Raw genomic sequence first — 1,116,094 nt, forward strand, 5'->3', positions numbered from 1 at the left:
TCTCTGCAGGGTAGCGAGCTTCACTTGTTTACGTTTACATCCCCACAGCAAGTCCACCAGTAAAGGATCCAATTGTGTGAAGTACACCCATGGGACACGATAAAACGAGCTCTGCAAAACGTACAGACAACGTGGAAGAACCACCATTTTGATCAATGAAATCCACCCCATCAGTGACAACGGGAGATCTCTCCAGAACCTGATGGAATTTTTAATTCCCTATATGCACCCCCCCACATTCAGGTTGTGGTATACATCATGGGTGTGCACCAGCAGGACCCCGAGGTATCGGACCGAGTCAGTAACCCAACCCATCCCCACTTCCGGCAGATCGTCTAGACTCACCCCTCTCAGGTTACCCATGGGGAAAAGTTTGGATTTCCCCTGGTTAAGACAGAGTCCAGAAAGCAGACCAAATCGGGCAAGTTCCCAAAGAAGCTCCGGGACCGCAACGTCAGGTTGAGTGAGGTAGACCATCGTGTGTAGCACCCACCCAGGCCCCCCAGCACTCCATTTGTCGGCGAAGGACAGCCGCCAGCGGCTCCATCACTAACACAAAAAGGAGCGGCGACAGGGGACAACGGATGTATGACGTTACAACGCACACTTTTACAACGCATGCACTTACAACGCATTTTTTACAACGCATAATCCATTACAACGCATGACATTACAACGCATGACACTACAACGCATTTTTAAAAACTACCTTTACAACGCATTTCCATTACAACGCATACTACCTTTACAACGCATACCATTACAACGCATAATATTAAATTGCATTTAAGGTAAGTATTAGATAGTATAGGGGTAAAAGTTACTTTTCTAACTCCAGGGGGTGCAACAGTAGGGTAAGTGTTGGATAGTATAGGGGTTAAAATTACTATTCTAACTCCAGGGGGTGCAACAGTAGGGTAAGTGTTGGATAGTATAGGGGTAAAAATTACTATTCTAACTCCAGGGGGTGCAACAGTAGTGTAAGTGTTGGATAGTATAGGGGTAAAAATTACTATTCTAACTCCAGGGGGTCCAACAGTAGGGTAAGTGTTGGATAGTATAGGGGTAAAAATTACTATTCTAACTCCAGGGGGTGCAACAGTAGGGTAAGTGTTGGATAGTATAGGGGTAAAAATTACTATTCTAACTCCAGGGAGTGCAACAGTAGGGTAAGTGTTGGATAGTATAGGGGTAAAAATTACTATTCTAACTCCAGGGGGTGCAACAGTAGGGTAAGTGTTGGATAGTATAGGGGTAAAAATTACTATTCTAACTCCAGGGGGTGCAACAGTAGGGTAAGTGTTGGATAGTATAGGGGTAAAAATTACTATTCTAACTCCAGGGGGTGCAACAGTAGGGTAAGTGTTGGATAGTATAGGGGTAAAAATTACTATTCTAACTCCAGGGAGTGCAACAGTAGGGTAAGTGTTGGATAGTATAGGGGTAAAAATTACTATTCTAACTCCAGGGGGTGCAACAGTAGGGTAAGTGTTGGATAGTATAGGGGTAAAAATTACTATTCTAACTCCAGGGGGTGCAACAGTAGGGTAAGTGTTGGATAGTATAGGGGTAAAAATTACTATTCTAACTCCAGGGGGTGCAACAGTAGGGTAAGTGTTGGATAGTGTAGTGTAATATTATGCGTTGTAATGGTATGCGTTGTAATGGTAGTATGCGTTGTAATGGAATGCGTTGTAAAGGTAGTTTTTAAAAATGCGTTGTAGTGTCATGCGTTGTAATGTCATGCGTTGTAATGGATTATGCGTTGTAAAAAATGCGTTGTAAAGGTAGTGCGTTGTAAAAGTTGCGTTGTAAAGGTTGTTCCCAGGGGACAACCCTGACGCATACCGCGCTGGAGTACTAACTTATCGGACACCTGGTTATAGAGTCGAACCCGGGCGGTCGGACCAGAATAGAGCAGCCTCACCCACCTCATATACGAGTCTCCAAGTTTCAGCCGAGCCAGAACCCACCACAAATAGTCCCATTCAACCGTGTTGAAGGCCTGACGGATATCTAGGAGACATAGCGCCCAGGCCGAGCCCTCAAGTTCCGATGCATGACACAAATGCGCCAGAAAACACAAATTATGTGTTGTATTGCGGGTTGGGATGAACCCAGACTGGTCAGGATGTGCCAGCTGGGTCATAGGTGGTAAGAGCCGGGCTGCCAACACCCCACTCAAAACCTTCATATCAATCTTGAGGATAGAGATAGGGCGGTAAGAGCCCGGGAAGTGGAGGTCCCTGTCAGGTTTAATAATCCTGGAGACCAAGGCCTCCATCAAAGTATTGGGTAGTGTCCCTGTCTCGAAGGCCTCCATATATACTGCTAGAAGATAGTCAACCAAGTCAGCAGCAAAAGTCTTAAAAAACTCGGCTGGGAGACCATTGCTCCCAGGACATTTCTCATTTTTCAGCTGGTGAATTTGCAACAACAGTTCTTCCCGTGTGGGAGGCACCCCCAAAGTCTCCGTCTCCGACTCACCCAGTGAGGGAAGCTCAATATCTGAAAAGAAGTCCTGAAATTCGAGAGGTCCAGGATGGACCTCCGCGGAGCACGTTTGTCCCAAGTGTGCCGCAAATGTTCGCACAATCGCCTCCCAGGTATGCAACAGAATCCCGTTACTATCCCTGAGCTGCAAGACCGGATCAGAAGCAGTCTCTGATTTGATTAGCTGAGCTAAAAGCACCCGGACCTATCTCCCTCCGCATATAATCTCTGCCTATATTTATACTTCTCAAGACCGGACCATGCTTCAAGTAGTTCTCCCTGTACCCTCCCCCATTATGTCCGATTCTCAGGGACCTGATGTAATGTCCCTTCCAGAGCCTTCAATCGTCTCTCCAAGGACTCTATATCTGCTAATAGTTGCCGATACACACAATATGCCGTTTTCATACAAACCCCTCTAATAACTACGTTCATGGCCTCCCATTCCGTGGATCTCGCATTAGTGGAACCCCAGTTCTCCGCAAAATAATGTCTTAACTCTTGTTTCACCGCCTGTACAAAGGGAGGATCCTGCAAGGCTTCAGCACGAACACACCATAATGGGATAGGGGGCCTGCCCGAACCGAATTTCACAGTCAATAATAGCGGGGAGTGATCAGAGATATATCATGGCAAATAAGCAACTGCATCTGTTGTGGCCACCAGATTGTCCAAGAGATAACAGGTATCTATCCTCGAGAAGGTGTTAGCCGCCAGAGTAAAACAGGAGAACTCACGCTGTACCGGGTTGTGGAGCCGCCATACATCTTGCATCCTCAGGCCCTGCAAAACACCTTGAAGAGCTTCCACCATTCACTGTTTGGTGTTCCCTCTGGGGGGCTCCCTATCTAGGAACCCGTCTAGTAAACAGTTAAAATCTCCCATGAAAAGTATCTCAGCTCCCAGAAACGGAGTTGCCGCCTTCAGAACCATTCGGAAAAAGTCGGGACAATCAAAGTTGGGTGCATACACATTAATAATACATAATTCCATGCCTTCCCATCTCCCGAACAGAATAACATAACAACCGTCTCGATCCAGTACACGATGGAGATGCTGGAATGGCACTCCAGGTGCAACCCAGATCAGCGCCCCTCGGGGGAAGGCCGAATAGGACGTGGCATATATTTGCCCCCTCCAACGCTTACGTAGGCTTTTAATAGAGTCCCCCCATATATGTGTCTCCTGGAGGCTGGCTACTGCAACACCATACCGTTTTAAGAAGGCATGTATTCTGCGGCGCTTAGCCATGTTACCCAACCAGCGGACGTTCCACCTAAGGAACTTCAGTGTTTGTACTGTCATGATAGAGCGATGTGAAAGGTGCATGCCTGAACCCCTCCTGTCTCGGGCTCTTGGCCCTGCATAACCAACACTGGTGCAATACGGTGCATCCCTTGGTGACCCTGAAAAATCCCAAACAACAAATCAAACATATACAAAACAAAACCTGCATGTCACGTCCCCCCACCCCCCCGGGCAGTCATGTGAATGAACATACATATTGCTGTACAAGAGAGTTGGCTACCCCGAGGTGCGAGATCGCTCTCAAGCCTCCCCAGTGAACCGAGTCTCTTCAGGGGGCGCTACTATACCGCCGGCAGCCCAAAGCGGGCCACTTTTCCGCCAAATAATCATAACAACAATCACAACAGTGATCAAACCCAAGGCATGGAGCCCAATCCGATTAAGGGGAATGGAAATTCACACTGATATCCTACACCCACAACCCCAAAACATCCAACTTTTATTCGCAATTGTAGCCCCACTCAACATCACACCCACCCAAAAGATTTCCCTCAAAGGTTACCCGTTAGTGTCGGTTCCCACCATTTCAACTTAACAATACTAAAGATACTTTACAGCTTTTTAGCATTAGTTCTTTCCACTGCCGGAGACTCCTGTGTCAGGGATGAGTTCTGGTGTACCCTCCGAAGAATCCAAAACAAGCTCTGTGTCCGAAACCTGTAAGGTGCCATCGCGCTGCACCATGATCCAACCCAAACTCATTGTGCGGACGTGTGTCTCAGAGGTTGCCATTTATTCCTTACAGGTGATCTGGTGGCGAGTGAGTCCGCCGTATTTGATGCGGAGGACCAGTCTTTGGCCTTCCGGAGCTTTAGTGTCCAGCCAGTCTCTCGCCTACTCCGCAGAAAAAAAGAACAAGACCCGGCCCTTACTCACCACCCTGAGTTTTGCTGGGAACATGAGACTGTATTTCAGATTTAAGTCTCGGAGACGACGCTTGACAGATATAAAGGTCTTCCTCTGTTCTTGGACTCTCTGCGTGTAGTCGGGATATATCGCAATGGAATGTCCCTCAAAGAAGAAATGTCGTCCACTACAAGAGAGCTGGAGCAGGAGGTCTCTATCTCTAAAATTGAACAATTTAGCGATTATGGAATGAGGAGGGGCCCCCAGGCCGTGGGGGGTACCAACGCTCTATGCACCCTCTCCACATTAGAGAATTTCGACAACTGTGTGGGTGCCCTTTCGGTGGTAATCCAGTTCTCCAAGAAGAGATCCGTGGCTTCCCCCTCCGCACTTTCCGGAAAACCTATGAACCGGAGGTTCCCTCTTCTCGACCGCCCTTCAGAATCTTCAGTCCGATCCTCAAGCTTAATTACCTTCCGCTGCAGGTCCACCACCGTGGCGCTAAGACTCTTAACCTCACTCTTCAGAGTCTCTGAATCCTTTTCAGTGATCGACACCCGATCTGAGACCTTACGTAGGACGCATCTCAACAAGTTGACATCAATAGCCACGGTGTCTATTTTCCTGATCATATCATCTCTAGTCACCTGCACAGCTCGGATCACATCCATGAGGGTCGGAGTATCTTCTCCCGCCACTTCAGCTGCCTCTTTCTCCGATGCGTTGTGATTACCTCGATCACCCAGGTCGTGTGTGACTGACTGGGCATAATTCAGGATTTTATTTGCTTGTGATATTTGCGGGTTACCTTTGTCCATAGTTCTTGGCTAACAAATGGATACTGCTAACAAACGTTCACGCGGCACTCGGGCTGTCACTGAGTGTATCCACAATGTAGTAAAGTATCTCCCAGGGAGTGGAAAATAATGTCGGCACGGGACATTCACCCCAGGTTATGCAGTGTAGGTAACCATATCCCTCCCAGGAACAGTGTGGGGATCAGGAAGCTCCAAGAGCCGTGAGCCAACCAGTCCAGGGCCGCTGTCTAGATCGTTTTTGCCTGGTACCGACTGAGTGCCATATCCGCAAGTAAGCTCTATACCCTGGGGCACCACCACTACCAGTCCGTCAGGCAATAACTTCGGTAAGTGCGTCGTAGCGCAAAACAGGGTATGCCAGGAAGGCCACTTCCGCTTCCCAGGGCCATGCACAATTCCCAGAAATTCCAAGGGCTCCCTACATGGACAACGATGTACTCGCTGCCTGATCAATCCATCTGGGCACAAGAGGTATGCTCAGTGGCACCAATCGCCCGCACCCCTCCCCCAACTCGGTGTCTCAATGTAGTCTAGCTCTGGGTGGGACCCAGGCCTCAGGGGGCCACGGCGCTCGCGTTAGCAGAACACAGATGGCTCAGACAAATGGGAACAGGGACCCGGTGCGTCTTTTCTTCACTGGGCGGCAATCCGTCAGCGGATCCAGCACGCCTAAGCAAGGGCAGTGAATCCACAACCCAGACAGGGGCGATCATCCCGGTGCTCAGCGCTATGTGGATCTCCAGCCTGACATAATGGCGGGCCCCGCAGACGCCGGAGCCGAAATACTGCAGCCGCCGTAACTTCCCACAGAAAGCGGTTATCTGCACTAGGATCCACAAATACGCTCCTCCGGCTATCATCCGTCAGTGTAAGTCCTCCTTTCAGCAATATTTACACATTGGAGGCAGAATATAACAGGATTTATTAGGCCGCCGCGGGAGCTCGTTCAAAGTACGACCATTCATGAGCTAGGCAAGCCACTCCCCTGAGCGATCGCCCTTTTTATATATAAGTAGGATCTCAGCACCTGCCCAAGTATCGGGAATAGGAGCACCACTGGCTATAGCGTTAGCAAGTAGCTTTATGTAGGTAACCCAGCGTTCCCTGTCAGATACGAACAGGTCTGCAGGTGTACAATCAGGACATGGGGTCCTACCTCTTGGGAACGAAGGAAGTACAGATTCTACCTCGACACTGGTAAAGCATAAAGTGGTACCTGAAGTGGCCCATTGGAGTGGTTTGTCGCTATGGTTAATGGTAGTGAACTGTGCCTCAGGAGAGACATGATTGATAGGAGTCTGGTTTAGTTCGCCACTACCTCCTTTGACAAGCTGCCAAAATTTCACCATATTTTTCCCTCCGCTGGCGTCAAGCAGATCTTGCCAACGTGTCTCGTGCCAATCCTTCTTCGCTTGCAATTGGGTTGTCTTGTACCTGGCCCTGGCTATTTTAATGTCGCCCATAGCTTTAGATTTAACGGCCCTTGATAACAGCTTATAGGTCTCCCGGCAGGATTTATTATACCAAGAAGCTGCCTTAACACAGGGATTTTTCCTAGGTTTGTTAGTTTTTATAAAAAATTGTTTTAGTTGGAAAAACAATTCATTATGGGTCTGAACAATAGTCTGGTAATGCCCTCCTGAGAGTCGCAACTATAAAGAATGTTTATAGAGTGAGCTACCAATGCCTTCACCTGTTCCAATTCCCTGCCATTGTCGGAAATCCTAGCCCATCTAACTCTCCTCATGTCATTTGTGAGCCTGGTATCAGCTGTTACATACCCCACAGCATTATCATTACCACCTCTTAAACCTGGCACCAATAAGTGAAGTACCAACGGGTTATGATAGCTTTTTGTCTGCTCCTGCACCACCATATCTAAGAGAGAGGACCAGAATTCGACGTTTAAAAATATATAATCTATACGGCTACTTCTCAGACCATTGTTAAAGGTATATACACCCTTTCTATCAGACTGTGACCTCCCGTTCGTAGCCTTCAGTCCCCTTTCCAGGCACAGCCCTTTTAGTTGAAATGCTGCTTCAATCCATTTGCTAATAGGGCATAAATCTAATTGCGGGATGTTTCATTGAGCATCCTCCTTAGCGCTAAGCAAGCCGTCATCATTATCCAGTGGCTCAAAGGAGCAGTTAAAATCACCGGCTACTATCAAATTACAGCTTCCCAAATTGCATTCAAGAAATCTATCAAGGAGGGTGACTACGTTGGATCTCCTCCCCACAGGCAACCCTCGGGCGTAGACATTGACAATCAGGACATCAAGTTCGGGTGCCTTCCGTAGGCGCAGGGCCATAATGTCCGGGCTATCAAGGTATACTTCTTCCACCATATGACCTGCTGTCTGACCCAACAGGTAAGACCACCCTTGGTCTACCCTTCTGCCCCCCTACTGCTGCTTTGGAAAAATTTAGGAAACCTGGATGGTATATTTGGGCCAGGGACCAAGTTTCCTGAAATGCCCAAACATCGTGGCTGTCGATATAGGTTGACCAGCCATTCAAGATGGTTTTTGGTGCTAAGCCTACTATATTCCAGGAAACTATTGACATGTATGGATTTGAAGGTCCTTGAATTACATTACTATTATTCTCCTGCAAATCAGATAAATGATCATTAGCTGGTAATATCAAGCCAGAAGTACTAAATGGTATAGTGGTATTTACTTGTGGGAAACTAATAGAGCCTATCGCCCCCGCACCAGTTCTCTTATCCACCTCCATTAGGCCCACTCCCTCAGTTATATCTATCCTTCAGGTATACACAGCCTTCACCTCAGCCGTGGTCCCGTACTTTGTCGGGCCAACGGGGTCATACATTGATAGCCCTGGTTCAGTCCGTAGATGACTCCCAGGGCTTTGGGTTCCGGGGGGTGCACCCCAATGTTGCAAGTCAGTCTATGTCTTCTAACGAAGTAAGGATCTCAAAGCGATTTCATGTTGTAACAGTTTGATTATAATGGCCATATGCTTGGGGTAACCCTCTACTCTCACTGCACCTAACACTATTTGGTTGATAAAAGAAGCCCAGGGCAAGAATATTAATATCGTCCGCCTTGATTAAACTATTACCAGCGCACTCCAGAATGTGTAGAACCAGCATTGGTGATCGAAAACTCAAGACCACACAGTCACCAGGTAGAGACTTGTGAGATTTCCCGACCCAGGGAATTCTACGGACCATTTTAAATTCACTAAGAAGTTGTTCTTTTATGCTGGTCCTATTAATAAGCAAGTGTAGTGCCTTATTTCTCAATGTGGACCAGTGCTCCTGAGTGTTAGCAGGGAGCACTGGAACATTAGCCAAAACAACTGTGTGTGGTGTAGCTTCCGGTGGGAGATGTAGGAAATTGTGTTTGTTCTGAGTACCATCAGCAGGACACACCAAGGGCCAAGTGCGAATACACTGCTTCCCTTGCTGTGATGTCGAAGGTAGAGATATGCCCCCTTGGGGTAAATTGCTAATTTGGATTACCTCTTGAGTTGTACCTACTGAGGGCGGGGGAGGACATACACTAGCCAGGGCACCCTTTGGTATAGCTACGTCTGCCCGCTCTAGTTGTGTTATAGGCCCACCATCTTTCTGCCAATTAAGATTATTAGGGGGAATGCTGCAAATACCCTGTTCTATTTTACAGAGTCTGTCTTCAATCGAGGTCAGCCTCTTATATAGTGGGTCAATCAGAGCTGAAAGTTTCTGTTCAATCCGTGTGCAGAGCTCGTCCATGTTAGTGGGGTGAGGTGAGTCTATGGTACCAGTGGCGGGGCAAGTAGGGGGGCATGTGCTGGTAGACGTATTTTTAGACTGTGAGCTACCTGTGATGCAAAGGGTTTGTCTTTTGTGGCCCTCAAGCTTTCCTTTTTTTTGTGGGGGTTCGCCATTTATTGCCTGGCTAGACTTCTGACCCCTGGTAATGACCATGGAAGTACTGGGTGAACTAGCCAGGCCGGGAGAAGAGTGAGAAAAATGTGCTGAAGGCAGCTGGCTGGGCTTCAAAGTGGTTCCATTTGAACTATTGGGTAGGGGTTGGATAGAAGGAATATTGGCGCTAAGGGTACCCAAAGATATTGGTGGCTCAAATGATAGAATGTGCTCAGTCAGTTGGATCTCATGCATTAGCGTCAATTCCGCCATGGAGAGAAAGGCATCCAGTGTACCCACAATCCCCATGCCCACTCCTACTTTACACTTGCTTATGTTACCACCCCTTGGCAAGTAAAGTACACAATGGACCTTTAGTACTTATGAGTTACAAGGTCTTATGGTTCAGACATTAATGGGGTTGCCCAGCCCATCCTCTTCCGGTGTCTGGCGGGCTAGGACGTACATAGAATCTCTATGTGGTGGAGAGGTGGATACTCAAGAAAAACCATTGCAAGTTATGTCGATTAAGAGTGATCTTCGTTATGTATATGGTCGTTGGTAAATATAAAAGCGCCACCAGAGTGATAGTATAGGGAGGCTAAGGCGTGATAAATAAGTGCTACCGAAACCAGCCCACGTATTAGCTGTCTCAAAAACTAACCAAATCAGCAAGTAAGTATATATAAGTTCAGCACTCCAGTATTGAGTTATGTATTACATCGATGAATGGTGCGCTAAAAATAAAAGTAATCTCACATCAGTAAAGGCCCTAACTCCTGTATATCTAACGCGATTGCGTTCCATATTCGTAAATACCTGTGCGTGGCAGCATCCTCACTGATTCTAAGTACGGCACCTCAGTAGGGCCGTCATTGATGGCAGCACCCGGAAGTGTTACAGCTTAAATAACCCCGTTTGCTAGTACGTGCGCTACGTGACAGAGTGTTACAGACGTAATCACCATGATGGGTGTATGGCGGTGCCTGTGGTCGAGTCACTGCTTAAAGCTGTATCTAAAAAAATATTAGACGGATCTAAAGCATAATCACATCCCAAAAGGTATAACATAAGGAACACAGAGAAGGGGAAGGACAGAAGATGCGAGTGTACGGGCGCATCCTAAGTGAACCGAATATTATTTGGCTTTATGTCAAACATTATCTCAGCAAGTCTGCAGGCCATTAAATTACTAGGCAATACAGTGATCCAATGTTGTTGCAATTATACAATGGTACAAGTATAGACATCAGTTGTGTCTCATCCTATTACATTGTCTGATATAGTACAGTATATACGTTGCAAACAATTCTAGATAAGTCAGATGCCTATCATACAGTAAACTTTCTATTCTGCGAACATAGTGGCTGAGTGCATCACAATTGTAATTCTTCTACCATCAATCAGGCATACTGTGCAGAAGTCATTATTAACAGTTAAGTCATCCACAGAATAATGGTGCCTGTAGGACAATCTATTATCCGATTTTAAGGTCATTGTGGCAGAATATCTAGCAGTAAAGTTATTGTGTGGTCCATGAAACCTCAGTCAGGAGGTCAGTGACCCCAGTTCAGTCGCCCAGGAAATAATGTAATTCGTGGTCTACGTTCATCCCGTGTTCCACCGCCTGTAGCTTCATAAACCATATAGACTCCCTGTGTCTAAGATACAGTTCTGTGTTCCCTCCCCTGGGATCCATCTCAAATCTTTACAATACCACAGAAGGATAGTGTTTTGTGTATCCCTTGCGTGGGGCATCCGTTGATATGTGTGGAAGGCGAATATCCTGGGTCTTGGTGTTCAATGGCCCTCAGGTGTTCATAAATTTTCTCTTTCAGTGCCCTGGTTGTACTGTCAATGTAGAAATAACTGCATTTATATTTAATCACGTATATCACATAACGGCTGTTACCGTAAATCATTTGTCTGATCTCATATTTTTTCCCTAGGTGACTCAGAACATTTTTGGTGTTGTTTAAAGCCAGGGGGCAGATTTTACAGCTGCCACATTTATGAAAACCAGTACATCTTTGTGCTAACCAGTTTGATTTATTGGTCTTTTTAGGGTACCTAGGACTTCTTCATGATCTGATGTTATTGCCTCGTCTATATGTGATAAGCGGTTGGTCGGTAACATACTCCCTCAATGATTTATCGTTACTCAGTATCCTCCAGTGTTTTTTCATACTCTTCCTGAGGGCTATTGCAACCTCATTGTAGTTGGTGATTAATCTGATTTTCTTGAAGGTTTTACTTTTAGATGGGTTGTGTTTGAGAGCATCAACTCTCTTGGTATCTATGATCTTAAGTTCAGCTCTCTTAATGGTCTGTGTATCATAACCTCTAGCTTTAAATCGCTTCTTCATGTTGTTTTTACAGACAACAAAGTTGTTATTTTTACTGCAGTTTCTCCTAGCCCTTACTAGTTCCCCAAATGGTATGGATTCAATTTGGTGTTTACGGAGCGAGCTACTTGCATGCAGCTCAGCATTTCATGCTGTGGGTTTACGGTAAAGTTTGCTCTAGATCTGGTTCTCCTCTATAAATAGAGTCACATATAGAAATTTAATTTCTGTGGTACTCAAGTTGTATGTGAAGTGCATACCCATGTCATTTGAGTTCAGATGTTCACAAAATTTAGTTAGATTAACCATGGAGCCAGACCAAATCATGATGCAGTCGTCGATATAACGCCCCCAATATATGATGGATTCATTCCATGAGGTACCCCTAGGGCCCCAGATCCACTCCTCCTCAAACTAACCCATGAGCAGGTTGGCATACAAAGGAGAGAACCTGGGGCCCATGGCGACTCCCTGTATTTGTTTGTACCACTTTGTTTCAAATAGAAAAACATTGTTTTTAAAATTATCTCAACCAAAGTGATGATCATCTCCACATGCGCCCACTGAGTGGCTGGTCTCTTGCTAAGAAATTTTCTAGCTGCTTTGATTCCCAGCTCTGTCCTGATGTTGGTATACAGAGCAGTGACATCCAGTGTTGCTAGTATCATACCTTCCTCCCATGTGACATCCGTTAGTATACTAAGGATATGTTTTGTATCCCTCATATATGATGGTAGGTTTTTTACCATGGGTTGTAAGAATGCGTCGACATATTGTGATAACTTCCCTGTATGGCCACCTATACTTGATATTATCGGTCTACTGGGTGGAAATTGTTGGTTCTTATGTACCTTAGGTAAGGTATAAATACATGGAAAATTAGGTTTATCCACTTTTAGAGATAAGAACTCGTCCTGATCAATCAACCCACTGCTAAGCCATTCCCTAAGGTGTGTATTGATTAGTGTGGTCAGCGGCCTAATCAGATTCTCCTCAAGTTTCTCGCAGCAGGTACTGTCTCCTAGTTGAGATAGGATCTCCGCATTGTAATCACTAGTGTTCATGAGCACAATATTTCTGCCTTTATCGGCTTCTTTGATGGTAATATTTTGTAGCTGACTAAGATCTTTCAGTGCCCTGCGTTCATCTATTGTTAAGTTATCCGACATTCTTTACCTATGCTTATGATCATGATGCAGGTGTCTATACATGTCTTCTGTGACCAGTTTGTGAAACAAATCAATGTTGTTTCCACTCGGTAAAATAGGGGTCCATCTGGATTTATTCCTGAGCTCACTATTAATGTTAATGTCAGATTCTATGCCGTATTCCCAGAAAAGTTCTTCAATTGTCATGTGATCGTCATCAGTTATGGATGACAGTAATTCGGTGTCCCTAATGTTTTGTATGGTTGTCACATCAGGAAAAACATCGGGAGGATAGGTTTTCACTGTTTTATTATGTTTTGCGTTACATTCAAAGAATGTTTTTAATTTCAGATTCCTTGTGAACTTAAATAAATCAATCATAGAGTTACAAACCTCCCCATGTTCTTTAGGACAAAATCCCATCCCTTTCTTGAGTAGTGTGATCATGTCTCTTGTAAGTATTTGGTTACTAAGGATGATCACCTCTACCCCCTTATTTAAGATGGGATCTAATTCTGTTTGTTCCTGGATCTTAATCTCATCCCTTGTTTGTCCTCCTCTGTTCCCCCCTCTCTTTCCCCTCCTGGTCCTTTTGCTATATTTTCCATTTGTTTTGGTTGGTCTCTGTTCCCTCATTTGATTCTTTTGACTTCTCGTAAAAAACCATGTTCCTGATTGCTGCCAATCGAAATTTAGTCATTGTCGCTACCACTGGGAATTGTATTTAGTGAGGTAGAGCTGGAACTGACAGGAGTTACAATCCACGAGGTATTGACTCCATCCTTATTATTCTTGTCCACAGATCGTATTTTCTAGCGAATGTCCTTTACTGATGACCTTTACTGATGTGAGATTACTTTTATTTTTAGCGCACCATTCATCGATGTAATACGTAACTCAATACTGGAGTGCTGAATTTATATATACTTACGTGCTGATTTGGAACGTTTTTGAGACAGCTAATACTTCGGCTGGTTTCGGTAGCACTTATTTATCACAACTTAGCCTCCCTATACTATCACTCTGGTGGCTCTTTTATATTTACCAACGACCATATACATAACGAAGATTACTCTCAATTGACATAACTTGCAATGGTTTTTCTTGAGTATCCGCCTCTCCACCACATAGAGATTCTTTTGGAATTCATATTATGAAACATTGAATCTCAGACGATTGAGTCAACTGGGTGCGACTCTTCGCATCATTCCTGAATTTGAATAGACCGTTACACAGACGCCTTTACCTCTTTGGGCTCTTTTATAGCTGCTCATTTTGTTATTAATGCATGACTATTGCATTATATATGACACGTTCTAAGTGCTGTTTGTTGCCGTGCACTCCGATTACGTTGTGCGCGATGAGCCCCCCTCCACACACTAGGTTTGAATTGCCTTTTCTAATTTGATTCACAGACGTGATAGAAGTTGTGACCGCTCTTTGAATCCTTAATTTTCCCTGCCATATTGAGGCTGGGAAAAAGTATAACCAGCCAGAAGGTATGCCTTTTACCTATGGGACGGTATTCAGATAATTGTCTGTTAGATACGATCAGGAACTTATATTTCTTTACATTCTCTAGGCATACAAGAATTTTCCATTTACATTAAGGTAGACCTGGGCCTGTTTCCAGTACATAGTTACAAATAATATATTTTTTAATCACACGCTTAACCTTGAACCTATGTGCACTTCTACACTTCTTCTTCTATGTCACTGTTTTACTCCACTTATCCCACCTTGCGAGTTACTTTGGGATGTGAATTTTGGTTTATGCACCATGTCAGACATTATCCATCACCTTGGTTGTTCAGGTGGACAGTAAAAGGTTTATGGCTATATATTCAGCTACCTGCACTGAACAAATATTAGTGCACCTATATATAGCCATTTATTTGATATGTTGTGCATAGTTGGGATAAATGTTAGTCTCACAATTTTAATATAGCTACTTTGCCCAGAAGCATGGGCTCACACTCTGTTTTTATGTATGTTTTCCAGCCCTGAGGACATCGCTGGTCTCTTGTCCCGATCGACGAAACACGTGTTGACTGGAGTTTCTACAAGAAAATATTAAACTATCCTTATCTGCCATGCTTGTTCTCCTACCATAAGCGATTTACTTGTGATACTGTTGATTTGATTTGTGTGCTAGGGCTTGATAGATAGTACTGTACAGATCCGTGGATCTGAATTGTGGGGTGTTGGATGATTAGCCTCTCCCTGAGCACCAAATACCATAATTAAGCAAAAAGATATATACCGATAAGTGTGAGCCCTTCGCCATTCAGGGCTTAATCATCCCAATCAATTTTCCAACAAAAACATCTATCTACCAAGAGGACCTCGTGGTGTAGCTGTACTTTAAATGTTATACGCCTAAAAAACTTCCATGGAGTGTATATTGCCTTTCTGTTTTTTTCCGGTGTTCATATTTCATAGACTTGTCTTCCTAACTGTAAAATAAAAGTCAAATAATATTTAATAGAGTTCAAGAGGACAGGGGTTCCTAGTGGCATACATGGCCGTGAATAGTCCATGGCACTCTGGGATTCATTTGACAAGTTTGTTAGGAGGCAGATGGATTCCACATGGCAAATGTGTTTCTCTTTGTATTGGAATTAATATACAAGGTAACAGCGCCGCAGTTAGGCCAGGCCACTACATAACTCCAGGAGTGAAGCCTTATCTGACCCTTAAAAGATTAAAGGTTTGTTGCTAGTTCATGGTCATAGCAATGAGGACATTTATGTCAGGAGCTTAGACCTCAAATAAATGTGCAAAGAGAGGGTGTCTTGGAATCAGAAATCCCACGGCCCCGATGATGGTTCTTCGTGGAATGACGACTGCGAGGTGTGAGTGAGTAGCACACGAATATGAGAATAACTGGGTGTGATTGACAGGTAGAGAGCAGAAGAGACGGAGCATGGTTATGGATGCAGCAGGTCTTTTGGGATTTTTTGGGTGGGATGTGATTAAAGAGAGGCAGAGATCGGCACAATTGGGCAAAATTATTGCAACAGTCTGGCAGGCATCAGTCTCCACAGCGGGGGTCTAGTTTTACAAGTATTGGGTTTAGAGTGCTTTTCAGCAATGGCCTTCACCGTAGTGTAATTTAGAGAAGGGAGCTGTAAAGATGCACATTGTATAGATTGGTGAGCAGTAGGCCCTGCTAAATAGGTATTGGAACATTGGCATCCTTGGTATTTAGGTCAAGGCACTGTGGGTGGAAGGAAACCATGCAGTCGATGACAAAATGTGAACAGCTTCCTTGCCAGTCACCACAGATGCAAACCAATCATCACCTCTAAGCTCAAGATTTACCCTAAGGAAGGTTCTGGCAACTATTAAACCCAATCATTAAATACGATTGAAATTTAATTTTTTTTTAAAACGGAAATCAATGGATATTGCAATTTAAAAGGGAGTACCTATTACACAGGATGAAAATGTTATCATATTCGAGCAGAGAATCAAATGGACCGTGTTTAGGGGGATATTAGTGCATGTGAAAGGTTTCATCTTCAATTAACTGCTTCATATGTTGTAAAACCATTCCAGTCTGACTGAGAGCAAACAGATTTGCATAGCCCTGGATAATCATGGCGGGAACTTGAGTTAAAAAGAAAAGTGAATGAAAGGCAACAAACTCAAGTTGGTGAGGTGGTCAAAGATGGCTGAAGCCGTTTCACGTTCAGTTCTCGTTCTGCAAATTTCCCAGAGCTCAAACAGATCCAGCACTCAATGCAGACGGGTGACTGCAGACAGGACATTATCGGCTCTTGATTGTGATTGCAGGAGCTTGTGCTGGAGTGTTTCTGAGATACTAAACTTTTTTTTTAATAAATAAGAGACAAATCACTCCAAGCCAGGCACGCAGTACTTAATTTGTAAAAAAGTGTTGGGGCCCTCTTCAGCAGGCCACTGCAGCTTTCCCTACCTATTGCACCAGCCAGCACTTGGTGACAGTACAAAAACACCTACTAACATCACACTCCTACAAATGCAGCACTTCAGACTATTTCAGGCCCCAAACACTAGAAGAATGGCTTGGGTGGCAGGTTTGTTGCAAAGACATCATGTGCCCTGGGCACCCCCATTTTTTACTGACTGGGACTGGTGGTAAGTGACTCTGACTGTCCCTGGACTCTGCCTAACCAGGCCCAAGGTCAGTGCCAGGCTGAAAACACATTAGAATACAGTGAAAACACCTACACACACTAGGGTACACAATGTGTTACAGTACCCCTGTGATTGGCATGACCTTCCCTATAAGGCCCTAGTCCATAATAGGGCAGGGGATTAAAACTACCTTTAAGTCCCTAGTATATAATTAGGGCATGGCAGTTTAGAGGCCAGCAGCCTTTTTGCACTTGTATGTTTGCACTGCTGAGAGCCTGAGGTCAGTTTAAAAGCAGCCCTGTATTGCAGGCCTGCTTTAACAATGTAAATTGTGCCCAAACGCATCTTTGGTGTTTGGGGCACTTACAAATTGATAAATCACAATATTTTTTCATATTAGGTAACCCCAGGATCTCCCCTAGGTGTCCCAGGGAAGGGATGTCAGGTACTTATAAGGAGGACCCTTATAAAATATGTTTTATATGCCTTGGGATAGAGCAATTACACATATCCCTTCCCTCATTATAGTAAAGTGCTTCCCAAATTGACTTTTGTGCTAGGAGCACTGTGGAGTAAGGATATACAATATGTTTTAAAACTCATCACCCCTAAAGTCTCCCCTGGTGTTCCATGGGTGAGTGGGTCCTGTAGAGATAAGCAGGGTCCTTATAAAATATGTTTTATAAGCCCTGGTAATGGAGAAATTGCTCAGTTCATTTTCCCCACTATAGATCCCCATCAACATAGGTTAACATGGCAAGAAGTTAATAATTAATAACGCCCACTAGGAAATTCATTCAAGGACTTAGTAGAATGGCATTGATAAATCCAACAACATGCTATTGTTGAATTTATCCTAAAATGTACAGACAAGAAGTCATAGGACTTTCTTGTCGGTAAGCCAGAATTTAGACTTCCAGTGATCTGCCCTGATAGGTCAGAGTTAAGTGGATTAGCCAGGCTGCTTTGATAAGTGGCACCCAGGGCGAGGTGCCATCTGGTAGGAGAGGGTTCTGCTCCACAGGAATGCCAGAGCAAGGGGGGCATAAACTATGAGCTTCAAAGTAAGGAGGGGACAAGCAGAAGAAACCCGGCTCACCTACACCCCTGCCCTCTGAAGCCAGCAGATGGCGGGCTTAAGGAAGAAATGTGCAGATGCCAGGGGGGTGGAGACTATGGAGATAACCCATCCTGGAGGTTAGTTTAGCTAGTTCTTGCCTCTCTGCTGAGACTTCAGTCATAGTGAATTTTGGAAGAATAGTACTTTCTGGGAGACCATAGTGCCATACTTTAGAGAAAATGGTCATACTCTGGGGTGTTACCCTGCACCTCATTGGACAGCAGTGCCCTCCTGCTTGACCCCAAGGAACACTGAATAAGTATCTGAGAGGAGCAGAGCCTCTTAGACCTGCTTCTTGAAACAAAGAGAAGAAGAAGGGTCCATGCTGGAAGTTTGATTTGCACCAACCAGGCACCTGCACTCTGAATGACTGCACCTGCTGCATAATCTGGAACTACAGCCCTGTGGACTTAACTTGCTTCAAGAAGAATAAAGAGGGGACTGCCTGAAAGCTACAGGTTAACAGAGCTCACCTGGATCATCACCCCCAAGAATCCCCAACCTGGAGTGCAGCCAGTGGATTTGTAAGGGTTTTGTCTAAGTGGATTTTGGGACCTGAAGACCCAATTTTTAAGGACCATCTTGGAAATTCCAGACCCTTAGAGTAAGTTTTCGACACCTTGATATCCTCAGAGGAACTTCAGGAAGAAGTTCCAGAAGTTTGGAGAACTTTGGAGCAACTTTGTAAAAAAGCTCCATTAGTGTACTGACTCAACTTGCCCAACCAAGCCAGTGACCTTCAACCACAAGCCAGCCTGCCCTCCAGGTTCATCCAGCTGAAAAACTTTGAAGGGCCAACTTCCAGAGTTTGACAGGGAGCTGTTCACAAGCCTCACTGTCCCTGGACTGGCGAAGAGCATTGAGGGACCCCTGGAGAAAAAGCTCAGTAAAAGTTTCTAAGTCTGAAGGTAAAAGACTTGATATGACCAACTGAGAGAGTCAAGCCGCCCCTCTTCAACCACAAGCCGGCCTGGATCCCTGGTTCATCCCGCTGGAAAGCTCCAGAGGTCCGACTTCTATAGTTTGACTGGGAGCTCATCCAAAGGCAAGCCGGTGAACCCTCATCGATCCCGGACTGTTGGAGAGCTTCGAGAGACCTCGGAAGAAAAAACTCTAGGAAAGTTTCAAAGTCAGAAGGTAAAAACTTTGACTGAGATGTACAACGTGGGGGCAGACGCGCAGGGCTCCATTGAGGTCGGCCTGAAACTTTGACTTTGTCCCTGTCTAGCATGACCAGATGTCCCAGTAGGTGCTATAGGTTTCTACGTGCTATATAGTGCTAAATCTTTAAAACATGACAGTGGGTTTCACAGAATCTACTGGGAAGATGGACTGCTTTATACTGAGGCCATCAGGGAGGGGGGCACCAGGAGGTTGGTAGTGCTCCAGAAGTACAGAGAGTTCATCCTGACCTTGGGTCATGATATCCCCTTGACAGGTCATTTGGGACAGACAAAGACATGGAAGCGGTTGGTGAACCATTTCCACTGGCCCCATATGTCTGAAAGAGTAAAGGAGTTTTGCAGCTCCTGTGTCACCTGTAAGGCCAGGGCAAGGCAGGGGATGGAAGGTCCATCATTGGCTCCAGTATTGTCCCCGTGGTTGGAACCAGGTTAGTTTATGACAGTAGCTTCTACTAAGCTGGTGCTACCCAGTGGCGACTATGACGTCATTTTCTGGCACTTGGCCTACTCCAAAATCGCCAGTATACACCGGCGCTTGCCCTCCATTCTCATCCCTAATTGGTGGTGGGCTCTCCAGCATGGGGGCGCATCAACAGTCCTCTGGACTGTCCCTCCACCCCCTGTTCTATCTCACTTTCTTATTGTAGTATGAGATCCCATATTTATAAAGAAAGGGAGGTTGCTTGCCGAATCACTGGATCAGATCCAGCAGCTACAGCACCTGCCTGATTTGGTTTTCGAAGTAAGGGCAGTTCCCCAGCACATCTGGTGAGTGTGCATTCAAATCTACTCTTGTGTCACATTCTGTGATCAGGGTCCCTTCTGTTAAAGCATTTTTCTAAATATGCAAAATGTGCAACTTTTATGTGCAAATTATTTTTGCAGTGTTTTAGTTTTAACGATGCAAAGAGTTGTAACGAATGAACTTGTGAAGTTGCACTTAGAACAAGTTACCTAGGTTGTTAAGAAGTTTAGATAATGCCATAAATTGTTATGCCACATTTTCGTGTGGTACGCAATTATTGTCAGTGCCATGCTGCAAAGCCATTTCCTTTCTTGCTCTGAGCAGCGAATGACATCAATGAATTAATGTTGTATAATTTCTTGTTATACGGTTTGTATTGTGATTGAGGTTTCCATGATGTACCCAAAGTATAATTTTCAAGTACTTCCGCTAGACGTTCAGCTGAAGACGTTTTAGTTCTATGAGCCATTGTTCAAGAAATGTTTCATTTTTATTATACATCTCTGGAGTGCAGTTGCTGAGAAAGCAATGGAAGATTTCTCTTACCTTAAGAAATGTGCTAGTGCTAAATAATTGTGTAGTTTTTAATTACTACTTTGTTGTTCCCGATTTGCCAAATGCAACCCTAATGATGATCATAAGATGCTGATTTTGCCGAATCTATTAATAGCTTGTGTGATTTTGATATGGAATCACAGTGATTTTTTGTTTTGTGGGCTTCAAATTCTTTTTTTAATTGGCTTTGGATACTTTGCCTTTTTCCTAGTAGGTGTTCCGTTATGCTGTGGATGCTCTTTATGAGTCTAACAGTATATTTGCTTATGATTTTGCATTTTCTTTGTATTACTGTTTTTGGACTTTATGGTGATACAGTAGGCACCTGGGCACCTAGCTTGCCACTTGCCAGTGGCCTCTAGTTCCTGCTTGTTCTAGTCAGATCCAGTTCCCGCTTTTTGACCAAGTGACACCACCACTGCCTGGGTTTGCCCACCCGGGTTTCACCCACTCACCATTCTTTCCACCAACAGAAGCACTGTCCACCCTAGGACCTACTTAATGCAGGCCTCTACTCAACCGCATCATCTAGCTTGCTAGTTGCCAGTGGCCTCCAGTTCCTGCTTGTTCTAGTCTGATCCAGTTGCCACCTTTGACCAAGTGACACTGCAGCTGCCCAAGTTTTCCCGCCAGGGTTTTCCACGCTCACCGTTCTTCCCGCCAACAGAAGTTCCGTCCACCCCAAAACCTACTTAATGCAGGCCGCAGCACAACCAGGCAGCGGGTTCACCGCTGGCATTCCAAAGGTGCACCAAAACTAAATCTGTCTGCAGTCATGCGCTCCTGGACTGCACCCAGCTCCAGGAACCCTGGGCCCATGACCATCCAAAGGAACACCACAACCACAGCTGCCACCGGATTCAGCAAATGCTGCCACATCTCTTCCGCAACTCCGACAACACAAACTGGCAAACACACACCTGCCATGCATCCCCCCAGCATGTTTTGGTCAGGAAGAGAAGGTCAGGTGTGTTGCTGTTGAGGAGGTCCAAGATTTTGGTGAAATGTTTCCCAGGATCGGACATTGAGAAACATGTTTAACAGTTAGTGTGGGGTGGTGGCATGTGTTGGTTGTTTGGAGGTGGTTGGGTTGCCATCTGAGGTGTCATAGTTGAAATTGCAATGAGTACAGGAGAAAGGTCCTACCATGCACACCACTATCATCAACACCTCTATAACCACTGCCACCATCCGGTTATGCTGGAAAATTGCAGAATTCAACACCCTATTGAGGAAACTAACAGGGGACCCCAACACCCTCCGCAGCTACAGACTCATCTCGCTCCTGCCCTTTCCAGCTAAAGTCATTGAGAAAGTCATCAATACCCAACTCACAGACCACCTAGAACTCCATCAACTCTTAGACAGTTCTCAATTAGGATTTCGCACCAACCACAGCACAAAGACAACCCTCACTGCAGCCACCGATGACATCAGAGGCATTCTCGACCAAGGAGAAATGGCTGCACTCACCCTCCTCGACCTCTCAACAGCTTTTGATATGGTCTCTCCCACAAGTAACTCATCAGAAAGCTGCAGCACTTCGGTATCTGCGGTCCGGACCTCAAGTCGATATTCTCTTTCCTCATGGACAGAACTGAATGAGTTAGACTTCCCCCTATACCTCAGGACCCACAAAACTCATCTATAGAGTCCCTCAAGGATCGTCGCTCAGCCCAACACTCTTTAACCTCTACATGACGACCCCATCGAACATAGTCAGAGCCCACGGCATCAACATAGTATCCCGCTCCAGTGAAATTCAGCTCATCCTCTCCCTTACAGACTCAACCAGCACCTCCAAAGTAAACTTCATCAACTGCATGAGAACCGTCGCTGCTTGGATAAAAAACAACTGTCTCCAGTTCAACACAGACAAAACAGAAGTTCTAATCTTTGGCAACAACCACTCCCCTTGAGACGCCTCTTGGTGGCCCTCCAAACTTAGCCCCCACCCACCCCTGCAGAGCATGCCAGTGTGATCATCCTAGACACCAACCTCTGAATGATCAGACAGATCAACGCCGTCTCCTCATCATGCTTCCATATCCTACCAATGCTATGCATGAATTTCAAGTGGATCCCACTGAACACCCGATGAATGTTCACTCAGGCTCTTATCAGAAGGAACCTTTATTGTGGAAACACCTTCTACATCCGAATCCCAGCCAATGTCCTATGCCGACTCCTAACCACCATAAACACTGCCGCCAGACTCATCCCGATCATCTTGCAAAATAATCACCTCTCTCCACACCTCAACAATCTCCATGGCTCCTAGTCCAGAAAAGATGTAAGTTCAAGCTGCTCACCCACGCCTACAAAGCTCTCCACAATACCAGTCCAGCTTACCTCAATTACCACCTCAACTGATACCGACCCACCAGACACATTCGATCTGCATCCCAGGCAAGAGTACACCTCCCTTACCTCCCATCAGAAAGACCAGTAGCCGAGGATGCTCCTTCTCATACCTTTTAGTCAGGGCCTGGAACTACCTCCTGAAACACCTCAGAACCTCCCCCTCCCTCATGGACTTCTGAAGGAACCTCAAGACATGGCTCTTACAGCTGAAACAAGTATGATCTCCTTCTCACTCAGGCCTGACCTGCTCAGTGCCTGGATAGCTTCACGGATGTTTAGCCATGCTCTACAAATTCACATAACATACATGCATTTTATTCTCCTTTGTACCACTTATGATATTTCCTGTAATAAAACTCTTTTACTTATTTTTGATCTAAAACTCAGTCCTTTATGCATTTAATATTTTTATTCTATTCAATTCTGCTAACTTGTGTTTCTAAGATGAGGAGTGCCGTCTCTAAATGCAAGATCACTTGTAGATTCTGAAGCCAAATTAGTTTGTTAAATATTGGGGTGATCAAATATTTGGGTACAGATGAATGTTGGAGTTCGGCTCCCACAAATCCATAGAGCCACTAGAGACCGCCCTATCCTTTCCAAAGTCAGCAGCAGCGGGGTGGACAGGTCATTTATTCCATCAGGCATTTCTGCAGTGCGCTGGAGCGCTTGCAGGCCGAATTTGAAAGCTCAGGGCTGCTCTTGGTGCCTTTGTCACTTTCCCCAGCCCCTAGAGGTTAACTGTAGCAGTCACAGGAGGCTTCAGAGAGAGAGCAAGAGAGCAAGATAGGGATGGAGATGAAAGGAATGGAGAAAGCTATCAGATAAGGTGAAAAGCAAGGAGAGGCGGAGAGGCCGAATGGATGGATGGAAAGAGAGATTGTGTGAAGAGACAAAGGGAGTGGGCTGGTTTGAGCATTTTTGACAGGGATGCTTTTGATTTCCCAGTCCGGTGCTGAGCAGCAGTATAGATACAGGGAGTTCTGTCTACAATGTCACCAATGATTTAGAGCTCTTTTCTCTTCACTATAGTATGAGGAACGTAGAACTCCAAGGGCAACTGGATGTACAAATGGACAGATGTTTGATGGTTATAAACTCACAAAAGCTGAAAAGGAACACCTGCACTCTGATTACACCAAGTTAGCTAACCAACATCTCATGATCAACAGTAAGAAAAGCAGGCTAGAGGTGCTGAAATACTGCATTCTGACGGCATCCATGAAGGAATTGATTACTGATTCTGTAACATTATGAGGACGGAAACTAGCGTGAAATTTATCCAAGCAATTGGAGTGTTCCAAGAATTGTTGAAATTGAATTGCAGCTATCCTTTCCATAAATGTAGCTGGTGCGGGAAAAATGAGAGTAACTAAAAATTCCCTGGGTTTTCAGGATTGGGGGAGTGACATTCCACAGTGGTTAACCACAAATCATTTGAGTAATTTTTACACTTTACAAGTTTGAAAAGAAAAGAAATGCCCAGCTTTAGCAACCATTCAAAATAGCAGGAAACCATTCCCACTGCCACTCAAGGCCATAAGCCATCAAGCATGCTGTTGCTTGGCAGGAGCCTCCTATCCTCTGCTTCAAGGATCCATCCGTCCCACACTTTCCTCTGACTGCAGCCCTCAAGACCTCACCATCTTGCATTGCCTCCTGCTCATGGATCCTCAGTCCCCATCAAGTGCCCTTTTCTCCTACTCCTCCCACTCTAAACTGCACCTTGTACCTTGCGATTGCTGCGTAGATTGGAGACATGATTCCCAGCCGACAGATGTTATCCTTAATAAACATCTGGAGGCAGCAAACCATCACAAATGCTCAGCAGCCCCAGAGATAGACTTCATCTCAGGCTAAGTCAGGAAGATCTGCCTCCCGCTACTCAGGCTTCAGGGTAGTACGATATCAGTAGCTCTCTTGAGAAATTCCACGGTTGAATAAAAAAGTCACTTCTATGACAAAAATAAGACACCACGTATTTGGATAAAGGTTCTGTAAACAGCCTGGATAAAAATCAAATAGAGAGCCTGACTTAAGGATCACTTTAGGCTAGAGAGAAGTTTTGTTATCTACCAGAAGAAGTAAAAAAAACTCAGAAAGCTAAGCCATGGTGGGGATGGCAGAAACTAAAATGACGAAAGAACATGAAGAGGCTGCTGCTCACTCAGGCTGACCCCAATATGGCGTCTTTTGGCTTTTTAGAATCAGAAGATAAGCAATTAATAAAATAAGGTTCTGACCAATTAAAGCATATTTGCTTCTCTTTAAATACACACAGAGAAATAATAACTAGCACTGTGCTTCCACTCAAATATTCATTAAATAGTGAGTTTAAACAAGCCACAGGGGATTCAAACCTGGTGCTTGACCACAAGGTCAAGTTATAGAGTGGCTTTTTTATGTTTTTGTATCAGAGTTGAGCCCCAATAATTCAAAGAGAAGCTTAGTTGTTTGGAACTAGCTTTACATCTTGCCTACTTTGCCATTGATGCTGTCCCTCACCTTGTCTGGTAAATTCTGAGAGGCATGCTCAACCCACCGTCAATGTCTTTTACACATAAGCATGTCAGTTTTAGGATGAGAGCCAATATGTCTGTGCTTTTGCAACAATTGCTATGTGTGCCTCTGCTATAAAGTTTCCTCCATGTTGGATCAGGATGTTCGTTTTGGCTCCACTACGATAAGTCCGTCCTTTGTTTTACCTATAAAGATATATAAACACCGCTATCACGTGTCTCTACACGTGACAAGAAATAGCGTCTACAAGCAGTTACCGACATTTACGAAAATCATTCAGGTAAGCCTTAGGCTTTAATTTTGGATTTCTGCACTTGCTCCTCCGATGAGGAAAAGAGGAATCACCTATATGCTTCTGGATCTGATGACGTTATTGTTTTTTTGGGCCAACAAGATTTACGTATCATTTTCATGAAATCGTTCAGTTTCCAAAATGTTCCATACGCATTGTGTTCATGAAACCGCCTAGCTTTAAAAATGCTACATACTTCGTTTTCAAACTTACCCGCCATCTAAAATCTGGTTTCAATACATTTGCAGGTTTAAAGATTTTTCCATTTCACGGAGTGCAACGTGATTATTACACAGCGTACTTCATTACTTCTTGGAAAGTGTGAATTCCGGCCTTTACCGGAGCAGTGCAATATGGGGCAACCTTAGGACACCTCCACATGTCCTTCGCACGTTAACAAGGTACTAAATTTCAAACTACTAACTAACTATGATCACTCCTCGGAGATCAGTGGCCCGTATTGAAAACATCTTCTACACCTTTCCACAGCTGACGAGTAATTACATTACGAACATTTCGCCAATATCCAAAACATCCAGACAGCGAATACGCGCTACAACTAGGATAATCCATGTAAGTCCATGTCGAATGATTGTGCGAATGTCACACTAAGCATCACGTTTCAAACATTGTTAGTGTTATCGTGATTTATATCTTCCTCGGGTTTAGTGCCTTGTTCTCTTCTTTCCAGAGTTATTCGAATAAGATCGGCTGATCTTCTCTCCACTTGACAGAGGTAAACAAGTCAGTGTTTAAAGGTTTGCTGTTGCTTTTAGTTCTGGTTGGACGTCCCCTGGTTACTTAAAAAGGTTTTTGTCATTTTAATTCACAGGTCCTGATGAGAGACCCTGAAACTAAGGGGTTTCGAAACGCATAGAACTTTTGGTGCGACCACAAGAATTTTGAATTTGTGAAAAGAAATAATTTTGAGAGCATCTAGCTTATCAAATTTTTCTGTGGTCTCAGAAAAGTATATTGAGTTGTCTATATGTTTTTTGAGAGTCTGATTGAGTTGAATGATTGATTTGTGGTACCAGTGTGTTTGAATTGAAGAATTGTCTGGTATCTAGAATGCTTGGAATGAGTTATTGAATGGTGTGAAATATATTGTCCAAAATATGTCTCATTGATGTGAAGTGTAACTTTTGTTTGATTTTTGTAATACGGAAGGTGTATGAAGTATTTTTGATATAAATAAATTTGATGGATTAAATCGACAAAAAGAAAGGTCTTATACGCATTTTGTTGTCTCCCAAAATGTGCCCTCATAAGTTGTTTTGAGGTCTTATAATAGTTGCAGTACTAGCACATTTTTCGTTAATTCTCTGCTATAAAGACGTCAGTAAGAAAGATCCAATAAGTTATTATTTCTATTCACATGCAGCAAGAAAGTGAGGGATTCACCTTCCTCTACACCATATTTAGCTACCACAAGAGGCTTAACCATGTTGGCACACACACGGGAGAGTATAAATTTACTGACATTAAAAGTAGTAAGATTTTCGTGAAGACGTTAGATCAATGTACTAGTTTAAATCATTGTTCTGTTGCGCCCCCGGGGCCTTTTCTGTAATATGGACCCAGATCTTTCATCTCTTAATTGGCTCCCATATGAGACAAGAAGATGTTAAAAATTGTCTGCATGACCCATAAAGCCCCTCACTTCAACACCCAAAGGTACCTTGCGCAACAAACTGGAGTTGTCTGGTGACTGTAGATCCTCCAGAAGCACCAGCACCATATTTTTGAAATCACAAAAATTGTACAAAACAAATGTACAACTGTGCATACTCAAGTATTGCCTTGAGAATTTGGACCTCCCTGCCTCCTGAACTCAAACTGAAATCCTCGACAGAGTCATTCAAAAAAGAAGTCAAAGTGCTATTGATGAACACATTTCTGTTCTAGAACTCATGAACTCTAACCTCTGGCCCTGATATGACACAATGTATACACCAATGTTTATTACTCGCTTTTTATAATCCTGTTTGTTGATTTATCAGTTTGGACTGAGAGTTGGTCTTTTCCCCATCTTGGAGCTGCTACATCCTGTACGTAGTACAGTCCTCTTCTATGCTATTTGTTTCCTATATGTATTTAATCTTTCATTACCATTTGTAAGGAGCTCTGATACCCTCAAGGGCCATGTTTATGCTATATAAAACTCAACAAAAAAAAACATTCAGGAGCGAAAAGAGCCCAATATATGATCGACCCTGCAGATTTTAAATTGCAAGAGCCATTGCGCAGTCTTCCCACGAGAATTGCTGATAAAAAGGCCTAGTCCCTGAATTATGATTGTTGCCACCAGCCACGATTTGTTTATTAGCCTGACTAACAAGGCTGTAGTTTCATCTATTAAGGAGGGGGTACAATTGGCTTCACCCCTTCCCCAACACAGTCTAGCAATCCACTGTGGGGCAACAAAACATGTCAAGAAATTCTCAGGGGACTCATGACACAACTTTTCATAAGCAGTAAAATAATCCATGCCTATTAGAAAGGTGAAATCAGGAGCCTGGTGACGACCAAGCCTACACCCAGGAGTAAGGAAACATGACACAATTTTAACTTTGGCAATCTTACTGTGGAAATCTTAGTTTTATTGCCGTTTCAGATACAGAATGATGTTGTTAAGCTCAATACTTGCAAATGCTTTATCCCGAACACCACAAAACATTTAAGATCTGGAGTCTTGACACGTGCGGGGGGACTAATATAATGTATTTTTATTACTTTTTAAACATATTTCAATACAAACATTATTGAGAAAATCTCTGTATTTTATTATCAATATCATCTGTTTAGCGTTTTAAACTAGGATGTTATATCTCCTTCAAACTATGGGACTTCAAAAGTCCCAGAGCTGGTGGGTCATTAATAGTGTGTCATCTCAGCAGCCATCTTTAAGTGTCTTCAGCTACTAGGAAGGTGGGCTTGGTGCTTTGGGTTTCCAGGGTGTCCCAGGGCACATTGGGACAAATGGTTCTGGCTGATGTCTTTGTCCATGACCAGATGCATGTCCGTGTCCATACTCAAAAGGAGCAACAGCTCGAAAAGGGCTGAGACCAGGTATACCAAGGAATAGAGGCTAGACGAAAATACAAAACACATTAGCACACTTGCATTTTGGACACACCGATACTGTATACCAAACATCATACATAGAAATTGGAATATGAGCAACTGTTTTCATGATTATTGATAAAAACATCATGAGCATTGGTCCAAGAACTCAGAAAAATAAATGACAGTCAACGTTCCTTTCTATGGTATTTGACAACAAGAGGAAGTCCCCACCAGACTCAATACTTTGGACCAAATATGTGGTACCAGGGTTACCATATTGGTACAGTAGAAAGTGCGGGAAGACACAAGGAAATGGGTTTTTAACTATTAAGTGACTGCATCTCATCCTTTCTGGCAAGGGACTGTCCAAGACACGAAAAAACTGATGCTTGAAAATTCAGTGACTGCATCCTTCTCACACTGGCATGGGACACAAAGACATTGACTCATGGCTGATCTGTCCAAACACAAGACAATAAGGGACTGTTCACAAGCTGTATTTTGTAGTATGCTAGTAGTACTACAGTAGTACTACTCACATTATTACAAGTCCACATGGAGAGACCTCGGCTCGGCCTAATAATATTTCTGGGAGATTTCCGCCACGGTGCATGAGATATCCACACTCATAAGCCTACTTTTTAGTAGTAAATGTGGGAGGGACAATGGGGAGCTGCTGGAGAATATAAAATACTTGCTCCTAAATGGGAAGACAACACACTTTCAAAGTTACTGCACACCCTGCAGGTGACTAAACAATAGTATATGTACACTAGCCCATCCTTGAAGTAGGTCATGTCCCAGACATGGTCACTCGGAGGTAATGCAACACACTCCCTCTAAAAATAATGGCGGCAGGTAAATAACACACTTCCACGGAAAATAATGGAGGGAGGTAAGTAAAATAACACCCTAATAGTAAATAATGTTAAATAAATAAAACAATTTTAACTATTAAAATACATACGTACATATATATATATATATACACACACACACATACATCGGCTCACCCTGAAATCACACTCCAACAGAGGTTCCAATCATTTATTGTGCAAGGTAGTGCAGAGATACAGATTAACAGCGTCAACTCATTTCGGCAAAAAACTCCTTGTCCACACCTTGCTAAGGGCCGGAAGAAGGGTGTGGAGAGCATTGGAGAGTTAGTGTGCTGCTGTTTGCTTCTGTAAGGGAACACACAATGATGCAATTCATAACCCAGAGTCTGGTGTATGAACCCATCAAAATTGCCATGCCCATACCAGTGTTCCTTTCAATGAAAAGAGAATACCTCAGAAACAAGTGCTGTTCATTAGAGATGTGTGTGTACCACAAGGGAAAGGAACATATGTCAATAATATGGGTAACAGATGTAAATAAGCTAGCCGCAGGACAGCATAGCGATTATTGAGATGTGCAGGCTCTGGGTCTCTTACATTACTACGACTCCATTTGCTCTCCAACTTACAGCAAACATTATTCCCTGACACTAATTCCAGAATAGGAAACGCTATTCGACCAAGCAGGGCTACCCAACAGCTCAGCGCAGTCCAGTACAATTTTGAGATAGAGGTCCTAACTATTAATTTGAAGGTATTGGGACGTTTTACTGTTATAGAGTAATTTTACAAACGTACTGTTACTGTGCAGTATAATCATCCCAGTACATTGTAAGTATCGGTTTAGCCACAAAGAGTGTGAATTTCCCTGTGGGGCAGATTTTCCAGGCTGTTAAGCCACACATACATTTAACGCTGCCATGCACAGTCTTCTCATCAATTAATTCATTTCACAAGTTGCAGTGATGTTATCAATCATGTTAGAGAATAACTCATGATTGATGTACTATATAGGGACATTAGCAGTGCATGGTGAGGGCACAAGTTTTAATTACCTAAGGGCGAGAGTTATAGTTACTGGAGATATCTATAACTGGTGAATTTCAGTGTTTTTTTAGTCTAAAACATTATGTTGCCACTGAAAATTTCACCTTAATATATAACGTCACTTTAACCTTTGGTTTTTTCAGATAGTGTCTAGGGCTTTTTTTAATGTAAAGTAATATTTTATTACCATATGTAAAGGCAAATCCCCCTGCCACGCACAGCTGCAGGCCAGGCCCAGCGCCCAATCCCCTTGTAGGCAGCTAGCTTCCTGCAAGGGGAGGGAGTTGCACGACTCCCTTCCCCAAGCTACTATTGGCCCCAGGGACCCTCTCCCCTGGGCATTTTGTTTTTAAACAGAGGAAAGGGTGCGCACAGCTCCCTACCTGTGCCTCTAAGGACCTGGGGACCCTATCCCAGGAGCCATTTATTTAAATGAAGGGGAAGGCGCGCATGGCCCCCCTACACAAACCACTCTTGGCCCCAGGGGACACATCCTCCAGGAAATTTGTTTTTTAAAAGGGGGGTGCAGCCCCCCAACCAAGCCAGCATGGGCTCTGGGGACCCCATCCCCGGCAGAACATTTATTATTTTGGGAGGGAGCGCATGGCCCCCTTCCCCGAATCTGTAGATGCCCCAGGTTCCCCATCCCCTACAGCCAAAAACATTTATATTAGGGCAGCGGTCACATGGCAACCCTCCACAAACCCAAATGGGCCCTAGGCCATACACTAATTATTGAGAAGGGCATGAATGGTTGCCCTACCCTAGCCACTATTGGCCCCAGGGTCCTCATCCACTACGGTCTTTTTTTAAAGCAAAGTAGGGGGCATTTAGCCATTCTCCCAAAGTCACTATTGGCCCTGGAGACCCCATCGTGTCTGGGCAAAAAATATATTATTAGTGGAGGGGGCACGTGCCCCCCAAAGCTTTCGAGGCCCGGGTACCCCGTTCCCTGGGGCCAAAAACATTTATTTTACAGAAGCGGGAACATGGCCCCCCTCTCTGATCCCAAACGGCCTTCAGAGACCCCACCATCCGAGGCCTACGAATAATAATAGGGGAGGGGGCATGTGTCCCTCCTCCCTGAGCCTTAAGAGGCCCTGGGGCCCTATTCCCGGGGTAAAAACCACATATTTTAGCCGAGGGGCGCATGGCCTCCCTCTGTGAGGTCAAATGGGTCCTGGAACCCCATCCCCGGGGGTCAAAGTTGCAGTATAAGAGAGGGGGCTTGTGGCTCCGCCTCCTAGAGCGTTAAGAGGCTTCAAGGAACCCATCCTCTGGGGCCCAAAAACTTTTATATTAGGGGAGGGGGCACATTGCACCCTACACAGCTCAAATGGGCCCAAGGGACCCTATCCCCTGGGGCCATAGTCTAATTAAAGAGGGGGGGGGCTCGTACACCCCGCCCTGAGCCTCAAGAGGAAACAGTGACCCCACCCCTCAGGGGCCTAAATCATTATAAGTGGGTGCCCTGGTGCCCACCTGGGGCACCCATAAAACATAACATTGGGAGCTAATGGGAGAGCACCAGTGTCCTTGCCGCCCAAACTGCCTCTGACATGGGAACCCGCATTGCACTCTCCTGGCAGGAGCAGCAACTTCAGCTTGCTCTCACCGGGCGGTAACAATCAGAGTTTTGAAACAGAAGTGTGGTCACAGTCAGCAAGAGCATTTTAAGCTCCTGCTGGGTGGGATCTCACATCTTTCCCTGCCCACGGTCGTGCTTGTCCCATGGTTGGGCTCCTCGGGATACAGTGAAAGAGACTGACCCAGGGGGGTGTGGTCCCGTGGAATTGAAAGGTTCAGGGAGGGGGGCTACTTGTGCCCCTCTACTCTACTTATTGTTAGGCGCCGGTGGATGTCTTCCTCCAGCCCATTTGGAATTGGAGAGGGGAGCTGTGTGCCCCACTGCCCTAGAAATAAAGTTTTTGGCCCCAGGTAAAGGGGTCTCCTGGGCCACTGCTACCTCAAAGAGGCAGGGCTGCATGTCCCCTCCCCTTTTTTATAGTTTTATAGTTTGGCCCCATTGGATGGGGCCCCCAGGGCCCAAAATGGGCTCAGGGTGGGGCTCCACTCACGTCCTCTTCCAAATTATTGAGAAAATCAATGGCGAGAAGCCATTTGCTTTTCTTTTGCTGCGATCCTGCAGGAGTCCAGGGGATTGCAGCAAAAATTCCCTTTTTTTAGGTCTCGCCTGAGCTAGCACATATGCTACACCGGCGAGACTTTTAGTAGGTGGGCTCAGAAAATGCTACCATGGCCAGCCTAGAGCTTGCGGTTACGCGCGCGGACGCGCGCCTACGAGCAGAGGCGCCATCTGGCTTTCCTCCTCATGCTCATTAAGCGCAGCGCACGATCGCAATCACTTTCACTTTCGCGTCTGCGTCACTTTCACGGCCGCGCGGCCAATGCTTGTTTAACTCGTTACCACTTTTGGCATCTCTTTGAATGATTAATGCCCTGTGCTGTATGCTCTTACCTCCAGCTCTTTCTCTTCTCAATGTGTGGGAATAGTGCCACCTTGTGTATAGTGGAAAGATCTGTCAATATACTCGGTGAGGCCAGAGGTCCACGCCTCCCTCTCGGGTCTTAGTTTCTATCATACCCGTGAGCGCTCTATGTACATGACTCGTTGCACTGTTTTGTCTTTCTGCTGAGGTGCCTGAACTGGGGTTGTGCCACCGTTATTAAATTATTGCATTGCGTAGGTGGGGGGGACCATGTGCACTGTGCTAAGACCAGTATTGGCTTTCAGTACTGGAAAAATTCAAGCTTGCCTCCCCATCTCCTGATGTTGTTCGAGCGGCTGCAGGAGCTTCCCTGTCGTGGCACATGCGTGCTTGCCATGGTGGCAGACTATTTTTCACCCGTACCTGACGTTTGATTTCATCTGGATTTATGGTCTTCGGGGCCATGGGGAGGTGTGGTACGCAGCAAAATACTGTGTTATCAGTTTGACGTCTGTTCCGTGAGCGTTTCTGCCGTACCTCTTGAGGCTCTGTGTTTCTTTTTGATGAGCTACTGTACTGAGCACGTCCGCTTACAAAGTTCCCCGAATATTGGGCTTGATAAATAAACTCCTCTGGTTCTACTTATTTCTAACCTGCATACTTTGCTTTGTTTGTTGCAATACTCTCCTTCTTGCAAGAGATACTGAAATGTTGAAGGAGCTTTTCCAACTCTGCCTCTGGAGTCCATGGATACTCTGTGTCACGAGCCACCTTTATTTCTGTTCTTCCTTTGGGTGGGCCCTTTTCTAGACCCGAGATCAGAAAGCCTTCGGGTACACAATTGTCCGCCATGAGGTCCTGCCTGAAATCTGTGCCAAGTTCCTCACCCCCGCCTAAGAGCCTTCTCTCAACTCCACATTGTACCTGGAATAAATGCCCTCATCCAACGACGCACCATGATCCACTCTGTGACACAACTAATGCTACATGAGGCGAAATGCCGGAGTGATAGAGTTCTATTTAATGTCTAGACTAAAGGGACTATTGAATCCAACTGGAAGTGACCATAGACATCCACATGCTTGTACCCGTCCCTCACAAAGCACTGCAGCATTGTTTCGTTTATGACATGTGGGACATTTCTTGTCCAGATCAGCAGGTAATAGTTCATTAACATCAAAACCCATGCAGAAACCGCAGCAACTCCCAGACCACTCCTTTCAGGGACACCAGTGAAGAGGCGGGTATCCTGGGCAGTACCTCGTGAGAATGCCACAATATAAAGATACCAGCTGTCCAAGATAACAACAACATACGCAAGAAGCGAGAAGTTTTCTGGATTTTTGTTCTTAAATCTAAGGATAAGGGACTTAATGAGTCCCTCCCTTGGGAAAATGCCATTCTTTAATTCTTGCTCCTATAGCTTTTTGTGACTTGAATATCTTTGTTTCGCTATTTCCTTGAGTTTTTTTTTTACTAATAATGAATTTTTTCAAACCTTACCTTCTTATTTGCCAGTTTACCTCTTTCGAAGCTCCTTTGTCTATGTGTTACGATCTGAACGTTGGAGTTTTCTTCAGAACACTTTTTATTATCTTTTATTTTTTATTTTTCATTTGTTGTACTTTCTTTTTTATCCCTCCATCTCATTTTCTTAACAATATGATGATTTCTCTTTAAAAATCTACTTCCCCCGATTGTCATTAGTCATCTTTTTAGAATCGGAGCAGGTGCCTTTTCGTTCGTATATGATTAGATACGAAATTGCAGCCTTGCTTACTATACCGCATTTGTATCAGATCCGGCGGCCTTTTTGATTTTATATCTATTCTGGACTCAGATCCGGCGGCTTTGTTGACTTTATATTTAATCTGGACACTTTGTTGTTACCACCTTTACAACGAGACCTTTGGAAATGTTTCCCTTTTAGTAGTCATGGACAGACCCGATTCGTTGGCACTTCAAGCATAGACACGCCTTTTCACATCTTGAGCCCACACTTTGCTGCTATGACTTTTGCAATGAGACCTTTGTGAATTGTTCCCTTTTAGCGGTCACGGACAGACTCGACTCGCTGGCCCCTTAAGCATAGACACGCCCCCTTGCGTCATGAATCGATCGGTCACTGGTCTATTTAAACGATCTTACAACACGTCAGTGTGTTCCTCGGACCATCTGGCTACGAGTATTTTCACCTATCCACTTGAAGAGACTTTCCCAGTCAGAGATCTTTTGTCTGGCGGCTCCTTCGTCTGATACATCTTTTGACAGGTACCTTGCTCAGATGGTGCGTCCCACTACAGCGCATTGCACTTTCCCTTTTGTGCACTAGATTTTATCACGTTTTATTCTTTTCCATTATATTTTTCAGTTTGATTAGAGCACCGCGACGAAGAGTAACTTAAGCGGACCTCCCAACGGCGTGCTTCACTTTTCAAAGCAATATTAAAACTCGCCCCGATTGACATGGTTGGTGTTCTATTTAATTTTGCTTATTGAGCATGCTTTATTGTAATCGGCTCTACTGAGCTTTTTGCTTCATCATTTTTCTCTCTGACCATCCAGGACCCTGTTTAATCTCCTCTCTGAAAACTCCGATCAAGTTTTTGAGCCCCTAACATTTCTCAACAGGTGAAGTCTTTTTACTCGCTTTTCCTTTCAGTATGACTATTTCGATAGCATTGTATGACATAAAATGAGCTTGCCGGCTAACGAGCCTCCGTTTTGGCCCGTACATTGTTTTTTCATTGTTTACACGCCATTAGCGCTCTATGATATAAAATTAGCTGCCACATCTGAGCTGTATTCCGACAACTACATGAGCCATGGCCCTCATTTTCGTGCTTTTGCTTAGATCCGTTTTTGCTCTCCTGTGGGTTTTCTGACTTTCTATTCACCTATTCTGTTAAAAGCCTTCCTTTACTCTTTTGCCCTCACCTTGTATATGCTCTTGCTAGATTGTCATGTTTCTAAATCCTCTATTTTGAATTGTCCTTTCTAGTGCTGGATGTTTGATTCACCTAAAAGACTTTTGTCTTAGTATGCTCTCACTATCCGTGTGGGACCAGAGCTTTCTTGCCGCCATTTCGCCAGCTTGATTCGACAGCTATAGATATAGCCGTTACAGGTGAGCGGGAAAGCCTTCATTTTCCTTGCCCTCGCTTTTTACGTTTTTCAGCTACCTTAGAAATCCAACTAGGCGACATCCACATGCTCTTCTTTTTCTTCCTTTTTTCTTCTTTCTTTTTTCTTTTCTCTTTCTTCTTCTTTTTTCTTTTTCTTTCCGCTTTTCGTCTTTTTGCTCTTTTTTTCCTTTTTTTTTTTTTCCTTTTTTCTCTTTTTTTCTCTTTTCCTTTTCCTTCGTTTTCCCCTTCTTCTTTTTTCCCCTCTCCTTTTTTTTTTTTTATCCCTTTTCCTTTCCCTTATTCTTTTTCAGCTCATGGGCGAAGAATCGATCTACCCTCTGGTCTATATATTTCTTAGATCTACCTCTCCAGCCTTTTGTCTTGAGCTTATCTTTCTTCTTTAATCAGGATTTTCTAGGTCCCTTTTGCGCATTTTAATTCCTATTTTGATACATTACCTTTACCATGCCTAGTTCTGACACTTATAACTAATGGTCTGCTCTTAATATATCTATCTAGACATATTATGTTGTTTTTTCTGTTATTGATTAATAATTTTGATGTCTACTTTATTAAGTTACGAATAAGTACATGTATTGAATACGATTGTCTGAATATCGATCACTGTGAAAAATTAAAGCATTCATTAATTGACTTCTGTTCATGCATTTAAACTGTTTTGTTTTATTCATGACTAGCCTTAGTTCGAGTGTCAGCCTATTTATTTAATGATACATTGTACATTTTGGAACAAATAGGTAGAGCACTTTTCCTTCATTATTTATTTATTCAAGATAACACTTTAGTCTATAGGACTCGCGCCCGAAGAGACTGAGCGGAACCGCAAGCAAGAGGCCCTTGCCTCGTAGGAAGCATCAGAGCCCTTGGATATTATGGATATATGGAAGAATTCTAGCTCCTCGCCGTTTTTGAGGAAGCACAATAACAGTAAATAAGGGGGTTCGCATTGCCTCTCGCTTCATTGAACGGTCATGTGCGGCATTAGCTGCCCGATAAGAAGCAAGGATATGGATCTCTTCAGTACTGACCCTCTTGAGAGATGGCATGTACTTTGAAACGCTCACCAGTGATGGATTCCAAGTGCCAGCTTGCCACTGTGCTGCTCTCCTAGTACTCTGCATTATTCAGAAGCTGGGCAGCTCACCAGATTCAAAAATATTCTAGCCAGCCAATTAAGGATAACATAACATAACACGTGTACTTGTAAAGTGCACTTATCACCCATGGGTCTCAAGGCGCTAAATAACAGGTGTTTGTTACCCAACTCAATGGTACTCATTTTATCGACCTCAAAGGGATGAAAGGCTGAGTGGACCCGCCGGGATTTGAACCTGTGATCACAAGGTCGAACACAGGCCCCTGCAGTGGTCTTCCTTCTTTATGGCCCATAATTAACGCGTATTGATTTCACTTCCTCAATCATTAGTGGACCTACTTATTGTAAAGCGATTTCTACATGCAGTGATTCTCACATGGCGCTTCTTTACTTGTAGAATCCACTATACCTTACTGGATCCTCCGAGCAACTACCTGGGTGGCTCACCCCTGGCACCCTTAATTTTTGCCTACTTCCTACCTCTGGGTGAGACCCTACGCCATTTCCTGGACCCGTACACACACGTGCTTCCTCCACCCTCTCTCTTTGTCTCTCTCTTCCTCCACCCTCTCTCTCTCTACCTCTCTCTTGCTACCTCTCTCTCTTCCTCCATCCTCTCTCTCTACCTCTCTCTCTCTACCTCTCTCTCTCTCTACCTCTCTCTACCTCTCTCTCTCTACCTCTCTACCTCTCTCTCTCTACCTCTCTCCCCTCTCTCTCTCTACCTCTCTACCTCTCTCTCAACATCTCTACCTCTCTCTCTCTACCTCACTCTACCTCTCTACCTACCTCTCTACCTCTCTCTCTACCTTTATCTCTACCTTTCTCTCTACCTTTCTCTCTACCTCTCTTCCTCTACCTCTCTCTTTACCTCTCTCTCTACCTCTCTCTACATACCTCTCTCTCTCTCTACACACCTCTCTCTCTACCTTTAAGTGGCAGCCGGAGCCTGATAGCACTGCTTGTCCTTTAAAAAAAAAAGAAAAGCATTGGCATAGCCAATAGGTCTCGCCTTTGGGGCCTTATAAGTGTTTAATCATGCAACAGTTAATGTTGTTGCACCAAGGATATTGTGCTACATAACTAAATACTTATAGGGTCCCAAAAGCGAGACCTATTGGTTATGCCAATGTTTGTCTCTTTAGGGACCGAGGGATCCCCTACAAGGGCTAGGATGTACTTACCCTGCACCTTTTAGGTTTCATTCTTAAAAAATGCAGGACAGGGGACTAAGTTCCCAGGTCCTGTATTGGCCGTCAGCAACATTTTTCTTCAAGGTGCTGGCAGCCAATCAAAGCCTTGCTAGATGGCCCAAAGGTATAAAAGCCCCCTGAGCCAATTAGAAGCCTCTTTTTTTCAACTTGGTTTCAAGGGACCCTTGCAAAAGTCCCTTGAACCCAACCGCCCAGATATACAAATATTTTTTAATCATAATTTTTCAAAAACTACTGAACAGATTCACACCAAAACACAATAAAAGCATGCTTTCTGCACCAAGATTGAGCTTCCTGCCATTTTTTTATTTTATATTATTTTGATTGCCATTTATCAGTAAAGAACAACACAACATAAACCATAGTCGGGGGGCAGGAAGGAAAATACTAAAGAGAGCGGGATATTAGTGGGTGAGGTCTATCGAGGGGAGCCACAGGAATGCAATCAAGGGTTTACGAAGTGAAAGATCCTGTTCAATTTGAACTACAGTCAGTGAGAATAAGGTGCAGAGGCCAAAATTTAGACTCCGTAACACATGCACACCACATATTTCGACTTATTATCATGCATAGTGTTCAAGTGGCGTATGGGCCATGACACACCGGCAGTCTCACTGACACCTGAACAAGCCTGCTACTCAATGTTACACTTGGTGCTATAGGACAGATAGTTGAGTGGCATCCTGCTAAGATTGTTCCCCTGTTCAGTTTCACCCCCTACTGGTGAATTTGAGTCCCGTTGACAAAGAAAGGATAAGAAGAGCTATATGGGATAGGAGCGTAATGGCATTAGCTCCCAGTAGTTGCATTGATGCTCCTCACAAAAAGTTACGTCACGCAGCCATGCCCGCGAGGTGGGGGGGGGGGGGGGCTTTCGACCACAAGACATGGCCACTCTATTTTTGGCTAAAAGTAATAAAGTGGTAGTGAGTCGGCAATGATAGGCAGGTTTGTCGGAGACGTACCTCAACAGCCCTACCAAGGGAGTGTAGAAGGGTAAGTGCCCAGTGATTGTGTATATTATCTTGTATGCTTCCTACCAGAATGACGACACTCTCCGGCATTGCCATGCAAGATGTATATAGGAAGCTTGAGGGGAATCGCAACAGAGGCAATAAGGGTCGCTGACATGTCCCATTTTAAACAGCTGCAGCGGGGTGCGATAAAGCTGATGAGAAATTTAAAGTGTATTAGGTGCTGCTTATAGTTTGAGGAAAGAGATTCTAGATGACCGCAACAAAACGCTCACTGCGTCTCTGTTGAGGGAGAGAGCTTTCTGCCAAATTGAATGCAATTCCATTCAGGAGTTTTTGCAGCAGTGCTTCTTAAAAAGTCTACAAAAAATGCCTGAGTATTTTGCATTTTGGGATCCCTTCTTTTTCTTAGCCACCGTGTGATGGATTAACCCAAACTTGCCAGGAAGGAGCTGAGGTAGATGAACTGGGTTTTTTTTCAATTTTCAGAAAAATTCGTCAAAACGGCGTAAAAGTTATCAGCAAACCAAAAAGCACTCTGTCTATATAAAAGCAGCCCTACTTTAGCTACCCAGAGGCAAATGCAACTTGGTGTTATATATGTATATACTTTTAATTTAATATGTAATTACATTTTTTCCTTTTTTCAGGAGACCTGTTGTTTTTAATTACTCCTAACCTCCCTTTACCACTACCCACCTTAAACTATAAAATAACCCTTTCCTTTAGCTATTCCCATCCCTGAACCCTAAAATTACCCTATCTTCCTTTACTGCTACCCATCCCTTAACTCTAAAATTACCCTTAGCTCATTTACTACTGCCCACCCCTGAAACCTACAATTATCCTTACCTACCTTGACTACTACCCACACTTAAACCCTAAAAACATCCTCACCTCCCTTTACCACTGCCCACCCTGAACCCTAATATTACCCTTGCCTCCCTTTACCACTACTCATCCCTAAACTCTCAGCATTACCCTTACTTAATCTAGAACTTACAAAGCATGAGAAACGCATGCATGGTAAAGGCATCTGCATGGTAAAGGCATGCGTGGTTAATGCATGCGTGGAAAAGAGTGTGTGGTAAAGGATGTTTCCCCTCCCACACCCAGTAAAACCGAGTGAGGAAAAACCAAACAACTCCTTTTAAGGTGGTGCAAAGTAAGTCTATAGAATCAGGTGTTCATTTGGCACCACCTGGGTTATAAATAATCAGGGTCAGACAGTCTTTCCCTTGCAAAAGGACATATGTGTATTTTATATTGTTAAGCTCTTACTAACTACTTTTGAGTCACAGGCTTAAAGTTGATTAGTCTAAAGTGGAAAAGAACCCTGTATAGCTGGTGTCTCCCATAGCCTTGGTCATCAGAATTCATTTAGATTTCAGGAAGAAATCCATTGTTATCATTGCGGTAACAAAGGTGCTATGGGTCCTAATGCAAGTGAAACAAAATGACCACCCTTACCCCAGACTGGTAGTAAAAAATACCTATGTGGAGGCACAGTGGGCCAGCTGCCACTGTACTTCCTGCACTATTGGTAGGTACAACCCTGCTCATATGTTTTATTAGGAGAGAAACCCACCAGCATAGATGCAACATTCCTAACTTGTGATTTTGGGTTTAGCTGGCACTGACTCCTGGATTAGGATATATTGACAAAAAAGGCACTATTCCTGCAAAGGGTTTACAGGCACCTACAGCACACACCGAGAACAGTACACAATAAAAATTAGGGATAATTCCTGTCCTGAAAAAGCCAATATACAGTTTAATTTCTGCATTGACCTGCATGTTTATGGTGTGATTCTTCCATAAATATAATAATGGATTCTTATTTGCTCTAAGAATTATAAAACAGAGCTAAGAGATTGATAAGAGGCGCTGCCAGCCCAGTACAACAACTCAATCGTTTTTTAAAGCTTTATAGCCGACTGCAGAGGGCCATACTGGTTGTTAAAGTCCCTGAACCTGAGTTGTAGGTCCGAGCCGCAAGGGGGTTTAATGAGGGAGACAGCCGTTAACAACTGATATACCCAGAGACAGTATTGCTTTAAGGCTATTTGAGCATTCCCCCACTGAGAGTAGAATGTCCTAAATTTAAAAGAGAAACAAAAAGACAGACATTGTAAAGTTTGAGCATGAGACAAATATCAGCCATTATTACCCATCGTCCATTCTCCCCGTCCCAGTCCTTACACATTGAGGTGTCCCCGCCTCCCCACAGAATCACCAGCATGTTAAGCTAATTTTGTAGTGACTTGTATTCCCATTTCAATATCTAAAATCCCTTTATAGGAGTCTCTCCTTCCACTCTTATCCTCCTTTTTTGTTTTATGTTGTTCTACAGGATCATGATGCTATGTTGGAATTGTTAAAATGTTATATTTGAAATATAGTTTACATTTGTGAACTCACTTGTTTTCCTCCCCTCTGCTGAGCTTGGCAGCATGTAAGATATTCTCATAATTAGTGTGCTCCCTGTTCATGAGCTCCCTGATATTGTTTCATGTTGGTCAGCGAGACAGGGAAGACCACACGGTGTCAGTACTGCTGCCCTGCTTGTTGGCCTGCTTGAGTGAATGAAGCCCGACGGAGGTTCTGCATTACTGTTGTTTTGAAGACCAATATCTCATGAGTTTTGAGATTTGTTTTCCCTAGCAGCAGGATAAAAACAGAAACTGGCTGCCTCCTCTAGCATAACTACTTTCCTGTAAGGCATTATGGAGCAGGGGAAGGCTAAGAAAGAGGAAGAGGTCTCTTATATAACGAGGGGAGATTTGGAGGCTCTTGTTATGCAAGCTGTGGATATTGCACTAAAGGTGCCTTCAGCTGAAAGGCTCAGAGAGGATTTGCATGAGGATGCAGATGCAGCAATGATAAAATATGTTCAATTGAACCAGTTCCAGGAGATGTTAGAACATATCAGACAAATCCTAGGTGTTATGCAATCTGCTCAGCAAGAGGATGAATTCTACTCCCTGGGCACTCCAGCGCCCAACGACAACCTTCCGTTGCACCACGTGATAGGGTGTGCGTTGTCTAAAGAATGGAAGACTATTGCTAAAATGTCTATTCCTCATTTCTTCAATAAGAAATATTTAATTGATGATTTTCCTGAGCATTTTCCTCAGATTCTGAAGTTACATGCCACTTTATCTTCCATAGCGCCAATTTCGAATCTAGCTTCAGAGGATGCTGTTCTCCTAGATGTAGCAGACAGAAGAATAGAGGGCTCTCTGAAGAGGGTCTATGCAGCATCTAATTTTTCAACCAGGGTGAATAGCTATACTGCCTACACCTCACAAGTTCTTCTTAAAGACTTTCAGTCTCGTTATGACTATCTAATTGAGGGTACAGATCACCTTCCTTACCTGGCCAACATGGAACTTTTGGCAAAATTTTTATTGGGTTACACGTTTGTATTCTTGTGTTCAGCATAGTTCTTAGCTAGGGCAGCAATTCATAGATGAAGGTTGTTATGGATTAGATCTTGGAAACAGGATAGGGGTCAAATAACACTGGTCCAGAAGTTGCCCTTCATGGGAACTAAATTATTTGTGAAGAACTAAATCATGGGAAGAAAAAGTCATTCTGGCAGAAAAAGTCCTTCAAAATGAGGAAGAAAGCAAATGTACCTTTCGTGCTGGGGCTGTGGATTGGGGGGCGGCGTTTGTGGAAAATCCCAGGTGCAGTCCTCTCAGTCACAAAAACAATAGTGACTATTTCGACAGTGGTCAGCAAAGGTTTAGGATGTTGGGTTGTTAGTCATCATAAAAAATAGATATCAAATTCCAATCAAGAACACTCCTTATTGCTTTACCAAAAGACAAGTTGAAGAGAACCTTCATGCTACAGAGAGCAAAAAAACTTCTTATCAAAGGTGCTGTGGTTTAGTACCTCCTGATCAATTAAATCATTCTTACTCAACGCTTTTCTTGGTGCTCAAGCAGGATAGAACTTTTCATCCATTACTGAACCCAAAGGCCTTGAAAAAGTTCCTTGTCATAGATACTTTCAGAATGGTAACTCTACAAACCAACATTCCTTTACTTTCAGAAGGAGATTTCTTTATGACTCTGAATCTTCAGGACACCTACTTTCATGTGCCAATTCACCAAAAGAGCCAGTCCTTTCATTGGTTTGCTGTCCAAGATGAACATTACGAGTTTCAGGCTCTCCCATGTGATTAGGTGACTACTCCAAGAGTATATACAAAGGTACTGGCTCCTGTTATGTAGGCCTTACAATTGAAAGGAGTACCTATTTCTCCCCATCTTCACAGCTTACTTTTATGTGCTACCTCCCTTTTTAAGGCACTGCAAAATGTCAACATAGTCTGTTCTACCTGCCAGAGTATGGGCCTCCTTGTAACTCACATGAAGTTGAGATCTAAACTGGCCAGGAAGATACTTTCATAGTGGCCAAAATCAATACATATGAGAGCCAGGTGTATCTTCTGCTGTTTAAGGTCACAACTCTCCAATCCAATTTGTCTCATCTACTGTCTCAGGATTAAGCAACAATCAGAACTTGGTTGCTAGTCCAGGGGATCATGTTAGCCCATATGGTGGTTGTACTGTGGGCTTGTTTTATCTCAAACCTTTATCAAATCATCTCATGAGCTACTGAGATCCAGTATCTCAGGATTTTGATACCTTGATTCCAGTGATCTCTCAGGTGTCCAGAGATCTCTAGTAGTGGTTGCTGGAGGAGAAGTTAATAAAGGGCATCTCTTTTATCTTCCTCCTCCTCAGATATTGACGGATGCCAGTCTTTGGAATTTGGGAGCAGTCTACCAGCAACAGAAGAAGAATGGACAATGGTCCAATAAGGAGAAATGGCAATCATTCAACTGGAGGGAGCCTGCTGCACCATGGAAGGGAATCAAAGCAGTCCACTTTCAATTAGAAGGGGTGAATCTCATAAATAGGATGGAGAAACAGTTGGTGAGACACTACCTCAATCACCAGGGGGGAAACATAGAGCTGCAAGCTCAACATGGTCCCAGAAATGATTATCTCCTGGGCAGAGATCCTGGTTGCCGTAGGGGCACTCAGCCATAGCTTTCCATCCTCTGTGACATTGCACCTCTCTCCTCTCCATTTTGATCAGATTGGCTCTCATTTTGGAGTTCAGACATTAGACCGCTTTGCATCCCCTCACAATGTGATGCTTCCCCACTTCTGCATGAAGTAGTGTGTCCACGCACCTCTGCACTGGACACATGGACGATTACCTGGCCGAGTGAGATGCTATATGCATTTCCCCACTTTCCATTCCTCCTGAAGGTGCTTCAGAAGATTTGGAGTAGAGGTGATGCTTGTGGTCAAGGAGGCCTTGGTTTCATCACTTGATACAGATGGTGAAAGAGGACCCGGTCCACCTTCCTCTGAATCCTCCCCTCTTAAACTTCCGATGCTCTCTCTAAACAATCAGGGACCTAAGATTAACGTCCTTGAAGTTAAGAGGGATGTATTAAAGGGTTAGGTTGTTTGAAACAAGTTGCATGTGATATTCAAGCAACAAGAAAATCCTCTACATTACGATCATATAGTCAACAATAAAGAGCTTTTACAAAGTTGTGTTCAGGGAAAGGATCTAAACCATGTTCTGTTAATCCTTTTAAAATTGTAGCGTTTTTGAGAGTTGGCTTTTTGATGGGATTGGCCACAGCTACATTATCCTCTCAGTTGGCAGTAATAAGAACTTTCAGAGGTTCAGAAGAAGGCACGACTAACATAGTTCCTCTTGTTGCCCATTTTCTGAAGAGTTTCAGACTAAGCAAACTGGTAGTCCCTACTCTAATTCCTTCTTGGGATTTCTCTGGAGCTCTGAAGAGATTACAAGAGGTCCCATTCGAAATGGGACAGATGTCAAAATTGTCATGGTTATCAGCCAAAGTGGCTTTCTTTTAAGTCATCTCTTCATCTGGGAGTTAGGGATAACTAGGGTCTGTATTTTTCACCCTCATTTCGAGATCTTTCTAGACAAGGTTGTGATAAATCCAGATCCAAAGTTTGTGCCATACATTTCCAATAGATTTCACCTATCTCAAGAGATTGTTTTATTTGTGTTTGATTCTCTGGATAGTTCCCGATCTACTTTAGGTGTTAAAAGAGCTCTATTGACTCACACTGAGTCTTTCAAATTTTCTAATACTCTTCCGTTACTTATGGAGCGGCGAATAAAGGCAAAAAGGTCTCACATCCTACTCTTAGTAGATTGGTAAAACGGGCACTGATACATGGCTATGGATCAGCGAATGCAAAACCCTGCTGGACCCACTCCTGGTCACTTTTGTCAAACATTGTAGACTCGACTTGAGTCACTCTGATGAGTACATTTTTGAATCAGTAGCCCTAGATTCAGAAATGCATTGAATTGTTTAATGCTTTTTAACTTGAATTTTTTAGGTATTTATGGACGGATGGATTTTATGTATTTTATAGGGTGCGTTAAAAGTTGTTTCATTTCGTTTTCTTTTTTGTTTGTGTCTTTTATGAACTTTTAAAATTCGAATAAAGACTATTATGATGATGATGATGATGATGATGCATTGAATTGTTTAAAAAAAATACATTTCTTTGTTCAGCATCACCTGTTTGTCGCTGAAGTTTTTTTTCTTGTTATATCCCCAATGTGTAAGGACTGGGATGAGAGGAACGTATGATGGGTAATGAATAATTAGTTACCGGTAATCTTCATAACCTAGATCCACATTCCTCCTCTTTTCACAGTCCAACTACCCTTCCTCTCTCCCTAGATTTGGCACCTCCAAATATTGCAGTGCTTGATATTGACAGGAGGATGTGAGGGGAAGGGGAGTTTTCTTTAGGGAGATCATAGAAATGGAAATGGGACTAAGGTAATATGAAGTGGTCGAACATTATGGAAACTTATGGAGCAGCCAATAAAGGCAAAAAGCTCTCAACTCCTACTGTTAGTAGATGCGCAAAATAGGCAGTAAAACAGGGTTACAGATCAGTGAATGTAAAAGACCTGATGGGTGTACAGCACCATTCCACCAGATTGGTTTTAGCTCCATGGGGAGAATATGGGGGTACATCACTGCTGGTAATGTGTAGGGCTGCCACTTGGTTGAACCTCCTTACTTTTATCAAACATTATAGACTTGACTCGAGTCATTCTGATTAGAAACATTTTGCTTCAGTAGTCTTTGATTCAGCAATGCATTAAATTGTTCTTTTTTGTTTAAAAAAAAATCTTTGTTCAGCATCACTTATTTGCTGCTTCAGAGTTATATCCTCAATGTGTAAAGTCTGGAAAAAAGGAGGACTGATGATGGGCAATGAATAATTACTTACCGGTAATCTTCAATACCATGAATTATAGTCCTCCTCATTCCAGACCGGCTACCCTTCCTCCCTGGATTTGGCACTTCCAAATATTAAATTACTTGATATTAACAGAAGGATGGGAAGGGAGGGGTGGCTCTTATAAGGGGATCAGAGATATGGAAATGAGACTAAGGGAATACGAGTACCTACACAATTAGTTTAACATACTTGTTATTCTGTGGGGAGTCGAAAACACCTCAATGTATAATGACTGGGATGAAGAGAACTATGATTCTGGGTAATTAAAATTAGTGGTAAGCAATGTGTACATTACCCCTTATCCACTTAATTGTCTTCAATGGAGTGCCCAATAAACCGATATTCTAATAGGTGTTAAACCTAGAATTGATAGGTTAACTACACATAGAACTACTACAGATCTTGCCACTTTTCAAAAAAGAGTGAATTTGCTGTACACATTTCTTAGAAATTATCAGTGAGATTCCTTTTGTTGCATTTATTTATTAATTAAAGTAATGTGTATGTCTGAGAAGTACATCGATACCTCCTGCAACATCATTATGCTTACATTCCAAGGGTGGATTACATTTCGTGTTAGTTCTGTTGGCATTTTGCTAAATACCAGTGGCCATATTCAATGGGTCATTATCATTACAATGTTTTTGCTAATTCATTTCTTTGTATGTTATGTAGAGGAAGTGAATGTTGCGAGTGCAAACAAGGAAAAAAATCGAGATAGTTGGTGATATATTGTTAGGAAGACAGATTTAAGGTCAAGCCTTTCATCTTTGAAAGAAATATGAAAAATATAAAAAATTATCCCAGAGCTTATTTTATCTCTCTGCTCACTGTCACTTAGGGGTCAGTATGGGGCACAGCTGTGACCCCTGGCTTTCCCTTTGAGACCCATGAGACTGCCTCAGAGTTTACAAAATCAGTGTGAGGTGAGGAACTCAGGGGAAGCTTGACATCAAGGATGTCATTTGGGGCTCCACTCTCCTTGTTTACTGCCAAATTTTGTATTGCACTAGGAATATCATATATTATATTATTCACTAACAGTGTAATAGGAAATTGAGAACAATTAGTTGGAATGGTACCTTTCCTTTCAGCTGAGGTAAGTAAAAAATGCTTTTAAATGTCTGTTGTGTGCATGCTTGTAGGTGAGAGTGTGTCTATGTAAGAAAGTGTGTGTATGTCTGTGTAAGAATGTATGTGTGATTGAAAGTGAGTGAGACTCAGTGACAGTTAATGAGTGATAATGTGTGAGATTGAGTGTCAGTATGAGTGAATCAGTGTTCGTAAAACTGAGTGAGAGTAAGAGTGACTGCAAGTGAGTGAGTAAGAATGAATGAGTGTGAGGCAGCGTGAGAATCACTGTGATTGACAATGAGTGAGAGTAACAGTGAGTGAGTGAGGGAGAAAAAAGTTAGACTGAGTTCAATGAGTGTGAGTGAAAAAGTATGATTGAGTCAGAGTTATAGTGAATTTGAGTGAATGAGGGTATATGAAAGTCAGCGTGATATGTGACAATGAGTGAGAATTATGGAGTGAGTGCAAGAGAGTGTGTGAGTTCATGTTAGTGAGAATGAATAGCTGAGTGTGAGTGAGAATGAGTGTTGAGTGAGTGAATGTAATTGAACATGAGTGAGAATGTGGTATTAGACTCGTGTGCCTGTTACTTGCCCTAGCATATTGAAGGTAATTCTTGTTTTAAGGAGCCAGCATGGCAACATAGTGGTGCCGTTAATCTTTAGCATGACAGGCATCTGTGATAAAAACGCTGGCAGACTGGAGGTGATTCTTGGCATAAAGATAACACACTGGTAGTGGTATACTGGAGGTAATTGGTACTGGAAGCAGTTCTCTGGATAATGGTAAAACACTGACACTGGCATATTTGAGGAACGTTTTGGCATAGAGGCACCCATGGAAAAATGCTGGCACTAGCACATTGGAGGTAATTATTGTCATGAGGGAGGTTAACAGTGGCATATTAAAGAGGGAAATGTCAAAATGCTTGCCCTGACACACTATGGTAACTTTCAATGTAAGTTTACTCGTAGTATTAATAGCAAAATTCTGGCTTTGGAACACTGTATGTAATTTTTTAACTAAGAGGGCACTCCTAACAAAATGCTAGCCCTGGCACAATGGAGGTCATCTTTTGGCATATGGGGGTTCCCATAGCATATTTTGAAAAAATGCGGTCAGCTCCTGGGGTGTGTTAGGTTTCACGTCCTTTCAAAACATGTAGCTTTTTAACACATTTAGGTGAAAGTTGTGCTTTAAAATGCACTACTTGACCCCATATTTTTCAAACTTTTCTCTGTGGCTGGACTCTTGAACCCTCTTAGAAGAGAACTGGCTCACTTGCTTAACTCATTTGGCACAAGTCAGGGCTAGTATTATGTCCCAGAACTTTCATAGATCATGTCAGTGCCCTAACATAGATGGTATCTAAAATAGACATGTGTCTGTGTTGTGTTGTTATATTATGTATGCAGTTATTATGGAACATCAGCAATGTCACTTATTGTGATGTCATCAGAGTTACGGTAATGTGATACGACCTCCTGGGAGAGTACAAGGTCAAAGGTCATATGATGTCACCACCAGTGATGTCACTAAGGTCAAAGGGCGCGTGATGTCACTTTCAATTCTCTTGGCATTTTCCCAGTGAAAGTTAAATGTTGGGTCTGACACACAAGTGTGCTACACCAATCACCCATACCAAATGCACAAATGCTGGCTTTAGATCTGGAAATGTAAGCATACAATACTACATTTACACCAGCTAGTGGTTTCACCCTCCTCCCACCTCCATACACTATGAGGGTTGTTTTATTGGCTGGGATGTAAAACAAGCGAGTTTGATAGTTTTCATTGTTTCAGACCCAATAACATAACATGTCCCAAGGATATGCAATGATCTTTTAGTAGATGAGAGGTTTGGTCTTTTGTTATTTGTTCTCCAACTTGATAAACTGCTGAAGAATCAATAGATTATCAAAAATAAATTGTTGTTGGCACAATGTCATTAACAACTGATAAAGTAAAAGAACCAGAGTTCAACACCCGTCCCACAGCATGCACCGGTTACTCACACATCATCTTCTCTGGGGAGCAAAGTTTTGATTCTTCACAAAATGTCCTTTGTACATTATTATTTCAGGGTGGATGCTAAACATTTGCAAGTGAAGGTTTATACTATACCTGAACAATAGTCTCTGAGCAGTTGACTTTAAGAGGATCCACTTTTTTAAGCCAAGGTACAACAACAATTTCTGCCTGGCAGCGTTTGAAGTCCTGTTAAAAACAAACAGATTTGCTTTTTTATTTTGGTTCACACAGGCCCCAGCAGGTACCCATGGTAGCTTTTAAGAATTGAGGTCAATTCGTATTTACATAGATGAGATGCAATAATTATGTGGTGCATGCAATGGTACAAGATTGGGTGGTGGTGATAGTACATTGAAAACAGGGTTGTTTTTCATACTTATGATCCGCCGCCCTGAGGAATATTCCCTCTGATGATTGACGAATGGTTTCTACTGGATCAAGTTGGTGGCCTAAGGATTTTTAGCATTAGTATGCAGGGCAGTGTCTAAATCACCACACAATCCCTTAGCAACCACCTGATAGAAGCCAACTGGAAAATATATCACAGTTGGCTGTGTCAAAGGACTAATTGAATACATGGAGTCTGAACCACTGTCTAGTCAAAAAGAGCTATCATGGTGTGCCTTTTTGATTGGATTTAACATCAACAAATAAATACACTATTCTTTGTTACTTTACAGTTATCAAATGTCCCTGAGTTAATTTCGCCATGGTAGACGCCTGTTAAAATATGATTATATAATTAGAAAAGCTGGCTAGTGTTATATCATAGGCGATAAAGTACTGTGGTTAAGTACCATGTTACAGTAACTAGTTACTTGTAATTTGATTACATTCCCTGTCTACTTCACAGTATTAAATACGTTCTTGTATGTAATGTAGAGGTTCTGGTCAGAAAATGCCCTCCACATATTGGAGACAACACACAGCACCTTGGTGACATTGATTATGTCATTAACAAAGATGGACACCAGCTCTAAGGGTCTGTCTTGGGAAATTACGTAAGTGCCAACAGGCCACCATAGAGGCAGGGTACACTTCAGAAGAAAAAATGCAGCCATTCAGGTGGAAGGATTTTATAATTTGCCACCCACAGAACGACAAACCACCCCGCCTCCTTCCTTTTTCTGTTGCTCTCAGTGTTCCTGGAGCTTCAGAAGGTGTGAGGGATAATTCTGCTCAGCTTGTGTATCCCTTGTCTCTGCCAATCGAAGACAAACAGTTTGGTAGAGCCCAAGGAAAAGGAGTCTGATGCTGTCCACTTTCCCACCTCTTACTGTGAAATTAGGTCCAAATACACACCAAGAGCTGTGAAAGGCCCCCAAACCTCAGAGGCATGAGAGGTTGTAAACCCCCTGTGACTTTTAGGAGACATTTCACACCCCTGAGATGGAATGTTCTCAATGACTTATACCATCTATTGAAGGCCCTTTCTCTTGTTATAGATCTTCATCTTCAACCCAGGCATATAACCCTGGAGCAGGTCTCTAATGACCAGTTTAGCCTGCCCTGGAAAGCTACAAGGCTATATTAAAACATTAGAATGTTGAGAGTTCCATAGAACATAATTTAAAGGCAGGGTCAAAACACATATGCGCACTTAGGGAATGGAAGTGCACGTAGCACTCCTCCTCCCCCCTCCTTAGCCTCAGCCCCGCCCCTCCCAACACCGCTGGCTAAGAGCTGGCAAAAGTAAATTAAAACAATGCAAGAACATTGTTTTAATTTACATTTACTGACTCTGAGCCAGGCAGTGAGGCGATCCTCCTCCGCCATTGCGGAGTAGCTGCCACTGGTTGTCAAGTGTATACTTCCAACAGCTGTAAGAGTGCTGGTGGCGTGGTGGGGTAATCAATGCAGAGGCTGCCGTATTGCACCCTCTTTAAGTTTCCTACTGAGACAAGTGCTCAGAAAAAAGCCTGTATTAATTTTGTTTGCAGGTTCCTTTTGGGAAAAATCTAATAACTCTATTAGGTCCATCACAGACACTTTTCATACTATTGAGACCGGAGAGAGAGGATATCAAAGGGGTAATTGGAAATTCAGAATGCCCTCGCATTGACGACAGTGTCTTCTATGGGTTGCCACCTTTTCAAAAGAAAAAATACTTACATTTGTCCATGTTTTCAGAGTCTGCAAAGGCCCGGCGGTATAGTTATAGAGAACTTCATATAATGTCTGTATTCATTTGTAACATGACCTTTCTGTTTTTGTTTACTTTACTTATCAGGCATGTATCATTATGGCAGCTCTAAAGCACATTTTAAAGTGTTTTCTGCTTTTAGTTTCTGTTTTAAGAATGTACTGATAAGAGGGAATAACACCAGCGAGCTCCTCCTTCCCTTCCCATATTCTCCCTCTGTCTTGTTTTTTAATTTTTGCTGTTTTTGCAGTTTTATATAGCATTAACTTGACCATAAAGCTTTACATGAGCACCAGTTATATTGCTAAGTACACATTGACATTTGTTTTGGCATCGGGGAATAAAGGGCCTTATTTATATGTTGGTGGCATGTGTTTAATCCATCACAACGGTGGCAGAGTATACACATGCCAAACATATTTTCCTGCCCAATTTTATTGTGGGCGGACCTTAGGTTTGGCTACAGCGATGACTACTCCATTACCGCCATAGCCCAACCTCTCCAACAGCTTGACAGAGTAAGGGCCGTCAGAGAAATGACTAAATGTCCAGACACCCATACAGAATGAGTGGACATGTACCAATTTTTAGGCACGTGTAGTGTCCTTCTGGACACATCATGAGCCTGCCCCTACCCAGGAGCTGTACCTAGCTATCCCACACCCATCCATCACAGGCATCACCAGTCAAAATACGCTCTTAATAAAAACGCTCTGGAGCACAAGACTGGGGCAGTTGCACCCGTACACTACTGGTGTCCCGGACAATTTATTTATTAGCATGTGGACCTTGAACCCACTACATAACAGAATGCTTACTGACACTTGAGAGAGACATACTACCCAGAAAGATATCTGTGTTTTCCTCCCAGAGAGGGACTACTTTTCTTAGCAATGTAATCATGGGGAGAGGAGTTGGCCTAACTGCGAGGGCAGTCGACCTCAAATCTGGGGAACCCGGTTCGAGTCTCTGCAAGGACGGGCAACATCCTGTGATTCTGGGCAAATCACGTAATCTCCCTGTGCCTAACAAAAATGAATGTGTCCTCATGTAACGCAACTGGTGCTCATGTAAAGAGCTCTGATACCCAATAACTTCGGGTAAAGTTCGCGATTTATAAAGCTCAGTAAACAAAAACTAAAACCAAACACTGGGGAAAAGCCATGATGAAAACGTAAAGGCAAGTGGCTGAAGTGTGCTGCCCTAAACAAGCCAATGGATGATGAGGGTTGATCTAAAACCTATTCTCAGTGTATGTATACACAGCAAGCGGTCTTTAGCTGCACCAGATCTAAAACTCGGAAATATTTTTTAAAAACCAGGACTACTTACATGGCCAACATCAAAATGGCAGCCGGCATGTAGATCAGCATTGCTCTTCTTTGAGCAATTTGTTGGTCTGATTGTGAAGGTCACAGCATATTTCGTCCCAGACACAAGCTAAAACACCAATAAAGATAAATAATAAAACAATTACTGAGAGAGTTTTTTTCTTAGGTTACTGAAAAAGGAGTTTAAAGTATGTCAAAGGTATGAAGAAATAAAAAATATGATTTTATAGGAAAGGCAGGGCTAGGTGGAACATGAACCTGTAACTACCCGTTTAACGAGAGTGCGATGTAAGACACTGTTGGGCAGATTTACCACTGTTTCACGCAGCGCAGTGCAGCACCTGCAAATACTGCACTATGTGAAAAGGAGAGCGCCAAATTTACTGAAATATGGCACTCTCCTCTCCCTAGCACCAGCGCTGAAATCAGCTGCTGTGCGCCACGTAGACACCTTTGTGCCATGGTGCAGGGATGTGTCACTGAGTATAATATAGGTTTTGTACTAGAAGGTTAGCCTTGCAATACAAAATACTATGCAAAGGCTGACTTAAACCATTTTTCTGCTTTGTATGTGTGCTGTACAGTGCAGCACACCTTAAAAGTCGGGAAAGGAAGGAGAAATGAAAGCATCTCCCCTTACTTGTGTCTACTTCAAAAGGGCGCAGTTTTCTGACGCTAGACCCAGTCTACTTTATTTAGTAATATGGGTTTAGAGTCAGAAACCTTGGGTGGTTGCATGATAAGGCCCATGCTCCACCCATGGTATGCTCCCTTGACACTAAGTACTGCAAAGTAGCACTATGCACTGCTTTGCTTTATTGTCACGTTATTTCCAGCGCTAAACTTGTTTAGCGCTGGAAAGTAAATTTGGAAAAAACCATATATTGTGCCATTGTGCATCACTTTTGTTATGCAAACACTGCGTAAAATCTTAGTAAATCTCCCCCCAAGAGTCTGGACAATTAGAGAACTGCTATCTTCAGGTATGTTGAAATTAATGTCCAACTAAAAATCATGTTAATTTAAGACTGCTCTTGGTTTCTAGAGGTGGTAATGTGTAATACGAATGTGCACATTATTATGAGTTATTTTGTTGTTGTGGCGATTTGTTATGTTTTTTCTGTTACTGTCCTTTTGGGCAGAATTATTTCAATATAACTTTGTTGTATGGTACTGTGGTTGTTCAGTTGTGTTCTGTTTTGACAGTTGTATTGCTCTTCTGTGTTTTATTATGTTGTTATGACGCTTTATGATTGTTGTTATGTGCTGTTGTTTCCTTTAGATATGTCAACAGGTGCTGTAACATTTTGAGCCAAAAAAGCAACACATACCTTTGTGTACCCCTTACAAGCAACTGTTTACTTCCGTTTAATGCGGTATATTACTGCTGCTCCAACTCTTCAACTATTTAAGACATCAGTCAGCCCAAAACAGCAGCACAGACTGAGGGGTTTATTTAACAAATTCTCATGCAGCGCCAAAAATGTGGTGCTGCGCTTCATGAGAAGGAGAGAGCAGAACGTCACATCTACAGAGATATGGCACTCTCCTCCCTTCTCCATAGCGCCGGTGTACAATCAGGGAGCCATGACCATGCACACACCTTTGCACCATAGTTCAAGGGTGCCTGTGTAAGTCTAGCATAGGTTTTGTACTAGAGGGATAACCTTCCAGTACAATATACTATGCTTAGACTAAGTTTTAAAATGTTCTCACTTTGTATGTGTACTGTACAGTGCAGTACACATGCAAAGTTGGAAATGAAATGAGAAATAAATAAAAGCATTCCTCCTTTATAGCGCCAATATGAAATGGGCAATAATATTTTAAGTGAAACCCTGTCTACTGCTTTTAGTAGAAACAGTTTTATATCAAAAACCATAGGCGGTTGCCCAGGAACGCGCATGCACCACCTATAGAAAGCTCCTTTGCACTAAGTGACACAAAGCAGTGCTATGAGCTGCTTTGCGTTACTTTCACGAGAATTTCCAGCACAAAACAAGTTTTGAGCTGTAAAGTAAACTGGCAAAAAAAGATTTCTCATCGATTTGCATCCCTTTTGTGATGCAAACATGGCGCAAAATCTTAGTAAATATACACATTGTTCATTAATTAGCACTTGCATTGATCACTTTATTCAATTTAAAATTCCAAGCACATATTGTTTGGCTTGAAGGCGTGTTAGCAGCACTATTACACAAGAATGGATCCTGGGATCACCATGATTCAAATCGTGCTGCACCATGTCGAAACAGAAGCCATAAAGGAACAGCTTGTATTACATGCCACAGTGCACATTTGCATATCCACAACCACTTCCTTTTGAGATGGTGAACTTCCAATGCTAACTTGAGACGTACTTTTTCAATTTAACAAACATGAATTTATACTTGTGAATCAAGTTATCTATGCATAACACAAGTATGGTGTAATATATTACATGAGACTGTATCTGCTCGCATGGGTAGGAATCCTTTGCAGAGTGGGTTAACACTCTCCAACACGTGTGAGTTTTTGCACGTTCCCAAAGTTTTTCACAGCCCATTCTCGCCCTGGCTACGGTTAGAGAGTAAATTCATATCCTGGGTGGGATTGGAAAGGGAAAAGCCAACACATTTTGTTAGGATGTGGGTGCAGGGGTTTCTCAAAGAAGGAAAAATATTTTCCTGTGGAAAAAACACATTAAAAAGTTAACACGTGTAAATGCACTTTTGCCGAGCAAAAAATGTATACCAAGAACATTTAGGTGTGCCTAACCTTTTACACAAGGGATAACTCCTGTGCCAACTTCTGGGGAGTACTTCAGGAAACACTGAGCCTTCCAAAAGCCATAGACCTGCTCCTCACATAGATATAAACCCGAGGAAGTAGATTTACAATTTCTTTTCTTTTTTAGAAATTGGACCCATAGTGTATTTTATGTGAGTAAACACATAGGGGCAGATTTACGAGCCCTGTGCACCACATTTGCGCCGCCGTTGCGTCACTTCTGTGATGCAGCTGAGGCGTAAACCATGTGCCAACTTGCGCCCTATTCACAACGTGACGCATCTAGGGAGATGCGTCACGTTATACAGTCCTGTGACACATGCAACCGGAGTCAGGTTTCATGTGGGCATTCCGGCACGGAGGGGGGGGGGGCGTTCCGTCGCAGGAACGCCTCAGAAAAGTGCCTGAGTGAAATCTACAAGATTTCACTCAGTCACTTTTCCGTCGCCACTGCGTCAAAACCTTGCACCATGTTGAGGATAGGCCAGGTTGGAACAGTGCGCGACACAACTCCAGCACTGCGCCAACCTTACACCGGCAGATGCGACAAGCATCTGTTTATCCTTGCGCCATGATGCGCCACATTGTAAATGCGGCGCATCTGTGGTGGCACAAGGGTAAACTTGCGTCACGCATCTTTCCTGGCGCATCTCTGCTGATTTGCAGGGATGCGCCAGGAAACGTAAATCTGCCCCTTGGATTTTTCAGTTCCAATGTGCACTAAGCAGGAAGTGTACTTTCTTAAATTCATATATGTCAGAGAACTCCTTTTTGCTCGAATAATTCACACCTGTGCTGTGGCTTCTAGGATGTGGTCCACCTTATAGAGGACGGGGTCGTTGCTCTCTGAGTTGTACTTCTTCACTGAGTGGGCCAGAGGTTCCAAAAGTTTTGTGCTGTTCGTCTCTAGAGGCTTTGGACAACCAAGACATGGAGGGGGAGGAGCTGAAAAACGAAAACAAAATTCTGGATAATGCAACCAACAAAATACATTTTTCCTCTCATCAAACACGAAAGCATTCTAATAATTTGCAACATGGTGTACGTTTATAGCTCACTGCTATGGACCATGCAGGTGTTAAAGGCCTAATCCACAGGCGAGGGCCTGTAACAAGAGAGAGGGATATAATCCTGTTAGAACATTCAACCCACATAGGCTAGAATGATCCAAACGAAACAGGGAGAAACTATTTTACCGTTGCAAAAACCTGCCATTCACTAAATTTGCAGCCGCGGCTGCTGCAGGTAAGAGCGATGGGGCGATGGGGCCGGATGGAGGGATTTCAAGAGATGACCACGTGAGAATATGTACTATTTGTTTAATTTTCCCTTGTGGTCGTTTCTCGAAATCCGGCCCCCCTCCCCGCCGACCCCACCACCCCACCGCTCTTACTTGCAGCAGCTGCTAAATCGCAGTGTTTGCCACCACAAAATAGTGTTTTGAAATGTAGAAATCACCTTTTATGTGTCAGAAAATTGTTTTCGACTTGTTGAAGGGGTTTTGAGACCCATTACAAATCAAAATAGGAGAGGGCGTTAAAGAGGCACCTCCCCCTATTTAGGAGCTGCAATGGAATGTTTCAATGCTTTGTGACCACAATTGCAGTCGTAAGTCATCCATCAGATACTGACACCTCAAAGGGAGCGATATCTGCTACAGGGGAAGCTGTAGCCTTTGTAAAAGTGGGGCAGTTTTCCATTTAGAGTCTTGTCACACAGCCTTGGTTGGAGCAAGAAGATGTGTTACCAGTTGGAAATCCTTTTTTTATAAGCAACTTAAGCACCTTTAATGGACAATGGCAGCTTTAAAAAAAATATTTACTGTTTCGGAAAGCAAATGCAAAGTTAGTGGTCTACTGTCCTACATGGGCCTTTGTCCCGAAATTTGCAGCCATTCACACACGTTTGTAAATTGTGACTTGGCTGATTAATATTCATTAGGCAGGCCATTTTGCACCCTCCCTCCTCCACCACCACCGCCACCACCACCACCAACTCCTCCATGTACTATACGTGGTGCCACCTATTAGTAGATAGGTCACATCATAAACTGCAAACCCATTCGCAAACTGATCGGAGTGCAAATTATATACCCAGGTTTTTCGAGTAGTGCTTCATACATCAAAACCCAAAAATCTTTACCCACTGTGGGACTAGGGAGGGAATACCACAGAAAAAGGCCAGGGTGTAAAGGGAGGTATTTCTAAATGGAGAAATGTAGGGGCATATTTACAACAGAATGTAGGGGCGTGGTGTTACGCCACAATTAGTAACGCCACAGTAAGACATTCTGAAAACGCATGAATGCGCCTTAATTTTCTTCTTCTTTTCTCGAAGTTTTATATAGCGCAAACTTGACCCGAAATCAGGTATCAGAAGGCTTTACATGAGCACCAGTTGCATTACATGAGGAAACGTTCATTTTTGTTAGGCACGGGGAGATTAAGTGATTTGCCCAGAATCACAGGATGTTGAGCATTGTTGCCAAGACTCGAACCCGGTTCCCCAGATTTGAAGTCAACCGCCCTAACCGTTAGGCTACATCCTCTCCCCAATTAAAATAAATTTAAAGTAATTAAAATAATACAGTGCACTCCTGTGCTGGCACTAAATCTAGCTGCCTAGGACCAACGCAGGCACCCTTGCACCATAGTGCAAGGGTGCCTGCTTTGCAGAGAGTGATTGTTCATGTGCAGGAAGGGGCACCTTCCTTCACATGAACAATCACTAATGACGATTTGCTCTTTCTATGTGTACTGCAGAATGCAGCAAAAGCAAGGAGAAATTAATAATTTCTTCTCGTTGCACATGGTTAAGGCCAGGTTTTCCCTGGTCTTATCTTTGGCGCTGCCCCATATTTATGCCACCCTTGTAAATAGGGGGCAGCATAAAAAAGAAGTGGGTGTTGCAGTGGAACGGCCACTGCAACACCCATTGCCTGCCCCTTTCACGCTAAGCACTGTGTGAATAGGGGCATTATTTATGAGGAGTCGTTAAGTGGCTTCACACCGCCTTGTAAAGAAGGCAAAGGGGTTATTGCTGCCAGAACGTCATAAAAAGTGGCGTTCTGGTAGTGATAACCTCTTGTAACTATGTCCCTTAGTTTTCTGTGGAGAATAATAAAACAGAAAATGCTGTTGAACCTGGCTGGGGATTTCACATGCGCAAATATGCAATAATTTCACAACACTACTAGGAAAACAGCTACAATTAAACCTTTCCAGGAGGGCTGTTGGGCACCTTGGTGAATTCCCCAAAAAGTCAGAATGTTCCCCCTCTATAGATAGTAGCAGATTGGAGTAAATTTCGGTCTGCTTTTTGTGAATCAGGCCCAATTAGTGCAGTTTAGGCAGAATGTTGGAAAAAGCGTCAGGAGTCATTGAGACCCACTTGTGATTATAGAGACGTGCGCATGCGCACCGAGACTCGGTTGACTTGACGTCTGTCTTACCATGGATTGTGCAGTTTTGCTGAATGTTGGCTATGGAATGTTTGAGATCCACATACACAGATGACTTGCAGGAACCAGAAAGCTGTCAGCAAATAAAAAAAGCCAATGGAAAATGGAAAAAGGTTAGAATAGAAGAACACTGCACCATTTTCATAGAAGTCTGCATGCCAGCTGGGATATTCACACATCATACTTACATAGAAAATGTTATATTTTTTATGAAGGTACATGAAAGGAAGTTTTACAAAAAGGCACACCCAGAAGCAGCAAATTTTCCAAGCACGTTCTTTCTGTCTGTGGCAAACCCAATTTTATTTACAACCGTGTTCAGTGTCACACTGCGTCTACATTGATATCTACATTGATGCTTCCTTGTGCTGATGTACATCTTGAAGTTCTCAAATGTGAATCTTCACGCTATTTAACTTTACAAAGCCCATTTTTTAAATCACATACCATGCACTTCTACCTTTGACAATAGATTGCCATTTGTCTGGCATTAAAAAATGGTGCCCAAATCTACTTTTTTTCCACACACATTCTATGGAATGCTGTCTCTTCTGTTTCTGCTTGGTCGCTCTGGCGCATGCAACTGTCTCTGCCATACTGACGTCTTGAATAGAATTTCCATAGGTTGTCCAGTAAACTATAGGTCAGTTCAAAATGGTGAAGTACTCTCCTGCCTGCCTCATATAGGCTGAAACGCGTCAAGTGGCTCTTCACTGGTTTCTGGGCAAACAGAGGCTGGAGTCCTAAACCCTCCGTCTCATCCACTAAACTTTCACAGTTCAGAGCTTCAAATGTCTATCTAAGATCTAACCAGTAATCAGACATTTCAGGTCAGCTGCCCAGAAGAGACCACCTTTGCTCACCATACAATATGAGCATTGTGGCAGTGACCATTCTCAATTTTGGGAGAGTGAGGAGGACTTCCCAATGGAATTTCTCTAATAGCTCAAATGATTTGAATCTCGATGTAGTGCGTGGTTATTCCATAACCAAGAAAGTGTGGCTATGAGTTGATTATAGATGGAAGGATGCAGTGCACAGAAATGCAAGAGATAGATGGTGGAAGTATTGAGAATGGCCTTGAAGGCCATAGTCAGAATCTTGTATGGTGACTATCATTTGCTAGCAACAGTCAAATAGTTGTACATCAGTGAAGGACTGGAACTTCTTAAGTTATCGATGATAACAAATTCCTATGATGTTAAAGGAATTTGGTGGCCATCACAGTAGAGGTGAGGAGGAATTCCAAAAAGAGGCTGAAATTGAAGAGGTGAAGATAATGAAGATGAAAGGGACCTGGGGCTGTTAAGTCTTGGATTCAGATGATTTAGGACATCCAGTGAAAATTAAACATGAGACATTCAGAGATTTTTGACTGGAGGACAGGATGAAGCTGGGAAATGAGAGGGGGACCCGAATGTGTCAGAATCTAAAGCCAGAAGTAATATCGCCAAAAGCTATGGTGCAGAGAGAGAAAAATGGAGAGCCCATGGTAGACTTCTGGTAGACACTGACAGATAAAAGGGCCATCAGCAAGTTCAAGGAGTGTCTTGAGGTGGACACAGTGAGTGAATATGAGCCAAGCAAATGCTTTCATGGAATGCCGAAAGAGTCACAAAGAAGCTAGTGAGATCCACTATTTCAAATATCGCTGAGAGGTCGAGTGAGAGAGAGAGAAAACACTGTTTGCTTAGTCCTTGAATAACATAATTTTGGAAAATCTACACTGAATTGCAAATAAAGTCAACAACAACAGTTATATTTCCAGGGCATGAGGACAGTTAAGCATGTGAGGTGTTATTTGACACTTTCACATTGAGTAATTTAAAGAGCCCATCTGATGAGTAGGTTTTAAACCCCTCCCAGAAAACATGAAACAGATATTGTGGAATCCTTATTGTTGCTGATTGTTGATGAAGGAAGATTCGGTAAGAGAAACCTTTTTACTTTTCATTCGATTGCCCCTTTAAGTAGTATACACATTTTCCTTAATGACACTGAGGTTTAATGTCCAAAATAAGTTCATGATATATGCACAAACAACTTACTTTATGTGGACTGCAATTTCCATGCAACTCTTTGGATTCTTTCTTGGAGCAAGTAGTTTCCTTGATTGTAAATTCAATATTATAGTTTTTTCCAGCCACCACCTGCATTAAAAATATAGAACATTTTATTGTGAACCTAAATGAGAAATGCAAACACATGTAACATTGACTAAAAGAGAGCAAACACAAATTTAGGTTTTGTTGCAACAAGGAATGTACATGAGTCTCTTACGGCAGGCACAGTAAAGCTGTGTGTTAATACGTCAATGGTATGTTATAAATGGTATGTTCATAGGTAAGTCCCTTAATCTCAATTCTGCTGCCTGGCCATATTTTATCAACATATGCAACAATGCAAGAGTCGGTGGAATCATGTCTTCACACACTTGTCTATAGCAAGACACATTGGTAGGGCTGAAATATCAGCTGGTAGTGTAATGTCTCCACCGAGGAGGATGGTGATATCTGAGAAGAGCACAATGCCCATTTATCAAGTGTGATACAATAGCTGTCTGGCATCCCTGTCAATCAGTATGAGAGGGCATTACACCCCAGTACCTGGAAGAGTTGGAGGAAGATTTGGAAGATCTCTTCTGGCAAAGTGTAGAGGTCAAGTGTGGTCCCAGCACTCCACCTCCTGCTCCAGTCCGAAGGTAAGTGGAGAGATGCCTTCTATTAGACTCTGTGTTTCTGTGTTGACTGTCCAAATGCTGAGTCAGCTTACTGTTTACAGCTTTATGATAGACTGAAAGATAACTTTACCTTTTCAGCTTAAGCTGCCTCTTGTGAAGGTACACATGATCAACAGAAGGCCACTGCATTTTGTAGATGGTTACTTTTAGGACCATACAAGCAGGTGGTTCAAGGGTTTATTCAAGAGAAAAAGTCCATACAACTGACCACAGGCAGGCAGGAATAAACTGACCTGTCCTGGAATCCCACGTTCCCACAGTAACATTTAGAATGATATTACACAGTTCGCAACATTGAACAACCTAGTCTTAGAATACAACATTTCCCCTTTGAAAAACTCTATGAAAAATAAGAACAGCTCAAAACTTTAGCAGAAGAAATACATTTAGAACCTCAGGGATGTGTTATTACAATTGTCTAACTTAATGAAAATACTTTTATATAATGCCCAATAACTGTTATCTACCTTTTGTTTGTTACCTTTGAACCCACCTTTCTGCACTGCATTAACATTTTCTTCTTCTGATTTATTTTTGCCCTTACCATCTTTCAGCTCCTTCACATACCAAGAGGGGTTCTCAATGTGATGTGCCATTGATATAGTTTCATCTAATGATGGATCTTTCATTTAGAGTAATTTCTCTTGTATCTTCAGATTACTCTTCTTATTTATCAATTGGTGCCTTATTATTTCTTCTTGCAAGTCTCTAAATTTACAAGAAACCTACAGCATAGCCACATACTGTTCTATGGTTTCACCCAGCTGTTGCTCTCACAAGAAAAATGGGTGGCGTTTCACCAAAATGCTTAATTTTTTTCCCATAATTCTCCAATGCCCTCATAACCATCACATACTCATCCTCAAGACCTTCCAGCGATTAGACCTATAACCTACATCATATTCCTCATTGAAAGGTACAGGTGAGGATTTAATGACTTACCTTACCTCAACACTAAACTGTGTTTCAACTAGGCCTGGGCTAAAATTCCATTCTGCTCGCGGAGAGCGCCAAAATGTCAACATTTCCACAATCCGCATTTTACTGGAAATTTTTTGCTTGCTCGCGCTGTAAGATAATACATTCTCGCGTGCGCGCGATCGCCTTACCTGAATCCCCGCGTTCGCCGGCAAGTTTTCCCGATATGTTGGATTGTTGGTAGCCATTTGCGCTGTCACGCGACAGTTCGCGCCCGCAGTAACGTCATTCGTCGCGCGATCACGTCTTTTTTCTCGCGATCATGCACCGCGAGACAAGTGAAAACAAGATGGCCGTGCCCGCGAGAAACCGCATGGGTAAGTTGGCGAGCCGCGACCACGCAGAAAATACCGCGAACGGGCGGGAAAAAACTTCCGCATCTTCGCGATAATTCCGCGTGTTTGCGGAGATTTTTTAACATTTTCGCGATAATTTGCGAAAGTGAATTTCGCAAATTCCGCCCACCCCTAGTTTCAACATGGTAAGTTTCCATTTTGCCACAATGGCATCCTCTCATATCGCCACCAAATATGCCTCGAATGACTCTTTCCAATCCTCCAAGGCCATTCCTGTCATTTAAACTGTATTGAGCATGGCAGTGCAAATGATACCTGATCCTCCCATGTTTTTGAAGAATCCTGGTATTTCGGTGGGAGGATTGGAAAGAGAGAGCAGCAAACAGGATAAAAAAGGAGTTCTCTAAAGGCCCTCAAAACACTTCTCAGGACAGCGGGCCCAAGACGTCTCCCATTCCAAAGGCAAAGGGTACCAGGTTAGAAACTGGGATCTAGATAAGGCTTCTGGGTTATGTCAAGACTGTCATCAGGCAGGTCACAAGAAAGGAGGTGCAGCATGCTCCAAAAAGACCCCCATTGGTGACAGTCCAGGGGATTGGATAACATAGGAGTGGGGATAGAGGTATACTCTGGAAAGGCCAGAGGTTACACAGAGGCTGTTTTAGTTTCCTTGGGTGGGGTGGATATTGAAGCCCTGGCTGTCTTGCTTCCAAGCTTGGAGAAGTATAGACAAAGGCCAAAGATGAAATTAACTGAGGTAGAGGTTCTGAGAGATACAGGTGCCAATGTCATGATGGTGGCATCTAGACTGGTTTCCCCAGACCAAATGTTGCCTGGCGTCAATCACTTGGTTACCAATGTTGACAATGAGACTAAGCTCCACCCAATGGCCTTGGTGAGCTTACAATGGAGAGAGGTTATTGGTCCAAAGAAGGTGGTTGTGTCCCCTGCCATCCCAGTGGAGTGTCTGTTGGGAAATAGTCTTAAGCCTTCTGCATGGACAGAGGTGGAGAGGAAGGCTCATTCAGAAATGCTAGATCTTCCTGAGTGTGTGTGTGTTACTACACAGGCAGCACATCAAGAATGTCATAGGAACTTGGATCCTCAAACAGTAGAACAAGCGACCCAAAACTAAAGAAAGGGAAAGAAGTCTGCTGAGGCACCTTCTAAGATATCACAGGACTAGGGAGAGAGTTTTCCTGAGGGAGATGCCCTGGTGAACTGTGGCTGATGGAGTCTGGCCTGACATGGCAGAACTCTCAAGTGCAAAGGGACCCTCCAGAAAGGACCTATGTCACAGGGAAAGACAGTGTCCTACTTTTTAAAGCCTTGGGAAGCAAGCTGCAAGGCAAGAAGTAGGAGATGTCAGTGGAACACACAAGATCTACTGGGAGGATGGGTTTCTGTAACGGAGGCCAGGGACCCCAAACCAGGGGCAGCCAGGAAAGTGGTCATTCCCAAAATGAACAGAAAGTTCATCCTTCCTTTTGCCCATGGAATCCCCCTAGCTGGACATCTGGGACAAACCAAAACCTGGGACAGGTTGGTTCCCATTTTCATTGGCCAGGGTTTGAGGTCCTAAAGAGGTGGTCTCTGATAGAGGGACCAATTTAATGTCTGCAAACCTAAAAGATATGTGGGATGAATGTGGTTTGAGCTACAAGTTCACTACTCTGTATCACCCTCAAACAAATGGTTTAGAATCAACAAAACCTTGAAAGGCATGATAATGGGTCTCAGTGATAATCTCAGAAGGAGATGGGATGGCCTGTTACCTTGTCTACGGTTTGCATACAGAGACGTGCCACTGAAGGGGGTTGAATTCTGCCCATTTAAACTTTTGTTTGGCCATCCTGTAAGGGGTTTATTGAGCCTTGTAAGAGAAGGATGAGAGAGGCCTCTCAAAGAGCCCAAATCGGACATATTGGACTATGTACTGGTCCTGCGTTCACATATGGCAGAGCATATAAAAAGGGCAAACAGAACAAAGTCCAACCAGTACCAACCAGGTCAGCTCATGTGGGTGTTGGAGCCCATGGCAAACAGGGCCCTCCTTGTCAAGTGGACTGGGCCCTATCCAATCTTGTAGAAGAAGGGGGATGTCATCTACTTGGTGAAAATGGGCAAACCAAGGAGTCCTCAGAGACTTTTCCATGTAAATTGCCTAAAACCACACCAGGACAGAACTGACATGCTCATGGTCACTAATGGGGGTCAGACGGAGGAAAGCAAACCCCCCAACCTACTTTCCAAACAATACCCAGGATGGTTCAGTTGAGGTGTTGTCTTGCCTGACACCCTCACTGCAAAGCCGCAATCTGACTGCAGGCAAGTCCTAGGCCAGTTTCCTGAGCTTTTGTCCTTAACCCCTGGTCAGACAACATGGTGTACCCATGATGTGGACACTGGTGATTCAGAAGTTGTCAGATCAAGTTAAGGCTTGCATTAAGACTGAAAATAGTAAGATGTTAGAGCTTGGGGCCATTAAACCTTCTGACAGTCCCTGGGGTAGCCTAGTAGCACTGGTCCCCAAAGCTCACTCCGTAGGTGAGAAACCTGAGATGAGGTTCTGTGTGGTTTACAGCGGTCTCAATGCAGTTACCAAAACTGATGCTCACCAGATTTCAAGAGCAGATGAATTGATTGACAAGCTAGTTGCAGCCAAATTTTTGACTACTTTGATTTAACATCATGTTACTGGCAGATTGGACTCACACAGGTAGCAAAAGAGAGGTCATTATTTTTTAACCCAGAAGGTCTCTACAAGTTCAAAGTGATGCCTTCTGGGTTAAAAATGCACCTGCTACCTTCCAGAGGTTGGTAAATAGAGTTCTGTCAGGACTGGATGACTTCAGTGCAGCATATCTAGACGATATAGCTGTCTTTAGCTCCACCTGGGAGGATCACCTAGTCCACCTCAAGGAAGTGTTGCAGGCCCTGCATTAGGCAGGCCTAACTCTCAAGGCCAGCAAGTGCCAGATAGAGAAGGGTTCTGTAGCGCAGTTGGGCCACCTTATAAGTGGTGGCTAAATACGACATCTACAACTCAAGATTCAGATTATTCTGGACTGGGAAGCTCCCAAAACTCAGACTAAAGTAAGGGTTCTTCCTTGCCTATACGTGGAACTACAGGAGGGCAGTGAAGGATTATGGGACCATTATGGCCCCACTCACTAAACTTACCTTAAAAAAGCAGCCTAAAAAAGTCATCTGTACCACAGGATGTTCAAAGGACTTTGACACCCTGAAAGACGTTATGTGCTCTGAACTAGTAAAGAAAGCACCTTACTATTGAAAGGATATCATTGTCCAGACAGACGCTTCTGAACAAGGGATTGGGGCATTGTTAGCATAAACCAATGATGAGGGCCCAGACCAACCAGTTGCCTATATCAGCAGGTGACCCCTCCCTAGAGTGCAGGGTTGGAATGCAATTGAGAGGTAAGTCTTTGCTGTGGTTTGGTCCCTGAAGAAGTGGAGTCCCTACTTGTTTGGGACTCACTTCAAGGTTCAAACCGACCACAGGCCTCTCAGACGCCTGATGGAGAAGAGAGGAGAAAACCCCATACTGTTGAGGTGGTCCATTTCCCTACAGGGTATGGATTTTATAGTGTAACACAGGACAGGAATTTTACCAGGGATTGAGCATGCAAATACTGATTGCGTCTCCACTTAAACAATGAGAACTACCGGGGGATAGGTTAGTTACTCATCACCTTTCGTCTGGGGATTCATGTAGAAAGTGCCCCTTTTTGTGCGGTCATCCCCTTTTTGCTCCAAATGCTGATGGTTATGATTCTGCCTGTGCTCTCTCATAAAACTGCTATGTTTGACTTGATAATCCCAAATTGGCAAAAGCTTTACCCACTTATAAGTTCCCCTAGTATATGGTACCAGGGTACCCAGGGCATTGGTGGTAAAGGGGATCCTAAGGTTGCAGCACGATTTTGAGCCACCATGGGCAACCCATGCAAACCATTGACAGCAGGCCTGCCATTGCAGACTGCTGGAGCAGTAAACACTGTTCAAACTCAACTGTGCCCTCACCAGGTGTGGCACGGCCCCCTACACTGCCTTTAATGTATGTAAGGCACCCCTAAGCTAGGCTTACTCTGCCCAGGAAGCGGGGTGCATTATATCACAGGTGTGGACATGTAAGTGCAACCCTTTATGTCCCTATAGTGGCGTTTCCCATTGGAAACTGCTATATGTGTCAGTGGTCCATAGGAAAACATGGGCTGCCAACAGGCACTCTCGAGATTGGCAGCTCTATTATAGCACCACTAAAATATGTCAGGTTTGGTATCAAACAACGTTCCTCCTCACCTCTGACATGATTCAAGTGCCCTGGTTGATGTGGCATGCGCCCATGTGACACCTTCGAGGCTGCCCCCTGGTTGCCCGCTTCATTACTGTTCTCTGGTTGCCCTTCCAGCACTTTCCTGGCCTGCTGCCACCTAGTCAGGATTCTGAACTCCTGCAAGGCAGTGGGATAACACCTAGGAGTCAGAAACAGAGCTGGGCAGGAAGGAGGTCACACCTTCTGCTTCCCCAGCTGGCTAGTGAATTGGTACATCAGAGCGGTGAGCTTCAAAGGCTGCAATGACTCTGATATGCATATGAGCTGCTAACCTGAGGAGGAGACAGACCTCCCCTTGCCCCAAGCACGGTGGGAAATTAGCTATGCAGTAGGTGTGCACCCCCACAAAGGCTTGCTACAAGTCTAGGGTGGGCAGCCTGGTCTGTACATATAAAATTGGATTCTGCCATCTTTAGGAGGGCCAAAATAATGGGTTCTCAGTAGACAAGGTGACCCACACCACGTGTGGTCACCTCAGAGGTGGATTAGCTGCAGAGACTGCCCATTGGCTACTAGCTTCCACATGCCTAACTCCCCTAAATCCAGGATTTTAGGGACCTGCCTGACACCAGATCTGAACTTGGATCTGAGTGAACAACTCTCGCCCTTGGCCAAAACTCGGCAATCCCAGAGAGAGGGACCTTTGTGGAAGCCAGTAGGACCCTGGGTCTCCCCTGGGCTAGCGGCACTAGTACCCTGCAAACTGCAGGTAAAAACACTCACTAGATCCAGAGAATCACTGGCCTTTGAGCCCTCCAAAGGATCGCCCAAATCCAGGTGGTCCAGTGCAGTGTGGGAGTTGTAGCCTGACCTGCCCCGAAGTTTCAGGCCGCTACATTACACCCCCAGACCCGTGAAGCTCCAGAAGCTTTTTGTTGTGCTTACCACTGCCAAAGCTTGTTAGTAACCAGTACGGTAACCGATCCCCACGCTTGGCCCTCCACCTCCAGGGAACACCATGCAACCATCATCCGACATCCGAAGCTGTGTAACTGTTCTGTTTTTGCATCTTGTTTCTTGCAGTACCATGTAAGCAGTAAAACAGCACCACCTGCGGCTCGGGTTAAGCACCATGGACAGCCAGAACTACTCTGCACCTGGACTCCATGGGCTAGGTAAATTTGATCTGACTGTTGTGGACTAGTCCTGAACCCTTTCTGACCGTAGCCCTATAAGGATTCCAAGTAACTCGACCTGCAAGTAACTGATTGTTACTAGTAGATTTTACCACTGACCGTAATGTTATTTTGTCTATGTATTTCCCACATAGTGGAGTAACATACAGTGGAGTGGCGTACAGTAGAGTAGTGGAGACTGGAGTGGGGTACAGTGGAATGGGTAGAGGGGAGCAGCATAGAGTGGAATAGCATATAGCGGAGTGGCGCTGAGTGGAGGTGTGTAGAGTGGAGTGGGGTATACTGGAATACCATAGAGTGGAGTAGTGTATACTGTAGTAGTGTACAGTGGAGTGAGATACGTATGTATGTGAAATTTAGGGGAAACACCCATTACAACGACAGTCTTTTCACGCGCTGCCATCGCAACGCGACTTTAACATCGCAGGAAGCTTTACATCGCATGCTTTTAGAACGCATGCTACAACTGCGCATTGACTTTTACATCGCTAGCAATGACAACACGTGTGCAAGATGATGGATTATGACAGATGCAAGATGACGCGTCGAGGATTTTGATGCAACATGAGGTATGTTTTAAAACATATTGGCAAAGGCTGGCACTATAGTGGATGGATTGATGAAGGATGGATGTATGGATGGAAGGAAGGATGAAAGGGTGGATGGATGAAGGATGGATGGATGAAGGATGGATGTATGGATGGAAGGATGAAAGAGTGGATTGATGAAGGATGGATGGATGGAAGGATGAAAGGGTGGCTGGATGAAGGATGGATGTATGGATGGAAGGATGAAAGGGTGGATGGATGAAGGATGGATGGAGGATGGATGTATGGATGGAAGGATGAAAGGGTGGATGGATGAAGGATGGATGGATGTGTGAAAGGGTGGGTGGGTGAATGATGGATGGATGGATGAAAGGGTGAATGGATGAAGGATGGATGTATGGATGGAAGGATGAAAGGGTAGATGGATGAAGGATGCATGTATGGATGGATAAAAGGTTGCATGGATAAATGATGGATGGATGGATGTGTGAAAAGGTGGGTGGGTGAAAGGGTGGATGGATGTATGGATGGAAGGATGTATGGATGGAAGGATGAAAGGGTGGATGGATGAAGGATGGATGTATGGATGGATAAAAGGTTTCATGGATGAATGAATGATGGATGGATGGATGGATGTGTGAAAATATGGGTGGATGAATGATGTGTGGATGGGTGGAAGGGTGGATAGGTGAAGGATGGATGGACGGGTGGGTAAAAGGGTGGATGGCTGAAGGATGGATGTATGGATGGAAGGATGAAAGGGTGGATGGATGGATGAAGGATGGATGTATGGATGGAAGGATGAAAGGGTGGATGGATGAAGGATGGATGGATGGATGGATGGATGGATGGATGGATAAAAGGTTGCATGGATGAATGATGGATGGATGGATGGATGGATGTGTGAAAAGGTGGGTGAAAGAATGATGGATGGATGTATGGATGGATGAAAGGGTGGATGAGTGGCTTGACTGTAGGTTTGCTAGTATGTTATGTCACACATTCCATGCTCTTCCTCAGTCTTCAGGGTAGATAGAACGCAAGCCACTCTTCGGCAAGCAACCTCTGGAACAAGCACCTGGAAGGAACCCTCTATGCTGGGCAGCAGGCTCCCTCTTCTCTTTGTGGGCCCAGGTAGCAGTGTATGTAGTTCTCAGAGAGGGGGTGATGGGTGGCAGATGTCAGCGGCTACAGTCCTTGCTCCCGGGGGTGGCACTAGGTATAAAGTTATGTGCAACTCAAGCAGCCCGGTCGAATGCAGCCAGGGCAATAGATTTATACTTTCACAGAGGTGGATATGTTGCAGCGACAGAATCACTAAGGCTCACAGACGCTTGTATGCAGGTCTGAGTTGCAGATCTGGGAATAAAATTGGTGCAATAGTCAGTTGCCAAGATACACCAGCCCTCTTCCTCTGGTAGGCGCAACTCACAGTCAAGATGATGAGCTGTAAGCAACATAAATGCGAATGGATACATATCTGTAGACCAGAGCTGCCAGCGCAGGAAATAAGGGTGGAGGCCGTCCAACTCAGGTGAGCACCACTTGCAAGGGAAAACAATGATCCGTCAGCGAGATGAGAACACCCATGGAATCCCACGATCAGATCAGCACTGCATGTGTCAATTCTTGTTTGATGGGCAGGACGGCAGTCATAGGCCTCTGGTCTCTGCAGTCTAGGTCCTGACTTTGAAGATACAGGGGAATAGGGATTTTGCTGGGTCCTGCCTTTTTGGGCAGAGCCGGACACGGAATTTGGAGGATGGGCAGACAGCCAACATCTTTATATGGAAGTGCAGTTTTGATCATGCGCTGTCATAGCCTTTTTATGAAATATGGGTTTCTGTCTCAGGCCATAAGTTGACCTTCTGTGACTGGTTTGGTCCAGATAGGTGATCATAAAATAAGCTTTTTTCTACTCTATTCATGTTTATGTGATTTCAAATCAGACACATACACTTGGTTTTATGATGAGTTCATGAGGGAAGGGGAAAGGCAAGAGTAGTGGAGGAGGAGGGCATCCAGGGAAAAGGGAGACAGTGTGTAACCAGCAGTATACACCATTGCACATCCAGCAGCCTTAGGGACTACCTCCATGTGTGGGGTGGGGCAACTGTTGGTACCCCATGCTTAATGTATCTAAGCACTATTTACAGACAACGAATACAAATGGGGGAGTCAAGAGACTCAGACAGACACACTGCAATATTTTCCAAATGGCCAATGGGTATACTAGAAAGTCTCGTACTCGTTAGAAGATGCCACCAGCAGTTAATCGTGTCATCAGCTGGCCATTGAGGTGGCAGCCACCCCTGATAAATGCGAATGGATACATATCTGTAGACCAGAGCTGCCAGCGCAGGAAATAAGGGTGGAGACCGTCCAAATGAGTACCGTTGAGTTGGGTAACGGCAAACATCTGTTATTCAGCGCCAAGATACCCGTAGTGGTGAACGTGGGCTTTACAAATACACATGTTAAGTTATGTTGTTATAAAAGGAGCAGTGCTTTGGTGTACCAATATATCACAACAGAGTATAGAACTATGCTGAGGAGCAATTTACTAAAACATGCAGAGCATCTTTCAAGGGTCTTGTGACACAGGATAAAAGTAGGTTAGTGGCTGGACATTAATGTGGACGAAACTAGGTTTTTAAGTCTCTCCTGAATTCTAGGTGGTCTGACTGACTATATGTGTAGTGATGAAAGCCATTTTAAATAGTTTTGCAACCTGAAAAGAAAAGATGTTATGCCCTAAGCATACCATTCTTGTATGGATAATAACATCGCATGTAATGCCAGAAAAACTGAATGCCATGGAGGGGAAACCGAAGAGGCCCGGCCCAAATGACAGCTGGAAGAGTTGGCTTTTCAGAACTTCAGATGCACCACTGCAGTGAGCAGACTATTCTCCTGTCCCATACCCCATACCTGTAAGCGGCATCTCTCACCATGCATTCTCAAATCTATGTTGGCCTGCACTCTTATGCCATCCTCCTGACTGGTTACTTTACTTAACATAATAAAGACATACCCTCCAGCGCAGGGGCAGGTGGGGAACGTGTGTGTGTGTGTGTTTATGTGTGTGTGTATGTGTGACCTTTAAACTTGACAACCCTCTGTTGTCTTGGGAATGGAGTGAAACAAGCAGACAGCTGTGTCGTGATGTAGACTGCCCATTCCTATCACATCAACAGACACATCCTGGGGTCGACAACAGTTGCAATAGTATAAAAAATAATGAATAAATCAATCAGCGTCCCCCACGTTGAACTGAGCAAGTGTAGGGAATGACCCGGACCACCCAGCCTTCTCAAGTGTGCTTTGAAATGTGTTTGCTTTTGGCCAGTGGGTACCTAAGAAGTTTGGAAAGGGAATGAAAGTAATTTTTTAGGACCGAGTCTGCCAAAGCATTCAGAGGCTCTGCTTCTCCATAGCCGCAAATAACGCAAATTATCGTGCACCTGATTCACAGCATTGGTATACATATTTGCCATTCCATTTCGAATTACACATTTCCCCGTTTACAAAGGTACATCTCCTGTGTCGAGCTGCCTCTAGTTCTTTTCATATTTCCACTAAGCTTCCTCATATTCATGTTCCTTCTCCTCTCCCTCATGTTCCTGCACCTCGTGCCCAGAGAAACATAAAACACCAGAATGAAAAACAACATGGCCCAGAAACTGAATTAACTCAGTGAAAAAAACAATGTAACAGCAGGCGATTAAGTAAACTGCGTTGTAATGCCCCAAAGCAGCAGAGCCGCTACAATCGCGTGGCAACAGCATGCGCAGTAAATGCGTGCAATGTAATGCCTTTAACGATTTTAAAACAGCGTGGTAATTGATTGCGATGTGACGGTTGGCGATGTATCATCATACATCCAAATTTAGCAGCAATGTAGATTATGGTGTGCAGAGGAACGCAAAACAACGAATTGCGTTGCCTTGTGCTTTCCACAGATTTACCAATCAATACAGAGCCACGCATGGTGGTCTTGCGTTGCTTTGTAAATCTGATTTAAGTATTGCCTTGCCCATGCACCACCATGCATAATGCAAGGGTACCTCAATACGATAATACAGCTAAGCTTAGTTATATTTTGGGCCAAGACATGCTGTGGTCACTTTGCGGTATACCATTATATTTGGCAATGACAAACCAGTATATAATTGGGTAATGGCTGTTTTTATAAAACGAAAAGGCAGCCATATGGCTTTTACTTCAATTTAGCTGAGTTCTGTGGTAGATCCGTACATATAGGTAAATAGTACGTTTTATTGTAGTTCCCGACCTATTTACTAAAGTGGTAATAGGCAGGGAAATGTATTTATATATTTGTTTTACATATTTTTAAATAACTTTACAGAGTACTGCCCTAGTGCCTAGCAAGTACCATATTTTTGTAGAATTTTTTTCTTTTTTTTCTTTTTTTTAACGTCTGCTGTTAGCACTGTATTTTTAGGTATTTCCTCGGTACTCTGTACACTTTGCTTTATAGACTTAAGTATGTTCGAAAAAAATGTAAAAACACTGTTCTGCACTATATTTCTGAAATATAGTGTATAACAGTGGTTTTTCAATTTTTTAAGATTTTACTTAGAGCACTGCAGTACTTTCTAGGTAATACTGTGGTACTCTGTAACATGTTTTTTAAAATATATAGAAACTTATCATTATTTTTCCCTACCAATTACTACTTTACTACAGTGGTAACAGGTAGGGAAAAAATATAAAACCTAATACTTATCTATATCTAAGGCCCTAAGCCACAACACTGGCAAAGAAGCCTGAAAACAACATGGCTTTCTTTACACTTTTGTTAAGGCAGTCATTATCCAATCAGATAATGAATTGTCATCACTATTTACCTTGGTAAATTTTGCAAAATTACGCCAATTACCACAGTAACAGATATCACTAAGTTTAAATGCCTTATAACGTAAAAAATACGTGCCCTACTTACCTGCAGTACCCAAAAAGGATCACCTGTGCACAATAATGTATAATCGTGCCAAATTTCATGTCAATCTGTTTAGCCGTTTTCATGGTATGTAAAATACAATAGTCTATGGAAAATGTATAGGTGGAAAAGCGCATTTTTGGGACCCTCCCCCTTTTATCTTTGCACCCCTTAACGATTCATCACAAAAATGTATAGGACCACAAAATAGAGAAAATGCTGTAGGTTTGGAATGTTTTGGGGTGATTCTCAAACAGGTGGAAAGTTATTATGAAAAAATAAATAAAGGAATTCCAATGGAACTGTGACTCAGGAGTGGCAATGAGATTTAACATGACTTCTTTCTTTGCACCTATTGTATTTGTAATATATTTGTTTATTGGTTTACTTAATCATGTGACCATAAAAGTGTCTTTTAGTTGTCTGTGTTGGAATCCTGAAAATTTAAATATGCAGTCTAGTTTATTTTTGGGCTTCCTTGCTACATTTAGCTGTATAGTACTACACATGAGACACAAAAGAAATGAAAGTCAATCATTGTTGCTATTATATCAAGTGTAATTATTAATTGTTTTCCTAGTGGTCAATTATCATGTCCTCCACATAGTAGTTTTGTAGCTCATTGCTAGGTCACCTTTCTACTTTGTAGCACAGGAGTGCAAAAGGTAGATGGATTTGTTTGGCTTGTGAAGCACAGTTTTATTTTGTGATTTTACTTATGTAGATTAAGATGTATTATATTTATTATATATAGGCTTATTGGTTCCCTTGCTACTTTTAGTGATATTGTGCTACTTAGATATCACTAAGGTTCATTTTGCCTTATAACTTACCAACCACTAAAGCAATATAGTTACCATGTAGGAAAGGATAATCTACATAGTATACTTTATAGTCCTGTGAAATTTAATTTAAATCAGTGCCGCTGTTTTGGCGCTATGTCCAACGCAAAAATCTATGCAAAATTCATAGGTTTCCAAATCTGTTTTGGGACCCCCTTTGTTCTTTGCACCCCCTTCATCAAATGCCATGAAACTTTACATCCTTTCCCAATGTATAGGGGGCAATAGGTGTGCAAAGTTTAGTGGAGATATGTCAAACAGGAGCAAAGTTATTAAGAGGCAAAAATCCAAGGAATTCCTATCTCTGGTAATCCTTACTATAACTACAGAGTGGCTACCGCCACAGCTCCCTCCAATAAAACTGAGATCACTAGGGCCAATGCCAGCTATGGCGAGATGCTAGAGGATTAGAGAGAGAGAGAGGCCTCCTAGAAGGGGAAAAGTACCTCTTTCTCAATTGCGAAAGCCCCAGAATTACCATCTTGCACCTGTTACCGAAACTGCACAAGAACCCTAGCAATCCCCCCGAGAGACCAATTGTTTCCTCGATTGGTTCCTTGCTCCAAATACATCGATCATTATTTGAGACCTTTCACAACGGCACTTCTTGCCTATATCAAGGACACCATACCTCTTGACCATTGTAGATGGTATTCATTGGAAGGATAAGTATACATTGGTGACCTTAGATGTCCGGAGCCAATAGACGAGCATTTAGCACGACTTGGGTGTTCAGGCTGTTAGACACTTTCTGAGAGACAGATCCATTTCCTTTCTCCTTCATTTAACAAACGCTGTCACATACTCCAGACTGATGAAATACTGAATACATTTTTACATTCATCACCACAACTGACATTCAGCAAGAGTCATTCACTAAATGAAATTTAAGTCACAATCAAGTTACTGAACAGGTTTCCAGTGGCAACTCACAACAGAGAGGTGGGTTTGTTTGTTGCATACAGTGCAAGGCTTGCAGTAGCAGTTCGAATAACTCTAGTTTCATCATCCCCAGCACTTCTAGGGAGTACACAGTCAGAAACGTTCTGACCTGTAACACTGAGTACTGTATGTATTGTTTTTATGCCCTTGTGGCTAAATGTACATTGGAAGCACTATTTACAAGGCCCAGAAGAGGGTCTTGGAACACATATGGGCGATACACCACAATGATATTCCATACCCAGTGGCAAGACACTTTGGGGAAATGCGTTTTCAAATGATAAAGTTCTGCCATCGAACCCGATATAAAGGGGGCAACAGAAAGAAAAAATTGTGCATTCTTGAGTCGAAATTCATTATTGAATTTGATACACTGATGCCTTGTAGTCTCAATTCCGAGGAAGAACTGGCAGTTCATATGGGCTAAATGAGTTTATGTTATTTGTATGCTACCACTTCTCTGACTTTGTGAGTGTTGTGAATGTTAACCTGGTTTTAATCACTGTATCTTGTAGTTTCTTTTCACTCAGGTATATCCACTTATCAAAAATAGAGTGCAGTCAGCAGAGTATCAAGATTTCTTTCTGCAGACAAATTGTAAGCGCTTTTCCCAATTGTGTGTAATAGTTGGACATTTGACTATTCAAGGCTATTCAAACCTTTCGATTGAGGTCACCAACTTAAACCGGGAAGTATTTGTTATTTTAACACTTACATTTTGGTGTATCGCTTCTGTTCCTAGCACTAATGTTGATCACACAAGATATGCATCATATTGGGAGTAAACCTGATCCGTAAAATAATCCTCTGCATATGACATCTACCCACACAATGTGTTCGCCCTGAGAGTGATTGATCCGTTGGAATCTAGATACACTGAGGTATTCATTTGTCTGTCTCTGTGTATAGAAACACTTTGCTCAGTAGACATTAGTGTATACAGTCTACATTGGTTTTCTAACATTAGCGTGTATTCGTTGCATTGGTTTATGTTACTATGACTATTGTCTTGTTTGTATTGATATTGTAAACCAATCATAAATGACATGGGCTGGCAGTCCTAATCTGCACCAACAACTCAATCTGCATGGCAATATGTAAGGAGTGTTTATTTCACAAAGCTTACATTTACAGGGAATCTATATAAACTGTTCAAACTGCTGGCACTTGTTTATATTGGTCAAGGACATGTCTGACAAAATGTCTAGGGAATTGGTGACGATAACCAATCACAGGTGACAGGACAGTCGAAATATGTGCAAAAGATACAAACTGCCAGTCAATATGTATGCAGTGTTTATTTAGTCATGTTAATATTCATAGAGATATTTACTGTTCAACTGCCAAGACATGTTCATGCTTGTCTTTTACATATCTGGAGAAATGTCTTGTTTGTATTGATAACCTTTAACCATTTATAGAACGAGATGAGCTGTCAAAAATTGCATCATTTGAAGCATCATGACATGTAATCACATTCATTTTGTAAATAGCACTTGCTTTAAAGTACTTTGTGTAGATACCTAAAGGGACTCGTCCCCTTTTGTGTCGGGAAGCTAAATCATGACATTGATTTTGCAGCACAGGAATGTCTGAGTATTTCTTGATACGAAGAGGAGTGGTGTATATACCACAATGTGTACATGTACACCTTCTTCGCCTTATCACTTGCACTGTGTCAATACCAGGAGAACCATGTTTTGACTAATGTCATCTTGTGATATTGTTCTTGCCCTCAAATACACATCCTTACATCACAAAAATGTATTTTATGCGACTCTGATTGATTATGGGGTATGCTCTGACTTGGCTCCCTCAGATCATCGGTGGTTTCAAATAAATCCTAAAAAACATTCTCCTTTGACTTTTTCAATATTGCCCTTGGTTCCTAAGTATAAGGTGTTGGTCTCTGGTGTATATGTTCTGATTGAACCAGAGCAGCAGACTGTGCTGAGATTGTGGACCACGCAATTAGGGTTGACGCCAGGCTTTGGATGATGGAGCAGGTTCAGAAAGGAAGAACACCTAATAATCTGTGCCCTTCCTCACCTCAAACAGATGCTACATTCAACCCTCTACAATGCTGCTGTTTTTGTACAGCCATATGATCATATCAACAGACAATATTCAATCTGACACAACAAACTCGGTGGAAAATAAACAAGTACACACCTGTGAGGTGGCTTTCTGTATTTCTCCCAATTTGAAAAGGTTCAATTGGCCGCTTTCATTGTTGAATTTTCGAATGCAGTGTTCTAGTATTGGCTTCAGCTGCTCACTGTCACTGGAAATGGGTCTGTGACATCCACGACAGATAGGCTCTTGTGGTAACATTACTAAACCAGTTAAAAGAACATCATTGACACTGTTAGTTGATCACACTGTACCTACTTTGAACTCCCAATGGAAGTGCATCCACTGGTATTACATGTTGTGTTACACCTCAGTGTTTTTTGTTGTTTTTTTTTCAAACCTTTATTTTTTATTTTTTTTTTTTTTTTTTTTTTTTGAAACCGTTTATTGCAGTTTATAGAAGTTACAGGTATGGGCCTACAACCACACGGCCGGCCGCTAGAGCTTCAAAAGCATATTACATACATACAGCAAAAAATTTTCTCAGCGGTGCACAGTAGGAAGACAGGAGTGATCAGTGGTGCAGGCCTCACAGCTCCATGCCCACAGTACAGTTCCATTTTCTTAATACAAAACAACATAAACAAACCACAACCGCAAGGCAACCCTCGATCCAAAGTGACAACACGTGCTCCATAAGTGGGGGATCCAAACCAGCAGCAAAATTCTGATGAGGGGGACGGGAGTAGATCAGGGACTGGGGGACCGCGCGCCCGCGGCCAAGGGAGGGGCGCCATCTAGGGAGACGGAGCCGGCGAGGCCGCTGGCAGCAGCGGCAGCTCACAAATACCCCCGCGGTAGGCGTTCCAGGGGCCCCAGAGTTTCATCCACGCCCCAGGCTTACCCCTCGCCACATACACCACCTTTTCACGAAACATACACCAATCCATATGTTCTTTCCAGGCAGACACCGCAGGGGGCCTCTGGGATCCCCACAATTGGGCAATATCACGCTTGGCTATCATGTATCCCAGCGTCACCCACCGCGCCTGCGGGACCGAGTAGTCATTTGGTTCCCAGACATTCAGCAAGCATCTCCTCGCTTCAGGCAGCAGCGCGACACGCGTAACCATTCGTAGAACCTCATGCACACCACGCCAGAATCGCTCCACCCTCGGGCACTCCCACAGTATATGCATGAAAGTCGCCAACGCACCACAGCCACGCTTACACATTCCATCACCGGCAAAACCCATACGTAAAAGCCTTGGCCCCGTCACATAGACCCGGTGAAGGATCTTGAGCTGGACGAAACGAAGGCGAGCCGGGATGGCCACCTCTTTCGGAGAGGCCACCGCGGAAATCCAATCCTCGTCGTCCAGCTCCAGCCCGTCGGCAACCCACGCCTCGCGGAGACTAGTCAGCAGACACGATCTATCGTTAATCAATTTTTTGTATATGAGGGAGATCGTGCTGTCCGGGACATGGCCATCTAGCACTCAGTCCTCCAGGGGGGAAGACTCCGGAATGGATGCAACATCCGGGAAGACGGAGCCCAGCGCATGGCGGACCTGTAGGTACCGAAAGTACTCACTGCCCTGCAGCTGAAACTCCGCCTGCAGCGTCTCAAAAGTTTTGAATCCCCCCCTCGTCCAGAGATCTCCCACCGTGCTGATTCCGATCGTGTCCCACTTTTCGAAGCCCTTCGACGTCCACAGGGAGCCCAACCTCTCAGATGCATACAGCGGAGACGCTCGGGTCAAACGGTCCTTCCACCCCATAGCTGCATTGGCCGCGTGCCAGACACGCACCATGACACGCGTCGGTCCCGTCAAACGGGAGTCGGGCGCGCCAGAGTAGAGCGCTCGATTATAATCGCCACCGGGCAGAAGCGTCCTGTCCATCTCAAATGCCGGGTTCAAGGCGGGCCCGTAAAGGCCATGGTTAATTGCAGCTAGTTGGGAGGCCCAGTAATACCGTTTGATGTCCGGGAGGGCGACCCCTCCATCGTACCACGGGAGCGTCAATTTAGCAAGAGCAATACGCGGCCTCCCGTCCCAGAACAGGCGCCGCTGGAGGCCCTCCACCTCGCGAAAGTAGCGTGCCGGGACCAAGTCCATGGTATTCTGGAGGGCGTAGAGGAAGCGCGGCAGGGACATCATTTTAAATAAGGCCGCTCGGCCGAGCGGCGAGAGCGGCAGACGCCGCCAGCGCACCACGTCCTCCCGCAGACGCTGGAGGGGGGGCAACAAGTTCCGCTCATAGCGGGCCTCCGGGTCAAGAGTGATATATATACCCAGGTACCGGAAACCCTGGGAGGCAATCTGGATCGGACAGTCCCGTGGCAGGACCGGGGCCTCCCCGGAGAGCACATAGACACAGGATTTCGCCCAGTTGATGACCAGGCCTGAGTTGCGACCGAAGGAGCGCAAAACATCAACCAGGACGATCAGTGACTTGCGCGGGGAGGCGAGATACAAAAGGATATCGTCAGCATAGAGGGACACGCGGTCCTCATGCTCGGGGGTCCAGCGGAGACCACGGATAGAAGGGTGCCACCGCAGCCACTCCGCCAGGGGCTCCATGGCCAGGGCGAACAGGAGAGGCGACAGGGGACAACCCTGTCGCGTGCCCCGCCCCAGCGCAAATGGGGCAGATACTCGCCCATTCACCACCACCTGCGCCAACGGGCCCGAATATAGCAATTTGACCCAGCTGACGAAGCCCGGGCCAAACCCAAACCTCGCCAGCATCGCCCAAAGATAGGGCCATTCGAGCGTATCAAACGCCATGGTGGCGTCCAAGGACGCCAAGATGGCCGGCTCCCGCACAAACGGGACACGTGCGAGCACCCCGTGTAAGCGCCGCAGATTAAGCGCCGTGTTGCGATGTGGTATAAAGCCCGATTGGTCTTGGTGGACCAAATCGCCCACCACGCCAACCAACCGGTTGGCCAACACCTTGGCGAGGATTTTGGGCTCCGCGTTCAGAAGCGAAATCGGCCTATAGGATGTGACCCGCTCACGGGGCTTCCCCTCCTTATGGATCACCACAATTGTAGCCAGACGCTGGTCCGGCGGGAGGGAGCCCTGCGAGTGGGCCGCAAGGAACATCGCGCGCAGGTGGGGCGCCAGCACATCCGGGCGTAGCTTGTATAGCTCAATGGGAATACCATTGGGGCCCATGGCCTTGCCGGATGCAACCGAGCGAATAGCCGAGGCAATTTCGTCCGAGGTGGGCGGGGCATCCAGCGAATCCCTGTCCTCCACCGTAAGGGATGGCAGTGCGATGTCCCGAAGCAAGGCATGGGAATCTTCCTCCGAGCAGGGAGAAACCGGGGAGTAGACTTCGCGGAAATAATCCGCGAAGCAGGAGACAATGGCTTCCGGCTCAGTGACGCACACACCATCCACGCTCTCAATCAAAGGCACCACACGGCTCGCTCTTTCCCTCTTGTCCAACCACGCAATCAATTTGCCAGCCTTGTCACCCACATCATACAATCGCCCCTGCTGCTCTCTACTGAGGCCCCTGGCCGCCTCCGTGACGAGGGCCCGATAGGCCGCCTGCTTTAAGTGCAAAACATGTAACTTAGCATCTGTTACCCCGCTCCCCAGGTCACCCTCCAGTTCTGCAATCTCGGCCTCAACCCGGGTCACCTCCTCCCGCTCGCGCCGCCGGGCATTGGAGATAAAGGAGAGGGCCTCCCCTCTAAGAACCACCTTGAAAGCCTCCCACAGGGAGATGGCAGACGGGACCGACCCCACATTCTCCTCGAAATAGCGCTGTAAGGATTTGATCAAGTCGGCACGAATGGTGGGGTCGCGCAAATACCACGCATTGATCGGGGCCACCCTGCCATCCCCCCTCGGGAAGACATCGAAATGCAACAACAATGGGGAGTGGTCCGAGATACCCCGTGCCAGATGGCGCACCTCCCCCACCCTCCCTGCATGGGCCGCCGGGACAAGGATGTAATCAAGCCGCGAGAGGCTACCATGGGCCCCCGAGTGGAAGGTGTACTGTTGCAATACGGGATGCTTTAAGCGCCAGCAATCCACCAGGCCCAGCGTGTCTAAAAGGCCGGGCAGCCACGCCTGTGCCCGGGGGAGGTCCCTAGGGGGATGGCGATCCATAGACCCAGAGGCAACCGCGTTAAAGTCCCCTCCAACCACCAATAGACCACCCGGAAGGTCCAGAAGGAGGCGCCCCAGGTCCGCAAATGTAGTGGCTTGTAACCCAGGCGGGACGTACACTGATATAAAGATAAACACTCTACCCTCCATTCGTCCCACCAGAACAGTGTAACGTCCCCTCTCATCATGGCGCACCTCGTCAATCTCCAACGGGAGCGAGTTCTTGACCATAATACCCACCCCCCGCGAGCCCGAAGTGAAGCCGGAGTGGGCCGCCAAACGATATCCCCGCCGATTCATTGCATGAAAGGTGTTACCTATAAGGTGTGTCTCCTGCAGGAAGACAACATCTGGTGAAATACGTTTTAAATACTGCAGGACCACACCACGCTTAATCCTATCCCCCAGGCCGTTGACATTCCATGACAACACAATCAAATCCCTACCCCCCATCATGCGTCAAAACAATCGGTCGCCCCCCACCGAGCATCTTAAAAACAACAAAACAGTTGCGGGTTTGCCTTGCGGTATTAACAAACAACACACCCCCCCCACCCCCCGGTCCCAACAGAACTCCCCCCTCCCTGCACCCCTGCATGAGCCCAGACAGCCCCCCCAAAGTGCAGTGTGCCTGTCGCCCCATAGCTAAGTACTAACTAGTCCCCCAGAGGAGGAGGGAAGCCCCCAGCAGACCCCACCCGACCTCCATGGGAGGGGAACATACGAAAGCAATATATGGTAAAGGAACAATATCCCGAGCAAGGCCTATACAGTCACCCCTCAATTCTGATCCGGCGGGCCCTCCCCGCCAGCCGCGCCCCCCCCACCCCGATCTCCAGGCAAAGTATCTAACCAGTCCCCAGCCGCCTCGGGCCGGTCGAAGAAGTGCGTACGGCCATCCACCTCCACCCTCAGCTTAGCCGGAAAGAGCATTGAGTACTTGAGGTTTAGGTCCCTTAGGCGACGTTTAATACCAAGAAAGCTCTGCCGCTGCTTCTGGACCGCCGGAGTAAAGTCTGGGTAGAAGTGTACATCCATATTGTCCAGCCTGACCGGTCCCTGTTGCCTGGAGGTCTGGAGGACGGCGTCTCTGTCCCGAAAATTAAAGATCCGGGCAATAATAGGCCGCGGCGGGGCACCGGTCTTAGGGCGGCCCCCAGGGACCCGGTGGGCACGCTCCACCGCAAAAAGCTTACTCAGCCCCCGGGGCTGGAGATGGGTCAGGATCAATTCTTCCACGAAGAGATCGGCCGCCTCCGCCTCTCGGCCCTCCGGCACACCAATAATGCGAACATTATTCCTCCGGGCCCGACCCTCGGAATCCTCCAGTCGCCGGTCCATCAGGGCGCTCGCCTGGCCAAGCCGGCGCACCTCCTTCTGGAGGGCCACCACGTCCGCCGTGAGGCTCGTTGTGGTGTGGGCCAGGGAGTCAACTCGGTCGTTCGTTTTTGACAAGTCTGCCCTCACAAGGCCCACATCCACCAGGACCGAGTCAATTTTTTGCGCCAGGGTATCGAAACGCTGGTCCACTGAGGCCTTCATCTCTGCGATGGCGCCCATGACGTCCCGGAGGGTCAGATCCACCGGTTGGGCAGGCGCCTCCGTCGGGCCCACCAGGGATGACCGCGATGTCTCCGGAGAACCCTTCTGGAGCGTATAGCGATCCATACTATTGGCCTGGTGCGCCGTGCCACGGCGGGTTGTCTTCATCTTCGTCCGGTCGCCATCTTGTTTGGTGGACATGCTGGCCCTTCCACCGTCGTGCCAAGATCTCCAAACGGGCCGCCACACCAAATCACGGGTGTCAGGGGGGGGGCGGGGGCGACCACCGGGCCGCGGGACAACCCACCGCCGGCGGGTCAGCCGGGCACCTGGACAAGGCAACACCACCGCACCCCGCTCCGCAGCCCGACCCCGCCTGAGGCAAGGAGGGTGCAAAAGCGAAAGTGAAAGTGCGGGGTACGCGAGTCGCCCAGCCCCGCTCGCCGCTGTTATTCACTTCGTCCCCGGATCGCCCCACTACTCCAATCCGGGGGGCCGGCGAGGAGAAGGCCGCAACCTTCAATCGACGCTCCCACCGGTGTTCGGGGTCCGATTCGAGCCCAAAAAACGGGTGGCGCCTCAGCTCGGGTTCACCGACACAGTCCCCTCAACAAGGATAGGATATCGCCAGGATTAATTCAGGAGGTCGCGGAGGTCCTCGGGAGCCTCGCACCTACGCGGCCATCTTGGTTGCGCGCTAGGTTTCAAACCTTTATTGAACTTAGTTCGTGCATACAGGCAAGCAAAGTTAAGGTAGTGTTACAGACATATCGATACAATTCAGCACACGCGCCAAGAAATAAACCCCAGCATGGCAGGCATTACCAGTTCAGGCGTGTCTCTCCACTTTGTTTGACAGATGGCATAGCAATCTATGTTGTCCCTGGGCGCCTCAAGAATGCTACACCTCAGTGTTTACAGTGGCTCTTTGCAACTATTGCACAATAGAGTTAAGAGATGCACTACACAAGGACCCCATACTCATCTGCAATATAGTCAGAAGCTTTTGTGGGACAGAGGTCATAAGGGTCATTGAGGGCCTGCCCCAGTTCTTACCATGGGATCCGTAAGCAAATTGTGCATTTAAAGCACAGTGGGATCTTAAAGAGCCTTTTAAGATGTCTATAGGAAGGCTTGTGGTAACTTCCTCAAGCTATATGGCAAGTGGGGAATGTGGTATTCTAAAGAATAATAGGACTGCAACGTTTAACAAAACTTGGAAGGATATGACGGGTTTAAAGTAAATTTAAATTAATTTAAACCACATTTGGATGAAAGCATTGCTACATTTTAAATAGTGCATGTGGTTAAAACCTTAAACACTGTTTGTAAATGGTACACTTCAATGCAAGCTTTACAACCGGGTCCTTACAAATCACATTATTCATATTTTTTCTTTTTATTTTAGTTGAGGACATTAGCAAATTACAAATATTTTCAAAGTAGAACTTAAGCACGTTACAACACACAGTTTGACAGCGTACAAATATTAATTATACACATCACACTGTCCCAGTACTAAAGGGGACATAAGCCAAAACAACACCTAAGGAGAGTGTTGCGTCTTCACACAGCACCAGTTGTGAATATTATGTGGTAAAAGTCCAATGTTTTCTTACGAGTGCTAATGGGAACTTGTGCAGCAGACCTTTCATAATGCCGCTGGATTATGGTACAGAATCCTGGCATAGTAGAAATTTGAGAAGCCTCCAGATGTCTCTATGCCATGAGTAAGAGGGCAGAAATTATGCATATGTTTCAAGCTATTTTAGCAAATTGGCCTTTTCTACTTGATCACCACAAATTGTTTGCCTTTTTCTAGAACCTATTTTTCCAGAAATTAGAACTCTGGCACTTCACCCTTGCAAAACAGGGATACAGTGCCTGTGCTCACCCTTTACACATCGTTATATAAGCATATTACTGATTTATATATTTAACTTGCCTATAGGTCCCTAGCATATGTTGTAGAAATGCACTTAAGGTCTGGAATTTAAATGCCACCTGTGGACTGAAGCACCTATTGTGCCATTCACATGGTTGGCCTGTAGAATATAGATGCAAGCCTACTAAATGTAGCCTGACTGCAGCAGCCTAAACATCTGCTGTCATAACAGTGAAAATAAATCCTTTTTAAAAGATGTGAAGCCCTACTTTTGAATATCAAAACAAGAAGTACTCATTGTCTCCCACGAGTTAGGGTGTTTGACACTTAAAATTTGGAATATGTGCAAATTTAATGTTGGTATATTCCTCTAGAGACTAGACATCAAAAGCTATTTTCACAGCTGGGCTGCAGCTGGACCTTATAAAACTACAGATTATAAACTTTAATCTGTAACTTTTGACAGGCAACAGGTAATATATTACTTCAAAGTCTCTTTACATAACTATTTAAAGTCCAGTTAATTGGTTAAATTACATTTGTAATATGTATTTAAGAAAAGTAACCTTTATAGAAAATTAATTCCGTGCCTGAACCTCCTGGAGGATAATTTGCATTAGCATGGCAGCAGCCACCTAGACAGTGCTTGGCCTTAATAAGGTGTGACAACTGCTCCCAGAAGAAAACAATGGGTTAGGCCTCGTGACAGGATGGACTTAGTGTGTGGCATGTAATCCCTATTAGCTTCGGAAGGACAGTTAGGATGGGCCCAGGAACTTAGTTAAATTGAAAAGGGCAGAGGTTGCCCATTAATAGTTTAGTGTAAGGGGATACCTGAAGAAGGGAAAGCCTATATTCTAAAAGTCCAGACGAACCAGGCTGGCCACAAACCTAGTGGAGGGAAGCTACCTCCAGAACTAGTTTTGAGCGGGCACAGGGGAGGGGAGAACTCATTTCCCTAAATACACCCCTGACTGGCAGACAAGCTCCCTTCAAGCACAGAAGGCCTGTGCCATCTTGGACTTCCTTTAGAATGGTGTAATGTTGAATAGTTTGGAGTGAGGCAAACCGGATTTGGAGCAAAAGTGAGGAGGATTGCTTCCGGAATCTTTTTCCCTAATCTGTTACAAGTGTCCAGGAGTCATCCCCAAGAACTGGCTAGTGCAAACCATAAATGTGGCATCTCTAGGTGCCCTCTGCTCCCATCTCCTGGACCTGTAGATGATCAGACAAGGACTGGATTTGTTGTTTGTTCCCTGAGATGATTCCTGAAGGACTGTACCTAATTCCTCTTGTACCCAGGACAAAGAAGGAGACGTCAATGGTCAGTTGGCTGACCTCCTGTGAGACTACAGAGAAACAGCAAGCTGCAAGAGGCCTTTTTCCTGAAGTGGCCAGTTAACCAGTACCAACTGGACCATGACTGGACCTTGCTTGGGGCCTCTTCTAGAAAAACTCTGGGTCCCTAAGTATTTTCGCTAAGGTCCTGGGAACCTCAGAAGTGCCCAAGAAGAGGTGCTCCGGAAACCCCAAAAAGTTGGGACTCAATAAATTATTGGACCTCCAGAGTCTTCAGCGAGACCTCAAAGCAAAGGTGTCTTGCTGCGAGGTAACTTCCTTGGATACAGCTTCAGGCTTGTCCCACAGGAAGATTTTGACCTCCATTTAAAAAGACTACATCACAAGGAAAAATATTTGACCGGGATGAACCAGTTTGTTGTAGCTGACCCCCGCTCCATTGAGGTTGGCCTGAAGTTGCACCCAAGTCCTGGTCTACCACTTACAAAGATTATCATTGGTGCTGTGTTGCTTGTTCACTTAATTCTTTAAAAAGTCAAATCTCCAGTTCTCCATATTGGATTTTTGTTGCATTCTTTTCATTAAAATGTACTCTGTTGTTTTTTATTCAATTGGGGAATTTTATTGTTTGATGTTTGAATTTTATTACTGTTTGGGTACTGCTTAAATACAATTACATATTGCCCTAAGTTAGGCCTGTCTGCTTTGTGCCACAGCTACCAGTGGGTTGAGCTCAGGCTAATTTTATGACTTTGGGGTTCACTTTGACAACTAAAGGCCTAATTACAATGTTGGCGGACTGATACATAATCAGCAGGTTGGAATTGAAACCAACGATGGGGGTCGGAAAGCCTCTGACCAAAGGTTGGAGGCTTTCCGACCTCCATCGTAAGACGTCCCTAAATGTTTAGTTAAGGTTAGCCTTACTAGAGAACTCATTTTGAAATGTTTTTTGCTTGGTTAGCATGTAGCGTTCTCGTGATTTTCCATATCTAGAGAAAGGAGTATTGTTATATGTATTAGTTTGCTAATAGTTTGGCCTGAAAGGAGAAATCTTGGCAAGGACATTGGAGACCTATTGAGCAGCTGAAGCCTCCTATTCATTGTGTATCAGGAATGAGAGGTGCTCAAGGTTGCAGTAACTATCTAAGTTCTGTGGGATGGGAAACTCAGGTGATGTTGCAAATGCACACCACGAGACGTGAAATGATTGGTTCCTGGTGGAGTGGGAGGAGATACAAATGTTACTGATATTTCTTTTTTTTCACTAATGATCACATTGTTAGGAGTTAGAGCAGATTCCCTTAGATTTTGAGGGTTATGGACCTCTCTGCATCCTTCATTATTGCAAGTGTGAAGATTTATGCTAAAAACATTCCTTTTTCTGGAAGGCTTCTACTAAAGTCTTCACTATGCTGACACCTTCTCACATTTGCAAATTTCCCTGAGACCCCTTCTACATACCATCCCTACTTTAACTTAGAGCTCTGAGTAGATGACTTTAAAACTATTTCATGTTTAGGAGAGAGAACCCGCGTTTCTTTATGGAACACCTATTTCTAAGTCTCAGTATTTTTTATCGCAGCGGGTGTCACTTTTTTGTATTTAATGCTACTGATACTGAACCTATTGCAATATTTCAGCTTGCCAGCTGTAATCTTGTACCTATTGAATATATTCTTGACATACATATATACTGGATGAATTCATAATTTGAAATACATCTTTTAACTTCAGTCACCGATTCCTGGTCCTTCTTGTAAGTTCCGATGGGATTCACAGGATTTGAATATATTTTGGTTGTTAACTTCCTTTCACTTTTCAATTCAACTTGTAAAGATCCATCAAACTGAGAAGTTGTAAATTATGCTCCTGCACACTTTCAATGGCAAAGCTGTGAAGCACTCAAGGTCCCAGGAGGTCGGGATCGACTGCTATGTTAGCTTGTAATGACTCCAGGCTACTGTAGGGAGAAAGTTGGTGTGCGGTTCATGACAGAGTGCAATTTCATTTACAACTTGTGCCCTGCTGCCATAGTCAAAAGCTACACTTTAGCAGAAACTGTAATTGCAAGTCAAACTCTGACTCTCACTTTTGAGTACTACAGTTGCACAACTGGGGCAAATACTTTCACAGCAACCTTTCCCAGAAGGCTGCACAGATCCCATCTCCCACCCTGCAAGCGGAATGGTGCAGTGGCAGGTGCAGATCTATAGGTGTGGTGTCCACTGCACATCGCCCATTCCCCAATGTGTCGCTGTCTCGAATTTTTAAGTATTGTGGCATCCCACTAGAGCCTTGGACCAAAGGCATAGCTTGGCACCTCATGTTGTGCAATGCTTGCCAAGTACATGGGTGGAAGGGGCCCTGCTCCAAAGTACATGAAGACTCCTATTAGCAGCATGTCTTTTGTAACAAGATGGTTCTAATGCCCCTGAAAGCGCAGCCATATGCAGCTTATATCCTTTGTCCACAACCCGTCGTCATGAAGTCCCCAAGAGATATCCCCAGCAGAAAGCTGTTGCGCACACAGCAGCCCCTGCCAGACTCCTGAACTAATATCCAGGCCGGGCCTCCCTCATCAATTCAGCATCCGGCCTCACAAGGGAATCCAGTCTTCTGCACCAACAGCACATCCACAGTCACTGAGGGCAGGCCAGAGAGTCAGAGCTTTGCAGAGTCAGGCCGCGACCAGTGAGGAGAAGAACGGGATCTGTGCCCTGAAGAAGCAAGGCTGCTCTCCCTGAGAGGTTGCCATGCCTCAGAAAACTGCTTGCATTTACCACGTGCACCCAAAGAGAAGCAGTTCAAAGTTGGCATGTGTGGAATGGAAGCCCCGCTCCAGCCCGTGTATGGCCCTCGAAGACGTTGAAGGCCCTTCTGAGGAGCGCATTCGAAAAGTCCACCAGAATCAATTGGGAAGGCTGAAAGAATGAATACTGCTTTGCTCCATAACACAGAGCCAGTATCCATGCAAAACAAATGCTAAAGGTAGTGAAAACCAGGTACGAAAGTGCAAATGTACTTTCCAGCAAGAGCGAGGGAAGTGCCACACAACCTTGAATCGGGTGTGACAACCAAGCCCGATTTAGCTGCCGATGCGTGCACAGTGGCAAGTGCCATCCAGTGCACCGAAAGGTCTTCGCATTTGTGAATTTTTCAATGGCTGCAAAAGGGAGCATGAGGTACGATGCAGTCCATTTCTGAAAGCACCACCGCCATTCGACACCGCCAAGAAACAGAATATTGGTGCCAGGTGGACTGCATGGATCGAGACGTTCAATGACTTCATAAATGCCCTGGAAGAAGTAGATGAAAAGAACACCATTAAGTATTTTCAGAATCTTGCTGGTGATTGAGTAAAAGAAGTGCTGAAGAAAATGTTGCAGGCTGATGCGGTATCGGACCGTCAAACCAAGGAAGCGTTAGAAGCAAGTTCAATCCAATGCAGAATGTGGACTATGAAAGGTACATTTTCAATCAAGCACAATAGCAACCTGGTAAAATGATGGATGAATTTGTTGCAAGACTTGATGTGCTTATCATACACTGAAAATGTAGTGAATTTAAAGATGAAGAAGCCTCACATCTCGGAGTCATCGATGGCTGTCTTTCAGACTCTTTCAAAAGACGCATGTTGAGAGATACGCTTTGCTTAGAGAAAGTACTAATGGCTACAAGTACAGAGGAAAGAGCAGATCAACAAATCGCTGATAAGGAAGCTGGAACAGAGAAAAATTAATCGGTGTTGATCGTGAAAAACAAGCACAAGCACGTAGTAGATGCATGCAAGTTGACGTTTCCAAAGAAGAAAAAGTTGTTTCGGATATGGGCTTTCATTTCCACATGAAGGGAAATGTCCAGCCATAGCACAGGCGTGCAAAGGCTGCAGTAAGGAAAAGCACTTCATAATGGTTCGCTAAACGAAAGAGAAACTAACTACGTGAAGAGAAAATGGATGCCAGAAAGTTCCAGAAACACTGTCAATTTCATTCTACAAAGGCTCATCAACATCATTATTGAGCACCAGTGAAGGAGATGGTTGAGCACTGATGGCTTCGCCCAAGGAACGACAGGCACATGTAGGTTTGGCAGCTTGCAAAGAAGAACAAACGATAAAGGCGAACTACCAAACAAACAACATAATTGATTTGGACATTGCCCCAAGATTACAATAAAGGTAAACGGTTGCCGATATCCTTTATTATAGACAGTGGTGCGTCGATTAACATCATGCCAGTTAAAAAGTTCAACATCCTTTCTCCAGTGCCACACTGTCAAACACAAACGTATACACATGGGTTGCTTATAAACCATGTCAAGGGTCATTCACAGCGACATTGAGATGTAAAGCAGTATCAGTGAAAGCGTCAATTCACATTCTTCAAGGAGCTTCGTCCAGTGCCTGCCTACTCAGTTTTGCCAACACTGCTGACATGGGGCTGATATCTCTCAATTACAACCCCCAATCTCAGTCTGTCGCTGTGAATCAGTTCCCATTGTTATTTCACAGCCTAGTCAGGCTCAAGACAATGAAAGTGTGACTCCACATCAATGAGGAAGTTCACCATGTTGTCCAACGGCACCACAGTGCCACTTTCCAATTGCAAGAAGCTATTGATATAAAAACTAGAAACAATGTTAAAGCCGGACATCATTGAGTGCTGCACTTGTCCTACACCATGGGTTTCGGCCATAGTGGTGGGTCATAAAAGGACAGTGAAGGTGCAGTGCAAATCTGTGTTGATATGCGCCAGCCCAACAAAGCAATCGAGAGAGAAAGACATCCTAGTCCACACATAGCAGACATGATTATGTAACTGAAGAGTGGCAAAGTCTTCTCCCGCCTTGACCTGAACAAAGGATAATATTAACTTGAGAGTTGGAAGAAAACTGCAGGTACATCACTACTTTTTTGACTCATTTGCTTTTGTTCAGATACAAAAGGATGAGTTTTGGATTGTCATCAACTGCCGAAAAATTTCAGGATTATACATCAAACAATTCAACCTGTCACAAATGCTTTTAATTACAGTAATGACATACTGGTGGTATTTGGAGCAACGCAAAAGGAGCATGCCAAGGCTCTTACACAAGTGTGCCAGTTACTTACTGATGTAGGTCTCCCTTTGAACGCAGCAAAGTGTCAGTTTCACAAGACCAGACTTAAATTCTTTGGACACATGATTTCTGATGGGGGAATGATTCCTGACCATGATAAAGTGAAAGCACTGTCAGCTACTTGCCCCTCCACAAGATGTCACAATGCTGCAATCCTTCTTAGACATGGCCACTTATTGCTCAAGGTTATTTTACTACAATGAGTACTCCATTGTGAGAATTGACAAAACAGAATGTCCCATTCCAATGGTCTGCTGAATGTGATCGAAGCCTCAAAAGAATAAAACATGCAACTGAGAATGCGACCAAAATGGCCTATTTTGATCCCAAATTACAGACTGAGATCACAGTAGATGCGAGCCCGGTAGGGCTGAGGGCACTCCTTGCTCAACATAACAGTCAGCCAAATGCTCAGAGACACACTGTGGCCTATACCAGTTGCAGCCTGACTGACACAGAATGTGCCTATTCTCAGCAGGGGAAGGAGAGTCTGGCTGTAGTGTAGGCCTGCAAACATTTTCATGTGTTTCTATATGGAAAATGTTTCAATATCATAACGGACCACCAAGCGCTGCTCACCATTTTTGGAAATCCAAAAGCCAAGATGCCCTCTTGGATTGAGAGGTGGGGATTGTGACTGCAAGAGAATGACTCTGCAATTGTACACAAGCCGCTAAAGACCAGAACCCTGCTGATTATTTTTCACACGTACCGCTACATCGTCACAGTTCGACATCCAAAACAGCTGAGGAGAACATCAACTTCATTGTGAAGTCCAGTATGCCTGCAGCCCTATCCATTGAACAGATTATTGCTGCTACTAATGCTGATAAGAACATGCTTATTCACAAAGACATCATTTCAATTCAATCGTGGATGAACCGTGTTCAACCTTTTGCTGACGATGCTGAATTTCAAAAATTCAAAAATGTACAGGATGAACTGTCCGTGAACAAGGAAGTGATTGTATTGAGAGGCTCAAGAATTGTCAAGCCTGAGAACCTCAGACCAAAGGTCATTGAACTAGCATATGAAGGACATCGTGGCTTTATCGCTGCCAAAAGAGCCCTCAGAGACCGAATGTGGCTCCCGTGCTTAGATGAGCGAGTTGAGAGAGAACTAAAAGAGTGCCATCTTTGCAACCTTCATTACCCCAAATTGACACAACATCCACAGGCAATATCTGACCTTCCTGCACAGGCATGGGAAATAGTCACAGTTAATTTCTTTGGGCCCCTGGGAAACAGACATCATCTAATGGTAGTCATTGATGAGTATTCACAATTTCCTTTAGTAGAGGAGTTGTCATCAATAACTCATGACAAGGTCATAGAGCGGCTGGATAACATTTTTGCAGCGTGGGGTATCCGCACAACTCTCAAATCTGACAATGGTCTGCCATTCAGTAGCAAATAATTCAAGGAGTTTCTAATCAGACTAAATGTCAAGCATCAAAAGAGTACACATCTGTGGCCTCAAGGAAATGGTGTTGTGGAACGATTCATTGGTACCCTCAAAAGGATAATTCAACAAGCATCAATGGAGAGGACTGAGGTAAACCAAGCCCTGTAACAAGTCCTCCATGCTTATTGTTCAACTCTTCACTCCACAACTGGTGAAAGTCCGACCACCTTGCTATTTGGGAGAGCCATCAGAACCAAGCTGCCACAATGGACAGTAGACAGATCCTCGAATACTGATAAGGTTTGTGTCACAGACACTTCTCGAAAGTGCAAAAGGAAGACATACACCAATCGGCGTCGATGAGCCCAGGAGACAGTCTTTGATAAAGGTGACTTGGTCCTGGTCAAGCAGAAATGAAAGCGGAAAACAGACACTATGTTTGCTGTCGATCCTCTGAGGATTGTGACATGCAAAAGACAAATGGTGACGGACCATCGTCCAGGACAGTCCATGACATGGGACTCGTCTCACTTTAAGCACCACTCTCTACGATCGTCAGCTCCTACAATTTTATGAATGAGGTGACCCCACCTGACAGTCCAGATCAAGCATCAGAACATGTACCTTCGGTGCACGAACAGAGTGCATCTCAACCACTTCATGCCCTTCGAACTGGCCGACTAGCTTGAGCGCCTTGATGAGTTATTGAAGAAATGTAATGTAACAGTTGTTTGCACTTTTTATTTATCAAGGGGGGAGATGTAGTGTTGTGGTACTATGTGTGCTAGGACCCATGTGGTTCTGGGTAGACTCAATAGAGGAATTACGTACCTTGCTGGAAGGTGTTAAGGTGTGGTTTTTAACAGTTATGACGTAATCAGTGTTCATTGTATACAGAGAAATAAAGACATACAATCCAGGGCTCTGTGTGAATCAAATTTATTTGCATGCTACTGGGCTTGGGAGGATGCCAAAGCTCCCAGTAAACAAACTATCAAATAAGGTGAAGCAAACAAAAAAAGGGAAAGCAATGCTGAAACGATCTCATAAATGTACCATGCAATTGTCTTGCTGTTATTTGCATCTGACAGTGGGGTCCAGGAAACATTTCCTATTAAAGGAATGTATAGGAATAATGGTTTACAACCACAATTGTGGTCGCGGACTATTTGATGCCTTCCATTGCAGTTCAGTAGAAGCAGGCGGATGCCGCCTTGACGTCCTTCCCTCCAACAAACTGGGAATGAGTGACAAAGGTATTTTGCAAGTCAGAAATTAGCTTCCGGTTAGCAATGCATTCTTTGTACATTGCAGCTTGCATTTTTTGTGGTAGCAAAGTCTGTGATTTTGCAAATTGCATACTTTGCAGTGCCACATACACTATGTTCACCAGATCCTTAGGGACAGATTTTTCAACATTCAGCACCACGCTGCATCAAATGGAGAGAACAGGAATGAGCCTTAATTACTAACACATGGAGCACTCCTGCTCTCTCTGTGCTGTCACACCATGGTGCAAGGGTGTCTGTGTTACAGGCAGGAGTATTTTTGTGCAGGAAGAGATATCTTCCTGCACAAAACCAAACATCAGAGGCATTTTCCTCTCTTTACGTGTGCTGCAGAATGAGGCACATGTAGAAAGATGGATGACGAGGAGAAATAAACATACTTCTTGTTACGCCTCGCCTGGGAAGGCATGGCATTTTGACACATTCCTAAGTTTAGTAGTCTTAGTAAATCTGGGAATGCGCCAAAACCCATGCAATGCAGCGACTTGCTTAGCCTTGCATTACTCCAGACTTACTATGCCATACAGAGCATGGTTCCTCTGCGTGGCATGGTAAATCTGACTTAAGGGCTTGCGTTGCCTTTCTGCACAGGAATAGAAAAAACTCTGCAATATGCAGACCTGCAGAGAAATAGTCTGTATACATTTGCCAACACAACTCAATTCAATTAGAAGGAAAATCATCTCGGTATGCAGAGAAATGATCTTGTAATGCACAGAAAAACACTGCACAATCAACAACAGGCTTGGCACACTTTTCATACATCATAAACTGCAAAAGTCAAGAACTTTGGAAAGATTGCATTTTCCAAGGAAGACACGTTTCACACCCATATTTTATTATTATGCAATTAGTCAGGTTCTGAATCTACAGGAAAGGCAGAGGGCGCCAGGATTTAGTTGTGGTTTAGTTACCATCTGATGGGCATGTGATTAGAGGTTCTTACCTGGGGGTGCCGGCACGCAGCCCAGTCCCATACTAGAAATTGAATCATTGAGAGCGAAATGCACGATAGCCTTGCAACGACCATGGTCCTGTGATATAAATTAGGAAGTTTATTAAAAGAAAAAAGTAATCATGCACAGTTAGGCTTGGACATGAAAAGAGCAGAACAAGTGTCAGAGCCCTACAATGCTGTGACATCTGCAGCACTAGAAGTCAGATATCGGTTTTCCTCTTACAGAACATCATCATTAAGTCACAGATACAGAAGCAAGTGGTAATCATAACACAAGGAGACCACCAGGCTACCAAGTCTGTATATTTCTGCCAAAAACAAATATATGTTACTTAACACTGTACACAATTCCACACCAGGTTAGCCAGTTATATTCTCACCCAACGGTTCTTAACCTTTTGACTTGTGTGGACCCCCGCTTAATCATTACTGGAATCGGGGGACCCTTCTGAGTCATTAACGGATGCTGGGACCCCAGCTTAAGCAACTGTGGTCATTTGAATCTCAAAACAATACATACAAATACAGAAACAAGCATTCCTCAAACAAATAGACAAATGATAAAAATGCTAAATTTAATTGCATTTGCACTGCTCCCACTAATCAACCTGAGGACACCAAATTAATACATTTTTAGCCTCCAATATCACTTTCCTTTACATTTACAGAACGTTTTACAATTTTCAATATTATATTTTGCTACTTTATATATATATATATATATATATATATATAAATATATATATATATATTCACAGAAAAAAACATAGGTTTCAGGCACGTTATAGTTAGGAATTAGCATTTAAAAAACCTCAGAAATTCACTGAAAAAACCATAGGTTTCAGGGGTGTTATAGTTAGCTGGACTTTTCACTTGTACAAAACCATTGAAATTCCCCCGTTATAGTTAGTTCAGCTAACTATAACTTGCGCGCCCGCAATGCACTGCTGATGACGTCACATATTACATCACTCATGACATGGTCAGTGACATCACTCATGACATCACTGATGACATCTCAAATGACATCACTGATGACATCACTGATTACATCATCCAGTGAATATCTGTTTTTCTGAAAATTAAATATGTTTTATATATGTATATCTCAAGGTCGATGGAAGAATAAATGGGTATATAAGTGTTTAAATGGATGATTTGTTTTTGAAAAATTGATTGTGTAACTGACTGATTAAGTGTATCATAGTGAATACATGGCTTAGTGAGTAATGTTTAAATATGTAAATATCTGTATCAGTCTCTCACTTTGTGTATAAGTGGCTGCATGGGTTGGTGAGTAGCTACATGGGTGTCTATATAGGTTATTAGTTGGTTTTTTGAGTATCAGTCTGAGTGTCTGCATGGTTCGGTGGGGGGTATTACATAGTGCATAGGTGCATGAATGAGTGACTCACTGTTTGTATGTGTTGAAGACAGCATGTGTGCAGGACTGTATGGGTGGATGAGTGTGTGTATGGGTGTGTTAGTGAGTGAATGACTGTCTCAATAGTGTCTTTATGAGTAACTACATATGTTTTAAACTAGTATATGTGACTATTGGTGTATATAAGTGAGTATATGTGAGAGTGAGAGATTGAAAGAGTTCCTGTATGAATAAGTATGTGTTTCTATAAGTGATTGTTTAAAAGACTAAGTATGTGTAAGTTTCCGTAGAAGTAAGTGTGGTGGTGTGTGTATAACTGTATATGCAAGTAAATGTATGTTTGATTCTTTATTAGCATGAGTGACTATGTGTGTGAGTAACTCTATGGATGAGTGGCATTGTGTAACAGGATGTATAGGTGTATGAGTACATATGATGAGTGAGTACATGTATGAGTGACTGTATAGGACTGTTGGTGAATGAGTGGATGTGTATGTGGATCTTAGAATTACTGAAGAGGTTGTTGTAACTGGTATTGGTATGTCCATTGTTTTGAAAATGTTAGTCTCTATTTTTGAATGTGTGTATCAAAGGTTATATTAGGGTGAGAGGAGGTCTGCCACTCTATCACAAGGATGATGTCATCAGTGATGTCATTTGAGATGTCATCAGTGATGTCATCAGTGATGTCATGAGTGATGTCACTGACCATGTCATGAGTAATGTAATATGTGACGTCATCAGCAGTGCATTGCGGGCGCGCGAGTTATAGTTAGCTGAACTAACTATAACGGGGGAATTTCAATGGTTTTGTACAAGTGAAAAGTCCAGCTAACTATAACACCCCTGAAACCTATGGTTTTTTCAGTGAATTTCTGAGGTTTTTTAAATGCTAATTCCTAACTATAACGTGCCTGAAACCTATGTTTTTTTCTGTGAATTTCAAAGGTTTTTTAAATGCTAATTTCTAACTATGCCTACAGAGATAGGACATGTGAAGAAAGAAGAAAAAATGCACAGAAAGAAAAAAAAGAAGTGCAGAAAGAAGCAACAGAAGTCCTCAAAGACGAAGAAAAGTGCAGGAAGAAGGATAACGTGCAGAAAGAACAAAAAGAAGAGCAGAAAGAATCCTTGCTGCAAAATCATCCTGTACCCTCAACTTTTTCAGACGGATACTGGTGGTAACTGAGTCTGACTAACCAGTCCTAGAGCCAGTGCTATGTTAAACGACACTTAGAATACAGTGAAAACACCTACATACACTAGGGAACATTATGCGTTGGGGTCCCCCTGTGATTAGCATGACCTCCTCTGTAAGCCCCTAGTATATAATAGGGCAGGGGGATTAAAACTACCTCTTAAAACAGGCCACAGGGCGTTTTTGCACACGTTAACTCAGGCCCCGTCCCCTCCCTTCACCACTGTGTAAACACGCCCTGTGTCCGTTTTTAGTTGGGAGATTAAGTTCATTTGAATCCTGAGGGTCCCTAGGGTCCAACTAGCCCACTAGGTACCTCCAGTAAGTGCCACAGAGCTGCGTTGCAGAGAGGTGTAAAAAGTGGCACAGCCTGGACCACCTCTCTGCAATGCAGCTCAGTGGCGCTTACTGGAAGCACTTGGTGGGCTAGTTAGCCCCCAGGGTCCCTCAGTATTGAAGGGAAATTATATCCCCAATATAAAACGTGCCATAGTGCGTGTTTGCACACGTCACCTCAGGCCCCGTCCCCTCCCTTCACCACTGTGTAAACGCGCCCTGTGGCTGTTCTAAGTTGAGAGATTAAGTCCCCTTGAATCCTAAGGGTCCCTAGGGTCAAACTAGACCACTAGGTACCTCCAGTAAGCGCCACAGAGCTGCGTTGCAGAGAGGTGTAAAAAGGGGCTTGGCCTCACAACACCTGTCTGCAGCGCAGCTCCCTGGCGCATACTGGAGATGCCTGTTGGGCTAGTTGGCCCTCAGGGACCCTCAGTATTGAAGAGCAATTAATTCCCCAACTTACAACTCGCCAGGGGGCGCGTTTTCAGAGTGCTGCAAGGAGGGGGCGTGGCCTCCGGCACGATGCCAGTCTTTTATTTATTTTAATTTTGTAAGAAGTGGGGCTGTGTGGTTCTCCTTCTTATTCTAATTTATTGGCCCTGATGACCCCATCCCCCAGGGCCTGTCTCCTAATTATATTTTTTTACCCCAATCCCCAGGGCCGGCCACTGTTTTTTATTATTTAAAAAAATATATATTTATAGACACACCTAGGACATGCTGGACAAACCGTACGTACCTATCACCATGACGATTTGAGTGATATTCATTATAAGGCGACTATGCATACAATGAATCCACGTGGAAAGTATTTACACCACTAGTGAAGCTCTGACATGTCTGATGCCCTACCGTGCCTAATCCCGGTAGACACCCTTGTCGTTTATTCATACAAACATGGGTAGCTATTGACGGGCACTTTTAATACACATGCACACCAAGCCATTCAAAGGGGATTCGACAAAAATTCGACCAAAACTATGTAAGAAACCCCCCTCACGGTTAATAAAACACACATCCACTGCCGGATGTGTAATACTTTTTATTTTACTCTCTGGAAAGGGGACGAACATCACTTGAGAGTCACAGCGCGCTCCTGGCAGAGCCCAATGCTGTGTTACACCCACCATTGCCTGCCGAGTGCCACACACCTCTGTGTTGTATTCCACCAGCTAGTGCATATGCTATGACACTCTCTAGCCCATGTGCACTGTAACACCACCCCGTGAATATGCCATGCCACACTTGTCTTCGCACGTGTTATATTGTCCCATCTAACGTGCCTTCCTCGATGCCTATGTTATAACGCACAGTGCTATGCCATACATATTACAATCTGGGATCCATATCTTTGTCACAGTGCATATGCAACGTTACACTCCCCAGCACATATTTTATATTACAACTTTAGAGACTAGTTAGGTTACACAACACTGCCCTGTGCATATTACACTCCAAGGCGCACATCGCATAGCACGCGCTAGTGCCTGTGCTATCTCGCGCTCTCCAATGAATCTGTCATTGCGCACAATGTATTGCATATTATATTTCACGCCCGGTTCATCTTATATCACACTTTTTGGTGCATAGTTTATACCATACACTATATCTAGTTTTCATTTGCAATCGTGCTCTCAGGACTATGTTCTATATAACACTGTGTTCACCTACCCTTTTCACGGGCATTACATTTTGCGATAGGGGGTGGAGGGTCAGGGGGTGTTTCTGCCAAGTGAGCCCGGAGTCACAGTCACAAACGTCCTCTTCTTCCTGAATAAAAGTGAGATTATGCTGCATACTTGTTCATATTTTAAGTAGTTCGCACAGACACACGTTTTAAAAACAATAAAGTTCCTAATACCCGCCTTCTCTGAACAGTTAGCTTGCTGCCCCATCCCCCTCCTCCCTATCCTCTGTTGTGTGAATCCATGGACTAGCCTCCTCCCTCCTGCCATGCATGGTCTGATGTGCTGCCACTGCCCTCAATTTAGTATGATGTACCAGTCCCCTCCTCCTGCCCTCCATTGCCCAATTCTATGCCCCATCATTGACCTCCTGCTTAAACTCTGTGCTTAGCTTGCTGCCCCTATTCTCCTTCCCCCTGCCCTCCGACGTCTTTGTGCATGCCCCTGCTCCATCCTTTTTGCCCACCATGTTCCATGGACCTGCCACTCCTATCTACTCTGAGTGTTCTGTTGAGCTGCCACTCCCCTCCCACCTGCCTAGCATTGTCAGATGACTGTAACCTGTCCCTGCCACCTCCACCCTGCCTGTCCACATGCCATGCCCCTATCCTCTTCCTCCTGTCCTACATGGTCCATTGTACTGCCACACCCTTCTGCCCTCCCTGGTCTGTTGTGCTGCAACTGCTCCTCCTGCCTGCCCCATGCGGTCTGTTGTGAGGCCCCTTCCCCTGAACTTTCTTGTCTGTGCACAGGTCCTGACCCTCCCTTCTATCCTCCATCGTCCTTTGTGCATGCCCCTGCACCCTCCTTCTTGCCCATCATAGCCATTGTGCTGCCACTAACCCTCCCACTTGCCATGCATGGTCTTCTGTGCTGCCATGGCCCCTCCCACCTTCCCTGTGTGGTCAGTTAGCTGCCCCTGACCCCCTCCCACCTTCCCTCCATGGTCTGTGTGTATGCCATCACAGTCTCACTGTTGCTCTTCATGGTGTGTCTTGCTTCTAGTGCCCATCCTGCCTGACCTCCATGGCTATCTTGCTGCTCCTGCCCTGCCCCCTTGCCCCCAGCCCTCTGTTTACATGTGCAGACCCCTACTCTCTCCCTCCTGGCTTGTCTGTTCCATTGTAATGCCCCTGATCCGTCCCTCCTGCCCTTTATGGTCTGTTATGCTGCAGCTTTCTCTCCTGTCTGTCCATTATGGTCAGCTAGCTACCATTGCCTCTTGCCCCTCTGTTCTCTGTAGTCTATGTGCATGGTCCTGTCCCCTCCCTCTTGCTTTCTATGGATTGTTGTGCTGCATTCCCGTCCCGCATGCCCTGTGTAGTGTATTGTGCTGCTGCAAACCCTGATGCCTGCCCTGCAGGGTCAGTTTGGTGCACCTCTCCATGTCCCTCCTGTCCTCTGTTATCCAAGTCCATGTCCCTACCCCATTTCCTTCCATGATCCAATGTACCATACTTGCGAACATTTTGAACTTGGTAAGAGGGAGATTTTGAAAAAAAACTGGGGTATTGATTTTCCCCTTTGAGTTACATTGAAAAAGACGAGATTGTAGACAGGAGACAGATCAAATAAAGCCCATTTGAGCTTAAAAACATTGGACGTTTCCTGGCTGAATCGGGTCTGTTGGCATGTATGGTTGTACTACCATTGCCTCTTCCTTCTGCCCACAATGGTCTATTACATTGCCACAGCCTCTCTTGCAAGTCCTGTATTGTTGGTTTGTTGCCCCTGCCCCCCTTTCCACTGCCCTCCATAGTCTGTTGTGCTGCCACGGCCCTTCCTGCCTGCTCAGTGTGGTTAAATTGTTGCCTTTGCACCCTCCTACCTGCCTTCAATTTTCAGAGTCCGTGCCCCTGGCCTCTGCCTCTCAACAGTATCCTAATGAACAACTAGATTGCTAACATTCTATATTTATTACAAAAGTGTGGAACGCCTGACGTCATCTTGATGTAATCAAAACTGTAATACCTAGAGCATTTCCTTTAGAAATTACATATATGAGAGGGTCTTATTGGCATCAAAAGTATGGTTAGTGCTCTAAAAGACTAAAATAAGGACATATTTTCTGAGTTTTCAAATAGCGACAAAGCACTTTTAAATTATTTGTTATCTTTATGTTTTTTTATCCAGTTGACCACTTGATTAAATGTTGCACTTAGGGGAGAGGATGTGGTGTTACTTCCAGAACTGCAGACTTTGCAACTGGGGAACCAGGTTGGAGTTTCTGCTTCAGCTCGACATTCTGTGATTCTGGTCAAATCACTTAGTCTCCCCATGTCTACAACCAAAATGAATTTGTTCTTGTGTGATGTAACCAATGCTCATGTAAAGCACTCCATACCTGACAAGTCTGCACTATATAACACTGCAAAAACACAAAATAATAAGTGTTTTGCACACTTCTGTCATTGGGCTATATTTGGGCTACATCTGGGTGATTTTGGGCTACATTTGGGCTCTTTTGTCTCCGGTGGCCATCTTGGGAGATTTATTTGTTATGAAGTTTCCTAATTTCCTCATGTACTGCAGTCTCCTCAGTAGGAAATGCTTTCAGTTTTTTACTTTGATTCCATCATGAAGGTATTCAGATATGTCACACATTTGCCATAAATTCTGAAAGTTAGCACTCTAGTTGCTCATTAGATCACTGTAGTAAAACTACTGTTCACCATGGAAGTCTGCTCCTGGTATTAAAAGTGCATGTTTCAGTCTGCATGTCAGAATTTTTTAATGAAATAGAAGAGGATTTGAGAAGTCACTCAAAATGTGCCCTCATTTTCTTTCTTCAGCATTAATCATAATTTCTATGGCAAAATGAACCCCCTCATTGTGTTCCTTTTTAAATTAAATGTTTTAAGTGTTACCAGTTTATTCCAATCAAGATGGCTTCAGGTGTGCCATACTTTTGTCATAATGAAGACAGTAAGCGCTCTAGTTGTTTTTAAGAACACTCTGGGACATTCTGTCATTGGGCTATACTTGGGCTACATCTGGGTGATATTTGGGCTACATTTGGGCTCTTTTGTCTCTGGTGGCCATCTTGGGAGACTTATTTGTTATGAAGTTTCCTAATTTCCTCATTTACTGCAGTCTCCTCAGTAGGAAATACTTTCAGCTTTTTACTTTGATTCCATCAAGAAGGCATTCAGATGTGTCACACATTTGCCATAAATTCAGAATGTTAGCACTCTTTTTGCTCATTAGATCACTGTAGTAAAGCTACTGCTCACCAGGGAAAACTGCTGCTGGTATTGAAAGTGCATGTTTCAGTCTGCATGTCAGAATTTTTTAATGAAATAAAAGAGGATTTCAGAAGTCAAAATGTGCCCTAGTTTTTCTTTCTGCAGCACTAATCATACTTGTTATGGAAAAATGAACCCCCTCATTTTGTTCCTTTTTAAATTAAATGTTTTAAGAGTTACCACTTTAATCCAAGCAAGATGGCTTCAGGTGTGCCACACGTTTATCATAAGTAGGACTGTTAGCGCTCTAGTTGTTCTTTGGAACACTCTGGGAAGCTGCAGTAGAACACAAATGAATCAACTGACAGTCTCTGCCCTTGTTGGATGTACATGTTTTACTGAGAATGTCAGACTTCATTCTCACATGACTGAGAAAGATAATGTGAATTTACAGAAAATAAGCTCTCAGTTTAGCTTATAGATCACCTTCCAAACCTCTGTGGGAAAAGCATGAGAAAATATTTTTCTCTCAATCATGATATCCCAGCAGAAGGCTTTTTCACATGGTGAAATCACCTTAGAACATACCACAATTCCTAAAATGAGTATGGTACCATCAACAAATGATTTCTAATGTAACGAAAGTCTTAAAACCTTCTATTAACTGCAATGCTTTTTAATGAGATGCTATCATGTATATTGGTCCCAAGATGGCTGCCAACACTTCTTGGATGAAGTGCTGACAGCCAATCAGATCTCAGGATGAGATGTGTGGTTAGGCTCCGCCCACATATATATGATTTTACTTTTGATTTTCTCAGGAATTACTGAACAGATTGACACCAGACCTACAAAAGGCACTTCCCTGAGCTGAGGACTACCTCTCTGCCAAATTTCAAGTAATTCTGTTCAGCCGTTCGGGCTGTACCTTGGACTAAAGGTCCCTATGGAAAATTGCATGGGGAAACGCGTTTTGGGACCCCCATTTTTTATCAGCCCCCGCTTGACGAATCCCCCCGAGACTTTCAGGGTAGGAGCGGAGCGGAGCGCCCCACCTATTTTGAAAATTTTGCGAGGATTCGTCAACCGGCGCCACAGTTATTCCAAATAGAATGTTGCGGATTTCCTATGGAAACACGGTCCTAACTATAACTATCTACTGGCGACCGCCAGTAGATAATATATATATATATATATATGTTCCCACAAATTGCCCAAGCATATCTGGACGCACTCAATGCTGCTACAAACCAGGGTTTATTAATTTCATCACGGCGACCAGCAGTCATGTTCCGGTATTTAAAATCTCAGTGCGGACGCGTTTCGAGGTATGTAACCTCTTCTTCATGGGCGGCTGCATCAAAGTCTTTAGGAAAGCCCAGCATGCAATTTAAGTAAAGTCCCGCCCTGAGTATCTATACAAGCTGCCAAAGAAGCTATGGAACCCACTGAGGGTATGAACGCCAAGTACCAGCATGCACCGTGCACTATGCAAACACCCACTCAGGGCGGGACTTTACTTAAATTGCATGCTGGGCTTTCCTAAAGACTTTGATGCAGCCGCCCATGAAGAAGAGGTTACATACCTCGAAACGCGTCGGCACTGAGATTTTAAATACCGGAACATGACTGCTGGTCGCCGTGATGAAATTAATAAACCCTGGTTTGTAGCAGCATTGAGTGCGTCCAGATATGCTTGGGCAATTTGTGGGAACATTTTACACGCGGCAGCCCTGCCGCGCTGGCGCGCACCATCTGGAAATTAATGAGGCTGTGGTGGGAACGATTCCTCACCGATGCGGCAATGTTGCTAAGGCTCAAACAGACCAGCGCCTAATCCGGAGCTCTACTAAGAGTATCTATACAAACTGCCAAAGAAGCTATGGAACCCACCGAGGGTATGAACGCCAAGTACCAGCATGCACCGTGCACTATGCAAACACCCACTCAGGGCGGGACTTTACTTAAATTGCATGCTGGGCTTTCCTAAAGACTTTGATGCAGCCGCCCATGAAGAAGAGGTTACATACCTCTAAACGCGTCGGCACTGAGATTTTAAATACCGGAACATGACTGCTGGTCGCCGTGATGAAATTAATAAACCCTGGTTTGTAGCAGCATTGAGTGCGTCCAGATATGCTTGGGCAATTTGTGGGAACATTTTACACGCGGCAGCCCTGCCGCGCTGGAGCGCACCATCTGGAAATTAATGAGGCTGTGGTGGGAACAATTCCTCACCGATGCGGCAATGTTGCTAAGGATCAAACAGACCAGCGACTAATCCGGAGCTCTACTAAGAGTATCTATACAAGCTGCCAAAGAAGCTATGGAACCCACTGAGGGTATGAACGCCAAGTACCAGCATGCACCGTGCACTATGCAAACACCCACTCAGGGCGGGACTTTACTTAAATTGCATGCTGGGCTTTCCTAAAGACTTTGATGCAGCCGCCCATGAAGAAGAGGTTACATACCTCGAAACGCGTCGGCACTGAGATTTTAAATACCGGAACATGACTGCTGGTCGCCGTGATGAAATTAATAAACCCTGGTTTGTAGCAGCATTGAGTGCGTCCAGATATGCTTGGGCAATTTGTGGGAACATTTTACACGCGGCAGCCCTGCCGCGCTGGAGCGCACCATCTGGAAATTAATGAGGCTGTGGTGGGAACGATTCCTCACCGATGCGGCAATGTTGCTAAGGCTCAAACAGACCAGCGCCTAATCCGGAGCTCTACTAAGAGTATCTATACAAGCTGCCAAAGAAGCTATGGAACCCACTGAGGGTATGAACGCCAAGTACCAGCATGCACCGTGCACTATGCAAACACCCACTCAGGGCGGGACTTTACTTAAATTGCATGCTGGGCTTTCCTAAAGACTTTGATGCAGCCGCCCAAGAAGAAGAGGTTACATACCTCTAAACGCGTCGGCACTGAGATTTTAAATACCGGAACATGACTGCTGGTCGCCGTGATGAAATTAATAAACCCTGGTTTGTAGCAGCATTGAGTGCGTCCAGATATGCTTGGGCAATTTGTGGGAACATTTTACACGCGGCAGCCCTGCCGCGCTGGAGCGCACCATCTGGAAATTAATGAGGCTGTGGTGGGAACAATTCCTCACCGATGCGGCAATGTTGCTAAGGCTCAAACAGACCAGCGACTAATCCGGAGCTCTACTAAGAGTATCTATACAAGCTGCCAAAGAAGCTATGGAACCCACTGAGGGTATGAACGCCAAGTACCAGCATGCACCGTGCACTATGCAAACACCCACTCAGGGCGGGACTTTACTTAAATTGCATGCTGGGCTTTCCTAAAGACTTTGATGCAGCCGCCCATGAAGAAGAGGTTACATACCTCGAAACGCGTCGGCACTGAGATTTTAAATACCAGAACATGACTGCTGGTCGCCGTGATGAAATTAATAAACCCTGGTTTGTAGCAGCATTGAGTGCGTCCAGATATGCTTGGGCAATTTGTGGGAACATTTTACACGCGGCAGCCCTGCCGCGCTGGAGCGCACCATCTGGAAATTAATGAGGCTGTGGTGGGAACGATTCCTCACCGATGCGGCAATGTTGCTAAGGCTCAAACAGACCAGCGCCTAATCCGGAGCTCTACTAAGAGTATCTATACAAGCTGCCAAAGAAGCTATGGAACCCACTGAGGGTATGAACGCCAAGTACCAGCATGCACCGTGCACTATGCAAACACCCAGTCAGGGCGGGACTTTACTTAAATTGCATGCTGGGCTTTCCTAAAGACTTTGATGCAGCCGCCCATGAAGAAGAGGTTACATACCTCGAAACGCGTCGGCACTGAGATTTTAAATACCGGAACATGACTGCTGGTCGCCGTGATGAAATTAATAAACCCTGGTTTGTAGCAGCATTGAGTGCGTCCAGATATGCTTGGGCAATTTGTGGGAACATTTTACACGCGGCAGCCCTGCCGCGCTGGAGCGCACCATCTGGAAATTAATGAGGCTGTGGTGGGAACGATTCCTCACCGATGCGGCAATGTTGCTAAGGCTCAAACAGACCTGCGCCTAATCCGGAGCTCTACTAAGAGTATCTATACAAGCTGCCAAAGAAGCTATGGAACCCACTGAGGGTATGAACGCCAAGTACCAGCATGCACCGTGCACTATGCAAACACCCAACCCACTCAGGGCGGGACTTTACTTAAATTGCATGCTGGGCTTTCCTAAAGACTTTGATGCAGCCGCCCATGAAGAAGAGGTTACATACCTCGAAACGCGTCGGCACTGAGATTTTAAATACCGGAACATGACTGCTGGTCGCCGTGATGAAATTAATAAACCCTGGTTTGTAGCAGCATTGAGTGCGTCCAGATATGCTTGGGCAATTTGTGGGAACATTTTACACGCGGCCGCCCTGCCGCGCTGGAGCGCACCATCTGGAAATTAATGAGGCTGTGGTGGGAACGATTCCTCACCGATGCAGCAATGTTGCTAAGGCTCAAACAGACCAGCGCCTAATCCGGAGCTCTACTAAGAGTATCTATACAAGCTGCCAAAGAAGCTATGGAACCCACTGAGGGTATGAACGTCAAGTACCAGCATGCACCGTGCACTATGCAAACACCCACTCAGGGCGGGACTTTACTTAAATTGCATGCTGGGCTTTCCTAAAGACTTTGATGCAGCCGCCCATGAAGAAGAGGTTACATACCTCGAAACGCGTCGGCACTGAGATTTTAAATACCGGAACATGACTGCTGGTCACCGTGATGAAATTAATAAACCCTGGTTTGTAGCAGCATTGAGTGCGTCCAGATATGCTTGGGCAATTTGTGGGAACATTTTACACGCGGCAGCCCTGCCGCGCTGGAGCTCACCATCTGGAAATTAATGAGGCTGTGGTGGGAACGATTCCTCACCGATGCGGCAATGTTGCTAAGGCTCAAACAGACCAGCGCCTAATCCGGAGCTCTACTAAGAGTATCTATACAAGCTGCCAAAGAAGCTATGGAACCCACTGAGGGTATGAACGCCAAGTACCAGCATGCACCGTGCACTATGCAAACACCCACTCAGGGCGGGACTTTACTTAAATTGCATGCTGGGCTTTCCTAAAGACTTTGATGCAGCCGCCCATGAAGAAGAGGTTACATACCTCGAAACGCGTCGGCACTGAGATTTTAAATACCGGAACATGACTTCTGGTCGCCGTGATGAAATTAATAAACCCTGGTTTGTAGCAGCATTGAGTGCGTCCAGATATGCTTGGGCAATTTGTGGGAACATTTTACACGCGGCAGCCCTGCCGCGCTGGAGCGCACCATCTGGAAATTAATGAGGCTGTGGTGGGAACGATTCCTCACCGATGCGGCAATGTTGCTAAGGCTCAAACAGACCAGCGCCTAATCCGGAGCTCTACTAAGAGTATCTATACAAGCTGCCAAAGAAGCTATGGAACCCACTGAGGGTATGAACGCCAAGTACCAGCATGCACCGTGCACTATGCAAACACCCACTCAGGGCGGGACTTTACTTAAATTGCATGCTGGGCTTTCCTAAAGACTTTGATGCAGCCGCCCATGAAGAAGAGGTTACATACCTCGAAACGCGTCGGCACTGAGATTTTAAATACCGGAACATGACTGCTGGTCGCCGTGATGAAATTAATAAACCCTGGTTTGTAGCAGCATTGAGTGCGTCCAGATATGCTTGGGCAATTTGTGGGAACATTTTACACGCGGCAGCCCTGCCGCGCTGGAGCGCACCATCTGGAAATTAATGAGGCTGTGGTGGGAACGATTCCTCACCGATGCGGCAATGTTGCTAAGGCTCAAACAGACCAGCGCCTAATCCGGAGCTCTACTAAGAGTATCTATACAAGCTGCCAAAGAAGCTATGGAACCCACTGAGGGTATGAACGCCAAGTACCAGCATGCACCGTGCACTATGCAAACACCCACTCAAGGCGGGACTTTACTTAAATTGCATGCTGGGCTTTCCTAAAGACTTTGATGCAGCCGCCCATGAAGAAGAGGTTACATACCTCGAAACGCGTCGGCACTGAGATTTTAAATACCGGAACATGACTGCTGGTCGCCGTGATGAAATTAATAAACCCTGGTTTGTAGCAGCATTGAGTGCGTCCAGATATGCTTGGGCAATTTGTGGGAACATTTTACACGCGGCAGCCCTGCCGCGCTGGAGCGCACCATCTGGAAATTAATGAGGCTGTGGTGGGAACGATTCCTCACCGATGCAGCTATGTTGCTAAGGCTCAAACAGACCAGCGCCTAATCCGGAGCTCTACTAAGAGTATCTATACAAGCTGCCAAAGAAGCTATGGAACCCACTGAGGGTATGAACGCCAAGTACCAGCATGCACCGTGCACTATGCAAACACCCACTCAGGGCGGGACTTTACTTAAGTTGCATGCTGGGCTTTCCTAAAGACTTTGATGCAGCCGTCCATGAAGAAGAGGTTACATACCTCGAAACGCGTCGGCACTGAGATTTTAAATACCGGAACATGACTGCTGGTCGCCGTGATGAAATTAATAAACCCTGGTTTGTAGCAGCATTCAGTGCGTCCAGATATGCTTGGGCAATTTGTGGGAACATTTTACACGCGGCAGCCCTGCCGCGCTGGAGCGCACCATCTGGAAATTAATGAGGCTGTGGTGGGAACGATTCCTCACCGATGCGGCAATGTTGCTAAGGCTCAAACAGACCAGCGCCTAATCCGGAGCTCTACTAAGAGTATCTATACAAGCTGCCAAAGAAGCTATGGAACCCACTGAGGGTATGAACGCCAAGTACCAGCATGCACCGTGCACTATGCAAACACCCACTCAGGGCGGGACTTTACTTAAATTGCATGCTGGGCTTTCCTAAAGACTTTGATGCAGCCGCCCATGAAGAAGAGGTTACATACCTCGAAACGCGTCGGCACTGAGATTTTAAATACCGGAACATGACTGCTGGTCGCCGTGATGAAATTAATAAACCCTGGTTTGTAGCAGCATTGAGTGCGTCCAGATATGCTTGGGCAATTTGTTGGAACATTTTACACGCGGCAGCCCTGCCGCGCTGGAGCGCACCATCTGGAAATTAATGAGGCTGTGGTGGGAACGATTCCTCACCGATGCGGCAATGTTGCTAAGGCTCAAACAGACCAGCTCCTAATCCGGAGCTCTACTAAGAGTATCTATACAAGCTGCCAAAGAAGCTATGGAACCCACTGAGGGTATGAACGCCAAGTACCAGCATGCGCCGTGCACTATGCAAACACCCACTCAGGGCGGGACTTTACTTAAATTGCATGCTGGGCTTTCCTAAAGACTTTGATGCAGCCGCCCATGAAGAAGAGGTTACATACCTCGAAACGCGTCGGCACTGAGATTTTAAATACCGGAACATGACTGCTGGTCGCCGTGATGAAATTAATAAACCCTGGTTTGTAGCAGTATTGAGTGCGTCCAGATATGCTTGGGCAATTTGTGGGAACATTTTACACGCGGCAGCCCTGCCGCGCTGGAGCGCACCATCTGGAAATTAATGAGGCTGTGGTGGGAACGATTCCTCACCGATGCAGCAATGTTGCTAAGGCTCAAACAGACCAGCGCCTAATCCGGAGCTCTACTAAGAGTATCTATACAAGCTGCCAAATAAGCTATGGAACCCACTGAGGGTATGAACGCCAAGTACCAGCATGCACCGTGCACTATGCAAACACCCACTCAGGGCGGGACTTTACTTAAATTGCATGCTGGGCTTTCCTAAAGACTTTGATGCAGCCGCCCATGAAGAAGAGGTTACATACCTCGAAACGCGTCGGCACTGAGATTTTAAATACCGGAACATGACTGCTGGTCGCCGTGATGAAATTAATAAACCCTGGTTTGTAGCAGCATTGAGTGCGTCCAGATATGCTTGGGCAATTTGTGGGAACATTTTACACGCGGCAGCCCTGCCGCGCTGGAGCGCACCATCTGGAAATTAATGAGGCTGTGGTGGGAACGATTCCTCACCGATGCGGCAATGTTGCTAAGGCTCAAACAGACCAGCGCCTAATCCGGAGCTCTACTAAGAGTATCTATACAAGCTGCCAAAGAAGCTATGGAACCCACTGAGGGTATGAACGCCAAGTACCAGCATGCACCGTGCACTATGCAAACACCCACTCAGGGCGGGACTTTACTTAAATTGCATGCTGGGCTTTCCTAAAGACTTTGATGCAGCCGCCCATGAAGAAGAGGTTACATACCTCGAAACGCGTCGGCACTGAGATTTTAAATACCGGAACATGACTGCTGGTCGCCGTGATGAAATTAATAAACCCTGGTTTGTAGCAGTATTGAGTGCGTCCAGATATGCTTGGGCAATTTGTGGGAACATTTTACACGCGGCAGCCCTGCCGCGCTGGAGCGCACCATCTGGAAATTAATGAGGCTGTGGTGGGAACGATTCCTCACCGATGCGGCAATGTTGCTAAGGCTCAAACAGACCAGCGCCTAATCCGGAGCTCTACTAAGAGTATCTATACAAGCTGCCAAAGAAGCTATGGAACCCACTGAGGGTATGAACGCCAAGTACCAGCATGCACCGTGCACTATGCAAACACTCACTCAGGGCGGGACTTTACTTAAATTGCATGCTGGGCTTTCCTAAAGACTTTGATGCAGCCGCCCATGAAGAAGAGGTTACATACCTCGAAACGCGTCGGCACTGAGATTTTAAATACCGGAACATGACTGCTGGTCGCCGTGATGAAATTAATAAACCCTGGTTTGTAGCAGCATTGAGTGCGTCCAGATATGCTTGGGCAATTTGTGGGAACATATATATATATATATATATATATATATATATATATATATATATATATATATATATATATATATATATATATATATATAAGACCTGATAGTAGCACAACAGGCAAGCAGAACTAGATTTTTGGAGAGGGGTTATACAAGCAAGTGTATAGATGTAGCCATAGCCAAAATCCACAAAGTATCGAGGTTAGACTTACTTAAATCTAATGACACACAGAAACCAGGGACAAAGCAATTGATGAACACTGGTGAAATGGAAGGTGAGGACAAAGAGTTTAGACTAATAATGAGATTTAATGAACGACATAAGGAAATCTACCAAATCATACGTAGAAATTGGCCAATAATACTTCATGATCCGATCATAGGCCATATGCTGCCCATTAGACCGGCTATTACTTATAGCAAAGCCCCCTCCATGAAGGATGATTTAGTACAGAATAACCCCAATGATAAAACACCATCAACATGGTTGGCTCAAAGAATGGGATTTTGGAAATGTAAATCATGCAAGGCTTGTCAACAGGGAATCTCCAAATCATCATACACTACACCTTTCAGTAAAGAGGAGAAACCCATTACAAAAGCTCTAACATGCAAGACCAATTATGTGGTATATGTTCTGGAGTGCCCCTGTGGGTTAAAGTATGTGGGAAGTACCAAACTACAGGGGCACAAAAGAATATTGCAACATTTACGAGCCATAAAAAACAAAGACCAAATGTATCCGGTGGCTCGACATTTTCGGTGATAAACATGACTCCAATCCCAATCACTTGAAATATTTTCTGATCGATACAGTGCCCATCAATAAAAGGGGAGGCAACAGAGAAAAGGCTTTACGTAGATTAGAAACAACATACATTCTGGAGTTAGATTCCAAACACCCTGGGGGTCTAAATATGACTGAGGATTTATATACATGCCTATAAAGAATTCCTAAGGGACAGCTTCAAAGTTAAGCAATAAGAATATTTAAAGGTATTAATATCAGAACACTATTTGAATAGTAAAGTGACAGGATCCAAAAGCAGCACAAAGTAAACCTATCAAATATTTATGACATTCAGGTCCTGAATTGCACAAATGAGCAATTTTATCCTTTTTAAATTATTTTTTAACACCTAGGTGATAATTTAACACTTGCACTTTTTTAGAACATACACTTTATTTATACTAGTGGTTAATGTTTACATGGAGACAACAACAGAAAGAACAACAGTAAAAGAAAAACCTATATACAAGATCAAATGAGTGAAAATTTGATAAAAAATCTTTGTACTGTATTTTGCTCAATTTGCACAAATTGCACTTTGCACTTTATTAAGATTTTATGGGTTTTTAATTGAATTTTATATTATGTATTTGCAATTTATAGAAATTATTTATTGTGAAAGATATTAATTCAATGTCAATAATGGGTATTTAAACCAGTAATCCAAACACAAAATGAATAAAGCAGCGAAATACCAATGGTACAGGAATACAACAAATATGTACAATAGGATTGGCAGTGTAAAATTGCATTGCGATATTAACTGAGAGTATGTTGTCCATGTTTATGGTTACAATGCTAGTAAAATATGCACTTGTCACTTTAAATCCACGAATAAATGTGGGAAAAAATGGGATAAAATCACGTGCCAACTTAGAAGCGCGTCATGTGATCAAGGTCTTTCGGGGCTGAAACGCGTAATGGCTGTTGTTTAGTGGAAGAAAAATAAACTAATTATTCAGCGCAAATACCGTGGTCCGTGCTCCGTTCTTGCGTCCAGACGGCGTCCAGACGGCGGGAGGAGAAAGGATAATCGTTGCATATATATATATACACACACACACACAAAAACATTTGTAGGAATGTATGACATTATAACGCAAACATTTACAACGCATGCATTTACAATGCAGTTTTTACATCGCAACATCCATTAAAACGCATGATTTTACAACACATGCCATCACAACACATTTTTTGAAACTACATTTACAATGCATTCCATTACAACGCATACCATTACAATGCATACCATTACAACGCATATTACTTTTAGCTCAACAGTAGGGTAAGTGTTGGATAGTGTAGGGGTAAAAATTACTATTCCCACTCCAGTGAGTGCAACAGTAGGGTAAGTGTTGGATAGTGTAGGGGTAAAAATTACCATTCCCACCCCAGTGAGTGCAACAGTAGGGTAAGTGTTGGATAGTGTAGGGTTCAAAATTACTATTCCCCATTACTTACCTTATAATGCATTGTAATGGCATGTGTTGTAGTGACATGCGTTGTAATGACATGCGTTGTAGTGACATGCGTTTTAATGACTGCGTTGTAATGGCATGCGATGTAAAGGATGCTGCGTTGTAATGACTACGTTGTAAAGGTAGTGCGTTGTAATGACTGCGTTGTAAAGGTTGTTTCCCCACAAGATTTATGAACATATGTGTTTAAAAAGGTAATGCAGACCTGAAAGTGTTTAGTTGTATCCCACACTTGAAATATGGCATTCTTTGCTTTGATTAGCAATTGGCATTGGTAAAGAATGGAAAAAAACTCCCATTTCAATTAAGGTCTGAACCTATCAACCTATCCTTTAAAAAAACTTTTGAAAACCCCTCTGCACTTTCCAGAAGACCAACTTGAATGAGGACTCTCAGTGTTAGTAGAAACTGGCAACCCACATCATGACGCATCATGGCATCATGATACATCATATATGATCCAGCAACATGTATTCAAGATTCAAAACAAATCCTTGGACTGCAAAGTTAAAAAATTGAAGTATCCCGATCCCAAGCCTAAGGACTCATCCAATTTCCTGATCCTTGCAGTGCCCACTAGAAAAGTAGCTGTGTGCACAGCGAGTGACATATCCATGCACACCAACATGTGAGTAGCACGTAGTTTCCTGGTTGTTGAAGTTGTGGCATCTATGTCATCTCATAGGACCCAAAGGATTAACACGCATGCACACTGGCCCAATAGCTGAAGGATACTTAGATTACCATACAGAGTGTGGAGTGTGGACACCATGTCACAACGTGACTGACACAGAATTCTGGTTGGCAAGGGAAATGTCTCATTTAGGGGGTGTTATCACAACTATACCATATGAAATGACCAGGAGAGTTCCTATTTTTTCATTAAGACTGAGACTTGATGGCTTACGATGCAGACACATCATTGAAATTGATTGTTGCCTCCATAGCCAAGTGGAATGTGTTGTGTTCAGAGCCCATCAAATATTGCTGGCGGTAGACAAAATAGCATTCAGTTTTTCTCTGCTATCCCTTTGTATATAGAAAAAGTCCTGCCTAAGACTAGCATCATGATTATAGCTTTACACCGCACTCTACGTCTAGATGATGCTCTTCTGGTTTTTTCAGCTTTTGTACATGTGTGCATTGCTGTATCTGACTGTGATGCTTCCTGTCCTTTTCAGAGCATAGTTGTCTGCTCGGGTGAAGACCCTACATCAGGACCATTAATTGGGTGATCTCCTGCCAAAACTGTCACCATCTTGCCCAATTATCAGACGAATGAAGAGATTGAGTATGGCATTGTTTTGTCTCTTTTTTTCCCATTCCTCGTCATGTTTTACCATTGCAGGAAACTGTAAAGCTTCTGTACTTGATCACATCAGGACTGTAATACTGGTAATGCTGACACACATGAGCAGATTTCACATCTGTTCTCTGATGAGGGTACTAGTTTGTGCATTTTCCATTATTCTCAACAGAGCCACTCAAATGTCTCTTTCCTAGAAGTTTTTATGATGCTAGGAATGTTGTCCATACACATGTACTGCTCATCCTGTGAAGAACATCCCACAGACATGCCTACTCCTAAATTTCACAAAATAAGTCATGTCCATTGCCAACCTCTTGTACTAAAACAACAGTTTTACTGAAGTATGCTTAGCTGGTCTACTTCATTTCTGTTCCTGTGGCATAACCTTATTTAAGCTCAGTGCATTTAACATATCAACCATATAAGATTTTTAAACTCTGTCACTGACAAATAAATGAATGAATGAATGAATGAAATGCAACTTGTATAGCCCGGCTACTCCAAGGAGTGTCCTGGCGCTTTGCTCGTAGGTAACCTTACAGAGTATAGTCAGACTGTCTATTCCTGCTTAAAAAGCCAGGTTTTCAGCTTTTTAACAACTAGATAGTGTCCACTGAGCACATCTCAAAGGGGAGCTTGTTCCATACAGATGGCCCTAGATAGGAGAAGGAACAGCCCCCAGCTCTAGTGCGCCGAATCTTAAGGATCCAAGCCTGAAGACTGTTGGCTGACAGAAAATTTCTCGAGGGGACGTAACAGCTGATTCTTGTCCTGATGTAGCCTGCACCTGTATGACAAAGTGCCTTGTGGACCAAAACTAGTGTTTTGAACAAGATTCTCTTCCTTTTTGGGAGCCAGTTGAGGGTGCATAAGTGCAGGGACACGTGCGTTCTTGTAGGTAGGTTAAGAAGAATGCTAGCTGCCATGTTCTGGACCACCTGAAGTCTGTGGCTCAGGTAGTCGGGGAGTCCTAGTTATAGGGCATTTCCATAGTCTAGTCTTGGGTTTGAAAGAGCCTGGCCACTAAATGGCCACTACGTGAGTTCTTTGAATTCGTGATCATCAAATACATTGCAGGCTTTGTCTCATCTTTCTTTGTGCACTTGTCTACCATCTTATGTGTGCCTCAAAATTCTCCTTCTTTCTCAATGATATGAACATATGGGATGTCAGACCAACCAACAAATATGTTATTGAAGTCACAGAATGATAGTCGCAGATTTTATCGACCTACCTGCAAAGACAATCCTAGCCTGTATCTCCTGGTAACTCAAAACTCATCATCCACATAATTTCCTTATTAACTTCAATATTCTTGGGAAGCTACATAATATGGAAATACACAAATCAAAACTGAGAAACCCCACATTGGCATGTGACCTTGGCAACAGCTAGACTGATTCCTCCTTTCAGGTTTCCCTTTCTTGAATCACCTGCTGGATTGAGCTACCAATGACATCAAGGCCTTTATAGGACACCATGCTACACATGCATTTGATAACCCCTCCACCACCAAAAATACAGCCCAGTTGGCCAAAAATCAAATTAAAAAATAATTTACAGATGATCTAAACCTTCTAAACCCAAGATCAAACACTGAAGAAAGGTTGAATTATTTATCCAGTACCACACAGATACACAATGACTGCACTTCTGGTCAGAATATCTCAGGCCCCCAACCCCTATAGAATTGTTCCTTACCCATCATTAACCTGTCAACCTACAATGCCATTGATTCTCACTGGCTTTTTGACAAATATTTTATTTAATTTTGCAACACAAATTACCACTCTTTGACCAAACATCTGTCCAGTGGATGTGTTTCTGCTACCTGAAATCATATGGGTGATAAACTTTTTTTCTGTGACTTCTCTATGGCCTCTGTGGTCAACACTAACCAAAATAATAAACAAGACAAGATGCTTCCTCCCACCAAAAGATGTACTCAGTAATCAGAATGAGCCAGTCCATTCTTGTTCATAAAATCATAAGTCTAGTAAATGATTACCTATACTCTGTGGAACATCTCCAATCATTTAGGCATGCTGTTATCAGATAGCTGGAACCTTACTGTGGGCCTTGGTTATTTGTAACGGCTCATAGCACTCCCTCTGGGATGTGCATTGAGCAGCGTTCAAATAATTCACAACGATTATCAATGAGTAACCTTTAAATATCAATGTTAAAATCTCAATATAAATGAGGTTCTTCTTGATGTAGCTAGAGCTGACACGTTTTCCTGTAATGTGTAGTACCACAACGTTTTCTCAAGGATGGGAAAAGCATCAGAGACTACAATTCACTAGACTGAACAGATGTACCTGACCAGTGGAGGAAACTGGTGATCACAGACCTGACTATGAACAAATATTTCCGTCTTTTGCTTTTATATCTTGGTACAATAGAGCTGCCTTAAGGAAGCTCTGTGACACTATATGCTTGAGCAAAACATTTGGAGGCTCATTATGATGTAGGTCGGAGTTCCCTCCAACCAACACCGCCACGGTCTCAGGACGACTGATCTACGGTCGGCGGTCCTGACACCGCAATCATGATGTGACTGCACATGGTGTGGTCACAAGCTCCTGGGAGCTTGTGCTTCGGTCAGAAACAGGCCACAGCACACCACAGCACAAGATCCCATAGAGAAATCGGAGCTTCGGTTAATCCCTGCACCGTGTGGCATGCACCGTGCAGAGATTAACAGGGGGGTGCAATTGGTGTCCCCTAGGCCCCAAACCGGAAGCTGCTGAGGCATGGGGACCCAGCTAGGGGTACCCAAAACTGCTTTCTGACAGGCTTTTCATGTCGGAAAGCCCGACATGAAAATCCTGTCGGAAACCGACATCATAATCCCCACGGCGAAAACGCCATCCATAAGGGATTATGCGCGGCCTCCGACTGGCCAACAGGCTCATTGAGCCCGTCGGAACCCAGTCGATCTGATTGGTCGGTTCAAACTCCAATCGCCTACATTGTAATTAGGCAGTCGGACTTTAAACCTACAATGTCGACCGGTGAGCCTCTGACGAGCGGTCGGAGGCTCACCGACCAACATCGTAATAGGGCCCTTGTTGTCTATTACTCCATCAAGAAAGACCTTGTGTATATTGAGGATTTAAATTTGAAATATTAAACTTTATTAAATAATAATAGATTGCGATTTATTTGAACACTTCTCAACACACATCTCTACAAATAGCCAATGTACAAGATTAACTGGTTAGGTGGGCCTTCCCTCTTTGCTACCATCCTCAAAATGAATCACCATTTACCCGGCTGCATCAAATAATAATCCCTCTTGATTTTCTCTACACACATTGAAGTAGCAATCAATGCAGATCTTAGTCTCATCTCCAAAGTGCCCAGGGTGATAACAGTTACTCTGCTAGACCAGAAACTAAACTTTACTGAACCTCTTAATGTTAACGTATAGGGTCTAAGAGATACAGCAAAAATGGTATGGACGTCCTGTGACAGCACCAAATAGGAAATGCCATTAGTTAACTGTCACCAAGAGGGCAGTGTTCATTGGCACTTGTGGAAGGCTGACCCTATCATGACAATGGATGGGTGATGCAATCATGTCCATCATTAGGAGCATGCATAACAGAGGCAGATGTGCATGTTGCAAACACCATAAGTGTTAATAGAAATTAAACCACTGTAACAACAAATGTTACAAATTGGTGGTGTTACAGTGGTTTAATTTCTATTAACACTTATGGTGTTTGCAACATGCACATCTGCCTCTGTTGTACATCAAGAAAATTAACAGAGTGCGACTCTTGCTTGTCACTTATTTCGGTCCTGCCCATCATCTGTACAATTTAGACCCTCATTTAGGGCCTGATGTACTAAGATACAGTTTTCAAACAGTAAGACGGTGTACTAATAGGGTGCATCACAAAATGTCTGGAAGCAGTGTGACTCCTGTGATTGGCTATAAACACAGGCATGGTGGCAAAACAGTCCATGTATTTTAAAGGAACCCATGCTACTTTAAAAAACATAAAAGTTGCACATTGGAGAAAACAGTGGGATGGGCACACAGTGGTGCCCTGGACCACTGCCTGCGCACTCAGCAGTCATCAGACATGATTCCCAAAGGGGAAAGTGTCCAAGGGGACAGCTTCCCTTTTGCAAATCATTTACCACCTCCTTTGAAGCAGGTAACTGTTCAATCCAGGGAGAGGTGTGGTGCAGCACCCAGGGCGGCTGACTCCGAAGCGCAGCGCTCACGGTTCGATCGCCAGAGGCAGATCAGCTCAGGATCATGTGATTCTGGGCAATAACTCACTTAATCTCCCTAACGGCCCCAGCGCCTTGAGACCCTTACAGGTGATTAGTTCGAGCTTTACATTGACACATACCAAACTGACATAGGTGGAACATCCCTTTCACACCCCTTCCTAATCCCAATTCAGTATGAGTCTAATAAATACCAAAATGCCATTTGTTGTTGCAAATCCTGTAATTTTACATGTTGTAGAGTTTGTGACCACAAAAAGGCTATGTACATCTACATCTGTCCCTTAGAGCTTTCTGAAACAAAACTGTGTGTCTGTGATACCCAATACTTGTGGTAACCTGGTAATTGCAGTAGCTTTAAATAAGTAATAACGGATAGTAACTGTGGTCCAGATTTACAAACTCTTTGAGTTGGGTTTGCGTTACTTTCTTAAACTTTCTTTCATCACCACTAATCCAGAGTAGCGTGCTAATCGCCAATAAAGCGTTTCAACACCTCATCAGGGTTACAAGCATTATATAAATGCAAACCTTTTTTCCCTTTTCTACCTCTCCCCAACCCTTCTCAATCCAAATAACTGACTAACATATCCACCACTCAAATTAATTCCATGTTTCACCATACTAATTCAACACTAATCATTATGATTTCCAGAGTAGCGTGCTACTCGCCAAAAAAGCGCTTCAAAAGCCCATCAGGGGTAGCAAGCGCTATATAAATACAAACCTCTTTCCCTCTTCTATCCCGCCACCTACCCTTCTCTATCCAAATAACTGAATAACATATCCACCACTCAAATTACTTCATATTTCACTATACTAATTTTCAACACTAATCCTTTATGGGTTCTGGAGTTGCATGCTACTCGCCAGAAAAGCGCTTCAACACCCATCAAGGGTAACAGGTGCTATATGAATGCAAACCTTTCTTCCCCTTCTATCCCTCTGCTATCCTTCTCACTCCAAATAACTGACTAATATCCACCACTCAAATTACTTTCATATTTCACCATACTAATTAGCACTAATCCTTTATGGGTTTCCGGAGTAGAGTGCTTCAACACCCCATCAGGGGTAACAAGCGCTATATAAATACAAACCTTTTTTCCTCTTCTATCCTTCTGCTATCCTTCCGAATACAAATAACTGACTAACCTTTCCACCACTTAAAATTTACTTGCATGTTTCACTATACTAATTCAACACTAATCCTCTATGGGTCCGGGAGTAGAGTGCTACTCGCCGAAAAAAGCGTTTTGACACCTGGTAGTAAGCGCTATACAAATGCACTTACATTACAATACAATTAAAGCAAGCCGGAGTCAAAGAGCAGTGGTGGCATTTACAATCCAACACAAATCAAGTTGCATTGTAACCAAAAACATTACAAAGCTCTGCAATGTACGGCCTTGAGTTAATTTGCGTCAAGGAGGTGTTGCATGAGTGGATCATGTAAGTTCCAATGCAACCACCCATGGGTTTTCAGGTAAATCTCTATCTAGACAGAATTTTAGCCGGGGGGGTTTGCCAAAATCCTGCACCTTCTTAATGGAGGGATAACCAGGAGAAGTGTTTCATCCCGCCTCATTTCTTCCTCTTTGCATGTGTGCTGCATTCTACGGCACATGTAAAAAGTGGGAAATGCTTTAAAGCTCATGTTTTCGTACTGTAAGGGACCCCTTCCTGATATAAAAAACTACGCTTACCACATCCCAGATACCCTTACACTATGGAGAAGGGTGTGTGCATTGGCGAATGGCAGCTAAAAGTGCACAAGCGCAGGGCGAAAGAAGAACAGTGAAACATCTTAGTATATATGGTACAGTTCTTCTCTCTCCCATTCACGCAACGCCTGTGGCGCAACAAAACTTGAGGAGGGGCCCCCCTGCAAAGTATATGGAGGCCCCATGCGCCTAACCCAGACATGAGCTCTCAGCCCAGGGGCCTTCCGTCCGTGCACAGTGCAAGAGGAGGACCCCCTGGAGCTCAGTACCCCCAGCACCACGGTGGCTATTTTTACACCAATGGGCAACGCAGAATAGCAACTTTACTTGCTGTGCTGCATGATTTTATAGTGAATATGGGCCAGCCTTTGAGTTTTTCCACATTCAAAGATGCAGAAATTGCTGGTGGTTATGGGCGTGGGTTTGACATGCCTGGATGTGGTATTACCACATTCTTTGTCTATAGGAAATATCACTTTACAAGTATGTATTCCCTCATTTATAATATGCTAATACAATGCCTCTTTAAATTGCCAAAGAGTGTAAAGGTTGCAGTACAATTAAGCATGCATGGTATCATTAACTACTTTTGTAGTGAATGGGCAACACCAAAGTAGGACATTCTTCTTGGCACTGAAGTTATAAACAGGACAATAACATACCATGTCCTTACATGAGCAAGCGATGTAGATACAACTTACTTCCAGTGGTTTGCAATCCAGATGTACTTCTTTGAATTTACTCTTAGGGCAATCAGTTTCTCTGTATAGATACTCGACTTCATAGCGCTTTCCATTCACCACCTGTATTTATTACACACAGAAAATGTACATAGTTTGTTACATGCTTGCATCAAAAAATGCACTCAAGAATGCATGAAGAAGTAGTCTAGATGCACACAGGCAGAAAATTATTCATGAATAATGATTGTGTACAGAAACAGGATGCTCCAATATAAAGCAGATTCCATTCATATTGAGTCCTGAACTATCATATGCATGCACTAAATGTCTTAATGGTCACTGAGGTAGCAAGGAAACTAGAAGTAGATAATGAAAGTTAAAGAGTTCCTAAAATATGTATGCTAAATAATAGAATTACAGTGGCTTGGGTATTAAATGCAGCTGTGGGAGAGCTGCATAGCTCGGGAAGTTAAGGTATGGAAGCTCATGTTAGAACTTATTCCATATTCTACTACACTTCATCAGTAAAAGCAATGTGATAGGTCACAAATGTGATCCTTCCTTCTCAATGACTGGCTGCAAGTAAGAAGTGGGAGTCACATTTGTGTATGTCACAAGACCACCATATTGAAGAAACAGTTGTTGTGGAGGGGAACCCTATAGAAACAATAATATGAGTGTGCAGGAATTTTCAGAAGATGTTACGATAGACAGTTGTGAGGGACTAGCTGAAAATGTTACGCTTCCTTTTCTACTTGGCTACTTAGCACAAAAGCTGTCACCACAACTCTCACAACAACCATTCATGGCGGTGTTTCACCAAGGGAATGTCAACATCCACTAACATAAGTAGTTTCAGTATGGGGAAATACTGCAGTATTCCAATTTGAACCCTTAGGGTAGCCATAGAAATGAGGAATCACTGAGGGTGGAGCTAAGCCGAGCTGATATGGTTGCCTCCTAGTGGAACTCCATCAACCAACAACACACCGTGGCTGTTCAAGCCCCCTAAAGGGGGCTGCGTGTTGAGGTGGGTTGTCGCTAGACCCCATGCAGCACCGTATGCTGCATCGGGAAATACCCGTGCCATTCTACAACTGATGTTAGGTCAGCAGAAGAGTGGACACTCTTACCACTGTCATGCCACTTGTGCGAGATCACTATCCTGTGAAGCTGCTCACAGGCAGTGCACCTGCAGAATCAGTATCCTGTATTACAACTCTGCCTTCTGGAAGCCTTCTGACACAAGCTAGCTGACCAAATCCAATACTGACCTAAGACAATCACTCGCCTGAGAGGGCCTGAACTGGAGGCACTCCCTCCAAGGCGTCTCTGGGCCCTATGCCACCGCTGGAAGACTGATGGGCCTACTTCCAGCGTTAAGGAATTATTCCCACCCCTTAGGGCCTTGAGGGGGCAATGATCAGAGACATGCCAATTCACTACCACACTGTGGCTCCAGGAGCTTGGCCAGTAACTACTGTCAGTATCCGTGGATGAGCCCGATTGGATAACCAACACAGCATGCAGCTATTGTATATAAAGAGCATCAGCACAATACCTATGGGGACCTACTGTATTTTCTGATGACCAAGGAAAGGAACTCTGCGGTGACTGCAACTTGTTGATCAGTGGCCACCAGTGGTCCTGACACCTGCAGTCCTCTTAACAGCTGCCATCTATTGACTGCACATGACACCCCAAAGTCTGAGGGATTTTTCGACTGCACAGAGGCTGAAATTGAAGTTACTGCCAGGTATCATTACACAATACTGCCTACGGTGCCTGTAGTAGAGTATACCCCCAAAACACCTGTTTGACCCCAAGTCTACGGGCCGCACAGAATGCCAAATTCCATTCTCAGAGGCTCTCTCTGGCTGTCATGGGAGCCTGAAACAAACACACAAACATCCACAAAAATGGCCTACACCACATTGAATCAATACTGAAAGAAGCATCAGGGATCGAGTCCATTATATCGTGACTGGATACACAGCATACAACATATAGTCTGAAGTATAGTTGATATGCAGTAACCGGGCATCCTTTCACAAGCAATTCAACACGGTTGAAAAGTGGCTGGACAACCTGGAAAGCAAATATAACAGCACCCTTGATATAAGGCTGGGTATTTAGAGCCTGAAAACTAACATCATTGACCTAGAAAACAGAGACAGACAAAAAATAAATCCATCTCTATGGAGTCCCTGATAAAAAATAAAGGTGACAATATGGTTGGATCTTCACATAGATGCTCCCAGAACTGCTGGAGATCTCCGTCCTGGAACCAATACAATTCCACATGGTTCACAGGATAAGAGCATGGACCAGTCAGTTAGTAATCACCCATGCCCAATCATCGCCTAAATCCTGCAGCACCAATAGAGGTGACTCATTCGTCTGATGACCAAGAAGACCAGTGGACCGTTTATGCTAGGAGATGACCACTTTTCATGTTGTGGGAACCTACTGACATGAAACAAGCATCAAGAGGACGAAATTCCTAGCACTGTTCCCCAGACTGCAACAATGGGTAATCAAGCCTGGCCTCTTTGAACCTGCAGTCATGGTAGTTACCATGGAAGGTAAGACCAGTGAGTACTTTGAACCTGATAATCTTGAGAGCTGATTAGATTGGACAATGAGTTTGTGGAGCCCACCATCTTAGGTGACCAAGCAAGGGATACCCTGACCCGTTAGCCATTGCAGGGTGGTCCCACATGGGGCAAACATTTTAAATAAAAAAATCTCATCACATTCCTGAGGGACTCCCATGGGAGTGTCTCAGGACTATGAGAGAATCAAAAATGAACATTAAAAATTAAAGCACAGCATTCCGGCTATACAAAATAGTTTACAGAGAGTGGATTCCCAATACACCAAGAAGTTCCATTATGTAGGCAAGTCCCTACTACCCAGAGTCTGAATTCAGTACGTAGACTGTGTTTAGAGACCACATCCTCTGGAAACCTAAGCCCCATTAGGTGGGGAAGCACCTATTGTGCACAGTTTTTACTCAGTTTACAGACTGTACTAACAGCCCACTCCCCTCAGGAGATCCTAGCCCTTAGGGGGGAAGTGCTACTACGCATAGTCTGCACTCAGTGGACAGAATGTGCACAGAGCTAACTCCCTCCTGAGACACAAGACCCATTAGGTTGGCAAGCTTCTGCTGCATGTAGTCTGCGCTCAATGCACAGATTGTGCGTAGACCCATTCCCTACAGATACCTAAGCTCCATTAGGTGGGCAAGCTTCTACTGCGTGCAGTCTGCGCTCAGTGCACAGACTGTGCGTAGACCCATTCCCTGCAGATACCCAAGCCCCATTAGGCAAACATGCCCTAATAATGCACAGTCTGCGCTCACAGCACAGACTGTGCATAGAGCCCACTCCTTCCAGACATTCAAGACCCACTAGGTGGCAAGCCCGTATATTATACAGCCAGTGTTCAGTGTGCAGACTGTGTGTAGAGCCCACTCACTCCAGGCACCCAAGCCCCCTTAGGTGGAAAGCCCATTCTCTCCAGACATCGAAGCCCAATTAAGTGGGTGAGCTGCTACTACAGAGAGGATCCGCTCACTGGGCAGCTCTTCACTGGAAGCTCATTCCCTCCACATATTCAAGCCTCCCTTACCTAGCAATGTGACTACTACACAGATCTTTTAGTAATGTTGTACTTCATGTTAAAAAAACCTAGACATTCACTGAAAAAACAAAGGTTAAAGAGACGTTATAGTTTGGTGAAGATGTCAGTCGTTATCTCATGTTTTAAACCCAAAATATCACTGAAATTCACCAGTTAAGGTTTACTGTGCTATCTATAACTTGCACCCCTGCCATGTACTGCTTATGACATCTATATTACATCCCCCCTGCCATCTACTGTTTATGACCTCCATATTACATCACTCATGACATTAGGCCCTGTCACATAGAAAAAGTAAGAGTGGATGTAAATTACACTCATCCTTCTTTTCACAGTCACCCACAGGGAATGCAATTGATGTGCTTCAAGAAATAATGGTATAGGAGATAATTCAGACAGCCAAGAGAAAACTAACACAAAGAATTGCAACATGACTATGAATAACTGGCGGAACATGAAGGACTTAAAGATGACCAAATGTAAATATTAGAACCTATGATAAAGGCAGGAACACAGTCACCCCGATCATTCCAAATTCATACTGGAAACAGAAAGGCAGTTGAAAGTAAAGCAACATAACACTGAATTGAGTAAAGACCGTACAAAGTAATATGCTGAATAGTATCATCAAAATCTGCCCTTATGGGTAAGAGGGTCAGCTTGATGAGGATGAGCTTAGAAAGTTGAATATACAATGCCCAGTGACACCCACCATCTACCTCCTCCCAAAGATCTACAGGAGTATGGAGAACCACCACCACGGCCCACCCCGGGTCAGCCTATTGTGAGTATTTTTGGCTCTTTGTTGGAGTATACCACAAGGTTCATTTATATCTTTTTATTCCAATATGCCACAGCATTGACCTCTTTCTTGAGAGATTCCGATGATTTTTAAAATAAAATAGATTATATATCTTGGAATGACAACTATCTGATGGACACAATTAATGTAGTCTGCTTGTATATGTAAATTCAGCATTCACAAGGGATCCACACATGCAGATACTTCTCAGCACTCAGAGATGTTATTAGACATGCTGGTGTCCAGTCTATATCACAATGTATTCACCTTATATCGGTGCCAATGTTTTACAAAAACAAGGTACGGTCATAGGCACATCCTTCGCCTTCCAACACTGGCAAATCTGATGATGGGGTGGTGGGAAATGGAGATGGCATGGACAGAACAAAACCAGTCAGTGTTGGATCATGTGAAGTTCAGGACTTTTTTTTATTGATGATTTGTTTATCATCTCGAAAGGAGGTAGAGCTGCCTTAGAATCTTCTACTGACTCCCTGAATGATAATAACGGCAATCTTAGATTCACTCATAACATCAGCGCAGAAACAATTAATTTCTCGGATATTGAATGAATGAGAAAGTCTGCACCAAGATCCATAGGAAAGCTACAGCATGCAAAAGTGTACTCCATGCAAATAGTGTTCATCCAAAAGCCTTGAAACTGAGCGTATCATTTGGAATTATTACGGGAAAAACACAATTTCTCAGAGATCGAATACACTTTCAATTACAAGCAATGGAAATGCTATTAAACATTTCAAGCAAAGGGGTTATCCTTTGGAGGTACTGCATAATGTTTTACAGAGAACTCACTCAAAAAATAGGGAAGCACTATTGATAACTAAAAACAAGACATTATAGGAGGGAAGTCAATCTAAGATTCATCATGGATTTCAACACCGCACATGCTCAATAGAGGAAAACCAACAAAACAAATTGGTAGATTCTATGTTTGAATGAACATTTATGAGAGACTCTACCAGATTATCCTCAGATTACTTATGGGAAAGTGGCTTTCTTTGGGGACCTATTAACTCGGAGTCATATGCCCTCTGTAAAACCTCAAAGATCTAATTGACCGAACAAGGATAATACAGGTTTTTGGAAATGTAAGAAATGCAAGACTTGTGAACATGGGATTAACATGGGATTACCAGATCTCCGTATCTGCTTTACAATGGGCAACAATGAAAGATCGAAGAGCACATCATATGTGAGCCTGACCATGTAGTATATGTGTTGCAATGTACATGTGGGAAAAGGTAAGTAAGAACTACAACAAACAAGGTTAAGCTCAGGATCCTCTAGCACATCCGTCCAATCAAAACTAGGGACTCCTCATATGCCATTACAAATCATTTTTGGGTGAAGCATAATGGTAACACCAAATGTTTTGCAATACTTTGGGGTTTTAAATATTTGGAAAGACCAAAAAGGAAGTAATCGTGAATTAAAACTGAGGAGAGCTGAATCAAGATTGGTAATACTCATGGGAACTGAGATTTCTAGGGGTCATAACCTAAGTAAGGAGTTGTATGTTCATATGTGAAGCTAAATGTGATCAGAGGGCTGAATTTAAGAACAAAGGCATCTGAAGGAATTGATTATATGGACCACTTGTTGTGCTCTTCAGTGTATTTATCGTTTACTCTGTTTGCTATCACTTATGCGGAGCCTAAAATGTCAATGGCAGTACTGGGTTATTAATTGTGTAGTATTTTTTGAGGTATTTTTACCATTTTAGGTATCAATGTATTGAATGCGGTCGGTTATGAACAGTTTTTTACTTTCAGAATAGGGACTTTACATATTGTCATATTGGTATAATGGTACTGCACATGGAACAACACAAACTATGTTAAGTCTTTGATTGAGAATTAACGTTCTGTTCCAAGCACTATTTTTACATCTTGTATGGAGTTCAGTACTTTTATATCTTGTATGGAGTTCAGTACATTGCACTTTACAATAATTATGGATTGGAATATGGGATGTGTCTATGATATCTCCATGAGGATGAATTGTTTTCTATGATAACCCATGGATGTAATTAAGAAGTAAGCACTAGCACTTTGTCCTTAGGGGCATTGATAATAAGATTAGCTGGGGCTATTCCTGGAAAATACTACTACCCATATTTATCAAGGTTTTGCATCACCCTTGCGCCATGCATTAAGACTCAGGTTCGACGCAAAACCTAAATGAGATTTACCAAGCCTTGCAAAGCCACATTGCATGACTCTGCATGGCTTGATAAATCTAGAGTAATGCAAGGCAGCGCAAATTGCTGCCTTGCGTTACTCTGCAGCAGGGAGGTGAGCAATCAGTGGAGAATTGGCGTTACCATGCATCCACCCATTCACTGTGGAACATTCCCAGATTTACCAACACTGGTAGACCTGGGAATGCATCAGAATTCTACCCCTCCCCACCAAAAGCGCAACAAGGAAGAATGTCTTTATTTCTCCTAATTGTTTCCACTTTCCAAGTGTGCCTCATTCTGCAACACCCTTAGAAAGAGAAACATGCCTCTGAGGATTATTTTTGTGCAGGAAGGTGCCCCTTCCCGCACTAAAATAATCCTGCCTACAACTAAGGCAACTTTGCAACTTGGTGCAAGGGGGGCTGCGTTGGTGCTAGACACGGGCAGAGAGCAGGAATCCGTGGTCTAATGTCAAATATGGCTCATTCCTGCCCTCTCCCTTTCATGAATCACAGCGCAACAAGGAGATTTGCTGCATTGCTTGAGTAGTTGATAAATAGTTATGTCATGTCTTGCCTAGACACCCCCAATTTAGGATGTTAATAGTTTGTATTAAATGGTATATAAGAGGGTTATTCGTGAACTTCTTTTAGATGGCTCTAGCTCACATAAGGACATATGCAAGCATTTATTAAGGAATGTCAGCATGACATCCTTTTAACAATAAAAGACGTTTGCCTTGAATATGAATATGGAACCATGTTAAAATGTACAACATATTGGAAATTGTTTGAATAATTTGGGATTGTAGCACCTAAATTAATTATGTTTTGAAGGAATCTATTTGAGCCAGACCCTAATTACGATGACCAATTTTTGCTTGCGCCACCAGTCCCTCCTCTTCCAAGAGGAATCTTGATGTTTGAATCCTTGTAATGACCGTAACAGCCATTGTTAAAAGATTGAATGTGGAGAGTATTAATAAAAGGTAGCATTAATTGACTATTTGCTTTATGAAAACTGATTTAGTTTCTTAATACTCTGAAGTGGCAACATTATAACATGTGTTGTGTTGGATTTGATGAAATAATTCCTCATGTGTTAGGTATTAATTGTTTACATTTTTGAAAAACATGGTTTGAAAAAAATGGACTATTTTTACATCTTGTATGGAGCTCAGTACTTTTATATCTTGTATGGAGTTCAGTACATCAGGATATTGTCATTGCTGTGTGCAGTTGAAGGCATGGTAGGGATGGAATAGGATTAGTGAAATGTCAAAGAAGCTTGCCTAAGATTGAAACCAGGAGTGTGTGAAATTTGTGTGGTTTCCTTTTCCATAATTCCACAAAATATCAGATGAAATACTGAAAATCATGTGAAATGGCATGAAATGAACACATGGCATTTGACTGTATATTTTAATGTGAAGTGTGTCCTTGTGTTCATTTTGGATGTGAGGGCTCATTCTGAGGTAAAAAAATAAAATGGCTCGAAAATCAGAAGTGCTGCAAATTCCCAATAAGTTATGTTTTGTGCCCGTGCTCTTGCAATAGGATTTTTACCCAACTAACATGAAATTACACGTGGCGTAGTGACATATACACAGGAATTTCTCATAACAAGTGCAAAGCGCTATGCTGGAAATTATATGAGATTATACTAGCGTACTCAAACATTTCATCCGAGAACAGAAACAAAATAATAAACCTTGGTGGAAATTTAGGCTAATCAACTGGGGGTGCCACCAGCTTCCAGACAGTGGGTTGAGTGAATGAGAAGAAGGACGCTTCAATATCTATACTCTTCCTCACTTTAGGCCAGTTCCTCATTCAATCCCTGTCTAATGATGGTCCTTCTTTTACATTCACATGACATACAACTTAAGTGATCTCCAGAGGAAAATATACAAGGGCACACCTGTAAAGTGGCTGACAATACTTCTTCCATTCTGTAATGGTTTACTCGGCCTCTTCCATTGTAACTCCCAATGATCATTTTCAGGATTGGCTTCATCTCTTCACTGTTGATCGATATGTGAGTTGGGCATCCAAGGCACGGCATCACTTTTGCAGAAACCAACAAAGAGCCAGTTAGTAGACCAACATTTACTCTACTTGATCATTAAACACAAGTATGTTCAACTGTCAAAGTCACCGCACACTCTCCTCGAACATCACTGGAAGCCTTCCGTTATGAGCTCACCTACGTGTGCTGCAAGCTGTTGTAGATCTCATTGTTTGTAGTGGTTCTTTCCAGCTATGTAATTATCACATTTTAGGTGTAACAATCCACAGGACCTTCTGACTCATCTGCAAGACTGTCACAAGTCATTGTGAGGCCCTGGTCAAATGGGCCATACCCCAGTTCTCGCCATAGCTTGCTTTAGAAAATTGTGCATTTTGAAGCACACTGGATAATTAACAGCGGTAAAAACTTTGAAGGGTTCGATCTCTATGGTGGGCCTGAGAATTCCTCCCTGAGGAATATTGGGGACAAATGTTTCACTTGAGGTATCTTAAACCATAATATGGTTGCACAATTGGACAAAATTGGATAGGATTTGAAGATCAATTCATATGAAGGTTTGGGGGGATCTTCTCCCATTCACATCCTCCCCTAAACAATATAGTGAATAAGTGGCAAATACTACATTTTAAAACACATCTGGAAAAAAACTATTGGTAGGTTGTAAATGGGACATGGTGCTTACATTCCAATGATGTTTTTATTGGTAAACCTCAGTGTTGACTCCTCAACAAATCCAATACAATGAGGGCTAGTATACCTGGAAGCCACCGCTAACAGTTACATTAGAGCATGCCAAGACTGGAATTGGCAGTACAAGAGCATTGTAACAGAATTTTACTGCCCAGCCAGTTGTGGGGAAAGGATAGGAGGGGTCACTCTTTCATGGAACGATATTGCATCCACTTCATTGACCTACTATTACATTATAAGGTTAGTACTTTTCTTAGCTCCCCTTACACTTACTTCCAAATGTAATTACAGAATGCGTTAAGAATAGTAAATGTTTTACTTCTGGGTGTAGGTATGAATATGATATTAATGAAGGTTGATTCTGTCGCTATCGATCTAGTGACTTATATCCAGGGTAGGGCTCTACCTTTGTATACACCACACTCTTAATGAAATATTAAATGAGAAATTGAATATGGGCTGCGCCTGAGGTATCTCAGATGGCTTTGAATGGCTGGCACAGATGTAGCAGTCAAGTGTCAGGTATTCCTGACATTAACCTAAGACAGCCCTAACCCTAGCAGCCTTTCAGAGGAAACGCACTGTCAGGAAATCTGTTCATTACAACTTTGGCCAATCGACTCCACACACAAGAAGCCCACATATAAAGGGATTTTCCTGCGTATAGAAGAAGTGTGTCCTCTTTCCCTAGTTTGGTATCTCGATCAGTTATCAACAACAGGCATTCCAGAATGTTCCTCCATTTGATAATGTAAGCCTGGAATTTGAGACATATTGTGCCATCATTCACAGAATGGCTCCTTTAAATGAGAGATTTGTTGTGTGCTGCAAACGATGTTTAGGAAACCAACATTTGATTCTCAAAGACACACAATAGTCCTACAAATCATTTTAGTTTGGCCTTGTTCCACTATTATGCAAACCCTTCATATACATGTAACATTCAGTGCGTGATCAGAGTCTGGAATTATTGCAACATTTTCTGTTGCATTATGCTCATTTGGTAAGTTTATTTGTTGCTTAACCTCTTTTATGGACAATTAACCATTCAGTTAAATTATAATATATAATTATAGATTATTTAAATACACATAAATACGTTAATTCAGTTACAACCTTTTCGCTTACAGGCCTCACACATGCACACAATCTAGAACCACCATTCTACATGTGCAAATCTCTACAATGTGGAACATCTTTCGTATGCACTTAAGATTTGAAACAGACAATATCAATTTCTGAAGAGAACTAAATACTTATTTCTTAGTTGTGGCCTGTAATTAGACCTTCAACTTGCTCTTCGAGAACTTCAGACTTTTATCTGGTAGGTGTGTACCCTAAATATAGATGGGACAGAATAACGAGGACAAACAAAATACAGACAGGTAAGTAAGTCTAGGCTTTCTGTCCCTAACTACACATGAATGTACCTATGTACTCAAGGTATGCAGATGTGGAGTTAGGAGTTGTAAATCTATGCTTCCCTATGTGCACTTACCTTTTAGAACATTTTGTCCCTTGATAATCTGTACTCAATATTCTTGTATCTCAATACAGTTGTTATCATATTTAGTAGTACAACCTCTCTGGCACTGAGTCCTGGAATCAGTAAACTGTTGGTGCCCTACTAATAGCAACTATGTGAACTTCCCAAACCTTGGCTTTAAAACAGAGATGAGAAATTAGAAGTGTCAAACCTTAGTGCAAAAGCAGGGATGTTCAAAAGAGGTCCAGGAGAACTGGCCACATTCCAAAAGTCTAAATACTGACCATGAAAAATAATTCCATTTAGATTAACAACTGTTAAACCTAGCATCCTTGGCATGGTTTCCCCTTACTTTTTGCCTTTAGAACTCCTGTTTTACTGTTTTGCTGACTTAATTTTTGCTGGCTTTAGGAATCTGAGCACTTAACCACTACTAACCAGCGCTAAAGTGTATGTACTCTTTACTTAAAACATGGTAACTTTGGCTTAGCCACAACTGGCATATTTAATTTACTCATGAGTCCCTAGTAAAGTGCACTACATGCGCCCAGGACCTGTATATTGAAAGCTACTAGTGGGCCTGCAGCACTGATCGTGCAACCCACTTAAGTAGCACGTTAATCATGTCTAAGACCTGCCACTGCAGAGCTTGTGTGTGCAGTTCTAAACTGCCATGTCGACCTGGCAAATTAATTATACAACTCACTGGCGGTGAGGGCTAAACAATGTGCACACTGGTGTGTACTCAGGGCAATTTATCACTTAGCTCCCACCACGCTCTACTTTCTGTGGTCCCACCGCCACTGGGCCACTTACAACAAAGCTACAACCTATGCAAAAAGGAACACATCGTTCATTAATCCTTCACAAGCAAGATGCTTATTAATAGTTCATTTCACATTTCCATTCAAAGGAAGTCCGAAGGGAGTCTTTTTGTAATTCCAAATTCTTTGTTTATTTTTTAATCCATTATTTCATCCCGAAAACATCATTAAATCAATCCAGCCAAAACATTTTGTCCAATGTGGACATGATCAGGGCTCAGTAATTCATGAAGATCACATGTTCTGTAGTGTCAATTCGTCACTGACCATTAAGTCCTGTATTAAGGTACTCATCTGCAACCTTCCGCGTACCCTTCTAACGCGTCTCCGGCCGATCCATCTTTTCCCAATGTCTTGGCAAATTAACCTACTTGCCAGGCCCAAACCTACCTTTTTATTACATATAGGTCACCCTTAAGGTAGGCCCTTGACAGCCCATGGACAGGGTGCAAGGTATTTAAAAAGTAGGATATATACTTTAAAGTTTTACATGCCCTGGTAGTGAAATACTCTTGAATTAGCTTTTCACTACTGCAAGGCCTATCTCTCCCATATGATAATATTAGGACTGCCTTATTACATTTTATGAGTCATTTCCAATTGGGAAGAGATGGGACCCCCAAATTTGGTGTCTCTGGAATCACAATTTAAAAACACACGTATGGTGAAGTTGAGTTTTAAATTGCAATTCTGAAAATGCCACTTTTAGAAGGTTTCCATTTTCTTATTGTACCATTTGGTGCCTTCTGTCTGTCTCTGGAATACACGTCTGGGTAGGGAGACAGATGTATTTCTGCATACCATCTAGAACGCCACACAAAGAAAGGGTAGATGTGACTAAGTAGCCATCTGCATACTGATGGTTCATTCTGAACTGGATAAAGGGAGGAGCTGACACGTACACCTGCAAGGGCTGTTTCCTGTCCCCACACAAAGGGTGGCATCCCCCGCCCTGTAGTGAGTCTGGAGCCAGGACAGGAAAGGCAGTGTCTTGTGCACTTCAAAAGCATCTCTTTGAAGTCTTCCCACTTCAAAGGCCCAACTGGGTATAAGTACTGGCCCTCTGACACTACCAACTTCCTCTAGGTTTCTGAATTCATAGGGATATCAAAGATTTCACCCCAACCTTCAGAACAGCACCTGGACTTTGCATTCTGTAAGTTGTGCTGTGCCAGGTGGAGCCAACCTAGTCAAGGTCTCTTGGAAGTGAGTATAAAGTGCTGCATCTGCCAGAACCCACACATCTACAACTTTGTGCTGATCTGAACCAACATATCTCTTGCTGCGAAATCAGGATTGACGCATCATTGCTTTTGCAGGGACCAGGTCAGCGCATCACACTTGGGACCGCTGCATTGACTCCTGAACCACTGCTTTAGAATCACCGCATCCCTGCCACTGTGTGGAGAAGATCGACGCATCTCCTCTATAGAGTGAAACAACCAAGCGCATCACACTCGGAACCGCCGCACTTTGGAATCAGCGCTTCGCTCAAGGAACTGACCCATCACTACAGTTGTATGGAGAAATCTGGTGCAACATCCCAACTGCGCGAGCATCACCACACATCGCATAGTTGCACCCTGCATCTTGTGCTTGCAACCAAGATTTAAGGTACTTTTGCTAAGCGGGACCTGTGTGGGTCCTGTCTCTTTTCAACAGCGAGCCAATGGAGCTCATTTAGGAGGTGCCATGCCGAAGCATGTTTCGGGAGCCAGTACAAGAGTCTAGAAGCAGCATTCTGCCCTACCTCTAAATGGCGGATGGAACCCTTGTCATTTCCTAAAAACAGAATGTTGCCATATTCTACTCTTGAGAGTATTTGAGCTAGAATCACCCTTCTTTGTGTCGAGTGGGTAATCACCCAAATAATATTTCTCACTCACTTCAGCACATCAAAGCAAGTGGACGCCACCTTCCCCACCTGAGGTTTCATCCAACAAAAAGCCAAGTGTTGTTGTACTTTTGGGGACAGTTCTGGAAGGGGCCCCAGGGAATCCAGTCAATGTTGTGATTTGCTCCAGAGATCTGGCAGTGCTCCTTTCTTTCTGTGTAAGTGAACCCTCTGAGGTGAGGTTCAGTGTTAGGAGCTAATAAGCATATACAGATTTTTTCCTCACCCCTTTCGTTCACAAAAACAAGCCCATTTGCTGTCAAAAGGCTCTATTGAATGGGAAGGGTTTTGATCCTCTTGCTAGCCAGCAGCGTAATTAATGTGCACAGTAGTGAGGAAAAGGCCTGGAATCTACTTATGAGCCAAGCCAGGGAACTATGACAACTTCCAAGTGCCATAAAATGCCTGCAAGGAGCCAGGAAAGTTTTTGTTTTTTTCAGCATCAGAACAAATCCACATAGCACCTGTCTCCTCTTTGGGGCGCAAATACACACGTGGAGGATGGCCACCAGATCTGGTTTGGAGGAGCGTTAGAAGCTAAACACAATATCCACTATACCACCAGTGGTGAGAACCTTACCATGAGAAACATGAACAGGGTGCACATTTGACTTGGTAGTTAATTAGCGCTACATCTGAACATGATGCATGTCATTGCCCTTAATGCTAGGAGGGGACAAAATATCAAAAGGGTACTAGCATGAGAGAAATGAGTTTGTGCAGTGCCACAAAGAAGAATCATAACCAGGATCACAGTCCTGGATAGAATGTTATCATATTTAGTGCTGTGTGATTACAAGCCAATTAATTTTCTTTAAAGACAAACACTTGCCTGACATTTAAGTTATTGCGTTGGTTGGTTGATTATTGAGTTTGTGCACCATCCTACCACTAAGAGAAGCCTGGAGCTTCTCACCCTTGCTATCCTCGGAGATTCAAGCGCAGAAAGGGTTGTACTTGGCCTGTTGAATATGCATAGTAGGACAGACCTCAGGACAAAATTGAAAAATGTCCTTAACTATCACGGTTTGAGCCCAATAGCCACAGTGTGCTCTGTGCTCCCCAAATGGGGTCTGGAAGTGCACAAAGAAACCAAAATAGTATTTTTAAAGAAAAGCGCTGACACCTACCTGCGCGAACTGCACAGCAGTGAAAGGGTTAGATTTCTACCCATCCATATACCCATCTAACATTTGAGAAATGTTCTTGCATTTTATTGCTGTTTTTTAGATTCTACATAATGGGGCACTGCTGTCCAGTGCCCACTGTATGTCCTCTAACCCCTAAAACATAAAAAATGGCTAACCCCAATTGGCATATTTAACTCTAATGTACGGCCATATTATATGGCATAAAGACTACACGATTTGCATGGAAAGTTAAATGTCACTTGTGTGCTGCAGCACTTATTGTGCCGTTCATTAGTGTGACAAGGAAAATATTGCTTCAGGTCTACTGATCTAACCTGACTGCTGCAGTTTAAACCTGCAGGTCAGCCTGTCAAAATAACTTGTTTGACAGGGGGAAAATGGTCCTTTTAAATATTAATAGTCACCCCTGTGTAGGCTTAGTAGCCCACAAGGAAGGGCGCATTGTATTAAATAACAGATCACATAGAAATGTAATATTGGCATGAACCTAAAGTGGCAATCCCTCTAAAGCTATTTTCACTGTGGAGGGCTCTAGATGTCCTATGAGGAAAACTAAAGCACATATTAAATTAGCAATTCTGCTAACTAGGGTTTGGAACCAGCTAGAAAAATAATTCAACCAATATTTATAATATTTGTTAAAAATAGAATCTTAGGGTGGAGTTAGTTTTTTTATACATATTTAGGAAAATAACTTTTACAAAGCTACAAATTCCTTGTCTGATACGCCTGGAAAATAATTTGCCTAAGCCTGACAGCACTTGGTCTGTCCCATGCTTGATCTTAATGGGTAAAGGTATGAAAACTGCTCCCAGAGCAAAGACAACGGCTTAAGTCTGTTGACAGGATGGACCGAGGGTAGACAATGAGAAACATATCAGCTCAGGAGGGACAGCTAGGGAATTTCCAGGAACTTCATTAACTTGAAAGAAAAAGAAGTGAAGCCTACCAATTCACAGTTTAGTGTAAGCTGAGACTTAAGGAACAGTTTTTGTTCTTTAGGCCTAAGCTAGCCAATTGGGCAACAGCCTAGTAGTAGGAGGTGCTGGTCCCAGATACAGTTTGGGGTACCTCAGAAAGGATGGACTGTTCATTTTCCCAAACACGCCCCTGACTGCCACTCATCCTCCCTTCAAGGGCAGAAGACCTGTGCCATCTTGGATTTCCCTTAGAATAGTGCACTCTGGACTAGTCTGCAGTAAGGCAAACAGGATGTGCAATGAAATTGGATAGGCTTTCCCATTAAAATGTTTCCCCCATTGATTAGAAAGTGACCAATAGTCATTTACACCCACTGGCTAGTACAAACCAAAATACTTTCCGGACCTGAAGAAGATCAGAAAATGACTGGACCTGGTGTCTGTGACCCGAGAGGAGACCTGAAGGACTGAACCTGCTTCTTCTTGCCCCAAGACAAAGAAATAGACTTGAAGAATTTGTTTGCTGGCCACCTGTATGGCTACAGGGACACAACTAGCTTCAAAAGGCTCCATTGTGGTCAGCATGAAATTGCATTTAGGTCCTAGTCTCCCGGTCTCCTAGACTATCATTGGTGCTTAGTTCTTTTCAGCACTATTTCCATTTAAATCTTCAAAAATTAATATCTCCTATTTTGCTGTCGATGGAGGAAAGACTCTTCTGCATTAAGTAGAAAGTTTATGTTTAGAGTTTCCAATTTGTCTGGGTACACTGTGCACCAAGACCTTCTTGCTGTGACTCGGTGTCTGCCGTTTTCTGTACATGTCTGGATTGGAAAGGTAGGCCAGATTCCTTATTATTTTTTTCCCTCATTACAACATTTCTCTAAGTGGGCTCAGTAGCCACCTGATATTAGAAATTAATCACCTAGTACTAAGGTGCTCTGAGGGGAAAGTTATGAAGTACATAAAGTCCCAGGTGGTCCCGCTCCAGCCCTATAAGTATTTAATGACTCCAGGCCAACCAGTCTGGAAGATGGTGTGCTCTTCACCACAACATAGTGTGATTTTAGCTGCAAGTCAAGCCCTGCTTCCGCAGGGAAAAGACACATATTAGTAAAAATGGTAATGTCAGGTCAAGCTGTCAATCTCAACCAATGAGTGACTTTTACAGGACTACAGTAGGCTGCCTTGTGGATGGTGATTTTGATGTTGCCCCAGCGTGCTTTGCAGTGCCTCAGGCACGCAATGCAATTGGTTTAAATATTGACGAGCAATTTTCACAATACGTCTGCGCAGAAGAAAGAGTAGATCCCCACCCACCTGAGAACGCATAGGCGGGGTTGCAGGAGCAGATTTTTAGGTGTGATGCCTACTGTAAACTACCAATTCACCAATATGCCACGGTCTCAATTTTGTGGGCTCACCACTGGAGCCTTGAATCATTGACGCAGATGGGTCCATAATGTTTTGTAACAGGTGGCAAGCACAAGGGTGGGGGCGTACCCATTTTGCAGTCCCTGCAGGCCCCCTTTAGCAGTGTCTTTTTGGTGAGAAGTGTGTTTTTACTGACAAAATGTGCCCCAAGGGAGTGCAGAAAGACAAGGCTTACCCCCTATGTTCGATTGCAAAGCCCTATAGAGTACCCAAAAGGCAGCCCTAGCCCAAGCAGCAAAGCACCAGCAGGCTCTTCCAGAGTCCAGGAATAGAACATGGGCCCCCCCCCCCCATCGGCTCAGGGCTTAGGCCATCAGGGAAATCTAGCCTTTATATTCACATTGCATTAAGGTGTCAGTATAAGATTAATGGTAATCACAATTGTGATCGCAAACTATTTATACCTTCCATTGCAATTCAGTAGGAGCGGGGGTACACCTTTCACACTCCTCCTGTCTTCCAAATCGCAATCAGTTGCGAAGCCAATTTGCAAGTCAGAGATTGGTTTCTGGTTAGCAATGCGCTCTTCACGGATGTATGATGTTACAACGCATGCTTTTACAACGCATGCTGTTACAACAAAATTTTTACAACGCAAATGCAGTGACAACGCAAGTCTTTACAACGCAAGTCTTTACATCGACTTGCACTACATGGCGTGCTAACATTAAAAAAGTGTAATTTACTATTCTAACTCCAGTCCACGTAACAGTAGGGAAGGTGTTTGGATAGTAAACTACACTATTTTTAATGTTAGCATGCCATCTAGTGCAAGTCGATGTAAAGACTTGCGTTGTAATGGCATGCGTTGTCAATGCATTTGCGTTGTAACAGTTTTGTTGTAATGGTAGTGCGTTGTAAAAGTTGCGTTGTAAAGGTTGTTCCCCGCTCTTCACACATTGCAACTTGCATTTGTTTGTGGTAGCAAAGACTGTGATTTTGAAAACTTTGCAACAGCAAAAATGTTTTATTCACCAGATCCTTTAGTGGTTTTCTCCTGCGCAATTCCCAATGCATACACAAATATTTGCAATATGTAGACCTGCAGAGAAAAAGACTGTATACATTTTCTGGCACATCTCATACCAATTACAATGACATTATTTTGCCACGCAATGAAAATGATCTTGTAGAGCACAACAAAACATTGCACGGGCAACAACAAGCTTTGTAAACGTTTCAAACTTCAAAAACTGCAGTAGACATGAACTATGGAGAGGTTCCATGCCCAAAGAAGACACATTTCACACCCACATTTTATTATTTTGCAATTAGTCAGGTTCTAAATGTATAGGAAAGGTAGAGGTCACCAGGATTTAGTTGTGGTTTAATTATGATCTGATGGACTTGTGATTAGAGGTTCTTACTTGGGGGTGCCAGCACGCAGCCTTCTTCGAAACTAGCAATTGAACCATTGAGCGCGACATGCACGGTAGCTGTGCAACGACCATGGTCCTGTGAACATAAATTAGGAAAATTATTGGGGAAATAAAGTCATCATGCACAGTTAGGCTTGGAAATGAAGAGAGCAGAACATGTGTCAGATTCTTACAATGTTGTGACAGCTGCAATACTGGTAGACAGATATCGATTTTCCACATACAGAACATCAATGCCTCCATTCTTATGGCTTACCTGATGAGGGATTGGGAAGGAATGGAGACAGGGCTCCCCTTCGAAATTCAAAGAGGGTCTCATTGGGATGGACTGCTGATTACTTCCTGAGAACTGCAGGTTTGAGAGATGGGAATTGTGAAGGGCAGGGCTGCAGTGGTGACCTGGTTTCTTTAGGGCCTTTCCTTCTGTGTACTATTACTGCTACAGGAATGTTAAATGAAGCCAGATGAAGAATCTCAAATTTGATTGTTGCAGGTGCTTCAGACTAGAGACAGCCTAATGCTACATGCCCTGAGATGCATTATTTTTACAGAACTAAACCACACTATTATCCTTCATCCATCCCTGATCACCAGAAGGAAAGGGGAAGAGCATCTCAAGCACAAACATTTAAAGTACAACATTCCTGTTTTGTGGTTTCGTCAATCGGTTTTCTGGGAAAATGACACCATATTTATTGAACTGTATTCACCCGGTGAGTGGTGATGGTGTGTGTGAACACTAGGGTTCCCTTGGCATACAGTGGTATTGTAACACATGTAAATAATGTTGTTTCTTTTCACAGTTCTTGCATGCTTTCTCAAAAATCCTCCACAATATTCCTAAAATCCCTATATGAAAAACAAACATTGACTTAAAACCTCCGATTGTCAACTCTTCTTTTTCCTTTAATGACCCTCTCCTACATTTCCATCCTCTGCATGCCTCCTGTCTCTGAGCACAGCCTACTCTAATTCAAATGCATGTTGGCATAATCCATATTATTGTACCTTGGCAAATTGCCCACACGGTATATAAAAGATCACAACCTCTTTTTTAAAAGTCATACTCCGGCACCCTAATAATACCTCATCTCCTGTAGCTCATCTATTAATATCGCCAACTAATACATGAAATTCCCATTCCCCTCTCCCACTAAATATCACACCTATTATCCTACTCATGTGATATACCACATAGAAACTGGAGAAATTGCATGGAATGGCTTTGGTAGAGCACAAGACTTATCAAATTACCAACAATAACTACAAAGAAACACTAATCCTGGGACCTGCAGCATGTTGCTGACCAGTGTAAAGCACAACAATGCCTCGTCAGGGGTAGTAAGCGCTATATAATGAAATCACAATACCATTTATAACTAAACCAATATCATAACACTCAGCAGTCAGACAGTCAGTTGTAGTTCATATAGCCTGTCTAATAATTCCCTTTACTGCTTACTCAGTAGTGTACTAGTCTACAGTAACCCTGGGCGTAGTGGGCGTAGTGGGGCAACGCGGAGCATCACGGAGTGGGGCCAAATCTACGCACACCCGCACACTCCGCGTAGCCCCACTACGTGCCGCCGCCTCCCTCCCGCCCCCTTTTAAAATTACTTACAACGTTAAAAGTAAAGAAAATTACTTACCTGAGCTGCGGCGTCCCGGGGCTCCTTCTTCCTGCTTCCTCGCTAACTTCTTCCTCACAAATGGGCATGCGAGGATGCCCGTGCATGCGCATTTGTGAGGAAAAAGTAAGCAAGGAAGCAGGAAGAGGGAGCCCTGGGACGTCGCAGTTCAGGTCAGTAATTCTTTACTTTTAACGTTGTAAGTAATTTTAAAATGAGGGCGGGCGGGAGGCGGGTTTCAGGCAACTCTGCTCCGCCGTGGCGTGTGCGTAGTCTGCCTGCGCCACCTACTTTGCGGACCGCAAAGTAGGCAGCACTACGCACACTCCGCGGGCGGAGCGGAGCACTACGCCCACGTTTAGTCTACAGCAATAAATCAACCATTTCCATTTCAACAGGTGTGGAATTACTAAAGGGAGCAACCACATTCCGCTGGCCAACAGAGCACTCTAATTTAGCCCGGAACTGCAGATCCCAACTAGCTACATATATAGCCAATTCTCTGCATCTCCCAATGACAGTCACACTTGGGATGATAATAACAAAGTCCATCCCCGCAGATCTCATCACCAGTTGTCCCACAAATCTATGCATGCTCAGGACCATGAACCTTAAACAAAATATCTCAGAATGGACAACCCAGTGCTGTAACCAGCTAAGTGCACTATGAACATTAGAAACACCAAAAAAAAATCTGCGGAGCTGCTCAAAGCTGCCAGCTTACAAAAATCTGTAAACTGCACACCTATATCTCACCCTCCTACATCTATCACACTGCTTAGCGCTGTGTCCCATAACAGAATAACCGCACCTCTGTGGCCCTAACTCACAACATGGAAAAATGGCCATACAGGATCACAACAAAGACAATCAACCAGATGTATCAGAGGGTTTTAACTATTCAGTGTCTATGGGAAAATGCTCTAGTACATATGGCCCAATATCCTTCCAGCCACACGTCCTACACAGTGTACTGCTCTACCCCTGGAGGCAAGTGCAGTACAGAATAGAATAGAATATGAAAAACCTGAGTCTGCTTAATTACTACAGGAAATCAAGTTCTTCTCCAATTCTGGCTTTTAGATAACATCCACACATCAACACTGTGGGGACCTGTTTTTCCCCAGATTATTCTTATTAGGCAAACATATTATTTGGGAGACATCTGTGCTTTGGAAGTCTTCATGCTGCACATAACCTGCTGAGAGCTGCTCCTTGGCCAAACCATAGCAGCAGCACACATAACTCCACCACATAGACTTCAGAGGCAAGCTTCCAGCAGTACTTAACCCTAAAGCACCTGTCCTTAACCTTTTGACTTCTGTGGACCCTGACTGAAACACCACTGGAAGTCGGTGACCTACGACTGAGCAATTTCTATGATTTGAGTTTCAAAATAGTACGGAAAAAATACAAAAACAGATCGAACAACTATACAAATTATTAAATGGTTTATTTATTTTGCAAACAAAATACAAAAATCTAAAAAAAAAATGTAATGGGAAGTTTGGATCCTTTGAAACTTAGGTCCTTATTTAGGGTTTAAGGGCACGGCATTCTGTCAAAATGTGATTGATATCCTGTTTGATGTATTATAAGAGCCAGAGGCTATGCATATGCACTCAATCAGGGGGGAGGGACATCAACTACAGAGCGTATTAAAATGTTCAATTTCGCTCTTATATGTATGCATATGTATTAATGTACTAATATTACCTAATTGCTCCGTCACCAACCTCTGAGCAGAGGTCGCGGACTCCAGGTTAAGAACCACTGCTCTACAGTGTGGAAATGTGAGTATATAGAGTGACTCTCCTCTGTGTGGAGAAGGAACACATTTAAAACCCTCTGCACTGTGCAGAAGACCTACTTGGGTGAACACTCCCAGTGCTTGCAGAAACTGGCAACGCACAACATACCACATTACATCTGATCCAACAACAAATATTCAAGCTCTAAAACATTTCCTGTGGACGCAAAGTCCCAAAATTTGGAATAGCTCTATCTCAAGTCTGATGGATTCATCCAATCACCTTCCCTTTATGACACTAATGAAAACTGAACAGTTTGTTCAGGCCTCAGCTGAGGACCCGCCTGGACATGGGGAATGGCCATGTCCATCTCTTTGGTTTCTATCTACCCTCAAATTTGCTGTCCTTACATTAAGTTGGTCAATCAACTGCTGTAAACTGGGCACGTCAAGAACAGTGCATCTACACTATCAAACAAATAAAATTTTCAAACTCTGTCACCAACAAATAAATGGTCCACTATGTGAGTTCTGTAAATTCTTGGCCTTCAAATGTTTTTCCTCTTCTTTTCAGTGTGCTAGCCTACCAACTGATGTGCGCCTCAAAACTCTCCTTCCTTTTCAGTGATATGAGCATCTTGGGTGTCGGTCCAGCCAACAAATATGCTATTGAAGTCGCTGAATAGATGTATAGTCTCAGATTGGATCAACTTACAGACAAGGAGAAACCTATCCTGCATCTCCTGGTCTCCCAAATACCATCCTCCATTTCCACAACCATGTGGCCCTTTCTTGGTCAAATCATTTTATTATTAACCTCAATATTCCTTGTGAACTACACAACCTTGCAATGTCCATTTCTGAAATGAACACCCCCATTTTGGCATGTGACCCTAGTATCAGCTAGACTGATTAATTCTTTCAAGTTTGTCTTCCTTGAGTCTTCTACTGGTACACCATACTACGCCTGCATTTGATAACCCCCTCACCACTAAACATACAGTCCAATTGGCCAATAATGAAATTAACAAATAATTCACAGATCATCTCCACTGTCTAAAACCAAGAGTATGCAGTGGAAAAAGGTTGCATGCCGTTTCCATTACCACATCTTCGATGAACACAAGTGATTGCACTTTTGGCTAGAATATCTGGGCCCCCAATGCCTCTAAAAAAGAATTGCTCTTACTCCATCATTAATCTGTCAACCTGCTATGCCATTCAATCTCTCTGGATCCTTGGCAAATGTTTAACTTACTTCTGCAACAACAATGACTCATTTTGGACCAAATATCTGCCAAGTGGGTGTGTTTCTGCTACCTGGATTCATCTGGGTGATCTTCTCCAAACTTTCATCTGTGACCTCTCTTTGGCCTCTTAGTCAATATTAACCAAGACGACTGTAAACTAGAAAAGACGTTTCCCCACCACTGAAAGATGTACACAAGGCGAGGGTAATCAGAATGGACAGGTCAAACATTGTTTGAATAATCATAAGGCTTGTATGAATTCCACTGCTCTGCTAAGCATGCTCTTATCAGATAGATGGAAACTTATTGCAGGCCTTAGTCCTTTGTAGTGGCTCGAAGCACCCTCTATGGGATGCGTACTGATTAGCATTCAAATAATTTGCAACGTATAATTGAAGAGCAATGTTTTTTAATTCGAAACTCAACTCCTCAATATAAACTAGGTTGTCCTTGATGTAACCACTGCTGACAATTGTTTTGCTCTGGCTTTTAGCATCACAAATGTTTCTCAAGGATTGGAAAAGCATCGAACACTGCTGTTCACTAGACTGGACGGATGTATCAAACCAATGGCAGAAACTTAGGATCACAGGAGACCTAAGTGGTTTTTTTTTTTAAAATAACCGATGTTCCTTAAAGGAATCCATGCTGTCCATTTGGGAAATCATAGCCACGATCTTCCAGTGGTCTCATTTGCCACTGCCTGCACACCCTGCGGTTACCAAACATGGCTCCCAAAGGGGAAGGTGTTCAAGGGGATGGTTTCTCCATTGTGAACCAGTTACCACATCCTTTTGAGTAGTTGCCAACTGTTCTACCCTTTGATACACACCATGCTGAACTAAGGAAGTCACCCTGGTCACATGTTTGCCTAATTGCAGCTCGGTATGGGTTCAATGCATACCAAGGAGCCATTTGTCATTGCAGATCCTTTGAGTTTATGAATCACATGGTTTGCGACCCCAAATGGGTTTGTACATCTGTACATTGCTGTAATACCATCACTCAGTATCTATGTTACCCATTACTTGTGTCAACCTGCTAATTGCTCTAGTTGCGTTTCTGCAAGTTTTTCCACATTCAAAGGAGCAATATTTCTAGTTTTTCGAGGGTGTGGTTTTTAAATGTGTGAAGATGATGTTCTTCATACCACAATATGTCTTTACATGAGCTCTGGGGAATCAACTTACTTCCAGTGGCTTGCAACCCGGATGCACTTCTTTGAATTTACTCTTGGGGCAATCAGTATCTCTGAATGTATATTTGATTTCATAGCGCGTTCCAGCCACCACCTGTATTTATTACACACAGAAAATGTACATAGTTTACTACATGTTTGCATCAAAAAATACACCCAAGAATGTATGAAAAAGTACTGCAAATGCACAGTTGATACATGAAGAAATCTTGTCCACAGAAGCAGGCTGCTCCAATATCAAGCTGTTTCCATTCATAAAGAGACCTGAACTGGTAGGTGTGTTCTACATGAGTAAATAAAGTATCTGGAAGAAGATAAAGGAAGATTAACAAGTTCTTAAAAATATATAGGCTACCCAATGTTGGCTTCCATGTCTCTAAAGAGGTGATACATCGCTTATGCAAGTCCAAATGGCATCCTCATAAACTGAAACACTTGTAATGGTGTCATAAACATGATAAGTGGTCTAGAGGCTTTAAATAATTTGATTTGATGGTACGCACTGTGAAAATCAAGTGTATCGAACACCGTAACTCCATCAAGCATTAGCAAGAATTCAGTGACCTTTATTAGGGGTTGGCCTTCAATTGTGATACAGGCATGAAGCGCTCCTATAACAACACACTTGGGCCTGATTTATTATTTAGTAAGGAGCCCGTCCTCTGCCAGGGCGATGGAGTAAATTACTCTGTCACCCTGACGGAGGTGCTGGCTGACAAATTTTTAAATGTCCAGTGGCCGACCAAACATTTTGAGTATTAACAACAACTGCTGTCACAGCAATTCCTATCAATGCATTATAACTTTGCTGGATAGTTCCGTCAAACATGACGGAACTGTATGTCAAGTTTACATTGTGGTCTTTTCTATTTGAAAATAAAAAACAATTTCCAGCTTACCATGTAAGTTTTCTGTGTTCAGTGTTCAGTGATGGTGACAGGCATCGAAAAACAGCTATTTGGGTGGACACATAGACCAGCTTCTGACAGCCCTTAATCCATCGGGCCATAGGAGGATTTTGACCATGGCGGAGGCAGAATAGTCTCCACTGTTGTTAAACCATGGTCCGCTCGAATTGACATCGAGCAGATGCACCATAATCTTGGTGAGGAGGAAATTCTGTTGTAGTTGCATCTTCAGTGAAATAGTATACACACGTGTGGGTCTTGCAACCCATTCCCCACTGTGCAGACTGCTCCTCCCTGATCACTGCCCTCCTCTCACCACTAGGGACTTCCTTACTCTTAAGGGAGCATTTGCCAAGTTTTGGAAAGAGGGAAGTAACAAGACCTTATTTATCATGTGTAAAAGGCAGCCTCAGGAAGGGTGCTGGCTGCTGAAATTCCATCTGAGCCGAGTAGCATAAAGGGTGTGCAAAGGACTTTACGAAATAAAAGTGGAGCGTCCCACTTGCAGAGACTATTGATCCCAGAGAGCGGCAGAAGAGAGGCGCTGCTGCTAGGTCAAACCTACCCCACTATTCATTAACCGACCACCCAGGAAGGGAGCTGCAGAGCAGACCCATATATCCAGGACACCTCCGGCTTGCACTTTACACAACTTTTGTAGCTGTTTTGTTCAGTGACTTTTAAGATTTAAATCCAGATCTATAGCCTCGCAGGCTAGACCTGGGACTTTTTGTACCTGGAACCTTTGTTACTTATAAACTAACCGCACCAATTTCTGTGGGTGAGACAATAAAGTGGATAATCTACAGAAAGAATGTAAAGTTATACCTCTGACTGTGGCACCGCTAAAATGTTGACGTTCCTTTCACTGGCACTATGATAATCAGATATTCAGTAGGCTCTCAACTCTTGTCCAATATTGACAGAGGAACATTTAGTCTTTCCTACTGCAAATGTTTATGCAGACACTCCAATCAGCGTTCTTAAAAACTATTTTGGCTCTAAGCCAATTTGTGTTGTAGAGTCACCTGACAAATTCCTTTTCCATTTATAAACATCATGTATATACATCAAAATATGGTCAGAAGGCATTACACACCATTTCCAAGTACTCCTACCATTTCATACCATTTCCAGGTGAACATCACAAGAAAATCAAAGTAGAAGTCACATTAGTTGCTACATATACAACTTTGTAATATATGATAGCATTCTAGCATACATAGTACCATTTGCTCTGAAATCTATGAGAAGAACTGGAAGAGAACTAGCAAAGACTACTTCAATAAAGGAATCGTTTAATATAGTAAAATCATCAAAGTTCTGCAAAATCACAGGGGAACTGAAAAACGAAGAGATTGTAGAGTGCCACATGGCCACTACATTACAATGTAGCACACGTTTACCGAAGAGGCCTGGCTCAGACGACTGGAATAAATAAAGGGCCGAGGATCGCTCATGGTTCTTTAGCGAGACCAGTACTAAGTGTTTGTGTGCAGTGCTGTGAAGCGTGGTTGTGCCAGACCCAGGCAGGTTGACATGGACCTTTACAGAGATCACAAGATGACTTGATAGCTTAGTGCAGAGGTAGAGAAAGTGAGGTACAGCTGTTATAGGATCAGTCACATGCTAAAAAAGCTATCCTCAAATTGAACCTAGAAGTGTGCGAAATTCATATTAATTTCCTTTTGCATAATTTTGCAAAATGAAAGAAAATACAAAAAATTATATGAAGTAGCGTCTAAAGCAAACCTGGCCTTTAGTGCCATATTTTGGTGCAAAATGCATTCTTGCATCAACTTTGGAAACAAGGGCACATTTGCAGTAAAAATAAAATAAAACAAGTGTTGGAAACAACAGCCACTTGAGTTCTGTTTGTTTGCTTTGTTCCTGTGCTCCCTCAATAGGATTTTTAGCTGAACTGACTTGAAATTGCACAATATGGCATGTAGTATAATCTCAGGAATTTTGCCTAACAGGTGTAACACAAAATACTGGAAATTACCTGAGATTATGCAAGCATAATGAGCATTTTGCCTATGCCTAATTGAAACAAAACAATAAACTGTGCTTAGAATTCAGGCTAACGTTTCAGAGGTGACTATTTTTCAGACCATGGGATGAAAGAATGAGAGTTCTGTACACTTCCCTCCTCATGCCAGTGCCTCATTCAATCCCCACATAATGATGGTTCTTCTTCTGAATCCACATAATAAACCAGACAAAATGTTCATCTGAAGTGGTCGCCCAAAGATTGAGGAAAATGGACAAGTACTCACCTGTGAAGTAACTCCCTCTACTTGTTCTAGTTTCAAGAGGTTTAGTCGTCCATTTCCTTCATTTAACTTTTGAATTATGAATTTCAGGATTGGCTTCAGTTCTTCGCTGTTGCTCGATATGGGGGTTGGACATCCAGGGCACGGTGCCACTTTTGGAAAAAAACACCAAACCATGGGTTAGAATAGCAAAATTTGCCCTCTTTGATCATCAAACGTATGCATGTTCCAATGTCCAACTTAACATATATTCTCCTCACCCATCAATGGAAGCCTTCCGTTGTGAGCCTATCCACGTGTGCTACAAGTTGTTGTACGTCTCATTGTTTATAGTGGCTCTTTGCATTTATTGCGTGATTACATTTTAGGAGTGACGATGCACGAGGACCCCCTGATCATCTGCAGGGCTATCACAAGCCATTCCGGGGCCCAGGTCAAACATGACTAGTGGGGCTCTGTTCCATACCTGCAGCCTTTTTTTCACCAGACCTGGGAGCAGCTGCTTTTCCCTATGTTGTCCCCGAAGGTCGGAGTGGCATTTTGAGCTGCTCCGACTCTGTTTTCAAACATTATTGATCCGGAGCCACTGCGGTGAATGCCGCTCCTCAGACGCGAGTGGCCGCTATTACATAAGCCCGCTTCTTGTGTCCCATGGCTTCCTGGTGAACAATTACCGGCATTTCAAGAATTAAACACCCTCCAACGTTTTTCTCTTCTCTCCCTTCACAGCAATTATTCTCTTTACAGCTTATTTGCTATGCTTATTATAGCATTTTCTACATCTAAATGTTTTCTCCCTTCATAAATGCCATAAAAAAAGCTTTTTTTTCCTCTGCTTTTTCACACAGCATCTTCTATATTGACATTGCCTTGTATATCACATGCTGGGTCTCTGAATATATTTTTTTAGTACTTCCTTCGCTCTGGATATTGGTCACACAAGCTTATAAATATTTTTCCTTCATGTCTGCATGCTTCTACGTGTTGATCATACAGTATATGGGCAGGCTCAGTCCGTAACCAAAGTTGGCACATGGTCCTCTTCGTCACGCAACTATGGCCAGTGATATTTTAGCCTCACTCAAGCCTTCATCCTCTGGCACAAAACCCAAGCGGCTGGAAACTGACACCCCCCCAATCCCATTCTGTCATCACAAAACCCTATTCTTGACACTATCCTTGATGAGGTGAGGGGATTAAAATCTTTCATTTCCGCTACTAAGGAGAAAATCCAACACATTGAGGACAGATGGATTAATATGGAAGCGAAGGTGTTCAACACGGAGCAACATATAAGTGATTTGCATGATGCCACTACCATGATTTCTATCTGGGAGCTAGAGATCCAACGACTCAAGCTGCATACTGAGGATCTTGAAAATCGAAATAGACATAATAACCTCTATATATATGGCTTACCAGAAAATTTGGAGGGCCGGACCTTCTCCTCTTCTTGAAAAAGTTCCTGCCCAAGCTTTTGGACCTTCAACATGATCCTCCATTGAACAATGAATGTGCACACATTCTTGGTCATTTTCAACCTCATTCTACTAGACCTAGAGAAATTATAATGTTATTTTTGGAATTTACAGATCTCATCTGTGTGCTGAAGGCAGCAAAAGTGAAACGTCATCTTATATGGTCTCTCTACCTCTTTCTATACTGTTTCTGCATGGCTGTTATCCCATTTATATCTTAGTATGTTTCCCTCTGCCGCTCTTCTTGCTCTTGGTGCTATTATGCCCCATGCTTATTTCTTCTACTCTTTGTCTTAGATCTGGATCTCTTTCCTTGATCTATCTCTTATTCTTACCACCACTTTTTCTTCCTATTTTCTTAGTTGTTCTTCTTTCTTTTTTTTATACTGTATGATGAATGTTCTTTTCTTTATTACTTGTTGTTGTTTATACTGTGTTGCTTTTTTTTTTTAATAAATGGTTTCTTTCTGTTTTCAGCAGTGTCCATGCAGCGTATCAACTGTATCCCTGTATTTCTCATCCCACTTCCCAATATGTGTAACGCTGTCTCGTGGAATGTTTGTGGTCTGAGACATCCTGTTAAAAGACAAAAGGCACTCTCTCACTTGTCCAAATTGAACTTACACATTTCTCTTTTGCAGGAAATTCATTGTAATAATGTAGAATAATTTAAATTAAAACGACAATGGGTAGGCAAAGTCATTTATTCTCCTGCGATCAATCGTAAAGGTGGCGTTGCTTTTCTTTTTCATAAATCGTTGCATGTACAAATTTTATCAACCCTATGTGATAATAATGGACGTTGGGTAATGGCTAAGTTTATCATCCATAACAGGGAAATATTTTTATTTAATATTTATGGTCTGGTTAAACCAGATCCCAATTTCTGGAATTTGTTTTAATTAACCAACCTTCGGACACATCTGTCCCCAACACTTGGGATGCCTTCAAGGCCTCTTTTTGTGCCTTCACTATAGCATACACAGCAAGAAAAAAAAAAACAACCATGGAAAGCATACAACTTTACTACAACAATTCAAAACACTGGAACAAACTTACTTTTCATCTAAATCCTCCTTGGTACTTTATGAGTTAATTAAAGCCAAGTCTGCTCTTAACAAACTTGCCACTGTTGATGCCTGCAATATCCTTCTTAAAGTTAAATCTAAAAACCATGGAGGTCAAAACAAAGTGGGCAAGTTGTTGGCCAATTTTTGGAAAATCAAATCTGAACGTAAAAATATTGGACCCATTTTAAATGAGCATACTCTGATACAGATATTTCTACCACTTTTCAAGAGTATTCCCAGTTATTGTACTCTGATGACACAAACCCCTCAGAACAGAATATGCATGCCTTTTTTAATGGTCTACCTAAAATCAGATTTATTGGAAGCTGAGATAACTCTCTAAGCAAATAACAGATGCCATCAGATCCTTACAAAATCCAAGGCCCCTGGTCCTGATGGCCTTTCTGTTTAATTTTTCTCCGCTTTTTCCTCCATTTTTACCCCTAAACTTCTTGAACTTTTTAACTCTTTTGTCCCAGAATCTTAGGCCACTGGTTCCTTTCTAGAAGCCCCAATTGTCCTTATTCCCAAACCTGATAAAGATCACTCCCTTTGTAAAAACTACCGTCCTATTTCATTAATTAATTATAATTGCAAAATATTTGCCAAAATCCTTGCTTCGCATCTTGAAACTATTGTCCTGTTACTGGTCAATACCAAACAGCCTTGTTTTATTAAGGGCAGCCTGACTGCTGATAATGCTAGAATGTTTTCTAATGTCATTGCTTTGGGTAAAAGACATTAATCCCCTCCAGCTGCATTGTCTCTCAATGCCGAAAAGGCCTTTGATCGTATTAATTGGCAATTCATGTTTACTACTCTTCAATGGTATTGATTTGGCCCCAATTTCATTTAATTTGTAAAATTATTATACTCTGCTCCTCGTGCTAGTTTTTTTGTTAATAACCATTTTTCCAAATATTTTCAGCTACATAGAGGTACACTGCAAGGATGTCCTCTTTCCTGTTTATTATTTGTTTTGTGTTTAGAACCTTTCCTTGAACGCATCAATGTTCATCCACTTATCTCAGGTTTTATAAATAATTCCACTGAAACTAAATTATCGGCTTATGCTGATGAAAATTTTGGTGTATATGTCTAACTCCCTCTCCTGCCTTCCTCCCTTTTTACATGAAATTCATTTACACTCTAGCATCTCTGGATATAAATTTAATTTTTCCAAAACAGAAGTGTTACCCTTAAACCCCTCATGCTACCAATATATGTTTGCTAACATTAATTTCACTTGGTGTCCTTCCAAAATAACATTTCTTGGAATATGGTTCTCCTCTACTGTTTTAAACACAATTCGTTGTTTGTTTAATGCCTTAATAACCACTCTCCAGATATTACTTCTCGCATGGTCTCCTCTCCACTTATCATGGTGGGGTAGACTGGATACTATTAAGATAAAAAACAAGTTACTTACCTGTACACTTTGGTTCTCCAGTATTGATATCTTTCATAGATTCACATGCCTGAATCTTTCCCATTGTCATGGTGGGAGTCTCGCGGTATTTAAAATATAGCAGTATAAAAGAAAAAATTCATGTAAAACCAATACAAAGGGAACCAAATGTTGTTAACCTATTGTCCTCCTTATAAGGTCCAACTATCAACCAATGAGATGCCAGCCCTGAGACCACAATCCCCTGCAGAGCCACCATACCTCAGATTTCAAACACAAGTGTAGTGTAAGCTTCCCATCATGAGGTTAGAGTGGTTTGCCTTAAAACGGGGAGGTGGGCGGGCGGCATGTGAATCTTTGAAAGATGTCAATACTGGAGAACAACAGTGTGCAGGTAAGTAACTTGTTTTTTCTCCAGCATTGAATCTTTCATAGATTCAAATATTTGAATCGGAATAGTAAGCAGTACATAATTTCCAGAAAAAGCATTTTAAGGGCAAGAACCCTTTTCTCATTTTGAACCTAATAACCACTTTTACAACCTACTAGAGGAAGAAAAATACAGCAGTTTGTCTGTCGCCAAAAGTCAAAACATTAAAGACTCAATATATATATAACTATATACGTATGCAATCTTAACATATATTTATGTATATACAGTCATACAATTCTGAAAAAGTACCTTAATGAAACAGTCGACGGAGCACAGCCTGTCCCACCGCCGAATCTCCTTTACATGCTGTATCCAAACAGTAGTTTATGGATATTCGACTATGTCGCTGCCCTACAGATGTCCGGGAGCGACACTCCTGCGAACAATGCAGCAGAAGTAGCCATCTTCCTTGTCGAATGGGCCGACACCTTCGAATTCAGTGGTCTTCCTGCCTTCTCATGTCAAAAGGCAATTGCTTAAGAGATCCATCGGGAAATACTGTTTCTAGACAAAGCATACCCCTTCCTGGGAGGAGCAAAAGCAATAAGTAATTGATTTGATTTTCAAAATGTCTTTGTCCTATCCATGTAAAATCTCAAGCAACGTCTGACATCTAGCTTGTGAAGGGAACTTTCCGCTAGAGACGTTGGCTCCTGAATGTATGTAGGTAGAACCACATGTTCATTCAGATGCAATGAACTTGGAACCTTCAGAATGAACGTTGGATTAGTTCTCAGCACCACCTTATTCTTCTTGAATTGCATAAAGGGTTCAGAAATTTAAAAAGCTTGTATTTCACTGACTCTCCTGGCCGATGGTAGGGCTAGTAATGGTGCAGTTTTCCAGGACACAAACTTTATGTCAGCCTTATGGTAAGGCTCGAAACGTGCCTTCATCAGCTGTGCAAGAACCGTGTTGAGTTGCCAGGGCTCGCGGGTCTCTTTATTAGTGGGAATATTCTGAAGAGTCCTTTCATAAACTCCTTTATTACTCTGGCCAACCAAAGAGATACCTGTCCCGGTTGTTTCCGGTACCTCAAAATTAAAGCTAGATGCACCTTAAGAGAGGAATGGGCTAAGCCTGTTTTGGCTAAATGCAGAAAATACAGCAGTATTTGATTGGGCGTTGACTGCAACGGGTGTAAAGAGTGATCCAAACACCACTGGCAGAACCTCTACCATTTTGCAGCATACGTTTTTTTGGTGGTATTTGCTCTTGAGTGACTGAGAATATCTCGGCAGTCTTGAGGGATATTCAGGGATTGAAATTGCTTGTCATGAGGTTTCAAGCCTACAAATTCAGAGAACCTATTTGTGGATACACCACTTGTCCCTTGCTCATGGATATCAGATCATGTACAGGCAGAAATCGAATATGAGGGGATACAGACATTCTCAGAAGTTCTGTGAACCAAAACTGTCTCACCCATGCCGGTGCTATGAGGATCAGATGACACGGTTGTGATTTCATCCTGCGTATTGCTTTCGGAATTAGAGGGAACGGCGGAAATGCGTAGCCAAACATTCCCATCCATCGTAGTTGAAAAGCATTCCCCCACGAGCCCTTCTTAGGGAATCGGCTTGCAAACCTTTTGCATTTCTTGTTTTCTCATGTTGCGAATAGATCTAGACCTGGAGTTCCCCATTGATTGAATATTTGTAGAATCCAATGGTGATCCATCTCCCATTCGTAGCAGAAGTTTGAGGATCTGCTTAAGGAGTCTGCCCACGTGTTGTGGATTCCTGGAACATGTTCAATCTGTAGAGTGATATTGGGTTTTAGTAGCCACTGAAACATTTCTTGAGCCTGAGAGGATAAAGTTTGAGACTTTTCTCCTCCCTCCTTGAGCAGGTAAAACATAGTGGTAGTGGTGTTCGTTCTCACTAGAACTGGGGAATCATGGATTCTGGGGCGAAATGCTTGTAGACCTAAAAACACAGCTTTTAGTTCCAGAAAACTGATGTGCATCAGTGCTTCCTGCGTGTTCCAGAGACCCTGAATTTCCAGGTACTGTACATGTGCTCCACATCCCTGCAAAGATGCATCCGTTATCATTATGAAACTGGGAGGTTGAGGCTCGAATAGTAGACCTGTTGAAAGATTCGTTCTTACCCCTCACCATGACAGAGCTTTCCTTATTTGTAGAGTGATAAAAACGAGATCCTCGAATGATCCTTGAGCCTGTATTCATTGCAGGTCGAGTTGTTTCTGAAGTGGCCGCATGTAAAGCCGACAATTTGGAATCAGTGGAATGCAGGATAAGAGCATCCCCAGCATGGCTGTGTACATCCTCACTGAAATAGACTCTTTTCTTTGTATTTGAGACACCAACTTTAGGATTTTTTTAATGCGTTTTTCTGATGGGTATGCTTTTGTCTCTCTTGTGTTCAGCACTGCCCCTAGAAACTGTAGAGTTTGAGACGGTACCAGGGAGGATTTTTCCACATTAACTCCTAGGCCTAGTGTTTTGAATAGCCAACGACAAGCTGTTAAGGAGTTTTGAGCTGAATGGTATGTAGGTCTAGATAAGGATAGACGTGATGTCCTTGCTGCCTCAGAAACGCCACCACAGGCGCCATGCATTTTGTGAACACCCTTGGCACTGACCGGAGACCAATGGGCAATACCTTAAACTGATAGTAGCACCCCGCCACCTCGAACCCTAGATAACGTCAATGTTTGGCGTGAATAGGTACGTGAAAGTACGCATCCAAGAGATCTAATGATGTCATAAAGTCTCCTCTGTTTAACATTGGGAGAATCTCTTGTAGGGATAACATTCTGAAGAGTTGTTTTTTGAAATATTTGTACAAACCCCTTAGATCCATTACCTGCCTCCATTTGGAATTTATTTTCTTTATTAGGAGAAAATGGGAGCAGAATCCTTTTCCTCAATGTTGTTGAGGAATCTCCTCTATTGCCCCCTTTAGAAGGAGATCTGAGATCTCCTTCTTTAGCAAAGTCAGATGATGAGGTTTCTTGGGGATGGGAGGACGTGTCGGAGGTTTTTGAATGAACTCTAGGGTGTGTCCCTGATGAATGAACCCATTTGTCCGATGTTATTGCTACCCATTGTTGGTAATATTGAGAGAGGTAGTGGTTGTGATGAGGTTTGCATTGTAGGGAGGAGGGTGGTGCTCTGAAAGTGTCACTGACGTCTACCACTGTCTTGCGACTTTCCTCCTGCCGCAGGTCTTCTTCTCGCCATCTGTTGTTGGTATGGCACATTATGTGATCGGTATTGCTGCTGATTTGCATACTGGCGATAACCCTGTTGTTAGTAGGGTTGGTATCTATAGGACTGAAAAGACGGCTTTTGTTGGTATTGGCCTCTTCCTCCTCTACCTCGAAAGGACTGATATCGCTGCTGTTGTAGTGACCCAAGTATCAGCCTTAATCCCTTGAAGAGCATCATCTATATGCTTTCCAAAGAGATTTTCGCCATCAAAGGGCATGTCGACAATCTTAGCTTGAATCTCCGGTCGAAAAGAAGTAGCTTTAAGCCATCCTTGCCTGCGTAAAGCGATTGCTCCTGCCATCTGTCTGAAAGCCACTGATGAGATGTCCATGGCTATATCAATGATCTCTGAGGCTACCCTAGCCCCTTCTTGCAGTATCTGTGTTGCCTCTTCTTTCTTAACGACTAGAAGATGATCTAACAAAGGTGCAAAAGCGGACCACATTTGCCGTCGCACTGCCCTAATATGGCTGACGAATTTGATGCCTTGATGGATGTAGTCGCCATTACTGCGAAACTCTTTCCTTTACTATCCAGTCTTCTACCATCCTTATTAGGAGGAGCAGAACAAGCTGTAGGATTCCTAGAGCATCTCTGCGCTGGTTGCATGACCACCGATTCGGGTCTTGGATGGCCGATTGGACATGCTGGAGACGATTACGGGGCTTTATATTTTTTCTCCATTCTCGAAATTACTGCAGGTACTGAAGCCGGACTCTTCATAATTTTTATACTTTCTTCCTATATGTGGTTCACCATTGAAATGCCCGAACTTATTTCCTAGAGGAATCCTTAAAATCATATGAAAAACAATCCGTCTGTTTCACGGGAAGAGGTAAGTCAAACCTCTTTGAGGCCCGCTCCAGCAGTTCGTGAAACCCTCCAATGTCTTCCGGCAGAGAATTTGGTGAGGGGGAAGGAGAGGATGGTGCAACGTAGTTGTCCCATTCATCACCCACAGGTACCACATCCTGAATCGGCTCTCCCTCTTCTGGCTGGTCCTCTACATCACTCTCTATATAGTTATCTCTGATGGCTATAACTCTTGGAGGTAGTGCCTTCTGTGTAACCAGTGGCAGCTGTGTAGTTTCGGAAGAAGGTGCACCCTGCTGCTTACTCGGGGTGGTAGGCGGTGGAGCATTAGCTTCCGGGAAGCGTTTGTAATAGTCGCTAACCATGTGTCTCAGGTCCGTGATCAGCGAGATTGGCACTGAAATGGTATCTTCCCATGGTAGCGGAGGATTATCTTCGTCTTCTTCAAAATCATAACTCTCCTGAAAAGATTTGTATCTATGTGATTTTGGAGGTGGGTGATCTTCAAAGGAGAAATCCGCCTCCCAATACTACGACTTGTCCTGATATTCGTCTTCATTATCTGTATCCTGGCAATTTATGTTGAGCTGGGGTGGACTATAAGCAGGCCCAAACAGACCCTCCTCCTCTGAGTCCTGCATTTCCATTAAATGAGTAGGAGGAAGCGGTCAGATTTTACTCCAAGATGTCAACTCTGATGACCTCCTTCCAGATTCCAGCGTCATGGAGATCCTTTCTGTCTCCATCGACGAGGTCGTCGACAGTGGCTTCCTTTTAGTAGTAATCCCTGTCGACAAGTGTTTTATCATTGGCAATTTGAAAACCATCGTCAACGAGGTCGTCGGAATTGTGACCCCCGTCCTCGTCTACGCTGTCATCAGAGTTGCCGTTGTTAATATCGTCAGTGAGGGACTGACTGTCGACAATTTCGCTGCCCTCGTCGACGGGGTCTTTTTTCCCACAGGTGTTTTAAGAGGAGTATGTGGCACTGAGAATGATAACGCCGACTTCCTGTGGGACATGGTCACAGAGGGCCAAGAGGCTGGCAAAATGTCCTTGGTCTTACAGACTTTAAACTTCTTGGAATCGGATTAATTAGAAGCAGACTCCAGCTTTCTTTTGCGCTCTGGAGTAGAATGAGCCTCTTCAACATCTGATCCAGACTCTGATCTGGATTTCTTGTTCTGTAGCCACAGAGGTAAACATGCCTCTCTATCTTTTAATGTCTTCGCAGAGAAAGTCCTGCAATGTTTACAAGCCCTGGGAACATGGTTGGGATGTAAGAAGTATAAACAGTCTTTGTGGGGGTCCTCAGAAAACAGTCTAACCTTCCCACAATATCTGCAGGGTCTAAATAATATCTTTTTAGAGCCCTAAGACATCCTCACAATATGAAGAAAAACAATACCTCTTCTCTGTAGAGAGTTCTGAAGTGGAAACAGTAGGGTCAAAACTTCACCAACTCAGAAAACTGAGCAGAGCTCAGAGAGACTCCTTCTCACACGACGTGCGGTAGAAATCTGAGGTATGGTGTCTCTGCAGGGGATTGTGGTCTCAGGGCTGGTGTATCATTGGTTGATAGTTGGACCTTATAAGGAGGACAATAGGTTAACAAAATGTGGTTCCCTTTGCATTGGTTTTACATGATTTTTTTCTTTTATACTGCTATATTTTAAATACCGTGAGATTCCCACCATGACGACGGGGAAGATTCAAGCATGTGACTCTATGAAAGATTCAATGCTGGAAAATGATTGTTCCTCATGTCCTTTATACATTGTCTATGTTACCTTTTAGGATTGCCATGTCTTATTTCTCTGTAATTAATTCAATCTGCAAACACTTTCTATGGAATAATAAACATCCCCGTTTTGCTTTAGCTAAACTCAAACATCCCAAGAATGAGGGTGGAGTTTGTTTTCCTGATTTTAAATTATATCATTCTGCATTAGACAATGTTTTGCCTTAGCTCATGAATTTGGTGATACTCCCATGCCACAATGGATTATATTTGAACTCTCTTTATTAGAAGATTTCTCATTTGAAAACATAATTTATATGTTTAACTGCACTTTTATATCAAATAACCCTATACTGAAATACTCCCAACAATTGTTACATACCTTATTCTCTATAGGTTTTGACCCTCATCAATGTTTCTTGTCCTCCTCTAGTTGGTATAACAAATTTAGAAGTAAATCATTCTACTATAAACACTGGAAGGAGAAGGGTGTTGTGTTTATTTATTATTTGTTTATTAATATCGTCTTCTTTGCAGTCTTACTTACAACTAATAATTTTCCCCAAACTCTCCCCCACTTATTCCCACTACAATGCCATACAACATCTCTCATGACTTTATACTCAAGGCTGCATTTCTCTATAAGATGTTATTGGCTTGGATGTCTGGAGTGCGTTCAAGACCCTGGCGGCAGCCCTTAAACTTGAAACAGGGAGGCTCGTGGAGGAGCTGCAGACTCGGCGGCATCGGCGGAATCGGCGGCTGCATCAGCGTTCCTGCGGTAAAGCCTCGAACGCTGCGGACGATGCGGACGACGCGGACCAAGCTAGCAGCGGAAGCAGATTGAACCGCGGAGCTCAGAGAGCACGATCCGGCAGTCAGCGTCACAGAGCTCCGAGAAGGAGATCAGGAATCGAAGCCGGGGCAACCACAGAGGGTGAGATACGTCGGTCAGACTCCTGGTCAGACTCCTGGAGTTATCTGTGGATGAAGATGGCCCCTAAGCATGCAAAGACAGGAAAGGGAAAAGCAACAGAGACAGAGCAACAAGCGGCAGAGATATCGGTTGTGGCAGTAAAGTCCTCATTGCCAGCTCGATTGAGACCCGATTCGAAAACTACGGGGAAAGTCAATAATCCTGCTTCCACTCCAGGTGAGAGAGGGGGGGACAATAGCAATCTGAATATTGAGGAGGCCCCCGGTCCGAGCTGTACCAGAGCAGGGAAGAGACTGGCACAGGTGAACACTGGGGGTGTAAAAACCATTATGGGTTTCTTTTCCCCCGCAACCGTAACTAACACCAAAGAAAAGATAAAGATGATTGGAGATGCAAGGAGCAAAGAGCCTGGGGAGAATAGCGATAAACATTCTGAATGTGCATTACCCCATACCGCTCAGCTAGCTATTGAAACACAATGGGGGGAAATAATGGACACGAGGGAGAAGCTGGGTCAAACAAACGACACAGGGCTACTAACTACATCCAGTGAGTCGCCAGATAGAGGCATAGGTCAACTGATGATCTCACAAGACGGCCAGGTTTCGGATGGTGATACTGGTGAGAGCATAATGACAGGAGCACCTAGCTCAACCCTAAAATTAACAAATATACTGGTACAAGAAGCTATAGCTAGTAGCAGCCCCAGTGGCCCAGAGGACACACAGGATATTGTGGACAACTTCTTCTCGGTGACGGACGGTTCATTAGGAACCCCCTCGGATCTCGAAAGGGATACAGATGAGGACACAAATATCAGCGAGGCCTCCGGCTCCTGTTCACGTCAGGAGGGAGAATCTCAAGGGGAAGGGAACAGCTACCAGAAGGAAAAGGTTATCAAAAAGACAAAGAGACACACATTCAAAAGAGAAGGCTATCCCTGGACAGAGGCGAGCAAGCAATGGGGATAATGCATTAAAATGGGATTACTCGACTACCCGTGTAGTCTATCCTGAGCTGCCACCGCAAGGAGGAGTAACTTTAGAAACTCCCACATTACAGCTGATATTACAATCTATAAAACAAGTCCAAGAAGACATTAAGACCGAAGGGAAAAAAAGCAGAGGGGTGACTAAAAATCTACAGGGTGCTATAAAAAAGTAGCAAAAATATGTACAGATACAAATGCAAGAGTTGCACAACTTGAGGAGCGTATCAGCTTAGTAGAGGATAACCAAGTAAAAAATTCAGATAAAATCAACGGGTTCGAGAAACAGCATACAGACGCTCAATGGAAGCTAGAAGATTTAGAAAATCGACAGCGGCGAAACAACCTAAGAATTATAGGCATTGAAGAAGGAATTGAAGGAGATAATATCAAGGCTTATGTGTTAAAGCTAATGAAGGGAGCATTCCCAGAACTAAACCACTGGAATTGGGAGAATGAATTACAAAGGGTACACCGTTTCCCGATAGTCAACAGAAAGAAGGGCCCATCGGGAGCTCAAGATGGCACTCATAGACCAAGAGCGATCTTGATATATTTTGGCAACTTTCTACTAAGGGAAGAGGTCTATTCTAAAGCCCGACCTAATGCGAAGCGTGTGTTCGAAGCACAGTCCTTTTTCACCACGCCTGATTATTGCCATAACACAGTGGAAAGGCGCTGGAGGCTGAGGGAGTTGATTACACCCTGTCAGCAGATGGGGCTGCAAGCTTACCTCATGAACCCTGCAAAATTAAAAATAGTGTACAACAACAGCTCCAGAACCTTCACTTCTGAAATACAAGCAAAGTCTTACATTGACTCTTTAAAAAAAAACCCTGGATCTGCAACCACTCCTTCCCAGTGAAGTGACTTAAAACATAAAAGTAGCTCTATCTTCTGATCTTTTTTCACGATATTGGGCCTGGGCAAATGGGAATGATAATATAACCAGAGTGGTATGTTAAAGGCAATTCGGTGTGGCATCTGGTCTTGAAGCTCTAGGCTAAATATAAAAGACTAAGTTATTTTTTGGCATCAGCCCTATGAATGTATATGTGTAAAAGTAAAAATTTAAAAAGATTTAAAGTGATTAATGGAGGGTTCAACAAAAAAAAAAAAAAAAAAGCATCCACTATGTAATCTATTTTTTTTCTATAGCATATTATATCTAGGAGTAGGCATAAATGGGGCTGACACAAGGGGTAGGAGTAGGGGTGAGAAGCATTGGAGAGAGTGGTAAGGAGATAGTGTACAGGGGGGGGGGGAAATGGGATAGGGAGGCTGAGAGCCAGACTTCATCATAGGGACAACAAGTACACTTGCTTCAATAGGGGGGGGGGGTCTTTGAGGGAGGGGGTTAGAGGGACTAGGGAGGACAGAGGGGGATTGAGGAGGGGGGGAAAAAAGAATCATCATCAACTTTCAAGTTTACACAATACTGCATTTCCAAGAGGGGGAGAAATAGGAGAATAAATCAAAAATTATGCGGATAGTTACCATAAATATATGTGGGTTAAATAATGCAAAAAAACGCAGAGATTTGAAAGAGTATTTAAAATATGTACACACAGATATTTTATGCCTGCAAGAAACACACATAGAGTGGTCCCAGAAGCATCTATTGGGACAATTGGGATTTCAATTATTAACATGTACAAAACAAGGAGTCTGAACTCGGGGTGTGGCTATATTAATTCGGGCAAATACGATCACATCAACTAGGCAGCAGGCAGATAAATATGGACGTGGGTTCTAGCTGAGTGTCAAACACAGGGGCATAACTTTACGCTATGCTCCGTATACGCATCAACAGAAGATGATCCAGAGATGATAAATAATATTAATGCCCAATTAACCAGCTGGCCCTTGCCAATCATTCTGTGCGGGGATCTGAATCTAAATGGGCTAGGCGGCCTGTGGCCAAACGAACCTGATAAATTCACTGGAAGGAAAAAAAAAAGCCACAGAGCTCTGATTCAATTAATGCGAGACAACGGATTGATCGACAGGTGGGAGCAGGATAATCCTCCGGGGGGTGGCAGCACCTATTATTCAATACCACATAAGAGGGCGGCACGACTGGATTATTTTCTAATATCACCCTCGCTAATTACTATCACTACAATATCTAGACTGCCGAGGGTGATGTCAGATCATAATCCTTTAATTCTAGACATAGCATGGCCTAATGTCCAAAAGGAAAGAAGAAGCTGGACTTTCGAGAGAGCATTGCTATTAGATAATAATTATATTAAACATATGGAAGATTGGCTCAGGGAGTTTCTAGAGATAAACAGAGGCTCCGCTTCATTAGCGGTGGTATGGGACACTATGAAAGCGGGCATCAGGGGAGAGACCACTAGCTACTCTGTCAGACGGAACAAAGTGAATAGGGAAGAGATCCATGGAAAGATCAGAGCCGTTGCCGCCCTAGAAGAAGAACTAACAAAGGCAATTAGCGAAAAAAAATCAGATCTGTCAGAGATAGAACAGAGATTATCGATAGCTAAATCTGCAGTTGGGGAAATATTTGCAACAAGAGCCACTGGGAAATATCTGGCCTGGAGACAAGTTCAATATGAGTTTAGCGAGCAAATTGGGAAACTCTTAGCAATCAGAACTCGTCAAGCAATCACCAAAGGAGATATAAAAAAATTGATATCTAGTACAGGTGCTATCGCTACAACGCCTAAAGAGATTTGCACAGTCATGCACGATTTTTATCAAGCGATATACTCCAATGATCGCAAACCTGACGACGCAGAGATAGTGCGTTACTTAGATTCAGCCCTAGTCGAGGGACTATCAATAGAGGATAAAAATGATCTAGAATTAGGGTTTACTGTAGAAGAAATACAGACAGCGGTCAAAGAACTCCCTGCCGGAAAAGCAGTCGGACCAGATTCAATTCCAATGGAGTTTTATAAAAAATTTCTTCATATTTTACAGTCAGATATCCTCAAGCTAATGGCCGCTGTACAAGGGGGGGCAACACCACCTAGTACTTGGGGGGAGGCAACTATGGTAGTTTTTCTTAAGAAGAATAAACCCTCTGAAGACCCTGGGTCGTATAGGCCAATCAGCCTCTTGAATAGTGACTCTAAAATATACTCTAAGATCTTAGCTAATAGGCTGAGTATGATTGTCGGCAAGATTGTCTCCCCTCGACAACACGGATTTATACCCGGAAGAGGAACGGCAGATCATATAATGAGAGTCTGCACTCTGTTTGATGGTACGGCAGTCTCACGGGACCCTATGGCCTTGATACTACTAGATGCTGAGAAAGCGTTTGATAGGGTCTCGTGGGATTTCCTCTGGACAGTACTTCATAAAGCAAAATTGGGAAATGGCTGTATTGAGGCATTGAAAGTTCTATATAAAAAAAACACTATCAGGCTGAGGGTAATGGGGGTAGAGAGCGATTTAATAAAGATCAAACGAGGGACGAGACAAGGCTGCCCCTGCTCTCCACTACTTTTTGCCTTATATATCGATCCATTTATAAGAAGAATAGAGCTAAATGGAAGTATTCCTCCGATAATCTTAAATGGATATGTCACTAAAATATTGGGGTATGCGGATGATCTTGCTATCACTACATCTGATCCTACAACAGCATTAGGAGAAATAGAGAGGGAAGCAAGGTCTTTCGGGTCCTTATCGGGGTATAAATTAAACGCAGGGAAGACCCAGATAGTGGTAAACGAATATGCTGTGTCAACCGACAGTAGAGTAACAAAGGGTGCAACCTACCTTGGAATTACCATAACAGCAGAAATAACTAAGATAGTGGAAGAAAATCTAGGCCCCGTGATAAAGAAAGCTAAGGAAAGTTTAGACAAAATAAATAATTTACATTTAACAACGATAGGCCGATCCAACGTAATAAAAATGAATTTTCTGCCTAAAGTATTGTATCTATTTCGCACTATCCCTTTAAGATTTGGCAATGCATGGTTTAAAGAACTCGATGGGATTGCTAATCGATTTATATGGGCAAAAGGCAAAACACGCAGGGCTATCGCATTTCTCTCCCTATCAAGAGAAAGGGGAGGGTTAGCAACCCCGGACTTCAAGGCTTATTATCTTGCTGCAGCTCTGCAGTACATAAAGGGATTATTGGGAGGGAGTATAAAAGACAGGTGGAGAGATAATGGTGATATCCCAGATATCTACGAACTGATACTGGAGGGATCTAAAGGATCGTTATTGTGCTATGACCCAAACTATTATAAAAAAACCAGGTTTAAGACTTTGGGGGGAGCTTGGTCAGTATGGTCGATGGTCCGGAAAAAGATAGCTATGGGAAGAATGAATTTTTATACCCCTCTTTATAAGAATCCGGCTATGCCAGGAGTGTTCCACGACCCAGTAATGAAACGCTGGGATAATCTAGGGGTCAAAGTAATCGGAGATCTCATTGATAGTACGGGTATTATGGTTTTTGAAAAAATACAACGAGAACATAAAATAGAGAGTAAAGACTTCTTTAAATACTTGCAGATCAGATCAGTATTATGAAAAAAACAAGCAGGCAATATACATTTTAAGAAAGAAGAAATAATGGAGCTGATCAGAAGCGAAGGGAGCTGCACAATAACTCAGTTATATAAAGTAATCTGTCTGCATAAAAAGGATGATCAAGTAAATACTTATGAGAAATGGAGAAGAAAGTTAAATTTAGAAAAGACCGAACCTGAAAAGTCGTTAAAACTTGCTAACACAATTCTAAGAGTCGCAAACTTGCAAACTCAATATTACAAGACTTTTTTTGAACTATATCATACCCCTTATAGAATAGCTTGCTGGGGCGGAACAAGTGGTATAACCTGTCCTAGATGTCAGAGTACGCAGGCAGACACTATCCATATGTTTGCTGCGTGCCCTAAGCTAGATCTGTATAAACAACTGATAGAACAATTTATGGATAGGGCACTTGGGATCTCTATCAGATTAACAGATGAAGTTATGGTATTAGGGGTGGTTAAAGACGGCACTGACGTAGCATGTTATGAATTTTTATTTTTGGCTATGACTGTAAGTCGACTGTGTATAGCATCTCTATGGAAAGATCCAAATCCACCTACGTTTCATCAGTGGTTATCGCGCATCCTGGCTATATATACTTTAGGAAAAGCACTCTATGACAAAAGGGGAAGGAAGTTAAAAAAATTGGGAAATCAAATCTGGGCACCAATAGCTGAATGGCAATCAAGGATGGAATGATAAACGATATTAGATGGATTGTAAGATTGGTATACTGATCTCATCATTAAGACTGGGTTGAATTCTTATTTGTCTCTTTGTATGTGCCACGCTCGGTATCTCTTACTCTCATCTGCGTATCTGTTTCTACTCTCCTTCATTTACCTTTTTTTGTGCTATATGATCAATTTAAGTCTCGAAATATGTATGATTACAGTTGTAAAGATTGATGATGATTCAATAATAAAAAAAAATTAAAAAAAAAAAAAAGATGTTATTGTCACCTATCACTGAAAGATCCAAAACATCTAACGAGCTTCTCTGGGAAGCAGATTTATCCATTTCACTCCATGCCCCTACTTGGGATACATTTTGGATTACACTATTTAAAACATCCAAAGCAGCTCATATTACACAATCTTTATTTTTCATTTATAGCAGAGCTCTTTTTACTCTTGAATGTATAACCAAGTTCTCTCCCACCTCCTCTCATTTATGCTGGTCTTATTTTTCCTTTACATGGACTTTAATTCACCAATTATGTGATTGTTCCAATGTGTTGAAAATTTGGGAATCTACCGTGGCAAAATGTATGGAAATATTTCAATGTAATATTCCATTATCAACGCAAAATGTTTTCCTTGGTACTGCTTCACCAGATTTTGTCAATATTTCCCCTAAACCTAGTTACTTGATCTTTTCATTGCTATTGCATTTAAAGTGATCCTGTCTTGTTGAAAATACACCTCTAAATTATCAACATTAACATGGTGGAATTTTATATATGATGAACACAGAGTTGCCAATGTTTCTTCTCTCTCATTATCCCAGAAACTTAAATCGGATCTACTGTGGCTACTTTTCACTTCATATCTCTCTATGCATACACCTATATCTTAGCTACTATATTATTATTATTATTATTTTTATTTATATATATATTTTTTTTTTCTCTCTTCTCTCTCCCTTTTCTCTTCTTCTTTCCTCCCTCTTTCATACTTCATAGTTGTAGAATATAATATGATATATATTTATCAACTGGTATTGCTTTTTTTTTTATTCTCTAAAGTACTTGACTATGCTCTATTTCTCTTTACTGGTTGGTATTTAATATCGATATTGTATCAATGTTATTGTTAATGTTCTTTTCTCTAAAACTCAATAACAATTATTAAACAAAAAAAAAGAATAGTTAATATCTCACCTCGGTGTATAGTGGTCAATGCAATATTAGTGAATGTCGAATCTGTCGCTATTGATATAGTGGCTTACAAATCGGAGAGGGCTCTACTTTTTAGACAACACCCTCATAATTAAATAATATACGAGTCATTTACTATAAGCTGCAGCTGGGGTTCCGAGGTAACTTTGACAGGTTGGTACGGCTAATTTAGTTTGCTTATCAGGTAATTCTGATAATTACTTGATGCAGCCCTTTCAGCCTATCAACCCATAAAAGGTATTTGAGAATGTTGCTTGATGATGTCAGTCTGGAATTTGAGACTTTATTCACTGGATGGCAGTGCTCATTTATGAACCCAACATGACAGATGTACACGTCATTTTAGTTTGTCCCATTTCCAACTTCACAGAATCCTGTCATATACATCTGACAGTCAACACACGATTTCTTAAACACAAAGACAAGTCTCTCTTCTGTTTTCTGCTGTGTTTTGTTCATTTTGTAAGTTTGCTTGATTTTAATTATATTACATGTAATTACAAATAAGTAAGGTCCTCCGGTCACAACATTTTCAACTTACAGACTCACACTTTTTGCGCCGTCAGAACACTTCATGTGCACAGTTCCACACAGCGCAACATCTTTCCAACCCACCTAAGTTTTGAAGTAGTCTTTCTGATTTTCCGAAGAGAACTAAAGACTTTTTGCTTATGCTCAACCTATTATTGGATCTTTAACTTGTTCATCCACTCATCATGAATTTCCTCTGACAGTAGGTCCTGGAATCAGCAATCTGTGAGCATTATCCTACTGGTAACTGATTTCACACCCTTAACCTTGGCATTAAAAGACAGCTAAGAAATTATACATGTCAAACCTTAGTCTATAAGCAGGGATGTTCAAAATAGGTCCAGGAGAATTGGCCCTAATGCCACAATTACAGAATAATGACTGACCATGGAAGGGAAATCCATTTAGAATAACAAATTGTATAATTATCTTGCATGGATAGCCTAAAAATTTGACATAGATCATGTCTTTGTGGAACTATGCTGGGGACCCCTGTATTAGAATATCGGTGCTGATGTCACTGTTACTGGAGCACTAGTGAATTTAACCTTATGGCTGTCCTATTGACATATATACACAGTGGCGTAGCAAAGGGGTGGGTGGGGGGAGGTTTGCCCTGGGCGGCACGAGTTTTGGCGGCGGTTCTTACCTGGTCGTCCCAGGGTGGAAAAGCAGGGATCGCCAGCACCCCTCGCTCTTACCTGCAGCTGTCGCAGGGTGGCAAACGCAGGGACCGCCACGGTCAGCCAAAGGTCTAGCTACACCATTGTAGATATATATATTATGTTATGTTATGTTATGTTAAGGCGATTTTTAAAGCGCGCGGTTACCCGATAGGTGTCCTGGCGCTAACTACTTCTCCAAGGGCAAGACCAAGGGAGGGAGGGTTAATTTATAAACAGCCACGTCTTCAGGTCCTTTCTGAAACGAAGCAGATTATTGGCATTTCTTAAATGAAAAGGCAATTTATTCCAGGATTTTACCGCGCCGAAAATGAAACTACGTCCGCCCCAATGGGCCTTTTTAGTAGTCGGGACTGTGATCAATTTTGCTTCTAATGAACAGAGCAGAAGTGGTGGGGTGTACCATTGAAATTGTCTTTTAAGATGGTCAAGCCCCTCTCAATGCAGAGCTTTAAACACCAGGCATAGTGATTTAAACTGAACCCGGTTCCCAACCGGGACCCAGTGCAGTTTTTTGATCACATTGGAGATAGGGGCAAATTTGGGAGTACCCGTAAGAAGTCTAGCCGCAGCATTTTGGAGCATCTGAAGCTTATACAAGAGTTTTTGCTGTATGTTTAAATATAGACTATTGCAGTAGTCCAGCCTTGATAAAACTAAGGCCGAGACCACTGTTCTACGACTATCTGGCGGCAGCAGGTTCAGGATTTTTTTCAATGTTCTTAAGATGTAACCTGTTTTGGAAACAACCGCCTTGACCTGGGGACCCATAGAAAGTTTCACATCTAACAGGATACCCAAGTTTTTAACTTTCTCAACTGGGGTAGGGAGAGACCCCAGAGAAGCCGGCCACCAAGAGGGAGTCCAGAAGTTAGGGTTGTTTCCAAACAACATCACCTCGGTTTTATCCGAGTTCAACCTTAGGCAATCGCTTGCCATCCAATGTCCTACTTCTACCATACATGACTGGAAACGCGTGTCCACTCCTGTTTCCTTGCCAGGTAGCAGTGATACCACAATTTGTGTATCATCTGCGTACGCAGTGATCCCAAACCCGTAGCTACTAATAACTGGAGCTAGGGTAGCTACATAAACATTGAAAAGGGTCGGACTTAAAGACGACCCCTGCGGAATGCCACATGGTAAAGAGAAAGATTTTGAGTGAAATTTACCAAGTGCAACTATCTGGCTTCTGTCCGAGAGGAAGGAGTTAATCAACTCCCAGGCTTTGCCCTGAACCCCGCATTTCCTTAAACGGTCCATCAGAAGCCCATGATGGACCGTATCAAATGCGGCTGAAAGATCTAACAGGATCAGGGCTGCCCTACCTCCCTGGTCCACTGCTGCTCTAATATCCTCTGTGGCTTTAATCAAAGCAGACTCAGTACTGTGTCCTTCCCTAAAACCATATTGGGATGGATCAAGCTTATGAGTTTTCTTAAGGAAGGCACTAAGTTGTCTATTCTTTGCTTTTTCTACCAACTTGGCAGGCAGAGGCAGGCGGGAAATAGGCCGAAAGTTATTCGGATCCTGAGGGTCAAGACTGGGCTTTTATAAAAGAGGTAGTATGGAGGCCGTCTTCCATTGTTTAGGAAACTGCCCACCCTCAAACATACCGTTAAAAATGGGGGTTAGATATAGAGCAATAGGGACTGGGACCATTTTGATGATTTTCAAAGGGCATGGGTCTAAAGGTGATCCAGATTCAGCACCTGTTAAAAGCTCCAACGTGTCTTGCACCGTGAGTGAATTACCCAGCGAAGGTCGCCACTGGGTGGTTTTAGTTAGGTCAGCATTTCCATTAGAAAATGCATTTTTTGTGTTGCTAATAACTTTGATGAATTACCACAACATTTTTTAAAAAGTGCTCTTTTTTGCCTAGTTTGTGCATTAAAAGTTTTGGGGTGATCCATCAAGTGATGGCCAAGAACAAAGTTGGGGGGACTTCCAAGTCCTATGCATTATCCATGGATTTCTTTAAGTAGGACTACCACAATACTTGCTAAACAGAATTACACCAAATTTGTCAGGGAGCTGGATCTTGGTCTGCAGATTGTGTGTGTTTTTTGTAATTTGATGTAAATCCCTTCAGTAGTTTTGAGAAAATTAGGTTAAAAAATATTTGTATGCCTGGACAGTTGGGTCCGCAAGAGGCTCGAGAGACTCTCATGGGAGCGCCAATTTAAAAATATAGCGTTCTCATTGGCCCAAGGAGCTTTATTTCCCTTGAGCCAATTCGCTCCAGTGTAATCAGACTCCTGTGGGAACAAGCTCTCTGATTGGCTGCCAGCAACATCAGACTAATGTTGCTGGAAGCCATTAAAGGACTCAGGGACACAGTCTTCTGCCCTGAAGTTAAAAAAAAAGTAATATAAGGGGGCAGGGTGCTCCTACCCTGCCCATCTAAGCCCTATGGAGGAACCCGAGAGACTATCCCTGTGGCCAAAATACAAAAATACATTTTTGCCACAATACCACAGGACTCCTGCAAGATCAAAATAAAATGACGTCATGGGCCATATTCTTCAATTATAGCCCTAGGGGGGCCACCTCCCGGCCGCATTATTTATTTACAGGGAGGGGATGCATGGTCTCTTTTCCTGAGCTCCTAAAGGTCCTGAGGAGCCCACCCTTGAGGCACCATTACACAAGGGGAGGGGGTGCATGGCCCACTCACCCCAGATTGTTTTCAGCCCCAGGGATCCCATTCCTTGGGGCCCAAAGTACTTTTTTATTGGGGAGGTACACAGCCCCTCTCCCAAGGCCACTTTCATCCCAGGGGAACTCTCCCCCCAGGACCCAATCTAATGAATTAGAGCAGTGATACTCAAAGTACGGCCCGGGGGCCGCATGCAGCCCTCCTGACCTTTACATATTACCCCCTGGGGCATAGCAGCACTGGGCTACTGTTTCATTGACTCAGCACTAACATTAAAAAAAATAACAAACAGCAAGCACTAATTTAAAGGTTAGTTGCAGTTAAAGAAAGGTAGTAACTAGACCCTTAACTTTAGGAAAGCCTTCATTTTTAAAGACAGAAAACGTGTGAAAATATGATTGTCTTTTCGAAATTCAAAAAGTGTATTTCATTAACCTGTAGAACCATTTCAGCTCAGTACATCAGATTATAGCAGTGAATTCAAAAGTATTTTTTTTTTAAAGTGATGGTTTTCAAACAGGAATTTAGAAGCGTTCATGTTTCCCACCCCATATCCCCAATCCTGATAACAATGCCATTAGTGATTTCATCCAAACACAGGAGAAGGTTTTGTATAGCACACATCCTGAAGTCATGTATTTTGAGGTCTTCTTATATGTGATAATGAAGAAAAAGGAGGGAAATTGAAATAAAATAATTGCCCTGGATCACACAATTTGGTCAAGTGGGGAAGCTGGGATTCATCCCAGGTTTTCCGGTTTCACATTCTGCAATTGAGTTCAACCACTAGATGTACATGCTTCGCTTCCCCTACACTCACATTATTCCCTCACTTCGCTGGCATTAGTGCAGCCCTAGGTAACACCAATGACCAAACTGTTCGGCCCCCGGGAAAATGTTTGTGAGTACCCATGAATTAGAAGATGAGGGCTGCAGGGCCCGCCTCCCCTGGCCATTACAGACCTCAAGGGAGACCACCCCAGGAGTGAAATGTGTCAGAAAGGGGAGGGGGCCATGTGGCCCAACTCCCTGAGCCTTCAAAGACCTCAGGGACCCCATCTCCGGGAGCAGCTTTACTTTTTAAAAGGGAAGGGGGACCACACCCCTCCGTCTCTGAGCTATTATTGTTCCCGCGGACCCCATCCTCAGGGCCAGCTCACTTGCTGTGTCCAGGGGGAACCCACTCCTCTGGACACAGCAATACCCTTGTCCACACCAGCGCAGGCAGGGTAACTTGTAAACAGTATTTTCAAAACTCCTGACAAACAGGAGCAAACACAAAGTCCGCTCCCATCGTGCGGGATCTATGAAAATGCTCCCACCAACTAGGAACATACTTTTTATCTGCTTCCCTGCCTGCAGTGATGGGGGCAGGGAAATAGATCAAGTTATTGCTCAGTAAAATAGCTGCTCTCTGCGCACGGATGCAATGCCAGCTCCTGCAGCATGTGGGGAGCTGGTTAAGGTCTCAGGGGCCTTGGGTCCCCCTTGGCCCTCAACATTGTATATGGTGGGTGCCCTAGGTGGGCACCAGGGTACCCGCCTATATGAAACACAGGCCCCTGGGGACTGGGTCCCCAGGGCCCAAATAGAGGCGAGAGGGGAACCAGGTGACCCCATCCCATTTAACTTAATTAGTGGCCCTGGGGATGGGGTCCCCATGGCCTAATGAGGATCGGGGAGGGGGTCCACGTGTGACCCCTCCTCTTTAAAATACATAAGGCCCTGGCCGATTGAATCCCCAGGGTCATAAGGCTCCCCTTCCCTTTTTTATTGGTATTGCCCCGGGGTATGGGATCCCCGGACCTACTGAGGCTTGGGGAGGGGAGCTGCACATGTCCAAAGGCTGTGTACTGCCTGGGGTTGGCTGTCTATGGGAAGTTGGAAACAGGGCCTGGCTGCCAGACAGGCACTGTGGATAACCCCATGCCTTGCACGGCCAGAGGCTGTGCGCTGCGTGGAGTTGGTTGCCTCTAGGTGGCGAAAGGCCGGGCCCAGCGTGGGGATGGCTGCCTACGGGGGAGGTTACTTTAGGGTCTGGTTGCAGGTCATGCGTTGTGGGGTGCTGGCTTTACGTTTTGTAATAAAATACTACTTTACGTTAAAAAAAATCCTAGAAATCACTGAAAAGAATAAAGGTTAAAGTAACGTTATAGTTAGGTGTGATAAAAAGATCTGTTTTTCTTTAAGAAACCTTGGAAATTCATACAAAAAACAAAGGTTAAAGTGATGTTATAGTTAGGTTAATATGTCACTGATAACATTAACATTTTGAACTAAAAATAAGCCACAGAAATTCAGCAGGTATAGTTAGTAGACCTAACTTCAACTTGCACCCCCGCCATGCTCTGCTTATGTCCTCACATACTACAACACTCATGATCTGTCCTATGACATAATTTATGACATCACTGATTACATCTCAAATGACATCATTGATGAAATCACTGATGACATCATCCAATGAGTGTGTTAGCTTGTTTTATAGTTTAAGTAATGGAGGATAGCTACCATATTACTTTTCGACCTAATTTTCTATAGCCTGTGTCAAGCTAATGGGTACAAGAATTTGCAAAATTCATGTGCTTCTAATGCATCATGGGTGTGTGGAGATATTGAAAATTGTTATAAATCTTTGTATTGAATAGTAACTCTTTGTGCAGATGACAGTTGACAACTTGTGTCCAGTATGTTCCACACACGTTTTTTGTTTCTGCAGAGAAAATTTCCAACAGGGCAAACATTGTGTTTGGTAGATGCTAAATATTGTAAGCAGCCTTGAGTTATTAGACAGAATCGTCAAAGCATGACAGTTTCTACATAACATGCTAACCTATGTACACATCTTTGTTTTGCTTCAGAAGATCTGTAAAGTTTTCACCACAGAAGGAAGGCTGCAGGTAACATGACCTTTAGCACCTTCAGATCTTGGTTATTTAAAGTCAATAGTGTCTTTTTGACAAGAGTTGCATAGTATGTATACTGTTCTTAGTAGATCCTTTTTACTATTCTGTGCTGTATTTCTCATGGGAGTTTCAATGTCCACAAACAGTGTGGTGTACAGTAAACACTCTCATTTTTACAGTACTCACTTTTCTGCTCATATAAACTTTCATTCTCAATGTAGGCTCAGTGATTGTGAGGGGTTTGATACAGATAAAAGTTGTCGGCAGTAGGGCATGGAACAACGTTTAGTATCTTGAGGAACTTGGCATTGTCTGAACAGTTGTATACATATTAAACACTGTGTTTAATGAGAATTTCCCACATATCTGTGGTTGATGGTTAATGTGAGCTAGGTTCCCCTGAAGTGTATGGTATAGGGTCAATGTTACACATAACACATGCTTGCTACACCTTGTGGTATCTGTGATAGTATTAATGATGCTACAAATTAGTCGGAGCTATTTCATACTAGTTTATAGAGTAATGTATAGAAAAGAAGCTTGGATGATGTCATCAGTGATTTCATCAATGATGTCATTTGAGATGTCATCAGTGATGTCATGTGAGGGCGCAAGTTATAGTTAGCTCTAAAGCACGAGAACAGGACTAGGTGTGTGGGCACAGTGCTGTCTCTTCAGTGAGGAAGATGGTATTCATGGAACAACGATATATATATTGAACCATTCCTGGTCACAGTAAGAAAACAGGCGCTGATCAAAGAAAAGTGTTTATTCCGTTGTGATGCCCTAGACACGTTTCGGCAGTCTTGCAGCCTTGCTCACTACATCAGGCATCTCTACATCTAACAGGTTATATCTACATCAAAAGAGCACTGATTGGGCTAGTTGTCACAGCAACTGACTACTGGTCATAGACATAGAAAAATTTCAGGAATGTCAACCATGCATCTATAACGATAAAAAGAAGAAAAGTACATATATATAACAAACATTGTCTTGTTGTTGTCGCTATTCCTGCTAAATTACAGCAATTAGTGTGCACATATCAATGAAAAAAATTATTATAATCGCTACTGTGACTAGTAAGAAAATATATATAAATAATATATAAAAAAAAGGGGGTAACAAATGGATACCGGCATCCGTTAATGTATGCATATTACTTGTGGTAAAGTACGATTGGTACGGAAGACATTAAATAAGGAAAGGTGTCAGCTGCATTGTTAGACTCTTATAGTGGTGCTTTGTACACAAATGTTATGCATGTATACAATGTATCCATAATTAACACAATACAGAGGGCATATCATAGTGCATTAAGTGGAGTCCCTAATGCAAGTGCATTTACTAACTTGCGGGAGCACTGTTCACACCAAGTCTGGTGACTGTCTCTGCGTGTGGCGCATTTACCTAAGAAAAGCAGCTAATTTGCGAATACCACCCAAGTGGGCCCTGATTACTGTCTTTGTGTGATTCATGGGGTAGAATACAATAGTAGCTGTATGCATCTGCTGGTAATACAATGAAAAAATCATCATAAAAAGAATCATATTTAACAAAATATAAATAATATGTTTGAAGTGCCCTATATAAAACATTAAAAGATATCTAACGTGTGAGAGCCTAACGCTACGGACAGGGTTGCGGTGCAGGACAAGCAGCTTGGTAACTAAAGGTGTACATTTAGTGCCTCATCTGCGTTCATCCCATTTGGGATTCTGCTGTCTAGTAGTATTATATAGCGAGATTCTAATTTTCTGAGAGACAGTTGTCTATTTCCACCTCTGATGTTTTTGTAGACACTGTCAATTATGAAAAAAGAGAGTTCTTCTATTTTACCGCCATGGAAAGTCTTGCGACTGGGTACGCTGGATCATTATGGTTAATGGCTCTCAGATGTTGCAAAATCCGCACATGTACGGGGTGTATTATACTACCCACGTACATTTTGTTGCAAGTGCAGTGCAGGACATATACCGCAAAATCCGTCTTACAAGAGTAACTACCACGGATTTCAAAAGGGGTGTTTCTGAGTGGTAGAGGAATGCTTCGGTGTTAACACCATGTTTGCACGCTTTACATTTAAAGGATTTTTAAAAAAACCTTTGCGGTTTGAGCCAGCTGGCTCCTTTGTCAAGCGTTGGTGCGTTACAGACTAGCTCTTGGCGCATAGACTTTGCTCGTCTGAATGTAATTTGTGGGAGTTTGGTGCAGGTGCCGCCTATAACGGGGTCACTGCGAACCAATGGCCAATGCTTGTGCAGTAGCTTACGTAAGTTGGTGTGGTAGGTGTTGTACCCTGTAATCAGTCTAGGTGATGTGTTTGTGTCATTTTTATCACTTTGTTTGCTTTTTTGAGATGCGGAGTGCAAGAGATCCTCCCTCTTGATGTTGTCACACTTCTTCTCTGCCTTATACAAAGTTTGTTTGTCATAACCTCTGCTACTCAGTCTCTTAAAGAGACCTTTCGTTGATTCACTAAGGCCTGCTATTGTGCTGCAGTTGCGTTTCATCCTTAGGCATTCTGCATAGGGTATGCTCTCTTTTAACTTGTTAGGATGAAAGCTACTAGCATGCAAAATATATATACACATGAAGAGTTACATGCTCCAAATGTGTAAATATGTAATTTGATAGGAACATTGAAATTGGCACGTCTCCTATCAATGAGTTTGATTTAATTTCACAAATACAAAAAACTTCTTATGTTGGGGACACTATGTCCAGAATCAATTAAATATGCAACATGATATGAGAATGGTGATATATGTTCAATGCTGTCAGCCCACTAGGACTTCAGTGGCTAAAAATGATGCACAATGATATTGCACTTTATCAGTGTTCAGGGACATGATGTATAATACACACAACAATATGGCTCTTTAGTTTTTGTATGTGGTAAATACATTGTTTAAGATGAAATTGGCAAATAGCCCACTTGGGCTTGATTGACAACCTGTACAATATCAAGGCACTTTAGTTTGTCTATCAGTAAGCCAACAGATGAAATTGGCAAACAGCCTACACAAGGTTATCAAATTACCACAGCTGTGCGGGAGAGTATACCTTGTAGGTGGATCTGGGCAAAAAAACGTTGTGCTACATGTGAAATGCAATAACACAGCAAATGAAAGTGACACATTGAGAATTTCAGAGCATAATTTGATTGTATGCATTTTTGTTAGAGTCAAGAGTTGGGTAAATGTCCAGTACGTATTCTACACTACAGTTGCATAATGGACCACGAGGAAATGTCACGAATGAACATATGTGCATTTTGGCGCACTGTTTGTTTCTTGTGCGTCTTTAACCAGAAATATGTGATAACGTGAATATTCCTATAGAAAAGACAACAGGAGTACAAGAAGGTAAATATCCACCAAACAAGGGTCCTTCTTTTTAACAATATGAAGTAAGTGCTTCTTTGTTTTGCTGAGATGTCCTCATATGCCTCGACATCAAGAAAGCCTCACTAAAATCATCAGGGAATGCGCTGGGGGTCTCTTGTTAAGCAGTCCATAATCCTGGCAAAAGGCAGGAAGACCTTTGCATACTACTAAGGTGGGCAGGGCCAAATGGGCAAAGCTTCCAAGTGATTTGCATATTGTACACCAGGTAAGGACAAGAAAGAAACCACTTCTAAGAGTCACCACAGATTGCGCTCCAATAGATCGATGATGCATTCACCTCCACCTTTGCATGCCTTTTATACATGAGGGGCCTTACGACTCCCATTCCCGGGCCAATTTCGGCCCGGGGACCCCATTCCTGGGGCCCGGCTAAGAATTAAAGAAGAGGGAGCCATGCAGCCCCCTCCGCAAGGCTGATTTTGCCCCAGGGACCCCAGGGTCCAGTCAATTATTCAAATAGGAGGCGGGCAGACGACTCCCCACCCCGGGGAGATTTCAGCACCGGGGACCCCATCCCCCGGGGCCGGATCTTGCTCCTGGGTGCCCTGGAGCCCACCCAAATCACCCAGTGTGCTACACTGGGGACTGTGAGGGAGCCTCAATGCCCCCGCAGTCCCTGCCGACTCCCTGCCTCCAGCATGAGTCTGCATTGCTCCTGCATGTAGGGAGCAGCCAAAATACTGCTCCCTGCATGCAGGAGCAATCCTTTCATCTGTTTTCCAGTTATCCAATACTCCGCTCCCAGCGAGCAGGGGCAGTTTTCCAGCTCCTGCCCGCTGGGAGGGGAGTTACTGTTTGCTCTCGCTGGGAGCCGGCCCTGAGGGGTGGTGGTCCCCAAGGCCATTAAGGGCTCCAGGAGGGGAGCTGCGCAGCCTTCTCATCTTTGTTCCTTAGGGCCAGCCCGGGGAGCTGGACACCCTCCCTTAATAGAATCAATACAATTAATACAATTATGTATGCCCCCGGGAGGTGGTGGTCCCCGGGGCTGATTATGGCCTGGGAGGGGGGCCTCACACCCCATCCCTTCACAATGTTTTTAGGGCCCGGGGAGGTGTTGGTCCCTGGGGCCCTCCATAAGAATGGAAGGGGGTCCGTGCGGCCCCCTCCAATATTTAGAATGGTGCCCAGGGGAGATGATGGTCCCTGGGGCTTTTAGGAGCGGGGCTGTAAGGCCACCCTCCAATTAAAAGTTGAATTGGCCTGCCCCGGGGAAGTGGCGGTCCACGGGGCTCAAACTGGCTTGGGGAGGTGGCTGCATGCGTCTCCTTCCCCATTATTTATATTTAAATATGCCCCCGGGATCCGGCCCACACGGGAGACCATGCTTTTTTTTGCCACAAATTTGCGAATATCCACAATTTCACAGCAGTTTTTTTAAATGCAATTTGGCCCTGGCGGAGTCCCTGGGGACCCCAACACAAAGGCTACGGGGGTTTGGGTATTCCTACCCTGCCCCCTTTTCTTTATTTTTATAGGGTTTTTTTGCGACTCACCTGAGGACAAGCCTAAGATGGCTGTCAACACGTCCTGGTTGAAGTGTTGGCAGCCAATCAGATCTCTGCACAAGATTGTCAATATTCTTGGAGGTTTTGTGCAATTTCTATACCAAGAGCTTCCTATCTGTCAAATTTGGTGCAATTCCATCCAGCGGTTTGGGCTGTAGTCATGTCTAAACTCTCTATGAGAATTAACATAGGAAACACACTTTTTTTGATCCCTCCTTTTTCTTGACTCCCACTTGATGGATCACGTCAGGTCAAGAAACGCTTTTCCGATGTCAACTAGGTCATAACTAGAACTAACTTCTGGCAACTGCCAGTAATAAATAAATAAAAAGTGTAGTAAATAAGCACACATTTGTGGCTTACCACACGGCCTCCTATGATGATTAGGCAACATTTAGACAGAATGACGCCCCGGTCAGATTCCAATCACTTTTCACCTGTGTTAGGGGACACTCACTCACCCTAGTCCCATTCACTTTGCACCACGTAGAGGTCTATTCCTGGCTAAAAATGCTAAATTGTTATGGTTTCAGAAGGATATTGTAAATCTTATGGTCTTCAGAGGATATTGCTTATAGAAAAAAGAGCGATTTTGCAGTTTGGATTGCTTTAAAGTAAGGCATACATGGACTGAAAGATACCCACAGGCAATACTGGGGAAGAACTATTTGGGTACTTATTTACTGCAGCAGTGGCTAAGATATTAATTAGGTGGTGTTAATTGTAAAATATGGATTCACAAAATGACAACTGTCATAACATTATTAGGCAGTGCTAGATGTGGTCAATAATCGGATTTGTACTGAGTATCGAAACCATGCCAAGCATCGCACATACTTAAATAATTGTACTGGGGAGTAATAGAAGCTCATATATTAATTAGGTGATATTAATTTACTATATGGCACTTGTCATGAAATTGTATAGGAATCCGAAGATATTGTCAACAATTGTATTTGTATATAGTATGAGAACCAGTGCCTAGCACCGCACGCACTTGAATAACTGTTGGAATGCCAGATTTATCCATTGTGCCGAGATGACATAGTTTAAATTCAAAATCGTTTTGAGGTATTCACATTGCGAGGATATGTATCATAGTGGCGGAACATGTGGTGGCATTGCAAGGCATTCTGTGGTTAACAACTATGCATTCTGGTACAAGTAGTGTCCATAGAGCGGGTGACCCGCCATGAAAACTTTATTGACCCAAATGCCAGGAACAAACACTGCAGATGATTCATAAGTATTTAGCGGTAATTAATAGCATGTATCATGACGTTTACAACAATGAATTGTATTCTATTTATATTGCTTTATAATGTATTTAACCTTCAGTCCAAATGTTTTTATACACTGCTAATTGTGAGACATATGAAACACGTGAAGTATGGTGTCTATGCTCTTGAACTCTGAAACCTTTTTCTATAGGAAATAGTTGTAGAGGAAGTTACTTGATAAAGGCGAAATGCCGAAACGCGTCATCCTTAACTTTGGTGCACAATAAATTATTTGTGCTGTCTCCTGGTGTGCCGCATCCTGTTGTGTTCTGCCATCGAGGTGGAGTGAAGGACTCTACTGAAATTTACAAATGGCTGCTGTTGCCGTTTAGCAGGTACCAACGCCTTGGGAAGGGAACCGCTAAGTGCAGCAACTCTGTGATATATATAGGCAACTTGTGCAGTTTGATGTTAGCGGCTTCGCCTGAGCCGCAGGAGACGCTCCGCTGCACTTCGTGCAGCCTTGCTGCCCCGTCAAGCTACGAGGCGGCGTTGAGACGAGGAAGCCATTGAAGGTGTCTACGGAGGCGGGGAGTCAGCTTCGTTGTGCCTTTCAACCCACTGGGGTATTACGAAACTCTTATTTCTGCTGAGATGACACAAGACCCTCTTGGGGAACAAGAGGCACCACAAGTACCATGATGCCACACGATGTGGCCACGCCCACTGAGGCGGGAACTTTGATAATCACAAGGTGTTTAAAAGACTGTTGTGCCATCTCGCAGTGTGATTGCCAGAAGCCCATGAAGAAGTGCTGATGAAAGCACGAAACGCGTCGGGCGGGACTTTGAAATTTTTTAAAGGCAACGTTCTGTTTCCTCAGCTGCATCCTTCAATAAAGAAAGGCACACTTACCTCCTCGTGTGGGCTCTCCTTCAGCAGGCAACTTGTACGGTTTGATGTTAGCGGCTTCGCCTGAGCCGCAGGAGACGCTCCGCTGCACTTCGTGCAGCCTTGCTGCCCCGTCAAGCTACGAGGCGGCGTTGAGACGAGGAAGCCATTGAAGGTGTCTACGGAGGCGGGGAGTCAGCTTCGTTGTGCCTTTCAACCCACTGGGGTATTACGTAACTCTTATTTCTGCTGAGATGACACAAGACCCACTTGGGGAACAAGAGGCACCACAAGTACCATGATGCCACACGATGTGGCCACGCCCACTGAGGCGGGAACTTTGATAATCACAAGGTGTTTAAAAGACTGTTGTGCCATCTCGCAGTGTGATTGCCAGAAGCCCATGAAGAAGTGCTGATGAAAGCACGAAACGCGTCGGGCGGGACTTTGACATTTTTTAAAGGCAACGTTCTGTTTCCTCAGCTTCAATAAAGAAAGGCACACTTACCTCCTTGTGTTTGGCTCTCCTTCAGCAGGCAACTTGTGCGGTTTGATATATATATATATATATATATATATATATATACACACATATGTGTATAATACACACACACACACATGCATACCCCAATCCCAATTATGTCACACACATATCATATGGACTTAGAAAGGATTCCCTAAACTCCCAGGTGCAGTCAAACACTGAACTGGTTGCTGGAGTATGGGAGGGGCTAATGTCCTCTAAAACTGACTTCAGCTCCTCCCTAACCATGCCCACCTGCTTTTTTCTGTTGATAGGATGGAGGGACGTGGGAGAGAAGGTGGAAGGAATAGCAGAGCTCCACCCACCCTCTCTTCTGTCCCCTCCTCTGACCCCACCAGCAGTATAAATATATCAGGAGATAGGAGTTGGTAGGAGATGGACTAGGATTATTCCTAGTCCCTTCCCTTATTATCCCCAGCTCATGGTTCGGTTACAGGCAGATTTTCATCTATTAGTGCTTTTCTGTCCATGAAAATCACTGGGAGAGGGACAACTTCAAGCCTTTATGAGAGTGAAGGTATGACTGGTGCTGCAGCTAGCTCCGTGAGGCCAGTTAAAGCTGCATTAGTTCTACCAGTGCTGCAACTGCCTTGGTGGGCTGATTGGGGCTGCCACAGCATTGGTGACTGAACTGGCTGAGTCAGGACCTATACCTGATTCCCATAACGCCAGTCAGGGATAACTCTAGACCAATGAGCAGATGGAGCCTCACCAGCTGTTGCTCTGTTGCTGTTTACTGCTGAACTGAGCCAGGCGGCCGTGTGTACCTGGCCTCCACCACAGAAGTGAGATTGTCTTCGCTCGCTGTAGGCCTCTGCCTGCTAGATGGCAGTGAAGCCAACAGATCAGTTTAGGAGGAGCGTGAGATACTGAACACATTAACAACTACATCATCAGGGTTAAGAATATAGAGAAATGAAAACATTTGATTTGTGAGTAATTGGCACTACAACTGAGCATGATTCATGTCACTGCCCTAAGCGCTGGGGGAAGAAGCTATCAAGGGGTCAACCGGGTGGGATTACCATGAGAGAAATCAGTGGTTATAGGTGTTGGACCTAACATCCTTGGCATAGTTTTCCTCCAACTTTTTCCCTTTCAGCCTCCTGTTTTGTTGACTTCATTTTTTGCTGTCTTTAGGACTCTGCACACCTTATCACTGTGAACCAGTGCTAAAGTGCTTCTTCTCTCTCATTTAAACATGGTAAAATTAGCTTCCACCCAATTGGCCTAATCAGTATACTTGTAAGTCCCTAGGGAAGTGGTCCTGCATGCACCCAGGGCATGTAAATTACATGCTACTAGTGGGCCTGCAGCACTGATTGTGTCACCCACTAAAGTAGCCATTTAAACATGTCTCAGGCATGCTATTACAAACTGAATGTGCAGTTTTAAATTGCCATTTTGAACTGGCAAGGTAAACCTCCCTTTTAAATACATATGTGCCACCCCTAGGGACAGTCCTTCACAACCCAGAGGGTAGGGTGCAGTGTATTTAAAAAGTTGGACATGTATTTTTAAGTTTTAGATGTCCTGGTAGTAAAAAGCTTTTAAATTCATTTCTCACTAATGTGAGGCCTACCTCTTCCATAGGAAAACATTGGGTTAACTTATTGCATTTAATAAGTGATAACTTTCAATTGGGAGCAGGTATGGATGTTGAGATTTGTGTCTAAAGAAGTGCAATTAGAACCCCACTTCAACAGTATTGTTGGATTTTAAATCTGAATTTTGAAAATGCCCATTTTAGAATGTTGGCTTTTTCTTGTCCTAACCAATTGGTGACTGTAGCCTGTCCATGCTCACATGACTAGGTGTAGCTGGGAGTTGGTCTTTGTGTATTGCTCCCAGACAGTGAGACGAAGGGATGGCAGGGGTTTTCAGGATGGGCCACTCGGAGTTGATGAGGGGGAGGGGCTGTCACCTACCACACTTACACATCACAAAGTCTCTGCCTGGGCACACTCACAAAGTGTTTGACACTAGTCTTTTGTGACCACAGACAAGCTGGGTCCAGGGTAGGGAGGAAGGGGATGCTTGACTCCTCAGGGTGGAAACTTCCAGAACCTTCTCCTACTTTAAAAAGGGCACCAAGTAAACATATTGGACCACTAGACTCTTCAGCACTCATCTTGACATGTGGAAGACTCAGAAGAAGAACTGCTCTGCTGCTCTGCTGTAGAAAGGACTGACACTCGGGTGTCCTGCTGTGCTGCTCTAGTGAGAAGGGCTGGACCTGCATCTTAAACACAGGACCACCACAGTGACTCCAAGGGCTAGTTGGCTGGCCCCTGATCATAAGCCTCAGGGACAGAACAGGCTTCCTCCATCTTGACCCCGGCACCTGTACTCTGCCATCTGTGAGCCCTGCCCTCCCAAGTAGTGCCACCCTAGTCATGGACCATTGAAAGTGAGCTGCACAGTGCTCTGCCAGCCCAGCTGTGGTCGCAGTGTCTCCCAAAAACTCTGCAGTGGGGCCAGTGAGTGATGCATCTTTGATGCCGGTCCTTGCTTTGTAAGACCCTTGTCAATGGCATCCTCGACGCAGGGCTTCGCATCACAACCTAACACCTTCTCTCAACATCCACTCTGCAAGAGAATTTAAGGTACTCTTTTTCAGAGGGCTTAACTTGGTCCCTGTAGCCAGCCCGCGCTCCATCGCACTAGGCCTAAACTCCTGGCTTTGCCCTAGTCTGGCACGACCAGATGTCCACAGTTGGTGCTTTGTGGAGCAATTTTCACTTTAAAACTGCATTTCTCTGGTTCTTTTAAATGGCTTTTTGTCATCTTGGTCTTGAATTATTTAATAAATATCACTCTTTTTCTAACTTGGTGTGAGATTTTTCTTGTGTTTCACTTTATTTCCGTTTGAAGTGCTATGTAAATACTTACAAACTGTCCCTAAGTTAAGCATAACTACTTCTGTGCCATGCAATCAGAGGTTTAAACACAGGTTAAAGTGGGGTATGCTTGTGACTCCACCCTGACAAGAATTGTGGTTGCTAATGATTGGAGATTCACCCCCCTCAGCCAGTAACCAAATTTCTTACAGTAGAGCCACAAGGAAGAACTGTAACCAGCAGCACTAAAATATATACTGGGTAGAGCTGTGTAGTATGCAGTACTGCTGTGTGATTACCAAACACTTTATTTTCTGAAAAAGGAAAGCATTTGGTGGTAAATTGTAGTTATTGTGCCCGTTAGATGATTGTTGAGTTCTAAGTCTGTGCACCATGCTGTCTCGCTGATAAGCCCTTTGACTTCTTGCCGTCACTACACTAAGAATAAGTGCGGAAAGTGAGGCCCAGTGTGCAGAGGCACATTAGGACAAACACCTGCACACCAGTGAGAAATACCTTTAACCATTACAGTTGGGACCCAAGAGCTCCAGTCTGCACTGCGACCCCCAAATGGGGTCTGAAGGGGCACAAAGGAACCAAAGTGGGACATGCGCTTGAATTGTTTAATATCAATTTTTTGTTAAAAGCTCTGGCACAGAGGTACACAAACGCACCATCAGCGAAAGGGTTAACTGCCCCTCCACAAACCCTTGATGACAGTGTGAAAAAATATCTCTTTTCGCATGGTCCCCCTCATTTTGTGCTGTTTTTTATTGCTGACTTCAGAAATCTGTACAATGGAGTGCTGCTGTCTGGTGCCCAGTGTGTGCTCTGACCCACAAAACAAGTAAAACATGGCTAATCCCTGATTGGTATATTTAACTCTCCTTTAAGGCCATAGCATAGGGTGCAGAAACTAAACGCTTTGCATGGAAAGTTATGTGGCACCTGTAAGTTGCAGCACTTATTGTGGCATTCACTGGTGTAACAAAGAAAATATGACTTCAGGTCTATCAATGTAGCTTGACTGCTGTTTAAAGATGCAGCTCTACCTGTCAAATTAACCCATTTGACAAGGGAGAAAACCTTCCTTTTAAATATTAATAAAGTCACCCCTATTTAGGCCTTGTAGCCCACAAGGTAGAGTACAAGATATTTAAAAATTGGACCTGTAGAAATTCAATCTTGCCATGTCCCTACACTGACAAGCTATTTTCACTGTGGGAGGCTCTGATTGTCCTTTGATGACAACCGCAGTAAAAATAGAATAGTTATTCTGCTATTACAGGTTTGGGACTAGATACAGAAATTATTCTACTACTATTTTTAATTTATATTAAAAATCGAATGTATTCACGAAAAATATCTTTCAGAAAGTGGCCTTTGTTCTTGTAGCCAGCTGGGAACAAGCACAGTGTAAGCGGCGCCTGGTGACAGATATAGAGTGTATAACTTGGAAGGAAGACACTGCTCATCTCCCTAAACACACACACGTGGCTGGTACACAAGATCCATCAAAATGCCAGACGCCCTGTGCCACCTTGGCTTTCCCTTAGAGTAGTCTATGGGATAGTTTACAGTAAGGCAGACAGGATGTGCTGTAAAAGTGGCTAATGTTGCACCCAGAAACTTTTTTCCCATTGTTGGGAGTGCCCAGGAGTCAACCTACCCCATTGGATAATGAACTACAAATATAGACCTCAGAACCAGCTTCTCAGAACACTATCTGGTACCCGTGGACAAACCGAAGAAGAAATGCAACTGCTATTTGAGCCCTGTAAGGAGACCTGAATGGTTGGACTGCTCTCACTAGTACCCAGTATAACGAAGAGACACAATAAGCTGCAAGAGGCCTTTTGCCTGAGGGGCTTACTTGAGCAGTTGCAACTGGACCTGAACTGGATCGGCTGGTGGCTTCTGCTGGAGTGAGTTCGACCCCCTAGGGCTGTTCCTGAGGTCCTTGGACCCTTGGCTATATCTAGTTGGATTGCTCCAACAACCTCTGAAAAGTTTGGAACTTAAAACCTTTTGGACTTTCATTTCCTAAGGTAAAATCTTGGGACATTGGTAAAAACTGGGACGAACCAGCTTGGTGTATCTGGCCTGAAATCATGCCTAGGTCCTGGTCACCCAGCAACAATGAGTACTGATTGGTGATTTCCTTTTTCAATAAAATGTACTCTTTTTCTAATTCAGTTTGGGAGTTGTATTGTTTGGTGTTTGACTTTATTAGCTTTTGGGTACTACAAAAATACTTTACACATTGCCCTAAGTTAAGCCTGTCTGATCTGTCCCATAGCTACCAGGGAGGTTGAGTTCACATTAATTTGGTGCCTGTGGTATTCACACTGACAATTAGGCAACCACTCACACTACATAATAATCCACTTTCTTACAGACTGTGTATATAAATAGTAATATTGCAATTATGACACATATACAGCCATTCAGATAAAAAGAGAATCAAAGAAGTGAGTGTGATTTACTTTTGTAAAATGGATTCATGCATGATGAAAGTGTCTCTTACCTGGGACTGACATATGACAACTCTGTTCAGCTTTAGCTCTTGATTGATTGAGTGCGACGTACACGGTAGCCTTGCAAGTACCTGACCACTGTCAACAAATAATAATTGGAGCTTGTTAAGTAAAGTCTTTACCATGGAGGGCTAGATACAGTTTTGGGCATGTAGAAATCATAACATATGTCACAACCGCACAATTTTCAGCTGTGATGCTGATAGTTACAGTTCATGTTTCTTTGTACTCTATGATGATATTTTCTCTACTTCTTTATTCCATTTTAATAGTTAATTTGGTCTATGCTTTTCCTAACTTTCCTAACTCAGACATGTTATGTTTTTACTCTTTCACTCATGCATTCCTGGTGGACATGCATTTATGTTTTTGTGTAAATTAACTTTAAGTTACATACTGTTCTGTGTTTGTTTTTGGAAGTTTATAATACTCTATGATGATATTTTCTCTACTTCTTTATTCCATTTTAATAGTTAATTTGGTCTATGCTTTTCCTAACTTTCCTAACTCAGACATGTTATGTTTTTACTCTTTCACTCATGCATTCCTGGTGGACATGCATTTATGTTTTTGTGTAAATTAACTTTAAGTTACATACTGTTCTGTGTTTGTTTTTGGAAGTTTATAATACACATTGAAAAGAAAAAGAAAACAAATTATATGTCCACATACATAACATAGGGGCTGATTAGGATGGCGGGCAGACTTTCGTCCACCCGCCACCCTATCGTAAACGGGACCGCCCGACAGGCTGGGAGGCTAGGGTGGGAGGGTTATTAAATATATTTAAGTTACTGTTAGTTCATTACAATTAATATTTTTATTGACAATTATGTAAAATGTGTAAATATTATCATTTTAAAAATACATTTTAGATGTGTGTTGTGTAGTTTGTAGAGGTATAGGGTAGAAAGGTTTTTAAGTAATAGCAAATTTAAAAATAGTTAATTATTTTTTGGGAGTTATGTTATTTATTATTCTATGTGTTAATTGTGTTGTGCTTTTTAATTGTAAATAACATTGCATTTATTGGTTGTGATTATTTTGAGAGTATAGTTCGTGATTTTAATTAGAATATGTGTATTAAATTACAATAAGCACAAAAAATTGTAATACATATGTAATTTGTTTATTTTAAAAACAAAATCATATGTATCGAGAATTTTTGTATTACAATATTTATATTTTTCTTATTTAGTATAGTTTTGCAAATATGTTATTAACTGGAAGTGAATTAGTCTGTTTCTAATGTTGTACAGAGTGCAGTGGGAGTAGTAAGTTTCACCACCTTGCAATCCAACACTTTCCCTACTCTTGCACTGACTGGACTGGGAATAGTAAACTTTACCACCTCCACAATCTGACCCTTTCCCTACTGTTGCAATGAATGGAGTGGGAGTAGTACTTTTTACCCATGCACAATCCAACATTTTCCCTACTGTTGTAATTACTGGAGGGGGAATAGTAAATAATACCCCTCTGTAATCCAAAACTTTCCCTACTGTTACACTGACTTGAGTGGGAATAGTACATTTTACCCCTCTGCAATCCAACACTTTCCCTACTGTGGCACTGACTGGAGTTGAAATAGTAAATGTTACCTCTCTGCAATCCAACACTTTCTCTACTGTTGCAATGACTGGAGTGGGAATAGTAAATGTTACCCCTCCACAACCCAACACTTTCCCTATTGTTGTTCCGCCACCAATTGGCTGTCGGTGGCGGTACATACAGCAGAGTGGTCCAACCGCCACATTATGATGCGGTCGGTCAGACCGCATCAGTCGGAGTGACTGACTGACGCCTTTGATGGACTCCAGGAGCCTGTCGAGCCATCGGTTGGAATATATATCCTGCAATAGGGGCAGTGCCTACGCAGGCACCACCGTAGGGATTTCGATGTACCTTTCCGAGAGACTTTCCATGGCGGTCTGACCACCATGGAAAGGGTATTGCAATGGGACTTTAGGGCTCCCTAGCAGAGTCACCTTGCAAAATCAATTGAAGACATTTAGGGCTCATTACTATGGCGGTCAGACAAGCATCCGACTGACATCGCTACAGGCACATGTCTGTCCGACAAAGAGTCAGTGGTCCCACTTGCCCTATCACGATACGACTGCCGAGCAGGCAGACGTAAATGCCTTTTTCTACTGCAGCTTATGCAGCGGCCCGCCAAAGGGCTGCAGCACAAGCCGCAGTAGAAAAATGCATTTCTTACACATCCTAGCATAGATGTTTGGGGAGGCACCACATGTGCCTCCCTGGCCACTTAGCTGTGGTGTACGGGGGCCCTGCTTTGGGCTCCCATAGTCCCTTCCGGCTACCTTTTCATGGTGGTAGGCAGTCAGAAAGGGATATCCTAATCCCTACAGCGATGCCTGCACAGGCCCAACATCCATTGTAGGGACCTACCTTTACAATGCAACTGGTACAACGCAACTGCCTTTACATCGCATGCTATTACAATGCATGCCACTACAACGCATGCCATTACAGCGCATACCATTACAACGCATGCCATTACAATGCATTATAAGGTAAGTAAGGGAGATTATTTTAGTTTTAGGGTGGGTATGGGTTTTGGGGTACATGGAAATAGTAATTTTTACCCCTATACTATCCAACACTTTCCCTGCTGTTGCACTCATTGGAGTTGGAATAGTAATTTTTACCTCTACACTATCCAACACTTACCATATTGTTGCACTCACTGGAGTGTGAATAGTAATTTTTACCCCTAAACTATCCAACACTTACCCTACCGTTGCCCTAAAAGTATTATGCATTGTAATGGTATGAACTGTAATGGTATGCGTTATAATGGTAGTTTTTAAAAATGCGTTGTAATGGCATGCATTGTAAAATCATGCGATATAATGTTAGTTGCGATGTAAAGACTGTGTTGTAAAAGCATGCGTTGTAATTGCTCGCGTTGTAACGTCATATATTCGCCACCGACAGGTCGTCGGTGGCGGTCCCACCAACATCATAATGTGGGCCTTAGTATTGCAAAGGTGAGTAATATGGAAAATGATAATGTTGGTGATGGTTTGTTTTTTATTTTTTGATTGTTCTATTGCCACACAGACATTTTAAAACAAGTAAGTAAATCCGGTAATTGTTTTACTTACGTTTTTCAGTTTTAGCTCCCTTTATTGAGACATAACAGACCTGATTTTTACTATTCACAAAAGTATGTCACCAGAACTATATTTATGACTATGAAGTCTCCACACTCAGGGCGGAGACTCCACACATAAAAATAAATGTCTATCCTATCTTTTTACTTGCAGAGTCTCTGCTACAAGTGCGATGGTTCTGATGTCGCAAAGATAATACTCGTAATATGCCTTTGCGAATAGGAAAAAACTTAAACTTACAAAAAAATGTATGCTTACCTTTGTGAATCAGGCTCAACATGTTTCCCTTTGATTACGACAGGCCTGTCTCCACATACTTGCTTCAAGACATCAATTTTTACTTATCTTTTGGCTTCTATATCAGTTCCCTATAGACACACTGGGGATCATGTTCACTCCAGACAACATACTTTACACCCCAAATGAATGCCATTCATTGATGCTGTCAACGTAGATCGGCCCATGGTCAGGAAAATCTACTGTCTACTCCAAACTGGCCATTGTCTGAAATTGGCCCACACCATCTTAACTCATTTAGGCCCTGATTAAGGAGCATGTTCAAATTGCAAGAGCAAATAGAACACCCAATAATTACAACAGGATGTGGCAATTAATGGGAGCACAATTTGCACCCAATTCAGAATTGTAATTCTACACAATTTGAACTTGCAATGTGAGGAAGCTTTTAACTGATGCAAATCACAGGTTTAACTCCCACATCGGGCACAGTTTACGCAAACTAGTTATCCCCTTTCGGGTGCAAATGATGGTTTCCAGCCAAAATGGGATTTGTGGCCTGCTCGTAGTCCTGGCTTTAGACTATTGCAATGTAATCCTTGTTGGGCTGCCCATAAGCAATTACTAAGAGGTTACTTACACATCAGAATAGGCTTCCAGGTGTACCTCAGCATGCAGTATGGAATTGTGACAATATGAAACCAACAGAGCAGCACTGATGTAGAGTCAAGGATCAAGTTACAAAAAGAGCGCTATTCATAAAGCCAAAACCAACTGGAGTGAAGGCTTTCAGTACTTCAAGAAACTGGCACCACAATACAGGTCAGTTTGGAATTTAGCCACCTTTCATTGAATCTACTAATAGTCGTACAAACCGCATAACACAAAGGTTGGTCCCTTGGATGGAAAGCTCTACCCTTAGCCCAATGCGGATGACAACAGTTTCCTGATCTTCATGAGGATCCTGAAAATTGAATGGTTTACTCAGGCCTTCAAACCGTGAACTGTCCCTGGCAAGTGGAATAACTGAGTAATTTTGGATAGGAGACAATTCATCGCATCTATCTGGATTGCCACTAAACTCAACATTTCTGTCCTTATCCTGAGTTTCAAAATCATTCCCTACACAATGCTCACCAGAGAAAACATGCCTATCTGGAAAACTCCCAAATAAACAAATACACAAATATATCATTTATGTAACTCTCATTCTTCTACTTGTTATAGTATCCGCCTGTGTACGTTATAGTATAAACCTATGTACCGCTCATCCTGCTACTTGTTATAGTATTGACAAGTAAATCTCATTCTTTTACATGTTATAGTATACACTTATGAATGTCTCATTCTTCTACTTGCCATTGTATTAACTTTTCTACATCTCATTCTTCTATTTGTTATATAGTATACGCTTTTGTACCTCTCATCCTTCTACTTGTTATTGCATTCATTTATCTACCTCTCATTCCTCTACTTGTTATAGTATTGCCTTATGTACCTATTATTCTTCTACTTATTATTGTATTCACTTATCTACTGCTCATTCTTCTAATTGTTATAGTATTGCCTTATGTACATCTCATTCTTCTACTTGTTATAGTACTGCCTTATGTACATATCATTCTTCTACTTGTTATAGTATTGCGTTATGTACCTATTATTCTTCTATTTATTATTGTATTCACTTATCTACTGCTCATTCTTCTACTTGTTATAGTATTGCCTTATCTACATCTCATTCTTCTACTTGTTATAGTATTGCCTTATGTACATCCCATTCTTCTACTTGTTATAGTGTACGCTTTAGTACCTCTCATTCCTCTACTTGTTATAGTATTGCCCTATGTGCACCTCATTCTTCTACTTATTATTATGTTCACTTATCTACCGCTCTTTCTTCTACTTGTTATAGTATTGCCTTATGTATATCACATTCTTCTACTTGTTATAGTATACACTTTTGTACCTCTAATTCTTTTACTTGTTATTGTTTTCACTTGGTTGTTTGCTGGAAGCATGCATGGTTAAACTACGCGTGCCTCTACTACGCAGCTCAAACCACAAATGTATCTTAATCACGCATTCTTTTTCCACGCATGTCTTTACCACAAACGTTTGTGGTATAGGCATGAATGATGTAGGGGTATGGGTGGCTAAGGTCGCCACTGCCCCGCCTCCACGCTGTCCCTTAAACTACCCCAACCCCTTCCACTGCCCTAAAACCTATCCCGATTCCCCCCAGCCCTAAAAACTACCCCATCTACCCAATCTCCTTCCACTGCCCTAAGGCCTAAAACCCTGTCCCTTTACATACACTACCCTACCCCCTGCCCCTGCACTGTCCCTTAAACTACCCCAAACTATTTCACTGCCCTAAAACCTACCCCGACACCCAGCCCTAAAAACTACCCCCATCTACCCATTCCCCTCCCACTACCCTAAAGCCTAAAACCCTGCCGCTTTACGTAAACTACCCTGAAACCCCTGAAACTGTCCCTTCAACTACCCCAACCCCTTCCACCGCCCTAACACCTACCCCGACCCCATTACCCACCCGCCCACCCTAAACATGAACCCAATTACCCATTCACATCCCATTGCCCTAAGGCCTAAAACCCTGCCCTGTAAGTTACACCACTCCGCAGCCCTGCGCTGTCCCTTAAACTATCCCAACCCCTTCCACTGCCCTAAAACTGACCTCAACCCCCTCCCAGCCCTAAAAACTACCCAACCAGCCCCATTTACCTCACAGCGGAGTCTTCCCGCTTCCGTCTTCCAGCAGTTAGATTGCACACTGCCTTAAACAAGCATATGCATGGTTATGGCATATGCGTGGTTAAGGCAAGCGTCATCGAGCTTGTGTAGTCGGAACACGCGTGGTTCAGAGCACGGTGTTCCGACTGTTTCCCTTTTCACTTATTTACTTCTCATTCTTCTACTTGTTATAGTATTGACTTATGTACCTATCATTCTTCTACTTGTTATTGTTTTAACTTATCTACCTCTCATTCTTCTACTTGTTATAGTATTGGCTTATGTACAACTCACTCTTCAGCTTGTTATATTCTTATTATACATGTCATTCTTCTACTTGTTCTAGTACACACTTATGCACCTCTAATTCTTCTACTTGTTATTGTATTCACTAATGCACATCTCGTTCTTCCACTTATTATAATATTCTTTCCGACTTCCTTTGTTGCTGAAACTATTTCATTGCTTCTTTCCTTGATTCAATTGTTCACTTGCATTCCTCCTCAGTCTATCTCTCTGTAAACCCTTATGATGCCATTTTACCCTAGAACATCTAAACAACTTGCATATCTTGGTAATACAGTAAAGTGAAATATGTGCCATTTTAATGCAACAGGTGTCCTTTCAGGTCCTTTTAAATCCACAGATGCTGGCAGGAAGTGGGATGAAGATTAAGACAGAAAAGTTGTTTTACTTTGATTTCCCACAATAGAACATTGTTTCAAAATATGGTATCTTTTATTTGGGTGGAGAGCGGAAGTGAGGCGCTCAAACAATAATCTTGAGAGGACCCATAAGGGGGTTACTTGAAGGGATATGTCTTAAGGGCCAGGCACACCCACAAACGTATGCCCATATTACTATCTGACTTGCTTTTCACTATCTTTGATTGAAACTGTGCCTTGATTTAAGACTACAGACAGAACATTTGTTTCAACAAGATTCCCCCAATTAAAAAAAGCACCACTTTTTTGCTGGCGTAATTGAAACATTCTTGTATTTGCTTTCTTCTTCTAAAATCAAAAATATGAAAACATCTGCACTGACTTTCAAATTTAGTCGGGAACTATCTGTGATATTTTGAGGGTAAGCGCAAAAATAAGTATATCTGGGGCCCTATTATGTATAGGGCGCAGCTTCCCTGTTTGCGCCGGGTATACCTTAAAGCAGGTGCGCCAGGCGTAAACAATGAAATTTTGCCCTATTACATTGAATGCGCTGTCCCCAGGGCAGCCATGAGCTCGCACTGCACTGGGGGCAGCGCATTTCTGTGTAAAATGGAGCAGCTGCTTTGAAGCCGCTCCGTGTTTTCACTGTGCAGGCAGCAACCTGCCTGCATTTTTAAGGGGGAGTAGAGATGCCCTTGCAGGCGGGTGCAGTTCATGACTGCACCCGCCTGCAAAGGAATGTCTGGGAGGGTCCACGGGACCCACTTCCCCCCCTCCAGAGGGCTGCCATCAGGGGCACACTGACAGTGTGCCACCTTTTAGATGGCGCACAGTCAGTGATCCACCTGAGAGCTACTTTGCCTCTGCGCCCGTGTCTGTAATACGGCAGGCACAGGGGCAAATGGATTCCCTCAATTTCATGGGTCACACCACCGAGCTAATGAGGGAACACCCCCTGAGGACAGCGCTGGTGCTTTATTTGCACCAGCGTTATCAGTATTACAGAAGGGCCCACACAAGCGTCTATGGCCCCTTCTGTAAAACCAAAGTGCCCCGGCGGCACGCAAAGCGGGTGCAAACACCTGTTGCGCCCTCTGGGCAATTATGTAATACAGTCCATAGTGTCATTTTTTAATCTTACCAGGGCATAGTTAATACAAATACTTGGTGCTAAAGTTCCGAAAAAGAGAGCAAGATTACATGGCTGACATTAAAAAACTTACCTTAAGCGGCTTGCAATCAGGATGTAACTGTGGGACTTCACTCTTATCGCAATCGGTTTCTTTTATTTTATATTCGAATTTATAGATGGTCCCAGCCACGACCTGCATTAATTGCACACAGAAAATACATTTAATTTATTATATATTTGTATTAAAAAAAATAAACTCAGCAATTCATGAGAAAGTTTGCAAGTAGATTTAAACAGAAGTCGAGTCATGAACAATGCCTGGCTACTTAATTAGTCGGGCCAAAAACATGCAATTGCTCTTCCTTATATGATACATATCTGTACATAGTATGTGTGATTTGGCAATCTCTAGAAGGCTAGATGGGCATTGTCAAGCACAGTTAGAAACATAACAGGGGAACAACCAACAGATAAATGAAGGTTTTAATTCTTCAATATTTATAACATTCAATAATAGAGGTACAGTGAATTTTGATTACAATGAAGATACAGGATGGCCAAAGCAACATAAATTCAATTATTTACTTTGAGTTTCTTATTGCACTTTTGAACATCTAGGGTTTTTTAGTGCTTTACAAGGAACAGAAATATTTACAGCTATAAATAGAAGCACAACAATCAAGCCTAAATGTGGAAAGATTTGGGGCCCAACTTAGAGTTTGGCAAACAGGGTACTCTGCTGCAAATGTGACGGGGTATTCGTTCGGCCAAACCCACGGTCCACCCACCTCTTTAACAGATGGGAGGACCTTAAGTTTTCAGTCCCCATTGGCTTGTCGACGGCTACCACCAGCGGTCCACTTTGGGAGTTTTTGTCTGAAAAAACTAACATTTTTTTCTGAAAAATAGAAACATTGTAAAGGTTTGATGGAAGGCTGTCAAAGTGGTAACAGCATGGGCATTTCCTTCTCCCCAAATTATGCAAATCTTACTATGGGGTGGTGGGAGAAGGAAATAGCCTGGGGCTACAACAACAACAAGGCCCTGGAGAAGATCATATTAAGGACACACTAAATAGACGACCTGTTCCTAACTTGGAACGGAAACAAGGAGAAGTTCATGGAATATTTTAAATCTCTAAATGACAACAACATTGGACTCTCCTTTACATGCTCTGTTAGCCGTCACAAAGTAGACTTTCTGGACACTGCAGTCTACATTGAGAATAGACAAATACAGACCACCCTCTACAGAAAGAAAACCTCAACAAACAGCATCCTCCATGCAGATAGCTTCCACCCCAAACAGCTATTGAAAAGAATCCCATTCGGGGAATTCATCAGGATGCAACGTAATTGCTCCAAAGATGAAGAAACAGAAAAAGACATCATCAAAAGTGTGGGTAGACTCAAAAAGAGAGGGTACAAGGAAAGAGATCTCAATAAAAGCATGAACAAAATTGAAAAGACTACACAAACAGAAATTCTGAGCAAAAAATCTGAGAAGAGAAAGAGAAATCAAAATCAATGTGACAAGCAAACAGCCCCAAGGCTCATATTAAGAAGCACATAAAATCAGACAAAGTATTCAAAAGTACTGGCCACTATTATCACAAGACCATGACATTGCTAAAATCATCGGTGAAAGACCACAAATCACCTATAGAAAGGCATCTTCATTCAAAGACACATTAGTACAGAGTCACTTCCAATCAAAACCAAAAGACACAATAACAAACTGGCTTTATAAAGTGTAACAACTGCAAAGCGTGCAAGATTGGAACCAATAAAAAAGACATAAGAGATCCTGAAGGAAGAATCATCCATATCAACCAAAGAATAACATGCACAACGCAATATGTAGTTTATGCCATCCAATGCAATTGCGGCCTTATGTATATAGGCAGTACCACCTGCATGCTTAAAAAACGGATTTTGGAACACATCCAGGTAGTAAAAAACAAAGAGCAAACCTATGCAACTGCCAAACATCTACTCATGTGCCAAAATGGAGATTGGCGAAAAATGAATTTCTTTGGTATAAACACGTGGAAATCAATGAAAGAATGGGCGACAGAAAAAGGAGACTCAGGCAACTAGAGTATAAATACATAATCAGACTTCGCACAGAAAATCCGAAGGGGATGAACATTGATGAAGAATTTTATGTTCACCTATAAATACATCATTTCAAACTGCAGGAATTAGCTACGAAATGCAAAATACAAGGTAAAAACGCGCAAAACATTTTAGCTTCAGGGTAATAATACCAGCACTCATGGGAGCAGTACAGCCAGATTTTATTAGGGTGTAGACACACGCAGACGCATTTCGGCAACCACCTTTGTCAATAGCAGCGGCCCGCCAGAGACGACATCTTTAAATACACAAATCATTGGTCAATTCATTGCATCAACAAAAACATAGGACAAATGTCCTTCCTGCTACAATTTTGGCCATATTCTAATGTACAATGTAACACATTAAATGCATCTAATACATATTAAAGCCCAATATGCTAGTGACATCGAAAGATGATGGCGCCACATATCGTACAATTTGCAGGTTAATTTAATGAATTAGCTCATGATGGGTATAACTAGCATTACGTGTACAAGAAAAATACAAATAAATGCAAACTATTAAATATTGATGCTTCCGTATTACAATGAAAAAAACGACAAAAAACAGAAAACAATGATCCCCTTAATGTATCTCTGAATTGTATGCATTTCTAAGTTTCATCCAACTCTCTTATAAATGTAGCGCCAGCTCTTCCCCACTGTTAAGACCCCAAGGCATCTTCGTTTGTGTATCGATAATGTACCTCAACTCAAGTTTACAGAGCATTAACTGTCTGTCTCCACCTCTAACATCCTTAGATACATGATCCATGCAGAAGAATTTCAAAGAGATCCCTGTTGCTTTCATGATGACTTTCAAAGTGTCTCGCCACCGGGTATGTAACATCCTTAGTGGCGATGGCCCTGAGATGTTTGAGAATCCGCACTTTTGTCGGATGTATGGTGCTGCCAATATACCCGAGTCCACACGGGCATACCAAACAGTACACCGTGTGGCTGGTGTTACAATTCATAAACTTCCCAAAGCTCTTAGGGTTCTCAAGGCCTGGTATATAATATGATAGAACCTTATGACTATTTTTACAGGCATGCATCGACCACAGGGGAAGAAACCTTTAATTTGTATACCTCTGATCAAAGTAAAAAATAGAATATGTTAGGCTACTCGTTAGGTCTGACATGCAGGCATAATCTATCTTTTAGAACCTGAGAAAAATGCGATGCTGGGGAGTCTGGAGAGGAGAGCCTTATCTATAATTTCCGGTCTTCTAGTGAGTTCTCCATGCAGTGATCTATTCATGCTACAATTTTTATAACTCCACATAAACATACCTGACGTTGCTCTCCGTAACTGAGAACATAGGATCTCATTTACATGTTGACAAACAGGCTTCTCCATCACAACAGTGACAGATATCCTGTCTGCCACATTATACATTTCATATTTAGGCGCATGTATATCTGTCACCTTCGGGATATAGTAACCAGTCTGCCAAAATACAAATCAGGCCTTTAATCACAAAATATTACTGAATTGATGCAAGTAATCAAAAAGAAGAAGAAAACATACCAAAAACCCACCTGTCTAGTAGCTTTACTTATGCTTTCCAGCTTGTAGTAGTGTCTGTCGTTGGCTTCATGATTGAATTTTTGAATGGCATGTCTTGCGACGGGTTGCAGGTTAACATCATCACTCCATATGGGAAATGGACATCCTGCGCACATTTCTGGAGGTAAAAAATAGAGGATATCTTGTTAAAAATGCAATGGTAACGCTAGAATTTAACCAAAACACAAATGCAGTTTCAGCAATCAAATCTACTGCTCCATTAATTGTCAGCCCATCCACTTATGCAGTGTTTTCTTGTGTAGTCAGTGTTTTGGACAGTTTAATGTGGCGACTAAGGGCCTTGTTTATAGTTTAGGGGGAACTGACAAATCTCCAATTTTGTGAGGAAAATCTAAATATGGAGTGAAATCAACCAGGTGAATGTCCTCCACCATAGAGATAGACTTTTGGAAGAAATTAAGTTGGTAGATTCTTCTACATATTTACAGTTTCCTTCTGGAATTGGAGGATCTTTATTCCCATCAAAACTGTAAATGAGGCTCTTAGTCATTATGTGACTCTATGTTACAAATCCACTAATCAGGCACCACGGTTTTTTGTGCCTGAGGCACTAAGGGCCAGATGTACAAATATACTGGTAACATAGTGTCTGGAAGGCTAGCGAGAGGTTGGTGAAACGTGCCGGCGAGACCAAACTCGCTGCACCAGACGTGGTAGTGACCCCCTGGAGTGGAGCGGCAACAGAGCAGAAATGCAAAAATCTCCAAATTCGCAGCAGCAATGGAACTCAGATGTACCAACCCAACAAGACCCCAACAGAGACTGACACGACACTGAGTGAACCTGAGATTTCCTTCAACGATGTTGGCTCTGGCATTACACACTATGATTGTGCCCCCCTCAAATTGGGGTTGAATTCACTGGCAGCCAAGGTTGTTTGCTGACTCCAGGTAACCTTACACTGATGGTATTAGGTAACATGTAAGACCTTTTCAAGAAGGGAGATGGGTGGGGGGATTGCTAGTGGTGACTATGCTCCCCTGCTGTTTCAGTGTTCAATTTGGGGTGACAGGCACTTTGCTGTGTTTGGGGGGGTGGGCGGTTTTGAGTCTGCTCTGCAGAGAAGCAAGTAGGGAGGGCTTGTTTAAGGGATGTTTGTTGCTTTGTTTCTTAATGTTTGCTTTTGGTGCAGAACCTTGAATGTCATGTGCATTTCTTACTCTTCAGAGTTTTGCATGCATACACATTATTTCCTCGCATGTCTATCCAGACTAACCGTCCACTTCAATGGGCCACTAGACCCCCATATCTTTACATACCCATGGGCAACTGTCCTGATGCAGCAATACTAAAACTACTATCCTGGAATGTGATCGGCCTGGGGAACAAAATCAAACACTCACACACCCGATGTTGTCCTCCTCCAGGAGACCCATTTATAAGGAATTATCTAACGTGCCCTAGACTGTTAGGGTTACAAATTGGTTGCCCATGCAGGGTATAGCACAAGCTCCAGGGGTGTGGGCATTTTGATGGGTCACTCCCAATGATAGTTCAACAGATCTGGCCTGATGTCCATGGTAGATACGTGGCTCGATCTGGGAGCGGACTATTCACAACATATGTTTGGTTTATATCCCACCCCGCCTGAATGACCTCACACTCCCAGACCTGAGTACCCTGCTTCTCCAAATGCCAGAGGGTAAATTATTGATAGAGGATGATTTTAATACAACTATATGATACCAACAGGACCAATAGCTCAACAGAGTGGGTGACCCTCCCCACAACCCACTAGCAGAGTTCCTGACTGTCCTGGGCCTGACTGACATATGGCAAATTCTTTATCCGATGGCCCAAAAATATACGTTCCACTCGGAAGAGCATCCTAGATTCCCCTGGGTGACTAGCTTTCAAACATGTACAGGTTTGCTAGGTTTCCCTAGGTACCAGCTGAGCTATGGCTCATAATCCACAGCTAGGCACATTGCAAAAAAAGTATCAGTTTTCTGTGGAAAAATTTGATGTGTCCACGTTGCGTTATGGGCTGTTTCCTGTCATCATGGGCACTAGGCCTACCCACACAAGTGAGGTACCATTTTTATCGGAATTCTTGGGGAAATGCTGGGTGGGTGGAAGTTTGTGGCTCTCCGCAGACTCCAGAACTTTCCATCACAGAAATGTGAGGAAATTCTTTTAATTTTTTTACAAAGTTTGAGGTTTTCAAGGGATTCTGGGTAACAGAACCCGGTGAGAGCCACTCAAGTCAACCAATCCTGGATTCCGCTAGGTGTCGTCAAACATGTACAGGTTTGCTAGGTTTCTCCAGATGCAGGCTGAGCTACGGCTCAAAATCTACAGCTAGGCACATTGCAAAAAAAGGGTCAGTTTTCAGTGGACAATTTGTGGCATCCATGTTGCGTTTGACTCATTTCCTGTTGCAGGCACTAAGCCTACCCACACAAGTGAGGTACTGTTTTTATTGGTAGACTTAGGGGAACACAGAGTAGTAGATCCAGTGCTATTACGAGTTGTCTTTTTTTGCATTTCTGCCTTCCAAATGTAAGACAATGTGTGAAAAAAAAGACATTTTGAAAAATGACCGTTAATTCACATGCTAGTATGGCTACCCACAAATTCAGAGATGTGCAAATAACCACTGATTCTGAACTCCATATTGTGCTCCCAATCAGGAAAAACATAGGTTTCCTTGATACCTATTTTTCACTGTTTATATTTTACCAAATGCATTGCTGTACCTCAATGACAGAATCACCCTCCACTTACCTAAAAGAGACCTCGGATCCGCCAACCTCTTCCTCGCCATGACCCCACCCATCCACAGAGCCAAAGCAGGGGGAAGAGCCTTCTCCTGCATCACAGCCAAGACCAGGTACAAGATCCTGATCGACCACAGACGCGCCCACTCCATGGATACCTTCAGGAAGGCCCTCAAGACCTGGCTTTTCGGATGAGTGGAACTGCTGAATTACCCCTCCCCCCACCCCCCCCCCACCCCCCAGCGCCTTGACACCCTCTCGGGTGAGTAGCGCGCTTACAACTATCCTGATTGATTTACTGATTGATTGTCCACTTGATACACAATGAAAAAACATTGCAAGTTGCAGCTCAGTTATTGGCTCTGGGGATCTCAGATTTTTAGTGAACCTACAAGCCCAAAAGATTCCCGCAATCAGAAGCATCCCACGGACGTAACGTTATATTGCTTAAAAACTCTAGCAAAGTTAGAAGACGTTACAAGTGAAAATGTAGGCACAAATAGCTGTGTTTTTTCAACTCAATTTCAATATTTTTCTTATACTGTTACTTTCTATCGGAAAACCTTAAAGGACCTACACAAATAACCCCTTGCGGAATTTAGAATATTATCTTCTTTTCATAAATGTATAGCTGTCCGGGATCCATTATTAGTTTCACACACATTTCTACCACTAACTGGAAGCATGTTGAAAGCATAAAAAATAGGAAAAATAGACTATGTCCCAGTAAAATGCCACAACTGTAGAAAATGTTGGTTTTCTGACAAAAATTCTGCCTGTTCCTGAAAGCTGAAACCATGATAAATTCAGCACCACGAACCCTACGTTGGTACCATTTGCAGGAAAAAAAACAGGTGCTGTCTTCTGCAGCACTTTTTTCCCATGTTTCCCCCCCAAAAAATGAATGTAGCTGTATTTTGCCAAATTTCTCATGCCCTCCAGGGGAATCCACAAACCCAGGGTACCTTTGAATCCTCAGGATGTTGGGAAAAAAGGACGTAAATTTGGCATGGATACCTTATGGGAACAAAAGAAAATGGTGGCCTAAGCGCAAACTACCCCAAATTGCTAAAAAAAAAAAGGGCATGGCATGGGGGGGGAGGCCTGGCAGCAAAGGGGTTAATAGTCATTAGGCAGGTCAAAACTTGCGAAACCCTGTGATTAGCTGCAATAGTATGTATGATGGCCTTCAAGCGAAGTCATTCTAAAACTTTTTTTTAGAGTAGTCCACGTTCCTTAAAGGAACTACAGTCATAAACCATTGATACATAGCATACCAACTGGCGCCTTACACACCCATCCAAACCGCGATTTGGTAGGGGCCAGTAACTTCATTTTGGAATTTGGAAACACTTCGGAAAAAGGGATTCTGCGGATGTAAACCCTGTGATTTTGTGAAGCTCTATTATTTGCAATAAACATTGTGTGGCTTAAGTGCTCTGTGAGTAGAGAATTTATTTTATATGTGGCTACCATTTATAGAAAAATCACTCACAGGAGTGAACTTTCTCAAAACCTTATTTTAAGTCTCGCATCCAGAACGTTTGTTACACTTCATTTTCATGGTTCGAAGCCCATAGAAATATTCTCCCTTTACAGCCTTTGGATTGCTGGAATGTTGTCGCCCAGGCCATTTTAATATCACAGTTGGCCAAGAGTAACTTGGTGTATTTGGATCATCCCAAACATATGATGTCACGTCTGCTATTTGGGCAAAATGTTGCAACCAGACTCTTCGTGAGCCTGAAACATTTGAACCTTTTGCTCAATGACCTGTCAACCTGCATTGGCACCCCATTCATTAAAGGGTCACCTTGAAGTGCATTCAAGTACCTGACTACATGTCATGAAATCTTCTATGGTAATGGACTAGTCTTTTTACAACAATGTTATGCATGGCATCTCACAATATTCACTAGTTTTCCGGCTCTTTTACCTACTCTACCATTGACCCTTAGACAACAGAAAATTCACCTGAAGTTTTGGAAATTGTTAAAGATGTGGCTATTTGCAGCATCAACTCAAGGCTACGATTTAATGTCCTTTCTACTAGAATTCGGTAAATCTGTTGAGGCTGCACTGAACTCTATAAGTGTTCAACACACTTGTTCTTTCTTTCACAAGCGGACATGACTGTCAAGAATGTACTTGTACTGAAAAACAATATAAAGGCTACCATTAACAGTCTGAACCTCTACGTATTACCATGGTGGAGTCTGGTTAGACCTTTACATTTCTAAATCCTTAACTTCAAGACAAACATCACAAAGAAGACAAAGCCAGCATAAAACTAGCTGCCGGTGCTTCAAGGAATTCCTGCTAGAACCCATCATACCAACCATTGAACCATTATCCCTTACACACTTCGAAGAAGGAAAAAGTTTGCTTGCTGGCCAGCATCCCAAACTGGCTAACTGACATGAAAATAAAACTGGTTCACAAGCACGCTCATGGACTACTGCATCCTTTTCAGTGCTCTGAACTCTAACACATCATTGCACCTTGTGAGCAAGATCAAGGTATTGCTGGTCTACATAACCCCTGTTGCTGCATCATCACCAGCCTCAAGACAAAAAACTAAGATGGTGGAGACTAGATTACATGCCTGTTCCTGTTAGGCACCTAAAATCTGGAATTTCATCTCAGTATATATCTGACAAACTCTTTCAGTTTCAAAAGGAATTGAAAATATATCTCTACTGAGGTACATGTTTTTACCATGCATGCATAGTTAGCATAAGAGACAACCTTGGACTGTGAATAGTGCTACAATTTTGTCCTATTTCCTGAGCTTACACATTTGTGACAAAACCGTTTACATTTCCATGGGAAGGACATCTTGGCAATGGAAATGGAAAGTCTAAAGATGCATCCTCCCTTGATCATCAGGAAGTGCTGTGGAGGACATCCAGGGCCAATGCAGACATTAGGAATGAGTAAGCATGGTGTAGAGGTATCTGAGAAACACTACTGTTTGGGAACAGGCCAGCTGGTGATCTCCTTTGGTGTGTTTTGGGCATGTCGGGCAAAATGGTTTGCTTTCGGATAGGTGCCCAGGCAGATTCCCAGGACTGCAGGTTCCTGTCTGCAGCCCTAGAGCTTCCAACAAGAGCCATCTGTGGACATTGCCAAACCACACCAGTCTCATCAGCTGCCATGAGTGGTCAAAACGTTTTGTCACTTTTTTAATTCTGAGATTAGCTACACAATAAGCATATGTATCCCTTTTTTTAAAATCACACCCAAAGCTACACCCTCTGAGGCTATGCAACTTGGGAAAAATCTAAAATCTACATCTCACCCATAAATAAACAGGTTAAAAGCCCACAAGCTTGAGACTTTACATCAAGAATCACCAGACGACCAAATGTGAGTTTCACTCTTACTTGAACCCTTGCTATACTCTGCTCTACAGAAGTTAGTTGCTTTACAGCTAGGTTTAGGTTTTATAAATCTCATGCTATACACATATTAGAATAAGTACTCAAACACATACATGACAAAGCCCATGGAGGTAGGAGACATGTTGGTGGTGGATGTTTGTCATCCATTCATTCCTATCTTCGCAGGTGAGCACGTGCACCTTGAGGATTCACAGTTAACAATCATTTTGCTTCAAATATGAGACTACTTTTTTCTCTGTTTTGGAACGAGGGACGGTGAGTGATACCCGGAATCGGATTGGTGTATGAGGAGCCCAGACAGTGCCAAATGGGCTGGTCTCATAGATCAGTGTGTGGGCCCATTTTTTAGTAGTTTGTGGACCAGTTTTATGGTCATTGGTCCCTCTGTACTTAACCATGGCATTAGATGACATGTGCCCGGAAATACTCCAAAGCGAGCTTTTATGAATATTTGCTTGAACTTCACAGACCAAGGAATTTCGAGGTACGGTTGAACTTTTACCTTGGTATAGCCATTCATTAGGGGCCATGCATGTTTGAGAAGGTATCTTTATCCAAGAGTAGTGATAAATGCTTTGTTGTACTATTAATAACTTTTTAAAAAGAGTTAGAGGTAATCGGCATTTCCCAGAACGACTTTACTGAATATTCCTCTGATGCTGTAAATAGATATTTACACGCCTGGGCTTTTCAGTTTAAGTTTATTTCCTGCCACAATAATTTCGACAATTGATTTACAGTATCCATTTTTATCCTTTTCCACACTTTAATAAATTGGCGTTTTCGCACAAGTGCCTGATTAGTCATCCCAAATTCCATTCGTATCTGGGTGGGTGATGCATTATGTGGAGTTAAGAAGAGGGCTTTATAAATTTTCGGGACTGCATTGTTAATTTTGACTGAGTCTTTTCCACACAATGCTTCACTTCCATATGTCAAAGTTGGCAAATGTTTTGCTGATATTACTTTTAACAACAGTCCATAAGCTTGAGACATTACATCAAGAATTACCAGACCGACCAAACGTAAGCTTCACTCTTATTTGAACCCTTGCTATACTCAGCTCTACAGAAGTCACTTGCTTTACAGATAGGTTTAGGTTTTATAAATCTCATGCTATACACATACAATAAAATAAGTACTCAAACACAAACATGACAAAGCCCACGGAGGTAGGAGACATGTTGGTGGTGGATGTTTGTCATCCACTCATTCATATCTTTGCAGGTGAGCACTTGGATCTTGGGGATTCACATTTAACAAAATATTTTTTTCTTTTTGCTCTAAATATGAGACTACATTTTTCTCTGTTTTGGAACGAGGGACAGTAAGTGATTCACGGAATCGGATTGGTGTATGGGTAGACCAGACAGTGCCCGATGGGCTGGTCTCTTAGATCAGTGTGTGGACCCATTTTTTTGTAGTTTGTGGGCCAGTTTTATGGTCTGGTGGGCCTGTTTTTACTGTTGATTTTTCTGATACTACCACAAACATTGCCTACGGCCAACACAAATGCATGCAGTCTCCCCTACCTTGCAAACTACTTATATAGCTTATCTTTACAAGTCCAAAAATGGGTAGCTTTGCAAATGATTGCCACTATTTTTAGCTGGTTCATTAATGGGGGTCCACTTTTATTTTGGAGCCCTGGTCTTTTTTGCCCAAGTCCGACACTGGTGATGTCTTTGGTTCAGGTTGCGTTCTGCAGCTGTTTGCTCTATTTACACACAATATTGGAAGGTCCTTTAGTTACCATGGTTCAAACACGCCATTATCATCATAAGTTACCTACTTGGGGTGATGTTGCAGTCCTGAGAAATAACATTGCCGGTCTTCCCTGTAGTGTTGATGCGAACCTCCGCATGGCATACACCAATGGCCTACAAATACACAAAAACGTTTACAACACAACAGTGATTTTCAAAACAAGTATAACAAATAGCTCCTTCTGTTTTATTAATTTCTGTCTCACTTCATATTGAATTAGTCTTTACCTTCCCACAGAGTGTTCGAATGGAAGGTCAGTTATACTAACATTTTGAACACCGCCTTCAAAGAATATTAACAAACAACATAGTCATCATTCCCATTGGGTGATACACATTAGCAGATAACTAGATCATATTTGGGCTTAGTACCAAAAACAAACACCAAACATATCACAAGTGGCATTACTGCTGTCAAACACCCTTTGCAGTTTCTTCAGTATGTGTATTTGTGGTTGATGGGTGAAAGACTCACATAATGTACTCATCTTTACTCTGCAAGTACCAGGCTCTCTGCTAATAGGTGTAACCCATGGTCAGAATTTGTTTTATTTACGGTTGGATTTCCAAAACCCTTTTTCACAGAATCTAATTTTTTTATATGTTCAACCATAACAGATTCTCTGCTATCCCAAGTTTAAGAAAAGGATTCCTATCCTAGGGGCATTCCTATTGGGGGAGTAGAGGGACAGCCATTTGGAATGTTGAGAACACCCACAATGTCACTACTTTTTGATTATTAACGAACTTTCCCAATGCAGTGCTCCATCCTCATTTCATGTGTAAATTACTCCAAAAAGGGTTAGAGTAAATAGGTGCACGCTATCTCTATTTTTTAGGGATATATAATAAGGAATTTCGGATTGAATTTTTTTTTATATGGAAATTAAAAGATTTGCAAAAATTTTGAAATACATATTTCTTCCAATTCTAAAACAGCCTATTGCTTTTGTGCAGACAATCAGCCGGCATACGGGTTAGGGAAACAGGTGTACAGTTAGAACTCTATGATTTTCATTGATTTGCAAGTCTACTCCTGAAGAGTTTTGTGAACACAAAACAACAGTATTTCTATGAAAGTGATAGGAAAGTCTGCAAATCATGGATTTGTCTCTCTTGTGAGTCATACCTAGATATGAAGCTTGAATTGATGCTGTATTAATGGTATATGGTAAGGTAGGATACAACACATATTGCCCAATATTCTAAGTTTGACAAGAAAATACAGCACAGGGGCCGCTATTACTGGTATGCTTGAAAACAACATGGAACTTCCCCCTGGGGAAATACCAATTAATTCCATTCACCAAGATAAGGAAACAAGAGAGATTGGTATTTATGTATTGCAAAATTCCTAAATGATTACAAGTTTTGAAACTGACAATGGGCATTAAAACTATTACTTACTGATAATCTTTATTAACCTGATCCATAGTCCTACCTGTCACAGTCCTTACAAAATGAGGTGCTTACCCTCCGAAAGATTTTTTATTTCAAAGTGTTTAATAAGCAACTGAGTATTTCTTCAGTTTCTATAGAACACTCCTCCTCTTTGTCGTATCAACCCCCTTACTCTCTACCAACTCCTGCTGGTATAAAATCTTAACTCTGAGGCAAAGAAAATAAAGGTAGGAAGGAGGGTATGTAGAACTATGATGGGGAGGACTATGGATCTGCAAATTGAAGATTACCAGTTAGTAATAGAGTCATTAATCCTTCACAAATCTGCCTCATTTGACCATGTTGCTTCCCTGCAAATTTGCAACAGAGAAACCCCCTGTGCCTCCTCTGGTGTCTCTACCTTGGATGTTCCCAGGCATGGAGATTACCAATGATGAACAAGCTTGTCTGATTGCCTGACGACTGACTTTTTGTTGCAATTGAGGGCTTCTGCCCCTTTTTAGCTGGCAAACACAACAAGAAAAGGTATTCTGAATCTCATACATTTCTTTTTCTATCTAGGTAGAATAGTAGGGCTCTTCTTACATCTAGCATCAAAGAATAAATTAGACTATAAATCAGAAACAAAGACTGGAAGAGTAACTCCATTTGTTGAATAAAACTGAGATTGTACTACTGAATATCAACACTAACAATATCATGGCACACTAATTTCAAGGACAGAATAACGATGGACAAATATCGAAAGGTCATTGCATATAGGGTAGTATAGTTTTGCTATTCTTAACTCAACATCTGTGTAACATGTGGATGCATGTACAGCATAGGTACAACATGTTTGTGAAGTTACCTATAGAAAATCTAGACACAGTTTCCTGTTTATATTTTATTTTCGATATTCCGTCTTCGATATTCTGCGCCAGAAATATTGTTGATTCGATATTCAGGGGGAGCACCCAAACTGGGATTGCACTTTCGGTTTAAATTTAGAAGTAACACTAATTTATCGGGAAAAAATTAGGATGGCGGGCGGAAAATCTCTCCGACTGCCATGGTAGCGGGAAAAGACCACCCGCAAGGATCACGGCATTACCGGTCGGATTCTGGCGATTAACATTGCGGCAGTTGCTGCTGCCAGCAGCACTGCTGCGGTGTGAAAAGGAGCATGTCATGCGTGTCACTGCACTGCGTGGCAGGCACTGCACAGTGCCTGCCACCTAGTACAGGGACATGACCCCCCCAGTGCACCCACACACACCCCCAACACATTGGGGGCCCGCAATGGGCCCCCGGAGACATTCTCTGCATGCCTTTCCAAGGCGGTTCCACCGCTGCGGAAGGGCTGGCTACCGCCGGCATCATAATCATGCCGGCGGAGCATGGCCCTGCACCAGCATCATTGTGGCGGTCCAGTTCCGCCCGCTAGGCATGCTTGCGGACTGCTACCGGCGGAAAAGTGGCGGGCGGAGATTCTCACCGCTGCTGTCGTCACCGCCATGCTAATGGGACCGGCAGTTTTCAGGGTTGTGATTGTGGGCGAATGTCCGCCACCGGTCCGGCGGTTGCCACCGCCGGCCCGGTGGCGGCCATTGACCCGCCATCCTAATAGACCCCAAAGGCTCTTGGGGCCACATACATCATAGTTAGGATTTGCGATTCCTAAATAGCGATTTTTAAGAAATCGCTATTTAGGCATCGCAAATCCCTATGCATATAGGAAGTGCAAAAACAATTGCGATTCTTACACATTCCTTAATTGCGACTCGCAAATTGCGAGTCGCATTTAAGGAATGGTTTCTCATTCCTTCCTATGGGCCTAGAGGTCTATAGGAATGAATGGGAATTGCATGTGCAATTTGCGAGTACCCAATAGGTACTCACAAATTGCGCATTTAATTTCAAGGGTGCAAGGGTGCCAAAAGGACACCCTGTTGTATCCCTGAAATTTCCATTCGACCACCTGTTACGCACACACATGCCCCAAGGGTATGTGTGTCTGTAACATGGAACTTTGAAAAATGTACTTTAGTGCTTTTTTCAAAGTTTTTGCAAATTACCATCAAGCTTAAATTGATGGTAATTTGTGATTCCTAATAGCGAAATCGCTATTTGAAATTGCATCATGTATTGCATTTAGGGAATCGCAATTTGCGATTCCCTAAATGCATTCGCAATTTAAGTAATCACAAATTTTGTGATTACCTAAATTGCTAATTTGCATTTGGGTTTATGCATCCCAAATGCAAAAATACCGGTTGCAAAGGGGCAGATTCTGAGAATCTGCCCCTTTGCGACCGATATTTAGTATGATGCATGTGCCCCTTAGTTCTCCAAATCTTTTTGTCAATGTGAAGGCTACAATACCTACTACTTTTGCTTGCTGAATTGTCGCTGCTTCTTAAGCTTCAAAGGAGGGACTTTGTAAACCCTTTAGTACCAAAGGGAGATTCCAAAGAGGAAGAGCAGTAGCCATACCCTGGCATAAATCTTTTTAGCAACCGTCTTACAAATGGAACACATTTTTTTAAATAGCTTCCAATCACTCTTTAAAATCGAAATAGCCAGTATAATATACATTTTTGAAAAACCTCCTTTAGGAAGTCTAAGATCTTGAACTGATTACAGGAAGTAGGGATCAAATCTTTATATTTACACCGATGCTCATAATGTTTCAAATGCTGAGCATTAAATCTAAGAGTGGAAGATTTTCTTGATTCTCAACATCCACCCTGTGAGGTGGAGCAACTCTAGATGCCTCTGAGCAAACCAAGTATAACACGAGGAACGCATATGAAGAATAGGGATACATTGATGGATTGACAGTTGCATAAAAGTTGGAAACCATGCTCTCGTTTGCAATAAGGGCGGATCAGAATCACTGTTACAATGTACTCCCAAATCTTCTGAAGCAGCTTGGGAGAAGGGGAAGTGAATGCATGCATAAGGCCGGCCGGTCACAAAATTGAAAATTGTGTCTCTCCTCCATGCCTCCTGGTATCATGTTTCCACGCAGAAAGGAGAAAGGAGCACACTGGATAGAAATGAAGACAGATCTAACCATGGATGGCCAAAGTAAGCAATGATCTACTGAAATGCTTCCTTCTCCAAATGGAAATTCACAGAGGATAGGATATTTCCTGCTCAGGCTGTCTGCATGGAAGTTGTCCCTTACGCAGATGTAAACTGTGCTTGGGGAAATCCAATGGGTTTCAGCCCATAAGCAAAAGTTCTTTGGTACCTTTGCTGGTGCTTTTAATTTTGTTACACACCCCGCCCCTGATTATTGACGTAGCTCGGGCTACTTGGTAGTCTGTCTGTACCTCTATTACTTTTCCTTATATCTGGGGGGGGGAGATGTTTGAAGAGCTCTTATGATTGCTACAACTCTCTCGTTAAAAGACTTCAGAGAGTCTGACTGGGTCCAACTTCCCTGGATTTGCATCCCCTCCAAAGTGGCTCCACACCCCTACTGACTGTCATCTCTTGTCAAGATTAGGGAACCAATAACAATCCATTTTGCACATTTTCAGGGACTGGCCACCACGGTAGATCTTGGGCTATTGAATATCAAACAGGAATCAATGTCTTGTATCTTGAGACATGGATAACCAATGAGTCAGCAAGTGATAAGAAGAGGCTTTAGGCGATGACGTGCCAATGGCATTTCCATTGTGGTTGCTGCCATCAGACCTTGATCTCTCTCAAGCAGAACCCAAGGGAGCTTGTGGAAGAGATAGGAGTTGTAGTGAAGTGTCTTTTAACTTCATGCTTTTTGATTCCAAAAGATAGACTCAAACTTTCTCCATGTTGAATTTGGCTCCTATAAACAGTCTTGCTTGTCCTGGTTGTAGATTCGATTTCTGAATATTCAGAACAAATCCCAGTTCCTGAAGAACTTGCAAACTATCCCCAAGTTGACCTCCGCCTTAGAGAAAGAAGCTAGGCGACAGAGCCACCTTTGCCACAGGCTTGACCTCAAAAGGGTCGACAGGATTCTTGTAACACCTGCATTGCTGTTTTCTGGAGGAATTATTATTTGCCAGAGTTGGCCTGAACAGCTACATTTATTTCTCCTCTGCCTTTTTTTGTACTAGGTCGTTTTAATTCTGGCCCAAACAATGTTGGCCAAAAAACCGAAGTCAATGGATTTTTGATCTCTGTCCCACATTGACTTCCCTTACTGTAAACCAAGGTAATCTTCTCCCTGCTATGCAACCCCTTGCAGAAGTAGCAGTTGACCAGAATGAGTCAAAGGTTGTAACTGAAAGGAACTTTACTAGCAACTCCATGTTCCCTAGGATTGAGGTAGGTTCAGGCCCCTCATGAAGATAATGCTTATAAGGCTTCTAATAATGTTTGAGGTGCCTAAGCCACATAAAAACTCGGACTAATAGCAACCTTGATAGCAGTAAATGCACTTTTGACTTTTACTCACCAGGATCTGTGAGCAGAGACTTTTCAGAAGCTAATTAGGGGGTTGATGCCATAGACGAAATAATTGAGTTTAAGTTTGACACTGGATTGAACTCCTCTTCAAAACTTTGCAATAGATATCCTTTATTCAATAAAAGTGGAATAGCAGACTTGTCTTTGTCTCCCATTCTTTTGATAACATTTTTGTTAAGATTACATGGAAAGGAAGGTCTTCTGTATTTTGCAAGCTATATTTTGAATAAAATCCCTCCTCAACTGCTTGGGGTGTAGAATCGAATTCCTGGACCTCTATAATGTGGTTTAACACATCCTGAAACTGTGCACTTTGCACAGATAGCCTCCCAAATCATGGCCTGCAGGCCAGATCTAGGTAAGGAGATAAGCTCCTGCTTGTCTCGCTTCATTTCTTCATGGTGGTAGTTTTGTGTGCACTTGCAATGCTTCATGTTTTGGCTTTGTACTCTCAAAGTACCGCGCTGAAGTAGCGGCTCCTGTTTCAAAGTGGTTTCCATAGTAACCAGTTCTCTTCTCACGAGACTCAGGTTAGCGTAGAAACCCCTAGTGCCTATCCCTATTTTCCCAATACACAATGAAAGCATGGCCAGAAACTATTTAAGCCTCTCTTGGAAGGAAGGGCATAACCACGGCATAGTAGGCTCGCTCCAAGTCTCCTGCCCAACCCAGCACATGCGGGGGGGGGGCACCTTCAACAGCATTTGCTATAGAAAAGCACCACAGCAGAAGCACAGCCACACTTAAATATTATCTCTAAAAAGAAATGTTTACCTTACAAAGAAACATTCTGTAGGAGACAAAAACAAGCATGAGGACAGAGAGGGGTGAAGGTAATTTGTACAGGGAAGGAAGGCAGTGCTTAATTTGTAACAAAAAAATAATTTAAAACATAGGTGCCAGGGCCCGCTGCAGCTTGACCACTCATTGCCCTTGCCAGCACTGCCAGTGACAGAACCAACACAACAACTAACCATGACACCCTTCAAGTGGGACACTTTAGACTAATCCAGGCCGACAGCTATAATAATGTCTTGGGCAGCACATATCAGTCACTTTTAACGTATATTGAATAATAGGCAACTGTTGTTGTGTTCATCTCTAATTTAGATAAACAGTGCCACCCTGTGGCAGACTGTCATAAGTACTGGTGTTGGCAATTAAGTGACAGTGACCAGCACCGGAAACCACAAGCTCAAATTAAGCTCTGACTGGGATGGGTAGGAGTATTAAACAGAAAGAGATTACATGCTCGCTTAGTTGTTTATGAAAAACCTGGGTGAGAAACTGTCTTGAGGGGGCAGGGCCACCTCATGTCATAAGCACTGGGATGGAGGAGGGGATGGATGGGTAATGTCTTGAGCATAGGTACTATTAGGCACAGCTTGTAATAAATCTCTTCTACTGCTCAATAAAGTATAGTGTTTCGGTCCATACTGTGGGAATTTGGCTGAAATGACACAAATGATCAGAAAGACTTTCCTCCAGCCCATGTTGATAGCCTGACTCTCTGTTTACAATGCAAACGCTGTGCTGGGGTAGAAAGGTAACATGTTGAGAACTGAAAGAGGCACAGAATAAATGCAACTATTTCATATTTTGAAATATTTTTTCCTGCAAAGTAAAGCAATTTTTTTAAACAGCTCCAAGACAGGGGCGTAGGTTGGTCAACAACATTGGAGGGGTGGGACATGCGAGATTCAGATATACCAACAATCATGCTGTTAAAATACATTATACATAAGGCCCCCTGTTTTCCATTTCTACTAATTTTTACAGATAAATACAGACAGAAAACCATTTACTTTCTTTTCTGTATTTATTTTTAAATGTGGATAAAAAAATTCGGTGCTTTCTGAGTGATTCTAAATACACTTTGCCATGACTGTCAAGCCAATAACTGTGTGGTTTGATAGGTAACAGGGTTAAAAAAGAAAGGAATTTTAGGAAAGAGGCTTAAACAGCAGTGGATATGCACAAGGCTGATAATGAAATGTGCATATTTTCATTTAAGTGCATTGATTTACCTTCTGCGGGTGTTTATATCACTGAAACCTGGCAGGCATTCAAGCATGACTGCATATTTATTGCTTAAATACATGTGGAAATATACCAGTTTCAGCTTTATTTTTTTCACAAACTCCATTATCAATATGGATAAATACAGATAAAGTTGCCAAAAACTAAATATGGATAGATACAGACGGAAATGTCAAAAAAATAAATACCATAAAACCGGGAGGCCTAATTAAACAACAAGCAGGGCACATGAGAGGGGCTCAATCAGCAATGGAAAGTCAGAGAAATGAAGGTTGGTAGGAGTACTAAGGGAGAGAAGCATAAAATGTGTAAATAATCAAGATTTTAAGGCTTTCAAAACAGATGAGAGTGGGTGCGATTTTTTCAGGGTGTGCTTGCAAAATCCAGGTGAAATCCGAAAACCACCTCATGATATCCGACTGAAAGCAGCTGTACCCAACTACACAATTATGAGGGGTTTGACACCTCAAACACCACCCCTAAAGCTACGCCCCTGCTCCAAGATGTAGACACAATTCCTACCGCTTCTGCACGAGGTTTGAGCTGACAATCTTGCCACACGTGTCCGTCCTGAGCCGCACATGTGCTTTCAATGATTTCATATGTCACATGATAGTTCTCGCCCTGGGGAGAAAAACAGGCCGACAAACGTGTTATTTGGACAGAACATAGCATTCTAGCAAAGCCTTTCAAAAATAGCAAAATTCAATTAACGCATCTGTCGTTCTTAGACCTTAGACCAGTAGATGGAACTACATTCCATTTTACCTAGTAAACATTTCAGTTCAGCTGTGATGAGAACACATACTTCATGTACTCTTGGAGACAATAAGTCAGCTTGTGGTAGGTCGTATTACAATAAAACAGCTTTTCAATAAAACAGGTTCTAGACAGACTTACCCCTGAGGCCTTGCCAGCCAATGTAGATTTCCCAGAATGCTTTGCAAAAAAGAACCGCAATTTTAAGGGAGACCTTAGTGGTCAGAATTCTCTCTCTAGTTTTGTCAAAAATCTGATAATTTATCTTTGGGAGAAGGTCCTGTCTGGCCCAGTTGAATTCTGCTGATACATTTTAAAACCCATTTTACCGCACTTGATTTTTCTCAAGGAACAGTATTCAGCTTGGCAATGCTCCACATAACGTTATAGGCAGGGCCACTGGAATTATGCGGCAGGGGAGGACCGAATCATGCAGCTGAGTTGACTAAATTATATGCAGAGAAAAGCCAAATTGTACGGCATAATGTGTCACATTTTATGACAGTTCCTCTCCTTTTTTTTTTACACATGTCAACGGTGTCTTGGCAAAGGTAATTAGTAACAGCTTAACACTGAAATAAAGCCAGCACTGGGTAATTAAAAGGTGACGAGTAATATCTACAGAGTATGCAGCAGATAATGGATTATGTGGCAAATGCAGCAAATCCATAAGTATGACGAAATTGCTGCAGCTGCAGAATCGCATAATTCCTTATCTTTCTGAATTTTATTTTTTTGCAAACAATACGCCCAGGAAGTGGTACCCTTAAAGAATGGGGAATCCCACAGCTGGGAACCATTGGAGAGCACAACTCCAACAAGTTAAACTCCGCAAAGATTATTAAATTCAGAAAACCCAAGACGAAGTTTCCTGACTTCTGAGTTTGTGTTCGTAGTTAAAACTTTTGCTGTCCCTACAGTCATAATACGATTTAACAGTGTTCCTTTTAGCTCCTAGTCCCTACTGCTGGACAACACCCTTACACTAGTAACCCTCCCATTTTAAGACAGTAGACAGTCATTCAGAGGGAGTCTCTAAATCCAAGTGTACCAGCATAATGCGATCACGAAAATCCACTGTAGCGGTAACACCCATCAATTTAAAAATTATGAACATAAGGCACAGATTTTCTAACTTTCTTAAAGCGTGCTCATTCGCAAAAATCCACAGACGTCAAAGCCTGGAGGATAAAAACCGTGCAGCCTCATATTTACAAAGAGCTGTGTACAAAGGATTACTAATTGTTGCACCATATCGCCGAGATGAAAAAAGGGTGATTTTCATCAGATTTTTCCTCAAGGGACCCCCTTCAATACACATTCTATGCACAGACAATTGTCCATGGTAAATCATGGAATACGTGCAATGTCACTAAAATTAAGTGTATTATATGTTTGTAAATCATGCTATTCTCCTTGGGCCCACTGTTTGCACCTGGATTCAGTTGTATTGAATCCTGGGGGAGGATGCTTTGTTCCTGCCCCATTATACTATTTTTGGCTGATTTAATAGGGATCTGATAGTACGCAATGCAAAGTCGTTTTGGGGAGCATTCGTCAACATTTAGGCCCCAAAAACTTTGATCCACGCAGCCTTTGGTGGCATCTGCATCAGACAGTGTTGCTGTGCATCAGCCATGAGATAGTGCGGATGAATGGTAAATTTACGCCTGCTTTCATCATATTTCCATTGTGTGCGCGGGTATACTGCAAAACGCTAAAGGCCTGATTCACAAAGGTAAACTTACACTTGGTAGTAGGCACACTACTTTTTCGGAATGCACAAACTACATGTGGACTTTTACGACGCTGAACTCCCTGGGGCAGAATTACAGGCCCCTTGCGCCTCCTTGCACCACCATTGCATCACTTTTTGAAACAACGGCGGTGCATACAATGCAGCAAATTTACAGCGAGACGCATCTAGGGAGAGTTGTCATGTTGTAAAGCCCTGAGTCACATTATACCTGTGCTATAATGAATGCAGGGTAGGCGTTCCCACACAAAATGCCATGTAGAACTGACGCAGTGAAATTTACAAAATTTCACTGCGTCACTCTACGCCTTCACTGCGTCAAAATCCCTGTGCCTGCTCAGACCAGGCATAAGGAATGACGCAGGGCTTTTTGTATGGGACTCACCTATCTGTCGTGGCACATTGCTGGAGTTGCGCCACTTTCATGAGCAACTCCAGGAATGCGTCACTTTTGCACCAACAGATGAGTTAGTATTTCTGACGCATCTGTTAATCCCTGCGCCATGGAGCACTGTATTGTAAATACAGCGTATCCATGGTGGCGCAAGGACATTTGGCACTGGCACAAGAAAACTGACGCATCTATGCAGATGCGTTTGTTCCTTGTAAATCTGCCCCCCTATATTTTTGTGTGCGGAATTCTCCACGGCCGCAGACTCAGCAGTCAGGGTGGAGAACTCCACATACATGTGTATAGGGAGGAAGGAGTCTTAAACTCAGCACGTATTTTGTGACCTGCATTTTGTAGTACATTTTTGTAGTGCTGCAAAATGTACTACAACGTTAAGTTTGTGAATCAGTTCCTAAATTGAAGACTAAATATCATTAGTTCAGCTCTGCTAGAACCTAGGGGTGTGAGGGTCCACTGTGCCTCAATTATTGGTATTCCCCAAAATACAGTCAAAGGGGCCCTTTTTTCTGGTTATCATTAGAGCCTACCACAGCCTTGCTATGCATTGTTCTAACAGCCCTTCCAATGTAGACGTTTTCCTTATCCCACATAATGCATTTCTTCCATTAATGCAAAATTCGAATTGCACTAGTGTGGTCTCAAATGTTCTAGGCTAGCTCTCTCTACAGCTAATTCTCTATGACATTCTTGAGTCTGTTTGAGTGTTATTTCTGATTTCCCATTCTGCATTTCTCATGCTTTCTGGGGAGGCATCAACATTTGCTTCCATGTAGAGCCTTCAAATTACTCACTCAAGAGAATGCAAAACTCAGGGGGCTATTTACAAACTGCATTTTGTAGTACGCTTATGACTACTAATATAGCACTACTCTTTTACTACAAAATGCCTTTCACTTACTTATGGTGGAGCTCTCCGCCTCTCCTAAATTTTATGCGCATAGCTCTCCGCCCTGACTGCACAGATCCTTGCACAAGGAGGCCTACATTTTAGTAGTAAATGTGGAGGAACTGGAGGAATGGCTGGAAAATGGGGAAAGCTTACTGCAAAATCGGAGGAGTTAAGGGAAGAGCAGGCCGGCTTTTAGCGAGGATTAAGTAGGGATATAGGCAGAGACATGCACCTAGCCACAAAAGTGTAAGCCATATGCTAGTCACAATAGCAGCCAAAAAGAACCCAAATTAGTAGTAAATGTATTCCATCTCAGACTTACAGTAATTCTAGCAGCATACATGACCAACCACAGGGGGTGCAACACCCTCCCACAGAAAGCATTGGAGGTAGGGACTTAAAATACATTCTTTTAGGAAATGAAGTTAAAATACATATATTTATTTTGACTTTTCAAAAATGTAAATAGATGTAAGTTAATGTTATACACACATGCACACTCACACACAAATACATACATTTTATTTACATGTGAAGTATTTTAATAGTCCATTTAAATTAAAAATAATTGTAGGTTTATTTATTATTTAAAATATTAATTGAAACTAATTCTGTACATAACATTTGGTAGATTTAATATATAACAAATGCATATAAACATTCAACTTCAGGTGAATACTTTTGTATATATCTCTTTACAAAAATGATAATTGAATTTATTTTAATTTAATTAAATACTTAGTTCAAAGTTAAGTTCATAGTGCTGAAGCATTCTGTATTTTGGTCTACATTTAAAGCAAAATATAGGATAGAATACAGAAAATAATTTTACAATCAGATTTATCATAAAAATATTTTATTATTTTTTTCAAAGCTTAATAAACTTTTTTACTTTTTACTTTTCCCTTACTTTACTATAGAGAATTCTCTACCACAGCGGAGACCCATCTCTGTGTGAAAAGTTATTAGTAGTAACTTTACACTTATAAATTAGTCTCCACCGCTGACTTCAGGGGCGGAGACATGTAAGTCTATGCTTTGTAGTAAATTTACACTCATAAATGGTGACTAGACAAAAATAGTAAATTTACTAAAAAGTGTAAGAGTATATTTACACATGTAGATTTACGTACTTGTGTAAGTTTACCGTCATGAATAGCCCCCTATCTGTCTTGCAGTGGCGTAACAAGGGCGACAAGCTCGCTAATACAAAAAAAGGAACAAGACCCCTTCTCTTTCACTGAAATGGGTGGTAAAAGGCAGCCATATTTGGGGTGCAGTTGTCCTCCCAAACCTCTGTTCCCTGTCCGTCATTGCATCTGCTGCACTTACAATAGCTTCTCTGCGCTTTTCGTAAAGCTAAAACAGAGCCCTTACTGTGGTGCCAGCTTCTGTGATCCGACGCAGGACAAACTTGTTTCCTTCTTTTCTGTCCACGTTGAACTTTTTCAAAGCCAGGTCCATAGCTTCAAATACTTTTGGGTCATTGCAGCTGGCATCATGGATGGGTTGGTGGTGGTCAGCTTTATTGGAGAATACTTGGAAGCAGAGGAGGAGCAGCGCTAACCACTTCATGGCTGCTGAGGACCCCGGTTCCTGAAGCAGTGAACAGCAGATCACCTCACTGACCAAATGCACTTATATTTATACACGACAACACTGGGGGCGGACGAGCTTTAGACCCTCTGTTTGCACAGTTTCAGCAAGTCAGATAATGCAAGTTAATGCAAACACATTTTTAAAACATCACTAAAATCCCAAAGGTTATTAGCCAGTCTCTTGACATAGCAGGAGTTGAGTAATAGGCACAAACAACTGAATGCCCCTGAAGGGTCACAGTGCAGGCCATGAGGCCTGGAATTGGTCAAGAGTAAACAGATTTTCTCATCCTTTTTTGTGTGCTTCAGCTTGGTGATCCCTTCCAGGTAAATAGGGTATCTTGCTAAGCGGGTGAAGTGCATAACAGAGTATGGAAACTGTGAAGCTGAGTGGATTGACAACAGCAAGGAGGTCAGGGAATATGGGCCGGGTTCAGACACTGGCTAAAAAGACCAAAATAGTGTGCAAAAATGTTGTAGGCCTTCTGCCTATTAAATGTAACACACACACCTTAATTGAAAATTAAATGCAAGTTAATGTAATCTGTGGGAATGCACCCTTTTTCATTATCAACGCTCAGTTGGTTAGTGCAATCACTGCACATGCCTGTGTGTGTAACTAGACAGCTGCAGAATCGAATCCTGGTTGGAGTATAGTGAAGTGTATTTATAGAGCTCTCAGACTACTACTAAAAGTACTGTTAATATGTAAGTCATTATTTGAAAATTGTATTACACACAGGACAAGATAGGTTGCCACAAAAAGTGCAAAAAGATTTAGGGCCTGGTTACAAGTTTGGCAGAGTGGGAGCAGACGGCCACATCAGCTCCCACACCACCAAACTCGACATCTGCCCTCCCGCCAGAATCTGAGTTTCCTAGTGGTCTGGGGGGCAGTCCTTTGACCGTCCCACGGCGGTGCCTATTAGAAAGGCATCGCAATGGGAGCACCAAAACCCGATCCAGCACGGCATGGACTGTGCAGTCTATGCTGTGCAGGAAAGGGGGTGCAGGCACACAGGGGGAACACAATGTGCCCCCCAGGCCCTGAGGAAACAGGGGGCCCTGTAGGACCCCCTTAGTTTCCTCACCACCAGCATTTTCATGGTGTGAGCACTGCCATGAGAGCATTGGTGGTGAGGAAAATTGTAGTATGCTTGGGGGTGCCTAGCATATTGCAGACTCAGACCGCCTCTCCACCATCAGGGATTGAGGTTCCCCAGCAGTTGCAGTAGTCCCATGGTGGTCTGACCGCCAAAGTCATAATACAGCAGCTGGACCGCCGGTGCAGCACTGCCGCACTGCTATCACTGTGCCACGGACCGCCAAACTCATAATCATGCACTTAAGGCCTGATTACAATGTAGGGTGTTGCAGTTTGGAACTGCCCAACCTCAGGACGGCAGTTCCGACCGCATGATTATGATGGATCCATTTTCCTATTAAAGCTTGTGCCGGGCCTGCAGCACAAGCTTCCATTAAAAAATGGATGCTTGTAAACATATCTGCACTGTTTGGCAAACAAGGGAGCACCAAAGTCACTTACCAACAGCCTATTCATGTCAGAAAGTTAGACATGGAATGGCTGTCGGGAAACCGATATTATAATCCTGACGGCAGAACCGCCGTCATTAAGGGATTATGCTTTCTTTCTGATGGAGCCTGTCAGAACCACGTCGGAAACCCCCTCAGATTTAATTCCGACCGCTGTCATCCTAATACGGTAGTTGGACTGTACACCTACCATGTCGGGCGGTAAGCCTCTGACCACTGGTCGGAGGGTTTCAGCCCAACATCGTGATGAGGCCCTTATTGTTTAAGATGAAAGTAGATCTTTCGAATTATAAATTTCTAGTAATAAGCAATCAGACAGTATCTAGTGCAAATTTTGTCCATTAGGAGGACCACTACAGAATGTAGCTGGCGACACCCTTACATTTTTTTTTCTCAAACACAGGAGTTTTAAAGACCTGCAGGGGTTGACTCCCAAAACCAGAAACACAAAAGAAACCCTGGGTCTGTAGACACCTACCAGTGGAATTCTGAATGAGTGGACTACCCCTCTAACCACTGGTTTTGTATATTTCTTTGGTTACAACCATTTGTAGTAGCACACATAAGGTCCTGAAGAAGGCCACCACACCTCCTATGAGGGTATCAGGTTGAAACATGTTGGCCTATCACTTCACGCTATGACTGGTCTAATTCCCCCTTGTCATAGTCTGATTTTAATCCTGCTATAGGGATGCTTCAATAAAGTTCATTGAGTACCCTATAACTAGTTTTACTGAGCATTGTTTTTGTTCATACACCCCTCATCACACACTGCTCACCAAAGGTAATTAGTATGCCTCTTCCTTTTTTTTTTTTTTTTGAGAATTTTTTTATTAGCATCATGAGTAACATCAGCTACATATATAAACAATGTCAGTTAACTCATATAAGATAAAGCATCAATCAAAAACAGTACAGAAAAGCAATATTTCCGTTAAATTATTAAGACATAATTACTCCCCAAATTTCCTGTATCTTTCGTTTTTGCCTCAGTCCCTTAGTCATCGCTAAAGTATTTTCCATATCGTAAATGTCTTTAACCAGAAGCCACCATTCCATAACCGTGGGGGGATGGCTTTGTATCCAGGCCCTGGCAATGGTTAATCTAGCACATGTGAAAAGTATATTCATCAAATCACGAGATCTATTTTTTACCCCAACAACTCCGATCAAAATATCCAATGGCGTAAGTAAAATGGACCTAGCCAATTTAGTCGAAATAACACCAACTACATCCTTCCAGAAAATGGATAGCTCGGGGCATGAAAAAAACATGTGAACAATATTTGCCCCCTTAAGTGCACATTTAGGACATTTTGTACGGTCATTCGGATCATTCAGATCATTATTAAAAGCCCATTTTAGTATCCTGTCTGGTGAGTAATACAGTTGAAACACAGTTTTAAACAGCTGTAACTTCAGACTAGATGATTGAACTGCATTGTTTAGGCTATTTAATGAGGAAGTTATTAAGTCTGATGTTACATTCACACCCAACTTTGTGCTCCACTTTTCTGCCACCTTACTAATATCATCCTTATTTAAGATAGAGAAAGTCTTATAACCACACCTGATCAGTGCCTTGTCAGAATCCCTATACATACAGCTCCAGATTTCGGATTCAGATATACTATCAAGGCCTATTCTATGGGTAATATAATCCTTGATCTGATTATATTTAAACCACGCCCTTTCTGGTACTTTATTCATCATCTTTAACTTTTCAAAATCAAAAAATCCAGTATGGTCATACAAGTCTCCCAAATTATTTATGCCATTATCCGAGAGCATAGAAGTAGCTAGATCATGAAAAACACCTGGCAACCCTGGGTTATACCAGAGTGGTGTTTTGGTGTGAAATAGGGAGATGTTATTCCTAACAAGAATAGATCGCCAGATGCTCACTGTGTCCCGAATCGTCTTGAACCGTACTCGTTTAAAGTAGTTGGGGTCATTAAATCTGTACAGAAACATAGTAGCGTCATCCCCTAATGTAAATTTATGAAAATAAAGACATTTGTCAGAAATAAGTAGGCTACGAAAACGAGTTAAAAAAGCAGCCCAATAATATAATTTAAAGTCTGGTAGCCCGAGTCCACCTTGGTCATAGGGGAGTTTGAGCAAAGATATCGCCCGCCGTGCTTTCTTATACCCCCATATGAAGCTGCTGATGATGCCCTCCAGTCTACTAAAGTAAGTGTTACATACTCTTAAGGGTATGGACCGATAAAGATAAAGAAATCTGGGTAAAATCTTCATTTTAATTAAGTTAATTCGCCCCAAAATCCCCATTGGAAGTTTGTGCCATTTCTTAAGAAGAAGAGAAGTTTCTTTTAATAAAGGTTCATAGTTGAGTGCAATTATTGACTCAATACTAGAAGATATTTTTACCCCGAGATATGTTGCCACATTACATATTCCCTCTATTGGTGTTAGTGAAGTAAAATTTGTAATTATTTGTGTTTTGCTGATATTTAACCTATACCCTGATGCCATACCATATTTATCTGCTTCAATACCTATGCCTGATATAGCTTCAGGGACATTTGTAGAGAAAACCGCTACATCATCTGCGTAAGCAGTTATTTTTAATTCATTAAGGCCATTTTTGAACGGTACAATCATCTCTTGTTTGTGCAATGCAATCAAAAAGGGTTCTATTGCTAAAGCAAATAGCAAAGGAGACAGAGGGCACCCTTGTCGAGTGCCACGTTCAATTGAAAAAGTAGGTGAGCACAGTCCTGAATAGCATACTTTACCCCTTGGTTGATCATATAGGGATTTAACCCATTTTAGGTACTGGCCTTTTATGCCGAATGCAACCAAGGCTGCCCAGAGGAAATCCCACCCCACGCGATCGAAAGCTTTCTCCGCATCTAAAAGGATCATTCCGAGTGGGGTGGGATACGTCCTAGCAACATCAAATGCCGATATAGCAGTATTAATGTGTGCGGTAGTGTCCCGTTTGGGGATAAACCCGTGTTGAAATGGTGAAACCATCTGTGGCATTAGTGACGCCAGCCTTGTTGCTAGTATCTTTGCAAAAATCTTTGCATCGGCATTGATTAATGATATAGGTCTATAAGACCCTCTCTCTTGTGGGGGTTTCCCCTTCTTAAGAAAAAATATAATTTGAGTGCAATTCCAGGACTTTGGAGCTTGTTCCCCTTTACCAATAGCTTTGATAACCATAATCATAAAAGGAATTAATTCTTCCATGCATTTTTTATAAAGTTCTATGGGGATTGAATCTTCGCCTGCAGCTTTTCCCAGTGCTAGGGAATTGATAGCTGCCTGTATTTCATCAGCTGTTATATCTGCCTCCAAGTGATCGGCTTGCTCATCCTTTATATTCTGTACAGCGTTTTCTGTCAGATATACTTTTATATTATCTCCTATTGGAATTGTTTCAGGCGTATATAACTCTTGATAGTATGTGGCAAACTGATATAAAATTGATTTAGAATCTTGGTATAATTGTCCATCGTCACCTTTTATTTCCTTGATCAACGCTTGGGCTCGATCCTCCGCCACTTTGTATGCCAAAATTTTTCCTATCCTCTCCCCACTTTCATATTGATTTAGCCTATATTTAGCTAATTTAGAAATGCTTTTCTCCCTAAAAATATTTTTCAAAACTAATCTTGATTCCATCAATTTTGCATTTAAATCTTCAATTTCTTTAGCCCTTGTAGTGGCGGAATTAACTAGCAACTTAGATAGCCTCTCTTCGATATTAGATATATCATCTAGTAATTTTTTATTATGAACCCTATTGATTTTATTTTGCTGCCAAACAAACTGTTGTGTGAACCCACGGATACTGGCCTTACAAGCATCCCATACCATCAAAGGAGATGTAGTGGACCCATTGATATCGATAAAATCTTTTATATGTCCTTTCAGCAAACTCACAAACTTAGCATCAGAAAAAAGATACCGGGGAAAAGAGAAGGGTCTAGGAGGATGTCTGTCCGTTTCAATTTCAATTATGAATGAAATCGGATTATGATCCGATGTCACCCTAGGGCATATTGACATTTTACTAGTTGACAGTATAGAGTTAGAGGCAAAAACCATATCGATACGCGAGCAGAGCTTATGGGCGGATGAATAGTAAGTATACCCTGCTAAGTGTGGGTGAAGATATCTCCAGGCATCCTTGATTGCATGTATATTAGCCAAATCTAAGATGGCAGCCCTCGTCTTACGCATCCTTTGCAACGCCCCCTTTCTGGTTGTGTCCATATTATAATCCATAACACAATTAAAGTCACCCAACACTATACGTTCCCCTTCCCAAGTAAGTAATTCCATATTGACCTGATCAATTATTCTCGGTTCATCCTGATTTGAAGCATAAACCCCACAAATTATATATTTGAGGCCTTCCAAAGTCACTTGTACCATGGCCCACCTGCCCGCTTTATCCGTCATTTTTTTGATGACTTCTATTTTAAACTGTTTATGCTTCATTATGGCCACCCCTCGAATTGAAGCATTGAAGTCTGTACAAACCAAAAGATCATAGCCTAGCTGATTCAATAACTGTCTATCCTTATATGCAATATGAGTCTCAGTTATAACCACTATCTGTGGGTTATGCATCCTAAATTCCTCATATACTAGTCTCCTCTTATTCCGATTGTTAAGCCCAGCCACATTCCAAGCTAAAAGTTTTAGTTGATACATTTAATTGATATTGTTATTATAAATTCTGACAGAGCTTCTACCCAAAAAAAAAAAAAAAAAAAAAACCATAACATTCTTGCAAACCATATAAGCTTCTCTTAGCCAAAAAAACATAAATATATTTGTACTCATGATGCATTTTTTTATTTTTTCCCCTCCCCCATTTCCCACCCAGTAGCTCCCCTCTGGTCCCCCCATTTCGGTTGACTGCCGTTCCCTTGGCAGTCGGTGAGTGGATAAAACACTTTTAGGGTCCAGGCTTTCAACACTAATCATAAGAAAACAACAGCAACACAAAAAGAAAGAGGAAGAAACCTGTGCTACCCAATGTGCTACCCAATATTCATAGGAGCAATCGCTCAGTTACCATATAAACTTTTAAAACTAACCAAGATACAACTGAAAAGTCAACTAAAAGCGTATGCACTAAGCATTAGCATTAGCCTTAGACACTATCATAGTTGTTAGCTTAATCATTTCCCCTGTCGCCAGGAGGCAATAGCAATTTCAACCTCATTTACTTCCACAAAGAAATAAGATCGGCCGTTTTTAATCACTTTCAACTTAGCAGGTTCCTGCAAATAAGCTTGATATCCAAGTTTTTTAATTGGATCAATGAATTGCTTCAGTTGCCATCGTCTTTCTAACGTGAGTTTGCTCAAATCAGATCTCACAAAAAAGATAGTAGAGTCAATGGTGACTGGAGTGTTAGGCCGTGCTTTTAGAGAAATAGCTTGTCGAAGCAGATAGTTGCCTATATAGATCAAAATCGGCCGTGGAAATTTACCACTCTTATCTTTTTGGAATAGGGGTAAGCGATGAGCCCGTTGTATCTGAGAGTCCCAGTCCCAATCTGAAAGGTCGGGAAATGCCTTTTGAAATAGTTGGGTAACATATGCTCTTGGGTCCGCCCCCTCCGCTCCTTCAGCAATACCAAAAACACGGAGATTCTGTCTTCTCTGTCTATTTTCTAAATCTTCCAGCTTATTTTGCATCTGAATTAATTGAGAGGCATGTTTATTCACTTCTATTTCAGAGCGCTGTGATTTCTCCTCTGTCACTACCACTCTTTGCTGTAGTTCCTCTATATCTTGAGATACTGACCCCAATTTGCTCGCCATCTCTTGCAAAGAGGTTTGAGTTCTGTTATTATCCTCCCTCATTTGCCGATAATGCTCTTTAGCTTCTTGTTTTTGTTCATGTAGGAGTTGTAAGATTGTCTGAAAAGAAGCAGACACCTCCCCTTGTAGATCCCATTCTGTTGGCCCATTAGATAAGGAAGAAGCGGCATTTTCCGTGTATAATTCTTGTATGTTCTCTTCTGTCGGAGTATTTAATGCCTCATCTGTAGGCCCAATTAGAGTGTCAGGCAAGTCAAAAGTTAGGTCTTGGGTTATACTGCCACTGCTGCCACTATTGTTATTCTTGTTAATGCTACTGTTGCAGCTCTTTGACAAAGAAGCGGAGTTGTCTTCCGTAAGTATCGTGTTAGGCACTGAGGGTACTGAAGGTACTGAAGGTACTGAAGGGTGTAGCTGATCCAATAGACTTTCCCCCAAAGACCCCAAAGACTCTGCCGATTCCTTATTCAGGTCAGATTTATCAAAGCTATCGGTCTTTGCTTTTGTCGCCTTTGCTACATTGGGGATATTGGTCTGGGTAGGGCTGAGCGGTACAGTGATCTGGTTTAGGTCTTTAGAGATAGTGTCTTGATCGTTAGGGGTGTTACCAGATAATCTCATTGCCATAGATTTAACACCACCCTTAGCCTGTACCCATTGTCTAATAGGGCTGTTCTCCGCAATCATTTTCATAACATTTGGTTTGGATTTGCATGTAGTTTTAGTAGCTTTATTCTTATTTTTGCCCTTTAATTTCTTTGTGGTAAGTGTTTTATTTTTGTCTTTGGTTGCTTTTAACATCATGCTGCTACCTACATCGTTGAAATCCACATATTCTTCATCTGTCTCTGCGATGTCGGTATTGTCAGTATTTTCAGCGCCCTCACTTTCTCCCATGCCCTCAGTGCTCCCTTTGTCTGCAGGCATGCTGGTTGTATTAATTATTTCAAAGTGAGGGGTGCTCATACTAGTATCAGCATCAATATCAAAACTAGTCAATTTATTCACCAGTACTACTGGTTCATTATCTTCTTTGGTTAGAACTTTAGACAGACTAGTTAACTCTTCCTCTGCGCCAGCCAACTCAGTAGTGTCTGCTGTAAATAGCATATTTGCAGTGACACTAGAATTCTCAAACTCCTCTGTTCTCACTTGAGTGCCCTCAAATACTAATAGGTTATCAACTGTGTTATCAGCAGCACAATCACCTGCACAATTTTTCTTTTGAGTCGGGTATCTCTCCCCAAGTTTACCTAAATGCAATTGCTCTGCATCTAAGGCTACATCCGTTGCGTTCTTAACACATGAAATTTTCTTACTTGTTGTAAGTTCGTTTGTGGCTGCGATTGAGAGTAGCAGGGGGGTCGTCGCTCTCCCACTAGCAGCTGTTGTGCGGGTCGTGCGCGTAGGAGGTTTTGGAGCCATCGTGTTGCTGCTCCCGCTGCCGCTCGTCTCCTCTGGCTGTGCTGCTGCTGCCGGTGCAGCGGGGGAACGCAAGCCAAACCAATCGAGTACCGTCAGTCTCGTCCACCTTGTCCACCTTGTCAGACTCAGCCAACTCGGCTGGCCGCGCGAAGGTTTCTGACTTGCTGAGGCCGCGGTATTCTTCGCGCTAGCAGCCCGTAGCTGACTCAGGATGCGGTCACCAACCCGCCGTAGCTGCAACATTCAGCGCGCCCCTCTGTTCCTGCAGTTCACGTAAGTCTTTTTTGGCATATGAGAAAAAAGCAGTTGCTGTTTTCAAGATCGCGGTTTTCACGGTTTTCAGATCATTTGTTTTGGTATCCGCCTGGACCCGTTTCAGTGCTCACCACTCCGGCGGTGTCAATCCGCCATCTTGACCCATCTAGTATGCCTCTTCCTAAACAAAAAAACATACCTGTGCTCCTCCCTCTCAGTGAGGGGGTTGTAGCCTGCATCGTGACTAGGTTCATGGTGAGAGGATGTTACCCTATGATGAAGCATGTCACCTTCGGGTAGGTGAGGGAAACAGTCCTTTAAAAGGGACACTCCAGGAGCACTTCATTGCAGTCTACAGACCCAGGGTTTCGTTTGTGTTTCTGACACCCTTACATTACCTGCCAAAAAGAATAAATCTTTTCCACTGTAAAAACTCAAAGTACTCCACTAATTAAAGCCATATGCTGGTTCCAGGCATCTTTTTGTTTTGCTGATGAACCAATTGCACACATTTACCTATGCAACAGGCACACTGGCAAACAGGTTTGTTCCTTCTTCCACTGTCTCCCTCTTGCTTGGGTTCACAGTACAGGAGGCCACATCCCATTCCTTTTAGCAAAACACATCTCAAGTTTGGCATTAACTGTTCAGGAACGGTTATGTTTTGTTTTTCATAAAAATTAGGGAGAATGTTTCTTTAAATTCAAAAGATTGGGAACATTGTTCTCAATAGATCCCACCCATTTTAAACACGAATCTTGATACATTGTGGAAGAATACTTGTATAATTTGTTTGTTACACTTAAAAATCAGTGGAAGTTCCTTTAGTTTCATCACTGTGCAGCACGTCCTATTTCGCTAACAGGGACATGTGTTACAAAGGTGCAGGGGCGTAACCCAGGCTGTTAAAGTTCAAGGAACCCCCAAACCTTCTGAGGGACTCATTCAGCCAGAGGTAAATGCATATCTGTGAGATAGGGGAGACTCTGGGGCCCCTCTTCACCTTCTGAAGGAAAGCCTCATAATTTTGCGTTAAGTCACTGCCCTGCAGCTCACTGCCCATAGTTGTGGATGCAAGGATGGGGCGCACTATGAAAACCCTAGGAACTGAGCAGGTGTGCTCTTAGCTGCTCCTAATACTGGGGAGCGAAATGCAATATACAGCTCTAAGAATAGCTGTAAATTATTATTGGTAAAAAATATTTGCTCGGCACCCAACTTTGTGCATCTCTGTGTTAATTGAACAATACAGTCGCTTGTCCTAAGTACACAGTGTGATTTTTCGATCTTCAGGATCAAACAATTCTGGGTCATATTCAACAAAAAGTCATGCAGCGCAACGCAGAAAGCCACCTTGCAGTGCTGTGCTGCGCTGCGTGGCAGGGGAAAGGCGAAGGCCACGAATGCACCGTATTCAACATAATACGGCGCATTCCTATCTTTCTGCTGCCTAGTTCCAGGATTGTGTTTATGCAGGAAGGGGCACCTTCCTGCACACAAATAATCCTAAGAGGCATTTCCTCTTACTACGCGTGCTACAGAATACAGGACACAAATAGGAAAAACCAAGGAGAAATAAACCTATTCCTCTGTGTTACTCCTCACCAGGGGAGGCATAGCAGTGTTGGCGCATTCCCAGGTCTACCACTTATGGTAAATCTGGGAATACATCAAAATCCATGGGTGTTGCATGGAAACACGGACACACTACCCATGGAATGCCTCCCTGGGGCAGAGTAATGCAACACAGTGATTTGTGCTTCGTTGCATTACTCTGGATTTATCAAGCCACTCCGGGCCATGCAAGGATGGCCTTGAGTGACTTGATAAATCGCAATTGCGACGCACCTACTTGATAAATATGGCCCTCAGTATTTACCTAATTTTGATGATAGTGCAAATGCCTCTGACCTTCTGGCTAGCCTCAAATATTCTGGCCTCTGATTAAAAAAGGCGGTACTGCCAACCCTGATGCGCCAAAAACAAATCCAAATCAGCCTTTTGTCAGCATCCATGATGTGGCCAAGGAAGCACATGATGCTGAAACAGTGACAGCTTTTAAGGGCATGCATTGCGATAGCTCAAAAAGGGCTTGTTTACAACTCAAATGTCGCCATATGCTTTCATCCATACAGGGACTCCGTCAATTCATTAATTGGAGAGATGAGTTGGTCTAATGGCTAGGGCGGTAGACCTCAAATCTGGGGAACCAGGTTCGAGTCTTGGCTACATCCTGTGATTCTGGGCAAATAACTTAATCTCCCTGTGCCCATAAAAAATTATGTGTCCTCATGTAACGCAACTGGTGCTCGTGTAAAGCGCTCTGATACCTGATACCTTCGGGTCAATTTCACGCTATATAGAACTCTGTAAAAAAAAAATAATTGTGTGTGCATATATTCATTTACCTATTATTCATTCTTGCATTCACCCACTTACCCATCCACATTGTACACTTAAAACTCATCTATCAATGAAGAAGCACTTTTCGATTATCAACCAAACCTATCGGCTTTGCTGCAAGTTTGTGAAAGATGGGCGAGTACTTGCTGTAGCATGTGACTGTTAGTCTGTGAGGGCATGAAATTGGTGGCAGGAGTGTGTAACTACTGTCTGTGAGGGGTGTGAAAGTGATGTCAGTAGGTAAAGCCTGCTGGTCTGTAAGGGGTGTAAGACTGTTGCCAGGAGTATGAGACTACCATTTCGAGAGAGGTGCGAGAGCCCTGTCAGAAGTGTCAGACTTCTACTGTGTCAGTGGTGTGAGTGCTGTTGGTAGTGTGTGACTACTAGCCTGTGAAGGGTGTGGACCTAGGTAGAAATGCTAATATGTAAGGAGGGTAAGAACGTCACCATGAGCCTGTGACTTGTACTCTGTAAGGGGGTATGAGAGTGCATGATTGCTAGTGTGGGAGGCTGGGACAGACTGGCAGTACCGAGCATCTACCGTTTCCCCAGGAGGCTGAAAGGGTGGGAGCTGATTTTGCAGCCATGGGGACCAGATTTGTAACTGGGGGTCTATTCTGCTGTGGTGCTGCAAATTCACCCCCAGTGACAAAAGCAGCAGTGTGTCACACTTGCGCCACCCCCCCCCCCCGCCCCCACCAGGGGCTGGTCCGACAAAACTGCCAGGGCTGCTTTGAGTTCCCAGTTCAGCCCTGGTGTAATGTATGGGAGAACACTGTTGATTTTTAGAGTTTTTTTGCTTTTCCATTATAAGAGCAGCAAAAGTTCCTCTCGTGGTTTCACTGAAGCAATGAAGCCAAAGCAAAAAGCCCCCTTTGTGTGTCCACTTCTACTACTGTAACTCTTGTGAAACTATATTGATTTAATGTACTTAATTGCATGTGCTTTATGTGCTTTGTCTATACAAACAAAAATATTACATTGTTTTCACAATTTACATTCATTTATCATATTAAATCATCAAAATTAAAAAAACATTCCATTTTTCTGATTTTCAATGTCATTAGTTGAAGTGTCCTTACATATATTTTCTTTCTATTGACTCCCACTTATACAGACAAATATTATAGACAAATGTAAATAAATTCAGTATAGACTCCGTCTCCCAATAACAATACATAAATATTGATCTCATCATCATCACCTTCGTATGAATAGTATGAACATTACTCCTTCTGAAAGTCAACGCTGTGTTTCAGTAGCATCGATTGATAATTCAATCTTCTTCAGGACTTTAAATTCATGCATACTACTTCATAAAACAATACCAATACAACTGCAAATAGTGGAAACAATTCTTCACAATATTTCCCAAGAATCACTATAAAATAAAAACATACAACATTGCAATCACTTCACAATCCTTGTCCTTCCACAGAACATTAAAAAGAATCCTGAATCTAATTTATCATTATTAGGGATTATTCCTGCATATACTGTTATTCATTGATCACTGACATAACATTGACACTCATAATATTGACCTACAAAACTGTAGACACACAATTATGGATAACATAAATATCTATATAGTACACTTAGTTAAACAACACACAAATATCGGCACAAAATTATTGTCAAACATTAACATCGATACCACTAATATAGAATTAAATAATATTGTTATAACCAATATCTTTAACATTAAATAAACATACAAAATAACACAAATATTGAAAACAAAAATATAGACCACAAAATTATCGTCAAAAACAAAATATAGACATCTTAAAAATATTTCAAATAACCTAATACATAACAAATAAAATATAAACAAGATCACAAACACGCATAACATATTAAATAAATAGATTAAAATGTAAAAAGTATTATAAATGTTTAAAAAAAATTAACATAAGTAAATCCACCAAATTAATTACTCTTTACAAACAGAATATATAAAATAAAAAATTATTTTCATACCTCCAATACAATATAAATTACAAAATATATACTATTATACTTTTAAATAAAGAAAGAAAAAAAAAGGTTAGCTGAACATTTATTAGCGTTTCCCAAATAAGGAAACGACTGCCAAAATAATTGACAAACATTTGTAACTGCCAATGAAAATCACCTACAAATTAAATAACCCAATAAGATTTAAAGAACAATTAAACAAACACTATATAAGCTAAAGAAAAATTAACAATATTTTATGCTACAATGAAAAACAAAAGAATAAGGGGAATCTCTACCAAATTGCTTCTACAAAATTGGACTTCCTCATTGAAAACTCTGATTTTAACTTTACAAAGTAAGTAAAATATCAATTTAATGTTATGCCTGTATAAAATATAAGTAAAGTACTTTTTGCAATAATTAAATAATTAATGTAATATTTATTATATATCTATCTCCTCTACAGAAACTCCGAAAGACACTAACCTAACTACAAACATCATCAAAAAACCACCTTCCAAAAAAAAGTAAGTATAAATTGCAAATTATACTAATGTAAGAACTAAAAATCCCAACCCAAAGTGGCCACTAACCACACAAACCCCAAAATACTAAAAATGCTGTTAAACAAATTTATTAAAATTATAATTTTTTTCTGAAGAAAATAAAAGCAAACACTAAAGCCAAGCACTAACAGAAACATCTCATCGTCATGTAAGTATAACTTCGTATATGAAAATCTGTATTACAATAAAAACAATTACAATATATTTAATATTTTTTATATAAATTTGTTATATCATTTGAAACATCAGAATGACTGAAGGTACAAAGTTCAGTACTTCCTAGAAAGTAAAACTTTTATTATGCTATATGGGATATGTCTGCACCCAAAAAAAACAGACAGGCGACAACATTTATTGGAAATGCAGCAAATAATATGCAAATGCATGTTATGGGAGGGCTACAACAAAATAAACTACTGTATTAAATGTTAAGGAACATAACCACCCCTCTAACATAGCTGAAATAGAAGTGAGACACACTTTAGAGACTCTGAAAGAAGCTAGCACTAACTCTCAAAAACCTACTACTCAAATACTAAAAGACGTACTCCCCCGAATTCCAGAACATTTAACTGGCCAATTACCCTCCGCCTCAACGTTAAAAAGGCTAATAGCTAGAACCCAAAAATCAGCTATGACTACCCCACCTGCCTCCAAAACTTTCAGTGAAATTCAAATGCCACCTGAACTCACTGTAACTCATAATGAAATGCAATTTCTTCTTTATGACAATAAATCTAACGAAAAAAGAATTATATTATTTACAACTCCCATAAACTTATTTAAATTACAGAATTGTGATACATGGGTGATGGATGGAGCATTTAAAATATGTCCCAAACAATTGTACCAATTGTACACAATCCATGGACAGTATCACAATAGCAACATCCCCTATATATATGCCCTGTTACCAAACAAACAATCACTACAGATGTAGAACTCTTAACTAAAGTAAAGCAAGAAACTAATAATTACTACCCTCAAAAATTATACTAAACTTTGAACAGTCAAGGATACAAGCCATCCTGAAAAACTACCCTCACACAGCAATTTAAGGTTGCTATTACCACTTTAATCAATGCATATGGAGACACCTTCAAAAATCTACGCTTAGGGGCACATTACGATGACGGACGGAAGGTCATCCGTGCATGTGGCGGTGGCAGAAAACCATCATGATTTCCGCCACAGGTGCGGTCATTGCAACCAACAAATCACAATGGACCCACAGAGGCTATTTACCGTCCGCCGCCATCTGTCAGGCTCCGCATGTTTTTTGCATACGCAAGGGTGGCGGACGGAGCCAACAGGGCAGGACCTGCATGCGGAACCACGCCAAGCAAATCACGATGTTGCAGACAGCCCTTCCCACCACCGCGCAAAAAACACTACGTTGCGGGTGGCGGAAATACAACATCGGAGAGGAAGAGCCGATACTGTACCTATCCAAACCCCAGACCCGCCATGGATCCTGCGCCACAGGCCTTCCCGCTGTACCACCTGCTGCACCTCCGACAGACAAGACGCCGCCACACTCAACAGCAGAGGTACATACCAGACATCTACACGCATGCAACCCCTGAACAACTACAACTCCCAGAAAGCGTGGCAGCACCACGATGAATGTGGCAACCTGCCAAATGCAAAGTGCGAGGCCCACCCAATCCCCATGAGTGACCCTCGGTGCCCCCGAAGGCAATTGGAGCCAATGACAAGCCCGGCAGTTGCTGAGTGCACACACCGCAACATTTAAACATGGACACCGAAGGCACCCATTGGCTGATGGCTCATCCGCATTGTGTGTGCCACACCCTGGCAGCCCAGAAGCTGCGACTGCAACCCTGCAACTTTCAAGTGGTGCCAATGCGTGTCATCACTATGAATGCCATCTACCGCGCATGCATACACATACTGCATTTGTATCGGCTCCCTGACTATTACATCACAACTCATTTGCTGAAAGTGATTGGTGCACCACATGTGTAATGTTGTGTGGCATGAAACCCCCATGCATTCCAAGTAACCACACAGACACCGTACATGTTTAGGCAAACTGGCCCAGGGTACGTGCGTCCGGACCTGTTTGTTGGCAGGGTCACATGTCCAATGACGCCTTTGCTGGGTGGCTGTGTAGTGGGGGGTACGCCAGCCGTCTGGGAGTGGTTGGTACATCAGAATAACTGGAACAGTGAACAGCTGCTCACTACACTGTGAAGGGATGAGAGAGTGCGATCCATGAGCTAAATCTTCACACACAGGGACTGTCCAAGGAAAGGTGAGTGAAATTAAAAACATAGCCATGCCTTGTGGGCAGATGGACTTAAAAGAGGACAGGAGTCAAAAAGGACAAAGGTCTCCCGCACTGTACCAATGTTGTGTGATGAAACATTGAACCTGTGAACCCCACTTGAATATCCCTTGATATCGGACTGGCATCTCTTGGCCAAGAGTCGAATTGTGAAGGGTCTGTGGCATAGGCAGACAATCAGAGGTGACCATTGTCTGCAAATCAGACATACGTGTAATCCCTAGTACACCCAACACACGTACTGGTGTGGCGTGCAGTCTGCCTAACTGCCACTGCCTGAAAATGTCCTTACACACGTCCTGAGTCAGTGCGTCTCCCAACCTAATGCCCTAAAAAATCCTGCTCACCAGCATGGATGACATGTAATTACCACACCTTGCAATCTCCATAGGCTCACGTGACATTCCCTGTTGACTGATGTATTCACATACTTGCATGACTGATTGTCTCTGTACAATGTGTGTGTGATATGAAGCACTGTCACACCCTACACAGATATCAGTAGCGCCATACAACAAATGAATTGCACATGAGCGAGCGTTCATGGAGAGAAGAGGGGTGCTGGATGAGGGTGGCAGAGAGGGAATCTGAGGAGGAGGGCCTCAGTGAGAGCATGAGAAGTGTCACTTGCCTGAAACTCCCACCTCCGGAAACCTCATCCTCCCATCAGGGGGACCTCCAATGTAAAAAACACACACGTCTTGAGAGTGACAACATCTACTAACAAAATCTGGAAGGAAATAATGCGTCACCCTGGCCCTTGTAAAACTGAGGAGAGACAAAGGGGGGCCCTGAAGCAGGCCTTGCGATAGACATAAGTGACAACTCAAGGCACGCAGTGGCCCACCCGAATGCCATGTTGGACCACACAAATGAAGATTCCTGGAGCCGGTCCTGCCTGGGAGTCATCACCAATGTTGATGGCAGTCATTGTTGGCACACACATTGGCATTATCCCACCACAGGCAAGTGAACCCGTCTATAGGATCCGCAAACACTACCACCCCACCAATGTGCAAGTGGTATGCCAGGCGGAGCAGATCATCACACACATGTCTGCAGAGTATCCGGGGTCGCACATGACTGAAGCATCTGGCTGACTAGGAACATCACCCCTGCACCCTACCCACACATGCCCAGTGACGATGACAGTAGAGAGGAAGAAGGCCTTGACCAGCATCTACAGCTCATCGTCATCTACTTCTGTTGAGTGTGATGCAACAATGAGCGACTATGACTGTGTCTGTGTGCCTTGCAGTTGTCTCACAGACTTTGACAAATGTCCCTGAGATTCCATCCACATATAGGACTATGCGCCAGATCAGAAAACACATGTATGCAGGGACTGTGCACCCTGAAGCACCACAACGCACAGGACACCATTGCTATACTGCCTAACTTGCTCCCCCACTTACCGTGAGGCATCCAAGCGCATGTACACATGCAGACAAGTTGAAGACAAGAAACGTTTCAAAATGTGAAGTTTTTACTACAGTGTCAAAGCATGCAAAATACATGCCACAACAGGTTGAAAAAGCATGAGTATTTAACCAGTAACTACAGTGACATATCCATTTAACATGAAGCAAGATGTCACATTAAGAACCCCTCTGGGCGTCGAACCACGAGCATATCCCCCCACCTCTTGCAGGAAGGACTTGTAAGGGATGTCCCTGGTCTATGGGCTTTGTCAGCAGAAACAATTACCCAGACTAAACATGGTGACATTACACCACATTGGCTGAGTCGTACTCATCACTGGATGGATGACCCGCCAAGTGTGGGGCATCTGGCACAAATACCCATGTCAATCAAAGGGGATACGTGTCCTCCAGCAGCTGTGAGACCTCGTTGATTAGGGATGCCATGACCTGAACAAACCTGAATGACAAGGGACAGGGTTCTACGAGCACAGACAGAATGTTCAGACAGTACTCCTGGACCGCGCAGTGAACAAGCTCTGAGGACACCTCTCATCTGACAGACATGTACTACGGTACTTGCATGGCACAAGTCCTAAAAAAGAAAGTGGGGGGACTGACCATGTAAGACAAAATGCTAATGAGCTCACAACGCCACAATGTAGTGCTATGAAAGCAGTAAAATAGTGCGAATGACATGATTTTGCAAATATTGGGACAGACAACCCATCTGAATACAGACATATAGAGACATAACAAAGGCAAAATCATGCCTCACTTAAGTACCTATGTAGCGATGGCAAGCTGTATGTATATGTACCCCTCTGTGGCATCTACATTCAAATGTAAGGTTCAAGGCGAACCCCACTCAGCATGTACCAACAAAAGGAGGCCATAGGGCCCCTTTACTTAGGCCCGGCTGGAGGTGAAAAAAGGCACACTAGCTGCATGCACGTTGCTGCTGGCAATGGACAGTAGACAACGTGCAGCTGAACGTTTCCTGGGATCTGGACGGTACACCGGTACAAGTTAAGCATATCCCTGTGGGGACCAATGTCCTGCTAGGGGGGACGGCGTCCAACCAGTGCAAGGAGGAGGGCCACCATGTACCTGCGTGAACCCCCGACTCGAGCCCTGGGTACTTGCAAAACAACAATGCCATGTCCCCTTCGTGCGCTACAGCTGCATAATGGAAGCCAGGCTCATGCCAGATGACAATGTTCACGATGGTCAGATGACAGCCTCCACTCACTCTGGTCTGTGGTACCAAGCGCTATAGACTGCAGAGCACAGCACAGTCCAAGCCAATGAAACCAGGGCCAAAGTCAGAGAGTTGGGTGCCAATTCCGGTCAGGAGGCGTGAAGAAAGGGAAGCGATGATTGAATTAGTTACCAACAGTTCCTGCTGGTGTGAAGTGGTTACGAATCCAAGAATGCACAGGCAGCTTCAAAGGCAATCAGGCAAAAGATGATTCAGTTCATCTTCAGCGAAGAGGACCGCCATCCAATCCAGCAGTATGAAGGAACAGATGTGCTCCCCGCACCACAAGGTTGCAAGTAGCATCCCATCGCAACCTGGGAGAGGTTCGATGTAGGCATGGCACAGAAGCCATGGCACTAATGCACAGGCACAGATGTCAGCCTGCCTGGGAAATTGAAAGGCATCCCATAAACGTGTCTCACCAAAGGAGTCCAGCATGTGGACCAACAAAGGAGTCACCACAGCTCATTATCCAGGTCAGAAAGGGATGTGGTTGATAGGCAGACATCCATGGCCCACTGAAACAGGCATCTTCTGCAGGAAAAGTCGGGTTGTCGGGTTGCACGCAGGTGAAGTAGGCATAATGGAACAATAGCCTGTAACTGATGCCCAGCACAGCCAGTGGGACACATCCAAAAAGAAGCTGCATGCGGTCACGGTACAGTCGCAACAGACCGTGCTCAGCTGGGCCCACTGGACGTTCAGACAAGGCGGGAGCGCAATATCAGACCCAGCGCTCAGCTGTACAGCCAAAGTAATGGTCAGGAAGTGCAAAATGCAGGGTGCAAATTGGAGGACTGACACCCGGTGGTACTTCCGGAAAAGCATGGACGGAAGGGACAAGGCCAGAGCCCACAAGTCTGATAAAAAGTATCAGACTCCATCCTTCAGTATCAGATGCTATCAATGCTCTGTGTGTCACTGCGAAAATAGTGGGCGAGCCATGTTCAGCACTGACTGAATCGCGCAAGAAGGTCAAGACACCTGGTATCCGAAGGTCATTGGGCTGGTGTGGGAGCATATACGTGTCTCCACAGAAGCTCCTTGTGCCTGCACACTCATTGAAGTAGGCTTTCCCTGTGGGAATGTGAGGCCACAATTGACTATCCACAATCACTTATGGGGGAGTCAGCAGTACATTGGCACAAAAAGGACACATTGTGCAACTGTTCCAATATACGTAATGCCTGGCCTGTGCACACAGGAGGGGCCATGTAGGTTCTCCTCACCTGAACAGACTAGGGACTCTGCATTCGAGGGTTCACCTTCCGGGCAGGGGGCTGGCTGGGCTCGTCCATGGCATGGTTGCCGGCTGTTGCTATCGAGTCACCTTTTGGAGTTAGGTCACTTTTGTCAGCATGTTCTGCACACAGCACAACTTAGCTGTTCATGTTTGCAACATTTCAATTGAGGTGATATGACTTTTGCCTTGGCTTTACTAGGTATTCATGTCAGTATGTCATCAGTCACACATGGTGTTGATGTACATACAGATCTTTCAGGGGCCGGTTCTTACTGGTGCTGTGCACAGTGCCTTTTTCAGAGTGGGCCTCGGTACGGGTTTATTTCGTGCTCTGTTTTGTGCCCTGCCACAGGCGGTCCCTTCGTTCAGCTGGAATGCATAGCCAGCAGGCACATCGATGTGCACATGGTCACACTCCTCACTTCTCACTGGTGGAGTAGTTACATCATGACGTCCTGCCAGGTGTGCGCTGTGGATAAGTAAAGTCCTTTGTGGATTCATTTTGTCTAGGGAAATCACTCCATTGGAGACTCATGAGCAGCAACATCCTTGTGGGGGTCATTTGGATCCATGCTGTTTGTGAGGGGAGACAGAGGGCCATGTGGGAGTTGTGGTGTTGCGGTCAGGGCTTGACATCCCCCTCCCCAGTTAGATGGCTAGCAACCTGTTGGTAAGCACAGTCAACATTGTTAGCTGCCACATTGCTGTGGGGTGAGGAGGGTGAGCCATGCTGTTCAGAGGGAAGCCTGGGTGCATGAGCTGACACCTACCTGTGAGGATGAGCTGATTAAGGAGATGTTGTTCTTGTGATCTATTCATATTGTAAGCGTGCATTCCACATGAGTTTGATGTGGGCGGGCGATCGGGGATCACTTGTTGTGCACAACGGTGCATTGTAGTGTGATGTGATCCTTCTGTTGGTACTTCACAGCCTCCAGTCCCCCCGATTCCTGTGAGACTCTATGGATACATTATGGCAGGCACCTTCTCCTCCCATTCGGTGAAGGTTAGTGGTGGAATGGGAGGGACTCCACCAGTACTCTGGACCGCCATGTGGATCCTGCGGGACGGATGGTTGTCCCGGCCCTTGGGGCGCCCCACCGCTTCCTGATGTCACGCACAGTGCGTAGGGTGGTCCCTACGGCTTTGACTTTGCTGTGGATCCTTGCCCACATCTGATTCTTGCGCGCAAGTAGGGTGAGTTGGAGCAGGTGCACAAACAAATGTGGTTCTGCCCTGATTGTCTCCTCTGGCATCACGTTCAACTCTGTCGGTGATGTTGGGCATTTCTGGGGGTCATGGTATAAATGAATGAGAAGTGCAGGATGCAAGGTATTGGTGGAGATATGTGTAGTGTGTGCGGTGTGTGGGTGTGAGTGGTGTTGTGTGGAGATAGGTGGGTGTGATGTTCTGCAGTGTGAGTCAATGGTGTCCTGTCTCTCTGTCTCAGCTTGTGGTGTGCAAAGGCTGCTGGCCATGGTAGGGGTGGTTTTTGTACTGTGGTATGTGTGTGTGTCCACATGGGTGTTGACCTCCAGATGTCTCTTCCATGCTGCGCATGGCTTTCCCTACCAGGTGCCGGTTGGGGTGTGTCTTTGAGGCGTGTGTGTTGTGATTGAGGGCAGCTGTGAGTACAGGCACACTTCGGTGTTATTGTGGGGTTGCTTCCGCACGCCATTCATTTGGCCTGTGCGCGTGCAAGGCGGTCAGACGCAGTGCTCAGTCCACCAGCTCCGCGTTCTCATCGTAATTGGCAGTGCTGTAATGCCGCAGCAGGTGCGGTCTTTTCGAGCCGTTGTACAGCTTTACCCGTTCGCTGCGGTTGGATTTGAAGCTTTCCCGACCATGGTGGACACTGTTTTGTGGCATCCGTATGCCGTGGGCAGATTTTGCGTACATTGCATCGTTATTGGACCGACGGAAATGCCGCGGTCATACGGGGGGATTTTCCCCGATTTCATGGCGGTCGGAGGGCTTTTCCGTCTGTCATCGTAATGGGCCCCTTAGTGTAGAATATGCAACTAATAGGAATTAAAAAAAGCGAATTGCCCTAGCATACGTCGTAATAACTGATGTAGCAGAACACTACAATTTATTAATAGAAATCCCCTACTACCAAACAAATGAACATAAACTAAGTCCCCTACTTGACTATTTTGAGGATACTTGGGTGGGAAGGCTACACAGATCTGGACACAGAAGACAGCCCAAATTCCACATTCCATGGTGGAATGTATATAACAGTACACTAAACAAAGAAGCAAAAACTAATAACGCTGTGGAAGGAAGGCATAATGCTTTCCAAGCCACAACAGGCGGGACCCAACCAACCCTACAAAAATTATTAGAACAAAGCTAACAACAACTAAGACTTGAATAATCTGTAACACAGCTAGGTCCAAAACTACTAAACAAACTAAAACAATGTTCGAGCACTTACAATACAAAGTAAGACTCTACCCAAACACTAAAGGGCTAGATTATTTAGAAACAATAGCAAAATCCCTACTTTAAAACATTAATATATAAACCTGGAAAACATTTAACTGTAAACAGAGTTCTTAACTAAACATTTATTTTCAAACATCTAAAATATAAATATTATGTCAATTAATTTAAAATTTTCAAAATAAATTATTCAACATAATAAATATCTTCTATATCTTAAAAAATATAAATAACAATTACACAAATTACATTTCCCTCCCATTGTAAGTAATTTAAAATAACGTACATTTTTGTAGCTGAAAAATGTAAACCAATCAGCCCCAAAAATTCTAAACATAGAGGTATTCCAATACTTAGTTAAAAGTCCCCCAAAAAATGAAAAAACACAACTGTATAAAATTAAATCTGCCAGCAATATATCAATAGAGTTGAATCCCAAAAAAAAACAAAAAATAAAGTTCAAAAAAGAAACGCTCCATGAAAACCCAAAAAATAAAGGAAATGTAAAATAATTATTAGTTTACTAGAAACTTATACACATTTCCTTGAAAACAAGGAGCATCCTTCTCCCAACGGCAACTTCGAAACGATCAATACCTGTGGAAAAAACAACACAATCCCTCACACACAAATATACAGTAAAATCATTAAAAAACAAACATAAACATACTGATAACACTAACTCTAAATACAATTAAACATATATTGCAAACCCTAACACCGACCTATCAACGCACTACCTGCATTTCGCATACGCTAAACTACAAACTAAACATACACTATAAACTACCAAACTACCTTCACCCTACTCCTAAATTAAAGCCTAAAAACACCTTAATTAAACTTACCTTAACAGATGAGACGCAGCTTCCAACCGCGAGCTTCTCTCGTCAAAAAGGACCTAAAATAAAATAGAACTTATTTTAAAAAATGGCAGCCTAATTGAAATAAGAAAAAATATTTTCTACAGTAAACTCAATGGGGGATATTCTCAAGGACACATCGCCGAGTTAGCGGCACTTTATCACAGCCAAAGTGGTGATAAATTCATCGCACCATTTACAAGCTGGTGCTAACAGCCGAAATCACCAGTTTTCCTGCGATAGCAGCCAGAAAAAACATCGCCACAGATGGCATCGGCAACTAACGCTAATGATATGCAGAGTAGGCGTTCCCGTGCAAATAGCTGCGACAACACCACTTTGCAACATTCTCAACAACCAGCCAGATCAGCGATAAGATCACAAAACATGCGATAATGTGCGTTAGCAGCTGGGATTTAACACCTGCTCCGACCTGGTGTTAAGTCAGACACAATCTGCACCATGAAAAGGGAGCCCAGCCCAGAGCAACACCTCAAGAACAACAGATGCCATGGAGCTACTAATCATGCAGCACAGAGCCCCAAGAGGGCCACAACACCCACCGCCACAACAACGAGGTCCGCCACTCCCCCGGGACTGCCCCGCCCCGGGGACTAGCACAAAGGCAGTGCAGACAAAGACAGCGGATCTTCAGAAAACGCACCAGCCTCACAGACTTAACACCAGATGATGTCATTGCCCACTACAGGCTCAAAAGGACAACCATCCTACGCATCCTGACTATCATTGCCCACAGGCTGACGGTACCAACACAGCGGACAAACAACATCCCTCAGCAGACAATGCTGCTGGCTGTGCTGCACATGTTGGCCTCTGGGACCTTCCAACCAACAACTGCCAGAGTCGGAGGAGTCTCACAGCCAGCCCTATCTAAGTTCCTCACACCTGTCTTGGATGCCATCATCAGCTTGGTACCCCAGTACCTTCCCTTCCCACAAACTGCGCAGGAACAGATGGAGCACAAGCAAGGCTTCTACACCATAGCTGGATTCCCGCACGTGTTGGGGGCAATCAACTGCACACATGTACTCCTCATGCCCCATGCAGCCACCGCACACAATTACCGCAACAGGAAGCACACGCATTCCATCAATGTGCAGGCAATAGTGGACCACTTGGGATGCTTCACCAATGCCGTCGTCAACTACTCAGGCAGTGTGCATGATTCCTTCATCTTCTGACATTCCATCATCAACCAGCGCCTGAGGCTGGCACCTTCGGGAATGCATTGCTCGTTGGTAAGTACCAAATGAACACACCACACACCTCAACTCCAGAATCATGCAACTCACAACTCTGGGAATGCACACGTTACAAACTCACATACAACATGCCAAACAACATGCCCACCTACCAGACACAACAGCACAACTTACTGTAGCAACCTGGGCTAGCCATGTACACGAGCCATCAATGGCATGGCACCTCAGCCACACGATAGCAGAATGTGGGGAGAGGCGGGAACCAGGCATGTGCGAAGGAGGCAAGTGACTGGAATGAGAATGTACACAATGCCAAGTGTGGCGTGGATGTGCTGGCCAGACTGCAGTATGCAGAGCACAGACATGCCCATGTCGACATATACTGCTGGTGTTTGAAGTGTAGTGAACAGTGGACGCAACCATGTTACCCAAGGCAGTGGGGAAGATCGCGGAAATGTAGCTTGTTACGCCCCCCCTGTAAGCGTGAGCGGAGTGGGCTGAACCGGCGTATGCCAGGCCAGTGTAGGGGTGTGAATAAAAAGCCTGTTGCTCTGGGCATGGTTCTCTTCCGGAATGGCCAACGTGTCTGCCAGGGCGGTGCCTCCCAGGTTGCCATGAGTCTGACGGCATGAGCGGCGGTGCCTGCGATCATGTGCGCCTAATGCACCCCAGGCCGCAGGTCCCCAGACCCGTCTTGGCTGCCCCTGCACATCCAGGCTACACCGCTCACCTTCCGACACCGGCGTGTGTCAAAGAGGGACCACCATGTGCCTGTGCAAGCTCTAAGGCCGTGACCTTGGCAGCCTCCTCAGACCATCACGGCCTCCACGACACAGGCCCCCAGCACTCCTTTCTCATTGACGTACTCCACCGGCCTACACTGCGGTCAAGTAGGTCACACATTTGGAACTGAGTCTTGATCATACAATGGCAGAGTACATATTTTATGGCAGATTTTAAATCACTGTACTCCCTTCGATGTGGTGCCACCAACTCTGTGCATAGCATTCCAACGACATGTGTCTGTGGGCCCTTGCTGACTACTGCCTTCAGCCCACACTGCGGTCCAGCACTGCGTGGTCACCTGTGTACTACCTACTCTGCGGTCCAGCAGGCCTCACACTAATCCAATCCAGTCCGTACCAGGCAAGACACGGCATCGTTGCAGGCTAAACACACGCTCAGCTCTGGTGCTTCTACCTCCATCACCCACAAATCATCGGCACATGCCATTTCAACGTCGTGTGTGAGAGTTCCAGGAGGAGCTGGCTGGACAGCGGTTGGCCCACGCTGACCGCTGCCTCCGGCCTACACTGCGGTCAAGTAGGTCACACATTTGGAACTGAGTCTTGATTTCTTTATGGCAGAGTTCATATCATTGTACGCAAGGAGAGGAGTAAGAGGAAGACGCGGTTCAGTCCGGAGGAAAAAAGGATCTTCGTTTACGGAGGTGATCGAGCATTACCAACAACTGTCCTGGTGCCACTAACTCTGTGCATCGCAGGCCAATGGCACGTGGCTGTTGGCCACTGCTGACCACTGCCTCCGGCCTACACTGTGGTTGAGTAGGTCACACATTTGGAACTGAGTCTTGATTTGTTCATGGCAGAGTTTATATCATTGTACAGGCCTCATCGCAGACTGCATCCCCTTCCAGCTCTGGTGCCACTAACTCTCTGCCCTGAAATTCATGGACACTCTCTGGTTGAACTCTGGTGGCGTCTGAGTATATGGCCTGGGGGTTGTCTTCATCATCATGTAGCTGATACTGACTTGGTGTTAAGAATGAGTCTGTAGCATTCATCTCCTCCATATTTCCTGTTTCTGCTTGCTTCTGCCCTCTGCATCATGCCCTGGAAGAACACCTTCCACTGTCCCCCAAAACTCTACGCGACATTCACCTTGGACATCAACGAGGACCCGCTCTGCTCTCATGGCCATACCTCAGTGCACCGCAAGTCACTGTCCCGTGGCAGTGTGCCTGTGCCGGCCGCAGTGCATCCGGGGCCACTAACTGTGCATCTCAAGTCATGGACCCTTACTGTTTGAACTTTGAACTTCTGATTGTCTGGTCAATGTTGTAGTTGTTGCCAGCACCAACCACTCCCTGAGGGCTGGCTTACATTCACCCCACTCCCATCCAGCACAGGTGTCACTGGACATGTGACCCTGGCAATAAAAAGGGCCGGGCGCAAGAGCAGTAACTAATGTGTGTGTCTCTGTTGTAGTGTCGGCGCCACCCGTCCCGCGATGGACAATGTTGCAATGTAGCATGCCCCGGGAGTGAGGGCTCTGCTGAAGGGGCAAATGAGGCAGCACAAGCCCGCTTGGGGTCCTGGATCATACATGCCAACTGTTGTGTGTGTCGCTATTACCGTAGGCTGGCTGGGCTCGTCCATGGCATGGTTGCCGGCTGTTGCTATCGAGTCACCTTTTGGAGTTAGGTCACTTTTGTCAGCATGTTCTGCACACAGCACAACTTAGCTGTTCATGTTTGCAACATTTCAATTGAGGTGATATGACTTTTGCCTTGGCTTTACTAGGTATTCATGTCAGTATGTCATCAGTCACACATGGTGTTGATGTACATACAGATCTTTCAGGGGCCGGTTCTCACTGGTGCTGTGCACAGTGCCTTTTTCAGAGTGGGCCTCGGTACGGGTTTATTTCGTGCTCTGTTTTGTGCCCTGCCACAGGCGGTCCCTTCGTTCAGCTGGAATGCATAGCCAGCAGGCACATCGATGTGCACATGGTCACACTCCTCACTTCTTACTGGTGGAGTAGTTACATCATGACGTCCTGCCAGGTGTGCGCTGTGGATAAGTAAAGTCCTTTGTGGATTCATTTTGTCTAGGGAAATCACTCCTTTGGAGACTCATGAGCAGCAACATCCTTGTGGGGGTCATTTGGATCCATGCTGTTTGTGAGGGGAGACAGAGGGCCATGTGGGAGTTGTGGTGTTGCGGTCAGGGCTTGACATCCCCCTCCCCAGTTAGATGGCTAGCAACCTGTTGGTAAGCACAGTCAACATTGTTAGCTGCCACATGGCTGTGGGGTGAGGAGGGTGAGCCATGCTGTTCGGAGGGAAGCCTGGGTGCATGAGCTGACACCTACCTGTGAGGATGAGCTGATTAAGGAGATGTTGTTCTTGTGATCTATTCATATTGTAAGCGTGCATTCCACATGAGTTTGATGTGGGCGGGCGATCGGGGATCACTTGTTGTGCACAACGGTGCATTGTAGTGTGATGTGATCCTTCTGTTGGTACTTCACAGCCTCCAGTCCCCCCGATTCCTGTGAGACTCTATGGATACATCATGGCAGGCACCTTCTCCTCCCATTCGGTGAAGGTTAGTGGTGGAATGGGAGGGACTCCACCAGTACTCTGGACCGCCATGTGGATCCTGCGGGACGGATGGTTGTCCCGGCCCTTGGGGCGCCCCACCGCTTCCTGATGTCACGCACAGTGCGTAGGGTGGTCCCTACGGCTTTGACTTTGATGTGGATCCTTGCCCACATCTGATTCTTGCGCGCAAGTAGGGTGAGTTGGAGCAGGTGCACAAACAAATGTGGTTCTGCCCTGATTGTCTCCTCTGGCATCACGTTCAACTCTGTCGGTGATGTTGGGCATTTCTGGGGGTCATGGTATAAATGAATGAGAAGTGCAGGATGCAAGGTATTGGTGGAGATATGTGTAGTGTGTGCGGTGTGTGGGTGTGAGTGGTGTTGTGTGGAGATAGGTGGGTGTGATGTTCTGCAGTGTGAGTCAATGGTGTCCTGTCTCTCTGTCTCAGCTTGTGGTGTGCAAAGGCTGCTGGCCATGGTAGGGGTGGTTTTTGTACTGTGGTATGTGTGTGTGTCCACATGGGTGTTGACCTCCAGATGTCTCTTCCATGCTGCGCATGGCTTTCCCTACCAGGTGCCGGTTGGGGTGTGTCTTTGAGGCGTGTGTGTTGTGATTGAGGGCAGCTGTGAGTACAGGCACACTTCGGTGTTATTGTGGGGTTGCTTCCGCACGCCATTCATTTGGCCTGTGCGCGTGCAAGGCGGTCAGACGCAGTGCTCAGTCCACCAGCTCCGCGTTCTCATCGTAATTGGCAGTGCTGTAATGCCGCAGCAGGTGCGGTCTTTTCGAGCCGTTGTACAGCTTTACCCGTTCGCTGCGGTTGGATTTGAAGCTTTCCCGACCATGGTGGACACTGTTTTGTGGCATCCGTATGCCGTGGGCAGATTTTGCGTACATTGCATCGTTATTGGACCGACGGAAATGCCGCGGTCATACGGGGGGATTTTCCCCGATTTCATGGCGGTCGGAGGGCTTTTCCGTCTGTCATCGTAATGGGCCCCTTAGTGTAGAATATGCAACTAATAGCAATTTTGCATAAGGAATTAAAAAAAGCGAATTGCCCTAGCATACGTCCTAATAACTGATGTAGTAGAACACTACAATTTATTAATAGAAATCCCCTACTACCAAACAAATGAACATAAACTAAGTCCCCTACTTGACTATTTTGAGGATACTTGGGTGGGAAGGCTACACAGATCTGGACACAGAAGACAGCCCAAATTCCACATTCCATGGTGGAATGTATATAACAGTACAATAAACAAAGAAGCAAAAACTAATAACGCTGTGGAAGGAAGGCATAATGCTTTCCAAGCCACAACAGGCGGGACCCAACCAACCCTACAAAAATTATTAGAACAAAGCTAACAACAACTAAGACTTGAATAATCTGTAACACAGCTAGGTCCAAAACTACTAAACAAACTAAAACAATGTTCGAGCACTTACAATACAAAGTAAGACTCTACCCAAACACTAAAGGGCTAGATTATTTAGAAACAATAGCAAAATCCCTACTTTAAAACATTAATATATAAACCTGGAAAACATTTAACTGTAAACAGAGTTCTTAACTAAACATTTATTTTCAAACATCTAAAATATAAATATTATGTCAATTAATTTAAAATTTTCAAAATAAATTATTCAACATAATAAATATCTTCTATATCTTAAAAAATATAAATAACAATTACACAAATTACATTTCCCTCCCATTGTAAATAATTTAAAATAACGTACATTTTTGTAGCTGAAAAATGTAAACCAATCAGCCCCAAAAATTCTAAACATAGAGGTATTCCAATACTTAGTTAAAAGTCCCCCAAAAAATGAAAAAACACAACTGTATAAAATAAAATCTGCCGGCAATATATCAATAGTGTTGAATCCCAAAAAAAAACAAAAAATAAAGTTCAAAAAAGAAACGCTCCATGAAAACCCCAAAAATAAAGGAAATGTAAAATAATTATTAGTTTACTAGAAACTTATACACATTTCCTTGAAAACAAGGAGCATCCTTCTCCCAACGGCAACTTCGAAACGATCAATACCTGTGGAAAAAACAACACAATCCCTCACACACAAATATACAGTAAAATCATTAAAAAACAAACATAAACATACTGATAACACTAACTCTAAATACAATTAAACATATATTGCAAACCCTAACACCGACCTATCAACGCACTACCTGCATTTCGCATACGCTAAACTACAAACTAAACATACACTATAAACTACCAAACTACCTTCACCCTACTCCTAAATTAAAGCCTAAAAACACTTAAATTAAACTTACCTTAACAGATGAGACGCAGCTTCCAGCCGCGAGCTTCTCTCGTCAAAAAGGACCTAAAATAAAATAGAACTTATTTTAAAAAATGGCAGCCTAATTGAAATAAGAAAAAATATTTTCTACAGTAAACTCAATGGGGGATATTCTCAAGGACACATCGCCGAGTTAGCGGCACTTTATCACAGCCAAAGTGGTGATAAATTCATCGCACCATTTACAAGCTGGTGCTAACAGCCGAAATCACCAGTTTTCCTGCGATAGCAGCCAGAAAAAACATCGCCACAGATGGCATCGGCAACTAACGCTAATGATATGCAGAGTAGGCGTTCCTGTGCAAATAGCTGCGACAACACCACTTTGCAACATTCTCAACAACCAGCCAGATCAGCGATAAGATCACAAAACATGCGATAATGTGCGTTAGCAGCTGGGATTTAACACCTGCTCCGACCTGGTGTTAAGTCAGACACAATCTGCACCATGAAAAGGGAGCCCAGCCCAGAGCAACACCTCAAGAACAACAGATGCCATGGAGCTACTAATCATGCAGCACAGAGCCCCAAGAGGGCCACAACACCCACCGCCACAACAACGAGGTCCGCCACTCCCCCGGGACTGCCCCGCCCCGGGGACTAGCACAAAGGCAGTGCAGACAAAGACAGCGGATCTTCAGAAAACGCACCAGCCTCACAGACTTAACACCAGATGATGTCATTGCCCACTACAGGCTCAAAAGGACAACCATCCTACGCATCCTGACTATCATTGCCCACAGGCTGACGGTACCAACACAGCGGACAAACAACATCCCTCAGCAGACAATGCTGCTGGCTGTGCTGCACATGTTGGCCTCTGGGACCTTCCAACCAACAACTGCCAGAGTCGGAGGAGTCTCACAGCCAGCCCTATCTAAGTTCCTCACACCTGTCTTGGATGCCATCATCAGCTTGGTACCCCAGTACCTTCCCTTCCCACAAACTGCGCAGGAACAGATGGAGCACAAGCAAGGCTTCTACACCATAGCTGGATTCCCGCACGTGTTGGGGGCAATCAACTGCACACATGTACTCCTCGTGCCCCATGCAGCCACCGCACACAATTACCGCAACAGGAAGCACACGCATTCCATCAATGTGCAGGCAATAGTGGACCACTTGGGATGCTTCACCAATGCCGTCGTCAACTACTCAGGCAGTGTGCATGATTCCTTCATCTTCTGACATTCCATCATCAACCAGCGCCTGAGGCTGGCACCTTCGGGAATGCATTGCTCGTTGGTAAGTACCAAATGAACACACCACACACCTCAACTCCAGAATCATGCAACTCACAACTCTGGGAATGCACACGTTACAAACTCACATACAACATGCCAAACAACATGCCCACCTACCAGACACAACAGCACAACTTACTGTAGCAACCTGGGCTAGCCATGTACACGAGCCATCAATGGCATGGCACCTCAGCCACACGATAGCAGAATGTGGGGAGAGGCGGGAACCAGGCATGTGCGAAGGAGGCAAGTGACTGGAATGAGAATGTACACAATGCCAAGTGTGGCGTGGATGTGCTGGCCAGACTGCAGTATGCAGAGCACAGACATGCCCATGTCGACATATACTGCTGGTGTTTGAAGTGTAGTGAACAGTGGACGCAACCATGTTACCCAAGGCAGTGGGGAAGATCGCGGAAATGTAGCTTGTTACGCCCCCCCTGTAAGCGTGAGCGGAGTGGGCTGAACCGGCGTATGCCAGGCCAGTGTAGGGGTGTGAATAAAAAGCCTGTTGCTCTGGGCATGGTTCTCTTCCGGAATAGCCAACGTGTCTGCCAGGGCGGTGCCTCCCAGCCTGCCATGAGTCTGACGGCATGAGCGGCGGTGCCTGCGATCATGTGCACCTAATGCACCCCAGGCCGCAGGTCCCCAGACCCGTCTTGGCTGCCCCTGCACATCCAGGCTACACCGCTCACCTTCCGACACCGGCGTGTGTCAAAGAGGGACCACCATGTGCCTGTGCAAGCTCTAAGGCCGTGACCTTGTCAGCCTCCTCAGACCATCACGGCCTCCACGACACAGGCCCCCAGCACTCCTTTCTCATTGACGTACTCCACCGGCCTACACTGCGGTCAAGTAGGTCACACATTTGGAACTGAGTCTTGATCATACAATGGCAGAGTACATATTTTATGGCAGATTTTAAATCACTGTACTCCCTTCGATGTGGTGCCACCAACTCTGTGCATAGCATTCCAACGACATGTGTCTGTGGGCCCTTGCTGACTACTGCCTTCAGCCCACACTGCGGTCCAGCACTGCGTGGTCACCTGTGTACTACCTACTCTGCGGTCCAGCAGGCCTCACACTAATCCAATCCAGTCCGTACCAGGTAAGACACGGCATCGTTGCAGGCTGAACACACGCTCAGCTCTGGTGCTTCTACCTCCATCACCCACAAATCATCGGCACATGCCATTTCAACGTCGTGTGTGAGAGTTCCAGGAGGAGCTGGCTGGACAGCGGTTGGCCCACGCTGACCGCTGCCTCCGGCCTACACTGCGGTCAAGTAGGTCACACATTTGGAACTGAGTCTTGATTTCTTTATGGCAGAGTTCATATCATTGTACGCAAGGAGAGGAGTAAGAGGAAGACGCGGTTCAGTCCGGAGGAAAAAAGGATCTTCGTTTACGGAGGTGATCGAGCATTACCAACAACTGTCCTGGTGCCACTAACTCTGTGCATCGCAGGCCAATGGCACGTGGCTGTTGGCCACTGCTGACCACTGCCTCCGGCCTACACTGTGGTTGAGTAGGTCACACATTTGGAACTGAGTCTTGATTTGTTCATGGCAGAGTTCATATCATTGTACAGGCCTCATCGCAGACTGCATCCCCTTCCAGCTCTGGTGCCACTAACTCTCTGCCCTGAAATTCATGGACACTCTCTGGTTGAACTCTGGTGGCGTCTGAGTATATGGCCTGGGGGTTGTCTTCATCATCATGTAGCTGATACTGACTTGGTGTTAAGAATGAGTCTGTAGCATTCATCTCCTCCATATTTCCTGTTTCTGCTTGCTTCTGCCCTCTGCATCATGCCCTGGAAGAACACCTTCCACTGTCCCCCAAAACTCTACGCGACATTCACCTTGGACATCAACGAGGACCCGCTCTGCTCTCATGGCCATACCTCAGTGCACCGCAAGTCACTGTCCCGTGGCAGTGTGCCTGTGCCGGCCGCAGTGCATCCGGGGCCACTAACTGTGCATCTCAAGTCATGGACCCTTACTGTTTGAACTTTGAACTTCTGATTGTCTGGTCAATGTTGTAGTTGTTGCCAGCACCAACCACTCCCTGAGGGCTGGCTTACATTCACCCCACTCCCATCCAGCACAGGTGTCACTGGACATGTGACCCTGGCAATAAAAAGGGCCGGGCGCATGAGCAGTAACTAATGTGTGTGTCTCTGTTGTAGTGTCGGCGCCACCCGTCCCGCGATGGACAATGTTGCAATGTAGCATGCCCCGGGAGTGAGGGCTCTGCTGAAGGGGCAAATGAGGCAGCACAAGCCCGCTTGGGGTCCTGGATCATACATGCCAACTGTTGTGTGTGTCGCTATTACCGTAGAATAAGCCAAAGGTCTACCCTCAACCACATCATGAGTTCAGCCAGCCATGAACTCTACATCTGTTTCCGCCCTATCCTTACCATAGGCCTACAATCACGTGGCCGCCCACCTTCAACGCACAACATCACAGTGTCGTTGTCAGGCTTGTGGACATGCGAAGACAGGCATGACAATGGTGTGCCGTAGGAGTGCAAGTGATGCAAATGCGCTGCGCACAATAGTAAGTAGGATCGGGGGAGGGAGGAGCAGCAGTGAGGCTACGTAATACACAGTGATGCCGCTCATTTGTTACAAGCAGTACATTAACCAGTGAGCCTGCCAACACATCATGCTGAACAAACTATTGACTCATGTCTCTCTGCACTGTCACAGGTGACCAAGGATATGCACTCTGCCCTTGGATGATGACACCCCTCCGAGCCCCGAACACACGGGCCCAGAGGCAGTACAATGCGGCCCAAAAACGCACCAGGGGCATTGTGGAACGCACATTGGGCATATTGAAGTCACGTTTCAGGTGCCTGGACATCACAGGTGGAAGGCTCCAGTACAGCCCAGACATTGTGTGCAAGATGATCGCTGCCTGTTGTGTGTTGCACAACATATGTGCACGCACCAATGCCCCATGGCTACAAGTGCCAGATGCACTGGACGATGATGAGGAAGATGAGGCAGTTGGACCACACCCCACTGCAGCTGCAGCAGGAATAGCCCGTAGGAACACCATCATTGGCAATTTCTTCATATGAGCATGTCACATTGTCACAGTCCTTAGCAATCATGGGACAGTACAAAATGACCACAGGCACAGCATGTGCAAATAAATGCATTCCAACACACATTCCCCGAGTGCATGTCACTCCTCTGTACAAGCACATCACTCTGACAATTGTAAGTGCAACATGTAGTGCTGCCAATTTAAAAAATTGGGAATAGGTGTTGGGTGTGTCACCTCTGTACAGAGAGGCTGTTTGGGGTGTCACGTATTCGAAATGCCAAATCTGTGTGTCAAAGATAGTACGGAATCCCACTCATCAACGTTTCACGTGTCCCAAATTATTACATATAGGCTGTCATTTGTGACCTACAATTAACAACAGGGCTTCTTTTGGGGTCAGATATGTACCACCATGGTGCAGGGATGCACCCTGTGAATCAAGTCCCACAACATGAGCAAACTGGACGTAGGGGGGAATCACGGCCCCTACATACGTCCATGCTTTCATACTTGATTAATCATGGACATGACACATCTGTGTGTATTGGAATGTATTATTCACGTTCAGTGGAGTGTTGAAGCTGTCTTAGTACTGGGCCATGCAGACAACACTTTACAATGCTGCCCCGTGGTGCCAGAGTCCTCAGGGATTGACAAGTTACTCAGAAGGGAAAGAGTCCAGTCTGCATGCTGATTGCTGTGTTATTGTTTTGCGAAGAATATATGGCAGTCCAGGTCAAGGTGCAAGGTTACTGTCACTGAGTGTATCGGGGGACAGTGGAAGGTGTTAATCCAGTGCATGATGCAGAGGGCAGTACCAAGCAGAAAGGAGCCATATGGCGGAGATGAATGCTACTGCTTCCTACTTGCCACTAAGCAGATTCATCCTCATCTACGGCCTCTGACATTTCATGTGCCTCACATGTGAGTGGTGGTGTTTGGTCTGTAGCACTGTGTGACACTGACACATCAGGGGCCGGAGATGTGGATGTAGAAGTAGCAGCAGCATTAATCTGCGCAATGTCTTGTGGCATCACTCCCATGATCAGGATCTGCAGGGCATGGAAGATCCCATCTACAGCTTTCTCATGTGCAGCCGTGGTAGCCTTTCTTTGCGCCTGCATCCGCTCCATGTTCTCCATGACCCTCCTCATGTTTCCCAAATCACGGATGATCTCGCTGTAGCCACTCTGACTGGACAGTTGGTGTTGTCTCCGAGTCATGACTCCAGCGACGCCAGCCATGGATTGTTGGAGGGCATGGGGCAGACTGTGGGTGTCCGTTAGGGAGTGTAAGTGGTCCCTGATGGGACTTAGACACCCACATATGGCATCTAGTTTGGCTGCCATGAGTTCGAACCCCACCCGATCCGTTTAGCCAACCCCCTCTTGCAGTCTAACACACGGCGTTGGAACGCCATGTGTTGTTCGTAGAGGTGCTGGGAGCTAGACGTGGTGGTGGGTGCTTCCTGCTGTGTGGTCTGTGCATGGGGTGAGCTCACCTCGATGGTGCTGGGCTGATCTGCTACTGGAGGTGGGTGCGGAGGGTGTCCATGAACTGTTGGAGTTCGTCTAGGTCGATGTCCTGGGGGTCATCTCCATCATCACTGACATGATGTAGGATCTGTTCTAAAGGAGGTGTTGATTGTCTCCCTGCAATGTAAAGGGGAGATGCAGTTTCACAGTATGTTCCATGTATGTGAAGCATTGGCAAAGTTCACAAACAGACTGCTTGACAATGTACATTGTGACTGTTTAATGGGGAGATGCCTATTTAATGCAGGACAGTGGACATTTGTACTACATCAGTGATGTGAGGTTGTACTCGTACCTTGTTCTCTCACAGTTTCCTGCTATGCCAGATGTGATTGGCCATTTTGGACACACACGCGGCATAAGTTATGTCATGTGTTCTGTTGTGAAAGTGTTACAGTTTGTACCACAGTGTTCACAATGTTGAGGTGCTCTTCTTCTTATGTGTGTGTGCTGCATTGTGGGTGAGTCACCCCTGTTGCTCTGATTTGGAGGCCCCTTATCCCTTTCAGGTGGTGTGCCTTTGACTTCTGTGCTTCTACAGTGCTGAGATGTAGCAGACTTGGGTGAATTGGGCTCTTGGTCGAGTTGTGACTCTTGGGCATGGTTTGTCCGCAGATGTGTTGTGGACGTCAGGGGTTGTTTGTGCACGTGGATGTGTCAGAGTTTGACCTGCTCCTTTACGGATGTGGTCCGCACTCAGCCACCTCAGTGTCGTGGCGTGCACAATGTCATGCTGATTGGCCTGCAGCCATGCTAATCGTCATGTAGTGCGTGTAACAAGAGGGAGAGAGAGGACTAGAAAGCTAGTCCATGTCCCCGAGGGATTTATATGTGATTAAACAAAGAAGACTAGCTTAAGTTGACCAAAGTGATGCAGTACTCAAAGTAGTTCTGTCACAGACACCTTGTAGGTGTATTCATGAAGCCCTCACCCACCAACCTAGTTGGTGGCATGCTTCATCATCGGGCCCACCCAGTGACACCTAGTATGTCCCGGGTGTGCTACGACGCCTGATTACAGCGGAGCTGGTATATTGCTGAGAGTGCAGTGAGGTTGGGTGAATTGTGATTTAAAACGGCTTGGTGGTGGTCCCAGTACCCAAGGGTAAATTAAATTTTAATAACTGGGCCGACACCAGCGGTTAAAAGTAAGGCTACAGGACGTGTAAGGGTGGAGAGTTACTGCCCCCTGCGTCCTTCAGATGGTCGACATGTTTCAGCCAGTGCCTTAGAGTATTTTGGCTTTCCTCAGGACCGTTTTTAAAAGGGTGTGGTGAAAATAAAACAGACTTAGTGTTGTGGTACAGACTATGTGATACACTCACTAAGGCGTTTTTCTATGTGTGAGAGGGGGATTCCCTTCTCATGCATACGCTTTGGGTTATTAGCCAAGGCTTCCTGGAGGGAAGCGGTAAGGGGATGACCAGTCTTTCTGGTCAGTGCCTGCCTTGTACCTGTTGTCCCGCCATCGTCCTCCGGTAGGCCAAAGCGTATGCATGAGAAGGGAATCCCCCTCTCACACATAGAAAAACGCCTTAGTGAGTGTATCACATAGTCTGTACCACAACACTAAGTCTGTTTTATTTTCACCACACCCTTTTAAAAACGGTCCTGAGGAAAGCCAGAATACTCTAAGGCACTGGCTGAAACATGTCGACCATCTGAAGGACACAGGGGGCAGTAACTCTCCACCCTTACACGTCCTGTAGCCTTACTTTTAACCGCTGGTGTCGGCCCAGTTATTAAAATTTAATTTACCCTTGGGTACTGGGACCACCACCAAGCCGTTTTAAATCACAATTCACCCAACCTCACTGCACTCTCAGCAATATACCAGCTCCGCTGTAATCAGGCGTCGTAGCACACCCAGGACATACTAGGTGTCACTGGGTGGGCCCGATGATGAAGCATGCCACCAACTAGGTTGGTGGGTGAGGGCTTCATGAATACACCTACAAGGTGTCTGTGACAGAACTACTTTGAGTACTGCATCACTTTGGTCAACTTAAGCTAGTCTTCTTTGTTTAATCGTCATGTAGTGTCACTTGCATTGTCGGGGTGACTCACAAATACGCATCTTTGCTGGGTTTCGTACGTGTGCATGTGTTGGTGGTGAAATTGGTGATGTGTGGGGTGGGACCCCTTTGGGGAAATGGGGTACGGGGCCTACTTGGTGTTTGTATGTGTGCTGCAGTGTGCCACAGGGATCAGGGGCATACTCCGGAGTCATTGTGGGGGGTGCAGTGTGCTCTACTGAATTGTGCATGTGTGCCGTTGTGCCCATCTCTCTCCGTCCCCCCAGTACCTGGTCGGTACTCACCCTGTTGATGTTCTGACAGGTCATGTTGAGCAGTGTCCGGATCCCCAACTCCTGGCACTGTATCCCGACTGATAACTGTGGCCACCATTTTCTCCATGTCATCCAGCTCCTGGTGTGCTGCTAGACCCCCACCTCCAAAGAGCGTTGCTGCTTTCATGTTGGTATCAAGTTTCTTCTTGGTTTTGCCCTTCACATCATTCCATCTCCTCTTGACCTCTTCCATTGTCCTCCTCAACGCTGCAACTGCATTCACATGGTCCCAGATGGTCTGCCATATTTGCATCTTTGTTACCAATGACACGTTGGAGGTGCCGAACAGTTGTTGGTAGTGTTCTATCACCTCCGTAACGATGATCCTGTTTTCCTGCAGACTGAACCACGTCTTCCTCTTCTCCTTGGCCTTCCCCGACCCCGAGGTTCCTTGCTGGTCATCTGTGGGGCTTGTGGGGTTCTCTGCCCTCTCTCTGCACTCGGTCCTGGTGCATCCATGGTACTACGCAGTTTATTTATTTTTGCCTTTTTTTTGTTCTGCTTTTGTAGTGCATTTTCCCACATGACGCGTGGGAATTGCAGGCCTGTCGCTGGTTATTGTTGATTTTTGTATCGCGATTGGCCATATCGCAATTTTTTTCGCGTTCGTGTTTTGTGTTTTTTCGGCGTTGCGTTAGTTTTAACGCGGTCATTTGATGCGTTATCGTGAGACTATCGCATGGTGTCGCTGGGTTGAGAATACAACGTTAACACGGTGTTATTCTGTCGCGATAGACTGCGATGTGCAAAGTTGCGTTAAGCTAATTTTGCAATAATTATCACACGTTTTTGAGAATATCCCCCTTTTACATTAGAAATGTTATACAAAAAAATGTTTCAAACATACTTATTAATATTAGTAATGAGAAAAATGTTTTGTTGTTTCTATTTAAGATTGTAAAATTATAATAGTAAATATTAGAACACAAATAATATTTATTATTATACAGTAAAAAAAACATGTTAACTTATCATTGTAAGAAAAAAGTGTACTGCTTGCTAAAAATGTGAAAAACTATTAATGTTAAAAAATATTTTTCTTTTACAAAAATACCTTCTCAGCTTTACATTATTGTTTATAGATACAATTTAAATAATATTATACAAATTATAATGTTATTTATTAGCAATTATGCAAATAATATAAAAAAGTTATTCAATGCAAAAACTGTTACAAAATGTATGTTGTGAATAATGCATATTTACAATATAAATAAATATTGTATTACTTACCAAAAATATGTATTAAAAAATGTATTAAAACAAGTAGATAACTGCATCTTTTATTTGTAAAAAATTTACATATTTACCAACTTCTCCATTATATGAAACATAAAAATGTTTCAGACTATACTTAAAAATGATATGTTTATGTTTAAATATTTGCTAAATATGTAATGTATCCAAAAATAAAAATAAATATTATTTCTGGGTTTTATAAAATAAAATGCATAATATTTATTTTCTTGAGTCTCTGAATGAAAATAAAAACATAAATGAAATATATATATTGTTCTGTATTTATTTCCAATTGTATTTTTATTATTCTATATTTGCAATAAAATATTTGTCTTACATTGACTTGCTGTTATAAATAAAAAAACATGTAATACACATATATAACATACTATTACCACTTAAACATAAATTTTTTTCATTAACCTTGCTCCAAAATAAACAGCTAGTTTTTAACTTTTCCCACTGAACACTACATTAACTCACGGAAAGTGCTGGACAATAAACATATACAATTTACTATTCACACTGCAAACTATATAAACTCAGGGATGGTGCTGGATGGTGCCGATTACGATCCTGTAAAAAAATTCTCCGTACGACTCGTATCCGGTCTTTTTACCGTACGAATCGTACAAGTGCCGTACAAACTGCCAACTACGATTCGCATGGGAAAAAGTCCATACGAATCGCATTGGGAATAATTCCCCACACGTCCTCGGGTCGGAAAATGTGCCCGACATGTCTCCGGACGAATTACCGTACAAATGTGAAAAGTGAAGTCCGACCGCGGAAGTACGATCCATCCCGTGCGTCCGATGTTACAACCGGATGGGAAAAGCACCGTCCGCACCGAACTCCCATAGCAACCATGGAGACATGTGCCCGCATACGCGCCCAACACTCCCCCCAGCACCCGTATGTACGCGCCCAACCACCCCCCCAGCCCTCCTATGTACGAGTCGAACCCCCATACGTGTATGAACACCCGTGTACGTACGAGTCGAACCCCCACCCGTGTATGTACACCCCCGTACGTACGGCCCGTACCCCCACCCGCATATGTATGGAGCGTACCCCCACCCCAACCGTGTATGTACGGCCCGTACCCCCACCCGTGTATGTATGGAGCGTACCCCCACCCCAACCGTGTATGTACGGCCCGTACCCTCACCTGCGTATGTATGGAGCGTACCCCCACCCCAACAGTGTACGTACGGACCGTAACACCACCCCCGTATGCATGGAGCGTACCCCCACCCCAACCGTGCATGTACGGCTCGTACCCACACCCGCGTATGTATGGAGCGTACCCCCACCCCAACCGTGTATGTACGGCCTGTACCCCCACCCGCGTATGTATGGAGCGTACCCCCACCCCAACCGTATATGTACGGCCCGTACCCTCAGCCGCGTATGTATGGAGCGTACCCCCACCCCAACAGTGTACGTACGGACCGTAACACCACCCCCATATGCATGGAGCGTACCCCCACCCCAACCGTGTATGTACGGCCCGTACCCACACCCGCATATGTATTGAGCGTACCCCCACCCCAACCGTGTATGTACGGCCCGTACCCTCACCCGCGTATGTATGGAGCGTACCCCCACCCCAACCGTGCATGTACAGCTCGTACCCACACCCGCGTATGTATGGAGCGTACCCCCACCCCAACCGTGTATGTACGGCCCGTACCCCCACCCGCGTATGTATTGAGCGTACCCCGACCCCAACAGTCTAAGTACGGAGCGCACCCCAGGCCCCAACACCAGCACCTTCACCCAACATCGCGCATGTACGAGTCGTACCAAGCCAGAGACAAGGACAGCACTGTACAACAAAATGGCCGATGTACACACTGTACACACGCTAAAAACACACGTACACAACCAGGACAAAGCAAAACAACACAAGAATACTCTATTCGAATCGCACAAAGCCACAAAACATGTCCAACAAGCACAAATACATCTCATTCACTGACCTGCAACTGCCAAACTCCCAAACAGAGGCCCAAAACACAACCACTCCTTATAACACACCCACCCAAAGTTCAAACACAGCCACACCCACCAATGGACCAATAAAAAGGGCCCACAGACACAAACCATGAGCCTTTGCAACAGACTCACTGCTGCCAGACCCCACAGACAACCCACAGCACCATACTTGAACCTTTACTACACCTTACACTTGCTCACCTTCACACAACCACCTTCACAAACACCCCCTCATCACATTCACACACACACCTGCACACCCACACCCACACACCCACAACCATCCACACCCACACCCCCCACAACCATCCACACCCACACCCCTCACCATGCCCACTAACAAGAATCCAAAGTTCACTAGCCAAGAGTTGGAGGTCCTTGTCGACGAAATCCTCAGAGTCGAGCCACACCTCTTTGGAACATTGGTCAGACAGACATGCATTTCCGAAAAAACAGCCATGTGGCAGACGATTGTCGATGCTGTGAATGCTGTTGCGTCCACCAGATTGACCAGGCATGAATGCCAAGCCAGGTGGTACGATCTGCGGAGGAGGGTCCGAGCCAAAATGACCGACGACCACAACCAGGCCAACATCACTGGAGGAGGGCCGCCCCGCAGACGCGTACAATACCATCCCTGGGAGGAGAGGGTGATGGCCATACTGCCGGTGGTGGCAGTGGACTGAGTAGAAGGACTCCGAGAGCCGGGTGAGTACACAAACAACTCACCTCACATGGGGGGAACGTCATCCACAACCAAACTCACAATCATGCACACAACCACCCCAAGCTATCGCATGACTCAACCACACTCCATAAACACACACATGCCACTAGCGCCACCATGCCCCATGCACCCAGCTGGACAATGCCAAGTCACAGGCCACAGAAAACACCAACACAAGACACGGTAACCCGGATGGCGGGAGTGTGGGCCTCACAAATCACATAGTGCAACTCAGAAGCAGACAACAATGTCCTCTGCCCATATGGCCCAGGTCACAGCCAGACAAACAGTGTGTCCACACACAGGAAAGACTTGCCAGCAAATGGCGGACGCCTTGCATTAAGACATGGGGGTGAAGGCACCTTTTGCACATGACAGCAGCTAATGAACAGCCAACACTGTGAAAGAGTGGCAGCACACACCACCACAGCAGCAGCGCAGACACAGACACTACACCCAATGGGTGCCTGGAGATCAGAAACAAACTCACATAAACAAGCCAAGGGCCATTCAAAGATCTGCAAAATGTGTGTGCCTAGGAAGCTGGGCTGAGGTGACAGAGGGTGACACACAGAGGGAGGGAGAGGGGGAGAGAGAGGGAGGGAGACACAGGGAGACGGACAGAGGGAGGAGGCTGACACAGGGAGGGAGGGAGAGGGGGACAGAGAGGGAGTGAGAAAGGGAGACACAGGGAGACCAATTCAGCCTTGGGTGCTGTGGGAATGTCTGCTCGTCAGCAGGTGGACTGCGTGCATGTAGACAAGGGTGGCCAGTGCCTGAATCCCCCTCTCTTCACCATGGCAAAACACTGGGCCATGTCTCAACCTGTGCACGAGCACAACGACAGCTACCTGCATTATATAAGTGTGTGGAACAACTCCATGTGCCCACGTACAGTGCAACACGGAAGGCGCCAATGCATGGCTCGCCACACCTGCTCACTCCACTGCTGACTGCAGTCACAATTGACGCAGCAAGTAAGACTGTGTCACACATAGGTACAATCTCAAAAGCTGTGGCCAAGGGACATACCCATGCACAAGTGCACTGTGAGTGGAATGCAAGACATATCCAAATACCCAGAGGAAATGTGCCAACTTTGAAACGAATGAAACATGGATGTTGCATTGCACAAAAATAACATTGTCTCTCTCACACACAGGTCAACGTCGTGGATCACCCCCCAACACTGGGGGGGAAGACTCACAGGACCCGACTCTGTGGGAGGACGATCCCACCGGCAGCGACGACTCTCACCACTCTGTAGATGACCCCGACCAACCTGGCCCCTCTGGTGTCCAACCACCTGCAGCACCTGCGTCAGGTACAACTGGGCCAACCACCACCCCCACTCCTGCCACATCCCAGGAGACACCCAGGATCCCTGCCCCACCACCACAACGCAGCCAGGCTGACCAGGAGGTACACGGTGTACCAGGCACCCAGGAGGAGGCAGGCGACAATGCAAATGCCACCCCTCAGGGGTCCCGGAGACCCGATGTGCCGACAAGGGCAGGCCAGGTGCAAGTGGGCAGGGGTGGTGGCCCAGCAACATGCGGAGCAACATGCCTGTCAACTGCGACACCAAGGGCGGATGGAGGACAGACAGGCTGAGCTCGTGACGGTGTTCACGGGAATTCACCGTACACTCCGTCGGATAGCCGACAACATGGGCAACCCTCCCTGTGCCACCAGGCCAAGAACATCACCACCCACAGGGAGGGATCAGGAGGAGGAGGAGACATCGACGGAGCATCCCAAACATCGTCACGGCCTGCTTCTGAGGGTTCCCGCAGGAGGGCGGGTCGTCCACGGAAAAGACCGTGAGGGTCGGCGCAACAGCACCATCTCCCAGGACACCTGGCCTGGCACCTGGCCCACTGGACCAACAGCAGCAAATCAGCAAACGACAATCTCTGCCACATGGACTTGCTGGTCACTGTCTGACCAATGTTGACAAAGACTGTGGCATGGACTCTCATGATTTCCAATGGCAAGGACACCAACTCCCCCAGTGAACTTTGGATTCCACACACCTGGAAGGCCCCTCTTGTCATACCCCCCCCCAACACGTACCCCAACACAAATAAAAAGTTACACGATAAAGAGATGATGCCTACATTTTGCATTATTACCGTACATGTGTCTTGTAAAGTCTAACCATGCCTGAGTTCTCATATGACTTCAACCATCCATACCCTGGGGCCTGAGTCTGGCACAGGACACACATGGGTCACAATGTATTAGGCAAGACAGACATGGAGCACCATACACACCCGTGATGGGCCCAACCAGCTGAGGGGGTGGCCGCACAACCGTGCCGACAGACATATTGAATACAGCGACAGTCATGCGCAGAGGTCAGGGATCATGTGGAGTGTCCTGGGGGGCACCCAGGTATGTGTAGACAGGTGGCAGAACCATGTCCTGCAAGCTTGAGTCAGGTGGATGCAGAGAATGGTGGCCTGGCCAACGTTGGATGCATGGGGATGGCACATGTCACAATACCCACACAGTCATGAACATCATGCACAATACAGAGTCTAATCCCACACAAACAGCTTGCATCTTGCTACTCTACACATAGACACATAGCCACTATCACGGAAAACCATGCCAGACATGCCGTATGCACCATGGCAACACACCAGCATTGACTGAGAAGAGGCACCTTGGAGGCATAGGGACACCTTTATTAGTCATGTATTCCGGAATGCAGAGGCAACTCGGAGTACACATACACAGGTCATGTGGAGTAACATGTGGGTCCAACACTGGAACCCCCCTTCTGCAGCACTAATGCGTGATAGCCATGGAACTGGCACACAAGTGTCGGGTAACAGCTAAACCCCCCCTGCTGCTCACGTAGAGGCTGCCATATTCCATTGATCCTCTGATGTGGAAGTCCCACACCATGTCAAGCCAATGCAAACCGTATGTGTCCGAGGGCAGTGTCACACACATTGATGCCATCATCACAATCCACTATCCCATCACAGATGACTGTCAACAAGTCTGACCATCTATTCAGGTGTATCCAGCTACATGTAATGTGTCCCATGGTGATGCGACATGTCTGCAGAGGAACCAAACATCGACAGGGGCAGTGTACACACATCGTAAACAACTGCCACACCCAAAACACCCCTGATGCATCCCTTACCCTAAGGAGACTTCCAAACTTGTCCGTGCTTGTAACGCTGAGTCAGCACACGATGACGTGTCCATGAGGAATAGCAGTGCCACAACAATGCAACCAGCAGACGGCATGCGCAAGTACCTGGGGATGAGAGACACACAAGAAGTCAGCCACAAAAAGCACAGCCACTTGCATGTGCATGTACTTGACACATGTAAGGATGACAACATGCTAGGTCACAATTATGACTGGGGAAATACATTCATCACTGGCACCATCACTCGAGTGACACATCCACACACACCTCTGACTCACGTGGCATACATGCAGATGAACACACACATCGCAACACATGCCACACGGGGACCAATGCGTGCACACTCAGACACTGGTACTCACCACTAAGCAAAGAAGTCGCGTATGAGCCGACTCCGGATGTCCTCTTGCGGAACCACATCCTCCACATCACTAGCTCCATTGCCAAGCCCTTCCTCCTCCACGGGTGGATGGTCCTGATCATCTTGATCCAGGATGAGTGGCACAGCTTTCTCAACTGCCATGTTGTGCAGCATGCAGCAGACCATGAAGATTTTGCAGACCTTCGCCGGGGCATATGGGAGGGCGCCGCCGGTCTTGTGGAGGCACCTGAATCAGCTCTTCAGGAGGCCAAATGTCCTCTCTATCACTCGCCTTGTCCGGCCATGGGCGGTGTTGTAGCGGAGCTGGGCCGGCGTGCTGGGGTTGCGGAGAGGTGTGATCAGCCATGGCATGTTGGGATAGCCAGCGTCCCCTACATGGAAACCACATGGACATAAGTAGGACAGGAGAAGCGGTCGTGCTGGAGGTCTACGCAAAATACAGGACAGACAGAGTGTACCCACCAACAACACATGCTCGTTCGTTGCGCAGCTGCGTCATCATTTCAGGCACCCTGCTACGCCTCATGATGTAGGCATCGTGTGCTGATCCTGGAAAACGAGCACAGACATGTGAAATCACCATGTTGGACAGACACACCACAAGGGCATTGATGGAGTGGTAGTGTTTGCAATTCCTGGACGCTACCTCCTGTGCCTGTGGTGGTACCAAAGCCACATGTGTCCCATCTATGGACCCAATGACATGGGGCATCCCTCCCAGGGCATAGAATCCACGCTTGACCCCAGTCAACTGTTCAGGAGTTGGGAAATGGATGAACTCATCCAGGTGAAGCAACATGGCCTCTAAGAAATCATGCAGCACACGGCTGAACATGCTCTGGGACATGTCACCAACATGAGCTATGGTATATTGAAAGGTACCCGTGGCAAGAAAATGTAGGGCTGCCATTACCTTCAGCTTGGGTGTCAGTGCCGTAGGATACCTGTGCAGCGGTTGCAGGTGTGGTGCCAGCCTTGCCGTCAACTCCTCAATCAACGGTTGTGGGAAGCGGTAGCAGCGTATACAGTCATTCTCCCGCATGTCAGCCAAGTCCGGAGTTGGTCGGGGAAGAGGCGGCGCTCTGCAGTAATTTGGAAGTGACAAGGAGGAGTGAGTGCACTACAACGACAATTTATATGTACTGAGCACATGTTAATCTGTCAATACACATATGCTACATAGGGAGTCAGGTATGTGCTACATGCCCTGGACACGTATGGCTGCCAGGTGACACCCCTACCAAGACCCAGCTACACACGGAGATTGTGAACCTCCACATCCCATGGCATGGGACTAGCTGTGTCCCAGTGTAAGTGAACAGCCAGACGCAACACAGGAGTGACATACATCAACACATCAGCAGAAGTAGGATGTCGATTGCAGAGACAGGTAGCGGAACACTAGAGCCACAGGCCACATTACATTGCACTAGGACAGCCCACACACCTTGCCATTAAGGATAAATACTTTAAATCCATATTTAAAATTCACGAGTACCATCTCTGACCACCAGCTTCCCTTCCTGGACCTCTTGATCATACTAGACGATCATCAAATGAGCACCACACTACATCGCAAACCCACTGACAGAAATAGTCTACTACATTTCAACAGCTATCACCCTGGGGCACTCAAACAAAATTTACCCTTTGGTCAATTCCTCCGTATTAGGAGGAACTGTAGCTCTGTTACTGACTTTAAAAAGGAGTCCAAAAAAACCCTTATGACCAATCTTCTCCAGAGGGGGTATCAGAACCGGGACATCCAGAGATCCTACAAACGTGCCCGCAACAATAACAGGGAAGGGTTACTTGAACCAAGAGAGAAAAAAACCGACGACTGCCTCACTTGTGTGATTACCTACACTCCTAACTCTTCACAACTCAAGAAAATCATTAACAAACATTGGGGTATCCTCCACACCGGGGAACTTACAATACCGAACCCCCGTTTTGCCTTCAAACGTACCACCAATTTGAAGGAGAGATTGATACATACTAGACCCAAACCCAAACCACCAGTGAATACCACTCAATCGACTTTATGGAACCTTCCACCTGTCAGGGGCCACTACCCTTGCGGTTCCTGTGTGGTTTGTCCTCAAACTAAAATAACAAAGGACATCGTCTTTCCTAATGGGACCACGTGGGAATGCAGAACGCACACTAACTGTAACACTGCCTACTGCGTTTATCTGATAACCTGCCCGTGTAATCTAGCCTACATAGGGATGACGACTAGACCAGTGAAGACGAGAATCATTGAGCATCGGAGTAATTTCCGATGCAAAAAAATGAATACTAGGATGACCAAGCACTTCTGTGAAAATAACCACTCCCCAGACTCTTTCAAGTGGGTAGTTCTCCAGTCCCCTAAAAATGTCACCAAAACAAAACTATTCACTCTGGAGCAGAGGTGGGTGATGAGACTATCTTCTAATACCGATGGATTGAATGAGGACATCCCCTGGAGCAGCCTTACCAATATTTGACGTGACAGAACATATTACTATCTATCTGGCTCCAATAGACGTTCTGTACCTGTGTGGGTCCACCCTCGGTTGAGCTTGTGACACTTAGACACCAGATCATATTAACACATGTACCTACAGATATCCTATGATACATTCATGTCAGTTTCCCCAACATGCGAGTTGGCAATACAATGATGACATTACATCAGGCGCCAACAACACGCATTTGTCATATATATATATATTTTTTCGGCTCGAATCGCGGAGTCACGTCCTCACCAAGCATTCCGGACTGACACGACATCATTAGGTTACCACAGCAACCCCCAGCTCTAGCAACCAATAAGGGCTCCTCACGTAACACTGTTATTGTTACATGTGACTCCGCGTCATCACTTCCTGTTGTTTACGCGGCACATCCTGCTACACGCCCACATCCACCTCTCTTCCTCTACCGGAAGTAGACTTCGCATACTAGTCTTTCCGCCAGCACCCCTCTGACGTACCAATTGGCACGCGGATCCGATTGGCTGGGTTACGCTTGATAATCCCGCCGGGAGTTCTGAGATTCGTCCCCCGAGTCGGCGTGGATCAAGGGTAGGTGGATAGGCGTCCTGCACTATGGACTTCTGTAAGTATTCTCTTGTGGGTCCCAGTGCCTGGGTCCTCATCTTCTGCGGATTTCCATGCTATATGATTGAGCGACGAAGTGAACAGCTCTTAATTCTATCTCATTGCGGCTGCACTTTCTGCCCTCCCCTCCGGTCGCCGCTTTTTGTACCATTAGGACACTGTACTATCCGGTGTCTGCCTCCAGCGCCAGCTCGTTGGATCTCGTAGCCCTGCAGTTAAGGGTGAGTGGTTGAACCAAATTAACTGATATCTCTGCCCTGATGCCACTAAATATACCCCCCGCATCCGACGTTCTTAAATTTCTGCCATAGCACCAGTCACAGTGGGAATTGGTCAATTTTTAAATACTCTCGTTTTAGTCCACTTCTAAAGGGTGTTCACAACTAGTACCACCTTATAGCTGAACACTTGGTAATAGTGAAATTGCATGACAACTGATGATCGTAGTTGTTAAGAGATAAGATCTATAATGTTTGTCGCAATGCGATTGTTATTTACATGTATGTTTGTGTCCCTGTACTTTTCTCTTTCAGGCATTGTACCTAACCTGCACTAGTCACCACTTATTAGGGTGCTGTATGTGTGGTAAGTGCCACAGTAGCCACTACCACTACCAATAAGTGTGTGAATCACCTGGTCCTGAAGAATTGCGGTTACTTTACTTAAGCAAGAAACATGTTGACCATCTATGACCACAGCGTAATACAGTCAATCTAACTGTAATATTACGCACTCTATTGTTTTTATAATAAGAGTGGGACCCCCGTCATTTAATAAACACTATTTAGGTTCCCCACTACTTATTTTTAATACACTCCCTTCACCACACACTTTCTCACTTGAAGGCCCTCACCTGCATTCAAACACCGGCAACTATGGAATAAAGATCTCCACTAAAAGGCGCCACTGGGGTCGCCGATCGGGGATTGCAGCGCCGCCCCGATTCGGAGCAGACCCGATGATGACACTTAACATCTGGGCCACATGCTGACGACATATGACAGCTAGTCTGCCGGGTGTGTGAGGGTCTTTTTCCTAAAGGAGGACTCTCCTCCTGACCTCGGGGACACATTTATCTCTTTTCTCACCAATAATTCTCTCTAGGAACAGCATACTTTCTTATTTATTCCATTAAGGTGTACATGTCATGACTCACCACACATACATTGAGAGGATGCAGACAGGTCCTTGTTATGCTACTCCGTGTCCCATGCATACATACACACCTCACATCTGATACCACATGTGGCCTGGTGTGCGTAACAATGTGCCATGGCCATCTACACACAGACACATGTTGGTTGCTGCAACAGCAGATGCTTTTGAGGGAACACCAACATCAAGCTAATGGGAACACACCACACATACATGACATAGGCACATCGTGCACCGTGGGTAGTCACATGTCTGGTGTGGTAACCCCTGTAGCGGGCATCAGGGGACACTTGCGTGTGTTGACTGTGCCATGCCAGTGACGCTCATCCCAAGTGTGCAGTACGACATGCACACATGTCAAAGGAGTCAAGGGCATGTCTGCCACATATTGCACCGTCACACATAACATCTGTACACATCTCATCATACAGCTATTGCCTTCTCAACTCAGGAGTAATGTGCCACATCACAGCCTTTCACACCTGTGCCCCACACATGTAGTACTGCCCAGACAATGACTCGATGTCCATCCATGGACAAGTATGTCAGCTCTATTCCTTCCTGTGTGCTGCCTGTCACCACTGTGATGTGTGAAAGGCACCGTACATTCGCTCTGAGGGCCTGTGTACGTTCCCTATCACTATGGGAGTGCTGCCGTAGGCCTACCCATAGTGATAGTGAGCGTACGCGCGTGTGTACGGTCCGTATCACTATGGGTACGCATACGCGAGCACACCCATAGTGATAGTGAGCGTACGCGCGCGTGACGGTCCGTATCACTATGGGTACGCATACGCGAGCACGCCCATAGTGATAGTGAGCGTACGCGCGCGTGTACGGTCCGTATAACTATGGGTACGCATACGCGAGCACACCCATAGTGATAGTGAGCGTACGAGCGCGTGTACGGTCCGTATCACTATGGGTACGCATACGCGAGCACACCCATAGTGATACGGACCGTACACACGCGCGTACGCTCACTATCACTATGGGTGTGCTCGCGTATGCGTACCCATAGTGATACGGACCGTACACACGCCTGTACGGGCCGTTGCCATGCATTTGGGGGCCCTTGGGCCCCGGAACGCACCGTACCTGGGTGTGAATCTCCAAATTACATAGGGGACACATGAGGGACAAGTATAAAGGCCTACATGCATGCTGGTTGTCATGGAGACCAAGTTTAAAGTATGAGTTTTTTTCTGCAGGTGCACAGCAAAAGTCAGTTTGAATGAATCTACTTTGTTGCAAAGTGGTTGTGGAGTTGACATCATGCTCAAGGAAAAAAACTATAAGAACCCACTGACTGTGCTAGGTTTAAAGGGATTGGAGGAAACATAGGATGCAAATGTGAGTGACCAATCACTCTGTACTCCTGTGCATGAAACAGGCCAGCAAGGCAGATATAAGGCAGCCAGGTCCCATGAGAGAGCACTTGCCTGCACATCTTTGGATTCTACGACCCAGCTGCTGCTCGTGATTCCCTGGAACCATGTCAAGGTCTGTGGAGAGGGCCCAGCCTTTCACCCTGGAGGAGAACCTGGCATTGCTGGATGTGATCCTCCCACAGTACCCCCTGCTGTATGGGCAGCCAGGGTATCAGGTGAGTGCAGAGTCCACTAGCACAGACTGTGTCCCTTTTTTGTGACTGTGACTTCTGGCATTGTGTCCAGGTGTGACACACATGCAATGTACTGTAGGGGGGGTCCCAGGGGGGGGAATGCCTGATGTCTCCCAGCCAGAGCATGCTGAGGTGCATGTCTGCCGTCCTCACTTGCATTGTGTTTACTGTGACAATCACTGCATGGTGCATGCCACATTCTGCCTGTCTTATCCTCCTGGGAATGTAGCCTCTACAGTCCTCATGTGATTATGTGGTCAGCCCAGTGTGACAGGTGACTGTACCCACAGACGTGTGTTAGTTCTGTGTACCTGTGCTGAGAGTGTCCACATGATGTGTTCGTACCCTGGACATCGGTGTGTGTGTAAGTCCCCTATCATGTCTGTGGGTGCATATGTGGAGTGTAGCACCCAAGCTGCATGAGGGATGGATATACCCTGCCCATCTGATGTGAGCAGGGAGCAGTGCTGTGTGTCTGACGTGCAGAGCCAGCCCCACACCTGTGAGCCCCCCTGTCTAGTGGCACATGTGCAGAGTGAGGTTTGTAGCTGCATTTAGCAATGGCAGGTGAATGTCCTGTGCCTGTGTGTGTCTGTGTACTCTGCTGAGGTAGCGTCAGTGGCCTGTGGCATGTGACTGCTTTGAGGTGCTGCACATAATCCTGGTGTAGCTTGTGATGCACAGTGTGAGCCTGGATCATTGATTGTGTCGTTGCCCTCATTCCACCTGTATACTTTCAATGGCACGTACTGCTTTTGGCCTTCCCCAGAGGATAATGTCCCTATGACAAAGGTGCAATGCGTTGGATGCATACTATGCCTTGTTGTAACCAGCAAATTTGTTCTAATATGTGTCTCTGTGACATGTGCCAGGTGTATTGATGTAGTGTCACTTGTTCATCCTCACAGGTAGGCGCCTCTGCCAAGAAGCAGATCTGGATGAACGCCGTCAGTGCCGTGAGGAGGACGGATGGTCTCATGCGGCGCCTGGCCCAGGTGAGAAATCACTGGCAGGATATCCGGTGCTGGACGTGGAGGATCGCACGGGTCCTGCTGGGGGACTCACCTGAGACCCATAAGAACCGCGGGCACCGCCATCTGACCCACATCCACAAGCGTGTGCTGGCGGTGGTCTTTCCAGACTTGGACAGGCGCTTACAGGAGAAGCAGCAGCAGGAAGGGGGTAGGTACATGTGTGTTTGTTGTGTGTCACCAGCATTTGTAAGTGCGCAGTTGCATGGATACACTGCCAGGGTTTAAAGGTGCTGTGCAGATCCTGTTACCCACAGTATAGCGGTGCTCTCCTGCCTCCCGTCCCCTCCTTGCAATGTGTTCCCTGGTCTGTGTGTAGTCACTCCTTCACAAGGTTATCTAGGCTGGCAGTTTATCCACGTGAACAATGCCTGTAGCATCATGTGTGGGGCTGGTGTGTAACAGGTTTTGGGACCTTGCCTGTGCCCTGTCCAGTTCAGTACTTGTGGGTTCCATGTCAGTTGGCACTGATGCTGAGTCCAGACATGGGAGTTAGTCTCTCAAGTGTCATGCCTTACAGCACGCATGTCCTATGTTGTGGCCTGTTACATGATGTGCATGAGTGTGCGATACGCATAGTGCAGGGACGGTGGCGTGTGTTGCAGTCATTCCCATTCAGGACCATGGAGTTGTGTGGCCACTACTGTCCCCTGGGGCATATTTTCCTAGGTGTCATGTGTGTCATCACAAAATGTGGACACTCTCAGTGTCTACAGCATAGGTTGTGCTCTGTGCCATTGTCCCCTGGCACCATGTATATTGACGTAAAATGTAGTATAAGTGTCCACTGTACAGCCTGACCTGATTTTCCTTGTTCATACTCACAGTGGCCAGTGCCTGTGTGTCTTGTTACAATCATCTGATGATGCCCATTTGTACATGATTATTTGGACAGGCGCACCTTGGGTATTTTGTGTCCAATCTTGCATTTTTCCAGCCCGTGTGTATTTCACCCAGACTAAGAGATGTAAGTGCTTCCTGTGTCTCTACAAATTGTCTCATGTAGGGGGTGGTTGGTGCGGGCAAAGCCTACATGTCAAAACCTGATATCTCCTTGCTAGGTCTGGCCAGTGTGTGATGTTTGTCTGGACATGCACTCAAGGTGCAGTGAGCCAGTCATGGTGGGCATGTTTTCAGTATTACCTATGCAGCATGTGCCTAAAGTTCATGGATATGGTCCCTGCTCATCCCTATTTTCGGCAACGCTGTGTGGTGCAGATGCAGTGCTGGATTGTCCCCAGAGCCTGGCTCCTCTGTCAAAATCCATTTCATGTCATTTGCTATTGTGTCATGCTCTCCATAGTTTTTCAGTGGCATGGTGGGTCAACCAACTGTGTGTTGCAGGGCCAACATATGTACCTTGTTTTGTAGATGTCACTCATCTTTCTTTTCAGGCTATGCACTGTAACCTATGTAGATTGGACTCATGTGACATATGTATACAGGTGTCTGATTAATTCCTGTCTCTTCACCTTGTCCACAGCATCGTCGGGGGACATGGAGGGAGACATCAGCACAGACCGAGCGGAGGGACCGAGCACCAGTGCCAGCGGTGACATCTTGGCTGGCACATCGAGTGGAACTGAGGCGGAGGGGAGTGAGGCGGAGGACCTGTCCACTGCTACCACAGAATATGAAGCTGACGGGTCCGAGGCTGAGCTCTCCGAGTGGGCAGAGGCTGCACCACCAGCTGACAGCGGCACAACATCTCTCCCCGCCCCCTCCATTGCCATCAGCCGCCTCCCACTTGCTCGTGTCCCTTCCCAGCGTGCCCGGTCACCACATGTCTCCTTCCTGCCAGGCACCGCACCCCCTGCCCCTGTCTCCACTGCTGCCGCCAATGCCGAGTCTGTGGACATCCAGCGGCAGTTGCAGGTTGGTCAGGCTGCGATGCTTAATGTCCTCCATGGCCACAGCCAAGTGTTGAACAACATGGAGGCATACTTGGAGGGCATTTTCTCATCGCAGGCTGACCAACGCAACTTGCTGAGGTCCATTGACTCGACACTGACTGCAGCAGTGGGTCTCCTGCAGCGCTTCGTCCAACCCCCTACCCCTGACCCATCCACACTTCCCACTCCCATGCCTGTCCCACGTACACCCAGACGTCAGCATGCACCCACCACAACAGACACAGGCACCACACCAGCAGGGAAGGTCAAACGCACACCTCCTGTCACGCAAACACAGGGTGAAGTAGGCACACCCACTGGGTCGGGGGGCAAACGTAAGACACGCAGCCAGAGTGGGAGTCCGCATTCCACAAAATCCACTCCCTCCAAATCCCCTCCCCTCAGCTCTCCTGGCCAAAAGTCGGATACAGGGTCAGTCCTGCCCAGTCTGTCCATCAGCCCCAGTGTGGCACCACCCCGCAAGCGGTGGAGGCAGGACACCGGCAGGGGAGTTGAGTCCCCCCCCTGTCCACACCCTCCCCCAGTGGCGCTGCGACCCATCCCTCCGACCCCCCCCCCTCCTTGGGGCCTGTGGTTCCTTCGGGTGCAGGGGAGTCGCTGGAGGACCTTGCTAAGGTGTGCAGCGCCATCCTGACCTCCGCCTTTGGCGCTGCCCCACCCCCTGTGGTGGAGTCCTCCGTCCCTGCACCCATGAAGCCTACCCTTCACCCTCATGTCCCTGCGGTGCCTGGTCCTTCCCCCCCACATGATGCCCCCCCCTCTGGAAGACAAAGGAGTCTGACTGTGCAGGCAAGCTAGGGGACACGCGTCCCACTGTGTCCCCCACCTGGATTTGAACTTTGGATTGCCCTATGGGCATTGTACATTTTGAACTTTCAAGGGACAAACAGATTTTTGGATGCTGAATAAAGCAATTTTTTTTTCCTTAGTACACTACTGTCTATCTGGTATTGCTGTTGGTGGACCTGCTCCATTATTTTGGGTGGTGATAATGTGTTGGGTGTGTGGGAATTGTCGTCTTGTGCTGGTCATAGGGTGGACCCTGGTATCTGTGTGCCATCACAAGCTGCTGGCTACATAACTTTGTTCATGTAAGCAGTTACTGCATGGTGACATCGTCCCAAGGTGTGTTCCTTCCTCTGTGTAACCTGACATCTTCCCTGCAGGGTCATTCCAACATGTGGTGCTGAGCTGTGTCTACATTGGCTGGGTGTGTGACGGACTCTTTAGACTTTGGCCATGCATGCTGAGCGATGTCTCCACCTGCATCATTCGTGGCGTCCTTGGTGGTCACTGTACTTGTGTATGTAGACTGTTGACATGACTTCATGTGGACATGTTTTCTTTTCGGCGCTATGCATGTGTATACTCCCAGCCTCGCACACATGTGGTACATGTACTGCAGGATCTTTGTGCACCTGACTGACATTTGTGGGCATTGGATCTGTGGGTACTCCACCCTTTTTTTTTCGCAGGGGCACTGCTGTGAGTGTTATGCACCCACCCCTCCTGTGTCTGTGCACTGCTATGAGTGTTAGGCACCCACCCCTCCTGTGTCTGGGCACTGCTGGGAGGACTCTGCACACACCCCTCTTATGTCTGGGCACTGCTGTGAGTGTTAGGCACCCACCCCTCCTGTGTCTGGGCACTGCTGTGAGTGTTAGGCACCCACCCCTCCTGTGTCTGGGCACTGCTGGGAGGACTCTGCACACACCCCTCTTATGTCTGGGCACTGCTGTGAGTGTTAGGCTCCCACCCCTCCTGTGTCTGGGCACTGCTGGGAGGACTCTGCACACACCCCTCTTATGTCTGGGCACTGCTGGGAGGACTCTGCACCCACCCCTCCTGTGTCTGGGCACTGCTGGGAGGACTCTGCACACACCCCTCTTATGTCTGGGCACTGCTGGGAGGACTCTGCACCCACCCCTCCTGTGTCTGGGCACTGCTGGGAGGACTCTGCACCCACCCCTCCTGTGTCTGGGCACTGCTGGGAGGACTCTGCACACACCCCTCCTGTGTCTGGGCACTGCTGGGAGGACTCTGCACCCACCCCTCCTGTGTCTGGGCACTGCTGGGAGGACTCTGCACCCACCCCTCCTGTGTCTGGGCACTGCTGGGAGGACTCTGCACACACCCCTCCTGTGTCTGGGCACTGCTGGGAGGACTCTGCACCCACCCCTCCTGTGTCTGGGCACTGCTGTGAGTGTTAGGCACCCACCCCTCCTGTGTCTGGGCACTCCTGGGAGGACTCTGCACCCACCCCTCCTGTGTCTGGGCACTGCTGGGAGGACTCTGCACCCACCCCTCCTGTGTCTGGGCACTGCTGTGAGTGTTAGGCACCCACCCCTCCAGTGTCTGGGCACTGCTGTGAGTGTTAGGCACCCACCCCTCCTGTGTCTGGGCACTGCTGTGAGTGTTAGGCACCCACCCCTCCTGTGTCTGGGCACTGCTGGGAGGACTCTGCACACACCCCTCTTATGTCTGGGCACTGCTGGGAGGACTCTGCACACACCCCTCTTATGTCTGGGCATTGCTGTGAGTGTTAGGCACCCACCCCTCCTGTGTCTGGGCACTGCTGGGAGGACTCTGCACACACCCCTCTTATGTCTGGGCACTGCTGGGAGGACTCTGCACACACCCCTCTTATGTCTGGGCACTGCTGGGAGGACTCTGCACCCAACCCTCCTATATCAGGATGTGTACGCTTAGAACATACATGGGTGTGGGTTCACTCCATGCATACGCGGGTGGGGGTACAGTCCGTACGTACACTGTTGGGTGGGGGTACGCTCCATACATACGCGGGTGAGGGTACGGGCCGTACATACACGGTTGGGGTGGGGGTACGCTCCATGCATACGGGGGTGGTGTTACGGTCCGTACGTACACTGTTGGGGTGGGGGTACGCTCCATGCATACACGGGTGGGGGTACGGTCCGTACGTACACTGTTGGGGTAGGGGGTACGCTCCATGCATAAGGGGGTGGTGTTACGGTCCGTACGTACACTGTTGGGGTGGGGGTACGCTCCATGCATACGCGGGTGGGGGTACGGTCCGTACGTACCCTGTTGGGGTGGGGGGTACGCTCCATGCATACGGGGGTGGTGTTACGGTCCGTACGTACACTGTTGGGGTGGGGGTACGCTCCGTACGTACACTGTTGGGGTGGGGGTACGCTCCATGCATACGGGGGTGGTGTTACGGTCCGTACGTACACTGTTGGGGTGGGGGTACGCTCCATGCATACACGGGTGGGGGTACGGTCCGTACGTACACTGTTGGGGTAGGGGGTACGCTCCATGCATAAGGGGGTGGTGTTACGGTCCGTACGTACACTGTTGGGGTGGGGGTACGCTCCATGCATACGCGGGTGGGGGTACGGTCCGTACGTACCCTGTTGGGGTGGGGGGTACGCTCCATGCATACGGGGGTGGTGTTACGGTCCGTACGTACACTGTTGGGGTGGGGGTACGCTCCATGCATACGGGGGTGGGGGTACGGTCCGTATGTACACTGTTGGGGTGGGGGGTACGCTCCATGCATACGCGGGTGGGGGTACGGTCCGTACGTACACTGTTGGGGGGGGTACGCTCCATGCATACGGGGGAGGTGTTACGGTCCGTACGTACACTGTTGGGGTGGGAGTACGCTCCATGCATACGGGGGTGGGGGTACGGTCCGTACATACACTGTTGGGGTGGGGGTACGTTCCATGCATACGCGGTTGGGGGTACGGGCCGTACATATCTATACCCACGCTGTGGAATGCTTGTGCGGGCCGTACCCAGGCCTTTGCCACGTGGGTACGAGCCATCCCGCCATTTTTGGGGTGAGGTAGGTGTGGGCGTGGTACGACTCGTACCCACGCTCTTAAGGCGTGGGTACGGGACGTACCTGTATTGTTGTGTTACCGGTTCGCGTCGTCATCCACTTCCGTTCTGGCGGACGCTGGCTTTGCTGGACACGCCCCCACCCCCTCGTAGTGACCAGGGCCTGGGGGTCAGGTATGTCCAGGGCATGTGTGCTGTGTGACTTGGGTGGGGGTTTTGTGGCCTGCCCCTGCTCCTGCCCCCCCACCCCTTTCCCCCCTCCCTTTGTTGTTCTGACCTTCTGCGGCGTCTGCGTCCGAACCTGTAGAGGAGGTCAACTGCTATGAGGGCCGGGATGACACGTAGGTTCGGGTCCATGTCTGTCCGTCGTGTGCAGGTACTCCTTGTTCGCGTCGTCCTGATTTCCCGGCAGTTTTTGGCTGCCGGAAAATATTCTCCGTGCGGGATGACGTCGGTGCGAATCGTACTTCCTGGTTCGTGTAAGGCAGGCTGCGTGCGTCCCGACGTCACGTCGGCGCTTTCCCGGATCACATTTGTATGTATATTTTCGTCGGACGGTGTTTTGTACGAATCGTACGGAAATAGTATTTCCGTGCGAATCGTACTTCCATGTTTGTATATTGTTCCGACCGGGTACGCGTCGGACGGAGAATATGCTCCGTCCGACGGTTCGTACCCGGTTTTTACAGGATCGTAATTGGCACCTAAACATATATAATTTACTATTCCCACTCCAAACTATATAAACTCAGGGAAAGTGCTGGACACTAAACATATATAATTTACTATTCCCACTCCAAACTATATAAAGTCAGGGAAGGTGCTGGACACTAAACATATATAATTTACTATTCCCACTCCAAAGTATATAAACTCAGGGAAGGTGCTGGACACTAAACATATATAATTTACGATTGCCACTCCAACTTACAAAAAGTCACGGAAGGTGCTGGACGCTAAACATATATAGTTCACTATTCCCACTCCAAACTATATAAAGTCAGGGAGGGTGCTGGACACTAAACATATATAATTTACTATTCCCACTCCAAAGTATATAAACTCAGGGAAGATGCTGGACACTAAACATATATAATTTACTATTCCCACTCCAAACTATATAAACTCAGGGAAGGTGCTGAACACTAAACACATATAATTTACTATTCCCACTCCAACCTACAAAAAGTCAGGGAAGGTGCTGGACACTAAGGGGCCTATTAGGATGGCGGTGGGAAATTCTCCCCGACCACCATGGTAGTGAGAAAAGACCGCCCGCAATGACCGCGGCATAACCGCCGGTCCAATTAGGATACTCCGCAGTCAAAATCCGACCGCGGCGGTCGGATTCTGGTGCTTAACATTGCGGCGGTTGCTGCTGCCAGCAGCACCGCCGCGGTGTGAAAAGGAGCATGTCACTGCACTGCGTGGCAGGCACTGCACAGTGTCTGCCACCTGGTAAAGAGACACGGGTACCCCCCAGTGCACCCACACACCCCCCATCACATTGGGGTCCCGCAATGGGCCCCCGCAGATATTCTCCGCATGCGTTTCCATGGCGGTTCCACCACCGCGGAAAGGCTGGCTACCGCCGGCATCATATTTATGCCGGCGGAGCCTGGCCCTGCACCGGCATCCTTGTAGCGGGCATGCGTGTGGACTGGTACCGGTGGAAAAGTGGTGGGTGGAGATTCTCACTGCCGCGGTCGTCACAGCAATGCTAATGGAACCGGCGGTTTTCAGTGTTGCGATCGCGGGCGGAAGTCCACCGCCGGTACAGCGGTTGCCACCGCCGGCCCGGCGGCAGTCATCCTTCCGCCATCCTAATAGACCCCTCAGCATATATAATTTACTATTCCCACTCTAAACTATATTATGTCAGGGTAAGTGCTGGACAATAAACATATATAATTGACTACTGCCACTCCAAAGTACTAAAAATCAGAGAAGGCGTTGGACACTTAACATATATAATTTACTATTCCCACTCCAAACTATATTAACTCATAGAAGGTGCTGCACACAAAACATATATGATTTACTATACCCAATCCAAACTATATAAAATCAGTGAAGGTGCTGGACACTAAACATATATCATTTACTATTCCCACTCCAAACTATATGAACTCAGGGAAGGTGCTGGACACTAAACATATATAAGTTGCTATTCCCACTCCAAACTATATTAACTTAGGGAAAGTGATGGACAATAAAAATATATAATTTACTATTCCCACTCCAAAGTACAAAAAGTCAGGGAAGGTGTTGGACACTAAACATGTAAAATTTACTATTCCCACTCCAAACTATATTAACTCATGGAAGGTGCTGGGCAATAAACATATGAAATATACTATTCCCACTCCAAATTAGAAAAAGTAAAGGAAGGTGCTGGAAACTAAACAAATATAATTGACTATTTCCACTTCAAACGTTATTAACTTAGGGAAGGTGCTGGACAATAAACATATATAATTTACTATTCCCACTGCAAACTATGGGGTCCATTAGGATGCCGCCACCCTAGCGGTGCTGGGCCCGGCCACCAGTGGTGCAGTGGTCCCGCACCACCAATTAGGATGCGACCGCCACCGTGGCAGTCACATCCCACATATTCAACATTGTGGTGGGCGGCGCTGTGAGCAGCACCCTCCACAATGTAGAAAAAGCATGTTGTGCATTGGCATGCACAACGTGACAGGCACCGAGAGGTGCCTGCCACCTTGTATATGCCAATGTAGGGGGGTACCATGGGTACCCCCCAAGTGCACCCCCCCATGCCCCCACCACCCCAGGGGCCCACAACGGGCCCCCAAAGCGATTCTGGCATGCCTTTCCATGGCAAAGTCTCTGCCATGGAAAGGCATAACACTGCCCACATCATAATATGGATGGGGGTGCCTGCAAGGCACCGGCACCATATTATAGGCCTTTTCCGCCCGGTAGGCAATCGTAACGATTGCCTACTGGCAGAAAAGCAGCAGACGGTCATTCCGTCTGCTGCGGTACCTCCCGCCATGCTAATGTGGCAGGGGTAAAAGGCCATCCAGCGGGTGTTTTGGCGGGCAGATAAACATATGAAATATACTATTCCCACACCAATCTACAAAAACTCTGTGAAGGTGATGGAGAATAAACATTTAAATTATACTACAAACTACAATAACACAGGGAAAGTGCTAGCCACTAAACATATATAATGTTATATTCCAACTCCAAACAACATTAACACATAGAAAGTGCAGAACAGTGTAATATTCCCAATAAAAACTACATAACCACACACAAATATAATACACACTATACATATAAATTAACATATTCCCACTTCAAAAACATATCCAAGAGAAAGTTATGAGAACTTGTATACATTTTTCATATTTAAGTTTTTTATTTATAAATTATATTATAATAAAAAATGTAAATAAAATAACCTTAATTACACATTTTTATAAAAGAAATAATAAACATAACAAAAGAATTAAACCCAAACATTAAACATCCTCAAAATGTTGCAAACATATTTTTTAAATAAACATTTTAACTTTTTAAACTATTATTACACATTTTTACAAATAAAATAGCACACTAATCCCATCTCAACACAACACAACTCTACCTAAAACATATATATTTTTTATTATTTTATTTCTTCACTACTGTTATCCCATATACAAACAACACATAATAATATATTTTCTTTAATTTTAATTCAACTTTTAACTTTTTAATTTTAAACATTACTCCACAAAAATATCTGCAATAACCACAAAATCACACTATTAATATAATTTGCTAATTAATATTTCTAAAAAACAGAATTTAATTTTTTTAAATTTTCTTTTTTTTAAACACTCCCCATCCCCTATAAACCCAACATCCCACTCCTAAAAAAAATCTTTAAATTCATTTTTTATGATTTAAATATTTTTCATCTATTTTTAAAAATATTTAAATTAAATTTTTTTTAAATACTCCCCACCCTTATCCCCTATGAACCCAACGTCGTGCACTTAAAAAACATTTTAGAATTGTTTATTATTATTTAACTTTTTTTAAATAATTAAAAAAAAAATCAAAACACTTCCCACCCTTATCCCCTATAATCCCAACATCCCGCTCCTAAAAAACAATTTTAAATTTCTTTAATATTACTTAAAAAATGTACATTTAAAACTTTTTTTAAAAAATCCTCCCCACCCTTATCCCCTATAAACCCAACATCCCGCTCCTAAAACTATTTTTCAATAAAACATATCCAATGTATTAAAAATTATTATCATATTTACAATTATGTACTATAAAAAATAAACTACATTTACAAATCAATATTTTATTATAACGATATTTTCAAAATCAATATTTTTAACAACGATATTTTATACAACACACTAAGGTGCCGATTACGATCCTGCAAAAAAATTCCTCGTACGACTCGTATCTGGTCTTTTTACCGTACCGTACAAACTGCCAAGTACGAATCGCATGGGAAAAAGACCATACGAATCGCATTGGGAATTATTCCCCACACGTCCTCGGGTCGGAAAATGTGTCCGACACATCCTCGGACGATTTACCGTACAAATGTGAAAAGTGAAGTCCGACCGCTCAAGTACGATCCATCCCGTGCGTCCGATGTTACAACCGGATGGAAAAAACACCGTCCGCATCGAACTCCCATAGCAACCATGGAGACATGTGCCCGCATACGCGCCCAACACCCCCCCAGCCCCCGTATGTACGCGCCGAACCACCCCCCCAGCCCCCGTATGTACGTGCCGAGCACCCCCCCAGCCCCCGTATGTACGCGCCGAACCACCCCCCAGCCCCCGTATGTACGCGCCGAACCACCCCCCCAGCCCCCGTATGTACGCGCCGCACCCCCAGCCGTGCATGTACACCCCCGTACGTACGGACCGTACCCTCACCCGCGCATGTATGGAGCGTACCCCCACCCCAACCGTGGATGTACGACCCGTACCCCCACCCGTGTATGTAAGGAGCATACCCCCACCCCAACCGTGTATGTACGGCCCGTACCCCCACCCCCGTATGCATGGAGCGTACCCCCCACCCCAACCGTGGATGTACGGACCGTACCCCCACCCCAACCGTGGATGTACGGACCGTACCCCCACCCCAACCGTGTATGTACGACCCGAACCCTCACCCGCGTATGCATGGAGCGTACCCCCACCCCAACCGTGTATGTACGGACTGTACCCCCACCCCAACCGTGGATGTACGACCCGTACCCTCACCCGCATATGTATGGAGCGTACCCCCACCCCAACCGTGTATGTACGACCCGAACCCTCACCCGCGTATGCATGGAGCGTACCCCCCACCCCAACTGTGGATGTACGGACCGTACCCCCACCCCAACCGTGGATGTACGGACCGTACCCCCACCCCAACCGTGTATGTACGACCCGAACCCTCACCCGCGTATGTATGGAGCGTACCCCCACCCCAACCGTGTATGTACGGACTGTACCCCCACCCCAACCGTGGATGTACGACCCGTACCCTCACCCGCATATGTATGGAGTGTACCCCCACCCCAACCGTGTATGTACGGACCCTACCCCCACCCCAACCGTGGATGTATGACCCGTACCCTCACCCGCGTATGTATGGAGTGTACCCCCACCCCAACCGTGGATGTACGACCCGTACCCTAACCCCAACCATGGATGTACGACCCGTACCCTCACCCACGTATGTATGGAGCGTACCCCCACCCCAACCGTGGATGTACGACCCGAACCCGCATATGTATGGAGCGTACCCCCACCCCAACCGTGTATGTACGGACCGTACCCCCACCCCAACCGTGGATGTACGACCCGTACCCTCACCCGCGTATGTATGGAGCGTACCCCCACCCCAAATGTGTATGTACGACCTCACCCTCACCCGCGTATGTATGGAGCGTACCCCCACCCCAACCGTGTATGTACGGACCCTACCCCCACCCCAACCGTGGATGTACGACCCGTACCCTCACCCGCCTATGTATGGAGCATACCCCCACCCCAACATTCTAAGTACGGAGCGCACCCCAGGCCCCAACACCAGCACCTTCACCCAACATCGCGCATGTACGAGTCGTACCAAGCCAGACACAAGGACAGCACTGTACAACAAAATTGGCGAAGTACACACCGTACACACGCTAAAAACGCAAGTACACAACCAGTATAAAGCACAACAACACAAGAATACACTATTCGAATGGCACAAAGTCACAAAACATGTCCAACAAGCACAAATACAACACATTCACTGACCTGCAACTGCCAAAATCCCACACAGAGGCCCAAAACACAACCACTCCTTCTAACACACCCACTCAAAGTTCAAACACAGCCACACCCACCAATGGACCAATAAAAAGGGCCAACACACACAAACCATGAGCCTTTGCAACAGACTCACTGCTGCCAGACCCCACAGACAACCTACAGCACCATACTTGAACCTTTACTACACCTTACACTTGCACACCTTCACACACACACACCTTCACAAACACCCCCTCATCACATTCACACACACCTGCACAACCACACCCACACACCCACAACCATCCACACCCACACCCCCCCACAACCATCCACACCCACACCCCTCACCATGCCCACTAACAAGAATCCAAAGTTCACTAGCCAAGAGTTGGAGGTCCTTGTTGACGAAATCCTCAGAGTCGAGCCACACCTCTTTGGAACATTGGTCAGACAGACCAGCATTTCCGAAAAAACAGCCATGTGGCAGAGGATTGTCGATGCTGTCAATGCTGTTGCGTCCACCAGAAGGACCAGGCATGAATGCCAAGCCAGATGGTACGATCTGCGGAGGAGGGTCTGAGCCAAAATGACCGACGACCACAACCAGGCCAACATCACAGGAGGAGGGCCGCCCCGCAGACCCGTACAATACCATCCCTGGGAGGAGAGGGTGATGGCCATACTGCCGGTGGTGGCAGTGGACGGATTAGAAGGACTCCGAGACCCGGGTGAGTACACAAACAACTCACCTCACATGGAGGGAACGTCATCCACAACCAAACTCACAATCAGTCACGCAACCACCCCAAGCTATCGCATGACTCAACCACACTCCATGAACACGCACATGCCACTAGCGCCACCATGCCCCATGCACCCAGCTGGACAATGCCAAGTCACAGGCCACAGAAAACACCAACACAAGACACGGTAAGCCGGATGGCGGGAGTGTGGGCCCCAAAAATCACATAGTGCAACTCAGAAGCAGACAACAATGCCCTCTGCCCATATGGCCTAGGTCACAGCCAGACAAACACTGTGTCCCCACACAGGAAAGACTTGCCAGCAAATGGCGGACGCCTTGCATCAAGACATGGGGGTGAAGGCACTTGTTGCACATGACAGCAGCTAATGAACAGCCAACACTGTGAAAGAGTGGCAGCACACACCACCATAGCAGCAGCGCAGACACACACACTACACCCAATGGGTGCCTGGAGATCAGAAACAAACTCACATCAACAAGCCAAGGGCCATTCAAAGATCTGCTAAAAGTGTGTGCCTAGGAAGCTGGGCTGAGGTGACAGAGGGTGACACACAGAGGGAGGGAGAGGGGGAGAGAGAGGGAGGGAGACACAGGGAGACGGACAGAGGGAGGAGGCTGACACACAGAGGGAGGGAGAGGGGGAAAGAGAGGGAGTGAGAAAGGGACACACAGGGAGCCCAATTCAGCCTTGGGGGGTGTGGGAATGTCTGCTCATCAGCAGGTGGACTGCGTGCATGTAGACAAGGGTGGCCAGTGCCTGAACCCCCCCTCTTCTCCATGGCAAAACACAGGGCCATGTTTCAACCTGTGCACGAGCACAACGCCAGCTACCTGCATTATCTAAGTGTGTGGAACAACTCCATGTGCCCACGTACAGTGCAACACGGAAGGCGCCAATGCATGGCTCGCCACACCTGCTCACTCCACTGCTGACTGCAGTCACAATTGACAAAGCAAGTAAGACTGTGCCACACATAGGTTAAGTCGCAAAAGCTGTGGCCAAGGGACATACCCATGCACAAGTGCACTGTGAGTGGAATGCAAGACATATCCAAATTCCCAGAGGAAATGTGCCAACTCAGAAACGAATGAAACATGGATGTTGCATGGAACAAAAATAACATTGTCTCTCTCACACACAGGTCAACATCGTGGATCACCCCCCAACACTGGGGGGAAGACTCACAGGACCCGGCTCGGCGTGATGACGGACCCACCGGCAGCGACGACTCTCACCACTCTGTGGACGAACCCGACCCCGACCAACCTGGCCCCTCTGGTGTCCAACCACCTGCAGCACCTGCGTCAGGTACAACTGGGCCAACTACCACCCCCACTCCTGCCACATCCCAGGAGACACCCAGGATCCCTGCCCCACCACCACAATGCAGCCAGGCTGGCCAGGAGGGACACGGTGTACCGGGCACCCAGGAGGAGGCAGACGACAACGCCAATGCCACCCCTCAGGGGTCCCGGAGACCCGATGTGCCCACAAGGGCAGGCCAGGTGCAAGTGGGCAGGGGTGGTGGGAGTGGAGGACGGCGGAGGCGCGAGCCTAACCAGTTGGCTGCGGAACCGGTATATTCCCATGTCCGAAACATCCTGGACACATACCGGCAGGACACCACGGGCATGGCCCAGGTTGTGTCCATCCTCGAGGAGATCAAGACCCAGCAGGCCCAGCCACATGCGGAGCAACATGCCTGTCTACTGCGACACCAAGGGCGGATGGAGGACAGACAGGCTGAGCTCGTGACGGTGTTCACGGGAATTCACAGTACACTCCGTCGGATAGCCGACAACATGGGCAACCCTCCCTGTGCCAGCAGGCGTAGAACATCACCACCCACAGGGAGGGATGAGGAGGAGGAGGAGACATCCGACGGAGCATCCCAAACATCGTCACGGCCTGCTTCTGAGGGTCCCCGCAGGAGGGCGGGTCGTCCACGGAAAAGACCGTGAGGGTCGGCGCAACAGCACCATCTCCCAGGACACCTGGCCTGGCACCTGGCCCACTGGACCAACAGCAGCACAGCAGCAAAAGACACTCTCTGCCACATGGACTTGCTGGTCACTGTCTGACCAATGTTGACAAAGACTGTGGCATGGACTCTGAGGATTTCCAATGGCAAGGACACCAATTCCCCTAGTGAACTGTGGATTCCACACACCCGGAAAGCCCCTCATGTCATACTCCCCCCCCCCCCACGTACCCCAACCAAAATAAAAAAGTTACACCATGAAGAGAAGATGCCTACATTTTGCATTATTACCTTACATGTGTCTTGTAAAGTCTAACCATGCCTGAGTTCTCATTTGACTTCAACCATCCACACCCTGGGGCCTGAGTCTGGCACAGGACACACATGGGTCACAATGTATTAGGCAAGACAGACATGGAGCACCATACACACCCATGATGGGCCCAACCAGCTGAGGGGGTGGCCGCACAACCGTGCCGACAGACATATTGAGTACAGCGACAGCCATGCGCAGAGGTCAGGGATCATGTGGAGTGTCCTGGGGGGCACCCAGGTATGTGTGGACAGGTTGCAGAACCATGTCCTGCAAGCTTGAGTCAGGTGGATGCAGAGAATGGTGGCCTGGCCAACGTTGGATGCATGGGGATGGCACATGTCACAATACCCACACAGTCATGGACATCATGCACAATACACAGTCTAATCCCACACAAACAGCTAGCATCTTGCTACTCTACACATAGACACATAGCCACTATCACGGAAAACCATGCCAGACATGCCGGATGCACCGTGGCAACACACCAGCAGTGACAGAGAAGAGGCACCTTGGAGGCATAGGGACACCTTTATTATTCATGTATTCGGGAATGCAGAGGCAACCCGGAGTACACATGAACAGGTCATGTGGAGTAACATGTGGGTCCAACACTGGAACCCCCCTTCTGCAGCACTAACGCGTGATAGCCATGGAACTGGCACACAAGTGTCGGCTAACAGCTAAACACCCCTTGCTGCTCACGGAGAGGCTGCCATACACCATTGATCCTCTGATGTGGAAGTCCCACACCATGTCAAGCCAATGCAAACCGTATGTGTCCGAGGGCAGTGTAACACACATTGATGCCATCATCACAATCCACAATCCCATCACAGATGACTGTCAACAAGTCTGACCATCTATTCAGGTGTACCCAGGTGCATGTCATGTGTCCCATGGTGATGCGACATGTCTGCAGAGGAACAAAACATCGACAGGGGCAGTGTGCACACATCGTAAACAACTGCCACACCCAATACACCCCTGATGCATCCCTTACCCTAAGGAGACTTCCAAACTTGTCCGTGCGTGTAACGCAGAGTCAGCACACGATGACGTGTCCATGAGGAATAGCAGTGCCACAACAATGCAACCAGCAGACGGCATGCGCAAGTACCTGGGGATGAGAGACACACAAGAAGTCAGCCACAAAAAGCACAGCCACTTGCATGTGCATGTACTCGACACATGTAAGGATGACAACATGCTAGGTCACAATTATGACAGGGGAAATACACTCATCACTGGCACCATCACTCCAGTGACACATCCACACACACCTCTGACTCACGTGCCATACATGCAGATGAACACACACATCGCAACACATGCCACACGGGGACCAATGCGTGCACACACAGACACTGGTACTCACCACTAAGCAAAGAAGTTGCGTATGAGCTGACTCCGGATGTCCTCTTGCGGAACCACATCCTCCACATCACTAGCCCCATTGCCAAGCCCTTTGTCCTCTGCGGGTGGATGGTCCTGATCATCTTGATCCAGGATGAGTGGCACAGTTTTCTCAACTGCCATGTTGTGCAGCATGCAGCAGACCATGAAGATTTTGCAGACGTTAGCCGGGGCATGTGGGAGGGCGCCGCCGGTCTTGTGGAGGCACCGGAATCGGCTCTTCAGGAGGCCAAATGTCCTCTCTATCACTCGCCTTGTCCGGCAATGGGCGGTGTTGTAGTGGAGCTGGGCCGGCGTGATGGGGTTGCGGAGAGGTGTGATCAGCCATGGCATGTTGGGATAGCCAGCGTCCCCTACATGGAAACCACATGGACATGAGTAGGACAGGAGAAGCGGTCGTGCTGTAAGTCTACGCAAAATACAGGACAGACAGAGTTTACCCACCAACAACACATGCTCGTTCGTTGCACAGCTGCATCATCATTTCAGGCACCCTGCTACGCCTCATGATGTAGGCATCGTGTGCTGATCCTGGAAAACGAGCACAGACATGTGAAATCACCATGTTGGACAGACACACCACAAGGGCATTGATGGAGTGGTAGTGCTTGCGATTCCTGTACGCTGCCTCCTGTGCCTGTGGTGGTACCAAAGCCACATGTGTCCCATCTATGGACCCAATGACATGGGGCATCCCTCCCAGGGCATAGAATCCACGCTTGACCCCAGTCAACACTTCCGGAGTTGGGAAATGGATGAACTCATCCAGGTGAAGCAACATGGCCTCTAAGAAATCATGCAGCACACGGCTGAACATGCTCTGGGACATGCCACCAACATGAGCTATGGTATATTGAAAGGTACCCGTGGCAAGAAAATGTAGGGCTGCCATTACCTTCAGCTTGGGTGTCAGTGCCGTAGGATACCTGTGCAGCGGTTGCAGGTGTGGTGCCAGCCTCGCCGTCAACTCCTCAATCAACGGTTGGGGGAAGCGGTAGCACCTGATACAGTCATTCTCCCGCATGTCAGCCAAGTCCGGAATTGGTCGGGGAAGAGGCGGCGCTCTGCAGTAATTTGGAAGTGACAAGGAAGAGTGAGTGCACTACAACAACAATTGATTTGTACTGAGCACATGTTAATCTGTCAATACACATATGCTACATACGGAGTCAGGTATGTGCCACATGCCCTGGACACGTATGGCTGCCAGGTGACACTCCTACCAAGACCCAGCTACACACGGAGATTGTGAACCTCCACATGCCATGGCATTCGATTAGCTGTGTCCCAGTGTAAGTGAACAGCCAGACGCAACACAGGAGTGACATACATCAACACATCAGCAGAAGTAGGATGTCGATTTCAAAGACTGGTAGCGGAACACTAGAGCCACAGGTCACATTACATGACACTAGGACAGCCCACACACTTTGCCAATAAGGTGTACATGTAATGACTCACCACACATTCATTGAGAGGATGTAGACATGTCCTTGTGACGCTACTCCGTGTCCCATGCATACATACGCACCTCACAGCCGATACCACATGTGGCCTGGTGTGCATAACAGTGTCATAAATCAAGGGGGAATGGATCACTTGTAACCAAAAGTAGAGGTTCTTAAATCTTGGTTTGAAACTTTTAACACCTAGATAGGTATTAATGAGAACCCTCAATAGCGTATTTTTTGAGTGGTATGGGCGGTTCTGGGCGGTTTATCTTGATTCTCCGCCTTAGGAATACGCGTCAGCATTATCATTGGGTCTCTTTTTTTGTCATGCTGCCTCCACCTGGAGGGAACCACTGCTTCTTGGTAGTGATCAGTAATAATAGTGCAAAAGTGATGATAGTGAGGTTAAAAATGTCGCACCCACACTACCTTGAAGAAATGACAATTTAGTCTGGTGGGCGTGTGGGGAGACTATTAAAAAAAGGAGAGGTGGTGCTGAGGGTTAAATTATGTAACCAGAGCACTGTAGGTGTCCATATCAAAAGGTCGACATGTTTCTGCCCATTCAGTGCCCCAGGAGGGGGTCGTGGGGCATTCTTCAGGACCTATTAGTAGTGTGAGCTGTTATTGTACAGTTCAAGGAATTGAAAATGCTGTCTTCAAACAATGTGATAGATAGCTACGTCTCAGAAATATTGTTACCTGTGGAGAAATGAAAATGAAATCTAAGAGACAATCAATGAGAAGAAACCCCCAATTTCTGGGTGTCAGTGGGATTAAAAAAGATAAGTGAGTTAAAACAATGAACAAACAAAAAATGGCAATTCTTATTGATACTGTCAAGCAACTTATATAATGGCAAATCTCTGATATACTGTGGGAGGGAATTAGCCAAGGAAAGATATCTCAGTGGGCGGTACGATTGACCGATCACGTTTTTACGATATGTTTCCCTTGGTTTATCAACTTGTTTGAAAAAACTTCGCGAAAGTCGCGAAAGGATCTCGTTAGATTCGACAAATAAACAGGGCAATCGTTACAGTCATTCTGTTATCTGTACGTTTTGAATATTCACAATACATGCAGACCCCAACGTTAGGTAGGTAGAGGCAGATTACCTTGAGACGCATCCGAGTTGCGGTTTTGCCGTGGCAGCGTCAGTATCTTGCCTGTGAAGGTGAAGAACGGGGAAGATAGGGAGGGGAGGTGGGACAAGGGAAAGGGGAACGAAGGGGAGGAGGGAGGTTGGGGGATAGGGTGTTACAGATACCGTTAGTATGTTGGGCTTCGAAGCGGTTTGTTGACCACCGACGGGATGTGCCTTCCGTACCTCAGTTGCGGGCAGAGCACGACTTGTGCTGACGCTGGCGGGCACGGCTCGGGGAGAACGAGATCCCGTGTGTTGCCGGTTTTTTAGCTTCGTGTATAAAAAGAGACTGAAAAAAGACTTACGTATTATTCATGAAAAGGGGTGATAAATTAATTAAAAAATTTAAAAAAGGGGTGTAGCCACTCGATATAATTAGCATTGACCTGGTGTGTTTTTAAATGGGTAAAAAGCGTTTACAATTCAAAGAGGTCTTGCATGTGTATGATTCAGAACTGGGAGCTTATGAACGGATCAGGATGGCACTTTTCAGCGTATTCGGTGCTGTGTAACGAGAGGCCAGATGGCTCATACCTTATTTGAAATTGAGCCAAGGTATATTATCATTCAGGCCTTTTGTGTCTGTGCTGAGGCGGTGGACCCACCTCTGTTCTCTTTCGAAGAGAATTTTCTCGGCATTGTTCTTGCACCCTACTAATGTTTCTATTATGATCCATTTAAGATCGTCCACTGAGTGTTTTTGTTCAATATAGTGACGGCTCATTTTGGTGGTTTCACGTCTGCATTTAACATTACTTCTGTGTTCACAGATTCTCACCTTTATTTTTCTGCAGGACATTCCGATGTACCTGAGATTACACGGACAGGTAATCATGTAGATTACAAAGGCTGTGTTGCAGTTGGTGTGTTGTTTTATGGTCCATTTCAGGTTGGGTAGCAATTGGATATTCTTTGTCGGTGTTGTTAAATGACATACCGAACACTGTCCACATGGATAGTGACCTGTAACTGGTTGGAGGTCCCATAGGGTGTTTTTCGGTTTAAGTGGAGCCGCAGGTCGTGTGTGTACCAAGATGTCTTTTAGATTTCTAGTCCTCTTATTTGCAAATCTAGGTTTCTGCCATTTCAGGTTTCCAGAAATCAAGATACGCCATTTTTTATTGATTATTTTCTTGACAGCATTGCTTGCTGTGCTGTAGGTGGTGACACAAGTGGGTGTATCATCTGTTGGGTTCCTTGCTGTAGTTTGGAGTAGACATTCTCTAGGTTGGTTTCTGGCTCTTTTTTTGCATTTGGAGATAATCCTGATCGGATAATCTCTTCTGAGCAGTTTGGAACTCAAGTCGTCCGCTTGTTTCTTGTATTCTGCTAGATCACTGCAGTTACGTTTGAGCCGTAGGAACTGGCTGTAAGGTAGATTTTCTTTCAGGGGGCGTGGGTGAAAGCTGTTGAATGAAAGGAGACTGTTTTTTGCCGTTGGTTTGAAGAATGTTCGTGTTTTGATGGTGTCATTTTCAACATAAATGGTTAGATCTAAAAAATCCAGCCTTAGATTGTTGGCTGTGTAGGTGAATTTAAGACATTCATCTTGGGCATTCATCCATTGATGAAAGTTGTTAAGGCTTTCCTGGTTACCTTCCCAGATCACCATGATGTCATCAATGTATCGTTTCCAAAAACGGATGTTGGTATTGTATGGGTTTATGGGGTTTTGTATGTACATTTGTTCAAATGCGCTAACGTAGAGTCCAGCTACGCTAGGCGCAAAGGTACTCCCCATCAAAGTTCCGTGTCGCTGTTGGTAAAGTCTCCCTTTGTATTCGAAGTAGTTTTCTGTGAGAGCCAAGGTGCAGCATTGTAGGATAAAATGTCTGGGGGTTTGGTATGTCCAATTTTGACCAAAGAGTATTGTTTCTAAAGTTTCGAGAGTTTTTTGTTGAGGTAAGCTGGTATATAAACTCTCTACATCGAAACCTACTAGAAGCATTGTCTCGGGAGAGAAGTTCACATTTTGCAAGAGATTCAGTAGGTCGCGAGTATCCTTTAAGTAGGTAGGTGTTTGTTGGACTAACGGTTTTAGAAAATGGTCCGCAAATTGTGAAAGCGGCTCCAGGACCGATCCTATGCCCGACACAATGGGGCGGCCTGGAGGTGGTCTCTTCTCCTTGTGTATCTTGGGGAGGGAGTAGAAATATGGTGTTTTGGGTGAAATAGTTTTCAAAAATTCGGCTTCATTGTGTGATACCCATCTGTTGGTTTCGGCTTCTTCCACCATAATCTTAATCGTCTGTTGGAGTCTTGTGGTTGGATCTGTGGTGATTGGGCTGTAGAATTTCTCATCTGACAGTAGATCAAGGCATTGATGGTTATAGCCTTCTCTGCTCATTAGAACGATGCCTCCTCCCTTGTCTGCTGGTTTTATTATTATGTCTTTATTGTTTTTCAAAGTCTCCAATGCTTGTTTTTCTGTGTTGGTTAGATTCATGAATGTTTTTTTTGAAACTGTTAGATCGTCGATTTCTTTCATTATGGCTTGTTCAAAGGCCAAAAGTTCGATAGGGACTTGATGGTTTAGCGGACAAAAAGTGGACTTTAGGCGTAGGGATGTATCCCCTTTTTTATATTCCGTCTCTTTTCCAGAAAAAAAGGCTTTCAGTTTTAATTTTCTGCAGAATTCTGAGACTTCGCATTTTGTTTTAAAAATATCAAGATTGGGGGTTGGTACGTATCCCAGTCCTTTGTTCAGCACTCTTTCTTGGGCCTGTGTGAGGGTTGTTTTTGTCAGATTGATTATTAACGAGTCCCGCTCGTTCCCGGTTTTTCCTTGGTTACGTTGGACATGCTCCTTGTTTGGACTTGTCTCTCTGGGTCTGTCCACGTAACTCCTTTTCGTCGTCCCCTCTGGTTGGTTTGGCCACGTCCTAAAAAAGAAGATTGTTGCATGTAGGGTCCCATGTATTGTCCCATGGGTGGGGGCCCTGTAGTATAGGGATTCATCCAGCCCTGGAAATTTGGTGTGTATGGTTGAAACGGGATTGGATGTTGATTCCCGAATTGGGGAGTGCGCCAAAAGTTGGGTCTACGTAGTTGTTGTCGTCTATAAGGGCCACGGTTCCTTCTTGGCCTACATGCAACAATCTTCTTTTTTAGGACGTGGCCAAACCAACCAGAGGGGACGACGAAAAGGAGTTACGTGGACAGACCCAGAGAGACAAGTCCAAACAAGGAGCATGTCCAACGTAACCAAGGAAAAACCGGGAACGAGCGGGACTCGTTAATAATCAATCTGACAAAAACAACCCTCACACAGGCCCAAGAAAGAGTGCTGAACAAAGGACTGGGATACGTACCAACCCCCAATCTTGATATTTTTAAAACAAAATGCGAAGTCTCAGAATTCTGCAGAAAATTAAAACTGAAAGCCTTTTTTTCTGGAAAAGAGACGGAATATAAAGAAGGGGATACATCCCTACGCCTAAAGTCCACTTTTTGTCCGCTAAACCATCAAGTCCCTATCGAACTTTTGGCCTTTGAACAAGCCATAATGAAAGAAATCGACGATCTAACAGTTTCAAAAAAACCATTCATGAATCTAACCAACACAGAAAAACAAGCATTGGAGACTTTGAAAAACAATAAAGACATAATAATAAAACCAGCAGACAAGGGAGGAGGCATCGTTCTAATGAGCAGAGAAGGCTATAACCATCAATGCCTTGATCTACTGTCAGATGAGAAATTCTACAGCCCAATCACCACAGATCCAACCACAAGACTCCAACAGACGATTAAGATTATGGTGGAAGAAGCCGAAACCAACAGATGGATATCACACAATGAAGCCGAATTTTTGAAAACTATCTCACCCAAAACACCATATTTCTACTCCCTCCCCAAGATACACAAGGAGAAGAGACCACCTCCAGGCCGCCCCATTGTGTCGGGCATAGGATCGGTCCTGGAGCCGCTTTCACAATTTGCGGACCATTTTCTAAAACCGTTAGTCCAACAAACACCTACCTACTTAAAGGATACTCGCGACCTACTGAATCTCTTGCAAAATGTGAACTTCTCTCCCGAGACAATGCTTCTAGTAGGTTTCGATGTAGAGAGTTTATATACCAGCTTACCTCAACAAAAAACTCTCGAAACTTTAGAAACAATACTCTTTGGTCAAAATTGGACATACCAAACCCCCAGACATTTTATCCTACAATGCTGCACCTTGGCTCTCACAGAAAACTACTTCGAATACGAAGGGAGACTTTACCAACAGCGACACGGAACTTCGATGGGGAGTACCTTTGCGCCTAGCGTAGCTGGACTCTACGTTAGCGCATTTGAACAAATGTACATACAAAACCCCATAAACCCATACAATACCAACATCCGTTTTTGGAAACGATACATTGATGACATCATGGTGATCTGGGAAGGTAACCAGGAAAGCCTTAACAACTTTCATCAATGGATGAATGCCCAAGATGAATGTCTTAAATTCACCTACACAGCCAACAATCTACGGCTGGATTTTTTAGATCTAACCATTTATGTTGAAAATGACACCATCAAAACACGAACATTCTTCAAACCAACGGCAAAAAACAGTCTCCTTTCATTCAACAGCTTTCACCCACGCCCCCTGAAAGAAAATCTACCTTACAGCCAGTTCCTACGGCTCAAACGTAACTGCAGTGATCTAGCAGAATACAAGAAACAAGCGGACGACTTGAGTTCCAAACTGCTCAGAAGAGATTATCCGATCAGGATTATCTCCAAATGCAAAAAAAGAGCCAGAAACCAACCTAGAGAATGTCTACTCCAAACTACAGCAAGGAACCCAACAGATGATACACCCACTTGTGTCACCACCTACAGCACAGCAAGCAATGCTGTCAAGAAAATAATCGATAAAAACTGGCGTATCTTGATTTCTGGAAACCTGAAATGGCAGAAACCTAGATTTGCAAATAAGAGGACTAGAAATCTAAAAGACATCTTGGTACACACACGACCTGCGGCTCCACTTAAACCGAAAAACACCCTATGGGACCTCCAACCAGTTACAGGTCACTATCCATGTGGACAGTGTTCGGTATGTCATTTAACAACACCGACAAAGAATATCCAATTGCTACCCAACCTGAAAGGACCATAAAACAACACACCAACTGCAACACAGCCTTTGTAATCTACATGATTACCTGTCCGTGTAATCTCAGGTACATCGGAATGTCCTGCAGAAAAATAAAGGTGAGAATCTGTGAACACAGAAGTAATGTTAAATGCAGACGTGAAACCACCAAAATGAGCCGTCACTATATTGAACAAAAACACTCAGTGGACGATCTTAAATGGATCATAATAGAAACATTAGTAGGGTGCAAGAACAATGCCGAGAAAATTCTCTTCGAAAGAGAACAGAGGTGGGTCCACCGCCTCAGCACAGACACAAAAGGCCTGAATGATAATATACCTTGGCTCAATTTCAAATAAGGTATGAGCCATCTGGCCTCTCGTTACACAGCACCGAATACGCTGAAAAGTGCCATCCTGATCCGTTCATAAGCTCCCAGTTCTGAATCATACACATGCAAGACCTCTTTGAATTGTAAACGCGTTTTACCCATTTAAAAACACACCAGGTCAATGCTAATTATATCGAGTGGCTACACCCCTTTTTTAAAATTTTTTATTAATTTATCACCCCTTTTCATGAATAATACGTAAGTCTTTTTTCAGTCTCTTCTTATACACGAAGCTAAAAAACCGGCAACACACGGGATCTCGTTCTCCACGAGCCCTGCCCGCCAGCGTCAGCACAAGTCGTGCTCTGCCCGCAACTGAGGTACGGAAGGCACATCCCGTCGGTGGTCAACAACCCGCTTCGAAGCCCAACATACTAACGGTATCTGTAACACCCTATCCCCCAACCTCCCTCCTCCCCTTCGTTCCCCTTTCCCTTGTCCCACCTCCCCTCCCTATCTTCCCCGTTCTTCACCTTCACAGGCAAGATACTGACGCTGCCACGGCAAAACCGCAACTCGGATGCGTCTCAAGGTAATCTGCCTCTACCTACCTAACGTTGGGGTCTGCATGTATTGTGAATATTCAAAACGTACAGATAACAGAATGACTGTAACGATTGCCCTGTTTATTTGTCGAATCTAACGAGATCCTTTCGCGACTTTCGCGAAGTTTTTTCAAACAAGTTGATAAACCAAGGGAAACATATCGTAAAAACGTGATCGGTCAATCGTACCGCCCACTGAGATATATCTTTCCTTGGATAATTCCCTCCCACAGTATATCAGAGATTTACCATTATATAAGTTGCTTGACAGTATCAATAAGAATTGCCATTTTTTGTTTGTTCATTGTTTTAACTCACTTATCTTTTTTAAGCCCACTGACACCCAGAAATTGGGGGTTTCTTCTCATTGATTGTCTCTTAGATTTCATTTTCATTTCTCCACAGGTAACAATATTTCTGAGACGTAGCTATCTATCACATTGTTTGAAGACAGCATTTTCAATTCCTTGAACTGTACAATAACAGCTCACACTACTAATAGGTCCTGAAGAATGCCCCACGACCCCCTCCTGGGGCACTGAATGGGCAGAAACATGTCGACCTTTTGATATGGACACCTACAGTGCTCTGGTTACATAATTTAACCCTCAGCACCACCTCTCCTTTTTTTAATAGTCTCCCCACACGCCCACCAGAATAAATTGTCATTTCTTCAAGGTAGTGTGGGTGCGACATTTTTAACCTCACTATCATCACTTTTGCACTATTATTACTGATCACTACCAAGAAGCAGTGGTTCCCTCCAGGTGGAGGCAGCATGACAAAAAAAGAGACCCAATGATAATGCTGACGCGTATTCCTAAGGCGGAGAATCAAGATAAACCGCCCAGAACCGCCCATACCACTCAAAAAATACGCTATTGAGGGTTCTCATTAAAACCTATCTAGGTGTTAAAAGTTTCAAACCAAGATTTAAGAACCTCTACTTTTGGTTACAAGTGATCCATTCCCCCTTGATTTATGACATATGCTTTGGAAGATGAATGGATAACTATCTCTTCTAGCTCCCCCTCTCTTGATTGAATGATGTGCGTAACAGTGTGCCATGTCCATCTACACACAGACACATGTTGGTTGCTGCAACAACTGATGCTTTTGAGGGAGCACCAACATAAAGCTAATGGGAAGACCCCACACATACATGACATAGACACATCGTGCACCGTGGGTAGTGACATGTCTGGTGTGGTAACCCCTGTAGCGGGCATCAGGGGACACTTGCGTGTGTTGTTGACTGTGCCATGCCAGTGACGCTCATCCCAAGTGTGCAGTACGACATGCACACATGTCAAAGGAGTTAAGGGCATGCCTGGCACACATTGCACCCTCACACATGACATCTGTACACATCTCATCATACATCTGGTGCTTTCTCGACTCAGGAGTAATGTGCCACATCACAGCCTTTCACACCTGTGGCCCACACATGTAGTACTGCCCAGACAATGCCTTGATGTCCATCCATGGACAAGTATGTCAGCCCTATTCCTTCCTGTGTGCTGCCTGTCACCACTGTGATGTGTGAAAGGCACCGTACATTCGCTCAGAGGGCCTGTGTACGTTCCCTATCACTATGGGAGTGCTGCCGTATGTGTACCCATAGTGATAGTGAGCGTACGCACGCGTGTACGGTCCGTACCACTATGGGTGTGCTCGCGTATGCGTACCCATAGTGATAGTGAGCGTACAGGCGTGTGTACGGTCCGTACCACTATGGGTGTGCTTGCGTAAGCCTACCCATAGTGATAGTGAGCGTACAGGCGTGTGTACGGTCTGTACCAGTATGGGTACGCATACGCGAGAACACCCATAGTGATATTGAGCGTACAGGCGTGTGTACGGTCCGTACCACTATGGGTGTGCTCGCGTATGCGTACCCATAGTAATAGTGAGCGTACAGGCCTGTGTACGGTCCGTACCACTATGGGTACGCATACGCGAGCACACCCATATTGATAGTGAGCGTACAGGCGTGTGTACGGTCTGTACCACTATGGGTGTGCTCGCGTATGCGTACCCATAGTGATAGTGAGCGTACAGGCGTGTGTACGGTCCGTACCACTATGGGTACGCATACGCGAGAACACCCATAGTGGTAGTGAGCGTACAGGCGTGTGTACGGTCCGTACCACTATGGGTGTGCTCGCGTATGCGTACCCATAGTGATAGTGAGCGTACAGGCGTGGGTACGGTCCATACCACTATGGGTACGCATACGCGAGAACACCCATAGTGATAGTGAGCGTACGCACGTGTGTACGGTCCGTACCACTATGGGTGTTCTCGCGTATGCGTACCCATAGTGATACGGACCGTACACACGCCTGTACGCTCACTATCACTATGGGTACGCATACGCGAGCACACCCATAGTGGTACGGACCATACACACGCCTGTACGGGCCGTTGCTATGCTTTTGGGGTGCCCTAGGGCCCCGGTACGCACCGTACATGTGTGTGAAACTCCAAATTACATAGGGGACACATAAGGGACAAGTATAAAGTCCTAAATGCATGCTGGTTGTCATGGAGACCAAGTTTAAAGTTAGAATTGTTTTCAGCAGGTGCACAGCAGAAGTCAGTTTGAATTAATCTACTTTGTTGCAATGTGGTTCTGGAGTTGACATCATGCTCAAGAAAAAAAACACTATCAGAACACACTGACTGTGCTAGGTTTGAAGGGATTGGAGGAAACATAGGATGCAAATGTGAGTGACCAATCACTCTGTACTCCTGTGCATGAAACAGGCCAGCAAGGCAGATATAAGGCAGCCAGGTCCCATGAGGGAGCACTTGCCTGCACATCTTTGGATTCTACGACCCAGCTGCTGCTACTGATTCCCTGGAACCATGTCAAGGTCTGTGGAGAGGTCACAGCCTTTCACCCTGGAGGAGAACCTGGCATTGCTGGATGTGATCCTCCCACAGTACCCCCTGGCGACCAGGGTATCAGGTGAGTGCAGAGTCTAGTAGCACAGACTGTGTCCCTTGTTTGTGACTGTGACTTCTGGCATTCTGTCCAGGTGTGACACACATGCTATGTACTGTAGGGGGGGTCCCAGGGGGGGGAATGCCTAATGTCTCCCAGCCAGAGCTTGCTGTGGTGCATGTCTGCCGTCCTCACTTGCATTGTGTTTACTGTGACAATCACTGCATGGTGCATGCCACATTCTGCCTGTCTTGTCCTCCTGGGAATGTAGCCTCTTCAGTCCTCATGTGATTCTGTGGTCAGCCCAGTGTGACAGGTGACTGTACCCATAGATGTGTGTTAGTTCTGTGTACCTGTGCTGAGAGTGTCCACATGATGTGTTCGTACCCTGGACATCGGTGTGTGTGTAAGTCCCCTGTCATGTGGGTGGGTGCATATGTGGAGTGTGGCACCCGGGCTGCACGAGGGATGGAATACCCTGCCCATGTGATGTGAGCAGGGAGCAGTGCTGTGTGTCTGACGTGCAGAGCCAGCCCCACACCTGTGAGCCCCCCCCGTCTAGTGGCACATGTGCAGAGTGAGGTTTGTCGCTGCATTTGGCATTGGCAGGTGAATGTCCTGTGTCTGTGTACTCTGCTGAGGTAGCGTCAGTGGCCTGTGGCATGTGACTGCTTAGAGGTGCTGCAAATTATCCTGGTGTAGCTTGTGATGCACAGTGTGAGCCTGGATCATTGATTGTGTCGTTGCCCTCATTCCACCTGTGTACTTTCAATGGCACGTACTGCTTTTGCCCTTCCCCAGAGGATCATGTCCCTATGACAAAGGTGCAATGCGTTGGATGCATACTATGCCTTGTTGTAAACAGCAAATTGGTTCTAATATGTGTCTCTGTGACATGTGCCAGGTGTATTGATGTAGTGTCACTTGTTCTTCCTCACAAGTAGGCGCCTCTGCCAAGAAGCAGATATGGATGAACGCCGTCACTGCCGTGAGGAGGACGGACGGTCGCAAGCGGCGCCTGGCCCAGGTGAGGAAACGCTGGCAGGATATCCGGTGCTGGACGCGGAGGATCGCATGGGTCCTGCTGGGGGACTCACCTGAGACCCATAAGAACCGCGGGCGCCGCTGTCTGACCCACATCCACAAGCGTGTGCTGGCAGTGGTATTTCCAGACTTGGACAGGCGCTTACAGGAGAAGCAGCAGCAGGAAGGGGGTAGGTACCTGTGTGTTTGTTGTGTGTCACCAGCATTTGTAAGTGCACAGTTGCATGGATACACTGCCAGGGTTTAAAGGTGCTGTGCAGATCCTGTTACCCACAGTATAGCGGTGCTCTCCTGCCTCCCTTCCCCTCCTTGCAATGTGTTCCCTGGTCTGTGTGTAGTCACTCCTTCACAAGGTTATGTAGGCTGGCACTTTCTCCACGTGAACTATGCCTGTAGCATCATGTGTGGGGGTGGTGTGTAACAGGTTTTGGGACCTTGCCTGTGCCCTGTCCAGTTCAGTACTTGTGGGTTCCATGTCAGTTGGCACTGATGCTGAGTCCAGACATGGGAGTTAGTCTCTCAAGTGTCATGCCTTACAGCACGCATGTCCTATGTTGTGGCCTGTGACATGATGTGCATGAGTGTGCGATACGCATAGTGCAGGGATGGTGGCGTGTGTTGCAGTCATTCCCATTCAGGACCATGGAGTTGTGTGGCCACTGCTGTCCCCTGGGGCATATTTTCATAGGTGTCATGTGTGTCATCACAAAATGTGGACACTCTCAGTGTCTACAGCATAGGTTGTGCTCTGTGCCATTGTCCCCTGGCACCATGTATATTGACGTAATATGTAGTACAAGTGTCCACTGTACAGCCTGACCTGATTTTCCTTGTTCATACTCACGGTGGCCAGTGCCTGTGTGTCTTGTTACAATCATCTGATGATGACCATTTGTACATGATTATTTGGACAGGCGCACCTTGGGTATTTGGTGTCCAATCATGCATTTATGCAGCCCCTGTGTATTTCACCCAGACTAAGAGATGTAAGTGCTTCCTGTGTCTCAACAAATTGTCTCATGTAGGGGGTGGTTGGTGCGGGCAAAGCCTACATGTCAAAACCTGATGTCTCCTTGCTAGGTCTGGCCAGTGTGTGATGTTTGTCTGGACATACACTCAAGGTGCAGTGAGCCAGTCATGGTGGGCATGTTTTCAGTATTACCTATGCAGCATGTGCCTCAAGTTCATGGATATGGTCCCTGCTCATCCCTATTTTCGGCAACGCTGTGTGGTGCAGATGCAGTGCTGGATTGTCCCCAGGGCCTGGCTCCTCTGTCAAAATCCATTTCATGTCATTTGCTATTGTGTCATGCTCTCCATGGTTTTTCAGTGGCATGGTGGGTCAACCAACTGTGTGTCGCATGCCCTACATCTGTACCTTGTATTGTAGATGTTACTGATCTTTCTTTTCAGGCTATGCACTGTAACCTATGTAGATTGGACTCATGTGACATATGTATACAGGTGTATGATTAATTGCTGTCTCTTCACCTTGCCCACAGCATCGTCGGGGGACACAGAGGGAGACATGAGCACAGACGGAGCGGAGGGACCAAGCACCAGTGCCAGCGTTGACATCGTGGCTGGCACATTGAGTGGAACTGAGGCAGAGGAGAGTGAGGCCGAGGACCTGTCCACTGGCATGACAGAATATGAAGCTGAGGGGTCCGAGGATGATCTCTCCGAGTGGGCGGAGGCTGCACCAGCAGCTGACAGCGGCACAACATCTCACCCCGCCCCCTCCATTGCCATCAGCCGCCTCCCACTTGCTCGTGTCCCTTCCCAGCGTGCCCGGTCACCGCATGTCTCCTTCCTGCCAGGCACTGCACCCCCTGCCCCTGTCTCCACTGCTGCCACCAATGCCGAGTCTGTGGACATCCAGCGGCAGTTGCAGGTTGGTCAGGCTGCGATGCTTAATGTCCTCCATGGCCACAGCCAAGTGCTGAACAACATGGAGGCATACTTGGAGGGCATTTTCTCATCGCAGGCTGACCAACGCAACTTGCTGAGGTCCATTGACTCGACACTGACTGCAGCGGTGGGTCTCCTGCAGCGCTATGTCCAACCCCCTACCCCTGACCCATCCACACTTCCCACTCCCATGCCTGTCCCACGTACACCCAGACGTCAGCATGCACCCACCACAACAGACACAGGCACCACACCAGCAGGGAAGGTCATACGCACACCTCCTGGCACGCACACACAGGGTGAAGTAGGCACACCCACTGGGTTGGGGGGCAAATGTAAGCCACGCAGCCAGAGTGGGAGTCCGCATTCCACTCAATCCACTCCCTACAAATCCCCTCCCCTCAGCTCTCCTGGCCACATATCCGGCAAAGACTCCTTCATGGCCGCTCTGTCCCTGAGCCCCACTGTGACACCACCCCGCAAGCGGTCAAGGGAGTCCCCGGTCAGGGTGGTTGAGTCCCCCCCGTCCACACCCTCCCCCAGTGGCGCTGCGACCCATCCCTCCGCCCCCCCCTCCTTGGGGCCTGTGGTTCCTTCGGGTGCAGGGGAGTCTCTGGAGGACCTTGCTAAGGTGTGCAGCGACATCCTGGCCTCTGCCTTTGGCCCTGCCCCACCCCCTGTGGTGGAGTCCTCCATCCCTGCACCCACGACACCTACCCTTCGCCCTCATGTCCCTGCGGTGCCTGGTCCTTCCCCCCCACATGATGCCCTCCCCGCTCTGGAAGACGAAGGAGTCTGACTGTGCAGGCAAGCTAGGGGACACGCGTCCCACTGTGTCCCCCACCTGGATTCGAACTTTGGATTGCCCTATGGGCATTGTACATTTTGAACTTTGAAGGGACAAACGTATTTTTGGATGCTGAATAAAGCAATTTATTTTTCCTTAGTACACTACTGTCTGTCTGGTACTGCTGTTGGTCGACCTGCCCCATTATTTTGGGTGGTGATGATGTGTTGGGTGTGTGGGAATTGTAGTCTTGTGCTGGTCATAGGGTGGATCCTGGTATCTGTGTGCCATCACAAGCTGTTGGCTACATAACTTTGTTCATGTAAGCAGTTACTGCATGGTGACATCGTCCCAAGGTGTGTCCCTTCCTCTGTGTAACCTGACATCTTCCCTGCAGGGTCTTTCTAATATGTGGTGCTGAGCTGTGTCTACATTGGCTGGGTGTGTGACGGACTCGTTAGACTTGGGCCATGCATGCTGAGCGATGTCTCCACCTGCATCATTCGTGGCGTCCTTGTTGGTCACTGTACTTGTGTATGTAGACTGTTGTCATGACTTCATGTGTACATGTTTTCTTTTTGGCGCTATGCATGTGTATACTCCCAGCCTCGCACACATGTGGTACATGTACTGCAGGATCTTTGTGCACCTGACTGACATTTGTGGGCATTGGATCTGTGGGTACTCCACCCTTTTCTTTGCAGGGGCACTGCTGGGAGTGTTGGGCACCCACCCCTCCTGTGTCTGGGCACTGCTGTGAGTGTTAGGCACCCACCCCTTCTGTGTCTGGGCACTGCTGGGAGGACTCTGCACCCACCCCTCTTGTGTCTGGGCACTGCTGGGAGTGTTAGGCACCCACCCCTCCTGTGTCTGGGCACTGCTGGGAGGACTCTGCACCCACCCCTCCTGTGTCTGGGCACTGCTGGGAGTGTTGGGCACCCACCCCTCCTGTGTCTGGGCACTGCTGGGAGGACTCTGCACCCACCCCTCTTGTGACTGGGCACTGCTGGGAGGACTCTGCACCCACCCCTCCTGTGTCTGGGCACTGCTGGGAGTGTTAGGCACCCACCCCTCCTGTGTCTGGGCACTGCTGGGAGGACTCTGCACCCACCCCTCCTGTGTCTGGGCACTGCTGGGAGTGTTAGGCACCCACCCCTCCTGTGACTGGGCACTGCTGGGAGTGTTGGGCACCCACCCCTCCTGTGTCTGGGCACTGCTGTGAGTGTTGGGCACCCACCCCTCCTGTGACTGGGCACTGCTGGGAGTGTTGGGCACCCACCCCTCCTGTGTCTGGGCACTGCTGTGAGTGTTAGGCACCCACCCCTCCTGTGTCTGGGCACTGCTGGGAGGACTCTGCACCCACCCCTCTTGTGACTGGGCACTGCTGGGAGGACTCTGCACCCACCCCTCCTGTGTCTGGGCACTCCTGGGAGGACTCTGCACCCACCCCTCTTGTGACTGGGCACTGCTGGGAGGACTCTGCACCCACCCCTCTTATGACTGGGCACTGCTGGGAGGACTCTGCACCCACCCCTCCTGTGTCTGGGCACTGCTGGGAGTGTTAGGCACCCACCCCTCCTGTGTCTGGGCACTGCTGGGAGTGTTAAGCACCCACCCCTCCTGTGTCTTGGGCACTGCTGGGAGTGTTAGGCACCCACCCCTCCTGTGTCTGGGCACTGTTGGGAGGACTCTGCACACACCCCTCCTGTGACTGGGCACTGCTGGGAGGACTCTGCACCCAACCCTCCTATTTCACGATATGTACGCTTAGAACATACACGGGTGTGGGTTCGCTCCATGCATACGAGGTGGGGGTGCGGTCCGTACGTACACTGTTGGCATGGGGGGTAGGCTCCATGCATACGCGGGTGAGTGTAGGGGTCGTACTTACACTGTTGGGGTGGGGGGTACGCTCCATACGTACGCGGGTGAGGGTACGGGTCGTACTTACACTGTTGGGGTGGGGGTACGCTCCATACGTACGCAGGTGAGGGTACGGGTCGTACTTACACTGTTGGGGTGGGGGTACGCTCCATACGTACGCGGGTGAGGGTACGGGTCATACTTACACTGATGGGGTGGGGGGTACGCTCCATACGTATGCGGGTGAGGGTACGGGTTGTACTTACACTGTTGGGGTGGGGGTACGCTCCATACGTACGCGGGTGAGGGTATGGGTCGTACTTACACTGTTGGGGTGGGGATACGCTCCATACGTACGCGGGTGAGTGTACGGGTCGTACTTACACTGTTGGGGTGGGGGGTACGCTCCATACGTACGCGGGTGAGGGTACGGGTCGTACTTACACTGTTGGGGTGGGGGTACGGTCCGTACATACAGGGTTGGGGTGGGGGTAGGCTCCATGCATACGCGGGTGAGTGTAGGGGTCGTACTTACACTGTTGGGGTGGGGGGTACGCTCCATACGTACGCGGGTGAGGGTATGGGTCGTACTTACACTGTTGGGGTGGGGGGTACGCTCCATACGTACGCGGGTGAGTGTAGGGGTCGTACTTACACTGTTGGGGTGGGGGGTACGCTCCATACATACGCGGGTGAGGGTACGGGTCGTACTTACACTGTTGGGGTGGGGGGTACGCTCCATACGTACGCGGGTGAGGGTACGGGTCATACTTACACTGTTGGGGTGGGGGGTACGCTCCATACGTACGCGGGTGAGGGTACGGTTCGTACTTACACTGTTGGGGTGGGGGTACGGTCCGTCCATACACGGTTGGGGTGGGGGTAGGCTCCATGCATACGCGGGTGAGTGTAGGGGTCGTACTTACACTGTTGGGGTGGGGGGTACGCTCCATACGTACGAGGGTGAGGGTACAGGTCGTACTTACACTGTTGGGGTGGGGGGTACGCTCCATACGTACGCGGGTGAGTGTAGGGGTCGTACTTACACTGTTGGGGTGGGGGGTATGCTCCACACGTACGCGGGTGAGGGTACGGGTCGTACTTACACTGTTGGGGTGGGGGGTACGCTCCATGCATACGGGGGTGGGGGTACGGTCCGTACATATCCGTACCCACGCTATGGAATGCTTGTGCGGGCCGTACCCAGGCCTTTGCCACGTGGGTACAGCCGTCCCGCCATTGTTGGGGTGACGTAGGTGTGGGCATGGTACGACTCGTACCCACGCTCTTAAGGCGTGGGTACGGGACGTACCTGTATTGTTGTGTTGCCGGTTCGCGTCATCAAGCACTTCCGTTGTGGCGGACGCTGGCTTTGCTGGACACGCCCCCACCCCCTCGTAGTGACCAGGGCCTGGGGTTCAGGTATGTCCAGGGCATGTGTGCTGTGTGACTTTGGTGGGGGTTTTGTGGCCTGCCCCTGTTCCTGCCCCCCCCCTTTCCCTCCTCCCTTTGTGGTTCTGACCTTCTGCGGCGCCTGCGTCGTAACCTGTAGAGGAGGTCGACTGCTATGAGGGCCGGGATGACACGTAGGTTCGGGTCCATGTCTGTCCGTCGCGTGCAGGTACTCCTTGTTCGCGTCGTCCTGATTTCCCGGCAGTTTTTGGCTGCCGGAAAATATTGTACGTGCGGGATGACGTCGGTGCGAATCGTAATGCCTGGTTTGTGAATTGCAGGCTGCGTGCGTCCCGACGTCACATAGGCGCTTTCCCGGATCACATTTGTGTGTTTATTTTCGTCGGTCGGGGTTTTGTACGATTCGTACGGAAATGGTCTTTCCGTGCGAATCGTACTTCCATGTTTGTATATTTTTAAGACCGGGTACGCGTCGGACGGAGAATATGCTCCGTCCGACGGTTCGTACCCGGTTTTTACAGGATCGTAATTGGCACCTAAATCGATAATCTTGCCATCGATATAATAAACCACGATATTTTTGACTATTGACATTAAAAACTTAATATTATGATACAACGATATTTTAAACTCACTATTATGTCTACTTACCATGGTGTATGCCACGTAGTGCGGGGATATGTGCGGAGTTCTGTTTTGGCTTGCAGTGGATGCTGCAGAGCACAGCACCCGCCACAATGCAAAACATGGGCAATACGACCACCACGGTGGTGGTCGCATTCTAATTTGCCCTCTGGGACCGCTGCCTCGTAGGTGGGTGGTCCCAAATACAATTGGATGGCGGACGGAGGAAAGATTGTCCGCCAACCTAATGATCCCCATAATGTGGGGATTGGTTCAGGGACTTGAAGGGCAATCAGAGGTTACTGGGTACTAATTGTTTACTGAGGCAGCTTACTATTTGGCACTTAATTGTTTTAAAGAACCATAATTTACAAACAACCAAATGCATACTAAAACATAAATTTACTAATTACACAGTGCAAGCAAGGCCTCTATAGCCACATCTTGACGTAAAGTCCTAAAAACTGTGAAAGTGTGAAGTCATTCGGCTAAAGACATAGATATAACACCTGATGCAACATCTGTCTGGGACAAGTGTCTACTTATCACCATGTGAAGGTTAAATAAGAACAAATACAGACATATTGCCAAAATAGTGTAGTATGAATTGATGTCCTTTCATCTTTTACGTTCATATGGAAACATCTGGGACACACACTTTGAAGCACATAATCCACGTCAGACATTTCTAAACTTATGTCAGTGTTAGTTTCTAAGGATTGCTACTCGTCCACTTGTCAGGAGAGGTTATTTGCCCGGATTATCTCACAAGATTCTGCTAGAAAAGGTTTCACCTACTGCCAGTGCACTTCCAAGATGCTGCATCTCACCTGCTGCAGATAAAGCTGAGTCCCAGAGAAAGGCTGCTACTGCAGCATGTGTTTGCCCTTAGCAGTGAGCAATGCCTTCACACCTTTGCTGATAAAGACAGCTCTTGCTCTCAACAAGGTATGCAGTTCATCGCTTCTCCCTCTGAAATGCTACACAGCAAGTTACTCTACTTTCCATGCTCTTTAAGTGTAGCACATGGAAGCAGGTTTTCAGGTGTTAGGTTTTAGAGGACATTTTATCCATGTTAGAAATGTTCATTTTATTCTCATTGTTCACAAAGTGCCTTCTTGCTGTTTTGATGATATCCTGTGTATTTATTTTAGATGTACTGAGAAACATATTCAACCTGTTGTAATAAATGCTTTTTAATAAAAGTGTATATTATTCTTAGTGCAAGGTGTGAGTGATATTGTGAATAATGAAATAGGTTTGTTTCTGTTACCAAGGTGCCCCTGATCCCATTGCTGGGATTGTTAAGAAGCCAAAAGCAATAACTCTACTTCAACAACGAATTGGGTAGGGTTCCATGGAGCTACAATCAGCATAGGTGCATTGAACCAAGTTCACATGTGTCACATAGGGGTGGGAAAACAAAGCTTGTACAACTACGCCAAAGTCGTAGTATATGAAATATCCTGAAGTAGATATCTGTGCAAACGATATCTCATTGTTAATGTAAAGCACTTTTCTGTGGTATTTTTTACAGGATTCACAATGTAAAACTCATTTCTATAATATTTGTGATAGATTTCACAATATAAAACCCTTTCCTACTGTATTTGTCCTTGTTAGTAACGTAAAACTCCTTACTGCATTTGCCATAGAGTTCACATTGTAACATCATTTCCAATGTAAGGGGCCGATTCCGATTCAGGTCGGAAGGGCACCGAACGCGATCCGGCCGGAAAAACTACGAGCCGTACGCGTGTTTTCCGGCCGACTCGCACAGCTGTACGAGTGAGTAAGTACGATGCGAGCTACGTGAGATTCACCGACCGAGTCGTTTCCGGGTCCAGACCGCTCCGTACGTCTCAGTCGGAAGCTAACCGTGGCATGCAATGGATGCGATTTACAACCGAGCCAGTACGATGCACGCGTCGGACAGCGTGTGTGAGCTGGAGTGTCCGGCTTGCAAAAGCTCCAGGAGTCGGACTTCAGGGGTCCACGTCAGACCCCCTAACACCCGCAGCCATACGACTCGGACACAGGGGGAGACCTATGGGTCTCCCCAACACAGGCATGTACGGTGCGGATGGCACCGACGCGTACCCACTGTAGGGGGCGCACTTGTTCGAGACGTACCCATTCAGTCAATGGGAGCGCATGTACGCGTTGTACAACTGGCTCCCATTGACTTCTATGGGAGTCCGGCCGAACCGAGTTCGACAGCATACGTTGCGCATCGTACTCGCTCGGTCGGACTGTAGAGGTCCGGCTCGGTCGGAAAACACTCCGGATCCGACTCGGTTGGAGTGCTTTCCGACCTGGATCGGAATCGACCCCTAAATGTTAAAGAGTTGACAATGTAAACTCCTTCCTAGTGTATTTGTCACAGAGCTACAGATTGCATTGCCCTTTGCTGCTGTATTTGACACATATCAGTACTGAGCAATGGAATCTCTTATATGGGCTAACAAGTCTTCTGCACAATCAAAAACAAGTGGATATATGAAGGAACTTGCAGAATCATTATACCATTGCTGCTGCTCTAGTATTATCGCTGCTCGCTCTTTTGTGAAATTTTTAACTTGTGTTAGAGCATTCTGCTTTTAAAAATTTTATGACCGTATTGCACTGCTGCACTGCTATTTTGCTATTTGTACTCTTCCCTCTCCCCCCTATGTCCGCACTGCTTGCACCTTAAAAAAAAAAAAACGAAACATACAAGACTCACCATTTGGGTGATTTCGGGCTGCTCTCTCCCCCGACCGCCATCTTGGTTGTGTGTTCGTGACGCTCCCTAGACGCCTCTGGGGGTAGCGTCCTAGTGTTGACACCGGTTCTCTGGCAAACGCTATTTAGGGGACTATGTATCGGCGCTGGGACTACTGACAGAATCATTATACCATTGCTGCTGCTCTAGTATTATCGCTGCTCGCTCTTTTGTGAAATTTTTAACTTGTGTTAGAGTATTCTGCCTTTTAAAAATGTTATGACCGTATTGCACTGCTATTTTGCTATTTGTACTCTTCCCTCTCCCCCCTATGTCTGCACTGCTTGCACCTTAAAAAAAAACGAAACATACAAGACTCACCATTTGGGTGATTTCGCGCTGCTCTCTCCCCCGACCGCCATCTTGGTTGTGTGTTCGTGACGCTCCCTAGACGCCTCTGGGGGTAGCGTCCTAGTGTTGACGCCGGTTCTCTGGCAAACGCTATTTAGGGGACTAGGTATCGGCGCTGGGACTTCTGACAGAATCATTATACCATTGCTGCTGCTCTAGTATTATCGCTGCTCGCTCTTTTGTGAAATTTTTAACTTGTGTTAGAGCATTCTGCCTTTTAAAAATGTTATGACCGTATTGCACTGCTGCACTGCTATTTTGCTATTTGTACTCTTTCCTCTCCCTCCTAAGTCCGCACTGCTTGCACCTTAAAAAAAAACGAAACATACAAGACTCACCATTTGGGTGATTTCGCGCTGCTCTCTCCCCCGACCGCCATCTTGGTTGTGTGTTCGTGACGCTCCCTAGACGCCTCTGGGGGTAGCGTCCTAGTGTTGACGCCGGTTCTCTGCCACACACTATTTAGGGGTTTAGCATGCGAGCGCGCAGCGCACGCGCGCAGCGTCGCGCCGGAGGAGCGCCAGAGGAAAGCCCGTCTGCGCCCGTCCACGCTGAGGACGGGCTGCAGGACGGGCTGATTAAGGGGAACTTAGAGCTTTCCTCCAAGGTAACCCACTCATATACCATCCAGGATTTGCTAGCTATGAAACCTAGCTCGCTCCCTTGCCATTATAGACATACCCCGGAAGTTCTCCGGGAAGGATATTTATGTGGTATATGTAGGTCTAACTTATCTATTATCCCTGATCTTATTAATAATGTTCAGTCTCCCTGCCATTTGCTTAATGAGGACACTGCTGAGAAAGGCTATTTGATCAACGCCCGTTCCATCATCAAAAACAACATCTACTTTCACGATTTCGTGACAGCTAGGAATCCAGCATGGGTGTTTGTCACGGAGACTTGGGCTACAGACACTTCGGGACATGATCTCCTCCTAGCCATCCCAGAAAACTATGCCTTACAGAGATTGGACAGTGTTAAACGTAGAGGTGGCGGCCTAGCTATTCTTTACCGGTCCCATCTCACGTGTAGAACTAATGCTCTGTCAAAAACATCAGACCCCTTTGAGGCCCTTCATTTCTGTATTTCATCATCACCATCCTCGTCATTCTCTGGGATTTTGATGTATAGGCCCCCTGGGCTGAGATCACAGTTCAGCAGTGACCTGTTTAGATTATTAGAACCTTACGCAGGCAAACCGCACGTCACCACATAAGGGGACTTCAACTTTCATCTAGACGATATCACATCCAAAGATACTATATCCTTGATTGATCCTTTAGAGGTTTGCGGTTTCACACAGCTGGTCAGGGAACCCACACACAGAGCAGGTCATACGTTGGACGCAATTTTCTCTAATGACTCCCGGATCATGACAGGCCCACCGGAGCAGCTAGTTTGGACTGATCACCTAGCAGTACCTATCGTACTTACCACCTCTAGTAAACAGTTTTCTAGGAAGGAGTCCTCTTAGAGAGAATGTAAACGAAACTACAAAAATATCTCTAATGAATCCCTGGCCCCGTTTTTCGGAACCTTTTCCCTGACCTCAGACCCAGAGAAGGCAGCCACGGAACTAGCCAACTGCATTTATGGGGCTGTGGATGCTTTAGCTCCGGCCATCCCTAGGTATGCTGCAAGGCGTAAACCCTCTGCCCCGTGGTTTGGGGAGCAACTTAGGCTCATGAGACAAGGATGTAGAAGACAGGAAAGACAGTGGAGGAGGACATGGGACACTAAGGATAGAGAGCTGTACAAAAGCTCCCTAAAAATCTATAAGACCTCAGTTATCAAAACCAAACAAGACCACTTCTCCAACATTACTACATCCCTGTCATCATCGAGGGAACTTTTCAAAATCGTAGATTCCCTCTGCTCACTACAGACACCTGATCCTATAATAGGCTCTCAGGAGCTCTGTGACAGCATCTCTAGCTTCTTTCACACGAAAATTGTAGATATTTCCATGCAATTGGAAATACAGAGGAAGCGGCTGGGAACACATATAGCCACGGATCTGTCAATTTTAGAAACTTGGTCAAAGGACCCTGACAAGACCCTTATCAATTTCCCTCTTGTCACTCTGTAAAATCTGAACCTCCTCCTGAAAAGGACAAAGTCCTCCTCTCCCTTGGATCCATGTCCGCTTAAAACTTTGAAGGAATGCAGGGACACCCTCCTTCCCTGCATCTTGGAGGTTATGAATGGTGCTCTACAGCGCGGTGTATTTCCCTCGGTTTGGAAGAGGGCTATCGTCAGGCCGCTACTGAAGAATCCCTCTCTGGATCCTGCAGTGCTAAAAAACTTTAGACCAATTTCTCTTCTACCTGCCCCAGCCAAAATGCTTGAGATGCACCTGAACCATCATCTGTCTGTATTCCTGGACTCCTCTGGATTCCTTGATCAGACTCAACATGGTTTTAGAAAGCTTCACAGCACAGAGTCTGCACTCACTGTTGTGACCAACAACATTAGGATGAATGTAGACAAAGGACAGACCATGATGCTGGTCTTACTGGATCTGACCGCTGCATTCGACACCCTTTCTCCCTCAGTCTTAACATCTCGACTGAGGGAGCTGGGGGTGGATGGGCCCGCCCTTAACCTTCTATCCTCCTTCTTAGAGCTTAGGGAGCAGAGGGTCAAAATGGGCAAATACCTCTCCCCTGTAAAGTCTCTGCAATTTGGGGTGCCACAAGGGTCGGCTCTAAGTCCGACCCTATTCAACATCTATGTGGCCCCACTTGCTAGACTAGTAAGATCTCAGGGGATGGAGGTAGTGTCGTATGCAGACGACACTCAGATCATGGTGTCCCTGTCACGGTCTGTCAGCACCACATCGTTCAGCTTCAGGAGTTGCATGCAATCGGTTGCCGATTGGATGACCCTCAATTCCTTGAGGCTGAATGGTGATAAGACCGAGGTGCTGATTTTCGGAAAGGACAGGGACGCCTGGTTGAGTGAATGGTGGCCGCCATCACTGGGAACCTGTCCAACCCCTTCACAGTCGGCAAGAAACTTGGGGGTCATCTTTGACGTTGAGCTGGCCATGAATCTACAGATTAATAGAACTGTAGCTACCTGCTGGGGAGTTCTAAAAATTCTCCGTAGAATAGCTCACTACTTATCCCCGCAGGCAAGAAAACAAACAGTCGTAGCATTGGTTGGATCTCGCTTAGATTATTGCAATGCGCTATACACTGAGATTAACAAGGGATTGTTTATTTAGTCTGCAAGTAACACAGAATGCAGCAGCGAGATTTGTTCTGGACCTTCCTTGTTCTGCCTCTGCCACATTAGCTAGGAAGAAACTCCATTGGCTGCCCATTGAGCAACGCATCTCCTTTAAAATTATCTGCCTAGTCCATAAGGCCCTTACAGCAGGACCTGCCGACGGACTGGGATCTCTGCTTTCCAACTATGCACCCAGCAGATGTCTCAGATCTTCTCAACAGAACCTCCTTGTTATCCCCTTCATTAAAAAGACAAGATGGAGAGGTAGAGCCTTTGCATCAGTGGCCCCTCGACTATGGAATGCTCTCCCCTTTGAGCTCAAGGCTCTATCATCCTTGCCCTCTTTAAGAGAGCTCTGAAGACCTGGTTTTTTGGAAAAGCCTATTACTAAGCAGTGCATGGTGATTCAATATATTATGTTAGGCGCCTTGATGCCCTTTGGGCTGAGTTTGCGCATTATAAATTTATTTTCATTTCATTCATTTCATTTCATTTACCACGCATGCCTTCACAACGCAGTCTCTACTCTGACCGCGACATTACTTCATGTTCCTTTACCATGCAAGTCGTTACAACGACTTACTTTAGGAGGCTCTGGACTCTGGTATAGTATAACTTACTATTCCAACTCCAGTCTATGCAAAAGTAGGGTAGATTTGCACTTAAAAACCAACACCGGTCCAACAATGCACCCCCTAAAGCAAATCATTTAACCAACTTGTGTGCTAAAGGAACGCACGGTAACGTCACAGTTGGGGTAGTGACAGCCTTGTAAAGGCAGATCATGGTAATGACTGTATGATAAAAGATGTTTCCCAAAACGAGTATAGAAAATTAAAAAAAAATATGATTACACAAGCAATGTCAGGCAAGAACACTGGATCAGGTTGCTATGCGAACACTGTTAGCACTTATATTCCTATTGTGCACAGTACTGGTTATCAACACTGAGTTACCTGTACTACAGGACAATGTAGCTTTAGTGCAACTGTATATATTACATTATTTCCCAGAATTGATGAAAAAGGGTCCAAAAATAATAAATAACTTGCTGAATAGCAGGAATGCTAACAGTAATATATTGTGCAGGTGAGCTCCTTTTCCAGCATTGCTCTAGCTGTAGGCAAGTCCTTATGTAATGACAAAACATGAATTCAAAAGCAGTATATAAAGAGGAGCTTTGGCAAAGCCCCTTGGTTCATCTTCTTTAGGGTATTTCATTGGACAGCACTTGTGTTAAGGTGCCCCTAACTTACCTAATTGTGACCTAAAATGGCACATCTCTTAGTTTGCCTATGAGACATGATGACACTGGGAGCTATATTACATTAACAGCATTCCAAGGAAGTTCGAATGGATGCAGTCTTTAAAAGCACCTTCTTCCACCCATTCCGTTAAAGGAAAGTCATTCCAGCCCCACATAAATCCTTGTGTTTCAAGTTGGACTATGTGAACGTGATGTAGGAACTTGATCAATAAGCATTAGCTCACTCAGAATGCTGAAATTAAGATAATGAGTGGTACTGGGAAATGAGACCAGACATCCAAGATTGAAAGTGGAGAGCAGGATTGAGTGTAGAATATGTTTGCTGTTATATAGGCATGTTTACAAATGAGCCCATCCTATTTAAGAGTTTAGATGCAATAATTGATGGAAAAAGGTTTCAATCATGGCAGCCCCTTTCTGATCTTCAAGCGCCATGTTTGTTCTGAGAATTTTATGTTAGATATCCTCACAAATCAGGAGCTCCACCGCAAAGACAGTGGCCTCTGGGTCGGGGATTTGTGGTCAGTGTTTGGGAGCAAGTCAGCAGATATAGCTTATTGCTTAGGACTCAGCAGAGACAGGGGTGGGAGATGCCAAACTCAGTCACACTGAGAGAAGCAAAAGTTAGGGGTCCTTGCAGAGTGTTGGTGCTGTCTGGTTCAATGCTTTACTGGTGTGGAAAACACACTACATTACAATGATACGGCGATTAACTGCATTTCCCAACATAACATCAACTCTCACTTAAAGCCTGATTTAGATCTTGGGGGATAGGCTACTCCATCACAAAAGTGACGATATCTCATCCCCCATATTACAAATGCATTATATCCTATGGAACTTGTAATACAGCGGACGGGATATCCGTCACATTTGTGACAGAATATCCTATTCGCCAAGATCTAAATCAGGCCCTTAGGGGACGATTACGGTGGCGGACGCATTGTGGTGGTGACTGGGACTGCAGACAATACATGCTGCAGTTCCGCACACCAAATTATGATGTGACCGCCACCATGGTGGTCCCATCTTGCATTTTAACATTGCAGCGGGTGCTGCAGACAGCAGCATTCGCCTCCATGTTAAAAGTGCATGTTGTGCATTTCACTGCACTACATGGCAGGCACCACACTGTGCCTGCCACTTGGTCCAGTGAAATGTTGAGGGGCTACCATTGGTACCCCCAGTGCACCCACACCTCCCCCGGACACCTGGGGGGCCCGCAACAGCCCCCAAAACCAATCTCCGATAGCCTTTCAATGGCTGGCTGAAGGCCCCATTGTAACTTGGCGGACAGAGCCTGCTAGGCACCGACACCATTTTACCGAATGTGGACCATCCGCCAGGCAATCAGATCGATTGCCCCCGCAATCCTAATTAGGCGGGGGAGAAATTGCATTCCGATGGCAGAAGGACCGCCACCGCATGGCTGGCGGTGGCGGTCCTTCCGCCATCGTAATTGGCCCCTTAGTTTGGAGATGTTGCAGGAATCTTAAATATCTTAATTTAACTTTCCCTGTGGTTTGTGACATAGTTGATAGGCAATTGTGATATAAGATTGCCCATCAATTGTTCACTGATAGAATATCGAGAACAAAAACATCGATGTTAAAAATATCGAAAAACAATTATAGACTACAAAAATATCGACTCCCATACCTACACAGGTAAGGAAAAAATATTGAATCAAAAATATTGTTACAAAAATGTAGACTACAAAAATATTGATTTAAATATATATAAATAAAAGAATATATATTAAATATATTAAATATTAATATTAATTCTAACAAAATACATTATATTTAATATACATTTTAACAAAATATAACAAACTTAATTAAAAAAGATAACCACACAAACATAATTTATACACATATATATTTAGTTTAAAAAAATAAACTATTATCTTTCATTAATTTTAAAACTTTACAATTATGTAAAAAAACAAATATGTATCAATAATTTAAAATATAAAATAAACATTATATAATAAATTAAAGCATTAAACTATTAAAAAATATTTAACTTATATTTCCCAATATTGGATAGAAAAATATTTAAATTTACTATTCCAACTCCAATGAGTGCAACAGTAGGGAAAGTGTTGGATAGCGGATGGGTAAAAATTACTATTCCCACTGCAGTGAGAGCAACAGTAGGGAAAGTGTTGGATAGCGGAGGGGAAAGAATTACTATTCCCACTGCACAGATTGCAAAAGTAGGGATAGTGTTGGATAGCGGAGGAGTAAAAATTACTATTCCCACTCCTAAGAGTGCAACAGTAGGGAAAGTGTTGGATAGCGGAGGGGTAAAAATTACTATTCCAACTCCAAACAGTGCAACAGTAGTGAAAGTGTTGGATAGCGGAGTGGTAAAAATTACTATTCCCACTCCAGCGAGAGCAACAGGGGGGGGGGGGGGGGAATATATCTATTTCCACTCCATAGAGTGCAACAGTATAGGGAAAGTGTTGGATAGTGGAGTGGTAAAATATACTATTCCCACTCCAGTGAGAGCAACAGGAGGGGAAAAAATAACTAATCCCACTCCAAAGAGTGCAACAGTAGAATACCTGTTGGATAGCGGAGGGGTAAAAAAATTACTATTCCAACTCCAGTGAGTGCAACAGTAGGGAAAGTATTGGATAGCGAAGGGGCAAAAATTATTATTCCCACTCCAATCAGTGCAACAGTAGGGAAAGTGTTGGATAGCAGAGGGTAAAAATTACTATTCCCACTCCACAGAATGCAACAGTAGAATAACTGTTGAATAGCGGAGGGGTAAAAAATGTATCCCCACTCCAATCAGTGCAACAGTAGGCAAAGTGTAGGATAGTGGAGGGGTAAATATGTACTATACCCACTCCAGTGAGTGCAACAGTAGAGCAAGTGTTGGATACTGGAGGTGTAAAAATTACTATTCCAACTCCAGTGAGTTCAACAGCAGACAAAGTGTTGGATAGCGAAGGAGTAAAAATGTACTACTTCCACTCCAGTGAGTGCAACAGTAGAGAAAGTGTTGGATAGCGGAGGGGTAAAAATTACTATACGAACTACAGTGAGTGCAACAGTAGGCAAAGTGTTGGATAGCGAAGGGGTAAAAATAACTATTCACACTCAAATGGATAAAGCAAAAATAAAAAACATTAAAATTATTTAAAAATGATAAAAATAAATATTTAGAAATGAAAAATCTAATATATTAAATATATAAAAATAAAAAATATTATAATATTAATTACATATAAGAAACATACAAATAATGTATAAAATAAAATTCTTTTAAACTAGAAGATATTTACAAACAAATAAATTAATTAATACATAAATGTATTTATTGTATTCCCTACCCTATAACACTGCACCAATAACAAAACACTTCAACATTTTAAAAAAAATCTTCAAAATTAACATAATTAATAATCAATTCAAAAAATATTATTAATAAAAAAACGAATAAACATTAAGGTGCCAATTCCGATCCTGTAAAAAAAAATTGCGTACGACTCGTATCCGTATTTTTTTACGTACGAATCGTACAAATACCGTACAAACGGCCAAGTACGATTCGGACGTGAAAAATACCTACGAATAGCGTCGGGAAATGTCTACGAGAGGGAGTCGGAATTTTTTACATCCGAATGGCCTCGTGAATAGTGTACGAGAGGGAGCCGGACATTTTTACGTGCAAATCGTAAAACACAAGTCCGAGCGCGCAAGTACGATTCGTACCGCCCGTCCGAATACACAACTGCATGTAAAAGGCCTCGTACAGAGCCAACACAGTAGCACACATGTACACGGGTAAACTTGTGCCCGTGTACAAGCCATACAGCCCCCCCACCCCCCAATATGTCAGCACCGTACACCCCCCTGTCCGCACTGTGCCCCAGGCCTGCACCTGTATGCGCCGTACCTCCCCACAGTATGCGCCGTACCCCTGCATGTACGTGCCGTACCCCCCCATGTACGCGGGTACTCCAGGCCCGCACCTTTATGCGCCGTACCCCCCCAGTACGCGCCGTACCCCCGCATGTAAGCGCCGTACCCCCCATGTACGCAGGTACTCCAGGCCCGCACCTGTACGCGCCGTACCCCCGCATGTACGCGCCGTACCCCCATGTATATGGGTAACCCAGGCCCACACCTGTACGTGCCGTACTCCCCCCAGTACGTGCCGTACCCCCGCATGTACGCTCCGTACCCCCCCATGTGCGTGGGTACTCCAGGCCCGCACCTGTACGCGTTGTACCCCCCACAGTATGCGCCATACCCCTGCATGTACGTGCCGTACCCCCCCATGTACGTGGGTACTCTAGGCCCGCACCTGTATGCGCCGTACCCCCCCAGTACGCGCCGTACCCCCGCATGTACGTGCTGTACCCCCCATGTATGTGGGTACTCCAGGCCCGCACCTGTACGCGCCGTACCCCCACATGTATGTGCCATACCCCCCATGTACGCGGGTACCCCAGGCCCGCACCTGTATGCGCCGTACCCCCCCTAGTATGCGCCGTACCCCCGCATGTACGAGCCGTACCCCCCCCATGTACGCGGGTACTCCAGGCCCGCACCTGTACGCGCCGTACCCCCGCATGTACTCGCCATACCCCCCCATGTACGTGGGTACCCCAGGCCCGCACCTGTACGCGCCATACCCCCACTGCCCCAGGCCCGCACCTGTACGCACCGTACCCCCACTGCCCCAGGCCCGCACCTGTACGCGCCGTACCCCCACCACATGTACGCGCAGCACCCCAACCCTGTGCCCCAGCACCCTCACTCAGCATCGCATATGTACGGACCGTACCTACGCGAAAAAGACTCGTACCGAACCAGGACACTGTAAAACCGCACAAGGAGGGTCAATTCGACTCTCACAACACCACAAAACACGTCTACATGACAAAATACATCTCAAAGGCTGACCTGGCACATCCAAACAGGCAAACAGAGGCCAAAAATCACAACAACCTCTTATAACACACCCACCAAAATTCAAACCCAGCCACACCCAAAAATGGACCAATAAAAAGGGGCCACACACACAACCCATGAGCCTTTGCAACAGACCCACTGCTGCCAGACCCCACACACAAACAACTGCACCTTACTGACCCCTTAACTACACCTTAACTCACACACCTTCACACAACCTCCTTCCCAAACACCCTCACTCACATTCACACACACACCGTCACATTCACACCCACACACCATCCCTACCCACACACCACCCTCCGTCGCGGCAAGTGCCGATCGCACGGAGGGTGGACCTCGGGCTTGACTCCTCCCCCTCCCCCCACCACTTCCGGGGCATTGGGGTTAAAACCCTGGCTTGGCGAACGCGCAGCGGATGTAGCAGAGCACTGCTGAGGTGCGGTTCGAAGGACCAGAAAACGCTAATTTGGCGCATTTGCACATAACTGTCTTTTAATATTTTAAGATCACTTACTTTGTTGTATCTGGAGCTGCCCTGCATCCCGGTCCGTCGCGGCAAGTGCCGATCGCACGGAGGGTGGACCTCGGGCTTGACTCCTCCCCCTTCCCCCACCACTTCCGGGGCATTGGGGTTAAAACCCTGGCTTGGCGAACGCGCAGCCAGGCGGCGCGCCAAAGGCAAGCCCGTCTGCGCCCGTCCGCGCCCAACCGGGACCAGGGGCCACAATCCCTGGCCCCCACGCATCCCAGGTCAGGACATATAGCTCATTAGATATCTACAACATTGGGGCTATGGCGGCTGTCCACTGCGCACACATCTACGCACCAGCCGACCTTCCCCCCCATTGGATGTAAACATTCTTTTTATAACACCACAGCACTACCCACGACGCAGGAATACCATATGTATTTGTTAAATTGTAGATCACTCCCGAGACATAGCACACAAATCGCTCTACTGCTTGAGGAGCGCAAGCCGGACGCCGTCTTCTTGACGGAAACTTGGCTCACCCCTCAATCAGAGCCACACATAATCTCTGCCTTACCCCCTGGTTTTCAAATTCATAGACTGGACCGGACAGAGGGGAGAGGAGGAGGTCTGGCTATTATACTGAAAGACCAGTACCAGTGCCGCATTACGACCGAAACCATCCCTGAATGCGAGAGCCTAGCTTTTAGCATCGAATTTACTGCTAACAGCTCCTTCTCTGGCACTTTAATATACCGTCCCCCAGAGCCGGCTAAAATGTTCCACAAATTTCTTCCTGATATCATAGCTAAACGAGCCATGGCTTTAGCTAATTATACTATGCTGGGAGATCTTAATTTTCATTTCAATTCTTCCATAGACCATATTGCTATGGAACTAACTGATGATCTGGCAGCCTTACAGCTAATTCAGCGGGTCACAGCCCCTACCCATGAAAAGGGCAATTTACTCGACCCAATTTTTAGCAACTGTTTCGAGTTGATGGTGGGTCATCCCATTTCCCTTCCCTGGTCCGATCACTTTTTAATCCCGCTGACCTGGGTCACCAGCAAACCCTCCACGCCTGCCCCCCAAGTAAAAGCTAAGAGGAACTGGCCTAAACTTCCTGTGGAAGTGTGGTGCAGGAACTTAGAATCCACCCACCCATCCCTTTATACAGACCCCAACTTGGCGAACAAGGATTATGAGGGTTGGATTACAAACTCACTGGAGACTATTCTCCCCTGTCGGAAAGTCACATCAAAGAGGCTGCATAAATCAGCACCCTGGTTCTCAGACACCCTAAGGGAGAAAAAACGCCTCTGTAGGAAACGAGAGCGAGCGTGGCGCCTAGACTCCCTACCGGAGAAAAAGTTGCAATATAGGGAAGCAATCAAGGCCTATAGAGATGGGGTAAGGACGGCCCAGGCTGCCTATTTCGCAGACAAAATCATGGAAGCCAAATCCAAACCTAGGGAAATTTTTCACCTGGTAAAAAAATGCACTAGATTAAACACAGCTACACCTCTGCCAAAAACGCAAGATCAGTGCAACGAGCTAGCGGAATTCTTTCATAATAAAGTCTCTCGGATTTATTCCTCTTTCTCGACAGTAACCTCAAATTCTGGAGGTGCTGAGGAAGCACTCTCAACACATCCCATCCTCCCAGACCAACCAACTCTAGAACATTTCCCACCTCTAGACCTCGACATCTTGAACATGCTGGCTTGGCAAGTCAAATCTGGCTCTCCACTTGATCCAGCTCCACCGGAGATCATGTTGCGGGCAAGTCTAACCACTCTGCCCGTAATTCTGGATCTATTAAATTCCTCGATCTCATCCTGTATTGTGCCCACTGTTTGGAAAAGAGCCATGGTACGGGCACTGTTAAAAAAACCAAATCTCGACCCAGAAGATCACGCCAATTATCGCCCCATCTCATTGCTCCCCTGGGCAAGTAAGATCCTGGAAAAATACATAAACACCCAGCTAATTCAGTTCCTGGAGAACAACCTATTACTGGAAACGACTCAGACAGGCTTCAGACCCAGGCACGGAACTGAAACTGCGCTGCTGGCAGTCACTGAAGAGTCACGGAGGATACTGGATCAAGGAGGATCAGTGGCAGTGATCCTCCTTGACCTAAGTGCTGCCTTCGACACGGTCAGTTATACCACCTTACTGAACCGTCTCCTTGACATCGGGGTAACAGGCAATGCACTGAGGTGGTTTGACTCTTTTTTGACTGACAGATCGTTCCAGATCTTTGACGGGGACACAGTGTCAGTCAGCAAATCACTGAGCTGTGGGGTTCCGCAGGGCTCCTCCTTGAGCCCTGCGTTGTTCAACATATACATGAGACCGCTGGCTGGGGTCGTCGAACCGCATGGTATTAAGATCATATCATACGCGGACGATACCCAGCTAGTGGTGTCATTGACGCAGGAGGGCAACAGGCAAACCTCGTTCGGCTTGATGAAATGTTTAGAGGAGGTTAAAGGGTGGATGACAGCTTCCTCCTTAAAACTCAATGGAGACAAGACTGAGCTCATGCTCTTGGGCCCAGCGTCACCAGTACCATTTATCTCCTTATGGCCTTCATGTCTGGGTACTCCCCCTATCCCCAAAGAGAATGTAAAGAGCCTGGGAATTTGGTTGGACAAAAGTCTTACATTTACCTACCAGGCCACTAAGCTATCTGCCACATGTTTCGGCCTGCTCAGAACACTCAGAAAAGTTCTGCCCCTTTTACCAATGGAGGCCAAACAGGTGGCAGTACAAGGCCTGATACAGTCCCGGCTGGATTTTAATAACGCCCTCTACGTGGGAGCTCCAGAGCTGAATCTACGGAAGTTACAGGTGGTGCAGAACTGCGCAGCCCGTACCCTGCTTAAGATTCCACGTACGCAGTCAGCTAGACCTGGACTAAAAAGTCTACACTGGCTGCCGGTGAAGCAGAGAGTGGCTTTTAAGGCATTATGTATCTCACATCGTGCCTTCTGGAAAACAGGTCCAGCAATAAATGACAATCTAGTCACCCGCTATCACCCAAGCAGGAATCTACGCTCCACGGAAGCCTTCTTGGCCGTGGTCCCGAAAGTTAAGAGAGCTAGAACTGGAGGCAGAATGTTCACTCTGAACGCCTCAAAACTGTGGAATTCACTCCCTCTACAACTCCGGTCCAACCCTAACTTGCACTCTTTTCGCAAACAATTGAAGACTCTTCTGTTTGCTAGGTCCAACCTGTCCTAAAACTTCTGCTGTACCTCCCAACTCTGTCTACATCCTCAGCGCTTGGACGCCCGTGGGGCAGCAATCGCGCTATACAAATCGATATACAATACAATATACAATACAATACCACACCATGCCCACAGACAAGAATCCAGAGTTCACAAGGGCGGAGCTGGACCTCCTTGTCAACGAAGTCATCAGAGTCGAGCCACAGCTGTTTGGAACATTGGTCAGACAGACCAGCATATCCCAAAAAACCAGCCTGTGGCAGAGGATCGTCGATAAGGTGAATGCTGTTGCGCCCATCCGAAGGACCAGGCATGAATGCCAAACCAGGTGGGTCGATCTGCGCAGGGCAGTCAAGAGGAAAATTAACGAGGAATACGCCCAGAGTAACATCACTGGAGGTGGGCTGCCCCGCAGACCCGTACACTACCATCCCTGGGAGGAGAAGGTGATGGCCCTGCTTCCGCCGGTGGGAGTACACGGAGTTGAAGGAGTCGCAGAGCCTGGTGAGTACACAAACAACTTACGTAACATGGGGGCAATGGGGTCCACACCACAAATACACCAAATGCACGCAACTTCCCCTAAGCACTCACCGCACAAAACCACACTCCAAACCCACGCTCATGCCACCAACGTCTCCATGCACCATTCACAAATCAAGCCAATGCCATGTCCCAGGCTACACCAACCACAAACCCAAGACTGGATGTCCGGGAGGCTGGGAGGGTGGGCCTCACACAACACATTGTGAAAATGAGAAGCAGACACCAATGTCCTCAGCCCATATGGCATAGGTACATACCCATGCACAATGCACAGGGACTGGCAAAGTACTGACAAGGTAGCTGACACTTGGCCCTGCTGTATGCAGCGCAAGGCCTTCCTGGGAGCACTGTACACTCAAACACCAACTCCACAAGCACAGGTAACTAGCACAGGAACTCACACTCACTGTCATGCCAGCATTCACCATGAGGGGACAGACACATCACCTGGGAGACCCAATGCCAACTCACACTACACCCAACAGCAGGCCCGGTCACACACACCCCCCTTACACAAGCACACACCCCCGGGGCAGGCAACGGATTTACACACTCTCACACTGGACATGTGACACAAGACCAATCCATAGCCAAATAAGCATCCTAGCCAAAATTATACAGATCAAACACTCAGGAGAACATCTCAATCTGTCCCCCGTAACATACCCATCCCCAAGTGGACATTGAGAGGAATGGTAGGCACATCCAACTACCTGGAGGAACTGTGACAACTTGAATATGTATGAAACATGGATGTTGCATGAAACAGCATTAACATTATCTCTCTCTCTCACACACAGGGCAATGTCGTGTATCTCCCCCAACACTGGGGGGGGGAACAGTCACAGTCCCCGGCTCGGTGTGAAGATGACAACACCGGCAGCGATGACTCTCACCACTCCATGGATGACCCCGACCAACCTGGCCCCTCTGGTGCCCAAGCCCCTGCAGCACCTGCGTCAGGTACATCTGTGCCAACCACCACCCCACATCCCAGGAGACACCCAGGAGCCCTGCTCGCACTGAACAACAGAGCCAGTCTGACCAGGAGGGACAAGGTTCTCCGGGCACCCAGGAGGAGGCAGGCAACCCCGCAAATGCCATCCCTCAGGGGTCCCGTAGACCCGATGTGCCCACAAGGGCAGGCCAGGCTCAAGTGGGCAGGGGTGGCGGGAGTGGAGGCAGGCGGAGGCGAGAACCTGACCAGCCAGCTGAGGGAACCGGTATGTCCTACATATGCCACATCCTGGAAACATACCGGCGTGACACCAGGGGCATCAGCCAGGTAGTGTCAAGACTCACAGAGATGCAGAGGACCCTCAACGAGATCAAGAACATGCAGGTCGAGCAACATGCCAGTCAACAATAACACCAAGGACGGATGGAGGCAAGACAGGCTGAGCTCCTGGCGGTGCAAAGGGACATGAGCCATTCACTCCGTCGGATTGCCGACAACATGGCCAACCCTCCCTGTGACAGCAGGCGCAGACCAGCACCAGCCACAGGGATGGAGGAAGAGGAGGAGGAGGAGGATTCATCCGACGGAGCATCCCAAACATCGTCAAGGCCTGCATCTGAGGGTCCCCGAAGGAAGGTGGGTCGTCCACGGAAAAGACCGTGAGAGTAAGCGGACCATCAACATCTCCCAGGTCACCTGGCCTGGCACCTGGCCCTCTGGCGCAACAGCAGCACCTCATCCAATGACATTCTCTGCCACATGGACTTGCTGGTCACAGTCTGACCAATGATGACCAACACTGTGCTCTGGACTCTCATGACTTCCAATGCCAAGGATACCATCTCCCCCTGTGAACTTTGGAATCTATTCCCCCGGTAGAGCACCTAATTTCACCTACCAAAACACGTACCCCACCGCAAATAAAAATATTATTTGGTTCATGAGACGTTGCTGTCATGTTGCTTAATTCCACAACATATGTGTGTGTAAATGTCAAACTATGCCTGAGTGTTTAACTAACTCCAGCCATCCATACCCTGGGATCTGAGTCTGGTACAGGGCACACATGGGTCACAAGGTATCATTCAAAGCAGGCATGGAGCAGAACACTCACCTGTGATGGCCACAAGCTGCTGAGGGGGGGGGGGGGCTTGCAATACTGAGCGGACAGACCTATTTGGAAGATTATCATTAAGGCATAGAGGTCATGGCTCATGTGGAGGTTCCCAGGGAGGGAGACCCAGGTATGTGTGGGCAGGTGGGAGAACTATGTCCTGCATGCTGGAGTACGGTGGATGTGAAGAATGGTGGCCAGGGCAAGGTCGGATGCACGGATATGGCCCAACGGGGTCTCGTATGACAAGACGTACAAGGTTGGTTTTGTGTCGGGTTGTGGACTGCCTCCTGAGTGTGGGTGGGGAGTGTTGCAGTCATCCTGCAGCAGACAGTGATCCATTGTAGCTATCTATGGTGGACGGTGATGTGGTTTGGGCGCAGGATGTTGAAGCTTAGGTGTGCAGATGCACCCTGGATGTGGACAAGTTTCCCGGGAGTTTGGATGTACGTGCTCCGTAGAGGGCAGGCCAGTATTTGACACGGATGTTGTCGTGGACATGGGGGATGGTCTGTCTTTCCTTGGAGTGGATCTATCTGTGGATCATGTGCATAATGCAGAGGGCGTTGCAGCATGAGGTACAGATGCTGTGGACTGACATGGCAAATGTGTGCGAGCAATACATGATGCACACCATCTTGTGTGTGTGGCCACTGGGTGCCGGTGCAGGGCTCTTGCGGGTGGGACACAAGCACTTGACCCAGCTGTAAGGGGACAATCCTCAGATGATCACCTCAGTCCTATACAAGTTCAGCTTCAGGTGGCTCATGTACAGCCATTCATCAATGGATCTCATGCATTCAGGAATAATGGAACTGGCAATGTCTGCGTCTTTGGTGAGGGTGAGGAGCACCTGGCTGTCAATGGCATACCAGCTGATGAGGTGCTGTGCGCATTGGATGGTGGAGAGGGGGGTCCTGAACACATTGTAGATTGACACGCTGAGAGATGATACCTGTGCCATGTGCCAGACGACGACACCATACTACATGCAGAAGCCTTGAGTCCCACTCCCATGGCCTTGCTGGGGTACAGAGCCGGTGGGGAGTAGGAGGGACATGACCTGGTTGGTGGGACAGGGCCTGGAAGGCATGGCAGCGCTGTGTAGGCAGTTGGAGTAGCACACTCAGCATGCAAAGGTGTTGTGTGTTCGCTTAGGGTATGTCTGACAGCAGGCGGTAGATTTGCGGATGGACATTGCTTGGAGTGTGGCTGCTACATCAGACTGTAGTGTGATGTGGGTCATGCAAGGACATGAGGGTCGTGCAATGTGCACGTTGCATGTGCTGATGGTTCAGCCTTTACCACCGCGTGGCGCCAACTGTGGCATAGACAAGCTGAGGACAGCCAAATGAATGGGTGGAGGGAGGAAGTGAGGAGCATGTTTGGGGCGTGTGTGTTGCCAAATCAGGATACTCTGTGGGCCCTTGCTGCAGGGTCCGCAGCAGCAGGCGGCATGTCCTTGAAACTATTCCACAATTTGCACACAAAGACTAGGATGTCAGAAGGACAACTGCAACAGGCGTGTGTAAAGGAAGGAGTGTCCGGTTTTACATGGCACACCCAGAGACAATGCATGCACAACACCAAAGATGAATGACGCCGGATCAGGGAACTGAAGGCCGAGCTGCGCACAGGAGACACACCCTCAGCAGGTGTTGATGGCCCATTGTGTGGACCAACATGCCAAAATACATACAAAACCATGGACTTCATGCACAATAGGGATCATAATCCATGAGGAACTGCATGCATGTTGCTAAACTACACATGGACTCCTCTGCACAATCTTTCACAACTATGCCAGAGATGCCGCATGCAAAGTGGCAAGAGACCAGCATTGACAGAGATGAGGCACCTTGGAGTGTGAGGAACACCTTTATTACTCAGGCTCACACTAAGGGAAATGCATCCTTTTGAACAGACTCACAGGTCATTCCTCTGATCATGTGGGACCTACACTGGACACCCCCTGCAACACACAGATGTGGAAAATCCTACTGAGCTGGCACACAAGTGAAGTGGGTGAGCCAAACACCCCTTGCTCCACACGGAGAGTCTGCAATTTGCCATTGAGCCTCTTATGGGGATGTCCCACACTATGTCCACCATCAGCATCCCGTATGTTCCTGAGGGACGTTTTACACACATTGATGCCTTCATCACATTCTACAAAACATTACAGATGACTGTCAGGAAGGGTGAATATCAAGTCATGGGAGCCATGGTGAGTCAACAGGTATGCATGGTAACACAACATGCACAGGAGCAGTCCCAACATAAACCAAACACGTACCACACACAAAATGCCTTGCTGCACTCCTTACCCAAAATGACTTTTCACCATCTCCGTGCATGGAATGCTGATTCAGCACAGGTTGCAATACTCATGAGGAATAGCTGGAGGCCAACGAAGACATGAGCAGACGACATGCGCAAGAAACTGTGGATGACAGACACACCACAGGTCAGCAAAGAGCTAGTTATCGGCAGACATGGACATGTACTCGACAGGAATGATGTTGTCACCCTGCTAATTTAACAAATTAGTGTCCATGCTAAAATGTGTGGAATGACATCATCACTTGAATGACAAATCAGAACACACCTCCAAGTCACTTAGCACACAGTCAGCTGGACACACACATTGAAACACATGCCACACAAGGCTCAAAGTGTGCACACTCAGACACAGGGACTCACCATTATGAGAAGAAGTTGCGGATGAGCTGACTCCGGATGTCATCCTCCTCCTCCTCCTCCTCACTTTCCTCGTGCCCAAGCCCTTCATCCTCCACGGGTGGATGTTCCTGCTCATCGGGATCCAAGATGAGTGGCACTGCCTTCTCCACTGCCATGTTGTGCAGCATGCAGCACACAAGGAAGATTTTGCAGACCTTCACCGGGGCATATGGGAGGGACCCGCCGGTCTTGTGGAGGCACCGGAATTGGCTCTTCAGGAGTCCAAACGTCCTCTCAATCACGCACCTGGTCTGCCCATGGGCGTCGTTGTAATGATGTTCTGCGGCTGTTCTGGGATTGCGGAGAGGCGTCATCAGCCATGGCATGTTGGGATAGCCAGAGTCCCCTACATGGAAACATCATGTGAAGAAGTGGGTCAGGAGATGCCGTAAGATACAAAGATAACGCTAAACAGAGGACAAACAGAGTATACCCACCAACAAGACATGCTCGTTCGTCGTGCAGCCGCAGCATCATTTCTGGCACCCTGCTACGCCTTATGATGTAGGCATCGTGTGCTGACCCTGGAAAACGGGCACAGACAGGGGAAATCAACATGTTAGGTAGACACACCACAAGGGCATTAAAAGAGTGATAATGTTTGCGGTTCCGAAAGGCTACCTCCTGTGCCTGTGGTGGTACCAAAGCCACATGTGTCCCATCAATGGCCCCAATTACATGAGGCATCCCTCCCAGGGCATAGAACTCACCCTTGACACCTGTCAACTGCTCACGAGTGGGAAAATGGATGAATTCATCCAGGTGCTCCAACATGGCTTCTAAAACATCATGCAGGACACGGCTGAACATTGTCTGGGACATGCCACCGACATCAGCTATGGTGAATTGAAAGGTACCGGTGGCAAAAAATGTAGGGCAGCCATCACCTTCATCTTGGGGGTCAGAGCAGTAGGATACCTGTGTCGCGGTTGGAGGTGTGGTTCCAGCCGGGTGGTCAAGCGCTCAATCAACTCTTGCGAGAAGCGGTATCTTCGGATGCAGTCATGTTCACGGATGGCACCCAGGTCTGGCATTGGTCGGGGGAGAGGCGGTGCCCTGCAGAGTTTGGAAGGAATAACGAAGAGTGAGTACATCACAACAACAATGTCAATGAAATGAGCACATGTTCAACAGCTAATACACATGAGTCTGGTCTGTGCAATACATCCAGCACACGTATGCCTGCAAGGTGATACTCCTACGAAGAGCCAGCTACAAAAGTTTATTTGCAAGGTCGACGTGACATGCCATGAAACAAGCTGTGTGCCAGTGTAAGTGAACAGCCAGACACATTACAGGAGTGACAGACATCCACATATCTGCATTTGAAGGATGTAATCTCATACAGATAGCAGGCGGGAAGCTAGACGCACAGGTCAGATGTCATTTAAAAAGGGCAGATCACACACCTTTCCATGAAGGGGTACATGTCAAATGCTGATAACCCAGACATTGAGACAACGCAGATATGTCCTCAGGTCGCAATACCATGTTCGATGCATGCAGACACATGTCACGTGGAATTGCACATGTGGCATGGCGTGCATAATTGTGTGCCATTCACATATGCACACAGACACATGTTGGATGCTGCAACATCAGATGGAGTTGATGGAACACCAACTGGAAGCTCATGGGAACACATGAAACACACATGACATAGTCACATCGTGGCACGCTGGTAGTCACATGTCAGGTGCAAGTATCCGTGTACCTGCCATCAGGGGACAGTTGCGGGTGTTGGTGACTGTGCCATCCCAGTGATGCAGTGCTTGACACGTTTGTACTACATGCACACATGTGCAAAGTGTGAAGGGGAAGTGTGCCACGTAGTGCCCCTTCACACATGACATGTGTAAACAGCTCATCACACATCTATTGTGCCACAACATGAGGAGACATGTGCCACATCACTGCCTGACACACCTAGGCCCTGCACATGAAGGACTGCACTGACAATGACTTGATGTACAGCCTTGTGCGAGTCTGACACCTTCATTCCTTTCGTGTGCGCCTCCTATCACCAGTGTAAGCTGTGAAACGCAGTACACACGCTCTGAGGCCGTGTGTACGGCCCGTACTCACGTGAGTATGGGCCGTACACGCGTGAGTACGGCCCCTATCACTATAGTTGTGTTACCGTAGGCCATTGTGATAGGGGCCGTACTCATGCGTGTACGGGCCGTACACGCGTGTGTACGGGCCGTATCACTATGGCCTACGGTAACACAACTATAGTGATAGGGGCCGTACTCACGTGTGTACGGCCCGTACACGCGTGAGTACGGCCCGTACTCACGCGTGTACGGCCGTACACGCGTGGTTACGGCCCCTATCACTATGGCCTATGGTAACACAACTATAGTGATAGGGGCCGTACTCACGCGTGTACGGCCCGTACACGCATGAGTACGGCCCGTACTCACGCGTTTACGGGCCGTACACGCGTGAGTACGATCCCTATCACTATGGCCTATGGTAAAACAACTATAGTGATAGGGGCCGTACTCACACGTGTACGGCCCGTACACGCGTGAGTACGGCCCCTATCACTATGGCCGACGGTAACACAACTATAGTGATAGGGGCCGTACTCACGCGTGTACGGCCAGTACACGCGTGAGTACGGCCCCTATCACTATGGCCTACGGTAACACAACTATAGTGATAGGGGCAGTACTCACGCGTGTACCACCCGTACACGTGTGAGTACGGCCCGTACTCACGCATCTACGGCCCGTACACGCGTGAGTATGGCCCCTATCACTATGGACTATGGTAACACAACTATAGTGATACGGGCCGTACTCACGCGTGTACGGGCCGTACACACGTGAGTACGGACCCTATCACTATAATTGTGTTACCGTAGGCCATAGTGATACGGCCCGTACTCACGCGTGTACGGCCCGTACACGCGTGAGTACGGGCCGTATCACTGTAGTGATGGTGCCCTAGGGGTACGTGTGAAAAGCGCCGTACCTGTGTGGGGATTTAAAAATTACAATGGGGACACATGTGGGACAAGTATTAGGGCATCAATGCATGCTGGTTGTCATGGATACCGAGTTTCAAGTTCAAAACTTTACATCATGTGGTCTGGAAAAAGCAGTTGGCCACATTATACATTGTTGCAAAGTGGTTGTTGACTTGACATGATGCTGCAAATTCGAAAGATGCTAAGGCTGTCACTGGTGTATGTTTAAAGGGATTGGAGGAAATGTAGGATGCAAATGAGTCTGACCAATCACTCTGTACTCCTGTAAATGAAATAGGCCAGCAATGCAGATATAAGGCAGGCAGAACCCATGAGAGGGCACTTGCCTGCACAACATGTCAGTCGATACTACTGCTGCTGTATTGTCTCCCTCTGGCACCATGTCAAGGACTGTAGAGAGGGCCCAGCCTTTCACCCAGGAGATGAATGAGGCCCTGCTGGATGTGATCCTCCCACAGTACCCCATGCTGTATGGTCGACCAGGGGAGCAGGTGACTCCACTACTTTTGCCTGTGCACCTTTTTTGTGTCTGTCACTTCTGGCATTGTGTCCAGGTGTGACAGACATGCAATGTTGTTCAGAGTGGGTCCCAGGGGGGGTGGATGGCTTATGTCTCTCATGCAGGGCTTGATGTAGTTCATGTCTGCACTCCTCACTTGCATTGTGCTTACTGTGAAATTCACTGCATAGTGCATGGCACATTCAGCCTGGCTAATCCTCGTGGGCATTCTTGTTCTATTGTCCTGCGGTGATTCAGTGGTCACCCCGGTGTGACAGGTGACTGCACCCACAGATGTGTGTGAGTTGAGTGGAGCTGTGGTGAGAGTGGTGAGAGTGTCCAAATGATGTGTACGCCCCCTTGACATTGATGTGTGTTAATGTTCCTTGTCATGTGGGTGAGTGTCTATGTGGAGTGTTGCACCACAGCTGCATGGAGGAGGCAACTGCTCGACCCATCTGATGTGAGAAGGAAGCCGTGCTGTGTGTCTGACTTGCTGAGCTAGCCCCACACCTGTGACACCCCCCTGGCAAGTGGCACATGTGCAGAGTGAGCTTTGTATCCGCTGCTGACAATGACAGGTGATTGATCTGTGCCTGTGTGTGTCTGTGTACTCTGCTGAGGTTTCGTCAGTGGCCTGGGGCATGTGACTGCTTTGCGGTGCTGTCCATCAGCCTTGTGTTGCTTGGGATGCATTGCACCCCTCATGCCACCTGTGTACTTACTATGCTATGTAGTGCATTGGTGCGTCCACAGTGGCAAATGTCCCTATGACTAAGGTGCTATTACTTGCCAGCATACTATGCCCTGTTCAACAAATCAAAGATGTTCAAATGTGTGTCTCTGTGACATGGTGCAGGTGTAGTGATGTTGTCCCACTTTGTCATCCTCACAGGTAACCGCCTACCAGAAGGGGAAGATCTGGAAGGAGGCCATCAAGGCCGTTCAATCGGTGGAGGGTCGCAGTCGGCGCCTGCCACAAGTGAGGAAGAGATGGCAGGACAGCCGGTGCTGGACCCGGAGGATCGCCCGGGTCATGCTGAAGGAGGAGGCTCCCCGCAAGCATGGCGGGCGCCGGCGCCTGACCCACCAAATGAAGCGTGTCCTGGCGGTGGTCTTCCCTGACCTGGATAGGCGGATACAGGAGTTACAGCAGCAGGAAGGGGGTAGGTACATGTGTGTTTGTTGTGTGTCAGCAGCTTTTGCAGCTGCTCAGTCGCCTGGATACACTGCAAGGGTATATATGTGCAGTGCATATCCTGTTCCCCCAAGTCAACCTGTGCTGTTCTTCCTCCCTTCCCCTCCTTGACATGTGTTACCTGGTCTGTGTGTTATCACTATTGCACATGGTCATCTAGGCTGCCAGTTAATCAAGGTGCACACTGCTTTCGGCATCATGTGTGGGGGTGGTCTGCCTGTGCCCTGTCCTGTTCAGTCATTTGTGGGTGCATAATTGTTGGCACTGATGCTGAGTCTCAACATAGGAGTGTGAGGTTTCAAAAGAACAGACTTGCAGCATGCATTACCAATGTTGTGGCCTCAGACATGATGTGCATGAGTGGGAGATATGCATAGTGCCGGGACGGTTGCTCCTGTTACAGTCAGCTCATTCCAGGACCATGGAGCAGTGTGCCCACTACAGTCCCCTGACACAGCCTGCCCTCCTAATCATGTGCGTCATCCAACACTGTGCACATTCACTGTGGGTTCAGCATGGCCCTGCCTCTGTGGCATTGTTCCCTGGCCTAGGTTGTATTCTTCACATGTGTGCTACATGTGTCCACTGGACAGGGATACACCAGTTTGCTTGTGCATACTCACACTGGGCAGTGCCTGTGTGGCTATTCACAACAATCTGTTGATGGTTGTTTGTGACAAATATGTTTTGCCAGCCCTACAAGGTGATGTTGTGTTAATGAAGCTAGTTTTCAAGCACAGTTATTGTAACCATGAATAAGAGGTGTCACTTCTTGATCGGTATCAGTCACATTGACTCAGGTATGGGTGGGTGTGTGCGAGAGGGGCGTACATGTTCAACCCTGATTTTTCATTGCCAGTTCTGACTTGTGTGTGATAAGTCGCAGTACAGGAAGTCACCGTGCAGTGCCCCCGTGATGTTGGCCAGTGCTTACTGTTTGTGCTTCGTAGCCTGTGTCCGTTTTTGACAATCATGTATCCTGCTTGTACATTTTTTGCACCTGTGTGTGGTTCAGATGCTACACAGTTGTGACTTTGTGTGCTGACATCTGTGGGTACATTCTGGCTTGCCATGAGGGTGTCCCCACAGTACAGCTCGGCTTTTTTTCAAAACAATTGCAGGCCCATTAGCTTATTAATTGTCCTGGGTGTGGACATGTGTGGCACTCCAGATGACAGTCAGTAGGTCATATGTGTAGCCAACTGTGTAATCAGGTGACGGATAGCCATGTGACAAATGACATTATTCAAGTTGTTACTCAGAGAAATAGTTTCTTGGCACTCACTACACCTGTCAACATGTCTCAATGTTTCATATGCTTGACCTTGTTGTTTTGTTGTGAAGGACAATAATGTGCCTGCATGACAGATGTCTCCCAAGGAAGTGCACAAGACACCACCTTTACACTTTCCAGGGACACGCTGGCACATTTTAAAGTAAGGCACAGTTTGAACAAAACTTGTTTAGAGTTCATACATATACATGTTCCCACAGTGTGGTTGCATTTGGGTTAGTCCTTGGCTGTTGCTGATACCAACTTACGAGTGTCAAGTCATCCAGACCACAGTGGTGCCATGTATATGTACTTACTGATACCCCATTTCTGCCTAACAGCGGCTTATTTGAATGAGTCTGGCAGCTCAGACAATGACTGTGTACATGTAGTTTGGTGTGCACCTCCTTGTGTGACTTCTGTTATACAGACACATGTGTGTTCTGTTCACAAAGTGGCACATTCACACATTCTAGACATGTCCATTGTGTAAAGGGTTGTGATTCTCCAGGAATCACAATGTATTTCTTTGGGGTTTCCTAAGTACTCACAGGTCTCTGAGTGTGGGGACACCTTCTGCATTGGCATGTGGTATTTGGCCTTGGGTGCGACATTACTGTTTGGTTCACAGTGAACAAGAGGTGGCATGCCTTCATAGTCTTGCTGTGCTCAACTGATCCCAGACACTAGCTTCTCAGGATCTTGGGATTTCAAGTTATTTGCTGTTGTGTCCTAATTTTCATTGTTTTCAAGTGGCATGGTGGGTCAACCAACTGGGGAGTGCAGGGCTTACATATGTGGGGAGTATTCTAGATGTTACTCATGATGCCTTTCCTGATATGCACTGTTGCCTATTTTGTTTGGACTCATGTGTCAGATGTATACAGGTGACTGATTTTTTCCGGTCTCTTCACCTTGCCCACAGCATCATCGCAGGACACGGAGGGAGACACCGGCATGGACGTGGAGGAGGGATCGAGCACTGGTGCCACCACTGCTGAGGAGTCGACGGAATCTAGTGGCACGGAGGGCGAGGGGAGTGAGGCGGAGGACCTGCCCAGTACCAACACTGACTACGAGGCTGACGGGTCCGAGGCTGAACTCCCTGAGGGGGCAGAGGCTGCTCCAACAGCTGGCAGCAGCACTGCATCTGTCACTGCCCCCTCCATTCCCATTACCGCCCTCCCACTTGTTCAGGTCCCTTCTGTCCATGCTAGGCAACACCGTGTCTTCTTCGTGCCAGGCACCGCACCCCCTGCCCCTGTCCCCCCTGCTGCCCTCACTGCCGAGTCTGTGGACATTCAGCGGCAGTTGCAGGTTGGGCAGACATCGATCCTGATTGTCCTCCATGGCCACACCAGACTGCTGACCCAGATGGTGTCGTACATGGAGGGCATGTCATCAGCAATGCTTGTTTATATTTGTTCCATTATACATAGTCTCTCAGTGAACATTCTCAGAGATGACCAACAAACGAAACACTCTGCATGCATCCACACCACCAGGTGGGTGTTGTCGCCTTCACTTAGAAGTCGGTCATCATTCCATTTCAAACTAACACACTGGCACACGGTCCCAAACATATAACACAAGCCTCGTTTGAGAGTAACATAAGCCTCGATTAGGAGTGATGTGAGTGATGAGATTAAATACATTTGTTTTTCTTTCATCATCATGCCTTCCACGCAACCCTGCCCGGCGCGTGAACCGGTACCATACCAACCAAGATAATACGTACGCGCCTTTGCGCAGTGTTAGCTCCTTGGTTTACATATGCGACGTCTCTTTAACACTCGGGCCACTCTTTCAAAGATACACACTGGCGCACGGCCCCTATACACAACACAAGCCTCAGTTGGAAGTGTCATGAGCCTCTAGTGGGAGTGATGTGAGTGATGTGATTTACACATCTGATTCCCCTTCCAACCTGCCTTTCATTTCATTTCATTTCATTTCATTTATTCCATTTGTAACGCGCTCGGCTACTCAGGAGTGTCCCGGCGCGAACCAAAAGGGGGGGAAAGAGACATTCATACAAAAAGGAGTGTTTTAAGCTTTTTCTTGAAAGATGCGAGCTCCTGAGTGTGGCGAAGATCAAGAGGAAGGGCATTCCAGGCCCTACTAGCTCTGACCACCAGAGAGCTGCCTCCCATCCTCTGAAGCTTGAATCGCGGGACGACAGCCAGGCAGAGAGCCGAAGAGCGCATGACCCTAGCAGGCGCATAAAAGGCAAAGCGTCTTTGAAGATAGAGTGGGCCCTGCCCATGAAGAGCACGATGTGCCAGGACCAAAGATTTAAATTTAATCCTGGCCGAGATCGGCAGCCAGTGAAGAGATTTAAGGTGCGTGGTGACGCTCGACCTAGATGGAAAACCTAAGACCAGCCTAGCCGCCGTGTTCTGGACCACCTGCAGCTTCCTGACCAAATAACCAGGTGCTCCAGTGAACAAGGAATTGGCATAGTCTAGCCGAGAGAGAATAAGCGCGCAGGCCACGGTTACTCTGGCTGCCTGCGGGATCAGAGGGAAGAAGCTTCTGAGTGTTTTAATCAGGCCAAAGCAGCATCCGGCCGTTTTCTTAATGTGTGTGGAGAAGGACAGGTTCTCCTCAAACCAAATGCCCAGGTTCTTAGTGGGCTGTCCTTCCGAAAAGGGAGGAGGGAGCTCTTGAGGCCACAGCTGTTGACGGAAGTCAGTAGGAAACGTGCCGAAGAGCAAGATCTCAGATTTCTGCTCATTGCACTTGAACTGAGCATTAGCCAGCCAGGAAAAGATGGATCGAAGGCACTGTTGGGCGGCCAGAACAGAGCTGGAGGTCTTATCCCACGTAAAAAGTAGCTGGGTGTCGTCAGCATACGCCAGTACCTTAGCCCCCAGATCCTCTGCAAGATGAATCAACGGTGTGACGTAAATATTGAAGAGCAGGGGGCTAAGTGCAGAGCCCTGCGGGACTCCCGTAGTGACCAAATGCGGGGAGGAACTAAACGGGGGGATCCAGATCTGTTCGGCCCTTTCCTCCAGAAAAGACCTGAGCCAGCCCCACACGGCCCCAGAGTCTCCAATCTCCGTGATACGGGTCATCAAAAGGCCGTGTGGGACCGTATCAAAGGCCGCCGAGAGGTCCAATAGGATCAGGGCAGCTCTGCCCCCATCATCCAGGCAAGTTCGAACCGCCTCGACCACCTCGACCAGAACCGTCTCGGTGCAATGGCCAGTCCGAAACCCCGATTGAGCCTGGTGTAAAATACCCTCCGTCTCCACAAAATCCGACAACTGTTTGTGCACCACCTTCTCACAAACCTTAGCAATAGCAGGGAGGAGGGAGATGGGCCGATAGCTGACCGGATTGAGCGGGTCCAAAGACGGTTTCTTCAGCAAAGGAAGAATCTTTGCCTGCTTCCAGACCTGAGGGACCACCATAGACTGAAGGGAAAGGTTGATAATCAAATTAACCTCCAGATAGATACAATGGGCAGCCTCTGCTAAGAGTCTGGCCGGGCATGCATCAGAAGGGGATCCCGACTTGAGCCCTTTAAGAATCTTCAGAGTTTCCAAAGGAGAGACCGGGGAAAAAGCAGACAGTAAGGTAGAGGGAGTGGGCAAAGCAATCCGTACACCATCCCGTACATCACTGTCAGGAGAAAAAGATGCCTGAATGGCCACTATCTTATCTCTAAAAAACTCTGACAGAGTATTACACCAATCGAGAGAGGAGGGTGTGGAACTTTTCTGAGCCAAAGGAGAGATGAAGCTCTGAACTATAGCAAAGATTTCTTTGGAATTGTTCCTGGCCGCCTCAATGCGGACTGCATAAAACTGCCTTTTAGCCGCAGATATGGCGCCATAGTAGGATCTTTGCATAGAACGTAGTTTTAATTTCGCCTCAGGGCAGTAATTACTCTTCCGCCATGCCCGCTCCAAGATTTTGCAATCGTGTTTTAGAGCTTTGAGAGCCGGGGTAAACCATGGTTTAGAGGGGGATGCTCTGGCTGGTTTTATGGGCTGACGAGAGGTAACAGAAATCACCGCTTTGGACAGCCAATCCGTGAGTCCCGTCATACACTCTTCTAAGCTCCCGGACAGTGCCGGCCTGGTGGAGTCCAAAGCGTGCAGAAAGTCCTGGGTGTCAATTTTCCCCAGGACAGGTTTCGAAAAGTCAGGCAACCCAGCCTCTGTCCTGGAGACTGTCCAGGAAAAATAGGATATATAGTGGTCGGACCACGTCAGAGGGAGAGGGTCGTTAACCGTGATGGCAAAATTGGAGCAAATAGGATCCAATAGATGGCCAGCCTGATGAGTAGGCAGGCGAACAAGCTGGACAAGTTGGGCCATGGCTAGATGATCCAATATGTCCATCACCTCCCTCTCATGAGGCATATCCAAGTGAAAATTCAGGTCTCCCAACACCAAATAATGAGAGAACCTGACCGCCCTAGCAGTAAGGGAATCTCCCCAAGTTTGGAGAAAAGAGCCGGGCGGGCCCGGTGGCCGATAGATCAGGGAGGCCCCAAGAGTGAAGTGAGCTGAAAGTCGGACACTAAAGTCCAATACCTCACAGCCTGCCCAATCCTGAGAGTCACCCAAGGAAAGATCCCAGCATTCTTTGTAGATGACAGCAACACCTCCCCCTCTTGACCCTTTACGATCAGCTCTCAAGATCTTATAGCCCAAAGGGGTGGCCAACGCGACTATAGGGGCCGCGGAGGAGTCAAGCCAGGTCTCCGTAAGAAACAGCATATCCAAGGCCCCATCCTCTAACAGCCCATGAACTTCCGCATGATGTTTTCTTAGTGAGCGAACATTGATGAGTGCAGCAGAAAGCTGCACCGGGTTAGATCCCCCTTTAAAACCCGGGGTTATAGTAGGGGGAAGCGCACAAACCAACCCCAACTGGAAACCGCAATAACTACAGGCTCCAAGCGGGATGGCTGTAACATCCCACGAATGTGGATGACGACAGGCTGCCACATTCAAGCCCCTGAGAGCGGCCCCAGAATATACCACCCGACCGGCAGTAACAAGAGAGCGCACGGTTCGTGGTGCAGCGTTTCTGGCGCTGGTCGCTGCCGGGGCGCGGACGGGCGCAGACGCGAAGGCGCGCCATCGGCGCGCCCGCTGCGCGCGTCCGCTGCGCGTCCGTGCGACGCGCATTAAATGCGTCCCTGGTAAAAACAACTAGCGCGCTGACCTGCACCAGTAGCAAGATGGCGTCGCGAGGGAAGGAAAAGCCCTCCAACCCTCGCCGCGACCAGCAGATAGGTAGATTAAAAGAGGAATGTGCAAAATAAGCAATTAGTAATCTTTTAAAGTGCGGGTATGAGGAAAATGAATAAGCAGCAGGCCAATGATAAAACTCGTAGCTCGTAACTTGTAACTCAGTAAAAACATCCCCACATAAGCAGCAAAAGCGAAACACACAATCACAGTACGTGTCTCAGCCCGGGAACCCCCTTCAGGCGCTGCGCGTCCGTGCGACGCGCATTAAATGCGTCCCTGGTAAAAACAACTAGCGCGCTGACCTGCGCCAGTAGCAAGATGGCGTCGCGAGGGAAGGAAAAGCCCTCCAACCCTCGCCGCGACCAGCAGATAGGTAGATTAAAAGAGGAATGTGCAAAATAAGCAATTAGTAATCTTTTAAAGTGCGGGTATGAGGAAAATGAATAAGCAGCAGGCCAATGATAAAACTCGTAGCTCGTAACTTGTAACTCAGTAAAAACATCCCCACATAAGCAGCAAAAGCGAAACACACAATCACAGTACGTGTCTCAGCCCGGGAACCTCCTTCAGGCGCTGCGCGTCCGTGCGACGCGCATTAAATGCGTCCCTGGTAAAAACAACTAGCGCGCTGACCTGCGCCAGTAGCAAGATGGCGTCGCGAGGGAAGGAAAAGCCCTCCAACCCTCGCCGCGACCAGCAGATAGGTAGATTAAAAGAGGAATGTGCAAAATAACCAAATAGTAATCTTTTAAAGTGCGGGTATGAGGAAAATGAATAAGCAGCAGGCCAATGATAAAACTCGTAGCTCATAACTTGTAACTCAGTAAAAACATCCCCACATAAGCAGCAAAAGCGAAACACACAATCACAGTACCGGTCTCAGCCCGGGAACCTCCTTCAGGCGCTGCGCGTCCGTGCGACGCGCATTAAATGCGTCCCTGGTAAAAACAACTAGCGCGCTGACATGCGCCAGTAGCAAGATGGCGTCGCGAGGGAAGGAAAAGCCCTCCAACCCTCGCCGCGACCAGCAGATAGGTAGATTAAAAGAGGAATGTGCAAAATAAGCAATTAGTAATCTTTTAAAGTGCGGGTATGAGGAAAATGAATAAGCAGCAGGCCAATGATAAAACTCGTAGCTCGTAACTTGTAACTCAGTAAAAACATCCCCACATAAGCAGCAAAAGCGAAACACACAATCACAGTACGTGTCTCAGCCCGGGAACCCCCTTCAGGCGCTGCGCGTCCGTGCGACGCGCATTAAATGCGTCCCTGGTAAAAACAACTAGCGCGCTTTCACGCATCTCTTCCCGGCATGTGCAGCGTTACCATACCAACGTAACAATATACGTACGCGCCTGCGCGTAGGGACCACTCTCCTTACATTTGCAATGTCTGTCTAACACACGGGTCACCTCCCCCTTAGTAGCTTTACCAACCACGCACCCGCACAGAACGCCTCCAGCCTGATTATTATTAATAAGGCACCTTGTCCCACGTTTGTTGGGGACACCGGGGAACGCGCACCCGCCAGCGTTTGTTTATTGTCTGGGTCCCCGTCCCCTCATCATCTATACCAATCACGTACACGTACAGGACGCCCCCTGCTCTGTAACGAATTAAGCTCCTTGTCCCACTCATCCCTGGCATAGATACGCCCACATCCGCCATTTTAACTCCAGGCTATGTTTGTTTGGGACACCGGAAAACGCACACCTGATAGCGTTTATCGCCGATTACACCAATTAAGCGATCGTACTGCACTATAAAAGATGGCGGCCGCTCCCTCCCATTTCCACATCCGGGAGGATCGGGAGCGGTCGCATAGAACTCAGGAGCAATCCAATACATGTCACAGTAAGAGTATGAATGAACGGAGAGACTAGTGTGTTTTTTAGTTTAAGTTTTTTCTCCTTTACCCAATAGGGTTTTGGAGTGAATGTTTGGGAGATTTTGCTCCGCCAGTACGCTTGATGAAGACTATGGTTTTATGTTCTCTTTTGCAGAGGTGACAAAATATTCGGATTCCCTCCGCCCCTTCCCCCATGGGACAAGTAGTCCATATAATTAGGGTAAGACTGGTGGCAGCATCATCTGCCACCACCTTCGGAATCTCACACATGTGTACACAAATAGAGTGTCACGAAGTCACGCACAATTTTTTCACTCTTAGAAATCAATGCATGCATTGTTCTTCTTTCTTCTTTTTCTCTTACAGGTATGGTTGACCCAATGAGTTTGAATTAACTATCTTTTCTCAAATGTTTTCCTTTTGTTTTAGGCTTCACCATTGGAAGCAATCTAGGAAGTGAAGTGTGGCCTACGCCACACCCACACAGTGGTAACATCTTACCAACGATTGGTAAGAACGGAGCCCCCCCCCTGATATTACTAGGTCCTGATGAATGCCATGGACCCAACTGGGCCGCTTAGGCAGAAACATGTCGACCATTCACAAGACGGTTAGGGGACACTAAATACCCCAATCACCGTCACATATTTTTTAATATCATATAGTTTTCAGTCACATTAAAAACACTCCTGATTACTATAATGATTTTTAACCTCATTCACAATTTCACGGGCCACCACTTAGTTATTTAGAAGTGCATCCTTGTCGTCAAGTGTATGCCCGCCCTCTATCAAACAAAGGTTTTAGAGGGCGAGGACTGGTCAATGATGAAGCATGACACCAGGTGGTGTGTGAGACCAGTCCGTAACTTTTTGTGAGATGCCCACACTCACGACGTTCTTGTAACTCGTTTGGGTTATCACACTAGGAGCAGCTCTTTTGTGGTAAACATCAGCGATGTCTGACCAACGCATGTTGCTGAGGTCCATGGACTCGTCACTGACGGCAGCAGTGAGTCACCTGCAGTGCTGAGTCCCCCCCCCACCCCTGCACCATCCACAAGTCCCACACCCATGCCTGTCCCAAGCACACCAAGACATCCACACACACGTACCCCACCAGACACAAGCAGCACACCACCACGTAAGGGCAAGCGCACACCTCCTGACACGCAAACTCAGGGGGAAGCAGGCACACCCACTGGGTCTGGGGCACACAGGCAGGCACACAGCAACATTCCTCGTCCACATGACTCACTCCCCAGTCCCTCCGATGTCACTCCCCTTGGGTCCCCTGCCCCAGAATCGGAGAAGGAGGCCTACTTGGCTGGGCTGGGCCTCAGCCCCACTAGTTCACCTGGCCGCAAACGGTCAAGGCACTCCACGGGTAGGGGAGTTAAGTCCCCCAGCCTGTCCACCACCTCCTCCAGTAGCGCTGCAGCCCATCCCTCCGACCCCCCCCTCCTTGGGGCCTGTTGTTTCTCCAGGTGCAGGGGAGACGCTTGAAGATCTGGCAGAAGTGTGCAGCGCCGAGCTCGCCTCCACCTTTGGCGCTGCCCCACCCCCTGTGGTGGAGTCGTCCATCCCTGCACCCACCACACCTACCCTTCCCCATCCTGTCCCTGCGGTGCCTGGTCCTTCAACACATGATGCCCCCCCCAGTCGACGAACCAGCGGATTCTGATGTGCAGGCAAGCTAGGGGAGACGTGCGGCCATGTGTCCCCCCTAAGGACTTCATATCTGGATTGGCCATTGGCCTTTGTACATAGTGTTCTTTACTACATCTTATTTTTTCATGCTGAATAAAGCATTTTCTTTTCCGTTTTGAAAAGTCTTGCATTTCATGTATTAATGTTGATGCTGAGGCTCCAGGAGTTGGGGTTGTGGGAATGTGTTATGTTTCATGGAAATGTTGTAGTCTGCATCTCATGGGGTGGAACCTGGTATCTGCGTGCCCTCACAAGGTCTCTGCAAAGAATCTTTGGTCGTGTCTGCTCTTTGTGTTTGGAGACATTGTCCCTAGGAGTGTTCCTTCCTCTGTGGCACCTGACATCTCCCCTGCAAAGGGTTGCACAATTGTTGTGTTGCCCTGTGCCTACATTTTCTATGTTGGTGATGGATCCCTTCAACTCTGGCCATGCCTGCTCAGCAATGTCTCCGGCTGCATCGTCTGTGCCATCCTTGGTACTCACTGTACTTGTGTATAGAGTATTTTGCCATGCCTTCATGGAGAAATTGTCCCTTTTCCGCACAATGCATGTGTGTAATCCCAGCCTAGCACACATATGGTACTTGTTCTGCAGGGTATTTGAACACCAGACTCACAATTTTGGGCATTGTATCTGTGGGAACTCCACCCTATTCCTTCCATGATGTCAAGGCCACGAGATTCTTCTTTCTGATGTCTTGCACAGGAACAGAGATGCTGATTCCCAACTCCCCTTCAAGGATATTTCTGCGGGCCAGTTAAATATCTAGACCCTCAAATCTACCCCCGGGGGGGAAAGGGGAGTGGATAAAATAATAAACAAGAAGAGACTGGTCCTGAAACGGTCTTCTCTCTTACGTCTGCTTCTTAGTTCTATCCGCAGACTGCGTGTCAACTGAGAGAATCTAGAAATCAAGCATCAAGTTATACATTTATCCTACATGTACTGTGTCCCAATTTTATTCTGCTCCTATGATCTTAACCTACCCTTCGTTTCTGGCACTGTGCCTCTCCTCTATATTTCTTTTCTTTCTCTTTGAAAATAACACTCTGGAATTCACCTGTCAACAAGATATCACCGAATGTAAGTATTTCCTTATTTACCCTTACGCTCTCCTATTCTCTTAATTAGCATATCTACTTACTTGAGTGTGTGTACTTATTTTCTGTAGATACTCTTCATAAATTGTTACTGACTTCCTTGCTAGTTGTAGTCTAAGACCTTTCTAGCTGCACCATATTTCCCTCTCAGAAATGCTTTAACGTTCTCCCCTTTTCTTGCAGGAATTTTGACGTATTTCTTATCTTTCTGTACGTTCTATCCAAGTCTATATTATTTACAATATTCACATATGTCTTGACATATTCTATCAATTCTATAGATCACTTAGCTTATAACTTCTTTTCAGCCCAGGATATTCTTCGACGAGTTTCTTACACCAGCCTTGGTTTATCACTTGGAAGAGGCGCCACCAACTGTCGCTTCAGCAAACTTCTCCTTGTTGGCAATATACTCGGTATGAACTCTAACTGTTTTCTTTCCTAACTACTTCCGAAGGAGGTAGCGAACGAAAACCGGACGAAAGCCCGACGAGATATTCTCTACACTAATTCTGTGGAGAGATAGATTAACTCTGCGTACTTCGTGAATTCTCTGGTGAAGTGCGCGTTTGTTCCAGCGCGCGCGCCTCAAACTGCCTCTGAGCACCTGTGGGGAAGAAATAAACTAGACCGCCGCGATGATTAGAAGGCGGCGGCCATCTTTAGACTCCTTTTCCGATTCAACCTGGTCCAGCCATTGCCTCTGGCCCGTACTCTTTCTCCTGGTCCATGACCTCCGCCCAACACTGTGCCCGCTACTGTTAAGCCATCCTTTGGAGTCCTGACACATGACAGACAACATCTTGGTGGCTGTCCCAGCACCTGTACATTCCTGTCAGTCCTGGGATGTGCGTGACAGTGTGTGTTCCCTTTGTCTCTCTTAGTTTAGTAGGCATTGACATGACCATACAGTCTTGTGGCATTATCTCTGTGTGTGTATTGTGCTGCATCCGCCAGGGGTGGGTATGCATGTGTGATTTTTCCTCACACCCACATGTGATGTGTCATGCAGTGGGGGAAAGACATCCATCCTCATGGGAGTGGGACACTGCTGTCAGTGATGTGTTGTTATGGCACTATCAACATAGTCCAAATTTCAGGATGCCTACATACACCCATGGAGTTGGGATCATCTGATAAGGATGTACACACCCCCATGTCTCTGTCCACTGCTGGTATTCCTCTGCACCCACCCCCATGTCTCTGTCCACTGCTGGGAGTGATAGGCACCCACCCCCATGTCTGTGTTCACTGCTGGTATTCCTCTGCACCGACCCCTCACATGTCTGTGTCCACTGCTGGGAGTGATAGGCACTCACCCCCATGTCTGTGTCCACTGCTGGGAGTGATAGGCACCCACCCCTCACATGTCTCTATCCACTGCTGGTATTCCTCTGCACCCACCCCCATGTCTCTGTCCACTGCTGGGAGTGATAGGCACCCCTATCTGAAATAACTACCCTCGGGATGCCATGAATTTTCACAATCTGTGTACTGAAATGTCTAGCAAGTTGTTTAGCTGTGGGAACCCCTTTTAGAGCCGTGGAATGTGTCATCTTAGTAAATGTGTCCACCACCACTAGGATGGTGTTGAAACCTTGACTAAGAGGCAAATCTACAATGAGGTCTAATGTAACTGTGTGCCATGGAAAAGGTGGTGTTGGCAAGGGTTGTAAAAACCCCTTAGGGGCTTGCCGTTCAGATTTTCCCTGAGCGCAGATTTCACAGGTCTTTACGTACTTTTCCACATCCCTGGTCATCTGAGGCCACCAATAAAGTCTTTTAACTAATTCTTCAGTCTTCGCTTCTCCTTTATGCCCCGCTAAAGGAGCATCGTGGCACTCGTACAGCGCCTGGTTTTGTAACTCTTTGGTAGGCAAATACAAGGCTCCTTTAAAATACGGCAATTGATGTTGGATCTCTCTTCCAGCGCCCTCTTCAACCCATCCTTGCATTTCTTCTGGACTCATGATTTCGGTTATTTGTTCCTTCAGGTCAATCGAAGTGATGGCGCCAATGATTCTGGTACTTGGAATTATAGTTTGATTTTCTGTGTTACTCTTTTGGTTATTGGTTCCTAGTCTGGATAAGGCATCAGCCTTCCCGTTCTGAGCCCCAGGTCGGTAGGTGATTACAAAGTCATAATCGGCAAAGTACAATGACCATCGAAGTTGTCTTGGAGTTAGTGTCTTAGCTGATTTTAGAAATTTTAAATTTCGTTGATCCGTAAAAACTGTCACTAGATGCCTGGCTCCCATGAGGTAGTGTCGCCACTCCTTAAAGGCGTCTTTAATGGCCAATAACTCCTTCTCCGTTATAGTGTAATTCACTTCTGCTGACGTAAATTTTCTTGATCTGTAAGCAACCGGATGCAACTGGCCCGTTTCCTTGTGTCGTTGGGATAGCACTCCCCCGACTGCTAAATCGGAAGCATCTGTTTCAACATAGAATGGTTCTGAGGGATCAGCATGTAAAAGTATTGGTGCTGTGGTGAAGTCTTTCTTCAGGGATTTAAAGGCCTCTTCAGTTTCTTCTGTCCAATCAAAGTGAACTCCCTTCCGGAGTAGTTTTGTAAGAGGAAGTATCTTCCGTGAGAATTCACTTATAAACCTTCTGTAGAAATTTGCGAACCCTATGAAGCTCTGAACTTCCTTAACACCTTCGGGAGATTTCCAATCGACCACTGCCTTGATTTTCCGTTCGTCCATATTTATTCCGGTTGGTGAGAGGACAAAGCCCAAAAACTCCACCTGGGAAACGTTGAACACACATTTTTCTAGTTTCACAAACAGCTTGTTTTCTCGGAGCTTCTGTAGAACTCCTCTCACTTCCCCTCGATGCTTACTCTTGTCGGATGAGTAAATCAGAATATCATCAATGTACACAATTGCACACTGATCAATGTATTCATGGAGGATGTCATTTATAAAATGTTGAAAAGCAGCCGGAGCGTTGCAGAGCCCATACGGCATGACTTGGTATTCAAATAATCCAAATCTCGTTCTAAATGCCGTCTTCCACTCATCTCCTTCACGCATACGGACCAGATGGTAAGCTCCTCTAAGGTCGAGTTTGGTATATATCTGTGCTCCTTTTACCTGATCCAATAGGACGGAAATGAGTGGAAGCGGGTACCGATTTTTCTTGGTGATCCTGTTTATCGCGCGATAATCAATACAAGTTCTCAAAGCACCTTCCTTCTTTAGCACGAAAAATAAAGGCGAAGACACAGGAGATTGCGATGGCCTGATGAAACCATTTGCCAGATTTTTATCTAAGTATTCTTTTAAATTACAATGTTCTTTTTCTGTTAAAGCATAAACTCGACTGCAAGGTAGATTAGAGCCTGGTTCCAGGTCCATCTTACAATCATACACCCGATGAGGTGGCAATTGCTCTGCTTCCGTTTCGTTGAACACATCCTCAAAATCTCGATACTCTGGTGGAATTTCTTGGGAATTAATCACGCAAACAGACGCTGCAGTCATACATAAGGAATGAGCTGGATTACTCCCATTGGTTTTTTCTTTTGTCTCAAAACAATTCTTCTTGCAGTATTCCGAGTCCATTACTATTGTCCTGGAGCTCCAATTGATTGTTGGGTTGTGCTCTGTAAGCCAGGGTAGGCCTAAGATAAGTTGAAACTGGGGTGCGTCAATTAAATTGAACTGAATCACTTCTTGGTGTCCGTCGCTGGAAATTAGCTGCACTTGCTCTGTATGGCTCACTATGGGTTCGGAGGAGAGATTCGTTCCGTCCACAGCCCGGACGGGTTCGCTCCTAGATTTTAATATTGCTCGTAACCCTACCTTGGCTGCAAATTTTAAGTCACAGAAGTTTCCGGTGGCTCCGGAATCTATCATTACCGAAACCTCAGTCAACGTTACTTGCCGGAACTTAATCACCATAGATAAGATCAAGTGTGGGGCAGATGATTGCCGGGTATTCGCTACTTGATGTTCTGTCGGAGTTGATTTTTCATTAGCATCCACCGGTCCAACTCCCGCTACAGGTGGTGCTGCAAGTTTTCCTTCGGCTTGAAGGGAGTCTTTGGTTTCTTCGGACACCCCCTAACAAAGTGTCCACTGGAGCCGCAGTACATGCATAAATTGCCTGTTCTTCTCTTTTCCTTTTCTTCTTTGGTCAACGGACCCCTTATTGTTCCTATTTGCATTGGTTCCGAAACCATTTGTCCGTCCGCAATCTTGTTACCTTCTGACCGAGCCCTGTCAAACCGTGGGGTCATTGTTTTAAAGTCTCTTCTCTTTTCTCCCTTTCTCTCTCCTTGACGGAAGTCTATTTCTAAAACCAGGTCTACCAGCTCTGAAATTTCGGTGGGTCGATTCGGAATTTGCGCCAACACATCTTTGATTTCGTCCTTCAAACCTCTGTAAAAGACTGCAGCTCTTTTACTCTCCGGCCAGTCAGTCTCCACAACCAGCTTATTAAACTGTGCTAAATATGCCACTAGATCTCGGTTTCCTTGCCTTAAGTCTAGTAATTCATTATCTACCACTTGAGAGATTCTTCGTCTGTCAAAGATCCGAAGAAATTCTTGTTTGAATGTTTCGTAATTATGCAGCAGGGGATCATCCCGGGAAACCAAGGGCATAGACCAGGACGCCGCATCTCCACTTAAGTACGATAGCACGAAGGCCACTCTTGACTGCGCATCTGGGAAAATTGAAGGGCGACACATGAAGTGTAGTGAACACTGTGTGATGAATATCTGCGCCTTTTGTGGGTCTCCACTAAATCGCTCTGGGGGGGGCTAATGGTATAACCGGGGACAGAGAATAAATTACTTGTGTTGCTATCCTACTTGGGCCTTCAATAGGAGGGTCTAAAGTTTCTCGTCCTGTACTAAGTGGTTGTCTCAATTTTTGAGCTAGTTCCGCTGTTTCCTTTCTTGAATTGACCACCTCCTGTCTAAGATTCTGATTTTCCTCTCTTACTGCCACCAACTCCTTCTGTATTGTTTCTAACACTACTCCTAAGGTTTGTAAATTTATTCCTTCAGCCGTCTCTGCTCAGGTGCAAGTTTAAAAACGTGGGCACTTCACTCTGTCAAGGCCACGAGATTCTTCTTTCTGATGTCTTGCACAGGAACAGAGATGCTGATTCCCAACTCCCCTTCAAGGATATTTCTGCGGGCCAGTTAAATATCTAGACCCTCAAATCTACCCCCGGGGGGGAAAGGGGAGTGGATAAAATAATAAACAAGAAGAGACTGGTCCTGAAACGGTCTTCTCTCTTACGTCTGCTTCTTAGTTCTATCCGCAGACTGCGTGTCAACTGAGAGTATCTAGAAATCAAGCATCAAGTTATACATTTATCCTACATGTACTGTGTCCCAATTTTATTCTGCTCCTATGATCTTAACCTACCCTTCGTTTCTGGCACTGTGCCTCTCCTCTATATTTCTTTTCTTTCTCTTTGAAAATAACACTCTGGAATTCACCTGTCAACAAGATATCACCGAATGTAAGTATTTCCTTATTTACCCTTACGCTCTCCTATTCTCTTAATTAGCATATCTACTTACTTGAGTGTGTGTACTTATTTTCTGTAGATACTCTTCATAAATTGTTACTGACTTCCTTGCTAGTTGTAGTCTAAGACCTTTCTAGCTGCACCGTATTTCCCTCTCAGAAATGCTTTAACGTTCTCCCCTTTTCTTGCAGGAATTTTGACGTATTTCTTATCTTTCTGTACGTTCTATCCAAGTCTATATTATTTACAATATTCACATATGTCTTGACATCTTCTATCAATTCTATAGATCACTTAGCCTATAACTTCTTTTCAGCCCAGGATATTCTTCGACGAGTTTCTTACACCAGCCTTGGTTTATCACTTGGAAGAGGCGCCACCAACTGTCGCTTCAGCAAACTTCTCCTTGTTGGCAATATACTCGGTATGAACTCTAACTGTTTTCTTTCCTAACTACTTCCGACGGAGGTAGCGAACGAAAACCGGACGAAAGCCCGACGAGATATTCTCTACACTAATTCTGTGGAGAGATAGATTAACCCTGCGTACTTCGTGAATTCTCTGGTGAAGTGCGCGTTTGTTCCAGCGCGCGCGCCTCAAACTGCCTCTGAGCACCTGTGGGGAAGAAATAAACTAGACCGCCGCGATGATTAGAAGGCGGCGGCCATCTTTAGACTCCTTTTCCGATTCAACCTGGTCCAGCCATTGCCTCTGGCCCGTACTCTTTCTCCTGGTCCATGACCTCCGCCCAACACTGTGCCCGCTACTGTTAAGCCATCCTTTGGAGTCCTGACACATGACAGACAACATCTTGGTGGCTGTCCCAGCACCTGTACATTCCTGTCAGTCCTGGGATGTGCGTGACAGTGTGTGTTCCCTTTGTCTCTCTTAGTTTAGTAGGCATTGACATGACCATACAGTCTTGTGGCATTATCTCTGTGTGTGTATTGTGCTGCATCCGCCAGGGGTGGGTATGCATGTGTGATTTTTCCTCACACCCACATGTGATGTGTCATGCAGTGGGGGAAAGACATCCATCCTCATGGGAGTGGGACACTGCTGTCAGTGATGTGTTGTTATGGCACTATCAACATAGTCCAAATTTCAGGATGCCTACATACACCCATGGAGTTGGGATCATCTGAGAAGGATGTACACACCCCCATGTCTCTGTCCACTGCTGGTATTCCTCTGCACCCACCCCCATGTCTCTGTCCACTGCTGGGAGTGATAGGCACCCACCCCCATGTCTGTGTCCACTGCTGGTATTCCTCTGCACCGACCCCTCACATGTCTGTGTCCACTGCTGGGAGTGATAGGCACTCACCCCCATGTCTGTGTCCACTGCTGGGAGTGATAGGCACCCACCCCTCACATGTCTCTATCCACTGCTGGTATTCCTCTGCACCCACCCCCATGTCTCTGTCCACTGCTGGGAGTGATAGGCACCCCTATCTGAAATAACTACCCTTGGGATGCCATGAATTTTCACAATCTGTGTACTGAAATGTCTAGCAAGTTGTTTAGCTGTGGGAACCCCTTTTAGAGCCGTGAAATGTGTCATCTTAGTAAATGTGTCCACCACCACTAGGATGGTGTTGAAACCTTGACTAAGAGGCAAATCTACAATGAGGTCTAATGTAACTGTGTGCCATGGAAAAGGTGGTGTAGGCAAGGGTTGTAAAAACCCCTTAGGGGCTTGCCGTTCAGATTTTCCCTGAGCGCAGATTTCACAGGTCTTTACGTACTTTTCCACATCCCTGGTCATCTGAGGCCACCAATAAAGTCTTTTAACTAATTCTTCAGTCTTCGCTTCTCCTTTATGCCCCGCTAAAGGAGCATCGTGGCACTCGTACAGCGCCTGGTTTTGTAACTCTTTGGTAGGCAAATACAAGGCTCCTTTAAAATACGGCAATTGATGTTGGATCTCTCTTCCAGCGCCCTCTTCAACCCATCCTTGCATTTCTTCTGGACTCATGATTTCGGTTATTTGTTCCTTCAGGTCAATCGAAGTGATGGCGCCAATGATTCTGGTACTTGGAATTATAGTTTGATTTTCTGTGTTACTCTTTTGGTTATTGGTTCCTAGTCTGGATAAGGCATCAGCCTTCCCGTTCTGAGCCCCAGGTCGGTAGGTGATTACAAAGTCATAATCGGCAAAGTACAATGACCATCGAAGTTGTCTTGGAGTTAGTGTCTTAGCTGATTTCAGAAATTTTAAATTTCGTTGATCCGTAAAAACTGTCACTAGATGCCTGGCTCCCATGAGGTAGTGTCGCCACTCCTTAAAGGCGTCTTTAATGGCCAATAACTCCTTCTCCGTTATAGTGTAATTCACTTCTGCTGACGTAAATTTTCTTGATCTGTAAGCAACCGGATGCAACTGGCCCGTTTCCTTGTGTCGTTGGGATAGCACTCCCCCGACTGCTAAATCGGAAGCATCTGTTTCAACATAGAATGGTTCTGAGGGATCAGCATGTAAAAGTATTGGTGCTGTGGTGAAGTCTTTCTTCAGGGATTTAAAGGCCTCTTCAGTTTCTTCTGTCCAATCAAAGTGAACTCCCTTCCGGAGTAGTTTTGTAAGAGGAAGTATCTTCCGTGAGAATTCACTTATAAACCTTCTGTAGAAATTTGCGAACCCTATGAAGCTCTGAACTTCCTTAACACCTTCGGGAGATTTCCAATCGACCACTGCCTTGATTTTCCGTTCGTCCATATTTATTCCGGTTGGTGAGAGGACAAAGCCCAAAAACTCCACCTGGGAAACGTTGAACACACATTTTTCTAGTTTCACAAACAGCTTGTTTTCTCGGAGCTTCTGTAGAACTCCTCTCACTTCCCCTCGATGCTTACTCTTGTCGGATGAGTAAATCAGAATATCATCAATGTACACAATTGCACACTGATCAATGTATTCATGGAGGATGTCATTTATAAAATGTTGAAAAGCAGCCGGAGCGTTGCAGAGCCCATACGGCATGACTTGGTATTCAAATAATCCAAATCTCGTTCTAAATGCCGTCTTCCACTCATCTCCTTCACGCATACGGACCAGATGGTAAGCTCCTCTAAGGTCGAGTTTGGTATATATCTGTGCTCCTTTTACCTGATCCAATAGGACGGAAATGAGTGGAAGCGGGTACCGATTTTTCTTGGTGATCCTGTTTATCGCGCGATAATCAATACAAGTTCTCAAAGCACCTTCCTTCTTTAGCACGAAAAATAAAGGCGAAGACACAGGAGATTGCGATGGCCTGATGAAACCATTTGCCAGATTTTTATCTAAGTATTCTTTTAAATTACAATGTTCTTTTTCTGTTAAAGCATAAACTCGACTGCAAGGTAGATTAGAGCCTGGTTCCAGGTCCATCTTACAATCATACACCCGATGAGGTGGCAATTGCTCTGCTTCCGTTTCGTTGAACACATCCTCAAAATCTCGATACTCTGGTGGAATTTCTTGGGAATTAATCACGCAAACAGACGCTGCAGTCATACATAAGGAATGAGCTGGATTACTCCCATTGGTTTTTTCTTTTGTCTCAAAACAATTCTTCTTGCAGTATTCCGAGTCCATTACTATTGTCCTGGAGCTCCAATTGATTGTTGGGTTGTGCTCTGTAAGCCAGGGTAGGCCTAAGATAAGTTGAAACTGGGGTGCGTCAATTAAATTGAACTGAATCACTTCTGGGTGTCCGTCGCTGGAAATTAGCTGCACTTGCTCTGTATGGCTCACTATGGGTCCGGAGGAGAGATTCGTTCCGTCCACAGCCCGGACGGGTTCGCTCCTAGATTTTAATATTGCTCGTAACCCTACCTTGGCTGCAAATTTTAAGTCACAGAAGTTTCCGGTGGCTCCGGAATCTATCATTACTGAAACCTCAGTCAACGTTACTTGCCGGAACTTAATCACCATAGATAAGATCAAGTGTGGGGCAGATGATTGCAGGGTATTCGCTACTTGATGTTCTGTCGGAGTTGATTTTTCATTAGCATCCACCGGTCCAACTCCCGCTACAGGTGGTGCTGCAAGTTTTCCTTCGGCTTGAAGGGAGTCTTTGGTTTCTTCGGACACCCCCTAACAAAGTGTCCACTGGAGCCGCAGTACTTGCATAAATTGCCTGTTCTTCTCTTTTCCTTTTCTTCTTTGGTCAACGGACCCCTTATTGTTCCTATTTGCATTGGTTCCGAAACCATTTGTCCGTCCGCAATCTTGTTACCTTCTGACCGAGCCCTGTCAAACCATGGGGTCATTGTTTTAAAGTCTCTTCTCTTTTCTCCCTTTCTCTCTCCTTGACGGAAGTCTATTTCTAAAACCAGGTCTACCAGCTCTGAAATTTCGGTGGGTCGATTCGGAATTTGCGCCAACACATCTTTGATTTCGTCCTTCAAACCTCTGTAAAAGACTGCAGCTCTTTTACTCTCCGGCCAGTCAGTCTCCACAACCAGCTTATTAAACTGTGCTAAATATGCCACTAGATCTCGGTTTCCTTGCCTTAAGTCTAGTAATTCATTATCTACCACTTGAGAGATTCTTCGTCTGTCAAAGATCCGAAGAAATTCTTGTTTGAATGTTTCGTAATTATGCAGCAGGGGATCATCACGGGAAACCAAGGGCATAGACCAGGACGCCGCATCTCCACTTAAGTACGATAGCACGAAGGCCACTCTTGACTGCGCATCTGGGAAAATTGAAGGGCGACACATGAAGTGTAGTGAACACTGTGTGATGAATATCTGCGCCTTTTGTGGGTCTCCACTAAATCGCTCTGGGGGGGCTAATGGTATAACCGGGGACAGAGAATGAATTACTTGTGTTGCTATCCTACTTGGGCCTTCAATAGGAGGGTCTAAAGTTTCTCGTCCTGTACTAAGTGGTTGTCTCAATTTTTGAGCTAGTTCCACTGTTTCCTTTCTTGAATTGACCACCTCCTGTCTAAGATTCTGATTTTCCTCTCTTACTGCCACCAACTCCTTCTGTATTGTTTCTAACACTACTCCCAAGGTTTGTAAATGTATTCCTTCAGCCGTCTCTGCTCAGGTGCAAGTTTAAAAACGTGGGCACTTCACTCTGTCAAGGCCACGAGATTCTTCTTTCTGATGTCTTGCACAGGAACAGAGATGCTGATTCCCAACTCCCCTTCAAGGATATTTCTGCGGGCCAGTTAAATATCTAGACCCTCAAATCTACCCCCGGGGGGGAAAGGGGAGTGGATAAAATAATAAACAAGAAGAGACTGGTCCTGAAACGGTCTTCTCTCTTACGTCTGCTTCTTAGTTCTATCCGCAGACTGCGTGTCAACTGAGAGAATCTAGAAATCAAGCATCAAGTTATACATTTATCCTACATGTACTGTGTCCCAATTTTATTCTGCTCCTATGATCTTAACCTACCCTTCGTTTCTGGCACTGTGCCTCTCCTCTATATTTCTTTTCTTTCTCTTTGAAAATAACACTCTGGAATTCACCTGTCAACAAGATATCACCGAATGTAAGTATTTCCTTATTTACCCTTACGCTCTCCTATTCTCTTAATTAGCATATCTACTTACTTGAGTGTGTGTACTTATTTTCTGTAGATACTCTTCATAAATTGTTACTGACTTCCTTGCTAGTTGTAGTCTAAGACCTTTCTAGCTGCACCGTATTTCCCTCTCAGAAATGCTTTAACGTTCTCCCCTTTTCTTGCAGGAATTTTGACGTATTTCTTATCTTTCTGTACGTTCTATCCAAGTCTATATTATTTACAATATTCACATATGTCTTGACATCTTCTATCAATTCTATAGATCACTTAGCTTATAACTTCTTTTCAGCCCAGGATATTCTTCGACGAGTTTCTTACACCAGCCTTGGTTTATCACTTGGAAGAGGCGCCACCAACTGTCGCTTCAGCAAACTTCTCCTTGTTGGCAATATACTCGGTATGAACTCTAACTGTTTTCTTTCCTAACTACTTCCGACGGAGGTAGCGAACGAAAACCGGACGAAAGCCCGACGAGATATTCTCTACACTAATTCTGTGGAGAGATAGATTAACCCTGCGTACTTCGTGAATTCTCTGGTGAAGTGCGCGTTTGTTCCAGCGCGCGCGCCTCAAACTGCCTCTGAGCACCTGTGGGGAAGAAATAAACTAGACCGCCGCGATGATTAGAAGGCGGCGGCCATCTTTAGACTCCTTTTCCGATTCAACCTGGTCCAGCCATTGCCTCTGGCCCGTACTCTTTCTCCTGGTCCATGACCTCCGCCCAACACTGTGCCCGCTACTGTTAAGCCATCCTTTGGAGTCCTGACACATGACAGACAACATCTTGGTGGCTGTCCCAGCACCTGTACATTCCTGTCAGTCCTGGGATGTGCGTGACAGTGTGTGTTCCCTTTGTCTCTCTTAGTTTAGTAGGCATTGACATGACCATACAGTCTTGTGGCATTATCTCTGTGTGTGTATTGTGCTGCATCCGCCAGGGGTGGGTATGCATGTGTGATTTTTCCTCACACCCACATGTGATGTGTCATGCAGTGGGGGAAAGACATCCATCCTCATGGGAGTGGGACACTGCTGTCAGTGATGTGTTGTTATGGCACTATCAACATAGTCCAAATTTCAGGATGCCTACATACACCCATGGAGTTGGGATCATCTGAGAAGGATGTACACACCCCCATGTCTCTGTCCACTGCTGGTATTCCTCTGCACCCACCCCCATGTCTCTGTCCACTGCTGGGAGTGATAGGCACCCACCCCCATGTCTGTGTCCACTGCTGGTATTCCTCTGCACCGACCCCTCACATGTCTGTGTCCACTGCTGGGAGTGATAGGCACTCACCCCCATGTCTGTGTCCACTGCTGGGAGTGATAGGCACCCACCCCTCACATGTCTCTATCCACTGCTGGTATTCCTCTGCACCCACCCCCATGTCTCTGTCCACTGCTGGGAGTGATAGGCACCCCTATCTGAAATAACTACCCTTGGGATGCCATGAATTTTCACAATCTGTGTACTGAAATGTCTAGCAAGTTGTTTAGCTGTGGGAACCCCTTTTAGAGCCGTGAAATGTGTCATCTTAGTAAATGTGTCCACCACCACTAGGATGGTGTTGAAACCTTGACTAAGAGGCAAATCTACAATGAGGTCTAATGTAACTGTGTGCCATGGAAAAGGTGGTGTAGGCAAGGGTTGTAAAAACCCCTTAGGGGCTTGCCGTTCAGATTTTCCCTGAGCGCAGATTTCACAGGTCTTTACGTACTTTTCCACATCCCTGGTCATCTGAGGCCACCAATAAAGTCTTTTAACTAATTCTTCAGTCTTCGCTTCTCCTTTATGCCCCGCTAAAGGAGCATCGTGGCACTCGTACAGCGCCTGGTTTTGTAACTCTTTGGTAGGCAAATACAAGGCTCCTTTAAAATACGGCAATTGATGTTGGATCTCTCTTCCAGCGCCCTCTTCAACCCATCCTTGCATTTCTTCTGGACTCATGATTTCGGCTATTTGTTCCTTCAGGTCAATCGAAGTGATGGCGCCAATGATTCTGGTACTTGGAATTATAGTTTGATTTTCTGTGTTACTCTTTTGGTTATTGGTTCCTAGTCTGGATAAGGCATCAGCCTTCCCGTTCTGAGCCCCAGGTCGGTAGGTGATTACAAAGTCATAATCGGCAAAGTACAATGACCATCGAAGTTGTCTTGGAGTTAGTGTCTTAGCTGATTTCAGAAATTTTAAATTTCGTTGATCCGTAAAAACTGTCACTAGATGCCTGGCTCCCATGAGGTAGTGTCGCCACTCCTTAAAGGCGTCTTTAATGGCCAATAACTCCTTCTCCGTTATAGTGTAATTCACTTCTGCTGACGTCAATTTTCTTGATCTGTAAGCAACCGGATGCAACTGGCCCGTTTCCTTGTGTCGTTGGGATAGCACTCCCCCGACTGCTAAATCGGAAGCATCTGTTTCAACATAGAATGGTTCTGAGGGATCAGCATGTAAAAGTATTGGTGCTGTGGTGAAGTCTTTCTTCAGGGATTTAAAGGCCTCTTCAGTTTCTTCTGTCCAATCAAAGTGAACTCCCTTCCGGAGTAGTTTTGTAAGAGGAAGTATCTTCCGTGAGAATTCACTTATAAACCTTCTGTAGAAATTTGCGAACCCTATGAAGCTCTGAACTTCCTTAACACCTTCGGGAGATTTCCAATCGACCACTGCCTTGATTTTCCGTTCGTCCATATTTATTCCGGTTGGTGAGAGGACAAAGCCCAAAAACTCCACATGGGAAACGTTGAACACACATTTTTCTAGTTTCACAAACAGCTTGTTTTCTCGGAGCTTCTGTAGAACTCCTCTCACTTCCCCTCGATGCTTACTCTTGTCGGATGAGTAAATCAGAATATCATCAATGTACACAATTGCACACTGATCAATGTATTCATGGAGGATGTCATTTATAAAATGTTGAAAAGCAGCCGGAGCGTTGCAGATCCCATACGGCATGACTTGGTATTCAAATAATCCAAATCTCGTTCTAAATGCCGTCTTCCACTCATCTCCTTTACGCATACGGACCAGATGGTAAGCTCCTCTAAGGTCGAGTTTGGTATATATCTGTGCTCCTTTTACCTGATCCAATAGGACGGAAATGAGTGGAAGCGGGTACCGATTTTTCTTAGTGAACCTGGGCGAAGACACAGGAGATTGCGATGGCCTGATGAAACCATTTGCCAGATATTTATCTAAGTATTCTTTTAAATGACAATGTTCTTTTTCTGTTAAAGCATAAACTCGACTGCAAGGTAGATTAGAGCCTGGTTCCAGGTCCATCTTACAATCATACACCCGATGAGGTGGCAATTGCTCTGCTTCCGTTTCGTTGAACACATCCTCAAAATCTCGATACTCTGGTGGAATTTCTTGGGAATTAATCACGCAAACAGACGCTGCAGTCATACATAAGGAATGAGCTGGATTACTCCCATTGGTTTTTTCTTTTGTCTCAAAACAATTCTTCTTGCAGTATTCCGAGTCCATTACTATTGTCCTGGAGCTCCAATTGATTGTTGGGTTGTGCTCTGTAAGCCAGGGTAGGCCTAAGATAAGTTGAAACTGGGGTGCGTCAATTAAATTGAACTGAATCACTTCTGGGTGTCCGTCGCTGGAAATTAGCTGCACTTGCTCTGTATGGCTCACTATGGGTCCGGAGGAGAGATTCGTTCCGTCCACAGCCCGGACGGGTTCGCTCCTAGATTTTAATATTGCTCGTAACCCTACCTTGGCTGCAAATTTTAAGTCACAGAAGTTTCCGGTGGCTCCGGAATCTATCATTACCGAAACCTCAGTCAACGTTACTTGCCGGAACTTAATCACCATAGATAAGATCAAGTGTGGGGCAGATGATTGCAGGGTATTCGCTACTTGATGTTCTGTCGGAGTTGATTTTTCATTAGCATCCACCGGTCCAACTCCCGCTACAGGTGGTGCTGCAAGTTTTCCTTCGGCTTGAAGGGAGTCTTTGGTTTCTTCGGACACCCCCTAACAAAGTGTCCACTGGAGCCGCAGTACTTGCATAAATTGCCTGTTCTTCTCTTTTCCTTTTCTTCTTTGGTCAACGGACCCCTTATTGTTCCTATTTGCATTGGTTCCGAAACCATTTGTCCGTCCGCAATCTTGTTACCTTCTGACCGAGCCCTGTCAAACCATGGGGTCATTGTTTTAAAGTCTCTTCTCTTTTCTCCCTTTCTCTCTCCTTGACGGAAGTCTATTTCTAAAACCAGGTCTACCAGCTCTGAAATTTCGGTGGGTCGATTCGGAATTTGCGCCAACACATCTTTGATTTCGTCCTTCAAACCTCTGTAAAAGACTGCAGCTCTTTTACTCTCCGGCCAGTCAGTCTCCACAACCAGCTTATTAAACTGTGCTAAATATGCCACTAGATCTCGGTTTCCTTGCCTTAAGTCTAGTAATTCATTATCTACCACTTGAGAGATTCTTCGTCTGTCAAAGATCCGAAGAAATTCTTGTTTGAATGTTTCGTAATTATGCAGCAGGGGATCATCACGGGAAACCAAGGGCATAGACCAGGACGCCGCATCTCCACTTAAGTACGATAGCACGAAGGCCACTCTTGACTGCGCATCTGGGAAAATTGAAGGGCGACACATGAAGTGTAGTGAACACTGTGTGATGAATATCTGCGCCTTTTGTGGGTCTCCACTAAATCGCTCTGGGGGGGCTAATGGTATAACCGGGGACAGAGAATGAATTACTTGTGTTGCTATCCTACTTGGGCCTTCAATAGGAGGGTCTAAAGTTTCTCGTCCTGTACTAAGTGGTTGTCTCAATTTTTGAGCTAGTTCCACTGTTTCCTTTCTTGAATTGACCACCTCCTGTCTAAGATTCTGATTTTCCTCTCTTACTGCCACCAACTCCTTCTGTATTGTTTCTAACACTACTCCCAAGGTTTGTAAATGTATTCCTTCAGCCGTCTCTGCTCAGGTGCAAGTTTAAAAACGTGGGCACTTCACTCTGTCAAGGCCACGAGATTCTTCTTTCTGATGTCTTGCACAGGAACAGAGATGCTGATTCCCAACTCCCCTTCAAGGATATTTCTGCGGGCCAGTTAAATATCTAGACCCTCAAATCTACCCCCGGGGGGGGAAAGGGGAGTGGATAAAATAATAAACAAGAAGAGACTGGTCCTGAAACGGTCTTCTCTCTTACGTCTGCTTCTTAGTTCTATCCGCAGACTGCGTGTCAACTGAGAGAATCTAGAAATCAAGCATCAAGTTATACATTTATCCTACATGTACTGTGTCCCAATTTTATTCTGCTCCTATGATCTTAACCTACCCTTCGTTTCTGGCACTGTGCCTCTCCTCTATATTTCTTTTCTTTCTCTTTGAAAATAACACTCTGGAATTCACCTGTCAACAAGATATCACCGAATGTAAGTATTTCCTTATTTACCCTTACGCTCTCCTATTCTCTTAATTAGCATATCTACTTACTTGAGTGTGTGTACTTATTTTCTGTAGATACTCTTCATAAATTGTTACTGACTTCCTTGCTAGTTGTAGTCTAAGACCTTTCTAGCTGCACCGTATTTCCCTCTCAGAAATGCTTTAACGTTCTCCCCTTTTCTTGCAGGAATTTTGACGTATTTCTTATCTTTCTGTACGTTCTATCCAAGTCTATATTATTTACAATATTCACATATGTCTTGACATCTTCTATCAATTCTATAGATCACTTAGCTTATAACTTCTTTTCAGCCCAGGATATTCTTCGACGAGTTTCTTACACCAGCCTTGGTTTATCACTTGGAAGAGGCGCCACCAACTGTCGCTTCAGCAAACTTCTCCTTGTTGGCAATATACTCGGTATGAACTCTAACTGTTTTCTTTCCTAACTACTTCCGACGGAGGTAGCGAACGAAAACCGGACGAAAGCCCGACGAGATATTCTCTACACTAATTCTGTGGAGAGATAGATTAACCCTGCGTACTTCGTGAATTCTCTGGTGAAGTGCGCGTTTGTTCCAGCGCGCGCGCCTCAAACTGCCTCTGAGCACCTGTGGGGAAGAAATAAACTAGACCGCCGCGATGATTAGAAGGCGGCGGCCATCTTTAGACTCCTTTTCCGATTCAACCTGGTCCAGCCATTGCCTCTGGCCCATACTCTTTCTCCTGGTCCATGACCTCCGCCCAACACTGTGCCCGCTACTGTTAAGCCATCCTTTGGAGTCCTGACACATGACAGACAACATCTTGGTGGCTGTCCCAGCACCTGTACATTCCTGTCAGTCCTGGGATGTGCGTGACAGTGTGTGTTCCCTTTGTCTCTCTTAGTTTAGTAGGCATTGACATGACCATACAGTCTTGTGGCATTATCTCTGTGTGTGTATTGTGCTGCATCCGCCAGGGGTGGGTATGCATATGTGATTTTTCCTCACACCCACATGTGATGTGTCATGCAGTGGGGGAAAGACATCCATCCTCATGGGAGTGGGACACTGCTGTCAGTGATGTGTTGTTATGGCACTATCAACATAGTCCAAATTTCAGGATGCCTACATACAACCATGGAGTTGGGATCATCTGAGAAGGATGTACACACCCCCATGTCTCTGTCCACTGCTGGTATTCCTCTGCACCCACCCCCATGTCTCTGTCCACTGCTGGGAGTGATAGGCACCCACCCCCATGTCTGTGTCCACTGCTGGTATTCCTCTGCACCGACCCCTCACATGTCTGTGTCCACTGCTGGGAGTGATAGGCACTCACCCCCATGTCTGTGTCCACTGCTGGGAGTGATAGGCACCCACCCCTCACATGTCTCTATCCACTGCTGGTATTCCTCTGCACCCACCCCCATGTCTCTGTCCACTGCTGGGAGTGATAGGCACCCCTATCTGAAATAACTACCCTCGGGATGCCATGAATTTTCACAATCTGTGTACTGAAATGTCTAGCAAGTTGTTTAGCTGTGGGAACCCCTTTTAGAGCCGTGAAATGTGTCATCTTAGTAAATGTGTCCACCACCACTAGGATGGTGTTGAAACCTTGACTAAGAGGCAAATCTACAATGAGGTCTAATGTAACTGTGTGCCATGGAAAAGGTGGTGTAGGCAAGGGTTGTAAAAACCCCTTAGGGGCTTGCCAGTCAGATTTTCCCTGAGCGCAGATTTCACAGGTCTTTACGTACTTTTCCACATCCCTGGTCATCTGAGGCCACCAATAAAGTCTTTTAACTAATTCTTCAGTCTTCGCTTCTCCTTTATGCCCCGCTAAAGGAGCATCGTGGCACTCGTACAGCGCCTGGTTTTGTAACTCTTTGGTAGGCAAATACAAGGCTCCTTTAAAATACGGCAATTGATGTTGGATCTCTCTTCCAGCGCCCTCTTCAACCCATCCTTGCATTTCTTCTGGACTCATGATTTCGGTTATTTGTTCCTTCAGGTCAATCGAAGTGATGGCGCCAATGATTCTGGTACTTGGAATTATAGTTTGATTTTCTGTGTTACTCTTTTGGTTATTGGTTCCTAGTCTGGATAAGGCATCAGCCTTCCCGTTCTGCGCCCCAGGTCGGTAGGTGATTACAAAGTCATAATCGGCAAAGTACAATGACCATCGAAGTTGTCTTGGAGTTAGTGTCTTAGCTGATTTCCGAAATTTTAAATTTCGTTGATCCGTAAAAACTGTCACTAGATGCCTGGCTCCCATGAGGTAGTGTCGCCACTCCTTAAAGGCGTCTTTAATGGCCAATAACTCCTTCTCCGTTATAGTGTAATTCACTTCTGCTGACGTCAATTTTCTTGATCTGTAAGCAACCGGATGCAACTGGCCCGTTTCCTTGTGTCGTTGGGATAGCACTCCCCCGACTGCTAAATCGAAAGCATCTGTTTCAACATAGAATGGTTCTGAGGGATCAGCATGTAAAAGTATTGGTGCTGTGGTGAAGTCTTTCTTCAGGGATTTAAAGGCCTCTTCATTTTCTTCTGTCCAATCAAAGTGAACTCCCTTCCGGAGTAGTTTTGTAAGAGGAAGTATCTTCCGTGAGAATTCACTTATAAACCTTCTGTAGAAATTTGCGAACCCTATGAAGCTCTGAACTTCCTTAACACCTTCGGGAGATTTCCAATCGACCACTGCCTTGATTTTCCGTTCGTCCATATTTATTCTGGTTGGTGAGAGGACAAAGCCCAAAAACTCCACCTGGGAAACGTTGAACACACATTTTTCTAGTTTCACAAACAGCTTGTTTTCTCGGAGCTTCTGTAGAACTCCTCTCACTTCGCCTCGATGCTTACTCTTGTCGGATGAGTAAATCAGAATATCATCAATGTACACAATTGCACACTGATCAATGTATTCATGGAGGATGTCATTTATAAAATGTTGAAAAGCAGCCGGAGCGTTGCAGAGCCCATACGGCATGACTTGGTATTCAAATAATCCAAATCTCATTCTAAATGCCGTCTTCCACTCATCTCCTTTACGCATACGGACCAGATGGTAAGCTCCTCTAAGGTCGAGTTTGGTATATATCTGTGCTCCTTTTACCTGATCCAATAGGACGGAAATGAGTGGAAGCGGGTACCGATTTTTCTTGGTGATCCTGTTTTTTGCGCGATAATCAATACAAGTTCTCAAATCACCTTCCTTCTTTGGCACGAAAAATAAAGGCGAAGACACAGGAGATTGCGATGGCCTGATGAAACCATTTGCCAGATATTTATCTAAGTATTCTTTTAAATGACAATGCTCTTTTTCTGTTAAAGCATAAACTCGACTGCAAGGTAGATTAGAGCCTGGTTCCAGGTCCATCTTACAATCATACACCCGATGAGGTGGCAATTGCTCTGCTTCCGTTTCGTTGAACACATCCTCAAAATCTCGATACTCTGGTGGAATTTCTTGGGAATTAATCACGCAAACAGACGCTGCAGTCATACATACGGAATGAGCTGGATTACTCCCATTGGTTTTTTCTTTTGTCCCAAAACAATTCTTCTTGCAGTATTCCGAGTCCATTACTATTGTCCTGGAGCTCCAATTGATTGTTGGGTTGTGCTCTGTAAGCCAGGGTAGGCCTAAGATAAGTTGAAACTGGGGTGCGTCAATTAAATTGAACTGAATCACTTCTTGGTGTCCGTCGCTGGAAATTAGCTGCACTTGCTCTGTATGGCTCACTATGGGTCCGGAGGAGAGATTCGTTCCGTCCACAGCCCGGACGGGTTCGCTCCTAGATTTTAATATTGCTCGTAACCCTACCTTGGCTGCAAATTTTAAGTCACAGAAGTTTCCGGTGGCTCCGGAATTTATCATTACCGAAACCTCAGTCAACGTTACTTGCCGGAACTTAATCACCATAGATAAGATCAAGTGTGGGGCAGATGATTGCAGGGTATTCGCTACTTGATGTTCTGTCGGAGTTGATTTTTCATTAGCATCCACCGGTCCAACTCCCGCTACAGGTGGTGCTGCAAGTTTTCCTTCGGCTTGAAGGGAGTCTTTGGTTTCTTCGGACACCCCCTAACAAAGTGTCCACTGGAGCCGCAGTACATGCATAAATTGCCTGTTCTTCTCTTTTCCTTTTCTTCTTTGGTCAACGGACCCCTTATTGTTCCTATTTGCATTGGTTCCGAAACCATTTGTCCGTCCGCAATCTTGTTACCTTCTGACCGAGCCCTGTCAAACCGTGGGGTCATTGTTTTAAGGTCTCTTCTCTTTTCTCCCTTTCTCTCTCCTTGACGGAAGTCTATTTCTAAAACCAGGTCTACCAGCTCTGAAATTTCGGTGGGTCGATTCGGAATTTGCGCCAACACATCTTTGATTTCGTCCTTCAAACCTCTGTAAAAGACTGCAGCTCTTTTACTCTCCGGCCAGTCAGTCTCCGCAACCAGCTTATTAAACTGTGCTAAATATGCCACTAGATCTCGGTTTCCTTGCCTTAAGTCTAGTAATTCATTATCTACCACTTGAGAGATTCTTCGTCTGTCAAAGATCCGAAGAAATTCTTGTTTGAATGTTTCGTAATTATGCAGCAGGGGATCATCCCGGGAAACCAAGGGCATAGACCAGGACGCCGCATCTCCACTTAAGTACGATAGCACGAAGGCCACTCTTGACTGCGCATCTGGGAAAATTGAAGGGCGACACATGTAGTGTAGTGAACACTGTGTGATGAATATCTGCGCCTTTTGTGGGTCTCCACTAAATCGCTCTGGGGGGCTAATGGTATAACCGGGGACAGAGAATGAATTACTTGTGTTGCTATCCTACTTGGGCCTTCAATAGGAGGGTCTAAAGTTTCTCGTCCTGTACTAAGTGGTTGTCTCAATTTTTGAGCTAGTTCCGCTGTTTCCTTTCTTGAATTGACCACCTCCTGTCTAAGATTCTGATTTTCCTCTCTTACTGCCACCAACTCCTTCTGTATTGTTTCTAACACTACTCCTAAGGTTTGTAAATTTATTCCTTCAGCCGTCTCTGCTCAGGTGCAAGTTTAAAAACGTGGGCACTTCACTCTGTCAAGGCCACGAGATTCTTCTTTCTGATGTCTTGCACAGGAACAGAGATGCTGATTCCCAACTCCCCTTCAAGGATATTTCTGCGGGCCAGTTAAATATCTAGACCCTCAAATCTACCCCCGGGTGGGAAAGGGGAGTGGATAAAATAATAAACAAGAAGAGACTGGTCCTGAAATGGTCTTCTCTCTTACGTCTGCTTCTTAGTTCTATCCGCAGACTGCGTGTCAACTGAGAGAATCTAGAAATCAAGCATCAAGTTATACATTTATCCTACATGTACTGTGTCCCAATTTTATTCTGCTCCTATGATCTTAACCTACCCTTCGTTTCTGGCACTGTGCCTCTCCTCTATATTTCTTTTCTTTCTCTTTGAAAATAACACTCTGGAATTCACCTGTCAACAAGATATCACCGAATGTAAGTATTTCCTTATTTACCCTTACGCTCTCCTATTCTCTTAATTAGCATATCTACTTACTTGAGTGTGTGTACCTATTTTCTGTAGATACTCTTCATAAATTGTTACTGACTTCCTTGCTAGTTGTAGTCTAAGACCTTTCTAGCTGCACCGTATTATCCTCTCAGAAATGCTTTAACGTTCTCCCCTTTTCTTGCAGGAATTTTGACGTATTTCTTATCTTTCTGTACGTTCTATCCAAGTCTATATTATTTACAATATTCACATATGTCTTGACATCTTCTATCAATTCTATAGATCACTTAGCTTATAACTTCTTTTCAGCCCAGGATATTCTTCGACGAGTTTCTTACACCAGCCTTGGTTTATCACTTGGAAGAGGCGCCACCAACTGTCGCTTCAGCAAACTTCTCCTTGATGGCAATATACTCGGTATGAACTCTAACTGTTTTCTTTCCTAACTACTTCCGACGGAGGTAGCGAACGAAAACCGGACGAAAGCCCGACGAGATATTCTCTACACTAATTCTGTGGAGAGATAGATTAACCCTGCGTACTTCGTGAATTCTCTGGTGAAGTGCGCGTTTGTTCCAGCGCGCACGCCTCAAACTGCCTCTGAGCACCTGTGGGGAAGAAATAAACTAGACCGCCGCGATGATTAGAAGGCGGCGGCCATCTTTAGACTCCTTTTCCGATTCAACCTGGTCCAGCCATTGCCTCTGGCCCGTACTCTTTCTCCTGGTCCATGACCTCCGCCCAACACTGTGCCCGCTACTGTTAAGCCATCCTTTGGAGTCCTGACACATGACAGACAACATCTTGGTGGCTGTCCCAGCACCTGTACATTCCTGTCAGTCCTGGGATGTGCGTGACAGTGTGTGTTCCCTTTGTCTCTCTTAGTTTAGTAGGCATTGACATGACCATACAGTCTTGTGGCATTATCTCTGTGTGTGTATTGTGCTGCATCCGCCTGGGGTGGGTATGCATGTGTGATTTTTCCTCACACCCACATGTGATGTGTCATGTAGTGGGGGAAAGACATCCATCCTCATGGGAGTGGGACACTGCTGTCAGTGATGTGTTGTTATGGCACTATCAACATAGTCCAAATTTCAGGATGCCTACATACACCCATGGAGTTGCGATCATCTGATAAGGATGTACACACCCCCATGTCTCTGTCCACTGCTGGTATTCCTCTGCACCCACCCCCATGTCTCTGTCCACTGCTGGGAGTGATAGGCACCCACCCCCATGTCTGTGTCCACTGCTGGTATTCCTCTGCACCGACCCCTCACATGTCTGTGTCCACTGCTGGGAGTGATAGGCACTCACCCCCATGTCTGTGTCCACTGCTGGGAGTGATAGGCACCCACCCCTCACATGTCTCTATCCACTGCTGGTATTCCTCTGCACCCACCCCCATGTCTCTGTCCACTGCTGGGAGTGATAGGCACCCACCCCCATGTCTGTGTCCACTGCTGGTATTCCTCTGCACCCACCCCTCACATGTCTGTGTCCACTGCTGGGAGTGATAGGCACCCACCCCTCACATGTCTGTGTCCACTGCTGGGAGTGATAGGCACCCACCCCCATGTCTGTGTCCACTGCTGGGAGTGATAGGCACCCACCCCTCACATGTCTCTGTCCACTGCTGGTATTCCTCTGCACCCACCCCCATGTCTCTGTCCACTGCTGGGAGTGATAGGCACCCACCCCCATGTCTGTGTCCACTGCTGGGAGTGATAGGCACCCACCCCTCACATGGCTTTGTCCACTGCTGGGAGTGATAGGCACCCACCCCTGCTGGGAGTGATAGGCACCCAGCCCCATGTCTGTGTCCACTGCTGGTATTCCTCTGCACCCACCCCTCACATGTCTGTGTCCACTGCTGGGAGTGATAGGCACCCACCCCTCACATGTCTCTATCCACTGCTGGGAGTAATAGGCACCCACCCCCATGTCTGTGTCCACTGCTGGTATTCCTCTGCACCCACCCCCATGTCTGTGTCCACTGCTGGGAGTGATAGGCACCCACCCCTCACATGTCTCTCTTCACTGCTGGTATTCCTCTGCACCCACCCCCATGTCTCTGTCCACTGCTTGGAGTGATAGGCACCCACCCCCATGTCTGTGTCCACTGCTGGTATTCCTCTGCACCCACCCCTCACATGTCTGTGTCTACTGCTGGGAGTTATAGGCACCCACCCCTCACATGTCTCTGTCCACTGCTGGGAGTGATAGGCACCCACCCCCATGTCTGTGTCCACTGCTGGGAGTGATAGGCACCCACCCCTCACATGTCTCTGTCCACTGCTGGTATTCCTCTGCACCCACCCCATGTCTCTGTCCACTGCTGGTAGTGATAGGCACCCACCCCCATGTCTGTGTCCACTGCTGGTATTCCTCTGCACCCACCCCTCACATGTCTGTGTCCACTGCTGGGAGTGATAGGCACCCACCCCCATGTCTGTGTCCACTGCTGGGAGTGATAGGCACCCACCCCCATGTGTGTGTCCACTGCTGGTATTCCTCTGCACCCACCCCTCACATGTCTGTGTCCACTGCTGGGAGTGATAGGCACCCACCCCTCACATGTCTCTGTCCACTGCTGGGAGTGATAGGCACCCACCCCCATGTCTGTGTCCACTGCTGGTATTCCTCTGCACCCACCCCCATGTCTGTGTCCACTGCTGGGAGTGATAGGCACCCACCCCTCACATGTCTATGTCCACTGCTGGGAGTGATAGGCACCCACCCCCATGTCTGTGTCCACTGATGGTATAACTCTGCACCCACCCCATATCTCTGTCCACTGCTGGGAGTGATAGGCACCCACCCCCATGTCTGTGTCCACTGCTGGTATTCCTCTGCACCCACCCCTCACATGTCTGTGTCCACTGCTGGGAGTGATAGGCACCCACCCCCATGTCTGTGTCCACTGCTGGGAGTGATAGGCACCCACCCCTCACATGTCTCTGTCCACTGCTGGTATTCCTCTGCACCCACCCCCATGTCTCTGTCCACTCCTGGGAGTGATAGGCACCCACCCCCATGTCTGTGTCCACTGCTGGTATTCCTCTGCACCCACCCCTCACATGTCTGTGTCCACTGCTGGGAGAGAGGCACCCACCCCTCACATGTCTCTGTCCACTGCTGGGAGGGATAGGCACCCACCCCCATATCTGTGTCCACTGCTGGGAGTGATAGGCACCCACCCCTCACATGTCTCTGTCCACTGCTGGTATTCCTATGCACCCACCCCCATGTCTCTGTCCACTGCTGGGAGTGATAGGCACCCACCCCCATGTCTGTGTCCACTGCTGGTATTCCTCTGCACCCACCCCTCACATGTCTGTGTCCACTGCTGGGAGTGATAGGCACCCACCCCTCACATGTCTCTGTCCACTGCTGGGAGTGATAGGCACCCACCCCCATGACTGTGTCCACTGCTGGGAGTGATAGGCACCCACCCCTCACATGTCTCTGTCCACTGCTGGTATTCCTCTGCACCCACCCCCATGTCTCTGTCCACTGCTGTGAGTGATAGGCACCCACCCCCATGTCTGTGTCCACTGCTGGTATTCCTCTGCACCCACCCCTCACATGTCTGTGTCCACTGCTGGGAGTGATAGGCACCCAACCCCATGTATGTGTCCACTGCTGGGAGTGATAGGCGGCACCCACCCCCATGTCTGTGTCCACTGCTGGTATTCCTCTGCACCCACCCCTCACATGTCTGTGTCCACTGCTGGGAGTGATAGCCACCCACCCCTCACATGTCTCTGTCCACTGCTGGGAGTGATAGGTACCCACCCCCATGTCTGTGTCCACTGCTGGGAGTGATAGGCACCCACCCCTCACATGTCTCTGTCCACTGCTGTAATTCCTCTGCACCCACCCCCATGTCTCTGTCCACTGCTGGTATTCCTCTGCACCCACCCCTCACATGTCTGTTTCCACTGCTGGGAGTGATAGGCACCCACCCCTCACATGTCTCTGTCCACTGCTGGGAGTGATAGGCACCCACCCCCATGTCTGTGTCCACTGCTGGGAGTGATATGCACCTACCCCTCACATGTCTCTGTCCACTGCTGGTATTCCTCTGCACCCACCCTCATGTCTCTGTCCACTGCTGGGAGTGATAGGCACCCACCCCCATGTCTGTGTCCACTGGTGGTATTCCTCTGCACCCACCCCTCACATGTCTGTGTCCACTGCTGGGAGTGATAGGCACCCACCCCCATGTCTGTGTCCACTGCTGGGAGTGATATGCACCCACCCCCATGTCTGTGTCCACTGCTGGTGTTCCTCTGCACCCACCCCTCACATGTCTGTGTCCACTGCTGGGAGTGATAGGCACCCACCCCTCACATGTCTCTGTCCACTGCTGGGAGTGATAGGCACCCACCTCCATGTCTGTGTCCACTGCTGGTATTCCTCTGCACCCACCCCCATGTCTGTGTCCACTGCTGGGAGTGATAGGCACCCACCCCCATGTCTGTGTCCACTGCTGGGAGTGATAGGCACCCACCCCTCACATGTCTGTGTCCACTGCTGGGAGTGATAGGCACCCACCCCCATGTCTGTGTCCACTGCTGGTATTCCTCTGCACCCACCCCCATGTCTCTGTCCACTGCTGGGAGTGATAGGCACCCACCCCCATGTCTGTGTCCACTGCTGGTATTCCTCTGCACCCACCCCCATGTCTGTGTCCACTGCTGGGAGTGATAGGCACCCACCCCCATGTCTCTGTCCACTGCTGGGAGTGATAGGCGCCCACCCCCATGTCTCTGTCCACTGCTGGGAGTGATAGGCACCCACCCCCATGTCTGTGTCCACTGCTGGTATTCCTCTGCATCCACCCCTCACATGTCTGTGTCCACTGCTGGTATTCCTCTGCACCCAGCCACCCACCCACCCACTTGCCCCCTTGCCCACACTGCTGTCCTGGGCATACACCACCCCCAATTTTCAGCTAATGTGCTGCACCAAGCCGTAAACCAACATTTGTGGCGTGTGTATGCCTTGTATCCATCATGTAATGGGGCCGTAGGGGTACGGGTGGTACGGCCCGTACCCCTGCATTCATAGGGTGTGTACGGGCCGTTCCACGCGTACCCCTACGTCACCTCTACAATGGTGGTACGGCCCGTACCCATGCTCTGAGGGGCGTGGGTACGTCCCGTACCACCATTGTAGTGGTGATGTAGGGGTACGCGTGTACAGACCGTACCCACCCTCTGGGGGGCGTGGGTATGGTCCATACCACCATTGCAGTGGTGATGTAGGGGTACGTGTGTACGGACCGTACACACGCCCCCCAGAGCGTGGGTACGGTCCGTACACGCATACCCCTACATCACCACTACAATGGTGGTACGGACCGTACCCACGCTCTGGGGGGCGTGGGTACGGTCCGTACCACCATTGTAGTGGTGATGCAGGGGTACGCGTGTACGGACCGTACCCACGCTCTGGGGGGCCTGGGTACGGTCCGTACACGCGTACCCCTACATCACCACTGCAATGGTGGTATGGACTGTACCCACGCTCTGGGGGCGTGGGTACGGTCCGCACCACCATTGTAGTGGTGATGTAGGGGTACGCGTGTACGGACCGTACCCACGCTCTGGGGGGCGTGGGTACGGTCCGTACACACATACCCCTACATCACCACTGCAATGGTGGTACGGACCGTACCCATGCTCTGAGGGGCGTGGGTACGTCCCGTACCACCATTGTGGTGGTGACGGGTACGTGTCCACGTCCACTTCCGTTGTGGCTGGACGTGTGATTGGTGGACAATCCCCCCCGAAGTGACCAGACCATGGAGGTAATTTATGTGCAGGATATATATTTTTTTTGTGGGGTGTGGGTTATGTTTTCTGCCCCTTCCCCCCCCCCCCCCCCCTTGGCCCCTGGGGGTTGTTCTGACCTTCTGCGGCGTCTGCGTCGGTTTCTGTACACAAGGTCGTAGGCTATGAGGGCCTGGATGACACGTAGGATGGGGTCCATGGCTGTCCATCGCGTACCGGTGCCCCTTGTTCGCGTCGTCCTCAATTTCCCGGGAGTTTTTGGCTGCCGTAAAATATGAGCCGTGCAGAGTGTCGTAGGCACGGATCGTACTTGCTGGTTCGTAAAACGCTGCCTGACTCCGTCCGGACGTCACGTACGCGGAGTCCCAGGTCGGAATTGTGGGTATTTTTTGTCGGTCGGTCTTTTGTACGACTCGTACGGAAATGGTATTTCTGTACGAATCGTACTTGCGGGTTTGTAAGGTGTTTTACCCGGGTACGAGTCGGACGGAGAATACGCTCCGTACGACCATTCGTACCCGGGTTTTACAGGATCGGAATTGGCATCTAATTGACTACACACACTTTAACACTATGATATCCACAACACACACCTAAATTAAACTCTAAAATAATAAAACACAATTAGAACGTATTTATTATTTAAAAACTATTACTATTAACAACTAATAATAAAGAAATTAAAATGTATTTAATACCCATCCTTTACCCCTTTAAAAGTAAAAACAACAGACAAAAGATTAAACAATTACCCAAACTACATATCAAATAATTAACATTACTTAACAACTATATATAAATTAATTAAATACCAAAATACTGCCCACCCTTCACTCCTATAAACACCAAAACACACACCTAAAATTAATTGCACAGTTACCATAATCAATGACCAATTAATTAATTAAAATTAATTAGCATCCAATTATTAATTCATCAATTCAAAATAAATTACTTCGCACCCTTAACACCTATAAACAGCACAACACACACCTAAAATTAATTACACAATACCATAATTAATTACCAATTCATTAATTTAAATTTGCAAACCAATTATTAATTAATTAATAATAAATCACTTTACACATTTAACACTATGACATCTCAATTAAACAAATATTAATTAATACAATATAATCAATACATTTAATATAATTAAATTAATTCCCACCTCATACCCCTATAAACCCACAACCCGCGACGGAACTAAAACCGCAAAATTCAAACAAAAAAAATTGATAACTACTGAAAATGTAGCACATATATTAAAAATACAAACAATTCTTTTACAAAAAAACATAAAACACATACATATAAAATATATACTAAAATACATACCATTAATAAACAAACAATATTTTTAACAACTATATTTTTGCACACGATATTAAACACTTTGATATTTTTAACATTGATATTACCTACCTAAAATCGATATTCTTGACCATGTGAATCTAGCTGACGATATTTCTGACCCACGATGTGTGCAACTTGATATTTGTGCAACTCGTTATTTGAGATTCGATATTCTGTCTTCTATATCATATAGTGGTCAGCCACAGTGTTGCCACCTTGTATTTGTTGCCCCTATATTTAATGTTTTAAAAAATATATATAATTTTCCGGCCATGCAGCAGCTGTTATTTCAGTTGGTGCTTTCTCCTGTGCAAGGAGTGGGGGAGAGGGGGGCTGGGGCTTGTCAGCAGGCAGACTTGGGCTCACCCAGGTCACTCACCCTTAAAGTGAAGTGTGCATGTCAAGTTGGCTGAGTGCCTTTCTCTGACCAGCCTGACCTGCGTACTTGAGGTCTCTCCCTACTTGTGCAATTTGTGAGCCCTGGGACCTCAGCTTCTTCCCACCGGTCTCCTATGGAGCACTGTGTTCACCTGCCAGAGCCAATCCTGGTGCTTCTCTATGCTGTTTTCTGACTTAAATTGCGAGGGAGGAGCCTCTGAATGGGCTTAGGAGATATGGGTAGGCCTCCACTATTCGCAACTCCTTACCTTGCACCCATTCCTTCTGCAGTGGATATTACCTGGCAGTCCCGAAAGTACTCGTGGAGTTGTGGAAAATAAGAGGGAAAAATCATGACCTCCGGCTGCTCAGGGGAACACAGATTTCATTCCAAACATATGTTTTTCTTTAGAAAAACTTTCTGGATGTTGATTATCTCTTGACTTCAGATGTTGTCTCAATTGTTTTTCTCATATTGCAAGCTCCTACACAAGTATCTGATTTCATCTTTCCATGTGTACCTGTCTATTATGCTTGCCTGCTCTGCATATGTTTGCATGCTCTGTGCTTTTATGGGGCGTTAGTATGACATGTATGTTATTGCACGATACCTGCATTTGTGCCTGACGGTTTGCTGTTTTCTGAATGTATATTTGCATGAGGCTTTGTGTATCTTTGCACTTTGTATGCGGGATTTAACTGATTTCCTATTTGGGGGTCCAAAGACCCAGGTGGCCTATCACTCGAGTGAATGCAACAGCCAGTTTGCTGTGTAGTGCCTGCAAACGCCAACAAGACATAAGAAGTCCACTAAAGTCTCCCCACTTCCCACAAATTGGACAAGCTGTACTCTCCAATGCCTGGCAAGTACCGCCTGGGGAAGATATCCAGGGTGCAAATTTTACCCAACCTGCACTAATCAAGATCTTAATAAGGAGACAAAGAGAGAGAGAGAGAGAGAGAGAGAGAGAGAGAGAGAGAGAGAGAGAGTGTGTCAGCAGGCAAACTCAGGGGTCCATTACGATACCGTAACGGTAAAAGGGACAGCCCGCCAGAGGTGCGGCGGTCCCGCTGTGCACAATAGGATGTGACCGCCACCCTGGTGGTCCCATCCTTCATATTTAACATTGTGGCGGGCGGTGCTTTGTGCAGCACCCGCCACAATGTCAAATTTGCATGTTGTGCATTGGCCTGCCACCTTGTGCATGCCAATGAAGGGGGGTACCATAGTTACCCCCCAAGTGCAGCCCCTCACCCCCTCGGACCCGTAACAGGCCCCAACAGTGAATTCCCGCACGTCTTTCCACCATGGAAAGCCATCCATCCACAGCCATAGTAATATGGATGGCGGTGTCTGCAAGGCACCATATTGGGGCCAATTCCAATCCGGGTCGGAAAGCACTCCGACCGAGTCGAATCCGGAGTGGTTTCTGACCGAGCCGGATCCCTACAGTCCGACCGAGCGAGTACGATGCGCACGTATGCTGTCGGACTCGGTTCGGTCAGACTCCCATGGAAATCAATGGGAGCCGGTCGTACGACGCGTACATGGGCTCCCATTGACTGAATGGGTACGTCTCGAACAAGTGCACCCCCTACAGTGGGTACACGTCGGTGCCATCCGCACCATACATGCCTGTGTTGGGGAGAACCATAGGTCTCCCCCTGTGTCCGAGTCGTAGGGCTGCGGGTGTTAGGGGGTCCGACGTGGACCCCCGAAGTCCGACTCCGGGAGCTTTTGCGAGCCGGAGCACAGGCTGTCCGACGCGTGCATCGCACTGGCTTGGTCGTGAATCGCATCCATTGCACGCCACGGTTAGCTTACGACCGAGACGTACAGAGCAGTTCGGACCCGGAAACGAGTCGGTCGGTGAATTTCATGTAGCTCGCATCGTACTTGCTCACTCGTACAGCTGTACGAGTCGGCCGGAAAACACGCGTACGGCTCGTAGTTTTTCTGGCCGGATCGCGTTCGGTCCCCTTCTGACCCGGATCGGAATCGGCCACTTAGGTGCCGATTCCGATCCGTTAAAAATATTCCCCGTATGAATCATATCCGGATTTTTTTACGTACGAATCGTACAAGTCCCGTACAAACTGGCAAGTACGATTTGTATGTTAAAAAATCCATACGAATCGCATTGGGAAAATTCCCCGACACGTCCACGGGTCGGAAAAAGTGTCCGACACGTCCCCGGACAGTTTTACGTACGAATCGGGAAACTGAAGTCCGAGCGCGCATGTACGATCCGTCACGTCCGTCCGAATGCACAACCGTATGGAAAAAACACCGTTCGGAGCGAACTCCCATAGCAACCATGGAAACGTCCAAACATGTGCCCGCATACGTGCCGAACACCCCCCAGCCCACCCCCCCAAGTACGCGCCGTACCCCCAGCCCCCCCATGTATGCACCGTACCCCCACCCCACCCCGTAGGTACGGAGCGTACCCCCACCCCGTGTAGGTACGGAGCATACCCCCACCCCCGTAGGTACGGAGTGTACCCCCACCCCACCCCGTAGGTACGGAGCGTGCCCCCACCCCCATGTACAGTGCGGACCCCCAGCGTGTAGCGCTGGGGGTCCGCAGCCTACCTACGGGGGTGGGGGTACGCTCCGTACCTACGGGGTGGGGGTACGCACCGTCCATAGGGAGGGTGGGGGTATGCACCGTCCATGTGGGGGTGGGGGTACTCACCGTCCATAGGTGGGGTGGGGGTACACACCATCCATACGGGGGGGGCTGGGGGTATGGCGTGTACATACGGGGGGCTGGGTGTACGGCGCGTACATACGGGGCTGGGGGTACTGCACGTACATACGGGGGGCTGGGGGTATGTGCTGGGGATGGTGCCTACATACGGGGGCTGGGGGTACACACCGTCCATACGGAGGTGGGGGTACGCACCGTCCATACGGGGGTGGGGGTACACACCGTACCCCCAGCACCCCGTATGTACGCGCCGTACCCCCAGCCCCCCCCCGTATGTACGCGCCGTACCCTCGGTTCCAGTATGTACAGCATGTACCCCCAGGCCCCTACACCCTGCCGGTGCCTGTAAGCACCCTACCCCAGGCCCCTACACCAGCACCCTCACCCAGCATTGCGCATGTACCAAGCCATAGCAAATGTGGACACTGTACAACAACATGGCCGATGTACGCACTTCACAGACACGAAAAACACACATACTGAACCAGGACACTGCAAAACACCACAAGGAGAGTCAATTCGAATCGCAGACACCACCATAAAACACGTCCAACAAGCCCAAATACATCCAATACACTGACCTGCAACAGCCAAACAGGTAAACAGAGGCCCAAAACACAACCACTCCTTATAACACACCCACCCAAAGTTCAAACACAGCCACACCCATACCCACAAATGGACCAATAAAAAGGGCCCACACACACAAATCATGAGCCTTTGCAACAGACCCACTGCTGCCAGACCCCACAGACAACCCACAGCACCATACTTGAACCTTGACTACACCTTACACTTGCACACCTTCACACAACCACCTTCACAAACACCCCCTCATCACATTCACACACACACCTTCACAACCACACCCACACACCCACAACCATCCACACCCACACCCCACACCATGCCCACAGACAAGAATCCAAAGTTCACAACAGCGGAGCTGGAGATCCTTGTCAACGAAATCATCAGAGTCGAGCCACAGTTCTTTGGAACATTGGTCAGACAGACCAGCGTAGCAGCAAAATCAGCCATGCGGCAGAGGATCGTCGAGAGGGTGAATGCTGTTGCGCCCATCAGAAGGACCAGGCATGAATGCCAAGCCAGGTGGTACGATCTGCGGAGGACGGTCCGCCGCAAAATGACTGACAAATATAACCAGGGGAACATCACTGGAGGTGGCCCACCCCGCAGACCGGTACACTACCATCCCTGGGAGGAGAAGGTGATGCGCACGCTGCCGCCGGTGGGAGTACACGGAGTAGAAGGAGTCGCCGAGCCTGGTGAGTACACAAACAACTCACCTCACATGGGGGGAACCGCATCAACAACCCAACTCACAATAATGCACGCAACTACCCCAAAGCCATCACCGGACACAACCACAGTCCAAAAACATGCACATGCCACTAGCGGCTCCATGCCCCATGCACCAAGCAAGGCCATGCCAAATCACAGGCCACACAAAACACCAACACAATACAGGATGTCCGTGATGCCGGGAGGGTGGGCCTCCAAAAAGACATTGTGCAACTCAGAAGCAGACACCAATGCCCTCAGCCCATATGGCCTAGGGCACAGCTATACAAACAGTGTGTCCCGACACTGTACTGTGTCGCCTGCAAATGGTGGCCGCATCGCAGGATGACATGGGTATGAAGGCCCAATTTGCACATAACAGCAGCTACTGAAGAGGCATCACTGTGAAAGAGTGTCAGCACACACTGCCGCAGCAGTGCAGACTCAGAGACACTCTCCCCAATGGGGGCCGGGAGATTCTAAACAAAGCCACATGAACAAGCCAATGGCCTTTGAAAGACCTGCAAAGTGTGTGTGCCCAGGAAGCTGGGCTGAGGTGACAGAGGGTGACAGACAGACGGAGGGAGAGGGAGAGAGAGGGAGGGAGACAGAGGGCAACAGAGGGCGACAGAGGGAGACAGACAGAGGGAGGAGGGTGACAGAGGGAGGGAGAGAGGGAGACAGAGGGAGACAAAATCACCCTTGGGTGGTGTGGGCATGTCCGCTCGTCAGCAGGTGGACTGTGTGCATGTTGACAAGGTCTGGCAGTGCGTGAAACACCCCTATTTTGTTTGGAAATCACTGGGCCATGTGTCAAACTGTGCACGAGTAGATCCTTGCTGCAGGCACAAACCTAACCTTACACCCAGTATACCCACTCACTGTGTTTGTTAGAACCCAGTCACAAATGGATAAGTTACCTACCTGCATTCTCCAATAGATATGAAAAAGCACCATTTGCCCACGTACAGTGCAACACGTAAGCCGGTTCTGCATCGCTCTCTACGCACGCTCGCTACACTGCTCACTGCGTTAAAAAATGATGCAACAACAAAGAGTGTGTCACACATAGGAAAAGTGTTGAAAGCTGTGGCCAAGGGACATACCCATGCACCATGCACAATGCACAGGGACTTGCCAAGTACAGACAAGGTAGATGACACTTGGCCCTGCTGTAGACAGCACACGGCAATCCTGTGACCACTGTACACTCAAACACCAACTCCACATGCCACCTACCTACCACAGGAACTCACATTCACTGTCATGCCAGCATGCACCATGAGGGGATAGACACATCACCTGGTAGACCCAATGACAAATCACACCACACCCAACAGCATGCCCGGTCACACACCCCTCCCCCCCTTACACAAGCACACACCCCCAGGGCAGCCAACGCAAATTGGCACTCCCACAATGGATATGTGACACAACAAGACCAATCCATAGCCAAATAAGCATCCCAACACTCATTAGACAGGCCAAATAACCAGGAGTACATATCAATATGTCCCCCGCAACATACCCATCCACAAGTGCACTGTGAGAGGAATGCTAGACATTTCCAACTACCCAGAGGAACTGTGCCAACTTGAATATGTATGAAACATGGATGACGCATGAAACACCATTAACATTGTCTCTCTCTCACACACAGGGCAACGTCGTCGATCTCCCCCCAACACTGGGGGGGAAGAATCACAGGACCAGGCTCGGCGTGACGATGATCCCACCGGCAGCGACGACTCTCACCACTCCGTGGATGACCCCGACCAACCTGGCCCCTCTGGTGCCCAAGCACCTGCAGCACCTGCGTCAGGTACAACTGTGCCAACCACCACCCCCATTCCTGCCACATCCCAGGATACACACAGGAGCCCTGCTCGCACACAACAACGCAGCCAGTCTGACCAGGAGGGACAATGTACTCCGGGCACCCAGGAGGAGGCAGGCGACCCCGCAAATGCCATCCCTCAGGGGTCCCGGAGACCCGATGTGCCCACAACGGCAGGCCAGGCTCAAGTGGGCAGGGGTGGTGGGAGTGGAGGACGGCGGAGGCGCGAACCTGACCAGACAGCTGAGGAACCCATTATGTCACACGTCCGCAACATCCTCAACACATACCGGCGTGACACCAGGGGCATCAGCCAGGTAGTGGAGACCCTCAATGAGATTAAGAACCTGCAGGCCGAGCAATATGCCAGTCAACAGCAACACCAAGGACGGATGGAGGCAAGACTGGCTGAGCTCGTGGCGGTGCAAACGGACATGAGCCGTTCACTTCGTCGGATTGCCGAAAACATGGGCAACCCTCCCTGTGCCACCAGGCGAAGATCAACACCAGCCACAGGGAGGGATCAGGAGGAGGAGGATTCGTCTGACGGAGCATCACAGACATCGTCACGGCCTGCTTCTGAGGGTCCCCGGAGGAAGGTGGGTCGTCCACGCAAAAGACCGTGAGAGTCAGCGGACCATCACCATCTCCCAGGTCACCTGGCCTGGCACCTGGCCCTCTGGCGCAACAGCAGCACCTCATCCAATGACATTCTCTGCCACATGGACTTGCTGGTCACTGTCTGACCAATGTTGACAAAGACTGTGGCATGGACTCTGATGACTTCCAATGGCAAGGATCCCAACTCCCCCTGTGAACTTTGGATTACAGACACCCGGCGAGCACCTCTTTACATCCCCCCAAACACGTACCCCACCACTAATAAAAATCATAAAAATCACAAGATGATGCCGTCATTTTGCATTATTCCATAACATGTGTGTGTTGGAAAGTCAAACCATGCCTGAGTTTTGAAGTAACTCCAACCATGCATACCCTGGGGTCTGAGTCTGGCACAGGACACACATGGGTCACAATGTATCATCCAATACAGACATGGAGCACCATACTCACCCGTGATGGGCCCAACCAGCTGAGGGGGTGCCTGCACAACTGTGCGGACAGACCTATTTCGAAGAGCAACAGTCATGCGCAGAGGTCAGGGATCATGTGGAGTGTCCTGGGTTGGGAGTCCCAGGTATGTGTAGCCAGGTGGGAGAACTATGTCCTGCATGCTGGAGTCAGGTGGATGTGGAGAATGGTGGCCAGGCCAAGGTTGGATGCATGGAGATGGCACAATGGGGTCTTGGATGACAGTGCCACAAGGTTGTGTTGGGGTCGTGGTCGTGGGCTGCATCTTGAGTGTGGGCGTGGATTGTGAAGGTCATCCTGCAGCTGACAGTGATCCATTGCAGCTATCTCTGTTGGACGGTGATGTGGCTGGGTTGCCGGATGTTGAAGCAGAGCTGTGCAGATGCACCCTGGATGTGGACAAGTATCATGGGAGTTGTAACGTACTTCTCCGTAGAGTGCAGGGTAGGATTAGACACGGATGTTGTAGTTGACCTGGGGGATGGTCTGTCTTGCCTTGAGGTGGATCGAACTGTGGATCTTGTGCATAATGCAGAGTGTGCTGAAGCCTGAGGTACAGATGCTGGTGATCAGCATAGCACATGTGAGCAAGCAATCCATGATGCACACCAGCTCGTGTGCGTGGACACTGTGTGCCTGTGCAGGGCCCTTGCGGGTGGGACACAAGCAGTTGACCCAGCTGTAAGGGGACAATCCGCAGATGAACACCTCAGTCGTGTACAAGTCCAGCATCAGGTGGCCGATGTTCAGCCATCTGCCAATGGATACCATGCATTATTCAATATGAGAACTGGCAAGGACTGCGTCTTTGGGGAGGGTGAGGAGCACCTGGCTGGCAATGGGACACCAGATGATGATGAGATGCAGTGCGCATGTCATGGTGTAGAGGGGGATCCTGGACACATTGTAGACTGACACGCTGAGACATGATACCTGTGCCATGTGTCCCACAACGACACCATACTACATGCAGAGGCCTGGAGTACCACTCCCATGGCCTTGTTGGGGTACAGAGCCGGTGGGGAGTAGGAGGGACATGACCTGGTTGGTGCGACAGGGCCTGGAAGGCGTGCCAGCGCTGTGTAGGCAGTTGGAGTTGCACACTCGTTATGCAAAGGTGTTGTGTGGGCGATGAGTGCATGCCTGAGTGCATGCAACAGATGTATTGGATGGACATTGCTTGGTGGGTGGCCTCAGCATCATGGTGTAGCGTGATGTGGCACATGCAAGGACATGAGGCACGTGCAATGTGCACGTAGCATGTGCAGACGGTCCAGACTTTGCCACTGCAACTGTGTCACACACAAGCAGATTACACCAAAATTAATGGGTGGAGGGAGGAAGGGGGGTGCGTCTTAGAGGCGTGTGTGTGAGGGCAAATATAGAAACTCTGTGTGCCCTTGCTGCAGGGCCTGCAGCAGCAGGCGCCATGTCCTGAAAACCATGCCACAAGTTGCACACAAACACAAGCATGTCAGAAAGGACTACTGCAAAAGGTGTATGATAAGGAAGGAGTGTCTGGTTCAACATGGCACACACACACAGACAATGGATGCACATGCAGCAAAGTGTCCGTTGTGGGGACTGAGATGCCAAAATACCTACACAGCCATGTACATCATGCACAATACATATCATAATCCCTGACAAACAGCTTGCATCTTGCTACTCTACACATAGACTCATATGCACAATCTGTGATAACTATGCCAGATATGCCGCATGCACAGTGGCAAGAGACCTGCATTGACATAGATGAGGCACCTTGGAGGCTGAGGGACACCTTTATTAGTCATGTTTGCCGGAAGGCAAATGCATCTATATTAACAGATGCACAGGTCATGTGGATGAACATGTGGGACCTACACTGGCACCCCCCTTTGCACCACAGATGCAGGAAATCCATAGAACTGGCACACAAGGGACGGGTTTGAGGCATACACCCCGTGCTGCTCACGGAGAGGCTGCTATTCACCATTGAGCCTCTAATGGGGATGTCCCACACTATGTCAACCCGGTGCATCCCGTATGTTTCCGAGGGCAGTGTTACACACATTGATGCCTTCATCACAATCCACAATCACATTACAGATGACTGTCACCAAGTGTGACTATCAATTCAGGTGAATCCAGCTCCATGTCATGTGCCCCATGGTGATTCTACATGTATGCAAAGTAACCAAACATGAACAGGAGCAGTGCACACACATTCCAAACAAATAGCACACCCAAAAAGCCGTGCTGCATCCCTTACCCTAAGGAGAATTTTCGACATGTCCGTGCATGTTACGCTGATTCAGCACACGTTGCTGTATTCATGAGGAATAGCAGGAGCACAACAATGCCACCAGCAGACAGCATGCGCAAATACCTGGGGATGAGAGACACACAAGAAGTGAGCCAAAAGAAGCACATTCGCATGCATGGGCATGTACTCGACACGTATAAGGCTGTCAACATGCTAGGTGAAAATAGTGTCTCAGGAAAGACATTCTCTTATTACACCATCACTCAAGTGACACATCCAAACACACCTCTGACTCACTTGCCATACATGCAGATGGACCCACACATTGCAACACATGCCACACAAGGCTCAATGCGTGCACACTCAGACACTGCAACTCACCACTAAGCAAAGAAGTTGCGTATGAGCCGACTCCGGATGTCCTCTTCCTCCTCCTCCTCAACATCACTTGCCTCATCACCAAGCCCCTCATCCTCCACGGGTGCATGTTCCTGCTCATCCGGATCCAGGATGAGTGGCACAGCTTTCTCCACTGCCATGTTGTGCAGCATGCAGCACACGAGGAAGATTTTGCAGACCTTCACCGGTGCATATGGGAGTGCGCCGCCGGTCTTGTGGAGGCACCGGAATCAGCTCTTCAGGAGGCCAAAGGTCCTCTCTATCACTCGCCTGGTCTGCCCATGGGCATTGTTGTACCGGTGATCGCCAGCCGTTCTGGGGTTGCGGAGAGGCGTGATCAGCCATGGCATGTTGGGATAGCCAGAATCCCCTACATGGAAACATCATGGACAGAAGTGGGTCAGGAGAAGCAGTAAGACAGAAAGATGACGCTAAATACAGTAGTAACAGAGTATACCCACCAACAAGACATGCTCGTTCGTTGCGCAGCTGCAGCATAATTTCAGGCACCCTGCTACGCCTCATGATGTAGGCATCGTGTGCTGATCCTGGAAAAAGAGCACAGACATGGGAAATCACCATGTTAGCAAGACAAATCACAAGGGCATTAATGGAGTGGTAATGTTTACGGTTGTGAAAGGCTACCTCCTGTGCCTGTGGTGGTACCAAAGCCACATGTGTCCCATCAATAGACCCAATGACATGTGGCATCCCGACCAGGGTATAGAAGTCACCCTTGACACCTGTCAACTGCTCAGGAGTTGGGAAATGAATAAACTCATCCAGGTGAACCAACATGGCCTCTAAAAAATCATCCAGGACACGGCTGAACATGGTCTGGGACATGCCACCAACATGAGCTATGGTATATTGAAACGTACCCGTGGCAAAGAAATGTAGGGCTGCCATCACCTTCATCATGGGTGTCAGTGCTGTAGGATACCTGTGTAGCGGTTGGAGGTGTGGTGCCAGCCTTGCTGTCAAGTTCACAATCAACCGTTGGGTGAAGCGGTAGCGGCGTATACAGTCACGTTCCCTCAGGGCAGCCAAGTCTGGCATTGGTCGGGGGAGAGGCAGAGCCCTGCAGTAATTTGGAAGGGACAACGAAGAGTGAGTACAGTACAACAACAATGTCAATGTACTGAGCACATGTTAAACAGCCAATACACATATGCTACATATAGAGTCAGGTCTGTGCAATATATCCTGGACACGTATGCCAGGCAGGTGACACTCCTACCAAGAGCCAGCTACAAACGTGGATTCTCAAGCTCAACATGATATGGCATGAAACTAGCTGTGGGCCAGTGTAAGTGAACAGGCAGACGCATTACAGGAGTGACAGACATCCACATATGTGCAGAAGAAGGATGTTTATCATACAGACAGGTTGCGGAACACTAGAGGCACAGGTCACATGTCCCTGAAAAAAGGACAGACCACACACCTTGCCATGAAGGGGTACATGTCTAGACTGATCACACATACATTGATACTACGCAGATATGTCCTTGTCTCGCAAGTCCATGTTCGATGCATACATACACACGTTACGTCTGATTCCACATGTGTCCTGGTGTGCATAATAGTGTGCCATGCCAATCCACACACATGCACATGTTGGATGCAGCAACTGCAGACGCATTTGACGGAACACCAACAGCAAGCTTATGGGAACACATGACACACACATGACATACTCACATCGTGCAACACCGGTAGTCACATGTCAGGTGTAATTATCCGTGTACCTGGCATCAGGGGACAGTTGCGGGTGTTGGCGACTGTGCCATGCCAGTGACGCATTGCTCAACAAGTCTGTACTACATGCACACATGTCAAAGGTGTGAAGGGGATGTGTGGCACATAGTGCACCATCACACATGACATGTGTACACAGCTCATCACACATCTATTGGGTTCAAACATGAGGAGATTTATGCCACATCACAGCCTGACACACCTAGGCCCGAGACATGTAGGACTGCACTGACAATGACTTGATGTCCAGCCTTGGCCAATTATGACAGCTCAATTCCTTTCTGTGTGCTGACTGTCACCAGTGTAAGGTGTGAAACGCACCGTACACACGCTCTGAGGGCGTGTGTAGGGTCCGTATCACTATGGTTGTGTTGCCGTAGGCGTACGCCATAGGGATACGGTCCGTACACGCGTGTGTAGGGTCCGTATCACTATGGTTGTGTAGCCGTAGGCGTACGCCATAGGGATACGGTCCGTACACGCGTGTGTAGGGTCCATATCACTATGGTTGTGTTGCCGTAGGCGTACGCCCTATGGCGTACGCCTATGGCAACACAACCATAGTGATACGGACCCTACACACGTGTGTACGGACCGTATCCCTATGGCGTAAGCCTACGGCAACACAACCATAGTGATACGGACCCTACACGCGCGTGTACGGACCGTATCACTGGAGTAGTGGTGCCCTAGGGGCATGGAACGCACCGTACCTGTGTGTGTATAGTGAAATTACATAGGGGACACATGAGGGACAAGTATAAGGGCCTAAATTCATGCTGGTTGTCATGGAGACCGAGTCTCAAGTTCAAATATTTTCATCAGGTGGCCAGCAAAAGTTGGTTGACAATATACTATGTTGCAAAGTGGTTGTTGACTTGACATCATGCTCAATTTTTAAACCATGCAAAGCCCCTCACTGGGGTAGGTTTAAAGGGATTGGAGGAAACGTAGGATGCAAATGAGATTGACCAATCACTCTGTACTCCTGTAAATGAAACAGGCCAGCAAGGCAAATATAAGGCAGCCAGGTCCCATGAGAGAGCACTTGCCTGCACAACCTTTCATTCCACACCACTGCTGCTGCTCGTGATTCCTCTGGCACCATGTCCAGGTCTGTGGAGAGGGCCCAGCCATTAACCCTGGAGGAGAATGTGGCATTGCTGGATGTCATCCTCCCACAGTACCCCAGCCTGTATGGGAGACCAGGGAAGCAGGTGAGTGCTGACTCCACTAGCTTAGACTCTGCCCCCTTTTTGTGACTGTCACTTCTGGCATTGTGTCCAGGTGTGACAGACATGCAATGTTGTTTAGAGTGGGTCCCAAGGGGGGGGAATGCCTCATGTCTCCCATGCAGAGCATGCTGCACTCCTCACTTGCATAGTGCTTACTGTGACAATCACTGCATGGTGCATGCCACATTCAGCCTGGCTAATCCTCTTGGGAATGTTGTTTCTACAGCCCTGATGTGATTCTGTGTTCCCCCCAGTGTGACAGGTGACTGTATCCACAGATGTGTGTGAGTTGAGTGTACCTGTGGTGAGAGTGTCCAAATGATGTGTTCGTCCCCTGGACATTGGTGTGTGTGTAAGTCCCCTGTCATGTGGGTGAGTGTCTATGTGGAGTGTTGCAGCCCAGATGCATGAGGGATGCATATACCCTACCCATCTGATGTGAGCAGGGAGCAGTGCTGTGTGTCTGACGTGATGGGCTAGCCCAACACCTGTGACACCCCCCAGTCAAGTGGCACATGTGCAGAGTGAGGTTTGTTCCCGCAGTTGCCTGTGCCTGTGTGTGTCTGTGTACTCTGCTGAGGTTTCGTTAGTGGCCTGGGGCATGTGACTGCTGTGAGGTGCTGTACATAATCCTGGTGTAGCTTGTGATGCACAGTGTGAGCCACGATCATTGATTGTGTCGCACCCCTCATTCCACCTGTGTACTTTCAATGCCACGTAGTGCATTTTGGCTTCCCCAGAGGATAATGTCCCTATGACAAAGGTGCAATGAGTCTGCTGCATACTTTGCCCTGTTCAAACAAGCCAAATTGTTCTTATGTGTGTCTCTGTGACATGTAGCATGTATATTTAAGTAGTCTCACTTTGTCATCCTCACAGGTAGGCGCCTATGCCAAGGGGGAGATTTGGAGGCAAGCTGTCATTGCCGTGAGGTCGGTGGAGGGTCGGAAGCGGCGCCTGGCCCAGGTGAGGAAACGCTGGTAGGATATCCGGTGCTGGACCAGGAGGATCGCCCGGGTCCTGCTGGGGGACTCACCAGAAGGGAAGAAGAACCGTGGGCGCCGGCGCCTCACCCACATCATGAAGCGTGTGCTGGCGGTGGTCTTCCCTGACTTGGATAGGCGCTTACTGGAGAAGCAGCAGCAGGAAGGGGGTAGGTACATGTGTGTTTGTTGTGTGTCACCAGCTTTTGGAAGTGCGCAGTTGCATGGATACACTGCCAGGGTTTATATGTGCAGTGCATATCCTGTTCCACAAAGTCAACCACTGCTGTTCTTCCTCCCTTCCCCTCCTTGAAATGTGTTCCCGGGTCTGTGGGTAGTCACTCTTGCACAAGGTTATCTAGGCTGGCAGTTAATCCAAGTGTCCAATGCTTGCAACATCATTTGTGGGGGTGGTGTGTTACATGTGTTGTGAGCTGGCCTTTGCCCTGGCCAGTTCAGTCATTGTGGGGTCCATGTTAGTTGGCACTGCTGCTGAGTCCCGACATAGGAGTGTGTCTTAAAAGTGTATTGCCTTACAGCATGCATGACCAATGTTGTGCCCTCAGACATGATGTGCATGAGTGTGAGATATGCATAGTGCAGGGACGGTCGCTTCTGTTGCAGTCATATCCATACAGGACCATGGAGGAGTGTGGCCACTACAGTCCCCTGGGGCACCTTTTCCTAGGTATCATGTGTGTCAGCCAACAATGTGGACATTCTCTGTGTCTTCAGCATAGGTTGGGCTCTGTGGCATTGTACCCTGGCCTCATTTGTATTTACGTTAAGTGTGCTACATGTGTCCACTTGACAGGGTGACCCAATTTGGCTTGTGCATACTCACAGTGGCCAGTGCCTGTGTGTCTTGGTACAACTATCTGATGATGGTTGTTTGTCAATTATATTTGTGGTCAGGCGCACGAGGGGTAGGGGGGTGTTTGTGCGGGCAAGGCCTACATGTCCAAACCGTATGTCTCCTTGCCAGGTCTAGCCTGTGTGCGATGATTGTCTGGACATAAACTCAACATGCAGTGACCCAGTCATGTTGGGCATGGTTTAATGTATTTGCTAAGCATGCATGTGCCAAAAGTTAACAGACATGGTTCCTGCTCATCCCAATGGCGGTACGGCCCGTACCCACGTCCCAAAGGCATGGGTACGGGCCGTACCGCCATTGTTGGGGTGACGTAGGGGTGGGTGTGGTACGACCCGTACCCATGCCTTTGGGACGTGGGTACGGGCCGTACCGCCATTGTTGGGGTGCCGTAGGGGTACGGCCCGTACACACGCCCACCCCTACGTCACCCCAACAATGGCGGTACGGCCCATACCCATGCCTTTGGGAGGTGGGTACAGGCCGGACCGCCATTGTTGGGGTGACGTAGGGGTGGGCGTGGTACGACCCGTACCCACGCTCTTAAGGCGTGGGTACGGTGCGTACCACAATTGTTGTGTTGCCGGTTCGCGTCCATGTCGACTTCCGCTGTGGTGGACGCAGGCCTTGGTGGAGACGCCCCCACCCCCCGAAGTGACCAGGCCCTGGGGGTCAGGTATGTACAGGGCATGTATGATTTTTAACTTGGGTGGGGGTTATGTTTCCTGCCCCTGCCCCCCCCTTTGCCCCTGGGTGTTGTTCTGACATTCTGCGGCGTCTGCGTCGGTTCCTGTACACCAGGTGGACTGCTATGAGGGCCGGGATGACACGTAGGTTGGGGTCCATGGCTGTCTGTCGCGTACAGGTGCTCCTTCTGCGCGTCGTCCTGATTTCCCGGCAGTTTTTGGCTGCCGTAAAATATAATCCGTGCGGAGTGACGTGGGCACGGATCGTACTTGCTGGTTCGTGAAACGCTGCCTGGCTCCGTCCGGACGTCACGTCCGCTGTGTCCCGGATCGGAATTGTGGGTGTGTGTTTTGTCGGTCGGTGGTTTTTGAGATTCATACGGAAATGGTGTTTCCGTACGAATCGTACTTGCATGTTTGTAAGGTATTTTTCCCGGGTACGAGTCGGACGGAGAAAACGCTCCGTCAGACGATTCGTACCCGGTTTTTCCAGGATCGGAATCGGCCCCTTAGTGTCTCTTTTCCGCCCGGCCGGGAATCCGACCGGCGGAAAAGCGGCGGACAGTGTTTCCGTCCGCCGCGGTGCACCCCGTCATACTAATATGGCGGGGGTGAACCAGGGACATTTGGTGGGTGGATCGTCACCACCGTGCCAGCGGTGGCCACCGCCAGCCCGGCGGCGGCGATCCGCCCGATTTACTAATGACCGTGTGTGTGTGGGTGTGTGCGTGTGTGTATGCGCGTGTGTGTGTGTGTGGGTATGTGGTGTGTGGGTGTGTGTGTGTGTGTGTGTGCGTGTGTGTGTGTGTGTGTTATCTGAAAAGGATACTATTTTAAGATTTGGAAATGTGATTATCGGCCCAGTGATAGGATGTGCTGTATAAGTGCAACCTCTGTCACATTTATTTGAACAAGAAATAGCGAATCAGATTTACTTCACTGGACGTCTATTCACATGTTATATCACACACTGATAAAAGGGAATTTGGAATACACTAGTCACAGGAAGAGATTTATATTGCAATACGTTACAATGATGTCCTAGAGAGTTTTTTCTGACTTTTGAGTGGATTAAAGATTTGTTATCACTGCTAGATGAATGAGCTACCTGATGGGCTTACAGGTTCACTGGATCCTCTGATATGCAGTAGTGCCTGTAACATCCTGTTGTTAATTTCAATGCTGAAGTACCAGTCAACTAAACTGTTCTAGATCTAGAAAGAGCATGCATCACACTTGACAGAATCCCCTTGCCTACCCTACTGGGGTTGTAAAGGTCATTGTGACCATTTGACCAGCTTGTGATGGTCCTGCAAAAGCCTTGTGAATGTGCCTTGGTTCATTGCAACCAGTCTATCAAAGAAAGCTAATATCAGTTAGGCAAACAGTTCTTTCACTGAAGCACCACTGACTGATACTTTTAAAATCAATGTCAATCATGTATTGAGGAAACAAAGTAGCGCAGATGCAAAAATGAAAAAATACTCCTTGGCTTGGAGAAGCTTGTTTGTCCCTCAGATACCTTCTCAGCCAATATCCATCTGCCATGCAAATCATAGCTATGAATGCCCTACATTACTAGCAGAAATGTTACTCCAAGAGTAAATATTCACAGTGAAAGGAAGAGTGGTGTTGAAAATAACATTCACTGGCAAAAGAAGATAATGCACCCTCTCATTGCATGTCACAGAGTCCTTGAGTAATACCCCACTTCTCCAGACTTGATGGCAAACATTGGATTAAGGCTGATAGAGATACTTAAATAAATATGTCTACCTGCCCAGTGTGCTGACTGCATGGAAGCAGATAGCAAATTGCTGAATATACCACCATAGGGTGTTTAGTTTCAGAGGGTTGTTTGTGCAGTGCTTGGAAAAACACAGCCAGAAAAATGCATCATGCACACATTTCACATGGAACTTGTGAACATGGTAGCACTACAATCACAAAGGCTGAAACTGTTTTTAAAGAGTATGCTTCATAGTATTTAACAGAAAAACTAAATAACAACCTCCAATCAAATTCCAGAAATGCTTTATTTTAAATGTGTTCTATTAAAACTACTTCACTGTTTGGTGTGTGCATATATACTTAAACAGAAGGTGCATATTGCACATTCATACAAAATATCAAGTCAGTAATATTGACTGACACAATTATCGAGTTGGAAATATCGTAACATTCAAATATCCTGAGCAAGAATATAATCGACAAGAATATTGATTCTAAGGTAAGTAATTTAACGTTTTAAAATAAAGAAATCATTATTATCGTTTGCAAAAATATAGTTGTTTAAAATATCGTTTTGTAATTAGTGTTATGTATTTTAGTATATGTTTTAAATGTATCTGATGTAAGTTTTTTTGTGCAAGTTTTTTGCTTAGAGACCTTTGGTGATTAGCGCTTCATAAGTGCAGCTTAACATAACATAACATAACATAACACAACAAGTATTGTTTAAGTTTTTTAATATATGTGTTACATTTTTAGTAGTTATTACATTTAATTTAATTACATTTTGTGCTTTTTAGTTCTGTAGTGGGTTGTGGATTTATAGGGGAATAGGGTGGGAAGTAATTTAAATATAATAAATTAATGATTATTTTTTATTTATTAATATTTATTTAATTGATTATTAATAGTTTTAATTGTGCTTTTAGTTTTTTTTGGTAAATTTTATGTGTGAGTTGTGTGGTTTATGGGGATAAAAGGTGGGAAGTAATGTATTTCTAATTAATTAATAATTAGTTGCTAATTAATATTCATTCATGGATAATTAATTATGGTAATTGTGCAATTTATGTAGGTGTGGGTTGTGGGGTTTATATGAGTAAAGGGTGGGAAGTAATTTATTTTTAATTCATTACTAATTGTTTGATAATTAATATTAATTCATTGATAATTATTTATTAATCATTTATTTACATTTTTTTGGTGTGGGTTTTAGGTTTATGGGGTGAAGGGTGGTGGGGAGTAAATTCATTATAATTAATTTATAATTAATTGTTAAATACTATTAGCTATTTAATTGAAAAAAAAATTTAATTGTGCAATTAATTGTTTTTAAATTTAATTTTAGGTGTGGTTTGTGGGGATTATAGGGGTAAAGGGTGGGAAGTTATATAATTTTAATGAATTATAATTTGGCTTTTAATTATTAATATTTGTTTATTTTATAATTACTTTTGTTAATTATGCAAATACATTAAAAAAAATATTTTACATGTTGGTTGTGGGTTTTGTAGGGGTATGGGGTGGGAAGTAAATTAATTTTAAGCAATTCATATTTTTCAAATTAATATTTATTATTAATTAAATAATAATTGTGTTGTGTGTTTTGTGGGAGTATATTGTTGGAAGTACATTATTAATAATAATTATTAATTATTATTAGTTAATTAATGAAAATGTGTTTTTGATCATTATTGATATTAATAATGTAAATCATTTTTTGTGGTGTTATAGGGTGGGAAGTAATTAAACTAAATGTATGTCATAATTAATGCTTCTGTTATTAAATATTTTCAAAATAAAAATATTTATTTGTATGAAAATTATTTTTGTATTTTATTTATAATAATATTTGTAGTTATTTTGTGATATGTATTTAACATTATAATACGTTTTGGTATTTTAAAAATATATATTTTTTTTTAACATTTATATTTTTTATTTACTTTGTTTTTAAAATAATTTTATTTTGTTGAAGATATTTGGTTTGCTTTTAATGTTGAACTGACTGGATTGGGAATAGAAAATATTACCCTTCCGCTATCCAAATCTTTCCCTACTGTTGCATTTATAGGAGTTGGAATAGTAAATTCTACCCTTCCACATTCCAACACTTTCCCTACTGTTGAAATGACTGGATTGGGAATAGTAAATTTTATCCTTCCGCTACCCAACACTTTCCCTACTGTTACACTCAGTGGAATGGGAATAGTAAATTGTACCTCTCTGCAATCCAACACTTTCCCTATTTTTGCAGTTATTGGAGTGGGACTATTACATTTTATTTCTCAGCAATCTAACTTTTTACTAGTGATGTATTAATTGTAGTGGGAATAGTAACTGTTAGTATTTTTCAATATAATATTTTATCTAATTTTGTATTTATTGTAGTGAGAGAAGTACATTTTACTTTTATTTGATGTAACAATTGTATTACTGTTGTGTTGTGTGAGGTGTGTGAGTAGTACATTTTATATATCATTACTATAAGAATTTGTTTATTTTTGTAGTAGTGGGAACATTATGGTGCCGATTCCGATCCGATAAAAAAAATTGCCCTACGACTCGTATCCGTATTTTTTTATGTACGAATCGTACAAGTCCCGTACAACTGGTGAAGTATGATTCGTACGTGAAAAATACATACGAATCGCTTCTGGAAAAGGGTACGAGAGGGAGCCGGACAGTTTTACGTACAAATCGTAAAACTAAATTCCGAGCGCGCAAGTACGATCCGTATCGCCCTTCCGAATACTCAAGCGCATGGAAAAGGCCCCGTACGGAGCGAATGCAGTACCACTCGTACCCGGGTAAACTTGTGCCCGGGATACGAGTCGTACAGCCCACCCTCCCCCCTGCATATGTCAGCACCGTACCCCCGTATGTCAGGACTGCAACCCCCCCATGTCCGCACTGTACCCCAGCCCCGTACGTGTACGCGCCGTACCCCAGTGCCGTACCCCAGCCCCATACATGTACGCACCGTACCCCAACACCGTACCCCAGCCCCATACCTGTACGTGCCGTACCCCAGCCCCATACCCCAGCCCCGTACATGTACGCACCGTACCCCAGCACCGTAACCCAACACCGTACCCCAGCCCTGTTCCTGTACTTGCCATACCCCAGCCCCGTACCCCAGCCCCGCACATGTACGCACCGTACTCCAACACCGTACCACAGCCCTGTACTTGTATGCGCCGTACCCCAACCCCGTACCCCAGCCCCGTACATGTACGCACCGTACCCCAGCACCGTACCCCAACACCGTACCCCAGCCCCGTACATGTACGCACCATACCCCAACACCGTACCCCAGACCCATTCCTGTACGCGCCGTACCCCAGCACCAGACCCCAACACCGTACCCCAGCCCCGTACTTGTACGCACCGTACCCCACCACCATACCCCAGCACCGTCCCCCAGCATCGCGTATGTACGGACCTTAAAACAACATTGCATATGCGAGCACGGTACAACAACATCGCGTATGTACGCACCTTACATACGCGAAAACGACTCGAATTGAACCAGGACACTGTAACACTGCACAAGGAGGGTCAATTTGACATGCACAACACCACAAAACACGTCTACAGTAGAAAATACATCTAAATGACTGACCTGGTGTTCTGCTCGATTTTCCTGGCCTTCTTGTGTTAACAAGTGATTGAATGTGACTTCAGTCTCTTACCATTCAAGCCTAAGGGTTAGAGTAGTGGATGGAGCCTATTTACTAGGCACTTCGACATGATTTTGTGCTCTTCCCCATAGATCAGGGCTTGCACATATAGCCTAGGGGATAGATTCGTTAGTATTAGGGATAACCTGTCCTGTAGTGAGGGTATTTCATAGAGCCGTGCTGAATGCAGGCCTGGTAGGCCTCAAACGGGAGAGACTCCATCTTTCTTTCTGCTCCGGCAGCTTGGGATTCTTCTAGGTCAAATGCGATGTTTTAGTTATGAGGTGTTATTCGCTTGGAGAGAACCGGTTCAGGCCGGCCCTTATCGAAGGATTGTATTTTTCTTCATGCCGAAGACACTACATCAGGCCGGCCGGCTGGGAACGTGTCCTTGGTACGGGGAGGTACAAGAATTTGGTGGGCGGCAGGTTACGGGCCGGAATTTTCCATGAGGAAATGCACCTCTATATTAGTGAAAGTTTGAGGCAGTTACATGTTCAGTCCGTAGGCGGCATCTAGCCGTTAGCAGTAGAGCTACTACTTATTCCAGGGAAGACAGACGCCATCTTGAAGGTGGAGAAGAACTGAGAGACAGATGCTTTCCTAACAGAATAACCAGAGAGGAGAGAGTAGCCGATAAGGAAGAGGTCCCAGTGACTCGGAGAAGGGTGATTCCAGGCGAGCCGAGGCACAGACGAGAAGGGAGCCTAGATGACCACTGAGTGCAGGCTACATACTACTAAGGTGATGTCGACCCTTTCTTATTAGAGTGTACAACTTAATCTTTCACTTTTCTTTGCAGGTTATGTGTTATATCGTAATGTTATGTGATTGTATGTGTAATGAGTAATAAAGTATCCAGTTTGTAGTGAACCAACATATGCTGTGTGTTCTTGTATAAGAGGGTAGCCTATTCTTCTAGTCAGCTGCGGCTACATGAACAGATGTTAACCCTGATCAGGTAAGTGGTAACTGAATAAGGGAAAGAGGAGCCCCTCAAACCTGAGAACAGGCTATGCCCGAACCGGCAATCCTTGTGTGATCTGATGAATAGTGAGACTGATTCCCTTTTTGTATGTTATGGTGATCATAGGATGAACTGTCGTATGAGACTGCCGTCTAGGTAGAGAGGTCTGGATTCGTAGGGGATCGCGAGGCCGCCAACTGTGCTGAGACTGCCGTCTGGGTAGAGAGGTCTGGGTTCGTATGGGACCGCGAGGCCGCCACTTGTGATACTGTCGTATGGGCAGAGAGGTCTGGGTTCGTATGGGACCGCGAGGCCGCCACTTGTGATACTGTCGTATGGGCAGAGAGGTCTGGGTTCGTATGGGACCGCGAGGCCGCCACTTGTGATACTGTCGTATGGGCAGAGAGGTCTGGATCCGTATGGGATCGCGAGGCCGCCAATTGTGCTGAGACTGCCGTCTGGGTAGAGAGGTCTGGGTTCGTATGGGACCGCGAGGCCGCCACTTGTGATACTGTCGTATGGGCAGAGAGGTCTGGATCCGTATGGGATCGCGAGGCCGCCGATTGTGCTGAGACTGCCGTCTGGGTAGAGAGGTCTGGGTTCGTATGGGACCGCGAGGCCGCCACTTGTGATACTGTCGTATGGGCAGAGAGGTCTGGGTTCGTATGGGACCGCGAGGCCGCCACTTGTGATACTGTCGTATGGGCAGAGAGGTCTGGATCCGTATGGGATCGCGAGGCCGCCGATTGTGCTGAGACTGCCGTCTGGGTAGAGAGGTCTGGGTTCGTATGGGACCGCGAGGCCGCCACTTGTGATACTGTCGTATGGGCAGAGAGGTCTGGGTTCGTATGGGACCGCGAGGCCGCCACTTATGAGATCTTGGTATGCATAGTAGGAATCCCCTGTCCTTAGGTGATAGATATATGTGGTTGTAGGATTGTAAATAGGTTCTAGGGAGGGGGTAACGTTCTGGCTGGGTTAGTGAGGCTCTGATGAGCGGGTTCTATCTGATCCGAAAACCCAAGCAGAACATTTGGCGTCACGAACCGTTTACGAAACCTGTGTGCGTTGTGGTTGTATTGTGTTTGCCTTTGGCGCGTGCGTGGTTTTGTTTGTATATTATTTGTATCTACCTGCGTATAATTTTCTTTTCTCTTTCTTCTTTTTCTCTTTTTCTTTCTTTTCAAAAATGTTTTCTAGAAAGTCGAAATCTACTTTTAAGTTGCCCATTGATATTCCCGGTTGGGATTCAACGCCTTATGAAGCCTTAGCCCGTGAGTGGGCTGATTCTACTGGTTTGAGTGAGAATTGGAATTCTTTTTTGGAGCTGGCGGAGCCGGCTAATGTGATTACTTGCTTACAGAAGGCGCCGGTATCTAAGGGTGATGAGCTTCCCGTTTTAGGGCGCAGAGGTTGGATTGTTCTGTCTGCGTACAGGCTTCTCCATGAGAGGTTGTTGAAGTTGCAGAACTTGCATAAGGATTTGGAAGCGAACTTTGCTGAGATTCAGAATGCTCATACTTTGTTACGGTGTCAAAATAAGTTGCTTGCTGACAAACTTGAGACGTACCAAACTATTGCCGAGAGAGCGGCTGTGCGAATTGCTCGTTATAAATACAAGAATCGGCGTGGTCGGGTTTCGACGCGGAAGGTGCGTCTGGTCGTGGCGAAAGTCGGACTGGATTGGAATCCTGATGAATGGGATGGTAATATCTGGAACTCGAGTGATTCTCCTTCCTCGGGTGAGGAGTCTGCCAAGCGCGAGTCCTCTCGCTCCGGCCGTGCTTGTAAATCTGCTTCTTGCGCCTCTGATGGTGCACCCCGTGATTGCGCTCGTCCTTCGAGCGGGGTCGACGCTTCTTCCACTGATTGTTCCTCTACGTGTACTGGTCGAGCTCCTTGTGATGCTCATCCCGCGGTCTCGGCGCATCCAGTTTTTCGACGGAAGGTGCAGCAGGCTCCCGGTGCTCCGAATGGTATTGCTTTAGACTCTTTGGAGGATTTTACTCAACAAGAAATTAGTGATATTTTGCAGCGATTTCGGCAACGAGTTGGTGAGCCCTTGCTCACATGGATGGTGCGCCTTTATGAACTGGGCGCTGCTGGCATTATGTTGGATGCTGGCGATTGTTTGAAGTTTTGTTCCTTGAGTTCGGATTCTACTGTACAGGATCATTTTCGTAACTTTAATGGTGGTGGTCAAATTTCTTTGCTTCAATTGGTGACTGAGGGTTGTAATCAAAAATATCCTACTGAGTCTGACTGGCCTGTGAATGACAAACCGTGGTATACTTTGCGCGATGCTGCGCAACGTCTCAAAGAGGAGGTGATGAAAACGGCAATTTTTCTGAATACTGCTGACCGGTTGCTTGATGCTTTCTTGACATCTTCTGTGCGGAATCGTATTATTCGTTCTTCCCCTGTTGCTTATAAGCAGGTCATGATGACTTTATTGATTAATCAGACTGGTAACATGTTATCTGTGGTGCTGGAATCGGTACGCCAACTCGGTGAGTTGGGTGAGTGGTTTAAACCTGAACGGCAGTCCCGGCCTGACACTCGTACTCCTGGTGAAAATAAATTTACTAGACGTGATATGTTTCTTGCTCTTCTGGCTGATGGTGTGCGTAAGGAGGACATTGATGGTGAGACTACTTCTCGTTTGTGGGAAATGTTTCGCAAACGTGGCTTGGATCGAAAGGAGGGTGCCCGGCGTGTTCGGACAACTGAGTGTGATCGTGGTTTTTCTGACGGTAGCGGTGATGACGACCGCCGTGGGCGCTCTGATCGTCGTGATGATCGACGTTATGCGCGTGATTTGTCCCCCCGTCGTGAGAGAGACAGGGAGAGAGAGGGGGAAAGAGAGAGGGGGAGAGATGATTATGTTAACAGCAGACGTAGAGATGATAGGGATCAATCCCCTGAGTTGAGAAGGAGAGAGGATCGACACATATTGGCCGATCGAAACCCGCAGTACAATGCAGGGAACAGTAATCCATTTCGTAATGGAGATGGATATGAACAGGAGGTATCGATACCTAGGAACCGTGAGAGTCTTTATCCTGATATATCCTGGTACACAGAACACAATAAAAAGGACTAGGAAGTAGGTCAAGCTCCAGTACACAGATGGGCTCACAGAGATAATAGACCCTATGTAGATATTGATATTTATTGGAGACATCGTAATATCCAAAGGGCCCGAGCATTGGTAGATACAGGAGCGGAGGCCACTCTTATTCATGGAAAATCAAAGAAGTTTAAAGGTCAGCCTTTTACAATTACCGGATTAGGTGGAAAGGAAACTCCCGCAGTTCAAACCTTACTTGAAATGAGAATAGGTAGAATTCCTAGAAAAGAATACTCTGTATTAGTGGTGCCACTCTTAGAATTCATAATTGGAATTGATATTTTGAAAGGAATGACTTTGCACTTAGATGATGGATGTTACCAATTTGGAACTAAACATTATATATCGTCCAGGCCTGTACGGGTTGGTCGTTTAAGAATGCCCCCCATAAAAGTTCCTCAGGCGACAAAAGTGGTTAGTCAGAAGCAGTATCGTATTCCAGGTGGTCATGAAGAGATTAGTACCACTATTCAGGAGTTGGTGGATGCAGGAAATATAACCCCAGTTACTTCTGCTTGGAATAATCCTGTTTGGCCTGTACGTAAGAGTGATAATTCTTGGCGTATGACTGTTGATTATCGAGAATTGAATAGACACACACCCTCTTTGACTGTTGCAGTACCGGATGTTATTACCCTAATTGAAAGAATCCAGAAACATCCAGGTACATGGTATGCATCCATTGATATTGCTAATGCTTTCTTTTCGATTCCGATTGCCCCTGAGTGTCAGGAACAATTCAGTTTTACGTGGAACGGGCGTCAGATGACGTTTAGAAGTCTTCCTCAGGGCTATGTGCATAGTCCTACGATATGTCACCGGCTGGTGGCAGAGCATCTGGCTGAGGTACCAGTTCATCCACAAATTCAGATATGTCACTATATTGATGATATTTTGATCCAAGGTGAATCACAAGAGGATGTTCAGACCCAATTGGATAGAGTCATTGAGTGCTTGCGTGAGAAAGGTTGGGAAATCAACCCGGATAAATTACAAGGTCCGTCCCAGGCTGTGAAATTTTTGGGTATTAATTGGCATGAAGGGCACCGAGAAGTGATCCCTCAGGTTAAACAGAAAATTCTTGATTTTGCAGTTCCGAGAAATAGGAAAGAAGCCCAAAGCTTCATTGGTTTGTTTGGATTTTGGCGCCAGCATATTCCTCATTTGAGTCAAATATTGGCCCCTTTGTACCAGGTCACTCGTAAAAAGAATGCATTTGAATGGGGTAAACCACAGCAAGATGCGTTCAGTCTGGCAAAAGAAGCAATTCAGCATGCTCTGGATTTGTGGCCTGTATGTGATGGTGATGTGGATTTGAATGTGTCTGTACAAGGCCTTTATGCGAATTGGAGTTTGTGGCAGAAACAAGGTAAGAGTAGAGTACCGTTAGGTTTCTGGACCAAAAAGTTACCTGATGCTGGTGAGCGTTATACACCTTTTGAGAAACAGCTACTTGCATGTTATTGGGCTCTGGTGGATACCGAGCAATTGACTTTGGGACATGATATAGTTTTGCGACCTGAAATTCCTATCATGCAGTGGGTTATGAGTTCGCCGAAAACTCACCGAATTGGACACGCTCAAGAGGCGAGTGTGATTAAATGGAAATGGTATATACAAGACAGGGCACGTGTGGGACAAAAAGGAGTTGCATCTTTGCATGAGCAGGTGGCACGGGCGCCATCAACTGAAACTGAGAGTGAATGTTCTGTACCCTTAGTACAGGAGTCTCCTGTTAAGTGGGGTAAACCTTTTGATGATTTGTCTGCAGAGGACAGAAACCATGTCTGGTTTACGGATGGTTCAGCAAGGTTCATAGGGACGAAACGGCATTGGAAAGCAGTGTCCTATAATCCGATCACACAAAAATTGCTGAGTACAACTGGTGAGGGTAAGAGCAGTCAATTTGCTGAACTCTATGCTGTTTATCAAGTTCTGAAACAAGAGTTACCTGGCACATGTCATATTTTTACCGATTCTTGGTCTACTGCCAATGGACTGGCAGTTTGGTTACCGACTTGGCATTCCCATAGTTGGAAAATCCATTCCAAGGAATTGTGGGGAAAAGAATTATGGCAGGAGATTTGGGAAATGCTCCCACAGAGTACTGTTACAATCTTCCATGTGGATGCTCATACCCCGATAGACTCTCTTGACAAATTCTTTCATAATATTGCAGATGAGAAATCTAAAATTGCTGAGGCAGTGGTGGACACGCAAGATTCTGATATTGCGGGATTGGCGAAATGGGCCCACCAGAAAGCAGGACACTTTGGAGAGAAAGCCACTAGCAGGTGGGCTGCTGATCGAGGAATTTATATTCCCCTAGATTTAATTAAAAATGTTATTCTACATTGTCCCATTTGTCAGCATATCAGGCAGCGCAAAGTGCCCCAAATTGTTAAAGGTCATTTACATCGCGGGAAATTGCCCGCTCAAATTTGGCAGATTGATTACATTGGTCCACTTCCTATGAGTAGGAATTGTCAATATGTTTGCACCATTGTTGATACATACAGTGGTCTGTTGGTGGCCCTTCCCTGTAAGCAAGCTACCCAATTGAATACTATTAAAACATTGGAATTGATTATGATGTATTATGGTGTGCCATTCCAAATTCAATCTGATAATGCATCCCATTTTCGTGGAAGATTGGTACAGGAATTCTGTGTGGAAAACAATATTGAATGGGTATTTCATATACCTTATTATCCACAGGCCTCGGGTCTTGTGGAGAGGTTGAATGGCCTGCTAAAAGACCAACTTCGCAAATTAACAGATGACAAGTATAAGAATTGGCGAGATTTTTTGCCTCAAGCGCTATTGATTTTGAATAACCGTCCTTTTCTAAATGCTGAATCCCCACTTATGCGTTTGTTTCCTCCGAATGTTGATGCTAAACCTAACGAGATCAGAGAGACTGTGATGTACTGGGAGATTACTCCCGGAGCTTTGGCTCCATGCAGAGCGACCCCAGGGTCGGCAGGTTTAGACTTGCATGCCATGGATGACACCATTATAAAAAGTAAAGATCGAGTCATCATTGAGACAGGTGTTGGTGTTCAGATACCACCTGGAAATTTCGGATTAATTGCCCCTAGATCGGGGCTGGCTGTAAAAGGCATTCAGGTGCTTGGAGGAATCATTGATAGTGATTATCAGGGAGAGATTAAGGTGCTCCTGCTGAATAGCAGTGAGGTTGACCTACTGATACATAAAACTGACCGAGTGGCTCAATTGCTAATAATGCCTGTCTTCAGTGGTGAGATGGTAAAAGGCACTGCCCCAACGTTGCTAACTGTACGAGGCCAGAAAGGTTTTGGCTCCACCGACAATCCTGGGGCCAGAGTTTGGGTGCAGTCGCCTAAGAATCCCCCTGAACAAGCAGAGGTCATTGCAACCGGTCAAGATAATACCATTTTAGTTATGAGACCAGGGAAAGATAGCTGGGAAGCAGTCCCGGCTGACAAATGTTACTTACGAGAATGAATAATGCCTGTATTTGATTCTCTTTCAGATCATTCTTTGGACTGTTGCTGCAGGATGTGTCGGCGTCGGACTGTTTTCGGGCTGGTGCGACGAGAGAGGAGGGATCCCATCAACCCGGGATGAGTTGAAAACCCGAGTGTCGCGTTCCTTTGCTGCGTGGGATTCGTCATCGAACTTTTGGACTTCACTAGCGAAACGGGTGATTAGCGCCCCTCATTTCTGCTTGACACCGATGAGATCAGTAAACGACATTTTGGCAACTTGTTTGGTTGCTGTCCCTGCATCGTTGGAGACTTTGACTCATATTTTCAATATAACAGCCGCTCGCCCCAATGTTCTTCTGGGCGATTTCGCTACCCATCAGTATTGCCCCTTGTGTACTGAACTGTCAGATCCGCTACCCCCCATCCAGTCCCAAATAGTTACTTATAATATCACACAAGGTGATTTGTGTTTCTTCCTTACGTGTAATCCTAGTGCAATTTCGGAATGTATGCGTTTAAAATTGAAAGGTGCCACCTCATTCACCACTCATGAACGGACTTTGTGCTTTCAAAGGACACCGAAAATATGTACTTCTGTTCAGAATAACATGACTTGCAAGAGTATGGTAGTTGCCCCCAGTCATTATCGCACGATGTTACTACCTGCCGGATGGCTTTTCTCATGTGGTAATACTTCCTGGCCATATGTCCCCGCAAATATTTCTGGAGGCCCTTGTGCCATTACTAGACTAAGCTTGCTCATGTTTTCATCACATCCGAATGCCAACTCTCGTGTGATTCGAGATACAGTGAGGTTACAGGAGGATTGTGACTCATCTTTGCATTTATATTCTAAGTCCGAATACCTTAGCCTGGCTATTTCAATTATTGGTGTTCCTGCTTTGGCAGTTTATAATGCAAAATCTATTGAGAAAATGGCCTGCTGGATGGTGAAATCCATTAATAATACTTCTACAGTCCTGTCGGACATGCTATTAGATGCCCAGGGTGAACGAAGGGCTATCTTGCAAAATCGAGCGGCCATTGATTATCTTTTGCTTAAACATGGACACGATTGTTCTGATTTTGAGGGTCTTTGTTGTTTTAACTTGTCTGATCATACACAATCCATTCGAGCTCACATTAATAAGCTACATGACTTAACAGAAGAAGTTAGAAAACACATTGACCAGGGCTGGTTTGACTGGCTCTTTAATTGGTTACCTGATTTACAAATGTTACGTCAAATATTAGGAGGTATTCTGATTACTATCGGCATTTTGATTTCCTTCACTACTTCAATTCTGCACACCTGGTAATAGACATAGATCAGTTAGTTTTGTTTCATATTATTCTTCCACAGATGTTAGTTCTGTTTAATGAATGTATAATAGACTGAAGTCAAGGGTGAAATGTTCTGCTCGATTTTCCTGGCCTTCTTGTGTTAACAAGTGATTGAATGTGACTTCAGTCTCTTACCATTCAAGCCTAAGGGTTAGAGTAGTGGATGGAGCCTATTTACTAGGCACTTCGACATGATTATGTGCTCTTCCCCATAGATCAGGGCTTGCACATATAGCCTAGGGGATAGATTCGTTAGTATTAGGGATAACCTGTCCTGTAGTGAGGGTATTTCATGGAGCCGTGCTGAATGCAGGCCTGGTAGGCCTCAAACGGGAGAGACTCCATCTTTCTTTCTGCTCCGGCAGCTTGGGATTCTTCTAGGTCAAATGCGATGTTTTAGTTATGAGGTGTTATTCGCTTGGAGAGAACCGGTTCAGGCCGGCCCTTATCGAAGGATTGTATTTTTCTTCATGCCGAAGACACTACATCAGGCCGGCCGGCTGGGAACGTGTCCTTGGTACGGGGAGGTACAAGAATTTGGTGGGCGGCAGGTTACGGGCCGGAATTTTCCATGAGGAAATGCACCTCTATATTAGTGAAAGTTTGAGGCAGTTACATGTTCAGTCCGTAGGCGGCATCTAGCCGTTAGCAGTAGAGCTACTACTTATTCCAGGGAAGACAGACGCCATCTTGAAGGCGGAGAAGAACTGAGAGACAGATGCTTTCCTAACAGAATAACCAGAGAGGAGAGAGTAGCCGATAAGGAAGAGGTCCCAGTGACTCGGAGAAGGGTGATTCCAGGCGAGCCGAGGCACAGACGAGAAGGGAGCCTAGATGACCACTGAGTGCAGGCTACATACTACTAAGGTGATGTCGACCCTTTCTTATTAGAGTGTACAACTTAATCTTTCACTTTTCTTTGCAGGTTATGTGTTATATCGTAATGTTATGTGATTGTATGTGTAATGAGTAATAAAGTATCCAGTTTGTAGTGAACCAACATATGCTGTGTGTTCTTGTATAAGAGGGTAGCCTATTCTTCTAGTCAGCTGCGGCTACATGAACAGATGTTAACCCTGATCAGGTAAGTGGTAACTGAATAAGGGAAAGAGGAGCCCCTCAAACCTGAGAACAGGCTATGCCCGAACCGGCAATCCTTGTGTGATCTGATGAATAGTGAGACTGATTCCCTTTTTGTATGTTATGGTGATCATAGGATGAACTGTCGTATGAGACTGCCATCTAGGTAGAGAGGTCTGGATTCGTAGGGGATCGCGAGGCCGCCAACTGTGCTGAGACTGACGTCTGGGTAGAGAGGTCTGGGTTCGTATGGGACCGCGAGGCCGCCACTTGTGATACTGTCGTATGGGCAGAGAGGTCTGGGTTCGTATGGGACCGCGAGGCCGCCACTTGTGATACTGTCGTATGGGCAGAGAGGTCTGGATCCGTATGGGATCGCGAGGCCGCCGATTGTGCTGAGACTGCCGTCTGGGTAGAGAGGTCTGGGTTCGTATGGGACCGCGAGGCCGCCACTTGTGATACTGTCGTATGGGCAGAGAGGTCTGGATCCGTATGGGATCGCGAGGCCGCCGATTGTGCTGAGACTGCCGTCTGGGTAGAGAGGTCTGGGTTCGTATGGGACCGCGAGGCCGCCACTTGTGATACTGTCGTATGGGCAGAGAGGTCTGGGTTCGTATGGGACCGCGAGGCCGCCACTTATGAGATCTTGGTTTGCATAGTAGGAATCCCCTGTCCTTAGGTGATAGATATATGTGGTTGTAGGATTGTAAATAGGTTCTAGGGAGGGGGTAACGTTCTGGCTGGGTTAGTGAGGCTCTGATGAGCGGGTTCTATCTGATCCGAAAACCCAAGCAGAACACCTGGCACATCCAAACAGGCAAACAGAGGCCAAAACTCACAACCACCTCTAATAACACACCCACCAAAATTTCAAACCCAGCCACACCCACAAATGGACCAATAAACAGGGCACACACACACAAACCATGAGCCTTTGCAACAGACCCACTGCTGAAAGACACCACAGACAAACAACTGCACCTTACTTACACCTTAACTACACCTTAACTTACACACCTTCACACAACCTCCTTCACAAAGACCCCCTCTTCAAATTCAGACCCACACCGTCACATTCACACCCACACACCCACAACCATCCACACCCATAACCCTCACCATGCCCACAGACAAGAATCCAAAGTTCACAAGGGAGGAGCTGGACATCCTTGTCAACGAAGTCATCAGAGTCGAGCCAGAGCTGTTTGGAACATTGGTCAGACAGACCAGCATAGCTGAAAAATCACGCATGTGGCAGAGGATCGTCGATAGGGTGAATGCTGTTGCGCCCATCAGAAGGACCAGGCATGAATGCCAAGCCAGGTGGTACGATCTGCGGAGGGCAGTCAAGCGCAAAATGAACGAGGACTACGCCCAGAGCAACATCACTGGAGGTGGGCTGCCCCGCAGACCGGTACATTACCATCCCTGGGAGGTGAAGGTGATGGCCCTGCTTCTGCCGGTGGGAGTACACAGAGGTGAAGGAGTCGCAGAGCCTGGTGAGTACACAAACAACTTACGTAACATGGGGTAATGGCATCCACACCCCAACTACACCAAATGCACGCAACTACCCCCAAGCCCTCACCGGACACAACCACAATCAAAAACAATGCTCATGCCACTAACATGTCCATGCCTCATTCACAAAGCAAGGCCATGCCATGTCCCAGGCTACACGAACCACAAATCCAAGACTGGATGTCCAGGATGCTGGGAGGGTGGGGCTCACACAACACATTGTGCAACTCAGAAGCAGACACCAATGCCCACAGCCCATATGGCCCAGGTACATACCCATGCACCATGCTCAATGCACAGGGACTGGCTAAGTACTGACAAGGTAGCTGACACTTGGCCCTGCTGTCTGCAGCACAAGACCATCTTGTGACCACTGTACACTCAAACACCAACACCACAAGCTCAGATATCTAGCACAGGAACTCACACTCACTGTCATGCCAGCATGCTCCATGAGGGGACAGACACATCACCTGGGAGACCCAATGCCAAATCACACTACACCCAACAGCAGGCCCTGTCACACACACCCCTTACACATGCACACACCCCCGGGGCAGGCAACGGATTTACCCACTCTCACTATGGACATGTGATACAACAAGATCAATCCATAGCCAAATAAGCATCCAAGCCAAAAATCAACAGGTCAAACACTCAGGAGAACATATCAATCTGTCCCCCAAAACATACCAATCCACAAGTGAACATTGAGAGGAATGCTAGGCACATCCAACTACCTGGAGGAACTGTGCCAACTTGAATATGTATGAAACATGGATGTCGCATGAAACAGCATTAACATTGTCTCTCTCTCTCACACAGGGCAACGTCATGGATCTCCCCCCCAACAATGGGGGGGAAGAATCACAGTCCCAGGCTCGGCAGGAAGATGATCCCACCGGCAGCGACGACTCTCACCACTCCGTGGATGACCCCAACCAACCTGGACCCTCTGGTGCCCAAGCCCCTGCAGCACCTGCTTCAGGTACATCTGTGCCAACCACCACCCCCATTCCTGCCACATCCCAGGAGACACCCAGGAGCCCTGCCCGCACAGAACAACAGAGCCAGTCTGACCAGGAGGGACAAGGTTCTCTGGGCACCCAGGAGGAGGCAGACAACCCCTCACATGCCATCCCTCAGGGGTCCCGATGTGCCCACAACGGCAGGCCAGGCTCGTGTGGGCAGGGGTGGTGGGAGTGGAGGCAGGCGGCGGCGCGAACCTGACCAGCCAGCTGAGGGAACTGGTATGTCACACATACGCCACATCCTGGACACATACTGGCGTGACACCAGGGGCATCAGCCGGGTAGTGGAGACCCTCAACGAGATTAAGAACCAGCAGGCCGAGCAACACACCAGTCAACAACAACACCAAGGACGGATGGAGGCAAGACTGGCTGAGCTCCTGGCGGTGCAAACGGACATGAGCCGTTCACTCCGTCGGATCGCCGACAACATGGCCAACCCTCCCTGTGCCCCCAGGCGAAGACCACCACCAGCCACAGGGAGTGAGGAGGAGGAGGAATCGTCTGACGGAGCGTCACAAACATCGTCAAGGCCTGCATATGAGAGTCCCGCAAGGAAGGTGGGTCGTCCACGGAAAAGACTGTGAGAGGCAGCGGACCATCCACATCTCCCAGGTCACCTGGCCTGGCACCTGGCCCTCTGGCGCAACAGCAGCACCTCATCCAATGACATTCTCTGCCACATGGACTTGCTGGTCACAGTCTGACCAATGATGACCAACACTGTGGTCTGGACTCTGATGGCTTCAAATGCAAAGGATCCCATCTCCCCCTGTGAACTTTGGATTCTATGCACACTGTATAGCACCTATTTGTCTACACTAAACACGCCCCCCACCGAGAATAAATCTTAATTTCTTGAATTATATGTTGCAGTCATTTTGCATGAGTACACAACCTACGTGTGGGGAAATGGCAAACTATGCCTGAGTGTTGAAGTAACTCCAGCCATCCATACCCTGGGATCTGAGTCTGGTACAGAACACACATGGGTCACAATGTATCATCCAATACAGACATGGAGCACAATACTCACCGGTGATGGCTTCAAGCTGCTGAGGGGGGGCTTGCAATACTGTGCGGACAGACCAATTTGGAAGAGTATCATTAAGGCGTAGAGGTCATGGCTCATGTGGATGTTCATGGGGAGGTAGTACCAGGTATGTTTTGCCAGGTGGGAGAACTATGTCCTGCATGCTGGAGTACAGTGGATGTGAAGAATGGTGGCCAGGGCAAGGTTGGATGCACGGAGTTGGCCCAACGGGGTCTCGGATGACAGACGTCCAAGGTTGGTTTGGGGTCTGGGGTTGTGGACTGCCTCCTGAGTGTGGGTGAGGAGTCTGAAGGTCATCCTCCAGCAGATAGTGATCCATTGCAGCTATCTCTGGTGGACGGTGATGTGGCTGGGTCGCGGGATGTTGAAGCTGAGGTGTGCAGATGCACACTGGATGTGGACAAGTTTCCCGGGAGTTTGGATGTACTTGCTCCTTAGAGGGCGGGGCAGTAGTTGACACGGCTGTTGTCGTGGACCTGGGGGACGGTCTGTCTTTCCTTGGAGTGGATCTATCTGTGGATCATGTGCATCATGCAGAGGGTGTTGCAGCATGAGGTACAGATACTGGTGATTTGCATGGCAAATGTGAGCGACGAATCCATGATGCACACCATCTTGTGTGCGTGGCCACTGGGTGCTTGTGCAGGGCCCTGGTGGGTGGGACACAAGCAGTTGACCCAGCTGTAAGGGGACAATCCTCAGATGATTACCTCAGTCCTGTACAAGTCCAGCCTCAGGTGGCTGATGTTCAGCCATTCATCAATGGACCTCATGCCTTCTTGAATGTTGGAACTGGCAATGGCTGCGTCTTTGGTGAGGGTGAGGAGCACCTGGCTGTCAATGGCATATGAGCTGATGATGAGGTTCTGTGCGCATGTGATGGTGGAGAGGGGGGTCCTGGACACATTGAAGATTGACACGCTGAGAAATGATCCCTGGCCCATGTGCCAGATGACGCCACTATACTACATGCTGAAGGCTTGAGTCCCACCCCCATGGCCTTGCTGGTGTACGGAGCCAGTGGGGAGTAGGAGGGACATGACCTGGTTGGTGTGACCGGGCCTGGAAGGCGGGGCAGCACTGTGTTGGCAGTTGGAGTTCCACACTCAGCATGCAAAGGTGTTGTGTGTGCACTTAGGGTATGCCTGAGAGCAGGCAGTTGATTTTCGGATGGACATTGCTTGGAGGGTGGCTGCAAAATCAGACTGTAGTGTGATGTGGGTCATGCAAGGACATGAGGGTCGTGCAATGTGCACGTTGCATGCGCTGACGGTCCTGCCTTTGGCAGCGCGTGGCCGCGACAGTGGCACAGACAAGCTGATGACAGCCAAATGAATGGGTGGAGGGAGGAAGGGAGGAGCATCTTTGAGGCGTGTGTGTTGCCGAATCCGGCAACATTGTGGGCCCTTGCTGCAGGGGTCGCAGCAGCAGGCGGCATGTCCTGGAAACTATGCCAAAAGTTGCACGCAAAGACAAGGTTGTCAGAAAGGACAACTGCAACAGGCGTATGTAAAGGAAGGAGTGTCCGGTTACCCATGGCACACCAAGAGAAAATGGATGCATAATCACCAAAGATGAGTGACACAGGATCAGGAAACTAAAGGCCGAGCTGCGCACAGGAGACACACCCTCAGCAGGTGTTGACAGCCCGTTGTGGGGACCAACATGCCCAAATACATACACAACCAGGGACTTCATGCACAATAGAGATTCAAATCCATGAAGAACTGCATGCATGTTGCTAAACTACACATAGACTCATATGCACAATCTTTGACAACTTTGCCAGAGATGCCGCATGCAAAGTGGCAAGAGACCTGCATTGACAGAGATGAGGCACCTTGGAGGGCGAGGAACACCTTTATTACTCATGCTCACACTAAGGGAAATGTATCAATATGAACAGACTCACAGGTCATTTGGCTGAACATGTGGGACCTACACTGGACACCCCCTTCACAACACAGATGTTGTAAATCCAATTGAACTGGCACACAAGTGAAGGGGGTGAGCCAAACACCCCCTGCTGCACACGGAGAGGCTGCAATTCCCCATTGAGCCTCTCATGGGGATGTCCCACACTATGTCCACCTGTAGCATCCCGTATGTTTCAGAGTGAAGTTTTACACACATTGATGCCTTCATCAGAATCCACAAACCATTACAGATGACTGTCACAATGGGACCTATCAATTCATGGGAGTCATGCTAGATGTCATGTGCCCCATGGTGAGTCGACATGTATGCATGGTAACACAACATGCACAGGAGCAGCCCCCACTCATTCCAAACACGTACCACCCCCAAAATGCCTTGCTGCAATCCTTACCCAAATTGACTTTTCACCATGTCCGTGCATGGAACGCTGATTCAGCACACGTTGAAATACTCATGAGGAATAGCAAGAGGCCAACGATGACACGAGCAGACAACATGCGCAAGAACCTGGGGATGACAGACACACAAGAAGTCAGCGAAAAGATTGTTATCCGCATACATGGTCATTTACTCTACAGGAATAATGTTGCCACCATGCCAATTTAAAATTTAGTGTCTCAGCTAAAATGTGTGGAATGACATCATCACTCGAGTGACACATCAGAACACACCTCCAAGTCACTTAGCATACAGTCAGCTGGACACACACATTGTAACACATGCCACACAGGGCTCCAAGCGTGCACACTCAGACCCAGTGACTCACCATTATGAGAAGAAGTTGCGTATGAGCTAACTCCGGATGTCCTCCTCCTCCTCCTCCTTCTCCTCACTTGCCTCGTGCCCATGCCCTTCATCCTCCACGGGTGGATGTTCCCGCTCATCCGGATCCAGGATGAGTGGCACTGCCTTCTCCACTGCCATGTTGTGCAGCATGCAGCACATGAGGAAGATTTTTCAGACCTTCGCCGGTGCATATGGTAGGGACCCGCCTGTCTTGTGAAGGCACCGGAATCGGCTCTTCAGGAGGCCAAACGTCCTCTCAATCACTCACCTGGTCTGCCCGTGTGCAGTGTTGTAACGGTGATCTGCAGCTGATCTTGCGTTGCGGAGAGGCGTCATCAGCCATGGCATGTTGGGATAGCCAGAGTCCCCTACATGGAAACACCATGTAAAGAGGTGGGTCAGAAGATGCCGTAAGATACAAAGATACCGCTAAACGCAGGACAAACAGAGTATACCCACCAACAAGACATGCTCGTTCGTTGTGCAGCCGCAGCATCATTTGTAGCACCCTGCTACACCTCATGATGTACGCATCGTGTGCTGACCCTGGAAAACGTGCACATTCATGGGAAATCAGCATGTTAGCAAGACACACCACAAGGGCATTGATAGAGTGGTAATGTTTACGGTTGCGATAGGCTACCTCCTGTGTCTGTGGTGGTACCAAAGCCACATGTGTCCCATCAATGGACCCAATTACATGGGGCATCCCTCCCAGGGCATAGAAATCACCCTTGACACCTGTCAACTGCTCAGGAGTCGGAAAATGGATGAATTCATCCAGGTGCTCCAACATGGCTTCTAAAACATCATGCAGGACACGGCTGAACATTGTCTGTGACATGCCACCGACATCAGCTATGGTGAATTGAAACGTACCTGTGGCAAAAAAATGTAGGGCTGCCATCATCTTGGGGGTCAGCGCAGTAGGATACCTGTGTCGCGGTTGGTGGTGTGGTTCCAGCTTGGCGGTCAAGTCCTCAATCAACTGTTGAGAGAATCGGCAACGTCTTATGCAGTCACGTTCCCTCATGGCACCCAAGTCTGACATTGGTCGGGGGAGAGGTGGTGCCCTGCAGAAAATTGGAATGAATAACGAAGAGTGAGAACATAACAACATCAATGTCAATGAACTGAGCACATGCTCAACTGCTAATACACATCTGCTAAATACAGAGTCTGGTCTGTGCAATACATCCAGGACACGTATGGCAGCCAGGTGATACTCCTACAAAAAGCCAGCCACACCCGTTGATTGTCAAGTCTACATGACATGCCCTTAAACGAGCTGTGGGCCACTGTAAGTGAACAGCCAGAGACATCACAGGAGTGACATACATCCACATATCTACATTTGAAGGATGTCATCTCATACAGATAGCTGACAGCAAGCTAGATGCACAGGTCACATGGAAAGTCAAATGTACAGATCACACACATTGCGATGAAGGGGTACACGTGAAAACAGAAAACAAAGACATTGAGACTACGCAGATATGTCCTCATGTCAAAATATCATGTTCGATGCATACATACACACGTTACGTGGGAATCCACACGTGGCATGGTGTGCGTAGATGTCTGCCATGCCCATCTACACACAGACACATGTTGGATGCAGCAACAGCAGATGCAGTTGACGGAACACCAACAGCAAGCTCATGGGAACACATGACACACACATGACATAGTCACATCGGGGCACGCTGGTAGTTAGATGTCAGTTGTTAGTGTCCCTGTCCCTGTCATCAGGGGACAGTTGCGGGTGTTGGTGACTGTGCCATACCAGTGAGGCTGTGCTTGACACGTTTGTACTACATGCACACATGTGCAAAGTGTGAAGGGGAAGTGTGCCACAGAGTGCCCCATCACACATGACATGTGTACACAGGTCATCACACATCTATTGTGCTAAAAGATGAGGAGACATGTGCAATATCACTGCCTGACACACCTAGGCCCTGCACATGAAGGACTGCAATGACAATGACTTGATGTACAGCCTTGTGCGAGTCTGAGACCTCCATTGATTTCGCGTGCGCCTCCTATCATCAGTGTAAGCGTGTGAAACGTACCGTACACACGCTCTGAGGGCGTGTGTATGGTCCGTATCACTATAGTAGTGGTGCCGTAGGAGCACGTGTGGTACGGACCGTACACGAGTACGTGTACGACCAGTGTGTACACCTACTTGTACATGTACGTGTACTACCAGTGTGTACACGTACTTGGACACGTACGTGTGCTACCAATGTGTACACGTACGTGTACAAATACGTGTACGCGCTAGTTGTACACGTACGTGTACTAAGGTAGTACATGTACGTGTACAACTAGTGCGCACACGTACGTGTACACATACGTGTACAAGTACGTGTAGGCACTGGTAGTACACGTACGTGTACCACTAGTGCGTACACGTACGTGTACAAGTACATGTAGGCCCAGGTAGTACACGTACGTGTAGTACCTTAGTACATGTACGTGTACAACTAGTGCATACACGTACATGTACACGTACGTGTAGGCACTGGTAGTACACGTACGTGTACTACCTTAGTACATGTATGTGTACAAATAGTGCGTACACGTACGTGTACGCATACGTGTATAAGTACGTGTAGGCACTGGTAGTACACGTATGTGTACTAAGGTAGTACACGTACGTGTACTACCAGTGCCTACACGTACGTGTCAAACGCACTGTGCAACTGGTGCCGTAGGGGTACGTGTGAAACGCACCGTACCTGTGTTGGGATTTGAAAATTACATAGGGGACACATAAGGGACAAGTATTAGGGCCTAAATGCATGCTGGTTGTCATGGATACTGAATTTCAAGTTCAAATTTTTCCATCAGGTTGCCTGGAAAAAGCAGTTGGCCACAAAATACAATGTTGCAAACTGGTTGTTGACTTGACATGATGCTCACTATTTGAACGATGCAAATGCTGTCACTGGTGTATGTTTAAAGGGATTGGAGGAAACGTAGGATGCAAATGAGTCTGACCAATCACTCTGTACTCCTGTAAATGAAAGAGCCCAGCAAGGCAGATATAAGTCAGCCAGAACCCATGAGAGGGCACTTTGCCTGCACAACCTTTCTGTCGACACCACTGCTGCTGTCTGTGCTTCCTCTGGCACCATTTCAAGGTCTGTGGAGAGGGCCCAGCCATTCACCCAGGAGGAGAATGAGGCATTGCTGGATGTCATCCTCCCACAGTACCCCAGCCTGTATGGGAGACCAGGGGAGCAGGTGAGTGCTGACTCCACTACCTTTGACTGTGCAACTTTTTTGTGACTGTCACTTCTGGCATTGTGTCCAGGTGTGACAGACATGCAATTTTGTTTAGAGTGGGTCCCAGGGGGGGGGGGGGGGATGGCTGATGTCTCTCATGCAGAGCATGATGTAGTTCATGTGCGCACTCCTCACTTGCATTGTGCTTACTGTGCCATTCACTGCATAGTGCATGACACATTCAGCCTGGCTAATCCTTTGTGGCATTTTTGGTCTATTGTCCTGAGGTGAATCAGTGGTCCCCCCGGTGTGACAGGTGACTGTACCCACAGATGTGTGTGAGTTGAGTGGAGCTGTGGTGAGAGTGTCCAAGTGATGTGTACGCCCCCTGGACATTGATGTGTGTGAATGTTCCTTGTCATGTGGGTGAGTGTCTATGTGGAGTGTTGCACCACAGCTGCATGGAGGAGGCAACAGCTCTACCCATCTGATGTGAGAAGTAAGCCGTGCTGTGTGTCTGACTTGATGTGCTAGCCCCACACCTGTGACACACCACAGGCAAGTGGCACATGTGCAGAGTGAGGTTTGTATCCGCTGTTGCCAATGGCAGGTGATTGATCTGTGCCTGTGTGTGTCTGTGCACTCTGCTGAGGTTGCATCAGTGGCCTGGGGCATGTGACTGCTTTGAGGTGCTGTCCATCAGCTTGGTGTTGCTTGTGATGCACAGTGTGTGCCATGATCAGGGAGTGGGTCGCACCCCTCATGCCACCTGTGTACTTTCAATGCCATGTAGTGCATTGGGGCTTCCACAGAGGACAATGTCCATATGACAAAGATGCTATTCCTTGGCAGCATCCTATGCCCTGTTCAACATATCAAAGATGTTCAATTGTGTGTCTCTGTGACATGGAGCAGGTGTAGTGATGTTGTCTCACTTTGTCATCCTCACAGGTAACTGCCTACAAGAAGGGGAAGATCTGGAAGTGGGCTGCCAGGGCCTTGATATCGGCGGAGGGTCGCAGTCGGCGCCTAGCCCAAGTGAGAAAGAGATGGCAGGACATCCGGTGCTGGACCCGGAGGATCGCCCAGGTCCAGCTAAAGCTCTCACCTCCACGCCCCCACGGCGGGCGCCGATGCCTGACCTACCAGATGAGGCGTGTCCTGGCGGTGGTCTTCCCTGACATGGATAGACAGTTGCAGGAGACACAGCAGCAGGAAGGGGGTAGGTACATGTGTGTTTGTTGTGTGTCCCCAGCTTTTGGAAGTGCTCTGTCGCCTGGATACACTGCCAGGGTTTATATGTGCAGTGCATATCCTGTTCCCCAAAGTCAACCGGTGCTCTTATCCCTCCCTTCCCCTCCTTGACATGTGTTCCCTGGTCTGTGTGTAATCACTATTGCACATGGTCATCTAGTCTGCCAGTTACTTCAAGTGCACGTTGCTTTCTGCATCATGTGGGGGGGGGTCTGTGACATGTGTTGTTACCTTGCCTGTGCCCTGTCCTGTTCAGTCATTTGGGGGTCCATATTTGTTGGCACTGATGCTGAGTCTCAACATAGGAGTGTGAGGTTTCAAATGAACACCCTTGCAGCATGCATGACCGATGTTGTGGCCTCAGACATGATGTGCATGAGTGGGAGATATGCATAGTGCCAGGACGGTTGCTCATGTTATAGTCAGATCATTCCAGGAATATGGTGCAGTGTGTCCACTACAGTCCCCTGAGACACCCTTGCCTCGTAATCATGTGTGTCATCCAAAACTGTGCCCATTCTCTGTGTGTTCATCATAGGTTGGCCTCTGTGGCATTGTTCCCTGGCCTCATTTGTATTTATCTAAAGTGTGCTACATGTGTCCACTGGACAGGGAGACCACGTTTGGCTTGTGCATACTCACACTGGGCAGTGCCTGTGTGTCTATTCACAACTATCTGTTGTTGGTTGTTTGTCACAAATATGTGTTGGCAGCCTCACGAGGTGATGTGGAGTACATTTTGGATTTCTTGCTGCACATTTTGGCTAACCCTGATTAAGAGGTGTCACTTCTTGATCTGTCGCAATCACATTGTCTCAGGTATGGGGGGTTTGTGCGGGCGAGGCCTACATGTCCAAACCTTATGTCTCCTTGCCAGGTCTGACCTGTGTGTGATAATTGGCTGGACAGAGACTCAACATGCAGTGACCCAGTCATGTTGTGCAGGGTTTAATGTTTGTGCTTTGCAGCATGTGTCAATAGTTAAAATACACGATTCCTGCTCATTCAGGTTTTGGCACCAGTGTGTGGTCCAGATGTTACGTAGTTTTGTCTTGGTATGCTGACATCTGTGTGGACATTCAGGCTTGCCATGAGGGTGTCTCCTCAGTGCAGGTATGCCTCTTTCCAATACAATTGCAGGCACATTAGCTTATGAATTGTCCTGTGCTTGGACATGTGTGTCACTCCACATGACAGGCAGTGGGTCAGATGTGTTGCCAACTGTGTCATCATGGTACGGATGGCCATGTGACAAGTGGCATAATTCAAGTTGTTAGTCAAAAAGTATTGTACCTTGGCACTCACTACACTTGTCAACATGTCTTCATGTTTTCAATGCTTGATTGTGATGTTTTGTTGTGCAGGACAATAATGTGCCTGCATGACAGATGTCTCCCAAGGAAGTGCACAAGAAAAAACCTTTCCACTTTCAGGGAACACCCTGGCACATTTTAAAGTAAGGCACAGTTCGAATAAGACTGTTTTTCAGATTATACATATCCATGCTCCCACAGTGTGGTGCAATTTGGGTAAGTCCTTGGTTGTTGGTGATAACAACTTACGAGTGTCAAGTCATCCAGACCGCCGTGGGCCCATGTATATGTACTTTCTGCAACACCATTTCTTTCTAACAGTGGTCTCTTTAAATAAGGCTGACAGCCTATACAATGACTGTGTAAATGTAGTTTTGTGTGCACCTCCTTGTGAGACTTCTTTTATACAGGCACATGTGTGTTCTGTTCACAAAGTGGCACATTCACACATTCTAAACATGTCGATTGTGTAAAGTGGTATGATTCCAAAGGGATCAAAATGTATTTTGTTTGGGTTTCCAAAGTACTTACAGGTCTCTGAGTGTGGGGACACCTTTAGCATTGAGGTCTGTCATTTACACTTGGGTGCACCAATACTGTTTCTTTCCCAGTGAACAAGAGGTGGCATGACTTCATAGTATTGCTGTGCTCAACTGTTCCCAGACACTGGCTTCTCAGTATATTGCTCATTCAAGTTTTTGGCTGGTGTGTCCTATTGTTCCTTGTTTCCAAGTAACATGGTGGGTCAACCAACTGGGGAGTAAAGGGCTTACATATGTGTGTAGTAATCTAGATGTTACTCATGATGCATTGCCTGATATGCACTGTGACCTATTTTGTTTGAACTCATGTGTCAGATGTATACAGGTGACTGATTTTTTTCTTCACCTTGCCCACAGCATCATCGGAGGAAACCGAGGGACACACCTGCACGGACCTGGAGGAGGGATCCAGCACCGGTGCCACCAGTGCTGGCGAGTCTGCAGGAGCAAGTGGCACGGAGGGCGAGGAGAGTCAGTCAGAGGACCTGTCTGGTGGCGACATCAACTACGACGCTGACGGGTCCGAGGCTGACCTCATCGAGGGGCGGAGGCTGCTACAACACCTGGCAGCAGCACTACATCTGTCCCCGCCTCCTCCATTCCCATCACCGCCCTCCCAGTTGCTCCGGTCCCTTCTGTCCGTGCAGGGCACCACCATGTCTCCTTCGTGCCAGGCACCGCACCCCCTGCCCCTGTCACCCCTGCTGCCCTCACTGCAGAGTCTGTGGACATTCAGCGGCAGTTGCAGGTTGGGCAGACATCGATGCTGAATGTCCTCCATGGCCACACCAGACTGCTGACCCAGATGGTGTCGTTCATGGAGGGCATGTCAGCAACGATGTCTGACCAACGGATGTTGCTGCGGTCCATGGACTCTTCACTGGCAGCAGCAGTGAGTCTCCTGCAGCGCTTCGTCCCCCCCTACCCCAGCCCCATCCACACTTCCCACTCCCATACCTGTCCCATGCACACCCAGACATTCCCAAGCACGCACCACACCAGACACAGGCAGTACACCACCACGTAAGGGCAAGCACACACCTCCTGGCACGCACACTCAGGGGGATAAAGGCACACCCACTGGGTCTGGGGCACACAGACATACACGCAGCTGCATTCTGAGTCTGCATGCCTCACAACCCTGTCCCTCCAAAAGCACTCCCCTTGGCTCCCCTGCCACACAGTCAGACAAGGAAGTCTACATGTCTGTGCTGGCCCTCAGCCCCACTGTGTCACCACCCCGCAAGCGGGCGAGGGACTCCACGGGCACGGGAGTTGAGTCCCCCCCCCTGTCTACCCCCTCCCCCAGAAGCGCTGCACCCCATCCCTCGGACCTCCCCCTCCCTTGTGCCTGTGGTTTCTTCCGGTGCAGGGGATACTCTGGACGACCTGGCAGAAGTGTGCAGCGCCGTGCTCACCTCCATTTTTGGCGCAGCCCCACCCCCTGTGGTGGAGGCATCCACCCCTGCACCCACCACACCTACCCTTACACCTCCTGTCCCTGGGGTGCCTGGTCCTTCCCCACTGCATAGAGTTGCACAATTGTAGTGTTGACCTGTGTCTACATTTACTTTGTTGGTGACGGATCCCTTCAACTCTGGCCATGCCGGCTCAGCAATGTCTCCGGCTGCATCATCTGTGCCATCCTTACTAGTCACTGTACTTGTGTATTGAGTATGTGGAAATGCCTTCATGGCGAAATTCTCCCTTTTCAGCACTATGCATGTGTGTAATCACAGCCTAGCACACATATGGTACTTGTTCTGCAGGGTATTTGGGCACCTGACTCACAATTGTGGGCATTGTATCTGTGGGAACTCCACCCTATTCCTTCCATGAGAGACAACATCTTGGTGGCTGTCCCAGCACCTGTACATCCCTATCAGTCCTGGGATGTGCGTGACAGTGTGTGTTCCCTTTGGCTCTCTTAGTTTAGTAGGCATTGAAATGACTATACAGTCTTGTGGCATGATGTCAGTGTGTGTATCGTGCTACATCCGCCAGGGGTGGGCATGCATGTGTCATTTGTCCTCACACCCACATGTGGTGTGTCATGCAGTGGGGGAAAGACATCCATCCTCATGGGAGTGGGACACTGCTGTCAGTGATGTGTTGTTAGGGCACTATCAACATATTCGAAAATTAGGGATGCGTACATACACCCATGGAGTTGTGGTCATCTGATACTGATGTACACACCCCCATGTCTCTGTCCACTGCTGGGATTCCCTGCACCCACCCCCATGTCTCTGTCCACTGCTGGGAATGATAGGCACCCACCCCCATGTCTCTGTCCACTGCTGGGAGTGATAGGCACCCACCCCCATGTCTCTGTCCACTGCTGGTATTCCTCTGCACCCACCCCCATGTCTCTGTCCACAGTTGGGAGTGATAGGGACCCACCCCTCACATGTCTCTGTCCACTGCTGGTATTCCTCTGCACCCACCCCCATCTCTCTGTACACTGTTGGGAGTGATAGGCACCCACCTCTCACATGTCTCTGTCCACTGCTGGTATTCCTCTGCACCCACCCCCATGTCTCTGTCCACTGCTGGTATTCCTCTGCACCCACCCCCATGTCTCTGTCCACTGCTGGTATTCATGTGCACCCACCCCTCACATGTCTGTCCACTGCTGTGAATCCTAGGCAGCCACCCACCCACCCGCACCCTTGGTGCAGTACACTGCTGTCCTGGGCATGCACACAACCCAATATACTGGAATTATGCTGCACCAGGCCGTACGCCAACATTCATGGCGTGTGTATGCCTTGTATCAAAGATGTACTGGTGACGTAGGGGTACGCGTGGTACGGACCGTATCCACGCTCTGAGGGCGTGGGTACGGTCCCGACCACCATTGGAGTGGTGACGTAGGGGTACGAGTGGTATGGACCATACCCACGCTCTGAGGGCGTGGATACGGTCCGGACCACCATTGGAGTGGTGACGTAGCGGTATGCGTGGTACGGACTGTACTCACGCCCTCAGAGCGTGGGTACGGTCCGTACCACGCATACCCCCACGGCACTACTGATATAGTGCTACGGACCGTACCCACGCTCTGAGGGCGTGGGTACGGATAGTACCATGCGTACCCCCACAGCACCACTAATATAATGCTACGGACCGTACCCACGCTCTGAGGGCGTGGGTATGGTCCGTACCACACGTACCCCCACGGCACCACTAATATAGTGCTACGGACCATACCCACGCTCTGAGGGCGTGGGTACGGTCCGTACTACCATTGGAGTGGTGACGTAGGGGTATGCGTGGTACGGACCGTACCCACGCTCTGAGGGAGTGGGTATGGGCCGTACCACGCGTACCCCCACGGCACTACTGATATAGTGCTACGGACCATACCCACGCTCTGAGGGCGTGGGTACGGTCCGTACCACGCGTACCCCCACGGCACTACTGATATAGTGGTACGGACCGTACCCACGCTCTGAGGGCGTGGGTACGGTCCGCACCACCATTGGAGTGGTGACATAGGGGTACGCGTGGTACGGACCGTACCCACGCCCTCAGAGCGTGGGTACGGTCCGTACCACGCGTACCCCCACGGCACCACTAATATAGTGCAACAGACCATACCCATGCTCTGAGGGCGTGGGTACGGTCCATACCACGCGTACCCCCACGGCATCACTAATATAGTGCTACGGACCGTGCCCACGCTCTGAGGGCATGGGTACAGTCCATACCACGCATACCCCCACAGCACCACTCATATAGTGCTACGGACCGTACCCACGCTATGTATGTGTGACTACGGTGCGTAGCACTATTGTAGTGTTGCCATGGGGGTACGCGTACACGTCCACTTCCATTGTTGCGGTACGCAGGGATTGGTGGACACGCCCCCCTAAGTGACCAGACACTAGAGGTAATGTATGTCGAAAATATTGTAGGCATTTAATTTGGGTAGGGGGTATGTTTCCTGCCCCTCACCCCCCCTTGACCCCTGGGTGTTGTTCTCACCTTCTGCGTCATCTGCGTTGATTTCTGTGCACCAGGTCGTAGGCTAAGAGGGCCGGGATGACACGTAGGATGGGGTCCATGGCTGTCCGTCATGTACCGGGGCTCCGTTTTCGCGTCGGACTCATGTTTCCGGCTTTTTTAGGCTGCCGTAAAAAAATTGCTGTGCGGAATGACGTAGGGACGACTCGTACTTGCTGGTCCGTAGAACGCTGCCTGACTCCGTGCGGACATCGCGTACGCGCAGTCCAGGATCAGAATTGTAGGTATTTTTTTGCCGGTCGGTGTTTTTTACGATTCGTACGGAAATGGTATTTCTGTACGAATCGTACTTGCTGTTTTGTAAGGTGGTTTTCCCGGGTACGAGTCGGACGGAGAATATGCTCCGTACGGCCATTCGTACCCGGGTTTTACAGGATTGGAATCGGCACCTATATTTATTCATTATACATTTTAACCCCTTCCATGCCCATGACGGAACGGTTCCGTCATGAGCATCGGTTGCGCTGTGCTCATGACGGAACCGTTCCGTCATGGCCCCGCCCGCGCTCGAACCCTTCAGCACCGCGGGGGAATTCCCGCCGCGCTGAAGGGGTTAATAACTTATTTTATATTGTTTTAATTTATACAATTATGTTTTTGTTTCTTTAGAAGAGGAATATTTATAATTTGTAATGATTTTTTGTTTGTAAATAATTTTTTTAATTGTAAAATAAATATGATAATAAATTTTTAATTTTAGTGTTTTTTGAAAAAAATATTGTGGTGCCAATTCCGATCCTGTAAAACCCGGGTACGAATGGTCGTACGGTGCGTATTCTCCGTCCGACTCGTACCCAGGTAAAATACCTTACAAACCCGCAAGTACGATTCGTACAGAAATACCATTTCCGTACGAGTCATACAAAAGACCGACCGACAAAAAAATACCAACAATTCCGATCCGGGACATCGCGTACGTGACGTCCGGACGGAGTCAGGCAGCGTTTTACGAACCAGCAAGTACGATCCGTGCCTACGTCACTCCGCACGGCTCATATTTTACGGAAGCCAAAAACTCCCGGGAAATTGAGGACGACGCGAAGAAGGAGCACAGGTACGCGATGGACAGCCATGGACCCCATCCTATGTGTCATCCCGGCCCTCATAGCCTACGACCTTGTGTACAGAAACCGACGCAGATGCCGCAGAAGGTCAGAACAACACCCAGGGGCAAAGAGGGGGTGGGGGCAAGGGGCAGGAAACATAACCCACACCCCACAAAAAACATATATATCCTGCACATAAATTACCTCCATGGTCTGGTCACTTCGGGGGGCGTGTCCACCGCCACAACGGAAGTGGACATGGACGCGTACCCGTCACCACCACAATGGTGGTACGGGACGTACCCACGCCCCTCAGAGCGTGGGTACGGCCCGTACCACCATTGTAGTGGTGATGTAGGGGTATGCGTGTACGGACCGTACCCAGGCCCTCAGAGCGTGGGTACGGTCCGTACACGTGTACCCCTATGTTAGACTTGGGGGTCTCTGGTTGGCGCAAGGTTGCCCTTGTGTCAAGCAGGAACCCTCTCCTCTACGTCAGGGCGCAGGATAACCCCTTTTGAATGACCCTTGCTCACCCTCTAGGTGCGTGCGTGAGCAGCCAAGGCGATTCCTCAGGCGTTGTTGGTTAAGCACTTACAATCATACACACAGTAAATACATCAATCCCCCCAGAAACGGACGCTAGACTTGGATATGTAGAAAAATACGCTTCTTTATGTAAAAATAGGTATATATATCTCAGCAGACTTATCACAAGACCAATAACGTTTTCGCTATGCCACCAGGTTGTAAAGCAGGCAAATGTTCTTTGGTCGTAGGTTCAAATGGACACTTTGTAGTCTCTTGCAAATGTTACTTGTGGTTCCAGTACTCACAGAGATCGGCTCCTGCGAACGGGGAAATAAGGCGTTGTGGGCCCCGAGCCCGATACTGGAACTTCTTTCGTGATGTGGAGAGTCGGCACAGGTCGGTGCGACTCTCAGCTTGGGAAGTGTTCTTGGGTCCTCGATCAGCGGGTGTGGGCAGGTAGGCAGGCGCGGCCAGCGACCCTCAGCACGGCGGTGCAGGGGGGTCTCCACAACGGGGGCGGCGCAGCCTGAGATGTCCGGGGATAGCGAAGCGGGGTCGCAGGGCACGGTCAGTGCAGCTGGATGACCCGGCGTAGATCACAGTCGTCGGACGGTTTCCGGCGGGAGGGGTGATAGCGCGTTCAGCGCGCTCCAGTGGCAGGCGGTGACAGGAATGCAGGCAACCTAGCCCGGGGACAGAGAGCGGCTCCGGACAGAGCGAGGCTCTCACGGGGTTGAGGCAGGCAAGCTCCTGAGTGTCACGGCCCTAGGAGGGGCGATGAGGGGCGCAGTCTCTTTCCAGCGGGATGCACACACGACTCGAATCGGAGGACGAGCAAAAGCACAGAGAACCCACTGGTCCTGGGGTTCAGTTCAGGGGGCAAGCTCAGATCAAGCCCTTGGAGAATGTTTAAAGCACAAAGTAGCAAAGTCTTTTCAGTAGTCTCTTCCTCTCCTTTCTCAGCAAGGCAAGCAGCAGGCCAGCTCCTCCAGCGTCTTCTTCTCCTTCTAGTCGGGCAGAGGTTCTTTGTGGTAAAACAGGATTCTGATTTCTTAGGAGCCAGGCTCCTACTTTTATACCATGATTCTTTTGTTCTTTAGCGCCAGGGGGCCTGGGCCTGGCTCAGTCCAGTTCTGGAGCACTTTGCTATGGTGACTCTGCTCTTTCCTTTCAGCAGCAGGGCAGAGACATCAGCCGCTCCACAGGGGGCGGCGCCGGCTTTGTGGTGGCAGAGCACAGGTCTATTCAAGAGTCAAGGTGTACTCCTCCCACCCATCCTGGTGTCATCTCTCTACCCACCACCTGGCAGCCAACCTGTCTCTGTGGATTCCCCAACCCTGCTCCTTACTGTTGCTAGGCAGGACACACACACACAGCAGAGGCGGACTGAAATGGCCAGATCAGTAAATACTAACTTTCTAAAAGTAGTATTTTCAAACCCAGGATATTAAAATAAACTTGCCTACAAGAAGTATTTTATTATTCTGAGTTCAGGCATACTAAACTTGACATTCTACCATGCTCTCTGAGTCCACTGGGGTCACAGCGTGTAGTGACTCCAGCAGCCCATTCTGGCCTATGGAGAACAGGTAGCCTTCAATAGTGAAAAACTGAAATGGCTGTAATTCACTACTAAGACATGCCACACACATCAGGGCATGTCCTACCTTATGCCTACAATGCACCCTGCCCTTGGGCCTACCAGAGGGGTGGCTAATATGTAGGTAAGGGAAGGTTTAGGGACTGGCAAGTGGGGGCACTTGCGCAGTCAGCGCGACGGTCCCAGACCGCGCACAGGGTCTGCGGTGGCAGGCCCTAGACACATTTTACAAGGCCACTTTCTGTGGGTGGCGCAACCAGCGCTGCAGGCCCACCAGCAGCATTCGCATTTACAAGCCCTGGCACTCCTGGTGCACTTTACTAGGGGCTAATAGTAAACCGAATAAGCCAAACATGGACACCAATCAATGTATACATTTTACCATAGGGAGAGCATATGCACCTTAGCACTGGTCAGCAGTGGTAAGGTGCCCAGAGTCATAAAACAGCCAACAATAGGTCAGAAAAAATACAGGAGGAAGGCAAAAAGTTTAGGGATGACCCTGCAAAAAGGGCCAAGTCCAACACAACCCCCTTCCAGCCAAAACGCAGGGTAGACCAATCACCACCATGATGGTCTTCCCTGCTTGGGGCGATAGAACAAGGACCTGGCCCGCAACTGCAGGGGCAGACTCCATTTCTACGCCAATCTGAACCTATCGGACTCCCTCTGTCCATACTCTCAGGGCCCACCAAGCCAATCCATGGGGAACCCGTCTCCTCACCTGTGGACACCACCTGTGCAGCACCTAACCTTAACTGGCCCACAGGTGTGTCCCAACAGACAGACAGCAAAATGCTACAGTGGCCACTGACAGTAGTCAGGGATGAGACCCAGGCCGTATGCCTCTCAGGGCTCTCAATCCTCTGTGGCGCCAGGGAGCGGGGGGCAGTAGCCCCAGGTGCTTGGCACCCTTTGTCCATTCTCCCCCTTGTCAGGTCAGGTATGACATCCTGGCACTGACCCACCAGCCCCAGGACTGTACCCGGCGGCTGGACCCAAGACTGGGGTGGCCTCTCCCACACCTGGTCCTCCTCCTTGGGGCTCTGTACCCTCCCACCTGGAGTGGTACCCCCTTCCAGAATTGCCAGGGCACCTGGGGCAGGTGTCCTGCGCAATTCGCCCACCAGTTCAGGTGTTCTATCCTGCAACTGGGCGTCCAGGTCCGGGGGGACACCCTGAACCTGGCCCTCCAACCTAGGGTCTAAACCCGTCAGTTGGGCCGGGGTCAGAGGCGAGGACTCCCTCCCTCTGCACCCCCTTCCAGAGTACTGCCCACTCCCAACTGGCGTGGTACCCCCAGAAGCAACATGGGTCAGGACACTGATTACAGTAGTCTCACCCTCCAGGTCAGACAACACCTGAACCTGGCTTCCCAACCCCGGGACCAACCCATGCGGTTGAACGCTCGCCTGGCGCACCAGGACTTCCCGGGGAGCACGCATGCCCCCCCTGAGGGTGACACATAACTCCTGTGTCGTGCGACAGTCTGCCTGGCGCTGATCTCCCGACCCCTGTCCATCTGACAGTGCCTGAAGGTCCCCCAGGACAGAAGTGGTGTCACCATGGTCACTCATGGGGGACGCAGCCCTTCTGGCTGGCCCCTGACCCACTGGTTCTTCCACTGGGGACTCTTTCCCCCTCTCACCCCTCAATCTGGACCTCTGCACCCTCCCAACTGGAGCGGTACTGCCAGACACCAGAACTGATGGAGGCCTGCTTACAGACACTCCCAGCTCACCAGACACTAGGGGATCCGCCTCAACGGGCGGCCCATCAGGACAGCCTAGGCTCCCCGCCTGGTGTTCCCTTAAAGAACCATCCAGGCTCTGAGACTGGGTTTCGGGCACCTGGGGGCACGCAGCCCCACACTCACTCCTTCTCCACTGAGACAGGACGTGAGCCCCTACACCCCTCCCACTACCATGGGACCTAGCTGGGCTACTCTGCACCACTTCCACCACTCTGGGTTGGAAGATACCTGAGCCACTCCCCACAGGGTCACTCCCCAATGCCTCTCCAGACCCTCTGGAATCCACCAAAAGGTCTGCCTCCAATGTGAGTTCTCTGCGGTCAGAGAACTCACTCTCCAACAGGTGTTGGCATAGCTCTGGAAAACAGGGACTTACAATATGCTCTCCCACAATTGGATCACACAGCCCCCTAGCAGGGTTAACCAAACTATCCTTCACCTTACCATCCAGTGCCTCACACACGTACTCCACACCACTCTCCTGAGACTGGCAAGACAGTATCTGACTGTCTCTGTCCCACAACCCACACTCTTCTGGGCGGTCTTCACACTCACCCACCAGGACTTCAATTTTGGGGGAACCCCTCTCCCTGTACCTCTCAGCTAGAGTCAGTAGAGTGTCCCTCCCTCCCCTAGGACTATGAACCCCTGCGCCAGTTACCCTATTCCCTTCAGGGATACTGCACACTACTGGAGCTACCTCATGCCCTTGAACCTCCTGGTGTATGTTAACCCCCTCCTTCAAGTCAGGCGCCACATCTCTGGGTGTGCGTACTACTCTCTCAGCACTGTAAAACTCAATATTGCTGCCACCAGAGGGAGAGCGGTCTAAACTCTTGATCTTGTGATCCAACTCCCTCATTTTTAGGTCATGATCCATTTGGCGTTGTTGTGCCTCCAAGGCCAACTTCTGCATCTCCATTTCCATTTGTCCTGCCAACTTTGCCATCTCCATTGCATGCGCCCTGTCTGCTGCCCTGTCTGCCAGCTCCTCTGGCGACAGGACTCTGCTGGGCTCCCCAAGGTTGTCGGGTGGAACGATGTTCCCCGCATTCTGTGGGTCTCTTGACTCCTTCCAGGCTCTCAACACCTTGGTGTACTGGATCTTCTTCTTGAATCCAGCATGGGGAACTCGGAGTTTTACACTGTAGCTTTTCAATTGCTCTACTGTGTATCCTTCCAGCTCCTCCCAATTACAATAATGTTTGTAATGTGTGAATGTGCCACTTTTGGAACAGAACACACATGTACCTGGATAACAGAAGTCCCACACAAGGAGGTGCACAAATAACTACATTTACACAGTCATTGCATGAGCTGACAGCCTAATGCAAATTAGCCACTGTTAAGAAGAAATGTGGTATCAGGAAGTACATATACATGGCACCACGGTGGCCTGGATGACTTGACACCCGTAAGTTGGTATCAGCAACAACCGATGAATAACCCAAATGCAGCCACACTGTGGGAACATGTATATGTATGATCTCAAATCAATTTTGTGTACAGAACTGTGCCTTTGTGTGAAATGTGCCTGCGTGTCCACCAACAGTGTAATGGCGGTTTGTTGTGCACTTCCTTTGGAGACATCTGTCATGCAGGCACATTATTGTCCTTCAGATCTAAAAATCAAAGTCATGCATTAAAACATTGGGACATGTTGACAAGTGCAGTGAGTGCCAAGGCACACGACATCTTGACTAACAACTTGAACCATGCCACCTGTCACATGGCTATCCGTACCATGATGACACAGTTGGCAACACATCTGACCCACTACCTGTCATGTGGAGTGGCACACATGTCCAGACACAGGACAATGCATTAGCTAATGGCCCTGTAATTGTGTTGGAATAAGGAGCACCTGCACTGAGGAGAAAGCCACATGGGAACCAAGAATGTCCACAAAGATATCATCACACACAGACCAAACTACGTAGCATCAGGAGCACACACGGGTGCCAAAAATGGATGAGCAGGAAACATGTCTTTTAACTTTTGACACATGCTGCAAAGCACAAACATTACACCCTGCACAACATGCCTGGGTCACTGCCCGTTGAGTGTCTGTCCAGACAATTATCACACACAGGTCAGACCTGGCAAGGAGACAATAAGGTTTGGACATGTAGGCCTTTCCCGCACAAACCCCCCCTACCTGAGACAATGTGATTGAGACAGAGCAAGTAGTTACACCTCTTAATCGGGGTTCACCAATATGTGCATCACAAAATCCTATATGTACTCAACATCAGCTCGTGAGGCTGACCACACATATTTGTGACAAACAACCATCAACAGATAGTTGTACATAGACACACAGGCACTGCCCAGTGTGAGGATGCACAAGCCTAATGGGGTCACCTTGGACAGTGGACACATGTAGCACACTTTACGTGACTAAAAATGACACCATGGAACAATGCCACAGAGGCCAACCTATGTTGAACACACAGAGAATGGGCACAGTGTTTGATGCCGCACATGATTCCTAGGAAAAGGTGTCTCCATGGTCCTGGAATGATCTGACTGTAACAGTAGCAACTGTCCCAGCACTATGCATATCTCCCACTCATGCACATCATGTCTGGGGCCACTACATCGGTCATGCATGCTGCAAGTCTGTTCATTTGAAACCTCACACTCCTATGTTGAGACTCAGGACAGTGCCAACAATTACGGACCCCAACATGAGTGAACAGGACAGGGCACAGGCAAGGTACAAACACATGTCACAGACCCCCCCCCCCCCCATGATGCTGAAAGCATTGTGCACCTTGATTAACTTGCAGCCTAGATGACCATGTGCAATAGTGATTACACACACACCAGGGAACACATGTCAAGGAGGGGAAGGGAGGAAGAACAGAACCGGTTGACTTGGGGGAACAGGATATGCACTGCACAAATAAACCCTGGAAGTGTATCTAGGTGACTGAGCACTTCCAAAAGCTGCTGACACACACCAAACACACATGTACCTACCCCCTTCCTGCTGCTGTCTCTCCTGTAACCGCCTATCCATCTCAGGGAAGACCACCACCAGGACACGCTTCATTTGGTGGGTCAGTCACTGGCGCCCGCCGTGCTTTCGGGGAGGTGAGTCCTCCAGCAGGACCCGGGCGATCCTCCTGGTCCAGCACCGGATGTCCTGCCAGCGTTTCCTCACTTGTGGCAGGCGCCGACTGCGACCTTTTACCGTATTCACGGCCCTGATGGCCCTCTTCCAAATCTTCTCCTTCTGGGAGGCGGTCACCTGTGAGGATGAGAAAGTGAGACTACATCACTACACTTGCACCATGTCACAGAGACACACATTTGAACATCTTTGATTTGGTGAACAGGGCATAGTATGCTGCCAACTAATAGCACCTTTGTCATAGTGACATTCTCCTCTGTGTAAGCCCCAATGCACTACATGGCATTGAAAGTACACCGGTGGCATGAGGGGTTCGACACACTCCCTGATCATGGCACACACTGCGCATCACAAGCAACACAAGGCTGATGGACAGCACCTCCAAGCAGTCACATGCCCCAGGCCACTGACGCAACCTCAGCAGTGTACACAGACACACACAGGCACAGACCAATCACCTGCCATTGGCAACAGCGGATACAAACCTCACTCTGCACATGTGCCACTTTACCGGGGGGTATCACAGGCGTGGGGCTAGCTCAGCAAGTCAGACACACAGCACGGCTTACTTCTCACATCAGATGGGTAGAGCTGTTGCCTCCTCCGTGCAGCTGCGGTGCAACACTCCACATAGACACTCACCCACATGACAAGGAACATTCACACACATCAATGTCCATGGGGCGTACACATCATTTGGACACTCTCACCACAGCTCCACTTAACTCACACACATCTGTGTGTACAGTCACCTGTCACACACGGGGGCACCACTGATTCACCTCAGGACTATAGAACAAGTATGCACAAGAGGATTAGCCATGCTGAATGTGCCATGCACCATGCAGTGAATGTCACAGTAAGCACAATGCAAGTGAGGAGTGCACACATGAACCACATCATGCTCTGCATGAGAGACATGAGCCATTCCCCCCCCTGGGACCCACTCTAAACAACAAAGCATGTCTGTCACACCTGGACACAGTGCCAGAAGTGACCGTCAAAAAAAAAGGGGCACAGTCAAAGCTAGTGGAGTCAGCACTCACCTGCTCCCCTGGCCTCCCATACAGGCTGGGGTACTGTGGGAGGATCACGTCCAGCAACGCCTCATTCTCCTCTTGGGTGAAAGGCTGGGCCCTCTCCACAGACCTGGACATGGTGCCAGAGGAAGCAATGACAGCAGCAGTGTTCACGAATCACAGGTTGTGCAGGCAAGTGCCCTCTCATGGGTTCTGCCTGACTTATATCTGCCTTGCTGGCCTATTTCATTTACAGGAGTACAGAGTGATTGGTCAGACGCATTTGCATCCTACGTTTCCTCCAATCCCTTTAAACATACACCAGTGACACCATTAGCATCTTTCAAATTTGCAGCAGCATCTCAAGTCAACAACCACTTTGCAACAATAATGTGGCCAACTGTATTTTCCAGACCACATGATGGAAAAATGTGAACTTGAAACTCGGTATCCATGACAACCAGCATGCATTTAGGCCATAATACTTGTCCCTTCTGTGTCCCCATGGCAATTTTCTAATCCCCACACAGGTACGGTGCGTTTCACAAGTACCCCTAGGGCACCACGACTATAGTGATACGGCCCGTACACGCATGTGTACGGGTCGTACCACTATGGCGTACACCTACGCCAACACCACTATAGGGATACAACCCGTACACGTGTGTGTAGGGGTCGTATCCCTAGAGTGGTGTTGGCGTAGGTGTACGCCATAGTGGTACGACCCCTACACACGTGTGTATGGGTCGTATCCCTAGAGTGGTGTTGGCGTAGGTGTACGCCATAGTGGTACGACCCATACAGGCGTGTATAGGGGTCGTATCCCTAGAGTGGTGTTGGCGTAGGTGTTACGGGTCGTACCACTATGGCATACACCTATGCCAACACCACTCTAGGGATACGACCCATACACGCATGTGTAGGGGTCGTACCACTATGGCGTACACCTACGCCAACACCACTCTAGGGATACGACCCGTACACGCGTGTGTAGGGGTCGTACCACTATGGCGTACACCTACGCCAACACCACTCTAGGGATACGACCCCTACACACGCGTGTACGGGTCGTATCCCTATAGTGGTGTTGGCGTAGGTGTACGCCATAGTGGTACGACCCGTACACGTGTGTGTAGGGGTCGTACCACTATGGCATACACCTACGCCAACACCACTATAGGGATACGACCCCTAAACACGTGTGTACGGGTCGTATCCCTAGAGTGGTGTTGGCGTAGGTGTATGCCATAGCGGTACAACCCGTACACGCGTGTGTAGGGGTCGTATCCCTATAGTGGTGTTGGCGTAGGTGTACGCCATAGTGGTACGACCCCTACACACGCGTGTACGGGTCGTACCACTATGGCGTACACCTATGCCAACAGCACTCTAGGGATACGACCCATACACGCGTGTGTAGGGGTCGTACCACTCTGGTGTACACCTACGCCAACACCACTCTAGGGATACGACCCATACATGCATGTGTACGGGTCGTACCACTATGGTGTAGACCTACGCCAACGCTACTATATGGATAGGAACAGTGTGTACACGTACGTGTACCACCAGTGTGTACATGTACGTGTACACACTGGTCGTACACGTACGTCTGTACAGTCCGCACACACACGCGTACTTCTACACAACCCCATTATAGTGATAAACGGTGCGTTTCCCAGCTTACACTGGTGATATGAGGCGCACAGGCAAGTAATGGACGTGTCAGACTCGCACAAGGCTGTACATCAAGTAATTGTCACTGCAGTCCTACATGTGCAGGGCCTAGGTGTGTCAGGCAGTGATGTGGCACATGTCTCCTCATGTTGTGGCACAATGGATGTGTGATGACCTGTGTACACATGTCATGTGTGATGGGGCACTATGTGACACACTTCCCCTTCACACTTTCCACATGTGTGCAAGTAGTACAAACATGTCAAGCACTGCATCACTGGGATGGCACAGTCACCAACACCCGCAACTGTCCCCTGATGCCAGGTACACGGATAATTACACCTGACATGTAACTACCAGCGTGCCACGATGTGACTATGTCATGTGTGTGTCATGTGTTCCCATGAGCCTGCAGTTGGTGTTCCGTCAACTGCACCTGCTGTTGCTGCATCCAACATGTGTCTGTGTGTAGGTGTGCATGGCACACAATTACGCACACCATGCCACATGTGGAATCCCACGTAACATGTGTCTGTATGCATCGAACATGGTATTTCGATATGAGGACACATCTGCGTTGTCTCAATGTCTGTGTTAACAGGTTTTGACATGTACCCCTTCATGGAAATGTGTGTGATCTGTCCTTTTTAAATGACATGTGACCTGTGCGTCTAGCTTCCCGCCAGATGTCTGTATGAGATGACATCCTTCAAATGCAGATATGTGGATGTCTCTCACTCCTGTAATGTGTCTGGCTGTTCACTTACACTGGCCCACACCTCGTTTAATGGCATGTCAGGGCAACCTTGCCAATCAACTATTGTAGCTGGCTCTTCGTAGGAGTATCACCTGGCTGGCATACGTGTCCTGGATGTATTGCACAGACCAGACTCTGTATTTAGCAGATGTATATTAGCTGTTGAACATGTGCTCAGTTCATTGACATTGGTGTTGTGATGTACTCACTCTTCGTTATTCCTTCCAAATCTCTGCAGAGCACCGCCTCTCCCCCGACCAATGCCAGACCTGGGTGCCATGCGTGAACATGACTGCATCTGAAGATACCGCTTCTCGCAAGAGTTGATAGAGAACTTGACCGCCCGGCTGGAACCACACCTCCAACCGCGACACAGGTATCCTACTGCTCTGATCCCCAAGATGAAGGTGATGGCAGCCCTACATTTTTTTGCCACCGGTACGTTCCAATTCACCATAGCTGATGTCGGTGGCATGTCCCAGACCATGTTCAGCCGTGTCCTGCATGATGTTTTAGAAGCCATGTTGGAGCACCTGGATGAATTCATCCATTTTCCCACTCGTGAGCAGTTGACAGGTGTCAAGGGTGAGTTCTATGCCCTGGGAGGGATGCCTCATATAATTGGGGCCATTGATGGGACACATGTGGCTTTCGTACCACCACAGGCACCGGAGGTAGCCTATAGGAACAGAAAACACTATCACTCCATTAATGCCCTTGTTGTGTGTCTACCTACCATGCTGGTTTCCCATGTCTGTGCCCGTTTTCCAGGGTCAGCACACGATGCCTACATCATGAGGCATAGCAGGGTGCCAGAAATGATGCTGCGGCTGCACGACGAACGAGCATGTCTTGTTGGCGGGTATACTCTGTTTGTCCTGTGTTTAGCGCTATCTCTGTATCTTATGGCATCTCCTGACCCACTTCTTCACATGATGTTTCCATGTAGGGGACTCTGGCTATCCCAACATGCCATGGCTGATGACGCCTCTCCGCAACCCCAGAACAGCCGCAGAACACCGTAACAACGACGCCCATGGGCAGACCAGGCGCGTGATTGAGAGGACGTTTGGACTCCTGAAGAGCACATTCCGGTGCCTCCACAAGACCGGCGGGTCCCTCCCATATGCCCCGGTGAAGGTCTGCAAAATCTTCCTTGTGTGCTGCATGCTGCACAGCATGGAAGTGGAGAAGGCAGTGCCACTCATCCTGGATTCGGATGAGCAGGAACATCCACCCGTGGAGGATGAAGGGCTTGGGCACGAGGAAAGTGAGGAGGAGGAGGAGGAGGAGGACACCCGGAGTCAGCTCATCCGCAACTTCTTCTCATAATGGTGAGTCCCTGTGTCTGAGTGTGCACACTTTGAGCCTTGTGTGGCATGTGTTGCAATGTGTGTGTCCAGCTGACTGTGTGCTAAGTGACTTGGAGGTGTGTTCTGATGTGTCATTCAAGTGATGATGTCATTCCACACATTTTAGCTGGGGCACTAATTTTTTAAATACCATGGTGACAACATAATTCCTGTAGAGTACATGTCCATGTGTGCGGATGACTAGCTCTTCGCTGACTTGTTTTGTGTCTGTCATCCACAGGTTCTTGCGCCTGTCGTCTGCTCGTGTCATCGTTGGCCTCCTGCTATTCCTCATGAGTATTGCAACGTGTTCGGAATCAGCGTTCCATGCACGGACATGGTGAAAAGTCATTTTGGGTAAGGAGTGCAGCAAAGCATTTTGTGGGTGGTATGTGTTTGTGATATGTGAGGACTGCACCTGTGCATGTTGTGTTACCATGCATACATGTCGACTCACCATGGGGCACATGACATGTAGCATGGCTCCCATGAATTGATAGTCACCCTTCCTGACAGTCATCTGTAATGGTTTGTGGATTCTGATGAAGGCATCAATGTGTGTAAAACGTCCCTCAGGAACATACGGGATGCTAATGGTGGACATAGTGTGGGACATCCCCATAAGAGGCTCAATGGTGAATTGCAGACTCTCCGTGGGCAGAAAGGGGTGTGTGGCTCACCCACTTCACTTGTGTGCCAGCTCAGTTGGATTTTACACATCTGTGTGTTGAAGGGGGTGTCCAGTGTAGGTCCCACATGGTCAGAGGAATGACCTGTGAGTCTGTTCAAAAGGATGCATTTCCCTTAGTGTGAGCCTGAGTAATAAAGGTGTTCCTCACACTCCAAGGTGCCTCATATCTGTCAATGCAGGTCTCTTGCCACTTTGCATGCGGCATCTCTGGCATATTTGTGAAAGATTGTGCATAGGAGTCCATGTGTAGTTTAGCAACATGCATGCAGTTCATCATGGATTACGATCCCTATTGTGCATGAAGTACATGGTTGTGTATGTATTTTGGCATGTTGGTCCACACAATGGGCCATCAACACCTGCTGAGGGTGTGTGTCCTGTGCGCAGCTCGGCCTTCAGTTTCCTGATCTGGTGTCATTCATCTTTGGGGATTGTGCATGCATTGTCTCTGGGTGTGCCATGTAAAACCGGACACTCCTTCCTTTACACACGCCTGTTGCAGTTGTCCTTCTGACATCCTAGTCTTTGTGTGCAAATTGTGGCATATTTTCCAGGACATGCCGCCTGCTGCCGCGGACCCTGCAGCAAGGGCCCACAGAGTATCCAGACTTGGCAACACACACGCATCAAAGATGGTCCTCACTTCCTCCCTCCACCCATTCATTTGGCTGTCATCATCTTGTCTATGCCACTGTTGCCGCCACAAGGTGGCAAAGGCTGGACCATCAGCACATGCAACGTGCACATTGCACGACCCTCCTGTCCTTGCATAACCCACATCACACTATAGTCTGATGTAGCAGCCACACTCCAAGCAATGTCCATCCTCAAATCTACCGCCTGCTGTCAGACATACCCTAAGCGCACACACAACACCTTTGCATGCTGAGTGTGCAACTCTGACTGCCTACATAGTGCTGCTACGCCTTCCAGGCCCTGTCACACCAACCACGTCATGTCCCTCCTACTCCCCACCGGCTCTGTACCCCAGCAAGGCCATGGTAGTGGGACTCAAGGCTTCAGCATGTAGTATGGTGTCATCGTCTGGCACATGGCACAGGTATCGTCTCTCAGCGTGTCAATCTACAATGTGTCCAGGACCCCCCTCTCCACCATCACATGCGCACAGCACCTCATCAGCTCGTATGCCATTGACAGCCAGGTGCTCCTCACCCTCAACAAAGACGCAGACATTGCCTGTTCCATTATTCAAGAATGCATGAGATCCATTGATGAATGGCTGAACATGATCCACCTGAGGCTGGACTTGTACAGGGCTGAGGTGATCATCTGAGGATTGTCCCCTTACAGCTGGGTCAAGTGCTTGTGTCCCACACGCAAGGGCCCTGCACAAGCACCCAGTGGCCACATACACACGATGGTGTGCATCATGTATTGCTCGCTCACATTTGCCATGCTAGTCCACAGCATCTCTACCTCATGCTGCAACGCCCTCTGCATTATGCGCATGAGCCACAGATAGATCCACTCCAAGGAAAGACAGACCATCCCCCAGGTCCATGACTACATCCGTGTCAAATACTGCCCTGCCCTCTACGGAGCAAGTACATCCAAACTCCCGGGAAACTTGTCCACATCCAGGGTGCATCTGCACGCCTCAGCTTCAACATCCTGCTCCCCAGCCACATCAACGTCCACCATAGATAGCTGCAATGGATCACTGTCTGCTGCAGGATGACCTTCACACTCCCCAGCCACACTCAGGAGGCAGTCCACAACCCCGACACAAAACCAACCTTGTACGTCTGTCATCCAAGACCCCGTTGGGCCATCTCCGTGCATCCGACCTTGCCCTGGCCACCATTCTTCACATCCACCGTACTCCAGCATGCAGGACATAGTTCTCCCACCTGGCCAGACATACCTGGCAGTCCCTCCCCAGGAACATCCACATGAGCCATGACCTCTACGCCTTAATGATAATCTACCAAATAGGTCTGTCCGCACAGTATTGCAAGCCCCCCCTCAGCAGCTTGAGGCCATCACAGGTGAGTGTTGTGCTTCATGGCTGCATTGAATGATACCTTGTGACCCATGTGTGTCCTGTACCAGACTCGGATCCCAGGGTATGGATGGCTGGAGTTAGTTCAACACTCAGGCATAGTTAGACATTTACACACACATATGTTGTGGAATAATGAAAAATGACAGCAACGTCTCATGAACAAAATAATATTTTTATTTGAGGTGGGGTACGTGTTTTGGTAGATGAAATTAGGTGCTCTACCGGCAGAATAGAATCCAAAGTTCACAGGGGGAGATGGTATCCTTGTCATTGGAAGTCATCAGAGTCCAGAGCACAGTGTTGGTCATCATTGGTCAGACTGTGACCAGCAAGTCCATGTGGCAGAGAATGTCATTGGATGAGGTGCTGCTGTTGCGCCAGAGGGCCAGGTGCCAGGCCAGGTGACCTGGGAGATGTGGATGGTCCGCTGACTCTCACGGTCTTTTCCGTGGACGACCCACCTTCCTCCGGGGACCCTCAGATGCAGGCCTTGACGATGTTTGGGACGCTCCGTCGGACGAATCCTCCTCCTCCTCCTCCCTCCCTGTGGCTGGTGCTGGTCTGCGTCTGGTGTCACAGGGAGGGTTGCCCATGTTGTAGGCGATCCGACGGAGTGAACGGCTCATGTCCGTGTGCACTGCCAGGAGCTCAGCCAGTCTTGCCTCCATCCGTCCTTGGTGTTGTTGTTGACTGGCATGTTGCTCGGCCTGCTGGTTCTTTATCTCGTCGAGGGTCCCCTGCATCTCTGTGAGTCTCGACACTACCTGGCTGATGCCCCTGGTGTCACGTCGGTATGTGTCCAGGATGTGGCGTATGTGTGACATACCGGTTCCCTCAGCTGGCTGGTCAGGTTCGCGCCACCGCCTGCCTCCACTCCCACCACCCCTGCCCACTTAAACCTGGCCTGCCCTTGTGGGCGAATCGGGTCTACGGGACCCCTGAGGGATGGCATTTGCAGGGTTGCCTGCCTCCTCCTGGGTGCCTGGAGAACCTTGTCCCTCCTGGTCAGACTGGCTCTGTTCAGTGCGAGCAGGGCTCCTGGGTGTCTCCTGGGATGTAGCAGGAATGGGGGTGGTGATTGGCACAGATGTACCTGACGAAGGTGCTGCAGGGGCTTGGGCACCAGAGGGGCCAGGTTGGTCGGGGTCATCCACGGAGTGGTGAGAGTCGTCGCTGCCAGTGGGATCATCTTCACGCAGAGCCTGGGACTGTGATCGTTCCCCCCCAGTGTTGGGGGGAGATCCACGACATTGCCCTGTGTGTGAGAGAGAGACAATGTTAATGGTGTTTCATGCGACATCCATGTTTTATACATATTCAAGTTGTCACAGTTCCTCCAGGTAGTTGGATGTGCCTAGCATTCCTCTCAATGTACACTTGGGGATGGGTATGTTGTGGGGGACAGATTGAGATGTTCTCCTGAGTGTTTGACCTGTAGATTTTTGGCCAGGATGATTATTTGGCTATGGATTGGTCTTGTTGTGTCACATGTCCATTGTGAGAGTGTGTAAATCCGTTGCCTACCCCGGGGGTGTGTGCTTGTGTAAGGGGTGGGGGGGGTGTGTGACTGGGCCTGCTGTTGGGTGTAGTGTGATTTGGCATTGGGTCTCCCAGGTGTTGTGTCTGTCCACTCATGGTGCATGCTGGCATGACAGTGAGTGTGAGTTCCTGTGCTAGATACCTGTGCTTGTGGAGTTGGTGTTAGAGTGTACAGTGGTCCCAGGAGGGCCTTGTGCTGCATACAGCAGGGCCAAGTGTCAGCTACCTTGTCAGTACTTTGCCAGTCCCTGTGCATTGTGCATGGGTATGTACCTATGCCATATGGGCGGAGGGCATTGTTGTCTGCTTCTGAGTTTCACAATGTGTTGTGTGAGGCCCACCCTCCCAGCCTCCCGGACATCCAGTCTTGTGTTTGTGGTTGGTGTAGGCTGGGACATGGCATTGCCTTGATTTGTGAATGGTGCATGGAGACGTTGGTGGCATGAGCGTGGTTTTTGAGTGTGGTTGTGTGCGGTGAGTGCTTGGGGGACGTTGCGTGCATTTGGTGTATTTGTGGTGTGGACCACATTGCCCCCATGTTACATAAGTTGTTTGTGTACTCACCAGGCTCTGCGACTCCTTCAAATCCGTGTACTCCCACCGGCGGAAGCAGGGCCATCACCTTCTCCTCCCAGGGATGGTAGTGTACGGGTCTGCGGGGCAGCCCACCTCCAGTGATGTTACTCTGGGCGTATTCCTCATTCATTTTCCTCTTGACTGCCCTGCGCAGATCGAACCACCTGGCTTGGCATTCATGCCTGGTCCTTCGGATGGGCGCAACAGCATTCACCTTATCGACAATCCTCTGCCACAGGCTAGTTTTAGGGCTATGCTGGTCTGCCTGACCAATGTTCCAAACAGCTGTGGCTCGAATCTGATGACTTCGTTGACAAGGAGGTCCAGCTCCGCCCTTGTGAACTTTGGATTCTTGTCTGTGGGCATGGTGTGGGGTGTGGGTGTGGATGGTTGTGGGTGTGAATGTGACGGTGTGTGTGTGAATGTGAAGAGGGGGATGTTTGTGAAGGAGGTTGTGTGAAGGTGTGTGAGTTAAGGTGTAGTTAAGGTGTAAGTAAGGTGCAGTTGTTTGTGTGTGGGGTCTGGCAGCAGTGGGTCTGTTGCAAAGGCTCATGGGTTGTGTGTGTGGGCCCTTTTTATTGGTCCATTTTTGGGTGTGGCTGTGTTTGAATTTTGGTGGGTGTGTTATAAGAGGTGGTTGTGATTTTGGGCCTCTGTTTGCCTGTTTGGATGTGCCAGGTCAGTCATTGAGATGTTTTTTGTCATGTAGACATGTTTTGTGGTGTTGTGCGAGTTGAATTGAATCTCCTTGTGCTGTTTTACAGTGTCCTGGTTCTGTACGAGTCTTTTTCGCGTAGGTACGGTCCGTACATACGCGATGCTGGGTGAGGGTGATGGGGTACGGTGTTGGAGTGCGGCTCGTACATGCGGTGGGGGTACGGCGCGTACAGGTGCGGGCCTGGGGTACGGCGCGTACATGCGGGGGTACGCTGCGTACATGGGGGGTACGGCGCGTACAGGTGCGGGCCTGGGGTACGGCGCGTACATGCGGGGGTACGCCGCGTACATGAGGGGGGGTATGGTGCATACAGGTGCGGGCCTGGGGTACGGCACGTACATGCGGGGTACGCCGCGTACATGGGGGGGTACGGCGCATACAGGTGCGGGCCTGGGGTATGGCACGTACATGCAGGGGGGTACGGCGCGTACAGGTGCGGGCCTGGGGTACGGCACGTACATGCGGGGGGGGACCGGCGCGTACAGTACAGGTGTGGGCCTGGGGTACGGTGCGTAAATGCGGGGGTATGCCGCGTACATGGGGGTACTGCGCGTACAGGTGCGGGCCTGGGGTACGACGCGTACATGCGGGGGTACGCCGCGTACATGCGGGGGGTACGGCGCATACAGTTGCGGGGCTGGGGTACAGTGCAGACAGGGGGGTGTACGGTGCTGACATATTGGGGGGTGGGGGGGCTGTACGGCTCGTACACGGGCACAAGTTTACCCGTGTACATGTGTGCTACTGCGTTGGCTCCGTACGGGGCATTTTACATGCGTTTGTGTATTCGGACGGGCGGTACGGATCGTACTTGTGCACTCGGACTTCTGTTTTACGATTTGCACGTAAAAATGTCCGGCTCCCTCTCGTACACTTTTCCCGACGATATTCGGACGTAAAAATTTCCGACGCCCTCTCGTACACTTTTCCCGACGCTATTCGTAGTTATTTTTCACGTACGAATCGTACTTGCCCGTTTGTACGGTACTTGTACGATTCGCACGTAAAAAAATACAGATACGAGTCGTACGCAAAAGATTTTTAACGGATCGGAATCGACGCCTTTATGTTTATACATATATGTATGTTATATTATTATATTATTTAAACAATTTTAAATTATGATATAGTTTACAAATATTAGTAAAATTATATTTTAAATAGATATATGCTAATATATATGTATATGTATGTGTGTCTAAGTTTTTTAAAGTAAGTTTATTTGTTATCTTTGTTAAAATATATATTTAAAATATTTTATTTTTATTAAATTAATGTTAGCATTTAATATATTTTATTTTTAATATTTGAATCTGTATGTATTTTAAAATCTATATTTAATACTATATTTTTGTTAAAATGTTTTTATAGTTTTTGCACTTACCTTTTTCAAGTATAGGTAGTTGATATTTTTGTTGTCAATATTTTTTCCTCGATAATTTTGTAGGTCGATGTTTTCCTAGTTGATATTTTGTATCCTAGCATACTCATGAGCATGTGCACATATATACATGCAAATTTTCAACACACATGTTCCAAGATCATGTTTATATACAACTTGGAAATGAGTGTTTTCACACAAATTCTGAAAATTGTAATGGAACTGAAGTACATTATAATACGGTAAGGAAGAGCTGAGGTTCAGCACTGTGGCTAAGCGCCAGGCAATAAAGTTACAATCTAGCTTTTATTTGTTTCTTACATCGCTGTCTTGTTGCTACACAGGGCCGGCTTTAGCACTGGTGGTGCCTCCCAATGACCTCCTTCTCCACAGATTCCCTCACGTCTACCCTCAACAGTGTCCCTCATCCCTCCATTGCCCCTCTCTCTCATGTGCATTTCATTTGTTTTGTAGTGCTACTCATACCAGTGTAGGGTGTCAGAGCACTTTCCATCACACACACATTTTACAGAGGCAACGAATCAAACATTTGTAAATCAAAGTATAGTAAATATTATATAAAACAATGAGGATTGCAAGTTGTAGGAGCCACATGTCACCATGACTAGTAGACAGTATATTTTAAGTGTTTGGTTTGTAGAAGCACAATTTCAGTTGTTGCGTTTGGCTTTACTAATAAGAATGTATCTTTACTCAAACTAACCGTTTTTAGCAACACTGGGATAATGAAAGATTGAGAAAAACATAACTTTCTAATCTATACCATGCAGTTTGCGTGCAGCTCTTTGGAAACACTTTGTAGGTAACTGTGCTATATTATGATTGCAATGTAGGAACTGCAAGTAACAAAATGACCTCTGTGCCAATAGACAAAAGCCACTGAGCTATCCGCATAAAATAAATTTCTGTGGTCTGCATGGTACACGTTCTTTTCAGCAGACATATGCGCTACTTTATTATTAATCAAAACTGCCACTAGACAAAACTCGATTTCTCTCCCGTACGAACGTTAATCACCAGCGTTATCTTGATATTTTTATTGTTTTCTGAAAACTGCTGGACACACAAGGAAATTTGCAGCAAGTGCTTTTAAACCCATAAGTTATTTCTAAATACAGCACCCACCGAGCTCAACGCCAGTTGCGGCTGCACCTATTGCTCGCTCTAAAGCGGCCCCTGTTGCTACACCAACTTACAATGACTTATTATTCCATATTTTAAGTGGAAAAGAAACATTCAGTTTGTAGTAGATGCTTAGAGAAAAGGAGGCATCATCTGCAAGAAAAAGAGACCTTCTTTTACTTTCATTGTGGTACAAGGAAATAGAAGAAGGACTGTCAAAGCAGGTGCTGAAGGGTGAATCGGTTGCCAATGCTTCTTCTATCTCAATGACTCTTGTAGACAGAAAGAGGACTAGCCCAATTGTTTCCTGCTGCTACGTGATACAGCTGTACTTTTAATGTATCCAAAAGTTCTTTACTGCATCTACTGCTAAATGAAGCATTTCCAATCCGTCAATAGTATTTGGAAGTAATGCCTTCATACCCTGCCAGAGTAGTAGAGGATGAGGATGACAAGGCATTTGTCTTCCTACTCTCTTCCTTTTGCCCTGCAGTGTGAGCTGATATTCAAACTCACCTCCTAGAAAAGCCACAACACAGTCAAGCATCCGTTCTACTACGCGGATGGGGGCTGATGCAACACCTCACCTGTGCATTGTTCATAACAAAGCACGTACTCCTTTTTGAAAAGGCAACCTGCCCTACTAAAATCACTACAAATTGCATACTACTTGAACTACTGTATGAATGGAAATCTAGTTAAATACACTATGGGGCATATTCACAAGGAGCTATTGCCGAATTAATGGCACTTTATCTCAGCCAACGTCGTGATAAATTTACCACCCCATTCACAAGCTGGTGCTAACAGCCAATATCACCAGTTTTCCCGCGATAGCAGCTGCAAAAAACATCACCACAGAGGACCCCGCAAACATCGCTAATGAGATGCAGAGTAGGCGTTCATGTGCCAAAAGCCGCGACAACACCACTCCTCAACATTCACAACGACCAGACAGATCGGCGATAAAAACACAAAACAGGCGATAAGACACGTTAGCACAAGGAAATCTACACCTGCTCTGACCTTGTGTTAAGTCGGACCGCGGCCATCACCACAAAAGGGAGACCAGCACAGGGCCACATCGGAAGGGCAACAGATGCCATGGAGCCACACATCATGCGGCCCGGACACCCAAGAGGGCCACAACAACCACCGACACCACACCCAGGACCCCAACCCACATCTGGAACACCCCCCGGACCACCACAGACGCAGCTGAGACAAAGACAGCAGACCCCCAGGAAACATACCAGCCGCACAGACCTCAGACAATGTCATGTCCACTACAGGCTGAAAGGGACCACCATCCTACGCATCCTGACCATCATCGCCTAATAGGCCCACTGCACCAACACAGCAGACAACCAACATCCCACCCCACACAAAGCTGCTAGCTTGGCTGTACCTGTTGGCCCCTGGTACCCAACAAACAACACCCGCTTGAGTCATAGGAGTCACACAGGCAGCCACATCCAAGTCACCCACACCTGTCCTGGACATCTCCATCACCCTGGTACCCCAGTCCCCATATGTACAACACAATGCGCAGAACCCGATGGAGATCAAGCAAGGACCATATGCCCTAGCAGGATGCACACACGTGTTGGTGGCAATACACAGCACACATGCCAAACCTGTGCCCCCTGGTGACACAACACACAATCACCACAACAGGAGGCACACATCTCACAACAGTGTGTGGGCAACAACAGAACACCGTGGAACCCCCAACAAGGTCGCTTACAAATACACAGCCAGTGTGCAAATCACAACTCTGGCAATGCACACATCACAAATGCACAACTAACATGCACAACAACATGCCCACCCACCAGACACGACAGAACTACTTACAATGGCCAGCCCTGAACATGAGCCATCAAAGGCATGGCACCCCAGCCACATTATACCCGAATGTGGGGAGAGGTGGCAACCAGGGATGTCTGAATGAAACAGCAGGACCATGATTGGGAAGGTACACCATGCCAAGAGTGGTGGAGATGTGCTGGACAGACCACAGTATGCAGAACACGGACATATCCATAGCAACAAACACCTCTGGTGTATGGGTGCAGTGGACATTGGACACAACCATGTCACCCCAGCTAGTGGGGGATTTCGCGGAACTTTTTCCTGTTACGCACCCCCTATGCATCACCGGAGTGGTATGGCCCTGCATACGCCACACCAGCGTAGGGGTGTGAATAAAAAGCACGTAAGCCTGGGTGTGGTCCTCTTCCGGAAAGACCCACATCCCTGCCAGGGCGGCACCTCTCACCCCGCCATGAGGCCGACACCATCCTCGTGAGCGGAGTTGCCTGCGATGCTGTGCGCCTGCTCAACCCCGGGCCGCTGGACCCCGAAGCCATCAGGCCCGTCCTTGCGCAGCCAGGCCACACTTATCACCTTCTGACACCGGCGTGTGTCAAGGAGGGCCCACCATGTGCCATCGAAAGCTCCAAGCACAAGGCCCGCAACCTCGTCAGCCTACTCATACCATCACGGACTCCACAACACAGGCCCGCTTCACTCCTTTCTCGTTTACGCACTCTACTGCCGCCTTCAGCCTACTCGTCGGACCAGTAGGTCCCATGTGTGAAACTGTGTCCTGATTCATGAATGACAGTGACCCCAAACCCGGGCCAGGGGCCACAGCACCAAACCCCCCCGATTAGTGAGGCATAGTTCCATATGGACAAACGTGGTGCCACTAACCCTGTGCAACGTCAGCCGGCGAAACGTGGTGCCACTAACCCTGTTCAACGTCAGCTGGCAAAACGTAGTGCCACTAACCCTGTGCAACGTCAGCCGGTGAAACGTGGTGCCACTGAACCTGAACTACACAGACCGGTGGGGCCATCCAACCTATGCCGGCGACACTCCGTTAATGGGCTGTGCTGACCACTGCCTCAGGCCTACACCACGTTCAGGTAGGTTACAAATGTGGAACTGAGTCCTGATTACACCATGGCAGTGAACATCATTTAAGGCATAGGTCAAGTCACTATAATCCCTTCGTTATGGTGCCAACAAGTCTGTGCATAGCATCACACCCACATGTGTCTGTGGGCCTACGCCGACCACTGCCCTCGGCCTACGCTGCGCACAAGTGGGTCACAGATTTGGAAATGAACAACGATCATTCAAAGGCAGAGTTGGAATCATTGCATGCAAGGAGAGGCATAAGGGGAAGACGGAGGTGATCGAACACTACCGACAACTGCCCTTGTGTTACTGACTCTGTGCTTCTCGAGCCAATGACACGTGGCTCTGGCCCACTGCTGACCGCTGCCTGCGGCCTACATTGGGGTCCAGCAGGTTACAGAGTCTTGACTTGGCAATGTTGAAGTTCACATCTGTATACCGGCATCATCGCAGACTGCATCCCCTCTCAGCAACTGTGCCACTAAGTCTGTTCCCCGACATTCATGAACGCTCACTGCTCGTACATTGGTGGCGTCTGAGCCTATGGAATAGGGGGCAGTTTTCATCCTCATGCAGACCGAATTGGTGGTGGAAACGAGACTGTCGCATTCAAATCCTCCATCTGCTGCTTCATGATAAAATCAAACCTTTCGACGTCTTACCCTGGAGGACACCTTCCACTGTCCCCTGCAGCCCTCCGCAACATACACCTCGGACATTGACAGGGACCCGCTCAGGTTGCATGTCCCATGTGAGTGCACCACAAGTCACCGTCCCGTGGCTGGGTGCCTGTACCGGATGCAGTGCATCCGGTGCCCCCAACTCTGTGCTGCTCACGTCTGTGGCCCCTTCTACTATGACATTGAATGGCCCCTGAGGCGATGGCCTTGTGTTCATCAATGCCATGTGTCTGTTGCCCTGCGCTGTCCACAGCCTCCGGAATCAACTCCGGCCCACCATGGCCCACACATAGCCCCGAGTCCTGACCGGCCCGGACGTCACATCACTGCAGGAGGCACATGCCACCACCACAAGGACCACCTCCAAATGCCATCTGCCAGAGTCGAAACGGTGGTCCTGACAGGCCTACGGAGTTGCTCAGACCTGTCGTGGATGCCATCATCGGACTGATGCACTGCTCAGCACTCCAGTTGCCAGTGACTCAGTGCACCGCAAGCCATTGTCCGTTTCTGATTGTCTTTTGTGCTGTGGAGAGGTTGTGCAGCAATGTCACCTCATGCAGTGTGTTGGATCTGGGACTATGATGAGGAAGATGTGTCAAGTGTGCGTGTGGGAGAAGGCACTGTCATTTTCAGGGCAGGTGGCAACATCCCCAAGGCAGGAATGCAGACTGGAGGTGGTAGTCAAGCTACACACCTGGATCTATTACTGTGTATTGCGCTTTCAACTGCGGTTGCAACTGTCAAATAGGGCAGTGATGTTGACCTGGAACGTTGATGAGGAAGTTGATGCAGTTGTAACACACCCCACTGCATCTGCATCAGGACTCACCCAAAGGGACACATTCCTAGCAATATATTCACATGAGCGCTCATCTCTAGTGTCACTACCTCAGTGCGCTGCAACTCATGGAACCTCCAGAATGAAGATTGGGTGAGCTCTGTCCTTACTCTGGCTCCCTCCATGTTGCTCTGCATTTGACTCTGTTATGCTGGTGTTTTCTGTTTCCATTACACTGGTGTCCACTATTCAAGTTGTTGCCAGCACCAAGCACTCCATGTGGGCTGGCTTATACTCACCCCACACAAATCCAGCACAGGCGTCACTGTACATGTGGCCCTGCCAATAAAGGTGCCGGGGGCACGTGCCCATAGCCAGTTTGGCCTGATAAATGCATATGTCCCTGTGTTTTGGTTGTATGCATGGGGTCCCTGGGCCCTACGACATTGCATAATGCTGTGTGTAGCAGATGCTGAGATGTCACCGCAGGCAGCGGGCTAGGACCTGGACATGTGGCTTTCCCGTCACCCACTCAATTCATAAGGGGAGTGGACTGTGCCATCGTACGCATATCCAATGTGGGTGAGGGACTGATGTGTGCGTTCCCCTCGGCGTGGTTCAGTACTGGGTATGTGCATATGCATGTGTCTCTATGGCAGTGTGGGTCTCCTTTGTGGGGTGTAGGTGGTCCCTGAAGGGTATTAGACACCCATGTATGTGTTCTAGTTCACATTCCATGGGTTCGGCAACACCCGCACATGTTGGCCCACCTCCGCTTGTTGTTATGACACCTGGCATTGGGGTGGCAAGTGTGAGTCGGTGATGTGTTGTTGGCCATCCGTAATTGCGGGTGCTTCATGCTGTGTGGTTTGTTGCAGGAGCTGTGTTCCCCTCTCAGTGGCTTATGTGCCCTGGTCCTGGTGGTGGGTTGTGTGGGATGTCCATGGGCTGTTGTAGGGCATCGGTGTCGAAGGTGTGGTGTTCGCCTCGGGCACCACTGATGGGTTATCTGTTCTGACATGCTGGAGGTGTTGTTTGTCCCTCTGCAATGTGAAGGGGAGATGCATGTTGGCATTGTGTTGATGCCTTGTTCTTGTCGACATGCAGACTGTGTGACAATGTACATTGTGACTGTTTGTGCGGTGCTGGCTGTTTGAGTTGGGACAGTGGACATTTGGCCTACATGGGTGGAGTGAGGCTGTAGCCATGGATATGCATATCACAGTTCCCTGCTCTGTTCAATGTGATTGTTCTGTTTCTGCAGCTGGCCGGACCCAGTTGTGTCCCCTGTCCTGCAGTGTGGGCGTTGCACTTTGTGCCACATTGTCATGGATGTGCTGTGTTTGCTATGTATGTGTGCTGTGGTGTTCCACAGGGATGGGGGCCATGTCCCTGGGTGATTATGGGTGTGCAGTGTGCTGCACGACGTTGTGCATGTGTGTCATTGTGCCCATCAGCCCCGTCCCCCAGTCCCTGTTGTTTCATCACCCTGTTGTTGTTGTGTCAGGTCCTGTCGGGCTGTATCCGTACTCCCTCCTCCTTGCACCATCTCCACACTGATGTGTGGCCTTATTTCCTCTGGCTCTTCCTGTTGCGCAGAACTGCCACCTCCTGTCGCCGTTGCTGCCTTCCTGTTGGCAGCGGGTTTGTACCTGTTTTAGGTTGTCGCTTCCTGCCGGCGCCTCTTGTCCTCCTGGATTGGCCTCCTTGGCACTCCGACTGCATTTCAGGTGGTCTGGTTGTGGGTCAGTTGCTGATTGTGTTCTGTGACCTCTGTGACGCTGCTCTTGTTTTCCTGCGGGCTGCACCCCGTCTTCCTCTCCCTTTTATCGTTGGCCTTCCCCGACCCGTTGTTCCTTGCAGGAGGTCTGGGTGGGTTGTGGGGTTCTCGTTGACCTCTCCGCTGGGTCAGGGTGCATCCATGTTGCTACGTGCTTTGGCTTTTTTCTGGTGTGTTGTTTCTGTGCTTTTTATGGTGCATTTTCCCACCAGACGCGTGGGGTTTGCATGCCTGTGGCTGTTTTTCGCAACTTCTTTTACCACGATTAGCCTCATTGCAGGATTTCTAGGGTTCGTGTATCACATTTTTGCTGCTTGCCATTGGTTTTTGCGCTGACATTTGACGTGTTATCTGGTGACTATCACATGCTACCGCCGTGTTGTGAATTCCAAATTGAGACGGGGTTATTTTCCCAAGATGGGCTGCGATAGTAAAGTTGCGTTACGCTACTCATGAGGTAGTTATCACACGTTCTTGTGAATATACCCCTATATTTACTAGATTTGTATTTTTCAAAAAAGCATACTTTTTTGATGTAGTGTTCTTTTGTGCACAAGTTTGTAATTTTGAAAAATAACACCTGATACTACCATAGTGGATTTACATACATCTTTAAATCATAATTCTAGTAAGAATTTCGATGTCATGCAAACTGTGTATCATTCAGTTATCTTTCCAGAAGTCTTCTGCATTCAACAAACAGACCCTGCTAGCTGCGGCTGCACCTCAAAACAATGCACCTCATGCATTGTAAAGGAACACTTCCCAACAGGGTGTATAATACAGCCAATGGCCGATTGCATAATGGTGAGAAAGAAATACTCCTCTTGGCTGATCCAAGATCTGAAGGCAACCAATATATGAAGAGGGGGGATTGATATAATGCATCTGTCAGTATATTTTTACTGTCTTGATGCTGATGCAAAAAGAACAAATGAACAATTGATGGACAGAATGCTGAACTATGCCATACATTCACCCCAGCACAGCGAGCTGGGCCTAAATCCATCATTTATTTTGCTTCCCATGCCATTCCAGTTTGGACCCAGCCATATGCAAATCAGTCTTGACCCTGTTCCCCATGGGAACAGTCCAGTCCGAACTGCCAGGCCAGGTCCTCCCTGGATTGGAAACAAGCATCCTAGGACCAGTTTTGGGGTAACACCCCTCATCAGCCAGGCTAGCTTCACTCCAACGGCATGAAGAGCATGGGACCCACGTCTGGGCATACCCATCCCACTCGAGGTGACAAAAGCTGATGACAAAAGGTCTCGGCTATCACCAGAGCTAAAAAGATACATGTTTAGGTGGAGCACACTGGTGTGCTTACACGCAATATAACATTGTGGTTGGACTGCCTTGCACACCATCCCGGTGCTCCCAGTAGTATTTATTGTCTATGTAGCACAGGAACCCCTTTATGAAAGATATCTTCTTATGCATGGCAAGTCATGCTAAATTCTTTGTTATATATAATTTGTGTAGGCAGCATAATTTAGCCTTGTTTTTTTTTAATGTTTGTGTTGTTTTCTCCCTTTTCAGACTTGTCTTTTAAACTGAACAGCAAAAGCAAAAATCAATATTTAATAGACAATGGAAATGGGTGTTCATGGTTATATTTAAAAGCATCATGTTTTATGAGCAACAACATTTGTTGTTGTTTCTTTTTGTAACAGCAAACTGGTCGTGGTTATCGCCGCCATTGCCATGGTCGCCGGCATTGTCATGGTCATAGACAAGGCCATAGACATGGTCACGGAAAGGGACACAGACATCATCATCATCATCCTCATTCCAATGGAAAACATGATCAGAAGGAAACAGGTGCTCAAAAAAGCTCATCAGAAGAACAGGCTGGACTAAAACTAAGCACTCCACACGCCAGACGACCTGTCGGCTCAGTACAGAGGATTGATCTGGTCAACGAGACAGATGTTTTTGTAATTCCAATTATTACTGTTCCATCACATCCAATGGATCCTTCCATACCAGAACCTGTGGGCCCAGGTGCCAGTGGTCCAGTCAAGAATCCAGAACCTCTGCCTTTTCCCAGTGTCCCCTTAGATTCACCTGGATGTCCAGGAGAACCCAAGCACGAGATGCCACTCATTGCATCATTATTGCCAGCGCACAAGTAAAAAGAACATCTCACTATTCAAAAGAGCAGGTTAAACTCGACTTCTAAGCAGCAAAGATGCAATTCCAGTGTGTTGTTTACTGTGGTGATGTTGACTTGCTCAATAAGTATAAAGTACAAATTAGAAACTATTCACCGGTGTCTGTGACTTTGTGCAGTTATTTCTCTTCCATTTTCTTTCAGTTCTTGATCCCAATAATTGTGTAGAGGAACATTGTCTACACACCGCAAATAAATATGACTGAGGAGCCAACTTAGCATTTGCACAAGACCTAAATTAAAGCCAAGCACAATTAATGATATTATAAGTAAAGGGGCATATCCAAGTTCCATTGGCTTACAGACCTTAAGGGCTGGCTTAAAAGCGCATTAGATATAGAGCAAGGATATGGTGAACCAGGTTTAGTGACTCAATTCACTTTTTTTCTTTTCGTAGTTTTATATAGCACAAACTCACCTGAAGGTATCAGAGCGCTTTACATAAGCACTAGTTACGTTACACAATGACACATTCATTTTTGTTAAGCACGGGAAGATTAAGTAAGTGATTTGCCCAGAATCACAGGATGTTGAGGGTCGTAGCAGAGACTCGAACCCGCTTTCCCAGATTTGAGATCGGCTGCCCTAGCACTTAGACCACATCCTCTCCCCAACTTAAGCATCCATTGTAAGAATTTGACTTCTGGGTCACAGGGTCGAATGCTGAGAGAGTCACTCCGCCTTCCTTCATCCTGAGATCAATGAAATGAGTGCCATTGGGCTTGATAATAAAAGCATCTATATATTAAGTCCTAGCACACAAATCGAATCAACAGTATCACAAGTAAATTACTTATGGTAGGAGAACAAGCATGGTAGATAAGGATAGTTTAATATTTTCTTGTAGAAACTCCAGCCAACACGTGTTTCGTCGATCGGGACAAGAGACCTGCGACTTCCTCAGGGCTGGAAAACATACATAAAAACAGAGTGTAAGCCCATGCTTCTGGGCAAAGTAGATATATTAAAATTGTGAGACTAACAATTTATCCCAACTATGCACAACATATCAAATAAATGGCTATATTTGTTCAGTTCAGGTAGCTGAATATATATCCATAACCCTTATACTGTCCACCTGAACAACCAAGGAGATGGATAATGTCTGACATGGTACATAAACCAAAATTCACATCCCAAAGTACCTCGCAAGGTGGGATAAGTGGAGTAAAACAGTGAAATAGAAGAAGAAGTGTAGAAGTGCACATAGGTTCAAGGTTAAGCGTGTGATTAAAAAATATATTATTTGTAACTATGTACTGGAAACAGGCCCAGGACTACCTTAATGTAAATGGAAAATTCTTGTAAGCCTAGAGAATGTAAAGAAATGTAATGTCCTGATCGTATCTAACAGCCGATTATCCGAATACCATCCCATAGGTAAAAGGCATACCTTCTGGCTGGTTATACTTCCGACCCAGCCTCAATATGGCAGGGAAAATTAAGGATTCCAAGAGCGGTCACAACTTCTATCTTAGCACGTCTGTGAATAAGAAAGGGCAATTCAAACCTAGTGCGTGGAGGGGGGCTCATAGCGCACAACGTAATCGACGTGCACAGCAACAAACAGCACTTCGAACGTGTCATATATAATGCAATAGTCATGCATTAATAACAAAATGAGCAGCTATAAAAGAGCTCAAAGAGGTAAAGACGTCTGTGTAATGGTCTATTCAAATTCAGGAAGGATGCGAAGTGTCACACCCAGTTGACTCAATCGTCCGAGGTTCAATGTTCCATAATATTAATTCCAAAATAATCAATCAATCAATATAGTCTTTATTTCGATTTGTTTCAATCATAAAAGACAGTGTGCATCTATAAAAATGATTTAAAATGATCGTAATACAATAATCAGCGACCGTCAAGGTTTCAATCCGTTAACATCATATAATGTTCACAAATTTTAAAACATTATTGCAATAAAATCACAACAAGATAAAACATATGATAAAGTGATTTGATTGAATATTAAAAAAGCTAAAAACAAGAAGTAAATGACAACCACGTACAAGTTATCTGATACAAAAACTTCTAAGCCCATAGTTCTACAGTAAGCAGACCAGTAGTAGCAACCTGGGGGCACCTGCCACCCAATACAAGGAATAGAGCTACCACACCAGGACATAATCCTCATGACCTCCTATGGACGATCTGACAAGGCTAAAGTGCAATTAGTTTATTAGCTCGAATAACCCACATCCAACTAAAAAATGTGGCCATTGCAATCACAATGGGTTCATCATTGTTGTTTTTTAAGATCCTAAGTGCCACCATAGCACATCTAGTGCCCAAATTCATACAAATTGGTTTAAGCTATTTATTCCTGGGTGACCTATAGGCTGGGCCTACAAACAGGATACGGGCAAGTGACTCAATTTGGGCTGGACAGAAGGAGCATTTGTCATCCATCGGGGGCTGTCGTCTGCTGATGAGAGCTTTAATTGGAAGCGAGTCCACTCTGAACTGATGGTATAACTTCCTATCATTCGGTCTGGTGATAAGATCCCAATAGGACTCAAGTTTGGACTCATCTTTGTGCTCCAAGAATTCTCTCACCATAGTTGGTCCCACAACTGATGAAAGACGCTTGGTTTTAACCATATTCCAATATGCTGCCTTGAGGTACCTTTTAGATGGAAATAGGGTGTCCTCAGGGAAAAACCATAGAGAACTCAACCCCATATTGGTCAGGTTGGTTTTTAAGTTGGTTAACCAGGATATCTTGTTTGAACAGCCCAACGCCCTAACTTCAGTGAAAGCCTTAGCATATAATGAGAGCTCTGGAGTTGTCCAAAGCCTTCTCCAATATGCAATAGGTCCAAAGCGGGCTAGGTCCTCTATACTATGACAACCCAGATCTAGGTACAAAGGCATGAGTGGGGTGGATTGTGGGAGGCCTATTAAAGATCTGACAAATTTGTTCTGTGCTATGGCCAAGGATGATAAGTTCTCGTGAGCCCAAAGTTCATGGCCATATAATATGGAGGAACTGATTTTGGAACTGTAGATCTTCAGGGCTGGGGCGATAGGTTTGGACTGTGAAAGCCTCTGTTCTTTTATTAATACACCAGCCAGTTGAGCATGTTTAAGAGACAGCATATCAATCTGGGACTGCCAGTTCATTCTCCTACCTAGCGTTATCCCCAGGTATGTAAATACATCTGTCTGTTCCAAGGGTACGTTGTTCATGTACACTCTCCCTTTTATAACTTTATGTTTGTGGAGCACCATAAAATTCGTTTTCTCCACATTTACCACTATCTCATGATCTTGGCAAAACACCTCAAAGCGGGATAGTGCTGCTTGGAGACCCTGTTGGGTCTTGGATATAATTAGGGTGTCGTCCGCGAACATGAGTAGGGGTATCTTCATACCCGCTAACTTTGGAGCATCTGTGGGATAGGTGGTATAATATTGAACAACTCTGTTTACAAATAGAGAGAACAAGGTTGGTGCTAGAACGCACACTTGTCTTACCCCCTTGTTGACAGCAAACCTATTAGTGACCTTCCCCTGCGTTCCCCAGCGAACCTGCGCATAGTTTGATTTGTGCAGTTTTACTAGGAAGGACAGCAGTTCCAACAGCATCCCCATGTCCTTAAAAGTTCTCCACAAATTTGGTATGAGGGACTAGATCAAACGCGGATTTGAGATCAACAAATGCCACGTAGATTGAGCCCCCTCCAATAATAACTACCCTCCAGTAAATAAGCACAAACCTAAAAACCTGGTCTATAGTACTTGTGTGTGCTCTAGACCCCGCCTGCAATGGTGTTAAAATATCCATCTCTTCCATCCAGTCCTGGATTCTACTTAAAACCAACCTGGCAACTACCTTCTGAATTGAGTCTATGAGGCTGATTGGCCTGTAGTTGACTGGTTGTGAGCGATTGCCTTTTTTTAAAAAATTTTTTAATATTTTTATTTTAACTTGTTCGTGCACACAGCAACACAGCATGTTGCAATCATAATTCCCACAGTCATAAAACAAATATTCTCAGTATACAAATCAAGGACAATGCAATACAGTGTAATTTTGTAGAAACAGCAACTATCCAATGCCATATACTGTACATCACCCTAAATAATAGAATCTAAAAGAACAGCATCAAACACCCATGCAAATAACCAAAGAACTCCCTCCCTCCCCACCCCCTAGGGTCACCTAGATACACCCCTCCCATCAATTATATATCATGAAAATCAGTAGGGAACCAGTGCCATGACTCAATTTCACCATATTCCCCCTAACCCACCCCGAGCGATGTACCTACTCTGTCATCGCGCACAGATTGCACCCCCAGGGTCCCCTCAGTGTTCCGTAAGGGGGAGGCTATGATCTCCTCCCGAAGCGGGACCTCCCGAATCATTCCCTGCCATGCGCTAACGTCATCTTCTAATTGTCGTCTCTTTGAACTCGTCTCATACGAACTACCTCTGCCGTTACCCACTCAACCAGGTCCCTGGCCCAATTCTTTAGTGTGGGTGGCTGCGCACTCATCCAATGAATCGCCACCCGCCTTTTTGCCAACAGTAAACCAAGCTGCAAAAATCATCTTGAAAGTTTCTTGCCCTTGGGCCTAGAGATAAGTCCCAGAAGTACCTGCCTACTTGAGTGTTGATTTTGACCACCCCGATAATTGTTTCAAATGATCCAATACCGCCTCCCAAAAGGGGGTCACCATTGGGCAAGCCCATACCATATGCAGAAACCTGGCATCAGCATATCCACACCTGGGGCACTCAGAGGACCTGTCAGAGTATATTTTGTGTAGTGTATATGGGGTCAGGTATGTTTGGTGAACAATGTTATATTGAAGTAGTTTGAACCGCACATTAGAGCTAATTTGTTTGACCTCTATATGAACCTTTTTCCACTCAGTCTCCGTCAGTGGCGTCTCAAGGAGTTCATCCCACTTGCCCTGTATTGGCAACGGAGCCACCGCAGAGTCGTCCCTCAACGCCCTATAAATATGAGTTACCAATCAGTGGCCCCCAACCATCGTGACCAGAGTCCGAAGGGTATTAGATATGGGCAGTTCCTCAGGAAATGTCGGCCACACCTCACGCGCTATCGCCGAAAACTTAGCGCATTGAAGGTATTGTCCGCGACCTAAATTAAACGCTGGCTCAGCCTCCTCTCTAGTGAGAAACCTCTGAGTCAGGTACAAGTCTCCGATCGTATCACAGCCTCCTGTTGTCTATCGAGTGGTGGACATATGCTGGCTAACATTCCTAAACTGTGTAACCGCCCATAGCGGGGCCTCTGGAGCATGCGGGGCTCTTTTCACCACGTTGCGGACCGTGTATTCCCATATAGCAGCCACCTGTCTAATAATATACGGAAGGTGCACTGGGACCTTCGATCCCAACATAAGATGTTCCAGTAGGGGGGTCTCTCCATGGGTCCCCCTCAACAGCCGTTTCTCCCAATTGTCGCCATCATTCAGCCAGTGTCCCACATGCTGTAATTGTGTCACAATATAATAATAAGCGAATCTGGGGACCTCTAACCCTCCCTCCTCCCAAGTTCGATGCAGGGTAGCGAGCTAAACTCGTTTACGCTTACATCCCCACAGCAAGTCCACCAGTAAGCGATCCAATTGTGTGAAGTACACCCATGGGACACAATAAAGCGAGCGCTGCAAAACGTACAGACAACGTGGAAGAACCACCATTTTGATCAATGAAATCCGCCCCATCAGTGACAATGGGAGATCTCTCCAGAACCTGATGGAGTTTTTAATCCCCTCTATGCAACCCCCACATTCAGGTTGTGGTATACATCATGGGTATGCGCCAGCAGGACCCCGAGGTATCGGATCGAGTCAGTAACCCAACCCATCCCCACTTCCGGCAGATTTACCCATGGGGAAAAGTTTGGATTTCCCCTTGTTAAGACAGAGTCCAGAAAGCAGACCAAATTGGGCAAATTCCCAAAGAAGCTCCGGGACCGCAACGTCAGGTTGAGTGAGGTAGACTATCGTGTCGCCTACATACCTTGACACAACAGGAGTTGTATCACCCACCCGGACCCCCTAGCACTCCATTTGTCGGCGAAGAACAGCCGCCAGTGGCCCCATCACTAACGCAAAAAGGAGCGGCGACAGGGGACAACCTTGCCGCATACCGCGCTGGAGCACTAACTTATCGGACACCTGGTTATGGAGTTGAACCCGGTTGGACCAGAATAGAGCAGCCTCACCCACCTCATATACGAGTCTCCAAGTTTCAGCCGAGCCAGAACCCACCACAAATAGTCCCATTCAACCGTGTCGACGGCCTGACCGATATCTAGGCGACATAGAGCCCAGGTCGAGCCCTCAAGTTCAGATGCATGCCACAAATGCGCCAGACAGCACAAATTATGTGTTGTATTGCGGGTTGGGATGAACCCAGACTGGTCAGTATGTACCAGCTGGGTCATAGGTGGTAAGAGCCGGGCCGCCAACACTCCACTCAAAACCTTCATATCAATCTTGAGGAGAGAGATAGGGCGGTAAGAGCCCCGGAAGTGGGGGCCCCTGTCTGGTTTAATAATCATAGAGACCAAGGCCTCCATCAAAGTGTTGGGTAGTGTCCCTGTCTCGAAGGCCTCCATATATACTGCTAGAAGAAAGTCAACCAAGTCACCAGCAAAAGTCTTATAAAACTCAGCCGGGAGACATTCACTCCCGGGACATTTCTCATTTTTCAGCTGGTGAATTTGCAGCAACAGTTCTTCCCGTGTGGGGGGCGCCCCCAAAGTCTCTGTCTCCAACTCACCCAGTGAGGGAAGCTCAATATCTGAAAAGAAGTCCTGAAATGGGAGAGGTCCAGGATGGACCTCCGCGGAGCACGTTTGTCCCAAGTGTGCCGCAAATGTTCGCACAATCGCCTCCCAGGTATGCAACAGAATCCCGTTTCTATCCGTGAGCTGCAAGACCGGATCAGATTTGATTAGCCGAGCTAAAAGCGCCCGGACCTATTTCCCTCCGCATATAATCTCTGCCTATACGTGGTATATTTATACTTCTCAAGAACGGACCATGCTTCAAGTAGTTCTCCCTGTACCCTCCCCCATTACGTCCAACTCTCATGGACCTGATGTAATGTCCCTTCCAGAGCCTTCAATCATCTCTCCAAGGACTCTATATCTGCTAATAGTTGCTGATACACACCATATGCCGTTTTCATACAAACCCGTCTAATAACTACTTTCATGGCCTCACATTCCGTGGATCTCGCATTAGTGGAACCCCAGTTCTCCGCAAAATAATGTCTTAACTCTTGTTTCACCGCCTGTACAAAGGGAGGATCCTGCAAGGCTTCAGCACGAAGATGCCATAATGGGATAGGGGGCCTGCCCGAACCGGATTTCACAGTCAATAATCACGGGGAGTGATCAGAGATATATCGTGGCAAATAAGCGACTGCATCTGTTGTGGCCACCAGATTGTCCAAGAGATAACAGGTATCTATCCTCGAGAAGGTGTTAGCCGCCGGAGTAAAACAGGAGACCTCACGTTGTACCGGGTTGCGGAGCCGCCATACATCTTGCATCCTCAGGCCCTGCAAAACACCTCGAAGAGCTTCCAACATTCACGGTTTGGTGTTCCCTCTGGGCGGCTCCCTATCTAGGAACCCATCTAGTAAACAGTTAAAATCTCCCATGAAAAGTATTTCAGCTCCCAGAAACCGAGTTGCCGCCTTCAGCACTGTTCGGAAAAAGTCGGGACAATCAAAGTTGGGTGCGTACACATTAATAATACATAATTCCATGTCTTCCCATCTCCCGAACAGAATAACATAACACCCGTCTCGATCCAGTACATGATGGAGATATTGGAACGGCACTCCAGGTGCAACCCAGATCAGCGCCCCTCGGGCGAAGCCTGAATAGGACGTGGCATATATTTGCCCCCTCCAACGTAGGCTTTTAATAGAGTCCCCCCATATATGTGTCTCCTGGAGGCCGGCTACTGCAACACCATACCGTTTTAAGAAGGCATGTATTCTGCGGCACTTAGCAATGTTACCCAACCCGCGGACGTTCCAACTAAGGAACTTCAGTGCTTGTACTGTCATGATAGAGCGATGTGAAAGGTGCATGCCTGAACCCCTCCTGTCTCGTCTCTTGGCCCTGCATAACCAACACTGGTGCAATACGGTGCATCCCTTGGTGACCCTGAAAAATCCCCAACAACAAATCAAACATATACAAAACAAAACCTGCATGTCACGTCCCCCCACCCCCGGGCAGTCATGTGAATGAACATACATATTGCTATATAAGCCGTCCCACAAACCTCCCAACACCTCCCCCCCTCCCCCTTACCCATTACAACTAGAAATTGCTGTACAAGAGAGTTGGCTACCCCGGGGTGCGAGATCGCTCTCAAGCCTCCCCAGTGAACCGAGTCTCTGTAGGGGGCGCTACTATACCACCGGCAGCCCAAAGCGGGCCACTTTTCCGCCAAATATTCATAACGTCAATCGCAACAGTGATCAAACCCAAGGCATGGAGCCCAATCCGAGGAAGGGGAATGGAAATTCACACTGACATCCTACACCCACGACCTCAAAACATCCAACTTTTATTCGCAATTGGAGCCCCAATAAACATCCCCCCACCCAACAGATTTCCCTCATAGGTTACCCGTTAGTGTTGGTTCCCACCATTTCAACTAAACAATACTAAAGATACTTTACAGCTTTTTGGCATTAGTTCTTTCCACTGCCGGAGCCTCCTGTGTCAGGGATGAGTTCTGGTGTACCCTCCGCAGAATCCAAAACAAGCTCTGTGTCCGAAACCTGTAAGGTGCCATCACGCTGCACCATGATCCGACCCAAACTCATTGTGCGCCGCTCAGACGTGTGTCTAAGAGGTTGCCGTTTATTCCTTACAGGCGATCTGGTGGCGAGTGAGTCCACCGTATTTGACGCGGAGACCAGTCTTCAGCCTTCCGGAGCTTTAGTGTCCAGCCAGTCTCTCGCCTCCTCCGCAGAAAAAAAGAACAAGACCCGGCCCTCACTCAGCACCCTGAGTTTTGCTGGGAACATGAGACTGTATTTCAGATTTAAGTCTCGGAGACGACGGTTGACAGATATAAAGGTCTTCCTCTGTTCTTGGACTCTCTGCGTGTAGTCGGGATATATCGCAATGGAATGTCCCTCAAAGAAGAAACGTCGTCCACTACAAGAGAGCTGGAGCAGGAGGTCTCTATCTCTAAAATTGAACAATTTAGCGATTATGGAATGAGGAGGGGCCCCAGGCCGTGGGGGGACACCAACGCTCTATGCGCCCTCTCCACACTAAAGAATTTCGACAACTGTGTGGGTGCCATTTTGGTGGTAATCCAGTTCTCCAAGAAGAGATCCGTGGCTTCCCCCTCCGCACTTTCTGGAAAACCTATGAACCGGAGGTTCCCTCTTCTCGACCGCCCTTAAGAATCTTCAGCCCGATCCTCGAGCTTAATTACCTTCCGCTGCAGGTCCACCACCGTGGCGCTAAGACTCTTAACCTCACTCTTCAGAGTCTCTGAATCCTTTTCAGTGATCGACACCCGATCTGAGACCTTACGTAGGACGCATCTCAACAAGTTGACATCAATAGCCACGGCGTCTATTTTCATGATCATATCATCTCTAGTCGCCTGCACAGCTCGGATCACATCCATGAGGGTCGGAGTATCTTCTCCCGCCACTTCAGCTGCCTCTTTCTCCGATGCGTTGTCATTACCTCGCTCACCCGGGTCGTGTGTGACCAGCTGGGCATAATTCAGGATTTTATTTGCTTGTGATTTTGGCGGGTTACCTTTGCCCATAGTTCTTGGCTAACAAATAGATACTGCTAAAAACGTTGACGTGGCACTCGGGCTGTCACTGAGTGTATCCACAATGTAGTAAAGTATCTCCCAGGGAGCGGAAAATAATGTTGGCACGGGACATTCACCCCAGGTTATGCAGTGTAGGTAACCATATCCCTCCCAGGAACAGTGTGGGGATCAGGAAGTGCCAAGAGCCGCGAGTCAACCAGTCCAGGGCCACTGTCTAGATCGTTTTTGCCTTGTACCGACTGCACGCACGGAGTGCCAGATCCGCAAGTATGCTCTACACTCTGGGGCACTACTACTACCAGTCCGTCAGGCAATAATTTCGGTAAGTGCATCGTAGCGCCACACAGGGCATGCTAGGAAGGTCACTTCCACTTCCCAGGGCCAATCACAATTCCCAGACACTCAGCAGAACTTCCAAGGGCTCCCTACATGGGCAACAACGCGCTGTTCTTCCAGTGTCATACAAGCAACAATGATCCTCAAAAGAGTAGAATGATGCACAGATAAATACAGTTCACAATCGAAACTATATTCTGGAAGTCCAGCCGGACAACCAATTTAATTATTCAAATTGAAAATACATATACAATCTTCAAATTTCAATACGTGTGGGACACAGTCCTGTGTCCAGAGAGAACATTTGACATCAACAAAACAAACAAGGCATTTCAGGCAAGACAAAAAAATGGAGCTTTTTTAGATTATTCAGTGTCAAAAGCTTTTTCGAAACAGCGAATGCACTTTCTTAACACAATGGAATAACGTGCATGCTATTTAAAGGGGTCAGCACTCGCCGCCTAATCAATCCATCTGGGCACAAGAGGTATGCACAGTGGCACCAATCGCCCGCACCCCTCCCGCACCTCGGCGCCTCAAAGTAGTCTAGCTCTGGGTGGGACCCAGGCCTCCGGGGGCCACGGTGCTCACGTTAGCAGAACGCCGACTGCTCAGACAAATGGTAACAGGGACCCGGGGAGTCTTTTCTTCACTGGGCGGCACTCCGTCAGCGGATCCAGCACGCCCAAGCAAGGGTCGTGAATACACAACCCAGACAGGGGTGCTGATCCCGGCGCTCAGCGCTATGTGGATCTCCAGCCTGACACAATGGCGGGCCCCGCAGACGCCGGAGCCGAACTACTGCAGCCGCCGTAACTTCCCACAGAAAGCGGTTATCTGTGCCAGGATCCACCAACATGCTCCTCTGGCTATCATCCGTCAGTGTAAGTCCTCCTTTCAGCAATATTTACACATTGGAGGCAGGATATAACAGGATTTATTAGGCCGCCGTGGGAGCTCGTTCAAAGTACGACCATTCACAAACTAGGCAAGCCACGCCCCTGAGCGATTGCCCTTTTCATATATAAGTAGGATCTCAGCACCTGCCCAAGTATCGGGAATAGGAGCACCACTGGCTATAGCGTTAGCAAGTAGCTTTATGTAGGTAACCCAGTGTTCCCTGTCAGATACGAACAGGTCCGCAGGTATACAATCAGGACCTGGGTCCCTATCTCTTGGGAACGAACGAAGTACAGATTCTACCTCGACACTGGTAAAGCATAAAGTGGTACCTGAAGTGGCCCATTGGAGTGGTTCGTCGCTATGGTTAATGGTAGTGAACTGTGCCTCAGGAGAGACATGATTGATAGGAGTCTGGTTTAGTTCGCCACTACCTCCTTTCACAAGTTGCCAAAATTTGACCATATTTTTCCCTCCGCTGGCGTCAAGCACATCTTGCCAACGTGTCTCATGCCAATCCTTCTTCGCTTGCAATTGGGTTGTCTTGTACCTGGCCCTGGCCATTTTAATGTCACCGATAGCTTTAGATTTAACGGCCCTTGATAACAGCTTATAGGTCTCGGCAGGATTTATTATACCAAGAAGCTGCCTTAACACGGGGATTTTTCCTAGGTTTGTTAGTTTTTATAAAAAATTGTTTTAGTTGGAAAAACAATTCATTATGGGTCTGAACAATGGTTAATGCCCTCCTGAGAGTCGCAACTATAAAGAATGTTTATAGAGCGAGCTACCAATGCCTTCATCTGTTCCAATTCCCTGGCATTGTCAGAAATCCTAGCCCATCTAACTCTCCTCATGTCATTTGTGAGCCTGGTATCAGCAGTAAATACTCCACAGCATTATCATTACCACCTCTTAAACCTGGCACCAATAAGGAAGTACCAGCGGGTTATGATCGCTTTTTGTCCGCTCCTGCACCACCATATCTAAGAGAGAGGACCAGAATTCGACGTTTAAAAATATATAATCAATACGGCTACTTCTCAGACCATTGTTAAAGGTATAAACGCCCTTTCTATCAGACTGTGACCTCCCATTCATAGCCCTCAGTCCCCTTTCCAGGCACAGCCCAGGCACAGCCCTTTTAGTTGAAATGCTGCTTCAGTCCATATAACTCTAATTGCGGGATGTTCCATTGAGCATCCTCCTCAGCGCTAAGCAAGCCTTCATCATTATCCAGTGGCTCAAAGGAGCAGTTAAAATCACCGGCTACTATCAAATTACAGCTTCCCCAATTGCATTCAACAAAGCTTTCAAGGAGGGTGACTACGTTGGATCTCCTCCACCCAGGCAACCCTCGGGCGTAGACATTGACAATCAGGACATCAAGTTCGGGTGCCTTCCGCAGGCGCAGGGCCATAATGTCCGGGCTATCAAGGTATACTTCTTCCGCCATATAACCTGCTTGCTGTCTGACCCAACAGGTGAGACCACCCTTGGTCTACACTTCTGTCCCCCTACCGCTGCTTTGGAAAAAATTAGGAAACCTGAAATGCCCAAACATTGTGGCTGTTGATATAAGTTGACCAGTCATTCAAAATGGTTTTTGGTGCTAAGCCTGCTATATTCCAGGAAACTATTGACATGTATGGATTTGAAGGTCCTTGGATTACATTACTATTATGCTCCTGCAAATCAGATAAATGATCATTAGCTAGTGATATCAAGCCAGAAGTACTAAATGGTATAGTGGTATTTACTTGCGGGAAACTAATAGAGCCTATCGCCCCCGCACCAGTTTTCTTATCCACCTCCATTAGGCCCACTCCCTCAGTTATATCTATACTGCAGGTATACACAGCCTTCACCTCAGCCGTGGTCCCATACTTTGTCGGTCCAACGGGGTCATACATAGATAGCCCTGGTTCAGTCCGTAGATGACTTCCAGGGCTTTGGGTTCTGGGGGGGGGGGGTGCACCCCAATGTTGCCAGTCAGTCTATGTCTTCTAACGAAGTAAGGATCTCAAAGCGATTTCTTGTGGTAACAGTTTGATTATAATGGCCATATGCTTGGGGTAACCCTCTACTCTCACTGCACCTAACACTATTTGGTTGATAAAAGAAGCCCAGGGCAAGAATATTAATATCGTCCGCCTTGATAAAATATTACCAGCGCACTCCAGAATGTGTAGAACCAGCATTGGTGACCGAAAACTCAAGACCACACAGTCACCAGGTAGAGACTTGTGAGATTTCCCGACCCAGGTAATTCTACGGACCATTTTAAATTCACTAAAAAATTGTTCTTTTATGCCGGTCCTATTACTAAGCAAGTGGAGTGCCTTATTTCTCAATGTGGACCAGTGCTCCTGAGTGTTAGCAGGGAGCACTGGAACATTAGCCAAAACAAATGTGTGTGGCGTAGCTTACGGTGGGAGATGTAGGAAATTGTGTTTGTTCTGAGTACCATCAGCAGGACACACCAAGGGCCAAGTGCGAATACACTGCTTCCCTTGCTGTGATGTCGAAGGTAGAGATATGCCCCCTTGGGGTAAATTGCTAATTTGGATTACCTCTTGAGTTGTACCTACTGAGGGCAGGGGAGGACATACAATAGCCAGGGCACCCATGGTATAGATTCGTCTCCCCGCTCTACTTGTGTTTTAGGCCCACCATCTTTCTGCCAATTAAGATTATTAGGGGGAATGCTGCAAATACCATGTTCTATTTTACAGAGTCTGTCTTCAATTGAGGTCAGCCTCTTTTATAGTGGGTCAATCAGAGCTGAAAGTTTCTGTTCAATCTGTGTGCAGAGCTCGTCCACGTTAGTGGGGTGAGGTGAGTCTATGGTACCAGTGGAGGGGCAAGTAGGGGGTCATGTGCTGGTAGGCATATTTTTAGACTGTGAGCTACCTGTGATGCCTTTTACAGCTATTTTACACTTGACTGCCCTGGGAGGCAAAGGGTTTGTCTTTTGTGGCCCTCAAGCTTTCCTTTTTTTTGTGGGGGTTCGCCATTTATTGCCTGGCTAGACTTCTGACCCCTGGTAATGGCCATAGAAGTACTGGGTGAACTAGCCAGGCCGGGAGAAGAGTGAGAAAAATGTGCTGAAGGCAACTGGCTGGGCTTCAAATTGGTTCCATCTGAACTATTGGGTAGGGGTTGGATAGAAGGAATATTGGAGCTAAGGGTACCCAAAGATATTGGTGGCTCAAATGATAGAATGTGCTCAGTCAGTTGGATCTCATGCATTAGCGCCGATTCTGCCCTGGAGAGAAAGGCATCCAGTGTACCCTCATCCCCATGCCCACTCCTACTTTACGCTTGCTAATTTTACCACCTCTTGGCAAGTAAAGTACACAATGGACCTTTAGTACTTATGAGTCACAAGGTCTTATGGTTCAGACATTAATGGGGTGGCCCAGCCCATCCTCTTCCGGTGTCTGACGGGCTAGGACGTACATAGAATCTCTATGTGGTGGAGAGGCGGATACTCAAGAAAAACCATTGCAAGTTATGACGATTAAGAGTGATCTTCGTTATGTATATGGTCGTTGGTAAATATAAAAGCACCACCAGAGTGATAGTATAGGGAGGCTAAGGCATGATAAATAAGTGCTACCGAAACCAGCCCACGTATTAGCTGTCTCAAAAACTTACCAAATCAGCACGTAAGTATATATAAGTTCAGCACTCCAGTATTGAGTTACGTATTACATCGATAAATGGTGCGCTAAAAATAAAAGTAATCTCACATCAGTAAAGGTCCTAACTCCTGTATATCTAAAGCTATTGCGTTCCATATTCGTAAATACCTGTGTGTGGCAGCGACCTCACTGATTCTAAGTACGGCACCTCAGTAGGGCCGTCATCGATGGCGGCACCCGGAAGTGTTACAGCTTAAATAACCCTGTTTGCTAGTACGTGCGCTACGTTACAGAGTGTTACAGACGTAATCACCATGATGGGTGTATGGCGGTGCCTGTGGTCGAGTCACTGCTTAAAGCTGTATCTAAACAAATATAAGACGGATCTAAAGCATAATCACATCCCAAAAGGTATAACAGAAGGAACACAGAGAAGGGGAAGGACAGAAGATGCGAGTGTACGGGCGCATCCTAAGTGCACCGAATATTATTTGGCTTTACGTCAAACATTATCTCAGCAAGTCTGCAGGCCATTAAATTACTAGGCAATACAGTGATCCAATGTTGTTGCAATTATACAATGGTACAAGTATATACATCAGTTGTTTCTCTAGATAAGCCAGATGCCTATCATACAGTAAACTTTCTATTCTGCGAACATAGTGGCTGAGTGCATCACAATTGTAATTCTTCTACCATCAATCAGGCATACTGTGCAGAAGTCACTATTAATAGTTAAGTCATCCACAGAATAATGGTGCCGGTAGGACAATCTATTATCCGATTTTAAGGTAATCGTAGCAGAATATCTAGCAGTAAAGTTATTGTGTGGTCCATGAAACCTCAGTCAGGAGGTCAGTGACCCCAGTTCAGTCGCCCAGGAAATAATGTAATTCGTGGTCTACGTTCATCCCGTGTTCCACCGCCTGTAGCTTCATAATACATATAGCCTCCCTGCGTCTAAGATACAGTTCTTTGTTCCCTCCCCTGGGATCCATCTCAATCTGTACAATACCACAGAAGGATAGTGTTTTGTGTATCCCTTGTGCGGGGTATCCGTTGATATGTGTGGGAGGCGAATATCCTGGGTCATGGTGTTTAATGGCCCTCAGGTGTTCATAAATTTTCTCTTTCAGTGCCCTGGTTGTACTGCCAATGTAGAAATAACTGCATTTATATTTAATCATGTATATCACATAACGACTGTTACCGTAAATCATTTGTCTGATCTCATATTTTTTCTCTAGGTGACTCAGAAAATATTTGGTGTTGTTTAAAGCCAGGGGGCAGATTTGACAGCTGCCACATTTATGAAAACCAGTACATCTTTGTGTTAACCAGTTTGATTTATTGGTCTTTTTAGGGTACCTAGGACTTCTTCATGATCTGATGTTATTGCCTCGTCTATATGTGATAAGCGGTTGGTCGTTAACGTACTCCCTCAATGATTTATCATTACTCAGTATCCTCCAGTGTTTTTTCATACTCTTCCCGAGGGCTATTGCAACCTCATTGTAGTTGGTGATTAATCTGATTTTCTGGAAGGTTTTACTCTTAGATGGGTTGTCTTTGAGAGTATCAACTCTCTTGGTATCTATGATCTTAAGTTCAGCTCTCTTAATGGTCTGTGTATCATAACCTCTAGCTTTAAATCGCTTCTTCATGTTGTTTTTACAGACAACAAAGTTGTTATTTTTACTGCAGTTTCTCCTAGCTCTTACTAGTTCCCCAAATGGTATGGATTCAATTTGGTGTTTAGGGATCGAGCTACTTGCATGCAGCTCAGCATTTCATGCTGTGGGTTTACGGTAAAGTTTGCTCTGGATCTGGTTCTCCTCTATAAATAGGGTCACATTTAGAAATTTAATTTCTGTGGTACTCAAGTTGTATGTGAAGTGCATACCCATGTCATTCGAGTTCAGACATTCACAAAATGTAGTTAGATTAACAATGGAGCCAGACCAAATCATGATGCAGTCGTCAATATAACGCCCCCAATATATGATGGATTCATTCCATGAGGTACCCCTAGGGCCCCAGATCCACTCCTCCTCAAACCAACCCATGAACAGGTTGGCATACAAAGGAGAGAACCTGGGGCCCATGGCGACGCCCTGTATTTGTTTGTACCACTTTGTTTCAAATAGAAAAACTTTGTTCTTTAAAATTATCTCAATCATAGTGATGATCATCTCCACATGCTCCCACTGAGTGGCTGGTCTCTTGCTAAGAAATTTTCTAGCTGCTTTGATTCCCAGCTCTGTCCTGATGTTGATATACAGAGCAGTGACATCCAGTGTTGCTAGTATCATACCTTCCTCCCATGTGACATCCGTTAGTATACTAAGGATATGTTTTGTATCCCTCATATATGCTGGTAGGTTTTTTACCATGGGTTGTAAGAATGCGTCGACATATTGTGATAACTTCCCTGTAGGGCCACCTATACTTGATATCATCGGTCTACCGGGTGGAAATTGTTGGTTCTTATGTACCTTAGGTAAGGTATAAATACATGGAAAATTAGGTTTATCCAATTTTAGAGATAAGAACTCGTCCTGATCAATCAACCCACTGTTAAGCCATTCCCTATGGTGTGTATTGATTAGTGTGGTCAGCAGCCTAATCAGATTCTCCTCAAGTTTCTCGTAGCAGGTACTGTCTCCTAGTTGAGATAGGATCTCCGCATTGTAATCACTAGTGTTCATGACCACAATATTTCTGCCTTTATCGGCTTCTTTGATGGTAATATTTTGTAGCTGACTAAGATCTTACAGTGCCCTGCGTTCATCTATTGTTAAGTTATCCGACATTCTTTACCCATGCTTATGATCATGATGCAGGTGTCTATACATGTCTTCTGTGACTAGTTGGTGAAACAAATCAATGTTGTTTCCACTCTGTAAAATAGGGGTCCATCTGGATTAATTCCTGAACTCACTATTAATGCTAATGTCAGATTCTATGTCGTATTCCCAGAAAAGTTCTTCAATTGTCATGTGGTTGCGATCGTCGTCAGTTATGGATGACAGTAATTCGGTGTCCCTAATGTCTTGTATGGTTGTCACATCAGGAAAAACATCGGTAGGATAGGTTTTCACTGTTTTATTATGTTTTGGGTTACATTCAAAGAATGTTTTTAATTTCAGATTCCTTGTGAACTTAAATAAATCAATCATAGAGTTACAAACCTCCCCATGTTCTTTAGGACAAAATCCCATCTCTTTTTCAAGTAGTGTGATCATGTCTCTTGTAAGTATTTGGTTACTAAGGTTGATCACCTCTACCCCCTTATTTAAGGTGGGATCTAATTCTGTTTGTTCCAGGATCTTAATCTCATCCCTTGTTAGTCCTCCTCTGTTCCCCCCTCTCTTTCCCCTCCTGGTCTTTTTGCTATATTTTCCATTTGTTTTGGTTGGTCTCTGTTGCCTCGTTTGATTCTTTTGACTTCTCGTAAAAAACCATGTTCCTGATTGCTGCCAATTGAAATTTAGTCCTTGTCGCTACCACTGGGAATTGTATTTAGTGAGGTAGAGCTGGAACTGACAGGAGTTACAATCCGCGAGAGATTGACTCCATCCTTATTATCCTTGTCCACCAGATGATCGTATTTCCTAACGAATGTCCTTTACTGATGACCTTTACTGATGTGAGATTACTTTTATTTTTAGCGCTCCATTCATCGATGTAATACGTAACTCAATACTGGAGTGCTGAACTTATATATACTTACGTGCTGGTTTGGTAAGTTTTTGAGACAGCTAATACTTGGGCTGGTTTCGGTAGCACTTATTTATCACACCTAAGCCTCCCTATACTATCACTCTGGTGGCTCTTTTATAATTATCACCGACCATATACATAACGAAGATCACTCTCAATTGACATAACTTGCAATGGTTTTTCTTGAGTATCCGCCTCTCCACCACATAGAGATTCTTATGGAATTAATATTATGGAACATTGAATCTCGGACGATTGATTCAACTGGGTGCGACTCTTCGCATCCTTCCTGAATTTGAATAGACCGTTACACAGACGCCTTTACCACGTTGGGCTCTTTTATAGCTGCTCATTTTGTTATTAATGCATGACTATTGCATTATATATGACACGCTCGAAGTGCTGTTTGTTGCCGTGCACTCCGATTACGTTGTGCGCTATGAGCCCCCCTCCACACACTAGGTTTGAATTGCCTTTTCTAATTTGATTCACAGACGTGCTAAAATAGAAGTTGTGACCGCTCTTTGACTCCTTAATTTTCCCTACCATATTGAGGCTGGGAAAAAGTATAACCAGCCAGAAGGTATGCCTTTTACCTATGGGATGGTATTCAAATAATCGGCTGTTAGATACGATCAGGAACTTATATTTCTTTACATTCTCTAGGCATACAAGAATTTTCCATTTACATTAAGGTAGGCCTGGGCCTGTTTCCAGTACATAGTTACAAATAATATATTTTTTCATCACACGCTTAACCTCGAACCTATGTGCACTTCTACACGTCTTCTATTTCACTGTTTTACTCCACTTATCCCACCTTGCGAGTTACTTTGGGATGTGAATTTTGGTTTATGCACCATGTCAGACATTATCCATCACCTTGGTTGTTCAGGTGGACAGTATAAGGGTTATGACTATATATTCAGCTACCTGCACTGAACAAATATTAGTGCACCTATATATAGCCATTTATTTGATATGTTGTGCATAGTTGGGATAAATGTTAGTCTCACAATTTTAATATATCTACTTTGCCCAGAAGCATGGGCTTACACTCTGTTTTTATGTATGTTTTCCAGCCCTGAGGAAGGAGCGGGTCTCTTGTCCTGATCAACGAAACACGTGTTGACTGGAGTTTCTACAAGAAAATATTAAACTATCCTTATCTACCATGCTTGTTCTCCTACCATAAGTGACTTACTTGTGATACTGTTGATTCGATTTGTGTGCTAGGGCTTGATATATAGTACTGTACATATCCGTGGATCTGAATTGTGGGGTGTTGGATGATTAGCCTCTCCCTGAGCACCAAATACCATAATTAAGCAAAAAGATATATACCGATAAGTGTGAGCCCTTCGCCATTCAGGGCCTAATCATCCCAATCAATTTTCCAACAAAAACATCTATCTACCAAGAGGACCTTGTGGTGTAGCTGTACTTTAAATGTTATACGCCTAAAAAACTTCCATGGAGTGTATATTGCCTTTCTGTTGTTTTCCGGTGTTCATATTTCATAGACTTGTCTTCCTAACTGTAAAATAAAAGTCAAATAATATTTAATAGAGTTCAAGATGACAGGGGCTCCTAGTGGCATACATGGCTGTGAATAGTCCGTGGCACTCTGGGATTCATTTGACAAGTTTGTTAGGAGGCAGATGGATCCCACATGGCAAATGTGTTTCTCTTTGTATTGGAATAAATATACAAGGTAACAGCGCCGCAGTCAGGCCAAGCCACTACATAACTCCAGGAGTGAAGCCTTATCTGCCCCTTAAAAGATTAAAGGTTTGTTGCTAGTTCATGGTCATAGCAATGAGGACATTTATGTCAGGAGCTTAGACCTCAAATAAATGTGCAAAGAGAGGGTGTCTTGGAATCAGAAATCCCACGGCCCCGATGATTGTTCTTCGTGGAATGACGACTGCGAGGTGTGAGTGAGTAGCACACGAATATGAGAATAACTGGGTGTGATTGACAGGTAGAGAGCAGAAGAGATGGAGCATGGTTATGGATGCAGCAGGTCTTTTGGGATTTTTTGAGTGGGATGTGATTAAAGAGAGGCAGAGATCGGCACAATTGGGCAAAATTATTGCAACAGTCTGGCAGGCATCAGTCTCCACAGCGGGGGTCTAGTTTTACAAGTATTGGGTTTAGTGTGCTTTTCAGCAATGGCCTTCACCGTAGTGTAATTTAGAGAAGGGAGCTGTAAAGATTCACATTGTATAGACTGGTGAGCAGTAGGCCCTGCTAAACAGGTGGTGGAACATTGGCATCCTTGGTATTTAGGTCAATGCACTGTGGGTGGAAGGAAACCATGCAGTCGGTGACAAATTGTGAACAGCTTCCTTGCCAGCAAGTCACCACAGATGCAAACCAACCATCACCTCTAAGCTCAAGATTTACCCTAAGGAAGGTTCTGGCAACTATTAAAACCAATCATTAAATACGATTTTAAATTGAATTTTATTTTAAACGGAAATCAATGGATATTGCAATTTAAATGGGAGTACCTATTACACAGGATGAAAATGTTATCATATTCGAGCAGAGAATCGACTGGACCGTGTTTAGGGGGAAATTAGTGCCTGTGAAAGGTTTCATCTTCAATTAACTGCTTCATATGTTGTAAAACCATTCCAGTCTGACTGAGAGCAAACAGATTTGCATAGCCCTGGATAATCATGGCGGGAACTTGAGTTAAAAAGAAAAGTGAATGAAAGGCAACAAACTCAAGTTGGTGAGGTGGTCAAAGATGGCTGAAGCCGTTTCACGTTCAGTTCTCGTTCTGCAAATTTCCCAGAGCTCAAACAGATCCAGCACTCAATGCAGACGGGTGACTGCAGACAGGGCATTATCAGCTCTTGATTGTGATTGCAGGAGCTTGTGCTGGAGTGTTTCTGAGATACTAAACTTTAAAAAATAATGAGTGTTGGGGCCCTCTTCAGCAGGCCACTGCAGCTTTCACTACCTATTGCACCAGCCAGCACTACTGGTGACAATACAAAAACACCTACTAACATCACACTCCTACAAATGCAGCACTTCAGACTATTTCAGGCCCCAAAAGCTAGAAGAATGGCTTGGGTGGCAGGTTTGTTACTGACTGGGACTAGTGGTAAGTGACTCTGACTGTCCCTGGACTCTGCCTAACCAGGCCCAAGGTCAGTGCCAGGCTGAAAACACATTAGAATACAGTGAAAACACCTACACACACTAGGGTACACGATGGGTTACAGTACCCCTGTGATTGGCATGGCCTTCCCTATAAAGCCCTAGTCCATAATAGGGCAGGGGGATTAAAACTACCTTTAAGTCCCTAGTATATAATTTGGTGCATGGCAGTTTAGAGGCCAGCAGCCTTTTTGCACTTGCATGTGTGCACTGCTGAGAGTCTGAGGTCAGTTTAAAAGCAGCCCTGTATTGCAGGCCTGCTTTAAAAATGTAAATTGTGCCCAAACGCAACTTTGGTGTTTGGGGCACTTAAAAATTGATCAATCACAATATATTTTCATATTAGGTACCCCCGGGATCTCCCCTAGGTGTCCGAGGGGAGGGGGGGTCAGGTACTTATAAGGAGGACCCTTATAAAATATGTTTTATGCCTTGGGATAGAGCAATTACACATATCCCGTCCCTCATTATAGTAAAGTGCTTCCCAAATTGTTTTTTGTGCTAGGAGCACTGTGGTGTAAGGATCTACAATATGTTTTAAAACTCATCACCCCTAAAGTCTCCCCTAGGTGTTCCATGGGTGAGTGGGTCCTGTAGAGATAAGCAGGGTCCTTATAAAATATGTTTTATAAGCCCTGGTAATGAAGAAATTACTCAGTTCATTTTCCCCACTATAGATCCCCAGCAACATAGGTTAACATGGCAAGAAGTTATTAATTATTAATGCCCGCTAGGAAATTCATTCAAGGACTTAGTAGAATGGCATTGATAAATCCAACAACATGCTATTGTTGAATTTATCCTAAAATGTACAGACAAGAAGTCATAGGACTTTCTTGACGGTAAGCCAGAATTCAGACTTCCAGTGATCTGCCCTGATAGGTCAGAGTTAAGTGGATTAGCCAGGCTGCTTTAATAAGTGGCACCCAGGGTGAGGTGCCATCTGGTAGGAGAGGGTTCTGCTCCTCCGGAATGCCAGAGCAAGAGGGGGCATAAACTATGAGCTTCAAAGTAAGGAGGGGACAAGCAGAAGAAACCCGGCTCACCTACAACCATGCCCTCTGAAACCAGCAGATGACGGGCTTAAGGAAGGAATGTGCAGATGCCAGGGGGAGGGAGACTATGGAGATAACCCATCCTGGAGGTTAGTTTAGCTAGTTCTTGCCTCTCTGCTGAGACTTCAGTCATAGTGAATTTTGGAAGAATAGTGCTTTCTGGGAGACCATAGTGCCATACTTTAGAGAAAATGGTCATACTCTGGGGTGTTACCCTGCACCTCATTGGACAGCAGTGCCCTCCTGCTTGACCCCAGAGAACACTGAATAAGTATCTGAGAGGAGCAGAACCTCTTAGACCTGCTGCTTGAAACAAAGAGAAGAAGAAGGGTCCATGCTGGAAGTTTGATTTGCACCAACCAGGCCCCTGCACTCTAAATGACTGCGCCTGCTGCACAATCTGGAACTACAGCCCTGTGGACTTAACTTGCTTCAAGAAGAATAAAGAGGGGACTGCCTGAAAGCTACAGGTTAACTGAGCTCACCTGGATCATCACCCCCAAGAATCCCCAACCTGGAGTGCTTTCAGTGGATTTGTAAGGGTTTCGTCTAAGTGGATTTTGGGACCTGGAGTCCCAATTTTTAAGGACCATCTTGGAAATTCCAGACCCTTAGAGTAAGTTTTGGATGCCTTGATATCCTCAGAGGAACTTCAGGAAGAAGTTCCAGAAGTTTGGAGAACTTTGGAGCAACTTTGTAAAAAAGCTCCATAAGTGGACTGACTCAACTTGCCCAACCAAGCCAGTGACCTTCAACCACAAGCCAGCCTGCCCTCCAGGTTCATCCAGCTGAAAAACTTTGAAGGGCCAACTTCCAGAGTTTGACAGGGAGCTGTTCACAAGCCTCACTGTCCCTGGACAGGCGAAGAGCATCGAGGGACCCCTGGAGAAAAAGCTCAGTAAAAGTTTCTAAGTCTGAAGATAAAAGACTTGACCAGGACCAACTGAGAGAGTCAAGCCGCCCCTCTTCAACCACAAACCGCCCTGGATCCCTGGTTCGTCCCGCTGGAAAGCTCCAGAGGTCCGACTTCTATAGTTTGACTGGGAGCTCATCTAAAGGCAAGCCGGTGAACCCTCATCGATCCCGGACTGTTGGAGAGCTTCGAGAGACCTCGGAAAAAAAAGCTCTAGGAAAGGTTCAAATTCAGAAGGTAAAAACTTTGACTGAGATGTACCACGTGGAGTAGACTCGCAGGGCTCCATTGAGGTCGGCCTGAAACTTTGACTTTGTCCCTGTCTAGCACGACCAGATGTCCCAGTAGGTGCTATAGGTTTCGATGTGCTATATAGTGCTAAATCTTTAAAACATGACAGTGGGTTTCACAGAATCTACTGGGAAGACGGACTGCTTTATACTGAGGCCATCAGGGAGGGGGGCACCAGGAGGTTGGTAGTGCTCCAGAAGTACAGAGAGTTCATCATGACCTTGGGTCATGATATCCCCTTGGCAGGACATTTGGGACAGACAAAGACATGGAAGCGGTTGGTGAACCATTTATACTGGCCCCATGTGTCTGAAAAAGTAAAGGAGTTTTGCAGCTCCTGTGTCACCTGTAAGGCCAGGGCAAGGCAGGGGATGGAAGGTCCATCATTGGCTCCAGTATTGTCCCCGTGGTTGGAACCAGGTTAGTGTATGACAGTAGCTTCTACTAAGCTGGTGCTACCCAGTGGCGACTATGACATCATTTTCTGGCACTTGGCCTACTCCAAAATGGCCAGTACACACCGGCGCTTGCCCTCCATTCTCATCCCTAATTGGTGGTGGGCTCTCCAGCATGGTGGCGCATCAACAGTCCTCTGGACTGTCCCTCCACCCCCTGTTCCATCTCACTTTCGTATTGTAGTATGAGATCCCATATTTATAAAGAAAGGGAGGTTGCTTGCCGAATCACTGGATCAGATCCAGCAGCTACAGCACCTGCCTGATTTGGTTTTCGAAGTTAGGGCCGTTCCCCAGCACATCTGGTGAGTGTGCATTGAAATCTACTCTTGTGTCACATTCTGTGATCACTTTTCTAAATATGCAAAATGTGCAAATTTTATGTGCAAATTTTTTTTGCAGTGTTTTAGTTTTAACGATGCAAAGAGTTGTAACGAATGAACTTGTGAAGTTGCACTTAGAACAAGTTACCTAGGTTGTTAAGAAGTTTAGATAATGCCATAAATTGTTATGCTACATTTTTGTGTGGTACGCAATTATTGTCAGTGCCATGCTGCAAAGCCATTTCTTTTCTTGCTCTGAGGAGCGAATGACATCAATGAATTAATTTTGTATAATTTCTTGTTATACGGTTTGTATTGTGATTGAGGTTTCCATGATGTACCCAAAGTATAATTTTCAAGTACTTCCACTAGACGTTCAGCTGAAGACGTTTTAGTTCTATGAGCCACTGTTCAAGAAATGTTTACTTTTTATTATACATCTCTGGAGTGCAGTTGCTGAGAAAGCAATGGAAGATTTCTCTTACCTTAAGAAATGTGCTAGTGCTAAATAATTGTGTAGTTTTTAATTACTACTTTGTTGTTCCCGATTTGCCAAATGTAACCCTAATCATGATCATACCATGCTGATTTTGCCGAATCTATTAATAGCTTGTGTGATTTTGATATGAAATCACAGTGATTTTTTTGTTTTGTGGGCTTCAAATTCTTTTTATAATTGGCTTTGGATACTTTGCCTTTTTCCTAGTAGGTGTTCCGTTATGCTGTTGATGCTCTTTATGAGTCTAACAGTTAATTTGCTTATGATTTTTCATTTTCTTTGTATTACTGTTTTTGGCCTTTATGGTGATACAGTAGGCACCTGGGCACCTAGCTTGTCACTTGCCAGTGGCCTTCAGTTCCTGCTTGTTCTAGTCAGATCCAGATCCCGCTTTTTGACCAAGTGACACCACCACTGCCTGGGTTTGCCCACCCGGGTTTCACCCACTCACCATTCTTTCCACCAACAGAAGCACTGTCCACCCTAGGACCTACTTAATGCAGGCCTCTACTCGACCGCATCATCTAGCTTGCCAGTTGCCAGTTGCCAGTGGCCTCCAGTTCCTGCTTGTTCTAGTCTGATCCAGTTACCACCTTTGACCAAGTGACACTGCAGCTGCCCAAGTTTTCCTGCCAGGGTTTTCCCCGCTCACCATTCTTCCCGCCAACAGAAGTTCCGTCCACCCCAAAACCTACTTAATGCAGGCCGCAGCACAACCGGGCAGCGGGTGCACCACTGGCATTCCGAAGGTGCACCAAAACTAAGTCTGTCTGCGGTCATGCGCTCCTGGACTGCACCCAGCTCCAGGAACCCTGGCCCCATGACCATCCAAAGCAACACCACAACCACAGCTGGCACTGGATTCAGCAAGTGCCGCCACATCTCTTCCGCAACTCTGACAACACAAACTGGCAAACACACACCTGCCATGCATCCCCCAGCATGGTAGGACCTTTCTCCTGTACTCATTGCAATTTCAACTATGACAACTCAGATGGCAACCCAAGCACCTCCAAACAACCAACACATGCCACCACCCCACACTAACTGTTAAACATGTTCCTCAATGTCTGATCCTGGGAAACATTTCACCAAAATCTTGGACCTCCTCAACAGCAACTCACCTGACCTTCTCTTCCTGACCAAAACATAGTTCAACCCAGCCTTCAACTTGGACATCGCTGCAGCCACCCACCTGCCCACAAAATCATACACAAGGACAAACCCACAAACCAGGCAGAGGACTCACGATCATCTTCAAAAACATGATTGACTGCACCACCTCCATGGGCGCGGACACCAACCTCATGGAACACCTCCACTTCACAACACGAATGTACTACAACGCCACCCCTAAGGGAACTCTCGCCTACCATCCCCCAGGCCCGAGTGGAATTCTGAAACCACATCGCAGACGTCATTTCTTCCTTCTCCATCAGATCAACCAGCTACATCCTCCTCGGAGACCTCCATTTCTACTAAAGGCTCTGGCTCCAAGGCCCTCCTCGGCAGCCTCAGCAACCTCGGACTCACCTAGCTCGTCCAAGGGCCAACCCACACAGCAGGCCACACCCTTGACCCTATTTTCTCCTCCAACAACAGGAACACCACTATTTACATGACCCTGCTCACATGGTCCGACCACTACATTATACATTTTGAGATACTCGCCCACCAAGCCACCCCCCTGAAAAACCCAAAACACCATCAAGGCACTGGGGTAAAACCTCAGAACAAAACTGGACCAAGACTCAACATGAACATCCACCCCACCACACTAGTTCCAATAACAGCAAAGAACTCTTTACTATTGTCAAGGAGTTCTCAAATCACACAGTTGCCAACAATGATGAGCCTCAAACCCATGCCCCCACTTCATATACAACCATGGAAGAACCATCATCTCCCCCATGCACACCACTATAATCAACACCTCTATAACCACTGCCACCTTCCGGTCTTGCTGGAAAATTGCAGAATTCAACACCCTATTGAGGAAACTAACAGTGGACCTCAACACCCTCAGCAGCTACAGACTCATCTCACTCCTGCCCTTTCCAGCTAAAGTCATTGAGAAAGTCATCAATACCCAACTCACAGACCACCTAGAACTCCATCAACTCTTAGACAGTTCTCATTTAGGATTTCGCACCAACCACAGCACAAAGACAACCCTTACTGCAGCCCCCTATGACATCAGAGACATTCTCGACCGAGGAGAAATGGCTGCACTCACCCTCCTCGACCACTCAACAGCTTTTGATATGGTCTCTCCCACAAGTAACTCATCAGAAAGCTGCAGCACTTTGGTATCTGTGGTCTGGACCTCAAGTCGATATTCTCTTTCCTCGTGGACAGAACTCAATGAGTTAGACTTCCCCCTATACCTCAGGACCCACAAAACTCACCTATAGAGTCCCTCAAGGATCGTCGCTCAGCCCAACACTCTTTAACCTCTGCATGACAACCCCATCGAACATTGTCAGAGCCCACGGCATCAACATAGTATCCTATTCCAGTGTAATTCAGCTCATCCTCTCCCTTACAGACTCAACCAGCACCTCCAAAGTAAACTTCACCAACTGCATGAGAACCGTCGCTGCTTGGATAAAAAACAACTGTCTCCAGTTCAACACAGACAAAACCGAAGTTCTAATCTTTGGCAACAACCACTACCCTTGGGACGCCTCTTGGTGGCCCTCCAAACTTAGCCCCCACCCACCCCTGCGGAGCATGCCAAGAACAGTGTGATCATCCTAGACACCAACCTCTGAATGATCAGACAGATCAACGCCGTCTCCTCATCATGCTTCCATATCCTACGAATGCTATGCATGAATTTCAAGTGGATCCCACTGAACACCCGATGAATGGTCACTCAGGCTCTTATCACAAGGAACCTTTATTATGGAAACACCTTCTACATCAGAATCCCAGCCAATGTCCTATGCCGACTCCTAACCACCATAAACACTGCCGCCAGACTCATCCCGAACATCTTGCGAAATAATCACCTCTCTCCACACCTCAACAATCTCCATGGCTCCTAGTCCAGAAAAGATGTAAGTTCAAGCTGCTCACCCACGCCTACAAAGCTCTCCACAATACCAGTCCAGCTTACCTCAATTACCACCTCAACTGATACCGACCCACCAGACACATTCGATCTGCATCCCAGGCAAGAGTACACCTCCCTTACCTCCCATCAGAAAGACCAGTAGCCGAGGATGCTCCTTCTCATACCTTTTAGTCAAGGCCTGGAACTACCTCCTGAAACACCTCAGAACCTCCCCCTCCCTCATGGACTTCTGAAGGAACCTCAAGACATGGCTCTTACAGCTGAAACAAGTATGATCTCCTTCTCACTCAGGCCTGACCTGCTCAGTGCCTGGATAGCTTCACGGATGTTTAGCCATGCTCTACAAATTCACATAACATACATGCATTTTATTCTCCTTTGTACCACTTATGATATTTCCTGTAATAAAACTATTTTACTTATTTTTGATCTAAAACTCAGTCCTTTATGCATTTAATATTTTTATTCTATTCAATTCTGCTAACTTGTGTTTCTAAGATGAGGAGTGCCGTCTCTAAATGCAAGATCACTTGTAGATTCTGAAGCCAAATTAGTTTGTTAAATATTGGGGTGATCAAATATTTGGGAACAGATGAATGTTGGAGTTCGGCTCCCACAAATCCATAGAGCCACTAGAGACCGCCCTATCATTTCCAAAGTCAGCAGCAGCGGGGTGGACAGGTCATTTATTCCATCAGGCATTTCTGCAGTGCGCTGGAGCGCTTGCAGGCCGAATTTGAAAGCTCAGGGCTGCTCTTGGTGCCTTTGTCACTTTCCCCAGCCCCTAGAAGTTAACTGTAGCAGTCACAGGAGGCTTCAGAGAGAGAGCAAGAGAGCAAGATAGGGATGGAGATGAAAGGAATGGAGAAAGCTATCAGATAAGGTGAAAAGCAAGGAGAGGCGGAGAGGCCGAATGGATGGATGGAAAGAGAGATTGTGTGAAGAGACAAAGGGAGTGGGCTGGTTTGAGCATTTTTGACAGGGATGCTTTTGATTTCCCAGTCCGGCGCTGAGCAGCAGTATAGATACAGGGAGTTCTGTCTACAATGTCACCAATGATTTAGAGCTCTTTTCTCTTCACTATAGTATGAGGAACGTAGAACTCCAAGGGCAACTGGATGTACAAATGGACAGATGTTTGATGGTTATAAACTCACAAAAGCTGAAAAGGAACACCTGCACTCTGATTACACCAAGTTAGCTAACCAACAGCTCATGATCAACAGTAAGAAAAGCAGGCTAGAGGTGCTGAAATACTGCATTCTGACGGCATCCATGAAGGAATTGATTACTGATTCTGTAACATTATGAGGACGGAAACTAGCGTGAAATTTATCCAAGCAATTGGAGTGTTCCAAGAATTGTTGAAATTGAATTGCAGCTATCCTTTCCATAAATGTAGCTGGTGCGGGAAAAATGAGAGTAACTAAAAATTCCCTGGGTTTTCAGGATTGGGGGAGTGACATTCCACAGTGGTTAACCACAATTCATTTGAGTAATTTTTACACTTTACAAGTTTGAAAAGAAAAGAAATGCCCAGCTTTAGCAACCATTCAAAATAGCAGGAAACCATTCCCACTGCCACTCAAGGCCATAAGCCATCAAGCATGCTGTTGCTTGGCAGGAGCCTCCTATCCTCTGCTTCAAGGATCCATCCGTCCCACACTTTCCTCTGACTGCAGCCCTCAAGACCTCACCATCTTGCATTGCCTCCTGCTCATGGATCCTCAGTCCCCATCAAGTACCCTTTTCTCCTACTCCTCCCACTCTAAACTGCACCTTGTACCTTGCGATTGCTGCGTAGATTGGAGACATGATTCCCAGCCGACAGATGTTATCCTTAATAAACATCTGGAGGCAGCAAACCATCACAAATGCTCAGCAGCCCCAGAGATAGACTTCATCTCAGGCTAAGTCAGGAAGATCTGCCTCCCGCTACTCAGGCTTCAGGGTAGTACGATATCAGTAGCTCTCTTGAGAAATTCCACGGTTGAATAGAAAAGTCACTTCTATGACAAAAATAAGACACCACGTATTTGGATAAAGGTTCTGTAAACAGCCTGGATAAAAATCAAACAGAGAGCCTGACTTAAGGATCACTTTAGGCTAGAGAGAAGTTTTGTTATCTACCAGAAGAAGTAAAAAAACTCAGAAAGCTAAGCCATGGTGGGGATGGCAGAAACTAAAATGACGAAAGAACATGAAGAGGCTGCTGCTCACTCAGGCTGACCCCAATATGGCGTCTTTTGGCTTTTTAGAATCAGAAGATAAGCAATTAATAAAATAAGGTTCTGACCAATTAAAGCATATTTGCTTCTCTTTAAATACACACAGATAAATAATAACTAGCACTGTGCTTCCACTCAAATATTCATTAAATAGTGAGTTTAAACAAGCCACAGGGGATTCAAACCTGGTGCTTGACCACAAGGTCAAGTTATAGAGTGGCTTTTTTATGTTTTTGTATCAGAGTTGAGCCCCAATAATTCAAAGAGAAGCTTAGTTGTTTGGAACTAGCTTTACATCTTGCCTACTTTGCCATTGATGCTGTCCCTCACCTTGTCTGGTAAATTCTGAGAGGCATGCTCAACCCACCGTCAATGTCTTTTAAACATAAGCATGTCAGTTTTAGGATGAGAGCCAATATGTCTGTGCTTTTGCAACAATTGCTATGTGTGCCTCTGCTATAAAGTTTTCTCCATGTTGGATCAGGATGTTCGTTTTGGCTCCACTACGATAAGTCCGTCCTTTGTTTTACCTATAAAGATATATAAACACCGCTATCACGTGTCTCTACACGTGACAAGAAATAGCGTCTACCGACATTTACGAAAATCATTCAGGTAAGCCTTAGGCTTTAATTTTGGATTTCTGCACTTGCTCCTCCGATGAGGAAAAGAGGAATCACCTATATGCTTCTGGATCTGATTACGTTATTGTTTTTTGGGGCCAACAAGATTTACGTATCATGTTCATGAAATCGTTCAGTTTCCAAAATGTTCCATACGCATTGTGTTCATGAAACCGCCTAGCTTTAAAAATGCTACATACTTCGTTTTCAAACTTACCCGCCATCTAAAATCTGGTTTCAATACATTTGCAGGTTTAAAGATTTTTCCATTTCACGGAGTGCAACGTGATTATTACACAGCGTACTTCATTTCTTCTTGGAAAGTGTGAATTCCGGCCTTTACCGGAGCAGTGCAATATGGGGCAACCTTAGGACACCTCCACATGTCCTTCGCACGTTAACAAGGTACTAAATTTCAAACTACTAACTAACTATGATCACTCCTCGGAGATCAGTGGCCCGTATTGAAAACATCTTCTACATCTTTCCACAGCTGACGAGTAATTACATTACGAACATTTCGCCAATATCCACAACATCCAGACAGCGAATACGCGCTACAACTAGGATAATCCATGTAAGTCCATGTCGAATGATTGTGCGAATGTCACACTAAGCATCACGTTTCAAACATTGTTAGTGTTATCGTAATTTATATCTTCCTCAGGTTTAGTGCCTTGTTCTCTTCTTTCCAGAGTTATTCGAATAAGATCGGCTGATCTTCTCTCCACTTGACAGAGGTAAACAAGTCAGTGTTTAAAGGTTTGCTGTTGCTTTTAGTTCTGGTTGGACGTCCCCTGGTTACTTAAAAAGGTTTTTGTCATTTTAATTCACAGGTCCTGATGAGAGACCCTGAAACTAAGGGGTTTCGAAACGCGTAGACCTTTTGGTGCGACCACAAGAATTTTGAATTTGTGAAAATAAATAATTTTGAGAGCATCTAGCTTATCAAATTTTTCTGTGGTCTCAGAAAAGTATATTGAGTTGTCTATATGTTTTTTGAGAGTCTGATTGAGAGGAATGATTGATTTGTGGTACCAGTGTGTTTGAATTGAAGAATTGTTTGGTATCTAGAATGCTTGGAATGAGTTATTGAATGGTGTGAAATATATTGTCCAAAATATGTCTCATTGATGTGAAGTGTAACTTTTGTTTGATTTTTGTAATACGGAAGGTGTATGAAGTATTTTTGATATAAATAAATTTGATGGATTAAATCGACAAAAAGAAAGGTCTTATACGCCTTTTGTTGTCTCCCAAAATGTGCCCTCATAAGTTGTTTTGAGGTCTTATAATAGTTGCAGTACTAGCACATTTTTCGTTAATTCTCTGCTATAAAGACGTCAGTAAGAAAGATCCAATAAGTTATTATTTCTATTCACATGCAGCAAGAAAGTGAGGGATTCACCTTCCTCTACACCATATTTAGCTACCACAAGAGGCTTAACCATATTGGCACACACACGGGAGAGTATAAATTTACTGACATTAAAATTAGTAAGATTTTCGTGAAGACGTTAGATCAATGTACTAGTTTAAATCATTGTTCTGTTGCGCCCCCGGGGCCTTTTCTGTAATATGGACCCAGATCTTTCATCTCTTAATTGGCTCCCATATGAGACAAGAAGATGTTAAAAATTGTCTGCATGACCCATAAAGCCCCTCACTTCAACACCCAAAGGTACCTTGCGCAACAAACTGGAGTTGTCTGGTGACTGTAGATCCTCCAGAAGCACCAGCACCATATTTTTGAAATCACAAAAATTGTACAAAACAAATGTACAACCGTGCATACTCAGGTATTGCCTCGAATTTAGACCTCCCTGCCTCCTGAACTCAAACTGAAATCCTCGACAGAGTCATTCAAAAAAGAAGTCAAAGTGCTATTGATGAACACATTTCTGTTCTAGAACTCATGAACTCTAACCTCTGGCCCTGATATGACACAATGTATACACCAATGTTTGTTACTCGCTTTTTATAATCCTGTTTGTTGATTTATCAGTTTGGACTGGGAGTTGGTCTTTTCCCCATCTTGGAGCTGCTACATCCTGTACGTAGTACAGTCCTCTTCTATGCTATTTGTTTCCTATATGTATTTAATCTTTCATTACCATTTGTAAGGAGCTCTGATACCCTCAAGGGCCATGTTTATGCTATATAAAACTCAAAAAAACCATTCAGGAGCGAAAAGAGCCCAATATATGATCGACCCTGCAAATTTTGAATTGCAAGAGCCATTGCGCAGTCTTCCCACGAGAATTGCTGATAAAAAGGCCTAGTCCCTGAATTATGATTGTTGCCACCAGCCACGATTTGTTTATTAGCCTGACTAACAAGGCTGTAGTTTCATCTATTAAGGAGGGGGTACAATTGGCTTCACTCCTTCCCCAACACAGTCTAGCAATCCACTGTGGGGCAACAAAACATGTCAAGAAATTCTCAGGGGACTCATGACACAACTTTTCATAAACAGTAAAATATTCCATGCCTATTAGAAAGGTGAAATCAGGAGCCTGGTGACGACCAAGCCTACACCCAGGAGTAAGGAAACATGACACAATTTTAACTTTGGCAATCTTACTGTGGAAATCTTAGTTTTATTGCCGTTTCAGATACAGAATGATGTTGTTAAGCTCAATACTTGCAAATGCTTTATCCCGAACAACACAAAACTTTTAAGAACTGGAGTCTTGACACGTGCGGGGGGACTAATATAATGTATTTTTATTACTTTTTAAACATATTTCAATACAAACATTATTGAGAAAATCTCTGTATTTTATTATCAATATCATCTGTTTAGCGTTTTAAACTAGGATGTTATATCTCCTTCAAACTATGGGACTTCAAAAGTCCCAGAGCTGGTGGGTCATTAATAGTGTGTCATCTCAGCAGCCATCTTTAAGTGTCTTCAGCTACTAGGAAGGTGGGCTTGGTGCTTTGGGTTTCCAGGGTGTCCCAGGGCACATTGGGGCAAATGGTTCTGGCTGATGTCCTTGTCCATGACCAGATGCATGTCCGTGTCCATACTCAAAAGGAACAACAGCTCGTAAAGGGCTGAGACCAGGTATACCAAGGACTAGAGGCTAGACAAAAATACAAAACACATTAGCACACTTGCATTTTGGACAAACCGATACTTTATACCAAACATCATACATAGAAATGGGAATATGATCAACTGTTTTCATGATCATTGATAAAAACATCAGGAGCATTGGTCCAAGAACTTGGAAAATTAAATGACAGATGACTTCCATTTCTATGGTATTTGGCAACAAGAGGAAGTCTTCACCTGACTCCTTACTTTGAGCCAAATATGTGTTGCCAGGGGTACCATACTGGCACTGTAGAAAGTGCGGGGAAGACACAAGGAAATTGGTTCTTAACTATTAAGTGACTGCATCTCATCCTTTCTGGTAAGGGACTGTCCATGAATAAAGACAATGACTCTGACTCATGACTGAGTACATCTCAACCCTACTAGCATGGATCTTTCCAAACACAAAACACTAAGGGGCTATTCACAAGCTGTATTTTGTAGTATGCTAGTAGTACTACAGCAGTACTACTCACGTTATTGCAAAATAATATCTGCCTTTCATTTTTTCTGGGGGCTTTCCGCCACGGTGCAGGAGATCTCCGCACTCATAAGACTACTTTTGTGCAGTAAATGTGGGAGGGACAGTGGGTAGCAAGTTATCAGTCATTCCATCCTCTTATATATGGGACAACCCTTCCTCACACTAACATCTCTCTCTCTACTGAGCTCCTTCAGAAAAGCATATAACTGACTTATTGCCAAATGCCCTCAGCGAAGTAAGTGCCACTAAGGCATTCTCCCACCCCGCCTAGGCCTGAGCCATTCATTATAATCACAACGCCCTTGTCTTGGGAGATGACCATCTCAAGTGCCTATAAGCAAGTACATTGGCATTGTGGGATATGAAAATAAGATTCATGTAATTGCAAAACAATGGAATAGTTGGAAAAGGCAACTTTGCTGACAATTTCAATCATTTTTAGGGCCTTTTTGCAGCTTTACATGCCTGCAACACAGGCATTTCAAGCTCTAATATTTAAATGACTTGGCTCGTGGTGCCTAAATATATCACAAAGTATTTAATTTTGGTGTTTGGTTACTTGTGAAACTGAGAAACGTATATAACAACGTGGGGACTCATTACCCATAAATGCAGGAAATGCCTTTTGCACTATTTTGGAGGCAGCGTGGAACAGAGTGTGCAGGTTCATCTCAAGTTTACAGAACAAATATTTTTGCTCCACTTTAACAATGGAACATACTGAATGTGCTCTGTTTTTAAAAGCTCTGCCTTTACTAGGTATGGGAGAGTGGAAGATTTGTGATAAGGAAGGGATGTTGTGTGGAAACGTTGTGCATTTGTTTTCAAGGACACTTGTTGTTTTTCAAGCCACTGAGCTAATGTACCAGGGTGGGGATAGTCTGCCTCTAAGTAAATATGTTTTCTATTCTAGCACTCCCTCCTTTCCTTCCCTCACCTCCACCTTGCCCCTATGCCATAGCTCTAGTCATTATTTGACACTTCAAACACAAGGAACATAAGGAAATTAAACTGAATTCATAAACGCCCTAAATTATTTCACAATCTATTGGGGGTCGGGGTGTGTGTGTGTGTGTGCGTGTGTGTGTGGTGTGTGTGTGTGTGTGTGTAACATGCCCTAGTATTGCATCAAATGCACATTCAAATGTTTGTTGCAACAGAGTAAAGGGCAAATTCCAGTTTACCACAATGCAGAAAAATAAACACTAGTATAACACTTTACCGCATCACAGATTGCCTGTAACAATTGCTTTACACAGGTAAAGAGCTCTCCTAATAAGAGATCTCTTAAAGATCTTTTAACCATATTGCACAAACTCAGCACTTACATCCTGGATTTCGTGAAATATTTTTTTACACTAAAATACATGAAACAATACTACGGTATAAAACATAAATGCAGATGCCCAGATTATATTATGCTATTTATTATCATTGTTGAGAGACTGGAGGCACTGATAATGAATAGCATTTACACACTGCATGCGCACACACACAACATAACTATTATTATGAGGACCAGCCATTGACCAAAATGAAGTGTGTAATTACTATTCTAACTCCATGTGCGTTTTGATAGTAGGATAGGTTATAAAGTGTACCGAGGCAAATCTAACTGCACTTTAATTTTTTTATGCACTTGCTCGAAAGTACCTAAACACACAACTGCTACCGTTCCTCACAAAGAAAGTGCTTGTTTGGTTCTGACAAGGTTAACCCACACTGTAAGGACCAAGCTGGTCCCCACAACTTGGATATATATACCGGGAGATTTAAACACCACAGAAGACCTTTACACATGTATATAATAAATTCCTTTAAGAGTCAGGATTACAACACGGGTGATTTTAAGGATTATATATATATATTAGTATAGTTTTTAATACCTCTATTTTAAAATCATAGTTCTAGATCATGGTTTCAACTCGGGTATTACCTATAAATGATGCATACAAACCGATAACTCAGCTGCAACCACTTACAAGGAACCAACGGAGGGTGAATAATACTAATGAATATCACAAATGAAAACAATGCGAGGCTGCCGCCTGACCTTAACCGTAAATATATTGTTTTTTTAGAACTTTGTTATTTGCACATTTAGAGGTGTCATTTACACTAATCGAAGGTCACTTTAAGGTCTATATGCCCAATCTTGAGAAAGTGGGGAATGTTTTTGCACTAGCACTTTACACATTTTTAAATTTTCTTTGGAGACAGCCTATGACAAGACTCATAGCTTCAGTGACAGATCAAGTTGAACTAGTTTCATCACTGGCTAATTAGAGCATATCTCCACGCGAACGCTGGACATGAATGCATCGTTACTGGGGACTTTAACATCAGAGACTTATGTGGCCCGGAACAAAATCACGAGGACCGCAGTCGCAAGCTTATGGAAGCCTGCATTAACGAATTCAACCTGGGATCTGCGAATAACGCATGCCAGCTGACAACGACTCCACAACCTACATTTAGAAATATCTCCACGCTTGACTATATTTTCCTGAGTAAGAATTTGCTGAGGAGATGCGTAGAGTATAAGGAACTATCCACTCCCGGAAGCGATCATCAACCAATCTCTACTTTGGTCAACATTAGTAGCATGATGCATGAGGAATATCTAACTGCAGGTAACATGCTCAGTCTAGATAATGAAACAGCCTCAATTAAACATATCAAATGGGGGCCTATAAGCCGGACAAAGTATATTAAATGGAAGCAGAACACATGCATAAATGGCCCACAGACCAGTTGGGCAGAAATCATGATCTCGCTATTCAGTGCATTAACTTCAGGAAAGCAATCTACTCATAATAATAAACATACGCAATTGGGGAAATTTAACTTCATGGACAATCAAATCTTCATTCAGAGCAAAAAGAGCTGCCGCTTGGCAGAATCAAAGCATGGGAAGGAAAAGTCTATCCAAACGGAAAGACAATTGAAGATAGCAAGAAAAAAACACAAAAAAATAGCCTGGCAACTAAAACAATCCAGCATAGAGGAAAAATGGAGAATCATTTATACATTACTAGCACCCAACAAAAGCAAGGAATTTTGGAGATATATTAATGGCCTACATGGTGGCCATCACATTCACAATGCTGTGCCTGCCAACAAATGGGCTGCTTAAGCCACCAACCTATACGTCGACCAAAAAACACCCATGGAAAGCATTGTCAAGGTAGAAGACCACCAACATGAGGAGAGCAATGCGGTGGATCCACATCAAACAGAAAGTGAAATATTAACCATCCTTCAGGGCATCAGGAAGGATGGGGCGCCAGGGCCCAACGGGTTGCCTGGGTATATCTTTGATCGTGAATACCGGGCACCCCACATTCAAACTTTATTCAATCATTGTTACAATTTTTCTGTTGTTCCGGATTCATGGAAAGGTTCCATCCTACATCCCATTTACAAAAGGGGATGAATCAGATCCAGGGAACTATATATTGATAGCCCTACTGGACGTGGAAGGAAAGGCATTTGCAAAAGGCTCTTGAAAGAACTAGAGACATGGATCACGAAAAAACAAGTAATCCCGCATTACCAGACTGTCTTTTGGCCAAATGCGTTGACTATGGATAACGCCATTGCACTTTCATATCTGGCAACGAAGGCAACTGGGCCCGTCTCCCCTCCACTATATGCAAGTTTTGTGGACTATAGCGCCGCCTTTGATGGAGTCGATCGAAACATCCTGTGGGCAAAATTGGCTAAGTGGGGCATACCACGGAAACTGCTTGCGGCTATCCTATCACTCTATACCGGCACGTGGGTGCAAGTAAAGCTCACTAGCATATTCGCAACTGCCAGGATCTTCACAAACAGGGGGTTAAAACAGGGCTGTGTGATCACCCCCACACCCTGTTTAATTTATACACTGCTGATCTGGGAGAAGCACTGTTAAAAACTAACATCTTTCCCCCAAAATTGGGCCACCTCAGACTGCCAATTATGCAGTATGCAGATGATCTCGTCCTGTTGGATTACACAAGAATTGGCATGAAAAGGGCATTAGAGACGCTCCATAACTATAACATGGTAAACAAGCTTGTAGCCAATGCATCTAAGACCAAAGTGCTGATATTTGGTCACAAGCCAAAAAAACAAATACTGGCATGGCAGCTGGGTCCTCTAAAGATAAGCACGACTAACAAGTACACCTATCTAGGAGTACAATTTACAGACACCTGCAGACCTATTCTGCAGGTTAAAGCACTGGAGGCAAAAGCAGCTAAGCTAACATATGGCTTGTGCAAACTACACCACAAGCTTGTAAGCCACTCGACGGAGGGGATCCGACGAGTTATGCAAGCCAAGCTAATGCCAACACTCAGTTATGGCCACCTTGTCTTCCCTGGTCTGCTGACTAAAAAATTGGAGGGTCTATACACAAAAGCTTTCAAGCTCCCCTACACGACCAGGCGTTCACTGATCTGATTAGAGTTCAATATTACAACAATGGACATTGAATATAAAAAAGACATTGTCAAACTCCAACACAACGTGATCAATGCATGCCCGGGCTCAATCAGGGCAGCGCTACAGGTGGTCTTTACAGACAACAACAGTCGCTGGGCGAGGTATCTCTTGATTGCCAAACAAACACTGGGACCATCAATCGAACCTTCTACAGACATACCATTAACAAAGTGTAGAGTAAAGATCCTGCTAAAAAAGTGTGTCAAGAACATCTCGAGGCAACAAGACCTTGAACGGATCAGATTGGTCCTGGGTGCAGAAGGCCTTGTTAACTCACATGAAAGTACCACATGCCAGCCCTACTTAAAAGCTGGCCTTGGAAGGCAAGCCCTACAAAATGTCATTAGAGTGAGGCTCTTAACCTTGCCAATACAAGACTATAGAGTCCACTGGGAAAACTGGTCATCAAGTGGCTCCGGCTGTTGCCTGTGTCAATATCACACAGAATCTGCGGAGCATGTTATTTGTTGTTGCCCAGCCTTGCTTTCTCCAAGGCGCTTGTATTTAAGAACCATGCTTATACATCACAGAGTTAGATCATGCAAGGAGGCCTTAAAGCATATCTACACCACCACAGTCCCGATGAATCTGGCATTAATTGGGAAGTTCTATGCGGCTGCTGGAATGCTCATACGATCAGCTAGAGAAAAATCAGCTGAATAAACTATGCCTCAGTACCACCGACACTTGAATTTTGCACACCTCCCATGTCAAATTCTGCATATGCTGCTACCAAACGGACTGTTTTTAGTTACTGTATAGCATTCTTGCACTTCAAATACGCAAATTTTATGTTTTTAACTCGCACTTCTGCCGCTTTTGTAAAAGATTTTAAATAATCATACAATAAAGTTATTATTATTATAGTTTCACAAAACCGCATTTATGCCAAAATTCTATAAAATGGTTTAACCCCTTCGCTGCGGCGGGAATTCCGCCGCAGCGCTGGGGGGGTTTGGGGGCAGTGCGGTGGCGCTGTGCTCATGACGGAGCCACTCCGTCATGAGCCACGGTTGAGCTGTGCTCATGACGGAGTGGTTCCGTCATGACTCCGCCCACTGCGCTAATCGCCCGCACAGGCGGGGAATCAGCGCAGCGTGGGCGGAGCGGCGGACAACGGCCGCAGCATGACGGAACCACTCCGTCATGAGCACACGGCACCCGTGGCTCATGACGGAGTGGTTCCGTCATGAGCAGGGGAGGGGTAATTGAAAACTACAATGTGTTATATTCTGTTTTTAACATATGAATTGCCACAGAAATAAAAAAAATCTTTTTTTATGAACTGTGATTTTTAGTTCTGTAATCATTGATTTAGATTGCCATATATAACACCTTGCTGCTAAGATATTTAAACATATATATATTTATTTATTTATTTGTATTTATGGTTAAACATAAATGGAGACCGTGTTATTAAGTCTCTACAACTTCTTAGGCAATAATTGATATTTCAAATCAATATCCAACAAGCAAAAAGTTGCAATTTCTGAACTTTGTTTAAACGTGAAAATAGATGATTTGCAAACAAGAGTATGTTTTCACTGTCTATTGGGCTAGTATCGAAATTTGCACATGCACTGTCACTTTAAAAAGGAAAAAATGCCAATGAGCGCTGTCATGTGATCAAGGTCCAGGAGGGACCGAAACGCGTCATGGCGACTAAAAGAATAAACAACTACTGAGCACTCAATTGTGGTCCTTGCCTGCTTTCCTGTACCTGGAATGGTGAATGGTGTGAATATATATATATATATATATACATATATAGATAGATAGATATATAGACAGATATATAGATATAGATATAGCGATAGATAGATAGATATAGATAGATCTATAGATATTACTATAATCTTCATTTTTTCACAAAAAAAATATATGTACACATATATATTTCTGGCACACTTTGCAATAAGTGTCAGGACTTTTATTTTCATAGATGGAATAGCAAATTAAAATGTGCTGTTTTGCAAGCAATGCAATCTCCACCGAGTGCAAAAATGAAAGCTATTTAAACAGCTCGAACCTCTGTGTGTGTCATAAAGTGTATGGAGGGTGAAGAACACCACTACGTCTGACTTTCTCAAATAGCTCTAAACCATACGTCAGGTTGCACAAACCAGGTTCAGAATGATGTTTCTGAGCATTCTGTTCAGTCTTCCTGTGCACAGGTTATGGTCCTGGAGGAGGCCAAGCTAGATGTGCTGGATGGTGCGAGATGCTTGTGGTCTTCACGCCAGATGAGGATTGATCTACCAGGCTACGATCTTACTCATTTAACGACCCAAAGTGAAGGCAATGAGTGATTCCAAATCTTCTTGAGCTCCTCGTGTGGTAGTCACATCCATGGCAAGGACATTGGGTACCCAGTGCACTTGCTCACAGGTAAAACACCGAAGGGGGCACAGAAAAGCAGTATCCAGTACTTTGCATTTCCTTTTTTGTCTGCCTGGGCAGAGGTTGCACCATGCCAGTGTCCGCCTGAGCCTGAGCTCAAGTTCCAGGGAGTAGGGGGTCCTAGTAGTGGGCACATAACAGCTGGACTTTTTGATTCTTGACAATGAGTTCAGTCAGTTCTCTGTGCTTCTGGCAATCCTCCCCTTCTCCTCAGCTCACAGTAGTAGCAAACTTATTCCTGGTTCCTTGAAACTACTTCCGTCTCTCAAGGAAGGTGGCAATCTGGTGTCTTGGCTCTGGTCCACCCCTTCCACTATGCTGTCCAAGAGGTCAAAGGCAAACTGAAATGCTGGTTTTAGGACCCATCTTATATCCGGAAATGATGTTATTGAGTGCAGTGATATAGCCATTCAGGTATTAAACTTTACTCAAATACTTGGAAGGAACCAGTTTTGTGCATTCAATCCATCCTTCCATAACACTAATATACTCTTAACTGTGCACAGAGGAAGTCAGGGGCCGGGTGGGATAGAACATTTGTGAAATGAGAACAGCTAGCAGCGATGTCTATAAATATTCTGAGTAACAAATCTAATGTTGTGGATTAGAAACTCAGAGTCCCAAGGAAAGGGTACTCCACCCCTACATGTATACAGGTATGTACACCAAACAGGCAAAACACATCTTAAATCTCTTAACTGGCTCCCATATGAGACAAAAAAACAGTGAAAAATGGCCTGCATGACCCATAAAGCCCTTCACTTCAACACCCCTTGGTACCTTGCACAACAACTGGAGATATCTGGTGGGTGTAGACCCTCCAAAAGTACCAGCACCCTATTGTTGAAACCAAAAAAATAAGAAAAAGCAACTTACAACCGATAATACTCGGGTATTGCCCCAAGAATTTTGAACTCCCTGACTCCTGAACTCAGACTGAACCCCTTGACAGTCTCATTCAAAATAGAAGTCAAAGTACTATTGATGAACAAATGTCTGCTCTAGAACCCATTAACTCTAACCTCTAGCTCTGATATGACACAATGTATACAACAATGTTTATTACTAGCTTGCTGCAATTCTGTTGGTTGATTTTTCAGTTTGAACCTAGAGTTGGTCTCTTCCCCATCTTGGAGCTACTGAATCCTGTACATAGTACTGTCCTCATCTATGCTGTTTGTTTCCTATCCATGTTTCATCTTTCCTTGATACTTCTAAAGAGCTCCGAAACCCTCAAGGGTCATGTTTGCGCTATATAAAATGTTTAAAATAAAAAAAAAAAATTGGGAGAAAAAAAGAGTCCGATATAAGATGGACCGTGCACATTTTAATTTTCAAGAGTCATCGGGCAGTCTCTCCATGAGTAGTGACGATAAAAAGGCCTTGTCCTTGAATTAATATTGCTGCCACCAATCACAATATGTTTATTAGCCTGGCTAGCAGTGCTTTAGTTTTACTATTAAGGTAGGGGTACAATTGGCTTCACCCCTTCCAGAGCACAGTCTAGCATTCCGCTGTGGGGCAACAAAACATGTCTAGAAACGCTCAGGGGACTCATGATACAACTTTCACAACTTTTCATAAGGAGGAAAATAATCCAGGCCTATTAGAAAGGTGAAATCAGGAGCATGGTGACCACCTACCCTACACCCATGAGTAATGAAACTTAGGGCAATTTTAACTTTGGCAGTCTTACTGTGGAAATCATTTTTTATTGCTGTGTCAGATACGCAATGACTTTGTTAATACATGCTAATGTTTTAACCCGAACAACATCAAACCTTTAAGATCTGGAGTCTTGTGGTGTGTGGGGTGACTAATAGAATGTATTTTTGTTACTTTTAAACGTATTCAATTAGAAACATTATTGAGACAATCTCAGTATTTATTATCAATATCATCTGTTTGGGATTTTTAAACTGGGATGTTTATCTCCTTCAGATTGTGCGACATATACAATGGCATTGACATTCAAAAGTCCCAGAGCTGGTGGGTCATTAATAGTGTGTCATCTCGGCAGCCATCTTTAAGTGTTGTCAGCTACTAGGAAGGTGGGCTTGGTGCTTTGGGTTTCCAGGGTGCCCCAGGGCACATTGGGACAAATGGTTCTGGCTGATGTCTTTGTCCATGACGAGGAGCATGTTCATGTCCATCCGTGAAAAGAGCAGCACTTCGAAAAGGGCTGAGACCAGCTATACCAAGGACTAGAGGCTAGACGAAAATGCAAAACACATTAGCACACTTGCATTTTGGACACACCAATACTGTATACCAAACATCATACATAGAAATTGGAATATGAGCAACTGTTTTCATGATTATTGATAAAAACATCATGAGCATTGGTCCAAGAACTCAGAAAAATAAATGACAATCAACGTTCCTTTCTATGGTATTTGACAACAAGAGGAAGTCCCCACCAGACTCAATACTTTGGACCAAATATGTGGTACCAGGGTTACCATATTGGTACTGTAGAAAGTGCGGGGAAGACACAAGGAAATGGGTTTTTAACTATTAAGTGACTGCATCTCATCCTTTCTGGCAAGGGACTGTCCAAGACACGAAAAAACTGATGCTTGAAAATTCAGTGACTGCATCCTTCTCACACTGGCATGGGACACAAAGACATTGACTCATGGCTGATCTGTCCAAACACAAGACAATAAGGGACTGTTCACAAGCTGTATTTTGTAGTATGCTAGTAGTACTACAGTAGTACTACTCACATTATTACAAGTCCACATGCAGAGACCTCAGCTCGGCCTCGTAATATTTCTGGGAGATTTCCGCCACGGTGCATGAGATCTCCACACTCATAAGCCTACTATTTAGTAGTAAATGTGGGAGGGACAATGGGGAGCTGCTGGAGAATTGAAAATAAATGCTCCTAAATGGGAAGACAACACACTTCCAAAGTTACTGAACACCCTGCAGGTGACTAAACAATAGTATAATTACACTAGCCCTTCCTTGGAGTAGGTCATGTCCCAGACATGGTCACTCAGATGTAATGCAACACTTTCCCTCTAAAAATAATGGCGGCAGATAAATAACACACTTCCACTGAAAATAATGGAGGGAGGTAAGTAAAATAACACCCTAACAGTAAATAATGTTAAATAAATAAAACAATTTTAACTATTAAAATACATACGTACATATATATATACACACACACACATACATCGGCTCACTCTGAAACTGCACTCCAACAGAGGTTCCAATCATTTATTGTGCAAGGTAGTGCAGAGATACAGATTAACAGCGTCAACTCATTTCGGCAAAAAACTCCTTGTCCACACCTTGCTAAGGGCCGGAAGAAGGGTGTGGAGAGCAGTGGAGAGTTAGTGTGCTGCTGTTTGCTTCTGTAAGGGAACACACAATGATGCAATTCATAACCCAGAGTCTGGTGTATGAACCCATCAAAATTATCATGCCCATACCAGTGTTCCTTTCAATGGAAAGAGAATACCTCAGAAACAAGCGCTGTTCATTAGAGATGTGTGTGTACCACAAGGGAAAGGAACATATGTCAATAATATGGGTAACAGATGTAAATAAGCTAGCCGCAGGACAGCATGGCGATTATTGATATGTGCAGGCTCTGGGTCTCTTACATTACTACGACTCCATTTGCTCTCCAACTTACAGCAAACATTATTCCCTGACACTAATTCCAGAATAGAAAACGCTGTTAAACCAAGCAGGGCTACCCAACATTTCACCCAGTCCAGCACAATTTTGAGATAGAGGCCCTAACTATTAGTTTGAAGGTATTGGGACATTACTGTGCAGAATAATCATCCCAGTACATTGTAAATATCGGTTTAGCCACAAAGAGTGTGAATTTCCCTGTGGGGCAGATTTCCCAGGCTGTTAAGCCACACATACATTTAACACTGCCATGCACAGTCTTCTCATCAATTAATTAATTTCACAAGTTGCAGTGATGTTATCAATCATGTTAGAGAATAACTCATGATTGATGTAATATATAGGCAAATTAGCAGTGCATGGTGAGGGCACAAGTTTTAATTACCTAAGGGTGAGAGTTATAGTTACTAGAGATATCTATAACTGGTGAATTTCAGTGTTTTTTAGTCTAAAGCATTATGTTGCCACTGAAAATTTCACCTTAATATATAACGTCACTTTAACCTTTGGTTTTTTCAGATAGTGTCTAGGGCTTTTTTTAATGTAAAGTAATATTTTATTACCATATGTAAAGGCAAACCCCCTGCCACGCACAGCTGCAGGCCAGGCCCAACGCCCAATCCCCTTGTAGGCAGCTAGCTTCCTGCAAGGGGAGGGGGTTGCGCGGCTCCCTTCCCCAACCTACTATTGGCCCCAGGGACCCTCTCCCCTGGGCATTTTGTTTTTAAACAGAGGAAAGGGTGCGCACAGCTCTCTCCCTGTGCCTCTAAGGACCCGGGGACCCTATCCCTGGGGCCATTTATTTCAATGAAGGGGAAGGCGTGCATGGCCCCCCTACACAAACCACTCTTGGCCCCAGGGGCCACATCCTCCAGGAAATTTGTTTTTTAAAAGGGGGGTGCAGCCTCCCAACCAAGCCAGCATGGGCTCTGGGGACCCCATCCCCGGCACACCATTTATTATTTTGGGAGGGAGCGCATGGCCCCCTTCCCCGCATCTGTAGATGCCCCAGGTTCCCCATCCCCTACAGCCAAAAACATTTATATTAGGGCAGGGGTCACATGGCAACCCTCCACAAACCCAAATGGGCCCTGGGCCATACACTAATTATGGAGAAGGGCAAGGATGGTTGCCCTCCCCAAGCCACTATTGGCCCCAGGGTCCTCATCCACTACGGTCTTTTTTTTTAAAGATAGGTAGGGGCCATGCAGCCATTCTCCCAAAGTCACTATTGGCCCTGGAGACCCCATTGCCCCCCCCCCCCCAAATCTTTCGAGGCCCGGGTACCCCGTTCCCTGGGGCCAAAAAATGTTATTTTACACAAGCGGGAAAATGGCCTCCCTCTCTGATCCCAAACGGCCTCTAGGGACCCCATCATCCGAGGCCTATGAATAATAATAGGGGAGGGGGGCATGTGACCCTCCTCCCTGAGCCTTAAGAGGCCCTGGGGCGCTATTCCCGGGGTCAAAACCACATATTTTAAACGAGGGGTGCATGGCCTCCCTCTGTGAGGTCAAATGGGTCCTGGAACCCCATTCCCGGGGGTCAAAGTCGCATTATAAGAGAGGGGGCTTGTGGCCCCGCCTCCTAAAGCGTTAAGAGGCTTCAGGGAACCCATCCTCTGAGGCCCAAAAACGTTTATATTAGGGGAGGGGGCACATTGCACCCTACACAGCTCAAATGGGCCCAAGGAACCCTATCCCCTGGGGCCATAGTCTAATTAAAGGGGTGGGGGCTCGTACACCCGTCCCTGAGCCACAAGAGGAATCAGTGACCCTACCCCTCAGGGGCCTAAATCATTATAAGTAGGTGCCCTGGTGCCCACCTGGGGCACCCATAAAACATAACATTGGGAGCTGATGGGGGAGCACCAGTGCCCTTGCCGCCCAAACTGCCTCCGACATGGGAACCCGCATTGCTCTCTCCTGGCAGGAGTAGCAACTTCAGCTTGCTCTCACCGGGCGGTAACAATCAGAGTTTTGAAACAGAAGTGTGGTCACACTCAGCAAGAGCATTTTAAGTTCCTGCTGGGTGGGATCTGGGTGGAATCTCACATCTTTCCCTGCCCACGGTCCTGCTTGTCCCATGGTTGGGATCCTCGGGATACATTGAAAGAGACTGCCCCAGGGGGGTGTGGTCCCGTGGAATTGAAAGGCTCAGGGAGGGGGGCTACTTGTGCCCCTCTACTCTACTTATTGTTAGGCACCGGTGGATGTCTTCCTCCAGTCCATTGGGATTGGAGAGGGGAGCTGTGTGCCCCACTGTCCTAGAAATAAAGTTTTTGGCCCCAGGTAAAAGGGTCTCCTGGGCCACTGCTACCTCAAAGCGGCAGGGCTGCATGTCCCCTCCTCTTTTTTTATAGATTGGCACCAGGGGATGGGGCCCCCAAGGGCCCAAAATGGGCTCAGGGCGGAGGCTCGACTCACGTCCTCTTCCAAATTATTGAGAAAATCAATGGCGAGAAGCCATTTGCTTTTCTTTCGCTGCGATCCTGCAGGAGTCCAGGGGATTGCAGCAAAAATTCCCTTTTTGTCCCTTTTATTAGGTCTCGCCTGCGCTAGCGCATGCGCTGCCCTGGCGAGACTTTTAGTAAGTGGGCTCAGAAAATGCTACCATGGCCAGCCTAGAGCTTTCAGTTACGTGCGCGGACGTGCGCTTACGAGCAGAGGCGCCATTTGGCTTTCCTCATCATGCTCATTAAGCGCAGCGCACGATCGTGATCACTTTCACTTTCGCGTCACTTTCACGGCTGCGCGGCCAATGCTTGTTTAACTCGTTACCACTTTTGGCATCTCCATCATTGAATGATTAATGCCCTGTGCTGTATACTCTTACCTCCAGCTCTTTCTCTTCTCAATGTGTGGGAATAGCGCCACCTTGTGTATAGTGGAAAGATCTGTCAAAGCTACACTCTGTGAGGCCAGAGGTCCACACATCCCTCTCGGGTCTTAGTTTCTATTATACCCGTGAGCGCCCTATGAACATGACTCGTTGCACTGTTTTGCCTTTCTGCTGAGGTGCCTGAACTGGGGTTGTGCCACCGTTATTAGATTATTGCATTGCATAGGTGGGGGGGGGGGCATGTGCACGGTGCTAAGACCAGTATTGGCTTTCAGTACTAGAAAAATTCTAGCTTGCCTCCCTATCTCCTGATGTTGTTCGAGCAGCTGCAGGAGCTCCCCTGTCGTGGCACATGCGTACTTGCCATGGTGGCAGACTATTTTTCACCCGTACCTGAAGTTTGATTTTATCTGGATTTATGGTCTTCGGGGCTATGGGGAGGTGTGGTACGTACTGCCGAAGCAAAATACCGTGTTATCAGTTTGCCGTCTGTTCCGTGAGCGTTTCTGCCGTACCTCTTGAGGCTCTGTGCTTCTTTTTGATGAGCTACTGTACTGAGCACGTCCGCTTACAAAGTTTCTCCAAATATTGGGCTTGATAAATAAACTCCTCTGGTTCTACTTATTTCTAACCTGCATACTTTGCTTTGTTTGTTGCAATACTCTCCTTCTTGCAAGAGATACTGAAATGTTGAAGGGGCTTTTCCAACTCTGCCTCTGGAGTCCATGGATACTCTGTGTCACGAGCCACCTTTATTTCTGTTCTTCCCTTGGGTGGGCCCTTTTCTAGACCCGAGATCAGAAAGCCTTCGGGTACACAATTGTCCGCCATGAGGTCCTGCCTGAAATCTGTGCCAAGTTCCCCACCCCCGCCTAAGAGCCTTCTCTCATCTCCACATTGTACCTGGAATGAATGCCCTCATCCAACGACGCACCATGATCCACTTTGTGACACAACTAATGCTACAGAGGGGCCGTGAGGCGAAATGCCGGAGTGATAGAGTTCTATTTAATGTCTAGACTAAAGGGACTATTGAATCCAACTGGAAGTGACCATAGACATCCACATGCTTGTACCCGTCCCTCACAAAGCACTGCAGAATTGTTTCATTTATGACATGTGGGACATTTCTTGTCCAGATCAGCAGGTAATAGTTCATTAACATCCAAACCCATGCAGAAACCGCAGCAACTCCCAGAACACTCCTTTCAGGGACACCAGTGAAGAGGCGGGTATCCTGGGCAGTACCTCGTGAGAATGCCACAATATAAAGATACCAGCTGTCCAAGATAACACTTCAATCTATAGGACTCGCGCCCGAAAAAACTGAGCGGAACCGCAAGCAAGAGGCCCTTGCCTCATAGGAAGCATCAGAGCCCTTGGATATTATGGATATATGGAAGAATTCTAGCTCCTCGCTGTTTTTGACAAAACACATTAACAGTAAATAAGGGGGTTTGTATGGCATGTACTTTGAAACGCTCACCAGTGATGGATTCTAAGTGCCAGCTTGCCACTGTGCTGCTCTCTAGTACTCTGCATCATTCAGAAGCTGGGCAGCTCACCAGATTCAAAAATATTCTAGCCAGCTAATTAAGCATAACATAACACAACACGTGTACTTGTAAAGTGCACTTATCACCCATGGGTCTCAAGGCGCTAAATAACAGGTGTTTATTGTTACCCAACTCAGTGGTACTTATTTTACCGCCCTCAAAGGGATGAAAGGCTGAGTGGACCCGCCGGGATTTGAACCTGTGATCACAAGGTCGAATACAGGCCCCTGCAGTGGTCTTCCTTCTTTATGGCCCATAATTAACGCGTATTGATTTCACTTCCTCAATCATTAGTGGACCTACTTATTGTGAAGCGATTTCTACATGCAGTGATTCTCACATGGCGCTTCTTTACTTGTAGAATCCACTATACCTTAGTGGATCCTCTGAGCAACTACCTGGGTGGCTCACCCCTGGCACCCTTAATTTTTACCTACTTCCTACCTCTGGGTGAGACCCTACGCCATTTCCTGGACCCGTACACACACGTGCTTCCTCCACCCTCTCTCTCTGTCTCTCTCTTCCTCCACCCTCTCTCTCTCTCTCGCTACCTCTCTCTCTCTTCCTCCACCCTCTATCTCTCTCTACCTCTCTCTATCTCTACCTCTCTTCCTCCACCCTCTCTCTCTACCTCTCTCTACCTCTCTACCTCTCTCTCTCTACCTCTCTCCTCTCTCTCTCCCTCTCCCTCTCTCTCTCTCTCTCTCTCTCTACCTCTCTCTCAACCTCTCTACCTCTCTCTCTCTCTCTACCTCACTCTACCTCTCTACCTAGCTCTCTACCTCTCTCTACCTCTACCTCTCTCTCTCTCTACCTCTCTCTCTACCTCTACCTCTCGCTCTACATCTACCTCTCTCTACCTCTCTACCTTTCTCTCTACCTTTCTCTCTACCTCTCTCTTTACCTCTCTCTCTCTCTCTCTACCTCTCTCTACATACCTCTGTCTCTCTCTCTACACACACCTCTCTCTCTACCTTTAAGTGGCAGCCGGAGCCTGATAGCACTGCTTGTCCTTTAAAAAAAAAAAAAGCAGTGTCATAGCCAATAGGTCTCGCCTTTGGGGCCTTATACGTGTTTAACCATGCAACAGTTAATGTTGTTGTACCAAGGATATTGTGCTACATAACTAAAACTTATAGGGTCCCAAAAGCGAGACCTATTGGTTATGCCAATGTTTGTCTCTTTAGGGACCGAGGGATCCCCTACAAGGGCTAGGATGTACTTACCCTGCACCCTTTTAGGTTTCATTCTTAAAAAATGCAGGACAGGGGACCAAGTTCCCAGGTCCTGTATTGGCCGTCAGCAACATTTTTCTTCAAGGTGCTGGCAGCCAATCAAAGCCTTGCTAGATGGACCAAAGGTATAAAAGCTCCCTGAGCCAATTAGAAGGCTCTTTTTTTAAACTTGGTTTCAAGGGTCCCTTGCAAAAGACCCTTGAACCCAACCGCCCAGATATACAAATATTATTCAATCATAATTTTTCAAAAACTACTGAACAGATTCACACCAAAACACAATAAAAGCATGCTTTCTGCACCAAGATTGAGCTTCCTGCCATTTTTTTAATTTTATAATATTTTGATTGCCATTTATCAGTAAAGAACAACACAACATAAACCATAGTCGGGGGGCAGGAAGGAAAATACAAAAGAGAGCGGGATATTAGTGGGTGAGGTCCATCGAGGGGAGCCACAGGAATGCAATCAAGGGTTTACGAAGTGAAAGATCCTGTTCAATTTGAACTACAGTCAGTGAGAATAAGGTGCAGAGGCCAAAATTTAGACTCCGTAACACATGCGCACCACATATTTCGACTTATTATCATGCATAGTGTTCAATTGGCGTATGGGCCATGACACACCGGCAGTCTCACTGACACGTGAACAAGCCTGCTACACAATGTTACACTTGGTGCTATGGGACAGATAGTTGAGTGGCATCCTGGTAAGATTAATCCCCTGTTCAGTTTCACCCCCTACCGGTGAATTTGAGTCCCGTTGACAAAGAAAGGATAAGAAGAGTTCCGATATATATATATGGGATAGGAGCGTAATGGCATTAACTCCCAGTAGTTGCATTGATGCTCCTTACAATAAGTTACGTCACGCAGCCATGCCCGCGAGGTGGGGGGGGGCTTTCGACCACAAGACATGGCCACTCTATTTTTGGCTAAAAGTAATAAAGTGGTAGTGAGTCGGCAATGAGAGGCAGGTTTGTCGGAGATGTACCTCAACAGCCCTACCAAGGGAGTGTAGAAGGGTAAGTGCCCAGTGATTGTGTATATTATCTTGTATGCTTCCTACCAGAATGACGACACTCTCCGGCTTTGCCATGCAAGATGTATATAGGAGGCTTGAGGGGATTCGCAACAGAGGCAATAAGGGTCGGTGACATGTCCCATTTTAAACAGCTGCAGCGGGGTGCGATAAAGCTGATGAGAAATTTAAAGTGTATTAGGTGCTGCTTATAGTTTGAGGAAAGAGATTCTAGATGACCGCAACAAAACGCTCACTGCGTCTCTGTTGAGGGAGAGAGCTTCCTGCCAAATTGAATGCAATTCCATTCAGGAGTTTTTGCAGCAGTGCTTCTTAAAAAGTCTACAAAAAATGCCTGAGTATTTTGCATTTTGGGATCCCTTCTTTTTCTTAGCCACCGTGTGATGGATTAACCCAAACTTGCCAGGAAGGAGCTGAGGTAGATGAACTGGGTTTTTTATTTAATTTTCAGAAAAATTCGTCAAACTGCGCCAAAGTTATCAGCAAACCAAAAAGCACTCTGTCTATAGAAAAGCAGCCCTACTTTAGCTACCCAGAGGCAAATGCAACTTGGTGTTATATATGAATGTATATACTTTTAATTTAATATGTAAATAAATTTTTTCCTTTTTTCAGGAGACCTGTTGTTTTTAATTACTCCTAACCTCCCTTTACCACTACCCACCTTAAACTATAAAATAACCCTTTCCTTTAGCTATTCCCATCCCTGAACCCTAAAATTACCCTATCTTCCTTTACTGCTACCCATCCCTTAACTCTAAAATTACCCTTAGCTCATTTGCTACTGCCCACCCCTGAAACCTACAATTATCCTAGCCTACCTTGACTACTACCCACACTTAAACCCTAAAAACATCCTCACCTCCCTTTACCACTGCCCACCCTGAACCCTAATATTACCCTTGCCTCCCTTTACCACTACACATCCCTAAACACTGAGCATTACCCCTACTTAATCTAGAACTTACAAAGCATGAGAAAGGCATGCATGGTAAAGGCATCTGCATGGTAAAGGCATGCGTGGTTAATGCATGCGTGGAAAAGAGTGTGTGGTAAAGGATGTTTCCCCTCCCACACCCAGTAAAACCGAGTGAGGAAAAACCAAACAACTCCTTTTAAGGTGGTGCAAAGTAAGTCTATAGAATCATGTGTTCATTTGGCACCACCTGGGTTATAAATAATCAGGGTCAGACAGTCTTTCCCTTGCAAAAGGTGATATGTGTATTTTATATTGTTAAGCTCTTACTAACTACTTTTGAGTCACAGGCTTAAAGTTGATTAGTTTGTCTAAAGTGGAAAAGAACCCTGTATAGCTGGTGTCTCCCATAGCCTTGGTCATCAGAATTCATTTAGATTTCAGGAAGAAATCCATTGTTATCATTGCGGTAACAAAGGTGCTATGGGTCCTAATGCAAGTGAAACAAAATGACCACCCTTACCCCAGACTGGTAGTAAAAAAATACCTATGTGGAGGCACAGTGGGCCAGCTGCCACTGTACTTCCTGCACTATTGGTAGGTACAACCCTGCTCATACGTTTTATTAGGAGAGAAACCCACCAGCATAGATGCAACATTCCTAACTTGTGATTTTGGGTTTAGCTGGCACTGACTCCTGGATTAGGATATATTGACAAAAAAATGCACTATTCCTGCAAAGGGTTTACAGGCACCTACAGCACACACCGAGAACAGTACACAATGAAAATTATGGATAATTCCTGTCCTGAAAAAGCCAATATACAGTTTAATTTCTGCATTGACCTGCATATTTATGGTGTGATTCGTCCATAAATAAAACAATGGATTCTTATTTGCTCTAAGAATTATAAAAAATAGCTAAGAGATTGATAAGAGGCGCTGCCAGCCCAGTACAGCAACTCAATCATTTTTTAAAGCTTTATAGCCGACTGCAGAGGGCCATACTGGTTGTTAAAGTCCCTGAACCTGAGTTATAGGTCCGAGCCGCAAGGGTGTTTAATGAGGGAGACAGCCGTTAACAACTGATATACCCAGAGACAGTATTGCTTTAAGGCTATTTGAGCATTCCCCCACTGAGAGTAGAATGTTCTAATTTTAAAAGAGAAACAAAAAGACAGACATTGTAAAGTTTGAGCAGGAGACAAATATCAGCCATTATTACCCATCGTCCATGCTCCTCGTCCTAGTCCTTACACATTGAGGTGTCCCCGCCTCCCCACAGAATCACCAGCATGTTAAACTAATTTTGTAGTGACTTGTATTCCCATTTCAATATCCAACATCCCCTTATAGGAGTCTCTCCTTCCACTCTTATCCTCCTTTTTTGTTTTCTGTTGTACTACAGGACCATGATGCTATGTTGGAATTGTTTAAATGTTATATTTGAAATATAGTTTAAATTTGTGAACTCACTTGTTTTCCTCCCCTCTGCTGAGCTTGGCAGCATGTAAGATATTCTCATAATTAGTGTGCTCCCTGTTCATGAGCTCCCTGATATTGTTTCATGTTGGTCAGCGAGACAGGGAAGACCACACGGTGTCAGTACTGCTGCCCTGCTTGTTGGCCTGCTTGAGTGAATGAAGCCCGGCGGAGGTACTGCATTACTGTTTTTTTGAAGACCAATATCTCATGAGTTTTGTGATTTGTTTTCCCTAGCAGCAGGATAAAAACAGGAACTGGCTGCCTCTCTAGCATAACTACTTTCCTGTAAGGCATTATGGAGCAGGGGAAGGCTAAGAAAGAGGAAGAGGTATCTTATATAACGAGGGGAGATTTGGAGGCTCTTGTTAAGCAAGCTGTGGATATTGCACTAAAAGAGAAATGAACAAAAGTGTCCCTATTCCAAGATATATCTCGAACAATAAAAAGGTATGCCAAAGGCTTGTCTAACACTGTCTAGATTACTGAGAACACTGTAAGCTATCTGCTCAATTAAAGAGGCTTAATATCAAGCATGTCAAATTAAAAACTGGTCGTTTATTATAAATCATAAAATTGCTTAGCACCACACATTAAAAACATCTCTGAATACCTCCCTTAGTGGGTTACAATCTATAACCTGCTATCCAAGGGAATGGTCCAGTTGATTCTAAACACAAGGTTAAAAGTTGACACAGCGTTTCGGTGTTAAAAAGAAATTTTTCACCTTCTTCAGGACTAAAATCGTTTTTTCCAAATCTCATCTTTTATAATTGATAAACTTATGAATGGAGGATGACCTTTCCAAGAAGAAATGTAATTTTCAGCCCCCTGGCTCTATTGCCTTAATGATAATCAAGTTTTTCTACCTATGTTCCGTGAGAGCCACCATAATTGTTCTCTGTGCTGGAGAGTGAGATCCGCTTTAAATCATTAGGAATTTGTCTCTCTCGTAAGATTAGGTGGATGGAGGTAGTTGTAGTTCTATTCGATTTTCAACTTTTTATAAGAAACGCCGAAGTCTTGTCAACGTTTTCTTCCTTCTCAAGTTACCACACAACCGTTTTGGAAAAAAACGGCCTCCCTGCTCTCACGGAACGTCTTGGGCGGATCTCACTCTCCAGCACAGAGAACAATTACGGTGGCTCTCACGGAACATAGGTAGAAAAACTTGATTATCATTAAGGCAATAGAGCCAGGGGGCTGAAAATTACATTTCTTCTTGGAAAGGTCATCCTCCATTCATAAGTTTATCAATTATAAAAGATGAGATTTGGAAAAAACGATTTTTAGTCCTGAAGAAGGTGAAAAATTTATTTTTAACACCGAAACGCTGCGTCAACTTTTAACCTTGTGTTTAGAATGAACTGGACCATTCCCTTGGATAGCAGGTTATAGATTGTAACCCACTAAGGGAGGTATTCAGAGATGTTTTTAATGTGTGGTGCTAAGCAATTTTATGATTTATAATAAACGACCAGTTTTTAATTTGACATGCTTGATATTAAGCCTCTTTAATTGAGCAGATAGCTTACAGTGTTCTCAGTAATCTATACAGTGTTAGACAAGCCTTTGGCATACCTTTTTATTGTTCAAGATATATCTTGGAATAGGGACACTTTTGTTCATTTCTCCTGCATATACCCCCGTCCCTTTGTGTGGTGCACATTGGGGTAACTCCCCTCGTTTTTTGAACTTATTGCACTAAAAGAGCCTTCAGCTCAAAGGCTCAGAGAGGATTTGCATGAGGATGCAGATGCACCATTGAACCAGTTCCATGAGATGTTAGAACATATCAGACAAATCCTAGGTGTTATGCAATCTGCTCAGCAAGAGGATGAATTCTACTCCCTGTGCACTCCAGCGCCCAAAGACAACCTTCCGTTGCACCACGCGATAAGGGGTGCGTTGTCTAAAGAATGGAAAACTATTGCTAAAATGTCTATTCCTCATTTCTTCAATTCAAAATATTCAAGTGATGATTTTCCTGTGCATTTTCCTCAGATTCTGAAGTTACATGCCATTTTACCTTCCATAGCGCCAACTTCGAATCTGGCTTCAGAGGATGCTGTTCTCCTAGATGTAGCAGGCAGAAAAATAGAGGGCTTTCTGAAGAGGGTCTATGCAGCATCTAATTTTTCAACCAGCGTGAATAGGTATACTGCCTACACATCACAAGTTCTTCTTAAAGACTTTCAGTCTTGTTATGACTATCTAATTGAGGGTACAGATCACCTTCCTTACCTGGCCAACATGGAACTTTTGGCTACATTTTTATTGGGTTACACGTTTTATTCCTTGTGTTCCGCATAGTTCTTAGCTGGGGCAGCAATTCATGGATGAAGGTTGCTATGGATTACATCTTGGAAACTGGATAGGGATCAAATAACACTGGTCCAGATGTTGCCCTTCATGGGAACTAAATTATTTGTGAGGAACTAAATCATGGGAAGAAAAAGTCATTCTGGCAGAAAAAGTCCTTCGGAATGAGGAAGAAAGCAAATGTACCTTTCGTGCTGGGGCTGTGGCTTGGGGGGCTGCGTTTGTTGGAAAATCAGATGCAGTCCTCTCAGTCACAAAAACAATAGTGACTATTTCGACAGTGGTCAGCAAAGGTTAAGAATGTTGGGTTGTTACGCATCATAAAAAATAGATATCAAATTCCAATCAAGAACACTCCTTCAACTCCATGGTTCAGAAATACTGCTTTACCAAAATACAAGTTGAAGAGAACCTTCATGCTACAGAGAGCAAAAAAACTTCTTATCAAAGGTGCTGTGGTTTAGTACCTCCTGATCAATTAAATCATTCTTACTCAATGCTTTTCTTGGTGCTCAAGCAGGATAGAGCTTTTTATCCATTACTGAACCCAAAGGCCTTGAAAAAGTTCCTTGTCATAGATACTTTCAGAATGGTAACTCTACAAACCAACATTCCTTTACTTTCAGAAGGAGATTTCTTTATGACCCTGAATCTTCAGGTCACCTACTTTCATGTGCCAATTCACCAAAAGAACCAGTCCTTTCATTGGTTTGCTGTCCAAGATGAACATTACCAGTTTCAGGCTCTCCCATGTGGTTAGGTGACTACTCCGAGAATATTTGCAAAGGTACTGGCTCCTGTTATGTAGGGCTTACAATTGAAAGGAGTACCTATTTCTCCCTATCTTCACAACTTATTTTTATGTGCTACCTCCCTTTTTAAGGCACAGAAAAATATCAAAATAGTCTGTTCTACCTTCCGGAGTATGGGCCTCCTTGTAAATCACATGAAGTCGAGATCTAAACTGGCCAGGAAGTGACTTTCATAGTGGCTAAAATCAATACTTATGAGAGCCAGGTGTATCTTCTGCTGTGCAAGGTCACAACTCTCCAATCCAATTTGTCTCATCTACTGTCTCAGGATTAAGCAACAGCCAGAACTTGGTTGCTAGTCCAGGGGATCATGTTAGCCAATATGGTGGTTGTACTGTGGGCTTGTTTTCATCTTAAACCTTTGTCAAATCATCTCCTGAGCTACTGAGAGCCAGTATCTCCGGATTGTGATACCTTGATTCCAGTGATCTCTCAGGTGTCCAGAGATGTCTACTGGTGGTTGCTGGAGGAGAAGTTAATAAAGGGCATCTCTTTTAATCTTCCTCCTCCTCAGATATTGACGGATGCCAGTCTTTGGGATTTGGGAGCAGTCTACCAGCAACAGAAGAAGAATAGACAGTGGTCCAGGAAGGAGAAATGGCAATCATTCAACTGGAGGGAGCTTGCTGCACCATGGAAGGGAATCAAAGCAGTCCACTTTCAATTAGAAGGGGTGGATCTCATAAAGAGGATGGAGAAATAGGTGGTGAGACACTACCTCAATCACCAGGGGGCAACATAGAGCTGCAAGCTCAACATGGTCCCAGAAATGATTTTTTCCTGGGCAGAGATCCTGGTTGCCGTAGGGGCACTCAGCCACAGATTTCCATCCTCTGTGACATTGCACCTCTCTCCTTTCCATTTTTATCAGATTGGCTCTCGTTTTGGAGTTCAGACATGAAACCTCTTTGCATCCCCTCACAATGTGATGCTTTCCCACTTCTGCATGAAGTAGTGTGTCCATGCACCTCTGCACTGGACACATGGGTGATTACCTGGCCGAGTGAGATGCTATATGCATTTCCCCACTTTCCATTCCTCCTGAAGGTGCTTCAGAAGATTTGGAGAAGAGGTGATGCTTGTGGTCAAGGAGGCCTTGGTTTCATCACTTGATTCAGATGGTGAAAGAGGACCCGGTCCACCTTCCTCTGAATCTGGATTGGATTAAAGGGTTAGGTTGTTTGAAACAAGTTGCATGTGATATTCAAGCAACAAGAAAATCCTCTACGTTACGATCATATAGTCAACATTAAAGAGCTTTTACAAAGTGGTGTTCAGGGAAAGGATCTAAACCATGTTCTGTTAATCCTTTTAAAATTGTAGCGTTTTTGAGAGATGGCATTTTGATGGGGTTGGCCACAGCTACATTATCCTCTCAGTTGGCAGTAATAAGAACTTTCAGAGGTTCAGAAGAAGGCACAACTAACATAGTTCCTCTTGTTGCCCATTTTCTGAAGAGTTTTAGACTCAGGAAACTGGCAGTCCCTACTCTAATTTCTTCTTGGGATTTCTCTGGAGTTCTGAAGAGATTACAGGAGGTCCCATTCGAAATGGGACAGATGTCAAAATTGTCATGGTTGTCAGCCAAAGTTTGGGATAAGTAGGGTCTGTATTTCTCACCCTCATTACCAGGTCTTTCTAGACAAGGTTGTGATAAGACCAGATCCAAAGTTTGTGCCATAAATTTCCAATAGATTTCACCTATCTCACAAGATTGTTTTATCAGTGTTTGATTCTCTGGATAGTTCCCGATCTACTTTAGGTGTTTAAAGAGCTCTATTGACTTACACTGAGTCTTTCACATTCATCCGTTACTTATGGAGCGGCCAATAAAGGCAAAAAGGTCTCACATCCTACTCTTAGTAGATTGGTAAAACGGGCACTGATACATGGCTATGGATCAGCGAATGCAAAACCCTGCTGGACCCATCCCTGGTCACTTTTGTCAAACATTGTATATCCGACTTGAGTCACTCTGAGTACATTTTTGAATCAGTAGCCCTAGATTCAGAAATGCATTGAATTGTTTAAAAAAAATACATTTCTTTGTTCAGCATCACCTGTTTGTCGCTGAAAAGTTTTTTTTCTTGTTATATCCCCAATGTGTAAGGACTGGGATGAGAGGAACGTATGATGAGTAATGAATAATTAGTTACCGGTAATCTTCATAACCTAGATCCACATTCCTCCTCTTTTCACAGTCTAACTACCCTTCCTCTCTCCCTAGATTTGGCACCTCCAAATAATGCAGTGCTTGATATTGACAGGAGGATGTGAGGGGAAGGGGAGTTTTCTTTAGGGAGATCATAGAAATGGAAATGGGACTAAGGTAATATGAAGTGGTCGAACCTTATGGAAACTTATGGAGCAGCCAATAAAGGCAAAAAGCTCTCAACTCCTACTGTTAGTAGATGCGCAAAATAGGCCGTAAAACAGGGTTACAGATCAGTGAATGTAAAAGACCTGATGGGTGTACAGGGCCATTCCACCAGATTGGTTTTAGCTCCATGGGGAGAATATGGGGGTACATCCCTGCTGGTAATGTGTAGGGCTGCCACTTGGTTGAACCTCCTTACTTTTATCAAACATTATAGACTTGACTCGAATCATTCTGATTAGAAACATTTTGCTTCAGTAGTCTTTGATTCAGCAATGCATTGAATTGTTCTTTTTTGTTTTTAAAAAAAATCTTTGTTCAGCATCACTTATTTGTTGATTCAGAGTTATATCCTCAATGTCTAAAGTCTGGAAAAAGGAGGACTGATGATGGGCAATGAATAATTACTTACCAGTAATCTTCAATACCATGAATTATAGTGCTCCTCATTCCAGACCGGCTACCCTTCATCCCTCCCTGGATTTGGCACTTCCAAATATTAAATTACTTGATACTAACAGAAGGATGGGAAGGGAGGGGTGGCTCTTAGAAGGGGATCAGAGATATGGAAATGAGACTAAGGGAATACGAGTACCTTCACAATTAGTTTAACATATGTGTTGTTCTGTGGGAAGTCGAAAACACCTCAATGTATAATGACTGGGATGAAGAGAACTATGATTCTGGGTAATTAAAATTAGTGGTAAGCAATGTGTACATTACCCCTTATCCACTTAATTGTCTTCAATGGAGTGCCCAATAAACCAATATTCTAATAGGTTTTAAACCTAGAATTGATAGGTTAACTACACATAGAACTACTACAGATCTTGCCACTTTTCAAAAAGAGTGAATTTGCTGTACACATTCTTAGAAATTATCAGTGAGATTCCTTTTTTTGCATTTATTTATTAATTAAAGTAATGTGTATGTCTGAGAAGTACATCGATACCTCCTGTAACATCATTATGCTTACATTCCAAGGGTGGATTACATTTCGTGTTAGTTCTGTTGGCATTTTGCTAAATACCAGTGGCCATATTCAATGGGTCATTATCATTACAATGTTTTTGCTAATTCATTTCTTTGTATGTTATGTAGAGGAAGTGAATGTTGCGAGTGCAAACAAGGAAAAAAATCGAGATAGTTGGTGATATAGTCTTAGGAAGACAGATTTAAGGTCAAGCCTTTCATCTTTGAAAGAAATATGAAAAATATAAAAAAATATCCCAGAGCTTATTTAATTTCTTTGCTCACTGTCACTTAGGGGTCATTATGGGGCACAGCTGTGACCCCTGGCTTTCCCTTTGAGACCCTTGAGACTGCCTCAGAGTTTACAAAATCAGTGTGAGGTGAGGAACTCAGGGGAAGCTTGACATCAAGGATGTCATTTGGGGCTCCACTCTCCTTGTTTACTGCCAAATTTTGTATTGCACTAGGAATATCATATATTATATTATTCACTAACAGTGTAATAGGAAATTTGAGAACAATTAGTTGGAATGGTACCTTTCCTTTCAGCTGAGGTAAGTAAAAAATGGTTTTAAATGTCTGTTGTGTGCATGCTTGTAGGTGAGAGTGTGTTTATGTAAGAAAGTGTGTGTATGTCTGTGTATGTATGTTTAAGAATGTATGTGTGATTGAAAGTGAGTGAGACTCAGTGACAGTTAATGAGTGATAATGTGTGAGATTGAGTGTCAGTATGAGTGAATCAGTGTTCATAAAACTGAGTGAGAGTAAGAGTGACTGCAAGTGAGTGAGTAAGAATGAATGAGTGTGAGGCAGCATGAGAATCACTGTGATTGACAATGAGTGAGAGTAACAGTGAATGAGTGAGAAAAATGTTAGAGTGAGTTCAATGAGTGTGAGTGAAAAAGTATGATTGAGTCAGAGTAAGAGTGAATTTGAGTGAATGAGGGTATATGAAAGTCAGCATGATATGTGGCAATGAGTGAGAATTATGGAGTGAGTGCAAGAGAGTGTGTGAGTTCATGTTAGTGAGAATGAATAGCTGAGTGTGAGTGAGAATGAGTGTTGAGTGTGTGAATGTAAGTGAACATGAGTGAGAATGTGGTATTAGACTCGTGTGCCTGTTACTTGCCCTAGCATATTGAAGGTAATTCTTGTTGTAAGGAGCCAGCATGGCAAAGTAGTGGCTTTAGCATGACAGGCATCTGTGATAAAAACACTGGCACACTGGAGGTGATTCTTGGCATAAAGATAACACACTGGCAGTGGCATACTGGAGGTAATTGGTACTGGAAGCAGTTCTCTGGATAATGGTAAAACACTGACACTGGCATATTTGAGGAACGTTTTGGCATAGAGGAACCCATGGAAAAATGCTGGCACTAGCACATTGGAGGTAATTATTGTCATGAGGGAGGTTAACAGTGGCATATTAAAGGAGGAAATGTCAAAATGCTTGCCCTGTCACACTATGGTAACTTTCAATGTAAGTTTACTGGTAGTATTAATGGCAAATTTCTGGCTCCGGAACACTGTATGTAATTTTTGAACTAAGGGCACTCCTAACAAAATGCTAGCCCTGGCACAATGGAGGTCTTCTTTTGGCATATGGTGGTTCCCATAGCATATTTTGAAAAAATGCGGTCAGCTCCTGGGGTGTGTTAGGTTTCACGTCCTTTCAAAACCTGTAGCTTTTTAACAAATTTAGGTGAAAGTTGTGCTTTAAAATGCACTACTTGACCCCATATTTTTCAAACTTTTCTCTGTGGCAGGACTCTTGAACCCTCTTAGAAGAGAACTGGCTCACTTGCTTAAGTCATTTGGCACAAGTCAGGGCTAGTATTATGTCCCAGAACTTTCATAGATCATGTCAGTGCCCTAACATAGATGGTATCTAAAATAGTCATGTGTCTGTGTTGTGTTGTTATATTATGTATGCAGTTATTATAGAACATCAGCAATGTCACTTATTGTGATGTCATCAGAGTTACGGTCATGTGATACGACCTCCTGGGAGAGTGCAAGGTCAAAGGTCATATGATGTCACCACCAGTGATGCCACTAAGGTCAAAGGGCGCGTGATGTCACTTTCATTACTCTTGGCATTTTCCCAGTGCAAGTTAAATGCTGGGTCTGACACACAAGTGTGCTACACCAATCACCCATACCAAATGCACAAATGCTGGCTTTAGATCTGGAAATGTAAGCATACAATACTACATTTACACCAGCTAGTGGTTTCACCCTCCTCCCACATCCATACACTATGAGGGTTGTTTTATTGGCTGGGAAGTAAAACAAGCGAGTTTGATAGTTTTCAATGTTTCAGACCCAATAACATAACATGTCCCAAGGATATGCAATGATCTTTTAGTAGATGAGAGGTTTGGTCTTTTGTTATTTGTTCTCCAACTTGATAGATTGCTGAAGAATCAATAGATTATCAAAAATAAATTTTTGTTGGCACAATGTCATTAAAAACTGATAAAGTAAAAGAACCAGAGTTCAACATCCGTCCCACAGCATGCACCGGTCACTCACACATCATCTTCTCTGGGGAGCAAAGTTTTGATTCTTCACAAAATGTCCTGAGTACATTATTATTTCAGGGTGGATGCTAAACATTTGCAAGAGAAGGTTTATACTATACCTGAACAATAGTCTCTGAGCAGTTGACTTTAAGAGGATCCACTTTTTTAAGCCAAGGTACAACAACAATTTCTGCCTGGCAGCGTTTGAAGTCCTGTTAAAAACAAACAGATTTGCTTTTTTATTTTGGTTCACACAGGCCCCAGCAGGTACCCCATGGTAACTTTTAAGAATTGATGTCAATTCGTATTTACATAGATGAGATGCAATAATTATGTGGTGCATGCAATGGTACAAGATGGGGTGGTGGTGATAGTACATTGAAAACAGGGTTGTTTTTCATACTTATGATCCGCCGCCCTGAGGAACATTCCCTCTGATGATTGACAAATGGTTTATACTGGATCAAGTTGGTGGCCTAAGGCTTTTTAGCATTAGTATGCATTGCAGTGTCTAAATCACCACACAATCCCTTAGCAACCACCTGCTAGAAGTCAACTGGAAAATATATCACAGTTGGCTGTGTCAAAGGACTAATTGAATACATGGAGTCTGAACCACTGTCTAGTCAAAAAGAGCTATCATGGTGTGCCTTTTTGATTGGATTTAACATCAACAAATTAATACACTATTCTTTGTTACTTTACAGTTATCAAATGTCCCTGAGTTAATTTCGCCATGGTAGACGCCTGTTAAAATATGATTATATAATTAGAAAAGCTGGCTAGTGTTATATCATAGGCGATAAAGTACTGTGGTTAAGTAACATGTTACAGTAACTAGTTACTTGTAATTTCATTACATTCCCTGTCTACTTCACAGTATTAAATACGTTCTTGTATGTAATGTAGAGGTTCTGGTCAGAAAATGCCCTCCACATATTGGAGACAACACCCAGCACCTTGGTGACATTGATTATGTCATTAACAAAGATGGACACCAGCTCTAAGGGTCTGTCTTGGGAAATTACGTAAGTGCCAACAGGCCACCATAGAGGCAGGGTACACTTCAGAAGAAAAAATGCAGCCATTCAGGTGGAAGGATTTTAAAATTTGCCACGCGCAGAACGACAAACCACCCCGCCTCCTTCCTTTTTCTGTTGCTCTCAGTGTTCCTGGAGCTTCAGAAGGTGTGAGGGATAATTCTACTCAGCTTGCGTATCCCTTGTCTCTGCCAATCGAAGATAAACAGTTTGGTAGAGCCCAAGGAAAAGGAGTCTGATGCTGCCCACTTTCCCACCTCTTACTGTGAAATTAGGTCCAAATACACACCAAGAGCTGTGAAAGGCCCCCAAACCTCAGAGGCATGAGAGGTTGTAAACCCCCTGTGACTTTCAGGAGATATTTCGCACCCCTGAGATGGAATGTTCTCAATGACTTATACCATCTATTGAAGGCCCTTTCCCTTGTTGTAGGTCTTCATCTTCAACCCAGGCATATAACCCTGGAGCAGGTCTCTAATGACCAGTTTAGCCTGCCCTGGAAAGCTACAAGGCTATATTAAAACATTAGAATGTTGAGAGTTCCATAGAACATAATTTAAAGGCAGGGTCAAAACACATATGCGCACTTAGGGAATGGAAGTGCACGTAGCACTCCTCCTCCCCCCTCCTTAGCCTCGGCCCCGCCCCTACCAACACCGCTGGCTAAGAGCCGGCAAATATAAATTAAAACAATGCAAGAACATTGTTTTAATTTACATTTACTGACTCTGAGCCAGGCAGTGAGGCGATGCTCCTCCGCCATTGCGGAGTAGCTGCCACTGGTTGTCAAGTGTATACTTCCAACAACTGTAAGAGTGCTGGTGGCGCGGTGGGGTAATCAATGCAGAGGCCGGCATATTGCACCCTCTTTAAGTTTCCTACTGAGACAAGTGCTCAGAAAAAAGCCTGTATTTATTTTGTTTGCAGGTTCCTTTTGGGAAAAATCTAATAACTCTATTAGGTCCATCACAGACACTTTTCATTCTATTGAGACCGGAGAGAGAGGGTATAAAAGGGGTAATTGGAAATTCAGAATGCCCTCGCATTGACGACAATGTCTTCTATGGGTTGCCACCTTTCCAAAAGAAAAAATACTTACATTTGTCCATGTTTTCAGAGTCTGCAAAGGCCCGGCGGTATAGTTATCAGGCATGTATCATTATGGCAGCTCTAAAGCACATTTTAAAGTGTTTTCTGCTTTTATTTTCTATTTTAAGAATGTACTGATAAGAGGGAATAACACCAGCGAGCTCCTCCTTCCCTTCCCATATTCTCCCTTTGTCTTGTTTTTTAATTTGTGCTGTTTTTGCAGTTTTATATAGCATTAACTTGACCATAAAGTATGGGAGCGCTTTACATGAGCACCAGATATATTCCTAAGTAAACATTGACATTTGTTTTGGCATCGGGGGATAAAGGGCCTTATTTATATGTTGATGGCATGTGTTTACTCCATCACAATGGTGGCAGAGTATACACATGCCCAACATATTTCCCTGCCCAATTTTATTGTGGGCGGACCTTAGGTTTGGCTACAGCGATGACTACTCCATTACCGCCATAGCCAAACCTCTCCAACAGCTTGACAGAGTAAGGGCCGTCAGAGAAATGACTAACTGGCACATGCATCAACAATGCCATTTGCGATTCCTTGATAGCGAAAAATAAGGATTCGCTAATAAGGTATAGCAAAAGGCTATGCATGTAGAAATCGCTTACAAAATAGCGATTTCTAAACATTTCTTAATTGCTACTCGCAAATTGCGAGTAGCAATTAAGGAATACCTCCCCATTGATTCCTATGGGCCTAGAGGCCCATAGGAATGAATGGGAAGACTTTCTCAATTTGCTAATCTCAATTTGAGAATCGCAAATTGCTTATGCTATTTCAAGGGTGCCAGGGCGTCAAAAAGACACCCTGTTGCACCCCTGAAATCTGCATATGAATACATCTTGCACACACACATGCCCCAGGGGCATGTGTGTGTGTAAAATGGAACTTTGGAAAATGCACTTTAGTGCATTTTTCAAAGTTTTTGCAAATTACCATGAAGTTCAACTTCATGGTAATTTGCTCCCCCTATTAGCGAAATCGCTAATTTTTAAACTTTTATGCATTGCATTTAAGGAATCTCTATTTGGGATTCCTTAAATGCAATAGCAATTTAAGGAATCGCAATTTAGAGATTCCTTAAATTGCGATTTTTGCTTTTGGGATGATGCATCCCAAATGTAAAAATCCCAGTCGCAAAGGGGCAGATTCTGAGAATCTGCCCGTTTGCGACTGGCTTTTGCTTTGATGCATGTGGGCCTATATGTCCAGACACCCATACAGAATGGGTGGACATGTACCAATGTTTAGGCACGTGTAGTGTTCTGCTGGACACATCATGAGCCTGCCCCTACCCAGGAGCTGTACCTAGCTATCCCACACCCATCCATCACAGGCATCACCAATCAAAGGACGCTCTTAATAAAAACGCTCTGGAGCACAAGACTGGGGCAGTTGCACCCGTACACTACTGGTGTCCCTGACAATTTATTTATTAGCATGTGGACCTTGAACCCACTACATAACAGAATGCTTACTGACACTTGAGAGAGACATACTACCCAGAAAGATATCTGTGTCTTCCTCCCAGAGAGGGACTACTTTTCTTAGCAATGTAATCATGGGGAGAGGAGTTGGCCTAACTGCGAGGGCGGTCGACCTCAAATCTGGGGAACCCGGTTCGAGTCTCTGCAAGGACGGGCAGCATCCTGTGATTCTGGGCAAATCACGTAATCTCCCTGTGCCTAACAAAAATGAATGTGTCCTCATGTAACGCAACTGGTGCTCGTGTAAAGAGCTCTGATACCCAATACCTTCGGGTAAAGTTCGCGCTTTATAAAGCTCCGTAAACAAAAACTAAAACAAAACACTGGGGAAAAGCCATGAGTGGATGAAAACGTAAAGGCAAGTGGCTGAAGCGTGCTGCCCTAAACAAGCCAATGGATGATGAGGGTTGATCTAAACCTATTCTCAGTGTATGTATACACAGCAAGCATTCTTTAGCTGCACCAGATCTAAAACTCGGAAATATTTTTAAAAAAACAGGACTACTTACATGGCCAACATCAAAATGGCAGCCGGCATGTAGATCAGCATTGCTCTCCTTTGAGCAATTTGTTGGTCTGATTGTGAAGGTCACAGCATATTTCGTCCCAGACACAAGCTAAAAACCAATAAAGATGAATAATAAAACTATTACTGAGAGAGTTTTTTTCTTAGGTTACTGAAAAAGGAGTTTAAAGTATGTCAAAGGTATGAAGAAATAAAAAATATGATTTTATAGGAAAGGCTGGGCTAGGTGGAACATGAACCTGTAACTACCTGTTTAACGAGAGTGCGATGTAAGACACTGTTGGGCAGATTTACCACTTTTTCACGCAGCGCAGTGCAGCAGCCGCAAAAACTGCACTATGTGAAAAGGAGAGCGCCAAATTTAGTGAAATATGGCACTCTCCTCTCCTTTCCCTAGCACCAGCGCTGAAATCAGCTGCTGTGCGCCACGTAGACACCTTTGTGCCATGGTGCAGGGATGTCTCAGTGAGTCTAATATAGGTTTTGTACTAGAAGGTTAGCCTTGCAATACAAAATACTATGCAAAGGCTGACTTAAACCATTTTTCTTCTTTGTATGTGTGCTGTACAGTGCAGCGCACGTTAAAAGTCGGGAAAAGAAGGAGAAATTAAAGCATCTCCCCTTACTTGGGCCTACTTCAAAAGGGCGCAGTTTTCTGACGCTAGACCCAGTCTACTTTATTTAGTAATATGGGTTTAGAGTCAGAAACCTTGGGTGGTTGCATGATAAGGCCCGTGCTCCACCCATGGTATGCTCCCTTGACACTAAGTGCTGCAAAGTAGCACTATGCACTGCTTTGCTTTATTTTCACGTTATTTCCAGCGCTAAACGTGTTTAGCGCTGGAAAGTAAATTTGGAAAAAAACATATTTTGTGCCATTGTGCGTCACTTTTGTGATGCAAACACTGCGTAAAATCTTAGTAAATCTCCCCCTGAGAGTCTGGACAATTAGAGAACTGCTATCTTCAGGTATGTTGAAATTAATGTCCAACTAAAAATCATGTTAATTTAAGACTGGTCTTGGTACAAAAACATTTAATAACATAGTATAAAAACAGGATTCTAGAGGTGGTAATGTGTAACACGAATGTGCACATTATTATGAGTTATTTTGTTGTTGTGGTGATTTGTTATGTTTTTTCTGTTACTGTCCTTTTGTGCTGAATTATTTCAATATAACTTTGTTGTATGGTACTGTGGTTGTTCAGTTGTGTTCTGTTTTGACAGTTTTATTGCTCTTCTGTGTTTTATTATGTTGTTATGTCGCTCTATGATTGTTATGTGCTGTTATTTCCTTTAGATATGTCAACAGGTGCTGTAACATTTTGAGCCAAAAAAGCAACACATACCTTTGTGTACCCCTTACAAGCAACTGTTTACTACCGTTTAATGCGGTATATTACTGCTGCTCCAGCTCTTCAACTATTTAAGACATCAGTCAGCCCAAAACAGCAGCACAGACTGAGGGGTTTATTTAACAAATTCTCATGCAGCGCCAAAAATGTGGTGCTGCGCTTCATGAGAAGGAGAGAGCAGAACGTCACATCTACAGAGATATGGCACTCTCCTCCCTTCTCCATAGCGCCGGCGTACAATCAGGGAGCCATGCACCATGCACACACCTTTGCACCATAGTTCAAGGGTGCCTGTGTAAGTCTAGCATAGGTGTTGTACTAGAGGGATAACCTTCCAGTACAATATACTATGCTTAGACTAAGTTTTAAAATGTTCCCACTTTGTATGTGTACTGTACAGTGCAGCACACATGCCAAGTTGGAAAAGAAAGGAGAAATAAATAAAAGCATTCCTCCTTTATAGCGCCAATATGAAATGGGCAATAATATTTTAAGTGAAACCCTGTCTACTGCTTTTAGTAGAAACAGTTTTATATCAAAAACCATAGGCGGTTGCCCAGGAACGCGCATGCACCACCTATGGAAAGCTCCTTTGCACTAAGTGACACAAAGCAGTGCTATGAGCTGCTTTGTGTTACTTTCACGAGAATTTCCAGCACAAAACAAGTTTTGAGCTGTAAAGTAAACTGGCAAAAAAAGATTTCTCATCGATTTGCATCCCTTTTGTGATGCAAACATGGCGCAAAATCTTAGTAAATATACACATTGTTCATTAATTAGCACTTGCATTGATCACTTTATTCAATTTAAAATTCCAAGCACATATAGTTTGGCTTGAAGGCGTGTTAGCAGCACTATTACACAAGAATGGATCCTGGGATCACCATGATTCAAATCGTGCTGCACCATGTCGAAACAGAAGCCATAAAGGAACAGCTTGTATTACATGCCACAGTGCACATTTGCATATCCACAACCACTTCCTTTTGAGATGGTGAACTTCCAATGCTAACTTGAGACGTACTTTTTCAATTTAACAAACATCAATTTATTCTTGAGACTGTATCTGCTCGCAGGGGTGGGAATCCTTTGCAGAGTGGGTTAACACTCTCCAACACGTGTGAGTTTTTGCACGTTCCCAAAGTTTTTCACAGCCCATTCTCGCCCTGGCTACGGTTAGAGAGTAAATTCATATCCTGGGTGGGATTGGAAAGGGAAAAGCCAACACATTTTGTTAGGATGTGGGTGCAGGGGTTTCTCAAAGAAGGAAAAATATTTTCCTGTGGAAAAAACACATTAAAAAGTTAACACGTGTAAATGCACTTTTGCCGAGCAAAAAATGTATACCAAGAACATTTAGGTGTGCCTAACCTTTTACACAAGGGATAACTCCTGTGCCAACTTCTGGGGAGTACTTCTGGAAACACTGAGCCTTCCAAAAGCCATAGACCTGCTCCTCACATAGATATAAACCCGAGGAAGTAGATTTACAATTTCTTTTCTTTTTTAGAAATTGGACCCATAGTGTATTTTATGTGAGTAAACACATAGGGGCAGATTTACGAGCCCTGTGCACCACATTTGCGCCGCTGTTGCGTCACTTCTGTGATGCAGCTGAGGCGTAAACCATGCGCCAACTTGCGCCCTATTCACAACGTGACGCATCTAGGGAGATGCGTCACGTTATACAGTCCTGTGACACATGCAACCTGAGTCAGGTTTCATGTGGGCATTCCGGCACGGGGGGGGGGCGTTCCGTCGCAGGAACGCCTCAGAAAAGTGCCTGAGTGAAATCTACAAGATTTCACTCAGTCACTTTTCCGTCGCCACTGCGTCAAAACCTTGCACCATGTTGAGGATAGGCCAGGTTGGAACAGTGCGCGACACAACTCCAGCACTGCGCCAACCTTACACCGGCAGATGCGACAAGCATCTGTTTATCCTTGCGCCATGATGCGCCACATTGTAAATGCGGCGCATCTGTGGTGGCACAAGGGTAAACTTGCGTCACGCATCTTTCCTGGCGCATCTCTGCTGATTTGCAGGGATGCGCCAGGAAACGTAAATCTGCCCCTTGGATTTTTCAGTTCCAATGTGCACTAAGCAGGAAGTGTACTTTCTTAAATTCATATATGTCAGAGAACTCCTTTTTGCTCGAATAATACACACCTGTGCTGTGGCTTCTAGGATGTGGTCCACCTTATAGAGGACGGGGTCGTTGCTCTCTGAGTTGTACTTCTTCACTGAGTGGGCCAGAGGTTCCAAAAGTTTTGTGCTGTTCGTCTCTAGAGGCTTTGGACAACCAAGACATGGAGGGGGAGGAGCTGAAAAACGAAAACAAAATTCTGGATAATGCAACCGACAAAATACATTTTTCCTCTCATCAAACACGAAAGCATTCTAATAATTTGCAACATCGTGTAAGTTTATAGCTCACTGCTATGGACCATGCAGGTGTTAAAGGCCTAATCCACAGGCGAGGGCCTGTAACAAGAGAGAGGGACATAATCCTGTTAGAACATTCAACCCACATAGGCTAGAATGATCCAAACGAAACAGGGAGAAACTATTTTACGGTTGCAAAAACCTGCTATGCACTAAATTTGCAGCCGCGGCTGCTGCAGGTAAGAGCGATGGGGCGATGGGGCCGGATGGAGGGATTTCAAGAGATGACCACGTGAGAATAGGTACTATTTGTTTAATTTTCTTACTTGCAGCAGCTGCTAAATCGCAGTGTTTGCCACCACAAAATAGTGTTTTGAAATGTAGAAATCACCTTTTATGTGTCAGAAAATTGTTTTCGACTTGTTGAAGGGGTTTTGAGACCCATTACAAATCAAAATAGGAGAGGGCGTTAAAGAGGCACCTCCCCCTATTTAGGAGCTGCAATGGAATGTTTCAATGCTTTGTGACCACAATTGCAGTCGTAAGTCATCCATCAGATACTGACACCTCAAAGGGAGCGATATCTGCTACAGGGGAAGCTGTAGCCTTTGTAAAAGTGGGGCAGTTTTCCATTTAGAGTCTTGTCACACAGCCTTGGTTGGAGCAAGAAGATGTGTTACCAGTTGGAAATCCTTTTTATATAAGCAACTTAAGCACCTTTAATGGACAATGGCAGCTTTAAAAAAAATATTTACTGTTTCGGAAAGCAAATGCAAAGTTAGTGGTCTGCTGTCCTACATGGGCCTTTGTCCCGAAATTTGCAGCCATTCACACACGTTTGTAAATTGTGACTTGGCTGATTAATATTCATTAGGCAGGCCATTTTGCACCCTCCCTCCTCCACCACCGCCACCACCACCACCAACTCCCCCATGTGCTATATGTGGTGCCACCTATTAGTAGATGGGTCACATCATAAATTGCAAACCCATTCGCAAACTGATCGGAGTGCAAATTATATACCCAGGTTTTTCGAGTAGTGCTTCATACATCAAAACCCAAAAATCTTTACCCACTGTGGGACTAGGGAGGGAATACCACAGAAAAAGGCCAGGGTGTAAAGGGAGGTATTTCTAAATGGAGAAATGTAGGGGCATATTTACAACAGAATGTAGGGGCGTGGTGTTACGCCACAATTAGTAACGCCACAGTAAGACATTCTGAAAACGCATGAATGTGCCTTAATTTTCTTTTTCTTTTCTCGAAGTTTTATATAGCGCAAACTTGACCCGAAATCAGGTATCAGAAGGCTTTACATGAGCACCAGTTGCATTACATGAGGAAACGTTCATTTTTGTTAGGCACGGGGAGATTAAGTGATTTGCCCAGAATCACAGGATGTTGAGCATCGTTGCCAAGACTCGAACCCGGTTCCCCAGATTTGAAGTCAACCGCCCTAACCGTTAGGCTACATCCTCTCCCCAATTAAAATAAATTTAAAGTAATTAAAATAATACAGTGCACTCCTGTGCTGGCACTAAATCTAGCTGCCTAGGACCAACGCAGGCACCCTTGCACCATAGTGCAAGGGTGCCTGCTTTGCAGAGAGTGATTGTTTATGTGCAGGTAGGGGCACCTTCCTTCACATGAACAATCACTAATGGCGATTTGCTCTTTCTATGTGTACTGCAGAATGCAGCAACTCTCGTTGCACATGGTTAAGGCCAGGTTTTCCCTGGTCTTATCTTTGGCGCTGCCCCATATTTATGCCACCCTTGTAAATAGGGGGCAGCATAAAAAAGAAGTGGGTGTTGCAGTGGAACGGCCACTGCAACACCCATTACCTGCCTCTTTCACGCTAAGCGCTGTGTGAATAGGGGCATTATTTATGAGGAGTCGTTAAGTGGCTTCACACCGCCTTGTAAAGAAGGCAAAGGGGTTATTGCTGCCAGAACGTCATAAAAAGTGGCGTTCTGGTAGTGATAACCTCTTGTAACTATGTCCCTTAGTTTTCTGTGGAGAATAATAAAACAGAAAATGCTGTTGCTCCTGGCTGGGGATTTCACATGCGCAAATATGCAATAATTTCACAACACTACTAGGAAAACAGCTACAATTAAACCTTTCCAGGAGGGCTGTTGGGCACCTTGGTGAATTCCCCAAAAAGTCAGAATGTTCCCCCTCTATAGATAGTAGCAGATTGGAGTAAATTTCGGTCTGCTTTTTGTGAATCAGGCCCAATTAGTGCAGTTTAGGCAGAATGTTGGAAAAAGCGTCAGGAGTCATTGAGACCCACTTGTGATTATAGAGACGTGCGCATGCGCACCGAGACTCGGTTGACTTGATGTCTGTCTTACCATGGATTGTGCAGTTTTGCTGAATGTTGGCTATGGAATGTTTGAGATCCACATACACAGATGACTTGCAGGAACCAGAAAGCTGTCAGCAAATAAAAAAAGCCAATGGAAAATGGAAAAAGGTTAGAGTAGAAGAACACTGCACCATTTTCATAGAAGTCTGCATGCCAGCTGGGATATTCACACATCATACTTACATAGAAAATGTTATATTTTTTATGAAGGTACATGAAAGGAAGTTTTACAAAAAGGCACACCCAGAAGCAGCAAATTTTCCAAGCACGTTCTTTCTGTCTGTGGCAAACCCAATTTTATTTACAACCGTGTTCAGTGTCACACTGCGTCTACATTGATATCTACATTGATGCTTCCTTGTGCTGATGTACATCTTGAAGTTCTCAAATGTGAATCTTCACGCTATTTAACTTTACAAAGCCCATTTTTTAAATCACATACCATGCACTTCTACCTTTCACAATAGATTGCCATTTGTCTGGCATTAAAAAATGGTGCCCAAATCTACTTTTTTTCCACACACATTCTATGGAATGCTGTCTCTTCTGTTTCTGCTTGGTCGCGCTGGCGCATGCAACTGTCTCTGCCATACTGACGTCTTGAATAGAATTTCCATAGGTTGTCCAGTAAACTATAGGTCAGTTCAAAATGGTGAAGTACTCTCCTGCCTGCCTCATATAGGCTGAAACGCGTCAAGTGGCTATTCACTGGTTTCTGGGCAAACAGAGGCTGGAGTCCTAAACCCTCCGTCTCATCCACTAAACTTTCACAGTTCAGGGCTTCAAATGTCTATCTAAGATCTAACCGGTAATCAGACATTTCAGGTCAGCTGCCCAGAAGAGACCACCTTTGCTCACCATACAATATGAGCATTGTGGCAGTGACCATTCTCAATTTTGGGAGAGTGAGGAGGACTTCCCAATGGAATTTCTCTAATAGCTCAAATGATTTGAATCTCGATGTAGTGCGTGGTTATTCCATAACCAAGAAAGTGTGGCTATGAGTTGATTATAGATGGAAGGATGCAGTGCACAGAAATGCAAGAGATAGATGGTGGAAGTATTGAGAATGGCCTTGAAGGCCATAGTCAGAATCTTGTATGGTGACTATCATTTGCTAGCAACAGTCAAATAGTTGTACATCAGTGAAGGACTGGAACTTCTTAAGTTATCGATGATAACAAATTCCTATGATGTTAAAGGAATTTGGTGGCCATCACAGTAGAGGTGAGGAGGGATTCCAAAAAGAGGCTGAAATTGAAGAGGTGAAGATAATGAAGATGAAAGGGACCTGGGGCTGGTAAGTCTTGGATTCAGATGATTTAGGACATCTAGTGAAAATTAAACATGAGACATTCAGAGATTTTTGACTGGAGGACAGGATGAAGCTGGGAAATGAGAGGGGGACCCGAATGTGTCAGAATCTAAAGCCAGAAGTAATATCGCCAAAAGCTATGGTGCAGAGAGAGAGAAATGGAGAGCCCATGGTAGACTTCTGGTAGACACTGACAGATAAAAGGGCCATCAGCAAGTTCAAGGAGTGTCTTGAGGTGGACACAGTGAGTGAATATGAGCCAAGCAAATGCTTTCATGGAATGCCGAAAGAGTCACAAAGAAGCTAGTGAGATCCACTATTTCAAATATCGCTGAGAGGTCGAGTGAGAGAGAGAGAGAACACTGTTTGCTTAGTCCTTGAATAACATAATTTTGGAAAATCTACACTGAATTGCAAATAAAGTCAACAACAACAGTTATATTTCCAGGGCATGAGGACAGTTAAGCATGTGAGGTGTTATTTGACACTTTCACATTGACTAATTTAAAGAGCCCATCTGATGAGTAGGTTTTACACCCCTCCCAGAAAACATGAAACAGATATTGTGGAATCCTTATTGTTGCTGATTGTTGATGAAGGAAGATTCGGTAAGAGAAACCTTTTTACTTTTCATTCGATTGCCCCTTTAAGTAGTATACACATTTTCCTTATTGACACTGAGGTTTAATGTCCAAAATAAGTTCATGATATATGCACAAACAACTTACTTTATGTGGACTGCAATTTCCATGCAACTCTTTGGATTCTTTCTTGGAGCAAGTAGTTTCCTTGATTGTAAATTCAATATTATAGTTTTTTCCAGCCACCACCTGCATTAAAAATATAGAACATTTTATTGTGAACCTAAATGAGAAATGCAAACACATGTAACATTGACTAAAAGAGAGCAAACACAAATTTAGGTTTTGTTGCAACAAGGAATGTACATGAGTCTCTTACGGCAGGCACAGTAAAGCTGTGTGTTAATACGTCAATGGTATGTTATAAATGGTATGTTCATAGGTAAGTCCCTTAATCTCAATTCTGCAGTCTGGCCATATTTTATCAACATATGCAACAATGCAAGAGTCGGTGGAATCATGTCTTCACACACTTGTCTATAGCAAGACACATTGGTAGGGCTGAAATATCAGCTGGTAGTGTAATGTCTCCACCGAGGAGGATGGTGATATCTGAGAAGAGCACAATGCCCATTTATCAAGTGTGATACAATAGCTGTCTGGCATCCCTGTCAATCAGTATGAGAGGGTATGGAAGTCTTGCTGTCAGTGTGATGTGAGTATTCTGAGAGGAGAGTAGTCTGTCTGTGCCTTTTCAGAGATGTGGGACCTTTCTTCTGACTTACACCCCAGTACCTGGAAGAGTTGGAGGAAGATTTGGAAGATCTCTTCTGGCAAAGTGTGGTCCCAGCACTCCACCTCCTGCTCCAGTCCGAAGGTAAGTGGAGAGAGGCCTTCTATTAGACTCTGTGTTTCTGTGTTGACTGTCCAAATGCTGAGTCAGCTTACTGTTTACAGCTTTATGATAGACTGAAAGATAACTTTACCTTTTCAGCTTAAGCTGCCTCTTGTGAAGGTACACATGATCAACAGAAGGCCACTGCATTTTGTAGATGGTTACTTTTAGGACCATACAAGCAGGTGGTTCAAGGGTTTATTCAAGAGAAAAAGTCCATACAACTGACCACAGGCAGGCAGGAATAAACTGACCTGTCCTGGAATCCCACGTTCCCACAGTAACATTTAGAATGATATTACACAGTTCGCAACATTGAACAACCTAGTCTTAGAATACAACATTTCCCCTTTGAAAAACTAAATGAAACATAAGAACAGCTCAAAACTTTAGCAGAAGAAATACATTTAGAACCTCAGGGATGTGTTATTACAATTGTCTAACTTAATGAAAATACTTTTATATAATGCTCAATAACTGTTATCTACCTTTTGTCTGTTACCTTTGAACCCACCTTTCTGCACTGCATTAACATTTTCTTCTTCTGATTTATTTTTGCCCTTACCATCTTTCAGCTCCTTCACATACCAAGAGGGGTTCTCAATGTGATGTGCCATTGATATAGTTTCATCTAATGATGGATCTTTCATTTAGAGTAATTTCTCTTGTATCTTCAGATTACTCTTCTTATTTATAAATTGGTGCCTTATTATTTCTTCTTGCAAGTCTCTAAATTTACAAGAAACCTACAGCATAGCCACATACTGTTCCATGGTTTCACCCAGCTGTTGCTCTCACAAGAAAAATGGGCGGCGTTTCACCACAATGCTTAATTTTTTTCCCATAATTCTCCAATGCCCTCATAACCATCACATACTCATCCTCATGACCTTTCAGCGATTAGACCTATAACCTACATCATATTCCTCATTGAAAGGTACAGGTGAGGTTTTAATGACTTACCTTACCTCAACACTAAACTGTGTTTCAACTAGGCCTGGGCTAAAATTCCATTCCGCTCGCGGAAATTGCGATAATTTGACATTTTCGCGTTCCGCGGAGAGCGCCAAAATGTCAAAATTTCCACAATCCGCATTTTACCGGAAATTTTTTGCTTGCTCGCGCTGTAAGATAATACATTCTCGCGTGCGCGCGATCGCCTTACCTGAATCCCCGCGTTCGCCGGCAAGTTTTCCCGATATGTTGGATTGTTGGTAGCCATTTGCGCTGTCTCGCGACAGTTCGCGCCCGCAGTAACGTCATTCGTCGCGCGATCACGTCTTTTTTCTCGCTATCATGCACCGCGAGACAAGTGAAAACAAGATGGCCGCGCCCGCGAGAAACCGCATGGGTAAGTTGGCGAGCCGCGACCACGCAGAAAATACCGCGAACGGGCGGGACAAAAACGTCCGCATCTTCGCGATATTTCCGCGTGTTTGCGGAGATTTTTTAACATTTTCGCGATAATTTGCGAAAGTGAATTTCGCAAATTCCGCCCACCCCTAGTTTCAACATGGTAAGTTTCCTTTTTGCCACAATGGCATCCTCTCATATCGCCACCAAATATGCCTCGAATGACTCTTTCCAATCCTCCAAGGCCATTCCTGTCATTTAAACTGTATTGAGCATGGCAGTGCAAATGATACCTGATCCTCCCATGTTTTTGAAGAATCCTGGTATTCCGGTGGGAGGATTGGAAAGAGAGAGCAGCAAACAGGATAAAAAAGGAGTTCTCTAAAGGCCCCCAAAACACTTCTCAGGACAGAGGGCCCAAGACGTCTCCCATTCCAAAGGCAAAGGGTACCAGGTTAGAAACTGGGATCTAGATAAGGCTTCTGGGTTATGTCAAGACTGTCATCAGGCAGGCCATAAGAAAGGAGGTGCAGCATGCTCCAAAAAGACCCCCATTGGTGACAGTCCAGGGGATTGGATAACATAGGAGTGGGGATAGAGGTGTACTCTGGAAAGGCCAGAGGTTACACAGAGGCTGTTTTAGTTTCCTTGGGTGGGGTGGATATTGAAGCCCTGGCTGTCTTGCTTCCAAGCTTGGAGAAGTATAGACAAAGGCCAAAGATTAAATGAACTGAGGTAGAGGTTCTGAGAGATACAGGTGCCAATGTCATGATGGTGGCATCTAGACTGGTTTCCCCAGACCAAATGTTGCCTGGCGTCAGTCACTTGGTTACCAATGTTGACAATGAGACTAAGCTCCACCCAATGGCCTTGGTGAGCTTGGAATGGAGAGAGGTTACTGGTCCAAAGAAGGTGGTTGTGTCCCCTGCCATCCCAGTGGAGTGTCTGTTGGGAAATAGTCTTAAGCCTTCTGCATGGACAGAGGTGGAGAGGAAGGCTCATTCAGAAATGCTAGATCTTCCTGAGTGTGTGTGTGTGTGTTACTACACAGGCAGCACATCAGGAATGTCATAGGAACTTGGATCCTCAAACAGTTGAACAAGCGACCCAAAACTAGAGAAAGGGAAAGAAGTCTGCTGAGGCACCTTCTAAGATATCACAGGACTAGGGAGAGAGTTTTCCTGAGGGAGATGCCCTGGTGAACTGTGGCTGATGGAGTCTGGCCTGACATGGCAGAACTCTCAAGTGCAAAGGGACCCTCCAGAAAGGACCTATGTCACAGGGAAAGACAGTGTCCTACTTTTTAAAGCCTTGGGAAGCAAGCTGCAAGGCAAGAAGTAGGAGATGTCAGTGGAACACACAAGATCTACTGGGAGGATGGGTTTCTGTAACGGAGGCCAGGGACCCCAAACCAGGGGCAGCCAGGAGAGTGGTCATTCCCAAAATGAACAGAGAGTTAATCCTTCCTTTTGCCCATGGAATCCCCCTAGCTGGACATCTGGGACAAAGCAAAACCTGGGACAGGTTGGTTCCCATTTTCATTGGCCAGGGTTTGAGGTCCTAAAGAGGTGGTCTCTGATAGAGGGACCAATTTAATGTCTGCAACCCTAAAAGATATGTGGGAAGAATGTGGTTTGAGCTACAAGTTCACTACTCTGTATCACCCTCAAACAAATGGTTTAGAATCAACAAAACCTTGAAAGGCATGATAATGGGTCTCAGTGATAATCTCAGAAGGAGATGGGATGGCCTGTTACCTTGTCTACGGTTTGCATACAGAGACGTGCCACTGAAGGGGGTTGAATTCTGCCCATTTAAACTTTTGTTTGGCCATCCTGTAAGGGGGTTTATTGAGCCTTGTAAGAGAAGGATGAGAGAGACCTCTCAAAGAGCCCAAATCGGACATATTGGACTATGTACTGGTCCTGCGTTCACGTATGGCAGAGCATATCAAAAGGGCAAACAGAACAAAGTCCAACCAGTACCAACCAGGTCAGCTCATGTGGGTGTTGGAGCCCATGGCAAACAGGGCCCTCCTTGTCAAGTGGACTGGGCCCTATCCAATCTTGTAGAAGAAGGGGGATGTCATCTACTTGGTGAAAATGGGCAAACCAAGGAGTCCTCAGAGACTTTTCCATGTAAATTGCCTAAAACCACACCAGGACAGAACTGACATGCTCATGGTCACTAATGGGGGTCAGACGGAGGAAAGCAAACCCCCTGACCTACTTTCCAAACAATACCCAGGATGGTTCAGTTGAGGTGTTGTCTTGCCTGACACCCTCACTGCAAAGCCGCAATCTGACTGCAGGCAAGTCCTAGGCCAGTTTCCTGAGCTTTTTCCCTTAACCCCTGGTCAGACAACATGGTGTACCCATGATGTGGACACTGGTGATTCAGAAGTTGTCAGATCAAGTTAAGGCTTGCATTAAGACTGAAAATAGTAAGATGTTAGAGCTTGGGGCCATTAAACCTTCTGACAGTCCCTGGGGTAGCCTAGTAGCACTGGTCCCCAAAGCTCACTCCGTAGGTGAGAAACCTGAGATGAGGTTCTGTGTGGTTTACAGCGGTCTCAATGCAGTTACCAAAACTGATGCTCACAAGATTTCAAGAGCAGATGAATTGATTGACAAGCTAGTTGCAGCCAAATTTTTGATTACTTTGATTTAACATCCTGTTACTGGCAGATTGGACTCACACAGGTAGCAAAAGAGAGGTCATTATTTTTTAACCCAGAAGGTCTCTACAAGTTCAAAGTGATGCCTTTTGGGTTAAAAATGCACCTGCTACCTTCCAGAGGTTGGTGAATAGAGTTCTGTCAGGACTGGATGACTTCAGTGCAGCATATCTAGACGATATAGCTCCACCTGGGAGGATCACCTGGTCCACCTCAAGGAAGTGTTGCAGGCCCTGCATTAGGCAGGCCTAACTCTCAAGGCCAGCAAGTGCCAGATAGAGAAGGGTTCTGTAGCGCAGTTGGGCCACCTTATAAGTGGTGGCTAAATACGACATCTACAACTCAAGATTCAGATTATTCTGGACTGGGAATCTCCCAAAACTCAGACTCAAGTAAGGGTTCTTCCTTGCCTATACGTGGAACTACAGGAGGGCAGTGAAGGATTATGGGACCATTATGGCCCCACTCACTAAACTTACCTTAAAAAAGCAGCCTAAAAAAGTCATCTGTACCACAGGATGTTCAAAGGCCTTTGACACCCTGAAAGACGTTATGTGCTCTGAACTAGTAAAGAAAGCACCTTACTATTGAAAGGATATCATTGTCCAGACAGACGCTTCTGAACAAGGGATTGGGGCATTGTTAGCATAAACCAATGATGAGGGCCCAGACCAACCAGTTGCCTATATCAGCAGGTGACCCCTCCCTAGAGTGCAGGGTTGGAATGCAATTGAGAGGTAAGCCTTTGCTGTGGTTTGGTCCCTGAAGAAGTGGAGTCCCTACTTGTTTGGGACTCACTTCAAGGTTCAAACCGACCACAGGCCTCTCAGACGCCTGATGGAGAAGAGGGGAGAAAACCCCATACTGTTGAGGTGGTCCATTTCCCTACAGGGTATGGATTTTATAGTGTAACACAGGACAGGAATTTACCAGGGATTGAGCATGCAAATACTGATTGCGTCTCCACTTAAACAATGAGAACTACCGGGGGATAGGTTAGTTACTCATCACCTTTCGTCTGGGGATTCATGTAGAAAGTGCCCCTTTTTGTGCGGTCATCCCCTTTTTGCTCCAAATGCTGATGGTTATGATTCTGTCTGTGCTCTCTCATAAAACTGCTATGTTTGACTTGATAATCCCAAATTGGCAAAAGCTTTACCCACTTATAAGTTCCCCTAGTATATGGTACCAGGGTACCCAGGGCATTGGTGGTAAAGGGGATCCTAAGGCTGCAGCACGGTTTTGAGCCACCATGGGCAACCCATGCAAACCATTGACAGCAGGCCTGCCATTGTAGACTGCTGGAGCAGTAAACACTGTTCAAACTCAACTGTTCCCTCACCAGGTGTGGCACGGCCCCCTACACTGCCTTTAATGTATGTAAGGCACCCCTAAGCTAGGCTTACTCTGCCCAGGAAGCGGGGTGCATTATATCACAGGTGTGGACATATAAGTGCAACCCTGTATGTCCCTATAGTGGCGTTTCCCATTGGAAACTGCTATATGTGTCAGTGGTCCATAGGAAAACATGGGCTGCCAACAGGCACTCTCGAGATTGGCAGCTCTATTATAGCACCACTAAAATATGTCAGGTTTGGTATCAAACAACGTTCCTCCTCACCTCTGACATGATTCAAGTGCCCTGGTTGATGTGGCATGCACCCATGTGACACCTTCGAGGCTGCCCCCTGGTTGCCCGCTTCATTACTGTTCTCTGGTTGCCCTTCCAGCACTTTCCTGGCCTGCTGCCACCTAGTCAGGATTCTGAACTCCTGCCAGGCAGTGGGATAACACCTAGGAGTCAGAAACAGAGCTGGGCAGGAAGGAGGTCACACCTTCCGCTTCCCCAGCTGGCTAGTGAATTGGTACATCAGAGCGGTGAGCTTCAAAGGCTGCAATGACTCTGATATGCATATGAGCTGCTAACCTGAGGAGGAGACAGACCTCCCCTTGCCCCAAGCACGGTGGGAAATTAGCTATGCAGTAGGTGTGCACCCCCACAAAGGCTTGCTACAAGTCTAGGGTGGGCAGCCTGGTCTGTACATATAAAATTGGATTCTGCCATCTTTAGGAGGGCCAAAATAATGGGTTCTCAGTAGACAAGGTGACCCACACCACGTGTGGTCACCTCAGAGGTGGATTAGCTGCAGAGACTGCCCATTGGCTACTAGCTTCCACATGCCTAACTCCCCTAAATCCAGGATTTTAGAGACCTGCCTGACACCAGATCTGAACTTGGATCTGAGTGAACAACTCTCGCCCTTGGCCAAAACTCGGCAATCCCAGAGAGAGGGACCTTTGTGGAAGCCAGTAGGACCCTGGGTCTCCCCTGGGCTAGCGGCACTAGTACCCTGCAAACTGCAGGTAAAAACACTCACTAGATCCAAAGAATCACTGGCCTTTGAGCCCTCCAAAGGATCGCCCAAATCCAGGTGGTCCAGTGCAGTGTGGGAGTTGTAGCCTGACCTGCCCCGAAGTTTCAGGCCGCTACATTACACCCCCAGACCCGTGAAGCTCCAGAAGCTTTTTGTTGTGCTTACCACTGCCAAAGCTTGTTAGTAACCAGTACGGTAACCGATCCCCACGCTTGGCCCTCCACCTCCAGGGAACACCATGCAACCATCATCCGACATCCGAAGCTGTGTAACTGTTCTGTTTTTGCATCTTGTTTCTTGCAGTACCATGTAAGCAGTAAAACAGCACCACCTGCGGCTCGGGTTAAGCACCATGGACAGCCAGAACAACTCTGCACCTGGACTCCATGGGCTAGGTAAATTTGATCTGACTGTTGTGGACTAGTCCTGAACCCTTTCTGACCGTAGCCCTATAAGGATTCCAAGTAACTCGACCTGCAAGTAACTGATTGTTACTAGTAGATTTTACCACTGACCGTAATGTTATTTTGTCTATGTATTTCCCACATAGTGGAGTAACATACAGTGGAGTGGCGTACAGTAGAGTAGTGGAGACTGGAGTGGGGTACAGTGGAATGGGTAGAGGGGAGCAGCATAGAGTGGAATAGCATATAGCGGAGTGGCGCTGAGTGGAGGTGTGTAGAGTGGAGTGGGGTATACTGGAATACCATAGAGTGGAGTAGTGTATACTGTAGTAGTGTACAGTGGAGTGAGATACGTATGTATGTGAAATTTAGGGGAAACACCCATTACAACGACAGTCTTTTCACGCGCTCCAATCGCAACGCGACTTTAACATCGCAGGAGGCTTTACATCGCATGCTTTTAGAACGCATGCTACAACTGCGCATTGACTTTTACATCGCTAGCAATGACAACACGTGTGCAAGATGATGGATTATGACAGATGCAAGATGACGCGTCGAGGATTTTGATGCAACATGAGGTATGTTTTAAAACATATTGGCAAAGGCTGGCACTATAGTGGATGGATTGATGAAGGATGGATGTATGGATGGAAGGAAGGATGAAAGGGTGGATGGATGAAGGATGGATGGATGAAGGATGGATGTATGGATGGAAGGATGAAAGAGTGGATTGATGAAGGATGGATGGATGGAAGGATGAAAGGGTGGCTTGATGAAGGATGGATGTATGGATGGAAGGATGAAAGGGTGGATGGATGAAGGATGGATGGAGGATGGATGTATGGATGGAAGGATGAAAGGGTGGATGGATGAAGGATGGATGGATGGATGTGTGAAAGGGTGGGTGGGTGAATGATGGATGGATGGATGAAAGGGTGAATGGATGAAGGATGGATGTATGGATGGAAGGATGAAAGGGTAGATGGATGAAGGATGCATGTATGGATGGATAAAAGGTTGCATGGATGAATGATGGATGGATGGATGTGTGAAAAGGTGGGTGGGTGAAAGGGTGGATGGATGTATGGATGGAAGGATGAAAGGGTGGATGGATGAAGGATGGATGTATGGATGGATAAAAGGTTTCATGGATGAATGATGGATGGATGGATGTGTGAAAAGATGGGTGGATGAATGATGTGTGGATGGGTGGAAGGGTGGATAGGTGAAGGATGGATGGATGGATGGACGGGTGGGTAAAAGGGTGGATGGCTGAAGGATGGATGTATGGATGGAAGGATGAAAGGGTGGATGGATGAAGGATGGATGTATGGATGGAAGGATGAAAGGGTGGATGGATGAAGGATGGATGGATGGATGGATGGATAAAAGGTTGCATGGATGAATGATGGATGGATGGATGTGTGAAAAGGTGGGTGAAAGAATGATGGATGGATGTATGGATGGATGAAAGGGTGGATGAGTGGCTTGACTGTAGGTTTGCTAGTATGTTATGTCACACATTCCATGCTCTTCCTCAGTCTTCAGGGTAGATAGAACACAAGCCGCTCTTCGGCAAGCAACCTCTGGAACAAGCACCTGGAAGGAACCCTCTATGCTGGGCAGCAGGCTCCCTCTTCTCTTTGTGGGCCCAGGTAGCAGTGTATGTAGTTCTCAGAGAGGGGGTGATGGGTGGCAGATGTCAGCGGCTACAGTCGTTGCTCCCGGGGGTGGCACTAGGTATAAAGTTATGTGCAACTCAAGCAGCCCGGTCGAATGCAGCCAGGGCAATAGATTTATACTTTCACAGAGGTGGATATGTTGCAGCGACAAAATCACTAAGGCTCACAGACGCTTGTATGCAGGTCTGAGTTGAAGATCTGGGGATAAAATTGGTGCAATAGTCAGTTGCCAAGATACACCAGCCCTCTTCCTCTGGTAGACGCAACTCACAGTCAAGATGATGAGCTGTAAGCAACATAAATGCGAATGGATACATATCTGTAGACCAGAGCTGCCAGCGCAGGAAATAAGGGTGGAGGCCGTCCAACTTAGGTGAGCACCACTTGCAAGGGAAAACAATGATCCGGCAGCGAGATGAAAACACCCATGGAATCCCACGATCAGATCAGCACTGAATGTGTCAATTCTTGTTTGATGGGCAGGACGGCAGTCATAGGCCTCTGGTCTCTGCAGTCTTGGTCCTGACTTTGAAGATACAGGGGAATAGGGATTTTGCTGGGTCCTGCCTTTTTGGGCAGAGCCGGACACGGAATTTGGAGGATGGGCAGGCAGCCAACATCTTTATATGGAAGTGCAGTTTTGATCATGCGCTGTCATAGCCTTTTTATGAAATATGGGTTTCTGTCTCAGGCCATAAGTTGACCTTCTGTGACTGGTTTGGTCCAGATAGGTGATCATAAAATAAGCTTTTTTCTACTCTATTCATGTTTATGTGATTTCAAATCAGAGACATACACTTGGTTTTATGATGAGTTCATGAGGGAAGGGGAAGGCAAGAGTAGTGGAGGAGGAGGGCATGCAGGGAAAAGGGAGACAGTGTGTAACCAGCAGTATACACCATTGCACATCCAGCAGCCTTAGGGACTACCTCCATGTGTGGGGTGGGGCAACTGTTGGTACCCCATGCTTAATGTATCTAAGCACTATTTACAGACAACGAATACAAATGGGGGAGTCAAGAGACTCAGACAGACAGACTGCAATATTTTCCAAATGGCCAATGGGTATACTAGAAAGTCTCGTACTCGTTAGAAGATGCCACCAGCAGTTAATCGTGTCATCAGCTGGCCATTGAGGTGGCAGCCACCCCTGATAAATGCGAATGGATACATATCTGTAGACCAGAGCTGCCAGCGCAGGAAATAAGGGTGGAGACCGTCCAAATGAGTACCGTTGAGTTGGGTAACAGCAAACATCTGTTATTCAGCGCCAAGATACCCGTAGTGGTGAACGTGGGCTTTACAAATACACATGTTAAGTTATGTTGTTATAAAAGGAGCAGTGCTTTGGTGTACCAATATATCACAACAGAGTATAGAACTATGCTGAGGAGCAATTTACTAAAACATGCAGAGCATCTTTCAAGGGTCTTGTGACACAGGATAAAAGTAGGTTAGTGGCTGGACATTAATGTGGACGAAACTAGGTTTTTAAGTCTCTCCTGAATTCTAGGTGGTCTGACTGACTATATGTGTAGTGATGAAAGCCATTTTAAATAGTTTTGCAACCTGAAAAGAAAAGATGTTATGCCCTAAGCATACCATTCTTGTATGGATAATAACATCGCATGTAATGCCAGAAAAACTGAATGCCATGGAGGGGAAACCGAAGAGGCCCGGCCCAAATGACAGCTGGAAGAGTTGGCTTTTCAGAACTTCAGATGCACCACTGCAGTGAGCAGACTATTCTCCTGTCTCATACCCCATACCTGTAAGCGGCATCTCTCACCATGCATTCTCAAATCTATGTTGGCCTGCACTCTTATGCCATCCTCCTGACTGGTTACTTTACTTATCATAATAAAGACATACCCTCCAGCGGAGGGGCAGGTGGGGAACGTGTGTGTGTGTGTGTGTGTGTATGTGTATGTGTGACCTTTAAACTTGACAACCCTCTGTTGTCTTGGGAATCGAGTGAAACAAGCAGACAGCTGTGTCGTGATGTAGACTGCCCATTCCTATCACATCCACAGATACATCCTGGGGTCGACAACAGTTGCAATAGTATAACAAATAATGAATAAATCAATCAGAGTCCCCCACGTTGAACTGAGCAAGTGTAGGGAATGATCCGGACCACCCAGCCTTCTCAAGTGTGCTTTGAAATGTGTTTGCTTTTGGCCAGTGGGTACCTAAGAGGTTTTGAAAGGGAATGGAAGTAATTTTTTAGGACCGAGTCTGCCAAAGCATTCAGAGGCTCTGCTTCTCCATAGCTGCAAATAACGCAAATTATTGTGCACCTGATTCACAGCATAGGTATACATATTTGCCATTCCATTTCGAATTACACATTTCCCCGTTTACAAAGGTACATCTCCTGTGTCGAGCTGCCTCTAGTTCTTTTCATATTGCCACTAATCTTCCTCATATTCATGTTCCTTCTCCTCTCCCTAACGTTCCTGCACCTCGTGCCCAGAGAAACATAAAACACCAGAATGAAAAACAACACGGCCCAGAAACTGAATTAACTCAGTGAAAAAAACAATGTAACAGCAGGCGATTAAGTAAACTGCGTTGTAATGCCCCAAAGCAGCAGAGCCGCTACAATCGCGTGGCAACAGCCTGCGCAGTAAATGCGTGCAATGTAATGCCTTTAACGATTTTAAAACAGCGTGGTAATTGCTTGCGATGTGACGGTTGGCGATGTATCATCATATATCCAAATTTAGCAGCAATGTAGATTATGGTGTGCAGAGGAACGCAAAACAACGAATTGCGTTGCCTTGTGCTTTCCACAGATTTACCAATCAATGCAGAGCCACGCATGGTGGTCTTGCGTTGCTTTGTAAATCTGATTTAAGTATTGCCTTGCCCATGCAACACCATGCATAATGCAAGGGTACCTCAATACGATAATACAGCTAAGCCTAGTTATATTTTGGGCCAAGACATGCTGTGGTCACTTTGCGGTATACCATTATATTTGGCAATGACAAACCAGTATATAATTGGGTAATGGCTGTTTTTATAAAACGAAAAGGCAGCCATATGGCTTTTACTTCAATTTAGCTGAGTTCTGTGGTAGATCCGTACATATAGGTAAATAGTACGTTTTATTGTAGTTCCCGACCTATTTACTAAAGTGGTAATAGGCAGGGAAATGTATTTATATATTTTTTTTACATATTTTTAAATAACTTTACAGAGTACTGCCCTAGTGCCTAGCAAGTACCATATTTTTGTAGAATTTCTTTTTCTTTTTTTTCTTTTTTTTAACGTCTGCTGTTAGCACTGTATTTTTAGGTATTTCCTCGGTACTCTGTACACTTTGCTTTATAGAATTAACTATGTTCGAAAATGTAAATACACTGTTCTGCACTATATTTCTGAAATATAGTGTATTACAGTGGTTTTTCAATTTTTTAAGATTTTATTTAGAGCACTGCAGTACTTTCTAGGTAATACTGTGGTACTCTGTAACATGTTTTTTAAAATATATAGAAACTTATCATTATTTTTCCCTACCAATTACTACTTTACTACAGTGGTAACAGGTAGGGAAAAAATATAAAACCTAATACTTATCTATATCTAAGGCCCTAAGCCACAACACTGGCAAAGAAGCCTGAAAACAACATGGCTTTCGTTACACTTTTGATAAGGCAGTCATTATCCAATCAGATAATGAATTGTCATCACCATGTACCTTGGTAAATTTTGCAAAACTACGCCAACTACCACAGTAACAGATATCACTAAGTTTAAATGCCTTATAACTTCAAAAATACGTGCCCTACTTACCTGCAGTACCCAAAAAGGATCACCTGCGCACAATAATGTATAATCGTGCCAAATTTCATGTCAATCTGTTCAGGCGTTTCATTGGTATGTAAAATACAATAGTCTATGGAAAATGCATAGGTGGAAAAGCGCATTTATTGGGACCCTCCCCCTTTTATCTTTGCACCCCTTAACGATTCACCACAAAAATGTATAGGACTACAAAATAGAGAAAATGCTGTAGGTTTGGAATGTTTTGGGGTGATTCTCAAACAGGTGGAAAGTTATTATGAAAAAATAAATAAAGGAATTCCAATGGAACTGTGACTCAGGAGTGGCAATGAGATTTAACATGACTTCTTTCTTTGTATCTATTGTATTTGTAATGTATTTGTTTATTGGTTTACTTAATCATGTGACCATAAAAGTGTATTTTAGTTGTCTGTGTTGGAATCCTGAAATTTTAAATATGCAGTCTAGTTTATTTTTGGGCTTCCTTGCTACATTTAGCTGTATAGTACTACACATGAGACACAACAGAAATGAAAGTCAATCATTGTTGCTATTATATCAAGTGTAATTATTAATTACTTTCCTCGTGGTCAATTATCATGTCCTCCACATAGTAGTTTTGTAGCTCACTGCTAGGTCACCTTTCTACTTTGTAGCACAGGAGTGCAAAAGGTAGATGGATTTGTTGGGCTTGTGAAGCACAGTTTTATTTTGTGATTTCACTTATGTAGATTAAGATGTATTATATTTGTTATATTTAGGCTTATTGGTTCCCTTGCATTTTAGTGATATTGTGCTGCTTAGATATCACTAAGATTCATTTTGCCTTATAACTTACCAGCCACTAAAGCAATATAGTTACCATGTAGGAAATGATAATCTACATAGTATACTTTATAGTCTTGTGAAATTTAATTTAAATCAGTGCTGCTATTTTGGCGCTATGTCCAACGCAAAAATCTATGCAAAATTCATAGGTTTCCAAATCTGTTTTGGTACCCCCTTTGTTCTTTGCACCCCTTCATCAAATGCCATGAAACGTTACACCCTTTCCCAATGTATAGGGGGCAATAGGTGTGCAAAGTTTAGTGGAGATATGTCAAACAGGAGCAAAGTTATTAAGGGGCAAAAATCCAAGGAATTCCTTTCTCTGGTAATCCTTACTATAACTACAGAGTGGCTACCGCCACAGCTCCCTCCAATAAAACTGAGATCACTAGGGCCAATGCCAGCTATGGTGAGATGCTAGAGGATTAGAGAGAGAGAGAGGCCTCCTAGAATGGGAATAGTACCTCTTTCCCAATTGCGAAAGCCCCAGAATTCCCATTTTGCACCTGTTGCCGAAACTGCACAAGAACCCTAGCAATCCCCCAAGAGACCAATTGTTTACTCGATTGGTTCCTTGCACCAAATACATCGATCATTATTTGAGACGTTTCACAACGGTACTTCTTGCCTATATCAAGAACACCATACCTCTTGACCATTGTAGATGGTATTCATTGGGAGGATAAGTATACATTGGTGACCTTAGATGTCAGGAGCCAATAGACGAGCATTAAGCACGACTTGGGTGTTCAGGCTGTTAGACACTTTCTGAGAGCCAGATCCATTTCCTTTCTCCTTCATTTAACAAACGCTGTCACATACTCCAGACTGATGAAATACTGAACACATTTTTACATTCATCACCACAACTGACATTCAGGAAGAGTCATTCACTAAATGAAATTTAAGCCACAATCAAGTTACTGAACAGGTTTCCAGTGGCAACTCACAACAGAGAGGTGGGTTTGTTTGTTGTATACAGTGCAAGGCTTGCAGTAGCAGTTCGAATAGCTCTAGTTTCATCATCCCCAGCACTTCTAGGGAGTACACAGTCAGAAACGTTCTGACCTGTAACACTGAGTACTGTATGTATTGTTTTTTATGCCCTTGTGGCTAAATGTACATTGGTAGCACTATTTACAAGGCCCAGAAGAGGGTCGTGGAACACATTTGGGCGATACACCACAATGATATTCCATACCCAGTGGCAAGACACTTTGGGGAAATGCGTTTTCAAAATGATAAAGTTCTGCCATCGAACCCGATATAAAGGGGGGCAACAGAAAGAAAAAATTGTGCATTCTTGAGTCGAAATTCATTATTGAATTTGATATACTGATGCCTTGTAGTCTCAATTCCGAGGAAGAACTGGCCGTTCATATGGGCTAAATGAGTTTATGTTATTTGTATGCTACCACTTCTCTGACTTTGTGACTGTTGGGAATGTTAACCTGGTTTTAATCACTGTATCTTGTAGGTTCTTTTCACTCAGGTATATCCACTTATCAAGAATAGAGTGCAGTCAGCCGAGTATCAAGAATTCTTTCTGCAGACGAATTGTAAGAGCTTTTCCGAATTGGGTGTAATAGTTGGACATTTGACTAATCAAGGCTATTCAAACCTTCCGATTGGGATCACCACCTTAAACCGGAAAGTATTTGTTATTTTAAAACTTACATTTTGGTGTATCACTTCTGTTCCTAGCACTAATGTTGATCACACAAGATATGTGCACAAAAAATACTCTAACAGATCTGAGAAGAGATCTAACAAGATAAAGGAAGGGGGGGAGAAATGAGAACTCCTAAGATAAGGTTGTGCCTAATACAACCGTGGTCGTGGGGAAACTAAGTATTTCTTTAAGTTACCCTCACACACCCTAGTGGTGTCATGCTTCATCATCGGGTCACCCAGACCCCTAGAAGTCCGGGTGGGCTCGACCACAGTGTTGGGAGTGCTTGTAATATGTTTTTCGGCAGAGGGAGTTGGCTAAATAAAATACCGCAGGCAGATCCCCAGTATCCCTTTATTCTTGGGTCTGTCTGGGTGATTAAAATAAATAAAAGGGGTCTTTTAGGAGTATTATGGTCCTAGGACCCTAGTGCCGACATGTTTCAGTCCAAAAAGGGGGCCAAAAAATGGTCCAGGACTTTCTTCAGGGCAAAAAAGTAACTCCCCTATGTGAGTGTAATTACTCGTGATGGGGTGTCCCTATCCTGTCAGTATGGTGAGGGCAGAGTAGCTGCTCCACGTGATATAATTAAGAGTGGATGTATGTTAACTGCCAGGCTCCATCTGAAAAGGAACAGTAGAGACAAACAACATATAAAAATATCAGCGGTAGGGTTGCCGCTTGGTTCATTTCTCCTTAAGCGGCATAGTGATTACCGCAAGTGGACATGCGTGTATCTATGTGCGCATGCTCTCGTTGGGAGGAGTGACCTCCTGTCGTGCCACTCAAAATGACTGTAACTTATCGTTGTATTAGTGACAGGCATAACGTGCGAGTGGCGAAATGATTCGCATCCTAGCGATAACAGCGTGATGTCTGTTTTAGAAAGTAGCGTGCACACAGTGTCTCCAGATACTAGTGCACACGAGAAACGTGTATGTTCCTGGTGATTCCAAAATTTATCTATGGATGTGTTTTAGGTGAAAAAAATTGGTTAAAAACATATATATACACGTAATACACATGCATACAACACATTCATTCGTGCTAGGTTTTCAGATATACTTTACCCAAGTCGGGGAGGTTGGCTGCGTCTCACAGGACCAGAAGGCTAGATTGGGCGGTCCTGGGGGAACCGTGAAAAAGAGGTTTGTCACGGGGCAGACTAAGTGAATGTGCCAGTGCGCCGTTCCGGATAGGTAGGGCCAAAGAAGCGAGTGCTGACACATTTAGGAAAAAATGGGACATCGCGCTGGTCGAATTACTTACTTATTTAAGATCGGTCGCCCTGCCTGCTACCTGTTTGGTTCTGGTCCTCGGCTCTCGCAAGTTAGTAGAGCGAGAGTCTCGCATAAATAACAACGAAAGCGCGCCGGAAAATCGGGCTGATTGGGACCACGCCCCTCAGTTACAGGAAGTGACGTGATACGTCACGGCGTGTGGTGGTGGATGGTGAAGGGATTTGTAGTTTATTGTGTGGGTAATGGGGGTACAAACTGACGGACTGGTAATGGCTTCATCCGGGGAATGTCCAAAGTTATACGAGTGTAAGTGTTAGCGCTCGTGTGTAATAATAATAATTAAATGACTAACGAGCGCCGCAGGTATAATGTGAATGGACAAATGCACCCAGATGTTTAGAACAGTATTGATATCAAATCCATCGCAGCGGGCACAGTCTATAGATATCTGTTCATTGGTATGTGTACCACAACCAAGGGTGGAGAGGACTTAATTGGTTGGTTTCAGATAGTGAGTTAGTTTCAGATAGTGAGTTCGTGTAGGGATACAGTATTGATATCAAATCCATCGCAGCGGGCACAGTCTATAGATATCTGTTCATTGGTATGTGTACCAAGGGTGGAGAGGACTTAATTGGTTGGTTTCAGATAGTGAGTTTGTGTAGGGATAGATATGGAGATCGATTTTCTTTGGTGCATTGATGCACCTGTGATAGCGTCTGTTATTGCACTGGTAGTATTCCTTTCTAGTCCGGCAACCCGGAGAGGGGTTGACGGGGATATAGAACGTCAGTAGTAGTCGTTAGATAATGTATATGTGACTCAGTGTAGAGGTTTACGGTGGTGGTCACATGGGGTGATTATTTATTAAGTTGGCTCCACGGTATAGAGTCATTAAGTCCCTTTTCATGTGTCCTCAAGCGATACACCCAACGTTGTTCTCTCTCTAAGAGTCTTTTCTGTAGATTTCTGGTTCCATTGATCTTTTCAATGATTGTCCATCGTATGTCTGTATCTGTGTGATGTTTCTCCACGAAATGTGTTGTTAATCTGGTGGCTGTAATCATACGTCTGATGGTGCTCCTATGTTCGCTTATCCGAATTTTTATTTTGCGGCTTGTCATGCCTATGTACGTCAAATCACATGGACATTTGATGAGGTAAATGACTCCTTCAGAATTACAGTTGGTGTGTGATCGTTGTTCCCATGGGGTGTTCAGGCCAAGTTCGAGTGTTTTGCTGGGTCTGGTGAATTCACAGGCTACACAGGATCCACAAGGGTAATGTCCGGTCACTGGTGGTGTATTCCATAATGTTGTCTGGATGTCACCTGCATTACCATAAGTGTCTGTATGGATCAGGGTATCTCTCAGACTACGGTTCTTCTTAAAGGAGAACATGGGTTTGTCATATGAGAGTTTGTTGGAGGTGAGGATGGGCCACCTTTTATTTATAATCTTTTTTACATCATTGGAGGACGAATTGAATGTGGTAACACAAATCATGTTCTGGGGTTGTTGTCTTTCTTGAGTATCAAGCAGGGCCTCTCTAGGGGTGTTCCGTGCTCTTTTTTTGGCTTGTTCAATTATTTTAATTGGATAGTTTCTTTCTTTAAGCTTGTCTGTGAGTGTTTCTGCCTCTTTCTTGTAATCTCGGATTTCGGAGCAATTTCTACGTATACGTAGGAATTGTCCTACCGGGAGATTTTCCCTGAGAGATCGTGGATGTGCGCTGTCGAATCTCAACAGACTGTTTCTGTCAGTCGGTTTGGTGTATAGCGAGCTGCTCTATGTGCCATCTTGAGCCGACACTCAGAGCCTTTCGAACTTCACCCTATGGATTAACGATCTTAATCCTCATTTACGATTCACCATCAATAAAGACCGAGAAACCATTCCTTTTTTGGATATTAACATCATTGCTAAAGATGGCACATTGAGCAGCTCGCTATACACCAAACCGACTGACAGAAACAGTCTGAGATTCGACAGCGCACATCCACGATCTCTCAGGGAAAATCTCCCGGTAGGACAATGGCCCTGCTTGATACTCAAGAAAGACAACAACCCCAGAACATGATTTGTGTTACCACATTCAATTCGTCCTCCAATGATGTAAAAAAGATTATAAATAAAAGGTGGCCCATCCTCACCTCCAACAAACTCTCATATGACAAACCCATGTTCTCCTTTAAGAAGAACCGTAGTCTGAGAGATACCCTGATCCATACAGACACTTATGGTAATGCAGGTGACATCCAGACAACATTATGGAATACACCACCAGTGACCGGACATTACCCTTGTGGATCCTGTGTAGCCTGTGAATTCACCAGACCCAGCAAAACACTCGAACTTGGCCTGAACACCCCATGGGAACAACGATCACACACCAACTGTAATTCTGAAGGAGTCATTTACCTCATCAAATGTCCATGTGATTTGACCTACATAGGCATGACAAGCCGCAAAATAAAAATTCGGATAAGCGAACATAGGAGCACCATCAGACGTATGATTACAGCCACCAGATTAACAACACATTTCGTGGAGAAACATCACAAAGATACAGACATACGATGGACAATCATTGAAAAGATCAATGGAACCAGAAATCTACAGAAAAGACTCTTAGAGAGAGAACAACGTTGGGTGTATCGCTTGAGGACACATGAAAAGGGACTTAATGACTCTATACCGTGGAGCCAACTTAATAAATAATCACCCCATGTGACCACCACCGTAAACCTCTACACTGAGTCACATATACATTATCTAACGACTACTACTGACGTTCTATATCCCGGTCAACCCCTCTCCGGGTTGCCGGACTAGAAAGGAATACTACCAGTGCAATAACAGACGCTATCACAGGTGCATCAATGCACCAAAGAAAATCGATCTCCATATCTATCCCTACACGAACTCACTATCTGAAACCAACCAATTAAGTCCTCTCCACCCTTGGTACACATACCAATGAACAGATATCTATAGACTGTGCCCGCTGCGATGGATTTGATATCAATACTGTATCCCTACACGAACTCACTATCTGAAACTAACTCACTATCTGAAACCAACCAATTAAGTCCTCTCCACCCTTGGTTGTGGTACACATACCAATGAACAGATATCTATAGACTGTGCCCGCTGCGATGGATTTGATATCAATACTGTTCTAAACATCTGGGTGCATTTGTCCATTCACATTATACCTGCGGCGCTCGTTAGTCATTTAATTATTATTATTACACACGAGCGCTAACACTTACACTCGTATAACTTTGGACATTCCCTGGATGAAGCCATTACCAGTCCGTCAGTTTGTACCCCCATTACCCACACAATAAACTACAAATCCCTTCACCATCCACCACCACACGCCGTGACGTATCACGTCACTTCCTGTAACTGAGGGGCGTGGTCCCAATCAGCCCGATTTTCCGGCGCGCTTTCGTTGTTATTTATGCGCGACTCTCTCTCTACTAACTTGCGAGAGCCGAGGACCAGAACCAAACAGGTAGCAGGCAGGGCGACCGATCTTAAATAAGTAAGTAATTCGACCAGCGCAATGTCCCATTTTTTCCTAAATGTGTCAGCACTCGCTTCTTTGGCCCTACCTATCCGGAACGGCGCACTGGCACATTCACTTAGTCTGCCCCGTGACAAACCTCTTTTTCACGGTTCCCCCAGGACCGCCCAATCTAGCCTTCTGGTCCTGTGAGACGCAGCCAACCTCCCCGACTTGGGTAAAGTATATCTGAAAACCTAGCACGAATGAATGTGTTGTATGCATGTGTATTACGTGTATATATATGTTTTTAACCAATTTTTTTCACCTAAAACACATCCATAGATACATTTTGGAATCACCAGGAACATACACGTTTCTCGTGTGCACTAGTATCTGGAGACACTGTGTGCACGCTACTTTCTAAAACAGACATCACGCTGTTATCGCTAGGATGCGAATCATTTCGCCACTCGCACGTTATGCCTGTCACTAATACAACGATAAGTTACAGTCATTTTGAGTGGCACGACAGGAGGTCACTCCTCCCAACGAGAGCATGCGCACATAGATACACGCATGTCCACTTGCGGTAATCACTATGCCGCTTAAGGAGAAATGAACCAAGCGGCAACCCTACCGCTGATATTTTTATATGTTGTTTGTCTCTACTGTTCCTTTTCAGATGGAGCCTGGCAGTTAACATACATCCACTCTTAATTATATCACGTGGAGCAGCTACTCTGCCCTCACCATACTGACAGGATAGGGACACCCCATCACGAGTAATTACACTCACATAGGGGAGTTACTTTTTGCCCTGAAGAAAGTCCTGGACCATTTTTTGGCCCTTTTTTGGACTGAAACATGTCGGCACTAGGGTCCTAGGACCATAATACTCCTAAAAGACCCCTTTTATTTATTTTAATCACCCAGACAGACCCAAGAATAAAGGGATACTGGGGATCTGCCTGCGGTATTTTATTTAGCTAACTCCCTCTGCCGAAAAACATATTACAAGCACTCCCAACACTGTGGTCGAGCCCACCCGGACTTCTAGGGGTCTGGGTGACCCGATGATGAAGCATGACACCACTAGGGTGTGTGAGGGTAACTTAAAGAAATACTTAGTTTCCCCACGACCACGGTTGTATTAGGCACAACCTTATCTTAGGAGTTCTCATTTCTCCCCCCTTCCTTTATCTTGTTAGATCTCTTCTCAGATCTGTTAGAGTATTTTTTGTGCACATAGTTTATATGGGAGGATATACTCTATACAATCCTGCCTCTCCTACCCCTTAAGTCATTGGGATTTCCCAATACTTTGATGTGTCATAGATCACACAAGATATGCATCATATTGGGAGTAAACCTGATCCGTAAAATAATCCTCTGCATATGACATCTACCCACACAATGTGTTCGCCCTGAGAGTGATTGATCCGTTGGCCTCTAGATACACTGGGGTATTCATTTGTCTGTCTCTGTGTATAGAGACACTTTGCTCAGTAGACATTAGCGTATAGTCTACATTGGTTTTCTAACACTAGCGCGTATTCGTTGCATTGGTTTATGTTACTATGACTATTGTCTTGTTTGTATTGATATTGTAAACCAATCATAAATGACATGGGCTGGCAGTCCTAATCTGCACTAACAACTCAATCTGCATGGCAATATGTAAGGAGTGTTTATTTCACAAAGCTTACATTTACAGGGAATCTATATAGACTGTTCAAACTGCTGGCACTTGTTTATATTGGTCAATGACATGTCTGACAAAATGTCTAGGATATTGGTGACGATAACCAATCACAGATGAGAGGACAGACAGTCGAACTATATGCTAAAGATACGAACTGCCAGTCAATATGTATGCAGTGTTTATTTAGTCATGTTAATATTCATAGAGATAGTTACTGTTCAACTGCCAAGACATGTTCATGCTCGTCTTTGACATATCTGGAGAAATGTCTTGTGTGTATTGATAACCTTAAACCATTTATAGAACGAGATGAGCAGTCAAAAATTGCATCATTTGAAGCATCATGACATGTAATCACATTCATTTTGTAAATAGCACTTGCTTTAAAGTACTTTGTGTAGATACCTAAAGTGACTCGTTCCCTTTTGTGTCGGGGGAAGCTAAATCATGACATTGATTTTGCAGCACAGGAATGTTCGAGTATTTCTTGATACGAAGAGGAGTAGTGTATATACCACAATTTGTACATGTACACCATCTTCGCCTTATCACTTGCACTGTGTCAATACCAGGAGAACCATGTTTTGACTAATGCCATCTTGTGATATTGTTTTTGCCCTCAAATACACATCCTTACATCACAAAAAGGTATTTTATGCGACTCTGATTGATTATGGGGTATGCTCTGACTTGGCTCCCTCAGATCATCAGTGGTTTCATAAAATCCTAAAAAACATTCTCCTTTGACTTTTGTAATATTACCCTTGGTTCCTAGGTTTAAGGTGTTGGTCTCTGGTGTATATGTTCTGATTGAACCAGAGCAGCAGACTGTGCTGAGAATGTGGACCACGCAATAAGGGTTGACGCCAGGCTTTGGATGATGGAGCAGGTTCAGAAAGGAAGAGCACCTAATAATCTGTGCCCTTCCTCACCTCAAACAGATGCTACATTCAACCCTCTACAATGCTACTGTTTTTGTACAGCCATATGATCATATCAACAGACAATATTCAAACTGACACCACAAACTTGGTGGAAAATAAACAAGTACACACCTGTGAGGTGGCTTTCCGTATTTCTCCCAATTTGAAAAGGTTCAATTGGTCGCTTTCATTGTTGAATTTTCGAATGCAGTATTCTAGTATTGGCTTCAGCTGCTCACTGTCACTGGAAATGGGTCTGTGACATCCGCGACAGATAGGCTCTTGTGGTAAAGCAACTAAACCAGTTAAAAGAACATCATTGACACTGTTAGTTGATCACACTGTACCTACTTTGAACTCCCAATGGAAGTGCACCCACTGGTATTACATGTTGTGTTACACCTCAGTGTTTTTTGTAGTTTTTTTCCAAACCTTTATTGAACTTAGTTCGAGCATACAGGCAAGCAAAGTTAAGATAGTGTTACAGACATATCGATACAATTCAGCACACGCGCCAAGACTAATAAACCACAGCATGGCAGGCATTACCAGTTCAGGCGTGTCTCTCCACTTTGTTTAACAGATGGCATAGCAATCTATATTGTCCCAGGGCGCCTCAAGAATGCTACACCTTAGTGTTTACAGTGGCTCTTTGCAACTATTGCACAGTAGAGTTAAGAGTTGCACTACACAAGGATCCCATGCTCATCTGCAATATAGTCAGAAGCTTTTGTGGGACAGAGGTCATAAGGGTCATTGAGAGCCTGCCCCAGTTCTTACCATGGGATCCGTAAGCAAATTGTGCATTTAAAGCACAGTGGGATCTTAAAGAGCCTTTTAAGATGTCTACAGGAAGGCTTGTGGTAACTTCCTCAAGCTATATGGCAAGTGGGGAATGTGGTATTCTAAAGAATAATAGGACTGCAATGTTTAACAAAACTTGGAAGGATCTGACGGGTTTAAAGTAAATTTAAATTAATTTAAACCACATTTGGATGGAAGCATTGCTACATTTTAAATAGTGCATGTGGTTAAACCCTTAAACACTGTTTGTAAATGGTACACTTCAATGCAAGCTTTACAACCGGGTCCTTACAAATCACATTATTCATATTTTTTCTTTTTATTTTAGTTGAGGACATTAGCAATTTACAAACATTTTCAAAGTAGAACTTAAGCACGTTACAACACACAGTTTGACAGCGTACAAATATTAATTATACACATCACACTGTCCCAGTACTAAAGGGGACATAAGCCAAAACAACACCAAAGGAGAGTGTTGCGTCTTCACACAGCACCAGTTGTGAATATTATGTGGCAAAAGTCCAATGTTTTCTTACGAGTGCTAATGGGAACTTGTGCAGCAGATCTTTCATTATGCCGTTGGATTATGGTACAGCATCCTGGCATAGTAGAAATTTGAGAAGCCTCCAGATGTCTCTATGCCATGAGTAATAGGGCAGAAATGATGCATATGTTTCAAGCTATTTTAGCAAATTGGCCTTTTCTACATGATCACCACAAATTGTTTGCCTTTTTCTAGAACCTATTTTTCCAGAAATTAGAACTTTGGCACTTCACCGGTGCAAAAAAGGAATACAGTGCCTGTGCTCACCCTTTACACATCGTTAAATAGGCATATTACTGATTTATATATTTAACTTGCCTATAGGTCCCTAGAATATGTTGTTCAAATGCACTTAGGGTCTGGAATTTAAGTGCCACCTGTGGACTGAAGCACCTATTGCGCCATCCACATGGTTGGCCTGTAGAATATAGCTGCAGGCCTACTATATGTAGCCTGACTGCAGCAGCCTAAACATCTGCTGTCATAACAGTGAAAATAAATCCTTTTTAAAAGATATGAAGCCCTGCTTTTGAATATGAAAACAAGAAGTACTCATTGTCTCCCACGAGTTAGGGTGTCTGAAATTTTAAATTTGGAATATGTGCAAATTTAATGTTGGTATATTCCTCTAGAGACTAGACATCAAAAGCTAGATTTTTAGGGCTGGGTTGCAGCTGGACCTTATAAAACTACAGATTATAAACTTGAATCTGTAACTTTTGACAGGCAACAGGTAATATATTACTTCAAAGTCTCTTTACATAACTATTTAAAGTCCAGTTAATTGGTTAAATTACATTTGTAATATGTATTTAAGAAAAGTAACCTTTGTAGAAAATTAATTCTGTGCCTGAACCTCCTGGAGGATAATTTGCATTAGCATGGCAGCAGCCACCCAGACAGTGCTTGGCCTTAATAAGGTGTGACAACTGCTCCCAGAAGAAAACAATGGGTTAGGCCTCGTGACAGGATGGACTTAGTGTGTGGCATGTAATCCCTATCAGCTTCGGAAGGACAGTTAGGATGGGCCCAGGAACTTAGTTAAATTGAAAAGGGCAGAGCTTGCCCATTAAGAGTTTAGTGTAAGGGGATACCTGAAGAAGTATCTAAAAGTCCAGACGAACCAGGCTGGCCACAAACCTAGTGGAGGGAAGCTACCTCCAGAACTAGTTTTGGGTGGGCACAGGGGAGGGGAGAACTCCTTTCCCTAAATACACCCATCACTGGCAGACAAGCTCCCTTCAAGCAGAGAAGGCCTGTGCCATCTTGGACTTCCTTTAGAATGGTGCAATGTTGAATAGTTTGGAGTGAGGCAAACAGGATTTGGAGCAAAAGCGAGGAGGATTGCCTCCGGAATCTTTTTCCCTAATCTGTTACAAGTGTCCAGGAGTCATCCCCAAGAACTGGCTAGTGCAAATCATAAATGTGGCATCACTAGGTGCCCTCTGCTCCCATCTCCTGGACCTGTAGATAATCAGACAAGGACTGGATTTGTTGTTTGTTCCCTGAGATGAATCCTGAAGGACTGTACCTAATTCCTCTTGTACCCAGGACAAAGAAGGAGACTTCAATGGTCAGTTGGCTGACCTCCTGTGAGACTACAGAGAAACAGCAAGCTGCAAGAGGCCTTTTTCCTGAAGTGGCCAGTTAACCAGTACCAACTGGACCTTGACTGGACCTTGCTGGGGGCCTCTTCTAGAAAAACTCTGGATCCCTAAGTACTTTCGCTAAGGTCCTGGGAACTTCAGAAGTGCCCAAGAAGAGGTGCTCCAGAAACCCCAAAAAGTTGGGATTCAGAAAATTATTGGACCTCCAGAGTCTTCAGCGAGACCTCACAGCAAAGGTGTCTTGCTGCGAGGTAACTTCCTTGGATACAGCTTCAGGCTTGTCCCACAGGAAGATTTCGACCTCCATTTAAAAAGACTACATCAGAAGGAAAAATATTTGACCGGGATGAACCAGTTTGTTGTAGCTGACCCCCGCTCCATTGAGGTTGGCCTGAAGTTGCACTCAAGTCCTGGTCTACCACTTACAAAGATTATCATTGGTGCTGTATTGCTTGTTCAATTCTTTAAAAAGTCAAATCTGCAGATCTCCATATTGGATTTTTGTTGCATTCTTTTTATTAAAATGTTTTTTTTATTCAATTGGGGAATTTTATTGTTTGATGTTTGAATTTTATGGGTACTGCTTAAATACAATTACTTATTGCCCTAAGTTAGGCCTGTATGGTTTGTGCTACCACTGGGTTGAGCTCAGGCTAATTTTATGACTTTGGGGTTCACTTTGACAACTAAGGGCCTAATTACAATGTTGGCGGACTGATACATAATCAGCAGGTCGGAATTGAAACCAACGATGGGGGTCGGAAAGCCTCTGACCAAAGGTTGGAGGCTTTCCGACCTCCATCGTAATAGGTCCCTAAATGTTTAGTTAAGGTTAGCCTTAGTAGAGAACTCATTTTGAAATGTTTTTTGCTTGGTTAGCACGTAGCGTTCTCGTGATTTTCCTTATCTAGAGAAAGGAGTATTGTTATCTGTATTAGTTTGCTAATAGTTTGGCCTGAAAGGAGAAATCTTGGCAAGGACATTGGAGACCTATTGAGCAGCTGAAGCCTCCTATTCATTGTGTATCAGGAATGAGAGGTGCTCAAGGTTGCAGTAACTATCTAAGTTCTGTGGGATGGGAAACTCAGGTGATGTTGCAAATGCACACCACGAGACATGAAATGATTGGTTCCTGGTGGAGTGGGAGGAGATACAAATGTTACTGATATTTCTTTTTTTTCACTAATGATCACATTGTTAGGAGTTAGAGCAGATGCCCTTAGATTTTGAGGGTTATGGACCTCTCTGCTTCCTTTATTATTGCAAGTGTGAAGATTTATGCTAAAAACATTCCTTTTTCTGGAAGGCTTCTACTGAAGTCTTCACTATGCTGACACCTTCTCACATTTGCAAATTTCCCTGAGACCCCTTCTACATACCATCCCTACTTTAACTTAGAGCTCTGAGTAGATGACTTTAAAACTATTTCATGTTTAGGAGAGAGAACCCGAGTTTCTTTATGGAACACCTATTTCTAAGTCTCAGTTTTTTTATCACAGCGGGTGTCACTTTTTTGTATTTAATGCTACTGATACTGAACCTATTGCAATATGTCAGCTTGCCAGCTGTAATCTTGTACCTATTGAATATATTCTTGACATACTTATATACTGGATTAATTCATAATTTGAAATAAATCTTTTAACTTCAGTCACCGATTCCTGGTCCTTCTTGTAAGTTCCGATGGGATTCACAGGATTTGAATATATTTTGGTTGTTAACTTCCTTCACTTTTCAATTCAACTCGTAAAGATCCATCAAACTGAGAAGTTGTAAATTATGCTCCTGCACCCTTTCAATGACAAAGCTGTGAAGCACTCAAGGTCCCAGGAGGTCGGGATCCACTGCTATGTTAGCTTGTAATGACTCCAGGCTACTGTAGTGAGAAAGTTGGTGTGCGGTTCCTGACAGAGTGCAATTTCATTTACAAGTTGTGCCCTGCTGCCATAGTCAAAAGCTACGCTTTAGTAGAAACTGTAATTGCAGGTCAAACTCTGACTCTCACTTTTGAGTACTACAGTTGCACAACTGGGGCAAATACTTAAGCACAATTTTCACAGCAACCTTTCCCAGAAGGCTGCACAGATCCCATCTCCCACCCTGCAAGCGGAATGGTGCAGTGGCAGGTGCAGATCTATAGGTGTGGTGTCCACTGCACATCACCCATGCTCCAATGTGTCGCTGTCTCGAGTTTTTAAGCATTGTGGCGTCCCACTAGAGCCTTGGACCACAGGCATAGCTTGGCACCTCATGTTGTGCAATGCTTGCCAAGTACATGTGTGGAAGGGGCCCTGCTCCAAAGTACATGCAGGCTCCTATTAGCAGCATGTCTTTTGTAACAAGATGGTTCTAATGCCCCTGAAAGTGCAGCCATATGCAGCTTATATCCTGTGTCCAACAACCCGTCGTCATGAAGTCCCCAAGAGGTATCCCCAGCAGAAAGCTGTTGAGAACACAGCAGCCCCTGCCAGACTCCTGAACTAATATCCAGGCCGGGCCTCCCTCATCAATTCAGCATCCGGCCTCACAAGGGAATCCAGTCTTCTGCACCAACAGCACATCCACAGTCACTGAGGGCAGGCCGGAGAGTCAGAGCTTTGCAGAGTCAGGCCGCGACCAGTGAAGAGAAGTACAGGATCTGTGCCCTGAAGAAACAAGGCTGCTCTCCCTGAGAGGTTGCCATGCCTCAGAAAACTGCTTGCATTTACCACGTGCACCCAAAGAGAAGCAGTTCAAAGTTGGCATGTGTGGAATGGAAGCCCCGCTCCAGCCCGTGTATGGCCCTCGAAGACGTTGAAGGCCCTTCTGAGGAGCGCATTCGAAAAGTCCACCAGAATCATTTGGGAAGGCTGAAAGAAGGAATACTGCTTTGCTCCATAACACAGAGCCAGTATCCATGCAAAAAAATGCTAAAGGTAGTGAAAACCAGGTACAAAAGTGCAAATGTACTTTCCAGCAAGAGCGAGGGAAGTGCCACACGACCTTGAATCGGGTGTGACAACCAAGCCCGATTTAGCTGCCGATGTGTGCACAGTGGCAAGTGCCATCCAGTGCACCGAAAGGTCTTTGCATTTGTGAATTTTTCAATGGCTGCAAAAGGGAGCATGAGGTACGATGCAGTCCATTTCTGAAAGCACCACCGCCATTCGACACCGCCAAGAAACAGAATATTGATGCCAGGTGGACTACATGGATCGAGACGTTCAATGACTTCATAAATCCCCTGGAAGAAGTAGATGAAAAGAAAAGAACAGCATTAAGTATTTTCAGAATCTTGCTGGTGATTGAGTAAAAGAAGTGCTGAAGAAAATGTTGCAGGCTGATGCGGTATCGGACCGTCAAACCAAGGAAGCGTTAGAAGCAAGTTCAATCCAATGCAGAGTGTGGACTATGAAAGGTACATTTTCAATCAAGCACAATAGCAACCTGGTAAAACGATGGATGAGTTTGTTGCAAGACTTGATGTGCTTATCATACACTGAAAATGTAGTGAATTTAAAGATGAAGAAGCCTTACATCTCGGAGTCATCGATGGCTGTCTTTCAGACTCTTTCAGAAGACGCATGTTGAGAGATACGCTTTGCTTAGAGAAAGTACTAATGGCTACAAGTACAGAGGAAAGAGCAGATCAACAAATCGCTGATAAGGAATCTGGAACAGAGAAAAATTAATCGGTGTTGATCATGAAAAACAAGCACAAGCACGTAGTAGACGCATGCAAGTTAACGTCTCCAAAGAAGAAAAAGTTGTTTCTGATGTGGGCTTTCATTTCCACATGAAGGGAAATGTCCAGCCATAGGACAGGCGTGCAAAGGCTGCAGTAAGGAAAACCAATTCAAAATGGTTCGCTAAACGAAAGAGAAACTAACTACGTGAAGAGAAAATGGATGCCTGAAAGTTCCATAAACACTGTCAATTCCATTCTATAAAGGCTCATCAACATCATTATTGAGCACCAGTGAAGGAGATGGTTGAGCACTGATGGCTTCGCCCAAGGAACGACAGGCACATGTAGGTTTGGCTGCTTGCAAAGAAGAAAAAACGGCAAAGGCGAACTACCAAACAAACAACATAATTGATTTGGACATTGCCCCACGATTACAATAAAGGTCAACGGTTGCCCATATCCTTTATTATAGACAGTGGTGCGTCGATTAACATCATGCCAGTTAAAAAGTTCAACATCCTTTCTCCAGTGCCACAATGTCAAACACAAAAGTATACACGTGGGCTGCTTATAAACCTTTTGCAGAGTCAAGGGTCATTCACAGCGACATTGAGATATAAAGCAGTATCAGTGAAAGCATCAATTCACATTCTTCAAGGAGCTTCGTCCAGTGCCTGCCTACTCAGTTTTGCCAACACTGCTGACATGGGGCTGATATCTCTCAATTACAACCCCCAATCTCAGTCTGTCGCTGTGAATCAGTTCCCGTTATTTCACAGGCTAGTCAGGCTCAAGACAATGAAAGTGTGACTTCACATCAATGAGGAAGTTCACCATGTTGTCCAACGGCACCACAGTGCCACTTTCCAATTGCAAGAAGCTATTGAGATAAAAACTAGAAACAATGTTGAAGCCGGACATCATTGAGTGCTGCACTTGTCCTACACCATGGGTTTCGGCCATAGTGGTGGGTCATGAAAGGACAGTGAAGGTGCAGTGCAAATCTGTGTTGATATGCGCCAGCCCAACAAAGCAATCGAGAGAGAAAGACATCCTAGTCCACACATAGCAGACATGATTATGCAACTGAAGAGTGGCAAAGTCTTCCTCCGCCTTGACCTGAACAAAGGATAATATTAACTTGAGTTGGAAGTAAACTGCAGGTACATCACTACTTTTTCGACTCATGTGCTTTTGTTCAGATACAAAAGGATGAGTTTTGGATTGTCATCAACTGCCGAAAAATTTCAGGATTATACATGTCAAACAATTCAACCTGTCACAAATGCTTTTAATTACAGTGATGACATACTGGTGGTATTTGGAGCAACGCAAAAGGAGCATGCCAAGGCTCTTACACAAGTGTGCCAGTTACTTACTGATGCAGGTCTCCCTTTGAACGCAGCAAAGTGTCAGTTTCACAAGACCAGACTTAAATTCTTTGGACACATGATTTCTGATGGGGGAATGATTCCTGACCATGATAAAGTGAAAGAACTGTCAGCTACTTGCCCCTCCACAAGATGTCACAATGCTGCAATCCTTCGTAGACATGGCCACTTATTGCTCGAGGTTATTTTGCTACAATGAGTACTCCATTGTGAGAATTGACAAAACAGAATGTCCCATTCCAATGATCTGCTGAATGTGATCGAAGCTTCAAAAGAATAAAACATGCAACTGAGAATGCGACCAAAATGGCCTATTTTGATCCCAAATTACTGACTGAGATCACAGTAGATGCGAGCCCTGTGGGATTGAGGGCACTCCTTGCTCAACATAACAGTCAGCCAAATGCTCAGAGACACACTGTGGCCTATACTAGTTGCAGCCTGCCTGACACAGAAGGTGCCTCTTCTCAGCAGGGGAAGGAGAGTCTGGCTGTAGTTTAGGCCTGCGAACATTTTCATGTGTTTCTATATGGAAAATGTTTCAATATCATAACGGACCACCAAGCGCTGCTCACCATTTTTGGAAATCCGAAAGCCAAGATGCCCTCTTGGATTGAGAGGTGGGGATTGCGACTGCAAGAGTATGACTATGCAATTGTACACAAGCCGGTAAAGACCAGAACCCTGCTGATTATTTTTCACACGTACCGCTACATCGTCACAGTTCGACATCCAAAACAGCTGAGGAGAACATCAATTTCATTGTGAAGTCCAGTATGCCAGCAGCCCTATCCATTGAACAGATTATTGCTGCTACTAATGCTGATAAGAACATGCTTATTCACAAAGACATCATTTCAATTCAATCGTGGAAGAACCGTGTTCAACCTTTTGCTGACGATGCTGAATTTCAAAAATTCAAAAATGTACAGGATGAACTGTTCGTGAACAAGGAAGTGATTGTATTGAGAAGCTCAAGAATTGTCAAGCCTGAGAACCTAAGACAAAAGGTCATTGAACTAGCATATGAAGGACATCGTGGCTTTATCGCTGCCAAAAGAGCCCTCAGAGACCGAGTGTGGCTCCCGTGCTTAGATGAGTGAGTTGAGAGAGAACTAAAAGAGTGCAATCTTTGCAACCTTCATTACCCCAAATTGACACAACATCCACAGACAATGTCTGACCTTCCTGCACAGGCATGGGAAAGAGTCACAGTTAATTTATTTGGGCCCCTGGGAAACAGACATCATCTAATGGTAGTCATTGATGAGTATTCACAATTTCCTTTAGTAGAGGAGTTGTCATCAATAACTCATGACAAGGTCATAGAGCGGCTGGATAACATTTTTGCAGTGTGGGGTATCCCCACAACTCTCAAATCTGACAATGTTCTGCCATTCAGTAGTAAAGAATTCAAGGAGTTTCTAATCAGACTAAATTTCAAGCATCAAAAGAGTACACATCTGTGGCCTCAAGCAAATGGTGTTGTGGAACGATTCATTGGTACCCTCAAAAGGATAATTCAACAAGCATCAATGGAGAGGACTGAGGTAAACCAATCCCTGTAACAAGCCCTCCATGCTTAATGTTCAACTCTTCACTCCACAATTGGTGAAAGTCCAACCATCTTGCTATTTGGGAGAGCCATCAGAACCAAGCTGCCACAATGGACAGTAGACAGATCCTCGAATACTGATAAGGTTTGTGTCACAGACACTCCTTGAAAGTGCAAAAGGAAGACATACACCAATCGGCGTCGATGAGCCCAGGAGACCGTCTTCGATAAAGGTGACTTGGTCCTGGTCAAGCAGAAATGAAAGCGGAAAACAGACACTATGTTTGCTGTCGATCCTCTGAGGATTGTGACATGCAAAAGACAAATGGTGACGGACTATCGTCCAGGACAGTCCATCACATGGGACTCGTCTCACTTTAAGCACCAATCTCTACGATCGTCAGCTCCTACAATTTTATGAATGAGGTGACCCCGCCTGACAGTCCAGATCAAGCATCAGAACATCTACCATCGGTGCACAAACAGAGTGCATCTCATCCACTTCATGCCCTTCGAACTGGCCGACTAGCTAGAGCGCCTTGATGACTTATTGAAGAAATGTAATGTAACAGTTGTTTGCAGTTTTTATTTATCAAGGGGGGAGATGTAGTGTTGTGGTACTATGTGTGCTAGGACCCATGTGGTTCTGGGCAGACTCAATAGAGGAATTACGTACCTTGCTGGAAGGTGTTAAGGTGTGGTTTTTAACAGTTATGAAGTAATCAGTGTTAATTGTATACAGAGAAATAAAGACATACAATCCAGGGCTCTGTGTGAATCAAATTTATTTGCATACTACCGGGCTTGGGAGGATCCCAAAGCTCCCAGTAAACAAACTATCAAATAAGGTGAAGCAAACAAAAAAAGGGAAAGCAATGCTGAAACGATCTCATAAATGTACCATGCAATTGCCTTGCTGTTATTTGCATCTGACAGTGGGGTCCAGGAAACATTTCCCATTAAAGGAATGTATAGGAATAATGGTTTACAATCACAATTGTGGTTGCGCACTATTTGATGCCTTCCATTGCAGTTCAGTAGAAGCAGGCGGATGCCGCCTTGACGTCCTTCCGTCCAACAAACTGGGAATGAGTGACAAAGGTATTTTGCAAGTCAGAAATTAGCTTCCGGTTAGCAATGCATTCTTTGTACATTGCAGCTTGCATTTTTTGTGGTAGCAAAGTCTGTGATTTTGCAAATTGCATACTTTGCAGTGCCACATACACTATGTTCACCAGATCCTTAGGGACAGATTTTTCAACATTTAGCACCACGCTGCCTCAAATGGAGAGATCAGGAATGAGCCTTAATTACTAACACATGGCGCACTCCTGCTCTCTCTCTCTGTGCTGTCACACCATGGTGCAAGGGTGTCTGTGTTACAGACAGGAGTATTTTTGTAAAGGAAGAGATATCTTCCTGCACAAAACCAAACATCAGAGGCATTTTCCTCTTTTTACGTGTGCTGCAGAATGAGGCACATGTAGAAAGAGGGATGACGAGGAGAAATAAACATACTTCTTGTTACGCCTCGCCTGGGAAGGCGTGGCACTTTGACACATTCCTAAGTTTAGTAGTCTTAGTAAATCTGGGAATGCGCCAAAACCCATGCAATGCAGCGACTTGCTTAGCCTTGCATTACTCCAGACTTAGTATGCCATACAGAGCATGGTTCCTCTGCCTGGCATGGTAAATCTGACTTAAGGGCTTGCGTTGCCTTCCTGCACAGGAATAGAAAAAACGCTGCAATACGCAGACCTGCAGAGAAATAGTCTGTATACATTTGCCAACACAACTCACTTCAATTAGAAGGAACATCATCTCGATATGCAGAGAAATGATCTTGTAGTGCACAGAAAAACATTGCACAATCAACAACAGGCTTGGCACACTTTTCATACATCATAAACTGCAAAAGTCAAGAACTTTGGAAAGATTGCATTTTCCAAGGAAGACACGTTCCACACCCATATTTTATTATTACGCAATTAGTCAGGTTCTGAATCTACAGGAAAGGCAGAGGGCGCCAGGATTTAGTTGTGGTTTAGTTACCATCTGATGGACTTGTGATTTGAGGTTCTTACCTGGGGGTGCCGGTTCGCAGCTCTGTCCAACAGAAATAACTGAATTGGGATAGAAATGCACGATAGCCTCGCAACGACCATGGTCCTGTGAACATAAATTAGGAAGTTTATTAAAAGAAAAAAGTAATCATGCACAGTTAGGCTTGGACAGGAAAAGAGCAGAACACGTGTCAGAGCCCTACAATGCTGTGACATCTGCAACACTAGAAGTCAGATATCGGTTTTCCTCTTACAGAACATCATCATTAAGTCACAGATACAGAAGCAAGTGGTGATCATAACACAAGGAGACCACCAGGCTACCAAGTCTGTATATTTCTGCTGAAAACAAATATATGTTACTTAACACTGTACACAATTCCACACCAGGTTAGACAGTTATATTCTCACCCAACGGTTCTTAACCTTTTGACTTGTGTGGACCCCCGCTTAATCATTACTGGAATCCGGGGACCCTTCTGAGTCATTAACGGATGCTGGGACCCCAGCTTAAGCAACTGCGGTCATTTGAATCTCAAAACAATACATACAAATACAGAAACAAGCATTCCTCAAACAAATAGACAAATGATAAAAATGCTTAATTTAATTGCATTTGCACTGCTCCCACTAATCAACCTGAGAACACCAAATTAATACATTTTTTGCCTCCAGTATCACTTTCCTTCGCATTTACAGAACTTTTTACGATTTTCAATATTATATTTTGCTACTTTATATATATATATATATATATATATTCACTGACAAAAACCATAGGTTTCAGGCACGTTATAGTTAGAAATTAGCATTAAAAAAATCTTAGAAATTCACTGAAAAAACCATACGTTTCAGGGACGTTATAGTTAGTTGTACGTTTGACTCGTACAAAACCAGAGAAATTCCGCCGTTATAGTTAGTTCAGCTAACTATAACTCGTGCCCACGCAATGCACTGCTGATGATGTCACATATTACATCATTCATGACATGGTCAGTGACATCACTGATGACATCTCAAATGACATCACTGATGACATCATCCACATGAAAATCTGATGCACCTCCTCACACTCTAATATAGCCTTTGATACTCCCACTATAAAATCCAGACTACCATTTTCAAAACCATCGACACACCAATACCAGTTACTACATACGCACTCACTGATTCCTAGGTCTACATACACATCCACTCATCACCCATACAATCACTCATACATGCAGTCACTCATCAATACAACACTATTGTATGTACTCATACACCTATACAGACACTCACACACCACCACTCATCCATGGAGTTACTCAGACACCTAGTCAGTCATGCAAAGAATCAATCACACTCCCATTTACTCACCTATACAGTTATACACATACCACCTCACTTATTCATACTAAGGCATACTTACTCTCTTCTATAATCACTGATACAAGTACACACTCATCCATTCAGCCACTCTCACAATCACTGACTCTCACGTATCGTCATTTATATACTTCAACTCGCACATACTCTGCCTTTTACATATGTAGTTACTTGGACATGTACCGCTGAGACATCCATTCACTCACCAACACACCCATGCACACACTCACCCACCCATGCAGCTGTTTCCCCATGCACTCTTGAACCCATACACCCGGTGAATCAACCACTCACACATCTCCGACCCACCCACACACGCACTCAGTCTCCCATACAAATACTCAGGTAACCAAGCAATAACCCATATAGACGCTCATGTAGCTACTGACCAACCCATGCAGCAACGTACAAAACAACATAGAGACTGATATAGACATTCACACAGTTTAGTCACTAACCCATCCATTCAGTAAGACACATTTAATCACTAACTTATACAGTAAGTCACGCACCTACTAAATCCTCCATGCAGACACTTATATAGCCATTCATTCAATACACCTTGGCATATATATAAAGAGTTTGAAACTTTAAAGAAACACAAAGGCACTGGATCATGTCATTAGTGATGTCATCAGTGATGTCATTTGAGATGTCATCAGTGATGTCATCAGTGATGTCACTGACCATGTCATGAATGATGTAATATGTGATGTCATCCGTAGTGCATTGCGGGTGCGCAAGTTATAGTTAGCTGGACTAACTATAACGGCGGGATTTTTCTGGTTTTGCACGAGTGAAATGTCCAACTAACTATAACGTCCCTGAAACCTATGTTTTTTTCAGTGAATATATATATATATATATATATATATATATATATATATATATATATATATATATATATATATATTTTTACAGACAACTCAGAGGTGTTGCGATGGGGGCCAGCTTCTCCCCCAGCTACGCATGTTTACACATCGGTTGGTGGGAGAAGCTGGTCCTCATGACTGAACACCAGGGAGCCATGACAACTAATGTCAAGTTATGGTTGCACTTTATTGATGACTTATTCATCATATGGATGGTAGTACAGATAAAGCTCAGGAGTTTGTACAAGCAAATAATGTAAATGATCTGAATTTGCATTTTACTGCCAGCATCAGCGCATCCACAGTGAGTTTCCTTGATACAGAGATTTATGTTGATAACAATAGAATTGAAATTAAACTCCATTGCAAGGAAACCGCTGGTAACTCGACACTCCATGCGAGTAGCTCTCATGTGAAACACTTGGTAACTAGTATTCCCTATGGTGAAATGCTTAGGCTGAGGTGGATTCACAGCAAGGAAAATGATTTGCTGATTGCCCAGACCGATAGCAAACAGAGGTTCAAGGAAAGGGGGTACTCTGAATTGATCATAGATAATGCCATTAATAAATCTATGCATAAAAGTAGGGTTGAGCTACTTTATGAGACATAATCTAGGACCAACACCACAGTAATTGAAGCAGAAATTAACAGTGATGTAACTGACAAGGAATTTAGAATTGTAGTCCAATACAGTAAACAACGCAAAAAGATCGAAACAATAATATCTCAAAATTGGCCTTTGGTTCCTAGTGACCCTATAATAGGTCTCAGATTGCCCAAAAGACCGTCAATAACCTACAGCAGAGGTCACTCCATGAGAGACGACTTAGTCAAAACTAGTCCTGAAGTCATTGAGTCTACTAGTTGGCTGCAAACCCATACCGTTTTTTTAACTGCAAATCGTGTAAAGCCACCCAACAGGGTGAGAATAAAACTACGTACATTACTCCCTTTGATCAGAAAAAACACAAAATTGGCAAACTGCTTATATGCAAAACTGAGTTTGCGGTATATGTGTTGTTATGCCCATGCAATTTATGCTACGTTGGGAGCACTAAGCTCCAAGTACACAAGAGAATTTTGCAACATCTGAGGGCAATTAACAATCAAGAAAACACATATCCGGTGGCGTGACACTTTAAAGCCAAACATGATTCCAAAAGTAAAGATTTAAGATACTTTGTAATTGACTCAATCCTTGCTAGTAGGAGGGGCGGAAATAGAAAAGAGAAACTACGCCAACTGGAAACTAGATACATCTTAGAACTAAACACAAAACAACCTTTCGGTTTAAATGTAACAGAGGATCTTTTTACTTGCCTGTACAATGATTTCCAGTTTGTTTGACAAAATTCCTACTGTGACTTTTTATATAGGAATTTTAGATCTTCCTTTAGAGCAATATTTATGAGATTTTATGAATTGTGGATTTTATAACTGTATTTATTGATTATTTATGGATATTCCAGTGATCTTTTTTATATACATATTTATTAGTTATATATATGAATATTTAAGCAGAGTTTATCTATTATGGATTGTATTGCATTGCTTTTTTAATATTTATTACCTATGTATTCAGTTATTTATGTGTGTGAAGATCAGGGTTTGTCCATAGATAGCAAAGGGCAAATCTTATTTCCACCATTTGGAAGTGACCTTCAACAATATTATTATCTCACATGCTCTTTAATTAGGACTTCTGGTATTTAAACCGATATCCTATCCGATTCTGACTTGCGATCTATAACTATCTTGGAATGTGGACCATCGCAATGTCCTACACTTGCACCTAATTGTAATGTTGAGCCTATTATGATTAATCATAGGATTACTGGGGCTCCAGTAACCCACACCTGTAATAGCGCTCACGAACAATGTAGCAGTGATTTATGTATTTATACAGATACCTATGGCGCTACAATGCCAGAAAAATCTCTTTGTTGGCATTACTGTTTGTTGATAATATTTTGAACAAACTTTATTTCACTCTAGCACTTTTTTGCACAATTTTGCACAATTTTATATCCTTTTCTGCACATGTGATTATTTGTGCAGACGTATATGCATTCAATTTATTTTGTATGGCCTCAAACTGAATTTTATTTTAAGATTTTATTGTCTTTCTTAAAATCAGGGGTTTCTGTATGTATATATTACATAGCCGAGTCAAGCCTGTTCTGACGAGAAAGCAAAAGGAAAAAATACTTTTTAGAAAAGTCTGTCTCCGATATTGACTGGTCTTGTATGCCTCTAGCACCAATGATTACGTCCACATGTTTCACTATTTAAACCAATGTGCAATGCTGTACTGTGTCATGTGATCAAGGCCCGTGGGAAGGGCTGAAACACGTCATGCCGACCTCTTGCACAAATTGTTTTTTATTTTGCACCAAAGTTGGGTCCGTATCCGTTTTCTGCTAAAGAAGATACGCGCAATAGAAGCGGAGTACCTTGTATATATATATATATATTCACTGAAAAAACCATAGGTTTCACACACGTTATAGTTAGGAATTAGCATTTAAAAAACCTTGCTAATTCACTGAAAAAACCATAGGTTTCACACATGTTATAGTTAGCTGGACATTTTACTGATAAAAAACCAATGAAATTCCCCCGTTATAGTTACTGTAGGCAACTATAACTCACGCGACCGTAATCCTCTGCTGATGCTAATACTGTATTTAGACACTTATTTGCCCATGTCTTCTTCCATTAAATTTTAGCTATACATATATTACAAATATTTTTTTTTCATAAAGACACATATGTCATCAGCAGAGGATTACGGTCGCGTGAGTTATAGTTGCCTACAGTAACTATAACGGGGGAATTTCATTGGTTTTTTATCAGTAAAATGTCCAGCTAACTATAACATGTGTGAAACCTATGGTTTTTTCAGTGAATTAGCAAGGTTTTTTAAATGCTAATTCCTAACTATAACGTGTGTGTGAAACCTATGGTTTTTTCAGTGAATTTGTACGGTTTTTTAAATGCTAATTTATTTATGTATTATTTTTTATATATTTATTTTACAATAAACTACGTATTAAAAACTATTTTTTTTTTTTTTTTTGATTTTCACCTTGCGAATTATTTTTTTTTTTTGTAAAAAAAAAAATGTTTTTGTGTTTTTCAGGGTGCGCGCACTGTGCGCGCACCCCCGCGATTTAAAAAAAAAAAAAAATTTTTTTTTGCCTTCGGGGTCCTTCAGGGACCCCCTGACAAAGGCTAGGGGGTCAGGAACTCTCTACCCTGCCCCCTTTTCACGTTCGCCACCTTCCTTTTTCACTCTCGCACTGAAAACAAACAAAATGGCGGCCGACACTTCCTGATTTCGACCGATTCGAACGTTGACTAACATGTAACCACCAATCAGAATTACGCTCGCGCACGTTAGGGTGCTCGCACGGTGCGCGCACCCTGCGCGCATATATATATATATATATATATGCTTTTAAATGCTATTTTCTCCGGAAATAGTGAACAGATTTACACCAGACCTGCAAAAGGCACTTCCTTGACCTTATGGCTACCTCTCTGCCAAATTTCAAGTAATTCTGTTCAGCCGTTCGGGCTGTAGCTGTGTCTAAAGGTCCTATGGAAAAATGCATGGGGAAAACGCGTTTTGGGACCCCCTTTTATCTCAGCCCCCGCTTGACGAATCCCCCCGAGACTTTCAGGGTAGGAGCGGAGCGTAGCGCCCCACCTATTTTGAAAAATTCGCGAGGATTCGTCATCCGGCGCCAAAGTTATTCAAAATAGAATGTTGCGGATTTCCTATGGAAAAGGGGTCCTAACTATAACTACCTACTGGCGACCGCCAGTAGGTAATATATATATATATATATATCTCCAACCAACAGCAAAAGTTCGTGTTAGTACGCTCTCAGGAAAAACAAGACAACAATCAAGAGTGGTGATCCAAATTTAATCCTACACAACGTGTTTCGGCGACAGCCTTGTTCACGTGTAGAGTTACAATGAAAAACAATACTGATAAAGTTGCAGTTGATCCAAAAACCTGGACATAGAAATAGAAATGGGACTGCGTTCAGCCGATTGGCTGTTGATATTAGCATCCATCTTGGAAAGGTATATACAAACTAAGGTAAACATACTAATGGCATCCATCTTGGAAAGGTATATACAAACTTGAGTAAACATGCTAATGTGTTCCACGACCTATGTTCTAATAAGGACGTTCTAATTGATATTGCTAACAAATATTGCTAACGAATAAGGCAAGCAATTGCCATGAAAAATATTCTCTGCCGTTAAGCATTGAAAAACCTAGGCATATACATAGGTGAGATAAACAAGTTGGAACATGGCCTCCAAGGGTCGTGGAACACATTAGCATGTTTACTCAAGTATGTATATACCTTTCGAAGATGGATGCCATTAGTATGTTTACCTTAGTTTGTATATACCTTTCTAAGATGGATGCTAATATCACCATTGCGCAGCAGCTTAATCATGTGTAAAAATACCTTTGTATTATATTATTTTCTATAATGTACCAGTTGTGAAGTCTGTTGTCTATGTTTCTGTATGACCTTAAATACAGTGAACTCGGAACAGATGGTCATGTGACCAAGAGCACGTTTGCTCGAAACGCGTCATTTTTGTTTGCCCGCAACATTAAAAAAGATTAAAAATCAACTGGATTCGTGTGGCTCGTACTTACAGTGCAGTGGAGATCTGTGAGCTGACGGACAATATATATATATATATATATATATATATATATATATATATATATATATATATATATATTTATATATACACACACACACACAAAAACATTTGTAGGAATGTATGACATTATCACGCAAACATTTACAACGCAGTTTTTACATCGCAACATCCATTACAACGCATGATTTTACAACGCAAGCCATCACAACGCATTTTTTTAAACTACATTTACAATGTATTCCATTACAACGCATACCATTACAATGCATACCATTACAACGCATATTACTTTTAGCTCAACAGTAGGGTAAGTGTTGGATAGTGTAGGGATAAAAATTACTATTCCCACTCCAGTGAGTGCAACAGTAGGGTAAGTGTTGGATAGTGTAGGGGTAAAAATTACCATTCCCACTCCAGTGAGTGCAACAGTAGGGTAAGTGTTGGATAGTGTAGGGTTCAAAATTACTAATCCCCATTACTTACCTAAAAATGCACATGTAGTGACATACGTTGTAATGACATGCGCTGTAGTGACATGCGTTTTAATGACTGCGTTGTAATGGCATGCGATGTAAAGGATGCTGCGTTGTAATGACTGCGTTGTAAATGTAGTGCGTTGTAATGACTGCGTTGTAAAGGTTGTTTCCCCACAAGATTTATGAACATATGTGTTTAAAAAGGTAATGCAGACCTGAAAGTGTTTAGTTGTATCCCACACTTGAAATATGGCATTCTTTGCTTTGATTAGCAATTGGCATTGGCAAAGAATGGAAAAAACCTCCCATTTCAATTAAGTTCTGAACCTATCAACCTATCCTTTAAAAAAACTTTTGAAAACCCCTCTGCACTTTCCATAAGACCAACTTAAATGAGACTCTCAGTGTTCGTAGAAACTGGCAACACACATCATGACGCATCATGGCATCATGATACATCATATATGATCCAGCAACATGCATTCAAGATTCAAAACAAATCCTTGGACTGCAAAGTAAAAAAATTGAAGTATCCCGATCCCAAGCCTAAGGACTCATCCAATTTCCTGATCCTTGCAGTGCCCACTAGAAAAGTAGCTGTGTGCAAAGCGAGTGACATATCCATGCACACCAATATGTGAGTAGCACGTAGTTTCCTGGTTGTTGAAGTTGTGACATCTATGTTATCTCATAGGACCCAAAGGTTAACACGCGTGCACACTGGCCCACCAGCTGAAGGATACTTAGATTACCATACAGAGTGTGGACACCATGTCACAACGTGACTGACACATAATTCTGGTTGGCAAGGGAAATGTCTCATTTAGGGGTTGTTATCACAACTATACCATATGAAATGACCAGGAGAGTTCCTATTTTTTCGTTAAGACTGAGACTTGATGGCTTACGATGCAGACACATCATTGAAATTGATTGTAGCCTCCATAGCCAAGTGGAATGTGTTGTGTTCAGAGCCCATCAAATATTGCTGGCGGCAGACAAAATAGCATTCCGTTTTTCTCTGCTATCCCTTTGTATATAGACAAAGTCCTGCCTAAGACTAGCATCATGATTATAGCTTTACACCGCACTCTACGTCTAGATGATGCTCTTCTGGTTTTGTCAGCTTTTGTACATGTGTGCATTGCTGTATCTGGCTGTGATGCTTCCTGTCCTTTTCAGAGCATAGTTGTCTGCTAGGGTGAAGACCCTACATCAGGACCATTAATTGGGTGATCTCCTGCCAAAACTGTCACCATCTTGCCCAATTATCAGACAAATGAAGAGATTGAGTATGGCATTGTTTTGTCTCTTTGTTCCCATTCCTCGTCATGTTTTACCATTGCAGGAAACTGTAAAGCTTCTGTACTTGATCACATCAGGACTCTAATACTGGTAATGATGACACACATGAGCAGATTTCACATCTGTTCTCTGATGAGGGTACTAGTTTGTGCCTTTTCCATTATTCTCAACAGAGCCACTCAAATGTCTCTTTCCTAGAAGTTTTTATGATGCTAGGAATGTTGTCCATACACATGTACTGCTCATCTTGTGAAGAACATCCCACAGGCATGCCTACTCCTAAATTTCACAAAATAAGTCATGTCCATTGCCAACCTCTTGTACTAAAACAACAGATTTACTGAAGTATGCTTAGCTGGTCTACTTCATTTCTGTTCCTGTGGCATAACCTTATTTAAGCTCAGTGCATCTAACATATCAACCATATAAGATTTTTTAACTCTGTCACTGACAAATAAATGAATGAATGAATGAATGAATGAAATGCAACTTGTATAGCCCGGCTACTCCAAGGAGTGTCCTGGCGCTTTGCTCGTAGGTAACCTTACAGAGTATAGTCAGACAGTCTATTCCTGCTTAAAAAGCCAGGTTTTCAGCTTTTTTTAACAACTAGATAGTGTCCACTGAGCATATCTCATAGGGAAGCTTGTTCCATACAGATGGCCCTACATAGGAGAAGGAACAGCCCCCAGCTCTAGTGCGGCGAATCTTAGGGATCTAAGCCTGAAGACTGTTGGTTGACAGAAAATTTCTCGTGGGGACGTAACAGCTGATTCTTGTCCTGATGTAGCCTGCACCTCTATGACAAAGTGCCTTGTGGACCAAAACTAGTGTTTTGAACAAGATTCTCTTCCTTATTGGGAGCCAGTTGAGGGTGCATAAGTGCAGGAACACGTTCGTTCTTGGAGGTAGGTTAAGAGGAATGCTAGCTGCCATGTTCTGGACCACCTGAAGTCTGTGGCTCAGGTAGTCGGGGAGTCCTAGTTATAGGGCATTTCCATAGTCTAGTCTTGGGTTTATAAGAGCCTGGCCACTAAATGGCCACTATGTGAGTTCTTTGAATTCGTGATCATCAAATACATTGCAGGCTTTGTCTCATCTTTCTTTGTGCACTCATCTACCATCTGATGTGTGCCTCAAAATTCTCCTTCTTTCTCAATGATATGAACATCTGGGATGTCAGACCAACCAACAAAAATGTTATTGAAGTCACAGAATGATAGGCGCAGATTTTATCGACCTACCAGCAAAGAAAATCCTAGCCTGTATCTCCTGGTATCTCAAAACTCATCATCCACATAATTTCCTTATTAACTTCAATATTCTTGGGAAGCTACATAATATGCAAATACACAAATCAAAACTGAGAAACCCCACATTGGCATGTGACCTTGGCAACAGCTAGACTGATTCCTCCTTTCAGGTTTCCATTTCTTGAATCACCTGCTGGATTGAGCTACCAATGACATCAAGGCCTTTATAGGACACCATGCTACACATGCATTTGATAACCCCTCCACCACCAAAAATACAGCCCAGTTGGCCAAAAATCAAATTAAAAAATAATTTACAGATGATCTAAACCTTCTAAACCCAAGATCAAACACTGAAGAAAGGTTGAATTATTTATCCAGTACCGCACAGATACACAATGACTGCACTTCTGGTCAGAATATCTCAGGCCCCCAACCCCTATAGAATTGTTCCTTACCCATCATTAACCTGTCAACCTACAATGCCATTGATTCTCACTGGCTTTTTGACAAACATTTTATTTAATTTTGCAACACAAATTACCACTCTTTGACCAAACATCTGTCCAGTGTATGTGTTTCTGCTACCTGAAATCATATGGGAGATAAACTTTTTTTCTGTGACTTCTCTATGGCCTCTGTGGTCAACACTAACCAAAATAATAAACAAGACAAGATGCTTCCTCCCACCGAAAGATGTACTCAGTAATCAGAATGAGCCAGTCCATTCTTGTTCATATAATCATAAGTCTAGTAAATGATTACATATACTCTGTGGAACATCACCAATCATTTAGGCATGCTGTTATCAGATAGCTGGAACCTTACTGTGGGCCTTGGTCAGTCAGTCAGTCAAAAGTCATTATTCGGTGTAAGTGCAAACCATAAAAGCATACTACAATAAATAGACTAAAAAATACAAATTTCATTTTAAACATATTGACACTAATTAATAAAACAGGGCAACATGTCCAATTAAAAACATTAAAAAGGATACAATTCATTTCCTCAAAGAGCGAATTACAACAGATAAAAAATTCGCAATATTCAAAGTTTCCCAAACATCATTTAACATCTGAAGGTAAAGAAGAGCAGGTCTCACCTGAACAAAGCCTTTGTTTCTTAATATAGGGAATAAAAAGCGTTGCCTTATGTCAATAAAGTGCTCACAGAAGAAGAAAAAGTGTATCATATCCTGAGTGGAAAAATTGTCACAGGAAAAAGGGCCAAGATCCACAGCCCTTTTCCAGCCTTTCCCATCTCCAAACAAAAGGTGTAATTGATTTAGTCTAAATCTAGTCAGTAGGAAACGGTGATTTACATTTGTGACATAACCTAAATATGGTTCCATGGATGGTGTTGTCTTGCAGAGCTGGTGAGCCCTGACAGTGTCCTTAACCAGCTCATTCCCTTCCCTATCCATGGTGGATATGTACATAAATGTTTCTTTACACCATTTAATGTCACCTTTCACTAGGGCCTCTGGGGATTGATATAATTCGGGTCTGCCTAACTTTGTGGCCAGGTTCTGAATGTATTTCAGCCAGGGTATACGCGACCCATAGTCCAGCATTGTACAGTCTTTCATAATTGTGCGGTTCAACTGTAGGTCCGGGTTAAGCCAAGTGCTAATCCATTTCAGTAATGGAGCCAGAGCAATGCTATCTTCTACAAAACCGATTCCAAGTTCCTGATGGACATTAAAATTAGCAGTCGAGATTGGGACTGAAAGGAGGTTTTTTAGGAACCTATCCTCGACAATCTGAATACTTTTAACATTTTTAAAGCCCCATATCTCAGCTCCATACAGTGCCACAGAAAGGCACTTAGCTTTATAAACTTGAATAAGGGCCCTCATTGGTCTGGCACCTAGCTTTCTGGCAAAGCCAAGAACACCCACAGTTGCTCTAGAAAGAACAATCTTTTTTGCTGTTATTTGGGTTACCCACGAACCTTGGTCGTCAAAGAGGACGCCCAAGTATGGAAACGAGGATACCCTAGATAATTGATGGCCCCCACATTTAAAGGTTTTAGACTTAGCAGATTTTGGACCAATAACCATAACATGCGATTTAGCAAAATTGACAGTTAAATCCAGGGCCTTCATAAAGGCCGCAAATGAGTCTAGCAGTAACTGGAGACCCACTCCCGTTCTTGCAAGTAAAGCAGTGTCATCAGCGTATAACAGTGCAGGGATTAAAATTTTCCCTGCACGAGGAATGTCATTACATGAGGTGATTAAGGCATTGTCTAATTCATTTATGTAAAGTGTAAAGAGCAGAGGTGCCAAAATGCACCCCTGTCTAACACCATTTGATATAGGTATATCTTTTGTGCAATTGCCTGTTTGATCATACCGTACTGTAGCCGATAGATCCCTATGAAGATCAGCTAGGAAGTAGACGATGTTTTGTCTACTCCATGGGATAGGAGCAGGGACCATAGTTTTGACCTATTTACACGGTCAAAGGCCGATGACCGGTCCATAAAGGCCACCAATAGGGTTCCCTTCTTGGCCACCGTGTATTTGCCTATTAATAATTGTGGGCCTTGGTCATTTGTAACGGCTCATAGCACTCTCTCTGGGATGTGCATTGAGCAGCGTTCACAACGATTATCAATGAGTAACCTTTTAATATCAATGTTAAAATCTCAATATAAATGAGGTTCTTCTTGATGTAGCTAGAGCTGACACGTTTTCCTGTAATGTGTAGCACCACAACATTTTCTCAAGGATGGGAAAGCATCAGAGACTACAATTCACTAGACTGAACAGATATACCTGACCAGTGGAGGAAACTGGTGATCACAGACCTGACTATGAACAAATATTTCCGTCTTTTGCTATTATATCTTGGTACAATAGAACTGCCTTAAGAAATCTCTGTGACACTATATGCTTGAGCAAAACATTTGGAGGCTCATTATGATGTAGGTCGGAGTTCCCTCCAACCAACACCGCCACGGTCTCGGGATGACTGATCAACGGTCGGCGGTCCTGACACCGCAATCATGATGTGACTGCACATGGTGGGGTCGCAAGCTCCCATTTCTCTATGGGAGCTTGTGCTTCGGTCAGAAACCGGCCACAGCAAACCACAGCACAAGATCCCATAGAGAATGAATATGCTACTTACCAGTATGCATCTGTTCTTGGCATGTAGGGCTGCTGACATTCATATCTGTGCATAGATCGCCGCCTAGTGTTGGGTCCGGATGTTTGCACGTTGTTGTCCTGGAAGAGTCTTCGAAGTATCCTTGGGTAGGTGACTCCTCCCCTGGACTACAGTGCGCATGGGCATCCTCTCCATCCTCAGATTGTTTTTCGCCATTGTGGCAGTGATGGAGTAGATACAGAAAGTGATGACCATGCATACAGTAATTCTGAGAGCTGCAGCTGCTACAGGCGCCGGGGAGGAGGGAGGGCGATATGAATGTCAGCAGCCCTACATGCCAAGAACAGATGCATACTGGTAAGTAGCATATTCAGTTCGAGGCATGTGGGCTGCTGAATTCATATCTGTGCATAGAATATATAGCAGTGCCCTCTTATTAGCGGCGGCTACCCGTGCCAGCTGCAGCGGTCTGAAAAAGAGTTTTGAGAACAGCCTGTCCTACAGCTGCCTGCTGTTTTGATTGCACATCTACACAATAGTGTTTGATAAATGTATGTGTAGTGGACCAGGTGGCTGCTCTACATATGTCATGCAAAGGAATGTTTCCTAGGAAAGCCATGGAGGCCCCTAACTTACGTGTTGAGTGGGCTCGTGGGGGAATCGTTAAAGTGCGTTTAGCCTTGTGATAGCAAATTTGAATACATTTAACGATCCATCTGGCTATACCTGCTTTGGAGATAGCGTTACCTTTGTGTTGTGGGGCAAAGGCAACGAAAAGTTGATTTGTTTTCCTAAAGGGTTTGGTCCTGTCGATATAATACATGAGGGCCCTTTTTACATCTAGTGTATGGAGTGCCCTTTCTGCGACAGTTTGTGGGTTTTGAAAGAAAACAGGCAGTTCAATAGTTTGATTCATGTGGAACTGCGATACCACCTTGGGCATGAACTTGGGGTTGGTACGTAGTACGACCCTGTTGGCGTGAACCTGTATGAATGGCTCTTGGACGGTTAGTGCCTGGAGTTCACTAACTCTTCGTAAAGAAGTTATCGCTACTAGGAAAGCTACTTTCCAGGTAAGGAATTGAATCTCACATGAGTGTAGAGGTTCAAAGGGTGGACCCATCAGGCGTGTGAGGACCAAGTTGAGGTTCCACATTGGGGCTGGTGGGTGGGTAGGTGGAATGACTCTTTTGAGTCCTTCCAAGAATGCTTTGATGGCAGGCACTCTGAATAGAGAGAGGTGCTGCCTGGTTTGTAGATAGGCTGATATTGCGGTTAAATGGACACGTATAGAGGTGTACGCCATATTGCATCGGTATAGGTGTAATAGGTAACAAATAATGTTTTGGATGGATGCGTCTAGCGGGTTAATGTCATTATTATTGCAATAAATGACGAACCTCTTCCATTTGGCTGCATAGCAAGCTCTGGTAGTGGGTCTCCTGGCCTCCTTAATGATGTCCATACAGTCAGGTGGCAGGTTTAGGTAGCCAAACTCTAGGACTTCAGGAGCCAGATTGCCAGGTTCAGCTGTTGCGGATCTGGGTGCTGAATTTCTCCATGGTTCTGCGTCAAATGCGCGGGTTTGATCCGCAGCCTTTGATGCGGCACCACGGAAAGTTCGAGAAAGGTGGTGTACCATGGCTGGCGTGCCCACGTTGGAGCAACCAGGACGAGTGTCAGTGAGTGTTGTCTGAGTTTGCGTGCCACCAGCGGTATCAGTGGTGCTGGGGGAAAAGCGTACGCAAATCTGCCGGACCAGTTCATCCATATCGCATTGCCCTGCGACTGCGGATGTGGGAACCTGGCGGCAAAGCTTTGGCATTTTGCGTTTTCGCTTGTCGCGAATAGGTCTATCTCTGGATGACCCCACTGCTGGAAGTACGGTTGGAGTACTGATGGGTGTAACTCCCACTCGTGCATCTGGTGGCTGTGTCTGCTGAGCAGATCCGCCATCTGGTTGTCCTTGCCGGGGAGGTGTTCCGCCATGAGGAACATGTTCCTCTGAATGGCCCACTTCCACATGCTCTGAGCCAGATGAGACAACTGTGGAGAGTGTGTTCCTCCCTACTTCTGTATGTAGTACATGGCAGTCATGTTGTCTGTCCGGATCAACACGACTTTGTTGCACAAGTGTACTTTGAATGCTTTCATAGCGAGGAAGATTGCCATCAGCTCTAGAAGGTTGATGTGCATCTTCTTTTGTTGTTGTGTCCATAGTCCCTGCACTGTGTAATGGAGTACATGAGCTCCCCATCCCTGGAGAGACGCGTCCGCCGTCAGTATTATCTGTGGGACAGGCTCTTGGAACGGTCGGCCCTTGCAAAGGTTTTGTGGATTCCACCAATGCAGAGAGTTGTATGCCCGACCGCTCACCAACACTAGGTCTTTCAACTGTCCTTGAGCCTCATTCCACTGACGTGCTAAGCACTCCTGAAGCGGGCGCATATGTAGTCTCGCGTGTGGGACTATGAAGATGCAGGAGGCCATCATGCCTATCAACTGCATGAACACTCGCGCGGGAAGGGAGTGTTGTGGTTTGAACTTGGAAATCAGCATTTGCATGCTGTTGATTCTCACTAAATTTGGCTGAGCTGAGGCCGCCAGAGTGTCTATAGTCGCACCTAGGTACTGTTGTACGTGTGCGGGCTGGAGATGGGATTTTGGGTAATTTAGTGAGAACCCCAGACTGTGAAGGAGGTGAATGGTGCGGGACATGTGGCTGGCACATTGCTGGGCTGACTTCGCTTGAACGAGCCAGTCGTCCAGGTAAGGGTAGACGTGTATGTGCTGCCTCCGTAGATGTGCCGCCACAGTAGCTAGGCACTTTGTAAACACCCTGGGTGCTGTTGTCACGCCGAAGGGAAGGACTTTGAATTGGTAGTGCTGCCCTTGAACAGTGAACCTGAGGTATTTTTTGTGTGAGGGGTGAATGGGTATGTGGAAATACGCATCCTTGAGGTCCAGTGTGGCCAGAAAGTCTCCCTGCTTGAGCAGCGGGAGGACTTGCTGTAGAGTGAGCATGTGAAAATGCTCGGAAAGAATGTATCGGTTTAGGGGTCTCAGGTCTAATATAGGTCTGAGTGACCCGTCCTTTTTCGGTATTAAAAAGTACAGGGAGTACACCCCCGTACCCTGCTCGTGGACGGGTACGACCTCTATTGCGCCTTTTAGAAGCATACTTTGCACCTCCTGCTGTAAGAGCGTTAAGCGCTCTGAGGACATAGGACGGTTTTTTGGAGGTATTGTGGGTGGAGTGGAGGTTAGTTCTAGACAGTAACCGTATTTGACAATATCTTTGACCCACCTGTCTGTGGTGATGGAGTTCCACGTGGACAGGAACCTTTGTAGCCTTCCCCCGACAGGTGTTATGTGGTCGGGAGGAAGGGAGAGGGCGTCACTGCTTGTTCTTGGGGGAGGACCTGGTGTTGCCGTAGCCGCGTCCTCTGCCCTTTGTACTGGAGCCACGATATCCACCACGGGTGTTTTTATCGTAGGTGGTTTGTGTATTGCCCTTGTTGTATGTCTGCTGTGACCCCTGTCCTCTACCTGCTCCTCTATTTCCGGGGCGACGAAAGGAGCCGCTCGGAAAGGACTGAGTCTGGAGAGCCCCCATGGACTTTGCAGTGTCCGTGTCCTTTTTTATTTTCTCTAGGGTAGTGTCAACCTCCGGCCCGAATAAATAGTCGGGGTTGACCGGCTGGTTGAGTATGTTATTTTGCACCTCAGGTTTGAATCCGGAGATTCGCAACCAGGCATGTCGTCGCAACATGACACTAGTGTTTATGGCCCTGGCAGCTGTGTCTGCGGCATCCAGCGCACACTTGATGGATGCGTTTGTGAGGAGCCGTCCCTCCCTGATGAGGATCTCTGCACCTTCTTTGTATTGGTCAGGGAGATGTTGGAGTATTTGCTCTAATGTGTCGTAGTGCGCTCTATCGTAGCGAGCGAGGAGCGCCTGAGTATTGGCGATGCGCCATATGTTAGCTGCCTGGGCGGCAACCCGTTTGCCAGAGGTCTCTAACACCTTGGACTCTTTGTCCGGGGAGGAGCGTCACCTGTTGTTTGCGAGTGTGCCCTCTTGCGAGCATTCGCAACGACCATGGAATCCAGAGGTAATTGGCCTCTAATGTAAGTAGGGTCCCCAGGCGCTGATCTGTATTTTTTGTCGATCCTGGGGTTTATCACTCTTGCCCTGGTGGGTTCCTTGAAGATGTCCTTCGCTGGTTTGAGGACCCCCTTTAACATGGGCAGAGTCTTTATATTTCTTTCTGAGGTTGCGAAAGTGTCCATAAGAAAGTCGTCCTCGACGGTGTCAGAGTGAATTTGCACTCCATGATTGGCCACAGCACGTTCAATGAGAGCGTTGAACGCTGCAGTGTCCTCTGTGGGAGATGTTTTTGCTCCATAGAGTTGCGGGTCCTGTGCATCCATAGGTGCACTTGGGTCCACAGGGTCATTCCAAGCTTGATCAGGGTCCTGTTGGCCGTCAGGGTCCATGTTTCCGGGGTAGGGGACTTGGTCACCCATGTAGTCCTCTAACGCATCCGTGTCGGAGTGTGCGGGAGAGAAGGTTTGTGGATCCTGGTAGGGTGAGTGGAAAGGTTCGTAAAGAACTGGTTCCGAAGCCACAGGCAGCTTTCTTTTTAGTGGGATCCGGAAGGATTCTAAAGCTGGCTCAGAAGTTATTTTCCTTTTGTGGATAATCATCCTGCCGGTGTCGGCGTCGATGAGATGGGATGGAGACGTCTCCGCAGAGCGTTCGGCAGGCGTGATCGTGGTATGGGTGACTCGTGTCCTGATTTGGAACAGTTTTGGGGCCGTGGATGGTGGCAGGCCAAAGGTAATGTTGGCTGGTGCCGAAGAGGCTGCTGGAGCTTTTATTGGCTCGGAGCCCGACATGTCCTGGAGGACCGTCTTCTTTTTGGTGCTTTGCTCAGCAACGGGTCGCATCTGGAGCGCCCTCGATTCTTTTGCGCCGACCGGTTCTGTAGAGGCGGCCGTGGACTTTTTCGGCGCCGGTGGGTCATCGAGTCGAGGGGTGGGAATGGCCGTCGACGTCTTCGATGAGTGTGGCTTTGGTGTTGCCGTCGAAGCGGTGCGAGGCGCAGCAGGCAGTTTGACCTTTGGGGTCGGAGTCGATTGCGTCGGTGCCGGGAGCTGAGCAGGTTTGGTGGCACCGAAGGCCTTTTTCCGTACGCCGACTCCGACGTCGGCCGCTTCAAGAGCGGCACCGAAGTCTTGTTTGGTGGGCTCGGTGCCGACGTGTTTTGCTGGCGTCGAAGGTGTGGAGGGCCTCGATCCGACCAGCGCCACTTTCGGTTTCGGTTTCAGTTGAATCAATACAGCTTTTGGTTTCGGTTTCGAAGAAGGGAAACCAGCCGTTTTGGGCGTTAATGGCTGCCGCTGAATGTCCGAGGCCGGACCCGAGGGCGGGGCCGAAGAACTGCGGGATAGGTTTTGGGTAAGGCCCAAAGGCGATCCCTCACCGGAGCCATAGACTGTTGCACTGGGCTTTCCTCAGTCTGAACGGGTAGGCCCTGCTCGTCACCGGAGCTACTCTCTTCGGCCCCTAAGGCCTCATTGTAGTCTCCTACCTCGGTGTCGTCTTCATCTCTACGAAAGAGTGTTTCGTCGACGTCTTCCGATCCGGAGTCATGTTCGGAAACGGGACTGGAGGGTAGGTTCTCCACTTCTTCGGTCTCGGCGTTGAAGATGTCGGCTGGGGCCGGTGCCGCTTGCTGCGCCTCGAGTCTCGCCGCTCGTCGATTCCGTAGAGTCTTCTTGGATCGAAATCGGGCACAGGCCATGCATGTAGATTCGTCGTGATCCGGTGAAAGGCATTTATTGCACACCGGATGGACGTCGATGTGGGGATATTTCGCATTGCATACCGGACACCGCTTGAATGGTGCCCTCGATTCCATCGTCGATGTCGGGTCGATGGTCGGGTAAGATGCGAAAAAGTTGGTTTTGGACGTTAGTAAACTAACAAAGATACTATCGATACCGATCGGGAACAGTACCGACGCGAACTAGAGGCCTTTTGGCCTGAAAAGAGTTTTTCCTAACTTGAGTCAAGATAAGCACATCCGAACCCAATGGCGGAAAAAAACAATCTGAGGATGGAGAGGATGCCCATGCGCACTGTAGTCCAGGGGAGGAGTCACCTATCCAAGGATACTTCGAAGACTCTTCCAGGACAACAACGTGCAAACATCCGGACCCAACACTAGGCGGCGATCTATGCACAGATATGAATTCAGCAGCCCACATGCCTCGAACATGGGAGCTGCGGTTAATCCCTGCACCGTGTGGCAGGCACCGTGCAGAGATTAACAAGGGGGCGCCATTGGTGTCCCCTAGGCCCCAAACCGGAGGCTGCTGAGGCATGGGGACCCAGCTAGGGGTACCTAAAACTGCTTTCTGACAGGCTTTTCATGTCGGAAAGCCCGACATGAAAATCCTGTTGGAAACCGACTTCATAATCCCCACGGCGGAAACGCCTTCCATAGGGGATTATGTGCGGCCTCCGACTGGCCAACAGGCTCATTGAGCCCGTCGGAACCCAGTCGATCTGATTGGTCGGCTCAAACTCCAATCGCCTACATTGTAATTAGGCGGTCGGACTTTAAACCTACAATGTCGACCGGTGAGCCTCTGACGAGTGGACAGAGGCTCACTAACCAACATCGTAATAGGGCCCTTGTTGTCTATTACTCCATCAAGAAAAACCTTGTGTACATTTAGGATTTAAATTTGAAATAATAAACTTTATTAAATAATAATAGATTGTGATTTATTTGAACACTTCTCAACACACATCTCTCCAAATAGCCAATGTCCAAGATTAACTGGTTAGGTGGGCCTTCTCTCTTTGCTACCATCCTCAAAATGAATCACCATTTACCCGGCTGCATCAAATAATAATCCCTCTTGATTTTCTCTACACACATTGAAGTAGCAATCAATGCAGATCTTAGTCTCATCTCCAAAGTGCCCAGGGTGATAACAGTTACTCTGCTAGACCAGAAACTAAACTTCACTGAACCTCTTAATGTTAACGTATAAGGTCTAAGTGATACAGCAAAAATGGTATGGACATCCTGTGACAGCACCTAAATAGGAAATGCCATTAGTTAACTGTCACCAAGAGGGCAGTGTTCAGTGGCACTTGTGGAAGGCTGACCCTATCATGACAATGGATGGGTGATGCAATCATGTCCATCATTAGGAGCATGCAGAACAGAGGCAGATGTGCATGTTGCAAACACCATAAGTGTAAACCACTGTAACAACAAATGTTACAAATTGGTGGTGTTAATTGTACATCAAGAAAATTAACAGAGTGGGACTCTTGCTTGTCACTTATTTGGGTCCTGCCCATCATCTGTACAACTTAGACCCTCATTTAGGGCCTGATGTACTAAGATACAGATTTCAAACAGTAAGACGGTGTACTAATAGGGTGCATCACAAAATGTCTGGAAGCAGTGTGACTCCTGTGATTGGCTATAAACACAGGGATGGTGGCAAAACAGTCCATGTATTTTAAAGGAACCCATGCTACTTTAAAAAATATAAAAGTTGCCCATTGGAGAAAACAGTGGGATGGGCACACAGTGGTGCCCTGGACCACTGCCTGCACACACAGCAGTCATCAGACATGATTCCCAAAGGGGAAAGTGTCCAAGGGGACAGCCTCCCTTTTGCAAATCATTTACCACCTCCTTTGAAGCAGGTAACTGTTCAATCCAGAGAGAGGTGTGGTGCAGCACCCAGGGCGGCTGACTCCGAAGCGCGGCGCTCACGGTTCAATCGCCAGAGGCAGATCAGCTCAGGATCATGTGATTCTGGGCAATAGCTCACTTAATCTCCCTAACGGCCTCAGAGCCTTGAGACCCTTACAGGTGATTAGTTCAAGCTTTACAAATACTGTTTTTTTTTTTCCATTGACACATACCAAACTGACGTAGGTGGAACATCCCTTTCACACCCCATCCTAATCCCAATTCAGTATGAGTCTAATAAATACCAAAATGCCATTTGTTGTGCAAATCCTGTAATTTTACATATTGTAGAGTTTGTGACCACAAAAAGGCTATGTACATCTACCTCTGTCCCTTAGAGCCTTCTGAAACAAAACTGTGTGTCTGTGATACCCAATACTTGTGGTAACCTGGTAATTGCAGTAGCTTTAAATAAGTAATAACGGATAGTAACTGTGGTCCAGATTTACAAACTCTTTGAGTTGGGTTTGCGTTACTTTCTTAAACTTTCGTTCTTCACCACTAATCCTTTATGGGTTCCAGAGTAGCGTGCTAATCGCCAATAAAGCGTTTCAACACCTCATCAGGGTTACAAGCATTATATAAATGCAAACCTTTTTTCCTTTTTCTACCTCTACCCAACCCTTCTCAATCCAAATAACTGACTAACATATGCACCACTCAAATTAATTCCATGTTTCACCATACTAATTCAACACTAATCATTATGGTTTCCAGAGTAGCGTTATATAAATACAAACCTCTTTCCCTCTTCTATCCCGCCACCTACCCTTCTCTATCCAAATAACTGAATAACATATCCACCACTCAAATTACTTCATATTTCACTATACTAATTTTCAACACTAATCCTTTATGGGTTCTGGAGTAGCATGCTACTTGCCAGAAAAGCGCTTCAACACCCATCAAGGGTAACAGTTGCTATATGAATGCAAACCTTTCTTCCCCTTCTATCCCTCTGCTATCCTTCTCACTCCAAATAACTGACTAATATCCACCACTTAAATTACTTTCATATTTCACCATACTAATTAGCACTAATCCTTTATGGGTTTCCGGAGTAGAGTGCTTCAACACCCCATCAGGGGTAACAAGCGCTATATAAATACAAACCTTTTTTCCTCTTCTATCCTTCTGCTATCCTTCAGAATACAAATAACTGACTAACCTATCCACCACTTAAAATTTACTTTCATGTTTCACTATACTAATTCAACACTAATCCTCTATGGGTCCGGGAGTAGAGTGCTACTCGCCGAAAAAAGCGTTTTGACACCTCATCAGGGGTAGTAAACGCTATACAAATGCAATTACATTACAATACAATTAAAGCAAGCCAGAGGCAAAGAGTAGTGGTGGCATTTACAATCCAACACAAATCAAGTTGCATTGTAACCAAAAACATTACAAAGCTCTGCAATGTACTGCCTTTAGTTAATTGCGTCAAGGACGTGTTGCATGAGTGGATCATGTAAGTTCCAATGCAACCACCCATGGGTTTTCAGGTAAATCTCTATCTAGACAGAATTTTAGCCGGGGGGGTTTGCCAAAATCCTGCACCTTCTTAATGGAGGGATAACCAGGAGAAGTGTTTCATCCCGCCTCATTTTTTCCTCTTTGCATGTGTGCTGCATTCTACAGCACAAGTACAAAGTGGGAAATGCTTTAAAGCTCATGTTTTCGTACTGTAAGGGACCCCTTCCTGATGTCAAAAACTACGCTTACCACATCCCAGACACCCTTATACTATGGAAAAGGGTGTGTGCATTGGCGAATGGCAGCTAAAAGTGGACAAGCGCAGGGCGAAAGAAGAACAGTGAAACATCTTAGTATATATGGTACAGTTCTTCTCTCTCCCATTCACGCAACGCCTGTGGCGCAACAAAACTTGAGGAGGGGCCCCCCTGCAAAGTATATGGAGGCCCCATGCGCCTAACCCAGACATGAGCTCTCAGCCCAGGGGCCTTCCGTCCGTGCACAGTGCAAGAGGAGGACCCCCTGGAGCTCAGTACCCCCCGCACCATGTAGGGCTATTTTTACACCAATGAGCAACGCAGAATAGCAACTTTACTTGCTGTGCTGCATGATTTTATAGTGAATATGGGCCAGCTTTTGAGTTTTTCCACATTCAAAGATGCAGAATCTGCTGGTGGTTATGGGCGTGGGTTTGACATGCCTGGATGTGGTATTACCACATTCCTTGTCTATATGAAATATCACTTTACAAGTATGTATTCCCTCATTTATAATATGCTAATACAATTCCTCTTTAAATTGCCTAAGAGTGTAAAGGTTGCAGTACAATTAAGCATGCATGGTATCATTAACTACTTTTGTAGTGAATGAGCAACACCAAAGTAGGACATTCTTCTTGGCACTGAAGTTACAAACAGGAAAATAACATACCATGTCCTTACATGAGCAAGCGATGTAGATACAACTTACGTCCAGTGGTTCGCAATCCGAATGTACTTCTTTGAATTTACTCTTAGGGCAATCAGTTTCTCTGTAGAGATACTTGACTTCATAGCGCTTTCCATTCACCACCTGTATTTATTACACACAGAAAATGTACTTAGTTTGTTACATGTTTGCATCAGAAAATGCACTCAAGAATGCATGAAAAAGTAGTCTAGATGCACACAGGCAGAAGATGATTCATGAATAATGGTTGTGTACAGAAACGGGATGCTCCAATATAAAGCAGTTTCCATTCATATTGAGTCCTGAACTATCATATGCATGCTCTATATGTCTTAATGGTCACTGAGGTAGCAAGGAAACTAGAAGTAGATAATGAAAGTTAAAGAGTTCCTAAAATATGTATGCTAAATAATAGAATTACAGTGGCTTGAGTATCAAATGCAGCTGTGGGAGAGCTGCATAGCTCAGGAAGTTAAGGTATGGAAACTCATGTTAGAACTTATTCCATATTCTACTACACTTCATCAGTAGAAGCAATGTGATAGGTCACAAATGTGATCCTTCCTTCTCAATGACTGGCTGCAAGTAAGAAGTGTGAGTCACATTTGGGTATGTCACAAGACCACCATATTGAAGAAACAGTTGTTGTGGAGGGGAACCCTATAAAAACAATAATATGAGTCTGCAGGAATTTTCAGAAGATGTTACGATAGACAGCTGTGAGGGACTAGCTGAAAATGTTACGCTTCCTTTTCTACTTGGCGACTTAGCACAAAAGCTGTCACCACAACTCTCACAACAACCATTCATGGTGGTGTTTCACCAAGGGAATGTCAACATCCACTAACATAAGTAGTTTCAGTATGGGGAAATACTGCAGTATTCCAATTTGAACCCTTAGGGTAGCCATAGAAATGAGGAATCACTGAGGGTGGAGCTAAGCCGAGCTGATGTGGTTGCTTCCTAGTGGAACTCCATCAACCAACAACACACCGTGGCTGTTCAAGCCCCCTAAAGGGGGCTGCGTGAAGAAGTGGGTTGTCACTAGACCCCATGCAGCACCGTATGCTGCATTGGGAAATACCTGTGCCATTCTACAATTGATGTTAGGTCAGCAGAAGAGTGGACACTCTTACCACTGTCATGCCACTTGTGCAAGATCACAGTCCTGTGAAGCTGCTCACAGGCAGTGCACATGCAGAATCAGGATCCTGTATTGCAACTCTGCCTTCTGGAAGCCTTCCGAAACAAGCTAGCTGACCAAATCCAATACTGACCTAAGACAATCACTCGCCTGAGAGGGCCTGAACTGGAGGCACTCCCTCCAAGGCGTCTCTGGGCCCTATGCCACCGCTGAAAGACTGATGGGCCTACTTCCAGCATTAAGGAATTATTCCCACCCCTTAGGACCTTGAGGGGGCAATGACCAGAGACATGCCAATTCACTACCACACCGTGGTTCCAGGAGCTTGGCCAGTAACTACTGTCAGTATCCGTGCTTGAGCCCCATTGGATAACCAACACAGCATGCAGCTATTGTATATAAAGAGCATCAGCGCGATACCTATGGGGAGCTACAGTATTTTCTGATGACCAGGGAAAGAAACTCTGTGGTGACTGCAATTTGTTGATCATTGGCCACATAGGGGAGGCTAATGTGGTCCTGACACCTGCAGTCCTCTTAACAGCTGCCATCTATTGACTGCACATGACACCCTAAAGTCTGAGGGATTTTTCGACTGCACAGAGGCTGAAATTGAAGTTACTGCCAGGTACCATTACACAATACTGCCTACGGTGTCTGTAGCAGAGTATACCCCCAAAAAACATGTTTGACCCCAAGTCTACGGGCCGCACAGAATGCCGGAGGGTTTCTCTGGCTGTCATGGGAGCCTGAAACAAACACACAAACATCCACAAAAATGGCCTACACCACATTGAATCAATACTGAAAGAAGCATCAGGGATCGAGTCCATTATATCTTGACTGGATACACAGCATACGACATATAGTATGAAGTATAGTTGATATGCACGAACCGGGCATCCTTTCACAAGCAATTCAACTTGGTTGTAAAGTGGCTGGACAACCTGGAAAGCAAATATAACAGCACCCTTGATATAAGGCTGAGTATTTAGAGCCTGAAAACTAAAATCATTGACCTAGAAAACAGAGACAGACAAAAAATAAATCCATCTCTAAAAAAAGTAAAGGTGACAATATGGTTGGATCTTCACATAGATGCTCCCAGAACTGCTGGAGATCTTCGTCCTGGAATCAATACAATTCCACATGGTTCATAGGATAAGAGCATGGACCAATCACTTAGTAATCACCCGTGCCCAATCATCGCCTAAATCCTGCAGCACCAAGAGAGGTGACTCATTCATCTGATGACCAAGAAGACCAGTGGACCGTTTATGCTAGGAGATGACCACTTTTCATGTTGTGGGAACCTTCTGACATGAAACAAGCATCAAGAGGACGAAATGCCTAGCACTTTTACCCAGACTGCAACAATGGGTAATCAAGTCTGGCATTTTTGAACCTGCAGTCATGGTAATTACCATGGAAGGTAAGACCAGTGAGTACTTTCAACCTGATAATCTTGAGAGCTGATTAGATTGGACAATGAGTTTGTAGAGACCACCATCTTATGTGACCAACAAAGGGATACCCTGACCCTCTAGCCATTGCAGGGTGATCCCAGAGGGACCACATGGGGCAAAAAGTTTAAATAAAAAAATCTCATCACATTCCTGAGGGACTTCCATGGGAGTGTTACAGGACTATGAGAGAATCAAAAATGAACATTAAAAATTAAAGCACAGCATTCCGGCTATACAAAATTGTTTACACAGAGTGGATTCCCAATACACTAAGAAGTTCCATTATGTAGGCAAGTCCCTACTACCCACAGTCTGAATTCAGTGCGTAGACTGTGTTTAGAGTCCACATCCTCTGGAAACCTATGCCCCATTATGGGGAAGCACCTATTGTGCACAGTTTTTACTCAGTTTGCAGACAGTGCTAACAGCCCACTCCCCTCAGGAGATCCTAGCCCTTAGGGGGGAATGCGCTACTACGCATAGTCTGCACTCAGTGGACAGAATGTGCACAGAGCTAACTCCCTCCTGAGACACAAGACCCATTAGGTTGGCAAGCTTCTACTGCATGCAGTCTGCGCTCAATGCACAGATTGTGCGTAGACCCATTCCCTACAGATACCTAAGCTCCATTAGGTGGGCAAGCTTCTACTGCGTGCAGTCTGCGCTCAGTGCACAGACTGTGCGTAGACCCATTCCCTGCATATACCCAAGCCCCATTAGGCAAACATGCCCTAATAATGCACAGTCTGCGCTCACAGCACAGACTGTGCATAGAGCCCACTCCTTCCAGACATGCAAGACCCACTAGGTGGCAAGCCTGTATATTATACAGCCAGTGTTCAGTGCGCAGACTGTGTGTAGAGCCCACTCACTCCAGGCACCCAAGCCCCCTTAGGTGGAAAGCCCATTCTCTGAGCTGCTCCTACTGAGAGGATCCGCTCACTGGGCAGCTCTTCCCTGGAAGCTCATTCCCTCCACATATTCAAGCCTCCCTGACCTAGTAAAGTGACTACTACACAGATCTTTTAGTAATGTTGTACTTCATGTTAAAAAAACCTAGACATTCACTGAAAAAACAAAGGTTAAAGAGACTTTATAGTTTGGTGAAGATGTCAGTCATTATCTCATGTTTTAAACCCAAAATATCACTGAAATTCACCAGTTAAGGTTTACTGTGCTATCTACAACTTGCACCCCTGCCATGTACTGTTTATGACATCTATATTACATCACCCCTGCCATCTACTGTTTATGACCTCCATATTACATCACTCATGACATCAGGCCCTGTCACATAGAAAAAGTAAGAGTGGATGTAAATTACACTCATCCTTCTTTTCACAGTCACCCACAGGGAATGCAATTGATGTGCTTCAAGAAATAATGGTATAGGAGATAATTCAGCCAGCCAAGAGAAAACTAACACAAAGAATTGCAACATGACTATGAATGACTGGCGCAACGTGAAGGACTTAAAGATGACCAAATGTAAATATTAGGACCTATGATAAAGGCAGGAACACAGTCACCCCGATCATTCCAAATTCATACTGGAAACAGAAAGGCAGTTGAAAGTAAAGCAACATAACACTGAATTGAGTAAAGACCGTACAAAGTAATATGCTGAATAGTATCATCAAAATCTGCCCTTATGGGTAAGAGGGTCAGCTTGATGAGGATGAGCTTAGAAAGTTGAATATACAATGCCCAGTGACACCCACCATCTACCTCCTCCCAAAGATCCACAGGAGTATGGAAAACCACCACCCCGGCCCACCCCGGGTCAGCCTATTGTGAGTATTCTAGGCTCTTTGTTGGAGTATACCACAAGGTTCATTTATATCTTTTTATTCCAATATGCCACAGCATTGACCTCCTTCTTGAGAGATTCCGATGATTTTTTAAAATAAAATAGATTATATATGTTGGAATGACAACTATCTGATGGACACAATTGATGTAGTCTGCTTGTATATGTAAATTCAGCATTCACAAGGGATCCACACATGCAGATACTTCTCAGCACTCAGAGATGTTATTAGACATGCTGGTGTCCAGTCTATATCACAATGTATTCACCTTATATCGGTGCCTACGTTTTACAAAAACAAGGTGCGGTCATAGGCACATCCTTCACCTTCCAACACTGGCGAATCTGATGATGGGGTGGTGGGAAATGGAGATGGCATGGACAGAACAAAACCAGTCAGTGTTGGATCATGTGAAGTTCAGGACTTTTTTTTATTGATGATTTGTTTATCATCTCGAAAGGAGGTAGAGCTGCCTTAGAATCTTCTACTGACTCCCTGAATGATAATAACGGCAATCTTAGATTCACTCATAACATCAGCGCAGAAACAATTAATTTCTTGGATATTGAATGAATGAGAAAGTCTGCACCAAGATCCATAGGAAAGCTACAGCATGCAAAAGTGTACTCCATGCAAATAGTGTTCATCCAAAAGCCTTGAAACTGAGCGTATCATTTGGAATTATTACGGGAAAAACACAATTTCTCAGAGATCGAATACACTTTCAATTACAAGCAATGGAAATGTTATTAAACATTTCAATCAAAGGAGTTATCCTTTGGAGGTACTGCAGAATGTTTTACAGAGAGCTCACTCAAAAAATAGGGAAGCACTATTGATAACTAAAAACAAGACATTATAGGAGGAAGTCAATCTAAGATTCATCATGGATTTCAACACCGCACATGCTCAATGGAGGAAAACCAACAAAACAAATTGGGAGATTCTGTGTTTGAATGAACATTTATGAGGGACTCTACCAGATTATCCTCAGATTACTTATGGGAAAGTGGCTTTCTTTGGGGACCTATTAACTCGGAGTCATATGCCCTCTGTAAAACCTCAAAGATCTAATTGACCGAACAAGGATAATACAGGTTTTTGGAAATGTAAGAAATGCAAGACTTGTGAACATGGGATTAACATGGGATTAACAGATCTCCGTATCTGCTTTACAATGGGCAACAATGAAAGATCGAAGAGGACATCATATGTGAACCTGACCATGTAGTATTTGTGTTGCAATGTACATGTGGGAAAAGGTATGTAAGAACTACAACAAACAAAATTAAGCTCAGGATCCTCTAGCACATCCGTCCAATCAAAACTAGGGACTCCTCATATGCCATTACAAATCATTTTTGGGTGAAGCATAATGGTAACACCAAAGGTTTTACAATACTTTGGGGTTTTAAATATCTGGAAAGACCAAAAAGGAAGTAATCGTGAATTAAAACTGAGGAGAGCTGAATCAAGATTGGTAATACTCATGGGAACTGGAGTTGTATGTTCATATGTGAAGCTAAATGTGATCAGAGGGCTGAATTTAAGAACAAAGGCATCTGAAGGAATTGATTAAATGGACCACTTGTTGTGCTCTTCAGAGTATTTATTGTTTACTCTGTTTGCTATCACTTATGCGGAGCCTAAAATGTCAATTGCAGTACTGGGTTATTAATTGCGTAGTATTTTTTATTGACAAATAGTATTTATTGAGGTATTTTTACCATTTTAGGTATCAATGTATTGAATGTGGTCGGTTATGAACAGTTTTTTACTTTCAGCATAGGGACTTTACATATTGTCATATTGGTATAATGGTACTGCACATGGAGCAACACAAACTATGTTAAGTCTTTGATTGAGAATTAACGTTCTGTTCCAAGCACTATTTTTACATCTTGTATGGAGCTCAGTACTTTTATATCTTGTATGGAGTTCAGTACATTGCACTTTACAATAATTATGGATTGAAATATGGGATGTGTCTATGATTTCTCCATGAGGATGAATTGTTTTATATGATAACCCATGGATGTAATTAAGAAGTAAGCACTAGCACTTTGTCCTTAGGGACATTGATAATAAGATTAGCTGGGGCTATTCCTGGAAAATACTACTACCCGTATTTATCAAGGTTTTGCATCACCCTTGCGCCATGTATTAAGACTCAGGTTCGACGCAAAACCTAAATGAGATTTACCAAGCCTTGCAAAGCCACGTGCATGACTCTGCATGGCTTGATAAATCTAGAGTAATGCAAGGCAGCACAAATCGCTGCCTTGCGTTACTCTGCAGCAGGAAGGTGTGCAATCAGCGGAGAATTGGCGTTACCATGCATCCACCCATGCACGGTGAAACATTCCCAGATTTACCAACACTGGTAGACCTGGGAATGCATCAGAATTCTACCCCTCCCCACCAAAAGCGCAACAAGGAAGAATGTCTTTATTTCTCCTAATTGTTTCCACTTTCCAAGTGTGCCTCATTCTGCAACACCCTTAGAAAGAGAAACATGCCTCTGAGGATTATTTTTGTGCAGGAAGGTGCCCCTTCCCGCACAAAAATAATCCTGCCTACAACTAAGGCAACTTTGCACCATGGTGCAAGGGGGGCTGCGTTGGTGCTAGACACGGGCAGAGAGCACGAATCCGTGGTCTAATGTCAAATATGGCTCATTCCTGCCCTCTCCCTTTCATGAATCACAGCGCAACAAGGAGGCTTGCTGCATTGCTTGAGTAGTTGATAAATAGTTATGTCATGTCTTGCCATTGACAACCCAATTTAGGATGTGAATATTTTGTATTAAATGGTATATAAGAGGGTTATTCGTGAACTTCTTTTAGATGGCTCTAGCTCACATAAGGGCATATGCAAGCATTTATTAAGGAATGTCAGCATGACATCCTTTTAACAATAACAGACGTTTGCCTTGAATATGAATATGGAACCATGTTAAAATGTACAACATATTGGAAATTGTTTGAATCATTTGGGATTGTAGCACCTAAATTAATTATGTTTTGAAGGAATCTATTTGAGCCAGATCCTAATTACGAAGTCCAATTTTGCTTGCGCCACCAGTCCCTCCTCTTCCAAGAGGAATCTTGATGTTTGAATCCTTGTAATGAACGTAATAGTCATTGTTAAAAGATTGAATGTGGAGAGTATTAATAAAAGGTAGCATTCATTGACTATGTGCTTTATGAAAACTGATTTAGTTTCTTAATACCCTGAAGTGGCAACATTATAACATGTGTTGTGTTGGATTTGATGAAATAATTCCTCATGTGTTAGGTATTAATTGTTTACATTTTTGAAAAACGTGGTTTGAAAACAGTGGACTATTTTTACATCTTGTATGGAGCTCAGTACTTTTATATCTTGTATGGAGTTCAGTACATCAGGATATTGTCATTGCTGTGTGCAGTTGAAGGCATGGTAGGGATGGAATAGGATTAGTAAAATGTCAAAGAAGCTTGCCTAAGATTGAAACCAGGAGTGTGTGAAATTTGAGTGGTTTCCTTTTCCATAATTCCACAAAATATCAGATGAAATACTGAAAATCATGCGAAATGACATGAAATGAACACATGGTATTTGACTGTAAATTTTAATGTGAAGTGTGTCCTTGTGTTCATTTTGGATGTGAGGGCTCATTCTGAGGTAAAAAAATAAAATGGCTCAAAAATCAGAACTGCTGCAAATTCCCAATAAGTTCTGTTTTGTGCCCGTGCTCTTGCAATAGGATTTTTACCCAACTAACATGAAATTACACGTGGCGTAGTGACATATACACAGGAATTTCTCATAACAAGTGCAAAGCGCTATGCTGGAAATTATGTGAGAATATACTAGCGTACTCAAACATTTCATCCGAGAACTGAAACAAAATAATAAACCTTGGTGGAAATTTAGGCTAATCAAATGGGGGTGCCACCAGCTTCCAGACAGTTGGTTGAGTGAATGAGAAGAAGGACACTTCAATATCTATACTCTTCCTCACTTTAGGCCAGTTCCTCATTCAATTCCTGTCTAATGATGGTCCTTCTTTTACATTCACATGACATACAACTTAAGTGATCTCCAGAGGAAAATATACAAGGGCACACCTGTAAAGTGGCTGACAATACTTCTTCCATTCTGTAATGGTTTATTCGGCCTCTTCCATTGTAACTCCCAATGATCATTTTCAGGATTGGCTTCATCTCTTCACTGTTGATCGATATGTGAGTTGGACATCCAAGGCACGGCATCACTTTTGCAGAAACCAACAAACAGCCAGTTAGTAGACCAACATTTACCCTACTTGATCATTAAACACAAGTATGTTCAACTGTCAAAGTCACCACACCCTCTCCTCGAACATCACTGGAAGCCTTCCGTTATGAGCTCACCTATGTGTGCTGCAAGCTGTTGTAGATCTCATTGTAGTGGTTCTTTCCACCTATGTAATTATCAAATTTTAGGTGTAACAATCCACAGGACCTTCTGACTCATCTGCAAGACTGTCACAAGTCATTGTGAGGCCCTGGTCAAATGGGCCATATCCCAGTTCTCGCCATAGCTTGCTTTAGAAAATTGTGCATTTTGAAGCACACTGGATAGTTAACAGCGGTTAAAACTTTGAAGGGTTCGATCTCTATGGTGGGCCTGAGAATTCCTCCCTGAGGAATATTGGGGACAAATGTTTCACTTGAGGTATCTTAAACCATAATATGGTTGCACAATTGGACAAAATTGGATAGGATTTGAAGATCAATTCATATGAAGGTTTGGGGGGGGTCTTCTCCCTTTCACATCCTCCCCTAAACGATATAGTGAATAAGTGGCAAATACTACATTTTAAAACACATCTGGAAAAAAACTATTGGTAGGTTGTAAATGGGACATGGTGCTTACATTCCAATTATGTTTTTATTGGTAAACCTCAGTGTTGACTCCTCAACAAATCCAATACAATGAGGGCTAGTATAACTGGAAGCCACCGCTAACAGTTACATTAGAGCATGCCAAGACTAGAATTGGCAGTACAAGAGCATTGTAACAGCATTTTACTGCCCAGCCAGTTGTGGGGAAAGGATAGGAGGGGTCACTCTTTCATGGAACGATATTGCATCCACTTCATTGACCTACTATTACATTATAAGGTTAGTACTTTTCTTAGCTCCCCTTACACTTACTTCCAAAGGTAATTACAGAATGCGGTAAGAATATAAATGTTTTACTTCTGGGTGTAGGTATGAATATGATATTAATGAAGGTTGATTCTGTCGCTTTCGATCTAGTGACTTATATCCAGGGTAGGGTTCTACTTTTGTATACACCACACTCTTAATGAAATATGAAATGAGAAATAGAATATGGGCTGCGCCTGAGGTATCTCAGATGGCTTTGAATGGCTGGCACAGATGTAGCAGTCAAGTGTCAGGTATTCCTGACATTAACCTAAGACAGCCCTAACCCTAGCAGCCTTTCAGAGGAAACGCACTGTCAGGAAATCTGTTCATTACAACTTTGGCCAATCGACTCCACACACAAGAAGCCCACATATAAAGGGATTTTCCTGTGTATAGAAGAAGTGTGTCCTCTTTCCCTAGTTTGGTATCTCGATCAGTTATCAACAACAGGTATTCCAGAATGTTCCTCCATTTGATAATGTAAGCCTGGAATTTGAGACATATTGTGCCATCATTCGTAGAATGGCTCCTTTAAATGAGAGATGTGTTGTGTGCTGCAGACGATGTTTAGGAAACCAACATTTGATTCTCAAAGACACACAATAGTCCTACAAATCATATTAGTTTGGCCTTGTTCCACTATTACGCAAACCTTTCATATACATGTAACATTCAGTGCATGATCAGAGTCTGGAATTATTGCAACATTTTCTGTTGCATTATGCTCATTTGGTTAGTTTATTTGTTGCTTGACCTCTTTTATGGACAATTAACCATTCAGTTAAATTATAATATATAATTATAGATTATTTAAATACACATAAATAAGTTCATTCAGTTACAACCTTTTCGCTTACAGGCCTCACACATGCACACAATCTAGAACCACAATTTTACATGTGCAAATCTCCACAATGTGGAACATCTAACATCTTTCGTATGCACTTAAGATTTGAAACAGACAATATCAATTTCTGAAGAGAACTAAACACTTATTTCTTAGTTGTGGCCTGCAATTAGACCTTCAACTTGCTCTTCGAGAACTTTAGACTTTTATCTGGTAGGTGTGTACCCTAAATATAGATGGGACAGAATAACGAGGACAAACAAAATACAGACAGGTAAGTAAGTCTAGGCTTTCTGTCCCTAACTACACATGAATGTACCTATGTCCTCAAGGTATGCAGATGTGGAGTTAGGAATTGTAAATCTATGCTTCCCTATGTGCACTTACCGTTTAAAATATTTTGTCCCTTGATAATCTGTACTCAATATTCTTGCATCTCAATACAGTTGTTATCATATTTAGTAGTACAACCTCTCTGGCACTGAGTCCTGGAATCAGTAAACTGTTGGTGCCCTACTAATAGTAACTATGTGAAGTTCCCGAACCTTGGCTTTAAAACAGAGATGAGAAATTAGAAGTGTCAAACCTTAGTGCAAAAGCAGGGATGTTCAAAAGAGGTCCAGGAGAACTGGCCACATTCCAAAATTACTGTCTAAATACTGACCATGAAAAAGAATTCCATTTAGATTAACAACTGTTAAACCTAGCATCCTTGGCATGGTTTCCCCTTACTTTTTGCCTTTAGAACCCCCTTTTTACTGTTTTGCTGACTTAATTTTTGCTGGCTTTAGGAATCTGAGCACTTTACCACTACTAACCAGCGCTAAAGTGGATGTACTCTTTACTTAAAACATGGTAACTTTGGCTTATCCACAACTGGCATATTTAATTTACTCATGAGTCCCTAGTAAAGTGCACTACATGTGCCCAGGACCTGTATATTGAAAGCTACTAGTGGGCCTGCAGCACTGATCGTGCAGCCCACTTAAGTAGCACGTTAATCATGTCTAAGACCTGCCACTGCAGAGCTTGTGTGTGCAGTTCTAAACTGCCATGTCGACCTGGGAAATTAATTATACAACTCACTGGCGGTGAGGGTTAAACAATGTGCACACTGGTGTGTACTCAGGGCAATTTATCACTTAGCTCCAACCACGCTCTACTTTCTGTGGTCCCACCGCCACTGGGCCACTTACAACAAAGCTACAACCTATGCAAAAAGGAACACACCGTTCATTAATCCTTCACAAGCAAGATGCTTATTAATAGTCCATTTCACATTTCCATTCAAAGGAAGTCTGAAGGGAGTCTTTTTGTAATTCCAAATTCTTTGTTTATTTTTTAATCCATTATTTCATCCCGAAAACATCATTAAATTAATCCAGCAAAAACATTTTGTCCAATGTGGACATGATCAGGGCTCAGTAATTCATGAAAATCACATGCTCTGTAGTGTCAATTCGTCACTGACCATTAAGTCCTGTATTAAGGTACTCATCTGCAACCTTCCGCGTTCCCTTCTAATGCGTCTCCGTCCGATCCATCTTTTCCCACCGTCTTGGCAAATTAACCTACTTGCCAGGCCCAAACCTACCTTTTTATTACATATAGGTCACCCTTAAGATAGGCCCTTGACAGCCCATGGACAGGGTGCAAGGTATTTAAAAAGTAGGATAAATACTTTAAAGTTTTACATGCCCTGGTAGTGAAATACTCTTGAATTCGCTTTTCACTACTGCAAGGCCTATCTCTCCCATATGATAATATTAGGACTGCCTTATTACATTTTATGAGTCATTTCTAATTGGGAAGAGATGGGACCCCCAAATTTGGTGTCTCTGGAATCACAATTTAAAAACACACGTATGGTGAAGTTGAGTTTTAAATTGCAATTCTGAAAATGCCACTTTTAGAAGGTTTCCAATTTCTTACTGTACCATTTGGTGCCTTCTGTTTGTCTCTGGAATACACGTCTGGGTAGGGAGACAGCTGTATGTCTGCATTCCATCTAGAAAGCCACACAAAGAAATGGTAGATGTGACTAAGTAGCCATCTGCATACTGATGGTTCATTCTGAACAGGATAAAGGGAGGAGCTGACACGTACACCTGCAAGGGCTGTTTCCTGTCCCCACACAAAGGGTGGCATCCCCACCCTGTAGTGAGTCTGGAGCCAGGACAGGAAAGGCAGTGTCTTGTGCACTTCAAAAGCATCTCTTTGAAGTCTTCCCACTTCAAAGGCCCAACTGGGTATAAGTACTGGCCCTCTTACACCACCAACTTCCTCTAGGTTTCTGAATTCATAGGGATATCAAAGACTTCACCCCAACCTTCAGAACAGCACCTGGACTTTGCATTCTGTAAGTTGTGCTCTGCCAGGTGGAGCCAACCTAGTCAAGGTCTCTTGGAAGTGAGTATAAAGTGCTGCATCTGCCAGAACCCACACATCTACAACCTTGCGCTGATCTGAACCAACATATCTCTTGCTGCAAAATCAGGATTGACGCATCATTGCTTTTGCAGGGACCAGGTCAGCGCATCACACTTGGGACCGCTGCATTGACTCCTGAACCACTGCTTCAGAACCACCGCATCCCTGCCACTGTGTGGAGAAGATCGACGCATCTCCTTTATAGCGTGGACCAACCCAGCGCATCACACTCGGAACCGCCGCACTTTGGAATCAGCGCTTCGCTCAAGGAACTGACCCATCACTACAGTTGTATGGAGAAATCTGGTGCAACGTCCCAACTGTGCGAGCATCACCACACATCGCATAGCTGCACCCTGCATCTTGTGCTTGCAACCAAGATTTAAGGTATTTTTGCTCAGCGGGACCTGTGTGGGTCCTGTCTCTTTTCAACAGCGAGCCAATGAAGCTCATTTAGGAGGTGCAAAGCTGAAGCATGTTTCGGGAGCCAGTACAAGAGTCTAGAAGCAGCATTCTGCCCTACCTCTAAATGGCGGATGGAACCTTTGTCATTTCCTAAAAACAGAATGTTGCCATATTCTACACTTGAGAGTATTTGAGCTAGAATCACCCTTCTTTGTGTTGAGTGGGTAATCACCCAAATAATATTTCTCACTCACTTCAGCACATCAAAGCAAGTGGACGCCACCTTTACCACCTGGGGTTTCATCCAACAAAAAGCCAAGTTTTGTTTTACTTTTGGGGACAGTTCTGGAAGGGGCCCCAGGGAATCCAGTCAAAGTTGTGATTTGCTCCAGAGATCTGGCAGTGCTCCTTTCTTTCTGTGTAAGTGAACCCTCTCAGGTGAGGTTCAGTGTTAGGAGCTAATAAGCATATACAGACTTTCTCCTCACCCCTTTCTTTCACAAAAACAAGCCCATTTGCTGTCAAAAGGCTCTATTGAATGGGAAGGGTGTTGATCCTCTTGCTAGCCAGCAGCGTAATTAATGTGCACAGTAGTGAGGAAAAGGCCTGGAATCTACTTATGAGCCAAGCCAGGGAACTATGACAATTCTCCAAGTGCCATAAAATGCCTGCAAGGAGCCAGGAAAGTTTCTGTTTTTTTCAGCATCAGAACAAATCCACATAGCACCTGTCTCCTCTTTGGGGCGCAAATACACACGTGGAGGATGGCCACCAGATCTGCTTTGGAGGAGCGTTAGAAGCTAAACACAATATCCACTATACCACCAGTGGTGAGAACCTTACCATGAGAAACATGAACAGGGTGCACATTTGACTTGGTAGTTAATTAGCGCTACATCTGAACATGATGCATGTCATTGCCCTTAATGCTTTGAGGGGACAAAATATCAAAAGGGTACTAGCATGAGAGAAATGAGTTTGTGCAGTGCCACAAGGAAGAATCATAACCAGGATCACAGTCCTGGATAGAATGTTATCATATTTAGTGCTATGTGACTACAAGCCAATTAATTTTCTTTAAAGACAAACACTTGCCTGACATTTAAGTTATTGTGTTGGATGGTTGATTATTGAGTTTGTGCACCATCCCACCACTAAGAGAAGCCTGGAGCTTCTCACCCTTGCTATCCTTGGAGATTCAAGCACAGAAAGGGTTGTACTTGGCCTGTTGAATATGCATAGTAGGACAGACCTCAAGACAAAATTGAGAAATGTCCTTAACTATCACGGGTTGAGCCCAATAGCCACAGTGTGCTCTGTGCTCCCCAAATGGGGTCTGGAAGTGCACAAAGAAACCAAAATAGTATTTTTAAAGAAAAGTGCTGGCACCTACCTGCGCGAACTGCACAGCAGTGAAAGGGTTAGATTTCTACCCATCCATATACCCATCTAACATTTGAGAAATGTTCTTGCATTTTATTGCTGTTTTTTAGATTCTACATAATGGGGCACTGCTGTCCAGTGCCCACTGTATGTCCTCTAACCCCTAAAACATAAAAAATGGCTAACCCCAATTGGCATATTTAACTCTAATGTACGGCCATATTATATGACATAAATACTACACGGATTGCATGGAAAGTTAAATGTCACTTGTGTGCTGTAGCACTTATTGTGCCATTCATTAGTGTGACAAGGAAAATATTGCTTCAGGTCTACTGATCTAACCTGACTGCTGCAGTTTAAACCTGCAGGTCAGCCTGTCAAAATAACTTGTTTGACAGGGGGAAAACGGTCCTTTTAAATATTAATATTCACCCCTGTGTAGGCTTAGTAGCCCACAAGGAAAGGTGCATTGTATTAAATAGCAGATCATATAGAAATGTAATATTGCCATGAACCTAAAGTGGCAATCCCTCTAAAGCTATTTTCACTGTGGAGGGCTCTAGATGTCCTATGAGTAAAACTAGAACACATATTAAATTAGCAATTCTGCTAACTAGGGTTTGGGACCAGCTAGAAAAATAATTCAACCAATATTTATAATATTTGTTAAAAATAGAATCTTAGGGTGGAGTTAGTTTTTTTATACATATTTAGGAAAATAACTTTTACAAAGCTACAAATTCCTTGTCTGATACGCCTGGAAAATAATTTGCCTAAGCCTGACAGCACTTGGTCTGTCCCATGCTTGATCTTAATGGGTAAATGGTATGAAAACTGCTCCCAGAGCAAAGACAACAGCTTAAGTCTGTTGACAGGATGGACCGAGGGTAGACAATGAGAAACATATCAGCTCAGGAGGGACAGCTAGGGAATTTCCAGGAACTTCATTAACTTGAAAGAAAAAGAAGTGAAGCCTACCAATTCACAGTTTAGTGTAAGGTGAGACTTAAGGAACAGTTTTAGTTCTTTAGGCCTAAGCTAGCCAATTGGGCAACAGCCTAGTAGTCGGAGGTGCTGGTCCCAGATACAGTTTGGGGTACCTCAGAAAGGATGGACTGTTCATTTTCCCAAACACGCCCCTGACTGCCACTCATGCTCCCTTCAAGGACAGAAGACCTGTGCCATCTTGGATTTCCCTTAGAATAGTGGACTCTGGACTAGTCTGCAGTAAGGCAAACAAGATGTGCTATGAAAGTGGATAGTCTTTCCTATTTAAATGTTTTCCCCATTGATTAGAAAGTGACCAATAGTCATTTACACCCACTGGCTAGTACAAACCAAAATACTTTCCGGACCTGAAGAAGATCAGAAAATGACTGGACCTGGTGTCTGTGACCCGAGAGGAGACCTGAAGGACTGGACCTGCTTCTTCTTGCCCCAAGACAAAGAAATAGACTTGAAGAATTTGTTTGCCGGCCACCTGTATGGCTACAGGGACACAACTAGCTGCAAAAGGCTCCATTGTAGTCAGCATGAAATTGCATTTAGGTCCGAATCTCCCGGTTTCCTAGACTATCATTGGTGCTTAGTTCTTTTCAGCACTATTTCCATTTAAATCTTCAAAAATTAATATCTCCTATTTTGCTGTTGATGGAGGAAAGACTCTTATGCATTAAGTAGAACATTTATGTTTAGAGTTTCCAATTTGTCTGGGTACACTGTGCACCATGACCTTCTTGCTGTGACTCGGTGTCTGCCGTTTTCTGTACATGTCTGGGTTGGAAAGGTAGGCCAGATTCCTTATTATTTTTTTTCCCTCATTACAAAATTTCTCTAAGTGGGCTCAGTAGCCACCTGATATTAGAAATTAATCACCTAGTACTAAGGTGCTCTGAGGGCAAAGTTATGAAGTGCATAAAGTCCCAGGTGGTCCCGCTCCAGCCCTATAAGTATTTAATGACTCCAGGCCAACCAGTCTGGAAGATGGTGTGGTCTTCACCACAACATAGTGTGATTTTAGCTGCAAGTCAAGCCCTGCTTCCGCAGCCAAAAGACACATATTAGTAAAAATGGTAATGTCAGGTCAAGCTGTCAATCTCAACCAATGAGTGACTTTTACAGGACTACAGTAGGCTGCCTTGTGGATGGTGATTTTGATGTTGCCCCAGCGTGCTTTGCAGTGCCTCAGGCACGCAATGCAATTGGGTTAAATATTGACGAGCAATTTTCAAAATACGTCTGCGCAGAAGAAAGATTAGATCCCCACCCACCTGAGAACGCATAGGCGGGGTTGCAGGAGCAGATTTTTAGGTGTGATGCCTACTGTAAACTACCAATTCACCAATATGCCACGGTCTCAATTTTGTGGGCTCACCACTGGAGCCTTGAATCATTGACGCAGATGGGTCCATAATGATTGTAACAGGTGGCAAACACAAGGGTGGGGGCGTACCCATTTTGCAGTCCCTGCGGGCCCCCTTTAGCAGTGTCTTTTTGGTGAGAAGTGTGTTTTTACTGACAAAATGTGCCCCAAGGGAGCGCAGAAAGACAAGGCTTACCCCCTTTGTTCGATTGCAAAGCCCTATAGAGTACCCAAAAGGCAGCCCTAGCCCAAGCAGCAAAGCACCAGCAGGCTCTTCCAGAGTCCAGGAATAGAACATGGGTCGCCTCCCCCCCATCAGCTCAGGGCTTAGGCCATCAGGGAAATCTAGCCTTTATATTCACATTGCATTAGGGAGTCAGTATAAGATTAATGGTAATCACAATTGTGATCGCAAACTATTTATACCTTCCATTGCAATTCAGTAGGAGCAGGGGGTACCCCTTTCACACTCCTCCTGTCTTCCAAATCGCAATCAGTTGCAAAGCCAATTTGCAAGTCAGAGATTGGTTTCTGGTTAGCAATGCGCTCTTCACACATTGCAACTTGCATTTGTTTGTGGTAGCAAAGACTGTGATTTTGAAAACTTTGCAACTGCAAAAATGTTTTATTCACCAGATCCTTTAGTGGTTTTCTCCTGTGCAATTCCCAATGCATACACAAATATTTGCAATATGTAGACCTGCAGAGAAAAAGACTGTATACATTTTCTGGCACATCTCATACCAATTACAATGACATTATTTTGCCACGCAATGAAAATGATCTTGTAGAGCACAACCAAACATTGCACGGGCAACAACAAGCTTTGTAAACGTTTCAAACTTCAAAAACTGCAGTAGACATGAACTATGGAGAGGTTCCATGCCCAAAGAAGACACATTTCACACCCACATTTTATTATTTTGCAATTAGTCAAGTTCTAAATATATAGGAAAGGTAGAGGTCACCAGGATTTAGTTGTGGTTTAATTATGATCTGATGGACTTGTGATTAGAGGTTCTTACTTGGGGGTGCCAGCACGCAGCCTTCTTCGAAACTAGCAATTGAACCATTGAGCGCGACATGCACGGTAGCTGTGCAACGACCATGGTCCTGTGAACATAAATTAGGAAAATTATTGGGGAAATAAAGTCATCATGCACAGTTAGGCTTGGAAATGAAGAGAGCAGAACATGTGTCAGATTCTTACAATGTTGTGACAGCTGCAATACTGGTAGACAGATATCGATTTTCCACATACAGAACATCAATGCCTCCATTCTTATGGCTTACCTGATGATGGATTGGGAAGGAATGGAGACAGGGCTCCCCTTCAAAATTCAAAGAGGGTCTCATTGGGATGGACTGCTGATTACTTCCTGAGAACTGCAGGTTTGAGAGATGGGAATTGTGAAGGGCAGGGCTGCAGTGGTGACGTGGTTTCTTTAGGGCCTTTCCTTCTGTGTACTATTACTGCTACAGGAATGTTAAATGAAGCCAGATGAAGAATCTCAAATTTGATTGTTGCAGGTGCTTCAGACTAGAGACAGCCTAATGCTACATGCCCTGAGATGCATTATTTTTACAGAACTAAACCACAATATTATCCTTCATCCATCCCTGATCACCAGAAGGAAAGGGGAAGAGCATCTCAAGCACAAACATTTAAAGTACAACATTCCTGTTTTGTGGTTTCGTCAATCGGTTTTCTGGGAAAATGACACCATATTTATGTAACTGTATTCACCCGGTGAGTGGTGATGGTGTGTGTGAACACTAGGGTTCCCTTGGCATACAGTGGTATTGTAACACATGTAAATAATGTTGTTTCTTTTTCACAGTTCTTGCATGCTTTCTCAAAAATCCTCCACAATATTCCTAAAATCCCTATATGAAAAACAAACATTGACTTAAAACCTCCGATTGTCAACTCTTCTTTTTCACTCAATGACCCTCTCCTACATTTCCATCCTCTGCATGCCTCCTGTCTCTGAGCACAGCCTACTCTAATTCAAATGCATGTTGGCGTAATCCATATTATTGTACCTTGGCAAATTGCCCACACGGTATATAAAAGATCACAACCTCTTTTTTAAAAGTCATACTCCTGCACCCTAATAATACCTCATCTCCTGTAGCTCATCTATTAATATCGCCAACTAATACATGAAATTCCCATTCCCCTCTCCCACTAAATATCACACCTATTATCCTACTCATGTGATATACCACATAGAAACTGGAGAAATTGCATGGAATGGCTTTGGTAGAGCACAAGACTTATCAAATTACCAACAATAACTACAAAGAAACACTAATCCTGGGACATGCAGCATGTTGCTGACCAGTGTAAAGCACAACAATGCCTCGTCAGGGGTAGTAAGCACTATATAATGAAATCACAATACCATTTATAACTAAACCAATATCATAACACTCAGCAGTCAGACAGTCAGTTGTAGTTCATATAGCCTGTCTAATAATTCCCTTTACTGCTTACTTAGTAGTGTACTAGTCTACAGTAACCCTGGGCGTAGTGGGCATAGTGGGGCAACGCCGAGCATCACGGAGTGGGGCCAAATCTACGCATACCCGCACACTCCGCGTAGCCCCACTACGCGCCGCCCGCCTCCCTCCCGCCCTCTTTTAAAATTACTTACAATGTTAAAAGTAAAGAAAATTACTTACCTGAGCTGCGGCGTCCCGGGGCTCCCTCTTCCTGCTTCCTCGCTAACTTCTTCCTCACAAATGCGCATGCGAGGACGCCCGCGCATGCGCATTTGTGAGGAAAAAGTAAGCGAGGAAGCAGGAAGAGGGAGCCCCGGGACGTCGCAGTTCAGGTCAGTAATTCTTTACTTTTAACGTTGTAAGTAATTTTAAAATGAGGGCGGGCGGGAGGTGGGTGGTGGGCAACTCTGCTCCGCCGTGGCGTGTGCGTAGTCTGCCTGCGCCACCTACTGTGCGGACCGCAAAGTAGGCAGCACTACGCACACTCCGCGGGCGGAGCGGATCACTACGCCCACGTTTAGTCTACAGCAATAAATCAACCATTTTCATTTCAACAGGTGTGGAATTACTAAAGGGAGCAACCACATTCCGCTGGCCAACAGAGCAGTCTAATTTAGCCCGGAACTGCAGAACCCAACTAGCTACATATATAGCCAATTCTCTGCATCTCCCAATGACAGTCACACTTGGGATGATAATAACAAAGTCCATCCCCGCAGATCTCATCACCAGTTGTCCCACAAATCTATGCATGCTCAGGACCATGAACCTTAAACAAAATATCTCAGAATGGAAAACCCAGTGCTGTAACCAGCTAAGTGCACTATGAACATTAGAAACACCCAAACAAAATCTGCGGAGCTGCTCAAAGCTGCCAGCTTACAAAAATCTGTAAACTGCACACCTATATCTCACCCTCCTACATCTATCACACTGCTTAGCGCTGTGTCCCATAACAGAATAACCGCACCTCTGTGGTCCTAACTCACAACATGGAAAAATGGCCATACAGGATCACAACAAAGACAATCAACCAGATGTATCAGAGGGTTTTAACTATTCTGTGTCTATGGGAAAATGCTCTAGTACATATGGCCCAATATCCTTCCAGCCACACGTCCTACACAGTGTACTGCTCTACCCCTGGAGGCAGGTGCAGAACAGAATAGAATATAATATGAAAAACCTGAGTCTGCTTAATTACTACAGGAAATCAAGTTCTTCTCCAATTCTGGCTTTTGGATAACATCCACACATCAACACTGTGGGGACCTGTTTTTCCCCAGATTATTGTTATTAGGCAAACATATTATTTGGGAGACATCTGTGCTTTGGAAGTCTTCATGCTGCACATAACCTGCTGAGAGCTGCTCCTTGGCCAAACCATAGCAGCAGCACACATAACTCCACCACATAGACTTCAGAGGCAAGCTTCCAGCAGTACTTAACCCTAAAGCACCTGTCCTTAACCTTTTGACTTCTGTGGACCCTGACTGAAACACTACTGGAAGTCGGTGACCTACGACTGAGCAATTTCTATGATTTGAGTTTCAAAATAGTACGGAAAAAATACAAAAACAGATCGAACTACTATACAAATTATTAAATGGTTTATTTATTTTGCAAACAAAATACAAAAATCTAAAAAAAAAATGTAATGGGAAGTTTGGATCCTTTGAAACTTAGGTCCTTATTTAGGGTTTAAGGGCACGGCATTCTGTCAAAATGTGATTGATATCCTGTTTGATGTATTATAAGAGCCAGAGGCTATGCATATGCACTCAATCAGGGGGGAGGGACATCAACTACAGAGCGTATTAAAATGTTCAATTTCGCTCTTATATGTATGCATATGTATTAATGTACTAATATTATCTAATTGCTCCGTCACCAACCTCTGAGCAGAGGTCGCGGACCCCAGGTTAAGAACCACTGCTCTACAGTATGGAAATGTGAGTATATAGAGTGACTCTCCTCTGTGTGGAGAAGGAACACATTTAAAACCCTCTGCACTGTGCAGAAGACCTACTTGGGTGAACACTCCCAGTGCTTGCAGAAACTGGCAACGCACAACATACCACATTACATCTGATCCAACAACAAATATTCAAGCTCTAAAACATTTCCTGGGGACGCAAAGTCCCAAAATTTGGAATAGCTCTATCTCAAGTCTGATGGATTCATCCAATCACCTTCCCTTTATGACACTAATGAAAACTGAACAGTTTGTTCAGGCCTCAGCTGAGGACCCGCCTGGACATGGGGAATGGCCATGTCCATCTCTTTGGTTTCTATCTATCCTCAAATTTGCTGTCCTTACATTAAGTTGGTCAATCAACTGCTGTAAACTGGGCACGTCAAGAACAGTGCATCTACACTATCAAACAAATAAAATTTTCAAACTCTGTCACCAACAAATAAATGGTCCACTATGTGAGTTCTGTAAATTCTTGGCCTTCAAATGAACTGCAGGTGTTTCCTCTTCTTTTCAGTGTGCTAGCCTACCAACTGATGTGCGCCTCAAAACTCTCCTTCCTTTTCAGTGATATGAGCATCTTGGGTGTCGGTCCAGCCAACAAATATGCTATTGAAGTCGCTGAATAGATGTATAGTCTCAGATTGGATCTACTTACAGACAAGGAGAAACCTATCCTGCATCTCCTGGTCTCCCAAATACCATCCTCCATTTCCACAACCATGTGGCCCTTTCTTGGTCAAATCATTTTATTATTAACCTCAATATTCCTTGTGAACTGCACAAGCTTGCAATGTCCATTTCTGAAATGAACACCCCCATATTGGCATGTGACCCTAGTATCAGCCAGACTGATTCATTCTTTCAAGTTTACCTTCCTTGAGTCTTCAACTGGTACACCATACTACGCCTGCATTTGATAACCCCCTCACCACTAAACATACAGTCCAATTGGCCAATAATGAAATTAACAAATAATTCATAGATCATCTCCACTGTCTAAAACCAACAGTATGCAGTGGAAAAAGGTTGCATGCCGTTTCCATTACCACATCTTCGATGAACACAAGTGATTGCACTTTTGGCTAGAATATCTGGGCCCCCAATGCCTCTAAAAAAGAATTGCTCTTACTCCCTCATTAATCTGTCAACCTGCTATGCCATTCAATCTCTCTGGATCCTTGGCAAATGTTTAACTTACTTCTGCAACAACAATGACTCATTTTGAACCAAATATCTGCCAAGTGGGTGTGTTTCTGCTACCTGGATTCATCTGGGTGATCTTCTCCAAACTTTCATCTGTGACCTCTCTTTGGCCTCTTAGTCAATATTAACCAAGACTGTAAACTAGAAAAGACGTTTCCCCACCACTGAAAGATGTACACAAGGCGAGGGTAATCAGAATGGGCAGGTCAAACATTGTTTGAATAATCATAAGGCTTGTATGAATTCCACTGCTCTGCTAAGCATGCTCTTATCAGATAGATGGAAACTTATTGCAGGCTTTAGTCCTTTGTAGTGGCTCAAAGCACCCTCTATGGGATGCGTACTGATTAGCATTCAAATAATTTGCAACTTATTATTGAAGAGCAATGTTTTTTAATTCGAAACTCAACTCCTCAATATAAACTAGGTTGTCCTTGATGTAACCACTGCTGACAATTGTTTTGCTCTGGCTTTTAGCATCACAAATGTTTCTCAAGGATTGGAAAAGCATCGAACACTGCTGTTCACTAGACTGGACGGATGTATCAAACCAATGGCAGAAACGTAGGATCACAGGAGACCTAAGTGTTTTTTTTTTAAATAACCGATGTTCCTTAAAGGAATCCATGCTGTCCATTTGGGAAATCATAGCCACGATCTTCCAGTGGTCTCATTTGCCACTGCCTGCATACCCTGCGGTTGCCAAACAAGGCTCCCAAAGGGGAAGGTGTTCAAGAGGATGGTTTCTCCATTGTGAACCAGTTACCACATCCTTTTGAGTAGTTGCCAACTGTTCTACCCTTTGATACACACCATGCTGAACTAAGGAAGTCACCCTGGTCACATGTTTGCCTAATTGCAGCTCGGTATGGGTTCAATGCATACCAAGGAGCCATTTGTCATTGCAGATCCTTTGAGTTTATGAATCACATGGTTTGCGACCCCAAATGGGTTTGTGCATCTGTACATTGCTGTAATACCATCACTCAGTATCTATGTTACCCATTACTTGTGTCAACCTGCTAATTGCTCTAGTTGCGTTTCTGCAAGTTTTTCCACATTCAAAGGAGCAATATTTCTAGTTTTTCGAGGGTGGGGTTTTTAAATGTGTGAAGATGATGTTCTTCTTACCACAATATGTCTTTACATGAGCTCTGGGGAATCAACTTACTTCCAGTGGCTTGCAACCTGGATGCACTTCTTTGAATTTACTCTTGGGGCAATCAGTATCTCTGAATGTATATTTGATTTCATAGCGCGTTCCAGCCACCACCTGTATTTATTACACACAGAAAATGTACATAGTTTACTACATGTTTGCATCAAAAAATACACCCAAGAATGTATGAAAAAGTACTGCAAATGCACAGTTGATACATGAAGAAATCTTGTCCACAGAAGAAGGCTGCTCCAATATCAAGCTGTTTCCATTCATAAAGAGACCTGAACTGGTAGGTGTGTTCTACATGAGTAAATAAAGTATCTGGCAGAAGATAAAGGAAGATTAACAAGTTCTTAAAAATATATAGGCTACCCAATGTTGGCTTCCATGTCTCTAAAGAGGTGATACATCGCTTATGCAAGTCCAAATGGCATCCTCATAAACTGAAACACTTGTAATGGTGTCATAAACATGATAAGTGATCTAGAGGCTTTAAATAATTTGATTTGATGGTACGCACTGTGAAAATCAAGTGTATCGAACACCGTAGCTCCATCAAGCATTAGCAAGAATTCATTGACCTTTATTAGGGGTTGGCCTTCAATTGTGATACAGGCATGAAGCGCTCCTATAACAACACACTTGGGCCTGATTTATTATTTAGTAAGGAGCCCGTCCTCTGCCAGGGCGATGGAGTAAATTACTCTGTCACCCTGACGGAGGTGCTGGCTGACAAATTTTTAAATATCCAGTGGCCCACCAAACATTTTGAGTATTAACAACAACTGCTGTCACAGCAATTCCTATCAATGCATTATAACTTTGCTGGATAGTTCCGTCAAACATGACGGAACTGTATGTCAAGTTTACATTGTGGTCTTTTCTATTTGAAAATAAAAAACAATTTCCAGCTTACCATGTGAGTTTTCTGTGTTCAGTAATGGTGACAGGCATCGAAAAACAGCTATTTGGGTGGACACATAGACCAGCTTCTGACAGCCCTTAATCCATCGGGCCATAGGATGATTTTGACCATGGCGGAGGCGGAATAGTCTCCACTGTTGTTAAACCATGGTCCGCTCGAATTGACATCGAGCAGATGCACCATAATCTTGGTGAGGAGGAAACTCTGTTGTAGTTGCATCTTCAGTGAAATAGTATACCCACGTGTGGGTCTTGCGACCCATTCCCCACTGTGCAGACTGCTCCTCCCTGATCACTGCCCTCCTCTCACCACTAGGGACTTCCTTACTCCTAAGGGAGCATTTGCCAAGTTTTGGAAAGAGGGAAGAAACAAGACCTTATTTATCATGTGTAAAAGGCAGCCTCAGGAAGGGTGCTGGCTGCTGAAATTCCATCTGAGCCGAGTAGCATAAAGGGTGTGCAAAGGACTTTACGAAATAAAAGTGTAGCGTCCCACTTGCAGAGACTATTGATCCCAGAGAGCGGCAGAAGAGAGGCGCTGCTGCTAGGTCAAACCTACCCCACTATTCATTAACCGACCACCCAGGAAGGGAGCTGCAGAGCAGACCCATATATCCAGGACACCTCCGGCTTGCACTTTACACAACTTTTGTAGCTGTTTTGTTCAGTGACTTTTAAGATTTAAATCCAGATCTATAGCCTCGCAGGCTAGACCTGGGACTTTTTGTACCTGGAACCTTTGTTACTTATAAACTAACCACACCAATTTCTGTGGTTGAGACAATAAAGTGGATAATCTACAGAAAGAATGTAAAGTTATACCTCTGACTGTGGCACCGCTAAAATGTTGACGTTCCTTTTACTGGCACTATGATAATCAGATATTCAGTAGGCTCTCAACTCTTGTCCAATATTGACAGAGGAACATTTAGTCTTTCCTACTGCAAATGTTTATGCAGACACTCCAATCAGTTTTCTTAAAAACTATTTTGGCTCTAAGCCAATTTGTGTTGTAGAGTCACCTGACAAATTCCTTTTCCATTTATAAACATCATGTATATACATCAAAATATGGTCAGAAGGCATTACACACCATTTCCAAGTACTCCTACCATTTCATACCATTTCCAGGTGAACATCACAAGAAAATCAAAGTAGAAGTCACATTAGTTGCTACATATACGACTTTGTAATATATGATAGCATTCTAGTATACATAGTACCATTTGCTCTGAAATCTATGAGAAGAACTGGAAGAGAACTAGCAAAGACTACTTCAATAAAGGAATCGTTTAATATAGTAAAATCATCAAAGTTCTGCAAAATCACAGGGGGACTGAAAAACGAAGAGATTGTAGAGTGCCACATGGCCACTACATTACAATGTATCACACGTTTACCGAAGAGGCCTGGCTCAGACGACTGGAATAAATAAAGGGCCGAGGATCGCTCATGGTTCTTTGGCGAGACCAGTACTAAGTGTTTGTGTGCAGTGCTGTGAAGCGTGGTTGTGCCAGACCCAGGCAGGATGACATGGACCTTTACAGAGATCACAAGATTACTTGATAGCTTAGTGCAGAGGTAGAGAAAGTGAGGTACAGCTGTTATAGGATCAGTCACATGCTAAAAAAGCTATCCTCAAATTGAACCTAGAAGTGTGCGAAATTCATATTAATTTCCTTTTGCATAATTTTGCAAAATGAAAGAAAATACAAAAAATTATATGAAGTAGCGTCTAAAGCAAACCTGGCCTTTAGTGCCATATTTTGGTGCAAAATGCATTCTTGCATCAACTTTGGAAACAAGGGCACATTTGCAGTAAAAATAAAATAAAACAAGTGTTGGAAACAACAGCCACTTGAGTTCTGTTTGTTTGCTTTGTTGCTGTGCTCCCTCAATAGGATTTTTAGCTGAACTGACTTGAAATTGCACAATATGACATGTAGTATAATCTCAGGAATTTTGCCTAACAGGTGTAACACAAAATACTGGAAATTACCTGAGATTATGCAAGCATAATGAGCATTTTGCCTACGCCTAATTGAAACAAAACAATAAACTGTGCTTAGAATACAGGCTAACGTTTCAGAGGTGACTATTTTTCAGACCATGAGATGAAAGTATGAGAGTTCTGTACACTTCCCTCCTCTTGCCAGTGCCTCATTCAATCCCCACATAATGATGGTTCTTCTTCTAAATCCACATGATAAACCAGACAAAATGTTCATCTGAAGTGGTCGCCCAAAGATTGAGGAAAATGGACAAGTACTCACCTGTGAAGTAACTCCCTCTACTTGTTCTAGTTTCAAGAGGTTTAGTCGTCCATTTCCTTCATTTAACTTTTGAATTATGAATTTCAGGATTGGCTTCAGTTCTTCGCTGTTGCTCGATACAGGGGTTGGACATCCAGGGCACGGTGCCACTTTTGGAAAAAAAACACCAAACCATGGGTTAGAATAGCAAAATTTGCCCTCTTTGATCATCAAACGTATGCATATTCCAATGTCCAACTTAACATATACTCTCCTCACCCATCAATGGAAGCCTTCCGTTGTGAGCCTATCCACGTGTGCTACAAGTTGTTGTACGTCTCATTGTTTATAGTGGCTCTTTGCATTTATTGCGTGATTACATTTTAGGAGTGACGATGCACGAGGACCCCCTGATCATCTGCACGGCTATTACAAGCCATTGCGGGGCCCAGGTCAAACATGACTAGTGGGGCTGTCTTCCATACCTGCAGCCTTTTTTTCACCAGACCTGGGAGCAGCTTCATTTCCCTATGTTGTCCCCGAAGGTCGGAGTGGCATTTTGAGCTGCTCCGACTCTATTTTCAAACATTATTGATCCGGAGCCACAGCGGTGAATCCCGCTCCTCAGACGTGAGTGGCCGCTATTACATAAGCCCGCTTCTTGTGTCCCATGGCTTCCTGGTAAACAATTACCGGCGTTTCAAGAATTAAACACCCTCCAACGTTTTTCTCTTCTCTCCCTTCACAGCAATTATTCTCTTTACAGCTTATTTGCTATGTTTATTACAGCATTTTCTACATCTAAATGTTTTCTCCCTTCATAAATGCCATAAAAAAAGCTTTTTTTTCCTCTGCTTTTTCACACAGCATCTTCTATATTGACATTGCCTTGTATATCACATGCTGGGTCTCTGAATATATTTTTTTAGTACATCCTTCGCTCTGGATATTGGTCACACAAGCTTATAAATATTTTTCCTTCATGTCTGCATGCTTCTACGTGTTGATCATACAGTATATGGGCAGGCTCAGTCCGTAACCAAAGTTGGCACATGGTCCTCTTCGTCACGCAACTATGGCCAGTGATATTTTAGCCTCACTCAAGCCTTCATCCTCTGGCACAAAACCCAAGCGGCTGGAAACTGACACCCCCCCAATCCCATTCTGTCATCACAAAACCCTATTCTTGACACTATCCTTGATGAGGTGAGGGGATTAAAATCTTTCATTTCCGCTACTAAGGAGAAAATCCAACACATTGAGGACAGATGGATTAATATGGAAGCAAAGGTGTTCAACACGGAGCAACGTATAAGTGATTTGCATGATGCCACTACCATGATTTCTATCTGGGAGCTAGAGATCCAACGACTCAAGCTGCATACTGAGGATCTTGAAAATCGAAATAGACATAATAACCTCTATATATATGGCTTACCAGAAAATTTGGAGGGCCGGACCTTCTCCTCTTCTTGAAAAAGTTCCTGCCCAAGCTTTTGGACCTTCAACATGATCCTCCATTGAACAATGAATGTGCACACATTCTTGGTCATTTTCAACCTCATTCTACTAGACCTAGAGGAATTATAATGTTATTTTTGGAATTTACAGATCTCATCTGTGTGCTGAAGGCAGCAAAAGTGAAACGTCATCTTATATGGTCTCTCTACCTCTTTCTATACTGTTTCTGCATGGCTGTTATCCCATTTATATCTTAGTATGTTTCCCTCTGCCGCTCTTCTTGCTCTTGGTGCTATTATGCCCCATGCTTATTTCTTCTACTCTTTGTCTTAGATCTGGATCTCTTTCCTTGATCTATCTCTTATTCTTACCACCACTTTTTCTTCCTATTTTCTTAGTTGTTCTTCTTTCTTTTTTTTATACTGTATGATGAATGTTCTTTTCTTTATTACTTGTTGTTGTTTATACTGTGTTGCATATTTTTTTAATAAATGGTTTCTTTCTGTTTTCAGCAGTGTCCATGCAGCGTATCAACTGTATCCCTGTATTTCTCATCCCACTTCCCAATATGTGTAACGCTGTCTCGTGGAATGTTTGTGGTCTGAGACATCCTGTTAAAAGACAAAAGGCACTCTCTCACTTGTCCAAATTGAACTTACACATTTCTCTTTTGCAGGAAATTCATTGTAATAATGTAGAATCATTTAAATTAAAACGACAATGGGTAGGCCAAGTCATTTATTCTCCTGCGATCAATCGTAAAGGTGGCGTTGCTTTTCTTTTTTATAAATCGTTGCATGGACAAATTTTATCGACGCAATGTGATAATAATGGATGTTGGGTAATGGCTAAGTTTATCATCCATAACAGGGAAATATTTTTATTTAATATTTATGGTCTGGTTAAACCGGATCCCAATTTCTGGAATTTTTTTTAATTAACCAACCTTCGGACACATCTGTCCCCAACACTTGGGATGCCTTCAAGGCCTCTTTTTGTGCCTTCACTATAGCATACACAGCAAGAAAGAAAAAAACAACCATGGAAAGCATACAACTTTACTACAAAAACTCAAAACACTGGAACAAACTTACTTTTCATCTAAATCCTCCTTGGTACTTTATGAGTTAATTAAAGCCAAGTCTGCTCTTAACAAACTTGCCACTGTTGATGCCTGCAATATCCTTCTTAAAGTTAAATCTAAAAACCATTGAGGTCAAAACAAAGTGGGCAAGTTGTTGGCCAATTTTTTGAAAATCAAATCTGAACGTAAAAATATTGGACCCATTTTAAAGGAGCATACCAACAAAATGGCGTCCTCTGATACAGATATTTCTACCACTTTTCAAGAGTATTACCAGTTATTGTACTCTGATGACACAAACCCCTCAGAACAGAATATGCATGCCTTTTTTAATGGTCTACCTAAAATCAGATTTATTGGAAGCTGAGGTAACTCTCCAAGCAAATAACAGATGCCATCAGATCCTTACAAAATCCAAGGCCCCTGGTCCTGATGGCCTTTCTGTTTAATTTTTCTCAGCTTTTTCCTCCAGTTTTACCCCTAAACTTCTTGAACTTTTTAACTCTTTTCTCCCAGAATCTTAGGCCACTGGTTCTTTTCTAGAAGCCCCAATTGTCCTTATTCCCAAACCTGATAAAGATCACTCCCTTTGTAAAAACTACCGTCCTATTTCATTAATTAATTATAATTGCAAAATATTTGCCAAAATCCTTGCTTCGCATCTTGAAACTATTGTCCTGTTACTGGTCAATACCAATCAGTCTTGTTTTGTTACGGGCAGCCTGGCTACTGATAATGCTAGAATGTTTTCTAATGTCATTGCTTTGGGTAAAAGACATTAATCCCCTCCAGCTGCATTGTCTCTCAATGCCGAAAAGGCCTTTGATCGTATTAATTGGCAATTCATGTTTACTACTCTTCAATGGTATTGATTTGGCCCCAATTTCATTTAATTTGTAAAATTATTATACTCTGCTCCTCGTGCTAGTTTTTTTGTTAATAACCATTTTCCAAATATTTTCAGCTGCATAGAGGTACACTGCAAGGATTTCCTCTTTCCTGTTTATTATTTGTTTTGTGTTTAGAACCTTTCCTTGAACGCATCCATGTTCATCCACTTATCTCAGGTTTTATACATAATTCCACTGAAACTAAATTATCGGCTTATGCTGATGAAAATTTTGGTGTATATGTCTAACTCCCTCTCCTACCTTCCTCCCTTTTTACATGAAATTCATTTACACTCTAGCATCTCTGGATATAAATTGAATTTTTCCAAAACAGAAGTGTTACCCTTAAACCCCTCATGCTACCAATATATGTTTGCTAACACTAATTTCACTTGGTGTCCTTCCAAAATAACATTTCTTGGAATATGGTTCTCCTCTACTGTTTTAAACACAATTAGTTGTTTGTTTAATGCCTTAATAACCACTCTCCAGATATTACTTCTCGCATGGTCTCCTCTCCACTTATCATGGTGGGGTAGACTGGATACTCTTAAGATAAAAAACAAGTTACTTACCTGTACACTGTGGTTCTCCAGTATTGATATCTTTCATAGATTCACATGCCTGAATCTTCCCCATTGTCATGGTGGGAGTCTCGCGGTATTTAAAATATAGCAGTATAAAAGAAAAAAATAATGTAAAACCAATACAAAGGGAACCAAATTTTGTTAACCTATTGTCCTCCTTATAAGGTCCAACTATCAACCAATGAGATGCCAGCCCTGAGACCACAATCCTCTGCAGAGCCACCATACCTCAGATTTCAAACACAAGTGTAATGTAAGCTTCCCATCATGAGGTTACAGTGGTTTGCCTTAAAACGGGGAGGTGGGCGGGCGGCATGTGAATCTTTGAAAGATGTCAATACTGGAGAACAACAGTGTACAGGTAAGTAACTTGTTTTTTCTCCAGCATTGAATCTTTCATAGATTCAAATATTTGAATCGGAATAGTAAGCAGTAGATAATTTCCAGAAAAAGCATTTTAAGGGCAAGAACCCTTTTCTCATTTTGAACCTAATAACCACTTTTACAGCCTACTAGAGGAAGAAAAAGACAGCAGTTTGTCTGTCGCCAAAAGTCAAAACATTAAAGACTCAATATATATATATAACTATATACGTATGCAATCTTAACATATATTTATGTACATACAGTCATACAATTCTGAAAAAGTACCTTAATGACACAGTCGACGGAGCACAGCTTGTCCCACCGCCGAATCTCCTTTCCATGCTGTATCCAAACAATAGTGTATGAATATTCGACCATGTCGCTGCCCTACAGATGTCCGGGAGCGACACTCCCGCGAACAATGAAGCAGAAGTAGCCATCTTCCTTGTCGAATGAGCCGATACCTTCGAATTCAGTGGTCTTCCTGCCTTCTCATGACAAAAGGCAATTGCTGAAGAGATCCACCGGGAAATACTGTTTCTAGACAAAGCATACCCCTTCCTGGGAGGAGCAAAAGCAATAAGTAATTGATTTGAATTTCAAAATGTCTTTGTCCTATCCATGTAAAATCTCAAGCAACGTCTGACATCTAGCTTGTGAAGGGATCTTTCCACTAGAGACGTTGGCTCCTGAATGTATGTAGGTAGAACCACATGTTCATTCAGATGCAATGAACTTGGAACCTTCAGAATAACGTTGGATTCGTTCTCAGCACCACCTTATTCTTCTTGAATTGCATAAAGGGTTCAGAAATTGAAAACGCTTGTATTTCACTGACTCTCCTGGCCGATGGTAGGGCTAGTAATGGTGCAGTTTTCCAGGACACAAACTTTATGTCAGCCTTATGGTAAGGCTCGAAACGTGCCTTCATCAGCTGTGCAAGAACCGTGTTGAGTTGCCAGGGAGTCGCGGGTCTCTTTATTAGTGGGAATACTCTGAAGAGTCCTTTCATAAACTCCTTTATTACTCTGGCCAACCAAAGAGAAACCTGTCCAGGTTGTTTCCGGTACCTCGAAATTGCAGCTAGATGCACCTTAAGAGAGGAATGGGCTTAGCCTGTTTTGGCTAAATGCAGCAAATACAGCAGTATTTGATTGGGCGTTGACTGCAACGGGTGTAAAGAGTGATCCGAACACCACTGGCAGAACCTCTACCATTTCGCAGCATACGTTTTATTGGTGGTATTTGCTCTTGAGTGACTGAGAATATCGCGGCAGTCTTGAGGGATATTCAGGGATTGAAATTGCTGGTCATGAGGTTTCAAGCCTACAAATAAATTCAAGAGCCTATTTGTGGATACACCACTTGTCCCTTGCTCATGGATATCAGATCGTGTACAGGCAGAAATCGAATATGAGGGGATACAGACATTCTCAGAAGTTCCGTGAACCAGAACTGTCTCACCCATGCCGGTGCTATGAGGATCAGATGACACGGTGTTGCAGGGATTCTGCTCATGCACAGAACTATGCGCAGGAAACCAGGACCTCAGTGAATTGTGGTGTACCAAAAACTCACCTCAGAACCCAGAACCCCTATCCAACCAGCATCAGTGTCCCATTCGTTATCCGTATTATCTCCGAGGTCCCAATGTATAGAAAACCCAGAACAAGCGACTTAGAGTACTCTCAGGAATGGTGGGAATCAGAAATACCTGTTCGTTATTATTCTCATATCAGTCCACAACAAGAGTAATCAGAGACACGGTAAAGTTTAAAAATGTTTATTTTATAAACTACGTGTCCTAAGATGCAGTACTTTGGCTAACATAAGCAGACAAATGATTAAAATCAAAACCATCAGCATTGTTACAATACCATAGAAAATGAAAGGAGAAATCATAGTATAAATGACAGTGGAACACAGCCACCTTCCTTTCACTATTAAACTAGTATTATTAGACTAGTAGAAGGTCTCTAGGCTTGAATGGGGAACCCCATACCGTAAAGATCAGCTTAGTGGAATCACATCACAGGATCAGGTGTGCTCTGCTCCTGGGAAAAGCTCTTCTTCCGAATGTGTGTAAAGCATGAAGACTGCAATATTAAAAGCACTCGACTTTCATGTATTTGCAGCTATGTGCGTGTTATGGCTAAATAGTGGTCCGATCAACCTGAACTCAAAAACATGCATTGTCTGGCGACCCAGACTGTTTCTTTTACACAATGTTCAGACCAAGGTCGCAGCGCACGTCTAGGGATGTGAACAACAGACAGTTCTCATGTGAAGAAAAAGGCGAGCAAGCAGTTTTCAAATAATAACATGTATCTGCAGCATCGTGTGCAAAAGCAGCAAAAGTGGCAAGATGGCTTTCTAACATCTAACGCGCTTATGCCAACATAGCAATCTATGTATCTAAATCGCAGCCCTCACTACACCCCCCCTTGATCGGACCACTAGCAAAATAGGGATCTAATTAAGGAACGCAGAGTTCAAGTTCGATAGAACGGAACTAAGTGCACGGATTGGAAATCTATGTAAATGGCAGTGAAGGTTCGAAGAGAAAAAAAACATAAAAGGGGAAAAAAAGAAAAAAATTGGAATGGAAAAAGTAACGGCAAGGCTCAAAGAGCCCAAAGTCGAATGAAAAACCAAAAAGTCTGTGCAAAGGAAAGTTGACGACATCCAAGTTAATCCATCAATGTATAAGCACAGTAAGTAGCAACGGCCTCCAAAAGGAAGTCATTGGAATGTTCTGCAAAAGTGTCCGCCATCCAGTCTAGTAAGGCAAATGAACATACATGTTCTTCGATAACTGGTGCCTCTAGCACATTCAGAGGACAACTGGCCTGTTCTTCAAGATAACGTCCTGCCAGGAAGTCATATGCAGCCGTACCAATGTCCCAATTCTCTAGGACTCCATGTGCCGCTCCACAGTCCATAATCCTGACGCCAGAACAGTCCAACTCATGAGCCACTAAGGGACTCATTAGTCGATCATAATCCGGGGCAGGAGACACCGAGTTTGACAAGCACAAATCCAGAGCCCATTCGAATGGACAATCTAGGCAATGAAAAACAGGTTGTACACATGTAAAGTAGGAAAACCGGAAGGACAATCCATAGGCTATCCTCAAGGTCGCCAGTGGTAATGTTCCATAGTATTCAAGCGTCCGGTTACGAAGATGGAGCAGCCGAGACAGGCTGTTGTGTGACACAAATTGTGCAGTCATTGCGTAGTAAGCAGACCAACAACAGCACCCCAGCCACAAGGGCGAGAATCAACGGAAGACCGCCAAAGACGCTGGAAAAAAGAGAATGAAAAAATGCCAGTATCACACCAAAAATAGTTTGGAAGGAGGTCACGAGGCCGGAGCCCACAATTTTGAAAAAATGTGCCACGCCACGAGGCATTAAAGATAGTCTGAATCAGGGCACCAAAATGAAGTGGGAGATCAGTATTCAAAAGCGTGAAGGACAAATGTTTCCCGGGAAGAAGTCAGCGCGACTTCTTTTTGGGACAATAGAGCCCTTATTCTGCTCATCTTGTTGAACTCCGCTTTCAAGGTTGGAATGGAAGGCCAGATGGATACATCTAGCCGTCCATGCGGGGGTGGGAAAAGGACATTCTTACAGCAGACTACTCTCTGTGATACAGTCACTATGTAGGGAATTCCCACTAACATCCCGCAGCAAGCTTCATTATTTAAAACCAAATAACTACCGTTACCCAGCAACGTGAAAGAGGGTGTAATAGCTGGTACAGGAATCCCTTTCAGCACCCAAGCTAGATTAGGAGCGTGCACATTGCATGCGCCATGTAATTGAATGTGCCTACATACTACAGAGTGATCAGGTGTGGAAGTGCATTCCTCACCCTTCAAATAGACCTCTTTACCGTCTCTCATGCACCTGTATGTAAATGGGAGTGACCAAACTTCATGCAGGAAAGCAGTACCCAGTTGAACTGAATTTAAACAAAGGAAATGGCAATGTGATTAACCCGTGGATAAGTCACACAGCAGAATTCAATTCGGCCACAGAGAAAGGCAAAGGTTCTAACTTTTCAATATGCAGTAATGAGTATGTCGCATCTTTCATGGACATGAATTGTTGCTTTGCAGTTAGATTAAAGGGAAGGAATAAAGATGATGTATTCATATAGTCCCAGGGGTCTTTCCCAGCCTTTAATGTTTGCAATGTCCATGCAAACTGCATTATCGAACGCAATTGATTTTGACCATGATACAAAACAGACATATCATCCTGTACAATATCGACAACAGAGGAAACAATATTGTCTAAAGTGTAAATTCTGGAAGAAAGGGTGTTAATGCTATTATCTATAACAGCTAGTACCTTTTCCATATTGGCTTGATCAATAGAGCTCAATCTGGAAGCAGCTTCAATTTGTGATAACTTTCAAACCTCGTTATAAATAGCATACACCCATCTTTTGGACCTGCCACCTACAGGACCCTTAACAAAATCATTCAAATCCATTTTGTCATGTGATTTAGATAAATGAAGTCTAACAGATGCCAAGGTGAAATGTTGCAGCCAAGATTGGCATAACTTCCCTACAGAGTAGGTAGTCACAGAATGAGAAGATTCAAAACGAGGGTCCACTCGAACCTGCGTATACCCAGGTGTCAAACCCAGAAAACGATGTTGACAGGAATCAGAACTGGTCTGCCAAGTCAACCATCCCTCAGAATGCAATTTGGAAATATTGAAGGATGTATTAGTAATGTATGAATGCAACGCAGCAAGGGACAAATCTGTATGATTATCCCAATTTGGGTAAGCACCCAGATCCGGAGTAGAGGGAGAATTTAGTTGCTTCGAAGTAACTAATCCAAAGCAGGTGGTCTGGATGATTGTTGAATTTAAGAACAACATGTGGTTCGGGATGAGGCAGGCACGATGCAAAGCTTCCGTTCCTTGTACCTGCCACGGTTTGGAACCCCAAACCGATTTAAGATCAATAGTAGCCTTCCACAGATCATAACCTTTGATTGACAAATCATCCATAAAGGACTTGGAATACAACAATTTAGTGTGTGTCAGCCTAATTTTCGAGGCAGACTCAGCCGCCACTTTGAAATAAAATGAGGCAGGATTTGAAACACTAAAATCGGAAAAATATGTGAATTTGTTCACCAATGTGGGGGAGCTGCCTAGCATTGGCGTCGGACAATGTTCCCATAGGGTAAAATTTACAAAATTTCAAAACGTATTAGCTTTGTGTAGGAAATGATTGCCATAATGTTGATAGCAAAACTGCTCACCATAATTAGCAGTATCTAAATACAAATCCTCAGCATCAAATGCGGCATAATATTTCAAATCAGAAAACAGTGCCTCTATGGCCTGAACGTCCCAATCGTCAGAACGGATGTTTTGTTTAACCACATCACCCATAGAGACACGAAATACATTTGGTACATTGATAACCTCAGTTGGACCATGAATCTGAAATTTAACAGCATCCCACGCAATCCCATCCAACACTGGCCAGGCAGCAATATTCACAAAAGTCTGGTCCCTCTTCATGATGTGTGATGAGGAGTGGGGGGCCAAAGGTCCATCAATTAGTCTAATTGTAGATCTTTCTTTAAGGTAGTGTCCATTCACAAGGCGAAAAAATACCACTACAAATACAATGGACATGAACAAAAAAATACACGTGAGCACTAGCCAAATGTAAGTCCAAGGGGGAATTAAAAAATTTCTTTTAAACCACACAGCAAAAATGGAAACCTTTGACGGGGCATTGGAAGTCATTGAGTTAGTGTCAAAGGAGAAACGGGACTGGTTAACTGCGGTGGAATGTAAAACAGGCAATGTTACATCTGCAGGATAAGCATATTCAGTATCTTCAGGCGGACCACCAGCCGGTGGTAGTAACAAAGGATCAGTAACTGTATGCATCTCGATGGCAATATCAGACATGGTGGTAGATGCCGGAGCCAAAACAGAATTTCTCACCATCGCAGGGCAAGAAACCGCTGGAGTCATACTAAGAAGAATCGGCCACTCGCTGTAGTTTGACATTGTCAATGGAGATGTACCTGTTATCCTTGTGACCAGGAAGTGGAGGTAAAATGACTGTTCTTGTACCCTGCACGGCAAGCACTGGAACCGGGGCACGGTAAGAGGAGCCAAACTCCTTCTTGTTCTCCACCTTCTCACAGGCCAGGTCATCAACTCGAGGTAGCCAGCCAACTACCAGGATCTGAAGCGCAGCATCAGATGTGGAGGGTATATGTTCCTTCGCGAGACTGTCTCTGGCTTCTTGTAGAGTCTGCAATACAACACAGTGATCATCTACGTCAAAGGGTGCGGCCAGCGCCGCCATGTCTAGACCGTCAAGGTCCGGAACAAACATTTGTATGCCAAAGAGCATCATGTATGGGTTCCGCCCACCCAGAGACCTTCTAGGGAGATTATTAAGTGCATGTTGAACGTTATACAGATGGGCTAGCCAGTTCTGGCCAGTGCCTAAAACCCTAGCTGTCAAGGATTGCTTTAAGTCACGGTTCATTCGCTCCACCAAACTAATACCCTCAGGTCGGTAGGGAGACGAGAATTTGACTTGGACCCCCAAATTTTGTACGCCTTAGAGGCGAACGCAGGGCCCTGATCAGAATGAAAGGTACCACACGCAAAACTTCCCACAAAGACACGCAAATCCCTGATGACAGTACAGGCATCAGCACTCCTTTGTGGCCATACCCACAGAAAACGTGTGCACGAATCTACTGCAACTAAGATATACTTGTACGCAGTATCAGAGGAGAAAGGACCGCAGTGATCCAAATAAACACACCCGAGTGGTTTATTGGATATGTACAACTGAGTTTGTGGTGGACGGGCAGCAGTGGAAGGTTTAATCTGCTGGTATATGTCACAATCAAGAACATAAGTGCGAGTCTGTTTATATAACCCGCGCCACCTGTAACGTTGTTGTAACAGATTAACAGTAGCTGCAACGCCGGCGTGGGCAGAGGCCATACCCTCGTGAGCTGCTGTTATCAAGGATGGTCTGCAGTCCGCGTTGGGAATCAATCTATCACCAACGTCGTTAATTCTCACTAATGGGACGTTATCAGGACTTAAGTGATAATGGTACCGAGAAGGGAAACCTCTTGAGTAATTACTTCCCTTCTCTGTAGCAGCAATAGCTGCCAAGATGTCATTATCAATCTTACTTTTGGATCTTGTAACTGCTGCTACTAAATATGTTGCCACTGCTGTTTTCACTGCTTCGTCAGCTAAGCTGTTACCGACAGCGTGGACACCAACTCGCTGGTGCCCAAGAGTGTGAATAACATTGACGAGAGGCAGACGTTCTTTAAGTTCTGCCACTCGAACCCAAAGCATTTTATGCTTAATTGTGCTACCTTTGGAATCACAATATTCATTTTGAGAACAAAAGAATAGATTGTTGTTGAAGGACTGAACACAGTAAAACGAGTCACTTACTATAAGAGTGGTGACTCGAGGATCAGCAAACTCCAGTGCAAGCACCAGAGCAGGAAGCTCCGCCAGCTGTGCGGTACAATCACCCAATGACTGCATATGCATGACATCAGATTGGAATTCACCATTTACGAAAGTACCTGCCACAATTGCGCAGGCCGCTGAATAGGCATGCTTCGATCCAGTCGCCGGTTGCGCCGAACCGTCAGTGTAAATGACACAATGGTAATCTTCGGGCGGGCGCAAAGACAGAGGAGCGGGATGAACAAATTCATACTGTAAATACTCCTGAGTCTGCAATGAGGCATCAAAGATATAGGTGACATCGGGCGATGTCAAGGAAGTGGCCCATTGTATCCAACGTGGATGCAAAGCTTTAGAATTTGGTACACTTGCTTTCGTCACTGCCTCTAGGGCAGGATACGGTGTGACCACCAACATGCGTTTTCCTTGCGACAGCGCTCATTCTTTCAAAATCGCCATCTGTACTGCCATCAAAACTTTCTCAACAGAGGAAAAGCGCAGTTCAGCTGAAGTGTACAAGTGTGATTTCTATGCAATGGGGATGGTGTCGCCCTCATTGAACGTTAAGTACGTGAAACCCACTGCGCCTGGTACAATTCTTATTACCAGGTTAGTGTGGTTATCGCGTGTCAGTAAGTCTTTTGAAGCAAGAAGATCAGCTTGCAAAGATTGCAAAATCGCTGAATACTCTGGCAGCCAGCTGGATTTGGAAAAAGTAGGTTGTACCAAGGCATAAAGCGGCTTGATATGCTGGGCATAATCAGGAATGTACGTACGGCCGAAATTCAGAAAGCCCAGCAAAGACTGTAATTTTTTTAGTGTCGTAGGAGCACGCAGGCATGCGCACTTTTCCAGAAAGTGAGGAGCCAATCCTCAACCTTCATTGTTGAGCTCGTAGCCCAAAAACAACACTGTATACTCTGCAATGTAACCGAAGTCTGCAAGCATCACAATAATGCGATCAACGCGACACAAATGCGGCCACAACTCGCCGTCCGTGAGATAGATATCATCAACATACGAGTACGCATCTGGGTCTATGCTCTCTAACAGAGAGACAACGCGTGCGGCAAAGACGCCAGGGCTGTTTTTATAGCCCATGGTCAATCTCTTAAACTGTTTTTGTTTGCCGCCTGAAGTAAATGCTGTCCACTGACTACTCAGAGAGGACAGGTTATGGCTATAAAAGCCATTAGAAATGTCAAGTGTGGTTTTAAACCATTTTCTCACAAGACTATCGACGAGAGCAGAACTGTGGGTATTCTGTACCGCACACGTCCGGCAATGAGAGTTTAAATGCCGGTAATCCAAAACTAGGCAGTACGACCCATCAGGCTTCGTCACAGTGAATAAAGGATTATTCATTGGTGACACACATGTTTCAATAACTCCCTGATATTCCAATTGTTCAAGGATGTCCGCGATGTGGGGTCTAGCTTCACGACGCATGGGATATTGGGGCTGTGGCTGTGGCATAGACCGTAATGGAATGTCATGGCTGGGGGACAATTTATCCCAGCCTACTTGAGTACGATACAAAGCCGGAGCAAGCACCTGAGCCCACTCCTCGGCAAACTTTTTAGCGTGTTCCTTTGGCACTGTGTGCGCAAAGGAAGGGAGGATTACCTCCTCCCCTCTAGGAGCACCTAAAATGAAAGCCGGGGGCCAGTCTGCCTCTGCCAAAAGAATGTCAGAGGAAGAGGTCAGATTATCCCAAAAAATCCCTTGAATAGTACGCTGTATGTCACCTTCAATTAAGAGGACTATATTATATAGTCTGTCAGGGGGAGCCACTTTAGTGTCAGCAGTTTCTACAGTAATGAACGTGTCAGTTGCTGTCGCCTCCAGATATGGACGCAGTGCTTGCCGCACTACTGTAACTTACGCCGCGCTGTCGAGCAGCGTTAGTGCCCATGTCAGGTTCCGAAGCTGCGTCCGCACTATCTGTGGCATACCTCGCTGTTAGCGCAGCAACCTTCTTCTTTTGAAACGGGGGTCATTGACGTGCAAACTCGTCCTGTTTGCCTTTACCGTCAGTCTGACGGGGTTGCTCACATCCTTGTTGGGCACCCCGTCCTTTCCCACGATCTCCGCCACCGGACTGTGAAGCCGATGTTTCCTGTGAAGAACGAGGAGAACGTTGTTCAGAAACCTGAAATCTATCAGGTGACTTAATACTAGAGCGATCGCGCAGATCATATGTGCGTTCACTAGTCGACTGTACGGGTGAGGCAGGACGAGACCCCTGTTTCTGTTGCAGCTTTCCCTGTTTCTCTGTTCGCCAATTTTGTTTTGGAAAATTTGGGCGGTCGTCTTTACAAGACGAGCTCATCTTAGTTTGCTGTATCAAATCAGGAATTATTACAGTTGGTTTAACACCTAAGGCACTGCGGCCAATAGTTCTATAGGCTTCCGCAATAATCTTAGGGAACTCCTTAGGCCTGTCGAGTTCGTCCACGCGGTCTAATTTATTAGCCACTTGGAATTGCATAGCATCTCCTTTGAGGTTACCCATTACCATGGAAGCAACCACATTAAACACCCCAACAAGTCACATTCCTAATTCTACAGCTGCCTCCGCACCGTGATTGTCTTGAACACGTTTGATGACGGAGGGAAGCACAGACATAGACGGAGTGCCGAAGCACTTCGAGTATGTCGCGGCAAAGACCTTGCCCCAGTTGTCACAATTGGCCATTTCTGGGACTAAGTCTTTCGGCAAACTAATGGTGAGTATCCTGTGTTTCTCCACAGGAGTAGAATGCGGAAAAACCGCTTCCAGTTGGTCCAATTTCTCAGCAAGCCAATAAGTTAATTCATCCTTATTTTGGGGGCGCTTGCCCATTACCGAATTAACCATAACAGGACTAATAACCACTGCGTGGTGCTCAGCTGGTTGTCCCGCAACAGCAGGTGCTCCCACCTGCACGTTGCGTGACACGTACTGCACCAAACCCCTATGCACTGTAATAAGGGCTGTGTAAAGTACAAGCAACTCAGCCACCGCCACCGTCAGATAGCGGGGATGAGGTGTAAATCCGGCCAGCACCGGCCATGTGGCCCCTGGAATTGACAAAGGGCCCATTCTAGCCACCGCATGGGGAAGGGCGCCATTAAACCAAATGCTATGCTGCCAGGCAGAGATAAGAATTTCTTGTGTCCTATACTGCGTATAGTTTGCAGGTAGCTGTGTGGGAGTATAGGAGTGAAACGTATTATCGTCTGCATTCACCGCCGGTAAAGTCTCCCAAGAGTAAAACAACTCGTAAGGAAATGACGCATCGGCGCTCACCACAAAAATAATAGCCATTCCATCGTCCGGCACTCCGTACTGCGTCAAGTGACGTTTAGACGGAATGACGCCCCGGTCAGATTCCAATCACTTTTCACTCACTCACCCTAGTCCCATTCACTTTGCACCACGTAGAGGTCTATTCCTGGCATAAAACGCTAAATGGTTATGGTTTCAGAAGGATATTGTAAATCTTATGGTCTTAGGAGGATATTGCTTATAGAAAAAAGAGCAATTTTGCAGTTTGGATTGCTTTAAAGTAAGGCATACATGGACTGAAAGATACCCACAGGCAGTACTGGGGAAGAACTATTTGGGTACTTAGTTACAGCAGCAGTGGCTAAGATATTAATTAGGTGGTGTTAATTGTAAAATATGGATTCACAAAAGGACAACTGTCATAAAATTATTAGGCAGTGCTAGATGTGGTCAATAATCGGATTTGTACTGAGTATAGAAACCATGCCAAGCATCGCACGTACTTAAATAATTATACTGGGGAGTAATAGAAGCTCATATATTAATTAGGTGATAATAATTTACTATATGGCACTTGTCATAAAATTGTATAGGAATCCGAAGATATTGTCAACAATTGTATTTGTATATAGTATGAAAACCAGTGCCTAGCACCGCACGCACTTGAATAACTCTAGGAATGCCAGATTGATCCATTGTGCCGAGATGACATAGTTTAAATTCAAAATCGTTTTGAGGTATTCACATTGCGAGGATATGTATCATAGTGGCGGAACATATGGTGGCATTGCAAGGCATTCTGTGGTTAACAACTATGCATTCTGGTACAAGTAGTCTCCATAGAGCGGGTGACCCACTATGAAAACTTTATTGTACCCAAATGCCAGGAACAAACACTGCCGATGATTCATACGTATTTAGCGGTAATTAATAGCATGTATCATGACGTTTACAACAATGAATTGTATGCTATTTATATTGCTTTATAATGTATTTAACCTTCAGTCCAAATGTTTTTATGCACTGCTAATTGTAAGACATATGAAACACGCGAAGTATGTTGTCTATGCTTATGAACTCTGAAACCTATTTCTATAGGAATTAGTTGTAGAGGAAGTTACTTGATAAAGGCGAAATGCCGAAACGCATCGTCATTAACTTTGGTGCACAATAAATTATTTGTGCTGTCTCCTGCTGTGCCGCATCCTGTTGTGTTCTGCCATCAAGGTGGAGTGAAGGACTCTACTGAAATTTACAAATGGCTGCTGTCGCCGTTTAGCAGGCACCGACGCCTTGGGAAGGGAACCGCTAAGTGAGCCTTTGGTCAGTCGTACATTGCTGGTTCTTTGTATATATATAGTCCCCCCAAGCAACACTTACCCGAAAAACAGCATCTTGGGAACTGTAGTATTTTCAAGAACCACAGTGTAGTTGCTAGCAGTGACCACCGGTCAATGGACTTCCGCCAATGGTGGTGACCTCTGAGTATTGAAAAGTGGGGGAGGAGCTGCACCTTGATCACAGCGGCATTTGAGAAAGGCCATGACGGCCGAAATGCATTATGCGTAGCTGAATAGAATAAAGATTTCCGAGCATCATTCCCCGAGTGGCCTCTACCTCTTCGTTTGGAGTGGGAAGCAGTTTATATATATATATATATATATACACATATGTGTATAATACACACACACACATGCATACCTCAATCCCAATGATGTCACACGCATATCAGATGGACTTAGAAAGGATTCCCTAAACTCCCAGGTGCAGTCAAACACTAAACTGGTTGCTGGAGTATGGGAGGGGCTAATGTCCTCTAAAACTGACTTCAGCTCCTCCCTAACCGTGCCCACCTGCTTTTTTCTGTTGATAGGATGGAGGGACGTAGGAGAGAAGGCGGAAGGAATAGCAGAGCTCCACCCATTCTCTCTTCTGTCCCCTCCTCTGACCCCACCAGCAGTATAAACATATCAGGAGATAGGAGTTGGTAGGAGATGGACTAGGATTATTCCTAGTCCCTTCCCTTATTATCCCCAGCTCATGGTTCGGTTACAGGCAGATTTTCATCTCTTAGTGCTTTTCTGTCCATGAAAATCACTGGGAGAGGGACAACTTCAAGCCTTTATGAGAGTGAAGGTATGACTGGTGCTGCAACTAGCTCTGTGAGGCCAGTTAAAGCTGCATTAGTTCTACCAGTGCTGCAACTGCCTTGGTGGGCTAATTGGGGCTGCCACAGCATTGGTGACTGAACTGGCTGAGTCAGGACCTATACCTGATTCCCATAATGCCAGCCAGGGATAACTCTAGACCAATGGGCAGATGGAGCCTCACCAGCTTTTGCTCTGTTGCGGTTTACTGCTGAACTGAGCCAGGCGGCCGTGTGTACCTGGCCTCGACCACAGGAATGAGATTGTCTTCGCTCGCTGTAGGCCTCTGCCTGCTAGATGGCAGCGAAGCCAACAGATCAGCTTAGGAGGAGCGTGAGATACTGAACACATTAACAACTACATCATCAGGGTTAAGAATATAGAGAAATGAAAACATTTGATTTGTGAGTAATTGGCACTACAACTGAGCATGATTCATGTCACTGCCCTAAGCGCTGGGGGAAGAAGCTATCAAGGGGTCAACCGGGTGGGATTAGCATGAGCGAAATCAGTGGTTGTAGGTGTTGGACCTGAAATCCTTGGCATAGTTTTCCCCCAATTTTTTCCCTTTCGGCCTCCTGTTTTGTTGACTTCATTTTTTGCTGTCTTTAGGACTCTGCACACCTTATCACTGTGAACCAGTGCTAAAGTGCTTCTTCTCTCTCATTTAAACATGGTAAAATTAGCTTACACCCAATTGGCCTAATCAGTTTACTTGTAAGTCCCTAGTGAAGTGGTCCTGCATGCACCCAGGGCCTGTAAATTACATGCTACTAGTAGGCCTGCAGAACTGATTGTGTCACCCACTAAAGTAGCCATTTAAACATGTATCAGGCGTGCTATTCAAACTGAATGTGCAGTTTTAAATTGCCATTTTGAACTGGCAAGGTAAACCTCCCTTTTAAATACATATGTGTCACCCCTAGGGACAGTCCTTCACAACCCAGAGGGTAGGGTGCAGTGTATTTAAAAAGTTGGACATGTACTTTTAAGTTTTAGATATCCTGGTGGTAAAAAGCTTTTACATTCATTTCTCACTAATGTGAGGCCTACCTCTTCCATAGGAAAACATTGGGTTAACTTATTGCATTTAATAAGTGATAACTTTCAATTGGGAGCAGGTATGGATGTTGAGATTTGTGTCTAAAGAATTGCAATTAGAACCCCACTTCAACAGTATTGTTGGATTTTAAATCTGAATTCTGAAAATACCCATTTTAGAATGTTGGCTTTTTCTTGTCCTAACCAATTGGTGACTGTAGCCTGTCCATGCTCACATGACTAGGTGTAGCTGGGAGTTGGTCTTTGTGTATTGCTTCCAGACAGTGAGACAAAGGGATGGCAGGGGTTTTCAGGATGGGCCACTCGGAGTTGATGAGGGGGAGGGGCTGTCGCCTACCACACTTACACATCACAAAGTCTATGCCTGGGCACACTCACAAAGTGTTTGACACTAGTCTTTTGTGACCACAGACAAGCTGGGTCCAGGGTAGGGAGGAAGGGGATGCTTGACTCCTCAGGGTGGAAACTTCCAGAACCTTCTCCTACTTTAAAAAGGGCACCAAGTAAACATATTGGACCACTAGACTCTTCAGCACACATCTGGACATGTGGAAGACTCAGAAGAAGAACTGCTCTGCTGCTCTGCTGTAGAAAGGACTGATACTCGGGTGCCCTGCTGTGCTGCCCTAGTGAGAAGGGCTGGACCTGCATCTTAAACACAGGACCACCACAGTGACTCCAAGGGCTAGTTGGCTGGTCTCTGATCATAAGCCTCAGGGACAGAACAGGCTTCCTCCATCTTGACCCCGGCACCTGTACTCTGCCATCTGTGAGCCCTGCCCTCCAAAGTAGTGCTACCCTAGTCATGGACCATTGAAAGTGAGCTGGACAGTGCTCTGCCAGCCCAGCTGTGGTCGCAGTGGAACCGACACATTCCGATGCATTGTCTCCCAAAAACTCTGCAGTGGGGCCAGTGAGTGATGCATCTTTGATGCCGGTCCTTGCTTTGTAAGACCCTTGTCAATGGCATTCTCGACGCAGGGCTTCGCATCACAACCTAACACCTCCTCTCAACATCCACTCTGCAAGAGAATTTAAGGTACTCTTTTTCAGAGGGCTTAACTTGGTCCCTGTAGCCAGCCCGCGCTCCATCGCACTAGGCCTAAACTCCTGGCTTTGCCCTAGTCTGGCACGACCAGATGTCCACAGTTGGTGCTTTGTGGAGCAATTTTCACTTTAAAACTGCATTTCTCTGGTTCTATTAAATGGCTTTTTGTCATCTTGGTCTTGAATTATTTAATAAATATCACTCTTTTTATAACTTGGTGTGAGATTTTTCTTGTGTTTCACTTTATTTCCGTTTGAAGTGCTATGTACATACTTACAAACTGTCCCTAAGTTAAGCATAACTACTTCTGTGCCAAGCAATCAGAGGTTTAAACACAGGTTAAAGTGGGGTATGCTTGTGACTCCACCCTGACAAGAATTGTGGTTGCTAATGATTGGAGATTCACCCCCCTCAGCCAGTAACCACATTTCTTACAGTAGAGCCACAAGGAAGAACTGTAACCAGCAGCACTAAAATATAAACTGGGTAGAGCTGTGTAGTATGTAATGCTGCTGTGTGATTACCAAACACTTTATTTTCTGAAAAAGGAAAGCATTTGGTGGTAAATTGTAGTTATTGTGCCCGTTAGATGATTGTTGAGTTCTAAGTCTGTGCACCATGCTGTCTCGCTGATAAGCCCTTTGACTTCTTGCCGTCACTACACTAAGAATAAGTGCGGAAAGTGAGGCCCAGTGTGCAGAGGCACATTAGGACAAACACCTGCACACCAGTGAGAAATACCTTTAACCATTACAGTTGGGACCCAAGACCCCCAAATGGGGTCTGAAGGGGCACAAAGGAACCAAAGTGGGACATGCGCTTGAATTGTTTAATACCAATTTTTTTTTTAAAAGCTCTGGCACAGAGGTACACAAACGCACCATCAGCGAAAGGGTTAACTGCCCCTCCACAAACCCTTGATGACAGTGTGAAAAAATATCTCTTTTTGCATGGTCCCCCTCATTTTGTGCTGTTTTTTATTGCTGACTTCAGAAATCTGTACAATGGAGTGCTGCTGTCTGGTGCCCAGTGTGTGCTCTGACCCACAAAACAAGTAAAACATGGCTAATCCCTGATTGGTATATTTAACTCTCCTTTAAGGCCATAGCATAGGGTACAGAAACTAAACGCTTTGCATGGAAAGTTATGTGGCACCTGTAAGTTGCAGCACTTATTGTGGCATTCACTGGTGTAACAAAGAAAATATGACTTCAGGTCTATCAATGTAGCTTGACTGCTGTTTAAAGATGCAGCTCTACCTGTCAAATTAACCCATTTGACAAGGGAAAAAACCTTCCTTTTAAATATTAATAAAGTCACCCCTATTTAGGCCTTGTAGCCCACAAGGCAGAGTACAAGATATTTAAAAATTGGACCTGTAGAAATTCAATCTTGCCATGTACCTACACTGACAAGCTATTTTCACTGTGGGAGGCTCTGATTGTCCTTTGATGACAACCGCAGTAAAAATAGAATAGTTATTCTGCTATTAAAGGTTTGGGACTAGATACAGAAATTATTCTACTACTATTTTTAATTTATATTAAAAATCGAATGTATTCACGAAAAATATCTTTCAGAAAGTGGCCTTTGTTCTTGTAGCCAGCTGGCAACAAGCACAGTGTGAGCGGCGCCTGGTGACAGATATAGAGTGTATAGCTTGGAAGGAAGACACTGCTCACCGCCCTAAACACACACACGTGGCTGGTACACAAGATCCATCAAAAGGCCAGACGCCCTGTGCCACCTTGGCTTTCCCTTAGAGTAGTCTATGGGATAGTTTACAGTAAGGCAGACAGGATGTGCTGTAAAAGTGGCTAATGTTGCACCCAGAAACTTTTTTCCCATTGTTGGGAGTGCCCAGGAGTCAACCTACCCCATTGGATAATGAACTACAAATATAGACCTCAGAACCAGCTTCTCAGAACACTATCTGGTACCCGTGGACAAACCGAAGAAGAAATGCAACTGCTATTTGAGCCCTGTAAGGAAACCTGAAGGGTTGGACTGTTCTCACTAGTACCCAGTATAACGAAGAGACACAATAAGCTGCAAGAGGCCTTTTGCCTGGGGGGCTTACTTGAGCAGTTGCAACTGGACCTGAACTGGATCGGCTGGTGGCTTCTGCTGGAGTGAGTTCGACCCCCTAGGGCTGTTCCTGAGGTCCTTGGACCCTTGGCTATATCTAGTTGGATTGCTCCAACAACCTCTGAAAAGTTTGGAACTTAAAACCTTTTGGACTTTCATTTCCTAAGGTAAAATCTTGGGACATTGGTAAAAACTGGGACGAACCAGCTTGGTGTATCTGGCCTGAAATCATGCCTAGGTCCTGGTCACCCAGCAACAATGAGTACAGATTGGTGATTTCCTTTTTCAATAAAATGTACTCTTTTTCTAATTCAGTTTGGGAGTTGTATTGTTTGGTGTTTGACTTTATTAGCTTTTGGGTACTACAAAAATACTTTACACATTGCCCTAAGTTAAGCCTGTCTGATCTGTCCCATAGCTACCAGGGAGGTTGAGTTCACATTAATTTGGTGCCTGTGGTATTCACACTGACAATTAGGCAACCACTCACACTACATAATAATCCACTTTCTTACAGACTGTGTATATAAATAGTAATATTGCAATTATGACACATATACAGCCATTCAGATAAAAAGAGAATCAAAGAAGTGAGTGTGATTTACTTTTGTAAAATGGATTCATGCATGATGAAAGTGTCTCTTACCTGGGACTGACATATGACAACTCTGTTCAGCTTTAGCTATTGATTGATTGAGTGCGACGTACACGGTAGCCTTGCAAGTACCTGACCACTGTCAACAAATAATAATTGGAGCTTGTTAAGTAAAGTCTTTACCATGGAGGGCTAGATACAGTTTTGGGCATGTAGAAATCATAACATATGTCACAACCGCACAATTTTCAGCTGTGATGCTGATAGTTACAGTTCATGTTTCTTTGTACTCTACGATGATATTTTCTCTACTTCTTTATTCTATTTTAATAGTTAATTTGGTCTATGCTTTTCCTAACTTTCCTAACTCAGGCATGTTATGTTTTTACTCTGTCACTCATGCATTCCTGGTGGACATGCATTTATGTTTTTGTGTAAATTAACTTTAAGTTACATACTGTTCTGTGTTTGTTTTTGGAAGTTTATAATAAATATTGAAAAGAAAAAGAAAACAAATTATATGTCCACATACATAACATAGGGGCTGATTAGGATGGCGGGCAGACTTTCGTCCACCCGCCACCCTATCGTAAATGGGACCGCCCGACAGGCTGGGAGGCTAGGGTGGGAGGGTTATTAAATATATTTAAGTTACTGTTAGTTCATTACAATTAATATTTTAATTGACAATTATGTAAAATGTGTAAATAATTTATATTTTTAAAAATACATTTTAGATGTGTGTTGTGTAGTTTGTAGAGGTATAGGGTAGAAAGTTATTTAAGTAATAGCAAATTTAAAAATAGTTAATTATTTTTTGGGAGTTATGTTATTTATTATTCTATGTGTTAATTGTGTTGTGCTTTTTAATTGTAAATAACATTGCATTTATTGGTTGTGATTATTTTGAGAGTATAGTTCGTGATTTTAATTAGAATATGTGTATTGAATTACAATAAGCACAAAAAATTGTAATACATATGTAATTTGTTTATTTTAAAAACAAAATCATATGTATCGAGAATTTTTGTATTACAATATTTATATTTTTCTTATTTAGTATAGTTTTGCAAATATGTTATTAACTGGAAGTGAATTAGTCTGTTTCTAATGTTGTACAGAGTGCAGTGGGAGTAGTAAGTTTCACCACCTTGCAATCCAACACTTTCCCTACTCTTGCACTGACTGGACTGGGAATAGTAAACTTTACCACCTCCACAATCAGACCCTTTCCCTACTGTTGCAATGAATGGAGTGGGAGTAGTACTTTTTACCCATGCACAATCCAACATTTTCCCTACTGTTGTAATTACTGGAGGGGGAATAGTAAATAATACCCCTCTGTAATCCAAAACTTTCCCTACTGTTACACTGACTTGAGTGGGAATAGAACATTTTACCCCTCTGCAATCCAACACTTTCCCTACTGTGGCACTGACTGGAGTTGAAATAGTAAATGTTACCTCTCTGCAATCCAACACTTTCTCTACTGTTGCAATGACTGGAGTGGGAATAGTAAATGTTACCCCTCCACAACCCAACACTTTCCCTATTGTTGTTCTGCCACCAATTGGCTGTTGGTGGCAGTACATACAGCAGAGTGGTCCAACCGCCACATTATGATGCGGTCGGTCAGACCGCATCAGTCGGAGTGACTGACTGACGCCTTTGATGGACTCCAGGAGCCTCTCGAGCCATCGGTTGGAATATATTTCCTGCAATAGGGGCAGTGCCTACGCAGGCACCACCGTAGGGATTTCGATGTACCTTTCCGAGAGACTTTCCATGGCGGTCTGACCACCATGGGAAGGGTATTGTAATGGGACTTTAGGGCTCCCTAGCAGAGTCACCTTGCAAAATCAATTGAAGACATTTAGGGCTCATTACTATGGCGGTCAGACAAGCATCCGACTGACATCGCTACAGGCACATGTCTGTCCGACAAAGAGTCAGTGGTCCCACTTGCCCTATCACGATACGACTGCCGAGCAGGCAGACGTAAATGCCTTTTTCTACTGCAGCTTCTGCAGCAGCCCGCCAAAGGGCTGCAGCACAAGCCGCAGTAGAAAAATGCATTTCTTACACATCCTAGCATAGATGTTTGGGGAGGCACCACATGTGCCTCCCTGGCCACTTAGCTGTGGTGTACGGGGGCCCTGCTTTGGGCTCCCATAGTCCCTTCCGGCTGCCTTTTCATGGTGGTAGGCAGTCAGAAAGGGATATCCTAATCCCTACAGCGATGCCTGCACAGGCCCAACATCCATTGTAGGGACCTACCTTTACAATGCAACTGGTACAACGCAACTGCCTTTACATCGCATGCTATTACAATGCATGCCACTACAACGCATGCCATTACAACGCATACCATTACAACGCATACCATTACAATGCATTATAAGGTAAGTAAGGGAGATTATTTTAGTTTTAGGGTGGGTATGTGTTTTGGGGTACATGGAAATAGTAATTTTTACCCCTATACTATCCAACACTTTCCCTGCTGTTGCACTCATTGGAGGTGGAATAGTAATTTTTACCTCTACACTATCCAACACTTACCATATTGTTGCACTCACTGGAGTGTGAATAGTAATTTTTACCCCTAAACTATCCAACACTAACCCTACCGTTGCCCTAAAAGTATTATGCATTGTAATGGTATGCACTGTAATGGTATGCGTTATAATGGTAGTTTTTAAAAATGCGTTGTAATGGCATGCATTGTAAAATCATGCAATATAATGTTAGTTGCGATGTAAAGACTGTGTTGTAAAAGCATGCGTTGTAATTGCTCGCGTTGTAACGTCATATATTCGCCACCGACAGGTCGTCGGTGGTGGTCCCACCAACATCATAATGTGGGCCTTAGTATTGCAAAGGTGAGTAATATGGAAAATGATAATGTTGGTGATGGTTTGTTTTTTATTTTTTGATTGTTCTATTTCCACACTGACATTTTAAAACAAGTAAGTAAATCCGGTAATTGTTTTACTTACGTTTTTCAGTTTTAGCTCCCTTTATTGAGACATAACAGACCTGATTTTTACTATTCACAAAAGTATGTCACCAGAACTATATTTATGACTATGAAGTCTCCACACTCAGGGCGGAGACTCCACACATAAAAATAAATGTCTATCCTATCTTTTTACTTGCAGAGTCTCTGCTACAAGTGCGATGGTTCTGATGTCGCAAAGATAATACTCGTAATATGCCTTTGCGAATAGGAAAAAACTTAAACTTACAAAAAAGTGTATGCTTACCTTTGTGAATCAGGCTCAACATGTTTCCCTTTGATTACGGCAGGCCTGTCTCCACATACTTGCTTCAAGACATCAATTTTTACTTATCTTTTGGCTTCTATATCAGTTCCATATAGACACTGGGGATCATGTTCACACCAGACAACATACTTTACACCCCAAATGAATGCCATTCATTGATGCTGTCAACGTAGATCGGCCCATGGTCAGGAAAATCTACTGTCTACTCCAAACTGGCCATTGTCTGAAATTGGCCCACACCATCTTAACTCATTTAGGCCCTGATTAAGGAGCATGTTCAAATTGCAAGAGCAAATAGAACACCCAATAATTACAACAGGATGTGGCAATTAATGGGAGCACAATTTGCACCCAATTCAGAATTGTAATTCTACACAATTTGAACTTGCAATGTGAGGAAGCTTTTAACTGATGCAAATCACAGGTTTAACTCCCACATCGGGCACAGTTTACGCAAACTAGTTATCCCCTTTCGGGTGCAAATGATGGTTTCCAGCCAAAATGGGATTTGTGGCCTGCTCGTAGTCCTGGCTTTAGACTATTGCAATGTAATCCTTGTTGGGCTGCCCATAAGCAATTACTATGAGGTTACTTACACATCAGAATAGGCTTCCAGGTGTACCTCAGCATGCAGTATGGAATTGTGACAATATGAAACCAACAGAGCAGCACTGATGTAGAGTCAAGGATCAAGTTACAAAAAGAGCGCTATTCATAAAGCCAAAACCAACTGGAGTGAAGGCTTTCAGTACTTCAAGAAACTGGCACCACAATACAGGTCAGTTTGGAATTTAGCCACCTTTCATTGAATCTATTAATAGTCGTACTAACCGCATAACACAAAGGTTGGTCCCTTGGATGGAAAGCTCTACCCTTATCCCAATGCGGATGACAACAGTTTCCTGATCTTCATGAGGATCCTGAAAATTGAATGGTTTACTCAGGTCTTCAAACCGTGAACTGTCCCTGGCAAGCGGAATAACTGAGTAATTTTGGATAGGAGACCATTCATCGCATCTATCTGGATTGCCACTAAACTCAACATTTCTGTCCTTATCCTGAGTTTCAAAATCATTCCCTACAAAATGCTCACCAGAGAAAACATGCCTATCTGGAAAATTCCCAAATAAACAAATACACAAATATATCATTTATGTAACTCTCATTCTTCTACTTGTTATAATATCCGCCTGTGTACCTCTCATTCATCTACTTGTTATAGTATAAACCTATGTACCGCTCATCCTGCTACTTGTTATAGTATTGACAAGTAAATCTCATTCTTTTACATGTTATAGTATACACGTATGAATTTCTCATTCTTCTACTTGCCATTGCATTAACTTTTCTACATCTCATTCTTCTATTTGTTATATAGTATGCGCTTTTGTACCTCTCATCCTTCTACTTGTTATTGCATTCATTTATCTACCTCTCATTCCTCTACTTGTTATAGTATTGCCTTATGTACCTATTATTCTTCTACTTATTATTGTATTCACTTATCTACTGCTCATTCTTCTAATTGTTATAGTATTGCCTTATGTACATCTCATTCTTCTACTTGTTATAGTATTGCCTTATGTACATCTCATTCTTCTACTTGTTATAGTTTTGCTTTATGTACCTATTATTCTTTTACTTATTATTGTATTCACTTATCTACTGCTCATTCTTCTACTTGTTATAGTATTGCCTTATCTACATCTCATTCTTCTACTTGTTATAGTATTGCCATATGTACATCCCATTCTTCTACTTGTTATAGTATACGCTTTAGTACCTCTCATTCCTCTACTTGTTATAGTATTGCCCTATGTGCACCTCATTCTTCTACTTATTATTATGTTCACTTATCTACCGCTCTTTCTTCTACTTGTTATAGTATTGCCTTATGTATATCTCATTCTTCTACTTGTTATAGTATACACTTTTGTACCTCTAATTCTTTTACTTGTTATTGTTTTCACTTGGTTGTTTGCTAGAAGCATGCATGGTTAAACTACGCGTGCCTCTACCACGCAGCTCAAACCACAAATGTATCTTAATCGCGCATTCTTTTTCCACGCATGTCTTTACCACAAACGTTTGTGGTATAGGCATGAATGATGTAGGGGTATGGGTGGCTAAGGTCGCCACTACCCCGCCTCCATGCTGTCCCTTAAACTACCCCAACCCCTTCCACTGCCCTAAAACCTATTCCGATTCCCCCCAGCCCTAAGTACTACCCCATCTACCCAATCTCCTTCCACTGCCCTAAGGCCTAAAACCCTGTCCCTTTACATACACTACACCACCCCCTGCCCCTGCACTGTCCCTTAAACTACCCCAAACTATTTCACTGCCCTAAAACCTACCCCGACCCCCAGCCCTAAAAACTACCCCATCTACCCATTCTCCTCCCACTACCCTAAAGCCTAAAACCCTGCCGCTTTACATAAACTACCCTGAAACCCCTGAAACGGTCCCTTTAACTACCCCAACCCCTTCCACCGCCCTAACACCTACCCCGACCCCCCCCACCGACCCACCCTAAACATGAACCCAACTACCCATTCCCATCCCATTGCCCTAAGGCCTAAAACCCTGCCCTGTAAGTTACACCACTCCGCAGCCCTGCGCTGTCCCTTAAACTATCCCAACCCCTTCCACTGCCCTAAAACTGACCTCAACCCCCTCCCAGCCCTAAAAACTACCCAACCAGCCCCATTTACCTCACAGCGGAGTCTTCCCGCTTCCGTCTTCCAACAGTTAGATTGCACACTGCCTTAAACACGCATATGCATGGTTATGGCATATGCGTGGTTAAGGCAAGCGTCATCGAGCTTGTGTAGTCGGAACACGCGTGGTTCAGAGCACGGTGTTCCGACTGTTTCCCTTTTCACTTATTTACTTCTCATTCTTCTACTTGTTATAGTATTGACTAATGTACCTATCATTCTTCTACTTGTTATTGTTTTAACTTATCTACCTCTCATTCTTCTACTTGTTATAGTATTGGCTTATGTACAACTCACTCTTCAGCTTGTTATATTCTTTTTATACATCTCATTCTTCTACTTGTTCTAGTACACACTTATGCACCTCTAATTCTTCTACTTGTTATTGTATTCACTAATGCACATCTCGTTCTTCCACTTATTATAATATTCTTTCCGACTTCCTTTGTTGCTGAAACTATTTCATTGCTTCTTTCCTTGATTCAATTGTGCACTTGCATTCCTCCTCAGTCTCTCTCTCTGTAAACCCTTATGATGCCATTTTACCCTAGAACATCTAAACAACTTGCATATCTTGGTAATACAGTAAAGTGAAATATGTGCCCTTTTAATGCAACAGGTGTACTTTCAGGTCCTTTTAAATCCACAGATGCTGGCAGGAAGTGGGATGAAGATTAAGACAGAAAAGTTGTTTTACTTTGATTTCCCACAATAGAACATTGTTTCAAAATATGGTATCTTTTATTTGAGTGGAGAGCGGAAGTGAGGCGCTCAAACAATAATCTTGAGAGGACCCATAAGGGGGTTACTTGAAGGGATATGTCTTAAGGGCCAGGCACACCCACAAACGTATGCCCATATTACTATCTGACTTGCTTTTCACTATCTTTGATTGAAACTGTGCCTTGATTTAAGACTACAGACAGACCATTTGTTTCAACAAGATTCCCCCAATTAAAAAAAGCACCACTTTTTTTGCTGGCGTAATTGAAACATTCTAGTATTTGCTTTCTTCTTCTAAAAACAAAAATATGAAAACATCTGCACTGACTTTCAAATTTAGTCGGGAACTATCTGTGATATTTTGATGGTAAGCGCAAAAATAAGTATATCTGGGGCCCTATTATGTATAGGGCGCAGCTTCCCTGTTTGCGCCGGGTATACCTTAAAGCAGGTGCGCCAGGCGTAAACAATGAAATTTTGCCCTATTACATTGAATGCGCTGTCCCCAGGGCAGCCATGAGCTCGCACTGCACTGGGGGCAGCGCATTTCTGTGTAAAATGGAGCAGCTGCTTTGAAGCCGCTCCGTGTTTTCACTGTGCAGGCAGCAACCTGCCTGCATTTTTAAGGGGGAGTAGAGATGCCCTTGCAGGCGGGTGCAGTTAATGACTGCACCCGCCTGCAAAGGAATGTCTGGGAGGGTCCACGGGACCCACTTCCCCCCCTCCAGAGGGCTGCATCAGGGGCACACTGACAGTGTGCCACCTTTTAGATGGCGCACAGTCAGTGATCCACCTGAGAGCTACTTTGCCTCTGCGCCCGTGTCTGTAATACGGCGCAGGCACAGGGGCAAAGGGATTCCCTCAATTTCATGGGTCACACCACCGAGCTAATGAGGGAACACCCCCTGAAGACAGCGCTGGTGCTTTATTTGCACCAGCGTTATCAGTATTACAGAAGGGCACACACAAGCGTCTATGGCCCCTTCTGTAAAACCAAAGTGCCCCGGCGGCACGCAAAGCGGGTGCAAACACCTGTTGCGCCCTCTGGGCAATTATGTAATACAGTCCATAGTGTCATTTTTTAATCTTACCAGGGCATAGTTAATACAAATACTTGGTGCTAAAGTTCCGAAAAAGAGGGCAAGATTACATGGCTGACATTAAAAAACTTACCTTAAGCGGCTTGCAATCAGGATGTAACTGTGGGACTTTACTCTTATCGCAATCGGTTTCTTTTATTTTATATTCGAATTTATAGATGGTCCCAGCCACGACCTGCATTAATTGCACACAAAAAATACATTTAATTTATTATATATTTGTATTAAAAAAAATAAACTCAGCAATTCATGAGAAAGTTTGCAAGTAGATTTAAACAGAAGTCGAGTCATGAACAATGCCTGGCTACTTAATTAGTCGGGCCAAAAACATGCAATTGCTCTTCCTTATATGATACATATCTGTACATAGTATGTGTGATTTGGCAATCTCTAGAAGGCTAGATGGGCATTGTCAAGCACAGTTAGAAACATAACAGGGGAACAACCAACAGATAAATGAAGGTTTTAATTCTCCAATATTTATAACATTCAATAATAGAGGTACAGTGAATTTTGATTACAATGAAGATACAGGATGGCCAAAGCAACATAAATTCAATTATTTACTTTGAGTTTCTTATTGCACTTTTGAACATCTAGGGTTTTTTAGTGCTTTACAAGGAACAGAAATATTTACAGCTATAAATAGAAGCACAACAATCAAGCCTAAATGTGGAAAGATTTGGGGCCCAACTTAGAGTTTGGCAAACAGGGTACTCTGCTGCAAATGTGACGGGGTATTCGTTCGGCCAAACCCACGGTCCACCCACCTCTTTAACAGATGGGAGGACCTTAAGTTTTCAGTCCCCATTGGCTTGTCGACGGCTACCACCAGCGGTCCACTTTGGGAGTTTTTGTCTGAAAAAACTAACGTTTTTTTCGGAAAAATAGAAACATTGTAAAGGTTTGATGGAAGGCTGTCAAAGTGGTAACAGCATGGGCATTTCCTTCTCCCCAAATTATGCAAATCTTACTATGGGGTGGTGGGAGAAGGAAATAGCCTGGGGCTACAACAACAACAAGGCCCTGGAGAAGATCATATTAAGGACACACTAAATAGACGACCTGTTCCTAATTTGGAACGGAAACAAGGAGAAGTTCATGGAATATTTTAAATCTCTAAATGACAACAACATTGGACTCTCCTTTACATGCTCTGTTAGCCGTCACAAAGTAGACTTTCTGGACACTGCAGTCTACAGTGAGAATAGACAAATACAGACCACCCTCTACAGAAAGAAAACCTCAACAAACAGCATCCTCCATGCAGATAGCTTCCACCCCAAACAGCTATTGAAAAGAATCCCATTCGGGGAATTCATCAGGATGCAACGTAATTGCTCCAAAGATGAAGAAACAGAAAAAGACATCATCAAAAGTGTGGGTAGACTCAAAAAGAGAGGGTACAAGGAAAGAGATCTCAATAAAAGCATGAACAAAATTGAAAAGACTACACAAACAGAAATTCTGGGCAAAAAATCTGAGAAGAAAAAGAGAAATCAAAATCAATGTGACAAGCAAACAGCCCCAAGGCTCATATTAAGAAGCACATAAAATCAGACAAAGTATTCAAAAGTACTGGCCACTATTATCACAAGACCATGACATTGCTAAGATCATCGGTAAAAGACCACAAATCACCTATAGAAAGGCATCTTCACTCAAAGACACATTAGTACAGAGTCAGTTCCAATCAAAACCAAAAGACACAATAACAAACTGGCTTTATAAAGTATAACAACTGCAAAGCGTGCAAGATTGGAACCAATAAAAAAGACATAAGAGATCCTGAAGGAAGAATCATCCATATCAACCAAAGAATAACATGCACAACGCAATATGTAGTTTATGCCATCCAATGCAATTGCGGCCTTATGTATATAGGCAGTACCACCTGCATGCTTAAAAAACGGATTTTGGAACACATCCAGGTAGTAAAAAACAAAGAGCAAACCTATGCAACTGCCACACATCTACTCATGTGCCAAAATGGAGATTGGCGAAAAATGAATTTCTTTGGTATAAACACGTGGAAATCAATGAAAGAATGGGCGACAGAAAAAGGAGACTCAGGCAACTAGAGTATAAATACATAATCAGACTTCGCACAGAAAATCCGAAGGGGATGAACATTGATGAAGAATTTTATGTTCACCTATAAATACATCATTTCAAACTGCAGGAATTAGCTACGAAATGCAAAATACCATCAATGCTATAAAACCAACCAAGGAAAAAATGTGACTAAACATTTGTTGAACTTAGACAAACTCACAACTGGATTTCATAAAAGAGGGTACTATACCCTTCACGCCATGAACAATCTGCCATATAAAACCGAGATGCATAGATTATTATGACTTTAAATGTACTTTACATATCAATGTAACCAATACACTATTTACGAAAAAGTGTCTGCAATGTGATAAAATTATATGTCATCATTGCCACATCTATGTAAATGCATATTGCACAAAACATATACTGTTTAATCATTGATAGGTAACTAGAAAAAAAAGTGTTCATTAATTGCAAAATACGACTCTGTCATGAGGTAATCTGTATATTTTAAAATTGAACTACCATTCCCAGAATTCCATGGCACTGTATACTCACAGGAAACGATATAAAAACAGATGTAACAGTAGTGCCCCCTACCGCGAAAAAGGTTGTTCTGGCCGAAACGCGTCGTGTGACAGACTGGCTTTGTAATAAATCACACTTTTCAAAATTTCAGAGTGTGGCGTCCTTTGTTAAAAAATATATATATATACTCCTTCCTCCTCAGAAAAGACCAGAGCCCACGCGGAATCACAGGTAAACTCCCTTTATTTCCACACAAGGGTTAGCATGGCGCGTTTCGGAATAAGTTCCTTTATCAAATGCCTCAACCATCTCTGTGCACCACACATCCACATTTAAACGTAAAGCGTCTTCGATCTTATTGGTCGAGACACTCCGCTGATTTAAGGAAAATGGGAGAGTGTTTCAGACTCGGTGATTCGAGTACATCAGCTGCAGGTAAACTTCATAAGTACTGCCCCAGTGGGCCAGGCCTGCAGCGTCCCATTACTCCATGCCTGAATTTGAGTAGATATTGTTGCATGCTGGGAATCCGAGTTGGCCGAATCACCATCCAGCCGTATCATGCCCCTGCGATCCTGCAACACACACCACTTCAATAAGATTGCACATCTACTGTGAAGTCACAATTCTGAAATGTCAGAGCAGTCCCGCTGGGCGGTGCGGCGGGTCGGTGTTACCCCAAGAACTTTGAGAAAAAAGAAGCTGTGCCACTGCTGACACCGACCCTCGTGCGGATCGGGGCTCTGTGTGTGCTTGTAGCCCGCACAACACATGAAACTGGAACTCCTTCCTCCTCAGAAAAGACCAGAGCCCACGCGGAATCACAGGTAAACTCCCTTTATTTCCACACAGTGGTTAGCATGAGGCGTTTCGGAAAAAGTTCCTTTATTAAATGCCCCAACCATCTCTGTGCATCACACATCCACATTTAAACGTAGAGCGTATTCGATCTTATTGGTGGAGACACTCTGCTGATTTAAGGAAAATGGGAGGGTATTTCAGACTCGGTGATCCAAGTTCATCAGCTGCAGGTAACCTTCGTAAGTACTGCCCCAGTGGGCAGGGCCTGCAGCGTCCCATTACTCCATGCCTGAATGCGTGTAGATGTTGTTGCATGCTGGGAATACGAGTTGTCCGAATCACCATCCAGCCGTATCATGCCCCTGCGATCCTGCAACACGCACCACTTCAATAAGAGTGAGCATCTATTGTGAAGTCACAATTGTGAAATGTCAGAGCAGTCCCGCTGGGCAGTGCGGCGGGTCGGCGTTACCCCAAGAACTTTGAGAAAAAACAAGCTGTGGCGCTGATGATGCCGACCCTCATGCGGATGGGGGCTCTGGATGTGCTCATGGCCCCCACAACACATGAAACTGGAACTCCTTTCTCCTCAGACAAGACCAGAGCCCTTCGGAATCACAGGTAAACTACCTTTATTTCCACACAGTGGTTAGCATGACACGTTTCGGAATAAGTTCCTTTATCAAATGCCCCAACCATCTCTGTGCATCACACATCCACATTTAAACGTAGAGCGTATTCGATCCTATTGGTGGAGACACTCTGCTGATTTAAGGAAAATGAGAGGATGTTTCAGACTCGGTGATCCGAGTTCATCAGCTGCAGGTAACCTTTGTAAGTACTGCCCCAGTGGGCCGGGCCTGCAGCGTCCCATTACTCCATGCCTGAATGCGTGTAGATGTTGTTGCATGCTGGGAATACGAGTTATCCGAATGACCATCCAGCCGCATCATGCCCCTGCGATCCTGCAACACGCACCACTTCAATAAGAGTGAGCATCTATTGTGAAATCACAATTCTGAAATGTCAGAGCAGCCCCACTGGGCAGTGCGGCGGGTCGGCGTTACCCCAAGAACTTTGAGAAAAAACAAGCTGTGGCACTGATGACGCCGACCCTCATGCGGATGGGGGCTCTGTATGTGCTCGTGGCCCACACAACACATGAAACTGGAACTCCTTCCTCCTCAGAAAAGACCAGAGCCCACGCAGAATCACAGGTAAACTCCCTTTGTTTCCACACAGTGGTTAGCATGACGCATTTCAGAATAAGTTCCTTCATCAAATGCCTCAACTATCTCTGTGCATCACACATCCACATTTAAACGTAGAGTGTCTTCGATCTTATTGGTGGAGACACTCCACTGATTTAAGGAAAATGGGAGGGTGTTTCTGACTCGGTGATCCGAGTTCATCAGCTGCAGGTAACCTTCGTAAGTACTGCCCCAGGGGACCGGGCTTGCAGCGTCCCATTACTCCATGCCTGAATTTGTGTAGATGTTGTTGCATGCTGGGAATACGAGTTGTCCGAATCACCATCCAGCCGTATCATGCCCCTGCGATCCTGCAACATGCACCACTTCAATAGGAGTGCGCATCTATTGTGAAGTCACAATTCTGAAATGTCAGAGCAGTCCCGCTGGGCGGTGCGGCTGGTCGGCGTTACTTCAAGAACTTTGAGAAAAAACAAGCTGTGCCACTGCTGACGCCGACCTTCGTGCGGATGAAGGCTCTGTATGTGCTCGTGGCACGCACAACACATGAAACTGGAACTCCTTCCTCCTCAGAAAAGACCAGAGCCCACGCGGAATCACAGGTACTCTCCCTTTGTTTCCACACAGTGGTTAGCATGACGCGTTTCGGAATAAGTTCCTTCATCAAATGCCTCAACCATCTCTGTGTATCACACATCCACATTTAAACATAGAGCGTCTTCGATCTTATTGGTGGAGACACCCCGCTGATTTAAGGAAAATGGGAGGGTGTTTCAGACTCGGTGATCCGAGTTCATTAGCTGCAGGTAACCTTTGTAAGTACTGCCCCAGTCGGCCGGGCCTGCAGCGTCCCATTACTCCATGCCTGAATGCGTGTAGATGTTGTTGCATGCAGGGAATATGAGTTGTCCGAATCACCATCCAGCCGTATCATGCCCCTGCGATCCTGCAACACGCACCACTTCAAGAGTGCGCATCTATTGTAAAGTCACAATTCTGAAATGTCAGAGCAAAATATACATATATATATATATATATTCACTGAAAAAACCATAGGTTTCACACACGTTATAGTTAGGAATTAGCATTTAAAAAACCTTAGAAATTCAGTGAAAAAACCATAGGTTTCACACATGTTATAGTTAGCTGGACATTTTACTCGTAAAAAACCAATGAAATTGCCCCGTTATAGTTAGTTCAGCTAACTATAACTCGCGCGCCCGCAATGCACTGCTGATGACGTCACATATTACATCACTCATGACATGGTCAGTGACATCACTCATGACATCACTGATGACATCTCAAATGACATCACTGATGACATCACTGATGACATCATCCAGTGAATGTGTGTTTTTCTGAAAATTAAATATGTTTTATATATGTATATCTCAAGGTCGATGGAAGAATAAATGGGTATATAAGTGTCTAAATGGATGATTTGTTTTTGAAAAATTGATTGTGTAACTGACTGATTAAGTGTATCTCTCACTTTGTGTATAAGTGGCTGCATGGGTTGGTGAGTAGCTACATGGGTGTCTATATAGGTTATTAGTTGTTTTTTTGAGTATCAGTCTGAGTGTCTGTATGGTACGGTGGGGGGTATTACGTAGTGCATAGATGCATGAATGAGTGACTCACTGTTTGTATGTGTTGAAGACAGCATGTGTGCAGGACTGTATGGGTGGATGAGTGTGTGTATGGGTGTGTTAGTGAGTGAATGACTGTCTCAATAGTGTCTTCAGGAGTAACTACATATGTTTTAAACTAGTATATGTGACTATTGGTGTATATATGTGAGTATATGTGAGAGGGAGAGATTGAAAGAGTTCCTGTATGAATAAGTATGTGTTTCTATAAGTGATTGTTTAAAAGACTAAGTATGTGTAAGTTTCCGTAGAAGTAAGTATGGTGGTGTGTGTATTACTGTATATGCAAGTAAATGTATGTTTTATTCTTTATTAGCATGAGTGACTATGTGTGTGAGTAACTCTATGGATGAGTGGCATTGTGTAACAGGATGTATAGATGTATGAGTACATATGATGAGTGAGTACATGTATGAGTGACTGTATAGGACTGTTGGTGAATGAGTGGATGTGTATGTGGATCTTAGAATTACTGAAGAGGTTGTTGTAACTGGTATTGGTATGTCCATTGTTTTGAAATTTTTAGTCTCTATTTTTGAATGTGTGTATCAAAGCTTATATTAAGGTGAGAGGAGGTCTGCCACTCTATCACAAGGATGATGTCATCAGTGATGTCATCAGTGATGTCATTTGAGATGTCATCAGTGATGTCATGAGTGATGTCACTGACCATGTCATGAGTGATGTAATATGTGACGTCATCAGCAGTGCATTGCGGGCGCGCGAGTTATAGTTAGCTGAACTAACTATAACGGGGCAATTTCATTGGTTTTTTACGAGTAAAATGTCCAGCTAACTATAACATGTGTGAAACCTATGGTTTTTTCACTGAATTTCTAAGGTTTTTTAAATGCTAATTCCTAACTATAACGTGTGTGAAACCTATGGTTTTTTCAGTGAATTTCTAAGGTTTTTTAAATGCTAATTCCTAACTATAACGTGTGTGAAACCCATGGTTTTTTCAGTGAATTTGCAAGGTTTTTTAAATACTAATTCCTAACTATAACGTGTGTGAAACCCATGGTTTTTTCAGTGAATTTGCAAGGTTTTTTAAATGCTATTTTTTTTTTTTATTCTTCATTTTTTTCAAACATATTTTTAATTTAATTTTCTTATCTTTTATAAAGACTATGCTTAAATTTTTAAAATCCTTAAATATTTTTTTTATATATATTTTTTAAAATAAACATGTAAAATTTAGTTCCAGATTTTTTTTTTTTTTTTTTTTTTTTTTATAGTACGCGTACCGTAAGCTCACGGTAAGCGTACGGTTTACGCAACGTCCGTAATCTATCTACGCTGCTTGCGTATAGTTACGTACTTTGCGTAGCCGCGCGTACTGCGCGTGGGACGCGTGCGCGCTTACGCAACACGCGCACGTTACGCGGAAGTGACGGGGAGTGACTGTTATGCGCATGCGCGCAAGCGCGTGTATTTTTTACGCGCACGCGTACTTTTTGCCGTAAGCGTACCGTAAGCGTACCGTAAGCGTACGGTTGGTCATGTGATCATGAAACACAACTTTTGATTGGTTGAAACTACTTTCAGTTCTAGAACTCTCCTACACCACACCCATTCCCCTCATTTCTGCTTGTGATCCCTTGGGAGAAGGAGCTGGTTTGTCTTTGGGATACGATGGCAGAACAGCAGAGCTCTTCTGAGAGTGAGGCTAGCACCAGCAGCACTGTCTTGAGGCAGAGAGCGAGGAAAGTAAAGCCTTCTTATGTTTGGGATTATTTTACTTTTCCAGAAGGCCAGCAAAAGGTGAATGCACCCTTAGTTACTTGCAAGCTGTGTAAGCGTGTACTTTCTAGAGGTAATCCTAACAGGAAGTATTCCTTTGGGAATCACACCATGAAGAGACACCTCCAGGATGTACACAGAAGGACACATGGTCATCTTTTTGGAAGTAACTCTTCAGAAAGACGAGCCAGTACATCCACAGCAGCTCAGCCTGGACCATCATCTGCAGGGCAGACTCCTTCTTCTGCAGGTCAGGTGAGCCCTTCATCTGTGGGGGGAGAATCTCCTTTTGCTGGCCCTCTGGAAATTAACCCTCGGTTTGCGAGGGTTGAAGTACGGTGCGCCACTTGTCACGATCTAATTACTTATAGGGAGACCAGTGTTTCCCTGGTGAACAGTAAAATAGATCAGCACACTTGTCGTACCGTCTAATATTCCCAATCTTTCTTTCCTCTGTCCCTGCATGAACACAACGGTTCTTTTAAGAGCCAACCTTATCTTTCATCTTTTTTTTACATATGTTTTTAAAAACTTTTTTTTATTTTTTTTTACCGTACGCGTACGGTAAGCGTACCTTTTTTTTTATTTTTTAAAAAAAACACTAAAAATCATTTATCACATTAGAAGGTCCTTGAGAGACTACAATTATTATTATTGACTTACCATACTCACTCAAAAAAATATTTATTCATTTGTTTTTTTAAAAAATAGTTTTTAAAATGGTTGTAGTTTCCGAAAATTTTCTATATCGATCTGAAAAAAAAGAAAAAAGTATTAATATTTTTAAACCATTTTATAATACAGTACACATATTTACATTTTTTACCAAAAAATATTTTTGCCTTATTTTTGCTGTTTTCAGAATATATTGCATTTCACTATAAATTGTGAAAGCAATTGCATTCATCATTTTACAGCGGGCAAAAAAAAATAACAATCTCAAAGATTGTATTAAAAAAGCCCAGAATCTCTTCTCACTTAAACTTATCATTACAGAAATGCATATTATTCTAAAAAAATATCATCTAAAAACAATACTTTTTTCTTTAAAATACCGTCTGATATGTTTGTTTCAGAAGTATAATCACAATATTATATCTCAAATAACTCCAAAATACATCTGATTTTATTTCCTTTAGGCCAAATAGTATTTTTTTTTTTTCCTGGAATAAATTTCCAAGGGAAAACCATTAAAATTCTAAAGTTTAATCTGTCCAGATCTCACCAATTCTCTGTAACATTTTGGTTCACGAAAACTTTTTGAATAATTTATTTAGTCCACAATAGAATTGCTTACTTTTCCACATGGCCAAATAGTAATTTTTTAAATCATTTTTGAAAAAATTTCCAATGGCAGTCCAATAGCATTCCAAAATTTAAAATGTGCAGAAGTTACCGATTATCTCTAAATTATTGGTTTTTCAAAATTGCATTAAAAATTAAAAAAGTCCACATTACAATTGGTTATCTTTCCTTTAGGCCAAATGATAATTTTAAAAATCTTTTTTCTACAAAATTGCAATGGTAATCCAGTAAAATGGTAAAATTATTTTGTCCAGATCTTGCCAAATCTCTCTAAAATTTAGGTTTCAGGAAGATTAGATAGGAATTTGCTAAATCAAAAGGCAAACGTTGTTTGAAAATCAATTGGGAATCATTACACAGTGTCCAGCCTTTTTCACATTTTAGATAAACTGTGTAATGTCCAGAAGTAACAGTAGGTCCATCATGGAAAATTATTGCAACAGTTACAAAAGTTTTTCCTGAAATTGATAATTGCTGTCCTGTAAACTTCTTTATTAAAGTATCCAATTTTGATCCATCAGCTCTACATCGTTGCATCATTAAAATTACATACTGTCCGTATTCCCTTAAAATTAATGTTGATAACATGTCAGAATTACACTCACCACATTTCATGCTATGATTAGCATCTTTAACTAATTTTGCAAAAGTGACTGTTTTACTCTCTGGCAATGTCAAATAAATAAACCTTTCATTATCAACAATAGAGCCACATATATTATAACAATTATCACAACTATGTTCCCATTTATAAGAGAGACCAAAAAAAATGTAAATGGGAACTCCTTCTTCTTCCACTACCTGAAGAAAATACATCAAAAATTCGTGTGCATCTTGCTGTTCATTTTGAGAAAACTGTGTTCGTCCTGAACATACATCTAAAAGTTTTCTAATATCAGTAGCACTTTCTATTTGAGTTTTATCTTTACTCAGCTTTTGAAAAAGGAGACTGAGCTCTGAACAGAATCTTTTTCCCTGATTTACTATTATCTGCTCTTGCAAACTTTCCAGATAAAATGCAACATTCAGCACTACATTAGCGTAGCAGTTGACACCAGAGCTATTTTCAAAATGACATCCTACAACCTGTTCTTCATTGTCCTTTTTCTTTTTGTTTGCAATTACATCACTCCTCTTTTTTTTCCTCTTCTCTATATCTTCATTACAGATATTCTCATTTCTCCTTTTACGAGAAACTACACGTTTCTCCAACACAGGATACTGACCTAAATGAGGAGCATAGCTTCTTCTTAATCTATTATACTCCTTTACACAGTTTGCATCAGCACTAACTTTTGAGTCATCAAAGTCTATCATGAATAAACCTGATAATGTTTTGACTCGTGACAAAGCTACATATGCCATACCTTCTTTGAACACAGTTGAACCAATGTTCACAAATGCACAATCTACAGTCAATCCTTGAGACTTGTGGATAGTTACAGCATATGCTAGTGAAAACGGAAACTGCTTCCTACGTACATATAAGTCTTTCACAAGCATGAAACGAACTGAACAACGACAAATGTCTTTAACTTCCTCTATCTGATCAAATTTTATTTTTAAACATTCAATTCCATCTTTTTTCTGATAATTAATAAAACCCACAACTCTTCCCATCGCTCCATTCACTAAGCCTTTCTCAACATCCAAATTTCTCCTTAAAAACACTCTACAGTTCATGCAAACATATAGATTTTTTTCTAATCCTGCTGTTTTGGAGATGTTCTTCTCTAGTGAGTCCAATTTATTTTTCAGTTTGCCTGTTACTGTGACAGTAATTCTTCCATCCTCAATTTTGTCCACTGCTTCCAATTTCCTGATGTCTTCCTTTTCCAATTTCAAAAGCTCCTCATTAAATATTGAGCATTCACGTAGAGTTGGCATTAAGCAGATGACACTTTTGTTTTCTGCAATATTCTTGTATATTTTCTCTGCAACTATTTCTTCCTTTGGAAATAAATTATGTAGCAGCCGACTCTGTAATGCTTTTTTCCCAACTTCTGTGAGTAGTCCAATCCTGATATCTTTCAGAATACTTCCATATTCTTCATCGTTTGCTTGCCTCATATTAGTTGTAAGTTCCTTGTACTCAAAGAAGGACCAAATATTTGTATTTCCAATGCTTCCCAATGACTTCTTCGTGTCTTCATGTGTCACAGTATTAAACACTGGTTGTCCTTTAACTGGAGTAAGTTGCAAAAGATCCCCAAAAACTATGACGTGTTTTCCACCAAATAACACGTCATAGTCTGTCTTCAAAATTTGCTGCATTCTTAAATGCACAAAGGCAAGCATTAAGTTTGATACCATGCTCACCTCATCAATAATGAGAACTTGCATCTTCTTCAATACTCGTGAAACTTCCAAGGATGCTTCTCCAGTCAGCTTGTTGAATTGTATTTTGTTCTCATGCTCCACTGGTAACATTAGCAAACGATGTAAGGTGATTCCTTTTATGTTATATGCTGCTAACCCAGTTGGAGCAGTAACCACACAAGACAAAGTAGAATCCGTTTTTTGCTTTAGGTAGCTTCTGATGACTTTAATTAGGAAACTTTTTCCAGTGCCAGCTTGTCCGCTTACATACATCCTGATTGGATGAAATGATGTGCATGAGCACTCTTTTTTGATATGTAAAAATCCGTGATCAATTTTGTTTTTGATCTCTTCATAAATTTGTTGCTGCTCTTGATTCAGTTGTCTTTCCAAATTTTCTAAGTCTATAAATTCTTCTTGAGCTTGATTCATAGCCGTTTCCACTTCATTCATGGCTATTGATGCTTCATTTTCAACGATTGGTTGTCCTAGGGGATCTTGACTGTGTGTTCCTGAACTTTGGCTGTCCTGAGAACTGTCTCTAGCTATTTCTGCTGCAATTGTAGTTTCCTGTTCAATTTCTTCATTTAACATTTGCAGATAAGTTGAGAATGTACTGCATTGTATGCTGTCTTTGCAAGCATTAAAAGAATCTTCATAGCTCTGGAATTCTCCCAGTAGTTCATCCTCTGTACGCCATGGTTTAAACAACTGTAAAAGAGCCAAGTAGTAAAATTCTTTCTTGTCGGTAGTGTCGCAACTCAGCTTCCGGTGATTTATCAAACTTCCTTTGGTTTGCTTCACCAAACATCCTTCTTCACCAACAACTTTATATTTTCCACTGTTGATGTCTTCTGCAGCTTTCCGTGAATAAATGTAGTTCTGTAACACTTCATAGAGACACATGTTCTCCAGATGATGACTTCTCTTGGGATAATATGTGTCCAACATGTTTGTTTTCAATATGTCTGTACTTTCTGGGTCATTCTCAGCCAAATATTCAATTTCTCCAACAGATTTCAGTACCCGATTTCTCATTGCTGCAAGGCCTAAACTTGCCCAAATTATTCTTCTTGACTTCGAGTAGAGACTTGCAGAAGATAACCTATCTGAACATTCGTAGGATCCAATTTCTCGATGCGATAACATCTTCAAACTGAAACTGTACAGCTTCTTACTGACAGTCTTCTCGTGAGAAATCTCTTCCCACATTTCCTTCAATTCTGTTTTTTCTGATTTCGTAATGTAAGACGTTACATATCGAGCAACAGCAATGGAATTGTCAGCAACATACTGTATATCCATGTTAGCGTTCCACATGGATAAAATGACTGGGTTGTAGTCATTTATATTTTTTGATTCTTCTTTTCTTTTAAGGTTGTAGGTATTCTTAGGTGATTTTCTTGTGATAGTATGTCTCACAGCTGACATAAAACTGTTGACTCTTCCATTTGTAAGAACAGGTCTAGGAAATCCAAATCGACATTTAGTGTAGTATTTTTCTTTGCTCTTGTATTTCCGTCGACAGTATTTTCCACACCGATGACTTTGGAAACGTAGAACTTGCTCCTTTAACTTGTTCTCTTCTGTGCTTTTAGGTATAGCACATGTTGCATATTCTTCAATGTAAGATAACACTGCTTCATCAGTATCTGTTCCAAACTTTGGGGCATCCTTGATCCACAGCAGCATATGAATATGAGGAGCACCTCTTGCCTGGTACTCTTTTCTCCAAAAGAAATCCACTACTTCTCCAAGGGGTGGATTTTTTTTATTGCAGATGAAGGATATCATAGCCTCAAATCTATGATTGAAATATCTGCAAACATTAACCGGATCCAATGAGCACAGTTCTCCTGCTGTCTTGTATTCGATGTTTTTAATGTTTGAATTGGCCTCTCGTAGAAAATCCAGTAAATCATCCCAAGCGTACTCGGCACAGCTTAGGGTAAGGAACCATGTTGGTGTTCCTAAATTGCGTAACATGCATTTTAGTTCACCATGGCGTCGGTACCAATATTCATTTGTCCCACGCTGACAAGCCATCAGATTGATCAGTTGTGTTTCCAAATGATCATCTCGGTGCTGCACTTTCTCCATAAAATCCTTAGCAGACACATTTTGTAAATGTACTCCACTTTTTAAAATGTGATTTACTGCATAAGACAGTGCAGACAAGTCGCTTTCAAATAAAAGATGGAACAAATAAGGAATACTTTGTCGAAATCTGGGATCTTCAGCATATAGTCTTGTAGTTCGATACTCTGAAGCTGGAATCTGTTCTGGACGTTCATCGTATCGTCCTCCTTTTCCTTTAGGAAACAGCTGGGGAAAACATCGAGCTTCCAAGCTCTCCTCCCATACACTCACGGGATTTCCTTTTGCTTTCTTCATCTGAAAGAGATCAATATTGTCTCCCATAACTTCTTTCGAATGGAGAGGATGTATGCTAAAATGTTCATAAATTTCTTCTTCCTTTGACTTGTCCACTTTTTCAATTTGTCCAGTTGGTGTTTCTGTGTCTCCTTGTAAATCTTCTTCTTCTTCTTCTTCTTCTATATAAATTGATTCATACCATTTGTTATTTTTTTTCAAATACAAATTTGCTCTTTGTACTTTCCGCACATCTACCAGCTCCTGCCAAATCTTCTTATTCTTTGTAGGTACACCATTAACCAGAATAATTAATGGTTCAGTTTCCAAAGTATCCGCATCAATAGTTTCCATATTTTTTTTCAAATCCAAGGGCAAATACACCACTCTACCTTTTAAACCTCTCAGTAAATCTGAAGGAGGTAATTTACCAGTTTTGGGCTCCATACGTACTATGGTCTGGAACGGATGAACACATTGAATGAGTATAGACTCATATGTATTTAATTCAGAAAGTTCAGCAGGAATAGCATCCAATTCTAAATTATTATGTACAGCTCTGGTCGGCATTCTATTTTCCTCTAACTTGTTGTAGCAGTATTTACAAATACGCTGATCTTCACCCAATTCAAAACAATTTTCAAGAAATATATATGTGGCAAAATCCATCCACTTATAATTATCTTCATTTTCACTCTTTCTGTAGAGATCAACATTCCTAGTTTGTTTTCTATAATGAGTTCTGCGGCAACAAATACAAGTAACATTTGGTCTTTCATTAGAGATTATTGCAAATTTTGTTATGTGATCATTAAATGTCTTACTTACACAAGGTTCTACATTCTCTTCCACTTCTGCCTCATTTACTGTGTCCTTCTCTGCACTGTTTTGTTCAGGACCAAAGTAACAAAACTGAATTTCATCAACAACCTTCTCTACATCTGATACCGTTCCTCGGAACAGAGCCCTATTCAATTCATTTAACTTTATTGCTGGACTTTTGGCAAAATACAACCGTCTCACAAACTTTCTCATTTCAGTATGATGAACAGCCAGCATCCTAAAATGATGGAAAACACTATTGCACACTTTTCTAGATAGACAAGCAAGAGAATGACCCTGCAAACCAGTATTCTCTCTCACTCTGCATGGATCCAGACTTTGAAGCACCTTAATCTTTTGTTTTACACTTTTTTTACTATATTCTCTTAGAAACTCTCGAAATCTGTCAATAGATTCCTGACGCACAGTGCAAATACTACTACAATTCCAAGTGTACACTGGGGCTTTAGGACGTCTCCCCATTGCCTCATCTGCCATCACTTGTACCTCATCTCTTGGAACCATTATCTCCTTCTCCATTATGCAACCATTTTTTACTTCGTATGAACGACCTCTGGTGTCAACTGCATGCAGCAAACTATTACTTTGAAAATAGCTCTCTTCATTAAAAAAAGGTTCACTACTTGAACTATGCATCCACTTTCCTAAAAACACTTTACAAAAGTTTGTTCTGTTCACTACTCTTTTGCTTTTGCTTTGTGATTTCAGTACATTAACCATTTTATCTAATGTACGCATCCTATTCAAAATTAATATGAATAGTTTCCTTTTTAATTCTAATGCTTTTGCTGCAATGGCTTCAATTTCTTTTTTTCTCTTGTAATATTTAGCCTTTTGCTTATATTTCTTTATATCCTTTATCAAATTGGACATAACTCTTCTCTGAAACATTTTTCTACGTATCTCTTTAAATGCTGTTTTTCTGTTTATGTTAAACTTTTCAATTGCAGAAGGTATATTTGCATTAACTAAATTCTCAATTTTTTGCTGTTCTCTATGTTTTGTTACATTTTTCCGAGAACAGACATTTTGTACATTTTTCTTTGTTTTGAATATTTTGTTTAGAAATTGTTTTTTTTGCTTACCAGAAGATTTTTTCTTTTTCCCAACATCAGCATCTTCTACTAACTTTGGTCCTCCAGTTGTCTTCAAATATAGTTTTTTTTTTAGCGTTTTTTGAACTCGAGATTTTGTAGGCATCTTAAATTTTGTTCACTGTTCTTCAGTAATACCTGAAAAAAACTAAAAAAAAAATCCTTTATTGTATTTAAATATATTACTACATTTCTTTTCACAATAGTCACAAAACGAAATTTCTTTGCCAATTTGAATGCACACAAACTGCTCTTTTTTTTGGGCAAGTGAAAATCTCTTTTACAAACTGTCACATTATGAAACCAAGCTGTTTTTTCAGACCACCACCATGTGTATTCTCTGTGACTGCCTACACTCCAGCAGGGGCAACCAGCCTTAGTGATGCTGAATGTATTTGCATTACAGACTTAAACCTGAAAACCCCACTCGCTTCTAATTACTGTGCATGACTATACATGGCAAGCACATGGGTGTGTGCTAAGCCTCTGCTTCTTCCCCCAAAAATTCGCTCCCCCTTTCCATCTACTGCAACTGTGAAATCACCAGAGCAAGACGCAATAAATCTCTGCCTATAATTCTTCTATGCACACAGAGTCATGTTTTCACATTAGTGCCAAAACGAAATTTCTTTGCCAATTTGAAAGCACACTTACTGCTCTTTTTTTTTCGGGCCAAGTGAAAATCTCTTTTTACAATTTGAAATCACTTTTACAGACTGACACATTCTGAAACCTTTTTTTTAAATTTATTTAAATGCACATGTCCAAGCTGTTTTTTTTTCAGACCACCACCGTGTGTATTCTCTGTGACTGCCTACACTCCAGCAGGGGCAACCAGCCTTAGTGATGCTGAATGTATTTGCATTACAGACTTAAACCTGAAAACCCCACTCGCTTCTAATTACTGTGCATGACTATACATGGCAAGCACATGGGTGTGTGCTAAGCCTCTGCTTCTTCCCCCAAAAATTCGCTCCTCTTTTCCATCTACTGCAACTGTGAAATCACCAGAGCAAGACGCAATAAATCTCTGCCTATAATTCTTCTATGCACACAGAGTCATGTTTTCACATTAGTGCCAAAACGAAATTTCTTTGCCAATTTGAAAGCACACTTACTGCTCTTTTTTTTTCGGGCCAAGTGAAAATCTCTTTTTACAATTTGAAATCACTTTTACAGACTGACACATTCTGAAACCTTTTTTTTAAATTTATTTAAATGCACATGTCCAAGCTGTTTTTTTTTCAGACCACCACCGTGTGTATTCTCTGTGACTGCCTACACTCCAGCAGGGGCAACCAGCCTTAGTGATGCTGAATGTATTTGCATTACAGACTTAAACCTGAAAACCCCACTCGCTTCTAATTACTGTGCATGACTATACATGGCAAGCACATGGGTGTGTGCTAAGCCTCTGCTTCTTCCCCCAAAAATTCGCTCCCCCTTTCCATCTACTGCAACTGTGAAATCACCAGAGCAAGACGCAATAAATCTCTGCCTATAATTCTTCTATGCACACAGAGTCATGTTTTCACATTAGTGCCAAAACGAAATTTCTTTGCCAATTTGAAAGCACACTTACTGCTCTTTTTTTTTCGGGCCAAGTGAAAATCTCTTTTTACAATTTGAAATCACTTTAACAGACTGACACATTCTGAAACCTTTTTTTTAAATTTATTTAAATGCACATGTCCAAGCTGTTTTTTTTTCAGACCACCACCGTGTGTATTCTCTGTGACTGCCTACACTCCAGCAGGGGCAACCAGCCTTAGTGATGCTGAATGTATTTGCATTACAGACTTAAACCTGAAAACCCCACTCGCTTCTAATTACTGTGCATGACTATACATGGCAAGCACATGGGTGTGTGCTAAGCCTCTGCTTCTTCCCTCAAAAATTCGCTCCTCTTTTCCATCTACTGCAACTGTGAAATCACCAGAGCAAGACGCAATAAATCTCTGCCTATAATTCTTCTATGCACACAGAGTCATGTTTTCACATTAGTGCCAAAACGAAATTTCTTTGCCAATTTGAAAGCACACTTACTGCTCTTTTTTTTTCGGGCCAAGTGAAAATCTCTTTTTACAATTTGAAATCACTTTTACAGACTGACACATTCTGAAACCTTTTTTTTAAATTTATTTAAATGCACATGTCCAAGCTGTTTTTTTTTCAGACCACCACCGTGTGTATTCTCTGTGACTGCCTACACTCCAGCAGGGGCAACCAGCCTTAGTGATGCTGAATGTATTTGCATTACAGACTTAAACCTGAAAACCCCACTCGCTTCTAATTACTGTGCATGACTATACATGGCAAGCACATGGGTGTGTGCTAAGCCTCTGCTTCTTCCCCCAAAAATTCGCTCCCCCTTTCCATCTACTGCAACTGTGAAATCACCAGAGCAAGACGCAATAAATCTCTGCCTATAATTCTTCTATGCACACAGAGTCATGTTTTCACATTAGTGCCAAAACGAAATTTCTTTGCCAATTTGAAAGCACACTTACTGCTCTTTTTTTTTCGGGCCAAGTGAAAATCTCTTTTTACAATTTGAAATCACTTTTACAGACTGACACATTCTGAAACCTTTTTTTAAATTTTATTTAAATGCACATGTCCAAGCTGTTTTTTTTTCAGACCACCACCGTGTGTATTCTCTGTGACTGCCTACACTCCAGCAGGGGCAACCAGCCTTAGTGATGCTGAATGTATTTGCATTACAGACTTAAACCTGAAAACCCCACTCGCTTCTAATTACTGTGCATGACTATACATGGCAAGCACATGGGTGTGTGCTAAGCCTCTGCTTCTTCCCCCAAAAATTCACTCCTCTTTTCCATCTACTGCAACTGTGAAATCACCAGAGCAAGACGCAATAAATCTCTGCCTATAATTCTTCTATGCACACAGAGTCATGTTTTCACATTAGTGCCAAAAGGAAATTTCTTTGCCAATTTGAAAGCACACTTACTGCTCTTTTTTTTTCGGGCCAAGTGAAAATCTCTTTTTACAATTTGAAATCACTTTTACAGACTGACACATTCTGAAACCTTTTTTTTAAATTTATTTAAATGCACATGTCCAAGCTGTTTTTTTTTCAGACCACCACCGTGTGTATTCTCTGTGACTGCCTACACTCCAGCAGGGGCAACCAGCCTTAGTGATGCTGAATGTATTTGCATTACAGACTTAAACCTGAAAACCCCACTCGCTTCTAATTACTGTGCATGACTATACATGGCAAGCACATGGGTGTGTGCTAAGCCTCTGCTTCTTCCCCCAAAAATTCGCTCCCCCTTTCCATCTACTGCAACTGTGAAATCACCAGAGCAAGACGCAATAAATCTCTGCCTATAATTCTTCTATGCACACAGAGTCATGTTTTCACATTAGTGCCAAAACGAAATTTCTTTGCCAATTTGAAAGCACACTTACTGCTCTTTTTTTTTCGGGCCAAGTGAAAATCTCTTTTTACAATTTGAAATCACTTTTACAGACTGACACATTCTGAAACCTTTTTTTTAAATTTATTTAAATGCACATGTCCAAGCTGTTTTTTTTTCAGACCACCACCGTGTGTATTCTCTGTGACTGCCTACACTCCAGCAGGGGCAACCAGCCTTAGTGATGCTGAATGTATTTGCATTACAGACTTAAACCTGAAAACCCCACTCGCTTCTAATTACTGTGCATGACTATACATGGCAAGCACATGGGTGTGTGCTAAGCCTCTGCTTCTTCCCCCAAAAATTCGCTCCTCTTTTCCATCTACTGCAACTGTGAAATCACCAGAGCAAGACGCAATAAATCTCTGCCTATAATTCTTCTATGCACACAGAGTCATGTTTTCACATTAGTGCCAAAACGAAATTTCTTTGCCAATTTGAAAGCACACTTACTGCTCTTTTTTTTTCGGGCCAAGTGAAAATCTCTTTTTACAATTTGAAATCACTTTTACAGACTGACACATTCTGAAACCTTTTTTTTAAATTTATTTAAATGCACATGTCCAAGCTGGTTTTTTTTCAGACCACCACCGTGTGTATTCTCTGTGACTGCCTACACTCCAGCAGGGGCAACCAGCCTTAGTGATGCTGAATGTATTTGCATTACAGACTTAAACCTGAAAACCCCACTCGCTTCTAATTACTGTGCATGACTATACATGGCAAGCACATGGGTGTGTGCTAAGCCTCTGCTTCTTCCCCCAAAAATTCGCTCCCCCTTTCCATCTACTGCAACTGTGAAATCACCAGAGCAAGACGCAATAAATCTCTGCCTATAATTCTTCTATGCACACAGAGTCATGTTTTCACATTAGTGCCAAAAGGAAATTTCTTTGCCAATTTGAAAGCACACTTACTGCTCTTTTTTTTTCGGGCCAAGTGAAAATCTCTTTTTACAATTTGAAATCACTTTTACAGACTGACACATTCTGAAACCTTTTTTTTAAATTTATTTAAATGCACATGTCCAAGCTGTTTTTTTTTCAGACCACCACCGTGTGTATTCTCTGTGACTGCCTACACTCCAGCAGGGGCAACCAGCCTTAGTGATGCTGAATGTATTTGCATTACAGACTTAAACCTGAAAACCCCACTCGCTTCTAATTACTGTGCATGACTATACATGGCAAGCACATGGGTGTGTGCTAAGCCTCTGCTTCTTCCCCCAAAAATTCGCTCCCCCTTTCCATCTACTGCAACTGTGAAATCACCAGAGCAAGACGCAATAAATCTCTGCCTATAATTCTTCTATGCACACAGAGTCATGTTTTCACATTAGTGCCAAAACGAAATTTCTTTGCCAATTTGAAAGCACACTTACTGCTCTTTTTTTTTCGGGCCAAGTGAAAATCTCTTTTTACAATTTGAAATCACTTTTACAGACTGACACATTCTGAAACCTTTTTTTTTAATTTATTTAAATGCACATGTCCAAGCTGTTTTTTTTTCAGACCACCACCGTGTGTATTCTCTGTGACTGCCTACACTCCAGCAGGGGCAACCAGCCTTAGTGATGCTGAATGTATTTGCATTACAGACTTAAACCTGAAAACCCCACTCGCTTCTAATTACTGTGCATGACTATACATGGCAAGCACATGGGTGTGTGCTAAGCCTCTGCTTCTTCCCCCAAAAATTCGCTCCTCTTTTCCATCTACTGCAACTGTGAAATCACCAGAGCAAGACGCAATAAATCTCTGCCTATAATTCTTCTATGCACACAGAGTCATGTTTTCACATTAGTGCCAAAACGAAATTTCTTTGCCAATTTGAAAGCACACTTACTGCTCTTTTTTTTTCGGGCCAAGTGAAAATCACTTTTACAGACTGACACATTATGAAACCACCATGTGTAACTACAACAAAAACAATTCCCATTTCTATTATTCATTTCTTAAGTTACCACATACATCCCCTCTCAAACTGTAAACTCACCTTTAAAATTAGTTAGTTGTGAAAGAAATGTGACACTCAAACAGCAGATTATCAGAGCCAGGATCTCTGTTGTGTTCACCTCTCTCCTCTCAGCAGAACCAGATAATGGCAAACTTTCCCTCTATTTTTCCACACATATACATGTAAGTTTCAAATCTCAGTGCTTCCCCCTTTTTTTCAAATGTAATGACACATTTCTATTGGTTGAAAACCAACCCTTTTCCAAAAGTACCCTGCCCCCAACTTGACTTCTGCCTAGTACCCTTCCCCCAACTTGACTTCTGCCTGCTACCATAGCAACTGCTCATGGAACACTGCTGTGTGCAGTTAGGTCAGAAGTTCGACACACAATGTTTCAATTCCACAGAGCAAGAGTGCTTGACTTTTCAAACCTAACAGCAAATCCATAGTACTGTTCTTTGGTTACACATTTTTTTGTACCAATACAAAACATGCTTCTATTAATTTTCACATACAGCCTAGTTTTTTTTCTAGAATGGTATGAAACAGCCAATCAGTTCTTTTTGTTTTGTAAAAAATATGTATGCCTCCATTTCCAAACTGTCTTTCTTTTCATATTGCCATTCTACTGAAAGACACCTCCTGAGTGCATCCAGTTCTCCTTTGAAGATGTTCACAGTGTGGATTGTAGGGCACAGCTATGTCTTCTGGAGTGAAAAGTTTGCAGAGAAAACAGATATGGTGAGAGACCTTGCTTTGCCAAATGTAGACATTAAATGGATTGGTCAGAGAGGGTTAAAGTGGCACCAATTGATGCCATTGGTGAAATCCTTCATTCAAATCCAACACCCTGACCTCATAATAGTGCACTGTGGTGGCAATGACCTAGGCACTTTGACTGGGGTAGGTCTGGAAATGCTTATGAAGGACACCTTTGCACAACTGTTTACACTTTTCCCTAAAACTGCCTTTGTGTTTTCCAACATATGCCAAAGGCAAAAATGGAACTGGTCCAATCATTTCTGTCCACAGATTGACAAAGCAAGAAAGCACGTCAACAAATCTGTTTCTGCTTTCCTCCGTGACTATGGTATGGGTGCCATTTACCACAACAACTTGCGTTACGACATGCAAGACATTTATAGAGGAGATGGTGTGCACTTCAATGATGAAGGGAACAGAGTCTTCCTCTTGAACCTTAGACTCTGCATCTGTACTTACTTGTAGGTACCACTAAAAAAATGACTCCATAAACACAACAGCTCTTTTTAGAGCTCCCTAATTTCTAAACTCTTAAATCTGCTTTTCATTTATTTATTTTTATTTTTTTTACCGTACGCTTACCGTAAGCTTACCGTACGCGTACCCCGTGATTTTTTTTAAAATCAATAAATGTTTTTTTTGTACTTTTCTGTCCTTCTTTGACCCCCTTACAATTGTTAGGGGGTCTGTAACTCTCCTCATTGCCCCCTTTCCTTGTTTTCACTCTTTTTTTTCAGAGTGAAATACACAAAATGGCGGCCGCCGCTTCCTGGTTTCGGCCGATTCGAATGTTTACTAAGATCTAAGAGGCAATCAGAATCGCGCTCGCGCACGCCACCGTACGCTTACCGTAAGCGTACGGTAAGCGTACCGTAAGCGGGCTCAGATATATATATTGATTTAAAGGCTATTTTCACAGAATCTACTGAACAGATTTACACCAAACCTACAAAAGGCACTTCCTTGACCTAGGGACTACCTCTCTGCCAAATTTTGAGTAATTCTGTTCAGCCGTTCGGGCTGTAGCTCGTTCTAAAGGTCCTATGGAAAAATGCATGGGAAAAACGCGTTTTGGGACCCCCCTTTTATCTCAGTCCCCGCTTGACGGATCCCCCCGAGACTTTCAGGGTAGGAGCGGAGCGTAGCGCCCCACCTATTTTGAGAAATTCGCGAGGATTCGTCGACCGGCGCCAAAGTTATTCAAAATAGAATGTTGCGGATTTCCTATGGAAACGTGGTCCTAACTATAACTACCTACTGGCGACCGCCAGTAGGTAATATATATATATATATATATATATATATATATTCAGTGAAAAAACCATAGGTTTCACACACGTTATAGTTAGCTGGACATTTTACTCGTAAAAAACCATTGAAATTCCCCCGTTATAGTTAGTGTAGGCAACTATAACTCACGCGACCGCAATCCTCTGCTGATGACATATGTGTCTTTATGAAAAAAAAATATTTGCAATATATGTATAGCTAAAATTTAATGGAAGAAGACATGGGCAAATAAGTGTCTAAATACAGTATTAGCATCAGCAGAGGATTGCGGTCGCGTGAGTTATAGTTGCCTACACTAACTATAACGGGGGAATTTCAATGGTTTTTTACGAGTAAAATGTCCAGCTAACTATAACGTGTGTGAAACCTATGGTTTTTTCACTGAATTTGCAAGGTTTTTTAAATGCTAATTCCTAACTATAACGTGTGTGAAACCTATGGTTTTTTCAGTGAATTTGTACGGTTTTTTAAATGCTAAGTTACTTTACGCCGTTCGTGGCGTGCGCGCCCACTTAACGCAGTTCGTTCCGTGCGCGCACCGTGCGCGCACAGTGAGCACGCGGTGCGCTTCGCGCACCGCGCGCCCACTTTACGCAGTTAGTGCCGTGCACGCACGGTGGGCACGCGGTGCGCTACGCGCTCCGCGTGCCCACGTTACGCTGGGTGGGCCATGTACGCACGATGCGCTTCGCGCACCGTCCGCACACGGAGGACATATTATGCGCTTCATTATGAAAGGTAGTCTATTAATTGTTCCTTTATTACATATGCCATGCACAAAAGGTGTCCTACGGGCACCATTTGTATACGGGGGGGGAAAATGTGGATACTTTTTTTTTATAATTAATTTTTACCGTACGTGTACGGTAAGCGTAATCGGCGTTTTTTCGGAAAAAAATTAAATTTAATTTTTTACTTTGGAGGTTCTTTTGGGACACCTTAATAAAGGCTAAGTGTTTATCAGCTGTCTAACATGCCCCTTTAATTGTTTTCAAGCTTTGTTTTTCCTCCCCCCCTCAGAGTGCGAGAGAGAAAATGGCGGCCGCCGCTTCCTGGTTTCGACCGATTCGAATGTTTACTAAGATCTAACAGCCAATCAGAATCGCGCTCGCGCACGGCACCGTACGCGTACGGTAAGCTTACCGTAAGCGCACCGTAAGCTGCCACAGATATATATATTGATTTAAATGCTATTTTCTCAGGAACTACTGAACAGATTTACACCAGACCTACAAAAGGCACTTCCTTGACCTGTAGACTACCTCTCTGCCAAATTTCAAGTAACTCTGTTCAGCCGTTCGGGCTGTAGCTGTGTCTAAAGGTCCTATGGAAAAATGCATGGGAAAAACGCGTTTTGGGACCCCCCTTTTTTCTCAGCCCCCGCTTGACGAATCCCCCCGAGACTTTCAGGGTAGGAGCGGAGCGCAGCGCCCCATTAGTTTTGAAAATTTCGCGAGGATTCGTCGACCGGCGCCAAAGTTATTCCAAATAGAATGTTGCGGTTTTCCTATGGAAAGAGGGTCCTAACTATAACTACCTACTGGCGACCGCCAGTAGGTAACATATATATATATCATTTTTTTTTTGCGGAGGAAAGAGGCCCGTACCTTCACGTTTCTGCTAGAGCAAAGAGCAGAGAAGGACTGTTTCTATATATATATATATATATATATTTTTTTTTTAACAAAGGACGCCACACTCTGGAATCTTGAAAAGCGTGATTTCTTACAAAGCCAGTCTGTCACACCGACGTGTTTCGGCCAGCACAGCCTTTTTCACGGTAGGGGGCACTACTGTTACATCTGTTTTTATATATATATATGAGCTGCGTAGTTCTGCCTTAGATCTTGGACTCTCGGACGGGTGCTGTGATGCATGAAGGTAAAAACGCGCAAAACATTTTAGCTTCAGGGTAATAATACCAGCACTCATGGGAGCAGTACAGCCAGATTTTATTAGGGTGTAGACACACGCAGACGCATTTCGGCAACCACCTTTGTCAATAGCAGCGGCCCGCCAGAGACGACATCTTTAAATACACAAATCATTGGTCAATTCATTGCATCAACAAAAACATAGAACAAATGTCCTTCCTGCTACAAATTTGGCCATCTTCTAATGTACAATGTAACACATTAAATGCATCTAATACATATTAAAGCCCAATATACTAGTGACATCGAAAGATGATGGCGCCACATATCGTACAATTTGCAGGTTAATTTAATGAATTAGCTCATGATGGGTATAACTAGCATTACGTGTACAAGAAAAATACAAATAAATGCAAACTATTAAATATTGATGCTTCCGTATTACAATGAAAAAAACGACAAAAAACAGAAAACAATGATCCCCTTAATGTATCTCTGAATTGTATGCATTTCTAAGTTTCATCCAACTCTCTTATAAATGTAGCGCCAGCTCTTCCCCACTGTTAAGACCCCAAGGCATCTTCGTTTGTGTATCGATAATGTACCTCAACTCAAGTTTACAGAGCATTAACTGTCTGTCTCCACCTCTAACATCCTTAGATACATGATCCATGCAGAAGAATTTCAAAGAGATCCCTGTTGCTTTCATGATGACTTTCAAAGTGTCTCGCCACCGGGTATGTAACATCCTTAGTGGCGATGGCCCTGAGATGTTTGAGAATCCGCACTTTTGTCGGATGTATGGTGCTGCCAATATACCCGAGTCCACACGGGCATACCAAACAGTACACCGTGTGGCTGGTGTTACAATTCATAAACTTCCCAAAGCTCTTAGGGTTCTCAAGGCCTGGTATATAATATGATAGAACCTTATGACTATTTTTACAGGCATGCATCGACCACAGGGGAAGAAACCTTTAATTTGTATAAAGCATGATTGTCTATGATCTTTTATAAAATGGCTACGTACCAGCTGATCTTTCAGCGAGCGAGCTTTTCTAAATGATAACAAGGGGTGAATTTGGAAGATCTTCCCCTATAATGGGGTCCGCCATTAGAATATGCCAATTGATTCTCAGCAATTTCCGTACCTCATTAGCATTGCTGGAGTAGTTAGTGACCATTCTGTAGTTCTTTATATCAGGCACTAGTCTTTCTAAGTTCGGAGGCAGAAGCGTCATGTATCAAGTCCAATCTGGACTTGGCATCCACTTTTTTCTTCGCCTCTTGCAGAACCTCTCCAGAGTACCCTCTGACCCTGAATCTTTGAATACTGTCAGTAGCTGCCTCCTGGAAACCGCAATCCCTAGTGCAGTTTCTTTTTATCTGCAAGAGTTCTCCATTCAGGATGCTGTTTTTTAATTTCTCCAGGTGACAGCTCCCGGCATGCAATATGGAATTTCCCACGGTTGGCTTCCTATGCAATGTAGGGCACAGTCTGCCCCCCAAGGCAAATACCTTCAGACGCCTGGCCACACACATCCTAATACGGCGGGCGGTGCCTGCTAGGCACCGCCACCATATTAGTGGCCCTGCCCAGGTAATCGGCGCAATTGCTACCGGCCAAAAGCAGCAGACAGACTTTGCGTCCTCCGTGATACCCACCGCCATCCTAATGTGGCGGTGGGTAAATCCCAATATGATGGTGGAACGATCGCCACCGCTGGCCCGGTGGTGGCATTTGTTCCGCCATCGTAATGAGCCCCAAACATTTGTCACATGTCCTCTTTAATTTGACCCTCGAAATGCCGGATCCTTTTTAAGATCTTAACGTGTATCCCTGATCCACTTCCTTCAGGAGCATCTATTGAAATAGCCTGAAGTTCAAACTCCCACTCAGATTTTAGAGCTCTGTCATCAATGGTAAACAAGGAAGGAGAGATGACAGATACCTTCCTGCTCTGCTGAATAATAAATACAAGGCAGCGATTTCTGAATTCCCAGAGTCGACAGAGATAGAGCACACAAGTGCAGCCTCTTCTGTTTTGCATAAATTCTCCCAAATCATGATTCATCTAAACCAGGAAGCTGAACATCATTTAGAAAACTCAAGAAGTTTTCCTCACTAGCAAGCAGAGTCGAAAAGTGGGTAGAACTGTGGTAGCGTGCGACTCATGTCACAGAAAACCACCTCTGATCAAAGTAAAAAATAGAATATGTTAGGCTACTCGTTAGGTCTGACATGCAGGCATAATCTATCTTTTAGAACCTGAGAAAAATGCGATGCTGGGGAGTCTGGAGAGGAGAGCCTTATCTATAATTTCCGGTCTTCTAGTGAGTTCTCCATGCAGTGATCTATTCATGCTACAATTTTTATAACTCCACATAAACATACCTGACGTTGCTCTCCGTAACTGAGAACATAGGATCTCATTTACATGTTGACAAACAGGCTTCTCCATCACAACAGTGACAGATATCCTGTCTGCCACATTATACATTTCATATTTAGGCGCATGTATATCTGTCACCTTCGGGATATAGTAAGCAGTCTGCCAAAATACAAATCAGGCCTTTAATCACAAAATATTACTGAATTGATGCAAGTAATCAAAAAGAAGAAGAAAACATGCCAAAAACCCACCTGTCTAGTAGCTTTACTTATGCTTTCCAGCTTGTAGTAGTGTCTGTCGTTGGCTTCATGATTGAATTTTTGAATGGCATGTCTTGCGACAGGTTGCAGGTTAACATCATCACTCCATATGGGAAATGGACATCCTGCGCACATTTCTGGAGGTAAAAAATAGAGGATATCTTGTTAAAAATGCAATGGTAACGCTAGAATTTAACCAAAACACAAATGCAGTTTCAGCAATCAAATCTACTGCTCCATTAATTGTCAGCCCATCCACTTATGCAGTGTTTTCTTGTGTAGTCAGTGTAATGTGGCGACTAAGGGCCTTGTTTATAGTTTAGGGGGAACTGACAAATCTCCAATTTTGTGAGGAAAATCTAAATATGGAGTGAAATCAACCAGGTGAATGTCCTCCACCATAGAGATAGACTTTTGGAAGAAATTAAGTTGGTAGATTCTTCTACATATTTACAGTTTCCTTCTGGAATTGGAGGGTCTTTATTCCCATCAAAACTGTAAATGAGGCTCTTAGTCATTATGTGACTCTATGTTACAAATCCACTAATCAGGCACCACGGTTTTTTGTGCCTGAGGCACTAAGGGCCAGATGTACAAATATACTGGTAACATAGTGTCTGGAAGGCTAGCGAGAGGTTGGTGAAACGTGCCGGCGAGACCAAACTCGCTGCACCAGACGTGGTAGTGACCCCCTGGAGTGGAGCGGCAACAGAGCAGAAATGCAAAAATCTCCAAATTTGCAGCAGCAATGGAACTCAGATGTACCAACCCAACAAGACCCCAACAGAGACTGACACGACACTGAGTGAACCTGAGATTTCCTTCAACGATGTTGGCTCTGGCATTACACACTATGATTGTGCCCCCCTCAAATTGGGGTTGAATTCACTGGCAGCCAAGGTTGTTTGCTGATTCCAGGTTACCTTACACTGATGGTATTAGGTAACATGTAAGACCTTTTCAAGAAGGGAGATGGGTGGGGGGATTGCTAGTGGTGACTATGCTCCCCTGCTGTTCCAGTGTTCAATTTGGGGTGACAGGCACTTTGCTGTGTTTGGGGGGGTGGGCGGTTTTGAGTCTGCTCTGCAGAGAAGCAAGTAGGGAGGGCTTGTTTAAGGGATGTTTGTTGCTTTGTTTCTTAATGTTTGCTTTTGGTGCAGAACCTTGAATGTCATGTGCATTTCTTACTCTTCAGAGTTTTGCATGCATACACATTATTTCCTCGCATGTCTATCCAGACTAACCGTCCACTTCAATGGGCCACTAGACCCCCATATCTTTACATACCCATGGGCAACTGTCCTGATGCAGCAATACTAAAACTACTATCCTGGAATGTGATCGGCCTGGGGAACAAAATCAAACACTCACACACCCGATGTTGTCCTCCTCCAGGAGACCCATTTATAAGGAATTATCGAACGTGCCCTAGACTGTTAGGGTTACAAATTGGTTGCCCATGCAGGGTATAGCACAAGCTCCAGGGGTGTGGGCATTTTGATGGGTCACTCCCAATGATAGTTCAACAGATCTGGCCTGATGTCCATGGTAGATACGTGGCTCGATCTGGGAGCGGACTATTCACAACATATGTTTGGTTTATATCCCACCCCGCCTGAATGACCTCACACTCCCAGACCTGAGTACCCTGCTTCTCCAAATGCCAGAGGGTAAATTATTGATAGAGGATGATTTTAATACAACTATATGATACCAACAGGACCAATAGCTCAACAGAGTGGGTGACCCTCCCCACAACCCACTAGCAGAGTTCCTGACTGCCCTGGGCCTGACTCCCATATGGCAAATTCTTTATCCGATGGCCCAAAAATATACGTTCCTCTCGGAAGAGCATCCTAGATTCCCCTGGGTGACTAGCTTTCAAACATGTACAGGTTTGCTAGGTTTCCCTAGGTACCAGCTGAGCTATGGCTCATAATCCACAGCTAGGCACATTGCAAAAAAAGTATCAGTTTTCTGTGGAAAAATTTGATGTGTCCACGTTGCGTTATGGGCTGTTTCCTGTCATCATGGGCACTAGGCCTACCCACACAAGTGAGGTACCATTTTTATCGGAATTCTTGGGGAAATGCTGGGTGGGTGGAAGTTTGTGGCTCTCCGCAGACTCCAGAACTTTCCATCACAGAAATGTGAGGAAATTCTTTTAATTTTTTTACAAAGTTTGAGGTTTTCAAGGGATTCTGGGTAACAGAACCTGGTGAGAGCCACTCAAGTCAACCAATCCTGGATTCCGCTAGGTGTCGTCAAACATGTACAGGTTTGCTAGGTTTCTCCAGATGCAGGCTGAGCTACGGCTCAAAATCTACAGCTAGGCACATTGCAAAAAAAGGGTCAGTTTTCAGTGGACAATTTGTGGCATCCATGTTGCGTTTGACTCATTTCCTGTTGCAGGCACTAAGCCTACCCACACAAGTGAGGTACTGTTTTTATTGGTAGACTTAGGGGAACACAGAGTAGTAGAACCAGTTCTATTACGAGTTGTCTTTTTTTGCATTTCTGCCTTCCAAATGTAAGACAATGTGTGAAAAAAAAGACATTTTGAAAAATGACCGTTAATTCACATGCTAGTATGGCTACCCACAAATTCAGAGATGTGCAAATAACCACTGATTCTGAACTCCATATTGTGCTCCCAATCAGGAAAAACATAGGTTTCCTTGATACCTATTTTTCACTGTTTATATTTTACCAAATGCATTGCTGTACCTCAATGACAGAATCACCCTCCACTTACCTAAAAGAGACCTCGGATCCGCCAACCTCTTCCTCGCCATGACCCCACCCATCCACAGAGCCAAAGCAGGGGGAAGAGCCTTCTCCTGCATCACAGCCAAGACCAGGTACAAGATCCTGATCGACCACAGACGCGCCCACTCCATGGATACCTTCAGGAAGGCCCTCAAGACCTGGCTTTTCGGATGAGTGGAACTGCTGAATTACCCCTCCCCCCCCCCCCAGCGCCTTGACACCCTCTCGGGTGAGTAGCGCGCTTACAACTATCCTGATTGATTGACTGATTGATTGTACACTTGATACACAATGAAAAAACATTGCAAGTTGCAGCTCAGTTATTGGCTCTGGGGATCTCAGATTCTTAGTGAACCTACAAGCCCAAAAGATTCCCGCAATCAGAAGCATCCCACGGACGTAACGTTATATTGCTTAAAAACTCTAGCAAAGTTAGAAGACGTTACAAGTGAAAATGTAGGCACAAATAGCTGTGTTTTTTCAACTCAATTTCAATATTTTTCTTATACTGTTACTTTCTATAGGAAAACCTTAAAGGACCTACACAAATAACCCCTTGCGGAATTTAGAATATTATCTTCTTTTCATAAATGTATAGCTGTCTGGGATCCATTATTAGTTTCACACACATTTCTACCACTAACTGGAAGCATGTTGAAAGCATAAAAAATAGGAAAAATAGACTATGTCCCAGTAAAATGCCACAACTGTAGAAAATGTTGGTTTTCTGACAAAAATTCTGCCTGTTCCTGAAAGCTGAAACCATGATAAATTCAACACCACGAACCCTACGTTGGTACCATTTGCAGGAAAAAAAACAGGTGCTGTCTTCTGCAGCACTTTTTTCCCATGTTTCCCCCCCCAAAAATGAATGTAGCTGTATTTTGCCAAATTTCTCATGCCCTCCAGGGGAATCCACAAACCCAGGGTACCTTTGAATCCTCAGGATGTTGGGAAAAAAGGACGTAAATTTGGCATGGATACCTTATGGGAACAAAAGAAAATGGTGGCCTAAGCGCAAACTACCCCAAATTGCTAAAAAAAAAAGGGCATGGCATGGGGGGGAGGCCTGGCAGCAAAGGGGTTAATAGTCATTCGGCAGGTCAAAACTTGCGAAACCCTGTGATTAGCTGCAATAGTATGTATGATGGCCTTCAAGCGAAGTCATTCTAAAACTTTTTTTTAGAGTAGTCCACGTTCCTTAAAGGAACTACAGTCATAAACCATTGATACATAGCATACCAACTGGCGCCTTACACACCCATCCAAACCGCGATTTGGTAGGGGCCAGTAACTTCATTTTGGAATTTGGAAACACTTCGGAAAAAGGGATTCTGCGGATGTAATCCCTGTGATTTTGTGAAGCTCTATTATTTGCAATAAACATTGTGTGGCTTAAGTGCTCTGTGAGTAGAGAATTTATTTTATATGTGGCTACCATTTATAGAAAAATCACTCACAGGAGTGAACTTTCTCAAAACCTTATTTTAAGTCTCGCATCCAGAACGTTTGTTACACTTCATTTTCATGGTTCGAAGCCCATAGAAATATTCTCCCTTTACAGCCTTTGGATTGCTGGAATGTTGTCGCCCAGGCCATTTTAATATCACAGTTGGCCAAGAGTAACTTGGTGTATTTGGATCATCCCAAACATATGATGTCATGTCTGCTATTTGGGCAAAATGTTGCAACCAGACTCTTCGTGAGCCTGAAACATTTGAACCTTTTGCTCAATGTCCTGTCAACCTGCATTGGCACCCCATTCATTAAAGGGTCACCTTGAAGTGCATTCAAGTGCCTGACTACATGTCATGAAATCTTCTATGGTAATGGACTAGTCTTTTTACAACAATGTTATGCATGGCATCTCACAATATTCACTAGTTTTCCGGCTCTTTTACCTACTCTACCATTGACCCTTAGACAACAGAAAATTCACCTGAAGTTTAGGAAATTGTTAAAGATGTGGCTATTTACAGCATTAACTCAAGGCTACGATTTAATGTCCTTTCTACTAGAATTCGGTAAATCTGTTGAGGCTGCACTGAACTCTATAAGTGTTCAACACACTTGTTCTTACTTTCACAAGCGGACATGACTGTCAAGAATGTACTTGTACTGAAAAACAATATAAAGGCTACCATTAACAGTCTGAACCTCTACGTATTACCATGGTGGAGTCTGGTTAGACCTTTACATTTCTAAATCCTTAACTTCAAGACAAACATCACAAAGAAGACAAAGCCAGCATAAAACTAGCTGCCGGTGCTTCAAGGAATTCCTGCTAGAACCCATCATACCAACCATTGAACCATTATCCCTTACACACTTCGAAGAAGGCAAAAGTTTGCTTGCTGGCCAGCATCCCAAACTGGCTAACTGACATGAAAATAAAACTGGTTCACAAGCACGCTCATGGACTACTGCATCCTTTTCAGTGCTCTGAACTCTAACACATCATTGCACCTTGTGAGCAAGATCAAGGTATTGCTGGTCTACATAACCCCTGTTGCTGCATCATCACCAGCCTCAAGACAAAAAACTAAGATGGTGGAGACTAGATTACATGCCTGTTCCTGTTAGGCACCTAAAATCTGGAATTTCATCTCAGTATATATCTGACAAACTCTTTCAGTTTCAAAAGGAATTAAAAATATATCTCTACTGAGGTACATGTTTTTACCATGCATGCATAGTTAGCATAAGAGACAACCTTGGACTGTGAATAGTGCTACAATTTTGTCCTATTTCCTAAGCTTACACATTTGTGACAAAACCGTTTACATTTCCATGGGAAGGACATCTTGGCAATGGAAATGGAAAGTCTAAAGATGCATCCTCCCTTGATCATCAGGAAGTGCTGTGGAGGACATCCAGGGCCAATGCAGACATTAGGAATGAGTAAGCATGGTGTAGAGGTATCTGAGAAACACTACTGTTTGGGAACAGGCCAGCTGGTGATCTCCTTTGGTGTGTTTTGGGCATGTCGGGCAAAATGGTTTGCTTTCGGATAGGTGCCCAGGCAGATTCCCAGGACTGCAGGTTCCTGTCTGCAGCCCTAGAGCTTCCAACAAGAGCCATCTGTGGACATTGCCAAACCACACCAGTCTCATCAGCTGCCATGAGTGGTCAAAACGTTTTGTCACTTTTTTAATTCTGAGATTAGCTACACAATAAGCATATGTATCCCTTTTTTTTAAATCACACCCAAAGCTACACCCTCTGAGGCTATGCAACTTGGGAAAAATCTAAAATCTACATCTCACCCATAAATAAACAGGTTAAAAGCCCACAAGCTTGAGACTTTACATCAAGAATCACCAGACGACCAAATGTGAGTTTCACTCTTACTTGAACCCTTGCTATACTCTGCTCTACAGAAGTTAGTTGCTTTACAGCTAGGTTTAGGTTTTATAAATCTCATGCTATACACATATTAGAATAAGTACTCAAACACATACATGACAAAGCCCATGGAGGTAGGAGACATGTTGGTGGTGGATGTTTGTCATCCATTCATTCCTATCTTCGCAGGTGAGCACGTGCACCTTGAGGATTCACAGTTAACAATAAAATATTTTTTCATTTTGCTTCAAATATGAGACTACTTTTTTCTCTGTTTTGGAACGAGGGACGGTGAGTGATACCCGGAATCGGATTGGTGTATGAGGAGCCCAGACAGTGCCAAATGGGCTGGTCTCATAGATCAGTGTGTGGGCCCATTTTTTAGTAGTTTGTGGACCAGTTTTATGGTCATTGGTCCCTCTGTACTTAACCATGGCATTAGATGACATGTGCCCGGAAATACTCCAAAGCGAGCTTTTATGAATATTTGCTTGAACTTCACAGACCAAGGAATTTCGAGGTACGGTTGAACTTTTACCTTGGTATTGCCATTCATTAGGGGCCATGCATGTTTGAGAAGGTATCTTTATCCAAGAGTAGTGATAAATGCTTTGTTGTACTATTAATAACTTTTTAAAAAGAGTTCAAGGTAATCGGCATTTCCCAGACCGACTTTACTGAATATTCCTCTAATGCTGTAAATAGATATTTACACGCCTGGGCTTTTCAGTTTAAGTTTATTTCCTGCCACAATAATTTGGACAATTGATTTACAGTATCCATTTTTATCCTTTTCCACACTTTAATAAATTGGCGTTTTCGCACAAGTGCCTGATTAGTCATCCCAAATTCCATTCGTATCTGGGTGGGTGATGCATTATGTGGAGTTAAGAAGAGGGCTTTATAAATTTTCGGGACTGCATTGTTAATTTTGACTGAGTCTTTTCCACACAATGCTTCACTTCCATATGTCAAAGTTGGCAAAAGTTTTGCTGATATTACTTTTAACAACAGTCCATAAGCTTGAGACATTACATCAAGAATTACCAGACCGACCAAACGTAAGCTTCACTCTTATTTGAACCCTTGCTATACTCTGCTCTACAGAAGTCACTTGCTTTACAGATAGGTTTAGGTTTTATAAATCTCATGCTATACACATACAATAAAATAAGTACTCAAACACAAACATGACAAAGCCCACGGAGGTAGGAGACATGTTGGTGGTGGATGTTTGTCATCCACTCATTCATATCTTTGCAGGTGAGCACTTGGATCTTGGGGATTCACATTTAACAAAATATTTTTTTCTTTTTGCTTCAAATAAGAGACTACATTTTTCTCTGTTTTGGAACGAGGGACAGTAAGTGATTCACGGAATCGGATTGGTGTATGGGTAGACCAGACAGTGCCCGATGGGCTGGTCTCTTAGATCAGTGTGTGGACCCATTTTTTTGTAGTTTGTGGGCCATTTTTATGGTCTGGTGGGCCTGTTTTTACTGTTGATTTTTCTGATACTACCACAAACATTGCCTACGGCCAACACAAATGCATGCAGTCTCCCCTACCTTGCAAACTACTTATATAGCTTATCTTTACAAGTCCAAAAATGGGTAGCTTTGCAAATGTGTGGCACTATTTTTAGCTGGTTCATTAATGGGGGTCCACTTTTATTTTGGAGCCCTGGTCTTTTTTGCCCAAGTCCGACACTGGTGATGTCTTTGGGTCAGGTTGCGTTCTGCAGCTGTTTGCTCTATTTACACACAATATTGGAAGGTCCTTTAGTTACCATGGTTCAAACACGCCATTATCATCATAAGTTACCTACTTGGGGTGATGTTGCAGTCCTGAGAAATAACATTGCCGGTCTTCCCTGTAGTGTTGATGCGAACCTCCGCATGGCATACACCAATGGCCTACAAATACACAAAAACGTTTACAACACAACAGTGATTTTCAAAACAAGTATAACAAATAGCTCCTTCTGTTTTATTAATTTCTGTCTCACTTTAGATTGAATTAGTCTTTACCTTCCCACAGAGTGTTCGAATGGAAGGTCATTTATACTAACATTTTGAACACCGCCTTCAAAGAATATTAACAAACAACATAGTCATCATTCCCATTGGGTGATACACATTAGCAGATAACTAGATCATATTTGGGCTTAGTACCAAAAACAAACACCAAACATATCACAAGTGGCATTACTGCTGTCAAACACCCTTTGCAGTTTCTTCAGTATGTGTATTTGTGGTTGATGGGTGAAAGACTCACATAATGTACTCATCTTTACTCTGCAAGTACCAGGCTCTCTGCTAATAGGTGTAACCCATGGTCAGAATTTGTTTTATTTACGGTTGGATTTCCAAAACCCTTTTTCACAGAATCTAATTTTTTTATATGTTCAACCATACCAGATTCTCTGCTATCCCAAGTTTAAGAAAAGGATTCCTATCCTAGGGGCATTCCTATTGGGGGAGTAGAGGGACAGCCATTTGGAATGTTGAGAACACCCACAATGTCACTACTTTTTGATTATTAACGAACTTTCCCAATGCAGTGCTCCATCCTCATTTCATGTGTAAATTACTCCAAAAAGGGTTAGAGTAAATAGGTGCACGCAGTCAGAAAGATCCTCAAATATCTATTTTTTAGGGATATATAATAAGGAATTTCGGATTGAATTTTTTTTTATATGGAAATGAAAAGATTTGCAAAAATTTAGAAATACATATTTCTTCCAATTCTAAAACAGCCTATTGCTTTTGTGCAGACAATCAGCCGGCATACGGGTTAGGGAAACAGGTGTACAGTTAGAACTCTATGATTTTCATTGATTTGCAAGTCTACTCCTGAAGAGTTTTGTGAACACAAAACAACAGTATTTCTATGAAAGTGATAGGAAAGTCTGCAAATCATGGATTTGTCTCTCTTGTGAGTCATACCTAGATATGAAGCTTGAATTGATGCTGTATTAATGGTATATGGTAAGGTAGGATACAACACATATTGCCCAATATTCTAAGTTTGACAAGAAAATACAGCACAGGGGCCGCTATTACTGGTATGTTTGAAAACAACATGGAACTTCCCCCTGGGGAAATACCAATTAATTCCATTCACCAAGATAAGGAAACAAGAGAGATTGGTATTTATGTATTGCAAAATTCCTAAATGATTACAAGTTTTGAAACTGACAATGGGCATTAAAACTATTACTTACTGATAATCTTTATTAACCTGATCCATAGTCCTACCTGTCACAGTCCTTACAAAATGAGGTGCTTACCCTCCGAAAGATTTTTTATTTCAAAGTGTTTAATAAGCAACTGAGTATTTCTTCAGTTTCTATAGAACACTCCTCCTCTTTGTCGTATCAACCCCCTTACTCTCTACCAACTCCTGCTGGTATAAAATCTTAACTCTGAGGCAAAGAAAATAAAGGTAGGAAGGAGGGTATGTAGAACTATGATGGGGAGGACTATGGATCTGCAAATTGAAGATTACCAGTTAGTAATAGAGTCATTAATCCTTCACAAATCTGCCTCATTTGACCATGTTGCTTCCCTGCAAATTTGCAACAGAAAAACCCCCTGTGCCTCGTCTGGTGTCTCTACCTTGGATGTTCCCAGGCATGGAGATTACCAATGATGAACAAGCTTGTCTGATTGCCTGACGACTGACTTTTTGTTGCAATTGAGGGCTTCTGCCCCTTTTTAGCTGGCAAACACAACAAGAAAAGGTATTCTGAATCTCATACATTTCTTTTTCTATCTAGGTAGAATAGTAGGGCTCTTCTTACATCTAGCATCAAAGAATAAATTAGACTATGAATCAGAAACAAAGACTGGAAGAATAACTCCATTTGTTGAATAAAACTGAGATTGTACTACTGAATATCAACACTAACAATATCATGGCACACTAATTTCAAGGACAGAATAACGATGGACAAATATCGAAAGGTCATTGCATATAGGGTAGTATAGTTTTGCTATTCTTAACTCAACATCTGTGTAACATGTGGATGCATGTACAGCATAGGTACAACATGTTTGTGAAGTTACCTATAGAAAATCTAGACACAGTTTCCTGTTTATATTTTATTTTCGATATTCCGTCTTCGATATTCTGCGCCAGAAATATTGTTGATTCGATATTCAGGGGGAGCACCCAAACTGGGATTGCACTTTCGGTTTAAATTTAGAAGTAACACTAATTTATCAGGAAAAAATTAGGATGGCGGGCGGAAAATCTCTCCGACTGCCATGGTAGCGGGAAAAGACCACCCGCAAGGATCACGGCATTACCGGTCGGATTCTGGCGATTAACATTGCGGCAGTTGCTGCTGCCAGAAGCACTGCTGCGGTGTGAAAAGGAGCATGTCATGCGTGTCACTGCACTGCGTGGCAGGCACTGCACAGTGCCTGCCACCTAGTACAGGGACATGACCCCCCCAGTGCACCCACACACACCCCCAACACATTGGGGGCCCGCAATGGGCCCCCGGAGACATTCTCTGCATGCCTTTCCATGGCGGTTCCACCGCTGCGGAAGGGCTGGCTACCGCCGGCATCATAATCATGCCGGCGCAGCATGGCCCTGCACCAGCATCATTGTGGCGGTCCAGTTCCGCCCGCTAGGCATGCTTGCGGACTGCTACCGGCGGAAAAGTGGCGGGCGGAGATTCTCACCGCTGCTGTCGTCACCGCCATGCTAATGGGACCGGCAGTTTTCAGGGTTGTGATTGTGGGCGAATGTCCGCCACCGGTCCGGCGGTTGCCACCGCCGGCCCGGTGGCGGCCATCGACCCGCCATCCTAATAGACCCCAAAGGCTCTTGGGGCCACATACATCAAAGTTAGGATTTGCGATTCCTAAATAGCGATTTTTAAGAAATCGCTATTTAGGCATCGCAAATCCCTATGCATATAGGAAGTGCAAAAACAATTGCGATTCTTACACATTCCTTAATTGCGACTCGCAAATTGCGAGTCGCATTTAAGGAATGGTTTCTCATTCATTCCTATGGGCCTAGAGGTCTATAGGAATGAATGGGAATTGCATGTGCAATTTGCGAGTACCCAATAGGTACTCACAAATTGCGCATTTAATTTCAAGGGTGCAAGGGTGCCAAAAGGACACCCTGTTGTATCCCTGAAATTTCCATTCGACCACCTGTTGCGCACACACATGCCCCAAGGGTATGTGTGTCTGTAACATGGAACTTTGAAAAATGTACTTTAGTGCTTTTTTCAAAGTTTTTGCAAATTACCATCAAGCTTAAATTGATGGTAATTTGTGATTCCTAATAGCGAAATCGCTATTTGAAATTGCATCATGTATTGCATTTAGGGAATCGCAATTTGCGATTCCCTAAATGCATTCGCAATTTAAGTAATCACAAATTTTGTGATTACCTAAATTGCAAATTTGCATTTGGGTTGATGCATCCCAAATGCAAAAATACCGGTTGCAAAGGGGCAGATTCTGAGAATCTGCCCCTTTGCGACCGATATTTAGTATGATGCATGTGCCCCTTAGTTCTCCAAATCTTTTTGTCAATGTGAAGGCTACAATTCCTACTACTTTTGCTTGCTGAATTGTCGCTGCTTCTTAAGCTTCAAAGGAGGGACTTTGTAAACCCTTTAGTACCAAAGGGAGATTCCAAAGAGGAAGAGCAGTAGCCATACCCTGGCATAAATCTTTTTAGCAACCGTCTTACAAATGGAACACATTTTTTTAAATAGCTTCCAATCACTCTTTAAAATCGAAATAGCCAGTATAATATACATTTTTGAAAAACCTCCTTTAGGAAGTCTAAGATCTTGAACTGATTACAGGAAGTAGGGATCAAATCTTTATATTTACACCGATGCTCATAATGTTTCAAATGCTGAGCATTAAATCTAAGAGTGGAAGATTTTCTTGATTCTCAACATCCACCCCGTGAGGTGGAGCAACTCTAGATGCCTCTGAGCAAACCGAGTATAACACGAGGAACACATATGAAGAAGAGGGATGCATTGATGGATTGACAGTTGCATAAAAGTTGGAAACCATGCTCTTGTTTGCAATAAGGGCGGATCAGAATCACTGTTACAATGTACTCCCAAATCTTCTGAAGCAGCTTGGGAGAAGGGGAAGTGAATGCATGCATAAGGCCGGCCGGTCACAAAATTGAAAATTGTGTCTCTCCTCCATGCCTCCTGGTATCATGTTTCCACGCAGAAAGGAGGAAGGAGCACACTGGATAGAAATGAAGACAGATCTAACCATGGATGGCCAAAGTAAGCAATGATCTACTGAAATGCTTCCTTCTCCAAATGGAAATTCACAGAGGATAGGATATTTCCTGCTCAGGCTGTCTGCATGGAAGTTGTCCCTTACGCAGATGTAAACTGTGCTTGGGGAAATCCAATGGGTTTCAGCCCATAAGCAAAAGTTCTTTGGTACCTTTGCTGGTGCTTTTAATTTTGTTACACACCCCGCCCCTGATTATTGACGTAGCTCGGGCTACTTGGTAGTCTGTCTGTACCTCTATTACTTTTCCTTATATCTGGGGGGGGAGATGTTTGAAGAGCTCTTATGATTGCTACAACTCTCTCGTTAAAAGACTTCAGAGAGTCTGACTGGGTCCAACTTCCCTGGATTTGCATCCCCTCCAAAGTGGCTCCACACCCCTACTGACTGTCATCTCTTGTCAAGATTAGGGAACCAATAACAATCCATTTTGCACATTTTCAGGGACTGGCCACCACGGTAGATCTTGGGCTATTGAATATCAAACAGGAATCAATGTCTTGTATCTTGAGACATGGATAACCAATGAGTCAGCAAGTGATAAGAAGAGGCTTTAGGCGATGACGTGCCAATGGCATTTCCATTGTGGTTGCTGCCATCAGACCTTGATCTCTCTCAAGCAGAACCCAAGGGAGCTTGTGGAAGAGATAGGAGTTGTAGTGAAGTGTCTTTTAACTTCATGCTTTTTGATTCCAAAAGATAGGCTCAAACGTTCTCCATGGTGACTTTGACTCCTATAAACAGTCTTGCTTGGCCTGGGTGTAGATTTGATTTCTGAATATTCAGAACAAATCCCAGTTCCTGAAGAACTTGCAAACTATCCCCAAGTTGACCTCCGCCTTAGAGAAGAAGCTAGGCGACACAGCCACCTTTGCCACAGGCTTGACCTCAAAAGGGTCGACAGGATTCTTGTAACACCTGCATTGCTGTTTTCTGGAGGAATTATTATTTGCCAGAGTTGGCCTGAACAGCTACATTTATTTCTCCTCTGCCTTTTTTTGTACTAGGTCGTTTTAATTCTGGCCCAAACAATGTTGGCCAAAAAACCGAAGTCAATGGATTTTTGATCTCTGTCCCACATTGACTTCCCTTACTGTAAACCAAGGTAATCTTCTCCCTGCTATGCAAGCCCCTGCAGAAGTAGCAGTTGACCAGAATGAGTCAAAGGTTGTATCTGAAAGGAACTTTGCTAGCAACTCCATGTTCCCTAGGATTGAGGTAGGTTCAGGCCCCTCATGAAGATAATGTTTGTAAGGCTTCTAATAATGTTTGAGGTGCCTAAGCCACATAAAAACTCGGACGAATAGCAACCTTGATAGCAGTAAATGCACTTTTGACTTTTACTCACCAGGATCTGTGAGCAGAGACTTTTCAGAAGCTAATTAGGGGGTTGATGCCATAGACGAAATAATTGAGTTTAAGTTTGACACTGGATTGAACTCCTCTTCAAAACTTTGCAATAGATATCCTTTATTCAATAAAAGTGGAATAGCAGACTTGTCTCCCATTCTTTTGATAACATTTTTGTTAAGATTACATGGAAAGGAAGGTCTTCTGTATTTTGCAAGCTATATTTTGAATAAAATCCCTCCTCAACTGCTTGGGGTGTAGAATCGAATTCCTGGACCTCTATAATGTGGTTTAACACATCCTGAAACTGTGCACTTTGCACAGATAGCCTCCCAAATCATGGCCTGCAGGCCAGATCTAGGTAAGGAGATAAGCTCCTGCTTGTCTCGCTTCATTTCTTCATGGTGGTAGTTTTGTGTGCACTTGCAATGCTTCATGTTTTGCCTTTGTACTCTCAAAGTACCGCGCTGAAGTAGCGGCTCCTGTTTCAAAGTGGTTTCCATAGTAACCAGTTCTCTTCTCACGAGACTCAGGTTAGCGTAGAAACCCCTAGTGCCTATCCCTATTTTCCCAATACACAATGAAAGCATGGCCAGAAACTATTTAGGCCTCTCTTGGAAGGAAGGGCATAACCACGCCGTAGTAGGCTCGCTCCAAGTCTCCTGCCCAGCCCAGCACATGCGGGGGGGGGGCACCTTCAACAGCATTTGCTATAGAAAAGCACCACAGCAGAAGCACAGCCACACTTAAATATTATCTCTAAAAAGAAATGTTTACCTTACAAAGAAACATTCTGTAGGAGACAAAAACAAGCATGAGGACAGAGAGGGGTGAAGGTAATTTGTACAGGGAAGGAAGGCAGTGCTTAATTTGTAACAAAAAAATAATTTAAAACATAGGTGCCAGGGCCCGCTGCAGCTTGACCACTCATTGCCCCTGCCAGCACTGCCAGTGACAGAACCAACACAACAACTAACCATGACACCCTTCAAGTGGGACACTTTAGACTAATCCAGGCCGACAGCTATAATAATGTCTTGGGCAGCACATATCAGTCACTTTTAACGTTTATTGAATAATAGGCAACTGTTGTTGTGTTCATCTCTAATTTAGATAAACAGTGCCACCCTGTGGCAGACTGTCATAAGTACTGGTGTTGGCAATTAAGTGACAGTGACCAGCACCGGAAACCACAAGCTCAAATTAAGCTCTGACTGGGATGGGTAGGAGTATTAAACAGAAAGAGATTACATGCTCGCTTAGTTGTTTATGAAAAACCTGGGTGAGAAACTGTCTTGAGGGGGCAGGGCCACCTCATGTCATAAGCACTGGGATGGAGGAGGGGATGAATGGGTAATGTCTTGAGCATAGGTACTATTAGGCACAGCTTGTAATAAATCTCTTCTACTGCTCAATAAAGTATAGTGTTTCGGTCCATACTGTGGGAATTTGGCTGAAATGACACAAATGATCAGAAAGACTTTCCACCAGCCCATGTTGATAGCCTGACTCTCTGTTTACAATGCAAACGCTGTGCTGGGGTAGAAAGGTAACATGTTGAGAACTGAAAGAGGCACAGAATAAATGCAACTATTTCATATTTTGAAATATTTTCTCCTGCAAAGTAAAGCAATTTTTTTAAACAGCTCCAAGACAGGGGCGTAGGTTGGTCAACAACATTGGAGGGGTGGGACATGCGAGATTCAGATATACCAACAATCATGCTGTTAAAATACATTATACATAAGGCCCGCTGTTTTCCATTTTTACTAATTTTTACAGATAAATACAGACAGAAAACCATTTACTTTCTTTTCTGTATTTATTTTTAAATGTGGATAAAAAAATTCGGTGCTTTCTGAGTGATTCTAAATACAGTTTGCCATGACTGTCAAGCCAATAACTGTGTGGTTTGATAGGTAACAGGGTTAAAAAAGAAAGGAATTTTAGGAAAGAGGCTTAAACAGCAGTGGATATGCACAAGGCTGATAATGAAATGTGCATATTTTCATTTAAGTGCATTGATTTACCTTCTGCGGGTGTTTATATCACTGAAACCTGGCAGGCATTCAAGCATGACTGCATATTTATTGCTTAAATACATGTGGAAATATACCAGTTTCAGCTTTATTTTTTTCACAAACTCCATTATAAATATGGATAAATACAGATAAAGTTGCCAAAAACTAAATATGGATAGATACAGACGGAAATGTCAAAAAAATAAATACCATAAAACCGGGAGGCCTAATTAAGCAACAAGCAGGGCACATGAGAGGGGCTCAATCAGCAATGGAAAGTCAGAGAAATGAAGGTTGGTAGGAGTACTAAGGGAGAGAAACATACAATGTGTAAATAATCAAGATTTTAAGGCTTTCAAAACAGATGAGAGTGGGTGCGATTTTTTCAGTGTGTGCTTGCAAAATCCAGGTGAAATCCGAAAGCCACCTCATGATATCCGACTGAAAGCAGCTGTACCCAACTACACAATTATGAGGGGTTTGACACCTCAAACACCACCCCTAAAGCTACGCCCCTGCTCCAAGATGTAGACACAATTCCTACCGCTTCTGCACGAGGTTTGAGCTGACAATCTTGCCACACGTGTCCGTCCTGAGCCGCACATGTGCTTTCAATGATTTCATATGTCACATGATAGTTCTCGCCCTGTGGAGAAAAACAGGCCGACAAACGTGTTACTTGGACAGAACATAGCATTCTAGCAGAGCCTTTCAAAAATCGCAAAATTAAATTAACGCATCTGTCATTCTTTGACCTTAGACCAGTAGGTGGAGCTACATTTCATTTTACCTAGTAAACATTTTAGTTCAGCTGTGATGAGAACACATTCTTCATGTACTCTTGTAGACAGTAAGTCAGCTTGTGGTAGGTCGTATTACAATAAAACAGTTTTTCAATAAAACAGGTTCTAGACAGACTTACCCCTGAGGCCTTGCTAGCCAATGTCGATTTCCCAGAATGCTTTGCAACAGAAGAACCGCAATTTTAAGGGAGACCTTAGTGGTCAGAATTCTCTCTCTAGTTTTGTCAAAAATCTGATAATTTATCTTTGGGAGAAGGTCCTGTCTGGCCCAGTTGAATTCTGCTGATACATTTTAAAACCCATTTTACCGCACTTGATTTTTCTCAAGGAACAGTATTCAGCTTGGCAATGCTCCACATAACGTTATAGGCAGGGCCACTGGAATTATGCGGCAGGGGAGGACCGAATCATGCAGCTGAGTTGACTAAATTATATGCAGAGAAAAATGTGACACATTTTTATGACAGTACTACTGCATTTTTTTACACTTGTCAACGTTGTCTTGGCAAAGGTAATAGTAACAGCTTAACACTGAAATAAAGCACTAGGTAATTAAAAGGGGACGAGTAATATCTGCAGATTATGCAGCAGATAATAGATTATGTGGCAAATGCAGCACATCCATAATTATGCCGAAATTGCTGCAACTGCAGAATCGCATAATTCCTTATCTTTCTGAATTTTATGTGTTTTTGCAAACAATACGCCCAGGAAGTGGTGCCCTTAAAGAATGGGGAATCCCACAGCTGGGAACCATTGGAGAGCACAACTCCAACAAGTTAAACTCAGCAAAGATTATTAAATTCAGAAAACCCAAGGCGAAGTTTCCTAACTTCTGAGTTTGTGTTCGTAGTTAAAACTTTTGCTGTCCCTACAGTCATAATAAGATTTAACAGTGTTCCTTTTAGCTCCTAGTCCCTACTTATGGACAACACCCTTTTACTAGTAACCCTCCCATCCGTAAACAGTAGACACTCATTCATTCAAAAAACTTTATTTCGACAATTAAGTCATAAAAGTATCATACATCAGCCATTTACATCACATAAATTAAAACAAAACAAAGTATAGTTGCCAACATGGCTAGTTTGCTTAAACACCATATGTAGCACTAATCTTCATTTATAATGAACAGTATTACTATCTGTACACTCAAGTGATTAAAAACATTTCATATATAAACGACAATGTTTAGTCCTCCTCAGCACTGGTAACCAAGGCTACAAAAATATCCTAGGCAGGGGATCAATGAATAAGTAAATAATTAAGTACATGACTACATTTGGGTGCCTACTCATTGGGTACATTCATAACGGACTGCCTGGACCGTATTATCCAGGCCCACTTGATATATTTAGCCATTGCAATAGCAATCGTCGGGCTCGAATCAGTACACAGGATTCTTAGTGCCACCTCGTGCTTTCTGGTACCTATAAACCGACAGACAGGTAATACCCATTTTTTGCGTGGGAGCACATAAAGGGGACAAAAGAACACGAAATGGCTCAAGGACTCAGTCGTGTCCCTCCATTTGGGACATTTGTCCGCGAACCCTTTGGCCCATTTAGAGGTAAACGTACAGATAGGGAGGGTACCTATCCTAAACTGAAAATAGAGTTTACGATCAGTTGGTGTTTCGATCAGACTCCAAAATAATTCATATCTGTGATAGGCCTTTATTACTAGAAATCTGGCTGTTAATTGGGATGAGCTCCCCTTGGAAGCTGCTTCCCTGGCGATCAATTCCCAGTATTTAGCTTTCACAATTTCTTTTGAAGGGAATATCGCATTTTGGGGGTCATCCCATAAGTTACACCACCCTAGTCTATAAAGTAATGATTTAATAGACCCCAGCCAATCAATTTTACGGGAGGTGTCTTTCTCCATTATTTCTTTCAGGCCCAAAGCATAGTGTTTAAGCTCCTCGGTAGACCAAACCCTACGCCAATACAGCAATGGCCGCAAATTAGCAGTGTCTAGTAGGGTTTTCAGGCCAAGGTCCCAGTAAAGAGGTAACAAAGGGGTACTCTGGGGCACACCAACAATTTTCCTTATGAACTCGCTTTCCATAGTGTTTAAACGTTTTGGATTATTACCGTACCCCCATAACTCTGATCCATACAAAGATGAACTACGGATCTTCATCGAGTAAATTTCGAGGAGTGGGCCTATTGGTTGTGTTTGCGATCTTTTAAATCTTTTTAAAAGGGCACCTGTCTGTTGTTGAAACTTCAAAGTAGACAAGTCTAACTGGCTTTTCCAATGCAAGTTCTTCTGCAGCGTGACTCCTAGATAAGTGAATGCATCGACCTGCTCCAAGGGCGATCCATTCATTGTAATTACACCATTAAAAGGTTTAGAAGATCTGCAGGGGTTAGGGCCATTAAGAACCATAAACTTGGTTTTAGAAACATTTATTTCCAAACCACGCAGCAAGCAGAACTCTTCGAAGCGACGGAGGGTGAGCTGCAGGCCACTCGGAGTTTTGGAGATCAACAGCGTGTCGTCCGCGAACATGAGAACTGGAATACGAGTGCCGGCCATAGCCGGGGCATCCGAGGGGGCCCGGGAGAGGAACTCGGCCACCCCGTTCACGAAGAGTGAGAACAGGGTCGGTGCCAAGACACAACCCTGCCGAACTCCCCGCTCTACAGGGAAGCACTCCGTTACCTCGCCCTGCCGACCCCACCGGACCCGGGCAAAGTTGTCCTCATGCAAGCGGACGACCAGAGCCAACAACTCCGGCGCCATCCCCAATCCCTCCAAGACTTGCCAGAGCTTGCTGCGTGGGACCAGATCAAATGCTGCCCGCAGATCAACGAACACAGCATACAGAACCCCCTTTTCTAGGACCACTGTCCTCCAATAGAGGACAATGAACCTGAAGACCTGATCTATTGTGCTGGTTTTTGGGCGAAACCCCGCCTGTAGGGGACTTAAGATGTTTCTAGCCTCTATCCATGTCTGAATCTTGCCCAAAACCAGCCGGCCCAGGATTTTTTGCATTGCATCGATCAAGCTAATAGGCCTGTAATTACTGGCCAGTGACTTGTCCCCTTTTTTATAGATCGGGACGATTTCAGCACCTTTCCAAGAATGGGGATTGCCATTCCCTGTGCTATGGCATTTGCTAGATGGGTAATATAAAGACGCCATCTTTGCCTATCATGCAGGAATACATCGGCCGGGATGCTATCCATGCCAGGTGCGCGTCCCTGAGTAACCGTATCAAGCGCGATGTCAACCTCCTCGACACTAAACACAGGGCTATTGTAATACATCCTCTCCTGATGGTGAGTACTGACATCCTCGGCTCCTTTTGAATATTGTGGTTTAAAAAAATCGACCCAGGCACTCTGAGGAACATGATTATGTGGACTATCTGTAATTTCACCCTTCTTCCACTTAAAAATATTCCAGAACTTTTTCTGGTTTTTGTCTGTGCATGCTGCTTTTAGGTCTTGCCACTCGCACTCATCCCATTCCTTTTTTGCTTTCCATTGGGCCTTTCTATATATATTGCGAGCTATTTTTATCTTGCTTGAGTCTTTTAGTTTGAGTGCAAGTTCCAAAGCTCTACGAGCTTGCTTACAGGAGGCGTTATACCAATCCTCCTGCTTGCTTCTAGGGGCTGTTTTGCTGAAAAAGGCCTACTAAAACAGGATTTGAGTTTAGCAAATAGATTTCCATGTATTTCCTCACATTCAATTAGAGGTTGGCGTTTAGTGCCAGCTGCCAGTATTAAAATCAACGCCTCTTCGACGTAGGTCTCAATGCTATGTATAAGATCAGGGTGTTCTACTACTTTATGCCACTTAAGGTGGCGTTCGTCATTTGTTAGAGCGACAGCTGGGCCTACCAATTCAGAGGCTCGGTCCCTACTGTCGCCCGTCCCCCAATTAAAAATAGCCACTAATGGGTTGTGGTCGCTTTCAACCCGTTTCTTCACCTCCATATCCACAAGGGTATGCCACATCCTCAAGTGGACCAGGAGGTAGTCTATATTACTTGCCCTGATACCATTATCAAACGTTTTGTTACATGTCCTATCTGAAATGGTTCTGCCGTTGGCCGCCCTCAATTGGTTGCCCAGGCAGAACCCTTTTAGGTACAGGGCCGCCTCAGTCCACTTACTAATTGTCTTTATCTCGAGCTGTGGGACACCCCATCTTAGGTCCTCTCCCTCTGTTAAAAACAAGTCTTGAGGCACTAGTGGCTCAAAAGTCGTATTAAAGTCTCCAGCAATCAATGGAAGCACATCGTCAGGGCTGGACTCGACCAAGGTATTTAGTGCTGATACCACCTCAGATTTTTTTCCACCTGGTACGCCCCTAGCGTATACATTATATATGTTGGTTTTAAAGTTTGGGGAGAAAGTCAGCCTAATTCCCAAAATATCGTCACTCTTGGTCGGGATGGGCTTAATATTACACTCCAAACTCTGTTTGATCCAGATGACCAAACCTCCAACTGACCGACCCTTAGGCCTTTTTTCCGCTGGAACAAAAAAATTCAAATAACCCAACATAAATACAGGCTCAGGTGACCATGTCTCCTGAAAAAGACAGATGTCATACTTACTAATGAAGTCTGCCCAAGCGGGTGAAAATAGTTTAGATCCTATGCCCGCCACGTTCCATGATAAGAACGACACATGTCCTGAAAGGGTAGTTTCCCCTACAGTTCTCCCAAAATTAGGTAAGATGGAAAGAGCTACGTCCGGTGAATGACATAGGGAGCCCTCAGTGTTTAAAGTTTCATTTTGATACACAGCGTGTTGGTCTTGGTCCCTGGCCCCTATGATATTTGTTTGGGGAAGAGGTATATTAACGTCTCTTTCACCATTTGTGCTAAGCTGTTCTCCTTGCCTTGGGCCCTCGTCTATCACTAAGGCTGCATAAGACTTTTCATGGTTATCCACTACAACTGGGGCTACATATGGCATATCATGATTGGGATATCCTCTGCCATCAATCAGTCAGTCACAATCCGCTAACCCAGACAGCACATCAAATCTATTGATTGATCTGATGTCATCAAAGATACTGTCATTTCTCAAGAGACCTCCATGTGTGATCCCACCTAAGGGCAAAAATACAGGTGCATAGAAGTAAGTCAGTGGCATTGTGCTTATTTGGGATGAAGGATCATTCTGGGGCCAAGAACAGATATATTCTACACATCGTCTGTCTCTGAAATTAATTACAACGCAATCTCCATTTGCCGTTTTGGGCCTCCTGCCCACCCAGTTTACTCTTCTGGCATACAAGATTTCAGCAGACATGTGGGCCGGGAGTGGTCGCTTAACATTTAGCCAATGTGTGCATTTGTTCTTTAGGTCCCAATAAGATTCCCTTGCACCATTCGCTAGAGACGGAACCCCTGTTAAAATCACCACATAGGGGGCTGCTTCAGGGGGTAGATGTAGATCAATTAATCCTGGTGGAACCTGAGCTAAGGGTTGAACAGGTGGGGGCTGCTTATCAATTCTAGCCCTGTCTGACCCAAGACCGTTTATTCCTGCACACGGCGGAAGATCTTCAGCTCTTACCCTATTATTATCAGCTGGGATGGGTTGGGGTACCTGGGGAATGGGGAAATTATCTTCTTTCGCCGCACCAGTTGTTAAGTTATTAGTGGTGGAGTTGGTCTTAGTACAGTGACCTGGTACATTAGGTCGTTCTTTTTGCGGACCCAGTCCCTGTCTACCCCCCCGAGATTGGCCCGAGGCAAGTGATAATTCCATACATACAAGCCTACTTTCGATAGAGCCCAACCTTTCATAAATCGGGTCACATACATTTTTTACAATACTTTCCAGTTTACTCCAGAGTGATGGTATATCGGAGTCTTCTGTAAGTATTGGCCCCAGAGATGGTGTTTGATTTGTCCTTGTTTCAGTAATTGTGGCTTTTGGGCATTGGGCTATGTTCTTCCTTGACGCAGGGGTAGGAGCAGGGCCAGACTTAGCATTAGTAGCGGCAATCTTTTGATTTCCCCTGCGAGTTTTTTTCAAAGTAGGGGCTGGTTGTTGATGAACAGAAACCGCTTTAACATTACTGGCTGAACGAGTCTTAATGTTTGACAAAGACTTGGTCGTTAAGGCCACATTATCAATGCCCGTAATATCGACAATTTCATCCGGTGATCCAATCAAAAATGGGGAACATGTCATTGTTTCACCAAGTTGCTCCTCTACCAAAGAAGTTATGAAGCCCAGAGAATCCGACTTATCAGGCTGGCGACACGGTGGTGATCTTATATTGGCCATATTTCCCAGAGAGGACCTCTTGTCACATAGGATATCTAAAGATAGTCTCTTTTCAGTTAGTTCAATATCTTTAGCAAGCGCTGACTGTACTCGCATCAAAAAGTTATCTAAGGTACCCATTAGAGCGCCCCCAGTTGATTGTGTAATGGGACCATCCCTTTTGGCCATATTATCCTTAGTTTAATGCACACTAGCGGCCTCTACTGATAAGTAACACACCAAATTACAGACTACCGACTAGTAGCTATTGCTTACCCTCAACGACCAACAGACAATCTTGATCGGTGAAAGTTAGAGGAGGGTCCCGTTCCGTTCTCGGGCGATCTCGGACGGGCTCAGACGGGCCCGCCCTTGGCCCGGGCTTCGCCCCGGACTACGCCCCGCACGCGTCCCGCTAGCGCGTACACTGGTATCAATTAAATAGCGGTGAGAGGTGTGGCCGGGAAGAGGATCAGGTGCGTTGGATGATTGAGTAACAGGGCACCCTGGGCCTCGCAGTCCAAGCACCACAGCAACCTCCCGAGGCGTCCACGCTGTTCAAAGTTCCCCCACAATACCAGGGCAGCTCCTGATGGTTGTTGGCAGGTAAAAAGAATTTTAAAGATAAAGTCCGCCCCTACGAGCGGCACCCCATTAGACACTCATTCAGAGGGAGTCTCTAAATCCAAGTGTACCAGCATAATGCAATCACGAAAATCCACTGTAGCAGTAACACCTATCAATTTAAAAATTATGAACATAAGGCACAGATTTACTAACTTTCTTAAAACGTGCTCATTCGTAAAAATCCGCAGACGTCAAAGCCTGGAGGATAAAAAACCGTGCAGCCTCATATTTACAAAGAGCTGTGTACATAGGATTACTAATTGTTGCACCAAATCGCCAAGATGAAAAAAGGGTGTTTTTCATCAGATTTTTCCTCAAGGGATCCCCTCCAATACACATTCTATGCACAGACAATTGTCCATGGTAAATCATGGAATACGTGCAATGTCACTAAAATGAAGTGTATTATATGTTTGTAAATCATGCTATTCTTCTTGGGCCCACTGTTTGCACCTGGATTCAGTTGTATAGATCTATGCTTTGCGTTGAATCCTGCGGGAGGATGCATTGTTCCTGCCCCATTATACTATTTTTGGCTCATTTAATAGGGATCTGATGGTACGCAATGCAAAGTCGTTTTGGGGAGTATTCGTCAACTTTTCGGCCCCAAAAACTTTGATCCACGCTGCCTTTGGTGCCATTTGCATCAGACAGTGTTGCTGTGCATCAGCCATGAGATAGTGCGGATGAATGGTAAATTTACGCCTGCTTTCATCATATTTCCATTGTGTGCGCGGGTATACTGCGAAAAAACGCTAAAGGCCTGATTCACAAAGGTAAACTTACACTTGGTAGTAGGTACACTACTTTTTCAGAATGCACAAACTACATGTGGAGTTTTACGATGACGCACTCCCTGGGGCAGATTTACAGGCCCCTTGCGCCTCCTTGCACCACCATTGCGTCACTTTTTGAAACAACGGCGATGCATACAATGCAGCAAATTTACAGCGAGACGCATCTAGGGAGATTTGTCATGTTGTAAAGCCCTGAGTCACATTATACCTGTGCTATAATGAATGCAGGGTAGGTGTTCCCACACAAAATGCCATGTAGAACTGACGCAGTGAAATTTACAAAATTTCACTGCGTCACTCTACGCCTTCACTGCGTCAAAATCCCTGTGCCTGCTCAGACCAGGCGTAAGGAATGATGCATGACTTTTTGTATGGGACTGACCTATCTGTTGTGGCACATTGCTGGAGTTGCGCCACTTTCATGAGCAACTCCAGAAATGCGTCACTTTTGTACCAACAGATGCGTTAGTATTTCTGACGCATCTGTTAATCCCTGCGCCATGGAGCACTGTATTGTAAATACAGCGCATCCATGGTGGCGCAAGGACATTTGGCACTGGCACAAGAAAACTGACGCATCTATGCAGATGCGTTAGTTCCTTGTAAATCTGCCCCCCTATATTTTTGTGTGCAGAATTCTCCACGGCCGCAGACTCAGCAGTCAGGGTGGAGAACTCCACATACATATGTATAGGGAGGAAGGAGTCTTAAACTCAGCATGTATTTTGTGATCTGCATTTTGTAGTACATTTTTGTAATGCTGCAAAATGTACTACAACGTTAAGTTTGTGAATCAGTTCCTAAATTGAAGACTAAATATCATTAGTTCAGCTCTGCTAGAACCTAGGGGTGTGAGGGTCCACTGTGCCTCAATTATTGGTATTCCCCAAAATACGGTCATAGGGGCCCTTTTTTCTGGTTATCATTAGAGCCTATCACAGCCTTGCTATGCATTGTCCTAACAGCCCTTCCAATGTAGAAGTTTACCTTATCCCACATAATGCATTTCTTCCATTAATGCAAAATTCGAATTGCACCGGTGTGGTCTCAAATGTTCTAGGCTAGCCTTGCTCTCCCTACAGCTAATTCTCTATGACATTCTTGCCTCTGTTTGAATGTTATTTCTGAGTTCCCCATTATGCATTTCTCACGCTTTCTGGGGAGGCCTCAACATTTGCTTCCACGTGCAGCCTTCAAATTACACACTCAAGAGAAAGCAAACTCAGGGGTCTATTTACAAACTGCATTTTGTAGTACGCTTATTACTACTAATATAGCACTACTCTTTTACTACAAAATGCTTTCACTTACTTATGGTGGAGCTCTCCGCCTCTCCTAAATTTTATGCGCATAGCTCTCCGCCCTGACTGCACAGATCCTTGCACAAGGAGGCCTACATTTTAGTAGTAAATGTGGAGGAACTGGAGGAATAGCTGGAAAATGGGTAAACTTACAACAAAATGGGAGGAGTTAAGGGAAGAGCAGGCCGGCTTTTAGCGAGGATTAAGAAGGGGTATAGGCAGAGACATGCACCTAGCCACAAAAGAGTAAGCCATATGCTAGTCACAATAGCAGCCAAAAAGAACCCAAAATAGAAGTAAATGTATTCCATCTCAGACTTACAGTAATTCTAGCAGCATACATGACCAACCACAGGGGGTGCAACACCCTCCCACAGAAAGCATTGGCGGTAGGGACTTAAAGTAAATTCTTTTAGGAAATGAAGTTAAAATACATTTATTTATTTTGACTTTTCAAAAATGTAAATAGATGTAATTTAATGTTATACACACATGCACAGACACACACATATACATACATTTTATTTACATTTTATTTACATTTTATTTACATTTTAAGTATTTTAATAGCCCATTTAAATAAAAAATAATTGTAGGTTTATTTATTATTTAAATATATTAATTGAAACTACTTCTGTACATAATGTTTAGTAGATTTAATATATAATAAATGCATATAAACATTCAACTTCAGGTGAATACTTTTGTATATATCTCTTTAGAAAAATTATAATTGAATTTATTTAAATTAATTAAATACTTAGTTCAAAGTTGAGTTAACAGTGCTGAAGCATTCTGTATTTTGATCTACATTTAAAACAAAATATAGGATAGAATACAGAAAATAATTTTACAATAAGATTTATCATAAAAGTATTTTATTATTCTTTTCAAAACTTAATAATATTTTTAACGTTTTACTTTTCCCTTACTTTACTATAGGGAATTCTCTACCACGGTGGCGACCCATCTCAGTGTGAAAAGCTATTAGTAGTAACTTTACACTTATAAATTAGGCTCCATCGCTGACTTCAGGGGCGGAGACATGTAAGTCTATGCTTTGTAGTAAATTTACACTCATAAATGGTGACTAGACAAAAATAGTAAATTTACTAAAAAGTGTAAGAGTATATTTACACATGTAGATTTACGTACTTGTGTAAGTTTACCGTCATGAATAGCCCCCTATCTGTCTTGCAGTGGCGTAACAAGGGCGACAAGCTCGCTAATACAAAAAAAGGAACAAGACCCCTTCTCTTTCACTGAAATGGGTGGTAAAAGGCAGCCATATTTGGGGTGCAGTTATCCTCCCAAACCTCTGTTCCCTGGCCGTCATTGCATCTGCTGCACTTACAATAGCTTCTCTGTGCTTTTCGTAAAGCTAAAACTGAGCCCTTACTGTGGTGCCAGCTTCTGTGATCCGACGCAGGGCAAACTTGTTTCCTTCTTTTCTGCCCGCGTTGAACTTTTTCAATGCCAGGTCCATAGCTTCAAATACTTTTGGGTCATTGCAGCTGGCATCATGGATGGGTTGGTGGTGGTCAGCTTTACTGGAGAAGACTTGGAAGCAGAGGAGGAGCAGCGCTAACCACTTCATGGCTGCTGAGGACCCCGGTTCCTGAAGCAGTGAACAGCAGATCACCTCACTGACCAAATGCACTTATATTTATACACGACAACACTGGGGGCGGACGAGCTTTAGACCCTCTGTTTGCACAGTTTCAGCAAGTCAGATAATGCAAGTTAATGCAAACACATTTTTAAAACATCACTAAAAACCCAAAGGTTATTGGCCAGTCTCTTGACATAGCAGGAGTTGAGTAATGGGCACAAACAACTGAATGCCCCTGAATGGTCACAGTGCAGGCCATGAGGCCTGGAATTGGTCAAGAGTAAACAGATTTTCTCATCCTTTTTTGTGTGCTTCAGCTTGGTGATCCCTTCCAGGTAAATAAGGTATCTTGCTAAGCGGGTGAAGTGCATAACAGAGTATGAAAACTGTGAAGCTGAGTGGATTGACAACAGCAAGGAGGTCAGGGAATATGGGCCGGGGTCAGACACTGGCTAAAAAGACCAAAATAGTGTGCAAAGATTTTGAAGGCCTTCTGCCTATTAAATGTAACACACACACCTTAAATAAAAAATAAATGCAAGTTAATGTAATCTGTGTGAATGCACCCTTTTTCATTATCAACGCTCAGTTGGTTAATGCAATCACTGCACATGCCTGTGTGTGTAACTAGACAGCTGCAGAATCGAATCCTGGTTGGAGTATAGTGAAGTGTATTTATAGAGCTCTCAGACTACTACTAAAAGTACTGTTAATATGTAAGTCATTATTTGAAAATTGTATTACACACAGGACAAGATAGGTTGCCACAAAAAGTGGCCTGCGGGGCAGTCCTTAGACGGTCCCACGGCGGTGCCTATTAGAAAGGCATCGCAATGGGAGCACCAAAACCCGATCCAGCACGGCATGGACTGTGCAGTCTATGCTATGCAGGAAAGGGGGTGCAGGCACACAGGGGGGAACACAATGTGCCCCCCTGCATGTATCCCCAGGCCCAGAGGCAACAGGGGGCCCTGTAGGACCCCCTTAGTTTCCTCACCACCAGCATTTTTATGGTGTGAGCACTGCCATGAGAGCATTGGTGGTGAGGAAAATTGTAGTATGCTTGAGGGTGCCTAGCATATTACAGCCTCAGATCGCCTCTCCACCATCAGGGACTGAGGTTCCCCGGCAGTTGCAGTAGTCCCATGGTGGTCTGACCGCCAAAGTCATAATACAGCAGCTGGACTGCCGGTGCAGCACTGCCGCACTGCTACCACTGTGCCACGGACCGCCAAACTCATAATCATGCACTTAAGGCTGGTTACAATGTAGGGCGTTGCAGTTTGGAACTGCCCGACCTCCGGTCACCAGTTCCGACCGCATGATTACGATGGATCCATTTTCCTATTAAAGCCGAGCCTGCAGCACAAGCTTCCATTCAAAAATGGATGTTTGTGAACATATCTGCACTGTTTGGCAGGCTAGGGAGCACCAAAGTCACTTACCAACAGCCTATTCATGTCAGAAAGTTAGACATGGAATGGCTGTCGGGAAACCGATATTATAATCCTGACGGCAGAACCGCCGTCATTAAGGGATTATGCTTTCTTCCTGATGGAGCCTGTCAGAACCACGTTGGAATCCCCCCACAGATTTAATTCCGACCGCTGCCATCCTAATACGGTGGTTGGACTGTACACCTACCATGTCGGGCGGAAAGACTCCGACCACTGGTGGGAGAGTTTCAGCCCAACATCATGATGAGGCCCTTATTGTTTAAGATGAAAGTAGATATTTCGAATAATACATTTGTAGTACTAAGCAATCAGACAGTATCTAGTGCAAATTTTGTCCATTCGAAGGACCACTACAGAACGTAGCTGGCGACACCCTTACATTTTATTTTTCTCAAACACAGAGGAGTTTTAAAGACCTGCAGGGGTTGACTCCCCAAAACCAGAAACACAAAAGAAACCCTGGGTCTGTAGACCTATAGACTGCTATGAAGTTCCCACGGAGTGTTGCTTTTTCAGATGAGATGCCGATGGTGCGGATTGTGGCTAACTTCCTCAGCGCAATCCATGCCACCGGGCATTGGATGCTACCTGGGGTTTGTGCCATGGTGAAGTTGGGGTACATTTTCTGACTATTGCAGGCAAACACCTACCAGTGTAATTCTGAATGAGTGGAATACCCCTCTAACCACTGGTTTTGTATATTTCTTTGGTTTCACACATTTGTAGTGGCACACATAAGGTCCTGAAGAAGGCCACCACACCTCCTATGAGGGTATCAGGTTGAAACATGTTGGCCTATCTCTTCACGCTATTACTGGTCTAATTCCCACTTGTCATAGTCTGGTTTTAATCCTGGTATAGGGATGTTTCAATAAAGTTCATTGAGTACCCTATAACTAGATTTACTGAACATTGTTTTTGTTCATACACCCCTCATCACACACTGCTCACCTACGGGTAGGTGAGGGAAACAGTCCTTTAAAAGGGGCACTCCATGAGCACTTCATTGCAGTCTACAGACCGAGGGTTTCTTTTGTGTTTCTGACACCCTTACATTACTTGCCAAAAAGAATAAATCTTTTCCACTGTAAAAACTCAAAGTACTCCACTAATTAAAGCCATATGCTGGTTCCAGGCATCTTTTTGTTTTGCTGATGAACCAATTGCACACATTTACCTATGTAACAGGCACACTGGCAAACAGGTTTGTTCCTTCTTCCACTGTCTCCCTCTTGCTTGGGTTCACAGTACAGGAGCCCACATCCCATTCCTTTCAGCCAAACACATCTCAAGTTCGGCATTAACTGTTCAGGAACGGTTATGTTTTGTTTTTCATAAAAATTAGGGAGAATGTTTCTTTAAATTTAAAAGATTGGGAACATTGTTCCCAATAGATCCCACCCATTTTAAACACGAATCTTGACACATTGTGGAAGAGTACTTGTATAATTTGTTTGTTACACTTCAAAATCAGTGGAAGTTCCTGTAGTTTCATCACTGTTACAAAGGTGCAGGGGCGTAACGCAGGCTGTTAAAGTTCAAGGAACCCCCAAACCTTCTGAGGGACTCATTCAGCCAGAGGTAAATGCATATCTGTGAGATATGGGAGACTCTGGAGCCCCTCTTCACCTTCTGCAGGAAAGCCTCATCATTTTGCGCTTCGTCACTGCCCTGCAGCACACTGCCCATAGTTGTGGATGCAAGAATGGGGCGCACTATGAAAACCCTAGGAACTGAGCAGGTGTGATCTTAGCTGCTCCTAATACTGGGGAACGAAATGCAATATACAGCTCTAAGAATAGCTGTAAATTATTATTGATAACAAATATTTGCTCGGCACCCAACTTTGTGCATCTCTGTGTTAATTGAACAATACAGTCGCTTGTCCTAAGTACACAGTGTGATTTTTCGATCTTCAGGATCAAACAATTCAGGGTCATATTCAACAAAAAGTCATGCAGCGCAACGCAGCAAGCCACCTTGCTGTGCTGCGCTGCATGACAGGGGAAAGGCGAAGGCCACGAATGCACCGTTTTCAACATAATACGGCGCATTCCTATCTTTCCGCTGCCTAGTTCCAGGATTGTGTTTTTGCAGGAAGGGGCACCTTCCTGCACACAAATAATCCCAAGAGGCATTTCCTCTTACTACGCGTGCTACAGAATACAGGACACAAATAGGAAAAAAGAAGGAGAAATAAACCTATTCCTCTGTGTTACTCCTCACCAGGGGAGGCATAGCAGTTTTGGCGCATTCCCAGGTCTACCACTTATGGTAAATCTGAGAATACATCAAAATCCATGGGCATTGCATGGAAACACCGACACACTACCCATGGAATGCCTCCCTGGGGCAGAGTAATGCAACACAGTGATTTGTGCTTCGTTGCATTACTCCGCATTTACCAAGACACTCAGGGCCATGCAAGATGGCCTTGAGTGACTTGATGAATCGAAATTGCGACACACCTACTTGATAAATATGGCCCTCAGTATTTACCTAATTTTGATGACAGTGCAAATGCCTCTGACCTGCTGGCTGGCATCGATCGTTCTGGCCTCTGATTAAAAAAGGTGGCACTGCCAGCCTTGATGCGCCAAAAAAAATCCAAATCAGCCTTTTGTCAGCATCCATGATGTGGCCAAGGAAGCACATGATGTTGAAACAGTGACAGCTTTTAAGGGCATGCATTGCGATAGCCCAAAAAGAGCTTGTTTACAACTCAAATGTCGCCATTTGCTTTCATCCATACAGGGACTCCGTCAATTCATCAATTGCAGAGATGAGTTGGTCTAATGACTAGGGCGGTCGACCTCAAATCTGGGGAACCAGGTTCGAGTCGTGGCTACATCCTGTGATTCTGGGCAAATCACTTAATCTCCCAGTGCCCAATAAAAAAAATATGTGACCTCATGTAACTCAACTGGTGCTCATGTAAAGCGCTCTGATACCTGATACCTTCGGGTCAAGTTCGCGCAGGGGCGTAACACAGGCCCCCGCAGCACCCGCATTGCGGGGGGCCCCCACGCTCCAGGGGCCCCCTCTGCAACCCGCACACCCAGCACTTACTTTACGCTCGCTGTGGCCTCTTTAATAAATTAGCGCTTTGGTGTGATTCCGGGGTCAGCTGTGAGTCTGCAGCAGCTGGGTAGTGGGTAAGCCAGAACCTCCCAGGTCCAGATTAAGGAGAGGTTGTGATATACTGACACCTTATCGTGACTCATTTGGTGCTGGCCGGGATCTTGGCACAGCTTCCCATTCCTGACTTTATTGCTACCCAAAGCAGGCTGTAGGAAGTCATAAGTATTTCGACTTCTTTGACCTTTGTGCACATGAGGAACCTGTGCTCGGCCCCTTGACTGCTGTTACAGTCCCAGGATCCTCAGTCTAACTCGTCCTGCAGCAGTCACAGAAGTCTAACGCTTGGAGAGGAGGCTTCTCGTGCACACTCTGTAAGTGGCCTATATTTGTATTTAGATGGAGCAAAATTATATTTCATTAAATAAAACACAAGAATGTTTTTGTGCAGTGCATATCATAATCACGAAGAAAGAAGAGGAACGGTGAAAAAAAATATTTGCTAAGGATCACACAGTTTGGTGAAGTTGGGAAGTCGGGATTACACATTGTGCAATTTAGCCACTAAACAGGGCTTTCCCCCGAGCTTCAGAGACATGTGTGGTAGGACTGCAGCAGATACAGGGGTCCAGTGCAGCAGAGACAGGTGCAGGCTGAGACAGGTGCAGGCTGACTGCAGCAGAGACAAGTGCGGGGTGACTCCAGCAGAGACAGGGGTCCAGGGCAATAGAGACAGGGGTCCAGTGCAGCAGAGATAGGGGTCCAGTGCAGCAGAGACAGGGGTGGGGTGACTGCAGCAGAGACAGGGGTGTAGTGCAGCAGAGATAGGGGTCCAGTGCAGCAGAGACAGGGGTGGGGTGACTGCAGCAGAGACAGGGGTCCAGTGCAGCAGAGACAAGGGTGGGGTGACTGCAGCAGAGACAGGTACAGAGTGGCTACAGCAGAGACAGGGGTCCAGTGCAGCAGAGACAGGTGCGGGGTGACAGCAGCAGAGACAGGGAACCAATGCAACAGAGACAGGTGCGGGGTGACTGCAGCAGAGACAAGGACGTAACACAGCCCCCCGCAGCCCCTACATTGCGAGGGGGCCCCCAGCGCTCCAGGGGCCCCATCCGCGGCCGTGCAGCCAGCACTTACTTGCTTGCCAAAGATACCTCGCTGCGGCCTCTTTAATAAATTAAATGCTGTGCGGCGCACATGTCTCCGCGTCTGAGCGGAGACTGGTAACCATTGTCATGCGCATCACGCAATTAAAAGTGCACGTGAGGAGGTGAGGCATTCCCGAGACGACAGAGGGACTATGCAGAGGGACTGTGCAGCTGCCGGCCATAATTTAATTAATGCTAGCCGTGCCCTGTCTTCTGCTGCCCATTTGCGCCTGCCACTGAAGCTGCAGGCCAGGCATCAGGTGAGTGTCGGAGGAGCGAGGAGTCTCAGAGGGTGGGGTGGGATGCATCATGGGGCCGGGATCAAAACGTAATATAGGCCCCACAGTAGCCTCCAGGGGCTCCATCAGAGCTGCCTGTAGCGCACACAGACAGCACTTCACTTCTCTTGGCATTGGTTGCACCAGTTGAGTTGCCTCAAACAGTCCTACCTCATACATTAAATGGTAGTTGCAGTGGGTGCAGGTGACCTGAGCTTCCAGGCCCAGCAGCAAGGGGGTTGAAGGCAACTGCCTCACGGCCAGAGACCATTTGCATATTTTTATTTACATAGTTACATATCTTTGTAAACTAGTTACAGAGGCTTAGTTTTTGGGCCCCTACTCTGCCTATTTCTTACATTTGAAATTTGCATTTACTGTTGTAGTGTGAGAATGCATTTCATGAAAAGGAATATAAAGTAGGGTTGCCAAAAGAAAAATTCCAGCTATGTGTTGTTTAAAGAGCCTGGAAAGACCTTGTGTTGACACTAAATAAGGTTATAAACAGGGCACAAGTCGGGGATAACGCGGGTGGACGGCGTCCACCCACTATTTTCACAGGGTGTACACCGTCCACAGTGCCAAGAAATAGGGCCCCACTGAAAAATATGCTGAATGCGTCCCAGTGTAATTTGCAAACACTGGGACACATTCAGCAGCGCCTGCACATTGTCGTCTGCTTTCGATCGCAATGTCAAATGTCAAATGTCAAATGTTTTTGTAGAGCGCGCATATCACCAATAGGTCTCAGGACGCTTACGCAATAACGTGGGGCTTTCTTGGTTCAGACTCCCGCTGGGCCCATAACAAAGGCCAAATCTGAGGGGTCATCCAACCTTTTCTTGCAGTCTCCTGGCTGGCAGGAGTCAGGAGCCTCATACCTAGAGGCAAATTCAGCAGAGGGGGAAACAAAGGCTCACACCTTCTTAGCACTTCACACATACTTAAAAGAGGCAGCTTTTCACATTTTTCAGGCTCTGTTTAGGAGATATGCATGCGCTGTAAGAATGTCAGATGTGTTGGTCTTTCCCAGTATTTACTTAAAATAAATAGCATTTATATAGTGCTTACTACCCCTGAGGAGGCGTTGTATTAATTTAAATATCACTATTTTTTTTGTAAAGCACTATGGGTAGAGGAAGTTTACGCTGACAAAAGGCAACACTGTTTTATGTGTAGCTTACGACCGTGCAAATCTTCTGCCTAAATCAGGAGGGATTCCCTGTATACTGGAAATGTGCTTTAATGTACTCATGATAGACATGTTAAACATATATGTAAGGGCTTAAGATCTGATGTCACTTCTTATGATGCCACTTCCTGTGATGTCACACGCTGTGATGTCACATGCAGTGATGTCACACGCCATGATGTCATGCGCCGTGATGTCACACGCCATGAAGTCACTTGCATACTGATTAACTAGGTTAGTCCCCCCCACTTCTTTTTTAGGACTTGTGCCCTGATTATAAATAAAACAAGTATGTATTCAGTTGTAATGTGCCTTTTCTGTCTTTGTTCCCTTTAATTATCAGTCATGGATCATTCAGGCAGCCCTAGAACACAATTAAAAGTGCTTTCTATTTATATTTGGTGTTCACAGTATGCACAGATAAGTCAGTCTGGGACATCAAAAAAATGTGCTGGCAACCCTAATCATAAGACTGGAAGTTTGTTGTAGGATTAGCACATTATTTCCTACACCCTCAATCCCTATTAATGCCATAATAGCAATAGTTTAACTTATATCTGAAACCCTACGCCGTCGTCAATAACATGCTGAGTTACTTCAAGTGTCTGGGAATGCACCCTGCATTCAGACAACTCACTCCTCATTCTTGCCCTTCACTTTGACGCTCACCCTGCACTCACAGTGATCACAATGCACTCACACTGATCACCATGCACTCACACCATTCACTCACTCACCCTGCACTCACAGTGTTCACTCTGCACTCATAATCCACTTGTACTGTTCACCCTGTACCTCACCCTGAAGTCACACAAGCACACTACTCATCCTTCACTCACCTGTCCCCCTCACTGTTCAATCTGCAATCTCACTCAAACAAGCCCATCACTAACCATGCATTCTTTCGTCCCACTCTGCACTTACATCCGCACCCAAATCCATATGGTCACCTCACTCACCCTCCAGTCACACCTCTTACCCTACTCTCACACTGTTGCATCGCTCACTTGCACTCACATGGGCACTCCTGCCACCCACAAAGCACAGATGGTTAATGTGCCTGCTACTAAGAATGTGTACCATGCAGATCACAGAACTGAGTGTGAGTAGCGCTATAAAAAAAAATTAATGTTTGTCCGAAAGGTGCAATAGTGAGATGAGGTGCATTGTTGGTGAGTGGTAGTGAGGGAATTCATGGAGAAGGAGTAAATGGGGGAGGGTGCACCAAAAAAGACTTGCACCATGTGCGACCAGTGCTAGGACCAGCCCTGGCTGGGAGTGGTAGTCCCCTTGAAGTTCGGGTCTAGTTGCGCCCCTAGTTTCAAACCCCCCAGCCAACTCAGGACTTTAGTTCTCGCTTCCCTGATTTGTTATCAGAGGTTTAGATCGGTGATGACCACTGGGGATGCAAGGGGCAAAGCCAATCCGTGAATGGGCACAGGTGTGCCATCCACAGTGCCACACCCATTTGATCTCCATAGTATGGATATGTCTACCTCTGGACATTATATGGTACTTCCCGCGTTTTGAAACATGAGTGAAAGCTCACAAAGTTGAATATGGACTTTTATTTTTTTAAGCACACTACTATGCTAATATAGAATGGTCAACCATGTTGAAAATAATGAGTTGTTCGAAAATGTATATTGTTTTGTAGAGAACAGTGTGTATAATGTGAGGGCACATAAGTCTCTTACTCCTCCCTGTATTGATGTTAATTGTTCACCGGATGTGCAATATTCATCTCCATTTTTGAAGATCAGGGATTCATCTTCACAATAACCTCTCTGTGGAAAAAAGGTTGTGTCCATCACTCTGCATAACCAACCCCTTAATATAGTTTGCTTTACTCCCTTCTAAAATTCTATTGCATTCATCGGCAAAAGGGAAAGGAAGGTGATTGGAATCTTTACTTTTAACTAACCACGTTGTTAGATCTGGGGGTCGCTAGTTGGCAGAGGTAGGTACCAAGGTCCAAATAGGGACCCTTGCTTCTAGTCAGGGCAAGGGGGATACACTCTTTAGATAACCCCTGCTCACCCCCTTGGTAGCTTGGCACGAGCAGACAGGTTTATCAAAGGCAATGTGTAAAGTATTTGTACCAACACTCACAGTAACACAGTGAAAACACCACAAATGGACTCCACACCAGTTTAGAAAAATAAAGTATCTTTATCTAAACTACACAAGACCAAAACAACAAAAATCCAATATACGCAGTTCAAGAATATGATTTTAAAAGAGTTATAGTGTTTGCGTCAAAATAATCCAAAGTTGCGTCACTTTTAGCCCAAAGTACCTGTAGATGTGACAAAAGTTCCAAGCGGCAGCAAGCGATGCATCAGTCCTGAGACCCTGGGGAGGCGACGCGACAACCCCGCTGCACGCAGCGGGCGTGTTGCGACGACTCCGGTCTGTAAGGGGAGCGATGCAATACCATGTGTGGATTCCGGCACGCAGCTTCTCCGGTAGGATGCGTCTCACACAGGCACGATGCAACGATCTTCGGGGCGGTAACGATCTTCGGTGCAGCGGCGATGCGCAGTGTTGACCCTCTTCTGCCGCGGCCCCTCGATGTGATGGCGCTTGGCTCTGCGACGATGTTCACAGCGACGGGATGCGATCCGCAAGCAAGCTGTGCGACGGTTCTCACTGTGACGACAGGCTCTGCGACGATACTCGCAGCGACAGGAATCTTACCGCACCGGGGGGATGCGCTCCGCAAGCGAACAATGCGCCGGTTCTTGCAGTGGCAACAGGCGCTGCGACGATCTTCGCGGCGACGGAAATTTTCTCGCACTGTCGACGATGCGCTCCACAAGCGAGCGATGCGTGGAAATTGTAGATCTTCTTCTTTTCTTTTTGTCCATCTCCCCAAACAGCAGGAAACAACCTCCTGAGGCCCCACAAATGGATCAAGCACTCTAGGCAGGTCAGAACTCACACAGCAGAGTTCAGGGGGGAAGCTGGAGGTGAAGTCCTTTTGTTCCTGGGACTTCTTAACAGGAGGCCAGCTCTCCTCAGGCCCTTGGAGATCTCTTCACGCAAGGGGACACAGCAACAGCAAAGTCCTTCCCTTCTCCTTGGCAGAATAGCAACTGCAGGTCAGCCTACAAACACACAGCAGGGCAGTCCTTCCTCTTCAGTCTTCCAGCTTTTCTCCTTGGCAGAGGTTTCTTCTTGATTCCAGGATGATCTAAAGTTCGGGGTCTGGGAATCCCTTTTTATACCCATATTTTCTTTGTTCTCTGAAGGCAGAGAGGCCTTTGCCTAGTCCAAACCAGTTCTGGTCAGTCCTGGAGCACTCTGGTTACATGACTCCTTCTTTCCTTTGAGAGAGAGGGGCAGGGTCGTCAGCAGCTCGGCAGGAGGTGAAGCCAGCATTGTGGAAGGCAGGCACAGCCCTATTCAGGCCCAAGTGCTATCCCCTCCCACCAATTAAGATGCAGATGGAGCTATTCAGCCCAGTGCTGACTCATCCAGCCACCTGGAGCCACCCCAGCCCCTGTCACTAACAAACCAGACAGTCAATTCACAAACAGGCAAAGGCACACAGAAAGGTCAGACAAGAAAACAGCCACTTTCTAAAAGTGCTGTTTTCAAACACAGGATTTAAAAAACATCCTTCCTAAAAGATGGGTTATTAAATTCTGAGTTCAGGGATACCAGACTTCAATTTTCTATTTTGCTCCTATGGGAAGATATGCAGGTAAACATTATTCAAAGCATTCCCCATTCTAGCCTATGGGCAAGATAGCCTTTCAATAGTGAAAAACGAAATTGACAGTATTTCACTATCAGAGCATGTCACTCACACTAGTGCATACTCTACCTTTCACATACACTGCAGCCTGCCCAGGGGGGTACCTTGGGCCTTCCATAGGGGTGTCCAATGTGTACAGAAAGGGAAGGGTTAGGCCTGGCCAGTGGTGATACTGGTCAGGTCAGCATGGCAGTTAGCAACTGCACACAGGCACTGCGGTGGCAGGCCTGAGACACCATTTTAGGGCTACTCATATGGGTGGCACAATCAGTGCTGCAGGCCCACTAGTAGCATTTGAATCACCAGCCCTAGCACACTCAGTGCACTTTACTAGGGACCTACTGATGAAACAAATCTACCAATCATGGATAACCAATCATAATAACAAATTATACAGAGAGCATATGCACTTTAGCACTGATCAGCAGTGGTAGAGTGCCCAGAGTCCTGTTGCCAACCACCACAGGTCAGGAAAAATAGCAGAAATAAGCAAAAAGCTTGGGGATAACCCTGCAAAAAGGGCCATTTCCAACACACATTATCATCTACAGCTTTACTCTGAACATCCTAAAACACTTAAATATAGACTTGCTCAGACGGAGAGCTGTTATATGGGAATGGAGTGTATTGGAAAAAAGAAGTGTGCACATATTTTAAAAGCAAGCTTACAACTAGCTACTATTTGTTTGAAATCATTTGCTGCTTGAGCAGATTTGGATGCTTCTAACTAAAATGTACATGCCTTTGCTTTTCCAAGTTGCGAACCAACGCGAGGGGATGAAAGACATCTTTTCAAATTATTTAGGTGTGTGGGTTTTGGTGCTCCTTTGCCTGCAGGATTGTCTCTGGCCACCCTGTTACTTCCATTTACATGCTCACCATTTTGTGATGGGCTGCTATCTTCTCTCACACTTCCTTTCACGAGCAGTAAATTCTTAGCTCCTGTTTGATGCGAGGGCCCAGGCCTAATTCTAAGGGCTCTGCCACGTATCATGTTTGTCGTGCCAAAGCCTTGGGATCACCTCTTGCCAGGGCCTCCTTTACTTTCCCCAGGTCAATATTGTTGCCTCTTAAGCTGCCATTACTGGATGGGAGATTATTGCAACCATTAAAGGCAGATGCCATCCAGAGATGTTTTAAGGCATGGGCAAAAATGGGCTCCAGCACCTTTATGCACAAATAAAAGGGGCATTGTTTGACTGGAGGGGTTTGATGGTCATGCCGCTAAATTGTATTGCTTTACCAGGCACTTTGAAATATTTATGCCTTCATGCACTAACCAAAGGATAATTAGTTTTACTAAATAGGTTTGATTTAGGTATGCTGCTGCTTACAGTCACTTTGAAATATTTGCACTTTCGTGCACAAACCAAAAGGGCATTTGTTGACCAAAGTGGTTTGATTTTTGTATGCTGCTGCCTGCTGTACTTTTTACTGTTTTGCCAGTCACTTTGAAATGTTTGAGCCTTCAAAAGGGGAATTGTTAGTCAAAACCGGTTTGATTATTGTATGGTGCTGTAGTTGTTATTGTTTACCAGTTGCTTTGAAATATATGTGCCTTTATGCACACAGCAAACGGAGAATTGTTTGACTAACCTGGCTTCATTTTTGCATACTGCTGGACTTGTTTTTATCATGCACTTTGAAAGCATTTTCATCTTAATGGAAGAAAGTTGCATTGTTTTACAAACCATGCTTGATTTTTGTATATTGCTGGACTTGTGATTGCTTTATTATGCACTTTGGAAGTATTTGCACTTTTCTTGTGCTTTACCAACTACAGTTTGTATAGATTCTGTCATTAGGTACTTGCTGATATGGTTTGTTTTTATTGTACATGCGGTGTTATTTATGGTGTTGCTTGCACTTGTCTATAATACGTGTACCTTAAATCTTGTATTTAGCAATGTATGCACCACAGAAATGATACATTCAGACAGCCATCTGCATCAATATTCTGAAGCATCCAAACAGTTTTCATCCTCAGCCTCGTTTGCCTGCCTGTTTTTTTTTTTTCATTATTTTTTTTTGTTTTTTTTATTGACATTTTCCAAAGAAGTGACATACAAAGAGAAAAGAAAAAAAGGAAAAAAACTGAAAAAAAGAAACAGGCAGTCATGATCATAACTTACATAGTCTGTGGTAGTACAAAGAGCGCCTGCCTGTTTTGTAATGCTTACTAATAAAGACATGATGATAGAAATTGAAATTGCTTCCTCAGTTCACGTTATTATCATGCACAACCCTTGACTAGTGTGTGGCATGCAGATAATTCACTAGTCTATTTCTCTTGACTTTCGCAGGATACTGCATTATATCATGTGTACTTCTCATGTATATTGTCAGTCAAGTTTAAATGGAATTGCAGGTTTGGGTTTGTCTTTCAAAGTTTCAAGATATTGTCCATTAATGTCAATTCTATTTCAGACCCTTCATAGTTGTTCTTTGTTCTTCAGCCACAGGCAGTTCCTGAGACAATAGGATCACTCCTTGGCATTGTTCTGATTGCGGCCTCAGTTAAATAATCTGCTCTTTACCGTATTGTTAAGAGTGTTTCCCACTTTCTCATTAGAACTTTGAGTCAAGACAATATAGAGGCATTTAATTAAATGTTGTAGGTTTCTATTCAAAATATACCAGATTTTTGGGTGGTGGGGCAAAGTAGAAGGTGGTGGGCCGGGCCGCCGGGGGGGCCCCCTCCATGTGCTTTGCAGGGGGGCCCCCTCAAGTTTCATTACGTCACTGCGCGCTATATAGAACTCTGTTAAAAAAAAACATTTTTTGTGTGTGCATATATTCATTTACCTATTATTCATTCTTGCATTCACCCACTTACCCATCCACATTGTACAATTAAAACTCATCTATCAATGAAGAAGCACTTTTCGATTATCAACCAAACCTATTGGCTTTGCTGCAAGTTTGTGAAAGATGGGGGAGTACTTGCTGTAGCGTGTGACTGTTAGTCTGTGAGGGCATGAAATTGCTGGCAGGAGTGTGTAACTACTGTCTGTGGGGGGTGTGAAAGTGATGTCAGTAGGTATAGCCTGCTGGTCTGTAAGGGGTGTAAGACTGTTGCCAGGAGTATGAGACTACCATTTCGAGAGAGGTGCGAGAGCCCTGTCAGAAGTGTCAGACTGCTACTGTGTCAGTGGAGTGAGTGCTGTTGGTAGTGTGTGACTACTAGCCTGTGAAGGGTGTGGACCTAGGTAGGAATGCTAATATGTAAGGAGGGTAAGAACGTCACCATGAGCCTGTGACTTGTACTCTGTAAGGGGGTATGAGAGTGCATGATTGCTAGTGTTCAAGGCTGGGCCAGACTGGCAGTACCGAGCATCTACCGTTTCCCCAGGAGGCTGAAAGGGTGGGAGCCGGTTTTGCAGCAGTTGGGACCACTTTTTTTTACTGGGGGTCCATTCTGCTGTGGTGCTGAAAATTCACCCCCCAGTGACAAAAGCAGGAGTTTTATCAAAATATAGGGGGGAATTAGAGGTAAAAGACTAGGTTCACCCTCCAGCGCCAAGACACCCCCGGGTATACGTGCGCTCTATAAATTACTGTAACATAACATAACATAACAAAAGTACATGAATCGTAAACAACCTGAGTTATCAGGTAAAAGAACCTAGCTTCAGATACTGAGGGTGTCAGAAATTAATTTAGTTCTGAAAATCACCAGAAAAGGAAGACATTTTCTATTCTTGAGTCCCCTCACTCACCAGGGTTTCCCCACGGTGACATGCTTCATCATTGGGGTCCTCCCAGTCCTCTACGGACTGAGGCGTGCTGCGACTTGCGGATTACGTAGGAGCACTGTAGTACCAATTATGTGTAGTGCGGGAAAGGTGTAGTGGAGTGGGGTATAGTGAGTATTAAAATAATTAACTAGTGGGCCAAATAATGTTATTCTTGCTCCTAGCTAAAAAGATTAAAAACGGGGTAATATGCTAAAGGCCCTAGCTATAATGAGATAGGTGTAACTAGCATATAGTCAACCAGTTTCGAGCTTCCCCCAGCTCTTCCTCAGGACTGCACAGGGACCAGCCCTGTGCAAAAACCACTCCTAGTCGACCTCATTAGGGTGCAAAGAATGTGAGACGCTGCAACTAATAAGCATGCGTTAGAAAATACATACGTTTGATAAATGTAGGTAGTATCTGTAGGGTACACATAACAAATATATTAAAGGAACAAAAAGACTCATAACGTCATTATAAGTTCATTAGCATTAACACTGCACACATAAGTGTTGGTAGATTCCCCGTTCTTTTGGTGCCACTATGCGGGTCAAAAACGAGGCGTTAAAGTAGAGAAACACTCTCCATGCAAGCGTTGTGCTGAAAAGTGATGTAAATGTAAAACCACATGCAACTGACACTAAACACGACATAAAACACACACAAAATGACTTGTACGAATAATTACATACATTTTAGGAAACAACAATGTGCTCCATGGTCTCGGAGGGGGTGTGGATATCTCGTACACCTGAAAAAAGGAATTAGAGTAAGTAATTGCAAGAGGACGCCGTGTCGGCGGCAGGGATCACTGGTAAGAAAACGGGAGGGAAAGGAATTATATCGGATCCTGAAAATCAAACCGCTGTTCCAAGTTGCCTCACTTACTTGTACGTGGACAAACACACTCTTGTTCACCTGTAGGGGAAATCCCTCACGGACCGCATACTAGCGTGTCCAAATTCGGAGTCCCGTTATATGCAAGTGTTTCCGATTCGTGAGCGCGGAAATACAAAATAAGGACTCTGGGAGCTGGGTCTTAGCGTGGCGGCCATGATGGATTGGGGCCGCCTCGTAAAGGAGATAGGATCGACAGTTAGCACGATCTCGAGGGCAAACAATGATACTCCTAACTGTGGCAGACAAAATAAAGTATGCAGCATAGGGGAGAAGAAAATAAAAAATTGAGTCACAATAGGTAGTTGATGGACTGAGGACCGTCCAACCTGTTGTCAATATCATTTCTTAAAGCCAGAAGGGCCAAATGAATCGGTGTGGAGACTAGTACTACCGAGGTATTGGTAGAAAAATTACTGAAAAGGGGTAGTCAGAGAGGTTGTGTCTCTAGCTGGAGGATGAGAAAACTTTAGCGGAAAAGGATCTTCTGATTGAGAATTTTTTTTTTATATATATATATATTGGGGATAAAAATTGTTTTAACAGCCAGTTGTAGTTACATTCCCCTTTATTTTAAACAAATTGTCCCCAAGGGATGTCGTCATTGAGTCCCTGAGTGTCTGATCGTAATTTTAACACCCAACGTTGTTCTTTTTCATGCAGCTTCCTCTCAATGTTAGTCTGAGTTTTTACGTGTTCAAGAATGACCCAGTTGAGATCGTTTGGTGTATGTTGTTTCTCTAAAAAATGAGTAGTCATTTTGGTGTTGTTGCGGTTGCAATTGAAATTACTTCGGTGTTCAACTATTCTTGTATTGACTTTCCTCGTGGTCATCCCCACATAATGGAGATTGCAAATGCAAGTGATGAGATATACTACACCTGTCGATTGCAATTGGTAAAGGATCGAAGATCCCATGTCATGCCGTTGTTACAAGTTACTTTTTTAGTGGCTGTAGTCAGATGACAGACGCTACAGTTACTGCATGGGTAATGGCCCTCAGGTAATGGATGGAGAAGACGTACAGGTCCTTCAGTAATAGCAGAGTTAGGACGTGTGTGTACCAGATAGTTCCTCAGATTTTTTGCTTTTTTATGACTGAACATAGGTTTTTGTAAGTTCAGACCTCCACTATTCAAAATTCGCCAATGTTTTTTTTATTATTTTTGTGACTTGAACTGATGCAATATTGAAAGTGGTGATACAGATTGGTCTTCTGTGGTCTTTATTGGTGTCATCTCGTTTGTGTTCGAGTAGTGCTTCTCTGTTGTTATTTGAAGCTCTTTTCATTGCTTTGGACACTAAGGTGCCGATTACGATCCTGTAAAAAATTTCCCCGTACGACTCGTATCCGGTCTTTTTACCGTACGAATCGTACAAGTGCCATACAAACTGCCAACTACGATTCGCATGGGAAAAAGTCCATACGAATCACATTGGGAATAATTCCCCACACATCCTCGGGTCGGAAAATGTGCCCGACACGTCCCCGGACTAATTACCGTACAAATGTGAAAAGTGAAGTCCGACCGCGGAAGTACGATCCATCCCGTGCGTCCGATGTTACATCCGGATGGAAAAAGCACCGTCCGCACCGAACTCCTATAGCAACCATGGAGACATGTGCCCGTATACGTGCCCAACACCCCCCCAGCCCCCGTATGTACGCGCCCAATCACCCCCCCAGCCCCCGTATGTATGTGCCCAACCACCCCCCCAGCCCTCCTATGTACGAGTCGAACCCCCACCTGTGTATGTACACCCGTGTACATACGAGTCGAACCCCCACCCGTGTATGTACACCCGTGTACGTACGAGTCGAACCCCCACCTGTGTATGTACACCCGTGTACGTACGAGTAGAACCCCCACCCGTGTATGTACACCCGTGTACGTATGAGTCGAACCCCCACCCATGTATGTACACCCGTGTACGTACGAGTCGAACCCCCACCCGGGTATGTACACCCATGTACGTACGAGTCGAACCCCCACCCGTGGATGAACACCCATGTACGTACGAGTCGAACCCCCACCCGTGTATGAACACCCGTGTACGTACGAGTCGAACCCCCACCCGTGTATGTACACCTGTGTACGTACGAGTCGAACCCCCACCCGTGTATTAACACCCGTGTACGTACGAGTCGAACCCCCACCCGTGTATGAACACCCATGTACGTACGAGTCGAACCCCCACCCATGTATGAACACCAATGTACGTACGAGTCGAACCCCCACCCGTGTATGTACACCCGTGTACGTACGAGTCGAACCCCCACCCGTGTATGTACACCCCCGTACGTACGGCCCGTACCCCCACCCGCGTATGTATGGAGCGTACCCCCACCCCAACCGTGTATGTATGGCCCGTACCCTCACCCGCGTATGTATGGAGCATACCCCCACCCCAACCGTGTATGTACGGCTCGTACCCTCACCCGCGTATGTATGGAGCGTACCCCCACCCCAACCGTGTATGTACAGCCCGTACCCTCACCCGCATATGTATGGAGCGTACCCCCACCCCAACCGTGTATGTACTGCCCGTACCCCCACCCGCGTATGTATTGAGCGTACCCCGACCCCAACCATGTATGTACGGCCCGTACCCCCACCCGCGTATGTATTGAGCGTACCCCGACCCCAACATTCTAAGTACGGAGCGCACCCCAGGCCCGAACACCAGCACCTTCACCCAACATCGCGCATGTACGAGTCGTACCAAGCCAGAGACAAGGACAGCACTGTACAACAAAATGGCCGATGTACACACCGTACACACGCTAAAAACACACGTACACAACCAGGACAAAGCAAAACAACACAAGAAGACTCTATTCGAATCGCACAAAGCCACAAAACATGTCCAACAAGCACAAATACAACACATTCACTGACCTGCAACTGCCAAACTCCCAAACAGAGGCCCAAAACACAACCACTCCTTATAACACACCCACCCAAAGTTCAAACACAGCCACACCCACCAATGGACCAATAAAAAGGCCCAACACACACAAACCATCATCCTTAGCAACAGACCCACTGCTGCCAGACCACACCGAGAAACAACTGCACCATACTACAACCTCCACTACACCTTACACCTGCACACCTTCACACAACCACCTTCACAAACACCCCCTCATCACATTCACACACACACACCTGCACAACCACACCCACACACCCACAACCATCCACACCCACACCCCCCACAACCATCCACACCCACACCCCTCACCATGCTCACTAACAAGAATCCAAAGTTCACTAGCCAAGGGTTGGTGGTCCTTGTCGACGAAATCCTCAGAGTCGAGCCACACCTCTTTGGAACATTGGTCAGACAGACCAGCATTTCCGAAAAAACAGCCATGTGGCAGACGATTGTCGATGCTGTGAATGCTGTTCACCAGAAGGACCAGGCATGAATGCCAAGCCAGGTGGTACGATCTGCGGAGGAGGGTCCGAGCCAAAATGACCGATGACCACAACCAGGCCAACATCACTGGAGGAGGGCCGCCCCGCAGACGCGTACAATACCATCCCTGGGAGGAGAGGGTGATGGCCATACTGCCGGTGGTGGCAGTGGACGGAGTAGAAGGACTCCGAGAGCCTGGTGAGTACACAAACAACTCACCTCACATGGGGGGAACGTCATCCACAACCAAACTCACAATCATGCACGCAACCACCCCAAGCTATCGCATGACTCAACCACACTCCAAAAACACGCACATGCCACTAGCGCCACCATGCCCCATGCACCCAGCTGGACAATCCCAAGTCACAGGCCACAGAAAACACCCACACAAGACACGGTAACCCGGATGGCGGGAGTGTGGGCCTCAAAAATTACATAGTGCAACTCAGAAGCAGACAACAATGCCCTCTGCCCATATGGCCTAGGTCACAGCCAGACAAACAGTGTGTCCCCACACAGGAAAGACTTGCCAGCAAATGGCGGACGCCTTGCATTAAGACATGGGGGTGAAGGCACTTTTCCACATGACAGCAGCTAATGAACAGCCAACACTGTGAAAGAGTGGCAGCACACACCACCACAGCAACAGCGCAGACACAGACACTACACCCAATGGGTGCCTGGAGATCAGAAACAAACTCACATGAACAAGCCAAGGGCCATTCAAAGATCTGCAAAAAGTGTGTGCCTAGGAAGCTGGGCTGAGGTGACAGAGGGTGACACACAGAGGGAGGGAGAGGGGGAGAGAGAGGGAGGGAGACACAGGGAGACGGACAGAGGGAGGAGGCTGATACAGGGAGGGAGGGAGAGGGGGACAGAGAGGGAGTGAGAAAGGGAGACACAGGGAGACCAATTCAGCCTTGGGTGGTGTGGGAATGTCTGCTCGTTAGCAGGTGGACTGCGTGCATGTAGACAAGGGTGGCCAGTGCCTGAATCCCAAACTGAAGTTTGGATTTTGTCTTAAGTCTATCTTAAGTCTGTCTTAAGTCTGTCTTAAGTTTGTCTTAAGTCCGTCTTAAGTCTGTCTTAAGTTTGTCTTAAATCTGTCTTAAGTCTGTCTTAAGTCTGTCTTAAGTTTGTCTTAAGACAAACTTAAGACAAAATCCTAACTTCTGTGAATACCAAAAGTAGTAAGTTTAGGATTTTGTCTTAAGTTAGTTCTGTGAATCGGCCCCATTCTCTGCCACATGGACTTGCTGGTCACTGTCTGACCAATGTTGACAAAGACTGTGGCATGGACTCTGATGATTTCCAATGGCAAGGACACCAACTCCCCCAGTGAACTTTGGATTCCACACACCCGGAAAGCCCCTCTTGTCATACCCCCCCCAACACGTACCCCAACACAAATAAAAAGTTACACGATAAAGAGATGATGCCTACATTTTGCATTATTACCATACATGTGTCTTGTAAAGTCTAACCATGCCTGAGTTCTCATATGACTTCAACCATCCATACCCTGGGGCCTGAGTCTGGCACAGGACACACATGGGTCACAATGTATTAGGCAAGACAGACATGGAGCACCATACACACCCGTGATGGGCCCAACCAGCTGAGGGGGTGGCCGCACAACCGTGCCGACAGACATATTGAGTACAGCAACAGTCATGCGCAGAGGTCAGGGATCATGTGGAGTGTCCTGGGGGGCACCCAGGTATGTGTAGACAGGTGCAGAACCATGTCCTGCAAGCTTGAGTCAGGTGGATGCAGAGAATGGTGGCCTGGCCAACGTTGGATGCATGGGGATGGCACATGTAACAATACCCACACAGTCATGGACATCATGCACAATACAGAGTCTAATCCCACACAAACAGCTTGCATCTTGCTACTCTACACATAGACACATAGCCACTATCACGGAAAACCATGCCAGACATGCCGTATGCACCATGGCAACACACCAGCATTGACTGAGAAGAGGCACCTTGGAGGCATAGGGACACCTTTAGTAGTCATGTATTCCGGAATGCAGAGGCAACTCGGAGTACACATACACAGGTCATGTGGAGTAACATGTGGGTCCAACACTGGCACCCACCTTCTGCAGCACAAATGCGTGATAGCCATGGAACTGGCACACAAGTGTTGGGTAACAGCTAAACACCCCCTGCTGCTCACGGAGAGGCTGCCATACACCATTGATCCTCTGATGTGGAAGTCCCACACCATGTCAAGCCAATGCAAACTGTATGTGTCCGAGGGCAGTGTTACACACATTGATGCCATCATCACAATCCACTATCCCATCACAGATGACTGTCAACAAGTCTGACCATCTATTCAGGTGTATCCAGCTACATGTAATGTGTCCCATGGTGATGCGACATGTCTGCAGAGGAACCAAACATCGACAGGGGCAGTGTGCACACATCGTAAACAACTGCCACACCCAATACACCCCTGATGCATCCCTTACCCTAAGGAGACTTCCAAACTTGTCCGTGCGTGTAACGCTGAGTCAGCACACGATGCCGTGTCCATGAGGAATAGCAGTGCCACAACAATGCAACCAGCAGACGGCATGCGCAAGTACCTGGGGATGAGAGACACACAAGAAGTCAGCCACAAAAAGAACAGCCACTTGCATGTGCATGTACTCGACACATGTAAGGATGACAACATGCTAGGTCACAATTATGACTGTGGAAATACACTCATCACTGGCACCATCACTCGAGTGACACATCCACACACACCTCTGACTCACGTGGCATACATGCAGATGGACACACACATGGCAACACATGCCACACGGGGACCAATGCGTGCATACTCAGACACTGGTACTCACCACTAAGCAAAGAAGTCGCGTATGAGCCGACTCCGGATGTCCTCTTGCGTAACCACATCCTCCACATCACTAGCCCCATTGCCAAGCCCTTCGTCCTCCACGGGTGGATGGTCCTGATCATCTTGATCCAGGATGAGTGGCACAGCTTTCTCAACTGCCATGTTGTGCAGCATGCAGCAGACCATGAAGATTTTGCAGAACTTCGCCGGGGCATATGGGAGGGCGCCGCCGGTCTTGTGTAGGCACCTGAATCGGCTCTTCAGGAGGCCAAATGTCCTCTCTATCACTCGCCTTTTCCGGCCATGGGCAGTGTTGTAGCGGAGCTGGGCCGGCGTGCTGGGGTTGCGGAGAGGTGTGATCAGCCATGGCATGTTGGAATAGCCACCGTCCCCTACATGGAAACCACATGGACATAAGTAGGACAGGAGAAGCGGTCGTGCTGGAAGTCTACGCAAAATACAGGACAGACAGAGTGTACCCACCAACAACACATGCTTGTTCGTTGCGCAGCTGCGTCATCATTTCAGGCACCCTGCTACGCCTCATGATGTAGGCATCGTGTGCTGATCCTGGAAAACGAGCACAGACATGTGAAATCACCATGTTGGACAGACACACCACAAGGGCATTGATGGAGTGGTAGTGTTTGCGATTCCTGTACGCTACCTCCTGTGCCTGTGGTGGTACCAAAGCCACATGTGTCCCATCTATGGACCCGATGACATGGGGCATCCCTCCCAGGGCATAGAATCCACGCTTGACCCCAGTCAACTGTTCAGGAGTTGGGAAATGGATTAACTCATCCAGGTGAAGCAACATGGCCTCTAAGAAATCATGCAGCACACGGCTGAACATGCTCTGGGACATGCCACCAACATGAGCTATGGCATATTGAAAGGTACCCGTGGCAAGAAAATGTAGGGCTGCCATTACCTTCAGCTTGGGTGTCAGTGCCGTAGGATACCTGTGCAGCGGTTGCAGGTGTGGTGCCAGCCTTGCCGTCAACTCCTCAATCAACGGTTGTGGGAAGTGGTAGCAGCGTATACAGTCATTCTCCCGCATGTCAGCCAAGTCCGGAATTGGTCGGGGAAGAGGCGGCGCTCTGCAGTAATTTGGAAGTGACAAGGAAGAGTGAGTGCACTACAACAACAATTTATATGTACTGAGCACATGTTAATCTGTCAATACACATATGCTACATAGGGAGTCAGGTATGTGCTACATGCCCTGGACACGTATGGCTGCCAGATGACACTCCTACCAAGACCCAGCTACACACGGAGATTGTGAACCTCCACATCCCATGGCATGGGACTAGCTGTGTCCCAGTGTAAGTGAACAACCAGACGCAACACAGGAGTGATATACATCAACACATCAGCAGAAGTAGGATGTTGATTGCAGAGACAGGTAGCGGAACACTAGAGCCACAGGTCACATGACATTACAGTAGGACAGCCCACACACCTTGCCATTAAGGTGTACATGTCATGACTGACCACACATACATTGAGAGGATGCAGACAGGTCCTTGTTACGCTACTCCGTGTCCCATGCATACATACACACTTTACATCCGATACCACATGTGGCCTGGTGTGCGTAACAGTGTGAAATGGCCATCTACACACAGACACATGTTGGTTGCTGCAACAGCAGATGCTTTTGAGGGAACACCAACATCAAGCTAATGTGAACACACCACACATACATGACATAGACACATCGTGCACCGTGGGTAGTCACATGTCTGGTGTGGTAACCCCTGTAGCGGGCATCAGGGGACACTTGCGTGTGTTGTTGACTGTGCCATGCCAGTGACGCTCATCCCAAGTGTGCAGTACGACATGCACACATGTCAAAGGAGTTAAGGGCATGTCTGGCACATATTGCACCGTCACACATAACATCTGTACACATCTCATCATACATCTATTGCCTTCACAACTCATGAGTAATGTGGCACACCCCAGCCTTTCACACCTGTGCCCCATACATGTAGTACTGCCCAGACAATGCCTTGATGTCCATCCATGGACAAGTATGTCAGCTCTATTCCTTCCTGTGTGCTGCCTGTCACCACTGTTATGTGTGAAAGGCACCGTACATTCGCTCTGAGGGCGTGTGTACGTTCCCTATCACTATGGGAGTGCTGCCGTAGGCCTATCCAAAGTGATAGTGAGCGTACAGGCGTGTGTACGGTCCGTATCACTATGGGTACGCATACGCGAGCACACCCATAGTGATAGTGAGCGTACGCGCGTGTGTACGGTCCGTATCACTATGGGTACGCATACGCGAGCACACCCATAGTGATACGGACCGTACACACGCGCGTACGCTCACTATCACTATGGGTGTGCTCGCGTATGCGTACCCATAGTGATACGGAGCGTACACACGCCTGTACGGGCCGTTGCTATGCATTTGGGGTGCCCTAGGGCCCCGGAACGCACCGTACCTGTGTGTGAATCTCCAAATTACATAGGGGACACATGAGGGACAAGTATAAAGGCCTATATGCATGCTGGTTGTCATGGAGACCAAGTTTAAAGTATGATTTTTTTCTGCAGGTGCACAGCAAAAGTCGGTTTGAATGAATCTACTTTGTTGCAAAGTGGTTGTGGAGTTGACATCATGCTCAAGAAAAAAAAAAAAACACTGACTGTGCTAGGTATAAAGGGATTGGAGGAAACATAGGATGCAAATGTGAGTGACCAATCACTCTGTACTCCTGTGCATGAAACAGGCCAGCAAGGCAGATATAAGGCAGCCAGGTCCCATGAGAGAGCACTTGCCTGCACATCTTTGGATTCTACGACCCTGCTGCTGCTCGTGATTCCCTGGAACCATGTCAAGGTCTGTGGAGAGGGCCCAGCCTTTCACCCTGGAGGAGAACCTGGCATTGCTGGATGTGATCCTCCCACAGTACCCCCTGCTGTATGGGCGACCAGGGTATCAGGTGAGTGCAGAGTCCACTAGCACAGACTGTGTCCCTTTTTTGTGACTGTGACTTCTGGCATTGTGTCCAGGTGTGACACACATGCAATGTACTGTAGGGGGGGTCCCAGGGGGGGGGAATGTCTGATGTCTCCCAGCCAGAGCATGCTGTGGTGCATGTCTGCCGTCCTCACTTGCATTGTGTTTACTGTGACAATCACTGCATGGTGCATGCCACATTCTGCCTGTCTTATCCTCCTGGGAATGTTGCCTCTACAGTCCTCATGTGATTATGTGGTCAGGCCAGTGTGACAGGTGACTGTACCCACAGATGTGTGTTAGTTCTGTGTACCTGTGCTGCGAGTGTCCACATGATGTGTTCGTACCCTGGACATCGGTGTGTGTGTAAGTCCCCTGTCATGTGGGTGGGTGCATATGTGGAGTGTAGCACCCAAGCTGCATGAGGGATGGATATACCCTGCCCATCTGATGTGAGCAGGGAGCAGTGCTGTGTGTCTGACGTGCAGAGCCAGCCCCACACCTGTGAGCCCCCCCGTCTAGTGGCACATGTGCAGAGTGAGGTTTGTAGCTGCATTTGGCAATCGCAGGTGAATGTCCTGTGCCTGTGTGTGTCTGTATAATCTGCTGAGGTAGCGTCAGTGGCCTGTGGCATATGACTGCTTTGAGGTGCTGCACATAATCCTGGTGTAGCTTGTGATGCACAGTGTGAGCCTGGATCATTGATTGTGTCGTTGCCCTCATTCCACCTGTGTACTTTCAATGGCACGTACTGCTTTTGCCCTTCCCCAGAGGATAATGTCCCTATGACAAAGGTGCAATGCGTTGGCTGCATACTATGCCTTGTTGTAACCAGCAAATTTGTTCTAATATGTGTCTCTGTGACATGTGCCAGGTGTATTGATGTAGTGTCACTTGTTCATCCTCACAGGTAGGCGCCTCTGCCAAGAAGCAGATCTGGATGAACGCCGTCAGTGCCGTGATGAGGACGGAGGGTCGCAAGTGGCGCCTGGCCCAGGTGAGAAAACGCTGGCAGGATATCCGGTGCTGGACGCGGAGGATCGCACGGGTCCTGCTGGGGGACTCTCCTGAGACCCATAAGAACCGTGGGCGCCGCCGTCTGACCCACATCCACAAGCGTGTGCTGGCGGTGGTCTTTCCAGACTTGGACAGGTGCTTACGTGAGAAGCAGCAGCAGGAAGGGGGTAGGTACATGTGTGTTTGTTGTGTGTCACCAGCATTTGTAAGTGCGCAGTTGCATGGATACACTGCCAGGGTTTAAATGTGCTGTGCAGATCCTGTTACCCACAGTATAGCGGTGCTCTCCTGCCTCCCTTCCCCTCCTTGCAATGTGTTCCCTGGTCTGTGTGTAGTCACTCCTTCACAAGTTTATCTAGGCTGGCAGTTTATCCATGTGAACAATGCCTGTAGCATCATGTGTGGGGGTGGTGTGTAACAGGTTTTGGGACCTTGCCTGTGCCCTGCCCAGTTCAGTACTTGTGGGTTCCATGTCAGTTGGCACTGATGCTGAGTCCAGACATGGGAGTTAGTCTCTCAAGTGTCATGCCTTACAGCACGCATGTCCTATGTTGTGGCCTGTGACATGATGTGCATGAGTGTGCGATACGCATAGTGTAGGGATGGTGGCGTGTGTTGCAGTCATTCCCATTCAGGACCATGGAGTTGTGTGGCCACTACTGTCCCCTGGGGCATATTTTCCTAGGTGTCATGTGTGTCATCACAAAATGTGGACACTCTCAGTGTCTACAGCATAGGTTGTGCTCTGTGCCATTGTCCCCTGGCACCATGTATATTGACGTAAAATGTAGTACAAGTGTCCACTGTACAGCCTGACCTGATTTTCCTTGTTCATACTCACGGTGGCCAGTGCCTGTGTGTCTTGTTACAATCATCTGATGATGCCCATTTGTACATGATTATTTGGACAGGCGCACCTTGGGTATTTTGTGTCCAATCTTGCATTTTTCCAGCCCATGTGTATTTCACCCAGACTAAGAGATGTAAGTGCTTCCTGTGTCTCAACAAATTGTCTCATGTAGGGGGTGGTTGGTGCGGGCAAGGCCTACATGTCAAAACCTGAAATCTCCTTGCTAGGTCTGGCCAGTGTGTGATGTTTGTCTGGACATACACTCAAGGTGCAGTGAGCCAGTCATGGTGGGCATGTTTTCAGTATTACCTATGCAGCATGTGCCTCAAGTTCATGGATATGGTCCCTGCTCATCCCTATTTTCGGCAACGCTGTGTGGTGCAGATGGAGTGCTGGATTGTCCCCTCTGTCAAAATCCATTTCATGTCATTTGTTATTGTGTCATGCTCTCCATAGTTTTTCAATGGCATGGTGGGTCAACCAACTGTGTGTTGCAGGGCCTACATATGTACCTTGTATTGTAGATGTTACTCATCTTTCTTTTCAGGCTATGCACTGTAACCTATGTAGATTGGACTCATGTGACATATGTATACAGGTTAATTCCTGTCTCTTCACCTTGCCCACAGCATCGTCGGGGGACACGGATAGAGACATCAGCACAGACTGTGCGGAGGGACCGAGCACCAGTGCCAGCAGTGACATCTTGGCTGGCACATCGAGTGGAACTGAGGCGGAGGGGAGTGAGGCGGAGGACCTGTCCAGTGCCACCACAGAATATGAAGCTGACAGGTCCGAGGCTGAGCTCTCCGAGTGGGCGGAGGCTGCACCACCAGCTGACAGAGGCACAACATCTCTCCACGCCCCCTCCATTGCCATCAGCCGCCTCCCACTTGCTCGTTTCCCTTCCCAGCGTGCCCGGTCACCACATGTCTCCTTCCTGCCAGGCACCGAACCCTCTGCCCCTGTCTCCACTGCTGCTGCCAATGCCGAGTCTGTGGACATCCAGCGGCAGTTGCAGGTTGGTCAGGCTGCGATGCTTAATGTCCTCCATGGCCACAGCCAAGTGCTAAACAACATGGAGGCATACTTGGAGGGCATTTTCTCATCGCAGGCTGACCAACGCAACTTGCTGAGGTCCATTGACTCGACACTGACTGCAGCAGTGGGTCTCCTGCAGCGCTTTGTTCAACCCCCTACCCCTGACCCATCCACACTTCCCACTCCCATGCCTGTCCCACGTACACCCAGACGTCAGCATGCACCCACCACAACAGACACAGGCACCACACCAGCAGGGAAGGTCAAACGCACACCGCCTGGCACGCACACACAGGGTGAAGTAGGCACACCCACTGGGTCGGGGGGCAAACGTAAGACACGCAGCCAGAGTGGGAGTCCGCATTCCACAAAATCCACTCCCTCCAAATCCCCTCCCCTCAGCTCTCCTGGCCAAGAGTCGGATGCAGGGTCAGTCCTGCCCAGTCTGTCCATCAGCCCCAGTGTGGCACCACCCCGCAAGCGGTGGAGGCAGGACACTGGCAGGGGAGTTGAGGCCCCCCCCTGTCCACACCCTCCCACAGTGGCGCTGCGACCCATCCCTCTGACCCCCCCTCCTTGGGGCCTGTGGTTCCTTCGGGTGCAGGGGAGACGCTGGGGGACCTTGCTGAGGTGTGCAGCGCCATCCTGACCTCCACCTTTGGCGCTGCCCCACCCCCTGTGGTGGAGTCCTCCGTCCCTGCACCCACGACGCCTACCCTTCGCCCTCATGTCCCTGCGGTGCCTGGTCCTTCCCCCCCACATGATGCCCCCCCCCCTGGAAGACAAAGGAGTCTGACTGTGCAGGCAAGCTAGGGAACACGCGTCCCACTGTGTCCCCCTTCCGGATTGGAGTCATGGACTGCCCTATGGGCCTTGTATATATTGACATTTATAAGGATTATTAGTTAGATCCTGCTGAATAAAGCATTTTTTTTTTTTAAATAGAACACTACTGTTTATCTGGTATTGCTGTTGGTGGACCTGCTCCATTATTTTGGGTGGTGGTAATGTGTTGGGTGTGTGGGAATTGTAGTCTTGTGCTGGTCATAGGGTGGACCCTGGTATCTGTGGGCCATCACAAGCTGTTGGCTACATAACTTTGTTCATGTAAGCAGTTACTGCATGGTGACATCGTCCCAAGGTGTGTTCCTTCCTCTGTGTAACCTGACATCTTCCCTCCAGGGTCATTCCAATATGTGGTGCTGAGCTGTGTCTACATTGGATGGGTGTGTGACGGACTCGTTAGACTTGGGCCATGCATGCTGAGCGATGTCTCCACCTGCATCATTCGTGGCATCCTTGGTGGTCACTGTACTTGTGTATGTAGACTGTTGCCATGACTTCATGTGGACATGTTTTCTTTTCGGCGCTATGCATGTGTATACTCCCAGCCTCGCACACAAGTGGTATATGTACTGCAGGGTCTTTGTGCACCTGACTGACATTTGTGGCCATTGGATCTGTTGGTACTCCACCCTTTTCTTTCCAGGGGCACTGCTGTGAGTGTTAGGCACCCACCCCTCCTGTGTCTGGGCACTGCTGGGAGGAATCTGCACCCACCCCTCCTATGTGTGGGCACTGCTGGGAGGAATCTGCACCCACCCCTCCTGTGTCTGGGCACTGCTGGGAGGACTCTGCACCCACCCCTCCTGTGTCTGGGCACTGCTGGGAGGAATCTGCACCCACCCCTCCTGTGTCTGGGCACTGCTGGGAGGAATCTGCACCCACCCCTCTTATGTCCGGGCACTGCTGGAAGTGTTAGGCACCCACCCCTCCTGTGTCTGGGCACTGCTGGGAGGACTCTGCACCCACCCCTCCTGTGTCTGGGCACTGCTGGGAGGAATCTGCACCCACCCCTCCTATGTGTGGGCACTGCTGGGAGGAATCTGCACCCACCCCTCCTGTGTCTGGGCACTGCTGGGAGGACTCTGCACCCACCCCTCCTGTGTCTGGGCACTGCTGGGAGGAATCTGCACCCACCCCTCTTATTTCCGGCCACTGCTGGGAGGACTCTGCACCCAACCCTCCTATATCAGGATATGTACGCTTAGAACATACACAGGTGTGGGTTCGCTCCATGCATACGCGAGTGGGGGTACGGTCCGTACGTACACTGTTGGGGTGGGGGGTACGCTCTATACATACGGGGGTGGTGTTACGGTCCATACGTACACTGTTGGGGTGGGGGGTACGCTCCATACATACGGGGGTGGTGTTACGGTCCGTACGTACACTGTTGGGGTGGGGGGTACGCTCCATACATACGGGGGTGGTGTTATGGTCCGTACATACGCTGTTGTGGTGGGGGTTGGCTCCATGCATACGCGGGTGGGGGTACGGTCCGTACGTACACTGTTGGGGTGGGGGGTACGCTCCATACATACGGGGGTGGTGTTACGGTCTGTACATACACTGTTGGGGTGGGGGGTACGCTCCATACGTACGGGGGTGGTGTTACGGTCCGTACGTACACTGTTGGGGTGGGGGGTACGCTCCATACATACGGGGGTGGTGTTACGGTCCGTACATACGCTGTTGTGGTGGGGGTTGGCTCCATGCATACGTGGGTGGCGGTACGGTCCGTACGTACACTGTTGGGGTGGGGGGTACGCTCCATACATACGGGGGTGGTGTTACGGTCCGTACATACGCTGTTGTGGTGGGGGTTGGCTCCATGCATACGCGGGTGGGGGTACGGTCCGTACGTACACTGTTGGGGTGGGGTGTACGCTCCATGCATACGCGGGTGGGGGTACGGTCCGTACGTACACTGTTGGGGTGGGGGGTACGCTCCATACATACGGGGGTGGTGTTACGGTCCGTATGTACACTGTTGGGGTGGGGGGTACGCTCCATACATATGGGGGTGGTGTTACGGTCCGTACATATGCTGTTGTGGTGGGGGTTGGCTCCATGCATACGCAGGTGGGGGTACGGTCCGTACGTACACTGTTGGGGTGGGGAGTACGCTCCATGCATACGCGGGTGGGGGTACGGTCCGTACATATCCGTACCCACGCTGTGGAATGCTTGTGCGGGCCGTACCCAGGCCTTTGCCACGTGGGTACGAGCCGACCCGCCATTGTTGGGGTGACGTAGGTGTGGGCTTGGTACGACTCGTACCCACGCTCTTAAGGCGTGGGTACGGGACGTACCTGTATTGTTGTGTTACCGGTTTGCGTCGTAAACCACTTCCGTTGTGGCTGACGCTGGCTTTGCTGGACACGCCCCCACCCCCTCGTAGTGACCAGGGCCTGGGGGTCAGGTATGTCCAGGGCATGTGTGCTGTGTGACTTGGGTGGGGGTTTTGTGGCCTGCCCCATCTCCTGCCCCCCCACCCCGCTTTCCCCCTCCCTTTGTTGTTTTGACCTTCTGCGGCGTCTCCGTCGGAACCTGTAGAGGAGGTCGACTGCTATGAGGGCCGGGATGACACGTAGGTTCGGGTCCATGTCTGTCCGTCGCGTGCAGGTACTCCTTGTTCGCGTCGTCCTGATTTCCCGGCAGTTGTTGGCTGCCGGAAAATAATCTCCGTGCGGGATGACGTCGGTGCGAATCGTACTTCCTGGTTCGTGAAAGGCAGGCTGCGTGCATCCCGACGTCACGTCGGCGCTTTCCCGGATCACATTTGTATGTATATTTTCGTTGGTCGGTGTTTTGTACGAATCGTACGGAAATATTATTTCCGTGCGAATCGTACTTCCATGTTTGTATATTGTTCCGACCGGGTACGCGTCGGACGGAGAATATGCTCCGTCCGACGGTTCGTACCTGGTTTTTCCAGGATCGTAATCGGCACCCAATTCTTTTGTGTGTAAAATATATAGGAATAAGTACCAGCAGTGGTCTCTAAAATTGTATGTGAAGAAAAGTTGAAACAAGGAGACAAACATATTTACCAAAGATGTAAATCTTTAGCAGAATTAATTGTATAGCTGAATGTAAGTTCATACTCAGAGTTACAGCTCTAACTCTATCCGTTCATCTCATGTGGTGATATTTTTCTCATGAATACATTGATTACCAATTATTGGAGCTAATGTTTACTGTCATTTTGCTTCAACCTCTCTGTCACACTAAGAGGTTTTGTTCAGGATACTGATTAAGATAAGATTTTCCTCCCCCTGTGGTGCATAAATACTAATGTGTAATAGTGCTAATAATGTTATTTATTGTTTTTAATATGAATTCAAAGAGATGCCTAGCCACATGTTTGTTATTTCTAGATGGTTGATGCAAAGAACATTCATGTTATTCATTTCATATGAGTCTATAAATGTGGTGCATCACATGAAGAGACCGTATTTGCTTACTGGTGACAAAATGTATATTGAGGAAATTCACAGCTAACTCCTGTATTATTTCTGTCCTCATATGGATCTATCCTTTTTCCTCTGTGCCTGATGATTACACAACTACAGCATTCCTATTCTAATTCAGTTTTTAGTTACATACAATAGTGAGTAGTTTTCTCTATTTTGTAATAGTTATATACAAAGTAAATTATAGTGTAATCCTGTTTCAGTAATGTCAAATACAAATTCAGCTTTGAATTTTCCAATTGAAATTTAATGGATGTGTAAATAGTTATCAGTATTTGCTGCTCGTCAACTAATTCAGCAGTGATTTGGCATAGTAAACCAGTGCATAAACTCACTAATTCAACAACTGAATTACTTTTTGAACAACTGGTTAATAGAGATTTCTGTTTGACATAAAACACCCAGCTATTTACGATAAAATAATTAGTGATATTAATTGGGATTGCTTTTTGTCTTTCTTCCAGTTTATACATCTAAGATTGTCGGTTGATCTATGGCTCCATTTATCAATTTTCTGAACATTCTTTGCCTGTGAGACATCGAAAAAAACAAATCTTAATTTTGGATTGAGAACATTTTCAAGTTAGATTGGATTTGTTCACTAGAAAGGTGTTCAGGTGTTAGCTGTCTAAGTGGCATAAAGTTGTATATAGATATCATCTACATAAAATATGTCCATTTTGTATTCAGACAATAATGTGGTATTTCATATGGCTCACTGTTGCAGGTGGTGTATGGCTCAATATATGATATTGAATATTCAGTCAAGGAAACCAATTGCTCCAAGGAGGAAATTGCAGATGTTCATCCAGGTTGTGAAAATAATGAAGTAAGTGGCTTCTAAATAGGTGTATGTATCTTAGTATGCATTTTTGAGAAGGTGGAGTATCAACTGTATAGCAACATAGTGTGCTTTAAAGACCATACCATAATGCTATTCAACTTGTAATAAAAATAATTTCCCCTTAGGTGGCTTAATCAGTTCGGACAAAGGTTCAAAAATAACATGTCATTGGTTAGCTTCCTGCATACCTTGCATAATTTTGTGAATATTTCACTGTGGAGCTAACACTGATTCACAATAGGGACAGATGTTTGCCCACAGTGATTGCCCCTTGCTATTTTTTATTTATGGGTGGTGGCAATAATATTATCCAAAGTGTTGCCCTTTACAGTGTGTTGATTTACACTGGGGTGTTTAACAACACAATTGACGTTGTAGTATATATATATATATATATATATATATATATATATATATATATATATATATATGCATCAAGGTTTGTCCAGAAGGAACGAGACCGCACACTACAGAAAGTATCTCCATCCAGAGTTTTATTCCGCGTGAAACTGGCATGTCGTCCGATATATTTCACAGTGCCTGACGCGTTTCGGGCCGCATCAGCCCTTGTTCACAGGCAGCGAAACGAACCTTGCATCCGCTTCCAAATCTCCTACATGGCTTCATGAGTTCTGTTTTTCAAGCCCCACGATGAGGCCTCCCAGGTGAGTCCGTTACTATTGGCATGCTGGGACATGTAGTGTCTTTGGAAACAACGAAAACATTTTTCATTTCATCCCTTCAGTGGGTGTGCAAGAATCATTCCGCGATTAAGGTTAATTCTTTACATGCCCTCCAGTGGGCCTCCGGACACCCACAACCAGCTTCCAAACCTTCTGTAGCTGAACCGGGGCTTAGAACAGTTCTGTGCCCCGACAGCTCCATTTGTAAGTCAATGGCGGTGCGTAGCCTCACGGCGGGACAGCCGTACTAATGCATCAAGGTTTGTCCAGAAGGAACGAGGCCGCACACTACAGAAAGTATCTCCATCCAGAGTTTTATTCCGCGTGAAACTGGCATGTCGTCCGATATATTTCACAGTGCCTGACGCGTTTCGGGCCGCATCAGCCCTTGTTCACAGGCAGCGAAACGAACCTTGCATCCGCTTCCAAATCTCCTACATGGCTTCATGAGTTCTGTTTTTCAAGCCCCACGATTTCATTTTAACCCCTCAGTGGGTGTGCAAGAATCATTCCGCGATTAAGAAGCGGATGCAAGGGTCCCTTCGCTGCCTGTGAACAAGGGCTGATGCGGCCCGAAACGCGTCAGGCACTATGAAATATATCGGACGACATGCCAGTTTCACGCGTAATTAAACTCTGGATGGAGATACTTTCTGTAGAGTGCGGCCTCGTTCTTTCTGGACAAAGTTTGTTGCATTTGTACGGCTGTCTCGCCGTGTGGCGACGCACCACCATTGACTCACAAATGGAGCTGTCGGGGCAAAGAACTGCTCCAAGCCCCGGTTCAGCTACAGAAGGTTTGGAAGCTGGTTTGGGTGTCCGGAGGCCCACTGGAGGGCATGTAAATCAATAACTTTAATCGCGGAATGATTCTTGCACACCCACTGAGGGGTTAAAATGAAATGTTTTCGTTGTTTCCAAAAGACACTACATGTCCCAGCATGCCAATAGTAACGGACTCACCTGGGAGGCCTCATCGTGGGGCTTGAAAAACAGAACTCATGAAGCCATGTAGGAGATTTGGAAGCGGATGCAAGGGTCCCTTCGCTGCCTGTGAACAAGGGCTGATCCGGCCAGAAACGCGTCAGGCACTATGAAATATATCGGACGACATGCCAGTTTCACGCGTAATTAAACTCTGGATGGAGATACTTTCTGTAGAGTGCGGCCTCGTTCTTTCTGGACAAACTTTGTTGCATATATATATATATCTATTACCTACTGGTGGTCGCCAGTAGGTAGTTATAGTTAGGACCGTGTTTCCATAGGAAATCCGCAACATTCTATTTGGAATAACTTTGGCGCCGGTTGACGAATCCTCGCGAAATTTTCAAAACTAATGGGGCTCTCCGCTCCGCTCCTTCCCTGAAAGTCTCGGGGGGATTCGTCAAGCGGGGGCCGAGAAAAAAGGGGGGTCCCAAAATGCGTTTTCCCCATGCATTTTTCCATAGGACCTTTAGTCCGAGCTACAGCCCGAACGGCTGAACAGAATTACTTGTAATTTGGCAGAGAGGTAGTCCGTAGGTCAAGGATGTGCCTTTTGTAGGTCTGGTGTAAATCTGTTCAGTAGTTCCTGAGAAAATAGCATTTAAATCAATAGATATATCTGTAAGCGCCCTCCGTGCGCTTACGGTAAGCTTACCGTACGCGTACGGTGCCGTGCGCGAGCTCAAATCTGATTGGTTGTCACATGACTGTAAACATTTGAATCGGACGAAATCAGGAAGTGTCGGCCGCCATTTCGTGTGTTTCACACAGAAAAAAAAAGGGAGATAACGTGAAAAGGGGGCAAGGAAGAGAGTTACAGACCCCCTAACATTTGAAAGGGGGTCAAAGAAGGACACAAAAGTACGAAAAAAACATTTATTAATTTTAAAAAAAAATCGCGAGGTACGCGTACAGTAAGCTTACCGTACGCATACGGTAGAAAAAAAAAATAAAAAATGAAATAAAATTCAGATTTAAGTGTTTAGATATTAGGGGGCTCTAAAAAGAGCCGTTGTGTTTATGAAGTGATTTTTTAGTGGTACCTACAAGTAAGTACCGATGCAGAGTCTAAGGTTCAAGAGGAAGAGGCTGTTCCCTTCATCAGTGAAGTGTACACCATCTCCTCTATAAATGTCTTGTAACGCAAATTGTTGTGGTAAATGGAACCCATACCATAGTCTCGGAGGAAAGCAGAAACAGATTTGTTGACGTGCTTTCTTGCTTTGTCAATCTGTGGACAAAAATTATTGGACCAGTTCCATTTTTGCCTTTGGCATATGTTAGAAAACGCAAAGGCAGTTTTAGGGAAAAGTGAAAACAGTTGTGCAAAGGTCTCCTTCATAAGCATTTCCAGACCTACCCCAGTCAAAGTGCCTAGGTCATTGCCACCACAGTGCACTATTATGAGGTCAGGGTGTTGGATTTGCATGAAGGATTTCACCAATGGCATCAATTGGTGCCACTTTAACCCTCTCTGACCAATCCATTTAATGTCTACATTTGGCAAAGCAAGGTCTCTCACCATACCTGTTTTTTCTGCATACTTTTCACTCCAGAAGACATAGCTGTGCCCTACAATCCACACTGTGAACATCTTCAAAGGAGATCTGGATGCACTCAGGAGGTGTATTTCAGTAGAATGGGAAAAAGAAATGAAAGACAGTTTGGAAATGGAGGCATACATATTTTTTTAAAATAAAAAGAACTCATTGGCTGTTTCATACCATTCTACACTAAAAACTAGGCTGTATGTGTCAATTTATAGAAGCATGTTTTGTATTGGTACAGAAAAATGTGTTACCAAAGAACATTACTATGGATTTGCTGTTGGGTTTGAAAAGTCAAGCACTCTTGCTCTTTGAAAACGAAACATTGTGTGGTGAACTTCTGACCTGAGTCCACACAGCAGTGTTCCATGAGCTGTTGCTATGGTAGCAGGCAGAAGTCAAGTTGGGGGAAGGGTACTTTTGGAAAAGGGTTGGTTTTCAACCAATAGAAATGTGTGATTACATTTGAAAAAAAGGGGGAAGCACTGAGATTTGAAATGAACATGTATATGTGTGGAAAAAGAGAGGGAAACATTGCCATTATCTGGTTCTGCTGAGAGGAGAGAGGTGTACAGAACAGAGATCCTGGCTCTGATAATCTGCTGTTTGAGTGCCACATTTCTTTCACAACTAACTAATTTTAAAGGTGAGTTAAGAGTTTGAGAGGGGATGTATGTGGTAAATTAAGAAATGAATAATAGAATTGGAATTCCTTTTGTTGAAGTTGTGTTTATCATTTTGTGTTTTGGGAGAAATTTAAATGTAAGGAACATGTAAAATATTATGGACTATGTTTTCACCATAAATTAAGGTGTACTGGTATAAATGAGGAATACTGTTTTCTGCATAGAATCAGAAGATGACTCTGTGTGCAAAGAGGAATTGTTGACAGAGATTTATTGCGTATTACTCTGGTAATTTTAGATTTGCATTAGTAGGAAAGGGGCAGCTATTTTTCTGCAGAAGCAGACTCTTAGCACACAACAAGCTGCTTACCCTGTAGAATCATGCATAGTATTCACAACCGAGTGGGGTTTGAGGTTGCAGTGAGTAATGCAAATACATTCAGCATCACTAAGGCTGGTTGCCCTTGCTGGAGTGTAGTCATTCACCCAGGTTACATATGTTCCTGGTCTCAAAAAGCTGTTTGGACATGTGCTGTTTTCAGAATCTGAAAAGTGGATTGAAAATGTGTCAGACTGTAAAAGTACTTATCACTTGCCAAAAAAAGAGTAGTAAGTGTGCTTTCAAATTGGCAAAGAAATTTCGTTTTCTGCCTAATATCAAACCATGACTCTGTGTGCAAAGAGGAATTGTTGACAGAGATTTATTCCGTATTACTCTGGTAATTTTATATTTGCATTAGTAGGAAAGGGGCAGCTATTTTTCTGCAGAAACAGACTCTTAGCACACACCCAGCTGCTTACCCTGTAGAATCATGCATAGTATTCACAACCGAGTGGGGTTTGAGGTTGCAGTGAGTAATGCAAATACATTCAACATCACTAAGGCTGGTTGCCTTTGCTGGAGTGTAGTCATTCACCCAGGTTACACATGTTCCTGGTCTCAAAAAGCTGTTTGGACATGTGCTGTTTTCAGAATCTGAAAAGTGGATTGAAAATGTGTCAGACTGTAAAAGTACTTATCACTTGCCAAAAAAAGAGTAGTAAGTGTGCTTTCAAATTGGCAAAGAAATTTCTTTTTCTGCCTAATATCAAACCATGACTCTGTGTGCAAAGAGGAATTGTTGACAGAGATTTATTGCGTATTACTCTGGTAATTTTATATTTGCATTAGTAGGAAAGGGGCAGCTGGTTTTCTGCAGAAACAGACTCTTAGCACACACCCAGCTGCTTATCCTGTAGAATCATGCATAGTATTCACAACCGAGTGGGGTTTGAGGTTGCAGTGAGTAATGCAAATACATTCAACATCACTAAGGCTGGTTGCCTTTGCTGGAGTGTAGTCATTCACCTAGGTTACACATGTTCCTGGTCTCAAAAAGCTGTTTGGACATGTGCTGTTTTCAGAATCTGAAAAGTGGATTGAAAATGTGTCAGACTGTAAAAGTACTTATCACTTGCCAAAAAAAGAGTAGTAAGTGTGCTTTCAAATTGGCAAAGAAATTTCGTTTTCTGCCTAATATCAAACCATGACTCTGTGTGCAAAGAGGAATTGTTGACAGAGATTTATTGCGTATTACTCTGGTAATTTTACATTTGCATTAGTAGGAAAGGGGCAGCTATTTTTCTGCAGAAGCAGACTCTTAGCACACACCCAGCTGCTTATCCTGTAGAATCATGCATAGTATTCACAACCGAGTGGGGTTTGAGGTTTCAGTGAGTAATGCAAATACATTCAACATCACTAAGGCTGGTTGCCTTTGCTGGAGTGTAGACATTCACCCAGGTTACACATGTTCCTGGTCTCAAAAAGCTGTTTGGACATGTGCTGTTTTCAGAATCTGAAAAGTGGATTGAAAATGTGTCAGACTGTAAAAGTACTTATCACTTGCCAAAAAAAGAGTAGTAAGTGTGCTTTCAAATTGGCAAAGAAATGTTGTTTTCTGCGTAATATCAAACCATGACTCTGTGTGCAAAGAGGAATTGTTGACAGAGATTTATTGCGTATTACTCTGGTAATTTTACTTTTGCATTAGTAGGAAAGGGGCAGCTATTTTTCTGCAGAAGCAGACTCTTAGCACACACCCAGCTGCTTATCCTGTAGAATCATGCATAGTATTCACAACCGAGTGGGATTTGAGATTGCAGTGAGTAATGCAAATACATTCAACATCACTAAGGCTGGTTGCCCTTGCTGGAGTGTAGTCATTCACCCAGGTTACACATGTTCCTGGTCTCAAAGAGCTGTTTGGACATGTGCTGTTTTCAGAATCAGAAAAGTGGATTGAAAATGTGTCAGACTGTAAAAGTACTTATCACTTGCCAAAAAAAGAGTAGTAAGTGTGCTTTCAAATTGGCAAAGAAATTTCGTTTTCTGCTTAATATCAAACCATGACTCTGTGTGCAAAGAGGAATTGTTGACAGAGATTTATTGCGTATTACTCTGGTAATTTTACATTTGCATTAGTAGGAAAGGGGCAGCTATTTTTCTGCAGAAGCAGACTCTTAGCACACACCCAGCTGCTTATCCTGTAGAATTATGCATAGTATTCACAACCGAGTGGGGTTTGAGGTTGCAGTGAGTAATGCAAATACATTAAACATCACTAAGGCTGGTTGCCCTTGCTGGAGTGTAGTCATTCACCCAGGTTACACATGTTCCTGGTCTCAAAAAGCTGTTTGGACATGTGCTGTTTTCAGAATCTGAAAAGTGGATTGAAAATGTGTCAGACTGTAAAAGTACTTATCACTTGCCAAAAAAAGAGTAGTAAGTGTGCTTTCAAATTGGCAAAGAAATTTCGTTTTCTGCCTAATATCAAACCATGACTCTGTGTGCAAAGAGGAATTGTTGACAGAGATTTATTGCGTATTACTCTGGTAATTTTACATTTGCATTAGTAGGAAAGGGGCAGTTATTTTTCTGCAGAAGCAGACTCTTTGCACACACCCAGCTGCTTATCCTGTAGAATCATGCATAGTATTCACAACCGAGTGGGGTTTCAGGTTGCAGTGAGTAATGCAAATACATTCAGCATCACTAAGGCTGGTTGCCCTTGCTGGAGTGTAGTCATTCACCCAGGTTACACATGTTCCTGGTCTCAAAAAGCTGTTTGGACATGTGCTGTTTTCAGAATCTGAAAAGTGGATTGAAAATGTGTCAGACTGTAAAAGTACTTATCACTTGCCAAAAAAAGAGTAGTAAGTGTGCTTTCAAATTGGCAAACAAATTTCGTTTTCTGCCTAATATCAAACCATGACTCTGTGTGCAAAGAGGAATTGTTGACAGAGATTTATTGCGTATTACTCTGGTAATTTTACATTTGCATTAGTAGGAAAGGGGCAGCTATTTTTCTGCAGAAGCAGACTCTTAGCACACACCCAGCTGCTTATCCTGTAGAATCATGCATAGTATTCACAACCGAGTGGGGTTTGAGGTTGCAGTGAGTAATGCAAATACATTCAACATCACTAAGGCTGGTTGCCTTTGCTGGAGTGTAGACATTCACCCAGGTTACACATGTTCCTGGTCTCAAAAAGCTGTTTGGACATGTGCTGTTTTCAGAATCTGAAAAGTGGATTGAAAATGTGTCAGACTGTAAAAGTACTTATCACTTGCCAAAAAAAGAGTAGTAAGTGTGCTTTCAAATTGGCAAAGAAATTTCGTTTTCTGCCTAATATCAAACCATGACTTTGTGTGCAAAGAGGAATTGTTGACAGAGATTTATTGCGTATTACTCTGGTAATTTTACATTTGCATTAGTAGGAAAGGGGCAGCTATTTTTCTGCAGAAGCAGACTCTTAGCACACACCCAGCTGCTTATCCTGTAGAATCATGCAAAGTATTCACAACCGAGTGGGATTTGAGGTTGCAGTGAGTAATGCAAATACATTCAGCATCACTAAGGCTGGTTGCCCTTGCTGGAGTATAGTCATTCACCCAGGTTACACATGTTCCTGGTCTCAAAAAGCTGTTTGGACATGTGCTGTTTTCAGAATCTGAAAAGTGGATTGAAAATGTGTCAGACTGTAAAAGTACTTATCACTTGCCAAAAAAAGAGTAGTAAGTGTGCTTTCAAATTGGCAAAGAAATTTCGTTTTCTGCCTAATATCAAACCATGACTCTGTGTGGAAAGAGGAATTGTTGACAGAGATTTATTGCGTATTACTCTGGTAATTTTACATTTGCATTAGTAGGAAAGGGGCAGCTATTTTTCTGCAGAAGCAGACTCTTAGCACACACCCAGCTGCTTATCCTGTAGAATCATGCATAGTATTCACAACCGAGTGGGGTTTGAGGTTGCAGTGAGTAATGCAAATACATTCAACATCACTAAGGCTGGTTGCCTTTGCTGGAGTGTAGACATTCACCCAGGTTACACATGTTCCTGGTCTCAAAAAGCTGTTTGGACATGTGCTGTTTTCAGAATCTGAAAAGTGGATTGAAAATGTGTCAGACTGTAAAAGTACTTATCACTTGCCAAAAAAAGAGTAGTAAGTGTGCTTTCAAATTGGCAAAGAAATTTCGTTTTCTGCCTAATATCAAACCATGACTCTGTGTGCAAAGAGGAATTGTTGACAGAGATTTATTGCGTATTACTCTGGTAATTTTACATTTGCATTAGTAGGAAAGGGGCAGCTATTTTTCTGCAGAAGCAGACTCTTAGCACACACCCAGCTGCTTATCCTGTAGAATCATGCATAGTATTCACAACCGAGTGGGATTTGAGGTTGCAGTGAGTAATGCAAATACATTCAGCATCACTAAGGCTGGTTGCCCTTGCTGGAGTGTAGTCATTCACCCAGGTTACACATGTTCCTGGTCTCAAAAAGCTGTTTGGACATGTGCTGTTTTCAGAATCTGAAAAGTGGATTGAAAATGTGTCAGACTGTAAAAGTACTTATCACTTGCCAAAAAAAGAGTAGTAAGTGTGCTTTCAAATTGGCAAAGAAATTTCGTTTTCTGCCTAATATCAAACCATGACTCTGTGTGCAAAGAGGAATTGTTGACAGAGATTTATTGCGTATTACTCTGGTAATTTTACATTTGCATTAGTAGGAAAGGGGCAGCTATTTTTCTGCAGAAGCAGACTCTTAGCACACACCCAGCTGCTTATCCTGTAGAATCATGCATAGTATTCACAACCGAGTGGGGTTTGAGGTTGCAGTGAGTAATGCAAATACATTCAACATCACTAAGGCTGGTTGCCTTTGCTGGAGTGTAGACATTCACCCAGGTTACACATGTTCCTGGTCTCAAAAAGCTGTTTGGACATGTGCTGTTTTCAGAATCTGAAAAGTGGATTGAAAATGTGTCAGACTGTAAAAGTACTTATCACTTGCCAAAAAAAGAGTAGTAAGTGTGCTTTCAAATTGGCAAAGAAATTTCGTTTTCTGCCTAATATCAAACCATGACTCTGTGTGCAAAGAGGAATTGTTGACAGAGATTTATTGCGTATTACTCTGGTAATTTTACATTTGCATTAGTAGGAAAGGGGCAGCTATTTTTCTGCAGAAGCAGACTCTTAGCACACACCCAGCTGCTTATCCTGTAGAATCATGCATAGTATTCACAACCGAGTGGGATTTGAGGTTGCAGTGAGTAATGCAAATACATTCAACTTCACTAAGGCTGGTTGCCCTTGCTGGAGTGTAGTCATTCACCCAGGTTACACATGTTCCTGGTCTCAAAGAGCTGTTTGGACATGTGCTGTTTTCAGAATCAGAAAAGTGGATTGAAAATGTGTCAGACTGTAAAAGTACTTATCACTTGCCAAAAAAAGAGTAGTAAGTGTGCTTTCAAATTGGCAAAGAAATTTCGTTTTCTGCTTAATATCAAACCATGACTCTGTGTGCAAAGAGGAATTGTTGACAGAGATTTATTGCGTATTACTCTGGTAATTTTACATTTGCATTAGTAGGAAAGGGGCAGCTATTTTTCTGCAGAAGCAGACTCTTAGCACACACCCAGCTGCTTATCCTGTAGAATTATGCATAGTATTCACAACCGAGTGGGGTTTGAGGTTGCAGTGAGTAATGCAAATACATTAAACATCACTAAGGCTGGTTGCCCTTGCTGGAGTGTAGTCATTCACCCAGGTTACACATGTTCCTGGTCTCAAAAAGCTGTTTGGACATGTGCTGTTTTCAGAATCTGAAAAGTGGATTGAAAATGTGTCAGACTGTAAAAGTACTTATCACTTGCCAAAAAAAGAGTAGTAAGTGTGCTTTCAAATTGGCAAAGAAATTTCGTTTTCTGCCTAATATCAAACCATGACTCTGTGTGCAAAGAGGAATTGTTGACAGAGATTTATTGCGTATTACTCTGGTAATTTTACATTTGCATTAGTAGGAAAGGGGCAGTGATTTTTCTGCAGAAGCAGACTCTTTGCACACACCCAGCTGCTTATCCTGTAGAATCATGCATAGTATTCACAACCGAGTTGGGTTTGAGGTTGCAATGAGTAATGCAAATACATTCAGCATCACTAAGGCTGGTTGCCCTTGCTGGAGTGTAGTCATTCACCCAGGTTACACATGTTCCTGGAGTCAAAAAGCTGTTTGGACATGTGCTGTTTTCAGAATCTGAAAAGTGGATTGAAAATGTGTCAGACTGTAAAAGTACTTATCACTTGCCAAAAAAAGAGTAGTAAGTGTGCTTTCAAATTGGCAAAGAAATTTCGTTTTCTGCTTTATATCAAACCATGACTCTGTGTGCACACAGGAATTGTTTTTAGATATTTAATTTGTGATGGTTTTATTGTGATTTTCACTTGTAGGAAAGGGGTTCATAGTATTTTAAGATTTGAAAAGATCATAAAAAATATAGTAATATATTTAAATAAAATAAAGGAATTTTTTTTTAGTTTTTTTCAGGTATTGCTGAAGAGCAGTGAACAAAATTTAAGATGCCTACAAAATCCAGACTAAGGAAAAACCAGAAAAAAAATCTATATTTGAAGACAACTGGAGGACCTAAGTTAGTTGGAGATGCTCATGTTGGGAAAAAGAGAAAGTCTTCTGGTAAGCAGACAAAAGATTTTTTTTAAAATATCTTCAAAAAAAGGAAAAATGTACAAAATGTCTGTACTGGAAATAATGTTTTAACTAGAAAACAACAGGAAAAAATTGAGCATTTAGTTAATGCAAATATACCTTCAGAAACAATAAAGATTAACTTAAAAAGAAAAACAGCGTTTAAAGAGATTCGTAGAAAAATGTTTCAGAGAAGAGTGATGTCCAATTTGATAAAGGATGTGAAGAAATATAAGAAAAAAGCAAAATTATATAAGAGAAAAAAAGAAATTGAAGCCATTGTAGCAAAGGCTTTAGAATTAAAAAGGAAACTATTCATTTTAATTTTGAACAGGATGCGTACATTAGATAAAATGGTCAATGTACTGAAATCACAAAGCAAAAGGAAAAGACTAGTGAAAAGAACAAACTTTTGTAAAGTGTTATTAGGAGAATGGATGCATAGTTCAAGTAGTGAACCTTTTTTTAATGAAGAGAGTTATCTTCAAAGTAATAGTTTGCTGCATGCAGTTGACACCAGAGGTCGTGCTTATGAAGTGAAAAAAGGTTGTATAATGGAGAAGGAGAAAATGGTTCCAAGAGATGAGGAACAAGTGATGGCGGATGAGGTTATGGGGAGACATCCTAAAGCCCCAGTGTATACTTGGAATTGTAGTAGTATTTGCACTGTGCGTCAGGAATCTATTGATACATTTCGTGAGTTTCTAAGAGAATATAGTAAAAAAAGTGTTAAACAGAAGATTAAGGTGCTTCAAAGTCTAGATCCATGCAGAGTGAGAGAGAATACTGGTTTGCAGGGACATTCTCTGGCTTGTCTATCTAGAAAAGTGTGTAAAAGTGTTTTTCATCATTTTAGGATGCTGGCTGTTCATCATACTGAAATGAGAAAGTTTGTGAGACGATTGTATTTTGCTAAAAGTCCAGCAATAAAGTTAGATAAATTGAATAGGGCTCTGTTCCGTGGATCGGTATCAGATGTAGAGAAGGTTACTGATGAAATTCAGTTTAGTTACTTTGGTCCAGAACAAGACAGTGCAGGTAATGACACAGTTATTGAGGAAGATGTGGAAGAGAATGTAGAACCCTCTGTAAGTAAGAAATTTGATGATCAAATGACAAACTTTGCAATAATCTCTAATGAAAGACCAAATATTACTTGTATTTGTTGCCGCAGAACTCATTATAGAAATCAAACCAGGAATGTTGATCTCTACAGAAAAAGTGAAAATGAAGATAATTATAAGTGGAAGGATTTTGCAACATATATATTTCTTGAAAATTGTTTTGAATTGGGTGTAGATCAGCGTATTTGTAAATACTGTTATAATAAGTTAGAAGTAAATAGAATGCCGACCAGAGCTGTACATAATAATTTAGAATTGGATGCTATTCCTGCTGAACTTTCTGAATTAAATACATATGAGTCTATACTCATTCAATGTGTTCATCCGTTCCAGACCATAGTACGTATGGAGCCCAAAACTGGTAAATTACCTCCTTCAGATTTACTGAGAGGTTTAAAAGGTAGAGTGGTGTATTTGTCCTTGGATTTGAAAAAAAATATGGAAACTATTGATGCAGATACTTTGGAAACTGAACCATTAGTTATTCTGGTTAATGGTGTACCTACAAAGAATAAGAAGATTTGGCAGGAGCTGGTAGATGTACGGAAAGTACAAAGAGCAAATTTGTATTTGAAAAGGAATAACAAATGGTATGAATCAATTTATATAGAAGAAGAAGAAGAAGATTTACAAGAAGACACAGAAACACCAACTGGACAAATTGAAAAAGTGGACAAGTCAAAGGAAGAAGAAATTTATGAACATTTTAGCATACATCCTCTACATTCAAAAGAAGTTATGGGAGACAATATTGATCTGTTTCAGATGAAGAAAGCAAAAGGAACTCCCGTGAGTGTATGGGAGGAGAGCTTGGAAGCTCGATGTTTTCCCCAGCTGTTTCCTAAAGGAAAAGGAGGACGATACGATGAACGTCCAGAACAGATTCCAGCTTCTGAGTATCGGACTACAAGACTATATGCAGAAGATCCCAGATTTCGACAAAGTATTCCTTATTTGTTCCATCTTTTATTTGAAAGCGACTTGTCTGCACTATCTTATGCAGTAAATCACATTTTAAAAAGTGGAGTACATTTACAAAATGTGTCTGCTAAGGATTTTATGGAGAAAGTGCAGCACCGAGATGATCATTTGGAAACACAACTGATCAATCTGATGGCTTGTCAGCGTGGGACAAATGAATATTGGTACCGACGCCATGGTGAATTAAAATGCATGTTACGGAATTTAGGAACACCAACATGGTTCCTTACCCTAAGCTGTGCTGAGTACGCTTGGGATGATTTACTGGATTTTCTACGAGAGGCAAATTCAAACATTAAAAACATTGAATACAAGACAGCAGGAGAACTGTGCTCATTGGATCCGGTTAATGTTTGCAGATATTTCAATCATAGATTTGAGGCTATGATGTCCTTCATCTGCAATAAAAAAAATCCACCCCTTGGAGAAGTAGTGGATTTCTTTTGGAGAAAAGAGTACCAGGCAAGAGGTGCTCCTCATATTCATATGCTGTTGTGGATCAAGGATGCCCCAAAGTTTGGAACAGATACTGATGAAGCAGTGTTATCTTACATTGAAGAATATGCAACATGTGCAAAAAGCACAGAAGAGAAAAAGTTAAAGGAGCAAGTTTTACGTTTTCAAAGTCATCGGTGTGGAAAATACTGTCGACGGAAATACAAGAGCAAAGATAAATACTACACTAAATGTCGATTTGGATTTCCTAGACCTGTTCTTTCAAAAGGAAGAGTAAACAGTTTTATGTCAGCTGTGAGACATACTATTACAAGAAAATCACCTAAGAATACCTACAACCTAAAAAGAAAAGAAGAATCAAAAAATATAAATGACTACAACCCAGTCATTTTATCCATGTGGAATGCTAACATGGATATACAGTATGTAGCTGACAATTCCATTGCTGTTGCTCGATATGTAACGTCTTACATTACTAAATCAGAAAAAACTGAATTGAAAGAAATGTGGGAAGAGATTTCTCACGAGAAGACTGTCAGTAAGAAGCTATACAGTTTCAGTTTAAAGATGTTATCGCATCGAGAAATTGGATCCTACGAATGTTCAGATAGGTTATCTTCTGCAAGTCTCTACTCGAAATCAAGAAGAATAATTTGGGCAAGTTTAGGCCTTGCAGCAATGAGAAATCGGGTACTGAAATCTGATGGAGAAATTGAATATTTGGCCGAGAACGACCCAGAAAGTACAGACATTTTAAAAACAAACATGTTGGACACATATTACCCAAAAAGAAGTCATCACCTTGAAAACATGTGTCTCTATGAAGTGCGGCAGAACTTCATTTTTAAACGGAATGCCACAGAAGATATCAACAATGGAAAATATAAAGTCAGTGGTGAGGAAGGATGTTTGGTGAAGCAAACAAAAGGAAGTTTGATAAATCACCGGAAGCTGACTTGCGACACTACTGAGAAAAAGGAATTTTACTACTTGGCACTTTTACAGCTGTTCAAACCATGGCGTTCAGAGGAGAACTACTTGGAGAATTCCAGAGCTATGAGGACTCATTTAATGCATGTAAAGATACGATTGAATGCAGTACTTTCACAAATTATGTCCAAATGTTAAATGAAGAAATTGAACAGGAAACTACAATTGCAGCTGAAGTAGCTAGAGACAGTTCTCAAGACAGCCAAAGTTCTGGAACGCTCAGTAAAGATCCCCTAGGACAACCAATCGTAGAAAATGAAGCTGCAATAGCTATGACTGAAGTGGAAACGGCTATGAATCAAGCTCAAGAAGAATTAATAGACTTACCAAATTTGGAAGAACAACTGAATGAAGAGCAGCAACAAATTTATGAAGAGATCAGAAACAAAATTGATCACGGATTACTACATGAAAAAAAAGAGTGCTCATGCACATCATTTAAACCAATCAGGATGTATGTAAGCGGACAAGCTGGAACTGGAAAAAGTTTCTTAATAAAAGTCATCAGAAGCTACCTACAGCAAAAAACGGATTCAACTTTGTCTTGTGTGGTTACTGCTCCAACTGGGTTAGCAGCATATAACATAAAAGGAATCACCTTACATCGTTTGCTAATGTTACCAGTGGAGCATGAGAACAAAATACAATACCACAAGCTAACTGGAGAAGCATGCTTGGAAGTTTCAAGAGTATTGAAGAAGATGCAAGTTCTCATTATTGATGAGGTGAGCATGGTATCAAACTTAATGCTTGCCTTTGTGCATTTAAGAATGCAGCAAATTCTAAGGAGAGACTATGACGTGTTATTTGGTGGAAAACATGTCATAGTTTTTGGGGATCTTCTTCAGCTTACTCCAGTTAAAGGACAACCAGTGTTTAATACTGTGACACATGAAGACACAAAGAAGTCATTGGGAAGCATTGGTAATGCAAATATTTGGTCCTTCTTTGAGTACAAGGAACTTACTACTCATATGAGGCAAGCAAATGATGAAGAATATGGAAGTATTCTGAAAGATATCAGAATTGGACTGCTCACTGAAGCTGGCACGAAAGCATTACAGAGTCGGTTGCTACATAATTTATTCCCAAAGGAAGAAATAGTTGCAGAGAAAATATACAAGAACATTGCAGAAAAGAAAAGTGTAATCTGCTTAATGCCAACTCTACGTGAATGCTCAATATTCAATGAGGAACTTTTGAAATTGGAAAAGGAAGAGATTAGGAAATTGGAAGCAGTGGACAAAATTCAGCATGAAAGAATTACTATTACATTAACAGGCAAACTGAAAAATAAATTGGATTCACTAGAGAAGAACATTTCCAAAACTGCTGGATTAGAAAAAAATCTATATGTTTGCATGAACTGTAGAGTATTTTTAAGGAGAAATTTGGATGTTGAAAAAGGTTTAGTGAATGGAGCTATGGGAAGAGTTGTGGGTTTTATTAATTACCAGAAAAAAGATGGAATTGAATGTTTAAAAATAAAATTTGATCAGATAGAAGAAGTTATAGACATTTGTCGTTGTACAGTTCGTTTCATGCTTGTGAAAGACTTATATGTACAAAGAAAGCAGTTTCCATTTTCTCTAGCATATGCTGTAACTATTCACAAGTCTCAAGGATTGACTGTAGATTGTGCTTTTGTGAACATTGGTTCAACTGTGTTCAAAGAAGGTATGGCTTATGTTGCTTAGTCACGAGTGAAAACATTATCTGGTTTATTTATGATAGACTTTGATGACTCAAAAGTTAGTGCTGATGCAAATTATGTAAAGGAGTATAATAGATTAAGAAGAACCTATGCTCCTCATTTAGGTCAGTATCCTGTGTTGGAAAAACGTGTTGTTTCTCGAAAAAGGAGAATTGAGAATATCTGTAATGAGGATGTAGAGAGGAGAAAAAAAAAGAAGAGTGATGTAATTGCAAGCAAAAAGAAAAAGGAAAATGTTGAAGAGGTTGTTGGTTGTCATTTTGAAAATGGCTCTGGTGTCAACTGCTACGCTAATGTAGTGCTGAATGTTGTATTTTATCTTGAAAGTTTGCAAGAGCAGATAATAGTAAATCAGAGAAAAAGATTCTGTTCTGAGTTGAGTCTCCTTTTTGAAAAGCTGAGTAATGATAAAACTAAAATAGAAAGTGCTACTGAAATTAGAAAACTTTTAGATGTATGTTCAGGATGTACACAGTTTTCTCAAAGTGTACAGCAAGACGCACAGGAATTCTTGATGTATTTTCTTCAGGTACTGGAAGAAGAAGGGGTACAAATTGAAAATATGTTTGGTCTCTCTTATAAATGGGAACATAGTTGTGAAAACTGTTTAAATACATGTGGCTCTAATGTTGATTCTGAAAGGTTTATTTATTTAACATTGCCAGAGAGTAAAACAGTCACTTTTGCTAAATTAGTTAAAGATGCTAATCATAGCATGGAATGCGGTGAGTGTAAATCTGACATGTTTTCAACGTTAATTTTAAAGGAATACGGACAGTATGTAATTTTAATGATGCAACGATGTAGAGCTGATGGTTCAAAATTGGATACTTTAATAAAGAAGTTTACAGGACAGCAATTATCAATTTCAGGAAAAACTTTTGTAACAGTTGCAATAATTTTCCATGATGGACCTACTGTAACTTCTGGTCATTACACAGTTTATCTAAAATGTAAAAAAGGCTGGACAATGTGTAATGATTGTCAATTGGTTTTTAAGCAACGTTTGCCTTTTGATTTAGCAAATTCCTATCTAATCTTCCTGAAACCTAAATTTTAGAGAGAATTGGCAACATCTGTACAAAACAATTTTACCATTTTATTGGATTACCATTGGAATTTTCAAATAAAAAGATTTTTAAAATTACCATTTGGCCTAAAGGAAAGGTAACCAATTGTATTGTGGACTTATTTAATTCCTAATTAATCTTTCGGAAACCAAAATTTTAGAGAGAATCGGTAACATCTGTACAATTTAAATTTTGGAATTTTATTGGATTACCATTGGAAATTTAATCAAAATTTTTTTTTTAAATTACCATTTGGCCTAAAGGAAAGGTAACCAGATGTATTGTGGAGTTATTTGAGATATATTATTTTTGTGATTATGCTTCTGTTACAAAATTGTCAGACGGTATTTTTTAGAAATAGTTATTGTTATTAGATGATATTTTATTTGAATATTTTGCATTTCTATAATGTTATGTTTAAGTGAGAAGAGATTCTGGGCTTTTTAAAACAATCTTTGAGATTGTTATTTTTTTTTTGCCCGCTGTTAAGTGATGAATGCAATTGCTTTCACGATTTAGAGTGAAATGCAATATATTCTGAAAACAGCAAAAAAATGGCAAAAAATTGTTTTTGGAAAATATGTAAATACGTGTACTGTATTATAAAATGTTTTATTAAATATAAATACTTTTTTCTATTTTTTTAGATTGAGAAAGAAAATTTTCGAAAAATAAAACCATTTTTTCAAGCAATTTCAATAAAATTTAAATTGATAATTAAATTTTTGGGTGGGTCAGGTAAGTCAGAAATTTGATGGTCCCTTTTTTCCACTTCTCCTCAAACATATTTTCAGTATTTCGTTATTAATCCCTCAAGGACCTTGTAATGTGGTAATTGGTTTTTAGTGTTTTTAAAAAAAAAAAAAAAAAAATACGCTTACCGTACGCGTACGGTAAAAAAAAAAAAAAAAGTTTTTAAGAAAAAATTTAAAAAAGTTGAGAGGTAAGGTTGGCTCTTAAAAGAGCCGTTGTGTTCATGCAGGGACAGAGGAAAGAAAGAATAGGAATATTAGCTGGTAGGACAAATGTGCTGGTCTATTCTGTTGTTAATTAGGGGAACACTGGTCTCCCCACGAACAATTAGACCATGGCAATTTGAGCACCTCATTGTAACCCTCGCAAATCGATGGTTAGTTTCCAGAGGACCAGAAAAAGGTGAATCTCCCCCCACAGATGAAGGGCTCAGCTGAGCTGCCGAAGATGGACTCGGCTGAGCTGCTGTGGATGTGCTCGGTCGACTTACTGAAGGGTTTCCTCCAGTATGTCGAGCATGTGTCCTAGGGTGTACATCCTCTAGGTGTCTTAACATAGTGTGATTCCCGAAGGAATACTTCTTGTTAGGATTACCTCTAGAAAGTACACGCTGGCAAAGCTTGCAAGTCACTAAAGCAGCATTTACTTTTTTCTGGCCCTCAGGAAACGTAAAATACTCCCATATAAAAGAGCTCTTTTGTTTCCTCCTTCTCTGCCTGATGGTGGTGCTGCTAGCCTCACTCTCAGAAGAGGAGTGCTGGTCTGCCATCGTATCCCAAAGACAACTCAGCTCCTTCTCCTAAGGGATCACAAGCAGAAATGAGGGGAATGGGTGTGGTGTAGGAGAGTTCTAGAACTGAAAGTACTTTAAACCAATCAAAAGTGTTGTTTCTTGATGACATGACCCACCGTGCGCGTACGTTACGCTTACGGAGCGCTTACGGTGCGCTTACGGTAAAAGTACGCATGCGCGTATAAAAGACACGCGCACGCGCGCATGCGCATAACAGGCACACCCCAACACTTCCGCGTAACGTGCGCGTGTAACGTATGTGCGTACGCGCCGCGTACGCAGTACGCATGTCTACGTAAATTGCGTAACCATACGCAAAAAGAGTAGAAATATTACGGACATTACGCAAAACGTACGCTTACCGTAAGCTTACCGTACGCGCACGTAAAAAAAAAAAAAAAAAATTGGAAAAAAGAATCACTATGTTATACTAATATATCTTACCTGTTTGATAAAAAAAATGTGAAAAAATATTATATTGCAGAATCTTTCAAATTTAAGCATAGTGTTTAAAGAGAATATAAAGTAAAAATAAAAAGATGTAAAAAACCTTGCAAAAAAAAAAAAAAAAATCACACGTTTAATATAAGAATTTGTATTTAAAAAACCATACAAAATCACTGAAAAAACCATGGGTTTCACACACGTTATAGGTAAGAATTAGCATTTTAAAAACCATACCAATTCACTGAAAAAAACATGGGTTTCACACACGTTATAGTTAGGAATTAGCATTTAAAAAACCTTGCAAATTCAGTGAAAAAACCATGGGTTTCACACACATTATAGTTAGGAATTAGCATTTAAAAAACCTTGCAAATTCAGTGAAAAACCCATAGGTTTCACACACGTTATAGTTAGCTGGACATTTCACTCGTAAAAAACCAATGAAATTCCCCCGTTATAGTTAGTTAAGCTAACTATAACTCGCGCACCCGCAATCCACTGCTGATGACGTCACATATTACATCACTCATGACATGGTCAGTGACATCACTCATGACATCACTGATGACATCTCAAATGACATCACTGATTACATCATCCTTGTGACAGAGTGGCAGACCTCCTCTCACCCTAATATAACCTTTGAAACACACATTCAAAAATAGAGACTAAAATTTTCAAAAAAATGGACATACCAATACCAGTTACAACAACCTCATGAGTAATTCTAAGATCCACATACACATCCACTCATTCACCAACAGTCCTGTACAGTCACTCATACATGTACTCACTCATCATATGTACTCATACACCTATACATCCTGCTACACAATGCCACTCATCCACAGAGTTACTGACACACATACTCACTCATGAAAATAAAGAATCAAACATAGATTTATTTGCATATACAGTTATACACACACCACCACACTTACTTCTACGGAAACTTACACATACTTAGTCTTTTAAACAATCACTTATAGAAACACATACTTATTCATACAGGAACTCTTTCAATCTCTCACTCTCACATATACTCACTTATATACACCAATAGTCACATATACTAGTTTAAAACATATGTAGTTACTCATAAAGACACTATTGAGACAGTCATTCACTCACTAACACACCCATACACACACTCATCCACCCATACAGTCCTGCACACATGCTGTCTTCAACACATACAAACAGTGAGTCACTCATTCATGCACCTATGCACCACGTAATACCCCCCACCGAACCATGCAGACACTCAGACTGATACTCAAAAAACCACCTAATATCCTATATAAACACCCATGTAGCTACTCACCAACCCATGCAGCCACTTATACACAAAGTGAGAGACTGATAAAGATATTGACATATTTAAACATTACTCAGTAAGCCATGTATTCACTAAGATACACTTAATCACTCAGTTATACAATCAATTTTTCAAAAACAAATCATCCATTTAGACACTTATATACCCATTTATTCTTCCATCGTCCGTGAGATATACATATATAAAACATATTTAATTTTCAGAAAAATACACATTCACTGGATGATGTCATCAGTGATGTCATTTGAGATGTCATCAGTGATGTCATGAGTGATGTCACTGACCATGTCATGAGTGATGTAATATGTGACGTCATCAGCAGTGGATTGCGGGTGCGCGAGTTATAGTTAGCTTAACTAACTATAACGGGGGAATTTCATTGGTTTTTTACGAGTGAAATGTCCAGCTAACTATAACGTGTGTGAAACCTATGGTTTTTTCACTGAATTTGCAAGGTTTTTTAAATGCTAATTCCTAACTATAACGTGTGTGAAACCCATGGTTTTTTCACTGAATATATATATATATATATATATATATATATATATATATATATATATATATATATATATATACACATATATATATGTGTGTGGGTGTGTCGGTGTGTGTGTGGGGGTGTGGGGGTGGTTGTTGTGTGTGTGTGTGGTTTTGTGTGTGTGTGTGTGTATGTGTATATGTTAACTGAAAAGAATAGACATTCGTTTAAGATTTGGAAATGTGATTATTGGCCTAGTGATACAATGTGCTGTATAAGTGCAATCTCTGTCACATTTATTTGAACAAAAAATTGCGAATTAGATTTACTTCACTGGACGTCTATTCACATGTTATATCACACAGTGATAAAAGGGAATTTGGAATGCACTAGTCACAGGAAGAGATTTATATTGCCATACGTTACAGTGATATCCTAGAGAGTTTTTTCTGACTTTTGAGTGGATTAAAGATTTGTTATCACTGCTACTAGATCCTCTGATATGCAGTAGTGCCTGTAACATCCTGTTGTTAATTTCATTGCTGAAGTACCAGTCAACTAAACTGTTCTAGATCTAGAAAGAGCATGCATCACACTAGACAGAATCCCCTTTGCCTACCCTACTGGGGTTGTAAAGGTCATTGTGACCATTTGACCAGCTTGTGATGGTCCTGCAAAAGCTTTGTGAATGTGCCTTGGTTCATTATAAAAGTCAGTTAATATCAGTTAGGCAAACAGTTCTTTCACTGAAGCACCACTGACTGGTACTTTTAAAACAAATGTTGACTTGTATCAGTCATTTATTGAGGGAACAAAGCAGCGCAGATGCAAAAATGAAAAAATAGTCCTTGGCTTGGAGAAGCTTGTTTGGCCCTCAGATACCTTCTCAACCAATATCCACCTGCCATGCAAATCATAGCTATGAATGCCCTACATTACTTGCAGAAATGTTACTCCAAGAGTAATGTTCACAGTGAAAGGAAGAGTGGTGTTGAAAATAACATTCACTGGCAAAAGAAGATAATGCACCCTCTCATTGCATGTCACAGAGTCCTTGAGTAATACCCCACTTCTCCAGACTTGATGACAAACATTAGATTAAGGCTGATAGAGATACTTAAATAAATATGTCCACCTGCCCAGTGTGCTGATTGCATGGAAGCAGATGGCAAATTGCTAAATATACCACCAGAGCGTGTTTAGTTTCAGAGGGTTGCTTGTGCAGTGCTTGGAAAAACACAGTCAGAAAAATGCATCATGCACACATTTCACATGGAATTTGTGAACATGGTAGCACTACAATCACAAAGGCTGAAACTGTTTTTAAAGAGCATGCTTTCATATTATTTAACAGAAAAACTAAAGAACAACCCCCAATCATATTCCAGAAATGCTTTACTTTAATTGTGTTCTATTAAAATGTAACTACTTCACTATTCCGTGTGTGCATATATACTTAAACAGAAGGTGCATATTGAACATTCATAATTGGTATTCAGACAAAATATCAAGTCAGTAATATTGACTGACACAATTACCGAGTTGGAAATATCGTAACCTTGAAATATCCTGAGCAAGAATATCATCGACAAGAATATTTATTTTAAGGTAAGTAATTTAACGTTTTAAAATAGTCATTATTATCGTTTTCAAAAATATAGTTGTTTAAAATATTGTTTTTTAATTAGTGTTATGTATTTTAGTATATATTTTAAATGTATCTGATGTAATTTTTTTGTGCAAGTTTTTTGCTTAGAGACCTTTGGTGATTAGCGCTTTACAAATGCAACTTAACATAACATAACACAACAAGGAATTGTTTATGTTTTTTAATATGTGTGTTACATTTTTAGTAGTTATTATATTCAATTTAATTACATTTTGTGCTTTTTAGTTCTGTAGTGGATTGTGGATTTATAGTGGAATAGGGTGGAAAGTAATTTAATTATAACAAATTAATGATTAATTTTTATTCAATAATATTTATTTCATTGATTTTTAATAGTTTTAATTGAGCTTTTAGTATTTTTTGGTAAATCTTATGTGTGAGTTGTGGGGTTTATGGGGGAAAAGATGGGAAGTAATGTATTTCTAATTAATTAATAATTAGTTGCTAATTAATCATTAATTGATAATTAATTATGATAATTGTGCAATTTTTGTATGTGTGGGTTGTGGGGTTTATAGGAGTAAAGGGTGGGAAGTAATTTATTTTTAATTAATTACTAATTGTTTGATAATTAATATTAATTCATTGATAATTATTTATTAATTGTTTATTTACATTTTTTGGTGTGGGTTTTAGGTTTATGGGGTAAAGGGTGGTGGGGAGTAAATTCATTTTAATTAATTTATAATTAATTGTTAAATACTAGTAGCTATTTAATTGAACATTTATTTTAATTGTGTAAGTATTTGTTTTTAAGTTTAATTTTAAGTGTGGGTTGTGGGGATTATAGGGGTAAAGGTTGGGAAGTTATATAATTTTAATGAACTATAATTTGGCTTTTAATTAATAATATTTGTTTATTTGATAATTAGTTATGTTAATTATGCAAATACATTAAAAAATATATTTTACATGTGGGTTGTGGGTTTTGTAGGGGTATGAGGTGGGAAGTAAATTAATTTTAAGCAATTCATAATTTTTTAATTAATATTAATTATTAATTACACAATAATTGTGTTGTGTGTTTTGTGGGGGTATATTGTTGGAAGTACATTAATAATAATTATTAATTATTATCAGTTATTTAATGAAAATTCGTTTTTTGATCATTATTTATATTAATAATGTAAATCATTTTTTGGGTGCAGGTTGGGAGTTTTGTGGTATTATAGGGTGGGAAGTAATTAAACTAAATGTATGTCATAATGAATGCTTCTATTATTAAATAATTTCAAAATAAAAATATTTATTTGTATGAAAATTATTTTTGTATTTTATTTATAATAATATTTGTAGGTGTTTGTGATATGTATTTACAATTATAATAAGTGTTTTTATATTATATATATATATATATTTTCAACATATTTATATATTTTTTATTTACATTGTTTAAAAAAAAAATTATTTTGATGTTGAACTGACTGGATTGGGAAAAGAAAATATTACCCTTCCGCTATCCAACACTTTCCCTACTGTTGCATTTATAGGAGTGGGAATAGTAAATTCTACCCCTCCGCATTCCAATTCTTTCCCTACTGTTCTAATGACTGGAGTGGGAATAGTAAATGTTACCCCTTCGCTATCCAACACTTTCCGTACTGTTGCACATATTGGATTGGGAATAGTAAATTGTATCCCTCCGCTACCCAACACTTCCCCTACTATTACACTCAGTGGAATGGGAATAGTATATTGTACCCCTCTGCAATCCAACGCGTTCCCTACTTTTGCAGTTATTGGAGTGGGACTATTAAATTTTATTTCTCAGCAATCTAAACTTTTTACTAGTGATGGATTAATTGTAGCGGGAATAGTAAATGTTAGTATTTTTCAAATATAATATTTTATCTAATTTTGTATTTATTGTAGTGAGAAGTACATTTTACTTTTATTTGATGTAACAATTTTATTTCTGTTGTGTGAGGTGTGTGAGTAGTACATTTTATATATTATTACGATAAGAATTTGTTTATTTTTGTTGTAGTGGGAAAATTATATGTATTCATTATACATTTTAATAACTTATTTTATATTGTTTTAATTTATATAATTATGTTTTTGTTTCTTTCGAAGAAGAATATTTATAATTTGTAATGATTATTTGTTTGTAAATACATTTTTTAAATTGTAAAAAGAAATTATAGTTAATTTTTAATTTTAGTGGTTTTTTAAAAAATATTTTACGTTTATACATATATGTATGTTATATTATATTATTTAAACCATTTTAAATTATGATATAGTTTACAAATATTAGTTAAATTATATTTGAAATAGATATATGATAATATATATGTATATGTATATGTATGTGTGTCTAAGTTTTTGAAAGTAAGTTTATTTGTTATCTTTGTTAAAATATATATTTAAAATATTTTATTTTATTAAATTAATGTTAGCATTTAATATATTTTATTTTTAATATTTGAATCTGTATGTATTTTAAAATCTATATTTAATACTATATGTTTGTTAACTTTTTTTATATTTTTGCACTTAGCTTTTTCAAGTATAGGTAGTTGATTTTTTTGTTGTCAATATTTTTGCCTCGATAATTTTGTAGGTCGATGTTTTCCTAGTTGATATTCTGTCAGAGAACCTTGTACGTATCCTAGCATGCTCAGGAGCATGTGCACATATATACGTGCATATTTTCAACACACATGTTCCAAGATCATGTTTATATACAACTTGGAAATTAGTGTTTTCACACAAATTCGGAAAATTGTAATGGAACTGAAGTACATTATAATACGGTAAGGAAGAGCTGAGGTTCAACACTGTGGCTAAGCGCCAGGCAATAAAGTTACAATCTAGCTTTTATTTGTTTCTTACATCGCTGTCTTGTTGCTACACAGGGCCGGCTTTAGCACTGGTGGGGCCTCCCAATGACCTCCTTCTCCACAGATTCCCTCACGACTACCCTCAACAGTGTCCCTCATCCCTCCATAACCCCTCTCTTTCATGTGCATTTCATTTGTTTTGTAGCACTACTCATACCAGTGTAGGGTGTCAGAGCACTTTCCATCACACACACATTTTACAGAGGCAATGAATCAAACATTTGTAAATCAGAGTATAGTAAATATTATATAAGACAAGGGGTGCCGCTCGTAGGCTCGGACACTGGGTTCACTTGCCTGGGCTCTCTATTCCAGAATCTGTTCTCTGCTCCAAAGGACGCTGCGCTGTTATCAAGGGAGACGCTGTCTGTGCCTGGACTACACAAGTATCGGGACTGCGAGGACCAGCTTGCTCGGTGCTCTTCGCACCTGGTGCCTCTTCCCGACTCCTCCTCTTTCAGCCCCGACCATTAATACCACAGTCCCGCCTATACGCGCTAGCGGGACGCACGCGGGACGTAGCCCGGAGCGAAGACCGGGCAAAGAGCAGGCCGTTTGAGGCCGTTCGAGTACGGTCGAGGTAGGCCAAGGCCCAAACTCCCTACAATTTCACGTTAGCTACTCATTCGAGGTTTGTTGCACGGATTATGTCTGCCAGAGAAACCAGGAGCAAATCTGCGCTGGCCGCTGGATCGGCCACTGGCACCCTGGATATGTACTTTGCCAAGGCAGGCTCCTTGCTGATTGATGAAATAACTACCTTAGAAAGGCGCATTTCACAGGAAATCGATTGGGTGAGGAGATCTTCCTTGGGACCGCTGGCACAGTTTGCCTCCCCAGTCCACGCGTCCGAATCCATGGCATTCACTGCGGGGGCAGAACCTGGCATCCCTGAGTCAAATACCCTGATTACATCTGTTGTAGATTGTGACACCTCAGCCCCCACAGAGCTTAGCATTGTATCCCTCCCACCCCCTAGAACACACCCCGCCCAGACGATTGTAAAACCTAGCATTCCAGACCAGGTTCTTACCCGGGACAGAAAGCACTTATCCAAACAGCCAAATCGGGGGAGCGGGTAGGTGCAATTCCGAAGAGGAAGAGAAGGGCACAAAATACAGGGGGGCGTATGACCAAAATTGCAAAGCTTAACCCGAGGAGCGAAGAAAATCAACTGGGAGTAGTTGACACAGGGACCAATTTACTAGATACACTCGATCTTTCACCCCATAGTCATAACGTTTCACCGCGCAAGATTGGCCTTTCTCTTTCGGATGTAAATTATCTCCTGAAGAAATCGCTTACTCCTATAGTTGATCGCCTGGTACAACTAGAAGTATCCCTAGCGAACCTTCAAAAGGGAATTGATTTACTTCTTGATGCCCCTAGATTAGTCACTCAACATGCGAACCCCACGTAAGTACGCCTAGCTAAGGAAGGCGGTCCCTTACCCAAACCTCCTCAAACACAACACTCTAGGTCACCTATTCCGCATACATCAAACTCCCCGACCTTACCTAGTACTGCTAACCCTAGCTCCCATGGGACGCCAGCAGTTCCATTAGTATCGACACAAGGCAATGTTATGAGACGTAGGCCAATCAATTTACCTCCGGAGGCAGTCCCTTACACAGTCATCCTAAATGGTATTCCCGAACTAAAACCTTCTGCAAAGGAACCAGTGGAGGCTCTAAAAAACAAGGTTATTCACTGGCTCTCCTTAAATAGACCCCTTCCCCAGGGCATCCATAGTGAAGTCCTTATGGTGAGGAGAGTCCCGTGGCTAGGCAATACTAGGAAAATAATCCCTGGTGACTGTGTACTGATTAACTTTAGGGACTCCCGCACAGTTTCCCATATATGTAGCTGGCCCTACAATATCCAGGGGTCCTCTATCCAATCTCTTCCACTCTCATTTTTTTACCCGCCTACGACTCCCGATCATGATGAGGCACAATGGGTACTAGTGGGTGGGAGAGGGAATAGCAGAGACCAAGTGGCAAGAAGGGAGCACCGTTTTTTGGGCCCTCCTAGATCTGATCACTTTCCCATCTACAACAGGTTCAGTACTTTAGATATGGTGGACTGACCATTTACCCCGGGGGGGTGGTGGTGTTCTGATCCAAAATAAGCCTAATACATCCCCCACTCAATTAGTAACTCTTATTGAGAGGGACCATTTGGAACATGGCCAATCGATGGGAGAAGGATGTCTAGAGATTACCAGCCCTACATTCAATTTAGCCATGGACAGGTGCCCCCACGAACACAACTCTGCTTCCAACTTATCTACTGGGATGAACTTAGGCCCGGTCTTAAACCCTACTGTGCTTCCCGTGATGGGCGTTTCCTCCCCTCTTAAGATTCTATCGTGGAACGTAGCGGGTTTAGCTACTAAATCGAATAATCCGGCCTGGAGCTCTTTTATTGAGGACAAGGATATTTGTCTGTTTCAAGAGACCTGGGCAAGGGAAGACACTACTATGGGTGCCTTCCGATCTGGGTTGTAAGGCCCTTATCTTCCCGTCATATACAGAAGACATCTTAGCTGTATTGCTGGAATGGCCTAATTCCCAAAGCCTTTTAGTGATTAATATCTATTCAAGGCCAGTTAATATCACGCAGGAGTCGCCCACAATCGCGAAGCTTGCGTTGTTCCTCAATGAAATTCCGGAGGGTACACCATTTCTAATTGGAGGCGACTTAAATTGCCAATATGAGCCTTTTCCAGGCATATTGGAAGGTCTGGCCTTGGAGGAGGACCTCTTGTGGTCCATTCCCCCTTCACAGGCCCCGGCCCCGAAAACGTGTTCTCCTTTAGTCCTACAAATTATTTCCCTGTCGTTGAAATTTGGTCTCAGGGCCTGCAATGGAAGGTTTAAATCTGATATTCCTTCCAGATGTACTTTTAACCGGATGGGTAGCGAATCACGACTAGATTATGTCCTGGTTCCCTTGACCTCATGGCTACACACCAGAGACTTTTGGGTCACAGCTAGGGATGACAGTGACCATAATGCCCTTGAGTTAGTCTATGATCATCCTGGGCTCGAGGCCAGGGATAAACCAAGGGTGCCCTCTGAGGACAGCCTGGTTCTCACAAATAACAGGCGCAGAGTTAAATGGGAGCAATTAGCTCTACACCCTGGGAGGATACCCAAATTATATGCACAGGTAATTCCCATCTTTGAAAAGCTCCTGGTATTTAAGATGAACGGAACTATCCAGGATGCTTTTATCCAAATGGGGCAGATCCATGGTGACTTAGTGAAAACTCTATCTGAATGTCTAACTAAGAACACAAATAGATCCAACAGAAAAATCGCTGGTCCCCATTGGTATAACAATGCTCGTCGAAAGGCAAAAACTGACCTTTTGCTTTCAATTAAAGAGAAAAAGGGCAGGGAGGAAATCAGGGAAAGAAGAGTAGTTTACAAGTCCCTGACCACCAACGCCAAAAGTGAATGGGAGCATGATAAATGGGCAAGACTTACCATCTTTTTGGCTAGAGGGGACTCGCGTAAATTTTGGTGTTGCGTTAATTCGGGTTCGGAGGAGCCGGCTTTTGCCATTCAACCTAACATATCACCTAAGGTATGGCAAAACCATTTCCAGTCTCTGTACAAATTACCGGAGGATGACCCGATAAGCACCACTCAACTGTTCCGTCCAGCTGAGATTGGGGAGCCGTTTACAGTGGCGGAGGTACGTGTGGCCGTAGTCGGCTTGGCATCGGGAAAGGCATCAGGCTTGGACGGCATGCCCGGTGACTTATTTAAACAGGAATCGGATGTCTGGGCGCCCTACTTCACGATCCTTTTTAATGCTATCCTGGAAGGCATGGCCATACCGGGCACTTGGCTGGGCGCAGAGATTGTCCCAATTTTCAAAAAGGGTTCTCCTCTGCTCCCAGCCAACTATAGACCCATTAGCCTTATTGATGTGCCACAAAAGATCTTTGGCAGACTTATGCTAAATCGCTTCCAGGACTGGATCGAGGAGAATGCGATTATGAGCCCATATCAGGCAGGATTCCAACGGGGGATTTCCACTACCGATCAAATCTTCTGTCTGAATCTCATATACTGGAAGACGGTGTTGTTCGAGGGCGGCAGTCTATACACGGTTTTCGTGGATTTACGCGCCGCCTTCGACCTAGTCCCAAGGGACAAACTGTGGGCTGTTTTATTGGACCTCGGGGTCCCCACGGACATCCTATTAATCTTGAAGAGACTTCACCAGGGAAATTTCGCCCGGGTAAGATGTGGCAGAGGGGGCTCTCTCTCAGATGCTTTCCCTGTCGACAGGGGGGTCAGGCAGGGCTGTGTCCTTGCATCCACCCTTTTTTGTCTTTTTGTTAACGCGGTCATAAATTATCTCAATGAGCTGAGTAACATCGATGCCCCTAAGCTCGACGGCAGCAGGGTTCCCGCCATTATGTTTGCGGATGATACCCTGCTGCTTTCCAAATCCCCCATGGGCTTGCAGTGGGTCCTGGATGGGTTTGTATGTTTCTGTGTTGACCGCGGTTTGGAGATCAATGCTGCAAAAACTAAGTACATGATCTTCAACCCGCCCTCCAAAACTCGCGCAGCTCCCTTTATAGGGACCTCAAGACTAGAGCGGGTCTACACGATTAAATACCTGGGGGTAGTAATTAATCAATCTATGTCGTGGGAACCCCATAAAACCAAGGCAAACTTGAAACTTTCCCAGCTGGTGGGGGGTATTGTAAGGATGACGAGAGGATTAACCTATAGGCCATTTGCGCCCTGCTTGCAAATTTATAAAACCCAGGCTAGAGCTACAGTGACCTATGGGGCGGAAATATGGGGCCATACGTCAGGGCAGAAGTTGCAGACTACGGAAAACAACTTCCTCAGACAACTGACAGCTTTACCTACCAGTACCCCCCTTTTGCCACTTAGATTGGACCTGGGTCTAAGACCGATTTCAGAGGTTTTGGGACTTAAACCCTTAACTTTCTGGTGTAAAATATGGTCTTCCCCGGATCTTTTGAAATATAGAGCTGAGCTGGTGGAGATCATGTGCCTCTGCAAAAATACTCAAATCCCATGGCTCAGCCATATTAAGCGCATTTGCGAGGCAATGGGTAGACCAGAACTGTGGTATGATCCGACGTCCGCTTGTCCCAGGGTCTCTCGAAAACTTATCTCGAATGCATATTATGAACACAACTTGCGTGTTGCCATAACGAGCACACGAGAGGGCTCCCAGACATCACACTTTTTGGGCTTTAAAGATTTTTACCATCTGGAGCACGTATTCGATGATATGGGCCCACCACTGACTAGGAAACTCTACATGCAATGGCGTTTCAACACATTACCCCTCAGGGCACACACGGTTTCGTGGGCACAATCAAATCACCCAGCCCATTGCCCTAGTTGTGCATACCCCCATGAAACGGACTTACACGTTATATTCTTTTGCCCTGCATACCATAAACCTAGGAATCATTGGCTTTGTCCCCTTCTCAGAAACATGGGCTTCAGACAGCATGCCCCTGCTTTTAGAATATTGAAATCAGATCTCTCCGCTCCAATCGTATTTGCGGTCGCAAAATTCTTATCTTCAATGTGGTTTATTCGTATGCATTGTCTCAAGTTCTCCCCATTGAATGATTTAGCGTGATGATTTTAGTCCAACCGTTTTATGTTTCATTATTTGTATTTTCTCTGTATATTTTATCCTGTACATTTATTGTTGTATTTGTATGCTTTTATGGTCCTGGTGACCGAAATAAAGATAATTGATGATTGATATAAGACAAGGAGGATTACAAGTTGTAGGAGCCACATGTCACCATGACTAGTAGACAGTATATTTTAAGTGTTTGGTTTGTAGAAGCACAATTTTAGTTGTTGCGGTTGGCTTTACTAATGAGAAAGTATCTTTACTCAAACTAACCATTTTTAGCACCATTGGGATAATGAAAGATTGAGGAAAAACATAACTTTCTAATCTATACCATGCAGTTGGCATGCAGCTCTTTGGAAACACTTCGTAGGTCACTGTGCTATATTATGATTGCAATGTAGGAACTGCAAGTAACAAAATGACCTCTGTGCCAATAGACAAAAGCCACTGAACTATTCGCATAAAATAAATTTCTGTGGTCTTCATGGTGCACATTCTTTTCAGCAGACATATGCGCTACTTTATTATTAATCAAAACTGCCACTAGACAAAACTTGATTTTTCTCGTGTACGAACGTTAATCACCAGCGTTATCTTGATATTTTTATTGTTTTCTGAAAACTGCTGGACACACAAGGACATTTGCAGCAGGTGCTTTTAAACCCATAAGTTATTTCTAAATACAGCACCCTCCGAGCTCAATGCCAGTTGTGGCTGCACCTATCGCACCGCCCTAAAGCGGCCCTTGTTGCTACACCAACTTACAATGACTTATTATTCAATATTCTAAGTGGAAAAGAAACATTCAGTTTGTAGTAGATGCTTAGAGAAAAGGAGGCATCATCTGCAAGAAAAATAGACCTTCTTTTACTTTCATTGTGGTACAAGGAAATAGAAGGACTGTCAAAGCAGATGCTGAAGGGTGAATCGGTTGCAAATGCTTCTTCTATCTCAATGTCTTTTGTAGACAAAAAGGAGGACTAGCCCAATTGTTTCCTGCTGCTACGTGATACAGCTGTACTTTTAATGTATCCAAAAGTTCTTTACTGCATCTACTGCTAAATGAAGCATTTCCAATCTGTAGCATTTGGAAGTAATGCCTTCATACCCTGCCAGAGTAGTAGAGAATGAGGATGACAAGGCATCTGTCTTCCTGCTCTCTTCCTTTTGCTCTGCAGTGTGAGCTGATATTCAAACTCACCTCCTAGAAAAGCCACAACACAGTCAAGCATCCGTTCTACTACGCGGATGGGGGCTGATGCAACACCTCACCTGTGCATTGTTCATAACAAAGCACGTACTCCTTTTTGAAAAGGCAACCTGCCCTACTAAAATCACTACAACCTGCATACTTCTTGAACTACTGTATGAATAGAAATCTAGTTAAATACACTATGGGGCATATTCACAAGGAGCTATCACCAAATTAACGGCACTTTATCGCAGCCAACGTCGTGATAAATTTACCACCTCATTCACAAGCTGGTGCTAACAGCCAATATCACCAGTTTTCCCGCGATAGCAGCTGCAAAAAACATCGCCACAGAGGACCCCCGCAAACATCGCTAATGAGATGCAGAGTGGGCGTTCCTGTGCCAAATGCCGCGACAACACCACTTCTCAACATTCACAACGACCAGACAGATCGGCGATAAAAACACAAAACAGGCGATAAGGCGCGTTAGCACAAGGAAATCTACACCTGCTCTGACCAGGTGGTAAGTCGGATGGCAGCCAGCACCACAAAAGGGAGACCAGTCCAGGGCCACATCGGAAGGGCAACAGATGCCATGGAGCCACACATCATGCGGCCCGGACACCCAAGAGGGCAACAACAACCACCACACCCAGGACCCCAACCCACACCCGAACACCCCCCCGAACCACCACAGACGCAGCTGAGACAAAGACAGCGGATCCCCAGGAAACATACCAGCCACACAGACCCAACATCAGACAATGTTTTCGCAGCCACCACAGCACTGAGACCGCCCTCATCGCCGCCACTGACGACATCCGGACCCTGATTGACAGAGGAGAAACAGCCGCCCTCATCCTCCTGGACCTATCAGCAGCCTTTGACACGGTCTGCCACCACACCCTATCAGCACGCCTCCATGACGCCGGTATCCATGAGAAGGCCCTGGCCTGGACCACATCCTTCCTCTCCAGCAGAACCCAGAGCGTCCGCCTCCCACCCTTCCGCTCCAAATCCACCAAGATCATCTGCAGCATCCCACAGGGATCCTCCCTCAGCCTGACGCTGTTCAATATCTACATGGCACCTCTCACCCACGTCGCATGACAACATAACCTCAACATCATCTCCTACGCCGACGAACCTCCCAGCTGATCATATCCCTCACCGAAGACCCCCACACCACCAAAGCCAACCTCCACAGAGGAATGAAGGCCGTAGCCGACAGGATGAAGGACAGCAGACTGAAGCTAAACTCAGACAAGACGGAGGTCCTCATTCTCGGACCCACCCCATCAGCCCGGGACGACTCTTGGTGGCCCACATCGCTAGGCACAGCCCCGGAACCCACGGACCACGCACGCAACCTGGGGGTCATCCTCGACTCCACTCTCTCCATGACCAGGCAAGTCAACGCCGTCTCCGCGTCCTGCTTCAACACCCTCCGTATGCTCCACAGGATCTTCAAATGGATCCTCCTCGACACAAGAAAAACCCGTCACCCAGGCGCTCATCACCAACAGACTCGACTACGGGAACGCCCTCTACTCAGGAACAATAAACAAGCTCCTGAGACGACAGAACGCCTCGGCCCGACTCATCCTCGACGTCCCCCACCGCAGCCACATCACACCCCACCTGAGAGGCCTGCACTGGCTCCCCATCAACAAAAGGATCACCTTCAAACTCCTCATCCACGCACACAAAGCACTTCACAACACTGGACCCACTTACCTCAACAACCGACTTAGCTTCCACACCCCCACCCAAAGCCTCCGCTCAGCCAACCTCGCCCTCGCCACAGTCCCCTGCATCAGGAAAACCACTGCCGGCGGCAGATCCTTCTCCTACCCTGCAGCCAAGACCTGGAACACTCTCCCCACCATCCTACGACAGACCCAGGACCTGCTGGCCTTCAGAAGACTCCTCAAGACCTGGCTCTTCGATCAGTAGAGGCTCCCCCTCCCCAGCGCCTTGAGACCCTCTCGGGTATGTAGCGCGCTTTACAAATGCAGTGATTGATTGATTGAATGTCACCGTCCACTATAGGCTGAAAGGGACAACCATCTTACGCATCCTGATCATCATCGCCTAATAGGCCTACGGCACCAAAACAGCAGACAACCAACATCCCACCCCACACAAAGCTGCTAGCTTGGCTGCACCTGTTGGACCCTGGTACCCAACAAACAACATCCACCTGAGTCAGAGGAGTCACACAGGCAGCCACATCCAAGTCACCCACACCTGTCCCGGACATCTCCATCACCCTGGTACCCCAGTCCCCATATTTACAACAAAATGCGCAGGACCCGATGGAGATCAAGCAAGGACCATTTGCCTAGCAGGATGCACGCACGTGTTGGTGGCAATACACAGCACACATGTCAAACCTGTACCCCCTGGTGACACAACACACAATCACCACAACAGGAGGCACACATCTCACAACAATGTGTAGGCAACAACAGAACACCGTGGAACCCTCAACAAGGTCGCATACAAATACACAGCCAGTGTGCATGATACCGTCATCCTCTGACAGTCCATCACCAACCAGCGTCACCAGGATGGCAACAAGGGAAATGCACAGCCCCTTGGCAAGTACAGAAATAACACCCTACACACCTCAACCACATAAACATGCAAATCACAAGTCTGGCAATGCACACATCACAAATGCACAACCAACATGCACAACAACATGCCCACCCACCAGACACAACAGAACTTCTTACAATGGCCACCTGGGCAAGCCCTGAACATGAGCCATCAGCGGCATGGCACCTCAGCCACATAATACCTGAATGTGGGAAGAGGTGGCAACCAGGCATGTCTGAATGATACAGCAGGACCATGGTTGGGAAGGTACACCATGCCAAGAGTGGTGGAGATGTACTGGACAGACCACAGTATGCAGAACACAGACATATCCATAGCGACAAACACCTCTGGTGTATGAGGTGCAGTGCACATTGGATGCAACCATGTCACCCCAGCCAGTGGGGGACTTCGCTGAACTTTTTCCTGTTACGCACCCCCTAAGCGTCACCGGAGTAGGGTGGCCCTGCATACGCCACACCAGTGTAGGGGTGTGAATAAAAAGCACGTAAGCCTGGGCGTGGTCCTCTTCTGGAAAGACCCACGTCCCTGCCAGGGCAGCACCTCTCACCCCGCCACGAGGTCGACACCGTCCTCGTGAGCTGAGTTGCCTGTGATGCTGTGCGCCTGCTGTACCCCGGGCCGCTGGACCCCGAAGCCATCAGGCCCGCCCTTGTGCAGCCAGGCCACACTGATCACCTTCCGACACCGGCGTGTGTCAAGGAGGGCCCACCACGTGCCGTTGAAAGCTCCAAGCACAAGGCCCACAACCTCGTCAGCCTACTCATACCATCACGGACTCCATGACACAGGCCCGCTGCACTCCTTCTCGTTTACGCACTCTACTGCCACCTTCAGCCTACTCGTCGGACCAGTAGGTCCCATGTGGGAAACTGTGTCCTGATTCATGAATGACAGTGACCCCAAATCCGGGCCAGGGGCCACAGCACCAAACCCCCCAATTAGTGAGGCATAGTTCCATATGGACATCTTGCGAAACCTGGTGTCGCTAACACTGTGGAACGACAGCTGGAAAAACATGGTGCCACTAACCCTGTTCAACGTCAGCCGGCGAAACGTGGTGCCACTAACCCTGTGCAACATCAGCTGGTGAAACGTGGTGCCACTAACCCTGTGCAACGTCAGCCGGCGAAACGTGGTGCCACTGAACCTGAACTACGCAGACCGGTGGGGCCATCCAACCTATGCCGGCGACACTCCGTGAATGGGCCGTGCTGACTGCTGCCTCAGGCCTACACCACGGTCAGGTAGGTCACACATGTGGAACTGAGTCCTGATTACACCATGGCAGTGAACATCATTTAAGGTATAGGTCAAGTCACTATACTCCCTTTGTTGTGGTGCCAACAAGTCTGTGCATGGCATCACAACCACACATGTCTGTGGGCCTACGCCGACCACTGCCCTCGGCCTATGCTGCGCACGAGTGGGTCACACATTTGGAAATGAACAACGATCATTCAAAGGCAGAGTTGGAATCATTGCATGCAAGGAGAGGCATAAGGGGAAGACCCTTTTCTGCCAGGAGGAAAATAAGTACCATTGTCACGGAGGTGATCGAACACTACCGACAACTGCCCTTGTGTTACTGACTCTGTGCCTCGCGAGCCAACGACACGTGGCTGTGGCCCACTGCTGACTGCTGCCTCCGGCCTACACTGCGGTCCAGTAGGTCACAGAGTCTTGACTTGACAATGTTGGAGTTCACATCTGTGTAATGGCATCATCGCAGACTGCATCCCCTCTCAGCACCTGTGCAACTAAGTCTGTTCCCCGAAATTCATGAACACTCACTGCTCGTACATTGGTGGCGTCTGAGCCTATGGACTAGGGGGCAGTTTTCATCCTCCTGCAGAACGAATTGGTGGTGGCAACGAGGCTGTTGCAGTCAAATCCTCCATCTGCTGCTTCATGATAAAATCAAACCTTTCGGCGTCTTACCCTGGAGGACACCTTCCACTGTCCCCCGCAACCCTCCACAACATGCACCTCCTCGGACATTGACAGGGACCCGCTCAGATCGCATGTCACCGTCCAGTGGCTGGGTGCCTGTGCTGGCTGCAGTGCATCTGGGGCCACCAACTCTGTGCTGCTCAGTTATGTGGCCCCTTCTACTGTGACATTGAATGGCCCCTGAGGCGATGCCCTTGTGTTCATCAATGCCATGTGTCTGTGGCCCTGCGCTGTCCGTAGCCTCCGGCATCAACTCTGGCCCACACATAGCCCCGAGTCCTGACCAGCCCGGACGTCACATCACCATAGGAGGCACATGCCACCACCGCAAGGACCACCTCCAAATGCCATCTGCCAGAGTCGAAACGGTGGTCCTGACAGGCCTACAGAGTTGCTCAGACCTGTCGTGGATGCCATCATCGGACTGATGAACTGCTCAGCACTCCAGGTGCCAGTGACTCGGTGCACACCAAGCCATTGTCAGTTTCTGATTGACTTTTGCTCTGTGGAGAGGTTGCGCAGTAATGTCACCTCATGCAGTGTGTAAGATCTGGGACTATGATGAGGAAGATGTGTCAAGTGTGCGTATGGGAGAAGGCACAGAGATTGGTAGGGCAGGTGGCAACATCCCCAAGGCAGGATTGCAGACTGGAGGTGGTAGTCAAGCTACACACCTGGATCTATTACTGTGTATTGCGCTTTCGATTGCGGACGCAACTGTCACCTAGGGTAGTGATGTTGACCTGGGACGTTGATGAGGAAGTTGATGCAGATGTAACACACCCCACGCCTTCTGCATCAGGACTCACCCGAAGGGACACATTCCTAGCAATATATTCACATAAGCGCACATCTCTAGTGCCACTACCTCAGTGTGCTGCAACTCGCGGAACCTCCAGAATGAACATTGGGTGAGCTCTGTCCTTACTCCGGCTCCCTCCATGTTGATCTTCATTTGACTCTGTTATGCTTGTGTTTTCTGTTTCCATTACACTGGTATCCACTGTTCAAGTTGTTGCCAGCACCAAGCACTCCATGCGGGCTGTTTTATACTCACCCCACACACATCAAGCACAGGCGTCACTGTACATGTGGCCCTGCCAATAAAGGTGCCGGGGTTAGGTGCCCATAGCCAGTTCGGCCTGATAAATGCATATGTCCCTGTGTTTCCGTTGTATGCATGAGGTCCCTGGGCTCTACGACATTGCATTATGCTGTGTGTAGCAGATGCTGAGATGTCACCGCAGGCAGCGGGCTAGGACCTGGACATGTGGCTTTGCCGTCACCCACTCAATTCATAAGAGGAGTGGACTGTGCCATCGTACGCAGTTCCAAGGTGGGTGAGTGACTGATGTGTGCGTTCCCCTGGGCATGGTTCAGTACTGGGTATGTGCATCTGCATGTGTCTCTATGGCAGTGTGGGTCTCCTTTATGGCGTGTAGGTGGTCCCTGAAGGGTATTAGACACTCACGTATGTGTTCTAGTTCGCATTCCATGGGTTCGGCAACACCCGCACCTGTTGGTCCACCGCCTCTTGTTGTTCTGACACCTGGCATTGGGATGGCAAGTGTGGGACAGTGACGTATTGTTTGCCATCCGTAATTGCGGGTGCTTCATGCTGTGTGGTTTGTTGCAGGGGCTGTGTTCTCCTCTCAGTGGCTTATGTGCCCTGGTCCTGGTGGTGGGTTGTGTGGGATGTCCATGGGCTGTTGTAGGGCATCGGTGTCGAAGGTGCGGTGTTTGTCTCGGGCATCACAAATGGGTTGTCTGTTCTGACCTTCTGGAGGTGTTGTTTGTCCCTCTGCTATGTGAAGGGGAGATGCATGTTGGCATTGTGTTGGCGCCTTGTTCTTGTCGACATGCAGACTGTGTGACAATGTACATTGTGACTGTTTGTCCGGTGCTGGCTATTTGAGTTGGGACAGTGGACATTTGGCCTACATGGGTGGAGTGAGGTTGTAGCCGTGGATATGCATCTCACAGTTCCCTGCTCTGTCCAATGTGATTGACCCAGTTGTGTCCCCTGTCCTGCAGTGTGGGTGTTGCACATTGTGCCACATTGTCATGGATGTGCTGTGTTTGCTATGTGTGTGTGCTGTGGAGTGCCACGGGAATGGGGGCCATGTCCCTGGGTGATTGTGGGTGTGCAGTGTGCTGCACGACGTTGTGCATGTGTGCCATTGTGCCTATCAGCCCCCGTCCCCCAGTCCCTGTTGTTTCATCACCCTGTTGTTGTTGTGTCAGGTCCTGTCGGCCTGTGTCCGTACTCCCTCCTCCTTGCACCGTCTCCACACTGATGTGTAGCCTCCATTTCCTCCTGCTCTTTCTGTTGTGCAGAACTGCCACCTCCTGTTGCCGTTGCTGCCTTCCTGTTGGCAGCGGGTTTGTACCTGTTTTAGGTTGTCGCTTTCTGCCAGCGCCTCTTGTCCTCCTTGATTGGCCTCCTCGGCACTCCGACTGCATTCCAGGTGGTCTGGTTGTGGGTCAGTTGCTGATTGTGTTCTGTGACCTCTGTGACGTTGGTCTTGTTTTCCTGCGGGCTGCACCCCGTCTTCTTCTCCCTTTTCTCGTTGGCCTTCCCCGACCCGTTGTTCCTTGCTGGTGGTCTGTGTGGGTTGTGGGGTTCTCGTTGACCTCTGTGCTGGGTCAGGGTGCATCCATATTGCTACGTGCTTTGGCTTTTTTCTGGTGTGTTGTTTCTGTGCTTTTTATGGAGCATTTTCCCACCAGACGCGTGGGGTTTGCATGCCTGTGGCTGGTTTTTGAAACTTTTTTTTACCACGATTAGCCTCATCGCAGGATTTCTAGGGTTCGCGGACCGCATTTTTGCTGCGTGGCGTTGGTTTTCGCTCTGATTTTTGGCACGTTATCTGGTGACTATCGCATGCTACCGCCGTGTTGTGAATTCCACGTTGAGACGGGGTTATTTTCCCGAGTTGGGCTGCGATATTAAAGTTGTGTTACGCTACTCGTGCGGTAGTTATCACAAGTTCTTGTGAATATACCCCTATATTTACTAGATTTGTATTTTTCAAAAAAGCATACTTTTTTGATGCAGTGTTCTTTTGTGCACAAGTTTGTAATTTTGAAAAATAACACCTGATACTACCATAGTGGATTTACATACTTCTTTAAATCATAATTCTAGTATGAATTTCGATGCCATGCAAACTGTGTATCATTTAGTTATCTTTCCAGTAGTCTTCTACATTCAACAAACAGACCCTGCTAGCTGCGGCTGCTCCTCAAAACAATGCACCTCATGCATTGTAAAGGAACACTTCCCAACAGGGTGTATAATACAGCCAATGGCCGATTGCATAATGGTGAGAGAAATACTCCTCTTGGCTGATCCATGATGTGAAGGCAACTAATATATGAAGAGGGGTGATTGACATAAAGCATCTGTCTTTATATTTTTACTGCCTTGATGCTGATGCAAAAAGAACAAATGAACAATTGATGGACAAAATGCTGAACTATGCCATATATTCACTCCAGTACAGACAGCTGGGCCTAAATCCATCATTTATTTTGCTTCCCATGCCATTCCAGTTTAGACCCAGCCATATGCAAATCAGTCTTGACCCTGTTCCCCATGGGAACAGTCCAGTCCGATCTGCCAGGCCAGGTCCTCCCTGGATTGGAAACAAGCATCCTAGGACCAGTTTTGGGGTAACACCCCTCATCAGCCAGGCTAGCTTCACTCCAGCAGCATGAAGAGCACGGGACCTACGTCTGGGCATACCCATCCTACTTGAGGTGACAAAAGCTGATGGCAAAAGGTCTCCGCTATCACCAGAACTAAAAAGATACATTTTTAGGTGGAGCACACTTGTGTGCTTACACACAATATAACATTGTGGTTGGACTGCCATGCACACCATCCCGGTGCGCCCAGTAGTATCACAGGATGAGCTTTTATTGTCTATGTAGCACAGGAACCCCTTTATGAAAGATATCTTCTTATGCATGGCAAGTCATGCTAAATTCTTTGTTATATATCATTTGTGTGGGCAGCATAATTTAGTCTTGTTTTTTTTAATGTTTGTGTGGTTTTCTCCCTTTTCAGACTTGTCTTTTAAACCGAACAGCAAGCAAAAATCAATATTTAATAGACAATGGAAATGGGTGTTCATGGTTATATTTAAAAGCATCATGTTTTATGAGTAACAACATTTGTTGTTGTTTCTTTTTGTAACAGCAAACGGGTCGTGGTCATCGCCGCCATTGCCATGGTCGCCGGCATTGTCATGATCATAGACATGGCCATAGACTTGGTCATGGAAAGGGACACAGACATCATCATCATCATCATCCTCATCCCAATGGAAAACATGATCAGAAGGAAACAGGTGCTCAAAAAAGCTCATCAGAAGAACAGGCTGGACTAAAACCAAGCGCTCCACATGCCAGACGACCTGTCGGCTCAGTACAAAGGATTGATCTGGTCAACGAGACAGATGTTTTTGTAATTCCAATTATTACTGTCCCATCACATCCAATGGGTCCTTCCATGCCAGAACCTGTTGGCCCAGGTACCAGTGGTCCAGTCAAGAATCCAGAAGCTCTGCCTTTTCCCAGTGTCCCCTCAGATTCACCTGGATGTCCAGGAGAACCCAAGCACGAGATGCCACTTGTTGCATCATTATTGCCTGCGCACAAGTAAAAAGAACATCTCACTATTCAAAAGAGCAGATTAAACTCTACTTCTAAGCAGCAAAGATGCAATTCCAGTGTGTTGTTTACCGTGGTGAAGTTGGCTTGCTCAATAAGTATAAAGTAATACAAATTAGAAGCTATTCACCGGTGTCTGTGACTTTGTGCAGTTATTTCTCTTCCATTTTCTTTCAGTTCTTTATCCCAGTAATTGTGTAGAGGAACATTGTCTACACACCGCAAATAAATGTGACTGAGGAGCCAACTTAGCATTTGCACAAGACCTAAATTAAAGCCAAGCAAAATTAATAGTATTATAAGTAAAGGGGCATATCCAAGTTCCATTGGCTTACAGACCTAAAGGGCTGGCTTAAAAGCGCATTAGATATAGAGCAAGAATATGGTGAACCAGGTTTAGTGACTCAATTCACTTTTTTTCTTTTCGTAGTTTTATATAGCACAAACTCGACCCGAAGGTATCAGAGCGCTTTACATAAGCACTAGTTACATTACACAATGACACATTCATTTTTGTTAAGCACAGGAAGATTAAGTAAGTGATTTGCCCAGAATCACAGGATGTTGAGGGTCGTAGCAGAGACTCGAACCCGCTTTCCCAGATTTGAGAACGACTGCCCTAGCACTTAGACCACATCCTCTCCCCAACTTAAGCATCCATTGTAAGAATTTGACTTCTGGGTCACAGGGTCGAATGCTGGGAGAGTCACACCGCCTTCCTTCATCCTGAGATCAATGAAATGAGTGCCATTGGGCTCGATAACAAAAACATCTATATATCAAGTCCTAGCACACAAATTGAATCAACAGTATCACAAGTAAATTACTTATGGTAGGAGAACAATATAAGGATAGTTTAATATTTTCTTGTAGAAACTCCAGCCAACACGTGTTTCGTCGATCGGGACAAGAGACCTGCGACTTCCTCAGGGCTGGAAAACATGCATAAAAACAGAGTGTAAGCCCATGCTTCTGGGCAAAGTAGATATATTAAAATTGTGAGACTGACAATTTATCCCAACTATGCACAACATATCAAATAAATGGCTATATATAGGTGCACTAATATTTGTTCAGTGCAGGTAGCTGAATATATATCCATAACCCTTATACTGTCCACCTGAACAACCAAGGTGATGGATAATGTCTGACATGGTGCATAAACCAAAATTCACATCCCAAAGTACCTCGCAAGGTGGGATAAGTGGGGTAAAACAGTGAAATAGAAGAAGAAGTGTACAAGTGCACATAGGTTCAAGGTTAAGCGTGTGATTAAAAAATATATTATTTGTAACTATGTACTGGAAACAGGCCCAGGACTACCTTAATGTAAATGGAAAATTCTTGTATGCCTAGAGAATGTAAAGAAATATAAGGTCCTGATCGTATCTAACAGCCGATTACCCAAATACCATCCCATAGGTAAAAGGCATACCTTCTGGCTGGTTATACTTCCGACCCAGCCTCAGTATGGCAGGGAAAATTAAGGATTCAAAGAGCGGTCAACTTCTATCTTAGCAAGTCTTTGAATCAAATTAGAAAAGGCAATTCAAACCTGGTGTGTGGAGGCGGGCTCATAGCGCACAACGTAATCGGCGTGCACAGCAACAAACAGCACTTCGAACGTGTCATATATAGTGCAATAGTCATGCATTAATAACAAAATGAGCAGCTATAAAAGAGCTCAAAGAGGTAAAGACGTCTGTGTAACGGTCTATTCAAATTCAGGAGGGATGCGAAGTGTCACACCCAGTTGACTCAATCGTCTGAGATTCATGTTCCATAATATTAATTCCAAAATAATCAATCAATCAATATAGTCTTTATTTCGATTTGTTTCAATCATAAAAGACAGTGTACATCTATAAAAATAATTTAAAATGATCATAATACAATAATCAGCGACCGTCAACGTTTCAATCCATTAACATCATATAATGTTCACACATTTTAAAGCATTATTGCAATAAAACCACAACAAGGTAAAACATATGATAAAGTGATTTGATTGAATTTTAAAAAAGCTAAAAACAAGAAGTAAATGACAACCACAAACAAGTTATCTGATACAAAAACTGCTAAGCCCATAGTTCTACAGTAAGCAGACCAGTAGTAGCAACCTGGGGGCACCCGCCACCCAATACAAGGAATAGAGCTACCACACCAGGACATAATCCTCATGACCTCCTATGGACGATCTGACAAGGCTAAAGAGCAATTATTTTTTTAGCTCGAATAACCCACATCCAACTCAAAAATGTGGCCACTGCAATCACAATGGGTTCATCATTGTTGTTCTTTAAGATCCTAAGTGCCACCATAGCACATCTAGTGCAAAAATTCACACAAATTGGTTTAAGCCATTTATTCCTGGGGGACCTATAGGCTGGGCATACAAACAGGATATGGGCAAGTGACTCAATTTGGGCTGGACAGAAGGAGCATTTCTCATCCATCGGGGGCTGCCGTCTGCTGGTGAGAGCTTTAATTGGAAGCGAGCCCACTCTGAACTGATCGTATAACTTCCTATCATTCGGTCTGGTGATAAGATCCCAATAGGAATCAAGCTTGGACTCATCTTTGTGCTCCACGAATTCTCTCAACATAGTTGGCTCCAAAACTGATAAAAGATGCTTGGTTTTAACCATATTCCAATATGCTGCCTTAAGGTCCCTTTTAGATGGAAATTGGGTGTCCTCAGGGGCCACCCATAGAGAACTCATCCCCATATTAGCCAGGGTGGTTTTTAAGTTGGTTAACCAAGATATCTTGCTTGAACAGCACAACGCCCTAACTTCAGTGAAAGCCTTAGCATATAATGAGAGCTCTGGAGTTGTCCAAAGCCTTCTCCAATATGCAATAGGTCTAAAGCGGGGTAGGTCCTCTATACTATGACAACCTAGATCTAGGTATAAAGGCATCAGTGGGGTGGATTGTGGGAGGCCTATTAAAGATCTGACAAATTTGTTCTGTGCTAGGGCCAGGGATGATAAGTTCTTGTGAGCCCAAAGTTCATCGCCATATAATATGGAGGAACTGATTTTGGAACTGTAGATCTTCAGAGCTGGGGCGATAGGTTTGGACCATGAAAGCCTCTGTTCTTTTATTAATACACCAGCCAGTTGAGCATGTTTAAGGGACAGCATATCAATCTGGGACTGCCAGTTCATTCTCCTACCTAGCGTTATCCCCAGGTATGTAAATACATCTGTCTGTTCCAAGGGTACGTTGTTCATGTACACTCCCCCTTTTATAACTTTATGTTTGTGGAGCACCATAAAATTCGTTTTCTCCACATTTACCACTATCTCATGATCTTGGCAAAACACCTCAAAGCGGGATAGTGCTGCTTGGAGACCCTGTTGGGTCTTGGATATAATTAGGGTGTCGTCCGCGAACATGAGTAGGGGTATCTTCATACCTGCTAACTGTGGAACATCTGTGGGATAGGCGGTATAATACTGAACAACTCTGTTTACAAATAGAGAGAACAAGGTTGGTGCTAGAACGCACACTTGTCTAACCCGCTTGTTGACAGCAAACTTATCAGTGACCTTCCCCCGCGTTTCCCAGCGAACCTGCGCATAGTTTGATTTGTGCAGTTTTACTAGGAAGGACAGCAGTTCCAACAGCATCCCCATGTCCTTAAAAGTTCTCCACATTTTGGTACGAGGGACTAGATCAAACGCGGATTTGAGATCAACAACTGCCGCGTAAATTGAGCCCCCTCCAATAATAACTGCCCTCCAGTAAATAAGCACAAACCTAAAAACCTGGTCTTAGTACTTGTGTGTGCTCGAAACCCCGCCTGCAATGGTGTTAAAATATCCATCTCTTCCATCCAGGCCTGGATTCTACTTAAAACCAACCTGGCAACTACCTTCTGAATTGAGTCTATGAGGCTGATTGGCCTGTAGTTGACAGGTTGTGAGCGATTGCCTTTTTTTAAATTTATTTTTTTCATATTTTTATTTTAACTTGTTCGTACACAAAGCAACACAGCATGTTACAATCATAATTCCCACAGTCATAAAACAAATATTCTCAGTATACAAATCAAGGACAATGCAATACAGTGTCATTTTGTAGAAACAGCAACTATCCAATGCCATATACTGTACATCACCCTAAATAATAGAATCTAAAAGAACAGCATCAAACACCCATGAAAATAACCAAAGAACTCCCTCCCTCCCTCCCCACCCCCTAGGGTCAACTAGATACGCCCCTCCCATCAACTATATATCATGAAAATCAGTACAGAACCAGTGCTATGACTCAATTTCACCATATTCCCCTTAAGCCACCCCGAGAGATGTACCTACCCTGTCGTCGCGCACAGATTGCACCCCCAGGGTCCCCTCAGTGTTCTGTGAGGGGGAGGCTATGACCTCCTCCTGAAGCGGGACCTCCCGAATCATTCCCTGCCATGCACTAATGTCATCTTCAAATTGTCGTCTCTTCGAACTCGTCTCATACGAACTACCTCCGCCATTACCCACTCAACCAGTTCCCTAGCCCAATTCTTTAGTGTGGGTGGCTGCGCACTCATCCAATGAATTGCCACCCGCCTTTTTGCCAACACTAAACCTAGCTGCAAAAATCGTCTTGAAAGTTTCTTGCCCTTGGACCTAGAGATAGGTCCCAGAAGTACCTGCCTACTTGAGTGTTGATTTTGACCACCCCGTTACTTGTTTCAAATGATCCAATACCGCCTCCCAAAAGGGGGTCACCATAGGGCAATCCCATACCATATGCAGAAACCTGGCATCAGCATATCCACACCTGGGGCACTCAGAGGACCTGTCAGAGTATATTTTGTGTAGTGAACATGGGGTCAGGTATGTTTGGTGAACAATGTTATATTGAAGTAGTTTGAACCGCACATTAGAGCTAATTTGTTTGACCTCGATATAAACCTTTTTCCACTCAGTCTCCGTCAGTGGCGTCTCAAGGAGTTCATCCCACTTGCCCTGTATTGGCAACGGAGCCACCGCAAAGTCGTCCCTCAATGCCCTATAAATATGAGTTACCAATCGGCAGCCCCCGACCATCGTGACCAGAGTCCGAAGGGTATTAGATATGGGTAGTTCCTCAGGAAATGTCGGCCACACCTCACGTGCTATCGCCAAAAACTTAGCGCATTGAAAGTATTGTCCGCGACCTAAATTAAACGCTGACTCAGCCTCCTCTCTAGTGAGAAACCGCTGATTCAGGCACAAGTCTCCGATCGTATCACAGCCTCCCGTTCTCCATCGAGTGATGGACATATGCTGGCCAACATTCCTAAACGGTGTAACCGCCCATAGCGGGGCCTCTGGAGCATGGGCTCTTTTCACCACGTTGCGGACCGTGTATTCCCGTATAGCAGCCACCTTTCTAATAATATACGGAAGGTGCACTAGGACCTTCGATCCCAACATAAGATATTCTGGTAGGGGGGTCTCTCCATGGGTCCCCCTCAACAGCGGTTTCTCCCAATTGTCGCCATCATCCAACCAGTGTACCGCATGCTGTAATTGTGTCACAATATACTAATAAGCGAATCTGGGGACATCTAACCTCCCTGCTCCCAAGTTCTCTGCAGGGTAGCGAGCTTCACTTGTTTACGTTTACATCCCCACAGCAAGTCCACCAGTAAAGGATCCAATTGTGTGAAGTACACCCATGGGACACGATAAAACGAGCTCTGCAAAACGTTCAGACAACGTGGAAGAACCACCATTTTGATCAATGAAATACGCCCCATCAGTGACAACGGGAGATCTCTCCAGAACCTGATGGAATATTTAATCCCCTATATGCACCCCCCCACATTCAGGTTGTGGTATACATCATGGATGTGCGCCAGCAGGACCCCGAGGTATCGGACCGAGTCAGTAACCCAACCCATCCCCACTTCCGGCAGATCGTCTAGTCTCACCCCTCTCAGGTTACCCATGGGGAAAAGTTTGGATTTCCCCTGGTTAAGACAGAGTCCAGAAAGCAGACCAAATCGGGCAAGTTCCCAAAGAAGCTCCGGGACCGCAACGTCAGGTTGAGTGAGGTAGACCATCGTGTGTATCACCCACCCAGGCCCCCCAGCACTCCATTTGTCGGCGAAGGACAGCCGCCAGCGGCTCCATCACTAACACAAAAAGGAGCGGCGACAGGGGACAACCCTGACGCATACCGCGCTGGAGCACTAACTTATCGGACACCTGGTTATAGAGTCGAACCCGGGCGGTCGGACCAGAATAGAGCAGCCTCACCCACCTCATATACGAGTCTGCAAGTTTCAGCCGAGCCAGAACCCACCACAAATAGTCCCATTCAACCGTGCCACAAATGCGCCAGACAACACAAATTATGTGTTGCATTGCGGGTTGGGATGAACCCAGACTGGTCTGGATGTGCCAGCTGGGTCATAGGTGGTAAGAGCCGGGCCGCCAACACCCCACTCAAAACCTTCATATCAATCTTGAGGAGAGAGATAGGGCGGTAAGAGCCCGGGAAGTGGGGGTCCCTGTCAGGTTTAATAATCATGGAGACCAAGGCCTCCATCAAAGTATTGGGTAGTGTCCCTGTCTCGAAGGCCTCCATATATACTGCTAGAAGATAGTCAACCAAGTCAGCAGCAAAAGTCTTATAAAACTCGTCCGGGAGACCATTGCTCCCGGGACATTTCTCATTTTTCAGCTGGTGAATTTGCAACAACAGTTCCTCCCGTGTGGGAGGCGCCCCCAAAGTCTCCGTCTCCGACTCACCCAGTGAGGGAAGCTCAATATCTGAAAAGAAGTCCTGAAATGCGAGAGGTCCAGGATGGACCTCCGCGGAGCACGTTTGTCCCAAGTGTGACGCAAATGTTCGCACAATCGCCTCCCAGGTATGCAACAGAATCCTGTTACTATCGCTGAGCTGCAAGACTGGATCAGAAGCAGTCTCTGATTTGATTAGCCGAGCTAAAAGCACCCGACCTATCTCCCTCTGCATATAATCTCTGCCTATATTTATACTTCTCAAGACCGGACCATGCTTCAAGTAGTTCTCCCTGTACCCTCCCCCATTATGTCTGACTCTCAGGGACCTGATGTAATGTCCCTTCCAGAGCCTTCAATCGTCTCTCCAAGGACTCTATATCTGCTAATAGTTGCCGATACACACAATATGCCGTTTTCATACAAACCCCTCTAATAACTACTTTCATGGCCTCCCATTCCGTGGATCTCGCATTAGTGGAACCCCAGTTCTCCGCAAAATAATGTCTTAACTCTTGTTTCACCGCCTGTACAAAGGGAGGATCCTGCAAGGCTTCAGCACGAACACGCCATAATGGGATAGGGGGCCTGCCCGAACCGAATTTCACAGTCAATAATAGCGGGGAGTGATCAGAGATATATCATGGCAAATAAGCAACTGTATCTGTTGTGGCCACCAGATTGTCCAAGAGATAACAGGTATCTATCCTCGAGAAGGTGTTAGCCGCCGGAGTAAAACAGGAGAACTCACGCTGTACCGGGTTGTGGAGCCGCCATACATCTTGTATCTAGGAACCCGTCTAGTAAACAGTTAAAGTCTCCCATGAAAAGTATCTCAGCTCCCAGAAATGGAGTTGCCGCCTTCAGAACAATTCGGAAAAAGTCGGGACAATCAAAGTTGGGTGCGTACACATTAATAATACATAATTCCATGCCTTCCCATCTCCCGAACAGAATAACATAACAACCGTCTCGATCCAGTACACGATGGAGATGCTGGAACAGCACTCCAGGTGCAACCCAGATCAGCGCCCCTCGGGCGAAGGCCGAATAGGACGTGGCATATATTTGCCCCCTCCAACGCTTACGTAGGCTTTTAATAGAGTCCCCCCATATATGTGTCTCCTGGAGGCTGGCTACTGCAACACCATACCGTTTTAAGAAGGCATGTATTCTGCGGCGCTTAGCAATTTTACCCAACCAGCGGACGTTCCACCTAAGGAACTTCAGTGTTTGTACTGTCATGATAGAGCGATGTGAAAGGTGCATGCCTGAACCCCTCCTGTCTCGGGCTCTTGGCCCTGCATAACTAACACTGGTGCAATACGGTGCATCCCTTGGTGACCCTGAAAAATCCCCAACAACAAATCAAACATATACAAAACAAAACCTGCATATCACGTCCCCCCACCCCCCGGGCAGTCATGTGAATGAACTTACATATTGCTATATAAGCCGTCCCACAAACTGCCCAACACCTCCACCCATTACAACTAGAAATTGCTGTACAAGAGAGTTGGCTACCCTGAGGTGTGAGATCGCTCTCAAGCCTCCCCAGTGAACCGAGTCTCTGAAGGGGGCGCTACTATACCGCCGGCAGCCCAAAGCAGGCCACTTTTCCGCCAAATAATCATAACAACAATCACAACAGTGATCAAACCCAAGGCATGGAGCCCAATCCGAGGAAGGGGAATGGAAATTCACACTGACATCCTACACCCACAACCCCAAAACATCCAACTTTTATTCGCAATTGTAGCCCCACTCAACATCACCCCCACCCAACAGATTTCCCTCATAGGTTACCCGTTAGTGTCGGTTCCCACCATTTCAACTTAACAATACTAAAGATACTTTACAGCTTTTTGGCATTAGTTCTTTCCACTGCCGGAGCCTCCTGTGTCAGGGATGAGTTCTGGTGTACCCTCCGAAGAATCCAAAACAAGCTCTGTGTCCGAAACCTGTAAGGTGCCATCGCGATGCACCATGATCCGACCAAAACTCATTGTGCGGACGTGTGTCTCAGAGGTTGCCATTTATTCCTTACAGGTGATCTGGTGGTGAGTGAGTCCGCCGTATTTGATGCGGAGGACCAGTCTTCGGCCTTCCGGAGCTTTAGTGTCCAGCCAGTCTCTCGCCTCCTCCGCAGAAAAAAAGAACAAGACCCGGCCCTTACTCACCACCCTGAGTTTTGCTGGGAACATGAGACTGTATTTCAGATTTAAGTCTCGGAGACGACGCTTGACAGATATAAAGGTCTTCCTCTGTTCTTGGACTCTCTGCGTGTAGTCGGGATATATCGCAATGGAATGTCCCTCAAAGAAGAAATGTCGTCCACTACAAGAGAGTTGGAGCAGGAGGTCTCTATCTCTAAAATTTAACAATTTAGCGATTATGGAATGAGGAGGGGCCCCCAGGCCGTGGGGGTGGTACCACCGCTCTATGCGCCCTCTCCACATTAAAGAATTTCGACAACTGTGTGGGTGCCATTTCGGTGGTAATCCAGTTCTCCAAGAAGAGATCCGTGGTTTCCCCCTCCGCACTTTCCGTAAAACCTATGAACCGGAGGTTCCCTCTTCTCGACCGCCCTTCAGAATCTTCAGTCCGATCCTCAAGCTTAATTACCTTCCGCTGCAGGTCCACCACCGTGGCGCTAAGACTCTTAACCTCACTCTTCGGAGTCTCCAAATCCTTTTCAGTGATCGACACCCGATCTGAGACCTTACGTAGGACGCATCTCAACAAGTTGACATCAATAGCCACGGTGTCTATTTTCCTGATCATATCATCTCTAGTCACCTGCACAGCTCGGATCACATCCATGAGGGTCGGAGTATCTTCTCCCGCCACTTCATCTGCCTCTTTCTCTGATGCGTTGTGATTACCTCGATCACCCGGGTCGTGTGTGACTGACTGGGCATAATTCAGGATTTTATTTGCTTGTGATTTTGGCAGGTTACCTTTGTCCATAGTTCTTGGCTAACAAATGGATACTGCTAACAAACGTTGACGCGGCACTCGGGCTGTCACTGAGTGTATCCACAATGTAGTAAAGTATCTCCCAGGGAGTGGAAAATAATGTCGGCACGGGACATTCACACCAGGTTATGCAGTGTAGGTAACCATATCCCTCCCAGGAACAGTGTGGGGATCAGGAAGCTCCAAGAGCCGTGAGCCAACCAGTCCAGGGCCGCTGTCTAGATCATTTTTGCCTGGTACCGACTGCATGCACAGAGTGCCATATCTGCAAGTAAGCTCTATACCCTGGGGCACCACCACTACCAGTCCGTCAGGCAATAACTTCGGTAAGTGCGTCGTAGCGCAAAACAGGGCATGCCAGGAAGGCCACTTCCGCTTCCCAGGGCCATGCACAATTCCCAGAAATTCCAAGGGCTCCCTACATGGACAACGACGTACTCGCTGCCTGATCAATCCATCTGGGCACAAGAGGTATGCACAGTGGCACCAATCGCCCGCACCCCTCCCGCAACTCGATGCCTCAATGTAGTCTAGCTCTGGGTGGGACCCAGGCCTCAGGGGGCCACGGCGCTCGCGTTAGCAGAACACAGATGGCTCAGACAAATGGGAACAGGGACCCGGTGCGTCTTTTCTTCACTGGGCGGCAATCTGTCAGCGGATCCAGCACGCCTAAACAAGGGCCGTGAATCCACAACCCAGACAGGGGCGATCATCCAGGTGCTCAGCGGTATGTGGATCTCCAGCCTGACATAATGGCGGGCCACGCAGACGCCGGAGCCGAAATACTGCAGCCGCCGTAACTTCCCACAGAAAGCGGTTATCTGCACTAGGATCCACAAATACGCTCCTCCGGCTATCATCCGCCAGTGGAAGTCCTCCTTTCAGCAATATGTACACATTGGAGGCAGAATATAACAGGATTTATTAGGCCGCCGCGGGAGCTCGTTCAAAGTACGACCATTCATGAGCTAGGCAAGCCACTCCCCTGAGCGATCGCCCTTTTTATATATAAGTAGGATCTCAGCACCTGCCCAAGTATCGGGAATAGGAGCACCACTGGCTATAGCGTTAGCAAGTAGCTTTATGTAGGTAACCCAGCGTTCCCTGTCAAATACGAACAGGTCTGCAGGTATACAATCAGGACATGGGGTCCTACCTCTTGGGAACGAAGGAAGTACAGATTCTACCTCGACATTGGTAAAGCAGAAAGTGGTACCTGAAGTGGCCCATTGGAGTGGTTCGTTGCTATGGTTAATGGTAGTGAACTGTGCCTCAGGAGAGACATGATTGATAGGAGTCTGGTTTAGTTCGCCACTACCTCCTTTGACAAGCTGCCAAAATGTCACCATATTTTTCCCTCCGCTGGCGTCAAGAAGATCTTGCCAATGTGTCTCGTGCCAATCCTTCTTCGCTTGCAATTGGGTTGTCTTGTACTTGGCCCTGGCCATTTTAATGTCGCCCATAGCTTTAGATTTAACGGCCCTTGATAACAGCTTATAGGTCTCTCGGCAGGATTTATTATACCAAGAAGCTGCCTTAACACAGGGATTTTTCCTAGGTTTGTTAGTTTTTATAAAAAATTGTTTTAGTTGGAAAAACAATTCATTATGGGTCTGAACAATAGTCTGGTAATGCCCTCCTGAGAGTCGCAACTATAAAGAATGTTTATAGAGCGAGCTACCAATGCCTTCACCTGTTCCAATTCCCTGGCATTGTCGGAAATCCTAGCCCATCTAACTCTCCTCATGTCATTTGTGAGCCTGGTATCAGCTGTTACATACCCCACAGCATTATCATTACCACCTCTTACACCTGGCACCAATAAGTGAAGTACCAGCGGGTTATGATAGCTTTTTGTCTGCTCCTGCACCACCATATCTAAGAGAGAGGACCAGAATTCGACGTTTAAAAATATATAATCTATACGGCTACTTCTCAGACCATTGTTAAAGGTATATACACCCTTTCTATCAGACTGTGACCTCCCGTTCGTAGCCTTCAGTCCCCTTTCCAGGCACAGCCCTTTTCGTTGAAATGCTGCTTCAGTCCATTTGCTTATAGGGCATAACTCTAATTGCGGGATGTTCCATTGAGCATCCTCCTTAGCGCTAAGCAAGCCGTCATCTTTATCCAGTGGCTCAAAGGAGCAGTTAAAATCACCGGCTACTATCAAATTACAGCTTCCCCAATTGCATTCAAGAAATCTATCAAGGAGGGTGACTACGTTGGATCTCCTCCCCACAGGCAACCCTCGGGCGTAGACATTGACAATCAGGACATCAAGTTCGGGTGCCTTCCGTAGGCGCAGGGCCATAATGTCCGGGCTATCAAGGTATACTTCTTCCACCATATAACCTGCTTGCTGTCTGACCCAACAGGTAAGACCACCCTTGGTCTACCCTTCTGCCCCCCCTACTGCTGCTTTGGAAAAATTTAGGAAACCTGGATGGTATATTTGGGCCAGGGACCAAGTTTCCTGAAATGCCCAAACATCGTGGCTGTCGATATAGGTTGACCAGCCATTCAAGATGGTTTTTGGTGCTAAGCCTACTATATTCCAGGAAACTATTGACATGTATGGATTTGAAGGTCCTTGAATTACATTACTATTATTCTCCTGCAAATCAGATAAATGATCATTAGCTGGTAATATCAAGCCAGAAGTACTAAATGGTATAGTGGTATTTACTTGTGGGAAACTAATAGAGCCTGTCGCCCCCGCACCAGTTCTCTTATCCACCTCCAGTAGGCCCACTCCCTCAGTTATATCTATACTGCAGGTATACACAGCCTTCACCTCAGCCGTGGTCCCATACTTTGTCGGGCCAACGGGGTCATACATTGATAGCCCTGGTTCAGTCCGTAGATGACTCCCAGGGCTTTGGGTTCCGGGGGGTGCACCCCAATGTTGCAAGTCAGTCTATGTCTTCTAACGAAGTAAGGATCTCAAAGCGATTTCTTGTTGTAACAGTTTGATTATAATGGCCATCTGCTTGGGGTAACACTCTACTCTCACTGCACCTAACACTATTTGGTTGATAAAAGAAGCCCAGGGCAAGAATATTAATATCGTCCGCCTTGATTAAACTATTACCAGCGCACTCCAGAATGTGTAGAACCAGCATTGGTGATCGAAAACTCAAGACCACACAGTCACCAGGTAGAGACTTGTGAGATCACCCGACCCAGGGAATTCTACGGACCATTTTAAATTCACTAAGAAGTTGTTCTTTTATGCTGGTCCTATTAATAAGCAAGTGTAGTGCCTTATTTCTCAATGTGGACCAGTGCTCCTGAGTGTTAGCAGGGAGCACTGGAACATTAGCCAAAACAACTGTGTGTGGTGTAGCTTCCGGTGGGAGATGTAGGAAATTGTGTTTGTTCTGAGTACCATCAACAGGACACACCAAGGGCCAAGTGTGAATACACTGCTTCCCTTGCTGTGATGTCGAAGGTAGAGATATGCCCCCTTGGGGTAAATTGCTAATTTGGATTACCTCTTGAGTTGTACCTACTGAGGGCGGGGGAGGACATACACTAGCCAGGGCACCCTTTGGTATAGCTACGTCTTCCCGCTCTAGTTGTGTTATAGGCCCACCATCTTTCTGCCACTTAAGATTATTAGGGGGAATGCTGCAAATACCCTGTTCTATTTTACAGAGTCTGTCTTCAATCGAGGTCAGCCTCTTATATAGTGGGTCAATCAGAGCTGAAAGTTTCTGTTCAATCCGTGTGCAGAGCTCGTCCACGTTAGTGGGGTGAGGTGAGTCTATGGTACCAGTGGCGGGGCAAGTAGGGGGGCATGTGCTGGTAGGCGTATTTTTAGACTGTGAGCTACCTGTGATGCAAAGGGTTTGTCTTTTGTGGCCCTCAAGCTTTCATTTTTTTGTGGGGGTTCGCCATTTATTGCCTGGCTAGACTTCTGACCCCTGGTAATGACCATGGAAGTACTGGGTGAACTAGCCAGGCCGGGAGAACAGTGAGAAAAATGTGCTGAAGGCAGCTGGCTGGGCTTCAAAGTGGTTCCATTTGAACTATTGGGTAGGGGTTGGATAGAAGGAATATTGGAGCTAAGGGTACCGAAAGATATTGGTGGCTCAAATGATAGAATGTGCTCAGTCAGTTGGATCTCATGCATTAGCGCCGATTCCGCCATGGAGAGAAAGGCATCCAGTGTACCCACAATCCCCATGCCCACTCGTACTTTACACTTGCTTATATTACCACCCCTTGGCAAGTAAAGTACACAATGGACCTTTAGTACTTATGAGTTACAAGGTCTTATGGTTCAGACATTAATGGGGTGGCCCAGCCCATCCTCTTCCGGTGTCTGACGGGCTAGGACGTACATAGAATCTCTATGTGGTGGAGAGGTGGATACTCAAGAAAAACCATTGCAAAGTTATGTCGATGAAGAGTCATCTTCGTTATGTATATGGTCGTTGGTAAATATAAAAGCGCCACCAGTGATAGTATAGGGAGGCTAAGGCGTGATAAATAAGTGCTACCGAAACCAGCCCATGTATTAGCTGTCTCAAAAACTAACCAAATCAGCAAGTAAGTATATATAAGTTCAGCACTCCAGTATTGAGTTATGTATTACATCGATGAATGGTGCGCTAAAAATAAAAGTAATCTCACATCAGTAAAGGTCCTAACTCCTGTATATCTAAAGCTATTGCGTTCCATATTCGTAAATACCTTTGCGTGGCAGCGTCCTCACTGATTCTAAGTACGGCACCTCAGTAGGGCCGTCATTGATGGCAGCACCCGGAAGTGTTACAGCTTAAATAACCCCGTTTGCTAGTAAGTGCGCTACGTGACAGAGTGTTACAGACGTAATCACCATGATGGGTGTGTGGCGGTGCCTGTGGTCGAGTCACTGCTTAAAGCTGTATCTAAAAAAATATAAGACGGATCTAAAGCATAATCACATCCCAAAAGGTATAACAGAAGGAACACAGAGAAGGGGAAGGACAGAAGAAGCGAGTGTACTTGCGCAACCTAAGTGAACCGAATATTATTTGGCTTCACGCCAAACATTATCTCAGCAAGTCTACAGGCCATTAAATTACTAGGCAATACAGTGATCCAATGTTGTTGCAATTATACAATGGTACAAGTATATACATCAGTTGTTTCTCATCCTATTAAATTTCCTGATATAGTACAGTATATACATTGCAAACAATTCTAGATAAGTCAGATGCCTATCATACAGTAAACTTTCTATTCTGCGAACATAGTGGCTGAGTGCATCACAATTGTAATTCTTCTACCATCAATCAGGCATACTGTGCAGAAGTCATTATTAACAGTTAAGTCATCCACAGAATAATGGTGCCTGTAGGACAATCTATTATCCGATTTTAAGGTCATTGTGGCAGAATATCTAGCAGTAAAGTTATTGTGTGGTCCATGAAACCTCAGTCAGGAGGCCAGTGACCCCAGTTCAGTCGCCCAGGAAATAATGTAATTCGTGGTCTACGTTCATCCCGTGTTCCATCGCCTGTAACTTCATAATCCATATAGACTCCCTGTGTCTAAGATACAGTTCTGTGTTCCCTCCCCTGGGATCCATCTCAAATCTTTACAATACCACAGAAGGATAGTGTTTTGTGTATCCCTTGCATGGGGCATCCGTTGATATGTGTGGAAGGCGAATATCCTGGGTCTTGGTGTTCAATGGCCCTCAGGTGTTCATAAATTTTCTCTTTCAGTGCCCTGGTTGTACTGTCAATGTAGAAATAACTGCATTTATATTTAATCATGTATATCACATAACGGCTGTTACCGTAAATCATTTGTCTGATCTCATATTTTTCCCCTAGGTGACTCAGAAAATTTTTGGTGTTGTTTACAGCCAGGGGGCAGATTTTACAGCTGCCACATTTATGAAAACCAGTACATCTTTGTGCTAAGCAGTTTGATTTATTGGTCTTTTTAGGGTACCTAGGACTTCTTCATGATCTGATGTTATTGCCTCGTCTATATGTGATAAGCGGTTGGTCGGTAACATACTCCCTCAATGATTTATCGTTACTCAGTATCCTCCAGTGTTTTTTCATACTCTTCCTGAGGGCTATTGCAACCTCATTGTAGTTGGTGATTAATCTGATTTTCTGGAAGGTTTTACTCTTAGATGGGTTGTGTTTGAGAGTATCAACTCACTTGGTATCTATGATCTTAAGTTCAGCTCTCTAATGGTCTGTGTATCATAACCTCTAGCTTTAAATCGCTTCTTCATGTTGTTTTTACAGACAACAAAGTCGTTATTTTTACTGCAGTTTCTGCTAGCCCTTACTAGTTCCCCAAATGGTATAGATTCAATTTGGTGCTTAGGGAGTGAGCTACTTGCATGCAGCTCAGCATTTCATGCTGTGGGTTTACGGTAAAGTTTGCTCTGGATCTGGTTCTCCTCTATAAATAGAGTCACATCTAGAAATGTAATATCTGTGGTACTCAAGTTGTATGTGAAGTGCATACCCATGTCATTCGAGTTCAGATGTTCACAAAATTTAGTTAGATTAACCATGGAGCCAGACCAAATCATGATGCAGTCGTCGATATAACGCCCCCAATATATGATGGATTCATTCCATGAGGTACCCCTAGGGCCCCAGATCCACTCCTCCTCAAACCAACCCATGAACAGGTTGGCATACAAAGGAGAGAACCTGGGGCCCATGGCGACTCCCTGTATTTGTTTGTACCACTTTGTTTCAAATAGAAAAACATTGTTCTTTAAAATTATCTCAACCATAGTGATGATCATCTCCACATGCGCCCACTGAGTGGCTGGTCTCTTGCTAAGAAATTTTCTAGCTGCTTTGATTCCCAGCTCTGTCCTGATGTTGGTATACAGAGCAGTGACATCCAGTGTTGCTAGTATCATACCTTCCTCCCATGTGACATCCGTTAGTATACTAAGGATATGTTTTGTATCCCTCATATATGCTGGTAGGTTTTTTACCATGGGTTGTAAGAATGCGTCGACATATTGTGATAACTTCCCTGTATGGCCATCTATACTTGATATTATCGGTCTACCGGGTGGAAATTGTTGGTTCTTATGTACCTTAGGTAAGGTATAAATACATGGAAAATTAGGTTTATCCACTTTTAGAGATAAGAACTCGTCCTGATCAATCAACCCACTGCTAAACCATTCCCTAAGGTGTGTATTGATTAGTGTGGTCAGCATCCTAATCAGATTCTCCTCAAGTTTCTCGTAGCAGGTACTGTCTCCTAGTTGAGATAGGATCTCCTCATTGTAATCACTAGTGTTCATGACCACAATATTTCTGCCTTTATCGGCTTCTTTGATGGTAATATTTTGTAGCTGACTAAGATCTTTCAGTGCCCTGCGTTCATCTATTGTTAAGTAATCCGACATTCTTTACCCATGCTTATGATCATGATGCAGGTGTCTATACATGTCTTCTGTGACTAGTTTGTGAAACAAATCAATGTTGTTTCCACTCGGTAAAATAGGGGTCCATCTGGATTTATTCCTGAGCTCACTATTAATGTTAATGTCAGATTCTATGTCGTATTCCCAGAAAAGTTCTTCAATTGTCATGTGGTCGTGATCGTCATCAGTTATGGATGACAGTAATTCGGTGTCCCTAATGTTTTGTATGGTTGTCACATCAGGAAAAACATCGGTAGGATAGGTTTTCACTGTTTTATTATGTTTTGCGTTACATTCAAAGAATGTTTTTAATTTCAGATTCCTTGTTAACTTAAATAAATCAATCATAGAGTTACAAACCTCCCCATGTTCTTTGGGACAAAATCCCATCCCTTTCTTGAGTAGTGTGATCATGTCTCTTGTAAGTATTTGGTTACTAAGGTTGATCACCTCTACCCCCTTATTTAAGATGGGATCTAATTCTGTTTGTTCCTGGATCTTAATCTCATCCCTTGTTTGTCCTCCTCTGTTCCACCTCCCTTTCCCCTCCTGGTCTTTTTGCTATATTTTCCATTAATTTCATCCCTTGTTTGTCCTCCTCTGTTCCCCCCTCCCTTTCCCCTCCTGGTCTTTTTGCTATATTTTCCATTTGTTTTGGTTGGTCTCTGTTCCCTCATTTGATTCTTTTAACTTCTCGTAAAAAACCATGTTCCTGATTGCTGCCAATCGAAATATGGTCATTGTCGCTACCACTGGGAATTGTATTTAGTGAGGTAGAACTGGAACTGACAGGAGTTACAATCCACGAGGTATTGACTCCATCCTTATTATCCTTGTCCACCAGATCGTATTTTCTAGCGAATGTCCTTTACTGATGACCTTTACTGATGTGAGATTACTTTTATTTTTAGCGCACCATTCATCGATGTAATACGTAACTCAATACTGGAGTGCTGAATTTATATATACTTACGTGCTGATTTGGAAAGTTTTTGAGACAGCTAATACTTCAGCTGGTTTCGGTAGCACTTATTTATCACACCTTAGCCTCCCTTTACTATCACTCTGGGGTCTCTTTTATATTTACCAACGACCATATACATAACGAAGATTACTCTCAATTGACATAACTTGCAATGGTTTTTCTTGAGTATCCGCCTCTACACCACATAGAGATTCTTTTGGAATTCATATTATGAAACACTGAATCTCAGACGATTGAGTCAACTGGGTGCGACTCTTCGCATCCTTCCTGAATTTGAATAGACCGTTAAACAGACGCCTTTACCTCTTTGGGCTCTTTTATAGCTGCTCATTTTGTTATTAATGCATGACTATTGCATTATATATTACAAGTTCTAAGTGCTGTTTGTTGCCGTGCACTCCGATTACGTTGGGCGCGATGAGCCCCCCTCCACACACTAGGTTTGAATTGCCTTTTCTAATTTGATTCACAGACGTGCTAAGATAGAAGTTGTGACCGCTCTTTGAATCCTTAATTTTCCGTGCCATATTGAGGCTGGGAAAAAGTATAACCAGCCAGAAGGTATGCCTTTTACCTATGGGATGGTATTCAGATAATTGTCTGTTAGATATGATCAGGAACTTATATTTCTTTACATTCTCTAGGCATACAAGAATTTTCCATTTACATTAAGGTTGACCTGGGCCTGTTTCCAGTACATAGTTACAAATAATATATTTTTTAATCACACGCTTAACCTTGAACCTATGTGCACTTCTACACTTTTTCTTCTATTTCACTGTTTTACTCCACTTATCCCACCTTGCGAGTTACTTTGGGATGTGAATTTTGGTTTATGCACCATGTCAGACATTATCCATCACCTTGGTTGTTCAGGTGGACAGTATAAGGGTTATGGCTATATATTCAGCTACCTGCACTGAACAAATATTAGTGCACCTATATATAGCCATTTATTTGATATGTTGTGCATAGTTGGGATAAATGTTAGTCTCACAATTTTAATATAGCTACTTTGCCCAGAAGCATGGGCTTACACTCTGTTTTTATGTATGTTTTCCAGCCCTGAGGACATCGCTGGTCTCTTGTCCCGATCGACGAAACACGTGTTGACTGGAGTTTCTACAAGAAAATATTAAACTATCCTTATCTGCCATGCTTGTTCTCCTACCATAAGTGATTTACTTGTGATACTGTTGATTCGATTTGTGTGCTAGGGCTTGATATATAGTACTGTACAGATCCGTGGATCTGAATTGTGGGGTGTTGGATGATTAGCCTCTCCCTGAGCACCAAATACCATAATTAAGCAAAAAGATATATACCGATAAGTGTGAGCCCTTCGCCATTCAGGGCTTAATCATCCCAATCAATTTTCCAACAAAAACATCTATCTACCAAGAGGACCTCGTGGTGTAGCTGTACTTTAAATGTTATACGCCTAAAAAACTTCCATGGAGTGTATATTGCCTTTCTGTTTTTTTCCGGTGTTCATATTTCATAGACTTGTCTTCCTAACTGTAAAAAAAAAGTCAAATAATATTTAATAGAGTTCAAGAGGACAGGGGTTCCTAGTGGCATACATGGCCGTGAATAGTCCATGGCACTCTGGGATTCATTTGACAAGTTTGTTAGGAGGCAGATGGATTCCTCATGGCAAATGTGTTTCTCTTTGTATTGGAATGAATATACAAGGTAACAGCGCCGCAGTCAGGCCAGGCCACTACATAACTCCAGGAGTGAAGCCTTATCTGCCCCTTAAAAGATTAAAGGTTTGTTGCTAGTTCAAGGTCATAGCAATGAGTACATTTATGTCAGGAGCTTAGACCTCAAATAAATGTGCAAAGAGAGGGTGTCTTGGAATCAGAAATCCCACAGCCCCGATGATGGTTCTTCGTGGAATGACGACTGCGAGGTGTGAGTGAGTAGCACACGAATATGAGAATAACTGGGTGTGATTGACAGGTAGAGAGCAGAAGAGATGGAGCATGGTTATGGATGCAGCAGGTCTTTTGGGATTTTTTGGGTGGGATGTGATTAAAGAGAGGCAGAGATCGGCACAATTGGGCAAAATTATTGCAACAGTCTGGCAGGCATCAGTCTCCACAGCGGGGGTCTAGTTTTACAAGTATTGGGTTTAGTGTGCTTTTCAGCAATGGCCTTCACCGTAGTGTAAGTTAGAGAAGGGAGCTGTAAAACTGCACATTGTATAGATTGGTGAGCAGTAGGCCCTGCTAAACAGGTGGTGGAACATTGGCATCCTTGGTATTTAGGTCAAGGCACTGTGGGTGGAAGAAAACCATGCAGTCGAGGACAAAATGTGAACAGCTTCCTTGCCAGCAAGTCACCACAGATGCAAACCAATCATCACCTCTAAGCTCAAGATTTACCCTAAGGAAGGTTCTGGCAACTATTAAAACCAATCATTAAATACGATTTAAATTGAATTTTTTTTAAAACGGAAATCAATGGATATTGCAATTAAAATGGGAGTACCTATTACACAGGATGAAAATGTTATCATATTTGAGCAGAGAATCGGCTGGACCGTGTTTAGGGGGAAATTAGTGCCTGTGAAAGGTTTCATCCTCAATTAACTGATTCATATGTTGTAAAACCATTCCAGTCTGACTGAGAGCAAACAGATTTGCATAGCCCTGGATAATCATGGCGGGAACTTGAGTTAAAAAGAAAAGTGAATGAAAGGCAACAAACTCAAGTTGGTGAGGTGGTCAAAGATGGCTGAAGCCGTTTCACGTTCAGTTCTCGTTCTGCAAATTTCCCAGAGCTCAAACAGATCCAGCACTCAATGCAGACGGGTGACTGCAGACAGGGCATTATCAGCTCTTGATTGTGATTGCAGGAGCTTGTGCTGGAGTGTTTCTGAGATACTAAACTTTAAAAAATAATGAGTGTTGGGGCCCTCTTCAGCAGGCCACTGCAGCTTTCACTACCTATTGCACCAGCCAGCACTACTGGTGAGAGTACAAAAACACCTACTAACATCACACTCCTACCAATGCAGCACTTCAGACTATTTCAGGCCCCAAAAGCTAGAAGAATGGCTTGGGTGGCAGGTTTTTTGCAAAGACATCCTGTGCCCTGGGCACCCCCATTTTGTTACTGACTGGGACTGGTGGTAAGTGACTCTGACTGTCCCTGGACTCTGCCTAACCAGGCCCAAGGTCAGTGCCAGGCTGAAAACACATTAGAATACAGTGAAAACACCTACACACACTAGGGTACACGATGGGTTACAGTACCCCTGTGATTGGCATGACCTTCCCTATAAAGCCCTAGTCCATAATAGGGCAGGGGGATTAAAACTACCTTTAAGTCCCTAGTATATAATTTGGTGCGTGGCAGTTTAGAGGCCAGCAGCCTTTTTGCACTTGCATGTGTGCACTGCTGAGAGCCTGAGGTCAGTTTAAAAGCAGCCCTGAATTGCAGGCCTGCTTTAAAAATGTAAATTGTGCCCAAACGCAACTTTGATGTTTGGGGCACTTACAAATTGATCAATCACAATATATTTTCATATTAGGTACCCCCGGGATCTCCCCTAGGTGTCCGAGGGGAGGGGGGTCAGGTACTCATAAGGAGGACCCTTATAAAATATGTGTTATGCCTTGGGATAGAGCAATTAAACATATCCCGTCCCTCATTATAGTAAAGTGCTTCCCAAATTGACTTTTGTGCTAGGAGCACTGTGGAGTAAGGATCTACAATATGTTTTAAAACTCATCACCCCTAAAGTCTCCCCTAGGTGTTCCATGGGTGAGTGGGTCCTGTAGAGATAAGCAGGGTCCTTATAAAATATGTTTTATAAGCCCTGGTAATGAAGAAATTGCTCAGTTCATTTTCCCACTATAGATCCCCAGCAACATAGGTTAACATGGCAAGAAGTTATTAATTATTAATGCCCGCTGGGAAATTCATTCAAGGACTTAGTAGAATGGCATTGATAAATCCAACAACATGCTATTGTTGAATTTATCCTAAAATGTACAGACAAGAAGTCATAGGACTTTCTTGACGGTAAGCCAGAATTCAGACTTCCAGTGATCTGCCCTGATAGGTCAGAGTTAAGTGGATTAGCCAGGCTGCTTTGATAAGTGGCACCCAGGGTGAGGTGCCATCTGGTAGGAGAGAGTTCTGCTCCACCGGAATGCCAGAGCAAGGGGGTATAAACTATGAGCTTCAAAGTAAGGAGGGGACAAGCAGAAGAAACCCGGCTCACCTACAACCATGCCCTCTGAAACCAGCAGATGACGGGCTTAAGGAAGGAATGTGCAGATGCCAGGGGGAGGGAGACTATGGAGATAACCCATCCTGGAGGTTCATTTAGCTAGTTCTTGCATCTCTGCTGAGACTTCAGTCATAGTGAATTTTGGAAGAATAGTGCTTTCTGGGAGACCATAGTGCCATACTTTAGAGAAAATGGTCATACTCTGGGGTGTTACCCTGCACCTCATTGGACAGCAGTGCCCTCCTGCTTAACCCCAGAGAACACTGAATAAGTATCTGAGAGGAGCAGAGCCTCTTTGACCTGCTGCTTGAAACAAAGAGAAGAAGAAGGGTCCATGCTGGAAGTTTGATTTGCACCAACCAGGCCCCTGCACTCTGAATCACTGCGCCTGCTGCACAATCTGGAACTACAGCCCTGTGGACTTAACTTGCTTTAAGAAGAATAAAGAGGGGACTGCCTGAAAGCTACAGGTTAACAGAGCTCACCTGGATCATCACCCCCAAGAATCCCCAACCTGGAGTGCATCCAGTGGATTTGTAAGGGTTTCGTCTAAGTGGATTTTGGGACCTGAAGTCCCAATTTTTAAGGACCATCTTGGAAATTCCAGACCCTTAGAGTAAGTTTTGGATGCCTTGATATCCTCAGAGGAACTTCAGGAAGAAGTTCCAGAAGTTTGGAGAACTTTGGAGCAACTTTGTAAAAAAGCTCCATAAGTGGACTGACTCAAATTGCCCAACCAAGCCAGTGACCTTCAACCACAAGCCAGCCTGCCCTCCAGGTTCATCCAGCTGAAAAGCTTTGAAGGGCCAAGCCTCACTATCCCTGGACTGGCGAAGAGCATCGAGGGACCCCTGGAGAAAAAGCTCAGTAAAAGTTTCTAAGTCTGAAGATAAAAGACTTGACCAGGACCAACTGAGAGAGTCAAGCCGCCCCTCTTCAACCACAAGCCGGCCTGGATTCCTGGTTCGTCCCGCTGGAAAGCTCCAGAGGTCCGACTTCTATAGTTTGACTGGGAGCTCATCCAAAGGCAAGCCGGTGCACCCTCATCGATCCCGGACTGTTGGAGAGCTTCGAGAGACCTCGGAAGAAAAAGCTCTAGGAAAGGTTCAAATTCAGAAGGTAAAAACTTTGACTGAGATGTACCACGTGGGGTAGACGCGCAGGGCTCCATTGATGTCGGCCTGAAACTTTGACTTTGTCCCTGTCTGGCACGACCAGATGTCCCAGTAGGTGCTATAGGTTTCTATGTGCTATATAGTGCTAAATCTTTAAAACATGACAGTGGGTTTCACAGAATCTACTGGGAAGATGGACTGCTTTATACTGAGGCCATCAGGGAGGGGGGCACCAGGAGGTTGGTAGTGCTCCAGAAGTACAGAGAGTTCATCCTGACATTGGGTCATGATATCCCCTTGGCAGGACATTTGGGACAGACAAAGACATGGAAGCGGTTGGTGAACCATTTCTATTGGCCCCATATGTCTGAAAAAGTAAAGGAGTTTTGCAGCTCCTGTGTCGCCTGTAAGGCCACGGCAAGGCAGGGGATGGAAGGTCCATCATTGTCTCCAGTATTGTCCCCGTGGTAGGAACCAGGTTAGTGTATGACAGTAGCTTCTACTAAGCTGGTGCTACCCAGTGGCGACTATGACATCATTTTCTGGCACTTGGCCTACTTCAAAGTGGCCAGTGCACACCGGCGCTTGCCCTCCATTCTCATCCCTAATTGGTGGTGGACTTTCCAGCATGGTAGCACATCAACAGTCCTCTGGACTGTCCCTCCACCCCCTGTTCCATCTGACTTTCTTATTGTAGTATGAGATCCCATATTTATAAAGAAAGGGAGGTTGCTTGCCGAATCACTGGATCAGATCCAGCAGCTACAGCACCTGCCTGATTTGGTTTTCGAAGTTAGGGCCGTTCCCCAGCACATCTGGTGAGTGTGCATTGAAATCTACTCTTGTGTCACATTCTGTGATCAGGGTCCCTTCTGTTAAAGCATTTTTCTAAATATGCAAAATGTGAAAATTTTATGTGCAAATTATTTTTGCAGTGTTTTAGTTGTAACGATGCAAAGAGTTGTAACGAATGAACTTGTGAAGTTGCACTTAGAACAAGTTACCTAGGTTGTTAAGAAGTTTAGATAATGCCATAAATTGTTATGCCACATTTTTGTGTGGTACGCAATTATTGTCAGTGCCATGCTGCAAAGCCATTTCTTTTCTTGTTCTGAGGAGCGAATGACATCAATGAATTAATGTTGTATAATTTCTTGTTATACGGTTTGTATTGTGATTGAGGTTTCCATGACGTACCCAAAGTATAATTTTCAAGTACTTCCGCTAGACGTTCAGCTGAAGACGTTTTAGTTCTATGAGCCATTGTTCAAGAAATGTAAAATTTTTATTATACATCTCTGGAGTGCAGTTGCTGAGAAAGCAATGGAAGATTTCTCTTACCTTAAGAAATGTGCTAGTGCTAAATAATTGTGTAGTTTTTAATTACTACTTTGTTGTTCCCGATTTGCCAAATGCAACCCTAATCATGATCATACCATGCTGATTTTGCCGAATCTATTAATAGCTTGTGTGATTTTGATATGAAATCACAGTGATTTTTTGTTTTGTGGGCTTCAAATTCTTTTTTTAATTGGCTTTGGATACTTTGCCTTTTTCGTAGTAGGTGCTCCGTTATGCCGTTGATGCTCTTTATGAGTCTAACAGTAAATTTGCTTATGATTTTGCATTTTCTTTGTATTACTGTTTTTGGCCTTTATGGTGATACAGTAGGCACCTGGGCACCTAGCTTGCCACTTGCCAGTGGCCTCCAGTTCCTGCTTGTTCTAGTCAGATCCAGTTCCCGCTTTTTGACCAAGTGATATCACCACTGCCTGGGTTTGCCCACCCGGGTTTCACCCACTCACCATTCTTTCCACCAACAGAAGCACTGTCCACCCTAGGACCTACTTAATGCAGGCCTCTACTCGACCGCATCATCTAGCTTGCCAGTTGCCAGTGGCCTCCAGTTCCTGCTTGTTCTAGTCTGATCCAGTTACCCCCTTTGACCAAGTGACACTGCAGCTGCCCAAGTTTTCCTGCCAGGGTTTTCCCCGCTCACCGTTCTTCCCACCAACAGAAGTTCCGTCCACCCCAAAACCTACTTAATGCAGGCCGCAGCACAACCGGGCAGCGGGTGCACCGCTGGCATTCGGAAGGTGCACCAAAACTAAGTCTGTCTGCGGTCATGCGCTCCTGGACTGCACCCAGCTCCAGGAACCCTGGCCCCATGACCATCCAAAGCAACACCACAACCACAGCTGCCACTGGATTCTGAAAATGCCGCCACATCTCTTCCGCAACTCCGACAACACAAACTGGCAAACACACACCTGCCATGCATCCCCCAGCATGGTAGGACCTTTCTCCTGTACTCAATGCAATTTCAACTATGACAACTCAGATGGCAACCCAAGCACCTCCAAACAACCAACACATGCCACCACCCCACACCAACTGTTAAACATGTTCCTCAATGTCCGATCCTGGGAAACATTTCACCGAAATCTTGGACGTCCTCAACAGCAACACACCTGGCCTTCTCTTCCTCACCAAAACATGGTTCAACCCAGCCTCCAACTTGGACATCGCTGCAGCCACCCACCTGCCTACAAAATCATACACAAGGACAAACCCACAAACCAGGCAGAGGACTCACGATCATCTTCAAAAACATGATTGACTGCACCACCTCCATGGGCGCGGACACCAACCTCATGGAACACCTTCACTTCACAACACGAATGTACTAAAACGCCACCCCTAAGGGAACTCTCGCCTACTATCCCCCAGGCCCGAGTGGAATTCTGAAACCACATCGCAGACTTCATTTCTTCCTTCTCCATCAGATCAACCAACTACATCCTCCTCGGAGACCTCAATTTCTACTAAAGGCTTTGGCTCCAAGGCCCTCCTAGGCAGCCTGAGCAACCTCAGACTCACCTAGCTCGTCCAAGAGCCAACCCACACAGCAGGCCACACCCTTGACCCTATTTTCTCCTCCAACAATAGGAACACCACTATTTACATGACCCTGTTCACATGGTCCGACCACTACATTATTCTTTTTGAGATACTCGCCCACCAAGCCACCCCCCTGAAAAACCCAAAGCACCATCAAGGCACTGGGGTAAAACCTCAGAACAAAACTGGACCAAGACTCAACATGAACATCCACCCCACCACACTAGTTCCAATAACAGCAAAGAACTCTTTACTATCGTCAAGGAGTTCTCAAATCACACAGTTGCCAACAATGATGAGCCTCAAACCCATGCCCCCACTTCATATACAACCATGGAGGAACCATCATCTCCCCCATGCACACCACTATAATCAACACCTCTATAACCACTGCCACCTTCCGGTCTTGCTGGAAAATTGCAGAATTCAACACCCTATTGAGGAAACCAACAGAGGACCCCCACACCCTCAGCAGCTACAGACTCATCTCGCTCCTGCCCTTTCCAGCTAAAGTCATTGAGAAAGTCATCAATACCCAACTCACAGACCACCTAGAACTCCATCAACTCTTAGACAGTTCTCAATTAGGATTTCACACCAACCACAGCACAAAGACAACCCTTACTGCAGCCACCGATGACATCAGAGACATTCTCGACCGAGGAGAAATGGCTGCACTCACCCTCCTCGACCTCTCAACAGCTTTTGATATGGTCTCTCCCACAAGTAACTCATCAGAAAGCTGCAGCACTTTGGTATCTGCGGCCCGGACCTCAAGTCGATATTCTCTTTCCTCGTGGACAGAACTCAATGAGTTAGACTTCCCCCTATACCTCAGGACCCACAAAACTCATCTATAGAGTCCCTCAAGGATCGTCGCTCAGCCCAACACTCTTTAACCTCTACATGACAACCCCATCGAACATTGTCAGAGCCCACAACATCAACATAGTATCCTATTCCAGTGAAATTCAGCTCATCCTCTCCCTTAAAGACTCAACCAGCACCTCCAAAGTAAACTTCACCAACTGCATGAGAACTGTCGCTGCTTGGATAAAAAACAACTGTCTCCAGTTCAACACAGACAAAACCGAAGTTCTAATCTTTGACAACAACCACTACCCTTGGGACACCTCTTGGTGGCCCTCCAAACTTAGCCCCCACCCACCCCTGCGGAGCATGCCAAGAACAGTGTGATCATCCTAGACACCAACCTCTGAATGATCAGACAGATCAACGCCGTCTCCTCATCATGCTTCCATATCCTACGAATGCTATGCATGAATTTCAAGTGGCTCCCACTGAACACCCGATGAATGGTCACTCATGCTCTTATCACAAGGAACCTTTATTATTGAAACACCTTCTACATCAGAATCCCAGCCAATGTCCTATGCCGACTCCAAACCACCATGAACACTGCCGGCAGACTCATCCCGAACATCTTGCGAAATAATCACCTCTCTCCACACCTCAACAGTCTCCACTGGCTCCTAGTCCAGAAAAGATGTAAGTTCAAGCTGCTCACCCACGCCTACAAAGCTCTCCACAATACCAGTCTAGCTTACCTCAATTACCACTTCAACTGATACCGACCCACCAGACACATTCGATCTGCATCCCATGCAAGAGTCCACCTCCCTTACCTCCCATCAGAAAGACCAGTAGCCAGGGCCGGACTGGGAACCAAAACCGGCCCTGGCAAAGTGCTCGGCCGGCCCCCTCCCGTGGCTTGGGGGTGCCGCCGAGCTCTTTGCCAGGGCCGGTTTTCGGCCGATTTTGTTACAGGGCCGATTTTGCAGCTTTGCTGCAAAACTAGCCCTGTAACAAAAACGGCCCCCAGGGGCCCAAAACTTGCCCCCACCCGTGCAGCGCACCGGGGGATTGCCCGGTGCCCACTACGGCCATCCGGCCCGGCCAGTAGCCGAGGATGCTCCTTCTCATACCTTTTAGTCAAGGCCTGGAACTACCTCCTGGAACACCTCAGAACCTCCCCCTCCCTCATGGACTTCTGAAGGAACCTCAAGACATGGCTCTTACAGATGAAACAAGTATGATCTCCTTCTCCCTCAGGCCTGACCTGCTCAGTGCCTGGATAGCTTCACGGATGTTTAGCCATGCTCTACAAATTCACATAACATACATTCTCCTTTGTACCACTTATGAAATTTCCTGTAATAAAACTCTTTTACTTATTTTTGATCTAAAACTCAGTCCTTTAATGCATTTAATATTTTTATTCTATTAAACTTGGCTAACTTGTGTTTCTAAGATGAGGAATGCCGTCTCTAAATGCAAGATTACTTGTAGATTCTGAAGCCAAATTAGTTTGTTAAATATTGGGGTGATCAAATATTTGGGTACAGATGAATATTGGAGTTCGGCTCCCACAAATCCATAGGGCCACTAGAGACCGCCCTATCCTTTCCAAAGTCAGCAGCAGCGGGGTGGACAGGTCATTTATTCCATCAGGCATTTCTGCAGTGCGCTGGAGCGCTTGCTGGCCGAATTTGAAAGCTGAAGGCTGCTCCTGGTGCCTTTGTCACTTTCCCCAGCCCCTAGAAGTTAACTATAGCAGTCACAGGAGGCTTCAGAGAGAGAGCAAGAGAGGGATGGAGATGGAGATGGAGATGTAAGAAAGGGAGAAAGCTATCAGATAAGGTGAAAAGCAAGGAGAGGAGGAGAGGCCAAATGGATGGATGGAAAGAGAGATTGTGTGAAGAGACAAAGGGAGTGGGCTGGTTTGAACATTTTTGCCAGGGAAGCTTTTGATTTCCCAGTCCGGCGCTGAGCAGCAGTATAGATACAGGGAGTTCTGTCTACAATGTCACCAATGATTTAGAGCTCTTTTCTCTTCACTATAGTATGAGGAACGTAGAACTCCATGGGCAACTGGATGTACAAATGGACAGATGTTTGATGGTTATAAACTCACAAAAGCTGAAAAGGAACACCTGCACTCTGATTACACCAAGTCAGCTAACCAACATCTCATGATCAACAGTAAGAAAAGCAGGCTAGAGGTGCTGAAATACTGCATTCTGACGGCATCCATGAAGGAATTGATTACTGATTCTGTAACATTATGAGGACGGAAACTAATGTGAAATTTATTCAAGCAATTGGAGTGTTCCAAGAATTGTTGAAATTGAATTGCAGCTATCCTTTCCAAACATGTAGCTGGTGCGGGAAAAATTAGAGTAACTAAAAATTCCCTGGGTTTTCAGGATTGGGGGAGTGACATTCCACAGTGGTTAACCACAATTCATTTGAATACATTTTACACTTTACAAGTTTAAAAAGAAAAGAAATGCCCAGCTTTAGCAACCATTCAAAATAGCAGGAAACCATTCCCACTGCCACTCAAGGCCATAAGCCATCAAGCATGCTGTTGCTTGGCAGGAGCCTCCTATCCTCTGCTTCAAGGATCCATCCGTCCCACACTTTCCTCTGACTGCAGCCCTCAAGACCTCACCATCTTGCATTGCCTCCTGCTCATGGATCCTCAGTCCCCATCAAGTGCCCTTTTCTCCTACTCCTCCCTCTCTAAACTGCACCTTGTACCCTGCGATTGCTGCGTAGATTAGAGACATGATTCCCTGCCAACAGATGTGATCCTTAATAAACATCAGGAGGCAGCAAACCATCACAAATGCTCAGCAGCCCCAAAGATAGACTTCCTCTCAGGCTAAGTCAGGAAGATCTGCCTCCCGCTACTCAGGTTTCAGGGTAGTATGATATCAGTAGCTCTCTTGAGAAATTTTTAAGTATTGCTCCACGGTTAAATAAAAAAGTCACTTCTATGACAAAAATAATACACCACGTATTTGGATAAAGGTTCTGTAAACAGTCTGGATAAAAATCAAATAGAGAGCCTGACTTAAGGATCACTTTAGTCTAGAGAGAAGTTTTGTTATCAACCAGAAGAAGTAAAAAAACTCAGAAAGCTAAGCCATGGTGGGGATGGCAGAAACTCAAATGACGAAAGAAAATGAAGAGGCTGCTGCTCACTCAGGCTCACCCCAATATGTCGTCTTTTGGCTTTTTAGAATCAGAAGCTAAGCAATTAATAAAATAAGGTTCTGACCAATTAAAGCATATTTGCTTCTCTTTAAATACACACAGAGAAATCATAACTGGCACTGTGCTTCCACTTAAATATTCATTAAATAGTGAGTTTAAACAAGCCACAGGGGATTCAAACATGGTGCTTGACCACAAGGTCAAGTTATAGAGTGGCTTTTTTATGTTTTTGTATCAGGGTTGAGCCCCAATAATTCAAAGAGAAGCTTAGTTATTTGGCACTATCTTTACATCTTGCCTACTTTGCCATTGATGCAGTCCCTCACCTTGTCTTGTAAATTCTGAGAGGCATGCTCAACCCACCGTCAATGTCTTTTACACATAAGCATGTCAGTTTTAGGATGAGAGCCAATATGTCTGTGCTTTTGCAACAATTGCTATGTGTGTCTCTGCTATAAAGATGTCAGCTGGTAAGAAAGATCCAATAAGTTATTATTTCTATTCACATGCAACAAGAAAGTGAGGGATTCACCTTCCTCTACACCATATTTAGCTACCACAAGAGGCTTAACCATGTTGGCACAGACACAGTAGTATAAATTTACTGACATTAAAATTAGTAAGATTTTCGTGGAGCCTTTAGATCAATGTACTAGTTTAAATCATTGTCCTGTTGCGCCCCCGGGGCCCCTTCTGTAATATGGACCCAGATCTTTCATCTCTTAATTGGCTCCCATATGAGGCAAGAAGATGTTAAAAATGGGGAACAACCTTTACAACGCAATTTTTACAACGCACTACCATTACAACGAAACTGTTACAACGCAAATGCATTGACAACGCATGCCATTACAACGCAAGTCTTTACATCGACTTGCACTAGATGGCGTGCTAACATTAAAAATAGTGTAGTTTACTATCCAAACACCTTCCCTACTGTTACGTGGACTGGAGTTAGAATAGTAAATTACACTTTTTTAATGTTAGCACGCCATCTAGTGCAAGTCGATGTAAAGACTTGCGTTGTAAAGACTTGCGTTGTCACTGCATTTGCGTTGTAAAAATTTCGTTGTATCAGCATGCGTTGTAAAAGCATGCGTTGTAACATCATACATCCGTTAAAAATTGTCTGCACGACCCATAAAGCCCCTCACTTCAACACCCCAAGGTACCTTGCGCAAAAACTGGAGTTGTCTGGTGACTGTAGATCCTCCAGAAGCACCAGCACCATATTTTTGAAACCACAAAAATTCTACAAAACAAATGTACAACCGTGCATACTCAGGTATTGCCTCGAGAATTTGGACCTCCCTGCCTCCTGAACTCAGACTGAAATCCTCGACAGCGTCATTCAAAAAAGAAGTCAAAGTGCTATTGATGAACACATTTCTGTTCTAGAACTCATGAACTCTAACCTCTGGCCCTGATATGACACAATGTATACACCAATGTTTATTACTCGCTTGTTATAATCATGTTTGTTGATTTATCAGTTTGGACTGAGAGTTGGTCTTTTCCCCATCTTGGAGCTGCTACATCCTGTACGTAGTACAGTCCTCCTCTATGCTATTTGTTCCCTATATGTATTTAATCTTTCCTTACCATTTGTAAGGAGCTCTGATACCCTCAAGGGCCATGTTTATGCTATATAAAACTTAAAAAAAAAAAAACATTCAGGAGCGAAAAGAGTCCAATATATGATCGACCCTGCAGATTTTAAATTGCAAGAGCCATCGCGCAGTCTTCCCACGAGAATTGCTGATAAAAAGGCCTAGTCCCTGAATTATGATTGCTGCCACCAGCCACGATTTGTTTACTAGCCTGACTAGCAAGGCTGTAGTTTCACCTATTAAGGAGGGGGTACAATTGGCTTCACCCCTTCCCCAACACAGTCTAGCATTCCACTGTGGGGCAACAAAACATGTCAAGAAATTCTCAGGGGACTCATGACACAACTTTTCATAAGCAGTAAAATATTCCATGCCTATTAGAAAGGTGAAATCAGGAGCCTGGTGACGACCAAGCCTACACCCAGGAGTAAGGAAACATGACACAATTTTAACTTTGGCAATCTTACTGTGGAAATCATAGTTGTATTGCCGTTTCAGATACAGAATGATGTTGTTAAGCTCAATACTTGCTAATGCTTTATCCCGAACAACACAAAACTTTTAAGATCTGGAGTCTTGACGCGTGCGGGGGGACTAATATAATGTATTTTTGTTACTTTTTAAACATATTTCAATACAAACATTATTGAGAAAATCTCTGTATTTTATTATCAATATCATCTGTTTAGCGTTTTAAACAAGGATGTTATATCTCCTTCAAACTATGGGACTTCAAAAGTCCCAGAGCTGGTGGGTCATTAATAGTGTGTCATCTCAGCAGCCATCTTTAATTGTTTTCAGCTACTAGGAAGGTGGGCTTGGTGCTTTGGGTTTCCAGGGTGCCCCAGGGCACATTGGGACAAATGTTTCTGGCTGATGTCCTTGTTCATGACCAGATGCATGTCCATGTCCATACTCGAAAGGAGCAACAGCTCGAAAAGGGCTGAGACCAGGTATACCAAGGACTAGAGGCTAGACAAAAATACAAAACACATTAGCACACTTGCATTTTGGACAAACCGATACTTTATACCAAAACATCATACATAGAAATGGGAATATGATCAACTGTTTTCATGATCATTGATAAAAACATCATGAGCATTGGTCCAAGAACTTGGAAAATTAAATGACAGATGACTTCCATTTCTATGGTATTTGGCAACAAGAGTAAGTCTTCACCTGACTCCATACTTTGAGCCAAATATGTGTTGCCAGGGGTACCATACTGGCACTGTAGAAAGTGCGGGGAAGACACAAGGAAATTGGTTCTTAACTATTAAGTGACTGCATCTCATCCTTTCTGGTAAGGGACTGTCCATGAATAAAGACAATGACTCTGACTCATGACTGAGTACATCTCAACCCTACTAGCATGGATCTTTCCAAACACAAAACACTAAGGGGCTATTCACAAGCTGTATTTTGTAGTATGCTAGTAGTACTACAGCAGTACTACTCACGTTATTGCAAAATAATATCTGCCTTGCATTTTTTCCTGGGGCTTTCCGCCACGGTGCAGGAGATCTCCGCACTCATAAGACTACTTTTTTGCAGTAAATGTGGGAGGGACAGTGGGTAGCAAGATATCAGTCATTCAATCCTCTTACATATGGGACAACCCTTCCTCACACTGACATCTCTCTCTCTACTGAGCTCCTTCAGAAAAGCATATAACTGACTTATTGCCAAATGCCCTCAGCGAAGTAAGTGCCACTAAGGCATTCTCCTACCCTGCCTAGGCCTGAGCCATTCATTATAATCACAACGCCCTTGTCTTGGGAGATGACCATCTCAAGTGCCTAGAAGGAAGTAAATTGGCATTGTGGGATATGAAAATAAGATTCATGTAATTGCAAAACAATGGAATAGTTGGAAAAGGGAACTTTGCTGACAATTTCAATCATTTTTAGGGCCTTTTTGCAGCTTTACATGCCTGCGACACAGGCATTTCAAGCTCTAATATTTAAATGATTTGGCTCGTGGTGCCTAAATGTATCACAAAGTATTTAATGTTGGTGTTTGGTTACTTGTGAAACTGAGAAACGTATATAACAACGTGGGGACTCATTACCCATAAATGCAGGAAATGCTTTTTGCACTATTTTGGAGGCAGCGTGGAACAGAGTGTGCAGGTTCATCTCAAGTTTACAGAACAAAGATTTTTGTTCCACTTTAACAATGGAACATACTGAATGTGCTCTGTTTTTAAAAGCTCTGCCTTTACTAGGTATGGGAGAGTGGAAGATTTGTGATAAGGAAGGGATGTTGTGTGGAAACGTTGTGCATTTGTTTCCAAGGACACTTGTTGTTTTTCAAGCCACTGAGCTAATGTCCCAGGGTGGGGGAAAGTCTGCCTCTAAGTAAATATGTTTTCTATTCTAGCACTCCCTCCTTTCCTTCCCTCACCTCCATCTTGCCCCTATGCCATAGCTCTAGTCATTATTTGACACTTCAAACACAAGGAACAAAAGGAAATTAAACTGAATTCATAAACGCCCTAAATTATTTCACAATCTATTGGGGGGCGGGGTGTGTGTGTGTGTGTGTCTGGTGTGTGTGTGTGTGTGTGTGTGTGTAACATGCCCTAGTATTGCATCAAATGCACATTCAAATGTTTGTTGCAACAGAGTAAAGGGCAAATTCCAGTTTACCACAATACAGAAAAATAAACACTAGTATAACACTTTACCGCATCACAGATTGCCTGTACCAATGCCTGTACCAATTGCTTTACACAGGTAAAGAGCTCTCCTAATAAGAGATCTCTTAAAGATCTTTTAACCATATTGCACAAACTCAGCACTTACATCCTGGATTTCGTGAAATATTTTTTTACACAAAAATACATTAAACAATACTACGGTATAAACCATAAATTCAGATGCCCAGATTATATTATGCTATTTATTATCATTGTTGAGAGACTGGAGGCACTGATAATGAATAGCATTTACACACTGCATGCGCACACACACAACATAACTATTATTATGAGGACCAGCCATTGACCAAAATGAAGTGTGTAATTACTATTCTAACTCCATGTGCATTTTGATAGTAGGATAGGTTATAAAGTGTACCGAGGCAAATCTAACTGCACTTTAATTTTTTTATGCACTGCCTCGAAAGTACCTAAACACACAACTGCTACCGTTCCTCACAAAGAAAGTGTTTGTTTGGTTAAGGTTAACCCACGCTGTAAGGACCAAGCTGGTCCCCACAACTTGGATATATATACCGGGAGATTTAAACACCACAGAAGACCTTTACACATGTATATAATAAATTCCTTTAAGAGTCAGGATTACAACACGGGTGATTTTAAGGATTATATATATATATTAGTATAGTTTTTAATACCTCTATTTTAAAATCATAGTTCTAGATCATGGTTTCAACTCAGGTATTACCTATAAATGATGCATACAAACCGATAACTCGGCTGCAACCATTTACAAGGAACCAACGGAGGGTGAATAATACTAATGAATATCACAAATTAAAACAATGCGAGGCTGCCGCCTGACCTTAACCGTAAATATATTGTTTTTTTAGAACTTTGTTATTTGCACATTTAGAGGTGTCATTTACACTAATCGAAGGTCACTTTAAGGTCTATATTCCCAATCTTGAGAAAGTGGGGAATGTTTTTGCACTAGCACTTTACACATTTTTAAATTTTCTTTGGAGACAGCCTAGACTCATAGCTTCAGTGACAAATCAAGTTGAACTAGTTTCATCACTAGGCTAATTAGAGCATACCTCCATGCGAACGCTGGACATGAATGCATCGTTACTGGGGACTTTAACATCAGAGACTTATGTGGCCCGGAACAAAATCACGAGGACCGCAGTCGCAAGCTTATGGAAGCCTGCATTAACGAATTCAACCTGGGATCTGCGAATAACGCATGCCAGCTGACAACGACTCCACAACCTACATTTATAAATATCTCCACGCTTGACTATATTTTCCTGAGTAAGAATTTGCTGAGGAGATGCGTAGAGTATAAGGTACTATCCACTCCCGGAAGCGATCATCAACCAATCTCTACTTTGGTCAACATTAGTAGCATGATGCATGAGGAATATCTAACTGCAGGTAACATGCTCAGTCTAGATAATGAAACAGCCTCAATTAAACATATCAAATGGGGGCCTATAAGCCGGACAAAGTATATTAAATGGAAGCAGAACACATGCATAAATGGCCCACAGACCAGTTGGGCAGAAATCATGATCTCGCTATTCAGTGCATTAACTTCAGGAAAGCAATCTACTCATAATAATAAACATACGCAATTGGGGAAATTTAACTACATGGACAATCAAATCTTCATTCAGAGCAAAAAGAGCTGCCGCTTGGCAGAATCAAAGCATAGGAAGGAAAAGTCTATCCAAACGGAAAGACAATTGAAGATAGCAAGAAAAAAACACCAAAAAATAGCTTGGCAACTAAAACAATCCAGCATAGAGGAAAAATGGAGAATCATTTATACATTACTAGCACCCAACAAAAGCAAGGAATTTTGGAGAAATATTAATGGCCTACATGGTGGCCATCACATTCACAATGCTGTGCCTGCCAACAAATGGGCTGCTCAAGCCACCAACCTATACGTCGACCAAAAAACACCCATGGAAAGCATTGTCAAGGTAGAAGACCACCAACATGAGGAGAGCAATGCTGTGGATCCACATTAAACAGAAAGGGAAACATTAACCATCCTTCAGGGCATCAGGAAGGATGGGGCGCCAGGGCCCAACGGGTTGCCTGGGTATATCTTTAAGGAAGATCGTGAATACTGGGCACCCCACATTCAAACCTTATTCAATCATTGTTATAATTTTTCTGTTGTTCCGGATTCATGGAAAAGTTCCATCCTACATCCCATTTACAAAAGGGGATGAATCGGTACCTTTTGGCCGCTCCCAAAAGTTCGCCAACTTACGGTTGCCACATGGAGTTTGGGGAGGATTATATTTCTGATCTCATTGCTATCCAACCAATTCTCTTATGGCATCGACTCTGGGAAACTATAGAATGTAAAATGACTCGTCTGCTTATCTCTGACTGTCTTACTCTGGAAAATTGGAAAAACATCCCATGGTTGCTATATATCCATAATTTTCTGAGAGACGTAAACCTGGAATCTTTTTTCACGTTCCCTGAGACTACAATCGAAGTATCACGCAAAAAGCTGAAAAATGCGTGTTTATCTCATTTACGTGAGCTTCGTTTAACAACTGAGATCATAAAGCCCACAAACTTCCATCTTGCTTCGGTACAAGTCTCATTTGGGATCCAGCCGTATTTACTATCCAGTGTTAATCCCTATGAAAAATATCTTTTAACACGATTCCGGTTTAATACTTTCCATCGGCTGATAACTTTCCCGAAGACAAAAGATTGGTCTAGTAACCTAACTCCTTGTCCTTGTAATGGGCAATCAGAACAATCGCCACTGCACGTAGTCTTTTTCTGTAGTTATTACGAATTACCACGTAAGAAGTGGATTATTCCTTTATTAAAACTCATAGGCTTACACCAGTGTCGCCCGGCCCTTCTTGCCTTACAATGTTTGGACACTGAGTATAGCATTTTCCCAATAGCCCGTTTTTTAAAAGTCTGTGTTAAATACCGTGCAAATTATGATTTTCTATAAAACGACAGATCGTGATTGGGATCCAAACTGAAAGTAATAATGTGTTATATACTTGGCGTTTTTATCTTGCACATATAAGAACTTTTTTGTGATCTATATTAATTCTTTTTAAGATTTGTAAAATTTGTTTTTAACCTTTGTATACTTTTATGGACACACAATCTGTATCCGAATAAAGTTTTAATTGAATTGAATTGAATCAATTCCAGGGAACTTTATATTGATAGCCCTTCTGGACGTGGAAGGAAAGGCATTTGCAAAAAGGCTCTTGAAAGAACTAGAGACATGGATCACGAAAAAACATTTCCAGACTGTCTTTCGGCCAAATGCGTTGACTATGGATAACGCCATTGCACTTTCATATCTGGCAACGAAGGCAACTGGGCCCGTCTCCCCTCCACTATATGCAAGTTTTGTGGACTATAGCGCTGCCTTTGATGGAGTCGATAGAAACATCCTGTGGGCAAAATTGGCTAAGTGGGGCATACCACGGAAACTGCTTGCGGCTATCCTATCACTCTATACCAGCACGTGGGTGCGAGTAAAGCTCACTAGCATATGCGCAACTGCCAGGATCTTCACAAACAGGGGGTTAAAACAGGGCTGTGTGATCACCCCCACCCTGTTTAATTTATACACTGCTGATCTGGGAGAAGCACTGTTAAAAACTAACATCTTTCCCCCAAAATTGGGCCACCTCAGACTGCCAATTATGCAGTATGCAGATGATCTCGTCCTGTTGGATTACACAAGAATTGGCATGAAAAGGGCATTAGAGACGCTACATAACTATAACATGGAAAACAAGCTTGTAGCCAATGCATCTAAGACCAAAGTGCTGATATTTGGTCACAAGCCAAAAAAACAAATACTGGCATGGCAGCTGGGTCCTCTAAAGATAAGCACGACTAACAAGTACACCTATCTAGGAGTACAATTTACAGACACCTGCAGACCTGTTCTGCAGGTTAAAGCACTGGAGGCAAAAGCAGCTAAGCTAACATATGGCTTGTTCAAACTACACCACAAGCTTGTAAGCCACTCGACGGAGGGGATCCGACGAGTTATGCAAGCCAAGCTAATGCCAACACTCAGTTATGTCCACCTTGTCTTCCCTGGTCTGCTGACTAAAAGATTGGAGGGTCTATACACAATGGCTTATAGAAAAGCTTTCAAGCTCCCCTACACGACCAGGCGTTCACTGATCTGATTAGAGTTCAATATTACAACAATGGATATTGAATATAAAAAAGACATTGTCAAACTCCAACACAACGTGATCAATGCATGCCCGGGCTCAATCAGGGCAGCGCTACAGGTGGTCTTTACAGACAACAACAGTCGCTGGGCGAGGTATCTCTTGATTGCCAAACAAACACTGGGACCATCAATCGAACCTTCTACAGACATACCATTAACAAAGTGTAGAGTAAAGATCCTGCTAAAAAAGTGTGGCAAGAACATCTCGAGGCAACAAGACCTTGAACGGATCAGATTGGTCCTGGGTGCAGAAGGCCTTGTTAACTCACATGAAAGTACCACATGCCAGCCCTACTTAAAAGCTGGCCTTGGAAGGCAAGCCCTACAAAATTTCATTAGAGTGAGGCTCTTAACCTTGCCAATACAAGACTATAGAGTCCACTGGAAAAACTGGTCATCAAGTGGCTCCGGCTGTTGCCTGTGTCAATATCACACAGAATCTGCGGAGCATGTTATTTGTTGTTGCCCAGCCTTGCTTTCTCCAAGGCGCTTGTATTTAAGAACCATGCTTATACATCACAGAGTTAGATCATGCAAGGAGGCCTTAAGGCATATCTACACCACCACAGTCCCGATGAAGCTGGCATTAATTGGGAAGTTCTATGCGGCTGCTGGAATGCTCATACGATCAGCTAGAGAAGAGTCAGCTGAATAAACTATGCCTCCGACACTTGAATTTTGCACACCTCCCATGTCAAATTCTGCATACGCTGCTACTAAACGGACTGTTTTTAGTTACTGTATAGTATTCTTGCACTTCAAATACGCTGATTTTATGTTTTTAACTCGCACTTCTGCCGCTTTTGTAAAAGATTTTAAATAATCATACAATAAAGTTATTATTATTATAGTTTCACAAAACCGCATTTATGCCAAGATTCTATAAAATGGTTTAATTGAAAACTAAAATGTGTTATATTCTGTTTTTAACATATGAATTGCCACAGAAATAATTTTAAAAAAAAATTATGAATTGTGATTTTTAGTTCTGTAATCATTGATTTAGATTGCCATATATAACACCTTGCTGCTAAGATATTTAAACATATATATTTATTTATTTATTTATTTTTATTTATGGTTAAACATAAATGGAGACCGTGTTATTAAGTCTCTACAACTTCTTAGGCAATAATTGATATTTCAAATCAATATCCAACAAGCAAAAAGTTGCAATATCTGAACTTTGTTTAAACGTGAAAATAGATGATTTGCAAACAAGAGTATGTTTTCATTGTCTATTAGGCTAGTATCGAAATTTGTACATGCACTGTCACTTTAAAAAGGAAAAAATGCCAATGAGCGCTATCATGTGATCAAGGTCCAGGAGGGACCGAATCGCGTCATGGCGACTAAAAGAATAAACAACTACTGAGCACTCAATTGTGGTCCTTGCCTGCTTTCCTGTACCTGGAATGGTGAATGGTGTGAATATATATATATATATAGACATATATAGATAGATAGATATATAGATAGATATATAGATATAGATAGATAGATAGATAGATAGATAGATAGATAGATAGATAGATAGATAGATAGATAGATAGATAGATAGATAGATAGATAGATAGATAGATAGATAGATAGATAGATAGATAGATAGATAGATAGATAGATAGATAGATAGATAGATAGATATAGATAGATGTATAGATATCACTATAATCTTCATTTTTTCACAGAAAAAATATATGTACACATATATATTTCTGGCACACTTTGCAATAAGTGTCAGGACTTTTATTTTCATAGATGGAATAGCAAATTAAAATGTGCTGTTTTGCAACCAATGCAATCTCCACCGAGTGCAAAAATGGAAGCTATTTAAACAGCTCGAACCTCTGTGTGTGTCATAAAGTGTATGGAGGGTGAAGAACACCACTACGTCTGACTTTCTCAAATAGCTCTAAACCATACGTCAGGTTGCACAAACCAGGTCCAGAATGATGTTTCTGAGCATTCTGTTCAGTCTTCCTGTGCACAGGTTATGGTCCTGGAGGAGGCCAAGCTAGATGTGCTGGATGGTGCGAGATGCTTGTGGTCTTCACGCCAGATGAGGATTGATCTACCAGGCTACGATCTTCCTCATTTAACGACCCAAAGTGAAGGCAATGAGTCATTCCAAATCTTCTTGAGCTCCTCGTGTGGTAGTCACATCCGTGGCAAGGACGTTGGGTACCCAGTACACTTGCTCACAGGTAAAACACCGAAGTGGGCACAGAAAAGCAGTATCCAGTACTTTGCATTTCCTTTTTTGTCTGCCTGGGCAGAGGTTGCACCATGCCAGTGTCCGCCTGAGCCTGAGCTCAAGTTCCAGGGAGTAGGGGGTCCTAGTAGTGGGCACATAACAGCTGGACTTTTTGATATATTTTTTTTTTTTTTTAAAACCTTTATTAACCGCAGTTGCGTCATTTTACAATGTACATTCACTAACCAAAGTGTCGGATCAGCGAGACAAAGACACACATGTCCAGATGGTGAGACACAACCATTCAGCCGGCGGCGGTATACAGGTGAACATTTGTATAGAAATCAGATGCGTACATTGTGTAAAAGTGGGTCTATGGTGCTTTACTGTGTTTTGTCGTGGTGCATCTGAAGCGCATTACCTGCAATAGAGGATGGCGCTGTGTTCCAGCCCACGTTGCGGCGCTTTCGGTTGACACCCAGGCCCGTAGGGGGAGTCGCACAAGGCACCGAGTTTGCCCCCAAGTGCCAAGGTCTCCGGGCAGCGGAGCACTGGTGTCCTGTTCATGGTGTAGGCTGGAGCGCGACAAGGAGGGTGCAGTATAGCTCACAAAGACATGCACGTCAGCGCGTATATCCGACGAGCCCAGTGTGCAGCTTCGCAGTTCAGCTCTATATGCGCGGTACGTGGCGCGCTATCGTCCCCCCAGCGACGTGCTCCCCAAGCCGCCGAGTGCCTGACTATGTCTGGTATGCAACGCTGTGCGCTTCGAGCGGGAGCGTTCCGTGTGGTCTGGGCGTAACCGCCTCCTGTGCGTAGTGCGCGCCATCGCTGCCTCATCAGTATTATTCAGTAGTAGCAGACTTATTCCTGGTTCCTTGAAACTACTTCCGTCTCTCAAGGAAGGTGTCAATCTGGTGTCTTGGCTCTGGTCCACCCCTTCCAATATGCTGTCCAAGAGGTCAAAGGCAAACTGAAATGCTGGTTTTAGGACCCATCTTATATCCGGAAATGATGTTATTGAGTGCAGTGATATAGCCATTCAGGTATTAAACTTTACTCAAATACTTGGAAGGAACCAGTTTTGTGCATTCAATCCATCCTTCCATAACACTAATATACTCTTAACTGTGCATAGAGGAAGTCAGGGGCCGGGTGGGATAGAACATTTGTGAAATGAGAACAGCTAGCAGCGATGTCTATAAATGTTCTAAGTAACAAATCCAATTTTGTGGCTTAGAAACTCAGAGTCCCAAGGAAAGGATACTCCACCCCTACATGTATACAGGTATGTACACCAAACAGGCAAAACACATCTTAAATCTTTTAACTGGCTCCCATATGAGACAAAAAAACTGTGAAAAATGGCCTGCATGACCCATAAAGCCCTTCACTTCAACACCCCTTGGTACCTTGCACAAAAACTGGAGTTATCTGGTGGGTGTAGACCCTCCAAAAGTACCAGCACCCTATTGTTGAAACAAAAAAAAAAGAAAAAGCAACTGACAACCGATAGTACTCGGGTATTGCCCCAAGAATTTCGAACTCCCTGACTCCTGAACTCAGACTGAACCCCTTGACAGTGTCATTCAAAAAAGAAGTCAAAGTACTATTGATGAACAAATGTCTGCTCTAGAACCCATTAACTCTAACCTCTAGCTCTGATATGACACAATGTATACAACAATGTTTATTACTAGCTTGCTGCAATTCTGTTGGTTGATTTTTCAGTTTGAACCTAGAGTTGGTCTCTTCCCCATCTTGGAGCTACTGCATCCTGTACATAGTACTGTCCTCATCTATGCTGTTTGTTTCCTATCCATGTTTCATCTTTCCTTGATACTTCTAAAGAGCTCCGAAACCCTCAAGGGTCATGTTTGCGCTATATAAAATGTTTAAAATAAATAAAAGAAAAATTGGGAGAAAAAAGAGCCCGATATAAGATGGACCGTGCACATTGTAATTTTCAAGAGTCATCGGGCAGTCTCTCCATGAGTAGTGCCGATAAAAAGGCCTTGTCCTTGAATTAATATTGCTGCCACCAACCACAATATGTTTATTAGCCTGGCTAGCAGTGCTTTAGTTTTACTATTAAGGTAGGGGTACAATTGGCTTCACCCCTTCCAGAGCACAGTCTTTGGGGCAACAAAACATGTCTAGAAACTCTCAGGGGACTCATGACACAACTTTCACAACTTTTCATAAGGAGGAAAAGAATCCAGGCCTATTAGAAAGGTGAAATCAGGAGCATGGTGACCACCTACCCTACACCCATGAGTAATGAAACTTAGGGAAATTTTAACTTTGGCAGTCTTACTATGGAAATCATTTTTTATTGCTGTGTCAGATACGCAATGACATTGTTAATACATGCCGATGTTTTATCCCGAACAACATCAAACTTTTAAGATCTGGAGTTTTGAGGTGTGCGGGGGGACTAATGTAATGTATTTTTGTTACTTTTAAATGTATTCAATTACAAACATTATTGAGAAAATCTCAGTATTTATTATCAATATCATCTGTTTGGGCTTTTTAAACTGGGATGTTTATCTCCTTCAGATTGTGCAACATATACAATGGCATTGACATTCAAAAGTCCCAGAGCTAGTGGGTCATTAATAGTGTGTCATCTCGGCAGCCATCTTTAAGTGTTGTCAGCTACTAGGAAGGTGGGCTTGGTGCTTTGGGTTTCCAGGATGCCCCAGGGCACATTGGGACAAATGGTTCTGGCTGATGTCTTTGTCCATGATGAGGAGCATGTTCATGTCCATACGTGAAAAGAGCAGCACTTCGAAAAGGGCTGAGACCAGCTATACCAAGGACTAGAGGCTAGACGAAAATACAAAACACATTAGCACACTTGCATTTGGACACACCGATACTGTATACCAAACATCATACATAGAAATTGGAATATGAGCAACTGTTTTCATGATTATTGATAAAAACATCATGAGCATTGGTCCAAGAACTCAGAAAATTAAATGACAGTCAACGTTCCTTTCTATGGTATTTGACAACAAGAGGAAGTCCCCACCAGACTCAATACTTTGGACCAAATATGTGGTGCCAGGGTTACCATATTGGTACTGTAGAAAGTGCGGGAAGACACAAGGAAATGGGTTTTTAACTATTAAGTGACTGCATCTCATCCTTTCTGGCAAGGGACTGTCCAAGACACGAAAAAACTGATGCTTGAAAATTCAGTGACTGCTTCCTTCTCACACTGGCATGGGACACAAAGACATTGACTCATGGCTGATCTGTCCAAACACAAGACAATAAGGGACTGTTCACAAGCTGTATTTTGTAGTATGCTAGTAGTACTACAGTAGTACTACTCACATTATTACAAGTCCACATGCAGAGACCTCGGCTGGGCCTCGTAATATTTCTGGGAGATTTCCGCCACGGTGCATGAGATCTCCACACTCATAAGCCTACTTTTTAGTAGTAAATGTGGGAGGGACAATGGGGAGCTGCTGGAGAATTTAAAATACTTGCTCCTAAATGGGAAGACAACACACTTCCAAAGTTACTGCACACCCTGCAGGTGACTAAACAATAGTATATGTACACTAGCCCATCCTTGAGGTAGGTCATGTCCCAGACAAGGTCACTCAGAAGTAATGCAACACACTCCCTCTAAAAATAATGGCGGCAGGTAAATAACACACTTCCACTGAAAATAATGGAGGGAGGTAAGTAAAATAACACCCTAACAGTAAATAATGTTAAATAAATAAAACAATTTTAACTATTAAAATACATACGTACATATATATATATATACACACACACATACATCGGCTCACCCTGAAATTGCATTCCAACAGAGGTTCCAATCATTTATTGTGCAAGGTAGTGCAGAGATACAGATTAACAGCGTCAACTCATTTCGGCAAAAAACTCCTTGTCCACACCTTGCTAAGGGCCGGAAGAAGGGTGTGGAGAGCAGTGGAGAGTTAGTGTGCTGCTGTTTGCTTCTGTAAGGGAACACTGTCTGGTGTATGAACCCATCAAAATTGTCATGCCCATACCAGTGTTGCTTTCAATGAAAAGAGAATACCTCAGAAACAAGTGCTGTTCATTAGAGATGTGTGTGTACCACAAGGGAAAGGAACATATGTCAATAATATGGGTAACAGATGTAAATAAGCTAGCCGCAGGACAGCATGGCGATTATTGAGATGTGCAGGCTCTGGGTCTCTTACATTACTACGACTCCATTTGCTCTCCAATTTACAGCAAACATTATTCCCTAACACTAATTCCAGAATAGAAAACGCTGTTCGACCAAGCAGGGCTACAGAACAGCTCAGCGCAGTCCAGCACAATTTTGAGATAGAGGCCCTAACTATTAGTTTGAAGGTATTGGGACGTTTTACTGTTATAGAGTAATTTTACAAACGTACTGTTACTGTGCAGTATAATCATCCCAGTACATTGTAAGTATCGGTTTAGCCATAAAGAATGTGAATTTCCCTGTGGGGCAGATTTTCCAGGCTGTTAAACCACACATACATTTAACGCTGCCATGCACAGTCTTCTCATCAATTAATTCATTTCACAAGTTGCAGTGATGTTATCAATCTTGTGAGAGAATAACTCATGATTGATGTACTATATAGGAACATTAGCAGTGCATGGTGAGGGCACAAGTTTTAATTACCTAAGGGCGAGAGTTATAGTTACTAGAGATATCTATAACTCGTGAATTTCAGTGTTTTTTTAGTCTAAAACATTATGTTGCCACTGATAATTTCACCTTAATATATAACGTCACTTTAACCTTTGGTTTTTTTCAGATAGTGTCTAGGGCTTTTTTTTATGTAAAGTAATATTTTATTACCATATGTAAAGGCAAACCCCCTGCCACGCACAGCTGCAGGCCAGGCCCAGCGCCCAATCCCCTTGTAGGCAGCTAGCTTCCTGCAAGGTGAGGGAGTTGCGCGGCTCCCTTCCCCAAGCTACTATTGGCCCCAGGGACCCTCTCCCCTGGGCATTTTGTTTTTAAACAGACGAAAGGGTGCGCACAGCTCCCTACCTGTGCCTCTAAGGACCTGGGGACCCTATCTCTGGAGCCATTTATTTCAATGAAGGGGAAGGCACGCACGGCCCCCCTACACAAACCACTCTTGGCCCCAGGGGCCACATCCTCTAGGAATTTTGTTTTTTAAAAGGGGGTGCAGCCCCCCAACCAAGCCAGGATGGGCTCTGGGGACCCCATCCCCGGCACAACATTTATTATTTTGGGAGGGAGCGCATGGCCCCCTTCCCCGAATCTGTAGATGCCCCAGGTTCCCCATCCCCTACAGCCAAAAACATTTATATTAGGGCAGGGGTCACATGGCAACCCTCCACAAACCCAAATGGGCCCTGGGCCATACACTAATTATGGAGAAGGGCAAGGATGGTTGCCCTCCCCAAGCCACTATTGGCCCCAGGGTCCTCATCCACTACGGTCTTTTTTTTTAAAGCAAAGTTGGGGGCATGCAGCCATTCTCCCAAAGTCACTATTGGCCCTGGGGACCCCATTGTGTCGGGGCAAAAAATATATTATTAGTGGAGGGGGCACGTGCCCCCCCAAAGCTTTCGAGGCCCGGGTACCCCGTTCCCTGGAGCCAAAAACATTTATTTTACACAAGCGGGAACATGGCCCCCCTCTCTGATCCCAAACGGCCTTCAGGGACCCCATCATCCAAGGCCTACGAATAATAATAGGGGAGGGGGGCATGTGACCCTCCTCTCTGAGCCTTAAGAGGCCCCGGGGCCCTATTCCCGGGGTCAAAACCACATATTTTAGCCGAGGGGCGCATGTCCTCCCTCTGTGAGGTCAAATGGGTCCTGGAACCCCATCCCTGGGGGTCAAAGTTGCATTATAAGAGAGGGGGCCTGTGGCCCCGCCTCCTAAAGCGTTAAGAGGCTTCAAGGAACCCATCCTCTGCGGCCCAAAAACTTTTATATTAGGGGAGGGGGCACATTGCACCCTACACAGCTCAAATGGGCCCAAGGGACCCTATCCCCTGGGGCCATAGTCTAATTAAAGGGGTGGTGGCTCGTACACCCCGCCCTGAGCCTCAAGAGGAAACAGTGACCCTACCCCTCAGGGGCCTAAATCATTATAAGTGGGTGCCCATGGTTGGGCTCCTCGGGATACAGTGAAAGAGACTGCCCCAGGGGGGTGTGGTCCCGTGGAATTGAAAGGCTCAGGGAGGGGGGCTACTTGTGCCCCTCTACTCTACTTATTGTTAGGCGCCGGTGGATGTCTTCCTCCAGCCCATTTGGGATTGGAGAGGGGAGCTGTGTGCCCCACTGCCCTAGAAATAAAGTTTTTGGCCCCAGGTAAAGGGGTCTCCTGGGCCACTACTATCTCAAAGAGGCAGGGCTGCATGTCCCCTCCCCTTTTTTATAGTTTGGCCCCAGGGCCCAAAATGGGCTCAGGGTGGAGGCTCCACTAACGTCCTCTTCCAAATTATTGAGAAAATCAATGGCGAGAAGCCATTTGCTTTTTTTTTTGCTGCTATCCTGCAGGAGTCCAGGGGATTGCAGCAAAAATTCCCTTTTTTTAGGTCTCGCCTGAGCTAGCACATATGCTACTCTGGCGAGACTTTTAGTAAGTGGGCTCAGAAAATGCTACCATGGCCAGCCTAGAGCTTGCGGTTACGCGCGCGGACGCACGCTTACGAGCAGAGGCGCCATCTGGCTTTCCTCATCATGCTCATTAAGCGCAGCGCGCGTTCACTTTCACTTTCACTTTCGCGTCTGCGTCACTTTCACGGCCGCGCGGCCAATGCTTGTTTAACTCGTTACCACTTTTGGCATCTCCATCTTTGAATGATTAATGCCCTGTGCTTTATACTCTTACCTCCAGCTCTTTCTCTTCTCAATGTGTGGGAATAGCGCCACCTTGTGTATAGTGGAAAGATCTGTCAAAACTACACTCGGTGAGGCCAGAGGTCCACGCCTCCCTCTCGGGTCTTAGTTTCTATCATACCCGTGAGCGCCCTATGAACATGACTCGTTGCACTGTTTTGTCTTTCTGCTGAGGTGCATGAACTGGGGTTGTGCCACCGTTATTAAATTATTGCATTGCGTAGGTGGGGGGATCATATGCACTGTGCTAAGACCAGTATTGGCTTTCAGTACTGGAAAAATTCAAGCTTGCCTCCCCATCTCCTGATGTTGTTCGAGCGGCTACAGGAGCTTCCCTGTCGTGGCACATGTGTACTTGCCATGGTGGCAGACTATTTTTCACCCGTACCTGAAGTTTGATTTCATCTGGATTTATGGTTTTCGGGGCCATGGGGAGGTGTGATACGTACTACCGAAGCAAAATACTGTGTTATCAGTTTGACGTCTGTTCCGTGAGCGTTTCTGCCGTACATCTTGAGGCTCCGTGTTTCTTTTTGATGAGCTACTGTACTGAGCACGTCCGCTTACAAAGTTCCCCAAATATTGGGCTTGATAAATAAACTCCTCTGGTTCTACTTATTTCTAACCTGCCTACTTTGCTTTGTTTGTTGCAATACTCTCCTTCTTGAAAGAGATACTGAAATGTTGAAGGAGCTTTTCCAACTCTGCCTCTGGAGTCCATGGATACTCTGTGTCACGAGCCACCTTTATTTCTGTTCTTCCTTTGGGTGGGCCCTTTTCTAGACCCGAGATCAGAAAGCCTTCGGGTACACAATTGTCCGCCATGAGGTCCTGCCTGAAATCTGTGCCAAGTTCCCCACCCCCGCCTAAGAGCCTTCTCTCAACTCCACATTGTACCTGGAATGAATGCCCTCATCCAACGACGCACCATGATCCACTTTGTGACACAAGTAATGCTACAGAGGGGCCGTGAGGCGAAATGCCGGAGTGATAGAGTTCTATTTAATGTCTAGACTAAAGGGACTATTGAATCCAACTGGAAGTGACCATAGACATCCACATGCTTGTACCCGTCCCTCACAAAGCACTGCAGAATTGTTTCATTTATGACATGTGGGACATTTCTTGTCCAGATCAGCAGGTAATAGTTCATTAACATCCAAACCCATGCAGAAACCGCAGCAACTCCCAGAACACTCCTTTCAGGGACACCAGTGAAGAGGCGGGTATCCTGGGCAGTACCTCGTGAGAATGCCACAATATAAAGATACCAGCTGTCCAAGATAACACTTCAATCTATAGGACTCGCGCCCGAAGAGACTGAGCGGAACCGCAAGCAAGAGGCCCTTGCCTCGTAGGAAGCATCAGAGCCCTTGGATATTATGGATATATGGAAGAATTCTAGCTCCTCGCCGTTTTTGACAAAACACAATAACAGTAAATAAGGGGGTTCGCATTGCCTCTCGCTTCATTGAACGGTCATGTGCGGCATTAGCTGCCTGATAAGAAGCAAGGATATGGATCTCTTCAGTACTGACCCTCTTGAGAGATGGCATGTACTTTGAAACGCTCACCAGTGATGGATTCCAAGTGCCAGCTTGCCACTGTGCTGCTCTCCTAGTACTCTGCATCATTCAGAAGCTGGGCAAGCTCACCAGATTCAAAAATATTCGAGCCAGCCAATTAAGGATAACATAACATAACGTGTACTTGTAAAGTGCACTTATCACCCATGGGTCTCAAGGCGCTAAATAACAGGTGTTTATTGTTACCCAACTCAATGGTACTCATTTTATCGACCTCAAAGGGATGAAAGGCTGAGTGGACCCGCCGGGATTTGAACCTGTGATCACAAGGTCGAACACAGGCCCCTGCAGTGGTCTTCCTTCTTTATGGCCCATAATTAACTCATATTGATTTCACATCCTCAATCATTAGTGGACCTACTTATTGTAAAGCGATTTCTACATGCAGTGATTCCCACATGGCGCTTCTTTACTTGTAGAATCCATTATACCTTACTGGATCCTCCGAGCAACTACCTGGGTGGCTTACCCCTGGCACCCTTAATTTTTGCCTACTTCCTACCTCTGGGTGAGACCCTACGCCATTTCCTGGACCCGTACACACACGTGCTTCCTCCACCCTCTCTCTCTGTCTCTCTCTTCCTCCACCCTCTCTCTCGCTACCTCTCTCTCTCTTCCTCCATCCTCTCTCTCTCTACCTCTCTCTCTCTACCTCTCTCTCTCTCTACCTCTCTTCCTCCACCCTCTCTCTCTACCTCTCTCTACCTCTCTCTCTCTACCTCTCTACCTCTCTCTCTCTACCTCTCTCCTCTCTCTCTCCCTCTCTCTCTCTCTACCTCTCTACCTCTCTCTCAACCTCTCTACCTCTCTCTCTCTACCTCACTCTACCTCTCTACCTATCTCTCTACCTCTCTCTACCTCTACCTCTCTCTCTACATCTACCTCTCCACCTCTCTCTCTCTACCTCTCTACCTTTCTCTCTACCTTTCTCTCTACCTCTCTTCCTCTACCTCTCTCTTTACCTCTCTCTCTACCTCTCTCTACATACCTCTCTCTCTATCTCTACACACCTCTCTCTCTCTACCTTTAAGTAGCAGCCGGAGCCTGATAGCACTGCTTGTCCTTTAAAAAAAAAAAGCATTGGCATAGCCAATAGGTCTCGCCTTTGGGGCCTTATAAGTGTTTAACCATGCAACAGTTAATGTTGTTGCACCAAGGATATTGTGCTGCATAACTAAATACTTATAGGGTCCCAAAAGCGAGACCTATTGGTTATGCCAATGTTTGTCTCTTTAGGGACCGAGGGATTCCCTACAAGGGCTAGGATGTACTTACCCTGCACCCTTTTAGGTTTCATTCCTAAAAAATGCAGGACAGGGGACTAGGTTCCCAGGTCCTGTATTGGCCGTCAGCAACATTTTTCTTCAAGGTGCTGGCAGCCAATCAAAGCCTTGCTCCCGCAGGAGCAAGATGGCCTAAAGGTATAAAAACCCCCTGAGCCAATTAGAAGGCTCTTTTTTTAAACTTGGTTTCAAGGGTCCCTTGCAAACGTCCCTTGAACCCAACCGCCCAGATATACAAATATTTTTGAATCATAATTTTTCAAAAACTACTGAACAGATTCACACCAAAACACGATAAAAGCATGCTTTCTGCACCAAGAGTGAGCTTCCTGCCATTTTTTTTATTTTATATTATTTTGATTGCCATTTATCAGTAAAGAGCAACACAAGATAAACCATAGTCGGGGGCAGGAAGGAAAATACAAAAGAGAGCGGGATATTAGTGGGTGAGGTCCATCGAGGGGAGCCACAGGAATGCAATCAAGGGTTTACAAAGTGAAAGATCCTGTTCAATTTGAACTACAGTCAGTGAGAATAAGGTTCTGAGGCCAAAATTTAGACTCTGTGACACATGCGCACCACATATTTCGACTTATTATCATGCATAGTGTTCAAGTGGCGTATGGGCCATGACACACCGGCAGTCTCACTGACACCTGAACAAGCCTGCTGCACAATGTTACACTTGGTGCTATGGGACAGATAGTTGAGTGGCATCCTGGTAAGATTGTTCCCCTGTTCAGTTTCACCCCCTACCGGTGAATTTGAGTCCCGTTGACAAAGAAAGGAAAAGAAGAGCTCCGATATATATATGGGATAGGAGCGTAATGGCATTAGCTCCCAGTAGTTGCATTGATGCTCCTCACAATAAGTTACGTCACGCAGCCATGCCCACGAGGTGGGGGGGCTTTCGACCACAAGACATGGTCACTCTATTTTTGGCTAAAAGTAATAAAGTGGTAGTGAGTCGGCAATGAGAGGCAGGTTTGTCGTAGACGTACCTCAACAGCCCTACCAAGGGAGTGTAGAAGGGTAAGTGCCCAGTGATTGTGTATATTATCTTGTATGCTTCCTACCAGAATGACGCCAGTCTCTGCATCGCCATGCAAGATGTATATAGGAGGCTTGAGGGGAATCGCAACAGAGGCAATAAGGGTCGGTGACATGTCCCATTTTAAACAGCTGCAGCGGGGTGCGATAAAGCTGATGAGAAATTTAAAGTGTATTAGGTGCGGCTTATAGTTTGAGGAAAGAGATTCTAGATGACCGCAATAAAACGCCCACTGCGTCGCTGTTGAGGGAGAGAGCTTCCTGCCAAATTGAATGCAATTCCATTCAGGAGTTTTTGCAGCAGTGCTTCTTAAAAAGTCTACAATAAATGCCAGAGTATTTTGCATTTTGGGACCCCTTCTTTTTCTTAGCCTCCGTGTGATGAATCACCCCAAACTTGCCAGGAAGGAGCTGAGGTAGATTAACTGTTTTTTATTTTTTTATTTTCAGAGAAATTCGTCAAACGGCGTCAAAGTTATCAGCAAACCAAAAAGCACTCTGTCTATAGAAAAGCAGCCCTACTTTAGCTACCCAAAGGCAAATGCAACTTGGTGTAATATATGAATGTATATACTTTTAATTTAATATGTAATTACATTTTTTCCTTTTTTCAGGAGACCTGTTGTTTTTAATTTACTCCTAACCTCCCTTTACCACTACCCACCCTAAACTATAAAATAACCCTTTCCTTTAGCTATACCCATCCCTGAACCCTAAAATTACCCTATATTCCTTTACTGCTGCCCATCCCTTAACTCTAAAATTACCCTTAGCTCATTTACTACTGCCCACCCCTGAAATCTACAATTATCCTTACCTACCTTGACTACTACCCACACTTAAACCCTGAAAACATCCTCACCTCCCTTTACCACTGCCCACCCTGAAACCTAATATTACCCTTGCCTCCCTTTACCACTACTCATCCCTAAACTCTCAACATTACCCTTACTTAATCTAGAACTTACAAAGCATGATAAAGGCATGCATGGTAAAGGCATCTGCATGGTAAAGGCATGCGCGGTTAATGCATGCGTGGAAAAGAGTGTGTGGTAGAGGATGTTTCCCCTCCCACACCCAGTAAAACCGAGTGAGGAAAAACCAAACAACTCCTTTTAAGGTGGTGCAAAGTAAGTCTATGCAATCATGTGTTCATTTGGCACCACCTGGGTTATAAATAATCAGGGTCAGACAGTCTTTCCCTTGCAAAAGGTGATATGTGTATTTTATATTGTTAAGCTCTTACTAACTACTTTTGAGTCACAGGCTTAAAGTCGATTAGTTTGTCTAAAGTGGAAAAGAACCCTGTATAGCTGTGGTGGCCCTGTACAGCTGGTGTCTCCCATAACCTTGGTCATTAGAATTCATTTAGATTTCAGGAAGAAATCCATTGTTATCATTGCAGTAACAACGGTGCTATGGGTCATAATGCAAGTAAAAGAAAATGACCACCCTTACCCCAGACTGGTAGTAAAAAATACCTATGTGGGGGCACAGTGGGCCAGCTGCCACTGTACTTCCTGCACTATTGGTAGGTACAACCCTGCTCATACGTTTTATTAGGAGAGAAACCCACCAGCATAGATGCAACATTCCTAACTTGTCATTTGGGGTTTAGCTGGCACTGACTCCTGAATTAGGATTTATTGACAAAAAAAGGCACTATTCCTGCAAAGGTTTTACAGGCACCTACAGCACACACCGAGAACAGTACAAAATGAAAATTAGGGATAATTCCAGTCCTGACAAAGCCAATATACAGTTTTATTTCTGCATTGACCGGCATATTTATGATGTGATTCTTTCATAAATATAACAATGGATTCTTATTTGCTCTAAAAATTATAAAAAATAGCTAAGAGATTGATAAGAGGCGCTGCCAGCCCAGTACAGCAACTCAATCGTTTTTTAAAGCTTTATAGCCGACTGCAGAGGGCCATACTGGTTGTTAAAGTCCCTGAACCTGAGTTGTAGGTCCGAGCCGCAAGGGTGTTTAATGAGGGAGACAGCCGTTAACAACTGATATACCCAGAGACAGTATTGCTTTAAGGCTATTTGAGCATTCCCCCACTGAGAGTAGAATGTTCTAAATTTAAAAGAGAAACAAAAAGACAGACATTGTAAAGTTTGAGCAGGAGACAAATATCAGCCATTATTACCCATCGTCCATGCTCCTCGTCCCAGTCCTTACACATTGAGGTGTCCCCGCCTCCCCACAGAATCACCAGCATGTTAAACTAATTTTGTAGTGACTTGTATTCCCATTTCAATATCCAACATCCCCTTATAGGAGTCTCTCCTTCCCCTCTTATCCTCCTTTTTTGTTTCCTGTTGTTCTACAGGACCATGATGCTATGTTGGAATTGTTAAAATGTTATATTTGAAATATAGTTTAAATTTGTGAACTCACTTGTTTTCCTCCCCTCTGCTGAGCTTGGCAGCCTGTGAGATATTCTCATAATTAGTGTGCTCCCTGTTCATGAGCTCCCTGATATTGTTTCATGTTGGTCAGCGAGACAGGGAAGACCACACGGTGTCAGTACTGCTGCCCTGCTTGTTGGCCTGCTTGAGTGAATGAAGCCCGACGGAGGTTCTGCATTACTGTTGTTTTGAAGACCAATATCTCATGAGTTTTGAGATTTGTTTTCCCTAGCAGCAGGATAAAAACAGGAACTGGCTGCCTCCTCTAGCATAACTACTTTCCTGTAAGGCATTATGGAGCAGGGGAAGGCTAAGAAAAAGGAAGAGGTCTCTTATATAACGAGGGGAGATTTGGAGGCTCTTGTTAAGCAAGCTGTGGATATTGCACTAAAGGTGCCTTCAGCTCAAAGGCTCAGAGAGGATTTCCAGGAGGATGCAGATGCACCAATGATAAAATATGTTCAATTGAACCAGTTCCAGGAGATGTTAGACCATATCAGACAAATCCTAGGTGTTATGCAATCTGCTCAGCAAGAGGATGAATTATACTCCCTGTGCACTCCAGCGCCCAAAGAAAACCTTCCGTTGCACCACGTGATAAGGGGAAAACTATTGCTAAAATGCCTATTCCTCATTTCTTCAATAAGAAATATTTAATTGATGATTTTCCTGTGCATTTTCCTCAGATTCTGAAGTTACATGCCATTTTATCTTCCATAGCGCCAACTTCGAATCTGGCTTCAGAGGATGCTGTCCTCCTAGATGTAGCAGGCAGAAAAATAGAGGGCTTTCTGAAGAGGGTCTATGCAGCATCTAATTTTTCAACCAGCGTGAATAGGTATACTGCCTACACATCACAAGTTCTTCTTAAAGACTTTCAGTCTTGTTATGACTATCTAATTGAGGGTACAGATCACCTTCCTTACCTGGCCAACATGGAACTTTTGGCTAAATTTTTATTGGGTTACACGTTTTATTCCTTGTGTTCAGCATAGTTCTTAGCTGGGGCAGCAATTCATGAATGAAGGTTGCTATGGATTAGATCTTGGAAACTGGATAGGGATCAAATAACACTGGTCCAGATGTTGTCCTTCATGGGAACTAAATTATTTGTGAGGAACTCAATCATGGGAAGAAAAAGTCATTCTGCCAGAAAAAGTCCTTCAAAATGAGGAAGAAAGCAAATGTACCTTTCGTGCTGGGGCTGTGGCTTGGGGGGCTGCGTTTGTTGGAAAATCCCAGGTGCAGTCCTCTCAGTCACAACAACAATAGTGACTATTTCGACAGTGGTCAGCAAAGGTTAAGGATGTTGGGTTGTTACGCATCATAAAAAATAGATATCAAATTCCAATCAAGAACACTCCTTCAACTCCATTGTTCAGAAATACTGCTTTACCAAAATACAAGTTGAAGAGAACCTTCATGCTACAGAGAGCAAAGAAACTTCTTATCAAAGGTGCTGTGGTTTAGTACCTCCTGATCAATTAAATCATTCTTACTCAACGCTTTTCTTGGTGCTCAAGCAGGATAGAACTTTTCATCCATTACTGAACCCACGGGCCTTGAAAAAGTTCCTTGTCATAGATAATTTCAGAATGGTAACTCTACAAACCAACATTCCTTTACTTTCAGAAGGAGATTTCTTTATGACCCTGAATCTTCCTACTCACCTACTTTCATGTGCCAATTCACCAAAAGAGCCAGTCCTTTCATTGGTTTGCTGTCCAAGATGAACATTACCAGTTTCAGGCTCTCCCATGTGGTTAGGTGACTACTCCGAGAGTATTTGCAAAGGTACTGGCTCCTGTTAAGTAGGGCTTACAATTGAAAGGAGTACCTATTTCTCCCCATCTTCACAACTTACTTTTATGTGCTACCTCCCTTTTTAAACGTTACCTTTTTAAGGCACAGCAACATATCAAAATAGTCTGTTCTACCTTCCAGAGTATGGGCCTCCTTGTAAATCACATGAGGTCGAGATCTAAATTGGCCAGGAAGTGACTTTCATAGTGGCCAAAATCAATACTTATGAGAGCCAGGTGTATCTTCTGCTGTGCAAGGTCACAACTCTCCAATCCAATTTGTCTCATCTACTGTCTGAGGATTAAGCAACAGCCAGAACTTGGTTGCTAGTCCAGGGGATCATGTTAGCCAATATGGTGGTTGTATTGTGGGCTTGTTTTCATCTCAAACCTTTGTCAAATCATCTCCTGAGCTACTGAGAGCCAGTATCTCAGGATTGTGATACCTTGATTCCAGTGATCTCTCAGGTGTCCAGAGATCTCTACTGGTGGTTGCTGGAGGAGAAGTTGATAAAGGGCATCTCTTTTAATCTTCCTCCTCCTCAGATATTGACGGATGCCAGTCTTTGGGATTTGGGAGCAGTCTACCAGCAACAGAAAGAGGATGGAGAAACAGGTGGTGAGACACTACCTCAATCACCAGGGGGCAACATAGAGCTGCAAGCTCAACATGGTCCCAGAAATGATTTTTTCCTGGGCAGAGATCCTGGTTGCCGTAGGGGCACTCAGCCACAGATTTCCATCCTCTGTGACATTGCACCTCTCTCCTCTCCATTTTGATCAGATTGGCTCTCATTTTGGAGTTCGGACATTAAACCTCTTTGCATCCCCTCACAATGTGATGCTTTCCCACTTCTGCATGAAGTAGTGTGTCCACGCACCTCTGCACTGGACACATGGGCGATTACCTGGCCGAGTGAGATGCTATATGCATTTCCCCACTTTCCATTCCTCCTGAAGGTGCTTCAGAAGATTTGGAGTAGAGGTGATGCTTGTGGTCAAGGAGGCCTTGGTTTCATCACTTGATACAGATGGTGAAAGAGGACCCGGTCCACCTTCCTCTGAATCTGGGGTGGATTAAAGGGTTAGGTTGTTTGAAACAAGTTGCATGTGATATTCAAGCAACAAGAAAATCCTCTACATTGCGATCATATAGTCAACATTAAAGAGCTTTTACAAAGTGGTGTTCAGGGAAAGGATCTAAACCATGTTCTGTTAATCCTTTTAAAATTGTAGCGTTTTGAGAGATGGCTTTTTGATGGGGTTGGCCACAGCTACATTATCCTCTCAGTTGGCAGTAATAGGAACTTTCAGAGGTTCAGAAGAAGGCACGACTAACATAGTTCCTCTTGTCGCCCATTTTCTGAAGAGTTTCAGACTCAGGAAACTGGTAGTCCCTACTCTAATTTCTGATTGGGATTTCTCTGGAGTTCTGAAGAGATTACAGGAGGTCCCATTCGAAATGGGACAGATGTCAAAATTGTCATGGTTGTCAGCCAAAGTGGCTTTCTTTTTAGTCATCTCTTCATCTGGGAGTTTGGGATAAGTAGGGTCTGTATTTCTCACCCTCATTACCAGGTCTTTCTAGACAAGGTTGCGATAAGACCAGATCCAAAGTTTGTGCCATAAATTTCCAATAGATTTCACCTATCTCACAAGATTGTTTTATCAGTGTTTGATTCTCTGGATAGTTCCCGATCTACTTTAGGTGTTTAAAGAGCTCTATTGACTTACACTGAGTCTTTCACATTTTCTAATGCTCTTCCGTGACTTATGGAGCGGCCAATAAAGGCAAAAAGGTCTCACATCCTACTCTTAGTAGATTGGTAAAACGGGCACTGATATATGGTTATGGATCAGCGAATGCAAAACCCTGCTGGACCCATCCCTGGTCACTTTTGTCAAACATTGTAGACTCGACTTGAGTTACTCTGATGAGTACATTTTTGAATCAGTAGCCCTAGATTCAGAAATGCATTGAATTGTTTAAAAAAAATACATTTCTTTGTTCAGCATCACCTGTTTGTAGCTGAAAAGTTTTTTTTCTTGTTATATCCCCAATGTGTAAGGACTGGGATGAGAGGAACGTATGATGGGTAATGAATAATTAGTTACCGGTAATCTTCATAACCTAGATCCACATTCCTCCTCTTTTCACAGTCCAATAAAGGCAAAAAGCTCTCAACTCCTACTGTTAGTAGATGCGCAAAATAGGCAGTAAAACAGGGTTACAGATCAGTGAATGTAAAAGACCTGATGGGTGTACAGGGCCATTCCACCAGATTGGTTTTAGCTCCATAGGGAGAATATGGGGGTACATCCCTGCTGGTAATGTGTAGGGCTGCCACTTGGTTGAACCTCCTTACTTTTATCAAACATTATAGACTTGACTCGAATCATTCTGATTAGAAACATTTTGCTTCAGTAGTGTTTGATTCAGCAATGCATTGAATTGTTCTTTTTTGTTTTTTTTAAAAAAAATCTTTGTTCAGCATCACTTATTTGTTGATTCAGAGTTATATCCTCAATGTCTAAAGTCTGGAAAAAGGAGGACTGATGATGGGCAATGAATAATTACTTACCAGTAATCTTCAATACCATGAATTATAGTCCTCCTCATTCCAGACCGGCTACCCTTCCTCCCTCCCTGGATTTGGCACTTCCAAATAATACATTACTTGATATTAACAGAAGGATGGGAAGGGAGGGGTGGCTCTTATAAGGGGATCAGAGATATGGAAATGAGACTAAGGGAATACGAGTACCTACACAATTAGTTTAACATACGTGTTGTTCTGTGGGAAGTCGAAAACACCTCAATGTATAATGACTGGGATGAAGAGAACTATGATTCTGGGTAATTAAAATTAGTGGTAAGCAATGTGTAAATTACCCCTTATCCACTTAATTGTCTTCAATGGAGTGCCCAATAAACCAATATTCTAATAGGTTTTAAACCTAGAATTGATAGGTTAACTACACATAGAACTACTACAGATCTTGCCACTTTTCAAAAAGAGTGAATTTGCTGTACACATTTCTTAGAAATTATCAGTGAGATTCCTTTTGTTGCATTTATTTATTAATTAAAGTAATGTGTATGTCTGAGAAGTACATTGATACCTCCTGTAACATCATTATGCTTACATTCCTAGGGTGGATTACATTTCGTGTTAGTTCTGTTGGCATTTTGCTAAATACCAGTGGCCATATTCAATGGGTCATTATCATTACAATGTTTTTGCTAATTCATTTCTTTGTATGTTATGTAGAGGAAGTGAATGTTGCGAGTGCAAACAAGGAAAAAAATCGAGATAGTTGGTGATATATTGTTAGGAAGACAGATTTAAGGTCAAGCCTTTCATCTTTGAAAGAAATATGAAAAATATAAAAAATTATCCCAGAGCTTATGTAATTTCTCTGCTCACTGTCACTTAGGGGTCAGTATGGGGCACAGCTGTGACCCCTGGCTTTCCCTTTGAGACCCTTGAGACTGCCTCAGAGTTTACAAAATCAGTGTGAGGTGAGGAACTCAGGGGAAGCTTGACATCAAGGATGTCATTTGGGGCTCCACTCTCCTTGTTTACTGCCAAATTTAGTATTGCACTAGGAATATCATATATTATATTATTCACTAACAGTGTAATAGGAAATTGAGAACAATTAGTTGGAATGGTACCTTTCCTTTCAGCTGAGGTAAGTAAAAAATGGTTTTAAATGTCTGTTGTGTGCATGCTTGCAGGTGAGAGTGTGTTTATGTAAGAAAGTGTGTGTATGTCTGTGTATGTATGTGTAAGAATGTATGTGTGATTGAAAGTGAGTGAGACTCAGTGACAGTTAATGAGTGATAATGTGTGAGATTGAGTGTCAGTATGAGTGAATCAGTGTTCGTAAAACTGAGTGAGAGTAAGAGTGACCGAAAGTGAGTGAGTAAGAATGAATGAGTGTGAGGCAGCATGAGAATCACTGTGATTGACAATGAGTGAGAGTAACAGTGAGTGAGTGAGAAAAAAGTTAGAGTGAGTTCAATGAGTGTGAGTGAAAAAGTATGATTGAGTCAGAGTAAGAGTGAATTTGAGTGAATGAGGGTATATGAAAGTCAGCGTGATATGTGGCAATGAGTGAGAATTATGGAGTGAGTGCAAGAGAGTGTGTGAGTTCATGTTAGTGAGAATGAATAGCTGAGTGTGAGTGAGAATGAGTGTTGAGTGTGTGAATGTAAGTGAACATGAGTGAGAATGTGGTATTAGACTCGTGTGCCTGTTACTTGCCCTAGCATATTGAAGGTAATTCTTGTTGTAAGGAGCCAGCATGGCAAAGTAGTGGTGCCGTTAATCTTTAGCATGGCAGGCATCTGTGATAAAAACGCTGGCAGACTGGAGATGATTCTTGGCATAAAGATAACACACTGGCAGTGGCATACTGGAGGTAATTGGTACTGGAAGCAGTTCTCTGGATAATGGTAAAACACTGACACTGGCATATTTGAGGAACGTTTTGGCATAGAGGCACCCATGGAAAAATGCTGGCACTAGCACATTGAAGGTAATTATTGTCATGAGGGAGGTTAACAGTGGCATATTAAAGGAGGAAATGTCAAAATGCTTGCCCTGACACACTATGGTAACTTTCAATGTAAGTTTACTGGTAGTATTAATGGCAAATTTCTGGCTCCGGAACACTGTATGTAATTTTTGAACTAAGGGCACTCCTAACAAAATGCTAGCCCTGGCACAATGGAGGTCATCTTTTGGCATATGGGGGTTCCCATAGCATATTTTGGAAAAAATGCGGTAAGCTCCTGGGGTGTGTTAGGTTTCACGTCCTTTCAAAACCTGTAGCTTTTTAACACATTTAGGTGAAAGTTGTGCTTTAAAATGCACTACTTGACCCCATATTTTTCAAACTTTTCTCTGTGGCAGGACTCTTGAACCCTCTTAGAAGAGAACTGGCTCACTTGCTTAACTCATTTGGCACAAGTCAGGGCTAGTATTATGTCCCAGAACTTTCATAGATCATGTCAGTGCCCTAACATAGATGGTATCTAAAATAGTCATGTGTCTGTGTTGTGTTGTTATATTATGTATGCAGTTATTATGGAACATCAGCAATGTCACTTATTGTGATGTCATCAGAGTTACGGTCATGTGATACGACCTCCTGGGGGAGTGCAAGGTCAAAGGTCATATGATGTCACCACCAGTGATGCCACTAAGGTCAAAGGGCGCGTGATGTCACTTTCATTACTCTTGGCATTTTCCCAGTGCAAGTTAAATGTTGGGTCTGACACACAAGTGTGCTACACCAATCACCCATACCAAATGCACAAATGCTGGCTTTAGATCTGGAAATGTAAGCATACAATACTACATTTACACCAGCTAGTGGTTTCACCCTCCTCCCACCTCCATACACTATGAGGGTTGTTTTATTGGCTGGGAAGTAAAACAAGCGAGTTTGATAGTTTTCAATGTTTCAGACCCAATAACATAACATGTCCCAAGGATATGCAATGATCTTTTAGTAGATGAGAGGTTTGGTCTTTTGTTATTTGTTCTCCAACTTGATAGACTGCTGAAGAATCAATAGATTATCAAAAATAAATTGTTGTTGGCACAATGTCATTAAAAACTGATAAAGTAAAAGAACCAGAGTTCAACACCCGTCCCACAGCATGCACCGGTCACTCACACATCATCTTCTCTGGGGAGCAAAGTTTTGATTCTTCACAAAATGTCCTGTGTACATTATTATTTCAGGGTGGATGCTAAACATTTGCAAGTGAAGGTTTATACTATACCTGAACAATAGTCTCTGAGCAGTTGACTTTAAGAGGATCCACTTTTTTAAGCCAAGGTACAACAACAATTTCTGCCTGGCAGCGTTTGAAGTCCTGTTAAAAACAAACAGATTTGCTTTTTTATTTTGGTTCACACAGGGCCCAGCAGGTACCCCATGGTAACTTTTAAGAATTGAGGTCAATTCTTATTTACATAGATGAGATGCAATAATTATGTGGTGCATGCAATGGTACAAGATTGGGTGGTGGTGATAGTACATTGAAAACAGGGTTGTTTTTCATACTTATGATCCGCCGCCCTGAGGAACATTCCCTCTGATGATTGACAAATGGTTTCTTCAGGATCAAGTTGGTGGCCTAAGGCTTTTTAGCATCAGTATGCAGGGCAGTGTCTAAATCACCACACAATCCCTTAGCAACCACCTGCTAGAAGTCAACTGGAAAATATATCACAGTTGGCTGTGTCAAAGGACTAATTGAATACATGGAGTCTGAACCACTGTCTAGTCAAAAAGAGCTATCATGGTGTGCCTTTTTGATTGGATTTAACATCAACAAATTAATACACTATTCTTTGTTACTTTACAGTTATCAAATGTCCCTGAGTTAATTTCGCCATGGTAGACGCCTATTAAAATATGATTATATAATTAGAAAAGCTGGCTAGTGTTATATCATAGGCGATAAAGTACTGTGGTTAAGTAACATGTTACAGTAACTAGTTACTTGTAATTTGATTACATTCCCTGTCTACTTCACAGTATTAAATACGTTCTTGTATGTAATGTGGAGGTTCTGATCAGAAAATGCCCTCCACATGTTGGAGACAACACCCAGCACCTTGGTGACATTGATTATAATTAACAAAGATGGACACCAGCTCTAAGGGTCTGTCTTGGGAAATTACATAAGTGCCAACAGGCCACCATAGAGGCAGGGTACGCTTCAGAAGAAAAAATGCAGCCATTCAGGTGGAAGGATTTTATTATTTGCCACCCGCAGAACGGCAAACAACTCCGCCTCCTTCCTTTTTCTGTTGCTCTCAGTGTTCCTGGAGCTTCAGAAGTTGCGAGGGATAATTCTGCTCAGCTTGTGTATCCCTTGTCTCTGCCAATCGAAGACAAACAGTTTGGTAGAGGCCAAGGAAAATTAGTCTGATGCTGCCCACTTTCCCACCTCTTACTGTGAATTTAGGTCCAAATACACACCAAGAGCTGTGAAAGGCCCCCAAACCTCAGAGGCATGAGAGGTTGTAAACCCCCTGTGACTTTCAGGAGACATTTCGCACCCCTGAGATGGAATGTTCTCAATGACTTATACCATCTATTGAAGGCCCTTTCTCTTTTTATAGGTCTTCATCTTCAACCCAGGCATATAACCCTGGAGCAGGTCTCTAATGACCAGTTTAGCCTGCCCTGGAAAGCTACAAGGCTATATTAAAACATTAGAATGTTGAGAGTTCCATAGAACATAATTTAAAGGCAGGGTCAAAACACATATGCGCACTTAGGGAGTGGGAGTGCACGTAGCACTACTCCTCCCCCCTCCTTAGCCTCGGCCCCACCCCTCCCAACACCGCTGGCTAAGAGCCGGCAAATATAAATTAAAACAATGCAAGAACATTGTTTTAATTTACATTTACTGACTCTGAGCCAGGCAGTGAGGCGATGCTCCTCCGCCATTGCGGAGTAGCTGCCACTGGTTGTCAAGTGTATACTTCCAACAACTGTAAGAGTGCGGGTGGCGCGGTGGGGTAATCAACGCAGAGGCTGGCGTATTGCACCCTTTTTAAGTTTCCTACTGAGACAAGTGCTCAGAAAAAAGCCTGTATTTATTTTGTTTGCAGGTTCCTTTTGGGAAAAATCTAATAACTCTATTAGGCCCATCACAGACACTTTTCATACTATTGAGACCGGAGAGAGAGGGTATAAAAGGGGTAATTGGAAATTCAGAATGCCCCCGCATTGACAGTCTCTTCCATGGGTTGCCACCTTTCCAAAAAAAAAAATACTTACATTTGTCCATGTTTTCAGAGTCTGCAAAGGCCCGGCGGTATAGTTATAGAGAACTTCATATAATGTCTGCATTCATTTGTAACATGACCTTTCTGTTTTTGTTTACTTTACTTATCAGGCATGTATCATTATGGCAGCTCTAAAGCACATTTTAAAGTGTTTTCTGCTTTTATTTTCTGTTTTAAGAATGTACTGATAAGAGGGAATAACACCAGCGAGCTCCTCCTTCCCATATTCTCCCTCTGTCTTGTTTTGTAATATTTGCTGTTTTTGCAGTTTTATATAGCATTAACTTGACCATAAAGTATGGGAGCGCTTTACATGAGCACCAGTTATATTGCTAAGTACACATTGACATTTGTTTTGACATTGGGGAATAAAGGGCCTTATTTATATGTTGGTGGTTGGTGTTTAATCCATCACAACGGTGGCAGAGTATACACATGCCCAACATATTTTCCTGCCCAATTTTATTGTGGGCGGACCTTAGGTTTGGCTACAGCAATGACTACTCCATTACCGCCATAGCCCAACCTCTCCAACAGCTTGACAGAGTAAGGGCCGTCAGAGAAATGACTAAATGTCCAGACACCCATACAGAATGGGTGGACATGTACCAATGTTTAGGCACGTGTAGTGTCCTGCTGGACACATCATGAGCCTGCCCCTACCCAGGAGCTGTACCTAGCTATCCCACACCCATCCATCACAGGCATCACCAGTCAAAGGACGCTCTTAATAAAAACGCTCTGGAGCACAAGACTGGGGCAGTTGCACCCGTACACTACTGGTGTCCCGGACAATTTATTTATTAGCATGTGGACCTTGAACCCACTACATAACAGAATGCTTACTGACACTTGAGAGAGACATACTACCCAGAAAGATATCTGTGTCTTCCTCCCAGAGAGGGACTACTTTTCTTAGCAATGTAATCATGGGGAGAGGAGTTGGCCTAACTGCGAGGGCGGTCGACCTCAAATCTGGGGAACCCGGTCCAAGTCTCTGTAAGGACGGGCAACATCCTGTGATTCTGGGCAAATCACGTAATCTCCCCGTGCCGAACAAAAATGAATGTGTCCTCATGTAACGCAACTGGTGCTCATGTAAAGAGCTCTGATACCCAATACCTTCGGGTAAAGTTCGCGCTTTATAAAGTTCCATAAACAAAAACTAAAACAAAACACTGGGGAAAAGCCATGAGTTGATGAAAACGTAAAGGCAAGTGGCTGAAGCGTGCTGCCCTAAACAAGCCAATGGATGATGAGGGTTGATCTAAACCTATTCTCAGTGTATGTATATACAGAAAGCAGTCTTTAGCTGCACCAGATCTAAAACTCGGAAATATTTTTAAAAAAACAGGACTACTTACATGGCCATCATCAAAATGGCAGCCGGCATGTAGATCAGCATTGCTCTTCTTTGAGCAATTTGTTGGTCTGATTGTGAAGGTCACGGCATATTTCGTCCCAGACACAAGCTAAAACGCCAATAAAGATAAATAATAAAACAATTACTGAGAGAGTTTTTTTTTCTTAGGTTACTGAAAAAGGAGTTTAAAGTATGTCAAAGGTATGAAGAAATAAAAAATATGATTTTATAGGAAAGGCCGGGCTAGGTGGAACATGAACCTGTAACTACCCGTTTAACGAGAGTGCGATGTAAGACACTGTTGGGCAGATTTACCACTTTTTCACACAGCGCAGTGCAGCAGCTGCACATACTGCACTATGTGAAAAGGAGAGCGCCAAATTTACTGATATATGGCACTCTCCTCTCCTTTCCCTAGCACCAGCACTGAAATCAGCTGCTGTGCACCACGGAGACACCTTTGCGCCATGGTGCAGGGATGTCTCAGTGAGTCTAATATAGGTTTTGTACTAGAAGGGTAGCCTTGCAATACAAAATACTATGCAAAGGCTGACTTAAACCATTTTTCTTCTTTGTATGTGTGCTGTACAGTGCAGCGCACGTTAAAAGTCGGAAAAGGAAGGAGAAATTAAAGCATCTCCCCTTACTTGTGCCTACTTCTTTATAGCGCCAATATGAAATGGGCAATAATATTTTAAGTGAAACCCTGTCTACTGCTTTTAGTAGAAACAGTTTTGCATCAAAAACCGTAGGTGGTTGCCCAGGAACGCGCATGCACCACCTATGGAAAGCCCCTTTGTACTAAGTGACACAAAGCAGCGCTATGAGCTGCTTTGTGTTACTTTCACGAGAATTTCCAGCACAAAACAAGTTTTGAGCTCTAAAGTAAATTGGGAAAAAAAGATTTCTCATCGATTTGCGTCCCTTTTTGTGATGCAAACATGGCGCAAAATCTTAGTAAATATACACATTGTTCATTAATTAGCGCTTGCATTGTTCACTTTATTAAATTTAAAATTCCAAGCACATATAGTTTGGCTTGAAGGCGTGTTAGGAGCACTATTACACAATAATGGATCCTGGGCAGTGCATATTACTGTGATCACCATGATTCAAATCGTGCTGCACCATGTCGAAACAGAAGCCATGAAGAAATATCTTGTAAGTATACATGCCACAGTGCACATTTGCATATCCACAACCACTTCCTTTTGAGAAGGTGCACTTCCAATGCTAACTTGAGACGTACTTTTTCAACTTACCAAACATGAATTTATACTTGTGAATCAAGTTATCTATGCATAACACAAGTATGGTGTAATATATTACATGAGACTGTATCTGCTCGTAGGGGTGGGAATCCTTTGCAGAGTGGGTTAACACTCTCCCACACGTGTGAGTTTTTGCACGTTCCCAAAGTTTTTCACAGCCCATTCTCGCCCTGGCTACGGTTAGAGAGTAAATTCATATCCTGGGTGGGATTGGGAAGGGAAAAGCCAACACATTTTGTTAGGATGTGGGTGCAGGGGTTTCTCAAAGAAGGAAAAATATTTTCCTGTGGAAAAAACACATTAAAAAGTTAACACGTGTAAATGCACTTTTTGCCGAGCAAAAAATGTATACCAAGAACATTTAGGTGTGCCTAACTTTTTACACAAGGGATAACTCCTGTGCCAACTTCTGGGGAGTACTTCTGGAAACACTGAGCCTTCCAAAAGCTATAGACCTGCTCCTCACTTAGATATAAACCCGTGGAAGTAGATTTACAATTTCTTTTCTTTTTTAGAAATTGGACCCATAGTGTATTTTATGTGAGTAAACACATAGGGGCAGATTTACGAGCCCTGTGCGCCACATTTGCGCCGCCGTTGCGTCACTTCTGTGACGCAGCAGAGGCGTAAACCATGCGCCAACTTGCGCCCTATTAAAACGTGACGCATCTAGGGAGATGCGTCACGTTATACAGCCCTGTGCCACATGCAACCTGAGTCAGGTTTCATGTGGGCATACCGGCACGGGGGGGGGGCGTTCCGTCGCAGGAACGCCTCAGAAAAGTGCCCGAGTGAAATCTACAAGATTTCACTCAGTCACTTTTACGTCGCCGCTGCGTCAAAACCTTGCACCATGTTGAGGATAGGCCAGGTTGGAACAGTGTGCGACACAACTCCAGCACTGCGCCAACCTTACACCGGCAGATGCGACACGCATCTGTTTATTCTTGCGCCATGATGTGCCGCATTGTAAATGCGGCGCATCTGTGGTGGCACAAGGGTAAACTTGTGTCACGCATCTTTCCTGGCGCATCTCTGCTGATTTGCAGGGATGCGCCAGGAAACGTAAATCTGCCCCTTGGATTTTTCAGTTCCAATGTGCACTAAGCAGGAAGTGTACTTTCTTAAATTCATATATGTCAGAGAACTCTTTTTTGCTCGAATGATACACACCTGTGCTGTGGCTTCTAGGATGTGGTCCACCTTATAGAGGACGGGGTCGTTGCTCTCTGAGTTGTACTTCTTCACTGAGTGGGCCAGAGGTTCCAAAAGTTTTGTGCTGTTCGTCTCTAGAGGCTTTGGACAACCAAGACATGGAGGGGGAGGAGCTGAAAAACGAAAACAAAATTCTGGATAATGCAACCAACAAAATACATTTTGCCTTTCATCAAACACAAAAGCATTCTAATAATTTGCAACATCGTGTAAGTTTATAGCTCACTGCTGTGGACCATGCAGGTGTTAAAGGCCTAATCCACAGGCGAGGGCCTGTAACAAGAGAGAGGGACATAATCCTGTTAGAACATTCAACCCACATAGGCTAGAATGATCCAAACAAAACAGGGAGAAACTATTTTACGGTTGCAAAAACCTGCTATGCACTAAATTTGCAGCCGCGGCTGCTGCAGGTAAGAGCGGTGAGGCGATGGGAGTGGCTGGAGGGATTTCGAGAGATGACCACGTGCGAATATGTATTATTTATTTAATTTTCCCTTGTGGTCGTCTCTCGAAATCCCGCCCCCCTCCCCGCCTAGCCGACCCCACCACCCCACCGCTCTTACCTGCAGCAGCTGCTAAATCGCAGTGTTTACCACCAACAAAATAGTGTTTTGAAATGTAGAAATCACCTTTTACGTGTCAGAAAATTGTTTTCGACTTGTAGAAGAAGGGGTTTTGAGACCCATTACAAATCAGAATAGGAGAGGGCGTTAAAGAGGCACCTCCCCCTATTTAGGAGCTGCAATGGAATGTTTCAATGCTTTGTGACCACAATTGCAGTCGTAAGTCATCCATCAGATACTGACACCTCACAGGGAGCGATGTCTGCTACAGGGGAAGCTGTAGCCTTTGTGAAAGTGGGGCAGTTTTCCATTTAGAGTCTGGTCACACAGCCTTGGTTGGAGCAAGAAGATGTGTTACCAGTTGGAAATACTTTTTTTATAAGCAACTTAAGCACCTTTAATGAACAAGGGCAGCTTTAAAAAAAATTATTACTGTTTCGGAAAGCAAACGCAAAGTTAGTGGTCTGCTGTCCTACATGGGCCTCTAGCCCGAAATTTGCAGCCAGTCACACACGTTTGTAAATTGTGACTTGGCTGATTAATATTCATTAGGCAGGCCATTTTGCGCCCTCCCACCTCCACCACCGCAACCACCACCAACAACTCCTCCATGTACTATATGTGGTGCCACCTATTAGTAGATGGGTCACATCATAAACTGCAAACCCATTCGCAAACTGATCGGAGTGCAAATTATATACCCAGGTTTTTCGAGTAGTGCTTCAAACATCAAAACCCAAAAATCTTTACCCACTGTGGGACTAGGGAGGGAATACCACAGAAAAAGGCCAGGGTGTACAGGGAGGTATTTCTAAATGGAGAAATGTAGGGGCATATTTACAACAGAATGTAGGGGCGTGGTGTTACGCCACAATTAGTAACGCCACACTAAGACATTCTGAAAACGCATGAATGCGCCTTAATTTTCTTTTTCTTTTCTCGAAGTTTTATATAGCGCAAACTTGACCCGAAATCAGGTATCAGAAGGCTTTACATGAGCACCAGTTGCATTACATGAGGAAACGTTCATTTTTGTTAGGCACGGGGAGATTAAGTGATTTGCCCAGAATCACAGGATGTTGAGCATCGTTGCCAAGACTCGAACCCGGTTCCCCAGATTTGAAGTCAACCGCCCTAACTGTTAGGCTACATCCTCTCCCCAATTAAAATAAATTTAAAGTAATTAAAATAATAGAGTGCACTCCTGTGCTGGCACTAAATCTAGCTGCCTAGGACCAACGCAGGCACATTGCACCATAGTGCAAGGGTGCCTGCTTTGCAGAGAGTGATTGTTTATGTGCAGGAAGGGGCACCTTCCTTCACATGAACAATCACTAATGGCGATTTGCTCTTTCTATGTGTACTGCAGAATGCAGCAAAACCAAGGAGAAATTAATAATTTCTTCTTGTTGCACATGGTTAAGACCAGGTTTTCCCTGGTCTTATCTTTGGCGCTGCCCCATATTTATGCCACCCTTGTAAATAGGGGGCAGCATAAAAAAGAAATGGGTGTTGCAGTGGAACGGCCACTGCAACACCCATTGCCTGCCCCTTTCACGCTAAGCGCTGTGTGAATAGGGGCATTATTTATGAGGAGTCGTTAAGTGGCTTCACACCGCCTTGTAAAGAAGGCAAAGGGGTGATTGCTGCAGAACGTCATAAAAAGTGGCGTTCTGGTAGTGATAACCTCTTGTAACTATGTCCCTTAGTTTTCTGTGGAGAATAATAAAACAGAAAATGCTGTTGCACCTGGCTGGGGATTTCACATGCGCAAATATGCAATAATTTCACAACACTACTAGGAAAACAGCTACAATTAAACCTTTCCAGGAGGGCTGTTGGGCACCTTGGTGAATTCCCCAAAAAGTCAGAATTTTCCCCCTCTATAGATAGTAGCAAATTGGAGTAAATTTCGGTCTGCTTTTTGTGAATCAGGCCCAATTAGTGCAGTTTAGGCAGAATGTTGGAAAAAGCGTCAGGAGTCATTGAGACCTACTTGTGATTATAGAGACGTGCGCATGCGCACCGAGACTCGGTTGACTTAACGTCTGTCTTACCATGGATTGTGCAGTTTTGCTGAATGTTGGCTATGGAATGTTTGAGATCCACATACACAGATGACTTGCAGGAACCAGAAAGCTGTCAGCAAATAAAAAAAGCCAATGGAAAATGGAAAAAGGTTAGAGTAGAAGAACACTGCACCATTTTCATAGAAGTCTGCATGCCAGCTGGGATATTCACACATCATACTTACATAGAAAATGTTATATTTTTTATGAAGGTACATGAAAGGAAGTTTTACAAAAAGGCACACCCAGAAGCAGCAAATTTTCCAAGCACGTTCTTTCTGTCTGTGGCAAACCCAATTTTATTTACAACCGTGTTCAGTGTCACACTGCGTCTACATTGATATCTACATTGATGCTTCCTTGTGCTGATGTACATCTTGAAGTTCTCAAATGTGAATCTTCACGCTATTTAACTTTACAAAGCCCATTTTTTAAATCACATACCATGCACTTCTACCTTTCACAATAGATTGCCATTTGTCTGGCATTAAAAAATGGTGCCCAAATCTACTTTTTTTCCACACACATTCTATGGAATGCTGTCTCTTCTGTTTCTGCTTGGTCGCGCTGGCGCATGCAACTGTCTCTGCCATACTGACGTCTTGAATAGAATTTCCATAGGTTGTCCAGTAAACTATAGGTCAGTTCAAAATGGTGAAGTACTCTCCTGCCTGCCTCATATAGGCTGAAACGCGTCAAGTGGCTATTCACTGGTTTCTGGGCAAACAGAGGCTGGAGTCCTAAACCCTCCGTCTCATCCACTAAACTTTCACAGTTCAGGGCTTCAAATGTCTATCTAAGATCTAACCGGTAATCAGACATTTCAGGTCAGCTGCCCAGAAGAGACCACCTTTGCTCACCATACAATATGAGCATTGTGGCAGTGACCATTCTCAATTTTGGGAGAGTGAGGAGGACTTCCCAATGGAATTTCTCTAATAGCTCAAATGATTTGAATCTCGATGTAGTGCGTGGTTATTCCATAACCAAGAAAGTGTGGCTATGAGTTGACTATAGATGGAAGGATGCAGTGCACAGAAATGCAAGAGATAGATGGTGGAAGTATTGAGAATGGCCTTGAAGGCCATAGTCAGAATCTTGTATGGTGACTATCATTTGCTAGCAACAGTCAAATAGTTGTACATCAGTGAAGGACTGAAACTTCTTAAGTTATCGATGATAACAAATTCCTATGATGTTAAAGGAATTTGGTGGCCATCACAGTAGAGGTGAGGAGGAATTCCAAAAAGAGGCTGAAATTGAAGAGGTGAAGATAATGAAGATGAAAGGGACCTGGGGCTGTTAAGTCTTGGATTCAGATGATTTAGGACATCCAGTGAAAATTAAACATGAGACATTCAGAGATTTTTGACTGGAGGACAGGATGAAGCTGGGAAATGAGAGGGGGACCCGAATGTGTCAGAATCTAAAGCCAGAAGTAATATCGCCAAAAGCTATGGTGCAGAGAGAGAAAAATGGAGAGCCCATGGTAGACTTCTGGTAGACACTGACAGATAAAAGGGCCATCAGCAAGTTCAAGGAGTGTCTTGAGGTGGACACACTGAGTGAATATGAGCCAAGCAAATGCTTTCATGGAATGCCGAAAGAGTCACAAAGAAGCTAGTGAGATCCACTATTTCAAATATCGCTGAGAGGTCGAGTGAGAGAGAGAGAAAACACTGTTTGCTTAGTCCTTGAATAACATAATTTTGGAAAATCTACACTGAATTGCAAATAAAGTCAACAACAACAGTTATATTTCCAGGGCATGAGGACAGTTAAGCATGTGAGGTGTTATTTGACACTTTCCCATTGACTAATTTAAAGAGCCCATCTGATGAGTAGGTTTTACACCCCTCCCAGAAAACATGAAACAGATATTGTGGAATCCTTATTGTTGCTGATTGTTGATGAAGGAAGATTCAGTAAGAGAAACCTTTTTACTTTTCATTCGATTGCCCCTTTAAGTAGTATACACATTTTCCTTAATGACACTGAGGTTTAATGTCCAAAATAAGTTCATGATATATGCACAAACAACTTACTTTATGTGGACTGCAATTTCCATGCAACTCTTTGGATTCTTTCTTGGAGCAAGTAGTTTCCTTGATTGTAAATTCAATATTATAGTTTTTTCCAGCCACCACCTGCATTAAAAATATAGAACATTTTATTGTGAACCTAAATGAGAAATGCAAACACATGTAACATTGACTAAAAGAGAGCAAACACAAATTTAGGTTTTGTTGCAACAAGGAATGTACATGAGTCTCTTACGGCAGGCACAGTAAAGCTGTGTGTTAATACGTCAATGGTATGTTATAAATGGTATGTTCATAGGTAAGTCCCTTAATCTCAATTCTGCAGCCTGGCCATATTTTATCAACATATGCAACAATGCAAGAGTCGGTGGAATCATGTCTTCACACACTTGTCTATAGCAAGACACATTGGTAGGGCTGACATATCAGCTGGTAGTGTAATGTCTCCACCGAGGAGGATGGTGATATCTGAGAAGAGCACAATGCCCATTTATCAAGTGTGATACAATAGCTGTCTGGCATCCCTGTCAATCAGTATGAGAGGGTATGGAAGTCTTGCTGTCAGTGTTATGTGAGTATTCTGAGAGGAGAGTAGTCTGTCTGTGCCTTTTCAGAGATGTGGGACCTTTCTTCTGACTTACACCCCAGTACCTGGAAGAGTTGGAGGAAGATTTGGAAGATCTCTTCTGGCAAAGTGTGGTCCCAGCACTCCACCTCCTGTTCCAGTCCGAAGGTAAGTGGAGAGATGCCTTCTATTAGACTCTGTGTTTCTGTGTTGACTGTCCAAATGCTGAGTCAGCTTACTGTTTACAGCTTTATGATAGACTGAAAGATAACTTTACCTTTTCAGCTTAAGCTGCCTCTTGTGAAGGTACACATGATCAACAGAAGGCCACTGCATTTTGTAGATGGTTACTTTTAGGACCATACAAGCAGGTGGTTCAAGGGTTTATTCAAGAGAAAAAGTCCATACAACTGACCACAGGCAGGCAGGAATAAACTGACCTGTCCTGGAATCCCACGTTCCCACAGTAACATTTAGAATGATATTACACAGTTCGCAACATTGAACAACCTAGTCTTAGAATACAACATTTCCCCTTTGAAAAACTCTATGAAAAATAAGAACAGCTCAAAACTTTAGCAGAAGAAATACATTTAGAACCTCAGGGATGTGTTATTACAATTGTCTAACTTAATGAAAATACTTTTATATAATGCTCAATAACTGTTATCTACCTTTTGTTTGTTACCTTTGAACCCACCTTTCTGCACTGCATTAACATTTTCTTCTTCTGATTTATTTTTGCCCTTACCATCTTTCAGCTCCTTCACATACCAAGAGGGGTTCTCAATGTGATGTGCCATTGATATAGTTTCATCTAATGATGGATCTTTCATTTAGAGTAATTTCTCTTGTATCTTCAGATTACTCTTCTTATTTATCAATTGGTGCCTTATTATTTCTTCTTGCAAGTCTCTAAATTTACAAGAAACCTACAGCATAGCCACATACTGTTCTATGGTTTCACCCAGCTGTTGCTCTCACAAGAAAAATGGGTGGCGTTTCACCACAATGCTTAATTTTTTTCCCATAATTTTCCAATGCCCTCATAACCATCACATACTCATCCTCATGACCTTCCAGCGATTAGACCTATAACCTACATCATATTCCTCATTGAAAGGTACAGGTGAGGTTTTAATGACTTACCTTACCTCAACACTAAACTGTGTTTCAACTAGGCCTGGGCTAAAATTCCATTCCGCTCGCGATAATTTGACATTTTCGCGTTCCGCGGAGAGCGCCAAAATGTCAAAATTTCCACAATCCGCATTTTACCGGAAATGTTTTGCTTGCTCGCGTTGTAAGATAATACATTCTCGCGTGCGCGCGATCGCCTTACCTGAATCCCCGCGTTCGCCGGCAAGTTTTCCCGATATGTTGGATTGTTGGTAGCCATTTGCGCTGTCACGCGACAGTTCGCGCCCGCAGTAACGTCATTCGTCGCGCGATCACGTCTTTTTTCTCGCGATCATGCACCGCGAGACAAGTGAAAACAAGATGGCCGCGCCCGCGAGAAACCGCATGGGTAAGTTGGCGAGCCGCGACCACGCAGAAAATACCGCGAACGGGCGGGAAAAAAACTTCCGCATCTTCGCGATAATTCCGCGTGTTTGCGGAGATTTTTTAACATTTTCGCGATAATTTGGGAAAGTGAATTTCGCAAATTCCGCCCACCCCTAGTTTCAACATGGTAAGTTTACTTTTGGCCACAATGGCATCCTCTCATATCGCCACCAAATATGCCTCGAATGACTCTTTCCAATCCTCCAAGGCCATTCCTGTCATTTAAACTGTATTGAGCATTGCAGTGCAAATGATACCTGATCCTCCCATGTTTTTGAAGAATCCTGGTATTTCGGTGGGAGGATTGGAAAGAGAGAGCAGCAAACAGGATAAAAAAGGAGTTCTCTAAAGGCCCTCAAAACACTTCTCAGGACAGCGGGCCCAAGACGTCTCCCATTCCAAAGGCAAAGGGTACCAGGTTAGAAACTGGGATCTAGATAAGGCTTCTGGGTTATGTCAAGACTGTCATCAGGCAGGTCATAAGAAAGGAGGTGCAGCATGCTCCAAAAAGACCCCCATTGGTGACAGTCCAGGGGATTGGATAACATAGGAGTGGGGATAGAGGTGTACTCTGGAAAGGCCAGAGGTTACACAGAGGCTGTTTTAGTTTCCTTGGGTGGGGTGGATATTGAAGCCCTGGCTGTCTTGCTTCCAAGCTTGGAGAAGTATAGACAAAGGCCAAAGATGAAATTAACTGAGGTAGAGGTTCTGAGAGATACAGGTGCCAATGGCATGATGGTGGCATCTAGACTGGTTTCCCCAGACCAAATGTTGCCTGGCGTCAATCACTTGGTTACCAATGTTGACAATGAGACTAAGCTCCACCCAATGGCCTTGGTGAGCTTACAATGGAGAGAGGTTACTGGTCCAAAGAAGGTGGTTGTGTCCCCTGCCATCCCAGTGGAGTGTCTGTTGGGAAATAGTCTTAAGCCTTCTGCATGGACAGAGGTGGAGAGGAAGGCTCATTCAGAAATGCTAGATCTTCCTGAGTGTGTGTGTGTTACTACACAGGCAGCACATCAGGAATGTCATAGGAACTTGGATCCTCAAACAGTAGAACAAGCGACCCAAAACTAGAGAAAGGGAAAGAAGTCTGCTGAGGCACCTTCTAAGATATCACAGGACTAGGGAGAGAGTTTTCCTGAGGGAGATGCCCTGGTGAACTGTGGCTGATGGAGTCTGGCCTGACATGGCAGAACTCTCAAGTGCAAAGGGACCCTCCAGAAAGGACCTATGTCACAGGGAAAGACAGTGTCCTACTTTTTAAAGCCTTGGGAAGCAAGCTGCAAGGCAAGAAGTAGGAGATGTCAGTGGAACACACAAGATCTACTGGGAGGATGGGTTTCTGTAACGGAGGCCAGGGACCCCAAACCAGGGGCAGCCAGGAGAGTGGTCATTCCCAAAATGAACAGAGAGTTCATCCTTCCTTTTGCCCATGGAATCCCCCTAGCTGGACATCTGGGACAAACCAAAACCTGGGACAGGTTGGTTCCCATTTTCATTGGCCAGGGTTTGAGGTCCTAAAGAGGTGGTCTCTGATAGAGGGACCAATTTAATGTCTGCAAACCTAAAAGATATGTGGGATGAATGTGGTTTGAGCTACAAGTTCACTACTCTGTATCACCCTCAAACAAATGGTTTAGAATCAACAAAACCTTGAAAGGCATGATAATGGGTCTCAGTGATAATCTCAGAAGGAGATGGGATGGCCTGTTACCTTGTCTACGGTTTGCATACAGAGACGTGCCACTGAAGGGGGTTGAATTCTGCCCATTTAAACTTTTGTTTGGCCATCCTGTAAGGGGTTTATTGAGCCTTGTAAGAGAAGGATGAGAGAGGCCTCTCAAAGAGCCCAAATCGGACATATTGGACTATGTACTGGTCCTGCGTTCACATATGGCAGAGCATATAAAAAGGGCAAACAGAACAAAGTCCAACCAGTACCAACCAGGTCAGCTCATGTGGGTGTTGGAGCCCATGGCAAACAGGGCCCTCCTTGTCAAGTGGACTGGGCCCTATCCAATCTTGTAGAAGAAGGGGGATGTCATCTACTTGGTGAAAATGGGCAAACCAAGGAGTCCTCAGAGACTTTTCCATGTAAATTGCCTAAAACCACACCAGGACAGAACTGACATGCTCATGCTCATGGTCACTAATGGGGGTCAGACGGAGGAAAGCAAACCCCCCGACCTACTTTCCAAACAATACCCAGGATGGTTCAGTTGAGGTGTTGTCTTGCCTGACACCCTCACTGCAAAGCCGCAATCTGACTGCAGGCAAGTCCTAGGCCAGTTTCCTGAGCTTTTGTCCTTAACCCCTGGTCAGACAACATGGTGTACCCATGATGTGGACACTGGTGATTCAGAAGTTGTCAGATCAAGTTAAGGCTTGCATTAAGACTGAAAATAGTAAGATGTTAGAGCTTGGGGCCATTAAACCTTCTGACAGTCCCTGGGGTAGCCTAGTAGCACTGGTCCCCAAAGCTCACTCCGTAGGTGAGAAACCTGAGATGAGGTTCTGTGTGGTTTACAGCGGTCTCAATGCAGTTACCAAAACGGATGCTCACCAGATTTCAAGAGCAGATGAATTGATTGACAAGCTAGTTGCAGCCAAATTTTTGACTACTTTGATTTAACATCATGTTACTGGCAGATTGGACTCACACAGGTATCAAAAGAGAGATCATTATTTTTTAACCCAGAAGGTCTCTACAAGTTCAAAGTGATGCCTTCTGGGTTAAAAATGCACCTGCTACCTTCCAGAGGTTGGTAAATAGAGTTCTGTCAGGACTGGATGACTTCAGTGCAGCATATCTAGACGATATAGCTGTCTTTAGCCCCACCTGGGAGGATCACCTAGTCCACCTCAAGGAAGTGTTGCAGGCCCTGCATTAGGCAGGCCTAACTCTCAAGGCCAGCAAGTGCCAGATAGAGAAGGGTTCTGTAGCGCAGTTGGGCCACCTTATAAGTGGTGGCTAAATACGACATCTACAACTCAAGATTCAGATTATTCTGGACTGGGAAGCTCCCAAAACTCAGACTAAAGTAAGGGTTCTTCCTTGCCTATACGTGGAACTACAGGAGGGCGGTGAAGGATTATGGGACCATTATGGCCCCACTCACTAAACTTACCTTAAAAAAGCAGCCTAAAAAAGTCATCTGTACCACAGGATGTTCAAAGGCCTTTGACACCCTGAAAGACGTTATGTGCTCTGAACTAGTAAAGAAAGCACCTTACTATTGAAAGGATATCATTGTCCAGACAGACGCTTCTGAACAAGGGATTGGGGCATTGTTAGCATAAACCAATGATGAGGGCCCTGACCAACCAGTTGCCTATAACAGCAGGTGACCCCTCCCTAGAGTGCAGGGTTGGAATGCAATTGAGAGGTAAGTCTTTGCTGTGGTTTGGTCCCTGAAGAAGTGGAGTCCCTACTTGTTTGGGACTCACTTCAAGGTTCAAACCGACCACAGGCCTCTCAGACGCCTGATGGAGAAGAGGGGAGAAAACCCCATACTGTTGAGGTGGTCCATTTCCCTACAGGGTATGGATTTTATAGTGTAACACAGGACAGGAATTTTACCAGGGATTGAGCATGCAAATACTGATTGCGTCTCCACTTAAACAATGAGAACTACCGGGGGATAGGTTAGTTACACATCACCTTTCGTCTGGGGATTCATGTAGAAAGTGCCCCTTTTTGTGCGGTCATCCCCTTTTTGCTCCAAATGCTGATGGTTATGATTCTGTCTGTGCTCTCTCATAAAACTGCTATGTTTGACTTGATAATCCCAAATTGGCAAAAGCTTTACCCACTTATAAGTTCCCCTAGTATATGGTACCAGGGTACCCAGGGCATTGGTGGTAAAGGGGATCCTAAGGCTGCAGCACGATTTTGAGCCACCATGGGCAACCCATGCAAACCATTGACAGCAGGCCTGCCATTGCAGACTGCTGGAGCGGTAAACACTGTTCAAACTCAACTGTGCCCTCACCAGGTGTGGCACGGCCCCCTACACTGCCTTTAATGTATGTAAGGCACCCCTAAGCTAGGCTTACTCTGCCCAGGAAGCGGGGTGCATTAAATCACAGGTGTGGACATGTAAGTGCAACCCTTTATGTCCCTATAGTGGCGTTTCCCATTGGAAACTGCTATATGTGTCAGTGGTCCATAGGAAAACATGGGCTGCCAACAGGCACTCTCGAGATTGGCAGCTCTATTATAGCACCACTAAAATATGTCAGGTTTGGTATCAAACAACGTTCCTCCTCACCTCTGACATGATTCAAGTGCCCTGGTTGATGTGGCATGCACCCATGTGACACCTTCGAGGCTGCCCCCTGGTTGCCCGCTTCATTACTGTTCTCTGGTTGCCCTTCCAGCACTTTCCTGGCCTGCTGCCACCTAGTCAGGATTCTGAACTCCTGCAAGGCAGTGGGATAACACCTAGGAGTCAGAAACAGAGCTGGGCAGGAAGGAGGTCACACCTTCCGCTTCCCCAGCTGGCTAGTGAATTGGTACATCAGAGCGGTGAGCTTCAAAGGCTGCAATGACTCTGATATGCATATGAGCTGCTAACCTGAGGAGGAGACAGACCTCCCCTTGCCCCAAGCACGGTGGGAAATTAGCTATGCAGTAGGTGTGCACTCCCACAAAGGCTTGCTACAAGTCTAGGGTGGGCAGCCTGGTCTGTACATATAAAATTGGATTCTGCCATCTTTAGGAGGGCCAAAATAATGGGTTCTCAGTAGACAAGGTGACCCACACCACGTGTGGTCACCTCAGAAGTGGATTAGCTGCAGAGACTGCCCATTGGCTACTAGCTTCCACATGCCTAACTCCCCTAAATCCAGGATTTTAGGGACCTGCCTGACACCAGATCTGAACTTGGAGCTGAGTGAACAACTCTCGCCCTTGGCCAAAACTCGGCAATCCCAGAGAGAGGGACCTTTGTGGAAGCCAGTAGGACCCTGGGTCTCCCCTGGGCTAGCGGCACTAGTACCCTGCAAACTGCAGGTAAAAACACTCACTAGATCCAAAGAATCACTGGCCTTTGAGCCCTCCAAAGGCTCGCCCAAATCCAGGTGGTCCAGTGCAGTGTGGGAGTTGTAGCCTGACCTGCCCCGAAGTTTCAGGCCGCTACATTACACCCCCAGACCCGTGAAGCTCCAGAAGCTTTTTGCTGTGCTTACCACTGCCAAAGCTTGTTAGTAACCAGTACGGTAACCGATCCCCACGCTTGGCCCTCCACCTCCAGGGAACACCATGCAACCATCATCCGACATCCGAAGCTGTGTAACTGTTCTGTTTTTGCATCTTGTTTCTTGCAGTACCATGTAAGCAGTAAAACAGCACCACCTGCGGCTCGGGTTAAGCACCATGGACAGCCAGAACAACTCTGCACCTGGACTCCATGGGCTAGGTAAATTTGATCTGACTGTTGTGGACTAGTCCTGAACCCTTTCTGACCGTAGCCCTATAAGGATTCCAAGTAACTCGACCTGCAAGTAACTGATTGTTACTAGTAGATTTTACCACTGACCGTAATGTTATTTTGTCTATGTATTTCCCACATAGTGGAGTAACATACAGTGGAGTGGCGTACAGTAGAGTAGTGGAGACTGGAGTGGGGTACAGTGGAATAGGTAGAGGGGAGCAGCATAGAGTGGAATAGCATATAGCGGAGTGGCGCTGAGTGGAGGTGTGTAGAGTGGAGTGGGGTATACTGGAATACCATAGAGTGGAGTAGTGTATACTGTAGTAGTGTACAGTGGAGTGAGATACGTATGTATGTGAAATTTAGGGGAAACACCCATTACAACGACAGTCTTTTCACGCGCTGCCATCGCAACGCGACTTTAACATCGCAGGAGGCTTTACATCGCATGCTTTTAGAACGCATGCTACAACTGCGCATTGACTTTTACATCGCTAGCAATGACAACACGTGTGCAAGATGATGGATTATGACAGATGCAAGATGACGCGTCGAGGATTTTGATGCAACATGAGGTACGTTTTAAAACATATTGGCAAAGGCTGGCACTATAGTGGATGGATTGATGAAGGATGGATGTATGGATGGAAGGAAGGATGAAAGGGTGGAAGGATGAAGGATGGATGGATGAAGGATGGATGGATGTATGGATGGAAGGATGAAAGGGTGGATGGATGAAGGATGGATGGAGGATGGATGTATGGATGGAAGGATGAAAGGGTGGATGGATGAAGGATGGATGGATGGATGTGTGAAAGGGTGGGTGGGTGAATGATGGATGGATGGATGAAAGGGTGAATGGATGAAGGATGGATGTATGGATGGAAGGATGAAAGGGTAGATGGATGAAGGATGCATGTATGGATGGATAAAAGGTTGCATGGATAAATGATGGATGGATGGATGTGTGAAAAGGTGGGTGGGTGAAAGGGTGGATGGATGTATGGATGGAAGGATGAAAGGGTGGATGGATGAAGGATTGATGTATGGATGGATAAAAGGTTTCATGGATGAATGATGGATGGATGGATGGATGTGTGAAAAGATGGGTGGATGAATGATGTGTGGATGGGTGGAAGGGTGGATAGGTGAAGGATGGATGGATGGACGGGTGGGTAAAAGGGTGGATGGCTGAAGGATGGATGTATGGATGGAAGGATGAAAGGGTGGATGGATGAAGGATGGATGTATGGATGGAAGGATGAAAGGGTGGATGGATGAAGGATGGATGGATAAAAGGTTGCATGGATGAATGATGGATGGATGGATGTGTGAAAAGGTGGGTGAAAGAATGATGGATGTATGTATGGATGGATGAAAGGGTGGATGAGTGGCTTGACTGTAGGTTTGCTAGTATGTTATGTCACACATTCCATGCTCTTCCCCAGTCTTCAGGGTAGATAGAACGCAAGCCGCTCTTCGGTAAGCAACCTCTGGAACAAGAACCTGGAAGGAACCCTCTATGCTGGGCAGCAGGCTCCCTCTTCTCTTTGTGGGCCCAGGTAGCAGTGTATGTAGTTCTCAGAGAGGGGGTGATGGGTGGCAGATGTCAGCAGCTACAGTCCTTGCTCCCGGGGGTGGCACTAGGTATAAAGTTATGTGCAACTCAAGCAGCCCGGTCGAATGCAGCCAGGGCAATAGATTTATACTTTCACAGAGGTGGATATGTTGCAGCGACAGAATCATTAAGGCTCACAGACGCTTGTATGCAGGTCTGAGTTGCAGATCTGGGGATAAAATTGGTGCAATAGTCAGTTGCCAAGATACACCAGCCCTCTTCCTCTGGTAGGCGCAACTCACAGTCAAAATGATGAGCTGTAAGCAACATAAATGCGAAAGGATACATATCTGTAGACCAGAGCTGCCAGCGCAGGAAAGAAGGGTGGAGACCGTCCAACTCAGGTGAGCACCACTTGCAAGGGAAAACAATGATCCGGCAGCGAGATGAAAACACCCATGGAATCCCACGATCAGATCAGCACTGCATGTGGCAATTCTTGTTTGATGGGCAGGACGGCAGTCATAGGCCTCTGGTCTCTGCAGTCTTGGTCCTGACTTTGAAGATACAGGGGAATAGGGATTTTGGTGGGTCCTGCCTTTTTGGGCGGAGCTGGACACGGGATTTGGAGGATGGGCAGGCAGCCAACATCTTTATATGGAAGTGCAGTTTTGATCATGCGCTGTCATAGCCTTTTTATGAAATTTGGGTTTCTGTCTCAGGCCATAAGTTGACCTTCTGTGACAGGTTTGGTCCAGATTGGTGATCATAAAAGAAGCTTTCCACTCTATTCCTGTTTATGTGATTTCAAATCAGACACATACACTTGGTTTTATGATGAGTTCATGAGGGAAGGGGAAAGGCAAGAGTAGTGGAGGAGGAGGGCATGCAGGGAAAAGGGAGACAGTGTGTAACCAGCAGTATACACCATTGCACATCCAGCAGCCTTAGGGACTACCTCCATGTGTGGGGTGGGGCAACTGTTGGTACCCCATGCTTAATGTATCTAAGCACTATTTACAGACACCATATACAAATGGGGGAGTCAAGAGACTCAGACAGACAGACTGCAATATTTTCCAAATGGCCAATGGGTATACTAGAAAGTCTCGTACTCGTTAGAAGATGCCACCAGCAGTTAATCGTGTCATCAGCTGGCCATTGAGGTGGCAGCCACCCCTGATAAAAGGAGCAGTGCTTTGGTGTACCAATATATCACAACAGAGTATAGAACTCTGCTGAGGAGCAATTTACTAAAACATGCAGAGCATCTTTCAAGGGTCTTGTGACACGGGATAAAAGTAGGTTGGTGGCTGGACATTAATGTGGACGAAATTAGGTTTTTAAATCTCTCCTGAATTCTAGGTGGTCTGACTGACTATATGTGTAGTGATGATAGCCATTTAAAATAGTTTTGCAACCTGAAAAGAAAACATGTTATGCCCTAAGCACACCATCCTTGTATGGATAATAACATTGCATGTAATGCCAGAAAAACTGAATGCCATGGAGGGGAAACCGAAGAGGCCCGGCCCAAATGAAAGCTGGAAGAGTTGGCTTTTCAGAACTTCAGATGCACCACTGCAGTGAGCAGACTATTCTCCTGTCCCATACCCCATACCTGTAAGCGGCATCTCTCACCATGCATTCTCAAATCTATGTTGGCCTGCACTCTTATGCCATCCTCCTGACTGGTTACTTTAATAAAGACATACCCTCCAGCAGAGGGGCAGGTGGGGAACGTGTGTGTGTGTGTGTTTATGTGTGTGTGTATGTGTGACCTTTAAACTTGACAACCCTCTATTGTCTTGGGAATCGAGTGAAACAAGCAGACAGCTGTGTCGTGATGTAGACTGCCCATTCCTATCACATCAACAGACACATCCTGGGGTCGACAACAGTTGAAATAGTATAAAAAATAATTAATAAATCAATCAGAGTCCCCCACGTTGAACTGAGAAAGTGTAGGGAATGACCCGGACCACCCAGCCTTCTCAAGTGTGCTTTGAAATGTGTTTGCTTTTGGCCAGTGGGTACCTAAGAGGTTTTGAAAGGGAATGAAAGTAATTTTTTAGGACCGAGTCTGCCAAAGCATTCAGAGGCTCTGCTTCTCCATAGCCGCAAATAACGCAAATTATCGTGCACCTGGTTCACAGCATTGGTATACATATTTGCCATTCCATTTCGAATTACACATTTCCCCGTTTACAAAGGTACATCTCCTGTGTCGAGCTGCCTCTAGTTCTTTTCATATTGCCACTAAGCTTCCTCATATTCATGTTCATTCTCCTCTCCCTCATGTTCCTGCACCTCGTGCCCAGAGAAACATAAAACACCAGAATGAAAAACAACACGACCCAGAAACTGAATTAACTGAGTGAAAAAAATATAAAACCTAATACTTATCTATATCTAAGGCCCTAAGCCACAACACTGGCAAAGAAGCCTGAAAACAGCATGGCTTTCTTTACACTTTTGTTAAGGCAGTCATTATCCAATCAGATAATTAATTGTCATCACCATGTACCTTGGTAAATTTTGCAAAATTACGCCAACTACCACAGTAACAATATCACTAAGTTTAAATGCCTTATAACGTAAAAAATACGTGCCCAAAAAGGATCACCTGCGCACAATAATGTATAATCGTGCCAAATTTCATGTCAATCTGTTCAGCCGTTTTCATGGTATGTAAAATATAATAGTCTATCGAAAATGTATAGGTGGAAAAGTGCATTTTTGTGACCCTCCCCCTTTTCTCTTTGCACCTCTTAACGATTCACCACAAAAATGTATAGGACCACAAAATAGAGAAAATGCTGTAGGTTTGGAATGTTTTGGGGTGATTCTCAAACAGGTGGAAAGTTATTATGAAAAAATACATAAAGGAATTCCAATGGAACTGTGACTCAGGAGTGGCAATGAGATTTAACATGACTTCTTTCTTTGCATCTATTGTATTTGTAATGTATTTGTTTATTGGTTTACTTAATCATGTGACCATAAAAGTGTCTTTTAGTTGTCTGTGTTGGAATCCTGAAAATTTAAATATGCAGTCTAGTTTATTTTTGGGTTTCCTTGCTACATTTAGCTGTATAGTACTACACATGAGACACAAAAGAAATGAAAGTCAATCATTGTTGCTATTATATCAAGTGTAATTATTAATTGCTTTCCTAGAGGTCAATTATCATGTCCTCCACATAGTAGTTTTGTAGCTCACTGCTAGGTCACCTTTCTACTTTGTAGCACAGGAGTGCAAAAGGTAGATGGTTTTGTTTGACTTGTTAAGCACAGTTTTATTTTGTGATTTTACTTATGTAGATTAAGATGTATTATATTTGTTATATTTAGGCTTATTGGTTCCCTTGCTACTTTTAGTGATATTGTGCTGCTTAGATATCACTAAGGTTCATTTTGTCTTATAACTTACCAACCACTAAAGCAATATAGTTACCATGTAGGAAAGGATAATCTACATAGTATACTTTATAGTCTTGTGAAATTTAATTTAAATCAGTGCTGCTATTTTGGCGCTATGTCCAACGCAAAAATCTATGCAAAATTCATAGGTTTCCAAATCTGTTTTGAGACCCCCTTTGTTCTTTGCACCCCTTCATCAAATGCCATGAAACTTTACATCCTTTCCCAATGTATAGGGGGCAATAGGTGTGCAAAGTTTAGTGGAGATATGTCAAACAGGAGCAAAGTTATTAAGGGGCAAAAATCCAAGGAATTCCTATCTCTGGTAATCCTTACTATAACTACAGAGTGGCTACCGCCACAGCTCCCTCCAATAAAACTGAGATCACTAGGGCCAATGGCAGCTATGGTGAGATGCTAGAGGATTAGAGAGAGAGAGAGGCCTCCTAGAATGGGAATAGTACCTCTTTCTCAATTGCGAAAGCCCCAGAATTCCCATTTTGCACCTGTTGCCGAAACTGCACAAGAACCCTAGCAATCCCCCGAGAGACCAATTGTTTACTCGATTGGTTCCTTGCACCAAATACATCGATCATTATTTGAGACCTTTCACAACGGCACTTCTTGCCAATATCAAGAACACCATACCTCTTGACCATTGTAGATGGTATTCTTTGGGAGGATAAGTATACATTGGTGACCTTAGATGTCAGGAGCCAATAGACGAGCATTAAGCACGACTTGGGTGTTCAGGCTGTTAGACACTTTCTGAGAGCCAGATCCATTTCCTTTCTCCTTCATTTAACAAACGCTGTCACATACTCCAGACTGATGAAATACTGAACACATTTTTACATTCATCACCACAACTGATGCTGGAGCAGAGTTTTCATTTAGAAAATTCAGGGGCTTTTGAAGCTCTAGTATGTCTATGCGTTTTATTAAATATTAATAAATAACAATTAATTATTTGTCTTGTGCAAGTGTGTTTTTTATTAATCAATTCGTTTGTCTTAACATAAGAGAAAGTTACACAAGGGTTAGCATGCGTGTGCTGTTTCTGTTTTCTAAAAAATAACGTGCAAGTTTCCATGTTTAAACGTTGCTGTGTGCTGTTTATTTTGAGCACAAAACGCTGTCTGAATTAATGCTTTTTTATGTTGCAAAGCTAGATAAATGCATACACATAAGGGTATTAGTGGGGTTAACACTGTTTAATCACTATGCTGTAGTAACGTTTATTTTGTCTCTTTAATTAAAGATGGTCTATTGTGGCCTATGGAGTCTGTATTAAGATGGCTGAATTTTGAAGCCTGGCCTCGAGTGAATATGTGAAAGACGTGACGAGGGAGACCCCTGCTGGAAATGGTTTTGAAGTTGACTGACCATGGTCCTTCTATAAAACTTTCCATGAGGACAGCAGCAGTTTTTGGGAGTTCTCCAAGAGAAGTGAAAGTGTCCTTGGCAATCTCGAAAGACAAAGGAGCCTTAGAGGGAAACTCTGAACTGTGGCTCGATGGCCGAGGAGAAGCCGGATTAAATGTGATACATGTTTTATTTTCTTGGTTCCTGTTCCGTAGTCTTCGCTATGTGTAATTTTCCTGAGCGGAGGTTCACAAATGTTGCAATGTTGCATCCTTTCCTTCTCGCTCTGCTCAGCAAGTCCGGCGGACATAATGATTTTTCCTATGTTCCAATGTATCTTTCCTTTGTTCAATTTATTATAAAAACTGTTAGCTTAGAGAGGGTTCTTGCCACCCTTTTGCCACTTGCCATTTTACCTTTGCTGCGGGAGATTGCGTTGCTGAGGATCGTGCTGAGGACTTCGTCTTGAAAGACTTTACCGAGAGACTTGTCCTGACCCGTTCTGACATTTAGTTAGAATAGGTAACTATGAGAAATGATTTATTCTGATTGATTTAACTTTGACTAATTTTAGATAAAGCAATATAATTTTAAACATGGTGTTGAATTTTCTTGTCAATTATTGGGTTTATATTTTTTATCATTATTGTATATGTTGTGTAGATTATGTTATTGATTAGGACAGTCACTAAACCAGATCTGATCGACCTGATATTGATGCAGGGTGTTTAGGTGTTTTCTTTCCACAGGTTTATTGCTGGTAGAGTTTTTGAGCGTATGTTAGTGAAATGGGCCCTAGCGTATGATGAATGTATGTGCGTGTAACTGTGTGATTACTCTATCCGTGGTAGTGGGCATATTTTAGATACCCTGATCTCTATCAATTTCCTGGTAGCAGAGGATGGTTTTAGATGGTTGTCTTGATCTGATAAGATTGCTTGTACATTGGCTTATTGATTATTGATTTTATTTTGTCAATATTGGTATATGTACTAATATTATATGTTGAAGTCGTCATGTTGAGTTATATGTAGTGCTTCTGGAACTTGGAAGCTGTTGTAGCAGTTCCGTAGTAGGGCAGAGGGAAGTATATGCTGCTCTCGGGAAAGACGGGATTGTAAGGAATAACGTGTGACAATTGAAGTTGCGCGTTCACATTGTCCGGGTTCGGAATCAGTGACATCGTCGTATGTTACTATTAGAATATATTTCTGGTATATAAGGAGTGTGTATCATAGTGAAGGTTATCTTTGAAACTCTGGTCTTAAGTCTCAGGGATCCGTGAGGATTTCCGTTAAAGCTTATCGCGGGAGGAGTAATAGGTATTCTCTGAGCTTGTTTGAGGAACTGGGCGAAGTTGCTTAGTTAATGTGTGTTATAATTCTGTAGTGGAGCAGATTGTCTGTTCTCGGGAAACAGGATTCTGTGTGTATGTACTATATTTTCTTGCATGAATGTGCGTGAATGTATATACATTTATTGATTGTAAGACTCTTTGGATAAGTCCTAGAGGAAACAGTTATGAGATGTATGAAAGTTTGTTGACTCTTGAAAATAGACTCTCTTTTACTATTCTGTGGTTAGCGAAGCAGACAATGGAGATGTTTTTATGTTGTAACTAATAGATTTTGTAGAAATCTTGACACGAAGTCTACTGAGAGATTTTGTAAAGGAGGGGTAGACGAGTGACAGAAGACAGAGACAAACTACAGCGACTGTTGACGTCAGAAAGTCCGCGCTCTGATTGGATAGTGGATCAGAATAGGGTTCGCGCTAGGATTGGTGCGTTAGTGTGAGTCGCGCAGGGATTGGAAGAGCTGTTAGTGACGTTAGTGTGAGTCGCGCTGCTATTGGTTGAGAAGCTCGTATTGTATATTTATAATACGGAGAGAGTAGAGAGTTTTGGTAAGCGCTAAAATGTATTATCAAGAGGAGAAAAAGAAAAAAACATTCTTTGGGAAAGTTAAAAAGTGGTTTACTAAGGATAAAGAGGTTAAAACGAGAGAGGGTGAATTGTTACCTCCAGCGAAAACACCTGCATCCTTCATGGTTGCGAAATATGGATTACATACCTGTATATGGTTGCAGAATTGGGTTAGGTATACTAAAGAAGATGGTGTTCTAGCATTTCCAGAACATGGTTCATTTAATTTGGCCGTGTTGAGAAATTTACGGGAAAAGATGGTACGTCTGGACCCGAAGCCGAGACCTACACAGTTCGAGGCTTTAGTGGAATGGGAAGAGGAAGTTCATGAGCGAGAAAAGCAAAGGTCTGGAGGGTATTACAGGAACATGTTTGGGAGGAGACATGATCGTGAAACACATCATGATCGGATGAAAAGATGGCGAGATGTTAATATGTCAGAGGGATTATATCCTATGAGAACAATTGAAGAAGGAGCAGTTGGAGTTAATGAGTATGATGATGAAGTCTTAAATGACATGATTTACAAGAGACCACCTCCATATAGACCAGAACCAGATGAGAGTACACCAGTTGTTTCTCCGATAAGAGATACAGTCTGTATTATTGAGAAAGAAAAAGTGACACCTGAATTAAGAAGTAGTAGTTCTTTCAGGGAGAGAGAGAATCGAAGTAGTGAGGAAAATGCCAGAAAGTTAGCAAAAACGACAACAGAACTGACTGAGAGAATTAGGGAGTTAACGAAAAATCTGGAAGCTGTTACGGTGCCTGTAACAATAGGTCCAGTTATGCCTGTGTTTGACAAACAGAGAGCAGGGGAGAATGGACTAGTGGTTCCATATGTTGGGAATAATCTGACAAATTCAGTTGGTCCTTCAGGAGATTCAGATAAAAGAACAGAAAGAAGTGACCTGAGACAAACAAGACATGACACATGTAGTGAACTATTGGATACTAGTGAACCTGGTTGTTCAGGGATGCCAATTTTAGAACCGCAGAAGAGAGTGGTTCCAGTGAGAAAAACTGCTGAAATAACAGTTGATGATTTGAATGATTGGATGAAGGTTCTTCAGAAAAAGGATAAGGATTCACAAGTTATTGATGTGGCTAGGTTACGTATAGAATTAGAAGAGCTTGTGACAGGAACAGTTCCAGTAGAAATCCTGAAGAGTCATCAAGATGGTGAGCTGTTGTTTATGTGCAAAAGTGTTACCTGGAGAGCAAGGAATACACATGACAGGCTAAGAGCAATAGCAAATGAACAAGGAGTTGACATTGATAAAGTGAAAGCTTTACAGAGAACTTACAGGATGGATTTTACTGAGAAGGACATTGAAAATTTGAATGCTTCTGGTAGAACAGGACAGATTAAAGAAATGGTGGCATTACTGCGAAGATGGGGTGATGTAGAAAAGTGGAAGGATAGGTGGTATAAGAAAAGAGAGGAATCTGTAGATAGAACAACTTATTCGGCATTTCCAGTGAGAGAAAAAGAGAAACCAGTGGATAATTATCCTATGAGAGAAATACCTGGAGGAGGATATGTACATGTTCCATGGACCAGACAGGATATTTTATCATTTACGAATGATTTCCCTCGATTGAGAGAAAAGCCCGTCGAGTGGTATAGGCAGGTAGACAGGTTTGTGAAATTGTCAAAAGTGCTGTGGGTTGACCTGAATAGTCTGTTTGATATAATAGTTCCAGCAGACTTGTGGACTGAGTGTAAAATAGTTGTGAGTTGGCCTACTGAGGAATATCCAAGAGATCCAAGAACAGGGGCACCAGATCCAGAAGTGATGAGGAAGTATGATCAGGTGATGGTATACCTGAAGAGTAAAGTTCCTCCAAAAGAAACAGACTGGGTTAAGATAGATCGAACACAACAGGAAGCAAAAGAATCAGTTCATGCTTTTTACGAGAGGCTGATACTGGCATTTAAACAATTCAGTGGAGATGAACACCTGGGTGACAAAGATTTGAGTCACTTTGTATACAGATTTGTATATGGTCTAAGACCTGAAATTGGTGAGAGAATTCGTGAACACACAGTGGATTGGCAGAGTAAAAAAGTAGAGGAGATTCTGAGACATGCAAAATACTTCAGTGATGAAATTGAAGCAAAACAAAGAAAGCTGAAAGAGAAAGCAATGTGGGCACAAGTGAAAGTTGCAGAAAGACAGGAAGCACAGTTAGTGGAACAGGCGAATAATCCAGGAAATAATGCAGGAAATAGACCCAGATATGCAGGAAAAGGGAAAGGAAGTCTTGAGGAAGCAAAGAAAAAGTTCCCTTGTCACAACTGTGGCCAGCTGGGACATTGGAGATCTGAATTTCCTAATCCACCATTAGTGAGTAATGAGAGTAAACCTTTAAATCAACAGGTGCAGAACCAGAACGAAGGGAATAATCAACAGCAACAACAGAAAGTTGTGAGACAGCAGAGTCAAGAGCCAAAACCGCCCTTGCCGCAGAATAGAGGGGTACAAAAGTATAATCAGGATTCAGGATTCTACAATGATGAGCAGGTAAACAAACCAAGACGTTCTAACAAAGTACAGCAGTACTTGTTAAAGAGTGAAGGGAGTGAGTCTGAGGGTGATTATTGACGGTGCCGAAGAGAGGAGGAAGAGTGCATACTTGGTGCAACTCTAGAAATAGACCAGGCAGGACCATTTGTGGATGGGAAAATAAATGAGGAGAGTGTTACTTTTTTGGTAGACACAGGTGCGACAAGATCAACTGTCAGGTCAACAGATGTTAAAAATCTTCCTCTCTCGGATGAAGCAATCCAAGTAGTTGGTGCAGCCAATACACAAATCAGAACACGTGTTACTGAACCAGTAAGAGTACAGATAGGGAAATTTTCAGACATGCACAGATTTATTGTCTGTGACACGAGTCCAGTGAACCTGTTAGGTAGGGATTTATTGTGTAAGATGAACTGCACAATCTTTTGTACACCAGATGGAATAGCTTTTGAGACACCAGATGATGATGTTTTCTACCGAATGACTCTAGAAAATAGAGAAAGTGAGTTAATTGGTGCATATGCTGTGTTTAATCCGGAGGATTTGCCTCAAGAGCTGAGAGACACAGTGAAAAGAGCAGTTTGGGATTTTACAGGAGAGGATGTGGGATTGATGAATAATGTAGATCCAGTGAAAATTGCAGTGAAAGAGGGAATTACATATCCTAACATTCCTCAGTACAAAATGACACCAGAAATAATTGAAGGGATAACTCCTATAATTGAGAAAATGATTCAGCAAGGAGTTCTGAGAGAACTACTGAGTAGACTGTGTAATTCACCGATAATGGGACTGAAAAAGCCTAATGGGAAATTTAGGATCGTACAGGATTTGAGAAAAGTTAATCAAATTGTGGTGGCATGTTGTCCTATTGCGCCAAATCCATCAGTGATTCTGTATCAAATTCCACATGATGCTGAGTGGTATACAGTGATTGATTTGTGTCATGCGTTCTTTTCAATACCATTGTATCATGACAGCCAGCCGATTTTTGCATTTAGGTTTGGCCAGCGTATCTTAGCATGGTGTCGAATCCCACAGGGGTATACAGAAAGTCCTTCGATATTCAATCAGTTATTGAAGAAATCGTTGGAGAGTTTGATTATGCCTGAAAACTCAGTGTTAGTGCAGTATATTGATGACCTACTGGTGGCATCAAAGACACGTGAAGCTTGTGAAGTGGATACCATAGCTTTACTGAATCATCTGGCAGATGGAGGGTTAAAGGTATCTCCAGCCAAATTGCAATTTTGCAAGAAAGAGGTTCATTATCTTGGACACAATATTGAAAAAGGTCTGAGAAAAGTGACTACTGACAGGATCAGAATAATCAGAGAAATGAAAGCTCCAAAAACCCAGAGAGAAGTGAGAATGTTCCTGGGTATGGTGGGTTATTGTCGTCAGTGGATAATTAATTTTTCCCTGATAGCAAAGCCACTGATTAAACTGACAAACAGTGAAATGACAGATCCATTAGATCTGGATGCAGAACAATTGGCAGCATTTGAAGAGCTTAAAAGTAAAATGTGTGAAGCTCCAGCTTTGGGTATGCCTGACTATGAAAAAGAATTCGAGCTGTACTGCAGTGAGAGAAATGGATGTGCACTTTCAGTGTTAATCCAGAAACATGGACAATTGAGAAGGCCTATTGCGTACTTCTCATCAACACTTGACCCTGTAGCTGTGGGTTTACCAGGTTGTCTGAAATCTGTGGCTGCAACATGCAGGAGCCTGGAACAGAGTGAGGGAATCATAATGGGATATCCTGTAAGGGTATTCGTACCTCACAATGTGGCAATTCTTTTGACAAGAAGCAGAACTCAGTACATGTCACATAGTCGGTTGACTAAGTATGAAAAAGTGATACTGGGTGCATCAAATGTGACTCTTGAGAGATGTGTGAATGTGAATCCCGCGACACTCTTGCCAGATATTGAAAATGTGGGTATAAAGATGGAAGATGATCATGATTGTTTGGATGTGCTTGAGTACTGTACGAAACCAAGACCAGACATAAGGGATATTCCCTTACCTGAGAATGACCATGTGTTGTTTGTGGATGGATCATGCTTGAGGAATGATGATGGTGTACTATGTGCAGCATATGCGGTGTGCAAAGTTTCAGAGGTCATGGAAGCATCACCATTGAAAGGAGTGAAATCTGCGCAAGTTGCTGAATTAATAGCATTGACAAAAGCTTGTGAGATTGGGAAAGATTTGAGGACGACTGTGTTGACTGATAGTCAGTATGGATTTGGAGTGGTGCATGATTTTGGCCAACTTTGGCTACAAAGAGGTTTCTTGACATCGAGTGGAACTCCAATAAAGAATGCTGAAATGATTGGAAAGTTGCTTGAGGCGATACAGCTGCCTAAGGAGTTAGCAGTTGTAAAATGTGCTGCCCATGGTCAGGGGGAGGATTTTATAACGATTGGAAATAGGTACGCCAATGATGTTGCACAGTACTGTGCCAAGACGAATCAGTCCATTAACAGGGAAAGAGAGAGGGAAATGTCTTTTCTTTCTGTGATGTTTACTAATGTCCTAGAGACCTGGGATGAAGTGAAGCAGTTACAAGATGAGGCAGGAGATGAAGAGAAACAAGATTGGATTAAGGCAGGATGTGCTCCAAGAGAAACAGACCATGTTTGGGTCTACAGAGATGGCAGACCAGTGATGCCTAACTCTATCTTGTCGTCAATGGCAAGGATGTATCATGGCCAGGGACATTTGGGGAGAGACGCGATGGTTAGGTCGTTTAAGCAGACCTGGTACAATGCAAAGTTCAGGACAATTGCAGAGAGCATCTGTCAGAGGTGTTTAGTTTGTCAGCAATTTAACACTGGGAAAAAGACAGTGGTGAGTCTGGGAACAATAGGCAGAGAAGGAGGTCCTTTTACAAGAATGCAGATTGATTTCATTGAGATGCCCCAAGTGAACAGACTGAGGTATGTTCTAGTGGTAGTCTGTTTGTTTTCAAGGTGGGTGGAAGCGTACCCGACTAGAAGAAATGATGGATTAACAGTGGCAAAATTACTGTTGAGGGAGTTGATTCCTAGGTACGGGTTTCCAGTTACAGTTGAGTCTGATAGAGGTAGACACTTTCAGAATGAGCTCATGGGTTTGATTTGTGAAGCATTGAAAATACAGCAGAAGCTACATTGTGCATACCGACCAGAGGCTTCTGGTGTGGTTGAGCAGATTAATGGCACAATCAAGAACAGGATTGGAAAGATGTGCTTAGCCACTGGCATGAAATGGCCAGATGTTTTGCCTTTAGTTCTGATGACAATGAGATCTACTCCAGATAGAACTACTGGTTTGAGCCCGCACGAGATAATCATGGGACGTGCTATGCGCCATGCATTCGTGCCTGTCAATAAGTTGGTGACAATAACTGATGACATGATTTTGGATTACTGTAAAGGCCTGGCTGACGCAGTTCATTCTGTGTTTCACCAGGTTGGAGAAGAAGCTACCACACTTGAGAAGAAGCAAGCCCATGATCTGAGTCCAGGAGACTGGGTGAGGACTAAGGTGCACAGAAGAAGAAATTGCTTGATTCCAAGGTGGGGAAGGCCAAGACAAGTCATTCTGACTACAACGACTGCAGTAAAGTGTGCTGGAGTGAAGCACTGGGTACATGCAAGTCATACTCTGAGAGTTCCAAATCCAAAAGAAGGGACTGGTAAAGAGTATTTTGAAGAGTCAGATTCCAGTGATGATGAAGATACTGATGATACGGAATCAGTGAGAAAAGAAGCAGAGAGAGCTTCAAGAGAATCACTGCGAGTATCAGAGAGAAGATCGGATTCTGTAAGAGAGCCTGAAGTTTCAAACAGCAGTGAAGGAAAAAGAAAAGAAAAGAGAAATCACACAGAGACTACTCCTGAATCAGAAGAGGAGGAGATTGAAGAACCACTTGAGATTATACTTGAAGAAGTAGGGTCAGAAGAAGATAGAGAGGGACAGATTGCGGAAGACCCCCGAGGAGGTGTAGGGAACATTCATGAGGAACTAGGTGAAGGGACAAGTAGACAGCAAGAAGATTGCGTGTCGGAGACCCGAGGAGGGACAGGAGTAGGGAAGTCTCAAACAGTGGTGAAAAAATCTGTGGAGAAGAAGAAAGCTGCTGGAAAACGGAAACAAGAGGCACTTGAAACAGATGATGAAGATGAACAAACAGAGGGTCGAGTTCTGAGAAAGAGAACTTGGATTGGAGAAAGGAGTAATAAAGAAACAAAGCCGAAAAAGGTGTTAAGAGGAGATCGTTGGCCTAACAACAGAGTTAAGAGGCTGAGATACAGAGTAATAAGAGCAAATTCATCGAAAGCTGAACAAGTGAATGAAGTTTCGAGTCAAAGTTCAAAAGCTGAAGGAGAAGAATCAAAGGAATCAAACGAACCAGTGGAAATAAAAAGAGTAAGAAGACCCAACCAACAGTACAGATCACCGGAATGGTCTTATGTGGCACTGTCTGAAGGAGGAGAAGAAGAAACAGTGACTCGAGATAATCCGGAAGTGGTCTTGAGAAAAGTGGTTGAGGAAGATACTGGTGAAATTCTGAAAGTACTCTTGACTGACATTGGAGAAGAGTCGAGTACTGAGGATCTTGATGTTGGAGATCTGATACAATTTGATGTTGAAGAAATTGAAGTAAAGAATGACAAGTATCCAAACTGAGTGAAAAAAGGATTCACTTGGATCAAGTGAACGAAGAGATCATTTGGATAAACTGAAAGCTGAAGAATTGCTGAAGAATTGAAGAAGTTCAAACAGTAGTGGAGTAGTACAAGCTAAACTAAAATGGCTAACATAGAGGATAATAGAAATAGATGTGCCTTTTTTAAGAGGTGGTGTAGAATGTGCTGCTGTTGTACTGGATTATTAATGCTTCTATGGGGTGTTTTAGTTTTATTAGTTACTTTTAGAGTAGAGTTTGGAATGAATATAGAGAATGTGACAAATGTAGAGAAGAATTCACAAAAAGTAGTTCCAATTAGAAGTAGTAGTTACATACACAAAGATAGGTCAATTAATAATTTTTCTAGTAATGTTTTTTCTAAACTGTTATATGAATATGTGAAGACAATGGAAGTAAGGGATTGCTACGTCTGTATGCAATTACCTGCATCCGTCTCAGAGGGTGTTACTTATCACCATTTACCAGCTACATATGGTATTTCCTGTAGTATTTTAAGTAGTGTTTTTTATTTGTTAGGGAAAGTAGATTATAAGATGTCTAACAGAGATAGTATTTTTGGGCACTTGCCAATGAATAAAGAGCTGAATCCAGCTAAAGAAGCTAACACTTTTGGTGAGATTTTTATTGAAGAAAAAGGATTAACATTAGATTACATTTTTAAGAATAATTTAACTTGCAGTTTGAAAGAAGAGGAGAGAGCTTTCCTGGATATGGTAGAAGAAAGGAGAGTGAACATGCATGAGAAAGGGGGAAAATATGAAGTGAGTGAGACAATTTGGGACATTGAGATGGGAAAAGAGTTGAGAAATGGGGCTAGTCCGACTTTAGCTCTAGATGCGCCGCAGAAGGGTAAACTTTGCATTACCAGAAGGAAATCCCAATATGATACATATTTTGTGGGAACTAGTGAGTGCCATGATACATACTTCATTGCGACAGGTTGGGGTTTCAGAGGTGGAGAAGATACGATTTTTCCAGGAGTGTACTATGTTTGTGGGAACAAGGCTTATTACAAGTTGCCTGACCATTGGTATGGCACGTGTTATGTGGGCCTGGTTTTTCCTAAGATTTTTCATACAGATAAAATAAGAGATGTAGAAGATATTAACTTATTAACACGTTTTAAGAGAGAAACTTGGTCTGAAATTGTGGGTGATATTTTTGGGGTTTTGATTCCAGCAGTGGGAATTTCTTTAAATGCTTATGGAATTCGGAAACTGTCCACAGTGGTTGATCGCTTATCGACAAATACCGCAGGAGGGTTTCTTTTGGTGAATATGGAATTAAGTGCCGTACGTGCCATGTCTATGCAAAATCGACTTGCCCTTGATATTCTATTGGCCAAGGAGGGTGGAGTTTGTGGAATATTGAAAGTTCAACATTGTTGCACTTACATTCCTGACGAAAGTAAAGACCTGAAGGTCTATATCAGAAATATTACTGATTTGCATGAAGAATTAGTACCACTTGAAGCTGGGAGTTTGTGGACTAAAATAGCTAATAAAATGATAGCTGTTAAGGATTTTATTGCAAAAATAGGTAGTACAATTATAGGTAGAATATTGTTTCCCTTGTCTTGTATAATTGTGGCTTTATTAATAATAAGATTGGTGTGTGTGTGTTGTAAAAACAGGGGAGTGAAAAATAAATTGAATAAGGAAAAGAAAAATAAGAAGTTGAAAAGAGAACCTCAAGAAATTGAACTAGAAGAATTGAGGGAGAGTGTTCACTTAGAGACAAAGAGAGATGATGAAAGAGTGACTGGTGTTTAATGTTGTGTAAGGGGAAAAGAAATTTCTGATTTCTCCTAAAATGGGACTAAATTTTTACTAATTTTTTTTTTGGGTTTATTTGGTGATAAAATCACCAAAGGGGGGATTGCTGGAGCAGAGTTTTCATTTAGAAAATTCAGGGGCTTTTGAAGCTCTAGTATGTCTATGCGTTTTATTAAATATTAATAAATAACAATTAATTATTTGTCTTGTGCAAGTGTGTTTTTTATTAATCAATTCGTTTGTCTTAACATAAGAGAAAGTTACACGAGGGTTAGCATGCGTGTGCTGTTTCTGTTTTCTAAAAAATAACGTGCAAGTTTCCATGTTTAAACGTTGCTGTGTGCTGTTTATTTTGAGCACAAAACGCTGTCTGAATTAATGCTTTTTTATGTTGCAAAGCTAGATAAATGCATACACATAAGGGTATTAGTGGGGTTAACACTGTTTAATCATTATGCTGTAGTAACGTTTATTTTGTCTCTTTAATTAAAGATGGTCTATTGTGGCCTATGGAGTCTGTATTAAGATGGCTGAATTTTGAAGCCTGGCCTCGAGTGAATATGTGAAAGACGTGACGAGGGAGACCCCTGCTGGAAATGGTTTTGAAGTTGACTGACCATGGTCCTTCTATAAAACTTTCCATGAGGACAGCAGCAGTTTTTGGGAGTTCTCCAAGAGAAGTGAAAGTGTCCTTGGCAATCTCGAAAGACAAAGGAGCCTTAGAGGGAAACTCTGAACTGTGGCTCGATGGCCGAGGAGAAGCCGGATTAAATGTGATACATGTTTTATTTTCTTGGTTCCTGTTCCGTAGTCTTCGCTATGTGTAATTTTCCTGAGCGGAGGTTCACAAATGTTGCAATGTTGCATCCTTTCCTTCTCGCTCTGCTCAGCAAGTCCGGCGGACATAATGATTTTTCCTATGTTCCAATGTATCTTTCCTTTGTTCAATTTATTATAAAAACTGTTAGCTTAGAGAGGGTTCTTGCCACCCTTTTGCCACTTGCCATTTTACCTTTGCTGCGGGAGATTGCGTTGCTGAGGATCGTGCTGAGGACTTCGTCTTGAAAGACTTTACCGAGAGACTTGTCCTGACCCGTTCTGACATTTAGTTAGAATAGGTAACTATGAGAAATGATTTATTCTGATTGATTTAACTTTGACTAATTTTAGATAAAGCAATATAATTTTAAACATGGTGTTGAATTTTCTTTCTTGTCAATTATTGGGTTTATATTTTTGATCATTATTGTATATGTTGTGTAGATTATGTTATTGATTAGGACAGTCACTAAACCAGATCTGATCGACCTGATATTGATGCAGGGTGTTTAGGTGTTTTCTTTCCACAGGTTTATTGCTGGTAGAGTTTTTGAGCGTATGTTAGTGAAATGGGCCCTAGCGTATGATGAATGTATGTGCGTGTAACTGTGTGATTACTCTATCCGTGGTAGTGGGCATATTTTAGATACCCTGATCTCTATCACTGACATTCAGGAAGAGTCATTCACTAAATGAAATTTAAGCCACAATCAAGTTACTGAACAGGTTTCCAGTGGCAACTCACAACAGAGAGGTGGGTTTGTTTGTTGTATACAGTGCAAAGCTTGCAGTAGCAGTTCGAATAGCTCTAGTTTCATCATCCCCAGCACTTCTAGGGAGTACACAGTCAGAAACGTTCTGACCTGTAACACTGAGTACTGTATGTATTGTTTTTTATGCCCTTGTGGCTAAATGTACATTGGTAGCACTATTTACAAGGCCCAGAAGAGGGTCGTGGAACACATATGGGCGATACACCACAATGATATCCCATACCCAGTGGCAAGACACTTTGGGGAAATGCGTTTTCAAAATGATAAAGTTCTGCCATCGAACTAGATATAAAGGGGGGCAACAGAAAGAAAAAATTGTGCATTCTTGAGTCGAAATTCATTATTGAATTTGATACACTGATGCCTTGTAGTCTCAATTCCGAGGAAGAACTGGCCGTTCATATGGGCTAAATGAGTTTATGTTATTTGTATGCTACCACTTCTCTGACTTTGTGACTGTTGGGAATTTTAACCTGGTTTTAATCACTGTATCTTGTAGGTTCTTTTCACTCAGGTATATCCACTTATCAAGAATAGAGTGCAGTCAGCCGAGTATCAAGATTTCTTTCTGCAGACGAATTGTAAGAGCTTTTCCGAATTGGGTGTAATAGTTGGACATTTGACTAATCAAGGCTATTCAAACCTTCCGATTGGGGTCACCACCTTAAACCGGAAAGTATTTGTTATTTTAAAACTTACATTTTGGTGTATCACTTCTATTCCTAGCACTAATGTTGATCACACAAGATATGCATCATATTGGGAGTAAACCTGATCCGTAAAATAATCCTCTGCATATGACATCTACCCACACAATGTGTTCGCCCTGAGAGTGATTGATCCGTTGGCCTCTAGATACACTGGGGTATTCATTTGTCTGTCTCTGTGTATAGAGACACTTTGCTCAGTAGACATTAGCGTATAGTCTACATTGGTTTTCTAACACTAGCGTGTATTCGTTGCATTGGTTTATGTTACTATGACTATTGTCTTGTTTGTATTGATATTGTAAACCAATCATAAATGACATGGGCTGGCAGTCCTAATCTGCACTAACAACTCAATCTGCATGGCAATATGTAAGGAGTGTTTATTTCACAAAGCTTACATTTACAGGGAATCTATATAGACTGTTCAAACTGCTGGCACTTGTTTATATTGGTCAATGACATGTCTGACAAAATGTCTAGGATATTGGTGACGATAACCAATCACAGATGAGAGGACAGACAGTCGAACTATGTGCTAAAGATACGAACTGCCAGTCAATATGTATGCAGTGTTTATTTAGTCATGTTAATATTCATAGAGATATTTACTGTTCAACTGCCAAGACATGTTCATGCTCGTCTTTGACATATCTGGAGAAATGTCTGGTGTGTATTGATAACCTTAAACCATTTATAGAACGAGATGAGCAGTCAAAAATTGCATCATTTAAAGCATCATGACATGTAATCACATTCATTTTGTAAATAGCACTTGCTTTAAAGTACTTTGTGTCGATACCTAAAGGGACTCGTCCCCTTTTGTGTCGGGGGAAGCTAAATCATGACATTGATTTTGCAGCACAGGAATGTCCGAGTATTTCTTGATACGAAGAGGAGTGGTGTATATACCCCAATTTGTACATGTACACCTTCTTCGCCTTATCACTTGCACTGTGTCAATACCAGGAGAACCATGTTTTGACTAATGCCATCTTGTGATATTGTTTTTGCCCTCAAATACACATCCTTACATCACAATAATGTATTTTATCTGATTGATTATGGGGTATGCTCTGACTTGGCTCCCTCAGATCATCAGTGGTTTCATAAAATCCTAAAAAACATTCTCCTTTGACTTTTTTAATATTACCCTTGGTTCCTAGGTATAAGGTGTTGGTCTCTGGTGTATATGTTCTGATTGAACCAAAGCAGCAGACTGTGCTGAGATTGTGGGCCACGCAATTAGGGTTGACGCCAGGCTTTGGATGATGGAGCAGGTTCAGAAAGGAAGAGCACCTAATAATCTGTGCCCTTCCTCACCTCAAACAGATGCTACATTCAACCCTCTACAATGCTACTGTTTTTGTACAGCCATATAATCATATCAACAGACAATATTCAAACTGACACCACAAACTTGGTGGAAAATAAACAAGTACACACCTGTGAGGTGGCTTTCCGTATTTCTCCCAATTTGAAAAGGTTCAATTGGCCGCTTTCATTGTTGAATTTTCGAATGCAGTGTTCTAGTATTGGCTTCAGCTGCTCACTGTCGCTGGAAATGGGTCTGTGACATCCGCGACAGATAGGCTCTTGTGGTAAAGCAGTTAAAAGAACATCATTGACACTGTTAGTTGATCACACTGTACCTACTTTGAACTCCCAATGGAAGTGCACCCACTGGTATTACATGTTGTGTTACACCTCAGTGTTTTTTGTTATTTTTTTCCAAACCTTTATTGAACTTAGTTCGAGCATACAGGCAAGCAAAGTTAAGGTAGTGTTACAGACATATCGATACAATTCAGCACACGCGCCAATAATAATAAACCACAGCATGGCAGGCATTACCAGTTCAGGTGTATCTCTCCACTTTGTTTAACAGATGGCATAGCAATCTATGTTGTCCCAGGGCGCCTCAAGAATGCTACACCTTAGTGTTTACAGTGGCTCTCTGCAACTATTGCACAGTAGAGTTAAGAGTTGCACTACACAAGGATCCCATGCTCATCTGCAATATAGTCAGAAGCTTTTGTGGGACAGAGGTCATAAGGGTCATTGAGGGCCTGCCCCAGTTCTTACCATGGGATCCGTAAGCAAATTGTGCATTTAAAGCACAGTGGGATCTTAAAGAGCCTTTTAAGATGTCTACAGGAAGGCTTGTGGTAACTTCCTCAAGCTATATGGCAAGTGGGGAATGTGGTATTCTAAAGAATAATAGGACTGCAACTTTTAACAAAACTTGGAAGGATCTGACGGGTTTAAAGTAAATTTAAATTAATTTAAACCACATTTGGATGAAAGCATTGGTACATTTTAAATAGTGCATGTGGTTAAACCCTTAAACACTGTTTGTAAATGGTACACTTCAATGCAAGCTTTACAACCGGGTCCTTACAAATCACATTATTCATATTTTTTCTTTTTATTTTAGTTGAGGACATTAGCAAATTACAAAATTTTCAAAGTAGAACTTAAGCACGTTACAACACACAGTTTGACAGCGTACAAATATTAATTATACACATCACACTGTCCCAGTACTAAAGGGGACATAAGCCAAAACAAAACTAAAGGCGAGTGTTGCGTCTTCACACAGCACCAGTTGTGAATATTATGTGGCAAAAGTCCAATGTTTTCTTACGAGTGCTAATGGGAACTTATGCAGTAGATCTTTTATTATGCCGTTGGATTATGGTACAGCATCCTGGCTTAGTAGAAATTTGAGAAGCCCAGATGTCTCTATGCCATGAGTAAGAGGGCAGAAATTATGCATATGTTTCAAGCTATTTTACCAAATTGGCCTTTTCTACATGATCACCACAAATTGTTTGCCTTTTTCTAGAACCTATCTTTCCAGAAATTAGAACTCTGGCACTTCACCCTTGCAAAACAGGAATACAGTGCCTGTGCTCACCCTTTACACATCGTTAAATAGGCATATTACTGATTTATATATTTAACTTGCCTATAGGTCCCTAGCATATGTTGTAGAAATGCACTTAGGGTCTGGAATTTAAGTGCCACCTGTGGACTGAAGCACCTATTGTGCCAGTCACATGGTTGGCCTGTAGAATATAGCTGCAGGCCTACTATATGTAGCCTGACTGCAGCAGCCTAAACATCTGCTGTCATAACAGTGAAAATAAATCCTTTTTAAAAGATGTGAAGCCCTGCTTTTAAATATGAAAACAAGAAGTACTCATTGTCTCCCACGAGTTAGGGTGTCTGACATTTAAAATTTGGAATATGTGCAAATTTAATGTTGGTATATTCCTCTAGAGACTAGACATCAAAAGCTATTTTCACAGCTGGGCTGCAGCTGGACCTTATAAAACTACAGATTATAAACTTTAATTTGTAACTTTTGACAGGCAACAGGTAATATATTACTTCAAAGTCTCTTTACATAACTATTTAAAGTCCAGTTAATTGGTTAAATTACATTTGTAATATGTATTTAAGAAAAGTAACCTTTGTAGAAAATTAATTCTGTGCCTGAACCTCCTGGAGGATAATTTGCATTAGCATGGCAGCACCACCCAGACAGTGCTTGGCCTTAATAAGGTGTGACAACTGCTCCCAGAAGAAAACAATGGATTAGGCCTCATTACAGGATGGACTTAGTGTGTGGCATGTAATCCCTATCAGCTTCGGAAGGACAGTTAGGATGGGCCCAGGAACTTAGGGGCATATTATCAAGCCAGGCGATAAAATTATCGCCGCTTTAGCTGCAGAAAACTGCCGCTAAAACGGCGATAATGGGCTTGATAATATGCTCTATGGAATTCCAATTGAAGCCCATGTTAGATGTGAACGACATCTAACCTAAGCTTCAATTGGAATTCCAGAGAGCATATTAACAAGCCCATTATCGCCGTTTTAGCGGCAGTTTTCTGCCACTAAAGCGGCGATAATTTTATCGCCTGGCTTGATAATATGCCCCTTTGTTAAACTGAAAAGGGCAGAGCTTGCCCATTAATAGTTTAGTGTAAGGGGATACCTGAAGAAGGGAATGCCTATATTCTAAAAGTGCAGACGAACCAGGCTGGCCACAAACCTAGTGGAGGGAAGCTACCTCCAGAACTAGTTTTGAGTGGGCACAGGGGAGGGGTGAACTAATTTCCCTAAATAAACCCTTCACTGGCAGACAAGCTCCCTTCAAGCAGAGAAGGCCTGTGCCATCTTGGACTTCCTTTAGAATGGTGCAATGTTGAATAGTTTGGAGTGAGGCAAACAGGATTTGGAGCAAAAGTGAGGAGGATTGCTTCCGGAATCTTTTTCCCTAATCTGTTACAAGTGTCCAGGAGTTATCCCCAAGATCTGGCTAGTGCAAACCATAAATGTGGCATCTCTAGGTGCCCTCTGCTCCCATCTCCTGGACCTGTAGATGATCAGACAAGGACTGGATTTGTTGTTTGTTCCCTGAGATGATTCCTGAAGAACTGTACCTAATTCCTCTTGTACCCAGGACAAAGAAGGAGACTTCAATGGTCAGTTGGCTGACCTCCTGTGAGACTACAGAGAAACAGCAAGCTGCAAGAGGCCTTTTTCCTGAAGTGGCCAGTTAACCAGTTCCAACTGGACCTTGACTGACCTTGCTGGGGGCCTCTTCTAGAAAAACTCTGGATCCCTAAGTACTTTCGCTAAGGTCCTGGGAACTTCAGAAGTGCCCAAGAAGAGGTGCTCCAGAAACCCCAAAAAGTTGGGACTCAGAAAATTATTGGACCTCCAGAGTCTTCAGCGAGACCTCACAGCAAAGGTGTCTTGCTGCGAGGTAACTTCCTTGGATACAGCTTCAGGCTTGTCCCACAGGAAGATTTTGACCTCCATTTAAAAAGACTACATCAGAAGGAAAAATATTTGACCGGGATGAACCAGTTTGTTGTAGCTGACCCCTGCTCCATTGAGGTTGGCCTGAAGTTGCACCCAAGTCCTGGTCTACCACTTACAAAGATTATCATTGGTGCTTTATTGCTTGTTCAATTAATTCTTTAAAAAGTCAAATCTGCAGATCTCTATATTGGATTTTTGTTGCATTCTTTTTATTAAAATGTACTCTGTTTTTTTTTATTCAATTGGGGAATTTTATTGTTTGATGTTTGAATTTTATTACTGTTTGGGTACTGCTTAAATACAATTACATATTGCCCTAAGTTAGGCCTGTCTGGTTTGTGCTACCAGTGGGTTGAACTCAGGCTAATTTTATGACTTTGGGGTTCTCTTTGACAACTAAGGGCCTAATTACAATGTTGGCGGACTGATACATAATCAGCAGGTCGGAATTGAAACCAACGATGGGGGTCGGAAAGCCTCTGACCAAAGGTTGGAGGCTTTCCGACCTCCATCGTAATAGGTCCCTAAATGTTTAGTTAAGGTTAGCCTTAGTAGAGAACTCATTTTGAAATGTTTTTTGCTTGGTTAGCACGTAGCGTTCTCGTGATTTTCCTTATCTAGAGAAAGGAGTATTGTTATATGTATTAGTTTGCTAATAGTTTGGCCTGAAAGGAGAAATCTTGGCAAGGACATTGGAGACCTATTGAGCAGCTGAAGCCTCCTATTCATTGTGTATCAGGAATGAGAGGTGCTGAAGGTTGCAGTAACTATCTAAGTTCTGTGGGAAGGGAAACTCAGGTGATGTTGCAAATGCACACCACGAGACGTGAAATGATTGGTTCCTGGTGGAGTGGGAGGAGATACAAATGTTACTGATATTTCTTTTTTTTCACTAATGATCACATTGTTAGGAGTTGGAGCAGATTCCCTTAGATTTTGAGGGTTATGGACCTCTCTGCTTCCTTTATTATTGCAAGTGTGAAGATTTATGCTAAAAACATTCCTTTTTCTGGAAGGCTTCTCCTGAAGTCTTCACTATGCTGACACCTTCTCACATTTGCAAATTTTCCTGAGACCCCTTCTACATACCACCCCTAATTTAACTTAGAGCTCTGAGTAGATGACTTTAAAACTATTTCATGTTTAGGAGAGAGAACCCGAGTTTCTTTATGGAACACCTATTTCTAAGTCTCAGTTTTTTTATCGCAGCGGGTGTCACTTTTTTGTATTTAATGCTACTGATACTGAACCTATTGCAATATTTCAGCTTGCCAGCTGTAATCTTGTACCTATTGAATATATTCTTGAGATACTTATATACTGGATTAATTCATAATTTGAAATAAATCTTTTAACATCAGTCACCGATTCCTGGTCCTTCTTGTAAGTTCCGATTGGGATTCACAGGATTTGAATATATTTTGGTTGTTAACTTCCTTTCACTTTTCAATTCAACTCGTAAAGATCCATCAAACTGAGAAGTTGTAAATTATGCTCCTGCACCCTTTCAATGACAAAGCTGTGAAGCACTCAAGGTCCCAGGAGGTCGAGATCCACTGCTATGTTAGCTTGTAATGACTCCAGGCTACTGTAGTGAGAAAGTTGGTGTGCGGTTCATGACAGAGTGCAATTTCATCTACAAGTTGTGCCCTGCTGCCATAGTCAAAAGCTACACTTTAGTAGAAACTGTAATTGCAGGTCAAACTCTGACTCTCACTTTTGAGTACTACAGTTGCACAACTGGGGCAAATACTTAAGCACAATTTTCACAGCAACCTTTCCCAGAAGGCTGCACAGATCCCATCTCCCACCCTGCAAGCGGAATGGTGAAGTGGCAGGTGCAGATCTATAGGTGTGGTGTCCACTGCTCATCACCCATGCTCCAATGTGTCGCTGTCTCGAGTTTTTAAGCATTGTGGCGTCCCACTAGAGCCTTGGACCACAGGCATAGCTTGGCACCTCATGTTGTGCAATGCTTGCCAAGTACATGGGTGGAAGGGGCCCTGCTCCAAAGTACATGCATGCTCCTATTAGCAGCATGTCTTTTGTAACAATATGGTTCTAATGCCCCTGAAAGCGCAACCATATGCAGCTTATATCCTTTGTCCAACAACCCGTCGTCATGAAGTCCCCAAGAGATATCCCCAGCAGAAGGCTGTTGAGAACACAGCAGCCCCTGCCAGACTCCTGAACTAATATCCAGGCCGGGCCTCCCTCATCAATTCAGCATCCGGCCTCACAAGGGAATCCAGCCTTCTGCACCAACAGCACATCCACAGTCACTGAGGGCAGGCCGGAGAGTCAGAGCTTTGCAGAGTCAGGCCGCGACCAGTGAGGAGAAGTACAGGATCTGTGCCCTGAAGAACCAAGGCTGCTATCCCTGAGAGGTTGCCATGCCTCAGAAAACTGCTTGCATTTACCACATGCACCCAAAGAGAAGCAGTTCAAAGTTGGCATGTGTGGAATGGAAGCCCCGCTCCAGCCCGTGTATGGCCCTCAAAGACGTTGAAGGCCCTTCTGAGGAGCGCATTCGAAAAGTCCACCAGAATCAATTGGGAAGGCTGAAAGAAGGAATACTGCTTTGCTCCATAACACAGAGCCAGTATCCATGCAAAAAAATGCTAAAGGTAGTGAAAACCGGGTACGAAAGTACAAATGTACTTTCCAGCAAGAGCGAGGGAAGTTCCACACGACCTTGAATCGGGTGTGACAACCAAGCCCGATTTAGCTGCCGATGTGTGTACAGTGGCAAGTGCCATCCAGTGCACCGAAAAGTCTTCGCATTTGTGAATTTTTCAATGACTGCAAAATGGAGCATGAGGTACGATGCAGTCCATTTCTGAAAGCACCACTGCCATTCGACACCGCCAAGAAACAGAATATTGGTGCCAGGTGGACTGCATGGATCGAGACGTTCAATGACTTCATAAATCCCCTGGAAGAAGTAGATGAAAAGGAAAGAACCCCATTAAGTATTTTCAGAATCTTGCTGGTGATTGAGTAAAAGAAGTGCTGAAGAAAATGTTGCAGGCTGATGCGGTATCGGACCGTCAAACCAAGGAAGCGTTAGAAGCAAGTTCAATCCAATGCATAGTGTGGACTATGAAAGGTACATTTTCAATCAAGCACAATTGCAACCTGGTAAAACAATGGATGAGTTTGTTGCAAGACTTGATGTGCTTATCATACACTGAAAAGGTAGTGAATTTAAAGATGAAGAAGCCTTACATTTCGGAGTCATCGATGGCTGTCTTTCAGACTCTCTCAGAAGACGCATGTTGAGAGATACGCTTTGCTTAGAGAAAGTACTAATGGCTACAAGTACAGAAGAAAGAGCAGATCAACAAATCGCTGATAAGGAAGCTGGAACAGAGAAAAATGAATCGGTGTTGATCATGAAAAACAAGCACAAGCACGTAGTAGACGCATGCAAGTTAACGTCTCCAAAGAAGAAAAAGTTGTTTCTGATGTGGGCTTTTATTTCCACATGAAGGGAAATGTCCAGCCATAGGACAGGCGTGCAAAGGCTGCAGTAAGGAAAACCAATTCAAAATGGTTCGCTAAACGAAAGAGAAACTAACTATGTGAAGAGAAAATGGATGCCAGAAAGTTCCATAAACACTGTCAATTCCATTCTACAAAGGCTCAACATCATTATTGAGCACCACTGAAGGAGATGGTTGAGCACTGATGGCTTCACCCAAGGAACGACAGGCACATGTAGGTTTGGCTGCTTGCCAAGAAGAAAAAACGACAAAGGCGAACTACCAAACAAACAGCATAATTGATTAGGACATTGCCCCAAGATTACAAAAAAGGTCAACGGTTGCCCATATCCTTTATTATAGACAGTGGTGCGTCGATTAACATCATGCCAGTTAAAAAGTTCAACATCCTTTCTCCAGTGCCACAATGTCAAACACAAAAGTATACACGTGGGCTGCTTATAAACTTTTTGCAGAGTCAAGGGTCATTCACAGCGACATTGAGATATAAAGCAGTATCAGTGAAAGCATCAATTCACATTCTTCAAGGAGCTTCGTCCAGTGCCTGCCTACTCAGTTTTGCCAACACTGCTGACATGGGGCTGATATCTCTCAATTACAACCCCCAATCTCAGTCTGTCGCTGTGAATCAGTTCCCGTTGTTATTTCACAGCCTAGTCAGGCTCAAGACAATGAAAGTGTGACTTCACATCAATGAGGAAGTTCACCATGTTGTCCAATGGCACCACAGTGCCACTTTCCAATTGCAAGAAGCTATTGAGATAAAAACTAGAAACAATGTTGAAGCCGGACATCATTGAGTGCTGCACTTGTCCTACACCATGGGTTTCGGCCATAGTGGTGGGTCATAAAAGGACAGTGAAGGTGCAGTGCAAATCTGTGTTGATATGCGCCAGCCCAACAAAGCAATCGAGAGAGAAAGACATCCTAGTCCACACATAGCAGACATGATTATGCAACTGAAGAGTGGCAAAGTCTTCCTCCGCCTTGACCTGAACAAAGGATAATATTAACTTGAGTTGGAAGAAAACTGCAGGTACATCACTACTTTTTCGACTCATGTGCTTTTGTTCAGATACAAAAGGATGAGTTTTGGATTGTCATCAGCTGCCGAAAAATTTCAGGATTATACATGTCAAACAATTCAACCTGTCACAAATGCTTTTAATTACAGTGATGACATACTGGTGGTATTTGGAGCAACGCAAAAGGAGCATGCCACGGCTCTTACACAAGTGTGCCAGTTACTTACTGATGCAGGTCTCCCTTTGAACGCAGCAAAGTGTCAGTTTCACAAGACCAGACTTAAATTCTTTGGACACATGATTTCTGATGGGGGAATGATTCCTGACCATGATAAAGTGAAAGAACTGTCAGCTACTTGCCCCTCCACAAGATGTCACAATGCTGCAATCCTTCGTAGACATGGCCACTTATTGCTCGAGGTTATTTTGCTACAATGAGTACTCCATTGTGAGAATTGACAAAACAGAATGTCCCATTCCAATGATCTGCTGAATGTGATCGAAGCTTCAAAAGAATAAAACATGCAACTGAGAATGCGACCAAAATGGCCTATTTTGATCCCAAATTACTGACTGAGATCACAGTAGATGCTAGCCCTATGGGATTGAGGGCACTCCTTGCTCAACATAACAGTCAGACAAATGCTCAGAGACACACTGTGGCCTATACTAGTTGCAGCCTGCCTGACACAGAAGGTGCCTCTTCTCAGCAGGGGAAGGAGAGTCTGGCTGTAGTTTAGGCCTGCGAACATTTTCATGTGTTTCTACATGGAAAATGTTTCAATATCATAACGGACCACCAAGGGCTGCTCACCATTTTTGGAAATCCGAAAGCCAAGATGCCCTCTTGGATTGAGAGGTGGGGATTGCGACTGCAAGAGTATGACTATGCAATTGTACACAAGCCGGTAAAGACCAGAACCCTGCTGATTATTTTTCACACGTACCGCTACATCGTCACAGTTCGACATCCAAAACAGCTGAGGAGAACATCAATTTCATTGTGAAGTCCAGTATGCCAGCAGCCCTATCCATTGAACAGATTATTGCTGCTACTAATGCTGATAAGAACATGCTTATTCACAAAGACATCATTTCAATTCAATCGTGGAAGAACCGTGTTCAACCTTTTGCTGACGATGCTGAATTTCAAAAATTCAAAAATGTACAGGATGAACTGTTCGTGAACAAGGAAGTGATTGTATTGAGAGGCTCAAGAATTGTCAAGCCTGAGAACCTAAGACAAAAGGTCATTGAACTAGCATATGAAGGACATCGTGGCTTTATCGCTGCCAAAAGAGCCCTCAGAGACCGAGTGTGGCTCCCGTGCTTAGATGAGCGAGTTGAGAGAGAACTAAAAGAGTGCAATCTTTGCAACCTTCATTACCCCAAATTGACACAACATCCACAGACAATGTCTGACCTTCCTGCACAGGCATGGGAAAGAGTCACAGTTAATTTATTTGGGCCCCTGGGAAACAGACATCATCTAATGGTAGTCATTGATGAGTATTCACAATTTCCTTTAGTAGAGGAGTTGTCATCAATAACTCATGACAAGGTCATAGAGCGGCTGGATAACATTTTTGCAGTGTGGGGTATCCCCACAACTCTCAAATCTGACAATGTTCTGCCATTCAGTAGTAAAGAATTCAAGGAGTTTCTAATCAGACTAAATTTCAAGCATCAAAAGAGTACACATTTGTGGCCTCAAGCAAATGGTGTTGTGGAACGATTCATTGGTACCCTCAAAAGGATAATTCAACAAGCATCAATGGAGAGGACTGAGGTAAACCAAGCCCTGTAACAAGCCCTCCATGCTTATTGTTCAACTCTTCACTCCACAATTGGTGAAAGTCCAACCACCTTGCTATTTGGGAGAGCCATCAGAACCAAGCTGCCACAATGGACAGTAGACAGATCCTCGAATACTGATAAGGTTTGTGTCACAGACACTTCTTGAAAGTGCAAAAGGAAGACATACACCAATCGGCGTCGATGAGCCCAGGAGACAGTCTTCGATAAAGGTGACTTGGTCCTGGTCAAGCAGAAATGAAAGCGGAAAACAAGCACTATGTTTGCTGTCGATCCTCTGAGGATTGTGACATGCAAAAGACAAATGGTGACGGACCATCATCCAGGACAGTCCATCACATGGGACTCGTCTCACTTTAAGCACCAATCTCTACGATCGTCAGCTCCTACAATTTTATGAATGAGGTGACCCCGCCTGACAGTCCAGATCAAGCATCAGAACATGTACCATCGGTGCACGAACAGAGTGCATCTGAACCACTTCATGCCCTTCGAACTGGCCGACTAGCTTGAGCGCCTTGATGACTTTTTGAAGAAATGTAATGTAACAGTTGTTTGCACTTTTTATTTATCAAGGGGGGAGATGTAGTGTTGTGGTAGGACCCATGTGGTTCTGGGCAGACTCAATAGAGGAATTACGTACCTTGCTGGAAGGTGTTAAGGTGTGGTTTTTAACAGTTATGACGTAATCAGTGTTAATTGTATACAGAGAAATAAAGACATACAATCCAGGGCTCTGTGTGAATCAAATTTATTTGCATGTTACCGGGCTTGGGAGGATGCCAAAGCTCCCAGTAAACAAACTATCAAATAAGGTGAAGCAAACAAAAAAAGGGTAAGCAATGCTGAAACGATCTCATAAATGTACCATGCAATTGTCTTGCTGTTATTTGCATCTGACAGTGGGGTCCAGGAAACATTTCCCATTAAAGGAATGTATGGGAATAATGGTTTATAATCACAATTGTGGTCGCGCACTATTTGATGCCTTCCATTGCAGTTCAGTAGAAGCAGGGGGATGCCGCCTTGACGTCCTTCCCTCCAACAAACTGGGAATGAGTGACAAAGGTATTTTGCAAGTCAGAAATTAGCTTCCAGTTAGCAATGCATTCTTTGTACATTGCAGCTTGCATTTTTTGTGGTAGCAAAGTCTGTGATTTTACAAATTGCATACTTTGCAGTGCCACATACACTATGTACACCAGATCCTTAGCGACAGATTTTTCAACATTTAGCACCACGCTGCATCAAATGGAGAGATCAGGAATGAGCCTTAATTACTAACACATGGCGCACTCCTGCTCTCTCTCTCTGTGCTGTCACACCATGGTGCAAGGGTGTCTGTGTTACAGGCAGGAGTATTTTTGTAAAGGAAGAGATATCTTCCTGCACAAAACCAAACATCAGAGGCATTTTCCTCTTTTTACGTGTGCTTCAGAATGAGGCACATGTAGAAAGAGGGATGACGAGGAGAAATAAACATACTTCTTGTTACGCCTCGCCTGGGAAGGCGTGGCACTTTGACACATTCCTAAATTTAGTAGTCTTAGTAAATCTGGGAATGCGCCAAAACCCATGCAATGCAGCGACTTGCTTAGCCTTGCATTACTCCAGACTTACTATGCCATACAGAGCATGGTTCCTCTGCGTGGCATGGTAAATCTGACTTAAGGGGTTGCATTGCCTTCCTGCACAGGAATAGAAAAAACTGCAGAGAAATAGTCTGTATACATTTGCCAACACAACTCAATTCAATTAGAAGGAAAATCAGCTTGGTATGCAGAGAAATCATCTTGTAGTGCACAGAAAAACATTGCACAATCAACAACAGGCTTGGCACACTTTTCATACATCATAAACTGCAAAAGTCAAGAACTTTGGAAAGATTGCATTTTCCAAGGAAGACACGTTTCACACCCATATTTTATTGTTATTATAATGCAATTAGTCAGGTTCTGAATCTACAGGAAAGGCAGAGGGTGCCAGGATTTAGCTGTGGTTTAGTTACCATCTGATGGACTTGTGATTAGAGGTTCTTACCTGGGGGTGCCGGCACGCAGCCTTCTTCGAAACTAGCAATTGAACCATTGAGCGCGACATGCACGGTAGCTGTGCAACGACCATGGTCCTGTGAACATAAATTAGGAAGTTTATTAAAAGAAAAAAGTAATCATGCACAGTTAGGTTCGGGCATGAAAAGAGCAGAACACGTGTCAGAGCCCTACAATGCTGTGACATCTGCAGCACTAGAAGTCAGATATCGGTTTTCCTCTTACAGAACATCATCATTAAGTCACAGATACAGAAGCAAGTGGTGATCATAACACAAGGAGACCACCAGGCCACCAAGTCTGTACATTTCTGCCAAAAACAAATATATGTTACTTAACACTGTACACAATTCCACACCAGGTTAGCCAGTTATATTCTCACCCAACGGTTCTTAACCTTTTGACTTGTGTGGACCCCCGCTTAATCATTACTGGAATCCGGGGACCCTTCTGAGTCATTAACGGATGCTGGGACCCCAGCTTAAGCAACTGCGGTCATTTGAATCTCAAAACAATACATACAAATACAGAAACAAGCATTCCTCAAACAAATAGACAAATGATAAAAATGCTTAATTTAATTGCATTTGCACTGCTCCCACTAATCAACCTGAGGACACCAAATTAATACATGTTTAGCCTCCAATATCACTTTCCTTCGCATTTACAGAACTTTTTACAATTTTCAATATTATATTTTTCTACTTTATATATATATATAGATATATATTACCTACTGGCGGTCGCCAGTAGGTAGTTATAGTTAGGACCACGTTTCCATAGGAAAACCTCAACATTCTATTTTGAATAACTTTGGCGCCAGTCGACGAATCCTCGCGAATTTCTCAAAATAGGTGGGGCGCTACGCTACGCTCCTACCCTGAAAGTCTCGGGGGGATCCGTCAAGCGGGGGCTGAGATAAAAGGGGGGTCCCAAAACGCGTTTTTCCCATGCATTTTTCCATAGGACCTTTAGAACGAGCTACAGCCCGAACGGCTGAACAGAATTACTCAAAATTTGGCAGAGAGGTAGTCCCTAGGTCAAGGAAGTGCCTTTTGTAGGTTTGGTGTAAATCTGTTCAGTAGATTCTGAGAAAATAGCCTTTAAATCAATATATATATCTGAGCCCGCTTACGGTACGCTTACCGTACGCTTACGGTAAGCGTACGGTGGCGTGCGCGAGCGCGATTCTGATTGGCTCTTAGATCTTAGTAAACATTCGAATCGGCCGAAACCAGGAAGCGGCGGCCGCCATTTTGTGTATTTCACTCTGAAAAAAAAGAGTGAAAACAAGGAAAGGGGGCAATGAGGAGAGTTACAGACCCCCTAACATTTGTAAGGGGGTCAAAGAAGGACAGAAAAGTACAAAGAAAACATTTATTGATTTTAAAAAAAATCACGGGGTACGCGTACGGTAAGCTTACGGTAAGCGTACGGTAGGAAAAAAAACCAAAAAAAAATGAAAATCAGATTTAAGTGTTTAGATATTAGGGGGCTCTAAAAAGAGCCGTTGTGTTTATGAAATGATTTTTTAGTGGTACCTACAAGTAAGTACCGATGCAGAGTCTAAGGTTCAAGAGGAAGACTCTGTTCCCTTCATCATTGAAGTGCACACCATCTCCTCTATAAATGTCTTGCATGTCATAACGCAAGTTGTTGTGGTAAATGGCACCCATACCATAGTCACGGAGGAAAGCAGAAACAGATTTGTTGACGTGCTTTCTTGCTTTGTCATCGCACTGCGTGCCCACCGTGCGTGCACGGCACTAACTGCGTAAAGTGGGCGCGCGGTGCGCGAAGCGCACCGTGTGCTCACTGTGTGCGCACGGTGCGCGAAGCGTACCGTGCGCGCACGGAACGAACTGCGTTAAGTGGGCGCGCACGCCACGAATGGCGTAAAGTAACTTAGCATTTAAAAAAACGTACAAATTCACTGAAAAAACCATAGGTTTCACACACGTTATAGTTAGGAATTAGCATTTAAAAAACCTTGCAAATTCACTGAAAAAACCATAGGTTTCACACATGTTATAGTTAGCGGAAATTTTACTGATAAAAAACCAATGAAATTCCCCCGTTATAGTTAGTGCAGGCAACTATAACTCACGCGACCGCAATCTTCTGCTGATGACATATGTGTCTTTATGAAAAAAAAATATTTGTAATATATGTATAGCTAAAAATGTATGGAAGAAGACATGGGCAAATAAGTGTCTAAAAACAGTATTAGCATCAGCAGAGGATTGCGGTCGCGTGAGTTATAGTTGCCTGCACTAACTATAACGGGGGAATTTCATTGGTTTTTTATCAGTAAAATTTCCGCTAACTATAACATGTGTGAAACCTATGGTTTTTTCAGTGAATATATATATATACACACACACACAAAAACATTTGTAGGAATGTATGACATTATAACGCAAACATTTACAACGCATGCATTTACAACGCAGTTTTTACATCGCAACATCCATTACAACGTATGATTTTACAACGCATGCCATCACAACGCATTTTTTTAAACTACATTTACAATGCATTCCATTACAACGCATACCATTACAATGCATACCATTACAACACATATTACTTTTAGCTCAACAGTAGGGTAAGTGTTGAATAGTGTAGGGGTAAAAATTACTATTCCCACTCCAGTGAGTGCAACAGTAGGGTAAGTGTTGGATAGTGCAGGGGTAAAAATTACCATTCCCACTCCAGTGAGTGCAACAGTAGGGTAAGTGGTGGATAGTGTAGGGTTCAAAATTACTATTCCCCATTACTTACCTAATAATGCATTGTAATGGCATGTGTTGTAGTGACATGCGTTGTAATGACATGCACTGTAGTGACATGCGTTTTAATGACTGCGTTGTAATGGCATGCGATGTAAAGGATGCTGCGTTGTAATGACTGCGTTGTAAAGGTAGTGCATTGTAATGGCTGCGTTGTAAAGGCTGTTTCCCCACAAGATTTATGAACATATGTGCTTAAAAAGGTAATGCAGACCTGAAAGTGTTTAGTTGTATCCCACACTTGAAATATGGCATTCTTTGCTTTGATTAGCAATTGGCATTGGTAAAGAATGGAAAAAACCTCCCATTTCAATTAAGGTCTGAAACTATCAACCTATCCTTTAAAAAAACTTTTGAAAACCCCTCTGCGCTTTCCAGAAGACCAACTTGAATGAGGACTCTCAGTGTTAGTAGAAACTGGCAACACACATCATGACGCATCATGGCATCATGATACATCATATATGATCCAGCAATATGTATTCAAGATTCAAAACAAATCCTTGGACTGCAAAGTAAAAAAATTGAAGTATCCCGATCCCAAGCCTAAGGACTCATCCAATTTCCTGATCCTTGCAGTGCCCACTAGAAAAGTAGCTGTGTGCAAAGCGAGTGACATATCCATGCACACCAATATGTGAGTAGCACATAGTTTCCTGGTTGTTGAAGTTGTAACATCTATGTTATCTCATAGGACCCAAAGGATTAACACGCATGCACACTGGCCCACCAGCTGAAGGATACTTAGATTACCATACAGAGTGTGGACACCATGTCACAACGTGACTGGCACATAATTCTGGTTGGCAAGGTAAATGTCTCATTTAGGGGGGTGTTATCAAAACTATACCATATGAAATGACCAGGAGAGTTCCTATTTTTTCGTTAAGACTGAGACTTGATGGCTTACGATGCAGACACATCATTGAAATTGATTGTTGCCTCCATAGCCAAGTGGAATGTGTTGTGTTCAGAGCCCATCAAATATTGCTGGCGGCAGACAAAATAGCATTCAGTTTTTCTCTGCTATCCCTTTGTATATAGACAAAGTCCTGCCTAAGACTAGCATCATGATTATGACTTTACACCGCACTCTACGTCTAGATGATGCTCTTCTGGTTTTGTCAGCTTTTGTACATGTGTGCATTGCTGTATCTGACTGTGATGCTTCCTGTCCTTTTCAGAGCATAGTTGTATACTAGGGTGAAGACCCTACATCAGGACCATTAATTGGGTGATCTCCTGCCAAAACTGTCACTATTTTGCCCAATTATCAGACAAAGGAAGATATTGAGTATGGCATTGTTTTGTCTCTTTTTTCCCATTCCTCGTCATGTTTTACCATTGCAGGAAACTGTAAAGCTTCTGTACTTGATCACATCAGGACTGTAATACTGGTAATGCTGACACACATGAGCAGATTTCACATCTGTTCTCTGATGAGGGTACTAGTTTGTGCCTTTTCCATTATTCTCAACAGAGCCACTCAAATGTCTCTATCCTAGAAGTTTTTATGATGCTAGGAATGTTGTCCATACACATGTACTGCTCATCTTGTGAAGAACATCCCACAGGCATGCCTACTCCTAAATTTCACAAAATAAGTCATGTCCATTGCCAACCTCTTGAACTAAAACAACAGTTTTACTGACGTATGCTTAGCTGGTCTACTTCATTTCTGTTCCTGTGGCATAACCTTATTTAAGCTCAGTGCATCTAACATATCAACCATATAAGATTTTTTAACTCTGTCACTGACAAATGAATGAATGAATGAATGAAAGGCAACTTGTATAGCCCGGCTACTCCAAGGAGTGTCCTGGCGCTTTGCTCGTAGGTAACCTAACAGTCAGACTGTCTATTCCTGCTTAAAAAGCCAGGTTTTCAGCTTTTTTTTTAACAACTAGATAGTGTCCACTGAGCATATCTCAAATGGGAGCTTGTTCCACACAGATGGCCCTACATAGGAGAAGGAACAGCCCCCAGCTCTAGTGCGGCGAATCTTAGGGATCCAAGCCTGAAGACTGTTGGTTGACAGAAAATTTCTCGTGGGGACGTAACAGCTGATTCTTGTCCTGATGTAGCCTGCACCTGTATGACAAAGTGCCTTGTGGACCAAAACTAGTGTTTTGAACAAGATTCTCTTCCTTATTGGGAGCCAGTTGAGGGTGCATAAGTGCAGGGACACGTGCGTTCTTGGAGGTAGGTTAAGAAGAATGCTAGCTGCCATGTTCTGGAACACCTGAAGTCTGTGGCTCAGGTAGTCGGGGAGTCCTAGTTATAGGGCATTTCCATAGTCTAGTCTTGGGTTTATAAGAGCCTGGCCACGAAATGGCCACTACGTGAGTTCTTTGAATTCGTGATCATCAAATACATTGCAGGCTTTGTCTCATCTTTCTTTGTGCACTTATATACCATCTGATGTGTGCCTCAAAATTCTGCTTCTTTCTCAATGATATGAACATCTGGGATGTCAGACCAACCAACAAATATGTTATTGCAGTCACAGAATGATAGTCGCAGATTTTATCGACCTACCTGCAAAGACAATCCTAGCCTGTATCTCCCGGTATCTCAAAACTCATCATCCACATAATTTCCTTATTAACTTTAATATTCTTGGGAAGCTACATAATATGGAAATACACAAATCAAAACTGAGAAACCCCACATTGGCATGTGACCTTGGCAACAGCTAGACTGATTCCTCCTTTCAGGTTTCCCTTTCTTGAATCACCTGCTGGATTGAGCTACCAATGACATCAAGGCCTTTATAGGACACCATGCTACACATGCATTTGATAACCCCTCCACCACCAAAAATACAGCCCAGTTGGCCAAAAATCAAATTAAAAAATAATTTACAGATGATCTAAACCTTCTAAACCCAAGATCAAACACTGAAGAAAGGTTGAATTATTTATCCAGTACCGCACAGATACACAATGACTGCACTTCTGGTCAGAATATCTCAGGCCCCCAACCCCTATAGAATTGTTCCTTACCCATCATTAACCTGTCAACCTACAATGCCATTGATTCTCACTGGCTTTTTGACAAACATTTTATTTAATTTTGCAACACAAATTACCACTCTTTGACCAAACATCTGTCCAGTGTATGTGTTTCTGCTACCTGAAATCATATGGGTGATAAACTTTTTTTCTGTGACTTCTCTATGGCCTCTGTGGTCAACACTAACCAAAATAATAAACAAGACACGATGCTTCCTCCCACCGAAAGATGTACTCAGTAATCAGAATGAGCCAGTCCATTGTTGTTCATATAATCATAAGTCTAGCAAATGATTACCTATACTCTGTGGAACATCTCCAATCATTTAGGAATGCTGTTATCAGATAGCTGGAACCTTACTGTGGGCCTTGGTCATTTGTAACGGCTCATAGCACTCTCTCTGGGATGTGCATTGAGCAGCGTTCAAATAATTCACAACGATTATCAATGAGTAACCTTTTAATATCAATGTTAAAATCTCAATATAAATGAGGTTCTTCTTGATGTAGCTAGAGCTGACACGTTTTCCTGTAATGTGTAGCACCACAACGTTTTCTCAAGGATGGGAAAGCATCAGAGACTACAATTCACTAGACTGAACAGATGTACCTGACCAGTGGAGGAAACTGGTGATCACAGACCTGACTATGAACAAATATTTCCGTCTTTTGCTTTTATATCTTGGTACAATAGAACTGCCTTAAGAAAGCTCTGTGACACTATTTGCTTGAGCAAAACATTTGGAGGCTTATTATGATGTAGGTCGGAGTTCCCTCCAACCAACACCGCCACGGTCTCGGGATGACTGATCAACAGTCGGCGGTCCTGACACCGCAATCATGATGTGACTGCACATGGTGGGGTCGCAAGCTCCCATTTCTCTATGGGAGCTTGTGCTTCGGTCAGAAACCGGCCACAGCACACCACAGCACAAGATCCCATAGAGAAATGGGAGCTTCGGTTAATCCTGCAGAGATTAACAGGGGGGTGCCATTGGTGTCCCCTAGGCCCCAAACCGGAGGCTGCTGAAGCATGGGGACCCAGCTAGGGGTACCCAAAACTGCTTTCTGACAGGCTTTTCATGTCGGAAAGCCCAACATCAAAATCCTGTTGGAAACCGACATCATAATCCCCACGGCGGAAACGCCATCCATAGGGGATTATGTGCGGCCTCCGACTGGCCAACAGGCTCATTGAGCCCGTCGGAGCCCAGTCGATCTGATTGGTCGGTTCAAACTCCAATCGCCTACATTATAATTAGGCGGTCGGACTTTAAACCTACAATGTCGGCCGGTGAGCCTCTGACGAGCGGTCAGAGCCTCACCAACCAACATCGTAATAGGGCCCTTGTTGTCTATTACTCCATCAAGAAAAACCTTGTGTATATTGAGGATTTAAATTTGAAATAATAAACTTTATTAAATAATAATAGATTGTGATTTATTTGAACACTTCTCAACACACATCTCTCCAAATAGCCAATGTACAAGATTAACTGGTTAGGTGGGCCTTCCCTCTTTGCTACCATCCTCAAAATGAATCACCATTTACCCGGCTGCATCAAATAATAATCCCTCTTGATTTTCTCTACACACATTGAAGTAGCAACCAATGCAGATCTTAGTCTAATCTCCAAAGTGCCCAGGGTGATAACAGTTACTCTGCTAGACCAGAAACTAAACTTCACTGAACCTCTTAATGTTAACGTATAAGGTCTAAGTGATACAGCAAAAATGGTATGGACGTCCTGTGACAGCACCAAATAGGAAATGCCATTAGTTAACTGTCACCAAGAGGGCAGTGTTCAGTGGCACTTGTGGAAGGCTGACCCTATCATGACAATGGATGGGTGATGCAATCATGTCCATCATTAGGAGCACGCAGAACAGAGGCAGATGTGCATGTTGCAAACACCATAAGTGTAAACCACTGTAACAAAGAATGTTACAAATTGGTGGTGTTAATTGAACATCAAGAAAATTAACAGAGTGCGACTCTTGCTTGTCACTTATTTGGGTCCTGCCCATCATCTGTACAACTTAGACCCTCATTTAGGGCCTGATGTACTAAGATACAGTTTTCAAACAGTAAGACGGTGTACTAATAGGGTGCATCACAAAATGTCTGGAAGCAGTGTGACTCCTGTGATTGGCTATAAACACAGGGATGGTGGCAAAACAGTCCATGTATTTTAAAGGAACCCATGCTACTTTAAAAAACATAAAAGATGACCATTGGAGAAAACAGTGGGATGGGCACACAGTGGTGCCCTGGACCACTGCCTGCACACTCAGCAGTCATCAGACATGATTCCCAAAGGGGAAAGTGTCCAAGGGGACAGCCTCCCTTTTGCAAATCATTTACCACCTCCTTTGAAGCAGGTAACTGTTCAATCCAGGGAGAGGTGTGGTGCAGCACCCAGGGCGGCTGACTCCGAAGCGCGGCGCTCACGGTTCGATCGCCAGAGGCAGATCAGCTCAGGATCATGTGATTCTGGGCAATAGCTCACTTAATCTCCCTAATGGCCCCAGCGTCTTGAGACCCTTACAGGTGATTAGTTCGAGCTTTACAAATACTGGTTTTTTTTCCCATTGACACATACCAAACTGACGTAGGTGGAACATCCCTTTCACACCCCTTCCTAATCCCAATTCAGTATGAGTCTAATAAATACCAAAATGCCATTTGTTGTTGCAAATCCTGTAATTTTACATATTGTAGAGTTTGTGACCACAAAAAGGCTATGTACATCTACATCTGTCCCTTAGAGCTTTCTGAAACAAAACTGTGTGTCTATGATACCCAATACTTGTGGTAACCTGGTAATTGCAGTAGCTTTAAATAAGTAATAACGGATAGTAACTGTGGTCCAGATTTACAAACTCTTTGAGTTGGGTTTGCGTTACTTTCTTAAACTTTCTTTCTTCACCACTAATCCTTTATGGGTTCCAGAGTAGCGTGCTAATCGCCAATAAAGCGTTTCAACACCTCATCAGGGTTACAAGCATTATATAAATGCAAACCTTTTTTCCCTTTTCTACCTCTCTCCAACCCTTCTCAATCCAAATAACTGACTAAGAAATCCACCACTCAAATGAATTCCATGTTTCACCATACTAATTCAACACTAATCATTATGGTTTCCAGAGTAGCGTTATATAAATACAAACCTCTTTCCCTCTTCTATCCCGCCACCTACCCTTCTCTATCCAAATAACTGAATAACATATCCACCACTCAAATTACTTCATATTTCACTATACTAATTTTCAACACTAATCCTTTATGGGTTCTGGAGTAGCATGCTACTCGCCAGAAAAGCACTTTAACACCCATCAAGGGTAACAGGTGCTATATGAATGCAAACCTTTCTTCCCCTTCTATTCCTCTGCTATCCTTCTCACTCCAAATAACTGACTAATATCCACCACTCAAATTACTTTCATATTTCACCATACTAATTAGCACTAATCCTTTATGGGTTTCCGGAGTAGAGTGCTTCAACACCCCATCAGGGGTAACAAGTGCTATATAAATACAAACCTTTTTTCCTCTTCTATCCTTCTGCTATCCTTCCGAATACAAATAACTGACTAACCTATCCACCACTTAAAATGTACTTGCATGTTTCACTATACTAATTCAACACTAATCCTCTATGGGTCCGGGAGTAGAGTGCTACTCGCCGGAAAAAGCGTTTTGACACCTCATCCGGGGTAGTAAACGCTATACAAAGGCAATTACATTACAATACAAGGAGGCAAAGAGTAGTGGGGGCATTTACAATCCAACACAAATCAAGTTGCATTGTAACCAAAAACATTACAAAGCTCTGCAATGTACTGCCTTGAGTTAATTTGCGTCAAGGAGGTGTTGCATGAGTGGATCATGTAAGTTCCAATGCAACCACCCATGGGTTTTCAGGTAAATCTCTATCTAGACAGAATTTTAGCCGGGGGGGTTTGCCAAAATCCTGCACCTTCTTAATGGAGGGATAACCAGGAGAAGTGTTTCATCCCACCTCATTTTTTCCTCTTTGCATGTGTGCTGCATTCTACTGCACATGTACAAAGTGGGAAATGCTTTAAAGCTTATGTTTTCGTACTGTAAGGGACCCCTTCCTGATATCAAAAACTACGCTTACCACATCCCAGATACCCTTACACTATTGAGAAGTGTGTGTGCATTGGCGAATGGCAGCTAAAAGTGCACAAGCGCAGGGCAAAAGAAGAACAGTGAAACATCTTAGTATATATGGTACAGTTCTTCTCTCTCCCATTCACGCAACGCCTCTGGCGCAACAAAACTTGAGGAGGGGCCCCCCTGCAAAGTATATGGAGGCCTCATGCGCCTGACCCAGACATGAGCTCTCAGCTCAGGGGCCTTCCGTCCGTGCACAGTGCAAGAGGAGGACCCCTGGAGCTCAGTACCCCCCGCACCACGGGGGCTATTTTTACACCAATGGGCAACGCAGAATAGCAACTTTACTTGCCGTGCTGCATGATTTTATAGTGAATATGGGCCAGCCTTTGTGTTTTTCCACATTCAAACATGCAGAATCTGCTGGTGGTAATGGGCGTGGGTTTGACATGCCTGGATGTGGTATTACCACATTCCTTGTCTATATGAAATATCACTTTACAAGTATGTATTCCCTCATTTATAATATGCTAATATAATTCCTCTTTAAATTGCCAAAGAGTGTAAAGTTTGCAGTACAATTAAGCATGCATGGTATCATTAACTACTTTTGTAGGGAATGAGCAACACCAAAGTAGGACATTCTTCTTGGCACTGAAGATACAAACAGGAAAATAACATACCATGTCCTTACATGAGCAAGCTATGTAGATACAACTTACGTCCAGTGGTTCGCAATCCGGATGTACTTCTTCGAATTTACTCTTAGGGCAATCAGTTTCTCTGTATAGATACTTGACTTCATAGCGCTTTCCATTCACCACCTGTATTTATTACACACAGAAAATGTACATAGTTTGTTACATGTTTGCATCAGAAAATGCACTCAAGAATGCATGAAAAAGTAGTCTAGATGCACACAGGCAGAAGATGATTCATGAATAATGGTTGTGTACAGAAACAGGATGCTCCAATATAAAGCAGTTTCCATTCATATTGAGTCCTGAACTGTCATATGCATGCTCTATATGTCTTAATGGTCACTGAGGTAGCAAGGAAACTAGAAGTAGATAATGAAAGTTAAAGATTTCCTAAAATTTGTATGCTAAATAATAGAATTACAGTGGCTTGGGTATTATATGCAGCTGTGGGAGAGCTGCATAGCTCAGGAAGTTAAGGTATGGAAGCTCATGTTAGAACTTATTCCATATTCTACTACACTTCATCAGTAAAAGCAATGTGATAGGTCACAAATGTGATCCTTCCTTCTCAATGACTAGCTGCAAGTAAGAAGTGGGAGTCACATTTGGGTATGTCACAAGACCATCATATTAAAGAAACAGTTGTTGTGGAGGGGTACCCTATAGAAACAATAATATGAGTCTGGAGGAATTTTCAGAAGATGTTACGATAGACAGCTGTGAGGGACTAGCTGAAAATGTTACGCTTCCTTTTCTACTTGGCGACTTAGCACAAAAGCTGTCACCACAACTCTCACAACAACCATTCATGGCGGCGTTTCACCAAGGGAATGTCAACATCCACTAACATAAGTAGTTTCAGTATGGGGAAATACTGCAGTATTCCAGTTTGAACCCTTAGGGTAGCCATAGAAATGAGGAATCACTGAGGGTGGAGCTAAGCCGAGCTGATGTGGTTGCCTCCTAGGGGAACTCCATCAACCAACAACACACCGTGGTGGTTCAAGCCCCCTAAAGGGGGCTGTGTGAAGAGGTGGGTTGTCGCTAGACCCCATGCAGCACCGTATGCTGCATCGGGAAATACCCGTGCAATTCTACAACTGATGTTAGGTCAGCAGAAGAGTGGACACTCTTACCACTGTCATGCCACTTGTGTGAGATCACAGTCCTGTGTAGCTGCTCACAGGCAGTGCACCTGCAGAATCAGGATCCTGTATTACAACTCTGCCTTCTGGAAGCCTTCTGAAACAAGCTAGCTGACCAAATCCAGTACTGACCTAAGACAATCACTCACCTGAGAGGGCCTGAACTGGAGGCACTCCCTCCAAGGTGTCTCTGGGCCCTATGCCACCGCTGGAAGACTGATGGGCCTACTTCCAGCATTAAGGAATTATTCCCACCCCTTAGGGCCTTGAGGGGGCAATGACCAGAGACATGCCAATTCACTACCACACTGTGGTTCCAGGAGCTTGGCAGTATCCGTGGATGAGCCCCAATGGATAACCATACAGTATTTTCTGATGACCAGGGAAAGAAACTCTGTGGTGACTGCAATTTGTTGATCAGTGGCCACATATGGGAGGCTAATGTGGTCCTGACACCTGCAGTCCTCTTAACAGCTACCATCTATTGACTGCACATGACACCCCAAAGTCTGAGGGATTTTTCGACTGCACAGAGGCTGAAATTGAAGTTACTGCCAGGTACCATTACACAAAACTGCCTACGGTGCCTGTAGCAGAGTATACCCCCAAAACACCTGTTTGACCCCAAGTCTACGGGCCGGACAGAATGCCAAATTCCATTCTCAGAGGGTCTCTCTGGCTGTCATGGGAGCCTGAAACAAGCACACAAACATCCACAAAAATGGCCTACACCACATTGAATCAATACTGAAAGAAGCATCAGGGATCGAGGCCATTATATCTTGACTGGATACACAGCATACGACATATAGTCTGAAGTATAGTTGATATGCACTAACCGGGCATCCTTTCACAAGCAATTCAACTTGGTTGAAAAGTGGCTGGACTACTTGGAAAGCAAATATAACAGCACCCTTGATATATGGCTGGGTATTTAGAGCCTGAAAACTAACATCATTGACCTAGAAAACAAAGACAGACAAAAAATAAATCCATCTCTATGGAGTCCCTGATAAAAAATAAAGGTGACAATATGGTTGGATCTTCACATAGATGCTCCCAGAACTGCTGGAGATCTCCGTCCTGGAACCAATACAATTCCACATGGTTCATAGGATAAGAGCATGGACCAATCACTTAGTAATCACCCATGCCCAATCATCGCCTAAATCCTGCAGCACCAAGAGAGGTGACTCATTCATCTGATGACCAAGAAGACCAGTGGACCGTTTATGCTAGGAGATGACCACTTTTCATGTTGTGGGAACCTTCTGACATGAAACAAGCATCAAGAGGACGAAATGCCTAGCACTGTTACCCAGACTGCAACAATGGGTAATCAAGTCTGGCATCTTTGAACCTGCAGTCATGGTAATTACCATGGAAGGTAAGACCAGTGAGTACTTTGAACCTGATAATCTTGAGAGCTGATTAGATTAGACAATGAGTTTGTGGAGACCACCATCTTATGTGACCAAGCAAGGGATACCCTGACCCTCTAGCCATTGCAGGGTGGTCCCAGAGGGACCACATGGGGCAAAAGTTTAAATAAAAAAATCTCATCACATTCCTGAGGGACTCCCATGGGAGTGTCTCAGGACTATGAGAGCATCAAAAATGAACATTAAAAATTAAAGCACAGCATTCCGGCTATACAAAATTGTTTACAGAGAGTGGATTCCCAATACACTAAGAAGTTCCATTATGTAGGCAAGTCCCTACTACCCACAGTCTGAATGTTATACCTTTGTTAACCTCGGTCTTTTACAACACATATCAATTTTTGGATTTAGTAACATCGTGGGGAGCGATCATAGACCCCAAGAAATTCTAATTAATACCAGCTTACAACAACATGAAGAAGAAAGGGCACAAATTCACGAGAGCCACACAGTGAATTTAAAACGTATAAAGTGCACGGTTCTAAACTTACAGGAGGTCTCCACCGAAGCCAAACAAGCCTACGAACAAGGATGTAGGGACCCAAAGGATAAAATAGCAGACTGGACGACGTTTGTAACAGCACTGACAGCCAAGTATGCTAAACAAACCAGGCAAAGAAAATCACACGAAAAGGAAAATTTAACATTCTCAAGCACAGTACTCCGATCAGCAAAGAAAACTGCGAACCAACTATGGAGGAAACTCAAAAAAGGCCATTAATAAAGCTGAGAACAGCACGTAACCATCTCAAGTAAATCAAAAGAGAACTTCAAAGGGACAACTGGAATTCGTTCTGGGCCAAACAATACCAAGATATTAAAGCGAATAACTCGGCAAGGTTCTGGCGTACCATTAATGGCATTGGCGGGAAGGCCAAAAAAGTGGCAGCTTCAAACATCTTGGAGTCGGAGTGGAGCTCTTTTCTGCATAGTCATTTTTGTGCCCAATCAGCAGTCCCCAATGATCAGCGACGAGAAAATATGGTGGGCGCATCTAGAAAGGAAGTTCTCTCGTCCTTTGGGCTGGCCAATAACATTACAGTCCCTCCTCTTACCGATCCAGATCCCGCTCATCCAATAAACAGGACAACACCAAGACTCAGCCATCTAATCAGCACTGAAATACTAACAATCCAGGAGGAGGACATAGTAAAACTGATTAAAAAGGGCAGGCAAGACGGTGCCCCCGGCCCAGGAGGCATTCCCCCGGCTTTGTATAAAGAGGATCCAGTTTTTTGGGCATCAAAGCTAGCTCCTTTGTTCTCTTTCATTTTATAAAAGAACATTATTCCACCCCGTTGGAATGGATCGATTCTGGTGCCAATCTATAAAGGAGGAAATAAGCAAGCCCCTGCGAACTACAGACTGGTCGCACTCATTGACAATGAAGCAAAGAATTTCGCTGGAATATTGTTGAATTCACTACGGGTTTGGGCGGAGGAAAATCAAGTAATTCCGCCAAACCAAACTGGCTTTATGAAAGATACAGGAACAGCAGTCAACCTCATGTCACTGTCCTGTCTGATAGATCAGACAGAATCTAGCAAAGGATCTCTTTATATGGGATTTATTGATTATAAAGCCGCATTCGACAATGTCAACAGGGCAAAGCTCTGGCAGAAACTCTACAGTCTGGGCATACCAAACGACCTATTAAGAGCCATACAGATGCTGCACCATGACACCTGGGTCAGGATCAAAATTGGGGACGGATCAAGACTTTCACGTCGAATAACAACATCTAGAGGCCTAAAACAAGGATGTGTCTTGGCCCCTACCCTTTTTTATCTTTTTCTATCAGACCTCCCCGAGGCACTAAACAAAATAAATTCCCATGCTCCCAAACATGCCAGTTTTCGGTTGCCAAGCCTCTTATATGCAGACAATCTGGTCCTTTTAAGCAACACAAAAATAGGTCTGCAAAGATTAATGGATGCAGCTGCTGAGTATTCTATACGGAACGAGCTCCAGATAAATAACAAAAAAACAAAAATCTTGGCGGTGCGTCCTGGTAAGCCCCGGAAGATGGCTTGGTTTTTAAATATGGTGAGAATTGAAGAAGCACCTTGTCAAAAATAATTAGGTGTCTTTCTTAACAACAACGGTGGCTACAAAACTCAGCTAGAAGAGAAGAAAAAAAAGGGAGTAGCACTTTCTTTTGCTCTTAGCTCCATCTTTAAGAAATTGTTTGGACCAACATTCACCCCAATTCTACAGACAGCTCAGGCAAAAGTTATTCCCACCCTATCATATGGAAGCGAGGTTTTAAAGGGGCGGGACAGTGGCAACTTGAACAAAATTATTGCAAAAATGTTTAGAACAGTGTTTAAGCTTCCAAAAACACCTCATCAGCACAGATCAGGCTTGAATTGGGCATCAGCAATCAAACTCTGGCGAGACTAATGAGTTTTTTAATAAACTGCCACAAACTAAGGTCATCAAAAGCCGGGAGTCTGGCACAATATCTTTGGTCCAATATATCTACAAACCAATGGCATTCGGGGCATGCATACTGGGCCAAAGGCCTGGCAACTTTGAACTTAACAGAAGCATGGGATTTGCAAATCAGCCAAGGCGAATTTAAAAGATTGGCAAAAATAAGTATGAAAAAACTTTCTGTAGTAGAGGACAAATCATGCCTCGCAAAAAGGTCACATGGTCGGCTAACTCTCAACAAGTACTCCAACCTGTCTTCCCAGGGGTACCTAACTTTACCATTCTCTGCACATACTAAACTTCGTTTCTTAAAACTAAAACTGGGAGTATTCAACCTGCTTTGTCACCTGCTGAAGTGGAAAAGAGACAAAACACAGCAGCTATGCCGCCTTTGTGGGAAACACAGAGAAGATATAATCCATATTCTCTGTTTATGCACAAGCCTGATGCAGGATAAAAGGTCCCTCCTAAGGAAAATTTGGAATAAAATGGAAATCAGATCCTGCAGAGCCGCAGTTTTAGCAAGTTTTAACTCACATAACCCGGAGCTAAATTATGCCTTAGTAAGGTTCATGGAGCAGGCCGGCAAAAAATTAATGAAAGGGTCAAAAAATTGAAATTATGATCATGGACTTAGTTGGGATGCTGTCCTTGAGTGGCGAGGTCAAATAAACTTGAAAGGACCCCATAACAAAACTTTGCAAAAATAATTTTATAGAATTTTGAAAATGTTTTAGCAAGAGCGAATGGAGAATGGACTCCAAACCTGAAAGGCCGTACTTATACGTTACTCAATGCACTTTATTGATTGCACAGAATGTCACTTTAAGAATCTGTACAGTCTTATGGTAATATCGCAACCTTTTAAAGTATTTAAACAAATCATTTTTTTTACACAAATGCTTTGCCAATCTATTTGGGCTTATGTCACTGTATAATGAAGTGGATTGCAAAGGTTTTTATTTTAACTAAGCAATAAAGTATTATTATTTCTTATTATTTCTGACAGTCTGAATTCAGTGCGTAGACTGTGTTTAGAGACCACATCCTCTGGAAACCTATGCCCCATTATGGGGAAGCACCTATTGTGCACAGTTTTTCTCAGTTTGCAGACTGTGCTAACAGCCCACTCCCCTCAGGAGATCCTAGCCCTTAGGGGGGAATGCGCTACTACGCATAGTCTGCACTCAGTGGACAGAATGTGCACAGAGCTAACTCCCTCCTGAGACACAAGACCCATTAGGTTGGCAAGCTTCTACTGCATGCAGTCTGCGCTCAATGCACAGATTGTGCGTAGACCCATTCCCTACAGATACCTAAGCTCCATTAGGTGGGCAAGCTTCTACTGCGTGCAGTCTGCGCTCAGTGCACAGACTGTGCGTAGACCCATTCCCTGCAGATACCCAAGCCCCATTAGGCAAACATGCCCTAATAATGCACAGTCTGCACTCACAGCACAGACTGTGCATAGAGCCCACTCCTTCCAGACATGCAAGACCCACTAGGTGGCAAGTGCGCAAACTGTGTGTAGAGCCCACTCACTCCAGGCACCCAAGCCCCCTTAGGTGGAAAGCTCATTCTCTGAGCTGCTACTACAGAGAGGATCCGCTCACTGGGCAGCTCTTCACTGGAAGCTCATTCCCTCCACATATTCAAGCCTCCCTTACCTAGCAAAGTGACTACTACACAGATCTTTTAATAATGCTGTACTTCATGTTAAAAAAACCTAGACATTCACTGAAAAAAACAAAGGTTAAAGAGACTTTATAGTTTGGTGAAGATGTCAGTCATTATCTCATGTTTTAAACCCAAAATATCACTGAAATTCACCAGTTAAGGTTTACTGTGCTATCTATAACTTGCACCCCTGCCATGTACTGCTTATGACATCTATATTGCATCCCTCCTGCCATCTACTGTTTATGACCTCCATATTACATCACTCATGACAGCAGGCCCTGTCACATAGAAAAAGTAAGAGTGGATGTAAATTACACTCATCCTTCTTTTCACAGTCACCCACAGGGAATGCAATTGATGTGCTTCAAGAAATAATGGTATAGGAGATAATTCAGCCAGCCAAGAGAAAACTAACACAAAGAATTGCAACATGACTATGAATGACTGGTGCAACGTGAAGGACTTAAAGATGACCAAATGTAAATATTAGAACCTATGATAAAGGCAGGAACACAGTCACCCCGATCATTCCAAATTCATACTGGAAACAGAAAGGCAGTTGAAAGTGAAGCAACATAACACTGAATTGGGTAAAGACCGTACAAAGTAATATGCTGAATAGTATCATCAAAATCTGCCCTTATGGGTAAGAGGGTCAGCTTGATGAGGATGAGCTTAGAAAGTTGAATATACAATGCCCAGTGACACCCACCATCTACCTCCTCCCAAAGATCTACAGGAGTATGGAGAACCACCACCCCGGCCCACCCCGGGTCAGCCTATTGTGAGTATTCTTGGCTCTTTGTTGGAGTATACCACAAGGTTCATTTACATCTTTTTATTCCAATATGCCACAGCATTGACCTCTTTCTTGAGAGATTCCGATGATTTTTTAAATAAAATAGATTATATATCTTGGAATGACAACTATCTGATGGACACAATTAATGTAGTCTGCTTGTATATGTAAATTCAGCATTCACAAGGGATCCACACATGCAGATACTTCTCAGCACTCAGAGATGTTATTAGACATGCTGGTGTCCAGTCTATATCACAATGTATTCACCTTATATCGGTGCCCACGTTTTACAAAAACAAGGTACAGTCATAGGCACATCCTTCGCCTTCCAACACTGGCAAATCTGATGATGGGGTGGTGGGAAATGGAGATGGCATGGACAGAACAAAACCAGTCAGTGTTGGATCATGTGAAGTTCAGGACTTTTTTTTATTGATGATTTGTTTATCATCTCAAAAGGAGGTAGAGCTGCCTTAGAATCTTCTACTGACTCCCTGAATGATAATAACGGCAATCTTAGATTCACTCATAACATCAGCGCAGAAACAATTAATTTCTCGGATATTGAATGAATGAGAAAGTCTGCACCAAGATCCATAGGAAAGCTACAGCATGCAAAAGTGTACTCCATGCAAATAGTGTTCATCCAAAAGCCTTGAAACTGAGCGTAACATTTGGAATTATTACGGGAAAAACACAATTTCTCAGAGATCGAATACACTTTCAATTACAAGCAATGGAAATGCTATTAAACATTTCAAGCAAAGGGGTTATCCTTTGGAGGTACTGCATAATGTTTTACAGAGAGCTCACTCAAAAAATAGGGAAGCACTATTGATAACTAAAAACAAGACATTATAGGAGGAAGTAGGGGTGGGCGGAATTTGCGTAATCGCGTTACGCAAATCTCCGCGAAACGGTTAAAAATCTCCGCGAACACGCAGAAATTCCGCGAACAAGCGGAATTGCTTGTTCGCGATACTTTTTTGCTGTTCGCGATCCCCGTTTGCGTGCTCGGGGTGAAATATCTCGCGAACACGCATATTGAGAACGCGAACAAGCAAATAATTTTGCGAAGTCGCGTAACGCAGATTTTTGAGCAATTTCGCGTTCTCAGCGGAACACGAAATTACCCAAATTCTGCAAATTCCGCGAGCGGAACGGAATTTGCCGCCCAGGCCTAGGAGGAAGTCAATCTAAGATTCATCATGGATTTCAACACCGCACATGCTCAATAGAGGAAAACCAACAAAACAAATTAGGAGATTCTATGTTTGAATGAACATTTATGAGAGACTCTACCAGATTATCCTCAGATTACTTATGGGAAAGTGGCTTTCTTTGGGGACCTATTAACTCGGAGTCATATGCCCTCTGTAAAACCTCAAAGATCTAATTGACCGAACAAGGATAATATAGGTTTTTGGAAATGTAAGAAATGCAAGACTTGTGAACATGGGATTAACATGGGATTAACAGATCTCCGTATCTGCTTTACAATGGGCAACAATGAAAGATCGAAGAGCACATCATATGTGAGCCTGACCATGTAGTATATGTGTTGCAATGTACATGTGGGAAAAGGTAAGTAAGAACTACAACAAACAAGGTTAAGCTCAGGATCCTCTAGCACATCCGTCCAATCAAATCTAGGGACTCCTCATATGCCATTACAAATCATTTTTGGGTGAAGCATAATGGTAACACCAAAAGGTTTGCAATACTTTGGGGTTTTAAATATTTGGAAAGACCAAAAAGGAAGTAATCGTGAATTAAAACTGAGGAGAGCTGAATCAAGATTGGTAATACTCATGGGAACTGAGATTTCTAGGGGTCATAACCTAAGTAAGGAGTTGTATGTTCATATGTGAAGCTAAATGTGATCAGAGGGCTGAATTTAAGAACAAAGGCATCTGAAGGAATTGATTATATGGACCATTTGTTGTGCTCTTCAGAGTATTTATCGTTTACTCTGTTTGCTATCACTTATGCGGAGCCTAAAATGTCAATTGCAGTACTGGGTTATTAATTGTGTAGTATTTTTTGAGGTATTTTTACCATCTTAGGTATCAATGTATTGAATGCGGTTGGTTATGAACAGTTTTTTACTTTCAGAATAGGGACTTTACATATTGTCATATTGGTATAATGGTACTGCACATGGAACAACACAAACTATGTTAAGTCTTTGATTGAGAATTAACGTTCTGTTCCAAGCACTATTTTTACATTTTGTATAGAGTTCAGTACTTTTATATCTTGTATGGAGTTCAGTACATTGCACTTTACAATAATTATGGATTGGAATATGGGATGTGTCTATGATATCTCCATGAGGATGAATTGTTTTCTATGATAACCCATGGATGTAATTAAGAAGTAAGCACTAGCACTTTGTCCTTAGGGACATTGATAATAAGATTAGCTGGGGCTATTCCTGGAAAATACTACTACCCATATTTATCAAGGTTTTGCATCACCCTTGCGCCATGCATTAAGACTCAGGTTCGACGCAAAACCTAAATGAGATTTACCAAGCCTTGCAAAGCCACGTTGCATGACTCTGATTGGCTTGATAAATCTAGAGTAATGCAAGGCAGCGCAAATAACTGCCTTGCGTTACTCTGCAGCAGGGAGGTGAGCAATCAGTGGAGAATTGGCGTTACCATGCATCCACCCATTCACTGTGAAACATTCCCAGATTTACCAACACTGGTAGACCTGGGAATGCATCAGAATTCTACCCCTCCCCACCAAAAGCGCAACAAGGAAGAATGTCTTTATTTCTCCTAATTGTTTCCACTTTCCAAGTGTGCCTCATTCTGCAACACCCTTAGAAAGAGAAACATGCCTCTGAGGATTATTTTTGTGCAGGAAGGTGCCCCTTCCCGCACTAAAATAATCCTGCCTACAACTAAGGCAACTTTGCAACTTGGTGCAAGGGGGGCTGCGTTGGTGCTAGACACGGGCAGAGAGCAGGAATCCGTGGTCTAATGTCAAATATGGCTCATTCCTGCCCTCTCCCTTTCATGAATCACAGCGCAACAAGGAGGTTTGCTGCATTGCTTGAGTAGTTGATAAATAGTTATGTCATGTCTTGCCTAGACACCCCCAATTTAGGATGTGAATAGTTTGTATTAAATGGTATATAAGAGGGTTATTCGTGAACTTCTTTTAGATGGCTCTAGCTCACATAAGGACATATGCAAGCATTTATTAAGGAATGTCAGCATGACATCCTTTTAACAATATAAGACGTTTGCCTTGAATATGAATATGGAACCATGTTAAAATGTACAACATATTGGAAATTGTTTGAATAATTTGGGATTGTAGCACCTAAATTAATTATGTTTTGAAGGAATCTATTTGAGCCAGACCCTAATAACGATGACCAATTTTTGCTTGCGCCACCAGTCCCTCCTCTTCCAAGAGGAATCTTGATGTTTGAATCCTTGTAATGACCGTAATAGTCATTGTTAAAAGATTGAATGTGGAGAGTATTAATAAAAGATAGCATTAATTGACTATTTGCATTATGAAAACTGATTTAGTTTCTTAATACTCTGAAGTGGCAACATTATAACATGTGTTGTGTTGGATTTGATGAAATAATTCCTCATGTGTTAGGTATTAATTGTTTACATTTTTGAAAAACATGGTTTGAAAACAATGGACTATTTTTACATCTTGTATGGAGCTCAGTACTTTTATATCTTGTATGGAGTTCAGTAGATCAGGATATTGTCATTGCTGTGTGCAGTTGAAGGCATGGTAGGGATGGAATAGGATTAGTGAAATGTCAAAGAAGCTTGCCTAAGATTGAAACCAGGAGTGTGTGAAATTTGTGTGGTTTCCTTTTGCATAATTCCACAAAATATCAGATGAAATACTGAAAATCATGTGAAATGACATGAAATGAACACATGGCATTTGACTGTATATTTTAATGTGAAGTGTGTCCTTGTGTTCATTTTGGATGTGAGGGCTCATTCTGAGGTAAAAAAATAAAATGGCTCGAAAATCAGAAGTGCTGCAAATTCCCAATAAGTTATGTTTTGTGCCCGTGCTCTTGCAATAGGATTTTTACCCAACTAACATGAAATTACACGTGGCGTAGTGACATATACACAGGAATTTCTCATAACAAGTGCAAAGCGCTATGCTGGAAATTATGTGAGATTATACTAGCGTACTCAAACATTTCATCCGAGAACTGAAACAAAATAATAAACCTTGGTGGAAATTTAGGCTAATCAAATGGGGGTGCCACCAGCTTCCAGACAGTGGGTTGAGTGAATGAGAAGAAGGACGCTTCAATATCTATACTCTTCCTCACTTTAGGCCAGTTCCTCATTCAATCCCTGTCTAATGATGGTCCTTCTTTTACATTCACATGACATTCAACGTAAGTGATCTCCAGAGGAAAATATACAAGGGCACACCTGTAAAGTGGCTGACAATACTTCTTCCATTCTGTAATGGTTTACTCGGCCTCTTCCATGGTAACTCCCAATGATCATTTTCAGGATTGGCTTCATCTCTTCACTGTTGATCGATATGTGAGTTGGACATCCAAGGCACGGCATCACTTTTGCAGAAACCAACAAACAGCCAGTTAGTAGACCAACATTTACCCTACTTGATCAATAAACACAATTATGTTCAACTGTCAAAGTCACAGCACCCTCTCCTCGAACATCACTGGAAGCCTTCCGTTATGAGCTCACCTACGTGTGCTGCAAGCTGTTGTAGATCTCATTGTTTGTAGTGGTTCTTTCCAGCTATGTAATTATCAAATTTTAGGTGTAACAATCCACAGGACCTTCTGACTCATCTGCAAGACTGTCACAAGTCATTGTGAGGCCCTGGTCAAATGGGCCATACCCCAGTTCTCGCCATAGCTTGCTTTAGAAAATTGTGCATTTTGAAGCACACTGGATAATTAACAGCGGTAAAAACTTTGAAGGGTTCGATCTCTATGGTGGGCCTGAGAATTCCTCCCTGAGGAATATTGGGGACATATGTTTCACTTGAGGTATCTTAAACCATAATATGGTTGCACAATTGGACAAAATTGGATAGGATTTGAAGATCAATTCATATGAAGGTTTGGGGGGATCTTCTCCCTTTCACATCCTCCCCTAAACAATATAGTGAGTAAGTGGCAAATACTACATTTTAAAACACATCTGGAAAAAAACTATTGGTAGGTTGTAAATGGGACATGGTGCTTACATTCCAATGATGTTTTTATTGGTAAACCTCAGTGTTGACTCCTCAACAAATCCAATACAATGAGGGCTAGTATACCTGGAAGCCACCGCTAACAGTTACATTAGAGCATGCCAAGACTGGAATTGGCAGTACAAGAGCATTGTAACAGAATTTTACTGCCCAGCCAGTTGTGGGGAAAGGATAGGAGGGGGTCACTCTTTCATGGATCGATATTGCATCCACTTCATTGACCTACTATTACATTATAAGGTTAGTACTTTTCTTAGCTCCCCTTACACTTACTTCCAAATGTAATTACAGAATGCGTTAAGAATAGTAAATGTTTTACTTCTGGGTGTAGGTATGAATATGATATTAATGAAGGTTGATTCTGTCGCTATCGATCTAGTGACTTATATCCAGGGTAGGGCTCTACTTTTGTATACACCACACTCTTAATGAAATATTAAATGAGAAATTGAATATGGGCTGCGCCTGAGGTATCTCAGATGGCTTTGAATGGCTGGCACAGATGTAGCAATCAAGTGTCAGGTATTCCTGACATTAACCTAAGACAGCCCTAACCCTAGCAGCCTTTCAGAGGAAACGCACTGTCAGGAAATCTGTTCATTACAACTTTGGCCAATCGACTCCACACACAAGAAGCAAACATATAAAGGGATTTTCCTGCGTATAGAAAAAGTGTGTCCTCTTTCCCTAGTTTGGTATCTCGATCAGTTATCAACAACAGGCATTCCAGAATGTTCCTCCATTTGATAATGTAAGCCTGGAATTTGAGACATATTGTGCCATCATTCACAGAATGGCTCCTTTAAATGAGAGATTTGTTGTGTGCTGCAAACGATGTTTAGGAAACCAACATTTGATTCTCAAAGACACACAATAGTCCTACAAATCATTTTAGTTTGGCCTTGTTCCACTATTATGCAAACCCTTCATATACATGTAACATTCAGTGCATGATCAGAGTCTGGAATTATTGCAACATTTTCTGTTGCATTATGCTCATTTGGTAAGTTTATTTGTTGCTTAACCTCTTTTATGGACAATTAACCATTCAGTTAAATTATAATATATAATTATAGATTATTTAAATACACATAAATAAGTTAATCCAGTTACATCCTTTTCGCTTACAGGCCTCACACATGCACACAATCTAGAACCACAATTCTACATGTGCAAATCTCTACAATGTGGAACATCTTTCGTATGCACTTAAGATTTGAAACAGACAATATCAATTTCTGAAGAGAACTAAATACTTATTTCTTAGTTGTGGCCTGTAATCAGACCTTCAACTTGCTCTTCGAAAACTTCAGACTTTTATCTGGTAGGTGTGTACCCTAAATATAGATGGGACAGAATAACGAGGACAAACAAAATACAGACAGGTAAGTAAGTCTAGGCTTTCTGTCCCTAACTACACATGAATGTACCTATGTACTCAAGGTATGCAGATGTGGAGTTAGGAGTTGTAAATCTATGCTTCCCTATGTGCACTTACCTTTTAGAATATTTTGTCCCTTGATAATCTGTACTCAATATTCTTGTATCTCAATACAGTTGTTATCATATTTAGTAGTACAACCTCTCTGGCACTGAGTCCTGGAATCAGTAAACTGTTGGTGCCCTACTAATAGTAACTATGTGAACTTCCCAAACCTTGGCTTTAAAACAGAGATGAGAAATTAGAAGTGTCAAACCTTAGTGCAAAAGCAGGGATGTTCAAAAGAGGTCCAGGAGAACTGGTCTAAATACTGACCATGAAAAAGAATTCCATTTAGATTAACAACTGTTAAACCTAGCATCCTTGGCATGGTTTCCCCTTACTTTTTGCCTTTAGAACCCCCTTTTTACTGTTTTGCTGACTTAATTTTTGCTGGATTTAGGAATCTGAGCACTTTACCACTACTAACCAGCGCTAAAGTGTATGTACTCTTTACTTAAAACATGGTAACTTTGGCTTATCCACAACTGGCATATTTAATTTACTCATGAGTCCCTAGTAAAGTGCACTACATGTGCCCAGGACCTGTATATTGAAAGATACTAGTGGGCCTGCAGCACTGATCGTGCAGCCCACTTAAGTAGCACGTTAATCATGTCTAAGACCTGCCACTGCAGAGCTTGTGTGTGCAGTTCTAAACTGCCATGTCGACCTGGCAAATTAATTATACAACTCACTGGCGGTGAGGGTTAAACAATGTGCACACTGGTGTGTACTCAGGGCAATTTATCACTTAGCTCCAACCACGCTCTACTTTCTGTGGTCCCACCGCCACTGGGCCACTTACAACAAAGCTACAACCTATGCAAAAAGGAGCACACCGTTCATTAATCCTTCACAAGCAAGATGCTTATTAATAGTCCATTTCACATTTCCATTCAAAGGAAGTCTGAAGGGAGTCTTTTTGTAATTCCAAATTCTTTGTTTATTTTTTAATCCATTATTTCATCCCGAAAACATCATTAAATTAATCCAGCCAAAACATTTTGTCCAATGTGGACATGATCAGGGCTCAGTAATTCATGAAAATCACATGCTCTGTAGTGTCAATTCGTCACTGACCATTAAGTCCTGTATTAAGGTACTCATCTGCAACCTTCCGCGTTCCCTTCTAATGCGTCTCCGTCCGATCCATCTTTTCCCACCGTCTTGGCAAATTAACCTACTTGCCAGGCCCAAACCTACCTTTTTATTACATATAGGTCACCCTTAAGGTAGGCCCTTGACAGCCCATGGACAGGGTGCAAGGTATTTAAAAAGTAGGATATATACTTTAAAGTTTTACATGCCCTGGTAGTGAAATACTCTTGAATTCGCTTTTCACTACTGCAAGGCCTATCTCTCCCATATGATAATATTAGGACTGCCTTATTACGTTTTATGAGTCATTTCCAATTGGGAAGAGATGGGACCCCCAAATTTGGTGTCTCTGGAATCACAATTTAAAAACACACGTATGGTGAAGTTGAGTTTTAAATTGCAATTCTGAAAATGCCACTTTTAGAAGGTTTCCATTTTCTTACTGTACCATTTGGTGCCTTCTGTTTGTCTCTGGAATACACGTCTGGGTAGGGAGACAGCTGTATGTCTGCATTCCATCTAGAAAGCCACACAAAGAAATGGTAGATGTGACTAAGTAGCCATCTGCATACTGATGGTTCATTCTGAACAGGATAAAGGGAGGAGCTGACACGTACACCTGCAAGGGCTGTTTCCTGTCCCCACACAAAGGGTGGCATCCCCGCCCTGTAGTGAGTCTGGAGCCAGGACAGGAAAGGCAGTGTCTTGTGCACTTCAAAAGCATCTCTTTGAAGTCTTCCCACTTCAAAGGCCCAACTGGGTATAAGTACTGGCCCTCTTACACCACCAACTTCCTCTAGGTTTCTGAATTCATAGGGATATCAAAGACTTCACCCCAACCTTCAGAACAGCACCTGGACTTTGCATTCTGTAAGATGTGCTCTGCCAGGTGGAGCCAACCTAGTCAAGGTCTCTTGGAAGTGAGTATAAAGTGCTGCATCTGCCAGAACCCACAGATCTACAACCTTGCGCTGATCTGAACCAACATATCTCTTGCTGCAAAATCAGTATTGACGCATCATTGCTTTTGCAGGGACCAGGTCAGCGCATCACACTTGGGACCGCTGCATTGACTCCTGAACCACTGCTTCAGAACCACCGCATCCCTGCCACTGTGTGGAGAAGATCGACGCATCTCCTTTATAGCGTGGACCAACCCAGCGCATCACACTCGGAACCGCCGCACTTTGGAATCAGCGCTTCGCTCAAGGAACTGACCCATCACTACAGTTGTATGGAGAAATCTGGTGCAACATCCCAACTGTGCGAGCATCACCACACATCGCATAGCTGCACCCTGCATCTTGTGCTTGCAACCAAGATTTAAGGTACTTTTGCTCAGCGGGACCTGTGTGGGTCCTGTCTCTTTTCAACAGTGAGCCAATGAAGCTCATTTAGGAGGAGCGAAGCTGAAGCATGTTTCGGGAGCCAGTACAAGAGTCTAGAAGCAGCATTCTGCCCTACCTCTAAATGGCGGATGGAACCCTTGTCATTTCCTAAAAACAGAATGTTGCCATATTCTAGTATTCTAGAGTATTTGAGCTAGAATCACCCTTCTTTGTGTTGAGTGGGTAATCACCCAAATAATATTTCTCACTCACTTCAGCACATCAAAGCAAGTGGACGCCACCTTCACCACCTGGGGTTTCATCCAACAAAAAGCCAAGTTTTGTTTTACTTTTGGGGACAGTTCTGGAAGGGGCCCCAGGGAATCCAGTCAAAGTTGTGATTTGCTCCAGAGATCTGGCAGTGCTCCTTTCTTTGTGTGTAAGTGAACCCTCTCAGGTGAGGTTCAGTGTTAGGAGCTAATAAGCATATACAGACTTTCTCCTCACCCCTTTCTTTCACAAAAACAAGCCCATTTGCTGTCAAAAGGCTCTATTGAATGGGAAGGGTTTTGATCCTCTTGCTAGCCAGCAGCGTAATTAATGTGCACAGTAGTGAGGAAAAGGCCTGGAATCTACTTATGAGCCAAGCCAGGGAACTATGACAATTCTCCAAGTGCCATACAATGCCTGCAAGGAGCCAGGAAAGTTTCTGTTTTTTTCAGCATCAGAACAAATCCACATAGCACCTGTCTCCTCTTTGGGGCGCAAATACACACGTGGAGGATGGCCACCAGATCTGGTTTGGAGGAGCGTTAGAAGCTAAACACAATATCCACTATACCACCAGTGGTGAGAACCTTACCATGAGAAACATGAACAGAGTGCACATTTGACTTGGTAGTTAATTAGCGCTACATCTGAACATGATGCATGTCATTGCCCTTAATGCTAGGAGGGTACAAAATATCAAAAGGGTACTAGCATGAGAGAAATGAGTTTGTGCAGTGCCACAAGGAAGAATCATAACCAGGATCACAGTCCTGGATAGAATGTTATCATATTTAGTGCTGTGTGACTACAAGCCAATTAATTTTCTTTAAAGACAAACACTTGCCTGACATTTAAGTTATTACGTTGGTTGGTTGATTATTGAGTTTGTGCACCATCCCACCACTAAGAGAAGCCTGGAGCTTCTCACCCGTGCTATCCTCGGAGATTCAAGCGCAGAAAGGGTTGTACTTGGCCTGTTGAATATGCATAGTAGGACAGACCTCAGGAGAAAATTGAGAAATGTCCTTAACTATCACGGGTTGAGCCCAATAGCCACAGTGTGCTCTGTGCTCCCCAAATGGGATCTGGAAGTGCACAAAGAAACCAAAATAGTTATTTTTAAAGAAAAGCGCTGGCACCTACCTGCGCGAACTGCACAGCAGTGAAAGGGTTAGATTTCTACCCATCCATATACCCATCTAACATTTGAGAAATGTTCTTGCCTTTTATTGCTGTTTTTTAGATTCTACATAATGGGGCACTGCTGCCCAGTGCCCACTGTATGTCCTCTAGCCCCTAAAACATAAAAAATGGCTAACCCCAATTGGCATATTTAACTCTAATGTACGGCCATATTATATGGCATAAAGACTACACGGATTGCATGGAAAGTTAAATGTCACTTGTGTGCTGCAGCACTTATTGTGCCATTCATTAGTGTGACAAGGAAAATATTGCTTCAGGTCTACTGATCTAACCTGACTGCAGCAGTTTAAACCTGCAGGCCAGCCTGTCAAAATAACTTGTTTGACAGGTGGAAAACGGTCCTTTTAAATATTAATATTCACCCCTGTGTAGGCTTAGTAGCCCACAAGGAAGGGTGCATTGTATTAAATAATAGATCATATAGAAATGCAATATTGCCATGAGCCTAAAGTGGCAATCCCTCTAAAGCTATTTTCACTGTGGAGGGCTCTAGATGTCCTATGAGGAAAACTAGAGCACATATTAAATTAGCAATTCTGCTAACTAGCGTTTGGGACCAGCTAGAGAAATAATTCAACCAATATTTATAATATTTGTTAAAAATAGAATCTTAGGGTGGAGTTAGTTTTTTTATACATATTTAGGAAAATAACTTTTACAAAGCTACAAATTCCTTGTCTGATACGCCTCGAAAATAATTTGCCTAAGCCTGACAGCACTTGGTCCGTCCCATGCTTGATCTTAATGGGTAAAGGTATGAAAACTGCTCCCAGAGCAAAGACAACGGCTTAAGTCTGTTGACAGGATGGACCAAGGGTAGACAATGAGAAACATATCAGCTCAGGAGGGACAGCTAGGGAATTTCCAGGAACTTCATTAACTTGAAAGAAAAAGAAGTGAAGCCTACCAATTCACAGTTTAGTGTAAGGTGAGACTTAAGGAACAGTTTTTGTTCTTTAGGCCTAAGCTAGCCAATTGGGCAACAGCCTAGTAGTAGTAGGTGCTGGTCCCAGATACAGTTTGGGGTACCTCAGAAAGGATGGACTGTTCATTTTCCCAAACAAGCCCCTGACTGCCACTCATGCTCCCTTCAAGGGCAGAAGACCTGTGCCATCTTGGATTTCCCTTAGAATAGTGCACTCTGGACTAGTCTGCAGTAAGGCAAACTAGATGTGCTATGAAAGTGGCTAGGCTTTCCCATTAAAATGTTTTCCCCATTGATTAGAAAGTGACCAATAGTCATTTACACCCAAAATACTTTCCGGACCTGAAGAAGATCAGAAAATGATTGGACCTGGTGTCTGTGACCCGAGAGGAGACCTGAAGGACTGGACCTGCTTCTTCGTGCCCCAAGACAAAGAAATAGACTTGAAGAATTTGTTTGCTGGCCACCTGTATGGCTACAGGGACACAATGCAAAAGGCTCCATTGTGGTCAGCATGAAATTGCATTTAGGTCCTAGTCTCCCGGTTTCCTAGACTATCATTGGTGCTTAGTTCTTTTCAGCACTATTTCCATTTAAATCTTCAAACATTAATATCTCCTATTTTGCTGTTGATGGAGGAAAGACTCTTCTGCATTAAGTAGAAAAGTTTATGTTTAGAGTTTCCAATGTGTCTGGGTACACTGTGCACCCTGACCTTCTTGCTGTGACTCGGTGTCTGCCGTTTTCTGTACATGTCTGGATTGGAAAGGTAGGCCAGATTCCTTATTATTTTTTTTCCTCATTACAACATTTCTCTAAGTGGGCTCAGTAGCCACCTGATATTAGAAATTAATCAGCTAGTACTAAGGTGTTCTGAGGGCAAAGTTATGAAGTGCATAAAGTCCCAGATGGTCCCGCTCCAGCCCTATAAGTATTTAATGACTCCAGGCCAACCAGTCTGGAAGATGGTGTGCTCTTCACCACAACATAGGGTAGTTTTAGCTGCAAGTCAAGCCCTGCTTCCGCAGCCAAAAGACACATATTAGTAAAAATGGTAATGTCAGGTCAAGCTGTCAATCTCAACCAATGAGTGACTTTTACAGAACTACAGTAGGCTGCCTTGTGGATGGTGATTTTGATGTTGCCCCAGCATGCTTTGCAGTGCCTCAGGCACGCAATGCAATTGGGTTAAATATTGACGAGCAATTTTCACAATACGTCTGCGCAGAAGAAAGAGTAGATCCCCACCCACCTGAGAACGCATAGGCGGGGTTGCAGGAGCAGATTTTTAGGTGTGATGCCTACTGTAAACTACCAATTCACCAATATGCCACGGTCTCAATTTTGTGGGCTCACCACTGGAGCCTTGAATAATTGACGCAGATGGGTCCATAATGTTTTGCAACAGGTGGCAAGCACAAGGGTGGGGGCGAATCCATTTTGCAGTCCCTGCGGGCCCCCTTTAGCAGTGTCTTTTTGGTGAGAAGTGTGTTTTTACTGACAAAATTTACCCCAAGGGTGCGCATAAAGACAAGGCTTACCCCCTTTGTTCGATTGCAAATCCCTATAGAGTACCCAAAAGGCAGCCCTAGCCCAAGCAGCAAAGCACCAGCAGGCTCTTCCAGAGTCCAGGAATAGAACATGGGTCGCCCCCCTCATCAGCTCAGGGCTTAGGCCATCAGGGAAATCTAGCCTTTATATTCACATTGCATTAGGGAGTCAGTATAAGATTAATGGTAATCACAATTGTGATCGTAAACTATTTATACCTTCCATTGCAATTCAGTAGGAGCAGGGGGTACCCCTTTCACACTCCTCCTGTCTACCAAATCGCAATAAGTTGCAAAGCCAATTTGCAAGTCAGAGATTGGTTTCTGGTTAGCAATGCGCTCTTCACACATTGCAACTTGCATTTGTTTGTGGTAGCAAAGACTGTGATTTTGAAAACTTTGCAACAGCAAAAATGTTTTATTCACCAGATCCTTTAGTGGTTTTCTCCTGCGCAATTGCCAATGCATACACAAATATTTGCAATATGTAGACCTGCAGAGAAAAAGACTGTATACATTTTCTGGCACATCTCATACCAATTACAATGACATTATTTTGCCACGCAATGAAAATAATCTTGTAGAACACAGCAAAACATTGCACAGGCAACAACAAGCTTTGTAAACGTTTCAAACTTCAAAAACTGCAGTAGACATGAACTATGGAGAGGTTCCATGCCCAAAGAAGACACATTTCACACCCACATTTTATTATTTTGCAATTAGTCAGGTTCTAAATATATAGGAAAGGTAGAGGTCACCAGGATTTAGTTGTGGTTTAATTATGATCTGATGGACTTGTGATTAGAGGTTCTTACTTGGGGGTGCCAGCACGCAGCCTTCTTCGAAACTAGCAATTGAACCATTGAGCGCGACATGCACGGTAGCTGTGCAACGACCATGGTCCTGTGAACATAAATTAGGAAAATTATTGGGGAAATAAAGTCATCATGCACAGTTAGGCTTGGAAATGAAGAGAGCAGAACATGTGTCAGATTCTTACAATGTTGTGACAGCTGCAATACTGGTAGACAGATATCGATTTTCCACATACAGAACATCAATGCCTCCATTCTTATGGCTTACCTGATGATGGATTGGGAAGGAATGGAGACAGGGCTCCCCTTCGAAATTCAAAGAGGGTCTCATTGGGATGGACTGCTGATTACTTCCTGAGAACTGCAGGTTTGAGAGATGGGAATTGTGAAGGGCAGGGCTGAAGTGGTGACGTGGTTTCTTTAGGGCCTTTCCTTCTGTGTACTATTACTGCTACAGGAAGGTTAAATGAAGCCAGATGAAGAATCTCAAATTTGATTGTTGCAGGTGCTTCCGACTAGAGACAGCCTAATGCTACATGCCCTGAGATGCAATATTTTTACAGAACTAAACCACACTATTATCCTTCATCCATCCATGATCACCAGAAGGAAAGGGGAAGAGCATCTCAAGCACAAACATTTAAAGTACAACATTCCTGTTTTGTGGTTTCTTCAATCGGTTTTCTGGGAAAATGACACCATTTTTATTGAACTGTATTCACCCGGTGAGTAGTGATGGTGTGTGTGAACACTAGGGTTCCCATGGCATACAGTGGTATTGTAACACATGTAAATAATGTTGTTTCTTTTTACAGTTCTTGCATGCTTTCTCAAAAATCCTCCACAATATTCCTAAAATCCCTATATGAAAAACAAACATTGACTTAAAACCTCCGATTGTCAACTCTCCTTTTTCCTTCAATGACCCTCTCCTACATTTCCATCCTCTGCATGCCTCCTGTCTCTGAGCACAGCCTACTCTAAATCATATGCATGTTGGCGTAATCCATATTATTGTACCTTGGCAAATTGCCCACACGGTATATAAAAGATCACAACCTCTTTTTTAAAAGTCATACTCCTGCACCCTAATAATACCTCATCTCCTGTAGCTCATCTATTAATATCGCCAACTAATACATGAAATTCCCATTCCCCTCTCCCACTAAATATCACACCTATTATCCTACTCATGTGATATACCACATAGAAACTGGAGTAATTGCATGGAATGGCTTTGGTAGCGCACAGGACTAATCAAATTACCAACAATAACTACAAAGAAACACTAATCCTGGGACCTGCAGCATGTTGCTGACCAGTGTAAAGCACAACAATGCCTCGTCAGGGGTAGTAAGCGCTATATAATGAAATCACAATATCATTTATAACTAAACCAATATCATAACACTCAGCAGTCAGACAGTCAGTTGTAGTTCATATAGCCTGTCTAATAATTCCCTTTACTGCTTACTCAGTAGTGTACTAGTCTACAGTAACCCTGGGCGTAGTGGGCGTAGTGGGGCTACGCGGAGCATCACGGAGTAGGGCCAAATCTACGCACATCCGCACACTCCGCGTAGCCCCACTACGCGCCGCCCGCCTCCCTCTCGCCCTCTTTTAAAATTACTTACAACGTTAAAAGTAAAGAAAATTACTTACCTGAGCTGCGGCGTCCCGGGGCTCCCTCTTCCTGCTTCCTCGCTAACTTCTTCCTCACAAATGCGCTTGCGAGGACGCCCGCGCATGCGACGCATTTGTGAGGAAAAAGTTAGCGAGGAAGCAGGAAGAGGGAGCCCCGGGACGCCGCAGTTCAGGTAAGTAATTCTTTACTTTTAACGTTGTAAGCAATTTTATAATGAGTACGGGCGGGAGGCGGTTGGCGGGCAACTCTGCTCCGCCGTGGCGTGTGCGTAGTCTGCCTGCGCCACCTACTTTGCGGACCGCAAAGTAGGCAGCACTACGAACACTCTGCGGGCGGAGCGGAGCACTACGCCCATGTTTAGTCTACAGCAATGAATCAACCATTTCCCTTTCAACAGGTGTGGAATTACTAAAGGGAGCAACCACATTCCGCTGGCCAACAGAGCACTCCTAATTTAGCCCGGAACTGCAGATCCCAACTAGCTACATATATAGCCAATTCTCGGCATCTCCCAATGATAGTCACACTTGGGATGATAATAACAAAGTCCATCCCCGCAGATCTCACCACCAGTTGTCCCACAAATCTATGCATGCTCAGGACCATGAACCTTAAACAAAATATCTCAGAATGGACAACCCAGTGCTGTAACCAGCTAAGTGCACTATGAACATTAGAAATACCCCAAAAAAATCTGCGGAGCTGCTCAAAGCTGCCAGCTTACAAACATCTGTAAACTGCACACCTATATCTCACCCTCCTACATCTATCACACTGCTTAGCGCTGTGTCCCATAACAGAATAACCGCACCTCTGTGGTCCTAACTCACAACATGGAAAAATGGCCACACAGGATCACAACAAAGACAATCAACCAGATGTATCAGAGGGTTTTAACTATTCTGTGTCTATGGGAAAATGCTCTAGTACATATGGCCCAATATCCTTCCAGCCACACGTCCTACACAGTGTACTGCTCTACCCCTGGAGGCAAGTGCAGAACAGAATAGAATAGAATATGAAAAACCTGAGTCTGCTTAATTACTACAGGAAATCAAGTTCTTCTCCAATTGTGGCTTTTAGATAACATCCATACATCAACACTGTGGGGACCTGTTTTTCCCCAGATTATTGTTATTAGGCAAACATATTATTTGGGAGACATCTGTGCTTTGGAAGTCTTCATGCTGTACATAACCTGCTGAGAGCTGCTCCTTGGACAAACCATAGCAGCAGCACACATAACTCCTCCACCACATAGACTTCAGAGGCAATTTCTATGATTTGAGTTTCAAAATAGTACGGAAAAAATACAAAAACAGATCGAACAACTATACAAATTATTAAATGGTTGATTTATTTTGCAAACAAAATACAAAAATATAAAAAAAAAATGTAATGGGAAGTTTGGATCCTTTGAAACTTAGGTCCTTATTTAGGGTTTAAGGACACGGCATTCTGTCAAAATGTGATTGATATCCTGTTTGATGTATTAGCCAGAGGCTATGCATATGCACTCAATCAGGGGGGAGGGACATCAACTACAGAGCGTATTAAAATGTTCCATTTCGCTCTTATATGTATGCATATGTATTAATGTACTAATGTTATCTAATTGTTCCGTCACCAACCTCTGAGCAGAGGTCGCGGACCCCAGGTTAAGAACCACTGCTCTACAGTATGGAAATGAGAGTATATGGAGTGACTCTCCTCTGTGTGGAGAAGGAACACATTTAAAACCCTCTGCACTGTGCAGAATACCTACTTGAGTGAACACTCCCGGTGCTTGCAGAAAGTGGCAACGCACAACATACCACATTACATCTGATCCAACAACAAATATTCAAGCTCTAAAACATTTCCTGGGGACGCAAAGTCCCACAATTTGGAATAGCTCTATCTCAAGTCTGATGGATTCATCCAATCACCTTCCCTTTATGACACTAATGAAAACTGAACAGTTTGTTCAGGCCTCAGCTGAGGACCCGCCTGGACATGGGGAATGGCCATGTCCATCTCTTTGGTTTCTATCTACCCTCAAATTTGCTGTCCTTACATTAAGTTGGTCAATCAACTGCTGTAAACTGGGCACGTCAAAAACAGTGCATCTACACTATCAAACAAATAACATTTTCAAACTCTGTCACCAACAAATAAATGGTCCACTATGTGAGTTCTGTAAATTCTTGGCCTTCAAATGAACTGCAGGTTTTTCCTCTTCTTTTCAGTGTGCTAGCCTACCAACTGATGTGCGCCTCAAAACTCTCCTTCCTTTTCAGTGATATGAGCATCTTGGGTGTCGGTCCAGCTAACAAATATGCTATTGAAGTCGCTGAATAGATGTATAGTCTCAGATGGGATCAACTTACAGACAAGGAGAAACCTATCCTGCATCTCCTGGTCTCCCAAATACCATCCTCCATTTCCACAACCATGTGGCCCTTTCTTGGTCAAATCATTTTATTATTAACCTCAATATTCCTTGTGAACTGCACAACCTTGCAATGTCCATTTCTGAAATGAACACCCCCATATTGGCATGTGACCCTAGTATCAGCCAGACTGATTAATTCTTTCAAGTTTGCCTTCCTTGAGTCTTCTACTGGTACACCATACTACACCTGCATTTGATAACCCCCTCACCACTAAACATACAGTCCAATTGGCCAATAATGAAATTCACAAATAATTCACAGATCATCTCCACTGTCTAAAACCAAGAGTATGCAGTGGAAAAAGGTTGCATGCCGTTTCCATTACCACATCTTCGATGAACACAAGTGATTGCACTTTTGGCTAGAATATCTGGGCCCCCAATGCCTCTAAAAAAAGAATTGCTCTTACTCCATCATTAATCTGTCAACCTGCTATGCCATTCAATCTCTCTGGATCCTTGGCAAATGTTTAACTTATTTCTGCAACAACAATGACTCATTTTGGACCAAATATCTGCCAAGTGGGTGTGTTTCTGCTACCTGGATTCATCTGCGTGATCTTCTCCAAACTTTCATCTGTGACCTCTCTTTGGCCTCTGAGTCAATATTAACCAAGACTGTAAACTAGACAAGACGTTTCCCCACCACTGAAAGATGTACACAAGGCGAGGGTAATCAGAATGGGCAGGTCAAACATTGTTTGAATAATCATAAGGCTTGTATGAATTCCACTGTTCTGCTAAGCATGCTCTTATCAGATAGATGGAAACTTATTGCAGGCCTTAGTCCTTTGTAGTGGCTCAAAGCACCCTCTATGGGATGCGTACTGATTAGCATTCAAATAATTTGCAACGTATTATTGAAGAGCAATGTTTTTTAATTCGAAACTCAACTCCTCAATATAAACTAGGTTGTCCTTGATGTAACCACTGCTGACAATTGTTTTGCTCTGGCTTTTAGCATCACAAATGTTTCTCAAGGATTGGAAAAGCATCGAACACTGCTGTTCACTAGACTGGACGGATGTATCAAACCAATGGCAGAAACTTATAATCACAGGAGACCTAAGTGTTTTTTTTTTTTTAAATATCCGATGTTCCTTAAAGGAATCCATGCTGTCCATTTGGGAAATCATAGCCACGATCTTCCAGTGGTCTCATTTGCCACTGCCTGCATACCCTGCGGTTGCCAAACATGGCTCCCAAAGGGGAAGGTGTTCAAGAGGATGGTTTCTCCATTGTGAACCAGTTACCACATCCTTTTGAGTAGTTGCCAACTGTTCTACCCTTTGATACACACCATGCTGAACTAAGGAAGTCACCCTGGTCACATGTTTGCCTAATTGCAGCTCGGTATGGGTTCAATGCATACTAAGGAGCCATTTGTCATTGCAGATCCTTTGAGTTTATGAATCACATGGTTTGCGACCCCAAATGGGTTTGTACATCTGTACATTGCTGTAATACCATCACTCAGTATCTATGTTACCCATTACTTGTGTCAACCTGCTAATTGCTCTAGTTGCGTTTCTGCAAGTTTTTCCACATTCAAAGGAGCAATATTTCTAGTTTTTCGAGGGTGGGGTTTTTAAATGTGTGAAGATGATGTTCTTCTTACCACAATATGTCTTTACATGAGCTCTGGGGAATCAACTTACTTCCAGTGGCTTGCAACCCGGATGCACTTCTTTGAATTTACTCTTGGGGCAATCAGTATCTCTGAATGTATATTTGATTTCATAGCGCGTTCCAGCCACCACCTGTATTAATTACACACAGAAAATGTACATAGTTTACTACATGTTTGCATCAAAAAATACACCCAAGAATGTATGAAAAAGTACTGCAAATGCACAGTTGATACATGAAGAAATCTTGTCCACAGAAGCAGGCTGCTCCAATATCAAGCTGTTTCCATTCATAAAGAGACCTGAACTGGTAGGTGTGTTCTACATGAGTAAATAAAGTATCTGGCAGAAGATAAAGGAAGATTAACAAGTTCTTAAAAATATATAGGCTACCCAATGTTGGCCTCCATGTCTCTAAAGAGGTGATACATCGCTTATGCAAGTCCAAATGGCATCCTCATAAACTGAAACACTTGTAATGGTGTCATAAACATGATAAGTGGTCTAGAGGCTTTAAATAATTTGATTTGAGGGTACGCACTGTGAAAATCAAGTGTATCGAACACCGTAGTTCCATCAAGCATTAGCAAGAATTCAGTGACCTTTATTAGGGGTTGGCCTTCAATTGTGATACAGGCATGAAGCGCTCCTATTACAACACACTTGGGCCTGATTTATTATTTATAAGGTAACAGTGGTTCTGTTGGGTGAAAGTATTGCTTTGCGCATTAGGCTTAGTCACGCGTTATTCGAACAAAATACAATAATTAAACTTTAAGCAACACACAAGACAGTTCAAATGCAAGACAAAATTCTTTATATATGAATTGCGTCATTCATATATGCATACATCAATATTTTCACGAAGGGCCGTCAGGCAATAGTGTGATGACAGAAGTGACACAGTGAATAATAAGTGCTCAGTGACAATGTGCGTGATATGTACAGTAGTTTAAAATCGAAATTATTCGAAAGTGGCCAGGGGGTGTCAAATAGTAAAGCTGCGCAATGGAAGAGTTCTTTTTTTGGCGCAGATTCTATGCAAAGGTCCACAAAGTAGTCGACGTTTCAACCCTAGTACTGCACTCTTGATCGGTCAGTGCGGGTCTTCATCAGGACTTGAGTTAAGCGTGTTGGCCTGTGAGTAAAAGAGGACTAAGTCAGGTGTGTTGTCACTAGAACAAGGATCTATGTACTAAGGATGGTAGAAGACTCACCTTAGAAAGGTCTAAGTCTATGTAGTGAGCATCCGGCATGTGTGTCAGGATGGGGTTCACTCCAATGGTCTATCGTGTTGATGGGCCTGTAAGTAGTTACAAACATTGTGAATATAAGAAAGAGTTGGGTGTGTGTTAACGACTAACGAGATAGGGGAGCCTGACTTGCTCACCTATGTTAATTCACTTGAGGCTCCATCATCGTGTTTAATATTGGCGGTATCTAGAAGATAATAAATAACGTAATAAATAACGTTGGTTAGCGTGAGAAAACCATTGCACCTATGCTGTGTGGTGGGCTGGAGTGGTGCACGGTTGACGCTCACCTATTTACTTACGAAGTGCTGTCTATAATCCAGGCCCTTCTATCTCCTTAGTGTGGGTAAAAATGGGCTTCTTCAGACGAAAAGAAGCAAGATTGAAGTTTGAGTTAGATAGCCTCGGATCCGAAGGGACAAGGTCTGAGAATAAACGCGGTCGCTTAGGGATTCCCAATTACCTTATTCGAAAGAAACGGACAGCCGGCCTGAGGGTCCTGGCTCGTCTGATGTCTGCGGTGAGTCTGCATAAAAGCCTAGTGCGGCGTGCGCGTGGACGCCGAGCGCTGTTGGTTGTTAGGCAATGGGTTACGCTAACGTCGATGAACGTATCAAGTTCCCATGGTGACCGAGTGCATCATCGGGGGATTCTGTGCGCCAATTGGTGCGAGGCGGGAGCGTCAAAGGACGTCACTGCTCGTCATATGTTACCATCGTAACCACGCAAACAACGAGTGTCATCTGAGGAATTCACATGCGCCGATTGCTGTGACGCAAGTGGAGTGTGGCAAGAGTAACAAGGAACGTCACTTGTTGTGGTCAATGTTAAAATCAAAGTCAAACATAGTGGAATCCATCCACAAAGTAATGAGTGTCTGGGCACAATTAATGATGGCATGTACAGCGATCGATGTGACATATGAACACTTAATTCGACAGTCGGAATGGGAATAATGTCTCCATATACAAGTTGTGCTCGGGTACAAATAAACATTTTAAAATCAGCATAAGAGGATTCCAGTGATTCGTGCTACATTGTGCGGTTCATGGCAGTCATGCACATAACATAGACAAATTCACGGAGTGCCAAACAGTACATAGGTAAAAAAGTCAGGCAGTTCTAAATACACTGAAATTGGGGGGGGGGGAGAAAATTATTACACACAGTGAATCTAAAGTATGTTGAATGATTCAGCCAGTTTTTTGTAATCCTGTATACCGAGCTAAGGCGGTGATCAAAGTAGGCCCATTTGTTTTGAGATCTCCTCCATCTCATTCAACCCGTTCTGGACCGAGTTAAGTAAATGGATCCATCTACACTCCTTGTAGTTCAGTGACCTCGCTATTGAGCCACCCCTGTTGCTAAGGACAATCTTTTCAAGTACCCACCATGTGATGTTATTGGGAGAGTGATTGTGTGAGGCATAGTGCTCGACCATAGGGGCCCCTTGTACCTTGCATCTTATCCTGCTCATGTGCTGCAGAATTCGTACTTTCACTTTCTGAGTTGTTTGTCCCACATATGTAAGTCCGCATGGACATTGGATGGCATAAATAACATTCATGCTGTTGCAGTTAGTAAATTGGGAAAGTTTGTATGTTCTACCAGTATATGCGAATGTAGTTCCTTCATAGCATACGTCGCACGCCTTGCATTGCCCACATTTGTGGTGTCCAGTTACAGGTGCCAGCCCCAAAAGGTCCCTGAGGTCAGGTTGCTTAGGTGTGTCCAAATATGCATTCACCACCGAATCCTTGATGTTTTTACCTCTCTTGAAGGCGAATGTGGGGTCTTGTGATATCTGTAGTTCACTCGCTACCAGGTTCCAATATTTCTTTACAACTTTCTTTATTTCATTGCTTTTAGTGTTAAATGTAGTCACACAGACTATTTTGTCTGCCTCTGGTTGTTTTTGGTTGGTCTCCAACAGTTGCTCCCGGGGGCAGTACCATGCCCGTTTCTTTGCCCGTTTGAGTAGGCCTCTTGGATAACCTCTCTCTCTGAGTCTGGATACTAATATTTCAGATTCCCTGAAATAGTCTGTCCTTCTTGTGCAGTTCCTCCTCAGTCTGAGGAATTGGCCATAAGGGAGGTTGTCTCGCAGGCTGCGTGGGTGATGGGACTGGTATTTGAGTAAAGAGTTTCTTTCCATGGGTTTTCGATACAGATCACAGTATAGCAGATTATCTTGTGAGCGGAATGTTAAGTCCAGAAAATCAATTGCTTCGTTATTACTCATCATTGTGAACTGGATATCTGTAGATCTCATATTTAACCAGGTAAAGAAATTATTGAGTTCGATGTTGTCCCCTTCCAAATCATTATCACGTCGTCTATGTAGCGCTTCCATACTGCGATGGCATTAAGGTATGGGTTGTCCAGACTATATAGATGTTCTTCTTCATAGTGGTCCATGTACACATTCGCTAGACTTGGGGCATATGTAGCCCCCATGGCTACGCCCTTGCACTGATAATAGAATTGTTTCTTGAATGTGAAGTAGTTCTTTTTCATGGCAATGTCCAGTAAAGAGATCAAAAATTCAGTGGGGATCCAATGCGGTCTTTGTCTGGAATCCAATGTGTTTCTGACGATATCCAATGCAGTGTCTTGAGGAATTGAAGTGTACAAGGAGGACACGTCTAGTGTGACCAAGAGCTGAGTATGGGGATCGAATGCCTGTCCTTCTAGTATTTGGATGGCGTGTGTCGTGTCCCTTATGAATGATTTCGTTTTAGACACAAAAGGTTGTAAAAAATAGTCTATAAATTGATTGAGTGGCTCCAGGATCGAGCCACATCCCGAGACAATAGGTCTTCCAGGTGGCTTCTCCAATCGTTTGTGTATTTTAGGTAAGGTATAGATGGTCGGTGTTCGAGGCTCTTTGCTGTTGAGGAAATCATGTTCATGCTGGCTTAGGAATCCTTTAGAGAGACCTCCTTTGGTCACTTTTTCTATCATGGATTTAAGAAGAGGCATCGGGTCACGTGGGGTTGGTTGGTAACTATCCTCCATTCCTAGTTGTCGTTCAAGCTCATCTACATAGTCGTCCGTGTTTTGAAGTACCACTGCACCACCCTTATCAGCTAATTTGATAATGATGTTTTTATTATCGCTCAAGGAACGTAAGGCACTTTTTTCTTCTTTGCTGATGTTGTACTTTATGTACTTCCTTTCTGCCAAAATTTGCATAGTTTCTTCGAGTACAATCTTCTCATATGCCAGTATTTTGTCACTCACCATATGTGCCCCTGGGGTGAAGGTTGAAATGGGTCTAAATCCTGTGGCAGCAGGTACAGGGTTATAGGTATTTTTGCTAAAATAGTACTTCAATCTGATTTTACAAAAGAAGCATTGCAGCTCAATTTTAATCTGGAAAGAGTCAGGGATGGTTGTAGGGACAAAGGAAAGACCTTTGGCAAGTACGTCTTTTTCAGCCTGGGACATGATGTGACTTGATAGGTTGATGATTGGATCAGATGAGTTAGTGCTATTCTGATTCATAGGAAGCATGATGTTGGCTTCAGTCGAATGGGGTGTGGGTTGTAGAGTAGTCCCCGATTGGTCAGGAGACTGGACAAAAGGAGTGTGGACCTCTACCATCTGTAAGTTTGCCTCCGTGTAGATATTTCCCCGTGTGTCTCCGGTTGGTAGAACCGAACTCGTGATATGCCTTGCTGGGTGTTCCTCCCTCTGTTCCATCCTCTCGGTCTCTCCCAGTTCTGAGCTCTCCCTCCGCCCCTGTTGTGTTGGCGGTAGCCCTCTCCTAAAAAACGTGAACCCTGGTTGGTTTGTGGGTTTGAGGAAGGTCCGTCAGATTCAGTATCTGAGCCACTTCCCACAGAGGAATTTGAGAAGGTGTAAAATCTTCTGGGTCCCTGTCGACTTCTATTGCTGAAGAAACCCTGACTGTCTTGCTGGTAATAGTCGTCTGATAAATATGGATAAGTTATGTTCTTATCGTAGTTCCTTATATCTTTGGATAACTTATCTAGCTTCCTATTCAGAGTGATGGTGTTGAAGTCAGAGAGTGTCTTTTCCGCTCTTTCTAATGCCTCCCTGGCGTTGGTAAGGGAGGTGTCATCAATCAATTCCTTTTTAAGGTTCTCTATTTCTTGTGTTAGGTTTTTAACGTATTCTAATGCTGTTTCCACCCCAAGGACCATCCAATGCCTGGAGCAGTTGTTTGCTACGTAACTGAACCCTTCTCTGAATTTCGGGATATCTATGAATATAGCCGGCTCATTGCGTACTTGTAGGCCTTTGGGGATTATGTTAGACTGGAGATATTTTGTCAATACATGCCCGTGAAGGCGTGCTCTGATTAGCTTCTTCTCCAATCTCTCAATTTTAGCCAGTTTCTCATTCAGACTGGTGTCTGCAGACACTCTATCTGAACCTAGTAGAAACCCAGAGGCTCCCTGGTCATGTATCAATTTGGCTATATAGTCTTCACTATATGACAAAGTTTCTCTTTCAGACATACTAGAACAAACCACAAAATAATACACAGTAGAAAAGATTTAGAAAATTAGTCCCAAGACATTAAATGAGAGTAAAAACCCTCGCAGGTAAGAACCTGCACCAATTATACTTAAACAAATAATGGGGTGACCCAGTATCCCTCAGAACCTGGGCAGTAAGTTTATAAGGTAACAGTGGTTCTGTTGGGTGAAAGTATTGCTTTGCGCATTAGGCTTAGTCACGCGTTATTCGAACAATATACAATAATTAAACTTTAAGCAACACACAAGACAGTTCAAATGCAAGACAAAATTCTTTATATATGAATTGCGTCATTCATATATGCATACATCAATATTTTCACGAAGGGCCGTCAGGCAATAGTGTGATGACAGAAGTGACACAGTGAATAATAAGTGCTCAGTGACAATGTGCGTGATATGTACAGTAGTTTAAAATCGAAATTATTCGAAAGTGGCCAGGGGGTGTCAAATAGTAAAGCTGCGCAATGGAAGAGTTCTTTTTTTGGCGCAGATTCTATGCAAAGGTCCACAAAGTAGTCGACGTTTCAACCCTAGTACTGCTCTCTTGATCGGTCAGTGCGGGTCTTCATCAGGACTTGAGTTAAGCGTGACGGCCTGTGAGTAAAAGAGGACTAAGTCAGGTGTGTTGTCACTAGAACAAGGATCTATGTACTAAGGATGGTAGAAGACTCACCTTAGAAAGGTCTAAGTCTATGTAGTGAGCATCCGGCATGTGTGTCAGGATGGGGTTCACTCCAATGGTCTATCGTGTTGATGGGCCTGTAAGTAGTTACAAACATTGTGAATATAAGAAAGAGTTGGGTGTGTGTTAACGACTAACGAGATAGGGGAGCCTGACTTGCTCACCTATGTTAATTCACTTGAGGCTCCATCATCGTGTTTAATATTGGCGGTATCAAGAAGATAATAAATAACGTAATAAATAACGTTGGTTAGCGTGAGAAAACCATTGCACCTATGCTGTGTGGTGGGCTGGAGTGGTGCACGGTTGACGCTCACCTATTTACTTACGAAGTGCTGTCTATAATCCAGGCCCTTCTATCTCCTTAGTGTGGGTAAAAATGGGCTTCTTCAGACGAAAAGAAGCAAGATTGAAGTTTGAGTTAGATAGCCTCGGATCCGAAGGGACAAGGTCTGAGAATAAACGCGGTTGTGTCGTACTTTAATATTCGGGACCGCGTAGGGGACAGGGCCCTACCCCTGTCTATCTTGGTATTAGCAAACCGCAAATGGTAAATGCGGCATGTACGAGTGCTTTATATATCGTTCTAGCTATGAATGCACTGTGTACACGTTATTCTGCTTCACTACGCGGGTTCCATTTTGGAAGCAGTGGCCATCTTGTCATTGCCCTCACATAGGCTATAATGGAGTAAATACGGGCCTCACAGTACATGGGCTTCTCCTCTGACTTCTCTGTGACCTGGGCAGCTGGCTCTGCTGCCCCGGGTCAAACCGGTCTCACGAGCTCCCCTTCCTCCGTCCACCTGTGATTAGCATCAGGGCTTGACCCGTCATAAAACCCTTTCATTCTACACAAGCCTCCGGATAATCTCTTTCACACCTGCTTGTTCCTGCTTTATGACTTGTTTCCCAAAACAGGAGATGCTCGTGTTTATTGGGGGGTCTATTGATATCAAATGTGGGATCTGAACCTTACTGTGTAAATCATTGTGGGCTGGCCGAACTGGAATGTGGGATGGTCATCATGACTCTGCCTTTTCTTTGTAATGTATACTTGTAATGGCCGTATCATAAAACCTAGGAATGTATGCTTGAGGCAAGAAAAAGGGTATTTAAGATGAAGTCCGTTCCTATGATTTTCAGCAGTCTCCTGAGAACATACACGCTGTTGTACTTCTAGGATACCTGTAATTGGTCTGCAGCCAATAAACGAATCTTTGACTTCACCCAGAAGACTCTGTGTTTCTGTAGGTCTGGAACAGGGTGAACCCAGAAGTCATAGGGTGTGTGCCCCTGCACCGCTGGGTCTAAAATACCCAGTACTTCAGTTTGGCGCCCAACGGGGGGCGATTTCAGCGGTACCAGTCCAAGCCAGAGGTTCGTGAGGAGCTTCGTGTGGAAATTCCGGAGGAAGGCCGCCACTTCATCGACCCCTGCATGTCGACGTGGTCCGAAAGTCTTTTCTGCGAGGTTCTCCGCGTCCCGACGGCTACGAAGGACTGCTGCCCTGATTAATCGACCTGTTTTGGACCCTTGACGAATCTGAGAGAGCGAAACAATCGAGAGAGTCTTCTGGTGACGCCATCGATCAGCAATATTCAGTTAAGTATAAGTGGAGCGTCTCCCATTTGATTTGGTATCCTTCGGGATCATTTGAATTAGTGATTTGGAGTTTGCAAACGCCAAAGCCAGAGGACTCGTGTATTCACGAGACTATCGTAATCGATAATCCTTTGACGTTTGGATCTAGACTAGTGAGCAAAGATGCCTGGTTCTGGACTATTTGGTAGATTATTCTGTTTGGGTTGTGGAAAAGATTTCCAGCTAGAGGAATCATGTCCGGTTCCAGCGGTTGGAACTCCAACTTATGAGCTCTATGTAAAACATGGCGTAGGCCCCATTGCATATAACGAAGTGTGGATCCACTACACCAGGAAAGACGGTGTTTTAAAATGGCCCCAAAATGGTAGTTTCGACACCAATATTTTAGATAATTTGGAAATTAAATTGTTTAAGAAGAAAGCCCGGCCGGCGATGTTTCACTCTTTCCGCTTATGGCGAAAGGAAGCCAAACAGAAGGAAATTAAGTTAGCGAAAAAGAATAAGAGAGAGAAAGGTATGACAGTAATGCAAGCAGCTGTACAATTTAAAGACAATGAGGAGGCGCAGATGAGTGAGCAATTGCACAGGCAGCGCAAGTTAGGGATTGACAAATGTTACCCAGCTTTACCACATTCTAAGCAGAATGAGTTAGAAGAAAAGGAGAAAGATCCCTTGATGTCACATTTGTTGAGTTCGCCACCCCCGTATGCTCAAAATGCCACGGCACCTCCCCAGCTTGTGAATATGCCACCTCCAGTCAATATACTGCAAGCCTTGCCGCTACCGCCAGTTGCTTTGCAGCCGGCTCTTATCCATGTAGCGCAGCCCTCTCAAGGACCGCCAGTTGTGCTTCCAACTGCCCCCGCACTTCCTGCGACTTTGCCTAATACAGCAGCTGCCTCTTCTGACACTCTTCCTTGCACAACTCCAGTACCTGTTTCTGCATCCTCTTTTCTCCCCTCTGTTTATCCCCCTGTTTTCGCCTCAGCTTCTCCTTCAGCGCGACAGCGCTTAGCTAATGTGGTTTCTACATTAATGTCGCCTCTCTTTGACTCGTCTGGTGCGACTCCTGGTTTACAGCGTAAGCAATTGCGCAGTCAATTGCCTAACCCTGACGAGAAAAAGGTAATAGATAACATGGCGCGTAGATGGATTGTTTTCCCTTCACTGTATGATGTGGAATCAGTTGTCAACGTTTTCCATCAGTGGGATGCCCCAAAACAGAGATATGTGTTCGAGAAAATTTGTGAAATTCTCTGTGAAGAATTGGAAGATAGTGGTAAAAATCCGAGCCCGCAGGAATTGTGTAGAGTGAGGTTTGATTTTGGAACTGGTATAATTGTGGACCGCGGAGTAGATAAAGCAGTTGCGGTTGTATTGTCCTTCAGGAATGATGATTGTCAACAGTCATTGTTTGAACAAGATGTCCTTGTGGGGAAAAAGGTAAAAGCGCGACAATACCCCATGAGAGAAGTTCCCCCGGTATGGAAGGAAGCAGTTGCAGCTGGTGCCGGTAATCCCGCTGTGCCAGCGCATTTCCAGCGTGTTTGGGTGCATGTCCCATGGAAGCGCTCAGAGGTGTTAGCACTTAAGCAGTCCTTACCTGATCCCCGTAAAAACCCAGCAGGTTATTATAAAGAGTTGTCACAGACGGCAGGGTCATGCGTTATGAATCTGGCCGACATAGACATGTTATTTGGTAATGTTGTTCCACAGGCTCTATGGGGATCAATTCGTAATGCAGATCACGATGCAGAACTAGGGGATACATGGGCTAACATCGTTGCTGCTGATGCTAGACAAACTGGTGTCGCGAAACCAGAACCTTTAGTAGCTGAACTGCCTGGTAGAATCATCACGTATATGAAGACAATAATGCCTGCGATGCGCGTAAATTGGGACAAGTTATCTGCATGCAAGCAGAAGAAAGATGAGACAGTGTCAGACTTCTTTACTAGGTTTGAAGAAACATTTATTGACCACAGTGGGCAGGATATGAGTACTGAGGGTGGCCAACGGTTATTTGTGGATAAATTTGTGCAGAATTTACTTCCTGACCTGTGTAAAAAGTTAAAAGATTCAGAAAGTTCTTGGGCTGTTTCTTCTTCAGCGCAAATACTGGCTACTGCACAGTATTATGAAAAAAGAGATAAAGACGAGAAAGATAGAACAGAAAAGAAAACTAAGGAATTAAAGACAAAGGTCCTTTTACAGCAGGCCTATCCGCCACGTGGAGGTCAGAATAATTATAGGCAACCCCAAGGCGTCTATCACCAACCCCAACAGTTTCAGAACAACCAGCAAATGAACGGGTATTATCAACCACGTGTCCCTGTAGGTCCCAACCAATGTTCATACTGCAAAGAGGAAGGTCATTATAAATATAGTTGCCCTAAATTAATGCAGCGGAACGGTAATGCGTATGGCGCAAGAGGTAGGGGTGGTCAGCAAGCTCCTAGAGGCCGAGGGCGTGGAAATGCACCCCAGAACGCGCGTCCTCTGCCGCCTCAAAGTACCATCAATAGCTTTGATCAGCAGGCTAACGCGACTAGTAATACGGCCCAGTATTATAATAATGATTATTATGCAGAGGACGGTGATGCAGAAAGTAATGATTACTAGGACAGCCATAGACAGAGAGAGGGAGTTGTTTCAGTGCCAGTGGATCAGAGTGGACCGTATGTTGAGGTGACTACAGCAAATGTAACGGAGCCTTTTCTGCTAGACACTGGTGCTGCAAAGAGTTCAATCATGCATTCAAAACTCCCTGGCGCACCTTTGTCTGGCGATATAAATGTTTCAGTAGGTTTTTCTGGCGCCCCAGTTAGGAATCCGATTTCTAGTCCCATGTCACTTTCTGTTGGACCTTGCGAGCTGAAAGCACCCCTGATTCTGACCACAGGTTGTGGTGAGAATTTACTGGGATTAGATTTGTTGAAAAGATTGCATGCTACACTGTATTGTTCTCCTTCAGGAGTACAACTTACATTAGGCAAGAAAGTGATTTCCCCAATGTATTTGTCTAAAAACACAATGCCGCCTGAATTGTCATCCCTTCCGGATGCCCTTTGGGCTACTGGTCCCAATGATGTGGGCCTCTTAGAGATACCACCATATGTGGTGACTTTAAAGTCTAATGTCAGACTGCCACGTATTCCCCAGTACAAGATCTCTAATGAAGGCCAGAAAGCATTGTTAGACATTGTCAGCGACTTGATTAATAAGGGTGTGATTGAAGAGACAAGAGGCAACGTTTGCAATAGTCCGATTTTACCTGTCTTAAAACAAACGGACCCTTCACAGCCACCTGTTTACAGATTTGTGATCGATCTCAGAGAGGTTAATAAGATTGTTGTGCCACAGTTTCCGGTTGTCCCTGATATAACTGCCTTGTTAACGATGATTCCAGCCTCTGCTGCATGGTTTTCAGTGATTGATTTAAAGAATGCCTTCTTTAGTATCCCAATTGCAGAAGAGAGCAGAGACATTTTTGGTTTTAGTCTGGGAGGCCGAAGCTTCCGCTTCAAACGCGCTCCCCAGGGCTACTGTGAGAGTCCATCAATATACAGTCAAGCTTTGAAAGCGCAGCTTGATGCACTTGTTTTACCTAGTGGCGCTATCCTGATTCAGTACGTGGACGATTTACTAATCGCTGCGGATACTGAAAAGATTTGTAAAGAAGCCACATTGTCACTGTTGCGCCATTTATCCGCTTTCCATCACAAAGTGTCTCTCTCTAAGCTGCAATATTGTCGACAAGAAGTGACCTACTTAGGTCATCTCTTATCGAAGGAGGGAAGGAAACTGACCCCAGAAAGAATTCAAGCCATTGCACAGTTGAGTGTGCCAAGAACACAGAGAGAAGTACGTGCTTTCTTGGGCATCACTTCATACTGTAGGCATTGGATCCCTAGTTTTTCTTTGTTGGCAAAACCTTTAGTAGCCTTAACATGCAAAGACACACCGAATCCTATCCCATGGTCTGAAGAGTGCCAGAAAAGTTTTGTGGAATTGCGTAATGCATTATGTTCAGCACCTGTGTTGGGTACCCCTGACTACAGTAAGCCATTTACATTGTATGTTCACGAGAAAGATGGTTGTGCGTTATCAGTGTTAACACAGCCTTTTGGCGACAGACCGCGCCCATGCGCATATTTTTCATCAACCTTGGACCCTGTAGCGAGGGCATTGCCAAGCTGTCTGAGAGCGACAGCTGCTGCAGCAATGTCTATCCGACAATCTGCTGGTTTGGTAATGGACAATACATTGATTGTTATGGTTCCAAATGCTGTAGACACATTATTAAATAGGACCAAGACACAACACTTGACTAGTGCGCGATTATCAGGTTATGAGCTCACACTGTTAGCAAATCACATACACATAAAGAGATGCAATACGCTGAATCCAGCTACGTTATTGCCAGTCCCAGCAGACTCAGACGAGATTGAGCAACATGACTGTCTGTTCAGAACAGAAGAAGAGACGAAAGGGAGAGTAGATCTAAAAGATACTCCCCTGACTGAGTGTGATGGCACTTTATGGGTGGATGGTTCATGTTTCAAACTCCCTAATGGTGACACGACTGCTGCATATGCTATCACGACTTTACACACGGTCGTGGAAACTGCACGAGTGCCACATAATTCGGCCCAAGCAGCGGAATTAATCGCCCTCACTAGAGCATGTGTGTTGTCTGAAGGAATGAGAGTGAATATATACACAGATAGCCAGTACGCCTTTGGCGTGGCTCATAATTTTGGGCGTTTGTGGAAAGAGCGTGGGTTCCTGACTTCGCATGGAGCTAAAATTCAGAATGGCAAGTTGGTGAATGATCTCCTTGAGTCACTGACCCTACCGTTGCAAGTTGCGATCATGAAATGCAGTGCGCACAGGAAAGTCACAGATGATGTTGGACGTGGGAATGCGTTTGCTGATGAGACCGCGAAAGAAACAGCACAGAATGTAAAGACTAGAATGTATGTTGCAGGCCCCGCAAGATGGGTTAATGATGTGGGAATGTGTGAGAACACAATAGAGAGTGTGAAGTCGCTTCAAGCTGAAGCCACAGAGGAAGAGTTAAGCAAGTGGAGAGAAAGTATGGGTAAGTTGGATGAGAATGGTTGTTGGATTGATCTGACAGAACATAGGCGATGGTTATTGCCTGATGCATATGTGCTTCCAGTGGTTACTATGGCACATGGAATGGCACATATCAGTACGAAAGGTATATGCAAGTTGTTGGCTCCAGTATGGCAGAATGCTGGGATTCCCAAGTGTGCAGAGAATGTGGTCAAGAATTGCATGGTATGTCTGAAGTATAACCCTGGTAGGGGAACCCCAACTCCAGCTGGTCACTTTGCACCCCCATCATGTCCATTTGAAGTTTTGCAGCTGGACTTTATTCATATGGAAAGATGCAACAACCTGAAATATGTACTGGTGGTTGTTTGTGCTTTCTCAAAATGGATAGAGGCTTATCCTCTGAAAGATAACACTGCCCTATCCACAGCCAAAGCCCTTGTGAAGGAATTTTTCCCTAGGTTTGGGATGCCAAGAATGGTGTGGTGTGATAACGGAAGTGAGTTTGTGGGGAAAGTGATGAAGAATGTATGTGAAGGGCTAGGGATAAAGCAGAAGTTCCACGCTGCAAATCACCCCCAATCAGCTGGATTAGTAGAACGCTACAATGGAGCCTTAAAGCTCAAGCTGGCCAAAATTCAGGCGAGCACCGGTCTTAAATGGCCTGATGCTCTGCCTTTAGCACGCCTGTCCACCAGAATGACCATACACTCACGAGTGGGACTTAGCCCTTACGAGGTTGTCTTTGGCCGCCCGGCCAACGTATGGGGTGTACCGAGGCCTACGAAGTTTAGTGAGATTGAACATCCAGTACTACTCGATTACCTGTATGATTTGACTGTTAAACTGCGTGTTTTGCACCAACAGGTACATGATACTCTTCCCCAAGCTTCTGAACCTCCTGGACACCCTATCAACCCTGGCTCGTGGGTCCTGATCCGAAATTTCCAGCGTAAGAGCAACGACGAGCCTCGCTGGATCGGCCCTCACCTTGTATTCCTGTCGACAAGGTCAGCGGTGCGAGGTAAAGGGGAAGAAACTCTGGATCCATGGTACCCACTGCAAAGTAGTCCCCTTGCCTCTGCCATATGACCAGTGGGTCAAGGAGGGTATCGCCGACTCTGAGACGGACACTGTACCTCGTTTTGTACCATTCAGTGACGCACGCCTAAGAGGCACAGTTTCAGACCAAGAGAGTGACAATATTCTGCAGGAAGCTGTGCCACCATCAAATCGACTGGACACCACTGAGCCTGAACTTTTGTTTCAAGACCAAACAGCACCTGGCCGTCTCTGCTATAATTTGAGACCAAGGCCCATGGACAAATAAAGATTTCCTCAATATTTCCTTTTTGACATTTTTGCTCTCCCATCTGAAGGACTTTCTTGATTTTTGTTTTTCGAACCACCATCCGGGTTCTGCCGCAGGGTCGCGGTGCCAAGACTTTGGGGTACAGGCCGAAGACGTTAGGTCAACGGTTCTGGTTGGTCTAGGGCGTTTCCCTGGACTGACAGGCGTGCCCCTTAGCAGAAGACACTCATCCACCGCGAGCGGCCCGAGTAGAGGATGGAGTTTTTTAAGATGGAGAGACCGATTGAGGAAATGAACTTTAACGCAAGGATGTGTAGAATTGTAAAAAGTAAATGTTTTGTATTTTTGTGCCTTTTTACACTGTGTAGCATAATGATGTTTATTGTAGGATTTGTGTTCTTCTCCGCTCAAAAGCCCATTGAACCCACTGAACAGCCTATACCTCTTTCTACCGCCTCCTCTCACTCTTTTCACCCTTTGCCTGAGCACGAACAGACCAGACGATCAGAGTTTGTAAATAACTCGTTTATCCAGCTCTTGCACCAGCACCAACTAGTAATGAATACTACCAATTGCTGGGTGTGTGGGTTAATGCCACATACCATTAACAAGGGTATTCCCTACCTGGTGCTGCCGTATAGTTACAATGGATCGTCATGGGCATTCCAGACCATGTTTCTCTATGCTCTAGATACATACTCCCCTCGCCAACCACGTTCCATCAGACCTATCACCAATAATAAGGCTTTGATAAAAGGAGTTGCCGATATGAGTAGGGATATCGATGCATACTCATCCATTCCCAAAGAAGAGTTGAGACCTTATGTAGGATGGAACGCGACGGGGTATAGTATTAGTCTGGGTGAAAGACAGCGAAAAATCTCATCTCCAATCTGGGTCGTACCCCACATGGGTCGGTTCTGCTTACAGGGTAATGGTCAGAATCCTAGAGCTCAACTGGGAAGAAGTGACTGTTCTGAAACGTACACCTTCCCGTCACAGTTTTCCCCTGCGTTTTTGGCTGCCAAGGGCACATATTTCATCTGTAATGACCGAGCATATACATGGCTGCCCCCTGATTTCTCGGGCACATGTTATATTGCGAACTTGCTACCGCCGACATTTACTGCTGCCTCTGACTATCACAAGACCAGAGTTGTGAGAGGTGTGATTAGTAAGGAGGATACTGCCGGTCAGGAAGCGGGAGACTTCTTTTTGGGTTTCCTGCGGTTTTGGGGACCTATGGTCAATAGTAGGAACCTGAGACAGCTGACTCGTGTGGTTGAATCCACCGTCAATGTAACGGCTGGTGCCCTTGGTAATCTGACGGCTGAGCTCCAAGCGGATCGCCTTATGACTTTGCAGAACCGCATGGTTCTAGACGTTATTCTTGCAGACCGCGGTGGGGTATGCAAGGTCATCCAATCCAGTTGCTGCATTTTCATACCAGATAATGCTCCAACAGTGTATCAAGCCATCTCCAAACTCCATAAAATATCTGAATCCATACACGTGGATAAGGGAGATTGGTCACTGGTGGGGTGGTTCTGGGAATTGATATCTGCCTGGGGTTGGAAAGTTCTGATGGTCATTGGAATGATCTTAGCCATTCTTTTCCTGTTCTGTCTGTGTATACAGTGTGCTCCTGCGATATGTGGCCTCTGTGCTACCTTATGTGTAAGGAAACCTGTATCGAGGGACGAACTAAGTAATAGGATGATGCTACAGCAACATCTCCATGACTTTGTGAATATCGACCTAGACTCGGATTAAGATGAGTATAGTGATTGCCTATGTAAGGGCAAAAGGAGGGTCTGTCGTACTTTAATATTCGGGACCGCGTAGGGGACAGGGCCCTACCCCTGTCTATCTTGGTATTAGCAAACCGCAAATGGTAAATGCGGCATGTACGAGTGCTTTATATATCGTTCTAGCTATGAATGCACTGTGTATACGTTATTCTGCTTCACTACGCGGGTTCCATTTTGGAAGCAGTGGCCATCTTGTCATTGCCCTCACATAGGCTATAATGGAGTAAATACGGGCCTCACAGTACATGGGCTTCTCCTCTGACTTCTCTGTGACCTGGGCAGCTGGCTCTGCTGCCCCGGGTCAAACCGGTCTCACGAGCTCCCCTTCCTCCGTCCACCTGTGATTAGCATCAGGGCTTGACCCGTCATAAAACCCTTTCATTCTACACAAGCCTCCGGCTAATCTCTTTCACACCTGCTTGTTCCTGCTTTATGACTTGTTTCCCAAAACAGGAGATGCTCGTGTTTATTGGGGGGTCTATTGATATCAAATGTGGGATCTGAACCTTACTGTGTAAATCATTGTGGGCTGGCCGAACTGGAATGTGGGATGGTCATCATGACTCTGCCTTTTCTTTGTAATGTATACTTGTAATGGCCGTATCATAAAACCTAGGAATGTATGCTTGAGGCAAGAAAAAGGGTATTTAAGATGAAGTCCGTTCCTATGATTTTCAGCAGTCTCCTGAGAACATACACGCTGTTGTACTTCTAGGATACCTGTAATTGGTCTGCAGCCAATAAACGAATCTTTGACTTCACCCAGAAGACTCTGTGTTTCTGTAGGTCTGGAACAGGGTGAATCCAGAAGTCATAGGGTGTGTGCCCCTGCACCGCTGGGTCTAAAATACCCAGTACTTCAGTCGCTTAGGGATTCCCAATTACCTTATTCGAAAGAAACGGACAGCCGGCCTGAGGGTCCTGGCTCGTCTGATTGAATCGGCAAAGAAGTCTGCGGTGAGTCTGCATAAAAGCCTAGTGCGGCGTGCGCGTGGACGCCGAGCGCTGTTGGTTGTTAGGCAATGGGTTACGCTAACGTCGATGAACGTATCAAGTTCCCATGGTGACCGAGTGCATCATCGGGGGATTCTGTGCGCCAATTGGTGCGAGGCGGGAGCGTCAAAGGACGTCACTGCTCGTCATATGTTACCATCGTAACCACGCAAACAACGAGTGTCATCTGAGGAATTCACATGCGCCGATTGCTGTGACGCAAGTGGAGTGTGGCAAGAGTAACAAGGAACGTCACTTGTTGTGGTCAATGTTAAAATCAAAGTCAAACATAGTGGAATCCATCCACAAAGTAATGAGTGTCTGGGCACAATTAATGATGGCATGTACAGCGATCGATGTGACATATGAACACTTAATTCGACAGTCGGAATGGGAATAATGTCTCCATATACAAGTTGTGCTCGGGTACAAATAAACATTTTAAAATCAGCATTAGAGGATTCCAGTGATTTGTGCTACATTGTGCGGTTCATGGCAGTCATGCACATAACATAGACAAATTCACGGAGTGCCAAACAGTACATAGGTAAAAAAGTCAGGCAGTTCTAAATACACTGAAATTGGGGGGGGGGGAAAAATTATTACACACAGTGAATCTAAAGTATGTTGAATGATTCAGCCAGTTTTATGTAATCCTGTATCCCGAGCTAAGGGGGTGATCAAAGTAGGCCCATTTGTTTTGAGATCTCCTCCATCTCATTCAACCCGTTCTGGACCGAGTTAAGTAAATGGATCCATCTACACTCCTTGTAGTTCAGTGACCTCGCTATTGAGCCATCCCTGTTGCTAAGGACAATCTTTTCAAGTACCCACCATGTGATGTTATTGGGAGAGTGATTGTGTGAGGCATAGTGCTCGACCATAGGGGCCCCTTGCACCTTGCATCTTATCCTGCTCATGTGCTGCAGAATTCGTACTTTCACTTTCTGAGTTGTTTGTCCCACATATGTAAGTCCGCATGGACATTGGATGGCATAAATAACATTCATGCGATTGCAGTTAGTAAATTGGGAAAGTTTGTATGTTCTACCAGTATATGCGAATGTAGTTCCTTCATAGCATACGTCGCACGCCTTGCATTGCCCACATTTGTGGTGTCCAGTTACAGGTGCCAGCCCCAAAAGGTCCCTGAGGTCAGGTTGCTTAGGTGTGTCCAAATATGCATTCACCACCGAATCCTTGATGTTTTTACCTCTCTTGAAGGCGAATGTGGGGTCTTGTGATATCTGTAGTTCACTCGCTACCAGGTTCCAATATTTCTTTACAACTTTCTTTATTTCATTGCTTTTAGTGTTAAATGTAGTCACACAGACTATTTTGTCTGCCTCTGGTTGTTTTTGGTTGGTCTCCAACCTGGGCAGTAAGTTTATAAGGTAACAGTGGTTCTGTTGGGTGAAAGTATTGAGACAACCTCCCTTATGGCCAATTCCTCAGACTGAGGAGGAACTGCACAAGAAGGACAGACTATTTCAGGGAATCTGAAATATTAGTATCCAGACTCAGAGAGAGAGGTTATCCAAGAGGCCTACTCAAACGGGCAAAGAAACGTGCATGGTACTGCCCCCGGGAGCAACTGTTGGAGACCAACCAAAAACAACCAGAGGCAGACAAAATAGTCTGTGTGACTACATTTAACACTAAAAGCAATGAAATAAAGAAAGTTGTAAAGAAATATTGGAACCTGGTAGCGAGTGAACTACAGATATCACAAGACCCCACATTCGCCTTCAAGAGAGGTAAAAACATCAAGGATTCGGTGGTGAATGCATATTTGGACACACCTAAGCAACCTGACCTCAGGGACCTTTTGGGGCTGGCACCTGTAACTGGACACCACAAATGTGGGCAATGCAAGGCGTGCGACGTATGCTATGAAGGAACTACATTCGCATATACTGGTAGAACATACAAACCTTCCCAATTTACTAACTGCAACAGCATGAATGTTATTTATGCCATCCAATGTCCATGCGGACTTACATATGTGGGACAAACAACTCAGAAAGTGAAAGTACGAATTCTGCAGCACATGAGCAGGATAAGATGCAAGGTACAAGGGGCCCCTATGGTCGAGCACTATGCCTCACACAATCACTCTCCCAATAACATCACATGGTGGGTACTTGAAAAGATTGTCCTTAGCAACAGGGGTGGCTCAATAGCAAGGTCACTGAACTACAAGGAGTGTAGATGGATCCATTTACTTAACTCGGTCCAGAACGGGTTGAATGAGATGGAGGAGATCTCAAAACAAATGGGCCTACTTTGATCACCCCCTTAGCTCGGTATACAGGATTACATAAAACTGGCTGAATCATTCAACATACTTTAGATTCACTGTGTGTAATAATTTCCCCCCCCCCCAATTCAGTGTATTTAGAACTGCCTGACTTTTTTACCTATGTACTGTTTGGCACTCCGTGAATTTGTCTATGTTATGTGCATGACTGCCATGAACCGCACAATGTAGCACAAATGACTGGAATCCTCTAATGCTGATTTTAATATGTTTATTTGTACCCGAGCACAACTTGTATATGGAGACATTATTCCCATTCCGACTGTCGAATTAAGTGTTCATATGTCACATCGATCGCTGTACATGCCATCATTAATTGTGCCCAGACACTCATTACTTTGTGGATGGATTCCACTATGTTTAACTTTGATTTTAACATTGACCACAACAAGTGACGTTCCTTGTTACTCTTGCCACACTCCACTTGCGTCACAGCAATCGGCGCATGTGAATTCCTCAGATGACACTCGTTGTTTGCGTGGTTACGATGGTAACATATGACGAGCAGTGACGTCCTTTGACGCTCCCGCCTCGCACCAATTGGCGCACAGAATCCCCCGATGATGCACTCGGTCACCATGGGAACTTGATACGTTCATCGGCGTTAGCGTAACCCATTGCCTAACAACCAACAGCACTCGGCGTCCACGCGCACGCCGCACTAGGCTTTTATGCAGACTCACCGCAGACTGCTTTGCCGATTCAATCAGACGAGCCAGGACCCTCAGGCCGGCTGTCCGTTTCTTTCGAATAAGGTAATTGGGAATCCCTAAGCGACCGCGTTTATTCTCAGACCTTGTCCCTTCGGATCCGAGGCTATCTAACTCAAACTTCAATCTTGCTTCTTTTCGTCTGAAGAAGCCCATTTTTACCCACACTAAGGAGATAGAAGGGCCTGGATTATAGACAGCACTTCGTAAGTAAATAGGTGAGTGTCAACCGTGCACCACTCCAGCCCACCACACAGCATAGGTGCAATGGTTTTCTCACGCTAACCAACGTTATCTATTACGTTATTTATTATCTTCTAGATACCGCCAATATTAAACACGATGATGGAGCCTCAAGTGAATTAACATAGGTGAGCAAGTTAGGCTCCCCTATCTCGTTAGTCGTTAACACACACCCAACTCTTTCTTATATTCACAATGTTTGTAACTACTTACAGGCCCATCAACACGATAGACCATTGGAGTGAACCCCATCCTGACACACATGCCGGATGCTCACTACATAGACTTAGACCTTTCTAAGGTGAGTCTTCTACCATCCTTAGTACATAGATCCTTGTTCTAGTGACAACACACCTGACTTAGTCCTCTTTTACTCACAGGCCGTCACGCTTAACTCAAGTCCTGATGAAGACCCGCACTGACCGATCAAGAGTGCAGTACTAGGGTTGAAACGTCGACTACTTTGTGGACCTTTGCATAGAATCTGCGCCAAAAAAAGAACTCTTCCATTGCGCAGCTTTACTATTTGACACCCCCTGGCCACTTTCGAATAATTTCGATTTTAAACTACTGTACATATCACGCACATTGTCACTGAGCACTTATTATTCACTGTGTCACTTCTGTCATCACACTATTGCCTGACGGCCCTTCGTGAAAATATTGATGTATGCATATATGAATGACGCAATTCATATATAAAGAATTTTGTCTTGCATTTGAACTGTCTTGTGTGTTGCTTAAAGTTTAATTATTGTATATTGTTCGAATAACGCGTGACTAAGCCTAATGCGCAAAGCAATACTTTCACCCAACAGAACCACTGTTACCTTATAAACTTACTGCCCAGGTTCTGAGGGATACTGGGTCACCCCATTATTTGTTTAAATATACAGAATTTATAGAGCGCGAGCAGTTACCTCTCGAGGAGGTGTCCCGAGACATGATTTATTATTTAGTAAGGAGCCCGTCCTCTGCCAAGGCGATGGAGTAAATTACTCTGTCACCCTGACGGAGGTGCTGGCTGACAAATTTTTAAATGTCCAGTGGCCCACCAAACATTTTGAGTATTAACAACAACTGCTGTCACAGCAATTCCTATCAATGCATTATAACTTTGCTGGATAGTTCCGTCAAACATGACGGAACTGTATGTCAAGTTTACATTGTGGTCTTTTCTATTTGAAAATAAAAAACAATTTCCAGCTTACCATGTAAGTTTTCTGTGTTCAGTGATGGTGACAGGCATTGAAAAACAGCTATTTGGGTGGACACATAGACCAGCTTCTGACAGCCCTTAATCCATCGGGCCATAGGAGGATTTTGACCATGGCGGAGGCGGAATAGTCTCCACTGTTGTTAAACCATGGTCCGCTCGAATTGACATCGAGCAGATGCACCATAATCTTGGTGAGGAGGAAACTCTGTTGTAGTTGCATCTTCAGTAAAATAGTATACACACGTGTGGGTCTTGCAACCCATTCCCCACTGTGCAGACTGCTCCTCCCTGATCACTGCCCTACTCTCACCACTAGGGACTTCCTTACTCCTAAGGGAGCATTTGCCACGTTTTGGAAAGAGGGAAGAAACAAGACCTTATTTATCATGTGTAAAAGGCAGCCTCAGGAAGGGTGCTGGCTGCTGAAATTCCATCTGAGCCGAGTAGCATAAAGGGTGTGCAAAGGACTTTACGAAATAAAAGTGTAGCGTCCCACTTGCAGAGACTATTGATCCCAGAGAGCGGCAGAAGAGAGGCGCTGCTGCTAGGTCAAACCTACCCCACTATTCATTAACCGACCACCCAGGAAGGGAGCTGCAGAGCAGACCCATATATCCAGGACACCTCCGGCTTGCACTTTACACACCTTTTGTAGCTGTTTTGTTCAGTGACTTTTAAGATTTAAATCCAGATCTATAGCCTCGCAGGCTAGACCTGGGACTTTTTGTACCTGGAACCTTTGTTACTTATAAACTAACCGCACCAATTTCTGTGGTTGAGACAATAAAGTGGATAATCTACAGAAAGAATGTAAAGTTATACCTCTGACTGTGGCACCGCTAAAATGTTGACGTTCCTTTCACTGGCACTATGATAATCAGATATTCAGTAGGCTCTCAACTCTGGTCCAATATTGACAGAGGAACATTTAGTCTTTCCTACTGCAAATGTTTATGCAGACACTCCAATCAGCGTTCTTAAAAACTATTTTGGCTCTAAGCCAATTTGTGTTGTAGAGTCACCTGACAAATTCCTTTTCCATTTATAAACATCATGTATATACATCAAAATATGGTCAGAAGGCATTACACACCATTTCCAAGTACTCCTACCATTTCATACCATTTCCAGGTGAACCTCACAAGAAAATCAAAGTAGAAGTCACATTAGTTGCTACATATACGACTTTGTAATATATGATAGCATTCTAGTATACATAGTACCATTTGCTCTGAAATCTATGAGAAGAACTGGAAGAGAACTAGCAAAGACTACTTCAATAAAGGAATCGTTTAATATAGTAAAATCATCAAAGTTCTGCAAAATCACAGGGGGACTGAAAAACGAAGAGATTGTAGAGTGCCACATGGCCACTACATTACAATGTATCACACGTTTACCGAAGAGGCCTGGCTCAGACGACTGGAATAAATAAAGGGCCGAGGATCGCTCATGGTTCTTTGGCGAGACCAGTACTAAGTGTTTGTGTGCAGTGCTGTGAAGCGTGGTTGTGCCAGACCCAGGCAGGTTGACATGGACCTTTACAGAGATCACAAGATTACTTGATAGCTTAGTGCAGAGGTAGAGAAAGTGAGGTACAGCTGTTATAGGATCAGTCACATGCTAAAAAAGCTATCCTCAAATTGAACCTAGAAGTGTGCGAAATTCATATTAATTTCCTTTTGCATAATTTTGCAAAATGAAAGAAAATACAAAAAATTATATGAAGTAGCGTCTAAAGCAAACCTGGCCTTTAGTGCCATATTTTGGTGCAAAATGCATTCTTGCATCAACTTTGGAAACAAGGGCACATTTGCAGTAGAAATAAAATAAAACAAGTGTTGGAAACAACAGCCACTTGAGTTCTGTTTGTTTGCTTTGTTCCTGTGCTCCCTCAATAGGATTTTTAGCTGAACTGACTTGAAATTGCACAATATGACATGTAGTATAATCTCAGGAATTTTGCCTAACAGGTGTAACACAAAATACTGGAAATTACCTGAGATTATGCAAGCATAATGAGCATTTTGCCTACGCCTAATTGAAACAAAACAATAAACTGTGCTTAGAATTCAGGCTAACGTTTCAGAGGTGACTATTTTTCAGACCATGGGATGAAAGAATGAGAGTTCTGTACACTTCCCTCCTCATGCCAGTGCCTCATTCAATCCCCACATAATGATGGTTCTTCTTCTAAATCCACATGATAAACCAGACAAAATGTTCATCTGAAGTGGTCGCCCAAAGATTGAGGAAAATGGACAAGTACTCACCTGTGAAGTAACTCCCTCTACTTGTTCTATTTTCAAGAGGTTTAGTCGTCCATTTCCTTCATTTAACTTTTGAATTATGAATTTCAGGATTGGCTTCAGTTCTTCGCTGTTGCTCGATATGGGGGTTGGACATCCAGGGCATGGTGCCACTTTTGGAAAAAAACACCAAACCATGGGTTAGAATAGCAAAATTTGCCCTCTTTGATCATCAAACGTATGCATGTTCCAATGTCCAAATTAACATATACTCTCCTCACCCATCAATGGAAGCCTTCCGTTGTGAGCCTATCCACGTGTGCTACAAGTTGTTGTACGTCTCATTGTTTATAGTGGCTCTTTGCATTTATTGCGTGATTTATTTTAGGAGTGACGATGCACGAGGACCCCCTGATCATCTGCAGGGCTATCACAAGCCATTGCGGGGCCCAGGTCAAACATGACTAGTGGGGCTCTCTTCCATACCTGCAGCCTTTTTTTCACGAGACCTGGGAGCAGCTGCATTTCCCTATGTTGTCCCCAAAGGTCGGAGTGGCATTTTGAGCTGCTCCGACTCTGTTTTCAAACATTATTGATCCGGAGCCACTGCGGTGAATCCTGCTCCTCAGACGCGAGTGGCCGCTATTACATAAGCCCGCTTCTTGTGTCCCATGGCTTCCTGGTGAACAATTACCGGCGTTTCAAGAATTAAACACCCTCCAACGTTTTTCTCTTCTCTCCCTTCACAGCAATTATTCTCTTTACAGCTTATTTGCTATGCTTATTATAGCATTTTCTACATCTAAATGTTTTCTCCCTTCATAAATGCCATAAAAAAAGCTTTTTTTTCCTCTGCTTTTTCACACAGCATCTTCTATATTGACATTGCCTTGTATATCACATGCTGGGTCTCTGAATATATGTTTTTTTAGTACTTCCTTCGCTCTGGATATTGGTCACACAAGCTTATAAATATTTTTCCTTCATGTCTGCATGCTTCTACGTGTTGATCATACAGTATATGGGCAGGCTCAGTCCGTAACCTAAGTTGGCACATGGTCCTCTTCGTCACGCAACTATGGCCAGTGATATTTTAGCCTCACTCAAGCCTTCATCCTCTGGCACAAAACCCAAGCAGCTGGAAACTGACACCCCCCAATCCCATTCTGTCATCACAAAACCCTGTTCTTGACACTATCCTTGATGAGGTGAGGGGATTAAAATCTTTCATTACCGCTACTAAGGAGAAAATCCAACACATTGAGGAGAGATGGATTAATATGGATGCGAAGGTGTTCAACACGGAGCAACGTATAAGTGATTTGCATGATGCCACTACCATGATTTCTATCTCGGAGCTAGAGATCCAACGACTCAAGCTGCATACTGAGGATCTTGAAAATCGAAATAGACATTATAACCTCTATATATATGGCTTACCAGAAAATTTGGAGGGCCGGTCCTTCTCCTCTTCTTGAAAAAGTTCCTGCCCAATCTTTTGGACCTTCAACATGATCCTCCATTGAACAATGAATGTGCACACATTCTTGGTCATTTTCAACCTCATTCTACTAGACCTAGAGGAATTATAATGTTATTTTTGGAATTTACAGATCTCATCTGTGTGCTGTAGGCAGCAAAAGAGAAACGTCATCTTATATGGTCTCTCTACCTCTTTCTATACTGTTTCTGCATGGTTGTTATCCCATTTATATCTTAGTATGTTTCCCTCTGCCGCTCTTCTTGCTCTTGGTGCTATTATGCCCCATGCTTATTTCTTCTACTCTTTGTCTTAGATCTGGATCTCTTTCCTTGATCTATCTCTTATTCTTACCACCACCTTTTCTTCCTATTTTCTTAGTTGTTCTTCTTTCTTTTTTTTATACTGTTTGATGAATGTTCTTTTCTTTATTACTTGTTGTTGTTTATACTGTGCTGCATATTTTTTTAATAAATGGTTTCTTTCTGTTTTCAGCAGTGTCCGTGCAGCGTATCAACTGTATCCCTGTATTTCTCATCCCACTTCCCAATATGTGTAACGCTGTCTCGTGGAATGTTTGTGGTCTGGGACATCCTGTTAAAATGGGTAGGCCAAGTCATTTATTCTCCTGCGATCAATCGTAATGGTGGCGTTGCTTTTCTTTTACATAAATCGTTGCATGTACAAATTTTATCAACCCTATGTGATAATAATGGACGTTGGGTAATGGCTACGTTTATTATCCATAACAGGGAAATATTTTTATTTAATATTTATGGTCTGGTTAAACCGGATCCCAATTTCTGGAATTTTTTTTAATTAACCAACCTTCGGACACATCTGTCCCCAACACTTGGGATGCCTTCAAGGCCTCTTTTTGTGCCTTCACTATAGCATACACAGGAAGAAAAAAAAAACAACCATGGAAAGCATACAACTTTACTACAACAACTCAAAACACTGGAACAAACTTACTTTTCATCTAAATCCTCCTTGGTACTTTATGAGTTAATTAAAGCCAAGTCTGCTCTTAACAAACTTGCCACTGTTGATGCCTGCAATATCCTTCTTAAAGTTAAATCTAAAAACCATGGAGGTCAAAACAAAGTGGGCAAGTTGTTGGCCAATTGTTTGAAAATCAAATCTGAATGTAAAAATATTGGACCCATTTTAAATGAGCATACCAACAAAATGGCATCCTCTGATACAGATATTTCTACCACTTTTCAAGAGTATTACCAGTTATTGTACTCTGATGACACAAACCCCTCAGAACAGAATATGCATGCCTTTTTTAATGGTCTACCTAAAATCAGATTTATTGGAAGCTGAGATAACTCTCCAAGCAAATAACAGATGCCATCAGATCCTTACAAAATCCAAGGCCCCTGGTCCTGATGGCCTTTCTGTTTAATTTTTCTCCGCTTTTTCCTCCATTTTCACCCCTAAACTTCTTGAACTTTTTAACTCTTTTGTCCCAGAATCTTAGGCCACTGGTTCCTTTCTAGAAGCCCCAATTGTCCTTATTCCCAAACCTGATAAAGATCACTCCCTTTGTAAAAACTACCGTCCTATTTCATTAATTAATTATAATTGCAAAATATTTGCCAAAATCCTTGCTTCGCATCTTGAAACTATTGTCCTGTTACTGGTCAATACCAATCAGCCTTGTTTTGTTAAGGGCAGCCTGGCTGCTGATAATGCTAGAATGTTTTCTAATGTCATTGCTTTGGGTAAAAGACATTAATCCCCTCCAGCTGCATTGTCTCTCAATGCCGAAAAGGCCTTTGATCGTATTAATTGGCAATTCATGTTTACTACTCTTCAATGGTATTCATTTGGCCCCAATTTCATTTAATTTGTAAAATTATTATACTCTGCTCCTCGTGCTAGTTTTTTTGTTAATAACCATTTTTCCAAATATTTTCAGCTACATAGAGGTACACTGCAAGGATGTCCTCTTTCCTGTTTATTATTTGTTTTGTGTTTAGAACCTTTCCTTGAACGCATCCATGTTCATCCACTTATCTCAGGTTTTATACATAATTCCACTGAAACTAAATTATCGGCTTATGCTGATGAAAATTTTGGTGTATATGTCTAACTCCCTCTCCTGCCTTCCTCCCTTTTTACATGAAATTCATTTACACTCTAGCATCTCTGGATATAAATTGAATTTTTCCAAAACAGAAGTGTTACCCTTAAACCCCTCATGCTACCAATATATGTTTGCTAACACTAATTTCACTTGGTGTCCTTCCAAAATAACATTTCTTAGAATATGGTTCTCCTCTACTGTTTTAAACACAATTCGTTGTTTGTTTAATGCCTTAATAACCACTCTCCAGATATTACTTCTCGCATGGTCTCCTCTCCACTTATCATGGTGGGGTAGACTGGATACTATTAAGATAAAAAACAAGTTACTTACCTGTACACTTTGGTTCTCCAGTATTGATATCTTTCATAGATTCACATGCCTGAATCTTTCCCATTGTCATGGTGGGAGTCTCGCGGTATTTAAAATATAGCAGTATAAAAGAAAAAATTCATGTAAAACCAATACAAAGGGAACCAAATGTTGTTAACCTATTGTCCTCCTTATAAGGTCCAACTATCAACCAATGAGATGCCAGCCCTGAGACCACAATCCCCTGCAGAGCCACCATACCTCAGATTTCAAACACAAGTGTAGTGTAAGCTTCCCATCATGAGGTTAGAGTGGTTTGCCTGAAAACGGGGAGGTGGGTAGACGGCATGTGAATCTTTGAAAGATGTCAATACTGGAGAACAACAGTGTACAGGTAAGTAAATTGTTTTTTCTCCAGCATTGAATCTTTCATAGATTCAAATATTTGAATCGGAATAGTAAGCAGTACATAATTTCCAGAAAAAGCATTTTAAGGGCAAGAACCCTTTTCTCATTTTGAACCTAATAACCACTTTTACAACCTACTAAAGGAAGAAAAAGACAGCAGTTTGTCTGTCGCCAAAAGTCAAAACATTAAAGACTCAATATATCTATAACTATATACGTATGCAATCTTAACATATATTTATGTATATACAGTCATTCAATTCTGAAAAAGTACCTTAATGAAACAGTCGACGGAGCACAGCCTGTCCCACCGCCGAATCTCCTTTCCATGCTGTATCCAAACAGTAGTTTATGGATATTCGACTATGTCGCTGCCCTACAGATGTCCGGGAGCGACACTCCTGCGAACAATGCAGCAGAAGTAGCCATCTTCCTTGTCGAATGGGCCGACACCTTCGAATTCAGTGGTCTTCCTGCCTTCTCATGACAAAAGGCAATTGCTTAAGAGATCCATCGGGAAATACTGTTTCTAGACAAAGCATGCCCCTTCCTGGGAGGAGCAAAAGCAATAAGTAATTGATTTGATTTTCAAAATGGTATGTTCTATCCATGTAAATTCTCAAGCAACATCTGACATCTAGCTTGTGAAGGGATCTTTCCACTAGAGACGTTGGCTCCTGAATGTATGTAGGTAGAACCACATGTTCATTCAGATGCAATGAACTTGGAACCTTCAGAATGAACGTTGGATTAGTTCTCAGCACCACCTTATTCTTCTTGAATTGCATAAAGAGTTCAGAAATTGAAAAAGCTTGTATTTCTCTGACTCTCCTGGCCGATGGTAGGGCTAGTAATGGTGCAGTTTTCCAGGACACAAACTTTATGTCAGCCTTATGGTAAGGCTCGAAACGTGCCTTCATAAGCTGTGCAAGAACCGTGTTGAGTTGCCAGGGACTCGCGGGTCTCTTTATTAGTGGGAATATTCTGAAGAGTCCTTTCATAAACTCCTTTATTACTCTGGCCAACCAAAGAGATACCTGTCCCGGTAGTTTCCGGTACCTCAAAATTACAGCTAGATGCACCTTAAGAGAGGAATGGGCTAAGCCTGTTTTGGCTAAATGCAGCAAATACAGCAGTATTTGATTGGGCGTTGACTGCAACGGGTGTAAAGAGTGATCCAAACACCAATGGCAGAACCTCTACCATTTTGCAGCATACGTTTTATTGGTGGTATTTGCTCTTGAGTGACTGAGAATATCTCGGAAGTCTTGAGGGATATTCAGGGATTGAAATTGCTTGTCATGAGGTTTCAAGCCTACAAATTCATGGAGCCTATTTGTGGATACACCACTTGTCCCTTGCTCATGGATATCAGATCGTGTACAGGCAGAAATCGAATATGAGGGGATACAAACATTCTCAGAAGTTCTGTGAACCAAAACTGTCTCACCCATGCCGGTGCTATGAGGATCAGATGACACGGTTGTGATTTCATCCTGCGTATTGCTTTCGGAATTAGAGGGAACGGCGGAAATGCGTAGCCAAACATTCCCATCCATCGTAGTTGAAGAGCATTCCCCCACGAGCCCTTCTTAGGGAATCGGCTTGCAAACCTTTTGCATTTCTTGTTTTCTCATTTTGCGAATAGATCTAGACCTGGAGTTCCCCATTGATTGAATATTTGTAGAATCCAATGGTGATCCATCTCCCATTCGTAGCAGAAGTTTGAGGATCTGCTTAAGGAGTCTGCCCACGTGTTGTGGATTCCTGGAACATGTTCAATCTGTAGAGTGATATTGGGTTTTAGTAGCCACTGAAACATTTCTTGAGCCTGAGAGGATAAAGTTTGAGACTTTGCTCCTCCCTCCTTGAGCAGGTAAAACATAGTGGTAGTGTTGTTCGTTCTCACTAGAACTGGGGAATCATGGATTCTGGGGCGAAATGCTTGTAGACCTAAAAACACAGCTTTTAGTTCCAGAAAACTGATGTGCATCAGTGCTTCCTGCGTGTTCCAGAGACCCTGAATTTCCAGGTACTGTACATGTGCTCCACACCCCTGCAAAGATGCATCCGTTATCATTATGAAACTGGGAGGTTGAGGCTCGAATAGTAGACCTGTTGAAAGATTCGTTCGTACCCCTCACCATGACAGAGCTTTCCTTATTTGTAGAGTGATAAAAACGAGATCCTCGAATGATCCTTGAGCCTGTATTCATTGCAGGTCGAGTTGTTTCTGAAGTGGCCGCATGTAAAGCCGACAATTTGGAATCAGTGGAATGCAGGATAAGAGCATCCCCAGCATGGATTTGTACATCCTCACTGAAATAGACTCTTTTCTTTGTATTTGAGACACCAACTTTAGGATTTTTTTAATGCGTTTTTCTGATGGGCATGCCTTTGTCTCTCTTGTGTTCAGCACTGCCCCTAGAAACTGTAGAGTTTGAGACGGTACCAGGGAGGATTTTTCCACATTGACTCTTAGGCCTAGTGTTTTGAATAGCCAACGACAAGCTGTTAAGGAGTTTTGAGCTGAATGGTATGTAGGTCTAGATAAGGATAGACCTGATGTCCTTGCTGCCTCAGAAACGCCACCACAGGCGCATGCATTTTGTGAACGCCCTTGGCACTGACCGGAGACCAATGGGCAATACCTTGAACTGATAGTAGCACCCCGCCACCTCGAACCCTAGATAACGTCGATGTTTGGCGTGAATAAGTACGTGAAAGTACGCATCCAAGAGATCTAATGATGTCATAAAGTCTCCTCTGTTTAACATTCGGAGAATCTCTTGTAGGGATAACATTCTGAAGAGTTGTTTTTTGAAATATTTGTACAAACCCCTTAGATCCATTACCTGCCTCCATTTGGAATTTATTTTCTTTATTAGGAAAAAATGGGAGCAGAATCCTTTTCCTCAATGTTGTTGAGGAATCTCCTCTATTGCCCACTTTAGAAGGAGATCTGAGATCTCCTTCTTTAGCAAAGTCAGATGATGAGGTTTCTTGGGGATGGGAGGACGTGTAGGAGGTTTTTGAATGAACTCTAGGGTGTGTCCCTGATGAATGATTTCTAACACCCATTTGTCCGATGTTATTGCTACCCATTGTTGGTAATATTGAGAGAGGTAGTGGTTGTGATGAGGTTTGCATTGTAGGGAGGAGGGTGGTGCTCTGAAAGTGTCACTGACGTCTACCACTGTCTTGCGACTTTCCTCCTGCCGCAGGTCTTCTTCTCGCCATCTGTTGTTGGTATGGCATATTATGTGATCGGTATTGCTGCTGATTTGCATACTGGCGATAACCCTGTTGTTAGTAGGGTTGGTATCTATAGGACTGAAAAGACGGCCTTTATTGGTATTGGCCTCTTCCTCCTCTACCTCGAAAGGACTGATATCGCTGCTGTTGTAGTGACCCAAGTGAGCGTGCAAAGACCGTATCAGCCTTAATCCCTTGAAGAGCATGCTTTCCAAAGAGATTTTCGCCATCAAAGGGCATGTCGACAATCTTAGCTTGAATCTCCGGTCGAAAAGAAGTAGCTTTAAGCCATCCTTGCCTGCGTAAAGCGATTGCTCCTGCCATCTGTCTGAAAGCCACTGATGAGATGTCCATGGCTATATCAATGATCTCTGAGGCTACCCTAGCCCCTTCTTGCAGTATCTGTGTTGCTTCTTCTTTCTTAACGACTAGAAGATGATCTAACAAAGGTGCAAAAGCGGACCACATTTGCCGTCGTACTGCCCTAATATGGCTGACGAATTTGATGCCTTGATGGATGTAGTCGCCATTACTGCGAAACTCTTTCCTGTACTATCCAGTCTTCTACCATCCTTATTAGGAGGAGCAGAACAAGCTGTAGGATTCCAAGAGCATCTCTGCGCTGGTTGCATGACCGCCGATTCGTGTCTTGGATGGCCGATTGGACATGCTGGAGACGATTACGGGGCTTTATATTTTTTCTCCATTCTCGAAATTACTGCAGGTACTGTAGCCGGACTCTTCATAATTTTTATACTTTCTTCCTATATGTGGTTCACCATTGAAATGCCCGAACTTATTTCCTAGAGGAATCCTTAAAATCATATGAAAAACAATCCGCCTGTTTCACGGGAAGAGGTAAGTCAAACCTCTTTGAGGCCCGCTCCAGCAGTTCGTGAAACCCTCCAATGTCTTCCGGCAGAGAATTTGCTGGGGAAGGTGAGGGGGAAGGAGAGGATGGTGCAACGTAGTTGTCACATTCATCACCCACAGGTACCACATCCTGAATCAGCTCTCCCTCTTCTGGCTGGTCCTCTACATCACTCTCTATATAGTTATCTCTGATGGCTATAACTCTTGGAGGTAGTGCCTTCTGTGTAACCAGTGGCAGCTGTGTAGTTTCGGAAGAAGGTGCACCTGCTGCTTCCTCGGGGTGGTAGGCGGTGGAGCATTAGCTTCCGGGAAGCGTTTGTAATAGTCGCTAACCATGTGTCTCAGGTCCGTGATCAGCAAGATTGGCACTGAAATGGTATCTTCCCATGGTAGCGGAGGATTATCTTTGTCTTCCTCAAAATCATAACTCTCCTGAAAAGATTTGTATCTATGTGATTTTGGAGGTGGGTGATCTTCAAAGGAGAAATCCGCCTCCCAATACTACGACTTGTCCTGATATTCGTCTTCATTATCTGTATCCTGGCAATTTATGTTGAGCTGGGGTGGACTATAAGCAGGCCCAAACAGACCCTCCTCCTCTGAGTCCTGCATTTCCATTAAATGAGTAGGAGGAAGCGGTCAGATTTTACTCCAAGATGTCAACTCTGATGACCTCCTTCCAGATTCCAGCATCATGGAGATCCTTTCTGTCTCCATCGACGAGGTCGTCGACAGTGGCTTCCTTTTAGTAGTAATCCCTGTCGACAAGTGTTTAATCATTGGCAATTTGAAAACCATCGTCAACGAGGTCATCGGAGTTGTGACCCCCGTCGTCGTCGACGCTGTCGTCAGAGTTGCCGTTGTTAATATCGTCAGTGAGGGACTGACTGTCGACAATTTCGCTGCCCTCGTCGACGGGGTCTTTTTTCCCACAGGTGTTTTAAGAGGAGTATGTGGCACTGAGAAAGATAACGCTGACTTCCTGTGGGACATGGTCACAGAGGGCCAAGAGGCTGGCAAAATGTCCTTGGTCTTACAGACTTTAAACTTCTTGGAATCAGATTTATTAGAAGCAGACTCCAGCTTTCTTTTGCGCTCTGGAGTAGAATGAGCCTCTTCAACATCTGATCCAGACTCTGATCTGGATTTCTTGTTCTGTAGCCACAGAGGTAAACATGCCTCTCTGTCTTTTAATGTCTTCGCAGAGAAAGTCCTGCAATGTTTACAAGCCCTGGGAATATGGTTGGGAGGTAAGAAGTATAAACAGTCTTTGTGGGGGTCCTCAGAAAACAGTCTAACCTTCCCACAATATCTGCAGGGTCTAACTAATATCTTTTTAGAGCCCTAAGACATCTTCACAATATGAAGAAAAACAATACCTCTTCTCTGTAGAGAGTAGGCCTGGGCAAAATTTCCGTTCCGTTCGCGGAATTTGCGATAATTTGGCATTTCCGCGTTCCGCGGAGAGCGCGGAAATGTCAAAATTTCCGCATTACGCAGCTTTGCGATAATTTGGTTCTTGCTTGCTGTAAAATAATACATTCTCGCGTGCGTGCGATCGCCTTACCTGAATCCCCGCGTTCGCCGACAAGTTTTCCCGATCCGGTCGCGTTCTCCATGAGATGTTGTATTGTTTTAGCCATTTGCGCTGTCTCGCGACAGTTCGCGTCCGCAGTGACGTCATGCGTCGCGCGATCACGTCTTTCTTCTCACGATCATGCACCGCGAGACAACTGAAAACAAGATGGCCGCGCCCGCGAGCAACCGCAGGGGTAAGTTAGCGACCCGCAACCATGCAGAAAATATCGCGAACGGGCGGGAAAAAAACGTCCGCATCTTCGCGATATTTCCGCTTGTTTGCGGAGATTTTTAACATTTTCGCGATAATTTGCGAAAGTCGCTTTCGCAAATTCCGCCCACCCCTAGTAGAGAGTTCTGAAGTGGAAACAGTAGGGTCGAAAGTTCACCAACTCAGAAAACTGAGCAGAGCTCAGAGAGACTCCTTCTCACACAACGTGCGGTAGAAATCTGAGGTATGGTGTCTCTGCAGGGGATTGTGGTCTCAGGGCTGGTGTATCATTGGTTGATAGTTGGACCTTCTAAGGAGGACAATAGGTTAACAAAATGTGGTTCCCTTTGCATTGGTTTTACATGATTTTTTTCTTTTATACTGCTATATTTTAAATACCGTGAGATTCCCACCATGACGACGGGGAAGATTCAAGCATGTGACTCTATGAAAGATTCAATGCTGGAAAATGATTGTTCCTCATGTCCTTTATACATTGTCTATGTTACCTTTTAGGATTGCCATGTCTTATTTCTCTCAAATTAATTCAATCTGCAAAAAATTTCTACGGAATAATAAACATGCCCGTTTTGCTTTAGCTAAACTCAAACATCCCAAGAATGAGGGTGGAGTTTGTTTTCCTGATTTTAAATTATATCATTCTGCATTAGACAATGTTTTGCCTTAGCTCATGAATTTGGTGATACTCCCATGCCACAATGGATTATATTTGAACTCTCTTTATTAGAAGATTTCTCATTTGAAAACATAATTTATATGTTTAACTGCACTTTTATATCAAATAACCCTATACTGAAATACTCCCAACAATTGTTACATACCTTATTCTCTATAGGTTTTGACCCTCATCAATGTTTCTTGTCCTCCTCTAGTTGATATAACAAATTTAGAAGTAAATCATTCTACTATAAACACTGGAAGGAGAAGGGTGTTGTGTTTATTTATTATTTGTTTATTAATATCGTCTTCTTTGCAGTCTTACTTACAACTAATAATTTTCCCCAAACTCTCCCCCACTTATTCCCACTACAATGCTATACAACATCTCTAATGACTTTATACTCAAGGCTGCATTTCTCTATAAGATGTTATTGTCACCTATCACTGAAAGATCCAAAACATCTAACGAGCTTCTCTGGGAAGCAGATTTATCCATTTCACTCCATGCCCCTACTTGGGATATATTTTGGCTTACACTATTTAAAACACCCAAAGCAGCTCATATTACACAATCTTTATTTTTCATTTATAACAGAGCTCTTTTTACTCTTGAATGTATAACCAAGTTCTCTCCCACCTCCTCTCATTTATGCTGGTCTTATTTTTCCTTTACATGGACTTTAATTCACCAATTATGTGATTGTTCCAATGTGTTGAAAATTTGGGAATCTACCTTGGCAAAATGTATGGAAATATTTCAATGTAATATTCCATTATCAACGCAAAATGTTTTCCTTGGTACTGCTTCACCAGATTTTGTCAATATTTCCCCAAAACCTAGTTACTTGATCTTTTCATTGCTATTGCATTTAAAGTGATCCTGTCTTGTTGAAAATACAACTCTAAATTATCAACATTAACATGGTGGAATTTTATATATGATGAACACAGAGTTGCCAATGTTTCTTCTCTCTCATTATCCCAGAAACTTAAATCTGATCTACTGTGGCTACTTTTCACTTCATATCTCTCTATGCATACACCTATATCTTAGCTACTATATTATTATTATTATTTTTTCTTTATATATATATATATTTTTTTTTCTCTCTTCTCTCTCCCTTTTCTTTTCTTCTTTCCTCCCTCTTTCATACTTCATAGTTGTAGAACATAATATGATATATATTTATCAACTGGTATTGCTTTTTTTTTATTCTCTAAAGTACTTGACTATGCTCTATTTCTCATTACTGGTTGGTATTTAATATCGATATTGTATCAATGTTATTGTTAATGTTCTTTTCTCTAAAACTCAATAACAATTATTAAACAAAAAAAAAAGAATAGTTCATATCTCACCTCGGTGTATAGTGGTCAATGCAATATTATTGAATGTCGAATCTGTCGCTATTGATATAGTGGCTTACAAATCGGAGAGGGCTCTACTTTTTAGACAACACCCTCATAATTAAATAATATACGAGTCATTTACTATAAGCTGCAGCTGGGGTTCCGAGGTAACTTTGACAGGTTGGTACGGCTAATTTAGTTTGCTTATCAGGTAATTCTGATAATTACTTGATACAGCCCTTTCAACATATCAACCCATAAAAGGCATTTGAGAATGTTGCTTGATGATGTCAGTCTGGAATTTGAGACTTTATTCACTGGATGGCAGTGCTCATTTATGAACCCAACATGACAGATGTACACGTCATTTTAGTTTGTCCCATTTCCAAATTCACAGAATCCTGTCATATACATCTGACAGTCAACACACGATTTCTTAAACACAAAGACAAGTCTCTCTTCTGTTTTCTGCTGTGTTATGTTCATTTTGTAAGTTTGCTTGATTTTAATTATATTACATGTAATTACAAATAAGTAAGGTCCTCCGGTCACAACATTTTCAACTTACAGACTCACACTTTTTGCGCCGTCAGAACACTTCATGTGCACAGTTCAACACAGCGCAACATCTTTCCAACCCACCTAAGTTTTGAAGTAGTCTTTCTGATTTTCCGAAGAGAACTAAAGACTTTTTGCTTATGCTCAACCTATTATTAGATCTTTAACTTGTTCATCCACTCATCATGAATTTCCTATGACAGTAGGTCCTGGAATCAGCAATCTGTGAGCATTCTCCTACTGGTAACTGATTTCACACCCTTAACCTTTGCATTAAAAGACAGCTAAGAAATTATACATGTCAAACCTTAGTCTATAAGCAGGGATGTTCAAAATAGGTCCAGGAGAATTGGCCCTAATGCCACAATTACAGAATAATGACTGACCATGGAAGGGAAATCCATTTAGAATAACAAATTGTATAATTATCTTGCATGGATAGCCTAAAAATTTGACATAGATCAGGTATTTGTGGAACTATGCTGGGGACCCGTGTATTAGAATATCGGTGCTGATGTCACTGTTACTGGAGCACTAGTGAATTTAACCTTATGGCTGTCCTATTGACATATATACACAGTGGCGTAGCATAGGGGTGGGTGGGGGGAGGTTTGCCCTGGGCGGCACGAGTTTTGGCGGCGGTTCTTACCTGGTCGTCCCAGGGTGGAAAAGCAGGGATCGCCAGCACCCCTCGCTCTTACCTGCAGCTGTCGCAGGGTGGCAAACGCAGGGACCGCCACGGTCAGCCAAAGGTCTAGCTACACCATTGTAGATATATATATTATGTTATGTTATGTTAAGGCGATTTTTAAAGCGCACGGTTACCCGATAGGTGTCCTGGCGCTAACTACTTCTCCAAGGGCAAGACCAAGGAAGGGAGGGTTAATTTATAAACAGCCACGTCTTCAGGTCCTTTCTGAAACGAAGCAGATTATTGGCATTTCTTAAATGAAAAGGCAATTTATTCCAGGATTTTACCGCGCCGAAAATGAAACTACGTCCGCCCCAATGGGCCTTTTTAGTAGTCGGGACTGTGATCAATTTTGCTTCTAATGAACAGAGCAGAAGTGGTGGGGTGTACCATTGAAATTGTCTTTTAAGGTGGTCAGGCCCCTCTCAATGCAGAGCTTTAAACACCAGGCATAGTGATTTAAACTGAACCCGGTTCCCAACCGGGACCCAGTGCAGTTTTTTGATCACATTGGAGATAGGGGCAAATTTGGGAGTACCCGTAAGAAGTCTAGCCGCAGCATTTTGGAGCATCTGAAGCTTATACAAGAGTTTTTGCTGTATGTTTAAATATAGACTATTGCAGTAGTCCAGCCTTGATAAAACTAAGGCCGAGACCACTGTTCTACGACTATCTGGCGGCAGCAGGTTCAGGATTTTTTTCAATGTTCTTAAGATGTAACCTGTTTTGGAAACAACCGCCTTGACCTGGGGACCCATAGAAAGTTTCGCATCTAACAGGATACCCAAGTTTTTAACTTTCTCAACTGGGGTAGGGAGAGACCCCAGAGAAGCCGGCCACCAAGAAGGAAGTCCAGAAGTTAGGGTTGTTTCCAAACAACATCACCTCGGTTTTATCCGAGTTCAACCTTATGCAATCGCTTGCCATCCAATGTCCTACTTCTACCATACATGACTGGAAACGCGTGTACACTCCCGTTTCCTTGCCAGGTAGCAGTAATACCACAATTTGTGTATCATCTGCATACGCAGTGATCCCAAACCCGTAGCTACTAATAACTGGAGCTAGGGTAGCTACATAAACATTGAAAAGGGTCGGACTTAAAGACGACCCCTGCGGAATGCCACATGGTAAAGAGAAAGATTTTGAGTGAAATTTACCAAGTGCAACTATCTGGCTTCTGTCCGAGAGGAAGGAGTTAATCAACTCCCAGGCTTTGCCCTGAACCCCGCATTTCCTAAAATGGTCCATCAGAAGCCCATGATGGACCGTATCAAATGCGGCTGAAAGATCTAACAGTATCAGGGCTGCCCTACCTCCCTGGTCCACTGCTGCTCTAATATCCTCTGTGGCTTTAATCAAAGCAGACTCAGTACTGTGTCCTTCCCTAAAACCATATTGGGATGGATCAAGCTTATGAGTTTTCTTAAGGAAGGCACTAAGTTGTCTATTCATTGCTTTTTCTACCAACTTGGCAGGCAGAGGCAGGCGGGAAATAGGCCGAAAGTTATTCGGATCCTGAGGGTCAAGACTGGGCTTTTATAAAAGAGGTAGTATGGAGGCCGTCTTCCATTGTTTAGGAAACTGCCCACCCTCAAACATACCGTTAAAAATGGGGGTTAGATATAGAGCAATAGGGACTGGGACTATTTTGATGATTTTCAAAGGGCATGGGTCTAAAGGTGATCCAGATTCAGCACCTGTTAAAAGCTCCAACGTGTCTTGCACCGTGAGTGAATTACCCAGCGAAGGTCGCCACTGGGTGGTTTTAGTTAGGTCAGCATTTCCATTAGAAAATGCATTTTTTGTGTTGCTAATAACTTTGATGAATTACCACAACATTTTTAAAAAAGTGCTCTTTTTTTGCCTAGTTTGTGCATTAAAAGTTTTGGGGTGATCCATCAAGTGGTGGCCAAGAACAAAGTTGGGGGGACTTCCAAGTCCTATGCATTTTCCATGGATTTCTTTAAGTAGGACTACCACAATACTTGCTGAACAGAATTACACCAAATTTGGCAGGGAGCTGGATCTTGGTCTGCAGATTGTGTGTGTTTTTTGTATTTTGATGTAAATCCCTTCAGTAGTTTTGAGAAAATTAGGTTAAGGAATATTTGTATGCCTGGACAGTTGGGTCCGCAAGAGGCTCGAGAGACTCTCATGGGAGCGCCAATTTAAAAATATAGCGTTCTCATTGGCCCAAGGAGCTTTATTTCCCTTGAGCCAATTCGCTCCAGTGTAATCAGACTCCTGTGGGAACAAGCTCTCTGATTGGCTGCCAGCAACATCAGACTAATGTTACTGGAAGCCATTAAAGGACTCAGGGACACAGTCCTCTGCCCTGTTAAAAGTTTTTTTTTAAAGTAATATAAGGGGGCAGGGTGCTCCTACCCTGCCCATCTAAGCCCTATGGAGGAACCCAAGAGACTATCCCTGTGGCCAAAATACAAAAATACATTTTTGCCACAATACCACAGGACTCCTGCAAGATCAAAATAAAATGACGTCATGGGCCATATTCTTCAATTAGTGCCCTAGGGGGGCCACCTCCCGGCCGCATTATTTATTTACAGGGAGGGGATGCATGGTCTCTTTTCCTGAGCTCCTAAAGGTCCTGGGGAGCCCACCCTTGAGGCACCATTACATAAGGGGAGGGGGTGCATGGCCCACTCACCCCAGATTGTTTTCAGCCCCAGGGATCCCATTCCTTGGGGCCCAAAGTATTTTTTTATTGGGGAGGTACACAGCCCCTCTCCCAAGGCCACTTTCATCCCCGGGGAACTCTCACCCCAGGACCCAATCTAATGAATTAGAGCAGTGATACTCAAAGTACGGCCCGGGGGCCGCATGCAGCCCTCCTGACCTTTACATATTACCCCCTGGGGCATAGCAGCACTGGGCTACTGTTTATTGACTCAGCACTAACATTAAAAAAAATAACAAACAGCAAGCACTAATTTAAAGGTTAGTTGCAGTTAAAGAAAGGTAGTAACTAGACCCTTAACTTTAGGAAAGCCTTCATTTTTAAAGACAGAAAACGTGTGAAAATATGATTGTCTTTTCGAAATTCAAAAAGTGTATTTCATTAACCTGTAGAACCATTTCAGCTCAGTAAATCAGATTATAGCAGTGAATTCAAAAGTATTTTTTTTTAAAGTGATGGTTTTCAAACAGGAATTTAGAAGCGTTCATGTTTCCCACCCCATATCCCCAATCCTGATAACAATGCCATTAGTGATTTCATCCAAACACAGGAGAAGGTTTTGTATAGCACACATCCTGAAGTCATGTATTTTGAGGTCTTCTTATATGTGATAATGAAGAAAAAGGAGCGAAATTGAAATAAAATAGTTGCCCTGGATCACACAATTTGGTCAAGTGGGGAAGCTGGGATTCATCCCAGGTTTTCCGGTTTCACATTCTGCAATTGAGTTCAACCACTAGATGTATATGCTTCACTTCCCCTACACTCACATTATTCCCTCACTTCGCTGGCATTAGTGCAGCCCTAGGTCACACCAATGACCAAACTGTTCGGCCCCCGGGAAAATGTTTGTGAGTACCCATGAATTAGAAGATGAGGGCTGCAGGGCCCGCCTCCCCGGGCCATTACAGACCTCAAGGGAGACCACCCCAGGAGTGAAATGTGTCAGAAAGGGGAGGGGGCCATGTGGCCCAACTCCCTGAGCCTTCAAAGACCTAAGGGACCCCATCTCCGGGAGCAGCTTTAGTTTTTTAAAAGGGAAGGGGGACCACACCCCTCCGTCTCTGAGCTATTATTGTTCCCGCGGACCCCATCCTCAGGGCCAGCTCACTTGCTGTGTCCAGGGGGAACCCACTCCTCTGGACACAGCAATACCCTTGTCCACACCAGCGCAGGCAGGGTAACTTGTAAACAGTATTTTCAAAACTCCTGACAAACAGGAGCAAACACAAAGTCCGCTCCCATCGTGCGGGATCTATGAAAATGCTCCCACCAACTAGGAACATACTTTTTATCTGCTTCCCTGCCTGCAGTGATGGGGGCAGGGAAATAGATCAAGTTATTGCTCCGTAAAAAAGCTGCTCTCTGCGCACGGATGCAATGCCAGCTCCTGCAGCATGTGGGGAGCTGGTTAAGGTCGCAGGGGCCTTGGGTCCCCCTTGGCCCTCAACTTTGTATATGGTGGGCGCCCTAGGTGGGCACCAGGGTACCCGCCTATATGAAACACAGGCCCCTGGGGACTGGGTCCCCAGGGCCCAAATAGAGGCGAGAGGGGAAACAGGTGGCCCCATCCCATTTAACTTAATTAGTGGCCCTGGGGATGGGGTCCCCATGGCCTAATGAGGATCGGGGAGGGGGTCCACGTGTGACCCCTCCTCTTTAAAATACATAAGGCCCTGGCCGATTGAATCCCCAGGGTCATAAGGCTCCCCTTCCCTTTTTTATTGGTATTGCCCCGGGGTATGGGATCCCCGGACCTACTGAGGCTTGGGGAGGGGAGTTGCACATGTCCAAAGGCTGTGTACTGCCTGGGGTTGGCTGTCTATGGGAAGTTGGAAACAGGGCCTGGCTGCCAGACAGGCACTGTGGATAACCCCATGCCTTCCACGGCCAGAGGCTGTGCGCTGCGTGGAGTTGGTTGCCTCTAGGTGGCAAAAGGCCGTGCCCAGCGTGGGGATGGCTGCCTACGGGAGAGGTTACTTTAGGGTCTGGTTGCAGGTCATGCGCGGTGGGGTGCTGGCTTTACGTTTTGTAATAAAATACTACTTTACGTTAAAAAAAATCCTAGAAATCACTGAAAAGAATAATGGTTAAAGTAACGTTATAGTTAGGTGTGATAAAAAGATCTGTTTTTCTTTAAGAAACCTTGGAAATTCATACAAAAAACAAAGGTTAAAGTGATGTTATAGTTAGGTTAATATGTCACTGATAACATTAACATTTTGAACTAAAAATAAGCCACAGAAATTCAGCAGGTATAGTTAGTAGACCTAACTTCAACTTGCACCCCCCGCCATGCTCTGCTTATGTCCTCACATTCTACAACACTCATGATCTGTCCTATGACATAATTTATGACATCACTGATTACATCTCAAATGACATCATTGATGAAATCACTGATGACATCATCCAATGAGTGTGTTAGCTTGTTTTATAGTTTAAGTAATGGAGGATAGCTACCATATTACTTTTCGACCTAATTTTCTATAGCCTGTGTCAAGCTAATGGGTACAAGTATTTGCAAAATTCATGTGCTTCTAATGCATCATGGGTGTGTGGAGATATTGAAAATTGTTATAAATCTTTGTATTGAATAGTAACTCTTTGTGCAGATGACAGTTGACAACTTGTGTCCAGTATGTTCCACACACGTTTTTTGTTTCTGCAGAGAACATTTCCAACAGGGCAAACATTGTGTTTGGTAGATGCTAAATATTGTAAGCAGCCTTGAGTTATTAGACAGAATCGTCCAAGCATGACAGTTTCTACATAACATGCTAACCTTTGTACACATCTTTGTTTTGCTTCAGAAGATCTGTAAATTTTTCACCACAGAAGGAAGGCTGCAGGTAACATGACCTTTAGCACCTTCAGATCTTGGTTATTTAAAGTCAATAGTGTCTTTTTGACAAGAGTTTCATAGTATGTATCCTGTTCTTAGTAGATCCTTTTTACTATTCTGTGCTGTATTTCTCATGGGAGTTTCAATGTCCACAAACAGTGTGGTGTACAGTAAACACTCTCATTTTTACAGTACTCACTTTTCTGCTCATATAAACTTTCATTCTCAATGTAGGCTCAGTGATTGTGAGGGGTTTGATACAGATAAAAGTTGTCGGCAGTAGGGCATGGAACAACGTTTAGTATCTTGAGGAACTTGGCATTGTCTGAACAGTTGTATACATATTAAACACTGTGTTTAATGAGAATTTCCCACATATCTGTGGTTGATGGTTAATGTGAGCTAGGTTCCCCTGAAGTGTATGGTATAGGGTCAATGTTACACATAACACATGCTTGCTACACCTAAGGGAGTTGTACCTGTGATAGTATTAATGATGCTACAAATTAGTCTGAGCTATTTCATACTAGTTTATAGAGTAATGTATAGAAAAGAAGCTTGGATGATGTCATCAGTGATTTCATCAATGATGTCATTTGAGATGTCATCAGTGATGTCATGTGAGGGTGCAAGTTATAGTTAGCTCTAAAGCACGAGAACAGGACTAGGTGTGTGGGCACAGTGCTGTCTCTTCAGTGAGGAAGACGGTATTCATGGAACAACGATTATATATATATATATATTTTTATATATATATATATATATATATATATATATATATATATATATATATATATATATATATATATATATATATATATATATATATATATATACATCTAACAGGTTATATCTACATCAAAAGAGCACTGATTGGGCTAGTTGTCACAGCAACTGACTACTGGTCATAGACATAGAAAAATTTCAGGAATGTCAACCATGCATCTATAACGATAAAAAGAAGAAAAGTACATATATATAACAAACATTGTCTTGTTGTTGTCGCTATTCCTGCTAAATTACAGCAATTAGCGTGCACATATCAACAAAAAAAATTATTATAATCGCTACTGTGACTAGTAAGAAAATATATATAAATAATATATAAAAAAAAGGGGGTAACAAATGGATACCGGCATCCGTTAATGTATGCATATTACTTGTGGTAAAGTACGATTGGTACGGAAGACATTAAATCAGGAAAGGTGTCGGCTGCATTGTTAGACTCTTATAGTGGTGCTTTGTACACAAATGTTATGCATGTATACAATGTATCCATAATTAACGCAATACAGAGGGCATATCACAGTGCATTAAGTGGAGTCCCTAACGCAAGTGCATTTACTAACTTGCGGGAGCACTGTTCGCACCAAGTCTGGTGACTGTCTCTGCGTGTGGCGCATTTACCTAAGAAAAGCAGCTAATTTGCGAATACCGCCCAAGTGGGCCCTGATTACTGTCTTTGTGTGATTCATGGGGTAGAATACAATAGTAGCTGTATGCATCTGCTGGTAATACAATGAAAAAATCATCATAAAAAGAATCATATTTAACAAAATATAAATAATATGTTTGAAGTGCCCTATATAAAACATTAAAAGATATCTAACGTGTGAGAGCCTAACGCTACGGACAGGGTTGCGGTGCAGGACAAGCAGCTTGGTAACTAAAGGTGTACATTTAGTGCCTCATCTGCGTTCATCCCATTTGGGATTCTGCTGTCTAGTAGTATTATATAGCGAGATTCTAATTTTCTGAGAGACAGTTGTCTATTTCCACCTCTGATGTTTTTGGAGACACTGTCAATTACGAAAAAAGAGAGTTCTTCTGTTTTACCGCCATGGAAAGTCTTGCGACTGGGTACGCTGGATCATCATGGTTAATGGCTCTCAGATGTTGCAAAATCCCCACATGTACGGGGTGTATTGTACTACCCACGTACATTTTTTTGCAAGTGCAGTGCAGGACATATACCGCGAAATCCGTCTTACAAGAGTAACTACCACGGATTTCAAAAGGGGTGTTTCTGAGTGGTAGAGGAATGCTTCGGTGTTAACACCATGTTTGCACGCTTTACATTAAAGGATTTTTAAAAAACCTTTGCGGTTTGAGCCAGCTGGCTCCTTTGTCAAGCGTTGGTGCGTTACAGACTAGCTCTTGGCGCATAGACTTTGCTCGTCTGAATGTAATTTGTGGGAGTTTGGTGCAGGTGCCGCCTATAACGGGGTCACTGCGAACCAATGGCCAATGCTTGTGCAGTAGCTTACGTAAGTTGGTGTGGTAGGTGTTGTACCCTGTAATCAGTCTAGGTGATGTGTTTGTGTCATTTTTATCACTTTGTTTGCTTTTTTGAGATGCGGAGTGCAAGAGATCCTCCCTCTTGATGTTGTCACACTTCTTCTCTGCCTTATACAAAGTTTGTTTGTCATAACCTCTGCTACTCAGTCTCTTAAAGAGACCTTTCGTTGATTCACTAAGGCCTGCTATTGTGCTGCAGTTGCGTTTCATCCTTAGGCATTCTGCATAGTGTATTCTCTCTTTTAACTTGTTAGGATGAAAGCTACTAGCATGCAAAATATATATACACATGAAGAGTTACATGCTCCAAATATGTAAATATGTAATTTGATAGGAACATTGAAATTGGCACGTCTCCTATCAATGAGTTTGATTTAATTTCACAAATACAAAAAACTTCTTATGTTGGGGACACTATGTCCAGAATCAATTAAATATGCAACATGATATGAGAATGGTGATATATGTTCAATGCTGTCAGCCCACTAGGACTTCATTGGCTAAAAATGATGCACAATGATATTGCACTTTATCAGTGTTCAGGAACATGATGTATAATACACACAACAATATGGCTCTTTAGTTTTTGTATGTGGTAAATACATTGTTCAAAATGAAATTGGCAAATAGCCCACTTGGGCTTGATTGACAACCTGTACAATTCAAGGCACTTTGGTTTGTCTATCAGTAAGCCAACAGATGAAATTGGCAAACAGCCTACATAAGGTTATCAAATTACCACAGCTGTGTGGGAGAGTATACCTTGTAGGTGGATTTGGGCAAAAAAACGTTGTGCTACATGTGAAATGCAATAACACAGCAAATAAAAGTGACACATTGAGAATTTCAGAGCATAATTTGATTGTATGCATTTTTGTTAGAGTCAAGAGTTGGGTAAATGTCCAGTACGTATTCTACACTACAGTTGCATAATGGACCATGAGGAAATATCACGAATGAACATATGTGCATTTTGGCGCACTGTTTGTTTCTTGTGCGTCTTTAACCAGAAATATGTGATAACGTGAATATTCCTATAGAAAGACAACAGGAGTACAAGAAGGTAAATATCCACCAAACAAGGGTCCTTCTTTTTAACAATATGAAGTAAGTGCTTCTTTGTTTTGCTGAGATGTCCTCATATGCCTCGGCATCAAGAAAGCCTCACTAAAATCATCAGGGAATGCGCTGGGGGTCTCTTGTTAAGCAGTCCATAATCCTGGCACAAGGCAGGAAGACCTTTGCATACTACTAAGGTGGGCAGGGCCAAATGGGCAAAGCTTCCAAGTGATTTGCATATTTGCATACTCGTAATAATTTAAAGGGAGAACCATGGATTCTGCTCACACCAGGTAAGGACAAGAAAGAAACCACTTCTCACAGTCACCACAGATTGCGCTCCAATAGATCGATGATGCATTCACCTCCACCTTTGCATGCCTTTTATACATGAGGGGCCTTACGACTCCCATTCCCGGGCCAATTTCGGCCCGGGGACCCCATTCCTGGGGCCCGGCTAAGAATTAAAGAAGAGGGGGCCATGCAGCCCCCTCCGCAAGGCTGATTTTGCCCCATGGACCCCATAGCCCAGGGTCCAGTCAATTATTCAAATAGGAGGCGGACAGACGACTCCCCACCCTGGGGAGATTTCAGCACCGGGGACCACATCCCCCGGGGCCGGATCTTGCTCCTGGGTGCCCTGGAGCCCACCCAAATCACCCAGTGTGCTACACTGGGGACTGTGAGGGAGCCTCAATGCCCCCGCAGTCCCTGCCAACTCCCTGCCTCCAGCATGAGTCTGCATTGCTCCTGCATGTAGGGAGCAGCCAAAAATACTGCTCCCTGCATGCAGGAGCAATCCTTTCATCTGTTTTCCAGTTATCCAATACTCCGCTCCCAGCGAGCAGGGGCAGTTTTCCAGCTCCTGCCCGCTGGGAGGGGAGTTACTGTTTGCTCTCGCTGGGAGCCGGCCCTGAGGGGTGGAGGTCCCCAAGGCCATTAAGGGCTCCAGGAGGGGAGCTGCGCAGCCTTCTCATCTTTGTTCCTTAGGGCCAGCCCGGGGAGCTGGACACCCTCCCTTAATAGAATCAATACAATTAATACAATTATGTATGCCCCCGGGAGGTGGTGGTCCCCGGGGCTGATTATGGCCTGGGAGGGGGGCCTCACACCCCCATCCCTTCACAATGTTTTTAGGGCCCGGGGAGGTGTTGGTCCCTGGGGCCCTCCATAAGAATGGAAGGGGGTCCGTGCGGCCCCCTCCAATATTTAGAATGGTGCCCAGGGGAGATGATGGTCCCTGGGGCTCTTAGGAGCGGGGCTGTAAATCCACCCTCCAATTAAAAGTTGAATTGGCCTGCCCCGGGGAAGTGGCGGTCCACGGGGCTCAAACTGGCTTGGGGAGGTGGCTGCATGCGCCTCCTTCCCCATTATTTATATTTAAATATGCCCCCGGGATCCGGCCCTCACAGGAGACCATGCTTTTTTTTGCCACAAATTTGCGAATATCCACAATTTCACAGCAGTTTTTTTAAATGCAATTTGGCCCTGGCGGAGTCCCTGGGGACCCCAACACAAAGGCTACGGGGGTTTGGGTATTCCTACCCTGCCCCCTTTTCTTTATTTTTATAGGGTTTTTTTGCGACTCACCTGAGGACAAGCCTAAGATGGCTGTCAACAGTTCCTGGTTGAAGTGTTGGCAGCCAATCAGATCTCTGCACAAGATTGTCAATATTCTTGGAGGTTTTGTGCAATTTCTATACCAAGAGCTTCCTATCTGTCAAATTTGGTGCAATTCCATCCAGCGGTTTGGGCTGTAGTCATGTCTAAACTCTCTATGAGAATTAACATAGGAAACACACTTTTTTTGATCCCTCCTTTTTCTTGACTCCCACTTGATGGATCACCCTAAGACTTTCCATGCAACTAGAATCAGCAATGCACTTTTTTGGAACATTTCATGAAGATTCATCAAATGGCGCCAAAGATATAGTCAAGTCAAGAAACGCTTTTCCTATGTCAACTAGGTCATAACTAGAACTAACTTCTGGCAACTGCCAGTAATAAATAAATAAAAAGTGTAGTAAATAAGCACACATTTGTGGCTTACCACACGGCCTCCTATGATAATTAGGCAACATTTAGACAGAATGACGCCCCGGTCAGATGCCAATCACTTTTCACCTGTGTTAGGGGACACTCACTCACCCTAGTCCCACTCACTTTGCACCACGTAGAGGTCTATTCCTGGCTAAAAATGCTAAATTGTTATGGTTTCAGAAGGATATTGTAAATCTTATGGTCTTAGGAGGATATTGCTTATAGAAAAAAGAGCGATTTTGCAGTTTGGATTGCTTTAAAGTAAGGCATACATGGACTGAAAGATACCCACAGGCAATACTGGGGAAGAACTATTTGGGTACTTAGTTACTGCAGCAGTGGCTAAGATATTAATTAGGTGGTGTTAATTGTAAAATATGGATTCACAAAATGACAACTGTCATAACATTATTAGGCAGTGCTAGATGTGGTCAATAATCGGATTTGTACTGAGTATCGAAACCATGCCAAGCATCGCACATACTTAAATAATTGTACTGGGGAGTAATAGAAGCTCATATATTAATTAGGTGATATTAATTTACTATATGGCACGAAATTGTATAGGAATCCGAAGATATTGTCAACAATTGTATTTGTATATAGTATGAGAACCAGTGCCTAGCACCGCACGCACTTGAATAACTGTTGGAATGCCAGATTTATCCATTGTGCCGAGATGACATAGTTTAAATTCAAAATCGTTTTGAGGTATTCACATTGCGAGGATATGTATCATAGTGGCGGAACATGTGGTGGCATTGCAAGGCATTCTGTGGTTAACAACTATGCATTCTGGTACAAGTAGTGTCCATAAAGCGGGTGACCCGCCATGAAAACTTTATTGTACCCAAATGCCAGGAACAAACACTGCAGATGATTCATACGTATTTAGCGGTAATTAATAGCATGTATCATGACGTTTACAACAATGAATTGTATGCAATTTATATTGCTTTATAATGTATTTAACCTTCAGTCCAAATGTTTTTATACACTGCTAATTGTGAGACATATGAAACACGTGAAGTATGGTGTCTATGCTCATGAACTCTGAAACCTTTTTCTATAGGAAATAGTTGTAGAGGAAGTTACTTGATAAAGGCGAAATGCCGAAACGCGTCATCCTTAACTTTGGTGCACAATAAATTATTTGTGCTGTCTCCTGGTGTGCCGCATCCTGTTGTGTTCTGCCATCGAGGTGGAGTGAAGGACTCTACTGAAATTTACAAATGGCTGCTGTCGCCGTTTAGCAGGTACCAACGCCTTGGGAAGGGAACCGCTAAGTGTAGCAACTCTGTGATATATATAGGCAACTTGTGCGGTTTGATGTTAGCGGCTTCGCCTGAGCCGCAGGAGACGCTCTGCTGCACTTCGTGCAGCCTTGCTGCCCCGTCAAGCCACGAGGCGGCGTTGAGACGAGGAAGCCATTGAAGGTGTCTACGGAGGCGGGGAGTCAGCTTCGTTGTGCCTTTCAACCCACTGGGGTATTACGTAACTCTTATTTCTGCTGAGATGACACAAGACCCACTTGGGGAACAAGAGGCACCGCAAGTACCATGATGCCACACGATGTGGCCACGCCCACTGAGGTGGGAACTTTGATAATCACAAGGTGTTTAAAAGACTGTTGTGCCATCTCGCAGTGTGATTGCCAGAAGCCCATGAAGAAGTGCTGATGAAAGCACGAAACGCGTCGGGCGGGACTTTGAAATTTTTTAAAGGCAACGTTCTGTTTCCTCAGCTGCATCCTTCAATAAAGAAAGGCACACTTACCTCCTCGTGTGGGCTCTCCTTCAGCAGGCAACTTGTGCGGTTTGATGTTAGCGGCTTCGCCTGAGCCGCAGGAGACGCTCCGCTGCACTTCGTGCAGCCTTGCTGCCCCGTCAAGCTACGAGGTGGCGTCGAGACGAGGAAGCCATTGAAGGTGTCTACGGAGGCGGCGAGTCAGATTCGTTGTGCCTTTCAACCCACTGGGGTATTACGTAACTCTTATTTCTGCTGAGATGACACAAGACCCACTTGGGGAACAAGGGGCACCACAAGTACCATGATGCCACACGATGTGGCCACGCCCACTGAGGCGGGAACTTTGATAATCACAAGGTGTTTAAAAGACTGTTGTGCCATCTCGCAGTGTGATTGCCAGAAGCCCATGAAGAAGTGCTGATGAAAGCACGAAACGCGTGGGGCGGGACTTTGAAATTTTTTAAAGGCAACGTTCTGTTTCCTCAGCTGCATCCTTCAATAAAGAAAGGCACACTTACCTCCTCGTGTGGGCTCTCCTTCAGCAGGCAACATGTGCGGAAATTAATAAGAAAAGAAATCTCAAAATGGTGGGAGGCAATCACACTGGAGAAGTACCAAGAAGAGAAAAGAGTCCCAAGAGGACTTCGAATCTTGATTGCACCATCGTATGAAGACCCGGATTCTGAACTTGCTGAGGAATGGGCAGAAAACCTGATGGACTGTTCTAATCGCATGCTTTCTATTTTAATTAAGTATGCTTGGAAGGAGAGAGCTTCGCTGCTCAAAACAATTTCAGAATTAAAAGAAGAAATACAAAAAGAGGATACGACTGAGAACTTTACCACCAAATTGGAGGAAATTAATAAAAGAACAGAGAAATACGAGGAAGAGATCATCGCTAAGAAAGAAAGGAAATTTTTGCGTGACAAGATTGATTATCAATCAGGCAGAATATTCACGTTTAGTCACAAGTATGACCACATGAATCGCAAAGGACTTCAAGGAAGTATAGACACCATTCCAACAGGAGGTGAAGTTGAAAGTGATGTGGTGGAAAGTGATGTGTCTGATGAGGGCACCCCACAACCAACGACCATCCCGAGTAAATCGGCAAATTTTTGGGAGGAGTTTCGTCTAATGAATTTAACGTCAAACCAACAAAATTGGCAAATCGACAGAGGCCGAGGAAGGGGACGAGGACGAGGCTTCACAGGACGCGGCAGAGGAAGAGGCAAAACTTCGCCATCCACAAGCAAACCAGGAGGGGTGGATGGCGGAAAAGCAACAACAACCCCAATGGGAGTGGAAACACGGGGGCAAAAAAGACGAGGAAAATGAATGACTGCAGGAATGTGGTAAATCTCTCCCTACGATCATTGAATACTGCTGAATTGGAGGTTTTACAATATGGTCTTTCCTTCTGCCCTTCCTCTAATTTTTCCTATTCCCAAGAGAGAATTGATTTATTTTATTTTACTCGCAAATTACGTTTACACAAATGGCACAAATTGAAAGTTAAAAATGTTGTAACTCACAGCACTCATCCTACATGTTTGCCGGTTATTGAAACCATTAGTGAAGTTAACACTCTAATTGCTCTGAAGGAATTGGATTATGAGAATGTTGAAGTAGGAGCGATTAATGCACAATCATTGGGCTACAAAACTGATCTTAACTGTCCAAACCATTTCAAACCAAAATCTGTTTTTAATCCAACGTTGCCGCCCTGTGGCATTGATATCTTTGAAACCCTGGTAATCAATGACCTCAAAAATCTGGCAAAAAAGAAGAAATGGCTGGGGGACAATCTAACTAAGGATCACAGACTAGCAATTAAGTCCTTACAATCAGACAGAAGTATTGTGATACGCCAGTCAGATAAAGGCGGGAACGTTGTTATTCTGAATGTGCATGATTATACACAAGAAGGGTTAAGACAGGTGAATGACCATGAGTGCTATGAACAAGTATCAATCAGTGCCATAGATGAATCCAATGTCACATTTCACAACATGCTCAAAGAATGGCATTCGAAGGGAATCTTAGAATGGGATGAATATTCTTTTCTTTTGAACCGTAATCCCAAAATACCCATTCTTTGTTTATTACCTAAATTACATAAAAATCCCACTTCCCCTCCAGGGAGACCTATTGTCTCTTCAATAGGTTGTCTAACAGAGAATACTTCCAAATACATTGATTTCTTCTTGCGTCCATATGTTCAGACTATGCCATCATACTTACAAGACAGCAAAGACTTCCTAAACAAAATCAAAGAGATCAGATGGGAGGACAGCTTCCTGCTAATTTCCTTGGATGTCTGCAGTTTATACACCTCTATCCTACATGTTGATGGGATAGAGGCGTGCAAACAATTCTTGGATACCAGATCGGTGTCATTTTTGGAACATAATGAGATGGTTTTAAATATGATGAAATTTTGTCTGGAGAATAATTTTTTTATCTTTAATGATACATTTTACAGACAAAAACAAGGGACAGCCATGGGCACCTGTTTTGCTCCCAGCTTTGCTAATCTTTTTATGGGCTGCTGGGAGCAGCAGGTGTCCAGAACAAATGAGTTATACCGCAGCCATGTGAAAATATGGCTGCGGTATATTGATGATTTATTCATCATCTGGGATGGTCCCCATGAACTAGCTAGGAATTTTATTTCCAGTCTGAATAAGAATACTAAGAATTTAAAGTTGGAGGGAACAATCAGCAGCCAGAAAATCCAATTTTTGGACTTGGAAATTGAAGCTGTAAATAATAAGCTATGTTCTCGACTGTATCGTAAGATCACTGCAGGCAACACCTTATTACACGCAGAAAGAAACCATCCTAAAAATCTGATTCGCAGCATTCCGTATGGGGAATTCCTCCGGGCTCGGAGGAATTGCAGTACGGATGCTGATTTCAAAAATGAAAGTGATTGCATGACAAAAAGATTTGTTGAGAGAGGCTATAAATTAAATGTGATTCTAGATGCACTCTCTAAGGCAGATCAGTTTACACAATCTGAACTATTGAAACCAAAGAATAAAGTGCAGATGAATGATGTTCAAACTGTGAGATTCATCTCGACCTTTAACTCTAGCTCTCATGATGTAAGAAGCTGTCTAAACAGACATTGGGGGATTTTGAAAACTGAACCCACATTAGAGGACATTATAGGAGATGCCGCAATTGTCACCTATAGAAAAGCTAATTCTCTAAAAGACAAACTATGCAGTAATGAGGTACCCAGCAAAAGAGGATCCTATTTGGACGTTCAAGGTTTTTTTACATGCATGTCGTGCAAGGCATGCAAAACCAGTACCAATGTTAAAACAGTGTATTTTCCAGTCTCTGACAGCAATAGACGCATTGAGAAACACTTGACATGCCTGTCAGACTACTGTGTCTATGTATTGGTATGCCCTTGTCCCAAGAAATATGTGGGCAGCACTATGTTTGCTGCCAAGAAACGCATCTTGGAGCATATGAGGGCAATTCAAAATAAGGATAAATTGTCCCCCATTGCCAGGCACTTTGAGGAGTTCCACAAAAGTAACCGCAATTTTTTAAAATGTTTTGTCTTAGACCGAATCTTGCCCTCTATGAGAGGTGGCGATAGAATTCGCAGATTACGTCAACTTGAGTCTAGGTACATTATGGAACTCGATACTAAGATCCCAGCAGGTTTAAATTCAGAAGAAGAATTGTCCTGGCATTTGGGTGACTGAGCTTAATATATGTTAGTTAGGAAACTGAAAGTCCTTTCAGAACTGGGATGAACGTCTTGATTGCTATTGCTATCATTCCCCCTTGAAAACTTATTGGTTTTGTAAGTCTTTGCTGCTTTATATTCGAAATGATCAGGTCTCCATTTCTGATTTCTGAGCGTATGTTCTTAACCTCATGTATTATCTCTTGTCAAGCTGCCAGTGATTTAGCTCTGATCTGCTCTACAGTTAAATCTGTATTAATCCTTTTAGTTGGACAACATCGGCGCTATAATTTTAAGAGGACTAGTCTGATTGAATTTTGTTTTGTTTGCTATCTCCACTTACAATATTCAGGTAATTCCAGACGTAGAATAAAGGATGAAAGAGACAACGATCAAGATTGAAAGTGACAAAAAGAAGTATAATCACAAGAGTCAGAACAAGCAGCATAGAATTAATTGCTGGCCCACTTGGGCGTGATCTTGTTTACAGATATAGCAATATTTAAGTTAATTTATTTTAGGACAGTTCTTAGACTCTTGTTAATTAAATCAAGAAGAAGTAGTCAAATTGACTGTGTAAATTGGTACTATAATCACATTATGCATTGTAGAAAAATGATTATTATAGGGATATTTTCCTTTCAGATATCGGGTCAGGCCAACCACTTGGATAGGATACCCCTTTATTTATTTAAATTTTGTGGAATATTTACCCACTTGGGTAGGATATGGAGATAGTGTGAACTCTTAGGCTTTAGACCTATAATACGATGTAAATGTAATCTGAGAACAAGGTTTAATGAATTTATAGTGTGTGAATGACATATAAAAAGAAAATAGAGGATTAAGTAAACCTGTTTATTATTGGTAAATTGCTCACACTGATATGTTTGCAGAAATGTGAATTAACAATTTTTTTGTTCTCGGTACGGCTCTTTGTGAAGTGTATAACTTTATTGAGATTGAATTTCAAAGGTAAACATTACAAGTATGTTACCATTCAAAGATGGCCGCCAAAGTCTTAACCTGGCACAGATATAAATTGTAGTGTGAATTGCATAACTTTATTGAGAATGAATTTCAAAGGTAAACATTATAAGTATGGTACCATTCAAAGATGGCCGCTAAAGTCTCAATCAGGCACAGATACAAACTGTAGTCCTCTTTTGATGTTATTGCACGCCAGACTTGCGCAAAGTGCCGATGTTCTTTTCCTTTTGTGTTAATGTATTTAACTGTTGAAATTAAACAGATACTTACCCGTGACCAAGACGATATGTTCGTCGAAACGCGTTGACGATATGTTCGTCGAAACGCGTTGGGTAAAACTTTTGGCTTGAAGCACATTAAAAACTTGTGAAGGAACTTTGGACATGCTGTGTTGTTCTTGGGGAGGAGTGCCTTCGTGTACGAGATACACATGGTGAGACGTTTATGATAACAGGATTTCCTCGGACCCTGTTTTGTGCACCGCCGCATTTGTGTCCCGGAGGACCTGAGGAAGTGGAAAGTATATATATATATATATATATATATATATATATATATATATATATATATATATATATATATATATATATATATATATATATATATATATATACACACACATATGTGTATAATACACACACACACACATGCATACCCCAATCCCAATGATGTCACACACATATCATATGGACTTAGAAAGGATTCCCTAAACTCCCAGGTGCAGTCAAACACTGAACTGGTTGCTGGAGTATGGGAGGGGCTAATGTCCTCTAAAACTGACTTCAGCTCCTCCCTAACCATGCCCACCTGCTTTTTTCTGTTGATAGGATGGAGGGACGTGGGAGAGAAGGTGGAAGGAATAGCAGAGCTCCACCCACCCTCTCTTCTGTCCCCTCCTCTGACCCCACCAGCAGTATAAATATATCAGGAGATAGGAGTTGGTAGGAGATGGACTAGGATTATTACTAGTCCCTTCCCTTATTATCCCCTGCTCATGGTTCGGTTACAGGCAGATTTTCATCTATTAGTGCTTTTCTGTCCATGAAAATCACTGGGAGAGGGACAACTTCAAGCCTTTATGAGAGTGAAGGTATGACTGGTGCTGCAGCTAGCTCCGTGAGGCCAGTTAAAGCTGCATTAGTTCTACCAGTGCTGCAACTGCCTTGGTGGGCTGATTGGGGCTGCCACAGCATTGGTGACTGAACTGGCTGAGTCAGGACCTATACCTGATTCCCATAACGCCAGTCAGGGATAACTCTAGACCAATGAGCAGATGGAGCCTCACCAGCTGTTGCTCTGTTGCTGTTTACTGCTGAACTGAGCCAGGCGGCCGTGTGTAGCTGGCCTCCACCACAGAAATGAGATTGTCTTTGCTCGCTGTAGGCCTCTGCCTGCTAGATGGCAGTGAAGCCAACAGATCAGTTTAGGAGGAGCGTGAGATACTGAACACATTAACAACTACATCATCAGGGTTAAGAATATAGAGAAATGAAAACATTTTATTTGTGAGTAATTGGCACTACAACTGAGCATGATTCATGTCCCTGCCCTAAGCGCTGGGGGAAGAAGCTATCAAGGGGTCAACCGGGTGGGATTAGCATGAGAGAAATCAGTGGTTAAAGGTGTTGTACCTAACATCCTTGGCATAGTTTTCCTCCAACTTTTTCCCTTTCAGCCTCCTGTTTTGTTGACTTCATTTTTTGCTGTCTTTAGGACTCTGCACACCTTATCACTGTGAACCAGTGCTAAAGTGCTTCTTCTCTCTCATTTAAACATGGTAAAATTAGCTTCCACCCAATTGGCCTAATCAGTTTACTTGTAAGTCCCTAGGGAAGTGGTCCTGCATGCACCCAGGGCATGTAAATTACATGCTATTAGTGGGCCTGCAGCACTGATTGTGTCACCCACTAAAGTAGCCATTTAAACATGTCTCAGGCATGCTATTACAAACTGAATGTGCAGTTTTAAATTGCCATTTTGAACTGGCAAGGTAAACCTCCCTTTTAAGTACATATGTGCCACCCCTAGGGACAGTCCTTCACAACCCAGAGGGTAGGGTGCAGTGTATTTAAAAAGTTGGACATGTATTTTTAAGTTTTAGATGTCCTGGTAGTAAAAAGCTTTTAAATTCATTTCTCACTAATGTGAGGCCTACCTCTTCCATAGGAAAACATTGGGTTAACTTATTGCATTTAATAAGTGACAACTTTCAATTGGGAGCAGGTATGGATGTTGAGATTTGTGTCTAAAGAATTGCAATTAGAACCCCACTTCAACAGTATTGTTGGATTTTAAATCTGAATTCTGAAAATGCCCATTTTAGAATGTTGGCTTTTTCTTGTCCTAACCAATTGGTGACTGTAGCCTGTCCATGCACACATGACTAGGTGTAGTTGGGAGTTGGTCTTTGTGTATTGCTCCCAGACAGTGAGACAAAGGAATGGCAGGGGTTTTCAGGATGGGCCACTCGGAGTTGATGAGGGGGAGGGGCTGTCACCTACCACACTTACACATCACAAAGTCTCTGCCTGGGCACAATCGCAAAGTGTTTGACACTAGTCTTTTTTGACCACAGACAAGCTGGGTCCAGGGTAGGGAGGAAGGGGATGCTTGACTCCTCAGGGTGGAAACTTCCAGAACCTTCTCCTATTTTAAAAAGGGCACCAAGTAAACATATTGGACCACTAGACTCTTCAGCACTCATGTGGAAGACTCAGAAGAAGAACTGCTCTGCTGCTCTGCTGTAGAAAGGACTGACACTCGGGTGTCCTGCTGTGCTGCCCTAGTGAGAAGGGCTGGACCTGCATCTTAAACACAGGACCACCACAGTGACTCCAAGGGCTAGTTGGCTGGCCCCTGATCATAAGCCTCAGGGACAGAACAGGCTTCCTCCATCATGACCCCGGCACCTGTACTCTGCCATCTGTGAGCCCTGCCCTCCCAAGTAGTGCCACCCTAGTCATGGACCATTGAAAGTGAGCTGGACAGTGGTCTGCCAGCCCAGCTGTGGTCGCAGTGTCTCCCAAAAACTCTGCAGTGGGGCCAGTGAGTGATGCATCTTTGATGCCGGTCCTTGCTTTGTAAGACCCTTGTCAATGGCATTCTCGACGCAGGGCTTCGCATCACAACCTAACACCTTCTCTCAACATCCACTCTGCAAGAGAATTTAAGTTACTCTTTTTCAGAGGGCTTAACTTGGTCCCTGTAGCCAGCCCGCGCTCCATCGCACTAGGCCTAAACTCCTGGCTTTGTCCTAGTCTGGCACGACCAGATGTCCACAGTTGGTGCTTTGTGGAGCAATTTTCACTTTAAAACTGCATTTCTCTGGTTCTAATAAATTGCTTTTTGTCATCTTGGTCTTGAATTATTTAATAAATATCACTCTTTTTCTAACTTGGTGTGAGATTTTTCTTGTGTTTCACTTTATTTCCGTTTGAAGTGCTATGTAAATACTTACAAACTGTCCCTAAGTTAAGCATAACTACTTCTGTGCCAAGCAATCAGAGGTTTAAACACAGGTTAAAGTGGGGTATGCTTGTGACTCCACCCTGACAAGAATTGTGGTTGCTAATGATTGGAGATTCACCCCCCTCAGCCAGTAACCAAATTTCTTACAGTAGAGCCACAAGGAAGAACTGTAACCAGCAGCACTAAAATATATACTGGGTAGAGCTGTGTAGTATGTAGTACTGCTGTGTGATTACCAAACACTTTATTTTCTGAAAAAGGAAAGCATTTGGTGGTAAATTGTAGTTATTGTGCCCGTTAGATGATTGTTGAGTTCTAAGTCTGTGCACCATGCTGTCTCGCTGATAAGCCCTTTGACTTCTTGCCGTCACTACACTAAGAATAAGTGCGGAAAGTGAGGCCCAGTGTGCAGAGGCACATTAGGACAAACACCTGCACACCAGTGAGAAATACCTTTAACCATTACAGTTGGGACCCAAGACCCCCAAATGGGGTCTGAAGGGGCACAAAGGAACCAAAGTGGGACATGCGCTTGAATTATTTAATACCAATTTTTTTTTTAACAGCTCTGGCACAGAGGTACACAAACGCACCATCAACGAAAGGGTTAACTGCCCCTCCACAAACCCTTGATGACAGTGTGAAAAAATATCTCTTTTCGCATGGTCCCCCTCATTTTGTGCTGTTTTTTTATTGCTGACTTCAGAAATCTGTACAATGGAGTGCTGCTGTCTGGTGCCCAGTGTGTGCTCTGACCCACAAAACAACACAAAACAAGTAAAACATGGCTAATCCCTGATTGGTATATTTAACTCTCCTTCAAGGCCATAGCATAGGGTACAGAAACTAAACGCTTTGCATGGAAAGTTATGTGGCACCTGTAAGTTGCAGCACTTATTGTGGCATTCACTGGTGTAACAAAGAAAATATGACTTCAGGCCTATCAATGTAGCTTGACTGCTGTTTAAAGATGCAGCTCTACCTGTCAAATTAGCCCATTTGACAAGGGAAAAAACCTTCCTTTTAAATATTAATAAAGTCACCCATATTTAGGCCTTGTAGCCCACAAGGTAGAGTACAAGATATTTAAAAATTGGACCTGTAGAAATTCAATCTTGCCATGTCCCTACACTGACAAGCTATTTTCACTGTGAGAGGCTCTGATTGTCCTTTGATGACAACCGCAGTAAAAATAGAATAGTTATTCTGCTATTAAAGGTTTGGGACTAGATACAGAAATTATTCTACTACTATTTTTAATTTATATTAAAAATCGAATGTATTCACGAAAAATATCTTTCAGAAAGTGGCCTTTGTTCTTGTAGCCAGTTGGGAACAAGCACAGTGTGAGCGGCGCCTGGTGACAGATATAGAGTGTATAACTTGGAAGGAAGACACTGCTCATCTCCCTAAACACACACACGTGGCTGGTACACAAGATCCATCAAAAGGCCAGACGCCCTGTGCCACCTTGGCTTTCCCTTAGAGTAGTCTATGGGATAGTTTACAGTAAGGCAGACAGGATGTGCTGTAAAAGTGGCTAATGTTGCACCCAGAAACTTTTTTCCCATTGTTGGGAGTGCCCAGGAGTCAACCTACCCCATTGGATAATGAACTACAAATATAGACCTCAGAACCAGCTTCTCAGAACACTATCTGGTACCCGTGGACAAACCGAAGAAGAAATGCAACTGCTATTTGAGCCCTGTAAGGAGACCTGAAGGGTTGGACTGCTCTCACTAGTACCCAGTATAACGAAGAGACACAATAAGCTGCAAGAGGCCTTTTGCCTGGGGGGCTTACTTGAGCAGTTGCAACTGGACCTGAACTGGATCGGCTGGTGGCTTCTGCTGGAGTGAGTTCGACCCTCTAGGGCTGTTCCTGAGGTCCTTGGACCCTTGGCTATATCTAGTTGGATTGCTCCAACAACCTCTGAAAAGTTTGGAACTTAAAACCTTTTGGACTTTCATTTCCTAAGGTAAAATCTTGGGACATTGGTAAAAACTGGGACGAACCAGCTTGGTGTATCTGGCCTGAAATCATGCCTAGGTCCTGGTCACCCAGCAACAATGAGTACAGATTGGTGATTTCCTTTTTCAATAAAATGTACTCTTTTTCTAATTCAGTTTGGGAGTTGTATTGTTTGGTGTTTGACTTTATTAGCTTTTGGGTACTACAAAAATACTTTACACATTGCCCTAAGTTAAGCCTGTCTGATCTGTCCCATAGCTACCAGGGAGGTTGAGTTCACATTAATTTGGTGCCTGTGGTATTCACACTGACAATTAGGCAACCACTCACACTACATAATAATCCACTTTCTTACAGACTGTGTAAATCAATAGTAATATTGCAATTATGACACATATACAGCCATTCAGATAAAAAGAGAATCAAAGAAGTGAGTGTGATTTACTTTTGTAAAATGGATTCATGCATGATGAAAGTGTCTCTTACCTGGGACTGACATATGACAACTCTGTTCAGCTTTAGCTATTGATTGATTGAGTGCGACGTACACGGTAGCCTTGCAAGTACCTGACCACTGTCAACAAATAATAATTGGAGCTTGTTAGGTAAAGTCTTTATCATGGAGGGCTAGATACAGTTTTGGGCATATAGAAATCATAACATATGTCACAACCGCACAATTTTCAGCTGTGATGCTGATAGTTACAGTTCATGTTTCTTTGTACTCTATGATGATATTTTCTCTACTTCTTTATTCTATTTTAATAGTTAATTTGGTCTATGCTTTTCCTAACTTTCCTAACTCAGACATGTTATGTTTTTACTCTTCAACTCATGAATTCCTGGTGGACATGCATTTAAGTTTTTGTGTAAATTAACTTTAAGTTACATACTGTTCTGTGTTTGTTTTTGGAAGTTTATAATAAATATTGAAAAGAAAAAGAAAACAAAATATATGTCCACATACATAACATAGGGGCTGATTAGGATGGCGGGCAGACTTTCGTCCACCCGCCACCCTATCGTAAACGGGACCGCCCGACAGGCTGGGAGGCTAGGGTGGGAGGGTTATTAAATATATTTAAGTTACTGTTAGTTCATTACAATTAATATTTTAATTGACAATTATGTAAAATGTGTAAATATTATAATTTTAAAAATACATTTTAGATGTGTGTTGTGTAGTTTGTAGAGGTATAGGGTAGAAAGTTATTTAAGTAATGGCAAATTTAAAAATAGTTAATTATTTTTTGGGAGTTATGTTATTTATTATTCTATGTGTTAATTGTGTTGTGCTTTTTAATTGTAAATAACATTGCATTTATTGGTTGTGATTATTTTGAGAGTATAGTTCGGGATTTTAATTAGAATATGTGTATTAAATTACAATAAGCACAAATAAGTGTAATACATATGTAATTTGTTTATTTTAAAAACAAAATCATATGTATCGAGAATTTTTGTATTACAATATTTATATTTTTCTTATTTAGTATAGTTTTGCAAATATGTTATTAACTGGAAGTGAATTAGTCTGTTTCTAATGTTGTACAGAGTGCAGTGGGAGTAGTAAGTTTCACCACCTTGCAATCCAACACTTTCCCTACTCTTGCACTGACTGGACTGGGAATAGTAAACTTTACCACCTCCACAATCTGACCCTTTCCCTACTGTTGCAATGAATGGAGTGGGAGTAGTACTTTTTACCCATGCACAATCCAACATTTTCCCTACTGTTGTAATTACTGGAGGGGGAATAGTAAATAATACCCCTCTGTAATCCAAAACTTTCCCTACTGTTACACTGACTTGAGTGGGAATAGTAAATTTTACCCCTCTGCAATCCAACACTTTCCCTACTGTGGCACTGACTGGAGTTGAAATAGTAAATGTTACCTCTCTGCAATCCAACACTTTCTCTACTGTTGCAATGACTGGAGTGGGAATAGTAAATGTTACCCCTCCACAACCCAACACTTTCCCTATTGTTGTTCCGCCACCAATTGGCTGTCGGTGGCGGTACATACAGCAGAGTGGTCCATCCGCCACATTATGATGCGGTCGGTCAGACTGCATCAGTCGGAGTGACTGACTGACGCCTTTGATGAACTCCAGGAGCCTGTCGAGCCATCGGTTGGAATATATTTCCTGCAATAGGGGCAGTGCCTACGCAGGCACCACCGTAGGGATTTCGATGTACCTTTCCGAGAGACTTTCCATGGCGGTCTGACCACCATGGAAAGGGTATTGTAATGGGACTTTAGGGCTCCCTAGCAGAGTCACCTTGCAAAATCAATTGAAGACTCATTACTATGGCGGTCAGACAAGCATCCGACAAACATCGCTACAGGCACATGTCTGTCCGACAAAGAGTCAGTGGTCCCACTTGCCCTATCACGATACGACTGCCGAGCAGGCAGACGTAAATACCTTTTTCTACTGCAGCTTCTGCAGCGACCCGCCAAAGGGCTGCAGCACAAGCCGCAGTAGAAAAATGCATTTCTTACACATCCTAGCATAGATGTTTGGGGAGGCACCACATGTGCCTCCCTGGCCACTTAGCTGTGGTGTACGGGAGCCCTGCTTTGGGCTCCCATAGTCCCTTCCGGCTGCCTTTTCATGGTGGTAGGCAGTCAGAAAGGGATATCCTAATCCCTACAGCGATGCCTGCACAGGCCCAACATCCATTGTAGGGACCTACCTTTACAATGCAACTGGTACAACACAACTGCCTTTACATCGCATGCTATTACAATGCATGCCACTACAACGCATGCCATTACAACGCATACCATTACAACGCATGCCATTACAATGCATTATAAGGTAAGTAAGGGAGATTATTTTAGTTTTAGGGTGGGTATGGGTTTTGGGGTACATGGAAATAGTAATTTTTACCCCTATACTATCCAACACTTTCCCTGCTGTTGCACTCATTGGAGGTGGAATAGTAATTTTTACCTCTACACTATCCAACACTTACCATATTGTTGCACTCACTGGAGTGTGAATAGTAATTTTTACCCCTAAACTATCCAACACTTACCCTACCGTTGCCCTAAAAGTATTATGCATTGTAATGGTATGCACTGTAATGGTATGCGTTATAATGGTAGTTTTTAAAAATGCGTTGTAATGGCATGCATTGTAAAATCATGCGATATAATGTTAGTTGCGATGTAAAGACTGTGTTGTAAAAGCAAGTTGTAAAAGCATGCGTTGTAATTGCTCGTGTTGTAACGTCATATATTCGCCACCGACAGGTCGTCGGTGGCGGTCCCACCAACATCATAATGTGGGCCTTAGTATTGCAAAGGTGAGTAATATGGAAAATGATAATGTTGGTGATGGTTTGTTTTTTATTTTTTGATTGTTCTATTTCCACACAGACATTTTAAAACAAGTAAGTAAATCCGGTAATTGTTTTACTTATGTTTTTCAGTTTTAGCTCCCTTTATTGAGACATAACAGACCTGATTTTTACTATTCACAAAAGTATGTCACCAGAACAATATTTATGACTATGAAGTCTCCACACTCAGGGCGGAGACTCCACACATAAAAATAAATGTCTATCCTATCTTTTTACTTGCAGAGTCTCTGCTACAAGTGCGGTGGTTCTGATGTCGCAAAGATAATACTCGTAATATGCCTTTGCGAATAGGAAAAAACTTAAACTTACAAAAAAGTGTATGCTTACCTTTGTGAATCAGGCTTGATTACGACAGGCCTGTCTCCACATACTTGCTTCAAGACATCAATTTCTACTTATCTTTTGGCTTCTATATCAGTTCCATATAGACACACTGGGGATCATGTTCACACCAGACAACATACTTTACACCCCAAATGAATGCCATTCATTGATGCTGTCAACGTAGATCGGCCCATGGTCAGGAAAATCTACTGTCTACTCCAAACTGGCCATTGTCTGAAATTGGCCCACACCATCTTAACTCATTTAGGCCCTGATTAAGGAGCATGTTCAAATTGCAAGAGCAAATAGAACACCCAATAATTACAACAGGATGTGGCAATTAATGGGAGCACAATTTGCACCCAATTCAGAATTGTAATTCTACACAATTTGAACTTGCAATGTGAGGAAGCTTTTAACTGATGCAAATCACAGGTTTAACTCCCACATCGGGCACAGTTTACACAAACTAGTTATCCCCTTTCGGGTGCAAATGATGGTTTCCAGCCAAAATGGGATTTGTGGCCTGCTCGTAGTCCTGGCTTTAGACTATTGCAATGTTGGGCTGCCCATAAGCAATTACTAAGAGGTTACTTACACATCAGAATAGGCTTCCAGGTGTACCTCAGCATGCAGTATGGAATTGTGACATTATGAAACCAACAGAGCAGCACTGATGTAGAGTCAAGGATCAAGTTACAAAAAGAGCGCTATTCATAAAGCCAAAACCAACTGGAGTGAAGGCTTTCAGTACTTCAAGAAACTGGCACCACAATACAGGTCAGTTTGGAATTTAGCCACCTTTCATTGAATCTACTAATAGTCGTACTAACCGCATAACACAAAGGTTGGTCCCTTGGATGGAAAGCTCTACCCTTATCCCAATGCGGATGACAACAGTTTCCTGAGCTTCATGAGGATCCTGAAAATTGAATGGTTTACTCAGGCCTTCAAACCGTGAACTGTCCCTGGCAAGCGGAATAACTGAGTAATTTTGGATAGGAGACCATTCATCGCATCTATCTGGATTGCCACTAAACTCAACATTTCTGTCCTTATCCTGAGTTTCAAAATCATTCCCTACAAAATGCTCACCAGAGAAAACATGCCTATCTGGAAAACTCCCAAATAAACAATACACAAATATATCATTTATGTAACTCTCATTCTTCTACTTGTTATAGTATCCGCCTGTGTACCTCTCATTCATCTACTTGTTATAGTATAAACCTATGTACCGCTCATCCTGCTACTTGTTATAGTATTGAAAAGTAAATCTCATTATTTTACATGTTATAGTATACACTTATGAATCTCTCATTCTTCTACTTGCCATTGTATTAACTTTTCTACATCTCATTCTTCTATTTGTTATATAGTATACGCTTTTGTACCTCTCATCCTTCTACTTGTTATTGCATTCATTTATCTACCTCTCATTCCTCTACTTGTTATAGTATTGCCTTATGTACCTATTATTCTTCTACTTATTATTGTATTCACTTATCTACTGCTCATTCTTCTAATTGTTATAGTATTGCCTTATGTACATCTCATTCTTCTACTTGTTATAGTATTGCCTTATGTACATCTCATTCTTCTACTTGTTATAGTATTGCGTTATGTACCTATTATTCTTCTACTTATTATTGTATTCACTTATCTACTGCTCATTCTTCTACTTGTTATAGTATTGCCTTATCTACATCTCATTCTTCTACTTGTTATAGTATTGCCTTATGTACATCCCATTCTTCTACTTGGTATAGTATACGCTTTAGTACCTCTCATTCCTCTACTTGTTATAGTATTGCCCTATGTGCACCTCATTCTTCTACTTATTATTATGTTCACTTATCTACCACTCTTTCTTCTACTTGTTATAGTATTGCCTTATGTATATCTCATTCTTCTACTTGTTATAGTATACACTTTTGTACCTCTAATTCTTTTACTTGCTATTGTTTTCACTTGGTTGTTTGCTAGAAGCATGCATGGTTAAACTACGCGTGCCTCTACCACGCAGCTCAAACCACAAATGTATCTTAATCACGCATTCTTTTTCCACGCATGTCTTTACCACAAACGTTTGTGGTATAGGCATGAATGATGTAGGGGTATGGGTGGCTAAGGTCGCCACTACCCCGCCTCCACGCTGTCCCTTAAACTACCCCAACCCCTTCCACTGCCCTAAAACCTATCCCGATTCCCCCAGCCCTAAAAACTACCCCCATCTACCCATTCCCCTCCCACTACCCTAAAGCCTAAAACCCTGCCGCTTTACGTAAACTACCCTGAAACCCCTGAAACGGTCCCTTCAACTACCCCAACCCCTTCCACCACCCTAACACCTACCCCGACCCCCCCACCGACCCACCCTAAACATGAACCCAACTACCCATTCCCATCCCATTGCCCTAAGGCCTAAAACCCTGCCCTGTAAGTTACACCACTCCGCAGCCCTGCGCTGTCTCTTAAACTATCCCAACCCCTTCCACTGCCCTAAAACTGACCTCAACCCCCTCCCAGCCCTAAAAACTACCCAACCAGCCCCATTTACCTCACAGCGGAGTCTTCCCGCTTCCGTCTTCCAGCAGTTAGATTGCACACTGCCTTTAACACGCATATGCATGGTCATGGCATATGCGTGGTTAAGGCAAGCGTCATCGAGCTTGTGTAGTCGGAACACGCGTGGTTCAGAGCACGGTGTTCCGACTGTTTCCCTTTTCACTTATTTACTTCTCATTCTTCTACTTGTTATAGTATTGACTTATGTACCTATCATTCTTCTACTTGTTATTGTTTTAACTTATCTACCTCTCATTCTTCTACTTGTTATAGTATTGGCTTATGTACAACTCACTCTTCAGCTTGTTATATTCTTTTTATACATCTCATTCTTCTACTTGTTCTAGTACACACTTATGCACCTCTAATTCTTCTACTTGTTATTGTATTCACTAATGCACATCTCGTTCTTCCACTTATTATAATATTCTTTCCGACTTCCTTTGTTGCTGAAACTATTTCATTGCTTCTTTCCTTGATTCAATTGTGCACTTGCATTCCTCCTCAGTCTATCTCTCTGTAAACCCTTATGATGCCATTTTACCCTAGAACATCTAAACAACTTGCATATCTTGGTAATACAGTAAAGTGAAATATGTGCCATTTTAATGCAACAGGTGTCCTTTCAGGTCCTTTTAAATCCACAGATGCTGGCAGGAAGTGGGATGAAGATTAAGACAGAAAAGTTGTTTTACTTTGATTTCCCACAGTAGAACATTGTTTCAAAATATGGTATCTTTTATTTGGGTGGAGAGCGGGAGTGAGGCGCTCAAACAATAATCTTGAGAGGACCCATAAGGGGGTTACTTGAAGGGATATGTCTTAAGGGCCAGGCACACCCACAAACGTATGCCCATATTACTATCTGACTTGCTTTTCACTATCTTTGATTGAAACTGTGCCTTGATTTAAGACTACAGACAGAACATTTGTTTCAACAAGATTCCCACAATTAAAAAAAGCACCACTTTTTTTGCTGGCGTAATTGAAACATTCTTGTATTTGCTTTCTTCTTCTAAAAACAAAAATATGAAAACATCTGCACTGACTTTCAAATTTAGTCGGGAACTATCTGTGATATTTTGAGGGTAAGCGCAAAAATAAGTATATTTGGGGCCCTATTATGTATAGGGCGCAGCTTCCCTGTTTGCGCCGGGCACACCTTAAAGCAGGTGCGCCAGGCGTAAACAATGAAATTTCGCCCTATTACATTGAATGCGCTGTCTCCAGGGCACCCATGAGCTCGCACTGCACTGGGGGCAGCGCATTTCTGTGTAAAATGGAGCAGCTGCTTTGAAGCCGCTCCGTGTTTTCACTGTGCAGGCAGCAACCTGCCTGCATTTTTAAAGGGGAGTAGAGATGCCCTTGCAGGCGGGTGCAGTTAATGACTGCACCCGCCTGCAAAGGAATGTCTGGGAGGGTCCACGGGACCCACTTCCCCCCCTCCAGAGGGCTGCCATCAGGGGCACACTGACAGTGTGCCACCTTTTAGATGGCGCACAGTCAGTGATCCACCTGAGAGCTACTTTGCCTCTGCGCCCGTGTCTGTAATACGGCAGGCACAGGGGCAAAGGGATTCCCTCAATTTCATGGGTCACACCACCGAGCTAATGAGGGAACACCCCCTGAGGACAGCGCTGGCGCTTTATTTGCACCAGCGTTATCAGTATTACAGAAGGGCACACACAAGCGTCTATGGCCCCTTCTGTAAAACCAAAGTGCCCTGGCGGCACGCAAAGCGGGTGCAAACACCTGCTGCGCCCTCTGGGCAATTATGTAATACAGTCCATAGTGTCATTTTTTAATCTTACCAGGGCATAGTTAATACAAATACTTGGTGCTAAAGTTCCGAAAAAGAGAGCAAGATTACATGGCTGACATTAAAAAACTTACCTTAAGCGGCTTGCAACCAGGATGTAACTCTGGGACTTTACTCTTATCGCAATCGGTTTCTTTTATTTTATATTCGAATTTATAGATGGTCCCTGCCACGACCTGCATTAATTGCACACAGAAAATACATTTAATTTTTATATATTTGTATTAAAAAAAATAAACTCAGCAATTCATGAGAAAGTTTGCAAGTAGATTTAAACAGAAGTCGAGTCATGAACAATGCCTGGCTACTTAATTAGTCGGGCCAAAAACATGCAATTGCTCTTCCTTATATGATACATATCTGTACATAGTATGTGTGATTTGGCAATCTCTAGAAGGCTAGATGGGCATTGTCAAGCACAGTTAGAAACATAACAGGGAAACAAGCAACAGATAAATGAAGGTTTTAATTCTTCAATATTTATAACATTCAATAATAGAGGTACAGTGAATTTTGATTTCAATGAAGATACAGGATGGCCAAAGCAACATAAATTCAATTATTTACTTTGAGTTTCTTATTGCACTTTTGAACATCTAGGGTTTTTAGTGCTTTACAAGGAACAGAAATATTTACAGCTATAAATAGAAGCACAACAATCAAGCCTAAATGTGGAAAGATTTGGGGCCCAACTTAGAGTTTGGCAAACAGGGTACTCTGCTGCAAATGTGACGGGGTATACGTTCGGCCAAACCCACGGTCCACCCACCTCTTTAACAGATGGGAGGACCTTAAGTTTTCAGTCCCCATTGGCTTGTCGACGGCTACCACCAGCGGTCCACTTTGGAAGTTTTTATCTGAAAAAACTAACGTTTTTTTCTGAAAAATAGAAACATTGTAAAGGTTTGATGGAAGGCTGTCAAAGTGGTAACAGCATGGGCATTTCCTTCTCCCCAAATTATGCAAATCTTACTATGGGGTGGTGGGAGAAGGAAATAGCCTGGGGCTACAACAAGGCCCTGGAGAAGATCATATTAAGGACACACTAAATAGACGACCTGTTCCTAATTTGGAACGGAAACAAGGAGAAGTTCATGGAATATTTTAAATCTCTAAATGACAACAACATTGGACTCTCCTTTACATGCTCTGTTAGCCGTCACAAAGTAGACTTTCTGGACACTACAGTCTACATTGAGAATAGACAAATACAGACCACCCTCTACAGAAAGAAAACCTCAACAAACAGCATCCTCCATGCAGATAGCTTCCACCCCAAACAGCTATTGAAAAGAATCCCATTCGGGGAATTCATCAGGATGCAACGTAATTGCTCCAAAGATGAAGAAACAGAAAAAGACATCATCAAAAGTGTGGGTAGACTCAAAAAGAGAGGGTACAAGGAAAGAGATCTCAATAAAAGCATGAACAAAATTGAAAAGACTACACAAACAGAAATTCTGGGCAAAAAATCTGAGAAGAAAAAGAGAAATCAAAATCAATGTGACAAGCAAACAGCCCCAAGGCTCATATTAAGAAGCGCATAAAATCAGACAAAGTATTCAAAAGTACTGGCCACTATTATCACAAGACCATGACATTGCTAAAATCATCGGTAAAAGACCACAAATCACCTATAGAAAGGCATCTTTACTCAAAGACACATTAGTACAGAGTCACTTCCAATCAAAACCAAAAGACACAATAACAAACTGGCTTTATAAAGTGTAACAACTGCAAAGCGTGCAAGATTGGAACCAATAAAAAAGACATAAGAGATCCTGAAGGAAGAATCATCCATATCAACCAAAGAATAACATGCACAACGCAATATGTAGTTTATGCCATCCAATGCAATTGCGGCCTTATGTATATAGGCAGTACCACCTGCATGCTTAAAAAACGGATTTTGGAACACATCCAGGTAGTAAAAAACAAAGAGCAAACCTATGCAGTTGCCAAACATCTACTCATGTGCCAAAATGGAGATTGGCGAAACATGAATTTCTTTGGTATAAACACCGTGGAAATCAATGAAAGAATGGGCGACAGGAAAAGGAGACTCAGGCAACTAGAGTATAAATACATAATCAGACTTCGCACAGAAAATCCGAAGGGGATGAACATTGATGAAGAATTTTATGTTCACCTATAAATACATCATTTCAAACTGCAGGAATTAGCTACGAAATGCAAAATACCATCAATGCTATAAAACCAACCAAGGAAAAACTGTGACTAAACATTTGTTGAACTTAGACAAACTCACAACTGGATTTCATAAAAGAGGGTACTATACCCTTCACGCCATGAACAATCTGCCATATAAAACCGAGATGCATAGATTATTATGACTTTAAATGTACTTTACATATCAATGTAACCAATACACTATTTACGAAAAAGTGTCTGCAATGTGATAAAATTATATGTCATCATTGCCACATCTATGTAAATGCATATTGCACAAAACATATACTGTTTAATCATTGATAGGTAACTAGAAAAAAAAGTGTTAATTAATTGCAAAATACGACTCTGTCATGAGGTAATCTGTATATTTTAAAATTGAACTAGAATTCCCAGAATTCCATGGGACTGTATACTCACAGGAAACGATATAAAAACAGATGTAACAGTAGTGCCCCCTACCGCGAAAAAGGTTGTTCTGGCCGAAACGCGTCGGTGTGGCAGACTGGCTTTGTAATAAATCACACTTTTCAAAATTTCAGAGTGTGGCGTCCTTTGTTAAAAAATATATATATATACTCCTTCCTCCTCAGAAAAGACCAGAGCCCACGCGGAATCACAGGTAAACTCCCTTTATTTCCACACAAGGGTTAGCATGGCGCGTTTCGGAATAAGTTCCTTTATCAAATGCCTCAACCATCTCTGTGCATCACACATCCACATTTAAACGTAACGCGTCTTCGATCTTATTGGTCGAGACACTCCGCTGATTTAAGGAAAATGGGAGAGTGTTTCAGACTCGGTGATTCGAGTACATCAGCTGCAGGTAAACTTCGTAAGTACTGCCCCAGTGGGCCGGGCCTGCAGCGTCCCATTACTCCATGCCTGAATTTGAGTAGATGTTGTTGCATGCTGGGAATCCGAGTTGGCCGAATCACCATCCAGCCGTATCATGCCCCTGCGATCCTGCAACACGCACCACTTCAATAAGATTGCACATCTACTGTGAAGTCACAATTCTGAAATGTCAGAGCAGTCCCGCTGGGCGGTGCGGCGGGTCGGTGTTACCCCAAGAACTTTGAGAAAAAAGAAGCTGTGCCACTGCTGACACCGACCCTCGTGCGGATCGGGGCTCTGTGTGTGCTTGTGGCCCGCACAACACATGAAACTGGAACTCCTTCCTTCTCAGAAAAGACCAGAGCCCACGCGGAATCACAGGTAAACTCCCTTTATTTCCACACAGTGGTTAGCATGAGGCGTTTCGGAAAAAGTTCCTTTATTAAATGCCCCAACCATCTCTGTGCATCACACATCCACATTTAAACGTGGAGCGTATTCGATCTTATTGGTGGAGACACTCTGCTGATTTAAGGAAAATGGGAGGGTGTTTCAGACTCGATGATCCAAGTTCATCAGCTGCAGGTAACCTTCGTAAGTACTGCCCCAGTGGGCAGGGCCTGCAGCGTCCCATTACTCCATGCCTGAATGCATGTAGATGTTGTTGCATGCTGGGAATACGAGTTGTCCGAATCACCATCCAGCCGTATCATGCCCCTGCGATCCTGCAACACACACCACTTCAATAAGAGTGAGCATCTATTGTGAAGTCACAATTGTGAAATGTCAGAGCAGTCCCGCTGGGCAGTGCGGCGGGTCGGCGTTACCCCAAGAACTTTGAGAAAAAACAAGCTGTGGCGCTGATGACGCCGACCCTCATGCGGATGGGGGCTCTGTATGTGCTCATGGCCCACACAACAGATGAAACTGGAACTCCTTTCTCCTCAGAAAAGACCAGAGCCCTTCGGAATCACAGGCAAACTCCCTTTATTTCCACACAGTGGTTAGCATGACACGTTTCGGAATAAGTTCCTTTATCAAATGCCCCAACCATCTCTGTGCATCACACATCCACATTTAAACGTAGAGTGTATTCGATCTTATTGGTGGAGACACTCTGCTGATTTAAGGAAAATGGGAGGATGTTTCAGACTCGGTGATCCGAGTTCATCAGCTGCAGGTAACCTTTGTAAGTACTGCCCCAGTGGGCCGGGCCTGCAGCGTCCCATTACTCCATGCCTGAATGCGTGTAGATGTTGTTGCATGCTGGGAATACGAGTTGTCCGAATGACCATCCAGCCGTATCATGCCCCTGCGATCTTGCAACATGCACCACTTCAATAAGAGTGAGCATCTATTGTGAAATCACAATTCTGAAATGTCAGAGCAGCCCCACTGGGCAGTGCGGCGGGTCGGCGTTACCCCAAGAACTTTGAGAAAAAACAAGCTGTGGCACTGATGACGCCGACCCTCATGCGGATGGGGGCTCTGTATGTGCTCGTGGCCCACACAACACATGAAACTGGAACTCCTTCCTCCTCAGAAAAGACCAGAGCCCACGCAGAATCACAGGTAAACTCCCTTTGTTTCCACACAGTGGTTAGCATGACGCATTTCAGAATAAGTTCCTTCATCAAATGCCTCAACTATCTCTGTGCATCACACATCCACATTTAAACGTAGAGTGTCTTCAATCTTATTGGTGGAGACACTCCGCTGATTTAAGGAAAATGGGAGGGTGTTTCTGACTCGGTGATCCGAGTTCATCAGCTGCAGGTAACCTTTGTAAGTACTGCCCCAGTGGGCCGGGCCTGCAGCGTCCCATTACTCCATGCCTGAATGCGTGTAGATGTTGTTGCATGCTGGGAATACGAGTTGTCCGAATGACCATCCAGCCGTATCATGCCCCTGCGATCCTGCAACACGCACCACTTCAATAAGAGTGAGCATCTATTGTGAAATCACAATTCTGAAATGTCAGAGCAGCCCCACTGGGCAGTGCGGCGGGTCGGCGTTACCCCAAGAACTTTGAGAAAAAACAAGCTGTGGCACTGATGACGCCGACCCTCATGCGGATGGGGGCTCTGTATGTGCTCGTGGCCCACACAACACATGAAACTGGAACTCCTTCCTCCTCAGAAAAGACCAGAGCCCTCGCAGAATCACAGGTAAACTCCCTTTGTTTCCACACAGTGGTTAGCATGACGCATTTCAGAATAAGTTCCTTCATCAAATGCCTCAACTATCTCTGTGCATCACACATCCACATTTAAACGTAGAGTGTCTTCGATCTTATTGGTGGAGACACTCCGCTGATTTAAGGAAAATGGGAGGGTGTTTCTGACTCGGTGATCCGAGTTCATCAGCTGCAGGTAACCTTCGTAAGTACTGCCCCAGGGGGCCGGGCCTGCAGAGTCCCATTACTCCATGCCTGAATTTGAGTAGATGTTGTTGCATGCTGGGAATCCGAGTTGGCCGAATCACCATCCAGCCGTATCATGCCCCTGCGATCCTGCAACACGCACCACTTCAATAGGAGTGCGCATCTATTGTGAAGTCACAATTCTGAAATGTCAGAGCAGTCCCGCTGGGCGGTGCGGCGGGTCGGAGTTACTTCAAGAACTTTGAGAACAAGCATTTGCAATGCAATAGGTCTTGCATTTCTAAGAGTTTGAGCTATTGGCATTGTAAAATTACAATGCCTTTTATTTATGTTTTGGTTTTAAAACAAATAAAAGGCATTGTCATTTACAATGTCAGTAGCATAAACTCGCATAAAAGCAGTGTGTGGAGTGCAGCAGTGTGCGGCGTGCAGCAGTGTGCGGCGTGCAGCAGTGTGCGGCGTGCAGCAGTGTTTCGTGTAGCAGTGTGAGGCATGCAGCACTGTGACGTGCAGCAGCGTGCAGCAGTGTGCAGCGTGCAGCAGTGTGCTGCGTGCAGCAGTGTGCGGCGTGCAGCAGTGTTTCGTGTAGCAGTGTGAGGCATGCAGCTCTGTGGCGTGAAGCGGCGTGCAGCAGTGTGCGGCGTGCAGCAGTGTGCTGCGTGCAGCAGTGTGCTGCGTGCAGCAGTGTCGTGCAGCATGCAGCAGTGAGTAATGCAGCAGTGTGCAGCAGTGTGTGGCATGCAGCAGTGTGTCGGTTGCATCAGTGTGTGCCGTGCAGCAGTGTGTGGCGTGCAGCAATGTTTCGTGTAGCAGTGTGCGGCGTGCAGCAGTGTGCGGCATGCAGCAGTGTGCGGCGTGCAGCAGTGTGCGGCATTCAGCAGTGTGCGGCATTCAGCAGAGACACGTGGAGGGTGAGGAGAGAAACGTGGAGGGTGAGGAGAGACACGTGGAGGGTGAGGAGAGACACGTGGAGGGTGAGGAGGGACACGTGTAGGGTGAGGAGAGACACGTGTGGAGGGTGAGGAGAGACACGTGTGGAGGGTGAGGAGAGACATGTGTGGAGGGTGAGGAGAGACACGTGTGGAGGGTGAGGAGAGACACATGTGGAGCGTGAGGAGGAGACACATGTGGAGGTTGAGGAGACACATGTGGAGGGTGAGGAGGAGACACGTGAGGAGACACGTGTGGAGGGTGAAGAGAGACACGTGTGGAGGGTGAAGAGAGACACGTGTGGAGGGTGAAGAGAGACACGTGTTAAGGGTGAGGAGAGACACGTGTGGAGGGTGAGGAGAGACCCGTGTGGAGGGTGAGGAGAGACACGTGTGGAGGGTGAGGAGAGACACGTGTGGAGGTGAGGAGAGACACGTGTGGAGGGTGAGGAGAGACGTGTGGAGGGTTAGGAGAGATACATGGAGGGTGAGGAGAGACACGTGGAGGGTGAGGAGAGACACGTGGAGGGTGAGGAGAGACACGTGGAGGGTGAGGAGAGACACGTGGAGGGTGAGGAGAGACATGGAGGGTGAGAAGAGACACGTGGAGGGTGAGGAGAGACACATGGAGGGTGAGGAGAGACACGTGGAGGGTGAGGAGAGACATGTGGAGGGTGAGGAGAGACACGGAGGGTGAGGAGAGACACGTGTGGAGGGTGAGGTGGAGGGTGAGGAGAGAGACGTGTGGAGGGTGAGGAGAGACGTGTGGAGGGTAAGGAGAGACGTGTGGAGGGTGAGGAGAGACGTGTGGAGGGTGAGGAGAGACGTGTGGAGGGTGAGGAGAGACTTGTGGAGGGTGAGCAGAGACACGTGTGGAGGGTGAGCAGAGACACGTGTGGAGGGTGAGGAGAGACACGTGTGGAGGGTGAGGAGAGACACGTGTGGAGGGTAAGGAGAGACACGTGTGGAGGGTGAGGAGAGACACGTGTGGAGGGTGAGGAGAGACGTGTGGAGGGTGAGGAGAGACACGTGGAGGGTGAGGAGAGACACGTGGAGGGTGAGGAGAGATGTGCAGGGTGAGGAGAGACACGTGTGGAGGGTGAGGAGAGACATGTGGAGGGTGAGGAGAGACACGTGGAGGGTGAGGAGAGACACGTGGAGGGTGAGGAGAGACGTGGAGGGTGAGGAGAGACACGTGGAGGGTGAGGTGGAGGGTGAGGAGAGACACGTGGAGGGTGAGGTGGAGGGTGAGGAGAAACAGAGTTGGAGGGTGAGGAGAGATGGAGGTGGAGGGTGAGGAGAGACGGAGGTGGAGGGTGAGGAGAGACGGAGGTGGAGGGTGAGGAGAGACCGACTTCTGTATCCTGTTGCAGAGCCCATTAGGATGTATTCTCATCTCTTTATCTCTGTTCCTCCTAGGTAAATTAGGTATTTTGACTATAAGTTGTTTGGATTTTCCTCCATTTCCCAGGCAGCCAATGCCTTTTGACCAAGATCAACATTGATCAGTTCAGGCTATTAAGCGTAGTCTCTCTCTTAGCTGGCTTGTGGTGACTCCTTTCTCTCACTCGTGTTTTTTCAGCAGGCTGAAACTAAGGAGGCTCCTTTTCCCCTCCCGCTGTTGTGCTGATATTTTTCTGTGCAATGGTTTGAGGGCGTGCAAGAACTTTTTACAAAATACGGGTTCAGTGTGCTTTAAACAGAGTTTGCTGGAGCTGTTCTTGCTGCAGGTGTATTTTGATATAGCTAAAGGAACAGCGTCTGAAAATACATAGTGATCTGACTAGAATTCAAGGTGAGTAGAGCTTTTGCACAGTGTCAAGGCATTGTTGGAGTGCCTATTTTTTGTGCAAAGACTGTTTTTTGCTTACCTTGCCCTTGAAATGTTTTTGGTGCTTGTGGTACTGTGATGGCAGCTCTGGGCTTAAGTTATTTAAGTGTTTGAAGAGTTGCAGAGGGGTTTTCGCTTCTCTGATCGTTTCATAGTCATTCTTAGGAATAAGTTATCCCATATACTTTTAGTGTATTTTATACGGTTACAGCTTTTATGCAAGAGTAATGTATCCTTGCGATAGTCACCTTTTGTCATTCACTCTGGGTATGGAGGCCTCTCAATCGGTGGATCTAAATTAGTAAAATTGCTGCCACAGTTTTCAGATTGCTGCAGCTTAATAGGTTTGCATGTGACAGCAGGTAATATCTTTTCATATATGTGGACCCCCCTCATCCCCGATGATATAAACAACCTACCTCTTCAAGCTTTAAGAAGGTGTTGCTAGGTAGCTGATGCTAGTTTTTTAGTTGTGGAATTTGTTTTAATGAATAAATGAAATTAAGGTGCCATTTATGTAAAGTTTGTCGGCGCTTATTAGTGTTTTTTTTCAAGGTATGTGAAGGTAATGCATACTTTGTGAGGTCAACTTTATTTTCTCACCCTGCACTGTTGCAGAGGATTGTTTGTTTCTCACCAGATGCAACCAATGAATGTTATTCATAGTGTTTCTGCTTTGAACAAGAAGTTGTTAAAATAGCGTGCTCAGTGAGCTGAACATCAGTGGCGGAGATCTGTGTATAACCTGTAGTTCGTAAGTTTAAATGCTGACTGTCAACCCAAATGAAGTTGATAAAAGGACATCTTTGAGTTGGATAATTAAGGCTCATTTGATTTCAGCATGGAGAGACAATTTGGTTTATGGCCGTATAATCCAAATGGCGCTCTTTCTTTCCCAAAAGAATAATACATATTTTTTTTGTAGTCTGTTCCGCACAAATCAAATCCTAACAAGTAGTTACAGCTTGTTTAGTAGCTGTGTATTGAGCTTTGTAAATGATTGATGAATATTGATTATATCATAGGAGATACCTGTTAAAATCTTGCTTCAAATGTGCATTTTCAGACTTGTGAAATGTTATCTTTCAGCACAGAATACTACAGAAGGATGGCGAGAGGAACTGTCTGGGTCAGAGAGTGGACTCTGAAGTGGCTTGCAAATGTAACATAACCCAGCCCCCATATTAAAGTAACCTCACCTGCTTTAGTCAGATGCACCCAAATCTGATGTAGGCAATGAACAGTTCCGTGGTCACTCTTCCTTAATATTCTCACCGAAAGCATTAGCCCATTACATAAAGTTGTCTCCAATCCGTGAAGTAACCGCAGTGTAACATAGCGTTGTGCTTAACATCAGTGCCTGCAAAGTAGCTTTATCATTATTTCATCCAAACATCAAAGGGCTGGGTGAGAAGGGAGGGGGGAATGCAAGGGTCAAAGAGGCAGGGAGAGCGACGTAAAGCCATATGGCTGCTTTGCGCGCGTGCACGCCTCGTGCACTGTAGCTCTATGCCAGGGGAAGCGCTTTCAAAAATCCACTTACAAAATGTGTCAAAGAGACAGCTTTCGCTGTCTCAGCCAGACCTAATAAGCAACAGACCAGTTTCAGGCTGGGGTTAGGGCGCCACAATCTTGCATCTCAGTCTGCCTCAAGGAGGCCTTCTTCCAAACAGCGAGACTTGGTTAATAAATGCCTTACAAATGCAGTGCAAGTAGTGGTGGTGAAGGGCGGATGCAGAGTATCCATAACGGAGTGGGCGTTTGTAGGAAGTTGTTGCAGGGTGTAGAAAAGGGATTTTCAGAAATCGGCGTGTTTTTTTACGATTATGCTACACTTTATCTAATAGAACGCTATGCGAACTAGCCCTGGTTAATAAGTCAACCCATTTAATTCACTTTCATGAATAGGACACTACTAGCCCACTTTTGTGAACATGCTCTAGTGTTGTACTTCTGCTGCCAAACTAAGGTCCTCCCACCCTCTCTGCTCCATAAACAAACAAGAAGTGGGGTCTAAATCAGCAGTTATTCTATAACACTCACATCCAAAAGCGCTCTGTACAACGTATTCACTCACTGGCCACCAGATCAGAAATCGGTGGCAATAGTGATATTCACGCGAGCAAGAGAAATGCCCTACTGGCTCCTACCCAAAGGGTGTTAGAAAAAGACAGACTTGTGCTTTGGTGAGGGAGCCACACCTCTGGGCACCGGTGCTTAGCAACTCGAGGCGGGCAAGTCACTGAAAGCTCGAGCCTGGCTCAGCTCGAGGTGCTGTTGGAACCTCGAGCTCATAGCGAGCCGAGCTTTCGTGTGGCTTCTGTCTCTCCCCCTCCTTCCCATCCTCTACCAAGGATGTAGTATTACGGTCCAGGCTGCTTTGCGACTATGGAACTGGGAAAGCAGGTTCCAGTCTTGGCGTTGGTTCAAGAGCCTGTGATCCTGGGCAAATCACTTAATCTCACAATGCATGTGAACTGAGGCTCATGTAAAGCGCTCCAATACCTTTAAGTCGAGTTTGCGCTATATTTTGAGAACAGCAGAAGAATACACCAATAAGCAAAACACAAAGCCTTAACATAAAGAAAGATAAATAAAAACCAAAATGCGAGTTATGTAGGTGTACATTGTTCTTCATGTATCCGCACGTATGTTTGCCCCCCTCGCAAAATATTTAAGATGTTTTGCATTATTCCAGAAAACAACCTTGACTTAAATATGCTCTCCTTCCCTGCGGTGTGCTTCATCTGTTGAAGTCTGCCAGCATGCATCCTTTCAAAATATTATTGTAATTGGATTTTTATAGCGCTTGTTATCCCTAACGAGGAGGCGAAGCGCCTATCTGAAAGCAATGGAGCAGAGCATCAAAGGGCTGGGAGGTTCCAGTCTTGGCGTTGGTTCAAGAGCCTGTGATCCTGGGCAAATCACTTAATCTCACAATGCATGTGAACTGAGGCTCATGTAAAGCGCTCCAATACCTTTAAGTCGAGTTTGCACTATATTTTGAGAACAGCAGAAGAATACACCAATAAGCAAAACACAAAGCCTTAACATAAAGAAAGATAAATAAAAAACAAAATGCGAGTTATGTAGGTGTACACTGTAAAATCTACACGCGAGGAAGCCAAACGGGCCTAGTGAAAGCAGGGGAGCGAGCGCTGCATTTCATTAAAGTGATCGCAGACACGGCAATCAAGCGGGATGGCTCTGTCTCCCTTCACGCCCAGGGAGGAGGGAGATGCGAGCAGAGCATCAAAGGGCTGGGTGAGAAGGGAGGGGGGAATGCAAGGGTCAAAGCGGCGAAAGGGAAAGTAATCGAGCAGAGCATCAAAGGGCTGGGTGAGAAGGGAAGGGGGAATGCAATGAGCAGAGGAGCAGCTGTGCACGTGCATGTGATCTCGTGCACTCAAGGTTTAGGCCAGCCAAAAGACTGGGTAGCACTTTGAAAAACCCAGATATAAAATGTCTCTTCGAGCCTTTGGCTCGCGAGACCTAAAAAACAAGCTGTGCCACTGCTGACGGCGACCTTCGTGCGGATGAAGGCTCTGTATGTGCTCGTGGCACGCACAACACATGAAACTGGAACTCCTTCCTCCTCAGAAAAGACCACAGCCCACGCGGAATCACAGGTACACTCCCTTTGTTTCCACACAGTGGTTAGCATGACGCGTTTCGGAATAAGTTCCTTCATCAAATGCCTCAACCATCTCTGTGTATCACACATTCACATTTAAACGTAGAGCGTCTTCGATCTTATTGGTGGAGACACCCCGCTGATTTAAGGAAAATGGGAGGGTGTTTCAGACTCGGTGATCCGAGTTCATCAGCTGCAGGTAACCTTTGTAAGTACTGCCCCAGTCGGCCGGGCCTGCAGCGTCCCATTACTCCATGCCTGAATGCGTGTAGATGTTGGTGCATGCAGGGAATATGAGTTGTCCGAATCACCATCCAGCCGTATCATGCCCCTGCGATCCTGCAACACGCACCACTTCAAGAGTGCGCATCTATTGTAAAGTCACAATTCTGAAATGTCAGAGCAAAATATATATATATATATATATATTCACTGAAAAAACCATAGGTTTCACACACGTTATAGTTAGGAATTAGCATTTAAAAAACCTTGCAAATTCACTGAAAAAACCATAGGTTTCACACATGTTATAGTTAGCTGGACATTTCACTCGTGAAAAACCATTGAAATTCCCCCGTTATAGTTAGTGCAGGCAACTATAACTCACGCGACCGCAATCCTCTGCTGATGCTAATACTGTATTTAGACACTTATTTGCCCATGTCTTCTTCCATTAAATTTTAGCTATACATATATTACAAATATTTTTTTTTCATAAAGACACATATGTCATCAGCAGAGGATTGCGGTCGCGTGAGTTATAGTTGCCTGCACTAACTATAACGGGGGAATTTCAATGGTTTTTCACGAGTGAAATGTCCAGCTAACTATAACATGTGTGAAACCTATGGTTTTTTCAGTGAATTTGCAAGGTTTTTTAAATGCTAATTCCTAACTATAACGTGTGTGAAACCTATGGTTTTTTCAGTGAATTTGTACGGTTTTTTAAATGCTAAGTTACTTCACGCCGTTCGTGGCGTGCGCGCCCACTTTACGCAGTTAGTGCCGTGCACGCACGGTGGGCACGCAGTGCGCTACGCGCACCGCGTGCCCACGTTACGCTTCATGGGCCATGTACGCACGATGCGCTTCGCGCACCGTCCGCACACGGAGGATATATTATGCGCTTCGTTGTGAAAGGCTATCTATTAAATGTTCAATTACTATAGATGGCATGCATAAAAGGTGCCCTACGGGCACCTTTTGCACACGGGGGGGCAAAAATGTGGATATTTTTATTTTTTTATTTATTTTTGACCGTACGCGTATGGTAAGCACATTCGGCGTTTTTTCAAAAAAAAAAAAAAAAAATTCTTTTTGGCCTTGGGGGTTCTTTTGGGACACCCTAACCAAGGCTAGGTGGTTAGGAGCTGTCTAGCCTGCCCCTTTTCATGTTATCCAACTTTGTTTTTCCTCACCCCCTCAGAGTGCGAGAGAGAAAATGGCGGCCGACACTTCCTGGTTTCGACCGATTCGAATGTTTACTAAGATCTAACAGCCAATCAGAATCTCGCTCGCGCACGGCACCGTAGGCGTACGGTAAGCTTACCGTAAGCGCACGGTAAGCGCACGGAGCGCGCTTACAGATATATATATTGATTTAAATGCTATTTTCTCAGGAACTACTGAACAGATTTACACCAGACCTACAAAAGGCACTTCCTTGACCTGTAGACTGCCTCTCTGCCAAATTTCAAGTAACTCTGTTCAGCCGTTCGGGCTGTAGCTGTGTCTAAAGGTCCTATGGAAAAATGCATGGGAAAAACGCGTTTTGGGACCCCCCTTTTTTCTCAGCCCCTGCTTGACGAATCCCCCCGAGACTTTCAGGGTAGGAGCGGAGTGTAGCGCCCCATTAGTTTTGAAAATTTCGCGAGGATTCGTCGACCGGCGCCCAAGTTATTCCAAATAGAATGTTGCGGATTTCCTATGGAAACATGGTCCTAACTATAACTATCTACTGGCGACCGCCAGTAGATAATATATATATATATATATATATATATATATATATATATATATATATATATATATTTTTTTTTTTTTTTTTTTTAACAAAGGACGCCACACTCTGGAATCTTGAAAATCGTGATTTCTTACAAAGCCAGTCTGTCACACCGACGTGTTTCGGCCAGCACAGCCTTCTTCACGGTAGGGGGCACTACTGTTACATCTGTTTTTATATATATATATATATATATATATATATATATATATATATATATATATATATGAGCTGCGAAGTTCTGCCTTAGATCTTGGACTCTCGGACGGGTGCTGTGATGCATGAAGGTAAAAACGCGCAAAACATTTTAGCTTCAGGGTAATAATACCAGCACTCATGGGAGCAGTACAGCCAGATTTTATTAGGGTGTAGACACACGCAGACGCGTTTCGGCAACCACCTTTGTCAATAGCAGCGGCCCGCCAGAGACGACATCTTTAAATACACAAATCATTGGTCAATTCATTGCATCAACAAAAACATAGGACAAATGTCCTTCCTGCTACAATTTTGGCCATCTTCTAATGTACAATGTAACACATTAAATGCATCTAATACATATTAAAGCCCAATATGCTAGTGACATCGAAAGATGATGGCGCCACATATCGTACAATTTGCAGGTTAACTTAATGAATTAGCTCATGATGGGTATAACTAGCATTACGTGTACAAGAAAAATACAAATAAATGCAAACTATTAAATATTGATGCTTCCGTATTACAATGAAAAAAAACCCAAAAAACAGAAAACAATGATCCCCTTAATGTATCTCTGAATTGTATGCATTTCTAAGTTTCATCCAACTCTCTTATAAATGTAGCGCCAGCTCTTCCCCACTGTTAAGACCCCAAGGCATCTTCGTTTGTGTATCGATAATGTACCTCAACTCAAGTTTACAGAGCATTAACTGTCTGTCTCCACCTCTAACATCCTTAGATACATGATCCATGCAGAAGAATTTCAACAGATCCCTGTTGCTTTCATGATGACTTTCTCGTGTCTGTGTCTCGTGTAAAGTGTCTCGCCACCGGGTAAGTAACATCCTTAGTGGCGATGACCCTGAGATGTTTGAGAATCTGTACTTTTGTCGGATGTATGGTGCTGCCAAACAGTACACCGTGTGGCTGGTGTTACAATTCATAAACTTCCCAATGCTCTTAGGGTTCTCAAGGCCCGATATATAATATGATAGAACCTTATGACTATTTTTATAGGCATGCATCGACCACAGGGGAAGAAACCTTTAATTTGTATAAAGCATGATTGTCTATGTTCTTTTGTAAAATGGCTACGTACCAGCTGATCTTTCAGCGAGCAAGCTTTTCTAAATGATAACAAGGGGTGAATTTGGAAGATCTTCCCCTATAATGGGGTCCGCCTTTAGAATATGCCAATTGATTCTCAGCAATTTCCGTACCTCATTAGCATTGCTGGAGTAGTTACTGACCATTCTGTAGTTCTTTATATCAGGCACTAGTCTTTCTAAGTTCAGAGGCAGAAGCGTCATGTATCAAGTCCAATCTGGACTTGGCACCCACTTTTTTCTTCGCCTCTTGCAGAACCTCTCCAGAGTACCCTCTGACCCTGAATCTTTGAATACTGTCAGTAGCTGCCTCCTGGAAACCGCAATCCCTAGTGCAGTTTCTTTTTATCTGCAAGAGTTCTCCATTCAGAATGCTGTTTTTTAATTTCTCCAGGTGACAGCTCCTGGCATGAAATATGGAATTTCCCACGGTTGGCTTCCTATGCAATGTAGGGCACAGTCTGCCCCCAAGGCAAATACCTTCAGACGCCTGGCCACACACATCCTAATACGGCGGGCGGTGCCTGCTAGGCACCGCCACCATATTAGTGGCTTTGCTCCGCCCGCCAGGTAATCGGCGCAATTGCTACCGGCCAAAAGCGGCAGACAGACTTTGCGTCCTCCGTGATACCCACCGCCATCCTAATGTGGCGGTGGGTAAATCCCAATATGGTGGTGGAACGATGGCCACCGCTGGCCAGGTGGTGGCATTCATTCCGCCATCGTAATGAGCCCCTAACATTTGTCACATGTCCTCTTTAATTTGACCCTCGAAATGCCGGATCCTTTTTAAGATCTTAACGTGTATCCCTGATCCACTTCCTTCAGGAGCATCTGTTGAAATAGCCTGAAGTTCAAACTCCCACTCAGATTTTAGAGCTCTGTCATCAATGGTAAACAAGGAAGGAGAGATGACAAGATACCTTCCTGCTCTGCTGAATAATAAATACAAGGCAGCGATTTCTGAATTCCCAGAGTCGACAGAGAGAGAGCACACAAGTGCAGCCTCTTCTGTTTTGCATAAATTCTTCCAAATCATGATTCATCTAAACCAGGAAGCTGAACATCATTTAGAATACTCAAGAAGTTTTCCTCACTAGCAAGCAGAGTCGAAAGGTGGGTAGAACTGTGGTAACCTCTGATCAAAGTAAAAACTAGAATATGTTAGGCTACTCATTAGGTCTGACATGCAGGCGTAATCTATCTTTTAGAACCTGAGAAAAATTAGATGCTGGGGAGTGAGGAGAGGAGAGCCTCATCTGTAATTTCCGGTCTTCTAGTGAGTTCCTCATGCAGTGATCTATTCATGCTACAATTTTTATAACTCCACATAAACATACCTGATGTTGCTCTCCGTAACTGAGAACATAGGGTCTCATTTACATGTTGACAGACAGGCTTCTCCATCACAACGGTGACAGATATCCTGTCAACCACATTATACATTTCATATTTAGATGCACGTATATCCGTCACCTTCGGGATGGAGTAACCAGTCTGCCAAAATATAAATCAGGCCTTTAATCACAAAATATTACTGAATTGATGCAAGTAATCAAAAAGAAGAAGAAAACATGCCAAAAACCCACCTGTCTAGTAGCTTTACTTATGCTTTCCAGCTTGTAGTAGTGTCTGTCGTTGGCTTCATGATTGAATTTTTGAATGGCATGTCTTGCGACGGGTTGCAGGTTAGCATCATCACTCCATATGGGAAATGGACATCCTGCGCACATTTCTGGAGGTAAAAAATAGAGGATATCTTGTTAAAAATGCAATGGTAACGCTAGAATTTAACCAAAACACAAATGCAGTTTCAGCAATCAAATCTACTGCTCCAATAATTGTCAGCCCATCCACTTATGCAGTGTTTTCTTGTGTAGTCAGTGTTTTGGACTGTTTAATGTGGCGACTAAGGGCCTTGTTTATAGTTTAGGGGGAACTGACAAATCTCCAATTTTGTGAGGAAAATCTAAATATGGAGTGAAATCAACCAGGTGAATGTCCGCCACCATAGAGATAGACTTTTGGAAGAAATTAAGTTGGTAGATTCTTCTACATATTTACAGTTTCCTTCTGGAATTGGAGGATCTTTATTCCCATCAAAACTGTAAATGAGGCTCTTAGTCATTATGTGACTCTATGTTACAAATCCACTAATCAGGCACCACGGTTTTTTGTGCCTGAGGCACTAAGGGCCAGATGTACAAATATACTGGTAACATAGTGTCTGGAAGGCTAGAGAGAGGTTGGTGGAACGTGCCTGCGAGACCAAACTCGCTGCACCAGACGTGGTAGTGACCCCCTGGAGTGGAGCGGCAACAGAGCAGAAATGCAACAATCTCCAAATTCACAGCAGCGATGGAACTCAGATATACCAACCCAACAAGACCCCAACAGAGACTGACACGACACTGAGTGAACCTGAGATTTCCTTCAACGATGTTGGCTCTGGCATTACACACTATGATTGTGCCCCCCCCAAAGTGGGGTTGAATTCACTGGCAGCCAAGGTTGTTTGCTGACTCCAGGTTACCTTACACTGATGGTATTCGGTAACATGTAAGACCTTTTCAAGATGGGAGATGGGTGGGGGGATTGCTAGTGGTGACTATGCTCCCCTGCTGTTTCAGTGTTCAATTTTGGGTGACAGGCACTTTGCTGTGTTTGGGGGGGTGGGCGGTTTTGAGTCTGCTCTGCAGAGAAGCAAGTAGGGAGGGCTTGTTTAAGGGATGTTTGTTGCTTTGTTTCTTAATGTTTGCTTTTGGTGCAGAACCTTGAATGTCATGTGCATTTCTTACTCTTCAGAGTTTTGCATGCATACACATTATTTCCTCGCATGTCTATCCAGAGTAACCGTCCACTCCAATGGGCCACTAGACCCCCATATCTTCACATACCCATGGACAACTGTCCTGATGCAGCAATACTAATACTACCCTGGAATGTGATCGGCCTGGGGAACAAAATCAAACACTCACACACCTGATGTTGTCCTCCTCCAGGAGACCCGTTTATAAGGATATATCTAATGTGCCCTAGACTGTTAGGGTTACAAATTGGTTGCCCATGCAGGGTATAGCACAAGCTCCAGGGGTGTGGGCATTTTGATGGGTCACTCCCAATGAAAGTTCAACAGATCTGGCCTGATGTCCATGGTAGATACGTGGCTCGATCTGGGAGCGGACTATTCACAACATATGTTTGGTTTATATCCCACCCCGCCTGAATGACCTCACACTCCCAGACCTGAGTACCCTGCTTCTCCAAATGCCAGAGGGTAAATTATTGATAGAGGATGATTTTAATACAACTATATGATACCAACGGGACCGATAGCTCAACAGAGTGGTGGACCCTCCCCACAACCCACTAGCAGAATTCTTTATCCGACTGCCCAAAAATATATGTTCCACTCAGGAAGAGCATCCTGGATTCCCCTGGGTGACTAGCTTTAAAACATGTACAGGTTTGCTAGGTTTCCCTAGGTACCAGCTGAGCTATGGCCCATAATCCAAAGCTAGGCACATTGCAAAAAAAGTATCAGTTTTCTGTGGAAAAATTTGAGGTGTCCATGTTGCGTTATGGGCTGTTTCCTGTCATCATGGGCACTAGGCTTACCCACACAAGTGAGGTGCCATTTTATCGGAATTCTTGGGGAAATGCTGGGTGGGTGGAAGTTTGTGGCTCTCCGCAGATTCCAGAACTTTCCATCACAGAAATGTGAGGAAATTCTTTTAATTTTTTTACAAAGTTTGAGGTTTACAAAGGATTCTGGGTAACAGAACCTGGTGAGAGCCACTCAAGTCAACCAATCCTGGATTCTGCTAGGTGTCTAGTTGTCAAACATGTACAGGTTTGCTAGGTTTCTCCAGGTGCCGGCTGAGCTAGGGCTCAAAATCCACAGCTAGGCACATTGTAAAAAAAGGGTCAGTTTTCAGTGGACAATTTGTGGCATCCATGTTGCGTTTGACTCATTTCCTGTTGCAGGCACTAAGCCTACCCACACAAGTAAGGTGCTGTTTTTATTGGGAGACTTAGGGGAAGACAGAGTAGCAGAACCAGTGCTATTACGAGTTGTCTTTTTTTGCATTTCTGCCTTCCAAATGTAAGACAATGTGTGAAAAAAAGACATTTTGAAAAATGACCGCTAATTCACATGCTAGTATGGCTACCCACAAATTCAGAGATGTGCAAATAACCACTGATTCTGAACTCCATATTGTGCTCCCAATCAGGAAAAACATAGGTTTCCTTGATACCTATTTTTCACTGTTTATATTTTACCAAATGCATTGCTGTACCTCAATGACAGAATCACCCTCCACTTACCTAAAAGAGACCTCTGATCCGCCAACCTCTTCCTCGCCATGACCCCACCCATCCACAGAGCCAAAGCAGGGGAAGAGCCTTCTCCTGCATCACAGCCAAGACCTGGTACAAGATCCTGATCGACCTCAGACGCGCCCACTCCATGGATACCTTCAGGAAGGCCCTCAAGACCTGACTTTTCGGATGAGTGGAACTGCTGAACTACCCCCTCAGCGCCTTGACACCCTCTTGGGTGAGTAGCGCGCTTACAATTATCCTGATTGATTGACTGATTGATTGTACACTTGATACACAATGAAAAAACATTGCAAGTTGCAGCTCAGTTATTGGCTCTGTGGATCTCAAATTCTTAGTGAACCTACAAGCCCGAAAGATTCCCGCAATCAGAAGGATCCCACGGACGTAACGTTATATTGCTTTCAAAAATCTAGCAAAGTTAGAAGACGTTACAGGTGAAAATGTAGGCACAAATAGCTGTGTTTTTTCAACTCAATTTCAATATTTTTCTTATTTCAACTGTTACTTTCTATAGGAAAACCTTAAAGGACCTACACAAATAACCCCTTGCCGAATTTAGAATATTATCTTCTTTTCATAAATGTATAGCTGTCCGGGATCCATTATTAGTTTCACGCACATTTCTACCACTAACTGGAAGCATGTTGAAAGCATAAAAAATAGGAAAAATAGACTATGTCCCAGTAAAATGCCACAACTGTAGAAAATGTTGGTTTTCTGACAAAAATTCTGCCTGTTCCAGAAAGCTGAAACCATGATAAGTTCAGCACCACAAACCCTACGTTGGTACCATTTGCAGGAAAAAAAACAGGCGCTGTCTTCTCCAGCACTTTTTCCCCATGTTTCCCCCCCCAAAAATGAATGTAGCTGTTTTTTTGCCAAATTTCTCATCCCCTCCAGGGGAATCCACAAACCCAGGGTACCTTTGAATCCTCAGGATGTTGGGAAAAAGGGACGTAGATTTGTCATGGATACCTTATGGGAACAAAAGAAAATGGTGGCCTAAGCGCAAACTACCCCAAATTGCTAAAAAAAAAGGGCATGGCATGGGGGGAGGCCTGGCAGCAAAGGGGTTAATAGTCATTAGGCAGGTCAAAACTTGCGAAACCCTGTGATTAGCTGCAATAGTATGTATGATGGCCTTCAAGCGAAGTCATTCTAAAACTTTTTTTTTAGAGTAGTCCAAGTTCCTTAAAGGAACTACAGTCATAAACCATTGATACATAGCATACCAACTGGCGCCTTACACACCCATCCAACCTGCGATTTGGTAGGGACCAGTAACTTCATTTTGGAATTTGGAAACACTTCGGAGAAAGGGATTCTGAGGATGTAAACCCTGTGATTTTGTGAAGCTCTATTATTTGCAATATACATTGTGTGGCTTAAGTGCTCTGTGAGTAGAGAATGTATTTTATATGTGGCTACCATTTATAGAAAAATCACTCACAGGAGTGAACTTTCTCAAAACCTTAAGTCTCGCATCCAGAATGTTTGTTACACTTCATTTTCATGGTTCGAAGCCCATAGAAATATTCTCCCTTTACAGCCTTTCGATTGCTGGAATGTTGTCGCCCAGGCCATTTTAATATCACAGTTGGCCAAGAGTAACTTGGTGTATTTGGCTCATCCCAAACATATGATGCCACGTCTGCTAATTGGGCAACATGTTGCAACCAGACTCTTTGTGAGCCTGAAACATTTGAACCTTTTGCTCAACCTGCATTGGCACCCCATTCATAAAAGGGTCACCTTGACGTGCATTCAAGTACCTGACTACATGTCATGAAATCTTCTATGGTAATGGACTAGTCTTTTTACAGCAATGTTATGCATGGCATCTCACAATTTTCACTAGTTTTCCGGCTCTTTTACCTACTCTACCATTGACCCTTAGACAACAGAGAATTCACCTGCAGTTTAGGAAATTGTTAAAGATGTGGCTATTTACAGCATCAACTCAAGGCTACTATTTAATGTCCTTTCTACTAGAATTCGGTAAATCTGTTGAGGCTGCACTGAACTCTATAAGTGTTCAACACACTCGTTCATTCTTTCACAAGCGGACATGACTGTCAAGAATGTACTTGTACTGAAAAACAATGTAAAGGCTACCATTAACAGTCTGAACCTCTAAGTATTACCATGGTGGAGTCTGGTTAGACCTTTACATTTCTAAATCCTTAACTTCAAGACAAACATCACACAGAAGACAAAGCCAGCATAAAACTAGCTGCCGCTGCTTCAAGGAATTCCTGCTAGAACCCATCATACCAACCATTGAACCATTATCCCTTACACACTTCGAAGGAGGCAAAAGTTTGCTTGCTTGCCAGCATCCCAGACTGGCTAACTGACATGAAAATAAAACTGGTTCACAACCACGCTCATGGACTACTGCATCCTTTTCAGTGCTCTGAACTCTAACACATCATTGCACCATGTGAGCAAGATCAAGGTATTGCTGATCTACATAACCCCTGTTGCTGCATCATCACCAGCCACAAGACACAAAACTAAGATGGTGGAGACTAGATTACATGCCTGTTCCTGTTAGGCACCTAAAATCTGGAATTTCATCTCAGTATATATCTGACAAACTCTTTCAGTTTCAAAAGGAATTGAAAATATATCTCTACTGAGGTACATGTTTTACCATGCATGCATGGTTAGCATAAGAGACAACCTTGGGCTGTGAATAGTGCTACAATTTTGTCCCATTTCCTGAGTTTACACATTTGTGACAAAACCGTTTACATTTCCATGGGAAGGACATCTTGGCAATGGAAATGGAAAGTCTAAAGATGCAACCTCCCTTGATCATCAGGAAGTGCTGTGGAGGACATCCAGGGCCAATGCAGACATTAGGAATGAGTAAGCATGGTGTAGAGGTATCTGAGAAACACTACTGTTTGGGAACAGGCCAGCTGGTGATCTCCTTTGGTGTGTTTTGGGCTTGTCGGGCACAATGGTTTGCTTTCGTATAGGTGCCCAGGCAGATTGCCAGGACTGAAGGTTCCTGTCTGCAGCCCTAGAGCTTCCAACAAGAGCCATCTGTGGACATTGCCAAACCACACCAGTCTCATCAGCTGCCATGAGTGGTCCAAACGTTTTGTCACTTTTTTATTCTGAGATTAGCTACACAATAAGCATATGTATCACTATTTTTTTAAATCACACCCAAAGCTACGCCCTCTGAGGCTATGCAACATGGGAAAAACCTAAAATCTACATCTCAACCATAAATAAACAGGTTAAAAGCCCACAAGCTTGAGACATTACATCAAGATCCACCAGACGACCAAATGTAAGTTTCACTCTTACTTGAACCCTTGCTATACTCTGCTCTACAAAAGTTAGTTGCTTTACAGCTAGGTTTAGGTTTTATAAATCTTATGCTATACACATACTAGAATAAGTACTCAAACACATACATGACAAAGCCCACGGAGGTAGGAGACATGCTGGTGGTGGATGTTTGTCATCCATTCATTCCTATCTTCGCAGTTGAGCACTTGCACCTTGGGGATTCACAGTTAACAATAAAATATTTTTTTCTTTTTGCTTCAAATATGAGACGACTTTTTTCTCTGTTTTGGAACAAGAGACGGTGAGTGATACCCGGAATCGGATTGGTGTATGGGGAACCCAGACAGTGCCCGATGGGCTGGTCTCGTAGAGCAGTGTGTGGGCCAATTTTTTAGTAGTTTGTGGACCAGTTTTATGGTCATTGTTCCCTCTGTACTTAACCATGGCATTAGATGACATGTGCCCGGAAATACTCCAAAGCGAGCTTTTATGAATATTTGCTTGAACGTCACAGACCAAGGAATTTCGAGGTACGGTTGAACTTTTACCTTGGTATAGCCATTCATTAGGGGCACGCATGTTTGATAAGGTATCTTTATCCAAGAGTAGTGATAAATGCTTTGTTGTACTATTAATAACTTTTTAAAAAGAGTTCAAGGTAATCGGCATTTCCCAGACCGAGTTTACTGAATATTCCTCTAATGCTGTAAATAGATATTTCCACGCCTGGGCTTTCCAGCCAGTTTAAGTTTATTTCCTGCCACAATAATTTGGACAATTGATTTACAGTATCCATTTTTATCCTTTTCCACACTTTAATAAATTGGCCTTTTCGCGCAAGTGCCTGTTTTGTCATCCCAAATTCCATTCGGATCTGGGTGGGTGATGCATTATGTGGAGTTAAGAAGAGGGCTTTATACATTTTCGGGACTGCATTGTTAATTATGACTGAGTCTTTTCCACACAATGCTTCACTTCCATATGTCAAAGTTGGCAAAAGTTTTGCTGATATTACTTTTAACAACGGTCCATAAGCTTGAGACATTACATCAAGAATTACCAGACCGACCAAACGTAAGCTTCACTCTTATTTGAACCCTTGCTGTGCTCTGCTCTACAGAAGTCAGTTGCTTTACAGCTAGGTTTAGGTTTTTTAAATCTCATGCTATACACATACAATAGAATAAGTACTCAAACACATACATGACAAAGCCCACGGAGGTAGGAGACATGTTGGTGGTGGATGTTTGTCATCCACTCATTCATATCTTCGCAGGTGAGCACTTGGATCTTGGGGATTCACATTTAACAAGAAAATATTTTTTTCTTTTTGCTTCAAATATGAGACTACATTTTTCTCTGTTTTGGAACGAGGGACGGTAAGTGATTCCCGGAATCGGATTGGTGTATGGGTAGACCAGACAGTGCCCGATGGGCTGGTCTCATAGATCAGTGTGTGGGCCCATTTTTTTGTAGTTTGTGGGCCAGTTTTATGGTCTGGTGGTCCTGTTTTTACTGTTGATTTTTCTAATACTACCACAAACATTGCCTACAGCCAACACAAATGCATGCAGTCTCCCCTACCTTGCAAACTACTTATAGAGCTTGTCTTTACAAGTCAAAAAATGGGTAGCTTTGCAAATGTGTGCCACTATTTTTAGCTGGTTCATTAATGGGGGTCCACTTTTATTTTGGAGCCCTGGTCTTTTTTGCCCAAGTCCGACATTGGTGATGTCTTTGGTTTTGGTTGCGTTCTGCAGCTGTTTGCTTTATTTACACACAATATTGGAAGGTCCTTTAGTTACCATGGTTCAAACACGCCATTATCATCATAAGTTACCTACTTGGGGTGATGTTGCAGTCCTGAGAAATAACAATGCCAGTCTTCCCTGTAGTGTTGATGCGAACCTCCGCATGGCATACGCCAATGGCCTACAAATACACAAAAACGTTTACAACACAGCAGTGATTTTCAAAACAAGTATAACAAATAGCTCCTTGTGTTTTATTAATTTCTGTCTTACTTCATTTTGAATTAGTCTTTACCTTCCCACAGAGTGTTCGAATGGAAGGTCATTTTTACTAAAATTTTTAACACCGCCTTCAAAGAATATTAACAAACAACATAGTCATCATTCCCATTGGGTGATACACATTAGCAGATAACTAGATCATATTTGGGCTTAGTACCAAAACCAAACACCAAACATATCACAAGTGGGATTACTTCTGTCAAACACCCTTTGCAGTTTCTTCAGTATGTGTATTTGTAGGATGATGGGTGAAAGACTCACATAATGTACACATCTTTACTCTGCAAGTACCAGGCTCTCTGCTAATAGGTGTAACCCATGGTCAGAATTTGTTTTATTTACAGTTGGATTTCCCAAACCCTTTTTCACAGAATCTAATTTTTTATATGTTCAACCATAACAGATTCTCTGCTATCCTAAGTTTCAGAGAGGGACAGCCATTTGGAATGTTGAGAACACCCACAATGTCACTACTTTTTGATTATTAACGAACTTTCCCAATGCAGTGCTCCATCCTCAATTCATGTGTAAATTACTCCAAAAAGGGTTAGAGTAAATGGGTGCACACAGTCAGAAAGATCCTCAAATATCCCTTTTTTAGGGATATATAATAAGGAATTTCTGATTGAATTTATTTTTTATATGGAAATGAAGAGCTTTGCAAACATTTTTAAATACATATTTCTTCCAATTCTAAAACAGCCTATTGCTTTTGTGCAGACAATCAGCCGGCATACGGGTTAGGGAGACAGGTGTACAGTTAGAACTCTATGATTTTCATTGATATTCAAGTCTACTCCTGAAGAGTTTTGTGAACACAAAACAACAGTATTTCTTTGAAAGTGATAGGAAAGTCTGCAAATCATGGATTTGTCTTTCTTGTGAGTCATATCTAGATATGAAGCTTGAATTGATGCTGTATACATGGTATATGGTAAGGTAGGATACTCTACTATAACATACTCTCCCCCCCCTCCCCCCTTTTAATACCCACCTTTCCATCTACGATAATATCTGAACACAGTAACCCGAGTTGGGTGGGTGTGTATGTGGGATAGGCACAACAACGTTTATTTAAACTACCAGCCATACTGGATGGACTATTGTCTGACTTTACCAGTTGAGATGAGACTGTCATGAGAGGGGTCCCCCTGTTTAAGTGAGAGAGCCCCAGAATAAAGCATGCTATCCTGACACTGATTAGGATTTAGCTTCATGGTCAGTTACCTCATTTTGACTGTATACTTACGTTATGAGCCCCCGTAAGGAGCGCGCATGTGTTGGAGACTAACAGCCCATTGTTTGCACATGCGCGTTGTGGGCTAAATTGCACACATGCGCCTCAGCATTTGACCCGAGGACACGCCCCGGAAGGTTGACCGAGGCACCCATAGACTGCTGTATATTTAGCTTCCGTCCCGCTGCCTTTAGTGCCTAGTCGGCTGGCGGTTGGACGCGTTAGGTGTAAGGGTGCACCTGTTACAGCAATGGGTACGTGTCTGAACACGGGGACTGGGTCACGGAGCCCCTTTTTCTTTGGATGATGTGCTTGTAACACGTTGTTGAATAATGCCTATGTTTCTTTTAGTAGCCCGACAAGATACGGGCGTCTGACGCTCACAGCCATTGGAGTGGCTCTCGTTTTTACGGGAGGTAAGAACGCTAAGAGGGATGATTGATTTTTTGTAGGGACTGGTATGATGGGGTATGATGCTTTTAAGTTTTAACGAGTGAAGGGGTCACTCTAACATGGCGGTGCAGCATTTTAGGAATAGGGATGCATTACTTCCTTGCTGTTACATGGCTGCACTACTATCTTGAATTGCCGCGAGATATATAAATATTCTGTCAGGGCCTTCCCCCCATGCTCCGAGTTTTACGAGTGAGTTTGTTACCTTAGTTTGTTATCTTAATTGAGGCCTTGTGTTCTTTTGACCTTCTTTTTGTGACATTGATATGTTGAGCACACGACCGTGGCACACTACGTTGCATTAAGCTAGTCTAATGCACGTTATATATGTCCTCTTTTCTTTTTTCCTTTCTTGTCCTAGGTTTCGGTCAGGAGCAGCATAATGGCCCGCCCTGCCGAGAATTTGGGTATTCAATTTTTTCTTAATTATCACGTGCACTTCACTAATTTTTATATCCTGGTCCTGAAGAAGCGCCAATGACCTTATGGGCAACAGAGGCGTGAAACATGTTGACCTTTTTTGATACCTAGGCATAATATGCCATCTGGGATTACACTCTAATTGAGAGTTTTTATTCTGCCAACAGGGTTATTACATTAAAATAACCGTTCATAGGTTACCCTTTGTCAGTATCCATTCACTGTGCACACACCTAGTTACCCTCATATAGGACCCACACCCCACACACCCTCATGCACCATCCGGCATGCCTTAAAAGATCTCCGCTAAAGCGACCCTTCGGGGGACCCGTTGGGAATTGCAGCGCCGGCCCAACGAGGAGCAAATGCCCGATGATGAAGCATGACACCCCTCGGGGTGTGTGAGGGCAACATGAGGCAAGACATGTTCTTTCCCCTGTGCGATGGGCCCGCCCTATCTAGGACTTCCTTTCCTTTTCTGCCTCTTCATAGCAGAAGGCATATGGGTGCGATTTTTTGACCCTGCCTTTGGAACAGTGTCCTCCATTTGTTATTTAATGTTAATTTGGGGAGCATGGACACTGGACCATTAACTGGCTCCCTGGTCCCCCCCCTCTTGTTTTTTGATAAGGTAGGATACAACACATATTGCCCAATATTCTAAGTTTGACAAGAAAATACAGCACAGGGGCTGCTATTACTGGTATGCTGGGAAAAACGGCATGGAACTTCCCCCCTGGGGAAATACCAATTAATTCCACTCACCAAGATAAGGATACAAGAGAGATTGGTATTTATGTATTGTAAAATTCCTAAATGATTACAAGTTTTGAAACTGACAACTTACTGATAATCTTTATTAACCTGATCCATAGTCCTACCTGTCACAGTCCTTACAAAATGAGGTGGTTACCCTCCGAAAGATTTTTTTTTCAAAGTGTTTAATAAACAACTGAGTATTTCTTCAGTTTCTATAGAACACTCCTCCCCTTTGTCGTATAAACCCCCTTACTCTCTACCAACTCCTGCTGGTATAAAATCTTAACTCTGAGGCAAAGAAAAGGAAGGAGGGTATGTAGAACTATGAAGGGGAGGACTATGGATCTGCAAATTGAAGATTACCAGTAAGTAATAGAGTCATTAACCCTTCACAAATCTGCCTCATTTGACCATGTTGCTTCCCTGCAAATTTGCAACAGAGAAACCCCCTGTGCCTCCTCTGGTGGCTCTACCTTGGATGTTCCCAGGCATGGACATTACCAATGATGAACAAGCTTTTCTGATTGCCTGACAACTGACTTTTTGTTGCAATTGAGGGTTTCTGTCCCTTTTTAGCTGGCAAACACAACAAGAAAAGGTAGAATAGTAGGGCTCTTCTTACATCTAGGATCAAAGAATAAATTAGACTATGAATCAGAAACAAAGACTGGAAGAATAACTCCATTTGTTGAATAAAACTGAGATTGTACTACTGAATATCAGCACTAACAATATCATGGCACACTAATTTCAAGGACAGAACGAGGGACAAAATATTGAAAGGTCATTGCATATAGGGTAGTAGAGTTTTGCTATTCTTAACTCAACATCTGTGTAACATGTGGATACATGTACAGCATAGGTACAACATGTTTGTGAAGTTACCTATAGAAAATCTAGACACAGTTTCCTGTTGATATTTTATTTTCGATATTCCGTCTTCGATATTCCGCGCCAGAAATATTGTTGATTCGATATTCTGGGAGAGCACCAAAACTGGGATTGCACTTTCGTTTTAAACTTAGAAGTAACACTAATTTATCAGGAAAAAATCTTATGTGAGGAAAAGTGGACACTAAGGGGTCTATTAGGATGGCGGGTGGAAAATCTCTCCGACCGCCATGGTAGCGGGAAAAGACCACCCGCAAGGACCGCGGCATTACCGTCGGTCCAATTTAGATGCTCCTCAGTCGAAATCCGACCGCGGCGGTCGGATTCTAGCGATTAACATTGCGGCGGTTGCTGCTGCCAGCAGCACTGCTGCGGTGTGAAAAGGAGCATGTCATGCGTGTCACTGCACTGCATGGCAGGCACTGCACAGTGCCTGCCACCTAGTACAGGGACATGACCCCCCCAGTGCACCCACATACACCCCCAACACATTGGGGGCCCGCAAAAGTCCCCCAGAGACATTCTCAGCATGTCTTTCCATGGAGGTCCCACCGCTGCGGAAGGGCTGGCTACAGCCAGCATCATAATCATGCCGGCGGAGCCTGGCACTGCACCAGCATCATTGTGGCGGTCCAGTTCCGCCTGCTAGGCATGCTTGCGGACTGCTACCGGCAGAAAAGTGGCGGGCGGAAATTCTCACCGCTGCTTTCGTCACCGCCATGCTAATGGGACCGGCAGTTTTCAGGGTTGTGATCGTGGGCGAATGTCCGCCGGCCCGGTGGCGGCCATCCACCCACCATCCTAATAGACCCCAAAGGCTCTTGGGGCCACATACATCAAAGTTAGGATTTACGATTCCTAAATAGCGATTTTTAAGAAATCGCTATTTAGGCATCGCAAATCCCTATGCGTATAGGAATTGCAAAAACAATTGCGATTCTTACACATTCCTTGATTGCGATTCCCAAATTGCGAGTTGCATTTAAGGAATGGCTTCCAATTCATTCCTATGGGCCTAGAGGTCCATAGGAATGAATGGGAATTGCATGCGCAATTTGCGAGTACCCAATAGGTACTCACAAATTGTGCATGCAATTTCAAGGGTGCAAGGGTGCCAAAAGGGCATGTGTGTCTGTAACATGGAACTTTGAAAAATGTACTTTAGTGCTTTTTTCAAGTTTTTGCAAATTACCATCAAGCTTAAATTGATGGTAATTTGTGATAACTAATAGCGAAATCGCTATTCGAAATTGCATCATGTATTGCATTTAGGGAATCGCAATTTGCGATTCCCTAAATGCATTTGCAATTTAAGTAATCACAAATTTTGCGATTACCTAAATTGCGAATTTGCATTTGGGTTGATGCATCCCAAATGCAAAAATACCGGTCGCAAAGGGGTAGATTCTGAGAATCTGCCCCTTTGCGACCAATATTTAGTATGATGCATGTGCCCCTTAGTTCTCTAAATCTTTTTTCAATGTTAAGGCTACAATACCTACTACTTTTGCTTGCTAAATTGTCACTGCTTCTTAAGCTTCAAAGGAGGGACTTTGTAAACCCTTTAGTACCATGGGGAGATTCCAAAGAGGAAGAGCAGTAGCCATACCCTGGCATAAAACTTTTTAGCAACCGTCTTACAAATGGAATACATTTCTTTAAATAGCTTCCAATCACTCTTTAAAATCGAAATAGCCAGTATAATATGCATTTTTGAAAAACCTCCTTTTGGAAGTCTAAGATCTTGAACTGATCACAGGAAGTAGGAATCAAATCTTTATATTTACACCGATGCTCATAATGTTTCAAATGCTGAGCATTAAATCTAAGAGTGGAAGATTTTCTTGATTCTCAACATCCACCCCGTGAGGTGGAGCAACTCTAGATGCCTCTGAGCAAACCAAGTGTAACACGAGGAACGCATATGAAGAAGAGGGATACATTGATGGATTGACAGTTGCATAAAAGTTGGAAACCATGCTCTCGTTTCCAATAAGGGCGGATCAGAATCACTGTTACGATGTCCTCCCAAATCTTCTGAAGCAACCTAGGGAGAAGGGGAAGTGAATGCATGCATAAGGCCGGCCGGTCACAAAATTGAAAATTGTGTCTCTCCTCCATGCTTCCTGGTATCATGTTTCCACGCAGAAAGGAGGAAGGAACACACTGGATAGAAATGAAGACAGATCTAGCCATGGATGGCCAAAGTAAGCAATGATCTACTGAAATGCTTCCTTCTCCAAATGGAAATTCACAGAGGATAGGATATTTCCTGCTCAGGCTGTCTGCATAGAAGTTGTCCCTTACGCAGATGTAAACTGTGCTTGGGGAAATCCGATGGGTTTCAGCCCATAAGCAAAAGTTCTTTGGTACCTTTGCTGGTGCTTTTAATTTTGTTACACACCCCGCCCCTGATTATTGACGTAGCTCGGGCTACTTGGTAGTCTGTCTGTACCTCTATTGCTTTTCCTTATATCTGGGGGGAGATGTTTGAAGAGCTTTTAGGATTGCTACAACTCTCTCCCATTAAAAGACTTCAGAGAGTCTGACTGGGTCCACTTCCCTGGATTTGCATCCCCTCCAAAGTTGCTCCACACCCCCACCGACTGTCATCTCTTGTCAAGATTAGGGAACCAATAACAATCGCTTTTGCAGATTTAAAGGGACTGGCCACCACTGTAGATCTTGGGCTATTGAATATCAAACAGGAATCGTTGTCTTGCATTTTTGAGACATGGATAACTAATGAGTCAGCAAGTGATAAGCAGAGGCTTTAGGCGATGACGTGCCCATGGCATTTCCATTGTTGTTGCTGCCATCAGACCATTATCTCTCAAGCAGAACCCAAGGGAGCTTGTGGAAGAGATAGGAGTTGTAGTAAACTGTCTTTTAACTTCACTCTTTTTGATTCCAAAAGATAGACTCAAACGTTCTCCATGTTGACTTTGGCTCCTATAAACAGTCTTGCTTGGCCTGGTTTTAGATTTGATTTCTGAATATTCAGAACAAATCCCAGTTCCTGAAGAACTTGCAAACTATCCCCAAGTTGACCTCTACCTTAGTGAAAGAAGCCAGGCGAGCACAGCCACCTTTGCCACAGGCTTGACCTCAAAAGGGTCGAGAGGATTCTTGTAACCCCTGCATTGCTGTTTTCTGGAGGAATATTTTTTTTGCCAGAGTTGACCGGAACAGCTACAACATTTATTTCTCCTCTGCCTTTTTTTGTACTAGGTCGTATTAATTCTGGCCCAAACAATGTTAGCCACAAAATGGAAGTCAATGTATTTTTGATCTCTGTCCCACATTGACTTCCCTTATTGTAAACCAAGGTAATCTTCTCCCTGCTATGCAAGCCCCTGCAGAAGTAGCAGTTGACCGGAATGAGTCAAAGGTTGTAACTGAAAGGAACTTTGCTAGCAACTCCATGTTCCCTAGGATCGAGGTAGGTTCAGGCCCCTCATGAAGATAATGCTTATAAGGCTTCTAATAATGTTTGAGGTGCCTAAGCCACATAAGAACTTGGACTAATAGCAACCTTGATAGCAGTAAATGCACTTTTGACTTTTACTCTCCAGGATCTGTGAGCAGAGACTTTTCAGAAGCTAATTAGGGGGTTGAGGCCATAGATGAAATAATTGAGTTTAAGTTTGACACTGGATTGAACTCCTCTTCAAAACTTTGCAATAGATATCCTTTAATCAATAAAGGTGGAATAGCAGACTTGTCTTCCATTCTTTTGATAACATTTTTGGTAAGATGACATGGAAAGGAAGGTTGTTGTGCTCTGTACTTGAAGACACTGGTATCCATGTTGTAAGTTTCTAAGTCTTCTTTATTAGTTCCAAGTCAAGTGGTATCAATCAAGGATCAGCCATGTACCAGCTCCTTCACCAGCCCCACTAGGAGCAGGCTGCCTAGCTGCTCAGCCCATCTCCAACTGTCACCACTCATCTACCCAGGCACCCAGGCATTCCATTCATCACAGTCACACCAACATTCCGTTACCATCTCTCACTCTGGCTGAGCAGCTGGGAAGACCTAGGCTGATTACATTTAATGTAATACTCGGGATATAACAAAGGTCTTCTGTATTTTGCAAGCTATATTTTGAATAAAATCCCTCCTCAACTACTGGGGGTGTAGAATCGAATTCCTGGACCTCTATAATGTGGTTTAACACATCCTGAAAGTGTGCACTTTGCACAGATAGCCTCCCAAATCATGGCCTGCAGGCCAGATCTAGGTAAGGAGATAACCTCCTGCTTGTCTCGCTTCATTTCTTCATGGTGGTAGTTTGTGTGTGCACTTGCAATGCTTCATGTTTTAGCTTTGTACTCTCAAACTACTGCGCTGAATCAGCGGCTCCTGTTTCAAAGTGGTTTCCATAGTAACCAACTCAGGATAGTGTAGAAACCCCTAGTGCCTATCCCTATTTTCCCTATACACAATGAAAGCATGGCCAGAAACTATTTAGGCCTCTCTTGGAAGGAAGGGCATAACCACAGCGTAGTAGGCTCGCTCCAAGTCTCCTGCCCAACCCAGCACATGCGGGGGGGGCACCTTCAACAGCATTTGCTATAGAAAAGCACCACAGCAGAAGCACAGCCACACTTATATATTATCTCTAAAAAGAAATGTTTACCTTACAAAGAAACATTCTGTAGGAGACAAAAACAAGCATGAGTACAGAGAGGGGTGAAGGTAATTTGTACAGGGAAGGAAGGCAGTGCTTAATTTGTAACAAAAAAATAATTTAAAACATAGGTGCCAGGGCCCGCTGCAGCTTGACCACTTGCCCTTGCCAGCACTGCCAGTGACAGAACCAACACAACAACTAACCATGACACCCTTCAAGTGGGACACTTTAGACTAATCCAGGCCGACAGCTATAATAATGTCTTGGGCAGCACATATCAGTCACTTTTAACGTATATTGAATAATAGGCAACTGTTGTTGTGTTCATCTCTAATTTAGATAAACAGTGCCACCCTGTGGCAGACTGTTATAAGTACTGGTGTTGGCAATTAAGTGCCAGTGACAAGCACCCGGAAACCACCGGCTCAAATTAAGCTCTGACTGGGAAGGGTAGGAGTATTAAACAGAAAGAGATTACATGCTCGCTTAGTTGTTTATGAAAAACCTGGGTGAGAAACTGTCTTGAGGGGGCAGGGCCACCTCATGTCATAAGCACTGGGATGGAGGAGGGGATGAATGGGTAATGTCTTGAGCATAGGTACTATTAGGCACAGCTTGTAATAAATCTCTTCTACTGCTCAATAAAGTATAGTGTTTCGGTCCATACTGTGGGAATTTGGCTGAAATGACACAAATGATCAGAAAGACTTTCCACCAGCCCATTTTGATAGCCTGACTCTCTGTTTACAATGCAAACGCTGTGCTGGGGTCGAAAGGTAACATGTTGAGCACTGAAAGAGGCACAGAATAAATGCAACTATTTCATATCTTGAAATATTTTCTCCTGCAAAGTAAAGCAATTTTTTTAAACAGCTCCAAGACAGGGGCGTAGGTTGGTCAACAATATTGGAGGGGTGGGAGATGCAAGATTCAGATATACCAACAATCATGCTGTTAAAATACATTATACATAAGGCCCCCTGTTTTCCATTTTTACTAATTTTTACAGATAAATACGGACAGAAAACCATTTACTTTCTTTTCTGTATTTATTTTTAAATGTGGATAAAAAAATTCGGTGCTTTCTGAGTGATTCTAAATACACTTTGGCATAACTGTGTGGTTTGATAGGTAACAGGGTTAAAAAAGAAAGGAATTTTAGGAAAGAGGCTTAAACAGCAGTAGATATGCACAAGGCTGATAATGAAATGTGCATATTTTCATTTAAGTGCATTGATTTACCTTCTGCGGGTGTTTATATCACTGAAACCTGGCAGGCATTCAAGCATGACTGCATTTTTATTGGTTAAACAAATGTGGAAATATACCAGTTTCAGCTTTATTTTTTTCACAAACTCCATTATAAATATGGATAAATACAGATAAAGTTGCCAAAAACGAAATATGGATAGATACAGACGGAAATGTCAAAAAAATAAATACCATAAAACCGGGAGGCCTAATTAAACAACAAGCAGGGCACGTGAGAGGGGCTCAATCAGCAATGGAAAGCCAGAGAAATGAAGGTTGGTAGGAGTACTAAGGGAGAGAAACATAAAATGTGTAAATAATCAAGATTTTAAGGCTTTCAAAACAGATGAGAGTGGGTGCGATTTTTTTAGTGTGTGCTTGCAAAATCCAGGTGAAATCCGAAAGCCACCTCATGATATCCGACTGAAAGCAGCTGTACCCAACTACACAATTATGAGGGGTTTGACACCTCAAACACCACCCCTAAAGCTACGCCCCTGCTCCAAGATGTAGACACAATTCCTACCGCTTCTGCACGAGGTTTGAGCTGACAATCTTGCCACACGTGTCCGTCCTGAGCCGCACATGTGCTTTCAATGATTTCATATGTCACATGATAGTTCTCGCCCTGGGGAGAAAAACAGGCCGACAAGCGTGTTATTTGGACAGAACATAGCATTCTAGCAGAGCCTTTCAAAAATCGCAAAATTCAAACGCATCTGTCATTCTTAGACCTTAGACCAGTGGATGGAACTACATTCCATTTTACCTAGTAAACATTTTAGTTCAGCTGTGATGAGAACACATACTTCATGTACTCTTGTAGACAATAAGTCAGCTTGTGGTAGGTCGTATTACAATAAAACAGTTTTTCAATAAAACAGGTTCTAGTCAGACTTACCTCTGAGGCCTTGCCATCCAATGTCGATTTCCCAGAATGCTTTGCAACAAAAGAACCGCAATTTTAAGGGAGACCTTAGTGGTCAGAATTCTCTCTCTAGTTTTGTCAAAAATCTGATAATTAATCTTTGGGAGAAGGTCCTGTCTGGCACAGTTGAATTCTGCTGATACATTTTAAAACCCATTTTTACCGCACTTGATTTTTCTCAAGGAACAGTATTCAGCTTGGCAATGCGCCGCATAACGTCATAGGCAGGGCCACTGGAATTATGCGGCAGGGGAGGACCGAATCATGCAGCTGAGTTGACTAAATTATATGCAGAGAAAAATGTGGCACATTTTATGACAGTACTACTGTATTTTTTTACACTTGTCAACGTTGTCTTGGCAAAGGTAATAGTAACAGCTTAACACTGAAATAAAGCACTAGGTAATTAAAAGGTGACGAGTAATATCTGCAGATTATGCAGCAGATAATAGATTATGTGGCAAATGCAGAACATCCATAATTATGCCGAAATTGCTGCAGCTGCAGAATCGCATAATTCCTTATCTTTCTGAATTTTATGTTTTTTTGCAAACAATACGCCTCAGGAAGTGGTGCACTTAAAGAATGGGGAATCCCACAGCTGGGAACCATTGGAGAGCACAACTCCAACAAGTTAAACTCAGCAAGGAATATTAAATTCAGAAAACCCAAGGCGAAGTTTCCTGACTTCTGAGTTTGTGTTCGTAGTTAAAAATGTTGCTGTCCATACAGTCATAATAAGATTTAACAGTGTTCCTTTTAGCTCCTAGTCCCTACTGCTGGACAACACCCTTATACTAGTAACCCTCCCATCCTCAAACAGTAGACACTCATTCAGAGGGAGTCTCTAAATCCAAGTGTACCAGCATAATGCAATCACGAAAATCCACTGTAGCGGTAACACCCATCAATTTAAAAATTATGAACATAAGGCACAGATTTACTAACTTTCTTAAAACGTGCTCATTCGTAAAAATCCGCAGACGTCAAAGCCTGGAGGATAAAAAACCGTGCAGCCTCATATTTACAAAGAGCTGTGTACATAGGATTACTAATTGTTGCATCATATCACCAAGATGAAAAAAGGGTGTTTTTCATCAGATTTTTCCTCAAGGGATCCCCTCCAATACACATTCTATGCACAGACAATTGTCCATGGTAAATCATGGAATACGTGCAATGTCACTAAAATGAAGTGTATTATATGTTTGTAAATCATGCTATTCTTCTTGGGCCCACTGTTTGCACCTGGATTCAGTTGTATAGATCTATGCTTTGCGTTGAATCCCGGGGGAGGATGCATTGTTCCTGCCCCATTATACTACTTTTGGCTCATTTAATAGGGATCTGATGGTACGCAATGCAAAGTCGTTTTGGGGAGTATTCGTCAACTTTTCGGCCCCAAAAACTTTGATCCACGCTGCCTTTGGTGGCATTTGCATCAGACAGTGTTGCTGTGCATCAGCCATGAGATAGTGCGGATGAATGGTAAATTTACGCCTGCTTTCATCATAGTTCCATTGTGTGCGCGGGTATACTGCGAAAAAACGCTAAAGGCCTGATTCACATAGGTAAACTTACACTTGGTAGTAGGCACACTACTTTTTCGGAATGCACAAACTACATGTGGACTTTTACGACGCTGCACTCCCTGGGGGCAGATTTACAGGCCCCTTGCGCCTCCTTGCACCACCATTGCGTCACTTTTTGAAACAACGGCGGTGCATACAATGCAGCAAATTTACAGCGAGACGCATCTAGGGAGATTTGTCATGTTGTAAAGCCCTGAGTCACATTATACCTGTGCTATAATGAATGCAGGGTAGGCGTTCCCACACAAAATGCCATGTAGAACTGACGCAGTGAAATTTACAAAATTTCACTGCGTCACTCTACGCCTTCACTGCGTCAAAATCCCTGTGCCTGCTCAGACCAGGCGTAAGGAATGATGCATGACTTTTTGTATGGGACTCACCTATCTGTCGTGGCACATTGCTGGAGTTGCGCCACTTTCATGAGCAACTCCAGGAATGCGTCACTTTTGCACCAACAGATGAGTTAGTATTTCTGACGCATCTGTTAATCCCTGCGCCATGGAGCACTGTATTGTAAATACAGCGCATCCATGGTGCCGCAAGGACATTTGGCGCTAGCACAAGAAAACTGACGCATCTATGCAGATGCGTTAGTTCCTTGTAAATCTGCCCCCCTATATTTTTGTGTGCGGAGACTCAGCAGTCAGGGTGGAGAACTCCACATACATATGTATAGGGAGGAAGGAGTCTTAAACTCAGCACGTATTTTGTGATCTGCATTTTGTAGTACGTTTTTGTAGTGCTGCAAAATATACTACAAAGTGAATCAGTTCCTAAATTGAAGACTAAATATCATTAGTTCAGCTCTGCTAGAACCTAGGGGTGTGAGGGTCCACTGTGCCTCAATTATTGGTATTCCCCAAAATACAGTCATGGGGCCCTTTTTTCTGGCTTTCATTAGAGTCTACCACAGCCTTGCTATGCATTGTTCTAACAGCCCTTCCAATGTAGACGTTTTCCTTATCCCACATAATGCATTTCTTCCATTAATGCAAAATTCGAATTGCACCGGTGTGGTCTCAAATGTTCTAGGCTAGCCTTGCTCTCCCTACAGCTAATTCTCTATGACATTCTTGAATCTGTTTGAGTGTTATTTCTGATTTTCCCATTATGCATTTCTCACGCTTTCTGGGGAGGCATCAACATTTGCTTCCATGTAGAGCCTTCAAATTACTCACTCAAGAGAATGCAAAACTCAGGGGTCTATTTACAAACTGCATTTTGTAGTACGCTTATTACTACTAATATAGCACTACTCTTTTACTACAAAATGCCTTTCACTTACTTATGGTGGAGCTCTCCGCCTCTCCTAAATTTTATGCGCATAGCTCTCTGCCCTGACTGCACAGATCCTTGCACAAGGAGGCCTACATTTTCGTAGTAAATGTGGAGGAACTGGAGGAATGGCTGGAAAATGGGTAAACTTACAACAAAATGGGAGGAGTTAAGGGAAGAGCAGGCCGGCTTTTAGCGAGGATTAAGAAGGGGTATAGGCAGAGGCATGCACCTAGCCACAAAAGTGTAAGCCATATGCTAGTCACAATAGCAGCCAAAAGAACCCAAAATTGAAGTAAATGTATTCCATCTCAGACTTACAGTAATTCTAGCAGCATACATGACCAACCACAGGGGGTGCAACACCCTCCCACAGAAAGCATTGGAGGTAGGGACTTAAAATAAATTCTTTTAGGAAATGAAGTTAAAATACATATATTTATTTTGACTTTTCAAAAATGTAAATAGATGTAAATTAATGTTATACACACATGCACACTCGCACACAAATACATACATTTTATTTACATGTGAAGTATTTTAATAGCCCATTTAAATAAAAAATAATTGTAGGTTTATTTATTATTTAAATATATTAATTGAAACTAATTCTGTACATAACGTTTGGTAGATTTAATATATAATAAATGCATATAAACATTCAACTTCAGGTGAATACTTTTGTATATATCTCTTTACAAAAATTATAATTGAATTTATTTTAAATTAATTAAATACTTAGTTCAAAGTTAAGTTAATAGTGCTGAAGCATTCTGTATTTTGGTCTACATTTAAAGCAAAATATAGGATAGAATACAGAAAATAATTTTACAATCAGATTTATCATAAAAATATTTTATTATTTTTTTCAAAGCTTAATAAACTTTTTTACTTTTTACTTTTCCCTTACTTTACTATAGGGAATTCTCTACCACGGCGGCGACCCATCTCTGTGTGAAAAGTTATTAGTAGTAACTTTACACTTATAAATTAGGCTCCACCGCTGACTTCAGGGGCGGAGACATGTAAGTCTATGCTTTGTAGTAAATTTACACTCATAAATGGTGACTAGACAAAAATAGTAAATTTACTAAAAAGTGTAAGAGTATATTTACACATGTAGATTTACGTACTTGTGTAAGTTTACCGTCATGAATAGCCCCCTATCTGTCTTGCAGTGGCGTAACCAGGGCGACAAGCTCGCTAATACAAAAAAAGGAACAAGACCCCTTCTCTTTCACTGAAATGGGTGGTAAAAGGCAGCCATATTTGGGGTGCAGTTGTCCTCCCAAACCTCTGTTCCCTGGGTGTCATTGCATCTGCTGCACTTACAATAGCTTCTCTGCGCTTTTCGTAAAGCTAAAACAGAGCCCTTACTGTGGTGCCAGCTTCTGTGATCCGACGCAGGACAAACTTGTTTCCTTCTTTTCTGCCCGCATTGAACTTTTTCAATGCCAGGTCCATAGCTTCAAATACTTTTGGGTCATTGCAGCTGGCATCATGGATGGGTTGGTGGTGGTCAGCTTTACTGGAGAAGACTTGGAAGCAGAGGAGGAGCAGCACTAACCACTTCATGGCTGCTGAGTACCCCGGTTCCTGAAGCAGTGAACAGCAGAGCACCTCACTGACCAAATGCACTGATATTTATACACGACGACACTGGGGGCGGCCGAGCTTTAGACCCTCTGTTTGCACAGTTTCAGCAAGTCAGATAATGCAAGTTAATGCAAACACATTTTTAAAACATCACTAAAAACCCAAAGGTTATTAGCCAGTCTCTTGACATAGCAGGAGTTGAGTAATAGGCACAAACAACTGAATGCCCCTGAATGGTCACAGTGCAGGCCATGAGGCCTGGAATTGGTCAAGAGTATACAGATTTTCTCATCCTTTTTTGTGTGCTTCAGCTTGGTGATCCCTTCCAGGTAAATAGGGTATCTTGCTAAGCGGGTGAAGTGCATAACAGAGTATGAAAACTGTGAAGCTGAGTGGATTGACAACAGCAAGGAGGTCAGGGAATATGGGCCGGGTTCAGACACTGGCTAAAAAGACCAAAATAGTGGGCAAAAATGTTGTAGGCCTTCTGCCTATTAAATGTAACACACACACCTTAAATGAAAATTAAATGCAAGTTAATGTAATCTGTGTGAATGCACCCTTTTTCATTATCAACGCTCAGTTGGTTAGTGCAATCACTGCACATGCCTGTGTGTGTAACTAGACAGCTGCAGAATCGAATCCTGGTTGGAGTATAGTGAAGTGTATTTATAGAGCTCTCAGACTACTACTAAAAGTACTGTTAATATGTAAGTCATTATTTGAAAATTGTATTACACACAGGACAAGATAGGTTGCCACAAAAAGTGCAAAAAGATTTAGGGCCTGGTTACAAGTTTGGCAGAGTGGGAGCAGACCGCCACATCAGCTCCCACACCACCAAACTCGACATCTGCCCTCCCGCCAGAATCTGAGTTTCCTAGCGGTCTGGGGGGCAGTCCTTTGACCGTCCCACGGTGGTGCCTATTAGAAAGGCATCGCAATGGGAGCACCAAAACCCAATCCAGCACGGCATGGACTGTGCAGTCTATGCTGTGCAGGAAAGGGGGTGCAGGCACACGGGGGGAACACAATGTGCCCCCCTGCATGTATCCCCAGGCCCTGAGGAAACAGGGGGCCCTGTAGGACCCCCTTAGTTTCCTCACCACCAGCATTTTCATGGTGTGAGCACTGCCATGAGAGCATTGGTGGTGAGGAAAATTGTAGTATGCTTGGGGGTGCCTAGCATATTGCAGACTCAGACCGCCTCTCCACCATCAGGGATTGAGGTTCCCCAGCAGTTGCAGTAGTCCCATGGTGGTCTGACCGCCAAAGTCATAATACAGCAGCTGGACCGCCGGTGTAGCACTGCCGCACTGCTATCACTGTGCCACGGACCGCCAAACTCATAATCATGCACTTAAGGCCTGATTACAATGTAGGGCGTTGCAGTTTGGAACTGCCCAAACTCTGGTCGGCAGTTTCGACCGCATGATTATGATGGATCCATTTTCCTATTAAAGCTTGTGCCGGGCCTGCAGCACAAGCTTCCATTCAAAAATGGATGCTCGTAAACATATCTGCACTGTTTGGCAAACAAGGGGGCACCAAAGTCACTTACCAACAGCCTATTCATGTCAGAAAGTTAGACATGGAATGGCTGTCGGGAAACCGATATTATAATCCTGACGGCAAAACCGCTGTCATTAAGGGATTATGCTTTCTTTCTGATGGAGCCTGTCAGAACCACGTCGGAATCCCCCCACAGATTTGATTCCGACCGCTGTCATCCTAATACGGTGGTTGGACTGTACACCTACCATGTCGGGCGGTAAGCCTCTGACCACTGGTCGGAGGGTTTCAGCCCAACATCGTGATGAGGCCCTTATTGTTTAAGATGAAAGTAGATCTTTCAAATTATAAATTTCTAGTAATAAGCAATCAGACAGTATCTAGTGCAAATTTTATCCATTAGGAGGACCACTACAGAACGTAGCTGGCGACACCCTTACATTTTTTTTTCTCAAACACAGGAGTTTTAAAGACCTGCAGGGGTTGACTCCCAAAACCAGAAACACAAAAGAAACCCTGGGTCCGTAGACACCTACCAGTGGAATTCTGAATGAGTGTACTACCCCTCTAACCACTGGTTTTGTATATTTCTTTGGTTACAAACATTTGTAGTAGCACACATAAGGTCCTGAAGAAGGCTACCACACCTCCTATGAGGGTATCAGGTTGAAACATGTTGGCCTATCACTTCACGCTATGACTGGTCTAATTCCCCCTTGTCATAGTCTGATTTTAATCCTGCTATAGGGATGCTTCAATAAAGTTCATTGAGTACCCTATAACTAGTTTTACTGAGCATTGTTTTTGTTCATACACCCCTCATCACACACTGCTCACCAAAGGTAATTAGTATGCCTCTTCCTAAACAAAAAAACATACCTGTGCTCCTCCCTCTCAGTGAGGAGGTTGTAGCCTGCATCGTGACTAGGTTCATGGTGAGAGGATGTTACCCTATGATGAAGTATGTCACCTTCGGGTAGGTGAGGGAAACAGTCCTTTAAAAGGGACACTCCATGAGCACTTCATTGCAGTCTACAGACCCAGGGTTTCGTTTGTGTTTCTGACACCCTTACATTACCTGCCAAAAAGAATAAATCTTTTCCACTGTAAAAACTCAAAGTGCTCCACTAATTAAAGCCATATGCTGGTTCCAGGCATCTTTTTGTTTTGCTGATGAACCAATTGCACACATTTACCTATGCAACAGGCACACTGGCAAACAGGTTTGTTCCTTCTTCCACTGTCTCCCTCTTGCTTGGGTTCACAGTACAGGAGGCCACATCCCATTCCTTTTAGCAAAACACATCTCAAGTTTGGCATTAACTGTTCAGGAACGGTTATGTTTTGTTTTTCATAAAAATTAGGGAGAATGTTTCTTTAAATTCAAAAGACTGGGAACATTGTTCCCAATAGATCCCACCCATTTTAAACACGAATCTTGATACATTGTGGAAGAGAACTTGTATAATTTGCTTGTTACACTTAAAAATCAGTGGAAGTTCCTGTAGTTTCATCACTGTGCAGCACGTCCTATTTCGCTAACAGGGACATGTGTTACAAAGGTGCAGGGGCGTAACCCAGGCTGTTAAAGTTCAAGGAACCCCCAAACCTTCTGAGGGACTCATTCAGCCAGAGGTAAATGCATATCTGTGAGATATGGGAGACTCTGGGGCCCCTCTTCACCTTCTGCAGGAAAGCCTCATCATTTTGCGCTTCGTCACTGCCCTGCATCACACTGCCCATAGTTGTGGATGCAAGAATGGGGCGCACTATGAAAACCCTAGGAACTGAGCAGGTGTGCTCTTAGCTGCTCCTAATTCTGGGGAGCGAAATGCAATATACAGCTCTAAGAATAGCGGTAAATTGTTATTGATAAAAAATATTTGCTCGGCACCCAACTTCGTGCATCTCTGTGTTAATTAAACAATACAGTCGCTTGTCCTAAGTACACAGTGTGATTTTTCGATCTTCAGGATCAAACAATTCAGGGTCATATTCAACAAAAAGTCATGCAGCGCAACGCAGAAAGCCACCTTGCAGTGCTGTGCTGCGCTGCATGACAGGGGAAAGGCGAAGGCCACGAATGCACCGTTTTCAACATAATACGGCGCATTCCTATCTTTCTGCTGCCTAGTTCCAGGATTGTGTTTATGCAGGAAGGGGCACCTTCCTGCACACAAATAATCCTAAGAGGCATTTCCTCTTACTACGCGTGCTACAGAATACAGGACACAAATAGGAAAAACCAAGGAGAAATAAACCTATTCCTCTGTGTTACTCCTCACCAGGGGAGGCATAGCAGTTTTGGCGCATTCCCAGGTCTACCACTTATGGTAAATCTGGGAATACATCAAAATCCATGGGTGTTGCATGGAAACACGGACACACTACCCATGGAATGCCTCCCTGGGGCAGAGTAATGCAACACAGTGATTTGTGCTTCGTTGCATTACTCTGGATTTATCAAGCCACTCCGGGCCATGCAAGGATGGCCTTGAGTGACTTGATAAATCGCAATTGCGACGCACCTACTTGATAAATATGGCCCTCAGTATTTACCTAATTTTGATGACAGTGCAAATGCCTCTGACCTTCTGGCTAGCCTCAAATATTCTGGCCTCTGATTAAAAAAGGCGGTACTGCCAGCCCTGATGCGCCAAAAACAAATCCAAATCAGCCTTTTGTCAGCATCCATGATGTGGCCAAGGAAGCACATGCTGCTGAAACAGTGACAGCTTTTAAGGGCATGCATTGCGATAGCTCAAAAAGGGCTGGTTTACAACTCAAATGTCGCCATATGCTTTCATCCATACAGGGACTCCGTCAATTCATTAATTGGAGAGATGAGTTGGTCTAATGGCTAGGGCGGTCGACTTCAAATCTGGGGAACCAGGTTCGAGTCTTGGCTACATCCTGTGATTCTGGGCAAATCACTTAATCTCCCTGTGCCCATAAAAAAAGTATGTGTCCTCATGTAACGCAACTGGTGCTCATGTAAAGCGCTCTGATACCTGATACCTTCGGGTCAATTTCACGCTATATAGAACTCTGTAAAAAAAAATATCAATTTTTGTGTGTGCATATATTCATTTACCTAGTATTCATTCTTGCATTCACCCACTTACTCATCCACATTGTACACTTGAAACTCATCTATCAATGAAGAAGCACTTTTTGATTATCAACCAAACCTATCGGCTTTGCTGCAAGTTTGTGAAAGATGGGAGAGTACTTGCTGTAGCATGTGACTGTTAGTCTGTGAGGGCATGAAATTGGTGGCAGGAGTGTGTAACTACTGTCTGTGAGGGGTGTAAAAGTGATATCAGTAGGTATAGCCTGCTGGTCTGTAAGGGGTGTAAGACTGTTGCCAGGAGTGTGAGACTACCATTTCGAGAGAGGTGCGAGAGCCCTGTCAGAAGTATCAGACTGCTACTGTGCCAGTGGTGTGAGTGCTGTTGGTAGTGTGTGACTACTAGCCTGTGAAGGGTGTGGACCTAGGTAGGAATGCTAATATGTAAGGAGGGTAAGAACGTCACCAAGAGCCTGTGACTTGTACTCTGTAAGGGGGTATGAGAGTGCATGATTGCTAGTGTGGGAGGCTGGGCCAGACTGGCAGTACCGAGCATCTACCGTTTCCCCAGGAGGCTGAAAGGGTGGGAGCTGGTTTTGCAGCCATGGGGACCAGTTTTGTTACTGGGGGTCCATTCTGCTGTGGTGCTGCAAATTCACCCCCAGTGACAAAAGCAGCAGTGTGTCACACTTGCGCCCCCCCCCCCACCAGGGGCTGGTCCGACAAAACTGCCAGGGCTGCTTTGAGTTCCCAGTTCAGCCCTGGTGTAATGTATGGGAGAACACTGTTGATTTTTAGAGTTTTTTTGCTTTTCCATTATAAGAGCAGCAAAAGTTCCTCTCGTGATTTCACTGAAGCATGAAGCCAAAGCAAAAAGCATCCTTCGTGTGTCCACTTCTACTACTGTAACTCTTGTGAAACTATATTAATTTAATGTACTTAATTGCATGCACTTTATGTGCTTTGACTATACAAACAAAAATATTACATTGTTTTCACAATTTATATTAATTTATCATAATAAATCATCAAAATTAAAAAAACATTCCATCTTTCTGTATTTCAGTGTCATCAGTTGAAGTGTCCTCACACATATTTTCTTTCTATTGACTCCCACTTATACAGACAAATATTATAGACAAATGTACATAAATTCAGTATAGACTCCGTCTTCCAATAACAATACATAAATATTGATCTCATCATCATCACCTTCGTATGAATAGTATGAACATTACTCCTTCTAAAAGTCAACGTTGTGTTTCAGTAGCATCGATTGATAATTCAATCTTCTTCAGGACTTTAAATTCATGCATACTACTTCATAAAACAATACCAATACAACTGCAAATAGTGGAGACAATTCTTCACAATATTTCCCAAAAATCACTATAAAATAAAAACATACAACATTGCAATCACTTCACAATCCTTGTCCTTCCACAGAACATTAAAAAGAATCCCGAATCTAATTTATCATTATTAGGGATTATTCCTGCATATACTGTTATTCATTGATCACTGACATAACATCGACACTCATAATATTGACCTACAAAACTGTAGACATACAATTATGGATAACATAAATATCTATATAGTACACTTAGTTAAACAACACACATATATCGGCACAAAATTATCGTCAAACATTAACATCAATACCACTAATATAGAATTAAATAATATCGTTATAACCAATATCTTTAACATTAAATAAACATACAAAATAACACAATTATTGAAAAAAATATATAAACCACAAAATTATCATCAAAAACAAAATATCGACATCTTAAAAATATTTCAAATAACCTAATACATAACAAATAAAATATAAACAAGATCACAAGCACGCATAACATATTAAATAAATAGATTAAAATTTAAAAAGTATTATAAATGTTTACAAAAATTTAACATAAGTAAATCCACCAAATTAATTACTCTTTACAAACAGAATATAATAAAATACAAAAAAATTGCATACCTCCAATACAATATAAATTAAAAAATATATACTATTATACTTTTAAATAAAGAAAGAAAAAAAAAGGTTAGCTGAACATTTATTAGCGTTTCCCAAATAAGGAAACGACTGCCAAAATAATTGACAAACATTTGTAACTGCCAATGAAAATCACCTACAAATTAAATAGCCCAATAAGATTTAAAGAACAATTAAACAAACACTATATAAACTAAAGAAAAATTAACAATATTTTATGCTATAACGAAAAACAAAAGAATAAGGGGAATCTCTACCAAATTGCTTCTACAAAATTGGACTTCCTCATTGAAAACTCTGATTTTAACTTTACAAAGTAAGTAAAATATCAATTTAATGTTATGCCTGTATAAAATATAAGTAAAGTACTTTTTACAATAATTAAATAATTAATGTAATATTTATTTTATATCTATCTCCTCCTCCGAAAGACACTAACCTAACTACAAACATCATCAAAAAACCACCTTCCAAAAAAAAGTAAGTATAAATTGCAAATTATACTAATGTAAGAACTAAAAATCCCAACCCAAAGTGGCCACTAACCACACAACCCCCAAAATACTAAACATGCTGTTAAACAAATGTATTAAAATTATAATTTATTTCTGAAGAAAATAAAAGCAAACACTCATCATCATGTAAGTATAACTTTGTATATGAAAATCTGTATTACAATAAAAACAATTACAATATATTTAATATTTTTTATATAAATTTGTTATATCATTTGAAACATCAGAATGACTGAAGGTGCAAAGTTCAGTACTTCCTAGAAAGTAAAACTTTTATTATGCTATATGGGATATGTCTGCACCCAAAAAAAACAGACAGGCGACAACATTTATTGAAAATGCAGCAAATAATATGCAAATGCATGTTATGGGAGGGCTACAAGAAAATAAACTACTGTATTAAATGTTAAGGAACATAACCACCCCTCTAACATAGCTGAAATAGAAGTGAGACACGCTTTAGAGACTCTGAAAGAAGCTAGCACTAACTCTCAAAAACCTACTACTCAAATACTAAAAGACGTACTCCCCCGAATTCCAGAACATGTAACTGGCCAATTACCCTCCGCCTCAACATTAAAAAGTCTAATAGCTAGAACCCAAAAATCAGCTATGACTACCCCACCTGCCTCCAAAACTTTCAGTGAAATTCAAATGCCACCTGAACTCACTGTAACTCATAATGAAATGCAATTTCTTCTTTATGACAATAAATCTAACGAAAAAAGAATTATATTATTTACAACTCCCATAAACTTATTTAAATTACAGAATTGTGAGACATGGATGATGGATGGAACATTTAAAATATGTCCCAAACAATTGTACCAATTGTACACAATCCATGGACAGTATCACAATAGCAACATCCCCTATATATATGCCCTGTTACCAAACAAACAATCACTACAGATGTAAAACTCTTAACTAAAGTTAAGCAAGAAACTCATAATTACTACCCTCAAAAAATTATACTGAACTTTGAACAGTCAAGGATACAAGCCATCCTGAAAAACTACCCTCACACAGCAATATAAGGTTGCTATTACCACTTTAATCAATGCATATGGAGACACCTTCAAAAATCTACGCTTAGGGGCACATTACGATGACGGACGGAAGGCCATCCGTGCATGTGGCGGTGGCAGAAAACCATCATGATTTCCGCCACAGGTGCGGTCATTGCAACCAACAAATCACAATGGACCCACAGAGGCTATTTACCGTCCGCCGCCATCTGTCAGGCTCCGCATGTTTTTTGCATACGCAAGGGTGGCGGACGGAGCCAACAGGGCAGGACCTGCATGCGGAACCACGCCAAGCAAATCACGATGTTGCAGACAGCCCTTCCCACCACCGCGCAAAAAACACCACGTTGCGGATGACGGAAATACAACATCGGAGAGGAAGAGCCGATACTGTACCTATCCAAACCCCCAGACCCGCCATGGATCCTGCGCCACAGGCCTTCCCGCTGTACCACCTGCTGCACCTCCGGCAGACAAGACGCCGCCACACTCAACAGCAGAGGTACATACCAGACATCTACACGCATGCAACCCCTGAACAACTACAACTCCCAGCAAGCGTGGCAGCACCACAATGAATGTGGCAACCTGCCAAATGCAAAGTGCGAGGCCCACCCAATCCCCATGAGTAACCCTTGGTGCCCCCGAAGGCAATTGGAGCCAATGACAAGCCCGGCAGTTGCTGAGTGCACACACCGCAACATTTAAACATGGACACCGAAGGCACCCATTGGCCGATGGCTCATCCGCATTGTGTGTGCCACACCCTGGTGGCCCGGAAGCTGCGACTGCAACCCTGCAACTTTCAAGTGGTGCCAATGCGTGTCATCACTGTGAATGCCAGCTACCGCGCATGCATACACATACTGCATTTGTATCGGCGCCCTGACTATTACATCACAACTCATTTGCTGAAAGTGATTGGTGCACCACATGTGTAATGTTGTGTGACATGAAACCCCCATGCATTCCAAGTAACCACACAGACACCGTACATGTATAGGCAAACTGGCCCAGGGTACGTGCGTCCGGACCTGTTTGTTGGCAGGGTCACATGTCCAATGACGCCTGTGCTGGGTGGCTGTGTAGTGGGGGGTACGCCAGCCGTCTGGGAGTGGTTGGTACATCAGAATAACTGGAACAGTGAACAGCTGCTCACTACACTGTGAAGGGATGAGAGAGTGCAATCCATAAGCTAAGTCTTCACACACAGGGAATGTCCAAGGAAAGGAGAGTGAAATTAAAAACATAGCCATGCCTCGTGGGCAGATGGACTTAGAAGAGGACAGGAGTCAAAAAGGACAAAGGTCTCCCGCACGGTACCAATGTTGTGTGATGAAACATCGAACCTGTGAACCCCGCTTGAATATCCCTTGATATCGGACTGGCATCTCTTGGCCAGGAGTCGAATTGTGAAGGGTCTGTGGCGTAGGCAGACAATCAGAGGTGACCATTGTCTGCAAATCAGACATACGTGTAATCCCTAGTACACCCAACACACGTACTGGTGTGGCGTGCAGTCTGCCTAACTGCCACTGCCTGACAATGTCCTCACACACGTCCTGAGTCAGTGCGTCTCCCGACCTAATGCCCTAAAAAATCCTGCTCACCAGCATGGATGACATGTAATTACCACACCTTGCAATCCCCATAGGCTCACGTGACATTCCCTGTTGACTGATGTACTCACATACTTGCATGACTGATTGTCTCTGTACAATGTGTGTGTGATATGAAGCACTGTCACACCCTACACAGATATCAGTAGCGCCATTCAACAAATGAATTGCACATGAGCGAGCGTTCATGGAGAGAAGAGGGGCTCTGGATGAGGGTGGCAGAGAGGGAATCTGAGGAGGAGGGCCTTAGTGAGAGCATGAGAAGTGTCACTTGCCTGAAACTCCCACCTCCAGAAACCTCATCCTCCCATCAGGGGGACCTCCAATGTAAAAAACACACACGTCTTGAAAGTGACAACATCTACTAACAAAATCTGGAAGGAAATAATGCGTCACCCTGGCCCTTGTAAAACTGAGGAGAGACAAAGGGGGGCCCTGAAGCAGGCCTTGCGATAGACATAAGTGACAACTCAAGGCACGCAGTGGCCCACCCGAATGCCGCGTTGGACCACACAAATGAAGATTCCTGGAGCCGGTCCTGCCTGGGAGTCATCACCAATGTTGATGGCAGTCATTGTTGGCACACACATCGGCATTATCCCACCACAGGCAAGTGAACCCGTCTATAGGATCCGCAAACACTACCACCCCACCAATGTGCAAGTGGTATGCCAGGCGGAGCAGATCATCACACACATGTCTGCAGAGTATCCGGGGTCGCACATGACTGAAGCATCTGGCTGACTAGGAACATCACCCCCGCACCCTACCCACACATGCCCAATGACGATGACAGTAGAGAGGAAAAAGGCCTTGATCAGCATCTACAGCTCATCGTCAACTACTTCTGTTGAGTGTGATGCAACAATGAGCGACTATGACTGTGTCTGTGTGCCTTGCAGTTGTCTCACAGACTTTGACAAATGTCCCTAAGATTCCATCCACATATAGGACTATGCGCCAGATCAGAAAACACATGTATGCAGGGACTGTGCACCCTGAAGCACCACAACGCACAGGACACCATTGCTATACTGCCTAACTTGCTACCCCACTTACTCTGAGGCATCCAAGCGCATGTACACATGCAGACAAGTTGAAGACAAGAAACGTTTCAAATTGTGACGTTTTTACTACAGTGTCAAAGCATGCAAAATACATGCCACAACAGGTTGAAAAAGCATGAGTATTTAACCAGTAACTACAGTGACAGATCCATTTAACATGAAGCAAGATGTCACATTAAGAACACCTCTGGGCGTCGAACCACGAGCATATCCCCCCACCTCTTGCAGGAAGGACTTGTAAGGGATGTCCCTGGTCTATGGGCTTTGTCAGCAGAAACAATTACCCAGACTAAACATGGTGACATTACACCACATTGGCTGAGTCGCACTCATCACTGGATGGATGACCCGCCAAGTGTGGGGCATCTGGCACAAATACCCATGTCAATCAAAGGGGATACGTGTCCTCCAGCAGCTGTGAGACCTCGTTGATTAGGGGTGCCATGACCTGAACAAACCTGAATGACAAGGGACAGGGTTCTACGAGCACAGACAGAATGTTCAGACAGTACTCCTGGACCGCGCAGTGAACAAGCTCTGAGGACACCTCTCATGTGACAGACATGTACTACGGTACTTGCAGGGCACAAGTCCTAAAAAAGAAAGTGGGGGGACTGACCATGTAAGACAAAATGCTAATGAGCTCACAACGCTACAATGTAGCGCTATGAAAGCAGTGAAATAGTGCGACTGACATGATTTGTGCAAATATTGGGACAGACAACCCATCTGAATACAGACATATAGAGACATAACAAAGGCAAAATCATGCCTCACTTAAGTACCTATGTAGCGATGGCAAGCTGTGTGTATATGTACCCCTCTGTGGCATCTACATTCAAATGTAAGGTTCAAGGCGAACCCACTCAGCATGTACCAACAAAAGGAGGCCAGATGGCCCCTTTACTTAGGCCCGGCTGGAGGTGAAAAAAGGCACACTCGCTGCATGCACGTTGCTGCTGGCAATGGACAGTAGACAACGTGCAGGTGCAGCTGAACATTTCCTGGGATCTGGACGGTACACCGGGACAAGTTAAGCATATCCCTGTGGGGACCAATGTCCTGGAAGGGGGGACTGCGTCCAACCACTGCAAGGAGGAGGGCCGCCATGTACCTGCGTGTACCCCCGACTCGAGCCCTGGGTACTTGCAAAACAACAATGCCATGTTCCCTTCGTGCGCTACAGCTGCATAATGGAAGCCAGGCTCATGCCAGATGACAATGTTCACGATGGTCAGATGACAGCCTCCACCCACCCTGGTCTGTGGTACCAAGCGCTATAGACTGCAGAGCACAGCAAAGTCCAAGCCAATGAAACCAGGGCCAAAGTCAGAGAGTTGGGTGCCAATTCTGGTCAGGAGGCGTGAAGAAAGGGAAGCGATGATTGAATTAGTTACCAACAGTTCCTGCTGGTGTGAAGTGGTTACGAATCCAAGAATGCACAGGCAGCTTCAAAGGCAATCAGGCAAAAGACGATTCAGTTCATCTTCAGCGAAGAGGACCGCCATCCAATCCAGCAGTATGAAGGAACAGATGTGCTCCCTGCACCACAAGGTTGCAAGTAGCATCCCATCTCAACCTGGGAGAGGTTCGATGTAGGCATGGCACAGAACCCATGGCACTAATGCACAGGCACAGATGTCAGCCTGACTGGGACATTGAAAGGCATCCCATAAACGTGTCTCACCAAAGGAGTCTCGCATGTGGACCAACAAAGGAGTCACCACAGCTCATGATCCAGGTCAGCAAGGAATGTGGTTGATAGGCAGACATCCATGGCCCACTGAAACAGGCATCTTCTGCAGGAAAAGACGGATTGCACGCAGGTGAAGTAGGCATAACGGAACAATAGCCTGTAACTGATGCCCAGCACAGCCAGTGGGACACATCCAAAAAGAAGCTGCATGCGGTCACGGTACAGTCGCAACAGACCGTGCTCGGCTGGGCCCACTGGACGTTCAGACACGGCGTGAGAGCAATATCAGACCCAGCGCTCAGCTGTACAGCCAAAGTAATGGTCAGGAAGTGCAAAATGCAGGGTGCAAATTGGAGGACTGACACCCGGTGGTACTTCCGGAAAAGCATGGACGGAAGGGACAAGGCCAGAGCCCACATCTGATAAAAAGTATCAGACTCCATCCTTCAGTATCAGATGCTATCAATGCTCTGTGTGTCACTGCGAAAATAGTGGGCGAGCCATGTTCAGCACTGACTGAATCGCGCAAGACGGTCAAGACACCTGGTATCTGAAGGTCATTGGGCTGGTGTGGGAGCATATACGTGTCTACACAGAGGCTCCTTGTGCCTGCACACTCATTGAAGTAGGCTTTCACTGTGGGAATGTGAGGCCACAATTAACTATCCACAATCACTTATGGGGGAGTCAGCAGTACATTGGCACAAAAAGGACACATTGTGCAACTGTTCCCATATATGTAATGCCTGGCCTGTGCACACAGGAGGGGCCATGTAGGTTCTCCTCACCTGAACAGACTAGGGACTCTGCATTCGAGTGTAGGATGGGTTAGCCACTCCCTATTTACAACACTAAGTTGGCATAACCGAGCCAACTGTTAGAAAGCCAGCTTGCCGTTTCTGCTGCTTTGCACGCGACACTGTTGTTATATGTTATTCATTTTAGAAATGCTTACTCGACTTTGCCTTACAAGATAACAGTTTGTTGTTTAACATTCTTAACAGTGTGCTGCGACCTTCGTCTGTACATCATGTAAAGAACAAGTCTAGGACACTAGACGGTGCAAAGTGTTGTGTTCAGATTGATCGTACCACTTTTTAGACATATCATACATGCAGCAGCCAATATCTGAAGGACAAGTGCTTTTAATATGGCAGGACAGAATGTTTTAGATTCATTCGAACAGAAGAGCTGATGCATGAGAGAGCCTAGCTGATCCTGTGATGTGATTCCACTAAGCCGATCTATACGGTATGGGGTTCCCCCTATTAGCCTAAGAGACCTTCTATTAGAATAATAACCTATTAGTTTCTAGAGAAAGGAGTGTGGCTGTTTACCACTGTCATTATTATTATGATTGCTCCTTTTATTGTGTATGGTATTGTAACAATGCTGATGGTTCTGATCTTAACCATTTGTCTGCTAGTGTTAGCCAAAGTACTGCATCTTAGGACGCAAGGTTTATAAAATAAACTCTTTAAACTTTACCGTGTCTGTATTATTCTGTTGTGGACTGCTAAATAAGTACAAACAGGTATTTCGGATTCCCACCACTCCTGAGAAATATCTAAGTTGCATGTTCTGGGTTGTCTATACATTGGGACCGCCTAGCTAGATCTAGGCTAACGAATGGGACACTAAGCTAGTCGGATATGGGGTTCTTGGTTCTGAGGGGAGTTTCTGGTACACCACAATTCTCTGAGGTCCTGGTTTCCTGCGCATAGTTCTGTGCATAAGCAGAATCCCTGCAACATGGCGCCCAACGTGGTTATGATCTGATACGCCTTAATAGTACTTTTATTAGTCCACAACGCCTTCACTCTGGTTTCCGGATAATGGGAGTGACGGCTTAATCTACCTAGGTTTCGACTAAAGGTTTGTTCAAGCTTGATAATTAAAAAGATTAGTTTTTACTGAACCCAAGTGCTACTGTAGAACTTGTTGTTATTCTTTAGTGTGTCCTAATGGCGGTCGAAATAGCCGCGCATAGTCGGGTTCCTCTACGTCAGCATTTGAGGACGTATGGAGTGCCTGTTGACGGGCTGGCTGTGGTCTTTGTGGTAGCTGCTGACGCAGCACACCCTTATGAGTTGTTTTACTCTTGGGTGACTTTTCCAGAGGTGAATGCGGATGATGATACGTTCCACACCTACACTGCCACACAAGTACCTGCAGCTTATGCTCCATATAGGACACTAGAAATACCTATTTCTGCCTGGCAGCATACCATTTGGTTTAATGGCGCCCTTCCCCATACGGTGGCACCGCCAAGACTAGGCCCTTTGTCAATTGCAGGGGCTGATTGGCCGGTGCTGGACGGTTTTACACCCCATCCCAACTACTTGACGGTTGGGGTGGCAGAATTGCGGGTACTGCACACTGCTCTGATTTCGGTTCATAGGGCTTTAGTGCAGTACGAGTCTCGCAACGTGCAGGTGGGGGTACCTGCTGTTGCGGGTCACACGAATGAACACCGAGCCATGGTCATTAGTCCCGTGATGGTTAATGCGGTTGTAGGCAAGCGCCCCCAAAGTAAGGATGAATTTCCTTACTGGCTTGCTGAAAAGTTTCATCAACTGGAAGCCGTGTTTCCAAACACTTCTCCTGTGGATAAACACAGGATACTCACCATTACTTTGCCGAAAGATCTAGTACCTGATATAGTCGATTGTAAAAATTGGGGCAAGGTCTTTGCTGCGACCTATTCGAAGTGCTATGGCACTCCGTCTATGTCTGTACTACCCTCTGTCATCAAGAAAGTTCAGGAAAATCATGGTGCAGAGGCGGCCATTGAATTGGGAATGAGGCTTGTCGACAGCTTCGATGTGGTTTGTTCCATGGTGATCGGAAACCTAAAAGGAGATGCCATGCAGTTCCAAGTAGGCAATATGCTGGAACTTGTGGATCCTGCCGACAGGCCCAGGGAATTTGCAAAAATTATTGCGAAAGCCTACAGAATGGTGGGACGTAGCGCCCTAGGCGTGAAACCCACCGTTAAGATTCCTGATGTAGTACTGCAGACTAAGGTGAGTTCGTCTACGAAAGACGAGAAGCCCAAGTTTCCGAAGGAAAGTTGGCGAACCAAAAAACAGGGGAAACAGCAACAGAAGCGTAGGTCGCGTTCTGCTTCGCCAGTTCAGTCGTTTACTGAACGTAAATATGATTTGCGCGATCGTTCTAATATTAAGTCACCTGATAGATTTCAGGTTTCTGAACGCTCTCCTCGTTCTTCACAGTAAACATCGGCTTCACAATCCGGTGGCGGAGACCGTGGAAGAGGAAGGGGTGCCCAAGGTCGTGAGCAACCCCGCCAGACTGACGTAAAAGGCAAGCAGGACGACGCTGCACGTCAAAGACCTCCGTTTCAGAAAAAGAAGGTTGCTGCTCTAACAGCGAGATATGCCTCAGATGGTACGGACACTGCTTCAGAACCGGACATGGGCTCTAACGGTGTTAGACAGCGCGGCGGAAGTTACAGTAGTGCGGCAAGCACTGCGTCCGTATCTGGAGGTGACAGCAACTGATACATATGTGAGTGTTGAAACTGCTGATACTCGCGTAGAGTAGTTTTTTTGGATAATTTGTCCTCCACTTATGACATTCTGTTAGCGTAGGAGGATTGGCCTCCGGCTTTCATTTTAGATGCTCCTAGAGGGGAGGTGGTGATCCTCCTGTCCTTTGGGCACACAGTGCCTATGGAACATTCTAACAGGTTGGCCGGGGAGTGGGCGCAGGTGCAAGCGCCTGCATTGTATCGCAATCAAGTGGGCTGGGATAAAATTTCTCCCAACCATACGATTCCATTGCGGTCCGATCCCCAGCCTCAACCCCAATATCCCATGCGTCGCGAGGCTAGATCTCACGTTGCGACTATCCTTGAACAATTGGAATATCAGGGAGTAATTGAAACTTGTGTGTCACCTATGAATAACCCTTTATTCACTGTGACGAAGCCTGGCGGGTCGTACCGCCTAGTTTTGGATTACTGGAACTTAAACTCTCACTGCCATACGTGCGCGGTACAGAATACTCACAGTTCGGCTCTCGTCGATAGTCTTGTGAGAAAACGGTTCAAAACCACACTTGACATTTCCAATGGCTTTTACAGCCATAACCTGTCCCCTCAGAGTAGTGAGTGGGCGGCTTTTACCTCGGGCGGTAAACAAAGAAAGTTTAAAAGACTACCTATGGGCTACAAGAACAGCCCTGGGGTCTTTGCTGCTCGAGTGGTCTCGCTCTTAGAGTATATGGACCCGGATGCATACTCGTATGTTGATGATATCTATCTAACGGACGACGAGTTGCTTCCACACCTTGCTCGCGTGGATAACATAATAACTATGTTTGCAGACTTCGGTTACAAATTCAATTTTGCGAAGTGCCACATTGCCGAGTTCACATTGTTGCTCTTGGGGTACGAACTCAACAGTGAGGGTCGCGGCTTGGCTCCGCACTTCCTTGAGAAGTGCGCACGCCTTTGTACTCCTACAACGCTGAAAAGATTGCAATCATTGCTGGGTTTTCTGAATTTCGGTCGTACCTACATTCCTGATTATGCCCAGCGAATCAAGACGCTTTATGCCTTGGTACAACCTACTTTTACCAAATCATGCTGGCTGCCAGAGCATACAGCTGCATTGCAAACTTTGCAGTCTGATCTTCTTGCTTCAAAATACTTACAAACTCGTGATAACCACACTAACCTGGTCATTAGAATTGTACCAGGCGCAGTGGGTTTCACGTACTTAACGTTCAATGAGGGCGACACCGTTCCCATTGCTTACAAATCTCATCTGTACACTTCAGCTGAGCTGCGCTTTTCCGCTGTCGAAAAAGTTCTGACAGCAGTTCAGATGGCGATCCTGAAAGAACGAGCGCTATCACAAGGAAAGCACATGCTGGTGGTAACACCGTACCCTGCCCTCGAGGCAGTCACTAAAGCTTGTGTACCAAATTCTAAGGCTTTGCATCCAAGGTGGATACAATGGGCAACTTCCTTAGCTTCGCAAGACGTCACATAAATCTTTGACGCGGCGTTGCAGTCTCAGGAGTTCTTCGACGTTGCGCCCACTTGAGGAGTACCGTTGTGTCATTTACACTGATGGGTCTGCGCAACCCGCTACTGGATCGAAGCACGCCTATTCAGCTGCCTGCGCAATTGTTGTGGGTACTTTCCTGAATGGAGAGTTCCAATCTGAGGCTGTGCATACACAGACATTGGGTGATTGTACCGCGCAGTTGGCTGAAGTTCGTGCTCTGGTGCTTGCACTGGAGTTTGCTGATCTTCGAGTCCCCACTCTTGTGGTGTGTGACTCGTTCTATTGTGTTCAATCTTACAATGACAATCTACATGTTTGGATTCAGAATGATTTTCATGATTCCAAAGGTAGCACAATAAAGCATAAAACGCTTTGGGTTCGAGTGGCAGCACTTAAAGAACTGCTGCCACTCGTGAATGTAATTCACACTCTTGGTCACCAACGAGTTGGCGTCCATGCTGTCGGTAACAGTCTGGCTGACGAGGCAGCAAAAACAGCAGTGGCGACATATCTAGTAGCAGCAGTTACAAGATCAAAAAGTAAGATCGATGATGAAATCTTGGCGGCTATTGCTGCTTCCGAGACCGGGAAAAACTTTCCGAAGGGTTTCCCTTCTCGCTACCATTATCGCTTAAGTCCTGATAACGTCCCGTTAGTGAGGATTACCGACGTCGGTGACAGATTGATTCCCAACGTGGACTGCAGACCATCTTTGATATCAGCTGCCCACGAGGGTGTGGCGTCTGCGCATGCCGGAGTGTAGGCAACTATATCTCTTTTGCAGCAACGTTACTGGTGGTACGGTTTGTACAAACAAGCGCGGGCATACGTTCTTAATTGTGACATTTGCCAACAGATTAAACCTTCCGCTGCAGCGCGTCCACCACAAACGAAGTTGCGTATATCTAATCAACCACTTGCGTGCGTTTATTTAGATCACTGCGGTCCTATTACCTCTGATACTGCGTACAAATATATCTTGGTTGCAGTTGATTCGTGCACAAGTTTCCTGTGGGTATGGCCACAAAGGAGTGCTGATGCCAGAACTGCCATCAAGGATTTGCGTGTCTTTATAGGGAGTTTTGCATGTGGTACCCTTCATTCTGATCAGGGTCCTGCGTTCGCCTCAAGGGCGTACAAGGAGGCCATGAGAGGACTGGGGGTCCAAGTCAAATTTTCGTCTCCATACCGGCCTGAGGGCAATAGTGTTGTGGAGCAGATGAACCGTGACCTAAAGCAATCTTTGACAGCGAGGGTATTAGGTACAGGCCGGAACTGGCTCTACCACTTGTATGACGTACAACGTGCACTTAATAATCTCCCTAGAAGGTCTCTGGGTGGGAGGACCCCGTACTTGATGCTCTTTGGAGTGAGAATGTTTGTCCCGGACCTTGATGGTCTAGACATGGCGGCAGCAGCCGCCCCTTTTGACCTAGATGACCACAGTGCTGTATTGCAGAATCTACAAGAAGCCAGAGACACTCTAGCGAAAGGACACGTACCCTCTACATCCGAAGCTGAGCTGCAGATTCCGGTAGTCGGCTGGCTACCTCGAGTTGGAGACCTGGTCCGTGAGAAGGTGGAGAACAAGAAGGAGTTCGGCCCCTCTTATCATGCACCGGTCCCGGTGCTTGGAGTTCTGGGTACACGGACAGTTGTTTTACCTCCACTTCCTGGTCGCAAGGATAACAGGTACATCTCGATTGACAATGTCAAGCTACAGTGGGTGGCTGATTCTCCATAGTATGACACCTTCAGTTTCTTGCCCTTCAATGCTGAGAAACTCTGTTGTAGTGCCACCCTCTAACATCTTGCCTGAAGATTCCATTGAGATGCTTGCAGTTACTGGTCCTTCGATGCCATCTAATGCTGGTGGTTTACCTGATGATCCTGAGTATGCTTATCCAACAGAAGTACCTTTGCCTCTATTACATTCAACAACAATTGCCCAGTCACATTCTTCTTTGAAACTGAATCATTGACTTCCACTGCCCCTTCCAAAATTTCTAAATTTTTTGCCTGGTTCAAGAGACATTTTTTGGTTGCACCTTGGACTTACATCTGGCTGGTGCTAATATGTATTTTTTTGTTCATGACCATTGGCTTTGTGGTAGTGTTTTTTAAATTGATCAATGGACACTACCTGAATGAACGATCTACATTTCGATTAATTGATGGAACTTTAGCCCCCCATTCCTCATCACACATCATGAAAAGGGACCAGACTTTTGTGAACATCACCGCCTGGCCTGTACGTGATGGAATTGCTTGGGATGCTGTGAACTTTCAAATTCATGGTCCCACCGAAGTGATTAATGTACCAACTGTTTTTCGTGTTTCTATGGGTGATGTAGTTAAACAGAACATCCGATCAGATGATTGGGATGTGCACGCGATAGAAGCACTGTTTTCTGATTTGAAATATTATGCTGCATTTGATGCTGAAGATTTATATTTAAATAATGCAAATTACGATGAACAATTTTGCTATCAACATTATGGCACACATTTCCTACACAGGGCAAATACCTTTCGGAATTTTGTTAATTTCACTCAGTGGGAACATTGTCCTGTCCCTATGTATGGCAGTTCTGCCACTTTAGTGAAAAAATTCACGTACTTTTCGGATTTTAGTGTGTCTCACCCTGCCTCTTTTTATTTTAAGGTGGTGGTAGAATCAGCTTCTAAAATTAGACTGACACACACCAAATTATTATATTCCAAATCCTTTATGGATGAATTGGCTGTTGGAGGTTATGACCTCTGGAAAGCTACTGTCGATCTTAAATCGGTTTGGGGAACTAAACCGAGGCAGGTACAAGGAACAGAAGCTTTGCATCGTGCCTGTCTTATCCCAAATCATATGTTATTTTTGAATTCAACTATTTTTCAGACCACCTGTTTTGAATTGGCTATATCTAATAAATTGAATTCCCCCACAATCCCGGATCTGGGTGCTTATCCTAATTGGGCGAATCACACAGATCTGTCCCTTACTATGTTGCAGTCCCTCATCTCCAACACCACCTTCAATATTTCAGCAATAGATCCCGAAGGATGGTTGGTATGGCAGACGGGTTCAGATTCCTGTCAACGTCGGTTTCTGGATTTGACACCAGGGTATACACAACTTAGAGTAGACCCTCGTTTTCCATCGTCACACACGGTAACTACCTACTCGGTAGGTTAGTTATGCCAGTCATGGTTGCAACATTCCACATTAGCTTCAGTTAAGCTTCATTTATCACGGTTAAATGACAAAATAGATTTAAATGATTTTATTAAGGGTCCTGCGACTGGCAGGTCCAAGAGGTGGGTTTATGCTATTTACAATGAAGTTTGGAAGTTATCACAAATTGAAGCTGCTTCCAGGCTACGTGCTATTGACCAGGCCAATATGGAGAAAGTATTGGCTGTTATAGATAATAGTATTAACACCTTGTCTTCTAGAATTTATACATTAGATAATATTGTTTCATCTGTCGTAGACATTGTACAAGATGATGTGTCTGTGTTATATCATGGTCAAAATCAGTTGCGTTCAATTATGCAGTTTGCATGGACCTTGCAAATGTTAAAAGCTGGGAAAGTCCCTTGGGATTACATGAATACGTCTTCGTTGTTCCTTCCTTTTAATTTGACCGATAAACAGCAGTTCATGTCCATGAAAGACGCAACTTACGCATTACTGCACATTGAAATACTAGAACCTTTACCTTTTTCTATTGCTGAGTTGAATTCGGCTGTGTGGTTTGTACACGGATTGATCATGTTGCCTTTTTCTCGGTTTAAGTTCAGTTCGTGCATGAAGCATTATGCCATAGGCAGATAACAGCTTGGTGATGTCTTCCTGCACGAAGTTTGGTCACTTCCTTTCACATATAGATGCGTTAGGGATGGCAAGGAAGTTTACTTAAAAGGTGAAGAATGCACTTCCGCTCCTGATCATTCTGTGGTTTGTAGACATATACAATTACATGGCGCTTGCAATATACATGCTCCTAATTTAGCTTGTGTCCTAAAAGGTATTCCAATGCCAGTTATAACGTCTTCTTTTAAGCTTCTTGCCAACGGTAGTTATTTGCTTTTAAATAATGAAGCTTGCTGTGGGATGCTAGTGGGTATTCCTTACATAGTCACCGTTTCACAAAGGGTGATTTGCTGTAATAACGTCCTTTTCCCACCCCCGCACGGCAGGCTCGATATATCCATCTGGCCGGCGATTCCAACCTTGAACGCAGAGTTCAACAGGATGAGTAGAATAAGAGCTCTTTTGTCTCAGAAAGAAGTTTCTTTGACTTTGTCCCGTGAAACATTTCTTCTTCACATAGCAAACACATGCACTGAAGTACAAGCTCTTTTAAATACTGACCTCCCCCTACATTTTGGAACATTGATACAGACTATCTTTAATGCTTCGTCTACGACTGGCCTTGTTCATTTTTTTAAAACTGTCGGCTCGGGCCTCGTGACATCTTTCCAAACTATTTTTGGTGTGATCCCCGCGTTTTTACATTCTATTTTTTCAAGTGTCTTCGGAGGGTTTCCCTTGCTCCTCGCTCTTGGGGCCGGGATCCTTTTGTTGATCTACGCATTTCGTTATGGCTGCACGCCTGGGGTTACAAGACAGAATGCTCCGCCTGCTCCATCTTCGTAGCCGGATGCTTGATTACTACGGCACTTTACCTCTGGCGACCTTAAGCGTCAAGTATGGATTGTCATTCCGGTTTGCTTATTTTACCTGTGTGCAACCTGTTTTTCATTGCCTAGATTGTCCCTTCCAATGGGCTCTGGACTTGTGTCTGTCAAACTTGGTGTCACCTGACCCGGATTTTGATGAACTAATGTGTCCATTACTGGATCATGAGTTTGCTTGTTCTGGAATTGGGTTTATGGCTGTGGGTGCTACACAAGGAGTCCTTGGTAACTGGGATATCGGAGAGGCCGCTATTGAATTCCTTGAACGGAGTTATCTCGAGGATGCTAACAGTTGTCCTGTTATGGTGCTGGATGCTCCGATAATTGAAGAACACGTGTGTTCCTTTCCCTTGCTAAATTGGATGGCAGATACTTTTTCGGAACGCTCCAATGATTTCCTCTTGGAAGCTGTTGCAACTTACGGTGCATATACCTTGATGGATTGACTGTTTCACGTAGTCAAGATAGGATGCCTCCATAGATGTCAATTTTTTTATCAAAATTTTTTTTAATGGTTTTTTCTCTAGGACATCGTTTTTACTTTTTTACACGATTTTTTCTTCTTCTTTTTTTCTCGAACTTTACACTTACCTTATATGGACTTATAGTTCTTGCCCTTGGTTCTGTTCTATATCACTTGAACTCTGCGTTCTTGATAAGTGCGCCCCTAGTGGTTAGTAGTGCGATCAAGGGGGGGTGTAGGATGGGTTAGCCACTCCCTATTTACAACACTAAGTTGGCATAACCGAGCCAACTGTTAGAAAGCCAGCTTGCCGTTTCTGCTGCTTTGCACGCGACACTGTTGTTATATGTTATTCATTTTAGAAATGCTTACTCGACTTTGCCTTACAGGATAACAGTTTGTTGTTTAACATTCTTAACAGTGTGCTGCGACCTTCGTCTGTACATCATGTAAAGAACAAGTCTAGGACACTAGACGGTGCAGAGTGTTGTGTTCAGATTGATCGTACCACTTTTTAGACATATCATACATGCAGCTGCCAATATCTGAAGGACAAGTGCTTTTAATATGGCAGGACAGAATGTTTTAGATTCATTCGAACAGAAGAGCTGATGCATGAGAGAGCCTAGCTGATCCTGTGATGTGATTCCACTAAGCCGATCTATACGGTATGGGGTTCCCCCTATTAGCCTAAGAGACCTTCTATTAGTATAATAACCTATTAGTTTCTAGAGAAAGGAGTGTGGCTGTTTACCACTGTCATTATTATTATGATTGCTCTTTTTATTGTGTATGGTATTGTAACAATGCTGATGGTTCTGATCTTAACCATTTGTCTGCTAGTGTTAGCCAAAGTACTGCATCTTAGGACGCGAGGTTTATAAAATAAACTCTTTAAACTTTACCGTGTCTGTATTATTCTGTTGTGGACTGCTAAATAAGTACAAACAGGTATTTCGGATTCCCACCACTCCTGAGAAATATCTAAGTCGCATGTTCTGGGTTGTCTATACATTGGGACCGCCTAGCTAGATCTAGGCTAACGAATGGGACACTAAGCTAGTCGGATATGGGGTTCTTGGTTCTGAGGGGAGTTTCTACACCACAATTCTCTGAGGTCCTGGTTTCCTGCGCATAGTTCTGTGCAGAAGCAGAATCCCTGCAACACGAGGCTTCACCTTTCGGGCAGGGGGCTGGCTGGGCTTGTCCATGGCATGGTTGCCGGCTGTTGCTATCGAGTCACCTTTTGGAGTTAGGTCACTTTTGTCAGCATGTTCTGCACACAGCACAACTTAGCTGTTCATGTTTGCAACATTTCAATTGAGGTGATATGACTTTTGCCTTGGCTTTACTAGGTATTCATGTCAGTATGTCATCAGTCGCACATGGTGTTGATGTACATACAGGTCTTTCAGGGGGCCGGTTCTCACTGGTGCTGTGCACCGTGCCTTTTTCAGAGTGGGCCTCGGTACGGGTTTATTTCGTGCTTTGTTTTGTGCCCTGCCACAGGCGGTCCCTTCATCCAGCTGGAATGCATAGCCAGCAGGCACATCGATGTGCGCATGGTCACACTCCTCACTTCTCACTGGTGGAGTAGTTACATCATGACGTCCTGCCAGGTGTGCGCTGTGGAGAAGTAAAGTCCTTTGTGGATTCATTTTGTCTAGGGAAATCACTCCTTTGGAGACCCATGAGCAGCAACATCCTTGTGGGGGTCATTTGAATCCATGCTGTTTATGAGGGGAGACAGAGGGCCATGTGGGAGTTGTGGTGTTGCGGTCAGGGCATGACATCCCCCTCCCCAGTTAGATGGCTAGCAACCTGTTGGTAAGCACAGTCAACATTGTTAGCTGCCACATGGCTGTGGGGTGAGGAGGGTGAGCCATGCTGTTCGGAGGGAAGCCTGGGTGCATGAGCTGAAACCTACCTGTGAGGATGAGCTGATTAAGGAGATGTTGTTCTTGTGATCTATTCATATTGTATTACAACAAACAATTGATGGACGGAATGCTGACAATGCAGACATTCTCCCCCAGTCAAGAGATCTGGGTTAAATCCATCGTTCTTTTGCCCACTACACCACCCCAGTTTAGACATGGCCATATGCAAATCAGTCTTGACCCTGTGCCTCATGGGAACAGTCCAGCCCGAACTGCCAAGCCATGTCTTCCCTGGACCGGAATCAAGCATCCTAGGACCGGTTTCAAGCTATCCTGGCTGAAGAGGGGTGAAACCCCGAAACGGGTCCTAGGATGCTTGTTTCCAGTCCAGGGAGCACCTGGATTGGCAGTTCGGGCTGGACTGTTCCCATGAGGCACAGGGTCAAGACTGATTTGCATATGGCTGGGTTCAAACTGGAACGGCATGGTGAGCAAAAAAAACGATGGATTTAGGCCCAGATCTCTGTACTGGGGTGAATGTATGACATTGTTCTGCATTCTGTCCATCAATTGTTGTTTTTGCATTTGTCACCCCGAGTGGGAAGGGTATGCCCAGACGTGGGTCCCTTGCTCTCCATGCCACTGGAATCAAGCTATCCTGGCTGAAGAGGGGTGAAACCCCAAAACCGGTCCTAGGATGCTTGTTTCCAGTCCAGGGAGCACCTGGCTTGGCAGTTCGGGCTGGACTGTTCCCATGAGGCACAGGGTCAAGACTGATTTGCATATGGCTGGGTTCAAACTGGAACGGCATGGTGAGCAAAAAAAACAATGGATTTAGGCCCAGATCTCTGTACTGGGGTGAATGTATGACATTGTTCTGCATTCTGTCCATCAATTGTTGTTTTTGCATTTGTCACCCCGAGTGGGAAGGGTATGCCCAGACGTGGGTCCCTTGCTCTCCATGCCACTGGAATCAAGCTATCCTGGCTGAAGAGGGGTGAAACCCCAAAACCGGTCCTAGGATGCTTGTTTCCAGTCCAGGGAGCACCTGGCTTGGCAGTTCGGGCTGGACTGTTCCCATGAGGCACAGGGTCAAGACTGATTTGCATATGGCTGGGTTCAAACTGGAACGGCATGGTGAGCAAAAAAAACGATGGATTTAGGCCCAGATCTCTGTACTGGGGTGAATGTATGACATTGTTCTGCATTCTGTCCATCAATTGTTGTTTTTGCATTTGTCACCCCGAGTGGGAAGGGTATGCCCAGACGTGGGTCCCTTGCTCTCCATGCCACTGGAATCGAGCTATCCTGGCTGAAGAGGGGTGAAACCCCGAAACCGGTCCTAGGATGCTTGTTTCCAGTCCAGGGAGCACCTGGCTTGGCAGTTCGGGCTGGACTGTTCCCATGAGGCACAGGGTCAAGACTGATTTGCATATGGCTGGGTTCAAACTGGAACGGCATGGTGAGCAAAAAAAACGATGGATTTAGGCCCAGATCTCTGTACTGGGGTGAATGTATGACATTGTTCTGCATTCTGTCCATCAATTGTTGTTTTTGCATTTGTCACCCCGAGTGGGAAGGGTATGCCCAGACGTGGGTCCCTTGCTCTCCATGCCACTGGAATCAAGCTATCCTGGCTGAAGAGGGGTGAAACCCCAAAACTGGTCCTAGGATGCTTGTTTCCAGTCCAGGGAGCACCTGGCTTGGCAGTTCGGGCTGGACTGGTCCCATGAGGCACAGGGTCAAGACAGATTTGCATATGGCTGGGTTCAAACTGGAACGGCATGGTGAGCAAAAAAAACGATGGATTTAGGCCCAAATCTCTGTACTGGGGTGAATGTATGACATTGTTCTGCATTCTGTCCATCAATTGTTGTTTTTGCATTTGTCACCCCGAGTGGGAAGGGTATGCCCAGACGTGGGTCCCTTGCTCTCCATGCCACTGGAATCAAGCTATCCTGGCTGAAGAGGGGTGAAACCCCGAAACCGGTCCTAGGATGCTTGTTTCCAGTCCAGGGAGCACCTGGCTTGGCAGTTCGGGCTGGACTGTTCCCATGAGGCACAGGGTCAAGACTGATTTGCATATGGCTGGGTTCAAACTGGAACGGCATGGTGAGCAAAAAAAACGATGGATTTAGGCCCAGATCTCTGTACTGGGGTGAATGTATGACATTGTTCTGCATTCTGTCCATCAATTGTTGTTTTTGCATTTGTCACCCCGAGTGGGAAGGGTATGCCCAGACGTGGGTCCCTTGCTCTCCATGCCACTGGAATCAAGCTATCCTGGCTGAAGAGGGGTGAAACCCCGAAACCGGTCCTAGGATGCTTGTTTCCAGTCCAGGGAGCACCTGGCTTGGCAGTTCGGGCTGGACTGTTCCCATGAGGCACAGGGTCAAGACTGATTTGCATATGGCTGGGTCGAAACTGGAACGGCATGGTGAGCAAAAAAAACGATGGATTTAGGCCCAGATCTCTGTACTGGGGTGAATGTATGACATTGTTCTGCATTCTGTCCATCAATTGTTGTTTTTGCATTTGTCACCCCGAGTGGGAAGGGTATGCCCAGACGTGGGTCCCTTGCTCTCCATGCCACTGGAATCAAGCTATCCTGGCTGAAGAGGGGTGAAACCCCGAAACAGGTCCTAGGATGCTTGTTTCCAGTCCAGGGAGCACCTGGCTTGTCAGTTCGGGCTGGACTGTTCCCATGAGGCACAGGGTCAAGACTGATTTGCATATGGCTGGGTTCAACCTGGAACGGCATGGTGAGCAAAAAAAACGATGGATTTAGGCCCAGATCTCTGTACTGGGGTGAATGTATGACATTGTTCTGCATTCTGTCCATCAATTGTTGTTTTTGCATTTGTCACCCCGAGTGGGACGGGTATGCCCAGACGTGGGTCCCTTGCTCTCCATGCCACTGGAATCAAGCTATCCTGGCTGAAGAGGGGTGAAACCCCAAAACCGGTCCTAGGATGCTTGTTTCCAGTCCAGGGAGCACCTGGCTTGGCAGTTCGGGCTGGACTGTTTCCATGAGGCACAGGGTCAAGACTGATTTGCATATGGCTGGGTTCAAACTGGAACGGCATGGTGAGCAAAAAAAACAATGGATTTAGGCCCAGATCTCTGTACTGGGGTGAATGTATGACATTGTTCTGCATTCTGTCCATCAATTGTTGTTTTTGCATTTGTCACCCCGAGTGGGAAGGGTATGCCCAGACGTGGGTCCCTTGCTCTCCATGCCACTGGAATCGAGCTATCCTGGCTGAAGAGGGGTGAAACCCCAAAACCGGTCCTAGGATGCTTGTTTCCAGTCCAGGGAGCACCTGGCTTGGCAGTTCGGGCTGGACTGTTCCCATGAGGCACAGGGTCAAGACTGATTTGCATATGGCTGGGTTCAAACTGGAACGGCATGGTGAGCAAAAAAAACGATGGATTTAGGCCCAGATCTCTGTACTGGGGTGAATGTATGACATTGTTCTGCATTCTGTCCATCAATTGTTGTTTTTGCATTTGTCACCCCGAGTGGGAAGGGTATGCCCAGACGTGGGTCCCTTGCTCTCCATGCCACTGGAATCAAGCTATCCTGGCTGAAGAGGGGTGAAACCCCAAAACCGGTCCTAGGATGCTTGTTTCCAGTCCAGGGAGCACCTGGCTTGGCAGTTCGGGCTGGACTGTTCCCATGAGGCACAGGGTCAAGACTGATTTGCATATGGCTGGGTTCAAACTGGAACGGCATGGTGAGCAAAAAAAACGATGGATTTAGGCCCAAATCTCTGTACTGGGGTGAATGTATGACATTGTTCTGCATTCTGTCCATCAATTGTTGTTTTTGCATTTGTCACCCCGAGTGGGAAGGGTATGCCCAGACGTGGGTCCCTTGCTCTCCATGCCACTGGAATCAAGCTATCCTGGCTGAAGAGGGGTGAAACCCCGAAACCGGTCCTAGGATGCTTGTTTCCAGTCCAGGGAGCACCTGGCTTGGCAGTTCGGGCTGGACTGTTCCCATGAGGCACAGGGTCAAGACTGATTTGCATATGGCTGGGTTCAAACTGGAACGGCATGGTGAGCAAAAAAAACGATGGATTTTGGCCCAGATCTCTGTACTGGGGTGAATGTATGACATTGTTCTGCATTCTGTCCATCAATTGTTGTTTTTGCATTTGTCACCCCGAGTGGGAAGGGTATGCCCAGACGTGGGTCCCTTGCTCTCCATGCCACTGGAATCAAGCTATCCTGGCTGAAGAGGGGTGAAACCCCAAAACCGGTCCTAGGATGCTTGTTTCCAGTCCAGGGAGCACCTGGCTTGGCAGTTCGGGCTGGACTGTTCCCATGAGGCACAGGGTCAAGACTGATTTGCATATGGCTGGGTCGAAACTGGAACGGCATGGTGAGCAAAAAAAACAATGGATTTAGGCCCAGATCTCTGTACTGGGGTGAATGTATGACATTGTTCTGCATTCTGTCCATCAATTGTTGTTTTTGCATTTGTCACCCCGAGTGGGAAGGGTATGCCCAGACGTGGGTCCCTTGCTCTCCATGCCACTGGAATCAAGCTATCCTGGCTGAAGAGGGGTGAAACCCCGAAACAGGTCCTAGGATGCTTGTTTCCAGTCCAGGGAGCACCTGGCTTGTCAGTTCGGGCTGGACTGTTCCCATGAGGCACAGGGTCAAGACTGATTTGCATATGGCTGGGTTCAACCTGGAACGGCATGGTGAGCAAAAAAAACGATGGATTTAGGCCCAGATCTCTGTACTGGGGTGAATGTATGACATTGTTCTGCATTCTGTCCATCAATTGTTGTTTTTGCATTTGTCACCCCGAGTGGGAAGGGTATGCCCAGACGTGGGTCCCTTGCTCTCCATGCCACTGGAATCAAGCTATCCTGGCTGAAGAGGGGTGAAACCCCGAAACCGGTCCTAGGATGCTTGTTTCCAGTCCAGGGAGCACCTGGCTTGGCAGTTCGGGCTGGACTGTTCCCATGAGGCACAGGGTCAAGACTGATTTGCATATGGCTGGGTTCAAACTGGAACGGCATGGTGAGCAAAAAAAACAATGGATTTAGGCCCAGATCTCTGTACTGGGGTGAATGTATGACATTGTTCTGCATTCTGTCCATCAATTGTTGTTTTTGCATTTGTCACCCCGATTGGGAAGGGCATGCCCAGACGTGGGTCCCTTGCTCTCCATGCCACTGGAATCAAGCTATCCTGGCTGAAGAGGGGTGAAACCCCGAAACCGGTCCTAGGGTGCTTGTTTCCAGTCCAGGGAGCACCTGGCTTGGCAGTTCGGGCTGGACTGTTCCCATGAGGCACAGGGTCAAGACTGATTTGCATATGGCTGGGTTCAAACTGGAACGGCATGGTGAGCAAACAAAACGATGGATTTAGGCCCAGATCTCTGTACTGGGGTGAATGTATGACATTGTTCTGCATTCTGTCCATCAATTGTTGTTTTTGCATTTGTCACCCCGAGCGGGAAGGGTATGCCCAGACGTGGGTCCCTTGCTCTCCATGCCACTGGAATCAAGCTATCCTGGCTGAAGAGGGGTGAAACCCCGAAACCGGTCCTAGGATGCTTGTTTCCAGTCCAGGGAGCACCTGGCTTGGCAGTTCGGGCTGGACTGTTCCCATGAGGCACAGGGTCAAGACTGATTTGCATATGGCTGGGTTCAAACTGGAACGGCATGGTGAGCAAAAAAAAGGATGGATTTAGGCCCAGATCTCTGTACTGGGGTGAATGTATGACATTGTTCTGCATTCTGTCCATCAATTGTTGTTTTTGCATTTGTCACCCCGAGTGGGAAGGGTATGCCCAGACGTGGGTCCCTTGCTTTCCATGCCACTGGAATCAAGCTATCCTGGCTGAAGAGGGGTGAAAACCCGAAACCGGTCCTAGGATGCTTGTTTCCAGTCCAGGGAGCACCTGGCTTGGCAGTTCGGGCTGGACTGTTCCCATGAGGCACAGGGTCAAGACTGATTTGCATATGGCTGGGTTCAAACTGGAACGGCATGGTGAGCAAAAAAAACGATGGATTTTGGCCCAGATCTCTGTACTGGGGGGAATGTATGACATTGTTCTGCATTCTGTCCATCAATTGTTGTTCTTGCATTTGTCACCCCGAGTGGGAAGTGTATGCCCAGACGTGGGTCCCTTGCTCTCCATGCCACTGGAATCAAGCTATCCTGGCTGAAGAGGGGTGAAACCCCGAAACCGGTCCTAGGATGCTTGTTTCCAGTCCAGGGAGCACCTGGCTTGGCAGTTCGGGCTGGACTGTTCCCATGAGGCACAGGGTCAAGACTGATTTGCATATGGCTGGGTTCAAACTGGAACGGCATGGTGAGCAAAAAAAACGATGGATTTAGGCCCAGATCTCTGTACTGGGGTGAATGTATGACATTGTTCTGCATTCTGTCCATCAATTGTTGTTTTTGCATTTGTCACCCCGAGTGGGAAGGGTATGCCCAGACGTGGGTCCCTTGCTCTCCATGCCACTGGAATCAAGCTATCCTGGCTGAAGAGGGGTGAAACCCCGAAACCGGTCCTAGGATGCTTGTTTCCAGTCCAGGGAGCACCTGGCTTGGCAGTTCAGGCTGGACTGTTCCCATGAGGCACAGGGTCAAGACTGATTTGCATATGGCTGGGTTCAAACTGGAACGGCATGGTGAGCAAAAAAAACGATGGATTTAGGCCCAAATCTCTGTACTGGGGTGAATGTATGACATTGTTCTGCATTCTGTCCATCAATTGTTGTTTTTGCATTTGTCACCCCGAGTGGGAAGGGTATGCCCAGACGTGGGTCCCTTGCTCTCCATGCCACTGGAATCAAGCTATCCTGGCTGAAGAGGGGTGAAACCCCGAAACCGGTCCTAGGATGCTTGTTTCCAGTCCAGGGAGCACCTGGCTTGGCAGTTCGGGCTGGACTGTTCCCATGAGGCACAGGGTCAAGACTGATTTGCATATGGCTGGGTTCAAACTGGAACGGCATGGTGAGCAAAAAAAAGGATGGATTTAGGCCCAGATCTCTGTACTGGGGTGAATGTATGACATTGTTCTGCATTCTGTCCATCAATTGTTGTTTTTGCATTTGTCACCCCGAGTGGGAAGGGTATGCCCAGACGTGGGTCCCTTGCTCTCCATGCCACTGGAATCAAGCTATCCTGGCTGAAGAGGGGTGAAACCCCGAAACCGGTCCTAGGATGCTTGTTTCCAGTCCAGGGAGCACCTGGCTTGGCAGTTCGGGCTGGACTGTTCCCATGAGGCACAGGGTCAAGACTGATTTGCATATGGCTGGGTTCAAACTGGAACGGCATGGTGAGCAAAAAAAACGATGGATTTAGGCCCAGATCTCTGTACTGGGGTGAATGTATGACATTGTTCTGCATTCTGTCCATCAATTGTTGTTTTTGCATTTGTCACCCCGAGCGGGAAGGGTATGCCCAGACGTGGGTCCCTTGCTCTCCATGCCACTGGAATCAAGCTATCCTGGCTGAAGAGGGGTGAAACCCCGAAACCGGTCCTAGGATGCTTGTTTCCAGTCCAGGGAGCACCTGGCTTGGCAGTTCGGGCTGGACTGTTCCCATGAGGCACAGGGTCAAGACTGATTTGCATATGGCTGGGTTCAAACTGGAACGGCATGGTGAGCAAAAAAAACGATGGATTTAGGCCCAGATCTCTGTACTGGGGTGAATGTATGACATTGTTCTGCATTCTGTCCATCAATTGTTGTTTTTGCATTTGTCACCCCGAGTGGGAAGGGTATGCCCAGACGTGGGTCCCTTGCTTTCCATGCCACTGGAATCAAGCTATCCTGGCTGAAGAGGGGTGAAAACCCGAAACCGGTCCTAGGATGCTTGTTTCCAGTCCAGGGAGCACCTGGCTTGGCAGTTCGGGCTGGACTGTTCCCATGAGGCACAGGGTCAAGACTGATTTGCATATGGCTGGGTTCAAACTGGAACGGCATGGTGAGCAAAAAAAACGATGGATTTTGGCCCAGATCTCTGTACTGGGGTGAATGTATGACATTGTTCTGCATTCTGTCCATCAATTGTTGTTTTTGCATTTGTCACCCCGAGTGGGAAGTGTATGCCCAGACGTGGGTCCCTTGCTCTCCATGCCACTGGAATCAAGCTATCCTGGCTGAAGAGGGGTGAAACCCCGAAACCGGTCCTAGGATGCTTGTTTCCAGTCCAGGGAGCACCTGGCTTGGCAGTTCGGGCTGGACTGTTCCCATGAGGCACAGGGTCAAGACTGATTTGCATATGGCTGGGTTCAAACTGGAACGGCATGGTGAGCAAAAAAAACGATGGATTTAGGCCCAGATCTCTGTACTGGGGTGAATGTATGACATTGTTCTGCATTCTGTCCATCAATTGTTGTTTTTGCATTTGTCACCCCGAGTGGGAAGGGTATGCCCAGACGTGGGTCCCTTGCTCTCCATGCCACTGGAATCAAGCTATCCTGGCTGAAGAGGGGTGAAACCCCGAAACCGGTCCTAGGATGCTTGTTTCCAGTCCAGGGAGCACCTGGCTTGGCAGTTCGGGCTGGACTGTTCCCATGAGGCACAGGGTCAAGACTGATTTGCATATGGCTGGGTTCAAACTGGAACGGCATGGTGAGCAAAAAAAACGATGGATTTAGGCCCAGATCTCTGTACTGGGGTGAATGTATGGCATTGTTCTGCATTCTGTCCATCAATTGTTGTTTTTGCACTATTCATATTGTAAGCGTGCATTCCACATGAGTTTGATGTGGGCGGGCGATTGGGGATCACTTGTTGTGCACAACGGTGCATTGTAGTGTGATGTGATCCTTCTCTTGGTACTTCACAGCCTCCAGTCCCTCCCGATTCCTGTGAGACTCTCTGGATACATTATGGCAGGCACCTTCTCCTCCCATTCGGTGAAGGTTAGTGGTGGAATGGGAGGGACTCCACCAGTACTCTGGACCGCCGTGTGTATCCTGCCGGACAGATGGTTGTCCCGGCCCTTGGGGCCGCCCCACCGCTTCCTGATGTCACACACAGTGCGTAGGGTGGTCCCTACGGCTTTGACTTTGCTGTGGATCCTTGCCCACATCTGATTCTTGCGCGCAAGTAGGGTGAGTTGGAGCAGGTGCACAAACAAATGTGGTTCTGCCCTGATTGTCTCCACTGGCATCACGTTCAACTCTGTCGGTGATGTTGGGCATTTCTGGGGGTCATGGTATAAATGAATGAGAAGTGCAGGATGCAAGGTATTGGTGGAGATATGTGTAGTGTGTGCGGTGTGTGGGTGTGAGTGGTGTTGTGTGGAGATAGGTGGGTGTGATGTTGTGCAGTGTGAGTCAATGGTGTCCTGTCTCTCTGTCTCAGCTTGTGGTGTGCAAAGGCTGCTGGCCATGGTAGGGGTGGTTTTTGTACTGTGGTATGTGTGTGTGTCCACATGGGTGTTGACCTCCAGATGTCTCTTCCATGCTGTGCATGGCTTTCCCTACCAGGTGCCGGTTGGGGTGTGTCTTTGAGGCGTGTGTGTTGTGATTGAGGGCAGCTGTGAGTACAGGCACACTTCGGTGTTATTGTGGGGTTGCTTCCGCATGCCATTCATTTGGCCTGTGCGCGTGCAAGGCGGTCAGACGCAGTGCTCAGTCCACCAGCTCCGCGTTCTCATCGTAATTGGCAGTGCTGTAATGCCGCAGCAGGTGCGGTCTTTTCGAGCCGTTGTACAGCTTTACCCGTTCGCCGCGGTTGGATTTGAAACTTTCCCGACCATGGTGGACACTGTTTTGTGGCATCCGTATGCCGTGGGCAGATTTTGCGTACATTGCATCGTTATTGGACCGACGGAAATGCCGCGGTCATGCGGGGGGATTTTCCCCGATTTCATGGCGGTCGGAGGGCTTTTCCGTCTGTCATCGTAATGGGCCCCTTAGTGTAGAATATGCAACTAATAGCAATTTTGCATAAGGAATTAAAAAAAGCGAATTGCCCTAGCATACGTCCTAATAACTGATGTAGCAGAACACTACAATTTATTAATAGAAATCCCCTACTACCAAACAAATGAACATAAACTAAGTCCCCTACTCGACTATTTTGAGGATACTTGGGTGGGAAGGCTACACAGATCTGGACACAGAAGACAGCCCAAATTCCACATTCCATGGTGGAATGTATATAACAGTACCCTAAACAAAGAAGCAAAAACTAATAACGCTGTGGAAGGAAGGCATAATGCTTTCCAAGCCACAACAGGCGGGACCCAACCAACCCTACATAAATTATTAGAATCAATACAAAGCTAACAACAACTAAGACTTGAATAATCTGTAACACAGCTAGGTCCAAAACTACTAAACAAACTAAAACAATGTTCGAGCACTTACAATACAAAGTAAGACTCTACCCAAACACGAAAGGGCTAGAATATTTAGAAACAATAGCAAAATCCCTACTTTAAAACATTAATATATAAACCTGGAAAACATTTAACTGTAAACAGAGTTCTTAACTAAACATTTATTTTCAAACATCTAAAATATAAATATTATGTCAATTAATTTAAAATTTTCAAAATAAATTATTCAACATAATAAATATCTTCTATATCTTAAAAAATATAAATAACAATTACACAAATTACATTTCCCTCCCATTGTAAATAATTTAAAATAACGTACTTTTTTGTAGCTGAAAAATGTAAACCAATCAGCCCCAAAAATTCCAAACATAGAGGTATTCCAAGTCAAGTCAAGTAAGTCTTTATTGCAAATATTTCATCATAAAAGACATACTAAAACATCAGTACAAGTTAAAAACATACAGATATATGTTGTACCAGTATACATAAAATCCTATAAATGAGTTTTCACTATTAAGAACACCAATATTTTAAAAAGTATTAAATGTGCAAAAATTGCAATGACTTGATATGTTTAAAGCTTATGTCATGACAGACTATACAATATTAAGTACAAAATATTTAGGGACTAAAACTCCGACTACGTAACAGCCATGCCCAACTTAAATACTTGGCCACACCAATAATCACAAAACTTGAAGTATCAGATTTCAATATTCTGCTAGCAATTGATGCAGTTCTAACGCCAAGTTTGCGACAGACAGGGCGTAACCACAACCTTCTTGGGCGAATATACTCCGGGCAAACATAGAGGAAATGATCTACAGTTTCTATCATATCCTGACAATGGGGACATTTATCATTACCCGGTGTAGACCAACTTTTAGTGAAGGAACGTAGTGGTAGGGTGCCTAGTCTAAATTGAAGTTAGAGTTTCCTGTCCTGCAGTTTTGTGATTGTATCCCAATAATCCTCAAGATAAGGGTCATCCTTGTTGGTCAAGTACAGTATGGTCAGAGGACCTCCGGTCATAGAGGCAAAACGCTTGTCTTTGACCCACTGCCAGTATCTGTCCCTAAAGATCTTTTTCTGAGGAAAAACAGCCAACTCGGGATTAGACCACAACTCACCCATTCCCATATCAGTCAGGATAGCTTTAATTTCAAACAACCAACTGATTCTGTGGGAACCCCCAAGGTTTTTAACTTCTATCAAAGCGTTAGCGTAAGAGGACAGCTCAGGTGTGGTCCACAGGCGTCGCCAAAACGCCAGTGGCCTAAACCGCACCATGTCCTCAATAGGGTGACAACCCAAATCAAATAGAAGGGGTATGCATGGGGAAGATTGTGGTAATCCTATTGCAGACCTGAGAAATTTATTTTGAGCCACTCTCAGGGAATTCAAATTACCAAACCCCCACAGTTCAGCACCATACATGACCGCTGGAAGGATTTTGGACCCATAGATTTTAATCAGGGGAGCCATAGTTTTGGTTAGCAAAAGCCTATGTTCCCTAAGCAATGCTCCACCCAATTGAATATGTTTAAGGGTATAGTGGTCAATCTGGGGCTTCCAACTAAGGTTGTCAGAGAAAGTGAACCCCAAGTAGGTGAATGTAGAAGTCTGTTCCAATGTTGCTCCTCCCATTTCGACCCTGGCCCTAACCGGTCTGGCACCACGTAAGACCATGAATTTGGTCTTCCCCATATTGACCTCAAGCTCATGTTCGCGGCAGAACAACTCAAAGCGGGTCAGTGCTAGCTGGAGCCCCTGACGCGTTTTAGAAATTAGGAGGGTATCGTCCGCGAACATGAGCAGGGGAACCTTCATACCAGCCAATGTGGGCGCATCAGTCGGAAAATCTGAGAAATAGTCAATTACCCCATTAATAAACAGGCAAAAGAGGGTAGGGGCCAAGACACAGCCTTGTCTTACCCCCTTGGACACCTCAAATCTAGACGAAACCTCCCCTGGTTTCCCCCAGCGAACCTGGGCATAAGTGGAATCATGTAATCTAATCAACAGCCTCAATAAACCAGTTGGCATGGACAAGGCCCGAAGAACTTCCCAGAGTTTGAATCTTGGGACAGAGTCAAATGCAGACTTAAGGTCCACAAAGGCGGCATAAAGCATGCCACCCCCAAGAAATACTTCCTTCCAGTATAATAAGGTAAACCTAAAAGCCTGGTCAATGGTTCCAACATGTGAACGAAAGACCGCCTGTAGTGGGGTTAAGATATTAATCTCAGAAATCCAATTCTGGATGCGGCCCAGTAAAAGGCGAGCAATAATTTTTTGGGCAGCATCTATGAGGCTGATTGGGCGGTAATTGGCCGGGGCAGAGCGATCACCTCTCTTATAGATCGGCAATATCTCTGCCCCAAACCAAGTATCCGGAATCAGCGCACCACCAGCCAGGGCGTTAGCAAGAATGGTCAGATAGGGAGTCCAGAGGTCCAGGTCCTACTTAAAAAGATCAGCAGGAATGCAATCGGGACCCGGGGCTTTACCACTTGGAAGAGATTTCAAGATTGCCTTCACCTCATTCGGGGCAAACCGTAGCTCTTCCATATCAGCATCAGACCACAAAACTCTATCTGGACTCTCACCAGACTTAAACTGGCTTTCAAAAAAGGAAACCCACTGAGCAGGTTCGACATGATTTGCCGGAATCATATCCTGTGGGTTCTTACCCCATTTAAGAAGGGACCAAAATTGGCACATACTCCTACCCTCACAAGCCTGATATAACTCCCTCCACCGATTTTCGTCCCAGTTCTTCTTGGCTTTTATTTGGGCAAGTTTATAAGCGGATCTACAGCTCCTAATGCTTTCTGGTTTCCTGGATTTAATAGCTAGTGAAAGGGCTTTACGAGATTCTTTACAGCTTATATCAAACCAAGAGTTATCTCCCAAGGATTTATATTTGCTATTAACAGGGATGCTCTTGACAAAAAAAGATTTAAGACCTGCAAATAAGTCTCTGTGAATATCCGGTATACTACACTTAACCCCATCGTCGGTCTCGCAACTAGTCAATTTATCCATAGCTATATTAACCAAATTCCTAATGGCTTCCTGTACGAAGGCATTAGAAGCAATCTTGGGCCAGCAAACCCTTCTCTGATCATTAGATAAGATGGCATGCGCTTCCACAACACAACCATCATCAATTGGCGGGCCGTTAAAACTGCTATCTGATAGGAGCAGCGTCAGGGGATTGTGGTCACTTTCTATCCTGTCGGACACCACCATATCAATAACAGCCGGCCACAACTCACAGTTAACCAGAATATAATCTATTCTGCTACCATTCCTGCCATTATTAAAGGTCAACGTCCCGGACCTATCTGATGTTGTTCTGCCGTTGGCAGCCCGCAGACCCTTTTCAAGACAAAGACCCTTCATGTATAATGCTGCTTGGGTCCATTTCCTGATTGGGTATTCCAATACTTAGTTAAAAGTCCCCCAAAAAATGAAAAAAACAACTGTATAAAATAAAATATGCCGGCAATATATCAATAGTGTTGAATCCCAAAAAAAAACGAAAAAGAAAGTTAAAAAAAGAAACGCTCCATGAAAACCCAAAAAATAAAGTAAATGTAAAATAATTATTAGTTTACTAGAAACTTATACACATTTCCTTGAAACCAAAGGCAACTTCGAAACGATCAATACCTGTGGAAAAAACAACACAATCCCTCATGCACAAATATACAGTAAAATCATTAAAAAAACAAACATAAACATACTGATAACACTAACTCTAAATACAATTAAACATATATAGCAAACCCTAACACCGACCTATCAACGCACTACCTGCATTTCGCATACGCTAAACTACAAACTAAACCTCACAACAAACAAAAAATCCAAACATTACATACACTATAAACTACCAAACTACCTTCACCCTACTCCTAAATTAAAGCCTAAAAACACTTAAATTAAACTTACCTTAACAGATGAGACGCAGCTTCCAACCGCGAGCTTCTCCCGTTAAAAAGGACCTAAAATAAAATAGAACTTATTTTAAAAAATGGCGGCCTAATTGAAATAAGAAAAAATATTTTCTACAGTAAACTCAATGGGGGATATTCTCAAGGACACATCGCCGAGTTAGCGGCACTTCATCACAGCCAAAGTGGTGATAAATTCATCGCACCATTCACAAGCTGGTGCTAACAGCCAAAATCACCAGTTTTCCTGCGATAGCAGCCAGAAAAAAACATCGCCACAGATGGCATCGGCAACTAACGCTAATGATATGCAGAGTAGGCATTCCCGTGCAAAAAGCCGCGACAACACCACTTTGCAACATTCTCAACAACCAGCCAGATCAGCGATAAGATCACAAAACATGCCATAATGTGCGTTAGCAGCTGGGATTTAACACCTGCTCCGACCTGGTGTTAAATCAGACACAACCTGCACCATGAAAAGGGAGCCCAGCCCAGAGCAACACCTCAAGAACAACAGATGCCATGGAGCTACTAATCATGCAGCTCAGAGCCCCAAGAGGGCCACAACACCCACCGCCACCACAACGAGGTCCGCCACTCCCCCGGGACTGCCCCGCCCCGGGGACTAGCACAAAGGCAGTGCAGACAAAGACAGCGGATCTTCAGAAAATGCACCAGCCTCACAGACTTAACACCAGATGATGTCATTGCCCACTACAGGCTCAAAAGGACAACCATCCTACGCATCCTGACTATCATTGCCCACAGGCTGACGGTACCAACACAGCGGAAAAACAACATCCCTCAGCAGACAATGCTGCTGGCTGTGCTGCACATGTTGACCTCTGGGACCTTCCAACCAACAACTGCCAGAGTCGGAGGAGTCTCACAGCCAGCCCTATCTAAGTTCTTCACACCTGTCTTGGATGCCATCATCAGCTTGGTACCCCAGTACATTCCCTTCCCACAAACTGCGCAGGAACAGCTGGAGCACAAGCAAGGCTTCTACACCATAGCTGGATTCCCGCACGTGTTGGGGGCAATCGACTGCACACATGTACTCCTCGTGCCCCATGCAGCCACCGCACACAATTACCGCAACAGGAAGCACACGCATTCCATCAATGTGCAAGCAATAGTGGACCACCTGGGATGCTTCACCAATGCCGTCGTCAACTACTCAGGCAGTGTGCATGATTCCTTCATCTTCTGACATTCCATCATCAACCAGCGCCTGAGGCTGGCACCTTCGGGAATGCATTGCTCGTTGGTAAGTACCAAATGAACACACCACACACCTCAACTCCAGAATCATGCAACTCACAACTCTGGGAATGCACACGTTACAAACTCACATACAACATGCCAAACAACATGCCCACCTACCAGACACAACAGCACAACTTACTGTAGCAACCTGGGCTAGCCATGTACGCGAGCCATCAATGGCATAGCACCTCAGCCACACGATGTGGGGAGAGGTGGGAACCAGGCATGTGCGAAGGAGGCAAGTGACTGGAATGAGAATGTACACAATGCCAAGTGTGGCGTGGATGTGCTGGCCAGACTGCAGTATGCAGACCACAGACATGCCCATGTCGACATATACTGCTGGTGTTTGGAGTGTAGTGAACAGTGGACGCAACCATGTTACCCAAGGCAGTGGGGAAGATCGTGGAAATGTAGCTTGTTACGCCCCCCCCTGTAAGCGTGAGCGGAGTGGGCTGACCCGGCGTACGCCAGGCCAGTGTAGGGGTGTGAATAAAAAGCCTGTTGCTCTGGGCATGGTTCTCTTCCGGAATGGCCAACGTGTCTGCCAGGGCGGTGCCTCCCAGCCTGCCATGAGGCTGACGGCATGAGCGGCGGTGCCTACGATCATGTGCGCCTAATGCACCCAGGCCGCAGGTCCTCAGACCCGTCTTGGCTGCCCCTGCACATCCAGGCTACACCGCTCACCTTCCGACACCGGCGTGTGTCAAAGAGGGACCAACAGTGCCTGTGCAAGCTCTAAGGCCGTGACCTTGGCAGCCTCCTCAGACCATCACGGCCTCCACGACACAGGCCCCCAGCACTCCTTTCTCATTGACGTACTCCACCGGCCTACACTGCGGTCAAGTAGGTCACACATTTGGAACTGATTCTTGATCATACAATGGCAGAGTACATATTTTATGGCAGATTTTAAATCACTGTACTCCCTTCGATGTGGTGCCACCAACTCCGTGCATAGTATTCCAACGACATGTGTCTGTGGGCCCTTGCTGACTACTGCCTTCAGCGCACACTGCGGTCCAGCACTGCGTGGTCACCTGTGTACTGCCTACTCTGCAGTCCAGCAGGCCTCACACTAATCCAATCCAGTCCGTACCAGGCAGGACACGGCATCGTTGCAGGCTGAACACACGCTCAGCTCTGGTGCTTCTACCTCCATCACCCACAAATCATCGTCACATGCCATTTCAACGTTGTGTGTGAGAGTTACAGGAGGAGCTGGCTGGACAGCGGTTGGCCCACGCAGACCGCTGCCTGCGGCCTACACTGCGGTCAAGTAGGTCACACATTTGGAACTGAGTCTTGATTTCTTTATGGCAGAGTTCATATCATTGTACGCAAGGAGAGGAGTAAGAGGAAGACGCGGTTCAGTCCGGAGGAAAAAAGAATCTTCGTTTACGGAGGTGATCGAGCACTACCAACAACTGTCCTGGTGCCACTAACTCTGTGCATCGCAGGACAACGGCACGTGGCTGTTAGCCACTGCTGACCACTGCCTCCGGCCTACACTGTGATTGAGTAGGTCACACATTTGGAACTGAGTCTTGATTTGTTCATGGCAGAGTTTACATCATTGTACAGGCCTCATCGCAGACTGCATCCCCTTCCAGCTCTGGTGCCACTAACTCTCTGCCCTGAAATTCATGGACACTCTCTGGTTGAACTTTGGTGGCGTCTGAGTATATGGCCTGGGGGTTGTATTCATCATCATGTAGCTGATACTGACTTGGTGTTAAGAATGAGTCTGTAGCATTCATCTGCCCTCTGCATCATGCCCTGGAAGAACACCTTCCACTGTCCCCCAAAACACTACGCGACATTCACCTTGGACATCAACAAGGACTCGCTCTGCTCTCATGGCCATACCTCAGTGCACCGCAAGTCACCGTCCCGTGGCAGTGTGCCTGTGCCGGCCGCAGTTCATCCGGGGCCACTAACTGTGCATCTCAAGTCATGGACCCTTACTGTTTGAACTTTGAACTTCTGATTGTCTGATCAATGTTGTAATTGTTGCCAGCACCAACCACTCCCTGAGGGCTGGCTTACATTCACCCCACTCCCATCCAGCACAGGTGCCACTGGACATGTGACCCTGGCAATAAAAAGGGCCGGGCGCAAGAGCAGTAACTAATGTGTGTGTCTCTGTTGTAGTGTCAGCGCCACCCGTCCCGCGATGGACAATGTTCCAATGTAGCATGCCCCCGGAGTGAGGGCTCTGCTGAAGGGGCAAAGGAGGCAGCACAAGTCCACTTGGGGTCCTGGATCATACATGCCAACTGTTGTGTGTGTCGCTATTACCATAGCATAAGCCAAAGGTCTACCCTCAACCAGATCACGAGTTCAGCCAGCCATGAACTCTACATCTGTTTCCGCCCTATCCTTACCATAGGCCTACAAACACGTGCTCGCCCACCTTCAACGCACAACATCACAGTGTCGTTGTCAGGCTTGTGGACATGCGAAGACAGGCATGACAATGGTGTGCCGTAGGAGTGCAAGTGATGCAAATGCGCTGCGCACAATAGTAAGTAGGCTCGGGGGAGGGAGGAGCAGCAGTGAGGCTACGTAATACACAGTGATGCCGCGCATTTGTTACAAGCAGTACATTAACCAGTGAGCCTGCCAACACATCATGCTGAACAAACTATTGACTCATGTCTCTCTGCACTGTCACAGGTGACCAAGGATATGCACTCTGCCCTTGGATGATGACACCCCTCCGAGCCCCGAACACACGGGCCCAGAGGCAGTAGAATGCGGCCCAAAAACGCACCGGGGGCATCGTGGAATGCACATTTGGCATGTTGAAGTCACGTTTCAGGTGCCTGGACATCACAGGTGGAAGGCTCCAGTACAGCCCAGACATTGTGTGCAAGATGATCGCTGCATGTTGTGTGTTGCACAACATATGTGTACGCACCAATGCCCCATGGCTACATGTGGCAGATGCACTGGACGATGATGAGGAAGATGAGGCAGTTGGACCACACCCCACTGCAGCTGCAGCAGGAATAGCCCGTAGGAACACCATCATTGGCAATTTCTTCATATGAGCACGTCACATTGTCACAGTCCTTAGCAATCATGGGACAGTACAAAATGACCACAGGCACAGCATGTGCAAATAAATGCGTTCCAACACACATTCCCTGAGTGCATGTCACTCCTCTGTACAAGCACATCACTCTGACAAGTGTAAGTGCAACATGTAGTGCTGCCAATCTCAAAAATTGGGAAAAGGTGTTGGGTGTGTCACCTCTGTACAGAGAGGCTGTTTGGGGTGTCATGTATTCGAAATGCCAAATCTGTGTGCCAAAGATAGTACGGAATCCCACTCATCAACGTTTCACGTGTGCCAAATTATTACATATAGGCTGTCATTTGTGACCTACAATTAACAACAGGGCTTCTTTTGGGGTCAGATATGTACCACCATGGTGCAGGGATGCACCCTGTGACTCAAGTCCCACAACATGAGCAACCTGGACGTAGGGGGGAATCACGGCCCCTACATTCGTCCATGCTTTCATACTTGATTAATCATGGACATGACACATCTGTGTGTATTGGAATGTATTATTCACGTTCAGTGGAGTGTTGAAGCTGTCTTAGTACTGGGCCATGCAGACAACACTTTACAATGCTGCCCCGTGGTGCCAGAGTCCTTCAGGGATTGACAAGTTACTCAGAAGGGAAATAGTCCAATCTGCATGCTGATTGCTGTGTTATTGTTTTGCGAAGAATATATGGCAGTCCAGGTCGAGGTGCAAGGTTACTGTCACTGAGTGTATCGGGGGACACTGGAAGGTGTTAATCCAGTGTATGATGCAGAGGGCAGTACCAAGCAGAAAGGAGCCATATGGCGGAGATGAATGCTACTGCTTCCTACTTGCCACTAAGCAGATTCATCCTCATCTACAGCCTCTGACGTTTCATGTGCCTCACATGTGAGTGTTGGTGTTTGGTCTGCAGCACTGTGTGACACTGACACATCAGGGGCCGGAGATGTGGATGTAGAAGTAGCAGCAGCATTAATCTGCGCAATGTCTTGTGGCATCACTCCCATGATCAGGATCTGCAGGGCATGGAGGATCCCATCTACAGCTTTCTCATGTGCAGCCGTGGTAGCCTTTCTTTGCGCCTACATCCGCTCCATGTTCTCCATGACCCTCCTCATGTTTCCCAAATCATGGATGATCTCGCTGTAGCCACTCTGACTGGACAGTTGGGTGCCGATCACGATCCGGTAAAAAATTCCCCCGTGCGACTCGTATCGGGTCTTTTTACCGTACGAATCGTACAAGTGCCGTACGAACTGGCAATCACGATTCGCATGGTAAAAAGTCCATACGAACCGCACTGGGAATCATTCCCCACACGTCCTCGGGTCGGAAAATGTGTCCGACACGTCCTCGGACGATTTACCTTACAAACGTGAAAAACCAAGTCCGACCGAGGAATCACGATCCATCCCGTGCGTCCGAGGTTACAACCGTATGGAAAAAACACCGTCCGCACCGAACTCCTACAGCAACCATGGAGACATGTGCCCGCATACGCGCCCAACACTCCCCCCAGCCCCCGTACGTCCGACACGTACCCCCGTATATGTATACCCCCACCCGTCTAGGTACACCCCAGTACGTTCCAGTCGAACCCCCACCCCAGTACGTGTCGTACCCCCCGTGTACCTACACCCCAGTACGTGCGAGCCACACCCCCACCCCAGTACGTGTCATAGCCCCGTCTACTCACACCCCAGTACGTTCCAGTCGTACCCCCACCCCAGTACGTGTCGTACCCCCCGTGTACCTACACCCCAGTACGTGCGAGCCACACCCCCACCCCAGTACATGTCATAGCCCCGTCTACCCACACCCCAGTACGTTCCAGTCGTACCCCCACCCCAGTACGTGTCATACCCCCCGTGTACCTACACCCCAGTACGTGCGAGCCACACCCCCACCCCAGTACGTGTCATAGCCCCGTCTACCCACACCCCAGTACGTTCCAGTCGTACCCCCACCCCAGTACGTGTCATACCCCCCGTGTACCTACACCCCAGTACGTGCGAGCCACACCCCCACCCCAGTACGTGTCATAGCCCCGTCTACCCACACCCCAGTACGTTCCAGTCGAACCCCCACCCCAGTACGTGTCGTACCCCCCGTGTACCTACACCCCAGTACGTGCGAGCCACACCCCCACCCCAGTACGTGTCATAGCCCCGTCTACCCACACCCCAGTACGTTCCAGTCATACCCCCACCCCAGTACGTGTCATACCCCCCCGTGTACCTACACCCCAGTACGTGCGAGCCACACCCCCACCCCAGTACGTGTCATAGCCCCGTCTACCCACACCCCAGTACGTTCCAGTCGTACTCCCACCCCAGTACGTGTCGTACCCCCGTGTACCTACACCCCAGTACGTGTCGTACCACCGTCAATGTACACCCCCCCACCCCTGTACGTGTCGTACCACCGTCCATGTACACCCCAGTACGTTCCAGTCGTACCCCCACCCCAGTACGTGTCGTACCACCGTCAATGTACACCCCCCCACCCCAGTACGTGTCGTACCACCGTCAATGTACACCCCCCCACCCCAGTACGTGTCGTACCACCGTCCATGTACACCCCAGTACGTTCCAGTCGTACCCCCACCCCAGTACGTGTCGTACCACCGTCAATGTACACCCCCCCACCCCAGTACGTGTCGTACCACCGTCAATGTACACCCCCCCACCCCAGTACGTGTCGTACCACCGTCCATGTACACCCCCCCACCCCTGTACGAGTCGTACCACCGTCCATGTACACCCCAGTACGTTCCAGTCGAACCCCCACCCCAGTACGTGTCATAGCCCCGTCTACCTACACCCCAGTACGTTCCAGTCGTACCCCGACCCCAGTACGTGTCGTACCACCGTCCATGTACACCCCCCCACCCCTGTACGTGTCGTACCACCGTCCATGTACACCCCAGTACGTTCCAGTCGTACCCCCACCCCAGTACGTGTCGTACCACCGTCAATGTACACCCCCCCACCCCTGTACGTGTCGTACCACCGTCCATGTACACCCCAGTACGTTCCAGTCGTACCCCCACCCCAGTACGTGTCATACCCCCCGTGTACCTACACCCCAGTACGTGCGAGCCACACCCCCACCCCAGTACGTGTCATAGCCCCGTCTACCCACACCCCAGTACGTTCCAGTCGTACCCCCACCCCAGTACGTGTCATACCCCCCGTGTACCTACACCCCAGTACGTGCGAGCCACACCCCCACCCCAGTACGTGTCATAGCCCCGTCTACCCACACCCCAGTACGTTCCAGTCATACCCCCACCCCAGTACGTGTCGTACCCCCCGTGTACCTACACCCCAGTACGTGTCGTACCACCGTCAATGTACACCCCCCCACCCCTGTACGTGTCGTACCACCGTCCATGTACACCCCAGTACGTTCCAGTCGTACCCCCACCCCAGTACGTGTCGTACCACCGTCAATGTACACCCCCCCACCCCAGTACGCGTCGTACCACCGTCAATGTACACCCCAGTACGTTCCAGTCGTACCCCCACCCCAGTACGTGTCATACCCCCCGTGTACCTACACCCCAGTACGTGCGAGCCACACCCCCACCCCAGTACGTGTCATAGCCCCGTCTACCCACACCCCAGTACGTTCCAGTCGTACCCCCACCCCAGTACGTGTCATACCCCCCGTGTACCTACACCCCAGTACGTGCGAGCCACACCCCCACCCCAGTACGTGTCATAGCCCCGTCTACCCACACCCCAGTACGTTCCAGTCGTACCCCCACCCCAGTACGTGTCGTACCCCCCGTGTACCTACACCCCAGTACGTGTCGTACCACCGTCAATGTACACCCCCCCACCCCTGTACGTGTCGTACCACCGTCCATGTACACCCCAGTACGTTCCAGTCGTACCCCCACCCCAGTACGTGTCGTACCACCGTCAATGTACACCCCCCCACCCCAGTACGTGTCGTACCACCGTCAATGTACACCCCCCCACCCCAGTACGTGTCGTACCACCGTCCATGTACACCCCAGTACGTTCCAGTCGTACCCCCACCCCAGTACGTGTCGTACCACCGTCAATGTACACCCCCCCACCCCAGTACGTGTCGTACCACCGTCAATGTACACCCCCCCACCCCAGTACGTGTCGTACCACCGTCCATGTACACCCCCCCACCCCTGTACGTGTCGTACCACCGTCCATGTACACCCCAGTACGTTCCAGTCGAACCCCCACCCCAGTACGTGTCATAGCCCCGTCTACCTACACCCCAGTACGTTCCAGTCGTACCCCCACCCCAGTACGTTCCAGTCGTACCCCCACCCCAGTACGTGTCGTACCACCGTCAATGTACACCCCCCCACCCCTGTACGTGTCGTACCACCGTCCATGTACACCCCAGTACGTTCCAGTCGTACCCCCACCCCAGTACGTGTCGTACCACCGTCAATGTACACCCCCCCACCCCAGTACGTGTCGTACCACCGTCAATGTACACCCCCCCACCCCAGTACGTGTCGTACCACCCTCCATGTACACCCCCCCACCCCTGTACGTGTCGTACCACCGTCCATGTACACCCCAGTACGTTCCAGTCGAACCCCCACCCCAGTACGTGTCATAGCCCCGTCTACCTACACCCCAGTACGTTCCAGTCGTACCCCCACCCCAGTACGTGTCGTACCACCGTCCATGTACACCCCCCCACCCCTGTACGTGTCGTACCACCATCCATGTACACCCCAGTACGTTCCAGTCGTACCCCCACCCCAGTACGTTCCTGGCGCACCCCCAACACAACCTCCTAAGTACGGAGCGCACCCCATGCCCCACCATCACAACCGCATGTACGAGTCGTACAAAGCCACACACAAGGACATAATCGTACAACCAAATGGCCCATGTACACACCGTACACACGCTCAAAACGCACGTACACAACAAGGACAAAACAAAACAACACAAGAATACACCATTCGAAAGGCACACAGCCACTAAACATGGCCAACAACCACTAAAATAACACAATCACTGACCTGCAACTGTCAAAAACAAACAGAGGCCCAATACACCACCACTCCTTATAACACACCCACCCAAAATTCAAACACTGCCACACCCACCCATGGACCAATGAAAAGGGCCCACACACACAAACCATGAGCCTTTGCAACAGACTCACTGCTGCCAGACACCACAGAACCAGACTACAAGCTACACCACATCTTATACTTGCACACCTTCACACGACCACCCTCACAAACACCCTCTCATCACATTCACACACACACACAACCATCCACACCCCCCCCAACATCCACACCCCCCCCCACCCACACCATCCCCACCCACACCCCTCACCATGCCCACTACCAAGAATCCAAAGTTCAGTCACCGAGAGTTGGAGGTCCTTGTTGATCAAATCCTCAGAGTCGAGCCACAGATCTTTGGAACATTGGTCAGAAGCACCAGCCAGGCAGCCAAAACAGCCATGTGGCAGACCATCGTCGATGCTGTGAATGCTGTTGCGGACACCAGGAGGACCAAGCAGGATTGCCAGAACAGGTGGTACGATCTGCGGAGGAGGGTCAGAGCCAAGAGACAGGAGGAACACGACCAGGCCAACGCCACCGGAGGAGGGCCCTCCCGCAGAGCCGTACAGTACCATCCCTGGGAGGAGAGGGTGATGGCCATACTGCCGGTGGAGGCAGTTGAAGGAGTAGAAGGACTCCGAGACCCGGGTGAGTACACAAACAACGCACCTCACATGGGGGGAACTGCAACCACAACCAAAATTAATAACAGGCACGCAACCACCACAAGCCATCGCATTACTCAACCACACTCCATGAGCAGGCACATGCCACTGCTGCCACCATGCCCCATGCACCCAGCTGGACAATGTCAAGTCACAGGCCACAGAAGACAACAACACATGACACGGTAACCCGGATGGCGGGAGGCTGGGCACCAAGAATCACATAGTGCGACTCCAAAGCAGACAACAATGCCCTCTGCCCATATGGCCTAGGTCACAGCCAGACAAACACTGTGTCCCAACACAGGAATGACTTGCCAGCAAATGGCGGACGCCTTGCATCAACACATGGGGGTGAAGGCACTGTTTTGCACATGCCAGCAGCTAATGAACAGCCAACATTGTGAAAGAGTGGCAGCACACACCACCACAGCAGCAGCGCACAAACACACAGCAGACAAAATGGGTGCCTGGAGATCAGAAACAAACTCACATCAACAGGCCAAGGGCCACTCAAAGATCTGCTAACAGTGTGTGCCCAGGAAGCTGGGCCAAGGTGACAGAGGGTGACACACGGAGGGAGGGAGAGGGGGACACAGAGGGAGGGAGAGGGGGACTGAGAGGGAGGGAGATGGACAGAGGGAGGAGGCTGACACACAGAGGGAGGGAGAGGGGGACAGAGAGGGAGGGAGAGGGGGACAGAGAGGGAGGGAGACACAGGAAGATGGACACAGGGAGGAGGCTGACACACAGAGGGAGGGAGAGGGGGACAGAGAGGGAGGGAGAGGGGGACAGAGAGGGAGGGAGACACAGGAAGATGGACACAGGGAGGAGGCTGACACACAGAGGGAGGGAGAGGGGGACAGAGAGGGAGGGAGAGGGGGACAGAGAAGGAGGGAGACACAGGGAGAGCAAATCAGTCCTTTGGTGTGTGGGAATGTCTGCTCGTCAGCAGGTGGACTGCGTGCATGTAGACAAGGGTGGCCAGTGCCAGAACCCCCCCTCTTCATCATGGCAAAACGCAGGGCCATGTCACAACCTGTACACGAGCACAAGGACAGCCACCTGCATCATATAAGTGTGTGGATCCACTCCATGTGCACATGTACAGTGCTACAAGGAAGGCGCAAATGCATGGCTCGCCACACATGCACACTCCACTGCTGACTGCAGTCACACTTGACGCAGCAAGTAAGACTGTGCCACACATAGTTAAAGGGGCCAAATTGGTGCCCAAGGGACACACACATGCACAAGTGCACTGTGAGTGGAATGCAAGACAGATCCTAATTCCAAGAGGAAATGTGCCAACTTTGTAACGGATGAAACATGGATGTTGCATGGATCAAAATTAACATTTTCTCTCTCACACACAGGTCAACGTCGTGCTGCACCCCCCAACACTGGGGGGGAACACTCACAGGACCCGGATCTGCAGGAGACCGATCCCACCGGCAGCGACCACTCTCACCACTCTGCGGACGACCCCGACCGACCTGGCCCCTCTGGTGTCCAACCACCTGCAGCACCTGCGTCAGGTACAACCGTGCCAACCACCACCCCCACTCCTGCCACATCCCAGGAGACACCCAGGATCCCTGCCCCAACACCACAATGCAGCCAGGCTCGCCAGGAGGGACACGGTGTCCCGGGCACCCAGGAGGAGGCAGGCGACAACGCCAATGCCACCCCTCAGGGGTCCCGGAGACCCGATGTGCCCACAAGTGCAGGCCAGACGCAAGTGGGCAGGGGTGGTGGGAGTGGAGGACGGCGGAGGCGCGAGCCTGACCAGTTGGCTGGGGATCCGGTATTTTCCCATGTCCGTAACATCCTGGACTCATACCGGCAGGACACCACGGGCATGGCCCAGGTTGTGTCCGTCCTCGAGGGGATCAAGGTCCAGCAGGCCCAGCAACATGCGGAGCTAATAGCCTGTCTACAGGTACACCAACGGAGGATGGAGGACAGACAGGCTGAGCAAGTGACGGCGTCCCAGGGGATTCACGCTGAACTCCGTCGGATGGCCGACACCATGGCCGACCCTCCCTGTGCCAGAAGGCGGAGAACATCACCACCCGCAGGGAGGGATCATGAGGAGGAGGAGGAAACATCCGACGGAGCATCCCAGACGTCGTCACGGCCTGCTGCTGAGGTTCCCCGCAGGAAGCCGGGTCGTCCACGGAAAGGACCGTGAGGGTGGCTGCTACATCACCATCTCCCAGGACACCTGGCCTGGCACCTGGCCCACTGGAGCAACAGCATCACAGCATCAAGAGACATTCTCTGCCACATGGCCCTGCTGGTCACTGGCTGACCAATGTTGACAAAGACTGTGGCATGGACTCTGAGGATTTCCAATGGCAAGGTGTCAGGAACGCTCCCGTTTATGCTAGGCATCATGATGACAAGAAAAGACATGTCTCCATAAAGATCCCGGCAGCCAAGTATCCGCGTTGGAGGAGAATTAGTCCTGGTTGGAGGTCCTTCTTGTGTGCAGTTATTGGCAATTTGAAGCACCCCTTAGCAGGGGATCGAGACTCGACTGTGTCCACTTTCAGTGGTGGTGCGCGGTCTAGTAGTACGCCCTCGAGACGCTTCGGAAGAACTGATGCGCATGCGCGAAGATCGCGCGGCGCACTTCAACGATTTGAAAACCGTTGACAGGAGCGTTCTCCCTCAGCGCTTCTCGTCAACTTACTGAAGTACCTCAGAGAACTTATAAGACGACTCAAAGATATCAGTAGGGAAGTAGCGAATGCTATCTTGTAATTCTTGCATGTATATTAGTTTTCTCAAGCCTTTTCTGAAATTCTTTACCAGAGAAACAAGGTGAAAACCAGAGCAGCTTCTGACCTCCGTCGAGGGAAAAGGCAAGAGTCGAAGTTTGGTAAGGGGAGTTGCTTCTGTGAAGAGAAGAGCCCCCGTTTCACAAGTAAGAGTGTTCAAGTGATTTTCCAAGTCCACGTTTGCAGACTAAGAGACTGTTGGTGATTAAGAGTAGCAGTAACAAGGAATCGTTCAACCTAGAGCTCTAGAGGTTATCAAGAACTGAACCAAAAAGAACTAAGTTATGGTTGGACTTCCAAATTGATTGAGAACTACTTATGAGGAACTCAGTATATTCTTCTATTTAACCTTGAGGGATACACATGTTGTCTATGTGAGAAACTTCCTAAAAGCAAGGTGACATTCAAGCTCTTGGGAGTTTCCTTCCAGTCGGTCAGATAATTACACAATCCAGACAAGGCATATAGAGAGGAGCTAGCCTCAGCTGGGACTCAGGTAAATAGGTATAAAATAGAAAGAGAGAGAGCAAGAGAGGTAATTGAGAACTTTGGGCAAGTTTATGTTGTGTTCTCTTTTGCAGGTGACTTTCTTTCTGAACATAGAAGTGAGGAGAGCGACCTGAGTCAAGAGGCAGTCTCTCTTGTTTTGTCTTCCACTTCCCCTTTCCCCCGGGCTGAAGTCAGTGACAGTTGTCTTCACCTGTCGCTGGCTTTGGCAGGAAGGATTTGGGACTAGTCATCTGCCTCCGAGGGAATCGACCCCCTGCCGTTTAAGCAGTTCTGACAGATTGAAGTGCCTACCTCTTAATTGAGGATTGCAGATTCCCTCCTGGGCAGTATGGCTGAGGGTATAGATTTAAAATCCTTGACTAGTATTTTGACCAATATGCAGGAACAATTAAATAGTGCCCTAGACGATAACAAATCCCTGAGGGAGGAAGTTAAGAGGTCTAGTCATGAATCCATGCAAACAAGGCAGAAATTAGATGAGCTGGTGGCTTCAGGGTCAGTTCTTAAGGGTTCCCTACCTACGTCAAGTTACCCCTCCTCTGCAGACATTTCCACTCAAGTCATTCACGCAATCTCGCCAATCATTCCTTTGGCGCCCCCAGAAAGATTTGGTGGAGATCCTCTTAAGGCGCAAATATTTTTGACCCAGTGCTCGTTGCACTTTTTATGTCGCCCAGTGATCTTTGCTGAAGATCAATCTAAAGTGGCCTTTATCCTGTCGTATCTGAATGGCGATGCAGCTGCCTGGTCTATGTCTCTGGTCACCCGGAATGATCCAGTTTTGTATGATTTTGAAGGTTTCAAAAAAGAATTTTCAAGGATTTTCGATCGACGCTCTGCATCCCAAGCCACGGATAATGAGTTGTTAGAACTCAAGCAAGGATCTCGAGACCTTGTAGGATATCTGGCGCAGTTTAATAAATTGATTGTAGAGACCAATTGGCCTGAAGAAAAAAGAGCAGCCATATTTTATAGAGGATTGAAGGATGAACTAAAAGATGCGCTCGCCCAAATTCCTCGAAGACCCACAGAAATTTCAGAACTGATTGATTTGGTGCTACAGCTCGATCACAGACTGAGTGAGCGACGTAGTGAAAAGAAAAAAGACTTTCGACCTTTTCCTCCTCGCTTTGACCGAGTTAAGACGGAAACTCACAAGAATTCAGACGGGGCTTCCACCGAAGAACCAATGCAAATTGGATCCGTCAGAGGGCCCTTGACTAAAGAAGAAAAAGAGCGTCGACGAAGTGCACAACTCTGTTTATATTGTGGATCAGCAGGGCATTTTGTAAAAGAGTGTCCAAAAAGACCAAAGGTTTCTCAGCAGGGAAAAGACAAGCTTCACCCGTAGAAGGAGCTGCGCGGGTGGAAGCAATTACTAAGTCAGCTCAAGAACCTCAGCAAGTTGTGAACACTTTACAGTCTGCCGCTCCCCATTTGGTAGTCTCCTTTACCATAAGTTTTTGAGGATTGGAAATAAAGAAGGTCTCAGTGATGTTAGATTCAGGGGCTACCGGAAATTTTTGTGACATCAATTATGCCCGCCAGCAAGGAATCAAGTTTGTCAAAAAAGAAATTCTGGAAGCAGTGAGGGCTGTGGATGGTACAAATCTATCTTCAGGACCTATCACCCACGAAACTGAATTAGTTCGATTAAATGGACTAAATGGTCATTCGGAGTACATGACGTTCAATCTAATTGATGCTCCTCAGTTTCAATTAATTTTAGGACTTCCGTGGCTGACAGAGCACAATCCAAGCATAAATTGGAGTAAGAGAACAGTTGTCATGGACTCCCCCTTCTGTAAGGAAAATTGTTTCAATGATCAGATCCAATCTAAAGAAGAATCGCCAGTTCTAGGTCTGGTCCACCATCCAGTTCAAATTTGTTCAGTGGAAACCAAAGAAATTCCATTTGAGTACAAGGATCTATCATCAGTATTTGACAAAAAAGAGGCCGAAAAACTCCCCCCTCATCGCCCATATGACTGCAAGATTGAACTTGAGCCTGGGGCAGTGCTCCCGTGCAGTCGTATATATGCCCTTACCGAAACTGAGAATCAATTTTTGAAATCTTATCTAGATCAATATCTAGCAAATGGATTCATACGCCCCTCCCAGTCCCCAGTTTCCTCTCCCCTATTTTTTATCCCCAAGAAAGATGGAGATCTTCGAGCATGTGTGGATTACAGAGCCTTGAATCAAGTGACTGTAAAAAACCGTTACCCTCTTCCTTTGATCTCAGTGTTACTGGATCAAGTAAAAGATGCCAAGGTGTACACTAAATTGGATTTAAGAGGGGCATATCATCTGATTAGAGTGGCAGCTGGCGATGAGTGGAAGACAGCGTTTCGCACCCGTTATGGATTGTTCGAATATCAAGTAATGCCATATGGGTTGTGCAACGCTCCCGCAGCCTTTCAGCATTTTGTAAATGATATCCTCGGAGAATTTTTGGACCGAGTGGCGGTGGTGTACATCGATGACATTTTGATTTTTTCACAAAACAAGGATGAGCATGTGCAACATGTGCGAGCCATTCTCACCAGGCTGTTTGAAAATCACCTTTACGTAAAATTGGAGAAGTGTGCGTTCCATGTTGAAAGGGTTGAGTTTTTGGGTTTTGTGCTCACCCCTCAAGGCGTCAGTATGGATACCACCAAGGTGAAGGCAGTGCAAGAGTGGCCATCTCCAACGAATGTCAAAGAGATTCAAAGTTTTTTGGGATTCTCCAATTTCTATCGAAGATTCATCCCAAATTTTTCCCGCGTGGTAACCCCCATCACTTGTCTCTTGAAGAAAGGAGTGAAGTTTGTCTGGGGAAAAGAAGCTGAAGAGGCTTTTCAATTTTTAAAGAAATCTTTTACTCAGTCTCCAGTTTTACTGCATCCCAAGACGGAAGATCCATTCTATGTAGAAGCAGATGCTTCGGATGTCGCCATTGGGGGAATTCTCTCTCAACGCCATGCAGACACCGGACAACTTCACCCAGTAGCCTATTTCTCCAGAAAGTTGACTCCACCAGAGTGTAATTATTCCATTGCCGACAAGGAGTTGTTGGCAGTGAAATGCGCTTTTATCGAGTGGCGACATTACTTGATGGGAGCTAAGCACAAAGTCACAGTGTTCACTGACCATCGAAACTTGCAATTTTTAAAGTCTGCTCGCACTCTGACTTCCAGGCAATTGCGATGGTCCTTGTTTTTTGCGGACTTCAATTTTGTGATCACTTTCCGGCCAGGGGCCAGTAATGCTAAAGCAGATGCACTCTCCAGAATCGACTCCAATTCCCAAGAAAAGATCCAAGAGTCTCAATTTATTATCCCGGAGGAGAAAATTATATCAGCCACAAACCCTTCAGATTTTTCAACTGAGATTAAGAGATCGATGACTAAAACAGAAATGAATCAATGGGCCTTGGAGGAAGAAGGTAGAGAACTAAAGAATGAATTACCTTACTATGAAAATCGTCTTTTCCTTCCAACAAAGGCTCTCCAGGAAAAGGCCCTGAAGTCCTGCCATGACAATCTGTTAGCGGGTCATAAAGGAATTTGCAAGACAGTTGAATTGGTGGAAAGAAATTTTTGGTGGCCAGGGATGAGACCGCAGATACGACAGTTTGTGTCCACTTGTGAAAGATGTTTAAAAGGGAAATCAGACCGTAAGGCCCCGCAAGGGTTGTTAATGCCATTGTCCACTCCACCACATCCTTGGCATACGGTTTCTATGGATCTGATTGTAGATCTCCCTCCAAGTCAAGGATTTAATACCATCCTTGTAATGGTAGATACCTTTTCAAAGATGGCTCATTTTGTCCCACTTAAGAAAATTCCCAATGCTCCAAGTTTAGCTCAGTTGTTTTCCCAACATGTTGTGAGGTTACATGGGATTCCAAAAGTTTTGATTTCCGATCGAGGCTCGCAATTTGTTTCCCATTTTTGGAAGGCCTTCACTAAGAGGTTAGGAATAGATGCTCGCTATTCCACTAGTTTTCACCCGGAAACAGATGGGCAGACAGAAAGGGTGAATCAAGACCTAGAACAGTACCTCCGGCTTTATCTCTTAGATCAAGGGGCAGAGTGGTCAGAGTTGGTGTGGGCAGCAGAGTTCGCCTATAACAATGCCAAGCATTCTTCCACGGGAAATTCACCATTCTATCTAAACTATGGTAGACATCCTAGTTTAATATTAGACAAGGAAGAAAGTCCAGTCCCTGCAGTAGAGGTATATGTCAAAGAAGTTCAAAATTCTTTAGCTCAAGTAAAAGAAAATCTAACCAAGGCTAAGACTTCTTATAAAACTCAGGCAGATAAGAAAAGGAGAATCAGTCCAGTTTTTAGCCCAGGAGATAAAGTGTGGCTATCCACTAGGAACCTCAGGTTAAAAGAAAATCGAAAGTTTCAGCCTCGCTTTATTGGTCCTTTCCAAGTAGACAAGATGTTAAATCCAGTGACAGTCAGAATCCATTTGCCTTCCCATCTCAAGGTCCATCCAACGTTTCATGTATCCCTGCTAAAAAAGAGTCCACCTAATTTGAGACGTCAGGCACCTACTAAACCAGTTTTGATAGATGGAGAAGAGGAGTTTGAGGTACATAAAATTTTAGACTCCATGTTTAGGAAGGGCAAATTGTGTTATCTGATTGACTGGAAGAACTTTGGTCCAGAGGAAAGATCATGGGAGCCTCACACCAGCATACATGCTCCAAGATTGATTCGTGAATTTCATAAAGCCAATCCAGCAAAGCCTAGATTGGGGGAGCGCTTTTTGGTGGGAAGTACTGTCAGGAACGCTCCCGTTTATGCTAGGCATCATGATGACAAGAAAAGACATGTCTCCATAAAGATCCCGGCAGCCAAGTATCCGCGTTGGAGGAGAATTAGTCCTGGTTGGAGGTCCTTCTTGTGTGCAGTTATTGGCAATTTGAAGCACCCCTTAGCAGGGGATCGAGACTCAACTGTGTCCACTTTCAGTGGTGGTGCGCGGTCTAGTAGTACGCCCTCGAGACGCTTCGGAAGAACTGATGCGCATGCGCGAAGATCGCGCGGCGCACTTCAACGATTTGAAAACCGTTGACAGGAGCGTTCTCCCTCAGCGCTTCTCGTCAACTTACTGAAGTACCTCAGAGAACTTATAAGACGACTCAAAGATATCAGTAGGGAAGTAGCGAATGCTATCTTGTAATTCTTGCATGTATATTAGTTTTCTCAAGCCTTTTCTGAAATTCTTTACCAGAGAAACAAGGTGAAAACCAGAGCAGCTTCTGACCTCCGTCGAGGGAAAAGGCAAGAGTCGAAGTTTGGTAAGGGGAGTTGCTTCTGTGAAGAGAAGAGCCCCCGTTTCACAAGTAAGAGTGTTCAAGTGATTTTCAAAGTCCACGTTTGCAGACTAAGAGACTGTTGGTGATTAAGAGTAGCAGTAACAAGGAATCGTTCAACCTAGAGCTCTAGAGGTTATCAAGAACTGAACCAAAAAGAACTAAGTTATGGTTGGACTTCCAAATTGATTGAGAACTACTTATGAGGAACTCAGTATATTCTTCTATTTAACCTTGAGGGATACACATGTTGTCTATGTGAGAAACTTCCTAAAAGCAAGGTGACATTCAAGCTCTTGGGAGTTTCCTTCCAGTCGGTCAGATAATTACACAATCCAGACAAGGCATATAGAGAGGAGCTAGCCTCAGCTGGGACTCAGGTAAATAGGTATAAAATAGAAAGAGAGAGAGCAAGAGAGGTAATTGAGAACTTTGGGCAAGTTTATGTTGTGTTCTCTTTTGCAGGTGACTTTCTTTCTGAACATAGAAGTGAGGAGAGCGACCTGAGTCAAGAGGCAGTCTCTCTTGTTTTGTCTTCCACTTCCCCTTTCCCCCGGGCTGAAGTCAGTGACAGTTGTCTTCACCTGTCGCTGGCTTTGGCAGGAAGGATTTGGGACTAGTCATCTGCCTCCGAGGGAATCGACCCCCTGCCGTTTAAGCAGTTCTGACACAAGGACACCAACTCCCCTACTGAACTTTGGATTCCCTAATCCCGGAAAGCCCCTCACTTTGTCCCCCCCCCCCAATAATAAATCACACTATTAAGAGTAGATGCCTGCTGGTAGCATTATTACCTAACATGTGTCTTGTACAGTCTAAACATGCCTGAGTCATCTGTTCACTTCAACCATCCACACCCTGGGGCCTGAGTCTGGCACAGGACACATGGGTCACAGTTCATTAGGCAAGACAGACATGGAGCACCATACACACCCGTGATGGGCAGAACCAGCTGAGGGGGTGGCCGAACAACCGTGCTGACAGACACATTGAGTACAGCAACAGTCATGCGCAGAGGTCAGGGATCCTGGCCCGTGTCCTGGGGGGCACCCAGGTATGTGTAGACAGGTGGCAGAACCATGTCCTGCAAGCTTGAGTCCGGTGGATGCAGAGAATGGGGTCATGGACAACGTTGGATGCATGGGGATGGCACATGTCACAATACCCACACAGTCATGGACATCATGCACAATACACAGTCTCAGCACACACACACAGCTTGCATCTTGCCACTCGACACATTGACACATAGCCACAATCAGGGAATACCATGCCAGACATGCTGGATGCACCGTGCCAACACACCAGCATTGACTGAGAAGAGGCACCTTGGAGGCATAGGGACACCTTTAATAGTCATGTTTTTGGGATTGCAGAGGCAACTTGAAGTACACATGAACACATCATGTGGAGTAACATGTGGCTCCAACACTGGCACCCCCCTTCTGCAGCACAAATGCGTGATAGCCATGGAACTGGCACACAAGTGTCGGCTAACAGCCAAATACCCACAGCTGCTCACGGAGAGCCTGCCATACACCATACATCATCTGATGTGGAAGTCCCACGCCATGTCAAGACAATGTTAACCGTATGTGTCCGAGGGCAGTGTCACACACATTGATGCCATCATCACAATCCACTATCCCATCACTGATGACTGACAAGCAGGCAGCCCATCTATTCAGGTGTACCCAGCTGCATGTCGTGTCCCATGGGGATGCCACATGTCTGCAGAGGAACCAAACCCCGACCGGGGCAGTGTGCACACATCGTGAACAACTGCCACACCCAATACACCCCAGATGCATCCCTTACCCCATGGAGACTTCCAAACGTGTCCGTGCCTGTAACGCTGAGTCAGCCCACGATGTCATGTCCATGAGGAATAGCAGTGCCACAACAATGCAACCAGCAAACGGCATGCGCAGGTACCTGGGGAAGAGAGACACACAAGAAGTCAGCCACAAAAAGCACAGCCACTTGCATGTGCAGTTACTCGACACATGTATGGATGACAACATGCTAGGTCACAATTATGACTGGGGAAATACTACCATCACTGCCACCATCACTCCAGTGACACACCCACACACGCCTCTGACCCACGTGCCATACATGCAGGTGGAGACACACATCACAACGCATGCCACACGGGGACCAATGCGTGCACACTCAGACCCTGGTACTCACCACTAAGCAAAGAAGTCGCGTATGAGCCGAGTCCGGATGTCCTCTTGCGGCTCCACATCCTCCACATCACTAGCCCCATTGCCAAGCCCTTCGTCCTCCACGGGTGGATGGTCCTCGTCATGTTGATTCAGGATGAGTGGCACAGCTCTTTCAACTGCCATGTTGTGCAGCATGCAGCAGACCATGAAGATCTTGCAGACCTTCGCCGGGGCATAAGGGAGTGCACCGCCGGTCTTGTGGAGGCACCGGAATCGGCTCTTCAGCATGCCAAACGTCCTCTCTATCACTCGCCTTGTCCGGCCATGGGCGGTGTTATAGCGGAGCTGGGCCGGCGTGATGGGGTTGCGGAGAGGTGTCAGCAGCCAAGGCATGTTGGGATAGCCAGCGTCCCCTACATGGGAAGCACATGGACATCGTTAGAACTGGTGTAGCCGTCGTGCTGGTCGGCTATACAGAATACAGGACAGACAGACTGTACCCACCAACAACACATGCCCGTTCGTTGCGCAGCTGCATCATCATATCAGGCATCCCACTACGCCTCATGATGTAGGCATCGTGTGCTGATCCTGGGAAACGAGCACAGACATGTGAAATCACCATATTGGACAGACACACCACAAGGGCATTGATGGAGTGGTAGTGCTTCCGATTGCGGTACGCCACCTCCCGTGCGTGTGGTGGTACCAAACCTACATGTGTCCCATCTATGGACCCAATGACATGGGGCATCCCTCCCAGGGCATAGAATCCACGCTTGACCTCAGTCATCTGTTCAGGGGTTGGGAACTTGATGAAGTCATCCAGGTGAATCAACATGGCCTCCAAGAAATCATGCAGCACACCGCTGAACATGCTCTGGGACATGCCACCAACATGAGCTATGGTATTTTGGAAGGTACCCGTGGCAAGAAAATGTAGGGCAGCCATTACCTTCAGCTGGGGTGTCAGTGCCGTAGGATACCTGTGCTGCGGTTGCAGGTGTGGTGCCAGTCTCGCCGTCAGCTCCAGAATCAACGGTTGGGTGAAGCGGTAGAGCCGGATCCTGTCATTCTCCTGCATGGTGGCCAAGTCTGGAATTCTTCGGGCAACAGGAGGCGCTCTGCAGTAATTTGGAAGTGACAAGGAAGAGTGAGTGCACTACGAGAACAACTCATGTCTACTGAGCACATGTAAATCTGGCAATACACACATGCCACATAGGGAGTCAGGCATGTGCTACATGCCCAGGACACGTATGGATGCAAGGTGACACTCCTTCCAAGACCCAGCTACACACGGTGATTGAGAACCTCCCCATGCCACGCCATGGAAATAGCTGTGTCCCAGTGCAAGTGCACTGCCCGACGCAAGACAGGAGTGACATACACCCACACATCAGCAGAAGTGTGATGCCGATTGCAGAGACTGGTAGCGGAACACTTGAGCCACAGGTCACATGACATTACACTAGTCCAGCCCACACATCTTGCCATGAAGGTGCACATGTCATGACTCACCACACATTCCTTGTGAGTTTGCTGACATGGCCTTGTCACGCTACTCCGTGTCCCATGCATACATGTGCACCTCACATCCGATAACACATGTGGCATGGTGTTGGGAACAGTGTGCAATGACAATCTACACACAGCCACATGTTGGTTGCTGCAACGGCTGCAGCTTTTGAGGGTGCTACAACATCAACCTGATGTAAATCCCGGACACATATATGGCATAGTCACATTGTGCACTGTGGGTAGTGACAAGTCATGTGTCATGACCCCTGTACCGGGCATCATGGGACACTTCCGTGTGTTGGTGTCCGTGCCATGCCAGTGACGCTCACCCCAAGTGCGCAGTCCCACATGCACACATGTCAAAGGAGTCAAGGGCATGCCTGGCACACATTGCACCCTCACACAGTACACATGTACACATCTCATCATACATCTGGTGCCTTCTCCACTCAGGAGGCATGTTCCACATCACAGCCTGTGACACCTGTGCCCCACACATGTAGTAATGCACAGACGATGCCTTGATGTCCATTCCTGGACAAGTATGTCCATCCATGGACAAGTATGTCTGCCCTATTCCTACATGTGTGTCGCCTATCACCACAGTGATGTGTAAAAACCGCCGTACTGCTGCTGAGAGGGCCTGTGCATGTTCCCAAATCACTGTGGGAGTGCTGCCGTATGTGTACCCATCGTGATGGCGAGCGTACAGGCATTTGTACGGTCCGTAGCACTACGGGTACGCATACGTGTGCAGACCCATAGTGATAGTGAGCGTAGATGCGTGTGTACGTTCCGTACCACTACGGGTACGCATACGCGTGCAGACCCATAGTGATAGTGAGCGTAGATGCGTGTGTACGGCCCTATCACTATGGGTCTGCACGCGTATGCGTACCCGTAGTGGTACGGACCGTACACTCGCATCTACGCTCACTATCACTATGGGTCTGCACGCGTATGCGTACCCGTAGTGGTACGGACCGTACACTCGCATGTACGCTCTCTATCACTATGGGTCTGCACGCGTATGCGTACCCGTAGTGGTACGGACCGTACACTCGCATCTACGCTCACTATCACTACGAGTACGCATACGCGTGCAGACCCATAGTGATATAGAGCGTACATGCGTGTGTACGGTCCGTACCACTACGAGTACACATACGCGTGCAGACCCATAGTGATATAGAGCGTACATGCGTGTGTACGGTCCGTACCACTACGGGTACGCATACGCGTGCAGACCCATAGTGATAGTGAGCGTAGATGCGAGTGTACGGTCCGTACCACTACGGGTACGCATACGCGTGCAGACCCATAGTGATAGTGAGCGTAGATGCGAGTGTACGGTCCGTACCACTACGGGTACGCATACGCGTGCAGACCCATAGTGATAGTGAGCGTAGATGCGAGTGTACGGTCCGTACCACTACGGGTACGCATACGCGTGCAGACCCATAGTGATAGTGAGCGTAGATGCGAGTGTACGGTCCGTAACACTACGGGTACGCATACGCGTGCAGACCCATAGTGATAGAGAGCGTACATGCGTGTGTACGGTCCGTAACACTACGGGTACGCATACGCGTGCAGACCCATAGTGATGGAGAGCGTAGGCATGCATGTACGGGCCGTTGCCATGCATTTGGGGTGCCCTAGGGCCCCCAAACGCGCCGTACCTGTGTGTGATGCTCCAAATTACATAGGGCACAAGTATTAAGGCCTACATGCATGCTGGTTGTCATGGAGACCAAGTTCAAAATTCGAAATTGTTCTGGAAGGTGCACAGCAGAAGTCAGTTGGAATTCTTCTACTTTGTTGCAATGTGTTTGTGGGGCTGACATCATGCAGGAGAATGAAACCGATAGAGAACCCACAGACTGCTAGCTTTGAAGGGATTGGTGGAAACATAGGATGCAAATGTGAGTGACCAATCACTCTGTACTCCTGTGCATGAGACTGGGCAGAAGGGCACATATAAGGCAGCCAGGTCCCATGAGGGAGCACTTGCCTGCACATCTTTGCATTCGTCGACCCAGCTGCTGCTACTGATTCCCTGGAACCATGTCAAGGGCTGTGGAGAGGACACAGCCATTCACCCTGGAGGAGAACATGGCTCTGCTGGATGTGATCCTCCCACAGTACTCCATGCTGTATGGGCGACCAGGGTATCAGGTGAGTGCATAGGCCACTGCCACAGACTGTCCCTATGTTGTGACTGTGACTCCTGCCATTGCGTCCAGGTGTAACACACATGCCATGTACTGTCGGGGGGGTCCCAGGGGGGGGTGCCTGATGTCTCCCAGCAGTGCCCTGAGACAGGAGGGGTGGGGGCCTATCACTCCCAGCAGTGCTCTGAGACAGGAGGGGTGGGGGCCTATCACTCCCAGCAGTGCCCTGAGACAGGAGGGGTGGGGGCCTATCACTCCCAGCAGTGCCCTGAGACAGGAGGGGTGTGTGCAGAGTCCTCCCAGCAGTGCCCTGAGACAGGAGGGGTGGGTGTGATGCACAGTGTGAGCCTTGATCATTGATGGTGACATTGCCATCATTCCACCTGTGTACCCACTGTGGCACGTACTGCTTTTTCCCTCACCAGGGGATGATGTCCCTATGACAAAGGTGCAATGCGTTGGCTGCATGACATGCCTTGTTGTAACCAGCTAATTTGTACCCATATGTCTCTCTGTGACATGTGGCTGGTGTATTGATGTGGTGTCACTTGTTCCTCCTCACAGGTAGGCGCCACTGCCAAGGAGCAGATCTGGCTGACCGCCGTCAGTGCCGTGAGGGGTGTGGATGGTCGGAGGCGGAGCCTGCCCCAGGTGAGAAAACGCTGGCAGGATATCCGGTGCTGGACGCGGAGGATTGCACGGCTCCTGCTGGGGGACTCACCTGAGAGCCACAAGAACCGCGGCCGCCGCCGTCTGAGCCACCTCCACAGGCGTGTGCTGCCGGTGGTCTTTCCAGACCTGGAGAGGCGCTTACAGGCGATGCAGCAGCCGGAAGGGGGTAGGTACATGTGTGTTCGTTGTGTGTCACCGGCATTTGTAAGGGCACAGTAGCATGAATTAACTGGCAGGGTTTAAAGGTGCTGTGCAGATCCTGTTTGCCCCAGTATAGCGCTGTGCCCCTGCCACCCTTCCCCTCCTTGCAATGTGTTCCCTGGTCTGTGTGTAGTCACTCCTTCACAAGGTGATGTAGGCTGGCGCTTTGTCCATGAGAACAATGACTGTAGCATCATGTGTGGGGGTGGGGTGTAACAGGTTGTGGGACCTTGCCTGTGCACTGTCAAGTTCACTGCATGTGGGTTCCATGTCAGTTGGCACTGATGCTGACTCCAGACATGGGAGTTGGTCTCTCATGTGTCATGCCTTACAGCGCGCATGTCCTATGTGGTGGCCTGTGACATGATGTGCATGAGTGTGCGATACACATAGTGCAGGGATGGTGACGTATGTTGCAGTCATTACCATTCAGTAGCATGTAGTTGCGTGCCCACTACTGTCCCCTGGGGCACCTTTTCCTCAGTGGTGTATGTGTCATCATACACGTGGACAATCTCAGTGTCTACAGCGTAGGTTGTGCTCTGTGCCATTGTCCCCTGTCACCATGTATATAGACGTGCTATTTTGTACAGGTGTCCACTGTGCAGCCTGACCTGATTGTCCTTCTACATACTCACAGTTGCCAGTGCCTGTGTGTCTTGTTATACTCATCTGAGGATGGGCACTGGTACCTCATTATTTGTACAGGCGCACCTTGGCTGTTTGGCGTACACTCTTGCTTTTTGCCTGCCCCTGTGTGTATCAGCCAGACTATGAGATGTTGGTGCCACCTGTGTCTCAACAATTTGCCTCGTGTAGGGTCTTGTTGGTGCGGGCAATGCCTATGTGTCAAATCCTGATTTCTACTTGCTGGGTCTGGGCAGTGTGTGATGTGTCTGGACACACACGCAATGTGCAGTGACCGAGTCATGTTGGGCATGTTTTCAGCATTACCTATGCAGCATGTGTCTCAAGTTCATGGATATGGTCCCTGGTCATCGGTATTTTCGCCAACGCTGTGTGGTGCAGATGCAGTGCAGGATTGTCCCCAGGGCCTGGGTGCTATGTCAGACTCTGTTTCCTGTGTTTAGCTATTGTCTCATGCTCTCCATGGTATTTCAGTGGCATGGTGGCTCAACCAACTGTGTGTTTCATGCCCTACATCGGTACCTTGTTTAGTAGATGTTAGGGATCTTCCTTTTCAGGCTATGCAGTGTTACCTATGTCGATTGTACTCATGTGACTGATGTGTACAGCTGTCTGATTAATTTCTGTCTCTCCACCCTGCCCACAGCATCGTCGGGGGACACAGAGGGAGACATGGACACAGGCAAGGCGGAGGGACCGAGCACCAGTGCCAGCCGTGACATCGGGGCTGGCACATCGAGTGGGACAGAGGTGGAGGATAGTGCGGCCGAGGACCTGTCGACTGGCACGTCAGAATACGAAGCTGACAGGTCCGAGGAGGATGTCTCCGAGTGGGCGGAGGCTGCACCAGCAGCTGACAGCGGAACAACACCTCGCACCGCCCCCTCAGTTTCCACCAGCCGCCTCCCACTTGCTCGTGTCCCTTCCCAGCGTGCCCGGTCACAGCATGTCTCCTTCCTGCCAGGCACCGCACCCCCTGCCCCTGTCTCCACTGCTGCCGCCAATGCCGAGTCTGTGGACATCCAGCGGCAACTGCAGGTTGGTCAGGCTGCGATCCTTAATGTCCTCCATGCCCACGGCAAAACCCTCACCAACATCGAGGCTTTCTTGGAGGGCATTCATTCATCGCAGGCTGACCAACGCAACTTGCTGAGGTCCATCGACTCCACACTGACTGCAGCAGTGGGTCTCCTGCAGCGCGACCTCCCCCCACCTACCCCTGCCCCATCCACACTTCCCACTCCCATGCCTGTCCCACGTACACCCAGACGTCGGCATGCACCCACATCAACGGACACGGGCACCACACCAGCAGGGAAGGTCCACCGCACTCCTCCTGACACGCACACACAGGGTGAGGTAGGCACACCCACTGGGTCGGGGGGCAAACGTGTGACACGCAGCCATAGTGGGAGTCCGCATTCCACCCAGTCCACTCCCTCCAAATCCCCTCCCCTCAGCTCTCCTGGCCACATCTCCCCCAAGGACTCCTTCATGGCCGCTCTGTCCCTGAGCCCCACAGTTACACCACCACGCAAGCGGTCAAGGAGGTCCACGGTCAGGGTGGTTGAGTCTCCCCCCCTGTCTCCACCCTCCCCCGGTGGCGCTGCGACCCATCCCTCTGACCCCCCCCTCCTTGGGGCCTGAGGTCCCTTCGGGTGCAGGGGACTTCCTGGATGACCTTGCAAAGGTGTGTAGTGCCATCCTGGCCTCCGCCTTTGGCACTGACCCACCCCCTGTGGTGGAGTCCTCCATCCCTGCACCCACAACGTCGCCCCTTTGCCCTGATGTCCCTGCGGTGCCTGTTGCTTCCCCCCCCCCCTGATGCCCTCACCAGTGTGGAAGACGATGCCATTTGACTGTGCAGGCAAGGTAGGGGACACGCATCCCACTGTGTCCCCCATCCAGCTGAGAATCATTGACTGCCCTATGGGCTTTGTGAAGATTGAACTGCCTGCGATCCACGGACATTGTGCTCATGCTGAATAAAGCTTAATTTTGTTTTCATTATCACACTACTGCTATGCTGGTATTGGTGTTGGTGGGGCTGCTACATGGTTTTTGGTGGTGTGTAAGGGTTTGGGTGTGTGGGATATGTAGTAGTGTACTGCTCATTGGTGGGACCCTGGGATCTGTGTGCCATCACAAGGTGTTGGCTAACTTTCTTTGTTCATGTAAGCAGTTACTGCATGGTGCACTTGTCCCAGGGTGTATTCCTTCCTCTGTGTACCCAGCTTTCTTCCCTGCAGGGTGTTCCCAATGTTTAGCGCAGAGCTGTGTGTACATGAGCTGTGTGTGTGACGGAGCCCTTCTACTTTGGCCATGCATGCAGGGCCATGTCTCCACCTGCAACAATCGTGGCATCCTTGATGATCACTGTACTTGTGTGTGGAGTCTGTTGACATGAGTTCATGGGGACATGTTCCCTTGTAGCCAGTATGCATGTGGATAATTCTGGCCTCACACACATGTGTTACACCCCTCCTGTCTCAGGGCACTGGTGGGAGGACTCCACACCCACCCCTCCTGTATCAGGGCACTGCTGGGAGGACTCTGCACACACCCCTCCTGTCTCAGGGCACTGCTGGGAGGACTCCACACCCACCCCTCCTGTCTCAGGGCACTGCTGGGAGTGATAGGCACCCACCCCTCCTGTCTCAGGGCACTGCTGGGAGGACTCTGCACACACCCCTCCTGTCTCAGGGCACTGCTGGGAGTGATAGGCCCCCACCCCTCCTGTCTCAGGGCACTGCTGGGTGGACTCTGCACACACCCCTCCTGTCTCAGGGCACTGCTGGGAGTGATAGGCACCCACCCCTCCTGTCTCAGGGCACTGCTGGGAGGACTCTGCACACACCCCTCCTGTCTCAGGGCACTGCTGGGAGGACTCTGCACACACCCCTCCTGTCTCAGGGCACTGCTGGGAGTGATAGGCCCCCACCCCTCCTGTCTCAGGGCACTGCTGGGAGGACTCTGCACACACCCCTCCTGTCTCAGGGCACTGCTGGGAGGACTCTGCACACACCCCTCCTGTCTCAGGGCACTGCTGGGAGTGATAGGCCCCCACCCCTCCTGTCTCAGGGCACTGCTGGGAGGACTCTGCACACACCCCTCCTGTCTCAGGGCACTGCTGGGAGGACTCTGCACACACCCCTCCTGTCTCAGGGCACTGCTGGGAGTGATAGGCCCCCACCCCTCCTGTCTCAGGGCACTGCTGGGAGGACTCTGCACACACCCCTCCTGTCTCAGGGCACTGCTGGGAGGACTCTGCACACACCCCTCCTGTCTCAGGGCACTGCTGGGAGTGATAGGCCCCCACCCCTCCTGTCTCAGGGCACTGCTGGGTGGACTCTGCACACACACCTCCGATTTCAGGATATGTACGCTTGGCACATACACGGTGGGGGTACGCTCAATGCATTCGAGGTGAGGGTACGAGTCTACTTACACTGGTGTGGTGGGGGTACGCTCCATGCATACACGGGTGAGGGTACGGGTCGAACTTACACTGTTGGGGTGGGGGTACGCTCCATGCATACGCGGGTGGGGGTACGGGTCGTACTGACACTGTTGGGCTGGGGGGTACGCTCCTTGCATTCGCGGGTGGGGGTACGGGTCATACTTACACTGTTGGGCTGGGGGGTACGCTCCTTGCATACGCGGGTGGGGGTACGGGTCGTATTTACACTGTTGGGGTGGGGGTACGCTCCGTACGTCCGCGGGTGGGGGTACGGGTCGTACTTACACTGTTGGGCTGGGGGGTACGCTCCTTGCATTCGCGGGTGGGGGTACGGGTCTTACTTACACTGTTGGGCTGGGGGGTACGCTCCTTGCATTCGCGGGTGGGGGTACGGGTCGTACTTACACTGTTGGGCTGGGGGGTACGCTCCTTGCATTCGTGGGTGGGGGTTCGAGTCGTACTTACACTGTTGGCATGGGGGGTACGCTCCATGCATACGCGGGTGAGGGTACGGGTCGAACTTACACTGTTGGGGTGGGGGTACGCTCCGTACGTCCGCGGGTGGGGGTACGGGTCGTACTGACACTGTTGGCATGGGGGGTACGCTCCTTGCATACGCGGGTGGGGGTACGGGTCGTACTTACACTGTTGGGCTGGGGGGTACGCTCCATGCATACGCGGGTGGGGGTACGGGTCGTACTTGCACTGTTGGGCTGGGGGGTACGCTCCTTGCATACGGGGTGGGGGTAGGGTCCGTACATATCCGTCCCCACGCTATGTGATGTTTGTGCGGCCCGTACCCAGGCCTTTGCCACGTGGGTGCGATCCGTCCCGCCATTGTTGGGGTGACGTGTGTGGGCGTGGTCCGACTCGTACCCACGCTCTTCAGGCGTGGGTACGGGACGTACCTGTCTGGTTGTGTTGCCGGTTCGCGTGGTGACGGACTTCCGTTGTGGCGGTCGCTGGCTTATCAGGACACGCCCCCACCCCCTCGTGGTGACCAGGGCATGGGAGTCAGGTATGTCCAGGCCATGTGTGGTGTGTGACTTATGTGGTTGTTTTGTGGCCTGCCCTGGTCGTGCCACCCCCACCCCACCCCACTTTCCCCCCTCCCTTAGTTATTCTGACCTTCTGCGGCGTCTGCGTCGTAACCTGTAGAGGAGGTGTACTGCTATGAGGGCAGGGATGACTCGTAGGTTCGGGTCCATGTCTGTCCGTCGCGTACTGGTACTCCTTGCTCGCGTCGTCCTGTCGCGTACGGGTCCTCCTTGATCGCGTCGTCCTGTCGCGTACGGGTCCTCCTTGGTGGCGTCGTCCTGTGTGTCCGTCACGTACTGGTCCTCCTTGTTCGCGTCGTCGTCTGTCCGTCGCGTACTGGTGGTCCTTGTTCGCGTCGTCCTGATTTCCCGGCAGTTTTTGGCTGCCGCAAAATATTCACCGTGCGGGGTGACGTCGGTGCGAATCGTGATTCCTGGGTCGTGAATGGCTGGCTGCGAGCGTCCCGACGTCAGGTCGGCGCTTTCCCGGATCGCATTGGTAGGTGTTTTTTTGTTCGGTCGGGCTTTTTTACGATTCGTACGGTAATGGTGTACCCGTGCGAATCGTAATTCCTTGTTTGTGAAAATTGACGACCGGGTACGCGTCGGGCGGAGATTGTGCTCCGTCCGACGGTTCGTACCCGGTTTTTGCAGGATCGTGATCGGCACCACAGTGTTGTCTCCGAGTCATGACTCCAGCGACGCCAGCCATGGATTGTTGGAGGGCATGGGGCAGACTGTGGGTGTCCGTTAGGGAGTGTAAGTGGTCCCTGATGGGACTTAGACACCCACATATGGCATCTAGTTTGGCTGCCATGAGTTCGAACCCCACCCGCACCTGTTTAGCCAACCCCCTCTTGCAGTCTAACACACGGCGTTGGAACGCCATGTGTTCTTCATAGAGGTGCTGGGAGCTAGGGTAAATAGACATAATATTGAACAAAAAATATCGAGTGGACAGAATATCGAGTTTTTAATATAGAATGGACAGAATATCGAATTGCCAAAATATAGTGGTGAAGAATATCGAAAATCAGGTAAGAAATATCGATGTCAATAATATAGAAGTAAGTAATATCGACAGTCATAATATAGTTGTTAAAAATATCGAATTTTTTATAGTGTTTTAAGTGTTAGTATATGTGTTAAAAGTATGTATTAATATTGGAATGTATGTTAGAATATTTTTAAAGTAATGAATTTTATGTTATTTTATTTTTGTGTAATTTAATTCCGTAGCGGGTTGTGGGTTTATAGGGGAGTAGGGTGGGAAGTAATTTAATTATAGTATATTAAATGATAATTTATAGGAATTACTAATTATTTTTAATTAAATTTTGTGTTTTACTTCTGTAGCAGGTTGTGGGTTTATAGGGGAATAGGGTGGGAAGTAATTTAATTGTGATTAGTTAATTATTAATTGGTATTGAAAATTAATTGGTTGTTGATTAATTATTAATTGGTAAATAATTAGTATTAATTGGTAATTAATTTGTATTAATTGTTTAATTGATAATTATGTTAATTGTATTCATTTAATATTTGTAGTGGGTAGTGTGTTTATAGGGGAATATGGTGGGAAGTAATATAATTGTAAATAATTAATTATTTAATTAATTTGAGTATATTGTTAATTAATGTATCTTTAATTTAATTTTGCGTTTTACTTCTGTAGCGGGTTGTGGGTTTATAGGGGAATAGGGTGGGAAGTAATTTAATTGTTATTAGTTAATTAATAATTGGTATTGAAAATTAATTGGTGGTTGATTAATTATTAATTGGTAAATAATTAGTATTAATTGGTAATTAATTTTCTATTAATTGTTTAATTGATAATTATGTTAATTGTATTCATTTAATATTTGTAGCGGGTAGTGTGTTTATAGGGGAATATGGTGGGAAGTAATATAATTGTAAATAATTAATTATTTAAATAATTTGTGTATATTGTTAATCAATATATTATTAATTAAGTATTAATTGGTATTATTTGCATTTATTAATGTTTGTTATTGAAAAACAATTGGTTGTTAATTAATTATTAATAGGTAATTAATTAAACAAAAATGTTTTGGTATTTATAAATAATCAATTATTAAATCTTGTGTGATTGGTAATTAATTGTAATACTTGTTTTGGTATTAATAATGAATTTATTTTTAAAAAAGATTAATTTATTATTTTCCCTACTATTGCACTTACTTGAGTGGGAATAGTAATGTTTACCCCTACGCTATCCATTGCTTTCCCTATTATTGCACTCTTGGGAGTGGGAATAGTAATTTTTACCCTCCCGCTATCCAACGCTTTCCCTACTGTTGCATTCTCTGGAGTGGGAATAGTAATTTTTACCCTACCGCTATCCAACGCTTTCCCTACTATTGCACTCACTGGAGTGGGAATAGTAAATTTGACCCTCCCGCTATCCAACGCTTTCCCTACTGTTGCACTCTCTGGAGTGGGAATAGTAAATTTTATCCCTACGCTATCCAATGCTTTCCCTACTGTTGCACTCTCTGGAGTGGGAATAGTAATTTTTACCCCTACGCTATCCAACGCTTTCCCTACTGTTGCACTCTCTGGAGTGGGAATAGTAATTTTTATCCCTACGCTATCCAATGCTTTCCCTACTGTTGCACTCTCTGGAGTGGGAATAGTAATTTTTAATCCTACGCTATCCAACGCTTTCCCTAGTGTTGCACTCACTGGAGTGGGAATAGTAAATTTTACCCTCCCGCTATCCAACGCTTTCCCTACTGTTGCACTCTCTGGAGTGGGAATAGTAATTTTTATCCCTACGCTATCCAACGCTTTCCCTACTGTTGCACTCTCTGGAGTGGGATTAGTAATTTTTAGCCCTACTCTATCCAATGCTTTCCCTACTGTTGCACTCTTTGGAGTGGGAATAGTAATTTTTACCCTCCCGCTATTCCACGCTTTCCCTACTGTTGCACTTTCTGGAGTGGGAATAGTAATTTTTACCCCTACGCTATCCAATGCTTTCCCTACTGTTGCACTCACTGGAGTGGGAATAGTAATTTTTACCCCTACGCTATCCAACGCTTTCCCTACTGTTGCACTCACTGGAGGGGGAATAGTAAATTTTACTCTCCCGCTATCCAACACTTTCCCTACTGTTGCACTCTCTGGAGTGGGAATAGTAATTTTTACCCCTACGCTATCCAATGGTTTCCCTATTATTGCACTCTCTGGAGTGGGAATAGTAATTTTTTTCCCTCCCGCTATCCAACGCTTTCCCTACTGTTGCATTCTCTGGAGTGGGAATAGTAATTTTTACCCTCCCGCTATGTAACGCTTTCCCTACTGTTGCACTCACTGGAGTGGGAATAGTAAATTTGACCCTCACGCTATCCAACGCTTTCCCTACTGTTGCACTCTCTGGAGTGGGAATAGTAATTTTTACCCCTACGCTATCCAATGCTTTCCCTACTGTTGCACTCTCTGGAGTGGGAATAGTAATTTTTACCCCTACGCTATCCAACGCTTTCTCTACCTGGCACTCACTGGAGTGGGAATAGTAAATTTTACCCTCCCGCTATCCAACGCTTTCCCTACTGTTGCACTCTCTGGAGTGGGAATAGTAATTTTTACCCCTACGCTATACAATGCTTTCCCTATTATTGCACTCTCTGGAGTGGGAATAGTAATTTTTACTCTCCCGCTATCCAACGCTTTCCCTACTGTTGCATTCTCTGGAGTGGGAATAGTAATTTTTACCCTCCCGCTATCCAACGCTTTCCCTACTATTGCACTTACTGGAGTGGCAATAGTAAATGTTACCCGCCCGCTATCCTACGCAGAAAATATTGAATATTTTTAATTAATATTACGTTAATATATATGTATTATTTTTTTTTTTTTACTTACATTAATTATTTATTAATTTTAATGTTATTTAAGTATTTTTAAGTATGTGTCAGTTAATTATATGTATTATTTCATTAATTTTACATTACTTTTAAAACATTTAAAAAATTCGATATTTTGACTAACTATATTATTTACAACGATATTTTGGATTCGATATTTTTGTACTTTCCTGTTTGGAGATAGGGATTCGATATTTTGGTGTTCTATATTTTGGCATCGATATTTTTGTAAGTCTATATTTTTGTAGTCGATATTATGTCAGTGATCCGGGAGCTAGACGTGGTAGTGGGTGCTTCCTGCTGTGTGGTCTGTGCATGAGGTGAGCTCACCTCGATGGTGCTGGGCTGATCTGCTACTGGAGGTGGGGTGCGGAGGATGTCCATGAACTGTTGGAGTTCGTCTAGGTCGATGTCCTGGGGGTCATCTGCATCATCACTGACATGATGTAGGATCTGTTCTAAAGGAGGTGTTGATTGTCTCCCTGCAATGTAAAGGGGAGATGCAGTTTCACAGTGTGTTCCATGTATGTGAGGCATTGGCAAAGTTCACAAACAGACTGAATGACAATGAACATTGTGACTGTTTTATGGGGAGATGCCTATTTAATGCGGGACAGTGGACATTTGTACTACATCAGTGATGTGAGGTTGTACTCGTTCCTTGTTCTCTCACAGTTTCCTGCTATGCCAGATGTGATTGGCCATTAGGACACACATGCGGCATAAGTTATGTCATGTGTTCTGTTGTGAAAGTGTTACAGTTTGTACCACAGTGTTGACAATGTTGAGGTGCTCTTCTTCTTATGTGTGTGTGCTGCATTGGGGGTGAGTCACCCCTGTTGCTCTGATTTGGAGGCCCCTTATCCCTTTCAGGCGGTGTGCCTTTGACTTCTGTGCTTCTACAGTGCTGAGATGTAGCGGACTTGGGTGAATTGGGCTCTTGGTCAAGTTGTGACTCTTGGGCATGGTTTGTCCGCAGATGTGTTGTGGACGTCAGGGGTTGTTTGTGCACGTGGATGTGTCAGAGTTTGACCTGCTCCTTTACGGATGTGGTCCGCACTCAGCCACCTCAGTGTCGTGGCGTGCACAATGTCATGCTGATTGGCCTACAGCCATGCTAATCATCATGTAGTGTCACTTGCATTGTCGGGGTGACTCACAAATACGCATCTTTGCTGGGTTTCGTACGTGTGCATGTGTTGGTGGTGAAATTGGTGATGTGTGGGTTGGGACCCCTTTGGGGAAATGGGGTACGGGGGCCTACTTGGTGTTTGTATGTGTGCTGCAGTGTGCCACAGGGATCAGGGACATACTGCGGAGTCATTGTGGGGGGCGCAGTGTGCTCTACTGAATTGTGCATGTGTGCCGTTGTGCCCATCTCCCTCCGTCCCCCCAGTACCTGGTCGGTACTCACCCTGTTGTGTCAGGTCATGTTGAGCAGTGTCCGGATCCCCAACTCCTGGCACTGTATCCCAACTGATAACTGTGGCCACCATTTTCTCCATGTCATCCAGCTCCTGGTGTGCTGCTGGACCCCCACCTCCAATGAGCGTTGCTGCTTTCATGTTGGTATCAAGTTTCTTCTTGGTTTTGCCCTTCACATCATTCCATCTCCTCTTGACCTCTTCCATTGTCCTCCTCAACGCTGCAACTGCATTCACATGGTCCCAGATGGTCTGCCATATTTGCATCTTTGTTACCAATGGCACGTTGGAGGTGTCGAACAGTTGTTGGTAGTGTTCTATCACCTCCGTAACGATGATCCTGTTTTCCTGCAGACTGAACCACGTCTTCCTCTTCTCCTTGGCCTTCCCCGACCCTGAGGCTCCTTGCTGGTCATCTGTGGGGCTTGTGGGGTTCGCGTTGTCCTCTGCACTCGGTCCTGGTGCATCCATGGTACTACGCAGTTTATTTATTTTTGCCTTTCTTTTTGTTCTGCTTTTGTAGTGCATTTTCCCACATGACGCGTGGGAATTGCAGGCCTGTCGCTGGTTATTGTTGATTTTTGTATCGCGATTGCCCACATTTGATGCGTTATCGTGAGACTGGGTTGAGAATACAACGTTAGCACGGTGTTATTTTGTCGCGATAGACTGCGATGTGCAAAGTTGCGTTAAGCTAATTTTGCAATAATTATCACAGGTTTTTGAGAATATCCCCCTTTTACATTGGAAATGTTATACAAAAAAAGTTTAAAAAATACTTATTAATATTAGTAATGAGAAAAATGTTTTGTTGTTTCTATTTAAGATTGTAAAATTATAATAGTAAATATTAGAACACAAATAATATTTATTATTGTACAGTAAAAAAAACATGTTAACCCTTTCGCTGCGGCGGGAATTCCACCGCAGCGCTGGGGGGTGCGGGGGGGCAGCGCGGTGGCGCTGTGCTCATGACGGAGCCGCTCCGTCATGAGCCACGGTTGAGCTGTGCTCATGACGGAACGGTTCCGTCATGACTCCGCCCATTTGCGTTGTCCCCCCGCACAGGCGGGGAAACAGCGCCGCATAGGCGGAGCGGCCGCCAACGGCCGTGACATGACGGAACCGTTCCGTCATGAGCACAGCGCAACCGTGGCTCATGACGGAGCGGCTCCGTCATGAGCGGAGAAGGGGTTAACTTATCATTGTAAGAAAAAAGTGTGCTGCTTGCTAAAAATGTGAAAAACTATTAATGTTAAAAAATATTTTTCTTTTACAAAAATACCTTCTCAGCTTTATATTATTGTTTATAGATACAATTTAAATAATATTATACAAATTATAATACTGTTTATTAGCATTTATGCAAATAATATAAAAAAGTTATTCAATGGAAAAACTGTTACAAAATGTATGTTGTAAATAATGTACACTGAGAGGCCGACGATCCGGGTCAGAAGGGCACCGAACGCGATCCGGCTGGAAAAACTACGAGCTTGTTTTCCGCCTGACTCGTACAGCTGTACGAGCGAGCAAGTACGATGCGAGCTATGTGAAATTCACCGACCGAGTCGTTTCCGGGTCCGAACCGCTCCGTACCTCTCGGTTGTAACCTAACTGTGGAGTGCAATGGATGCGATTTACGACCGAGCCAGTACGATGCACGCATCAGACAGCCTGTGCGAGCCGTAGTGTCCGGCTCGCAAAACGTCCGGGTGGTTGCCTTTGGGGGTCCGCGTCGGACCCCCTGTCACCTGCAGCCCTACCACTCCAAACAATATAAACTCAGGGAAGGTGCTGGACACTAAACATATATAATTTACTATTCCCACTCCAAACTATATAAAGTCAGGGAAGGTGCTGGACACTAAACATATATAATTTACTATTCCAACTCCAAAGTATATAAACTCAGGGAAGGTGCTGGACACTAAACATATATAATTTATGATTCCCACTCCAACTTACAAAAAGTCACGGAAGGTGCTGGACGCTAAACATATATAGTTCACTATTCCCACTCCAAACTATATAAAGTCAGGGAGGGTGCTGGACACTAAACATATACAATTTACTATTCCCACTCCAAAGTATATAAACTCAGGGAAGATGCTGGACACTAAACATATATAATGTACTATTCCCACTCCAAACTATATAAACTCAGGGAAGGTGCTGGTCACTAAACATATATAATTTACTATTACCCCTTCAAACTATATAAACTCAGGGAAGGTGCTGGACTCTAAACATATATAATTTACTATTCCCACTCCAAACTATATAAACTCAGGGAAGGTGCTGGACACTAAGGGGCCTATTAGGATGGCGGTGGGAAATTCTCCCCGACCGCCATGGTAGTGGGAAAAGACCGCCCGCAATGACCGCGGCATAACCGCCGGTCCAATTAGGATGCTCCGCAGTCAAAATCCGACCGCGGCGGTCGGATTCTGGTGCTTAACATTGCGCCGGTTGCTGCTGCCAGCAGCACCGCCGCGGTGTGAAAAGGAGCATGCCACTGCACTGCATGGCAGGCACTGCACAGTGTCTGCCACCTGATAAAGAGACATGGGTACCCCCCAGTGCACCCACACACACACCCCCAACACATTGGGGGCCCGCAATGGGCCCCCGCAGATATTCTCCGCATGCCTTTCCATGGCGGTTCCACCACCGCGGAAAGGCTGGCTACCACCGGCATCATATTCATGCCGGCGGATCCTGGCCCTGCACCGGCATCATTGTAGCGGGCATGCGTGTGGACTGGTACTGGTGGAAAATTAGTGGGCGGATATTCTCACTGCCGTGGTCATCACGGCAATGCTAATGGAACCGGCGGTTTTCAGGGTTGCGATCGCGGGCGGAAGTCCGCCGCCGGTACGGCGGTTGCCACCGCCGGCCCGGCGGCGGTCATCCTTCCACCATCCTAATAGACCCCTCAGCATATATAATTTACTATTCCCACTCTAAACTATATTATGTCAGGGTAAGTGCTGGACAATAAACATTTAACAAATTTACTACTGCCACTCCAAAGTACTAAAAGTCAGAGAAGGCGTTGGACACTAAACATATATAATTTACTATTTCCACTCCAAACTATATTAACTCATAGAAGGTGCTGCACACAAAACATATATCATTTACTATTCCCAATCCAAACTATATAAAATCAGTGAAGGTGCTGGACACTAAACATATATCATTTACTATTCCCACTCCTAACTATGAAATGAAATGAAATGAAAAGAGATTTGTAAAGCGCATGGCTGCCCTTGAGCGTCCCAGCGCTGAAACAAAACACAGGACCACCACCCAAACACAACTGAAGCAAAGCCTAACGGGGAAAGAGATAAGTTTTCAGTGCCTTGCGGAAACGCACTAGATTGGGTTCTTTCCGCAGGGCCGTCGGCAGAGCATTCCATAGTTGGCCTGCATTAATAGAGAACCGGCGACCGCCGGACTTCACCTTTTTGGCTCTGGGTATCACCACAAAATTACCATCATCCGAGCGAAGGGCTCGCGTAGGTTTGTAAGGGCGCACCAGGTCTCTAAGGATTGGAGGGCCTGATCCTTGCAAAGCTTTGAACACGATGCAAAGGGATTTAAATTTTATGCGAGCTCGGATTGGAAGCCAATGCAAGGCCTTGAGAGCAGGCTTAGCTGATGATCTTTTGGCAGTGCCAGTGAGCATTCTTGCAGCCGCATTCTGAGCTCTTTGGAGCACATTCAGGGTGGATTCTGGTGAGCCAAGGAATAAGGCATTGCTATAATCCAGCCTTGACATGACTAATCCTTGAACCAGAAGTTTCCGGGAGTTTTCCGGGAGTAGCGGGAGGATCTTCCGTACTGACCTGAGCAGTCCATAGCAGGTCCCTGCCACTCGTTTAGCTTGAGTGGTCATTGACAGTTCAGGTTCAAGCCAAACCCCCAAACTTTTTATTGCTTCTTTGGGAACTGGGGGGGCACCTAGACTGTCCGGCCACATGGATTTGGGGAGAGTTGAACATAGATTGCCAAGAAGCATCAGCTCCGTTTTCGTCCCATTTAGTTTGAGCCGGGACTCCGACATCCATGACATGATGTTAACAAGACATGATGCGAACTTTTCCCCCTGGCTTTCCGAGAGGGACAGCGAGACGATCAATTGAGTGTCGTCTGCGTAGGTTGCGATTTTCACCCCGAAGGGTGAAACCATAACTCAGTGAAGGTGGTGGACACTAAACACATCTAGGTGCCAATTACGATCCGGTAAAAAAATTCCCCGTGCGACTCGTATCCGGTCTTTTTACCGTACGAATCGTACAAGTGCCGTACGAACTGGCAATCACGATTCGCATGGGAAAAAGACCATACGAATCGCATTGGGAATAATTCCCCACACGTCCTCGGGTCGGAAAAAGTGTCCGACACGTCCTCGGACGATTTACCGTACAAACGTGAAAAGCGAAGTCCGACCGGGGAATCACGATCCGTCCCGGGCGTCCGAATGTACAACCGTATGGTTAAAAGACCGTCCGCACCGAACCCCTATAACAACGATGGAGACGTCCAAACAGGTGCCCGGTACGTGCCATACCCCCCCCAGCCCCCGCATGTACGTGCCGTACCCCCCCCCAGCCCCCGCATGTACGTGCCGTACCCCCCCCAGCCCCCGCATGTACGCGCCGTACCACCCCCAGCCCCCGCATGTACGCGTCGAACCCCCCCGTGTATGTACACCCGAGTACGTTCGTGTCGAACCCCCCGTGTATGTACGGTGCGTACGCGCTGGGGGTTCGCACCGTACATACACGGGGGGTTCGACACGTACAGGGGTGTACATACACAGGGGGGTACGCACCGTACATACACGGGGGGTTCGACACGTACAGGGGTGTACATACACAGGGGGGTACGCACCGTACATACACGGGGGTTCGACACGAACGTACTCGGGTGTACATACACGGGGGGGTTCGACGCGTACATGCGGGGGGGGGTTCGACGTGTACATTCGGGGGCTGGGGGGGGTACGGCGCGTACATGCGGGGGCTGGGGGGGGTACGGCACTTACCGGGCCACCTACTCTGGTCGTTTCGCGCCGTACTTCGCATTTCCGGCACTTTTTGGGTACCGTAAAAATATTGCCGTCCGGACTGCTGTCGGTTCGAATCGTAATTCCTGGGTCGTGAAACGCTGCCTGGAAGCGTCCCGACGTCACGTCGCAGCATTCCTGGATCACATTCGTATGTATATTTTCGTCGGTCGGTGTTTTTTACGATTCGTACGGAAATGGTGTTTCCGTGCGAATCGTAATTCCATGTTTGTAATGTTTTACAACCGGGTATGAGTCGGACGGAGAATACGCTCCGACCGACGGTTCGTACCCGGTTTTTACCGGATCGTAATCGGCACCCTAATGTATTATTCCCACTCCAAACTATATGAACTCAGGGAAGGTGCTAACCACTAAACATATATAATTTGCTATTCCCAATCCAAACTATATTAACTTAGGGAAAGTAATGGACAATAAAAATATATAATTTACTATTCCCACTCCAAAGTACAAAAAGTCAGGGAAGGTGTTGGACACTAAACATGTAAAATTTACTATTCCCACTCCAAACTATATTAACTCATGGAAGGTGCTGGGCAATAAACATATGAAATATACTATTCCCACTCCAAATTAGAAAAAGTAAAGGAAGGTGCTGGAAACTAAACAAATATAATTTACTATTTCCACTTCAAACGTTATTAACTTAGGGAAGGTGCTGGACAATAAACATATATAATTTACTATTGCCACAGGAAACTATGGGGTCCATTAGGATGCCGCCACCCTAGCGGTGCTGTGCCCGGCCACCAGTGGTGCAGCGGTCCCGCACCACCAATTAGGATGCGACCGCCACCGTGGCAGTCACATCCCACATATTCAACATTGTGGCGGGCGGCGCTGCGAGCAGCACCCTCCACAATGTAGAAAATGCATGCTGTGCATTGGTATGCACAACGTGACAGGCACCGAGAGGTGCCTGTCACCTTGTATATGCCAATGTAGGGGGGTACCATGGGTACCCCCCAAGTGCACCCCCCCAAACCCCCACCACCCCAGGGGCCCACAACAGGCCCCCAAAGCGATTCCCGCATGCTTTTCCATGGCAGAGTCTCTGCCATGGAAAGGCATAACACTGCCCACATCATAATATGGATGGGGGTGCCTGCAAGGCACCGGCACCATATTTTAGGCCTTTTCCGCCCGGAAGGCAATCGTAATGATTGCCTACTGGCAGAAAAGCGGCAGACGGTCGTTCCGACTGCTGCGGTACCTCCCGCCATGATAATGTGGCAGGGGTAAAAGGCCATCCAGCGGGTGTTTTGGCGGGCAGATAGCCACCGTCGGTTGGGCGGTGGCGATCCGCCCGCCATGCTAATAGGCCCCTATATTAACTCAGGGAAAGTGTTGGACAATAAACATATGAAATATACTATTCCCACACCAATCTACAAAAACTCTGTGAAGGTGATGGAGAATAAACATTTAAATTATACTACAAACTACGATAACACAGGGAAAGTGCTAGCCACTAAACATATATAGGTGTCGATTCCGATCCTGGAAAAACCGGGTACGAATCGTCGGACGGAGGGTTTTCTCCGTCCGACCCGTACCCGGGAAAAACACCATACAAACCCGCAATTACGATTCGTACAGAAACACCGTTTCCGTACGATTCGTTACGATTCGTACAAAGCACCGACCGGCAAAAAACAACATACAAATCGGATCCGGGACACCGCGGACATGACGTCTGGACGGAGTCAGGCAGCGTTCCACGAACCAGCAAGTACGATCCGTGCCGACGTCACTCCGCACGGATAATATTTTACGGCTGCCAAAAACTGCCGGGAAATCAGGACGACGCGCAGAAGGAGCACCTGTACGCATCAGACAGCCATGGACCCCAACCTACGTGTCATCCCGGCCCTCATAGCAGTCCACCTGGTGTACAGGAACCGACGCAGACGCTGCAGAAGGTCAGAAAAACACCCAGGGGCAAAGGGGGGGGGCAGGAGCAGGAAACATAACCCCCACCCAAGTCAAAATTCATACATGCCCTGTACATACCTGACCCCCAGGGCATGGTCACGTCGGGGGCGGGGGCGTCTCCACCAAGGCCTGCGTCCGCCACAACGGAAGTCGACATGGACGCGAACCGGCAACACAACAATTGTGGTACGCACCGTACCCACGCCTTAAGAGTGTGGGTACGGGTCATACCACGCCCACCCCAACGTCACCCCAACAATGGCGGTACGGCCCGTACCCACGTCCCAAAGGCATGGGTACGAGCCGTACCACCACTATTGGGGTGACGTAGGGGGGGGCGTGGTACGACCCGTACCCATGCCCTTGGGACGTTGGTACGGGCTGTATCGCCATTGTTGGGGTGACGTAGGGATGGGCGTGGTATGACCCGTACCCATGCTCGTAAGGCGTGGGTACGGGTCGTACCCCTACGTCACCCCAACAATGGCGATACAGCCCGTACCCACATCCCAAGGGCATGGGTACGGGTCGTACCATGACCACCCCTACGTCACCCCAACAATGGCGGTACGGCCCGTACCCACGTCCCGACGGCATGGGTACGGGCCGTATTGCTATTGTTGGGGTGACGTAGGGGTGGGCGTGGTACGACCCGTACCCACGCTCCTAAGGCGTGGGTACGGGCCGTACCCCTACAGCACCCCAACAATGGCGGTACGGCTCGTACCCATGCCTTTGGGACGTGGGTACGGGCCGTACCGCCATTGTTGGGGTGATGTAGGGGTGGGCATGGTACGATCCGTACCCATGTCCTTGGGATGTGGGTATGGGCCGTACCGCCATTGTTGGGGTGATGTAGGGGTACGGCCCGTACCCACGCCTTACGAGCGTGGGTACGGGTCGTACCACGCCCCCCCCTACGTCACCCCAACAATGGCGATACGGCTCGTACCCATGCCTTTGGGACGTGGGTACGGGTCGTACCGCCATTGTTGGGGTGACGTAGGGGTGGACGTGGTACGACCCGCACCCACGCTCTTAAGGCGTGGGTATGGGCCGTACCCCTACGTCTCCCCAACAATGGTGGTACGACCCGTACCCATGTCTGTGGGACGTGTGTACGGGCTGTATCGCCATTGTCGGGGTGCCGTAGGGGTATGGCCCATACCCACGCCTCAAGAGCATGGGTACGGGTCGTACCACGCCAGTGGACAGACACATAGGGGAGTGTGGCCATCCGCCCCAGCAGTGCCCAGACACAGGAGGGGTGGGTGCAGAGTCCTCCCAGCAGTGCCCAGACACAGGAGGGGTGAATGCACAGTCCTCTCAGCA

At 44.7% G+C, this 1,116,094-nt stretch overlaps 2 protein-coding genes and 2 long non-coding RNA genes across 8 annotated transcripts; 2 read left to right on the forward strand and 2 right to left on the reverse strand.

Moving 5' to 3' along the window:
* The first annotated feature begins 25,651 nt into the window (after positions 1-25,651).
* On the forward strand, positions 25,652-26,957 carry LOC146785926 (uncharacterized). The gene is made up of 5 exons (XR_014970828.1): positions 25,652-25,727; positions 25,988-26,140; positions 26,229-26,312; positions 26,431-26,475; positions 26,572-26,957. It is a non-coding gene; the product is annotated as an uncharacterized LOC146785926 (long non-coding RNA).
* A 1,489-nt stretch (positions 26,958-28,446) lies between these two features.
* Positions 28,447-699,521, reverse strand: LOC146785927 (uncharacterized). Of its 4 annotated transcripts, XM_085635325.1 has the most exons (22): positions 699,277-699,521; positions 688,644-688,745; positions 680,252-680,339; positions 672,301-672,446; positions 644,472-644,573; positions 636,623-636,710; positions 614,485-614,633; positions 611,297-611,398; positions 605,462-605,549; positions 595,939-596,084; positions 587,427-587,528; positions 141,521-141,608; positions 131,644-131,789; positions 123,089-123,190; positions 96,226-96,313; positions 78,703-78,866; positions 61,774-61,875; positions 59,717-59,798; positions 57,056-57,210; positions 53,498-53,605; positions 50,116-50,208; positions 28,447-28,830 (listed from the first exon to the last, which is right to left on the reverse strand). In XM_085635325.1, the coding sequence occupies exons 1-22, from the start codon at positions 699,472-699,474 to the stop codon at positions 28,663-28,665; spliced, it is 2,607 nt and encodes an 868-aa protein (XP_085491451.1). In that variant the 5' UTR covers positions 699,475-699,521; the 3' UTR covers positions 28,447-28,662. The 4 variants fall into 4 exon arrangements, with proteins under 4 accessions (XP_085491451.1, XP_085491452.1, XP_085491454.1 ...); XM_085635326.1 differs by lacking the exons at positions 587,427-587,528; positions 595,939-596,084; positions 605,462-605,549; ... (6 more) ...; positions 688,644-688,745; positions 699,277-699,521 and adding exons at positions 147,351-147,452; positions 150,546-150,694; positions 188,795-188,882; ... (3 more) ...; positions 216,751-216,852; positions 221,422-221,660; XM_085635328.1 differs by lacking the exons at positions 28,447-28,830; positions 50,116-50,208; positions 53,498-53,605; ... (6 more) ...; positions 131,644-131,789; positions 141,521-141,608 and adding exons at positions 487,715-488,098; positions 517,346-517,438; positions 521,374-521,481; ... (3 more) ...; positions 552,593-552,756; positions 564,116-564,200 and having other exon boundaries at positions 699,277-699,519.
* LOC146785928 (uncharacterized) lies at positions 484,976-486,224 on the forward strand. Its single transcript, XR_014970531.1, has 5 exons — positions 484,976-485,001; positions 485,262-485,414; positions 485,503-485,586; positions 485,705-485,749; positions 485,846-486,224. It is a non-coding gene; the product is annotated as an uncharacterized LOC146785928 (long non-coding RNA).
* A 107,150-nt stretch (positions 699,522-806,671) lies between the features above and the next one.
* Positions 806,672-1,032,957, reverse strand: LOC146785929 (uncharacterized). Of its 2 annotated transcripts, none has more exons than XM_085635329.1 (19): positions 1,032,717-1,032,957; positions 1,028,068-1,028,169; positions 1,017,706-1,017,793; positions 1,009,795-1,009,940; positions 993,167-993,268; positions 985,495-985,582; positions 948,705-948,853; positions 924,722-924,823; positions 918,985-919,072; positions 909,505-909,650; positions 897,576-897,677; positions 886,896-886,983; positions 875,117-875,265; positions 846,525-846,626; positions 844,468-844,549; positions 841,803-841,957; positions 839,360-839,467; positions 835,973-836,065; positions 806,672-807,000 (listed from the first exon to the last, which is right to left on the reverse strand). In XM_085635329.1, exons 1-19 carry the CDS (start codon positions 1,032,912-1,032,914, stop codon positions 806,833-806,835), a joined length of 2,256 nt encoding a protein of 751 aa, XP_085491455.1. In that variant the 5' UTR covers positions 1,032,915-1,032,957; the 3' UTR covers positions 806,672-806,832. The 2 variants fall into 2 exon arrangements, with proteins under 2 accessions (XP_085491455.1, XP_085491456.1); XM_085635330.1 differs by lacking the exon at positions 806,672-807,000 and adding an exon at positions 817,637-817,983.
* Between the last annotated feature and the right edge of the window lie 83,137 nt (positions 1,032,958-1,116,094).

Source organism: Triturus cristatus, chromosome 11 (genome assembly GCF_964204655.1).
Source record: "Triturus cristatus chromosome 11, aTriCri1.1, whole genome shotgun sequence".
NCBI lineage: Eukaryota > Metazoa > Chordata > Amphibia > Caudata > Salamandridae > Triturus > Triturus cristatus.

Excerpts from the sequence above, each read along its gene's own strand:
- LOC146785927 (XM_085635325.1), bottom strand. The coding sequence starts at position 699,474 with ATGAAGTGGTTAGCGCTGCTCCTCCTCTGCTTCCAAGTCTTCTCCAGT. Across the intron at positions 96,314-123,088 it reads TGGATTGCAAACCACTGGAA|GACCATGGTCGTTGCAAGGC; the intron begins GTAAGTTGTATC and ends TTTATATCACAG. Across the intron at positions 50,209-53,497 it reads GCCATTTTGATGTTGGCCAT|GACTTCAAACGCTGCCAGGC; the intron begins GTAAGTAGTCCT and ends TGTTTTTAACAG.
- LOC146785929 (XM_085635329.1), bottom strand. The coding sequence starts at position 1,032,914 with ATGAAGTGGTTAGTGCTGCTCCTCCTCTGCTTCCAAGTCTTCTCCAGT. Across the intron at positions 1,028,170-1,032,716 it reads TCACAGAAGCTGGCACCACA|GGCGAGAACTATCATGTGAC; the intron begins GTAAGGGCTCTG and ends TTTTCTCCCCAG. Across the intron at positions 839,468-841,802 it reads TCCTAGAAGCCACAGCACAG|CTTGTGTCTGGGACGAAATA; the intron begins GTGTGTATCATT and ends TTGGCGTTTTAG.